The sequence below is a fragment of the Corythoichthys intestinalis genome, chromosome 1, assembly GCF_030265065.1.
Source record: "Corythoichthys intestinalis isolate RoL2023-P3 chromosome 1, ASM3026506v1, whole genome shotgun sequence".
NCBI classification, from domain to species: Eukaryota; Metazoa; Chordata; class Actinopteri; order Syngnathiformes; family Syngnathidae; genus Corythoichthys; species Corythoichthys intestinalis.
In genome coordinates, this window is record NC_080395.1 from 35,270,150 (window position 1) to 36,382,243 (window position 1,112,094).

At 39.0% G+C, this 1,112,094-nt stretch overlaps 10 protein-coding genes and 1 long non-coding RNA gene across 27 annotated transcripts; 5 read left to right on the plus strand and 6 right to left on the minus strand.

Moving 5' to 3' along the window:
- Positions 1-6,404: 6,404 nt before the first annotated feature.
- si:dkey-127k13.1 (PWWP domain-containing DNA repair factor 3B) lies at positions 6,405-25,204 on the plus strand. 3 transcript variants are annotated; one of them, XM_057853842.1, is made up of 14 exons: positions 6,405-6,530; positions 6,608-6,641; positions 7,514-7,755; positions 11,217-11,424; positions 11,577-11,708; positions 11,774-11,844; positions 15,317-15,393; positions 15,481-15,541; positions 15,638-15,716; positions 15,829-15,879; positions 16,131-16,408; positions 23,142-23,369; positions 23,440-23,528; positions 23,613-25,204. In XM_057853842.1, exons 3-14 carry the CDS (start codon positions 7,537-7,539, stop codon positions 23,689-23,691), a joined length of 1,572 nt encoding a protein of 523 aa, XP_057709825.1. In that variant the 5' UTR covers positions 6,405-6,530; positions 6,608-6,641; positions 7,514-7,536; the 3' UTR covers positions 23,692-25,204. The 3 variants fall into 3 exon arrangements, with proteins under 3 accessions (XP_057709825.1, XP_057709846.1, XP_057709835.1); XM_057853863.1 differs by having other exon boundaries at positions 11,598-11,708; XM_057853852.1 differs by lacking the exons at positions 6,405-6,530; positions 6,608-6,641 and adding an exon at positions 6,699-6,876.
- Positions 25,205-36,059: 10,855 nt separating this feature from the next.
- On the plus strand, positions 36,060-77,988 carry ahctf1 (AT hook containing transcription factor 1). 2 transcript variants are annotated; one of them, XM_057856661.1, is made up of 40 exons: positions 36,061-36,298; positions 43,761-43,887; positions 44,030-44,180; positions 46,035-46,137; positions 46,232-46,412; positions 46,492-46,699; positions 47,774-47,890; positions 48,009-48,093; positions 48,177-48,327; positions 50,299-50,431; positions 50,600-50,781; positions 50,909-50,970; positions 51,776-51,904; positions 52,082-52,172; positions 52,249-52,338; positions 52,416-52,556; positions 53,083-53,187; positions 53,272-53,368; positions 53,467-53,590; positions 54,654-54,710; positions 54,960-55,106; positions 55,198-55,388; positions 55,834-55,978; positions 56,053-56,184; positions 56,284-56,431; positions 56,516-56,663; positions 56,732-56,827; positions 61,030-61,156; positions 61,230-61,436; positions 61,779-62,484; positions 62,589-62,900; positions 63,015-63,099; positions 65,838-65,938; positions 66,018-66,301; positions 66,372-67,616; positions 68,890-69,097; positions 69,158-69,286; positions 69,361-69,446; positions 70,900-70,982; positions 75,874-77,988. In XM_057856661.1, the coding sequence occupies exons 2-40, from the start codon at positions 43,767-43,769 to the stop codon at positions 76,073-76,075; spliced, it is 7,110 nt and encodes a 2,369-aa protein (XP_057712644.1). In that variant the 5' UTR covers positions 36,061-36,298; positions 43,761-43,766; the 3' UTR covers positions 76,076-77,988. The 2 variants fall into 2 exon arrangements, with proteins under 2 accessions (XP_057712566.1, XP_057712644.1); XM_057856583.1 differs by having other exon boundaries at positions 36,060-36,298; positions 68,890-69,286.
- On the minus strand, positions 59,073-62,101 carry LOC130929651 (uncharacterized). The gene is made up of 5 exons (XR_009066938.1): positions 61,811-62,101; positions 61,210-61,401; positions 61,009-61,096; positions 60,092-60,144; positions 59,073-60,013 (listed from the first exon to the last, which is right to left on the minus strand). It is a non-coding gene; the product is annotated as an uncharacterized LOC130929651 (long non-coding RNA).
- Positions 77,989-78,394: 406 nt separating the features above from the next.
- Positions 78,395-115,116, plus strand: kif28 (kinesin family member 28). Its single transcript, XM_057856912.1, has 27 exons — positions 78,395-80,027; positions 80,540-80,734; positions 83,500-83,550; positions 83,654-83,827; positions 86,584-86,619; positions 86,866-86,985; positions 87,053-87,160; positions 87,237-87,391; positions 87,455-87,566; positions 87,637-87,704; positions 87,771-87,913; positions 87,981-88,102; positions 88,172-88,262; positions 92,202-92,262; positions 92,341-92,464; positions 93,684-93,819; positions 93,894-94,012; positions 98,620-98,727; positions 98,989-99,081; positions 102,092-102,232; positions 102,309-102,379; positions 104,628-104,762; positions 104,842-105,008; positions 109,304-109,398; positions 114,383-114,509; positions 114,568-114,701; positions 114,785-115,116. Exons 1-27 carry the CDS (start codon positions 79,974-79,976, stop codon positions 114,941-114,943), a joined length of 3,099 nt encoding a protein of 1,032 aa, XP_057712895.1. The 5' UTR covers positions 78,395-79,973; the 3' UTR covers positions 114,944-115,116.
- A 1,341-nt stretch (positions 115,117-116,457) lies between these two features.
- Positions 116,458-161,044, minus strand: LOC130929539 (frizzled-3-like). Its single transcript, XM_057856789.1, has 11 exons — positions 160,852-161,044; positions 157,607-158,383; positions 130,492-130,688; positions 130,122-130,424; positions 129,888-130,050; positions 125,883-126,182; positions 125,563-125,814; positions 120,686-120,834; positions 120,481-120,595; positions 117,806-117,963; positions 116,458-117,744 (listed from the first exon to the last, which is right to left on the minus strand). Exons 2-11 carry the CDS (start codon positions 157,889-157,891, stop codon positions 117,558-117,560), a joined length of 2,109 nt encoding a protein of 702 aa, XP_057712772.1. The 5' UTR covers positions 157,892-158,383; positions 160,852-161,044; the 3' UTR covers positions 116,458-117,557.
- A 1,519-nt stretch (positions 161,045-162,563) lies between these two features.
- Positions 162,564-173,338, minus strand: krtcap3 (keratinocyte associated protein 3). 2 transcript variants are annotated; one of them, XM_057834144.1, is made up of 6 exons: positions 173,141-173,273; positions 169,369-169,553; positions 168,935-168,994; positions 168,664-168,861; positions 165,511-165,645; positions 162,564-165,388 (listed from the first exon to the last, which is right to left on the minus strand). In XM_057834144.1, exons 2-6 carry the CDS (start codon positions 169,525-169,527, stop codon positions 165,317-165,319), a joined length of 624 nt encoding a protein of 207 aa, XP_057690127.1. In that variant the 5' UTR covers positions 169,528-169,553; positions 173,141-173,273; the 3' UTR covers positions 162,564-165,316. The 2 variants fall into 2 exon arrangements, with proteins under 2 accessions (XP_057690127.1, XP_057690047.1); XM_057834064.1 differs by having other exon boundaries at positions 162,568-165,388; positions 173,170-173,338.
- A 4,963-nt stretch (positions 173,339-178,301) lies between these two features.
- On the minus strand, positions 178,302-198,125 carry LOC130915892 (nuclear receptor-binding protein-like). Of its 4 annotated transcripts, none has more exons than XM_057836091.1 (18): positions 198,009-198,125; positions 196,536-196,890; positions 194,710-194,832; positions 194,513-194,614; positions 194,301-194,390; positions 193,390-193,430; positions 193,209-193,303; positions 192,810-192,893; positions 192,274-192,332; positions 192,091-192,189; positions 184,252-184,384; positions 183,966-184,056; positions 182,226-182,276; positions 181,326-181,461; positions 181,186-181,239; positions 181,011-181,074; positions 180,073-180,128; positions 178,303-179,783 (listed from the first exon to the last, which is right to left on the minus strand). In XM_057836091.1, the coding sequence occupies exons 2-18, from the start codon at positions 196,746-196,748 to the stop codon at positions 179,724-179,726; spliced, it is 1,551 nt and encodes a 516-aa protein (XP_057692074.1). In that variant the 5' UTR covers positions 196,749-196,890; positions 198,009-198,125; the 3' UTR covers positions 178,303-179,723. The 4 variants fall into 4 exon arrangements, with proteins under 4 accessions (XP_057692079.1, XP_057692074.1, XP_057692057.1 ...); XM_057836074.1 differs by lacking the exon at positions 198,009-198,125 and adding an exon at positions 197,182-197,350; XM_057836084.1 differs by lacking the exon at positions 198,009-198,125 and adding an exon at positions 197,057-197,347.
- A 4,647-nt stretch (positions 198,126-202,772) lies between these two features.
- On the plus strand, positions 202,773-229,690 carry kctd3 (potassium channel tetramerization domain containing 3). The gene is made up of 19 exons (XM_057836060.1): positions 202,773-203,247; positions 203,488-203,541; positions 206,948-206,993; positions 207,089-207,162; positions 207,239-207,297; positions 207,643-207,723; positions 207,792-207,935; positions 210,000-210,084; positions 210,148-210,338; positions 210,401-210,516; positions 212,893-212,980; positions 213,062-213,178; positions 216,545-216,715; positions 216,803-216,958; positions 217,033-217,129; positions 217,204-217,397; positions 221,383-221,521; positions 221,600-221,722; positions 224,922-229,690. Exons 1-19 carry the CDS (start codon positions 203,177-203,179, stop codon positions 225,490-225,492), a joined length of 2,577 nt encoding a protein of 858 aa, XP_057692043.1. The 5' UTR covers positions 202,773-203,176; the 3' UTR covers positions 225,493-229,690.
- Positions 229,691-237,393: 7,703 nt separating this feature from the next.
- On the minus strand, positions 237,394-665,686 carry ush2a (Usher syndrome 2A (autosomal recessive, mild)). Its single transcript, XM_057848749.1, has 94 exons — positions 665,236-665,686; positions 664,070-664,698; positions 659,655-659,869; positions 659,233-659,463; positions 648,494-648,662; positions 622,844-622,979; positions 617,245-617,308; positions 616,688-616,789; positions 616,397-616,586; positions 616,033-616,241; positions 614,977-615,198; positions 609,139-609,232; positions 589,281-589,476; positions 588,920-589,050; positions 588,555-588,762; positions 577,882-578,165; positions 577,338-577,563; positions 577,116-577,253; positions 576,858-577,038; positions 573,567-573,730; positions 573,299-573,457; positions 572,982-573,210; positions 572,776-572,899; positions 572,554-572,701; positions 566,922-567,203; positions 565,676-565,851; positions 561,016-561,163; positions 544,533-544,639; positions 536,073-536,196; positions 523,206-523,336; positions 514,337-514,463; positions 510,112-510,213; positions 509,707-509,895; positions 509,356-509,486; positions 508,987-509,266; positions 503,962-504,186; positions 500,588-500,668; positions 499,173-499,361; positions 495,151-495,285; positions 493,893-493,968; positions 492,481-492,566; positions 489,464-489,623; positions 484,859-485,021; positions 484,637-484,784; positions 468,402-468,559; positions 463,350-463,497; positions 461,766-461,921; positions 450,497-450,644; positions 449,105-449,247; positions 431,010-431,521; positions 430,762-430,928; positions 425,234-425,400; positions 425,085-425,173; positions 417,549-417,883; positions 412,950-413,105; positions 409,443-409,606; positions 406,337-406,546; positions 400,140-400,342; positions 399,960-400,072; positions 399,641-399,869; positions 397,138-397,306; positions 396,833-397,054; positions 377,848-378,071; positions 376,196-376,496; positions 369,296-369,493; positions 367,697-367,851; positions 355,261-355,459; positions 345,966-346,073; positions 344,825-345,008; positions 330,329-330,486; positions 322,755-322,913; positions 322,492-322,654; positions 321,628-321,845; positions 321,419-321,555; positions 293,553-293,634; positions 293,336-293,481; positions 285,943-286,284; positions 285,488-285,849; positions 281,860-282,229; positions 279,333-279,614; positions 279,010-279,179; positions 274,519-274,849; positions 263,774-263,983; positions 263,575-263,667; positions 258,839-258,984; positions 258,662-258,780; positions 256,588-256,686; positions 256,335-256,511; positions 251,688-251,771; positions 248,946-249,087; positions 248,715-248,802; positions 245,244-245,309; positions 240,895-241,089; positions 237,394-240,785 (listed from the first exon to the last, which is right to left on the minus strand). The coding sequence occupies exons 2-94, from the start codon at positions 664,421-664,423 to the stop codon at positions 240,699-240,701; spliced, it is 16,518 nt and encodes a 5,505-aa protein (XP_057704732.1). The 5' UTR covers positions 664,424-664,698; positions 665,236-665,686; the 3' UTR covers positions 237,394-240,698.
- LOC130923262 (myosin light polypeptide 6-like) lies at positions 657,913-658,711 on the plus strand. The gene has a single exon (XM_057848861.1). It carries the CDS (start codon positions 658,026-658,028, stop codon positions 658,629-658,631), a length of 606 nt encoding a protein of 201 aa, XP_057704844.1. The 5' UTR covers positions 657,913-658,025; the 3' UTR covers positions 658,632-658,711.
- A 24,326-nt stretch (positions 665,687-690,012) lies between the features above and the next one.
- On the minus strand, positions 690,013-951,261 carry esrrga (estrogen-related receptor gamma a). 10 transcript variants are annotated; one of them, XR_009066278.1, is made up of 10 exons: positions 840,975-841,352; positions 831,739-831,897; positions 790,280-790,704; positions 780,364-780,492; positions 762,216-762,326; positions 756,348-756,530; positions 705,360-705,466; positions 705,106-705,268; positions 698,933-699,852; positions 690,013-696,690 (listed from the first exon to the last, which is right to left on the minus strand). XR_009066278.1 is itself a non-coding variant. In XM_057851949.1 (9 exons), the coding sequence occupies exons 2-9, from the start codon at positions 831,894-831,896 to the stop codon at positions 699,608-699,610; spliced, it is 1,521 nt and encodes a 506-aa protein (XP_057707932.1). In that variant the 5' UTR covers position 831,897; positions 951,118-951,261; the 3' UTR covers positions 690,015-699,607. The 10 variants fall into 10 exon arrangements, 9 of the variants coding, with proteins under 9 accessions (XP_057707932.1, XP_057707903.1, XP_057707923.1 ...); XM_057851949.1 differs by lacking the exon at positions 840,975-841,352 and adding an exon at positions 951,118-951,261 and having other exon boundaries at positions 690,015-699,852; XM_057851920.1 differs by lacking the exon at positions 840,975-841,352 and adding an exon at positions 880,559-880,812 and having other exon boundaries at positions 690,015-699,852.
- Positions 951,262-1,112,094: the final 160,833 nt, after the last annotated feature.

The following is a 1,112,094-nucleotide window of genomic DNA, read 5'->3' on the forward strand; positions in this document are numbered from 1 at the left end:
AGTGGTACCTCTACATACGATCGCTTCGACACACGAACTTTTCGACATCCGACGTAAAATTTGACTCGCCATTTGTTTCTACATCCGACGACATGCTCGAAATACGACGACAATGGCAGCACCGCAGACGAATGCACGGCGGATTTTCTTGTGTGACAAATCAACACTGGTTTCAGAAAAGGTTGGTACAGGTGGTGAAACAAGGAAAAAGTTGACGCTTACCTTCTAAATGAAGATGCAAATGACAGAAAAATATGAGCGTAGGGTGGGCATCCGTGAAATGGCTCAACAATGCATCTCCACGGTCCTCCTCCGACCATCGTTCGCCAGTCTTTATAAGTTAAGCTGACAATTCTTATTGGGGTAACATCTCCAGAGAAATCGCCAACTTCGCCACGTTTTTATCATTTATTTCACAACTTATTCAAAACAAAAACACCTTCTGTCTGCCGCAATTGACGGTGTTCTCAAGAAAACATTCAAAGTGAAAGTGAAACTCAAGCTCACCAGTCTGTCTCTGGCATGTCAGCCCCGCGGTGCGTTCAAGGTCAGCAAAAAACGTCCGCCACATTAGAACCCGATTCGTTACAGTAATACAGGAATTATTATTATTATTATTATTATTATTCCGATTTTGATTTATAATTTATTTGTTTTGCTATGTGTAATTGCCATTTGTAATAGTACCAGCAGTATTTTTTAAGGATTTAGTGAAGGTTTTTGGGCTGTGGAACAAATTAATGGAATTATAATGTATTCCTATGGGAAAATCCTGCTCGACATACGACCATTTCGACTTACAAACAAGGTCCTGGAACGGATTAACTTCGTATGTAGAGGTACCACTGTATTTTGTTTGTTAACTTAAATGTACACCTTATGCCTAATATATAACACAATAAAACAATTGTTGTGGAACTCAAAATGTTGACTGGACAGTTATGGACTATGCACATTAAATCATTAGTAACATCAAATATTACGCAATACACCAAAGTATATCAGTAGCCGTGTCCTTAAGTCTTTCTGATAGTTTTCCCCTGACCTTTTTACTGCAATAATAATAATAATAATAATAAAAATACATTTTATTTATAACATAATGAAAACCTGAAATTATGGCTTTTAGTTTTGGCCACCCCAAGATTTTAAGTGGCCCCATCTGGCCACCCCTATGAAAAATTTCTGGAGGCGCCACTGCCCTGACCAATAAAGGGAATGCCAAAATGTATTCCACAGAAACTACAAAAATTGGCCATTTGAACTGACACCGTAGGAACAAGTAGGTTTTCCACCTTAGGAACCTGCACTTGATGCTGTCATTGGACCCCGCGTATCTTGAGAAAAATCCAACTTTTTAAAGCCACACTATGGCTAGGTTCATACTACAGGTCTTAATGCACAAATCCGTTTTTTTGACATAACTGTTTTTTTGGCGTGCCCGTTGAGACTGCCTTTGTCCAGTGAGACCAATCAAGTAGTATGCATGCGCACTAATTCGCAGTCCGAGACGCGCTGAGCAAGAAGACCCGCATGCGCAGAAGCATCAAAACAAATGGCCACACATGCTGGCTGTCATTCCAGGGATATCATATTTTGCTTTTCAAAAAGAGGACACCAATAACAGACATAAATAATCCCCGTTTAGGCTTATATTCAAAGTTTATATGGATCGATAGCATGCACGCACTGTCCGTGCATGTAACACACACATACGGGCAGTTTCCCCCAACTCTCAGCCATGTAAGTAATGTTGAAATATTGCTCATATAGAGCAGAGAGAAAACCGATCATTCTCAGGCTTATCCTCAACCCTTTTTTTTTTTTTTTTTTTATGACTGTTGTCAAACCCGGCCCTTCCCCAAAAGCCATGTTCAATGCAAGCTAGGCGCTAATAACGCACAGCTGCACCGCTACCGTCGCCTCTCTCTCGCTCTTTGATAACGTAATTGTTCCATGAATTTCGATTTGAGAGACTTGACAGTACAGACCACCGCGACATTCAGGAAAAATGTGGTCCAGATCGGATTTGAACAACATACGAAAGCGACCAAGATTGGATTTGAAATGGTCCAGTTCTAGGTGACTTGCCACGTTCAGACCGTCAAGTTAATGCCTCACTCGGGTCGGAAAAACATGAAAAAATCTGATTCATGCATTAAGACCTGTATAGTATGAACGTAGCCTAAGTAACTTCACTTTTGGTCGTTCTTGGCGACACAGGAGGACAAAAGCGGTAGTGTTTTGCCTTAAGGTAGACTGCATTTCCCATGAGGACCTGCGCACAGTGTCGTAAAATCCTGATCTCTCGGTCGCCTGCAGATGGATTAAATGACATTTCTGTTTCCAGCGGCTGAAGGATGAATACCGTAATTTCCCGACAATAAGGCGCACTTTTTTTCCCCAAATCCACTTGTAAAATCGAGGGTGCGCTTTATACACGGGTATATGGATGGAGACAGAAATAAATACATATAAATATGTATATTTTAAGACTTTTTCTTTATTGACACGGCTATGTTGTGTTGAAGAAAACGCATACGGTGATCTGTTGCCGCCATTACGGTATATTACGTCACCGTTTGTTTTGGTAATACTTCACTCTGATTGGTCGAATGACTTCTGTGAGTTCGTTTCGTCTGCACTGTTATGAGCTCCTTTCGTTTTCCCACTTCAGTCGTCACTTTTACTTTACAGTAGAATTCCAAGGAAGATACATTTGCGGTATTTCATGATGATGAAACGAGCAAGCTACACGGCAGCCTTCAAAAGGAAAGTAATTTCCGTATCTGAGGAAGCTGGAATTCGTGAAGCGGCAAGACGGTATGACGTCGGAGAATCGAGTGTGCGGTATTGGAAACGAATGAAGAAGCAGCTGGAACAAGCAAAGTCATCAGCAAAAGCAATTGGTAGGGGCAGAAAAGCACTTATAAGAATGCTTTAGATGTTAATGTATAATACAGATATGGCTGTTTTGTTTTCTCACGGGTTCTCTTAAGTTGGAGAAGTTGTTAAAGGTTGTTACAGTAATGTTTTGCACTACCGGAACGGTAATTATCACTGTGCTGTGTTATGTCTGTTTATAATTTGTTAAATTAAAATGACATTTCTGTATTTCTACACGAGCTGTTTTCTTGTATTCTACCGTATTTATTGGTGCTAAAATTAGGGTGCGCGTTATACACGGGTACAAGAATTTTCCCTAGATTTTGCAGGTAAATTGGGGGTGCGCGTTAGCGCCTTATATTCGGGAAATTACGGTAGTAATGAGATAATGAATCCAGCTGTGGCTAAACAATAGCATATGATGATGTTGACAATAAGAAACGTATGATTTTTTACTGTATTCCCCCATCGGCCCGACAACCCCCCCAAACCCGAACTCCTCAGCGCTGGGTCAACATTTATTCTTGAGTGTCCTTTTATCCTGGTAGCCTCCCTTTTTCTTTTTTGTGTCTCCTCGGACAAAACTTATGTCTCTTTTGTTGCTCTGCTTTATTTGCAGAATTTGAGAGAAAGCGTTTGCATCGACTTCGGTCTTTATAACGAATTGGGAAAGGGGGAAGTGACGTATGCCGTAAAGCAGTGAGCAAATTTATAGTTTTTTTGTGTGGCAGGGTTCCTGCCACCCTCCTCAAAGTTAATTAGTACCGGTGAAAGCAATACAGACCCCCCCCCCCCCGCCCCAGGCCATAACAGAGGTGTCCAACTAGTCAGTCATCATATCACCAGTGTTGTTAATAACGGTGTTAGAATATAACGGCATTACTAACTGCGTTATTTTGTTCAGTAGTGAGTTTCTCATCTAGGCAACGCCATTCCCGTTACTGACTATGTAAAGACGTGCGTTACTACGTTGGTTGAATGACACGAGATAAGACAGAGACACAGACTCACGGAGACGAGAGAGCAGAGCAGGAGTGGGGAGGAGGGAAGGAAATTGTGACTTTGTGGCAAACATGATGCTAGGTGGCTCCAATAATACCTGACTGTAGCCGATAGCCTACAAACTACGCCCACATGATGCCACTATACGATGCTAGGTATCACATGTATATAGAACTAGATGTGAAATGACAGACACGGCGATGTTAGCACATTTATAGACACCTAGATGCGAAATGATAGACTTGCCGGCGTTAGTAAACAGCCGCTATCTTAAAGCAGCAGACTTCTCAGGAAGGCTCTGTTGTAGAGAACCTTCCTAGCGAACCTCAGTAACTTTTTATTTAAAATAGTCCTACATCTGCAAAATCTTGACTTTAATATATCTTTAAATGATAAAACAGTTTTAAAACTTTCACATTTCGAAAGTAGACAGAAGGGAACTAACGCAATAATGGGAGCAATTTTAACAACTTTAACGGTTGATTCACAACATTAAATGACTTCCAAACATAGCAAAGCTTACGATGTTTTTTGTAACACTAGTTACTTTTCCACGTAACTACCCTATTGGCCCGAATATAAGACAGCCCTGATTATAAGACGACCCACTCTTTTTCAAGACTCAAGTTTGAAAAATGACTTTTTGAACACCAAATTAATTTTTATACAGAAAATAATTACAGTATATCCGAAACAAAATGATTATAACAATATATTTGAGAGAAAGTATGTTATTCTGCCTCATTCAAATCTTAATATCTGAACATTTAAATATGTAAACTAAAGTGAAATTACATTCGTAAATGAATGGCTTCTAGTTTTTGAAATGTAAATAAACCAATCGATTGTGATAAAACAAAAAAATTGCAATAACTGCATTAACCATCAAAGTGAAGTCTAAGTGTAACTGCAGTCTTGAAACAAATCCGAATAAGGAAAAACATATCAATAAAATAATGCAAACTGCTTAAACTTGAGAGTAGCTGAGATCTGTCATGATAGAACATCGCTTCAATTATATCTGGCACCATCTAGCGTCATGAATGGGTATAACGTCTAGACCGCGAATATAAGACGACCCCCTCTTTTTCGGTCTTATTTCAATGCAAAAAACACTGTCTTATATTCGGGCCAATACGGTAATTACCGTATTTTGGGGACTATAAGTCGCACCTGAGTATAAGTCGCACCAGCCATAAAATGTCCGACGAAGAGGAAAAAAACATATATAAGTCACACCTGAGTATAAGTCGCATTTTTGGGGGAAATTTACTTGATAAAATCCAACACATAGAACAGCTATGTCATCTTGAACGGCAATTTAAAATGAAAATACAATAGAGAACAACATGCTGAATAAGTGTACAGTATGATAATGTTACATGATGCATGAACAACGAAATGCAAACGAGGCCGGTATATTAACGCAACATAGCTATTATGAGTTATTCAGATAACTATAGCATAAAGAACATACTAACAAGTTCACCATACCATCAGTGTCACTCCAAAACACCAAAATAACATGTGAAATTATTGAATAATGTGTTAATAATTTCAAACATAAGTCGCACCTCCAGCCAAACTATGAAAAAAAACTGCGACTTATAGTCCGAAAAATACGGTACTCTTACATTCAGGTAACTGAGTTACTAACGCAATTGCTTTTTGGGAGAAGTAATTTGTAACTGTAATTAAGTACTTTTTTTTTTCAGTCAGATTAACAACACTGCATATCACATGTTATGAAAATATTCTATGAAGGTTGAAAAGTTACCTTGTGTTACTTTATGTCATTTTAAGTGTGTAAGTTTATTTTTTATTTGACTTTATTTCTTTATACTGGTTTTCTATTGAAATATTATGTCTATTGTCTCCTAACTGTATTTTACTATTACATTGTTTACTCATTTATTATCCATTTTTGTGCGCAAAAACAAAATTTTTGAGGCGTGCAGGGGTAGAGTGGGGGCCCTAGGGATTTCTTGCTTGGAGCCCAAAGATTCCGTGCCTACAACTCCACAGACAATGTGCATCCTAGCGGAAAGACTCTTGTTTAATAAATGTGTGTGCAGGGGGGGCGGCAATGTGTAATAATGGAGAAAACTGTAAAGAGAGCCAAATGGATATATAGCCGCCCAGCACCCATGATCTTAGTCACCTGTGTTTGAGTCTGTGAGTCTATGTAAGTGTGCATAACTGACATCACAATATGTCTGCGCATGTAATCGGTGTCGTTTTCCTCTACATCATATCTACTCTTTATAAAAAAAATAAATAAATAAATAAAAAAAAGACGTCCATCTGTCAGGCAGTTTGAACATAACCACTGTGATTATGGCAGTTTTTAAACAGTGCACTAGTATCAAGTCGTTTCGGTGTAGCATAGTGTATTTTTAACAATTCAACACTGCTCTCTAGAGTTGGAATTGTTTTACTACATCTCATACAAGCTTTTAGTTTAAAATGACGATGGCTGTGAAATTTGTGTTTTGTTCCATCGCAGTTGCCGTAGGCCCGTAACTCGCTACAAAACGGCTGACTGAGAGGCGCAATGCGCATGCGTGCGCAAAATGGTGTAGTTCCTCAGAAAGATCTTGTGTTTTGCATAGAAAGGGCAATCCGCAATAGCGCCCATAAAGGTAATAGGAAGCTTTTTTTGTTATTTACAAGTTTGTCTAAGCAACCCATATTAACTGTATTCTTCCGCATTCTACAGGTTACACGCGGTGAAACCTAAAAACCTACTAAAAGTAAGAAGTTTGAACTTGTTCGGTGTTGCACTTAGTTCGGATTGCCACGTGATAATGTTTGTATTGCCACTAAGCCACCTGAAGATAATCAAAGATTGTTTCCATGGTTATTGACCAACGTTATCTCGTTCACGAACTGTGACGAACTTGTATGTTACTTCCGATGAGACAAAGTTGGCAGAATCCAGTCGAGAATTTGATCCTAGAAGTGGTCTTGGCTTGAAGAGAAAGAGAGGTATCTGTCATGTTGCGTTTTTGTACTAAGATTCATTTTTTAATACTTTGGGAAAGCTGCTTAAGCTTTTATTTGAAAACGGCTGTCTTGGGGAATAGTATTCGATAGTTGATTACTCCTAGTTTACCTGAAAGAAAGTGACGTCGACGTCTCGGAGCGACGGGGTGTGTGGAATCTTTATCACGTGTGATTTTTTTTTTTTTTTTTAAATTATCATTTATTTGGAGAGATATGGAAAAATCATTTTCACAACTCTTTAGAGAAGCAGCTGACAGGCTGGATGATTCGCCTTATCCAACTACCCCGACACCAACAAGACAATCAAATTTAATGCGGTCGATAACTAACACATTCCTGTTTGGAATGCCCCACCCAACACCATTTGATTGACAAACCACTCCTTTCGGTAAAAGCTGAGGCGAAAGCAAAGACAACGACAAGCGAAATAGAAAAGGCAAAGAAAAAAACTTGCCATCGTTTTTCCGTTTGGGATTTTCAATGACAAAATATACTTGTCATTTATTTTTATTTAGTCATTCACTTATATTTTTTTTTCCATTTTGGAAATCCTGTGATTCCTTATCAACTATGTTTCATAAACACAAAACATTTTATTTTATTTCTTTTTTTTTTTCAGGCAGACCAAAGAAATCACAAACAATGGGACCAACTAAGACATCAAGACAAAAGGGGAACACTGGCTCTATTTCCTCCTCAGCCACAGAAGAACCAAGTCCTGTGGCGTGCAATGATTTCCACACTGCCAATCATGCTATTGCATGTTCCACACCAAAAAGACGTGGAAGGAAAAAAAAGAAATTACTAGAATTATGTCCAACGTCCACACCTTTTCCTCAAATTTACGCCACACGTTCTAAGGTATTTGTATTTTCACTAAAATGTGTGTGTATTAGGGCTGTCAAACGATTAAAATTTTTAATCGAGTTAATTACAGCTTAAAAATTAATTAATCGCAATTCAAACCATCTATAAAATATGCCATATTTTTGTGTAAATTATATATATATATATATTCTGTAAAATAATTTGTTGGAATGGAAAGATAAGACACAAGATGGATATATACATTCAACATACGGTACATAAGGACTGTAGTGGGCATTTCACTCGACTGTCATTTAAATCTGTCTATGCTGTCCTCACTCCGAAGCGTCTACTTTTTCCAAAGCTAGACAGCTAGTGAACGACGCCTTAATAATCAGACTTCTTCCTTTTTCATCTGATTTATTAATAAAATGGCCTCAAACCGTTGTCCTCTTTAGACCGTAGTGAAACTACAAAAAAAAAAGTACACAAGCATTGCATTAGCAACAACGTTAGCTTAGCACGCTATACAAGTTCACTAAACATAAAACAAAAGCGTCTCATACAAAAAATATAACATTTCGCTTACTAACATAATATGTACATTCTTTACAACAACCATACTTACGGACAAATCTTGTCCAAGGATCATATAAGCACAACATTACAACGTAGGCGTCAGCCCGAGATGTCATGCAGCCATATTGAACTGGCAAGAAAGCAATAAACCATGCCGCAAAGCGACCACAAGAGTTCGGTGTTAGACGGCACAAAAAACCTTGCTGTAAAACTTACCAAAAGGCAGAATACTGTCTGAGCGGGACATGTGCGTTAATTTCGTCAAATATTTTAACGTGATTAATTTAAAAAATTAATTACCGCGCGTTAACGCGATAATTTTGACAGCCCTAGTGTGTATATAAATATATATGGCGGAAAACACTCGGTTGACTTGAAGTTCCGCTCTGAGACCCCCAATTTGGCCAACTTTCAAAATTGGGCGATATGCATGTGTGATACATCATTGGAAAGCTTAAAATCTCAATTTTCTAGGGGAAGAACATTTTTGAACAGGAGGGCGTTTCAACAAAAAAAAAAAAAAAAAATTTAAACAGCGAAACCCTATCTGGAGGTGATGACACGTGAGAGCAGAATTAAAGACGCCATGACTTTAACGAGAGATTATCGCGTACTTACCTTGTTTAGATCCAAAAACTCTATGTAGCATATATCACTGAGTGTCAAGACACAGCTGTGAATGGCCACAGCTGGATTTTGGGGGGATTTTAAGGGTGAAACACGGTAATATAACAAGGGTCGCGATACAGAAATCGCAGACATCAAGGAGTGGTCGAGATGTTCTTTTTATATATTTACCCTTTTAAACGTTTTTTTTTTTTTCAAATTTTCTTCGTTTGGATCGATTATTTATCATCTAACATATGGGAGAAAATGCGACAGTAACGAAAAAAATATATTCAAGCGATACTTATGCGGTAGATATCCGTGACATTTTTACAGACACCATTTTTTTACGTAAGTTGGTTAAAAGTTTAAAATATGTGAGTGAATCATTTTTTTGTCTTTTTTTTTTTTTTTTTTAACTAAATTTTAGACATCAATTTATGATTCTGAACTAAAAAGGACAGACAATTCGAATAATAAATAGAATTACTGAGCTTCTTTTTATGGCTGGGTTGAAACAAAAGCGGTTGCGTGACGTCTGTAAACGGGGGGTTTTGTAGGGTAAAATGGACAAATTAAAAATCGTTCGGAGGCTTAATGCACCATGACTCTGCTATGGCAGCATATAGACATATTGTTCTACAACAACAGTTCTTTTGGCTTAAAATACAGCAGTTTATTTTAAAGAGAGGTGCAAGAGCAGAAACTGCTTTTTCAGCCTTGGCTGTGTTTTCCGCCATATATACTGTGTGTGTGTGTGTGTGTGTGTGTGTGTGTGTGTGTGTGTGTGTGTGTGTGTGTGTGTGTGTGTGTGTGTGTGTGTGTGTTTGTGTTTGTGTTTGTGTTTGTGTTTGATTTGCTACATAAATTTGGACATCCCCAGGACATCATTTTCCTTAACTCATTGGCTACCATTGAGGGTGATAGAAAAACCAGAATTACTGTGAGGTCAATGTAAAAACAGTACATTTTTTTTATCGTACGTTTGACATATTAGCACATCAACAACATTGCTACTGTTGTAAACTTCATAATACTTGACATTAAACGGGAAACTGGGCCGATCCATAGGGGACCTATTTTCAAAAATTTTTAATTCAAATATTTTCATAACCAAAGCTGCTACCGTCCTAAAACCAAAACAGGAACCTACCTTAGCCATATACGAGTCTCCATGAGCATAAAAGTCGCTCCCTTATAAAAATCCCGATTATTTTTATATAACAAAATTTTAAATGGCTATAAAATTCTCTGGTTTTACACTAGATGCACAAAAATCACCAAATGCAGAGATAATCACCTATATTTTGAGGATCAATAAAAATAACATGTTTTGACCAAAATAGCAACTCAATTTTTTTATTTACTGCAAGGTTTCAACAGCTAATAAATCACTCAATTCCTCATCAGAAACTTAATACTTGAGGAAAACATGCAGAATCAACTATAAATAAAATATATAGATTATTGATGAATTCTATATACAATCACAATTTATTATAGAATAGAATAGCCCTTTATTATCATTATACAGTTATACAATGAAATTGTGGAACATTCCTTTACAGTGCAGGATAAGTTCAAAATCTCAAAAGTGACGTGCATGTATGCAATCTAAATAAATATAAAATGCGTATGAGATAGTCCTATAATTCAGGCAGTTCAAATAATCGATGTGGTGTTACCAGGATGTGAGCTTCCGTCTTTCAATAATCACGTAGCCTTTTTCTATGCCTTGCGTTTTCTGGTCACCTCTACTTGTACAAGTCCCTGTTCCTCGCCGTCTCTTTTCTGCCCTCGACTCTGCTCCTTTTCTTGCCGGCCGGCCACTCCAAGGCCTTGTTCTTACTCGCTTCTGAAGTCCAGTCAAGTATGTTGATGTCTATGTTACAGTTAAAACAGATTTGATATTTACTTAACAAATAAAAATTAGCTGACACTGACACCGGGGTTTCTGGTAGCAATCAGGCGATTGCTGCTATCCCTCCAGGTCCAAGTGGATTAGATGTATACCGTAGTCAATAGCACTGTAATGTGATCAATCAATGCTAACCATCCCAGTTCAAATGTGTTTGTTGTTTATTGGTGTCAATGGCAGTTAATGAGTTAACAATGACACTTTGTACAATGTCTGTTTTGATCATTAGTTTTTACAAGTTTGTTTTCAACATCTAGTTTTCTGCATGTCATTGAAAATGCGTGTCTCATGATTTTTCAGGTCAACAGTAGAATAGACAAATACTACATTGTTTCCTGATGTGCCTGTTATTTGCCTTAGATGAAATATAAACAACTTTGATTGTTAACTCTGCCCATACGTTTTACCACAGACATCAGAGGTAGAGTCACCACGCTATACAACAAGGGCTCAGAGCAGGAAGAGGGGCATGGAGGTGTTCCAATCCCAACAGTTTAGAAAAAGACAACCAATAACTACTTGTTCTCCAGTTAAACGCCGCTGCTTAAGAAAGAACACAAAAGAGTCCATCACTGCTTTGTCGTCTGAACCCTCACAATCAAGATTTGAAACAAAAGAAGGTAACGCTGTAATTCAAAGTAATCATAAAATGAGGCCTAGATATTTCAGGTCCGCAACCCATCCTCTATGTTGAGCTGCTTCAAAGCTAATCAAGAAAATAGTATTTATGTGCATCTGGCTTTTCCATGTTATCTTTTCAACCTCCAACAAGACGAGTCATTGCTCTCACCAGATCTGATCATTGAGAAAAGTGACCATGAAGAGCTTCTGTCACCTCTTTCTCTCCAAGAGGATGAGAAAAGTGATGAAGATGAGGAGCTGCCAAGCTTCTTGACACAGTCAAGTAAGAATAATGTACTTGGCAATGTCTATATGGGATGTAAATAAACTTCATTGTTTATATCGCAGGATCGCCATCAATTTCAGATGGAGAGTTTGTGTGGTGTAAATATAGACACTTTCCGAAATGGCCTGCATTGGTGAGTGTAGAAACTTTATTTTTCATGCATTTTTCTAAGGGCTTATACAGGCTTTCTGCTTCGCACAATAATATCCTGATCAATACCCTAATAGGAAGTTCAAAGTAGACCAACTCTGGGGAAAGGTCCATCAACAGCAAATGTTTCCAAACTATTCCACAAAGGGTGCAATGGGTACATGTTTTCATTCTGACTGATCAAGAGGACCACTTTTCACCAAGGTGGTGTGAAAAGTGTACTGTTATCAGTTGATTGCAGTCGGTGCGGCTTTTTAACCAGAAACATCACTAATTAAAGTTTCTATGCTGGTCTGGATCGGTTGGAATAAAAACTTGCACCGGGACCCATAACAGCCATTGAGGACCAACTTAAACGCCCCTGTTCTTCAGTGTGCTTTAGCTAAAGTGCTATTAAATTAGGGCTCGACCAATATGGGTTTATCATGACCGATACCGAATATTAGTAGTTATATGGGTCGATAACTCCATTTTTGGAGCAGAAATTCATTTGCAGTAAAAGTGTAAAAATTGGCGTTAAAAAAAATAATGTAAACCTGGGGTCCCCAAACTTTTCCCTGTGAGGGCCACATAACTTTTCCCTTCTCTAATGGGGGGCCGGGGTCAGTTTGTAACAGAAAATGTGTGACGATTGCAGGAGTGCCTAAATAAAAAAACATTTATCGAGTTAATTACAGCTTAAGAATTAATTAATCGTAATTAATCGCAATTCAAACCATCTCTAAAATATGCCATATTTTTCTGTAAATTATTGTTGGAATGGAAAGATAAAACACAAGATGCATATATACATTCAACATACGGTACATAAGTACTGTATTTGTTTATGATAACAATAAATCAACAAGATGGTAGTGATGGGTCCGTGAGACCTCATGAAGCGTGTCGATACAGTGACACACTGTGTTGACACAGTGTGGATACTGTGTCATTGAATACTGACACCTGCTGGACATAAAAAATCCCTACAGGCAACCCACTTGACAGACTGACACTGAATTGATGACATAGCATGTAAAATCAAATAATTTAAGTCTTTGCATTCATATTGCATTATTCCATATCTTTAAATTATGTGAACATATATTATAATGTGAAAATGTAAGTAATAATGAATGGGTGAATGAGGAATGCCTGTGGACTTTTTGTTCTGATAAAATTTTATTCAAAAACATAGGGTTTTTTTTTATGTTTAAAATTTAGTTGGTTACCTTTTTAAAATCAAACAAGCCTGCTGTGGACAACACACTCGCATGGAACCAATGATGCCAGCATGCACAAGAATTTCCAGTTGAAAGAGGTTTGGATAAGATGTCCATTGGCTCAGTTGGGCTTCGGTTCATGTTCGGCTCAGCCATGCATCGTTGCACTTTTGCAATTTCATCTACAGTTGCATTGCCTTCTTGACTCCCCACTTCGTCATCTAAGTGCTACCATAACCCACCAGAAAGAAATTGAAGTGGACAAAAAATAAATTATAGCTTAATTACAGATTTCTAATAAATTACCAAAAAAGTGACTGTGGGAAAGTAAAGGAATGGCTCTATACCTGTGTTTATTTTGGGATTATCAGAAACTTCGTTCTCATGCTTGGGCCAGTAATGCTTCAGCATTGAGGAGGTGGCAACTGTTTGTATATGGCAGGTTAGGCATATACAAAGTACAAATGCAACATTTCACCTGCAAAAAAAAAATAACTTTAATAGTAAAACCGAAAGTTTTGGTCTTGCGTTGCGATACGTTCTGACCAGGACTCGAACTCGCGCGCACTACGCGTCGGGGACGAGTGGCGTTCGCTCTGACCACTAAGCTAACATGTCAAATGCAGGTAAAGGTGTAGGCAAGGCTCCACAAATTACGGACCCGCGTGTACCTGTCACACTAATAAACTCAGATTTACATTCAAATTAATTGTATTTTGAATGGAAGATGACAACTGCATTTTCCCTGTCTTACATCCATTTCCACAGCATGTAGACAACGAGGAAGTAACCGTGAGATGTGGATTGTTTCAGCAGCTCCATCGCGTTGACAGACGCGCTTCCTTTTGAAGCAGTTTGCCGCGTCATGACTGTGTCGACACAGTTGAATGAGTTCATGCATCGGTCACGTGATTTTCTTGTAGCGATACGCGCACCGATGCAGGGGTTGCTCCATGAGCTCGGCGCGCGCGCCGGCGCATTAGTATCACTGGACCCATCACTACAAGATGGCATTAACATTATTAACATTCTGTTAAAGCAATCCATAGATAGAAAGACTTGTAGTTCTTAAAAGATAAATGTTAGTACAAGTTATAGAAATTTTATATTAAAACCCCTCTTAAGGTTTTTGTTTTAATAAAATTTGTAAAATTTTCAATCAAAAAATAAACTAGGAGCCAGCCATTATTGATGTCAATAATTACACAATGCTCATGGGTGCTTAAGCCCATAAAATCAGTCGCACCCAAGCGCCAGCAGAGGGCGACAAAACTCCAAAAAACACAAATAGCAAGTTGACATTGCACTGTGCTGTCATTTTAATCTGTTTGAGCCGGGCATGTGCGTTAATTGCGTCAAATATTTTAAAGTGATTAAATAAAAAATTAATTACCGCCCATTAACGCGATAATTTTGACAGCCCTAGTAAAAATTTATTGTTTTTCAGAAAGCCACAATTAAATAACCTTTTCTGAATTCTTCACGGAACAAAAGTAAATACAATAAAAAGAATAATATAATATAAAAATAAATAATAATAACACTATTAATTAAATAGATAATAACCAAATAACCCTCTCTGTGTTCTTCACAGAAAAGCCAAGAAATAAATAACACTCTTGAGGGGGAAAAATTTTTTTTTTTTTTTTTGTTCAGGGGGCCGGACCAAATTTGGCCCGCAGGCCATCGTTTGGGGACCCCTGATGTAAACACTGAACTTCTTTGAAATTCCTAAACTATGTTAATTTCATCACACAAATAGAAAAATAACTCCAGGAGTGCCTGCATTTCGTGAACTCTGATAAATCTCTAAAAAGTTGAATAAAAGGTTAATCAATGGTTTTCTGAAAATTTTCCACAGAAAAGAAAGCCCAGATAACCTCGTTTAAGTATCCTTGAGCAAGATACTAAACCCAACGTTGCTCCTGGTGCCAGTAGGTAGATGAGGATATAGTGTGAAGCAGTTTTAGGGCCTTAAAAAGGTAGAAAGGCGCAATACAAATGTAACTCAATTCATCATTTCCATTGAACCAATCAAAAGACAGGGTGAATACTAGCAGCAGACAGGAGATAGTGTTTTAAATTGATTTTTTTTTTTCATATAAGCTGGCCGGATTTGGGGGGGGGGATGGGGGGGGAGGCAGATACCGATACGTAAAATTTCCAAATGTCGACGCCGATAATCAGCCCGGCCGATAATCTGTCAATCTCTGTTAAATATGTGACTGAAAGTTTTTTTTTTTCCTTTGGCAGGTCAAACGAATAAATCACAAAGCAAAAAAGGCTAGCATTGTTTACATTGACAAACCAAGCATTCTGCAGAAAAAGGGGTAGGAATTTACTATTTATTAATGTAATTTTGCGTTTTATCCCACTGTATCAGGAGCTAATGTGAAGTATGTAATGTCTTGTGAAAGGTGTGTTGTACCTCTGAAATCCCTGACGCCGTTTGACTTTAAAGGAGCTAAGGAGTTGCCGGTAGGAATATAAACATTATACCAGTGTAATTCCTGTACCTTATCTGTATGTACACTGTTGACAAATGCCTCTTGCTGACTAACCCTAACCCTTAAGTCTGAAGCCAAAGAAGAACAGTATGCACCTCTCCTGCAGTGGTCCTTGGATGTGATATTTCACTACGAAATGCACATAGGTGACTGTTGCAATATACTGATTTTATCATTGTCCATATTTGGATAGATGATGTTCTAGCACAGCTTCATCAGCAGTATGATTTGTTTTTGTTTTTTGGTTCTCTTTTGTAGCAATTAACACCTTTTCTGGCTCCTTCATTGAGTACTTTGCTCACGACACGAGTAAGATCCTTGTCGCACACCACAACAAAGTAGCATGGCACTAGGAAATATGAATAGATTCATGAAAACCCACACTCTTTAGACCTTTAAAGACGTATTTAATCTATGAGGGAGATGTACTAAGAATTCAGACTTTCCACAGATAAGAGCCTTTATAATGCAGAAAACATTGCCACCTATTTTAACTTTAGCTCTTAAGTCTGTTCTGTATTCCTGTTGCTGTGGTCTTAATGGCTCATACTCTCGCTCAGGTTATCCAGTGAGGAGAAAGTACCCGCAGGCTGTCTCTGAAAAACTGCTAACCAATGCGAGTGATTCTGTAATCAAGGAAGAAAACCACTGTATACCAGTGTATACAATTGAAGACTATGAGACGCAGGAGCAGCCCATCAACTTTGCCGAGCAGGAGCAGCCAAGAGCGTATGCCAAGAGAATTTTGCCAGACCGGACTCAAGCTGCCTACAATCGCGCCAACGAGAAGTTTGTGGACTACATTGTAAAGCAGCGCAAGGTTGAAGAACACCTGAAGGTATCAATGTTTGAGGTTGTTGCATCTCGTATACCTGTAGATAGAATATCTTGAAAAAATTACATATATTTTGTTATACATTTGAGTGAAAAGTCAAACTTTCTTTAATGGCTTAGAGATGATGAAAACCTAAAATTCATTCTCACAAATTAGAATGTCGCTTTAAAACAGGCATGAAAATCACTCACCTTTCGGCAAAATTTGCCGTTTTGAAGTCAAATTACGTGATACGTGTATACGTGAGTTGTGTAGATCCGAGGAGAAAATTTTTAGTGGTGTGGGGCGTCATAAATCCATCTAACTAACTAACGACATGTATTATTGAAGTTGCTAAGCCTGTCACGATATGCAATGAATCTTGCCCAGCACCGCCAGACTATTCTCCCTGTATTTTTCAAACACTGTGAGAAATAGTCTGGGACCCAGACCATTAACGAACAAGTACAAAATCAACCGTCCAATCAGATTTGTTTATTTGCGTGACGTGTTCTTTACGAGTAACGTCACTCATGCGCGCCGAAAGTCTCTACAACAACACAGATGGCGAACGGGAGAGCCGAGAATATGTTCCAATCCACGGTAAAATTAGTTTTAAAGTACCAAAATCACATCGACACAAGTCATTGACAAAAGTCAACATGGCTCGCGCTAGCCATGTTGAATAAACATCTACATTCTCCGCTCACGCTAATTACTTGTCGCTTTAACAACGTCATGTATGCCCGTCGCTGATTGGTCCACTCCGCTGTCTGTTTGCTGTGGCCTGCTCCGCCCTCGGAATTTGATGCACCGAACTGTCGCCAGACTCAATCGCTGGAACAGCGGTGAGTCTGGTATACCAGGCAACAATGAATCCATTTATCGCAAGGTAAATAAAAATGAGGCCGGTAATTTTCACTGCTGCGTTTTATCACCACGTGCGTAGATGACACATGAGACTCCAGTTGTTGTGTCCAGATGTTTATTGGTCAACAACACGCCGTAGAATTACAGTTCGCACGTACAAAATAAGGAAACACATCTATATTAAACACTGTAAACGTTGGCATAGCTACACTGAGACTAATGGGGAAAAAAGACAACTTACGTTAGCCAGCTATAAAACAGTCGTTTCCAAAATGCAAACTTGCGGTTAAAATGGTCACACTTTAAACATGAAAAATCGCTGTTTAACAGCATTTGCAAACGAAAAAATGACCAAAAAATCTATTGGTGACCCCACAAGCAATGACGAGTGCTTTTTGCGGAGTGTAAAGTTGTAGCGGTTTAGCGAACGTACTTCCGGTGAACATTTCAAAATAAAGGCACGTCACGTTTGTCATAAATAACAATTTCTGGAGTTAATCCCACATACATCAGAATTAATACTATAATATGTAAATACTATAATACTACAGAATTCAGATTTTACACTAAAAATAACTTTAAAATGACACCCTTTTTAAAAATTGATTTGCAATTAATGTAATTATTATAATACTATTATATATAGTAGTATACTATGATAATAACGCGATACTTTTTTTTTCTTTTTTTTTTTTTATAAGAATTGTTTTGAATAATGTTGGAAAGGCAAAGTCAGTGTTCTGAACCTATTTACATTCCATTTTTTTGCACTAGTAAATTCTATCAACAGAGCCTGCACAATATATCGTTTGAACATCGCCATCGCAATGTGCGCATGCGGAATAGTCACATCGCAGGACGTGCAAATTTTTTTTTTTTTTTTTCAACATTTAAACTTTTGTTTTACTTCATGAACGCAGCAAGTGTGCAGATCCTGGATTTAACTGAGTTATAAAAATTTGGGCCGATGGCACCATTTTTCAGAGCATCGAAATTTAAAAACAACATGCATTCATGTTTTTCTGCTTCATGCTCATACAGCACCACAGTGTCTCACGCTCCCTCCTGCTAGGCAGCGCGACCAAACTGTTCTTCGTCAACAGTGCAGCTGTCCCGAACGGAGCTATTCAAGTTATTTGGTTAAAATTTTGTCGTTTTAATATCGCAATATAATATCGCAAACTCCCTAAAAATCGCAATGATAGTTTTTTTTCCCCAATATCGTTCAGGCCTACTATCAGCATTTGACCTCAGTGTTCATGTGTGATTAATTATTGTTATTTACATGTTTATTTGTACTTAGTAAAATATATATATATATATATATATCAGAGGTTGCGCTAGACATTTTCGTTGTCTGTCATTTTGACTGACAGGGTCATAAAAATCCGGTCATAATCTATTTTTACCAGTCACTGAAATTTTTAAAATGATAATGATGACATATTCAATATTATTTAGTTTTCATTCATTTTTAATTTTGTAACGCTTGCTTGGCGGCGAAAAATTTGACACTGAAGTTGTATTTTTCTCCCTCTTTTTACCCTGCTTACCGCCAACAACACCAACAAAACAACTCCACTCCCAAAGAAAAAGAGGCAACCATATAGACCCCAATCACCAACGTCACACAATGATCTTAATTGTGGTTGTCAGCCCAAAATCTTCTAAATATATATTAAATGCATCTTACCAGATATAAAATGACTACTACATAGTCTGTGTGATCGTTTGGTGCCCCGATTTCTTGTCGAATTACAGCAGTCCATCTCGCTCTCCTCTTCGGTAATTCCAGCTCCAATAGCATATATTTAAAAATGCTACCGTTCACAAGTTCGTAGTTGGATCACGGCGATCTCGGCGAACCACCGTCTGTCACAATTCCTGCCTCTCTCGGCCTCTCCCGGGAGTCGAGCTGTCATCATCATTGTGGAACGCAAACTATATATGTTCAATATATGTCCATCAACGTACAAGTCAAGTTGTCTGCTCTTTTATAACAGCATTTCCCAGCTGTAAACAAACGAATAAAAACTTGTAACACTTGTAACAGGCGGCTAGCAGCAGTAGCAGAAGCTAGTTGTTGTAAAAATGATTAAACTTCGTAATTACAATCATCATCGTAATATCAATAGCAAAGGCAACAAGTCGTTTCATGCGCCAGATTTTAGGTTTCGTATTTTTAGAGCACATTACCTTCCTTAACAGCGGGGGCATGACTGCAGGAGCTGTCAGTTTTGTCCATCTCCTTCCCTCCCACCTGTATGACGAGTACGAGCACCCATGGTTTGGAAATCGACATGGTACGAAGCATGGAGGCCTTGGCTTGGTTCTCCACCCGCCTACATCAAAATAACATTCCCGGGATCTTGTATAAAGACCTTCCAACTTCGATTCCACCGCCATTGACTTCAATGGTAAACAGGCGGAAACGGAAGGGGAAGGAAGACATAAGGAAGTAAACCGGTACCTCGAAAACTTGTCTATAGACCCTACTCACCTACGTCACAAAATGGGCGTGTCTCGGTTTCCGGCCGCCATACTGTACCTCTTTTTCAGACCTATTCTCATTGTTTTCAATTAGTCGAGCAAGTTATAGAGCAATTCATGGAAGCCCCGGTGTTATCTGACGCTGTAAACTCATTGGATCCGTTGCATAAAAGGCATTACGTGGAAAAGCTTCAGTTTATCCATTCGCCAGATCCGTATTCGATGCCTAAATCGATGTTTTTCGACCCGCTGGCTTCGCCTGACATCTATCTTGTCCACACAAAATCATCCTATTCTCACGAAAGTTTGAAAAACTTTAAGAGCTTGGAGGCTTATAAATGCTACGTTGCTGGTTGGGTGAAACACGTCCTCGTACACGAAAATTCGGCAGGAATCTTGTGCTCAGAAGGTGAGTTACGAAATTTTCAATTCAAAATCTTTTGTTCTTGGTAACATCCACTGTCAAGTCTAATGTATTTCATGTCGTTTGTCAATGGAGTTAGGGCTTTTAATGTTTATACGGTTTAGCGATAGCACTTTCACTACATACATACGTGTATGTTGTCGGCGATTAGCCTAGCAATGATCTTAATTGTGGTTGTCAGCCCAAAACCCTCTAAATATATATTAAATGCATCTTACCAGATATAAAATGACTACTACATAATCTGTGGTAGTCGTTTGGAGCCCAGTTTTCTCGTCGAATTGCAGCAGTCAATCGCGGCCTCCTCTTCGGGTCTCTCGGAATACGGTAAAAATTCAAGTCTCTCCGTCTATCTTCTCTGTTTTTGCAACCGACCGCCACACACGACTTCACCATTTTGAGTATTAATGTTGACAAGCAGTAAAACGTGCAATAATAGGAGGAATTTACGAAGCGCTAATGCATTTCTATGACGAGTATGCGGACAACATGGCGCGGGGGCGTGGCTGTGACGTCACGTGAGTAGGGTCTATACACAGGCGGCAATCTAGTCCACCAATTGGATCACGCGCTGGCACACCGGGTGCACCAATAAGAACCTCGCGTTGATGTGTCAATCACGGTGCCGCCGCCAGACCCCGGTTACGCTACAATATTCTGACAGAATAGCCAACGACGTCATGCATTAAGAGAGACAATAGCTAATTAATGTGCCACCCTGTGGTCTGGGGTGTGAATTGCAACCTGTCAAAATGACTGACGGACTTCAGTTTTTTCCGTCACCGTTTTAAAAAACCGGTCAACGACGGAAAATTTCCGGTTAACGCGACCCCTGATATATATATATATATATTAGTCGACTAATTGTAACAATAGTCGGTTGACTGATCGGGAGAAAATTAGTCATTTGGGACATCCCTACCGGAACATATTTCCTCCACACCCTTCTCACCTTTTTAACCCCTGACCCATTTTCATGCCTACGCTTAAAACCAATCAAGGAAAAACATTTTAAAATGCAAATTTCAGGCTTCTGAAAAGTATATCCATTTTCTCAATAGTCATCGCGTAGGTCTAATTGAACCCCAGGTTGTGCTGATAACTTTCCTTCAACTGGTCTGGTGTCTTTAAGTACATTAACGCTGTTGTCATAAAAAAAAGTTTTTGGTTCTAAGTCTTGATGGAACAAAATCAGCCTCTCCAGTAGAGGGGTGCATTAAGGCCTCTGGAATGTCGAGGCAGATGACCTCAGGTCAAAATTATGGCATTTGGAAAACTATATTGTAAATTTAATGTTTGAGAACCACTGTTACACACATAGCTACTTTATTTTTCTGACTTTAAGTCGCACTGGCCAAAAAATGTACAATTAAAAAGGAAAAAAAATTATATAGGTCGCCCCTGACTATGTCACATTTTTGGGGCAAATTGTATTTTATTGGAGACAATGAACACATACACTATAGTAATATCAATAAACTGGAGAACAACAGGCTAAATAGGTGTGTGTTAATGCAACATATTATTCATATTACTACAGTGCAGTCAAAAAGTAGCCCTGTGTCAGTTTTTTGCATATTTATCACAAAGCATCAAACAAATTTTAAGTTGCGCAGAGACAACCCGTAGAAATATAAAATGCTGTTTCTAAATACGGGGGGTATTGAAACCTATATGTGCTATAAAAATTGGTTTGATGAACTGAAACCTTTTGTGTCTGATAAATATGACGAAAACAATTTCAAGAAGAGGGCAAATACTTTTTCACAGCACCGTATAGCGTGAACTGTCCAACATATCTTATAACAAATTCTTATTCTCACTCCAAATCACTACCAACATCTTTTTCAATATCACTTCTGAACAACTCTGCCAACTCTGGAAGTAGAGGGAACACCTGGAGTGTACTGGTATATATGTGAAGTTCTGGTCTAAAGGAACCAGGAAATAACACACATCAGTGCTCCTCCCGTCAAACCCACACCCAGAAAGGCCAGTGAAAATCAACACTTGAGCAGCACTTTTTTATTTGCTTCAGTGGGAGAAATGTAGGCTGTAGGCGCATCAGGGGCCCTCCTTCAAATTGGTAGGGAACAGACTTAAGACTTGTTGGATTTTTCACTAATGAAAAACAATGAGACAAGCTACTGTTAACATTTTGGGCTGCAATTAGCTGATTCTTTGTCTACTGACAGCGCAAGATTTTCATTATCTGGAACTTAATGGGAACTTTTTTTTTTTTTTTTTTTTTTTTTAATGGTCTGGTGTCCTTGCGGGTTTGGATGAGCTCAGAAAAGTGTCACTAATATCCATAAAGTCACAAATTTTTCATGCCTGGGCATGAATGAAGGCACACACAGCAAGACATCTGCCCCCACCGGATCGGAAACATGCATATAAGCACATGGATTTTCAATAACCTCGGGAGACTGGAAAACCTTTCCACCAGCCAAATCATTTCTGAGGATCAGATCAACCCCAGCAATGGAGAGCTGTGCTCTCACGGCAATTTTTACTTTGCCCGACACAAAACAACTTAAAATACACAAAATGTAAAGGTGCACACACCTCACTCAGTTTGACTTCCAAAGCTAAAATATCTGAGTCAGAATAACATCACACAAATAAGTGATTGCTCTCCCCCAGTATCCAGCAGAATAGTCATTTTCTAATGTTGCTGAACCTTTTGAAACAAATGGTGGGAAATTGGCATCAACATGGTCTTTTTGTGGTGTTAAATTCATGCTTGGCGAAGCGGTTTATTAAATTTAAATTAAGGTAATTGAGGATGGTGGTTTGACACTTTTGGCTTATTCTTTTCAATATGGAGTGGAACAAATCAGGTGTCCCTGCAGTAGAAACACATTAATACAAATCACAGGCCCAGCTAAACAATGGAAAGCTGTGATTTATATTCTGGAAAATAGTGCTTGTCATAGATAACTAACCCATCCTGTTTCTTTGCTCCCATAGGCTGTGATCCGGGGGCAGGTGCAGTCGAAGTGGCTTCATCTTTTTCAGAAGAAATCTAAATCTAATTCTTCTCCAATTGTGTATTACCTCCAAGACGGCACACAATTAGAAAAGGTGTACCGTTACCTGAGCAAGCTCTACAAGAAGACTGTAAACACAACTCCTTGCCAGCCTGCGTTAAATTCCATACAGCGGCTCCTATTTGTTCCTGATGTGCTTCTCCATGAGGCAAGTCATGCTGTTGTGCCCATTGGTAGCAATTAATATATTTTATACACATTTAAAAATTGTTCTTCAGGCTATGACCTATGCCATCGCTGGGTTGGACAATGTCTCAGTAACGAAGGCAGAAGAAAAGTACTTAGAAAAACGTTGTCTAAGTAACAGGTAACAATTGATTATACATATACATTTGAAAAGAGAAAAACAATGTCTTGAATAAGATTTATTTATTATATTTTATTGTTGTAGGGAAAGACAAGCGTATGATAGAATGATTGAGCGGCACTGGATAAAAGAATACCAGCATCCGGACACAACACTTTCCTGATTGGAGCAAGACTGATCTGCTGATTAAACAAGCGTTCTTGAACATCAAGACTTTTTAAAAAATTTTATCACCATTTGTAACCGCTCCTAACCACTCACACATTAAGTGCTCAATGAAAGACTGTTTCACTGTTGTCACTGTGTCTGATACTGTTTTTGTTGCACTTGTGGTCGGATTAATAGACTTAATGTGAAATGCCGCCATTTCACTCAAGGCCTTTCAAATTAGAATTATACAATATGAGTGCAAAGTGTCTTCAACAAAATGTTTTCTCACCTGAAAAGAGTCCCAACACAACCATGCCATATCACTCTTGGGCAGTGTTTTTCAACCTTTTTTTGAGCCACTGCACACTTTTTTTCATTTAAGAAAATCCCAAATCACGCCACCAGCAAAAAATGTAGTAAAAATGAATTTCTGTAAACTATATTAACAAAATGGAATCGTGTATGGAAGAGGAATCAAACACAAGAACAACATTTTCTAATATTTTTACTCACGCAGTGTGACACATGGGCTTGTGTATTAGAATAAGTATCACTGCATCCCTGTTAAAAGTAAATCACGCTACAGTATGTTCAGTTCCTTACATTCTAGCGTATATCCCAAAGTAAGATAGCTTTTGCTTATTGCCTTAAACCAGAGACTCTCCGATAGGAAATGGTCTTTGCTTCCATTTGACCACCATTTAATGAATTAGTGCTGCAAGGATTAATCGATTAACTCAAGTATTCGATTAGAAAAAAAATTTGAATTAGATTTTATTGCCTTGAGTATTAGTCTAATTAAAGTGGTTAGAGCTGTCCCGACTAGTCGACATAGTCGACGTCATCGATGACGTAAATCCGTCGACGAGCACAACATCCCGTCGACGGTTAATGAAGGGTTAAAAAAATATATGCGTGGAAAGTTAGAATGTCGGATGCTCTGTTTGCAAGCGGGGAAAGCGGCACAAAGCCAAAAAAAGCGCACCAGTGTCCAAAACATTGACTTATTTCAAAGAAACAAAGGAGAGTACACTCTTCTGTCCTGTCTCTTCAATGCCAAACTTGGCTGCACGTCGGCCGTGAATAAACACCTCAAGCGCCTTCACCCAGTTTGTAATTTTGTTTTTTTCATTTTTTGTACACCAGAGGGTGCTGTCGCCTTACTAAATAATAATGTTTCATTGACAATGGGCCTATAAGTGCTATTAGTATTGTTCTTAATGCTAATTGAAAGGTTTATTTCATGTTATGGTTTATTTTATGGTATAGAAAATTATATAAGGTTAAAAGGTCATAAATATATACAGTATATACAGTGATTGCACTCAAGGGAGAGATTGTCAATGTTAAGGTAATAAATTAAGGTAAAGGCAATTCATATAGGCAATTCATTGAGATATAAATAAAGTTTCAAAGGAAAAAGGTAAAATGTTTTTGTTAATTTCTAATTGTGTTGCTTTATTTGTGTGCACCGTAGTGGTTACGGTGTGTTTACATCAAGGATGGAATAAAAGTTGTAACCATCAGTTTAAGAGACCATCTTTTCAATCGGAATGCTACACTAGTTAATTCTATCAGCATTTGAACTAATTGTTTATTTGTGATTTATTATTGTTATTTACGTGTTTATTTGTACTTCAATAAATAATTTGAGTGTTCCAATATGTTTTTTGTGAATCGATAAGCGTCAACAAAAATTTCATTGCTAAATTAGTAAAAAAAAAAAAAAAAAAATTATTAGATTAGTCGAGAAAATTAGTCGTTTGGGACAGCCCTAGTGGTGTTGTAATGGTTTATTTTGAAAGTGTTTGCATTTAGTTTTATTGATTAGGGTGGATACACTGCCCTCTGGTCTGCCTCTCTTCACATGGCTGAATCCAACTGCACCCTGTTAAGACCAACGTTAAGTTTTTGTTTGAGCTAATGATTTTTAATGCATTCATAATTTAGTTTATCGGTATATTTAGCCATTTTTTTGTGGGAATATGTGGCTGAACCCTTTGTTTAGAGCAATGTAAAAAAAAACTTTAGCATTTTTTAGCATTTAAGCTAGCGGACTTTTTCTATGTAAGTTAGCCAATTGTTCTTTCGTTTTACATAGATCATTTTTTTAATTTTATACAGTTTGAGGCTCAGCTCAGGTATTTCAATATTTCATGTTCCTTATCGGATTACTCGATTATTCGAACTAACTAGTCCATCGATTAATCGACTACTAAAATATTCGATAGCTGCAGCCCTACAATGAATTTTGTCCAGTTCCGAGTTGGCATCTCCCTTTTTGAAAACCTTTACGATTACCGACCATTGGATAGCACAGACACCAAATTTTCCATATTTGCGGCTTAATTTTCTCAAAACATTTTTACATAAATTAAGTGAAAGTGGATTATTTTCCTCTGCTCACCAGACACTACACCATAGCACAGTAGTGTGCCGCAGCACAGTGGTTGAAAAACAGTTCTAGGTCCACCTGTAATGTTTCAACTGCCTGTGTTGGTTGACCTTAGTGTTTCCTGACTATAAATGCTTTTTACATATACAGAGTGGTATCTCGACATAAGATGCTTTCGACATCCCACGTAAAATTTGACTGGTCATATGACGACATGCTCGAATATGACGATTTACAATAGCAGCCCAATTTTATTGTTTTCACGCAAGACTGCAGCACAGCAGGTTTTCTCATGGGAGAAATCAACATGGTCCCTTGATGGTTAGTGCAGGTGGTGAAAAAAGGAAAAGGACGCTTACCATTGAAATTACGATGGAAATGATAGAAAAATATGAACGTGGTGTGCGAGTTAGTGAACTGGCTCGACAATACGGCCGGAATATGTCAACAATCACGACGGTCCTCCTCCGACCTCTGTTCGCCAGTCTGTATAAGTTAAGGTGACAATTATTATAGTAACATCGGCAAGGAAGTCGCCAGCTTTGTCAGGTTTTTTAATCATTTATTTCAGAATTTAGGCAACACAACTGTCCGCCGTAGCCGACGCTCACAACAACAGAAAATGAAAAGTAAAAATTTGCCATTCTTCTTGTTGAGGTGGTTGCAGCTCAACGTTGCATTCGAAGGAAGAATTGACTGAGAATAAGTTGTCTTTTAGCCCGAACTTGGCGTGTTTAATTTCCAACGACATGCGGATACATCCTCTCTCATTGCTGTCTTCACAGGCAATCCCACAAATCAAAGTAATCAAAGTCAAACAAAAAGAAGTCATAAAAGTAGTACTTTAGACAATTAAGTATCTTGTGGTGAAAATATGTCAATAATAACAAGCAATAGGAACATTATTTCAACATCAACTGAGGACACATTTATGAATACAAAATATTTCTCCCAACATTTCTCTCAACACCCCCACTTGTTCTCATGTTGATGCCCTTTTTAACAAACAAATGAACTTTTACATTTCAAATTCCAAAAATAACACTGTCAAACTTCTTCAATTTTAACTTTGTAACAGGTTTTGTCATATCAGCTGTCATGTCATCCGTTGGACAATACGTCAGTGTTACTCTTCCCTTATTCAGAGTAGATCTAATAAAATGATACTTTATGTCTACGTGCTTGCATCTCTGTCTGTTAACAGGATTTTTGGCAAGAGCGATTGTCCCTTGGTTGTCATCGTGTACAGTTGTTGGAGTGTACTGATAATGATCAATGCTACCTAGTAGTTGTTCTAAATATAGGCAGTCTTGTATGGTTGAAGCCAGTTCCATATATTCAGCTTCACAGGTAGATAGTGCTACTGTAGGTTGTTTCTTTGTTTTCCAAGAAATTTGAGAACTATTCTTGCTCAAGAAAACACAGTAGTATCCTGAAGTACTACGTCTGTCACTAGTATCAGCTGCCCAGTCAGCATCACTATATGCCTGTATACCAAGTTTCGCATTGTCGACTCTTTTGAAACTAAGGGTCTTTTCAGAAGTACCTTGTAGGTATCGTAAGACATGTTTCACAGTAGTCCACTGCGCCTCCGTGGGTTCATTAAACTGCGTTAAGCGTGAAAATGTGTCTCCATAGTCTATTCCCATTTTCTGGTTAAATCCCTTTGCCACAAATTGTGCTTTGTACGTATCTCTCCCATCTTCATCCCTTTTGATTGCATAAACCCATTTACCCCCCACTATTTTCTTGCCTTTTGGCAGTGTTTGTCAAGGTAAAATTTTTCGTTTAGTGACTGAATATCTTCATCCATGGCTTTTGACCAATCTTTTGAGTTATTTGAACTCATGGCCTCCTCATATGTTTGAGGTATACCAATTACCATCTTGTAGCAGTAGTCTACAGTGGTATGAACTCCATCACTATCTCTGTCTTCTGTTATGAAGTCTTCTAAATGACTCGTTTTTCTCCTCTCTCTTGAGGGATACCTTCTACTCTCAAGTTCACATTTTGTCACTTCCTTTGGACTCTCACTATGTGCACTTGGTTGTACAGGATCTTCAGTTCTGTTTTTTACCTCTACATTTGTTTTATCAGTTTTTGTTAACCTTATGTTGTATTCTTCATCTTGATCCATGTCACATGTCTGTGCCTGTTTTTCTATGACTTCCTTGTTCACAAACTTTACCAGCCTATGTTTTTGTACCCTCTTTGTGTCTGGATAGTAGACTAGATATGATGGACTGTTTTTGTCATAGGCAACAAACTGTCCTTGGTCACACTTAGAATCCAATTTTCCCTTGTCTTGTTTGTATGCGTAACATACAGACCCAAATTTTTGCATTCTGGAAATATTTGGTTACTTGTTTGTCAACATCTGGTAAGGAGTTTGCCCTGTACGTCTATTATAACATCTGTTGCGAACCATTGCTGCAGTTTGTTCTGCATAGTGCCATAGGTATTTTGGTAGCCCACTTTTGACTAGCATGCACCTACACATTTCAAATAGTGTACGCCATCCTCTTTCAGCTGTCCCGTTCTAGTGTGGGGAATACGGCGCCGATGTTTCGTGTCCTATTTCACTTTTTGTCAACAATGTTTGGAACTCATTGCAAGTATATTCAGTCCCGTTATCAGATCGGATGCACCTTACTTTCCCATAAGGAGCTATATCTGTGAGAATTTTTTCTGTTAGAACAGTGTCACTTTTCTTTTTCAGGAAATATTTGAAATTTGCACCAGAGTACTCATCTGTGAATAACTGCACATATTTGTAACCATCAATCGATTCTGGAGTTATAGGACCCGCAAGATCTGAGTGTACCAATTTTAAGGGTGTATCTGCACGAGTATCTGTGTCTCTATTTCGAGTCTGGATAAATTTTCCTTGTATGCATATCTCACACGTTTGTTCAGGTCTTGTTTCTTTTCCCTTAAACTGCATTCCATCAACTACTTTCTGTAATTTGAGCACATCCTCATAATTAGTGGCCTAATATTTGGTGCCATGTGTGAAGATCATAACATGCATTGCACTTGTCAGACTCACCATTCGTATGCAAAAAGTACAGCTTGCCATTCACATGAATATTGAATTTCGCACCGTCTTTGGTTAGCAGTGTGTCTTCACCTTCTTTGAAAAGTACCGTGGCTCCACTCGATGTTGCTGCTTTCACCGAAAAAATGTCTTGTGGGTACGATGGTATGAAGAGTGCATTTCTGAGTGTTGCCTTGCACTGCTGTACTCTGTTGTCAATCAGGTAGCACTCTGCCTCTCCTCTTTTTAGTGCAACTCTACTGCACCTGGTACCATCTGCCAACTCGCTGCTGTGGTTCTCTGGTTTGAACGCCTCCTGGAAGCTTTTGAACTTGGTCACATCAGTGATGATATGAGATGTCGCTCCCATGTCCACCATCAGGCCTCGTTCCCAGATGCTGTGTGTATCCTGCCGCCTGGTGTCGGGCTGTTCATCTCTCAACTTGAACGCGAAGTCAGGATCTCCATCTTCAGCAATTTCTCGCTCCGTCCGGTTTTTCCTTGCGTTTGCAAGTGGTGTCTTTGTGCGTGTCCGTTTTGCACAGACTACACCATGTCTTTTGTCGACATGATTTTGCACGGTGGCCTTTGATCCCACATTTGAAGCACACCAACTCTGTGTCGTCTTTGATCCGGTCACGAGCGTTTGCTTTTGTGGTTTGCTTTGAAGCTCTTGCTTGAGTCATCATCACTCTGTCGCTTGATTCTGCTGCATTTAATTTTTCCATTTCTTCAAAACTTCGGAGTTTGGTTTTGAATTCTGCAAATGTCATGTTCTCATCGGTATGCGCCACATGAACTGCAAATGACTTGTAACTTTCTGGCAGCCCCTTCAAGACCATTGCGATAAGTAGGTCATCTCCCATTGTTTCACCTGCATTTCGCAATGCTGTGATGGCGGTCTCAGCTCTTATTATGTAGTCCACTATGCTTTCTTCGTTTCCCTTTTGAAGAGATGTTAGCATGGTGTACAAATTTATAATCCTGGGTTTTCCCTTCCCAGCATAATATTCTCTTAATATTTTCAGAGCTTTTCTTCCGTCATTTGGCGCATATCTCATTATTAACGAGAGGCTTTTATCGTCAAGAAGTTGTATCATTTCATCATTTTCTCTCTCGGCTTCAGTGGTTGGTCCTACCAGCGCTGTCTTCTTTAGCCCGATTAGATGAAAATGTCCCAACGTTTTAGTTTCCCAGAGTTCATATTTAGTTCCATCTCCGTCAAATGCCAGTCGAGGTAACCTACTTGTTCCTCGTGGATCCATGTTGCTTGTTAGCTTTTTCCGCTAATCAGCAGTCCGTGAGCACGCTGTCCATCGCGACCTTCCACACGGTGGAAACTGACTTTACCTACGAATGACTCCCGGACCCATAACCTGTTGAGGTGGTTGCAGCTCAACGTTGCATTCATAGAAAGAATTGACAGAGAATAAGTTGTCTTTTAGCCAAAACTTGGTGTGTTTAATTTCCACCGACATGCGGATACATCCTCGCATTGCTGTCTTCACAGGCAATCCCACAAATCAAAGTAATCAAAGTCAAACAAAAATAAGTAATAAAAGTAGTACTTTAGACAATTAAGTCCCATCCTGCCATCTTGTGGTGAAAAGATAATGTTCCTATTGCTTGTTATTATTGACATTATTTCAACATCAACTGAGGACACATTTATGAATACAAAATATTTCTCTCAACACTTTTGTATGGAGGACCAAAGCTGCCAAAATTAAAAATAAAAGTAATTAAAAATAAATCAATAAAAGGCAAAATATAAACGACTATAAATACAAAATAAGAATTAAGATACAAAAACTAAAAATAAATCCAAAAATAAATATGGAAATAAATAGCTAATAAAAGTAAAAATAAAAAAATATATATATATAAAAAAAAAATAAGAAATTACATTAAAAATGTAAGAATAAATACAAAAATAAATGTGGAAATAAATACAAAAATAAATATATTGATTGAAATAAATGTCAATCAATAAATAAAAGCGCTTTGCCTTATATTTACTTATTTCATTGTCAGCGCCAACTTGCAAGTGGAAATGTAATTCAAATGAGGGGGCGTTTCTAAGGGTGCCATGGGTTGAACTATTCGCTTATTGGTTGATCGACATTCGATTTCTGAAATCTAGCCATGCCTGCCACAGATGACAGAACGTGGGTCTGAAAGTCAGGGAAACAGCCGACCTAGTTTAGTAGTCCTACTTGGTGAGAAGTGAGAGAAAATGCTTTATCCACCGCCGAGTGTCAAAGCATGGTATAAGGTGAGTTTGTATGACAGTGGCATATTTTAAAATGAAAACTTGGTTATTCGTATGGCATGCTGCACTCTCTATAGACCCTACCCACGTGACGTCACAGCTCCGCTCTCCTGAATGGTACCGCCCACTTGTCCGTCAAAACATAGTGTTAACCTGTTACGGCTACGTACATTTCTCCTATTTACGGCGTGTTTTTCTGCTCCTTAACATTAATAATCAAAATGGTGAAGGCGTGTGTGGCTGTTGGTTGCACTAACAGAGAAGATGGAAGGAGAGACTTGAAGTTTTACCGTATTCCGAGGGATCCAAATAGGAGAGCGAAATGGACGGCTGCAATTCGACGTGAAAACTGGGCACCAAAAAATCACCACAGACTATGTAGTAGTCATTTTATATCCGGTAAGATGCATTTAAGATATACTTAGAGGGTTTTGGGCTGACAAATAACCACAATTAAGATCATTGCGAGGCTAATCGCCGACAACATACGACGTAGTACGACATAGTTTCAAATTCAAGATGTTTGTGACTTCCCTTTCTTCCACCATCGTTATTTTTTGAATAATATTTAGCTGGTACCAAGTGAAAGAAACTGGCCTCGTCTACGGAGCTGACAAATAACCACAATTAAGATCATTGCGAGGCTAATCGCCGACAACATACGACGTAGTACGACATAGTTTCAAATTCAAGATGTTTGTGACTTCCCTTTCTTCCACCATCGTTATTTTTTGAATAATATTTAGCTGGTACCAAGTGAAAGAAACTGGCCTCGCCTACGGGGCTGACAAATAACCACAATTAAGATCATTGCTAGGCTAATCGCCGACAACATACACGTATGTATGTAGTGAGAGTGCTATCGCTAAACCATATAAACATTAAAAGCCTTAACTCCATTGACAAACGACATGAAATACATTAGACTTGATTGACAGTGGATGTTAGCAATAACAAAATTTCACCCAACCAGCAACGAAGTATTTATAAGCCTCCAAGCTCTTGAAGTTTTTCAAATTTTCGTGGGAATAGGCTGATTTTGTGTGGACAAGATAATTGTAAATATCAGCGTAGCAGATGTCAGGCAGACAGGGCGAAGACAGTGGGTCGAAAAACATCGATTTGGGCAGCAAATATGGATCTGGCGACTGTATAGAACGAAGCTTTTCCACATAACGCCTTTTATGCAACACATCCAGTGAATTTACGGCATCAGAAAACACCGGGTCTTCCATGAAATGCATTTTAAATTCCTCGATCAATTGAAAACAATGCTAATACAGAGACAAAATGACGGACAAGTGGGCAGAACCACACAGCGAGCACGTGGTTTTGTGACGTCGGACATCTGACTGCTACTGGTATCAAAGCTACTTGTAACTGCTCCAGTGTAGCTTAGCAGAAGTTACAACTAAGTTCTCATGAAAGCAAACGATATTCCTGCTCAGTGCTCACCATAACATTGCTTTTAGAGTCTCTGACTTGAATAATTCCACTGACATCGCAACGTTGGATGCTGGGTGATTACAGGGATCCCAGGATCTCATCCAAATTCTGGGTTCAGAATGATGCAAGGACGTCTCAGGTTCCAACGTACAAAGGTTCAGAGTAAGTGAATGTCATTAATCATTTGACTTGGACTATAGTTTCATTCATTCAAATGAAGTGTCAAGAGGAAATATTTGTGTTAAAAAAAAAAAAATAACAAGCCGAATCATGACTTTGCCATCAGGGTTAAACCATTTTGTTACTTCAAGTCCTGTTTAAACACTAGAAATTACTTCTTCAGCTTTTATGCAATGCAACTTTTTAAATTGCAACTTGTTTTCCTGTTTTTTCATGGAGGACTTCGTGTGCAAGAATCCATGCCACGTCTGGATCCACCGGGAATTGTCCGCACACTACAACTACAAACTGTTCGCCGTAGATGATATTCTGTGCCAGCCCCCAACAGTCAAAGGCATAGCTATGGCAACTATAAAGTCATAAATTAAAGCTCTATATTGGGGGACTCGGAAGGAAGTACAAAAATAAATTAAGACCATATTTTTTTCACCCATTTTGGAAAGATAAACCCATATACAGTATAATATAGACCATTTTAAATTAAGTTTAAATATTTCATGCTTTTATTATTTATTACGCGCTAGGAATCTAATTCATTTAGATTTGGAGTGCTTTCGCTGCCAGCCTCTCCCAGTCAAAAATTGATTGGATGTCAAGCGCTGTCAATGGCAGCCAATGAGTTAAATGTTGATGTTTATGGCTTGCAAAAATAAGAAACCCTAAAATTTTATGTCTCAGAATTAAGAATAAAAAATTCTGGGCCCTGCAACACATTGTCTGTTATTGCAGAAATGTTGGTATAGTTTTAGTTGCCACTTCTGGGAGATGATTGGATGAAATTTTACCCATCAAAATCAAATTATGAGGTGTGGCACGCCCTCTTTGCTTGTTGGCTCTTTGAAAATGGCTTAACAAGTTCAACTTCAAAAGGGATAATGTAAAGTGCACATTTCTAATCAAAAACATAACATTAAAAAAAAAAACAATAAAAGGGATAATGTAAAGTGCACATTTCTAATCAAAAACATAACATTAAAAAAAAAAAAAAACAATAAAAGCATGAAATATCCCTGACCAAAAAAGTTAAATAAAATTATATAAATGCGAACACTTTCACAGTCTAGGGCTAGGCACATACAGATGAGGCTAATCAATAACTAAATTTGCCATATACGATGTGTGCATGTTTAGTTATATTTTAGGACTAGTTGGTTCAACTTTAAATTACATATTTGCAGTTTTATGTCATGGTCCACATGGTCATCAACCCCATGTCGATGTCAGTCCCAGAAGTGCAGCTGCGACAGGCCTCGACTCCTGAAGAAATTCAGCAGATGTCAGAATTTTCTAATGTATTGAATGTCTACAACGAGACTATCCATCCTGCGTCAAATATTTGGACTTGTTTTAAATGACAGCATAGAATGTTGGTTGTCGTTGATGTGACAGTACCTCAATAATGTGAAGAAATAATAAAGGCAATGATTGTTTTTCTGCAAAGTAATATTTTATTGATGACCAGTGTAATACAATACAAATGATAAACAGGCAATTGATGTACAAAAAAGGACTTCCAGCACAACTAACTCGTTCATCAAAAAAATTGTCCACTGGACACCAACATGAGCCACTTAAGGTCAGTAACTTTTTCCCCTAATACTGGCCAACTGCTCACCATCAGCATTCCCTGAAATGTAAATTTATTGCGTCTTCGGGGAGCTTTAGGGTAAAAAAAAAAAAAAAAAAAAAGCACGTAGATAAGTGAGGACGAGAGATGTCTTATTGTTGAGGAACGACACCCCAACCTTCCTCAGAAGTATCTAGAAGAAAATAGATGACAACGGCAAAATGGTATAATAGATTAGCTATGAAAGCATTAAACGAGACACCAGCCTGTGCAAACAGTCTCCCGGAGCACCACACGAACTTGAATGTGTGAATTTTGCTTCACTAAATTGCGCTAACGCTAAACTATTCCTTGTGAGTTTAATGTTGTTAGCAGCTTTATCCATGTCCCGCCTTGCCTCGCCTTCCTGAGACCCAATGCAAGCTTATGGAAGATTATATAGATTCAACATACCTCAACTGGATTTAAGTAAAAAGTTTTTTTAAAAAAACACACACCAAATTACCAATTTAATACGTACCTTGTCCTCATCCAACCGATTGCCAGCATCCCGTAGCCGCTTGGATTCCGACCTTCTAGTCTCGTCCCATTATTTTACGAAGCAAGCAAGCAGCAGGAAGGCAGACATTACTTCGTCGATCGAGAGGATCACTGAACTGGCATGTCGATCGACCAATGGGTGAATAATTCAACACATGTAGTACCGCCCCCTTATTTGAATAACATTTCCACTTGAACGTTGGCACTGACAATGAAATAAGTAAATATATGGCAAAGCGTTTTTATTTATTGATTGACATTTATTTCAATCAATATATTTATTTTTGTATTTATTTCCACATTTATTTTTGTATTTATTCTTACATTTTTAATGTAATTTATTTTTGTATATATATTCATTTTTATTTCTACTTTTATTTAATTAGCTACTTATTTCCAAATTTATTTTTGTATTTATATTTAATTTTTGTATCATATTTCTTATTTTTGTATTTATTTTCGTTTTTATTTTGCTTTTTATTGATTGATTTATTTTTATTTTTATTTTGAATTTTGGCAGCTTTGGTCCTCCATACTTTTGCACCTCACTCATCGGTCACACTGTTCAGGAACAGCATGCAAAACAACCACCACTTTAGAAACTGATTGGTTATAATTATTCTATTTGTATTCATAATTTGTTTTCCTATTTGTACATGCAGTATGTATGAAGGTAAGTTTTTGGTCTGTGAAACCTATTAATCGAATTATAATGTATTTTTATGGGAAAATCTCGCTTGACATACGACCATTTCGACTTACAAACCCTGGAACGAATTACATTTGTATGTAGAGGTACCACTGCACTCTTGTTCTTATACATGGGTGTTCTATAAAGTATTATCACATGAATTTAACCTTAATCTCTCTCCCTCTCTCTCTCCTCTCATAATTTTTGTTCAGGGGTTGTAGTAGAGCCGCCAAACTAAAGAGGGCGGCAATGCGCAAGTCAAGGCCGGCGAAGTAGAAGTGCTCAACGCTATTCCCTCTCAATAAAAAAATGGCGGTAGACGATACCAAAGCTTCAAGTTCTTCAGACGCTTGTTAAGATTGCAATCTGTCGGAAGCACCGAACGACTTGAGAGCAACATTCGTGTGGAGCTGCTTATGACGGGTAACAACTGCGACGTTCGTCAAGGATTACAAAACCTTCGTGGCTCCCGATAAAAGCCCTCGAGACGAGGTGAGGTAACGTTACGACAACAGCTCTATAGGCTCTCGGGCGGCACGTTGCATCACGTTTTCCATTGCCGTCCTCATACTAGCTAAACGAAGCTAGCTTCTTTGGCTTGTTTATTCTTATTTGTTACACTTTTTCAAAGCTGAAACACGACTAGTCACCGTTAAAGAGAACCGTACTGCGATATAGCTAGTAGCTATAAGGTAAATGCTAGTGTTTTCCTGTCGGGATCACACGATCTCCTCGCATCTGGTTCAAACCAAACTGGGCGAGTCGTTTCATGTGTATCCCTTCAAACTTCGTTTAACTTGTAGTAAAAAGGTTATAGCGAACATTGTGGAGTTTGTTGTGACACAGGGCATTTGATTTTTCCCTCAAATTACAAACGTACAAATGTTAATAACACGTGATCGAGCTTTCACATCACAGCACGGCACTGTAATAAAACACATTGAAACGGCTAAATACTTACTGTTTACAACTCTACATACACTAAGTGTAGCTTTCCAACGTGTATTTGTCATCTCGCTGTTATTCGTGACCTTGTCTTAACTGCGTAGTCTGTCCAGTCAAAGTGAATATAAGGCGACTTGTCGCGTAAAAAGTCACACTACTAGTAACCACAGTACTAGTAATAAATAGGATCATTAGTATGATACATGTATGTGTACGCAGTGAAAACGTAACGGAGGGGACAACTGTTTACGTCATGCAAACCAGGCTAATAGTGGTGTGGCGATGCTAATCTGTGCTCTGCCTCGCTAGGAACAGCTAATCTACCATCTGACGAGACATTTCGCACACTGTATCACAGTGTTGTGTGTGTGATTTTTTTTTATTTTATTTTATTATCATTATTATTATTATTATTATTATGGATACGTTTTAATATCTCGTGTGTCTTGTAGTAGTTGTTGTCTCGTTAAATAAAGTGGCCAAGTTCAGACAAGCTAAAGTAACTGATCGATTTATTTTATACGTATCCAGACTTCTAAAAATTGTTTATTTGTTTCGTAGACTAACGTTTTTATGTCCTCCCCTAATTTATCAACGGTGGTCAATGGTCATGTTTGTGACTCAGTGACGTGCGGTGAGGTTCATGGTTGGTGAGGCACTGACTCCTTTAGTGTCAGATTTCCGAATATATAAACCAGAAAGGGTATCTTATTCAATTGGCTACTGTTTATTTCATATCTTATCAGCATTCTTCACAAAACACGCACACACGGTACATATTATCGATACGTAAAAGTAAGAAAATAACATGCATTTGCGATAATTCATGCAACATAAATGAGAGTAAAGAGTGGTGTACAAAACCACAGAATTAAATTCTGACCTTTAGTGAAATATTCAGTTGTTTTTAAAACTTGTAATTCTGATACATTAATCAATTTATTACAGATTGCTAAACAAAAAGTGTGAAAAGAAAAACAAAGAATATTTTATTTAAGGCCAAAATTTGGTTTTTAAATATTCTATTGTATTTTTCTTAGTCTAAGCTTTTTTAAAAAAAAAAAAAATTTTTTTATAAGATTGAAATGAAAACTGTTTGTGGTCTTGCGCCTGTCCTTCACCACAAAAACCGCCGTTACTTTGGAAGAGCATAGGTTTGGTCTCAACATTCGTAGGGACGATATAACAGCATAACCTGCATGTAGGTACACTTTTTGCTGGGGACGGGACATTAATAAGACCAAACAGATTGGATGAAGGGGGCAAAGGGCCACATTTCTCATGTATATGAACCTAGTTAATTAATAGGCAAAATGATCAATGCAAAATAAATCCTTATCTACTGATAATAACTTTTATGTGCATTTCAGATGATACACTGTTCGATTCAAACCTTTGTTTTCAAAAAATACTAAATAAACATTTTGAAAACTTCCTGAATAAATGTCTGTTTTTTATTAGCATAAACATAATGAAAATAATTCACTTAATAATGGTAGGGTCAATTCTATCCTTACAACATATGGAACTATTGAAAGATCTAAATTCTCTATATAACTGAACCTTATATCATGCAAAAAAGGTAAGGTTGCTTAAACGGTGGGGACAATTTTAGCATCCTGAAAAGTTGGTAGTGTTATGTCCCTACCGTCCCTATGCAAACCTACGCCCTTTTTGTAAAAGTCCTCCTTATTTTCCTTTACTTTAAAAAAAAATCTCTCCGCCTCAATGGAGAGGATTGCTTCAATTAGATCGCTATGTTCTATTTGACAAGCCAGAACACACAGTGGATGTGTCCAAATGTCTAGCTGACCTTTCATCTTTCTCAGCAAAACCATGTAATCGTTCTACATATATGCTACGTTTAGAAGAGCTTACACGCTCGTTACCACGAAATGTTAACTCCTGTTTAGCTAGGATGCAGGTTGCATTAATGAGGTATTTCAAACTCTTTACCATGGCGTTCTAGATGCTACCGTTGAGCTTCCGCTGTTCGTCAAAGCCAAATCGATCCTTGAGCCTCCAAAAGTTTTTAAAGCAATCAGGCTTTGAATGTGAGTGGTCGAGCTCTCGTGTTTGCTGAGGCTTTGTGGTAGTTTTTTAATGTCACAATATCTCGTGTTAGTCCAGACATTGGCACAAGTTGAGGAAAAAAAGGCAGGGAAAGCAGCAAAGCCGTTTTTTTCGAAGGACAGCCACATAGCCAGTCTTTTCGGGTGTACCAGTCCGTTTGAAAAGCGCGAGTTATCTTCTGTCCCGTAGTTTGAAGCAAACCTTTTAGCTCCGGTGTTGTTAATCGCGTCCACTTTTGACGGAAAGTCCAGTTTCACGTACGCCCCCTTTCAGTGCGGCAGAGTACTATCTGCCGCAACCTGTGCCATTTCACTGCGGTTTCATTTCCCATCAGCAAAACTAAATATGTCGCTAACAAAAATTAAACTTTAAGGGTTAAAGACATTAGCCAGACTGTGGAAAATCAGGTCAAATAAACGTATCTGGAAACATTATAATGGCGACATGCAGATGTACGGCAACCAGCACGCTCCAATTCCATGTATCAACCCAGTTTGTTATGGATTGCGCAATCAGAGGTGAGGCTTTACTCGTCGCTGCCGCACCTCTCGTTTCATTTCGTTATTTGAACAGGAAATGGGCAAATTCAGCGATTTTGACTATAAAAAATGTTTGAAATGAGTCATACATAAAGAGCAATGGACAAATATTAATATAAATTTGATGCTATAATTATTTTTTTGTCATGATGACAGGTGAGGCTCTGCCTCACCTGCCTCCCCTGACCGCACGTCACTGTTGTGACTGACAGATGAACTGCTTCGTCGCGCGGGAGTTCACTTGAATCCACGGCGTTGTTTTCCATGAAACCTTGAGGAGGCACCATTACTTTATGTACACTACATTAGTACATTTATGTAGGGCAGGGGTGTCCAAACTTTTTGCAAAGGGGGCCAGATTTGGTGTGGTAAAAATGTGGGGGGCCGACCTGGGCTGACGTCCTTTACGTAGAACAATATATTCAAGCAAATTTTAGCAAGCCATTCTGTGTGTCACATTTACTTTATAATTTTTTAAAATTAATAATTTCAACAATCTCGCAATTAGCCATTGTGGTGTTCTCTTTCGACTCTCGGGCTCTTGCAAAATACTGCTGCTGTGAAATTAGCTTCAAGTTGCTTCAATTTCTCGCTGCGTATCTTCCCTGTAATCTTGTCGTACATGTCAGCGTGTCTTGTATGGTAATATCGCCTCACATTGAACTCTCTAAAAACAGCGACTATCTCTTTGCAAATGAGGCAGACACAAATGTTGCGTATTTTAGTGAAAAAAATAGTCCAATTTCCACCTATCCTTGAAGCGTTGGCTGTCGCAGTCAACTTTTTTTTTTTTTTTTTTTTTTTTTTTTTTTTTTTTGTTGATTGTCGCCATTTTAGAAAATTGGAAGTCAAGGGTCACCTGGGGTAATGCTGCTTAGAGTACTGCTGCCTTTTAGTGGGTAAATGAGGAGCAGCATTTAGTATGGAAGCTACTTCATTTTCTGGTAGCAGTACTGCTGACCAATTTATTAAGTCTGTGTGCGGGCCAGACATTATTGATCTTATGACAGAGGCTGGGGGCCGAATGAAATTTGACCAGGGGCCGCATTTTGCCCCCGGGCCGCACTTTGGACATGTCCGATGTAGGGGTTGCAAAACTGCTAATACCAGGTACTGATGTGCACTACTGTGCTATCATCATGACTGACATTACATTACATTTCAGTACAGTCAGATAGGAAGCCCAAGTATGTAAGTTTTTATGTTTAAGTCTGAGAGCAATCTGGGCTATTTTTTTCGTGTTTTGAGCTCCAATACTTCGGAAACCTTGTATTACCGTGATCCTTTTTTTCCCTTCGTTTTTACATTAAAAATAAATAAATAAATTTGTAGTATTTTTTGTGTTCATTGTAATTAATCAGATTCAACAGCATTAGAAAGAGATACATAAGACATGTTTTTCCCAAAGTATAATTTAAAATAAAGATATGTTTTTTATTTTATTTTTTATCAATGTTTTTAAGCACGGCAGATTTAATTATGACATAAGCTAGATATATACTGGACAGGCCAAAAAGTTTGGACAGACCGTCTCATTTGTGCATTTTCTGATCACTTTTTTGCACACTCTTGCTATTCTCTTGATAAGCTTCAAGAAAGATTCACCTAAATTGATTTTTGACCTCACAGGTATGTCTTTTCAGGGTTGATAGTGGAATTTGTTGCTTTATCAATGGGGTTAGGACCTTCATTTGTGTTGTATTGAATGATGTGTGTCAAAAGCTTTAGCCTGTACGGTATATATGAAAGAAAACAATGATTTGTACATATATACATTTAGGCCTGAACGATATTGGAAAAAACTATTGTTGCGATTTTTTAGAGGTTTGCGATATATTGCGATATTATATTGCGATATTTAAAAAAAAATTATATATATTTTTTTAAAAGAAATTTTCACTTGATGACTTGAATAGCTGTTTGGAAAGACTTTGGATGACTCACCATCACCACAGTGTACATTGATCCCTCGTTTTTCGCGGTTAATGGGGACCAGAACCCGCCGCAATAAGTGAAAAACCGCGAAGTAGCGCACCCCCCCCCCCCTTTTTTTTTTTTTTTTTTTTTTTTTTGTGCTCAATGTATTTATTCAGATTTAGCATTGGAAAGAGATGCATATAAGACATGTTTTTTCTCACTTTTTCCCCCAAAGTGATTTAAAAAATGTATATAAAATGTTTTTTAAGCACTTCATATGTCAAAATTATGATCAGTTTTAAACATAACTGTCCAACCAAATCATTTTTAACAAGAATAAAGTACTGTTTTTGAACAAGAATAAAGTACTGTAGTAGATAAATGCTTGGCTTTATTAAATGCTTCTGTTTATCTACCTTAGCTGTGACCGTTGGAGTGACATGTAGAAATTTCAAACTCCTCATGATCATGTCTCCAACGTCTACACACACACACACACACACACACACACACACACACACACACACACACACACACACACACACACACACATTCATTCCACCGCGGCTTCCTTGCAGAAACTGTTTAACAAGTTAAACGATGATTGACAGATGCCCGTGTGAAGTCTGCTTCTTTGGCCAGATCAAAGCCATCGTTAAGTTTAATAAGCAAGTGCTGCAGTGACTGAGAGGAACAAAGGGCTGGGAGAGGGAGGGTGTGAGGCTGTGCGCAGAGTAGAAAGTAAGGCGTATATGGATATTAAAAAAAAAAAAACTATCGCACATGCTTGCGGTGGGACTATCGCGCATGTGCACATCGCGATGGCGATGTTTAAAAGATGTATCGTTCAGGCTTAATATACATGTACAGTGGGGAGAACAAGTATTTGATACATTGCCAATGGGTTTTCCCCACTGTATATATTATAATATTTCATATTTGAGAAAAGAAAATGAAAAGTACCAACCATTTCATTTAAACTAGGGGTGCATGATATCCATTTTTTTGAAACCGATATCGATAGCTTCCTGCTCCTCAAAGCCGATACTGATAACCGATAATAAATGTATAATTTTTAAATGCACATTCACCTGAGTTTTTGAACACCTGGAGGTTAAAAAAAACTAGTGGTGGATTCAACATAGATTTGCCTTTGACCTAACCAGATTTTTCATGCGGACATGAACATTATTATAATGAACAAAACAAAGACAAGAACAGTCTCGACTTCAAATAAAGTGCCAATATTTATTTTTTCAAATAAATATAATTTGAGTCAATGTCATTGAAGAGGTGTTCCCCAAACAATGAGCACTGAACTTAAACATAAACCCATCAGATACAAACATTTGGTGCTACAGGAGAGAAGACTGTTGTGGTCTTGGTCCATGAAACAACTTTCTTAACATGTTAATTACTGGACAGCAAGCCTATCAATAACCAGAAGACCTCTAAATAGCATACTAACTTATAACGAACACAAAAAAAAATGCAAACATTATATAGTATGGTTCACCACTCATTCCTCATTATGAAAAATATGGTAGAACAAGAAGGATTAACGGCTTGCCTTATTATAATCAATATAAACGCCAGTGAGTGAACCCATTTTCAATAAAGCATGAGGTTTCTTCTCTGCACAGTACGAAATCCTTGTCCGGCCACTTGCTGCCAGGACTAACATTACACGTCCATATGTCCGTAGTGAAACTGACTCATGGTTGCCGATCAAAGTATGGAGGCGTGTGGCAATTTCGTCATACTTTGCCGGTAAACATTCGGCTTGGAATGATGAACTTGGACTCCAAATGACGATGTAGCCGCCTGAATCCTATGTCTTCGATGAGGGGAAAGGGGTTGGTTGTCGAGCGCCATCATTTCTGTGATCATGTTTGTTGATCGCTATAGCCCTCAGTCATCTTTGTTAAACTGTTCAAAGGCCTTGTAAAATGGTACAACCCCGGCTTTCTTAGCTGGCCTTGGAATTGGATGGGGATTACATCCTCATACTCTTTTTAAACAACATCAAAGCGATTGTCGCATTTTAAGTGGCTTATTCAGATGTTTTGTAGCTCGACACTTTTTTTCCCCTCCTCCTTTGCATTTGTTACAAATTGCGAGGAAGCGTTTTCCACTGACAATTTGGAAAAAAATCCCACACTACAGGCACCATGCTGCAGACTGCCGTCGTTTGAGCGTTACGTCACAGAAGGGAGCGCTTGATTTGTGGCGCACCTCTTCCTACACCACATACAGTCACAGATACATTGAACTGGCAAAACAGGAGTGGAAACAAACGCACACATCCCAATCCACCAACACAGTGCCAAAAATATTATACTTATATTATCGGGCCTATTAATAATGTTATTGTATTTATTGGGATGACGTCATAATTCCTATTACCGGACCGATAATTATCGGACCAATAATTATCGTGTACCTATTATTTAAATCTATATCCTGTATTGTTCTTACAGTAAGCAATGCATGAGCTGACAGCTCAGGTCACGAGCAGCCTGCTGCCTTTCCCAGCAGTGACCCTTGAGGTTGTGGGAGAGGATGAAATCACGCTTGACTCTTTGCTTCATGGAAAGTTTACTGCCGGTGAGTTCTCTACTCTCCAAAGAATGTACTGTCCTTACTTAAAAAGGTGTTTTTGTTTGTTTTAATCAGTGAGGTTTTTTTTTTTTGCTATGCTCACTTACATGACAGCTAACTTAAAAAAAAAAAAATTTTGTGTGTGAAGGGCGTGGAGGACATGCTTGGCTGGCCTGTGGCCCTCATCTCGAAGTCATCCATGGGCAGACTAGAGAACGTCTGTCTGCGTACTGCTTCAATGGAGGAGGGGAGCATCCACCCAGTGTTCTGACCGCAAAGGACTTCAGCTGGCTGAAGAGGTCCTTTTTCCCTTTCGAACAAACTTTCCTTGTCATTTGTACTTGGTCCAGATCTTATACACAGATGACTGTGAACAGCCAGCATCTTTTGCAACATTGCATGTGATTTACCTTGTTAGATAATTTTTACAATCCTCTCCTTTATTTGAACTTACATCTCTTCTGTTGGAGCCCTGATTCAGATTGGTCTACTTAGTAAGTAAAATATCACTCCAAGGTTGGATTACTCCTTTTTAATTTTAAACTAATGAGGTGATCAAATCTGATGCGGTAGTTAGTTTTGGGAATTAAGTTTTAAAGGGTGATTCCTTTTTTTTTTTTTTTTTCTCCGAATTGAGTGATTCCACATTATCCTTCTGCTTGGTCTGAAAAGCTCACTGTTAGTGATGACCACAATTTATTTTCTAGATTGCTTTTATTGTTTTCTAAAGCACAGAAGTTGCAATGTGAAATTACTGTAGTTTTGGGTCATGTCTAGTGGTGGCAACCTCATGATAATATACAATTTACAGTACAAGGCTCAAAATAACAATTATCTCATGATATGGAAGGCGTGCCTGACTATAAACTGCCATCCAGACAATTTGACGCAAAAAAGGCACTTGTTCATAGATAAGCCGCACCAGACTATAAGCCGCAGCTGTACTCACTACATTATGGGATATTTACCCCTAAATATATTAACCGGTAGTACTTTTTTACAGCGGCGTCATAAGACTCTTAATTATGACATGACACGACACTGTAATGACTCATGAGCGTTAATGAATGCTTATGACAGATGTCATTTTATGTCATCTGGCAAATTATCTCACTTGAATGGATATAAAAGATCCAAGTTGGACATAAATGGAGTTCGACAAAATTTGCCAGATGAAACTTAATGACATCTGTCATAAGCATTCATTAATGCCCATGACACTGTCATGTCATAATTATGATGGTCTTATGACAGACTTATGACGCCGCTCTCAAAGTCTTACATATTAACTCCAATAAGCAGCACTGGACTATAAACCGCAGGATTCAAAATGAGTGAAAAAAGCAGTGGCTTACAGTCTGAAAATCTTTTATGCCGTTTTGCAGACAATCTGTCAAAACCTGTATTTACAGACAAAGAGAGCATTTCCAATAGAAGAATAGAAAGTTTTTATTGTCATTGTACAGAGTACAACGAGATTTACAATTTCTCAAACGTGCACCACATAGAAAAAAAGTACAATACGGCCAATAAAAAACATTACAGTGTACACAGATTGGGAATAGTGAATAAGTTACTAGCAGCAAGTGGCAATGTAGTGGTAATATAGCGGTGCGTATATGACAATTTACAGTACTCATACTTGGAGGCAGAGGGCTGACTTTGGAATGATAGTGCAAATGAGTTTGTGCATAGATATTGATGTAACAGTGCAAACATGCTATAGTATAACCATGTAAATATTGCATATGCAGTACCCAGATGAGACGGAAGTCTGAGAACTTTGTGAGATGTATGTGACAGTGTTGTGGCAGTAGCAGTGCAATGACATTTCAGTGCAAACTTGAACTAAGTAGGATGACAGCTCTCGGAAAGAAACAGTCTCTCATTCTGTTTTGGCTGGTAATGAACCTGTAGCGGAACATTTTTTTATGGCGTTGTACCTTTATGATGCTCTCGGTTTTAACTAACCTCAAGATGTGGGGGGGGAAAAGCTTTACAGATTTGCTGCCATCATGTGAAATCTTGAGGCAATCACTAATTAGGATGTAATTCACAGATGTACCTATTCACAACAGGCCTTGGTAGTTTACTGTATCAGCTCCTGTATGAAAATTCAAAGCTTAATAATGTAAATGATTTTGTATTATTAGGTCTGGATTGCTGGTTGGCTTGGAAGAAACAGAAGGCAGTGTTCTGTGTCTCTATGATTTAGGACTGTCCAGAGTGGCCAAAGCTGTGGGCATACCAGGCAGAGTAAGTCTTTTCTGAACCTTGCTTGATTAAAGCCCAATTTGAATAGAGCTTGTATATTGAGCATCATGTTCTGGGTGTCTTTGCCATGTTTAAGATTACAGCTATAGAGCCATTAGTTAGCTATGGTGGAGCAAGTACCTCCACCCAGCACCTTCACCAGAGTCTTCGCTGGTTTTTTGGCATCGCTGCCGTAGTAACGGATCTCGGTCATGTTCTGCTTGTGGACCTCTGTCTGGATGATCTATCTTGTAGCCAGAGTGAGCAGAATCCTTCAAGTGAGTGATTTAAGGACACTATTTCCTCCTGTATATTTTAATGTACTCCTAAGCCCTGTACTCCGTTTCAATTTTACAGGCTTGCAAGTAGTGACCAAATCTCCAAGAGAGATTCCCAGGCTCCGAGAAATGAGCACCAGAGAGGGCAGGCATCTTTCCCTCCAGCTCAATGCACCAAATGGAGTACCAGCCACGGCGCTGCAATACATCCCCAGAACAAACCAACTGGTCGTGGGTTTTTCTGATGGCTACTTGCAAGTTTGGAATTTGAAGTCCCTCAGAAAAGAGTGTGTCATTCACCTATTTCTTTAAATCAGCCTTTATTCGTTTGTCGTAAAACTGCCACACATAGATTGACGCGTGACTGAACCAGATCATTTCGAACTTATCAGTCAGCTTCTCAACACACATCTACCAGTGTTTTAAAACAAAAGAACAGCTGCAACCTCTAGTGAATCACAAACAACATTGTGTGATTGTAAAAGTTTAAGTTATCCTGCTTGCTCAATTGTAATAATGCAAAAAGAGGAAATGGATGAGAATAAAGGAGGGAGTGTATTACAGCTGCAATGGTAGCCCAATGCTTAACTAAATCATTTATATTGTGGAAAGCAATATGCTGTTTTTAATAGGGATGTCCCAATCGCATATTTTTGCACCCGAGTCAGAATCACCTGATTTTGAGAATCTGCCGGTACTGAGTCCCGATCCGGTACCGAGGGAAAAGTTTTTTTTGTTTTGTTTTTATTTGAACAAAAGCTCAAAACACTAGAGTTGTGCGAAATTTCCAATTCTTAGATTATTCACGATTCGGCCGTGGAAGATTCGAGAACGATTCACAAACATTCAAATTCCGATTACTGAAATATGCCAAGTAAAGCGGAACTAAAACACTGTCATCGTAGTCTTCGGGACGCAATGAGGAACAGACCAGGATTAAACATGCTTAACTCACGGCTCTGGCTCAACTCATGCCGATAGATAAAGATGGATAAAGAAACAATAATACCTGAAGGCTGCCGACAGCCGCTACAAACTACGCCCATATAATGCTTCGGTAGATATCACATGTATAAAGAACTAGATGCGAAATGACAGACTCTGCGGTGTTAGCTGCCTCTGAAAAATGGCGTGATTGGCCCGATTTCCAATTACATGATCGGATCGGGACATCCTTGGTTTTTAATAAAGGGGTTGTAGAGATTCAAATTAGATTTTTTACCCACTGCAACACGGAAACAATACTTATTAGTAATCTAGTAGTCCACATGCTCATAAAATCAAGTGTGTATGGATTTGTTAAAATTGCCCTACATTGACACTGATGACTCTACATCCATTGTGTGTTGCTGTTTGTGTAGATACAACTCCCAGTTAGATGGTGGCAGAGTTCCAGTTCATGCTTTCACTTTCCAGGAGCCGGAAAATGACCCCAGGAACTGCTGCTACCTCTGGGCAGTTCAGTCTTCACAGGATCAGTGAGTTTCCAACACAACGAGACTATTCTTAGCAATTTTCTATTGCCAAGCAAGGTACACATTGTGTGGGTGTTTTAGATCCACCCAGTCTCACTTCTCACATCTTTCACACCCACAGAGAGGGCGATACGGTCAGTCTCCATTTGCTGCAAATGGCTTTCAGGGAGCGGAAGTGTCTACCCTCTGGGAAAATTGTTTACGAGGTGTGTAGAATACTACTATTTCAGTAAATATTCGCTGCTGCTTTTCCCTCCTTCCTCCTTACCTATCTTTTTACAATTTTCAGGGTCTAGAGTACTGTGAGGAGCGTTACAGTCAGGAGCTGAGTGGTACAGCTTACCCTCTCAGAGCCCAGACCACCAGAACGCACCTGCTTAGGTGCCAGACCATCGAAAAATTCCGACCCCATCCAGACAGGGACGACAGCATGAATGAAGGTGAAATTGGTCATGATAGTATAAGTAGAGAGAAACAATTGGTCATTCTACTTACCCAATCTATAAGATGAAGGTATTTGATAGTGTACCTCAGACGTTTTGTTACATCTGCCAGTAGGTGAAACTTACTGGAAGGAAGGTGGAGGTTATATATTCGGTTCCGTATGACTGCAGGTTTCTGTTCAACTCTAACAAATAAAGGGATTCTTATCAAACTTGCATGATTTTTGTAATATGAAATGGAAAAAGTGATTGATTTTGGGATAAGGTCAAAGGTCAGTATTACAATTTCACAAATAATGGTATAACAATTAGCCTATTTAAGGTGCGGCAAGTAAAATTTCCAGGGTAGGTGATCAGACCAGAAAAGAGGCATCTTGGAGCTCAAGTGCAAAGGTAGAATACCCAATCTACCAAATGTGACGATGCTTTGCATTTGGCTGCTTTGGTGGAAATCTGCTCTCTGCATGCTCCTTAAAAGTTCTTCACTAAAACATGCCTCTATGGCTAAGCCTGTCGCAATATGCAATAATTCCATTTATCGCGCGGTATATAAAAATGAAGACTGTAATTTTCCTGCTGTGATTTATCGCCTCGCGTGCGTTTGTCACGTGCGTGCGTGCGCGCGTGACGCACACGCTTGCGGCAGATGTGTGGCAGACGTGCTTGACAGCGCTGTTTAAAGTTCAGCTTCCTTGTGCCACTCTGTTTAATTGACTTCTGGGTATGTTCGTTTTATACATTTGAGTTTGAGTGACCGTCATTTAATGGATGGAGGCAGGGCCGAGTGCACTGTCGGTGCACAGCAATGAGCGAGCGGAATGAGGAAGAGGATGAACCAGTCTGCAAAATGTTTCTGGAGGTTGTTTCAACAAAGATGGCCAACAGAATAAATCTACATGCTCATTTGAAACACTATCATCCTCTCCAGTTTTCACTGCTTAGTAAGAAAACTGCATCGCAACAAGCGGAGCCTCCTCGTCACGTTAATTGACAGTTAGAGGTATTCGCTTGATGTGAGAAATACAGATGACACCGCGCAAAATAGCGTTCCCTCACGGAAAGTGAAGTCCGCTACATTGCTGAAGAAATGAGACCGTTTTACCTCTGTTAAATGATATTTGATACCTTTGGGAGCCAAATTTTTGTTACTGCTACTTAGTTAGTCTATTTTTCTCTGTTGTTGTTGAAGTGCAATTACTGTTACTGCAACTTTATACCTATGTGCCTAAACGCTTCAGTTATTAAGTGCAATTTTATTTTTTCTTGAAAAAAGACATTTATTGTGTGTTTCTGTGCGGTATTAATATTGTCTTTTACTTGAAAGAGGCATGGTCTATTGTTTTTAGTTGTGATTTCTTAAAAGGTATTTTTTTAATTTAAAAGTAAACATTTATTGCGTTTAAATGGGTGTACTTGATCTATTAATATATACTATATTCTCACTGTGTTATTGTAAATCGGTTAAAAGGGGACGGGACATGATAAACATATGCTTCTCTCGTCAGCCCTTGTCTTCGGTCTTTTTCGGGTTGCTCATATCACATCTTGCAACTGTCAATGATACCCATGATGATGACAATAAATAAACGCTCCAAAAAAAACCAATATAATAATGCGCAATAATATCGCATATCGCAATAATTTATGAGTTGATTTATCGCCCACTAAAATTTGTTATCACGACAGGCCTATTTATGGCCCTTGAATTTTGCACTGGAACACATTTTTCCGAGGACCTAACAAGGCCTCGAACATCAACTTAATAAAATAAAGTTGATGATTAAGTTTTTTAAATAAAAAAAAAAAAATTTAAATGAAGAGTGTAAGTAATTATCTTTTGCCTAATTACAAATGGTGCATGTCTCAGTAAATGTAGTCAACAGAGTACTGTTTTGGTCTCTATCCTTTTTCCTGTTTCTTTTAAGGGTCATAAATTGCGATTTTTTTTTTTTTCTCCTATTTTTCCAGTTGCATCTCCAGACACAAGCATATCCATCTTTAGCTGGCAGGTCAAGACCTATGGACAGGCAATGCCGTCTACCTACATTGGGGTTTTTGACATCAACCGTTGGTATCATGCACAGATGCCAGATTCATTCAGGTACATTGGTGTCTGTGGATTCCTGTTGTACTAAACTGGCAGCAGTAATAAAGTGTGTGCAAAGTATTTGATTTGTGGAAGTATTGTTATGCAATGTTTGTTTCAAAAATTCAATAATTAAGATACAATAGCTCACTGTGATGCTCCACTTGCACCCTTTTTTGACAGAATGGGAGAGTCTTTACGCAACTGTCCTTATATTGCCATTTGGTGTTTGGACCCAGTGACACAAATGGCTTCTCCGCACAGCCTGTTGGATGTGGTTGTACAGGATCACAGTCTCAGCAGGGGTATTCCTTTACCTTTTCCCCCACCAGAACAGTACTTTCACCCAACTGCATACAACTTTGGTACGCAACGGCCTTTTTATCTTTTCTCCAATTTTTTGGAGAGCCATGTATGCTAGTAGTATGTGAACATGATGCCTGCATGTTGTAAAATACAATTTTACTTAATTGCAACTGTTTATTGTAACAGATGCCACCTGTTTATTCAACTCTGGAATTGCCCATTCAACCTGCTCTGGATATCAGAAAGAGGTTCGTGAGTCATTACATTGCAACACCCATCCGTTCATTTTTTTAATCCCACTTGTCCTAATCATTGTCAGTGCACATATATACTTCATTTCTGGACAGTTTTGAGTGCTTTATTCATCTCATGTATGTTTTTGAAATGTTGAAGGAAGCTGGAGTAACCTGCATTTAAGAATTGCAAATTAAACAACCAAAAATTTGCAATATTGCTGGTGTAAATTTTAAGTAGACTCGAAATTTGTGAGGAAAAGAAATTCTGTAATTGCATTATCTTGTCAAGAATACCTTAACCCTTTTAAAGGGCCATTGACTACTTTTGGTAATTTCATAAAAACCTCATAAATACATGACCCAAAATGTGGTGTCCACATACATGGACTCCAGGTCTCAATTATAATTATATTGTTTGTATATAATTTTATTAGTATATTTTATTTTGTAAGAAAAAAATAGATATTAAAAAATTGTTAATCTAAACAAAATTACTGTATTAAAATAAAGAGAAAAAGAAATACTCTGGTTGTGGCCACAACAACAATCTAAAGTAGATTTTTTTTTTCTTCATAATATTTAACGAATTCCTTGGAATTAACGATGATAGGCGTTCCAATTCAACTAAACTGGGAGGAATGGCTGTGAATGCTCATGTGTTAGTGCCATTGAATCCTTGCTGCTAATCTCCTCGTCAAAATGGATTGGACGTCTCATGCCATCAATGGCAGCGTATTAGTTAATTAGTTATTGAGATTATTAGAATTTTTTTTTTTTTTCAATCCACATTTCAATTGAATTTTTCCTGTACTACCAGACCTTAAGCTTTTTGAAGAACACTGCTCCATGTTCCAGTGATGTCATCTCTAGCATCTACTCGCGGTGCCTTATGTCGGGCCTTCTGTCATCTCGCCTTGCTGACGCCCACACCTCCAGCCTATCTCAGGTGCATAAATCACCATTACATTATTATTAATTTTTTAGAGGATTGTGCATCTGTACCATTTTTCAACATCTGACATGCTGCTGCTGCATTATTGTTATTGTAAGATAAACATTTTTTTTTTTTTTGTCACACAAATATGCATGAAAATTAATATGTAAATGTATCCACTGCTCGAAGGAGGAACAGCTGGATGCCATCTTGGCAACTGCAGTAGAGACATGCTCTTTAAAACCTATCACTGATTGTATCAAGCAGTGGACTGCAGAAGGTGAGAGGCTATCATTTTTGTTTGACCCTTTTGCATGTATCTTTAGATATACTTATATTCTATTTATCATCATCAGAACAACCAGGCTCTGCATTAAACCTGCGCTACATCTTGGATTGGGCCTGGAACAAAGTAATTCAGACCAAGGAAGAACTGGATAGTATCTGTATGTTTTGGGCCATTTGCACTTTTAAATCAAGAGCAAAAATGGTTGCATGATGTCTTCACTTTTTTGTTTTTAAGGTGCTCCTCTATTTGACAGTTCATCAAACTTTACAGACCCTCAGACCCTGCAGCTGATGCAGCATAGCCAGAGACTGCTGAATAACCTCAGTATTATCTTCCACTGTCTGCTCACTGAAGCTCAGGAGCTGACGCAGAAGGGTGATTGCACAATGAAAATGTTGTTTTCATACCACATTGTAGTTCTAATGTATGTGCCAATTTTTTTCCCCAGTTTTAGCTTCTTAGAAAATCACGTTAAATCTATATTTTGTAAACAGAAAAAAAAGCAAGTCAACATTTGATTTCCTTCGTCTTTTATTTAATTAAGAAATACATAAATTTTACATTGACAAGAAACATGAAGTCGAAGCTTTTTTTTTTTTTTTTTTTTTTTTCCCCGGGCCACACACTATATACCATGATGGGATGGATCTTAGTTTGACACCAGTGGTCTACAACGTTCCAAGGCCTCAAAATGACTCTTCAGTTTTGACTAATAAAACGGCATGAAAAAATATCGAGATTTCTGGTGTGATGCATTTCTACTTGCCCTTTGTGATTAATCAGTTATACAGTAATGTCAGTCAAGTTTCATTAAACTGTTTCACTTTTAATGCTGTTATGCTATTTACAGATAATATGATTGTTATTATTAATATTGCTTGCTGTTAATTTGTTTGTGCAGGTCTAGTTGGTCTGGTCAACAAGAATGTTGTGTCCAATCTGATTTCCAAGTATGTACAAGTGGTCCTCTGGTTCTGCCGTACTGGCCTGCTCCCTGAAGGATCAGGTAAATGTATCAGAAACACTTTTAGAATCAACAAAACTTTGTTGCTGTTTCGTCTGTGTGAGTTGTAACTTGTCATTTTTATAGATATTGATGCCATGCAGCTCTCTAGGCCTTTCTACTGTTACTCTGTAATCAGCAACTATTACTCTATGCGCAGGGAGGAGCTCACCGCTATGGCCAAGTAAGTACTGTTTTTAAAACTTTTTTATTTTTTATTTTTTTTATTTTTAATGAATTTCTACAATGTAGTGTTAAATAATAATTATTATTGTTTCACAGAGACAAGTGGTGCGGAGACTGCTTAATGATTGACAATCTGGTTGGCCAATGCGGTGAACCCTTGACCAACCTGTGGAAAAGGGATGAAGGTGGAACAGGACGGTATCCACCACGGACGATTCATGTATGCTGACGTGTACTTCATTGATTAAACACGATTAAATATGTGGTTCAACTAGGGGTGTGCCATCTTAGGCACCCCACGATTCGATTGCGATTCAGGGTGCTACGATTCGATTACTGAACGATGATCACGGTTTTGACGATCATGGTTATCACGATTATCGTACATTACTAATTAATACGGTAGACAAACACATGTCCATTATTTATTTAAAATATCCTAATATTCAACAGGAACGATGGAAACATGCCCATACAACAAAAAGCTGCCCTTAGGCTGCTTTATTATGTATTTTTTTTTTTTTTTTTTTTTTTTTTTTTTTTACAATAAAATTTACACAGGTGGAATGAATTCCACATTTTCTGGAAACAGTGTCTTTAGAAATAAGACTTCTTTTAACCACTATACTATGTTTTCACAGATTTCTGTACTATTTCACATGTTTGTAGTGTTACCGCTGCACTTAATCATGGTTTTACACGTTCTGCATATGAAATACACGTTAGCGAATTAGCTAATTAGCTTAGTGCTCGGCGCTAACTATTAACATCTCAAAAACAACTACAATAAAGGCTAAACAATACAGGAGGGTTTGTGTACTCCCCTCTTATAGATGCACACGGGTCTTAGCAACACAGGACATTTTTTTAATTCAAATGCCTTAAAACTACTGCTGCACATCTGAAAGACAAGCAGCAACGAACTATCTTCCCCTCTTGCTCTAAAAAATAATTTGCGCAGGGTCGCGCTTCTGTCCCTGCCTGTTTCATACACAAATGTATTTTCCAGTCTTTTAAAAAGGAGTAAATCTCTCTTTCAGTAACCAGCAGCATCCATCATAACGTGTGTGCGCCCGTTAACGGTGCCCGGGCGGCAGACGTGTCTTGAATTTCGGTCTGCTACGAGCGGCTGCCATAAAGTTATGAGGAAAAATAATCATTTTTGAACCTTTTGAACCTTTATGAATCGTAATCGAATCGTGATGCAAGTAATAATCGATTTTTTTGGAACTCCTCTAGGTTCAACACCATTCTTTAACAACTTATGAATTTCTGATCTGCAGGCTTTGCTGGATATTTATCTTCTGGACAGCGTTGATGAGTCTACCAAACATGCAATTGTATCCTCCACACACAAGTCGGTCTTATGACTAATTTTGATAGTGTTTTATCAATTATGAATGGAAGCATAGCTCTAGTGTTAATAAAACTGTAAATGCTACTTTTTTATGTGCCACTTTAAGTCAATTTATTTAAACAGAATAATGTTTTTAATTCTAAAAAGTTAAGAGACAGGTTTGGCTAACTAAAAACATACTTATATATTCCATTCATAAAGTTATATGTGATGAGCCTTGACGTATTCTTAGGTAATCTACTTATTGCTAGATGTCATGTACTCCTTTCCAAATAAGGAGGCAGCATCGGTGGAATCTTTTCCTACAGCTTTCGACATCAATTTTGGATTAGTTAAATTGGTGCAAGGCCTCTGGCTCCTGGACAACCGTGACCACCAGGTCTGCACACAAATGAGGTTGATATTGTTAATATTGCTATTTTCACAGTTATGAGCTAATTTTTCGCCTTACTGTCAATGTTTTTATTCAGAGGTCATTCGAACTACTCTTGAATCCAGCTGCCTCTCAGTGGCATTTTGCATGGCAGCATGAGCGTGTCTTGCAAGCCCTCATGTGTCAGGGCCAACACTCATTGGCACTCCGCTACTTTCATGCAACACGGGCCCCGATTAACTCCATGTCTCTGGCCAAACTTTGTCTTTCTGTACTGCTACATAACAGGTAAGCAGAATGCAAATACAGTTCTGTTTTCTTTGATCCCTTGTACTTGATTCAAGTGTATCATTGTTGTAAATTTCAAATGAACAAGCACAACTCGTAGCCTACAGATAACACGGGCACCAATAAGTCCACAATCAATTAATCAGCCCTGATACATAAAAATCAGGTTCCGAGGATCGATAGATCCATGCTGCATAGTTACTAAGTTTCAAAAAGATTGATTCTCAAATGAACAGTCCCCCTCCCCCTGCTTTGCACCCTGTGGCCAGTGTAGCTTATGTATGGATTTTTACAGGGCAAAGGGGGTGCATGTCTTTTGGTGTGTATATCCCTGTAGATTATAATCAAGTGTGTGTTATATGTGAATGCATACTGTTTTTGTAAAATTCTGTTGGTGTGGTTTATAGTCCAAAGATTAGTCATTACCAAGTGTTCCCGCTCCTAGGTGTCTCACTGAAGCATGGTTATTACTACGGCAACACTCAAATCATTTCAATGCGACCGAGATGCTTGGTTTCATGTACGAGAGCTGCCAGGAACTGGGCCTCCTCAAAGAGTTGCTAAAACTGCCCCTCTGCCCCACTGAGCAGGTCACTTTTGCTTCATGAACCAACATTAACAGCTGTTTAAAGAAGTTCAGATAATAATTTATCTTTGTCTTTAGGATGCATTGGAAAAGTTTCTCCTAGGTACTGGTGGACTCCAAAACAAGGAAATACTGATGGTTCATTACCTTCAGCAAGCCAACTACATACCGGCCCTGCGACTCACCCACAGCCTCAAAATGCAACATGTGGTATGACCGTGACACTTAACGCCACAAGTACCACTGGCACACTTTGACATTCTTTTGTTTTTATTAATAGACAAGGTAACCATGTTGCTTTATTGTCAGAATGAACGAGACCCAAAGCTTAAAGAGCGATCAAACATCCGCAACTCTATAATGGACCTCTGTGGCAAAGTTTTGCCCAGAGTTCAGAGGAAACTGGCGATGGAGGCGGCCAGACCCTACCAACATCCCAGACCCATCCACAAAGAAGGTAAAGCAGGAGTGGAATCGTCAAAAGTCTTCATGAACACCCCTTCAATTGCATATGTTTACATAATTTCCCACTCTGGTGCAGTGACTCGTCCACAACCATTGTCAACCATCACCAAGCGTTGCTCTAATGAGGTGATGTCTAGGGCAGGCTTCATCAACAATGTGCTGACCAAAATTGAGGAGGTGTGGTTAGGCAAAGGAGACCAGTCACAGTCCCCTGCTGCTAAGAGGTAAGCCAACAGAAAACCACTTGTTATGTGTTATTTAATGTTGACTTACATATAATTGTGCTTTTAAGTCCTAGACCTTCTGGATTCCTTAAACCTGCAGCTCAAGCCCAACCAGAACCATTCCTGGGAACTCCTATTAGAATTGGCTCTAAACGATTTTCAAGGTAATTTGTAGAAACCGCAATAAAGCTTTGTTATTAGGGGTGCACCAATAACAATTTTTGGACCTATGACCAGTTCTTGAAAAGCCTGACCTGCCATGATGATCCCCCGATGAATAAATAAAAGCTCTCAGAATTCCAAGCAATTTTGTTTTTGTTAAATACCTGTCAAACAAGACTTTTTTTTTTTTTTTTTTTTTTTTTTTTTAACTGCACATATAGTAGTTCTCTAAAAATGATTGGAAAGGTTAAAAACCTCATGCAGTGGTACCTCTACATACAAACTTAATTTGTTCCAGGACCTTGTTTGTAAAGTCGAAATGGTCGTATGTCGAGCAGGATTTTCTCATAAGAATACATTATAATTCCATTAATTCGTTCCACATCCCAAAAACCTACACTAAATCCTTAACAAATACTGCAGGTTCTGTTGCAAATAGCAGTTATAAAAATCAACTATGAATAAGAATTGCAATAATAATATAATGATAATAATACCTGTAATAATGTAACGAACCGGGTTCTAATGTGGCAGATGTATTTTTGCGTAATGTACCTGAATGCACCGCTTGGCTGACGTATCGGACGGAGGGCTTTTTACTTCACTTGTTCAGCTGCGCGGACACTAGGCATCTTGTGTTACACAAGTTCTGAAATAAATGATTAAAAACCGGACAAAGCTGGTGATTTCTTTGGTGGTGTTACAATTGGGGCTGACCGAAACGACTAATTTTCTCCCGATTGGTCAGCCGACTGTTTTTACAATCAGTCGACCAATCTATTTTTTAAATTATTATTAATTTAGCAAAGAAATTTTTGTTGGCTCTTATTAATTCACAAAAACATTTTGGAATACCTAAATTCTTTATTAAAGTACAAATAAACATCTAAATAACAATATTAAATAAACAATGACGTCAACTGCTGATAGCATTAACTAGTGCAAAACAATGGAATGTATCGGTAAACAGAACACTGACTTTGGCTTTCCAACATGATTCAAAACAATTCTTAAAAAAAAAAAAAAAAAAATCGAATATTAATATTATAGTATACTACTATATATAGTAGTAATAGAATAATAATTATTCATTGCCAATCAGATTTTTCATAAAGAGTGTCATTTTAAAGTTATTCTTAGTGTTGAATCTGAATTCTGAAGAATGGGGGATTAACTCCAGAAATCGTTATTTATATGACAAGCATGACATGCTTTTATTTTGAAATGGTCACCGGAAGTACGTTTGCTAAACCGCTAACCGTAAGCTTTACACTCCGCAAAAGAGCACTTTTCGTTATTGCATGTGGTGTCAGTACTTTTTTTTTTTTCGTTTGCAAATGCTGTTAAACTGGGATTTTTTTTTTTTTTTTTTTTCATTTTCGAAGTGTTACCTTTTAACCGCATGTTTGCGTTTTGGAGAAGACTGCCAATGTTTTATTGCAGGCTAACGTAGGTTGTCTTTTTCCCCATTAGCCTCAATGTAGCAATGCCAACGTTAACAGAGTTTAATATAGATGTGTTTCCTTATTTTGTATGTCTGAACTTTAATTCTACGGCGTGTTGATGACCAATAATCATCTGTGAAAGGAACTGGAGTCTCATATGCCATCAACACGCACGCACAACTGTATGCAAGCATGCACACGGCGCTAAACGCAGCCTGAAAATTACTGCCCTCATTTTTATTTACCATAGGATAAACAGACTCACTGTATGTTGCGACAGGCTTAGCGACTTCAATAAAACATGTCATTAGTTAGTTGGATGGACTTACGATCTGCCAGCTTGTTGTCTCCTGTCGTCTTCCAAAATTACAACTGGGTGATGGCGCTTTAGGTGTTTATTCACAGCCCACGTGCAGCCTGGTATGCAAGCTTGGTATTGAAGAGACGGGACACAACAGTGTACCCTCCTTTGTTTCGTTGAAATAAGTCAATTTTTAGGCCAATCCTGGGCAATTTTTTGGCTTTGTGCCACTTTTCCCGATTTCATACTAAGCGTCCGGCATTCTCAAATTTCCACGCATATATTTTTTTAACACTTCATTAACCGTCAACAGGATGTTGTGCTCGTCGACGCATTTCAATCAATCAAATCAATCAAATTTATTTTAGTAGCCCTTTACAAAACCCGAAAGGTCCTTAAAGTGCTTTACAACAAAGACAAACATGGCTCATGATAAATAAAAGGCAGGAAAGTATAATTGAATGACATTTAAAAAAAATTAAACCAGCGCATCGCGATAAGTCAGAAAGCAAATAAAACTGATAAAATCCCAAAACATTAAATACCCTTAAGAAATAAAACCAGGCCACCCTAATCTGGGTAAAAGGAGAGTCTAAAAATGTGTGTCTTTAACTGAGACTTAAAAAGGCCTAGATTCGTAGTGGTGCGAATTTCAGGAGGAAGGCTATTCCAGAACCTGGGGGCAGCAACCGCAAAAGATCGGTCCCCCCATTGTTTAAGTTTCAATCTCGGAACTTGCAAAAGACGCTGGCCGGTAGAACGAAGAGTCCTGCCAGAGTTGCGGAGGGTTAACATTTCCAATAAATAAAGAGCCTGGCCATTGATAGAATTTAAAACAGAAGTTTGAAATCACGCATTTACGTCATCGATGATGTCGACTAGTCGGGACGGCTCTAGTTAGAATAATAATTGTCACCTTATAAAGTCTGGTGAACGGAGGAGGACCGCCGAGATCATAGACTGTCTAGTGGCAGTATTGTTGAGACAGTTAACGGATGCGCACCCCACGCTTATTTTTTCATCATTTCCATCTTCATTTCAATGGTAAGCCTCACCTTATTGTTTTTTTCACCACCTCCACTAACATTGTTGGAACCCATGTTGATTTCTCTCACAAGAAAATCCGCGTGCGTCCGTCTTGCGGGAAAACAAAGAAACTGCGGCGCTGACATTTTTATTTCGAGCATGTGTCGAAGCGATCGTATGTTGAGGTATCACTGTATTCCTAACTGAAAAAAATATAACTTCCTTTACCAAAAGAAAAAATGTTGCAGTATTTTGCTTTACAAAATTCAATTCAATTTTATTTGTATAGCCCTATATCACAACAAGTTTGTCTCAGAGGGCTTTACAGTCATTTTGATACTGCCAGATATAGTAGATGAATGAGTCCATGACCTGGGCATCCCCATCCTTAGACCCTCACTGGCGGCAAGGAAAAACTAAAAAAAAAATATATATATATATATTTTTTAAATAAAAATAAAAAAACATGGGAAAAAAGAAACCTTGGAGAGAACCTCAATCAGGAGAGATCCACTCCCAGGTCGGACTGGCTATAGATGCACCAGGACTGATGATGGGTAGAAGCAGAAAGAGTTCCAGTTTGTAGAGATGCAGTGGAGTAACGGAACATGAGGAGGTCCATCCAGCCAGATGGAAAAAAAGAAAATCGCAAGGATTAAGGAGTGGAAAAATTAGTTTTCTCCAAGTGTCGTTTAACACCCCCCCCCCCCCCCCACACACACACACACACACAAATATTCATGTATCACACAGTGACTATACGGAATGTCATTACAAATTCCACTTCTTCACACATTAGGCAGCAAAGAGTGGCAGTTGTAACAATCGGAACGGTGTTGGAGTCGGAAAATATTTAAAAAAAAAAAAAAAAACTGTGATCACAAAATAATGAGTTTAGAAAATGTAGTAATTTCGAAATTTGCCGCAGGCTAGGAATGAGTTTCCGTTTCAGAGGTAAACCGCGCGGGCAATGACGTAACACGCATGCGTAGTTTACACAAATGCAGGCGTACTTTGCAGAAGCGGGGAGGCCCTTAAACGCACATTTAACAAAGTGTGGACAGGTATAAAAATAGTTGGCAAAATACCCTGGAGAAAATTATCTGTCCTAGTGTAGACGTAGCCTTAATCATACTTAATAAAAGACCTATAAATCCACTCTTGAAACATCTTAACAAAGGCAATAATCTCCAACATTTCTCTTTGTGATTTTTTTTTCTTTATTCTAAATTTGACAAATTTAGTTCAACATATTTTTGTTTGGCTATCATTTGCTTCATATATTTGTAATTAAAATAAAATTATGTAGGAAGGGAAAAAATGGAATATATTGAATGTTGGTGTTTTTTCCCCAAAGTTTGGAATTTGGCTTTTTAATAAAACGATCAGAAATCAGTGTGTGCACTATTACCTCCGCTTTCATGTGACATAGGCTCATGGACGTGGTGGTTCAAAGCCCTCAATCGGTTCTCAGTCCTCCCAGGCCCTCTTGGGCTCATCTAAAAAGCACCACAAGAGCCCCAGAGTTCAGCTTGCTGCAAACGCCACCAATTGTTAAGGTATGGCTCAATATCAAACAAGTTTCAAACTAATCTTATAAATTTGAACATACTGTTGTTCTTGTCCTTTCAGCGTGCTCGTGCCATGACTGCTTCTAGCGCCGCTTTCTCAGACTTTGCCCCTCAGTCCATCCTCCGCAGTACTCCGAGGCCAAATCCCTTGGCTACTCCTTCCGCATCTCCTGGCCGATCCGTCACCCCTCCACTCCGGGGCAAAGAAAGCAGGATCACCTTTAGCGAGTCTTCTGAACAGGAAAAGGACATCCACTGGACTAACGGGGTAAGACCAGCGCTATTTAAGCATGACTGCTTTCTCTGTCAATTAACCTTTTATTGGGCACTCATTGGCTACCATTGATGACACTAGATGTCCAATTCATATTGACTGGGATATGGGAGAGGTTGACCCTCCCCGTCAAAATTGATTGGACACTTAAAGTCATCAATGGCACTGAAACATGACCATTCACCTCTCAGTTTAAAATGAATTGGACTTTGAACATGTATAAACCCAACCACCTGGTCCAATCCTAACCTTTTAACTTATCAAAAAGACTCTTATTGTGTAAAGTGTTAATGGCACATTAACAGACAGGTAAATCTGGAACCCTTTTCTTTACAGATGGTATCAGAAAGTGAGATTAACCCGCTCACCAAAGGAATCGACATATCCCACACACGCAAGTCATGGTCTGCACAACTTGACGAAGATGAGGAAGCGGAGCCGCCCCGCGTGAAGTTCATGCCTCCTGAAGGTGGTATTCCATCACCGCAGTTGAGATGTTCTCTGAGGGAATTATCTCCGATCCACAAAGCTGAAATATCAAGCAAACCGCATGATACAACGCAAGCTCAGTTAATCTTAAGCTTTGACGCTAGTCAGACGTCTTTTCGGTCGACAGACACCACTTTGGAGTACTATGATGCACCTCTTTCATTTGACCATCAAGGAGATGGAGAGACTATTAACTCAAAGGAAGGAAATGATGTCGTTGTGGACCTTGAGGACGAATCAAGGCAGAACTCTATTCCAGCCAGTGAGCCAGCTCCTCTGGAGATACTAAGTAAAGATAAAGACCAGGAACTGAAGGAAAATAAGAAATTTGAAAATGTGATGGATATTGCTGTAGAGCAAGAGGTTGACATTAAAGAAGTTGAGTGTAAAATTGAGACTGAAGCAGACATTGAGTTGCCAGGTGATCAAGATGAAACTGAGGGTCTTCTTGATGAAGACAAAACTGAGTGTGAAATGGAGGACAACCCAGATACTGAATCGGGTATCAAAAATGAAGATGTAGAAGTTATTGACCAGGCACCAACCGGTCATGGTAATGAGTTATATTGGATTTATCACATAATCAACCAAATGAAAAATGACCCATTTATTTTATTTCAGTCATGACATAAGTGTATGAAATGTTTCTATTACCAGGTGATAAGCTGCTGGACACTGCCCCAGAGACTGAATCTCAGCCGGAGTCATCGTTCAGCGATGAGAACATTGCCCAGTTAGAAGTCTTTGAATCCGCTGCCATTTTAGAGCAAATTAAGACTGATGGAGACACTCAAACCATCACCATTACACAGCAAGTGAAAGCATGTGAACATGGTGAAGTCACTGAGTTCATCCAGCACATGAACGCATTTGGAGACACTGAAGTTCCGGCGGTTATTGGAGAGGTTCAAAGATGTGGAGACACAGAGCCTGCAGATGAAATGGCAAACAATCTGGAGCAAACAGCAGGTATGTCTTTGGGAGTGTACACTTTTTTTACTGGCGAAACAACATGCACACTCTTTGTTTATGAATGATGTGTTTTATAATTGTGTTTTTTTTTTTTTTTTGGTCATCTTTTAGATCTGTCTGCTTTTGTGGAGCAACATCTGTTTGGTAGTGGTCTGTCCCCTGCCCTGCCTCGTTCTGGAATCCGTGGGAGCAGCAAGTATGCCTTTTTTTCATCCCAACAAATTACCAGTAATGGTGTATTCAAATAAATATATGTTGAACATGATTTTTAACTCATTCACTACCAAAGACGTATAAGCAATGTTGTTTATGATGTTCAACTCCTCATAGCTAAAGAACAAAAAAGAGCAGAATCAAAACTTTTTTTTAATGCTTCCTAATGAATTCTTTTTGTAAGTTCTGTGTTCATGTAGCCATAGAATAGAATATTCTGTGGCGCTTGAAGACAGGGGGATGTCTTGTGACATACTTTATTTGGTAGGGAATGAGTTAAATCATTGTGTTCTGTTTTTATGTTTAACACAACGTCCCAGCTTCACTCTGACATAGAAAATCTCTAATGTAATATCTAATTTGAGTGCAGGGCAAGGGCAAATTTAAATTATGGAAAGTCACAAAGGTTACTGAAACTACCGTATTTTTCGGACTATAAGTCACACCTGAGTATAAGTCGCACTAGCCATAAAATGTCCAACGAAGAGGAAAATAACATATATGTCGCACCGGAGTATAAGTCGCATTTTTGGGGGAAATTTACTTGATAAAATCCAACACATAGAACAGATATGTCATCTTGAAAGGCAATTTAAAATAAAAATACAATAGAGAACAACATGCTAAATTAGTGTACAGTATGATGTTATATGATGCATGAACAACAAAATGTGAACTTGGACGGTATGTTAACGTAACATAGCTATTAACGAGTTTTTCAGATAACTATAGCATAAAGAACATGCTAACAAGTTTGCCAAACCATCAGTGTCACTCCAAAACACCAAAATAACATGTGAAATGATATAATAATGTGTTAATAATTTCACACATAAGTCGCTCCTGAGTATACGTCGCACCCCCAGCCAAACTATGGGGAAAAAAAAAAAACTGCGACTTATAGTCCGAAAAATACGGTAATATGAAGTGGCACAGCAGACGGTCTCAGTTTAACCCCTTCAGACCTGAGCATGCTGCTGACGGAAATGATGCATTCGCATCTCTTAACCAATAAATACACTGAATTTAGTTGCTATTGCCACTTCTGGGAGATGATTGGATGAAACTTTGCCCATCAAAATCAAATCATGAGGTTTAGCACGCCCTCTTTACTATTTTTGGCTCTTTGAAAATGGCTGAGACAAAACGCAACTTCAAAAAGGCAAACAAAAGTGCTCATTTCTTATCAAAAACACATTTACATTAAAAGTAACCAATAAAAGGATGAAATTTTCCCAACCCAAAAAATTGCACTTTGTTTTGGTGTTTGAGTAGAGTAAAAATCAGCGAAGATTTTTTTTTAAATGTTGTTTTGAAAGGGTTAAGCTATTTTCTTGGAAAATGGCGAGTAAAATAATAAGGTTCACTGGTGTGATGATGCAGGGTAGGCTGCTTACTAGACAAGGTGTAAGTAACCACCCGTCGCTTGTGCCTCTGACACCATCAACACTTTCGCTGCTTACTACTAGACACACAAACATTGTTTTGGATTACAGAGAAAGCCATAACTTTATTTCAAATTATTCTCCTGCTAACACACAGCCCTGACTGCCTTTGATTTTCTGTTGGTCATCATTTTTTATCTTTTCATCCATCTGCTTCCCCTGGATATCTCTTCATGACACACTGCTTACTTAGGGGTGTGACAAAATATCGAAATGGTGATATATTGTGATACATTGTATCCCAAAAGGTTATCGATATGGTCCTGCCAAGAATCGAGATATCGTTTTAAAAAGGTGTCAATGTTTTTAAAAAAAAAAGGAACCAACAAGTTGCTATCAAAATCTTCCACCATAATAATGTCTCAGTTAACTCTAAGGCTGCCATTGGCTGTGCTCGACTCTAATCCATTTAGACTGGGAACGTTCTTCGACACCAGAGCATTCGCAGTCATTCTGTCCGATTTTCGGGGCATTTACATGTCACTTGCGTATCATTTACAGGTCATTTCCTGTTGAATTTGAGTCACTGCCTATTCCTTTGGGTGATTCCCAGGTCACTTCCCGTTCTTTAACTCAAAATAAACAGGAAGTGACCCATAAAATACCCCAAAATTAACAGAGTAACTAATAATCAACAGGTAAATGACCCTCAAAGCATTGGCTGCCACTGACGGCCATAGACGTTCAATCCGTTTGAAATGGGAGGGATGGCAGCGAATGAACATTTGTTCATTCGCTGCCACCCTCCCAGTTCAAATGGATTGGACGTCTACTAGTGATAAACTCATTCCAATTCACAGCAGAAGCTTGTTTTTCTGTTTATTAGTTTGTAGAATATCCTAGAATGATTTCCTGACCAATGTATCGATAATCGTTGTATCGCCGTATCGCCAGATCATAGTTATCATGAGCTTTGTATCGCGTATTGTATCGTGAAGTAACAAGAGGTTCCCACTCCTACTGCTCACTTGAAGCCATACGCATCACAAAATGCATGATGCCTCGGACAAAATCATGTTGACCAATCAGTGCAAAGTGTAGTGATGCCTCACATTATCATGCCAGATTGAGATTACAGAAATACTCTTTACAAAGACCCATAATATATGAGTGTTCTTTTGCACTACAAATTGCACATTGTGCATCCACACATGCAATATATCGGCATTGGGTTGCCAGTTTTTGTGTCTGTGTTTGTTTTTAGGGTGCTAACGTGGTGGCTCAGTTGATGTATAGGCAAAATTAGCTCTGATTATTCCCCTCTTCTGTGTTTCAGTGAAGAAGAGTATACTTCTGCTGAAGCTCACCCTGTGTTCACCAGCCAAAAATCCACCACCTCTGCGTCATCTTCCGAAACCACGGGCACAGACTCTCCTTGTAAGGAGGACACGTACATTGGCATAAGTTCCCTGTCCCTTATTTACATGCTTACATGCTTTTATTTCCGGTTTCCTAGCTGTTGTGAGTTTGAACGATAGCGAAGAACTTTCAAGTTCTGAGTCCGAAGAGGAAGAAGAAGAAAATGAGAACGATGAGGCAGAGGAAGCGTGGAATGAACAGGAGGAGGACCATTCTGGTAGTGAAGTGGAAATAATTGACGAGGTCCAGGGCAACGGGAGACTGCTAGCGCCCCGACCCAACTTGGAATTTGTTCATGAAGACCACGGCCATTTCTTATCGACTTTTTCAGAGCAGCAAGCTGCCGAGTTTTCTCTTTTACCGCCAGGTGTTGAGATAAAGGTGTGTAACAAGTAGAAATCCTAATCAATTTCTGTTTTGGTTTTAAATTTAATGTTTTCCTCGGTTCCAGATGGTCGGGGAGGAAATGGAAGGCGAGGTTTTAATGGTGAGACTTGGCGCTGATACGGAAGCGATGGAGGCACTTGAGGGTGAAGGTCAAATATCATCCTATGTGGAGCTCAAACCTTCCAACACTCTCCTGGTTCCTCACGAGCTTGCGGATGGCCAACAGGAGGTGATTGACAATGCCCCACTCCCTGTGCTCCAGCAACCCGTCATGTCAGATGAGCGAAGGTGCGAAACTCATGGGAATTTCTCTCTAATGCTGGACATGGATGAGGATGCTGATGGAGAGGCGGTAGAAGTAACCTCTGGTAACGTGGCGGCAGAACCGGAGGTTATTCTTCTTGCACCGGACACGCCTGAATCTGAGGAGGCCACACCAGAAGATGATGGACAGATAAACCTAGTGATTAATGACTATGAGTCTGAGCAGAAGGTTGAAAAACCTCAAGAAGAAGGAAAAACTGAAGAATGTGAACCTGCCATTTTAACAGACTCTAAGCCTTTGTTAGTGGCGAAACCTACAGGAGCATTGGACAAGGATGGTGAAGATCATTTTGTTCCACAAGATGCCAATGAGGAGGAGACGGAACAAGATGAAGTCATACATGAAGTCACAGAGGCACAGAAAGTCTCTGAAGACGTTGAGATGGAACAGACTGTCAGTCATGTAGAGGTCAAAGGCTCTCTGGAGGAAATACAACAGCATCTGGAGCATACAGAACTGGAAAACAGGGAAGAACGTTCAAGTAACACCGAAATGTGTGTAGAGGTTCAAGACGATTTTGGTATGACCACTGAAACTGAAAGGGCTACCCGACTGAGGAGGACAGTTAGGTTCACCTCTCCTCACTCTGACAAACCAGAGGAGGCAGTAACTTTACACGAATCTGCGCCCTCTCCTTCTAGACGAAAATCTTCTAGGAGAGCCGTGACAACCAGACAAAAAAGCACAACAATGGAACAGGAGGATGAGGCTACAGATAAGACTGACATCACGGTGAAACGCAGGAGCGCTCGGAAAAGCACTCCAAGGAGGTCGAGTCGTAGAACCCTGAAAGACAGTAACGTATTGCAAACAACAGAGGAGGAAAATAAACAGGAGGAGTTCATTACACCAAATGTCAGAAAAAGCACCAGAAAGACTAGGCTCAAACCTTCAAAGGGGGTAGAGGATGAAACTCAGCTCAATTCCAGCCCAAGTAGAGCGACACGTCGGTCAAGGCGTATCACTTTTGATGTCTATCCAGAGGTAGGCAGTCATCTCTCGTTTTACTTTATAAAGAACACATGCAATGTTCCCAAAGGCATTTGTGTGTGAACATTAATTTTTAGGAGGCAGCAATGCTAATTTCTGTTTGCGCTTGAATGGTGGTTTCCATTGACTGTTAGCATTAAGCCAGAAAGCGCTCAGAAATTGTACATAGTTTGTATTTTAATGCACAGTAGTGAGTTTACCTCAAATGAAATTTAATAAACTGCTTGAAATCCTTCATAGACTCTTGAAGGACTGTTTAAAATCTGCCATACTAGTTTCCTTCAGCACCATGTTGTGTTCGATTTAAAAATGGAACTGCTGATTGCAGAGATCGACCTAAAACCTGGAAAAAAAAAAAAAAATTCAATTTCAAAATTGCCCAGTCTGAGAAACTAGGGGTGTCCCGATCGCATATTTTTGCACCTGAGTCACCTGATTTTGAAAATCTGCGGATAGAGTTGTCACAGCACACTTATGACTGGGCAGCAAGTTTAACGATGATTAACACATAAAAGTGTCTTTGATCAGAGACCTACCGAAGCTTCTCTGGCAAGATCAAAGCTACAAACCTGTCAATCATTGTTATCTTTCAGTACCAAAGATAAGCTGCATTGGACAGTGGTCACACTGCTTAGCAGGAGGGAGAGTGTGGCGCTGTACGAGCATGAAGCAGAAAAACAAATATATATTTAAATAAAACCCCGATCCTTTTCACCCGATTCCAATCCTCTGAAAAATGGTGCGATTGGCCCAATTGCCGATCATGTGACCATCTAGGGACATCCCTTCTAGAAACAGCTTATAGTCAAATCTTATACTGTAATTTGTATTAGATAAATATGAACATGTATTTAATTACAAATCTTGCACTGTATTAAGATAAATATGAACATGTATTTAATCACGCATATTATAAACACTAATTTTAAATGATTGTTTTCAGATGAAAATGTTTAACATTGCATTTTTAAAAAAACAAATTTTTTTGACCTGCAATTTCGTTCCAGTTATTAATTTGAAAGTGAATTGAGTTTGACACCCGTTTTACCCAAAAGTAACCGTGTTTTATTTTTATTGATCCTTCAATCTGTTGTTACAGTAGCAAAATGGGTCTGAGTGGCTTTTTAGAAAAAAATATATATTAAATGAGGCTAAAATTTGGCAACATTCAACCCATTAGCTGTCATTTGACTGTCTCTCACTGTAAATGACTGCCAATTAGTTAACATTGCTTTGGGTTAAACTCCTCACTGTGTCCTACCCTCAGAGCACACCAAAGATGGAGGCTAGGATCAGTCACGACGGGCATGAACCCAAACAGAACAGCATGAGCCACCGACGGACAAGAAACAAACTTTGGGACCACCCGCAGGAAGAGCTGGTCTTGCTGCCTACACCTTTGGAGGTTGATTCTGAAACTCCAGTGGCAGAAGCTCTCATGAAGAGGCTTCAGGATACAGAGGAAAAACAGAAAGGTACTATGCCATGCCATGGATTCGATGTTCACACACTTAACCGCCTATCATTTTACCCAGGAGTTTTTGGAAGGATATTGAGGTCCAGGAGGACGATGACATCCGTGGATGTCCAGGCGGTAGCACAGGACAAGACCAACCCAGGAGAGGACTCATTAGTTACCTTGCCCTCACGGAGACGAACCAGAGGTGCTCTTTAAAAACACCTGACAACTTTTTGTTTTGAGTGTTGTTGTTTCTCAAATTGTGTATGTGTTTGTCAGCTAGCATAGCAGAGTCTTCTTACCCCACCGAAGAACTTGCAATGACTGTTACTCGCAACAAAAGAGGTGTCCAAAAGACTTCAAAGGTCAGTGTTTATAAATGTGACAGAATTCATTATGGGTTGCCACAATTTAAGATCTTAGTCTGATAAGTCCAAGGATCTTTAACAAAACAACCTAAGTATGTGTTGAAGTCACCTTTGTGGAATATTTTATGTATTTGAATTTGCTGTATTGAATGTAAATTTATACCCCAAAAATTATTAATTACGGCCAGCCAATTAGACAAAATGAGGACATTGAGCTTGTGTAAAGACCCTACTCACGTGACGTCACAGCCACGCCCCCGCGCCATGTTGTCCGTATACTCGTCATGTTAATGCATTAGCGCTTCGTAAATTCCTCCTATTATGGCGTGTTTTTCTGCTCGTTAACATTAATAATCAAAATGGTGAAGTCGTGTGTGACGGTCGGTTGCAAAAACAGAGAAGATAGACGGAGATACTTGAAGTTTTACCGTATTCCGAGAGACCCGGAGAGGAGACCGAGATTGACTGCTGCAATTCGACGAGAGAACTGGGCTCCAAACGACTACCACAGATTATGTAGTAGTCATTTTATATCTGGTAAGATGCATTTAATATATATTTAGAGGGTTTTGGGCTGACAACCACAATTAAGATCATTGCTAGGCTAATCGCCGACAACATACACTCAGACGTTGTGAATGAACTACCTGAAAATATATAATTATAAGGGGATAATCAGACAGTTGTCATACAATTAATTTACAATTTCACTATTGAGGTCAAAAGCCAAAAAATAAATTCAACTAGGGACAATCTGGAGTAGTGCTATCGCACTTCATATTTATTACATATTATATATGTATGTAGTGAGAGTGCTATCGCTAAACCATATAAACATTAAAAGCCCTAGCTCCATTGACAAATGACATGAAATACATTAGACTTGACAGTGGATGTTAGCAACAACAAAAGATTTTGAATTGAAAATTTCGTAACTCACCTTCCCGAGCACAAGATAGATTCCTGCCGAATTTTCGTGGACGAGGACCTGTTTCACCCAACCAGCAACGAAGTATTTATAAGCCTCCAAGCTCTTAAAGTTTTTCAAACTTTCGTGAGAATAGGCTGATTTTGTGTGGACAAGATAGTTGTACAGTTCAGGGTAGCTAGCAGATGTCAGGCAAATATGGCGGAGACAGCGGGTCGAAAAACATCGATTTAGGCATCAAATATGGATCTGGCGAATGGATAAACTGAAGCTTTTCCACATAACGCCTTTTATGCAACGCATCCAATGAGTTTACAGCGTCAGATAACACCGTGGCTTCCATGAATTGCTCTATAACTTGCACGACTAATTGAAAACAATGAGAATAAGTCTAAAAAATACGGACAATATGGCGGCTGGATACAGCGACACGTCATTTTGTGACGTAGGTGAGTAGGGTCTATAGCCCACATTGTCAATTATATTTGATATAGTAATATTTTGATGGTTTCATGCTTTCAGGAAGTATTTACTTCAGAGGACGTCCACGTGGAAGAGGGGAAAGACGTTTCCAAAAGGAGAAAAACTGCCAAGCGAACAGCCAAGTAAAATGATTGCTTTGACATTTTAAGTAATTGTACTTCTCCATATGCTATGGTTACCTTGGCAGTCGGGTAGCCCTAAATATACAGGTGAGGAAAATAAGTATTTGAAGACCGATTTTGCAAGTTCTCCCATTTAGAAAATGATGAATGGTAGGTGATTGTCCACTGTGAGAGACAATCTAAAACAGGGGTCCCCAAACTTTTTCCTGTTAGGGCCACATAACTCTTCCCGTCTCTGATGAGAGGCCGGGGTCAGTTTGTAACAGAAAAAGTGTGACGATTGCAGGAGTGCCTAAATGTAAAAATTTATTGATTTTCAGAAAGCCACAATCAAATAACCCTTTCTGGATTCTTCATGGAACAAAAGTAAATAAAATAAAAATAATAGAATAGAATAATAACACTATTAATTAAATGGATAATAACCAAATAATCCTCTCTGGGTTCTTCACAGAAAAAGCCAGGAAATAAATACAGTGATACCTCGGCTCACGAACGCTTAAGCTCACGAACTTTTCGCCTCAAGAACATTAAATTCGCGAGCATATAGTCTCTGCTGACGAACTAGTTTTCGGCGGACGAACCAATTCACGCGGTCCAAAAGCGCCACGAGAAGCTGACGCACGCTCACGGCGTCCCAGTTCGTCCCCTCACTTTCGTTAAGTGCGGACGTGGTTTGTGTTTGATAGAGATTTTGGACCATATTGAGTGTACTTTTGCTATTATGGGACCGAAAAAGAGTTACCTACAGTCCTTATGGAAGGTGACTCGTGTTACCAATTCGCCCTCGACTGGTAATTGGCGGTGCTTTCAGCTTCCCACCGTAGTGAGAAGTGGACCGGCGAGTCACGTTGGCTCGTCGTCGGTTGTCTTCGGTTCGCCCGATTTCCTCTCCAGAAAGGTGGCGGCGTGCATACAAACACCCAGAGGCGTCGGATGGCTTTTATTAACAACCAAAAGCATGTGGGGGGCACAGCAGTGGAGTCTACGCTAACTGCGCACTTTGCCGGTAACACTCTCCTTCCAAACGGTAACTCCCTCCCTCCCTTCTCCTCCCACTCCATTCCATCAAGCCATCAACTACCATCACAAAGGTAAATAAAACGACTTTATTATACAGTACAGTTTATTTCTTTAATTATAATACAATAGCACATTTATTATACATAAAATAAGGTATATTTTTGTGCAGTTTTAAGGCTAATTTAGTAGAAAATTATGTTTTATGGGGACCTGGGAACGGATTATTCTCATTTTAATGGTTTCTTATGGGAAATAAATGTTCGGAAGACGAACTTTTCGCCTTACACACACTTTCTGGGAACCAATTATGTTCGTGAGCTGAGGTATCACTGTAATACAATTTTTTTTTTTTTTTAATGTTCTTGGGGCCGGACCGAATGTGGAGGCGGGCCGTAGTTTGGGGACCCCTGATCTAAAAAAAAAAAAAAAATGAAATGAGATAAAATAAAATAAAAATCCCGAAATTACAGTGTATGATTTTTTTAAGTTTATTTGGATTATACTGCTGCAAATAAGTATTTGAACACCTAAAAAAATCGGTTATTATTTCATACAGTACACTTTGATTACAATTATAGAGGTCAAATGTTTCCTGTAACTTTTTACCAGGTTTGCACAGACTGTGGCAGTGATTTTGCAACACTGCTTCACACGGATCTTATCTAGACCAATCAAGTTTTTGGGAAAAACAGAGTTTGAACTTGCTCTAAAGATGTTCTATTGGATTAGGGTCTGGAGACTGGCTAGGCCCCTCCAGAGCCTTGGCATGCTTTTTAGGAAGCCACTCCTTGGTAATTTATCTATCTGCTTCAGGCCATTGTCATGTTGGAAGACCCAGTCAAGACCCATTTTCGACGCTCTGAGGGAAAGTTTTTCCCCAAAATCTCACAATACATAGCCCTGGTCATCCTCTATTTAATACAGTGCAATCGTCCAGTCCCGTGTGCAGAAAAACACCCCCAAAGCATGATGCTACTACACCCATGTGACACAGTAGGGATGGTGTACTTTGGATGGTACTCATCATTCTTCAAACTCTATGGCTACTTTCATACTACAGGTCTTAATGCACAAATCCGATTTTTTGTCATATTCGTTTTTTTTGGCGTGCCCATTCAGACTGCCTTTGTCCATTGAGACCGTTCAAGTATTACGCATGCGCACTAATTCGCAGTCCGACACGCGCTGAGCAAGAAGACCCGCATGCGCAGAAGCATCAAAACAAATGACACACATCATCCGTCATTCCAGGGATATCATTTTTTTTTTTTTCAAAAGAAGGACACAAATAACAGACGTAAATAATCCCCGTTTAGGCTTATATTCAAAGTTTATATGGATCGATAGCATGCACGCACTGTCCGAGCATGTCACACACATACGGGCAGTTGGCCCCGACTCTCGGCCGTGTAGGCAATGTTGAAATACTGCTCACTAGGAGCAGAGAGAAAACTGAGCATTCTCAGGCTTATCCTCAATCCATTTTTATTTTTTATGACTGTTGTCAAGCCCAGCCCTTCCCAAAAAGCCGTGTTCACTGCAAGCTAGGCGCTAATAACGCACAGCTGCACCGCTACCGTCGCGTCTCTCTCGCTATTTGATGACTTAATTGCTGCATGAAATCCGATTTGGGAGGGTGGACAGTACAGACCGCTGTGACAGTCTGGAAGAATGTGGCCCAGATCGGATTTGAACCACATACGAAAGTGACCCAGATCGGATTTGAAATGGTCCAGTTCCATGCGACTTGTCACGTTCAGACCGTCAAGTTAATGCCTCACTCGAGTCGGAAAAACACGAAAAAATCGGATTCGTGCATTAAGACCTGTAGTATGAACGTAGCCTATGAGTCGAATTAAGACCAAAAAATTCCATTTTGACCTCCTATGACCACATGTCTTTCTCCCATGACTCCTCTGGATCATCCAAATGGCCAAAACGGGCCAGGACATGTGCTTGTTTTAGCAGGGGAAACTTCTGTTCCATGCTCATTTTAAACCATGACAGTAACCTTGGAAATGGTGGTCCCAGGTCCAGGTCCTCCTATGTACTGTAATTTTTGGACTATAAAGCACACCTGACTATAAGCCGCCACCCACCAAATTTGACACAAAAATGACATTTGTTCATAGATAAGCCGCACTGGAATATAAGCCGCAGCAGTCTTCACTGTATTATGGGATATTTACACCAAAATATAATAACTGTTAACACTTTATTTGACAGTCATAAGACCAAATGAACCAACATGACGCTTTCAACCAATTGGCTGAAAGACTTCATTGCTTCAAGAAGCTTCATTGGGCCATCACTGCTTCCTTTGAGGGAGACGCTCAACCTCTGCTGCCAACTGCTGTCAACACTACTGTCCAACATGTCCCCTCGCATGCATTGCAGCGCTACAAATGTAATAATCAAAATTCATGTTCTGTGCAAATTATTTCTTCAGTTACTGTTCCAGTTGTTTCATTAATTGCTAGTTATTGTATTTGTTAACAATTTATTTGGCAGTTGCGCAATAAGACCATCATAATTATGACATGGCACTGCCTTGAGCATTGATAAATGCATATTACATAACATTTTGTCATCTAACTTTTGAATGGATGTAAAAGATTCTAGCTCGACAAAAATGTTAGTTACATAATTAGTGACATAATTTAGAAAGGATGTAAAAGATTCGAGCTCGACAAAAATGTTAGTTACATAATTCGTGACATAATTTGCCAGCTGACACGTAATGACATCTGTCATATGCATTCAATGACGCCTATGATAGTGTCATGTCATAATTATGACTGTCTTATGGCTGTCTTATAGCGCAGCTGTCAAATTATGTTACCTCCTAACCCAGATAGATCAACAAATAAGCCACACTGGACTATAAGCAGCAGGATTCAAAATGAGTGAAAAAAGTAGCGGCTTTTAGTCCGAAAATTACTGTAGTTCTTGGCTGAATCCTCACTATTCTTAGGATCGTTGAGAATCTACGAGATAGAACTTGCATGGAGCCTCAGTCCGAAGGAGATTCACAGTTATGTTTGGCTTCTTCCAATATCTAATAATTGCTCCAACGGTGAATCTTATCACCAAGCTGCTTGGCAATAGCCTTGAAACCCTTTCTGTCTATGGTGTCTTTGGAAAGCCCTTTGGTCTTGACCATGTTAGTAATTGGAGTCTACCTGGTTGTACGGGGTGGACAGGTGTTATATGCAGCTAACCGCCTCACGCAAGTCAAAAAGTTTACCTCCACTCCACTCATTCGTTGGACTTTTTAAGGGAGACCAACAGGTCTTTGAGGCACACAATTCTAGCTTCATACAGTTACATACATTCATACAGGTGTTCAAATTTGTATTTGTAGCAGTATAATTCAAATGTTTAAAAAATATACTGTAATTTCTGGAATTTTTTTCTGAAATTGTCTCTCACAGTGGACGAGCACCTACCATGAAAATGTCAAATCCACCCATCATTTCTAAGTCGGAGACCTTGCAATATCATCGGGTAAATGGTGTTATACTTGTATAGCGCTTTTACAACTTTCAAGGCCCTCAAAGCGCTTTACACTACATCGCTATCAACCTACTGGTGACGCAGCACCAGGAGCAACATGGGGTTCAGTATCTTCCGCAAGGGTACTTAGACCAGTTCATCAGGGTGGAGAGTCGAACCCACAGCCTCTGGTTTCGGGGACAACTACTCATCGTTGAGTCACGCCACCCCACAAATACTTATTTTCCTCATTATATACTACAGACTTTAAGTATACAAAAGCAACTGCCATAACTAAACTCAAACTTGCATAATTTGATTTGTTTCTGGAATTTTCAGCAACTTATTAAGTGTTTTCACATTCCACCGTCAGATCCTCATCTGGCTCAGAGCCTCGTCCCCTCGTTGAACCAGTCCTGATTTCGCCACCGTCCAGCCCGGACACTCGGGTCCTCCAATCCCAGAAGAGGACCAAGGAAGGGGAGGCGCAGAAGCCATCAGGCATGACTCTACGCCGTAGACAAATCATGAACAGCGTTTTTGCCAAACCTGTCACACGCAGGAAGAATCCATGATAACATGTTTTAACTTGGTTGGGTGTGGAGGAATTTTTTATATAAAGGGTATATAGGTTACCATTTTGATTTTGTTGTAGCTGCTAGTTATTTACAGACATCCTCAATTGAGAACTTGCCTCTTATTGAAGGCTTTTAAAGGGAACTCTAAGTAAAATGACATGTTGGTTCTGTGTTTTATTTGAATGTTAGTAGCATATGTTATATACAGCTTTTGAAAATGATTAACAACTATTTCTACGTAAGTCGTTGTGGTTGTTTACGTTGCAGTTTGGTTGTGGCGATGAGAGCTAAAGCATTCAGCCTATACAGTTTGAGTCAATGCGAAACCGAAAAGTAAAAATCGAACAGAAAATGTGAACAACATGAGGATGGAATCTTTAGTTGGTTATAGTTGATGGTGTGTCTGTGGTAAATGTTCACCAATGGCAACGAAGACGTAAATGCCCTAAAAGAGTTGTGTCAAGCAGCTTTGCTTTAGCACCTTAGCTTCACTTTGGGCTCAAAATTAAATTGATTATGGACATTTTTGGAACCTCAGCCCGTGAATAAAAATGCTTTCCTCAATGTCAATTTAGAATTTTAATGGTGATGTCGAAGTAACACCATTAGCACCGCATAGCACTGAGCATTGCTTACACTAACGGTACACAGTGAAGCAGGGCTATCAATTTAAAAACACATACCATCTATTATGACTAATAAGATGACAAGTACATAACGTAAGACCTTGATTAACTTAAAAGATGTGCACAGCACTCTTAAAAACAGAGCAGCATTAATGTTGGCAAAATATTTCTTCCTAGTAAGTAGTTTTTTTTTTTCCTAATATAAATAAGTCGACACTGCCCTCTGGTGGTTGAAGGAATACTCTCCAATCTGACGAAGCGCAGCAAATTATAATTGTCCTCGTGGACTGTAAGGAATATACGGTAGTCTCTTTTTAATGCGTAACATAATTACGGCGACACCATTTTACATCACCACAGAGCAACGTAAATAATGGCGACTTAGGTCGATTTTTTTTTTTTTTTTTTTTAATATTAAGCTCCAAATACATTATATTACAGAATACAGAACCAATATGTCATTTTAATCACTGTTCCCTCATTTCATTGTCTTAAGCAGTTCTAGTTCATCCCTGCTGATCACCTGAGGCGGTGCTAAAAGCATTGAATGATCCGGTCGCGCATCTGCAGTATGAGTAGCAGTTAAAAAAAAAAATACCTGTGACACATGTGAAAAAACAAATTCTGGTGACAACTGAATTCCGGTAGCCCCCACCCCCACCTCACACACACACACACACACACACCCCACCATGTGGCAGTTGCATGCTGCGGGATGCTGCTTCCCTGTGGGTTTGCCTATCTTATCGCATTGTTGCGTCACTGGTAGCCTTGTGGGTACTTGTCTGAGTTGCGTGGTTTGGACCTCCTAGGCTGCAATGACATTTTGTCGGGGCTGTTGATTGTTGGTTGGCCCGCTGCAAGCTCTCACACCTTGTGTTTTAAGTCGCAATGAACACTTTTAAAAATATTGATTTTGTTCATTTCAATCTGTAAATACAGGTTTCTTTGTCCAAATTAAGTTAATAAATCCTAAAGAACTTTGTTTATTTGAAGGCTTTATCACATTGACTTTGTATCTAATCTAACTGTCGGTCTTAAAAGTTTTAACGGGTTGAGCAAACGTAGTTAATTGTACACTGATGCCAAAAAAATCTGGACTCTTAGCTACTGGATATATTGTACAGTATGCAAAAATAGGAAAAACATTTTTTTTTTTCCTTGTTCATTTGTTGACTTGAGTGTGTTCATTGTATGGCTGATACAAAGGCTATTTTCTGAGGAGAATGTATAGTCATATTTTTTGATGACTGCTGTTTGATAAATAAAGATTGATGAACAATTGCTCTTTAGCCAGTGGTTTTTCTCCCAAGTTTTGCTTTTTGCTGTACTATGTGCATTTGAATGCTGAACCCTGATGTTTACTAGTTTCCATTCTCTAGTGCTTATCCTCACCGTCGTCGGGGGAAAAATCGTAAATTCTGAATATAGCCTCCAATTTGAGCAAAAGGCAAACTTTTACCTATTTAGTACCTATTAGTGATTTTTTTTTTTCATTTAGTTTGGCTGCCAAAGACTAGCCTGGTACTCCGGACTCACCGCTGTTCCAGCTATCTCTCTGTTTGAAAAACACAAGGAGAACAGTCTGGCCGTGCCAGGCAAGCCAGCGACAGAATTGCAGAACTCTATAAAGCTGGAAAGTGTTATGGGGCTATTGCCAAGCAGCTTGGTGATATAAGATCCACCGTTGGAGCAATTATTGGAAAATGGAAGAAGCCAAAGATAACTGTCAATCTCCCTCTGACTGGGGCTCCATGCAAGATCTACCTTGTAGCGTCCTAAGAACAGTGAGTAATCAGCCAAGAACTACACAGGAGGAGCTGGTAAATGACCTGAAAGGAGATGGGACCACCATTTCCAAGGTTACTGTTTGTAATGCACCTTAATGGTTTAAAATCATGCATGGGACTGAAGGTTCCCCCTGCTTAAACCAGCACATGTCCTGGGCCGGTTAAAGTTTGCCAATGACCATTTGGATGATCCCGCGGAGTCATGGGAGAAAGTCATAATTCTGATGGTGTTTGGAGAAAGAATAATAATGAGTACCATCCCAAGAACACCATCCCTACTGTGAAGCATGGGGCTGGTAGCATCATTCTTTGGGGTTTTTGTCTGCACATGGAACTGGACGACCGGCAAACTTTTACCTCTTTAGTGGTATTTTTTCATTTAGTTTGGACCCGATGTAGAAAATATTTGTTAAATGTAATTTGTGTTTCAGATCAAATAATCCATAAAATGAGGAGAATGTCTATATAAATATAAGCAATCGAAAGTACAAAAGTGAAGAAAAGTAAAACATAGAATTTCAGAATCGTGACGGTTTGGGAAACCAGTGTTTTTATATGTCAATGCAAAGAAACCAACTAGGGACCTGGTAACAAAATATGGGCTACATAGTGGTTATCTTTAATATATTTATACAGGTAAGCAAATCAAGGAGATCTAGACATTCTCTGAAAAAACTAACCCAGCTGTGGGAAAAAAAGCAATCATCTTGCATTTCAATGTAAAAGTCGATTTCCTGTGCTAATGTTAACACAAACGTGAAATTTTCCGCAACATGGGAAAGTCCCCTTCTGCGTAACAGTTTACATAGTTTTCAATGGTCGCCTTACCAAACCAAATGTAAAACTAGCATTTACAAATATGTTATAATGCAAAGACGTAATCAAACAAGTACTTAGATACGTGATTTTCTCCATTTTCCCATAAATGTCTCAATCACTGCTGTCAGTTCCATAGGAAAACAGTACAGCTCTGTTTTTCCTTGGAAGTACGCACGCCTACATGAACCACATGACCACCTGCGGAAAGATGAGAGTATCGCAGCTCTTTCTACATGGCTCTAGAATGGACCCATCGCTAAGCCACAGAATTGAAAAATGTAGTTGAAATGTATATATTTTTGATCAACTTAAGTATATGTATGTAGTAGGAAATATTTGGAAAAATTATATTCCTTTTATATGGTAAAGTCCAAATTTAGGACAGAAGTACATGCAGCAACTGCTTGTGATTTCATGAACTATGTAATCCAATCAACCCGTCAGCCCATTACTCCATTACAACGTTATTCATTTTGCCATGAATTTATGCATTTTATCTCCTGCCTGGGCTTCAATGTAGTGGCCCGATAAATGATGCCGCATGCAGGTAAATAATTCATTGGCAGGCAAGGTGAAAGTCAAAACTGGTCTACTGTTTCACTTCCCTTACAAGAGCTAGAAAACATCCAACCAAAACTAGTGGTGTTTACAATATCTGAAATGCACAGCAGGGACTGTGTTAAAGTGGCCGTCAGAGTCCGCCCGTTCAACAAGGTCAGTGTGTTTCCATTCATGATCACATATCCTGCATGAATTTGCTGTGTTTTTAAAGGGTTGACAGAGAACACCTAATTTCACCCAGAGCCACTCTTCAAAAAATCAGCTACCTTTTTCAACTGCCTTAAACTAGTGAGAACTTATCGGCCTTTCGTAAGCAGGAGATTTACAGATTTTCTCGGCCCCAACCATGAGCCCAGCCCCAGCGGTGGGCAAGAATGTTTTCGCTCTCGGCTGTCTTGTGTCGGTCCAACGCTGCCGGATCGCTGGTCGGCATCGTTTATGAAAGTTGATTCTGACCACTGCAAGCTACTGTTATCGAGCTGGCCTTTATGTTTTGAACAAAAATTCAAGTTCAAATGGATTGGACGTCTACTAATGATAAACCCAATCAAAAGCACAACAGAAGGATGAATAAAGCCACATGATTGGACGTTTATTGTTGTGAATCGCAGTAAAATTTGAATGTAGGTGCATTTCATCACTCACATTTTGACACTTCAATTCAGAGGGAGCGTGACGCGGGCAGCCGCTGCATCATCGCCATGGCGGCGAGCTCTATCAGCATCCAGGACCCACGTGACCCTCAGTGCCGCCGATCCTTCTGTTTCGACTATGCATATTGGTCCCACAGTGGTTACGTCATCGATGACCGCACAGGCCTCTACCTGCCTGAGGAGGCAGGGGGGCGCTATGCAGACCAGGTAAGTGCTGATTTACAGTGGGACAAATAGAGAGGCCTGTAATTGTCAACATGGATAAACCTCAACCATGAGAGATAGAATGTGGAAAAAAACAATCACATTGGTAGATTTTAAAAGAATTTATATCCAAATTATAGTGGAAAATAAGTATTTGGTCACCTACAAACAAGCAAGATTTCTGGCTGTCTAACGAGGCTCCACTCGTTACCTGTATTAATGGCACCTGTTTTAACTCATTATCGGTATAAAAGACACCTGTCCACAAAATCAGTCACACTCCAAACTCCACTATGGCCAAGACCAAAGAGCTGTCGAAGGACACCAGAGACAAAATTATAGACCTGCACCAGGCTGGGAAGACTGAATCTGCAATAGGTAAAACGCTTGATGTAAAGAAATCAACTGTGGGAGCAATTATTAGAAAATGGAAGACATACAAGACGACTGATAATCTCCCTCGATCTGGGGCTCCATGCAAAATCTCACCCCGTGGTGTCAAAATAATAACAAGAACGGTGAGCAAAAATCCCAGAACCTCACGGGGGGACCTAGTGAATGACCTACAGAGAGCTGGGACCACAGTAACAAAAGCTACTATCAGTAACACAACGCGCCGCCAGGGACTCAAATCCTGCACTGCCAGACATGTCCCCCTGCTGAAGAAAGTACGCGTCCAGGCCCGGCTGCGGTTCGCTAGAGAGCATTTGGATGATCCAGAAGAGGACTGGGAGAATGTGTTATGGTCAGATGAAACCAAAATAGAACTTTTTGGTAGAAACACAGGTTCTCGTGTTTGGAGGAGAAAGAATAATGAATTGCAACCGAAGAACACCATACCCACTGTGAAGCATGGGGGTGGAAACATCATGCTTTGGGGCTGTTTTTCTGCAAAAGGACCAGGACAACTGATATGTGTAAAGGAAAGAATGAATGGGGCCATGTATCAAGAGATTTTGAGTGAAAATCTCCTTCCATCAGCAAGGGCATTGGAGATGAGACGTGGCTGGGTCTTTCAGCATGACAATGATCCCAAACACACAGCCAGGGCAACAAAGGAGTTGCTTCGTAAGAAGCATTTCAAGGTCCTGGAGTGGCCTAGCCAGTCTCCAGATCTCAACCCCATAGAAAATCCGTGGAGGGAGTTGAAAGTCGGTGTTGCCCAACAACAGCCCCAAAACATCACTGCTCTAGAGGAGATCTGCATGGAGGAATGGGCCAAAATACCAGCAACAGTGTGTGAAAAGCTTGTGAAGAGTTACAGAAAATGTTTGGCCTCTGTTACTGCAAACAAAGGGTATATAACAAAGTATTGAGATGAACTTTTGGTATTGACCAAATACTTATTTTCCACCATGATTTGCAAATAAATTCTTTAAAAATCAAACAATGTGATTTTCTGTTTTGTTTTTTCACATTTTGTCGCTCATGGTTGAGGTTTACCCATGTTGACAATTACAGGCCTCTCTAATATTTTCAAGTGGGAGAACTTGCACATTTAGTTGTTGACTAATTACTTATTTGCCCCACTGTAATTAATTTGAATCCCTGTGAGGCTTTCAAGATAGGTAAAGCATAAAACACATCACAAAAAAATCGCCAACGATAACATGCCTAGGTTGTTACATAAAGTTGTTGGATCAAACAAAAAAAAATACATTTTCTAAATTTAAAAAAAAAAAAAAAAAAAAGCCTTAAAACAATTCTTGTGCTGAAAAATCATTGGCCAATTAGCTAACTTCTGCTAGCGTCTACTAGTTTACGCTAAATACTTTGTTTAGTTGAGGTTTGGGTTACAAATATGGTTAGGATGTGCCACTGACACATTACCAGTGACACCCTTATTTCCAAATGTGCCCCTGTTTTACAAGCCACAGACAGTCCGTTCCTCATTAATAGAATTTCAATATTGCTGTGTGAATAAGTTGTTTCCAACTGTGGGCAAAAGGTTTTTTCCTTAGTAAAGTTTTTAATATATAATGTAATATATTACATTAGTTGTATCTCAAAATAGTTCACTTTTTGGAATGCAGGGGGATTTTAGTGTTTTCCTTGTGTTGGTTTCGTTGTACCTGAGTGGAGTGACCATTGCAGCGTTTGGTTGTATAGTATTGCTGAATATTCTGTAATTTTGTTATTTAAAATTATATTCATTTCAAAAGGTGTTCGTGTTGGTTCAACTACTTTTGTAATGACTGTAATTTTGTCTGTTTCTATGTGAGACCATAAATTTCAGAGCTATAATTTATATAGGCCTATAGAATAAATAAACTGCCGTAAAAGATAAGTTTTAGTACAATTATACTCCATACCTTTAGTTTGCATACTTTTTGGAGGAAACTTGGCAGCTCCTGTACATGTTGAACTTTACAGTATTTGTTGGAGAAATGTTTGATGTTGGCTGGTTTTGTGCTAACCGAAAAGCTACCAGCTTTTTTAATTCCAAAATTCTCTGTCAAGTCTGTTAAAACTGATACAGGTAAGTTGTAATTTTACAGTTACTGTATTATTAGCCAATTCAGCATTTGCTTGTTTCACAACATTAGCTAAGCTGTTGAAAGACGTTTATAAGACAAGAGGCTAAAGCTAACATTTGCAACCTTTTAATTTTTTATTTTATTTTTTATTACTAGCTCTATCAAAATTAATGAAAGAAGGAAACTCCTCTTGTAGGAAGTTTTATTAATGAAATCTTTCTCACTGTGCGAATTATTCTGTTTAAAAAAATAAATACATAAATTAAAAAAAAACATGCTATTTCCCTGTAGGAATGTGTGTTCCAGGACCTTGGAGAGGGAATTTTGGAAAATGCACTTCAGGTAACGAACATCTCTCTTGGAAACACACGTTGTTGTTGTTGTTGTTTTTGTTTTAATTCAGAGAATAACAATGTAATTAATACTGTTTGTTTGGTGAACACAGGGATACAACTCTACTCTTCTGGCCTATGGACAGACAGGCTCTGGGAAGAGTTACTCCATGGTGGGCTACAAGCCCAATAAAGGTCTGGTTCCCAAACTTTGTGAGCGACTCTTTGAGGCCAGTAAAGAAAACCAGGATACCAGACAATGCCAGGGAAGTATATGTACTAGGACTGTCTCAAAAAATTAGAATATTGTGTATTCTAATTTCCTGAGACAGTCCAGTATATGTGTATTAGGTCTGTCCCAAATTTTTCTCCCGATTTGTCAGCAGACTTTTTTAACAATTTTTTGTTGTTGACGTTTATTAATTCACAAAAACATTTTAATACACTTACATTCTTTATTAAAGTACAAATAAACACATAAATAACGATACTTTATCACAAATAAACAATGAGATCAAATGCTGATAGCATTAACTTGTGATGCAACAAAATGGAATGTAAACAGATTCAGAACACTGTGATTTCACCTTTCCAACATGATTTAAAACAATTGTTTAAAAAAACTACATATTAAAAATATGTAGCATTAATATTATAGTATACTACTATATATACTATACAGTGATCCCTCATTTTTTGGCGGTTAATGGGTACCCCTCCCCCCTTGCGATAATCGAAATCCGCGAGGTTAAGGTGTGTTTGGCGAAGTAGAGATGTGGGTTGTTGTTTTTTTGTGTGCGTGTTCAGTGTGTTTATTCAGATTTAGCATTGGAAAGAGATACATATAAGACATGAGTTTTTTTCCTCCCAAAGTATATTTTTTTATCAAATTCTTCGTTGAGTGAGTCCTCCCAAATGAACTCATGCTTTCTTAGAACAGCACACGACACAGCACAATGAGTTGCCATAGCGACTACAGCCAATGTTTAAAAAAAATAATCGAGGTGTCAGCCTTTGAAAGTTAGTTGTCTGGCCACTTCAAAGCAGCTCCCTTGTCACTCATCGTTTACTTTAACAATCTGCAGCTGCCTGGTGAGAAAGAAACGCTTCAGGAGGGAGAGTGAGAGGCTGTAGGTGATCAGATGGGACATCTCTATAAAATCCTGCATTTTTTTTTTAAATGGAAAAAAAAAAATCTGTGATGGACTGAGGGTGCGATTTTTGAAACGCAAAGTAGCAAGGGATCACTGTAATATAAAGTAAGATTGGTGCAGTCATGGACTATAGTAAGAAGGCCACTGTTTCCAATTTTTTTTTTCTCTTCTCCAAGCGGGAGCATCCATCATTCTAACAAATACAATCTGCATGCTGTACACAGACTACGGAGACTGTGAGACATACAGCTTTCAGGAGCAGCAGCAGAGTAGATAAATAAATGTCACGTGTCACTGGAGTGAAGTACGTGAAAATAACTTAATGATGCACGTTGATACGACGCTAGTTCATACGACACACCTAAAGGCAACTTCAACAACAAATGTCGTTAGTTACAGTGGCTTCCATAATTATTGGCACCCCTGAAAAAGATGTGTTTTTTTAGCTTCTAATAATTTTTTTTTCATTCAAATAATATGGGACCTTAATGGGAAAAAAGAGAAAAATCCAACCTTCAATACAAGTGCATTCATTCAGTGGGGAAAAAATCCCACATAAAGAAAAAAATATTTGACATCAAATAATGTGTGTCACAATTATTACCACCCTTGGTGTTAATACTTTGTACAACCCCCTTTTGCCAACAAAACAAGGTCTGGGGACTGAGATGGCCATGGGAGGAGCTTGATTTTGTGTCTGGTGAACCATTTCTGTGTAGATTTGGCCATATGTTTAGGGTCATTGTCTTGCTGAAAGACCCAGTGACGACCCAGTTCACAAGCTCAATCTTGGTCTCATCTGACCAAAGCAGTTGAAGCCTGGGACCGTGTGTATTTTTGTGTGAAACCAAGATTGAGCTTTTTGCAACAAACACTCTAAGTGGGTCTGGCGTGCCACGAAAGATGCGCATGCTAAAAAGCACCTCATACCCACTGTGAAGTATGGGGGTGGGTCAGTGATGCTGTGGGGCTTTTTCGCTTCCAAAGGCCCTGGGAACCTTGTTAGGGTGCATGGCATCATGAATGCGTTGAAATACCAGGACATTTTAAATCAAAATCTGTTGCCCTCTGCCCGAAAGCTGAAGATGGGTTGTCACTGGGTCTTTCAGCAAGACAATGACCCTAAACATATGGCCAAATCTACACAGAAATGGTTCACCAGACACAAAATCAAGCTCCTCCCATTGCCATCTCAGTCCCCAGACCTTGTTTTGTTGGCAAAAGGGGGTTGTACAAAGTATTAACACCAGGGGTGGTAATAATTGTGACACACATTATTTGATGTCAAATAATTTTTTCTTTATGTGCGATTTTTCCCCACTGAATGAATGCACTTGTATTGAAGGTTGGATTTTTCTCTTTTTTTCCATTAAGGTCCCATATTATTTGAATTAAAAAATATATATTAGAAGCTAAAAACATCTTTTTCAGGGGTGGCAATAAGTTTGGACGGCACTGAATATGGACTTACGGTCAGCCAGCTTGTTGTCTCCTGTCGTCTTCCAAAATTACAACTGGGTGACGGCGCTTCAGGTGTTCATTCACGACCGACGTGCTGCCGTGGTATGCAAGCTTGGCATTGCAGACTGCACACGACGGTGTACCCTCCTTTGTTTCGTTAAAATAATCCACGTTTTGGCCACTCTGGTGGGCTTTTTTTTTTTTTTTTGCTTTTCCCCGCTTGCATACCAAGCGTCCGCCATTCTCAACTTTCCGCACATTTTTTTTCCAACCCTTCATTAACTGTCGACGGGATGGTGTGCTCGTCATGCATTTATGTCATCGATGACGTTGAATACATCGATTAGTCGGGACAGCTCTAATGTGTATATACTTTATGTATGTTTGAAAAGTCGTTCTATATGTCCCCATGTTTTATGTCCTCACAGGTCTTCTTCAGTATGTTGGAAATCTACAATGAGCAGGTGAGATGAAATGTAACGTTGCCAAAGTAATGTTGATATTCGTGTCCCACTGACATCAAACCACTTTGTTTAATTATGCTCAGCGCTTGGTCAGACATTAAATAAAAAGTCCAATAAAAAAAAAAAAAGTAATCGGCTGCCATTGATGGTGATATCCGTCCTAACCATTTCAACCATCAATAGCAGAATATGACTCATTATCTTTAACTTCCTGAATTACCTTTTCATCCCATACAATCTCACCAGGTGGTAGACCTGCTGTCTCGTGGTTCTCGTCCTCCTGGGGGCCTCCGTGTCCGAGAGGAGCAGCACAGGGGCTTTTATGTGGAGGGTCTGCGTACAGTTCCATGTGACAGTGCAGCACAGGTGTCTATGAAAACATATTTTATTGTATTGTTGCAAAAAGTAGTCGTTTCATACTCAAAACCTTTAGATTGAGCAGCTGATGGAGCAGGGAACCAGAACCAGAACTACAGCTGCTACACTCATGAATGCTAACAGTAGCCGCTCACACATGCTTATTGTACTGCAGCTCAAACAGGTGACATTGATTTACATCTCTCACTGACTCTATCAGGTCATTAGTTCTTCATTGCTGATGTGAACTTCTTGTAAAGATCTTGTCTAAAGAGAGCGTCACTAAACAATCCAACATCAACCTGGTGGATCTGGCAGGAAGTGAGCGTCAGAGGTCAGCATCATCCGAGGCGGACCGTCTCAAGGAGGGCACGGCCATCAACCTCAGCCTCACCACTCTGGGCAACGTCATCAGGTCAGCACGGCATGCTTATTCAGTCATTTTGTCACATGTTTACATAAGTCTTCTCATTTGTAGCGCTCTTGCTGACATGGCAGTGGGAAGGAAGGTGGTGCATGTTCCATACAGAGATTCAGTTCTTACTAAACTACTGCAGTCGGCTTTGGGAGGAAACAGCCGTACTGTTATGGTGACACTCATCCGAATGCATCTTGTTCTAAAATGTAATAATGTGGACTCAAAACATTTTCATGTTGTAGATTGCCACACTAAGCCCTGCTGACATCTGCTATGAAGAATCTCTGTCTACACTGCGTTATGCAGAGAGGTACAATGACAACACCTAATGGAACACAAAAATTCTATTGTGTGCGCCTTGCATTTTTTTTTTAAGGGCAAAGCACATCCAGAACCGTCCTGTAGTGAACGAGAGCCCAACTGAGCGTCTGGTCAAAGAACTCAAGGCGGAGAATGCCAGACTCATGCAACGACTGAGTCGGCTGGGCCAGGATGGACGCAGTGCCAATGATGAAACCAGTAAGTGATAAGAAAGTGACTAGATCACGACAGAATTCCTGAGGTGTGTTATTTTGTATGTTCTCAGAGGAGATCCGTCAGCTACTGACACACAATGAGCTTCAGATCAGAACCATTCACACTTTGTGGGAGCAACATCTGCAGGAGGCGCTTAAGGACTGGGAGCAACAGTATGCCAACATCACACAGGTACAAAAACACACATACACACATCCCAATGACTGCTGTCCCATGTCTAGTTATTGTAATGTGTATCAGGAGAGGAGAATGATGCAGATGCACCCTTACATCTTGAACATCAATGAAGATGCTCAACTGTCTGGTGTCGTCAAGCTTTTCATCCCGGAAGGTCAGAATAATTATAGCGTTTGATTCATTCATTGATTATTTACCAGAGTTGTCCGATATCGGGCAACCGAAAAAAATAAATATGTTAAGTCCACAACCACATATACGGTATTGGCTTGATATAGTTATCGGAATTTTGAAGGGATATTGGTTAAAAAGTCATTGTTAGACAACTCTAATATTTACAATTCTTGGCATGATCACTGTAACAGGCTTGCAGGTAAAACGGTTGTAAATCTGCACTAACACTAACTTTTTCTCTGGAGTCAAAGCTAGCGGTTTAGTATATGCATAACAGGTTTGCATGAGGTAGAGTGAGAAATTCAATGAAAACTATTTTATAAAAATATGAAAAATAGAATCAAGGCTATAAATTTGCTCCACCTTTTCTTTTGGAAAACAAATTATGTCAAGTCCATTTTATCATGTGATTCACTTATTTCTTCTTCTACCATGCTAAAAAGGGTAATAGGGTTGCCTGCATGTTGTCTCGGCGCTGAGTGTCCTACGAATGATAAATATATATATATTTTTCCAATTAAGTTACAAGTGACAGAAATTTAAATAAATAATACCCAATAATACCCCCCAAAATTAAATATTAAACATATTTTAATTGACAATCCATCCATCCATCCATCCATTCATCCATCCATCCGTTTTGTCCCGCTTATCTGAGGTCGGGTCGCGAGGGCAGCAGCTTCTGAAGGGAAGCCCAGACTTACCTCTCCCCAGCCACTTCAGCCAGCTCTTCTTGGGGCATCCCAAGGCATTCCCAGGCCAGCCGGGAGACAAAATCTCCCCAACGTGTCCTGGGTTGGCCTTCTCTCCTTGTGACGTGCCCGGAACAACTCACTAGGGAGGCACCCCGGAGGCATCCTAATCAGATGCCCGAGCCAACTCATCTACCTCTTCTCGGTGCCGAGAAGCAGCGACTACTCTGAGCCCCTCCCGGATGACCGACCTTCTCACCTTATCTCCAAGGGAGAGCCCGGACACTCTACGGAAGAAACTCATTTCTGTCGCTTGTACCTGGGATCTTGTTCTTTCGGTCATGACCCACAACTCGTGACCGTAGGCAGTGTTGGGCGCGTTACTTTAAAAAAGTAATTAGTTACTTTACTCACTACTTCTTCCAAAAAATAACTGAGTTAGTAAATGAATTACTCTATAGTAAAAGTAACTAGTTACCAGGGAAAGTAACTATTTCCGTTACTTTAAAAAGAACTTGTTGTATGTCAAAGAATATGAAATTTTCTGAGCAGTATTCGAGTCAGTGGAATAGAGAAGAACAGACAGGTAGTTAATTTGTTAGGTGCTTCAGTAGATTTGAATTGCTTAGCACAGATGTCGATAAAAGCTTTGCCCCGGGACATAAATCACACATTACATGCAGGTTCTTTCCTTTAATTTCGACAAACTTGAAATAGTGGCTATATCTCCACCTCTTAAAGGACAATTTTTCTTCTGAATGCTCTGCCATCCCGACCCTGTGCATCTGTTTTGCGTGTGTGTGTTTGCCGCACGCGCTGTTCCGGTTTGCTTGTGAAATCACCGGCTCTGATTGGCTTACCACGACACATGACTCTAACCCTCAGCCAATCGCAATCACTTCCATCGCATCTCTCGAGGGGCTGCATTTAGGTAGGCTCGTTTCCCGACAATTCACGTCACCTTCAAAGCGTCTGCCGTCCTCAAGATGGAAGCAGAATTATTGCTGGCTGACAGTGGGTGATGGGAACGAGGCTAGCATCAGGTGTAGCAAACAGAAACGTTACCAAACTTTGGAAAGCATTGTCTAATTGAATGAGCAGGGACAAACAGCTTGGAGTCAGAAGTACGTGCACTATTCTCGAACCTGAACGCACCCCAAGTCTTGGATGACAAATCAACAGAGCAGAGAGTCGACTCGACACAGCTGGTAGTTTCTTCAATTTATTCAGAGTAAGTAACGCACCGCTTTTGACCGTCAGTAACGGTAACGGCGTTGTAACAGCGGAAAAAGTAATTAGTTAGATTACCCCGTTACTGAAAAAATAACGCCGTTACGTAACGGCGTTATTTATAACGGCGTTGCTCCCAACACTGACCATAGGTGAGGGTAAGAATGTAGATCGACCGATAAATAGAGAGTTTCACCTTTCGGCTCAGCTCCCTCTTCACTATGACGGATCGATGCAGAGTCCGCGTCACTGCAGACGCAGCACCCATCCACCTGTTGATCTCCCGTTCCATTTTTCCATCAGTCTTGAACAAGACTCCGAGATATTTGAACTCCTCCACTTGGGGAAGGACCTCATCCCTGACCTGGAGAGGTTCCACCTTTTCCTGACTGAGGACCATAGTCTCGGATTTGGAGGTGCTGATTCTCATCCCGACTGCTTCACACTCTGCTGCGAATCATTTCAGTCAGAGTTCCAGGTCATGGCTTGATAAAGCCAACAACACTACATCATCTGCAAAAAGCAGAGATGCAATACTGAGGCCACCAAACCGGAGTCCCTCGGCTGCCTCTAGATATTCTGTCCATAAATGTGATGAACAGAACCGGTGACATAGGGCAGCCCTGGCGGAGTCCAGCTCTCACTGGAAATGGATCCGACTTACAACCGGCTTCACGGACCGAACTCTGAAACCGGTCATACAGGGACCGGAGGCCCCGTATCAGGGATTCCGATACCCCATAATCCCGGAGCACCCCCCACAGGACTCCCCGGGGAACACAGTCGAACACCTTCTCCAAGTCCACAAAACACATGTAGACTGGTTGGGGGAACTCCCATGACCCCCCGAGAACCCTGCTGAGGGTATAGAGCTGATCCACTGTTCCGCGGCCCGGACGAAAACCACACTGCTCCTCTTGAATCCGAGATTCGACTTCCCGAGTGACCCTCCACTCCAGTACCCCTGAGTATACCTTCCCAGGGAAGCTGAGGAATGTGATCCCCCTATAGTTGGAACACACCCTCCAGTCCCCCTTTTTAATGAGAGGGACCACCACCCCGGTCTGCCAATCTAGAGGTACTGTTCCAGATGTCCACTTGATGTTGCAGAGGCATGTCAACCAAGACAACCCCCAAAACATCCAGAGCCTTTAGAAACTCCGGGCAGATCTCATCCACCACCGAGAAGCTTTTTAATTGCCTCGGTGACTTCAACCCCAGAGATAGGAGGAACCGCCTCGGAGTCCCAGGGTCTTCTTCCTCATGGGAAGGCGTGTCGGTGGAGTTGAGGAGGTCTTCAAAGTATTCGGCCCACCGACTCACAACATCCCAAGTCGAGGTGACTTGCACCTTATCCACACTTTACACCGTGTTGGTGGTGCACTGCTTTCCTCTACTGAGACACCGGATGGTGGCCCCAAATTTCTTTGAAGCTGTCCGGAAGTCGTTCTCCATGGCCCCACCGAACTCCTCCCATGCCTGGGTTTTCGCCTTAATGACAACCCGAGCCGCGTGCCTTTGGCCAGCCGGTACTCATCAGCTGCCTCTGGAGTCCCGCTCGCCAAAAATGCGCAATAGGACTCCCTCTTCAGCTTGTCGGCATCCCTCACTGATGGTGTCCATCACAAGGTTCTGGGATTGCCGCCACGACAGGCACCGACCACCTTGTAGCCGCAGCAATAAAAACGCGAAACATGGTCCATTCGGATAAATTTTAATTGTTTATATTTAAAATTCAGTTTGGTCAAACAAGAGAAACTACAGAAAAATGGCATTTTAAGGTTTACTCCAAACTTATTTTGTATTGCAAATAAATACACTCAAGCGTTCTTTCCTCTTAGAATTTTTTTTATAGATTTTGTCTCGGGCAAAGTAGATTAACCCAGAAACTGCATGTTTTAGTATTTTGTATGTGGATTATTTAGAATTTTGAAGACTGGAGAGGAAAATTCTTCATTTCTTTCATACGTCTAACATACAGTATGTCATTCTTCCAGGTGAATGGGACATTGGCATCAACGAAGGCACTTCTAGATCCATCTCCATCAAGGGTTTAGGGTACGAACGCTTACTATACATGGTGCTCATTCTGGAACACAACACAACAGGCGTGTACATTGTGTGCTTGTGTGTCAGGATTCAGCAGCGCCACGCTGTTTTGAAGAACGAACAGAGACATGTAACGCTAACCCCTCTAAAGGGGTCTAAGGTGACCATCAATGGAAGAGTTGTTTCTCAGACCACTGAGCTGCAACACCTGGTAAGTGTCACTATGTTGGGTATTGAAGAGATATACAGTATATTTTCATATTTGAAGAGATATAATTTCATATAATCACATGCATTTGTTCAGTGTTATAATACTGTGTTTAACTCATTAACTAAAAAGTCTCTCTGGCTGAGAGGCTGTATTTCTTCTAAAGCAATGGGAGCTTTTTTCCCAAGCAAGGTCGCCTAAGCAGATAGGGATATTGATTTTGTCCAACCGTAGGCCACAGGTGTCCGCAATTTTCCATTCGTCATGATATGCCTAGGTCCCCTTGTAGCTAATGTGCTCATTTGCAAATTAGTAGTTTACTTTCGATCTGGGCTGCCTTCCCGGAAGCCAATTTTCATCTCTTGGGAATACGAGCCAGACGTAGTCTGTTTTTATTGTTTTTACGAGCTGTACAGCCCAGCGTTGCTCAGGTGAAAAAGGGAAAATTGGCATTTTCGCTGCTAATTTTTAAACTTTCGTATATTTTCGGCACTAAATGGAAGCCTACAGAGATCGACTCCATCTAAGAACACTCCCAGACACATAAAGTACAAATATGTAAAATTTCATTAAAATCCGCCCAGCCGTTTCGGCGGTCATAAAACAAGAACACACAGACAGCCACAATGACAAACTCACCTTTATAAAGATTAAGATATCCAGCCAAAAGGAATCCCTTCATAAAGTTCCGGTGAATTGCACATTTTTTTAAAATCCAGTGTCTTGTTGTGGAGTACTCAAAGCCACAGCGTATCATCACAACACATTTAAATTTGTACATGAAACCGTAACTGAGACATTGCAATCGCAAGAGATGCATTTTTTGCTCAAAAGATGACTGTGTCGCCTCCACAATCAGGTTTTCAGTGCTATTTTTTTGTAGTTTTTAAATAATTTTCCACACTAAATAGAGGTCTGCAGAGATCACAGCCATCTAAGAACATGCGACTGTGTAAAAATTTCAAAATCCACCCTGCCGTTTCGGAGTCCATAGTGAACAAACACATATACAGACAAAGTTAATTTTTAAAAAATAAATATAGATTTGTTGTATTTTTTTGGTTCCATATTTTATTGCGTATCATTATTATTTTGTTTTTTCGTGTCGTATTGTTTTAAAACTGCCTCCTTCTTTTATTTGAGAGAATCACCTGAGCTTCTTCTACAGTATAAACATTTTCAATCTTGTGAATTGATAACATGCTGTTTTGTGTCCACTCAGGACCGAGTCATTCTCGGTTCCAACTGCACTTACCTTTATATCGGCTTCCCATCTGAGAGGGGTGCTAATGACTGGAGTCGCTACGACTATGACTACTTCCTGTCTGAGCTGGCTGAAGCTGAGGGTATTCACCTGGGTGAGAACGAGCCCTATAAACTAGCATTTTGCTTTTTATACATCAAACACTTGACTAAATCCCGTTACCTTCAGGTGAAAACAGTACTGATTCCTGTCAGACGGATCCAAGTCTGCTGGCCGTCTTTTACGATTACATCAGATTGATGCCCTTGGTGGCTGAAGCCAACCAGATGAGTCAAGAACTAAATAAGGTGACTTTTATTAGTGAATGCTGTAGCAGCAGCGGTGGTATGTCTTGAAGTCTAAAATGTTGTCATTAAAGGTCATGTCTATCATTAAAATGAAAACTTTCAGGGAAAGTGGTCTCTACAGTGGACATTTATTCAAAGGTTATCATTATCTTAATTCATTCACTGCCACTGTCATAGTTAGTAAAAGAGGGAAAGTGATATTAAAAATATCTTTTGACGCTACGAGTCCAATCCATTTGAACTGGGAGGTCTGACAGTGATCATTCGATCAGGCATGTAGTTGATGTTGCAATGTTACTTAGCTTTGCTGCTCTTTTTTGTTACTTGATTATATGAGCTGTATATATTTGTTGTCTTGAAAAGGAATAATGGCCTGAAATAAACGAATGAAATGAAAAAAAAAAAAAAAAGTACCGATAATCGAAAAAATATATATAAAAAAAAAAAAAAGATATAACACTTATTTGAATGTTTTTATTTTGTTTTTTTTCAATTTTTTGTTCAAATTTGTTGAATTTTTTTTTTTTTTTCTCGAGGTATTAATTTTTTAAATTGTATGTATGAATTTAGTTTATTTATTTGAGTTATTTCATTACTCATGGCTTTATTATATATACTAAATAAATATATATATATATATATATATATATATATATATATATATATATATATATATATATATATATATATATATATACATATGGCGGAAAACACAGACAAGACTGAAAAAGCAGTTTCTGCTCTTGCACTCCTCTTTAAAATAAACTGTATTTTAAGCCAAAACAACTGTTGTGGTTTATAGAACAATATGTCTATATTTTGCCATAGCAGATTCATGGCGCATTAAGCCCCCCAACTATTTTTAGTTTGTCCGTTTTACCCTGGAAACCCCCGTTTACAGATGTCGCGCAACCGCTTTTGTTTCACCTCAGCCATTAATTGAAGGTAATTAATTGTATTCATTATTCAAAATGTCATTTTTAACTTAGAATTATTAATTGATGTCTAATATTTCGTTTTAAAAAACAAAACGACTTAAAAAATTATTCACTCGCATATTTTAAACTACAATGACGTCACAATGGAAAAAATGGTGTCTGTAAAAAAGTCTCGGATATCTACCTCATAACTATCGCTTAATTTTATAATTTTTTTATTTTGTTCCTGTTGCATTTTCTCCTATATGTTAGATGATAAATAATCGATCCAAACAAAGGAAAAAAATGTTTAAAAGGGTAAATATGAAAAAGGACGTCTCGACCACTCCTTGATGTCTGTGATTTCTGCATCGCGACCCTTGTTATATTACCATGTTTCACCCATAAAATCCCCCCAAAATCTGGCTGTGGCCATTCACATCTGTGTCTTGACACTCGGTGATACATGCTACATGGAGTTTTTGGATCGAAACAAGGTAAGTACGCAATAATATCTCGTTAAAATCATGCCGTCTTTAATTCTGCTCTCTCATGCTCTCACCTTCAGTTAGGGTTTTGCTGTTTAAAAAAAAAAAAAATTAAATGCCCTCCTGTTCAAATTTTTTCTTCCCCCAGAAAATTGAGATTTTAAGCTTTACAATCATGTATCACACGTGCATATCGGACAATTTTGAAATTTGGCCAAATTGGGGTCTCAGAGCGGAACTTCAAGTCACCTGAGTGTTTTCCGCCATATATACTGTATATATAATCCTCCACATACAAAATGGATCCTTCAATGAATTCATTAATTTTGTTTAAATTTATTTTTACATGCAGGCAATATTGTATGGTTTATGCTTCTGTGTCAGGCCGATGGCATAGCATTTGAAGCCCTGTGTAGAAGTGACACATTGTGCCGTAGTGCGCCGCCCAGTCACTAGGGGGGTGTATACTTATATTTGTGTGGAACGAATTGCTTGTACTCCAAATGTTAAGACGCAGAAAAAGACATAATGATGAAATGACGTTTTGTGTGAAACAATCACAGTCCTTACCGTTCATGTAGCAACGACGCGTCACGCATTGTCAGGATTTTTGTGAGGCGCGTGTCAGGCTATGGTGTAGAATCCAAGTAGGGTACGCTGTCAACGGTGTAGCTACGACATCGCCCTGACGCAGAAGCATAACAGCCCTTTTATACTACAACTGGTTGTAAAATGGGGACCGCAAAATATTGTTCCGGCACCCACAATTGTCCCCTGGGCTGCACATTTGAGACCACTGTCCTATGCAAAGGTAATAAAATCATTTAAAGCAACACTTGGTAGCTTTTACATTTTGGCCGATTTTAGCGACGTCGGTGGACAAAAGTGGTAGTGTTTTGCCATACAGAAGACTGCGTTTCCTATGAGGACCAGCGCACACCCGCAGTGTCGTAAAATCATCAATCAATCACAAATCAATCTCCCGATCGCCTGCAGATGGATTAAACAATATTCCAGCCGCTGTGTGAAGAATGAATAGTAATAAGGTAATGAATCCAGTTGTGGCTAAACAATAGCATATGACGGTTAGAAACCGTGTGGCTAAGGGGCAGTTTACATGGCAACTCTGCGACACAAAGACAATGACTGTGTTTCGGAATGGCCTCGCCTTTATATGGTGTCGGCGAAAACGGAAGGCGAAGACGCAAACCATTGAATCCGGGCTCCAAAGTGGAAAAATTCGATTAAGGGGGCTTAAGGGGCTTGCTCCGCATCCATATCAATGGAAAGCTCCCGCGCCGATAACGTCAGCACTCGCACACGTCACATTGGGCGTGCGCAGTGGTGCTACTAAACATTAAAAACAGCAAATATGGCAGAACGTCGGCTTTAATTTACTGTTTTTATAATATTTTTAATTTAAATATGTTGAATGTTTCCATTTTTGTGCCTTTTGGAGCAAAAGAAAAATGCCATTGCTTGGAGTTGGCGGGTATGTTGTCTTCCGGGCTGAGGAGGTTGTTAGGGTCAAAGTGCATCATTGGCTGTCGCCTTGTAAATCTGCACTGCCCCTAGGGCTTGGCATGAATACTACATCGTTTTCACGCGGAATTACGACATTATTCGAATGGAGACGGAACCATATAAATGCAAATTTAAAATTGATTTCACAGTGTTCGCATAGACTTCTGCCTGCCTTTTACAACGAATGGGGAAAGATGGAAGTGACGTATGCCGTAAAGCAGTCAGCACATTTGTAGTTCTTTTTGTTTGGTAGGGTTCCTTCCACCCTCCCCAAAGATAATTAGTGCCGGTTAAAGCAATACAGATGGCCTCAAGAAACAGTATAAACAGGGGTGCACATATTTTTTTTGCCCAGGTTCTCAGAGGAGGACCTGGAGATGTGACTTGGTCCTCATTGAGCTTGAGAGCTGACCCGCCTGATGCGATAAAATTATGACAAGCTTTACTTAGAGCCAATTACCTTTAATTAATTATATCAACAATTAATGCTTGATTAACATCAACTGGCACAACAAATTGCCATTACTTTGAAGTGAAATGTAAAGAAATAAACATAAAAGCACTAATTCAAAATGGGCATTATGCGGCTCCCACATTAACTCCAAGCCTTTGTAAAAGTGAGATGTCCTCCTCATAAGAGCTCATTGAACGTGCATGTTTAGCTTTGTGAAATGCGAGCAAAAACACGTTTGTCAGTGCATGGCGCTGTTCTTCATTAACTTTATTCCGCCACTTGTCCATAGGGCGAGTGGGGTCCTGTCTGACATCGATAGTTTGCTTAGTTGCCACATGCTCTCTGTTTTTTTCGTGCTTTTCAAAGTTTGGATGGGTTAAATTCTTTGACCCTACATAAAATGCACTGCTCTTATCAGCGACATTGGGATTCTCACGGCAAATTTTCTACCACATTTCCATGCGAGCATCATTTGCTTCTAGACATGGTACCTCCTATAGCCATTTTTCAGCAAAAGTCCTTTTTTTCGGTAGCTCCGGTGACGTCTCTGTCGTCTGTCTGTCTTTTGACGGGGGTGGGGGAACACGGAAATAATTACTCAGTGGGGCCTGCCTCTTTGACATTTTGAGAAGAGATTTTCCCGTGTCCGCCGCAAATACAGTGGTCAGTCATCGGTACGCAAAAGCGTATGGAAGCCGTTGAGGGCCAGCGCGTTGGTCTACGTCCAGTACGCATGCGCGCATGCGGACCACTTATGTGCACCCCTGAGTATAAAAGAGGTGTCAATTAACTTGTTTTCAGTCGATATATTACCACAAATGTTATGAAAATATTTTATAATGTTTGAAAAGTTACCTAGTGTTGCTTTAAGGGAAAAAAATCATACCTCCTGCATGAAAGGTTTAAAAAAATGAACTCCTATAAATTCTTGTACAAGCGAACTGACCTATGATTTTTACAAGACGAAGGCGTTGCTAGCCCAATGTTTTTCTCTCTCACACTATCAAAACATACAAGATCATGAAAAATTCGACCAAAGTGAAGCCAAGTTCAGCATTCTTTACTGGTGTTTTTTTTTTTTTTTTTTTAATTAAAAAAATGTTTTTTGAATGTGTTTTCCCTACATTTAATTGGGGAAAGATGATTTCATAAACAAGTGTTTGAATTTAAGTTAGTTTCACTTTTTAGAACGGACTGCCAATTTAATCAGTGTCTTGCCTGCAGGGTGTAGAATTTAAACTCGAGATTAAGAATCTGGTTCTGTCAGACTCAAAAGGACATGACCTGGAGAAGGAGATTGTTTGCAGAGTTACCTCAACGCACAGCAAACAGGTTTACTCATCACTCACATTAAGTGTTGGTCTAATTGCATCATTAATAGAATGTTTTATTTTATTGTATTTTTCTTTAAATTTGGAGCTTAAAAGAATAATGAGATCAATTTAAAAGAAATCAAACCTTGCAGATTGCTTGCAGACTGACAAGATAAACAGAAATAAAGAAGAAATTTGTTTTCTGGAAGTGAAGAATTTAAGAAATTACTGGCATGTATTCATTTGAAAATGTTTTAAAAAGTGATATTTCCATTGATAGGTATGGGTGTGGTCCAAGGCCAAGTTTGTGAACCGCAAATTCCTGATGGAAGAAATTTACCAGAAACATCTGGAGGAAATGAAAGGACAAAATGTAATCAAAAACTTTATTAATGCCATTTTTGGGTGATTTTTTTCCCCCAGCACATTTTCAAGGGCAATTCAACCCTTTAGGGACAGTTTCAAAAGTCGACACTTAGGTCTCTTAACCCTTTATAGGACAAGTTACTCTTTTGGTCATTAAAAACTGAAACATTAGCAAAAAATTAGTATACTTTTATACATATACAGTGGATCAAATAAGTATTTAGTCAACCACCAATTGTGCAAGTTCTCCTACTTGAAAAGATTAGAGAGGCCTGTAATTGTCAACATGGGTAAACCTCAACCATGAGAGACAGAATATGAAAAAAAAAAAAAACTGAAAATCACATTATTTGATTTTTAAAGAATTTATTTTCAAATTAGAGTGGAAAATAAGTATTTGGTCACCTACAAACAAGCAAGATTTTTGGCTGTCAAAGAGGTCTAACTTAGGTCTAACGAGGCTCCACTCGTTACCTATATTAATGGCACCTGTTTTACCTCATTATCGGTATAAAAGACACCTGTCCACAATCTCAGTCAGTCACACTCCAAACTCCACTATGGCCAAGACCAAAGAGCTGTCGAAGGACACCAGAGACAAAATTGTAGACCTGCACCAGGCTGGGAAGACTGAATCTGCAATAGGTAAAACGCTTGGTGTAAAGAAATCAACTGTGGGAGCAATTATTAGAAAATGGAAGACATACAAGACCAATGATAATCTCCCTTGATCTGGGGCTCTATGCAAGATCTCACCCCGTGGCATCAAAATGATAACAAGAACGGTGAGCAAAAATCCCAGAACCACACGGGGGGACCTAGTGAATGACCTACAGAGAGCTGGGACCACAGTAACAAAGGCTACTATCAGTAACACAATGCATCGCCAGGGACTCAAATCCTGCACTGCCAGACGTGTCCCCCTGCTGAAGAAAGTACACGTCCAGGCCGGTCTGCGGTTCGCTAGAGAGCATTTGGATGATCCAGAAGAGGAATGGGAGAATGTGTGAATGTGTGAAACCAAAATAGAACTTTTTGGTAGAAACACAGGTTCCCGTGTTTGGAGGAGAAAGAATACTGAATTGCATCGGTAGAACACCATACCCACTGTGGAGCATGGGGGTGGAAACATCATGCTTTAGGGCTGTTTTTCTGCAAAGGGACCAGGACGACTGATCTGTGTAAAGGAAAGCATGAATGGGGCCATGTATCGAGAGATTTTGAGTGAAAATCTCCTTCCATCAGCAAGGGCATTGAAGATGAGACGTGGCTGGGTCTTTCAGCATGACAATGATCCCAAACACAAAGCCAGGGCAACAAAGGAATGGCTTTGTAAGAAGCATTTCAAGGTCCTGGAGTTGCCTAGCCAGTCTCCAGAGCTCAACCCCGTAGAAAATCTGTGGAGGGAGTTGAAAGTCGGTGTTGCCCAACGACAACCCCAAAACATCACTGCTCCAGAGGAGATCTGCATGGAGGAATGGGCCAAAATACCAGCAACAGTGTGTGAAAAGCTTGTGAAGAGTTACAGAAAACGTTTGGCCTATGTTATTGCCAACAAAGGGTACATAACAAAGTATTGAGATGAACTTTTGCTATTGACCAAATACTTACTTTCCACCATGATTTGCAAATAAATTCTTTAAAAATCAAACAATGTGATTTTCTGGGTTTTTTTTCCACATTCTGTCTCTCATGGTTGAGGTTTACCCATGTTGACAATTACAGGCCTCTCTAATATTTTCAAGTGGGAGAACTTGCACAATTAGTGGTTGACTAAATACTTATTTGCCCCACTGGATGTATATTTTAATCAATGTACTTTGAAATATTTTATATATTATAATTCATTCATTCATTTTTATAAATGAATTTATAAATTATTACAATGTTCATGAAAGCTAAATTAATTAAATTAAAATGAATACAAACAGAAATACATTGTGTTTAAGGCCCCAAGTAACAATCTAAAGTAGTTTTTTTAATCTGTATTTTTAATAGTATTTACTGTAACTCGTTACATGCCTTTGATGACTATAAACATCAAATTCATTGAAACGGGTGTTTTTTTTTTTTTTTTAGTCTTTTAGACGATACTACTTTGTAATAAAACGAGACTAATTTCTTCTAGTTTTAGTCGAAGTTTACTAAAAATGTTTTTGTCTGTAATATTTAAAAAATTTACTCCAAAAGTAAATAAATAAATAAATAAAGGTTTCCAACCATTTTGAACACTGACAGACGAGCACATATTGTAGCATCTACAAGGACAACACCAACTTTGTGATAATACACACTTAGCAGGAAAACTACAATTTTTTTCAATTAATAATATCCACCTTGACGTCACGAACTGTATGTAAAAAAAAAAAGTTGTCCGACGGTTTAAGGGGATGCTAGCCATTAGCATTAGCCTAATGCGAACGCGATTGCTATGCTAATGCTACGAGTTACATTTAGTGTGTGATGATCACTCAGCACAGACCTTTAAAGCCTACAGCAACATTGCATATTCTCTCTGGCCAAAATAAGAAAACAAATCTTACCGTGAGTGCGCAAGCCTAAAAACTGGAGAGCAGCAGCACGCCACATGAGTGACACAACTAGACACTGCTACGATGCAGCCTTACTAAACATAAAATGTCACACATTGTGAACATGTGACGGAAACTTTTGGTCATTTTTGTCTTGTTCTCGTCTCTACAGATGAAAACTGGCATCAATTTTGTTATGTTTTAGCCTGCCAAAACATGTTTTTAGCTCGTTATCGTCTCGTCATCGTCATGAAAAAAATTGTTCGTTGACAAATTATTTTTTTCGTAGTCATCGTTGATGAAAACAGTGCTGAATGAAACTGGGAGGACTGGCCATTGATTCGTTCTTTCACCCCTCCCAGTCAAAATGCATTGGACGATTAGTGACCTCGATGGCAGCTAACGAGTTAAATAAAAAAAATTTAAAAATCATAATTCTTCCACGAAAGGGATAATCCTTTCGAAAATGATGTTTCATGCTGTCAGACAGAAGAGGGCCTTTCCACTGCTGCCCTGCCCAGAGAGAAAGACCCTTTTTGGGATCCGGTAGAACCACTGCTCCTTGGAACTGCACACCTCTGGCTTCAGTCTCTGGCCTTCCGCATCCCTGTAGACGAGCAACTGGAGGTGAAGTACTCTCAAAAACAAAAATCAGCCACGTATCAACCATTGTCAAGACACTAATGATGAACTTTATGTTAAGGTGCTTGGGTCTGAAGGTAGTGAGGAGGCCATTCTACAAGCAAAACTGATTCCTTGCACTCCTGATGGATTGTACAGTGCACACATACATTTAACACTATCCATTATTTTGAGCTTTTGAATATTTTTAGCAAGAACTTTAAATGGACAGTAACTAACAGAACCAAATCTGATAAAGCTGATACTGGTATATGAAAGTGCTGCGCAATATGGAAAAAGATTCAAACATGATATGAGTCATTTTATATCACAGTAATGATTTCATATATTTTTAATTATTTGATGAAAATAAGTTATTAAAAGGGAAAAAAATGAAAAAATAGGCCTACATGAATAAGTATTACAACTTTATTCACATAATGATGATACAACTTTAAGCAACACTTGGTGACTTTTCAGTTTTGGTCGATTTTAGCGACGCCGGTGGACAAAAGCGGTAGTGTTTTGCCTTTTAGACTGCGTTTCCCATGAGGACCAGCCCAAACCCGCACAGTGTTGTAAAATCTTGATCTCCCGGTCGCCTGCAGATGGATTAAACAACATTTGTTTCCAGCAGCTGTGTGAAAGATGAATAGTAGTAAGGTAATGAATCCAGTTGTGACTAAACAATAGCATATGATGATTAGCAACCCTGTGGTTTAGAGTAGGGGTGTGACAAAATATCAAAATGGTGACATATCGTGATACTTTGTATCCCAAAAGAGTATCGATATGCACCTGCCAAGAATCAAGATATCGTTTTAAAAAGGTGTCAATGTTAAAAAAAAAAAAAAAAAAAGGAACCAACAAGTTGCTATCAAAATCTTCAACTATAATAGTGTCTCAGTTAACTCTATGGCTGTCACTGATGGCACTCGATACCCAATCCATTTAGATTGGGAGGGTTGAACGAACGTTCATTCATTCGAAACCAGAGCATTCACAGTCACTCTTTCTGATTTTCAGGCCATTTACAAGTCAATTTCTGTTAATTTTAGTGCATTTACAGGTCACTTCCTGTTGCGTTTGAGTCGCTGCCTATTCATTTGGCTGTTCCGTAACCCAAAATATACAGGAAGTGACTTATAAAATGTCCCGAAATCAACAGGAAGTGACTCAAAATCAATAAAGTAATGATCTGAAATGCCCCATAATTACCTCGTTCCCTAGCATTGGCTGCCACTGAAGGCCATAGATGTTCAATCCGTTTGAACATTTGGAATTGGATGTCTACTAGTGGTAAACTTATTCCAATTCACAACAGAAGCTTGTTTTTCTGTTTATTAGTCGTTTTGTAGAATATCTTCAGTTGATTTCCTGACCAATGTATCGATGAGCGTTGTATCGCCATATCGTGAGATCATCGTTATCGTAAGCTTTGTATCGCGAATCGTATCGTATCGTGAGGTACCAAGAGGTTCCCACTCCTAGTTTAGAGTGTCTAACTCCCCAACCCCAAGGTTGAAGGGGGCCGGGGGTGTCACACCAGCGAGTGAAAGTCAAGCCAATGTTTGTTCTTGTATATCCGTTTATCCTGGTAGCCTCCCTTTTTTTCCCCCTCCTCGGACAGAACTTTTTGTCTCTTTGTTGCTCTGCCATCTTTGCAGAATTCGCATGAAAGCGTTCGCATTGACTTTCATCTTCATAATGAATAGGCAAAGGGGAAATTGACATATGCCGTAAAGCAGTCAGCACAATTGTCGTTTTTTTTTTGTGTGGCAGGTTTCCTGCCAGCCTCCTCAAAGTTAATTAGAGCCGGTGAAAGCGACACAGACACCCCCAAGATATAAAAGAGGTGTCATTCAACTAATTGTCAGTCGACATATCATAAATGTTATGAAAATATTTTAAAAAGGTTGAAAAGTTACCTAGTGTTGCTATAAAAACCTTTTTTCTCGCGTAGCATTCTGACTTTATTCCCGTAATATTACAACTCTAATGTCGTGATATTACAATCAATGATCAATGATGCGATCAAATGATGTCTATCGCCATCACTGGCACCAAATGAGTTGAGTACTGTTTGATTCATTTGTGCACCACACGTTTGTGCTGTATGGTGATTTATCATAAGCCTGCCTTCCTTCCACATCTTTGATTTAAGAAATAGTATTGAAGAGATGTCTGAGAGACTATTTTTATAATACATTATTGAAAGTGACAATACTGACAAGGAGAAACTTATGCCAAAGCATTATTTTGCATTGTTTAGTATCATTTTGGCAATATACTGTATATTGTGAAATTGCTCAGCACACATTTTTGACTCCAAAAATGATCCCTTTTTGACGAATAAATCCAACAAACTCACACCCTTTAATTATTCTTTCTCATTTTTCAGACCTCTGGGTGAAGATGAAATCCTCATTGAACCGTCCGAGTTACTCGGCCGGCGACTTGACGTCCAGCTGGTTTTGGAACAATGTTTTGGTCTGCACTGGATCAGAGAGTCTCGCGACCGAGGCATTCAGATTGGGTCGGGTTCTGGATTGAGTTGATACATTTTTTTTTTTGTACTTATCTTATGATACTGAATGGATACTTTCTTGTGCTAGTTTCCATTTGTTCGACAGTGCAAGTCGTGTGTACACAGCTGCCGCATGGCGCCACGTTAACCCCATGCTACGCCACACAGTGCACTTTGCGTCCCTTAACGTCTCCCAGCAGCTACTAGACTACCTTCAGACCAGCGCTGTGCTCCTGGAGCTTTGGGGGCTTCAAGGTGTTGAGCTGCCAAGAATAGAATAGAATAGAAATAGAAAGGCCTTATTGTCATTATACAGAGCAAAACAAGATTCAACCCTTTAACACCTGAGCCTATTTTCTCCCAGTTTGCATGCCTTTATACTTGCCTTTATATTTCATAGAAAAATGTCCTGGGTGGGTCCCATTTTTCAGGACACCATAACCTTCATGTCCAAACTGTTGTTTTCTTCAATGACCAATTATAATCAACATTTTGGACCCAAATAGACAAGAAAAAAAAATTCGCAAAATCTTTTGTCAAGATTCGTAATATTAATGTCCCATTGACAACCAAACATTTTCCGTTTTGAAGCTTGATAATATTTATTCAATTTGTTAGGATTAACATTCAACAGAAAAAAATAAGATTGATATTTGACAAGTCAAGACAAACTCCAGGTATGGTCATCGGCATTTTTGGCCTTTACACATACTATGGTCAATACAGGTTGTATACTAGGATATACGAATATATATATATATATATATATATATATATATATATATGTGTGTATGTCTATATGCTGCCATAGCAGATTCATGGCGCATTAAGTACCCGAACTATTTTTAATTTGTCCGTTTTACCCTGGAAACCCCCGTTTACAGACATCGCGCAATGGCTTTTGTTTCAACCCAGCCATAAAAAGAAGGTAAATAATTATATTTATTATTCAAAATGTCTGTTATTTTAGCTTATAATCATTAATTGATGTCTAATATTTCGTTTAAAATTTTTTTAAAAAAAAAACACACAAATTTAAAAAAATATTCACTGGCATATTTTAAACTTTTAAACAACTGATGTCACAATGAAAAAAATGGCGTCTGTAAAAAAGTCACTGATCTCTACCTCGTAACCAGGGGTGCACATAAGTGGTCCGCATGTGCGCATGCGTACTGGACGTAGACAAACGCGCTGGCCCTCAACGGCTTCCATACGCTTTTGCGTACCGATGGCTGACCACTGTATTTGCGGCGGACAGGAGAAAATCACTTCTCAAAATGTCAAAGAGGCAGGCCCCGCCGAGTAATTATTTCCGTGTTCCCCTAGCCAGGTACTCCAGACTCACCGCTGTTCCAGCTATTGAGTCTGGCCACCACTAAGCGGATAAAATTTCCAGGGCGGAGCAAGCCACAGCAAACAGACAGCGGAGTGGCCCAATCAGCGACGGACGGGACGAGGGACTTGCGCGCGGAAGTAAACATACGCGGAGAGCGGAGTTTATTCAACATAGCTAGCGCGAGACAGACTGTTGTCAATAACTTGTGTCGATGTGTTTTTGGTAATTTAAAACTGATTTTACCGTGGATTGGAACATATTCTCGGCTCTCCTGTTTGCCATCTGTGTTATGGTGGAGGCGACTTCCGACGCGGAAGAGTGAAGTTGCTCGTTAAGAACACGTCAAATAAACGAATCTGATTTGTCGATTGATTTTGTACTTGCTCGAGAAGCCGTTAATGGGCTGGCAGACTATACTCTCAGTGTTTGGAAAAACACAGGGAGAACAGTCTGGCCGTGCCAGGCAAGTGTTCCCCCACCCCCGACAAAAGACAGACGACAGAAACGTCACCGGAGCTACCGAAAAAAAGGACTTTTGCTGAAAAGTGGCTGCAGGATGTACCATGGCTAGAAGCAAATGATGCTCGCACGGAAATGTGGTACAAAATTTGCCGTGAGAATCCCGAGTGTCGCTGATAAAAGCAGCGCATTTTATGTAGAGTTAAAGAATTTCAGCCATCCAAACTTTGAATAGCACGAAAAAAACAGCATGTGGCAATCAAGCAAACTATCGATGTCAGACAGCACCCCACTCGCCCTATGGACAAGTGGCGGAATAAAGTTAATGAAGACCAGCGCCATGCACTGACAAACATGTTTTTGCTCTCATTTCACAAAGCTAAACATGCACGTTCAATGAGCTCTTATGAGGAGGACATTCCACTTTTACAAGGGCTTGGAGTTAATGTGGGAGCCGCATAATGCCCTTTATTTTGAAATAGTGCTTTTATGTTTATTTCTTTATATTTCACTTCAAAGTAATGGCAATTCTGTTGTGCCAGTTGATGATAATCAAGCATTAATTGTTAATATAATTAATTAAAGGTAATTGGTTCTAAGTAAATCTTGTCATAATTTTATCGGATCAAGCGGGTCGGCTCTCAAGCTCAATGAGGACCAAGTCACTTCTCCAGGTCCTCCTCTGAGAACCTAGGCAAAAAAAATATGTGCACCCCTGCTCATAACTATTGCTGAATTGTATTTTTTTTGTTACTTTTGGATTTTCTCCGATATGTTAGATGATAAATATTCGATCCAAACAAAGAAAAATTGAAAATATACGTTTAAAGGGTAAATAAATGAAAAAGAAAATTTCAACCACTCTTTGATGTCTGCGATTTCTGCATCGCGACCCTTGTTATATTACAATGTTTCACCCATAAAATCCACAAAAAATCCAGCTTGTTTGGCCATTCACAGCTGTGTCTAGACACTCAGTGATCCATGCTACATGGAGTTTTTCGATCAAAACAAGGTAAGTACGCGATAATATCTCGTTAAAGTCATGGCGTCTTTAATTCTGCTCTCTCGTGCTCTCACCTCTAAATAGGGTTTCGCAGTTTAAAAAGAATTTTTTTTTTTAAATGCCCTCCTGTTCAAAATTTTTCTTCCCCCAGAAAATTGAGAATTTAAGCTTTCCAATGATGTATCACACATGCATATAGGACAATTTTGAAATTTTCAGAGCAGAACTTCAAGTCACCTGAGTGTTTTCCGCCATATATAAATTGAAAAGATTGATAGTGAAAAAAATTTATATATAAAATAAAAACAATTCTTTTAAAAAATATTGACAATAAACTAGTTCAGTTAAATTCACTGCAGTCTGCCGTAAAACTTCCCATGGTGTATATTTGTTTTATTTACGGCTGTGCACTAAATACAAAAGTTTGAGATCAATATATATTATTCGGTATGTTGTCCGCAACCTCAGCTTACGTCAGCGACTCATAGCCAAAAAAGGTTATCGATATGTTCTCATCAAGAATCGAAATATTGCTTTAAAAAGGTGTCACTGATTAAAAAAAAAAAAAAAAAAAACAAAAAGGAACAAACAGGTTGCTGCCAAAACCTTCCATTACAATGTCTACATCAGCTCAAGGGTTGCTATGGCTGCAGCTATCGATTACTTTAATATTTGATTAATCCATCAACGAGTTAGTTAAATAATCGAGTAATCGGATTAAGAACATTTAATGCATTGCAGAATAAATTTTAGAAGATGTTAAACAAAGGCTTGCCAAGATTGCACTTTCAATAGAGCATTAAATGCGAATACAAAATAAAATTCCCAAGTGTTTCTTCAAACTACGCAGAGTTGCACTTTCATTTAAAAGTACATTAAAATACCTGAACTTGACCTTAAATGGTATAAAAAAAATAGATAAATGAGGATATAAGTACAACAAAAGAGCTCAAACAAAAACGTATGTTGGTCTTAACAGGGAGCAGCTGGATTCAGTTATAATAAATAAGTTATGTCATAATTACTTTTGCCACTAGAGGGCAGTGTGTCCACCCTAGTCAATAAAACTAAATGCACACACTTTCAAAAGAAACATTACAAAGCCACTCTAAGTAAACGAATACTCAAAGCAGCAAAAATGTGATTCGAAGCTTTTTTCCTAATCAAATTACTCGAATTGATCGATTAATCGTTGCAGCACAAATGGTTGCCATTGAAGGCGCTTGACATCCAATTCATTTTGACTGGATTGAACGTCTAGTGCCGTCAATGGCATTGAAATCAGAGCATTTTCTTTTGTGGGCATTTACAAGTTACTTCCTGTTGCTTTTGAGCCACTTACGATTCATTTGGGGACATTCATGAGTCAGTTCCTTTTTAGTAACCCAGAATCATCAGAAAGTGACCCAGAAATGCCTCCAAAATCGACAGGAAGTGACCCGTAAATGCTGCAACAGGAAAAAGGACGTACCCAGAGGTCTGCAAAAACACTTTTCCTTTCGGGACAATGAGGGTCAAAGCAGTCGAGTCGCACATGAAAGCGAGTAGAAAAACACCAGTTACAGGGAAATATCTTTTTTTTCTTCAACAGAAATTGTTGCGACACGTTTTGGTCTCAAATGATATTTTTAAGGTCTTAAAAAGCATTAAATTTGACTTTTAAAAGGGTGCAAGAAGCCTGTCAGTACAAATCCATAATTTTCCCATCACTGTTTTACTTAAATTACTGTTTGTCTTTTCTGTCAGAGGGCTGCGCTAGCCTGGTGTCACCTTTGGAGAGAGCAAGAGGAAACACAGAAGGCATCTTCATCATCGATTTGAATGGCATGGCTGATACGAATGTGAGTTTGATGCTGGCTTTGCGTGCTTTTGGAAAGATGATACAAGGTTTGGCACATAGGCCGAGTCATCTTGGGGTTTCATTAAATCATGCTGTCAAATGGCAAACAAGTACATTTCCATGAGTGTTCTACTCAGACTGCCAACCAAGTGCTAACATATGTCTTTTTGCTGTGTAAAACTAAAGATGATGGCGAACACTCGGTCGAAAAATAAGAATTTATAGACTGTCTACACTAGGTTATTATGCAGGCATGAAATCAACGCAAATTGGCAATACACTGCAGGCCAAAAGTATGTGCACCACTGCAATTCCGTCAGATAATGCTCAATTTCTCCCAGAAAATGATTGCAAGCAGGCCCGGATCTAGGTTTCCCCACCAGAGTGGGCACTAAGAAATCTTGAGGGGGCACCCCCCCTGTAGGCTTTTTTTTAACCCTCTGCATTTCTCCGGGCTTGGGACCGGCGCAAGTAGGACACTGGCCTGTGTCCCGTTGAGGCTGCATTAATTTTTTGGGGCTTTATTTGTTTTTTGTTTTTCATTCATCTATCTACTTATTCTCGCAGTCGGCGTGATGTCATGATAACGTCATCTCGCATAGCAACGTGTCGCTATTTTGAGATGGGGGCACGCACAGGTAAACATCCGTAGACAAACGTCTGAAATTCATATATTTCAGCTGTGTTTTGCGTCTTTTTTTCATAAAAACGTCTTAAACATGACATTATTATCACCAGTCACTGCCGACAGACGCGAGGAGGCGATACAACTTAAAATTAGCGTGTATTGGCCTGCAAATCTGCCCATACAAAGTTGCAGCTGATAGCTGGATAAACAATCCGAAGGAATTGCCTGCAGTGGAGTTCGGAAACATCTACAACTACCTCATAAAGTCACCCAGTAAGTTGACCTTTATCAATTACGTGGAATATGTCCTGTGTGGAACTAAGAAAACTGGTAGTATATACGGAGTGATTATTTCTGCCGTAACCGGTAATTCGCCTCCAAGCATTATTTAACCGTCACGGCAAAATAACCAATTCCCACCAGGCCAATAATATACCGATTGACCAATCAGAGCAGTTCACGGAAAAAGAAAAATAACGCTTTGCGAGTTGTCGGTTACGGTAATAATAACCACTGCCTTGTTTATTGAATCCTAGCAGCTAATTGGGGCAAAAAAAAAAAAAAAAATCGATTAAAGTTTACTCACCAGTAATAAAATGTCGGCTGCAAATGTAATTGTGCCTGGATTTAGGTTCCCGCTAGCGAGAATGGTCCACGGAACAGTTTTCTATTAGTGTTCCTCGATTGATTGCTTTCAGCCATTTGCTTGTCTTTTTCTTCTCGCGATGAAGAATGAAGAATTTCAAATGCGGCTCCGAACTCTTCCTTGTGTTACAACCCGCAACACGGCAACTTTTAGTCATTCCGACGGGAAAAAAGAGCGCAAATAAGACAAAAGTTCAACGGTTTGTACGACAATGCACGACAGAGCAACTGCTTGTGACTCCTGTTTTGCCCCCATTTTAATGTGGCGACGCTTTGTTGTGGCTGGTGATGTCATTAATGCCCGGATGTCCGACTGCGAGAATGTGTCTGGAGGAGAGAGAGGAAGCGCGCAGATAACAAACGAGGTTGGAAAAACAGCTTGTTTTGGTGATTGCTTGTTCGGCGTGGTTGCGGCCAACAGTAACCGTTAATCCTGCAATAAGAAAGTAGGTGAGACAAACTCTCCGTGCGTTCTCTATATCCAGTGCGACGCTAGAATAGATATTCCCGACATTTTGATTAGGTGGGCACGGCTCACGTCTGGTTGGGCCGTGCCCACCCTGCCCCCCCCCCCCCTGTACATCCAGCCCCGATTACAAGTACAAATGTTTTGGTCGTAATATTTTCATTTATTTTGCTTGCAATGAAAAAACATGAAAAAGAATGATCTTTTTTTTTTTTTTAATATTATAATTTTAGACAAAACTAAAATGGTCTTGGCAAAAGCATTGGCACCCTCAGCCTAATACTTTGTAGGACAACCTTTAGACAAAATAACTGCAAACAACCGCTTCTGGCATCCATCAGTGAGTTTCTTACAATACTCTGCTGGAATTTTAGACCATTCTTCTTTGGTCAACAGCTCTAAGTCTCTGAGATTTGAAGGGTGCCTTCTCCAAACTGCCATTTTCAGATCCCTCCAGATGTGTTCTTTGGTATTCAGGTCTGGACTCATTGCTGGCCACTTTAGAAGTCTCCAGTGCTTTCTCTCAAACAATTTTCTAGATGTTTTTGAAGTGTGGTTTGGTTCATTATCCTGCTGGAAGACCCATGATCTCTGAGGGAGACCCAGCTTTCTCACACTGGGCCCTACATTATGCTGCAAATTTTGTTTGTAGTCTGCAGACTTCATAGTGCCATGCACACGGTCAAGCAGTCCAGTGCCAGAGGTAGCAAAGCAACCCCTAAACATCAGGGAACCTCCGCCATGTTTGACTTTGGTGACCGTGTTCTTTTCCTTGAAGACCTCGTTTTTCCCCCCCTGTAAACTCTATGTTGATGCCTTTTCCCAAAAAGCTCTACTTTTGTGTCATCTGACCAGAGACCATTCTTCTAAAACATTTTGGCTTTCTCAGGTAAGTTTTGGCAAACTCCAGCCTGGTTTTTTTATGTCTTTGAGTCAGAAGTGGGGTCTTTCTTGGTATCCTACCATAGAGTCCCTTTTCATTCAGACGCCGACAGATAGTACGGGTTGACACTGTTTGTACCCTCAGACTGCAGGACAGCTTGAACTTGTTTGGATTTTATTCGAGGTTCTTTATCCACCATCCGCACAATCTTTGGTTGAAATCGCTCGTCAATTTTTGTTTTCCGTCCACATCTAGGGAGGTTAGCCACAGTGCCATGGGCTTTACAGTTATTGATGGCACTGCGCACGGTAGACACAGGAACAGTCAGGTCTTTGGAGATGGACTTGTAGCCTGGAGATTGCCCATGATTCCTCATAATTTTGCTTCTGAAGTCCTCAGACAGTTCTTTGTCTTCTTTCTTTTCTCCATGCTCAATGTGGTACACACAAGGACACAAGACAGAGGTTGAGTCAACTTTAATCCATTTTAACTGGCTGCAAGTGTGATTTAGTTATTGCAACCACCTGATATGTGTCACAGGTAAGTTACAGGTGCTGTTAATTACACAAATTAGAGAAGCATCACATGACTTTTCAAAGGGTGCCAATATTTTTGTCCGGCCAATTTTTTAAGTTTTGTGTAAAATGATCATAATTTAAATTTTTTAAAATTGTTTTTTCATTGCAAGCAAAATAAATGAAGATATTACTACCAAAGCATTTGTAATTGCAATCATTTTTGTGTGAGAAATTGAGCATTATCTGACAGAATTGTAGGGGTGCCAGCAGTGTAAATCTTTTTGAAAACTTAGTATGACTCCATCAAGGTTTGCATACGTTACGTTACGGTACGGTTGGGACATAACACTACCAACTTTTAGGATACTCAAATTGTCCCTACAAACTTTTAAGCAACCTAATTTTCATTATGTTCAGACTTACAGTTATCCCTTTTTGCTTGCTGAATGTGACGGTCCATTTTCCCCCCTCAATCTAACCCTAACCCTCCAGGTTAAAAAAAAAGTGTCTACAACAATAGGACAAACAAAAAAATATATATATGGCGGAAAACACAAACAAGGCTGAAAAAGCAGTTTCTGCTCTTGCACCCCTCTCTAAAATAAACTGCTGTATTTTAAGCCAAAAGAACTGTTGTTTGATAGAACAATAGGTCTATATGCTGCCATAGCAGATCCATGGTGCAATAGCTAACGAACTTTTTTGTAATTGGTCCGTTTTACCCTGGAAACCCCTGTTTACAGATATCACGCAACCACTTTTGTTTCAAACTAGCCATAAAAAGGTAAGTAATTGTATTTATTATTCGAAATGTCTGTCATTTTAAGCTTAATTGATGTCTAATATTTAGTTAAAAAAAGAAACGACTTTAGAAAATTATTCACTCGCATATTTTAAACTTTTAAACAAATTACGTCACATTGAAAAAATTGGCGTCTGTAAAAAAAAGTCACGGATATCTACCTCATAATGGTGATACATGCTACATAGAATTTTTGGATCGAAAAGAGGTAAGTACGTGATAATATCGTTAAAATCATGGCGTCTTGAATTATGCTCTCACCTCCAGTAAGGTTTTGCTGTTTTTTTGTTTTTTTTTTAAATGCCCCCTGTTCAAAATTTTTCTTCCCCCAGAAAATTGAGATTTTAAGCTCTCCAATGATGTATCACACATGCATATAGGACAATTTTGAAAGTTGGCCAAATTGGGATCTCAGAGCGGAACTTCAAGTCACCTGAGTGTTTTCCGCCATATATATATATAAAGATTTATAATTGAGTTGACAACACTTGCTTGCTACATTCCAGAAAGCGTTGGGCAATAGCCAGCCCAATCATAAGTGCCAGCCATAGTTTCTCAGTCACACCATGTAACACATACCAGGTTCAAAGTGGGTTTTCCTCCATTGACATATAAAAACACTTGTTTGCCAAAAAGTTTGGGTTTATGGTCACAATTTTGAAATTGTTTTTCCACTTTTCTTTACTGTTGTACGTTTTCCATTCACTCCAACGAGTCTTTGTTTGCTCTATGCCATTTTGAAACGTGAAAGTGTATCTCCCCTCCGGTATCATAAATTCACAGTTCTCTAGTAGAAAATACAACTTGAAGGGGCAGTCACCTGCCATTTTTGACTAGACAAGTGATATTTACCATAATTTCATCAAATGAAGGAAGCATTATTCTGAATCTCCATTCGTTGGTGTTTAGAAGTCGATATAAACAAGAAGTCAGCTGGAAATGCCCCAAAATCAATAGAAAATTAACTTGAGCACTGACCTGAAAATGCCCCAAAATTCTCCAGAAATGTACACAGTATATAAACATACAGTATGTATTGACAGGTGCAGCCTGCAGATTGCTTAGAGCCAAACAGTTCACTGAGCAGACTTCAGAGGGATCTTGAAGAGCAGAAAAGAGTCAACAACACTTTATTGAAGGAGAACCAGCGTTTAAGAACACAGCTTAACGGTAACGCACACACAAGCGAGGTAGTTTCTTTCCCACTTCAAAACAGCGTCTCCCGTAGGTGGTGACAGTACGCGAAGTCGCTCGGTTCGCCCCAGTTGCGACGCCGAGTTCGCACGCTCGCTGAAGCGGTTCTACCACAGTATGACCTCGGTCAGGGCTCAGCTGCAGAGTCTGCAAAGACGCAGGCCTTGCGTATGTCAGCGTGTGCTTTTACACAGTTGGTTTGTGTCGCCGCCTGTTTTTTGGTATATGGTTTTTCGGTTTGTGCTGGGCAGGAGTCCTGTGACCTGCTGGGACTGCGCCTCTTTGTGGATGAGCATAGCGGGATGCTGAAGGACTTCTCGGAGAATCTGGAACAAAGCGTATCCGCCCTCAAACACGATGTTGCTACCATCGTTCGACGCAAGCGGGAAAGACTGGGAACCTGGTCATGACATGTGCAAATGGTGGTCAAAGCATGAAATATAAAAAGTTTTTTTTTTTTTTTTTAACCAGAAATCATGATTTTAAATATTTTAAATAAAAATGTTCACAACCAACAATTCACCTTGAGAAAACCAGTGATAGCTATATCCAGCAATTCCGATGACAAAAATTATGTCCTTGTTTAAACCGGTTAAGACTAGTTTGAAGATCGGTTCAACCTGTACGAACCTTAACCGGTTCCAACTGTTTCAAACATGTCTGAACCGGTTTATCAGAATCCATTTAACAGGTTTGAACCGGTTGAGACTGGTTTGGTCCGGTTCAAACTAGTCTGAACTAGTTCAAACCGGTTAAGACTGGACAGGTTGGAGCAGGTCTGAACTGGTTCAGACTGATTCAAGTTTGTCCCGATTCCAACTGGTTCGAACTGGTTCAGACGATTCAGACCAGTTCGAACCGGAGATGACCAAAAACAACTGGACCAGTTGGAACTGGTTCAAACCGGTCTGAACACATGGCCAAAAACAGCTGGACCAGCTGGAGACGGTTCAAGCCTGTTTGAACCGCTTCAAACCCGTCTGAACACATGACCAAATACAACTGGACCAGTTGGAACCGGCTTAAATCGCTTTAGACCGGTTCATATGGTCCGAATCAGTCTAAACCGCTTCAAGCCGGTCTGAACCGGTTCTAGCCAGTTCAAACTGGCTCTAGCCAGAACACATGACCAAAAACAACTGGACCAGTTGGAACTGGCCTAAGCCGGTTTGAACCTGTTCCAGTTCAGACCGGTCTTTGTCTGAACCGGTCCAAACCAGTTCAAACCTGTCTGAACCGGTCTGAACTGGTTCAAACCGGTTCAAACCACTCTGAACACATGACCAAAAACAACTGGACCAGTTGGAACCGGTCCAAACCGGTTGAACCCAGTCTAAACCGGTTCAAACCGGTTTCAACGGGTTCAAACAGGTCTGAACACATGGCCAAAAACAACTGGACCAGTTGGAACGGGTTCAAACTGGTCTGTACTGGTTCAAACCGGTTCAAACCAGTCTGAACACATGACCAAAACAACCGGTCTGAACTGGAACTGATTCGAAAGCCACGGTTCAAATCGGTTCCAACTGGCCGGTTAGTTTTGGTCAACCGGTTCAAACCAAATCAACTTGAACCACTCTGAATCTGATTTGGAAACCAGGGATGAAACCAGTTATATAACCCAATCAAACCAGCTGGAACTGGATCAAACCGAATGTCATTGAAATTCAAAGTCACATTGTTTTAAGGTCATTTCACATCGCCACGGACTTCAGCAATTCCATCCGCCACAACTTCAACGCCCTGGCTCGGGACCAAATGAGCGACTGGGAGACCTTTAGAGAAAGTGTCCTTCAGTCAGCCAAGAAGGTTCTCAGGAGATCACCCAAAAAGCCATGGATACCAGAGAAGACGCTCAACATCAGTCAAATATTGGAAAAAAATACAAATGGGAGAACTTGTACGACTCATCTGTACTTTAAAATCCATACAAAAAGTTTATTAGATTGCATGTAAAAGTAGTTAAAGCAAATTCCAAATGCCAAATAAATTAAAACAAAATGGAGTCTTTTCATTTACAATATGAAGTTTTTGATCCAATGTGAAATTAACATTGAATGCCTTCACAGTCACTTCTATCACAATAAGACACCTAAAAAAAAAAAAGAACACATCTTCCACAAATAGTACTCCCCCAATCCCAATTTTCAGTCATCTGTATGTTATATTGTTTACAGGCAGGATAGGCAGAAGGCAAATTCGTTGTCGACGAGGATCAAGAATGTTTGTGGTCGAGCATGTGTGCATTCTGAAAATGTTGAAGTGGCTTTTGATTGGAGCACAGAAGGCAGATCACACAGGTGAGGTAGGTTCACAAGAACGGAAAGTCCTATTTACAAAATGAGATCATGTCCAGTATAGTAGGAGGCGCGAAAGAAACATTTATAGCGGTTCAGTTTATCAAGTGTACTGAAAGTTGTCAACTCATTGTCTCTTCTGTATGAAAGATAAAATTGTACAGTATATACAGATGCATTTCCATAAATATTAATGTCTCAATTATACAATTAAAATTGGGAATTATTGTATTTTTTCCATATTTTATTAATTCGGTGAATGCTTAAATTACAGTGCCTTTGAAGCACAACGGAATTATCTCAAATTATGAGATAGGCTACGGCATGGGGAAAAAATTGGAAGTGACCTGTGGTGTGCATGAAACCTAATTTGTTGGGATGCAGCTGTATATTTTTACAAAACAGAGTACAAAAATTAGAGCCAAATTGTGATGGTTTTAATTCCACTGAGCTTCTAAAGCTCATATTTACGCACGCACACTGTTCACAGTATAAAAATAGTCGAAATAACGCACAAAGAGGTCCACGAGTTCACATTAGGTCCACGAACAAATGAAGTTTGCCAACAATCATTAAGAAATTAGTGGGCAAGCCGTTTAGATTGTTAACAGCAATAATGTTTGTGTATGTTGTATTATGTACGTGTGTGTTAGCGTGCTTGCTTGAAATGAAGTCAAGTCCATGCACGTAGTGCACGTGTTCAACACAGTCTTCGACCGTGCGGTCGTTAGGCGCTGGTGGCGTCATTGTCGGCAACGTGGCTCTCATTGGCCGTGGATCCGTGCGTGATCAGCGCGGACGCTGCTTCGCTCACGTCCCTCTGGCTACCGTGTGTTGACAACGGGTGGTCCAGACGCAACGCGCTGCCGTGGAAAGCTCGCTCCTCGACGCCTCTGTAGACCACCGTTTCGCTCCTTGGCAGAAGATAGGAGTGATAAGATCGGAGGGGAAGGCGGGAACTTCCTATTTACGTACCTGTCGTCGCGACAGCGGCGCAGGCTGCCGTGGTGACTGGTTTTACTGTGGACGCTGCCGGCTTTGCTCCGGGTGGAAGCGGGCTGTTGGTTTTTCGTGGGCTCGTCCAGGTCGTCCAGAACAGCCAGGTGAGTGGAAGAAGCGTGAGTGGACGTACCCTGAAAGACGAAGACAACAATTCAGAAATTGTGTCAATACTGAACAAGTACATTATATTCTATTGGGGGAAATATAGGATTTGTCCCTGGTACTTGTGAAACTGTATGTAGAGTACATTATTTTCAATGAATTGTACCCACGTGGACGCCACGAACTGCATGTAACAATAAGTTGCCCTAGAGCTTAAGATGATGCTCGCCATGCTAAAAGATCATGCTAGCGAGAACGCGAATGCTAAAGCTCCAAACCACCTAGCCAATCATCGCATCTGCATCGCGTCTGCAATGGCGTCACCTCCCACTTCCCTCTTCCCCTTCTGCCAAGCAGCTGTGACAAAATCAGACAACTCGCACCTCATCTAACTAAATTGTAGTAACGTACCCCTTCACATCCTCAGTAACGGCGTTGGAAAGATGGGCAAAGTAATTAGATTACTCCCTACTGAAAAAAAAATTGTGAGAAACACCATTATACTCTTAACACAGTCATTAACAACGCTGATCCTGGTTGCATCTAATTTGAAAAGAATGTGTCAAACAAATTATGTCCCCTCATTTTACCTTCCACATTCCTGCTATGCAAATGATCAGAATAAGAAAAGACTTGTTTTTCTTCACCAGCAGATGAAATTTACAGAGGTTATGTATGTCTGTATGCTTTTGTTAAAGACAACTCCATTTTTAGCAGAAAAAGCCTCATGGTCGATTTTTTTTAAGGAAAAAAAAAGCCTTACTATGCATGGTCGTTTTTTTTTTTTTTTAAAGAAGAAAAAGCCTTACTATATATGGTTGTTTTGTTTTGTTTGGAAAAAAAAGGCTTACTATACATGGTCTTTAAAAAAAAAAAAAAAAAAGCCTTACTATACATGGCCTTTAAAAAAAAAAAAAAAAAAAAAAAAAAAAAAAAAAAAAAAAAGCCTTACTATGCATGGTCGTTTTTTTTTTTTATGAGAAAAAAAAAGCCTTTCTATACATGGTCGTTTTTTTGAAGAAAAAAAAAAGCCTTAATATTTATGGTCGGGTTTTTTAAAGAAAAAGCCTTACTATATATGGTCGTTTTGATTTTGTTTTTTTAAGAAAAAAAGGCTTACTATACATGGTCTTTTTTTTTTAAGAAAAAAAAAAGCCTTACTATACATGGCCTTTTTTTTTTTAATTAAAAAAAGCCTTACTATGCATGTTTTTTTTTGTTTTTTTTTTAAAGAAAAAAAAAAAGCCTTACTTTCCATGGTCGTTTTTTTTACGAAAAAAAAAAAGCCTCGCTATCAATGTTTTTTATTATAACGGGGGGAAAAAGCCTTACCATGCATCGTGTTGGGTTTTTTTTTTTTAGAAAGAAAAAAACCTCACTATACATGGTCGATTTTTATAAGGAAAAAAAGCCTTACCATGCTTGGTGTTGTTTTTTTTTTTTTTTTTTTTTGAAAGAAAAAACCTTACTATACATGGTCGATTTTTATAAGGAAAAAAAGCCTTACCATGCATGATCGTGTTATTTTTTTTTTTTTTTTGAAAAAAAAAAGCCTTACTCTACATGGCCTTTTTTTAAGGAAAAAAAGCCTTACCATGCTTGGTGTTGGTTTTTTTTTGTTTTGATTTTTTTTTAGAAAGAAAAAACCTTACTATACATGGTTGATTTTTATAAGGAAAAAAAGCCTTACCATGCATGATCGTGTTTTTTTTTTTTTTTTTTTTAAGAAAAAAAAAAATCCTTACTACACACGAACATTTTCTTAGTAGAATTTTTTTTTTTTTTAAAGCGAAAGGGTCAAAGGTCAGAAATAGGGCGATGCTTTGAATTTGGCTCCTTAGGAAGAAATCTGCTCTCTCATAGTGCTCTAGTTAATTCTATTTTTTCTATATGTCACAGTCCATCTTGACAGACATCTTGATGTCCGATCACAGCCCGCCATTCTGTCAGCCAATCATATTCTGCCAGCCTCAATCAGAGACTTCCCACTACCGTAGAACTTGCTTTGTCTTTGATCTTGTCAGATCGTACAAAGATTGATGAGGGTAACAACTTTTGCCAACTCTTTGCTGAACTGTATCAGCAGCATATAGAATTTTACAAGACTTCCTAGAACTCTAAAGGAACTGTTACCACGGGTACCAGAATCATTAAAGACATTTCCCACCATAATATCAGTGCTTGCAATTGGATTCGTGCACCCAATGACTTACTTAGTCCACTTGATCAGCAGTAAGAGCTAGCTAAACAGCTAGTGTCTATGCCTGAGAAAAATCTAACATTTGTATGAATTTGCAATCCTGATACATGCAATTGTTATTGTGATTATGCCAAGTATTGTAAATACAAAAATCATGCACAAGTAATGCAAATTTCACCATTGACCTGTTAACTTCCTCCCGATTTCCGAACCGACCTTGTGATTTATTACGTATTATTGACGACTATGGAGCAGGAAATCAGAAAAGTGAAGGCCCATTTTTCCAAGAATTTTGAAGCCAAAATGTCCTCTAATTTTAAAATGCCCCAGAGTTAGTAGACATTACCTGAGTGGACGTTCCTCTGGACTTCCTTATGATGGGCGTGTTGGGTTCACGCAGCAGTGACTGGGCCAAATCGGGTTGCTCTTGTAGCACCTGGCGAGATTCATTCACTCCACTGCTGCATTTTGAGTGTGAAAAGAGACGTTTCATTGTACAAGCAGTGAAAGTAAGCACATTATTAAGAATGTAAGTCAGTAAGTGAGCTTACTCTTTCCGCCTGCGCCCATGCAGGAAGCTGGCCCACTCAAAGCAGGTCTTCTTGCTGGCCACCCAGAAAGCGGAGGGAATTCCCACCACCAGCATCATCAAGTACTTTGTCAGGAACAAAGCCACGGATGGTCGACTGTTCTCCTCCACCTAAGAAACACACACCGAGGTCAGTCAGATTGAGAACTTCTCCAGCTCCAACACTGCTCTCTTTTTTAATTTCAATCAACAAGTAAAAAAAAGTCTCAAGTAACCGTAACTTTTCGCTCACTCTCGCTTTAAACACTAGGGGGCAGTAGTGCACAACAAATAAGTAACTACATAGCAGCTCAAATCTTTGGTTTTGTATGTCTTTTTAATGTCTTTGTTTTGAATGACAGTGATGCAAATTTTGTCTTTATTAACTTAAGCTTACAGAGTGGCCAAGTTGTAATTACAACAATGAATTAAAAAAAACTGAAAAAGAGATTTGTGTCTTTTGATACAACCATATTCCCTGTTCAAACTAGTTCCGAGTGTTTCACCTCATAACATGTCAGAGCATGTGTATTTTGTATTTAGGAATATAGTTGATGTTTTAACCATGTAAGACTTACAGTTGAGCTTTTCCAATAGTTTCCTCATCTGACATCTATTAATTATTAATTGCAACCTTTTTTGATAACCTGGAGCAATGTTAAATATTTTAATATTTTCATCACATGTAAAATGCGACCTTTTTCAAAATTTGGCTCTGCCTGCAAGACTTAAATTCAGGTGTGGTGTTTTTTTCTCTCCACAATGACAGCCGTTCTCCATTTTATTGTGATTACTATCAAGTATAAGGTTTGTGCTTTGCCTCTGATAAAATTCAATTTTCCTCGCAAATGTGACATACTTAGATGTCGGTAGAGTATCCAGAAATTGTATTAAAGTAAGAGTAGCGTTACTCCAAAATAATATTACTAAAGTAGTCGTCCCAAAAAATGTAATCAAGTAAAAAAGTGTGTATTGGGTGAAGAGAATCCTCAAGTAACGAGTAACATTGTGAGTAAATGCTTACAGTGTTTGATTTTTTTTTTTTTTCTCAGCATAGTAATTGGTATAAACTGTCATTATTATACTTTGAAGACTAATCTACTACATAACCACATTAAGCCAAATTAAAAAAAAAAAAAAAAAAAAAAAAAAAAAACTAAACAAAACATTGAATTCAGTTAAGAGAAAAAAAAAACGAATGAAGCATTATTCGTCCAAACAGCATGAATGCCCTCTAGTGGATAAAACATATTTCCAATTAAACTTAAAATCCGAGCTTTCGAGTCATGTTGAGGGCAGAGCTCTATGTCAAATGCTTCATTTTTTACAGTGCTTTAAAAAACCCACGTGATTGAACAGGCTGGCGTGATCAGATTGGTAAGCTTGATTGAGTCTGATTGGTACAATGGAGTCATGTGATTATTGTTGTGACGTCTCATTGGTGAAACTGGCAGCAAAAAAAACACACTGTTGGTGTCTCTAGCAAGAAAAAATGTAGAATAAAGAGGACAAATGTAACGATTAGTGTAGCACAAAGTAGCGGAGGAAGAGTAATGTTTCTTCACAAATCTACTCAAGTAGAAAGTATGGCTTTGTAAAACTACTCTTAGAAGTACAATTTTTCAAAACGTTACTCACGTACAGTAAATGTAATGCGTTACTACCCACCTCTGCAAGTTATATTCCATTCTGAAACAATTAATCGACAACTAATAAATTAGCAATTTAATCGACAACTTATTGATAACCGATTAATCATTTAGGACCTTCTTCACCTTAAACTTGTCTAAATTCTTGAAACATATACCTGTGTATAACTTCTCCTTTGTAAATATTATCAAAATTTCTTCATTATATTTTTCTTAAATCCAAGTAGGACATTAACAAAAAAAAAAAACTTACTTTGGAAAACCACATTTTGCCAATTTTCTTACTGTCTAAACTAGTTCTTAATAAGGGTGCAACAACTAATCGATTAATTCGATTAATTAGTTGCCAACGAATTTGATAATTGATACAGTTGTCGACAAAAGTTAAGTCAGGAAGTTGTAATGAAATATTTTTGAAGGAAATGGTCATCCATTTTGTCTTCATTGCTACTTACATGCCGAAAACAACTTTAAGGTAAATTGCTAAGGTAATACGAATATGGGACATTCATCAGATTAATCAATGGGAGAAAAAAAACAATGTCCCAAAATCAATAGGAAATGACCAGATATCAATAGGACGTGTCCCCCATTCCCTTCCCCGTTTCCATTGACGCTTATTGAGGGTGCTGCCATTGACGGCCATGGATGTCTAAATTTCCCGTTCATTTTTTCTAATGGCATTTACTTTGTTTAATGCCATTTACAGGCATGTTTGTCCATTCTATTGATGCCGATGTACTTGGATTCTATTGACGCCTATGTAAGTCGATGCCATTGGCACCCATGGACGTCCAAATTTTTTCCCATTCATTTTCAATGGGAAAAAAAAAAAACCAATGTCCCCAAATCAACAGGAAATGACCAGGATGTGTCCCCCAAACTTTCCCGATACGATTGACGCTTATGAAGGGTGCTTCCATTGACGGCCATGGAAGTCCAAATTTCTCATTCAATTTTAATGGCATTTACCGTATTGGCCCGAATATAAGACGGCCCTGATTATAAGACGACCCCCTCTTTTTCAAGACTCAAGTGCAAAAAAGACTTTTTGAACACCAAATTAATTTTTATATAGAAAATAATTACAGTCCATCTGAAACAAATGCTTATAACAATATATTTGAGAGAAAAAGCATGTTATTTTGCCTCATTCAAACCTTAATATCTAAACATTTAAATATGTAAACTAAAGCGCAATCACATTCGTAAATGAATGGCTTCTGGTTTTTGAAATGTAAATAAACCAATCTATTGTGATAAAACAACAAAATTGCAACAACAGCATTAACCATAAGGAGTCGCTTTAGCCTGGGGAGTCAAGTACAGCATTCGCTTCAATGATATCTGGCGTCATCTAGCGTCGTGAATGGATATAATGTCTAGACCCCGAATATAAAACGACCCCCACTTTTTCAGTCTTATTTCAATGCAAAAAACACCGTCTTATATTTGGGCCATTACGGTACTTTGTTTAATGCCATTGACGGGCATGTTTGTCCTTTTTATTGATAGCCCTGGGCAGGGCTAAGATCTGTATCTCCTCACAGGAAAGACCCAGAGTAATTTCTCCAGAAATTGCAGTTTCTAGTTTAATTAACGTAATTTCCTGAATATCAGGCGCACCCGTGTATAATGCGCAGTTGCGCACCCCAAATTTACTTGTAAAATCTAGGGAAAATTATTGTACCCGCTTATAACGCGCACCCTAATTTTAGCACCAATAAATAGAAGAATACAAGAAAACAGAGCTCGTGTACAGATACAGAAATGTCATTTTACTGACTGGTGAAACACAGCGCAAGCATAGCACATTGGTAGTTCAAAACATTACCATAAACTGACAATATTTATGGTAATAATATGATTTGACAACTTCTCCAACTTACCAGAATCTAGGAGAAAACAAAACAGACGTGACTTTTCTTTTAAAGGCTGCTGTATAACTTGCTCGTTTCATCATGATGAATAAATATTTCTTCCATGGTTTGATACGGTAAAATAAAAGTGAGAACATAAGTCGGAAATCCGTGAGAGCTCATCGCTGTCAACACGACAGTAAAAATAGGAACTATTGTTATTTGGGTTTGAGTTTCCCGAGGGACATATAGTTGACGGACACAGGAAGTCTGTGTGCTTACGTTTATTATGGTCCGAGTTGCGGAGCTGCAATAAACGTTGACTCAAATGAGTTCAAGAAACTAAATTCTGTGCTTTATGAAGAGTGAAAAACGCAGAATTTAACACAGACGAAATCATTCGGCCGATTAGAGTTAAGTATTACCGAAACAAAATGGTGACGTCACGTACCGTAATGGTCGGCAACGGGTCACCGCAAACGTTTCTTCAACACAACGTGGCCGTGTCAATAAAAAAAAAAAATCGGTTTATATATATATAAACTCAGGGTCAATATATTTCTGTCTCCATCCATGTACCAGTTTATAATGCGCACCATGATTTTACAAGTTGATTTTGGGGGGAAAAAAGTGCGCGTTATATTCGGGAAATTACGGTAATTGTCCAATTAATCGATTATGAAAATAATCGTTAGTTGCAGCCCTATTCCATTCTGTATTTTTTTTCCTTAACTTCATTGTGCATTTTTTTTGGGCCGGTGCAACTTATAAGACCGAAAACTACGGTGCCTTGTGACGGGGGGGAAAAAAGCTAAAAATGAATAATAAAAGCAACGAAGGCAATGATCCTGAGGCAACGCCCCCACACTAAGCAGTTCTAGGCAACACCATGGCAGATGAAGACCCAGTGACACAGAGTAACACTGAGATTCCAGCATTACAATAGGACGTAAGTGGGGTCCCCCTTTATGAGCTCTCTTTCTCTCTCCCACACACACTGGTGTAACATAAGCACTTGCACCTGCCGCCCCCTTTTCCAATTACCGTGCCTGTCTCAAACTGGCTGATGTTGTCGTCATGAAAACCATTATGGCATTATCCCATCGTCTAACTGGTGGGTGTAAATGAGGGGAAAGTTTACCGTAGAGCGTAAAAGCTTTTTAAGTCTGCGCATTGAGTTTTTAAAGCCGGTGAGGCTAAAAACACCACTCTTCATAACAACACAAAGACCTTTTAGAGTTGGGGAAGCAGAGCATGACTGAGCGAGCTCTGAGCAAAGGCAGCAAGTATATGAGTGGGACTAGAGGAGAACCATGATGATGATGAGGAAGAAGGAGTGTGGGAACACCCACCTTGTACGGGCAGGGGATGTGATAGCGGCGGCAGTTCTCCTCCATCCAGGTGGTCTCCCACACGCGGCGGTAGGCGTGCTCGTACACGTGGCAGCCGATCACTGTCAGCGAGGGCACCAAATAGAGCGCAGAGAAAATGCCCATTCGGATCATGAACTTGACCAGCTTGGTTTGGTTGTCTTTCTCCAGGGGGATCTCCATGCGCACGCGATTCAGAGCCACGATCCCCACCAAAAGAAGCGAGACGCCCACCTGGAGCGAGATAGACGAATGACAACCAGCGGCATCCTCCTACTCACTCTTCTGCAGTCTCTACTCACCGCCAAGTTGAGACAGAGCGGTGCCAAAACAAACCACCGTAGGGCGTCCATGTCATAGAGTCCTATGAAACACACTCCGCTGATCCCATCGCCTTCGATTTTGTTGAGGGCCAATAGGGCGACGGTGAGGGCCCCCGGGAGCCCCCAGGCAACAGCGTGGAAGAGGAGGGCTTTCTTTTCGATGGCTTCGCTGCCCCATTTGGGCACGGCCGCCAGGAACCAGGTGATGGTCAGGATGACCCACCACAGGCTGCCAGCCATGGTGAAAAAGTAGAGGATCATGAAAAATAAGGTGCACGCCTGCAAGATGAAGAAAAAGATGATTCATCAATTAAGACTACACTCTCTTTAACATGAATTACAGAGAAAGCGCATTTAGACACGTATTTGTGTCTCTTTTTTAAAGATTGTGGGAGGACATTTGAGATTTTCAGGCCTGCGCGACAGAATTAGAGGACTTCTTGGGCATTCTTGGAAAAGAGACTTGACACCACATTCTTGCAGACAACATGTAGTAGATAGAGCCTAGTTCGGGCCTAAAAAATCCAGCCCGACCCGACACGGCCCGCTGGTATTGAGGCCCGACCCGGCCCGAGCTCGATCACTTAACTAGATTTGCAGGCCCGAGCCCGAAAAACACGATTTTTTTTTTTTTTTTGAGTGACGCGGAAAAAACGCAGCAGCAGCAATTTATTTTCATTTCTTCGAGTTGGCAGAAAAAAACGCAAGTTTTCTTAATGTTTAAATAACCTACATATTTTTTTTAGAATTATCAAAGCATTCACACAACGAAACAACGCTGGGAAAGTTTGTTAAACATATTTCTGAGTGTGTGGGATATTGTTCTCACATGGACGCGCCTCTCTGACAAGGAGAGGGAACAGGAGAGGGCGGCGCCTCGGCCGTGCAGCGGGAGGACAAGAAGAAAAAGTGGCCGGCGCCACGGCGTTCGTGCACACGCACAAGCAAAAGCGCAATAAAGAGAGCCTGCTCTCCTTTTTTTAAATTTATTTATTTATTTATTTATTTTTTTGAGTGACGCGGAAAAAACGCAGCAGCAGCAATTTATTTTCATTTCTTCGAGTTGGCAGAAAAAAACGCAAGTTTTCTTAATGTTTAAATAACCTACATATTTTTTTTAGAATTATCAAAGCATTCACACAACGAAATAACGCTGGGAAAGTTTGTTAAACATATTTCTGAGTGTGTGGGATATTGTTCTCACATGGACGCGCTTCTCTGACAAGGAGAGGGAACAGGAGAGGGCGGCGCCTCGGCCGTGCAGGGGGAGGACAAGAAGAAAAAGCGGCCGGCGCCACGGCGTTCGTGCACACGCACAAGCAAAAGCGCAATACAGAGAGCATGCTCTCCATTTTTGTTTTTGTTTTGTTTTTTTAAAATAATTTATTAGTCCGGCATGGCGGCCCGACAGGACCTGACCCGAACGTGAATGCTTAAATTGTGGGCCCGACCTCGGGTCGGGTCGGGTCGGGTTCGGGTTCGGGCACAAAATCTAACCTCTAGTAGTTGACCAGACAAGAACATTTTGTAGACATAAAAAAAAAAAAATTTATTGGCCTGCAATCGAATAGACATCCTGTCTATTTCAACTGGGAGAGGCTGACAGCATTGGAATTGATGGGTATTTGTGTCATTAAATTGACTGATTTAACAAAAAAATCAAGGGAAGGCATGGCAAATTTATATGTACAACACAATTCAACACAAGGAAATTCAAAGTACTGTATTTTACATCACATGAAGATCCACAAACCGTGATAAAATGATTTGTAAAAGTTAAATACAATTGAAATAGGAAATAAATAATAAGGAAATAATAAGGAACTAAACTTACCATATTTTTCAGATTATAAGTCACAGGGTTTTTTTTTTTCCCCATAGTTTGGCTGGACGTGCGACTAATACTCTGGAGCGACTTATGTGTGAAATTAATAACAAATTATATAACATTTCACATGTTATTTTGTTGTATTGGAGTGACAATAATGGTTTGGTAAACTTGTTAGCATGTTATCTGAATAACTCTTAATAGCTATGTTACGTTAGCATACCGGCCACGTTCGCATTTCGTTGTTCATGCATCATATTTTACACTTATTCAGCATGTTGTTCTCTATTGTATTTTATTTTAAATTGCCTTTCAAGATGACATATCTGTTCTATGTGTTGAATTTTATCATGTAAATTTCCCCCCAAAATGTGACATACTCCGGTGCGACTTATGTTTTTTTTTTTTTTTCCCCTCTTCATTGCTTATTTTTGGGCTGGTACGACTTATACTCAGGTGCGATTTACATAAAAATCCCATTAAATAACCAAGAGAATAAATAATTAGAAAAAAATAATAACTGAAATCAGAAGTGGAAATATGGCCAAAAAAAATTAATAAAAAGCAAATAACTTGAAATTTGAAAAATATAGACAGTTCTGACTACGCTGTGGTAAACAATAGCGTTTTTAGCCCTGATTTAAAGGAGCTAACAGTTTGACCATACAAGGGGAGGAGCATAGTAACTAAATGCTGCCTCGCCCTGCTTGGTTATTGTTTTTGGAACATACAGCGGACCAGTTCCAGACGACCGAAGGGGTCAAACGAATCAAGCATTTATTTTGGTCCAAGGATATTAAGTGTTTTAGAGACAAGCTGTAGTATTTTATAATCTTTCCTTTGAGTCACTGGAAGCCAGTGTAAAGATTTCATAACTGGTGTAATATGGTCCGGTTTCCTTGTATTTGTAAGAAGTCTGGCTTCAGCATTCTGTACTGGCTGCAGCTTCCCAACTGATTTTTTATTAAGACATGTAAATATTCCGTTGAAATAGTCCAATGTACTAAAAATGAATGCATGCATAAGTTTTCCATGTCTTGCTTAGACAGAAGCTCCTTAATTCTGGCTATATTTTTTTGGAGGGTACTAAGCAGGTTTATTAGTGACGTACTTTAGATGACTGTAAAATGTTAGGTTTGAGTCAATAATTATGCCAAGATTTCTGACTTGATTTGTAGCTGTAAGTGACACTGTGCCAAGGTGCGTGCTGATCTTTGACCTTTCCTTTTTTGGCCCAAATATGATCCCCTCAGTCTTCCCCACATTTAGCTGGATAAAATTCTGGCACATCCATTCATTGATTTGATGAATGCATTTACTCAGAGAGACTAAGGGACTGTTATCCTGTGGGGACACAGAAATGTTGTGTGTCACCTGCATAGGTGTCATAGGAGATGCCATACTGTTGCATGATCTAAGCTAAACGCATTAGATGTTAAATAAAAGTGGTCCGAGAATTGACCCTTGAGGAACCCCACATGTGAATTTTGTTCGGTCCGACTCATGGTCTGTCAAATTCATTTGAAATAGATTAGATTTTATGAATATTTTTGTCACTGGAATTTAAGTACATACAAGCGGCCAAAATGAGTTTCCTCCGCAGGGTGTCCAGGCTCCCCCGTAGAGATAGGGTGAGAAGCTTTGAGGGAGGGACTCAGGGTCAAGCCGTTACTCCTACGATTTGAGAGGAGCCAGCTGAGGTGGCTCGGGCATCTGGTTCGGACGCCTCCCTGGAGAAGGGTTCTGGGCATGTCTCAACTGCGGGAGGCCGTGGGGATGACCCAGGACACGCTGGAGAGACTGCCTCTCAGCTGGCCTGGGAATGCCTTGGGATCCCGCCGGAGGAGTTGGTTAAAGTGACTGAGGAGAGGGAAGCCTGGGCTTCCCTGCTAAAGCTGCTGGCCCCGCAATCCGACCCCGGATTTAGCAGTGGATAATGGATGGATAGATGGAATTGACGGATATTTCCGTCATTGGAAGTGACGGATATTTATGTCATTGGAACTGACAGATTTGACAGATATAGACATCAGTTCCAATGGCAAATCTTCTCTGCCAGCTCCTCCCAGTTTAAACGGATAGGGTGTTTATCGCCGTCAATGGCAGCCAATGAGTTAACATGAGTTAAGAGACTAATTTTGCCTATTGAATCTCACCTTATTGTGCGAGCCCTGTGTTACAGTTGCAGCTTTGAACTGAGTGTGGTTGACTGTGTTGCACGCTACGGTGTCCTCCAACAAGAAGCCCAAGAAGAACACAAGCGACACCATGACGTAACACACAGCATAGAAGATGATGGGTCGCTCTGGGTATCTGAACCTTTTGGAGAAAAACACCATTCTGTAAGCAACGTTGCATTAAAAACAATGAGCTAATGTCATCTTACGGACCTGGTGACGTCAATGAGAAAGGTTAGAAAGGTGAACAACGTTGCGGACAAACAGATGATAGAGGTGACCCCAATGAAGTATCGTGTGAAGGTCACTTCCTGTTGGCTGAAGTACATGGATGGGCAAGGAGCAGAGCAGTCTCTCTTGCCCATGAATGAGTAACCCAGCTCTGGTTCTATTTTCAGCTCTCTTGGGCACCAAAAGCCGAAGTCTCTCTGGACGGTCATGGACGACTGGTCGGTGGGGTCTGAACCTTTCTGCAGATCCTCTCGGCGAGGATACGCCTCGTCACAATCTGGAAACCTGTGGGCGGGTGTAGCCGTCATGGTGCTGTCTTTTTTGTGATGACATTTTGCAACCATTTACTCACCTGCTGCACTCCATATCATCCGGCCAGATGAGTCCAAATATTTCCATTAATCTCTCGCAGTCTTGTTTGGACCGTTGGCAGAGAGCACGGCATGGCATGGACACCTGTCCGTACACGACACACACTGGAGCGTAGAGCGCGCACAGGAACATCCGTAGGTCAGGGCTGCACACCAAGTTTACGATGGGATGGAATGGCTGTGACACACAAACACGCAGAACTTCAATTTTCAATATCAGCTGGGCAAGGCCGTAAATAAAACTGTCATTACAGGTATGTAGGAATAATTTTCACGTGCCCACCAAAGAAAATAGGGAGGGGGACACCTCTTAAGCGAGTTCGATTCGATTTTGTTGCTGGAAGTCAACACGTCTTAGTATTCCATGTACATTCAGAACCTCATGAAAAATGTAGAGCAGCACACTTATGAGCAAACATCATCTTGATGCAGCAGAGAGATTTTTTGGGGTGGGGGTGGGTTCCTTGATTGCAATCTGTTGGACAAACAAGGGAGCAATCACATACTATATATATTAGCTTGTGACAAAATAGGAAACGACTGGTGGATTTTTTTTTTTTTTTTTTTAATTTTCTTTATCTACTTTGTATTTCCGCCAGTGCTTTATAAGCCTGATGGGCCGCTAGGGAAAGATGATGAGTCTGCTTTCACAGCGGAGGCAACAATTTAAAATCTCTTTAAGCAAAGATGCAGATTTTCCGTTATTAATTTTATTTAGTTTTACATTTTTGTTCTCCAATTCAGTTGGGTTTTTTCCCCAGTAGTTTTTAGACTTGATTTCCTACTTAGCTAGCTTTTTTTCTTTCTTGAAATTAGTTTTTTTTACATACTTTGAGTTAATTCTTATGTGCAGGATTTTTAAAAAAATGATATAATAAAATTCAACAAAAGACCATTGAATTCATACATTGTATTTTGCCCTTTTAATGTGCAAATAAAGCTTCAGGGATAAAATACGAAGGAGTTGGTGTCGTAAAATTGAAATACGTTTTTCGTAAGTTTTGTAAACACACAATATAGTTTTAGATTGATAGATCTTTCAACAAGAGCAATTTTTTTTTCCAGGTAAAAAAATTCTTAAAAATGGATTCTAGTCATCATTTTATTGGTTTTCATTACTGGCAACCTTTCTTTAGTAAAACGATTACATTTTATTTGAACTGAAAATAAAATTAGGTGATATTGGAACAGACAGAGTAACAAATAAATTACATCCTTTCTCCTCTAACTTTACATACAAAGTTAATTTTTTCCAGGGCCTTGTTTGTAAATCGAAATGGTCGTATGTCGAGCAGGATTTTCCCATAAGAATACATCAATTCCATTAGTTCGTTCTACAGCCTGAAAACCTACTCTAAATCCTTAAAGGGATTGTCTTTTTAAGACAAGTAGTTCTTAAAAGATACATGTTAGTATGAGTTATGATAATTTGATATTAAAAGCCCTCTTACTGTTTTTGTTTTAATAGTTTGTAAAATTATTTTAAGTGATAGGTCGCCATTCTTGTTACGTCGCGCTGTGCGTGACGTCACTGGCCCCGTTGCCGAAATTCCAGCGTGTCACTCGTTAGCTTTCCCAACATGTCGTCAGTTCTCCCCTTCCTATTTGAACCAGATCTGAAAAGTGAAGAGCAGGACAGCACTGTCGGTCGTTCACAAGACGAGCTTCAGGGAAAAATGCGTGCAGCAAATACCTGATAAGACAAAAGTTGGACAAAATTGGTGATGCGAGAGAGTCCTGTTGGGAAGTCCGGTTGGGAGCGAGAGTGTATGCTGTCCGGTTTTATTAGCAGATATTCAAGGTAAGCATATTGCGTTTTCAAACTTATCCCAATATAATTATGTAGATTGTTAGCATCCAGAGCTGTCGTGTGCTTACAGTACAGGCCAAAGAGCACAACTTGTGTAATCCATGTCTTGTACATTGTAACGCGTGGTAGCTAGGATACGTGTATAAAAGTACCAAAAAGGGGAGAAGCTTCCACCTATAAACATTTATTCACAAAAAATAATATTTCCACCTTGACCACTCTTCACTCAGCAGTACGCAAACACGCGTTCCCTGACGAAATCCAACATTGTTGTAAGGTCCATTTCAGAGTCACTGTAGTGTCCCATAGTGCTTCGATTGTTTGGTATGATTTGGGGAAAACTCCCATGAAGAATAGTCAACAAAAAAGACCACAAGAGTAATCCAAATCCGCGGTTTTTACTCACTCGAAGATCCAGGAATTAGACCGATACTATGGCAATGTCGCAGCCGTCGAATCCACAAAATAGACTGATCCGAAAAGCCACTGTGGGACCGACGAATCAAAAAAAAATGGACAGATCCGAAACCAATATTGCACATGCGGTGGGACCGTCGGATCCAGAAAATAGACAGATCCCTTACTTGACTGAGGATCCAGGAAAAATGTTCGGGCGCTAGTTGTAACGCGTGGTGGGTAGGATACGTGCATACAGGGACAAAAAAGGGGGGAGAAGCTTCCACTTATGCACATTTATTCACTAAAAATAATAATTCCACCTTGACCACTCACTTCACTCCCCTTGTTTCCATTTGACTGGAAATTGCATCCAAAAGCAGCACATCGTGGCATTTTACTTCGCGAGTTTAGGCAGCAATAAGCAATTGTTGAACATGAAAGATACCAATGACGTCATCACTGCGAGCCCGCAAACCATGCCGCCAACTAACGGTCAAAATATGGACTAAATATTATAAAATATTGCCATTGATTTAACATTTTATGTGCTTCTAATAACATATTTTAGTACAAGAGAACAATTGTGGTTTATTAGAGCCTAGATGTATTTAAGTTAGAGGATCACTTTAATAAATACTGCTGGTTCTCTTACAAATAGCAGTTACACAGAGCAAAACGAATAAATTATTAATAAAAATCGGAATATCATAAAAATAATGGCTGTAATAATGTAGCGAATCGGATTCTAATGTGGCGGATGTGGTATGCGTGCTGTCGTGACAGAGTAAGGAAGTGCGGAAGAGCTTTTACCTTCTCTTTTAATGTTTTGTTGTTGGCGTCAACTGTGGCGGACAGTAGGCGTGTTGTGTTGCACAGCTTCTAAAATAAATGATTAAAACCCTGACAAAGCTGGCAATTTCTTTGGCAATGTTACCACAATAGTAATTGCCGCCTTAACATGTAAAGACTGGCTAACAGAGGTCAGAGGAGGACCGTCGAGATCGTAGACATTCTACGGTCGTATTGTTAAGCCAGTTTACAGATGCGCACACCACGCTCATATTTTTCTATCATTTCCATCTTCATTTCACTGCTAAGCGTCACCATTTCCTTGTTTTCACCACCTGAAATAACCTTCATGGAACCATTTCTCTCACAAGAAAATCTGCCGTGCGTCCGTCTTGTAGTCAAAAAAGCAACTGCTGCGCTGTCACAAATCGTCGCAGGTTGTCGGATGTAGATATAAAAGGCGAATCAAATTTTACGTCAGATGTCGAAAAGATCGTGTGTCGAAGCGATCGTATGTTGCGGTACCACTGTATTTACATAATTTGTATTGACAGTTTGTCTAGACTAGTTGTCAGCAGTTTAAGTTTTGTGCTCCTTCCACACATGAAATTCCTGAGGCATTAAAATATAACACAATGCCAGGCTGGATGTAAAACAGCATACTTTCATTGACGAGCGACAAAAGCTACCGCATACGCTTACACAGTACAAGTCCAATAGTGCAAAGACCTATTCATGTGTGATCGTGTACGTCTTTTGTGCGTGTTTGTGTGTGCACTCCAGCTTTGTGTGCATGTTTTGATCGTTCTCAATTGCCGTGTTCCAGATCTGCACATGTTCCACCAGTAAATGGATGCAGCGGTGCGTGATCAGCGTGACACAGTTTTGGACTCGTGCACACAACCGCACGTGAGCGTGACTGCGCTCATCATCGCTCAATAATTCACAGATGTACAGTTATGTTGTTGTAGGCACACATCACATAAAACTCTAAAAGCACTTACTTTGGAGCCAAACGACAAAGTTGAAACATGCTGACATGTTGAGTATGATATTTTTGATACAGATCAGTGGGGCACTGCCACTGAATCAAATTCTCTGCCATCCTTCCGAGTCAAAATGGATTGGGCGTTTAGCGCTGACAATGGCACTGAAACATGAGAATTCAGAGCGAGTTCTCCAAGTTTAACCCCTTCAGACCTTAGCATGTTGCTGAAGGACATGACAAGTTCGCGTCTCAAAATCAATAAAAACACTGAACTTAGTTGCTATTGCCGCTTCTGGGAGATGATTGGACGGAAATTTACCCATCAAAATCAAATCATGAGGTTTAGCACGCCCTCTTTGCTATTTTTGGCTCTTTGAAAATGGCTGAGACAAAAGGCAACTTCAAAAAGGCAAACGTAAGTGCTCATTTCGCATAATAACAGTGTAACCAACATTAAAAATGAGCCACAAAAACATTAAATATATCCTCGACCCAAAAAAAAAACAAAAAAGGCACTTTGTTTTGGTTATTTGAATAGAGTAAGAATAAGCAAAGATTTTTTTTTTTTTTTTGCATAGCAGAAAAAATGCAGATCTGAAGTGGTTAAATGAATTGTGTGTCCATCGCTGTCAATGATGAGCTAAATACTGTGTGCAAAAACACATGACAACGTCAACCTTAGAGTGTTACTGGAGCCATAACTGTAGTGTATTTCTGTTTTATTTTTATTTAATATTTAAGTTTTTCTCATCATTAATTTTAATTCTTAACTTTAAATCAATAATTTTATGACCTGTAATTACAAAATACATAAGAAATAATATACATGAAGAATAGAAAGATTTTATGTGACCCAAAATACAGTATGATGTCCATGTTTCTTTTCTTTTTTTTTTTTTAACTACCAAAAAGAAGTACTTGCCCTATAAAGAGTTAAGGACTTGTTTCATAGAATTTCAGTGCAAGACCACACTGCAAAAATGACTGGCCTTTACATTGTAAAAAGGGAAATTTAAGAGTTCAGAATAACTAATTGCCTACTTCATGGCCACAACTATTTTTACTTGCCTATGTAAATTCATTTTAAGCTGCTAAAGCAGTGTTTCTTACAAAAAGATGTTACTAAATTGACTGTCACTACGACGGCAATTATTTTGCTTGAAATCTGATGCCAAGTGTTTTCACATACTGTATGTCTCTAATTCTGTCTGACTACTGCATACATGCACGGCAGAGTTGAGCCTCAGGCGACACTTAATGCTTTGTACATCAGTGTGTCTCACTGGCCATAGGAAGAGAACCTTTGTCCGTCTCTACTCGTACTAACTCAAGCAATGAAAATGTGTGTGACTCCCATTTTGTGTGTCCTCATTCTGCCCGTTTCTCCAAAGCGTATACGTTTGTGCCATTGTTCTTACGATGGAATTTCAGTCCGGCCGAAAAATCATGTAGTCGGCCTAGAAGTGCGCAAGGCTTGCGTGCGTGCACAGGTCAATGCGTTTAGCAATCAGGGCAATTATCCGAGTTAGTGCTTCGGTGGGGATTTTAGAGTAAAATGAATTGTTAAACATTGTGGCGTAAGATTTGTATGGAAGAAAGTGAAATACAAAAATCCCATAAACGTAGCCTGAAGGAGAGGAAATACCAAGTCGGTTAAGTGATGTAAAGATGAGGAAGGGGATAGTGCGAAAACAATCTCATAAATCTATCGCATAAGCCTCCTTTGATCAATGCTTCTAACTTGCTCGTTTCTTGCCTCCCGTGCCGATGTGCGATAACCTGACTGAGATTAAACTGTCACTCAGAAAGTCAGACCACCGCTTCATCTCCAACTCCACAACACGTCAATAATTTGAATTAATTTAGTGTTGCAATCTTTCGGCAACAAGGCAATAGAGTACTCACATTTTTATAGCTCAAGCTGATGAGTGTTCTAACAGCATTTTTTTTTTTTTTTTTTAAATCTCTCGACTGCATGATAAGCAAAAATAATAAGCAATAGGGATGTCACAATACCCAAAATTTAGTAGTCGATGCAGATACCATTGAAATCCCACGATTCTCAGTACCACTGTAATAATAAAAAATAAACAATAAATCCTATGTATTTAAACGCACACTCCATTAGAAGCAAACAACAATACTGTATGCTTATACAGAACATTCGGCATCTAGCTTTAAAGTATTAAAATAATTTTGCATGAAAGTATCAAACAATAGAATCAACAAAATAAAATACTGTGCATCACAGTCATTTAGCATTCAGTTATTAAAAAAAAAAAAAGACTTTACACACGCACGCCCACACACACAGATTGCAAGCAGTAATTTACATACATGGTGTGGTGAAACCAATTTTTGTGATAGCCTATATAAAACGCTTTATGACAGAATGACAATGAACAATAGCATATTGCAATGTCCGTGAATAAGCGCGTCTCTTTTAAGAGAGACTCGGGGCATGTGAAGTGACATACGGAAGCGGGCAAGTGAAGCAGGAGCTGAGAGCTTGCATGGGTTGTGGCCGACAGCAGCCCGTTGTATTGCTGTGCATTTATTTGTTGCCAGAATAAAGAAGCAAGTGAGAAACACACACATATACATAAATATACATACACATATATACTGTATATATACCATATTGGCCCGAATACAAGACGGCCCTGATTATAAGACGACCCCCTCTTCTTCAAGACTCAAGTTTGAAAAAAAAAAAAAAAAAGACTTTTTGAACACCAAATTAATTTTTATACAGAAAATAATTACTGTACAACTGAAACAAATGATTATAACAATATATTTGAGAGAAAAAGCATGTTATTTTGCCTCATTCAAGTCTTAATATCTGAACATTAAAACGTAAACTAAAGTGCAATCACATTCGTAAATGAATGGCTTCTGGTTTTTGAAATGTAAATAAACCAATCTATTGTGATAAAACAACAAAATTGCAATAACTGCATTAACCATCAAAGTGAAGTCTAACTGTAACTGTAGTCTTGAAACAAATCTGAATAAGGAAAAACATTGCAATAAAATAATGCAAACTGGTTAAACTGGTAGCTGAGCTCTGTCATGACAGAACATCTCTTCAATGACATCTGGCGCCATCTAGAGTCGTGAATGGGGAGAGTAGCTGAGATCTGTCATAAAAGAACATTGCTTCAATGATATCTGGCGTCATCTAGCGTCTTGAATGGGTATAATGTCTAGACCGCAAATATAAGACGACCCCCTCTTTTTCAATCTTATTTCAATGCAAAAAACACCGTCTTATATTCGGCCCAATACGGTATTCATAAATATATAGTATATATGGGCTGTACTGAAAGCAAAATTCTTGGAAAACAGAATATTCGAAACACTTGGCCAAAAAACTGAAAGGCTGATACAATTTTTTAAATTTTTAAAATTTTTTTCCTATCAGGCAGAAAAAAAAATGGTACCCTCTCACAAGTACGGAAACATCTTCCAAAATGTTCTGTGACCCCCGAGGCTCAAGAACTTTTGTCTGAAAGGTGCCGATCAAAACCCCTCTGGAGGGTGGGTTCCCGGTGGCAGTGAACATTTTGTGGCAAACTCTGAACAGTTCTATAGCAGAGGTGCTCGGGATCGTCGTTGCATTGTGTTCGGTGGGCTTCACGGCTGCTGAAATCTTGACAAATGCACTTTTTTGGAAGTTTGCGACACTCAAAAAATGGGTCTCATGCCTCCAGTTGCTAAGCTAAATGGGATCTCGATGTACGTTTGTGTGGAACTGTAGTTCACAACAGCAACAAAAAAACTATTCTGTTCTTGCCAAAACTAGTAAAGCTCTTTATCAGGCTATTACAATCTCTCGCTCAAATGTACTGTCAATACCATATGGCGGTGATGAAGCGTTAGGAGTAGTCACGCTGCTCGGGCTCCTACCCTTCTTTGACAATACTCCGCTTGGATTGCCTACTTTCATTCATCGAGTCGGTACATTTTAAACGTACGTTAGACGTTGAGTCGTACGTTAAAATGACTACAAGGGCAACAAAACAACACTCGAAAAAAGACTGTCCGACAACAGAATCTACAATAGAGGAGGGTGTGAACATGGCCGCGCTGAGTAGGCTCCTAGAAGATCACAAAGCCGCCCTTTCCATGGAGTTCAAATCTTCCATTTCCACTCTTGAGTCAAAGCTCGATGCATTCCAGACCACTTTAAACTCCTACGAGCAGCGCATCTCAACTCTTGAATTAGAGGCAACCGCAGTGAGTTCCCGTTTGGAGACTCTGGAAGCTAAATGTGCGGAGCTCACTGTTAGCAACGCTAAGCTAAACGCCAAGACCTCCGATCTGGAAGCGCGTCTCCGCCGAAATAACATCCGCATCATCGGACTACCAGAGTCAATCGAAGGCCCAAAACCTACTGCCTTCTTCGCCTCCTTGCTGACCGATCTCATTGGGAAAGACATTCTGCCGAGCCCCCCTGTGCTGGACCGTGCTCATCGATTGCTAACGGCTAAACCAAGGCCTGACCAGAGACCGCGACCAGTCATCGTCCGGTTCCACGACTTCCAAACGAAGGAAAAGGTCATTCGGGAAGCTCGGAAAAGAAGATCCGATATGGTTTACCTGGGGAAGCCCATCAGTCTGCACGAAGATTACACCCCCGAAGTCATGGATCAACGAACGGCCTACCGGGATGTCATGCAACAACTCTACAAGAAAGGACTCAAACCTTCACTTCTTTACCCGGCTCGGCTGTTCATCATCACAGAGAAAGGAGAACGAATTAGATTGCAGACCGTAGAAGACGCTAAGGACTACCTTCAAGCCCAACAGAGATAAGTAAGCAATAATAATGTAGCATCTGGACCATTCTCAATTTGTTTATGTACTTACTTTTGACACGATGCTGGACTATTGCAAGGTCTGACGAAGGAAAACAGCGTTTTTTGCTTTTTGTTTTGATTTTTGGTGTTTTATTATTATTATTTTTTTTCTCTCTTCCTCATTCTTTCTCTCAGCCCTCTGCCCTTTTTTTTTTTTTTTTTTTTTTTTTTTTTTCTCCCTTTGAAAATCTCAAGCATTTGGTGTTATACTTGGGGTGCTGGAACATGTGCTTCATACTAGATAGGCCGACATTGAGTTGTATATACTGTACTTGAGTTTTGTGATAAGGGGCCTGCTCGTCTTTCTTCTTATGCTACTTTTGGACACTGCACGCCTATGTTTGTATGATATCAGGCCGTTTGCTTATTTACACGTACATATGTATACATATGTGTGTATGTATGTATATATGTGTATATATATATATATATTTTTTTTCCAACCCTTTTTGGGTTTGTCGGCTCAGTAGCTAGATTTTCCACTTAATTTTATCATTAAATTTTTGTCCACTATTGTAAGAGAGAAGAGGGAGGTGGGAGAAACATAAGAAAAAGGAAAATAAATAAATAAATTTTAAAAAAGCGAATAATAAGAAATTTTTGGGGAGCTGCCCTCATAACTTTTTTTTTCTCTACGTACTTTTTATCTTCTTCCCCTTTTTTGCACATACCTTTTGTCATTTATTTTTGTCAATAACTCCCATCGGATGTTCAACACGAGCTGTCTTAATTCTATGCGGCTAATCTGTTCTAGATCCGGCCGCTGGATTTCGAATTTTCTTGGAATATACTCCAACATATGGATTAGATAAATTACATAGAAAGTAGACACCATTTAATAGATTATTTATTCCTTTTTTTTTTTTTCTTTTTTTTTTTTTTTTTTTCCCTTGTACACAACCTTGGCTGTAAACTTAGTTTATCAAATTAATTATTATTATTATTTTTGATTACTTAATTTATTTTATTTACATTTTATTTTTAAATCTCCAGCGTCCCATGCAGTCTTGAGTTTTTAGTTTTATATGGGCTAATCCGATCCAAGCTTTCTTTTTTTTTTTTTTTTTTTGTGCTTTTTCTCATTGGGGCCAGAGTAAGCGGTAGTAGGAGACACCGGGAAGTCAGTATCTCATATGATACAGAAATTTGATCGCCCCGAAGGATTTGTTTGTTTGTTCCGTCGAGTGTGTGGTGATATGTGCGTGTGTTTTTTTTCTGTTTGTTTTTATTATTTTCTTTCTTTACTTTCCCTGCCCAGTAGCTCAACCAATATTCAGCTGAAGTTCTATGCTGATGGGTAGTAGAAACCTTCGAGTCGTGTCATGGAATGTCAGGGGTATGAATAAGGTTGTCAAGGCCAATAAGGTAATTTCACATTTTCATCAACTTGGGGGAGACCTGTGCTTTTTACAAGAAACGCACCTCCGCGATTCTGAAATTTCACGGTTAAAGAGAGCTTGGATGGGACATCTCTTCCACTCAGGGTTTACCCAGAGGGCAAGAGGTGTAGCCATCTTAATACATAAGGATATCGCTTTTGAACCCTCTAAAACCATCAAAGACTCCAATGGTCGGTTTGTCATTGTTTCGGGTAAATTGCTAAATACCGAGGTTATTCTCGCCTCAGTTTATGCTCCTACCTTCGACGATGATTTATTTGTTTCTAATTTTTTTGCTTCATTACCTAATAATAATGACCACCTCGTCATCATCGGGGGTGATTTCAACTTGGTACAAGATGTTACACTTGATAGGTCATCTACAAAACATGTTAACCTGACAAAATCAGCTGCCATCTTAAAATTTCATGCAGACCAGTTGGGACTGGCAGATCCCTGGCGGACTATGTTCCCCTCAAGGAAAGAGTATTCTTTTTTTTCCCACGTTCATCACAGTTACTCCAGAATAGATTTTTTTATATTAGACAACAAGCTCATTCATAGGATTGTTGATTGTAAATATCATAGTATTGTCATTTCCGACCATGCTCCGACATCGATAGATATTACTTTTCATACAGGCTGTTCTCCTCAAAAACCCTGGAAATTTAACACACAGCTGCTTTCGGATGCAAAATTCAAGGACTTTCTTTCAGAGCAAATAAATGTCTTCTTTGAAATTAACGACCAACCCGGTGTTGGAAGTAATATTTTATGGGATTGTTTCAAGGCCTACATTCGCGGTCAAGTCATTTCATTTACATCAAACTTAAAAAAAGCTGAATCCATCAAATTGGCAACACTTTTAAATGAAATCTCGAACATCGATGCCAACTATGCGATAAATCCCTCCTCTGCCTTGTACAAAAAGAAGATACAGTTAAAATCTCAGTATGATCTGATGTCGACTGGCAAGATAGAGGTTCAGCTTTTACAAACAAGACAACGTTTTTTCGAACAGGGCGATAAACCTGGTAAATTATTAGCCTATCAGGTCCGTGCCGCAGCCGCCTCCAGACTCATACCCAGGATAACTTCTCCGACTGGAACAGTGACATCAGACCCTAAGGAAATTTGCGACGCATTTTCTTATTATTACTCATTGCTTTACACCTCAGATAAACCTACTTGTATTGGACCAGACCCCAATCCCCTAGACTTTTTCACATATCCTCAAGTAAATAATGATAACTTTCCTGATCTAGGAGCCTTGGTAACGCTATCTGAGGTACAAGCTGCCATTAATTCTTTACAAAGTTCGAAATCACCAGGGCCGGACGGGTACACGGCTGAGTTCTTCAAAACTTTCTCTGCCAAACTAGCCCCCATATTAGTGAGGGTTTTCAACGATGCATTCGAAAGGAAACACCTGCCTTCTACTTTCATGGAGGCATCACTGATTCTTTTGTTGAAAAAAGACAAGGACCCTCTTCACTGTAGTAGTTACAGACCAATTTCTCTTCTCAATGTCGATTTTAAAATACTGTCAAAAATACTCACTACTCGACTTCAGAAGGTTTTGCCGACACTGATAAACCCAGATCAAACTGGTTTCATTACAGGCCGTCATTCTTTTAATAATACTAGGCGGTTACTTAACGTTATTGCTTCTTGCAAAAACTCTGAAATAGCTGAAATGATTTTATCACTAGACGCCGAGAAAGCCTTTGACAGGGTGGAGTGGGGCTACCTGTTTTTTATTCTGGGAAAATTTGGGTTTAATTCGAATTTCGTATCATGGATCAAGCTTCTTTACAGATCCCCAGTTGCTTGCCTTAATATTAACGGACTCATTTCGAAACCATTCTCTATGTCCCGCGGTACTCGTCAAGGATGTCCGCTCTCCCCATCTTTGTTCGCTCTTGCAGTTGAGCCCCTGGCCCTGTGGCTCCGTGAGGAGGAGAAATTTGAAGGGATTTGTCGATTTGGCCTTTCCAACAAACTTTCATTATATGCAGACGACTTATTGCTTTATGTATCCAACCCAGTTTCCTCTCTCCCTCCTATTTTGGCCATTCTGGATCAGTTCAGCAAATTGTCGGGGTATAAGGTTAACTTGCACAAGAGTGAATACCTTCCTCTTAATTTACTTGCCGAAAACCTCCCTCAATCTCTCTTCCCCTTTAAGAAAACTAACAACGGGCTGAAGTATCTTGGCATAGTTGTGACTAAATCTCCGTCTGAACTGTTTTCAAAAAATTTTCAACCTCTTCTTGACCGTTGTAAATTAGATTTAACTAAGTGGTCCACACTTCCCTTGTCATTACTGGGTCGCGTTAACCTCATTAAAATGACAATACTACCTCGTTTTCTTTATGTATTCGAACATGTTCCCCTAGTTGTACGCAAATCTTTTTTCACTACACTTGATAAGATGATTAACTCTTTCCTATGGGGGGGTAAACAAGCTCGGATTAAAAGATCGACCCTTCAGCTCCCTAAATCTCTCGGAGGTCTGGCTTTACCCGACTTCCGCCGATACTACTGGGCTAGTAATATTAGAAAGATTCTTTACTGGAATGCGGGCGTATCATACAATCGACCTCTCTGGGCGCGTATGGAACTAGCATCCGCACGTTTCTCACTGTGGTCGGTGGTTTGTGCACAGTTACCTTTTCCCATTAAAGACACATCACAGAATTTTACAGTCCTTGAGACCTTAAAGATATGGAGACAATTCAGGGAACAGTTTGGCCTGCATACCGGATCTAGACTAGCTCCGGTTAACCAAAATCATTTATTTCTCCCGGCGTGCTCCGACCTAGCTTTCGAGTCATGGTCGAAAAAGGGCCTACAAACTCTTGACGATTTTTATATTGATGGCATATTCCCTTCATTCGCAGACTTGTCAAAGAGGTTTACCCTTCCAAGCTCTCACTTATTCCGTTATTTTCAAATACGACATTTTATTCAAAAACTTTTTCCTCACTTTCCAAACCGCCCACCTGAAATGCCGATGGATGCCTTTCTTTTAGCCCAACCAACACAGAAAAGCCTACTGTCGACTTTATATGGTTTAATTTTTAAAATCAATTCAACTTCCTTAAACACTCTTAGAACAACTTGGAACTGCGACCTCAACATTAATATTTCAGATGAACAATGGAACAATATGCTTCATCTTGTTCACTCTTCATCAATATGTTCTAGACATCAACTCTTACAGTGCAAAATTCTACACAGGAGTCACCTTACAAATGCGAGGTTGGCCAGAATTTTCCCTGGAAGATCTGATGCATGTAATAGATGTAAACTTTCACCAGCTAATTACATACATATGTTTTGGTCATGCTCGAAACTAGTTGTCTTTTGGCAAACAGTGTTTGACACTTTGGGGAAAGTACTGGGCACCAAGCTGAATCCCGACCCTCTAACTGCAATTTTTGGAATCTCTCCCTCACCCGATGTGCCTAAACCATCAAGGAAAGTCATTGCTTTTACAACACTACTTGCTAGGAGGCTTATTCTCCTCAAGTGGACTCACACTTCCCCACCTTCACATAATAAATGGATTCAAGAAATCCTGCAAAACCTTAGACTTGAAAAAATTAGGTTTTCCCTAAAGGGTTCTCTGCAAACCTTTGACACAATCTGGCAACCCTTTTTACTCCACATAGACTCCATAACAATTGAAGCTGAAAAGCATTGAGCTACCAACACTCTCCCCACTTTTTTTTGTTTGTTTGTTTGTTTTTTTTTGTTTTTTCTTTTTTTTCTTTTTTTTTTTTTTTTTTTTTTCCTTTAATGTGTGTGTGTGATGTTTAAGTTGTGAATGAGAATGTCTGGTGTCTTGATCGTGCTGGGAAGGTACCTTTATCTTGTCTATGCTACCTTATCATGACCTCTTCGGTGAGAGGCTCACTGAGTTGCATCGAAACCTCATCTATCATCAGCTGTCATCTATGTGCCTCTATCTTTATTGTGTTTCGCCTGTACCTATCCCATTAATGTGTAAAAAATCAATAAATAAAAAAAAAAAAAAAAAAAATTTAAAATTCAAATGTACTGTGCTCGATGTGACGCGGTACAAGGAGCAACGTTCCTTCTCGCCTTGTTTTGATTGCATCATCACAAGAGAACTACATATCTTCACCCTATTCGGTAGTAAACATTCAGTCTTTAAACCGAAAGCCGAAAATGCAATTTTAGCTATTTTCGGCCGAAACCTTTCGGCGCCGAATTTTGGATCTGTAATACGAGTATATGGCAGAAAACACTCAGGTGACTTGATGTTCTGCTCTGAGACACCCAATTTGACCAAATTTCAAAATTGTCCTGTATGCATGTGTGCATCATTGGAAAGCTTAAAATCTCAATTTTCTGGGGGAACAAAACATTTTGGACAGGAGGGCATTTTAAAAAAAAAAAATTTTTTTTTTTTGAACAGCAAAACCCTAACTGGAGGTGGGAGCATGAGAGAGCATAAAGATGCCATTTTAACGAGACACTATCGTGTACTTACCTCTTTTCAATCCAAAACCTCCATGTAGCACATATCACAGAGTGTCAAGACACAGCTGTGAATGGCCACAGCCGGATTTTGGGGGGATTTTATGGGTCAAACATTGTAATTTAATAAGAGTCGCGATGCAGAAATCACGGACATCAACGAGTGGTCCAGATTTTCTTTTTCATATATTTACCCTTTTAAATGTTTTTTTGTTTTTTGTCCCCCCCCCCCAAATTTTCTTTGTTTGGATCAATTATTTATCATCTAAAATTTTGGGGAAAATTTAGGAAAAATAATAATTAAGGGATAGTTATGAGGTAAATATCCATGACATTTACACACAATTTTTTCATTGTGACATAATTTGTACAAAAGTTTAAAACATACGAGTGAATAATTTTCTAAAGTCTTTTTTTTTTTTTTTAACTAAATATTAGACATCAATTAATGATTCCAAGCTAAAAATGACAGACATTTCAAATAATAAATACTATTACTAACCTTTTTATGGCAGGGTTGAAACAAAAGCGGTTGCGCGACGTCTGAAAACGGGGGTTTCCAGGGTAAAAACGGACAAATTAAAATTCGGAGGCTTAATCCGCCATGAAACTGCTATGGCAGCATATAGGCATATTCTTCTATCAAACACAACAGTTGTTTTGGCCTAAAATACAGCAGTTTATTATAAAGAGGGGTGCAAGAGCAGAAACTGCTTTTTCAGCCTTGTCTGTTTTCCGCCATATACATTTTCATATATATCTATACATCAGCTATCGCCGCAGTTCGCCATTTTGCATGCACTGACTGTTGTTCTCGTTCCTTAGCACAGGCACTGGCAGCTGGTTCTGTGTGGGTTGCCATATATCCACTCATTTACAACCCCCATTTTTAGGGTGTAAATGACCTTTTATTTACCAAATTGTGTCGCCCAGTATGACACACAAAACATACAAAAGAAGTGGCCAGATCTGCCACCTAAGTACCAACAATACTTCGGGTATTACTGAACAGGCAGTACAGTAACACTTTCAGAATCTTATTATCGACTTGGTACCGAAATACAGGTAGTCCTCAGGTTATGAATACGTTCCGTTCCTACGCTGGTGACGTAACCCGAATTTCCACGTAAATTGGAATGAACCCTTTAAGTAAATCTGTAATTACGCCCCAAATCTCAAAATAACCGTCCAAAAACATGTATTACACGTCACTGTACGGTCTTCGCCACGACGTTGTAGCCAAGGTTTAGTTACACAGCATACCAAGCTCCAAAATTACGATATCAGACGTCGGTGTAGTTTGCTGACTTTATTCAGCTGCTCATGACATCAACACTTGCGGAATAAAACTAAAATAAAAATGAAATTAAATAAGTGTCATCTTCAATAACAGCAATTCAAATTTGCATTTCAAACTAGCTGCTGATACAGCTATAACAGTTCACACAACGATTAGCATGTATTAATTAGCGTCTGCACATCATCAAAAGTAATCACATAAAATCGACCCAAGTATCTGACCAAAATTGAAAATAGACAACAGTACAGAAAGCGTTTTCGTTACAACCCAAATAAGCACTAAGCTGTAGGTCACTTCCTAATTAACGGTATGTGCTCTTCAGGTAAAGTCAAGAAGAAATCAATCCACGAATTAGCAAAATATAAAACGTGTACAAGTGTTTTTCAGTGTGTGGGTGAGGGGTAAGTGTGAGCATTTGGAATGAGAAGCAGGTTTTTTTTTTTTTTTTTTTTTTTTGACACGGAGGAAAATGAGAAAAAGCCCCTGACTGGTTGAACTCCTGTTCAATGGAAGGATTAAGTTTCTTTTTCTTTACTGCTGGTCTCCACAATATTCAGGGGGAGGAACCCCAAGAGGAAGAAAAAAACCTCAGTAAAAATAAAAGAAAGAAAGCCAGAGAATGACATGGGCCCATAATTAAAAGTCGATGAACGCAATGCAGGGAAGAGATGCCTATTAAGTGACTGCGGGCGTACTGAAAAACACAAACACTTATTTTTCAGGATGCGATAGAATAAGTAACCTGACAAAAAAATAGTTTTTCTGCTTTGTATTTTACCTCTTGTCAATATTGTAAAGCACCTTCTACACCCCCTGGGCGGTGAGAAGAGCAATGTGGAATTGACCCAAAACGACAATTTATGAGCTGTCTCACATTATGTACTTGAGCAGTGTGTTGGCCGGAGGGTATTATTGTGAGCAAGTGCGGGATGAGCTACTTATAGCAGTTGTCGAAAATCCAGTGTCAATGCTTCACAAACTGCACTCTGTCGAGTAGCAGGAGGCAAAGAATGGATGGAAGGAGAGGGACAGTGGGATAAAAACTGAAGTGGAATGAGGAAGAATAGTATGGTTTCCCAATGGATTAGGGTTAAATTGACTGTAAAAGGTGTTAAGCGTGTGATAATGACTTTCACTTCCTGAAAACTGTAACCAGCTTTGTATTATGGTTCCATTAAGAGTGCAGTCTACTGGTTTTAAGCAATCAAAGAAACAAATCCTGATCTGACCGAAATAACATTCCTTAAAAATCATTCAATCGAATAATCTCATTTTCTTACAAGTAGCAGGAATTATAAACCTGGTGGCCCGCCATGCTGCCCCCCCCCTCAATCCCGCTCCAGGCTAAAACAGTCTACATAAGAAAATATATAAAGTAAAAGATTTCAACTGCATTTTAACAGCATCAGTTGATAGTTTATCTGGTGCATATACTCACGGCCACCAAACTTTCAGAGGATCACATGAAAAAATATACAGTATATAATTCAACAGCTATCATCTTAAACCAAAAGCTTTCATAGACATTAAAACAAAACTGAAAGTGTTCTTATGGTACATTGATGCGACCCCTCCTGTGTCTATCACTCAACAAATCTGGAATGTAATCCCTTAAACCCACATATTCAAACGACTAAATGCAGAGTGTTTCTCTTAAAACATGGAGATACTTAGGAGCAAAATGTGTGGTTGGGTTGCTAAACCTCAGCAGAGGCCATCTGGACATCAACCTCAAACCATCCCGGGCTCCCCCCTCCCATTATAAATCCGGGACTCTCACAGTGAGTGAGGCCCTGGAGCCCAAATAGTGTCAGAACACACCTTAATTTGCATCACTGCATCAGTCTCGCTTGCAGTTCACCTGCGTCCACCACCTCGGTGCTCCATTTGGTAAGGATTCAAAAATTCGCTTTCAACATTCATTATATTTTCCCCCACACACGAGCACTGTATTATTCAATTCGACACGTATGACAATAGTTGCTGCCTCTCACCTCTTCATGTCCATCACTTCATTTTCTACAGGAGGTTTTTTTGTTACTTCGCATGGTTTATGTGTTCACGTACAAAATCACATGATGCTCCAAGTGGCTGTGAGCCAGACCTCTCTTGTTGGGATGACTGGCAGAAGACAGGCAGTAGCTATGAACAGACAACCGTGATGCTTTCCTCACTAATCACTGAAAAGAGAGTTAGGAAAGAAGCACCCTCCTCTGCCTTTCATTCATTTGTTCCCTTATCCATGTCCACCCAGCCTTTAGTAAGAAGGACCGGACAAAGCTGATAATAGCATTCCCCCTCACGCTCATTTCCCCTCCTCCTCCACTACTATCTTTTTCTTCCTTTCTTACCCTCCTTTGCTTCCCTCCCATTTACCCCTGCAATTATTCTAGATATGCACTTGTCCACCTCTTTCACATTTTTCCACCCCTATAACATCAGTATTCATTAACTTTGCCCATCTTTGTTTGGTGGGTTTATAATTTATTTTAACATCTTTTTTTCTTTCAAAAAACAGATCAATTATTTTGAATATGTCAGAAAACAGTTTATAGTTTATAAAGTAGGGTTAAAGTACTCAACCCCAATTATTTTTAAACCTTTTATAGGGCACTCATTTAAACACTATGAAACGTGTTTTTTTTTTGTTGTTGTTTTTTTTAAGAGGCTGTAACAGGTATTTTATTTTTACTATTTACATACTAACACATAATAACATACGAATACACCGTATTTGTATAGAATCTCAGCATTTTTTACTATTCTACCATCAACAACTACAACTATTGTGCTATTCTATGATCTACTCTTACTCTTCAAACCATACAAAATTGAATACAATAAAACAGAACAAGAGTTCAGCAAGTATATTATCTAACATATCTCCAATCTAGTGTGTCTATATTCCTCTTCCATTTCCGCATGCACTCATTATCCCATACCCCTCCCAGCATGTGTGCCTTCTTCCATTCCTGTCCTGCCTTTCCTGCCTATTTAACTGCCATGGCAACAGGTGATGTGTTGGCTCCAGCAGGTCCTTGTCTCTTGGAGGATAACAGGGTAAAGGACGAGCATGTGCATGCAATGTGGCAGGACTCTTTTAAAACGCTGAAACCTTTCAAGAGAATAGTATATAGAATGCACTGTTGTGCAGTAAAAGAGGTCAATTGAAATGATGGAGATGTATTTGTAGTGGAGCAGAGATGCTGAAAATGGCGACGAATGTGATGGCTCCCACGCACATCCCATCACAATCCAAGCTGCCTTAGTGAGCCCATCTGCTGATAAATCTATATTCTGTCTTAGAGGAAGAAAGAATGAGATGAATAATGAACAGGGATGCAGCAATATTTTGCCTATTAACCTCAATCTGTAAATCAAATTGAAATTGTGTGTGTTTAGTTGACACAGGGTTCAATTTTATCATGAAGTACTTTTTAAATGCTGTAAAGCTGGGTAGTATTAAGGGATAACGTTTGTTGCAATTTTTTCCCTAAAGATGCAGTTGCCTTCTGGTGTTGATTTTAAAGACACTATTTTGCCTGTACGTCCACAATTGCAAACAGAGGGGGTATGTTTGCGTTATATGGTCCAAAATTGCAGATTTTGGGATTTGCTTTGTTACTCCTGATACCAAACAAGCTTCGAATCGAAATGTTTACATTCCTCTTTTTCTTCAACATTCCTCTTTTTCTTCTTAAGTCATACAGAAATAGGCACGCCAAAATAAAACCCTAAATGCTTTTGTAAAGCTGGGCTTTTTGTGTAAGCATTGCAATGTATGTCAGTAGGAGGCTGCAATTGCGTTGACATATAAAGTCAAACTGATCAATAGAAATTGATCAATTGCCCAGCCGTAAGGGTTCGAAACGTGTTTCCATGCTTTTGCCATTTCCAACATGCACAACACAGAATGCTCAAATTGACGCGTGCGCACATGCACAGTTACTTTCCAGTCTGGGTCACAGGTTCAGATTAAGTCCATAAAACATGGATAAGCTTTATTAAAGTGTGTGTAGCTGAATACTACTGTGGGGTTCCACATATAATCAAGCAGATAATTGGACATTCTATGAGGGTACAAACTAGCTTGCAGATATAATTAAATAAAATATAATGATGTTAATAATGGCTGAATACACAGTACTGTAAAACAATTTTCTGTCCAGTAACAAGCTTAACGTGAGCTGGCGGAAGCTAGACACTACATTTAATGAACATATTTTCAACACAATTTGAATTATTTAGACTTAACTTGTTCTTAACCATCATTTTGTGATAAAGCATAAATTGATATAACAGAATTTCCAAAATGCCATGACCATTTTTTTTTTTTTTTTTTACAAGATACATGCCTGACTTGAGATATCTACTAATTGAAATAGTAGAGCAAATATACTCTTGTATAGTGTATCTAACTGTATCACATCAGAAACTGGTGGTGTGACCTAAGCTTGTTCTGGAAAGCAGTAACTGACAGCAGGCCTTAGTGGGCAGCCGAACGGTGTTTCAGCCATGAAACAGCTGAACAATGTCTCCCTAAATCTCGCTTAACTTGCCATTGTGGGACTGGATAAGCAGCAGTGGCAGCTATGCCGATGGGAACAGTCTGCCAAAAAAGCAGCACCAGGCAGTGCCTTTGTTCTGAGCATAAATAAATGATTGCTTCATTTGGGTTGGCAGCTTCAATAGACTCTGTGAGAATAAGCATGATAATCAACAGTTGAACGTGAATAAACAGAAACATTTAAACGGGATGAGGACCTGTCTGTCCCTGCCTCGGTGAATAGTCCTCCTCTTCAGATGTACCCGACAAGCACGCAGAAACTCACTCACACGCTGCAAGAAAATAACTCACACTTTTTAAAACTCAATTCTTTCGCACACAATAGGATAAAAGACACAGCAGACCACACTTCAGCGCAACAAGTCGTGAACTCTCTCACACAAGCTCTCTCTCTGTTGCGGGGACCTCGTGGCCCCGGGGTGGCCCTTCTTAAGCTTAGCAAGTTGAATTTTGAAGGACAGGCTCCATGCTGAGAGAAAGACAAACACCGGAGACAGTAGGGCTCTAAAGACTTTACACAACCTGTCACTCTGCCACCATTTTCGCCTGTTTTGTCCTTAAATTCACTTTCTGGTCCAACGCACAAAGAATAAACTTACTCTCACTTTGTTCTTTTCCCCTTACAAATCTTTTCAGGCTGCTGTAGAACTTCAACAACATAAGCTTTCCCATTCAACTACAGTGTGAACCAACAACATTTATTTACAATATAAACTAAATAAGGACACTGTACAGTGTACTTATACAGTATACAGACTGTCACTGTGATCATGTAAATAGCTTAAAGTATTAGAAAAAAAAAATCTTTTGAGCTCTTTTGTCTTATGTAGGTGGAGTTAATAGTCATGGGTGGTCCTGCGGGATAAGAAAAGCTCCTAAGTGTCTTTTAACACTAATTTACTACACAACAGCCTGACTGTCAATCATCCATTTGTAGTTTTCTTTTATGAGTTGGGCTGAGAACTGTCAATATAAAGTGTGATAGAAGGAGCACCAGCTCGGCTCAATATTCCTAACAAGGCATCATATTCTTCCAAACCACATTAGCATGCCATTACTGTCAAATGGCTACTTGTGTATAATGTAACTAGAACCCACCTGAATGAAAGGATGTTTGTCTGCATTCGCATACACTTTAGGTGTCAAGATTGGATGTCTGCAATTACCATTTTAAGACAAAATTTTCACTATTCCAGGAGGAAGAAAATACAAATTGGGACTAGGAGGAATATAATTTGTCTCGTATGAAGACAGGATAGCAATCCTGAACTATGTGGCATCCTGTTAAAGCAGAAAATATAGTTTTAAATAAAAGATTAGTTTCATAGTAAATTTTATTTTCATTTAAAACTTGTGTATATGCCAAATTAATGACACAGCTATGCCAAATAATTAATCATGTTTTATTCTGGGTAAACCATAATTGAATGTAAACAAACAACAAAAAAACTGATGAAAATACCCTTTTGGATAGAAACTGAAAAACACAGTAAAGCACACAATTGACAAAAAGTGTCAAATTATATTTGCATTTCTGAGTGGAACACAAAAAGAATTCGGTGGTTGAATTTTATGCTTAATTTATTTGTGACCTCTTGATCTGGGTTATAAAAAGGCAAATCTTGGCTTAAAATTGCTCATTTTAGACCAAACTGGTAAAATGTCGAGTTTTTACTTATTCAGTGTTGAGTATGTAATAAAGTATTCACAATGATATGTATGACAAGTAGTGAAATAGATTTGTTTATACAGACATCTATGAACTATGCAACAAAATACAATATATATTTTATTGGGAGCTGACAACCCAGATAGCAGACGGACATTGAACAAATGCTGATTTTCAATCAAAATCATCAGTATGGTTGACATCGAAATTTTCAAAGTGACGTTGAAACAACGTTGTTCTATGGTATGTCAGGCGATGGTTGGGTTAACATCATTTTATTAGTTGATGAACTAATGTTGACAAATAGCTGATTTCTGATTGACCAGGAAATATGATTGAAAAGTCATAGAATTATGGATGAGCGGCCGTTTTGGTCGAAAACATAACATTGATTCAGCGTTGTTCCAATATTAGTAATAATCAAAATGATGTTTAGGTTTTGTAAGGATTTAAACTTTGAAACAACATTAATCGAAGGTGCAAAAGTGACGTTGATTCAACGATGAAAGATCAAAAGCAGAATGTTGATCCAACATCTTCCCAACTTTGGTCTGCTACTGGGAATGATGTTTTTCTTATTTTGGGGGAGGACATTAAAAATATCTCTTATAAAAGAAACAAAACGAATATATAGAAATAAAATTTTGATAATTAGCCCATAAAATACTATTCCCTGTGCAATGACTCAGACAGAATTATATATTTAAAAAAAAAAAAAAAAGTTATTGTTGTCTAACTAAAAGCTCTTAAAAAATTGTCAACTGGCATTAAATTTTACACATTGCTTAAGAGAGCAGATTTCATGATTATCTACAACATACAAAGTCCATGAAAGTGAAATAGCGTCCCAACCTCTGGCACATCCTCTGGGAACCATAAAATACTGTGGCAGATGGACAGACTGGCTGAAGTGATGTACTCTCAAAGACTGAATTTTGCCATTTGTACAGCCCTCTGCCATTATAGCGGTACTTAGCCTAATAGCCTTTTAGCTTGAAATCTCTCACACCCTGTAGCTCAGGTTTTATAGACTATTGTGAAAGATTAGACAGTAAAAATCAATGTCTTCATTGTGCAACTGAGAAAGAGATTAGCAGCTAGTTAGCAGTAGTGAAGGATGACAGCTGGCACCATTAACCTCCCCATCACGCTCACACACAGGAAATGTAAATTAGCCTATCGCACTGCATAAAACAAAAACATTTGTTCCGTGAAATAAATTTCATCAAATCTAAATAAATGTGGGTTAAGAGATTAAACAAAGGGAATAATCTATATCACCACTGAAATTTAGAATTCATGCAGTTATTACAAGCGTGAATGGTTTTTTGCCATCCCAACAGACCCAGAACCTGATTACAGTAGCTGCTAACAGTGGTGGCAGTTTCGAAAAGACACCTACAATAATCCACGCCAATTTGTCAGTGGTAGTTTAACTCCCGTGTCTACAGTATCAAGAATTTTCAAAATGCATACAAGCGTGTGAAAGGATCATCAAGTGTTGGTAAAGGATTTTGTGGGGGAGACCGCAACGCCTTAATGAAAGTTATCCTTTCTTCTGTGGTGTGTTTGAAAAAGGCATTTGTTCCAGTCGGCTGATTCTATTGAAAAAAACACCACAACAAAGATTTAATGCCTGTTAAAATAAAACATGTTTGCAAAAATGTCAGAAATAATTATCTTACTATCCTGATACCAATTTAAATGAAAAACAAGTTAATACAAATTATGACCGCCCGGTAGTCAAACAATATCTAATGCAATACTTCTATCTTTTGGATAACTGAAGTAACTGTATAGCAAATTTACAATTAATCAATCCACAATTAATAGGTCATGAGACCAAAAAGAAAAAAAAATGCATGAATCGATGCATTTACATCCTTAGAATATACCTACAAATTTCATCCAGATTTGTCACTGAAAAACGGAGGAGGAGCAATTTGAGTGATTCTTGTATTTCTTGTGGAGGAAACAAAAGCAAATGACTTCTTCAGCCCTCTTTCCGGGCAGTCTAAAAATGTAAATAATGATTCTTCATATCTTTCAATGCAAGTTTTAATTTAAATCCAAATAGTACCTCCACTTGCGACTGAGTTACTAAACACAAGTTGTCGCTTTATTGATTATTTCTTTGACTTGAAAGCATAAAAAGTAGAGGGTGGTAGCAAACTTCACAACATGCAGCTGACAATTTTACACAAAAACAGGCCAAACGCTTTGTAAGCTGTTGATTGCCACTCCCAATTGAAGTTAGCAATCAAACTAAAAATAAAAGATAATTACTGTTCTGAATTTTATATCACGTTGCTCAACATAAGTCCGCTTGCTTGATGCAAACACAGAATAGGAAACTAACAAAACTAGAAATTATATGTATAAACAGAGGCAACACATGCAGAAAGTTGTGATACGGTTGCAACTCATTAAATACTGAAGATGTTTGTAAACTCAACACATTAGTTGTTCTGTCGCTCACGGCCTCAAGAGGTATTATTGAATTTCTTGGTCTGGTTCGAACAGAGGCGGGTAGGAATGCTAGCTGGGTTCAAGTTGCGGCTCGGCCATTTTCAGGGAGCAGTCTTTTTCTATGGCCAGAGGGCTGCAGAGTGTCTGTTACAAGGATACGTCGTCATGTGGGTCAAAGGGAGTTCATTAACAGATGCTCCTCACAGTCTCCAGTCAGCCATGTTTGGACATGCCACTGGGGAATTAGCTGCATTAATTTGCTGAGTGAAGTCTTTGACAAAGTGAACAAACAGTGCATAAAATTCAGCATTGTGCAATATGGAGGACCCCGTCTGTCTGAAGACCACATTTAGTGACTTCTCCTCCATATAAACAGTGGTAAAAATAGCTCAAATATCAAACAATGAAAGTTAACAGCTAAGAATGGCCCTAGGTCCGGATTCATCTGCTTTTCAGTAAGCGTCATTCAGTTGGAGGTAGATTTAAGTCAATTGACTACTCTGTTATCCAACGGAATTTACACCAGTGCCGCATTCTAGACAAAACAAAGCGAAACCAGGATGATGACTCTCAGAAAACAACTGAGTCTCTACAAAAGTGAGACGTTCTGATTAAAACAAAAAAAACCACAAAAAAAAGAAAAACACATTGACTTCCTTTACAAATAGTTATTAGCGACAATTAATGAGCCACACCTTGATCTACCCCTCACTTCTGTGAGGACTAACAAAAGAAGAAAGAATTGTAATATGATACTGTCCATCAACGATTGCATGCAAGGTCCCCGCTCTCACACCACCAAACATTTTTGGGTCGTTGTTGTTACTAAGGTGGCACTTAGTGCACAGTCTTCAACGCCTCTCATTCAAAAAAGATCACTAGTATCTCAGTGACTGCACACATTCAACCATGCATGTCTCCGGCAGCAGTAACATGTAGCTGGAAGACACAATTGTAATACGACCAAGGCAGATCACCTGCTTGTAACTCTTTGATATTCAATGCCTGACTACGAGTACCTGTGTGTCTCCAAGTATCATATTGCCTATGTATTGTTCAAACAATTACAGTTTGGGGGAGTATGTGCTACATAATTTGGTGCAATAAGGATGGTTCCTTTGGGCCTTGTTGTTTTTTATTTTAAGTAGAAACTACTTGTTATCCCTTTCTTATTAAAAAAATATATATTTGGAGTGTAATTGTGTTGAGAATTAGTTTTGGGAATAGTAAGTCTACACTGCTTCCAGTAAATGAACATTGAAGAGGCATTATATTATCTAGAACACACACACAGCCGTGGTGATGTACTTACACATTGGCATGCACCTTCATTTTGAAAGTCTACAACAATAATGCAATAATTTTCAAAAAGATTTACTTTGAGACATTTCTAAAATTTGCATTTTCAGTCTCTAAAATGCCAATGTCAACAAACAGCCAAGATGTCATTGTATTTTCCCCAAATTTTAGTTTAAATGGCCCCATTTAAACGGTACTCTAGCATCCGGTATGGTTCGTCAAAATTGATTTGACTTCAATCACATAATTTCTCATTTAAAATGTGGATTTTTTATTGTAAACTTTTACTTTTGGTTTAAACGTTATATACATTTGTTTTCAATTTTGACCCAGTGATGAAATATTGCAAATTGTTTTGACAATTCTTACCCATATTTAACGTTATTGTTGCCACATAAGCGGACCTGACCATAGATTTGGGGGGTGAATTGTGACTAATTTCTTTGAATTAATTTTTGATATTGGGAAATATTGTAACTACAGTGATTAAGACTTGCATTTGTCAGTGTTGTGTGGCTTTCTAAGAGCTGAAGATTGGTCTAAATGGCCTTGAAAAGACAGCCGCAAGTGCGTATTAATGTCAAAAATAGGTTTTTAGTGCTACTGAAGTGGTCAGTAATTTTTAAAAAATATCTGTGAGGCTAAATCGCCAGCTTTTTTTCGCTGTGCAAAGGATGAACAATGGATGATTTAATGGTGTTTGCAAAGGACATTACAATGCTCATTGACACAGATCAATACACAAATGGAAACGCAACACCACAGCTCCTGGCAAAGCCACCAATTTGTCGACTATGAATTGGTTGCGGCTGCATTGTTGAGGTTTTTTTCCCCCTTCACATGCGTAATCACATCTGAGCTCTTGAGCTCTTTTGTTTCCTTTTAGCAGGTGCGTGACACGACAATGTGAAACATTGCAGGCTGTTGCTTTACACTTTTCAACAAACCTGCCAATGCGCTCTAATTACAACTCAGCCCCTCAATACCCTGCGGCGGCTATCCAATTTCGCAGCGCTCTGTGACAATACCGTACTACGCCAACAATGCACGTACCTCCATGGCGAGCGCGGCTGTTTGCTGGTCGTAGTGGTTGAGGAGGTTGGGCATGAAGGTGGTGTTGTAAGGCAGATCCTGGCACATTCGTAGTCGGATGGGCTCACAGCTGAACTCGCTGTGGCTCTCGATGGCCTCCATGTGTATGCTTCTAGCCGGAGAAGTCGTGAGTAAGATGAGTAGGAAGAGTGGGATGGGGAAATGCGCTAAACAGACATTTTGCCTGATGGAGATCGGCGCAGTCTTGTAGTATCCCATACATTCTCGTTTAAATGATTCCTGCATTGTTATACAGCTGAGACGATCAACTGTGGCCTTGAGCGTGGTTGATAATTGGTTTTAAGGCTTCTTTGCATTGGAGGCAACCCAGTCCTCACTCAATGGGGATTTAAAAAGAAGAATCCCACCTCTTAATAAGAGGCACATTATGGAGGAAGATGGAGGCCCCACTGATTGGCGCGCCAAGACAAAGCAGCACGAAAGAAGCCGCCTCTTGTTCTCCACTATTTACTTTCAGCCTTTAGACTGCGTCGCCAATTGCTGCTGGCTTGCAGAGCATCTTGCAGCATTCTCCACCTCCTTGTTTATTCCATGATGACGAAGGAGGAGGGAGAACAGATCGTCTGGGTTGTAGGTCCTTCTTTTGTCTGATCACCCTCGCCTCCAGCAACACCTTAACGAAACACACAAGGCCCCGATATCCATCTTCTCTTCCACCTTCGGATGAATTTTCTTTGTTCTCAAGGTTCTTTGCATTCTGGCTTCTTCGAGCAGGTCCTGCAGGTTTAAAAGCACACAGAAAGGACGCGTCAATGATCAAACAAGATGAATGGGCGTTGTATCAGGTTGCATTGCTTCGCAAGCCAACTCCTTGTCAATATACAAACACAGATTTAAATGTTAGATGTAAAGTAGTGGACTATTTGGTGGCGTGTAGCATCCTGTGTCAAGGCCTGGCAGCCTGTTCACAAACATTTGAGCGGCACGAATTGGAGAAAAAAAAAAAAAAAAAAAAAACATGATATGATATGAATGAAGCAGATGTAAGCCATATTTAACCTGGGGAAACTTGACAATTTTTGGTAATTAAAAAAATCTGATGTCCACACATATCAATTACACACACACATACTGTATATATTATACATACACACACACAATTAGGGCTGCAGCTATAGATTATTTTAGTAGTCGATTAATCTACGAACTAGTCCGAATAATCGAGTAATCGGATTAGGAAAATAAAAAATGAAAATACCGGAGTTTAACCTCAAACGGTATAAAAAATAAATGAGAACCATTGGCTAACTCGCATAGCAAAAGTCTGCTAGCTTAAAAGCTACAAAATGCTAACGGCTTTTTTACAATACTCTTAACAAATCGTTCAAACACATATTCCCACAAAAAACTGTTAAATATACCTATAAACTAAATTACGAATGCGTTAAAAACACATATTAGCTCAAACAAAAACTGACCTTATGTTGCTCTTAACAGGGAGCAGCTGGATTCAGCCATGATAAATGAGTTATGTCATATTCACTGTTGCCACTAGAGGGCAGTGTATCCACCCAAATCAATAAAAATAAATGCAAACATTTTCAAAACAAACCATTACAATGCCACTTTAATTAAACAAATACTCAAAGCAGCAAAATTCAATTCGAAGCTTTTTTCTAATCGAATTACTCAAGTTAATCGATTAATCATTGCAGCGCTACACGCAATAGACAATTTTTTAAATTATTAATCGTAATTTTTATATAAATGTGTGACTACTTAAAATGCATTAATAGAAGGTTATTCAAAACAAATTATTAAAATTAAAATTAATTTAAAAAAACAATATATGTTTGGGTTCCCAAAAACACTTCAAAGTTGTAATAGTTTTTAGCGCATGGGTCTTCTCCGGGTACTCCGGTTTCCCCACACATCCCAAAAACATGCATGATAGGCTGAATGAAGACTTGACCGTATGTATGAGTGTGTGCACGAATGGTTGTCTCTTTGTGCCCTGCGATTGGCTGGCAACCGATTCAGGGTGTACCCCACCTACCACCCATAGTTAGCTGGGATTGGCTCCAGCTCCCCAGTGACCTTCGTGAGATAAGCAGCTCGGAAAATGAATGAATGAATGAGTATTTAAAGCAGGGGTCCCCAAACTACGGCCCGCAGGCTGGATATGGCCTGCCTCCATATTTGGTCCGGCCCCCTGAACAATATCAGAGAGCATTTAGAATTTATTTTTTTTTTCTCTCTCTCAAGTGTTATTTATTTCCTGGCCTTTTTCTGTGAAGAACTCAGAGGGGGTTATTTGGTTATTATCTATTTAATTAATAGTGTTTTTGTTATTTATTATTATGTTATATTATTTTTATTTTATTTACTTTTGTTCCGTGACAAATCCAGAAAGGGTTATTTGATTGTGGCTTTCTGAAAAAACAATATTTTTTACATCTAGGCACTCCTGCAATCGTCATACTTTTTCTGTTACAAACTGACCCCGGCCCCTCATCAGAGAAGGGAAAAGTTATGGGGCCCTCACAGGAAAAAGTCTGGGGACCCCTGATTTAAAACATTACCTGCTATGGACGAAGACAGAAATGGAATTCATTTTAATTGGGATGAGTGGCTATAAATACATATCTTCCACTGCCATTGACGACGATAGACGTCCAATCCATTCTGACTTGGAGAGGAGAGATGGATTCGACGTTTAGCGCCGTTAAAGGCAGCCAATGAGTTAAATGAGTTCCCTATAAAGGGTTAAACTCGCCAGGTATCATCTATTTATGGTAATCCCCACCCCTTAACACAAAATTCTTTCGTGTTTGTGTTTGGTTGGCCGGGCAACATAAACGCTCCCCTGCCAACTTTGCGAAACTATAATATAATGTTAATAAACGGCGTGGTTAATTAAAGGACACCTGCGCCAAGCGGGCTTCCGTAGCCCTTTAAGCGCGAAGCAACTTGACCGGATAGTTAGCTACCTTTATGCTAATGACAAAAACCCCAACCTGAGGTCCACCTAAGAACGCTAACCTTGTATGCCACAGAGCGTGTGGTGTGAAAGAGCGGACGACCTGTCGCGTCCCCGCTCTGTTCCTCATGCCTCGCTTTCTCCGTTTGAAAGCACATCAATCATGGAGGACGGCTGTCGCATGAACATGTCAATGTCCTGCCATTTTAAATGGCGCTTTCGACGTCATAGCAGCCACAAAGATTCGCTACTAGAAGCATTTTACCTCGCAATAAAAGTGGTCCGGGTGCTCCGTTCTCTGCAGCGCTCCAGTCGTTGTCCGCCGCTGACTGCTTGCTTGCCTGGCTGCAGCGCATGCAGCGAGAGCGCGCAATCAACGTGACCGCGCACCCCTCCATTCACAAGTGGACAAGCTGCTGAAGACGTTTGCCTTTAGGGGAGAGCGGGGTTGGTCGCCACATTTTATTTTTCACTCTTTCGTGAATGACTTCCAATCAACACATCCTATAATAATCATTCGTTTAATACAGGGAGACTTTAAACGACAGCATCATTTACCATCTACCATTACAGCGTAATTTGAAAAACACAGAATTTCATGTTTCTAAAAACATCAGTAATGGCCAGTATTTCCCAGAAGTAGCCAAAATAGCCTTTGTTATTTTTAAATGCTATTAAAATTTTAGCCAATCAAATGTGAACATCTCAGATTCTCCCGACTACTTGTCACTGGGGTCCTCACTGTAGTATGCGTGTTTATTGGAGAAAAGCTTTAATGGACCTAGAAGTGAAGCAGGCTTCACATTGCCTGGCATGGCCAGACTATTCTCCCTGTGTTTTTCAAACACTGAGAGTATAGTCTGGGACCCAGCCCATTAACGGCCTCTCGAGCAAGTACAAAATAAATCGACAAATCAGATTCCTTTATTTGCGTGACGTGTTCTTAACGAGCAACGTCACTCTTCTGCGTCGGAAGTCGTCTCCACAACAACACAGATGGCGACCAGGAGAGCCGAGAATATGTTCCAATCCACGGTAAAATCAGTTTTAAATTACCAAAAACACATCGACACATGTCATTGACAACAGTGTCTCGCGCTAGCCATGTTGAATAAACTCCGCTCTCCTCGTATATTTATTTCCGTGCGCAAGTCCCTCGTCCCGCCCGTCGCTGATTGGTCCACACCGCTGTCTGTTTGCTGTGGCTTGCTCCGCCCTGGAAATTTTATCCGCTTAATGGTGGCCAGACTCAATAGCTGGAACAGCGGTGAGTCTGGAGTACCAGGCTAGGCTTCACAAGGAAACAAAATGCACAGGTAGAGAATTTATAAAGACGGTGCGCCTATTTTAATAGCTAATTTTTACCTGATTGGAGTGTATCCGTCTTTCTGTGTTGTAAACTTGTGGCGTGACTGTAATTTTATGTGCATGGTTAAATATTGTCTGTTATTTATATATAAGAAATTCATGTTTTGCGTACGTAGATTTTTTGAGCAACGATGTTTCACATAAATATCGCTTATAGGTCTTATCTTTTCCTTTAATGTCTTGGAATTGACATTTTTCCGTTTTTTTTTTTGTTTTGTTTTGTTTTAAACAGTATTATTAATTTATTAATCAAATACAGCCAGACAACAATGAATGGATGCTTTACTTTGACATGTACCAGAAGAAAGAAAATAAGAAAACCATCCTGACAACCATCTTCAGTGTGGGGATGGTTGACACACACTATCAGGTTGGCTGTCACTTTTAATTTAAACAGGAAATTCTTTAAAAATGATAACATCTGAGATCTGAAATTTCAGATAATTAGGAATTTCAAAGATTGTTTATTATCTGAATAAACAAGGAACATTAACAATAATACATTAAAACGTTACTATTCAATTAGAAAAGGTTGACAATAAAAGAATATTACAATGTTGCCTCAAACTAAAACAACCAACCCCCCCCAAAAAACTTACTGTACCTCAAGAACTCATTTAGATAAAACGAGTCCAAAAATGTTCATGGACATCAATACATTGACTAAAAGCTATTCACTGTTTTAAAGAAAAAATTTTTTTTTTTTTTTTAATCTAATTCTATTTATACGATGTACACAACTGAGAACTGCCAGAAAACAATTTCACTATGACCTGTACAATGACAGTAAAACCCTTTGAACTGATGCGGTCAACCGGGTTACTCTACTGACGTAGGAATAAAATTTAAGGTTCAGCTTTATTGTCTCCAATATGCAACAATATTGTGGACAATTTATTCTGTGTGTTCATACTTTCTTTTGTACGAAGTAGAACTTTTGCACACAGACCAAATAGTTCCAAGAAAAGCATTAATGGGGATTTTTTTCTTTTTTTCCAAATGATGCAACACCAGTTCCGGTCTGTTGGCTTGAATCAATTACACATTTTTTAAAAGCAAATATTTTAAAACTTTACTCCAAATGTGCTAACTTTAACAATATCAGTTCAGTGGAGAGAAAAAAAAAAATTGACTATGTATTTTCCAAATGTGAACGCTACTATATGTATTATTTTATCACTTTTTCACTTACTCACGACTGTCACTAAAATGTAATTGCAGCCTGTGTTAAACTCGTGCATGCCGCGTAAGCTTGTATGAGCATTTGGCACATCAGATCAGCACCAGAAATGTTTACAGTTAGTAGCAAGCCTTAAGTGGGTTAGAAAAGTGTTTTTTCCAAGCAGAGTCTAAGAGGAAGCTCGGTGAAACAGCGCTGCTGCCGGGGGGACGCACATGGACATGCACAGGAGCATGTTTGGCCTGAGTATTCTACCCGAACACTATTGAAGAGAAGAAAAAACCTTTTTGAGGCCGTCTCAGTTCACTAAAAATCCTGTTTAGTACCTTTAATAATCAAGTGGGTAAATACAGATTTATTTATTTTTTTAAATTACACAGATGATTTCAAGAATAACAATAAGATGCAAATTTTCTGGACCTAACGTCAATTAAAAAAAATACAGCTCATAAGTTGTATTCGAGTCATTTGTGCGGAACAAGCACATCCTCATTACTACTCGTGTTTTCACATAGAAACATCTATGCGGTGACCTCAAAGTGAGCCTGATGGGCTAGGCTCCACACACTGATCACTGAGTGATTGAATCAGGCAGCACAATGTCAATATTTATCCCTCACACAGTCAGGATTAGTGCTGCGTGCTATGATTCCCTTCCACACGATTGAGCAGAGCACTAGATTAACCGTTTCGTGGCTGATCTGATGTTATCCTCTCTGTCACTTGGTTGTGTGTGTGCTCGTGTGTCTGTGGATGCTAAGACTGCTGGCCCACATACTGGGTGAACCTCTTAACATGAAAAAAAAATAGTGTGTGGCTAATACTCAAATACACTAAACATCGTGACGCTGTATTTGCTCATGCATAATTTTAAGACGCAAGCTAAACATTAAAATAAAAATAAATGAAGTTAAAAATGTCATTGTTTATTGTTGAACAAAAATTGACTTACCAATGAATGAATGTATGGTTGTTGTTTTTTTGACAAATTTGGGCTGTGTTAGTCGTGATGTGTTTGGAAGGTTTTCTAACCCTCCTTGGCATAAAAGTTTTTTTTTTTTTAACGACTTTGGAAAAAAAGTACAAGCTGACAAAAATAAATTCATTCATTTTGTCTAACAAAAGACGGATTGATGCCTTGAAACTCAGTTAAGTGTAATTTAAGCACTTAATCAAAAGTCTTTTTGTACAAAATCCCTGTCAGAAAATGTTTCTCGAGCAGCAATGCCACAACCACAAAGGTTACAGCCAAAGTTTTGGTGACCAACTGCACTCAGCTATGGGTAAGTAGATAAAAAAAGTTGTTCCTTGTTGAATTTTTTTTGTTTTATTCAAAATTGACACACTGGTTACATGGTATTTTGCAGGTTCACAACATGACAGTTAGTACTTGATATTGCAGATGATACACATTTTAAAGTAACAGTTGAAAAATGTCAACAATCCAGGGTGTCTTCATTTTTTTCTTTCTTTCATTCTATTTATTTTTTTAAATCTTGTATATCTGCATAACAGTTTGAACATGTGAGTCATGGGTGTCTTCTATACATTCTTTGCATTGTTGAGTGACTTCCTGTCCAATACTTTTTTAAATATTTATTTTGCTTTGTATTTTGTTGATTATAGTTGACTTTTTATGTTCATTTAATGATAGGTCTGTCGTTTTTGAATACTGTCTTTGAGAAGTGGTGTTTGCGACAAGGATTTTCAGGTTATTCAGTCCTGGCAATTTCATGTTGTTTAATAATTATTTCATATTTTGTAAGTTCAACTACACTCTAGTTTATTAAACATTCAGTAAGGATGTTCTGTCAGTCTGCCAGGTAAAAATCAATAAATATCAAGTTTTAAAAAATTGTGAAAATAATCAAGATCAGACTGCATGAAAAACATCATCGCTCAGTCCTGTTACAACTTGATATAAAAAAATGTACAAAAAAGTTCTTTCATTAAACTCTGGATGGAATGTTATTAACTAGCAAACCCAAACTTACTAAAAAGCAAAAAGAGTCCTAATGTGACTACATGACGGCTGAGCATCAAAACGTTGACAATACATGAATGCATTTACACTTGGTCAAGTTCAATGAAATGAATCGATCAACTCCTATAAAATATTTCTATATATTCAGATTTAGGGATGTGAAATAATGGAGTGCTGTACTTCCAGCATTTTGTTACATCAGGCATCAGGGTTGATGTTTTGGCTTATCAGGCGTGCGCTGTGTGGTGAGCTCTCTGCCTCCTCCTCTAACTATGAGAGAAGAACAATGAGGTACTTCAAGGTATATACAGAATATGGGAAAACAAATCATTTACAATGCTTTACAACCCTCAAACATCACCACAGACACACACACACACACATTCACACACCTGCTGTTTGTAGTAGGTCTTCCCACAGGCCAGCAGGCCCCGGAGAGTCAGTCCTACGATGAAGCACCATACAGACAGGCCACTCTCTGCTGCTGCCAACACTGCACTAGGGAACCATATTGCCAGGGTGGTGTCCTGACATGTAATAAAAAAATTAAAATGGTGGAAAACAGCAACAAATATTGTGATTATTGACGAGGTTTAAGTCCAAACTAAAGTGGATTATACTTTGTGCAATTTACCGTACCACATAAATTTGCCATTTAAAACTTGTCCAGATTAATGCTAACGCACAATGCAACATGCCATTAACAGCTTATAAAAGTTGTCAAAATTAATGCAAACAACAGGCTAAAGAAGTGAATGGTGTAACAGTAAACAAATGGTGAAGCAACACATGCAAGATAGAAAATACAAGAATATTCACAAGCACATATTATTGATCCTCAGCATGAAAACGACTGATATTACTGTAGTTTACTGAGAATACAGTCTTATTTGTGTATTCATTATGTAAGTATCATACAGCCCCCTAGTGGCCACGTTCAGCACACCACAATGGATGTTTGTATGTAGTGAGAAATGTAATCTAATTATTCTTCAGTAATATTAATACAATCAGTTGTCAGTGCCGGAAATTTTACTCAAGAAAGAGGAGCGTTACTTCACAACAATATTACTAAAGTAAAAGTAGTCATCCAAAAAATTCACTCAAGTACAAGTAAAAAAGTGTTCAGTGAAAAGAATACTAAAGTAATGAGTAACTGCTTACAATGTCTTGTTTTTTTTAAAAACAATGATATATTCTTTTTCAGCACAATGTTATATTTATGAACTGTCAATATACTGTACTATAATTTATTAAATGACCATAAATAATAATTCACAAAAACCATGAAACTTCAACTCGAAAAATCTACAGAAATGAGAAATCAACCGTCCACAGAGCGTGAGTGCCCTCTAGTGGAGAAAACATATTTCCTCCCCTGGACTTAAAAGATCATATGTACGGTTAACCCTGGTCTATGAGTGCCAAATTAAAACAGGGAGAGGTGGAAATCAGCGCTTTTGGGTAATGTTGAGGGCAGCGTTTTTTTTTTGTTTTTTTTTACACAGCACTTTAAAGATGGCACCTGAGTGAACAGACCGGCGTGACTTCAGATTTCAAGCTTGTGTGCTGTCATGTGACTATTTTTACGTCTGATTGGTATAATGGAGTCATGTGACTGTAGTTGCGACATTTCATTGGTGAAAGTGGTAGAGTCACTGAGGCAAGGCAAGGCAAGGCAAATTTATTTATATAGCACAATTCAAGGGCATCTCTGGCAAAAAAGTAAAGAACGAACAGTATTTTCCGCACTATAAGGCACATTGGGGTAAAGGGAGCACCTTCAATGAATGGACTATTTTAAAACTGTTTTCACATATAGAGCCTACCCACGTACCACGTGCTCGCTGTATGGTTCCGCCCACTTGTCCGTCAAAACATAGTGTTAACCTGTTACGGCTACGTACATTTCTCCTATTTACGGCGTGTTTTTCTGCTCCTTAACATTAATAATCAAAATGGTGAAGGCGTGTGTGGCTGTTGGTTGCACTAACAGAGAAGATGGAAGGAGAGACTTGAAGTTTTACCGTATTCCGAGGGATCCAAAGAGGAGAGCGAAATGGACGGCTGCAATTCGACGTGAAAACTGGACACCAAAAAATCACCACAGACTATGTAGTAGTCATTTTATATCCGGTAAGATGCATTTAATATATATTTAGAGGGTTTTGGCCTGACAACCACAATTAAGATCATTGCTAGGCTAATTGCCGACAACATACGACGTAGTACAACATAGTTTCAAATTCAAGATGTTTGGGACTTCCCTTTCTTCCACCGTCGTTATTTTTTGAATAATATTTAGCTGGTACCAAGTGAAAGAAACTGGCCTCGTCTACGGGGCTGACAAATAACCACAATTAAGATCATTGCAAGGCTAATCGCCGACAACATACGACGTAGTACGACATAGTTTCAAATTCAAGATGTTTGTGACTTCCCTTTCTTCCACCATCGTTATTTTTTGAATAATATTTAGCTGGTACCAAGTGAAAGAAACTGGCCTCGTCTACGGGGCTGACAAATAACCACAATTAAGATCATTGCTAGGCTAATCGCCGACAACATACACGTATGTATGTAGTGAGAGTGCTATCGCTAAACCATATAAACATTAAAAGCCTTAACTCCATTGACAAACGACATGAAATAAATTAGACTTGACAGTGGATGTTAGCAATAACAAAAGATTTTGAATTGAAAATTTCGTAACTCACCTTTCCAAGCACAAGATAGATTCCTGCCGAATTTTCGTGGACGAGGACCTGTTTCACCCAACCAGCAACGAAGTATTTATAAGCCTCCCAGCTCTTGAAGTTTTTCATATTTTCGTGAGAATAGGCTGATTTAGTGTGGACAAGATAATTGTAAATATCTGCGTAGCAGATGTCAGGCAGACAGGGCGAAGACAGTGGGTCGAAAAACATCGATTTGGGCATCAAATATGGATCTGGCGACTGTATAGAACGAAGCTTTTCCTCATAACGCCTTTTATGCAACAGATCCAGTGAGTTTGCGGCATCAGAAAGCACTGGGTCTTCCATGAAATGCATTTTAAATTCCGCCATCAATTGAAAACGATGCTAATACAGAGTCAAAATGACGGACAAGTGGGCGGAACCATACAGCGAGCACGTGGTACGTGGGTAGGCTCTATAGGGCGCAGTAGTAGTAGGAGAAGGGGTTGGGGTTGCGTTATACATCCACTAGATGGTGCTGCGCTAAAAGGAATGTCATGCAATGATCAACCAATACTGATCCATATACAAGGCGCATCGGATTATAAAGCGCACTGTATGCTTTTGAGAAAATTGAAGGCTTTTAGGTGCGCAAAATACGTTAAGTAAAATCTAATATGTAGAATAAAGAGGAAACAAAGACAAAAAGAGAAGTATATTTTTCTCAAAAAGTTTCTCAAGTAAATGTAATGAAGTAAAATTAATGCTACACCTTTTACATGCCACCTAACACATTCACTACACTCAGTTAAAAACTAAAACCTTACCCATTTTTCTCTACATTTTAAAATAAGAGTTGAGACTCACATAAATTCTCGTGGTGTCAAACGGGCACTGTGCGCTGACAGGAGAGCGCGCATTGGCAGGCACAACTGTGTCGTTGCACCCTCGCATCAGGCCCTGACCATCGTGAGTGACCGTCAACCCGATGGCCACCAAGAGGCCGACACAGCATGCCGCTGAGAGCAGGGCATTGAGGAACGAGGCGAGTAAAAGTCCGATGTGCTATGAACACACAAAAGCAACATCTTAAATGAGCTGTAAAAATAGCAAAGAGGAAAGGACTTTAAAGTTTTACCAGCTTAAGTGTGCGAAGGTTCCTTGACACCACAATGGCAATAATTCCTGTGGCGATGCTCTGAAATGTTGAATCACAAACATCTAAACCTCTAATTTTCACTCATGTGAACATTATTGCAGGAGTTCTAACCAGAACTTAGACAATGAGCTTTTGTACAGCACAGCATAGTTTTTCTAGATACATTTTATAACAGTTGCAGATAAAAGAGAACAGCTAGCGCAATTTCTTTATCGCTGTGGTCAATTGTGCCATCGTGATTACTTTCAGTTTAATGTGGCAGTACTACGTAATGGAGTATAGTGACTGGGTTGAAAAACCAACTCAAGTTAACAGGCTTGCTCTCTCTACTTTTCCCCGCTATATACAATGGAGAAAACATCTTATTGCTGCAGCAATTAAGAAACAATGCAAGAATGAATAATTGAACTCACCAGAAGGCCTGAAGTGACAGATATGATGTTAGTTGCTGTGTATTCAGTGGTGATTTGTTGGCTGGGTTTGGAAATGTGTCTCAGGACACTGCCGTGGACGATGGCGCCAAGGATGAAGTTAATATGGCCCACCAGGATGAGCGCTAAGCCCTTTTGCATCAACCTCCTCGGGCCCTTTTCCTTATCTAAAAATATATAATAACACGCCAAATATGCGTAACAGATTTAAAAAAATATTGGGTGACACATTCTTTTTTGAGGACCTGTTGTTGGTAAATCTAAGTCCTATATGTTATCCACATATATGAAATGAGTATCTGTCTTGTGGAGCGCAGTGATTTAATTTTAAAACTAAATCAAAACACCAAGTCTCAGAATGGCATTATAAGTAACGGAGGAAGAAAAAAAGAAATCTGAAATCTACAACCAGTCACAATACATTTAGTAAATTAGCTAGATGAACAATGAAAAGCCTTAAAAAACTCCGGAAATGCATCAAAAACAAATATTAAAGAAAATAGAAAATACAACTCAAATGACGTAGAAAAATAATTTAACATGCTTATTGTTGTTGTTGTTTGCAATGGTGGCAGGGTTTCTACAGGTATCAGCAAATTTCATTTTATATGCTTTTTAATGTCAATGTCCAACTGTAGGTAGTTTCACACACATAAAGTGTAAATAATGTTGACCAATAATGACTTTTTAACCGATATCCCGATATTTTTCAACTCCAAACATCCGATACTGATATCAAACAGATACACATATATGCAGTCGTGGATTTACATATTATGGCTGATTGTACTGTGATTCACCCACTGGATACTTTAATAATGATAAATTCAATAATGATAAATGTAACAACTTCTAGGTTTTCCAATAAGCATTCTGTGAAAAATAAAAACAACTTCAACTGAAGTTATGGGAAAATAGACTATATTGCACCAGTATATTTATTGTTGAAATCAAAATAGTGCAAACATCAGTTTTTTAGATCAACTGTAAGTGCAAAGTGCCAATAAGGCACTGCCATATCACATATGGCTCACACAGTGCTTCTGGCTCAAAATACAAAACAAAGAAACACAGCTTCAGTACAGTGAATGTGGTTTGTAACGAGTTAAAAATTCATAAATTTGAAATCATTTATTGTTCATTTACTTTTTGCACCATGAATGCAAATGATCTGCTAACATAACAAATCCCATGCATCTACGTTTGGAGAAACCTAACGGTCAATAAGCATAACTGCTGTGCTAAGCAGTGACCAGCCCTTACACAATGGCAGAAGGTTTCTACAATTACTTTGAAGGCAACATGCATTTTGGCCCAAAACCGATAACAATAAAAACCAATGTCGAAATTATCCGATATAATTTTAAAATGCGTTTATCAGCCGATATTATCAAGTAGCCGACCGTATCGACTCTCTTATCCCGGCTATCCGATGATATCAGATAACTCTTATAAATAATGTAAAAAAAAAAAAACGTCAAGTTGATATAATTTTTAATGCCTCACCGTAATGCGTTTTAATGGGTGGAATACTAAAATAGGAACTATTTTCTCCACTAGAGTGCACTCATGCACTTTGGACGAATAATGCTTCATTTATGTAATTTTTTCCCCCTCCCACCGGAATTCAGTATTTTTTTATTTTTTGTATTTCTTTGGCTTAATGTGGTTATGTTATGAGTTCTTGTACAGTATAATTATAACAACAGTTCCTATAAAAAAATTGTGCTGGAAAAAAAAAAAAAAAACATTGTTAAATATATATACAGTATATGTATTAGGCATGTGCCGGTTACCAGTTTCAAGGTTTACCGTGGTAAGAAAACGTCAAGGTTTCAAAACCACTAAAATTTTCCGTCATACCGTAGAACAGTATTCGCTATTTTATGTGTCTCAAAAATGCAGCCAGAACTGTCTTGGAGCGGCAGGGCTCAACCCTCCCTCTCCGGTTGTTGCTGTGTTTGTCAGTGACGCTATTCTGCTAGACAGCCGGCGAACCAAAAAAAAAAAAAAACACTCCAAACAAAAGGCGTACTTTTCTTGAATTTATGGACGTCTCAAATCATGGTAACTGAAATATACAAAACAAATACATTTAAAACGTTGTAGAATAGTATTTTACACGTGTGAGTAGCTCCATTAGCACAAACACAACAGAATGTGAGGAAGTCATCAGGTCCATGAACACCATGAAAAAGTTTGCCAAAAAACAAAACGCATTTTCCTTTCAAATTCAAAATACAAACTAACTAAAAACTTACAAAGATGAATGTTAGCCTAGTCTTAGCTGGGAGAGCAACTTCGTCGAGGTTATAAATCTCACGGCCATTAAGGACCAAGATTGAATGAATGAAAAAAGGATAACGTCAAAGATCGCTAATTGTGACAAATGATCTTGCCCGAAGCACAAATGCACGTTCGCTGGACAAGGAGAGGTCTCACACCCAGTGTTTTTTAGATGAAACCTTTACACAACAATATTTACATTTTAACTAACTTATCCATTTTAACCTATTAACTTATGAATTATTTGTCTTTTTAACACAAAGGCATGACTTGTAGACTAGTTGACACAGTGGCTGAAAATGGCGAAACTTCACTTGAGCTTTTGCCCCCTCAAAAAGAAAGACAAAAAAGTCGTACAGTAAATATTTTTCAATTTTATTTAGAAGTGTTTTTACTTTTCATAGCAATTAATTTTGTTCTTGCTCTAATCTTGAGCAACCTGAGCTGTGGCTATGGGTAGTCTATAAGTTCTATTTATTTTAATTTTATTTAAGATATTTTTTTGTTTATTTATTTTAACATTATATTAATGTTCCAATTTGCAAATATTTTCTGGAAAAAAAAATCCCGCAGAAAAGTAGTTGTTTTTTTTAACCCATACCTCTCAAAATAACACATTTTGGAGCTATAATTGCAATACCGTGATAACGTGAAACCGCGGTATTTTTGCTCACGGTTATCATACCGTCAAAATCTCATACCAGCACATGCCTAATATAAATATTTATAAAACCAGTTACTCACAATGTTACTCATTACTTGAGTATTCTTTTCACCGAATACTTTTTTACTTGTACTTGAGTACATTGTTTGGGCGACTACTTTTTACTTTTACTTGACCAATATTATTTGGAGTAACGCTACTCTTACTTGAGTAAGATTTTTGGCTGCTCTACCGACCTCCAGTCATTTGTTTGGCATACAATATTCTCAAATATATTTTTTACGACAACCTCAGTCTCCAATATTAGAGTTTAAAAAATTCACGGCATCATACAACGAAGGACAAAATATGTAAAGCAAGTGGTCATAAGATAAATAATGCACAACAAATGTATAAATTGAAGACAAGTGACTCACTTACGCTAGGTTCTCTTAGAAAGTAGGCCAATTATTTTCCATGAATCCACATGTTAATTCTGCATTACAAATGAGAGCTAATGAGACGTGAAGGTTTTAACACAGTGAAGCTTATTTGTTTATCCCGCCTTTGTTGTCGCATTGACTCCCTGAGGCAGACTTTTTTTTCCTTCATCGTACGACTTTCGTATCCAATTTTATATCTTTGTCTAAGAACTGTTACTTTAGTAGTACTATAGCCTACAAAATAATATGATACAGCAGTACAGACGGATAAAACTAAGGGATTCACGAGGTAACGTTTAACAAACCGAAACTTTCATTATTACAGTAGGCCCGCTTGCGAATCGCGGCAAAATCGATAGCGAAAAGCAATAACGATAATTACCTTTTACGTTTAATTTGACAACAACTCACCAAAAGTACACATAGCTGCTCGGCAGGTGTTTCGCTTTAAGGTTTAATAAACACAATGCTGAGGTTCCCTGTTTCTGAGCAAACTTTCACACCAGCTTCCCACAGTTAGCACTGTCCCCACTTCCGGCATACGTCACAGAACCCACCTGACGCTTACCTGCCCATAGTCAACTATGCACACACTAATGCAGATCTGCCTCTTAAGGGTCGTTCTGTGAAAAATGTTGACAAATATATTCATCAAAAATTGGTCATACGATTAACATTAAAGGTAAAAATATAATCAAATCTTTGTAATTACAAAAATCAACTAAATACTTGGTCTTTTTATTCTAGGCCAATTTCACTTCTACGAAGCATTGTTGTTTTTGGCAGCCCTTTTAATTTTTGTTTTTGTCTTAGTCTTTTGGACGATAATACTTATTAGTCTAAGTCATATTTTAGTCATCTCAAAATGTGTTGGTCTCTGTCTAGTTTTTGTTGACGAAAACTCAAGACTAATTTCTTCTAATTTTGGTCGACGTTTACTAAAATTGTTTTTGTCTGTAAAATAAAATAAATAAATAAATAAATAAACAAATAATAAAGGTTTATAACTATTTCAAATGAACATTGCCATATTGTAGCATCTACAACGACAACGACAACTTCCTGATAATACACACTCTGCAGGAAAACAGTACATTATTTTAAATTAACTATCCACACGTGAACACCACGAAGTGTATGTAAAAAAATGTTTCCGAGAGTTTTAAAGGACAATTGCCATTAGCATTAGCCATTTGCTAACTCGAACATGAATGCTATTCTAATTCTCCCAGTTACATTTAGAGTGTGATGATCACTCAGCACAGACCTTTAAAGACTAAAGCAACATTACATATTCTCCTGGCCAAGAAAACAAATCTTACTCTGTGTGCAAGCCTGGAGACTGGAAAGCAGCAGCACATCACATGAGTGACACAACTGGACGCTGCTGCGATGCAGGCTAACAACACATGAAATGTCATACATTGTGAACATGTGACTGAAACTATTGTGCATTTTTCGTCTCGTTGTCGTCTCCTCAGACGAAAACTGGCATTAGTCTCGTTATTTTTTAGTCTCCCCAAAAATGTTTTTAGCTCGTTATCGTATCGTCATAAAAAAATGATCTTTGACAAAATATTTTTGTTATAGTCATCCTTGATGAAAACAACTCTGCTACGAAGCTAAATTCTGTAAGTTTTCTCCACGTTTGAATAATATTACCTGTGTCTTTATTTACTCATTGCCTGCCATCAACAAGGATAGACTTCTAATTCATTTAAACTGAGAATAACGACCGTCAACGCTCATCTACAGTATGTTTCAGTGCCTTTGACGGCACTAGACATCCAATCCATTTTGACAAGGAGAGCTGGCAGGGCTCATTCGCCTTTCACTCAAAATTGATTGGATGTCTAGCGCTGTCGATTGCAGCCAATGAGTCAACATCAAGACAATTTTTTTTCTCTTCCAAATACAGTGGGGAGAACAAGTATTTGATACACTGCCGATTTTGCTGGTTTTCCCACTTACAAGCCATGTAGAGGTCTGTAATTTGTATAATAAGTTCTCTTCAACTGTGAGGGACGTAATCTAATACAAAAATCCAGAAAATCCCATTGTATAATTTATAAATAATAAATTTGTATTTAACTGCACGAAATAAGTGTTTGATACATTACCAACTAGTAAATATTTCGGCTCTTAGTTCTTTTTTAAGAACCCCTCCTGTTCTCCACTCATTACCGGAAGTAACTGCACCTGTTTGAACTTGTTACCTGTATAAAAGACACCTGTTCACATGCTCAAACAAACAAACAAACAAACTCCAACCTCTCCACAAATGACATCAGGGATAAAATAATAGACCTGCACAAGGCTGGGATGGGCTACAGGAAAATAAGCAAGCAGCTTGGTGAGAAGGTAACAACTGTTGGAGAGATTATTAGAAAAATGGAAGAAGTTCAAGTTGACGGTCAATCTGCCTCGTTCTGGGGCTCCATGCAAGATCTCACCTCGTGGGGCATCACTGATCATGAGGAAGGTGAGGGATCAGCCCAGAACTACACGGCAGGACCTGGTCAATGACCTGAAGAGAGCTGAAACCACAGTCTCAAAGAAAACCATCGGAAACACATTACACCGTCATGAATTAAAATCCTACAGCGCATTCAAGGTCCCGCTGCTGAAGCCAGTGCATGTCCAGACACGTCTGAAGTTTGCCACTGACTATCTGGATGATCCAGAGGAGCAATGGGAGAAGGTCATCTGGTCGGATGAGACCAAAATTGAACTTTTTGGTATAAACTCGGCTCGTTGTGTTTGGAGCAAAAAGAAGGATGAGTACAACCCCGAGAACACCATCCCAACCGTGAAACATGGAGGAGGAAACATCATTTTTTGGGGCTGCTTCTCTGCCAAGGGTACAGGACGACTGCACCGTATTGAGGGGAGGATGGATGGGGCTATGTATCGCCAGATCTTGGCTGACAACCCCCTTCCTTCAGTGAGAGCACTGAAGAAGGGTCATGGCTGGGTCTTCCAGCATGACGACCCTAAGCAAACAGCCAAGGCAACTAAAGAGTGGCTCCGTAAGAAGCATCTTAAGGTCCTGGAGTGGCCTAGCCAGTCACCAGATCTGAACCCGATAGAAAATCTATGGAGGGAGCTGAAAGTCTGTGTTGCCCGGCAGCAGCCCCGAAACCTGAAGGCTCTGGAGAAGATCTGCATTGAGGAGTGGGCCAAAATCCCTGCTGCAGTGTGTGCAAACCTTGTCAAGGACTACAGGAAACGTTTGGTATCTGTAATAGCAAACAAAGGTTTCTGTACCAAATATTAAGTTCGATTTTTGTGATGTATCAAATACTTATTTCATGCAATTAAATGCAAATTTATTATTTAAAAATCATACAACGTGATTTTCTGTTTTTCTGTATTAGATTCCTTCCCTCACAGTTGAGAACGTATGATACAAATTAGACCTCTACATGCAAGTGGGAAAACCAGCAAAATCGGCAGTGTATCAAATACTTGTTCTCCCCACTGTATTATATTCTCTCCATTCTAAATAGTATTATTCTAAACATATTCTTTTGACTTCTGTCAATAAATTGATTTGTATACAACTAGATGGAATTTGTTCATGAGGATATAAGATTGCATGTCTGATTATTTGTATTCTTTTGTTTTATTGTTCTTTGTGCAGACTCCAACATCATTTCAAGTTTTGTTATAATTGTATAGAAAAAAATAATCAACCAGGATTTTATTAGCGAACGTCTTTGAATTTTTTTATGCCGCTGCTCATGAAGACTCATATATGCCTAAGGGAGGTGCCTGTTTTGGTTTTAGGTCGCTAGCGGCTTTGGTTTTGAAAATATTTGAATTTTAAGTTTTTGAAAATGGGCCCCCTACGGATCGGCCCCAAGCCCCAACAACTGATAGTGAAGTCTATGCTTTGTGTTTGTTTCCATTAATGTTCAATTTAGAAAAGAAAAAGAAAAAAAAACTAATGTAGAAATGTACTGGCCATTTTAACTAGCCCAGATTAATGGTTAACAAAACACCAAATATTGCAAAAAGCCAAGTTAAATTCTTGGTAAAAGTCAAAACTATCACCATAATGGCGACTGCAAGTTTGAGTGAGACAGAATCTATTCCTAAAATATATATTAAATATCATTGTGATCCACTATATGCAGTTGACTATCATGTACTAATATACAGGGTGATTAAAACAGAATGTGCCAAAATCATCACACATTTCATTTTAAAATCATTGAAATAGACTGAATTATTAATTAATAATTTAATAAGAATTAAAAGTCTTTTTCTCAAGTGATTTTAACAAATGAAAAGTCATATCGGCTTGATGTTGTCCGTGCCACTGGTGGTGGTCAAATTGAACACTTGTAAAGCATGAAATAAGTATCCCTGGAAGAACACATAGACCTCTACAGGTTAGATAATGGTACCCTGACTGCTATTAGGAATCGGGATGGAATCCTTGGATCCATTGTCATAAGCTACGCTTGTGCAGTGGGACCTTGGTTCATCCTGGTCCATGACAATGCCCAACCTCATGTGGCTGGAGTATATAAGCAATTTCTGAAGGAAGAAGGAATTGATAACATTGACTGGCCCCCACGTTCACCTGACCTAAATCCAATAGAACACCCCTGGGACATTATGTTTAGGTCCATCTGGCGCTGCCAGGTTGCTCCTCAGACTGTCCAAGAGCTCAGTGATGCCCTGGTCCAAATCTAGGAGATCCCCGAGGACACCCTCCTTTGTCTCATTAGAACCATGCCCAGGCATTGTAAGGGAGGTCATACAGGCACGCAGAGACCATTTTGACTTGTTTAAAGGACATGACATCAAAGTTGGATCAGCCTGTAGTGTTTTTCCACTTCAATTTTGAGTCTAACTCCAAATCCAGACTTCCATGGCTTGATACATTTGATTTTCATTGATATTTTTTGTGTTATTTTGTACTCAGCACATCCAACTATGTAAATATTTAATATTTAATAAAAATATTTCAGTCATTCATATCTGAAATTTGTTTTTTTAGCAGTGTACTATTATATATACTGCATATTACATAGTATATGATAGTCAAATGGACTGCATATCAAAACGGCAAATAAAAAGTTAACTACAGGCTTAAACGGCTGTCATTAGTTCAATACATTTGCATTTAATTTACGAGTTAAATAAAACTATACTTCAGTATCTAGCCTCGAACTTGACTTTTGTTTTCGATACTAAAATTTAACTCAACAACCGAGTTGTGTTAGCACAGGACATGAATAGACTACGGCATGTTGTGACGTCACTATGGGAAAACTGAACCCTGTAATAAAACCGGCACCCCCAGCATATAACGTACGATACACAGGAAATGTATGGATATATTTTGGTGGTAATCATAAAAATACACCATCATTGTAATTATGCACCAACTATAACAAAAAGCTTTCCACAAATTTATTTGAAAGAGGAGTTGTACTATGCTATGCACATTCTGTCAGGATGCACTTTTTAGGTTTTTTTTTTTTTTTTTTTTTTTTTGGGGGGGGGGGGGGGGGGGGGGGGTAACGACATTATCATCATGAACATAATCCAAATACATTCAAAGCATGAATAGAATACACACCAGTTCAAACCACCTATGAAAATGAGTATAAATCTTTTTGTCCTGGCAAGTTTGTTGTACAGGTTCAACAATTTGAGCATTACAATGGAGCCCCTAGGATTAATTACTCTATTCAAAGGTCAAACTGTATGGAATTAATCATTTTCCAAGTGTTGCGAGACAACCACAGGGAGCCAGAAATGTATTTATGAAGCTGGAAAGTGCTACATGTATCAGTAACATAGCTTTTTGGTACAATATCTAATGCAGTATTAAAAAACGAACAAATGCAGAAAATTAACTCTTTAAGGACAACAATAAGAGAACTTTTGGTGCATGCATCTTTGTCCAGACTGATCATGACACAACAATAAATTGAGTGTGGCAATAAAAAAACAACACAATTTGTGTCTCAAACATAATATATTACAATTCAGCTTCAGCTTTATTTTGTACAATTGACTCTCCAAAAGATTACAATTGATCCCTATTGTACAAATACTTCTCAAATAACAAATCAGATATTATTAATACGTATGTACCATCTTCTGTGTTCTTAATCCCGATGTGATTTATGCAGAAACACAAGCTAGCTTCAAGATAATATGTCACAAAATGTCAAAGCAACATATGAATCAAATTGTTGTTTAATTCAAGGAGATTCCTGCGATATGAATAAAACAGTTCAGATACTTACCATGATGTGCAACGAGGGACCTTACCTTACACAAAATATTCTGTACCATAAATAAAACGTGTCAAACTCTCATGAAACGGATGCTATGAACAGCCATTTTCAATGACACCAAGATGGTGTCTGATTTTAGTGTAGGTAGAAATAGTAAAACAAACAATAAGACAAAAGAAGCAAAGTGAGATGAGAGGTTTTAAAGTGGAATGGCATAAAAACAAAGACCAAGAGAAATTCAGTAACGCTTTGCTCATATAGTAACAGTTTACAGAAGATTGTCTCCACACACGTCAGAAACAAGCGTGCTCTTGTTCCAAAGGCTTGTTAAATAACGACATATTCAGCCGTTAAGAGTTACACTAACTCAGTAATACTTTACATTGGACCTGACAGAATAGTTACAGAGCTGGGAATGTTGCACCGTGGAAAAAAATACCAATGAGTATCAATAGGATACGCGCATGTGGAACGATGCAGAAAGGCACAGTCTAGCTTATTTGGTATCATTTGGTCTTAACGTGTGAACAACTCCATTTTAAATGCACTTGTGAAGTTCATCCCTGATGTAACAGAAACATACACCATTTTGGTCACATTCAATATTAAGACTTATTATTTATACTTATTTTTAAAAAATCCAGCATATTGAGTGCTTTTAAAGGGAAAATGTAACAGACATGTTTGGGAGCACTCGTGGTGCTAGTCAAGAACTTGACTGAAGCTTTCTTGAAGGAGTGAGGCTATTTTGGTTTGGTCCATCTGCAGAGACAACACAAACACTTCAGGCATAATAAATTATGCTAAAAATAATTTAATACTTCCCCTTAAGAGTAGAGCTACAGTAAGTGGAAACACAGACTATCCACTCTTTCCTACAGAGCGGCATTGCATTAATGTGGGTGGGCGAGTGAGTGTACCTAAGAGTGCATATGGTATAAAAGCAATCGTGCATCAGATTCTTCAAGTGGAACACACTAAAGGCCATGCTCACATTCTAAGTACCACCCTCGCACAGTCAGTGTAAATCTATTAAATACATTACACACACCTCACAGATGAAGCCAAGTTGCACCAATTCTCCAGCCAAATCTTGAACACTTTCATCTGCAACCCAAACTGACAATAAGTAAACACGTTTCTTCAAATTTCTGCTTTGCAACTGCAGTCATGTCAAGAGACGTGCTCATGCCTCTTACAAGCAAACTATCTAACATGCCTGTAATAATAAGCATTACAAATATAAATTACAAAAAGTATATACCTAAAACACTAATATTACTTGGTAAATTGTTGTATTTTAGATGCCTCTGCGCGTTCGCGCCATTTGAGAAAGGGAGTGTGTGAGAGAGACGAGGAGATTAAGTGTCCAAGTGTGTCAGTGACACACAGGAAACTGCAAGTAGCGAAGAGACGGACAGATTTTGACACAAGAGGTGACAGCTGTCAGCTGCAGCCTTGCCTCAGGGCCAGCTCCTCACGCGCTTGCAAAGTTCCACATGTCACACATACCTGCGCGTGCACACACATTTATTATTTAGCCCGTTGTACATTTTTTGGTCATTCCCCCTTCTATCTGTCACAAAAGGCTACCAGAATATCATAAAGTAAATGTGGCTGTGTAAGATATATACAGTATATGGTAACAATGTTCGAAACAAATGCCTTCAATTTGGGTTTTTAAAGGACATGGAATCTGATGAGCACTAAAATGTAAGGTTCTAATATGCAGTCTCCGCTGAAAATAGTTAGCACGCTCTGTCAGGGATCTCACTCTCACTTTCACACATGCCTCAGTGCACACATATGGACATCCTTAATAATAACATTGAGTGAGGGGGGGGGGGTGTGGGATCACAATTGTAATAGGCAATGGTGTCAGAACCAACCCATATTACATGAAGACAAGTTCTTCTAGCTTCTATTTGCATCCAAGCTGTTCATTGCTTTGTGTAAATATCCCGTGTGTGTTGGAGGGGTTGAGCTTACGAGGTAACATGTCACAGCTTAGATGTCTGTTCAGCTTGTCCTCCAGCTTCAGCAACAATGTCAGCTAAAACAAAGACAACATTATAATACTCATCGTTTTGTACATAGGGAAAAAAAAATTTGTAGTGTAGAAAATGCATCATCAAGTTTATCGTCAACGATTTTGTGCACTTACATGAAATTTGGGTCCCTCCTCAATGAGTTCAACATTGCACTGCATATGAATAAGCTGCAGGAGACAAGAGTCGAATACATTTTTGCTTGTAATAGGCACATTTGCACCTGTGTCAAAAATGTGCATTGTGTCACACTCACCCGCCGTGTTTCAAGCTCTGCAAGCTCAGGTGTGGGGGACTTGACCAAAGGAACGATAATGGGAGATTTAACATTTTGTTGTTGTGGATGCTTCGGAGAAGGAAGGCCGAACGCTGTTAGGGGATAAATCCCGTTTCTGATTGAATAAAAGAGGGGCATAGATGTGCTTTAAATAACTTTTAAAATGCGGAAGACAAATTTGTAAATTATCGATAGATGGCAACCATGTCAGAGCATAAACTGAGAATAAAGACAAAGACAGTTGCTCAAAACTGATAGCTTCTGCCACCTAGTGGAGAAACAGGGCAGGGTCATCATTTAGGAGCAAATACAGTGATACCTCAGCTCATGAATGCTTAAGCTCACGAACTTTTCGCCTCAAGAACATTAAATTCGCGAGCATATAGTCTATGCTGACGAACTAGTTTTCGGCGGACGAACCAAACCACACGGTCGAACAGCGCCACGAGAAGCTGATGCACGCTCACGGCGTCCCAGTTCGTCCCCTCCCTTTCGTTGAGTGCGGACGTGGTTTGTGTTTGATAGACATTTTGGACCATATTGAGTGTACTTTTGCTATTATGGGACCGAAAAAGACCCCACCACAGGCTAGTGTTAAGCCTAAGAAGACATTAAAGAAAATAAGGTATATTTTTGTGTAGTTTTAAGGCTTATTTAGTAGAAAATTATGTTTTATGGGGACCTGGGAGCGGATTATTCTCATTTTAATGGTTTCTTATGGGGAATAAATGTTTGGAAGACGAACTTTTCGCCTTACACACACTTTCTGGGACCAATTATGTTCGTGAGCTGAGGTATCACTATACTTTAAAGCAAGTCATGCTAGACAACCTTATTTAACAATTCGATTTTTAATCCCATAATAACATTTCATCTTACCGCACATCCTCCAGGAATTTATCGAGCTCCAAGGCTGGAAATTGTGAGAACCTGGAGGATAACGAACAAATAAAACGAGGATATGTAATAGGGTCTATTGTTAAATTCATTCATAGTTTACAGTGGGGCAAATAAGTATTTAGTCAACTACCAATTGTGCAAGTTCTCCTACTTGAAAAGATTAGAGAGGCCTGTAATTGTCAACATGGGTAAACCTCAACCATGAGAGACAAAATGTGGAAAAAAAGAAACAGAAAATCACATTGTTTGATGTTTAAAGAATTTATTTCCAAATTAGAGTGGAAAATAAGTATTTGGTCACCAACAAACAAGCAAGATTTCTGGCTGTCAAAGAGGTCTAACAAGGCTCCACTCGTTACCTGTATTAATGGCACCTGTTTTAAGACATTATCGGTATAAAAGACACCTGTCCACAACATCAGTCGGTCACACTCCAAACTAATCCTATGGCCAAGACCAAAGAGCTGTCGAAGTACACCAGAGACAAAATTGTAGACCTGCACCAGGCTGGGAAGACGGAATCTGCAATAGGTAAAACGCTTGGTGTAAAGAAATCAACTGTGGGGGAAATTATTAGAAAATGGAAGACATACAAGACCACTGATAATCTCCCTCGATCTGGGGCTCCATGCAAGATCTCACCCCGTGGCGTCAAAATGATAACAAGAACGGTGAGCAAAAATCCCAGAACCACACGTGGGGACCTAGTGACTACTATCAGTAACACAATGAGCCGCCAGGGACTTAAGTCCTGCACTGCAAGACGTGTCCCCCTGCTGAAGAAAGTACGCGTCCAGGCCAGTCTGCAGTTCGCTAGAGAGCATTTGGATGATCCAGAAGAGGACTGGGAGAATGTGTTATGGCCAGACTAAACCAAAATAGAACTTTTTGGTAGGTTCTCACAGGTTCTTGTGTTTGGAGGACAAAGAATACTGAATTGCATCCGAAGAACATCATACCCACTGTGAAGCATGGGGGTGTAAACCTCATGCTTTGGGGCTGTTTTTCTGCAAAGGGACCAAGACAACTGATCTGTGTAAAGGAAAGAATGAATGGGGCCATGAACCGAGAGATTTTGAGAGAAAATCTCCTTCCATCAGCAAGGGCATTGAAGATGAGACGTGGCTGGGTCTTTCAGCACGACAATGATCCCAAACACACAGCTAGGGAAACAAAGGAGTGGCTTCGTAAGAAGCATTTCAAGGTCCTGGATTGGCCTAGCCAGTCTCCAGATCTAAAACCCATAGAAAATCTGTGGAAGGAGTTGAAAGTCCGTGTTGCCCAACGACAGCCCCAAAACATCACTGCTCTAGAGGAGATCTGCATGGAGGAATGGGCCAAAATACCAGCAACAGTGTGTGAAAAGCTTGTGAAGAGTTACAGAAAATGTTTGGCCTCCGTTATTGCCAACAAAGGGTACATAACATAGTATTGAGATGAACTTTTGGTATTGACCAAATACTTATTATCCACCATGATTTGCTAATAAATTCTTTTAAAAAAAATCAAACGATGTGATTTTCTGTTTTTTTTCACATTCTGTCTCTCATGGTTGAGGTTTACCCATGTTGACAATTACAGGTCTCTCTAATATTTTCAAGTGGGAGAACTTGCACAATTAGTGGTTGGCTAAATACTTATTTGCCCCACTGTATATAAAGGCAAGCTGACATCCTTTATTTTTACAGCCAATAGAAGATGGTAAACTGGTTTTCCTACTTGAGCTGAACATCATCTTTCTTGTCAGCGATAACGAGATTAGGGTCCAAGTTCTTGGTTATTTCCTCCAATGCGTTCTCTGGAATCATGTCTGGACAATTGCAAATCATCAACATCAGTCTACAATATTGCTTTCTGAAAACATCTCTAAATTATTAGGGTCTAAATCACGAGAAACCCAATATCTGTATTGGTTCCATAAGTACAAACTGTATGTGTCCAATTGTTCAAATTTATCACAGCTACAATTTATTCTGCCCTCAAGATAAAACACAACACAACTCACATTGGTGGCGGACAATACAGTGAGCAGCCAGCAGCTTCAGTAGTGGCACTTCAAACAGAGCCTGGTTAAAGAGCAGCTCTCGGGCGGTGGGCCTTGTGCATGGGTCACAATCCAGGCATCTCTGAATTAGTTCCTAAAACGCACACAACATAAAATATGTTTAAAAATACCACATTTTTCAGACGAATTCAAACTTTTTTTCATAGTTTGGCTGGGTCTGCCACTTATTCTATGGTGCAGTGTACATGTCCCCCCCTCTACATGTGTGACATCTATCACTCCTATAGATATCTCAGCAAAACACTAGCATGTGCATGCTGTGAGACAATGGAAACTGACCGGCTCACATAGGCTAGGTTCATATTGCAGGTCTTAATGCACAAATCCAATTTTTTCATGTTTTTCCGACTCAAATGAGGCCTTAACTTAATGGTCTGAACGGGACACGTCACATAAAGTGGACCAATTCAAACCTGATCTATGTCACTTTCGAATGTGGTTAAAATCCGATCTGGGCCACATTTTCCAGAATGTGGCTGCGGTCTGAACTGTCAAGTCTCCCAAATCTGAAATCATGCAGCAATTATGTCAGCAAAGAACAAGAGCAGCAAGAAGGACAGCAGCGATGGAGCTGTGCATTAGTGTTAGTGCCTAGCTTGAACTTGGCTTTTACGCAGGAGACAGGCTTGACCACAGTCATAAAAATAAAATGAAGTATAAGCCCGAAGATGCTCAGTTTTCTTTCTGTGCGCCAAATGAGCAACACGGTATTTCAGTATTGCTTACATGGCCAAGTCGGAACAAACTGACGCACACGCATAAGGCTTTTGTTGTGTGCGTCATGCACGCACAGTGCCTGCGTGCGTTCTATCAATCCATATAAACTTTGAATGCAAGGCTAAAGGGGGCTTATTTATGTCTGTTATTTGTGTCCTCTTTTTGGGAATCAAAATATGATAACCTTGGAATGACGTAGAGCCTACATGTGTAATTTGTTTTGATATTCCTGCCCATGCACGTCAGTTTGCTCAACACATGTCAGACTGCAAATTACTGCACATGCGTAATACTTGCACAGGCTCAATGGACAAAGGCAGTCTGAACGGGCACGCCCTTCCCCCCAAAATAGATATGACAAAAAAAAAAAAAAAAAAAAAAAAAAAAAAAAAAAAAAAAAAAAATGGAATTGTGCATTAAGACCTGCGGTATGAACCTAGCCGTAGTGGCCACTTTAGGACAAGGCCAGTTGATCCTTATAACAAAAAATTTCAAACGAACATGTACTTTGAGGAATCTACAGTTATTTAAATATTCAACTGTTTTTCAAATCTCTTATCAAAAAAGTAATTTTATTGAATACTTATGGATAGTTATTTTTGCCATGGAAACATGTTTGTTGAAAACAGTTTATAAGTCTATCAAGAATTCAGCAAGTTAAGAGTATTTTAGTTAAGAGTAAATCAAAAGTTATGACTGACTAATCTGTCACAAGATGGCCACTTTAAACCATCTAGCCTTCTTGTACGATACCTATAAACTATGCTCACTGAGCTGAGTATTATCCGAACCATGAGGCTATGTGCACGCTTCAAAAGTTGAAGCTGTCAAAGTGGCAGTTGTTGATCTGAAGTGCTCTAACGTAGATTGCTAAACTGAAGGAAACTTACGGTAGAGCTGCGTGATGCATGAATATGTGCAATGTGGCAGGCCGATAAGAGGGTTTCGACACCAACGAGGCTACGATGAACTGCCCTTTTGTTGCTGAGGTAATACTAGTGACTGTACTGAGCTTCTTTGAGAAGACAAATGGTGGCCGACATACTTGAAAACAGCCAACAATTACATATCAGATGTGACTAGGAAAAAAAGACTAATTCACTGCTTTCACTCAAAAAACTTCTTGACCTTACAAAAAAATCTTTCTTACCTAAAAATGTCATTATGCTTGATAACAAAATTTGCAGGCATGAAAATGGGTCAGGGGTTAAAAAGGTGAGAAAGGTGTGGAGGAAATATGTTCCGGCGTTCTGCCAAAATGTCCGCCGTCGGCAAAACGTCCTACATGTGGCAAATTTGACCATTTTAATTTTTCACATAAGGCTTAATATTCGAGTTAACGGGGGTTTAATTAGTTGAAGGAGTTGATTTCAACCACCATTGACTCGCGCTAGCTTAGCCACTCCGGAGCCCTGAAACTAACAAATAACTGTCAAACTGCATAGAATTTGTTCAAATCAACTCCAACGACTAATTAAACCCCGGCTAACTCAAAGATTAAGCCTAATGTAAAAAATTCTGAACTTCCCCTTTAAAATAAAGACCATTGAATATGGCCATTAAAATGTTGTCTATAAAAGTTTTAGAGCAATAAAACAAACAACAAAAATGAATAAAATGAACAGGAATCCTTCAAAGTATTTCATAATGGGTCCAAATTATTTTTCGAACAGATCATGTGACTATAGAACCTTAGAGACAGCCGTTTGCATTGCTTAGCCAAAACTACAGCTGAGGAGGCAAGATGGATATTTAGAATTTCTTTAAACCTAAGCTTTCAAAACCTTCAACAACAACTGAGCTTGAACCGAGGATTGAGCACGAGCAGTATCAAAAAGTCCTGGCTGTCGTATTACCTGTTGTGCTGTTATTCCAAGTGGCGCTTGAATTGGATGCTTATAGCGGTCGACAGTCTTTTTGAGCCAGCGCAAAGTTCGCAGCGCACGAAGATATTTTTGTTATCTTTACTGGACAAAAATGTGAAGTAATGGCTGTGTTTCCAGTGTGCAAATGCAGCCGTTTGTAGTATATCTCCTGCCTATTTCATTGCATCCTGGCGAGGTAGCATGGCTATGTTGTTTTGGGCGCAAACTCCCAGCGCTCACGCATCATGGTAATACACGTGACACTTTTTGTTCCATCCCCGATTAAAAAATGTGACATGTGATGTCACTCCCATGACTACAGTATTCTTCATTCTACACACATTATGGGGCAATAACAAAATAGTAACACACAGGCATCAAGGAAAGATTACTGATTTAGAAAAATGAACGCGTTAGATTGTTCTTTACTGAAAGAAAGTAATCAGATTAGTTACGCATTACGATACCGCGTTATTGACAACACTGCTTTTATATTACCGTTAAATACACAAGCTTGACGCTACCTTAACGGGAGCTATTTTTTTACCGGACGCTCCGGCAGTGTTCAACGCAAGCTGCAACGAACGGCAGTAACTTTGTCATACCACAAAATATGAAAACGAAAACCATTACTCACCAAATTCAATATGCTGGCAAATGCATTCATCGAAAAACAATTGGGAGTGATACTTTACCTCCTCCAGCGAATGTGAATTTGTGCTTAGTACAAGATCATCTGTCGCAATTAGCGATCTTTGACGCTCTTTTTTTTTCTTTCCCTCCCCGCATACAAACTTGTTTCTCTCTCAGCGGCTGTGATTAACGTCAATGAAGTTGCTGTCCTAGCTAAGCCTTGCCTATCATTCGTCTTTGTAAGTTTTTAGTAACTTTGTGTATTGAATTTGAAAGGAAAATGTGTGTTTTGTTTTTGGCGAACTTTTTCATGAAGCTAAACTGTTGAAGCTACTCAGATGTGGAAAAATACGAGTGTACAACGTTTTAAATGTATTCATTTGGTATATTTCAGTTACAACGATTTGAGAGATCAATAAATTGAAGATTTTACGGCTTGCGTTTGGAGTGCTTGTTTTTGGGTTTGCTGGAATAGCGGGGGAAGCGCTGCCGCGCCAAGCCACGTCTGGCTGCATTTTCGACACATGAAAAATAACGAATACGTACTACTGTATGACGGGAAATTTTAGTGGTTTTGTAACCGCGATGTTTTCATAGCATGGTAATCCGTGAAGGTAACTGGCACATGCCTACACCCGATGCCCCCCCCCCCACCCCTTAAAATTTTTCTCCTCGGATCTACACGATTCACGTAGGTCATCCTTTTTTTACTTCAAAACGGCGAATTTCGCCGAAAGGTGAGAGATTTTCATGCCTGAATTTGAAGTTAATCTAAACTGTATTTCCTGATAGGATTTTGAGTTTTTGCAGTGTGAAAAATAAATATATGATACCTGCTGTATTGAAGCACATTGGGGATCAGTGCTACATGGTGTTTTATCCAGCAATGACTACTGAGCTAAAATTGACAGTTAGCTTTATCAGGCCCGGATCTAGGTCTACCCACCGGAGTGGGCACTAAGAAATCTTGAGGGGGCACCCCCAATACAGGCTTTTTTTCTTTTTTTTTACCCTCTGCATTTCTCCGGGCTTGGGACCGGCGCAAGTAAGACACTGGCTTGTGTCCCGTTGAGGCTGCATTAATTTTTTGGGGCTTTATTTGTTTTTTGTTTCGGTTTTTTTTTCTCATTCATCTAACTACTTATTCTCGCAGTCGGCGTGATGTCACGTTGACGTCATCTCGCATAGCAACGTGTCGCCATTTTGAGATGGGGGCACGCACAGGTAAACTTCCGTAGACAAACGTTGTCTGAAATTCATATTTCCGCTGTGTTTTGCGTCTTTTTTTCAAAAAAACGTCTTAAACGCGACTTATTATTATCACGAGTCACTGCCGACAGACGCGAGGAGGCGATCCAATCTAAAATTAGCGTGTATTGGCCTGCAAATATGCCCATACAAAGTCGCAGCTGATAGCTGGATAAACAATCCAAAGGAATTGCCTGCAGTGGAGTTCGGAAACATCTACAACTACCTCATAAAGTCACCCAGTAAGATGACCTTTATCAATTACGTGGAATATGTACTGTGTGGAACTAAGAAAACTGGTAGAATTAACGGAGTGATTATTTCTGCCGTAACCCGTAATTCACCTCCAAGCGTTATTTAGCCATGAACACGTAACGGCAAAATAAACAATTCCCACCAGGCCAATAATATACCGATTGACCGATCAGAGCAGTTCACGGCAAAAGAAAAATAACGCTTTGCGAGTTGTCGGTTGCGATAATAATAACCACTGCCTAGTCTACTGAATCCTAGCAGCTAATTGGGGGGGGGGGAAAAATCGATTAAAGTTTACTCACCAGTAATAGAATGTCGGCTGCAAACGTAAATGTGCCTGGATTTAGATTCCAACTGGCGAGAATGGTCCACGGCACCGTCTTCTTTTACTGTTCCTCGATTGATTGCTTTCAGCCATTTGCTTGTCCTTTTCTTCTCACGAGGAAGAATGAAGAACTTCAAATGCGGCTCCGAACTCTTCCTTGTGTTACAACCCGCAACACGGCAACTTTTAGTCATTCCGATGGAAAAAAAATACCGCAAATAAGAAAAAAGTTCAACGAATTTGTACTACAATGCACGACAGAGCAACTGCTTGGAACTCGTTTTTTGCCCCCATTTCAATATGGCGACGCTTTGTTGTGGCTGGTGACGTCATTAATGCCCGTATATCCGACTGCGAGAATGTGTCTGGAGGAGAGGAAGCGCGCGGATAACAAACAAGGTTGGAAAAACAGTTTGTTTTGGTGATTGCTTTTTTGGCGTGGTTGCAGCCAACAGTAACCGTTAATTCTGCAATAAAAAAGTAGGTAAGACCAACTCTCCGTGCGTTCTCTATATCCAGCGCGACGCTACAATAGATATTCCCGACATTTTGATTGGGTGGGCACGACTCACATCTCACCATACATCCGGCACCGAGCTTTACTATGTTTGTATTTCACAACCTCATCACTCTACAGCACTATGTTTTTACAGATTAAATAAAGCCTGTGTGTAAGACACGTTAGCTACGCATCGACAGTAGTCATGATTAACTGAAACCTAGCCTTCCGCAGGGCTAATGTTACGTGAGCAAGGGACAGTAACGTTAATCTTATTGATTAGCTCTGAAAAATCTACTGCTTTAAAGTGATCCTCTACCTTAAATACATGTAGGCTCTAATAAACCACAATTGTTCTCTTGGACTAAAATATATTGTTAGAAACACATAAAATATTAAATCAATGGCAATACTTTATAATATTTACTACATATTTTGACCGTTAGTTGGCGCCATGGTTTGCGGGCTCGCAGTGATGACGTCATTGGGATCTTTCCAAATGTGTAGCATGTTCAACAATTGCTTATTGCTGCCTAAACTCGTGAAGTAAAATGCCACGATGTGCTGCTTTTGGATGCAATTTCTAGTCAAATGGAAACAAGGGGAGTGAAGTGAGTGGTCAAGGTGGAATTATTATTTTTAGTGAATAAATGTGCATAAGTGGAAGCTTCTCCCCCTTTTTAGTCCCTGTATGCACGTATCCTACCCACCACGCGTTACAACTGGCGCCTGAACATTTTTCCTGGATCCTCAGTCATGTAAGGGATCCGTCTATTTTCTGGATCCGACGGTCCCACCGCGTCTGCAATATTGGTTTCGGATCTGTCCATTTTTTTTTATTCGTCGGTCCCACAGCGACTTTTCAGATCAGTCTATTTTGTGGAATCGATGGCCCGATCGCGGCTGCAACATTGCCATGGGATCGGTCCAATTCCTGGATCTTCGAGTGATCATACCAAATAATCAAAGCACTATGGCACGCTACAGTGACGGCAGTGACTCTGACATGGTCCTTACAACAATGTTGGAGTTCGTCAGGGAACGCGTGTTTGCGTACTGCTGAGCTCCCGAGTGAAAAGTGGTCAAGGTGGAAATATTATTTTTTGTGAATAAATGTGCCCAGGTGGAAGCTTCTCCCCTTTTTGGTACTTTTATACACGTATCCTACCTTCCACGCGTTACAATGTACAAGACATGGATTACACAAGGTGTGCTCTTTGGCATGTACTGTATGTAAAGCACACGACAGCTCTGAATGCTAACAATCTACATAATTATATTGGGATAAGTTTGAAAACGCAATATGCTTACCTTGAATATCTGCTAATAAAACCAGAGTTCCCAACAGCATACACTCTCGCTCCCAACCGGAGTTCCCAACATCATACGCTCTCTCGCTCTGTTGTCATTGAGACTTTTGCCCAACTTTTTTCTTATCAGGTATTTGCTGCACGCATTTTTCCCTGAAGTTCGTCTTGTGAACGACCGACAGTGCTGTCCTGCTCCTCCATTTTCAGATCTGGTTCAAATAGGAAGGGTGGAACCGACAACATGTTGGGAAAGCTAACGAGTGACACGCTGGAATTTCGGCAATGGGCCCGCTGACGTCACGCACTGCGACGTAACAAGAGTGGCGACCTATCACTTAAAGTAATTTTACAAACTTCATTAAGACAAAAACATTAAGAGGGGTTTTAATATAAAATTATTATAACTCATACTAACATTTATCTTTTAAGAATTACTTGTCTTAAAAATAGAGGATCCCTTTAAGATGGCGGCTGTTCACTAACGCCGCCGAGTCTGTCATTTCGCATCTACTAGTAGTTGTACATACATGTGATATCTATGAGACACATCAGACGCTACCTGCTACCACCGAAGCATCATGCGGGCGTAGTTTTTAGCAATGTCGGCATAGCTTGTAGCGGCTGTCGGCGGCAGTCAGTTTTTTTTTTTTTTTTTTTTTGGATCTTCCTCTGCCCACGTGACGTCAGCCTGGGCAAAACGTGATACTTAGATCTGGCAAAATTAAACGATTCCTCGAGGCGAATAAAATTAAGGCGAATCGAATTACTCAGATCAGTTTTTAAACTCGAGTTACTCGAGTTGCTCAAGTATTCGTTTCAGCTCTAATTGGGAAGGCAGTGGAATTTGGTGTAAATGTATGTTTTAGGCCTGATGTCATCAAAGCTTAATATGAATGTAGGAACATTCACCTGATATTATGATCTTACCCTCTGTAGTGGATCCTCTAGCAGCTGGATGGCAGTATTGACAGCATCCTCAGACACATATGAGGACTCTCCATTTACCTGGATCTCCGATAGCGCCATCTACAATACACATAAAGTGTATTAACATTGCATTGCCGTCACCAGTGTGTCATTTCCCATTCCGTTTGTGGTTTACTTCAGCACCTCAAGGGCACACATGCCGAATGAGTAGATGTCGACAGCTGTGCTCACGTCAGTGACAGCTGCGGTGAGACAACAAGAAAGAAGAAAATAAGACACAAAAATGTCCCTCACCAGCCCGGCATTTGTGGCCAACTAAAAAAAGGACAGTAAAATGAAATTTGACAGTTACAATTTGGGATAGTTTTAGCTCATCTGTAAGAACTTGGGCTTGGGGACACAAGGGTCATTCATTGCTTGAATTTTGTCAGGGACAAAATATTAAAATGGGACCTAGTTTGTGTTTGTCTACTTGCTGACTTTTCCACTAGCACCCTCTGCTGGTGGAAATAAGCAAGATGTTACAATAGCTTTGCACACAAGAGCGCATTAAAATAATCATGACAGCTGAAAAAATCCAATAGGATACTGTATTCTATTCTATTGCTGTAACTGTGTGAATTTACATTGTGTTAAAAGATTTTCAGATCTTACGTTGTCCCTCATTCCATGTTGTTGCCATTTATATAGCTCATTTGTGCTTTTTAATCTTCTCTTACCGCCATATTCCGGGGCAAAGAAATGCAAGTTCTTCTGTTCTTCATGGCAAGTCTTCACATGTTTGTTGATAGTGTCTGGACCCACTAGAGACAAGAGGGATAAATGGATAAATAAAAATCCACACCAGAAAGAAAAACAAGTGTGGCATTCAAGAGCTGAAGATCAATATTAACTTCATAGAGCAGTAGTAGTTAAGTCTTTGTAGTCAAATGTGTTTTGTGTACCCAGATGTAAATAGATTTTCTAACCAAATTACAAAAGAATGCAGTGACAATCAATGTCCAGTATTGTCCTGAAACTAATGAAAACTATGCGAGTGTCACATTGAGGAGCAGAAAAATGGCACACTTAGCGTCGTCTGTCAGTCGCTTTCTTTCTTCTTTTTTTTTTTTAAATACCTGAACCGATCTTGATAAGGCCATTATGCTGGATGAAGATGGTGTCACAGGTCAGGTTGCCGTGGATGATGGGGGGATCACATGAGTGGAGATAACTGCCGGACAACGACAACAAAGACTGGTCTACATAATTTCCTTGCTGAAGCATGTGACCATGAGGATAGAAGAACATGAGACCAACCTGAGAGCTGACAGGATCTGCGTGCACCATCTCTTCCAAGCCTGTCAGCAACACACACCTTATCAAACGGCTTGTTTTGACTATAGTTTTGTCTCTACTGCACTTAAACATAGGAACAACTGCATCAAATGGCACAAAATCTGGAATTTATCACTGTAAAGCAAAAGAATGTGAGCTTCTTAAATGTTGATTTTTTTTTTTCTCCCAAAATCGACATCATGTCTGTATTAAAATTCAACATAATTAAATAATTGTAATTTTTATTTGGATTGGAGATTCAATGATTAATCATCAACTATTGTGATAATGGATTAATCATTTTGAGACCTTTTCAAACTTAAAATCCTCGGAATTTCAACATCTTGACAGAAAATAAATCCTCAAATTTTAGTTGTCCACCAAAATAAGACATTTAAAACCGTCTGTTTCAGTTTACAAAAATTAAAAATAAATAAACACCTCTATTTTTGGTCAATTTTCTAACATGTTAAGGTCAAAAACAATCATTCGGAATCATTTTCTGCTCAGTTTAAAACGATCTCCGGTTTTGAATGAAGGGAGGATTTTTTTTTTCTCTTAACCTGATTCAAGAATTAAATACTATGAAATTATTAGTCACAGCTCCAATTTAGATTTTTGGGGTATTTGGATGAAAGCTTGTTACAGACATGCAATTTAAAAACACATTAGGTGTTTGTAATTGTAAAGAATTCAGCACATTTGAAATTACAACATTTGAATAATGTGTTTAAATGTCCAAGCTTGCAGTGCGACCCCTCAAGTCCTATTTAAATTCTATTCCAATTCCTGAATTCTTAAGATGCACTGAAGAGTAATGGTAAAGTGTGAACTGTGCCAAAGGTTTAACACACCTATCCTCAATGTTCAACCCAAATCCAATCAGTTATTACCTTTTCATTCATGGCCTTGTGGTTCTTTTTGGTCTTCTTTAGAAACTGCTTCAAACTTCCTGATGACATGTACTCGGTAATGAAAATCACCTGAGAGAAGAAGATGGTACGTGCTAGTGGTGCTTGTATGAAAATTTAAATGAAAAAATATAAGTCATTTTTCTCTTTACTTATGAAGATGCCATATCGTGTACTGAATTAACACGACTCACCCTGGCCCGGTTCTCTTTGGCGTCAATCCAGTACTTGTGGAACTTGACAATATTTGCATGTTCCAAATGAATCAGATGATCAAAAACAGCGTTTACCTTATCCTGAACACACCACACAAATATTTAGTTAAAAAACAAATCACAACAAATAATCTACCCATTGTAGCTGAGTAGTCACTTGTGAAACATGGCCTGACCTCCACCAACTTGAAGTTCTTCCTCTCCGAGAACATGACTTCATTCCACACCACCTCCACGCCTTCCTCGGTATCCATAGCCAAGTATGCCATGTCTATGCCGGGAACATTTCGTTGGTTCACCTAAAAAAATATAAATCAACAGCATGAGGAGGAACAACAATATTGGACAATAGACGTCCAATGCATTTTGATCCGGGAGTGCTAGTAGCAAATGATCGCTGCCAGCCCCTTCTAGACAAAATGGAATGGACGTCTATCGCTGTCAGTGGGAGCAAATGAGTTCAATGTAGGGTGTCAACTGTACCTATTCCGCATCCATTTATCCCCACGTATCCCACACATCCATTCGGCAACAGTGTAATCCATAACGTGAAAATTTAGGGGCCACCGTAAAAAGTTTTTGGGCGCACATTTGAAAACAAGTCACAAAGTACAAAGCCACATTTCTCTCATTTGATAACCTATTTAAAGGTGCACAATTTAAGTGCAGGAGTCATTAATTCATTTTCAACATGTTACTGATGAATACTGAACTTCAACTCATTTGTGCATCATCGCCAACAAACAGGCTTCAGAGAGTAGTAGAAGTTAATCAGCGTTGCAACAAAAATATTCAAAAGTACCTAATAATACAGGGCGTAGGTTTTCCTAGGGACGGTAGGGACATAAAACTACCAACTTTTCAGGATGTCCAGATTTCCCGCAACAACTTTTAAGCAACCTTATTTGCACTTTCTCTCTTTTTTTTTTTTTTTGTTAAGTTTGGCTGTGCTTGTGGACAAAATCAGGAGTGTTTAACCGGAAGGAAGGCTCATTTTTTAATTTTTGTTATTCCCTGACAAATAAGTTTTTTTCCAGTTATACATATTTATTTATTTAGACGGACAGTCTTAAGACAAATGTTTATTTTTTGCAATCCTGGATAGTTGAGAAATTATTTACAAGTTTGTATTAATTGTGTATGCTAATATAATTTAGATTATGTTCAAATATTGAAATTTAAATTTGCTAATAAAATCCAGACATTTATTCAGGAGGTTTTCAAAACTTTTCTTTAATAGTTTTTGAAAACAAAGGTGTGAATTGAACAGTGAACCAATACACATGAAAGTTAGTATCAGTAAATACAGATTCATTTTGCCTTGATTGTTTAGCCTATCCAATAATTAGGTTCATATTTGTGAGAAATGTAGCCTTGGCCCCCGATCACCCAATCTGTTTGGTCTTATTAATGTCCCGTCCCCAGCAAAAAGTGTACGTGCAGGTTATGCTGTTATATGGTCCCTACTAATGTTGAGACTGGACCTACGCCCTGGCTAGTATGTATTTTTTTTAATCAGCAAAATTGCTGGTCACAGAGTAGATAAAAAATTAACTTGCAAGTTTTTGAAATTGTCTATTTTAAAAACAGTCTGGAGCTCAAATATTTGCTTTTGAAATTAGATGTCAACTACTATTGTGGTGTTCCCAGGTTTCAACAAGTTAAATTTCAAAGTTAAAGAATTTCAAGGACTGTTTTTAGACCAATTAGAGCAGAATGCATGTCAGTTTCATAACAAATTTCAAAGCCAACTTTGAAGAAGAAAAAAAATGTCAGAAAAAAGCTCAGACACAGTCACATGTGCAGCGCAATTTAAAATACCCCAAAAAATGCTTGCAACATCACAACATTTTTAAAAGAGAAGACCATAATTTTGGTATTTTAGCAAGATTCATGAAATCGATGCACAAAATTTGCTTTCGCAGGCCACAAAAATGACTTGGCCGGCCAAATCTGGCCACTGGGATTTTAGATGGACATGAAGTTGTGAATAGTGTCTTACCTCCTCTTTGCGTTTCTGCCAGCGGCCGCAGGGACTCTCCTCCAAGATGTCTGACTCATCTTCACTTTCATCCTCATCTTCTGTGTTGTTGGAGGCAGGGGGCTGAGCGAGAGGGACACTATGGACCTGCTGGGCGTTACAAGACATGTAGCCCCCAGCCACTTTGCTGGCTTCTGCAGCCGGGGGTCCTTTCCCCTCTGCCTCCGCAATCATGGTACCACTTTCCCAAGACTGGGCTGTCCTCCTCTGCACTCCTGCTACAGAGCTGTGTGAGTGACGGCGGACCTAGCACTTTCTCTGAGCTCTAACTAGCACATCCATCTTCTGAGAAGGCCTGCCTTTCGATTCCCGGAGGCTGCAAACACATGACAGTTAGGTTAAAATGTGAAGACGTGACTTGGAAAAGACTATAACAATTTCCTTGACACTTCTTCCTTGTATTCAACAATATTTTAAGTGACAAGAACGAGCTCGGCTCAAACAAAAAAAACCTACGCACTTCGAGACTGTAGTGCACTTACTTGTGTCCATTCTCCGCGTTTAAAACATTGTCTTACACTTCTTCGCTAACTTTTACAACAAGCTCAAACGGTATATAAACACTTTGCTAGCGTGACTTTAGGACGCTAAACACGAACGAGTTTACCGTGTAGCACAAAGTCGACGCCACGTTAAGCGGTGGCGGTTTACATGTTGGTGGAAAAGACGGCGAACAGGCAGCAAAAGTAGCAAAAAGGTGACATTTAAACCACTTCGTCGTCAAATAGGTTGTTGCTTTTCAAGTCGCCTGTGGCACAAGTGGGAGGGGCAGCTCAGTACTCGAGGAGTACCTCTATGCGCAAAAACGACGCAGTTCTGACGTCACTGGGCGGCACCGACGCAGAAAATCACTATTTCATCCAGTTCAAAAGTAAAACTAATTATTATAAAACACTTTAAAATGCATTGGGGCAAGTCTAGGTGGTTGTGTAACATCCATTTCGTGTTTTCTAAATTCAAAGCCATCAAAGACACGAATAATCCTTTTGTGAAATAAGAAAGAATATTCCTAAAAGACAAGGTATTGTTAAAATATATGTATAGAAGACTTTTTTCCACACTAGGAAGGTTATTCGGTTATGATAAGAATGATCATTCTAATCATTAAATTAATAAAACGTAAAAAAAAAGTGTACTTTGAAGACATATCAAGATAGTTCACTTCCCGGACAGTCACTTGTGGTTTGGGTCAGATAAAGGCGGTCGCGCTGAGTGTTTTTTTCCCCCGCTTTTTTCTTTTTTTGAAGTCGATGTTTGCAAGGCCACTTATCGTGTATTGAAATCAAATATGGACAAGGTAATTCGTAGAAAAGTGTTTAAAACAATAATTTAATGATAAAACAATGCGTTAGCAATCAGGCCTTTTGAATTACAAAAGTTAACTCTTTCATGTCAACTTTTTCAAGCATGAATAGCAAAACTACATTTACTTACGTTTCTTTTTTAATACTATTTGCGATCGGACCCAGTCCCAAATTGAGGAGAGACAGTTGTATATGTATATTTATTTATCAATTGACATTTCAAAAGTCTTGTGATCAGGGGCGTTACCAGGAGGGGCAGGGGTGGGCAGTGCCCACCCACGGACACGCTCTGCCCACCCAAAGAAAACTGGATGTAGTACTAACGGCAGTCTGGGCACCGCTTATGGTATCCCATTCATATAGTACTGTGGTCTTCTAAGTTTTAACCTTTGCGTTGTTACCTCCTCTTTCACCTTAAAAAAAAAAAAAAGAAATGAAATGTTGGTTTTGTTCCTCGGGGGCGCTATACACATTTACGCATATTTTGATTTTTTAAATTTTATTTATTATTATTTTTTTTTTATTTTATCAAAGTTTTCACCAGTGTTCACCTGGCTGTTGAGTTTGGTGAGTTTTGAAGCATTCTGAGGGGGTCAAAGTAGGGCTCAAAGCGTTGGCGGGACAAAGAATGACTGCTGGGGGCGCTACATAGTGTATTTGGAATTTGTCTTTACACAGTATCAAAGATTGCACCTGTCTTGACCTGCCTGTCGATTTTGGTGAATTTTGAAGCATTCTAAGGGGGTCAAAGTGAGCTCAAAGGGGCTGCGGAACAAAGAATAACTATAATAATAATAATAATAAAACCGAGGAACCACAATAGGTTACCTAAAAAAAACATTTTCACCTGCATGTCCATACTGTTCAGTTATGGATGTGTTCTAAGTCAAATACAATCAAATCAACTTTTATTTGTTTAGACCAAATCACAACAACAGTTACCTCAAGGAGAAAACAAAACATGTTTTAAGGTGCAGTAGCCTTACGCCGGATTTCGACCTACTTGAGCATTGTAGCTTTTTTTTGTTTTGTTTTGTTTTTTTTGCCCCCCCCCCCCAGGTAAGAATAATGCCCACCCACATTAGCCATCTAGGTAACACCACTGATTGTGATTGATATCAAATTTTATGGGCTATTATGTGAAAAATGAGTGTTGGTATTTGTTAGTTGTGCGTGAACGTGTTGAATAAACGTTTGTTTATGAACAAGTATGAACGTGTTCATTCCAGCGGTTGTGATCGGCGTTCATAACATCGTTAATTGTCAAGTATTAGTGTTGTGCAGCAAAGTACATGTGCGACTACTGCGGGATATATGATGTCGATGTCAACTCTTTTTTTATGTACCGTAACTCTCGCGCACATCTCACTGTTACAGAACAGAAATTTTCCCCATTCCCCAAGTCTCATCCCATTGGTTATGTGAACCCAGGGTGATCATGGGACACGTAGTCCATTTAACACATTCATGAACGAGGCTTTCTGACAAAACTGCAGATAAAAGCCATAGGCAAAAAACACTATAAAATAAACTTAATAGCAGAAAGCTATCAAACCTGGTAACTCAACATGAATACAGCGGAAATATATGCTTAATTGCACGGGAAGACGTGGTGAGAGAGAATTTTCCTTCGTGTGCGTCCATGACAAAATGTAATTTTATAATTCCTTTATATACACATTTAGTGTTTACTTTGGAATCGCTGATTCGCGGCCATTTATAACGTTGTGTGCACGTACAGAACTGCAAAGTTGCAATTCTAATGGGGTACAAAATCTGACAGAACACTGGCCCAGTACCAACATTTAAGTGAGTTTTACAAAAAGGTCAGTACCGACGCAGATTTGAAATTGAATATGACGATGAATCTCACACAGTTTCAGTGTTTAAGTGGATAAAAGAATTGCTGTCGGTGGTTCGAGTATCGATTCTGTTAATAATAGCTTGCAGCAATTGTTGGGGACAAGAAAGAACTACAAAATAAAATAAAATTAAACATCTAAAAAATAAAAACAAAAGTTTTTTTTTTTTTTTTTTTTTTTTTAACCAAGAACTTTAGTTCAAAATTTTTAATTATGAACTCCGAACTGAACAGTTCATTTAAAAATTGTGAACTACAATTTGAACTAGTTCATTGATTTATTATACACTATCCAAATACAATATAGTCATTTATTTTCATTTAAAAAATCATAATTTTAATGATGAATGTTATATATGATGAATGAGATTATGTTTTAATTCAATTAAAACATTTGCATACATGAAAATTAAATTAATGTATTCATTTCAATAATTTCCTAAATAGTAAAACAATATCTAATTCAATTAGATGTTTTTAAATTCTCTTTTCTTTTTTTATATTTATAAACTATTTATCAAATTGAATGCATCAATTATCAAAAATGAATACATAAAAAATGCTAATTTACATGTTTATTACATTATTTAGAATAAATGTGGTGACAAATTGTTTGAGGACTACAAATACACAAATTAGGAGTTTCATTTTATGGGGGAAAATGCGAATTAAAAGCATATTACAGGACTTTTCAATGTGTCAATGCTTGCTATACAGTATATTAATTTTTAGTGTTGGTTACTAGGAGTGGGAAACTCTTGGTACCTCACGATATGATACGATTTGCGATACAAAGCTCACGATAACAATGATCTGATGATATGGCGATACATTGGTCAGGAAATCATTCTAGGATATTCTACAAAAAACTAATAAACAGAAAAACAAGCTTGCGCTGTGAATTTGAATGAGTTTATCACTAGCAAACATCCAATCCATTTGAACTGGGGGGGTGGCAGCGAATGAACATTCGTTTATTCGCTGCCATCCCTCCCACTTCAAACGGATTGAACGTCTATGGCGGTCGGTGGCAGCCAATGCCAGGCAATGACATAATTTTGGGCCATTTAAGGTCATTTACATGTTGATTTTCAGTTACTTCCTGTTGATTTGGGGGTAATTTAGGGATCTCTTCCTGTTTATTTTGAGTTGCAGAACAGGAAATGACCTGGGAATCACCCAAATGAATAGGCAGTGATTTAAATTCAACACGAAATGACCTGTAAATGCCCTAAAATGAACAGCAAGGACCTGTAAATGCTCTGAAAATCATACAGAATGTCTGAGAATGCTCTGGTTTCGAATGAACGAACATTCCCAGCCCAAATGGATTGCGTGGTCGAGCACCGTCACTGCAGCCTGAGAGTTAAGTGAGACACTATTATGGTGGAAGATTTTGGTAGAAACTTGTTGGTTCATTTTTATTTTATTTTTTTAGACATTGACACCTTTTTTAAACGATATCGCGATTCTTGGTAGGAGCATATCGATAACCTTTTGAGATAAAAAGTATCATGATATATCACCATTTCGATAGTTTGTCACACCCCTATTGGCATAGGCGGTTCTACTAGTCAGGCGAAGTAGGCGATCACCTTAGGCCCTAACCAGTAGAGGGCCCCCAACCAGCTGCCCTTGCCCCAACGAGCAAGGGCTTGGGCCACCGGAGCCAGCAGCACCCCCAACTGTTCGTCATGTATAATTATGTCAGCATACCAAACAAACAAATAACAAAACAAAAAAGAAAGCCATTTGAATGCTGCATTTATATTATCACTCCCCCAGACACACGCACTACAATGGACTGTTCCAAGACGATGGACTGAGTATCAGTCGCTTAGCTTCATTTAGCTCCGCTTGGCTGTTCGTTAGCTTCACTTAGCACTCCCGCGTTTTTCACGCCACTAAGCTCGCTACTTTTACAGCTCACTTGCTACTTTGCACGTCGGCTATCATTTATTTCGAACACATGAGCGAACGTGCTCTCCATGAGAGCCAAAATGCAGTGAGGGAGAAGTTTAGAATAGGCCACTAATGCCTTTTTAACTTTCTTCTTCTTCTTCACACCGAACATAAAATGCAGGACAGCACACCTTGTGGTGAAACAATGCAGTACATTTCCAATCAGTCATACAGTCATCAGTCACACTCAACAGCTGGTTAACAGCATTTGCTAAAGAAAAAAAATTAAATCTATTAGTGACACCACAAGCAATGACGAGGAATGTTTTTTACGGGTGTAAAGCTTTCGGTTAGCGGTTTAGCGAATGTACCTTCGGTGAACATTTCAAAATAAAAGCACGTCATGTTCGTCATATAAATAACGATTTCTGGAGTTAATCCCACATACTTCAGAATTAATATTATAATATGTTGAATAAATACTACAGAATACAGATTCTACACTAAGAATAGCTTTCAAATGACACTCCTTATGACAAATATGATTGGCATGAATAATTATTATAATATTATACTACTATTATATATAGTAGTATACTATAATAATAATGCTAGAAATTTTTTTAAGAAATTGTTTTGAATAATGTTAGAAAGGCAAAGTCAGTGTTCTGAATCTGTTTACTTTCCATTCTTTTGCACTAGTAAATGCTATCAGCATTTAACCTCATTGTTTATTTGTTATTATTGTTATTTACATGATTATTTGTACTTTAATAAAGAATTTAAGTGTTCCAAAATGGTTTTGTGAATTACTAAGCATCAACAAAAAATTCATTGTTAAATTAGTAAAAAAAAAAAAAATAAAAAAAAAATTAGATTAGTCGACTAATCGTAAAACTAGTCGGCTGATTAATCAGGAGAAAATTTGTCGTTTAGGACAGCCCTAGTGTACCGGAACATATTTCCTCCACACCCTTCTCACCTTTTTAACATCCGACCCATGAAGAGGGCCCCTGGATATGTTCGCCTTAGGCCCCAAAATTGCCAGGTCCGTCACTGCGTTACACTCGAAAATAATATTGTCATTTTACACCTGGTCTATTGTAGCGAAGCATCGTAGGCGGAAGTGTCATTAGACGAAATCGGAAGTAGTATGCAATACTTCTCTCGCTCTCAGTGTGTACTCTTGACACAGCTGGTTCACATTGCAACGCGAAATTTATTTACGATGAACACGAGAGCCTGGTAGTGATGCGAACGACCCACGCACAACAAGGGAGCGCTTTCTGGCAGATTTTGGCTTTTAACACCCCCGCTTCCTATCTTTGTTATATAAAATACATAAACAAAGGGCGTCTACATTTCGCTCGCGCGCATTAGGTCTGTTTTCATGGAGCGGAGCGACGCGAGAGAGGGTGTCAGGCTGCGGGGTCTGGACACCAGCTGAACTAGGGGAGAGGCGCCCGTTCTTTACGTTAGCATGCTAGCTTTGGAGATGAAGCGCAGACTGTGATCTATTCGGCCGGAGTCACATCATGGCGACCAACGGCGATGACCTGACGACGGGGATGGGGGAAATTATACAGCTGAACGTGGGGGGGACGCGGTAAGTCCTGTTTGATGGTTATCGTGAGGGACATTTAATGAACTGGTGTGCAACATAAGCTGCATCAACTATTTTTATTAATAATGGCAATGCATTTAGGTTTGTGCAACAGTAAAATGCTGCTACCATCCTTGGGCTTGGACCATGTTCATGCATGCATGCAAATTGTCATTCTACATTAGGCTCCGCATCATTGCTTATTAAAATGACTAAAACGTGACTGCGTATTTTATATTGAAGGTTCAGCACCTCCAGACAGACTCTGATGTGGATCCCAGACTCTTTCTTCTCAAGGTATTCGCGATCATTTTTTCATTCTTATTACGATAAGAGCGTGGGTTATCTCAGGACAAGCAGATGACGTCACCACTCCCACAAAAACATGACAGCACAGTCAAGCAGTTGTATCACTGCAGAGAAGTAGACATGTTCCATTATCTCATCGTTTTACTGCTGTGTGTCGCGCCTGAATCCAATTACTGTGAAACCGAGTAGTGTGTTCAATTTACAAGTATTAAATGCAATGTAATAACTGTTTTTCCACTATTTCACTTAACACATTTCAGTCATCTAAATGTAAAGTTAGAATGATGCTCGTCAACTTACCTCAACATAGTTCCTTGGCAAAAACATGTCTTTTGTTATGGACTTCCTTAGTCTAAGTACATGTAAGGCCGAGACTTGAATGGAACAACACTTCTTTATTCAGAAATGACTAAACATCTAACTTCTCAATTGTCTTTTCCGATGTGGTTGATTTCATGATAGCTACCTCTGGCCACTTATTATGGGCATCGATAGCAACCAGAAACATTCGATTTTCGAAAGGCCTCGCAAAGTCGATATGAATGCGGTGCCATGGGTCCTGAGGAAAATCCCAAGGATGAAGTGGGGCTGCAGGTGCATTGTTGCAAATCTTCTGGCAAGATGAACAATTTTTTACCGTCTCTTCGATCTGTTTATCTAATCCTGGCCACCGAAAATAACTTCTTGCCATTTCTTTCATTTTAATAATACCACTGTGACCTGCATGCAGTTGTGCAAGCATTTTAGCCCGCAGTTACTGTGGCACAGTCACTCTCTGTCTTTCAAGTAGGGTTGGGAACCTCTTGTTACCTCACGATACGATACGACCCGCGATACAAAGCTCACGATAACGATGATATGGCAAAACAACGATTATCGATACATTGGTCAGGAAATGATTCTAGGATATTCTACAAAACAACTAATAAACAGAAAAACAAGCTATCTTCATCCTTCTGGAAGTAGTATCTAGTAGACGTCCAATCCATTTGAACTGCGAGGGTGGCAGCAAATGAGCCCCTCCCATTTCTATGGCTGTCAATGACAATGAGGTAATTTTGGGCCATTTCAGGTCATTACCTGTTGATTTTCAGTCATTTCCTGATGATTTTGGGGCATTTTATAAGAAGTGACTCAAACTCAACAGGAAGTGACCTGTAAATGCTTTAAAATGAACTGAAGGTGAACAGCAAATGCCCCGAAAATCCGAAAGAGTGACTGCGTGCTCTGGTTTCGAATGAACAAATGTTCATTCACTCTTCCCTGTCTTAATGGATTGGGCCTAACACAATATCAATATCAAACAATATATCGATTCTTAGCATGAGCGTATCGATAGCCTTTTGGGATGCTAAGTATCACAATATACAGTGGGGCAAATAAGTATTTAGTCAACCACTATTGTGCAAATTCTCCAACTTGAAAATATTAGAGAGGCCTGTAATCGTCAACATGGGTAAACCTCAACCGTGAGAGACAGAATGTGGAAAAACCCCCCAGAAAATCACATTTTTTGATTTTTAAAATAATTTATTTGCAAATCATAGTGGAAAATAAGTATTTGGTCAATACCAAAAGTTCATCTCAATACTTTGTTATGTACCCTTTGTTGGCAATAACGGAGGCCAAACGTTTTCTGTCACTCTTCACGAGCTTTTCACACACTATTGCTGGTATTTTGGCCCATTTCTCCATGCAGATCTCCTCTAGAGCAGTGATGTTTTGGGGCTGTCGTTGGGCAACACGGTCTTTCAACTCCCTCCACAGATTTTCTATGGGGTTGAGATCTGGAGACTGGCTAGGCCACTCCAGGACCTTGAAATGCTTCTTACGAAGCCACTCCTTTGTTGCCCTGGCTGTGTGTTTGGGATCATTGTCATGCTGAAAGACCAAGCCATGTCTCATCTTCAATGCCCTTGCTGATGGAAGGAGATTTTCACTCAAAATCTCTCGATACATGGCCCCATTCATTCTTTCCTTTACACAGATCAGTCGTCCTGGTCCCTTTGCAGAAAAACAGCCCAAAGCCTGATGTTTCCACCCCCACGCGTCACAGTGGGTATGGTGTTCTTCGGATGCAATTCAGTATTCTTTCTCCTCCAAACACAAGAACCCGTGTTTCTACCAAAAAGTTCTATTTTGGTTTCATCTGACCATAACACATTCTCCCAGTCCTCTTTTGGATTATCCAAATGCTCTCTCGCGAACTGCAGACTGGCCTGGACGTGTACTTTCTTCAGCTGGTAGACATGTCTGGCAGTGTAAGATTTGAGTCCCTGGCGGCACATTGTGTTACTGATAGTAGCCTCTGTTACTGTGGTCCCAGCTCTCTGTAGGTCATTCACTAGGTCCCCCTATGTGGTTCTGGGATTTTTGCTCACCGTTCTTGTTATCATTTTGACGCCACGGGGTGAGATCTTGCATGGAGTCCCAGATCGAGGGACATTATCAGTGGTCTTGTAATGGCTTCCATTTTCTAATAATTGCTCCCACAGTTGATTTCTTTACACCAAGTGTTTTACCTATTGCAGATTAAGTCTTCCCAGCCTGGTGCAGGTCTACAATTTTGTCTCTGGTGTCCTTCGACAGCTCTTTGGTCTTGGCCATAGTTGAGTTTGGAGTGTGACTGACTGAGGTTGTGGACAGGTGTATTTTATACTGATAATGAGTTAAAACAGGTGCCTTCAATACAGGTAACGAGTGGAGCCTCGTTAGACTTCGTTACACCTCGTTAGAAGAAGTTAGATCTCTTTGACAGCCAGAAATCTTGCTTGTTTGTAGGTGACCAAATAGTTATTTTCCACTCTAATTTGGAAATAAATTCTTTAAAAATCAAACAATGTGATTTTCTTTTTTTTTTTTCTCCACATTCTGTCTCTCATGGTTGAGGTTTACTCATGTTGACAATTGCAGGCCTCTCTAATCTTTTCAAATAGGAGAACTTGCACAATTGGTGGTTGACTAAATACTTATTTGCCCCACTGTATCACCCATACATATCATTTTGTCACACTCCTACTTTCAAGATGTGTTTTTCCTGAAAAAGCCGAGTTCTGATTCGTTTAGTTAGTGTATTAATATGGAGCTGCACACTTAAAAAAAAAAAAGCTGACATCACGAAAGTTTTTGAATGTCTGGCATAGTTTTGTACTATCTTGTCCATTCAATAGAGGGAACTAAGATGCAATGGAATTATTCAGAACCAGTAAGATATTGTTTTAAACCTTGTTAGTGATACAGACCGCTATTGTGTTGCTTGTGGCTATTTGCCAACAGTTTGAAATACATTTAAAATATTCATGACCACCGTTTATGAATGTTGCAGATATTTGTAACAGTGCTGGTGCATGTAAATGGATACATGCTTGTGTTGACTACTGTGTGTGTGTTGCAGTCTGCTGAGTGGAAGAATATCCACTCTTCGGGATGAAACTGGAGCTGTAAGTACAGACTTTGTTTACTCATCCAAAACAAGGAGAGATCATTTTTCTCATGACGCAGCATATTAACGATTTTTAATCAACATTTCTTCTAGATATTTATTGACAGAGACCCCACCGCTTTTGCACCAATTTTAAATTTCCTCCGAACCAAAGAACTGGACCTGCGGTGAGAGTCCATTCAAACAAGCTCAGCGCATGTCTTTTAGAATACATCAGTAAATCTACTTGTATTGTCTCCAAAGTGGTGTCAACATCAGCGTTCTGCGGCATGAAGCGGAATTCTATGGCATAACTCCTTTAGGTAAGTCTGTGCAGAAATGCCGACTGTCGTCTTTTAGGCAATTCCCATTCGTCAGAACCTGTATGGTGGCGCTCTCAAGAGGAACTGTTAGATTGTTTTACTTCCTGTTGCACTGTTGGAACTTCCCGTCATTGTAGTACCGGTACTTGTACTTTAATAGGAATTGTTACCTTTGTGGTCACTCATCAAGGCGTGTGCATGCATGTCAGTACAGTACCTGTATATGAAAATAGAGAGGAGTATTGACGAGCCATTGACGTCGACATCTATAGCCGTCAGTGGCAGTGAATGAATTAACTAAAAAATGAAATTATTATCACTGATATTCTTTGTTTATGAGTATAGTGCGGCGCCTTCTTCTCTGTGAAGAACTGGACCGATCTTCATGTGGTAGCGTTCTCTTCCATGGCTACCTTCCACCTCCAGGTAAAACCCGCTTAAGCCTGTTTATGAACGCAAGAAGTTGAAATATCAGCACTTTGTTTCTCTTTTAGCCATCCCTGAATATAAGTCTCGCTCCGCCTCCTCCTGTGACGAGCGTCCGGGTCCGAGTGGAGCCGAGGGGTTCAGCTATGTTGGTGCCCCTCCTCACCCTCCCTTCCCCTGCTCACCGGGATTAGATGAAGCTCATAAACTTGGTGAGTAATCCAAAAAAGGTCTGCTTTTTATTAGGGATGGGAATCGAAATCCGATTCCAATTCCGAACCGGTTCCTAGTGTTTCGAGGCCTCGACATCACAATGAAAAAGCCTTAACGATCCCTTTAACGATTCCTAAAGACGCGTACTGCGTCATCACATGACGTGACGCCTCTTGTTGTCCAGACGGATCAAACTAGCATGGCGCCAAGAACCACTCGCTCCAAAGTTTGGCTACACTTCACCAGGAAAGAGGGTGAAAATGAAAGGTTACGATGGTTTAGCACGAGCATTGCAGCCGTAAACATAACAATGACAACACGTAGGTTCAAACGCTTGAAAGTGCGTCTTCACATCACAAGGAAAAATAACAACAAAGCGACTTGTAGTTATTCAGGCATGAAAATCACTCACCTTTTGGCTAAATTCGCCATTTTGAAGTCAGAGGGTGACGTACTTGAATTGTGTTAATCGGATGAGAACATTTATAAGAGGTGGGTCGTAATTCCATCTAGCTAACTAACGACATGTTTTATTAAAGTTGCTAAACCTATCGCGATATGAAATGAGTCCATTTGTCACAAGATAAATAAAAATGAGGGCGATAATTTTAAAGGCTGCGTTTTATCAACGCGTGCGTGCATGCATACATTTGTGTGTGCGTGTAGATGACTATTAGACTCTAGTTCATTTCGCAGATGTTTATTAGTAATGAAAATGCCGTAGAATTACAGTTCAGACATACAAAATAAGGACACACGTGTATATTAAACACTGTAAGCGTTAGCACTGCTATATTGAGTCTAATGGGGAAAAAAAAGACAACCTACTTTAGCCTGCTATAAAACATTGGCAGTCCTTTCCAAAACGCAAACTTGCGGTTAAAAGGTGACACTTCAAACATGAAAAATCGCTGGTTAACATCATTTGCAAATGAATAAATTGAGAAAAAAAACTATGAGTGACAGTGACACCACAAAGAATGATGAAAAGTGATTTTTTGCGGAGTGTGAAGCTGTTAGCGGTTTAGCGAACGTACTTCCGGTGTACATTTCAAAATAAAAGCACATCACGTTCATATAAATAACGATTTCTGGAGTTAATCCCACATACTTCAGAATTAATACTATAATAGTACAGAATTCGGATTCTACACTAAGAATAGCTTTAAAATGACACCCTTTTTGAAAAATATGATTGGCAATGAATATTATAATTATTATAATACTATTATATATAGTAGTATACTATAATAATCATGCTAGATTTAAAAAAAAATCGTTTTGAATAATGTTGGAAAGGATAAGTCAGTGTTCTGAATCTGTTTACATTCCATTCTTTTGCACCAGTTAATGCTATGAGCATTTGACCTCATTGTTTATGTGTGATTAATTATTGTTATTTACATGTTTATTTGTACTTCAATAAAGAATTTAAGTGTACAAAATATTTTTGTGAATCTATACGCGTGAACAAAAAAATCATTGCTAAATTAGTTTAAAAAAAAAAAAAAAAAAAAAAAAAAAATATATATATATATATATATATATATATATAATTGTAAAAATAGTCGGCTGACTAATCGGGAGAAAATGAGTGATTTGGGACAGCCCTACAGGAACATATTTCCTCCACACCCTTGTCACCTTTTTAACCCCAGACCCATTTTCATGCCTGGTCATTGCAAGGTGGAGATAACTGCGTGGGGACGGAATACGACCAATATGCCAATAAATACCAATATTTTTTATTTCTATTAGAAAAATGTTTCAGTGTAATGTTACACATTCTTGTGTATTTGCCTCATATTGCCACAGTTAACATTGAGGCTTTGGGCCTCTTTTGACCTCGTTGTGAGTTTGTAAGGTTGTGATTTCTGATTAAACAAACTCGATGACAATCAAAACATTTGTTCGTCTTTTTCCCCAAATTAGAATCGATAAGAGAATCGAATCGTTAAGCAATATCGATAATGGAATCGGAATCGTAAAAATCCTATCAATTCCCATCCCTACTTTTTATATGTGAAGGCAATTTAACATTAAGTGGGCTGTACCCCATTTAGGACCAGACCCTCGCAAGGTGTTGATCATAACAGGGCACCACAACTGGATTGTAGCAGCATATGCACACTTTGTCATCTGTTACAGGTAATCGTACCAAAACAACACAATATGTTGCACTCTCAAACACCAATGAAATGTTTCCAACAGGATAAAGGAATCCACAGGCTGGCAACAGGTGTTTTCATCTCCCTGCCTGGACTGGACCATTGAACGCATCGCACTAAACGCCAAAGTGGTAGGAGGCCCGCACGGAGACAAAGACAAGATGGTGGCAGCTGCCTCTGAAAGCAGCATCATACTCTGGAGCATCCAAGATGGAGGCAGCGGCAATGAAATCGGTAGATGGCGATTAAAAATGGATTGAAAGGCTTTGAAAACCAGATTAATTTTTTTCAACCAGGTGTGTTCAGCCTCGGTGTGCCTGTGGATGATCTCTTCTTCATTGGAAATCAGCTTGTAGCGACAAGCCATACAGGGAAGGTCGGAGTGTGGAATGCTGTAACACAGCACTGGCAGGTGTGGACATCTTTGTGTACTTTTTACATACTTGGAAGTGTCCCGAATGGGACGATTTTGCGATTTGCACTAATACAAGATGTCCCCAAAAGTGTTTTCATTATATGATTGGCCTCTCTGCATACACAGTACACAGGTGCCTTTAGAACTGACATACAAGAAAAACCGGATTGATCACAAAGTTGCGCAATAGTCCCATCGCCGGACGTGGGTTTATTTTATTTTTGTTATTGTTTTTAAACAGGTAAGCATTTGTTTTACTTCATAAAAGCAGCAAGTGTGCAGAGACATGGCATCATGGATCCCTTTTATACACTGCAAGCTTCATTATAAACAGATAAATCCCGTTAGCCCCATTGAGGGCCTATTTTCAATAACTTGAAATTCAAATATTTTCATAACCAAAACCGCTAGCGACCTAAAACCAAAACAGGCACCTCCCTTGGGCATATATGAGTCTTCGTGAGCAGCGGCATCAAAAAATCAACAACAACAAAAAAAAAAAAAGTTGTTCCCTAATAAAATCCCAATTATTTTTCATATAAGTATAACACAGCTTAAAATAGCTTTAAAATTCTCAGATTTTACGTTAGATGCACAACAATCACCAAATGCAGAGATGATTACCTACATTTTCACTTTTTTACATTTTTACGTTTTCAACAGCTAATAACTCAATTTTCACATAAGAAACGTAATACTTAAGGAAAGCATGCAGAATCATTTTAATATTACTCAACAAGACCAAATTCAGCATTTTTTTTTTTTACAAGGATAACTTATTTAGGTTGAATTCTGATATCACTATTGCCTCAGCATGTCTTGCAGGCTATTTGGCCCTCGTAGTTTTTAGATTGAAATGTTACATAAAATAAAACACGTAAAAGCAGAATGTTTTTGTATGGATGCAGAAATGTCTAAATTACAAGTTTTTTGCCAAAAAAATGGCATTTGGCCGAAAATTACCTGATTATTTGAATGTAGAGCTGTCCCGACTAATCGACATAGTCGACGTCATCGATGACGTAAATCCGTCGACGAGCACAGCATCCCGTCGACGGGTAATGAAGGGTTAAAAAAATATATGCGTGGAAAGTTAGAATGTCGGATTCTCTGTTTGCAAGCGGGGAAAGCGGCACAAAGCCAAAAAAAGCGCACCAGAGTGTCCAAAACATTGACTTTTTTCAAAGAAACAAAGGAGAGTGCACTCTTCTGTCCTGTCTCTTCAGTGCCAAGCTTGGCTGCACGTCGGCCGTGAATAAACACCTCAAGCGCCTTCACGCAGTTTGTAAAATTTTTTTTTTTTTTTCATTTTTTGTACACCAGAGGGTGCTGTCGCCTTACTAAATAATGTGTGCTATTAGTATTGTTCTTAATGCTAATTGAAAGGTTTATTTCATGTTATGGTTTATTTTATGGTATAGAAAATTATATAAGGTTAAAAGGTCATAAATATATACAGTATATACAGTGATTGCACTCAAGGGAGAGATTGTCAATGATAAGGTAATAAGGTAAAGGCAATTCATATAGGCAATTCATTGATATATAAATAAGGTTTAAAAGGAAAAAGTTGAAAAGTTTTTGTTAATTTCTAATTGTGTTGCTTTATTTGTGTGCACCGTAGCTCTTACGGTGTGTTTACATCAAGGATTGAATAAAAGTTGTAAACCATCAGTTCAATTGGGATGCTACACTAGTTAATTCTATCAGCATTTGAACTCATTGTTTATTTGTGATTTATTATTGTTATTTACGTGTTTATTTGTACTTTAATAAATGATTTGAGTGTTCCAATATGTTTTTTGTGATTTGATAAGCGTCAACAAAAATTTCATTGCTAAATTAGTAAAAAAAAAAAAAAAAAAATTAATTATTAGATTAGTCGACTAATCGTAAAAATAGTCGGCTGACTAATCGGGAGAAAATTAGTCGTTTGGGACAGCCCTATTTGAATGTAAAGTGGCGGCCATCACAAAACACAGAGCCTTTTAGGTTGAAAATTCGTGTATATAAATGCGTAAATCCCAGAATTCCTATAAACGTAAAACAGTCCAAATTCTTGATTAAATAATACACTGATACAAAAACATGGTGACGGAACCAGTCTTCCCAAAACAGAGCTAGTCAAGTCATCTGCTGAATTTTTTTTCCAGTTTTAATATTGCTGTATATCGCAATATATCGCAATCCCCTAAAAAATCCCAAGGTTAGTTTTTTCCAATATCGGTCAGTCTTGACTTATAATTACTTTTTAATACCCTTCTTATTAGATCAAATTTGTGTTTTATTTCCGTCTTTGTGTAATGACATTAAAGCTTAATGTAATTATAATATTCATAGTGATTTGGTGCTGTTTTTATGTTCGCATGCTAGGTTCAAGATGTTGTTCCAATTACGAGTTGCGACACAGCCGGATCCTTCCTGTTATTGGGCTGCAACAATGGCTCCATCTACTATATTGGTACACATGCTCACATCATTTTTGGCAAATACTTAATCTCTTGAACTGAAATACACCTATTTCTTTTCCTCCTCTTGTTAGACATGCAAAAGTTTCCTCTGCGGATGAAAGACAACGATCTCCTGGTGACAGAGCTTTATCACGACCCCTCAAACGATGCCATCACCGCATTGTCTGTCTACCTCACGCCTAAAACCAGTCAGTTGTAAAATATTACTTTAATGAGATATATAGATGGGAAAGTGTGTAGAATTGCTAAGGCGGTCCAAACTACGGCCCGTGCGACAACTGCGGTCAACTTCCAATAATGATATCATGGAATACGGCCTGCATAAGAAGTCTTAGTTCAGCCAACATTCTTTAGCATTTGCCAGCTTTAACACTAGATGGAGCTAGTCGCTTAAACGCAACTCTCCGTTAGCACCCTTAGCTTAAATCTATTTCAAGTGGGCTGACTGGCAAAGAGTTATAATGTTTCACGGCTATTGACGGCGATAGACATCCAATCCAATTTGACTGGGGGGCCGGATCTCTGCCAGCCCCCCCAGTCAATGGCAACCTATGAGTTCATACTTAAATACAGTGGTACCTCGACATACGATGACTTCGACTCACGATCTTTCTACATCTGATGACATGCTCGAAATATGACGTCTATGACAGCGCCACAGTTTCTTTTTTTCCCGCAAGACGGACGCACAGTAGATTTTCTTGTGAGAAATAAACATGGGTTCCAACAACGTTAGTGCAGGTGGTGAAAAATGAAAAAGGTGAGGCTTACCATTGAAATTAAGATGGAAATGCCCGTGAACTGGCTCGACAATATGGCCGTAGAATGTCTCCTATTTCAACGGTCCTCCTCCATTCGCTAGTCTATATATGTTAAGGTGACAATTATAATTGTGGTAGCATCGGCAAGGAAGTCGCCAGCTTCGTCTAGTTTTTAATCATTTCTTTCAGAACTTTTGGAGCTCAACACGCCCTCTATCCCCCACAGTATACGCCAAAAACAAAAGGACATTAAAAGAAACTAAAATCTTTACCACACACTCCTATCTCACTGTGACGTTAGCCACGCGGTGTGTTCAGGTACAGTATGCAAAAGACATCTGCCACGTTAGAACCAGATTCGTTACAATGTTACAGGAATTTTTATTATTATTATATTATTATTCTGAATTTTATTTTTAATTTCTTTGTTTAGCTATATGTAATTGCTATTTGAAATAGTAACAGCTGTATTTATTAAGGATTTAGTGTAGGTTTTCGGGCTGTGGAACGAATTAATGGAATTATAATGTATCATGGGAAAATCCTGCTCGACATATGACCATTTTGACTTACAATCAAGGTCTTGGAACGAATTAACTTCGTATGTTGAGGTACCATTGTACATTTTAAAAACCCGATTGCAATTTTTCTGAAAGTGGCCCCCAGGGGAAAAAAAGTTTGGACACACTGGGTATGAGGCTTGTCTACTTTGAAAAGCAAGTTTGGCATTGGCTGTGAATGAAATATAATTTTAGGGTAATTTCAGATATGGAGGACATTTTACGTCCTAACTAGGGTTGTTCCGATAATGTTTTTTTGCTCCCGATCTGATCCCGATCGTTTTAGTTTGAGTATCTGCTGATCCCGATATTTCCCGATCTGATTGCGTTTTTTTTACTCACGATTCAATTCCAATCATTCCCGATAATTTTTCCCGATCATATACATTTTGGCAATGCATTAAGAAAAAAATGAATAAAACTCGGACGAATATATACATTCAACATACAGTACATAAGTACTGTATTTGTTTATTATGACAATAAATCCTCAAGATGGCATTTACATTATTAACATTCTTTCTGTGAGAGGGATCCACGGATAGAAAGACTTGTGACTTTGTATATTGTGACTAAATATTGCCATCTAGTGTATTTGTTGAGCTTTCAGTAAATGATACTGTAGCCATGGCCAAATGCATTAATGGGAAGTGGAACCATGACTGTGCGTAGTGCTACCAATTCATATATCTTCTCTGCGTTGGAAAATAACATAAGGTGTTAAGAAAAAGATCAAGTGCTACCTTGCTTCCCCACATTGCTTCCCATGATATTTCTTACCGTAGGGAGAGGGATTGTAAGGCGTTAGCCATTTAAAAAAAGGCTCCAAAGGCTGCCAAATTTCACTCTACTCATTTTACGCTGCCTTTTATCTCTATATATAGGTAAAATGGCGCCATTACAGATTGAGCGCGACAATGCGTGAGTGGGTCGTGCAGCGCATGCATTAATTGCGTTAAATATTTTAACGTGATACATTTTTAAAAAAATTAACTACTGCCGTTATTGGGATAAATTTGATAGCCCTACCTTAAGCCTAAACTAAAGACTCTGGGTGAGTGTAACATATTATGTCTGTAACGTTAAATACAATTAGAAAACGATTTAATTAAAAAAAAAAAAAAAAAAAATTAAAAAAGGCATGGCCGATATTTTTTTGCCGATTCCGATATTTTGAAAATGACGTGATCTGACCTGATCGATCGGCATCCCGATCATCTCTAGTCTTAACCTTTTATTCTAAATAATCCACATACAAAACACTAAAACATGCAACTTCTGAGTTAATATACTTGCCCAGAACCAAATCTTAACTTAATTTTAATGTGTTACATTTAGTTGAGTAACTTTTTGAGAAAAATATACTACGAAGAGTAGTTTTACTAAACTTTTTACTTTTACTTGAGTAGATTTGTGAAGAAACGCTACTTTTACTCTGTTACTTTGGGCCACACTGGTCATTACATTTTTCCTCTTCATTCAACATATCAGTTTTATCCCAACAGTATCTCTACCAGTTTCACCAATGAGACGTCGCAACAATAATCACATGACTTTATTATAAGAATAACACTCAAGCTTGCCGTTCTATGCTCACGCCGGCGTGTTTAAAGCACCGTAAAAAAAATAAGTATTTGACATAGCACGCTCAACATGACTTGAAAGCGCAGATTTTAACCTCTCCCCCAGTTTTTATTTGGCATGGATTGACCACGGAAAACCAGACATATGATCCTTTTAATTTCATAATAGTAACTGTGATGAAACTATTCAACTCCCGGTATTCAAACTAGAAACTATTTCTCCACTAGAGGGCACTCGTGCTCTTTGGACGAATGATGCTTCCTTTCTGTAGATCTTTTTTCTCTCGCCAGAATTCAGTGATTTTTGTGGGGTATTTTTTCGACTTAATGTGGTTATGTAATAGGTTAGATAACTTTGTGCTGACAAAAAAAATACCACTGTTTCGAAAAAAAAAATCAAACATCTCAAGCAGTTACTCACAATATTATTCATTACTTTAGTATTCTTTTCACCAAATACTTTTTTACTTGTACTTGAGTAAATTTTTTGGATGACTACTTTTACTTTTACTCGAGTAATATTTTGAAGTAACACTACCCGAGTAAAATTTTTGGCTACACTACCCACTTCTGCTAATTAGAAGAAACAAGATATTTATTCTAGTGACAGAAATAATTTTTGTGGTTCACCTTTGGACTGCGTTTCACAGGTGTGAGCGGGAACTGGATCGAGATCGCCTACGGGACCAGCAGCGGCGCAGTGAGAGTCATCGTGCAGCATCCAGAGACGGTGGGCTCGGGCCCCCAGCTCTTCCAGACTTTCACCGTCCACAGGAGCCCTGTGACCAAGATCATGTTGTCTGAGAAACACCTGGTCTCAGGTAAGAGGGTGGAGCCATTACGGTGAATCAGCGGGAATAAAGAAGCCTCTTATTCCTCACATCTTGTGCATTTTCTGCTGACGGCAGTGTGCGCCGACAACAACCATGTTCGCACGTGGACGGTGACCCGCTTCCGTGGGATGATTTCCACACAGCCTGGCTCCACTCCTTTGGCCTCCTTTAAAATACTCTCCTTAGAGGAAACGGAGAGTCACGGCAGCTACTGTTCGGGAAACGACATCGGTGAGAAGAAATCTTCTTGTTCGTAAGGTTTGAAATGTTAACCTCCACATTGAGCAAGAGCATTATGCTCTTAGGTCCGTTTGGAGAGCGAGATGATCAGCAAGTATTCATCCAAAAGGTCGTCCCCATCACCAACAAGCTCTTTGTGAGGCTTTCATCAACTGGAAAAAGGTACATCGGAACACACAACAGTACAGGATAATTGTTCTCTTCGTGTTTGATCAGTTTTACTCTTTTTGTCGTAGAATCTGTGAAGTGCAGTCTGTGGATGGGACCACCATCTCTTGCTTCATGGTCCGGGAATGCGAAGGTTCCAGTCGGATGGGCTCGCGACCGCGCCGCTATCTGTTCACCGGTCACGGCAATGGCAGCATCCAATTGTGGGATCTGACCACTGCCATGGACACCGCCAACAAAGGAGAGGAGAAGAAGAAAGAGGGTAAGTGTCATGTCATGAGGTGGTGTCATATTGCTGTTTATGTAGAGAAATATATATCAAACTGGATTCCCTGGGAGTTTGCAAGGTGTGATATTGAGGGGTCCTTTAAGGGGAAAAAATAACTGAAAAGTTATTTTATATAAATTACTCAGTTTGAAATTACACTGGAGTTTTTTATTTTAAGGATTCTACACAAATTTCAAATCCGTCATCAGTTATTTTTAACTGTCATGCAATTGGCATTTTGAATATGAACATTTTGGCCTACTTCACTGACACATTTTAATTAATTGTTTGCCATTGACGGCGATACATAATTTTTTTCCACCCATCTTCGATCTGAAAATCGCCCAGCACTACGTCCAATTCATTTGAACTGGAAGAAGTGGCAGCCAATGAGTTAATGTTGGCCCTGATGGTCAGGGGCATCACTAGACTTAATACAATATTAGGGCACACATTTTTGTAGCACTTATCATAAAAAGGTAGAAATAGCACTTTAAACTATATATAATCAAACCAAAATACAGGTCTCTGTAAAAAAAGTGATTTTTTTGTTTTGTTTTTCAGCCATCAGTATTCAAAATAAATAATTCGACATCCCTTGTTGATTGTCAATTCACCTCTGCTTATTCTCATCAACTTCCATCTCTCGAAAAGTGGTTTATGTTGCCTAGGTGGGTTACCTAGCTTATCTCTCTCATTTCTCCTTGTTGATTTATCCTTGATGCTAGCAAATAACTTTCTAATATCCATTTGCAAGAGTAGTGCTGTTTGAGTCACATAGAAATGAAAAATATTACATCTCGTTAAAGATGACAGGGACTGCAGTAACAAATAAAATGCTTGTAAAATAGCTGGAAATTATGATGAGCACACACACAAAATTGTTAGAAGTTATGTACCAAAGATAGGTAATTAATAGGGCGGTCAAACGATTAAAAATTTTAATCGAGTTAATTACAGCTTAAAAATTAATTAATCGTAATTAATCGCAATTAATCGCAATTCAAACCATCTATAAAATATGCCATATTTTTCTGTAAATTATATATATATTCTGTAAAATAAATTGTTGGAATGGAAAGACAAGATGGATATATACATTCAACATACGGTACATAAGGACTGTAGTGGGCATTTCACTCTACTGTCATTTAAATCTGTCTATGCTGTCCTCACTCCGAAGCGTCTACTTTTTCCAAAGCTAGACAGCTAGTGAACGACGCCTTAATAATCAGACTTCTTCCTTTTTCATCTGATTTATTAATAAAATGGCCTCAAACCATTGTTCTCTTTAGACCGTAGTGAAACTACAAAAAAAAGTACACAAGCATTGCATTAGCAACAACGTTAGCTTAGCACACTATACAGGTTCACTAAACATAAACAAAAAGCGTCTCATACAAAAAATATAACATTTCGCTTACTAACATAATATGTACATTCTTTACAACAACCATACTTACGGACAAATCTTGTCCAAGGATCATATAAGCACAATATTACAACGTAGGCGTCAGCCCGAGACGTCGTGCAGCCATATTGAACTGGCAAGAAAGCAATAAACCATGTCGCAGAGCGACCACAAGAGTTCACTGTTAGACAGCACAAAAAACCTTGCTGTAAAACTTACCAAAAGGCAGAATACTGTCTGACATGGGACAGTGCGGGACATGTGCGTTAATTGCGTCAAATATTTTAACGTGATTAATTAAAAAAATTAATTACCGCGCGTTAACGCGATAATTTTGACAGCCCTAGTAATTAATTCATACAGATTGATTCTATTCATTTTGGTCATATAAACAAATGGCAGTAAGTAGCATCAGTATTGATACAGGTTAAATACCACATATTAACGCAATATTAGACAAAGCTTTTGATTGAGAGCCTCTCACTCAAATTGCATTTAATAGTCATTATATTCATAGCCAGTTAGCTAAAAGACTGCAGCTAATATGCTACTTCAATTTGCGACTAGAGTAGTTTACCTCAGTTAACTCCCTGATACGTAAATTCGAACCATTTAAATTCACAATTCATGGGAATAGGTGACCAAACAAACATCAACACTGAGGTAAAAACGAACAGCAAGGACGGGCAGTTTATCTCGCAATAACCTGTAAATGTGAGAAGCTGTAATTTTCACCGTCGATTGTATGATCTTCATGCTGCATTCATGTGTTGTTGGAGTAATCGAAAAAAATGATTCTCTATTGCGTGGTGTCACCAAAAAGTGCCTAACAGTCACTCAACTTATGATGTGTCATTGGAGCTAGGGGTGTGACAAAATATCGAAATAGTGATATACGTATATCGTGATACTTTGTATCCTAAAAGGTTATCAATATGCTCCTGCCAAGAATCGAGATGTCATTTTAGAATAGTGTCAATGTTTAAAAAAACAAAATAAAAAGGAACCAACAAGTTGCTACCAAAATCTTCCACCATAACACCCAGATAGCAGACCGACATTGAACAAACGTTGATTTTTCATCCAAATCATCAGTATGGTTGACATCAAAATTTTCAACGTCAAGTGACGTTGAAACAACGTTGTTCTAAAGTATGTCAGGCGATGGTTAACATTGTTTTATAGTTGATGAACTAATGTTGGGTAATAGTTGATTTGTGATTGACCGGGAAATATGATTGAAAAGTCATGGAATTATGGATGAGCGGGCATTTTGGTTGAAAACATAACAGTGATTCAGCGTTGTTCCAATATTAATGATAATCGAAATGACGTTTAGGTTTTGTAAGGATTTTAATGTTGAAACAACATTAATTGAGGGTGCAAAAGTGACGTTGATTCAACGATAGAAGCTCAACAGCGGAATGTTGATCCAACATCTTTTCAACATCCGTCTGCTATCTGGGTAGTGTCTGTTAACTCAAAGGCTGCATTAACGGTGCTCGACGCCCAATCCATTTAGACTGGGAACGTTAGTACATTCGAAACCAGAGCATTCACAGTCATTCTGCCCGATTTTCAGGGCATTTACAGGTCACTTGCTGTTTATTTTAGGGCATTTACAGGTCATTTCCTGTTGAGTTTGAGTCACTACCTATTCATATGAGTGATTCCCAGGTCACTCCCTGTTCTGTAACTCAAAATAAACAGGAAGTGACCCATGAAATACCCCAAAATCAACAGGAAGTAACTGAAAATCAACAGGTAAATGACCTTAAATGGCCCAAAATTACCTCATTGCCTGGCATTGGCTGCCACTGACGGCCATAGACGTTCAATCCGTTTGAAGTGGGAGGGATAATTCACAGCAGAAGGTTGGTTTTTCTGTTTATTAGTTATTTGTTGAATATCCTAGAATGATTTCCTTACCAATGTTTCGATAATCGTTGTATCGCCATATCGTCAGATCATCATGATCGTGAGCTTTGTATCGCAAATTGTATCGTATCAGGAGGTACCAAGAAGTTTCCACTCCTAGTTGGAGCATTAAAATAGGCTACTCTTCTTTGTAGCAACCATGTTTTTAACCCACATTACTGACTTAATTACTTGACTAATATCAGATCAGGGTGATTATCAGAACGATTTTCCAATCTGGGAACTCAGAGCTTTCGACGCACATGAATGCAGCATATCTCCCGAAGGTGCTTCACGGAAGTATCAACTCATATGTTTATCACAGCCAAAGTTATGTGCATAAATTACCATATTAAAGTGCCATGTGCGGATTGTGTAAATGGAGTGAATAGAGTAATCTGGCAATATTAAAATAGGCACATTCTGTCGATTATGCTATGTGGACTTTTTTTTTTTTTTTTTTTACACCAGTGAAATTTATACTCGGGCACTGCAGATCAGTACTGAGCATGTGACTCAGTGAAATATGTTTGGTGACGCCCATGTTGATGGTGATACTCTGAGAGAAAAATATTCTTTGAGGTCTTACTTAATGTAAAATGTTGGACAACTACTGATCTCAGGTGTTTTGATGAAATCTTTCTCGCTTAGATGTCGGCGGTCCAACAGAAGAGGAACTTCTTCAGCTATTGGACCAGTGCGACCTTAGCACATCCCGCTGCGCCACGCCAAATATTAGCCCCGCCCCATCGGTGTTGCACAACACGCGCATCCGTGAATCCTGTTCAAGGTAAACACAGTTCTGAGAAAGAACATCCACCATTCCACAAATGATCGTGCCATTAACGGTTTCTCCGTCCTCTGCCAGTGTGCAGTTGCAGGTTCAGGAAGCCATCCCTGAGAATCAGGTGACCTACGGGGCTGTGCGGCCATACAGAGAGAGCCCTCTGCTGGCCCGTGCCAGAAGAACAGAGTCCTTCCGCAGTAACAGGTGCAAAATGAACATACACAAAAAAATCCATTTGTGATAAAGCAGGCAACTTGTTGATTTTGGACGTTGTTTTAGCTCACATTGATTGATATATGAGGTTAATTTTAGTCTCATTGGTATCAATAAATTATGAAAAGGTAATAAAATATATTAAAACATATAAAAATATATTTTCTTTAAAAAAGTCATTTTAACACGATAACACATATGCTAATTATTTGCTGCTCAGGTTCCACTGTACTGCTGAAAAACAAAAAAAAAAATGTTTTTTTTTTTTAAATTTCAGTAGGAATTGGTCCTCTTTTAGGCCACGTCTACATGAAGCAGGATATTTGGCAAAAATAACTTTTTCTACGGTTTTTACCTATCATCCACACGCACATTTAAACAAGGGTTCTTAAAAACGCCGTCTAAAGAGAAGATTTGCAAATTCTGCGATTGTGGCTCAATTATGTGGACACTGATAACCAAAGATATTACTGGGGAAACGTCACTAGCCACGTTTACATGCTGACTTTTATTCATACCGATTCAAATCATTCCAAATGGAAATTTAAGATCAGCTGTTTACATGTCACTTCATCTATTCCGATCCAGCGTTTACATGTGTCTGCCTTTATTCCGAAAGGACGTTTGACAACTGCCGTCTGACATGCGCAGATTAATCAAAACAAAGCGTCACGTTGCAAAACATGGAGATCGATCGTCAGATCAGCTGCTGTTTTAACTTTTCGAGTGGAAACAAACCTTCAGAATGACACGCCGTTCATTTAAAAAGTTGTGTGGGCTGGTGGAGGGATTCATGGATATAAACTTTCCGCCGGACTCCAATTAGGTGCGCTGTGCGTGTGCTTGGAAGCCATGTTGCAAGTGACGTTACTTATGTCACCAAGTGACGTCACCATGTCAGTACGGAGCATGTGCAGAAAGAACGCAACCAGACACCATTCCGCTTCCCTGTTTAAATGATATAATTTTACTTCTAATCGGTTTGCGTAAAGGAATATTCCACCCCTGTGAATCGGAATGAAATTCCATTCGGTTTGGGCCTGTTCATTCCGAATGAGGTGTTTATATGGAACACATTTATTCGGTTTGAACATCTAAACCGATTGTAATTGGAATATTTGGCTCCATGTAAACGTGGCAACTGACTGTGACAAACTTTGTCCCTACGTCACACATGATACCAATGTTTACATTTCGAGTAAATTAGACCGGTTTGCTTCCTTTTATTTACAAAATATTGCAGTGCTTCGTATTGAAGAATACATGCGAAGGATGGGGGTATTATGGACAATTATTTTTCTCCCATTATTATGAATGTAATTAAAAATGAATGAATGCAGTTGGCTGAGGAAGCTTTTTTTTCTACAAACGTGCTGGTGTGGACGTAATTATTTTTCCCGACGTATTAGGGCAGAATCCTTGGTTTTAAAAAAACCCTGCTAGATGTAGACATGGCCTTAAACTTTGGAAATAAATTAGCAATGTCATTGAGATGCACCTATACGTAGTATTAGTATGTTACAATTGTCAACATTTAGTAGTGGACTGGACGCCTATCTCTTGTCAATGGCACTGAAAAATGAGCATTTACTGTCAATTCTGGTAAAATGAAGTGGAGCATTAACACTGCTCTTAGATTGAAAAAATATATTTAATAATTGAATTACCGTAAATGGGATTACATTAAATGTGAATGTTTTGTAGTTTTCTATTCTTTCAGCCAATTTTAGAAAATTGACAGTACGTCCTATGTATGAATTGTGGTTGTGCTTAATGACTCCAAACCTGTTTTGTTGGAGCGTACCTGTATTACGCTGCTTCAGTAAAGTGCTCAAGGCACATTTAGCCAACCCATAAATAAAACAATAGAACAGAGTTTAAAAAATGTTATACAGTAAATATATTTGATAATTTTTTTAATTGAATACACCCGGACTGTAGTTTATTGATGCACTGTAGTGGGTTAAAAAAAAAAAGGTGGGCTTAATTCATCTTTTGCTCACCCTTGAGGACTCCCCAAATCACTAGTTGTCCTTAGACTATACTTTGAGAAGCACTGTAAATTTATAAAGTCTTAATCAGATTATTTTTCTTAAATCTCGTCCAATAATTCATCTTGTTTTGAGTGTTAAACACTAGTTAACAGATTAATGCATCAGATTCTTCCACTTACCTTAAGTAATTATTATCATTTGTTCTTATTAAGCCCATATATCTAAAAGTTGGCAATTATTTTTTACTAAAATTTAAGAAAAAAATGCTTTCAAAGAATGTTTTGAACAATATCCATTCTTGAATTAAGAACATTTCGACATTTCAAAGCTTTTTTAAGATTAAATATACTAACTTATTGCTTAAAAGAAGTCTGTTAAGCTTATTTTCAGCTATTTTTGCTGTTTCAAGAAATCTTGAGTAAAATTTACTTGAAGCACTGGTGGATAATTTCTAGGGTTGTCAAACGATTAAAATTTTTAATCGAGGTAATCACAGCTTAAAAATTTATTAATCGCAATTCAAACAATCTATAAAGTATGCCATATTTTTCTGTAAATTGTTAAGATAAGACACGAGAGATATATACATTCAACATACTGTACATAAGTACTGTATTTGTTTATTATAACAACAAATCAACAAGATGGCATTAACATTAACATTCTGTTAAAGCGATCCATGGATAGAAAGACTTGTAGTTCTTAAAAGATAAATATTAGTACCGGTACAAGTTATAGAAATTTCATATTAAAACCCCTTTTAATGTTTTGATAAAATTAGTAAAATTTTCAATTAAAAAATAAACTAATAGCTCGCCATTGTTGATGTCAATAATTACACAATGTTCATGGTGCTTTAACCCATAAAATTAGTCGCACCAAAGCGCCAGCAGAGGGAGACAAAAAACAAGTAACAAGTGGACATGACACTGCTGTCATTTTAATCTGTTGAGTGGGGCGTGTGCGTTAATTGCGTCAAATATTTTAACGTGATTCATTAAAAAAATAAATTACCGCCCGTTAACGCGATAATTTTGACAGCCCTAATAATTTCACTTGTTATTTCTAATAGATTTATACTGAAAATAAGGGAATTTAACTAGTTTTAAGGAGGTGTGCTTTTGCAGTGTACAATGTGTTTTCTGCTTCGGTGGAGTTTTTAAATCCAAAATTGGCGTACCTCAATCTTTGTTCAGAGACTTCCAGAACTTCAGCTTGAGTCGTGGAATCTTGGAGGGTGCGGATCAGAGCTCCAGTCAACCCTCGGAAAACCGCCGTTCGCTCTGTGACTTCGGGTCAGAGGAGAGTGAGAGAAGTGAGAGGAGGATGTCTGCGATGGAGCTGTGGACATGTCGAAGCAACAATGCAAACAATCCAGGTGTTTTAAGTGCACCGGGCAGAGTTAAGGCTGACGGCGGGAGTCAGGAATCCTCGCGACAGCCCCCCGACTCACCCTTATTCGGGGGAGGCGACGTCAGAGGCAAGGTGCACCCGCAGCCTGAGGAAGGGGACGCAGTGGGAGTCGGTGGAGACGGGGCGAAGGCAGAGGCGGAGGGAGGTACGAAGAAGAGGGGCGTGCTGGACGTGGGCTTTCTGGGGAGAAAGAGGGCTCCCCCGGTCCCTCTCCTCTCAACGGGGTCAGAAGGTGGCGGCGGCAGCGACTCCTCTGCCAATGCTTCGCCTTCCCCCACCAAACTGACTTCCTGCACCTCACCACGACACAGGAAGTCCACTGCTGAGTCGTCCAATCAGGACAGCAGCCTGTAAACTTTTCTCCCGTGAGTGCGAATGGTTGTCTCCACAGATATCATATACTGTAGAACTACGTCTGATGCGTGCACTAAGCCATTAGACACTTGTCGGCCATATTGCGTCCTGGATGTTTACCTTATTTATAGAACTATAAGTCGCACCTGAGTATAGCTCGTACCAGCCAAAAATGCCCAATGAAGCGGAAAAAAAAATATATAAGTCACATTTTTGGGGGAAATTTATTTGATAAAGTGAACACCAAAAACAGACATAGAAAGCAATTTAAAATAAAAATAGAATACAGAACAACAGTTTCTAGCTAACTCCAAACCTTCTTTCTGCTGCTCGATTACAGTTTTTGGCTGCGTATTTCACTACTTGCAGCTTGTAATCTGCAGAAAAGGATTTTCTTTTTGGTGCCATTTTGTTTAGCCCTTCTCAAGTTTCGTTTTTAGAAGTTACCACCAATGATTTACAATGCTCTTAACAAATGGTTCAAACACATATTGCCCCCCAAAAAATGCTAAATACACCTATAGACTAAATTACAAATGCATTAAAAAAGATTAGCCCAAACCAAAACTTGGCTTATGTTGGTCTTAACATGGAGCAGGTGGATTCAGCCATGTGAAATGAGTTATGTCATATTCAATATCACCCGTAGAGGTCAGTGTAACCACCCAAATCAATAAAACTAAATGCAAACACTTTCAAAAAAATTACAACGCCACTCTAATTAAACGAATACTTAAAGCAGCAAAATTTAATCGTCTTTTTTTTGTAATCGAATTACTCGAGTTAATCGAGTAATTGTTACAGCACTCGAAATGATATTGTAATGTGTTAATAATTTCACATGCAAGTCACTTTAGAGTATAAGTCATAACCCCCGGCCAAACTATGAAATAAAAATCGCGACTTATAGTTCTGAAAATAAGGTATATTTAATTAACCGAGCTTTTTGAAATAGCTATGAATTCCTTGATTTTCTGAGGATAAAGATGCATTCAATTAACCAGATACTAAGAAATAACTATTTTTCCAACATCAAACCTGAATCATAGCTACATTTATACCGTTTGTCAGAGACCAAATCGTTTGAAAATCAGGCAAGAATTTTGCGAGTAATTAGTATTTTAGTGGCGAAAATCACTCACCTTACACATGCTACAATAGAGCTCGCCGGAGAAGTCATTGACGCAACATGGCCACCAGTTATTTTACACATTTAGCCTTTTATATTTAATATCTATGGTGATTAGTTGGTGATCCGTCCAGCATGTAGACTACCCTGCTTCCTCATACTCATGCTGGATTTGCACAGCCTGGTTCAGGTGACTGAGGTAAAAAAGAAACAGGAATGTGGGAAATTAAAGGTTGACCTGTAACTCATTGGCTGTCATCGCTGACAACGGCAGTGAAACCTATTTGTTCACTGCCAGCCCTTCCATTTCAAATGGAGTGGACTCTCACCGTTTTAGCTGTGCAATGTCAATACAGCCGACTTTTAAACTCCAGCTTTACCATGATCCTGAACTACATAACCAGGGTGAATGGACATGAATGGAAAAAGCTATAGGAGTCCTATGGTACAAGAAACATTACCGTCCAGTATATATTAAGATCAATGTGATATCGCTAGAGCTTTTTACAGACAGTGAAAAAAATTGTTTCACACAATTACGCAACAGTCCAGATGCACATCAGCAATGCACTAACAAAGACGAGATGTTCGCATAGCGATGATGACTTCGACTTGTTTGCTTCCTGCTTCGTCTTGAATTTTCTCATGCTTCATTGCAATGAGAGGCACATACGTTGAACACACTTGGCCTGAGGGTTCCTCCATCTCATTTTTTAAAAAAACTTTTCATTGAAAAAGAAGCACTGATGTGCAACTACTGGCTAACTCTTATCCTACTGGCAAAAATATTTGAAGTCGGCACTTAATTACCGTATTGGCCCGAATATAAGACGGTGTTTTTTTGCATTGAAATAACACTGAAAAAGAGAGGGTCGTCTTATAGTCGCGGTCTAGACATTATACCCATTCACGACGCTAGATGGTGCCATATATCATTGGAGCGATGTTCTGTCATGACAGATCTCAGCTACTCTCCCCATTCACGACGCTAGATGGCGCCAGATATCATTGAAGCGATGTTCTGTCATGACAGATCTCAGCTACTCTTTTTAGTTTAACCAGTTTGCAGGCAATGTTTTTCCTTATTCAGATTTGTATCAAGACTACAGTTACAGTTAGACTTCAATTTGATGGTTAATGCAGTTATTGCAATTTTGTTGTTTTTTCACAATAGATTGATTTACATTTCAAAAACCAGAATCAAAAACCAGTAGCCATTCATTTACGAATGTGATTGCACTTTAGTTGACATATTTAAATGTTCAGATATTAAGATTTAAATGAGGCAAAATAACATGCTTTTTCTCTCAAATATATTGTTATAATCATTTGTTTCGGATGTACTGAAATTATTTTCTGTATAAAAATTAATTTGGTGTTCAAAAAAGTATTTTTTTCAAACTTGAGTCTTGAAAAAGAGGGGGTTGTCTTATAATCCGGGCCATTTTATATTCGGGCCAATGTGGTAATCAGCCCTGTTACATTAAAAATAATCATAATAATCAAAAACTCCATACATATACATTCCTAGGATATACTGCACCTACAATTTTTTTTATGATTTGTCCGCATACAATGGAGAAATAGGGAAAAAATCAGTGTACACCCCTCCCAACAACAACAAGTGGCGACTTGACAGACCTTAAGCTTTTTTTAAAAAAACAAGTTTTTTCACAGTAGTGCCTGCCTGTGCAAGATTACACAAATTATATTTTTACTCTTTCACAAAGGTCCTACACTACATCACTTTATCATGTTTGTCTTATCTTGTGTGTGCCTTATTTAACATGCTTTGACGCTAATCCGCCTCGTTTTAAAAGATGAAGGCATCACATTAAACAATTACATCTGTACGAGCCAGATGAGTTAAGTGATCAAGTATCAACACTTATTGTTATAAATAGTCAATTTTACCAGGAAACTGTGACTACTCTGACCTGTAGTTTGTGCAGTTGTTAGAGGGTAAACTTAACACGTTAGCAGCATGTGATCTGCAAAAGAATGCACTTTGTATGACAGTGTCGGTGTAAATAAAGCTTGCTTAATACTGGAAAAATGAAAGCAAAAGATGATGTGCAACATCCTTGTAGTGCATTCACAGAAATTGTCACACTGAAAAAAAAAAATCCAAAAGAAATCCTGATATGATGGATTTATGTTTGATGTCTTGTCATACTTTGTATTGTTGAGAATCATAGATCACTACATAACTGATGCTATTGGACCTGAATGCTTTTGCACTATGAACACAACACGTACTTTTATTTTATATACAAGTATATAATAAATGTATCAATGTGTTAATGTTCAAGTTGTTTCCTGGTTGTGTTGTGGTTATAAATCACCTTAAAATTTGATTTACAATTGAAAATATACTGTATCTAAACATTTTAAATGAATAATAAATTTAAATTGAATTAAATGTGACTTAAAAAATACAGTATGAAGAAATATCTAATAAAGGAATCCATGTTTGTTAGACTAGTCTAAAATACATCTAAGTTGAATACTCAAATATATTGATACTAAATATTAAAAGAAATTGGTGCTCTACTAGTTATTCTGCCTTTCAAATGGATCTTTATATGGTCAATTAAGGGCTTTTCGAAATTATTCCTGACAGATACATCTTGAGTTGTCATTCATAAATATGTATATTATACACACACAAAGGTTATAACAATAGACATATCGAAATCAAAAGCACGATACTCGGTCACAATCCTGTATCGTGTTGAATCGTGATGCAAAAGTATTATTACTAATATTTTTGAGAATAAATATTTGTCATACTGTATTTGTATTTATACATTTATTTTGTGTAAATTTTTCAGGTGTTTTTCCCCATAAAATTAGTTAGTATTCATGAAAAATATTTTTTTTAATTCATAAATTTTCTTTTATGTTTCGAATTGTGGGTCAAGAATCGTGATACAAATCGTGTCGTTCATTTTTACAGCCCTTTATATTATGTGTGTGTATATATATATATATATATATATATGTGTGTGTGTATGTCATATATTATAAAGATATGAAATAAATACAAGATCTGGGCTTGAACCATTGATCTCACTACTTTGAGTGGATGTGCCAACCACTCCTCCGTGCAAGAGTATGAGAATGAAGTCGTTGCTTTTTAAGCAACAGGAAAACAGACAAGGCTGAAATAGCAAATAAACTGCTGTATTTTAAGCCAAAAGAACTGTTGTGTTTGATAGAACAATATGTCTATTTGTTGCCAGAGCAGTTTTACGGCACATTAAGCCCCCGAACTATTTCTAATTTGTCCGTTTTACCCTGAAGACCCGTTTACAGAGACCGTGTGACCTCTTTTGTAATTGTAATTATTGTAATTAATTATTCAAAAAGTCTATCATTTTTAGCTTAGAATCATTAATTGATGTCAAATATTTAGTAACCAAAAAATAAAAATAAAAAAATAAAATAAAAAAACGACTTTATAAATTTTTTCACTCGCATATTAGAAATTTTGAGACAAATTATGTTACAATGAAGACAAGAGTAAATAGGTGTGGATTACCTCATAACTATCGCTTGATTGTATTTTTTTTTTGTTACTGTCGTATTTTCCCCAATATTTTAGATGAAAAATAATCGATCCAAACAAAGAAAAAATGTTTAAAAGGGTAAAGATTTGAAAAAGAAAATCTTGACCACTCCTTGTCGGTCTGTGACTTCTACATTGCGACCCTTGTTATATACAGTAACCTTATTTCAGTCATAAAATCCCCCAAAAGTCCGGCTGTGGCCATTCACAGCTGTGTCTTGACACTCAGTGATACATGCTACATGGAGTTTTTGGATCGAAACAAGGTAAGTACGCGATAATAATTCGTTAAAGTCATTATTATTTTATGTTTTTTTATTTATTTTTTAAATGCCCTCCTGTTCAAAAAAATTCTTCCCATTGTAAATTGAGATTTTAAGCTTTCCAATGATGTATCTATCACACATGCATATAGGACGATTTTGAAATTTGGCTAAATTGGGGGTTTCAGAACAGAACTTTTTGCCTGAGTGTTTTCCGCCATATATATGGTGGAAAACACAGACAAGACTGAAAAAGCAGTTTCTGCTCTTGCACTCCTCTTTAAAAGAAACTGCTCTATTTTAAGCCAAAACAACTGTTGTGTTTGATAGAACAGTATGTCTATATGCTGCCATAGCAGATGCACGGTGCACTATGCCCCCGAACTATTTTTAATTTCTCCGTTTTACCCTAAAAACCCCCGTTTACAGACGTAGCGCAACCGCTTTTGTTTCAACGCAGCCATAAAACAAAGGTATTTATTATTCAAAATGTCTGTCGTTTTTAGCTTAGAATCATTGATGTCTCATATTTCGTTTGAAAAAAAAAAAAAAATTCAAAAAATTATTCACTCACATATTTTAAACTTTTAAAATTATGTCACAATGAAAAAAATGGCATCTGTAAAAAAAAGTCACAGATATCTACCTCATAACTATCGCTTAATTGTATTTTATTTGTTAGTGTCGCATTTTCACCAATATGTTAAATGATAAATAATCAATCCAAGAAAAATTGAAAAAAAAAGTTTAAAAGGGTAAATATATGAAAAAGAAAATCTTGACCACTCCTTGATGTCTGCGATTTCTGCATCGCGACCCTTGTTATATCACCATGTTTCACCCATAAAATCCCCCAAAAATCCAGCTGTGGCCATTCACAGCTGTATCTTGACACTCAGTGATACATGCTACATGGAGTTTTAGGATCGAAACAAGGTAAGTACGCGATAATAATTCATTAAAGTCATGGCGTCTGTAATTCTGCTCTGGCGTGCTCTCGCCTCCAGTTGGGGTTTTGCTGTTTAAAAAACATTAGTTTAAAAAAAAAAAGCCCTCCTGTTCAAAATTTTTCTTCCCCCAGAAAATTGAGATTTTAAGCTTTCCAATGATGTATCACACACGCATATAGGACAATTTTGAAATTTGGGCAAATTGGGGTTCTCAGAGCGGAACCTAAAGTCACGTGAGTGTTTTTCATATATATATATATATATATATATATATATATATATATATATATATATATATATATATATATATTTAATCGAGTTAATTACAGCTTAAAAATTTATTAATCGTAATTAATCGCAATTAATCGCAATTCAAACCATCTATAAAATATGCCATATTTTTCTGTAAATTATATATATATTCTGTAAAATAATTTGTTGGAATGGAAAGATAAGACACAAGATGGATATATACATTCAACATACGGTACATAAGGAATGTAGTGGGCATTTCACTCTACTGTCATTTAAATCTGTCTATGCTGTCCTCACTCTGAAGTGTCTACTTTTTCCAAAGCTAGACAGCTAGTGAACGACGCCTTAATAATCAGACTTCTTCCTTTTTCATCTGATTTATTAATAAAATGGCCTCAAACCACTGTCCTCTTTAGACCGTAGTGAAACTAAAAAAGTACACAAATATTGCATTAGCAACAACGTTAGCTTAGCACGCTATACAGGTTCACTAAATATAAAAAAAAAAGCATCTCATACAAAAAATATAACATTTCGCTTACTAACATAATATGTACATTCTTTACAACAACCATACTTACGGACAAATCTTGTCCAAGGATCATATAAGCACAACATTACAACGTAGGCGTCAGCCCGAGACGTCGTGCAACCATATTGAACTGGCAAGAAAGCAATAAACCATGTCGCAAAGCAACCACAAGAGTTCGCTGTTAGACAGCACAAAAAACCTTGCTTTAAAACTTACCAAAAGACAGAATACTGTCTGAGCGGGACATGTGCGTTAATTGCGTCAAATATTTTAATGTGATTAATTTAAAAAATTAATTACCGCGCGTTAACGCGATAATTTTGACAGCCCTAATATATATATATATATGTATGGATGTATTTATATATGTATGGATGAAAACACAGACAAGGCTGAAAAAGCAGTTTCAGCTTTTGCACTCCTCTTTAAAATAAACTGATGTATTTTTAAGCCAAAGGAACTGTTGTGTTTGATAGAACAATATGTCTATATCTTGCCAGAGCAGTTTTATGGCGCATTAAGCCCCCAAACTATTTTTAATTTGTCCGTTTTACCCTGGAGACCCCCGTTTACAGACACAGCGCAACCGCTTTTGTAATTGTAATCTGTAATTATATTTATTATTTAAAATGTACCATTTTTAGCTTAGAATCATTAATTGATGTCAAATATTTAGTAACCAAAAAAAAAAAAAAAAAAGGTCACGGATATCTACCTCATAATCGAAAACAAGGTAAAATCATGGCGTCTTTAATTATGCTCTCTCATGCTCTCACCTTGAGTTAGGGTTTAGGTTTTTTTTTTTTTTTTTTTTTTTTTTTTTAAAATGCCCTCTTGTTCAAAAATTTTCTCCCCCCAGTAAATTGAGATTTTAAGCTTTCCATTGATGTATCACACGTGCATATAGGACAACTTTGAAATTTGGCTAAATTGGGGGTTTCAGAGCAGAACTTTAAGTCACCTGAGTGTTTTCCGCCATATGTATGCAGTATGTGTATATGTGTCCGTCCGTGTAAAAGACTAGATAATACTGTACAGTAGAAGCTCTTCAGAAAATTTTCCTCCATGCACAAATCAAAAAGCCCCACCAATGGCGATGGTCAATGAGCTTTTTTTTTTGAAGTGTTTGTCTGCCAGTACATTGTGGGAGCACGTAATCGACCAGCAAACAAATAAAGAAAAAAAATCAACCAAGTCTCTTCATTTTACTAACCTACTCGTTCAGACAGTCTCCTCTTTTGAGACGGCACATGTCGTCATGATGATTTATGACTTTAATAAAACTGTGTGTGTGTGTGGCTCAGGGCCACACTGTCCTTTACAATCACTCCACACGCTCTCATTTCACCACCTCTCTCTCCTCCCACTGTGGCTGACAGTAGTTGTGAACATGCTCATGAATGTGTGTGTGTACGTCCTTGACTGGCAACCTTGAATGCGGCCATAGTTCTCACTGCCACTTTTCTTCATTTCCAACTTGCCTTGATGCTTCCTGATGGAATGCAGGGGCAAAAAGTAAATTAACGCTGCATCTTTACATACAGTGAAACAAGTGTGTGTGGGTGTGTGTGTGTGTGCTTGCCAGTTTTTATTTCACACGTGACCCACGCAACTGTCTGGTGAACTACGAAAAACATCAACAGTTAGAACATCAGCAACAATAACAAAGTTGTATGGTTTGGTCTCAAAAAGAGCATTTCACTACTATACTAAAACTCCAATTTGACGAATATTTGAGGTAATGAAAATACTATAACTGAATAAGTGTGGACACAGACAGCACAGAAAAATATGGATTGAAACATAAAACTTTAAATTTTTTGGCCATAATTCCTGAAGTTTTTAAGGTTTTTTTTTTTTTTTATTGCGCAACCTCTTCCCATCACCAAAAGACAGTGGCGTGAGAAGTGGGGTGCTGAAGAAACCTCTAGTGTTGGGGAGAAAAAAAGTGTTTTGGTATAATTTTTTTGTGTTAAAAATAGGGCTGTCAAACGATTAAAATTTTTAATCGAGTTAATTACAGCTAAAAAATTAATTAATCATAATTAATCGCAATTCAAACCAACTATAAAATATGCCATATTTTTCTGTAAATTATTGTTGAAATGGAAAGATAAGACACAAGACGGATATATACATTCAACATACGGTACATAAGGACTATTTGTTTATTATAACAATAAATCAACAAGATGGCATTAACATTATAAGCGATTCATGGATAGAAAGACTTGTAGTTCTTAATAGAAAAATGTTAGTACAAGTTAGAGAAACTTTATATTAAAACCCCTCTTAATGTTTTCGTTTTAATAAAATTTGTAAAATTTTCAATCAAAAAATAAACTAGTAGCCCGCCATTGTTGATGTCAATAATTACTTACTCAATGCTCATGGATGCCTATAAAATCAGTCGCACCCAAGCGCCGGCAGAGGGCGGCAAAACTCCATAAAACACAACAAGTGAGCGTTTCAATGTGTACTGTCATTTAAAACTCTCTGAGCGGGGCATGTGCGTTAATTGCGTCAAATATTTTAACGTGATTAATTAAAAAAATTAATTAACGCCCGTTAACGCGATAATTTTGACAGCCCTAGTTAAAAATAAATAAAACATTGAAATAATAGAACATTTAACTTTGGGGATTAAATATATGTTTTCTTTTGTTATTAACACCACCTGACACCTTGCATGCTACCGGGTCATGTTGAATAGGGTGCAATTGGAAGGGATAAGTACACTTGACAGAGGAGGCGTTAACATGGCACAAAAATGAATTAGCGATTTTTTTCTTTACAAAAACAGCTAAATTTTCTAAAAATCAATTCGACGTCATAAATGAAGATGATAGTCCTTTGGTGTCTTCAAATAGGTAAGACATGCTTGCATTGAGCTGCCGCTGTGCAGAGCGCTGTTGGATATTTGTGTGCAATATAAGGCCAGGGCCAACGGTCAAGGGCCGGAATGCTGTTCCGGTACATGGTGCTTTGATTCCGAAAATATGACGGCAACTGTCAAAAAGCTATGTAAAAAAAAAAAAAAAAAAAAAAAATCACTTTCCACCAACATTTATTATTTATTCTATTCAACGGACGGCATGGAGATTTCCCCAGCTGCTGCAGTTATTTGAGTCTGACGATGATGAGTCACGTCAATGTGCGAATGCATGCAGCAAAGCAAAACGCCTCCACTCATTTATCTGTTCAACTTTTATTTTGCAAATCATTTAAAAAAATAAAATTTTGAATGAAAATCAGATTTTGTATCTGTTATAGCTGTTATATACAGTTTATATATTCATTATAGCTGTTATAACTGTGCTAAAACAGTTTTCCTTGTATTTCAGTGGTATTTCAAGAGGTTTGACCCCCCCCCCCCCCCCCCCAAAAAAAAATAAAAAATTAATAAAAATTAAATAAATAAAATTTCTGGCTTCGTGGCGACCTTCACGTCGGGGAGTTCCGGCAAGAAATTCGAGCCACTTTCACCCCGGTATAAGCCCCTTTCTATCCTGGTAAATTCCCGTGTAGGGTGATGCGATATTTACTCGCATCATTGCTTTCGTGCATGTAGAGATATCCCGGCAATGACGTGGGTTGGACTCTTTCACAGGCTTGTCCCGTGTTGCCCACTGGCGCTCTCTGTGCGGGGAGACCTGCTGGCACGATTTTATAACCCGGACATTACGTCCTTTTCGGTCGGCATCGACTTTCACAATGTTGGTCAAATCGTGTTTTTATACAGAGCGTTTCCGGCATCCTAACTGCAGCCAATTCAGGCTCATTAAGACTGTAAGCCCAGGCGATCCAAGAGGAAGGTGCCGAGAGATTAACTCGCTAAGCACCATTTGACATCTCCTACGTTGTGCTGGTATTTGAATGTATTTGTTTTGTTGTCTTATCGGCTCTCTGCCTACCGCTTAGGTTAGTATTATTGATCCCCGTTGACCTACTGTCACGGACCCATTGTGTTATTCCCCCTTTTCTGCGATTGCGTTTTTTTGTTGTTGTATTTATGGAACCCTTGAACGCATCCCTCCGTTGTTTTCTGCATTGAGGTACAACCTTGTTTGTGCAGTAGCAGACCCTAACATTGGCTACAAAATAAACCACACATTTCCAAAGATAAACTATGGACTCTCTTCCTCGGCTCGATCCAGTTGCAATTTCATTTCGTTATGTTTTCAGTTTAATTTAGCTATTTCCAGCTTGTTATGTTCATAATTGCGATGTTTGTTTACTGCTTTTAGTCTTACTGCGAAGAAAGAGGAAGTGACGATCAGCTCGCCATGATACCTACGTCATCAGCCATCATGCTCTGACCCGGGCCGGGAATTTAACGGTTGCTTTCACATAAACCTCGTCCCGGAACTTTACCTAGCATTATACTAAGAAGCGACCCGTGAAATGTCCGCGTAATCTCCGTGCCAGTCAACCCGGTAATTTGCGTTCACATAAAAGGGCTGCCCGTTTAAATCCCAGGATTTTCACGGTACTAAGACGTGTGTGAAAGGGGCTTTATTTTCATGTTGTGAACAGGGGGTGTTAAACCTAGGCTTATTGGCATTTTTAGTTTTGAAATGTGTTTGAGGGTCATTGCGCCGTCTAGCTGCGAGATTTGCATTATAATACATGAGCGCTTTTATTTCTAATACAAAAACACCAACATACACTGGAGGTGAAATAGAACGCTGTCTTTGTAGTAGCCTAGTAGCAGTACGTAAGCTATCCAGCATGCCTGTGTACTGCCATTATTCATGCCTTGTATGGACAAAACGCTCAAGCGTGATAAATTTGGACCGAAAAAGCTGTTGATGATTGGGAAAAATGAAAAAAGATCCTCAGCACCCTGTGCTGTGAGTGACTTTAGGTGCCCCTGCCAAAAGAACACCAAGAAAACAGCGTACTAAAACAGTTGAAATGCATTTGGAGGGAATCAAGTATTTGAAATGGTCAGAGTTCTGTAATGACTCCCATTAACACAAGTTTGAATAAAATTATCACAAAGTGGCATGTGGCATTTGAACACAGCAGTGAAGACATTTTGTAAGGGAGTAAAGGGAGTTTACCAACATATAAATTGAACAGATATGCAAAATGCCTTTTTGCAAATCACTATTTTAAATGAATAGCTTTGACAAAAAAACCAATACATCAACCTTTTTCTATAAAAACATTTTTATTTTGTAATAGATTAACTTCCTATCATAATAAAATAAGAGTGAAGCGTATGGCCACATGACACAGTATTATTTGACTTAAACGATAAACAAAGCAAACAAATAATACTGACAGTAGAAAAAACCAAAGTAATCACAATACTTTAGCCTTTTGTTTTGTTCAGAATATTAACAGTTCCATCAAATAAATACTTTCAGTGTTCACTGTATATAGTACGCAACACAATGTAGGTCTAGACTGGACCATGCTCTCCTCCTATGACTACAACGGCACTAAACCTCCTGAAAATAAAAATATTACTTTACTTAGGTCAATGAAATCAATGCAACAGTGCTTTCCAGGTACATTGTGTAATAGTTGGCATTACAATAAAAGAAAAAAACAAGACAAAGGCCTTTGGAAGTCATGTCAGTCAACTTACAACTGGTGAGTGTTTACATGAGGCACAGGGGGAACAGCAACGACATTTACTACAAACTATACAATATACAAGTACATTAATAACGTGTTTTTTTTCTATCACAGTACTAAATTTCCATGTATCAACAATGTGCATAATGCATAACTCCTCCTAATTAGCAAAAACTTCATGCGGTTCTCTACGCTAAACAGAAAGATTTTGATTATTTGCCCCTGCTGACACTGCTTTCTCCCTTTGATAACTTTGTGAAATGTATTTAAGGTCACAGTGAGGCACCCTTTCATATACCTACACATTTGAAATCTTGTAATACCTGAAAGGTTGCATTTTAATCCTTTATAGGGCACACATTTAAAAAGTATGGAGGGGTGGGGGTGAACTTTAGAATCTTAACCAGATTGTATTTCAGTTTTCATTCATTATTATTTTCATAATGTATTTTTTTTGGACATTTTAATATATTTTTATTCATTAAAAAAATAAAAACAACACAGGTCAACAAAATAATTGTTGCATTGATGCAAACACTTCTTTCGTTATTTTACGGTGCTGAAGCTCTTACCTTACGATGGCGGTGGAAATTGACGTCTTAATTGAATATCTAAAACTGACCTTAAGTGCTCAATTAATTTGATTTTGCCGGCCATACGAGATGCACACTTTCATTAGAATGTTCTTCAAGCCATTCTTCAAAAATTACGTTGAATGATTATGATGCCAATATCACAGACTTCATAATATATTGACGGGACACGGGGCCGATTATTTGGGGGCCTATCTCCGTCAAAGCTGACCGAGTGGAAACACAGACAAAGAGCATTTTACGTTGAAAATTCTTGTGAATAAATGCTTAAATCCCTGAATTCTTTATAGATATGGACGTAAAACAGTCCCGATTCTTGGTTAAAAGTAAAAAACCGGGCAGTTAGCATTTATTTTACGTCAATATGTTGAATATGCTGCTAGTCTTTAAGCTAATGTGGCACCGCCTTATCACCACAAAGAGCTTTTTACGTTGAAAATTCTTGTGAATAAATGCTTAAATCCCTGAATTCTTTATAGATATGAACGTAAAACAGTCTCGATTCTTGGTTAAAAATAAAAAACCGGGCAGTTAGCATTTATCTTATGTTAATATTGTGAATTATGACGCCAATGCAGTAGCGGATAATTTCTCCCATTGATTTCTTTCACAACATTTCAAATTGCATGCATGGTACGAAAAATTAACAATTACCTTGGATCCTCGAACAAATCACTCCTGAGACGATCCTTCCTGTTTGTATGTGGTAGTTTTCGTACTTTTTCAACCTAAATCCGGCGTTGGATCGCTGCATGTGTTTGAGAATGACTTCGACCGACTGAAGCGGCGTGTGGAATGGCCCCCACGGCGCAGTGTCTGGGGATTATGTCCTGTCAATATTATTATGAAGTCAATGCCAAAATGTTAGGTGTTTCCATTATTTTGTCCAACCCCTTTAGCTGGCACTCAAAAAAGCCTGCAGAAACGATGATGGCAGATTTTGAAATCAGCAACCAAAATTTGTATAAAATCAGGGAAAAAAAAACAAAAAAAAACCTCAATGACGGCGATGGACGTCCAATAATCATCGTTCTGTTGTTAATTTTAGTATCTTTGTTGCTAGTACATGTACAATCTAGGGTTGTTCCAATCATGTTTTTTTGCTCCCGATCCAATCCCGATCGTTTTAGTTTGAGTATCCGACCCCGATATTTCCCGATCTGATTGCTTTTTTTTTTTTTTTTTTGCTCGCGATTCAATTCCAATCATTCCCGATAATTTTTCCCGATCATAATCATTTTGGCAATGCATTAAGAAAAAAATGAATAAAACTCGGACGAATATATACATTCAACATACAGTACATAAGTACTGTATTTGTTTATTATGACAATAAATCCTCAAGATGGCATTTACATTATTAACATTCTTTCTGTATGAGGAATCCATGGATAGAAAGACTTGTGACGTTGTGTATTATGACTAAATACTGCCATCTAGTGTGTTTGGCCATCAAGTGTGTTTGTTGAGCTTTCAGTAAATACTGAAGCATGTCCCAATGCATGATGGGAAGTGAAACCATGCTGGGAACTGGGAAGTAAAACCATGACTGTGCGTCGTGCTACAAATGGATATATCTTCTCTGCTTTAAGTATTAAATTAAGGTGATAAGCCAAAGGCTTATTACCACCTTGCTGCTCTACATTGCTTCCCATGACTTTTCTAATCAGTGAAAAACAGTGAGCAAGAATAGAGCCAATTGGAGATTAATGCCAAAGGCTGCCAAAATTTACTCCCCTCTCCTTAAACGCTGCCTATTTTCTCTTTATATAAATTAAACGGTGTCGCAACAGATCGAGTGCAGTAACGAGTGAGGGGGTCGTACCGCGAATGCATTAATAGCAATCAGCGTGACACATTTTCAATAAATTAATTATCGCCAATAATGGGATATTTTAGAAAATCCTACATTAAGCTTAAACTAAAGATTCTGGATGAGTGTAACATATTATGTCTGTAACGTCATATATAAATAGAAAACGATTTAATTAAAATATATATACATTAATATAAGGCATGGCCAATATTTTTTTGCCGATTCCGATACTTTGAAAATGACGTGATCGGACCCGATCGATCGGCATCTCTAGTACAATCCATTTGAACTGGGACACTTGTTTATTCACTGCCAACCCTCTCACTTCAAATGGTTTGGATGTCTATCACCGTCAATGGCAGCCAATGAGTTAAGAATAAAAAAAAAAAGATTTATAATTGAGACCTGGCGTCCACACACAAGGTCAGGTAGGCCACACTTGTATAACAAATGTTAATATTGTGGACGTCAGGTCAGATCCAAAAATAGTCACTTGCCCTATAAAGGGTTAAAGATGTGTATCAGTGAAGGTAGCGTGTTCCTTCCTCACACAGCTTAAAGACTTGATGGTGTCTGCGAAGTCTTCCTCCACATACTGAAACATCAGAAAAATGTTTTCGTGAAAAACGAGAAATTTGTCAATTTGCTGTGTTGACTTTTTAAATCCAGCCTCTGCATTCATCGATCTGTCATTGTCACCTTACCATTGCTGGTTCCAGGGGGTTTTCCCAGCACCCCTCGTCCGTGACAAGAGCCTTTCTGTCAATCAGCTGGGTGAGGCTTTGGTGCAAAGGATGATGGGAGTAGGTCTGGGTCAAGTCCGTTTGCCTGGGCACCCTCAGGACGGACATGGGGTTGAATGCAGAACCGCTTCCCACTAGTTTGGTGTCTGAAAGACCCTGAAATTTAGGTTTAGATTTGAGTGAGGTGACACTACGGTTATTTAACGTGTATTTTAAATGTAACACAGTGTTTCTCAATCTTTCACATGAAAAAACTGTCACAGCAGACCAACAAACAAAAGCATATTCAGCATACTGGAAAAATGATTATCTTGTCTCAATATACTCAGAAATACACTCACTACTTGTTTATTTGAACAAAAAGCTATTATCCATTGTACCATTTAGTGGACTTGTGTACATTGCTGATACAAATAAATGAACAAAGATGTGGTTATAATTAAAATATTTGTAACATATATTTATTATTAATCATTATTTTTTTATGAATGAATAAAAAAAATTAGTTAGTTAAATGTTAAAAACAAAATTGGTAACGTAATTGCTACGTAAAAAAAAAAAACTAAACACCCTTTGGTTCGGGCCCATAATAACACCAGGGTTTCTACAGCTATCAGCAAATCTCATTAGATATTTTTTAATGCCACTTTAAACTAATTTAATGCCCATGCCCAACAGCCGATAGTTTCTCACACACGACATGTAAGTAGAGTTGTCCGATAATGACTATTTAATCAATAACCGATATCCCGATATGATCCAACTCCAAACATCTGATACCGATATCAGACCAATACCAATTAGTGCTGCAGCTATCGATTATTTTGGTAGTCGATTAATCGATGAACTAGTTAGTTCGAATAATCAAGTAATCGGATAAGGAACATTAAAAATTTAAATACCTGAGCTGAGCCTCAAAGGGTATTTAAAAAATGAGGCTAACTAAAATAGCAGCAGTCCCCTAGCTTAAATGCTATAAAATGCTAATTTAAAAAAAAAAATTTTTTACACAATGCTCTTAACAAATGGTTCAGACATATTCCCACAAAAATGCTAAATATGCCCATAAACTAAATTATGAATGCATAAAAAAACATTACCTAAAACAAAAACTTAGCTTACGTTGGTCTTAACAGGGGGCAGTTGGATTCAGCCATATGAAATGAGGCAGACCAGAGGGCAGTGTATCCAACCTAATCAATAAAACTAAATGCAAACACTTTAAAAATAAACCATTACGCCACTTTAATTGAACGAATACTCGTAGAAATAAAATTTAATTCGAATATTTTTTTTCTAATCGAATACTCGAGTTAATCGATTAATTGTTGCAGCACTAATACCAATACAGCGGTATGACGAAGTATATGAACCTTTTGGAATTTCTCACATTTCTGCATAAAATCACCATCAAATGTGATCTTTGTCAAAATCACACAGGTGAGAAAACAGTGTCTGCTTTAACTACAACCACCCAAACATTTATAGGTTTTCATATTTTAATGAGGATAGCATGCAAACAATGACAGAAGGGGGAAAATAAGTAAGTGAACCATCACATTTAATATTTTGTGGCCCTCCCTTTGGCAGCAATAACTTCAACCGGACTCTTCCTGTAGCTGCAGATCAGTCTGGCACATCGATCAGGACTTATCTTGGCCCAATTTTCTCTACAAAACTGCTGTAGTTTAGTCAGATTCCTGGGATGTCTGGCATGAATCGCTGTCTTTAGGTCATGCCACAGTATCTCAGCGGGGTTCAAGTCTCGACTTTGACTTGGCCATTCCAGAATGTGTATTTTGTTCTTCTGAAACCATTCTGAAGTTGATTTATTTCTGTGTTTTGGATCATTGTCTTGTTGCGGCATCCATCCTCTTTTTTAGCTTTAACTGTCTGACAAACGTCCTCTGGTTTTCCTGCAAAACATCCTAATAAACTTTTTAATTCATTCTTCCATTAATGATTGCAAGTTGTCCACACCTTGAGTTAGCAAAACAGCCCCAAATCATGATGCTCCTCCACCATGCTTCACGGTAGGGATGATGTGTTGATGTTGGTGGATGTGTGCAGAGATATTGGACTGCGCCAGTGATATCTGTAAGTCTTTAGCAGACACTCTGGGGTTCTTTTTTACCTCCCTAAGTATTCTGCACTAAACTATTGGCGTCATCTTTGATGGACAGCCACTCCTTGGGAGAGAAACACCAGTGCTAAACTCTCTCCATTTGTAGACAACTTCTCTGACTGTTGATTGCTTCATGGTGGTGATGAGGGGTTGATGTTGGTGAGCTGTTCCATTTTTCCTCCACACATGACATTGTGTGTTACTCCCAAACAATTCAACTTTGGTTTCATCAGTCCACTAAATATTTTTTCACAACTTCTGCGGAGTGTCCAAGTGCCTTTTGGCGAACATTAAACGAGCAACAATGTTTTTTTTTCCGACAGCAGTGGCTTCCTCCGTGGAGTCCTCCCATGAGCACTATTCTTGGCCATAATTTTACACATAGTTGATATGTGAACATCGATATTGGACTGTGCCAGTGATTTCTATAAGTCTTTAGCAGACACTCTAGGGTTCTCTTTTTTACCTCTCTGAGTATTCTGGGCTGAACTCTTGGCGTCATCTTTGGTGGACGGCCACTCCTTAGTAGAGAAGCAACATTGCCAAACTCTCTCCATTTGTAGACAACTTCCCTGACTGTCGATTGATGAACATCCAGACTTTTAGAGATGGTTTTGAATCCTTTCCCAGCTTTATACAAATCAGGAATTCTTGATCGCAGGACTTCAGACAGCTCTGCTCTTTGGACTGAGCCATAATGCACATCATACAATGCTTCTCATCAAGACAATTCTTACCAGGTGTGTGTTTTATAGTGGACAGGGTAGCTTTAAACCACTCATCAGTGATTGGGCACACACCTGACTTAAATTGTTTGGGAAAAAAATGTTTCAATTGCTCTTTAAGTCTCCTTAGGCAGAGGGTTCACTTACTTATTTTCCCCCCTCCTGTCATTATTTGGATGCTATCCTCATTAAAATATGAAAATCTATAAATGCTTGGGTGGTTTTGGTTAAAGCAGACACTGTTTTTACATCCGTGTGATTTTGAAAAAGTTCACATCACATATGATGGCTATTTTATGCAGATACTTTTTCATACCACTCACTGTATATGCGGTTGTGGACCTAACATATTATGGCTAATTGTACTTTGATGGCCCACTGGATACTTTAATAATGATAAATGTAACAACTTCAAGGTATTCCAATAAGCATTCTGTGAAAAGTAAGAGAACAACGTCAACAAGTTATCGGAAAAAGTGCCTATATTGCACGACTATATTGTTGACATCAAAATAGTGCAAACATCAGTTTTTTGATCAAGTGCAAATTGCCAATATCTCAGATGACTCGCGCAGTGCTTCAGGCTCAAAATAACAACAAAGGCACACAGCTTCAGTACAGTGAATGAAGTATGTAATGAGTTTGTAATTCATGTTTTTTAATCATTTATTGTTCATTTCACTTTTGCACCATGAATGCAAATGTTCAGCACACATGACAAATCCCAAACATCTTAGTATGGAGACAACTAATGGTCAATAAGCATAACTGCTGTGCTAAGCTGTGACCAGCCCTTGCACAAAGGCAAAAGGCTTCTGCATTCACTTTAAGGCAACACGCATATTGGTCCAAAACCGATGTCAATATTATCTGATATCATTTTAAAATGCTATTATCGGCTACGTTAATAAATTACGTAGAAAAAAAGTTTTTTTTAACCATGAAGCTTAAATAACCTTTAATGCCTAGAACATTTAGTTTAATGCTTTTTAATGCCTGATTTTTCTTTCTTTCTAATAACTCATAACCTGCAATTGGCAACCATAGACGTCCAATTTATTAAAACTGGGAGTCGTGATTGCTCACTGAAACATGAGCATAGAGCATTCCTTGTTAAAACGGATTACAACATCTAGCACCTTCAATGGCAGGCAATGAGTGCCCTATAAAGAGTCAAGATCATGCCTGTTTTCTAAGTGCATTTTGTACTTACCTGCTTGAGTACAAACCTTAAAGTCTTGATCAGTGTGTACTTATTGTCTACTTGATGTACAAAGCATGCATACACGCGCACATAGAGACAGCATGCTTAATTAGTGCACAGTACCTCGGTGTAAATTGTGTAACTTTTAAGCGTTACATTGTTGATCTCGACTCGGTCTGCTACAGTGTCAAACTGCAGGGAAGGGAAACAATAAAAGCGGACATTTAGGGTTGCCCAGCAATGGCAGGAGTCTTACTGTGAGGTGATCGGGATGAAGCACAGAGCCGGAATGATGTTTAGAACACAAGTCGGGATAAGGCCTCTGAGGGAGGGACACAGAAGAAAGTCAAGTAAGAAAAAGAATGATGAGCGAAAGAGTGGCTCAACATACAATAGAGTTCAGATGTTTGGATACATTGAATCACTCAACAATGACATTAAAAAGGGGGAACACAAGTAAACAAGAAAAAGTGAGTTGAATGGCACCATTAAAACCACAAAGATCTGAAAGAAAACAACCATTTATAGTCATTTTTGACTTTAAGAAAGACTAAATAATTGATTTAACTACGCAGTTTCACACATTTTAAAAATGTAGATTTTATTCTCATCAACATAAAGTTCAGCAAACAAATGAGTACAAAAATAAAATAAATAAATCAAAGCATGGAATGACTGCCTGGAAATTTGATGAAGGTCGTTGTTACCATAGCTCCTTCTAGTGGCGTTAAGGTAAACAGGCTAAGATTTACCATTCTAATGTGCAAAATTAGTTGTAAAAATACAATAAATAACAATAAAATTCCATGTTATATCATTATAAAATGAAAGAAAGATGATCTGGTAAAAAACAAACAAAAAAACAACAACATTCTTTTAACCTTCAACTACAGATAGGTAAAAAAAGTATTGTTAGCCAGAAATTGTGCAAGTTCTGCCACTTAAAAAGATGAGGCCTGTGATTGTCATCAGGGGTATACCTCAACTATGACAGACAGAATGAGAAAACAGAAAATCACTTTGTCCGATTTTTACAGGATTTTTTTTTTTAATTATGGTGGAAAATAAGTATTTGGTGACCTACAAGCAGGCAAGACTTCTGGCTCTAACAGAGCTGTTACACAGTATATATAATATGAAGTCTATGGCTGTAACTTCTGTAAGAGGCTCATCTGTCCTGTCCACTCGTTACCTGTATTAATGGCACGTGTTTGAACTCATTCTCAGTATAAAAGACACCTGTCCACAACCTTAAACAGTCACACTCCAAACTCCACAATGGCCTAGACCAAAGAGCTGTCAAAGGACACTAGAAACAAAATTGTAGACCGAGAACGTGGCTAGGAAGACTAGGTAAGCAGCTTGGTGTGAAGAAATAAACTGTGGGAGCAATTATTAGAAAATGGAAAATATACAAGACCGCTGATAATCTCCCTAGATCTGGGGCTCCATGCAATATCTAACCCTGTGGGGTCAAAATGATCGCAAGAAAAGTGTACAACATTCCCCGAACCACACAGGGGGAAAACGTGAATGACCTGCAGAGAGCTGTGACCAAAGTAACAAAGGCTACTATCGGTAATGCACTAAGCCACCAAGGACTGAAATCCTGCAGTACCAGACGTGTCCCCCTGCTTAAGTCAATATACGTTCAGGCCCATCTAAATGTTTGCTAGAGAGCATTTGGATAATCCAGAAGAGGACTGGGAGAATGTCATTTGGTCAGATGAAACCAAAAATAGAACTTTTTGGTAGAAACACAAAATCTCGTGCTTGGAGGAGAACAAACTCTAAATTGCATCCAAAGAACACCATATCTAATGCAAAGCAAGGGGTGGAAACATCATGCTTTAAGGCTGTTTTTCTGCACAGGGACCTGTACGCCTGATCCGTGGAAAGGAAAGGATGAATGGGGCCATGTATCGTGAGATTTTGAGTAAAAACTGCCTTCCATCACCAAGGGCATTTAAGATGAAACGTGGCTGGGTCTTTCAGCATGGCAATGATCCCAAACACACTGTCTGGGAAACATAAGGAGTGGCTTCGTAAGAAGCATTTCAAGATTCTGGAGTGGCCAAGCAACTCTCGAGATCTCAACCCCATAGAAAATCTTTGGAGGGAGTTAAAAGTCCATGTTGCCCAACAACAGCCCTAAAACACCACTGCTTTCAAGGAGATCTGCATGGAGGAATGGACCGAAATACCAGCATTAGTGTGTGAAAACCTTGTGAAGAGAAATAGTTTTGACCTCTGTCATTGACAACTAAGGGAATATAACAAAGTAGGGCCGCAGCTATCGAATATTTTAGTAATCGAGTAATCGACTGAAAATTCTATCGATTAATCGAGTAATCGGATAAAACATTTTTTTAGGTAAAGAGCAATTATAAATACACATGAGAAAAAAAGACATTTAATCCAACATTGAACCATTTTCAGTCAATGTTTTTATTTCCAATGTACATTGTTGAAAACAGCCAACAATTGCATCTCAGATGTGACTAGAAAAAAAAAATCACTGCTTTCAATCAAAAAACTTAAAATCTTATTAAAAAAACAAAAAAAAACAAAAAACAAAAACATATTTCTTACCAAAAATGTAATTACGCTTGATAACACACATCACTTGAAAGCTATGTGTTTTTCCCACGTGTTTCAATTGAATTTCCATTTGTGTCAAGGTATTTTTAAGTTCTAGTTAAGTTTTAAGTTAGTCTAAACTGTAAGTACTGATAGGATTTTGAGTTTTGGCAGTGTTCAAAATAAATGTATAATACCTGCTATATTGGATCACATTAGGGACCAGTGCTATTTGGTGTTTTATTTAGCAATGACTATTGAGCTAAAACTGACAGTTAGCTTTATTATGTTTTAATTTTACACCCTCATCACTCTACAGCGCTGTGTTATTACAGATTAAATAAAGCCTGTATGTAAGACACGTTAGCCACGCATCGACAGTGGTCATAATCAATAGAAACCTAGCCCTCCGAAGGGCTAACGTTACGTGAGTGAGTGACACTAACGTTATATTTATTAGCGTTGAGAAGTCTACTGCTTAAAGATGGTGGTTGTTTACTAACGCTGCTCAGACGCGGCTGAGTCTGTCATTTCACATCTAGTCGTAAATACATGCGATATATATGAGATGCATCGGACACTACCTGATACCACATTAGCATCATGCGGACGCAGTTTTTAGCAATGTCGGCGTAGTTTGTAGCGGCAGTCGGTTGCAGTAAGTTTTTTTTTTATTTTTTTAAATTGCTTCTTCCTCTACGCGCGTGACGTCAGCGCGTTGTCCCGAATTAAAATTAGTCCGGGCAAAACGTGATGCTTAGAGCTGGCAAAATTAAACGATTCATCGAGGTGAATAAAGTTACTCGGATCAGTTTTTAAACCCGAGTTACTCGAGGATTCGTTTCAGCTCTATAACAAAGTACTAAACTAGATGAACTTTTGCTCATGACCAAATACTTATTTTCCACTATAATTTGCAGTTAAATTCTTTAAAAATCAGACAGTGATTTTCTGGATTTTTTTCCCTCATTCTGTCTCTCATAGTTGAGCTATATCTATGATGAAAATTACAGGCCTCTCTCATCTTTTTAAGTGCACCTTGCACAATAGGTGGCGGACTACTTTTTGCCCCATTGTATGTGACTGTGATTTCCCCGTGTTCGGGGTTCAACTCTATCCAGTCAACATGCCTGTCTGTTTTTCTCACCGTGTAAGTCTCTCCTCCAGCCTTCCTGCTCTTCTGAAGCATGACCAGCGGGGGGCGATCTCTGGCTGATGGATTTTTCCTTAGAGCTCTGGAAATAATGAAAAACAAACATTACCATTGTGTTTCTCTACTCGCTATCAAATACAATTTTTAATTTGAAACAAAAATGTAATTATACAACATGTCATGACACAATCCGACAAAAAAAATAGACTGTATTGATTTAAATACTTTTGCAGTAGAAGGCCTAACAGGATAGCCAACAAGAAGAGACCCAGAAGCGCAAACAGCAGAATGAACCACAGCTCAGAATAGATCGGGGCTGCTGACATGCTCACGCCCTCTTTACTTGCATCCTCTGGTTCAACAGGACCTGCGACGAGAATGGCAATCTATTTAGACAAAAGTATTAGGACACCTGATTGCATGAGGTAAAAAGGGGTTGCACCCGAGCTTACAACTAGGGTTGGGAATCTCTGGCATGAAGCCGATTCGATATGTATCTAGATACACATGTTACGATTCGATAAAAAAAAACGATACATTTTTAAGGCCGAGCGATTCGATACAGTTTAAGAACGACACAGTTCGATACAGAGTGAAAACGATCCGATAGTAAACATTTGTTGTGTGTGTTCGTACAGTATTTTAAACATATAAAAAGACCACATTTCTAATAGCAAAATTAAACAACAAAATTTCATACCAATGTTATGTCTTACTTTTTTATGGAAAAAAAAAGGCTTACTAAATGACTGTCATTTTGTTGGATGGGATTGATAATAAAATAAAACTCCAGTGAAAGACAACAATAAAGTGCAGGAATTCATTTACTGTATTTCCTGGTGTTTTGAACACAAAAGGTAAGAAATTTAAGCGCAAACTTTCAACGTAAACATCTTACAAACAAAAAATATTAATTATATGCAGCAGCTTTAGAAAAAAAAAAGAATTAAACCTGCTAGTGTTATCATAAATAAATAATAAATCATGCTTTACCACTGGTATAATTGGGGGAATAAAAACATGGCATTTTAGACAGGTCAATAATCATTACTTTAACCTTATACACAGCAAAGTCATTCACTTAAGCCTGTGCTTCCACATTTTTTATTCCTCATCACTGTCCATATCTTTTTCGAAGGGCAGATTTTTCTTCAGGGAAGATCAACTGATCCACATGTTCATGTTTAAGTAGACTGCGTTTCATGGAAACAATATGCTGCCCTTTCCACCATTGTAGTGGGTTATTTTAAAAACTCACAATCTCTGTACCGCTTCACACTAGCTCTGTCCCTTACAGATCTGGCTGCCTTCATCACTTCAAAGTCCGACTTTTGTTTTCCTGGGTGAGTTGAAAATCAATCGCTACACTGTTTTAGCATGTTGCTTCGTTGCCACTACTAGTTTCGTTTTGGGCTGTGAAGAAAACGATACGGACTGTGCGTGACAGTGGTTTTGTTAGCTCTCGCGTTTTTATGACACGCCAGTGACGATCGGGTAATGACGGCGACTACTAGTGGTTCTGACGAAATGCATGGGAAGTTGAGGCAACCATGACAGTGAGTGGTGCTTGTCCATACTATAGACCCTACCCACCGACGTCACAAAACCACGTGCTCGCTGTATGGTTCCGCCCACTTGTCCGTCATTTTGTCTCTGTATTAGCATTGGTTTCAATTGATCGAGGAATTTAAAATGCATTTCATGAAAGACCCGGTGCTTTCTGATGCCGTAAACTCACTGGATGTGTTGCATAAAAGGCGTTATGTGGAAAAGCTTCGTTCTATACAGTCGCCAGATCCATATTTGATGCCCAAATCGATGTTTTTCGACCCACTGTCTTCGCCCTGTCTGCCTGACATCTGCTACGCTGATATTTACAATTATCTTGTCCACACAAAATCAGCCTATTCTCACGAAAATTTGAAAAACTTCAAGAGCTTGGAGGCTTATAAATACTTCGTTGCTGGTTGGGTGAAACAGGTCCTCGTCCACGAAAATTCGGCAGGAATCTATCTTGTGATTGGAAAGGTGAGTTACGAAATTTTCAATTCAAAATCTTTTGTTATTGCTAACATCCACTGTCAAGTCTAATGTATTTCATGTCGTTTGTCAATGGAGTTAAGGCTTTTAATGTTTATATGGTTTAGCGATAGCACTCTCACTACATACATACGTGTATGTTGTCGGCGATTAGCCTAGCAATGATCTTAATTGTGGTTATTTGTCAGCCCAAAACCCTCTAAGTATATCTTAAATGCATCTTACCGGACATAAAATGACTACTACATAGTCTGTGGTGATTTTTTGGTGCCCAGTTTTCACGTCGAATTGCAGCCGTCCATTTCGCTCTCCTCTTTGGATCCCTCGGAATACGGTAAAACTTCAAGTCTCTCCTTCCATCTTCTCTGTTAGTACAACCAACAGCCACACACGCCTTCACCATTTTGATTATTAATGTTAAGGAGACGCCGTAAATAGGAGGAATGTACGTAGCCGTAACAGGTTAACACTATGTTTTGACGGACAATTGGGCGGTACCATTCAGGAGAGCGGAGTTGTGACGTCACGTGGGTAGGGTCTATATAATGCGTGCGGTCACAATCTAAATGCGCTGTGTGGTGAATGACACAAGAGCAGCATGTGAAATAAAAGCTAAATTAATATCATATTAAACAATGCATTGAAAAAGGCAATAGAAGCCGATTCTTGTCTCTACTATCGGTTCATTGAATATTTAATGGCTAATTACTGTCGAATGGTAACTTGACTATCGATACAGCTGTATCCCTCACCTGTAAAACCGGATATCCGTTCGTATCGGATTATCGTTCTCAAGCTTACTAACAACGTAGGCCCGGTTGCAAGCATACAATTTTCCAAAACATGTTTGCTTCTTTAAGTGTATTTCAGATACTTTATTATTTTCAAAAATAGATATTAGAGAGTGTGTGTCTGTGGGTGTTTTACCAAGGCCTGTAGCAGGGCTATATCTGACAGTAGGAGTGGTGGCACTGCCACTGTTTGTCGTACAAGTCACCTGAAATGACAGCACTGAGGAGGACAAAGGGAGAAAGACAATGTCATTTGAAAATACCGATGAATAAAGCTGTTTTTAACAGGTTTGAGAAATGACACACAAGGTGGGACAAAACATCCTTGTAAAAGAGGAGGAAAAAACAAGCCTCCTAATGGCAGCATGGTTAAATGGAAACGATAAAGCATATTTTACATTATTGTTTCGAAGGAGCAACATTCAGTCAGTCACATCTGCGGTAATAATCTAAAGTTTAATTGACACTAAGAGTGATTTTAACTCTTTTAGTGTCGTGGATGATGATAGATGTCCAAGCATACTATAACTAGGAGTAGGAACCTCTTGGTACCTCACGATACGATACGCGATACAAAGCTCACGATAACGATGATCTGACGATATGGCGATACAACGATTATCGATACATTGGTCAGGAAATCATTGTAGGATATTCTACAAACAACTAATGAACAGGAAAAACAAGCTTCTGCTGTGAATTGGAATGAGTTTATCACTAGTAGACGTCCAATCAATTCGAACTGGGAGAGTGACAGCGAATGAACGACTGCCATCCCTCCCACTTCAAACGGATTGAACGTCTATGGCTGTCAGTGGCAGCCAATGCCAGGCAATGAGGTAATTTTTGGCCTTTAAGGTCATTTACCTGTTGATTTTCAGTTACTTCTTGTTATTTATACTTCCGGGTATTTTATGGGTCCCTTCCTGTTTATTTTGAGTTACAGAACAGGAAGTGACCTGGGAATCACCTAAACGAATAGGCAGTAACTCAAACTTAAGAGGAAATGACCTGTAAATGCCCTAAAATGAAAAGCAAGTGACCTGTAAATGCCCTGAAAATCGAACAGAATGGCTGTGTGTGAATGCTCTGGTTTCGAATGAACGAACGTTGCCAGTTTAACTGGATTGGGTGTCCAGCACCGTCAATGTAGCCTTTAGAGTTAACTGAGATACTATTATGGTGGAAGATTTTGGTAGCAACTTGTTGGTTCATTTATTTATTTATTAAAAAAAAAAAAAAAAAAAATTTTTTTTTAGACATTGACACCTTTTTAAAACGATATCTCGATTCTTGGCAGGAGCATATCGATAACTTTTTGGAATACAAAGTATCACGATATATCACTATTTCGATATTTTGTCAAACCCCAAACCTCTGAATCGTAATCGAATCGTTTGGTGCCCCAAGATTACTATCTCTATTGGCCAGTGTTAAACGCTCGAACGAGCATTAGCTTAAGAATGGCGAGCATCCTCTTAAAACACCGGCCAGTCAGTAAATCTAGAGGATGTTAAACGCTTGGACAACTTTTTTTCACATACAGTTTGTGGCTTCCAAGTGGGTTTAATGGAAAATAATGTATGCCTTTCCTGCTGAGTATGTGCTATCATTACCAAGTTGGTGTCGTCCTTGTAGACCAGACATGTCCAAAGTCCGGCCCGGGGGCCAAATGCAGCCCGTGGTCAAATTTAATCCGGCCCCCAACCTCTGTCATAAAATCAATAACATCTGGCCCGCACACAAATTGGTCAGCAGTACTGCCACCAGCATATGAAGTAGCTTACACACTAAATGCTGCTCCTCATTTACCCACTAAAAGGCAGAAGCACTCGAAGCAATATTACCCTGTGTGACCCTTTACTCCCAGTTCTCTAAAATGGCGACAATCAATAAAAAAAAGTTGACTGCAACGGCTGACGCTTCAAGGATAGGTGAAAATTGAACGATTTCTTCACTAAAATACGCAACAACCGTGTCTGCCTCATTTGCAAAGAGACAGTCGCTGTTTTTAAAGCGTTCAGTGTGAGGCGATATTCCCAAACAAGACATGCTGACCTGTACGACAAGATTACAGGCAGCGAGAAATTGAAGCAACTTGAAGCTAGCTTAATTTCACAGCAGCAGTATTTCGCAAGAGACCAAGAGTCGAAAGAGAACGCCACAAGGCTAGTTGCGAGATTGTTGAAATTATTACCGTATTGGCCCTAATATTAGAAGGCCCTGATTATAAGATGACCCCGTCTTTTTCAAAACTCAAGTTTGAATAAAAACTTTTTGAACACCAAATTAATTTTTATACAGAAAATACTTACAGTACCTCTGAAACAAATGATTGTAACAATATATTTGAGAGAAAAAGCATGTTATTTTGCCTCATCCAAATCTTAACATCTCAACATTTAAATATGTAAACTAAAGTGCAATCAAATTCGTAAATGAATGGCTTCTGGTTTATTAAATGTAAATAAATCAATCTATTGTGATAAAACAACAAAATTGCAATAACTGCATTATCCATCAAAGTGAAGTCTTACTGAAACTGTAGTCTTGAAACAAATCTGAATATGGAAAAACATTGCAATAAAATAATGCAAACTGGTTAAACTTGAGAGTAGCTGAGATCTGTCATGACAGAACATCACTTCAATGATATCTGGTGCCATCTAGCGTCGTGAATGGGTATAACGACTAGACCGCGAATATAAGACGACCCCCACTTTTTCAGTCTTATTTCAATGCAAAAAACACCGTCTTATATTCAGGCCAATACGGTAGGTAAGACATGCTTGCATTGAGCTGCTGCTGTGCAGAGCGCTGTTGGATATTTGTGTGCAATACAAGCCCCTCTCTATCCCGGTAAATTCCCGTGTTCCCCGACTTATTTGAGGGCCAATACAGTAATGAAAAAAATAATGAGGCAAATGTGACACACAGAATGGCTTGCTAAAATTTGCTTAAATATATTGTTCTATGTAAAGGGTGTCAGCCAAGGTCGGCCCTCCACATTTTTACCATACCAAATCTGGCCCCCTTTGACAAATGTTTGGACACCCCTGTTGTAGACGCTACAATATGTGCATGTCTGTCCATGTTCATTTGAAATAGCTTGAAAGCTGTATTTATTTTTGGACTATAACTTTTGAATTCAGACAAATACATTTTGAGTAACTGTCGACTAAAACTAGACCCAATTTGTATGCGATTTCATCGACTAAAACTAGACCAGTGCTTCTTAATTATTTTCTGTTACGCCCCCCCAAGGAAGACGTAAATGTTTCGCGCCCCCCTCCCCAAACTCTCTGCCGCCACTGTAAATAGTATCATTCGTCTATATTACTATTATAAGTACGCCTCAGCCTAACATTGTGTCCTTTTTTTTCTATTAAAGAAAAAAAGTAACAGATCAACTTATAATAAAGTATAACTTTTTTAACATTGTGTTGCTTGTAACAGAAAAGACTTAACGCGCATCAATTTGCCTGAAGTTTAAAAAAAAAAAAAAAAAAAAAAAGTCACATCCAATCTGTAAAAATACACTCAAGGTACATTTTTGACCATTTGATACTGAAAAATAAAATGTAATAAAATCAGTAAATAATAACAAATTCAAATTGATTAGAAACATTTACTCTTCAGGACAACATGCCAAAAAATTTGACCGAAAAAAAACTAGACTGAATAGAAGGGGGGAAAAAAGTCTTTGGACAGAAGGAAAGTTTTTATTTTCGCTGATTCACCACAGTGCTCACTGGTTTACTGATATAACACTGACAAAGCGGGACGATTGTGACAATTGGCAATATTCGGCACATTTTCGCTGAAAAACAATCAAGCGGCTTATCAATGAGATTGAGGTCTAATGTCTTTAAGTGGCGTCTTAACTGATTTGGCTTCTCCGCTATAATCATTTTTAGACTCAGTAAACAGTGGTCTTTCCTCATTTCCCACTATATTAAAAGTCAAAGGCAAACGGCCCGAAAAAAGCGCATTCTCGGCGGCCGAGGGAGAACCGTAGGTGAGGGCGGTGGTCGTGACGATCCCAAGCCGAAAACGGCACTTCTCGGCCGGACACGTGAGAACCGAAGAAGACAGTGGGTCGCTGCGTGAGTCCAGCTCTGCATGAGTCTCTTCCGTGTGCTCTTGCTTACTTCAAAAATACTGCACGCACTTTGAAAATGAGAGCGCCACTGCCACCCACGGAGTGGATGTGCAAGTACACTTTATTCTAGTACGGCAAAAAAAAAAAAAAAAAAAGCATGTTCCCCGAGGTCACACGCGCCCCCCCTGGCATCGCTCTGCGCCCCCCTGTGGGGGCGCGCCCCACCATTTGAGAAGTACTGAACTAGACTAAGACGAACACATTTTGAAATGATTCAAATATGACAAAGAAAAATAAAAATTTTCGTCCAAAAGACTCACAATAAAACAAAAATTAAAAGGGCTGCCAAAAACAACACTGATAAGCACGTATAGAACCCTGCTGAAGATGGGACTGTGAAAAGAGTGATTATTTTATTTTTGGATAATTATGATATAGCGAAGCTTGGTGTCATTGAAGAACGATTGTAGACCGAATCTCTGCAATGTGTCAACGTCACCACACGCCTTGCAAATGCCCACAAGCTTTGTCTATAGGGTGGTGTCAAAAATTGCTGCATCAGAAGTGACTGTAATATTTTAGTTTACTCATTTAGTTGAACAAGTTTTGAAAATACATGAGAACACAATTTAGTGGTGAATAATGTCATTGTTTACACCTGAAAAATGAAAATATCCTCACTTTTCTGTGATGTGCGCGGAACATGCAGGTAGCTGTGGAAGCCGCTGTAGATCCTGAGCTGGCTCTCGGTCACCGTATACTCCCTCAGGTAGTCGTTCAAGGCAAAGGAACCGGTCCAGTCCAGCCAAATGACTGTCAGGTTGCTGCCAACTGAAAGAGGCGACACGTACTGTGGAGCTGTGAAGAAAAAAAAAGGTAGAGGATTGTTAATTTTATTTACAATAACAGTGGCTGATGCAGAGAAGTGACAAACCTTCAGTGAGAGTGACAACAGTGGTCCAGTTGGAGGCGGTGCTGCCCATGTTGTTAAAGCAGGCTACTCTCAGCTCATAGGCAGAATATGGCTGGAGATCTGTACATTTAAAAAGTACCAAAAACTAAGAGCATAAAACCTTCTGAAGTTATTTGATAAAAATAATTATGCTTCAACAATTATAATACGAAACAATACAATGCAAATTATTTTTAATGTAGAAATTACGTAAGAATAGGCCTAGTGCAATTTTGTCGATAGTACAATCTGCAACTATTCGATAAAATGGCGTTTGATTGTTTTAATACGATATGTACAGATTTAACCAGGGGTGAAAGTGGCTAGAATTTCTTGCTGGAACTCCCCGACGTGAGGGTCGCCACGGAGCCAGAAATTTTATTATTATCCCCCCCATTATTATTATTATTTTTTTCTTTGTGGGGTGTGGGGGGGTCAAACTTCTTAAACTACTGAAATGCAAAGAAAACTGTTTTAGCGCAGTTATTTCTATAACACATACAAAAACTGATTTTCATTCAAAATTGTTTTTCAATGATTTGCAAAATAAAATGTAACAAAAGCAGCAATAACCCCAACCTCCGTCTTCTAATCTTTATTTTCCCTCATTTCCTCACATGCTATATGCCAAATCTCAATTTTAACTACTTAAGAACATAGGGCGTATACTAAAATTGAAGTCAATGTAAACATTTACTTTTTTTTTTTTTTTTTTTAATAATGAAGATTTAAGCAACCTACATTCAGAAAAATAAGTGCAAATTACTTATATTATGCAGAGTGAAATGAAATATACTACTATTTTGAATATCGCGCAAACATTGACTTTTTTAAATCATAAAGAAATGGAAAAGTAGCCTAACATAAATGAACAAATATGAGTCCAAAGTTCACATTGACAGCTAAGATGTACTGAACCTCCCCATTAGAGCAAATAAAACTAAATATGATAAATAAGCCTCCTCAACTCTTTCATTGCTCTTAAAGATTTGATCCATTTTATGTTGCATTCCCCTTTTTTTGTCGCATCAATTCAACCTTTTTTTTTGTTGTTGCTGTTTCAGAAAACAACTTTTTTTTTTTTTTTGCTGTTCCAGAAAACATGCACATTTTGACCAATCAGAGCTAACTATCTCTGCTGATCACATGTCAGTATGTCAGCCAATTGAACGGATAAATGAGTCCAGGAGTTTTGTTTTGCTGCGTGCATTCGCACATTGACGTGACTCAGCATCGTCAGACTCAGATAACTGCAGCAGCTGGGGAAACCTCCATGCCGTCCGTGGAATAAAATAAATAATAAATATTGTTGGAAACGGATTACGCTATACAAGCACTTTATTATGCTTGTTGTTAACATTGTGTATGTAAATCTGATGTTGGTAGATTGTTTTCTTCTTGGAGATGAAATGCATGTGTGGCATCCTAGCATTTTTAATTTTTTTACATAGCGTTTTGACAGTTGCTGTCATATTTTCGGAATCAAAGCACCGTGTACCGGAACAGCATTCCGGCCCTCAATCTTATACTAGAACAGCATTCCAGCCTTGAATCTTATACCGGAACTGCGTTCTGGCCCTGAATCTTATACCGGAACTGCGTTCCTGACCGTTCTGGCCCACTTTCACCCCTGGATTTAACGCAATCCGTTCCATTCCACCTAAAGCAATAAAAAAAATTAAAGCAATTTAGATGTTGTTGAGAATTTTTATGCTGAAACATTTCAGACATTTAAGTGAAAAAAAAATTTTTTTTTTTTTTTTTTTTTTTTATAACAAAATGACATACCTAAAAGATGACAGTATTTTGTTGACGTTTTGCTTTTACTTAACATTTTGACTGACCGATATATTGATCCGGATCAAATTCAACCTTTTGGATTGAACTACTCAAAATATATAATCTCTCACCCATATTCTAATTCATTCAGATGCACATGAAATGTTGCTACAATTCTTGTATTCAATATCATTAGGTGTAGCTAATATAGTACCAAATGACTGTTTAAAATAAGCTATCTTAGTGTAATGTTAATTAAGAACTTTCAAAAAGTAACCTGTCACATTGTAGCTGCGCCTCTTGCCAAAGAATGTGATGTCTTGAGGGCCTTTAACACAAGGGTGGCTCACAGGCTGGGGGGGCTGCGGGCAGGCTGTTCTGCGATGGAGCTCACAGCTACGCACAATGACATGATAAGCATTCCTTTAAACTTGCAATTTGTGTTGCCCCTCACCTCTCGATGATTCCATTGGGCTCCAGAGGCTCAAACCAGGCCAGCTGAGCAGAGCGTGAGGTCAGCGTGACAGGACGAGGAGGCTGCTGGCGGGCTGGGGGGGCGGCTAGGGTGCGTAGCTCTACTACTGGTCCCTGGCTACAACACTACCGGAACAGGCGTACTGTATATATAGTGTTTGCGATAAAGCATAGTGGTATGAAAAAGTATCTGAACTTTTTGGAATATCCCACATTTCTGCATTAAATCACCATCAAATGTGATCTGAACTTTGTCAAAATCACACAGAAGAAAAAAAAAGTGTCTGCTTTAACTAAAACTACCCAAAAATGTATAGGTTTTGATATTTTAATGATAGCATGTAAATAATGACAGAAGGGGGAACCCTGTGCCGAAGGAAACTTAAAGAGCAATTGAAACTAGGGCTGTCAAACGATTAAAATTTTTAATCGAGTTAATTACAGCTTAAAAATTAATTAATCGTAATTAATCGCAATTAATCGCAATTCAAACCATCTATAAAATATGCCATATTTTTCTGTAAATTATTGTTGGAATGGAAAGATAAGACACAAGATGGATATATACATTCAACATACGGTACATAAGGACTGTATTTGTTTATTATAACAATAAATCAACAAGATGACATTAACATTATTAACATTCTGTTAAAGCGATCCATGGATAGACTTGTAGTTCTTAAAAGAAAAATGTTAGTACAAGTTATAGAAATTTTCTATTAAAACCCCTCTTAATGTTTTCGTTTTAATAAAATTTGTAAAATTTTCAATCAAAAAATAAACTACTAGCCCGCCATTGTTGATGTCAATAATTACTTACACAATGCTCATGGGTGCTGAAGCCTATAAAAATCAGTCGCACCCAAGCGCCAGCAGAGGGCAGCAAAACTCCATACAACACAACAATTGAGCGTTTCACTATACTGTCATTTAAATGTGTCTGAGGGGGGCATCTGCGTTAATTGCGTCAAATATTTTAACGTAATTAATTTAAAAAATTAATTAACGCCCGTTAACGCGATAATTTTGACAGCCCTAATTGAACCCAATTTTTTCCCCAAACAATTTAAGTCAGGTGTGTGCCCAATCACTGATGAGTGGTTTAAAGCTGCCCTGCCCACTATAAAACACACACCTGGTAAGAATTGTCTTAATGAGAAGCATTGTCTAATGTGCGTCATGGCTCAGTCAAAAGAGCTGTCTGAAGACTTGCGATCAAGGATTGTTGATTTGTATAAAGCTGGGAAAGGATTCAAAACCATCTCTATAAGTCTGGATGTTCATCAATCAACAGTCAGAGAAGTTGTCTCCAGATGGAGAGAGTTTGGCACTGTTGTTTCTTTCCCAAGGAGTGGCTGTCCATCAAAGATGACGGCAATAGTTTAGTGCAGAATACTCAGAGAGGTAAAAAAGAACCCTAGAGTGTCTGCTAAAGACTTACAGAAATCACTGGCACAGTCCAACATCGATGTGCACACATCAACTATGTGTAAAACTATGGCCAAGAATGGTGTTTATGGGAGGACTCCACAGAGGAAGCCGGTGCTGTCTAAAAAAAACATTGTTGCTCGTTTAATGTTCGCAAAAAGGCACTTGGACACTCCACAGAAGTTTTGGCAAAATATTTTGTGGACTGATGAAACCAAAGTTGAATTTTTTGGGAGTAACACACAACATCATGTGTGGAGGAAAAATTGAACAGCTCACCAACAACAACACCCCATACCCATGGTGAAGCATGGTGGAGGGAGCATCATGATTTGGGGCTGTTTTGCCATCTCAGGGCCTGGACAACTTGCAATCATTAATGGAAGAATGAATCATAGGTTTATCAGGATGTTTTGCAGGAAAACCTGAGGCCGTCTGTCAAACAGTTGAAACTAAAAAGAGGATGGATGCTGCAACAAGACGATGATCCAAAACACAGAAGTAAATCAACTTCAATGTGGTTTCAGAAGAACAAAATACACGTTCTGGAGAGGCCAAGTCAAAGTCCAGACTCCATTGAGATGCTGTGGCATGATCTAAAGACAGCAATCAATGGCAGACATCCCAGAAATCTGACTGAACTACAGCAGTTTTTTAGAGAAGAATGGGCCAAGATTAGTCCTGACCGATGAGCCCAACTGATCCGCAGCTACAGGAAGCATCAGGTTGAGGTTATTGCTACCAAAAATTGTGTGTGTGTGTGTGTGTGGGGGGGGGGGGGCACAAAATAGTAAATGTGGTGGTTCACTTATTATTCCCCCTTCTGACATTGTTTGCATACCATCTTCTTAAAATATGAAATCCTATAAACGTTTGGGTGGTTTTAGTTAAATCAGTTTTTTCATCTGTGTGATTTTGACATAGATCAGATCACATTTGATGGTGATTTTATGCAGAAATGTGAGAAATTCCAAAAGGTTTAGGTACTTTTTCATACCACTGTACATGTTGGTACTAGTATATTCACAAATCATAGCACTAACTTGTTTCTGTATTTGTCATAAATCCATGTTCAACAATTTGTTAAGTATATTTTGTTGCATACGTTGGTCTACCTTTCTTCAAATCTTAAATTGTCTTCAATTGTCTACGCTATTAAAACGCCATAAAACCCATATATGGGTATGTTACTAGAGATTATTGCTGTGGCAAGTGGTAATATTCAAGCAACAAGTTCTTTGTAATAAGTGTGCCAAATTTGAGAATAAATTATTGAAGGAATGTCATGGAGCAAAATCTGTAAACAAAGGCATATAAAAACATATTGTGTGGAAATGTAACGTCATTCAATACAACTTAGATCGAAAGCAACGAGGCCATACAGTGGGACGAATAAGTATTTAGTCAACCACTAATTGTGCAAGTTCTCCCACTTGAAAATATTTGAGAGGCCTCTAATTGTCAACATGGTTAAACCTCAACCACTAGAGGCAGAATGTGGAAAAAGCCCAGAAAATCACATTGTTTGATTTTTAAATAATTTATTGGCAAATCATGGTGGAAAATAAGCATTTGGTCAATACCAAAAGTTCATCTCAATACTTTGTTATGTACCCTTTGTTGGCAATAACTGAGGCCAAACGTTTTCTGTAACTCTTCACAAGCTTTTCACACACTGTTGCTGGTATTTTGGCCCATTCCTCCATGAAGATCTCCTCTAGAGCAGTGGTGTTTTGGGGATGTCGTTGGGCAACATGGACTTTCAACTCCCCTCGCAGATTTTCTATGGGATTGAGACCTGGAGACTGGCTAGGCCACTCCAGGACCTTGAAATGCTTCTTATGAAGCCACTCCTTTGTTGCCCTGGCTGTGTGTTTGGGATCATTGTCATGCTGAAAGACCCAGCCACGTCTCGTCTCCAATGCCCTTGCTGATGGGAGGAGATTTTCACTCAAAATCTCTCGATACATGGCCCCATTCATTCTTTCCTTTACACAGATCAGTCGTCCTGGTCCCTTTGCAGAAAAACAGCCCCAAAGCATGATGTTTCCACCCCCATGCTTCACAGTGGGTATGGTGCAATTCAGTATTCTTGTTCCTCCAAACATGAGAACCTGTGTTTTTTACCAAAAAGTTCTATTTTGGTTTCATCTGACCATAACACATTCTCCCAGTCCTCTTCTGGATCATCCAAATGCTCTCTAGCGAACCGCAGACGGGCCTGGACATCTACTTTCTTCAGCAGGGGGACATGTCTGTCAGTGCAAGATTTGAGTCCCTGGCGGCACATTGTGTTACTGATAGTAGCCTTTGTTACTGTGGTCCCAGCTCTCTGTAGGTCATTTACTAGGTCCCCCCGTGTGGTCCTGGGATTTTTGCTCCCCGTTCTTCTTATCATTTTGACGCCACGGGGTGAGGAGGGAGTTGAAAGTCCGTGTTGCCCAACGACAGCCCCAAAACATCACTGCTGTAGAGGAGATCTGCATGGAGGAATGGGCCAAAATACCAGCAACATTGTGTGAAAAGCTTGTGGAGAGTTACAGAAAACGTTTGGCCTGCGTTATTGCCAACAGAGGGTACATGACAAAGTATTGAGATGAACTTTTGGTATAGACCAAATACTTATTTTCCACCATGATTTGCAAATAAATTCTTTAAAAATCAAACAATGTGATTTTCTGTTTCCCCCCCCCCCCACATTCTGTCTCTAATGGTTGAGGTTTACCCATGTTGACAATTACAGGCCTCTCTAATATTTTCAAGTGGGAGAACTTGCACAATTAGTGGTTGACTAAATACTTATTTGCCCCACTGTATATGGTTTCATGAGGTTTTCAACAAAAAAAAAAAAAAAAAAAAAAAAAAAAAAAAAAACAGAACAAAAAATCGGACATTTTTACTGATCTTGGTGTAGTGTCCCTGAATATACAAAACTCAACACAGCAAGGAAAATGTGGCATTATTGAAACACTTCTAGTTCTCAATTGTCATTGGACTGGGCAAGTGATAATATGTTATGTAAAGGTTAATGGCATAAAAATGGAAAAACAGAATCATCCTTACTTCTATAGATAATAATATAGTCTTCAATGAATCTAAGACACTTTTTTGGAAAGGGGAGGACTGGAGTCCTGAGAGAAAGCAATCATAAGCACGGACAGTTCATGCACACCTAGGGAGGACAAAGCTGAAATTTGAACCCTGAACGTTAGAACCGTGAAGAGGTTGATGGTCTTTTCAAGTTATATTAGTTAAAAGGCCTTACTCCCTTGTTACTTGTATTACCTGATAACAGGTGCAGGCCTCTATTCCGATCTTGTACTGCGTGTAAGGCAGTAAACCATGAAGTGTCTGTTGATGGGATGTTCCCTCTGAGAGCTGTGCAAAAAACAGAGCAAAGGCTGGGTTCATGCCACGTTTGGGCTTCACACTTTAGGGAAGTAGAGGAAGGCGAGAAGTTCCTTTTTTTTGTTTTTGTTTTTACCAGAGTGATGTCATCGTTGCGGCCCAGCGAGAACACCCGGTAAAGGCTGATGACGCCGTTGGGCCGAGCAGGAGGATGCATATCCACCACAGCCGTGGTGGCTGAGATGCGCCTTAAAGCGGGCGGAGCGAGACCTTCGGGTGGGGCGGGTCCTGTTCTTCCACCGACCCACTGACTGGGAGAACGGCCAGCTGAGTTCACTGCCCACAGCTGCCGGTCAACAAACACACATTAGAATTTCAGACGCATGTTATCGGCTCTTAATGAAAGTGTCTCTTAATTAGGCGACATGTAACAGGATATAAGTCAATGTATCGGATCATCCATCAAAACTAGCATCGGGCGTGAGAGCGAAACCTTTTCACCATGCAAGCCAACGCTAACATATCTGCATGACAATTACTTTTCACCTTCATCAAGGAGTTACTCACACACACAGTAATCTTATTTGTGTGCTTGTGTTGGCTATAATTAGAGGGTGTACACAGCGCAGGGTCACGCAGGGTGGAGATTTGCATGTGTAAGTCATCTGTAGCCTGTCACAAGTAGTACGGCAGGCAGATGGATGGGTCTGAGCCGAGTTGTTCAAAGTGTGTATGTGTTGTTTGTGGCCTGAGACGGTGAAACTCCAGCGTGTATGCAAGCGCGCGCATCATGTTAAGAGTTGAATTAACCTCAATAATAGTCAATTAGGGTGTGATCAATCAGAGTGATTGATCTAAGTGACAGCACAGATGGACTGAGGAGTGTGAAGAGGAGGAGAAAGGAGAGACTGGGAATGAGGAGGAAGAAGAGTGACCAGAAATATTGGGTAGCATACAAACGCTTATGTCATATTGGAAAAAAAATTATTGTTTCAGTACTAAAAACAAACTTCAGATATAGTACAGTGTTCTTATTTTTCACCGTAATACAATGTTTTTTATTAGGATTCTTAATGGAAATCACAACAAAACACACAATTTCAATGAAAAATAACTTACAATATATGTTTTACATGCAGAGACAAGAGTAGAAAATAAATTTGAATACATTAATGCCACTGCAGTTATTGTGCAGTGGTCAAACTCTGTAGACAGGCCTTGGAATCTTGATATTAACTCAAAATGAGACACATTCAATAATAAAAGCCCACAAGGGACATTATACAGACTATAAAATGCAATAAACTATATAAACTTGGATGTTGTGTGTCTTGTGACTCCGCTCCTAGTTTCACAAAAGGGATCCACTTTTTTCGACAATTAAGTGAGTACATTCTTTTATTTGGGCTGATGTGATGTCCATTGTCAAGGCCCTAAATCTCCATCATTCAACAATTTACTTTTGCTGATAATTTTATACATATCATTAGTTGCCTAAGTCATTTTTTGGCCAAATTGTGATATCTGCCCAGCTTCATGTTCCTTTCAATTCTGCATAATCCTGCCTTTTCAGTTTATATCCTTGGCGAATGACAACACTTTTTAAAAAAGCAAAGCAATATCAATAAAAACATCCAATTTATTTTCAGAAAAACATGTTTTATTCTTTCTTTCCAAAACCAGTGAAATATGATTTCGGCAATTATGCAATGGGGCTAACGATATGTCATAACAGCTAGGGTGTAGGTTTGGATAGGGATTTTAGGGGCATAACGCTGCGACCTTTTCAGGATGCTCAAATTGTCCCCACCAACTTTTCAGCAAACTTATTTGCATTATATAATGACATCAGTTATATAGGTTAATTTTGATTGTCTTTGTCAAGATAGAATTGACACTACCTCAATACTTAAGTGAATTATTTTCATTATGTTCAGACTTACATTTATCCCTTTTCACTTGCTGAATGTGCCAGTCCATTTTTTTCCCCTCAAATGCACGTTTGATTGGCTGATGACTTGACCCCCCCCGACACTTTTTGACCCTTTGAAAAACGTTCGACTCTCAAACTTTGAAAAATGTTCGACTCACAAACTGAAAAAGTAGCACCACCCAATTTAAGTAATGTAAAAAGACGTCAATGTTGTGGAGGTGGGGAACACACCACTAATTGCATCAGTTACAGTGCCTTGCAAAAGTATTCGGCCCCTTTGAACCTTGCAACCTTTCGCCACATTTCAAGCTTCAAACATAAAGATATAAAATTTTAATTTTTTGTCAAGAATCAACAACAAGTGGGACACAATCGTGAAGTGGAACAAAATTTATTGGATAATTTCAACTTTTTTAACAAATAAAAAACTGAAAAGTGGGGCGTGCAATATTATTCGGCCCCATTGCGTTAATACTTTGTAGCGCCACCTTTTGCTCCAATTACAGCTGCAAGTCGCTTGGGGTATGTTTTGCACATCGAGAGACTGACATTCTTGCCCATTCTTCCTTGCAAAACAGCTCGAGCTCAGTGAGGTTGGTTGAGAGAGTGTTTGTGAACAGCAGTCTTCAGCTCTTTCCACAGATTCTGGATTGGATTCAGGTCTGGACTTTGACTTGGCCATTCTAACACCTGGATACGTTTATTTTTGAACCATTCCATTGTAGATTTGGCTTTATGTTTTGGATCATTGTCCTGTTGGAAGATAAATCTCCGTCCCAGTCTCAGGTCTTGTGCAGATACCAACAGGTTTTCTTCCAGAATGTTCCTGTATTTGGCTGCATCCATCTTCCCGTCAATTTTAACCATCTTCCCTGTCCCTGCTGAAGAAAAGCAGGCCCAAACCATGATGCTGCCACCACCATGTTTGACAGTGGGGATGGTGTGTTCAGGGTGATGAGCTGTGTTGCTTTTACGCCAAACATATCGTTTTGCATTGTGGCCAAAAAGTTCAATTTTGGTTTCATCTGACCAGAGCACCTTCTTCCACATGTTTGGTGTGTCTCCCACGTGGCTTGTGGCAAACTTTAAACGAGACTTTTTATGGATATCTTTGAGAAATGGCTTTCTTCTTGCCACTCTTCCATAAAGGCCAGATTTGTGCAGTGTACGACTGATTGTTGTCCTATGGACAGACTCTCCCACCTCAGCTGTAGATCTCTGCAGTTCATCCAGAGTGATCATGGGCCTCTTGGCTGCATCTCTGATCAGTTTTCTCCTTGTTTGAGAAGAAAGTTTGGACGGACGGCCGGGTCTTGGTAGATTTGCAGCGGTCTGATGCTCCTTCCATTTCAATATGATGGCTTGCACAGTGCTCCTTGAGATGTTTAAAGCTTGGGAAATCTTTTTGTATCCAAATCCGGCTTTAAACTTCTCCACAACAGTATCTCGGACCTGCCTGGTGTGTTCCTTGGTTTTCATAATGCTCTCTGCACTTTAAACAGAACCCTGAGACTATCACAGAGCAGGTGCATTTATACGGAGACTTGATTACACACAGGTGAATTCTATTTATCATCATCGGTCATTTAGGACAACATTGGATCATTCAGAGATCCTCACTGAACTTCTGGAGTGAGTTTGCTGCACTGAAAGTAAAGGGGCCGAATAATATTGCACGCCCCACTTTTCAGTTTTTTATTTGTTAAAAAAGTTTAAATTATCCAATAAATGTTGTTCCACTTCACGATTGTGTCCCACTTGTTGTTGATTCTTGACAAAAAAATTAAATTTCATATCTTTATGTTTGAAGCCTGAAATGTGGCGAAAGGTTGCAAGATTCAAGGGGGCCGAATACTTTTGCAAGGCACTGTAGCATAACATTAAACTGTGAATTTGCTGACCTGCAAAACTCGAGCAGGAAGCTGCTTAGAGAGGTGTCCTCCTGTATGTGTTTTCTACTGTTAACGTCAATTAAACTGACAAATGTAGTGAACCGAGGCTTGCCCCTTTCTCCCCAATTTTCATTTTTATTTTATTTATGTGGTATTAAAGCAGCCCAAAAGAGCCTTCACTTTTTGTTGAGTTCTGCTGTGTTCGTGGACAAAAGCAGTCATGTTTTACCTGAAGGAAGGCTCAATTTTTTTATTTCTGTAATTCCCTGTCTAAGAGGTTTTTTTTCATTTAGATTTAAATGTCTTTATTTATAAAGATGACGTTGAGTGGTCTTAACTCAAATGTTTATTTTTTTGCATTCCTGGATAGTTAAGAGATGATTAACAATGCAGATTCTTGACTCTTGAGACCTTGTCCAATGCAGATTCTTGACTCTTGACACCTTGTCCTATGCAGATTCTTGACAAGGTGATGATGCTGGAACTTTAGTTTGGTGCTGTTCCAGTGAGATTTACAAAAATGACTGCCTGAAGAAAACATCAAAATTCCCACAGTCCTTGATGATATGGGGCTGCATGTCAGGCAAAGGCACTGGGGAGATGGCTGTGGTTAAATCTTCAATAAATGCACAAGTTTACATTGACATTTTAGACAGCTTTCTTATCCCTTCAATTGAAAATATGTTTGTCATTTTCCAAGATGACAATGCATCATGCCACAGAATTATAACTGTTAAAGCATTCCTTGGAGAAAGACTATTCCAGTCAATGTCATGGCCTGCAAATAGCCCCGATCTCAAACCTATTGAAAACCTGTGGTGGAAATTGAAAATAAAAATGGTCCACAGCAAGGCTCCGACCTGCAAATATGATCTGGCAACCGGAATCAAAGGGAGTTGGCACCAAATTGATGAAGAATACTGAACAAGTCCATGCCTCAGAGACTGCCAGCTGTCATAAAAGCCAGAGGTGGTGCCACTAAATACTAGAGATGTGTTTTGATTGTTATTTCTTTGTTTGTTTCTCATGACTCCATATTTTTCCCCTCAGAATGGAGTGATTCTATTTATATTTCCCTGCACTTGCTCTATGAAAGTAAAATATACTGACCACCACAATGATTTTTATTAATATATTTTAGTATTTCTAAATTGCTAAAGAGTTGCAGTTTTGAACTAATTCATTATTTTTTTCAAGCTTTTTAATTTGAGTTTGTTCTACATGATAAAATGTCTGAGTGAGTGTTCGTCCGAAACTGGTGATTCCATACTTTTTGCTAGGGGATGTACCTAAGCAGACTTCCTTGTAGTAAACTCAAATCTTTTAAACCAGTGAATCATTTCCTTTTTCTGAATGGCCATTAAATCAAAGAGCCTTATTAGTTTGCCCAACAACAACAAGGCTCTAAACAAGGCAGCAACACAGTGAAAATGCCTTACGTCGCAAAAAGTGATTAAAAAAGTTGATGTCACGCAGCCATAACGGAGAGAAAAAGTTGCAAACTGACGTGTGCTGAGATCACATTCACCTTGATCCATCCGGTGGTCCTTAAATCATCCAGACGCTTTACTGCTTTCACTCCTCTCTTGTTCTCTCCCCTCCTATTGGGCCACCATTTGGCTTGTTAGACACAAAATAAAAATACATCCCGTTTGCCGCCATGGCAACAAACGACTACAAGGAACTTCCTGGCTGAATGCGAGTGTTTTTATTGGCCCGTTGGACCACACACGCAGTAGAAGTGTTCTGATAGGCCCGTAGGGCGACTTGGCGGGTGCATCTAGTTGGGGTGAAGGGGCTAAGTTGTGTGAAAGTGGGCAGTAATTAAAACGACGCATAAAGCTGTCAATAGGAGCTTATGACCCAGTGTAATTAGCCTAATATGATTTCTCTTTCTGGCAGGGCTAAACTGAGCTGACGTATCGCCCTTGTGTATGTGCCTGAAACACCAAGACAGAGACCGTAACTGCCAATAAACATAGCAACAAGGAACTGGTTAAGACTAACAGGCATATGATGGCGAATATAGAGAGTAAACATAAAAAATTTTAAGAAATTTATTTCTGTGTTCAACTTTAAGGTGTGACTTATGCTCACGTGGAGCACTTCTATGAGCGCATGTGACCATAGACAACACAAACATAGCAACACCTCAGCCCCCGTTGGAAAATCCCCAGGGGACGTGTAGCGGTCACCATTAAAAGGTCTTTCCAATACAAGCACTGTTACCAGGGGGACTAACGGCTAATTCGATTGGCTGGCCGGTAATCAGGAAGTGGGGTGCTCTGAGGCCGCCATGATTAATGGCGCCGTTGCCCGCCCGTCATCTCCCAAAGCTCCTCCCCACCCTCCTTCCTCCTGTCATAAATTAGGACCCTCGTAAATAAAAACGGCACCACAATCAGGCAAACTCAATCAATTACACAGGTTCTCTGGCCTCAGCTCGTATGTCTGACAGGCGGGGATGCTAATGTTATTGTTGCTTCCAAAGGGCTTGTCTGTCAATTAACATATCAACACGCAACATAACAGGACGAATATGAAGCCTTCTATTTGCCACCTGTCTGAATACTTCACTCTTGCATTTGTGTGAGGGTCCGTGTTTCCTAACTTTTATTGTGCCAAAGCACACACTTGATATAAGAAAAATCTCAAGACACACCACAAACAAAAACAGAAAAATAGTATAGTAATATTAAAGGTAACAATTCATTGTTTTGCTTGTCACTGTTCGTCGTTGGCATAGATTGATGAAAAATCTATTTACAGTGGTACCTCTACATACAAAGTTTTAATTAGTTTCAGGACCTTATTTGTAAGTCAAAACGGTCGTATGTCGAGCAGGACTTTCCCATAAGAATACACATTATACACTCACTGGCCACTTTATTAGGTACACCATGCTAATAACGGGTTGGACCCCCTTTTGCTTTCAGAACTGCCCCAATTCTTCGTGGCATAGATTCAACAAGGTGCTGGAAGCATTCCTCAGAGAGTTTGGTCCATATTGACATGATGGCATCACACAGTTTGTGCAGACTTGTCGGCTGCACATCCATGATGCGACTCTCCCGTTCCACCACATCCCAAAGATGCTCTATTGGATTGATATCTGGTGACTGTGGAGGCCATTTAAGTACAGTGAACTCATTGTCATGTTCAAGAAACCAGTCTGAGATGATTCCAGCTTTATGACATGGCGCATTATCCTGCTGAAAGTAGCCATCAGAAGTTGGGTACATTGTGGTCATAAAGGGATGGACATGGTCAGCACCAATACTCAGTTAGGCTGTGGCGTTCCAACGATGCTCAATTGGTACCAAGGGGCCCAAAGAGTGCCAAGAAAATATTCCCAACACCATTACACCACCAGCACCAGCCTGAACCGTTGATACAAGGCAGGATGGATCCATGCTTTCATGTTGTTGACGCCAAATTCTGACCCTACCATCCGAATGTCGCAGCAGAAATCGAGACTCATCAGACCAGGCAACGTTTTTCCAATCTTGTATAGTCCAATTTCGATGAGCTTGTGCAAATTGTAGCCTCAGTTTCCTGTTCTTAGCTGAAAGGAGTGGCACCCGGGGTGGTCTTCTGCTGCTGTAGCCCATCTGCCTCAAAGTTCGACGTACTGTGCGTTCAGAGATGCTCTTCTGCCTACCTTGGTTGTAACGGGTGGTTATTTGAGTCACTGTTGCCTTTCTATCAGCTCGAACCAGTCGGGCCATTCTCCTCTGACCTCTGGCATCAACAAGGCATTTCCAACCACAGAACTGCCGCTCAGTGGATATTTTTTCTTTTTTGGACCATTCTCTGTAAACCCTAGAGATGGTTGTGTGTGAAAATCCCAGTAGATCAGCAGTTTCTGAAATACTCAGACCAGCCCTTTTGGCACCAACAACCATGCCACGTTCAAAGTCACTCAAATCACCTTTCTTCCCCATACTGATGCTCGGTTTGAACTGCAGGAGATTGTCTTAAACCATGTCGTCATGCCTAAATGCACTGAGTTGCCGCCATGTGATTGGCTGATTAGAAATTAAGTGTTAACGAGCAGTTGGACAGGTGTACCTAATAAAGTGGCCGGTGAGTGTATAATTCCATTAATTCGTTCCACAGCCCGAAAGCCTACACTAAATCCTTAATAAATGCGGCTGGTACCAATACAAATAGCAATTACACATAGCAAAACAATCTATAAATAAAAATCGGAATATTAATATGATAATAGTAATAATAACAATAATACCTGTAATAATGTAACAAATCTGTTCTAATGTGGTGGATGTGTTTTGCGTGGTGTACCTGGACGCACCACACTTGACAGTGTGAGAGAGGACATTTTACTTTCACTTTGTTAAGCTGCGGCGGACAGTCGGCATGTTGTGTTGCGCAAGCACTGAAATAAATGATTAAAAACCTGACGAAGCAGACAATTTCTTTGGCGATGTTACCACAATAATATTTGTCACCTTAACTTATAAAGACTGGCAAATGGATGTTGGCTGAGGACCGTCGGGATTCCACGGCCGTATTGTGGAGCTACTTCACGGACGGCGCACCACGATCATATTTTTCTATCATTTCCATCTTCATTTCAATGGTAAGCCTCACCTTTTTCCTTTTTTTTCACCATCTGAACTAACATTCTTGGAACCCATGTTGATTTTTCTCACCAAAAAATCCGCCGTGCGTTTGTCTTGCGGGAAAACAAACAGCGCCGCTGTCATAAATCGTCATAATTCGGGCATGTTGTCGGGTGTAGAAACAAAGGGCGAATCAAATTTTACATCGGATGTTCTAAACATCGTGTGACGAAGCGATCGCATGTCGAGGTACCATTGTATTTTTTACAGATTCAGTGAAACACTCTTAACACACTAAGGCTTGCTGCACACATACCGATGTGGCCAAAAACATGCCAAAAGAACAATTCTGGCCGTAATTTGTTTAGAGGTGACACATATACACCTCTATTTTATTTTTTTGGACCACAAACAGCATAGCACGATGGTCAAGGAAGCAGTGCATAAAACTGTCTTCTGTAGTTACATCGTTAAAATAACAAAAAGACAGGAAGTAATTGAGATGAGATTGTGGAGTCCAATGACAGTCTGATTCATCAACTGGTCTAAAAAATTCCAGTGGCAGACGCTCCTCACACTTTAGTTTATTGCCGCATGTACGTATTGTATGAAAGCACATATAGGCCTGGCACCATTATTTTTTTATGAGGATATATTTTTTCCAGAAACTAGAAATTAGGGGTGGGACAAAATATTGATATGGTGATATATTGTGATACTTTGCAACCCAAAAGGTTATCAATATGCTCATGCCAAGAATCTAGATATTGTTTTAAAAAGGTGTCAATATTTAAAAAAAGGAACCAACAATAGCTACCAAAATCTTCCACCATAATAGTGTCTCAGTAACTGTATGGCTGCCATTGACAGCGCTCGACGCCCGATCCATGAAGACTGGGAAGGATGAATGAACATTTGTTCATTCGAAACTAGAGCATTCACAGTAATTTTCCAATTTTTGGGGAATTTACAGGTCACTTTCCGTCATTTTAGGGAAATACAGGTCACTTACTGTTCTGTAACCCAAAATAAACACAAAGAGACCCATAAAATGCTCCCAAATCAACAGGAAGCGACCCTGAAATACCCCAAAATCAACAGAAAGTGACTCGAAATAAACAGCTATTGACCTGAAATGGCCCAAAATTACCTCGTTGCCTGCACTATCTGCAACTGACCGTCATAGAAGCTGGAGGAGCCCATTTGAAGTAAGAGGGGTTCAATCGCTGCCACCCTTCCAGTTTTAGTTGTTTTGTAGAATATCCTAGAATGATTTCCTGAATAATCGTTCTATAGTCATATCGTGACATCATTATTATCGTGAGCGTTGTATCGCAAATCATATCGTATCGTGAGGTACCAAGAGCAAGGGTGTATGTTTGGATAGGGACAGTTGGGACATAACACAATCAACTTTTCAGGATGCTCCAGTTGTCCCCACCAACTTTTAAGCAACCTTATTATATAAAGAGTTCAAATATGTAGGTAATTTAGATTGTCTTACCATATGTTTTAAGGATAGAAAAGACCCTACCATTATTAAGTGAATTATTTTCAATATGTTCAGACTTACATCTTTATCTCTTTTCACTTGCTGAATGTGCCAGTCCATTTTTTCCCCCTCAAATGAACGTTTGGTTGGCTGATGACTTGAACGCCCCAGTCCCGCCACAAAAGACATACTCACACAACCCCGACAGATTCATGTCGACAACATGCCACCCCCTTCTGAGAGGAGGGATATTAGAATTTCTTTTTTTTTTTCGGCCAGCAGCAGCCACTGTGAGTCATGTAAAAAGAAGTCAATGTTGGAGGTGGGGGAAACACCACTAATTTTGCTACTGAAAGTCCGACCTGAAACCGTCAAAACTACTGCGGTCAGGCCAGCCTCCACAAGGAACAACAAAGTCAAGCTAGTCATCCCTTATTTGGATCATTGTTTGCATGATGTGCATTACGATAATATCATTCCTACTAATGTTGAGACCAAACCTACGCCCTTTACCAAGAGGTTCCCACCACTATTAGAATTAGTATCATTGACTTTGTTTTCCTGTTAATAAAATTATAACATGAAGTAATAATCACAGAAACACTTGGAAGTCATGAAAAAAATTTGACTTAGCGATTCGATAAGCCATCTACCTCAATATTAAATCATAAATCTTGTATCTGTATTGATAATACTGGTGGCCTATAGTCACTTGAGAAGATCAATGCCAAAATTTGTATGTTTCTCAGTCCAATCTCCAGAGAGGCTTAATTTGCTTACAGAGAAGGAGAAAGAACAAGTCAGCGTGAATGAATGTTGATGACACGTATTTTATCACGCCCTGAAAAACAAGATTATGAGCTAGTTTATTTATCAGATGGTAAGACGATAATGTAATTAGCTAGTTACTACAAAATGCTGCAGATTACACAATAGACAAACAAATACAACTGTAGAATAAAACCGAGTGCACTATACCTGGTATTGATAAGCAGTATATGGCAGAAGACCCTCATCCTTGCAACTTGTGGATGATTGATTGTAGATAAGTGTCGCTGCATCACTCATGTAGCTATCGGTGGGGTGTTCCAATCTGCGGTACACCTCGTAATGAGGAGACCTCCCATTTGGCTGAGCCGGAGGTGACCAGGTGAGCAGGAATGTGGTGTGGAGGCCGGTGTGGTTGTCAGGCTGCAGGTCCAACAGGGGCGTCGCCTGTCCGGCGGGGGGAGCCTCCGGTGTGAGAATGGAAGACCAGTCACTGGAGGAACAGCCCAGTTCTGTGCATGCCTCCAACCTAACCTCATACCTGCAAACAATCAGACATGCACTCATCTGAATACCGTATTTTTCGGACTATAAGTCGCAGTTTTATTCATAGTTTGGCTGGGGGTGCGACTTATACTCAGGAGCGACTTATGTGTGAAATTATTAACACATTATGATATCATTTCACATGTTATTTTTGTGTTTTGGAGTGACACTGATGGTTTGGTAAACTTTGGTTAGCATGTTCTTTATGCTATAGTTATCTGAATAACTCTTAAAAGCGATGGCCACGTTGGCGTTCTGCCTTTGGCAATGTGTGTTCAATTTTATTATTGACTTTTTTGTACTGAATTGCATGCTTCTAGTTTGTGGCGCTTTCATGCCCACGTGAGGGCACACTCGCACTTGTTTGCGTTAAAGAAGAGCGCTCACACGTCAGAAGAAGACGGACAGCTACGCAGCTTGAGTGAGTGGGCGAGTTAGCGAGAGAGAAACACTGCTGCGAACCTACGTTCATTGTTTATGCTTGTATCTCTACAGAGGCAACACCTGTATGTATCATCTTTTCTGTTGTTGTTGTGTGTTTTCCACCCGCGATCGGACACTTAAAGCCAGTTGTGTGGTTGTTTGAATGATGTGCTAATGCTAGCGAACGCATGCTAACCATTTGTGGCATTGCTCTAACAGCACCTAATTATCATTTATTTACGTTGATGCCAACCTGTTTGGTATCAAGGACGAAATTGATTCCGCAAATTATATGAACGTCAAGCATCGTCATATGGGAGTTGGGCTCGCTGTATAGCCAGGACCGAGCCGTAGCGTCCTGGTGAGGACAGTATATTCGCATTTCATTGTTCATGCACTGTACACTTATTCAGCATGTTGTTCTCTATTGTATTTTTATATTAAATTGCCTTTCAAGATGACAGATCTGTTCTACGTGTTGGATTTCATCAAGTAAATGTCCCCCAAAATGCGACTTATACTCCAACGCGACTTGTTTTTTTTCTCTTCGTTGGGCATTTTATGGCTGGTGTGACTTATAGACCCTACTCACCTACGTCACAAAATGGGCGTGTCGCTGTTTCCGGCCGCCATATTGTACCTCTTTTTCAGACCTATTCTCATTGTTTTCAATTAGTCGAGCAAGTTATAGAGCAATTCATGGAAGCACCGGTGTTATCTGACGCTGTAAACTCATTGGATCCGTTGCATAAAAGGCGTTACGTGGAAAAGCTTCCGTTTATCCATTCGCCAGATCCGTATTTGATGCCTAAATCGATGTTTTTCGACCCGCTGGCTTCGCCTGACATCTGATATCCTGATATTTACAACTATCTTGTCCACACAAAATCAGCCTATTCTCACGAAAGTTTAAAAAACTTTAAGAGCTTGGAGGCTTATAAATGCTACGTTGCTGGTTGGGTGAAACAGGTCCTCGTCCACGAAAATTCGGCAGGAATCTATCTTGTGCTTGGAAAGGTGAGTTACGAAATTTTCAATTCAAAATCTTTTGTTATTGCTAACATCCACTGTCAAGTCTAATGTATTTCATGTCGTTTGTCAATGGAGTTAGGGCTTTTAATGTTTATATGGTTTAGCGATAGCACTCTCACTACATACATACGTGTATGTTGTCGGCGATTAGCCTAGCAATGATCTTAATTGTGGTTGTCAGCCCAAAACCCTCTAAATATATATTAAATGCATCTTACCAGATATAAAATGACAACTACATAATCTGTGGTAGTCGTTTGGAGCCCAGTTTTCTCGTCGAATTGCAGCAGTCAATCGCGGTCTCCTCTTCGGGTCTCTCGGAATACGGTAAAAATTCAAGTCTCTCCGTCTATCTTCTCTGTTTTTGCAACCGACCGCCACACACGACTTCACCATTTTGATTGTTTAATGTTAACGAGCAGAAAAACACGCCATAATAGGAGGAATTTACGAAGCGCTAATGCATTAACATGACTAGTATCCGGACAACATGGCACGGGGGCGTGGCTGTGACGTCACGTGAGTAGGGTCTATACTCAGGTGCGACTTGTAGTCCGAAAAATACGGTACTTGAAATTCTGACCAGGATGAGGTTAGATTTGTCAGATATTATTGGGTAGTTGACAATTTCCGCAGATAAAAGTATTTTAATATGATATTGGGTTGTCATTATCGGTGTTGGACCAAAACGGAATGCATGTAGCCTTCAAAGTGAATGTAGAAGTCTTCTGCCATTGTGCAAGTGTTGATCACAGTTTAGAATTGCAGTTATATTAGTTGACCATAAGCTAGCACAATAAGATGCCTGGGATTTGTTATGTGAGCAGAACATTTGCATTCATGGTGCAAAAATTAAGTGAACAATTAATGATGGAAAAATAATGAATTATAAACTCAATACGTAAAACTACTGCGTTGCCAGAAAGAAATGGTCACTAAGAAAACTAGAAAAGTAATAAAATACAAATATCTGTTCAAAAGCCCAAAAAAATACATCTTGGGAATTGTCGTTGCATTGGCATGACCTATGATTGACTGCCTGTACAGTGGTACCTCTACATATGAAGTTAATTCGTTCCAGGACCTTGTTTGTAAGTTGAAATGGTTGTATGTCGAGCAGGATTTTCCCATAGGAATACATTATAATTCCATTAATTCGTTCCACAGCCTTAAAACCTACAGTAAATCCTTAATAAATACAGCTAGTACTATTACAAATGGCAATTAAACATAGCAAAACAAATAAGCTATAAATAAAAATCGGAATATTATAATAATAATAATAATAATAATTACTCCTGTAAATCATGTAACGAATCGGATTCTAATGTGGCGGACACTTTTTGCTGTACCTGAACGCACCGCTGGGCTAATGTCACTGTGAGATAGGTCGGTGCGGTAGAGATAATACTTTCATTTTCTTGAGAGCACAGTCAACTGTGGAAGACAATGGGCGTTTTGTGTTGGATAAGTTCTTAAATAAATGATAAAAACGTGACGAAGCTGGCGATTTCCTTGGCGATGTTGGCGAACGGTGGCCGGAAGAGGACGGTGGAGCTGTATTGTTTAGCCAGTTCATGGATGCGCACCCCACGGCCATATTTTTCTGTAATTTGCATTTTCATTTCAAAGGTAAGCATCATTTTTTTCCTGGTTTCACCAACTGTACGAACTTTTTTGAAACCTGTGTTGATTTCTCACACAAGAAAATCCGCCATGCGTTCATTTGCGGTGCTGTCTTGTCGTCGTATTTCGAGCATGTCGTCGGATGTAGAAACAAATGGCGAGTCAAATTTTACGTCGGATGTTGAAAATATCGTGTGTCGAAGCGATCGTATGTCGTGGTACCACTGTATTTGTAATGCTTTGGTAACTAATGTAAAGGAAATTTAATTGTGAACGATTCCTTTATTTAATTTTTGCCCATTTCAATTTATATCATGCATACAGGACATTTATTTTCTATAACTTTAGTTGAAGTTGTTACAATTATCATCATTAAAGCATCTAGTGGGGCATCACAATACAATTAACAATAAAAAGTTAAGTGCACAACCGCATATATCAGTATAGGTTTGATATGGGTAAAGGATTTTTGGAGTGGAGCAAAATCGGAACATCACTTAAAAAGTCATTATTGAACAACTCTAGATGAGATTATAATTTTTGGGCATTGTGCTAAAAAATTCAAGCTCTGAATATGAAATGTCTCACTATGATCCAGGTTTATTCAACATCCCTGCATACTACAGCAATGACAACTTTGGGAAAGCCCATATTAAACTTTGTGAGTGAACCTAATGCTGTGGTCAGTGAGTGTGCTGTATATTGCAACATTAAATACAATACTTTATATGGAGAACGGCTATAAAATCCACCCAAACTAAGTAGGCGTTAATGAAAATTAAGCTTGATTCAGCAGTTCTGTATGGTCCACATACTATTTTGCATGAGCAATTTCATGTTGTTATCCATATCGTGAAGGGCATTCTGGTCCATGGAATTTTCAGTTTAACTTTGTAATACTGTGGGGAGCAATAACAAAGGCAACTAAAGGATCTGTTGTAGAGAAATGCAATACAGCAAGACAACTAAAAGATAAACGTCATGTGTGAAGTTCAAGCTAAAATCCATTTTGAAATACATAAATGACTGCTGTGTCAGTTTTTTGTTAAAACGGGGAAATAACTGCATAAAAACCTGCGATAGGGAGAAAGCTCCTGCAGAGAAGTGCGTCTCTCGAAGAAGACACTGTCCTGTGGAGTGTACACAGTGCTGCTGACACGGAGCTGGACCGGCTCTCTGTGATATATTGTGTAACTAATAATTTCTCCATTAGGACGGGCGGGAATGTTCCACTCCACTTTCACCTAGACGGGGCATTGAAAACAGGTTAGGACTGGCAAATTTATTAGATATAGAAGCCCAAACAATTAAAAAAACTAAGTATGATACATAGAGCAATTCTATTAACCCTAGCTGATGTAGCTTTAACTTTAATGAATCGATGAGTTGGGTTCAACCTGATTTGGCGCCAGTGGGGACAAAAAGGGGGGACCAACCCCTGAAGGAGCTGCCGCATGAGTCTTCGCTGTGGCTGCGGCGCTGCTCACCGCCCCTCTGCTGTTGTTGGCCCTGACAAAGTAGCTGTACTCCACACTGGGCAGAAGAGTGAAGTCATGGTAATGAGTCTCAGGGCCCACGTAGATTAGTTGACCATCCCTGCGAAGTTCATAGCCTGTGATGATGCCATTGGGTTTCTGTGGTGGTCTCCAGGTGATTTCTACCGATTCAGGACCTGTGACCTTGAAGGAACAGAAAACACCAAGTATAAACTACCTTGATGTGAAAGACTGTTGCTCAAAGTATTTAAAGGGAACCTCGGACTTAAAGACTTGTAAGCTCTAATAAGCCACAATTGTTCTCTTTTACTAAAAGATGTTATTAGAGACGCACAGAATATTGCCAATGAATTAAAAATCTAATATTTAGTTCATGTTTTGACCTACGGAGGGCGCCATGTTTTATACACACAATGGACGCTCGGGGTGATGACGTAGTTAGTCACTGTCACTAGTTGAAAACTACCGGTGTTCTGCAATTCCTTCCTAGGTGGCGAGATGTCCAACACATACGCACATCAGTTAAAAGCAGCGAGTACTTACTATTTGTGTTTTTATACTATTTGTGTTTTTATTGAGTCTTTTATTACCTTTTCATTGCCTCAAAATACGTTTTGCCTGTGTTTCCCTCTCATACCATTTAGCATTGTGTTTTCTTGTGGTAGCTTTAAAGCAGACTGCTGATCTGTTGACCACATTAGTCACGTAGCAAACCACCCTTATGTAATAATACTACGTTTAAGTATTTTGTTAAGGCATCTTTAGTATGTTCTGCCTGCATGCATCTAAACAAAACAAGCTCAAAGCGCATGGTAGTACTTTGGGTGTCAAATTTCCCTCTTGTACAACGTTTCGCCAGTGTAACACATTTTGGTAGAACTCCGGTTTTGTCCTACTGTCATCTCATCTCATCCCGTCTTTCCTGTTCATTTTGCTTTTGCTGCTCATTTTGTGACATATCGACAGTGCTGTCATGCGCATTAATGTTCCTCTCGGGTTCAAATTGAAAGGGCTGAACAAATGACATGTTTATGTCGCTAGAGTCATACTCTGGAAGCCTGACAGCGTAACCCAGTGACATCACCGCCCAGCGACATCAACAACAATGGCAAACTACCAGTTAAATTTATTTTACAAACCGTATGAAAACGAAAACATCAAGAGGGGTTTTAATATCAAGTTATTTTAATAATGTTTATCTTTTAAGAACTACAAGTCTTTCTATCAACGGTTCTCTTTAAATATAAATGGTACACCGTTAGTGATAATGAGTATGAATGATGTTACGAGGAAGAGCGGGCGAGGAAGAGCGGGCGATCTGGGATAGAGAGATTTGAATGCTAGCACCAGCATTAATAAAGTGTCTGCTCCCATGTTAGGGTGCCACTTCCTGGAAATATTGGCTTTTATTTACGTTATTCTCAATTATTGTATATGAGAAAAATGAAACTGTCTTTTTCAAATTTTCAAACTGATTCATTCTGCTGCGATGCATATAAGTTATAGTTGAGTGTCAAAGCAACAAATTTAAACAACTAATAGTGACAATAATAATAAAAAAAAAAAAAAAAATCCATAAACACCTGGCTTGTATGCATTACATTTAGGGTTATGTATAGACCATAATATTAACAAACCAAAATGTGATGTCCACATATGTGGAGCCAGGTCTCAATTAGAATACATATACATATATATATATATATATATTACATACATACATATATATATATATATATTTTTTAATATTAAGCAATATTTTTTATAGTTTTGAATGTATAAATATATCAGAAAATAATAATAATAATTACAAATAACTGAAGAAAAAACAAAATGCACTCTTGTTATAGCCCTCAATAACACACTATAGTTGATAAAAAAAAATCATAGTATTTAACTCACTGCCTCACTGGCTGTGAATGCTTGTTTCTGGGCCATTGACGGCAGAGGACGTCCAAATCTATAGAGGTTGGCAGTCATCGCCAGCCTCTCCCAGTCAAAATGGATTGAATGTCTAGAGCCGTCAATGGCAGCCATATAGCAGGGTTCAATAAATCCGGACCTCGGAGCCACTTTTCCTGTCGTGTTTTCCATGTCTCCCTCCTCCAACACACCTGAATCAAATAATCAGGATCATTATCAGGCTTCTGGAGAGGTTGCTGATGACATAATCATTTGATTCAGGTGTGTTAGGGGAAAGAGACGTAGAAAACATGACAGGATTGATGGCATAGAGGTCCAGATTTAGTGAACCCTGCTATTAAGGATTCAGATCACCAGGTATACTGACAAAGTGACCTTGACCTAATTGCTTTGGTTATCAAGTAATATTGTTCTGATTTGCAGCCACATTTGTATATAGTGTTTGCTTGCTACCGAGATAATGTTTGATCTACATCTAAAGGTTTTAACTTAAATGCTCATGTACCTTAAGATTGGGAACAGACATGTCCAAAGGAGGAGCCTCTTCTGTCACAGTGGAAATTGTTGCACTGGCAGTGCATCCACCACTGGTACATGCCAAAAGCACCAGCTGGTATGATGTGTGAGGATCGAGGTTGACCACAATGGTCTTCATCTCTCTACCACGATAAGCTTCTTCACGGTTCACTTTGAGGACATATTCAGTCACTTCCCCATTTTGGGTGGGCGGTTTAGTCCATGTAACATTCATACTGCTGGACGTGATGGAGTTCGCCATGGGAGGCTCTACGGCAGCGGGGGGAGCCTCTAATGTGGTAATGTTAGTGGAAGGGCTTGTGGTGCAGCCCTCGGAAGTGCAGGCTATGACTGAATAGCTGGAAGAAAAAAAAAAACATTAATTTAATTTGAAGTCATTTTGTTTCCGTGGGTACATACACTTCACTCGTACATTCAAAATTAATAAATTCAAAGTCAATTTTTGACTTTGACAAAGGAAGACAAATTATAAAAAACAAATTATAAACTACAGATCTTTTCCAAATGTATTAATAACCTGTCATACATTGATGAATGAGGTTTTAATAATTGATAGAATTATTAATCTCTAGTGTAAAGAGTTTTTAGGTCTATACTACAAGTAGTTGCAGGTGCAGATAACATGCCTCTGTTTAGGCACCATATGTCTCAAATGCCTTGCTCAGACTGGCCCATCCAGATAGAAACGGCATGGTTCTTTTGTAGTCTGAACAGTCACAAAGCACAGAAATCTGATTTTTGCGAGACGAATCGAAAACATATACGAAAGGTAGTTTTATATTAGATAATGACAAGATGCCTCTCAGTCTAAACAGCTCAGATGGGATTTGACTGTTCGTCAGTGATGGCAAACTGAAGCATCATGAAGCAATGAGGCTTTCCATCAAACTGGTTCGCTCCTGGGCCGAAGCATCATGAGGCTTCATTTGTTCTATTGCGCCATCATGTGGAAAATAAAGGTCATGACAGGCAGAGGGATTAAAATGATACCATGGATTTGATGGTGTCAAAAGGGCAGGGATTTGTGATGTGAATGAATGTGCGTGTGTTACTTGAAAGTAGAGCCTAGATCGGGCCTAAAAAATCCAGCCCGACCTGACCCGACCCGGCCCGGCCCGCGTGTATTAAAGCCCGAGCCCGAGCAATTAACTTAACTTGCATGGCCGAGCGGGGAAAAAAAGCCGAAGTTTTATTTTTCTATTTATGAGGACCCAGAAGGAGGAAATGCAGGGATGCAATGCATCAGTCAGACCTGGACAGAGCACTGCTTGGAAAATTGTTGTGTTTTGTGTGATCACATTTGTGACGACGCCTACGTGCATAATGATAACAAATTAAAGCCTGTCTTTTGTAACAAATTCTCCCAGTTAAACAAGACTGTAAAATGCATATTCAATAAACATTTATATTTTTATATTTGTGTGTCTGTTCTATCAGGTGGATAGTTCATGCTTCATTTCCTTGGCAAAATGCAGCAACAGACATTTGCTTTAATTCCTTCGAGTTGGCAGAAAAAAATGCAATTTTTCATAATGTTTAAATAGTCTACATACTTTTTTGATCATTATAAATATATGTACACAACGAAATAATGCTGGATAGGTTTGTTAAATATATTTCTGTGTGGGATATTGTGCTCTCATGGACGCACCTCTCTGACAAGGAGAGAACAGCAGCATATACAAAAATAAACTAAAATACTTTTAAATGACATTATTTTAATGACTCGGATCAGAACACACACAAAAGAACAACCTGCCTTAAGGAACAATGAAACAAAATAAGAACATTTTAAGGAACACCACGAACTTCACGATGTCCACCTTTGCACGAAGAGGTGTGGCCCTCGAAACAAATGATAATAAAGATGTTTGACTAATATCATATCCATATCGAAATTCGAAAAGGAAAGGAAAGGTTGCAGAGTTGCAGACTCACGGAGAGCCCCAGAGCGTTCATGTGCGCAAACAATGCACTGCATGGCTCTCCTGCAGCTCATGACAGCGCCCCTTCTCTGTTTTATACAATTTATTTATTTTATAACAAGTATTCCTTAGTTTAAAATTCATATACAATAAATATACAGTATATTTATTTTTAAAAAGTTAGCGAGAGAAGAAGTCCGACCCGACCCGAACGTAAATGATTGACAACGAATCCGATTGAATTGAGGTTTGAAGATGCGAGTTGGGTGTGTCAGTGGCACCTGTCAGCTCATTGTTGTCTCGGTGCGCCAGTTTATTTCGAATCACCCGCGAAACCATGTGTTGGCGATGACGTAGGAAGCCCGTCTCGTGAGGCTTCGGACGTAGCAACGTGCCTTCCGAGGCTTCGGGCGTGGCCACAAGAGTGATCAACACATGCCTCGATGCGCGCTTTGCAGATTTTTTTCCGGTTTACTCGGCACACGCATCGGCGCCTCGGCACAGTAGAGCACATCACTACTGTTCGTGACTTCACTCTATGCTGGACGACGCCTTTGTTGCCACAGCAACCTGTCAGGTGTGTTAATAATGTAGCCCAATCTGAACAGGCCCAGATCTGATCTGGACACTTGCTAAAAATATCATGGACAGTCAGCCCTAAGAATCAGATTTGAGGACGAATCTTGATTGGAATCAAATATGCCTGCAGTCTGAACCAGTGTTGTTAATCTTACTTTAAAAAAGTAATTGATTATAGTTACAAATTACTTCTCCCAAAAAGTAATTGCGCTAGTAACTCAGTTACCTGAATGTAAGAGTAATTAGTTACTTGGCAAAGTAACTGGTGATAATTTTCATGTTTTTTTTTTTCTCCTCAAAAAAAAAAACCAAACTTAGGTCATACTATGTGAAGTGTAAAAGGTTTTTGGGAGAATTGGCCCTAGCCCAATTCATTACCCTAATTTACCCTTTACCCTGAATCAACCATTAAAAGTTGTCAAAATTGCTCCCATTATTGCATTAGTTCCCTTCTCTCTACTTTTGACATGTGGAAGTTTTAAAACTGTTTCATCATTTAAAGATAGATTCAAGTCAAGATTTTGCCAATTTAGGAGTATTTTAGATGAAAAGTGACTTAGATTCGCTAGGAAGGTTCTCTACAACAGAGCCTTCCTAAGAAGTCTACTGCTTCAAGATGGCGGCTGTTTACTAACGCATCTAGTTCCTATACTGTACATGTTGCTAACGCCCCCGTGTCTGTTATTTCGCATCTAGTTCTATATATAAATGTGATATCTACCTTATCTACCATATCATGTGGGCGTAGTTTGTAGGCTATCGGCTAGAGTCAGGTATTATCAGAGCCACCTAGCATTGTGTTTGCTCGGCGTCACAACTTTTTTAGCCTCCTCCCCACTCCTGCTCTGCTCTGTCGTCTCGGTCAGTCCGTCTCCCTCAGACTTTTAGCGCGTCATTCAACCAATATAGCAACGCATAGTAACGCACGCCTTTCCATCATCAGTAATGGTAACGGCGTTGCCAAGATGAGAAAATTAATTAATTAGATTACTCACTACTGAAAAAAATAACGCCGTTATATTCTAACGCCGTTATTAACAACACTGGTCTGAACACAGCCAAATTGGAACTGAACAGTGTTTAAAGTCTCACCTGTATTTTGCAAAAGGAAGAAGATCCTCGTCAGTGTAGCTTAGCACCGTTGGGTCAAAACTAAAGGAGAAGCTCATATTGTTTCTCTGGATTCTGTAAGACTGGAGCACGCCATTGGGTTCCAGAGGAGGATTCCACGACACCAATACTTCACTGGGTTGGCCCTGAAGGTGACTTACGGTCGGTGGGGCAAGGCCACGAGGGGGGGCTTGCCTGGTGGTTACGGTTAACCAGGAGCTCTGGGTAGGGCCTGCGGGGTTGTGAGAACGTACGGCAAACTCGTATTGAGTCCAAGGGCGTAAATCAGTCACTGTGTAGGAGAAAGTGTCATTTTCTTGTGGAGATGATTCTCTAAACAGCACCTATTTGCAATGAAGCATGGGGTGACACAAAATAGTAAATAAGATGTTGGTAAAAGAAATAAATCTAAACCAGGGAGACATTTTTCAACATACTTTCTCTCTTTGAACATCCTCATCTCTCCTTCTTCCCCTGCCCACCTGATCCAGACTTCTTCCCAGTAAGTAGTACTCGCCAATGGGCCCGTTCGGGTGTGCGGGCGCTCCCCAGGTGAGCGACACGTGGTCTGAACCGACGGAAAGGGCTGTGGGAGGGGGCTGCGAGGCCGGTGGTGCAGCATCAGTGGTAACACGCTGAGGGAGGCTACGCGTGCATCCCGCTGACGTACAAGCTTCAAGAGTCAGAGTGTACGCAGTCCATGGTTCCAAGCGCCGAAACAGGAAGTTGCGCGAGAGCCCGCTAAACTCCAGGTTTCCTTCGCTATATAAATTGTACATCTAGTAGAGAAGAGCATGCACAGCGAGGGTGTTTCGTGGGGTTTATCAGTTGCAGGTGAAAAGCTTTCCTTCAGTCATTCAACATGAAATGACTATTCAACTTTTTCAGTGACACTGATGATAAGGTTCTTTTCATCCGTCTGCTGTAAATTTAATTGAGTTGACTTGGAGACATCCAATCCATTTGAATGGGAGGGCTGACAGGGAATGAACAAAAGCAACAATGCAGTCATGCCAGCCCTCCCAGTTCAAAAGGAATGGACTTCAATGGCTGTCAATGGCAGCCAATAAGTTTAAAACAACAACAACAAGATGTTACTTTCAAACTGCAAGTTCATAATGTACATGACATCAACCTCACTCAACTGGCTGATTTGATAACACTGCGAAACAATTTGGAAAAAGAAAATCTGTTGCGTTATGTCTGACAGCTGTTTTGAACCAATGTTTTTTCTCGACAGCTTATCAACTTACCTTTTTTTTTTTTTACTACACGCACACTACTAACCATATCATTTTAAAACACAGTGTGTGTGATAAATAAACATTGCAGTCAAGGCTGCTCCCAAATGCTCCAAAATGAATGTTTGTCCCTAATAGCAAATGAATAGAAATAGTGTACGAACTAGATGTTTACTGAGCTAAACCTACCAATTCTGTCCAAAAATTATGTCCCTGGTGCCAAATTCACTGGTAAAGATGTGGAAAAACATACAAATGTTCAGTTAAAGAGATCGCTTGAGTGTCGAGGGTTGAAAAAGACAAAAAAAAGAGCCCACCTGATCCAGTTAGCTTTTTAATCGACACCTTTTCCTTGTGCGTGTTGCCTTACGCCACTGACAATGACATTCTCCTGTTTCAACAAGCTATCATTTACCACCATATGCCCTGTCTTTCTTATATATTATATCCTCTGGTTATCTTACGTCTCTGACCGTTCTTGGGGGCAATTTAAATTGCTATTTTTGTGTAGCGATCGCAAATGTTACTCAGTGACAGCCAACGAACACTTTAAATATTTTCATTTATAACAAATCTTAATCTGTAATTTATTAACACTTCCCTCTTAAGTTGTTTTTTTTACAACAGAAAAGGTAATATTGGTAGTCAGATACCATTTTCATTTTTTAATTGTCAGATAGAAGCAGCACGGCAAAACGCCACGCAAAAAATAAGTAAAAATATCAAAATGGCTTACCTCTTCATCCAGGGTCCCCCCAGGATTGATACATCTAAATTCAAGACTTTTAAGACCTTTTTAATGCCATTTCAACTGAAAATTAATACTTTTCTCGCACCAATTATTTAGATAATATTGAATCATATAAAAAAAAAATAAAGCACTGAACATCAAATTAACTTCAATTACTAAGTGTGACAAAAGAATGCAAATTTATTGATGATACAATTAAAACACATTTAAATATAAGGTCTTTCAGAATGTTTTCCCAGGATAAAATGGATTTTACACTATCATTGTAAAGCAACTTCAGAAATTACATTTGCAATACAACAGGTTTCCCTTTTAAGAGGACCTAGTCAAGGTGGTAGGTAGGTGATTGTCAAGTTGGCCACCTTAAAGTACCTGTGACACGAAAAAGCATGTTTATTTCATAATACACGCGGTATTTTATGCCCCTGAATGATATGGACCGCTTGGATGTGTGTGGAAGCGATCGCTATATTTATTTAGTTTTTTTAATCCCGCGCCATGAAAATGAGTGACTTCCGGCTTCGGTCTTGCATTGAGGAGGAGGGCGCTGTGACGTGTACGGTAGAAGACGTCCTCTTCACTATACAGTCTACTGTTGTGTATGAGGACGAAGGATTCAGCTGATTTTGCGGATTAATACGTTTATTTTTCGCATCACGCCAGCCAAACGGCTGCAGAAAAATCATTCTGTGTGCAGGAGAGTCGTACGCGCCTTTTTGGAGTTTCAAAAGGTTCCCATTCACGTGGATATTTACTGTGGGACCATTGGACTTACGAGGAAGTGAGTAAACATCTTGTTTTGTATTATGTCAAATACGAATACAGTGATTACAAAGTAAACACTACAGAATTCCTTTAAATAAAGGACTACTTACGTTTGATCATATAGGCATGTAAAAAGCTCTCCTCATGCTCATTAGCAGTTAGCTGTTAGCACGTTAGCTGCACAACAACTCCAGCCACCCTCCTCCCGGGAGCGAACTGTAAATTGCTCTCCGCCGGGCGGTTTGCCGATCCGCGAAGACATTCGACAATCGGGTCGTCATGTCAAATAATCCAGGCTAGTTACGTGTGATTTTCCACTTCGAAGACTTTGAAACATCCCTCGGTTCGGGTTAGCATGTCGGCTAGCTGTCACTCCTTCTGGTTTGTTTACATTCTCCGAAGCCGGGGAAGGGAAATGACATATGTCCGATTTAGGTGTCATAAAATATCGTTCGGGAGGTGCGACAGTAAAGGTGAAGTCGACAGTTTTGACCATTATGGAGTAATTTTGCCATGTCGTCTTGAATAAATGGATTTTTATTATTTCATATTCCATTTAGCACAAGATTGTTATTTGTAATGACCATGCCATTTATTTAGCAATTGGGGAAAATACTTGGATAAAAAGAATATCCTGTAAAAATATGGAAGTAAAGAGACAGAAACAATGACATTTTGCCGCTCTCTTCGTCGCGTTTTCCTCGTTGTGAATAGTTCCCCCTCGACGGGCTGACTGGTCCTTCTCAAGCCATTTATATAGCTATTGGGGAAAAATACTTGGATAAAAAGAATATCCTGTAAAAATATTAGAGTAGAGAGACTGAAACAATGACATTTTGCGGCTCTCTTCGTCGTGTTTTCCTCGTTCTGAACAATTCCCCTTCAATGGGCTGAATAGTAAAACCGATGAGCCCAGTCTACCGCTGACGTCATCCACCTGTTGGGGACGCTAAAGCCCTATAATTGTAGGCGTGGCTAACCGGCAGATTAAAAGACTAATTTCTCGTCATCTGCGCTTTGCTAAATAGGTGTATATAGTCGAATCGTCTCAAAATATGATTCTAATTCACATAATAATGCCATTTAAGACTTTTTTCTGGTGTCATATGCTCTTTAACTGTAAAGTGCTTGCAATTGGCAGTGAAAGTTTAAAAAACAGCCACTAAATGGCAGTAGTTTACCATTAATTACCACAAAATAAAAAAGCTACACATGACCATTTCCATTGGTAATCGTTTTTTTCCTAATCACATTACAAGAAGTATACTAAACACATGTTAATCCTTTGTTAGCTATTGAAGGCATTTCTTTTATTCAGATAGATAAAATCCATACTCTTATTTAATCAAGAAAAACATTGAAATATACCAGGAGGTGTTTTACTATCACCTACATTATAATTTGCCTATCACCATTCCATGTTATTCAGATCAACGTTACCCCGCACAGGGATGGAGACAAAAATATAAATATATTATATATTTATATAAAGACTAGGGCTGTCAAAATTATCGCGTTAATGGGCGGTAATTAATTTTAAAAATTAATCACGTTAAAATATTTGACGCAAGTAACGCACATGCCCCGCTCAAACATATTAAAATGACAGCACAGTGCAATGTCCACTTGTTACTTGTGGTTTTTTTAAGTTTTTTCGCCCTCTGCTGGCGCTTGGGTGCGACTGATTATATGGGCTTCAGCACCCATGAGCATTGTGTAATTATTGACATCAACAATGGCGGGCTACTAGTATATTTTTTGATTGAAAATTTTACAAATTTTATTAAAACGAAAACATTAAGAGGGATTTTAATATACAATTTCTATAACTTGTACTAACATTTATCTTTTACGAACTACAAGTCTTTCTATCCATGGATCGCTTTAACAGAATGTTAATAATGTTACATAATAATGTTTGGGGGACGGGTATCGATAAGCATTTGCTTTTCTCGTCTTTCCTTTGTCTGTCATCGTCTTTCTTTCGGGCAAAATTCCACACTCTGAAACTGTTAATGATTTTGATGATGATGACAATGACAATAAATAAATTCATTCATTCATAAATGCCATCTTGTTGATTTATTGTTACAATAAACAAATACAGTACTTATGTACAGTATGTTGAATGAATATATCCGTCTTGTGTCTTATCTTTCCATTCCAACAATAATTTACAGAAAAATATGGCATATTTTATAGATTGTTTGAATTGCGATTAATTACGATTAATTAATTTTTAAGCTGTAATTAACTCGATTCAAAATTTTAATCGTTTGACAGCCCTAATAAAGACAGATTTTTTTTGTTGACACGGCCATGTTGTGTTGAAGAAACGTATGCGGCGATCCGTTGCCGACCATTACGGTACGTGATGTCACCATTTTGTTTCGGTCGTGACGAGCTAGGGAAGGAGTGGGAGGCGGAGTATCAAACAACGGAGCTAATCTGCGTTGCTTTATTGACATTTAGGCGGCAACAAAATACGGTAACAATGTCTGTCTCACATGAAACCCGCGGAATATAACTACAGTGCCTTGCAAAAGTATTCGGCCCCCTTGAACCTTACAACCTTTCGCCACATTTCAGGCTTCGAACATAAAGATATAAAATTTTAATTTTTTGTCAAGAATCAACAACAATGGGACACAATCGTGAAGTGAAACAAAATTTATTGGATAATTTAAACTTTTTTAACAAATAAAAAACTGAAAAGTGGGGCGTGCAATATTATTCGGCCCCCTTGCGTTAATACTTTGTAGCGCCACCTTTTGCTCCAATTACAGCTGCAAGTCGCTTGGGGTATGTTTCTATCAGTTTTGCACATTGAGAGACTGACATTCTTGCCCATTCTTCCTGCAAAACAGCTCCAGTTCAGTGAGGTAGGATGGAGAGTGTTTGTGAACAGCAGTCTTCAGCTCTTTCCACAGATTCTCGATTGGATTCAGGTCTGGACTTTGACTTGGCCATTCTAACACCTGGATACGTTTATTTTTGAACCATTCCATTGTAGATTTGGCTTTATGTTTTGGATCTTTGTCCTGTTGGAAGATAAATCTCCGTCCCTGTCTCAGGTCTTGTGCAGATACCAACAGGTTTTCTTCCAGAATGTTCCTGTATTTGGCTCCATCCATCTTCCCGTCAATTTTAACCATCTTCCCTGTCCCTGCTGAAGAAAAGCAGAACCAAACCATGATGCTGCCACCACCATGTTTGACAGTGGGGATGGTGTGTTCAGGGTGATGAGCTGTGTTGCTTTTACGCCAAACATATCGTTTTGCATTGTGGCCAAAAAGTTCAATTTTGGTTTCATCTGACCAGAGCACCTTCTTCCACATGTTTGGTGTGTATCCCAGGTGGCTTGTGGCAAACTTTAAATGAGACTTTTTATGGATATCTTTGAGAAATGGCTTTCTTCTTGCCACTCTTCCATAAAGGCCAGATTTGTGCAGTGTACGACTGATTGTTGTCCTATGGACAGACTCTCCCACCTCAGCTGTAGATCTCTGCAGTTCATCCAGAGTGATCATGGGCCTCTTGGCTGCATCTCTGATCAGTTTTCTCCTTGTTTGAGAAGAAAGTTTGGAAGGACGGCCGGGTCTTGGTAGATTTGCAGTGGTCTGATGCTCCTTCCATTTCAATATGATGGCTTGCACAGTGCTCCTTGAGATGTTTAAAGCTTGGGAAATCTTTTTGTATCCAAATCCGGCTTTAAACTTCTCCACAACAGTATCTCGGACCTGCCTGGTGTGTTCCTTGGTTTTCATAATGCTCTCTGCACTTTAAACAGAACCCTGAGACTATCACAGAGCAGGTGCATTTATACGGAGACTTGATTACACACAGGTGGATTCTATTTATCATCATCGGTCATTTAGGACAACATTGGATCATTCAGAGATCCTCACTGAACTTCTGGAGTGAGTTTGCTGCACTGAAAGTAAAGGGGCCGAATAATATTGCACGCCCCACTTTTCAGTTTTTTATTTGTTAAAAAAAAATTAAATTATCCAATAAATGTTGTTCCACTTCACGATTGTGTCCCACTTGTTGTTGATTCTTGACAAAAAAATTAAATTTCATGTCTGTATGTTTGAAGCCAGAAATGTGGCGAAAGGTTGCAAGATTCAAGGGGGCCGAATACTTTTGCAAGGCACTGTATCTTTCCGGCTGTTCCCTCAACAAAATACCTCCCCCCGGGACATATACAACGTGCCAACATAAGTTCCGCTGGTGAATTCTGTTATAACTCGCTACACGGTAATACTTCACTCTGATTGGTCGAATGATTTCGTCTGTGTTAAATTCTGCTTTTTTCACTCTTCATAAAGCACAGAATTTAGTTTCTTGAACTCATTTGAGTCAACGTTTATTGCAGCTCCGCAACTTGGACCGTAACAAACGTAACACAACACAGACTTTCTCTGTTCGTCAACTATATCTGTCCCTCGGGAAACTCAAACCCAAATAACAATAGTTCCTATTGTTACTGTCGTGTCGACAGCGATGAGTTCTCTCGGATTTCCGACTTACGTTGTCACTTTTATTTTACCGTATCAATCCATGGAGGAAACATTTATTCATCATGATGAAACGAGCAAGTTATACAGCAGCCTTTAAAAGAAAAGTCACATCTGTTTTGTTTTCTCCTGGATTCTGGTAAGTTCAAGAAGTTATCAGATCATATTATTACCGTACATATTGTTAGTTAACGGTAATGTTTTGAACGTACCAATGTGCTATGCTTGTGCTGTGTTTCACCAGTCAGTAAAATGACATTTCTGTATCTGTACACGAGCTCTGTTTTCTTGTATTCTTCTGTTTATTGGTGCTAAAATTAGGGTGCGCGTTATACACGGGTACAATAACTTTCCCTAGATTTTACAAGTAAATTTGGGGTGCGCATTGTACACGGGTGCGCCTTATATTCAGGAAATTACGGTAAATAAATTGACGCGATTGAGAAAAACAGATCAAATTTCACTCCACACCCAAAAAGTAGTTTCAAAAGCAGCTGTCAGACCTTTAACAACAAAAATTGTGTTCCCAAGTGTAATATTTTATTGTATTTACCGTGATGACTCCATTTGGAGAAATTGGTGGATCCCATTTGAGCAGCAACGACCTGCCCTGCTCTTTCTGCTCCACAGTCAAGTTAGCTAATCCAGAAGGAGAAGCCTCCAGGGTGCTTCTGGTGACCCATGAACTTGACACACTACCTAAAAGAATAAAAAAACATTAAAATAATGAATATTTGTAGTCAACTTAAAGCCATTTATCACGCTCAAACCTGCTTCATTTACAGCCTCCACTTGTAGACTATACTCTCTGTACGGCTCAAGCCCAAAGATGTTTGCTTCAAGGGTTGAACCCTGAAGAAGTAAATGGGGGAAAATTAAATACATTGTCATAGTCATGCAAGCAAAGGGTAAATATTTTTTCCTAGACACAACAGGGAAACACTGAAACAATGACGCACGAAAATAATGTGACATGGGGATTTGTGATATCAACATTACAACATACTGTACTAGGCAGTGACAAACTGGCAAACAGCCGTCCCTTAAGGCTGCGTTCAAAGCCTGCTGAGTGTTTATATCACACGTGCATCCTTTCATTGCGCTCTCTTATACAAATACAGGCACAGGGTGTCTGCCAGTAGCTTTAGGCAACGGGAAACGGACCAAAATTTTGGCACCCACTGCGACGGCGTGCCGAGCCTATGTAACATCATTAGCTAATTGATAATAGACGCACTGTTGTCGGACGAATGATGAGATGATAATCGGGGATAGATGTAGACCGGAAAACAACTTATTTGTGAACATTTATGAGGGATAAAAATTGACAATATTTTAGATGTTGAATATGCATTTAAAAACAAAAACACTGTCTTCAGGCTCTCACATAAAGAGATTAGCTGTTAGGCCAATTCCATGCAGTGGCGGGGGAATCCAAATGGCTCCCATTCAAACGGAATCAAAGGAAAAACCAGACAAATCAGCATGGCGTGGCACCAAGGATGAAGTGCTTGAACAATAAGCCCAACGCATGTCTTGACTGTCTCTATGTCTGCCAGCCAACGTGTTTGTCATACGCAGAGCAATAGGATTAATAAATCCCTGGACACCCTTAGACGCAGGGTAAATCCTCCTGAAAATCACACAAGTTCACAACAGAAAGAGAGCGGGAGGGACAGGAACAGACAAATAAAACAAAGTATGACATAGAGGGAAGACAACTAGCTAAGAAGGATGGGAAAAAGGTAAAAGGCGAGTAGGTAAATAACAGTTGAAGCAAATAAAAAGAGGATCGACAGACGGAGGGTGGTAGACTGAACGACTGAGCCGATAAGAGGTGAGCGAGAGCGAGGAAAAGAGAGAGATAGATGTTACAAAAGGGAGAGACAGATTGAGTTAGCGCGAATGAGAGATCTCTCCACCTTAAAAGCCAGTGAAATATGTGAGGCATGTGGCCTATAAAGCGCTTAACATATGCACATTGTCAATAGCAGCATCTGGCGCTGGCAGCTTTTATAGGAGCGCAGAGACTCTGCTACACGCCTCTAGATGGCAATACATTCAAAGACTTTATCGCTGCAATGCACCGCATTAACGGCCTCCTCGCTGCACTCGCTCGGAAATTGAGCACATCAGCTTGCTAACTGCTCACACACACAAACAGGCTATAATCAAACGCTTTAACACGGAAGCACACTACTATTACATTCCATTAACGGCCCCCTTCATAACAATTTGGGACTAACACACACAGACAAACATGCACGTACCTGGGCGCACAAACACTAACAAATCGATAAAATGAGGTAACACAAGTTTCAGGTGTGCAATAGCACCAGAAGATAAAATGATGAGGGTCTAAACTCTGCCGTGAAGGACAAGATCATGTATGTGGGAATGATATCAACCCCAGTTATTCATTACGTGACAGGGAATGTGGAAGATATAGTGAAACCTGCAGGGTTAGAGAGAATAAAGCGTGAATAAGAGTGAATATAGAATGATGGTTTACTTAGGGTGACCATATTTTGATTTCCAACAAAAGAGGACACTCAGCCCGGCCTCAAGATACTTGAATTTTACTCGAAGTTCACTCAAAGATGCCTATATCACTTTAATACAGGGTTCCCCAACTGCCGGGCTGCGGACTGGTACCGGTTCGTGGCGCATTTGCTACCGGGCCGCACAGAAATAATAATTTAATAACGACCGCATTCTGGCAGAATTAACCCTGTGCCCCTGCTTAACACACCAATATCCCTGTCTACTCTAGATAAAATACTACGGGATAGATTAGAATGTCGTCACAGAAATCCATTGATTGGACTGCTAGCAGTACATCTTCTTTGTGTATATAATATATCTATGTGCGCTTGTCCTCGATAATAGCGTATTGCTATTTGCTAGGCCGCGGGCGCAGCAGTAGCACATTTGTTCCCGGAAATAATTAGCCCCCACACGAGCGAAGATGACTGGAAAACAGACGTCTTTGGAGATATTTTTATGGCGAAAAGGGCACCTGACGAGCCTACAACCTCGAAGACCCACGAACTGCGAAGGAGTGGATTCGTGACCCGTTTGTGAATAAACCGAGTGATTCGAGCATGTCTGTGCAACAGTAAGATCAACTTGTAGAGATTGCAACTGATGGCGACCTTATTAAACGTACATTTGAGACAACAACTCTACCGAGGTTCTGGATTAAAGTCGTTCTGGAATATCCTGACATCGCTACAAGAACATTGAAAACCTTGCTACAATTTCCAACATCGTATCTTTGTGAAGTGGGCTTCTTAATTAATGTTTAACAACAAGGCGAAGTCGTTAATGGTGAGAGCGGTGTGAAGTTGTTGTGTGCAGCTTACTTGGCAGGATGTATCTGAAAAGAACTTTTCTACAAATCCTTCCATGATCAAGCGTAAGTTAATATTCCTTTCTTTCAAGAAAGTTTGTAGTGTTTACTTTGGAATCGCTGCATTTGCGCATTTTGCGGCTATGTCTAACGTTACGCGCATGCGCAGAACCGCATCGTTGCAATTTTTGATAGGTTGCAAAATTTGTCAAAACACCGGTCCATGAAAAAAGGACCCAAATAACACCGTGGTGCAAAAAAGGTTGGGGACCCCTGCTTTAATATATTTAAAGTGTGCCCCCTCACTCTAGATGAAAAAATGCAGTTTGAAAAAATAAATAAATAAAAATGCAGACCCATGGAAATGTAGTCCAGTCAATACACATACACACAGTAGGCTATGTGCCAACTAAACATTTTAAATTACTATCACGACAATTGTCCTTGACAAATGGTTATTCCCAATCAATTGATATTCTCATTCAATGTTCTAGATTGCACACAAACAGCAACCGAAATAAACTGACAAACTATTCAACCAGCATGTTTCCAAACGTAGTTCAAAACTACGTTTCCCATAATGCCTAGCGTGGTTTAGCTTACTGATAGCTAGCTTAGGCAAAAATCAAATTTTGCTATAAAAGTTTACAATCATCTGCAGCGCAACGATGCGACACCAAACGGGATTTTACAGTCAAAGCTCCGACAGAAGTCAACAGTTGCCATTATATTCGTATTTATTCGTAAAAAACTTCACAACTGGGCAGGCGTTGTGGCCAATCGTCACCCAGTAGATGGCGGTAATGCCTAATGATAGGGGTAAACTGCCAACAAAAACAAGAAGAACTACTCCTTCCCTCCCTACTACTAGGAGCCGTGTCATCGTAGGCAGGCGCTGCCATCCAGCGGCTGGAGGGATTCTCTTCAAATTGGTCCTGTGAAAAATCATAAAAACCGGACATTTTTATGAATTCATAAAACCCGCCCGGACGACGAGGATACTACGTGAAAGTAGGACTTGTCCAGGCAAAAGAGGACATTTGGTCACCCTAGGTTTACTTTGTTCGGACCTATGTGTATAAGGTTTTAACTTATTTACACTTTTATCTCCAGAAGAGCATCTCTCTCTGCGTGTACGCATGATATTCAGGTGGAGCGGCATGCTGCAGCCGGGGGACCAGTGTGTGATACTAATTAAGAGTAACCATGTGTATTTGTCAAAAGAATTATGCTGATTATCTCACAAAGGCCCCAGCACCGGACCCTACAGAGACATGGGGACAGAGCAACATTAGCATATGGCCACGCGCTCACATGTGCACTCTTCCTCTCTCTTTTGTCTCCCTCACTGACACACATGCACAGGAAACAGACATGTGAGTGATCATACATGAGAGAACCGTGTCTAATGAATGGTGAATGTGGACCAACTGGTGGGCCTCAGGTATGTCCCGCTCCACAGGCCACCTCTGCCCTCCCTGCTCCATTATATTAAGTCCCGGAGAGATAACAAAGCACCATGCTGTCCCGCCTCCTCTCGTGTTGCGTTTCATTGTCTATGTGGCAAAGCAGAAGCATAGAACACATTCAGCTTCTATTCAGTCCAAGTCAACTGCGCCCTGTAGTCGGGTCTATAAGTACAAGCTGTGACCTGAGCGGTTCTGGGAGAGCTGTAATTGTTTTTGGAGGTTCCTGAGGTGAGCCAAAGCACCGCATGCTGCTCTTTCCTGCCCCATGCCAAGCTGGCAAGCAGTGCTCATGTGTGTGTGTTTATGCATTTATATGTGCATGTCTAATTCGATGTTGCTGGAACAATTGCCCCATGTCTGTGAGCAAATGCCCTGCATGGGTGTCCCTACTAGTCAGTGTGAGTTAGACAAACTGTGACACACACAAATTTACGCCACACACACACGACCGGACCCAAAGAGCGCCATTAGGCAAGTGTTGTGTGGATGGCCAGCGCAGAAGTGGAGAGGAGCTGCAGGGGCCTGGACCAGGCATGCCCACTTCACACCGACAGCCATGATTAGCTTTGGCGGCTCCCAACCTCGGGAACACCATATTTAGCGTGTTCATGCTATTCTGACTGTGCCCGTTTGCTGGTGACATGTGGTTAACTTGTTTACTGCCACTGACGCTGATAGGCGCCCAATCAATTTAAACTGAGAAGGCTAGCATTATTTCAGTATCATTGATGGAAGTGAACTGAAACGATGAAGCGAACTGGACATCGATCACCATGTTTGGGAGCCAATACGTTTTAAAGACCAGTCAAAAGTGTTGTTTTTGGCAGCCATTTTAATTTTCGTCTTAGTCTTTTGGACGAAAATACTACGAGGGGTATTCAAAAAGTAATGCACCCAACTTTATTATGTACAAACAAATTATAATAGCAACATGTAGTGTGAGGATTACATTTTTACGTCTCCACATAATCTCCACCTCTCTCAAGAGCTACAGTCCACCTATGAACGAGGGCATGTATACCAGTGTTTTAGAACTCAGCCGGTCGATCTCAAAGCCAATTCTTGACAGCGGTTTTCACTTCTTCGTCATTGCCATATCGGTTGCCCCGGAGTCCTTCTTCCATTGGACCAAAGAGGTGGTAGTCTGACGGTGCCAAATCAGGAGAATATGGTCGATGTGGTATCACAGTCCAACCAAATGAAGTGATGACCTCTATGGTCCTTATGCTTGTGTGAGGACGTGCATTGTCATGCTGGAGGACCACATTTGCCAGGTCCAAGTTGGGCCGAACACGTCAAATTCTTGCTTTGAGTCTCCTAAGAGTCTCAATGTATACCTCAGAGTTAATGGTTTTTCCCTTCGGCAAAAAATCCTCAAGGATTACACCTTGAGAATCCCAAAAAACGGTGGCCATAATTTTGCCAGCTGACTTTTGGACCTTGAACTTTTTGGTCCTTGGTGAATTTGGGTGACGCCATTCCATTGATCTCCCTCATGGTCTTCAGTACTGTTTTTAAATTGCTGTACCCATCTTCTTACAGTACTATAGTCTATGGTATCATCCTTTTAGACATTTTCCAGCCGGTTGTGACTCCTCAGAGGGGTTTCTCCCCCTGCAGCAAGGAACTCGATTACAGCTCTTTGTTTCTGACGAGCTTCAAGAGGGGCAGCCATTTTGGAAGCTAGTTTAAAGATGTAAAAATCTGAAAATAAGAAAAACACATATAATAATCGCAAAAAGGTGTGTCCTATCATGTTTGTGACAAATACAAACAAGATTGGTAAAATCCTGTACGAGCAATGCACCTGAGTGCATTACTTTTTGAATGCCCCTCGTATATTTTAGTCACTTCAAAATGTGTTCGCCATCGTTTAGTTTTAGTCGACAATTCTCAAAATGTTTTCCTCTATAAACTTCAAAAGTTTCAGTCCATGAATAGATAAACAAAAGGTTTCCAACAATTTCGAATGAGCATAACAGACGAGCACATAACTGTCTACAAGGACATCGCCATTTTCATGATGATAATATACACTTAGCAGGAAAACTGCACATTATTTGCAATTAATTAAACTCAACTGGATGCCATGAACTGTATGTAAAATTTTTTCCAAGAGTTTAAGAATACACCGAGTGAACGCGCTAAATGCTAATGCTATGCTAATGTGAACGCTATGCTAATGCTGCAAGGTAGTATAGGCTTGCCTGGCACAGCCCAAACACTGTGAGAATAGTCTGGGACCCACCTCCTTAACGGCCTCTCGAGCCAGTACGAAATCATCCGTCCAATCAGATTTATTTGCGTGACGTGTTCTTAATGAGCAACGTCACTTTTCCGCGTCGGAAGTCGTCTCCACAACAACACAGTTGGCGAACAGGAGAGACGAGAATATGTTCCAATGCGTAGAAAGCCTCATATGTTACGTCATCGCCTGCGCGGTTTACATCTGAGCTGGAAACTCATTACTCGCCGGCGGCAAATTTTGAAATTACTACACCTTCTAGACTGTCATTATTTTGTGATCACTGTTTTTTTCGTGAACGCATCACACAGGAGTGAAGGGAGAGCATGCTTGGCTTTTACGAGCAGTCGCCAAGTTGTGATTGAAATAAATCATTAGAAAACAACGAAAGCCTTACATCGTTACTTAGGATGTTACAAACAATGGTCAGTTGGGTTCTCACTACTTGGTTAAATAACAAATAGAAGCATATGGTGTGGCGCTGCGTATATTTCCTGGAAGCCGCAACCAGGAGTGCTTGTGCATAACAGTGGCGATTCCGGATGTGGTGACAGTTTTGACAGGCAGAAATGTCAAGGGAAAAAACTGATCGCACGACTCTCTGACTGGGGGTACCACGCAGATCACTTTTCGGGGTTTAATATACTTCTACGCATTTTTATATACTCATGTTTGGTTGGCATTAAGTTGGGAGGGGCCAGCACCGCAGCTGGCTGATCAGAGACGTGGAAGACGAGCTCTGTAAAAAAAAAAAACGCTCATCTCTGCGACATCCGCGATGGGAGGACCACAAATGGGCACTGAATTGAAGCATATTATTGTGACGTAGTTTGAAGGTTCAAGAAAAATGTGTGGGACCGAAAAGAGGAGCGGGAATGGCATGTCGTGATCGTCCATCTCCATTGCTTACGATTTTATCATGCCGTACTAAAAATGGCAACTGCATGAGGTCACTTCCTTAGTATCCGATTGTTGTACGGAGACAGCAGTCCATATTAGGCGGCGGGTAATGTTAACTGCCTATATTATCCGTCTAACAACTATTGCAGATAATAGGCATACTAGTGTAGCCGACATGCCGTATAGTCCAACTAATTACACGTTTAAGGCCTAGTGCCTTAGTGTGTGATGATCACTCAGCACAGACATGAAAGACTAGCACATGACTGAAGTCTACAAGAACATCACCATTTTCACGATGATAATACACACTCAGCAGGAAAACAGTGCATTATTTGCAAGTAAATAAACTCACCTGGATGCCACAAACTGTATGTAAAATGTTTTCCGAAAGTTTAAGAAGACAACGTGTCACTGTGCTAAATGCTAATGCTAATGTGAACGCTATGCTAGCGCTAAAAGTTGGTTTAATGTGTGATGATCACTCAGCACAGACCTTTAAAGGCTAAAGGAACATGGCATATCTAGCCAAGATAAGAAAGCAAAACTTACCAAGCAGCACCTGACACATGTTTCACAAAATGAGACTAGCTTACCGGCCGGTGAGTAAGCGTGTGTGTGTGGCGGGGAGGCGCAGCATGTCACATGAGTGAGACGACCAAACACTGCTAAATGTATTCTAATTGCACATACAATAAAAAAATAGCACACATTGTGAATTTTTGACGGAAACTATGGCTAATTTTAATCTCATTCTCGTGTCGTCAGACGACGACAACTGGCATCCATCTCGTTATGTTTTAGTCTCCCAAGCCACGTTTTCAGCGCGTCATCATTGACGAAAACGACACTGCCAGTCAACTTATTTTGGTAAGATTCGAGTAGGATGACATTCTTTTAGTCTCATGTCAAAGGTTCAACCAAACCAGAAGACTACTAATATTGCAGTAAAACACTAGCACCTGTGGCTACCAAAATTTTACCATAAAATAAGGCAAAAACGTAAAATGTCGTCTTCATGTCCATGCTTAGTGGCAAGGAGGACTCCTCCAGACCCGACTGTTATGCACAAGTATCAGCTTCTTCAAAAAACAAACACGCTCTCACACTTTGAAGTGATGACCATCATATTGTGGCTGCCATTACGACAAGTGGATGGTGTAGGCGCTTCACAAAAGACACAATAACACACAACCTGTCATTACGAGGAGTTAGAGAGACAGAGAGCGGTAGTAAGACGCGGACTAAAACCTCTCTTAAGAAATTATCACTTGCTTGAGTGTGAGGGATACGGAAGGGACGGAAGATAACTACTGTTATTTGGAAGTGAGGTATAGAAAAGCCAGATGGAAATGCATATCTACAAAGGGGGGAGTGGTAGAACACATGAGAAGATGGAGATTGCGGGAAAGAGGAGCAGCCTGATTATTTGGCTGCTTATGCAAAACGCTAAGAGCCCTCCAATCAGAGTTGGAGACCTCTAACGAAGGGGTCTGATAGGCCGGGGGCCTTAATGAACTCTGCGTGCAAGTCCTCTTATCCCTCCTTTTCTCTTCACCTGTCGCCATCCTCCTCATCACTCTCCACTCTCGCCTCACTACCTCTTCTCTCCACTCCTTTGTGCCCGTGACTCGTTAAAAAAGTAAAGCAAGGGCAAAGCCTTGTAATTCTTCTTGCTGCAGCTAGATTTGATCACTGCATGTTTCTGTAGCTCAGCGGTGTGTGGCTGGCATCAGCAGAGGCTTAAGGGGTTAAGGGCAACAAGTGGATATTTCTTTAGAGTTGCAGACAGTGAGTGGAAAGCTACTGGGTTGTTGAAGATTTATTTAATTTTTAAAATTTTTCTTGAGCTCTCCAAAATTTAACTGGTTCATCAAGTGAATTTATAGATCTGTGACTATACTCCTAGCTATTTATTAAATAGTAAAATATTTTAAGTACGGACCCCAGCAAAGGACGAGCAATGCGAAATACTGATCAAACACTTTCTGATCGGTAAAAACCATGAACTGCACGGACAATTAGCTCGGTCCTTTTTAATTAGTAATTTCAAAGTGTGTGACAACTGATATACTGGACTGTCTCAGGAAATTAGAATACACAATATTCTAATTTTTTGAGACAGTCCTGTGTATATATACAGGACTGTCTCAGGAAATTAGAATACACAATATTCTAATTTCCTGACTGTCTCAGCTAATTAGAATATACAATATTCTAATTTCCTGACTGTCTCAGCTAATTAGAAATTAGAATATTGTGTATTCTAATTTCCTGAGACAGTCCTGTATATATACACAGGACTGTCTCAAAAAATTAGAATATTGTGTATTCTAATTTCCTGAGACAGTCCAGTATACAGCAAGTAGCTTAGCACCACAGCTAGATTTGCTGGATCTAATTCAAAATGGAAACGAAATTGACCGAACAAAAAAATACAAATACACTGGTACCTTATATATGAAGTTAATTTGTTCCAGAGCCTGAACAACCTACACAAAATCCTTAATAAATACTGCTGGTACTATTACAAATGGCAATTACACATAGCCAAACAAATAAATTATGAATAAAAATATGAATAATATAATAATAGTAATAATAATAATACCTGTAATAATGTAATGAATCTGGTTCTAATCTGGTGGATGTGTTTTGCGTGATGTACCTAAACGCACCACGTGGCTGACGTGACAGTGAGAGAGGACTTTTTAATTTCACTTTTCATGTTCAGCTGTAGCGGACAGTAGGCATGTTGTGTTGCACAAGTTCTGAAATGTTTAAAAACCCAACGAAGCTGGCGATTTTTCTGGTGATGTTACAATCATAATAATTGTCACCGCAACTTATAAAGACTGGCGAACGGAGGTCGTCGGAGGACCATCAAGATCTTAGACATTCTACGGCCATATTGTCGAGCCAGTTCATGGACGTGCAAAGCACGCTCATATTTTTCTATCATTTCCATCTTCATTCCAATGGTAAACCTCACCTTTCTACTTTTTTCACCACCTGCTTTAACATTCTTGGAACCCATGTTGATTTCTCTCACAAGAAAATCCACCGTGCATCCGTCTTGTGGGAAAATAAACTGCGGCGCTGTCATAAATCGTCGTATTTCGAGCATGCCGTCAGATGTAGAAACAAATGGCAAGTCAAATTTTACGTCGAATGTCGAAAAGATCGTGTGTCGAAGCAATCGTTTGTCGAGGTACCACTGTGGTACCTACGAGGTACCTACAGTGCATCACAAAAGTGAGTATACCCCTCGCATTTCTGCTGATATTTAAGTATATCTTTTCAAGGGACAACACTGACAAAATGACACTTTGACAAAATGAAAAGTAGTCTGTGTCCAGCTTATATAATAGAGTTCATTTATTTTTCCCCCTCAAAATAACTCAAAATATAGCCATTAATATCTAAACTCTTGGCAACAAAAGTGAGTACACCACTTAGGAAATACGTACAGTGGGAAGAACAAGTATTTGATGCACTGCCAATGGGTTTTCCCATTGGCAGTGTATCAAATACTTCTTCTCCCCACTGTACATCCCTAAATGTCCAAATTTAGTACTGCTTGTCATTTTCCCCTCAAAATGTCATGTGACTCGTTACAGGAGTGCTGTCAGCATTGCTGCAGAGATTGAAGAGGTGGGGGGGGGGGTCAGCCTGTTAGTGCTCAGACCATACGCCGCACATCAAATTGGTGTGCATGGCTGTCACCCCAGAGGGAAGCCTCTTCTGAAGGTGGTACACAAGAAAGCCTGCCTGTCTCATCAGACCATAGGACATGGTTCCAGTAATCCATTGTTGACATGTCTTCAGCAAACTGTTTGCGGTCTTTCTTGTGTACTGTCTTCAGAAGAGGCTTCCTCCTGGGGGGACAGCCATGAACACCAATTTGATGTAGAGTGCAGCGTATGGTCTCAGCACTAACAGGCTGACCCCCCACCTCTTCAATCTCTGCAGCAATGCTGACAGCACTCCTGTAACGAGTCACATGCCATTTTGGAGGGAAAATGACGAGCAGTACTCAACTTGGACATTTAGGGATGTACGTCGTTTCTAAGGGGTGTACTCACTTTTGTTGCAAGGGGTTTAGATATTAATGGCTATATTTTCAGTTATTTTGAGGGGAAAATAAATGAACTCTATTATACAGTGGGGAGAACAAGTATTTCATACACTGCCGATTTTGCTGGTTTTCCACTTGCAAAGCATGTAGAGGTCTGTAATTTGTATCATAAGTTCTCTTCAACTGTGAGGGATGGAATCTAATACACAAAAATCCAGAAAATCACGTTGTATGATTTTTAAATAATAAATTTGCATTTAATTCCATGAAATAAGTACCGTATTTTTCGGACTATAAGTCACGGTTTTTTTCATATTTTTGCCGGGGGTGCGACTTATAATCAGGAGCGACTTATGTGTGGAATTATTAACACATTATGATATAATTTCACATATTATTTTGGTGTTTTGCAGTGACACTGATGGTTTTGTAAAGTTGTTAGCATGTTCTTATGCTATAGTCATCTGAATAACTCTTTATAGCTATGGCCACGTTCGCGTTCTGCCTTTGGCAGTGTATGTTCAATTGTATTATTGAATTTTTTATCTTGAAATGGATGCATTTAGTTTGTGGCGCTTTCACGCCCACGTGAGGGCGCTCTCGCACTTGTTTACGTGACACGCCAGAAGAAGACGGACAGCTACGTAGCTCTGAGTGAGTGAGTGTGGGCGAGTTAGCTAGAGAGAATAGACGGATGCGAACCTACTTTCATTGTTTATGCTTTTAAATCATCTCTACAGAGGCAACGCCTGCGTGTATCATCTTTTCTGTTGTTGTTGTGTGTTTTCCACCCGCGATCGGACACTTAGAGCCAGTTGTGTGGTTGTTTGAACGATGTGCTTATGATAGCGAACGCATGCTAACCTGTTACTTATTACTAATAGTACCTAATTATCATTTATTTACGTTGATGCGAACCTGTTTTCTATCGAGGACCAAATTGATTCAGCAAATTATACGGACGTCCAGCATTGTCTTTTGGGAGTTCGCTGTATAGCCAGGACAGGCCGTAGCGTAGGACAGTATATTCACATTTCGTTGTTCATGCACTGTACACTGTACATTTATTTAGCATGTTGTTCTCTATTGTATTTTTATATTAAATTGCCTTTCAAGATGACATGTCTGTTCTATGTGTTGGATTTTATCAAGTAAATTTCCCCCAAAAATTCGACTTATACTCCGGTGCGACTTGTATATGTTTTTTTTCTCTTCGTTGGGCATTTTATGGCTGGAGCGACTTATACTCAGGAGCGACTTGTAGTCCGAAAAATACGGTATTTGATACATCACAAAAATCGAACTTAATATTTGGTACAGAAACCTTTGTTTGCTATAATAGATACCAAACTTTTCCTGTAGTCCTTGACAAAGTTTGCACACACTGCAGCAGGGATTTTGGCCCACTCCTCCATGCAGATCTTCTCTAGAGCCTTCAGGTTTCGGGGCTGCTGCCGGGCAACACGGACTTTCAGCTCCCTCCATAGATTTTCTATCGGGTTCAGATCTGGTGACTGGCTAGGCCACTCCAGGACCTTCAGATGCTTCTTACGGAGCCACTCTTTAGTTGCCTTGGCTGTGTGCTTTGGGTCGTTGTCATGCTGGAAGACCCAGCCAGGACCCATCTTCAGGGCTCTCACTGAAGGAAGGAGGTTGTCAGCCAAGATCTGGCGATACATAGCCCCATCCATCCTCCCCTCAATACGGTGCAGTTATCCTGTACCCTTGGCAGAGAAGCAGCCCCAAAAAATGATGTTTCCTCCTTCACGGTTGGGATGGTGTTTTTGGGGTTGTACTCATCCTTCTTTTTCCTCCAAACACGATGAGCCGAGTTTAGACCAAAAAGTTCAATTTTGGTCTCATCCGACCACATGACCTTCTCCCATTGCTCCTCTGGATCATCCAGATGATCAGTGGCAAACTTCAGACGTGTCTGGACATGCACTGGCTTCAGCAGCGGGACCTTGCGTGTGCTGTAGGATTTTAATCCATGACGGCGTAATGTGTTTCCGATGGTTTTCTTCGAGACTGTGGTTCCAGCTCTCTTCAGGTCATTGACCAGGTCCTGCCGTGTAGTTCTGGGCTGATCCCTCACCTTCCTCATGATCAGTGATGCCCCACGAGGTGAGATCTTGCATGGAGGCCCAGAACGAGGCAGAGTGACCGTCAACTTGAACTTCTTCCATTTTCTAATAATCGCTCCAACAGTTGTTACCTTCTCACCAAGCTGCTGGCTTATTTTCCTCTAGCCCATCCTAGCCTTGTGCAGGTCTATTATTTTATCCCTGATGTCCTTACACAGCTCTTTGGTCTTGGCCATTGTGGAGAGGTTGGAGTTTGTTTGTTTGAGCATGTGAACAGATGTCTTTTATACAGGTAACGAGTTCAAACAGGTGCAGTTACTTCCGGTAATGAGTGGAGAATAGGAGGGGTTCTTAAAAAAGAACTAAGAGCCGAAATATTTACTAGTTGGTAATGTATCAAATACTTATTTCATGCAGTTAAATACAAATTTAATATTTAAAAATTATACAATGTGATTTTCTGGATTTTTGTATTAGATTCCGTGCCTCACAGTTGAAGAGAACTTATGATACAAATTACAGACCTCTACATGGCTTGCAAGTGGGAAAACCAGCAAAATCGGCAGTGTATCAAATACTTGTTCTCCCCACTGTACAAGGTGCACACAGACTACTTTTCATTGTGTCAAAGTGTCATTTTGTCAGTGTTGTCCCATGAAAAGATATACTTAAAATATCTGCAGAAATTCGAGAGGTATACTCACTTTTGTGACACACTGTATATATTCTTGAAAAGCACCATACCAGCATTTGTTTGTTATGCAAATCAAATACTATTTTCGATTTTCATGATAATACGGGAAAAAGCGCATCCATTGTAAGCCTAGTACTTTTGTTTCTACATACGGGACGATTCAGTTTTTCAAGAGACGGTTGGCAAACCTAATTTTAAGAGACTATGTTGAGTACATAAGCATCCTGACCCCGATTGGTATGTGCAGTGATATTTTCAAACTGCTTTTTGACATGCTTAAGTAATCCCACTTGATGTGTCTGTACATATTTTATGGCATATGGTTAGCACTGTTATTTGTTGAGCTGCCACATATTCTACATCTTCCAAGGGTGTATGATTAAGTATACATGTGCCATATCTGAAAGCTCATGTTGGCTTGAAACACAGTTGGCTGGCTGGCCCGTGCTCTCTGATGGGCCCTTAATGGTAAACTAACAGATTGTAAACATGCTGCTTGCTCTCTCTCTGACTCCGCTTCCTCCATCAATCTCTTCCTCTTTTCCTTCCTAATTCTCCTTTTCCATCGCCACTTTCATTCCCTTCCTGCTCTTTTCACCTCTTCCTTCTCCCTTCCATCCACATTTCCTTCTTGCCCCTTTCCCATCCCTCCCTCTCTCTACTGCATTTCCTGGGGTGTTTTTTAAACAATGTGTCCTTCATGTACGGTTGGTTACGGGGCGTACAGAAGGACATCATTAGCGCTGGTGGTTAAGCTGTAATTTACACCATTACCGAGGTAGGGGCCATTTTTATTGCCTAGTAAATTTCAGCTCTGAAATATTTAGACCATATGGCTCAATTTGTGTAATAACCTTAATTTCCAAGCACCCTTCAGCTCCCTTCCGCACCGGCTGTTGTTGGCGAATGATGTGTGTGCACGTTCGCATGCGTGTGCACGGAAAGCATACATCGGCACACACACGCGTCGAGGCAGGTGCATCGCGAGAATCTAAGCACATACACTTGCACTTAATCTCTAGCATCCACATTAAACAATGTCTAACACGCACGCAATCGTTCGTACGGATACACACACACGTACACGTATGTATGCATGCCGCTAGCAGATTAATAGGTTGTCAGCTTGTGTTTGGGTGAGGGAGCGTCAGGCGTTGGCCAGATGGTTCTTAGGGATGATGACTGTCAGGGGTCCTGCTCTGATCAATGGCATGTATTAATATGGCACACATAGAGAGAGACACATTCACATACAGATTCATAAACACATGCATAAAAAATGTAATCCATGCACACAGGAAACCATAACCGCATGGAGTAAATCCACAAAAAGTGTGCACAAAATTCACGCATACTCGCCCCTACCCCAGGGGTCCCGAGGGCCACAGTAAAACATCTGGACGAGCCGAGGGAGGGAGGGATTTAAAGGACGGGACAGTAAAGAGGAGATAAAGGAAGGGGACGACAGAAGCAAAAGAGCAGAAAAGAGTGATGTGACCAGACAGAAATGACAGGTGGTGTGACGGCAGCTTGAGATGAGGAGCTAGAAGTAAGAGAAAAGAGGCTGATCAGTGCCGCATATGCAGAAAAAAAGGTTAGGACAACAGAGAAGGTGCAAAAGCAACTAAAATGAAGAACGGCAGAAGAAAGGGCAGTTAGGGGCCTGAATCAAGCTCCACTAAACAAATGTGGGGCTTTTTGTCCTCTAAAGTCCACTCTCAGAATGTGGTGATCAAGCAAAAATAAACCTGAGTAATGAGAATCGGTCTAGTGTGGAAATTAACTATAAAAAAGGAGGGAGAAAAGCTGAGGAAGAAGCAGAATGGCACGCAGTCGAGCCTAGACCTCCGCCAAGGCGGAAAAATTCCAAACCTGTCCCTCTCTTCGGACCTAGTGGGCAGCCATTAAATATGCTGTGTTGTTCTGAGCCTTAGTTACACTTTGGGGCATGTCGTGACAGCCGTATTTGTCAAAATCTTGAAAAAGTTGAAGCATATAGGGAAGCTAAGGATCAGGCGCATCTGGGCAAGGAGCTCTGTCAAACCGGGATTGACTCAACCTTTACGTCACATCAGATGATCACATCATCATCTTAAATCAGTCATCCATGCCAGTGGATCAGTTCTTCCTTAAAGGTCTCCACTTAGTCCAAAGTAATGCTGTTTGCCTTTTAAATGGAACACGTGAGAGGTAGCACATGATTCCTGTACACTTTAGAGTAGGGATGTCCCCGATCTGATCACGTGATCGAAAAGCGGGCCATTTTTCATATGATCAGAATCGCGTGAAAAGGATTGGGTCTTTTAATTTAAAATAACCTTATTGTGCTGGCCAGTGTTGTTTTCGTCAACGTTGATGATAACAAAAATATTTCATCAACAAACAATTATTTTAATAACGATGACTTCACGATGACGCGCTGAAAACGTGTCCTTGGAGACTAAAGATGCCAGTTGTCGTCTGACGACACCAGAACGAGATGAAAATTCGCCATAATTTCCGTCATACATACACAATGTGTGATATTATCTTATTGTGTGTGTAGTTATCACACATTTAGCAGAGTTTGATCGTTTTTCTCATGTGACGTGCTGCGCCTTCCCCCTGCCCCACACACATGCTTACTCACCGGTGGGTGAGTAAGCCTGTGCCCATTCCAGGCTCCTTTTGTGAAACAGTTGTGTCAGGTGCTGCTTGGTAAGTTTTGCTTTCTTATCTTGGCTGCATATGCCATGTTGCTTTAGCCTTTAAAGGTCTGCGCTGAGTAATCATCACACATTAAACCAACTTTTAGCATTAGCATAGCGTTCGCGTTAGCATTTGGCGCAGTGACTCGGTGTCTTCTTAAACTTTTGGAAAACATTTTACATACAGTTTGTGACGTCCAGGTGAGTTTAATTACTTGCAAATAAAGTGCTGTTTTCCTGCTGAGTGTGTATTATTACCATGAAAATGGTGATGTTCTTGTAGAGAATAGTTATGTGCTAGTCTTTCATGTTTATTTGAAATTGTCGTAAACCTTTTATTTATTCTTTTATTTATTTATGGACTAAAACTTTTGAAGCTTAAGGACGAAAACATTTTGAGAATTGTCGAATAAAACTGGACGGAATTTGAGATTTCGTTGACTAAAACTATATGACTACGAACACATTTTGAAGGAACTAAAATATGACTAAGACTGATAAATATTGTCGTCCGAAAGACAGACTAAGACTAAAATTAAAATGGCTGCCAAAAACAGCAGTGGTGCTGGCGAGAGTCGTCAGTGTTAAGAGCCAATTGACATTTTACAGTACTTACTGCTACCTTGTGGTCATAATAATTTATTGCATCCATCGTGTGACGCAGTTTGGAACACAGGCTCGTTCACTTGCACAGTACAGAGTAGAGCCTAGTTCGGGCCTAAAAAATCCAGCCCGACCCGACACGGCCCGCTGGTATTGAGGCCCGACCCGGCCCGAACCCGATCAAATAACTAGATTTGCAGGCCCGAGGCCGAAAAAACCCGATTTTTTTTTTTTTTTTTAAAATTTGTTGGAGTGACGCGAAAAAAAAAAAAAAAACGCAGCAATTTATTTTCATTTCTTCGAGTTGGCAGAAAAAACGCAAGTTTTCTCCATGTTTAAATAGTCTACATATTTTTATATCATTATAAAAACATTTACACAACGAAATAACGCTGGGAAAGTTTAATATTAAAAAAAAATGCAGTTTTGCAGACACACAGAGGAGAAGATTCAAAAGGATCACATTTGTGTTGCCTTTGTGTGCATGAATAAGTGTCTTTCGTAACGAATTCACAGTTGTCAGGAAAAAAATGCAAGTTTACTCAATATCTAAATAGTCTACATATTTTTATGAGAATTATAAAAGCATTTACACAACGAAATAACACTGGGAAAGTTTGTTAAATATATTTCTGAGTGTGTGGGATATTGTTCTCACATGGACGCGCCTCTCTGACATAGAAAGGGAACAGCAGCCAAAAAAAAAAAAAAAAAAAAAAAAAAAAAAAAAAAAAAAAAAAAACTACAAATGCTTTGAAATAACATTATTGTAATGACAACGATACCAAAAATAAATAAAAAAATATATAATATAATAATATAAAAAAAAAATACAACTGAAATAAAAGCTTTTAAACTGCGGGCTGGCCTTGACTGCAGTCTGCAACTTGCGGCCTCATGTCCTGCTCTTTATTCCTGTGAAATAAGGGAAATAACTAGACCGGCTCGGACTAAAAATGGCGATTTGAATAGCAGGATATTATGGCTTACTTACAGTGTTTATATTTTTTTGGTCGTCGTCGTGCAGGAATAAGATTGCGTCCACTGGCAGGTTTCAGTGACGTTCTCCGCTGATCTATTGTGCCGCCTGCAGCGCTGAAAACTCTCTCGCAGCTGCTGCGGCTGCTGCTTGCAGGGATGCACAACACTTTTTCTTGCCAACTTGGAAAGTTTTAGGTATATATTTGTTGCATTCGACGAAGCCGACACAGTTTTTTGTTGCATCTTCCACGATCAATTGAAATTCTTTCCACACCTCACTCCTACCGGTGCATTCTTGCCTCTTCCATTCTCCCGTCTGCAGTTTGTTTTTAACTTCTCGCTGCTCCATATTGAAAAAGAAGTACCACGACGATGAGGAGTTGTGTACACGCGCAAGGCGCCAGAACAGGAGAAAATGAAAAAGAGGGTGGTGCCTCGGCCGTACGCAAGTGCTACAGCGGGAGGACAAGAAGAAAAAGTGGGCGGCGCCACAGCGTTCATGTGCGTGCGTGCACAAGCAAAAGCGCAATACAGAGAGCCTGCTCTCTATTTTTTTTTTTAAATATATAATTTATTAGTCCGGCACGGCGGCCCGACCTGACCCGACCCGAACGTGAATGCTTAACATTTTGGGACCGACAATGTCGGGTCGGGTTGGGTTCGGGTTCGGGCACAAGATCTAACCTCTAGTACAGAGCCTTTCGGTCGCGTTGACGCTGTTGAGTGCTTTCTATTATGGGTTAGGGTTAGGCTTAGCCATGGAAACTATATGTCTGTAAGTATTTTACATCTATTCCAACCTGCTAATATGCAGTATACTGTATGTGTGTTTATGGGGAAATGCTATATGAACTAAATTTGTTAATAAGTCCTGCTTTATGGAAGGCTTAAAATAAACTGCTGTATTTTAAGCCAAAAGATCTGTTGTGTTTGATAGTACAATATGTCTATATGCTGCCATAGCAGTTTCATGGCGCATTAAGCCCCCGAACTATTTTTAATTTGTCCGTTTCACCCTGGAGATCCCCATTATAAAATTATTCACTCGCATATTTTAAACTTTTAAACAAATTACGTCACAATGAAGAAAAAGTGTCAGTAACAGATATCTACCTCATAGCTATCGCTCAATTGTATTTTTTTAGTTACTGTTGCATTTCCCCCCCGATATTTTAGATGATAAATCATCGATCCAAACAAAGAAAAATTGGAAAATAAAAAATGTTTAAAAGGGTAAATATTTGAAAAAAAAAGTTTCCACTCCTTGACGTCTGCAATTTCTGCATTGTGACCCTTGTTATATTACCGTGTTTCACCCATTAAATCTCCAAAAAGCCAGACTGTGACCATTCACAGCTGTGTCTTGACATCCTGTGAGACATGCTACATGGAGTTTTTGGATCGAAAGAAGGTAAGTACGTGATTATATCGCATAAAATCATGGTGTCTTTAATCATGCGCTCTCATGCTCTCACCTCAAGTTAGGGTTTAGGTGTTAAATTCTTCTTTTTTTTTTTTTTTTTTTTTAATGCCCTCCTGTTCAAAATTTTTCTTCCCCCAGAAAATTGAGATTTTAAGCTTTCCAATGATGCATATAGGACAATTTTCAAATTTGGCCAAATTGGGGGTCTCAGAGTGGAACTTCAAGTCACCTGAGTGTTTTCCGCCAGATATATTTTTTCAAAGGGCTCAAAAGTATCAAAATAAATAGAAATACAATGGCATTGCAAAAAGAAACTAAAATATTTACGTTTTATACTCCGCAATACTCCCGGAAAAAGTAAGGAGTAAAGGAGGACTGTTAACAGTAAAGGACTGTAACATGTTTTGAACTTTTGTTTAAATAAAATAAAATAAAAATATTTCGGGACTTGTTATTTGCAGATTCTTAAAATTAGGTTACTCTGACTCGGGAGAAAAAATATGCGATCGGGACATCCCTACTTTAGAGTTTATTTTGAGATTCTGCTTCCTTGTAGATGGTCTTGTCCCACCTATCAGCTCCATCTTTGTACCCCTGCCTAGTGCATTGAGTCAGCTGACCAGCTGCTCCTGCAGGTTCTTATGTCTAAGCGGAAGCCAATAGGAGATTGAGTTGTTTCTGCTACTGGTCCTAATCTATGGAATGACCTCCCTTTACATCTGACAAGCACTGTCTTTTTGTGTATTCCAGATAGTCATTAGTCATGTATTTATCTATAATTCTATTTGTTTATTAATTCTTTGAGTTTTTATAAAAAAGATTTTAATTAAACAGATTAAACTTGCTTTTGTTCCTGAATTATGTTACAATATACTGTCTAATATTTGGGTTGTACAGCCCTGAGTTCCAGCCGTGGTTGTTAAAATGTGATGTTAAGTAAGGCTGACGTGCTTAGGAGAACTTTGATGTTTAGTGGTGATTGATACGTAACAATAACATATGATCTTGTCACTGTTGAGTAGAAACCCGTTACCGTATGCGGAATTATGATCTATCCATAAGCTATTAGTTTGTTCACAAGCTCTCTGTTATTTTTTACATTTTAGTCACTAATGTTTAGTGTTGAAAAAAAAAAAACTAGAAAAAATCCATTAACCCTGTAGAATAAGGGTCCCCAAACTTTTTCCTGTGAGGGCCACATAACTTTTCTCTTCTCTAATGGGGGGCCGGGGTCAGTTTGTAACAGAAAAGGTGTGACGATTGCAGGAGTGCCTAAATTGAAAAATTAGGGCTGTCAAACGATTAAAATTTTTAATTGAGTTAATTACAGCTAAAAAATTAATTAATCATAATTAATCACAATTCAAACCATCTATAACATATGCCATATTTTTCTGTAAATTATTGTTGGAATGGAAAGATAAAACACAAGATGGATATATACATTCAACATACGGTACATAAGTACTGTATTTGTTTATTGTAACAATAAATCAACAAGATGGCATTAACATTATTAACATTCTTTTAAAGCGATCCATGGATAGAAAGACTTGTAGTTCTTAAAAAAATGATCGTACAAGTTATAGAAATTTTATATTAAAACTTTTTATATTAAAACCTTTTCAATCAAAAAATAAACTAGTAGCCCGCCATTGTTGATGTCAATAATTACACAATGCTCATGGGTGCTTAAGCCCATAAAATCAGTCGCACCCAAGCGCCAGCAGAGGGCGACAAAACTCCAAAAAACACAAGTAGCAAGTTGACATTGCACTGAGCTGTCATTTTAATCTGTTTGAGCCAGGCATGTGCGTTAATTACGTCAAACATTTTAAAGTGATTAATTAAAAAAATTAATTACCGCCCGTTAACGCGACAATTTTGACAGCCCTAGTAAAAATGTATTGTTATTCAGAAAGCCACAATCAAATAACCTTTTCTGAATTCTTCACGGAACGAAAGTACATAAAATTAAAAAAAATAAATAAAATAAAATAAAATAATACTATTAATTAAATCGATAATAACCAAATAACCCTTTCTGGGTTCTTCACAGAAAAAGCCACGAAATAAATAACACTATTGGGAAAAAAAAAAAAAAAAAATGTTCAGGGGGCCGGACCAAACGTAGTTTGGGGACCCCTTCTGTAGATCGATCAAATTTGTTAAAAGTACATAAAAACTTTTCTATGTGAAAGAGGCATTGTGTGACATTGGTTTGGAAATGTGAGGATATTATCTGCACTTGTTTTGCCAAACAACTTTAAAAATTTGGCAGTGCTGACAAAAGCGAACCCAAATAATTACTGAAATTGTTTTGTGCAATACTGCTAAACGACACGTAAACATCCTGAGTGGAGAAAAGAGCAGATCTTAAATAGAAGTGAAGCTCTTAGAGGAAGAAAGAGGAGGTCCAAAAATAGCACCAGAATGCAAGAAAGTAAGCCTGACAGTCTTGTCTGAGTGACTAACAGGTCTGTCACTGAGTTGCAAGGCATGGCGAAAGAAAACGTGTGTTGTGAGATTGCATGTGCGTGTGAGAGAGACAGTGCCAAGCAGTGTGCAGGGGTCTAGGCAATGCAGGCCGCCTGTGCTCTGTACCCTCATTCCGTCCGATTGCCATGACGACCCCATTAATCAGCCAGGCTGGCACAGAACAAGGTTCCCAACCCAGCTCAAGATCAATACACACACAAATGTCCAATGGATTAGTCCACAGAATATACACATTCCTGAAAGAAACTAAGGTACTATACGAACACAAAATATATAAAAGGGTGTGTGTAGTTACTTTACTAGTTCCCAGCAGTCTTGATACCACTTTACATCAACTACATAAACTTGTGAAAATCTCATTCTATTCTACTTTGCTTAAGAACAAATGTTCTTACTGAAACTCTTGTTTTTGTGAAACAGCAGGGCATCTGCGGTGAAGGCAGGTACGTGACAAATGATAGCTACCAAATAAGTCTATGCCATGTCAATGAGCTTCTGGCCCACACACATACACACTCGCAAACAGAGTGTTCCATATCAATGAGAAGGTGAAAGGTCTCCATTTACATCTTGTATTAATTATGAGTGACAAGCCAAAGGTCATGGATGGAGATGAGGCCATGCATTTGGACAGAATATAGATCTATACTTGTATCTCTTCTTCTCAATTCACTCTCCTCCCTCTTCCCCCTGATCTATCACCCTGCCTCACCCCGATATTGGTCAAACACGCCTCTTTTACTTCTACACTGACATTGCTCCTCTTATTCTTCCCACCCCCTTCATAAATAACTTTTATTTATTCTAACAAGTGCCTTACAGACTTTTGCTTTAGTCCTACATAGCCACAACAACAGACTTTTGATGGCATGAACACATAAGGGTCATTCCAGAGGACATTTTGGTTTCAAAATTCTTGAAAAATAATTCTTCAGTTTTCTGATTTTCTGCAACATATTCATCAATAATAGATGATAAACGGTCAAAGACTTGATTAGCTCAGCTAATAGAACAGATAAAATGAAAATTTTGTATTTTAAATATAGTACACTTGGCAATGGTAACTTTTTCTCAGAAGTTTTATTTAGCAAGCTGTTAGAGCTGACTAACTAATTGACAAAAACATTTATTAAAAAAAAAAAAAAGGACATACATTTTGTTTTTCAAAACTGTTAAGGTCTGAATATTGTCTTAAGTATTTTTAGATTCTGTCACAGGACAAGTAAATCTACCTTAAAACTGGATGTCTTAGGATTTTATGTGTAAAAAGTAGGGATGCCCCGATCGCATATTTTTGCATCCGAGTACGAGTCATCTAATTGAGAGAATGTGCCGATACAGAGTCCCGATCCAATAACGAAAAAAGATTTTTGTTTTCTTTTTATTTGAGTATTTTGTTACTTTTTAGTCCTTATTACGGTGGCCAAGAGGTGTCAAGTAAAAGCAAAGTCCAAACACTTTGCAAATAGAAAAACAGCACAAACCCCAATTGCAAACGCTTTGCAAAAGAAAAAAAGCACAAATGCAAACTGCCACAACACAATCCCCAATTCCTAGAGCGCGACTGCAAATTGGCAAAAGCACAAACCCCAAATGCCACAACATGACAGCAAATGGCTCGCAAGATGAATGCAAAAAGCCACAGCACAGCCGCAAAAACCCACAGCACGACCACAAAAGGATGGCCGGGAAGTTAAAAAAAAAAAAATAAAATAAAAAAAATAAAGACGACTTTGTATATTGCTATATGTGCATTGTGACCATCTCTAACCCTTTTTTAGAACCCCCTAACCCTATAACCCCTACCTCCATCTCCTAATTTTTATTTTCCCTCATTTCCTCACATACTAAATGCCAAATCTTAACTACTTAAGAACATAAGATGTATATTAAAATTGAAGATTATGTAAACATTTTGTTATGTTTTTTAATAAAAAAGATATAAGTAACATACATTCAGAAAAATAAGTACACATGACATATTATGCAGAGTTAAATGGAATATATTTTGAAGATCGCGCAAACATTGACTTTTTTAAATCATAAGGAAATGAATAAGTAGCCTAACATAAATGAACAAATATAAGTTCAAAGTGCACATTGACATCTAAGATGTTCTGAACCTCCCCATCAGAGCAAATAAAACTAAATATGATAAATAAGCCACCTTAACTCTTTGCTTGCTCTTAAAGATTTGATCCATTTTCTGGTTTATTGCCCCCCTTTTTTTGTTTTTTAGCTGTTTCAGAAAACATGCACTTTTAAACCAATCAGAGCTAACTATCTCTGGTGATCAGATGTCAGCCAATTGAACGGATTAATGAGCCCAGGCGTTTTGCTTGCATTCGCACATTGACGTGACTCGTCATAGTCAGACTCGTACTCGGATATATATTTTCGGGAATCAAAGCACCGCATACCGGAACAGCGTTCTGGCCCTGAATCTTATACCGGAACTGCGTTCCGGGCCAGAATCTTATACCGGAACTGCGTTTCTGACCGTTCCCGCCCACTTTCACCCCTGTTTATAACTCTTTTATAAATTAATCCGAGGTCAATTAGCCTTCCATTTTGATTAAAAAATTGTGTCAATAGGTTGTGCTGTTAAACATTGTCGTTTTACAGATATTGAGATATCAATTTCACATGAGGGACGTCAAAACTCCCGTGGCTAACGGAGCATAGCAACTCTCTCAATAACAAAGGGGTGGTCCAAACAATTAGGACGAACAATTCAGAAAGGAATGGCACCACATCGGGTCCATTTTGCATTAAATGAGGGGCTGAGAGTGACGCCATCACTCGAAATTCAAATCTCAAGCCCCCACCCCCATTTAGTGCAAAATGGACCCAAATTTTTTTTTTGCTAGTTGTTGACACCCCTGTTATTGAGAGAGTTGATTCCCTCCGTCGCCACGAGAGTTATGCCGTGCTCACTCGTAATTAATGTCTCAATATCTATAAAACGATTAGAAGCATAAATGATAATTTTTTTTACAGCACAAACGATTGACATATACATAATTTTCATATAAATTTGCGTCTGATGGGGTGGGGGGGCAACTTCACAGAGGTCTGTAGAGATGGTCACATATAAATATATACCGTATTTTTTGGACTATAAGTCGTAGTTTTTTTTTCATAGTTTGACCGGGGGTGCGACTTTTACTCAGGAGCGACTTATGTGTGAAATTATTGACAAATTATTATAGTATTTCACATGTTATTTGGGTGTTTTGGAGTGACACTGATGGTTTGGTAAACTTGTTAGCATCTTTATGCTTTAGTTATCTGAATAACTCTTAATAGCTATGTTACGTTAACAAACCGGCCACGTTCGCATTTCGTTGTTCATGCATCATGTAACATTATCATAATGTACACTTATTCAGCATGTTGTTCTCTATTGTATTTTTATTTTAAATTGCCTTTCAAGATGACATATCTGTTTTATGTGTTGGATTTATCAAGTATGTTTCCCCCCAAAATGCGACTTATACTCCGGTGCGACTTATATATGTTTTTTTCCACTTCTTTGGGCATTTTATGGCTGGTCTGACTTATACTCAGGTGCGACTTATAGGGTGTCGTCCTTTTTTTTTTTTTTTTTTTTTTTTTTTACTTCCGGGTCACCTTCTTGCCGTCGTGATCTGGGGTTTTGCGGTTGTGGTGTGGCTTTTTTCATTCGTCTTAAGATCCTGATTTTCTTAAAGTGCACCAGCATAAAATATAGGCGCACCGACAATTTTTCATTGTATGACCTTTAATGCCATACTTTTAATCAATCTCCATAACATTTATAGAATTTATTCCTCTTTTGAACCGCTTATCCTCACGAGGGTTGCGCGGATTCTGGACCTTATTACAGCTAATTCCAGGCAGAAGGCGGGGTATACCCTGAACAGATTGCCAGCCAGTCGAAGGAAATATATAGACACACAACCATTGACGCACACGCTCACACCTACAGACAATTTGGAGTGTTCAATCAGCATACCATGCATGTTTTTTGGGGATGTGGCATGAACCCAGAGTAAACACACGCTGGTACGGGAAGAACATGCAAACTCCACACAGGAAGGCCGGAGCCAGGATTGAACCCACAATCCCAGAACTGTGAGGTGGAATGTTCCAATGGGCTGCCTTCATAATATGAATTATTTTTAAACAATGCAGAAAAATGCTTGTCTTCATTAAATTCTTCATTGAGTGAGTCCACTCAAATTCACTCACGCTTTGACACTCATGCGGCTGACAACAACCTATTGAACGCCAATGAAGATTGACTAAACAATTGCCACGTTTACATGGAGCCAAATATTCCAATTACAATCGGAATATTTGTTCAAACCAAATAAATGTGTTCCATATAAACACCTCATTCGGAATGAACAGGCCCAAACCGAATGGAATTTCATTCCGATTCACAGGGGTGGAATATTCCTTTTCCCAAACCGATTAGAAGTAAAATTATATCATGTAAACAGGGAAGCGGAATGGTGTCTGGTTGCGTTCTTTCTGCACATGCTCCGTACTGACGTGGTGACGTCACTTTGTGATGTAAGTAATGTCACTTGCAACATGGCTTCCAAGCACAGCGCACCTAATTGGAGTCCGGCGGAAAGATTGTATTTAATTCAAACTTTAAAAGAATTTAATATAATTGCTATTTAAAAAAGTTCACGAGAGGTTACAAGCGGAATGGTGTCTGGTTGCGTTCTTTTTGCACATGCTCCGTACTGACGTGGTGACGTCACTTGGTGACGTAAGTAACGTCACTTGCAACATGGCTTCCAAGCACACGCACAGCGCACCCACACAACTTTTTAAATGAACGGCGTGTCATTCTGAAGTTTTGTTTCCACTCGAAATGTTAAAACAGCAGCTGATCTGACGATCGATCTCCATGTTTTGCAACGTGACGCTTTGTTTTGATTAATCTGCGCATGTCAGACGGCAGTTGTCAAACGTCCTTTCGGAATAAAGGCAGACACATGTAAACGCTGGATCGGAATAGATGAAGTGACATGTAAACAGCTGATCTGAAATTTCCATTCGGAATTATTTGAATCGGTATGAATAAAAGTCAGCATGTAAACGTGGCTACTGATTAACACATTTGTGCCTTTGATCGTAGAGCTACCGAGCCTTCGCTCTCCAGATCAAAGCTCCAAACCTGTCAATCATTGTTAACTTTAAGTGGGAAATGCAAGATGCACTGTTAGCCAACATAAGCAGCAGAAGGGAGGGTGAGAGGCTGTATGAGCACGAAGCGGAATAACAATTAGATATTTTGTAATTAATAACCCGATCCTTTTCACCCGATTCCGATCCTCTCAAAAATAGCGCAATTGGCCCAATTTCCGATCGCGTGATTGGATCGGTACATCCTTAGTATAAAGTTTAAAATCTAAATGGTGGGACGTAATATTCAGGAATTCGCTCGTAAGCATCATAACTACAAATAATATCAAGTAATAATGCACACGCTAATAAGTTCTTAGATGTTTGCATATTACTATTTGTAATATTTTGTTATTTTGCTATTGAGAGTTTGAAAAAAATACATTTGGGTGTATGAATGAATGAATGCATTGTTGTGTGCGTGTGTGTATTTTTACCTCCACAGTAAGTGCAGTTACAGCAGGTGAGTTAAGTGTTGGGTCTGGCTGGTGCTTCTTGTAAAGCAGTTTATAATGAGAAATGACTCCGTTGGGTTGTTTTGGTCCACCCCATTTCAAATAAATGGAGTATGCACCTGTGCAGGACACGCACGACACATCACATGATACAAAAAAATATATAAAACCTTTACTTTCAGGCAACTCACCAGTGGGCGTGGCTGTGGGAGGGCTCATATCTTTAGGTTCTGACGACAGTGTCCGGGCTAACGTTCTGCGGCTGAAAACCGAGCCTTTTGAGTTATGGGCTTGAAGCCTGTACTGGTAGTAGGTGAAGGGCTGTAAGGAGGGGCTTGCATCGAAAAACTCTAGTGGTCCACTGGACCAGATGAAAACTAGCAGTTCTTCCTCTGTTTCCATAGGGGACCTATGACAATAAGAGATGTTGTTTTTCTGTTTCATACCATACGATACTAAGTAGCATCAGGGCTCGAAGTGAATGTTTTTAAAAAAAAAGTTTTTCTCTTAGTGCAGATACGGTTCTTAATTCCAATTGAAGAAGGTAATTGGTCAAATAAAATTCAGATAAAAAAAGAATCTGGATTCAAATTTTTAATGTAACAAAAAGCGGAGAATCCAATGATGAGGTTGACTGTCCAAAAAGATATATGACATAATGCATATAAACCCTTTGGCCGCTGTAACAGCTTGGGACTTAAAGTGAATGAGTAGTGTTGCTTTGCATTTGTGTGTGTGACTGAAAAGACAACTACTGCTACTTTTGTGGCTGTCTGGCTAAGTCCCATCACACCAGGTGTGTCAGTGTGCGTATGTATGCTGCTATGCTAATTGTGTTTCCCGAGGACTTAAAGGGCTTAGTCCAATCTGACCCTGCATCCAGATCACACATTCTTTGGTCAACAAGCTGAACACGACCTTCAATGGGACTCAAAACACACAGTAGTACATGCATACACATAAGATGATGACTTGAAAAGGGATTTCACATAAACTTTGAGGAATTTTCTGCAATGTCAACATTAAACCGTTACACTTGAATTCATTTGTGGTACCTGTATATATGGTATGAGGTGATGATGCCATTGGGTTTTTTGGGTGGAGACCAACGGATCTCCAAGAAACTTGCACCAGCCGCTGTTACTGTGGGTGGCGATAAATGTTCGGGCACAGTTTCCGAAGTCCGAACATTCACACCGTTTCCAACACAACACCCTTCTATATGTGACACAACAGGAGAGTTTCGTTACATTCCTGAAAAGGTCTCTAGGTAGGGCTTTTGGCTCACACATATATTTACTTAAAATTTGAGACATACCACTTTGACAAGCTTGTACACGCACGTAGTAGTTGGTAAAAGGCTGAAGACCTTTCACAATGAGGTTTAGGTCTTGACCCGTGGGATGCATTGTGGCCCCTTCACTTCCAGGATTCAAGAGGATGTTATAATTTAGAGGTTGTCTAATGTTGAAGCGAGCTGTGGAAAAAAGGAAAATTTTAGACAAACCGGCAGCCGAGTACCCAGTTGGGAGTGAGGAAAAGAAGTGTTATTCCATTACTTCTGAAGAACTTAGAGGAATGCAAAAATAGATTTAAGAAGTGGATTGCATCGCCAAACTCCACTATTGCTGCATGTTTTGTTGCAACCCGGGAGATAATGAAGCGTGGAAAACCGTTCACAGATGGTGAGTACATGAAGGAGACATTCATCAGTATATCAAAACACCTATTTGCAGAGTTTAAAAACAAAAACGAGATATTAAAGAAAAATCAAAGACATGCCCAGATAAGGGGCATGTTATGCTCGTTCCATTTTGTTGTTTTTCGAACCCTCAAAATAAAGATCAATATATAATAAATATATTAAGATAAATATATAATAAATATATATAATATAATAATAATAATATAATATAAATATACAGTATATAAATAAGATAATAAAAAAATCGGATTTCTTTATTGCATTTATATAATTTCATAAAAGCAATAAAACAATTCATTAATATTGTAATTAAGTTAAACTTGAGGTGGCGTCATACAACAGTAGATACGTGGTGCGTTGGCTGCCACTGCTGGGAAAATAAAAATTAAATCATGAAGGCTCATTATGTATTTTTAGCCGACATAGTCATTTTGATAGTAGGCTAATATAGTAGCTAATACAGATACATACAACATGGGCTGCCTTCATTATTAGGCTTATTTAAGGCTTTTTAATTTTTTGCTGCTCCAGACATGTTTTTGGTCCAATATGGCTCTTTCAACATTTTGGGTTGCCGACCCCTGGTATAAAGAAACACAGTGACCCCCCCCCATACACATGGACTTTGTTAATATTCTCCCTGGAGGTTTTTCCATAATTCAGGCCAACTGTATTGTGATGGGTAATTCAACATTCATGAACTCTGGATATCTTTGAGAGCGAACTGATTACCGGACAAATGAAAGACTTCAATTATTCACCCCTCATACCAACTTACATATGCACACTGTGGCTAGATAAACACGCCGCACACACTTCAGCAATTCTGACTTTGGTACATTGGACTTTTAATATGTGTACACTTTAATACACAACCCACACACTGAGTAATATTTATGAATTGGATCCCTCCTCCCTAGTAAGTCTGGTGTGTGATTTTCAAGTTTTTTCCTCTCCCTAAAAAATAGCATTTTTAGACTTGTATGCAACACATCATCACCACAATTGATTCTGTCATTTTAATAGCCATACGTCAACACTTTTGATTTTTTTTTGTTTTTGCATGCATATGAAGATACAAACAATGGATATGGATGTACACACAAACAAGAACACTGTCAGAGAGCGACCCACACACATACATGTGCGCACGCACACACGCACATCCGTCGGAGACACTCCAGACTCCGGGAGTTAACCAAGCGTGAGAACCCAGACGATATTTCCTCACCTTTAAAATCAACCCATAATGACAATAGAATAGACCTGCCTATGGAAATATCCGCACAGTGATGTGCATAAATATACACACACACGTACACACACTAGAAATAGACTGAAGCAAAACTGCACACAAAGCCACAAGCGCAACAAAGTGAAGTGTCTGTGCTGGTTGGCCCTATAAGCAGTTCCCGAGATAGGAAATCATGCTAATGAGAGCTTAATGAGCGGCGATAGATGGGTTAGGGCAGACAATCACTAGCCCATAAGCATGAAACTCAGCCCAAAGTGTATGGCTGTGTGTCTTTGGCTGGGTGTGTGTGTATGTGTGTACGTGTGCACAGGTCCAGAGAGGCCAGAGGGTGACTAGTAAGCTACTTTGGGATATTGTTTGTAGCTGACCTGAGTAAGAGGCGATTCAAATGGGAAACATCTTCTGTTTAGTGTACCAAGATTAGTTAAATATCGGAATAAATTTGATATTACTATTGTTAGAATTAAAGTTAAAATAACTCTGATGGTAAAATAGGAAAAATGGACTCCATTCAAATAATATAGATATACTAATAAACCACCGGCAGTATAAATATTAGGGAAGTACCAGATATGATCATGTGATCAGAAATCGGTAATGATCATATCTAGGGCTGTCCCAAACGACTAATTTCCTCCCGATTAGTCAGCCGACTATTTTTACGATTAGTCAACTAATCTTTTTTTTTTTTTTTTACTACTTTAATAATGTAATTTTTGTTGAAGCTTATTAATTCACAAAAAACATTTTGGAACACCTACATTCTTTATTAACGTATAAATAAATAACATGAATCAATATAATAAATAATAATAATAATAAATTAATAATCAATCACAAACAAGGAGGTCAAATGATGCTGGCATTAACTAGTGCAAAAAAATGTAAACGGAAACACTGAGACTTCACCTATTTAACAGGAGTCAAAACAATTCTTACTCTTTTTGTGGTATGTCATTGTCTGTATTGTTCTAAATGTTAAAATAAATTGCAATGTCCCGGACAACCATTTTCACAATACTTTGTGTGAGTTCAGATGCTTTTTCTGGTGTGCATTCCGCATGTTTGGGGGAGCAGAAAAACTGTTCAACTTTTGTTTGTTTTAACCTGAAAATAGATAAAGTAGAGGACACACTGAAATATTACCACAACTATTTTGAATGAGAGGCACACATACTCACAGTAACAAAAAATAAATATAGAATATCCGCTAGCTTGTTGTTTCTTGTTGTCTTGGAAAATTATACTTGGGTGACGGCTAGGCCTGTCGCGATAACAAATTTTAGTGTGCGATAATTATTCTCATAAATTATTGCGATATGCGATATTATTGCGCCCCCCCAATTTTTTAAAACCAATTTACAATAACACAGTGCGAATACAGTATATATTAATAGATCAAGTACACCCATTTAAACACGATAAATATTTACTCTTAAATTCAAATATACTTTTTAAGAAATCACAACTAAAAACAATAGACCCTGCCTCTTAAGTAAAAAACAACAATATTGATACCGCACAGAAACACAGAATAAATAAAATGTGTTTAAAAAAATACTAAAAAATTGCACTTAATAACTTAAGCATTTAGGAAAATGAAAACATTTCCCATCATAGCTTCTGCAATGGTGTTCCATAGGGATGCAACGATACAGTTAAGTCATGGTTCGGTACGAATTTTGATACGGGGGACACGATTTTCGATCCGATTCAATACATTTAATGCTCTGCAAAAAAAATAACAACTGTATTTTTTGTTTCTTTTCTTTTTTTTTTTTTGCTATCGAGCAAAAATTAAATTGCAGTCATATAAACATGCATTTTAGTGCATAATATTTACGTGCTTACTTCTTACTGATATGAAAAAAATTTGTATAAAAGTGCTGAGAACAATCTTTACTGTTTGTAAAGTGAGGCAGGGCACACCGTTGATTGCTACAGCTCTCTTAGGTTTACAACATGAGCAAGACATCCTATTTATGGTTCGAATCCATCTGTGTCACGTACTGAATTAACAATATTTGCAACATTATCTATAGTCACTGTTATGGATTGATTTGGCCTTCTTAACCTCATGTGACAAATGACAGTTTAGAATTCATCGATGTAGTATATGGACTACATGTCCCATAATCACTCTGGGCTCACGTAGCCAATGGCATGGGACGTAGCACATCTAGTTTGCCATTTCATGATATCTAGTGTGTGCGTGCGCACAACCGCGCATTAAAAAAGTTAGCAAGCGCCGCTGGAGTCACGTCTGCTCATTACTACACCAGCATATGACGGCTTTCATAAACAGGACGAGTTTGAAGCACAGCGCTTTTAATTTCATTCAGGTGTTCGTTGTCAAAGTGAGGTTATTTGTAGCAGCCAAGTCGGTAACAATGTTTTGGAGGACTTCGTTGTAAATATCCAGCGTTGTGCCGAAAAATAGCCGCCCCGCGTGAAATGTCACTCCTGACGGGAGCGCCCACACGTCAACAACACCGGCGCGCCATAGGTGGTCTACAGTCACTCCGGAGCACTGACGCGGCCGGTATACGTTGAACAATAGGATATAATGGGAACGATTGGCTCTGGCGCTAGTTTTTGCCGGACCTGGAACGAAGATGCATTTTGCGCAGTTGGTAACGAACTTTTAACAGCACGTCTGCCGCACGCGCGCACACACGTGCACGCGAGGCGATAAATCGCAGCGGAAAAAATGACCGCCTTCATTTTTATATATCGCGCGATAAATGGAATTATTGCATATTGCGACAGGCTTAGTGACGGCGCTTCAAGTGTTCGTTCATAGCCGACGTGCTACCGTGGTATGCGAGCTCAGCTTAGCAAAGAGTACACACAGTGGCACCCTCCATATTTTCCTTGAAATTATTCCAGGCTCTGGCTATTCTGGTCCGCTCTTTTCGCTTTATGCCACTTTCATGTGTCACCAATTCTGCCCTTTTTGGTAATTGGCGGTGTTTTCAACTCCTCGCCATAGTGAGGAGTGAACCGCCGATTCACTTGGCTCGTTGTCGTCGGTTCGGCCCATGTCCTCCTCAGGAAGGCGGCGGCGTGCATAAAAACACCGAGAGGTGTCGGATGGCTCTTTATGGATACTTTTATTGTCCAAAACAAAAATGCAGGGGCTGCAGCCACTGAACTCCGCGCTACCCGCGCACTTTCCAAACTCACCGATCTCACTCCCTCTCTTTCGCCCGCCCACTTTCTTCCTCTTTGCTCAATCTGACAATGCCGGCGGTCACATTGAAATAACAGCGGTCCCCTTGGGGGTGTTAGTAACAACCGCTTGCATCGCGAGCGCCCGCCATTCTAAACTTTATCCGCATGTAATTTTTTTTTTAACCCGTCAATACCCGTCGACGGTATGTTTTGCCCGTCGACGCATTTACGTCATCGATGATGTCGACAACGTCGACTAGTCGGGACAGCTCTAATCATATCATTTTCAGAGGGTCGGAATTGGTTAAAAAAAGATTTCAAATATTATTATTCTTAATTTTTAAGGGTCTAGGAAACAACATTAAAAAAAAAAAAAAAAACTTTAAAGAGAATTATAATACTAAGGGGCTGTGAGATATCAATCATATTAATCATATCAATAGAATCGTTATGTGGCAAGATAACAAATATTAATAAAGTTAACAAAAAAATAAATCACATTCATGAGCAATTATCGAAAATAGAAAAAAAATTACGAACATTTCCGAAAGTATTCCGGAAACAGCCAAATGGGGCTTTGACGTCACAGCCAGGAAACAAAAGGTCGAGGCAGGTGCCATCGTTGTTTATCGAAGAGAGCGTTGCGTTCGTGTTTTATCAAAAAAACGCTAAAATGGTTCAAACCTGTCATGCTATGTGGTGTACAAATAGCCATTTGTCGCAATGTAGTACCCATGAGTTCCCAAACGCGAGAAAAAGAGCTGGACCAGGCAGACAATGAGTAAAGTTCGTCTGTGCAAAGGGGGCTAATTTTGTTGACCCAGCCTCCGGCACGGTTTTGTGTAGTGCGCATTTTACACCTGAAAGGTATTCGAACTATGGACAAATGAAATCAGGTTTTGCTAAGAAATTGCTGCTGAAAGCAGATGCGGTGCCCACCATACACGCGCAGCCACCTAAATGTCCCGAGACATCAAGAAAGAGGACGATGACTGGCACTGATGAGACCACCCCACCACCCCAGGCTAAGCAAAGGAGGGGAGCAGCCAAGCTCCAAATGGCCAGAGTGAGTACTCTTTTATAATAAAAAACATATCACGCATTGGATATAGGACTGGACACATGTATAAATTATCGCTCGTAAAATACATACAACAAATACTCTAATCCCATTCATATGTGTGTCTGTTGGCAGAGCGAAAACCTATGATAGCACAATAAATTATAATTATTCTATACATTACTTTATTTTGCGGTCACGGTGTATCAGCTTCACAAAAAGAAATGCAAAACAAACCATTTGGTGTTTCCCACACGATCTGTTGCCGGTGTTTCATCTGTGTGATTGCTATCCTCAATGATCGTTTCATTAGGCTGCATTGGCTTTCGTTTGGGCTCAGATTGATAACCCAAAACACCAAAGAAAGGCTCATAACTCTCCTCGTCACCATTAGAAGAATGTTCGCTACGTCGGATTTGTCGCTGCAACTAGAAACAAAATTGTCTGCCATCATCGCCACCATTCAGTACTAAGCACTGAGCCGGTTGTTTCCTAGTTGTGACGTCACGCACACAATATGCTAGATTTCCGGGATCTCGGGTGCCAGTCATTTTAGCTTGACAATCGATCCAAATTTCTATCATTTTCTTGGTGTTGCGGTGTGTGTAATTACATGAACTGGCATGATATGAATCCAAAAGGCATGCGTTTATGGATAAATTATGGAATATTAGCATTTCCCCAAGTGTTGTAATACTCTTTAAACATTTTTTTAAACAACTGCTGCACTCACACTTTTATTTGTTAATGTTGGAATAGCTTTCTTTATTAAAAAAAAAAAAAAAAAAATCTGCCCCCCCCCTTAACTCTTTCAGAGACAGTGGTCACTATAGTAGAAAGCTATTGAAAAGTTGACACGAAAGACCTGTCACTCTTTATTGAGCAATTGGCTAGTTTTAGTTATTTAATTATTAATCATTATTGTATTGTTTTCTCTATAAATATTTTTTTATAATTATATACAAGTCAAATTGATTGGACGTCTAGTGCTGTCAGTGGCAGCCAATGAGTTCAATGAGTACCCTGTAGGGGTTAAAAAAAAAAAAAATTGAAAGAAAAAAAAAAAAAAAATTCCTGCATTAAAAAGAGACAATATATTGGTGAGGTACAGTATCTTATCAGGACTTGGTATTGGCTCATGGTCAAACTCGGGTGACTCAGACTTGTATTCAGTTGCAAAAATTTGCAATTGCATCGTTCCTAATAAATATACACCTACCTACTCAAATGTTTATGTAAGATTTCATTGTGAGTATATTGGCAAAAGGATGCCGAGTTTCCAAAATGCCAGGCAAGAGGTGTAGAGGAAGACTAAAGAGGAGGTTTATGTATGTAGTTAAAGAGCACATGAAAGTAGTTGGTGTGTGAGAGCATAGGACGCAGATGAAAGGGTTAGATCGAGGCAACTGATTCTCTGTGGCGACCCCTGAAGGGAAACGCCAAAAGGAAAAGAACAAGCGTATGTCCAGAAAAATGGTACTACTTTCTTCTCTTCAAAGTATACAGCATTGTAAAATGGTGAGTATACTAAAATAAGTTACATCCCACACACACATAGTATAGCTTTCATGATGAGACAAATATGTATTTTATAGTTAATTGTATCATTAAACACCATGACAATGGTGAGTAATCTGCATGCCATTTTGATGAAGATGCTGTGAAAATGACCATCCATCTGTTTGGACTGCTACTCACCAGGAGGGGTCCAGGCCAAGGAGATGGAGTGGGGGCCGCTCACTGTCACATTGTGTGGAGCTGGGATCCCAGTGGGACATGAGGATGGTGTTTTTATAACATGTTTGTCACTCAAACCAGCACCACCGCCTGTGATGGCTTCCAGTTCATAAACATACCTAAAGAGGAGATGCAAAACACAATGTATCTATTCAGAGATAGCGCATGTTCTATTCTTATCTGAATAATTTAAGGCTGCATAAGTGGCTGGCTATTGTACAGTATGTCTTGGCTTCTTGGATTCATTTCAAAAGGGTTTCTCTAGCTACATTTACATTATTGAGATGCTTATTGTACCCAGATTCTGGAAACATAACTGATTTCAGCAAGTGACAATGTAACTACAACATTCACATGGTTATAACTAGGGTTGTTCCGATCATGTTTTTTTGCTCCCGATCCGATCCCGATCGTTTTAGTTTGAGTATCTGCCGATCCCGATATTTCCTGATCCGATTGCTTTTTTTTTTTTTGCTCCCGATTCAATTCCAATCATTCCCGATAATTTTTCCCGATCGTATACATTTTGGCAATGCATTAAGAAAAAAATGAATAAAACTCGGACGAATATACACATTCAACATATAGTACATAAGTACTTTATTTGTTTATTATGACAATAAATCCTCAAGATGGCATTTACATTATTAACATTCCTTCTGTGAGAGGGATCCACGGATAGAAAGACTTGTAATTCTTAAAGGATAAATGTGACTTTGTATATTGTGACTAAATATTGCCATCTAGTGTATTTGTTGAGCTTTCAGTAAATGATACTGTAGCCATTTAACTGTTCTGCCCAAATGCATGATGGGAAGTGCAACCATGACTGTGCGTAGTGGTACCAATTGATATATCTTCTCTGCGTTGGGAAATAAGATAGGGTGTTAAGAAAAAGATCAATTACTACCTTTGTTCACCACATTGCTTCCTACGATTATTTCTAATCATAGGGAGAGGGATTGTAAGGCTTTAGTCAATTAAAAAAAGGCTCCAAAGGCTGCCAAAATTCACTCTATTCATTTTACGCTGCCTTTTAGCTCTATATATAGGTAAAACGGCGCCATTACAGATTGAACGCGACAATGCATGAGTGGGTCGTGCAGCGCATGCGTTAATTGCGTTAAATATATTAACGTGATAAATTTAAAAAAAAAAAAATAAATTACCACCATTAACGGGATAAATTTGATAGCCCTACCTTAAGCCTAAACTAAAGACTCTGGATGAGTGTAACATATTATGTCTGTAACGTTAAATACAATTAGAAAACAATTTAATTAAAAAATATATATATACAGTGATACCTCAGCTCACGAACGCTTAAGCTCACGAACTTTTCGCCTCAAGAACATTAAATTCGCAAGCATATAGTCTCTGCTGACGAACTAGTTTTCGGCGGACGAACCAATTCACGCGGTCGAAAAGCGCCACGAGAAGCTGACGCACGCTCACGGCGTCCCAGTTCGTCCCCTCACTTTCGTTGAGTGCGGACGTGGTTTGTGTTTGATAGACATTTTGGACCATATTGAGTGTACTTTTGCTGTTATGGGACCGAAAAAGAGTTACCTACAGTCCTTATGGAAGGTCTCGTGTTACCAATTCGCCCTCGACTGGTAATTGGCGGTGCTTTCAGCTTCCCACCGTAGTGAGAAGTGGACCGGCGAGTCACGTTGGCTCGTTGTCGTCGGTTGTCTTCGGTTCGCCCGATTTCCTCTCCAGAAAGGTGGCGGCGTGCATACAAACACCCAGAGGCGTCGGATGGCTTTTTGTGGGCACTTTTATTAACAACCAAAAACATGTGGGGGGCACAGCACTGGAGTCTACGCTAACTGCGCACTTTGCCGGTAACACTCTCCTTCCAAACAGTAACTCCCTCCCTCCCTCCTCCTCCCAATCCATTCCATCAAGCCATCAACTACCATCACAAAGGTAAATAAAACGACTTTATTATACAGTACAGTTTATTTCTTTAATACAATAGCACATTTATTATACATAAAATAAGGTATATTTTTGTGTAGTTTTAAGGCTTATTTAGTAGAAAATTATGTTTTATGGGGACCTGGGAACGGATTATTCTCATTTTAATGGTTTCTTATGGGAAATAAATGTTCGGAAGACGAACTTTTCGCCTCACACACACTTTCTGGGAACCAATTATGTTCGTGAGCTGAGGTATCACTGTATATTGAAAAAAAGGCATGTCCGATATTTTTTTGCCGATTCCGATACTTTGAAAATGACGTGATCAGACCAGTCGACTGATCGGGACATCTCTAGTTATAACCATTTTCAAACCAAGTCTCAAGGGTGTATGTACCTTTCAGACATTCAGTTTTACCTTCTAATTTTATGAAACAAAAAACAGAAAACAAGCCCAATTCTGTTTTTATGTGTTATTCATAAAAACGAGAAATTTTAATCGACTGAGCCATGACCTGGAAGACAATGTTATCCTCGCGCTAGCTTCGCCACTCTGGAGCCCTGAAACTAATAAATAACTAATTGCACGGAATTTGTTGAAATCAACTCCATCGACTAATTAAAGCCCTGCTAACTTGAAGATTAAGCCTAATGTCAAAAATTCTGAACTTCCACTTTTAGGCTAGTTTTCCGTTATTGAATTAGCAGTTTTTAATTGGGAAATGGGAGATGATTCATTTCGCGTTTTTTGTTAACACACATAAAACCAAAACACCGAACTGGAATCGTTTTCCTTTTTTGAAAAATGAAAAGACCTAAAGATACAAGGACCCTCAAGAGTCACACAAACAGAAAACAATCGAGAAGAACTGTGTTAAGGAATACAGGGGTGAAGAGGCTTGGTTTCTGTTGCAATGGTTCCATAGACATTCCATATATCATTGTTCACAGTGGAGTTGGTTAATAATAATAATACTTCTTCTTTCTTTCTTACTTCTTGGTCTTTATGCAAGGTGACCTTAACCCTAATCTTCCTTTATGGAGAGAATGCATGCCTTGAAAATGTCTATCAGTACAATGTCTACTTCACCTAAATATTACAGTAAACTTGGCAAACAACAACAGCAGTCTTGATGGAGAGAATGCATGCCTTGAAAATGTCTATCAGTACAATGACTACTTGACCTAAATATTACACTTGGCAAACAACAACAGCGGTCTAGATTTTATGGTACATGTATTTTTGTTCATGAAGGCTAGGGTCATACTGCAGGTTTTAATGCACAAATCCGATTTTTTTCATATTTTTCCGACTTGAGTGAGGCATTAACTTGACGGTCTGAACGGCAAAAGTCGCATAAAAGTAAACCATTTCAAATCCGATCTAAGTCACTTTCGTACGTGGTTAAACTCCGATCTGGGCCACCTTTTTCCAGAAAGTGGCTGCAGTCTGAAGTGTCAGGACCCCCAATTACATCAGCAAAACGAGAGAGCGAGAGAGACAGGGCGCTATGGTAGCAGTTGAGCTGTACTTTAGCGTTAGCGCCTAGCTTGAACGGGGCTTTTAGGGAAGCGGCGGGCTTGACAACAGTCATAAAAAAATAAAATGGGGGGAGGGGCGGTAGGCCTGAGAATGCTCCGTTTACTTTCTGTGCTCCTAAATGAGCAATATATTGAGATTGTTCACACGGCTGACGGTCGGGGCAAACTGTCTGTATGTGCGTTCATGCTATCAATTCATATAAACTTTGAATGTAAGACTAAACAGGGATCATTTACGTATGTTATTTGTTTGTTTGTTTGTTTTTGGAAATCAAAATATGATCCCCCTAAAATGATGTTGAGCCAGTCATGTGTAGTCATTTGTTTTGATGCCCCTGTGCATGCGGGTCAGTTTGCTCAGCGCATCTCGGACTACGAATTAATGCGCATGTGTGATACTTGAACAGGCTCAATGGACAAAAGCAGTCTAAATGGGCACGCCAAAAAAGCAGATATGACAAATATTGGAATTGTGCATTAAGACTTGCAGTATGAACCTAGCCTTAGTGTAAAGATACAAATGGATAAAAAATTAAGATATGCTTTCACATGGAGGTAACAACATGCATAAACAAGGAGACAACATGTCACAAAGCAACTCAGGCTTAAAATAATAATCTATAACGAAATTCCCTCGGTACTGTATGTAGACGACACCCTTTAGAAAGGCCGTGTTAAAATACCCACATTAATTGGAGTAAAATATAGTACTTTTAACCCAAACTAGCCTTAGGTCCCACTTTACAGCTTTCTTCACTCCACTCACGGTAAAAGTCCGAGTCAATTAGAAGAGTCTGTTCATTACACTTAAGGCATACGTAACATCACTCCTGGCAACACTTTGGACGTTCCTCACCTCAATCCATTCATACAGTAATATTTCTCAAATCCTTGTTTGTTATGATTCTTTCACAAAAAACAAAACAAACAAACAAAAAAAAAACAGATCGATCTTTATTATACACACGAACATTTCATCTTTCTGTCAATATGCTTCAACCTCATTTATTCTCTTTGGTCGCTCTTTGTAATCTGCCTTGTAAAGAGCAACACAAATAAAGATTTACCATGTAAACATCTCTCTCTCTCTCTCTTTACATCATTCTCATGTACTTTTCCATCTGTCCCACCACTCTATACCGACACGCTCGCTACCTTTCCCGGCCATGACATCATAAGATAGATTTCCCTTTTAAGAGTGTGCGGCTGGCTGGCTGGCGCTAAAGCCTACATTAGCTGTGTAAGTGGGCTGCCATTTAACATTAAAAGCCTTTAATTTGCTATAAACTCAGGCACACATACATTAATAGGTGGCGGTGCTAGGTTATTGTTCCTAGGCTGAGCGTTTTAAACAGGAGGCCATTAGCACCTTGGCGGAGGTTTAGAAGCCAGTCAGGAAAAAGGTATTACAGCGACTCATATGTTCATACTGGCATGGACATAAAAATATGAAGGAAAAAAAAAAAACACTTAAAATAATGAACAGGAGAAATGGAAGGAAGAGTGGAATTATAGAATGAACATACGGATGTATTTAACCCTTTTCTGTTCACTCATTTAACTCATTGGCTCCCACTGATGGTGCTAGATGTCCAATTTTGACTGTCAGCCCTGTCAGCCTATTCCAGTCAAAACGAACTGGGTGTCTCGTGCCATCAATTGCACTGAAAAATGAGCAATCACAGCCATTCCTTTTAGTTTGAATGAAATGGACATCCATTGCTGTCAATGGCAGGTGACGATTTAAATACCATGAAATAATAATAATAATAATAAAAAAAAACAACAACAACAACTCAAGAGTATTATTGGAACCATAACCAGAATGTATCTGTTTTTCATTCATTTTAACTGTATTAACAGGGTTCTCCCGTTTTAAAAGTCAAATTTGATGCTTTATAAGACATTTTTACGACCTTAAAAACAATTTAAGACCAAAACATGTCGCAACAATTTTTGACGAAGAAAAAAAACTACTACTACTATTGCCCCCCCTGCCCACCCCACACACACTTACTCACTGATGTCCTCTCCAGCCTCCAGACTTGCTTGTTTTGAAAACACATGGTAAGATTTGTTATCTTATCTTGCCGAGAGAGAATATGCTATGTTGCTTTAGCCTTTAAAAGTCTGTGCTGAGTGATCATCACACACTAAATGTAACAGCATTCGCGTTAGCATTAGCTTTTAGCGTGGCGAGCGTCATCTTAAACTCTTGGAACTTGTTAACTTTTGAAACTTCTTTTTTTTTTTTTTTTTTTTAAACACACAGTTCGTGGCGTCCAGGTAGGTTTATGTAATTTAAAATAATGTACAGTTTTCCACCTGAGTGTATATTATCATCACAAAGATGACGATGTTCTTGTAGTCTCTACAGTTATGTGCCCGTCTGTCAAAGTTCATTCCAAATCGTTGCAAACCCTTATTTATTTATTTATTTAATCACTGAAACTTTTAAATTTTACAGATGAAAACATTTTGAGCAATTTCCGACTAAAACTGGATGAAATTTGTCTGAGTTTTCACTGACCAAACCTAGACGAAGTCGAACACATTTTGAAATGACTAAAATATGACTTAGACTAATAAGTGTTTTCGTCCCCCCCCCCAAAGAAAACCAAAACAAAACAAAAAAGACTTATGACGAAAATTTAAAGGGCTGCCAAAAACAACATTGCTCTACATCCTAATTGAATGTTTATTTGCTTTCTAGTGTTTTCTGCTTTCCAGTGCTTAATTTGTAAATCATAAGGTGCCGGAATGCAAAGTACATATGACAGCACAGGGATGATGAGACGGGCACAGGTCCAGGAACATACGCAGAAAATGGTGCCGAAAACAACACGCAAATGCCCACTTGCCATGCTGTGGGACTTTTCTTTTTTTCTTTCTTTTCTTTGTGCTTTTCTGACTCGTTTTGAACCGTCTTCCGTCTTTTTGAAAAAAGACAGTAAACGCAACTGACTTTTTGGCATGTTGAAATACCGTTTGATCTTCGCTGCTTGCTCCCCAGATGCCGCGGATTTCAAAAGTTTTTTTTTTTTTTTTTTTAAATGTTAGGAGCGTGATTTGTTGGTCAAGCCTTTCAGTGCATCAACAAATCGCAAAATTTTTAGAATGACGTTAATTTTTCATAAATAACATGCAATTCTTGGGATTTGTTCTGTAAATGAATTCATGCATATTATTATTTTATCTTTTACTGTAATGCCCATAACTATGTCAGTGTTTCCCACAGGATTTTAGGAGACTGTGGTGGGAGGGTCTCTGACCATAGGATTTTTTGAAACTGTGGTGGTGGGCTGCATCGGAGTTGGACAGCCACACCATGTCGTGCCACGGCGATTTTTTTTTTTTTTTCATTATTTTTTTCCCCCCAAGAAGAACCATAACAAAGATATATTTGAAATATTTCATTAGCTAGGCTAATGTTATAGCTCTCAGCTACGGTACATGTATGTAAAATGCGTTGCTGATTACAGCTACGTTACCCTATGTAATAATGCGACTTTTTTTCTCGTAGCAATAGTACAACTTACATCTCCTAGTGACTCAGGGTTGGCAACCCAAACTGTTGAAAGAGCCATATTTGACCCCCCCCCCCCCCCCCCAAAAAAAAAAAACTGATACAGTATGTCTGGAGCAGCAAAAAATTAAAAGCCTTGTACAAGCCTTATAATTATCAATACTAGCTATATTAGCCTACTATAAAAATGACTAAGTTGGCTAGAAATACATAATTAGCCTTCATGATTAAATGTTTATTTTCCCTGCAGTGGATCCTATAGCGCACCACGTGACTACTCTGTTGTACGATGACACCACAAGTTTAACTTCATTACAATATTAATGAATTGAAAGAATGTTTGTATCATGTTTGTCCTCCTAGAAATCCTATTAAAACAAAAAATATATTTCCCTCCCCCATCTTTTTCCATTTAAAAAAAAAAAAAAAAAAAGCTCCGAAGCAGCACTAAAGAGCCGCATGCGGCCCAAGAGCCGCGGGTTTCAGACCGCCGTCGTAGCCTCCTTTTTCCTTTTTATTTGACCCTCATAAGTACTACATTACCACAACAATAACAGTCCTTCTGTCAACTGACCCATTTACAGGACTGGGGGAATTCTAATGGCCGTGTAAAGAGTTTTTCTTGATTCGGTGAGAAGGTGAATAGTTTTTTCCCCGTTGTTCGTGAACTAAATTTCCACACAAACGCACATCGAGGCACCATTAACTTAGCAAGGAGAGGTATGAGAGTCATTTTTCGAGTGTCCCAGAGCTCGCGAAATTGGGGGGGGGGCATTTATCCAACTCCTGTCTGAAGTTGGCGCGTCGGTGTTGTTCCGAAAAATAGCCACTCCACGCGAAATGTCCCCCCGACGGGAGCGCCCACACGTCACTCGTACAAACAGCCTTTTCTTACCAATCGACGGACATGGAAACGACGTTCTTGTACCGTGAATATGTATCATTTTACTCTGCTTGAACTAATAAATACTTTACTGTGACCAACGCTCTGAAAATAGAGCAAGGCTTTATTTTGGGCCCCGCCTCTCCGCGCAAGTTCAATCAAAGTTTGCTTTCCGTCCAAGACGGCCGTCCACCGCTCACTTTCGCCGAAAAGTCCGATCCAAACTATTGTAATGCCCCGGATATGGGGAAGAAGGAGAGAAGTCTGTATTTGCTTACCCACTTGATTGTGGTAACAATAATAAAGAAAAACAATAACAAAATAACAGCGGGCTGCTAAGACATGCGACCGCTATCTCTCACTATCTCGCTCGTTCTCCCATTCTTCCTACTCGTTCCCCTTGCGTCTCTTAAATAAATAAATAAATAAAATACCGTATTGGCCCGAATATAAGACGATGTTTTTTGCACTGAAATAAGATTGAAAAAGAGGAGGTCGTCTTATAACTGCGGCCTAAAAAAAAAAAAAAAAAAAAAAAAAAACTGCGGCCTAGACATATACCCATTCACGACGCTGGATGGCGCCAGTCATCAATGAATCGAATGCTGAACGCGACTCGGGCGGCCAAAGCGAACCCCTGACACGAAGAAGAAAGTGGTAAGAAGGAAAAGAGAAGAAAATACCGGTAATAGAAGAGATAACCAAAAATGGAGAAACTTCGCGACACTTTGGAGAAAAGTGGGTCGAAGATTGGCCAGATTAACAGGTGTTCGGCCATTCCTTACTACGCGGCGAAACGTCCTACACAATGCTCAGGGCGCTTGCGTATGCATTCACACGCATGCGCACATCGGTTGGAAGCGGTGAGTACTCACTATTTTTGTTTTTATTTAGTTATTTAGAACCTTTTCACAGCCTCAAAGATACTTTTTGCATGTATTACCCTCTCATACTTTTAACCATTGTGTTTTTTTGTGTTAGCTTTGAAGCAGTTGACCACATTAGTCACGTAGCGTATTTAAACCGTCCTTATTTGATATAACTACATTTAAGTATTTTCTGCAGGCATTTCTTTAGTACGTTATTCCTGTATGCATCTAAACAAAACAAGTTTAGAGCGCACGGTAGTACTGGACTGTCTCAGAAATTTAGAATACACAATATTCTAATTTTCTGAGACAGTCCTGTATATTGTTCTATGTAAAGGACGTCAGCCAAGGTCGGCCCCCCACATTTTTACCACGCCAAATCTGGTCCCCTTTGCAAAAAGTTTGGACACCCCTGCTTTAAATGGTGGATTAATGTACAGGACTGTCTCAGAAAATTAGAATATTGTGTATTCTAATTTCCTGAGACAGTCCAGTAATTTAGGTGTCAAATTCGACTAATGTAGGACGTTTCGCCGATGTAGCATATTTTGGCAGAACACCGGCAGCTGAGGAGAAGTTATGACGCAAACTTCAAGTTGATGGTGATAAATGAGGCGGTGTCTTCAAACAACTGCAAAGCGGCTGTGAAATATGGTGTCACAGAGTGTAATGTACGGAGATGGAGAGCTCAAAAAGATCGCCTAAAAAATGCTCACAGTCAGAGAAAAGCTTTCCGTGGTCGTTTCTGTATAAAAATTAATTTGGTGTTCAAAAAGTCTTTTTTCAAACTTGAGTCTTGAAAAAGAGGGGGTCGTCTTATAATCGGGGTCGTCTTATATTCGGGCCAATACGGTACTACTCTAAAATGCTGCTCTCGCTCGCGCGGGTAGTAGAGTGGAGTGGGCTACAGCTGTGTTATCGGCTGACTGACGCATCTGATTAGTTTTTTGTTTTTTTTTCCCGGCGTTGGGGGGGGGGCAAACGAGACTGTGGCGGGCCGCCACACTCTCATTCATTGGTGGGAAACACTGTATGTGTAATATTCTGATATAATGTTTTCCGAGGCACCCTGAAGTGCACGCAACATTACTGTTGTTTTGGTCATGTGATGTGGGAGTTAGATAGAGAGGCACAGCCTGCCTAGAGCCACAAGTTCTGTTCGTGCTGTTAGCGCCATGTGTTAATAAAGAAACAAAGCTGTCAGCACGTCGTGTGTTCGATACCTTTGTCAACAAAAAGCTCAAAACAAGACACTATGCACAGTCCCTTTAAGAGACGCTGGGACTGGAGAGCTGTGACCAGTAGGAAGCGAGGGGGGGACGGGCGAGAAGCAAAAAATGACGGCAGTCCGCTGTTATTTTGTTTATTGTTTTCTTATTGTTGCCACAATAAAATTGGAGAAACCCATCAACGACTCCTCTCCTTCTTTCCCCCCATTCGAGGCTATTACAATACATTTTTTAAAAACGTTTTCATATTATTATTATTTTCTATACACGAGAGGTGCCGAATCTGCCCAAATAAGTCCCGGAACACAGGGAGGCCAAAATCAAGAGGTGCCAGATCCGGCACAAATGAACCCCTGCTGTTTTCACTGAAGATTCCTTAAAACACAATATAAAAAGTAATTGTGAAAAGATCGGATGATATGAGAAAGAAAAACAAAACTCCATGACCCAAAATGTAATGGCCATTTATGTGGATAACCAGGTCTTTGTAAGGTTAAGTTTATATACTTTAAATTACCAAAAATAGTCACTTGCCCTATAAAGGCTTTAAACACTCTGCCACAAAAAAAATATTAGGTAAAAACTCAAAAACATCAAAATGATGTACAGATGTGTGAGTGGACTATTTGCAACCGTTTCCCTGCGGCTGTGCATGTGTGTGTGTGTGTGTCCTGTAGGGCCCGCCACAGGGAATAGGTTAATTCTCTCGTCATCTTAGACACTTCCTGCAGTGCCCAACCAAAGTGACAGCTAATCAACATTGTCATAAATAATCAATGGCCACTTGGAGCGGACTGGTGCACACGCACAAAGTCATGCCTGGGCACACGAGTCTGCTTAGATAATGAGGCCGCTGCTCCTGGTGTAATTCTCGGTTACGGGGCTAAATTGGGAGAAGAAGGAGGCGGCGGATGGGAATGAGGTGAGAGCGACAGGATGGAAAGGAATGAAGTGGATTGTTGGAAAGAAGGTGAACTGGAGAGGTCCAGGACAGAGATGCCCTCTGGCAGACGGTAAAGAATTAAGGAAAATTAAACGTCACACATATACTCATACATTCCTTATATTCTTTATTTGTTGTACATGTAGGGCTAGGCGATCTGGGACCAAAAGAGATCACAATTTCCCCACCCTATCATTCCATCAGGATACTTTTCACAATTTTTTTTTCTTTTCATCATGGCTCTCCATTGCTTTTTTAACTGGTAGTTTTAAAAAAATCTGCAACGAAAATATAAAACATTCCAGAGTAGTTAAATGTTTTACTAGTGGGCACGTTCGGAAAGCAGAGTATATTTGTTAAGTTAAAGCTTATTATGTGTCATTTTATTTGTTTTGAGTGCTTAGTTTTTCAGTTTACCTCAGCTCGGGCAGAGGAATGTGTTGAAAACCATCAACACTAGACTATTTTGGAAGGACTGTTTGAAATTTTCCCAATCAATCGTTTCCATGAATATGTTCTATTAAATATGTAAGTATATAATTACTGAGATTTTTTTTTTCTCGATCTACAATCTTTTTTTCTCGATCTTAAAATTGCTCAGCCCTACACCTACGTACGCGCTCTTATTTTATATATCTGCTGTGTGTGTATATATACTGTATATATATGGCGGAAAACACAGACAAGACTGAAAAAGCTGTTTCTGCTCTTGCACTCCTCTTTAAAAGATACTGCTGTATTTTAAGCCAAAACAACTGTTATGTTTTATAGAACAATATGTCTATATGCTGCCATAGCAGATTCATGGCGCATTAAGCCCCCGAACTATTTTTTATTTGTCCGTTTTACCCTGAAAACCCCCGTTTACAGACGTCGTGCAACCACTTTTGTTTTAACCCAGCCGTAAAACTCAGGTAATTAATTGTATTTATTATTCAAAATGTCTTTCATCATAAGCTTAGAATCATTAATTGATGACTAATATTGTGTAAAAAAACAAAACAAAACAACAACTTTAAAAAAATAATTCACTCGTATATTTTGAACTTTTAAACAAATGACGTCACAATAAAAATGGCGTCTGTAAAAAAGTCACTTATATCTACTTCATCACTATCACTTAATTGTATTTTTTTTGTTACTGTCGCATTTTCTCCGATATGTTAGATGATAAATAATTGAGCTAAACAAAGAAAAACTGAAAAAAAAACCCAAAAAAACAAAAAAACGTTTAAAGGGGTAAATATATGAAAAAGAAAATCTCGACCACCCCAAAAAAAATCCAGCTGTGGCCATTCACAACTGTGTCTTGACACGCAATGATACATGCTACATTGAGTTTTTGGATCGAAACAAGGTAAGTACGCGATAATATCTCAAAGTCATGGCGTCTGAAATTCTGCTCTCGTGTGCTCTCGCCTCCAGATAGGGTTTTGCTCTTTAAAAAACATAAAAAAAAAAAAAAAATGGCCTCCTGTTCAATTTTTTTCATATCCCAGAAAATGGAGATTTTAAGCTTTCCAATGATGTATTACACATGCATATCAGACAATTTTGAAATTTGGCCAAATTAGGGGTCTCAGAGTGGAACTGGAAAAAACTGGGACACCCCATGAAATATTCACAAATGTTCACAAATCAATGTCTGATCTTGTTTTTCTTCATCTCTGGAAAATAAAGTGATTTAATTGCAGGTAAACAACAAAAATTAACATTGTTTTACTCATTAAACCAAATATATCAACAAAAATGCATATTCCAACTGAGCAAAAAGTTAGGACGCCCTACCACCTAATTGCTAGTGTTACCCCCTTTGGCTGAAATAACTTTAGTGAGACACTTTTTGTAGCCATCTTCCAGTCTTTGACATTAGTCTGAAGAAAGTTTGCCCCACTCCTCAACTAAGAATACTTTCAGCTGTGAGATGTCTGAGGGGTTTCTTGCATGTACAGCCAAGCATACAGTCTCTCTTCTTTTTTTAGCCAGTCATTGGTGGATTTATTGGTATGTTTTGGGTCATTGTCATGTTGCAGGGTCCAGTTTCGCTTCAGCTTTATTTTTTTCCACAGATGATCTCAGATGTTCTTTAAGCACCCTCTGATACACGATATAATTCATAGTGGATTCTATGATGGTGAGCTGGCCAGGTCCTGCTGTAGCAAAGCATCCCCAAACCATGACATTTCCACCTCCATGCTTCACAGTGTGTATGAGGTTATTTTCCTGGAATGCTGTATTGGGTTTACGCCAAACGTGCCCTCTGTTCTGGTGTCCAAATAATTCAATTTTATATTCATCTGTTCAAAGAACATTATTCCAGAAGTCCTGGTCTTTGTCTGCATTCACTCACACATTCACTGGCAAACTTCAGTCTGGCCTTCATGTTTGTCTTGGAGAGAAATGGTTTCCTTCTTGCACACCTCCCATAAAGGTTAAACTTGTCAAGTCTCTTTCTGATTGTAGAGGCATGCATTTTCACATCAACAGTAGCAAGAGCCTGCTGTCGGTCCCGTGATGACATTTTAGGGTTTTTGGAGACTTCTTTTAGCATCTTACGGACTACTCTCGGGGTTAACTTGCTTGGACGGCCAGACCTGGGCATGTTGGCAGTTGTTTTGAATGTGCTCCATCTGTAGACTATTTTCCGGACAGTGGAATGGCTGATTTTATTTTCTTTTGAGATCTTTTGAAATCCCTTACCAGACTCATAATCGTCTACAATCTTCTTTCTGAAGGCCTCAGACAGCTCCTTTGATCTCAGCATGGAGTTTTCTCTCACTTCAACAGTCAGTCACTGTTGAAAGTATTCTGCGTTGAGGAGTGGGACAAACATTCTTCAGACCGATGTCAAAGACTGGTAGATGGCCACAAAAAGCGTCTCACTGAAGTTATTTCAGCCAAAAGGGGGTGGATTAGCTATTAGGTGGTAGGGTGTTCTAACTTTTTCCTCAATTAGAATATGCATTTTCAAGAGATAAAGCAAAACAAGATCAGACATTGATAGGTGAACATTTCTTAACAAAGAACTGAACATTTAATGGGGTGTCCTAATTTTTTTTCACATGATTATATAGTTTTTTTGGGGGGGGCACATTTTTTTATGTGAGTCCATCTATCCATCAAAGCAAAGGGTATAATTTTACAGCCCCATAATTAAAACAGCAAATCCGTCTTGGAAAAAGGCAGATTAATAAAGGTTAAATGAAAAATAAACAAATACATAAAATCTACGCTCCACTGCTGCTGCAAGCAAAAGTCAGACGAGATTTGTGCTTTCACTCCGTGTGTGTGTGTGTTTGCATCATTGGCACATCAAATATTTGCACATTAAATGGCACAAACAGACATATAGAGAGTGAAGTCCTCAGAGGGAGACACGGATAGACCGATAGCGGAGACTTTAAAGCAGGGTCACCCCGATTAAGACGACACATAAACACGCATGCCAATCTGGAATTTAATTAATGATGATGCTACAAGTGCAGTGTTTTTTTTTTTTTTTGCAGGTGCCATGTTCATGTTCAGACAAGCTTACGTACCTGCGGTCTGGCAGGAGTCCAGCGTCGGTATAATTCTGGTCACGGTAGTCTCCGGTAAAAATAGTGCGATCGCCTCTGCGCAGTCTGTATCGGGAGATGAGTCCATTGGGCCTGGACGGATGATCCCAGAACAGCTCCACTACAGATGTGTTGACTATCACATGTCTAGGTCTGGACCACACACCTACATTTGAACAGACGGAAAAGGAAAAGAAAACTATCAATTTAAGTTTTGTTCGTACAAACTGCATATAATATTAAACATCATTGCATTACTGTATTAGGTTTAATACATTGAAGGGCCTGTGGTAGTAAAAAGGTGCCCCACGCTAGTTGAAGATTATTAGTCCCTTTCTAATTCAATGATGAATGCTTTTAGACCCTCACAATAAAATCATGCTTGTGCAGCCTGAGAAAACACAGCCAGATACCATTTTTTAGATGAGAATTTCACCAATTGATTTTATTTGACATTTTCTCCTGTGACATTCAATAATACACAAAGTGCAGTTTATTAAACGACAAAGGCAACCATTCATTACGTTTCAATGACAAAAAAAGACGAGACGTGATTCCCCATGAGCTCAGAGAGACATTGAGTAAATCAAGTCAGCTCCTGAAGGATTTCTGCACTTTTTCAGAAATATTAATTTATGATATTTTCATGATGTAATTCAATTTTTTCAGTTTACAATTAAAACTGTTTTCTTATAATCAACCTGCACGTCTTGGACCGTAAATTGCCCCGTTTTAATTAATTTAAGTTGATGTGATTGATTTATTTGGCGGCGCCGTCAGTGACATGAAGACACTGGAATAAGTGGAAGGAGGAGCTTGAGGGGATTAACGAGTCATTGAAGGCAGCACGGAAGGCGTTGGCAAAATAAAAGGGTGTACGTAGGGTTTATGAGTAGATGCAAAATGCATTTGGAAATGGTTGAAATTCAAAAGATGCTGCTTCAGTGTGATGAAAATATAAATTAGAAAAGTGTATATTCCTTACAAAAGAAGGATCTGTGTAAATTCGGAACTTGATTATAAAATAGCTTGCAGTGTAAAAATTTTGTGAGTAGTTTTTTAAGTTTGTGTGCCTAAATGGAGATTTGTTTTTATGTGTGTGTGTGTGTGTGTGTATATATACCAGTGGGAGCGGCTTGTAAAGTGCGTCCTGTGGAAGGTGAACTTGCGCCGCATCCCACAGCTGTGCAGGCCACCAGCACAAAAGTGTAGTCTGTGAATGGCTGTAAACCTACAAGACATAAACAGGATGATTAAGATGTACAATTGCATATTTTATGCATACATTTTTTGTGCATTTAACCAGACAAATGACAATTTTTGTTATTAAAAAAAAAAAAGAAAAAACAAACACCGTTGACAGTAGGTAGCATGCATCTTTAATGATGTTTTTTTTTTTTTGTTCTTCTGTTTATCATTCCTCACTCTGTCCTCCCAAAACCATTTTCTGTCCGCTGTCTTCTCCCAATAAAAAAATAGAAAATTAAAAAATAAATAAATAAATAAATTAAACAATGCGAGTACACCAAACTCCAGTGTGGCACATTAAAACTCCTCAGCCTAGAAAGAGACTCAGATTCCCATTCTCCGTGTCTAAGCAGCTGAACACGAGAGGCTAAGAAGAAGAAAAAAAAAAAACGAAGACCTGGTGTCAACATATGTGGACATCACATTTTGGCTCAGTGTGGCCTAAATGATGTCCACATAAATTAAGGCAATGTCATATCTCTTAGTCATTTTTGTATGTATTATTTTACATGTTTTTTGAAGAATAGAAATACACACTGGTTACTGCCCCACATAAAACTATAAAGTTGTTTCTTGTTAGTTTTTTAAAATTTCATAGTGTATTTAACTCATTGTCTAAATGCTCATCTGTCAGCGCCATTGACAGTGCCAGACGTCCATTTTCCTTAATAACTGGACAAAGAAAGAAAGGTTAGTTTCCCAACAAATCTACTCCCTTGCATTGAGTCACCCCTCCCTTCATTCTTGCCACTCTCAACGGATGGATCCATATCTGTCCGTGCTAAATTATGCATGCCATAACTCAATAATGAAACAATGTAAAGACGGGCAGCTGCGGCGCTGACACGCGATGGAAGCGGTCCGACGCTGTAATGTCATCAGCTTTTGATCTATGATAATTATGATACCTTGGTATGCGTTTAGGCTACGGCGTCCTGACATGATTTATTTATGGGCCCCCTTGCTATGCAGTCAAAGAAATCACACAGCCACTTGAGTGGATCTTTAAGTGCAGGTGTGATTTATTTGTGGGGAAATTTAAGTGTATTTTTTAATTTTAGGAAATACACTTGAAAATTTTGAGTTTTCAGTACTCGTTCTTGATACACAGGGGTAAGGCACAAGTGAAAACTGAACTAAATGCAAATGTTTCAAGGTGTGATGGGACCTGACTGAATGTTTTATGGTCATTCACTTAGCAGGCAACTGCATACAACAGCTTGCAAATCAAATTGACGACAAACGAAAAGACGTAAAACAGTTTTACTTCAAATGATGAGTCTGACGATACACAGTGGCACTGCAGTGAGATGTGCTGTTGAAATATGTATATTATATACGTATGTAATACATTTTCATATCAAGCAATAAATAATATTGACATGCCCAGAAACTGTGAATTTATTCTTTATTCCTGTGTGGTTTCGGAACATTTATTAGAATAATCTGTAAAGTGTGTGTGTTTCATCTCCATATTATATAGAAGGACTTCTTTAAAATATCAAAAATTGATTAAATTGGGAAAATAAGCCATTTTATTAACAAAATTTAGTGAAAAGGTGTTCTACTGCTGGTTTCCCACTATAGTGCATGTTTGGATGCTAGAGAGACCCTACTGTGTGACTCAGCTGCTAGTGGTACTCAGCCGGCGCGGACACATGAGACACGGATACACACAAATACACGTCAGGATAATGCACAGCGGAGAGTTCCCCATAGCATCCTCACGTCTCTCTCTACAGCTTGGCCTGCTTAATGTGCCTCGTGGCGGGCCCTCTTGCTTAATTAACCCTAATGAGGCATTTATTTAACTCACTGGCTGCCATTGACGGCACTAGACGTCCGATCCATTTTGATGGGGAGTCATCGCCGGTAACCCTCCCAGTCAAAATGGATTGGACGTCTAGTGCCGTCAATGGCGTTAAAACATGAGCAGTCACAGGCAGTCCTTCCATTTCAAATTAATTTGTCTGTCATTGTCAATCGCTGGTAATGAGTTAAATTGTCTTTAAAACTGATTTCATTCTTTTTAATTTTATTATAATAATATAGAATTTAGTTTTTATTAACAGTTTATTTATTCATTAATAATAACACATGAAGGAAAATGTGATGTCCACATTTATGGTGTTAAGCCATAGCCTCTATAAAGGGTTACAAACCAGTGATCAATATGTGTGTGTGTTTTCTAACAACTGGCTGCGTTTGGGTTAAATAAATAAAATCTGTCAGCCGGGGTTGAATCGTAAGGCCATGTTGCACCATTAAACCTCGTAACTAAGCATGTGTGTACACATTCTAGCATTATAAATGTCTCCACTACTTTCAATATCATGTGGTGCAACACTTAATATAACAGTAACCATAGAGTCAGTAAATTTAGTCAGTATAAAATGCAAAGAAAATGGAGACGAGATTCAAAGATGACCAGACTATAAAGCATGTATTATATATATATATATATATATATATATATATATATATATATATATATATATATATATATATATATATATATATATATGATGTGTATGAGTACGGTAACAAAAATAATGACCAATGAGGAGACAAAATCCCACACGAATACTACCAAAAATAAACTAACTTTAATTAATCTTCAACTTAAACAACTTCATTTCTATGTTCTCATCAACACACACAAATGAGAGACCTCTATCACTCTTCCTAAAGAGGGCAGTGTTGTTCTGTTGGTGAATCACTGGCGTGTGTGTGGGTGCGTGTATACATGCCAGGAATGAGTATAGAGATGAGAGTGCGCGTACATGCACTCATACATTCACGTGTATGCTTATATACCTGATTATGGAAAGGGAAAGGAAGCTTCAATCATTTTAACAGTGATCACCAGCAAGTGAAAAACGGGTGGAGGGCATTGTGATGCCAGCGGGACAAGACAAAACTGTCATTCCAAGGTATACATTGCAGAGAAAAGAGCTAATAAGAGAACTTTGACAGTATAGTATGTATTATTATGACAAAGAGAAGCTGGTGGCATTTATCTCTATTTCTCTGTGTGCATTGTGGCAGGAGACAGCAATAAAAGTAACTGATCCAAAATGGAATTTTATTGACAGTTTGCCATTGCTGGTTTGCGTCAGAGAATATGATAAGATGATGGGGTCAACTGTCACCGGATACACAGCCCAAGGAGCCGCAGCCCGACGATGTAAGAGTGAAGGCGGCGTCAACGGAGGGACAAGGGAAAGGACAAATATAATGTATATATTTATGTGGAAGTAACGGCAAGGAGGCGAAATTGATAGAATGATGAGTGAAATCATGATGATGAGAATGAGGGAAGGAGAAAGGAGGGAATGAGGAGGGAGAGTGCTTTGATAACACCTCATCTAAATAATTAAGAGTTTGACTTCCTGTCTGTGGTTCTCTGATGTGTCTCCAGTGGAATGCTGGGATCAGATTCACATACGCACGCACACCTACACTCACACACATGAGACAAAGCAGAGCAGGACTATACATTCCATATACTCAAATGTAATTTCTAAAAAATGTAACCCATCTGTAAAAAGTTCAACGGTTAAAACTTTATGTATTAGCTCGCAGTAAATGTTGGGTTGAATGTGACGTACATCCAGGAATTGTATTTAATTTAGTACCATTAGTGAATACAAATTCTCAAGGTCACTTTTTATGCAGATTTTCCTTTCACTGCACAGGTGTGGTAAATTACATAGGCAAACACTGTTCCATGGCTTCTCCTGTTAAATATCTGACTCGTTTTCAGTTTTATGTTTAGTTTTCAAGGTATGCATTGGACCTTTTCATGGTGTGTTTAAAAGTGTTTGAAGTGAACTACTTTTATATTTTTCACAAAAAATATAGTATGATGCTAAGGCTTCTATACTGTATTTTTCGCACTATAAAACGCACCTAACAGCCTTCCATTTTCTCTAAAGCCAACAATGCGCCTTATAATCAGATGCGCCTTATATATGGATCAATATTAGAGTAATGGAGTGCCCCGTTAGAACCTGCGGGGAACTCTGCATCTTCAATATTATACATAAGACACAGGAAACTCTGCGTCTCCAATATAATTCGTATGACGCATACACACACGCTCGCGTACTCTCACACCGTACCTGTTAAATTGTTAGGCATCGCGGGGGTCTGGGGTGCACACTAGGCTGCCGCTAAAACAACCTGATGCCATACTCTTAACAAACATTTTCACAAGTATTCAAACCGAGCGCTCCTTTACTTCCTCAATTTATGACGTCGCGAGCGGGACGTCAGCGTGTGACGTCACCGTATGGGGTGGGTTTGTAGCCCACATAAATTTTTTTTCTTTCCAAATGTTATTTCAGTGCAGTAGTACCAGTATTTTGCTTATTGTATTTTTCTTTAATTTACAATGAAGCTAATATTGAACAAACAGGAGTTACTGAGCAGATAACTGGACTTTTTGAGTTAACTGGTTTTGAGGGGAGGAGCCTGGGAAATATAAAGACAGACCAACCTAGCCTCCCTAGATCATTTGAAGTTACGCAGTGGTGCAGATAATGTAACAGACCTTTTTTAGTTTGTTATGCTATGAATGTTTTTGTAAATATGGTGAATTTGGTTTAACTTTTTTGTATAATCACTTTTGCACTTTGTCATAGAAAACTGCCTGTATAATCGTTGGGAACGTATTTATTAAAAACAAACTCATTCTGCTTCAGTTGCCATTCATTGTGAGCAAGAGCCCCGCCACAATTAGTTAATCATGACGTGACATTCCCTTTAGCGTAGCTCCATCTAGTGGATGCATAAAGCTACTACAACTACGAAAACAGGGTGACCCAAAACAAGTTTTTAACAATCAAAACCAAGAGTAATAGAATTTTTTTTTTTTAATTCATAGTAATTGGAACCATAAAACATGCCATCTAAGAAATATCTATGGAATTTTCATTTAAAAATTATTTCCTTTAAATCAGTGGTCCCCAACCACCGGTCCGTGGCGCATTTGCTACCTGGCCGCAGAGAAATAAATAATTTATTAATGACTGCAATCTGGCCTGTGGCACTTGACACATCAATATCCCTGTCTACTCTACAGTCTAATCCGAGTAAAGATTCGTGTAAATCGCCATCTAGTGGTTGCCCGCAATTACTAGGGTGTTTGCACACCTATAGCAGCCCAGCGCCAGTCAACGTAAACAGTAACTTCAGCTGCTGTTGGCTGTGTGCTGGGGGCGGCGATGTCCTTGCACAGCTTTTATACGGGGAAAAGGCCACTAGTTGAGCCAGAAGAGGAGACTACAACCAAGTCCATTCTGCATAATATATGGCTAAAAGCTAGCAAATGAGGCAACAAAAGCGAATGCACTGAGAGTGTCATACCTCATGGCGAATTGTATTGCTACAGCTAAGAAACGATTGGAGAAGAACTCATTATGCCTGGGACCATGGATATTTGCCGACAAGTTTTAGGAAAGGCTGCTGTTAAAAAAAGGTTTATTCAGTGTATGGTGAGGGACATTTTCCCTGCACTTAATATTTGTTTTTTTAGCCTCGACGTGTTATTTTATATTTACTGTCATATTCTGCCACAAATTGCCGGTCCATGAAAACAAAAAGGCCCACATTACACCAGTCCGTGGTAAAAAAAAAGTTGAGGACCACTGCTTTAAATGACGTCCTCCTGCATTAATGCTTTCTTGAAATCTGCTGTTGACCACTTAAAAAAAAAAAAAAAAAAATAAATAAAAAAAAAAAATTTTGAGTATTGCCAGACATGAGCAAGTGGCAGCACTGCGAGACAGTGACCTTCAGCAAGTAAACAATGTGCCGTTTTCGTAACCATGGTGAAATCAGGACACAATCCACAGTATTCCAGCTCAGATGATGAGTCAAAGAGGATTCTGAACAGCAGATTTCAAGAATCCATTCGTACGGGAGGATGCCATTTAAAGACCGTCATTTAAAAAAAAAAAAAGAAAATTCCATCATTGTTTCTTAATTGGCATGTTTAAGGTTTCATTTCCTATAAATAATGCATTTTTTTTCAATCACTCTTGGCTTTATTGTATTGTTAAAAAGTTGCCTTTTTTTGGGGGTCACCCAATAAATGGATCAATATTAGTTACTCATGGCATGACATTGCCTTTAGCGCAGCTACATCTAGTGGATGCATAACGCAACCCTAACCAATACTAAAACTGCACCTTATATTGCGATGCGCCCTATGTATGAAAACAGTTTTAAAATAGGCCATTTGTTGAAGGTGCACCTTATAGTGCGGAAAACACGGTACTCATAGATGATAAAAAACAGTTAAGAGTGAATTATTTGATTATAATTTGTTTGGAAACATATTCTAAATTATGAATAAAACCTCCTCTTTGTCATTGTTCCTGAAGTTTATGAATGAATGCACAACCCATGAACAGGCAAGAGAAAAGTAAACCTGCCAAACATGATGACATTACATTTTTTTATATCTGACACTGATTAGATACGACTACTACATGAAAGGAAAAGTTCCTAACTGCTCTCCATCCCGTCTACACACTTGACTCATTTACACGTACCAATCGGAGTGCACGCTACGGCCAGTGTTGAGAGAGGGAAAAAAAAGAAAGCATGAATAAATAAAAGAACATACTCTATTCCCTATCGTTGTGAATTAATAATGAGCCTACAAAAGGCCAATTAAACACATGATTAATGCCATAATCTATATAATTGCAGGCAATCATTCATCGCAAGCTAATGATGGCAATGCTTAATATCGATTCACATGGGGTACCTTTGAACAGCAGTGCTTCATTTTGTCTATGAAGTGTCATCATTGCAAACAGCTAAAATGCTATTAATAAAGGGCCTATTTGTTGCTTTTCCTGAAGCAAATCATTGATCAACAGAAGGCAGTTGTCGTTGGTATAAGGAACTACTTAGTTTATTAAAAATTGGGGGGAAAAAAATACTGCAAAACATGCAAAATGTATTCTTACCACATGCTTCAGTTTTATTGAGAAATGCTGAGTTTTTATGGCTTCTGGTAGTTATTAAATGAAGGAAAAAAATCACTAAATTTGTAATAGATAGATAGATAGGAAAAAACCATCTATCTATCTATCTATCTATCTATCTATCTATCTATCTATCTATCTATCTATCTATCTATCTATCTATCTATCTATCTATCTATCTATCTATCTATCTATCTATCTATCTATCTATCTATCTATCTGGGGTGTGTATTACCTCATATCTGGTGATATATTTCATTCAAAGTTGATCAATTTGAAGACTTTATTGGGTCAAACAGCAAATGAATAGAGAAAGCGAGAAGTGCGTTTAAGTGAGGTTTTACATACATGCTTGTGTATCAAGCAGGTACAGTATGACCATTTCTATTTGGAAATGTTGGCTTTGCTTCACACAGGCAGGTGGTGGCAATAACTTAATCACACTTGTAGCCAGTTAAAATGGATGAATGCTGACTCAACCTCTGTCCTGTGTCCTTGTGTGTCCCACATTGAGCATGGGGAAAAGAAAGAAGACCAAAGAACTGTCTGAGGACTTGAGAAGCAAAATTGTGAGAAAGCATGGGCAATCTCAAGGCTACAAGTCCATCTCCAAAGACCTGAATGTTCCTTTGTCTACCGTGCACAGTGTCATCAATAAGTGTAAAGCCCATGGCACTGCGGCTAACCTCCCTAGATGTGGACGGAAATGAAAAACTGACGAGAGATTTCATCGAAAGATTGTGCGGATGGTGGATAAAGAACCTCGACTAACATCCATACAAGTTCAAGCTGTCCTGCAGTTCGAGGGTACAACAGTGTCAACCCGTACTATCCGTCGGCATCTGAATGAAAAGGGACTCTATGGTAGGACACCCAGGAAGACCCCACTTCTGACCCAGAGACATAAAAAAGCGAGGCTGGAGTTTGCCAAAACTTACCTGAGAAAGCCAAAAATGTTTTGGAAGAATGTTCTCTGGTCAGATGAGACAAAAGTAGAGCTTTTTGGAAAAAGGCATCAACATAGTTTGCAGGAAAGAAAAAAACGAGGCCTTCAAAGAAAGGAACACGGTCCCCACAGTCAAACATGGCAGAGGTTCCCTGATGTTTTGGGGTTGCTTTGCTACCTCTGGCACTGGACTGCTTGACCGTGTGCATGGCATTATGAAGTCTGAAGACTACCAACAAATTTTGCAGCATAATGTAGGGCACGGTGTGAGGAACATGGGTCTCCCTCAGATGTCATGGGTCTTCCAGCAGGACAATGACCCAAAACACACTTCAAAAAGCACTAGAAAATGGTTTGAGAGAAAGCATTGGAGACTTCTAAAGTGGCCAGCAATGAGTCCAGACCTGAATCCCATAGAACACCTGTGGAGAGATCTGAAAATGGCAGTTTGGAGGAGGCACCCTTCAAATCTCAGAGACTTAGAGCTGTTGACCAAAGAAGAATGGTCTAAAATTCCAGCAGAGCATTGTAAGGAACTCATTGATGGATACCGGAAGCGGTTCTTCGGAGTTTTTTGGAGTTTTGGAGCCCATTTTTGGAGTTTTGTGTAAAGTGATTTTTTTTCATTCTCTTCTGTGTTTTGTAAAAATGCATGCAAAATAAATGAAGATATTACTACCAAGCATTTGTAATTGCAATCATTTTCTGGTTGAAATTGAGCATTATGTGACAGAATTGCAGGGGTGCCAAAACTTTTGACCAGCACTGTATATTTGTCAATGGTTGAGTCTTATTTTCGGATTGTGATATTGTTCACATGTAGTAGTGTTGTTGTAAGGGGTTTTGCAAGATTGTGGCGGAAATCAGATGTATATTCAGTCATTAGACGGCGTTCACCAAAGCAGCAGACATACATAAATGCATGGCAAATATAATAGAGAGGATAGGGAGGATGGGGAGAGGAGGAGTTGACGGACAAGGAGAAGGTTTAGAGATGACAAAGGAAAGAAGGGAAGATGGAAGTGTATTAAGGGGAGGGACGGGAGGGGGAGGTTTGTTTTTGCAGGGGCGGGCTGAAGGTAGGAAAAGAGGCTAAAGGAAACAAATTGGTGAGAGGTTGGGTACAAAAGGATGATAATCAAAGAAAAAAGTGACTTAAAGTAGCAAAACAATCCAAACCATAAAAAGAATGAACGCCAAGAATATGATTAACCGTTTCTTACCAGTCACTGTATAATTCCCGGGTGCCTGTGTGTGTGTAAATATGGTGCCAACACCAGTCTGGTTCAGGTGATACCACTGCACTCTTCCATTGGGACTTGTGGGTCGGACCCAGCTCATGTGAAGAGAGGAGGGGCTCAAAGCTCTTACCACTGGAGACTGCACCCCCTCTGGGACTCCTTGAACTGTTACTGCCACCATCTGAACACACAGGACATGTGCACAGCAAGAAAATACACACATTTTTTACTCACATGGGCCTTATATGCTCAGATTACACTGTATATGGATATTGGCAGATAAAGCTGAACATATGAGGTGGATGTAACTTTTCATTTTTTTCTTTACAAAAACATGCATTAATAATTTTCCACAAAGTACTCATTATAGCTAAAAACGCCATCATTGTATTTTATCATATTGGTTTCATTTATTTGTTATAAATAAATTAAAGAATATATAAAAACTAAATTAATAAAATATAAATGAATAAAACCAGAAAATGCTGATTATAGACCCCAAAAGCAATCTGAAATTGATTTTATATATATTTTTTAAATTTCATAATCTCATTGCCTGCCATTGACAAGGATAGACGCCCAAATTTGGTGGGAGTGTCCGTGAATGCTCATGTGTGAGTGACATGCGCTACGCATCCTATCCATTTTAATTGGGAGGGCTAGCGGCGATCATTCGCTCCCAGCCGGTCAAAATGGATGGGACGTCTACAGCGTCAATGACATCTAATGAGTTAAATGAGTGCATTATAAAGGGTAAATACTGTATACGGTAGGTCCGGCTTAGCGGAAAAATGAACTGCTTTTTAAGCCTACAAGGGATGATGCTGTTGCGCAATTCAGTAGTTGACTAGCGGATAAAAGTAAGACCATAGAGTCGCTGGGCAATCTGCAGCTAATGGCAACAGGGATATCCTGCCTTAATAGACTGTCACGGACACTTCCCCCACCTGTCCCGCACAGTGCTATGCAATTAGAACACTGCTACTACGGCTAAAGAGATGCTCGGGCACTCACCTACAAACACATGTAGATAGATGTGTATTGACGCAAGGAGCAAAGAAAGTGTTAACATTTTGATGAACACACACACACACACACACACACACAAAAGTCTAAAAATATATGATGGGAATATATATATATATATATATATATATATACACACACTTACACTTCTGTATATGTGTATATATATATGAAAAAGCAGTTTCTGCTCTTGCACCCCTCTTTAAAATCTGTTGTATTTTAAGCCAAAAGAACTGTTGTGTTTGATAGAATATGTCTATATGCTGCCATAGCAGTTTCATGGCTCATTAAGCCCCCGAACTATTTTTTATTTATTCGTTTTATCCTGGAGACCTCAATTACAGACACCGTACAACTGCTTTTGTTTCAACCCAGCCATAAAAAGAATTATATTATTTGAAATGTCTATAATTTTTATCTTAGAATCATTAATTGATATATATTTGGTTTAAAAAAAACAACAACAACAAAAAAAACGACTTTTTAAATTATTCACTTGCATCTTTTAAACAAATTACATTACAATGAAAAAAAAAACCCTTCTCTAAATAGGTCACAAATATCTACATCGTAACCATCACTTAATTTTATTTTATTTTATATAATCGATCCAAACAAAGGAAAAAAAAAAAAAAAGTTTAAAAGGGTAAATATTTTTTTAAAAAAAAATCTCAACCACTCCTTGATGTCTGCGATTTCTGCATTCTACCCTAGTTATATTACCACGTTTCAACCATAAAATCCCCCAAAAATCCAGCTGTGGCCATTCACAGCTGTGTTTTGACACTCGGTGAGACATGGTACATGGAATTTTTGGATCAAAACAAGGTAAGAACGTGAGAATATCTTGTTAAAATCACGTTTGTCTTTGAACGCTCATGCTCTCACCTCAAGTTAGGGTTTCGGGCTTTATTTATTTATTTTTTTAAATGCCCTCCTGGTCAAAAACATTTTTCCCCCAGAAAATTGAGATTTTAAGCTTTGAAATTTGGCCAAATTGGGGGTCTTAGAGCAGAACCTCAAGTCCCCTGATATATATATATATATATATATATATATATATATATATATACATACATACATATACATACATACGAATATATATATATATATATATATATATATATATATATTTATATATATATATATATATACATACACATTTTTTTATCAAGCAAACATCAATCAATCAATCATTTACATTGATTTATTGAATTTAACAGATTAATTTAACCTATATTTTACACAATTGTTGCCGTTTCTTCATTTAGACCAGGGGTGGGTAAAATATTCCACAAAAGGCAGCAGTGGGTGCAGGTTTCCGTTCCAACCCATCAAGAGGACACCTTTTCACCAATCTGGTGTCTCGCAAGTGCAATAAGTTGATCGCAGTCAAGGGCTTCTTGTTTCAGAAGAAACCTCATTAGTGAAACTGTCTGTGCTGGATCAGGAACAAAGACCAGCAACCACTATGGCCCTTCATGACTGGTTTGCCCACCCCTTAATTAAGACTTACCTTGAAATACAATTATTTAAATCGCAAAAGTATTCAATTTTTTTTAGTAGTCTCTAATTTTCTCCCCATTTACCTGAGAAAATAAACTTACTTTCTTTGAAACTTTTCAAATACGCTAAATTAGCATTTGGTCCACAGGATGTTACTGCAATAAGTTTCTCAGTTCATTAATTCTGTTGTGTGTATTTGGTGATATTCAACCCTGACTGGTTAAAATCTGAGCTAAAATATGCTTTTCAATATCATTTTATTATGTTGTCATTATGTGATTAGCACAAATACAATGTTGCACGACTTAAACAAGCATGTGTGTATTATGTATGAAGGCTGCCGTCTACAGGCTAACTTGTAACCTACAGGCAACAATAATTTCGCGTTGCCCTACCAAGTTTCAAGACTGTTCATTAATGGCGCAGAAGTAGGACTTTAAGAACAACAATAACTTGAGTGGTGACTTAACAAGCCTTCAGCCTGTAAAAATTAAAACGCCTAGGCCAAAATACCAATTTTCAGTAGTTCATATGTTATTTAAGGAAGTTATTTTAGTTCATAATTCTTTTTAGGTAAAAACTGAAAAATCCAACTTCACCCTTGAGAGAGTTACTGCAATCAAATGGTACCAATTTGGTTTAATGGCAGTTTTTATATTTTTACTCAAGAGCTTATACAGTATTGTATTATTATTAGTATAAATATTACTCGTTGAATCTGGTGTTTTCTCTTTGGTTAAAAAAAAAAAAAAAAAAAAAAAAAGATGAGAAAGAATGATGGTCACCACAGAGACACAGGAGTCCCAATACTAGACAGGACATGGCTGAGAGAGGAGAAGAAGCAAAAGTGAGAACAACGGATGGGAGAGGCTGACGTTCCCATCACAGGAATGACAGCAGACAAATAGCAGAGGCAACAGGACAAGAGCATTTGAAGACAAAGGAGGACCAATCGCTCTTCCAACCTCTCTAAGTGACCAACCGTATTAGATCAGCACCTTCTGTTGTCGCGATAGGTGTGCACTTGTGTGTGCGTTTTTCTGCGTGTCTGCTGGTCGGCACTCGGCCGTGTGTGCCGATGCCAGGTAATTGCAGTGGTGTATTGGGTTAGCCCACCTTGTTCCATAATTGGGAATGTTTGGCCAATTTTCACTGGTGTACAAACTAATCCAAGTCACTCCCTTTTCACTCTCTGCTGGGACTATGTGCGTTAGCTTTTGGGTTTCGTTTGTGTGTGTGTGTGTGTGTGTGTGTGTGTGTGGTGGACAGAGATTGAGCTTGTTTAACTGAGCTTGCTTACTGGGGGTGGATAAAGGGCGGTCATATTATGCCTGAAGAGTTAGAATAGGTTTTTCCTTTATGTTATATATTTTATTCTAGTATGTTTCTGGGACAACTATTTATTGCATTGCGTTGGAACCATGGCGTTTGAAAAAAATATACAAAATAGCTTTTCATTTCTTTTGATATTAATTGGCTGCATAATCAGTATTACGGCTTAGTCAAGCACTACTTAAAAACATAAAGACTAATACATTGCAGTAAAAAAAAAAAAAAAAAACTTTTTTTTGCCTATTTGGTATGGGAGATAATAATTGAAATAGACTCCTCTAAAACTTATTTTGTTTGTCAAAGGCCAAAATAGTGCAAAATCAATTTAATTTAGTGCTGTCAAATTTATCGCGTTAACGGCCAGTAATTAATTTTTAAAATTAATCACGTTAAAATATTTGACACATATAACGCATGCCCGGAATGACCCGCTCATGCATTGCCTCAAACAGATTACAATCACGCCGTTTTTTGCAGAGAAATGCGAGTGGACACAGGCGTTCATTGGACTGCGACGTTTATTGGCATATGCTTTGGGAACTTTTTCACAACAAACATAAGTATTGTGGCAAGCGACGTGGGGAAGAATGACAGATTATCATCTTTTTTCTTAACAAGCATTATTTAACACAACCCAGAACATATATCATTTGCAGCCACCACTGACAGTCATGGTTGCCCAACTTCCCATCATGCATTTGGGCGGAACAGTTAAGTCGCTAAAGTATCATTTAGTGAAAACACGACAAAAAAAATATATTCCTATTTCTCAAAAAAATAATGTTCACAAAAAGAAAAGCGCTCAGTGCAAAGAGAACTGGCATTCCCAATCAAAATAGCTATGCAAAATACACATAAAACTTACTCTGATCTCTAGATCTCAAATTAATTTAAAACTCGCCATTGAAACCTTGTGGTGTATTTCAATCACTACCTTAGGTAGTTAAGGACACTGTGGAAGAACAGCAGGGAGCCCATGTGACGTCCCGCTCTGCGACGTCAACAATGGCGAGCTATTATTTTTTTTATTGAAAATTTTACAAATTTTATTAAAACGAAAACATTAAGAAGGATTTTAATACAAAATTACTATAACTTGTACTCACATTTATCTTTTAAGAACTACAAGTCTTTCTATCCGTGGATCCCTTAAACAGAAAGAATGTTAATAATATTAATGCCATCTAGTGGATTTATTGTTATAATAAACAAATACAGTACTTATGTACAGTATGTTGAATGTATACTAGTACGTATATCCCTCTTGTGTCTTCTTTCCGTTCCAACAATAATTTACAGAAAAATATGGCATACTTTAGAGATGTTTTGAATTGCGATTAATTACGATTAATTACTTTTAAAGCTGTGATTAACTCGATTAAAAATTTTAATCGTTTGACAGCCCTAATTTAATTGCAACATGAATAATGCAACAAAAAGTAAAATTACATTCAATAAGGAATAATATAATGTACATATGAGGTAGAGAGTTTTTTGAACACGTAAACTTTTATTTTGGTTCATAAAAGCAACCAGTATGCATAGACATGGCCTCCTGGATCCCTTTTATATACAGCAATCTTCCTCATGAACCCCCTTAGACTGGATTACACTATTTAATGAATCGAATGTGGTCATGGTGAGTATAGACCCTACTCACATGACGTCACAACCACGCCTCCGCGCCATATTGTCCGTCTACTCGTCATGTTGACGCATTACCGCTACGTAAATTCCTCATATTATGGCGTGTTTTTCTGCTCGTTAACATTAATAATCAAAATGGTGAGGGCGTGTGGGGCGGTTGGTCGCAATAACAGAGAAGATCGACGGAGAGACTTGAAGTTCTACCGTATTCCGAGAGACCCGGAGGGGAGAGCGAGATGGACTGCTGCAATTCGACGAGAAAACTGGGCACCAAACGATTACCACAAATTATGTAGTAGTCATTTTATATCTGGTAAGATGCATTTAATATATATTTAGAGGGTTTTGGGCTGACAACCACAATTAAGATCATTGCGAGGCTAATCGCCGACAACATACAGTTTCAAATTCAAGATGCTTATTTCTTCCACCATCATTACATTTTGAATAATATTTAGCTGGTACCAAGTGAAAGAAGCTGGCCTCGTCTACGGATCATCAGTTAAACAGGTGTGTCCAAACCTTTTGCAAAGGGGGCCAGATTTGGTGTGGTAAAAATGTGGGGGCTACCTTGGCTGATTTACATAGAACAATATATTTAAACAAATTTTAGCAAGCCCTTCTGTGTGTCACATTTGCTTTATTATTTTTCTTAATTCATAATTTCAACAGTCTCGTCTTTGTGGCGTTCTCTTTCGATACCCGGGCTCTTGTGAAATACTGCTGCTGTGAAATTAAACTAGCTTCAAGTTGCTATAATTTCTCGCTGCGTATCTTCCCTGTAATGTTGTCGTACATGTCAGCGTGTCTTGTTCAGTAATATCATTATCGCGTCACATCGAACTCTTTGAAAACAGCGACTGTCTCTTTGCAAATGAGGCAGACACAGTTGTTGCGTGTTTTATTGAAGAAATAGTCCAATATCCACCTATCCTTGAAGCGTTGGCCATCGCAGTCAACTTTTTTTTTTATTGATTGTCGCCATTTTAGAAAATTGGAAGTAAAGGATCACACGGGGTAATGTTGCTTGGAGTGCTGCTCTTAAAGTTTTTCAAACTTTCGTGAGAATAGGCTGATTTTGTGTGGACAAGATAGTTGTAGATATCAGGGTAGCAGATGTCAGGTAGATAGGGCGAAGACAGCGGGTCGAAAAATATCGATTTAGGCATCAAATATGGATCTGGCGAATGGATAGACTGAAGCTTTTTCACATAACGCCTTTTATGCAACGCATCCAATGAGTTTACAGCGTCTGAAAGCACCGGGGCTTCCATGGATTGCACTATAAATTGCACGACAAATTGAAACCATTGAGAATACAGCTAAACAAAGACGGACAATATGGCGGCCGGATACAGCGACACGTCATTCTGTGACGTTGGTGAGTAGGGTCTATACCAAAGTCTTCCCAAATGGAGCTATTCAAGTCATCTCGTAAAAAGTCTTCTAGTTTTAACATGGCAATTAGACATGGCATGTGCTGTTCACCGGTTTCAAGGTATACAGTGGTATGTAAACGTCAAGGTTTCACAACCGCAAAGAAATTCCGTCATATTGTCACTCCAGTATTAGCTATTTTTTATGTCCCAAAAATACAGGGAGAAACCCCCCGCTTGCAGCTGCATAGCTTAACCCTCCCCCATCGGTTGTTACTCAGTGTCAGTGAGTCAGCTGTGCTCCACAATGGCTAGAAAAGGTGAAACTCCTGAACTTTTTCCCCCCATGGACGAAAATAAAATCGCTGGTATGGGAATATTTCGGCTGCAGAAAAGTTACAGACGGCCGTGGCTTAGATGATGAGGGCCAACCAACATGTAAAACATGTTTGCGGAGGGTGGCTGCCGGGGAGGCAATACCTCCAATATGATTTCACATTTATACAAAATTAAAGATTAGTAAACACTGTCATGAACATTTCCCACCAGCTATGAGAGTTAACTCCAGCGTGGTTAGTGTGTCTAGCGGTGGTAAAACATGGTGGGTTTTTTTCTCTCTGGAAAGTGTCTGTGATGAGAAAGAGTGTGTATATAATGTGAACTTGATATGAGTCATACACATGTGCTTTTTATGGAAAATAATTATTTTTGTTCTGATGGTAATAATGTTGAGCTGTGGCTGTGAGTTTAGGCTCACCTAAAGGAGTGCATTTACTTTAATTTTATTTAGAATATTTTTTTTTTTTTTTTTTTTTTTAATTTATTTTGACTTAACACTATACTTATGTTCCAATTTGCTAATATGTTTTGAAAAATAAAAGTCCTGTTAAATGGAAAAAAAGTCACATATTTTAGAGCTGTGATTGCAATACCGTGATACTGTGTTATTTTGGCCTAAGCTTATCATAACGTCAGAATCTTATACCGGCAGATGCCTACGGTAATCGCAATATATTTCAAACCCCCAAAAAGTCGCAATGTCAGTTTTTTCCATTATCCTTCAGCCCTAGCCAATACTAATACTAGTGTTTTAGCGCTCTATCGGTGTACCTACTACATTTTTGCTTAATCGTATCAGAAAAAGGAGCAGTCTCATCAAGAGGTGTTTATATATTTACACGTGGCAATACGTTTTCCTAATATGCTGTTTATGAAAGAAAAACCACAGTGCTCATTAGCGAAGACCTACTGTACAAGTCCACTACAAGTAGACAGTTTTAACAATACGGAATATAAAGCTGCACCTCCTGTATGCCAAATGCCAAGGTGAAACTTTTTGGGCTGACTTACACTTCACTTTTGTAGATAGGGCTTTTTATTGCAAGTCATGTTATGACTGAAATTCATGGTCGATTTGGGGGTAAAGGGGTGTTCATGTGTATATGAGGCCATTTTCAGAACCCCTAAAATGCATGTGCTCAGTCTGTAACTATGGTGAATCCCATGTTGTGTCTTGATAATTGTGTTCATGCAGAATTGGACAGCATCAGTAAATAAAGCATGCTAAACATTTGCAAAACTAACTGACTCCAATAAATTCAACAACGATAATAAATATTTGCAGTCATCCATTCATTATGACTAAAAATGTCACCCCTAATACTACCAGAGGGATTAATTGAAACATTTCAGTTGATGCATCTTGCACTATTTGTCTTTTTTAACCATTTATCGCCTCCGTTTTATCTTTTGCGTATGACCATTGATATTATCATTTTTCAAGTCTTCATTTATTGTCAACATAAATCTACACATAATCAATTTAGGTAGAAACCAAAGTTAACAGTCACAAACAATGTTCCCTCTAATTTTTCATGTGTCTGAGCAGACACACAAGCTAAGTGAGCACACTGCGGAGCACAGTGAGCAGCATCAGATGTGTACCCTCGGGCCAGACATCAGTATATTATCACGGCTGTTCAAAACCCTGGATCATAGCAAGTAACATGGCTTATTAAAAGAATGAAACTACAGCAGAAATTTTCATTAGTTTACTTTTAATATGATTGATTTGGCCCACATAAAAAGAAAAAAAAATCTTGTTCATGAGATGTGTACTATGTTATTTGTGAAGTGTCCTGCTTTAACCATAGGAAGAATCCTGCTCTGGCCAGCGTAAGGTCCACTTGTGGCAGAGTTAATAAATAAAACATAATGAACAACCACAATGGGAGTATTAGATATTAATTTATACTGTAGCGCTTGCAAAGATTGGCAGCGGAATGTTGCTTCAGTAAATTAGCACAGGAGTCTAGCTCTCTTTTCACCACAAATGGAAGCGTCGCTATGGGGCGCTGTTTGTAAAGCAGCACATGCTGAAAATTACCACAACATTTTCTCACATTTAGCGCCAGACAGTGTTTAAAATGGTCTGAAATTTTTAGAGTCACTTTTTTTTTTTTTTTTGCACATTTACAACATTTAGCAACTTAAGTATTTATTTTTAAATAAGAAGTTTTGGACCTGATTGTTTAAATCCAGAACTAAACTTTTAATTTAAATCTTAAATTTATATCCTATATCCTAAATGTTAAATCAGGAAACGGTTGGAACTAAATATTTAGCTTAATATGCAAATTCACATGACTGGAGACCGGAAGTAACAAAATAAAAGCTGGTAGAGCAGCCCAGACTGTCTGTTTACTTTGCTTGAAAATGAATAAAACCTACTCAATGGTGGCAGTCTGCTCTTGGACATTAGTCATTGTGATAATAACAATATCTAGGTAAAATATATATTTAGGAGAAACTATTTCAAGAGTATTTTGTGTGTTCCAGCTTTTATTTTGTTACTTCCGGTCTCCAGTCATGTGAATTTGCATATTAAGCTAAATATTTAGTTCCAACCATTTGCAGATTTAGCATTCACGATATAGGATATAAATGAATGATTTTAATTAAACATTTACAGTAGTTCTGGATTTAAACATTCAGGTCCAAAACGTTTTAGGCCGCTAAATAATGTTGTAAATGTGCAAAAAAAAAAGTGACTAAAAATTTCACACCACGTTTTCAACACTGTGTGGCGCTAAATGTGAGAAAATGTTGTCGTAATTTTCAGCATGTGTGGCTTTACAAACGGCGCCCCATACGTCGCATTGCTGTATCGAACACACCAATAGGAGTGTCCCGCTGACACACTACCGCGGAGCTGACAGTAGTAGTAGTGACGCTACAATACGTTTATGTGGAATTTTATTTTGTGCTCTGCATAGATTTTCTTGTGCACAGAGCATATTCAAGCAGTGCGCAATTGCGCCCGCGCGCAGCTTAGATGGAACATTGGTCACAAATGTTCCATAAGACCATCATTCTACTCTATGCACCCCTCCCGGTAGGGATGGGAATTGATACGATTTTTATGATTCTGATTCCATTATCGATATTGTTTAACGATTCGATTCTTTATCGATTCTCTTACCGATTCTAATTTCGGGAAAAAGAAGAACAAACATTTTGATTGGCATCAAGTTTGTTTAATCAGAAGTCACAACCTTACAAACTCACAACGAGGTCAAAAGAGGCCCAAAGCCTCAATGTTAACTGTGGCAATAAGTGGCAAATGCACAAGAATGTGTAACATTTTACTGAAACATTTTTCTAATAGAAATAAAAAATATTGGTATATTTTGGCATATAGGTCGTTGTTCTGCCTTTGGCAATGTCCCCAAACTTTTTCCTGTGAGGGCCAAATAACTTTTCCCTTCTCTGATGAGAGGCCGGGGTCAGTTTGTAACAGAAAAAGTGTGACGATTGCATGAGTGCGAAATGTAAAAAAATTGTTGTTTTTCAGAAAGCCACAATCAAATAACCCTCTGTGGATTCTTCTCGGAACAAAAGTAAATAAAATAAAAATAATAATATAATATAATAATAATAAATAATAATAGCACTATTAATGAAATAGATAATAACCAAATAACCCTCTCTGAGTTATTCACTGAAAAAGGCCAGGAAATAAATAACACTACTGAGGGAGAAAAAAACAAAAAAAATTCAAAATGCTCTCTGGAATTGTTCAGGGGGCCGGACCAAATATGGAGCCACGGGCCGCAGTTTGGGGACCCCTGTTTTTATTTACCAGTATATTGAAATGCATGCCTTTTAGTTTTTATGGCGCTTTCACGCTCAAGTGGTGGCGTCCTTGCGCTTCCTCACGCGAAGAAGAGCGCGAAGAAGAAGAAATGCCGCATCCAAGCCAGTGAGCGAGTTAGTGAGAAAGGGAAACACTGCCACGAGCCTACGTTCTTTGTTAATGTTTGTAAAATATCCACAGAGCCAACCCCTGTATGTATCATCTTCTGTGTTGTTGTTGTGTGTTTCCACTCGCGATCGGACACTTAAATCCAGTTGTGTAGTGGTTTAAACGATGGGCTAATGCTAGCGAACACATGTTAACTAACTGTTTGTTATGACTGTGTTAGCAGCTAATCATCGCTGATTTACGTTGATGCGAAGCTGTTTGTTACTGGGGACGAAATTGATTTGTTTCATTTCTATTTTTAGTTTCAAGTTATGGTTGAATAAAGTCAGCAAATTATACCAACGTCTTCTGCATCGTCATTTGGGAGTTTAGCTAGCTGTATAGCCAGGACTGAGCCTTAGCCTCTCGGTGAGGACAGTGCAGTCTATTCCCTCCCGATGCAGATATTTCCATCTCGCAATGACTGCAAGTCGCTTTGTTGTAATTTTTCCTCGTGAAGTGAAAACACACTTTCGAGCATTCGAACCTGCGTCATTGTTATGTTTACGGCGGCAACGCTCGTGCTAAACTATCGTAACCTTTCATTTTCACCCTTTTTCCTGGTGAAGTGTAGCCAAACTTTGGAGCGAGTGGTTCTTGGCGCCATGCTAGTTTGATGCGTCTGGACAACTAGACACGCCACGACGCAATATGCGTCTTTAGGGATCGTTAAAGGGATCGTTAAGGCTTTTTCATTGTGATGTCGAGGCCTCGAAACACTCGAAACCGGTTCCGAATTGGAATCGGATTTCGATTCCCATCCCTACCTCCCAGTAACACGTGGGCCTCTTTACATAACTTTTTGCCGGACAATAATAGGCGTTCAATCAGCTATAAAAGCAAGACAGACACTTTTCAACAGGAGCTTTCATGTGTGCTAAGCCGATGAAATTAATTGTTGTGTTGATATCAGCTCAGCTACAGCTCGAGAGATAGCAAAGGGGAGTTACTGTGTGAAGCTATTATGGATGCTATCACAAACATCAGGTGGACTCAGCAAATCCACAGACTCACATACAGAGAGAGAGAGAGAGAGCACAAGCACCATGATGTTCTGACATGGAAACAGCAAAACATCCATAAAATTTGAAAATATCACCTTAATGTACGGGAAAGTTGCAAATAAAAAATATTAACCTTCACATTGATTATTGTAAAACAAGGTTAAATGAGAAGAATGCTAGTAATCAATATCATGACCCAAATTAATTTACCCAAACAGTCTTACCTTTGTGCTATCAGTACATCCAGCACTGTTGCAGGCCCGTAACTGGTAACTGAATTCTTGGAGATGGCTGATCACACCCATGTCTGTGAAACTATTCTCATCACCACGGTATCGCTCTTGTCCATCACGCAGTATCACATAATGGGTTATGACACCTGACACAAAAGAAAATGTCAGAGAACTTAAAACAATTATTTAGAATGCGATTTAACCTCTAACTGTGCTAAATACAGTGGGGCAAATAAGTATTTAGTCACCCACCAATTGTGCAAGTTCTCCTACTTGAAAAGATTAGAGAGGCCTGTAATTGTCAACATGGGCAAACCTCCACCATGTGGGGGGAAAAAAAACTGAAAATCACATTGTTTGATTTTTAAAGTATTTGCAAATCATGGAGGAAAATAAGTATTTGGTCAATACCAAAAGTTCATCTCAATACTTTGTTATGTACCCTTTGTTGGCAATAACGGAGGCCAAACATTTTCTGTAATTCTTCACTCTTCGCTTAGTGTGAAGAAATCAACTGTGGGACCAATTATTAGAAAATGGAAGACATGCAAGACCACTGATAATGTCCCTCAATCTGGGGCTCCATGCAAGATCTCACCCCGTGGCGTCAAAATGATAACAAGAACGGTGAGCAAAAATCCCAGAACCACACGGGGGGACCTAGTGAATGACCTACAGAGAGCTGGGACCACAGTAACAAAGGCTACTATCGGTAACACAATGCGCCGCCAGGGACTCAATTCCTGCACTGCCAGACGTGTCCCCCTGCTGAAGCCAGTACACGTCCAGGCCCATCTGCGGTTCGCTAGAGAGCATTTGGATGATCCAGAAGAAGACTGGGAGAATGTGTTATGGTCAGATGAAACCAAAATAGAACTTTTTGGTAGAAACACAGGTTCTCGTATTTGGAGGAGAAAGAATACTGAATTGCATCCGAAGAACATCACATCCACAGTGAAGCATGGGGGTGGAAAAATCATGCTTTGGGGCTGTTTTTCTGCAAAGGGACCAGGACGACTGATCTGTGTAAAGGAAAGAATGAATGGGGCCATGTATCGAAAGATTTTGAGTGAAAATCTTCCATCAGCAAGGGCATTGCAAATGAGACGTGGCTGGGTCTTTCAGCATGATAATGATCCCAAACACATAGCCAGGGCAACAAAGGAGTGGATTCGTAAGAAGCATTTCAAGGTCCTGGAGTGGCCTAGCCAGTCTCCAAAACATCACTGCTCTAAAAGAGATCTGCATGGAGGAACGGGCCAAAATACCAGCATCAGTGTGTGAAAAGCTGGTGTAGAGTTACAGAAAACGTTTGGCCTCCGTTATTGCCAACAAAGGGTACATAACAAAATATTGAGATGAACTTTTGGTATTGACCAAATTATTATTTTCCACCATGATTTGCAAATAAATTCTTTAAAAATCAAACAATGTGATTTTCTGTTTTTTCTTCCACATTGTGTCTCTAATGGTTGAGGTTTACCCATGTTGACAATTACAGGCCTCTCTAATATTTTCAAGTGGGAGAACTTGCACAATTAGTGATTGACTAAATACTTATTTGCCCCACTGTATTTGCAGTATGCATACCATTAGGTCGAGCAGGTGCTTGCCAGTGCCACTGAATGATGTCATTCCGTTCATCCAGACGTCTCCACCGAGGTGGGGGTACTCCCCATGGTTTGTCTTCAGTGGTGGTCACTGTGATAACATCGCTAGAGCCTCGGCCAAAGCTGTTCCAGCCCGTCACTCTGTACTCGTATTTGGTGAAGGGCTCCAAGTTCAAATCTATACGAAGTGCAACGAATGCAATATTAAAGCAAATTCATCTCTGGGACACAGACCCATTTTCCTTCCTGAATGGTATAATGGCTGTACTGTAAATGCTTTTGGAGTTTATAGTGGCATATAATTGTTTTAACAGATGACAGTGGTATATTTAGGCTATTGGAAATTGCACCCAAGGATGAACCAGACTTTGGTAAGTCCACAACTTGATATCCTGGTCAATTCCTTTTGAGTTTCCTGTGATGATGGTAAACAAATAAGCATGTTTTTTTATGTGTGCATTATACAACCACAGGTTAATAAACCATAAGAAGAAGCTTTCATAGAAGTGAAAAGTTCATCTGAGTTTCCCCACAACTATTTGAAGGCAAAGCCATCTTACTGTATGGAAACTGATTTTGAAGAAAGTAAAGAACAATTTAGAAAAAAAAGTGAATCATTCTGAAATTTGACATGGAAATACAGTTATCCCTCCCTACTTCGCGCTTCAAACTTTGCGCCCTCAGTCCAACGTGGATTTAAAAAAAAAAAAAAAAAAAATACGGGTGAGCTGTCCCGAGCTGATCGCATAGTCTCACTCTCGCCCCCTCCCTCCCTCTTCCTGCTCGTCATGTTCGTCAGGCAGGTACACCACTGGAGTTGCTTATTTGCTTGTGTTTGATCTTGCCAGAGTCAATGGTTTAACCTGTTAAACATTTGCTGTGGCAACTCATTGTGTCTAAGTGAGCAGCTTGAGAGGATTTGAGTAGACTCACTATGAAGCATTTAATAAAGCCAAGCAATTTCCTACTACTTTATTCTTGTTTAAAAATAATTCGATGGGACAGTAACATGTTTAAAATGTATCATAGTTATTACATTTGAAGTGCTTGAAAAACATTAATATATATATATATATACACACACCGTATTGGCCCAAATATAAGACGGCCCTGATTATAAGACGACCCCCTCTTTTTCAAGACAAGTTTGAAAAAAGACTTTTTGAAAACCAAATTAATTTTTATACAGAAAATACATACAGTACATCTGACGCAAATGATTATAACAATATATTTGGGAGAAAAAGCATGTTATTTTGCCTCATTCAAATCTTAATATCTGAATATTTAAATATGTAAACTAAAGTGCAATCACACTCGTAAATGAATGGCTTCTGGTTTTTGAAATATAAATAAACCAATCTATCATGATAAAACAACAAAATTGCAATAACTGCATTAACCATACAGGATTCGCTTTGGCCTGGGAAATCAAGTTTAGCATTCACTTCAATTATATCTGGCGCCATCTAGTGTCGTGAATGGGTATAATGTCTAGACCTCGAATAAAAGACGACCCACACTTTTTCAGTCTAATTTCAATGCAAAAAACACAGTCTTATATTCGGGACAGTACGGTATATATACACATCATTTAAAAAAAATTATACTTTGGGAAAAAAGTGAAAAAACATCTTATATGTATCTCTTTCCAATGATAAATCTGAATAAATACATTGAACACACGCACAAAAAAAAAAAAAAAAAAAGTTGCGCAACTCCATGGTTTTTCACTTATCGCGGCGGGTTCTGGTCCCCATTAACCGCAAAAAGAGGGATCTCTGTAATGTAATTCTGGTCACCTTATTAACCTAAAACAAGAAAAGCCATGTCTGATCTCATATAAGACAATGTCAGTGAGGTAACGAAAAAAAAAAAACCTTTTGACTTTTTATGCAGTATTTTCATAGTGTTATAAACATCTGGTTTCAACTACTAGTATATCAGCAAAACCCAAAAACTAACCTCATTTCATAATTTTCAGTGGTGTAAAGTACTGTGGGTCTTGCGGGGTCAAATAACTTAGTCGACTACAAAATTTGTCACACAATCTCTGTCCTGTTAATCCATTGTTTTAGTGAATAATAGATCGAATAAACTTTCCTAGCTAGTGACAACCCCAGTATAAAGCATATTATTACTACAGTATATTGAAAATGTCCTACTCGTGTGGCTAATTAAAGTAACCAAACTACGTACTAGAAACCCAGCTAATATGATTTAGTGCAATATTACATATTGAAAACTTACCACAATAATAAAATACTGTCAAAAAGCCTTAATATTCAGGCCTATTGTGTGGTAAAGTACAATACAGAGACAGTGTTAATGTGCAGGCTCTAAACATTATGTGGTTAAAATAACAGCAGTTCAATTTGTGTAAACCACTAAGGGAGCGTCGCCAACAGCAGCAGACATTACATGATCACATAACAAATAAATGCATTGGTCGCTGGTCGACAAGCTGTAAATGTGAGGCGGTGACTGGGGCCTTGTTACAGCCCTTCTGCTGGGGCACACGTACAGGAGTACATATAAATACCAATGTACTTGCCCACACTCATACACATATGTGGCGTGCCTTTTAAGAGAGCTAAGGGACTGCTGCTGTAAATGAAAGCATGTTTTAACCACCAGTCTGGGACTATTGTCTTTACTACTGTGAAAGCCAAGCCTGCAAAAACACACATGCAGTGACATTTCTCATGCAAATTATACAAAGGGTGTGCCACCATAAACATACACATGCCTCAAATATGTTTATGTATTTGATTAAGACATGACAATGGCATGTACATATTTATAACACTCCTTTCTTGTGTGTGAGATACAGTAGTTCACGCTTCTACCTAAGGGAAGTATAGCATGATAGCTGGTGTGTGCGTGAATGTGAGCATGGACAACATCTGGTGTATGGCGGGTGGTGACAGCTTTATGTGCCTCTGCCCAGATGGTGTCACAGCATCGCCTAGAAACTTATCTTAACCACCTCATGCACAAAAGCACAAACACCCAAAGAAACACATAAAAGCACAATAGTCTTTCAGATTTTCGCCTTTTTTTTTTTTTTTTTTTTTGAAAGAGAAGATCCCATTTAATGCTATTTTAGTTGGTTGTTTATGCTTCCTTCTGTAGTCCGATTTTTGTCACTATGGCTACGTTCATACTACAGGTCTTAATGCACGAATCCGATTAATTCGTGTTTTTCCGACTCGAGTGAGGCATTAACTTGACGGTCTGAACGTGACAAGTCGCATAGAACGGGACCATTTCAAATCCGATCTGGGTCACTTTCGTATGTGGTCTAAATCCGATCTGGGCCACATTTTTCCAGACTGTCGCGGCGGTCTGTACTGTCCAGTCCCGCAAATCGGATTTAATGCAGCAATTACGTCGTCAAATAGCGAGAGAGTCGTTACCGTAGCGATGCACCTGTGCGTTATTAGCGCCTAGCTTGCAGTGAACACGGCTTTTGAGGAAGGGCTGAGCTTGACAACAGTCATAAAAAATAAAAATGGGTTGAGGATAAGCCTGAGAATGCTCAGTTTTCTCTCTGTTCCAAGTGAGCAATATTTCAACATTGCCTCCACGGCCGAGAGTCGGGACAAACTGCCCGTATGTGTGTGTGACGTGCACGGACAGTGCGTGCATGCTATCGATCCATATAAAATTTGAATATAAGCCTAAACGGGGATTATTTATGTCTGTTATTTGTGTCCACCTTTTGAAAAGCAAAATATGATATCCCTGGAATGACGGATTACGTCTGTCATTTGTTTTGATGGTTCTGCGCATGCGGGTCTTCTTGCTTAGCGCGTGTCGGACTGCGAATTAGTGCGCATGCGTAATACTTGAACGGTCTCAATGGATAAAGGCAGTCTGAACAGGCACGCCAAAAAAACAGATATGACAAAAAATCGGATTCGTGCATTAAGACCTGTAGTATGAACGTAGCCTATGAGGACCAGGTGTACATAAAACCCTTGCAGTCTGGAGTGGGTGTGTAAGAATCACAAAGTGGGCAGCTACTTTCATAATAAGGCAAGGTGTGACGATTCGAAATCTGCTTGTTTGCAGAGCGGTTTGATTAGTAAAAGCAATTTCTATGAAGTCACAAACCACAAGGATGACAAATTTCAAACAGGTCAGCATGTTGGCCTATTTTATGCTTAACTCACTATAAAAAAATTAAATTCCATGCATGGTTATGTTAAATTGCCATATATACCTTAAATGGACCAAAGATCACGATTACCTTTGTTCACAGTTTTAATGCATTTGGACATTCAGCAGTACAGTAACATCATGCACCATGCCCGTTCGACGACTTCATGAGAAACTTTTTACCTCCTAAGAGGGATAGTAAATTAGCAGTGTTTAACAATTCGTACAATATACCTCTCCAAATTATGTGTCTGGAACAGCTCACTTAATGTCGAGTGGGAGGTAAATGACAATAAATTGCTTTGCGTAGGGGAATAACAGGGTCACTGTCTCCACATACCCACAGGATAAGCCAGCGGCTGACATCAACGTCTGGACCAGAGAGGCACATGATACCATCTCATCAGGATATCACCTCATCTACTCATGTGCTTAAAGTGTGTACAGGATAAAAAAAAGTCTTAAATAGCAATATTATATGAATTAAAATTATATTTAGAGATGATATGACTAAATACAATAATTGGGCAAAGCGCAGATGACGAGAAATTAATGTTTTAATCCGCCGTCTAGCCAAGCCTACCATTATAAGACTCTAGCGTCCCCAACAGGTGGATGACGTCAGCGGGAGAATGGTTTAATCTGATTTAGTATGCAGCCCATTGAGGGGGAATTATTTATAACGAGGAAAATGTGACAAAGTTAGTCGCAAAATGTTATTGTTTCAGTATCTCTACTCCAATATATTTAAATGATATTCTTTTTATTGAAGTATTTTTCCCAATTGCTAAATAAATAGTATGGTTATGACAAATAACAATATTGTGCTAAATGGAATATGAAATAATAAAAAAGCATTTATTCGGTACAGCGTGGCAAAATTACTCCATAATGATCAAAACTGTCGACTTCACCTTTACTGTCGAACCTCCCGAACGCTATATTATGCCGCCGTAGTTAGTCAGGCTTTTGACATTTCCCTGCCCCCCGGCTTCGGAAAATGTAAACAAACCAAGAGGCGTGACAGATCGTCGACATGCTAACCTGAACAGAGTGACATCTCAAAGTCTTATTTTCTCTTTTCCAAGCGAAAAACCACACAAAACTAGCCCGGATCATATCACACTGATGCGGGTTGTCGATTGTCTTCGCCGATCGGCAACCCGCCCGGTGGAGAGCAAGTTACAGCTCGTTCCCCTGCTACTACGGACAGGAGAGATCACCGGGGAAGCAGCTGGAGAGTACCACCGGACAAACCGGCCGACGTCAGAGGAACGCGTAGCTGCCACATGGTCAACACGAATATAATAAAAAATAATGCTTTACTACACAGCGACGACGTAAACAAACAGTGGCGAGCAGTTTTTGTGCAGCTAATATGACAGACAGAATGTGTCTTAGGAGATCTTTTCTACCTGCCCATCCATGATGAAACGTACGTAAATAGTCCTTTATTTAAAGAAAGTTGATAGTGTTTACTTTGTAATCGCTGTATTCGCGGCTATTTTTAACACAAAGTTGCAATTTCTGATCGGCTGGGAAATTTGACAGAATACCGGGCACATGAAGAGGGCAATAAACCAAGTATAGTGCTCTCCCGGCGGGGGGATGTGCGACAAGCCGCTAGTGTCGTCGGCCAAGTGGAGAAGGAGCATGTCAGCCACAAAATGCAAGCCACCTATGTATTAAAATGATCCCAGTATTTGACATACTACAAAACACAATGTTTACTCACTTCCCCGTAAGTCCAATGGTCCCACAGTAGTAGGGCTTGTTTTGGCCAATATCCACCAGTGAATGGGAACCTTTTGACACCCCATAAAGGCTCATGCCTTTCCCTGGTGCAGCAAAATTTTTCTGCAGCCGTTTGGCTGGCGTAATGCAAGAAATAAACAAATTAATCTGCCAAATCAGATGAATCCTTAGTCCTTCTCATACAACGGTATGGCTGGATAGTGAGAAGACTCCTTCTACTGTACACGTCACAGTGCCCTCTTTGTCAACTCGAGACTGGAGCCAGAAGTCACTCATTTTCATGGCGCGGGAATAAAAAAACTAAATAAGCATAGCGGTCGCTTCCACACACATCCAAGCGGTCCATTTCATTCAGGAGCATAAAATACCGCGAAAAATATGAAAAAAAAACATGCTTTTGGCTGTCATAGGCACTTTAAGATGCTCATTTCTTCACGCCTATGGAGTATATTAGGATGTACACTGGCTGTAGACAGCACTGATACTTCCACTTGTCTGTAATTGCTCAGAATCGGGAACTATGAGCCAGATATTTGTAACTGTCGATCGCTTTATCTCTGGAATCAGTGCACTTGGATCAAATTGCAACTTCAGGTCTGTGACTCTCTTCTTTAAACTATTATTGAATTAGTAGCATACTCCATCTCTACTCCTCTCGGGTAACGGACACGACTAAAGGCATGAATTATTTAATTAATCAACTAATAATATAAGTAATATTGTTTTCCCTTTGGCATTTTAAACATTAAATTTCTAACAGTTACCTTTGAATCTATGTTACTCTATACCAATCTTCCTCCAAAAAACAAGTGTCCCAAGCCAGAAACAACTTGCAAATTGTCTTTTGGCTTATGGTCAAGATTTATACAAAACATACAGTATAAATTACTGAAAATGGCAATAATTACTATTGTTTAATTATTTGACACAATCACACAAGCAGTTGAAGTACATACAGTACCTGTATATGTATATCTTTTAGCATCACCACTGTATATTACTTCCTCGTGGGATGGGCACAAACCCGCCCTATCACTTCCAACGCCATTGTGCAGATGACTGATGTTGTTATGTGTGGAGGATGCTGGGATGAGTGCTTCAGATGTGGCGTTGATTGTAGGTGAGTATGTAGTGGAGGGAGTGTCAGGATGTGCAGACAGGACCCATGTGCAGGCAGTTGTGGATGGGTCAATGTCACAGGAACCACAGTATGCTGTTGAGGATGCGGACACAGGACACACAGTGCCCTGCAAACAGAAACTCTGAAGAAAAAAGGGAAACATACAGGTTAGTGAATTTGGACACATTTTGCTTACTGCTTCCAAATTTGTGGGAACAGCTTGAGGAATACCATTTTGTGTTCCAAGTGCACTATGCAAGGTCCATAAAGGCTTTCTTGAATACATTTTGTGAAGAAGCCAATAAAATAGTTGAGATTACTGAAAACAGAGATTGTGAGCTGAGGCCTCTATAAGGGCCAACCTCATTGAATTTAAAACTTAGAAATATTCTTCCACCTTAATTAATAGAAGCTCTTCCTAGAGAAGAGTAATAGCTGTTAAAGGGATCAATGGATAGAAAGACTTGTAGTTCTTAAACGTTCTGAGTTAAAATAATTTGATATTGGAACCCCTCTAGATGTTTTTGTTTTTGTACAATTTGTAAAAGTAGCTTAACAAGTAGGTCGCCATTGTTGTTGATGTCGCAGGGCGGTGACATTGCCGGGCTTCCAAAGTATGACTCTAGCGACATAAACATGTTATCTGTTCAACCCCTTCAATTTGAACTTGAGAGGAACATTAATGAGCATGACAGCACTGTCGATATTTCACAAAACGAGTGGCAAACGCAAAATGAACAGGCAAGACAAGATGAGATGAGAGTAAGGAAAAAAAAAACACTGGTAAAATGTGCTACACCGGCGAAACTTCCTACAAGAGGTAAATTTGACACCCAAAGTACTACCGTGCGCTTTCAGCTTTTTTTGTTTAGATGCATACAGATGGACCATACAATAGATGCCTTAAGAAAATACTTAAACATTGTAATATCAAATAAGGGTGATTTAAATATGCTGCGTGACTAATGTGGTCAACAGATCAACAATCTGCTTTAAAGCTACCACAAGATAAAAAAACAATGCTTAAAAGTATGAGAGGGAAACACACTCAAAAAGTATTTTGAGGCAATGAAAGTCCGAGGTTCCGTTTAAAACTGGGAAAGCTAAATATTTAACCCAGTGTTTACTTCTTGTACGTATGTGCATTACCCAAGTGTCCTAAAACCTTTGCTCATCTAGTTCAGCTAGGGGCAAGGTGTACGTTTGTGTGAGGTATGTGATACAAGGACCTTAATGACATCATTAGAACTAATGGGTTGCTACCCTTTGTCCTCTTGTGCACTCACCATGGTGTGTCTGGGTGTCATACTGACTTAAGAACACAATGACACCAATGACCTGAAATGATGAATGGAAGCAGGCCCGGCCTCCAACTTCAGGAGAGTCTATCACCTCAAACTGGGATTGACTGTTGTTCCAGTCATTGTCCATTGGGATGCAAAACTTTTAAGCAGCAGAATATGCATTTTAGTTGGAAAAGGGACTTCACAAACCTCAATCGAAAGGCCTGGCGTAGGCCTGCTGGCACACACATGTCGTTGAGAATCAAAACCAACTCCATTGCAGCATTCTTGCTCTTGAAGAATGACATTTGACCCACAGCACTGCAGTCTGACTGTTGTATTGCCCAACGGATGCATTGTTGGAACTCCATCACTGCCCATACAGCAAAGAGATGTAGAGGAGTTGATGTACTCTTGACCACAGCAGGAGAAACCTAAAGAAGAATAAAAATGCAAATTTATAGAAATGCTCATAAATAGTATGCTTAATACGGTAGGACCTCAGTCGATTTTCATTCCATTCCCATGCTTCATATGCAGGTAGTGACTGTGGTGGTAAGAGAGCACTAGTGTGTTGCTTATAAAAGCCACCAACTCTGGCATTGAGAAAAAAGGCCTTTCTGCCACCCATTCAACTCAGCAGCAAAAGTGACATTAGAAATATACACACAATAGTGTCATCTTACCTGGAATTGTTAACAGGAAATGTATGACACGGATCACATGCTTTGATATAACGTCCTATTCAAACATGTAACATATCTTTGGTTCTTTGACAAGTAAAACATTTGGTGTGACTATGAATGTCAATGGCAGTTTTTCTATATTTTCCATGCAAACGGTGGGCGACCAGACCATGACATACCCCAGCTCTTACCTGAAGTCAGCTGAGGAAGGCCCCAGCTCACAAGCAACCATAAGAGGACAAGTGATGAACACTAGAGGTTTAACCGATATGGGATTTTCAAATGCCGATACCGATATCTAAAGCCGATTTTGTAAACCGATATTTGAGGCCATTATACTTTTTTTTAAAAGCACGTAGATTATAAAGGCAATTTAAAAAAAAAGCTTCAACAGCTTCAAATTTACAACGATGGCCTAAGACTTAAAGGATTAATTCAGTCTATAGTGCTACGAAACCAAAGAATGCAGTACTTTTTATGATTATACACACTCAGCAAGAACAGTACATTATTTTCAAATAATCAAACCCACCAGGACGTAACGACGAGACGTAAACAAGTGAGATTTCATGAGGATGCTCGAAATGCTAAAGCTAATGCAACTGCGAATGCTACGGTTACGCTACAAGTTACATTTAGAGTTTAACGATCACTCAGTAAACACCTTAGAAGGCTAAAGCAACATGCATATTCTCTCATGCAAGATAAATAAAAATCTTACAATATTTACAAATCATGCAAGCCTGAAGCTTCTGTAGCAGCCTGCCTGCCTTCAAGATACTGCGGGGTCCTTCCGGGGTCCTACTGTCGGTCAACGGTGCCCAATCAGATGTCTGATCAAAAAAACCTTTTTTATCAGCTTATTTTTTTGCTTGTTAAACAGCCGATGGGCGATGTTGAAAAAGAAGTTCATATATCAGTCGACTTTTAAAGTACACTGTCCACTTTGCGATTCGATATTACCATTAACAATTTAAGCCTCTTGTGCATAGCGGTCACTACAGTGGAGAGCTGCTAAAAAACATTTCTCCAATGTCCTATAAAGAATAAAACACTTCAGAAAAGAAATCTTGACCAAGGAGTTCATAATTCATGCATCAGAAGGTAAAAAAACTTTTTACATTTATATCACATTACATTTTTACATCTATATCAGTTGTTCTTAATCAGTTCACAAAATTTATACCCAACCCAAAAAAACAAATCAATGTTGAAAGGAAAAATAACCAAAAACATGATTTTCACACTATAAGAATACAGTAGTTTTTACATTTTTTTTTTTTTTTTTACTGGAACTGACTTTGATATTTGCTGTTGGTTTTCAACTTGGGAAACGCAAGTCTCATTAATACCCCAACGTTTACCATTCTCATGCTATCATCGCGCCCTTACAACACACGCTGCGCCAAAGCAGTCGACACTGTGCATGTTTTGGAATTTGGTAAACCGATTTACACCAATACTGGCCTACTAGCACAGTAAGGCTGTGTCTTAGCAAACTGCCCGGTGGGTTTGCTTTACTCTTATACAAAATATGAGTCAACCTTCCACTGAGCAAACAGATTTCTCCTCTCGTCAGGGAGAGGCTAGCAGTTAAAGGAAACAGAATAAAACTTGTAGATAAGGTGCAAATAAGTGAGTCGGACTTCACTCCCACGTCAAGAGCATCCAAACCTCTTACTACCTGAACCCCTGTGGTTCGATCAAACTTAAGTCAAGAACCACTGATCAAAACAGGATATGTTAACGTTAGAAGCAAATAAAAGTTCTCTCAAATTTGAGAGACATAACTGGAACCTTTACATTTTTAGTAGTTATGTACAATCAAATATTGAAAGATGAGTTCAAACTATATTGAAGTGACTCGAAAAAAATTAAAACCATCAGTGTAGAAGTGTGTGACATTGCTGTGTTTTCTAAAGGTAAGGTCGTTGATGTGAGGGTGAAACAAAAGTCAGAGAGAGCTGAAGAAGGTAAAGCGCCTCTCCTCTCCTGTGGCCCTGGTAATTACCCAGGTTGAGGCAATCAGGTTAGTGAGACATCAACACAGCTTATCTGAAGGGATTGTCATGCTTTGGCCTTTCAGTGGATTAGGGCCATAATATTGTCCTGCTATAAGACTGAGTCAGCAAGTCACCTGCTGTGAGGATGCATTGGAAATTGAAATGAGCAACGCATAGAACGACTTAAATATTCTTTCTGTGCTTATGGTAACAAGGACAAATTGCATTTCAACCAGAGACAAATAGTAAAAGCTTCTCATTCGAAATCAGGGTGGGTAAAACTATAAGAACCTCTAGCCTCTAGTCTTGTGTGATTATACAGCTTCTGGTTAAAATAATGCAACTTTCATGAGGTATTTAGGAAGTGTATCCTAACAGTTGATGACATGCTGATCCGTGGCGTCGTTCGCCTCCAGCTGCGGAGCTCATTTTATTTGACAGCAGACATTAAACACCAAGTCATTGCTTTGTGTCAGGGTCTTGTCCTCTAATGGGGCCACAGCTAGTTGCGGCGTGATAAATAACTTATTGTCTAACACCTCCGTTCGCGTTAACTCTTCATGACAATTAAATGCTTCGAAGCTACTACTTAATATAACTGACACAATCAGGAAGAGAATCTCATCTCCGGTCTCTCGCCTTATTGCCGTGTATTGGAACCCGACAGCCTTGTGTGACAGGCACCGTGTGACAGCACAATGCGCGCGTGGACGTGTTTGTGATTGTGTGACATAAAGGCAGTGTGACGGCCGGTAACTCACTTAGTGGCGGCAGCTGTTGCAGAGCAGAGGCTCGCTGGCCAATTCCCTCAGCGCCTTACTTCAGCTTCAATGACGAGCAAATAAACAGCTCAACACTTTTCCAAATAGCTTTCCTACACTCATCGCTTGTCCTCTCGCCATCCTCACCTTTACTCCCGCCTTTCTTCTCGGCGCTGTCATGGAGTGACTATGGATCTATTGCGAGGTATCAACATTGGGGCACATAATCATTAGACTAAACAGAAAATTTATAGCTTCCAAGATGCATGATGTATCTCACTGGGACACCTCCAATTGATAGTGTATGTATCATAAAAGTTGCTCAACAAAACAATCAAGTTCTCACAAGAAGGTCAGCTTGAGGGAAAATTTTAACAATCTTTTGAAGGACATTCAATCTGTAAGAAAAACATGTCATAACTTCATCGAAATTGAAGATTGCAAAGTGCTGTTATAAACAACCAAACTAGTCCTGCTGGCTCGCACTCAATCTGCGAAAGAACTATTTGAACATTTAAAGAGCGAATGAACATATTATTGCAACATTTTCCAATCAAATAAGTGTTTATTATCATGCAGTATATAGTACCCATTAGTGGGGATGATATTCAATTTAAAAAATATTTTTGTCTGTATTCAGTAGGGCAGGGGTGTCAAACATCTTTTTGTGCAAAATGAAGGAAGGCCATAATGCTTGCTAACTAGAGGATGCCAAGATGAATCAACTACGTGGCAACTATTCAACTATTAAATGAATAAACAACGATTTTGATTACGGCTGCAGCTATCATTTATTTTTGTAGTCGATTAATCGATAAACTAGTTAGTTTGAACAATCGAGTAATTGGATAACAACCATAAAAAACTTAAAATACCCGAGTTCAGCCTCAAACGATGTAACAAAATAAATAAGGACAACAAAAGAACAATTGGCTAACTTACAGAGCAAAAGTCCACTAGCTTAAATACTATAAAAATGCAAATTTTATTTATTTTTTTTTTTTTACAAAATGCTCTTTAAAATAGTTCAACCACATATTCCCACAAAAACAGTATACTATATAATATACCTATGAACTAAATTATGAATGCATTAAAAAAACATTAGCGCAAACAAAAACTTGGTCTTAACAGGGTGCAGCTGGATTCAGCCATGTGAAATGAATTATGTCATATTCATTGTCGCATTCTAGTGGGCAGTGTATCCACCCAAATCAATAAAAGTAAATGCAAACACTTTCAAAACAAACCGTGACAATGTTACTTTAATTAAACGAATACTCGAAGCAGCAAAATTTAATTGGAATCTTTTTCCTAATCAAATTACTCGATGTAACTGATTAATCGTTGCAGCACTAATTTTGATAGTCCATATAATATAAATATGTAGACATTGCTTACTTAAAAAACACGTATCCTCTTAATGAAGAATATCACCTTATATAGTTTTCATTTTAATTATTTTATTAAGTTTTTGATCTAAAAATGGGGGGCTGTATTATGCAGCTTTCTAATTAGGTGTATATTTTTTACTATAAATATCCCCTTTATTTTAGATTTAATTTTATTCATCTATGTTTGGCTTATATTTATTTACCTTTTTAATCAAAACAAATAAAACGGGGAAATAAACTATTTTATTTTTCAATGTTTTAATTAAAAAGAAAAAATGAAATCATTATTTGAATTTTTAAAAATGTTTATATATCTATTATTATTTTTAAGAAATAAAAGAAACATTGTCTAATTTCTGCATTCCTAGATATGTCAAGGAGGACTTAATTTAGAATTATTTTTATATTGAAATTTGGCAGATAGCATGAGATCGATGCACACAATTCACTTTTGCAGGCCAAACAAAATGACGAGGTGGGCCAGATCTGGCTCAGGGGCTGCAAGTTTGATCATTGAGTTTTTCCTCAGCCATTCAAATGAAGAAAAATGTCCCCTACCTCAAAACTTTATCTGTGCGGCTTTTTCATCCATAATCTCCATTTAGTATACATGCTACTGTATTTCGATTAAACTAATGCATTCATTTCATGACGTTCCTATGGTATGTGGGCATCCAGTGTTTACTATTGTGCTGCGGAACAGTAGTTTCATATTATCACGTATTCAACAGAAATTCAATCCCTGCCTTTTGAAGGCACGTTTTAAAATGCAGCTTGTGCTTTGTCGTCCGCATTGTGTGTATTTGTGTACGTGTTGACAACGATTTATCACACACACCTCTTGTTTTCTCTGTAGCATCGCGGAACGCTTGGGCCCTAATCTTCAGATTTATGTTGGATTTGCATACATTCATTAACAGCGTCGGGAGCGCTGCATCAACACAAGGTGCTTAGACAACGCGAATTATTATTAGGGTTTCAGTCATTCCACTTAATGATAAGTCAATATTTAGCCCAGCCAATGAACTACTGATAAAAATGTGTGTTGTGGATTAGGGTTATCCGGGCTCTCTAGGAGACTAAAACCCCTCTACAACTTTAAACAAATCAAACACTTTTAAATACCTGAATATATTACAATGGCTTTGATAGTGCTAGTGGGAAAATATAGAAACAAACTGGTGGAAAACATTGGGTGACACATTCCAACTAGATTTAAAGGTCACGATAGACGAGTTCTCATTGACAGTACTTTTTAATTTTTTTTTTATCATGTTTACTTCACAAAACCGGCTTTGCACATTTTTCCCATTTGACTAAATTGTATGTATTTATGTAAGTGTAAGTATGTATGTAAGTGTAATTGTAATCACTTAGTATGAGGTGCGTTTTCGAAATTCAGCTAAACCAAAACAGTATAATGTTATTTACAATAAGACTTACTGTGCTGGCCAAAAGTATTGGGGTCCCTGCAATTCTGTCTGATAATGCTCAATTTTTCCCAGAAAATGATTGCAATTACAAATGCTTTGGTAGTAATATCTTCATTTATTTTGCTTGCAATGAAAAAAAACACAAAAGAGAATGGCAAAAAAAAACCCTAAATCATTATCATTTTACACAAAACTCCAAAAATAGGCCGGACAAAAGTAATGGCACCCTCAGCCTAATACTTGGTAGCACAACCTTTAAGACAAAATAACTGCAAACAACCGCTTCCAGTATCCATCAATGAGTTTCTTACAATGCTCTGCTGGAATTTTAGACCATTCTTCTTTGGCCAACTGCTCAAGCCCAGATTTGAAGGGTGCCTTCTCCAAACTGCCATTTTCAGATCTCTCCACAGGTGTTGGATTCAGGTCTGGACTCATTGCTGGTCATTTTAGAAGTCTCCAGTGCTTTCTCTCAAACCATTTTCTAATGCTTTTTGAAGTGTGTTTTGGGTCATTGTCCTGCAGGAAGACCCAGCTTTCTCACAGTGGGCCCTACATTATGCTGCAAAATTTGTTGGTAGTCTTCAGACTTCATAATGCCATGCACACGGTCAAGCAGTCCAGTGCCATAGGCAGCTAAACAACCCCAAAACATCAGGGAACCTCCGCCATGTTTGACTGTGGGGACAGTGTTCTTTTCTTTGAAGGCCTCGTTTTTTTCCCTGTAAACTCTATGTTGATGCCTTTTCCCAAAAAGCTCTACTTTTGTCTAATCTGACCAGACAACATTCTTCCCCAAACGTTTTTGGCTTTCTCAGGTAAGTTTTGGCAAACTCCAGCCTGGCTTTTTAATGTCTCTAGGTCAGAAGTGGGGTCTTCCTGGGTATCCTACCATAGAGTCCCTTTTCATTCAGATGCCGACGGATAGTACGGGCTGACACTGTTGTACTATCTTTTGTTGAAATCTCTCATCTAGGAAGGTTAGCCACAGTGCCATGGGCTTTACACTTATTGATAAGACTGCGCACGGTAGACACAGGAACATTCAGGTCTTTGGAGATGGACTTGTAGCCTTGAGAATGCCCATGCTTCCTCACAATTTTGCTTCTCAAGTCCACAGACAGCTCTTTGGTCTTCTTTCTTTTCTCCATGCTCAATGTGGTACACACAAGGACACAAGCCAGAGGTTGAGTCAACTTTAATCCATTTTAACTGGCTGCAAGTGTGATTTAGTTATTGCCGCTACCTTATATGTGCCACAGGTAAGTAACGGGTGCTGTTAATTACACAAATTAGAAAAGCATCACATGATTTTTCAAAGGGTGCCAATACTTTGTCCTGCCCATTTTTGGAGTTTTGTGTAAAATGATAATCCTATTTTTTTTTTTGTAATTCTCTTTTGTGTTTTTTCATTGCAAGCATAATAAATAAAGATATTATTACCAAAGCATTTGCAATTGCAATCATTTTCTAGGAGAAATTGAGCATTATCTAACAGAATGGCAGGCGTGCCAATACTTTCGGCCAGCACTGTATAAACAAAAAATACAGTGGAGTACAAATATAATAAAGTATTTTTGTTTCCTAATTACAAACACATGCTATGAAAAAAATACATATACAAATACATGCAAGTGAAACAAAGTGAGAGCATGAACAAAAATGAATGTCCTCAACGGTGTGTGCAGCTGACAACCTCTGGATTTATTCTCACCAGCCATTAAACCCTATGCAATAGAAAATTCATCATCATAAGTACATTAACAGAGAGAGAAATGTCTCCCCGTGTTCAAAGAGCACTTTATCTTAAAAAATCAGCCAGACGCTGCTGTTTGGAATCCACTACTGTTGGCCGTTTGCTACCCATCATTGATGAGGGGATTTTGGCAATGATTTGCATAGGCGGGCGCGCACACACCAATTGATATACTCACTTGAATTTGAGTGTCTTTTGGCACAAAAGATAAAAAGAATGTTTATCTTCGGGTATAAAGTGGCATGAAACTACTTAAATATATTCAGAAGATGCAGAAACAAAGAATAAAAACATATGGAAGCATGTATACACATGCTCGCACACACGCAAGCACGCATACTGTATGCATCCACTCTCCCAACTCAGCTCAGCTCAGACTGAGCAAGCTTAACTACTAGGATAATTTCCCCCCAGCAAATGGTCACTGTGCCCTTGAAAAACATATTTGATTATTACTTTTTCTCCCCCTCCTCTTTTTTTTTCTTTTAGCATCATCACAGCCATTTTCATCACGCGCTCTGATGATGGCACGGCAAGGCGCGTTAAGATAACACCCCGCCACCGCCAGGCTTTTAACACTTAAACGGTGAAAAGGGATATTCAGATTTGTCCTTGAACGTTTGGATGAGGCCTGCTGGGCTGGGACGGAGGGAGGGAGTCAGCGAAGGAGTTAAAGGAATGCTTACATTTTTTTGAAGAGAGGAAGAAGTGAACTAGGGGGGGCATTTACGGTGGCATGAGCACACTGAGAAACGGGTAAGGTGGGGGCTGAAGGGTCAGTATTTGATCGCAAAGCATAAAGTGTAAGTGTGAAAGGGAAATGATTAGTAGAGCTCACACTGCGGTGAAGGCTTTGAGGGTGGGTGTCAGGGAGCAATGGGAGGCCAGAGACCCCACAAATGTCTCTCAAAACATCATCTAATCTCACCCGTACGTTTAGAATCCAAATTCAGAGAGAGGAAAAGGGGAGCAGATAAAGACCTTAAAAGTTAGTTGTGAAATTGCACTAGGTTAACAAACAGGGAAAATTGGGAAAATATTTTGTACAACTTGTTTAGCACATTGAGGTATATAAGGGAATTCAATCTGAATTGGTTGTGTATTCAATTGGGAAACTGACTATGAACAAAACATAATGAGAAAAAAATACACTGGCGTATTCTCAGGGGTGAAAGTGGTTAGAATTTCTTGCTGGAACTCTGTCAAGAAAGCCGCCACAGAGCCAGAATTTTTTTTTTTTTTTGGGGGGGGTGTGGGGGGGTGTGGGGTTAAACCTCCTAAAACCACTGAAATGCGGATAAAACTGCTTTTGGGAAAGTTATTCCTATAACACATACAAACAAAACATTTTCATTCAAAATAGTATTTTCTCAATTATTTGCAAAATAAGTCAACAAAAACAGAAGTAACCCCAACCTCCATCTACCCCCCCCCCCCCCCCCCCATTTCCTAAATGCAAATCCTCAATTTTAACTAGTTAATAACATTGGATGTACATTAAAATTGAAGCTAATGTAAACGTTTACTTTTTTAAAATTAAAAACAAATTTTTTTTTTTAAAGATATAACTAACATACAGTACAGGCCAAAAGTTTGGACAACACCTAATTCAATGCAACACAAATATAGGTCCCTAAACCACTGATAAAGCAATAAATTCCACTAATCAACCCTGAAAAGGCATACCTGTGAAGTCAAATACCATTCTAGGTGACTCCCTCTTGAAGCTCATCAAGAGAATAGTAAGAGTGTACAAAAAGTAATTGGAGCAAAAGGAGGCTACTTTCAAGATGCAACAATATCATACATGTTTTAATTATTTCACCTGTTTTTACTAAATAGGCTACATAGTTCCACACATGTTCATACAAACTTTTACGTTCAGTGAGAATTTACAATGACACTTGATGAGTCTAAATAAATGATGGACAGTGGATCAAATAAACAAGCCTCCTCAACTCTTTCCTTTCTCGTAAAGAGCTGATCAATTTTCTGTTGCATTGCTCTTTTTTTATTGCATCAATTCACCAAGCGTTTTTTTTACATAGTGTCCCGTCTTCACTAAACGAGAATTTGTTGAGGTTCACAGACAGCAAAACGAGGCAATAGTGGAATTTTTAATTTGAAGCTTTTACTTCTTCACTTTTGACGAATCATAAAGCTGCAACACACACATGCACTCATGTTCAAAATGACACACATAAAACAATAAACATTTTACACAAAACAATTGGTGATCATACGTTCCTCCAGTACAATCAATATGTAAATTTAGTAAATCAAATCAGCTCAGTCTGCATAATAAAGTCCGCTAGCTTAGATGCAACGAATGCTAACGTATTCACACTTCTCTCATAGCAAATCGCTAAACATAACCAAGCAAACAATATCTCCAAACTTAACCACAAATGCCAACACCAACATACATCAACTGAAACAACTTACAGCTTCAAGTGGGCCGAACCAGAGTAAGTAGTTGTCCCTTAGCCATATCAGAAACATCTGCTTCTCAGTCATAAAAGACAAGAGTTCAGTCACACCCAACTCCGCCACCAGAGGGCATCATTTGACAAAATACAATACTTTAAACAAACATTCACACATAGGATTTTGATAGTTGCCGTCATATTTTCGGGATCAAAGTACCGTCGGAACGGCGTTCCGAGTCGAAAACTCATGCCGGTAGGTAGATCTGGCTCGTTCCGGTCCACTTTTACCCCTGAGTATACTTCAAATCACATTTTTGGAGAAATAGTAATATTTTATCAGACACAAAGTATGACACTTTACTACTACTAATAATAAAACTGAGAACAACAGGCTAAATAGGTATCTGTTAACGTAGCTAACAGTTATCCACATACTTGTCAACCTGAGGCGGTTGGCAATCTTACAAATAGTGACGTATGTCCTTACAAATTGGTGACTAATCTTACAACGTTGTATATAGCGTGCAATGTGAAACAGAAATAAAACTTAATTTTTAAAATAATATGAATTTATTGGTAATATTGTAACATATAACCTGGTGCAATCAAAGAACAATCAATATCTTCAGTTACATCATAATTACTCAAATTTAACAGTGACTTTTGTTATAATTGTATGTAGTGCTTTTGGCAATTTCTATCATGTCTTTATGGCGGCACTTCTTGGCACTTCAGCTCGCTATTCAGTTTGACTTGAAGGTAGTTCGTTAGTGTGTCCAATTATAAATTGACACGGTCAATTGATGAAATTAACTTACCGATGCAATCTTTGAGTCAGGGAACATTTCTTTTGCTAATTCTGAGAAGTGATCAGCAATAGTTGCGAGAAAATCGTGTTCGGCAACAAATTGGCCGAATAAAATCTCCGCTTTCATCACTTTTCATTCTGCAGACTTCATCTTTATGACCAGTGTTGTTAATCTTACTTTTAAAAGGTAATTAATTACATTTACAAATTACTTCTCCCAAAACGTAATTGAATTAGTAACTCAGTTACCTGAATGTAGGAGTAATTAGTTACTTGGCAAAGTAATTGGTGTTACCCTTCATGTTTTTAATTTAATGTTTGCATCTACAGGGTTCCGTCTCCATTCGACCAATGTCGCAATTCTGCATCAAAACAATGTAGTATTCATGCCAGGCCCTGGGGGCAGTGCAGATTTACAAGGTGACAGCGAATGATGCACTTTGACCCCAACAACCTCCTCAGCCCGGAAGACAACAAGCCCACCCACTCCAAGCAATGGCATTTTTCTTTTGCTCCAAAAGGCACAAAAATGGAAACATTCAACATATTTAAATAAAAAAAATATTATTAAAACAGTATATTAAAGCTGACCTTCTGCTATTTGCTAGATTTAATAGCACTGCTGCGCACGCCCAATGTGACGTGTGCGAGTGCTGACGTTATTGGCGCGGCAGCATTCCATTGATATGGATGCAGAGCAAGCCCCCCCCCGAAGCCTACGCAATCAAATCATTCCACTTTGGAGGCAGGATTCCAAGTTTTGCGTCTTTGCCTTGCGTCTTTGCCGAGACCCCGAAACATACAGTAGTCATTGCATCTTGGTGTCGCAGAGTCGCCATGTAAACTGCCTCAAAGACACAACTATTCATTCACACACTCACACCTATGGACAATTTGGAGTGTTCAATCAGCATACCACGCACGGTATTTTGGGATGTGGCAGGAACCCAGAGAAAACCTACGCAGGCACGGGAAGAACATGCAAACTCCACACAGGAAGGTCGGCGCCGCGATTAAACACACGATCCCCGAACTGTGAGGTGGACGTGCAAACCACTGTCCCACAGTGCCACCTTTGAAAAAAACATAGAAAAATGCTTGTCTTTATAAAATGCTTCATTGAGTGAGTCCACTCAAAATCACTCAAGCTTTGACGCTCACACTGCCAATAGTAGCTTCTCACTTACACAATGAATGATTTGGCACAGCAAACTTCAGACTGAGCTAACCGTAGTGTGTAAGAAGCTTCATTATGATTAACACATTTGTGCTTGTATAGCTACCGAGTATTCTCTGGACAGATCAAAGCCACAAACCTGTCAATCACCATTAACTTTAAGTACCAAATGCCAGCTGCATTGGTGACCAAAACAAAAACAGTTTGGTCACACTGCTTAGCATGAGAGAGGTTGTGGTGCTGTACTAGCAAAAACAAATTTGCGTGTTCAGAAAAACAAAACAAAGCAAAAAAAAAAAAAAAAAACGCACATCCTTGCAGTTCGAGTATTGCGCAGCCTCACATTGCAAAGCTGATATTCAAGTGATATATAGTTCAGGCAAACTGTAGCTTCTAGTTTTTGTACAAACAAAACAATACCTGTCGGGCCATGTTTCAAACCAAATTTCGGAACAATGTGACGTGCTAAACTGCACTTCTGCCAATGTGATCCAATATGTGAAAATCAGTCAACTATAAAACCTAGTGTTAACAACATTTCAGAAATTGTATAGAACTATACAAAGGACTGAACAATTAAACTGGTATTGGGTGAAAATATAGAATCTGCATAAACTAAAAATATAGAATCTGTATGAAATACCACAAATATAAGAATCTAAAAAATGTCTAGTGCATGAAAACAAAAGCATACAGAGAAAATCAGTGACCCAAAATTAAATAGAAACAGTTCAATAAAAAAAACAAAAAACCCCCGAAACAACAGAAAATGAAAAATGTTGGCCAGTATTATCTGGAAAGTGCGGTAAAAGTGTGGAAGAAAACTGAATATATATGAACAACTTTGAGATTGAATGCCTCAGAAGTTTTAATTTAACCGTCACAGATTAACCAGAGTTGCTCAAAAAATGAACTGTTTGGTGAAAATGAACTGTAAACACGAGCACACAGTAACTTTGGCATTTAAAATACTGAAACAGATCAACAACCTCCCTACTGTTCTAATTTTAATAAATTACAGTGCCTTGCAAAAGTATTCGGCCCCCTTGAATCTTGCAACCTTTCGCCACATTTCAGGCTTCAAACATAAAGATATGAAATTTAATTTTTTTGTCAAGAATCAACAACAAGTGGGACACAATCGTGAAGTGGAACAACATTTATTGGATAATTTAAACTTTTTTAACAAATAAAAAACTGAAAAGTGGGATGTGCAATATTATTCGGCCCCTTTACTTTCAGTGCAGCAAACTCACTCCAGAAGTTCAGTGAGGATCTCTGAATGATCCAATGTTGTCCTAAATGACCGATGATGATAAATAGAATCCACCTGTGTGTAATCAAGTCTCCGTATAAATGCACCTGCTCTGTGATAGTCTCAGGGTTCTGTTTAAAGCGCAGAGAGCATTATGAAAACCAAGGAACACACCAGGCAGGTCCGAGATACTGTTGTGGAGAAGTTTAAAGCCGGATTTGGATACAAAAAGATTTCCCAAGCTTTAAACATCTCAAGGAGCACTGTGCAAGCCATCATATTGAACTGGAAGGAGCATCAGACCACTGCAAATCTACCAAGACCCGGCCGTCCTTCCAAACTTTCTTCTCAAACAAGGAGAAAACTGATCAGAGATGCAGCCAAGAGGCCCATGATCACTCTGGATGAACTGCAGAGATCTACAGCTGCGGTGGGAGAGTCTGTCCATAGGACAACAATCAGTCGTACACTGCACAAATCTGGCCTTTATGGAAGAGTGGCAAGAAGAAAGCCATTTCTCAAAGATATCCATAAAAAGTCTCGTTTAAAGTTTGCCACAAGCCACCTGGGAGACACACCAAACATGTGGAAGAAGGTGCTCTGGTCAGATGAAACAAAAATTGAACTTTTTGGCCACAATGCAAAACGATATGTTTGGCGTAAAAGCAACACAGCTCATCACCCTGAACACACCATCCCCACTGTCAAACATAGTGGTGGCAGCATCATGGTTTGGGCCTGCTTTTCTTCAGCAGGGACAGGGAAGATGGTTAAAATTGACGGGAAGATGGATGCAGCCAAATACAGGAACATTCTGGAAGAAAACCTGTTGGTATCTGCACAAGACCTGAGACTGGGACGGAGATTTATCTTCCAACAGGACAATGATCCAAAACATAAAGCCAAATCTACAATGGAATGGTTCAAAAATAAACGTATACAGGTGTTAGAATGGCCAAGTCAAAGTCCAGACCTGAATCCAATCGAGAATCTGTGGAAAGAGCTGAAGGCTGCTGTTCACAAACACTCTCCATCCAACCTCACTGAGCTCGAGCTGTTTTGCAAGGAAGAATGGGCAAGAATGTCAGTCTCTCGATGTGCAAAACTGATAGAAACATACCCCAAGCGACTTGCAGCTGTAATTGGAGCAAAAGGTGGCGCTACAAAGTATTAACGCAAGGGGGCCGAATAATATTGCACGCCCCACTTTTCAGTTTTTTATTTGTTAAAAAAGTTTAAATTATCCAATAAATTTTGTTCGACTTCACGATTGTGTCCCACTTGTTGATTCTTGACAAAAAATTAAAATTTTATATCTTTGTTTGAAGCCTGAAATGTGGCGAAAGGTTGCAAGGTTCAAGGGGGCCGAATACTTTTGCAAGGCACTGTAATTGGCTGCCACTGATGACGATAGACGTCCAATCCATTTATACTGGGAGGCTTGGCAGCGATCAAATGGGAACCATTCCAGTTAAAATGGATTTGCCTTTTGCTGTCCATGGGAGTGAAAGAGTTAAAAATTCATTACAAAATATCAACAATTAACAACTCAGGACACAAACATCAATTGTCAACACTTCATCTCCACATACTGTATTTGTGAAAGTGCTTACAAATATAAATGATAATTTCTACTAGGAAAGATTAAAATTGATATTGTAAATGTAACTCTGCTTTACTTTTTTTTTTTTTTTTTTTCGTGTTGCTTTGCTATTATATGTGATTGTTATTTTATGTGGGAGCATCTCTCTGTGTGCGCACATGTGCATGCAGGCCAGCGTATCTGTTGCCAGACGGCTGTCTCCTGGCATTGGTGTTCCCCTGCAGCGCGTCTGTATGGTTGTTGACAGTGTGGACGGTAATGTGTGATAGATCGCACTTCAGGGACCCCATAATCACATCAGCCTAACCTAGTCTATCAGCTGGGCACAATGGGATACCCTTCACTCCTCCTTAAATCTGCTCCATCTAGTTCTTCTCTTGCGGACTTTTGTGGTTTGGATTTGAATTCAACCGTACACATTTTCAAGCATAATTTTTATCAACTTTTGACATTTATGTTTTATGATTCAGCATGGGAATTAAATTCCAAAATATCACATTATTTGTAATACCCGACACTTTCTGCAACTTCTTTCAAAACATGGATTCTGTCAAATTTACCTGCCATTAACCTGTCTGTTATTACCTCTTTATAGGGCATCCCTTTAAATACCATGAAATCAAAAATACATGCAACAAATTTAGAGTATTATTTGTATTACTATTATTTACAGTTGATGGTTGATATTACTTGTTTTTAGCCGTGTACAGTAGAGCTGGGAATCTTTGGGCACCCAACGATTCGATTACGATTACGATTCATAGGCTACGATTCGATTATAAAACGATTATTGATGCACCCCCCCCCCCTTTTTTTTCCCCTCTTTTTTTTAAAATGTTTTGTACATTAGCTCCAAAATTGTTCAAAAATCCTCTCAGGCTAAACCAAACTACTATTTCAGTATCAAGTTAACATACAGTATAACAGTAAACAAATATACAAAAATAACAGTAAATAAAAAACTCCAGTCCCCATTCTGTATCAGCAGCTTTAAACTACATTCAATTAATGTTGTGAATCAACTGGTACAGTTGTTAATATTGCTCCCGTTATTCCATAATTTCCCTTCTGTCTACTTTTGTCAAATTTTTAACACTATTTCATCATTTAAAGATAGATTCAAGACAAGATTCTGCCGATTTAAGAGTATTTTAGATAAAAAGTTAATTAGGTTCGCTACAACAGAGCCTTCTAGAGAGGTCTACTGCTTTAAGATGGCGGCTGTTTACTTACGTCAGAAAGTAAGTCAATAATACATGCTCTAACACTGACGTCGTCTGTCATTTTGCATCTAGTTCTACATATATATGATATCTACTGTAGCCGTATGTTTGTAGCAACTAGCAACTGGGCGTTCTTTGTAGCGGCTGTCAGCCGCAGTCAGGTATGATTGTTTTTTTTTTTTTATCTAGCGGCATGAGTTGAACATGATATTTACTCTCGGCCCGTTCCCCATTGCGTCCCAAAGACCGCGCTGACTGTGTTTTATTTCCGCTTTACCTGGTATAATTCAATAATCGGAATTTGGATATTTGCGAATCGTTCTCGAATCTTCCACGGCAGAATCGCGAATAATCTATGAATCGGAAATTTTGCGCGCCTCCAGTGTACAGTATACAATATGCCTGTTAGTGTTGTCTATGAAAAGCAATGTGGTGGCGTTTGTGTGTGTTAATATTTGTTCTTTTGAAAGTTGATTATGCTAATTTTCGTTAGTGCTTAAACAGAGATTTCCATTCTATATTAGCATTGAGCAAGCGCGTGTGTTCGTAAGATGACATACAGTATATTTTGTATTTTAATAATTATTTTTTGTGTAACTTTCCTTGTTATGTGTGCTCGATGTTGCAGTTGACTTCGATGAAGTGACACGTATGTCTTGAGTATCTATATTAAAAAAACAACTCCATGTTGAGTAACTGATTAACATTTTTGGTTTTAAACGAGTTTTCTTTTTCTAATTAATGATTCATAAAGCTTAAAGTACTCCCCTTAATAAAAATACATTATTGTTTACTGATAAGAAAGTTGTGGTGAAGAAGGAGCTGAGCCAAAAGGCGAAGCTCTTGATTTACCGGTCGATCTACGTTCCTACTCTCACCTATGGTCACGAGCTGTGGGTCGTGACCGAAAGAACAAGATCCCGGATCCAGGGTGTCCGGGCTCTCCCTTAGAGATCGGGTGAGAAGCTCGGTCATCCGGGAGGGGCCTGGTGTCGAGCCGCTACTCCTCCGCGTTGAGAGGAGCCAGTTGAGGTGGCTCGGGCATCTGGTTCGGATGCCTCCTGGACGCCTCCCTGGAGAGGTGTTCCGGGCATGTCCCACCGGCGGGAGGCCCCGGGGTTGACCCAGGACACGCTGGAGAGACTATGTCGCTCGGCTGGCCTGGGAACGTCTTGGAATCCCGCCGGAGGAGCTGGCTGAAGTGGCTGGGGAGAGGGAAGTTTGGGCTTCCCTGCTGAAGCTGCTGCCCCCGCGACCCGACCCCGGAATAAGCGGAAGATAATGGATGGATGGATAAGAAAAATAATATCACTGAGACCTGGCATCCACATGTGTTGTCATGTAGGCCACATTCGTATACCAAATATTAATATTATCCCCTACATGACCCAAAATGTCATATCCAGATATGTGGACACGAGGTCTTTGAGGTTATTTATTTTTTTATTTAAATTCCCAAAAACTAGTTACTTGCCCTAAAATGGGCTAAAGCGACACACTCGTCAACATGGTGTAAGGGAGCATCGGGAGTGACCTGTGGCAAGGTTAAGCAGGCTATCCCATAATAGGTGATCATGTTGTGTTTGGGAGGGTCTTGAAGCAGACGTGTGGGGTCGAAGTTCCATCGTCAGCCCCAGGGCTCCCCCCACACCACGGCGCAAATGGCCCTTAGCCTTGCTAGCGCCGCTAGCTCTGCGATCCATCATACCATATGCTCTCAATGGGGAAGCTAACGCTAATGACTGATGAGTGGCTGGAAATGGAGAGGGAGGGGTAAGGGCAGGCAGAGAGGAGGAAGAAAAGGTGGTTACATCAGGGCAGAGGAACACAAGGCCAAAGGATAGAACGGGACAGTTGAGAAAGATATATAAAAATATTCAAAGAAAAATGGTATTTAAAAAAAAAAAAAAAAAATACAGGATCTAATTTTAAAAATGTGATTTAGAAAGACAAAAAGGTGTGCAAAGTGTGAGTCTAAAGGGCAATGGTAAATGGTTTGAAAACAAGGAAAAGTGATAATTCTCAATTTTCCATGCTAATAAAGAACCATAGGCCTGCACATATGGGGCCATTGTTCATTTGTGATGAATAGAATCCATGTGTCTGTCTCTGGCACTCAACACTAAGTGAACCCCGCAGAGCGCACCCTGTTGACTCTGTGTGTGCGGGCTTGGGTAATATGTGTATGTGTGAAACTGTGTGTGTTGTGAGTGGCGCGAGAATATGTGTGTGTGTATTTGTCCTGCTGTGTGCTTGGCAGTGCCCTCAACTGAGCCATCCAGAGTGTGTTTCATCATCATCTGCCATGACAAAGATGTCTAATGGCACACACATTCACCTATATTCAAACACACACACACACTGTATACGTACACAAACACGCACGCACTGTCCCATCTGTGCCATGCTATCTGGGTGCTTCGGGACACTGCAGGAGGAAAGAAAGGGAAACGACCCCGCGTTCCTGCACCATGTGTCTACCTCTTCCCACGACACTTAATTCTTCTCTGTCATTTTCCCTAGTCGACCCTCTTTTTTTCTCCTTCACAAGTTCACTTACAAACGCAGACAGAGCAATTCTTATGTGGGTCAGCACCAATTTGAACACTATAGGCAAGGCAACCACCTTTAAATGTAACCAAAGAAAAACGATTATACTTCTCCCACCTGGAATGTATGTATGCACTTGTCCCGAGTCAGCACCACCGCAGCAGACCAGTGCATCATCTACGATGTGGCCTCCGCAACACTGAACTCCGTAGCCATCGTGGAGGCTACCACTGCAGCACAGCTGTCCGCCTGTGGTGGCGTAGGGAGCGCCCCCACAGCAGCTGTCCCCCGGCCCCACTGAGACACGGCCCTGCGAGTGGTCGGGGCAGCAATATTCATCTAGGAAGACAAGGTCGGATGAAGGGAATTGCTGTAAAGTCAAACAAAAGTAGAAAAGAACAAATCCCTTGGAAGACACTCACCAGATTTCAGGTGAACATAGTATCCTCCACAGCAGTGGTGGTGTGGGAGAGGTGGCAACAGTTTGCCATTGCAGCAGACTGGACTGGTGGAATTTGTAAAGCTTAGATAATGTCCTGCACAGCAGTAATGATGCTGGATCTTCTGGTACAATGTTCCAGTGCAGCAAACCTGTTTAATAATAATTGCAAAATAATGTGAACTACAGTGTCTCCTGTATAGTAAATAGGGTTGGGCGTCAGCATCTAGCATCGATAGGATCCGGGACCATTGGAATTTTTTAATTTCGATTCCAAGTTTTGATGCCCTGACCACCGACAGGAAAAAATAGCTGCCGAACACGAAGAAGAAGAAGCCACATGAAGTGCGTGTCTGTGCATTGCACCTTGAGTTCAATCATAGTCACTGTGCGGTGGCGGTCAAATGTTTGGCTCAACTTCACAAAGAAAATGGACCAGTCAGCTTAGCGCAACATTTGCAACACAGCTATATCATGCAAAGGTGGCTGCACGACCGATATGATTAAACACCTCCGGCTTCATGGAATACAAGTGCCGAGTAGTGCATAGCTGAGTGCCGCGTAATTGACGCGCTGTGCCGTACCTCTAACTAGTCAGAACCAGCTAAGTAAAACAATAAATTCCATCTGTCTTCTGCTGACCCCGCGACCCGACCCCGGGTTTAGGGTTAGATGACGTATGGAATAGTACGAGAATAAGTCGTATTATTACGTCGGGCTAATGTAGCTGTATAAGCAGTAACGTACTTTACATAGCGTGTTGCCGCCTCCGTTGAAATCAACAGTATTAAAAGATCATCAAATTATAATCAATTGAAGAATTTATACTAATGGTTCATCATATCTCCCAGCTAAGGTACATGTAAGTGCGTAGCGACACATAGCCACCTTACCCCTACGTAATATTTACGAGTTTCTCGTAGCAATAGTACGACTAATCTCGTAGTCATTTTTTAAAATTTATTAATTTGACCCTAGTACGCAGTCGTATCAACGTGTATCATTATTATTATTATTTTTTTCACGTGATTCACTAGTGATACGTGACATTTATTTATCAACTCTGCTGTGAGCACCAGCCATCAGCTGTTATGCGTTCAAGCTTCATCTACACCCAGTAAATGTGTGTTCTCCACTGAAGGAGACACTATCCGTCCAGAACGCTCATGCTTACTGCCAGGGAAGGCACATATGATCATTTTTCTCAACAAAAACGGTTTCTGATTTTATACTGTTCCCGCTGCTGGACTGGGTTTTACAAGTTGTTTTTTGATTGTTTGATATTCTGCACCAGGTTAGCCCATTAGTGGGAGCTCATTAACATGTAAAAATGCCTGCAGCATAAGACACTCTAAAACATAGACAAAAGAATATATGGAAATGTTTTCTCAGTGAGCTTTTGAAAAAAAAAAACATCTTTGTGAAAGTGCACTCCGGTGGAAAGAAACTTCATCAAATTAGAGTTCAAAGACTGATATTTATATACAAGTTCAAATTAGCCCCGTGGGAAATTCATAGCAAAGTTAATTGAAAGTTCATATAATTTAAAAAATAATGGAGAAGTTGAGAATTTAATATAAATTATGCAATTTTTTCCACCCTACCTATTAAAAGAATCGGAATCAAGAATCGTTTGGAACTGGAATCGAAACGTGGAATCGCAAGTTCAAATTAAAACGATGCTCAACACCGATAATGAAAGAAAAAAAATTTTTTTTGAATGGAAGATGATGACAACATTGATGCACTAATATGAGATTTGGGGACTAGCATTATAAGTGGATATGCAAAAAAAGGAGAAATTTTAAGCATCACAGGGACCCTTGTCTCAGAATAGTACATCTGGGTCATTCCAGAATTGGAGGACATTTTACATCCTACCCTTTAAATTTTAAATAATACACATACAACTATTAAAACATGCAGTTTTTGAGTAAATATACTTGTCCTGAGATCAAATCTAGAAAAGACTAACGAAATACAAAGCTTGAAAATATTTTTTGAAACCAAAAAAACCCCGAATAATTCTGCACTACCATCCAAAATGCATTTTTTCTCTTGTGCCAACTCCCTAATGACCAAATTGAATCTCAAATAAAACAGTTAAAATCTAATTTAAATTTCATTTTTTGGTGGCATTTTGTGGTGTCTTGTGACTTTTTTATAAGCATAATATTTCAAACACTTTCCAAGAGAATAAATTCATATTAGAAGCATAACCAAACATATATTGGGATTTTGTCAAGTAAATTTAAAAAGCACAGGATTGACAAACAGTGAAGTATGCTTTATTTCTAAAGTTATGCCACAATTTAAAATGAGCAAATTTATGGTCTTCACCAAGTTGCTAACAGGAGTGTGTTTGTGTACAAATGTAGTCTTGATGGCTTTAGAATGTTTCAATTTAGAAACAAAATACATTTTTTCTGGAAAAAGCACTAATGCTTTGGAGAAATACAAGACAAAACACACAATGTGCTAATCACCTGTTTGTCAGGGTGGAACCATGATGTCCCACACATATGATGTGCAGATGGACACTGCAAGTAGGAGCAAGTGAAAATTCCGCTGCTTCCATCTTCTGACTTTTTCCACACATGGGCCGTGTCTCCAGCTGACCTAGAGACACATGACCGAAAGGTCCGTCTTAAGACCTCGTAGCCCTTCATGATGCCACTTGGTCGGCCGGGAGGTGACCAGTCCAACTTGACAACCCTAAGAGGAGACAAAAAAGGTGAGGAAGAAGGTGATGTGTGGCTGTACTCCAGTTAAATACTCTTCTAATTCAAAATAAATTAACACCACCTTGGACTGACTACTTGTGCATGTGGTGGTGCTATGTCCGTGGGTGCGTCCTCCACAGTCGTTGTCTGAGTAACATTACTTTTAGCACATGCATAAACGGTGCAAACCTCCACCTGAAATTTGCAAAAGCACATAAAGAAATGCAAACTGCACTTTCTACATGTCAGTTTTATATTTTACCTGAACATTGTAAACCGTAAAAGGCAACAGATTCTTGAGCAAGTAGGACCCCGAAGTGTTGTCTACACTGTTGTGGAAGCGGGCATCAACGTAAACCTGGTAAGCAGTAATGACCCCGTTGGGTCGTAGAGGAGGTGACCAGAGCACGCGGACAGTGCTGCTGTTAACTGGAACCACTTCTGGGGCGGACATTCCATCTGGCTCTGACGATTGGAACATGTAAAAGTGTAATACTTCATCAGAACAACTGCTTCAGTCCAATAAAGGACATGATAATGTAACATCGTTTGTCACATCTTCACAGAACACTGATTTGATGACGGCACATATAAACAGTTACACAAAATCCACAGTACTAAAAGTTTAAAATGCCCTAAAACCACTCTAAGCTTGGGATCATCAGGCCAGACTTGTAAAGCTGTCAAACATACTGTATGTGAGTTATAATAAGTCTACAGAGTACTCTACAAGGAAATTTCTCTATCTCTTAGGGGCAAAACATACTGGAGGCGATGAGTGATGGCGAAATGCGAAAGTCATTGCCAACACAAGGGGCACCATGCGACTGCAGCGGCAAGCGACAGCAACTCGTATCGCCCTCTGCCTGTGAGTCATCGCTTGTCTCAGATTGGCTATGAATTTGGAGGGCATTTTAAAGCCAACAACTTCTCTTACTGCTGTTTTTTAAAAAAAAATTATTTACAGTGGGGCAAATAAGTATTTAGTCAACCTCTAATTGTGCAAGTTCTCCTACTTGAAAATATTAGAGAGGCCTGTATTTGTCAACATTGGTAAACCTCAACCATGAGAGACAGAATGTGGAAATAACAGAAAATCACATTGTTTGATTTTTAAAGAATTTATTTGCAAATCATGGTGGAAAATAAGTATTTGGTCAATACCAAAAGTTCATCTCAATACTTTGTTATGTACCCCTTGTTGGCAATAACGGAGGTCAAACGTTTTCTGTAACTCTTCACAAGCTTTTCACACACTATTGCTGGTATTTTGGCCCATTCCTCCATGGAGATCTCCTCTAGAGCAGTGATGTTTTGGGGCTGTCGTTGGGCAACACGGACTTTCAACTCCCTCCTCACCCCGTGGCGTCAAAATGATAACAAAAATGGTGAGCAAAAATCCCAGAACCACATGGCGTGGACCTATTGAATGACCTACAGAGAGCTGAGACCACAGTAACAAAGGCTACTATCAGTAACACAATGTGCCGCTAGGGACTCAAATCCTGCACTGCCAGACGTGTCCCCCTGCTGAAGCCAGTATACGTCCAGGCCCGTCTGCGGTTCGCTAGAGGGCATTTGGATGATCCAGAAGAGGACTGGGAGAATGTGTTATGGTCAGATGAAACCAAAATAGAACTTTTTGGCAGAAACACAGGTTCTCGTGTTTGGAGGAAAAAGAATACTGAATTGCACCATACCCACTGGGAAGCATGGGGGTGGAAACATCATGTTTTGGAGCTGTTTTTCTGCAAAGGGACCAGGACGACTGATCTGTGTAGAGGAAAGAATGAATGGGGCTATGTATCGAGAGATTTTGAGTGAAAATCTTCCATCAGCAAGGGCATTGAAGATGAGACATGGTTGGGTCTTTCAGCATGACAATGATCCCAAACACACAGCCAGGGCAACAAAGGAGTGGCTTCGTAAGAAGCATTTCAAGGTCCTGGAGAGGCCTAGCCAGTCTCCAGATCTCAACCCCATAGAAAATCTGTGGAGGGAGTTGAAAGTCGGTGTTGCCCGACGACAGCCCAAAAACATCACTGCTCTAAAGGAGATCTGCATGGAGGAATGGGCCAAAATACCAGCAACAATGTGTGAAAAGCTTGTGGAGGGTTACAGAAAACGTTTGGCCTCCGTTATTGCCAACAAAGGGTACATAACAAAGTATTGAGATAAACTTTTGGTATTGGCCAAATACTTATTTTCCACCATGATTTGCAAATAAATTCTTTAAAAATCAAACAATGTGATTTTCTGTTTTTTTTTCCCACATTCTGTCTGTCATGGTTGAGGTTTACCCATGTTGACAATTACAGGCCTCTCTAATATTTTGACGTGGGAGAACTTGCACAATTAGTGGTTGACTAAATACTTATTTGCCCCACTGTATGTTCCGGATATCATGCCGAGAGGTATCATAAAGCATATGCTGTTCGTACACTGCTAAAAAGATTCGCTTGTCCATGTTAACAAAGTGTTTTTTTTTGTTTTGTTTGTTTTTAATTTCTATACAGACAAGAGGAAAAATTCAGTCTATTTATCAGTCAGTTTATTCAGTCATGAATGTCATATTGTGAAAACCCAGAATATGTACAAAATAATGCCACCCAAACAATAAGTCATGATAAGAGATAGACAGATTATCAACCGGGTCGATTATCGGTGCTGATATTTGGAAATTTGAAGAAGACCCGTATCATTTTTTTTTTTTTTTTTTTTGTTTTAAATCCGACCTGCCGGTATGAAAAAATCAATTCAAAACTGGGTTATTTTGGCTCAGATGCTCTCTCTCCTGTCTGTTGTTTGCTACACGCAGTCCTCTGATTGGTTAAATGGCAATAGTAAATGGAGTTACACTTGTATTGCGCCTAAATCACTTCTGGAGCTATTATTTTCTATTTGTGTGATTCAATAAACATGCTTTAGGTATTTCAATGAAATTCATTTGCATTATTCAAATTTTTTACACCATTTTTTACACTTTTACTGCAAATGAATATCGGCTCCAAAAATCGGTTATGGGCCCCTCTAACTACTAATAATCAGTATCGGTCCTGAAAAACCCATATCGGTTGATCTCTCGTCATGACATCAGTGAGAATAAAAGGTACATTTGGAATCATTTTTTGCATTCTTTTTAGTCTTGCGCATATAAATATTAGGGCTGCAGCTACTGATTATTTTAGTAGTCGATTAGTTAATGTACTAGTTCGAATAATCGAGTAATCAGATAAGAAACAAAAAATTCAAACACCTGAGTTGAGCCTCAAACGGTATAAAAAAATAAACAAATGAGGATCTAAGTACAACAAAAGAACAACTGGCTAACGCTAGCTTAATTGCTATAAAATGCTTATTTAAATTTTGTTTTTTTACAATGCTCTTAACAAACAGTTCAAACATATATTCCCATGAAAAACAGCTAAATATACCTATAAACTAAACAATGAATGCAAACTTAGCTTATGTTGGTCTTAACAGAGAGCAGCTGGATTCAGCCATGGGAAATGAGTTATGTCATATTCACTGTTGCCACTAGTGGGCAGTGTATCCACCCAAATCAATAAAAGTAAATGCAAACACTTTCAAAAACAAACCATTACAACACCACGTTAGTTAAACGAATACTCGAAGCAGCAAAATTTGATTTGCATCTTTTTTCTAATCGAATTACTGGTGTTAATCGAATAATTGTTGCAGCACTAATAAATATTCATCAGAATAGCTGCCATTGACGGCGCTGCCTGGATAGGATGTCCATTGCCATCAATGGAAGCCAGTGAGTTAAAAGCAGTATGCCGGTTATCTAGATCCTTATCACGGCAACCGTCACCGTTGCAGAGCTTAAATAAAACCTTAAAAGTCGTGCGGGATGAGGTAAAAATTGAAGTGACCGAACATCTTGTATTCCAAGTAAATTTTAATTATTCAACACTACATTATAGATACAAACAAAAACAGGCTCTTGTCAGTATTGTGGAAAGAAAACATATATAATGTTGACAAAATGTGGTGGATGTCAATTTCCGGGTTGGCTAGTGTCCTCACAGGTGATTTGTCAATCAATAAATCTGTTCCTGATTGGTTCTAGTACCAGACGACAGCAATAGAATAATTTCACGTGAACGAATATCTAGGCCTGTCGCGATAACAAATTTTGGTGGGCGATAAATTCTCTCATAAATTATTGCGATATGCGATATTATTGTGCCCCCCCTCCAAATTTTTTAAAAACAATTTACAATAACACAGTAAGAATACAGTTTACATTAATAATACTAAGCAATATTAATTACACCCATTTAAATGCAAAAAACATTTAATCTTGAATTCAAACATACTTTTTAAGAAATCACAACTAAAAACAATAGACTCTTTTAAGTAAAAGACAAAAATACCAAGACCGCACAGAAACACAGAATAAATAAAATGTCTTTTTCAAGAAAAAAAAATTGCACTTCAATAACTTAAGCATTTAGGCACAGAGGCATAAAGTTGTCGTACCACAAACAATTGCACTTCAACAACTACGGAGAAAAAGAGATTAATTAAGTAGCAGTAACAAAATTTCGGCTTCACTAAGGCTAGGTTCATACTGCAGGTCTTAATGCACAAACACGATTTTATTGTCATGTCTGTTTTTTGCGTGTGCCTGATCAGACTGCCTCTGTCCATGGAGCCTATTCAAGTATCATGCATGAGCACTAATTCGCAGTCCGAGATGTGCTCAGCAAAGTGACCCGCATGCCCAGAAGCGTCAAAACAAATTACACATGCTAGCTGTATGTCATTCCAGGGTGATCATATTTTGATTTCCAAAAAGAGGACACAAATAACAGACATTAATAATCCTCGTTTAGTCTTTTATTCAAAGTTTATATGCACTGATAGAACGCATACATGCACGCACATAAGCCTTGACTTGTGTGCGTGACATGACGTGGGTGTGTCAATTTGCCCCATCTCGGCCATGTAAGCAATATTGAAATATTTCTCATTCGGCGCATAGAATGAAAATCGAAAATTTTCAGGCTTATCCTTTTCTTCATTTATTTTTTTTATGACTGTGGTCAAGCCCGCTTCGTGCATAAAAGCAGAGTTCAAGCTAGAAGTTAATGCTCAGCTACATTGCTCCCGTCCTGCCTGCCGCTTTCGCTTTGCTGACGTCATTGCTGCATGAATTCCGATTCGGGAGACTTGAAGTTAAGACCACCAGCCACATTTTGGAAAAATGTCTTCATTCATCTGGAAAATTTCTTCAGCAATGTACGCTGACAGTGCACTCGGCCCCGCCTCCCCCCATTGAATGATGGTCACGCACTCTCAAATGTATAAAACGAACATACCCAGAAGTCAATAAAACACAGGGAATCCTCGTCACAGCATATTGCGCTGTTGGTAACCAGCAAGCCGAACTTTTAACAGCACGTCCGCTGCACATCTGCCGCACGCATGCACGCGAGGCGATAAATCGCAGCGGGAAAATTACCGCCTTCAACTTTCATTTACCGTGCGATAACTGAATTATTGCATATTGCGACAGGGTTACGAATATCGCGTGTCGCTTCGCTGCAAGAAGGTTGGCGATTTTTTGCCTACCCGGGCTGTTTCTATAGAAAATGTACTGAATGCGAGCGACGTCGCCTCCCGCGTGTTTTGCCCCTTATTTCTGAATTTTTATCTTTGATTTCTCTGAAATAAAACTAAAAGAATTGACATTTCAAGGTAGAAATTCGGACTTTACACCTTTATACTACAAGTTACTATTTTTGTTAATTAAAAAAAAAAAAAAAAAAAAGATATTTAAAAATTAAATGAGTGCCCAAAAAAGGTTAAATATGTCACAGTTACCAGAAGTATTGGAGTATTAGTTTGTGACACTATGTTTTCACGGCAAATATTTATAATATTTCAGTTATGTTGTACGTATAACTATATGTGACCATGAAAAGATTCCTATACCTCAGTCTTATTCAGTGCAGTTCTGAAATACAAACTAAGTCCCGAATACTAAAAATGACTGGTGGTAAACGTAATATTATTGATTGTGTTCTTTTCAAATGTATAAACCATAACCTTGACAGAAAGCCTGAGTAATGGTAGCTGGATTGCCCAGGTTGTATGTCTGGCTTGGTGTGTACTTTGTGTGTGTTATGTCTTTTGCGCTGCTGACAAGCTTTTTACAACACCTTAAATCTGCTTCGCATGCACACTCTATATTGATTTCATGCCTGGCTACATGTATTTAACATCTCCCATGAAGCACTGAGACACAGTGAAACGCACATTAACACAGACACTTAGCAAAAGTGTATTGAATTTACACACTCAATGCAAGAGCACCACTCACATTAATACTTGTAAACAACATAACTTTAAGACACAAACACAGGTAAATTAATAATTAAGTCTCGAGAGCCTTATTTATTATCACTCAACCTGCATAAAGTCACATACCTCCATCCTGCGTGGTTATATTAACTATCGACTTAGTTGTATTATGTGCACCATTAGACACATGTAATGACACCGTGTAGGTGGTCCGGGGCCAGAGGTCAGTCACAACTGTGGAGAGTATTTCCGCGGGAAAGACCAGGTTTTGTCTTGAGTTAGCAGAGACAACTGTGAGAAAATATGACTCCACTTCACCCTGCAGGTTGTGCAACGCTGAGGAAGGAGAGAGAACTTGGTGAAAATGATAATTCTTATTTCTGTTTTGTAATTATTGGGCTTTGTACAGGGACTTGACACTTCATTACGTACATATGCACAATTTAATAATGTGCAATAAAAGAGCTGCACATATTATAGGCTGAAGGCCTGCCAAGTCAAGGCTAATGTTGTTGCTGTTAGGGGTGTGTACAGAATTATTCTTTATTTATTTCTCCGTTTTTCTTGGACAGATCACAATCAAACTTGGTGGGTATCTTTTGAGGAAGTATATGCATCAATCCTTGGGGGCCTATTTTGGATATCTTGTGTCAGGGCTGATTAACTGCGAATTTACGTTTGCTTTGTAGATTAGGAGTTAGCCAGTGAGGGTATGCAGGCTCTTTGTCAATGGCTTCATGTAGGAGCACATATCGGAGACTAAATTCTTTTTTTTTTTCCCCTTGGAAAAAACACACTTATTGGCTTGACCCCTAATTAATCTAAAACTCGCCATTGACATTTTGTGGTGTATTTAAATCACTACCTTACATAATTAAAGGGTGACACGTTTTTTTCCCCTTTTTTTTTTTTTTTAAAAGCGTGACACATGGAATTCTGGCAGCGTGGCCATGTGACGTCACCACCCTGCGACGTCAACAACAATGGCGACCTACTAGTTAAATTATTTTAGTACGAATTTTATTGAAACGAAAACAATAAGAGGGGTTTTAATATCAAATTATTATACTGTAACTGGTACTAAGATTTATCTTTTAAGAACTACATATCCTTCTATCAGTGGTTCCCTTTAAAAATAGGATACTTACGACCGAAAAAATAAAGAAAAATGAGAATGTTTACGCTTTCTTCCCTTTTTGAATTTCATTTAAAAATGCAAATGAGTAAAAATGAAAAATAGACAAGATATTAAAGGCCAAATTACACCGGATGCGTGTGCGGTGCGATTCTGCCAAGACATAGCGGCGGAGCCAATCCGTGTCTATTCTATCATATTGTTCAAATTATACCGGCTGCATATGCGCTGCGGATTGACTGCGTACAAGCTCCACTGTGCCGGAGCCTGCCAGATGGTTTCTTTGCGTAGATTATATTTACTCAGTCTTCTCTACTATAATGAGGACCAACACGGTAGGGCAGTATATAACCCAGAAACGTTAACGGCGCGACAACGTGGCCGCCGCGAGAACGCAGTGAAACGCGGGCGTTAAAGTCGATCAGCCAATGCACACCAGTCGCAGTAAGGCCGCGTGTTAGACGCGTCCCAAAAGCGGCTCAACGCGAAGCACGCGAAAAGAAAGCCAGAGTTTATTATTTGACGCGAGATGCGACCCTCCTGCGTCAATACTACCACTGGTAGCATGGATCTGGCAGACCGGAAGTCATTCGTGTAAAAATACGGTGGATCCGGTCGATTTTCAAACTAATATGCAATCGTAACCTACTTTTTGACTCCATCAGATCTCTTGAGTGGTAGATCGGGGCACAGTTGACTTGTCTTAGTTGATTTACTGCTGTTTTCTCTGCTATAATAATAACCAACACGGCCCAGTGCTCAATACAAAACCCTCCTACCACAACAAAACAAGAAGGAACTAATATTCACATATGAACTAAAGTTATACAAAATAAAATACACAGTATAAATGAATACTACATCACATTTGTAAAATATAAACACATAATAAAATAAATAACAGCCCATTTAAATAAAATAAATTGAAATGAGCTAAAACACCTGTAATTAAATAATAAGAATAATACTCAGATCCCGCATACACAATAAAATTTATTAATTTCTGTGTGGCACTTTAACTTGGGAAAATCCACCAATAAAGCTTTTGAAAACCGTTCGTAAGAAAAAAAAAATGATTCATTGAGGCATTTCATTTGTAAAATACATGTTAAAATCTTTGTCATTGGGATTGCTTTTCTCTTTAGCACAGGACTTCTTTTTTCTTCTTTCTTTCAGAAAGAAAGCTGACCAATACCCGGGGTCTAAAAGGCAAATTGTTGTTGGATTATCTTTAAATACCCGCTACTTTTTCAGCAGAATTCTAACTTTGTATAGGCTAATGTTCCTATTGTTGAAAGCACAAAGGTGTGTAATAAACAACTAACACATTTATATTTTGCATTTTGTTTTCTTACTGTACCGAAAATGAACCGAACCGTGACCTCAAAACCGAGGTACGTACCGAACCGAGATTTGTGTGTTTACCGTTACACGCCTACAAGTTATGTAATTTAAAGCAGTAATTAAATCGAAGAGAACTGGTTGTTGACATGGTTGGGGTGTCAGAAACCCATGGTAAAACCCCCCAAAAATTGGGGAACATATGTTCAGTCAAATCAATCCACTTCACTCTCTGCTTCTCTGCAGAGTACAGACTCTGTGTGTTTGTCATAGTCTCCGACTGTCATGACAGTGAAGGAGCTGCCGGACCGCAGTTGTGCGCAGCCGGTATGTTTTGTATTTTTTTTCTGACTTACTGCGGAGCACGCAGTCAACACGGAGTTTAGCAGATCCGCACATGCATCCGGTATAATTTGTCCTTAAGAGTCTTAAAAAATAATTTGGAGGTCAACAAGGTCTCTAAACGATTCATTGACTATAAAAATAGTTGGCAATTCATTTGTTTAGTTGTTGATTAGTCGATTCATCTTGCGAGGGCTGGCAGCTATCATCGCTGGTAGCCATCTCAGTCAAAATAGATGGGGCCTCTAGCGTTGTCAGTGGCAGCCAATTATTTCATATTTATATAGTTTGCCTGACATAACGGGTTACAACGGAAACCATAAGTACGATGTGGTTGACCTGCAACAAAGATGAGTCTGACACCCCTATTAAGATGAGCAAGTAAAATGTTATGTAAGTCAGGGTTACTCTTACATGGTGGCGTCCAGTTGGCGTAAACCGCTGTGTGATTGAGAGAGTATGCAAACAGAGATGGACTGTGGAGAGGAATTCCAGCCATGGTGACCGCAGAGACAATCTCTCCTGAAGTGAAGCCCATGTCATTGCGTACCACTAACTGATACTGGTAGTGGGTAAATCTGGTGAGAGATGATGGCAGTGCGTTAAAAACAGGGATGCACGTAGACTGATACCAGTATAAAACTTTATCAAAAGTGACATTTTAAGTAAAGCGGAGGAGGCGATGACATGATAATATATGATTTAAGTCTTCCCGTCAAACTTGAATTTTATAACTTGCAAGATTCTTAAAAAGCAGCATTACACATTTTTTTACTCACTCTATTTTGTAGTTAACACAGTGAGGACATGAAATCCATACATTCAGAGGCAGGACTTTTTTCTTCCTCCCTTATTCGTTGTATATGGCGGAAAACACAGACAAGACTGAAAAAGCAGTTTCTGCTCTTGCACTCCTCTTTAAAATAAACTGCTGTATTTTAAGCAAAAAGAACTGTTGTGTTTGATAGAACAATATGTCTATATGCTGCCATAGCAGATTCACGGCGCATTAAGCCCCCAAACTATTTTTAATTTGTCCGTTTTTCCCTGAAACCCCCCGTTTACAGACGTCGCGCAACCAGCCATAACACGAAGGCAATTAATCATATTTATTGTTTAAAATGTCTGTCGTTTTTAGCTTAGAGTTATTAATTGATGTCTCATATTTCGTTTAAAAAAAAAAAACGACTTAAAAAAATTATTCACTCACATATTTTAAACTTTTAAACAAATTAGGTCACAATGAAAAAAATGTCGTCTGTAAAAAAGTCACGGATATCTACCTCATAACTATCGCTTAATTGTATATTTTTTGTTACTGTCACATTTTCTCCTATATGTTAGATGATAAATAATCGGTCCAAACAAGTTGAAAAGAAAAAAAAACATTTAAAAGGGTAAATATATGAAAAAGAAAATCTCGACCACTCCTTGATGTCTGATTTCTTGTCCAGACGCATCAAACTAGCATGGCGCCAAGAACCTCTCGCTCCAAAGTTTGGCTACACTTCATCAGGAAAGAGGGTGAAAATGAAATGTTACGATGGTTTAGCACGAGCATTGCAGCCGTAAACATAACAATGACAGCACGTAGGTTCAAACGCTCGAAAGTGTGTCTTCACTTCACGAGAAAAATTTACAACAAAGCGACTTGCAGTCATTGCAAGGTGGAGATAAAGCATCGGGAGGGAATGCGACTGCAATGTCCTCACCGAGACGCTAAGACTCAATCCTGGCTATACAGCTAGCTAAACTCCCAAATGACGATACAGAAGACGTTGCTATAATTTGCTGACTTTATTCAACCATCACTTGAAAAGTGAAACTAAAAATAGAAATGAAACAAATCAATTTCGTCCCCAATAACAAACAGGTTTGCATCAATGTAAATTAGCGATGATTAGCTGCTAATACATTAATAACACAAACTGTTAGCATCGCGACCCTTGTTATATTACCATGTTTCACCCATAAAATCCCCCAAAAATCCAGCTGTGGCCATTCACAGCTGTGTCTTAACACTCAGTGATACATGCTACATGGAGTTTTTCGATCAAAACAAAGTAAGTATGCAATAATATCTGGTTAAAATTGTGGCGTCTTTAATTCTGCTCTCGCGTGCTCTCACCTCCAGTCAGGGTTTTGCTGTTTAAAAAAAATGTTTTTTTTTTGTTTTTTTTTTTAAAAAATGCCCTCCTGTTCAAAATTTTTCTTCCCCCAGAAAATTGAGATTTTAAGCTTTCAAATGATGTATCATACATGTGTATCGGACAATTTTGAAAGTTGGCTAAATTGGGGGTCTCAGAGCGGAACTTCAAGTCACCTGAGTGTTTTCCGCCATATACTCTCTTCACCCGGTGCCCTCTAGAGTTATGACAGAGATGCACCATAACTGAAGTGACATTCAATAAGGTATGTGCCGATCACAATTTTCTGGCCAATTGTCAATTTTTGAAAAGCCTCACCTCCCACTCTTGATTTTTCCCGATCCAGATTTTTTTCCCCTTAATCAGCACGCACCTTTATTATTCCAGTCAATTGTGTTTTATTGTAAAACATTGACCAATACCAGTGAAACAGGAACAGACAATAGTTCTCTAAAAATAATTAAAAAGTTAAAAACCTAAATAAATAAACAAACAATTAAAAAAATACAGCAGTACTTTGCTTATAAGATAAAAATGCGGGCACGAAACAATTATCGAACTTTTGCATTATAATGCACAATTGATATCCGTTATTTTTCCCCATAAATTGGCAGTTGACTGGATACATTGAAGTGCTATATACTGTATAATATCCTGGACAACGGTTGAACAGACAGACAGTCAGTCAGTTAGTAAATGCACCTTGGATTATTAGTGTACAGTGAACCCTCGTTACTCCGCGGTTCAAACTTGGCGCCCTCAGTCTATCGCGGATTTTTTTCCCTAATTAATAAATAAATAAATACAGATGAGCTGTCCCGCTCCGATCACGTAGTCTCCCTCTCCCTCCTGCTGCTTTTTTTTGGTCTGGCAGTGCACTGGAATTGCTTATCAAAGCTAAAGATGATTGACAGACATTAAGATTTGATCTTGAGAGAGATGACAGAGAAGCCGAAACTTCAAAGCGCAACCATCGTTTAGCTTGTTCAACAGTTGCTGTGGCAACTCATTGTGTGCAAGGGAGAAGCTTGAGCGGAGTGGACTCACTCAATGAAGCATTTAATAAAGACAAGCATGTTTCTACTTTATTCTTCTTTAAAGATAATTCGGGACAGTAACATGTTTAAAACTTATCATAATCATTACATTTGAAGTACTTAAAAAACATTTATTAAAATATGTATACATAAAAGTTTTTTTAAAATTATATTTTGGGAATAAAGTGAAAAAAACATGTTTTATATGTATCTATTTTCCATTGTAATCTGAATAAATACATTGTGCGCACACACACACAATAAAAATTTTTTTGGGGGGGGTCTATTTCACAGTTATTCACTTATCGCGGCGAGTTGTGGTCCCTATTAACCGCGAAAAACTCGGGATCACTGTATTATTATTATTATTATTAACATCTATTAAGATATTTCTATAACAACAATTGTTATGAAGGGATCTCTACGAGACATCAAGAAAAAAATCAAGCAACATAAATTATCGTGCTGATGGGGTTAAACAGTATGCTACTTGCTTACTTGGAGAAGGTAACTCCAAAAAGTACACTCGGAGTGAGAAGAGAAAAAAAATCAACTTGTACCAAGTGCCAAAGTGAGATTAGAGTGAGGCTGCGTGAAAAACAATTTAATTCTTTGGAATATTTGCTTAATGTATCTTTGAGCAGTATTAAAAAGATCGGCATCAGCCGCAGCTCGCCGATCGGCTCTGCACACACGGCTGGCTGCGTTTGCTCTAGAGCTCATTTCAGTAATCTCACCTGCTTAGGCCTTTATCTTGGTAGAACAATTTGGTGCCGGAGTAAACATGGAGCCAGCGATGGAGATCTTCCGAAGGGTTACGGAATTGGGCTGTTACTATGGGGACCGCAGTGACGGCCAGCGGCTGGTGGCTTTTACGTCGTAGCAACTCATATCTAAAGGGAACATTTGAATAAAGTAAGCACTTGCAGGATTAGATGTTAAAAATATGCTAATAAACAACACGTGTACAACTTTGGCTTGAACACTACTGATTACCCCTGCAAAATACAACCCCTTAACTTCCATACAATTTTTAGCTTAGTCCTTATCACTAATTTCTTCTTCCTGCTTTCCATGTTCTCCATTCATTTATGTTGACTGCATCTCAACCGTCCCTCCTTCTGCAGTGTATTTCTGCAGGGTTTGTGTTTTCCTCTCCCCACAGTGATGCTAATTTCTGCTGTAATCAGAAAAGAAGGGCTTAATGCCACCTTTTAACCAACCCACTTAGACAAACATGCAAAGCTGAGCTGTGCAGAACACAGAGGAGGGCTCGTGCATTCTAATTGCCTGTAACGAACAACGGGCTATTTATCATATTCCGACTTGTTGGCAGAGTAACTTAGGTCAAAACAGAAATGGTTGATCTATTACCATGCCGATCAGAATAGAGAATTTTTATGCTGTTAAGGCTGTTATTTGTTGTATTTCCAAACCTGGCACATGTATCAAACTCAATGTTCACTGGCAAGATCCAGCCCGCCACATGATTTTGTGTGGCCACCGAAAGTAAACAATGTGCACTGACCTCATGTGTCCCACTTAGGCTTGGGCATCGTTTGAAATTGAACGATTCCTGTTCTGAACGATTCTCGATTCTGATTCTTTTAAGAGGCAGGGTCAAAATTCGATTTATTAGTTTATATTAATGTCTTAACTTCTTGCTGACTTCCTAAATTATATGAATTTAAAATTCATTATTATTTATTGTTATTATTTATTATTAATACAATTAATAATAATTATATGAACTTCAAGTTGCAATGCACAAACACGCCCATCTTGTGGCTTCTTTTTCTTCGTGGTTTTCGGCAGCAATTTTTTTCCGCTTGGCGGTCAGGGCATTGAAACATGGAATGGAACTTTAAAAATTTGAACAGTTCTGGGAGCATCGGAGTGTTAGAACTGGGTCCCATCGATGTTCGATGCCCAAGTCCCACTACAACAATTTTTTTTTTCTAAATAGATGAACAAGCTTCCTCTTTGTTTTAATAGAAAAAAAAAAAGAATATTTACAATGGGTTACACTTTATTTGAACTTGGTGTTATAAGACGGTCATAATGATGACATGACACCTGTCATGCATATGAATGAGGGCTTATGACAGATGTCATAGAGTGTCATTTAGTAAATTATGTCACATTTGATGCAATATTGAGATTTTTTCAAATGCCTTTAGGTTGGGGTTAGAGTTTAGGAAATGGTGTTCTGGTTAGGACACTTAATGACATCTTTCATAAGCATTCATTAATGTTCATGACAATTTCATGTCGTAATTATGACGGTCTTATGCATGGGCGTCACCAGAAATATTTCACTGGGGCACATGCCTGAGCATTGATCTGCAGTGCCGCAGTTCACCAGTAAAATAGATAAATAAATAAATAAATATATACTTTGGAGTTTAAATTCTACATAACAATCTACAGAATGCGCCTATTTAATATTGTAATATTACTTTATTCACTCCATATACACCATCTGCATATGGCTCCTTAATATATAATTTATGAACGTAACTTTAGCTGTGATTGGCATATGAGTTGACACTTCCACGAAGCACCTTCAGGAGATATGCTGTGTTCATTTATGTCAGGAAATCTGGGTTTCCGAGTTGGAAAATTGTTCTGATGTGTTGTAAAGTTGTAATGTGGGATAAAAACATGGTTGCAACAAAGAAGAGTTGCCGATTTTAATGCCACAAAGATATATCACAAGTTGAGTGACTGTTTGGCGCTTTTTATAGACACCATGTAACATGTAGGTAATAGAGAATAATTTTTTTCAATAACCCCAACAACATGTGAATGCTGCATCAACATCTTCCCACCTGCTTTACAGGTTAGTACCAGATAAATTGCCTATGCTTGTTGTTCATTTTTACCTCTGTGTTGATCTTTGTTTGGTTGCCTATTCCCATGAGTTGTGAATTTAGATGGTTTAACTTTACTCTTTATGTATCAGCAAGTTAACTGCGGTAGACTACTCTGGTCGCAAATTGAAGTAGCAGATTAGCTGCCGTCTTTTAGCTAACTGGCAATGAATACAATGACAAATAAATGCAATTTGAGTGAGAGTCTCTCACTCAAGGGCTTTGTCTAATATTGTGTTAGTATGATATGTGGTATTTGAAATGTATTAATACTGATGCTATTTATTGTTATTTATTTATATGACTAAAATGAATAGAATCAATCTGTATGAATTACTTGCCTATCTTTGGGATAAATCTGCTAACAATTTAGTATGTGTGCTCATCATAATTAGCAGCTATTTCACAAGCATTTTATTTCTTACTGCAGTCCCTGTAATCTTTAACAAGATGTATGATTATCTATTTTTATTTGACTCAAACAACATTACTCTTGCAAATGGCTATTAGAAAGTTATTTGCTCGCGGCAAAGACACATCTGCAAGGACGAATGAGAGAGGTAAGCTAGGTAACCCACCTAGGCAACATACTGTAAACCACTTTTAGATCACAATTACTGTGATGTATCCCCATTTCTTTCCAGACAAAGTAGAGCAGCGGAGTGTAGGAAGAGGTGAAGGAGAGAAGTAGATGAGCAGAGGTGAATGGACTATCAACAACGGATTTTGATTTTCAGTACTGATGGCTGAAGAATAAATAAACTTCACTTTTTCTTTTTTTCTTTTTTTTTTTTACCGAAACTTGTATTTTGGTTTGATTTTATATATATATAGGTTAAAGCACTATGTCTGACTTTTCACCATTTATTTTATTTTTTTTGCTCGCTCACCAGTGCCCTGCTGTGACCCGGTATTGTATTAGGTCCAGAGGTGGGTAGAATAGCCAAAAATTTCACTCAATTAAGAGTAGCGTAACTTCAAAATAATATTAGTAAAAGTAGTCATGCAAAAAAATTACTCAAGTACAATTAATTAAGTATCCAGTGAAAAACAATTCTCTTTTAATTAGTAACATTGTAACTGCTTATTTGTTTGATTTTTTTTAAAACAATGGTCTTTTTTTTCTCTAAGCACAAATTGCTCCATATGAACTGTCGTTATAGTTATACTGTACAATATACCATTAGATAACCACAATAAGCAAAAAAAATTACAAAAAATATATTTGAATTCCGGCGAGAAAAAAAAAAAAAAAGAAGAAGACAGAAATGAAACATGATTCGTCTAAAGAGCATGAGTGCCCTCTAGTGGACAAAATAGTTCCTCGTTTGAATAGTGAATAGTTCCTTCACAGTTACCATTATGAAATTAAAATGATCATATCTCCGGTTTTCCGTGGTCAATCGGTGCCAAATAAAAACTGGGAGAGAGGTTTAAATCAGCGCTTTCGAGTCATGTTGAGGGCAGCGCTCTATTTCAAATACTTCATTTTTTACGGTGCTTTAAAGACGCCACATGATTGGACAGGCTGGCGTGATCATAGAACGGCAAGCTTGCGTCTGATTGCTGTAAATGAGATTTGATTATTGTTTTTAATGTCAAATTGGTAAAATTTATAGCTTTACTCTCGGCATGAAAAAAACCCAAATCTAATATGTAGAATAAAGAGGAAAAATGTAACGACTCTTGTGTTGCCCAAAGTAGCAGAGTAAGAGTAGCGTTTTTTTTGTTCACAAATATAGTAAGTAAAAAAAATGGCTTAGTGAAACTACTCTTCAAAGTACATTTTTCTCCAAAAGTTACTCAAGTAAATAAAACTGAGTATATGTAACGCGTTACTACCCACCTCTGATTAGGTCTTGTGACGCACCTTGTCTTATGATAGTCTTATGACACCGAGTTCAAATAAAATGTTACCAAAAAAATCTAAATATATTTAAAAATATAAAATGACAAAATCTACATTTGCAGTTTCTCCTTGTTTATTTATACATTTGAAATAATCCCTTTTTTTAAGTAGCTAAAAAAATTCAAATATAAGAAAATGAAAATATGTAAGAGAATATCTTCTTTTATAAGGCTCAAAAATAAGAATTTGAACATTACTGTACAATGTGGCCAGTGACAAATGAGTTTGACACCTATGCTTTGAAGCAATACAGTAAGAACAGGCAGGCTTTAAATCATTCTAAAGCAGGGGTAGTCAACTCCGGTCCTCGAGGGCCCCTATCCAGCTTGTTTTCCATGTCTCCCTCCTTGAAAACACCTGAATCATATGACCAGCTAATCAGTAAGCTCTGCAGGAGCCTGATAACGATCCTGATTATTTGAGTCAGGTGTGTTGGAGGAGGGAGACATGGAAAACAAGTTGGATAGGGGCCCTCGAGGACTGGAGTTGGCTCCCCCTGTTCCAAAGGCTCTCGCAAAACATCACAGTTACTTAAACATTTATGTGAGTCCTACCTGATGTTTGGTCCATTAGGTCTGTGCGGAGGTTGCCAAGAGACAGCAAGAAAGGACTCACTGACAGACACTACTGACAGTGGTGCCAGGCCTTGGGGGCTGGTGGCTAAAGTAGTAGCTGGAGTGGGTAGACTTTCTGTGCAACCGCCAACAAATCCACCCCCCTCAGAACACACTAAAACAGTAACGCTGTAGTTTGTGTAAGGAATTAGATTCATTATTGTGACATTAAGATCAGATGTGGTGTCGCCACTGTGGAAGATGCGTGGCTGTGGGAGACGGATGTCATAACCCTGGATCTCGCCATTGGGAATCAAAGGTGGAGCCCACGTGACCTGGAAGACAGCAAAATAATGTAAATGCTATTTCCCCCCCCGAATGATCGCTGCCAGATTTCGCAGCCAAAATGGATTGGATGTCCGCTATCAGTGGAGTAGAAAAACGATCCTTCATGGTGGATCCTTCCAGTTTAATTAAATTGGACTACTATCGTTGTCAATAGTAGGCAATGAGCTAAATACTATGAAATTTAAGAATAAATGAATACAAACGTATTGTATGTTGAATGTTGTAGGGTGTCATAACCATAATGCAGTTCAGTTTTTATTCATTTAATTTTCTTAATGTAGTTTTTATTAAAAACAAATGACAAATGTATTTTTTCCCGAATAAAGATATAATTAAATTTTTAAAAAAGAAAAATAATGATAATGGTAGTCATGCTCCGAACGCATCATCGAACTAGTTGATCCACTTTATTGTGCTTGCATGTTACAGTACTGGCAAAAAGTATTGACACCCCTGCAATTCTGTCAGATAATGCTCAATTTCTCCCAGACAGAAAATGATTACAAAACACAAAAGACAATGGAGGGAAAAAAAATGAAATCATTATCATTTTACACAAAACTCCAAATGTGGGCTAGACAAAAGTATTGGCACCCTTTGAAAAATCATGTGATGCTTCTCCAATTTGTGTAATTGACAGCACCAATTACTTACCTGTGGCACATAACAGGCTGTGGCAATAACTTAAATCACACTTTCAGCCAGTTAAAATGGATTAAAGTTGACTCAACCTCTGTCCTCGTGTGTACGACATTCAGCATGGAGAAAAGAAAGAAGACCAAAGAACTGTCTGAGGACTTGAGAAGCAAAATTGTGAGAAAACATGGGCAATCTCAAGGCTACAATCCATCTCCAAAGACTTGAATGTTCCTGTGTCTATCGTGCGCAGTGTCATCAATAAGCGTAAAGCCCATGGCACTGGGGCTAACCTCCCTAGATGTGGACGGAAAAGAAAAATTGAAGTGAGGTTTCAACAAAAGATTGTGCGGATGGTGGATAAAGAACCTCGACTAACATCCAAACAAGTTCAAGCTGTCCTGCAGTCCGAGGGTACAACAGTGTCAACCAGTACTATACGTCGGCGTCTGAATGAAAAGGGACTCTATGGTAGAATACCCAGGAAGACCCACTTCTGACCCAGAGACATAAAAAAGCCAGGCTGGAGTTTCCCAATACTTACCTGAGAAAGCTAAAAGTGTTTTGGAAGACAAAAGTAGAACTTTTTCAGAAAAGGCATCAACATAGAGGGAAAAAAAACCCTTCAAAGGCCTTCAAAGAAAAGAACACGGTCCCCACAGTCAAACATGGCGGAGGTTCCCTTATGTTTTGGGGTTGCTTTGCTGCCTCTGGCACTGGACTGCTTGACCGTGTGCATGGCATTATGAAGTCTGAAGAGTACCAACAAATTTTGCAGCATAATGTAGGGCCCAGTGTGAGAAAGCTGGATCTCCCTCAGAGGTAATGGGTCTTCCAGCAGGACAATGACCCAAAACACACTTCAAAAAGCACTAGAAAATGGTTTGAGAAAAAGCACCGGAGACTTCTAAAGTGGCCAGCAATGAGCCCAGACCTGAATCTCATAAAACACTTGTGGAGAGATCTAAAAATGGCAGTTTGGAGAAGGCACCCTTCAAATCTCAGAGACCTACAGCAGTTGGCCAAAGAAGAATGGTCTAAAATTCCAGCAGAGCATTGTAAGAATCTCATTCATGGATACCGGAAGCGGTTGTTCACAGTTATTTTGTCTAAAGGTTGTGCTACCAAGTATTAGGCTGAGGGTGCCAATACTTTTGTCCGACCCATTTTTGGAGTTCTGTGTAAAATGATAATGATTTAATTTTTTTCCCATTCTCTTTTGTGTTTTTTCATTGCAAGCAAAATAAATGAAGATATTAGTACCAAAGCATTTGTAATTGCAATCATTTTCTGGGAGAAATTGAGCATTATCCGTCAAAATTGCAGGGGTGCCAATAATTTTGGCCAGCACTGTTTCCATCGATTTTTTTGTTTTAATGGTGGCAATTTCCAACCCAAACAAATTATTTCACTTTACATGGTTTCCTATGGGAGCAAGTGTTTCAAGACATAAACAAATCAGAGTTGAGGCAGCGTCCTTAGAGGTAGCACTGTATTCTCCACTTGCTGAGGACAGCAAAAAGCTTTTAGATGGATGAACGACAGGAATTCACAGCACAGTGTGCATGAATGTTTTGTCTGTTTGTGTGTGTTTATAAACACGTACAATATCTCCATCAGAGTGTGGACAGCGTGTTGTTGGAGTCCGACAAAGTGTTGTCTTGTGGGTGGCATTCCCGTGTGCATGTGTCATCACTGGCGTCTGCAATCAAATCTCTCGTGGGGAGAGATAACCTGACTTTGACTTGGGCAGACGATTCCTTTCATCACATTTAAAACGGGGTGTGCACGTACGCACACACGTACAAGATGCACGCGCATGCATGCTCAAACGGCATGCTAAAATAATGAAAGGCGGCGGGTAATGGAATTGCCACATGCAAAAACAAAAGCTTGCAGTTGCCGAGTGGTGCATCTGATTTGGAAGCAGTTCAGCCTGTCAGCGTTTTTAGGGCGAAGGATGAAGGTAAGTGGCACACACAAATGTTAAGACACAATTGCTCATCTGCATCTTTCATGCGAATTCATAGAAATTCCTAATACACGTTTTATAGATACTTTTCAAATAGAAATGAGTGCAAATGTGTGCACACTGATTCTTATCACTTAGGACTGTACGTACATCCACTTAATGCCAAGTGAATGTGTGTGTTAACACACTTATGCGCACAAACTGCCATGTACAATAAGTCATCAGTTCAGAGATGCTTGAGCCTTATGAATGTAGGTGATTAGGTGGTCAAATGTTGATGAGAATATTATGAATGAATGTCAGGAACAATTATTTCTCATGCAACCTTGATATTCATTTACAAGTGACACTGTGAGGTGATACAGGACACCCACACAACCACAAAAGTTGCACACACACATATTCAGACAGCCGGCTGCATATGGGAAGGGTCATGTTGAGTTAGGTAGCTCATTTCCCAAAGTGCGAGTTGGGTGTGCTTTGTGCTAGAAGTCATTTACAGATTGAATAGCTTGATGTAATCTGGAGATGGTGAAGACAGCGCGGAACCTCGGCTGACACAGACCACAGGGGCTAAGGCCAGTACAGTCTCAGTGTGTGTGTGCGCGCCTGCGTGTGTGTTTATGTGCATTTGAGCGAGAGAGCGCCAAATGATAATGTGGGGAGTAAGGTGTGTGAGCATCACGCTATTATTATATTCAAAAGAAGGCATTGGGAGAGTGCTTTTTAGCTGACAGCACAATTCTGTCCTTTCAACACACAAGCGCAATTGCAATGACTTGAGTATGCAGGTCAAAGAGGAAAGAGGGGAATTGTCTTTCTGATTTTCATGTTAAATGTTAAACAGATAAACAGTAATGGCAAATTCCCCACGATTCCTCCCACTGCATTATGCTTTTATTATGTGTATATTTGCATACTCCCATCCAAAACTGCTTACCTATTTTTGGCACTCATTTGACTCAGTGTCTGCTTTTGTCAGTGTTAGACGTCCAATCAATTTTGATTGAGAGAGTCTGGCAGCGTCAGTGCACTGAAACATGAGCATGCACCTCCAGTCCTTCTAGTTTAAATTGGACATCTGTCATTTTCAATGGTAGGTTAATTGTAAATGTTCTCTTATTTATTTTAAAAATGTTCAAAAATGTTTGTTTTTCAAGATTTCTTTCACATAAAAAAGCCACGAAATGAAAAAAGGAATATATATTGTACAGTGGGGCAAATAAGTGTTTAGTCAACCACTAATTGTGCAAGTTCTCCCAATTGAAAATATTAGCGAGGCCTGTAATTGTCAACATGGGTAAACCTCAACCATGGTGGAAAATAAGTATTTGGTCTATACCAAAAGTTCATCTCAATACTTTGTTATGTACACTTTGTTGGCAATAAAGGAGGCCAAACGTTTTCTGTAACTCTTCACAAGCTTTTCACACACTGTTGCTGGTATTTTGGCCCATTGCTCCATGCAGATCTCCTCTAGAGCAGTGATGTTTTGGGACTGTTGTTGGGCAACACGGACTTTCAACTCCCTCCTCACACCGTGGCGTCAAAATGATAACAAGAATGGGGAGCAAAAATCCCAGAACCTCATGGGGGGACCTAGTGAATGACCTACAGAGAGCTGGGACCACAGTAACAAAGGCTACTATCAGTAACACAATGCGCCGCCAGGGACTCAAATCCTGCACTGTCAGACGTGTCCCACTGCTGAAGAAAGTACACGTCCAGGCCTGTCTGCGGTTCGCTAGAGGGCATTTGAATGATCCAGAAGAGGACTGGGAGAATGTGTTATGGTCAGATGAAACCAAAATAGAACTTTTTGGTAGAAACACAAGTTCCCTTGTTTGGAGGAAAAACAATACTGAATTGCACCATACCCACTATGAGGCATGGGGGTGGAAACATCATGCTTTGGGGCTGTTTTTCTGCAAAGGGACCAGGACGACTGATCTGTGTAAAGGAAAGAATGAATGGGGCCAAGTATCGAGAGATTTCGAGTGAAAATCTCCTTCCATCAGCAAGGCCATTGAAGATGAGATGTGGCTGGGTCTTTCAGCATGGCAATGATCCCAAACACACAGCCAGGGCAACAAAGGAATGGCTTCGTAAGAAGCATTTCAAGGTCCTGGAGTGGCCTAGCCAGTCTCCAGGTCTCAACCCCATAGAAAATCTGCGGAGGGAGTTGAAAGTCTGTGTTGCCCAACGACAGCCCCAAAACATCACTGCTCTAGAGGAGATCTGCATGGAGGAATGAGCCAAAATACAAGCAACAGTGTGTGAAAAGCTTGTGAAGAGTTAAAGAAAACGTTTGGCCTCCGTTATTGCCAACAAAGGGTACATATCAAAGTACTGAGATAAACTTTTGGTATCGACCAAATACTTATTTTCACCATGATTTGCAAATAAATTATTTAAAAATCAAACAATGTAATTTTATGTTTTTTTCCCCACATTCTGTCTCTCATTGTTGAGTTTACCCATGTTGACAATTACAGGCCTCTCTAATATTTTCAAGTGGGAGAACTTGCACAATTAGGTGTTGACTAAATACTTATTTGCCCCACTGTATGTAAGTTATTTATTTTTGTGAATAGCCTAAATAAAAAAGGATGAACCTGTGATTCTCCTTTTTTAATTTAAAATGTCTATGGCGGAAAACACTAAGGTGACTTGAAGTTCTGCTCTGAGACCCCCAATTTGGCCAAATTTCAAAATTGTTCGATATGCATGTGTGTTACATCATTGGAAAGCTTAAAATCTCCATTTTCTGGGGGAGGAAAAATTTTGAACAGGAGGGCATTTAAAAAAAAAAAAAAAAAAAGGAGGCGAGAGCACGCGAGAGCAGAATTACAGACGCCAAGACTTTAACAAGATATTATCGCGTACTAACCTTGTTTCGATCCAAAAACTCCGTGTAGCATGTATCACTGAGTGTCAAGACAAAGTTGTCAATAGCCACAGCTGGATTTTTTGGGGGATTTTATGGGTGAAACATAGCAATATAACAAGGGTCGCGATGCAGAAATTGCAGACATCAGGGAGTGGTCGAGATTTTCTTTTATATATATTTACACCTTTAAAATTTTTTTTTTTCCAATTTTTCTTGGTTTGGATCGATTAATCATCTAAGATATTGGAGAAAACGCAACTGTTACAAAAAAAATACAATTAAGCGATAGTTATGAGGTAGATATCCGTGACTTTTACAGACGTCATTTTTTTCATTGTGACCTCATTTGTTTAAAAGTTTAAAATATGCGAGTGAATAATTATTTAAAGTGTTTTTTTTTTTTTAAAAACGAAATATTAAACATCAATTAATGATTCTAAGCTAACACACATTTTGAATAATAAATATAATTAATTACCTGAGTTTTATGGCTGGGTTAAAAGAAAAGCGGCTGTGCGACGTCTGTAAACGGAAGGTTTCAGGGTAAAACGGACAAATTAAAAATAGTTCGGGGGCTTAATGCACATTAAATCTGCTATGGCAGCATATAGACATATTGTTCTATCAAACACAACAGTTGTTTTGGCTTAAAATGCAGCAGTTTCTTTTAAAGAGGAGTGCAAGAGCAGAAACAGCTTTTTCAGTCTTGTCTGTGTTTTCCGCCATATACATATTTATTTTTTAAAATTAAAAACAAAAAGGGACTTTATAAAAACGTTATTGTTATTCATTTATAAATGTATACATTCTTAAAAAAAATACAAAATATAAAAGAGAGATGGTTCCACCTATTTGGGCATCCCATTTTGGGTCATGTTGGCCACACTTCTACTAAAGGTTAATAAGGTGGCCGACAAGAACCAAAATGTTATGCCCACTTATGTGGGCTCAGGTCTTTATGAGGCTAAATTATTTTTAATTGAGCAAAAATAGTTACCTGCCCTATACGGGTTTAAATAAACGGACAAACTTTAAGCCTTACTTAGCGATGTGCATTGCAGAACAATCTAGAACAAGAGACCATTTAGAGAATTAAAGGAAGTACTGTACTCTAAATCCTTTCTTTTGTCAAGGTCAATTGGTAACCAGGAAGCAGCTTGCCTGCCTGTCCAATTAGCATCTACCAGGAAGAACATTTTCCTTCTTGGAGGTGTGACCCCTAAAGCTTTGCAGCTGGAGAGATGACAGGGGTGGTTCTGGAATAATGACAAGCATTAGCATTTTTTGGCTGTTAGCATTAGTGCAGGGCTATGCGTGAAAGTGTGTGTACACCCTGTGTGCATGCAGAGTTAGTGTCTGCATAGTTCCTTGATAGGCCTTGATGTGGGATTAGTCAGAGCTGGAATTTAACACTGGCCCCTCCTTCAAAATGGCCGACAGGAAGGAAGCAGTCTTCGACAGGGTCACAGCTCCACCCATTTTGTGAAGGGGACCTTGAGTTGAATGTTTTTGCTTTCTCATTAAATCCCGAGAAGGAAAGACAGAGGAATGAGTGTGACATTGCTTTGACTTTTCGACGCTGTCATTCTCAACTGGATAGTTCCGCAATTACACTCTTCAGTCTTATTGAGTGTATTTTACAGTTAAAGACAAAAACAGCTCATGAAGGTCAAATCAAACTAAATGTTACCTGTAGTGACTCTGGTCCCAACACTTTGACTCTTGGCGGACTCACACCAGCAGGTCTGGAAGGTCTGGTAGTGACACCCACCCAAGGTCCTGCAAGTATGGGTTTAGTTGAGTTTAAAATCATAAGAATGCTAGCTATTATAGCCTTACCTTTTGAATTGCCAGCCTGATTCTGAAGGACAAGTCTATAGTGGTAACTTGTCCATGGACTAAGTGCTGATGAAGAGTCCAGAAAGGAGAGAGGAAGAGGGCCTGGAGGAAGATGGCCTACTGTGGAGATTTCATCCGTCCCAGCAACTCTGCGTTCAATCAGCCACCTTTGCCAAGATAGGACTTGGGGTGAGCCCACAATTACAATATCCAAAACTAGGAAATGGTAGTTGCACTAGGACTTGGTCGATGAAGTGCTGTATTTAAAATTCTGCCAGCTTAGTTCCACATTGTATATACACGCCACTGAAAATCCACTTCAGTTGTACTGCACATATTTTCTGTAACGGCTGTTAAAATAAATGTGTTTATTTTCTCTCAGTGGACTCAATTAGGGTTGGGCATTGTTTGAATTTGAACGGTTCCGGTTCAGATTCCACATTTTGATTCCGGTTCCAAACGATTCTGAATTCCGATTCTTTTAATAGGCAGGGTAAAAAAAATTGCATTGTTTATATTAATTTCTTAAATTATTTTTTTAAATTACATTAATTTTTAATTAACTTTGCTATGAATATCTCACAGGGCTACTTTTAACTTGTATATAAATATCAGTCTTTAAACTTGAATGTGATGAAGTTTCTTTCCACATGAGTGCACTTTCACATAGATGTTTATTTTTAAAAAGCTCACAGAGAAAAAAATTACACATATTATTTTGCCTATGTTTTAGAGTGTCTTATGCTGCAGGCATTTATTGTACAGTGATCCTTCAGTACTTCGCGCTTCAAACTTCGTGCCCTTAGTCCATCGCAGATTTTTTTTTCAGTTAAAATATATAGATGAGCTGTCCCGAGCGATCGCATAGTCTCACCTTCGCTCACTCACTTCCCCTCCCTGCTCTTTGTTTGTCAGTGAGTGAACTGAAGTTGCTTATTAAAGTAAAGAATGATTGACAGACGGTTAAGCTTTGATCTTTCCAGCGACTCGACCTTCAAAGGGCCGCATGCGTCAATCATCGTTTAACTTGTTAAACAGTTGCTGTGGCAACTCATTGTGTGTAAGTGAGCAGATGGAGTAGATTTCAGTGGACACTCAAAGAAGCATTTAATAAAGACAAACATTTTTTTTTTTTTAAACCTTTTTTTTGATAGGGCGTCTACTTTTTTCTTGTTTAAAAATAATTCTGTGGGACAGTAACATGTTTAAAACTTATCATAATTATTACATTTAAAGTGCTTAAAAATCATTGATTAAAACATATATATCGATAAAAGTTTTTTTTAATTATACTTCTGGGAAAAAGGTACAAAAAACATGTTGTATATGTATCTCTTTCCAATGATAGATCTGAATATATACATTGAAAATTTTTTTTAACAATTGGGGGGGTGGGGTGCTACTTGGTGGTTTTTTACTTATTGTGGCGGGTTCTGGTCCCCATTAACAGCGAAAAACGAGGGATCACTGTATTGCATTGTTTGTTTTAGGTGGTATTTATACAACACAGGTGTCAAACCGATTCCAGAAAGGGCCTAGTGGGTGCAGGTTTGCTTTCCAACCAATGAAGAGGACACCTTTTCACCAATTAGATCTTTTACATGTGTAATCAGTTAAACTTTGTCAGGTGCTGCTTGTTTCAGCAGGAAGTTCATTGGTTAAACTCTCTGCGCGTTATCGGTTGGAACAAAGTGCGAAAGGGAAAAGTAGTACAAAAAGTGTGCACAAAGATACACCCAAAAATTGACTAAGAAAATATAATATATCAATTCCAGATATCGATACTTTTGCTTAGGGATCGATACCTAAAATTTAATACGCTGGATCGAAATATCGATATTTTGGTATCGATCCCGTCCATCCCTGCAACTCAGCGCGCAGAGAAAAGAAACCGACGAGCAGAGGAGTTGAGATATGGAGCGAGAGCAGGAGGAGGGAATTGAGCGGAGTCGAGATACACAGCGAGAGCAGGAGGGGGGAATTGAGCGGCACAGAGTAGATTTTTTTTTTGCTCAATATTATTTTCTGTGCTCAAAATCTACGATTGCTCGCTTAAAATCTTTAACTGCTCGCTCAATATAGTTTTTTGTGCTCGAAATCTAGGTTATTTTTGCTCAATTTCCACTATTGCTCGCTCAGAATAGTGTCAGCAATATAACCCCATAGTATGGTATTTCCGCCAGCTCTCTGATTGGTTGGCTTCGTGACTCGTTGGTGACGCATGTGCTCAACTCAGCGCGCAGAGAAAAGAAACCGATGAGCAGAGGAGTCGAGATTAGAGATGGGCGATACCAGTGATTTTGGATTCGATCCGATACCAAGTAATACCAAGGCCAAATATTGCGATCCCGATCCAATATCGAAACCGGAAGTTCATCATATTTATTTATACAGTGATACCTCGGCTCACGAACGCTTAAGCTCACGAACTTTTCGCCTCAAGAACATTAAATTCGCGAGCATATAGTCTCTGCTGGCGAACTAGTTTTCGGCGGACGAACCAAGCCACGCGGTCGGACAGCGCCACGAGAAGCTGACGCACGCTCACGGCGTCCCAGTTCGTCCCCTCCCTTTCGTTGAGTGCGGACGTGGTTTGTGTTTGATAGACATTTTGGACCATATTGAGTGTACTTTTGCTATTATGGGACCGAAAAAGAGTTACATACAGTCCTTATGGAAGGTGACTCGTGTTACCAATTCGCCCTCGACTGGTAATTGGCGGTGCTTTCAGCTTCCCACCGTCGTGAGAAGTGGACCGGCGAGTCACGTTGGCTCGTTGTCGTCGGTTGTCTTCGGTGCGCCCGATGGCGGCTTGCATACAAACACCCAGAGGTGTCGGATGGCTTTTTGTGGGCACTTTTATTAACAACCAAAAGCATGCGGGGGGCACAGCAGTGGAGTCTACGCTAACTGCGCACTTTGCCGGTAACACTCTCCTTCCAAACAGTAACTCCCTCCCTCCTCCTCCCACTCCTCCCACTCCCATACCTTCGCAAAGGTAAATAAAACAACTTTATTATACAGTACAGTTTATTTCTTTAATTATAATACAATAGCACACTTATTATACATAAAATAAGGTATATTTTTGTGTAGTTTTAAGGCTTATTTAGTAGAAAATTATGTTTTATGGGGACCTGGGAACGGATTATTCTCATTTTAATGGTTTCTTATGGGAAATAAATGTTCGGAAGACGAACTTTTCGCCTCACGCACACTTTCTGGGAACCAATTATGTTCGTGAGCTGAGGTATCACTGTATATATATATATATATACATATATATATATATATATATATATAGACAACCCTGCAGTGTTCTCAGCCATTCTGATGATATCTAATGTACAACTACATCAAGCACTCAAAAACTATTAAGTCTCTTTGTGTCAAATATGCTTTGCAATGGAAAACTGCTGCTTTTAATAACGAGCAAAGCAGTTTCCCTCAAACTCACAAACCAATCCATCAATAACAAACTCTGATTAGTCAGTCTCACTTTTTAACCATGACCCTTAAATTCATATGCACAGAACATTTCCCTGCTACACGTTGTATATGATCAAATTTTAATCTACCTAAATTAAATATTTTTTGTCTAATTAAAGAACGAATTAATAGTAGCATGTTACCGCCCTCAAGTGGTAGATCACTAAAAACAAATCCAATAATCAATAGTCACTTTCCGTTTTTCAATTTTATTTTACTAACACAATTTTCAAACAGATTTTGAAAAAAATAATAATAATTAAGAATAAAAAAATAAATAAAAAAACAACAGATCTTGAAATAATTGAAACAGACCTTTAACAAAATAAAAATAGGTAGCAACAAAACATAAGAAATCAAGCATTTAATCATTTGTAACAAAAAAATATGGAAAAATATTTCATGAAAAAAAATAAAAATATGAAACATAAATTCACAAGAAATAATAATAAATGAAGAAGAAATAATAAAAAGGTTAAGTAAGAAATTAGGCGTGAGAGGGGCGGAGGAAAAGCATGCTGTTCGACACAGGATAGGGACGTGAATTGGGGCGGGAGCACATGCCGGTGCACTGCTTATGTGTGTGCACTGCTTACGTGCGTGTAGAGTGCGAAAGGGAAAAGTAGTACAAAAAGTGTGCACAAAGATATACCCAAAAATTGACAAAGAAAATATAATATATTAATTCCAGATATCGATACTTTTGCTTAGGGATCGATACCTAAAATTTAATATGCTGGATCGAAATATCGATATTTTGGTATCGATCCCGCCCATCCCTGCAACTCAGCGCGCAGAGAAAAGAAACCGACGAGCAGAGGAGTTGAGATACGGAGCGAGAGCAGGAGGGGGGAATTGAGCGGAGTCGAGATACACAGCGAGAGCAGGAGGGGGGAATTGAGCGGCACAGAGTAAATTTTTTTTGCTCAATATTATTTTCTGTGCTCAAAATCTACGATTGCTCGCTTAAAATCTTTAACTGCTCGCTCAATATAGTTTTTTGTGCTTGAAACCTAGGTTATTTTTGCTCAATTTCCATTATTGCTCGCTCAGAATAGTGTCAGCAATATAACCCCATACCACTAGGCCCCTTCTGGAATCGGTTTGACATCTGTGTTCTACAAGTTAGTTAAACGCTTGTTAGGGCTCCTTGATTGCAGCCTGATGACCAGACGGGGGGAAACGGCGACAGCTGCGAGCATCAAAATCAGCCGCCTACAAAAGCATGATCACCGTTGCCGCTCGTCGCCAGACCAACTCTTTCGGCATTCCCGTCAGTCACGTCCAGCACTCAGGTATTCTCGACGTATATACACCCGGCTAACCTGACCTTTGTTCCGTCCCCGGATTTCCGGTGCCTGCTACCTGACATGTACCGTTGCCTGATCTCACGTCTACGCTTGCTAGCGACCACCTGACGTGCACGTGTGCCGCTGCGACCCTCTGCGCGCTCCTGACAATAAACCTTGCATATAATCACGGACTTCTCCCTTGTCTGCTTTGGGGTTCAATTCCCAGCGCACTCTAACAGGGCTGACATTGTTCTGTTCCTTGATCTGAAGTTGACAACTTTTTAAATTTGACTTCTTTCTAAACTGATAAACTGTTCATCCGTCCACAAGATGTCACTATTGTAACACTGGACTTTAAAGTTTTTCTTTGGTTTCCCTATGTGCACTTGGCTTCCCCTAGTGGTGACTTACTGGAAGCAGCAGGCAAAAAGAACATTAGTTGGAAAAGAATCCTTGTGTAAAGACGCTACACGCCTCCTCTGCACTAAACATTGTTGGGAACCCTTGATAAAACAAAATCTGTACGTTTGAAATTCGAATGGTTTCAGGAGAACCGGAGTGTTAGTCCCGGATCCCATCGATGCTCAATGCCCAACCTTACTCATAATATGAAACCACACTAACAACATAGCAATGTGTTGCAAAGTTCTAAATGCTTTTAGTTCCCTCTGCATGACCTATGTTTCCACAAAGTGTATACCAGCCCAAAGAGGAATGAATTTTATATAGCATACGATCAAATCTCACCTCTCTAAAACTCCATTGGAGCGCTGTGGTGCACCCCAGGACAGGAGAACTGAGGTAGGGGTGTCAGAATAAAGATGAGGTGCAGGGATGCCTTCAGGAGGGGCTGGAAAGGTTTGAAATTGCACAGTTTTGGACACTGAACAACCTACACTGGTGCACGCTTCCAGCTAGAGGATTGAGGAAAGATTTATGTGTCAAATTGAATAACTGTACATGTTTGACCGTATTACAGGAGGACCAATAGTTACCTGAACGTTGTAGAAATGATATGGCAGGAGGTGAAGGAAGGTGTAGATTGTGGTATTGCCTGAAACATTGACTGATGGAGCGGATGGACCAAAACCTGAAGAGAATCCTTTGTGGGACACTGAAGGCCTTTGGTTTGCGATTGCAGTATCTTCTATTGATTGCAAAATGTTTGAACCAGTACCTTGACTGGTATTGCCTATATGAGTGAACTCTTGAGTCTGGAGGCCCTTTGAGATGTTTTGTTCTGATTTGGTAGTTGGAAAATTTTTGGTCGGCTTTGTGTTTTGACTTGAGTAAAAATTTTCATGTTCAGTTCTTTGATCAGAACTAAAACTTGAGTTGGGTTCCAATTTAGTGCCAGGATTGTTATCTAAAACATAGCCAGAGTCAGAGTGTAGATAGAGGCTGTAACTTATTATGATGCCATTTGGTTGGAGGGGCGGGATCCATGTGACCGTCACGTTATGCGAATGAAGTCTTGATATAGTAGGCGGGTCAAGTGGACCTGGACCTGTGGGGAAAATTTAGATAAAAATCCAGTGTTAGAGTTACAACAAAAGTGGTTCTCAATTGGAGATGCGTAAGGGCATTTTTTAAAATTAGCAACTTATTTATGAAATATATTTTTGTAATCAAAATTTCAATAAATACAAAGTGAAATTTTATAGAGCAAAAGTGACATGTCCATAGGGCCTGCACCATCCGCCCCTGACATTCACATCCAACTGGATTGCACTGTATTAATGGACACACGGACTTCCTACTGTAACACCCTCACATGCTTCAACCCACAGTGATGCAGGAGAGTAGTAATGGGGCTCTGTGAAGGGCAATCGGATCAAGGTGACTGTGCGGACTGAGGAAGCATGCTGCGTCGCTAAGTGCTACCAGCGCTAACTGCTAACAGCTTTCCCAGATGCAGATGCCTGTGTGTGTATACAAGTGTGCTAAGAAGATGTGCGATTAAGAATACATCTGTACAACCGGTTGAGAGCTCAAGCGTATATGTATGCACGTGCATGGTTGTGCCACCGTGTTTGTTATTGCGCAAAATGAGTCACACAAGCACACACACAGAGGCACACACATTTGATGCAGTTCATCAGTATGTCATATTTTTGCTTCACCTGGAATGAACCTTAATTACTTTCCCCCACCCCCGCAGTTCTTAATATCCTTATTCATCAAACTGTGTACCTGAAAGGATTTACAGTCGAAAACTTTGATGTAAAGTTAACTGCTGGAGTGAAGTATAAAAACACTTGATCCAGAGGTTAAAGCTATTAAATATCTTTGCAACAAAAAAGCCTTGTAATGTAGCACTGCTTTGGTCTTTAGTTATTGAACTTAACTCTTGCTCACAGATATTCCTAGTGGATCAAAATGCAAACTGAAAGACAGATACTCCACAAGATATCTTCGATGGCTGATTGTCTGGCCGACATTAAATGGCTGTCGTGTTTTTTCAGTTTGGGTTTTAGGTACAGTATATCTTCTGTGCCACCCATCTTGGAACTTTTCTGAAATGCTTTGTATACGTCAAACTGTCGATACCGCAAAAACTCAATCAAACTATCCTTCCTCTGCTCTCTTTCCCCCGTCCCTTCTTTCCTCCGTCCCTTCTTTCCTCTCTCTGATTCACTGTCGCTCCCTCTCTCTCTCTCTGCTCTCCCTGCTAAATAAACAATGCAGCGAGTTGACCTTTTGGGTTAACAGGTTTTTATGCTAGCTCTACTCAGCACTCACACTGATTCAATTACCACCAAAGGTCCAGTGAACCCCACGAATAAGAAAGGAGCTTGTCTCGCTGTCTGTCTTCTACATGCACGTCCGCCAGCGTGTTCCGGAGCTTTACTTTGAGCTCCATCTCTACAAGTTGGGATGCTTAGATTTCTATCTAACTGTGTGAAAAATTAGACCATGTCTCTGGATGAGTATTTTTTGGGTGGATCACTCTCAGTGTTGTTAATCTTACTTTAAAAAAGTTAATTAATTACATTTAGAAATTACTTCTCCCAAAAATTGCGTTAGTAACTCAATTACCTGAATGTAAGAGTGAGTAATTACTTGGCAAAGTAACTGGTGATAGTTTATGTTTTTTTTTTTTTCCCCCCCTCAAAAAACAAAACAAACAAAGAAACAAAACAAAAAAAAACTGTCACACAATGTGAAGTTTAAAGGGTTTTTGGGACAATTGGCCCTAGCCTAATTCTTTACCATAAACTTAACTAGACACAGGGGTATTGCGGATATTGCTATGTGTGGAAGTCATTTAATGTTGTGAATCAACCGTTAGAGTTGTTAAAATTGCTCCCATTATTGCATTAGTTCCCTTCTGTCTATTTTTGACATGTGTAAGTTTTAAAACTGTTTCATCATTTAAAGATAGATTTAAGATAAGTTTTGCCAATTTAGGAGCATTTTACATAAAACTTACTTCGGTTCGCGAGGAAGGTTATCTACAACAGAGTCTTCCAGAGAAGTCTACTGCTTTAAGATGGCGGCTGTTTACTAATGCATCCAGTTCTTTATAGAGCTGTCCCGACTAGTCGACATAGTCGACGTCATCGATGATGTAAATCCGTCGACGAGCACAACATCCCGTCGACGGTTAATGAAGGGTTAAAAAAATATATGCGTGGACAGTTAGAATGTCGGATGCTCTGTTTGCAAGCGGGGAAAGCGGCACAAAGCCAAAAAAAGCGCACCAGAGTGTCCAAAACATTGACTTATTTCAAAGAAACTAAGGAGAGTAAACTCTTCTGTCCTGTCTCTTCAGTGCCAAGCTTGGCTGCACGTCGGCCGTGAATAAACACCTCAAGCGCCTTCACGCAGTTTGTAAATTTTTTTTTTTATTCTCCATTTTTTGTACACCAGAGGGTGCTGTCGCCTTACTAAATAATAATGTTTCATTGACAATGGGCCTATAAGTGCTATTAGTATTGTTCTTAATGCTAATTGAAAGATTTATTTCATGTTATGGTTTATTTTATGGTATAGAAAATTATATAAGGTTAAAAGGTCATAAATATATACAGTATATACAGTGATTGCACTCAAGGGAGAGATTGTCAATGATAAGGTAATAAGGTAAAGGCAATTCATATAGGCAATTCATTGATATATAAATAAGGTTTAAAAGGAAAAAGGTGAAAAGTTTTTGTTAATTTCTAATTGTGTTGCTTTATTTGTGTGCACCGTAGCTCTTACTGTGTGTTTACATCAAGGATGGAATAAAAGTTGTAAACCATCAGTTTAAGAGACCATCTTTTCAATCGGGATGCTAGTTAATTCTATCAGCATTTGAACTCATTGTTTATTTGTGATTTATTATTGTTATTTACGTGTTTATTTGTACTTTAATAAATGATTTGAGTGTTCCAATATGTTTTTTGTGAATTGGTAAGCGTCAACAAAAATTTCATTGCTAAATTAGTAAAAAAAAACAAAACAAAACAAAAAAAAATTTGAATTATTAGTCGACTAATCGTAAAAATAGTCAGCTGACTAATCGGGAGAAAATTAGTCGTTTGGGACAGCCCTAGTTCTTTATAATACATGTTGCTAATGCCGTCGTGTCTGTCATTTGCATCTAGTTCTGTATATATGTGTTATCTACCGAAGCATCATGTGGGCGTAGTTTGTAGGCTATCGGCTACAGTCAGGTATTATTGGAGCCACCTTGCATAGTAGCATCTCGTTTGCAACGGCGTCACACTCCCTTGCCTCCTCCCCACTCCTGCTCTGCTCTCTCGTCTCCGTGAGTCCGTCCTTTTCAGACTTTTCTAGCATCAGTCAACCAAAATCGTAACGCATAGTAACGCACGCCTTTCCCGCCTCAGTAACGGTAACGGCGTTGCCAAGATGAGAAAAGTAATTAATTAGATTACTCACTACTGAAGAAAATAACGCCGTTAGTAATGCCATTATATCCTAATGCCGTTATTAACAACACTGATCACTCCACTTGGGCAACACTCAAATATATGGACGTCAGGATGAAATGTCTCTCTTGTGTTCAGTAAAATCACATTAAAATGTAATCAATTTAAACTTTTATAAGAGAATTCTTATCCCAGCATCTTTCAACCACAATGCACAAGTCAGTCACCTTGATCCAGCCACGCTCACAAAGTAACCCTTGTTGTCACCACCCTCCCCATTCCCTGTCCCCAGCCCTCCCCCCAAGTGTTGAGTGTTATTTAAGCTTTACTGGCGCGTGTAAAATTCTGCAATTTGAAGGGCTGTTAAGTTTTTCAATTGAAATTTTCATTTAAGATGCAGGTGATGCTTTTTTCTTTTCTTTTTTTTTTTTTAAATTTTACTGACACTTTACTGCCTTCTGGATAGGAGGCAAAGGGTGTTGAGGGAATGCGTGGTAAACCCCACCACATGCTTTGTCAAGACCTCCTTCCTTGTCTTGTATTTCTGTGACCGTCTCTGTCCTCGTCTCTCGAGATCCCTACGTCTTTCCTACTTCCTCCCCCTTCTCCGAATCATTCCTTACCCCTCTCTTCAGTAAAACATGGTAGCAGAAGGCTAAAGCAGGAGCGTGGGGCCACCAAGCCTTAAATCACATTTATAAGGATTTGGTTAGCATAGTAATAACACAATCAAGTGACAAGAGGCTTGGAAAGGGGGGGGGGGGGGGGGGGTGCAAGGATGGTCTGACAATGTTTGCATGTATGTACGTGTGTATGTCTAGTTCCTCAACAGTTCTTTATTCATATTTAGTGTAAATCAGTTTACAGACTAAATGAGAAAAAAAAAAAAAAATACAAATATGCTTACACAAATCCTTTTTGCTACCATAAGCATAGGGATGGCTTTTCTGAAGGTGAATGAAGCCACAAAATGTCCGAATGGAAGCTGAGCTTAAGCGTTATCGGCACACTTATGAAGCCGTGTCAAACCATGACAAGCAATAGTGGGAGAATTTACATTGCATTTCATATCTTTACTTTCTAATGTCGGCGCTGCTTGAAGAGACGCCAAGACGAGACGCAAAAAGGGGCTAGTGAGCAGTCGCATGATGTGTTTCCAAGGTCACGAGCTTGATTTGTATCCTTCACATCAACAGTATACCTAATGTACATTAATATCTTTTGAGGAACCACAACCAGGCAAGTAACTCACAGTTGTCAGTCATTTAAAGTTGATTTAAAAGAATTTAGACCGGTTGACATTTGGGAGGATTTATATAATTCCAGCTAACCTTCAGACCAATCCATGGGATATAAAATGGGAACTCAACATTAGAAAATCATATAAGGCATTTGAATCAAATGTGTGTCTTGGTCAGGGCATAAAATCATTTAAATCAGTGTAGTCATATTATTACAGGAGACTGCTGCAGATTTTCAGAGGCTTTCAAAGTGTGAGCCACTAAAATGACTTGGACTGTGGAAGCACAGTATCATGTTGTTGTTTAATCCTGCTAAAATGACTTAATGTAAAATAAGTTTATGTTAAATAGTTGACAAGGGCAGATATTGGGAAATGGTGCGAGTGGCAGCACACCACATACACATAATCTTTTGGGGTAGCGAGGGGTCAGATGGTGGGGAAACAGTTCCTGTTGCTGTCTTGTTGCTCCATGGCCAAGAACCCTTATTTTAACGCATACACTGCCCTGCCCTGCCCTCCCATCACGATCCCTTCACGGCTTAATGATCGCCAGTCAGGAACCTTGCAACCATATTAATAGAGTGGTAGGTGGTTTCCACTTTTCTTTTGGCATGGCTCTTGAGGCATGGTGCCCTCCCGGCCGGGTGAAAGGGTCCTTGGCTCTCTCTCACTTCGCTCCGTGGTGGCTTTCTCTTGCTTTCTTGCCCAATCTTCGTCCCCTCTGTCGCAGTATTGTTCTTGGGGCCTGGCGGGGGTCAGCATACTGCTTGCGTCATTTTGATGGGGGGCTGTCGCGCTCCCTGGATGGGGGTCCACTCCTGCACTGGGCCTTAGAGGCTGTGGGGAACTCGCTATGGACCCGGTTGGGTGGGAGGAGGGGTGCACCATGCTAGCCCTCCACCAGGATGGCGGGGCAGTGAAAAGCCCGTTTGACAGCTCCCACACAGCAGTTTCATTCTACGCATGACTAACACACGTTAGAGTTGGTACACGCATGACTAGGTGCCACTAGATACATACCTGTATACAAAGCTGTTGGTGCCGGGATTACCGATTACATAGCTAGAAGTAGGATGTCAACTCATTAATACTCACAGGTGATTTGTCCCAATACTGGGTTCCCCACTACACATCGCCTCAACCAGTTACACTCCTATTTGTAATATGTTCCCTCTTATACTTCAGTATCCCCTCCCCACATGGTTTTTACTCAGTAAGAGTAGTCATATCGAGAGTCGAGACAGCAATACTACCGTAATTTTCGGACTATAAACCGCTACTCCCCCCCCCTCATTTTGAATCCTGCAGCTTATAGTCCATTGCAGCTTATTTGTTGATTTTTTGGGGTTAATAGGTAACACTTTAATTTACAGTGGTGTCATAAGACCGTCATAATTATGAAATGACACTATCCTGAGCATTACTGAATGTTTATGACAGATGTCATTTACATGTCAAGTACATAATTTGTGGGATGACACTAAATGGCATCTGTTATAAGCATTAATAAATGCTCATGACTGTATCATGTCATTATAATGATTGTCTCATGACAGTCTTATGGCGCCAATGTCAAATGAAGTGTTACCAAATACCATAAACAGCAATTAATGAAACAACTGGAACAGTAACTGCCGAAGAACTGAAGTAGCACAGAACATTAATTTTGATTGTTATTTACATCTGTAGTGCTGTAATGCATGCTAGGAGGCATGTTAGATGAAAACAGTGGTGACAGCAGGTGGCAGCAGAGGTTGACCCTCTCCCCCAAGGGAGCAGTGATGGCCAAATGAAGCTTCTTGAAGCAATGAAGCTTTGCAGCCAATTGGTTCAAAGCTTCGTGGTGGTTCATTTGGTCTTATGATGCTGCTGTCAAATAAAGTGTTACCTTTTAATATCTTTAGGTGTAGATATCACATAATACAATGAGGGCAGCTGCAGCTGATAGTGGGGCTTATCTATAAACAAATGTCGTTTTCGTGTCAAATTTGGTGGGTGGCGGCTCGTAGTCAGGTGTGATCATGTTTTTTTGTTTTTTTTTCATCACTATTGCCCATCCATCCTCTTGCCCCTACCCTGTTTTCTATCCAGCTGGATTCTCTGAATTATATATACAGTGGGGAGAACAAGTATTTGATACACTGCCAATGGGAAAACCCATTGGCAGTGTATCAAATACTTGTTCTCCCCACTGTATTAAAAAAAAAAAAAAAAAAAAAAAAAAAAAAACGCACATGAGTGCAACTCCTATGTGGCACATTAAAACTGTTACAGCCTTTAAAGACACTCAGATTTACTATTCTCCATGTCTAAGCAGCTGAACAGGGTGCAAAAAGTGATTTCATCCCTGTGAAGTTGTACGGTTTCGACGTAATTTATACAAGTGAGCACTTATTTTTAAATGTGTACGACGTATGTTCAAAATCTGTACGTTTTTCGTGTTTTACGTTTTTTTTTCTCCGTTCGGATTTTGTCACCATTTCGGCAACGAGACAATGTGCGTTACAATGTTGGTTGAATGACACGAGAAAACTCAGAGACGGAGAGAGAGAAGAGTGTTTGTTGTGACGCTGTAGCAAACGCGATGCTAGGCCAGATGGCTCCAATATTTCCTGACTGTAGCCGACAGCCTACAATCTACGCCTAGATATAACATGCATGTAGAACTACATGCGAAATGACAGACTCAGCGGCGTTAGTAAACAGCCGCCACCTTAAAGCAGTAGACTTCTCAGAAAGGCTCTGTTGTAATGAACCTTCCTAGCGAACCTAAGTAACTTTTTAAAAAAAATATTCCTAAATCGGCAAGATTTTTACTTGAATCCATCTTTAAACGATGAAACACTTTTAAAACTTTCACATGTCGAAAGTAGACTGAAGGGAACTAATGTAAAAATGGGAGCAATTTTAAAAACTTTAATAGTTGATTCACAACATTAAATGACTTCCAAACATAGCAAAGGTTACTATGTTTTTTTTTGTTTTTGTTTTTTCTGAATGAAAGAAAAAACATGAAAGGTAACACCAGTTACTTTGCCAAGTAACTAATTACTCTTACTGTTGGGTAACTGAGTTACTAAATCAATTACATTTTGGGAGAAGTAATTTGTAACTGTAATTAATTACTTTTTATAAGTAAGATTGACAACACTGGTCATAAAGATGAAGTCTGCAGGATGAAAAGTGACGAAAGAGGCGATTTTATTCTGCTAATTTGTTGCCGAACACAATTTGCTTGCAACTATTGCTGATCACTTCTCAGAATCTGTAAGTTAATTTGATCAATTTGACCTTTTTAATTTATAATTGGACACACTAACAAACTACCTTCAAGTCAAACTGAATTGCGAGCTGAAGTGCAGCCATCAAGACATGATAGAAATTGCCAAAAGTGCTCCATACAATTATAACAAAAGTGACTGGTGAATTTTAGTAATCATGATGCACAGTGGGGCAAATAAGTATTTAGTCAACCACTATTTGTGCAATTTCTCCCACTTGAAAATATTAGAGAGAACAAAAACAAAAAACAGAAAATCACATTGATGGAGTTTTAAAGAATTTATTTGCAAATCATGGTGAAAAATAAGTATTTGGTCAATACCAAAAGTTCATCTCAATACTTTGTTATGTACCCTTTGTTGGCAATAACGGAGGCCAAACGTTTTCTGTAACTCTTCACAAGCTTTTCACACACTGTTGCTGGTATTTTGACCCATTCCTCCATGCAGATCTCCTCTAGAGCAGTGATGTTTTGGGGCTGTCGTTGGGCAACACGGACTTTCAACTTCCTCCACAGATTTTCTATGGGGTTGAGATATGGAGACTGGCTAGGCCACTCCAGCACATTGAAATGCTTCTTACGAAGCCACTCCTTTGTTGCCCTGACTGTGTGTTTGGGATCATTGTCATGCTGAAAGACCCAGCCACGTCTCATCTTCAATGCCCTTGCTGATGGAAGGAGAGCTTCACTCAAAATCTCTCCATACATGGCCCCATTCATTCTTTCCTTTACACAGATCAGTAGTCCTGGTCCCTTTGCAGAAAAACAGTCCCAAAGCATGATGTTTCCACCCCCATGCTTCACAGTGGGTATGGTGTTCTTCGGCTGCAATTCAGTATTCTTTCTCCTCCAAACACGAGAACCTGTGTTTCTACCAAAAAGTTCTATTTTGGTTTCATCTGACCATAACACATTCTCCCAGTCCTCTTCTGGATCATCCAAATGCTCTCTAGCGAACCGCAGACGGGCCTGGACATGTACTGGCTTCAGCATTTGGACACATCTGGCAGTACAGGATTTGAGTCCCTGGCGGCGCATTGTGTTACAGATAGTAGCCTTTGTTACCGTGGTCCCAACTCTCTGTAGGTCATTCACTAGGTCCCCCCGTGTGGTTCTGGGATTTTTGTTCACCGTTCTTGTTATCATTTTGACGCCACGGGGTGAGATCTTGCATGGAGCCCCAGATCGAGGGAGATTATCAGTGGTCTTTTATGTCTTCCATTTTCTAATAATTGCTTCCACAGTTGATTTCTTTACACCAAGCGTTTTACCTATTGCAGATTCAGTCTTCCCAGCCTGGTGCACAATTTTGTTTCTGGTGTCCTTCAACAGCTCTTTGGTCTTGGCCATAGTGGAGTTTGGAGTGTGACTGACTGAGCTTGTGGACAGGGGTCTTTTATACCGATAATGAGTTAAAACAGGTGCCATTAATACAAGTAATGAGTGGAGCCTCGTTAGACCTCGTTAGAAGAAGTTAGACCTCTTTGACAGCCAGAAATCTTGCTTGCTTGTAGGTGACCAAATACTTATTTTCCAATCTAATTTGGAATTGTTTAAAAATCAAACAATGTGATTTTCTGTTTTTTTTTTTTTTTCCACATTCTGAGTCTCATGGTTGAGGTCTACCCATGTTGACAATTACAGGCCTCTCTAATCTTTTCAAGTACGACAACTTGCACAATTGGTGGTTGTCTAAAAACTTATTTGCCCCACAGTAGCTGAAAATATTGATTGTTCTTTGATTGCACCAGGTTATATGTTACAATATTACCAATAAATTCATATTATTTTAAAAAGGGTTGGAGTTTTATTTTTGTTTCATATTGCACGCTATATACAATGTTGTAAGATTAGTCACCAATTTGTAAGGGCATACGTCACAAAACCTGGAAGCAAAACCGAGTGTACCCAAAACAATGGACTCAAAGCCAATGCAAACAGAACTCACAAGGACATATAATCTGTTGGCTGTAAATGCACAGACAATTGACTTCAAGTTCTTCAAATTTTATGACATGGAACTGGTCGATTGGCCACTATCCTGCCCAAGACAACGTCTGCCCGGAAAACACCTTAAAGTCTGGATATTGTGGAGGATAGCTGGGGTAGATGGCGGCCGCTGTGTCTGACCACACTTGAAGTGGAACGATATCGAGGATGTTTCCTTTTGGTGCGCTGCTGGCAGCTACTCTTCTGATTGTGCCAGGTGGGACAGTGATTGCTGGGACGGTCTTTATGAAGGACCTAGCGACGCCAGTCCCCCAGGCCATCCACAACCGGAATGGCGATGCAACCTACTACGAAGCTGCGCAACCTTGAGATGAATGTCCGTCTGGAGTCAGAATGAAAACTGCGACGAGGATTAAGTTGACAAAAGTAGGGTGGCGGACACGGCCTACCATCGGTCCTAAGCTATTCCCTATCTTCTAGATCGAATCAACTGAATAAACTAACTACTGAATTATGAACTAATCTACTGGATCTAATCAACATAACAAGCACATTGCCACGACCGACAATGGACTATTGGGAAAATGAACAATCCGAGGGGATGGTTACAATAAAAAAAACCTTGTAATCACTACGAAATCTGAATGTGAAAACTTGATATTCGATATTTTCTGCATCCTATATGGTATACTGGGGACAGGTTTCAATAAGCTTCGGCTTCTCCCGTCAGCCCTTTTCTTTTCGGGTTGAATTGTAAACACGGGTAAATGCTGTATGTTTGTTTGGATTTGTCATGCCTGAAGGGAAAATAAATAAATAAATAAATACATTTGTAAGATTGCCAACGGCCTCGGGTTGACAGGTATGGTATTTCTATACAATGTTTATGAATACAATGTTCATAAATATGTTAAAACATTTTAGTGAGCAAGACATTTTCATTACTTACAAATTTGTGCAATAATTCGTAAAAAAAAAAAAACAGTGGGGACTGACAGAGTATAGTTTAGTGTGTAATATGTTTATGTTTTCATTTGAATATACAAAAAATAAGATGTGATGAGGAAAGGAACCAGGTCAAATCACTGAATAAAACAGCGAAATATTACCTGAGTGATGCAGTCACTTGGTCATTAAATAACATGAATTCTTTGTGTTGTGTCAGTACCACTTACATTGTCTTTGCTTTTCCTTCTTTCCACTCTACACTTTGAGTTCAATTTGGTAAAACAGTGCTTTTTAAATGTTCACAGTCTGAAGTATACCGACGAGGTGTATGCGCACACTGTCAAATACTGCTAGGCTGGGAACATTTCGTCAAAACAGCGCTTTTTTAATCATGGTCTCTTGAACATACTATGGCACACATACACACCCAGTCAAAGGCACACTTCTGACAGACACACACTCTCTTAGATCACTTAGCTGGTGTGAACATGCGAGTAGACAGAGGAAAGGGAGCTGTCCAACACAGCCAGAGTTTATGTTCACAGGAGCCGTCTGTCTCTTCTGCAGCAGCAGGAATTCATAGGGACCAAATTACATTAAAAAGATGGATATAAAACTTTAATGGAATGATAAAAAGGAAAGGAGGAAACGTGGGTCTCTCCATTTCTCTGTTCTGTCATTAGGCTGCTCCTTTCTTCCCTCCCCCATTTTTGTCTCCCTTTCCCTTTCCTGTATTTTTCACTCCAATCCACGATTTTATTTCTCACCTTACTTTCTCTATTTTGTCCATCCCTTCTTCTAAATAGTTAAAAGGGCTAGTCAGTCAAATAGAAGCAGCGAAACACTCTCCTGAAATGCAAAGACAGTCTGAGGAGAAAGGAAATGAGGTGAGAAATGCGGCAAATAAAAAAAGGAAACCTGTATTACATAGTTTATATGAATACTTTAACCTGTGGCAAGCTGTAATGTGCAGTGCAGTATATATTATAACAAAAGGGTGTAGGGTCACGGCTCGGAACCAAGCTACATTGGATTGGCTGATCGTGAATAAAACACGGACGCATACACACTTGAACATGATTAATAAAATACTTTACAGCTCAAGTATGCTTGAATGTGTATTTCATTTATCTTTGTTTTATGTGTTATAATATTAGGGCTGTCAAACGATTAAAAATTTTAATCGAGTTAATCACAGCTTAAAAATCAATTAATCGTAATTAATTGCAATTCAAACCATCTATAAAATATGCCATATTTTTCTGTACATTTTTGTTGGAATGGAAAGATAAGACACAAGACGGATATATACATTCAACATACTGTACATAAGTACTGTATTTGTTTATTATAACAATAAATAAGCAAGATGGCATTAAAATTGACATTCTGTTAAAGCGATCCATGGACAGAAAGACTTGTAGTTCTTAAAAGATAAATGTTAGTACAAGTTATAGACATTTTATATTAAAACCCCTCTTAATGTTTTCGTTTTAATAAAATTTGTAACATTTTCAATCAAAAAATAAACTAGTAGCTCACCATTGTTGATGTCAATAATTACACAATGCTGATTGTGTTGAAACCCATAAAATCAGTCGCACCCAAGCGCCAGCAGAGGGCGACAAAACACAAAAAAAACACACGTAACAAGTAGACATGACACTGCTGTCGTTTTAATCTGTTTGAGCTGGGTATGTGCGTTAATTGCGATCTTTGAACGTGATTAATTAAAAAAAAAAAAAAAAATTACCGCCCGTTAAGGCAATGATTTTGACAGCCCTAAATATTATGTATCTTAGTTTGTTGTAATTGTAATTTTTAGTATACCACAGCCTATATACGGCTGCATGAAAGCAGCATGCAAAAATCCATGCTCTGCAGGGTTTAGTTCTGGTGCTCGATACCACTTAAATTATTTTTTTTTTCTGTTTCAACACTGTTACCTAGAAATGTGGAGGTTTGTTTCTTTGGTTATAAAAATAGTAATGTGATGTTTTACCGTAATTTCCCGAATATAACGCGCACTTTTTCCCCCCAAAATCAACTTGTAAACTCATGGTGCGCATTATAAACGGGTACATGGATGGAGACAGAAATATATATGTATTACATATATATATATATAAACCGATTTTTTTTCATTGACACGGCCACGTTGTGTTGAAGAAACGTATGCGGCGACCCGTTGCCGACCATTACGGTACGTGACGTCACCATTTTGTTTCGGTAATACTTCACACTAATCGGCCGAATGATTTCGTCTGTGTTAAATTCTGCTTTTTTCACTCTTCATAAAGCACAGAATTTAGTTTCTTGAACTCATTTGAGTCTACGTTTATTGCAGCTCCACAATTCGGAGCATAACAAATGTAAGGACACACCCTTCCTGTGTCCGTCAACTATATCGGTCCCTCGGGAAACTCAAACCCAAATAACAATAGTTCAGTAGTTTTACCGTATCAATCCATGGAAGAAACATTTATTCATCATGAGGAAACGAGCAAGTTATACAGCAGCCTTTAAAAGAAAAGTCACATCCGTTTTGTTTTCTCCTAGATTCTGGTAAGTTGGAGAAGTTGTCAAATCATATTACCGTAAATATTGTCAGTTTACGGTAATGTTTTGAACTACCAATGTGCTATGCTTGTGCTGTGTTTCACCAGTCAGTAAAATGACATCTCTGTATCTGTACACGGGCTCTGTTTTCTTGTATTCTTCTATTTATTGGTGCTAAAATTAGGGTGCGCGTTATAAATGGGTACAATAATTTCCCCCAAATTTTACAAGTAAATTTGGGTTGCGCATTATACACGGGTGCGCCTTATATTCGGGAAATTACGGTAATTGTGTATGTAATTCAGACTAAAAACCTAGAAATAGTGTATTGTGGTCTTTTGCTTTCTCTGGTTCCCTCCTGTTAATGGATCACCAAAGCAGTTTAACCTTTACCTAATTCAGAATAATTAGAATCTTTGTCACTGTTTGTGTATGTTTTGATGAATTCCGCAGAGCATGTTGAAGGAAGCAGGCCCATAATTTAATACACCCTAAATGTCTGCAAATGTGTCTGTGTGAGCCTGAGAGCAACAGCGTGTAAAAGTGCATTTGTGTTCACGTGAGCGTGCATCTATACATCAACAGCGCAAGGATGTGTACAAACACATTTCTTGTGGTGTGTACAAGCACACAGATCAAACGTATGCAAATCTCAGCTGCTTAATGATTATGCATGCCACAATAAAGTGCTGCTAATTAATATATAACTTTTCACTGAAGAGGCTGCACCACTGGCTAATATGATTCTATTACTACAATTAGCCCACAATGACACTGGCTAGGTCACTCACACAGTCACTTACACAAACAGACACGCACGCCTGTACACACACTTTGTACAGTATGCAGGTCTTGCTCTCTCACACTGTCGGGGTGTTTCAGCATGTTTAAGTAGCTAGTGACTTCCTCTCTAGTATGTGTTACTCTCCACTTTTAAAATACCATTGCTTTGTGAATCGAGGCATACACCGATGCCTTCTAATAATGTAAGTAGCAATTCTCAGATCATGAAAAAATGCTTTCGGTGAGGTGAATTTTAATACAGTTATAAATATTGATTGTATTGAAATGTAAATAAAAAATACAAATACAATACATAGATTGCTTCAGTTCACAGACTACACTTCCTACCATTGACGTGTAACACTCAGTTGTCCTTCCTCTAACGCAGCGTGAACGCCATTTGGTTTGTACATAACGTTTGTAAGTTATCATGGTATTTTTGCTGTGAATTAGACCTCAGTATGTCCCACAATTATTAAAACTGTTCGAGTGTTAACACAACTGAGAAGTGATTTTTATTTTTTGTCCTCGATACAGTGATCCCTCACTACTTCGCGCTTCAAACTTCGCGGCTCAGTCCACCGTGGATTTTTTTTCAATGAAAAATAAAAAATACAGATGAGCTGTCCCAAGCCGATCACGTAGTTTTCTCAATCACTCCCGTCCTCCCTCTCCCTGCTCTTTGTTCATCAGGCCATGCACTGGATTTGCTTTTTAATGTTGACGATGTTGACAGATGTTTGTGTCTGATCTTGCCAGAGTCACAAACTTCAAACATGCCACATGCGTCAATCATCATTTAACATGTTAAACACTTGCTGTGGCAACTCATTGTGTGTGAACAGTGGAGTGGAGTGAGTGGACTCACTCAATAAAGCATTTAATAAAGCCAAGCATTTTTCTACGACAGTACCTTATTCTTGTTTAAAAATAAGTCGGTGGTACAGTAACATGTTTAAAACCATTTAATAAAATACTTAAAAAAAAAATATATATATATATATATATTATACTTCGGGAAAAAAAGGGAAAAACGTATATTATATGTATCTCTTTCCAATTCTAAATCTGACTAAATACTGTACATTGAACACGAAAAAAAAAATTGATGGGTTTGGGGTCTTTCCAATGCTAAATCTGAATAAATACACTTAACATGAAAAAAAAATGTAGGGTTTGGGGAGGGGCACTACTTTGCGGTTTTTCATTTATATATAACGACAGCTCCAAAACATCACTGCTCTAGAAGAGATCTGCATGGAGGCATGGGCCAAAATTCCAGCAACAGTATGTGGAAAAGCTTGTGAAGAGTTACAGAAAACGTTTGGCCTCCGTTATTGCCAACAAAGGATACATAACAAAGTATTGAGATGAACTTTCCACCATGATTTGCAAATAAATTCTTTAAAAATCAAGCAATGGGATTTTCAGTTTTTTTCTCCACATTATCTCATGGTTGAGGTTTACCCATTACAATTACAGGCCTTTCTAATATTTTCAAGTGGGAGAACTTGCACAATTAGTGGTTGACTAAATACTTATTTGCCCCACTGTACGATAAGAAAATGTCTCACACTGTGAACTTATAACAGAAACTATGGTGAATTTTCATCTCGTCAGACGAAAACTGGCATCCGTCTTGTTATGTTTCAGTCTCCCAAGACACGTTTTTAGCTCGTCATTGTCATGACAAAATTGTTCGTCGACGAAGTATTTTCGTTATCGTCATCATTGAGGAAAACAACACTGCAGCAGACAGCATTAGGCCATATAACTGAAGGTTGGACCGACAAACACTACGCTCAAATTACATTCATGAGACACTTTAGTTATTTCAACGAAAGCATGCCGAACATTGTTGTTACAGTACTGTCGTTACATGCTCAACGCGATTAGGAACAATACAGTAAATGGAAAAAACAAAACAAAACAAAAAAAAAAAACAAAACAAAAAAAAAACCTGTATTTTTTTTCACAACACACAAACCGTCCAATAAATGTATTATTTTTATGTAGTTAAAGGGCAACTGAAGACCTTTCCGGATTTTGGTGTGATTTTACGAATATAAACTTTGGACGAGTTCATCAAAACAACCATGAAATTATCAACACGTAATTGCAAGGATAATTTGCGTTTTTTCAGTTTTTTTGCACTCCGTTAATGGTCCCTTCACATACCCGGAAGTGTGACGTAGATTCCCCGACGCAACAGAGAAAACTATCCACAACTAGCATAGCAGTAACAACGATGTCAGTGATATTTCCACCAAAGGTAACCATTCAGGATCACTCTTTCGTGACGCTACCGATGGCAAAGGCTCCCAGGAAAGATGAACTACAATTAATCCCTACATGTTTGAACCTGAGGCGTCAGATGACGGCGATTTACTTGACACAGCAGATGTCGTCATGACGCCAATTGACAGCTTGACAATTCACGAACGGGAGAGTGAGTGTTAAGCTTAAGTCCAGCGTCGTGTTTTTTTTTTATTTGAGAAAATACGATTACATGGTTGTATATTTTCCCATGCTCTCCACATAGCTAAAACTGGATATTAGGTAATGGCACAGCTCCTACCGATCTAAATATGGTAAAGCTAGCCCAAATGTGGCTAAATGAATGATATGTTATTGATTTTTGAGGCTTTATATTTACCCTGAGACAGGCCAAAAAAAAAACAGGACCTATTTGGTGCTGGGGACATTAGAATTTACATAATACCTATTGATATAGTAATAAAATCACATGAGTAGACCTGTCAGCAAACCTATCTACTTATGACAGGGCAACAGCAACAAAAAAAAAAATGTCGCGCTTCAACAAACAGGCAGTAGAAGCCCCCCTCGTTTATCAACAGAAGTGCATCAAATTTTAGAATCAGAGGGTCTACTTACGTCTTTGTAAAACCAAGGTTGCATTATTGTAGGTTTTCAAAGCTGTTGTCGCTAAAATGATGAAAACAATGAGCCGATTGGGGACCTGTATGCATGCTCACAAAAACGGTCCAAACCTTTGCAGGAAAAGTTTTTTTGGACCACTCATAGAGTCTCGAGTCTTCCTGTGAGCAAATCCTCGCTTCACATCGAGATGGCATGACGAATCTCGCGAGTAAAACCCAGAAAATGTTTGCAATATATGGCGAGGATAGCGTGGTGCTATATTTCTGTGTTCAGAGTGGTGGCGACACTCCCTGGAAGCTACGTCATCAGGTAGCAGTCGGCAGGGCGGCGCGTCCCTCGTTGCTATGGTGTTGCTATGGCCATAACTCAAAAATAGCGCGGTCAATTATTTATTTATTTTTTTATGTGACTTTTTGAAACAGCGAATGATGCATTTAATACAATTCAACCGAGTAAAACACTCAAGAGCGAAATCCGACAAGCTCTTCAGTTGCCCTTTAATTATTGCTACACAGGATCCAAAGGTAAAATACATGTACTTACGTTCCTCTGTTGTACGAAGGGCTTCCCAGAGGCCTGTTGTCTGTCCATGAATATGTGAAACCACCAGTCGGAATAGATAGTGAGTGAACGGAGACAGGCCCAGCACGTTGTAGGAGAAAGTATCGGTCACATTTTCCAGCAGCCTGAACGTGAACAGGCACAAATGCACAAATTTAATTTGGGCTGCAAAAAAACAGGCTAAAAATAAAACTGAAAAGATATCAGCTATCGCAAGCATTTTAAATTAATATATAGCGTATTTTTTGGACTATAAGTTGCTGTACACTTATTCAGCATGTTGTTCTCTATTGTATTTTTATATTAAATTGCCTTTCAAGATGACATATGTGTTCTATGTGTTGGATTTAATCAAGTAAATTTCCTCTAAAAATGCGACTTATACTTCGGTGCGACTTATATATGTTTTTTTTATGCATTTTATGGCTGGTGCGACTTATACATAGGTGGAACTTATAGTCCGAAAAATACGCTACCGTAATTGAAAACAAATACGGCTATAACAACGCCTGGAAGTTTAACAGCACAGATTAACACTTGCGGCGAGTAAAGTGAACCAGAAAATTTAGAGATTAACTCCACTTTGAGTCCAATCATATATAAAAAGACTGTTATTAATCAAATTTTAATTTAAATCCATGGACATTTGTCAGCACTGCTCATTCAATCAACAGTTCAGTTGGAAAGTAAGTGAGGTTTCTCCTTCCATTGATTGCATGAACTATCTTCACTGCTTTTAATTACATTCCCACATGGTACCTGGTTGGCTTTCATGTAATTGTAGACGATGAAGGGAAACTAGGCTAACGTATGGGCCGATTGTCACAAATGAGGGACTACTGGCCATTTAACATTAGATGGACAGAAGGGATGAATGAATGAATAAATCAGGGAACAATGAGATATCTAAGGCAGGAGAAGAGGAGGGCATGCTTGTCTGATATATAATACATGTACCTAGTCATTTATTTATTACCGTAGAATGAGAGCCTCCTCTTCTTGGATTAAATTGCAATTTGTTGTCAGGAAGCATGTAATGAATACATATCAGAGGCACAGTCCCTCTCTCTTTATTGTATCACATGTTCTGTACCTGTCTATCTCCACCTGCCCTCTTTGATTTTTATATTTTGGTGGCTTTTTGTCTCAACCTCATCCCTTCATCTCACTCCCCGTAACTTTTTTCCGATGCTCTGTCATTTTAATGGGACACATTATGCCGTACTATATAATGTATCCATGCATATCTATATGTGCATGCTATTTGTCTGGATTGTCTCTTTCAGGTATGGGGTGTGTTATGAGTGTATTTCAAATCACTTCTAAGGTACATGCTTTTGTGACAGATGTGTTCACATCTTTGCTACATCTTGCCTTATCACTGGTCTCTCGGGTGATGTCCTCATTTGTAGACTATAGTGAAGAGGGCCCGGAGCATTAGAGCGGGCTGGTCCGGACCAAGACACATTTAGACTTCTGCTTGTGGCGTGAGTTAGTCTCAGGGTGGACAGTCCGTCTGGAGCTAAAGACAGAAAAATGGTGATGGGTGTAAGAAGAGCGAAAGGAAGAAGAAGTAGAGAAAAAAACAGGAGGATGGAAAAAGTGAGGGTAGGCGACATGACAAGAGGATAAGAACTAAACTTAAAGCTAAATTTCCCTGGCTAAGTAGTCACTGAGTCATGTAAACTAACTACCTAAGAGGTCCCCTACCTGTAGTTCAATGTGGAAGGTATGGTTGGGAATGGAACACTTAAGTTGACTTGTGTATTTGCTTGCTTACAATATAGTATTATGTAGTGTTTTGATCTGGTACTCAATATTGGCATCGGTATCCAACACTGCTATTTTTCAAACTACCGGACGGTATCTGATTTGTTCATGAGATTGGGGCAGATACAGTTTTCACTCGTGTCCTGAGCATTGTCGTGCTTTTGTCTACTGTAAATCAAACCAGGGACTACTTCACTTTAGAAACAAAGAATTTCTCGATGAGGTACCCGCAGGGATAACTTTTAATACAAAAATTACAATTTGCATTTACAGCAGTCACTCGATAAAGTTAGGTAGTTTTTTTTTCTTCATCTCTTAACTGTATATAAAATATTTTGTAAAACTGAGTTGTATTTTGATTTTTAACCATTTAGATATTATTGTACATATTTATTATTTAAGGTATTTTTATTACCTGGTTAGCAGAGCAAGTTTGGTAAAATACAGTTTGTTACATTTTGTAAACCAAATTAAAAAGAGAATACATAATGGTTGCATTATTTTTCAGGCATAAAAATGGGTCATGGGTTAAAAAGGTGAGCAGGGTGTGGAGGAAATATGTTACATACACTGTACAACCCAACAAACTATTGAGCTCTGTTGACCCACACTGTTTTTTAGCAGAGCCGTGCAGAGACCAGTGGAGGGGCAGGTGCTCATAGATCCAAAGGGGCAAATGAACAAGTATTTAATACACCTTACAACAACAAAACTTCAATTTTAACCAGCTTTAGATTATAATTGGCTGTGACTGTGACATACTTTAATTGGGAGGGGGAACAGTGAATAGAAATCAACACTGTCATCAACACTTTCTGGCTGTGACTCAGTCGCTGCCTCTTTTCTTCCTTCAACCACTACATCAAAACTTCCTTAATCAACTTGTTGTTCATCTGAGAACCAACCACATCAAATGGTCACTGAGCCACCAACAGCACAGTTTCCTCAAAACTATTATTTCATGATTATCCATATTTGATAACTCTAGCACCTAATAATAAAGCAATGACATAAATTCTTATAGAAAAATAACATTGTAATTGTGTTTTATTATTGTGTACCCGACTATACTTGCAAACTGTTATTCTTACCAAGTGTGCTATTCACCCAGCTGATGAGGTATCCACTGCCTTTAGCAGCCTCATCCAACTCCTTTAAAAAAAAATTTTTTTTTTAAATCCCTCAATCTCCTTTCCTTGCGAGGCATGTCTACATAATGAAATATAAATCTTAACTTAAAAAAAAAATCCGACTCCCGGTGGCTTTTATTTTTAAAGCGTTCTTAATTTCTTTCTCTCTCAATAACTATGGAGGTAGATTTGTGTCTTTATTATTCAACCCCCACCCCCCCAAAAAAAGTTGCTTCGATCAAAAACAAAAGGGCTTCAATCAAAATATATATTTTCAATCCGAAAAATGTCATTTCAATAAAAAAATGTGTTTGAATGGAAAAATAAATTTGAGCCAAAAAAAGCATTTGAAAACTATTTTTCTTGATTGAAACCTTTTCGATTGAGGTAATGTTGTTTTGCGTTTGGGCCACATTTTGGCTAGGACATTTGTGACTTTATTATTCAATCAAAAAATAAATTGCTTAAAAAACTTCAATCTAAAAAAATCAATCATAGAAAACGTTTGCGCATGCGTCAATCATCGTTTAACTAAGTGAGCAGCTTGAGAGGATTTGAGTAGACTCACTATGAAGCATTTAATAAAGTCAAGCATTTTCCTACTACTTTATTCTTGTTTAAAAATAATTCGGTGGGACAGTAACATGTTTAAATCTTATCATAATTATTACATATTACATTTTGAAGTGCTTAAAAACAATTTATAAATTATATTTCGGGGAAAAAAAAGTGAAAAATCATGTCATATATGTGTATCTTTTTTCCAATGCTAATCTGAATAAATAAATTGAACACGCACAAAAAAAAAAATGTGGGGAGGGGGGTTGCGTTGCGCCACTTCGCGGTCTTCACTTATCGCAGCTTTATTTTGTTTTTAAGTAGATAGTTACGGTGGCCTTGAGGTGTCAGGTGAAATGCGAAGTCCAAACATTTTGCAAATAGAAAAAAGCACGAACCCAAATTGCAAACGCTTTGCAAATGATAAAAGCACGAATGCAAACTGCCACAACACGATCCCCAATTCCCAAAGCGCGATTACAAATTGGCAAAAGCACAAACCCCAATTGCAACAACACGACAGCAAATGGCTCGTAGCACGAATGCAAATTGTCACAACACGATCCCCAATTCCTAAACCGCGATTGCAAATTGGCAAAAGCACGAATCCCAACTGCCACAGCACAACAGCAAATGGCTCACAGCACAGCAGCAAAATCACGCAACACAACGGCAAGAGGATGAACTGGAAGTTTGAAAAAAAAAAAAAAAAAAAAAAAAAAAAAAAAAAAAAAAAAAAAAAAGGACAACACTTTATACACTTTAAATGTGCTTTGTGACCATCTATACGGACCTCCATGAAGTTGCCCCCACCCCGCAAATTTATATAAAAATGATGTTAATCGTTTGTGCTGCAACGGTTTTGTAACTACAGTATTATGCTTTTATTGAGATATTAATTTCGAGTGGTGACGTCACTCATAGCTTTTCCTCAGTTTAGCTCCCGCGGCTAATGGAGCGTACCAACTCTCTCAATAACAGAGGGGTGTCATAATAACTAGCGCGATCATAACACAAATTCGGGTCCATTTTGCAGTAAATTGGGGTCTTGAGATACTAATTTCGAGTGCTGACATCCCTCTAAGCCCCTCATTTACAGCAAAATAGTTCTGAAGTGGTGCCATTCGTTTGTGCTGCGTTCGTGCTAGCTAGTTTTTAGGACACCCCCCCTATTTTCGAGAGAGTTGGTACGCTCCATTAGCCGCGGGAGCTAAACTGAGGAAAAGCTACGAGTGATGTCACCACTCGAAATTAATATCTCTATAAAAGCATAATACTGTATCAACAAAACCGTTAAGGCAAAAACGATTGACATCATTTTTTAATAAATTTGCGTCTGATGGGGGGGCAACTTCATGGAGGTCCGTATAGATGGTCACAAAGCACATATAAAGTGTATAAAGTGTCGTCCTTTTTTTTTTTTTTTTAACTTCCGGGTCATTCTCTTGCAGTTGTGTTGCGTGATTTTGCTGCTGTGCTGTGAGTCGTTTGCTGTTGTGCTACGAGCTATTTGCTGTCGTGTTGTGGCAGTTGGGGTTCGTGCTTTTGCCAATTTGCAATCGCGCTTTAGGAATTGGGGATCGTGTTGTGGCAGTTTGCATTCGTGCTTTTATCTTTTGCAAAGCGTTTGTAATTTGGGTTCGTGCTTTTTTTCTATTTGCAAAGTGTTTGGACTTTGCATTTCGCCTGACACCTCTCGGGCCACCGTAGATAGTGAACAGAGGGAGATGTTTTTTACTCCAAGATCATCACAATGGTTTGCATTCAAAGCTTTTGTAGAACAATATGTCCCAGATGAAGGCCTAGATGTTACAACAAATTGAACCTCTGAATATGTAAGGCTGCCACACTTTTCTGAAAGCTCATGTCGCAAAGGGCAATGTCCCATTATTGTATTGGTGGATTGTGGTACTACAAAAAAAAAAAAAAAAAAAACAGCCATGACTATTCGAGACAAATCCATATCTGCTAGGCCAACTTTACATCCAAACAAATGTGTACAATGCAGCAGGCTACTTCCTGTGTAGTTACTTTGCAAACAGCAAAAAAACAGATTCACTGACAGACGGTAGCAAATAACAAACAAGCTTAGGGTCGCCCAAAAAAGCACAACTCTTCAGTATGAGTAGTGACCCTCTTTTATTGTTGAGAGCGATAGAACAGCGTCTGCTGTTAAATTACATCTTGAGTAAGGACGATGACCACACTCTTGGAGGAAGTGGAGGGGATGTGCGGGAAACCGGGATGCAAATATGTTAAGGATGACAAAAAGAGGAGAAAATGAGGGTGCCAGTTGTTTTGACTGGGTAAAACAAGAGACGCTCTTTGGATGTGAAGAAGTGACCCTTCAATCAAACACACTGGTCTGACGTGACTACAACAGCACTGATTGCACAAGTCATCTAAGCACAAGCATGGCTATTAAGAGAAACACGCACACACACACATTGGTGAGCCTTTGTCTCTCTCATGCTGCGTTAGCAGGTACAATATCAGAGGTGTCACTAATCGTTTTAAACTATGCACTTTTATGTTCACTTCTCTGGGCCTGCTCTCCTCCTCCTCTCCTTTTGCGTCTCCCGCTCAGCTAGCTCGCCTCTGTTCTTTTACGGAACAAGGACGCATCAAGACAGTTTGCCTTAAAGACGTCTAAAGAGATGCCAGAGGCGCAGAGGTAGAAAGCTGGTTGGAAAGAGAGGAAACGTCTGCTATTTAAAATTTATACTTTCTCATGTCTTTGTTTTGAACTTGAACAGTGGAACTTTCCTGAGTGCGTCTTTTGTTGTTTGAGAAATGGGCACAGTGCATGTCTCTAGTCCAATATTTGGTTAGCAACTAAAGAGTTGCTGTGTAGTTATGTAGTATTGGCTATGAAAGTAGTAAACACACACGCATATAGACTTAACCAACAAAACGTGCAATTTTTCAAAAGTTTCAAAACAGTGATTGTAAAGCATGTGAATGTTTGTATTGCACACAAGATTAAAATTATAGTGACTATACTTATTAAACTGTTAGCATTTTCTATACAATCCTCGTTGGGTTGCCAGTGAGCTCGAGTATATCACATCTGAACTTGTGTTTTTTTTTTGTTTTTTTTTTTTGGCTGTATTTTTGTCGTTTTTTTTTTGGTAACAATCTACCATGTACCATGGACTGGTTGTTAATGGTCAGAAATGGAAAAGCAACAACCTTTAGTCTACAATGGAGTATTTAGAATGTTCAATCCACTAGGTTTGCCAGATAATTATTTTGGGTTGATATATTTTCCCAGAAACCCATGATAAAAGATAGTATCATTGATTTATATATTTTATTTATTTATTTATTTATTTTATATACTGGCAACACTAAAACGTATGAATTCCATTCCAGAAACACTTGAAGGTGATGAAAATTTGGATTTAGCGATTCATCTACCTCAAATATAAAATATCATCTGATTTGACAATACAGTGGTAGCTCTACATACAAAGTTAATTCGTTCCAGGACTTTGTAAGTCGAAATGGTCATATGTCGAGCATAGAGGTGGGAATCTTGGGGCACCTAACGATTCGATTATGATTTAGAGGCCAAAAATTCAATTACAAATCGATTATAGATGCACCCCCCGCGCTTTAATGTTTCGTACATTAGTTCCAAAATTGTTCAAAAACCCTCTCAGGCTATACTAAACTACTATTTCAGTATCAACTCAACAGTTCAAAACAGTAAATAAAATACTCAAGTCCCCATTCTGTATCAGCAGCTTCAAACTACATTCAATTAATTTAATGTTGTGAATCAACCGTTAATGTTGTTAAAATTGCTCCCGTTATTCCATAATTTCCCTTATGTCTACTTTCGACATGTGAAAGTTTTTAAACTGTTTCATCATTTAAAAACAGATTCAAGTCAAGATTTAGCTGATTTAGGATCATTTTAGATAAAAAGTTAATTAGGTTGGCTACAAGAGAGCCTTCCAGAGAAGTCTACTGCTTTAAGATGACGGCAGTACGCTTGTAGCAACTAGCAACTGGGCGTTGTTTGTAGCGGCTGTCGGCCGCAGTCAGGTATTATTGTTTTTTTATCTAGTGGCATGAGTTGAACATGAAATTTACTCTTGGTCCGTTCCTCATTGCGTCCCGAAGACCGCACTGACTATGTTTTAGTTCCGCTTTACCTGGTATAATTAAATAATCGGAATTTGGATGTTTGTGAATCGTTCTCGAATCTTCCATGGCCGAATCGCAAAAATCTGAGAATCGGAAATTTTGCACGCCTCTAGTCGAGCAAGATTTTCCCATAAGAATACATTATAATTCCATTAATTAGTTCCACAGCCTGAAAACCTACACTAAATTCCTAATAAATACTGATGTTACTATTGCAAATATCAATTACAAAGAGCAAAACAAATAAATTATGAATAAAATTGGAATAATAATATAACAATAGCAATAATTATAATAATACCTGTAATAATGTAACAAACCGGGTTCTAATGTGGCAAATGTGTTTGCGTGGTGTACCTGAACGCACCGCGTGGCTGACTTGACAAAGTGAGCGTTTTTACTTTCACTTTGTTTACTTGCTGCGGGGGACAATAGGCGCGTTGTGTTGCACAAGTTGATGGAATAAATGATTAGAAACATGACGAAGCTAGCGATTTATTTGGCAACGTTAATTGCCACCTTAACTTATTAAGACTGGCAAACGGAGGAGGACCGCTAAGATAGATCGTGTACGGCTGTATTGTTGAGCCATATCACGGATACGCACCCCACACTCATATTTTTCATCATATCCATCTTCACTTCAATGGTAAGCATCAACCTTTTCCTTTTTTTCACCACCTGCAATAACATTGTTGGAACCCATGTTTCCATTTCTCTCACAAGAAAATCTGCCCTATGTCAGTCTTGCGGGAAAACAAACTGCGGTGCTCTCATTAATCGTCGTATTTAGAGCAAGTCGTCGGATGTAGAAACAAATGGCGAGTCAAATTTTACGTCGGACAAGGAAAAGATCGTGTGTCGAAGCTATTGTATGTCGAGGTACCACTATGCTGGCACAATACTGACAACCAAGGAGTTAGTTTGCTTAGAAAGGGGGGAGAGAGTACAAGGTAGTACAAATGAGTGTTGAAAGCAAGTAATTTACCGCGCCCAGAAAAACCAAATTGTTGGTCATTTTATGTATATTGAACAGTAAGTCCTTATAGCAAAAACTATTGCTTTTACAGATACTGACATTAGCATGGGGTGGGGCCATGATGTGGCACTAAAATGATGGCATTGGTTTTGGGGAGCACTAAAAAAAGCACATGTCATGCAATATATTTACACTGATACGGAACTGTGAACACGGTGACTTGTTTCCTCTTGCCCAAATATCACTGATGTGCTAGTGCTGTTTTGTATATATTTTTTCCAAAACGGTGTGGTATCGGTAAAGTATCAGTATTGGAATCGTTGCAACAAAAAAATCAAAACAACACTTTTAAAAATTATTGTTGGCCATATATGGCAGAAAACACAGAGAAGACTGAAAAAGCAGTTTCTACTCTTGTACCCCCCTTCAAATAAACTGCTGTATTTTAAGCCAAAAGAACTGTTGTGTTTGATAGAACAATATGTCTATATGCTGCCATAACAGATTCATGGCGCATTAAGCCCCTGAACTATCTTTAATTTGTCCGTTTTACCCTGGAAACCCCTGTTTACAGACGTTGTTTCAACCCATCCATAAAAAGAAGCTCAGTAGTTATATTATTCGAAATGTCTGTCATTTTTAGCTTAGAATCATTAAGTGATGTCTAATATTTAGTTTAAAAAAAAAAAAAAAAAAAAAAAACGACAAAAAAATTATTCACTCCCATATTTTAAATGTTTAAACAAATTACATCACTATGGGAAAAAAAATGGTGTCTGTAAAAAGTTCACGGATATCTACCTCATAACTATTGCATAATTTTATTTTTTTTTGTTACCATCGCATTTTCCCCAATATTTTAGACGATAAATAATCGATCCAAACAAAGAAAAATTGAAATAAAAAAATCTAAAAAGGGTAAATACAGGAAAAAGAAAATCTCGACCACTCCTCGATGTCTGTGATTTCTGCATTGCGACCTTTGTAATAAGACCATGTTTAACCCATAAAATTCGCAAAAAATCTGGCTATGGCCGGCCATTCACAGCTGTGTCTTGACACTCGGTGATACATGCTTCATGGAGTTTTTGGATCGAAAAGATGTAAGTACGCAATAATATCTCATTAAAATCATGGCGTCTTAAATTATGTTCTCGCGGGCTTTCATCTCCAGTTAGGGTTTTGGTGTTGAAAAAAAAAATTTTTTTTTTTTTTTTTTTTAAATGCCCTCCTGTTCAAAAGTTTTCTTCCCCCAGAAAATTGAATTTGAAATTTTAAACTTTCCAATGATGTATCACACATGCTATTATTTTGAAATTTGGCCAAATTGGGAGTCTCGGAGCAGAACTTCAAGTCACCTGGGTGTTTTCCGCCATATATTTGTATATCAGACGTCAAGCCAATATCGTAATTTAAAAAAAAAAAAAAAAAGTGACAGGCCTACAAATACATGTCAAAGACTTTTGGGTCAACTGGTGCATCAAACCAGCATCAAACTTGTTGTCATGATATTAAAATGAAATTGTAATATACTTTGCCTTTAAAAATGTTAAGGAAATTAATTTCGTAACAATCACATATTCAAAAGTTCCGTCCCAACTGATTTGAAGGAAAAAAAAAAAAAAAAAAAAGTAACATTTTTGACCAATTACCGTATTGACCCGAATATAAGACGTGTTTTTTTGCATTGAAATGGTACTGAAAAAGTTTACACAGTTAGACTTCACTTTCACTGCAATTTTGTTGTTTTATCACAATAGATTGGTTTATTTACATTTCAACAACCAGAAGCCATTCATTTACGAAGGTGATTGCACTTTAGTTTACATATTCAGGGTCCCCCTAGGATTGATAAATCTAAATTCAAGACTTTTAAGACCTTTTTTAATGCGATTTCAACTGAAAATTAATACTTTTCTCGCACCCATTATTTAGACAATATTTAATCATATTAAAAAAATAAAGCACTGAACATCAAATTTAACCTTAATTACTAAGTGTGTTTGACAAAAGAATGCACATTTATTGAAGATACAATTAAAACAAAAAGTTTTGTGCCACAGACCAGCCCTCTTTATGTCATGACCTACCTTATTAAAATATTGTAATAATAATCATGCTGTCAAACGATTAATTTTTTAAAATCGCGACTAATCGCATGCTGTCAATAGTAAACTTGCGATTTTTAAAAATGCATAAATTATATATTTCAATTTCTAAATACATCTATTAGCACAGGAGTTCATCAAATTTAAGCCTCATTAGAAACAAGAAAAGAGTTTTCCTTTACACTTGTAAAGATTTTCCCCAAATAACTTGTAAAAAGGGAGGCACAGAGGAAGAGCATGTCTACTGACAGTTCTGAGATCAAGGGCTCAAGCGCAGGTTCTGTGTGAAGTTACCATTTTATTTTTGGAGTACTAGCTATAATTTTATCTTATATTAGGCTGACTTTTTAAAGAATGAGGAACCTTTTGCAGGTGTTTTGAATTACACATGTGGCAAGTGTGTACAAAACTGAAGCTTTTCATCATATTCATTTTTTTTTTTTTTGGTTTGTGGTACATGCAAATTGACATACTCATTTTTGTTGGTTTAATCTACCAAAATAAAACAAATTTTACTTGATATTCAAAATTTTGGGGCGTACTGTATTTAGTTTAAATAAATAAAAAATTAATGTATTATATCATTACTTATGAGTGTTTTCATATTATTCATGACATAAAATTACCGCAATTAAATGTGAAAGATTGAATGACTGATTGAAAGAATAATTGAACTCACCAAAACGGCTGTCTCCCAATGCCCTTATACAGTTCAGACACCTGTGTATTTCAGGGTAGTTTACGCTCATCAGTCCACCTCAGAATGCAATGTTTTGGGTTAAAATGCCCAACTTATGTTTTGCCTGAGAACGTGGATTTCACCCCAATCCTCCGTCTTTGTGCCCAAAAATAGTGCCTGGAGCCTCCATAGTGGAAGTTTTAGTGGTGCTCTCATGAAAAATATTTCATTCTGCATGTTCATTTACGGTTTATCGCTGTACTTTTATCCAAACATGCTCAAAACAACGATAATGGGTCGCGCCAACAGCCAGGCGGGTTCACGCTCGTCATGCTGCCTAAACGTGCCCCATTTCGGCCATTAAAACCCAAAATTAAGTTTTTCCAGAATCAAGTCAACAGGATGATATCATGATACTCTTTCACAGAGGCAGAGCTGGCGGCATTGGAGAATGAGTTGGGAGCCTGTTGCGGGGTATCGAATTTCAAACTACGGAATGCTAGAAGGGCCACAATTTATCGCGCAAAGCGAGGTTGCGTTATAACGTTAGTAAATAGTTTAACTGAAAGCTTCGTTAAAAATGTGTATTACGACCGGCCCAAACGTCAGGCCGGCCCACCGGGAACTGTCCCGGTTCTCCCGATTAGCCACTCCGGGCCTGGTACTGTGCGATGGCCTGCGGTTGTGATGTTGATGGTAACGGCGCGCACGCACGAGGTGCAGTGCATCGTAAAAATTCTACGCTTCATCTTCGTTATGGATTAAAAACTTCTTCACGGATATAATTTAGGTTCCACTGAGATGTTCTTGAAAATTAAAACCACGGTGAAAAAATTCCAGACTTACGACAGCTAATTTCATACTTTTAATACCTTTAATAATGGAAAACTAAATTCAATGCCTTTTTAATACTTTTAATAACCCGCGGGTACCCTGATATTTAAATGTTCAGATATTAAGATTTGCATGAGGCTAAATAACATGTTTTTTCTCTCAAATATATTGTTATAATCGTGTTTCAGATGCACTGTAATTATTTTCTGTATAAAAATTAATTTGGTGTTCAAAAAGTCATTTTTTTTTTTTTTTAAACTTGAGTCTTGAAAAAGAGGGGGTCGTCTTATAATCAGGGCCGTCTTATATTCAGGCCAATACGGTACTATGCATACTTTTGTACTGAATGCAACAAAATTCTAACTGTAATCAGCTTCGAGGACAACCAAAGTCAGGTAGTTGCTGAAGGAGATTGGTACATTTATGGTACCTGCAGGAGACGTAGTAGCATTAAGCACCGAGCTCTCAACACAGCCTCGTGTGTTGCAACCTTCGACCCAGAAGCTGTAGTTGGTGTACGGCTGCAGGTCCGTCAAAGTCAACCACCTGCTGGCTTCCGTGCCACCGTCCAGCACCGCATCGCCATCTGACAGACGACAGATAAGAGAAATGCCATAAATCTGACGGAGGAAGTTGCATGCATAGAGTGACATTATTGTCATGGTGCAATTCTTTAAAAGCGTCATCAGTGTGATGCCAGGAATGTGATTAATAAAACATATACACGGGGAATGGCGAAATGGAGGCGGGAGAGAGAGTTGAAGAGCGAGGAATACTAACTGGGAATGATCAAAAGAGAGGTTTCCATATTGAGGTTATGCAAGGATAGTCAAAGAAAAAGGATCAGAAAATCCCACAATGCGAGCCTATCCAATATATTTAGATGGACAGACGCACACAAACACATATCAGGCCTGTGTGAACTGATGAAGGCACTGTGTATCAAAGTAACACTGGCTTATGGGGAACTAGAGCGAGACACCATCTCTCTTTCTTGTGCACCTCTTCTATCCCTCCCTCCACTCGTTTTAATCTGTCTGTTCCTGTGTGAGGCGCAGATCAAACACTGACTAGAGTGTGTGTGTATGTGTGAGTGACTTGATGAATCTGTGCAAGTTAAAGGACCACTGTGTGAGTTTGTATTCAGTCATTCTATTCTCATTTTGTTCAATTTTCTTCTTCCCCCCTTTCCGTCGACTTTTCTTGTTTGTCTTGGCTCTATTTCAGTGTTGCGCTGTTTGTCATGTGTTGCCTAGTTCAGGCTTGCAATCTTTTCCAATACATCTATGGAAGCTGAAATCTCTCATCCTGTTGTTTTAGAGCAACTTGACTTTATTCTGCATTCAATCTTCATATTTTTGTTTTTTCTTGCTTTGCTCTTGTATGAATCCTCACCAAGCCACACAGGTGAAATCATTTCTCTAGTTTTTCTCCACTGCTGTGACAATTTGATTATTCCTCTTATCTTTTTCGCCTGACTTTGACACAAAGTTACTGTGTTGGTATCCAGTTTATTTGCAGGCAACTTGTTGTGTTACACTTATCTTCCATGAACTTATTCCAAAAGGTTGTACCATAATTTGGAAGTATACGAGTCGTCCTCAAAGACAAAGCTGCACTCTAAGTTTAATATAAAAGGAATAAAACATATACAATTACAGTGGAACCTCGGTCCAACACAATGCATTCTGGGATACTGGTCAACCTATATTCTATCCCATAAAAAAATTGGTCTTCGTCAAACTGCTACCATTAAACAATTTGTAAACATTGTAAAGTCATGGTGACATTACAACAAATAAACAACAATTATTTTTTATTTTTCCCCCGCATCCAGAAAAGCATATTCTTCCTGAAAAGTATCAGAATTATGACGTTCAACTCTTAATATTTTCAAAGGTAAATAATAATATACCTTTTCGCATTGCATACTTTAGATAAACTGTCAAACTCTAGTTATCATTTGTGATGAGCACTAAAAGTTACAAATAAAACCATGAAATAAATGAGTTACCTTCACTTTTATAGTGTAGTATGTATCTCATGTAGCCATTGGGTCTGGGAGGAGCAGTCCATCGGGCTCTTAGTGACCGAGAGCTGTGGTTGGCCAATTCGAGCAGGACTGGGCCTGCCGGGGCCATCTCTAATGTGTGTACTTCCACCTGGAAAAAAAAGCATAGAATAAGCACAAAACACACACCCAATCTTTGAGCAGGATTACGCAAAAACCACAATAACTAATTTAAAACTAAGACATCCATCTGCCATCATCAGGACATGGGAGGACAACATGTATAATGAAGGCAGATGTGGAACCAAGCACAAAGACCAGGTGTTTATGTAGTCATGTTGCTTCTGGTGTTATGGAAGGTATATTCTTCCTATCCCAGCAATTTTATGTGTTCAGTGCTCAAAAAATACTAAAACTGAAATCTTGCGCATGAAACGATTTGCTGTCTTTGATATTGTTATTACGATAATGATGGTAATCAGGGGTGAAAATGGGCTAGAACGGCCAGGAACGCAGTTCCGGTATAAGATTCAGGGACAGAACACAGTTTCGGTATAAGATTCAGGGCCGGAATTCTGTTCCGGTACACGAAGCTTTGATTTAGAAAAAATGACGGCAACTGTCAAAACGCTATGTAAAAAGAAAAAAAATGCTAAGCTGCCACACATGCATTTCATCTCCAAGAAGAAAACAATCTACCAACATCAGATTTACATACACAAGTATTAACAACAAGCATAATGAAGTGCTTGTCTAATGTAATCCGGTTCCACCAATATTTATGATTTATTTTATTCCATGGACGGCATGGAGGTTTCCCCAGCTGCTGCAGTTATCAGAGTCTGACGATGATGAGTCACGCCAATGTGTGAATGCACGCAGCAAAGCAAAACGCCTGGATTCATTTATCCGTTCAATTGGCTGACATACTGACATGTGATCAGCAGAGATAGTTAGCTCTGATTGGTTCAAATGTGCATGTTTTCCGGAACAGCAAAAAAAAAAAAAAAAAAAAAAAAAAAGGTTGAATTGATGCGGCAAAGAAGGGCAATGCAACATAAAATGGATCAAATCTTTAAGAGCAACGAAAGAGTTGAGGAGGCTGGTTTATCATATTTAGTTTTATTTGCTCTGATGGGGAGGTTCAGAACATCTTAGCTGTCAATGTGCACTTTTGACTTATATTTGTTCATATATGTTAGGCTACTTATTAATTTCCTTATGATTAAAAAAGTCAATGTTTGCGCGATCTTCAAAATATATTCCATTTCACTCTGCATAATATTAGTCCTTTGTACTTGTTTTTCTGAAGGTATGTTACATATATCTTTGTTATAAAAAAAAAAAGTAAATGTTTCCATTAACTTAAATTTTAATATATATCCTATGTTCTTAAGTAGTTAAAATTGAGATTTGGTATTTAGTATGAGAGGAAATAAGGAAAAATGAAAATTAGGAGATGGAGGAGCAGTTATTGCTGTTTTCGTTAACTTTTATTTTGCAAATCATTGAAAAAAATACTATTTTAAATGAAAATCAGTTTTTGTACGTGTTATAGAAATAACTTTGCTAAAACAGTTTTCTTTGCATTTCAGTAGTGCAAGAGGTTTGCCCCCCCCCCCAAGGAAAAAAAGGTTTGCCCCCCCCCCCCAAGGAAAAAAAAAAAAAAAAAAAAAAATAAAATAAAATTTAAAAAAAAAAAAAAAAAAATGAAAAAAAAAAATAAATAAAATTTCTGGCTCCATGGCGATCTTCATGTCGGGGAGTTCCGGCAAGAAATTCTAGCCACTTTGACCCCTGATTTCAATTATGATGATGTTTAATATTATTTATTACAACTACTGTGGCTGCAACACATGCTATCTCCTGCTAGCCTGTTAATAATCAGTAAAGATGCACTGATACCCATACTAGTATTGGCAGGGGGGGGCTGATCCGGCCCGAAATGGTGGTATCGGTATTGGCGAGTACCAACAAAGACGGCGCCGAAACCATTTACCGGTCCAGTGTTATAGCATTTGACCACAGCCTCTTTTTCCTCCTGACGCTCACTACACTCTGTCTCTTGTGTTGTGTGATGACACCTGAACCCTTTGCATGCCAAGCAGCTTTCGCTATTGGCCTGCTCCAGACCAATGAGAGCGGGCCAATAGCCACTCTTGACCAATGCCGGGGCCGCTTTTTCATATGGAGGAAAAACAAACTACTAGAGTAAAATGTCGGTGGTCTGGACATACTGTATTTCCGTTTATGATCTCCGTCGAGTACAATATCTGCATGCAAGATTTGCAGCCTGAAAGTTTTGAGACGTGGAATTAAATAAGCCAGTTTCAATACCTCGAACCCGATCAAACATTTGAAGACTAAACGTGAACGAACAAAAAGAGTTTGAGCCTGGAACAGCAGGAATGCTATCCAGAGGAAGGGCGGTGGACCGGAGCAACAATATCTGGTCAGTTCACTACGTCTCCTTTACTTTTATTGTCTTTTACTGAAATAAATGCTGCAGTAATTTGGGACCTGTTTCCAAAGTAGGGTTGCCACCTTTCAGAAATAGAAATAATGGACTCCCCCCTCCCGACCAAAGCCGTTCAGCCGACAAAAAATAGGGACATCCACAAACTCCTAAAATGCATAGAAATATGTCTATTCATATATATTCCGTATTGCTTCAATACAGAACGCAACTTTTAAATGAACGATTCCTTATTTCAAAGGACGGGTGGCAAGCCTATTCAAAAGTGCTGTAGAAATAATCTGTAAGTAAGTATGTATGTTGCTGCTGAGGCACAGAGTAGGAGGCTAATAGAGAAACAGGATCCTGTGTTCAATTATTATTATTATAATTTAATGAAAGCTGCACTGTTTGGGTTTTGAGAGGTTAAAAAAGTTTACTCAGTTTGTTCAGAGTTTATTATTGTGAATTTATTTTTACTTTCTTACTGTTGGACTAGTATCATACATGTTTTAATTTCACAAATGCAGCACTATTTTGGCCTTTGAGAGCCAAAGGTTTATTCAACTATTGTCTACTAGGGTTTAGTAGACTATTCACTTTGTATTAGTCTTTTTCCTGTTTTGCAAAGGTAAGCACCAGCCTCACAAAGCCATGATAGCAATGATTTCACATCCAAGTACATAGCTCTTTGGAAAAAAAAATATATATATATATATATATATATATATATATATATATATACACACACATATATATAAAGGGGGTGGTATTGATATCGGCAGATACTGCACAGCCAGGTATTGGTATCAGTATTGGGGCCAAAAAAATGGTATCGGTGCAACACTACTAATCAGTACGTTTAGGACGGCATAATTATGTAAATGCATAAATGCACGTGTTACAAGTTTTTTGTTCGTTTGTTTACAGGTGGAAAACGCCGTTAGGCAAGGGAAGACATATTGATGTGCCTCACAACAACACTAACTGTATATCAATGGACATATATCGAGACTACGTGCATTCTACTTTGATGATGAAAGGCTTGACTTATGCCCCACCTCCGTTAATATTGTTCTAATAATTTAAAAAAAAAGTGAGTTATTGACCTGTTTTGCACATGCACCAATCGTTTTAAATGAACCAAGAAATGGAATCATGTTGTCCAAAATTTTTTTTTTGTGATCAATATGACATACTATTTTTGTTTATATGTTGTGCCCTGCGATTGGCTGGCAACCAATTCAGGGTGTCCCCTGCCTACTGCCCGAAGTTAGCTGGGATAGGCTCCAGCACCTCCGCGACCCTCGTGAGGAATAAGCGGCATGGAAAATGAATGAATGAATGAATGAATGAATGTACATACCTTGTAGTATTTCCTTGTAACAACAAAATACGTGTCAGCCCTTCTGCATTCGGCAACTGTAATATTATTTGTAATTTCAATTCATTTTGGTCACACAAGAGACCGGCGTATCAATCTACACCTCACGTCAACACAGGCTGACAGGTTGTTACAACTTTGTCCACGAATGATCAACGAAGTGATAATAAGAAAAATACTATCTTTTATGTAGATCCTTTGTTTTAAAGCACATCCTTAACTTATTGTCTGCAGCTGGTTTCGATTTAAGGCATATGGCGAGGGAGGTCCACACTGGCGCTTTGAAGCTGGGCGCTGTTCAAAACATTCCATTTCCAACCATGTATATAGGCACTTCCAGGAGTTCACGCACAGCACAGAAAGTCTCGGAGTCTCAACTACGTCGTGCTGAATCCATTTTTGGAGATATTGTAGGTTCGTCTGGTTTGATTTTATAGTTTTAACCTTGTCAACATACTGCTTACATCAAGTTGCTCTGTCTAAACCCGAAGTTCAGAGCAGAAATGATCAAAGATGGCGGCACCCATGTTTCGCTCAGGAAACTTGTTAGATGTGTTAACATTAACATGTTTCTCCTTAATTTAAATAAATATATGCATTAAAAAAATTATATCCACTGAATCTTCTTGACGTTTTTTTTTATTTCTTATATTTTTGCCAGCTACTCAATGCTTTGCTTTCTTCAATCCCTCCTTTTTATCATGTCGCTTCCACTTTCCTTGTTGCCCTGTGTCAGCTGTTTTTGGCATGTTCGACTAACTATAACGTCCTTATTGGAAAAATGCTCCAAAATACGGCCTGCCGTCAGAGGCGTCATTGAGCAAGGAGTGACATTTCCTAGCAAATGTCAGCGTCGTCACGCCGACCCTCGTTATTGAGCTGAGAGAATCGATCACCTTTATGACACCCGGCAGCATGCACAGGCACACGGATTAACAGTTTTTATAATGCTTGCAATAATACCTATGTATATGATTTTTGTACTTGGCATACTGCGTTTCGTGGTTTAGCTAATTATTTACACACCGCATTTTTAACCCCACAGAAGACAATACTGAGCTGTATGAGTATGTATACGTACGTTTAGAAAGATTGTTAGAAATATTGGATACATCAATATGAAATTTCAAAACAAAACAAACAAAAAAACACTATTGAATTCATTTATACAGTACATTATCATTTGTGAATGTGTAACCAATAAAATCTAACTCACCATTGGTCCCTTGCCACAACCACGCGCTGTGCAGGCCTGCAGCCTGAGTATGTGTTTGCTCCACGGGGAAAGCTCCTTCACCACCAAAAACCTCTGAGAGGAACTGGAGTTTGAAATAAGAACACCATCCATCCAAACACCATAACTGGTTAGGATGCCTGAAAGAAAGAAAATTTTACTTCAAAATGAAGGAAATAAAAATGATAAGTCAGCAAGGGTTACATACTGCTTTTTAGTACTTGGACAAAAGTATTGGCACACCTGCTAAAGCAGTACTTCTCAAATAGTGGGGCGCGCCCCCCCAGGGGGGCGCAGAGCGATGCCAAGGGTGGCGCGTGTGACCTTGGGGAACATGCTTTTTTTTTTTTTTTTTTTTGCGCCGTACTAGTATAAAGTGTACTTGCACATCCACTCAGTGGGTGGCAGTGGCGCTCTCATTTTCAAAGTGCGCGCAGTATCTTTGAAGTAAGCAAGAGCACACGGAAGAGACTCATGTAGAGCTGGAGAGCTGTGCGCCGTTTTCGAAAGCCATTTTCCAGCCGGACCCACGCAGCGACCCACTGTCTTCTCCGGATCTCACGTGTCCGCCCGAGGAGTGCCATTTTTGGCTTGGGATCGTCACGACGACCGCCCTCATCTACGGTTCTCCCTCGGCCGGCGAGAATGCGCTTTTTTCGGGCCATTTGCCTTTGACATTTAATACAGTGGTAGATTAGGAAAGACCACTGTTTACTGTGTCTAAAAATGATTATAGCGGACGGCCGGAAGCCAAATCAACTAAGACGCCACTTAAAGACATTAGACCCCAATCTCATTGATGAGCCGCTTGATTGTTTTTTTAGCGAAAACGTGCCGAATATTGCCAACAATCCTCCCGCTTTGTCAGTGTTATATCAGTAAACCAGTGAGCACTGTTAGCATGCTCAGTGCAAAATAACACCACACAATGGCAAACTGGAGGTGATACTGTGAGCAGCGAGCAGCGAAAATAAAAACTGTCCCTCTGTCCAAAGACACTTTGTTTTTTGTTTTTTCTATTCAGTTTTGTTTTTTTTTGGTCATTTTTTGGCATATTGTCCTCATGAGTTAACGTTTCTAATCAATTCTAATTTGTTAGTATTTACTGATTTTATTTTTCAGTATCAAATGGTCAAAAATGTACCTTGAGTGTATTTTTACAGTTTGGATGTGACTTTTTTTTTTTTTTTTTAGTTCAGGCAAATTGATGCGCGTTAAGTCTTTTCTGTTACAAACAAAACAATGTTAATAAAGTTATACTTTATAAGTTGATCTCTGTTATTTTCTCTAACAGAAAAAAAAGGATACAATGTGAGGCAGAGGCATACTTATAATAGTAATATTATAGACAAATGATACTTTTTACAGTGGCGGCAGAGTTTGGGGGGGGGGGCGCGAAACATTTACGTCTTCCTTGGAGGGGTGTAACAGAAAATAATTGAGAAGCACTGTGCTCAAGGAAGTGAAAAAGAAGAAAAATTAGCTGCACACGATTTTCAATTTTAACAGCCTGTACTCATTTGAAAAGACTTCCTACAGGTGTGTCTGTGGGAATTTTGTCCATTCATCTAGAAGAACAATGTGAAAGGCCACTGATGTTGGGCCATGTGGCTCTTAATGTTCTAGTTAGGCCTAATGGGGTTAGCTTGGTTGCTTCACCAACATACTAGACCAGTGTTTTTCAACCTTTTCTGAGTCACGTCACGTTTTTACATTGGAAAAAAATGTTGCGGCACACCACAAACCAAAAATGTTTCAAAATTGTTTTCAGTACAGTATATTCAATGACCAAATAATTTTTCAGTATTTATACTTACTGATTGTGAAACTTGAACCTGTTTAGATGAACACATACCCAATATCATGGCAGGAACCTTCTTTAAAAGCTCTGAGTCTCTCTCTGTTTTATTTTTTTATAGCAGTTATGCTTGAAAAGCTCAGAATGATCAGACAGCGGGACTTTAGCAATGTCTTTAACCGCATCAGGGCCGAGCAGCTCGCTGACTATGGCTTTGCAGGCAGGTAGTATGAATTCCTCTGCTTAAGTGTGGAACTTTTTGGATTTAGCAACAAGTTCAGCAACAAGCTAATGCTCAAGGCTTTGAGGGCTTTCTGATTTAACTTTGTCGTTTTTCCTCAAAAAAGTTGCCTGTTTCCCTATGTTTTCACGAAGGCAAAAGAAATAGTCCATCGACTTCTTTTGAAATGACGGGTGTATTGTTTGGAGATGAAGTTTAAGCTTGCTTGGCACCATGGCACTCTTAGAGAGAGAGCTGCTTGTGTCGCGTTCAAGAACTGCTTGGATTTCTAGCTATCGCCCACCTTTCTGTCCTCGACAATGCGTTGAAATAAAACACGGTGAGGATTGACGTTCTTCACATGTGGATAAAATGGAAAGGACACTTTCGCGAAATCGACACATGACAAGTCTAATCCAATAATGTACAGTAGACGTGATGGGGTTAACATTGTCGCGGACAGCAAGGTGGCTGATGGCTAGAAATCTGAGCAGTTCTTAAATGCAACACGAGCAATAACTCGCTCATCTGCTCCCGACCGAGAACTCTACCTACTCCTTCCTTCCTACTGCAACTCCGCCTGACGAGAGGGAAAAAAAAAAAAAAAAAAAAAAGTGATATTGGATAATTTCTCGCGGCACACCTGGCGATCTCTCACGGCACACTAGTGTGCCCCGGCACATAAGCACACCGGTTGAAAAACACTGTACTAGACCTTACTGAGCTTTATTTTGTGTCCGCAGAACATCCATAAACCTTCTTAGAATGATCCTTCCTAGTATCAAAAGTATTGATCAAAACAACTTAATGACATAAAAACCCCTTATTATGTGCATCAAATAAGTATTGAACAAAACTTTATTAAACCACATCATCTTAACTATAAAACCAACTACAGTGAAAATTTGCATGCAATCTCCCTTCAAACCATTACATTGACTGTTCACATTCATTATTTTAAAATTATGAGTTGTAGCCGATAAAAACATGCTAACCACTACGAAATTATGAGAATGAATGATCAGGAAAAAAACGGGCACAAAAACGCATTTAACACAACTATTCCTTCACCTATCATTGCGTAGGGATGCTCACAATCGATGCGCAACGCCTTTAATTAACTTTACAAGGCGGACTCCCATCATCATTGAAAGAGCCGACGTATAATAAAGAAAGCCCGCCCGTCCCATCAAACAATAGGACATGGTTCCAGTAAGCCATGTGCTTTGTTGACATGTCTTTAGCAAACTGTTTGCGGGCTTTCTTGTGTACCGTCTTCAGAAGAGGCTTCCTCCTGGGGTGACAGCCATGCACACCAATTTGATGTAGAGTGCGGCGTATGGTCTGAGCACTAAATGGCTGAACCCCCCCCCCCCTTCCCCCCCGGTTATTTACATAGAATTTATATGGCATACTGCTAAATATAATAAAGCTAAACAATACTTGTCTGTATCATTAGCCAGGCTTGTTGTTTTACAAATATTTTCAGTATTCAGCCAGCTGTAGATTAGTTTCAGTTAAATTTACCCCCCCCATTTTAGGAGAAGATGGACAAAGTGTATGGGGGACTAAAATAGTCTTGCTGATTTTCATGTGATATGAAGCACTTTTACCTTGTGTTAAATTTTGCTATTGAAATAAATTTGCCTTGCCTAAAAGTGCCAAGGTTAATTAAATAAATACACCTTAATGAAAGCAATAATTTCTGCAAATATGTTGCCTAGGGTACCAAATTGGTAAGGAACGGCCCTGCATACATGTACATTTTCTGTGGTTTAGTACAATACGTTTGTAGCACGACCACTTCTTATTTTTGTCACTTTTTCGCACTTCCACTCCCCTTCTGCCAGTCCTCGTTCAATCCGGCTGGGAGCGACTTTGCTCGGCTTAGTCGCCGCTAGGACTCGGCCCACTCGCTTGGCTCTCGATCAGTTCCACTTGATGCATTAGAAAACACAACGTCTTGTTTTAAGGAGTAGGAGAGATTATAATAGCCTTGTAAAGAGCTTTACTAGTTTTGGCGAGAACGGTATAGTTTTTTTGTTGTTGTTGTGAACTACAGTTCCACACAAACGTATATCGAGATCTCATTTAGCTTGGCAATTGGAGGTGTGAGACCCACTTTTTTAGTGTCCCAAATTTGCCGCGTCGTGTGTCCACATCCACCGAACAAAATGCTCTGACGACGCCAGCGCTCACTGCAGCCGGGAACGCACCCTCCCAGTGGGGGTTTTAAGTGGTAGGCCACAGTGGCACTGGCCCCCTCTCTAATTTGAATGGCCCCTGAAGTGCCCCGGTTCCCATTTTATCAGTACTCAAAAAATAATGGGGAAAAAAAAAAAATATATATATATATATTATACATGTGTATTTTTCGGCCATGGGTTTCCAATATTCGGTTTTCTGTTTCGGCCAAGAATTTTGCTTTTGGTACATCCCTAGTTTTGAGATTGAACTTTTTTAAATCTTAATAAACAAACAGGAATGGAGCTCTACTTGCAGAGTATATGTTATAATTTGGGATCGGCATGTATTGTGTAAAAAGTGAAACTCGGCCTTCAGACATGTGTCTTCTGATGAAGACAGGTTTACCACTACCAAAGGCATTAAAGGATATATTGAGAGAGACCCACAGCATACGCCCACACAAATATGGGTGCCGATAAGTGCGGGTGCGCACACAGATACTCTGCATACAATATATACACAGACACAAACTACAGCAACAGCCCGTGGCATGCACACACACACACACACGCCAGCCCAATAATTACATTACATTACCTCCACCTAATAAAAAAGGAAATGGCACCCAAATGTACTTTTCCTTAATAAAAATGCATACTGGGGGGCTCAAAAGATCAGTGGTAAGAACTAAGAGTCTATTCTGCTTTAATCATGTGTGGGTTTTATTATTGCTCAATACAGATACACACACCTATCAGGAAAATGAAGACACAAAAACCCTGTGGACACCAGTTACATCAGGGGAGCTCTTAATGTGGCCAATCACATGTATGCGTGTGTGTTTGGGTGTGCGGACGCGTGTGCGTGCGAATAAGCCCATATCAGTATAGGCTGTAATAAAGACAGGTTGGGAAATGAAGCAGCGAATGCATAACAGGCTTATTTCCCCTCTTTGTCTGCGTGTTGCCCCGACCTAATCCCCGAGAGGATTATCCCCCACAAATCCCTGCGGAATTGGGGAGAAGGAGGAGAGAGAGAGACAGGACGAGTGAGGAAAATAATACAAAATCTCACTCCTCCGTAACCCATCACCATTGTCATTGTCATTTTCTTGACGGAGAAAAAAAAGAATGGAGAAAAGGGCGCTGCGCTCCTCTGCCTTTTTTAAGTAAAAAACTGAAAGCTTATTAAGCATGAGGCAATCAGGTAATCATGATTAAGTGTCTCCCTTGTTATACATTTCTGTCATCAGATGAGGAAAGCTTTAAGTAATTTACCCAGGCTAATATGCGCACACATCATAAGCTTTATGGAGCGAAATGCACTCATGTGGCATTAAGCGTAAAACACACACAATTCACACCACACACGCGCATTATAGAATCACGCGTACTTTAACGAGCATGACAATAACAGTTGATAATATGTGGTAGTCATGTATGTTGGGGAGTGTGAAATTGGCTGGCAAATCCTCGCAAGGTGTTTTTTTCTCACTCAATTCATTTGGTTTTGTTATGACACTTGTCAGGTCATCACTGACCCTTTATAGGGCATTCAATTAACTCATTGGCTGCCATTGACGGTGCGAGACGTCAAGTCCAGTTTGACTGGATCTCTTTTTATTCGTTTTCATATGATTTATTTAGTTTATGTAAAATTTAAGTAATTTACAATTGTCTTTGTCCATAGAAATATATACAAATAAAAAAAATAAATATTAAGCTTCTAACTGAGACCTGCTGTCTACATACAGTAATTTCCCGAATTTAAGGCGCACCCGTGTATAATGCGCACCCCAAATTTACTAGTAAAATCTAGGGGAAATTATTGTACGCGTGTATAACGCGCACCGTAATTTTAGCACCAATAAATAGAAGAATACAAGAAAACAGAGCTCGTGTACGGATACAGAAATGTCGTTTTACTAACTGGTGAAACACAGCACAAGCATTGATAGTTCAAAACATTACCATAAACTGACAATATGCACGGTAATAATATGATCTGACAACTTCTCCAACTTACCAGAATCCAGGAGAAAACAAAACAGATGCGACTTTTCTTTTAAAGGCTGCTGTATAACTTGCTCGTTTCATCATGATGAATAAATGTTTCTTCCATGGATTGATACGGTAAAATAAAAGTGAGGGCTGAAGTCGGAAATCGGAACGAGCGCATCGCTGTTGACTAACAAGAGGAACTATTGTTATTTGGGTTTGAGTTTCCTAAGGGACAGATATAATTGACGGACACAGGAAGTCTGTGTTGTGTTACGTTTGTTATGGTCCGAGTTGCAATAAACGATGACTCAAATGAGTTGAAGAAACTAAATTCTGTGCTTTATGAAGAGTGAAAAAAGCAGAATTTAACACAGACGAAATCATTTGAATATCAGAGTGAAGTATTACTGAAACAAAATGGTGACGTCATGTACCGTAATGGTCGGCAAAGGATCACCGCATACGTTTTCTTCAACACAACATGGCATGTACTGTAATGGTCGGCAACGGATAGCCGCATACATTTTCTTCAACACAACATGGCCGTGTAAATAAAAAAAAAAAAAAAAAAAAAAATCGGTATTTATATATATATATATATATATATATATATATATATATATATATATATATATATATATATATATATATATATATAATATACTGGATATGTACTTCTGTCTCCATCCCTTTACCAGTGTATAATGCGCACCAAAAAAGTGTGCGTTATACTCGGGAAATTGCGGTATATGCACACATTTTGAGTTATGTAGGTCATACTTGTATACCAAAAGTTAATATTGTGGCCGAAATTACCCAGATTGTGATGTCCAAGTGGATGGCAGGTCAATTTTAAGTTCTGAAATCGGAAGAATGTTATTTTTAGACCTCAAGGCTGCGTGACATCACCATCGTAAACCGGAAGGGGGTCAACATAGAAGCGCGCTCGCATAAAACCCATGCAAGAGCTGCTCGTTTTCTGCCAGTAATCTTTCAAAAAGAAGATGCCGAGTAAACACTGCTGCTCTGGAACTTTTACAAACGACATTAGACATTAAGATCATCCACATATGAAGGTTTTCTTCATACGTTTCCCGAAGCCAAGAACTCAGAGGGAGAAAAATGTTGATGGGGGAAAATATTATGTGATGCCTTAACATTAGCACATTATGCCTTATGATTAGGGCTGCAGCTATCGAATATTTTAGTAATCGAGTAATCGACTGAAAATTCTATCGATTAATCGAGTAATCGGATAAAATAAATATATTTTTAGGTGAAGAGCAATTATACATATACATGAGAAAACAAGACATTTCATCTAATCTTGAACCATTTTCAGTCAATCAATGTCTTTATTTTCGTTGCATATTGTTGAAAACAGCCAACAATTGCATCTCAGGTGTAACTAGAATTTTAAAAAAAAGACTAATTCACTGCTTTCACTCAAAAAACTTTTAGATCTTATTAATATATATATATATATATATATATATATATATATATATATATATATATATATCTTACCTAAAAATGCCGTTACGCTTGATAACACACATCACTTAAAAGTTAGGATTTTTTTCCCACGTGTTTCAATTGAATTTCTCTTTGTGTCAAGCCATTTTTAAGTTCTAGTTAAGTTTTAAGTTAGTCTAAACTGTAAGTCCTGATAGGATTTTGAGTTTTTGCAGTGTTCAAAATAAATGTATGATACAGGCTGTATTGGAGCACATTAGGGACCAGTGCTACTTGGTGTTTTATCCAGCAATGACTACTGAGCTAAAATTGATAATTAGCATGATTAAGTTTTTATTTTACACCCTCATCACTCCACAATGCTATGTTATGTTAAAGCCTGTATGTAAGACACGTTAGCCACGCATCGACAGTGGTCATAATTAATTGAAACCTAGCCCTCCGCAGGGCTAACGTTCCGTGAGCTAGTAGCGACAGTAACGTTAATCTTATTTATTAGCGCTTAGCACTCTTTATTAGCGCTCTTTATTAGCCCTTAGCGCTGTACTGCTTTAAGATGGCGGCTGTTTACAAACGCTGCCCAGACGCGGCAGAGTCTGTCATTTCGCATCTAGTTCAACATACATGTGATCTCTATGAGACGCGCCAGACGCTGCCTGTTACCAATGTAGCATTGTGCGGGCTAGTATTTAGCAACGTCGGCGTCGTTTGTGTCGGCTGTCGGCTGCGGTAAGTTTTTTTTTTTTCCCCCTTCTTCCTCTCCGCACGTGACAGCGCGTTGTCCCGCATTAAAAGTAGTCCTAGCAAAACGTGATGCTTAGAGCTGTCAAAATAAACGATTACTCGAGGTGAATAAAATTACTCGGATCAGTTTTTAAACTCGAGTTACTCGAGTTGCTCGAGTACTCGTTTCAGCTCTACTTATGATAAATTCAATCCGGGTCAAAGGGCGGAATGAAGGGGGAAAATATTATGTGATGCCTTAACATTAGCACATTATGCCTTTGTGATGTATGATTGCTTCTGTGACCTAGACTGTAACAACTTCTATTGTTTTTCACCTTGGATCCCATAGTAAGGAGGGAATCTCACGAGATAACTTGTTTTGCACCATAGTACGCGCTTAAATTCCATAGTTAGGAGGGAATCTCAGGAGATAATTAAATAAACATTCTACTTTAACCGCTGGGAGCCTCAACTGGGGGGGGGGGGATCTCATACCCTTGCGGGGGGGGGGGGGGTCTCACGAGTTCGGGTGGTGCGTTTTCGTGGGGGCAGGGAGTGGCCACCCGTGTCCCCGCGTCAGACGTGCCTATAAGAGTCGGGAGATTCCCCCAACTCCCCAGAAGTCTGCCAGAGGATTACGTACGGGTCGCTTGGCTTTGTTCGTTCGCCACTTTGCCGGAGCGTTTGGCTCCCCGCTCATTTGTCAACGGTAAGCGATTTTCATTGTTAAGGAACAGTTTGTTGTGCTGTAACGGTAACGCGGGGATTCTGGAATTGACAAACTAGATCTAATGTCATCGTTACCACTTGTTCTTGTTTTAATACTTGTTGCTTGCTATTGTGGGATTGTAATCAATAAATCTCATTTATTCTGCATTTTCTAATCAATAAACATCGTCTATTGAGCAAAAGTGTGCTGGTTGCTGACTCACCGCGAACCCGGAAATTTCGGAAAACAAATGTGAACAATGGACCCACTAGTGCGGACGTCCAAAAGACCAGTTTAACGCCAGCTAGGTGAAGCCGTTCACCTTCATATGTAGTAAATATTTTGTTGGGGGCCATGGTCCTACAGATGACACTCCTGATCCATTGCCTGCCACGAAAAGGTAAGCCATTTTGATATTTTTACTCATTTTTTAGCGTGGTGTTTTGCCGTGCTGCTTCTGTCTGACAATAAATGACCTGAAATTTAAAAAAAAATGTATCTATATGTATATCACAACAGTCATGTAAGCCTATTTTTCTAAAATTTGGATATTCAAATAAATTAGCCATGTTTGGCCTTGGTCTTTTCCGTAGTAAGCCTGTTCATGCCTACAAGTAGGCTCTCGATTTAACAGCTTTCCCTTTTCTGTTGTAAAGAAACAACTTTAGTAAGGGGGAATTGTAAGTAAATTAATACAATTAAGATTTGTTATTAATGAAAATATAAAAGTGTTCGTTGTCTGTCACTAAGTAGCATTTGGGATCGCGACACAAAAATAGCAATATTAAATTACCCCCAAGGACGGCACGGTCGTAGCAAGGCGTAAGACAAGCAGAGGATATAAAATATAAGAAAGACAAGGAATATGTTGGTATAGAATAGCTTGTTGAAACAGGAGAATGTAATCGTCAGTGGCGTAAGGCAATGCACACAAGAAAAAGGTATTGATAAAGCTACCTCTGGATCAGGTCAGAACTTTTTCCCATCTTTTTCAGCCCTCGCACTCAAGCCATCTCTTTAACTAAATATTTGTATGTCCTTTCACATCTTTACCAGTAAATTTGGCACTGGCGACATCATTTTAAGACAGAATTGGTTGGTTTAGCTCAGTAAACATCTCGTTCGTACACTGTTTACATGCATCTAGCATGAGGGACAAACGCAACTTCGACCCCCCTAGCAACAGTTGCTAACGTCATGAATATTAATGAGCAAAGGTGACATGTTACATGCGGTACGCTATTGGCAAAATAGTCGCTTGCCCTATATTGGCTTAATATGGTAGAGCTAACGTCATGAATATTAATGAGGAAAGGTGACGTGTTACGTGCGGTACGCTATTGGCAAAATAGTCGCTTGCCCTATATTGGGTTAATATGGTAGAGTCTTGCCTTCTAAGTGGTGTTAGCGGAACGCTTCGCTACTAAATTTGGCTACAGTATTATAGAAATTCATAACAGAGCAGATCAGTTCTACACTACGAATGTGGATTACAACCAAATTGAAAGTTTGGTTCTATTTAATTGCTGTCTGATGAAAAGCCAGCACAGTATCTTATTAAATATAGTTTTTTTAATTTATACAAGAAATATAACTTTTTTTTTTTTTAGGCATTTGGCGGAACAGTGGTAGAGTAATATACCCAATACATATACATTTATTTTTTCCCCCCACTATGGTTCGCTATTGGTATTATTTACAGAAGATTCACTGTCACAGATAACAAAAGTTCAACCTAGTAACTTTTGTGAAAGTCATTCAAGTAGTTTATTGTGCAATCCTGCTAGTCTGTGCTGCCACCAGCACATGCTCCATGACCTGCTAATGCCAATACCAAAATTAGGGATTAAAATATAAATGAACAAATAAAATGGATGAGAGCATCTGGTGTTAAAACAGTGCAACACAAATATCTGCATTATTGGTTTTGTCTTGTCGTGTGTTCTGTAATTTGGTATAGTTGTGAAAGCACTATAAAAATGAAGTTCAGTTGAGTGACTTGTTGTAGTCACTTTTGATGGGCAAGACAGATGTTGTAGCAACAACATGGTGTATGTAATCCTTTTCATGAGTAAACAAATGGAAAAAAATATGATGAAAATTAATATGGAGGAAGTAAGGGGGGAAAAGCAGCTCATAGTTCATAGTGTGCTTCCACTCTCACATTATGTGCTAAAATAAATATGGATATTTTTGATTTTGTATTGAAAATGTACAGTATTTTGCTCAATTAATATACTGTAGTCATACATTCAAGTCGAAATTGCATTCAATTGTCATCTAAAGTACATGAACTAACTATATGGTAGACAATTCAGTGCAATAGGAGGCATGCAGACTGTTCCTGTTGAAAAGGAACAGAGGTGGAAAAAAAGGAGAGGCTGAGAGGGACGGGCTTCCAGCCTGCAGTTCTCTTCTCAGTCAAAAGGGAGCACTTTTCCTCCACTTAAAGAAGCAAAGGGAGCCCGAATATTCTCATCGCTCCTTGTGCCCGTTTCCTGCCTCACACTGAATAGTCTCCTGTCACAATCTTCTCCCCTTCTCTCTTTCTTCACGTCAACCCTGTTGCACGTTCTTATGCCTCACATTTAACAGAGGGCCATCGTTTTTGCCCTCTGTGTGTTCTACCTACAGAACATGGTAGTCATTTACCGTACTTGTGTGTTCTCATGAATGTACAGGTACATTGTATTTCATTCTGTAAGCTTTATGAAGTGCTGCTGATGCTAATCATTTTAATCAATACTTTTCATGATTGACTGAATATATTATTTATTAATAAAGAGAAAAAAAATGTATGTATATACATGTATATGGCGGAAAACACAGACTAGACTGAAAAAGCAGATTGTGTTCTTGCACCCTTCTTTAAAATAAACTGCTGTATTTTAAGTCAAAAGAACTGTTGTGTTTGATAGAACAATATTTCTATATGCTGCCATAGCAGATTCATGGCGCAATAAGCCCCCTAACTATTTTTAATTTGTCAGGTTTACCCTGGAATCCCCTGTTTACAGACGTCGCGCAACCACTTTTGTTTCAACCTAGCCATAAAAAGAAGGTAAGTAATCGTATTTATTTTTCGAAATGTCTGTCATTTTTGGCTTAGAATCATTAATTGATGTCTATTATTTAGTTTAAAAAAAAAAAAGACTTTAAAAATTATTCACTCACATATTTTAAACTTTTAAACAAATTACGTCGCATTTAAAAAATTGAGTTCTGTAAAAAAGTCACAGGTATCTACCCCATAACTATCGCTTAACTGTATTTTTTTCATTACTGTCGCATTTTCCCCAATATTTTAGATGATAATCGATTCAAACAAAGAAAAACTGGAAAGAAAAAAAAAAACGTTTAAAAGAGTAAATATATGAAAATGAAAATTTCGACCACTCCATGATGTCTGCGATTTCTGCATCGCGACCCTTGTTATATTACCGTGTTTCACCAATAAAATCTCAACAAAGTCCGGCTGTGGCCATTCACAGCTGTGTCTTGACACTCGGTGATACATGCTACATGGAGTTTTTTGATTGAAAAGAGGTAAGTACGCGATAATAACTAGTTAAAATCATGGCGTCTTTAATTATGCTCTTGCGTGCCTTCACCTCCAGTTAGGGTTTTGCTGCTTACATTTTTTTTTTTTAAATGCCCTCCTGTTCAAAAATTTTCTTTCCCCCGAAAATGGATATTTTAAGCTTTCCAATGATGTATCACGCATGCATATAGGACAATTTTGAAATTTCGCCATATTGGGGGTCTCAGAGCGGAACTTCAAGTCACCTCAGTGTTTTCCGCCATGTATATATCCCTTACTTATACAATTTAATGGAATGTCAGAAAACAACATATCTTTTGCAAATTGCACATATATGTTTGAACTAGGGCTGTCAAATTTATCGCGTTAACAGGCGGTAATTCATTTTTTCAATTAATCACATTAAAATATTTAACGCATGTGCGGGACGACCCACTCATGCATTGCCGCAAACAGAGTAAAATGGCACAGTTTTATGGATAGTGATAGCTAAGAGGCGGAGACAAGCAAGAGGAGTGGGCTCAGGCATTCATTGGGGCCGCGCTATTTATTGGCATCTCTTCCACAACAATTCTAACTATTGTGGCGAGCGACGTGGGGTAGAATGACAGGAGATAATCTTTTTCTTAACACCCTGTATTGAACACAACGCAGAGAAGATGTACCATTTGCAGCCACCACTGACAGTCATGGTTGCCCAACTTCCCATCATTCATTTGGACGGAACAGTTAAGTCGCTACAGTATCATTGACTGAAAGCACAACAAAAATAATATTTCTATGTCTCAAAAAAAAAAAATATTCACAAAAAGAAAAGCACTCAATGCAAAGAGAACTGGCATTCCCAAGCCATGCAAAATAATACTCAGACTTTGGTCAAACTCTATTCAAACATTTCGTTTAGCTCAACAAATACACTAGATGGCAATATTTGGTCACAATATACAAACTATTAGAGGTCTCGTACGTTGTTAAGTCAACACTCACATGAACACTCAAACACACTCAAACAACACTCAACACTCAAAGGTACAATGAACCCGGAAACTACGGCGTCAGTCGAGGAACAAAACCCACGAGAAAAACTTGGCTAGATCTCTAATTAATTCAAAACCATCCCTTGACACCTTGTGGTGTATTTCAACTACCTTCTACAATGGCGAGCTATTAGTTCATTTTTTGATTGAAAATTTCATAAATTTTATTATAACGAAAACATACAGAGGGGTTTTAATTAAAGATACACGATAATATCGGCTGCCGATAATTATCGGCCGATAATGGCAATTATGACGTCACACAGATAATACAGATAATAAAAAAATCAACCGATAATGCAATCCGATAATTATATACTTGATTTAGCCTCCAAATGTGCGCAACCAAGCAGTTTTCTCCACTTCTTCACTGCCGCCTGCTCAACCCCTCCCCTCTCTGAAGCCCCTGTGGGAGGAGGGGTTTAGGAGTACGGCGTCATAGAGGAGGCGGTGTTACACATCAGTGTTGAGGCGCTCTCACTAGCGTGCGTTGCTTTTCCCGTGTGTGAAATGAAATAAACGACGCTCTCGCCATCTACAAAACAGTTCCTCAAGGCCTAAAGAAAGCGTCCTCATTGAACACCACTAGCACTAACCCAGCAGCCATTTAAAACTGCATCACAATGATTTTTGGAACGAATATGCTGCTGCTAGCACAAATGCTGAAGCTATTGTTAACAAATAAACTATAAAGGAAGCTACGGGGCTTGTGACGATACAGAGACGCTGCAGTCCTCCCGGAGTCGGGGTGTTTGGGAATGCAGCCCAAAGCGAGTGGTAAACTCCCATCTATGGCTAAACACCTCACGAGATCGATAGTTGACAAGTAGCTGTCTTCCGACGGAGCCCGCCGGTCCGGCAGGCCGCCGCCTCGCCCTAGGCGGGTAGAGCATGAGAGCAGAGCCATGCACCGAATGCGCCGCAGCGAGCCGGTTGACAGAACACCGGCCGGGGCGGGCGGATGTACGGTACGAACTTTGCTGCCGCCGCCACTCCGGTTCAAGACAGAGGCCTGGCGTGGGTGCTAATTTGGCAGCCGGGCGGACTGAAGGGCACAGGCGGGAGGAAATTCCCGAAATGACCCGATAGGCAAACCCCTGGATGAAAAAATAATGCAGTTTATACGACCACGATTCTTTGTGAAAGACATGTCGATCACATCAGTTTTACCACGGACATTTACACAGGTGATGTCAACAAACCATGTTTATCATGACGGCACAGTGGTTAGTTGATAATTGTAACATGCACCAAACGACACAAAGAAGTCATCTAGTCAGTAATGCATTCAGTACGCTTTAAATTTATGACGTCTTAATCAGATCATTCTTCTTAAATCTAGTCAAATAATTTTCCCCATCTTGTTTGAGTGTTGAAGACTAGTTGAATGTGCCAGATTATTCCACTTACTTGAACTAAATATTGCAATTTGTTCTTATTAAGCCCAAACATCTAAAAAAAATAAGGTCATTTTTCACCTAAATCAAGAAAAAATTGCTTTCAAATAATGTTTTGAACCATACATATTCTTGAATAAAGAACATATCTGACAAGTTTTTTTTATTATTATTTTTTTTTAGGATTATATATAATAATTTATTGCTTAAAATAAGGCTGTTAATCTTATTTTCAGCTGGCCATTTTTCTTCAAGAAATCTGAGTGAAATATACTTGAAGTGCTGGCAGTTAATTTAACTTATTTCCAATAGATTTACACTGAAAACAAGGGACTTTAACTAGTCTTAAGGAGCTGTGTTTTTGCTGTGTAGTAATGTTATACTTTAGGAATGGCATACTTTTAAAGCCATTTTTGTGCAACTTATGTATTTACTCTGTAAGTAATTGTTGCCAAATGTTTACCATTACACAATGTCAGACAATCTGTCTTTATTTAGATGTTGGAATTTACTACTACTACTACTTGTTCACATTTGATGTTGAAAAAAAAAGAGCAATATTATTTTTGCACAGCAATATTTTCTCTTGTGTATAGTTTAAAATTTTACATAAATCTTTAATAAAATTATTGGCTTGACATTATCGGTTATCGGTTGGAACGAGGAGGAAATTATCGGTTATCGGTATCGGCTGAAAAATGCATTATCGTGCATCACTAGTTTTAATATAAAATTACTAAAACTTGTACTCACATTGATCTTTTAAGAATTACAAGTCTTTCTATCTGTGGATCCCTTTCACAGAAAGAATGTTAATAATGTTAATGCCATCTTGTGGATTTATTGTTATAATAAATAGATACTAGATACTATAAATAAAGGACTTATATACAGTATGTTGAATGTAAATATCAGTCTTGTCTTATCTTTCCATTCCAACAATAATTTACAGAAAAATATGGCATATTTTAAAGATGGTTTTAATTGCAATTAATTACTAATAATGAATTTTTAAGCTGTGATTAACTCGATTAAAAATTAAATCGTTTGACAGCCGTAGTTTGAACGTATTAGAGATACATGTATTCATATATATAGAATAAAGAGCATGGATACATGTACTTACCATTTGGTGTACCAGGAGCTGTCCAGCTGACATTCAGTGCATGTGGGGATAACGGCGTGACCAGTGGTGCTGGGACATTCTCTGGGGTGCTTTCTTCAGTAACAACCTGGACCGAGGAACTCCGAGTGCAGCCCCCACCAGTGCAAGCCTGCAATAAATATGCAAAGACATTTCAGAGGAGGTAAGAAAATAAAGATCTAAAACAAAGTACAACAGACTCACAGCCACAGTGATGTTGTAGGCCGTGCCAGGAGTAAGGTTGCGGAGCGTGTGGTCTTCAACAAGTTCTGAACTGTTGTGGACAATGGCGTGCTCTGCCCCGCCTTCGGATACGAAGATGGAATAGGACTTTAGAACACCATTGATTTCAGAAGGTCGAGTCCACCTGGAGATGAATAGAAGAACCAACATACTTTTTAAAGACTGCCACGACAGGCAGCACAGACATTGTAATATGAAATAAAAGCCACACTGATGAAAAATCAGTATGGATATAACCTTAAAAATAAATAAAACCTGTTCCTTTATGTAATGAACCTTCTCTATAAGCGGATGTTTTCATACCCCAAAGGTGATTGTTTGTTTCTGTAGCCCATGTTGGTTTGTATCCTGCTAAAATTGCAAGAGCTGTTCGCACGGCACCTTTGTAAACTGCAAAATAGACTTCTGTAGCAAATGTGTTCAAAATTATAGATTTTCTCTTTATGCCCATTTCAAAGATTGTGATAAATTCCTACTGTTGTGAGGAGAACAAAGCCGGCAAATAATCTATCATGTTAGAATATAAATAGCCCTAAAATTCATGTAAAGCACTGACAAGGCCAGCTCCCTTTGGGTTGTTATGAAGGGGCGGTGATTTTAAAACGTGATGAATTCCCTTTCTCGGGTTCTTCTTTTAAATGCAGGTGGTGGGATGACTGATGAGCATGTGTTAGCACACAATTAGCCGCTCTGACTAATCTATCACAATCTTTATGAGATTTATACGCTGCCGATTGGCACAGTGATGTACGACCATTTTTGAAAAGCTCAATCATAAGCAAGTTGGAACAATTTGGAGTTTAATTGATTGTACAAATGGTTTTGGAAAACTGCTGGTTGTAGAGTTGTGATATGTAGCAGGTCTTTAGACCCTCATGGAGTTTGTCTTTATTTTGTGGTACAGCGAAGAAAATATCCGCACATCAACTGCCACGTTTTTCATTAAAAGTAATACATCATTAAAAAAAAAAAAAAAACTCCAACATTAACTCATTTGCTCCCAAAAACGTATGAATATGTTCTATTTTAAATTGTTTCAGTGTCACAACGACGTATTTATATAGAGATGTCCCGATCGATCGGGTCCGATCACGTCATTTTCAAAGTATCGGAATGGGCAAAAAAATATCAGACATGTCTTTTTTTAATATATATATATATTATTTTAATTAAATCGTTTTCTAATTGTATTTAACGTTACAAACATAATAAGTTACACTCATCCAGAGTCTTTAGTTTAGGGTATTATCAAATTCATCCCAATAGCGGCAGTATTTAAAAAAAAATGTATCAGGTTAAAATATTTGACGCAATTAATGCACGCGCTGCACGACTCACTCTCGCATTGTCGCGCCCAATCTGTAATGGCGCCATTTTTCCCATATAGAGAGATAATAGGCAGCGTCTTTCGAGTAGGGTGTATTTTGGCAGTCTTTGGAGCCTTGTTCTAAATTGGATAAAGCCTTACAATCCCTCCTCCTACAATTAGAAATATCATGGGAAGCAATGTGGGGCAGCAAGGTAGCAATTGCTATTTGTCTAAACACCATAAATTAGTCCCCGACGTAGAGAAGATATATCAATTGGTAGCACTACGCACAGTCATGGGTGCACTTCCCATCATGCATTTGAGCAGAAGTTAAATGCCTGAATTATCATTTACTGAAAGCTCACAAAAATCCACTAGATGGCAATATTTAGTCACAATATACAAAGTCACATCTGTCCTTTAAGAATTACAAGTCTGTCTATCCGTGGATCCCTCTCACAGAAAGAATGTTAGTAATGTAAATGCCATCTTGAGGATTTATTGTCATAATAAACAAATACAGTACTTATGTACTGTATGTTGAATGGATATCTTCATCCGAGTTTTATTCATTTTTTTCTTAATGCATTGCCAAAATGTATATGATCGGGAAAAATTATCGGGAATGATTGGAATTGAATCGGGAGCAAAAAAAAGCAATCGGATCGGGAAATATCGGGATCGGCAGATACTCAAACTAAAACAATCGGGATTGGAAGCAAAAAAACATGATCGGAACAACCCTATAATTTATACGTCTTATAAGTATTTTTATTTTAATTTTTTTCCAAAAAAGACATCTCTGGATTCTGATTCAATTTAGTTCCAAAGCACAAGGCTGAAAATCCATTTTAAAGCAATAAAACTGGCCACTGGAGGGCAGTAGCGCATTTGGTAAGACCCGCAACCCGATTCAACGGCAACAAATGGCCAAGTCGTACGGTCGGGCGCCGGCGGAAGACGACCGAATGGATGCCAGGCGGCGGACGACCGAGCAGAACAAACGGTAGGACGCCCGGGATGCCAGGCGCTGGAAGACCGAGCAGAACGACCGGGACCACTAGTGCAGCGGACGATGCCTTTGAGTCCGTGCTGCTTGAGAGCAGAGCCCGCAGAGACTCAAACAAAAAATCATCTTTATGAGACAGACGGCGATGAGGGAAAAGTTTAACCGTCTGTCGCGGCCAGAAAAGCGTCATCTTTCAGTTAGTTATGTGTAAATAAATTGTTACTTTGCTATCAAAAGCTCTATTTGTCTTGTTGTTTATCTTATTTTGTAAAAGGAAAACATTATTCAGATGTTTGGGATGTAACTAAAGCAAAAAATAGCTGTGTATCAATGTTTGAAATGTATGCTTTCACAAAAAGCTCAATTTCTCCGTTTTTTTCATCAGAAATGGGAAAATTGCTCAAACTAAGCGGTTTTCTAATGCTGATTTCTAAAGAATGGAAAAAGATATGAACTTTTTTTTCTGCTGAAAGAAGAGAGTCTAATGTTTCTTTTGGTGGGTTCCATGTTTAGGCCCACAAAAATTCTGTGGGCCTTGCAAAATCAGTCAAAATCCAGTAAAATGGCCTGAAGTGAAGGGCCTTGCTCCAGTGAAAATGGCTGGAAGTGAATGAGTTAATGTAAGCTAAAAACCTGTACAACTGAGTGTTTTATTAATACGAGGGGAAGCAGGGGAAAATGTGATTGAATAAGTGTGCAAACCATTCTATAACTAGGATGTTAACTTGAACAGTTCCAGAGTAACTTCCTTTCACTCACAAGCATACACATAGAGCAAGAATATTCAAAATAGCTTCACGTGTACGACTATCTTACTATGTATGCTTAAAAAATGTATTTGTGTCAGGCATTGTGAGCTAAGGGCAGAGGATAAATCTGCTGATATTGCTTCATCCTCATCCCGGCGCCACACTCAACCTTTCTCACAGTCTCACCCTCACTTCCTTAGATTTCTTGGATTTGCATCCTCGTTTTATCCTCCCCCGTTCAAGATCTCAATTAATTGCACCTTCCTAGCTCTTCATTTTTCTCATAGATGCTCCGCATTTCTGTCCTCCTCAGCCTTTCTCATAGACACAATAGGGAGATATTGACCACAGGTGATCTTTTAACCTTTGCCTGTTGCCTGTGTGCTAACAAGACAATACACCCGCCTTCCCACAGCAAGAGAAATTTGAACTGAAAACAGTTTAAATACTAGTGGTTCATTACATTAGCTTGTTGTTCAGATGGCAGTATTGTCAAGGATGATATATTACAACTTTTCCCAAAATGAACACCTCTTTAAAAACAAAAATGAAGTTACATACAATTTTAACTCATTGGCTGCTATTGACAACAATAGGAGTCCAGTTCATTTAAACAGGGGGGACTAGCTGTTATTGCCATTGACGGCAAGAAACGTCCGATCTATTTGGACTGGGAATGTGAATTATTTATTTCATAGTGTCTAACTTATTGCCAGAGTTCATGAAGAATCGCTACCAGTCCTCCCAGTCAAAATAGATTGGATGTTGAAAAATGAGCATTTACAGCTAGTTCTTCAATTTAATTAATTGCACATCTATCATTGTTAATGGCTAGCAAGTTAAATGCTATGAAATAAAGAGAAAAAAATACTTTTCAGTTTTATGGGGACGTAAGCCTGTGTATTTCTGTTTGTATCAATTTTTAATTTTTTAAATTAACATTATACATCACACAGTACATTTTTTAAAATTTATTCATGAAAAATATTCAATAAAACATTGGTATGCTGTATAATTATAATTGAGACCTGACATCGACTCCACATCACATTTTGGGCCATGTAGGCCACACATACAGTATGAGGAGACCTAATAGGTTTAATGTTTTTTTTGTTTTTAAATGACCACACTTTCCCAAAAAAGAAAAAGGATTGTGTCAGTAAATATAGATTGCCATGCACGCTCACACACGCACTTGGTCACAGCTACACACACTCGTAAACACCTACACAATGTCCAGCGGCATTTTCAAATGACCAGGACAGTAAAAGGTGTAAGAGATTTATCTTCCTACCTCTAGAGAGGAAAGGTCAAGTCAGCGTGTCAAGTGAATATTCTGCATGGTAAACACAACTTTAGAAGGTCACCAGAGCTCTGCTGCCCTTTCCCTTTTTCTACAGTATATGATACTGATGCACTAATACAGTATAAGATATTCCACTTTTTCGTGTAGAAGAGTATTGAATTTTCAGAACGTGTCAACAAGAGTGAGCGCTTACTCCACCAGAATGGTCCGTGAGTCGAGCAAGGTCAGGGTTGGTGCTCGTAACGGCCCAGGTGGAAGCTGAGAGGTTAACTTTGTGACCTTTGAACTGTTGGTGCATCCTGCAGCAGTGCATGCAGACAGCAGCAGGACGTGTGCGGTATAGATGCCAAGTCCTGAAATGCACAGCAAGAGAGCATGAAATAGATGCAGAATGAATCATGGTGTTGGCTCATGAAAAAATAATTCAAGCATGCAGAGAATGTAAACTTATGGCTATAACACTATCTACACCAACAGTATGTTAATCAGAGCTGTCTGCCATCAGACTTACATGTATACATATAGTTGGGCTGAACAATATTGGAAAAAAAACGACATTGCGATTTTTGGGGGGTTTGCAATATTTTGCGATATATACAGTGGGACAAATAAGTATTTAGAAAACCACCAATTGTGCAAGTTCTCCCTCTTGAAAATATTAGAGAGGCCTGTAATTGTCAACATGGGTAAATCTCAACCACGAGAGACAGAATGTGGAAAAAAACAGAAAATCACAATGATTGATTTTTAAAGAATTTATTTGCAAATCATGGTGGAAAATAAGTATTTGGTCAATACCAAAAGTTCATCTCAATACTTTGTTATGTACCATTTGTTGGCAATAACGGAGGCCAAACGTTTTCTGTAACTCTTAACAAGCTTTTCACACACTGTTGCTGGTATTTTTTGCCCATTCCTCCATGCAGATCTCCTCTAGAGCAGTGATGTTTTGGGGCTGTCGTTGGGCAACACGGACTTTCAACTCCCTCCACAGATTTTATATGGGGTTGAGATCTGGAGACTGGCTAGGCCACTCCAGGACCTTGAAATGCTTCTTACGAAGCCACTCCTTTGTTGCCCTGGCTGTGTGTTTGGGATCATTGTCATGCTGAAAGACCCAGCCACGTCTCATCTTCAATGCCCTTGCTGATGGAAGGAGATTTTCACTCAAAATCTCTCGATACATGGCCCCATTCATTATTCCTTTACACAGATCAGTCGTCCTGGTCCCTTTGCAGAAAAACAGCCCCAAAGCATGATGTTTCCACCCCCATGCTTCACAGTGGGTATGGTGTTCTTCGGATGCAATTCAGTATTCTTTCTCCTCCAAACACGAGAACCTGTGTTTCTACCAAAAAGTTCTATTTTGGTTTCATCTGACCATAACACATTCTCCCAGTCCTCTTCTGGATCATCCAAATGCTCTCTAGCGAACCGCAGACGGGCCTGGACATGTACTTTCTTCAGCAGGGGGACGCATCTGGCACTGCAGGATTTGAGTTCCTGGCGGCGCATTGTGTTACTGATAGTACCCTTAGTTACTGTGGTCCCAGCTCTCTGTACGTCATTCACTAGGTCCCCCCGTGTGGTTCTGGGATTTTTGCTCACCATTCTTGTTATCATTTTTACGCCACGGGGTGAGATCTTGCATGGAGCCACAGATCGAGGGAGATTATCAGAGGTCTTGTATGTCTTCCATTTTCTAATAATTGCTCCCACAGTTGATTTCTTTACACCAAGCGTTTTACCAATTATAGATTCAGTCTTCCCAGCCTGCTGCAGGTCTACAATTTTGTCTCTGGTGTCCTTTGACAGCTTTTTGGTCTTGGCCATAGTGAAGTTTGGAGTGTGACTGACTGAAGTTGTGGACAGGTGTCTTTTATACCGATAATGAGTTAAAACAGGTGCCATTCATACAGGTAACGAGTGGAGCCTCGTTAGACCTCGTTAGAAGAAGTTAGACCTCTTTGACAGCCAGAAATCTTGCTTGTTTGTAGGTGACCAAATATTTATTTTCCACTCTAATTTGGAAATAAATTCTTTAAAAATGAAACAATGTGATTTTCTGGGTTTTTTTTTTCTTCCCACATTGTGTCTCTCATGGTTGAGGTTTCCCATGTTGCCAATTACAGGCCTCTCTAATCTTTTCAAGTAGGAGAACTTGCACAATTGGTGGTTGACTAAAAACTTATTTGCCCCATTGTATTGCTGTATTTAAACTAGGAGAACTTTCACCAGACCTCAATAGCTCTGTTTGGGAAGACTTTGGTTGACTCACTATGACCACATTGTATTCATTAGAGATGTTCCGATCCGATCAAAAGATCGGAAATCGGGCTGATCGCGCCATTTTTCAGAGGAACTGAATTGGGTGAAAAGGATCGGGTTTTCAATTAAAAAATATATTTATGTTTTTCTGCTTCATGCTCGTACAGCCTCTCAAGCTCCCTCCCGAAAAGCAGTGTGACCAAAATGAAAGTTATTTTAAATTTATTTTAAAAATCCACATTACATGCCTAGAATATTTTCACCAAATATTCCCTGCTTCCTTACTGTAGCTATTGTTTCTCTGTGTGTCACAGGAAAGCCGACAGTCCCTCTTGTGCATACTGTATAATTACAACGTCTATAATCCTTCCAATCAGTGTGAACATCAGACACATGATTAAACTAGCAGGAGTGATACATCTCTTGACTTCATTGACCTAAATAGACACACGCACAGTTCATGATATAAGAATGTGAAAGTATACGTTTAAATTCAAGCTCTGGGATAATTTAGTCTACTGTATTAAATGCATCACTATGAGGATGCCTTCCAGATGGCACCTGTGTGTTTGTATACTTATGATAGTTTCTGCGTAATATAAACATGTCTTACTGTATCTTTAACTCTCATGGGGGGAGCATGTGTTTTGTACCCTCTTTAAGTCTCTTTAGTGAACATTTTCAAGGCAAACTGTGTTGGCAAATGTGCCACAATGTAGTGTTCTTTGTTTCTGTGCTGCCGCAGTTTCAAGTGTATGTATTTTAAAGTGCTATTCCCATGGTAAGAACAGAGATGCTCGTTCTGCTCTTTCAAATGCAAATAACCTTCTCCATTTTGCTCTCTGTCACTCTTCTCCCGTTTTCTTTTTTACACTAAAGCTCCATCCCAAGGCTGAAACATGCATATACACACACACCCGTGCATTATTGCTCACCGCTTACCAGTAATGTTGTGGTGTCTCTCCTTTCCGCTGTAGACCATTTGGTTATTTTGATAGAGCCGGTACTGTGTAATGACTCCATTGGGCCTATCAGTAGCACAAAAAGTGAGATTGGGGCGCTATAAGAACATTATTAAGTTGTTACTGCTGTTTAATATCAGCGTTTATATGCTATAAAATTATTCTTCATTCATTTGGAAAAATGAAACAAAAGTTAAAAAAAAAAAACCAACAACCAAAAAACAACTGACTGTAAAAAGGTTTCCGATCGATCGGGTCTGATCACGTCATTTTTAAAGTATCGGAATCGGCAAAAAAATATCGGCCATGCCTTTTTTAAACATAAATATATTTTTTAATTAAATCGTTTTCTAATTGTATTTAACTTTACAAACATAATATGTTACACTCATCCAGAGTCTTTAGTTTAGGCTTAAGGTAGGGTTATCAAATTTATCCCAATAACGCCGGTAATTAATTTTTAAAAAAATGTATCACGTTAAAATATTTAATGCAATTAATGCATGCACTGCACGACCCACTCACGCATTGTCGCGCTCAATCTGTAATGGCGCCGTTTTACCTATATAGAGAGATAAAAGGCAGCGCAAAGTGAGTAGAGTGAATTTTGGCAGCCTTTGGAGCGTTTTTTTAATTGGCTAAAGCTTTACATTCCTCTCTCTGCGGTTAGAAATATCATGGGAAGCAATGTGGGGAAGCAAGGTAGCAATTGATCTTTTTCTTAACACCTTATGTTACTTCCCAACGCAGAGAAGATATATCAATTGGTAGCACTACGCATAGTCATGGTTCCACTTCCCATCATGCATTTGGGCATGGCTACAGTATCTTTTACTGAAAGCTCAACAAATACACTAGATGGCTATATTTAGTCACAATATACAAAGTCACAAGTCTTTCTATCCGTGGATCCCTCACGGAAAGAATGTTAATAATGTAAATGCCATCTTGAGGATTTATTGTCATAATAAACAAATACAGTACTTCTGTACTGTATGTTGAATGTATACATTTTTTTCTTAATGCATTGCCAAAATGTATATGATCGGGAAAAATGATCGGTAATGATTGGAATTGAATCGGGAGCAAAAAAAGCAATCGGATCGGGAAATATCGGGATCGGCAGTTACTCAAACTAAAACGATCGGGAGCAAAAAAACGTGATCGGAACAACCTTAGTTTCTATTATTACTGCCTTCCAAAAAATATGTAATAATGTCATTACTCTTTTTTAATGTAAGTACTAACTAGAAATTGTTTAATTTTAGTACAGATCTGAAAAATAGTTAACACATACACATGAAATGATGTAAAACAAGAAATAACAAGACGAAAACCAAAAAATGTGTATTGCATTTCTCTAAGTACAGTGTGTTGAGGTGTGTGCGTTACCTTGCTGGTGGTTTCCAGGTGACAAAAAGAGCTGAGGGAAATGAGAGTGCAGATGGAGCAGAGACGGCATCAGGAGCTGAAAATGAGAATAGATCAATATATTCATAAACCCTAAGGTTATGACTAAATCTACAGTAAATGTTAAAAATATGAGACGTGTCAGAAAAGTTTCAGGACTGGCGTCACAACCATATTCCAAAACCGAAGTTATAAACTACACGTTTTCACCTTCAATCTTGGACAAATGATCAATATGCACGTTCTCAAAGAGATCTTGAGGTATTTGATTATTTTGGTGCACAAGAAGATGCAAAAGTTGTGGCAGGACAACTCATGACTGCTTTCGATTAAAACACGTCTACGTACTGACAGTGCCCTGAGCATCTGACAGTTCCTTGCCATGAATAACATCACTGTACTGGAACCCCCATATGGGCCAGTATGGGGTGTGTATATAGTTTGTGTATTTTTCCCCTGTGTTTGTATATAAAATGCTACATACAAATAACTTATGTTTACCTTGAAAGACATAACAAAATATATTTTCTCTACATTCAGATATAATTGGAGGCACTCTGGACGACTTACTTGTTGATAAGAAAAGAGACTAGTTTGGCAAAAATCACATGACCGCTATAGCCAAATCATTACAACCCTGAAATATTGAAAGGTTTAGGGGAAGCGAGTTAAATGATTTTGTGTTCGTGTACTTTTGATATGTTCAGTCTCATACTAGCACTGTACAGTATCACAGTCCAGTATCTTAACTCAAGGGTCAGTGTGAATCAATAGTAATCATTTTTTCCGCTTTTATTTCAAATTGATTTTTGCAAAGTCTGCGCTGACCCTGACTGTCACATTATTCCCCCCAACAAGGCAAGTTAGACCCACGCAGCTAAATGTAGAAGCTAAAGGAAAAAAAGGAAAAGAAAGGAAAAAAAATAATAATCTGTGCCACTCAGGGAGGTGACTTGTCCTTTGCTCCCTTGTAAAGTGTTTCATTCAGTCCTGCTCCAGCCCTTCAATTTGTCCTCATTTTCCTGCTCCTGTTTATTTCATTTGGATCTGTCACTCCTTCTTGTCTCACTGCTCTTGTTCTTTCCTCTTACAAGTACAAATGGCAATCTCTGAGAAGAGCAGAATGTTTGTAAGTGTGTACGGTATGTGTGTCTTAGTGGTGAAGTCAGAAAGTTTAAAGAATACTATAACGAACAGATAAAGAATTGTTGTGTTGATGCGGGTTTTGTCTTGGTCGTACCTTCCTCGGGAGTTTTGAGGACTGATCTTAAATCAGTCATGTCACTGTCGTGTATACTCTCTGTGCAGCCCGTTGCAATACAAGCACTTATAGTGACCACGTATTCAGTGGATGGCGTGAGACTGGACAAAACACCTGGAGGAGAGGAACAAAGATTTAGGATTAAATAAATGAGATACTTTTTTTTTTTTTTTCATTTGTGATGCTCAGATCAGATTCAATGTGATCACCGAGTGATCACCAACAATTGGGCCAAAATCTCTCAAGGAAAGTTCATAGCATACATATTGCAATGCTGTATTATTCTGTTCTGGGGGGGGATCTAACTTCAATTTATGTGAATTCAGGAAATAATAAAAAAAAAAATCGATTAAAAAAAATTTAATTTATCGCCTCCTGCGCAGACAGTGTATTTTTGTAGATTTTTGCTGAGGTGGCTTCAAATTTATCAACAACTACACTTACTATAAGTGCTAATATATCTTCTGACCTGAACTTCTAGTGTCTTCTGGCATACTGTTGTCAGTCTTAAGTTTTGACATATAGTCTAAATAAGGTGGAAGTTTGCCAGTTCACCAATTATGCTAAGGTGTTTTAATAAAAGCTCTATCTCCATTGCTGATCATCCCATAAGTAAATAAAATCAGTGGTGAAATATGATTACAATTAATCACTCTAGATTTAATAATGATATTTCCTTGCCATTAAAAACAAACTCTAAAATAGTAAAGGTAAACAAACAACTATGACAAGTATAAACAGTGACACATCTCATGCCACACAGCCGTGCAGATAATCTTCTTTCTAACAATACTATTACGAACGAAAATTATTTATATTAATTTTCTATACTGTCAAACCTGCTGAGGGTCATCGAGAGCTGGCATTTGGACTAAATAAACCTTGGACTGGTCATGTCACAGACCACAAAGAGAATGAAAATCAACCACTTACACAGTCACTCAATGAATGCATACGGTCTGCATAATAACTTGGCAAAAGTACACTTTATTAGGGCTGCAGCTATCGATTATTTTCGTAGTCGATTAATCGATAAACTATTTAGTTCGAATAATTGAGTAATCGGATAAGGAACATAAAAAAAATAAAAAAAACCTGCGCTGAACCTCAAACGGTATTAAAAAAAAAAAAAAAAATCATAATAAATGAGTATCTATGTACAACAACAAAAAACAACAGTTGGCTAACTGTCATAGCAAAAGTCTGCTACCTTAAACGCTATGAAATGCTAACGTTTGTTCAGACGCATATCCCCACAAAAAATGGCTAAATACCGTATTGGCCCGAATAAGACGGCCCTGATTATATGACGGCCCCACCTTTTTCAAGACTCAAGTTTGAAAAAATACTTTTTGAACACCAAATTAATTTTTATACAGAAAATAATTACACTACATCTGAAACAAATGATTATAACAATACATTTGAGAGAAAAGGCATGTTATTTTGCCTCATTCAAATCTTAATATCTGAACATTTAAATATGTAAACTAAAGTGCAATCACATTCGTAAATGAATGGATTCTGGTTGTTGAGATGTAAATAAACCAATCTATTGTGATAAAACAACAAAATTGCAATAACTACATTAACCATCAAAGTGAAGTTTAACTGTAACTGTTGTCTTGAAACAAATCTCAATAAGGAAAAACATTGCAATAAAATAATGCAAACTTGTTAAACTTGAGAGTAGCTGAGATCTATCATGACCAGGGGTCGTGTTAACTGAATATTTTCCGTCGTTGACGGGTTTTTTAAAACGGTGACGGAAAAAACTGAAGTCCATCTGTCATTTTGACAGGTTGCAATTCACACCCCAGACCACAGGGTGGCGAGTGAGCATATTAATTAGCTATTGTCTCTCTTGATGCATGACGTCGTTGGCCTTACTCGGAAAAATGCATGCTGCGGGATTTCCTTCCGCTGAAGCGGGTGCTTATGGGTTCAGGAAACCCCTCGTTCAGAGAGCTGTCGACTTTTGATCAGGTCACTCGGAGAAATGTTCCCTAATTTCAAAACTTTGGCTGAAGTGGCGCTTGTAATCCCAGTCTCCAGTGTGGCCGCAGAGCGCGGATTCAGCCTTCAGAACAACATCAAAACGGCCATGAGAAGTCGTCTGTCCCAGGCAAAAGTCCAAAACCGCATGACAATAGCCTCTGCAGCAGTCCCACTTGAGACATTTGATTATGCACAAGCGGGCACGCAATTCAAATCCATGCGCACTAGGAGGAAGGTGTGAGACTGCGTTCAGGCCACAGCAGGTGAACTGTTAATTTCATTGTTCCATATGTAGCCTACCTACTGGGGCCACAGTCAGCTGTTTTTGTCACTGCGTAGAAAAAGTTACATATTCATCTGCTTGATGTGTGATAGCACGGTGTGGATTCTCTGTTAAGCTTGTTCGGACAGAATATGAATTAAAAATGAATGAAAACTAAATACTATTGAATATGTCATTATTATCATTTTAAAAATTTAAGTGACGGGTAAAAATAGATTATGACTGGATTTTTATGACCCTGTCAGTCAAAATGACAGACAACGCAAAAGTCTAGCGCAACCTCTGGTCATGACAGAACATCGCTTCAATGATATCTGGCGCCATCTAGTGTCGTGAATGGGTATAATGTCTAGACCGCGAATATAAGACGACCCCCACTTTTTCAGTCTTATTTCAATGCAAAAAACACCATCTTATATTCGGGCCAATACGGTATACCTATAAACTAAATTACAAATGCATTAAAAAAAAAACCATTAGCTCGAACAAAAACTTAGCTTATGTTGGACTTAACAGGGAGCAGATGGATTCAGCCATGTGAAATGAGGTAGACTAGAGGGCCGCATATCCACCCAAATCTATAAAACTAAATGCAAACAATTTCAAAACAAACCATTACAACACCACTTTAATTAAATGAATACTCGAAGCAGCAAAATTTAATTCGAATCTTTTTTTCAAATCGAACACTCGAGTTCATCGAATAATCGATGCAGCACTACACTTTATATAAAACCTAAGTATCAAAAGCTAATAAAGAATTTGTGCCGGCTAACTACACTCCATTTATTGTACCATCCCCATGTTTGTGTGTGTTTGTGTCTTGTTCTTGAGACTGATGTCAACAAGTACAATACTTCGGTCGTCAGCTCGCTGTGACGCTGTTGCTAAGTAGAAGTACCGCAGTTGGCAAGTGGAGTGTCCTTTTTTATTGTTTTTTTTTTTTTTTTTTGTCCCCATCCACTTTTTCACTGTTATCCCCCTCATCCTCAGTCAACCTCTACTTGTCTGATAGAGTCTCGCTCTTCCCATCTCCCTCTCTCTATGCCGCCCGTGTCTTTTAATTCAATTAGAGGCCAGGGCCCCACTCCACTGCCATTACACCCTCATTTGCGTTCTGTGTTTTTGAGCCATTGGTGTGATTCCACAGTCAGGTGCTGGGGCTATCATAAATTAACAAGAAGCCTTATCACGGTTGGACATTATGTCTGGCAAAGAGCGAGGGGAGGGGACAGGGAGTTGTTCGGGAGACGCCGAGAACGACTGGGACAAGCGAGCTCATCTTCATATTTGCCTGGAGACATGAAAGTGTGGATGAGACGGGGGACGAATAGCAGGAGAGGACGGCTTCATCATCATCGTCAGTTCTGAAGATGAAGCGAGGAAAGATCGAAAAATGAGAGAGAGTCGGAAGGAGCAATGCCAAGGTATGACATCATTGGGATAGTCTTAGAGTGTCTTGCTCCAAATGAAGACGGTCTGCAAATGCTGGGGACTCGCCAGGGAGACATTAACGGGCTTGTATGGGATGAACAGTGCGTGTCTGTGTTTGTCAGGAGCAGTGAGTGAAAAGGACAGCTGGTTTCACTGAGGGCCAAAATACAATAAAAGTTGTGAAGCGAACATGCACAGGTGCCCAAAAGTAGATTTGCATAAAAATATATGAAAATTAAATACATCATTCACAAACTATTTTACGTATTGTTTATAACTTTCTTACCTGTAAAATTTCCATTCGCCAGGTATACTGCTTTGACAGGTGGCATCTCTGGCTGCTCTCTCAGGTATGCTTTCAACACATACCTGTCAATCACACCTCTAACATCACCAGTGGGTGGAGCCCAGCTCACCTTGACACTGAACCCATTCAAAATCTGCACTGCAGAAGGAGGTGGAATGGTGCTTGGTACTAGGATGTGAGAAAAATAGATTTGATTATTGGACGTGATGAAAAAATTGTCAACAAAGGGGCGTGCCTAAAATAAATTCCAGAGACAATATCTATTATACAGAGCAAAACACCACCAAGAAAGCGGGATAAGGAGATAAAGTACAAAATAAAGACTGAAAAAAAAACTATTAAAAAATGGCAAAACAACAGGTTGGAAGTACATGAGGTTAAAGCAAAAGCTTCCCCCATCTTTACATGGTTTAATAGGCCTACTAAATCATGCCTCCCATTAGCATAAATAGTATTTATGAGAGTAGTAACTTTTTCAGCGCTGATTTAACACAGCCACCCATTCATTCTGGGCTATATTTCACTGTAATCAACCTCCCTTCTTCCCAGCCTTCCTTTTCGGGACATGCCAAGCACTGAGGATGGACCGTCTACTGTCAAACCTCCCTCATCCTCTTCACTTTCAGACTCCATCCATCTCCGTGTTTCTGCACATCTGTCGCTGGCCTTCGTCTATGCTGGTCCAGGAGGATTTACAATGTGTTGACGCAATACGGGGCAGAACAACTTTCAAGAGAATACTTAACAGTGTATATAGTATTTTTCTCCACGCTGTCAAGCAGATCTTTTATCATTTCTGTCAGACATGCATTTATTTACTGGAAAATATCTTAAGAATCCCAACTTATTTTATGACTTTAGACTAATTTTCCTCGCCATGCCAATCCCTCTCTCCTACCATCATTTTGCAGCTTTTTCATCCATTTTCATTGGAACTGTCCCCCCTCCATAAGCTCTCACCTTTGCCACTCAATCCTCCATTCCCCCATATTCCCTGGGTTCTTAATGTATTTATTAGCACTTCCTTCCTCCCTCTCCTCCATTTCTCTCTGTGGTCACAGCACACCAGACCTACCAGTGTATCGTTCAATACTAATGAGCAGCTTTATATTACACAAGGGAGAACCCGGGCCATTCTGGGTTAACAGCCTTTTACTGGGATGCCCTTTATAGTGGCTTTATCAATCTCTCATAGCGTCAGGCGCGTGTAATATCACTAGCACGGGATGAGTCTCACATACTGTACAAGATGTAGTGCTTTTTCATCCAAAATCTCTTGAGAACAAAAGGGGAACTGCAACAGGTGGTAGTATTTGCTTTAAGTCACAGCAGGGGTGAAAATTTTTTGCTGTAAATGGATTTGTCAGTTAATTAGACGCAGGAATATGTCTTACCTTTACCACGGCTGCGTCCTCTTTGCCAAGGCGAGGCTGCCCAGCCTCCTGCGCCCAAAGCTACGATCCTATACAAGTATTCTAATGTTTGAACACACATAACCGGACAGGATTAGGTTTAAGTATTTTAGGGTACAACTCACTGTATTACAGTCCATTACTAGTCTAGACCATTGGTGGGCGACATAGAAAAGAACATCTAAAACGGTATGGGTCATTTTACAGTTATATCAAAAAAACAATATGCCATGATATACTGTATATATACAGTGTATGACAAAAGTGAGTACACCCCTCGCATTTCTGCAGATATTTAAGTATATCTTTTCATGGGACAACACTGACAAAATGACACTTTGACACAATGAAAAGTAGAGTGTTTGCAGCTTGTATAATAGAGTTAATTTTAGGGCCGTCAAAATTATCGCGTTAACGGGCGGTAATTATTTTTTTTAAATTAATCACGTTAAAATATTTAACGCAATTAACGCACATGCCCCGCTCAAACAGATTAAAATGACAGCACAGTACAATGTCCACGTGTTACTTGTGTTTTTTTTGGAGTTTTGTCGCCCTCTGCTGGTGCTTGGGTGCGACTGATTTTATGGGCTTCAGCACCCATGAGCATTGTGTAATTATTGACATCAACAATGGCGGGCTACTAGTTCATTTTTTGATTAAAATTTTTACCAATTTTATTAAAACGAAAAAATTAAGAGGGGTTTTAATATAAAATTTCTATAACATTTAACCCTAACCCTAACATTCATCTTTTAAAAACTACAAGTCTTTCTATCCATGGATCGCTTTAACAGAATTTTAATAATGTTAATGCCATCTTGTTGATTTATTGTTATAATAAACAAATACAGTACTTATGTACCGTATGTTAAATGGACTGTATATATCCATCTTGTGTCTTATCTTTCCATTCCAACAATAATTTACAGAAAAATTTGGGATATTTTATTGATGGTTTGAATTGCGATTAATTACGATTAATTAATTTTTAAGCTGTAATTAACTCGATTAAAAATTGTAATCATGTGACAGCCCTAGTTAATTTATTTTCTCCTCAAAATAACTCAAAATATAGCCATTAATATCTAAACCCCTGGCAACAAAAGTGAGTACACCCCTTAGAGACTACGTACATCCCTAAATGTCCAAATTAAGTACTGCTTGACATTTTCCCTCCAAAATGTCATGTGACTCGTTACAGGAGTGCTGTCAGCATTGCTGCAGAGATTGAAGAGGAGGGGTGTCAGCCTGTTAGTGCTCAGACCATACGCCGCACTCTACATCAAATTGGTGTGCATGGCTGTCACCCCCGGAGAAAGCCTCTTCTGAAGACGGTACACAAGAAAGCCCGCAAACAGTTTGCTGAAGACACATCAACAAAGCAAATGGATTACTGGAACCATGTCCTATGGTCTGATGAGACGGGTGGGCTTTCTTGTGTTAAAAGTATCACTGCCGGTGTAGTGGTATATTATAAGTATCACTGCCGGTGTAGTGGTATATTCGTCTGCTGTTGAGGAAAGCAATACGGGGTCAAGTCCTACCTAATGATGAAGTTCAGTTACTACCTGACGACCCTTTCAAGTTACAGTCCACCTTTTACCCATTGCCAGCACTACGAGATTCCAGCACCTCGCAAACCAACTAAAGTAAGGGGTGACAAAACTGGACGGATTGAGTATATCAAGTAAGCAAATTTAGGACATTCATGGTTCAGTGGATTAGGCCATTCTGTAGTACTACTGAGAGAGATAGTTCTTAAAGATTGTGTGCACTGATTGCACAAAAACTGTGCTTAATAAATGACGAGGGTGGATTGATAGGAATTCTGTCGATAAGTTTCCTGTAGTTTTAGTGATGTACATGCATAGCACGAGCATTCATGGATTTAGTGTAAGTGTAGTAAAGAATGTTGACAAGATGCAAACTATTTGCCACATTTAATAACAAAAGAGCCCCATAGATATTAAATCCTGAATTTGTTATATATACAGTATGAGTATACTGTTTAAGAATGATGGGAAGGGAAAAAAAACAAAAAAGATAAGGAACAGCTTATGATCCAAAGCACAGTACATCATGTGTCAAACATGATGGAGACAGGATTATGGTACTAGAATGTATGGATGCTAAGTGAATTGGCTCGTTGGTATTTAATGGATGATGTGACTGCTGACAGATAAGTAATATGATGAACAGTGATCTAATTTGCTTATAGTCGGGGACAAAATTGACCAAACTGAGCAAAAATCATTAAACCGCTGGACCTAGCATGGAATTGTCTTTGAAGTAAGGACTACCTGAATGTAAAATGGTTGAAATAGTCATTAAAAAAAAAAAAAAAAAAATCAAACGTGACTTCGTTATCTGTTATCCAGGAGACAGACGTTTCTATTTTACTCATAATAAAATCACAATTGCAAACAACGTGAGAATTGGCAATTAAGGCACATATCAAAAAGCCTCTATTAATAATGCTTTTACAAGACATGGAAAAAGGTTTAAGAGTTAGTCAAAACAAGTAAAATAATGTAATAATTACAGAATATATGCCAGTCTGATACATTATACCTTGATGCCAACCATCACATCAAATTTGCTAATAATGAAAAAGAACAGAAAAAGTGTCACATATTTGATTAGCCCCTCTGCTGACAAAAACCTTACATAAATTCACCAGGACCCCTTTGTGTCGCATGACCAGACAGAATTTAGCAGCATTCTTAGTGAGCCTTATATTCATTTACCTCGACTTTGCACCATACACATTCCAAATTTGCATTTTCAATTCTAAAACACAGCTAAGTCAAAAGTGCAGTGCTCCGCCTACAGCTCATGCAAGGTCAAGTGTAATTTTGGAGAATATGTGTAGGGGTGTGTGTGTGTGCAAGCCTGTCTGTGAAAGCCACGTAAATCTCCACTCTCAGTAATGTTTATAGAGCAATGTCATGCTGAAAAAGCCTGATGTTCAGATGCGGTTTTTTTTTTTTTTTTCCCAGCAGTCCCCAGCTAACCCATAAAGCTACAGCATTTATCTGGAGTGCTTACGGCATTTCTCGTATTTAGTTTATTTGTTTTGATGTAATACATGTATGAGATAGAAAAATACACACACAAAAATAATGATCAAAAGAGTTGGTGACCTTGATATATATATATATATATATATATATATATATATATATATATGCATGTAACATGCATTCCATGTTCACCGCAGTAATTCACATTTCACAGGGGAGACTGGTAATTGTGGGGAAACTGTGACATCATACTTCCCAAATACACCCATCTTATGTAGTCTACAGGTCAGACAGAAAGAGTTGATGAAAAATATGATTTGCAATTCTTACCAGTGAATGGCTGTAGACTGTAATCAAAGGCATGTGTCACTCTACCAGTGAAGGCCAACACGGAATCATTGCCCCTGCAGTTGTAACGACTTTCACTGTTAGGACAACCATCGAGGTAGATTCTAACAGAGCGTCCTGAGGCTACAGACAGATTAACACTTTGACTGGCAAGGGGGCTTGTTTTATCACTTTGAATGGTGAGGCCTCTTATGCAACCACCAAAGCCTGTGAGGGAGAAGAAATGGGGGAAAAACAGAGGGAAAGAAGAATTGGATAAGGAGTCTCTTTCTCAATATTACATATTTATTGACTAAAGCTTTACCAAAAACCTTTATAAAGGCTTATTTATGCAATTGGTTCCAATCAGGGGTTAAATGGGTCAGGGGTTAAAATGGTGAGAAGTGTTTGGAGGAAATATGTTCCGGTAGGGCTGTCCCAAACGACTAATTTTCTCCCGATTAGTCAGCCGACTATTTTTACAATTAGTCAACAAATAATTTACTAATTTAGCAATGAAATTTTTGTTGACGCTTATTGATTCACAAAACCATTTTGGAACACTTAAATTCTTTATTAAAGTACAAAAAAACATGTAAATAACAATAATTAATCACACATGAACACTGAGGTCAAATGCTGATAGTAGGCCTGAACGATATTGGAAAAAACTATCATTGTAATTTTGGGGGAGTTTTTGCGAATATTATATTGCAATATTAAAACGAGAAAATTTTCACAAAATAACTTGAATAGCTCTGTTTGGGATAGCTGCATTGTTGACGAAGAAAAACAGTTTGGTCGCGCTGCCTAGCAGGAGGGAGAGTGAGACACTGTGGTGCTGAAAAACATGAATATATGTTGTTTTTAAATTCTGATGCTCAGAAAAATGGCGCCATCGGCCCTAATTTTTATAAATCAGTTTAATCCAGGATCTGCACACTTGCTGCGTTCATGTAGTAAAACAAAAGTTTAAATGTTGAAAAAAAGAAAAAAAATTGCACGTCCTGCGATGTGACGATTGCGCATGCGCACATTGCGATGGCGATGTTCAAACGATATATTGTGCAGGCTTAGCTGATAGCATTAACTAGTGCGAAAGAATGGAATGTAAACAGATTCAGAACACCGCCTTTCCAACATTATTCAAAACAATTCTCATTAAAAAAATGTCTCGCATTTTATTATAGTATACTACTATATATAATAGTATTATTATAATTATAATATTAATTGCCAATCATATTTTTTGAAAAGTGTGTCATTTTAAAGTTATTCTTAGTGTAAAATCTGAATTCTGTAGTATTATAGTATTTACATATTATAGTATTAATTCTGAACTATGTGGGATTAACTCCAGAAATTGTGATGTGCCTTTATTTTGAAATGTTCAGCGGAAGTATGTTCGCTAAACCGCTAACAACTTTACACTCTGCAATAAGCACTTTTCGTTATTGCTTGTGGTGTCACTGATGGATTTTTCTTTCATTTTTTCTTTTGCAAATGCTGTTAACCAGCAATTTTTCATGTTTGACGTGTCACCTTTTAACTGCAAGTTTGCGTTTTGGAAAAGACTTCCAATGTTTTATAGCAGGCTAAAGTAAATTGTCTTTTTTCCCCATTAGTCTCAGTGTAGCAATGCTAACGTTTACAATGTTTAATACAGATGTGTTTCCTTATTTTGTATGTGTGAACTGTAATTCTACGGCGTGTTGTTGACCAATAAATATCTGGACATAACAACTGGAGTCTCATATGTCATCTACACGCACGCACAAATGTATGCACGCACGCGGTGATAAAACACAGCCGTGAAAATTACCGCCCTCATTTTTATTTACCTTGCGATAAATTGACTCATTGCATATCACGACAGGCTTACAAACTTCAATAAAACATATCGTTAGTTAGTTAGATGGACCCCCCCCCCCCCCCCCCAAAAAAAAATAAAAATTCTCCTCGGATCTACACAATTCACATAGGTCACCCCCTTTTTGACTTGAAAAAGGCGAATTTGGCCGAAAGGTGAGTGATTTTCATGCCTGTTCCAATTAATACCGTATTGGCCCGAATATAAGACGACCCCGATTATAAGACGACCCCCTCTTTTTCAAGACTTAAGTTTGAAAAAAGACTTTTTGAACACCAAATTAATTTTTATACAGAAACGACCACGGAAAGCTTTTCTCTGACTGAGCATTTTTTAGGCGATCTTTTTGAGCTCTCCATCTCCGTACATTACACTCTGTGACACCATATTTCACAGCCGCTTTGCAGTTGTTTGAAGACACCGCCTCATTTATCACCATCAACTTGAAGTTTGCGTCATAACTTCTCCTCAGCTGCCGGTGTTCTGCCAAAATGTCCTACATCGGCGAAACGTCCTACATTAGTCGAATTTGACACCTAAATTACTACCGTGCGCTCTAAACTTGTTTTGTTTAGATGCATACAGGAATAACGTACTAAAGAAATGCCTGCAGAAAATACTTAAATGTAGTTATGTCAAATAAGGACGATTTAAATACGCTACGTGACTAATGTGGTCAACTGCTTCAAAGCTAACACAAAAAAACACAATGGTTAAAAGTATGAGAGGGTAATACATGCAAAAAGTATCTTTGAGGCTGTGAAAAGGTTCTAAATAACTAAATAAAAACAAAAATAGTGAGTACTCGCCGCTTCCAACCGATGTGCGCATGCGTGTGAATGCATATGCAAGCGCCCTGAGCATTGTGTAGGACGTTTCGCCGCGTAGTAAGGAATGGCCAAACACCGGTTAACCTGGCCAATCTTCGACCCACTTTTCTCCAAATTGTCGCGAAGTTTCTCCATTTTCGGTTATCTCTTCTATTACCGGTATTTTCTTCTCTTTTCCTTCTTACCACTTTCTTCTTCGTGTCAGGGGTTCCCTTTGGCTGCCCGAGTCGCGTTCAGCATTCGATTCATTGATGACTGGCGCCATCAAGCGTCGTGAATGGGTATATGTCTAGGCCGCAGTTTTTTTTTTTTTTTTTTTTTTTTTTTTTTATAGACCGCAGTTATAAGACGACCTCCTCTTTTTCAATCTTATTTCAGTGCAAAAAACATCGTCTTATATTCGGGCCAATACGGTAATATGTGGTAGTCCTGTATGTAGGGGAGTGTGAAATTGGCTGGCAAATCCTCACCAGGTTTTCCTTTTACTCAATCCATTTGGTTTTGTCATGACACTTGTCAAATCATCACTGGCCATTTATAGGGAATCCATGTAACTCATTGGCTGCGCTAGATGTTCAATCCATTTAGACTGGGAGAGCTGGCAGCAAATAGTCACTGCCAACCCTAAAGCCAAATGGACTGGACGTCTAGTGCCGTCAATAGCATTAAAAGAAATGCATTCACAGCCAGTCCTCGGTGTAAATGAATTGGATGTCTAGCGTTTTCTAAGGCAGCCAATGAGCATGAAAATACTCGTAACTACACATGATTACATCACATTTTGGCTCATGAAGGCCACACTTGTACTATACACCAAATGATGATATTGCGGCCTATAGGATCAATAATGTGCTGTATTCATATGAAGGGTTGGGCATCGAGCATCGATGGGAACCGGTTCTAACACTCAGATGCTCCTGGAATCATTCGAATTTTTAAATTTCGATTCCTTGTTTTAATGCCCTGACCGCCGAGCGGAAAAAAATTGCTCGAGTTTAAAGACTGATATTTACTGTGCCCTCCATAATTATTAGCACCCCTGGTTAAGATGTGTTTATTAGCTTCTAATATATACATATATTTTTTAATTTTATTCAAATAATATGGGACCTTAATGGAAAAATCCAACCGTCAATACAAGTGCATTTACTGTATTCAGAGGGGAAAAAATCCCACATAAAGAAATAATTATTTGACATCAAGTAATGTGTGTCACAATTATTAGCACCCCTGGTGTTAATACTTTGTACAACCCCCTTTTGCCAACAAAACACCTAATCTTTTGTGTCTGGTGAACCATTTCTGTGTAGATTTGGCCATATGTTTAGGGTCATTGTTTTGCTGAAAGACCCAGTGACAACCCATCTTCAGCTTTCGGGCAGAGGGCAACAGATTTTGATTGAAAATGTCCTGGTATTTCAAAGCATTCATGATGCCATGCACCCTAACAAGGTTCCCAGGGCCTTTGGAAGACAGTCCCACAGCATCACTGACCCACCCCCATACTTCACAGTGGGTATTGTACGGTGCGGTGCTTTTCAGCATGCGCATCTTTCATGGCACGCCAGACCCACTTAGAGTGTTTGTTGCCAAAAAGCTCAATCTTGGTCCCATCTGACCATAGCACACCATCCCAGGCTTCAACTGGGACCGTGTACAAAGTATTAACACCAGGGGTGCTAATAATTGTGACACACATTATTTGATGTCAAATAATTATTTCTTTATGTGGGATTTTTTCCCCACTGAATAAATGCACTTGTATTGAAGGTTGGATTTTTCTCTTTTTTTCCATTAAGGTCCCATATTATTTGAATTAAAAAAAAAATATATTAGAAGCTGAAAAACACATCCTAACCAGGGGTGCCAATAATTATGGAGGGCACTGTATATACAAGTTATAATTATCCCTGTGAGAAGTTCATTTAATTTCAAAAAACGTCGAGAAGTTAAGACTAATCTAAACTATGCAATTTTTTGGACCCTACATTTTTTTTTTTTGACCCTGCCTCTTAAAAGAATCGTAATCGTTCAGAACCGGAATCGAAACGTGGAATCAGAATTGGAACCGGAATTGTTAATGCCCAACCCTACTCATATGTGGACGCAAAGTCTTTTTCTGGTTAAAGGCAAAATTGTCAATATTATTTTATCAATGTTTTAATCACCAAAAATAGTGACTTTCCTTATAAATATTTAAATCAAATATTTTTGATGACCATACATGTCCAATATATTCCAGTTTAAACAGAGTGAATGTCGATCACCACCAATGTAACTAATGTAATCAAATTTGCCCAATCATTTGGTGGATACACACACCCTCACCATGTCTGTGACTGTGGATGTCCAAAGCTCTATGTGTGAGCTGACTAGGCACTCCACCCAAGTATAATGGGGAGTCAACCCTAAGCCTTCCCATTGCATCTGGTCCTTTCGTCTGCTCTGCCCAGTCATCGACAGCAGCTGAGAGTAGTGAACCACGCTTTCCCAGTGAGAGCTGCTTCCAGCCTCCATCGCAGTAGCTAAGTCCCGCCCACATGCTTAACTCAGTCACGTGACTGTCGACTGAGAGAACAAACGAGAGGAGGCCGCCCTTCAGCTCCACCTAAAAATACACATTTACAGAAGAAATATTACAACGTTTAGTGTTTTTAAAATATACTTCAACTCACACTTCAATGAGGCAAAACATACCAGGATAAAATCATCCGTCTGTGTATTGTATGCAAAGAACAAAAGTGCATTGAGATGATCTGTTCTAAAGTGCATTGAGATGTCAAAGTCCTTTCCTCCGCTAAACACATCTCTGTTTAACTCCAGGTAACCTACATATAATAGGAAGTAACATACATGTTAGTGGATACACACATCAACAAAAGGTTGAAATCCAGAATTCAGTGCGGGATTAATTATGACTGATATTCCCTTTTAATATATCATACCGCAAATCTTCGCTTCGCTTCGTATTGAAATGACAGGCACAATAAAATCACTTAAGCTACAAATCTGCACCATTAATATCAACAACAATCGACAGTGTCCTACCATGACCCAGAAAATGGGCTCCTTCAGCAGTATGAATCGGGCATCCCTCCCAGCTTTCATAGGCTGACATTTTATTTGTGGCTTTAGTCCAGTCCAGAGATCTCCACTCCTCCAAGGGGCCGTCAGTCATCTTGAAACGCACATCTCTCAGGCAACCAGAAAACCCCTGTCGCATCAACTGGGCAGCCCCTAGTGGGCAGAGAGGGAGGAAAGTCTTAGGAAGTTTTTTTACACGGCTGGTTTTATGCCTAAAATATGCCGCCAAAGATCAATATGCTGTTGAGAATGAGTAAATGTTTGCATGGACATATTTAAATGACAAAAATACTGAAAATATACAAAGAATATGAATGTACTTCATGATCATTTCTTTCATATTCATAGACAGGGAGGGTTTTCATTCACCTGAATCTTTCCGTCGCAGAATGAAATCTTCCGGTAGTCCTCCAATAAACACTCCTGTATTTTCACCAATTATAGTGCTGCCACTGGAGGCTGAAGAACTACCTAGTATAGTGCAGTATTTGTGTCAGTATGATATGGAACTATTAGAGGAGACCGAAGGTTAGAAGAAAAGAAGGAGTTCTTGTATAACTTTTCATTTAATATACAGTGATCCCTTGTTTTTCGTTGTAAATAGGGACCAGAACCGCGATAAGTTAAAATAAGTTTTTTTTTTTTTTTTTTTTTATGTTCAATGTGTTTATTCAGATTTAGCATTAGAGATACATTTAAGACATTTTTTCACATTTTTCCCCCGAGTATAGTAAAAAAAAAAAACCAAACATGTATATATATACATTTTAAATAAATGTTCAACTTCAACTTCATAAACTTCAGATGTAATGATTATGATAAGTTTTGAGCATATTACTTACCTGCCGAATTTTTTAAAAACAAGAATAAAGCACAAAAATGTTTCTTTATTGAATGCTTCATTGAGTGAGTTCATTCAAATCCGCTCAAGCTGCTCACTTACACACAATGAGTTGCCACAGCAACTGTTTAAAAAGTTAAATGATAGTTGACGCATGCGGCGCTTTGAAGCTTCGGCTTCCAAGCATCTGTGGCAAGATCAAACATTAAAGGTCTGTCAATCATTGTCAAATTCAATATGCAACTCCAATGCACTGCCTGACCAACAAAGAACAGCAGAAGGGGGAGTGAGACTAAGTGATCGGCTCATCTGTATTCATTTATTTTTTTAATTGGGGAAAAAAAATTCTGTCAGCGCGAAGTTTGAAGCGCGGAGTAGGGAGGGATCACTGTATTCATAAATGACTGCATTGTGATCGTATAGTTTTTGGTAAGGGTGTAACGGTACATGTATTTGTATTGAACTGTTTCGGTATGTGGTGCTCGGTTCGAAACGGAGGCGTACCGAACGAGTTTCTGACGTAATGTAACCCTTACTTTTCGAGGCTGTGAGTCGATCGGGTTAGAGTTTCTTTGTGTGGATTATATTTACTCCATTTTCTCTACTATAATGAGGACCAACACGGTAGGACAGTATAACCCAGAAACGTCAACGGCGCGACAACGTAGCCGCTGCAAGAACGCAGTGAAACGCGGGCATTAAAGTCAATCAGCCAATGCACACCAGTCGCAGTGCGGCCGCGTATTAGACGCGTCCCAGAAGCGGCTCAACACGACGCACGCGAAAAGAACGGCAGAGTTTATTATTTGACACGAGACGCGACCCTCCTGCGTCAATACAACTACCCGTAGCTAGGAAAGGGCAGACCGGAAGTCACTCGTGTAAAAATACGGTGGATCCAGTCGATTTTCAAACTAATGCAATTGTAACCTACTTTTTGAGTCCATCAGATCTCTTGAGTGGTAGATCGGGGCACATTTGACTTGTCTTTGTTGATTTACTGCTGTCTTCTTTGCTATAATAATAACCAACACGGCCCCGTGTTCAATACAAAACCCTTCTACCACAACAAAACAAGTAGGAACTAATATTTACATAGGAACTAAAGTTATACAACCTAAAATATACAATATACAGTAAATGAATACTACATCACATTTGTAAAATATAAACACATAACAAAATAAATAATAGCCCAATTAAATAAATTGAAATGACCTAAAACACCTGTGATTAAATAATAAGAATAATACACAAATCCTGCTTACACAATTACATTTATTAATTTCTGTGTGGCGCTTTAACTTAAGAAAATCCACCAATAAAGCTTTTGAAAACCGTTCATAAGAAAGAAAAAAAAAGATTCATTGAAGCATTTCATTTGTAAAATACATGTTAAAATCTTTGTCATTGGGATTGCTTTTCTCTTTAGCAGGGGACTTCTTTTTTCTTCTTTCTTTCAGTAAGAAAGCTAACCAATACGTGGGGTCTGAAAGGCAAATTGTTGTTGGATTATCTTTAAATACCCGCTACTTTTTGAGCAGAATTCTAGTTTGGCTAATGTTCCTATAGTTGAAAGCACAAAGGTGTGTAATAAACAACTAGCACATTTACACTCACCGGCCACTTTATTAGGTACACCTGTCCAACTGCTCGTTAACACTTAATTTCTAATCAGCCAATCACATGGCGGCAACTCAGTGCATTTAGGCATGTAGAAATGGTTTAAGACAATCTCCTGCAATTCAAACCGAGCATCAGTATGGGGAAGAAAGGTGATTTGAGTGACTTTGAACGTGGCATGGTTGTTGGTGCCAGAAGGGCTGGTCTGAGTATTTCAGAAACTGCTGATCTACTGGGATTTTCTCGCACAACCATCTCTAGGGTTTACAGAGAATGGTCCGAAAAAGAAAAAATATCCAGTGAGCGGCAGTTCTGAGGGCGGAAATGCCTTGTTGATGCCAGAGGTCAGAGGAGAATGGCCAGACTGGTTCGAGCTGATGGAAAGGCAACAGTGACTCAAATAACCACCCGTTACAACCAAGGTAGGCAGAAGAGCATCTCTGAACGCACAGTACGTCGAACTTTGAGGCAGATGGGCTACAGCAGTAGAAGACCACGCCGGGTGCCACTCCTTTCAGCTAAGAACAGGAAACCGAGGCTACAATTTGCACAAGCTCATTGAAATTGGACAATAGCAGATTGGAAAAACGTTGCCTAGTCTGATGAGTCTCGATTTCTGCTGCGACATTCGGATGGTAGGGTCAGAATTTGGCGTCAACAACATGAAACCATGGATCCATCCTGCCTTGTATCAACGGTTCAGGCCGGTGGTGGTGGTGTAATGGTGTGGGGAATATTTTCTTGGCACTCTTTGGGCCCCTTGGTACCAATTGAGCATTGTTGGAACGCCACAGCCTACCTGGCTACTTTCAGCAGGATAATGCGCCATGTCATAAAGCTGCAATCCTCTCAGACTGGTTTCTTGAACATGACAATGAGTTCACTGTACTCAAATGGCCTCCGCAGTCACCAGATCTCAAACCAATAGAGCATCTTTAGGATGTGGTGGAACGGGAGATTCGCATCATGGATGTGCAGCCGACAAATCTGCACCAACTGTGTGATGCCATCATGTCAATATGGACCAAACTCTCTGAGGAATGCTTTCAGCAACTTGTTGAATCTATGCCACGAAGAATTGAGGCAGTTCTGAAGGCAAAAGGGGATACAACCCGTTACTAGCATGGTGTACCTAATCAAGTGGCCGGTAAGTGTATATTTTGCATTTTGTTTTCTTACTGTACCGAAAACGAACTGAACCGTGACCTCAAAACCGAAGTACGTACCGAACCGAGATTTTTGTGTACCGTTACACCCCTAGTTATTGGTATACAGTAGTAGTGAGCGATATGATAATATATGTTGTCAAACAAATAGTAAAATATGCACCATTAAAAAATAATTATATCCCCAATTTTAGCAATGTACCAAATTTAAACGACTCGACTCTAAAGTGCTGATATTTCTAAAATCAATTACGCATAACTGTCACTAGAAGCCCTTATACAAGAGAACCAGGGGTTTAAGAAATTACTACACAACACAAAATATGTATGGTGCACAAACAAATGTTGAATGAAAATTTATCAGTTATCATGTGGTGAGCACATCCGCTGCTACTACGTTGTGAAAAAAAACAGCCACTAAAAAAAGTCTAGTATCTACAAATTTATTAATTACTTTTACAGCAGGCCATCAAAAGTATATAAAGTATATTTATTATCGAGATATAAAAAAACTAGGATACATACAGGAGTTCGGAGTATATCGAGATAATATTGTCTGTGTGCGAGACCGTGGGATTTCCATCTCTAATTAAAGGTGCACTTTTACTTTTCTTAAAAGGAAAAAAAAAATAGATGTCTAAAAGTGGTAAAATGCAATTCACTGAGTTAATCACATACATGAAAAATGTGAAAGCCAACAGAGTATGATTCTTTGTATGATTATGTGTGTGCCTTTCTTGTAAAGCAGTAGTTTCCTTCCTAGATTCCTCAAACACTAGCTGGGATTAACCTGGTTAATACCTCAACAACTGGGAAATTTACACACAATGAAGCAGACAGACACAATTTCTTCGACATCCTACGCTATTTACATTAACAGCTTTACATTTACAAAGACTAGCATTAACACTTATACACCCACGCAAAAAGGCAATACATTCAACGGTCGGTATGAATGAGTTACCTCTGTATTGATTGTTCACAACGATTGTTCCCACGGCCCCTCGCCTTTTGGCCATGATGTGGTGCCATTTTCCATCATTGTAGAGGCGGCCCCCGTCCCCTTGTGCACTAACAGCCACCATTGCGCCCTACATAAACCAGAAAAGAGGGAGGGAAATGAAACACACTGTCTAATTATTGAAACAGAAGTTCACAAGTTAAGGAACAGTGTATAATGTATATGCTTCATTGTAGAAGCCAGAAGCTAAATCAGTCATCTCAGCTACATCAGAACATGTTTGCACAAATTGTGATTGTCGTATGGTCAGAATTCCAAACTGGACTAAATCAGTGTCTTCCATCATTTGTGACACCAGTTTTAGACAATAGTGTATAAAAGCCTTGCAATCAATGCTCATTGGTGTAAAATCATTATAAACCTTCTCCAGTGTGGCTGAAGACGGGTGTCTCTATTAAATCTGACATCATTGTTGTGATCAGCTTTTAGCAAGTGAGAGACAAGTAATGTAGTAAAACATGAGCGTCAGATCGGTAAAAGTTCACAAGAACACTCTGACAGCACACTGGACCACAGAAACAGTGATGAAGATTTAATGATGGGATCAATAAATGTATGAATGCCAAAGTATATCAGCTTTTGACGTTTTTACAACAAACGCTAGATGGCTCTTCTTAAAAAGACAGTGGGGTTGAAAGTGATCTGTTTCAATCTAATTTCGTTTACTGGGACACACAACCAGACCAAACTAAGGTAAGTTAAATAATTAACAACTAATTAATAAAGTCCCACTATTTGCACTATTGATAAGTCATTCAGAGCAATAAATAAATTGCATACAGAATGCTGTGTGATTGTCGTTTTAAGGCCTAAAAATGTCTAACCCACAACCGACAATGTATAATAGCTTGGATCTTCAAATTTCATCATTAAGAATGACACATGAACACATACAAACATGTAACAGTGACACTGGTACTTATTGGTTAAACAAAGCAATTTTTGCCACTGTATCAAAACTGTTGGCAATCTATCTTTACCAGCCTCTTAATTCACAAGGTAATGTCAAATTGCCCTAGCCCAGTACTTCTCAAATGGTGGGGCGCGCCCCCCCAGCGGGGCGCAGAGCGATGCCAGGGGGGGCGCGAGTGACCTCGGGGAACATGCTTTTATTTTTTTAATTTTTTTTCCGTACTAGAATAAAGTGTACTTGCACATCCACTCCGTGGGTGGCAGTGGCGCTCTCATTTTCAAAGTGCGTGCAGTATTTTTGAAGTAAGCAAGAGCACACGGAAGAGACTCATGCAGAGCTGGACTCACGCAGCGACCCACTGTCTTCTTCGGTTCTCACGTGTCCGGCCGAGAAGTGCCGTTTTCGGCTTGGGATCGTCACGACCACCGCCCTCACCTACGGTTCTAACTCGGCCGCCGAGAATGCGCTTTTTTCGGGCCGTTTGCCTTTGACTTTTAATATAGTGGGAAATGAGGAAAGACCACTGTTTACTGAGTCTAAAAATGATTATAGCGGAGAAGCCAAATCAGTTAAGACGCCACTTAAAGACATTCGACCTCAATCTCATTGATAAGCCGCTTGATTGTTTTTCAGCGAAAATGTGCCGAATATTGCCAATTGTCACAATCGTCCCGCTTTGTCAGTGTTATATCAGTAAACCAGTGAGCACTGTGGTGAATCAGCGAAAATAAAAACTTTCCTTCTGTCCAAAGACTTTTTTCCCCCCCTTCTATTCAGTTTTGTTTTTCGGTCAAATTTTTTGGCACGTTGTCCTGAAGAGTAAATGTTTCTAATCAATTTGAATTTGTTATTATTTACTGATTTTATTACATTTTATTTTTCAGTATCAAATGGTCAAAAATGTACCTTGAGTGTATTTTTACAGTTTGGATGTGACTTTTTTTTAAATTTTTTTTTTTAACTTCAGGCAAATTAATGCGCGTTAAGTCTTTTCTGTTACAAGCAACACAATGTTAAAAAAGTTATACTTTATTATAAGTTGATCTATATTACTTTTTTTCTTTAATAGAAAAAAAAGGACACAATGTTAGGCTGAGGCGTACTTATAATAGTAATATAGACGAATGATACTATTTACAGTGGCGGCAGAGAGTTGGGGGGGGGGCGCGAAACATTTACGTCTTCCTTGGGGGGGCGTAACAGAAAATAATTGAGAAGCACTGCCCTAGCCCAAAACAATCCTCAAATCCAAGACCCGAACAAACTGCTGAACTTTTACAGTAGTTTTTAAAAACATCTGACTCTTAAAATATTACTGCTTAATTTACTTCGAGATAACTGTAACAGAGGTAAGTAAATGTTAAAGAAAGCTGTATTTAAGGGGTAACATCATTCTGCAGGTCATTTGATTGCACCAAACCCACTCCTTTGTTGTTGTTGTTTTTTTTTTTTTTTTTTTTTTTAAACCTGTCCTATTCAGCTGTTGCACACGGAGAATGGAAGTGTCCGGTTGGTCTGAACAGTTTTAATGCTTCACATTGGAGTATGTCACACTCCCATTGTGATCATTTAACATACCTCGTTTATTAAGACAAAGCAATGAACAAGAAGGGGTTATGGGGGAACAGAAGAAAAGAAACACAAACAACACGAAATACACTGAACGCCTACACTAACTATGAATATGTTGGAGCTATCGTCAGCTAGATGTGTATTTCCAGTTGACACCATGTGGGGGGCCTGTTGACCAATGTAAGAGGGGAGGGGTCTATAAAATAAGTGATTGAGAGGGGTGGAGTGTACAAGAAACTATTAATCGTGTGAATCCCTTGTGAGTGTAAGCCCATTGGCAACCGACCATACGCTGCCCCATCGCCAATTCCAGCACCAAGGCCCCCCAACCACCTGAGACAATCTGACTATATACAACAATTTGGCATAGCGCAGATGACGAGAAATTAGTCTTTTAATATGCCGTTTAGTCTCTGCCTGTCATTATGGCGCTTTAGCATCCCCAAACGGAGGATGACATTGAACTCACACAAGACAGTGCTATTCAGACCAGCTAATGTCCGCATCCAGTATTCAGTGGCAGTTCTCATAGCCCCATCACACTGTTTGTGTCTAATACATGGATCGCTTGTGAGTTATATTCCTCCTTTGTTTATATTAATGAGCATTAGATAGTTATTGATGATGTGTATTTGAATTTGTTCACATATATGGTGAAATGCAGTTACATTGTTAGATGCTTGTGAGCTAATTGGCTAGTGCTACTGCTCAAATGGACACGTGTGTGTACATTTTATGTTATTTTGTGATTTATGCAAGTTATTGACACATTGCCTTGTTATTTTCAGTTTTACAAAAATACAAGAAACGTGCTCCTGTCAAAAAGAAATGACTTCAGTAAAGCCCATGCAACTTTGCTACACCGTCTGATTTCTTTTTGGAACTTATGTTCGCTATCTGTCAATTTGTGTACTCACACACTTTGAGGACAGAATAGGGCTACTAGTTTATTTTTTGATTGAAAATTTTACAAATTTTATTAAAACGAAAACATTAAGAGGCGTTTTAATATAACATTTCTACAACTTGTACTAATATTCATCTTTTAAGAACTACAAGTCTTTCTATCCATGGATCACTTTAACAGAATGTTAATAATGTTAATGCCATCTTGTTGATTTATTGTTATAATAAACAAATACAGTCCTTATGTACCGTATGTTGAATGTATATATCCATCTTGTCTTATCTTTCCATTCCAATAATAATTTACAGAAAAATATGGCATATTTTATAGATGGTTTGAATTGCGATTAATTGCGATTAATTACGATTAATTAATTTTTAAGCTGTAATTAACTCGATTAAAAATTTTAATCGTTTGACAGCCCTAGTTTTTTGTGGAAATAACAATTCAGTGGCTGCACTTCTACTCCTGTCCAGTAGTTGGCAGCGTGCAGCAGCATTGCCTCGCAGTCACCTGAAGTAACAACATTAGACTAATCCGTGTGGAGATTTGTGTATGTCGCCCTCTAGTGGTTGCTCGGATGAGTCCTTTTATATGTCTGAATTTTGGGCTCATTTAGGCTTTGACTGCAAAAACGGAGGCATGGATTATTTAGAACCCTGCAGGTTTGGACAAAAGCAGGTTTGCACTAAAAAGACCCCCCCAAAAAAAAAAAAAATCATGAAAACCATATGCTATTCAAACATAAAACAAAAAACATTTTTACTTGAGTACTAATGAGGTTTAAGGAATACATGATATAAATATGTATAAAAATGTTCATTTTGATTAGTTTTTTTCTAAAGTGATATACAAATATATCAATAATTATCTTCAAGTGAAGTATCAGGAATAATCAGACCAATCGTGAACTGTGAATCATGATACGAATCGCCAGATATGAGGCAATACACACCCCTAATTGGTTGTAGGTCCAGCCAAAATTTGAAAAAGTGCTGACTTTTAGTCAGAAAATACGTTACTTATTGTATAAATCTTATAAAGCTTACTTTAGCACTTCGTCCACAGAAAATGGAGCAGATGATGCCACAATTGTGTGTGACATTGTTTAAAATTTATTCAGCAAGACTTTGCTGCCTGTGTGAATGCTGATACAGTAAGCAGGTATATCATACTTTGTCGTATGGCATGTTTGTCATTGTAGACACTTCATAAGTATATCACTTGCCTGTTTCATGCAAAATTACATCCCGTGCACAAGTAATCCCATTAGGCCCGCGCAACAGGCTAATAGGGAGAAGTAATGGGCCGGGCTGGATGTATCTAGGGGAACACCAATAAACCGTGACACTACTCCTGCTGTTAATTATCCCCAACTAGCCTAAACAAAAGAGTCAGCCGAGTTGCAACAGACACACACACTTAATCAGGCAAAGAGCAGCATATAGCGAATATTTTGACGACATTTTGATATATTCAGTTACACGTTTTGCATGGGCATTGATGAGGAAGGTACTACTACTACTGTACTGAATGTGCATTATGTTTTTATTTGAGAACCTAATTAGATGGTGACCGCATGGAAATATGCGCAATCATCTGCTATCATTGCTTTCATCATCCAAATCATTGACTCTTCAACCCCTCTACATGTGTCTGTAAGGATGGATAAGGGAAATAGGCTGTGTGTGTGCGCGCGCACGCAAGGGTGCAAAGCTTAATTAGCTTGCAATTGGTATTCACGCGTGGTGACTGCAGGGAATGAGTTAATTGCAGTCCAATTCAAACGTTGACACACTTTAAAAGTTTTTTCCCCCCCTCTCGCTCCATCTTTCTGACAGAACGCAATGAGCAGCCTACAGATCACATTTATAAGATGAGAGCAGGGGAGAGAAGAAAAGACAGAAAGAGACAGAAGGAGTGAAGTGGAGGTGGATAAGTGTGGAAAAAAAGAGCCTGTTGAAGGTGAGCAAGTATGCTAAGTGAGCAGAATTAAGATTTTAAACATAAAAGAAAAACATATACACATATACTTCATATACAACATATAAAGCATTAGCTTAAAGAGCATACGACAGGAGAAAAAAAGTCTTAAATAGCATTATAATTTGAATTAGAATTATATTTTGAGACGATTCGACTATATACAACAATTTAGCAAAGCGCAGATGACGAGAAATTAGTCTTTTAATCTGCCGGTTAGCCACGCCTACCATTATAGGGCTCGAGCGTCCCCAACAGGTGGATGACGTCAGCGGGTGACTGGGCTCATCGGTTTTACTATAGAGCCCATTGAGGGGGAATTATCCAGAACGAGGAAAACGCGACGAAGAGACCTGCAAAATGTCATTGTTTCAGTCTCTCTACTCCAATATTTTTACATGATATTTTATCCAAGTATTTATCCCCAATACCTAAATAAATGGCTTGAGAAGGACCACTCAGCCCGTTGAGGGGGAACTATTCACAACAAGGAAAACGCGACGAAGAGATCTGCAAAATGTCCTTGTTTCTGTCGCTTTACTTCAATATTTTTACAGGATATTCTTTCTATCCAAGTATTTTTCCCGAATAGCTAAATAAATGGCATGGTCATGACAAATAACAGTCTTGTGCTAAATGGAATATGAAATAATAAAAATGCACTTATTCAGGACGACATGGCAAAATTACTCCATAATAGTCAAAACTGTCGACTTCACCTTTACTGTCGCACCTCCCGAACGATATTTTATGACACCTAAATCGGACATATGTCATTTCCCTTCCCCGGCTTCGGAGAATGTAAACTAACCAAGAGGCGTGACAGCTAGCCGACATGCTAACCCGAACCGAGTGATGTTTCAAAGTCTTCGAAGCGGAAAATCACACATAACTAGCCCGGATTATTTGACATGACGACTGGGTTGTCGATTGTCTTTGCGGATCGGCAAACCACCCGGCAGAGAGCAATTTACAGCTCTTTCCCCGGAGGAGGGCGGCTGCAGTTGTTGTGCAGCTAACATGCAGCTAATGTGTATGAGGAGAGCTTTTCACATGCCAATCAATGATCAAACGTGAGTAGTCCTTTATTTAGAGAAAGTCTGTAGTGTTTACTTTGTAATCGCTGTATTCGTATTTGGCATAATACAAAACAAGATGTTTACTCACTTCCTCGTAAGTCCAATGGTCCCACAGTAGTAGGGCTTGTTTTGGCCAATATCCACGGTGAATGGGAACCTTTTGAAACTCCAAAAAGGCGCACACGCCTCTCCCTCATACAGCAAGATTTTTCTGCAGCCGTTTGGCTGGCGTGATGCGAAAAATAAACGTATTAATCCGAAAAATCAGCTGAATCCTTAGTCCTCATACACAACAGTACGCTGTATAGTGAAGAGGACGCCTTCACCCGTATACATCACAGCGCCCTCCTCCACAATGCAAGACCGAAGCCGGAAGTCACTCATTTTCATGGCCCGGGATTAAAAAAATTAAATAAATATAGCGATCACTTCCACACACATCCAAGCGGTCCATATCATTCAGGAGCAGAAAATACAGCGTGTAATATGAAATAAACATGCTTTTTCGTGTCACATGCACTTTAAATACACACAATATTAGTAATATGACTTACCGTAATTTCCCGAATATAACGCGCACTCGTGTATGACGCGCACCCCAACTTTACCTGTAAAATCTAGGGAGAATTCTTGTACCCGTGTACAAAGCGCACCCTAATTTTAGCACTAATAAATATAAGTCTCGTGTCTCGAACTTTTATAAAGTAAGCGGTTGCAGCATTTTTTAATTCTTTTGTCAAATATTTTTTTCTAAAAAATAGAATATTGATTTTCTGTGGTATAATTGCTCACAGTATACGATCATAATTTTTACAAAGTAAGGAGTTGTAGCAAGTTTTAACAGACTTCACCAGCGGAACTAATGTTGACAAGTTGTGTAGGTTCCGGGGGGAAGAGTTTAGTAAAGGGAACAGCCGGAAGTAAACAAATGTCACGCGATTTACGTGCAAGACGTACATTGTTATTTTGTGAGTTTCAATGTAAATAAAACAACGCGGCTTGGCTCAGTGGTTCGACACTCTTCCTCAGACTCCAGTCCTAGTTCGCCACACGGTCAACATTTATATGAAACGGATCGCCGTTACGTTCTCTTCAAGACAACATGGTCATGTGCCGGGATGTTGCAACGATAAGGTAAGAAAAATGTATCGGTAAATAATAAACGAATAGTACAAAAAAACATTTTATTAGATGTGAAAAATATCACGAAAACAATTATTTACCTCATTAAACTTGATTATTATATCACTGTTGTTCGGATTAGGTAATATTGTGCTGGTCTTTGCTTACAGTGGAACATGAATCATGATTAAATTTTTTGGTCTCCGTCCCTGTACCCGTGAATAACGCGCACCCATGATTTTACGAGTAAATTTTGGGGGGAAAAGTGCGCGTTATATTCGGGAAATTACGGTACCATATGGTTCAGCTTTGAAGAAATCTGGGAATTGCTTCAATCATAAACCATATACCGTATTTTTCGGACTATAAGTCACACCTGAGTATAAGTCGCACATGCCATAAAATGCCCAACGAAGAGGAAAACAACATATATAAGTCGCACTGGAGTATAAGTCGCATTTTTGGGGGGTATTTACTTGATAAAATCCAACACATAGAACAGATATGTCATCTTGAAAGACAATTTAAATGAAAAATACAATAGAGAACATGCTGAAAAAGTGTACAGTATGTTAATGTTAAATGATGCATGAACAACAAAATGCAAACGTGGCCAGTATATTAACATAACATAGCTATTAAGAGTTATTCAGATAACTATAGCATAAAGAACATGCTAAAAGTTTACAAAACCATCAGTGTCACGCCAAAACACCAAAATAACATGTGAAATGATATAAAAATGTGTTAATAATTTCACGCATAAGTCGCTCCAGAGTATAAGTCGCGCCCCCAGCCACACTATGAAAAAAACTGCGACTTATAGTCCTAAAAATACGGTACTTGGTTTTCATGATGATAGCGTGCAGTGGAAATTCTGACCACAATGATCACCACATTGTTCCCGAATGACTTCTCATCTGTTTTACTTTGTTTTTATTTTTTTTTCCCAGTAAAAGCTGAATGTCTGATCAAATCTCATCAAATTATGCAGGTGAACTTTATGTAGAAACAAAATTCTATTTCATGCATTTATTTAAACTTTCTTTATCCAGATAAGGCAATTGTGAACAGTTTCTCATTTGTGAAGCTAACCTGATTTAGACACAAGAGTTGAAGAAATCAAAGTAAAAGCAAATACAAAAAATTAAAATACACAAATGCACACCATTTCTAAAAGACACCACTGTCCCCCAGTACTGTCATTTCCGTGATAGTGAAAAAGACTGCACATACCTGAGGGTCAAACAGAAAGTAAGGACGTCCATTTTCAATCTGAATAGCCAGAAATTCTTCCTGCTTTCCAGGAGACATGGCACAGAGCAGCAAGCCATCTGGTGAGTGAGTCTTGAAACTTAATTCAACACCTGAAGCAAAAATAATAATAAAGACATTATGAGTTAAGTTATAATAGCAAATGTAAAATCTACTACAAAAATGTCATTTACGTATTGCATTAATTGAACCACATCAAATGATTATGTGCAAAAGGGTTTTTAGGTATCTAACGGTGTATTTCAACACAATTCTCTACTACGCACTGTGTATTTTGTTCACTAACACATTAATTTATATTCTTTGTGACGTCTCTATCAAATTCATGATATCCCAATTACACCATACCTCTAAGCTGACTTCATTTTCTCTATAAGCCAACTGTCGAGGATAATCTTACCACTAAGATACTTTGGGAAAACATGAAGCTCAGAGGACGAGCCTCAGAGGACAGACTTGATTCCACTATTTTAACAGATCTCAGTTGTAATCTCTTGCTTTTATCTGCAAAACCGAAATCCTCCAAAGATATTTGGCTTCTCCTCCCTACCTCAAATGCATAACATCGCTTTTCATCCCCACAGTCTCCTTCATAGTGCTTGCACAGAAAGTGAAAGCCAACAAGTGCCTTAGCTTTGGGACAAACTTTGCTTATTTTGTGTTTTCACTTACAATAACTCTAGTCTAGTCCCTCAGATAAAGAGACTGTAGGGCATTAGTTTAACTTATTGGCATACATCAATGGTGCCATGTATTCAAACCATTTTGATTTGGACGGCTGGCAACGATCCTTGTCCGCCATTTAGGGCCGCAGCTATTGATTATTTTCGTAGTCGATTAATCAATCAGCGAGTTAGATTGAATAACCGAGTAATCGGATTAGGAACGTTGCAGAATAGATTTTAAGAGATTTAAAACAAAGGTTTGCAAAGATTGCACTTTCAAAAGAGCATTTAAATGTGAATACAAAATACATTTCTCAAGTGTTTCTTCAAACTATGCAGATTTGCACTTTCATTTAAAAATAAATTATAATACTTAAGCTTACCCTCAAACAGTATAGAATTTTTTTTTTTTCTAAATGAGGCTGTAAGTACAAAAAAAGAACAATTGGCTAACTTGCAAACGTCTCCTAGCTTGAATGCTATAAAATGCTGTTTTATTATTTTTTTTTTTTTTAAACAGTGCCCTTAACAAATCTTTCAAACATATATTCCCACAAAAAAAAAAAAAAAAAAAAAAAAAAAAAAAAAAAAAAACAACAACAAAAAAACGGCTAAATATATCTCTAAACTAAATTACGAATGCAAAAAAAATATATTGGCTCCAACAAAGACTTTCCTTATGTTGGTCTTACCAGGGAGCAACTGGATTCATCCATTTTAATCAGTTATGGTATATTCACTGTTGCAATGTATCTAACCAAATCAATAAAACTAAATGCAAACACTTTCAAAACAAACCAGTACAATGCCACTAATTAAACAAATACTCAAAGCAGCAAAATTTGATCCAAAGCTTTTTGTAATCTAATTACTCGAGTTAATCGATTAATCAATAGGCTGCACTACAGCCATTCCAGTAAAAAAGGATCGGACGTCTAGTGATGTCAATGGTATTAAAACATGAGCATTAACTGGCAGTCTTCCCAGTTTAAATGAATTGGATGTCTATCACTGACAATGACAGCAATGAGATACATACAGTACTATGAAATTAAAACAAAAACAAATAGAGTGGTGTTTCTGGTTTTGTTCTGTTTTTATCAAGTTAGTTTTGGTAACATTAAATTATTAAATTAATTCATAAAAAAGTATCTCAAAATAATGTAAAAAATAAAATAAAGTAACGAATAACAGAAATAATTTAATTCTAATTGAGACCTGGCCTCCACATATGTGAACATCAACATTTTGGGCCATATCAAATATTTTTATAAACACACTTGCCCTATAAAATGTTTAATAATACCAGAGACAATCGATGTTCCATGTGAACAATAAAAATAAATGTATACGTACTATACTATAAATGTATTTATAGTAACAATTTTGCTTTGTTGTGTGCTATTGTAATAAGCATTATGTAAATAATATTATGACTTCAACATGGTTGTCTTAAACCTATTTGTGGAGTACATTTTTGATGTAACTAACACAATTTTTGTGTGATTTTTAGATACAGTGCATGTCCACTTCTTAAAGAACAAAACTAACACACAACACTAAAAACTTACTGCTTCTTCTTTCAGACATTCACACACAGACACACAAGAATTCCTCCAACATGCTTTGCTGTCATGTTCCAATGGATCTGAGATTGAATCTTAATCCACTACTAGATCTACAGATTCATGAGTGCGTCTGTGAACGTGTGTGCATCAGTCCTCTGTTGGGAACAGAAGTGTGGGAAGAGCTGAAGAGTTGAATGCAAAAAGTTCAGGGTTCACCAGAAGCCGTTTTTAGCAAAATAAGTTAGAGTGCGATTGAATTAACATGCAGCAAAGTCAAACAGTTACATTGACAGGTCAAGACGAATCCAGATGAAGCATTTCCAGATAAATCATTTTCACACTTTTCTCAATGGGAGCAAACTCTAACGAGTCGCACCATTGGGTAGAGCGGTTTTATATCATTTATATACCTGATATTAAAGTTTTAATTCGGGGCATATAGAACTAATGCACCGAACGAGAACATTCAGACAGAATTTGTTTTACCTAGTTGAGCGATAAAATGATTTTTATGCTGACGATGTAGTGTTCTGACTTGTTTCTGTCTTGAATGTTTTATAAGCATGTCTATAAATTGCTCGTATGGCACTGAAGACATGATCAAAAATTCCCTGCATTTGGAGATGCATTGTGTACATCAAGAAGGCATGTGTCATTTACATTGGTGACCTTGTCAATGCAGAGAAGAGTGAAGTCATGACAGATACCTGACATTATATTACCCCCCTTTAACCTTCTCTCCGACAAGCTCGTGATCTCTTCCCCTTGCTTTTAACCTTCTGCAATGTACTTAATTTCCTAAGCTTCCCTTTCCCTTCATGTCTGCCATTTATTAAAATTGTTTTTTTTTTCAATTATCATTTTAAATGTTTTAATTGCTGTCCCCTTCAATATCCTTGCATCTTGTTTTTGTTTGCTGATGAAAACATGAATAAATTGCAGATCCGAGAGTGGTCAGTACTGGTAAGAAACTAACGATTTGTTGGCTAGTGGGTCGAAACGATGTAGCAGATAGCGCGAGATTAAACAGCAATTTTTTTGTAATGACAAAAACACAAACTGGCAGTCATAGATAGGTTTAGTGTTGTTTTCATGAACTGGAAGTCCCGTTTTTTTTTTTTTTTTTTGGCTATAAAGAAATACCAGAAAGGCGTCAAATGACCCCGATACCAAGCTGACTACTTGGCTTTGTCAAACTATAAACCACTCAAACAAGCAATCAAGCAGCCGAAGTGTGAAGGGGGGGGGATCACTCTGGATAGCTGCAATTTGCTAAAAAAGAAAGAAAGAAAAAAAAAAGTTGTTTTGATGTTTAATTTTCAACAACAGTTCACACTCGATACATCATAACTGACTGAGAGTGCCGCAGTGCTTTTATGATAACGTTAACATCAAGGCTTCCAACACAGTTTGGGAAGTTCCATAGCCGCCAGAAATCTGCTATGGCTTCCCACTGGCTGTTTGTAAGACACGGCAAACAAATTGGGCTGGAGGGCTTTGCAGACCTCGGACAAAACACTGGACGCAGTGCTCAACGCCAGTTTGAAGCTAGCCGCCACAGCTTGCTGGTTTCCACCCGAGACTAGAACCCTCGAAACTGTCTTCTGCGTCGCCTGCGCCTTAACATTTGTATGATCCACATTTATTGAATGTTGATGAGCTGAAGATCCACATTCAAGCGTGCCATCTTATATTGTTTATTATTTTTTTTCTCCACTAAACTAGACTAGAGGAAATCAACAAACATAACGCCACACCCCTGTAGTGGCTTGGCGGTGAATTACAGAGCAACACGTTCCCTCATCGCAGAACTATCGACTGCTCATTGACGTCGTAGTCACTTCTCCATCATCGCAACGCGGGAGCATAACTCAGGCTTTAGTGTAAAAATGATGAGAGGGCCATGTGGCATGAAACTACGACTAGCATCCAGAACTGTAGCTAAACCAGACTGTCTACATTTTCGAAAATAGAGTGTTAGAACATCTGGGACAAATCCCATCAAGCACCTTTACTTTGTCTTGACAAGTCCAAAATTCAGTTGTCAAGGTTCAGAGTTTATTATGTTGAAGCACACAATGGCCCAAGTACTTTCCACAGCAGCTCAAACAGCTGTTTTGTCACAGCAAACACAAGCTTCGATATACAGTACATACAGTAGGCAAACTGCTGCTTTTGGAATATGTAAAAAGGTTGTCCGCCCAACTGCCTGCCTGAGCGGTCCACTGTCCAACAAAGCCAAGGCAGCCCTGCCCTGCAAACACTCAAGATGCTAATTGGAGCAATCCAACCCTGTGGTTTTGCGAGTGTGAATGGGAATAACTAATGAGGACCTCAGTGATCACAAAAGATATGCTGATTAGGGTCAGATGACTCTTCTCTGGTTACAAAAGTGATCTGTATCAACTGATCCACCCCTGGTAGTTCTAGTTAAAGTAATGGGCACCACCATCTTTTCTCCTTTATTCTCTGCCACTGACTGTTATTCGCAAATCTAACCCAACTACTGTTAGATTTGTCTCTGGATGAGCTACTTTGATTTTGAGCTGAACAAGTGAGAGTGTGTGTGTGTGTAGGTGAAACTTTCAGACACAAATTACCACCAATAAGTGAATTCATCAATTCGGAACCACGAACAAACGGGGGTCCACAGTATTGCGGTGGGGTGATTCTAACATTAAGCCCCTCCATGCAGATGAATATGGTAACCGATTAACCTGATTGTGATGAGTGGAGCTTTACTTTATTGAAAACTATAGTACATGCACAAATTTATGGTTGGACTGGAAAATTTCTTAGTTCCTGGATCCAAAATCGATGAAAGCTTTTGCACAATTCATTCAACTAAAACAACTCTTTTAAAGGGGTCACTAAATTGTTAATGAAGTAATAAAAGAGTCCTTACCCACAATAAGTAGCATTATTCTGCTGACTTATGCGGAACAGTTACACATTCTTAAAAATTATATTGTGCGTATCTGCTAGATGGGTAGGGACAGACTGTCAACACTTGCCCAGGAAGGTGTTTCGTCCAAATGTACAGCAGCTAAGTAACACTGCTCGTGCTCAGCATTACTTCCTTGGGAGTCCCCCCCAGGACTTGTGCCACTTCACAGTGACAACCACTTTGGAGCCATCAACAAACAGACCTGAGTGAGCACGCATCGTGACAGGAGTCTACGCTACACAGAGAAACGCACACACACACACACACACACACAGAGAGAAAATAAGATGAAGTATTTTTGACAGGGATTCCGCTAATTGGAAAAGACATCACAGTCTCATCAAAAGAATTTGGAAACGCTGATTAAGGGTGCTAGAGTAAAGTTCCCTTTTTTGTTGGTTACATTTAGTTAATTTTTTTCTACCTATAAAAAAGTCAAAGTAATGGAATGAAATGTAATGTCAAATGTGAGGGCGCTTTCACACTAGCACTGTTTTTTTATCCTTTTCAAGCAGACCAGTGTTTTTTTCACGGATACAGTGATCCCTCATTTTTCACTGGTAATGGGGACCAGAACCCGCCGCCATAAGTGAAAAACCGTGAAGCAGCGCAAATTTTTCTTTTTTGTGTGTGTGTGTGTGTTCATTATATTTATTCAGAGTTAGCATTGGAAAGAGATACATATAAGACATGTTAAATCCCCTTTTCCTCCAAGGTATAGCATTTCAAATGTAATAATCATGATAAGCTTTAAACGTGTTACTGTCCCACCGAATTATTTTTAAACAAGAATAAAGTATAAAAATTCTTGTCTTTATTAAATTCTTCATTGAATGAGTCCACTCACTCCACTGATCACTTACACACAATGAGTTGCCACAGCAAATGTTTAACAAGTTAAACGATGATTGACGCATGCAGCTCTTTAAAGCTTTGGCTTCCAAGCATCTGAGGCAAGATCAAACCCAAACATCTTTCAACATCGTTGACTTTAAAAAGCAACTCCACTGCACGGCCATGACAAACAAAGAGCTGGGAGAGGGAGGGAGGGAGGGACGGAGCAAGAGTGAGACTACGCGATCGGCTCGGGACAGCTCATCCGTATTTTTTTTTGTTTTTTAATTGAAAAAAAAAAATCCGCAATGGACTGAGGGCGCCAAGTTTTGGAGCGCGAAGTAGCAAAGGATCACATTAGTCTGCTTCGTTTTGTAAACATGAATGCGCATCCGCACTCTAGTTCGGACCAAACAACCGAACTCTGGTCCGCTCAAAAATTGTGGGTCTCGGTCCGCTTTAAGTGCACCCTGCTTTGCTTGTGAATTCAACCAGAGCAGGGTGCGCTTTTGCTACTTTACATGCAGCGTCACAGCCTGGAGCATCACTGTTCCAGGCTGTGACACTACACGCAGTGCATCCTTGTAAGAGGAAGTACTGGCAAAGGACAGATGATTAACCATGGCCAAATGTTGTGCTGCACTAAGCAGTTGCATTTGATACACAGAATCGGGTTCTAATGAGGCTGTTGTGTTTTGCATGCTGTTCCTGAAGGCAGTGTGCGAGAGCGAAAGAGGTGTGGGATACTTTCACTTTCTATATTCTGTTGTTGCCGTTGCCTACGGCGGACAGTAGCCAGGTTGTGTTGCACAAGTTCTAAAATACCGGATTAAAAACCTGACTGAGCTGGCAACTTCCTTGTTGTTGTTACAGTATTAAGGAAACAAATGCCTGCTCCATTTTTCGGTTGCCCCCCCCCCCCCCCCCCCATTTTTCGGCGGGGGTGGTTCCGTTGACGCAGTGTGAATGCTGAACCTTTTCAACAAGTCATTTGAAAGTGTGGTTGCGAGGAACTCTACAACCGGACCCTGGTCTTCTTAGTCTAATGTGAAAGTGCCCGAAAAGTAAAATATTTGAAGGACTAATAGCCGAAACAGTTCAACTTAACTTAAAATGAACCTTAAAATTAGGTACGACACATACAAAAAGTCATATTTAGCCAGATTGTTGTGATACGTGTGACTAAATAAAACATTCCTGCTTCTTTTAATTATCATATTGATAAAACAACACATGAGTCAATAGCATTTCCTTTGCTCTTTTCGGTAAATGATCCTTCTTAGGGCTGATTTATGCTTCTGCGTCCCGTTGACGGCGGAGTGACGATGTAGACCAGAGGTGCCAGCTTCGTCGATCACGATCAACCAGTCAATCGCAACAATAGAGTTTTTAAATTTAATTTTATTTATTTATTTATTTATTTATTTATTTATTTTTGCGGATAGTTATTTTGATAGTTATTAGTTGTTGTGTAGGCAACATAACCTCATATGTTGCTCACACAACATAAGTAACTATATACATACAACAACAACAAAAATAGTGAATCAAATTGGTTTTGCATTGAAACATACTTATTGAAGACTATCACAATCTTTCAATAATATTTAGTGAGTGATATGGAATCTTTAAAAATAACGTGCAGCAATATCCATTCAGTTCTTTTCTTGGACTGCATTGTTTCCTATGTTGTTAAATATTTGTCTCAGTAAACGAACGAGGTTGTGTATAATCATCTAGCCAACATAACCTGAATAACTCTAGTCATGTTAGCGGTCTGCCGGCATTAATCAGAGCTTGGCGTATTAATGAGAGCGCGGCAGCTAGCTAATTACACCCATAGATTCTGCTGCAGCCCATTAAATATACAAATGACAGAATTAAAGAGCCCAGCCTCTTCTGATTAATCTTTAAATGGGGAAAAACTAATGATGTCTGTGCAAACTTTCCTTTCACACATTTCTCCCCCTCTCCTCTCAACATCAATGCCTCGCAATCAATCATATTAATTAGGGAAAAATAATTTGTATCATTTAACATTTCCCTCTTTCCTGCTCAGTCACTCCAGTGGTGCTGCAAGACTGTACTGAATTAAACGTGACTGGAAATGATCCAAGTCTATTTGTTCCAGCATCCATTCTTCCCTTTTTTTTTTTGCCTAACCAATGTTTGTGATGTTTCATTTCTCTTCATTTAATGAAGGCTGAAGAAATACATCTGGATTAGCTGAAATATGAGGATGCATTATAATCAGCCCTTTCAGGCTCAAATACTGAAGAAATACAAATGAGAGAGCGCTGCATAATCTGTTTTAGCCAGTGTCCATTTAAATCCATTATTTCTCTCAGTGTAATGTATTCCGCATATATTCCTTCAGCGATAAAAGTACAAGTAGGAAGTCACATTATGGGACTTTTATGTAGAGATGCATCATAGAAAAGATGAATGGACTAACATGCATTTATGGAAACAAGCACTTAGCGGGTATTCATATCACTGCACTAATTGCCTATACTTATAATCCTGTTTTAGCTAAAGTAAGATTCAGTGTGGTACAGACTGACCTTAGGTACCCCGGATTCATTCAGGATTAAGGAGCATCGTTAATCACAATTGAACAGACTCATTTTATGGAAGCATGTACTCCTATCACAATAATAGCTAATGAAAAACAACCTACTGGGAAAAACGAAATAAAATAATTTGGTGGCCATAAAAGACGGTCAAAGTGGAAGTTCAAATGTATAAAATATAAATTGTGTACGTATTTCCAGCAAAGTGTTAGCTTGCATGCAACTGACCCTACTTAAAGATGCCTTCTTAGTATGCATGTTTTAGGAAAAAGATCATAAAGTATATGAACAATAGAAGTAAAATAAAAATATTGATGTTTTAAAAGAGAACATTACAGGTGTTGTGTCTCGAAACGATACAAAAAAATAACTAAATACAGTAGACTGCATTTAAAATCCAAATGTGACAGTTGTCAGTGCATGGAGTTGCTTTGGTTTCCGCCAGGCATCAACGATTGACGACTCTCTCCTCTGTGATCAATTGACTCTCGAGGGGGCATTACACTGCATTACATTCATAATCCAATTTGGCTTTGATTTGTTCGCTGTTCCGTGCGCTTCGATGGGAATAATTGTCTGTAGATGATGCTATTAGTATTGATGGTTGAAAGAGGGCGATGGTTTGAGGACTGCTGACACATTGATGGTCCAGAATAGATCCGGTCTGAAAGTGATTGTCTGATCCATTACCTTTTATGAAGAAGGAGAATAGAGCAGAGTAGAAGGTTCCACTTGAAGAGAACAACTTTTCTTTGTGATCAAGGTGGATGTTGGAGATCAAATGCAAAATGAAACAACACAAAATGCTGTATCGTGTTCAGTAGAAATGAGCTGGGTTTGGAGTAGTGCAGGTACAAAGATTATATGTTACTGATATTTTTGAGTTATTTAATTGAAGCAATTAAAGCAACATTGAGGAAACTCCATGATGCCAGCTATTCAAGATAGACGTCAACGTACTAACTGAACAACTTTACACTCCTGCTGAATCTAAAAAAATCCTTTTAAAAAACGGTATTGATCGGCAAATTTTTCCTTTATATGTCAAACACTCTCTTAAAAATATACTTGGAGAAAAAAAGGTTGTGATATACAGTATTTATGCATGGTAGTGAACTAGCTTCGGATGGCACAGAAGAGCTTTTGCCGCTCAAATCGCACTGATTAGTATCAGCACTCATTAATTATGAGCGTCAGACTGGCTGATGTTCTCAGATGAAGCAGAACATGTTTGGCTGAGCAGCTCAACCCTCTAATGATGCCGGTAAACAGAAAGATAATTGTCCTTTAAGATGACTGCAGAAGTCATCTTAAAGGATTGTGACGAGAAGACTGTGATAATACAAAGTAATTAGTCAGAAATAAAAAAACAGCGCTAAAGCTACATGTCAGCATCTAGTGCTGGATTAATGCGCTCAAATCCAATTTTGTTTCTACATTTTGAGATTTTATAATATATTTGCACAGCAATAATACTCAAACTCAACTGCTTTTTCAATCTTGTCTGTGTTTTCCGCCATAAATTTATTTAATAGTTTGTCTGTGTTCCTGAAATATTTTCTGTTACACACCCGTATAAAGAAGAAAATATTTTGCGCCACTCTCCACAATAGCATCGTATCATTAGTCCACCGTCACAATGAAGCCAAGTGATCCATCTGCGCTACTGTACTTCACCATATCTAAGGGCTCTTTCACATTCGACCAAGAGGACCAGGGTCGCAACAACACATGCAAATAACTTGCTTAAAGGGTTCAGCATTCACACTGCATCAACCAAACTACCCACCCCCTGACCCCATCCCTCCAGAAAAAAGGGTGAAAAACAACCGAAAAATTGAGCGTCTGGTGCAGGCATTACTTTTCTTAATTTTGTAAAAACTCCCCCATAAGTCGTACCTTATCGTGGTGGGGGGGTTTGTGTGTCCCAATGACCTTAGGAGCTATTTTGTCTGGGGCTTTGTGCCCCTGGCAGGGTGACTAATGGGAAACAGGTCCTAGGTGAGGGACCAGACAAAGAAAAAAAAAAACTTCTATGATGAACACGAACATTGTGTTTTGTGGACTTGGAGAAGGTGTTCGACTGTGTTCCCCAAGGAGTCCTGTGGGGGTGTGCTCCGGTTCCCTGATACGGGGGGTCCAGTCCCTGTATGAACGGTGTCAGTAGCCACGTTTACATGCTGACTTTTATTCATACCGATTCAAATCATTCCGAATGGAAATTTCACATCAGCTGTTTACATGTCACTTCATCTATTCCGATCCAGCGTTTACATGTGACTGCCTTTATTCCGAAAGGACGTTTGACAACTGCCGTCTGACATGCGCAGATTAATCAAAACAAAGCGTCACGTTGCAAAACATGGAGATCGATCGTCAGATCAGCTGCTGTTTGAACTTTTCGAGTGGAAACAAAACTTCAGAATGATACGCCGTTCATTTAAAAAGTTGTGTGGGTGCGCTGTGCGTGTGCTTGGAAGCCATGTTGCAAGTGACGTTACTTATGTCACCGAGTGATGTCACCACGTCAGTACGGAGCATGCGCAGAAAGAACGCAACCAGACACCATTCCGCTTCCCTGTTTACATGATATAATTTTACTTCTAATCGGTTTGGGAAAAGGAATATTCCACCCCTGTGAATCGGAATGAAATTCCATTCGGTTTGGGCCTGTTCATTCCGAATGAGGTGTTTATATGGAACACATTTATTCGGTTTGAACAAATATTCCGATTGTAATTGGAATATTTGGCTCCATGTAAACGTGGCAAGTGTTTGGTCCGTGTAGCCGGATCAGTTTCCAGTGAGAGTTGGACTCCGCCAGGGCTGCCCTATGTCACCGGTTCTGTTCATCACCTTCATGGATAGAATATCTAGGCGCAGCCGAGGCGCTAAGGGGATCCGGTTTGGTGGTGTCAGTACTGCATCTCTGCTTTTTGCTTCGTCAAGCTGTGACCTTCAACTCTCACTGAAACGGTTTGCAGCCGAGTGTGAAGCGGTCGGGATGAGAATCAGCACCTCCAAATCAGAGAGTGTGGTCCTCATTCGGGAAAAAGTGGAATGCCCTCTTCGGGTCAGGGATGAGGTGACAGAAAAATGGAACGGGAGATCGACAGACGGATCGGTGCTGCGTCTGCAGTGATGCGGACTCTGCCTCAGTCAGTCATAGTGAAGAGGGAGCTGAGCCGAAAGGCAAAGGTCTCTATTTACCGGTCGATCTACTTTCCTACCCTCATCTGTGCTCAAGAGCTGTGGGTTGGGTGAGAAGCTCGGTCATCCAGGAGGGGCTCGGAGTAGAGCAGCTGCTCCTCGGCATCAAGAGGAGCCAGATGAGGTGGCTCGGGAATCTGATTAGGATGCCTCCGTGGCGTTTTCCTGGTGAGGTGTTCCGGGCACGTCCCACGGGCAGGAGGCCACGGGACTGACCCAGGACACGCTGGAGAGACTGTCTACCGGCTGGGCTGGGAACGCTTTGGGATCACCGAAGAAGAGCTGGCTGAAGTGGCTGGGGAGAGGGAAGTCTGGGCTTCCCTTCTGAAACTGCTGCCCCTGCGACCCGACCCAAACAGTGCTAATATGAAAGTGCCCTAATTCCTGTTCTTTGCTTTTGGGAGACTTTCCTTTGTCTCATTATCTCTGTCTCTCAGTCTTTTCTTCAATATTGATTTTTTTTAAGGTTGTTTCTTGAGGGTTTTTTCAGTGAGCTTCATATCTCCCGCTCTGTGCTGTGTTTACCAGTGCCTGGTGCATAAAAACTCTATAGCCTACAGCGCTAATACTCACTGCGCACACAAACTGACAATGAGAGCGCCACAAACATCTGTAATGGATGTGCCATTACACTTTACTCTTAGCAAAGGTATGCATAACTATTTGTGACGAATTGCTATATGTTAAAATATTGAAGACTGATAGTATTTGCTTTGTTTCTGTCGTTTGCGGAGATGTGGTTGTGTATCTGCCACATTGATAGGATGGATCTGATTTGTCTCCTTACATTGCTATCACAGTAGTAGATATTAGATAATATGATATTTTATAAACATTTGGAAGAGACAAGATTCTGATCTTCTGATATCTGATTTAATGCATTTTTCTTCTCTTTATGCAGCCATGTGGAATATATTTTTTCCTCTTGGGAGCAAAACCATGTATAATGCAATTCTGTCATATGAACTATGTAGTACATATACAGTAGCTACCACAATATTGCAGGATTTTGCATTTTGTTTCTTACTTACCAGTGAATTCAGTGTTAACGGGCAGGGTGTCACTGGGAAACTGGTAGTAACTACTGCCAGAGAACCTGGTGCCTCTGGTGAAAGGACCTCCTGGGTCAGAAAGAGACACGTCTGTCCTCTCCACCTAGAAATAAAAACATTTTAAAGGTCCCTCATGATCAAAATATTCTATTTCTCCCCATTGAGTCCGTGACATAATTTACAGATAGGTCATCTGCAGTTCTGGGGTAATGTATGTGGTCAAGCGACCATTTGCAATAGCCTTTGAAGGACGATAAAATGAGCGGATCTTAAAGCACAATTCCCAGTAAAATAAGAAAAATTGGCTGAACAGCTGCAAAACTGCTAAAACATTGCATTGCCCACCAACCTAAGAGGAGTACATAAATGGAAGGTTTCTGTTTTATTTTGGAAAGAAATTCTAAGAATTTCAGAACAAGAATCGCTTTTTGTCCAGGCGCATTTCATCTAGTATAACTTCATAAATGTAAACTTTCACAATAGGATCAAAATATAGCTGTTGATTTTAAGCTTCCAAGACCAAGGCAGCCGTCATTAAACCATACAAATAATTATGATTAAACACAGTATAAAGTTCTTGAAGCTTGAAAAGCTCGTCGTTCACAGCGAGCGTGTCAAAAGGCCAAAACTATACCGAACGTGTCTGCGGTACGAATCCGCCAAGTTCCGTGTTGACTGTGTGCTCCGCAGTACGTAAAAAATAGGACAAAACATACCGGCTGCGCACAACTGCAGCCCGGCAGCTCCATCCAGTCGTGAGCTCTCAAGTGATCGCGCGCAACAATGTGGCATTAAAAACAACGAAAAAACACACGGAGTCTGTACTCAACATAGATTTTTTTTCCAAAATATTTGTTATGTTTACCATGGGTTTGTGACACCCCGACCACGTCACCAACCCGTTCTCTACTACCGTATTGGCCCGAATATAAGACGGTGTTTTTTGCATTGAAATAAGACAGAAAAAGTGGGAGTCGTCTTATATTTGGGGTCTAGACATTATACCCATTCACGACACTAGATGGCGCCAGATATCAATTAAGCGAATGCTGAACTTCAGGAGCAATGTTCTGTCATGACAGATCTTATTGCAATGTTCTATTTCATCCCTGCTAACCGCCAGAGGCGGTGCTGAAAGCACTGAATGATCCCTTCGCGCATGCGCAGTGCGAGTATTAATACCAAAAAAGTCACCTGTGACCCCAGGTTGACCTCCTGCCGGGGTATAAGTTCCGGCGTCAACCTCGTACCAGCCCCTTTTTTTCTTCTCGCGTGGCAGTTGCTACTTGTGTCGCGTATAGCCTTGTTAGACTTTGAGTCGGAGCTGCGGGTTCGCCCTCCTAAGGCTGCGTCACTCTATTGGCAATCGGGAAGTCTTGGGCTTTCTTCTTGTTTCGTTTTCCGGACTTGGGACTACTGCCGACCCGCGCCGGTGACGGCTTCGTGCGCGACCCCTCTCCCGGCCGGCGGCGTCTGTGTTGGGTGAGTGATCACGGCTGGCCCGCTGTTTGCGCGGCCGCCGGCTCCGTTCGCCCGTTTGATTGTCCCCGCCGGCGCGTTGCTCGACCGCCGCGTCGGCTTCCGTGCCGCCCTGTTTGGCCGCGCGCGGGCATTCGCCGTGTGGCGTCGCTTTTCCGCCGCTTGTGGGCGATCGGTCGCTGGCCTACCTGTGGTTTGCCTTTTTCGCTAGCTTACCTGTGGTTAGCCTTTTTCGCTAGCTTACCCGTGGTTAGCCTTTTTCGCTAGCTTACCCGTGGGTAGCCTTTTTCGCTAGCTTACCTGTGGTTAGCATTTTTGCTGGCTTGCCTGCGCTTGCCGTGTAGGTGCCGTTCGCGCCACCTTCCCTCGGCTCGCTGTTTTCACGGTCGCGTCGCTATGGAGGGCTCTCACTGCTGTGTGGCCTGCGGTTCCCTCCTTGGGCCGTCCGACACCCTGAACCGGTGTGCGGCTTGCCGTGGCCTATCTGACGACCCACGCGGGGGGTTTGCGGATGTTTGTTCGTCCCCCTCCCCCGTCGTGCTCGGGGGCCCGTCCGCATCTGAGACGCGGCCCCCTTCTGGGCTTAGGCGCTCGAAGCGTCGCGGTCCTTCGGCTCCTCCGTCCGGCCCCCGTCCGAAGAGATCGAAAGTTGACGAGCTGCTCGCCTCTGATGTCGAGCGGCTGCGCAGGGAGGTGGCTGAGTTGCGGTCTCTATTGGGTGACCGTCCCCCGGGTGACTCAGCGGCTGCTTTTGATCCGCGTTCGCCTGGCATGCCCGACCTTGACCTGGAGGCCGATGCCGTCTCGCTGGCGGCTTCGGCTTCCATGTTCCATGATGACGTGGGTGAGTCGGCGTTTGTGCCTTCGGAGCTCGGCTCCTCGTCCTCTGCGATGGGCTCGTCAGCCGGCTCCCCTGACGCTTCCATACTGGCGGTGCTGCGCGGCGCGTTGGCGCGTCTACAGCTGGACTTGCCTCAACGGCCCGCTTCGGCGCCGGCGAGCGCATTTTTTCGGCACCAGCGGTCCGCCCCGAATTTTGCGGTCCCTGCTTCGGCCGACTTTGTTAGGGAGCTCCATGCGGGCTGGAGGGATCCGGCGGCTCTCTCTCGTCTTTCGGCCGATGGTCGGGCTCTGGCGGCCATGCATGATCCGGCCGCTGTGGGCCTGGACCGCATGCCGGGTGTTGAGCCCGCCATTGCATCCCTCATCGTGTCCCCTGAGGAGTCTCTCCGCCCGGTTGTGCGGTGCCCTCAGCCACAGGGTCGGCTGACGGATGAACTCATTCTCCGGGCCTATGGTGCCGGTGCGCGTGCTGGGCGCATCGGTAATTCCATGGCTCACCTCTTGTTGGCCCTCTCGGCGTCCTTGCCCGAGAGCGGTGCTGACACCTCTGCCGTGGGCTTCTGCGACGCGGCGTTGCACGCGTTCGCCCTGGTGACGCGGGAGCTCGGGCGGACGATGTCCTATCTTGTGCAGGCTCGTCGTCAGGTGTGGCTTGCTCAGTCCCCCCTGACTGAGCCTGCCCGGAGGACGCTCCGTGACGTTCCGGTTGAACCCGGCCATCTTTTTGCCTCGGCGGCGGTGTCTGCCTTGGAGAGGACTATTTCGGCCCGTGCGACCAGGCAACAGCTGTCGGGCCTGCGTCGGGGCTCCGCTCCTGCAGGTGGGCTGGGGGCTCCCTCTGCTGGTTTTCGTCCTCGCCGTGCGGCGCACCTTTCCCCTGATGGGGGCTATGGTGCCCAGCCAGCCTCCCGGCATTCAGCCGATTCCTTTCGTGACCCCGCCCGCTTGCCTCCACGTCGGGCGCAGGCGGGGCATCCCGCCCGCCAGCCCCCCAGGGCCCGTCGGGGCCGGAGGGGCAGGGACTGAGGCCGTTGGGCCGGCCGTCGGATTTTTTTCCCACCAGCAGCTCAGGTACTGGGCTGCTCGAGTTTCGGACCCCTGGGTGATATCCACCTTGACCCATGGGTACGTGCTCCAGTTCCGACGCCGGCCCCCCGTGTCCCGCCGGGTCCGGGTGACTACTGTCTCGGACCCGGCGAGGGCTCTGGCTCTGAGCCGGGAGCTGTCTTCTCTCCTGGCCATGGGGGCCATCGAGCCTGTGGATCCCCGGGCTTGCCCCCGGGGTTTTTACTCAACTTATTTTCTGGTTCCGAAGAAGACCGGCGGTTTTCGGCCGGTACTGGATTTGCGGGGCCTCAATCGGTACCTGAAGGTACTTCCGTTCCGCATGTTGACCGTCGCGGATGTATTGCGGGTGGTCGCCCGGGGGGAGTGGTTCACCTCCGTGGACCTGAAGGACGCCTACTTTCATGTGCCGGTCGCTCCTCGCCACAGGCGGTTTCTCCGCTTCGCCTACAGGGGTCGCCACTGGCAGTTCAGGGTGCTCCCCTTCGGGCTCTCCCTTTCCCCGAGGGTGTTCACCCGTGTTGTGCGGGCTGGTCTGGCTCCCCTCCAGTCGGTGGGCATGAAGATTCTGCCCTACCTCGACGACTGGCTGCTGTGTGCGCCGTCGCGCGCTCAGGCGTACGGCGATACGGCAGTCCTTCTTGCCCACGTGGATCGCTTGGGCATCAGGGTGAATTTGGGGAAGTCGTGTCTGGTTCCTTCTCAGCAGGCGACCTTCCTCGGGGTGTCTCTGGACTCGGTGGCCATGTTGGCTCGACCGTCGTCCCGTCGGGTGGAGGCCGCTCTTCGCCTCCTCTCGCATTTTCCGGTGGGTCAGGTACGTCCGTATCTGACCTTTCTGCGTCTCTTGGGCGTGCTGACGTCCCTGACCGCGGTCGTGCCCCTTGGTCTTCTCTTCTTGCGCCCCCTGCAGCGTTGGCTGAATGGCTTTCGCCTGGACGCCAGGCGGCACCGACGACGGTTACTGAGAGTCTCCAGCCGGTGCGCGGTGGCCTTGGCGCCGTGGAGGAACGGGGCTTTCTTGTTGGAGGGCGTTCCATTGGGGGTTGCCCCAGTCCGTCGCGAGGTGGTCACTACGGACGCCAGTCGCTTGGGATGGGGTGCCGTCTGGCAGCGCAGGGCTGCTCGTGGCAGCTGGTCTCTGCGGGACCACGCTGTCCACATCAACGTCCTGGAGCTGCGTGCGGTTCACCTGGCTCTCCGGCACTTTTACCCTTTCCTACGGGGAAGGCACGTGCTGGTGCGTTCAGACAACGCTGCCGCCGTGTACCACATCAACCACCAGGGGGGCACGAGGTCTGCTCATCTCTTGGAGGCCTCCCGCCGTCTTCTTGTGTGGGCGGCCCCTCGTCTTGCGAGTCTGCGGGCCGCCTATCTTCCCGGCCAGTTGAACCGTCTGGCGGACTCCTTGTCCCGCCGTCGCCTCCAGCCGGGGGAGTGGCGCCTCCATCCCGAGGTGGTGCGCGCGATTTGGGGAGTTTTCGGCCAAGCCGAGGTGGACCTCTTCGCCTCCCGGGAGTCGGCCCATTGCCCTCTCTGGTTTTCCCTGGGGGAGCGCTCCAGCCCTCTCGGTCAGGACGCGCTGGCCCACCCCTGGCCGAGGGTCCTGCTCTACGCCTTCCCGCCGCTCCCTCTGATCTGGCTGACGCTTCGGAGGGTGTCTTTGGAGGGGCACTCATTGCTGCTGGTGGCCCCCTTCTGGCCGGCTCGCCTATGGTTTCCCCTGCTGCGCAGCCTGTGTGTCGGCGAGCCTTGGTGCCTCCCCGAGAGGCGGGATCTACTGTCCCAGTTGGGGGGCCAGTTATGGCATCCCGATCCTCGCCGTCTCCGCCTGCACGTCTGGCCGCTGAGGGGACCGACTCGCTGTTTGATGCCTGCTCGAGTTCAGTCAGGCGGACACTTTTGAACGCCCGGGCGCCCTCCACCCGGCTGCAGTACGCTGGCCGGTGGAGGTTGTTCGTGAAGTGGTGCGGGGACCGTGGGGATGACCCGGTGAGTTGTTCTGTCCCCACTGTTCTGGACTTCTTACAGTCCCTCCTTGATATTGGTCGCTCTCCGTCCACCCTCAAGGTCTACGTCGCTGCCATCTCTGCTCATCACGCCAAGGTCTCTGGTGGATCTGTGGGGAACCACGGCCTGGTCGCTACATTCCTCAAGGGGGCTCTGAGGCTCCACCCCCGCAGGTGTCCTCGCGCCCCGGTCTGGGATCTGCAGCTGGTGCTTGACAGCTTGTGCCACCCCCCCTTCGAGCCTATGGTTGCGGCCGGGCCTTAGTGGGTCGCCCGCAAGGCGGCGTTCCTGCTGGCCGTTGCCTCTGCTAAGCGGGTTGGCGAACTGCACGCACTCTCGGTTAGCCCGTCGTGCATGTTTTGGCACCCCGAGGGTTCAGGTGTCACACTGTGGCCTAACGTTGCGTTTATGCCCAAGGTGTTGGCTGGCTCCCGTTGCAATCGTCCCTTACGCCTTGCTCGTTACCGCCCCCCGCCTGGGGAGGGTGGGGGCAGACAGGAGCTGTTGTGCCCGGTGAGGGCCCTGAGGCTTTATGTGGACTCCACGGCAAGTTTTCGTAGGTCGTCCCAACTTTTTGTCTGCTACGGGGCACGTGGTCGGGGCTCTGCCCTCTCCAAGCAGCGCCTCTCTCATTGGGTCGTTGATACTATTTCTTACTCCTATCAGATGGCTTGTCGCCCCCTGCCGTCGGGTGTGCGCTGTCACTCTACCAGGGGCGTGGCCACATCCTGGGCTGCCCTGAAAGGGGTGCCTCTGGAGGACATCTGTGCCGCCGCCTCATGGTCGGCGCCTGGCACCTTCTTCAGGTTCTACTGTTTGGACGTCACCTCTCCCCACCCGCTGGGTGCGGTCTTCGGATCGGAGGGGACTTCCCTATGAGGTTTGTGTCTGTTTCTTCGTGACCCCGCTGGTATTGGTCATTCAGTGCTTTCAGCACCGCCTCTGGCGGTTAGCAGGGATGAAATAGAACGAAAGTTACGTATGTAACTACGGTTCTATGAATCCCGAATGACTGCCAGAGCGTTCCGTCACTCAGAATCCTCGTGCCACACGCGAGAAGGTTCTGTAGGGGCTGGTACGAGGTTGACGCCGGAACTTATACCCCGGCAGGAGGTCAACCTGGGGTCACAGGTGACTTTTTTGGTATTAATACTCGCACTGCGCATGCGCGAAGGGATCATTCAGTGCTTTCAGCACCGCCTCTGGCGGTCATTCGGGATTCATAGAACCGTAGTTACATACGTAACTTTCGATTTTCCTTATTCAGATTTGTTTCAAAACTACAGTTACAGTTAGACTTCACTTTGATGGTTAATGCAGTTATTGCAATTTTGTTGTTTTATCACAATAGATTGGTTTATTTACATTTCAAAAACCAGAAGCCATTCATTTACAAATGTGATTGCACTTTAGTTTACATATTTAAATGTTCAGATCTTAAGATTTGAAGTAGGCAAAATAACATGATTTTTCTCTCAAATATATTGTTATAACCATTTGTTTCGGATGTACTGTAATTATTTTCTGTATAAAAATTAATTTTGTGTTCAAAAAGTCTTTTTTCAAACTTGAGTCTTGAAAAAGAGGGGGTCGTCTTATAATTAGGGCCGTCATATTCGGGCCAATACGGTATTTAATTACTGTTTTAAATTACATAACTTGCTGAATTGATTCCATTTGGTAAAGCTATTAAATGAGAAAAATACCAGGTTTTTTTATACACTCATTCCTGTGCCTCACTATACCCAGGTATATGATAGCAACTCCCCTTGCATGCACTGCCATCCGAGCCCAGTCGAGTTTGCTGCTCCTAGGTGAAAGCTCCCATCACTCTGCTAGAAGGGAGAGGATCTGATACCTTTATTTTGGATTTTATAGACGGACACCATTACACAAAACCAACTGCCGGTATCGCGTGCAGCTATAGTGTGAAGGTGCGTTCACTGTACAGACTGTTTCTTCAGTAACTAACTGATGTAACTGTTTTGTTTGCTTGTACTGTTTGTTCTTTGTTTGTTCAGTATGCACACTCGGCATAAAGAACAGGGACCAACAAGGCCAGAATGAGGTCACTAGCGCGTGTCGTCACAAGCAACGACACACGCTAGGCTCATGTGGTGATGCATGGGTTAGGGATGTCGGAGGGCAAATTACAAACTGTGGTGCAATACACTTGGGTAGTAGAGCTGAATTAAAACTCAGCCCAACGAATATCACGGCCTTTTGTTCTTCCGAACACCCTACCGCCCATCCTCGTTCCTTTTTAAACTTTCTGACTTTCCACCTCCATGATGAATCGTTCATTGTCCATGTTCGTTGGTGTTTAAACCGTGAATAAGCACCTGGCCTGCAGCAGGCCTGACTCCGCCCATTTTGACTGATGCGTCTCCCACAAAAATAGAAAGTAGCCCAAACCATCCGGCAGGCTCCGGCATGTCGGAGATGGTCTGTAGTCAATCCGTAGCGCACATGCGGCCGGTATAAATAGGCCTTAAAAGTGTCCAGGTGTGCATCACCATCACTTGATGAATTCCCAACACGACAACCAAAGACACAAGATATCGCAAACAACTATCAGTGAAAGGAAAGATGTTTTCATAGTCAATTTTTGCAATCCAGTGAGAACAAAATTAATCTATCCAGAATGTTAATCGCAAATCAGCTTGCTGAAAGTCAGAGCCTAATTTTTTAAAATTTATTTGTAGAATGATACCTTTATAGAATGACTACAACCACAGCAATTCTTCATCAACAAATACAACTTCCATTAGACACTAGCTTTTTTATAATCAGTTCATGAATCATTGAGTTATGGTGAATAACATGTTTCATGGGGCCATTGTGACCTCGACCTTTGATGACCATTCGGAACAGTTTAAGCTCAACTCTAAGTGCATGTTTGTGCAGGATGGGATGAAATTCCCACAAGACTTACCTTGGACGTCACGCTATGGATTATGGACATTTACCTTTTTGCCATGCTAGACTGTTTCCCATGATTTGGGTATGCGCCTAAATGACAATGTCGATTTATTTGCATACCTGGTACATCGGGTGCGGTCCATTGAGTTGAGCCGGGGTATCCCATTCTATCTGAATGGTGCTTTCATTCACTGGGAACAGTCGAGGTGGGGAAAATCCCTTTGGAGCTGAAAAAAAAGTAGAAAACTTAGACCAAATTACCCGTTACTTGTCCTCTTTCTGAAACTACACATTCTCACGTGACTTATCAAAAACATGAATTGTTAGAATAACACACTAAATGCTATGATGTGAATTCAAATTTTGTAAATTTTAGGATGCCCTGGACACGAACTAAACTGTTTGCATTTATGAACGACTTGCTGGATATACACTCATGTTGAAATGTTTGGGGTGAGCAAGACGATTGTTTTTCACCTGTACAGGTAGTCCCCGGGTAACGATGTACCCGACTTATATGATTTCGACTTTACGACGCCAGAGTCATATCCGCCGTTTTGTCTCCAGTGTTTTTTTTTGGTTTTTTTTTCAAGTCGCTTAACAGTGTCTTGTCCGCCCTCTCTCAGCATTGATGGTAAGTATAGTATATCATTTGTCATTTAATTTTTTTTTATTTATCAAATCTAAATGCTTTATCTCTAATTGCTATGCATATCTGGTATTTCATTATACTATATGTGCGGTCCACTTTCCTTTGTTGCACTCGGACTTGTGTGAGGTCACGCCAGCGCTACTTTCTTTTCGTTTTGAGCTTTGCTTTCACGTTGAAAAGCGGGGGGTGAATGCCAGTTAACATTAAAAGAAGGCAGAGAAAGGGTAAGCAGCGCAGGCTCGGCGATGCCCCCCCGTTAGCTCACTATTAGCCCGCTGGTTTATTGAGCAGCGTTCCTTCTCACCGCTGGATCCGTGCCTAATTTCCTTGTTGAATCCACAAAGATTTGGACCTTATTTCCCTAGGTATTGTTGTGCTGCCATTGAGATATGTTTTTGTAAGCAAATATGTCTCTATTGAAGGATTTACTTTATAGCATCATTGTATGTTTAGCATTATTGTATGTTCTGTCATGATTGTACTGACAGTGACAAATAAAGTTGTTGTCAGTTGTTTATTTTATCAATATGACATTTAACACATGGCTTTGAATAGTTATTTTGAGATTAAGGGTACTTAAAAGGGGTTAATTCCGACTTGCGCATAAATTCGTGTTACGTCGCTTAGGAACGGAACTAGTTCGTAAACCGGGGACTACCTGTACATTGTACACTTACCGTATTTTTCGGACCATAAGTCACAGGTTTTTTTTTCATAGTTTGACTGGGGGTGCGACTTATACTCAGGAGCGACTTATGTGTGAAATTATTAACACATTATGATATCATTTCACATGTTATTTTGGTGTTTTGGAGTGACACTGAGGGTTTGGTAAACTTGTTAGCATGTTTTTTATGCTATAGTTATCAGAATAACAATAGCTATGGCCACGTTCGCGTTCTCCCTTTGGCAATGTGTGTTCAATTGTAGTATTGACTTTTTATATTGAAATGCATGCTTTTGGTTTGTGGCGCTTTCACGCCCACGTGGGGGCGCACTTGCACTTGTTTACGTGAAGAAGACCGCTCACAAGCCAGAAGAAGACCAACAGCTACGTAGCTAAGTGAGTGGGCAAGTTAGCGAGAGAGAAACATGGCTGCGAACCTACGTTCATTGTTTATGCTTGTAAAATATCTCTACAAAGGCAACGCATGTGTGTATATCATCTTTTCTGTTGTTTTGTGTTTTCCACCCACGATCGGACGCTTAGAGCCAGTTGTGTGGTTGTTTGAACGATGCGCTAATGCCAGCGAACGCATGCTAACCGTTTGCTGTAAAAGCACCTAATTATCATTTATTTACGTCGATGCGAACCTGTTTGGTATCGAGGACGACATTGATGCAGCAAATTATACGGACGTCCAGCATTGTCATTTGGGAGGACCGAGCCGTAGCGTCCTGGTGAGGACAGTATATTCGCATTTCGTTGTTCATGCACTGTACACTTATTCAGCATGTTGTTCTCTATTGGATTTTTATATTAAATTGCCTTTCAAGATGATATGTTTGTTCTATGTGTTGTATTTTATCAAGTAAATTTCCCCCAAAAATGCGACTTATACTCCGGTGCGACTTGCATATGTTTTTTTCTCTTCGTTGGGCATTTTATGGCTGGTGCGACTTATACTCAGGTGCGACTTGTAGTCCGAAAAATACGGTACTCTTAGGTAGTGTGAGAGCATTTGGTGCATTTTCTCCATTGTTCCTAAGCGTTTGTAAGTGTCATTTATTATGCATAAACGGTACCATAAATGTGACCAAATTATCCCAAAATGTCTCATTAAAAGGCAGTAGAACTATGTAACATAATGAAAGAAATTGATATATCAGTATGTTTTGTATGTTATCCATGAGCCTTATTTAGGGTTGAGGTTTTCCTGTCATGTTGATTAAGTAGTATTTTAATTTACGCAATTCATATATATATTTTTTTAATACTGTATGGAATGGTCTTGTTTTCCTTAAAACTCCCAGTATTTCTCAACATACCAACTTAGTGAATGTCACTATTTCATTTCGTGAAGGGTCAATTTAATTTCCTTCCCTCACTTTAGATGTTGAATTAAATGTCCCTTTGAAACACACTGGGTGCTGCTGGAGCCACAGCTTCAATATGTATTATAAATAAATCACAGCAAGAATGGCTGTCACGGTGAGCGGTAATATATTTAAGAATGGAGAGGAGAAACAGCCAGTGACTGAATAGTGTACAGATGTGTGTACACTAAGTGTCGCTCCATTCTTGTGTTTCTCAGAGTGTGTGTCTCCCTCTAATGGTCTAAATGGTTTTCGGTGGGCGTAAATTAACTCTGTGACACACGTGCGACCATCTTCAGTGTGACTTCTAATAGAGCTCTTAAAAGGGGAGCGGACAGCGTCTCATCTTGGCACATCAAACCATAAATTACTGCTAATCAATAGCTTACCAGTCTATTGAAATTGAGCTATGGTGACATTAAGAACATTGTCTGCTTCACACACACATGAAACGAATACACATTCAAGTATATTGTTCTATTCGGTGATAAAAACATTTGAGAAAAAAAAATTGAGTGCCGACAATCCACTGGGATTTAGACAGTAGGCTGGAAATCAGATAAGATATTTAAACAAATGCGTAGACTAAATAAATGTCACAGTCTAACAGCTCCTTTGCAGTCTTTAATGAATTCATTCAGTGGTGTGACAGCACTTGTTGTGTTGTTTTCCAGACTTTAACAGAGTTTGCAGTTTTAAAGTAAAAAAAAAATGTGTATATGTACAGTGGGGCAAATAAGTATTTAGTCAACCATTAATTGTGCAAGTTCTCCCACTTGAAAAAATTAGAGAGGCCTGTAATTGTCAACATGGGTAAACCTCAACCATGAGAGATAGAATGTGGAAAAAAAACAGACAACCACATTGTTTGATTTTTAAAGAATTTATTTGCAAAACATGGTGGAAAATAAGTATTTGGTCAATACCAAAAGTTCATCTCAATACTTCGTTATGTACCCTTTGTTGGCAATAACGGAGGCCAAACGTTTTCTGTAACTCTTCACAAGCTTTTCACACACTGTTGCTGGTATTTTGGCCCATTCCTCCATGCAGTCATGTTTTGGGGCTGCCGTTGGGCAACGTGGACTTTCAACTCCCTCCACAGATTTTCTATGGGGTTGAGATCTGGAGACTGGCTAGGCCACTCCAGGACCTTGAAATGCTTCTTACGAAGCCACTCCTTTGTTGCTTTGGCTGTGTGTTTGGGATCATTGTCATGCTGAAAGACCCACCCACGTCTCATCTTCAATGCCCTTGCTGATGGAAGGAGATTTTCACTCAAAATCTCTCGATACATCGCCCTATTCTTTCTTTCCTTTACACAGATCAGTTGTCCTGGTCCCTTTGCAGAAAAACAGCCCCAAAGCATGATGTTTCCACTCCCATGCTTCACAGTGGGTATGGTGTTCTTTGGATACATTTCAGTATTCTTACTCCTCCAAACACGAGAACCTGTGTTTCTACCAAAAAGTTCTATTTTGGTTTCATCTGACCATAACACATTCTCCCTGTCCTCTTCTGGATCATCCAAATGCTCTCTAGCGAACCGCAGACGGGCCTGGACGTATACTGGCTTCAGCAGGGGGACACGTCTGGCAGTGCAGGATTTGAGTCCCTAGCGGCACATTGTGTTACTCGTCCCAGCTTTCTGTAGGTCATTCATTAGGTACCCCCGTGTGGTTCTGGGATTTTTGCTCACCGTTCTTGTTATCATTTTGACGCCACGGGGTAAGATCTTGCATGGAGCTCCAGATCGAGGGAGATTATCAGTGGTCCATTCCATTCCATTTTCTAATAATTGCTCCCATACTTGATTTCTTTACACCAAGCGTTTTACCTATTGCAGATTCAGTCTTCCCAGCCTGGTGCAGGTCTACAATTTGGTCTCTGGTCTCCTTCGACAGCTCTTTGGTCTTGGCCATAGTGGAGTTTGGAGTGTGACTGACTGAGTTTGTGGACAGGTGTCTTTTATACCGATAATGAGTTAAAACAGGTGCCATTAATACAGGTAACGAGTGGAGCCTCGTTAGAAGAAGTTAGACCTCTGGCAGCCAGAAATATTATCTTTTTAAATTCTTAAATTCTTTAAAAATCAAACAATGTGATTTTCTGTTTTTTTTTTTTCCACATTCTGTCTCTCATGGTTGAGGTTTACCCATGTTGACAATTACAGGCCTCACTAATCTTTTCAAGTAGGAGAACTTGCACAATTGGTGGTTGACTAAATACTTATTTGCCCCACTGTATGTATATACTGTATACTGAATTATTGAAAGGAAGCATGGTGAAGCAACTTACAGTTATGGAAAAAGTATGAAGTTGTTTGTTATAACTCTACTCAAATCTGCTCTTGTACATGAATAATAAGATCCCCAGTATCGCTTTTCCATCAGAGCTCAAGTTTTAGTGCAGAGTTAGTGACTGGTGTGCTGTCTTCAGGTGTTATGCTTGTTAAGTCACCGAAGTGTGTGTTTTATACAGTGACATGTCCCGCTACCTTATCGGTGCAGCCTCAAATGCACATCCATACACACACAAGGTTAACAGTCCAGCAGAAAGGTTAATTTTGGCTGCCGAGATTGTAATGAAGCAGCTAAATCATGGAGTAGCTCCCTGGAGCCAAAGTGCATGTTGGACTTTTCTGTTTTTGCAGCGACTGACATGTCTTAACAGGCTCTTAAGTGTACAGTTACACCACGCACACAACTTATTGACATGGTCATCCCCTGCCATGCATATTTCTCCTCTCAAGAAGGGCCTTAGGCCAATTATGCGTAAATCAATAAAGTCCCTGTTCTGTTGAGTGGTGCTACAGTGTGAGTGTGTATGTGTGCAAGTTCCAATGTGTGTGTATGTGTCTTGTAGAACAAGTCTTTATGGATGTAGAATACATAAAACATCACCATCAGCCCCTGATTAGCCACTCACTTTACGTCGTGATCGATAACTTCCCGGGGAGACGCGCACATGGAAACAATTGCAAATGCTTCAACACATATGGACAGTTTGCATCTGTGTCGGAGTGCACGCTAATGTTTGGTCGTGCTTTCGTGTAGCTCCGCTGGTTTTGCAGATGCTGCCTGCTCACTTCCAACAGATGGTAACAGCCTCTAATGGCCCGGTCATATGTATGCTAGATTTATTAGTGCATCAGTAACACACTCAAGTGCACCTTACTAGCAGTATCACTTAATGTACCACTTAATGTGGTTTTGCAGAATTTCTCCACTCAACCTTTAGTGGAAATCACTAAGTTGCATTTATTTTGGTTGATATAGTATAATTGAAAGACATTTTGGACAAATGCATAAGGTTTTCATCTGTAAAATTGAATATCAATTCAGCTGAGTTACACATTTGGACTCCCTAAATGTCCAAGAAAAACGGAAACGCTTGTAAAGTTTAAGGCGTTTATGAGCGCTTGTGCAAGTCATCAAATCTCAAACAAGTTCAACCAGCAGAACAATTAAAGAGTTAAACCCTCAAATAAGTTTGCTTATTCTGTGTTTTCTGTAATGTTAGTAATGTAAAAGACTAAGTGCGAGAATAACCACAGAAGCAGAAATTGAAGTTGTTGGAACAGTACCTGCTCTGCTATAGTGCATTTACTTCAGGAGAAATATATAATTTCCATTACACGATTACCGTATTTTTCGGACTATACGTCGCACTTGAGTATAAGTCGCACCAGGCAAAAAATGTGCAATGAAAAGGAAAAAAACATGTATAAGTCGCACCGGAGTATAAGTCGCATTTTTGGGGGGAAATTTATTTGATAGAATCCAGCACCAAGAACAGACACGTCATCTTGAAAGGCAATTTAAAATAAAAATACAATAGGGAACAACATGCTGAATAAGCTGATAAGTGTACAGTATGCTAACATTACATGACGCTAGAAGTTAGATCAGGCCTAAAAAATCCAGCCCGACCCGACCGACCCGCGGGTATTAAAGCCCGACAGGGCCCGAACTTGATCAATTACCTTGATTCGCTTGCCCGAGCCCGAAAACCCCCCAAAATTTTATGTTTTATTTAGGGCTGTCAAAATGATCGCGTTAACGGGCGTTAATTAATTTTTTAAATTATTCACGATAAAATATTTGACGCAATTAACGCATGCACTAAATGACCCGCTCGCACATTGCCTCAAACAGATTACAATGAGGCCGTTTATGGACATTAAGAGTGCAGAGAATGCCACCGGCCGCTTGGGGGCAGCGTCGTTCCATACTCATGATATTTCTTCTAAACGTGGGAGAATTAGTAGTTGTGAGACGTTTATGCTGTATTCGCAATGCAAATTGCTATTTGTGCTCCACACATATTTCGGTAAGTTTTCTTTCTTTTAGTGGCAATTATGTGTCTCTTGTTGTATTTTGGGTAAGATACAGTGCCTTGCAAAAGTATTCGGCCCCCTTGAATCTTGCAACCTTTCGCCACATTTCAGGCTTCAAACATAAAGATATGAAATTTACTTTTTTTGTCAAGAATCAACAAGTGGGACACAATCGTGAAGTGGAACAACATTTATTGGATAATTTAAACTTTTTTAACAAATAAAAAACTGAAAAGTGGGGCGTGCAATATTATTCGGCCCCTTTACTTTCAGTGCAGCAAACTCACTCCAGAAGTTCAGTGAGGATCTCTGAATGATCCAATGTTGTCCTAAATGACCGATGATGATAAATAGAATCCACCTGTGTGTAATCAAGTCTCCATATAAATGCACCTGCTCTGTGATAGTCTCAGGGTTCTGTTTAAAGTGCAGAGAGCATTATGAAAACCAAGGAACACACCAGGCAGGTCCGAGATACTGTTGTGGAGAAGTTTAAAGCCGGATTTGGATACAAAAAGATTTCCCAAGCTTTAAACATCTCAAGGAGCACTGTGCAAGCCATCATATTGAAATGGAAGGAGCATCAGACCACTGCAAATCTACCAAGACCCGGCCGTCCTTCCAAACTTTCTTCTCAAACAAGGAGAAAACTGATCAGAGATGCAGCCAAGAGGCCCATGATCACTATGGATGAACTGCAGAGATCTACAGCTGAGGTGGGAGAGTCTGTCCATAGGACAACAATCAGTCGTACACTGCACAAATCTGGCCTTTATGGAAGAGTGGCAAGAAGAAAGCCATATGTCAAAGATATCCATAAAAAGTCTCGTTTAAAGTTTGCCACAAGCCACCTGGGAGACACACCAAACATGTGGAAGAAGGTACTCTGGTCAGATTAAACCAAAATTGAACTTTTTGGCCACAATGCAAAACGATATGTTTGGCGTAAAATCAACCCAGCTCATCACCCTGAACACACCATCCCCACTGTCAAACATGGTGGTGGCAGCATCATGGTTTGGGCCTGCTTTTCTTCAGCAGGGACAGGGAAGATGGTTAAAATTGACGGGAAGATGGATGCAGCCAAATACAGGAACATTCTGGAAGAAAACCTGTTGGTGTCTGCACAAGACCTGAGACTGGGACGGAGATTTATCTTCCAACAGGACAATGATCCAAAACATAAAGCCAAATCTACAATGGAATGGTTCAAAAATAAACGTATCCAGGTGTTAGAATGGCCAAGTCAAAGTCCAGACCTGAATCCAATCGAGAATCTGTGGAAAGAGCTGAAGACTGCTGTTCACAAACACTCTCCATCCAACCTCACTGAGCTCGAGCTGTTTTGCAAGGAAGAATGGGCAAGAATGTCAGTCTCTCGATGTGCAAAACTGATAGAAACATAGCCCAAGCGACTTGCAGCTTTAATTGGAGCAAAAGGTGGCGCTACAAAGTATTAACGCAAGGGGGCCGAATAATATTGCACGCCCCACTTTTCAGTTTTTTATTTGTTAAAAAAGTTTAAATTATCCAATAAATTTTGTTCCACTTCACGATTGTGTCCCACTTGTTGTTGATTCTTGACAAAAAATTAAAATGTTATATCTTTATGTTTGAAGCCTGAAATGTGGCAAAAGGTTGCAAGGTTCAAGGGGGCCGAATACTTTTGCAAGGCACTGTATGTACGGATATATGTTACACAGTAAAGGCGAGTGGACACAGGCGTTCTTTGGACCACGTCTTTTATTGGCATAAGCTTCTCCTTCACAACAAACATAAGTATCGTTTAGTGAAAGCACAACAAAAATAATATTCCTATCTCTCCAAAAAAAAAAAAAAAAAAGTTCACAAAAAGAAAAGCACTTCAGTCTATAGTATTGAGGCCCTATTCTGACACACAGTTAAACAACAATGCAAAATGAACTGGCATTCCATATCAAAGTAGCTATGCAAAATACACGTAAAACTTAAACTTTGGTCACTCTATTTTTATTATTGTTATTTTTATTCTTATTATTATATATTAACTCTACTTTTGATTGAAAATTTTACAAATTTTATTAAAACAAAAACATGAAGAGGGGTTTTAATATAAAATTACTATAACTTGTAACTATAACAATTATCTTTTAAGAACTACAAGTCTTTCTATCTATGGATCACTTTAATAGAAAGAATGTTAATAATGGCATTTGTGGATTTATTTTTACAATAAACAAATACAGTACTTATGTACAGTATGTTGTATGTATATATCCGTCGTGTGTCTTATCTTTCCATTCCAAAACTAATTTACAGAAAAATATGGCATATTTTAGAGATGGTTTGAATTACGATTAATTGCGATTCATTACGATTAATTAATTTTTAAGCTGTAATTAACTCGATTAAAAATTTTAATCGTTTGACAGCCCTAGTTTTATTAGTAGGCACAAGCCTGAAAAAAAAACAACATTTTATGTTTTATTTGTGAGGAATCAGGAGAAGGAGGAAATGCTAAGGAAATGATAAGATGCGTGGTTGCGTTTTGTGTGATCACGTTTGTGATGATGCTGGTGCACATATGCATGATGATGACAAATTAAAGCCTGTCTTTTGTAACGAATTCTCACAGTTAAAAAAGACTAAGATGGATATTCAATAAACATTTATATCTTATCTATTTGTGTGTCTGTTCTAACAGGCGGATAGTGGATTTGACATTTATTTTAATCTCCTCGAGTTGGCAGAAAAAAAACGTTTCTCAATGTTTAAATAGTGTACATATTTTTATGATAATTATCTGGTGGTTGCCTTTTAGGCAAAGCCAGATAGTGTTGTTCTGCAACTTTATTATTTATTTTATCAACTTATTTTCCGCGTTTTTTCGGCGCGCCGCGAAGCCCGAACTGTTGCACCATTCGGCACCGTTCGAGTATCGACACGACCAGAATTTTCGTGCGACCATGGGAATTTTTCCGTTTAATGCCAAATGGAATTGAATTTGTCTCTTTAATGCCATTGACGGGCATGGTTGTCCATTCTATTAATGCCAATGTACTTGGATTTCATTGGCGTCCATGTAAGTCAATGCCATTGACGGCCATGGACGTCCAAATTTCAATGGCAAAAAAAACAATGTCCCCAAATCAAAAAGAAAAGACCAGATAGCAATAGGACGTGTCCCCCAAACGTCCCTGATTCCATTAACGCTTATGGAGGGTGCTACCACTGACGGCCATGGACGTCCAAATTTCCCATTCATTTCCAATGGCATTTACTTTGTATAACACCACTGACGGGCATGTTTGTCCATTCTATTGATGCCAATGTACTTGGTCGCCATTGACATGGAGGTCCAAATTTTTTCCCATTCATTTTCAATGGCAAAAAAAAACAATGTCCCCAAATCAACAGGAAATGACCAGATGTCAATAGGACACGCCCCAAATGACCTGATATGACCAGGCCACGCCCCCCAAATGTCCCCAAATGACCTGATATGACCAGGTCACGCCCCCTCCAAATGTCCCCAAATGACCTGATATGGCCAGGCCACGCCTCCTACATGTTCCCAAATGACCTGATATGGCCAGGCCACGCCCCCAAATGTTGACAAATGACCTGATATGACCAGGTGACGCCCCCCAAATGTCCCCAAATGACCTGATATGGCCAGGCCACGTCTCCTACATGTCCCCAAATGACCCGATATGACCAGGCCACGCCCCCCAAATCAGCAGGAAGTGACCTGATATTGTCCCTGATTTGTCCCCAAACTAACCTGGGCGGGGCTAAGATCTGTATCTCCACACGGCAAAGAGCAGAAGTAATTTCCCCAGAAATTGTAGTTTGTATTTATAAATGGATTTACACAACGAAATAACGCTGGAAAAGTTTGTCAAGTATATTTCTCGTATGAACTAAAGCGCCACATTTGTTTACATTCAGCGAAGCCGACACAGTTTTCCGTATAGCACTTTCAACAATCGATTTGAATCCTTTCCATATCCCACTCCTACCGCAGTTGTTAATTTTTCAATTCCCCTGTCTTCAGTTTGTTTTTCACTCCTAAAGCTGCTCCATATCAAAAAGGAAATGCCAGGATGCGCGCGGGAGTGGAAGATTGAAAAGAGAGCGAGGCCACTGCGTTCACATGCGCAGGCATACACAGGGCCTTCTCTGTTTTATCCAAATTATTTTATTTAACATCCATACATCATTTTACTATAAATATATGAATATATATTTATCAAAAAAAAAAAAAAAAAAAAAAGTTAGCGAGAGAGAAGTCTGCCCAACCTGACCGTAAATAATCTCATATTAAGTCGCTCCAGAGTATAAGACGCACCCTTTGCCAAACTATAAAAAAAAAAAAACTGCGACTTATAGTTCGAGAAATACGGTATTTATTTTTGTCCTATATTGAAACTTGTTTTGAAATGAAAAAAATTGGAAGCTAGACATTGTCAGGGGCCACATTGCGTTTGATGATGCAGGTCCCATTGCTGTAGTACAGTATCACAGAATGTATAGTGATAGATGTTTTATATTTTAGCCGAAGGTAGTGTTATGAAAAAGGTACATAATCCTTTATTTTATAATTTCTAAAAAGTATAGGGTATTTGTTCTGTGGGTATAGAAAACAAGACCAAGACGTATACTTACAGTGCCCTCCATAACTATTGGCACCCCTGGTTAAGAATTGTTTTTTAGCTTCTAATATATTTTTTTAAAATTCAAATAATATGGGACTTTAATAGAAAAAAAAAAAGAAAAATCCAACCTTCAATATAAGTGCATTTATTCAGTGAGGAAAAAATCCCACATAAAAAAATAATTATTTAACATCAAATAATGTGTGTCACAATTATTAGCACCCCTGGTGTCAATACTTTTTACAGCCTTTGTAGAAGCTAAAAAACACATCTTAACCAGGGGGTGCCAATAATTATGGAGGGCACTGTACAAAGATTATCCCCATTCTTGCAAAATTAACACGTAGAACTTTTGGTAGAAAATAATAAAATAAAAAAACTCAAACCAGTCACATTAAAACATGTTAAATGGGAATCAACTTACACTCAAAATGCCCCCCCCCGCCCCAGCTGAGTAGGAATCGTGGATTTTTATTATGATTTATCTTTGGTCATTCTACATCCACTGTACTTAAAACAATATTGCAAACATTTATAGATTCATCGTCAGTTTTATAATTGGATTTAATAAGAATTGTAATAACTCATTTTAACTTTGTAAATTATTACATTTACATTATCTAAATCTCGCCATTTCTGGAAAAGTCTCATGATCGCAGTTTTTAACAACTAGGAATAAATCGATACTCTGTAATGCATGCTATGCAAATCATTTTAGAAAAAAACTAGAAGGAAAAACGGCATATGTCGCTATCATTTCTTAGAGTTGAAACAAGGGACATCTTTGGCGTTGGATGAAACAAAATGGAGGCAACAGATGTGGCTGTTAAAAATACATTCAAAAAGTCAACTGGGTACAATAAGCCATATTGTATTGTACTGTATTACAGTCAAGAGAAGTCTTTGGAATTGCTTAAAACAAACATTGAGGCTGTGTCAACAGATGTAGCCATTAAAAATACATTTAAAAAGTCCAACGATTACAATACGAGGGATCATTCATCATCATAAGCACAGGAAGGACTTTTTAAGGATTGAATGGACTGAAAACATTGCTATATCGACAGATGTATCTGTTAAGACTAACGTTCAAAAGCTGAAATTCCCGAGCTGGTATTTATAGATGAAAGCTTGTTTTTTCCTCTGCATCAACCATCCATTGTCTACTCACCCAAAACGATAAACAAAACAACAAGAAAGTATAATGGAAAGTAAAATGAGGGAGAACAGTGGTGTCCACAAGTGAACAGATGGACAGTAAGTAAGAGTAAAACATACACACACATCAGTACTGTATATGCAAACACAGAATGATTCATGTTTCTCAGCAGCCGTGTTTCATTTCTTTCAAGACAGAAGTCACGATTACATTGAGCGAAAGTGGAAAAAATACAATACAATTTAGTTATGGGCCCAATAACACTCTAATAGGGCTGTCCCGATCGCATACTTTTGCACCCAGGTCCGAGTCACCTGATTTTGAGAATCTGTTGATACAGAGTGCCGATCAGATACTGAAAAAAAAGTGTTTAAAAAAAAAAAAAAAAAATCCCCACTGTGCCACCTTCTTCTTGTATATTTTTGAACAAGAATAATGTAGAAAAATGCTTATCTTTATTAAATGCTTAATTTACACTCAAATCCATTCATTTTTTATGTCCCAAAAATGCATGGAGAAATCCCTTGCTTGCAGCTGTAAGGCTCAACCCTCCCCCATCAGTTGTTGCTCAGTGGCAGTGAGTCAGCTGTGCTACATGATGGCTGGAGGAGGTGAAACTCGTGAAGTTTTTCCCCCATCAAAGAAAACAAAATCGCAGGTATGGAAATACAGAAAAGTTACAGACGGCCGCGGCATAGAGGAGGGCCAACCAACATGTAAAACATGTTTGCGGAAGGTAGCTGCAGGGGAGGCAATACCTCCAATACGCGTTCACATTTATACAAAATTAAAGGTAGTAAACACTGTCATGAACGTTTCCCACGAGCGATGAGAGTTAACTCCAGCGTGTTTAGTGTGTCTAGCGGTGGTAAAACATGTGTTTGGTTTTTTTTTCTCTGGCAACTGTCTGTGTTGACAAAGAGTGTGTGTATAATGTTAAAATGATACGAGTAATACACACATGCTTTTTATGGAAAATAATTCAATTGTTTTTGCTCTGATGGTAATAATGTTGAGCTGTGGCTATAGGTTTAGGCTCACCTAAAGGACTGCATTTATTAGTTATTTTTTTGCTATTTTAAAAAAAATATATTTTAACATTATACTTATGTTCCAATTTGGTAATATGATTGGAAAAATAAAAATCCTGTTTAATGGAAAAAAATTGTTATTACTATTTTTTTTTTTTTTTTAACCCAGATATCTCAAAGTAACACATATTACAGCTTTAATTGCAATACCGTGATACCGTGAAACCGTGATATTTTTGCTTAAGGTTATCATACTGTCAGTATCTCATACCGACACATGCCTAACTGACACATGTGCGCCTTTGATGGTAGAGAGACCAAGCTTCTCTGGCAAGATCAAAGTTACACCCCTGTCAATCATCGTTAACTTTAAATAGCTAACTCCAGGGCACTGCCGACCAAGAGCAGCAGGAAGAAGAGTGAGAGGCTCTACGCGTATTAAACAGAAAAGAAATATATTTAAAAAAAAAAAAAAAAAAACGATCCTTTTAACCCTATTCCGATCCTATGAAAAATAGCACGGCTGGCTCGATTTCCGATCACATGATCGAATCAGGACATCGCTACACTCTAGATTTTTTTTTTTTTTTTTAATTGTTTGATCAATTTCGTCATATTTAACTCATTACCTGTCATTGACAATGATGGACATCAAATTCCTTTAAACTGGGAGGACTAGCTGCGAATGTATGGAGGTAGATTTGTGTCTTTATTATTCAATCAAAAAAAAAAAAGTTGCTTCAATCAAATAAAAAGTTGCTTCAATCAAAATATATATTTTCAATCGAAGAAAACGTCACTTCAATCAAAAAAAATGTGTTTGAATGCAAAAATAAATTTGAAACACAAAAAAATATATTTGAAAACTTTCTTTGATTGAATTTTTTTTTTTATTTAAGTCAAGTTTTTTTTTTTATTGATACGCCATTTTTGATTGAAATCATATAATTTTGCGTTTGGACCACATTTTGGCTAGGAAATTTGTGTCTTTATTATTCAATCAAAAATTAAGTTGCTTCAAACAAAAAAAATATACATTTTCAAAAGAAAAATCACTTCAATCAAAAAGTTTTAAAAATTCAATCGTAGAAAAAAAGGTTTGAATGTGAAAAAATATTTGAGACTCAGAAATTCGCATTTGAACACTTTATTTTTCATTCAAACTGTTTTCTTTGATTGAAGCAATCCTTTTTGTGTTTGTGCCATATTAGGGGTAGGACATTTGTGTCAAAATCATTCAATCGCAATAAAAGTTGCTTTAATCAAAAAACTATTTTCAATCAAAGAAAAAAATCATTTGCAAAAATATATATTTTTTGAAAATATATTTTTTTATTTGAAATATATATATTTTTTATTGAAGTGTCACTTTTTTTGAAAAGCAAAAAGTTTTAAACTCTTTTTTTTTTTTTCTCCAAAGTGGAAAAAGTTTTGAACACACTTTTTTTTTGAAGTGGGAAAAGTTTTGAAGGCACTTTTTTTCGATTGAATCATTTTGACACAAAGATTCAACTTCAACGCTAGTTCCGGTGTGTTTGAGTGGCAGCTGATTACGCCAATGGCATAAAAGTATGAAGCAAGAATAATGGCCACCAGGGCTCCACCCAGCCATCTGAGTCTCCTGGAGTCCAAGCCGAATATAGAGCATCGGTACGGGGGTGTCTTTTATGCCATTGGCGTAATCAGCTGTCACTCAAACACACCGGAACTACCGTTGAAGTTGAATCTTTGTGTCAAAATTACTCAATCGAAAAAAAAGTGCCTTCAAAACTTTTCCCACTTCAAAAAAAAAGTGTGTTCAAAACTTTTTCCACTTTGGGGGGAAAAAAAAAAAAAAAGTTTAAAACTTTTTTGCTTTTCAAAAAAAGTGACACTTCAATAAAAAATATATATATTTCAAATAAAAAAATATTTTTTCAAAAAATATATATTTTTGCAAATGATTTTTTTTTCTTTGATTAAAAATAGTTTTTTGATTAAAGCAATTTTTATTGCGATTGAATGATTTTGACACAAATGTCCTACCCCTAATATGGCTCAAACACAAAAAGGATTGCTTCAATCAAAGAAAACAGTTTGAATGAAAAATAAAGTGTTCAAATGCGAATTTCTGAGTCTCAAATATTTTTTCACATTCAAACCTTTTTTTCTACGATTGAATTTTTAAAACTTTTTTGATTGAAGTGATTTTTCTTTTGAAAATATATTTTTTGTTTGTAGCAACTTAATTTTTGAATGAATAATAAAGACACAAATGTCCTAGCCAAAATGTGGTCCGAACGCAAAATTACATGACTTCAATCAAAAATGCTGTTTCAATCAAAAAAAACTTGACTTAAATAAATAAAAAAAAATTCAATCAAAGAAAAATAGTTTTCAAACATATTTTTTTTTGTTTCAAATTTATTTTGCATTCAAACACATTTTTTTTGATTGAAGTGACGTTTTCTTCGATTGAAAATATATATTTTGATTGAAGCAACTTTTTATTTGACTGAAGCAACTTTTTTTTTTTTTTTGATTGAATAATAAAGACACAAATCTACCTCCATACGAATGCTTCTGTTTCGGTGATATTGACGGCGCTAGACGGCAAATCTATTTTGACTGGGAGGGTTAGTAGCGATCATTAGCCTTCCAGTCTCAATTGATTGGACGTCCAGTGCCGTCAATGGCAGCAAATGAGTGAAATGAAAAATGACTGCCTTTTAAAGGTTTAAAATGAAAGCTAACATGTTTCGGTGTTACCTGCTGGTTGGGTCCGACCAGCTCGTCCAATGCTGGTAATGCAGCCTTTTTTAGTGCAGACCGTCACAGTGAAGTTGTACACATGGTAAGGCTTCAACCCCTTTGCTATATAAAGGGGCTGGTCTAAGGGTCCAAACCGTTGCAGTACCTGAGAAAAAGACATGACAATTGGTTTAATCCAGCAAAAGAGAGCTTTGCATCGTTACATACAGTTGTGTTCAAAATTATTCAACCCCCACAGCGGATAAGTGTTTTTGCAAGTTTGACATTCATTTTTCATCTTGTGTTAAATCATACCAAATAATTACATGTCAAATAGATAAAGATAATAACAAAAATATTTTTCAGATTATTCCAGTTAATGGCCTAACTGTGATTACCTCATTGATCGACAAAATTGTTCAACCCCCCAAGTCCATCACTCTTAAGAACAAAGTTTTCCATCAGGTGTCAAACAGCTGATGAAAACATCGGTAGATGTGAACGGAACCCTAATGAGCAGCAAATAACCAGATTTTAAAGCACTGTGACACATGTCTCTTCTTGGCAGTTAATGACATCTTTACAACATGGTGAAGTCCAAGGAATGGTCAAAGAAATTCAGAGAAGAGGTGATTTCACTTCATAAGCAAGGATATGGACAGAAAAAGATAGCAAAAAGACTAAAAATTTCAAGAGACACAATTGGGAGCATAGCCCGCAAGTTTAAAACTAAAGGCAAAGTGGAAACGCTACCTGGGCGAGGTAGAAAGAGGTTACTGTCTGCAACTGCAGTGGGATACCTGAAGTGAAAGGTGGAGAAAAATCCCCGGGTGACAGCTGAGGAACTACACAGGATATGTCAAAGGAAGGTATTCCGGTTTCATCCCAGACAATAAGACGCACACTGCGAAATGATAGCTTCCATGCAAGAACTCCCAGACGGATCCCCCCTGCTGACTGCAAAGCACAAGAAGTATGCCAAAAACCATGTGGACAAACCACAAAGGTTTTAGGATGTTCTCTGGAGTGATGAGACCAAACTGGAACTTTTTGGACCAATGGATCAACGGTACGTGCGGAGAAGAAAGAATTACAACACCTGGGGAAATGCTAATATTCCATCATTTATCCATAAACGCATGCCTTTTGGATTCATATCATGCCACTTCGTGTAATTACACACATCGCAACACCAAGAAAATGATAGATATTTGGATCAATTGTCAAGCTAAAACCACCGGGGCCCGAGATCCCGGAAATCTAGCATATTGTGTGCGTGACGTCACAACAAGGAAACAACCGGCTCAGTGCTTAGTACTGAATGGCGGCGATGATGGCGGACAGTTTTGTTTCTAGTTGCAGCGACGAATCCGACGTAACAAACGTTCTTCTAATGGTGACAAGGAGAGTTATGAACCTTTCTTTGGGGTTTTGGGTTATCAATTTGAGCCCAAACGAAAGCCAATGCAGCCTAATGAAAGGATCATTGAGGGGAGCAATCACACTGATGAAACACTGACGACCGGCAACAGATCGTGTGGGAAACACCGAAAGGTTTGTTTTGCATTTCTTTTTGTGAAGCTGATACACAGTGACCGCAAAATAATGTATAGAATAATAATCATTCATTGTGCTATCATAGGTTTTCGCTCTGCCAACAGACACAAATATGAATAGGATTAGAGGATTTGTTCTATATATTTTACGAGCGATAATGTATACATGTGGCCAGTCCTCCATCCAATGCGTGATATGTTTTTTATTATAAAAGAGTACTCACTCTGGCCATTTCGAGCTTGTCTGCTCCGCTCCTTTGGTTAGCCTGGGGTGGTGGGTTGGTCTCATCAGAACCAGTCATCGTCCTCTTTCTTGATATCTCGGGACATTTAGGTGGCTGCGCGTGTATGGTGGGCACCGCATCTGCTTTCAGCAGCAATTTCTTAGCAAAACCTGATTTCATTTGTCCATAGTTCGAATATCTTTCAGGTGTAAAATGCGCACCACACAAAACCGTGCCGGAGGCTGGGTCCGCAAAATTAGCCCTCTTAGCACGGACGAACTTTACTAATTGTCTGCGGAGTCCAGCTCTTTTTCTCACGTTCGGGAACTCATGGGTACTACATTGCGAAAAATGGCTATTTGTACACCACATAACATGACAGGTTTGAACCATTTTAGCGATTTTTTTGATAAAACACGAACGCAACTCTCTCGTCGATAAACAACGATGGCACCTGCCTCGACCTTTTGTTTCCTTGTTGTGACGTCTCCGCCCCATTCGGCTGTTTCCGGAATACTTTCGGAAATGTTCGTAATTTTTTATCTATTTTCGATAATTGCTCATGAATGTGATTTATTTTTTTGTTAACTTTATTAATATTTGTTATCTTGCCACTTAACGGTTCTACTGATATCTCACAGCCCCTTAGTATTATAATACGCTTTAAAGAAAAGAACACCCTATCTATGGTTTAGCAAGGTGGAAGGTCAGTCATGCTCTGGGGTTGTTTTGCTTCTTCAGGTACAGGGAATCTTCAGCGTGTGCGAGGTATTATGAATTCAGTTCAATACCAGGAGACCTTGGATGCAAATGTCATGCAGTAATTGACAAAGCGAGGCTTGGTTGAGGTTGGACCTTCCAACAGAACAATGATCCTAAGCATACCTCAACATCTACCAAATCTTGGTTGCAAAAGAAGTGCTGGAAGATTCTGGAGTGGCCATCGCAATCACCAGACCTAAATCCCATTGAAAATCTCTCGTGGTACTTGAAGAAGGCAGTTGCAGCACGCAAGCCCAAAAATGTTAATGAACTGGAGGCCTTTCCCCCATGAGGAATGGGCAAAGATACCTGTGGATCACTGCAAGAAACGTGTGTCAAGCCATGCTTCACGTTATGTTATACTAAGTACTAAAGTTATACAGTGGGGCAAATAAGTATTTAGTCAACCACCAATTGTGCAAGTTCTCCAACTTGAAAAGATTAGAGAGGCCTGTAATTGTCAACATGGGTAAACCTCAACCACGAGAGACAGAATTTGGAAAAAAAAAAAAACAGAAAATCACATTTTTTGATTTTTAAAGAATTTATTTCCAAATTAGAGTGAAAAATAAGTATTTGGTCACCTACAAACAAGCAGGATTTCTGGCCTTCAAAGAGGTCTAACGAGGCTCCCCTCATTACCTGTATTAATGGCACCTGTTTTAACTCATTATCGGTATAAAAGACACCTGTCCGCAACCTCAGTCAGTCACACTCCAAACTCCACTATGGCCAAGACCAAAGAGCTGTCGAAGGACACCAGAGACAAAATTGTAGACCTGCACCAGGCTGGGAAGACTGAATCTGCAGTAGGTAAAACACTTGGTGAAAAGAAATCAACTTTGGGAGCAATTATTAGAAAATGGAAGACATACAAGACCACTGATAATCTCCCTCGATCTGAGGCTCCATGCAAGATCTCACCCCGTGCCCTCAAAATGATAACAAAAACGGGGAGCAAAAATCCCCCAACCACACAGGGGGACCTAGTGAATGACCTACAGAGAGCTGGGACCACAGTAACAAAGGCTACTATCAGTAACACTGCGCCGCCAGGGACTCAAATCCTGCACCTCTAGATGTGTCCGCCTGCTGAAGCCAGTACACGTCCAGGCCCGTCTGCGGTTCGCTAGAGAGCATTTGGATGATCCAGAAGAGGACAGGGAGAATGTGTTATGGTCAGATGAAACCAAAATAGAACTTTTTGGTAGAAACACAGGTTCTTGTGTTTGGAGGAGAAAGAATACTGAAATGCATCCGAAGAACACCATACCCACTGAGAAGCATGGGGGTGGAAACATGCTTTGGGGCTGTTTTTCTGCAAAGGGACGAGGACGACTTATCTGTGTAAAGGAAAGAATGAATGGAGCCATGTATCGAGAGATTTTGAGTGATAATCTCCTTCCATCAGCAAGGGCATTGAAGATGAGACGTGGCTGGGTCTTTCAGCATGACAATGATCCCAAACACACAGCCAGGGCATGAAAGGAGTGGCTTCGTAAGAAGCATTTCAAGGTCCTGGAGGGGCCTAGCCAGTCTCCAGATCTGAACCCCATAGAAAATCTGTGGTGGTCCGTGTTGCCCAACGACAGCCCCAAAACATCATTGCTCTAGAGGAGATCTGCATGGAGGAAAGGGCCAAAATACCAGTAACAGTGTGTGAAAAGCTTGTGAAGACTTACAGAAAACGTTCGGCCTCCGTTATTGCCAACAAAGGGTACATAACAAAGTATTGAGATGAACTTTTGGTATTGACCAAATACTTATTTCCCACCATGATTTGCAAATAAATTATTTAAAAATCAAACAATGTGATTTTCAGTTTTTTTTCCCACGTTCTGTCTCTCATGGTTGAGGTTTACCCATGTTGACAATTACAGGCCTCTCTAATATTTTCAAGTGGGAGAACTTGCACAATTACAGGTTGACTAAATACTTATTTGCCCCACTGTACATACCTAAGGGGTTGAATAATTTTGTCAATGAAGTAATCACAGAAAGTTCATAAATGTGAAGATTCCCAAAAATCTTTTTGTTATTTCATTTAAATAAATGTCAAACTTGCAAAAACACTTATCTACTGTGGGGGTTGAATAATTTTAAACACAACTGTAAAAGATAATGTTTACCACTAACCTGGCTGATAACTGGAGGAGAATAGGTGTTGTTTGTCTGTTCAACCAGCAAATTGACATGATATTCTATGACCTGCCCTCTGGCGATGACCCCTTGACCTTCCAAAGTACTCCATGTGACCTTTAGACTGGTGGAGGACAGTGCAGTGACATCTGGAGGAGCCATCCATTCTGGAGCTAAAGATATTGGTACATTAGCTTACTTTTTTAGTGGCTTTAGCCTCTGTTGATCTGTACTATTGATACTAGTGTTAAACAAGCATTCACAATGTGTTTTTGTTAACATAGCATCGCTTCTATACGCATATGCAAATCATTGACACACACACCCAACATTTAAATGATGTTATCATATGCTTATTACCCAGACATATAGCTCAGAGTGATGTTGGTAGCAATCGCTTAGTCTTAATGAGCCATATCATCTCTTTGAAATTCAAATACCTTAATGAGTACCCCCCTAAGAAAGCACACATGCACATTGCACACACATACACACTTTTCATTTCTTCCCTCATTTCACTCGTTCTCACTCACATTATGTCGAACAGTCTGCTGTGTTATTTTTAAATAAAAATCAGATTTTATTGCATCCTCTGAAATTGGGTCGTTTTTTCCCCAGTGAGCTTTTACACACCATGTTCCATTTCATTACAAGTGTACTGGATTAGAAAATGCTCCTGCAGACCAACTTCGATAATTACTGAATGACAGATTAAGAGCTAGTCTACAAATTTATTCCTGTCCAGTTTTTATTTTTCATGTTAAAAGAATAAAATATGTGGGGAAATATATTGAATAGCATGGGAGTAACAATCACATGATTAAAACACGAAATTACTGGCTATTTCATTTTTGTGAAACAGATACAAATGTGTCTGACAAAATTTTCCATTATTGCTCTAACAATATTTTTTTGTTGTACATTTCTCAGATATTTTTTTTTTCAATTCGGATGTGATCATTATTTCTTAAAATTAGTTAATTATTAATTAGTTTTTACTTTTGTTGTATGCCTTTTTTCCATGAAGTCTTTTATCTAAAGCGCTAAATTTAGGTTAAAGATATGTGAGGAAAATGTTAAAATAATTTTAATTTCTTAAATAATTACGTCAACATTACATGTTAGACATCTGTTTTCGTCGTATACTGCACAGTATTAAAATACTGTGGGGGGAAAAAATCAACACACACAAAAAAGAATTAAAAAAACAAAAGTAAACGCAAGGCAGGAATCGTGTACCAACCTCCCTCCATTGTGTGTGTGGTGGTCCACCCTGATGTGACATTTCCTGCCATGTTGACACTAACGACTCTCATCTGATAGGTGGAAAAGGCCTGCAGACCAGCCACAATTGTGCTGTTCTCAGGGGGCAAAGCTGTGCTTCTATTGCTGAGCGGTGCTTGAGACGGGATGGTTGGATCCAGCCATCCAGTGCTGACAAATACTTTTTTTCCACCAGTCGGAGGTGACAGGCTTTGAGGCTTCACCGGCCCCCGTAAAAAAAGCTCATACCTTGTGATAACTCCTGGAGGAAAAGCGGTTAAAAAGTTATGTGCAGTAGATGAAAAGTTATCCATCGTAAACACGAGATGTACATAAAGTGATGGACATGCTGACACTTTTTGCTTTAGGAATTTATGATTTAATTATCTTACGCATAAACTTACAGCTTTGCAAACTAATCGCAAAATTTGCCTGTAATATTATTGACTGATTCATTGTTGTAGTATACAGTAGAAAGAGATGCTTTGCATCATCTGGTTTTGGCTTGAAGCTGTAACAAGCCTTTAACAGAGCAGGCCAGATGTGAAGTAGGTGGGGAGCATGTTGAGAGTAACGTTGCATGAACGTGAACTTTATTTCTCTTCAAAAGCAGCCTGTGGATAACTGCACCGCAGCCTGAACCTGTCTAGACACTTTATTGCTGAATATTTAACCATCCTTGACAGATTTCCCCCCCTTTTAGGCATGTTTATGTACTTCTTAAACTGACACCTGAGAAAGGTGCTGTATTATCAGCACAATAAGAATGAATTCAACCAATGTTCTGCATCAACATTTCAATATATACAGTGTATATATACACGTATATTTCCATTTATTCACCTTAACATACAGTATATCTGTTCATTTCATATCGTTGCACATAATCCTTCTTTTTTCTCGTAACTGTGTGTTTATCTACAGTACTGCTTGCGTACAACAGGGGTCGCGTTAACCGAATATTTTCCGTCGTTGACCGATTTTTTAAAACGGCGGTGGAAAAAACTGAAGTCCATCCGTCATTTTGACAGGTTGCAATTGACACTAGAGCTGGGAATCTTTGGGCACCTAACGATTCGATTACGATTACGATTCAGAGGCTCCGATTCGATTATAAAACGATTATTGATGCACCCCCCTCCTTTTTTTTTTTTTTTTTTTTTTTTTTTTTTTTTTTTAATAAAGTTTTGTACATTTGTTCCAAAATTGTTCAAAAATACTCTCAGGCTAAACCAAACTACTATTTCAGTATCAAGTTAACATATAGCAGTAAACAAATATACAAAAATAACATTAAATAAAAAAAACTCCAGTCCCCATTCTGTATCAGCAGCTTTAAACTACATTCAATTAATTTAATGTTGTGAATCAACCGTTAAAGTTGTTAAAATTGCTCCCGTTATTCCATAATTTCCCTTTTGTCTACTTTTGACATGTGAAAGTTTTAAAACTATTTTAAAGATAGATTCAAGTCAATATTTTACCGATTTAGGAGTATTTTAGATAAAAAGTTAATTAGGTTTGCTTGGAAGGTTCGCTACAACAGCACTGCAGGGAAGTTTACTGCTTTAAGATGGCGGCCGTTTACTAACGCCCGCATCTAGCTTTTTGCAGATGTGCTGCTACCGCTACCGAGTCTATAATCCATCTAGTCCTATATAAATGATATCTACCGTAACATTATGTAGCTTAGCTGTACTTGTAGCAGCTTTTCGGCAGCAGGCAGGTATGTTGTTGTGTTTTTTTATCTCGTGGCATGAGTTGAGCTAGAGCCGTGAGTTGAGCGTTGGCATTACCCGAGGGGCCGGTTAATGAGAAGCATAATGTTTAGCTACTCCCGCTCCATTCTGTCCCGAAGCCCGCGCGGCGCGCTGAGTGTGTTGTACTTCCGCTTTACTTGGCATATTTCAATAATCGGAATTTGGATGTTTGTGAATCGTTCTCGAATCTTCCACGGCCGAATCGCGAATAATCTAAGAATCGGAAATTTTGCACACCTCTAATTGACACCCCAGTCGACAGGGTGGCGAGAGAGCATATTAATTAGCTATTGTCTCTCTTGATGCATGACGTCGTTGGCCTTACTCTGAAAAATGTCAAGGCAACTGAGTGTCCGAAGTTTCTTCAAAAAGCCCCAAAACGACGATGGTGTTGATAAAAGAGGTGAAAAAACAGGGACTGCACAAGTGGGCACGCAATTCAAGTCCATGCGCACCAGGAGGAAGGTGTGAGACTATGTTCAGGCCACAGCAGTTGAACTGTTAATTTCATTGTTCCATATGTAGCCTACCTATTGGGGCCACAGTCAGCTGTTTTTGTCACTTCGGAGAAAAAGTTACATATTCATCTCCTTGATGTGTGATGGCACGGTGTGGATTCTCTGTTAAGCTTGTTCGGACAGAATATTAATTTAAAATGAATTAAAACTAAATACTATTGAATATGTTGAAGCGGTATGCAATGTTAAGAGTCTTGTTAGCTCGAATTGCTGTGTCCAGCCGCTGTAGCTCTGCTGCTCTCTGTGAACGCTCTATTCAAGCCGGAACGCGCGAGGCTCTTATGTGTCTCTTTTACGTGACTGTGTCGTAGCCGGTAACGCGCTCGGCCAAATGGACACACAAGTACGGAAGGTGAATTATGCCAAACAAAGGGTCACCACAATGTCATTATCATCATTTTAAAAATTTAAGTGACGGGTAAATATAAATTAGGACCGGATTTTTATGACCCTGTCAGTCAAAATGACTGACAACGAAAAAGTCTAGCGCAACCTCTGGCGTACAAGGACTTTTTCTTCCATTGCTTCGGGTAGGTATGGGCCGGCACTAGGGTGTCGCCTGGCTTTTTCCACTGTTTGTTACGGCAAATATAAATGGTATGATTTGGAAAGTCGAGGCACTTCTGCTCGAGACGTCTCGGTGGAATGTCTTGGCTAGCCAGCACTTTTCTAATCTTTGCTTAATAAATGTACGGTTTATATCTTAGGTGATTATTGCTTTCTTTTTGTTCCTAAATTGTGTGTCGTCATCTCCTGTTCGTTAAGAGAATAAAAGAACCTGTAACTTTTTTTCCTTCAACAGCAAAGGCATTATGAATCTCTTCTTACTCTTTTCTATTGCTGGCATCAACCTGGAAATGGAACCTGGTTTTTGTTGTTTTTAATTGTTGTTGTCATTTTTTCTTCTTAATTGCTGAGGTTAGAGGACCTTCCAAGGTCAAAATACAGGGTCAGTATTTTGCACTTGTGAAACCAACATAACTAGTAGAGGTGTGCTAAATTTCCGATTCTTAGATTATTCGCGATTCAGCCAAAACATCCAAATTCCGATTATTGAGATAAGCGCAACTTTAAAAAAGTCAGCGCGGTCTTCGGGACACAATGAGGAACTGACCGGGAGTAAACATCAATGCTGAACTCACAGTTCTGGCTCATCTCATGCTGCTAGATAAAAAAAAAAATAATAATAATAATAATACCTGACTGCGGCCGACAGACGCTACAAACTATGCCAACATAATGCTATGGTAGATATCACATGTATAAAGAACTAGATGCGAAATGACAGACCCTGCGGCGTTAGCAGCCCGTGTATAGAAAACTTCATCAACGCCATCTTAAAGCAGTAGACTTCTCTTGAAAGCTGTTGTAGCAAACCTTGGGAGCAAACCTAATTAACTTTTAATTTAAAATACTCCAAAATCGGCAAAATCTTGACTTGAATCTATCTTTAAATGATGAAACTGTTTTAAAACTTTGAGATGACGAAAGTAGACGGAAGGGAAATTATGGAATAACGGGAGCAATTTTAACAACTTTAACAGTTGATTCACAACATTAAATTAATTAAATGTAGTTCAAAGCTGCTGATACAGAATGGGGACTTAAGTTTTTTATTTACTGTTTTGAACTGTTAACTTCATACTGAAATAGTAGTTTATTTAAGCCTGAGAGGATTTTTGTTAAAATTTTGTAACTAATGTACAAAACATTAAAAGCATCTAATAGCTGGCTCATCAATAATCGATTTACAATCGAATCGTTGCCCCTAAATCATAATCCGAATCGAATTGTTAGGTGCCCCAAGAGTCCCACCTCTAATAACTGGTTTTGACAATAGACTCCAGTCAAAGATGAACTGTGATAGGATTAAAGGGCCTATCCAAACAACGAAAATTGATACTTTATAATGCTGAAAACATTCAGCCAACAATGACTCAGTAATGAATTTACCCTTGTTTTCTCTTTCATTTCCTCTTTTGTGAAATGCCTGAATGTACGAGAACTGGCTGGGCTTCTCCCAGTCAACACGTTGAAATTATTATTGTTTTGTAACATGCTCTAAAAAAATTCAAATTATTTGTGAGAAAATGTGTGGGAAGTAGACTAGATCACATTTTTAGTGATCATTTATTTTTCTCTGAATCTATTTGTCATGGAGGAGTTTAGAGACCTCTGACTTACGTAGTTTATAACTTGTACAAATCAAATGTACAGTAATTTTCGGACTGTAAGCTGCTACTTTTTCCCCTCATTTTGAATCATGCGGCTTATAGTCTAGTGCGGCTTATTTGTTGATTTATTTGTGTTAATAGGTAACACTTTATTTGAAAGTGGCAAATTATGTCACTAACTCCATTATTGTCCAGCTCAGATCTTTTACAGCCATTCAAACGTGAGATAATTTGCCAGATGACATAAAATGACATCTTTCATAAGAATTCATTAATGCTCATGGCGGTGTCCTGTCATAATTATGATAGTCTTATGAAAGTCTTATGGTGCCACAGTCAAATAAAGTGTGACCAAATATCATAACTAGCAATTAATGAAACAACTGGAAAAGTAACTGAAGAAATAATTAGCACAGAACATGAATTTTGTTGTTATTTACATCTGTAGCGCTGCAATGCATGCTAGGAGGTATGTTGCACGACAGTTTTGACAGCAGGTGGCAGCAGAGGTTGACTGTCTCACCCAAGGGAGCAGTGATGGCCAAATGAAGCTTACTGAAGCAATGAAGCTTTGAACCAGTTGGCTGCAAATGGTTCAAAGCTTCACTGCTCATGGTGGTTCATTTGATCTTATGACAGTCTTATGATGCCGCTGTCAAATGAAGTGTTACCGGTTAATATCTTTTGGTGTAAAGATCCTATAATACAGTAAGGAAAGCTGTGGCTTATAGTCCAATGCAGCTTATCTATGCACAAATGCCGTTTTTGTGCCAAATTCGGTAGGCTTGTAGTCAAGTGCGCCTAATAGTCCGAAAATTATGCATTATTTTTGTCTCATTTTGTACTATAGCTATTTAGAAATAAAAAAATTAGGGCATAAATTAATTGTGAGCAACTTCAATTTGCTGCAGAGTTGTTAAATTCATTTCATATCTTTAAAGTTTCAAGAATACACAACATAAAGTTGTTGGTGTGAATGAGTAGATGACTACAATTCCAAATGTTTTTAAATGCTCATCCCTAGTGGGCTCTTCCTCAGGTTAAAGACACTTTAAGAGTCTCTTGGTTTATAGACAGATTTTCTCACCGCTAAGGCATCACAACAGTACAGTTGCAGTCGTGAAACTTTATAGTCCTGTAGTTTTGTTCAAATGACTCACCGTTTGGGTGAGCAGGAGGCTCCCATGAAGCAAAAAGGGTGTGAGGTCCAGTAGCAGTGACCTTGGGTGGGGATTGGTTTTGTGGGGGGGCAGCCGCTGTCAGGAGTGACAAAGGTAAAGTGGAAGTGCAGCCTCCAGATGAACATGCCTTTTCAAGAGAAGAGGAAATACCTTAATTCAGCCAAAAATCTTTTATAAAATAATAGTAGTTTTCTGACACACCTCAAGAGTGACAGTGTACTGGGTGAATGCTTTTAGACCACTTGCCATGGCCTCAGTCGATAAACCTGTGTAATGGATGACAGGCTTTGCTCCGCTAGAGGATTCCGTGGAGGACAACACAAACCTGTAGGAAACAAACGAACAAATAAAGGATTTCCTTCTCTTCTAATTTGGAGTGAATGCAAAACTGCTCCTGAAAATCTTACCTCTCCACCGGGCCTGTGTTATTTAGTGGTACGCTCCAGTTAAAGCTAGCACTGGTAGAGCCAGGTCGTCCTACAAGGTTTAAATGGAGCTGATCCAATAAAGGTGGTGCGCCTAAAGTTTGGTAGGGAGCGGTTGCGCTAATTGTCTCACCGGCAATATTAGCCGTAATAAGCCAGTAGGAATAGTTGGTGTAAGGAGACAAACCAGAGTCTGTGTATGATTCAGGCTCTTAAGAAAGATGATATGACAAAGGATGTTAGAGGACTTTACAAATGATGGAAAATATAGGATGGTGCAATCCAGCATGCACACTTACGGAAAGGATAGCTGCGCAGTATGCTGTGCAGCGGTTGCGAGTCCCTTATGAGTGTGTAGTTGAGTATGTTTGAGTTTGGGGAGTCAGGCTGATGCCAAGTCAGATTAATGGAAGAAAAGCTGAGAGCAAAAGCTACAGGGGCAGGTTGCTGAGATGGGGCTGCAAGGACACAAAAAGAGCGTGGGATCAAATTTAATAGACAAGACAACAACAAGTGATTTAGACAAACGGAGCCTAAATTTATGTGCGTATGTCTTGGAAACCAGACCTTTACTGCAGCCATAGACGTTCTCTGCACTTAAATGGCTTGCATCATGTTGACATGTGTCACATTTGTCCCCAGTAACCAGCAGCTTACAGTCACACAGTCCTGATTCGGAATTACAGGAGCCATTGACACTGCCCATAGGGTCACAATCACATGGTTGGCATCTGGAAAAACAGTAGAATGGTGAAATGTAAAGGAATTGAACAAGATAAAAGTATGTATTATTAGTAACATCCTGGAGGTATTGTATAGAATTATCAGACTACGATATTACCTGACTATGAAAACCTATTGTTATGATGAAGGCGCACCGATCGATCAGTTAGGCGATCAATAGGGGCTGATTTAATAAATTCTGGGCAACTGGTGATTGGTCGATCACTTGCTGGGTATTTTCATACTTTCACAAGCCAGACATAATGTTTACGATTGTAACATCTGCTGCTTTTTGCTTCATTAATAATGGAAGGAGTGGAATTTTTAGTTTTTCATATACCGTAATTTCCCGAATATAATGCACTTTTTTTCCCCAAAATCAACTTGTAAAATCATGGTGCGCATTATAAACGGGTACATGGATGGAGACAGAAATATATATATATATATATATATATATATATATATATATATATATATATATATATATATATATATATATATATATATATATAAACCGTTTTTTGTTTCTTTTGTTTTTTATTGACACGGCCACGTTGTGTTGAAGAAACATATGCGGCGAGCCGTTGCCGACCATTACGGTACGTGACGTCACCATTTTCTTTTGGTAATACTTCACTCTAATCGGCCGAATGATTTAATCCAGGGGTGTCCAAACTTTTTGTAAAGGGGGCCAGATTTGGTGTGGTAAAAATGTGGGGAGCCGACCTTGGCTGACGTCCTTTACGTAGAACAATATATTCAAGCAAATTTTAGCAAGCCATTCTGTGCGTCACATTTGCTTAATTTTTTTTTTTAATTAATTATTTCAACAATCTCGCAACTAGCCTTTGTGGCGTTCTCTTTCGAGTCTCTGGCTCTTGCGAAATACTATTGTGAAATTAAACTACAGTACCTTCAAGTTGCTTCAATTTCTCGCAACGTATCTTCCCTATAATCTTGTCGTACATGTAAGGGTGTCTTGTTCGATAATATCGCCTCACATTGAACTCTTTAAAAACAGTGACTGTCTCTTTGCAAATGAGGCGGACACAGTTGTTGCATATTTTAGTGAAGAAATAGTCCATTTTCCACCTATCCTTGAAGCATCGGCTGTCGCAGTCAACTTTCTTTTTTTGTTGATTGGCGCCATTTTAGAAAATTGGGGCTAAAGGGTCACACGGGTTAATGTTGCTTAGAGTGCTGCTGCCTTTTAGTGGGTAAATGAGGAGCAGCATTTAGTGTGTAAGCTACTTCATATGCTGGTAACAGTACTGCGTACCAATTTATTAAGTCTGTGTGCGGGCCAGACGTTACTGATTTTAGGATAGAGGCTGGGGGCCGGATGAAATTTGACCACGGGCCGCATTTGGCCCCCGGGCCGGACTTTGGACACGTCTGATTTAATCTGTGTTAAATTCTGCTTTTGTCACTCTTCAAAGAGCACAGAATTTAGTTTCTTGAACTCATTTGAGTCAACGTTTATGGCAGCTCCGCAACTCCGACCATAACAAACGTAACAACAGACTTCCTGTGTGTGTCCGTCAACTATATCTGTCCCTCGGGAAACTCAAACCCAAATAAAAAAAGTTCCTATTGTTATTGTCGTGTTGACAGCGATGAGCTCTCATGGATTTCAGACTTTCGTTCTCACTTTCATTTTACCGTATCAATCCATGGAAGAAACATTTATTCATCATGATGAAACGAGCAAGTTATACAGCAGCCTTTAAAAGAAAAGTCACATCTGTTTTGTTTTCTCCTAGATTCTGGTAAGTTGGAGAAGTTGTCAAATCATATTATTACCGTAAATATTGTCAGTTTATGGTAATGTTTTGAACTACCAATGTGCTATGCTTGTGCTGTGTTTCACCAGTCAGTAAAATGACATTTCTGTATCTGTACATAAGCGCTGTTTTCTTGTATTCTTCTATTTATTGGTGCTAAAATTAGGGTGCGCGTTATAAACAGGTAAAATAAATTTCCCTAGATTTTACAAGTAAATTTGGGGTGCGCATTATACACGGGTGCACCTTGTATTCGGGAAATTACGGTAGTCACTTTACTGTAATTGTTTTGCGGCCGCTAGCTGGTACTCTGTCTGTCCTTTGTGACTGAATTCAGTCAGGTAATACCTGTTTTTTACTGAATGCTCACATATGGCTCAAATTCGGACTGATCGAGCCTTAAAAAAGGTATTAAGATGCAAAAATGAAAGATTTAGATACCTGATATAATTTAGTAGTTCTCATACCCAGAAAATTCATTTCAATCAATTAAAGATGCATGTTTTTTTTTTTTCTAAATCAAATTGGGAGTGGCAAATATGTCAAAATTTGGTTATCAGTCAAAAAACTGTGATGTTAGCAAGCAGTTTTTAATATCCAACTATCCGAAACAACTAGAAAGGAAGAAGTGGTGTAAAAATGCAACACCCTACTTGAAAAAAAATGAAGGGAACATCCCCTCAAAAAGTATTGTAGCTGCTACGGCACTACGTTTTATTTATTTATTTATTTATTTATTTATCTTTATAACTCATAACTAATGCCTTAAAACCCCTCCAGAACAATATATAGTGGAATGAAAAGGTTTGGATATATATCCAGTGTGCCCAAATCTTGCCACCTAATACTTAAACGGGAAAACAACAGGATGAGAAATCCGAGAGAAACCAAAACGGTGAGAAACCAAAAGAAACCTACAGTGTAGAGCAAAAGTTTGAGCACCCTTCCCAACATATTGTATGCTATGGCATTATGTTCACAGTTTTATACATTTTCACTTCCTTTTTGACAGATCAGCTGTGTCATGAAAAAGTGTTAACTTGAACACAGTCCGTTTCCCAACATCAATAACTGTGAAAATGGTTTTCCAAAAACTAGACTGTGCATGTGTGCGTGTGTCTAACTCTATACAGCATGTGTCTAGGTCACCAGTGTGGTGTTACCCTCAGTGGAACAGCGCAGTCGGTGATCATCGGGTCAACCAACTCACATAGTCACACTTGAATACACATACACCAGCTACTGGTTGAGAGTGTTTAATGGAACAGGCCGCCATCACAACGACTATACTATATCCTACATTACAAACCAGCAATAGAGAAGGTATTTCTAAATTTATTCAAACTACCTTCCTAGGCCAGGGTTGAATCCAAAGAAAGTCTCCTGACAGCGGTCACAGCGTCGGCCTCCTACCGAGGGATGGGCGCACACACACCGGCCAGTTTGACTTTCACACTTGCGTTGGACTGCCCCCATGGGATGGCAGTCACACTCCACACACATACTCTGATCTGGAGAAAGGTAAAAACCTGAAGAGAGACAAAACATAACAATATTGTTGAAATCAAAGATTTATGCTTCCATTTAGAGCCCAAACGAAACCCACCAGGTCGGCATGCGCTGCAGTTTTTTCCATGGCGTGTTGGCGTGCACACACATTGACCTGTAGTGCTATCACACACTGAGCCAACCACTGTTCCTCTCGGGTCGCATATGCATGGTACGCAGCCTAGGAATGGCCCATCTGATACAGACACAGTAAAAAAAAAAAAATCACATGTAAAATACTTTTGATTTCACCTGAAAAGCATAAATAGACTTTTCTTACTTTGCATATCCAAACTTGTGTTGAAGTAGTTAGGGGCACAGTTAGTGCACTGCATCCCCTCCACCCCCTCTCTACACGGGCACTGCCCAGTCAGCTTATTACACACGCCTTCCAGCATAGTGCCGGTGATGTCACATGAACATGGCAGACACCCCAAAGAGTTTCGGAGCTCCAAGGTGTGATAACCATGACGACAAGAGTCACAAAGACGGCCTTCCACATGTTTCTGAAAAGAGAGGAACGAAAGATGGAATCTCATGTAAACACAGCAGCACCATGTCATCATGTGTGGCAACCATAACACAATGATAAGCCTGTTTATAGTCTTATCTCCTATCTTGCTGACTGCAAAGCTGTTTCGGGCTATTTGTCATGTTGTGGCTGATCAGATACCAGTCGAGAGCATGGACATGTGCAAGAGTGAATGATACAATGCAGAAAAGTACTTTGTTGGTCCTAATCTTGAAATGACCCTAATAATCACCCAATATAAATAAAACCGTGTGCAGCTGTGATTTTTATATAATAAACAATGAAAACTTGCCTTGCATAAACAATGGCCTGTGTAAGGATCGCAGTCTGTCCCAGGTACTGTTCCTTCTTCTGAGCAGTTGCAAGGGGTGCATGTTCCCTCTAGCCTCAAACCAGTCAAACCGCGGCCACATGAATCACAGCGCTGCCCTCCCACCCCAGGTTTACACTCACACTGCCCTCCCTCCGGCTCACAGAACGGGCTGAGAGATCCTGAGGGGTCGCAGTCGCATGGGATGCAGCCGTCTGCATTGGACAGGTTCCAATAACCAAATTCACAACGATCACAAGACAGACCTGTGAGGAGAGCAGAAGAAAGAAGTAAAATGATGAGACTAATGATGAAACACAAAAAATACATTAGAAAGTACAGTGGTGCCTCTACATACGAAGTTAATTCGTTCCAGGACCTTGTTTGTAAGTCGAAATGGTCATATGTCGAGCAGGATTTTCCCATAAGAATACATTATAATTAGAGCTGAAACAAATACTCGAGGAACTTGAGTTTAAAAATTGACCCGAGTAATTTTATTCACCTCGAAGAGTCCTTTCATTTTGCCAGCTGTAAGCATCACGTTTTGCATGGACTACTTTTAATGTGGGACAACGGCCTGATGTCACATAAGTACCAGAAGAAAATAACTGCGGCGGATAGATTTGATTTCAACCATGCATGGATATAGAGATAGGTAAGACCCTGACAGGTAAGTAACCATTAACGACAAAGAAGCTGATGAAAGCCAAGAGAAATGCACCAAGAAAAGGCAGAAAATGTCAAAAGTGTGGGAGCATTTCAAGCTGGAGACCAAGGCGAACAATTTCATATATTCACTGTTATACAGCGCTTGCATAACAATTTCCCCACCCGGCCCTACCCATGACCAGTGCCCCCGAAACCCTGATTGGGCGGCACCCCACGACCCGCCCGCCTAGCTCCCGCTCCACTGAAGGCAAAGCGATACTCGGACAAGGTAAAATGAAGTTAATAAATAAAAGTTAATAGGCAAGGCAAGGCAAATTTATTTATATAGCACAATTCAACACAAGGCAATTCAAAGTGCTTTACATCACATGAAGGTCATAAAAATCACATTTAAATCAATACAACGGAAAAACCAAGACAAAAGGTCGCATTTAATCACAAATAGAATAAAAATAAATAAATAAAAATAAAACAAAAATATAACAAAAACTACTACTAATAATAATTGAAATCAGCAATGGAGATAAGCACAAGAGGAATAGAAAGCAGGTAGATTGAAATATATAGCCAGTTATGGATATGCAGTCCTAAACAAAAGTGTTTTTAGCCCTGATTTAAAAGAGCTAACAGTTTGAGCATACTTCAGACGTTCAGGTAACTTGTTCCAGAAGTGAGGAGCATAATAACTAAATGCTGCCTCACCCTGCTTGGTTCTTGTTCTTGGAATATGCAGAAGACCCGTTCCAGACGACCTTAGGGGTCTAGAATAGCGCTACTAAATAAGATTAACGTTACTGTACCTTGCTACACGTAACGTTAGCCCTGCGGAGGGCTAGGTTTCTATTAATCATGACTACTGTCAATGCGTGTATAACGTTCCTTTCATACAGGTTTTATCTAATCTGTGAAAAAAACAGCGCTGTAGAGTGATGAGTAAAATAAAACATAATAAAGATAACCGAGATGTTGTCAATATGAGCTCAGTAGTCATTGATGATAAAACAAGCAGAACTCTGCCTAATGTGCAGGTATACAAAAGGTATCAAGAATTTATTTTGAACACTGCCAAAACTTAAAATTTAGACTTTAACTTTAGACTTAAAACTAAAACATAGCTTGACACAAATGGAAATTCAATTGAACAACGCGGGCAAAAAAACTTTTTGTGATGTGTGTTATCAAGCATAATGACATTTTAAGGTAACAAATAAGATTTTTTTCTCTTTTTACAAGATCCAGACGTTTTTTGAGTGAAAGCAATGACTTTTTTTTCCTACTCACATCTGAGATGCAATTGTTGGCTGTTTTCAACAATGCACATTGAACAAAAAAGACATTGATTGTCTGAAAATGTCAATTCAATATTTGGTGAAATGTCGTTTTCTCATGTATATTTATAATTGCTGTTAACCTAAAAAAATATGTTTTATCTGATTACTCGAATAATCGATAGAATTTTCAGTCAAATACTCGATTACGAAAATATTCGATAGCCGCAGCCCTAATGACAAATCCATTGATTCGTTCCACAGCCCGAAAAGCTACACTAAATCCTTAATAAATTCTGCTGGTACAATTAGAAATGGCAATTACACATAGCAAAACAAATGAATCATAAATAAAAATCGGAATTCAATCATCCCTGTAATAATGTAATGAATCAGGTTCTTATGTGGCAGATGTGTTTTGTGTGCTGTACCTGAACGCACCACATGGCTGACGTGACAGTGAGATACGTGCGGTAGAGATTTCACGTTCTCTTTTAATGTCCGACTGTTGTTGGTGTCAACTGCGGCGGACAGTAGCCGTGTTGTGTTGCACAAGTTCTGAAATAAATGATTAAAAACATGACGAAGCTGGCGATTTCTTTGGCGATGTTACCACAGTAATAATTGTCCACTTAACATTTAAAGACTGGCGAACGGTGGTCAAAGGAGGACCGTCGAGATTGTAGACATTCTACGGCCGTATTGTCAAGCAAGTTCACGGACGTGCACAACACGCTCATATTTTTCTATGATTTCCATCTTCATTTCAATGGTAAGCGTAACCTTTTTCTTGGAATCCATGTTGATTTCTCTCACAAGAAAGTCTGTCATGCGTACGTCTTTCGGGAAAAAGAAAAAGCGGCGAGATCATAAATTGTCTTATTCCGAGGATGTCGTCGAATGTAGAAACAAATGGCAAGTCAAATTTTACGTCGGATGTTGAGAAGATCGTGTGTCGAAGCAATCGTCTGTCGAGGTACCATAGTATATTGTAAAGATACACGATAATATCGGTTACCGATAATTATCGGCCGATAATGGCAATTATGACGTCACACAGATAATCCAGATAAAAAAAATTTAAAAAATTCAACCGATAATGCAATCCAATAATTATATACTTGATTTAGCCTCCAAATGTGCACAACCGAAGAATTGAGCACCGCCGCCTCCTCAACCCCTTCCCTCTCTGAAGCCCCTGAGGGAGGAGGGGTTGAGGAGGACGGCGTCATAGAGGAGGCAGCGTTACACAACAGGGTTGAGGCGCTCTCACTAGCGTGCGTTGATTTTTCCGTGTGTGAAATAAACGACGCTCTTGCCATCTACAAAATATGCACTGCAGAAGTTCCACGGGGCGGAAAGAAAGCGTCCTCATTCAATACCACTAACCCAGCATCCATTTAAAACTGCATCACAAAGATTTTTGGAACGAATACAAGGCTGCTGCTAGTGCGAATGCTAAAGCTATTGTAAACACAAATAAACTGAGCTAAGCTACAGGGCTTGTGACGATACAGAGACGCTGCGGCCTTCCCGGAGTCGGGTTGTTTGGGAATGCAGCCCAAAGCGGGTGGTAAACTCCGATCGGAAACACCGGCACGAGACCGAAAGTCGACAAGTAGCTGTCTTCCAACGGAGCCCGCCGCTCTGGCCGGTTCAGCAGGCCGCCGCCTCGCCCGGTTACCCGGCGGCGGGACCTCCGGCGAACACCCCGGTTTCTCGAGCGTTCCCCCACGGCGTGCGGGATGCGAGGTGCGCACCTCCGTCCGGAGCAGAGCCATGCCCCGAATACATTGCGGCAAGCCGGCCGGGGCGGGTGGTCCGGTACGAATGTAGCTGCCGCCGCCACTCCGGTTCACCACAGAGGCCTGGCGCGGGTGCTAATTTGGCGGCCGGACAGACTGAAGGGCACAGGCGGGAGGAGATGCCGGACAAGAGACGTTTTTTTTTTTTTTTTTTTTTAACCGAAATGGCCCGATAGCCAAACCCCTGGATAAAAAAATAATGCAGTTTTTACGACCACCAATCTTTGTGAAAAACATGCCGATCACATCAGTTTCACCATGGACATTTGGAGAAGTGATGTCAAGTAAGCATGCTGGTTAGATGATAATTGTAACATGTACCAAACCACACAAAGAAGGCAGCCAGTCAGCAATGCATTCAGTACGCTGTAAATTTATGACGTCTTAATCAGATCATTCATTCATTCATTCATTTTCCATGCCGCTATTCATTGTTCTTAAATCTAGTCAAATAATTTTCCCCATCTTGTTTTGAGTGTTAAAGACTAGTTAATAGACGAATGCACCAGATTATTCCACTTACTTGAACTAAATATTGCCATTTGTACTTATTAATAGAGCTGGGAATTTTTGGGCACCTAACGATTCGATTACGATTACGATTCAGAGGCTCCAATTCGATTATAAAACGATTATTGATGCACCCCCTTCCTTTTTTTTTTTTTTTTTTTTTTTAAAATGTTTTGTACATTAGTTCCAAAATTGTTCAAAAATCCTCTCAGGCTAAACCAAACTACTATTTCGGCATCAAGTTAACATATAACAGTAAACAAATATACAAAAATAACAGTAAATAAAAAACTCCAGTCCCCATTCTGTATCGGCAGCTTTAAACTACATTCAATTAATTTAATGTTGTGAATCAACTGTTACAGTTGTTAAAATTACTCCCGTTATTCCATAATTTCCCTTCTGTCTACTTTTGTCAAAGATTTAACACTATTTCATCATTTAAAGATAGATTCAAGACAAGATTCTGCCGATTTAGGAGTATTTTAGATAAAAAGTTAATTAGGTTCGCTAAAACAGCCTTCTAGAGAGGTCTACTGCTTTAAGACGGCGGCTGTTTACTTACGCCGGAAAGTCTGTCATTTCGCATCTCTGTTCAATAATACATGTTCTAACACTGACGTCGTCTGTCATTTTGCATCTAGTTCTACATATATATGATATCTAATGTAGCCGTATGTTTGTAGCAACTAGCAACTGGGCGTTGTTTGTAGCGGCTGTCAGCAGTCAGGTATGATATTTTTTATCTAGCGGCATGAGTTGAACATGATATTTACTCTCGGTCCGTTCCTCATTGCATCCCAAAGACCGCGCTGACTGTGTTTTACTTCCGCTTTACCTGGTATAATTCAATAATCGGAATTTGGATATTTGTGAATCGTTCTCGAATCTTCCACAGCCGAATCGCGAATAATCTAAGAATCGGAAATTTTGCACACCTCTACTTATTAAGCCCAAACATCTAAAAATAATGGTCATTTTTCACCTAAATCAAGAACAAATTGCTTTCAAATAATGTTTTGAACCATACATATTATTGAATAAAGAACATTTCTGACAAGTTTGTTTTTAGGATTATGTATAATAATTTATTGCTTAAAATAAGGCTATTTTCAGCTGGCTATTTTTCGTCAAGAAATCTAAGTGAAATATACTTGAAGTGCTGGCAGATAATTTCACTTATTTCCAATAGATTTACACTGAAAACAAGGGAATTTTACTAGTTTTAAAGAGTTGTGTTTTTGCAGTGTAGTAATGTTATACGTTAGGAATAGCTTACTTTTAACTCTTTCACTCCCAGCCATTTTCACCAGAGCAAGGCCCTTCGCTCCCGGCCGTTTTTTCTGGATTTTGACTGATTTTGCAAGGCCCACAGAAAATTCTGTTCTATTGCTATATAAACTTTGAACCCACCAAATGAAAGATTGGACTCTCTTCTTTCAGCAGAAAAAAAAGTAAGTTCGTATCTTTTTCCATTCTTTAGAAATCAGCATTAGAAAATAGCTTAGTTTGAGCAATTTTCTAATTTCTGATGAAAAAACGGAGAAAATGAGCTTTTTGTAAACGCATACATTTCAAACATAACTTTGACTTTAACAAAGCTATTTTTTGCATTAGTTACATCCCAAACATCTGAATAATGTTTTCGTTTTACAAAATACTATGAACAACCAGACAAATAGAGCTTTAGATAGAATAGTAACAATTTATTCACACTCAACGACTGAGAGATGACGGTTTGTCGCCGAGATGACGCCGTTGTCGCCACGTCAGCTGTGTAAACTTTTCCCTCATCGTTGTCTGTCTCACAAAGATGGATTATTTTTGCATTTCTGCGGGGTCTGCTAGGCGAGCCGCTCCACGGGGGGTTTCACTCGTTTTGCACGATCGTCCAGTGCCTGGTGTCCCAGGCGTCCTCTCGTTGTTTTGTCCGGTCGGAGCGCCGCCTGGGCTCAATCCGCCAGCGCTTTGACAATGCTGGCCGGCCGTTCACTGCTGTTGAATTGGCTTGTCTAGTCTTCCAAAATGCGCTACTGCCCTCCAGTGGCCAGTTTTATTGCTTTAAAATTGGTTTGGAGCGTTTTTCTTTGTTTCTCAGATACAGCGGAAGCTATATATGCTTCTTATTAAAAAAAACGCAAAAGACGTATAAATACGGTTGTGGGACAGTTGAGCATTTAAAAATAAAACGTATTTGTATGGTTCCGGGAGCAAATGAGTTAAAGGCATTTTTGTGCAACTTAGGTATTTACTCTGTAAGAAATTGTTGCCAAAAGTTTACCATTACACAATGTCAGACAATCGGTCTTTATTTAGATGTTGGAATTTACTACTTGTTCACATTTGATGTTGAAAAAAAGAGCAATAATTATTTTTGCAAAGTAATCTTTTCTCTTGTGTATACTTTAAAAAATGTACATAAATCTTTTAACAGAATTATCGGCTTGACATTATCGGTTATCGGTAGGAACGAGGAGGAAATTATCGGTTATTGGTATCGGTTGAAAAATGCATTATCGTGCATCACTAGTATATTGTAACCCTGATATCTTAAAAAAAAGTGGAGTAGATAGAGTCACTCTGATTTGAATCACTTGTGCATCCATATATGAGTGTGTGTGAGACCAAAAGAAATGGTGGTTGAGTGTATAAAACTGCCATCGTTAGGGCCAGGCCCTCTACATATGATGGATCACTTACCTAAGGCCAAACACTTAATTTCACTGAGCAGGAAAATAAATAAATTAAGGAACTACAAAGAATGAAAGGGGGGAAGCAAGGTAATGGAGGGATACAAAGATGGATGGAGGAACCTAAAAATACACTCAATTACAATCTACTCCCATTTTTGTGTTGAAACAATAATGGGAGAGTTCTGTGGGAGAATCTGACGTACTTACGGTACTGTGCAAAAGTCTTAGGCAGGACATCTGCCTAAAACTTTTGCACAGTACTGTATATATATATTTTTTTAATTATTAAATTTATTAGGATCATGGAAGCTTCCACTTGGGGAAAATATATACATACAGTATATCCTTTATATACATAATATAATAAAAATATACAGTACTGTGCAAAAGTTTTAGGCAGGTGTCCTGCCTAAAACCTTTGCACAGTACTGTATGTTGCAACACTTTTGACAAACCGAAAGCATTTATTTTGTAGATGGAAAAATGCTCAATAAGGAAATATTGTATTCGAATGAAGTTGTCTAAACAAACTGAAGTTAAATTGTAAACACATAACTCAGCCAGATGATACAATCAAAACCATGCATCTCTCTCTCTCTCTAGCTTTTTAATTGAAACCTAATACAGCTTTTTGGAACAAATATTGCTATGCGATTAAAATACGAATAATCATGATTCATAACCATAATTATAACGCCTCTAATTAGATTTTTTGTTGTTGTTTTTTTTAATCGAGTCTCACCCCTACTGAAACCACAACGGATCACACAGAATTAATCCTAGTGTGGAATGCATGGATACCGTTGATGATATCAAATGTCAACACAGCTTTCATAGTTTAAATGTGTATCATTTTTGGGGTTTTGTTTTAAGATTGTGTAAATGATCACTTAATAACAAAGACTAAATAACACTACAGAAGCTTTATACCAATACAACTGGGCTAGTTAAAGTGTGATATGTGGTGTGAGTGAGCAGGACTTATTTGAATATGCCATACGTATTCCATGACAGGCAATCTGTCCCTAAATGGATGCCTGGGGGCAATACAGTCCCCACAGCCGTTTATGAAGGAGCCTGTGTTCCTACTGTATGTGGTGTGTGTGTGTCTGTGAATGGTTGCGTGAATGTGCGTGTGCGCACACTGTATATTAGTGCAAATTCACAGGCCCACAAGTGTGTGTAGGTGTGTGCGTGTCTTGTTCTGCTAAGTGTGTGGCAGACACTTGGCATTACCCCCAGTGCTCCCACTTTAATGACTTTATAGATATGAGTATTTCTCGCCATAGATCATATTTCATACCAGTACAGGCACACTAAACATTTGTGACTATGACTATGTGTGCGGTGGTAATGTAAAGAATTGTATCATAATATACTGCATAGTACCAGACCTTAACAATAAAACGACAATATAATTACTGAATTTAAGACTAGAACCCTATATCACAAAACCCATTAAGTCTGTATCCATGGATCTTATTTTGGCATTATGTTTAAGTGTTTCTCTCTCAAAGTAAGGATGCTTAACCATTTGGAAAACAAGAAATGTATATGCTTTAAGAGAACCAGACAGGCTAACCACTACACTGCTAGTTTTGCATGCATTTTCAGTGTATATGACCTAGCCCTTTTATCAGTAGCCAGCTGGTTAACAGGCTCATGCATCACCATTTCAAACACTATTATGTACACACTGCACCCTGGCACCACGCTAAGAGTGTGTGCGTCTGCATGCGTGCCCGCATGTGCACATTCCAGTGGTGTCCCTCTGAAGCGTCCCTGCCATCGCTCTGCTCAAAGTATCAGCTTGGCGGTAATAAATTGCCATAATCAAATCTCATTTCTGAAAAATACCTGTGGGAGCGAGCAAACAAACAAGGACAGAAGAAAGGGACGGCGAGGGGGGGGGGGGTAAATACAAGGGGCTGCAGCAGTTTGTTTTAATCAACTTGGCATTGAATTAGAGAATTAAATAGCAGCTTAGTCCTTGATGGAATGCATTCACATCCACACATGGGCACGAAAGAAAACTTACATAAAATGGATACAGCTCAGCAAAAACAAAATTGCATGAACACATCCACTCGTACCCCCTTTCACATACACTTAGACATTACACACATTAACAACTTTAAACAAACACGTCCAAACACACACACTAGCGAGGGGCCCTTGAAAGCGAGGCTTAGCAATAACCATGATGCGTTGAGTTGAGGAGCGCTGGCCGGTTTTGCATTTCATACAAGCGCGCTCTTCAAAGACACACAGGGGAGAGAGTGAAACCATTTATCACAAAGAGACGCACAACGGCTGCAAGCACCGCCAGCGGAAAAGCCTGTTTATTTTGGCTGGCATAACACTTTGGGCTATGGATGTGTGTGTTTATGAAAGGGTGTACACACAATCCAATTTTGAGGGCACACACAGTGTAACTACTTTAACTTGCTCACGTGTGTAAGGAAATGACAGCTTGAGTAGATATTGGCATTTCAGTAATCTTCTATTAAAGAAAAATTGGTAAATTACCTATTTTACTAATCAGAGTTTGACCAAAGTTATTGCATCCATTTTCTAAAGCATATGGGCAAGAGCATTTGCCAGGTAATTTTGTGGACTGTTATTGTTGATGACAATTCAGACTTGTTAATAAACTGCATTTTTGGAGAATGTGGAAGGAAGTCAAGAGAAAATGCACTCAAGCAACAGGGGAAAGAAAATCCAAGACAGCAGAGATTCAAGTGACAATAACAATTTATCCACTAAATTGCCTTTTTAATCTTGAATTATAGTGGGTTGAGGCTGCATAATTTCATTGTGAGGGGTGTACAATGACAATAAATATCCTATTCTTGAAAAAATATGTACAGTGAGGCAAATAAGCCAAAGACCATTCGGATGATCCAGAGGAGTCATGGGAGAGAGTCATGTGGTCATATGACATCAAAATGGATTTTTTTTTGTCTTAATTCCACTCATAGTGTTTGGAGGAAGAAGAATGATGAGTACGATTCCAAGAACACCATCCCTACTGTGAAGCGTGAGGGTGTAGCATCATGTTTTTGGGTGTTTTTCTGCACAATGGACTGGACACTGTATTAATGAGAGGATGACCAGAGCCATGTATTGTGAGATTTTGGGGAATAACCTCCTTCCCTCATTTAGAGCATTGAGAATGGGTCGTGACCGGGTCTTCCAACATGACGATGGCCCGAAGCAGACAGCCAGAATAACAAAGGAGTGGCTTCGAAAAAACAATGTCAAGGTTCTGGAGACTGACTAGGCCCCTCCAGAACCTAAACCGAATCTTTGGAGGAAGCTTAAACTCAGTGTTTGTCAATGACAGTCCAGAAACCTGATTGATCCAGAGAAGATTTGTGTGGAGCAGTGGTGCAAAATCCCCACTGCAGTCTGTGCAAACTTGGTGAAAAGTTACAGGAAACGTTTGACATTTGTAATTGTAAAAGGCTACTGTACTAAATATTGACATCGATTTTCTCAGGTGTCCAAAACTTATTTTCAGCAGTATAATACAAATAAATAGTTTAAAAAAACATTCCCTGTGGTTTCTGGATTTTTTTTTTTTTTGGATTGTCTCTCACAGTGGACAAGCACCTACCATGAAAATTTCAAACCCGCCCACCATTTCTAAATGGGAGAACTTGCAAAATCGCCAGGTGTTCAAATACTTATTTTGGTCAGGTTACCTGTCACATGGGCTTTGCATTGGCATTGTCCTGTATGCTGGTTGCAGCTGACAACACTTCCTGTGGAGGAGCTGATGGTGCCCATGTCACTGCAGTTACAGCGAATGCAGCCTTCTGGATTGGAAGCTTCAAGTCTGTACCAGCCAGGTGAGCAGTCTGCACAGCGCCGACCTGTTACAGCAGCTTTGCACCGACACTGGCCTCCAACCTAGAGGTGTGAAATGTAGAGCGCGTTTGTGATGACAGCATGGGCCAAAAAACAAAAATAACATATCGTGTCTTGAACTTCAACTGCTACTCTAAAAGATAAATTACATTTTTCTTAGTGAAAAATAAGGATGTCAATTGTCAAATAAAAGTGTTACCTGGAAACACTCAGTGCTACCATTGACAGTTCCAGCAATGTGGCAGTTGCAAGGCTTGCATACATGTACTGAAGAAGGATCTGACTGCTCCAGTCGGTAAAAGCCATTTATACAGATCTCACAGTACCTCCCTAATCAAGACGGACAAAAATGTGTAAAAGCAAAGTAGAAATCAAGGGACTAGCTAGAAAGCCTTGACAGATAGACACTATTAAACCATTTGCCTTTTCATTTCTCAGTAGCAAAGGTTTGTGATATAAATGCAATCTACATTTAACTTATCAGAGTAGTATTGCACCTAATACATTTACATTTTCAATGAATTCATGAGAACAGTTTTGGCTGATGACGTATGCAGTACCCATTGTATTGTGCGTGCAGTTGTCACAAATTCCTCCTCCTCCAAGATATTGTTTTGTTGGTTGCTCATCAACTCGTGCATCATAATGACAAGAGCGTGCATGGCCATGGCACTGGCAGGGCCGACAGTTCATTGGCTGTAGTTGATCACCTGGTCGGAAGGGTTTGTCATTGTAGAGGGGTGCACAACGCTGGCACTGGACAGAATATACAAATGATGAATATGTACATTAAACCATGAAGACATACGATAAAACCACCCTCCCATCATTTCTTATAATTTTATATTGGTTGCGCAAAACAGTCAAGATGTGATCAAAGTATAGATACAGTGGCACTTCAACATATGAACACATCAACATATGATACTTTTGACATACAACATAAAATTTCATTCATCATCGGTCTCGCCATATGACGATATGCTTGAAATACGACGATTTACGGCAGTGTCGCAATTGAATTGTTTTCCCGCAAGAGGGCAGCACGTCGGATTTTCTTCATGGGTCCCAAGAAGATTGGTGCAGGTGGTAGTAGTGGTGAACAAAGGTATAAGGTGATGCTTACCACTGAAATGAAATAAATCATAGAAAGATGAGCGTGGGGTGTGTGTTAGTGAACTGGCTAGAAAATACTGTCATGTTTGTGTGCATTCTCAGTTCCTTTTTTCTTTATTCAGCACCTGATTGAGCTGGATGGGCGAGGCAATGCGACACACCTTTGCTGCATTACGAAAGCTCAATATTTAAGGACGCCTGTCACTATTTGCAAGTGTCGGACTATTACTTGCTTAACACTGTGTGCCTCATCTCGAGATCTCTTGCCTTCTACGGTTGTATTCTTTGTTATCACGTTGTTGTGCTGGTGTTTTTGTTGGACTTTGCTATTATTTGTTTTAGCCTTTTCTGGCCGTTGTTGCCTTTCCCTTGGTTCTCTCGTTGACTCGGTTCGTGCAAATTTTGGTTTGTATTTTTCCTCGCGTGTTCTGGCGTGCTCCCTTAGTTCTCGTTTAGCAATAATAAATACTACAAACTTCCACGTCTGTGTTTTGATCCATATTTAATGTCTTGCAATTTTTCATAACAAATACAGCCCACAACACGACTCACTGTATCTTCCTCTTTCTACACACCCGCTGTCTTCTCAGACTTCGGTTCGACAGTAAGTTAAGGTGACAATAAAAACGCTTTTATTTCTTATTTATACATAATTTATTTGTTTTGTTATGAGTAATTGCCATTTGTAACTGTACTTCCAGTATTTATCAAGGATTTAGGATTGGTGTTTGGGCTGTGGAACGACTGAATGGAATTATGTTTTCTATTCGGGAAATCCCTCTCGACATATGACCATTTCGACATACAAACCAGGTCCTGGAACGAATAAAATTCATATGTTGAGGTACCACTATAGTTATACTTAAGGAATAAGCCATTATAAGACAATCAATTTAAGGGTCTCAAAAGTAGGTAGTCACACAAAGTGAGATAATAACATATCATGAGACTAGGGCTGTCAAACGATTAGAATTTCTAATCTTGATTACAGCTTAAAAATTAATTAATAGTAATTAATCGAAATTCAAACCATCTCTAAAATATGCCATATTTTTCTGTAAATTATTGTTGGAATGGAAAGATAAGACACAGGACGGATATATACATTCAACATACGGTACATAAGTACTGTATTTGTTATAACAATAAATCAACAAGATGGCATTAACATTATTAACATTCTGTTAAAGCGATCCATGGATAGAAAGACTTTTAGTTCCTAAAAGATAAATGTTAAAATGTGTAAAATTTTCAATCAAAAAATAAACTAGTAGCTCGCCATTGTTGATGTCAATAATTACACAATGCAGCAGAGGGCGACAAAACACCAAAAAACACAAGTAACAAGTGGACATTACACTGTGCTGTCATTTTAATCTGAGTGGGGCATGTGCGTTAAATGCGTCAAATATTTTAACATGATTAATTTAAAAAATTAATTACCGCCCGTTAACGCGATAATTTTGACAGCCCTACATGAGACATATATTGTATATCTTGTCTTAGTAATAAACAAATGTTGTCAATTTTATTTTTTTTAGAGTGTAGTTCCCAATTCTGTCAGCCAATCTGAATAACTTGGAATATGTCACACACAGACAACAATGGGTCTGTCAATGCACAAGCCACAAACAGAAAGCATGAAATAAAACATGTTAATAATAGCCTTTTTTCCCAAGACTAGTATGCATGAAAACAGTCCCAAGTCTTATAGTTCATTTCATCCAACAAAGAAAGAATGAGACACAATGAGAGAGGAGGAAAACGAAGACAAAGGTTTGTGGCCCTTGTTAATCAAAATACAAAGACAGAGAAGAATGCACAACTGAATAGATAACCATGCGATATTGTACACTTAATAATGGGGCGTTCGTGCATTAACACACAAATTACTCATTTAAATAGAACAGGGAAATCAGAACACTAATGAGGAATGACTTGCAACAGCCAACATTCTCTCACAGTCACTTTCATGTCAAAATAAACATAGCAAGGTGTGCGTGGAGCACAAAGTGGGGTGTGGGGGGCTGGAATAAAAAATGCATTTTTCTGTTGCAGAGTGCAGGAGCACAGGCAAGAAACAGCAAGTACAAGGCCTTTGATTTTGTTCAGCAGTCAGTACAAATTATAGTGGACAAGGGGGGCATCAAATGGGGGGATTAAAAATGTATTAAAAACACAGGAGTTCCTCCCTTATGTGACACATGCAGACCTCCACTGGGCCTATTAGGTATGACACACAGAGGAGGCAAATGAGGGGAGGACAGGCAAGGATAGGGTGGGCCCCCGTTTTGTATAATACAGAGGAGGTAACTGGTGTGAACAGAAATGAGGTAAATACTAATACTAAGTAATATTGTTTTGTAAAATAAAAAAAAGGAAATTGATGATGCAACCCTTATTAACCCCGTGAATATCAATGCAGTTCTGTAATCTTCCTGTTGGTGTGGAAAAACTAGAAAAAAACACAGTTATAGGCCTTCTCGCAGGTGAATCATCAGTAAGAGTGAATAGGTGAAAATTGCAGAGGCTGTCAAAAATCTTGTAAAATGTTTGAACAATTGTGGGCAAGCTTTGATCATACAAAAAGGCAAACCAACTTCATATGCTGTGTTTTTCATCATTTTTGTTTACGTAGATATAATGGCTCTTTATGGGCTCAACAAAGACTGAAAACCATCAATTCATCCGCTCTTTAGAAGCATCCAAGGAAATTCATTTCCCTAAGAAATGGGCTGCCTACGTGTCTGTATTTTAGTTCACAGGGTTGTTCTCTTGGGGGTGTTTATTAACAAAATCATAGAGCTGCAGGATATTCTCTGGAGAATTGACACACACTTATACAAATAAATACACAGCAGACAAAGCCTTTAAAGAGCCTTACATACAGACACTTCAGAGGTGATGTACACTCGTGAGTAGTGCAGGTTTTGTTTGTCTGCTGTTTGTGCAATTGTCGCATCTACTGCTTTATTAATGCCGAAAGCTATTAAACTTGCCAATCATGGTACATCCCCATGTCCTAAAAGTGCATCAAAGCGAATCCAAGTACTTCCCTCTCTGCACTTTGAATAGAGATCTCTTGTTGAAGCTTTCTTCAACAAAAGCTAAACTCGACAAGGATTTAAAACAACCTTTTAGCACGTACTTTGCAAGTGGACGGAGTAAGAGAAATTGTTCAACCGCACACGAAGATTCCTCTGTGATTATTTGCCGCTATTTCGGTGGGCCAAGAAGGGGCGAGGGCCATTTCCCTCGTATGGCCAAGTTGTCTGAACGTCCAGCGAAGAGCACGTTTTGTATTTGAATTTTAAAAAGTCTCGATTGTCTGTGAATGATTGAATTTGATTGGATAAACAGTCGACGGGCAGACCCTGGGCAACAAGAAGAGTGAGTTAAAAGAGGAGGAAGGTAGAAGTTGTGTGGCTATTAGGCAGCAAATTGGTGTGAAAATGAGAAAAAATACATACAAAAACTAGGGCTGTCAAATTTATCGCGTTAACGGGTGGTAAATAATTTTTTAAATTAATCACGTTTAAATATTTGACGCAATTAATGCATGCACAGAATGACCTGTTCATGCGCCGCCTCAAACAGTTTACAATGACGCCATTTCAGCACATTGAGAGCGAAAAGGCAGAGACATGCAAGTGAACAAAGGCGTTCATTGGTCCGCGCCTTTTATTGGCTTAAGCTTCGGCAGGTCGTGGGGAAGAATGACAGGAGACAATCTTTTTTCTAACACACTTAATTGAACACAATGCAGAACATACTGCATACCACTTACAGCCACCACTGACAGTCATGGTTGCCCAACTTCCCATCATGCATTTGGGTAGAACGGCTAATTCGCTACAGTATCATTTAGTGAAAGCGCAACAAATATTCCTATCTCTCAAAAAAAAAAAAAAAAATGTTCACAAAAAGAAAAGCGCTCAATGCAAAGAGAACTGGCATTCCCAGTCAAAATAGCTATGCAAAATAAACATAAAACTTACTCAGACTTTGCCTTGTCTTGATTTCTTAAGTAATTTAAAACTCGCCATTGCCACCTTGTGTTGTATTTCAATCACTATCTTACGTAGTTAAAGACACTGTGGAAGAACAGCTGTGACGTCACCGCTCGGCGAGGTCAACAATGGCGAGCTACTAGTTTATTTTTTGATTGAAAATTTTACAAATTTTATTAAAACAAAAACATTAAGAAGGGTTTTAATATAAAATTACTATAACTTGTACTAACATTTATCTTTTAAGAACTACAAGTCTTTCTATCCGTGGAGCGTGGATCCCTTTAACAGAAAGAATGTTAATAATGTTAAAGCCATCTTGTGGATTTATTTTTATAATAAACAAATACAGTACTTATGTACAGTATGTTGAATGTTTATGTCCGTCTTGTGTCTTATCTTTCCATTCCAACAATAATTTAGAGAAAAATATGGCATATTTTAGAGATGGTTTGAATTGCGATTAATTATAATTTTTAAGCTGTGATTAACTCGATTAAAAATTTTAATCGTTTGACAGCCCTAACAAAAACACAACATGATGAATTCACCGATTAGTCAACGTCAAGTCAACTATCATTAAATGTTATTTGAGTAAAAGAAATCTAAGACTGTTCAACCCCTTATATATTGTATAGGTTTTTATATCCTCCTTGTCTCTCTAGTGTCTCAAAACTCATTGCTCCATGGAGTATGTGAGTAGGAAATATTACCATATCAAATGACAAGGGGGAGGAACCTTTCCTTTTATTCAGTGTTGGATTACACTACCTCTCGTAGCCTGCTAATTAGTTGAGGGATTGGTGTTTGGGAGTATAGAGTGCACGTCATTCTCCATATATCACAAAATTTTGATGGCTCTCTATCCTCCTGAAATAGTATAGGCCGAATAAAAGTACCGCAATGTTTTTTAACTGTATCACTTGTCCTTTGTCATTTAGTCAGTCCAAAACATTTATAGAAATATAAGATTGCAATATATGATATGAATTTGAACCAGAGAGAAACATTGATGAGCAGGAATAGCGCTGTCGATATCTCACAAAACGAGCAGAAAAAGCAATATGAACAGGAAAGATGGGATGAGATGAGATTAGGACAAAACCGGTGTTCTGATAAAATTTGCTACACAGGCGGAACATCTACAAGAGGCAAATTTGACACCCAAAGTATTACCGTGTGCTTTCAACTTGTTTTGTGTAGATGCATAGAGGCAGGATGTACTATAAATGCCTTAAGAAAATACTTAAAAGTCGTAATATCAAATAAGGGTGCTTGAAATACACTACGTGACTAATGTGGTCAACAGATCAACAATCTGCTGTGAAGCTACAACAAGAAAACACAATGCTTAAAAGCTATCAGAGGAAAACATAGGCAAAAAGTATTTTAAAGTTACTAAATGGTAATAATAGATTCAGTAAAACACAAATAGTAAGTACACGCCGCTTTTAATCGATGTGCGCATGTGTAGGATGTCTCGCCTCGTAGAAGGAATTGCAGAACACCGGTAGTGTTCAAGTTCGTCTAGTGACAGTGACAGCTGCGGACTCCGCACTGTCGCTGAATGCAGGTAGAGTTCAAGACCACACTGTTTAGTAACATTAACTAACACCACAAGGACCATGTTATTTTTTTCTACATGGATAGTAAGAGTGTGACAATATCTCGATACAGCGATATATCGCAATATTTTGCAACCCGATCGGTTATCAATTTGCTCCCGCCAAGTATTGATACTTTTATTTGACATATTGGCCATTGGATGCTGTAAACTGCTCAATGTTTGTTGAGCAATTCCTTGCCGGTCCACTAGGGGCGCTCAAGAGTGGCGGTTAAGGTAAAGTGCGCACAAGTCGTCTAGAGAAGAAGAGAGGAAGCTCCAAGTGGGTTGAAAAAAAAAAAAAAAAGCTTTGTGGAAACGGTGGAGGAAAAAGTGACAAAAATATTGCTACAAACCCAACAAGAAAGGAAGTAAGGTGAACAAGGACTTTGCTGTATGCAAGAAATGTCTAACAAAAATAAGGTTCACTGCCAGCTGGTGATGAAGTGGACAAGGATTTCTTCACTGCTTCAGTTTCATCACTTGAGGTAAGAAAGTTTTGCAATGTAATTGATTTTTTTATTTTACATGTATTATTTTGATGACATTTGGTGTTGAGTGATATAAAATAAACAAGGACCCTAAACTGGATGAAAATGAATATCGAACAAGTCTACATTAAATTACTGATTTATTTGATATTATTTGAGAACCACTTTCCATCTGGTTTACTACACAAACTGTTATTACTGCCATTTTGATGCAATAAGCTATAAAAATGGTTTGACTAGCTTCCAAGATATACAGTATAAGGTGATGTGCATGTATTAATCAATTAATGTAGCCTACATATTAAAAATAGGTAATTATTCCATTTTTAATTTCTATACATTGAATTAATATTTTTTTAATTCACTCAATACTTCCAACACAAAAAATCAGGATTTCAACTCAAAAGCTATTAAGTAACTAATATTTTTTGTTTTATTTTGTTGTTTTTAAGGTGAGGAAGAATGTGACTGACTGAGTCAAACATCTCAAATGCTGAAGCAGATGGTGGAAGTGCTCAAATCAATGCTTTTGGCAACAAAGGTCATATACGAAGAAAAGACTTTTAGAAGAATTTTATCATTGCCCCAATCCAAGCTCAACTGCTTACTGACACCTACAGCACTGTTAATTTTTTTTAAAAAAGATTTAAAACTTTAAAGAAATTAAGGGTGCCATTCATCATGATCTCTCCAAGAGATAGATATCAGTTGTTGTGGTTTGTTTCCTCTATATGTGCAGGTACACAATTTGCAGTAGATTCATATTTTACAGCAATGTTGCACAAAAAAGGTTTAATAAATGCTGTTTAATATATGACTTAAACAGCACTTTTTCTATTTTGAAATATTTTTTTTTCTTCGTTTCAACAGTTATATCGTAGAATATCATGTATCAAATTTCTGACCAATATATCGATAATCGGTGTATCGTGAACATTGTATTGCGAATCGTATCGTATCGTGAGGTGCCCTGAGGTTCCCACTCCTAATGGATAGTATGTGTATTGTTCATCGATGTCTTAGCTGCAATCAGTAAAAAGTCCTCAGATGAAACAACAAATCTGTTCGGTCCACAAATGTGGAAGCAAGCAGACAACAATAACAAAGCGATTGCGTAAAAGAGTTTATTGAACACACAAAAAACATGCGATCGCGAAAAGGGAGACAAAAAAGGGTCCTGACAGTAGGTCAGGATCAATTTAAAAAAAAAAAAACAGAGGGAAAACCACTGTGAAAGGCGTACGTACGAAAAAAACCAAGGCAAGGATGCCACTCGCAACGAAGGGGTCAAGAATACAAATTGTCAATATGTTGGCAAGCCGCCTAGGATCGGTCTAAAGACACTGCTTATGAGCTGAAGAATGGATGCAGGTATGACGTCGGGAACTCATCCCACAGCTCTGTTACAAAATAATCTGACCAGCAACAGAATGTGACAAAATCATGCCAGTCATCATACTAGCTTCGCTAGAATCGAGCACAGCTATTCTCCCAGTCCAGCCCAACTGTGTCATTACCCCCAGCGTTCATTGCGCACGTAAAACATGGCGCCCCCCATAGGTCAAAACTTGTACTAAATATTATAGATTTTTAAATCAATGGCAATATTTTATGTGTTTCTCATAACATACCTGTATTTTAGAAAAATAGAACAATTGTGGCTTCTTCAAGCCTGCAAGTCCTTAAGTCTGTGGTTCCCTTTAAAAGCCCCAACAGGCATGATATAAAATTGCATTTAATACAACGTACCTTACAGTACCTTATTTTTTACTTTGTCTTATTAATATGACATATAATACATTGTTTTTGGACTGCTATTTTGAGATTTAGCGGGTATTTTGGGGTACTTAAAGGGTTAATTCTGACTTACGCCAAAATACGGGTTACATCGCCAGCATAGTAACGGAACTCCTTCGTAACCCGGGGACTACCTGTACTTTTCTCTGGATGTTGATTAATATACACTTTACAGAATTTTTCTTTTTAGTAATCTAACATCTGAATTTACTGGAAAGGTGGAATCATGCAGATAAAAGATTACAGTCAAGCCAAAATCTAGGAAAGGAAAATAAATCGTATTTACCCAGTGTACATTCTGTAAAACCTGCTGAGTTAGAAGCCTGCTCTAATGGATGTGTGGACATTCAGATGGCCTGTCACAAGCAACTGTGTATGTGCGTGTGGGAGCGTGTGTGTGCGCGTGTGTGATAATCTGTTGGGGCAACTCATCTTATCCTAAAAGCCATGACCAATTTCACGCTCTCACTGGAAAGGTCGTGCCCCAGGAGTATGTGTGTATGAGCGTGTGTTTGTGCACACACCCATCTTGTGCGTATCTAAAGTTAACCCGGTTAACCCCTGCCTAGGTGCAAATCTGCTGTTGAAGCAGATGTTTGCAGGAGAGATGCCGGGTAGCCCTTCTTAACGTCACTACCTATCAATATCCATCACCCAGGGATGCAAACGCATACAGAAAAATAGCAAGAGTCAAGTTGAACCGAACAGAATACATAGAAATGTAAGTTAACGTACAACAGCTGTAGTATTTGATAAACCCTGCTATTCTGGATCTATAGATGACCGTCTCGAATACATGTTACCAACAATGGGCAGAATCGCTTAGAAAAAGTGAATTTGCAGTTTCATAGCAGCTATTACAGTAGGTAACTTAAAAAAATCAGGCCCATTGTACAGTATAGTATGGTATGGTGCGATATGAAATACAATACATGATATAATTTTCAGACATGACTGAATCCATCAGATGTGGAGGGACAGAGTGACAGATTAAGTATGACTCAGAGTGCACATAAGAAAGCATCAAAAGATACAGTGAGAAAGAGGGGGCTTGGGGGACATGTTTGAGTGTGTTTGAGCTTCTCCGAGTTATAAGTGTGTGTCTTCCGAGGCCCCCGTTGATCATCTTGACACATGTCTGAGCATTTCTGTCACTTTAATGTCACTGTGGAAATTCTGCAGATTAGTTGAACATCCGTCATGGTGCGGGCCCGATTCAAGTCAACAGAATACATGCAATATTAAACGCTAATATTCCCCACAGCCTTTTATTACAGAGGTAGAAGAAAGGTCTTGAATATTCACTTTGAGGGATGACGCGCAGAGGCTTTGAGAGAAACATGCACAGGGACAGACACGCACATACGCACATGCATACAGACGCGTGTGTACATGCTAATGTCGCTCACCAAAAGTTTCAGTGACAGAAATGCACATGGCATGTGCAAATAAGTTATTTCCATATAACAGTATTTAAGGTAAAATTGGAAAGACTTGCAAAGACCTGAAACTAGAGATATCATGTTTAATCAATTGGAAAATGTTGCTCTCTTCTTTGAAAGGCCCAGACACATTAAAAAAATATAGACTTTGATTTGAAATGACCAGGATGCCCTTTTCAAAGCTATTCTTAGATATGAAAAATGGTTAAGAAGGGTGACAGAAATGTCGTGTGCCATATATACGGTATGTATACATAATATACTACTGTATTTGTATGGCAGTGGTGCTGGGATTGGATTGAGTCGCATTTGCTTAAAACCAGAATCATATTTGTTGGAGTCATCCACCCTTGTTCAAAATAAGATAAATACAACACAATTTTGGTTCCGAAATTATTGGCAATTTCTCCCAAAATAAGCATACAAGCAACAAATTGCAAAGTTGTCAAACTTATACCAGGTTCACCCTCATTTGGACTTACTATTTACACATAAAATGGTGGAACTAATTTGATTTTAATGGCATGGGATGTTATAAAATAAGATTTTGTAGTTTCAACCATCAAAAAAAGAATGAAAATCAAGCAATATATTAGCAAAAATTAACAATGTTAACTAGGTATCTATTAATCCATCAATTAGCAAGTTCAATTAATTGAGTAATTAGATAACACACTGATGTGTTGGAAGAATAATTTTAAGAAATATTGTCAAACTGAGATGATGAGGCAGACTCAACTGCGGAGTTCCGGCAAAAAACTTTTGTTCAGAAAACAGAGGTTCTTCTGCTGGCATGCGGGGATGAGGAAAGGTTCAAACATAAAACGCTCCAAATGGAGGAAAAAGCCAAGACTACTAAGATCTAAAATTCAAACACAAAGCACTCCAAATGGAGGATAATACCTAGACAACTGTGATTGCTACAAAACAAGGCTGACGTGATCAACATGGGTTGTAAAACACTTCAGGACAAGACAAGAGAAACTCAGGCTACGTCTACACTAGGACGGATAATGGCCTTAACCCTATAGAGGCCAGCGTTGTAGAATTACAACATTTTTATTTTTTTGTAAAAAAGGGTTGAAATGTTTTTTTTTTTTTTTTTTTTTACATTAATATAGTCATTGGGTCCTACTGTTCAGTCTCACAATAGGTGTGGATAGGAAATTTGTATATAAGCCCTGCCCACAGTTCCGGACTTTCAGAATCTGCAGAACTTTGGCAGTGCAACAACACTTTGGTTCCTTGGACTGGATTTATCAGATTTAAGTAAGTATAATGCCTTTAATTTTTTTTTTTTTTTTTGTTGTAATCATTACACTTACTAGACCATGTACATATGCAATTATTGTGAAATACATTTATCAAATGTAAAATAGAGCGTCTTGTGTATATGTTGTAATTTTACAACTCTGGCCCTTGGGTAGTCAAAGTGGCCATGGTGTAGGTTTACAAGTTACCTGGCTAAGTGTAGCCTAAATAGACATTTTGACAGGGACCTTCTATTTTTCACAATATATTTTAAAATTACACACATCTAGTACACTTTCCAGATATACTGTACTGTATTATATAGGCTTTATATTTATTTTTAATTTCCAAACCACTGCTATTTGGAACCCACTTTACAAGAAGCTATATTACCGAAATATATTGCAATAGCATACCACTTTCTACTGCTTATAATTGTAATAGCCTACAATAGTTCCGTTTCTCATTCTGTTTGTATATATGTGCTTAGTATGTTGGCTCAATTCTTCGCCTAAGCAGTTAGATCTGGCGGGATGCTGAAGGGTGTCTGTTGCATTGTTCCAGAAAAGGTGACAACGTTCGGAAATGCATTACCATTGCAGACATTATCATCTTTCTAGAAATGCAACATGCCTTCCTTTTGGGATGATGATTTCACATTCTTGAACATTCTCACCTGATAATCAGAGCACAATGAGTCAAGCCAGACAGTATTGCTTGACTAGTGAGATGTGTAAATAGGTTACTTTGCCCCCCACCCAAGTACTAATGTTATTTCCATTTAGTTTTTGTCATTTCAGAATGTATTCAGCAAGGAGAAAAACCTTCTACACTGTGCAGGAGGTCATCGATGCTGTCCAAAATGAAGGGAGTGACGTGGACATAGACTTTGATGAAACTCATGAAGAGTCAGATGACGAAACCCATGAAGAAGTGGACAAAGAAAACCATCCACCCATTGACTGCCCAGCCAATGAGGACATTGAGCCCCGACCAGCCAAACATGCCATGCCCCGTGACAGATAACCCTGGCAGAAAAAAGTTTTCATCAGCCCTGATTTGGATATTTCTAGCCCACCTCTCACAAAAGATGTTCATTCCCTCCAAACCCCACTGGAATGCTTCCGACAATTGTGTCTGAAGACATGATTGAGTCACTCACAATAAACACAAATGAGTATAGCCTTCAAACACATGGAAGATCCATAAACACCAACAAAGAAGAACTAGAACGAATGATGGGCATGTATCTGAAGATGGGCCTGGTAAAAATGGCTGGAGTGCGAATGTACTGGGAGACAGACACACGGCATGCACCTGCTGCTGATGTTTCTAAATAAATATGCTATTCGTAAAAATATGACTACTGTTGAAATTATTATTCATATTATGTACTGTTCTGGGGCTATGTAACAAGCAATCAACCAGTGCAAATTAACCCATAGTGTATTTTTTTACTGAGATATAAACATTTGTACCTTTCTGATTTGACAATGAGTACAACTAGGGTTAGAGTCAGGAAATCCTGCTACCCCATTTAGCCAGCGTTGTAAGACTACAACATTCTCATAAAACTTTACAAAAACTTTTTTTTTAATTTCGCAAACACTTCATTTTCATCTTCAAAGGCCTCCTACAACACCATATAAGTGGTTGATTTTTTATTCTTTTATGTATTTCTATGTCTGGCCACTACAGGGTTAAATGTGTAATCAGTTGGACTATATGGCATGTCGGCTACACTATTATGCCTATTATCCGCATTAGTTGTTAGACGGGTAATGTAGGCGGGTAATATTCCACACCGCTTAATATGGACTGCTGTCTCCGTACAACAATCGGATATTAAAGAAGTGATGTCATGCCGTCGCCATTTTTAGTGAGACATGACGGCATCGTAAACAATGGAGGCGGATGATCACGATGCGGCATTCCTGATCCTCTTTTCTTTTCCACACATTTTTTCTTGAACCTTCAAACTACGTTGCAATACTATGCTTCAATTCAGTGCCCATTTGTTGTTCTCCCATCGCGGATGACACGAAGATGAGCGTTTTTTACAGAGCTCGTCTCCCACGTTGTTTCCGATCGACCAGCTGAGGGGCTGGCCCCTCCCAACTCAATGCCGACCGAACATGAGTATATAAAAATGCGGAGAGGAAAATTAAACCAGTGCAGTATCCCCAGTCAAAGAGGCGCACAATCAGATTTTTTCCATGACATTTCTGCCTGTCAAAACTGTTGTCATTTCCAGGATCACCACTGTTATGCACAAGCATTGCTGGTTGCGGCTTCCAGGAAATATACGCAGCACCACACCATATTTGTTATTTTCCAAGTGGTGAGAGCGCAACTGAGCATCGATTGTAATATCCCAAGTAACGATGTCAGGCTTATTTCAATCACAACTCAGTGACTGCACGTAAAAGCCGAGCGAGCTCTCCCTGCACTCTCGCTCCTGCGTGATGCGTTCAATTGCATTCACGAAAAAACAGCGATCACAAAATAACGACAGTTTAGAAGGTGTAGTAATTTCGAAATTTTCCGCCGTCGAGTAATATGTTTCCGGTTCAGGGGTAAACGGCGCGGGCGATGACGTAACATATGAGGCTGCTCCTTTCTACGCATGCGTAGTTTACGCAAATGCAGGCATACCATGCAGAAGCCGGGGGGGGGCCTTAAACGCACCTTAAACGTAAGTGTGGACAGGTATAAAAATAGTCGGCAAAATACCCTGGAGAAAATGATCTGTCCTAGTGTAGACGTACCCTCAGGCATTATAAATATATATATATATATATATATATATATATATATATATATATACTGTATATATACTGTATATATACACATGAGGTAATGGGGAACGGCTGGAAACAATAGGCGATTAGGCAACATGAGGAAGGGCAAGTACAAAGAAGGTGAAGCCTTCAAAATAAAACAGGAAATGACATGACATGAGAAATGTCAAACAAAGAAAAAAGTTAATACCTGAGCAAAGCCCCAAAAGGAATTTAAAAAAAAAATAAGGATCTAAGTACAAAAAAATAATATTTTGTGAAAAAATGTATGTCTTTTGCCCAAATCGCCTGTTCTTTCCTCACAAAATGTGACGTTATTCAGCTACTAGACCAGGGGTGTCCAAACTTTTTGCAAAGGGGGCCAGATTTGGTGTGGTAAAAATGTCGGGGGCCGACCTTCCTGACGCCCTTGACGTAGAACAATATATTTAAGCAAATTTTAGCAACCCATTCTGTATGTCACATTTATTATTTTTTCACATTTATTATTTTTTTTATTAATGATTTCAACAATCTCGCAACTAGCCTTTGTGCCGTTCTCTTTCGACTCTCGGGCTCCTGCAAAATATTGAACTAGCTTCAAGTTGCTTCAATTTCACGTTGCGTATCTTCCCTATAATCTGGTCGTATATATCAGCGTGTCTCGTTTGTAATATCGCCTCACATTTAGAACTCTTTAAAAACAGCGTCCGTCTCTTTGCAAATGAGACAGACACAGTTGCTGCGTATTTTAGTGAAGAAATTGTCAGCCGTCGCAGTCTTTTTTTTGTTGTATTTTAGAAAATTGGAAGGGTCACGCGGGGTAAAGTTGGTTAGAGTGCTGCTGCCTTTTAGTGGGTAAATGAGGAGCAGCATTTAGTGTGTAAGCTACTTCATACATATGCTGGTAGCTGTAATGCTGACCAATTTATTAAGTGTGTGCAGGCCAGACATTATTGATTTTATGACAAAGGCTGGGGGCCGGATGAAATTTGACCACGGGCCGCATTTGGCCCCCGGGCCGGACTTTGGACATGTCTGTACTAGACAGACAGAAAACAAGACAATTTGTGGTTCTTTGAACTTTACTTGACTTCATTCACGTTTCCAATTTTTTTTTTTTTTTTTTTTTTTGTAAAACTGTAACAAACACATGTACAACTATGAGCACGTTTTGACAATAAAACACTGAACACAAAACAACTGGAGTTTAAAATGTCTAATTAGTCGAATAAACTAACCTAACTTGCATTGCATAAGTCCGTTAGCTTAAATGCTATAAAATACTAAGTTTTTTTTTTTTTTTAATGTACAATTCTCTTAACAAATCGTTAAAAAACATTTCCACAAAAATGCTAAATGTACCTCTAAACTAAATTCCAAATGTATAAACAAACATATTAGCTGAAACAAAACCGTACAATCTTTGTGGGATTCAGCCATATTAGAGGAGTATACCAATATTAAATGTTGCCACCAAAGGGTAGTGTATCTATCCTCCTCATTCATTAAAACTAAATGCAACACTTTCAAAACAAACCATTACAATGCCGGTCTTATTAAACGAATCATCGAAGCATTTAAATTGAATTCGAAGCTTTTATTTAAGTCAATTACTCTATTTAATCGATTAATCGCTGATGCACTAATGTTAACAGTTACAGACTGGAAGAAAATTCTTTGGATAACATGTCCACACATGGGACTGCAGAGAGACTGATTAAAATGAATCAAATGCTTACAACACAGGCAATGAGAATTGAGGACAGCTAAAGAAAAAGACAGTGAAATGGAGCAAAAGACAAACAGAGAGAAAGACATCTGATTAGAGATGCATGCTGAGGGAATGTCATTGTTCTACTCGATTTAAGACATTATTTCAACTGAGACCCGGGAGAGACAGCATGAGACGGAGCAGTCGACAAAGGAAGAGGTTGGAGACGGGGGGATGTAGAGTGGCAAAGGAGATAACAAGGGTTGGAAAAGAGAAACAGAAGCGGAGATTTTTCATGCATATTAGTCAGGATAACAAAATGTAATTGACAATGTCTTATTAAATGCATGTCTTATGTGACAAATTACATTTTTGTCTACAGTCACATAAGACGATGTTTGAAAGAATCAAGCAGGAAAGTTTGACATTTCATTCACAACTAAAACAATGCTATTTGAGAGCTCTTTTTAGCCAGACAAAACACATAAACACACACAGGTAATGTGACATTAAGGCAGAGGGTCAAACTCATCAAACTCATTGTCCTGGGCCACATTGTAGTTATAGCTTCCTTCAGCGGGCCAATATGTTGGCCAACCCTTATAAATATTTAACTCATTTGGCTGCCATTGACGGTGCAAGACGTCCAATCCATTTTGAATGGTAGGTGTGAATTCTGTGTTTGATTGTTCATTTACCGTATTTTTCGGACTATAAGTCACAGTTTTTCTCATAGTTTGGCAGAGGGTGCGACTTACACTCTGGAGCGACTTATGTGTGAAATTATTAACATATTATTAAATTATTTCTAGGGCTGTCAAAATTATCGCGTTAACGGGCGGTAATTAATTTTTAAAATTAATCACGTTAAAATATTTGACGCATTTAACGCACATGCCCCGCTCAAACAGATTAAAATGGCAGCACAGTGTCATTTCCACTTGTTATTTGTGTTTTTTGGTGTTTTGTTGTCCTCTGCTGGCGCTTGGGTGCGACTGATTTTATGGGTTTAAGCACCATGAGCATTGCGTAATTATTGACATCAACAATGTCGAGCTACTAGTTTATTTTTTGATTGAACATTTTACAAACTTTATTAAAACGAAAACATTAAGAGGAGTTTAATATAAAATTTCTATAACTTGTACTAACATCTTTCTTTTAAGAACTACAGGTCTTTCTATCCATGGATCGCTTTAACACGTTGGGGTGGCGTGGCTCAATGGTAGAGTAGTTGTCCCCCAACCAGAGGTTGTGGGGTCGGTTCTTCGCCCTGATGAACTCATCTAAGTGTCCTCGAGCAAGATACTGAACCCCACGTTGCTCCTGGTGCTGCGTCACCAGTAGGTGGATGGCGAGAACAAATACACAAATACAGTACTTATGTACAATATGTTGAATGTAGGGCTGCAGCTATCGAATATTTTAGTAATTGAGTAATCGACTGAAAATTCTACCGATTAATCGAGTAATCGGATAAAACTTTTTTTTTTTTTTTTTTTTAAGGTAAAGAGCAATTATAAATATAGATGACAAAACAAGACATTTCATCTAATATTAAACCATTTTCAGTCAATCAATGACTTTATTTTCGATGTACATTGTTGAAAACAGCCAACAACTGCGTCTCAAATGTGACTTAAAAAAAACACACACACACAAAAAAAAAAAAGACTAATTCACTGCTTTCACTCCAAAAACTTTTAGATCTTATAAAAAATATATATATTTCTTACCTAAAAATGTAATTACGCTTGGTAACACATAAAAGTTTTTCCCACGTGTTTCAATTGAATTTTCACTTGTGTCAAGCTATAAGTTCTAGTTAAGTTTTAAATTATTCTAAACTGTAAGTCATGATAGGATTTTGAGTTTTTGCAGTGTTCAAAATAAATGTTGTGCTGTATTGGAGCACATTTGGCACCAGTGCTACTTGGTGTTTTATCCAGCAATGACTACTGAGCTCAAATTGACAGTTAGCATTATTAAGTTTTTATTTTACACCCTAATCACTCTACAGCGCTGTTTTCACAGATTAAATAAAGCCTGTATGTAAGAGTTAGCCACGCATCGACAGTAGTCATAATGAATAGAAACCTAGCCCTCCGCAGGGATAACGTTACGTTAGCGAGTGACAGTAACGTTAATCTTATTTATGAGCGCTGAGAAGTGTACTGCTTTAAAATGGCGGCTGTTTTATTAACGCCGCCGAGTCGGTCATTTCGCATCTAGTTCAACGTACATGTGATATCTATGACACGCAGATGCTACCTGCTACCACGTAGCAACATGCAGGCGTAGTTTTTAGCAACGTCGGCGCAGTTTGCAACGGCTGTCGGCTGCAGTAAGGTATTTTTTTAATTGCTTCTTCCTCTACGCACGTGACGTCAGCGCGTTGTCCCGCATTGAAAGTAGTCCGGGAAAAACGCGATGCTTAGAGCTAGCAAAATTAAACGATTCCTCGAGGTGAATAAAATTACTCTGAACAGTTTTTAAACTCGAGTTACTCGAGTTGCTCGAGTATTCATTTCAGCTCTAGTTGAATGCACTGTATATATCCGTCTTGTGTCTTATCTTTCCATTCCAACAATAATTTACAGAAAAATATGGCATATTTTATAGATAGATTGAATTGCGATTATTTATGAATAATTAATTTTTAAACTGTGATTAACTCGATGAAAAATTTTAATCGTTTGACAGCCCTAATTATTTCACATGTTATTTTGGTGTTTTGGAGTGACACTGATGGTTTGGTAAACTTGTTAGCATGGTCTTTATGCTATAGTTATCTGAATATCTCTTAATAGCTATGTCACGTTAACATACCGGCCACGTTCCCATTTTGTTGTTCATGCATGATGTAACATTATCATACTGTACACTTATTCAGCATGTTGTTTTTTATTGTATTTTTATTTTAAATTGCCTTTCAAGATGAAATATCTGTTCTATGTGTTGTATTTTATCAAGTAAATTCCTCCAAAAATGCGACTTATACTCCGGTGGAACTTATATATGTTTTTTTCCTATTCGTTGGGCATTTTATGGCTGGTGTGACTTATACTCAGGTGCGACTTATAGCCTGAAAAATACGGTACTTGTCTAATATTCTTAAATGGGGTGTATGTACGTGCTTGGCCGTGTTTGTGCCTTTAAATATGAAAGATGTTCAATATGTTGTTAAGTGGTAAACGTCTACGATTCTCCCCTGATGGATAGTTCTGTGCTCTGACTAGATGCCGTGTATGTGTACAATGTGAGTCATTGTCAGGTACTAATACAGTGGTACCGCTACATAGGAAGTTAATTCGTTCGAGGACCTTGTTTGTAAGTCGAAATGGTCGTATGACGAGCAGGATTTTCCCATAAGAATACATTATAATTTTATTATTTCGTTCCACAGCCTGAAAAACTACACTAAATCCTTAATAAATACTGCTGGTACTATTGCAAATAACAATTACACAGATCAAATCAATTAAAATGAATAACAATTGGAATATAATAATAGTAATAATAATTGGGTTCGAATGTGGCGGATGTGTTTTGCGTGGTGTACCTGAACGCACTGCGTAGCTGACGACTGAGTGAGAGAGAGTGCATTAGAGTTTTTACATTCACTTTTCATCTTCTGTTGTTGGGCGTCAGCTGCGGCGGACAGTAGGCGTATTATCTTGCACAAGTTCTGAAATGATTAAAAACCTGACGAAACTGGCGATTTTACAATAATAATAATTGTCATGTTAACTTATCAAGAATGGCGTATTGAGGTCAGAGGAGAACCGTCGAGATCGTAGATATTCTACGGCTGTAATGTCGAGCTAGTTCATGGACGCGCACACCACGATCATATTTTTCTGTCATTTCCATCTTCATTTCAATGGTAAGCGTCACCTTTTCCCTTTTTTTTCACCACCTGGACTAACATTCTTGGAACCTATGTTTATTTTATCTCACAAGAAAATCAGCTATTCGTCCATCCTACAGGAAAACAAAGAAACTGCGGCGCTGTCATAAATCGTCGTATTTTAAGAATGTTGTCGGATGTAGAAACAAATGGCGAGTCAAATTTTACTTTGGATGTCGAAAAGATTGTGTATCAAAGCACCACTGTATTGTGTTACATTATAAGGGACCTTGTGGAACTTTAGTGGTATGATACGTGCATGCTATTTTTTTTCTATTTTAGTGTTAAAAAGTTTGTTACTCACATTGTTTCCCTCAGTGTGGCTTTCAGGCAGACACAGGCAACGGTAGGGGGATAAACTGGTATCGCAGTGATCTGCATGCCCATTACACTCACATCTGTTTGCATTACAAAAGGCACAAGAATCATGAGATAGGCACAGTACACTGCAACTTTACAAAACCAATAACAATTCTTACAGTTGTAAATAAGCAAATGGATGAAAAGCTCATCCTTGCTTCAAAGTTTATGCTTTGACCGGGACGTTCATGGAATGAAAGAAGGGCCATTAGGAAGTTCCCATTCAACATTTATAAATGTCATGCTGAAAATGATCAGAGCAACATAACATGTAGCAGACAGCCCTCTCTCACACACACATGCGGCACACAGACAGAGCAATTTAATTATTCATTCAGACATTCAGATGATTTTCCTTCTTTCATTCATTCTTCTGTGTATCCTTTCACCTTCTGCTCCCTTTTTCTGTTCTCTAGTGGCAAGATTAATGAAATGTGATGCATAAGCGTACCAAAGGCTTTTCCATTCATAATTAACAAGTGTTTGCAGAAAGTTGCATTGTTTTTATGTAGCCCACCGTCTGCCCCTGTGATGTACAGTACAATAGTACCTCTACATACGAGTTAATTCGTTCCAGGACCGTGTTTGTAACTCGAAATGGTCGTATGTCGAGCAGGATTTTCCCCATAAGAATACATTATAATTCCAATTAATTCGTTGCATAGCCCAAAAACCTACACTAAATCCTTAATAAATACTGCTGTTACGATTACAAATGGCAATTACACAAAGCAAAACAAATAAATTATTAATAAAAAAACGGAATAATAAAATAATAATAATTCCTGTAATAATGTAACAAATCGGGTTCTAATGTGGCGGACGTGTTTTGCATGCTGTACCTGAACGCACTGCGTCGCTGACATGACAGAGAGAGGGAGAGATGCGGTTGGGATTTTACTGTCGCTTTTAATGTTTTGTTGAGAACGCCGTCAACTGCGGCGGACAGAAGGTGTGCAGTGTTGCACAAGTTCTGAAATAAATGATAGAAAACCTGATGGCGATGTTACCACAAAAATAATTGTCACCTTAGCTTTAAAAGACTGGCGAACAGAGGTTGGAGGCGGACCGTGGACATCGTCCAAATTCTATGGCCGTATTGTTGAGCCAGTATGCGGATGCACACCCCACGCTCATATTTTTCTATCATTTTGATCTCCATTTCAATAGTGTCACCTTTTTCCATGTTTCACCACCTGCACTAACCTTCTTGGAACCTGTGTTGATTTCTCTCACAAGAAAATCTGCGTGCGTCTGTCTGTAGCACTGTCATGTCGTCGTATTTCCAGCATGTCGTCGATGTAAAAACGAATGGCGAGTCAAATTTTATATCGGATGTTGAAAAGCTGGTGTGTCAAAGCAATCGTATGTCGAGGTACCACTGCATATAGTCTGTGTTCAGTGACACAAAATTTGCTGTGCTAACTGGCATTAATGTTAAAGCCTCATGGGGGTGTGCCAGTAATAATAGTAAATGACTTTTAACCAGTGTGTTTAAAATAACACCACTCGAAAGTTTTGTTTCATTTGTTCTGATTACTACAAACAGCAATGGTCACATTTTTGCAAAATCTTAATACAAAAGTTAACATTTTTCAGTCATGACAATACCAAGAACAAAAATACATATACAGTGATCCCTCGCTACTTCGCGCTTCAAAGTTCGCTCCCTCATTCCATCGCGGATTTTTTTTTTCAATTATAATATCAATAGATAAATACAGATGAGCTGTCCCGATCCGATCGCGTAGTCTCACTCTTCCTCCTGCTCCTTTATTTAGTCAGGCAGTTCACAATGATTGACAGACTAAGGCAGGGGTGTCCAAACTTTTTGCAAAGGGGGCGAGATTTGGTGTGGTAAAAATGTGGAGGGCCGACCTTGGCTGACGTCCTTTACGTAGAACAATATATTTAAGCAAATTTTAGCAAGCCATTCTGTGTTTCACATTTGGTTTATTTTTTTTTAAATGAATAATTTCAACAAACTCGCAACTAGCCTTTGTGGCGTTCTCTTTCGACTCTCGGGCTCTTGTGAAATACTGCTGCTGTGAAATTAAACTAGCTTCAAGTTGCTTCAATTTCTCGCTGCGTATATACCCCGTACATGTGTGTGTTGTTTGGTAATATCGGCTCACATTGAACTCTTTAAAAACAGCGACTGTCTTTTTGCAAATGAGGCAGACACAGTTGCATATTTTAGTGAAGAAATAGTCCAATTTCCACCTATCCTTGAAGCATCGGCCGTCGCAGTCAACTTTTTGTTGTTGTTGATTGTCGCCATTTTAGAAAATTGGAAGTAAAGAGTCACATAGGGTAATGTTGCTTAGAGTGCTGCTGCCTTTTAGTGGGTAAATGAGGAGCAGCATTTAATGTGTAAGCTACTTCATATGCTGGCAGGAGTACTGCGTACCAATTTATTAAGTCTGTGTGCGGGCCAGATGTTATTGATTTTATGACAAAGGCTGGGGGCCGGATGAAATTTGACCACGGGCCGCATTTGGCCCCCGGGCCGGACTTTGGACATGTCTGGACTAAGGTTTGATCTTGCCAGAGATTCTTGGAAGCTGAAACTTTCAAGCGCCGAATGAGTCAATCATCGTTTAGCTTGTTAAACATTTGCTTTGGCAACTCATTTTGTATAAGCATTTAATGAAGACAAGCATTTTTCTACTTTATTTTTGTTTAAAAATAATTTGTTGGCACAGTAACATGATTAAAACTTATCTTAATTATTACATTTGAAGTGCTTAAAACAATTTATTAAAATATAAATACATAAGTTTGTCTTACTTTGGGAAAAAAAAAGTGAAAAAAAAAAAAAACACATCTTATTTGTATCGCTTTCCAACACTAAATCTGAATCTGGGGCGCACTTCGCAATTTTCACTTATCGTGGCGGGTTCTGGTCCCCATTAACCGCTAAAAACGAGGGATGTATTAAGACCCTTTCAGACTTATATCCCGGTAAATTCCTGTGTATGTGACGCAGGATTTACCCCTGTCATGGCTTTTGCACATGGACAGATGTCCCGGGAAAAACCCGGAGTACACTTTTACAGACTTGTCCTGTGTTGGCGACTCGGCACTCTCTGTGCGGGGAGGGCGGCTGGTGCGATTTTATAACCTGGACATTACGTAATTTTTGGTCAGCATCGGCAACAAAATAAATCACACATTTCCAAAGATGAATGATGGACTCTGTTCCTCGGCTCTATGATCCAGTAGCAATTGAATTTTGTTATGTTTTCCGTTTTATTTTGCTGTATCCAGTTTGCCATGTTGATAACTGTTTACCATTTTTTGTCTTACTGCGAAGAGGAAATGACGATCGACCCGCCATAATATGTACGTCATCAGCCTTCACGATGTGACCCGGGAATTAAACGCCTGTTTTTACACATTCCGCATCACAGGTATACTACAACACAACCCGGTAAATGTCCGCCTAATCTCTGTGTCAGTCGACCCGGGAAATTGCTTTCAAACATCAGGGCTACCCGTTTGAATTTTTTTAACGGTGTTCAGGTATGTGTGAAAGGTTTGACCTAATGCGAGTCAAGCATCGATGATCAACTATCACTGTATATTACGGTACTTTTTTGCATGACATGGGAGGCAATTCCACAAGTTGCCATGACATACACATACGACATTTCATCCTAAATTTCCATTTGTAGCTGCTTTTAGTGTTTTTGTTTTTGCACTTTTTTCACACGATGACCAATCACATGCTCATTGATAATGGAATGGGATGGAACAGAAAGGATTCAAAGATGAAATTCCACTTACTAAAAAGTAAAAAGACATTAATTATAATAGCTTGGAGGGAATGGAAGGACAGTAAGAAATGATTACCTCCTGTATAATCCTATAATTACCAGTCATAAAATGGATGCTGCCTAATAGAGAAATGCATTTAAAGTTACTTTCAGAAAAGCTCATATTAAACTCAGCACTGGTTGGAATTGCATGCATGCGATAGCATGCATTATTAAAGGTAATTTTATGTATCATGAGTAAAATGTGTAACTTTTATGATTATAGCTTGTGTCATTTTGAAAGTTTAATCTATCAATATAGGGCGGAAAACACAGAGACGGCTGAAAAAGCAGTTTCTGCTCTTGCACCCCTCTTGAAAATAAAATGCTGTATTTTAAGCCAAAAGAACAGTTGTGTTTGATAGAACAATACCGCATGTCTACATGCTGCATAGCAGTTTCATGGCGCATTAAGCCCCCAAACCATTTTTAATTTGTCCCTTTTACCCTGGAGACCTCCGTTTACAGACAACGCGCAACTGCTTTGGTTTCAACCCAGCCATAGAAAGAAGGTAAGTAATTATGCAGTGGTACCTCGACATACCATCGCTTCGACACATGGTCTTTTCGACATCCGACGTAAAATTTGACTCACCATTTGTTTCTACATCCGACGACATGCTCGAAATAAGACGACATAACAGCAGGTGAAACAAGGAAAAAGGTGACGCTTACCATTGAAATGATGATGTAAATTATAGAAAAATATGAGCATGGGGTGCGCATCCGTGAACTGGCTCAACAATATATCTCCATGGTCCAATTATTATTGTGGTAACATCGCAAAAGAAATCGCCAGCTTCGTCAGGTTTTTATCATTTATTTCAGAACTTATCCAACACAAAACGCATTCTCTCCACCGCAACTGACTATGTTCTCAAGAAAACACTGAAAATGAAAATTAGCTGTCACCCTACCGCTCCCTCTCTCTGTCACGTCAGCCGCACTATGTGTTCAGGTACAGCAAAAAACGTCCGCTATATTAGAACCTGATTCGTTACATTTTTGTATTTATTAAGGATTTAGTGCGGGTTTTTGGGCTGTGGAACGAACTAATGGAATTATAATTTATTCTTATGGGAAAATCGACCATTTCGACTTACAAACAAGGTCCTGGAACGAATTACCTTCGTATGTAGAGGTACCACTGTATTTATTATTCGAAATGTCTATAATTTTTAAGCATAGAATCATTAAATTAATTGTAATATTCAGTTAAAAAAACAAACAAAAAAAAACCTTATACAATTATTCACTCGCATATTTTAAACTTTTAAACACATTACGTCACAATGAAAAAAATACTGTAAGTAAGTCAAGGATATCTACCTCATAACTATCGCTTAATTGTATTTTTTTTCTTTGTTACCGTCGGATTTTCCCCGATATTTGAGATTATATATAATCGATTCAAACAAAAGAAAATTGTAAAATAACATTTAAAAGGGTAAATATTTGAAAAAGAAAATCTCAACCACTTATTGACGTCTTTAATTTCTGCATTGCCACCCTTGTTATATTACCGTGTTTCACCCATAAAATCGCCAAAAAGTCTGGCTGTGGGCATTCACAGCTGTGTCTTGACACTCGGTGAGACATGCTATACGGAGATTTGGATCGAAACAAGGTAAGTACGTGATAATATCTCGTTAAAATCATCGTGTCTTTAATTATGCTCTCTCATCCTCTCACCTCGAGTTAGGGTTCAGGGGTTTAAAAAAATATATTTTTTTAAAATAATGCCCTCCTGTTCAAAATTTTTCTTCCCCCAGAAAATTGAGATTTCTGATACAATGATGTATCACATATGCATATAGGACAATTTTGAAATTTGGGGGTCTCACAGCTGAACTTCAAGTCACCCGAGTGTTTTCCACCATAGGCAATTTTTCTTAGTTGAGAATCTAAGGAGGATGTCAAATATACACCAAACGTCTCACTGTATTTCAATATTTGTAACCTACCTGCCACTAATAGTGATTTCTTTGATGGTATAGTGTCTGTGTCGGTGGTCCACCCCGGCAGTTCTGGTGTGGTACTGTCCTCCAAGATGTATACGGACCTGAGTGGCCTGTACCATCTTCTGAAGTATCGGGGTGTTATAAAAATCATTGTAGCCTGGTCTCATATTTGGCTCAGGGCTCAGCAGGCTGACTGTGATGTTACCTCCAGAATAGTGTCTCTCGCTGGAATGTGAGGAAAAAAAAGAAATACTAGAAATTAAATAATCGACTCCGATTTGGCTGATTTTATCTATTATCGATACAACAATACAGTTTTATCTTTACGCGCAGACAAGACGCAAAGGGGATCCCTTCGAGCAGAGCACTATGTGATGATCACTTAAAACAATGCGCTTGCATTCATCTTTACAAACACTTGAGTGAACTCACGGGGCACAAAGTCTCCTGGTGGATTAAATAAATCTCACAAGATAAGACACACAAATCTTCTAGGATCAAACAAAGCTCTCCGTTATTGATATGGTTATCAGCCGCTAAGGTCAGAAAATGTTTCATTGTGTTGCCAACGCAAAGTCTAACTGCTCTCATGCCAAATTAACGAAGGCATGCAAATATCCCAGACACAGTTGTACCTGATATCATCTCTCAGTCAAACAAAAAATGAGCAATGACGACATAATCCCTGATTTCATGCAGGCAGGTAACCCTTGCCAATCTATTTTGTGCCAGCTAAGGCCATGATTTTGGCAGCCCTGCCAAAATGTAGCCAGCAAGACACAGCATGTGGGCGCGAGTGTGCTAGACGACATACAAAGTTTGGTGTATCTGGTATCAAAACAGGGCCTGGAAAGAGAAATGTGGCAAAGTAACTATACTGTTGTTGACTAGTCAATGATAGTCAGAAAAAAATGTGCCTCTAGATGTTTAATGTGTCGTAAATTGTACTTTGAAATGTAAGTTATTTTCTGTGATTTTACTGCAGATAATGAATAGCCTATACAAAAAAATATGTTTTTCAACACAATATTTCAAATGCCGATGTTCATAGCTAAATACCTTGGCAGTTGGAGACAATTGACCGAGCTTGGTGTCAGGAGTGGGCCGTTGTTCTGCATCTTGAACACACTGCAATCTTTAGCCAAGTATTGCCAGTCTAACCATGACTGCTCTGTGTTGGTGGTGTTCTGTTGATTAGGGAGTCTTTGCCTTTGGATCAAAAGTGACTCGGGCAATGGGCCACCAAACTGAATTATGACATAGAACACCTTAGACAGAAAAGTTGTTAGAATAAGATTAATATGAAATTGTTAATTATGTTTACAAGCTCTTGTCACACAAGATCGCATTGTATGACAACACCGCCAAAAATGTATTCCAAGCCTTAACGAAGCAAAAATATACCAAGGTTGCTACTACTTACCTGGTACTGTCCATTTGCAAAATCTATAGTAACAGTGAACCTTTTGTCCAATTCCTGTGTGGTCATAAGGTTTGAGCGCCACGTGGTGCCCATGTCCTTATCGTTAATATAAGGGAGTGGGTGTGCATTGGGGTTTAGCCTTAAGACTCGGTCATTGGTGGTGTCCTCAACAGCATTGGGAATACAATATCTGTTAACAGTAAGAAAAAATAAAACAAATTAAAAACAGGTGTTAACTAAACAGGCAAATATAAAATAACTTAATAAATAATAAACAAAGTTTTAATGTACCGTTCTACCAAAGGATGCACTCTGGGATGAGTGGGAGGGCAGCGACACTCAGACTGGGTATGGAGCTGTGGTAGGACACCTAAATAAATCTCCACTATCTCCCTAAAAGTAAAGTTAATGCAATGGAAATCATTGATAATGAAAAGGTCTGTTAGTTGCATTTTTTTCTTTCCAAACTGTAGTTTAACCAAGCAAATAATACAGTACATTCAGCACAACGCAAATTTAATGATGACCACAAATGTCAGTATCTATTTTTAAATAGAATCTTTAAGTACCTGTTTAAGTCCATTTAAGTCCTTACTATGTGCATCACTGCCAAAAGAAACAATCCCGTAATTGTCTTTTATTGACTTTCCTAAGTGTAACCTCTGGAAGCAGTATGGATTTTAAGATGCAAGGATTAGATTTTTCCTTCTTTCCATTACCTGTTTATCATTCCAAACAATTCATACTCTGCCGCTACCTTTGCCATATAGCATATTTAATTTTCCGACATGAGGCAGCCTTCAATTCATTCACAAAGCCTTCCATTGACACATGTTGATCCATCTCACCTGTTCGTCAAAGTGGCCGGATAAAATCTAAAGTCCTGCATCCGTCCCATAAACTGATTGGACCCTGGAGAGATGAAAAGAACACCAGAAAAGTGTTAATGGGTTTGTATTGAAGAACAGAGTGAGAGGATTTGTCAGTGTTTAGTAGATTATCTCATCGGTTTCTTGATAACAGCAAGTCGGGGCTGCCCAGAAACCTGCTTCTTTTAGCTTGGTTCATGATCCAGAGCTGACAAAGATCAGTCAGTCACAGTTTGCTTTCAGTGCCACTAAAGAGCAACAGGGCTTTTTAAAACTATTGCATTGTTAGCCTGGCAAGATGTAAGCATTCGGAATGCAACAGTTGTTAAGGATATTTCACTGTATATTGATGCCTTGAGATATGACTAATTTGTCAAGTTACTGTGCTCATAACCCAAAAACCTTTTTATATAGGTTATCAATATTTATTTCTGATTGAGATGAATGGAAATGCCATTCAAGAATAATTGGCTTTCTATGTACCACCATCAGGTCCACCGAAAACTCATGGGGTCTCATTGACGCCGTTGGATGTCCAATCCATTTTGACTGGGAGAGGCTAGCAGCGAATTATAGCATCCAAGCCATCGCAGTGAATTGGATTGGATGTCTAGCGCTGCCATTGGCATTGAAAAAGGAGCATTCATTGCCAGTCATCTCAGACAAAATGAATTGGTTTCAATGGCAGGCAATTAGGTAAATTATGTTAGCGTTTAAGGCCAAAAAATCAGAAAACAAGGTTGTGGGCGTGGTTCCCATCGGGCTCGCGGGCAGGTGGGGGTGCCGCCCCGGGGCCGAGGCCCTTCCCTGGCCGGCCGGGGTGGGATGGTGGGTGTATGCGGCGGTCACAGTTCCCTCCCGGGTTGGCCCGGTCGGAGCCGTGTCTCCTTGTACCAGGTACCGGGGAGGTGCCTCCTGGTGCCATACCACACACCCCTCCTGGCCCAGGGGTGGGTTGGGGGGATGGCGCCACCGTCCCCTTGGTCTGGCTGCCGCTGCCCACCTTTTGGGATCCATGGGCCTTGGGTGGGGCTTGCTGTCCCTTGCCGTCCCTTGTCGGTGGAGTCGATATCCCCTGGTCTCCGGCGCTTGGCATAGCGCCTGTTTGATGTGCGGGGTGGGTGATCGGGCGGGGGGGGGGGGGGTTTGGTCTGGCGTGCCCCGGGATTTGTCTGGGGCTGAGGTTGATCGGGGCCCTGGCGCTTCTCCTGCCCTGCAGCCAGTGGTTCTGGCGGACGGGGACACACTCCTCACTTTGCACGGTAAATATCTTTCACACTGGCACCTACAAAGTCGTTCATTCCTCCGGGGAGAGTTGGGACAGGGCCACAAAGTCCCAGCCCAGCTCCTCCCTGATTTTAATGCATCACACACTAAGGTTGTAGGATGGATGGGGCCTTTAGGGGGTGCTCACGGTTACCTCCTCACGGCAGACCCAGCCATTCCCGCACCTTTACAACGCACCACCCACATCATACTTCACGATATGTGTCCCCTCTTCCCATCCCTGAAGGCTGGTGGATGGGGGCGTGGGTGGCCCTTGGGACCACCCTGGATCCCGGGGGGGGGGGGGTGATGATGGCTCCTTTGCTGGGCTGCGGGAGGAGAGATTGGCTGCGCTAGCACCCCCCGCCTGCCCTCCCTCCGCGGGCTGGCTGGGTGGGATCCGTGGCCCTGGGGTGGCACCCGCGTGGCGTCGCCGCTCGTCTGCGTGGCTGTCCATTACTGTCCATGTTTGTTGGTACTCGCGCGTGGCTGGATGTGATTGGGCGCGCTCCAGTGGGCGGCCCCAGTGCCGGGATGGCATGGGGTCAGTTGCTGACGGGCTTACACTCAAAAGGTATTCACACGATTACTGGTTTCTAGATCATAAAGCTGATTTGTGTACACTCCACCCCTCACAATCACTTAGCTTCTAGACTCCCTCACCCCCCTCGCCTTCTTTCCCTGGTCAACAGGCCCCCCACATGGTGCCAACCGGAAATACATCGAGCTGACGATAGCACCAACATATTCATAGTGTAGGTGTTCAATGTATTTCTTGTTGTTGTTTGTGTTTCTTTTCTTTTCTTGTGTTTCTTTTCTTCTGTCCCCCCATAACCACTTCCTTTTCACTGCTTTGTCATAATAAATTAGGTAAGTTGAATGATCACAATGGGAGTATGTCATACTCTCAATGTGAAACATTAAAACTGTTCAGACCCACCGGACACTTAGACTTCCATTATCCGTGTCAAACAGCTGAACAGGACAGGTTTAAAAAAACAGAAAAACAAGGTTGCTCCTAAATATTTGAAAAGAAACAATTCTAAAACATTCAGATATATATATATTTTTTTTTTTTGTAGTTTCCGTTGAAAAAGTTTTAAAAAGGTTGTTTGAACCTTTCTGTCTTTCGCGTACCATTAGAAGTAGCCTGTGAACCACTGGTGGGACACACACCACACTTTGAGAACCAGTGCCCTATGGACCTATATTTGGGCATTAGGGCAAAATCTAGTTGGAACAGCAAAAAAAGTTGAAACCATAGAATATTGTAAAATGTCTGAGACAAAAGTAAAATTAGCGGCCAAACCCAACCACTGGTTGATTCCTTAACTGATAAACACCCACGTCTTTGAGCATTACACCTGAGAAGTGTTGAAGTTCTTTATCACAAGTTCCATAAAACTGAGAAACACTTCAAAAACTCTAAACCTTGAAATATGCTTTAGCCATAAGAAACTGGTAGGAATTAGTCACATATCAGAACCTATGATGAAGTGTGCTGCTGACTGATGCAGAGAAAAAAGGGTATGTGAGGAAATGACTGGACTCAAGACAAGAGGCAACATCAAACCCGTACGTGAACGCATTTCCACACACAATCCCACAAATGTGACAATGCTGGCTTGAACATAAAAGGGTAAAACACACAGCGGTAATGATGTTGGTCCAAAGAGAGCCTTGGTGTTTTGTACTGTCCAACAAAGTTGTGTCTTGTTTGACAACAACTCTTAGAAAAAGGATAACGTCTCTAAGCATTGACAGAAGCCCTGCCATGTCTAGCTTTGTCTGAGAGTGTGTGTGTTTAGCAGCTTTGCTGTGTGTATTCCAGCTAACTCCAAACGTTAGCCTATGCATGCGCACGCTCCTGTGTGTGCGCATTTGCATTTGAGTGAAGCTTTGCTGCGTTTGGCTCGAGCACATTGTGCAACTGAGTGTGTGTGCTGAGGTAGTTGTGTGTGTCAAAAACTGAATGAGAGTGCGAGAGTGTTATGGGATCTAAGTGTGTTCGAACAGTGTGTGGTTGTGCAGCCTGAGGCTTTGGCTGAGGATTTCTTTAGCGTGTGGAAATGGGATTATGGCTGCCGCTGTAAAGCACTCTGCCTATTGTTACTGGAATGATGCAAGGTATAAGCCTTAATTCTCCCTCCTGTGTGTATGTCTCTGTCTTCCAAACTCTGTTTCAATCATTCGCTGCATTTCTAAGTATTTTTTTTTTGTAGGTATTGACAGCAGATACTGTACCAGCAACTACACGTTTTTCATTAATTGAAAGATTTTTGTTTTTTGGCAATCGCATTACTTTTTAGGACTGTCAAATTTATCGTATTAACAGGCGGTAATGAATTTTTTTAATCAATCACGTTAAAATATTTGACGCAATTAACGCATGCACGGAATGACCCGTTCATGCGTTGCCTCAAACAGTTTACAATGACGCCGTTTTAGCACATTGCGAGCAAAAAGGCAGAGAAATGCGAGTGGACACGGGCGTTCATTGGACCGCGCCTTTTATTGACTTAAACTTTGGCAGCCACTACTAACAGTCATGGTTGCCCAACTTCCCATCATGCATTTGGGCAGAGCAAGATACGTTATTTTTCTTAACACGCTTAATTGAACACAACGCAGAACATATTGTATATCATTTGCAGCCACTACTGACAGTCATGGTTGCTCAACTTCCCATCATGCATTTGAGCGGAGCAGGAGACGATCTTTTCTTAACACGCCTAATTGAACACAACACAGAACATACTGTATACAATTTGCAGCCACCACTGACAGTCATTATTGCCCAACTTCTTATCATGCATTTGGGCGGAACAGTTAAGTCGCTACAGTATCATTTAGTGAAAGCACAACAAAAATAATATTCTTATCGCTCAAAAAAATAATGTTCACAAAAAGAATAGCGCTCAATGCAAAGAGAACTGGCATTCCCAGTCAAATTAGCTATGCAAAATACACATAAAAATTACTCAGACTTTGCCTTGGCTAGATCTTTAATTAATTTAAAACTCGACATTGACACCTTTTGGTGTGTTTCATTCACTATCTTACATAGTTAAAGACACTGTGGAAGGACGGCTGTGACGTCACTGCTCGGCGAGGTCAACAATGGCGAGCTACTAGTTTATTTTTTGATTGAAAATTTTACAAATTTAAAAAAAAAACGAAAACATTAAGAGGGGTTTGATACGAAATTACTATAACCTCTACTCAAATTATGTTTTAAGAACTACAAGTCTTTCTATCTGTGGATCCTTTTAACAGAAAGAATGTTAATAATGTTAATGCCATCTTGTGGACTTATTGTTATAATGAACAAATACAGTACTTATGTACAGTATGTTGAATGTTTATGTTCGTCTTGTGTCTTATCTTTCCATTCCAACAATAATTTAGAGAAAAATATGGCATATTTTAGAGATGTTTTGAATTGCGATTAATTGCGAATAATTTAATTTTTAAACTGTGATTAACTCGATTAAAAATTGACAGCCCTTATTTTGTACTATTGCTCTTTTTGGGTTCTTGCCTGGTCCGTGATAGTCCTAGTCTCCTCGATTATAGTATAGGTTTATTCTATTTTTTTTTTTTTTTAATTAATTTGATTGGAAGGAGAGGCATTGAACAAATTTTTTTTACACACAATCCTTGTTACGTATTTGTAGCTTGCTACTCATCAGCAATAGAATTCTCCCACCAACAACAGACATGGTTGTTGATCAATACATCTGATCAGCATTCGCACAATCAATTCACTGATCAAAATTCCAGACACAGCCCCCAAGGTTTGACGATCACCCACACATACACACACACCGCAGAGCCAATCACTTGTATTGATCACAACCTCTGATGTGATCTTCAACTTATCAGATGCTACCTGCAGTGAACAAGGGATCAATGTCTGATAAACGAGAAGAAAAACACTCGTTTATCACTCTAGAGATGAACGGATATCATTTTTCTCTCAATTTCTCTCCTATTGACTCAGAAAAGGCTCCCAGGCACCACCAATCAATCACAAAAGTGTCGTTGAAAGGAGAGCGCATAAAGGGGGGGTAATCACTGACATCATATTAAGAAACACGACAGGATAGTTTTTTTTTTTTTTTTATCTACAGGAAAAAAATAAAGCTCCATTCTGAAGATGGATATGTTGCTTAAATGCACTTTGGTTACATTCTGACCTAACTTGACTCCAGATACATTGTAACATACATTCATCCTAACTCTAACTCCAAGTCCAGTTATTAACTAGTAACCATTGAGACCAGTTTGCCAATATTTGTGCCATATTTACCTTTCGAGCTAAGTCCCACTCTCATGGTGCTGTCGTCACCGCTGTCATACAATCTGCCGGCCAGTGACTGGGTCTCAAAAGGTGTTCCATCCTCCTCGAGCCCATTCAGGAAAAGGCTGACATGTCTGTCATGTATCTGAAAATAAGTTATGGTTATAAATTCAAAATGGCCTTCTGGAATACAGTTGTATCTTGACATACAATCGCCTCGACATACACGATCTTTTCGACATTTGATGTACAATTTGACTCGCCATTTGTTTCTACATCTGACGACATGCTCGAAATATGAGGATTTATGACAGCGCCGCGGTTTCTTTGTTTTGCCACAAGACGGACGCATGGCGGATTTTCTTGTGAGAGAAATCCACACGGGTTTCATGAAGGTTAGTGCAGGTGGTAAAAACAGGAAAAAGGTGACACTTGTCATTGAAATGAAGATGGAAATGATAGAAAAATATGAGCGTGGCGTGCGCATTCTTGAACTGGCTCAACAATATGGCCGTAGAATGTCTACGATCTCGACTTAAGTTAAGGTGACAATTGTTATTGTGGTAACATGGCCAAAGAAATCGCCAGCGTCGTCAGGTTTTTAATCATTCATTTCAGAACTTGTGCAACACAACACGCCTACTGTCCGCCGCAGTTGACGCCAACAGCAAAACATTAAAAGAGAAAGTAAAATCTCTACCGCACCTTTCTCTCTGCCACATCAGCCACGCGGTGCATTCAGGTACAGCACGCAAAACCCGTTTGCCACATTAGAATGTTATTTGTTACATTATTAAAGGAATTATTATTATTAACATATTAATATTTCAATTTTTATTTTTTAAAAAATTATTTGTTTTGCTATGGGTAATTGCCATTCGTAATAGTACCAGCAGTATCCATTAAGGATTTAGTCTAGGTTTTCGGGCTGTGGAAGGAATTAATGGAATTATAATGTATTATTATGGGAAAATTCTGCTCGACATTTGACTATTTCAACTTACATACAAGAACAGAACATAGAGGTGCATAATAAATACATTTTAAAGCTTTCATCAGCATCGTGTTATGCAATAGTTATATGAAAATTGATTTGTGTGTGGTTAAGTTATTGAGTTGAAAGCATACACTCATCATTCATTCAAATATTCACGTATAAACATGACAGCATTATAAATTTATGGAAAGTTATTTGACAACATTTGAATTTGCAAAGCTGAAACATTTTGTAATGTTGGCAAACATTTGCTGGCAAATGTTACATTCGAACACAGATGTTTTCTCAAATAAAATAGAAATAAAAGTTAATCTACTTTAGCCATGGGAATACGGGTCATTACAAATCTGTTATGAAAAGTAACTAGTAGTGACACAATAAAAAAAAAAAAAAAAAGTGCATTCCTTCAAGAGTCATAGATTTACAGTACCGTACTTTCCGCACAATAAGGTGCATCTTCAATGAATGGCCTATTTTAAAACGGTTTTTATATTTTGGGTGCACTGCATTATAAGGCGCAGTAATAGTAGTAGTAGTGGTTTGGGTTGCATAATGCATCCACTAGATGGAGCTGTGCTAAAGGGAATGTCATACCATGATTCACTAATATTGATCCATATACAGATAGTCCCCGGGTTACGACATACTGGACTTACGTGATTTCGACTTTACGACCCCAGAGTCTAGTCTACCATTTTGCCGCGCAACGGTGTACAGTGTGTGTTTGAGCTCCGTATTTTTCCTCACTGTAACAGCTGTAAAGTTTCCCTGCAAATATTTGTGTTGCCAATAAGAGGAGCTGTTGTCTCACTAAGGTTAATTTGAAATGTACATGATTTTTGTGTGTGTGTGGATTGTTATTTTTTTTTTTTTTTTACTTTTCTTGTTGTGATTGTCCAATTCTTGTGAATATATTGTTAAGAATAATTAGTTTTTAAGTTAAATTAAAATGATGAAATGTATAAGTGTAATTACAGTGCGCACACACCCAATCAGGTCACTTTCTGTTTCTACTAAGCAACTAGAGTCCGATGCAGCAAGCAACGGTGTAGCATGAACAGCTCGACCTCGTCTAAGATGCTGAAATCAAGCTCTAAATAAGCTTCATAAGTCACATCGACTTACCTGTTTGTTCACTAGCAAGCCTTCTGTGGTTCTACAGTGTGTCTGTGGTTTAAAAGCAAAACTAAGGTGAAACAGTGAAACAAGACCTCGTGTCTTCAATTGTTAACAAGCTGGCATGCACAGTGTACCTTTTTCACCATCCACTAGCAGTGATGGTAAGTACAGTATCTTATTTTTTATTGTTAATACGTATAATACGTGTATTTGGATAGTTATTTTGACATTTAAGGGGTATTTAGGGGTAAATGGTTAATTTTGTTTTTCGCAAAAATTTGGGTTACGTCGCCAGCGTAGGGACTAAACTCGTTCTTAACCCGAGGACTACCTGTATAAAGCGCATCAGATTATAAGGCACACTGTCAGCTTTTCAGAAAATGGAAGGCTTTTAGGCCATATAGTGCGGAAAATACGGTAATCAAATTAAATTGTGAGCTGGCAGGATTTTACCACTCCTAATAATGACAACCTGTAGGCCAGGGGTACCCACTATTTATTGCGCCAAGATCTACTTTTCAAGGAGACAACTTCACGTGATCTATCTTGACAGTGGAGGGAGTCATCTAACTTGGGGCACCTAGAAAGGGTGGGGCACCTAGAAAGCTCAACAGCAATGTATGTTGCGAGCCACTAATGAAATGACCAAGTCAAAACTTCTGGTATTTCACTTTCTCATATTGAAATTCTTCTCTTGACAACATTTTGAGGCTGCTGCTGCTGCTTCACATAAAACAATTTAAATTGTGTCGACTTATTCTCGCTGAACTATGGTCTTTATAAGAACACCTTGGTGAAGACCATGGAAAAGTTTCAAAAATGTCTTCAAAACACCATTTTCCTGAAATATTTATCAAATTAATACCTTTGTGATAGTCTCAATTAAGACTGAACATAATTGGACTTTTTATTATTGGATTGAATTGGTTAATACGTGAATAGCTCGAACTTTATTGATGAGCTTAAGCACAAAAGTTAGATCAAAAGACATGTAGCAGTAACAGCATTGCAATTTCATTTCGTCACAAAAGGACAGCTTGTCTGTGTGCATTCAATGTGTGCATCAATCTCTACAAGTGTGCATACATTTTGTGCATATCTTCGTGTGACCCTGTGTGTGTGTTTGCGTGTGCGCGTGTGTGAATTATACATACGACTAATCTTCCAACTCATTTCCCCAGTAGCAGGAAAGCCTCAGGCTAAACTGCCTTAGCGCAAATGAGCTTTCTGTTTGACCAAAAATCTCTTGCCTCTGTCCTCTCCCGATCTGCACCATGAATATGGAAAACGGCGCAGCCGACAACATCGTCAAAGCAGCGGCAGCTCCCTTTCACATCAAACCCAGAGGGGAGGGGAGGGAGACACCTCCACTTAAGAAGGAGAAGAAAAAAAACTTTAATGTGTGTTTTTGCACTTTTTCCCTTTGCACAATCTCCAAATCCTGTTTTTAGGAAACACTCTGTGTGGATACTGATAATCGTGATTCTTAAGACCCCTTTCCCTCCCTTATACTCTTTTTTCATGTTTAATTTGCTCTGGTCTTTTCTGCCTTTTCCATCATGGTCATTTGACTAATTTACCTCTGTATATCATTGCTTCTTGTTCCCTTCACTACATTAATGGAAAAAATTGATATATTTAAAAGCTTTATCGCGCTCTGCCTACAACTTCTTACAGTCATCACCGCCTCTCTGCCCTGTCTCTCTCATTTGTTGTCAGCTCTTTAGGGAAGTTGAAAAGGTGTGAGAAGGGAAATAAGTCCAAGTTAAAAAAAAGAAAAAAAAAACGCCTTTAGGGGATGAAGGCAGTCCCAGACAAGTGCCTGCCTCTCAGAGGATGGTTAAGACGTGCAGACAGACACTTTCATGATGGCTGATTGAAGACTGGCAAGCACATGAGAGCTCAGGAGAGAATGGGAGTAAGAGAAGGAAGGGGAGGAGGAGGGAAAAGGAAAGTCAGAGGGAACCAGAAGAAGGGCCCACTTTAAGAATCTTTAAGCCCGAGCAGTGTGGCTCTTGGAGAGATGTGAGGCAGTTGTCAGGGCTGATGTAAATGAATAGTGAAGCGCTTCATCCTCCTTAGCTGCCACGCGCCCTTCTGAAACACAGCCAAGTCCTCTTTGTTAGCTCTCATAAACACTTAGTTTTTGCTGCATTCCTTTCCTTTACCTCTCTACCCGAGTAATTTAGAACTCTTTGAGAATGAAGGAAGTTCATACATTCTGAAGTGTTGATGACTAGTCTCAGTTGAAATGTGGCCATTTAGTCCAGTACAAAAAAAAAAAAAAATAATTTAAAAAAATGGTGAACAGTAAATGGAAAGTGCTTATATAGCGCGTTTATCTACATGGGGACCATGCCCAAAGCCCTTTACATTACCACACATTTACCCTTTCACGCACACAATCACACACCAATGGTGCTGCTGCCATGCAAGGTGCTGCCAACCCATTGGGAGCAAATTAGGGCTCAGTGCCTTGCCCAAGGGCACTTCGACGGTAGGCAGCCGAGAATGAAACCGCTGACCCTTCGGCCCGAGGACAACTTGAGCTACCAACTGTGCCACGGCCGCCCCTTAAAATAAGATTTAATATTACTCATTTCCGTCATTATTTGTAGCATATGAGCTCTTCTGTTTCTAAACACAACATAAACATCAAAGGACCCCTTCCCTTATTTACTTTCAATACATTTTATGCAACTTTATCAGGTTAGTAAGATAGTTTGAATTTTTCAAGATATTCTACCATGGGAGTGCCAAAAAATCGATTATTAGATGCATCCCGATTCGACACGTGACAATTCGATTACGATTCATAAATGTTCAAAAACGAGGGAAACGATTTTCCCTAATAACTTTATGACAGCCGCTTGTAGCGGAACGAAATTCTAGACACGTCTGCCGCCCGGACACCTTTAACGGACGCACGCAAAACGTTAAGATGGATGCTGCAGTTTACTGAGCGAGAGATTTACTCCTTTTCAAAAGATTGGAAAATAAATTTGTGTATGAGACAGGCAGGGACCCGGCGGTCGCGCTTTGGGTCCTCTTCTGTGTGCCAGTTATTTTTTAGAGCGAGAGGGGAAGAGAGATGGCTCGTTGCTCCTTTTCTTTCAGTTGTCCACCAGTACGTTTAAGTCGTGTTCATTGGAAAAATTCCTTAGTGTTCCTAGTGCTAACTCCCGTGTCTGTCTATCAGAGGTGAGTACACGGACCTTCTTGTATTGTTTAGCCTTTACTGTTGGTGTTTTTGAGATGTTGCTACTTAGCGCTGAACGCAATGCTAATTAGCAACATCGCGTTGTTGTTTGGTGGTGTACATAAGTTACTCCAGCTGCAGAAAGTTTAAAACCAGGATTAAGTACAGCGATAACACTACAAACATGCGAAATAGTACAAAAATTTGTGAAAACAAAGCAAATTGGTTAAGAGAAGTCTTATTTCGAAAGACACCTTGTTTGTTTCCAGAAAATGTGGAATTCATTCAACCAGTGTAAATTTCATTGTATTGTCAAGAGAAATAAGTACTGCCTTTGAAACAGCTAATGTTTTTGCACCCTCTTGTGAAAAAATGTATCTCAGGGTCAGCTGTGTGTTGTGTTGGCATGTTGAGAAATAAGTACTGCCTTTAAAATGGTTACTGTTTTTGCACTTTCTTGTTAAAAAAAAATAAATAAATAAGGGCAGTTTTTTGTTGTGTGGGTATGTTTCCATCGCTCCTGTTGAATCATTAGGATATTTTAAATAAATGATGGACATAAATTTGTTTGGCTACTTTATTAATTAGTAATGTACGATGCATCGATAATCGTGATAACTGTGATCATCGTCTATACCGTGATCATCTTTCAATAATCGAATCGCAGCACCCTGAACCGTAATCGTAATCGAATCGTGGGGTGCCTAAGGTAGCACACCCCTATATTGTACAGTATCTGTTGAACCTGGGAGTTGTGACTAAAAGATTTTTCATTAAAAACCAGCACTTAAATAACTCTTTTCCAACTGGATCGCTCATTCAAATGCAAAATAGTTTTGCTCTCATTGGCCATTGACAACATCTCTGCAAACAAGGGATTTATAATGACTTCATGTTTTGATCATTGGATGTCTTTACGCGTACAGTGAAACAAAATTCACCATGTGTGTTTACCACCACCGACTATTCTATACCCCACAAAAGAGTACGGGATAAGGAAAACGAATATAAACTTTGGACGAGTTCGTCAAAACAACCATGTAATTTTTAATGCGTTACTGCGAGGATAATTTGCGTATTTTTAGGTTTTGTGCACTCCGTTAATAGTCCCTTCCCAAACCCTGAAGTGTGACGCAAATGCCCCAATGCAACAGAAGACTATCCACGAAGAGCATAGTAGCAACAACAATAAAAGTGATATTTCCACCAAAAGTAACCACTCAGGATCGCTCTTTCATGACGCTAATGATGTCAAAGGCTCCCAGGAAAGATGATCTACAATTAATCGCTACGTGTTTGAACCTGAGGCGTCAGATGACGACGATGTATTCGACACAGCAGACATCGGTGGGTTGGGAACTCGACACTCATCACGAAAGAGTGGTAGGCATCCAGCATTGTGATTTCTCTCTGAACCTTTCTTCCCCCAGTCATTGTGTGATATAATTATCAGCAATTGCAAAAAAAAGACAAGTAGTTATATAGATCTAGTAATAATTATATCGAATTGACACGAATGAACAACCTGTCAGCTGTCTTGTGAAAGGCAAGCAACAAAAACAACAACAAGAACAACAACAACAACAAAACAGGTCGCGATACAACTTATGCTGTATCCTCCTCGACTAGTCTGTTAGGGCTCCCTGATTGCAGACGGGGGAACGAAGATAGCTGCCACCCATCACAATCAGCCGCCTTCATAAGCCTGCTTATTGTTGCTGCTTGTCGCCAGACCAACACTTTCGGCATACCCATAAGTCACGTCCAGCATTCAGGTATTTCTCATAAATTATCACACCCGGCTAATTTGACTTCTTGATCATCCCAGAATTCCCCGTGCATGTCCCGAACTGTACCGTCGCCTGATTGACCGCCCGTCAACTTTTGACAGCTACGACCCAGCGTGCACTTACGCTTAGCCGAGCCTCGTGCGAAATTAAATAAACGCTGCAGTTATTCTCTTTGTCTGCTTTGCGGTCCACTTTCTAGCACACCCTAATATCGTCGCTTAAATGTTGTAAAAAAAAGACGCGATCGAGGACCTGGGGAGAAGTTCTTAGGCTTGACTGTCACAAAAGATGTCCAAATCCTTGCAGAAGAAGTTTTTTTTTGGGTCATTCATAGAGTCTCGTGCCTTCGTGTGAGCAATTCATCGCTATACATTGAGTTGGCATGACGAATCTCGCGAGTAAAACCCAGAAAATGTTTGCAAAATATGGCGGGGATAGAGTGGTATTCATATGGCGTGCTGGTGAGGTCTTGGGGAAATGGCGTCATCAGGTAGCAGCTGGCAACGAAGCGCTTCCCTCGTTGCTAAGGTGTTGCTATGGCAGTGTCTCAAAATCTACGCGGTCAATTAAAAAAAAAAAAAAAAAAAAATTGGGGTAATGCGAGTTTTGAGACAGCGAATGATGCATTCAGGCCAATTTAACCGAGTAAAATACACATCCGGAAAGCTCTTCAGCTGCCCTTTAAAGTTAAACTAAGCTCAAGCTAATCGCTGTATGATATGAATCAATTTAATTATTAATGGATAAATTGCAATATGAATCAGATTATTTGTTTAAAAAAAAAAAAGATATATCCAATGTATTATTTTTTTTGAGGGGGGTGTTTTAGATCAACTTTTTTTCAATAATTATTCTTTCATTTTTTATCCTAAAGGATGCTTTACTGCAGTTTAGAGCAAGCTTTCCTTGTGTTGAAAGAAAAAAAAAAAAAAAAAAAAAAACATACCCCCTAGTAAGCGCCTAAGCCTTTGTAAAAGCGAGGGAAGGTAAACCATGAGTGGAAAGCTTTTAGTGATCTGTAGAGGAGCATTTCGACTCAAGCTCTTCTCCATTTTCACACTTCTGCCAAGCTGTGGCTCAGTACACAGTGTGGACCACAGTGTTTCCTCTAAGCTCACTTGATAGCAGAGAGCAACAGAATCAAGAGGCAGCTGAGAATGCTACATACAAAACAGGCCAGGACTGCTTTGCAGATACCAAAAATAAAGCAAGCGTGTGTATTTGTAAGGAAACCACCAACCGGAGTTAGAATTGATTCATGAATATCAGAAAAACCTTTATTAGTCAACACATTTGGAATGTATAAAGACGAAACAATTCAAAAATCGAAAAGTTGTTTGCACATTGATTGTGTCACTTGACTTGATACTTTTGTTTTTCTTCCAACATGTTTTTTCTCCCTCTCCCATACATCAAATGTTCCCATCCAAACAAACCCACAAACTCGCTTTGCTTCTTTTCAGCTCCCCATGAGGCTGTACAACCCAGTGACTGAATGAGTGACAAGCCACTCACTGATAAGACAAATACTAACACAGCCAAGGAAACTGTCAATAAGAAGGAGCAAGCGAGTGAGATAAAAGAGTGGGGATGAATCAGGAATGAAAGGTCTGGTAAAAGTAAGATTTAAGTGTAAGCAAAGCTGAACAAGAACCACATACAACCAGGCCCTTTTTGCCATGCATTAATGAAAAATTAAAGATACATTGGATAAATGAGGCTACACTGTTGATAAACTTGATATGTTAAGTTTCATTTGAGAAATACAAATAAGCGCATATAAACTTTACAACGTTGGTCACGAGGGGTCTGACAAAATATCGAAATGGTGATATATCGTGATACTTTGTATCCCAAAAGATTATTGATATGCTCCTGCCAAGTCATGTCTAAAAAAAAAATTTTTTTTTAAAAACTGAACCAACAAGTTACCACCAAAATTTCTCAGTCTTGTCTCAGTTAATTCTAAGGCTGCATTGACGGTGCTCGACGCCCAATCAATTTAGACTGGGAACGTTCGTTCATTCGAAACCAGAGCATTCAGTCATTCTGTCCAATTTTCAGGGCATTTACAGGTCATTTTCTGTTGAGTTTGAGTCACTGCCTATTCATTTGGGTGATTCCCAAGTCATTTCCTGTTCTGTAACTCAAAATAAACAGGAAGAGACCCATAAAATACCTCAAAATCAACAGGAAGCAACTGAAAATGAACAGGTAAATGACCTTAGATGGCCCAAAATTACCTCATTCCCTGGCATTGGCTGCCACTACCAGCCATAAACGTTCAATCCTTTTGAAGTGGGAGGGATGGCAGCAGTTCAAATGGATTAGACGTCTACAAATGATAGTCATTCCAATTCACAGCAGAAGCTTGCTTTTCTGTTTATTAGTTGTTTGTAGAATATCCTACAATGATTATCTGACCAATGTATCGATAATCGTTCTATCATCAGATCATCGGTATCGTGAGCTTTCTATCGCAAATCGTATCGTATCGTGAGGTACCAAGAGGTTCCCACTCCAATTGGTCACTAAATGGATACTCTGGTTTCAGCAAAACTGCAGAGCACACAACCAGTGTCGTTTTTGGCAGCCCTTTTAATTTTCGTCTTAGTCTTTTGGATGAAAATACTTATTAGTCTTAGTTATATTTTAGTTATTTCAAAATGTGTTCGTCTTCATCTAGTTTTAGTCGACAATTACTTAAAATGTTTTCGTGTGTAAATTTCAAAAGTTTTAGTCCATAAATAAATAAATAAAGGTTTTCCAATAATTTCGAATGAACATTGACAGAGCACATAATTTTCTACAAGTCTACAAGCACATCACTGTCTTTGTGATGATAATGCACACTCAGGAGGAAAACAGTACATCATTTTCAATTAAAGTCACCTGAACGCCACAAACTGTATGTAAAAAATTTTCCAAGAGTTTAAGACGACACTCACTATGCTAAATGCTAATGTGAACGCTATGCTAAAGCTACAAGTTACATTTAGTGTGTGATGTTCACTCCGCACAGACTTTTAAAGGCTAAAGCAACATGGCATATCTAGCCAAGATAATAAAACATACTACCAAGTAGCACCTGACATTTCTTTCACAAAAAGCAAATCTGGAACCAGAGAGGACATCGGTGAATAAGCGTGTGTAGGCGGCAGGGGTGCAGCACATCACGAGTGACCTGACCAAACATTGTTACGATGCGTGCTAACTACACATACGATAAGAAACGTCTCACATTGTGAACTTATGACGAAAACTATGGTGAATTTTCAACTCGTTCTTGTCTTGTGAAATGAAAGCTGGGATACGTCTCGTTAGGTTTTAGTCTCCCAAGACACGTTTTTAGGTCCTCGTCGTCACGTCGTCATGAAAAAATTGTTCGTCGACGAAATATTTTCGTTATCGTCATCGTTGATGAAAGCAACACTTCACACAACAAATAAGACAAATTGAATAAATTATTTAAAATGTTCATTACAGCTGCTAATACCTGGATTTGGGCCTGCATTATAAGCGAGAGTAAGGCAAAGGCCTAACTTACCCCAACAGACCGTTTTGTCAACATGAGCCAATAAAGGGGAAAAAACGACAGAAAAGAGGGCAGACAAAGTTAACTGTTTGTTGGCTTATCTCCATTAAACGTTGTTAGATTCTCAAACAATAACATCTATATTAAACAGCATGATTACCTCAGGTGTGCTGCTACATTCCACTGTGAGAGCTGCGCATGCAGTTAACACAGTCAAGGGGTTAAAATAAATAAATAAAGTTAAAACTATCACGAACAACTGCAAATTCAGAAAAGGAGGGGTCCCGAGTTTTAAGGTATGAATGGCTAGACTGCAATTGATTGGTGCTCAGTTGTGAATGCATTCACAAGTTTTGACATTGTCGTGTGCATGTACTTATTTGACCTAAAAGGTAGGACATTTAAGGCCCCTGAGATCCCAAATAATGAGTGCACTGTTGCTACACTGTTGGCAATAGATGTAAAAGTGGTGAGGACTGCAGTATTCAATAGAGTTTTTTTTTTATTTTTTTTTTACTTTAGGTAGCTCTGATGGTTTTTACAATGCACATAGGCAAGCACAAACAGAAGTTAGTGGAAGAAACAAAATCTATTGCAGTTACAAAATATATATATATCATCTATATCATATATATATATATATATATGATCTCATTCACTCCAAGCCATTTTCACCGGAGCAAGGCACTTTGCTCCCGGCAGTTTTATTGGATTTTAATTGATTTTGCAAGGCCCACAGAAAATTATGTTGCTATATAAACATGGAAACCACCAAAAGAAAGATTACTCTCTTCTTTCAGCAGAAAAAAAGTAAGATCATATCTTTTTCCATTCTTTAGAAATCAGCATTTGAAAATAGCTTGGTTTGAGCAATTTTCTAATTTCTGATGAAAAAACTGAGAAATTGAGCTTTTTTTGTGAAAGCATACATTTCAAACATAACTTTTAACACAGCTATTTTTTGCTTTAGTTACATCCCAAACATCTGAATAATGTTTTCCTTTTACAAAATAGCACAAACAACAAGACAAATAGAGCTTTTGATAGCAAAGTAACAATTTATCTACTCATAACTAAATGATAGACGACGCTATTGTGGCCGCGACTGCCGGTAAAACTTTTCCCTCATCGTTGCCTGTCTCAAAAAGATTCATTTATTTGAGTCTCTGCGGGCTCTGCTCGCGAGCAGAACGGGCTCAACGGCATCTAGTGGTCCTGGTCATTCTGCTCGGTCGTTCAGCGGCTGGCATCCCGGGCGTCCAACCGGTTGTTCTGCTCGGTCGTCCACTGCCTGGCATCCATTCGGTCGTCTTCTGCCAGCGGCCCGGCTTTGCAGCTTGGCCTCTCATTGCCGTTGAATACGGATGTGGGTCTTACCAAACGCGCTACTGCCCTCCAGTGGCCAGTTTTATTGCTTTAAAATGAATTTTTAGCTTTGTGCTTTGGACCTCAATTGAATCAGAAGCCAGAGATGTCTTTTTTGAAAAAAAAAAAAAAAGAAACGTAACAGACGTATAAATACGTCTTTGGGACACTGAAACAATTAAAAATAGAACGTATTTATACGTTTTTGGGAGCAAATGAGTTAAGGATGATTTTGAGGAAGTCATCAGCCTCATAAGCAGAGTGTTTTGCTGGGTTTAACCTGTCATGATTAAATTGGAATTGTTGTATTGAGTTCATTTCGTCTTCACTTATAGATTAGTTGAATTTTTCTTTCATTCCAGACAATAGTTATAGGTTGTTTTAATTACCTGACATGTTTCGGCGAACACTTCCACCTTCATCTGAGAGTCACTGGTGTCAGTGTGACGCGTCTTTATCAGCTGATGGATGAAAGAGTGACTCAGTCACGCCCTCTGCTGACCATTCACTCTTCCAGGATGCTGGTCCAGGTAGAAGAGAGCGTGTAAGCCCCCTCGTCCCTGTTGATGCAGATCTCAATGGCCTCCCTGATCCAGCCCTGATGTTTGTTTTCTGAATCTTGACAGGTGAGTCACGCCTTTATCCATCAGCTGATAAAGATGCGTCACACCAACACCAGTGACTCTCTGATGAAGGCGGAAGTGTTCGCCGAAACATGTCAGGTAATTAAAACAACCTATAACTATTATCTGGGATAAAAGCAAAGTTCAACTAATGAATTGGAATTGGCTTTATGTGACAATCCATTCCAAATTTGCATTTAAAACATCACACACCAAGAAAACTGGTCAGCAGCAATTGAAATGCCCCAGACGCAAGGAAATGCAGTTTTGTAGTCGATGGTGGGCATGACTCCATCTTAATACTGGTTCCAATTTTGCCACTCAGTAGCATGCAAAATGTACTACTTAAAGGTTATAAAAACGCAAAGGGGGTGTGAGACATCAATAGAACTGTTATGTGCCAAGATAACAAATATTCATAAAGTTAACAAAAAAATCAATCACATTAATGAGCAATTATCGAAAATAGATCAAAAATGACGAACATTTCCGAAAGTGTTCCGGAAACAGTCGAATGGGGCGGAGACGTCATAACAAGGAAACAAAAGGTCGAGGCAGGTGCCATCGTTGTTTATCGACGAGAGAGTTGCGTTCGTGTTTGATCAAAAAAAATCGCTAAAATGGTTCAAACCTGTCATGCTATGTGGTTTACAAATAGCCATTTGTCGCAATGTAGTACCCATGAGTTCCCGAACGCGAGAACAAGAGCTGGACTACGCAGACAACGAGTAAAGTTCGTCAGTGCTAAGAGGGCTAATTCTGCAATTTTACAGGGAAAAGGGAACCTGACGAGCCAGAAGATGTGCCTACAACCTCAAAGAAAACAAAATTTATACTACTTCCCAATCACTAAAGACCCACGAACTGCGAAGGAGTGGATTCGTGACCCGTATGTGAATAAATCGATTTATTCGAGCATGTCTGTGGAACAGGAATATCAGCTTGTAGAGATTGCAAATCACGGCGACTTAAACGTACATTTGAGACAACAACTCTACCGAAGTTCTGGATTAAAGTCATTTCGGAATATCCTGACATCGCTAGGAGCGCGCTGAAAACTGCTACAATTTCCAAACATCGTGTATTTGTGATGCTAGCTTCTCTCACTCTCCCATCTCGGGACCATCTCGTCTGAACGAAACAAACTCAGCCCTCCCACTGATTCAGCGGGTGAGTTGTATTTTTTCCCTGCACTTAACACGACGGGACTAAAAACAAATGCTATTTTATATTTGCTGTATTTTTCTGCCGCACATTGCCGGTGTTCTGACAAAGTTGGCATGCGCGTAACGTTAAAAAGGACCGCGAATGCAGCGATTCCTAAGTACACACTACAAACTTTCTTTGAAGAAAGGAATATTAACTTACGTTTGCCATGTTTGGCGCACACATCAGCTGCACGTAGCCCTCTCACTTAAGGACTTCGCCGTGTCGTTAAGCGTTAATTTACGCCATTTCCGTGTTGCACATGTATGTTTGTGATGTAAATAGTTTTTTAGCACCATTGGATAACATTGAGAGTCCAACTGAATATAAAAGAGGGCTTTTTTCACTGCCACAAAAGCTTTGGGAGCAAAATTTTATAAGGGTGCAAAATTTGACAGGACACCGGTCCGTGAAAAAAAGACCCAAATCACACCGGTCCGTGGTGCAAAAAAGGTTGGGGACCCCTGTTCTAATCCCATTCATATTTGTGTCGGTTGGCAGAGCGAAACCGATGATAGCATATTAAATGATAATTATTCTATATACATTACTTTATTTTGCGGTCACGGTGTATCAGCTTCACAAAAAGAAATGCAAAACAAACCATTCGGTGATTCTGTTGCCGCCGGTGTTTCATCAGTGTGATTGCTCCCCTCAATGATCCTTTCATTAGGCTGCATTGGCTTTCGTTTGGGCTCAAATTGATAACCCAAAACACCAAAGAAAGGTTCACAACTCTCCTCGTCACCATTAGAAGAATGTTCGTTACGTCGGATTCGTCGCTGCAAATAGAAACAAAATTGTCCGCCATCATCGCCGCCATTCAGTACTAAGCACTGAGCCGGTTGTTTCCCTATAGTGACGTCACACACACAATATGCTAAATTTCCGGCATCTCGGGGGCGGGTCCTTTTAGCTTGACAATCGACCTAATTTCTATCATTTTCTTGGTGTTGCGATGTGTGTAATTACACGAAGTGGCATGATATGAATTCAAAAGGCATGCGTTGATGGATAAATGATGGAATATTAGCATTTCCCCAGGTGTTGTCATACCCTTTAAAAGATGGTATGTCACAATGAAACTTTAATGAATTGCAAGAGTGCTTAGAAGACTGGAAATTTTCTTCCTGATGTCTCTCATTTTACCTATGCTACGCTGGTACACCTTGGCAATGCCAGCTTTCTTGATGAGTTAATTCTACACACATACACTCTTCATAAAACATACCAAATAAACTGAGAAGCAATTTTGCTCCTCTGGATATTCAATGTTCCCTAATGGCTCTCCAATGTTAAAAATGAGGTTTTTCAATAAATATGCAGCACCTTAGTTACAGGTCTTTGTGAGTGTCCTCAAAAATGAAATGGAAAACCGATGCCCTGAAGGCCACTGTATAATTCTATAATAACACAGAATGATCCCATCTTAATAGCGTTACAATGGAACTAATCATGATGAACTTAATATCATTTAAGGAAGCTTGGGGTACAATTAAAAGTCCAATGTGATTATAACTATTGCATCGTCTTCACTTTGGAATCTCCAGGCACATTGTCACCTTTCCTGCTCCTCTCTGCTCATCCTCTCCTGTTATTGCCCTTCCGCTTCTTGTTTTTTACTCTCCGATCTTCTTTCTTTAGCCACCCCCCCACCCCACTATGAACTGTTAGCAGCGCTGATGTACAGCCAATATTCACTCTATCGTATTAGGTTGTGTGCAGTGTGCAAGGCAAGAGATAGGAAGCGGAGGTGAGGAGCTAAAGGAATAAAAAGAGAAAAGGAAAGAGAGGGTGAGACACATTTGTTCTACTCATCTCAGTGCTAAAAGATACAATTACCTCTCACAGCATATTATCCATGTTTTATACCAGCCCAGGGCCCCGTGCCTTTGCCTCGTCGCGCTCGCCCTGTGTAAGGCCCATATTTTAACACTAGCTATGACAGTTTATTTAAGAAAAGAAAATTGTCCCCAGGGTGATGGAGGGGGGTGTGGGCAGGGTGTGAGTGTAAAGAAAATGAGAGGGAGAGGGGGAAGGACGAAGAAGGTGGAGGCAAAGAGACAATGAAGGGGTGGTCGGTGGAGGGGTGGGGGTCTTTGAAGAGATAGATGAGCCTGGGAAAGAGAAAAGGAAAGAAGCAGAGAGGAAAAAAGCAAGTGAGGGCATATATAAGGTGACATGCCAACCTTTTAATAAAGACCATTAGTCTAGAAGACTTTTTTTTAGGCAGGAAGCAATGAGGGGGTACACCGGAGGAAGAAAAAAAAAAACAATTAAAAAAGGCAAGAGGAAAAATGGACACATAGAGGGTTCTTTGTGGTGGCACACATTATAGTCAAGTCAGCCATGCCCACTACACAGACATTTATTCTTTATTATTTATTTATTTGGTCTTTGCCATTGCAAGCCAATACGTAACCAAGAAAATTGTGAAACAGGAAATCCTGGTTGAAGACACATGTATCCTACTGAATATTGCTGTCCCTTTTACAGTGGGCAAATAAGGATTTAGTCAACCACCAATTGTGCAAGTTCTCCTACTTGAAAAGATTAGAGAGGCCTGTAATCGTCAACATGGGTAAACCTCAACCATGAGAGACAGAATGTGGGAGGGAAAAAAAACGGAAAATCACATTGTTTGATTTTTAAATAATTTATTTCCAAATTAGAGTGGAAAATAAGTATTTGGTCACCTACAAACAAGCAAGATTTCTGGCTATCTCCCTCGATCTAAGGCTCCATGCAAGATCTCACCCCGTGGTGTCAAAATGATAACAAGAACGGTGAGCAAAAATCCCAGAACCACACGGGGGGACCTAGTGAATGACCTACAGAGAGCTGGGACCACAGTAACAAAGGCTACTATCACTAACACAACGCGCCGCCAGGGACTCAAATCCTTCACTGCCAGACGTGTCCCCCTGCTGAAGCCAGTACACGTCCAGGCCTGTCTGCGGTGCGCTAGGGAGCATTTGGATGATCCAGAAGAGGACTGGGAGAATGTGTGTGTCAGATGAAGCCAAAATAGAACTTTTTGGTAGAAACACAGGTTCTCGTGTTTGGAGGAGAAATAATACTGAATTGCATCCGAAGAACACCATACCCACTGTGAAACATGGGGGTGGAAACGTCATGCTTTGGGGCTGTTTTTCTGCAAATGGACCAGGGCGACTGATCTGTGTACAGGAAAGAATGAATGGGGCCATGTATTGAGAGATTTTGAGAGAAAATCTCCTTCCATCAGCAAGGGCATTGAAGATGAGACGTGGCTGGGTTTTTCAGCATGACAATGATGCAAAACACACAGCCAGGGCAACAAAGGAGTGGCTTCGTAAGAAGCATTTCAAGGTCCTGGAGTGGCCTAGCCAGTCTCCAGATCTCAACCCCATAGAAAATCTGTGGAGGGAGTTGAAAGTCAGTGTTGCCCAACGACAGCCCCAAAACATCACTGCTCTAGAGGCGATCTGCATGGAGGAATGTACCAGCAACAGTGTGTGAAAAGCTTGGGAAGAGTTACAGAAAACATTTGGCCTCCGTTATTGCCAACAAAGGGTACATAACAAAGTATTGAGATGAACTTTTGGTATTGAACAAATACTTATTTTCCACCATGATTTGCAGATAAATTCTTTAAAAATCAAACAATGTGATTTTCTGTTTTTTTTCTTCCCACATTGTCTCTCATGGTTGAGGTTTACCCATGTTGCCAATTACAGGCCTCTCTAATATTTTAAAGTGGGAGAACTTGCACAATTAGCGGTTGACTAAATACTTACAGTATTTGCCCCACTGTATATTGATATATTGCGCAAATGACTCCGGTTTCCTCCCACATCTCAAATACATGCACGGTAGGTCCCTAGCAGGAGTCGCGTTACCCGAATATTTTCCGTCGTTGACCGTTTTTTTACAAGGGTGACGGAAAAAACTGAAGTCCATCTGTCATTTTGACAAGTTGCAATTCACACCCCAGACCACAGGGTGGCGAGTGAGCATATTAATTAGCTACTGTCTCTCTTGATGCATGACGTCATTGGCCTTACTCGGAAAAATGTCAAGGCAACTGAGTGTCCGAAGTTTCTTCAAAAAGCCCCAAAACGACGATGGTGTTGATAAAAGAGGTGAAAAAAGAGGGACCGATGCAGTGAAGGATGACAACGAATCAAGTGAATCGCCAGTTCACTCCTCACTGCGGCGAGCAGTTGAAAACGCTGCCAATTACCAAGTAGGGCAGAATTGGTAACACGGTGAAAGCGGCATAAAGCCAAAAAAGCGGACCAGACTAGCCAGAGCCTGAAATTATTTCAAGGAAAATATGGAGGGTGCCACCACTGTGTGTACTCTTTTTGCTAAGCTGAGCTCGCATACCACGGTAGCACGTCGGCTATGAACGAACACTTGACGCGCCGTCACCCAGGTGTATTTCGGAAGACAACAGGAAACAACAAGCTAGCGGATTGTAAGTCAATACAACTTTCTAACAATTTTTTAAAAAATTGGAAGTTGCCTTTATGTGCGTCGTATCAACGTGCATTTTTATTTAATAATAATAATAAATAAATATATATATATATATATATAATGGAATTATATAATATTTTATTATTATTAAATGTATTAGGATCATGGAATGTATATCATGTATATACATAATATAAAAATATATATGGAAACACAGCACTGGCCTGCTTACTGAAATCCATGACTGCACTAATGTTAGTTACTTTATATTATAAATTATTATTGTATTATTGTGTATATACATATAGTGACTGCATCAAGATATAGTCATTTTAAAAATTTAAGTGACGGGTAAAAATAGATTATGACCGGATTTTTATGACCCTGTCAGTCAAAATGACAGACAACGAAAGAGTCTAGCGCAACCTCTGGTCCCTAGATATGAAAGTGTGCGCAAATGCTTGTCAATATGTGCCCTGTGACTAGCTGGCAACCAGTTTAGGGTGCACCCCGCTTCCTGCCAATAGTTAGCTGGGATAAGACCAGCATCCCCGCGAAGATAAGCGGTACAGAGAATGAATGAATGAATTAATAAATAAATGTGAGATGAATGTGCTAATGACTGATCAATGTACCAAAGGTTTATGGAAGAAGCAGTTAAGAGACCAAAACCTCTCTCAAATTCCATTATTTCTTCTTGAAAAATGAGGTTCAAAAACAGGATTTTGTAACAGACAGGGTTCTTCTGTATGTCAGCTAGCCTTTGCTCCAGTAACCTAGCACTGCACACCGAGAAGCTGCGAGGGGTCACCCAGTATACTTTGAACTATTTTATATCTAGAAAGTAACATACACGTGTCGCTACCTTTCCAAAATCCTAGTACAATGTTCAAATGAGTCGGAGATTAGAGTCTTTGAAGTGAACTATCACTACCCTACTCTTCCTACATACACACACCCCCATTCCTCTTGCAGTCCCCTCCCGGCTACTTTTTCCTCTGCTACTCTGTACATTGTTATCATAATCAGATGAGACAACTACCTTGGGAACAGCAGCCTCCCTACAGCACCTTGCTCCTGGCCCTGTGTGCACACACGTGATTGTGTTGGGGTGTGTTTGAGTGTGTGAATTGCTCCCGGCACTTGGAAACCCGTATTCCTTTAGACTGTCTTTTTTGGTGTTTTGATCTTTTCAAACCGACAGATGACTGGTGTGTGTGCGTGAGTATGGGAATGTTTCTAAATTACCCATCTCCTTCATAGGGAAATATCTGAATCATGGCTGACACACCGCTACAAATTATCACTGAACTGCAAGTTACTGCGCGAGTGTGAATTAGTAGGGATATGTGTGCGCGCCGAATGGCAGCATGTGAATAGTGTTGGGATGTCAAGGATGATTATGTTACCCCTCGGAATGGTCAAAGCCGATCACATCACCACACCATTAAACAAAAGGCAGACCGATTCTCAGGAATACACATGCACCATTTTCAAACACCTCCAAGACATAACACACTGGCAGCAAATTGGCTACAAGGATTACACTATCACGACCCTGTAGATATGTTTAACAGAAGACAAAAAAAAAACATGCACAGACACCTGAAGGCCACTGAGTATGGATGTAGTGATCGGATCATGAAATAATCGATAGCTGCAGCCCTAGTCTATTTCAGTAGTCGATTAATCGATGAACAAGTCCGTTCGAATAATCGAGTAATCTGATAAGGAACATGAAAAATAAAAATACCTGAGCTGAGCGTCAAACGGTATAAAAAAAATAAAAATGAGGATCAATGTACAACAAAAGAACAGTTGGCTAACATACATAGCAAAAGTCCGCTAGCTTAAATGCTATTAAATGCTAATGTTTTTTTTTTTTTTTTTTTATAATGCTCTTAACAAATGGTTCACACACATATTCCCGAAAAAACGGCTAAATATGCCTATAAACTAAATTATGAATGCATAAAAAACATTAGCTCAAAATAAAACAGCTTATGTTGGTCTTAACAGGGAGCAGTTGGATTCAGCCATGTGAAATGAGGCAGAAAATAGGGCAGTATATTCACCCTAATCAATAAAACTAAATGCAAACACTTTCAAAATAAACCATTACAACATCACTTTAATTAAACGAATACTCGAAGCACTAAAATTGAATTCGAATATTTTTTTTTCTAATCGAATACTCGAGTTAATCGATTAATCGTTGCAGCACTAAAATGGACATAAATATTGTTGATCATAAGTTAAGTGTATTTGATTTAACTTATTCACTGCCATTGACAGCAATAGACATTCAATCCATTTTGACTAGAAGGGCTCCCAGGTCAAATGCATTGGACATTTATCACCGTCAATGGCCCTTAAATGTGAACATTCAATAACAGTCCGCCCAGTTGTAAATGGATCTGACGAGAGCGAAGGCCAAATTCATCAGCACATTGTCATCCATACAGCAATTATTTTGACACTCGTTGGTAGCTATATAGTCACACAAGACGTTCGTCCCTGCTGACAGCGCTTCTCGCAGGTAGGAATGTGGCTGGCCAAGGTAATGTTCTTAGTGTAAACATTTTATTTGCATAAATCATTAGAGGCGTGCAAAATTTTTTATTCTTAGATTATTCGCGATTCGGTCATGGGAGATTTGAGAACAATTCACAAACATCCAAATTCCGATTATTGAAATATGCCAAATGAAGTGGAACTAAATCACAGTCAGCACGGTCTTCAGGACGCAATGAGGAATGGACAGACAACTTATGCCGCTAGATTAAAAAAATAAATAAATAAATAATAATAATACTTGACTGCGGCCAAGAGGCGCTTCAAATAATGCAGCTACAAACTACGTCCACATAATGCTACAGTAAATATCACATGTATATAGAATTAGATGCAAAATGACGGACTCTGCGGCTTTAGCAGCACATTTATAGAGAACTAGATGTGAAATGACAGACTTGTCGGCACTAGTAAACAGCCACCATCTTAAAGCAGTAGATTTCTCTGAAAGGATGTTGTAACGAACCTTCCGAGTGAACGAATGATGTAACAGTTTTAAACTTTCTCATGTCAAAAGTAGACAGAAGGGAAATTATGGAATAACAGGAGCAATTTTGACAACTTTAAACGGTTATTCATAGACATAAATTAATTGAATGTACTTTAAAGCTTCTGATACAGAATGGGGACTTGAGTATTTTATATATTGTTTTCAACTGTTAACTTGATAGTGAAATAGTAGTTTATTTATTTTTGAATGTTGTAGTTATCAGCATGGCCACGTAAAAATATGGTTGTATTTTTTGGAAAAAAAAGAAGCATTAAAAATATTTCCGGAACCGAGATTTTAATAATTTTTTAATTTCGGACCCAGAGGATTTTTAATTCATGACCCCTGCTTTACACCAAGCGAAGAGTGAAGAGTTACAAAAAACGTTTGGCCTCCGTTATTGCCAACAAAGGGTACATGACAAAGTATTGAGATCAACTTTTGGTATTGACCAAATTACTTATTTTCCACCATGATTTGCAAATAAATTCTTTAAAAATCAAACATTGTGATTTTCTGTTTGTTTTTTTTCCACATTCTGTCTCTCATGGTTGAGGTTTACCTATGTTGACAATTACAGGCCTCTCTAATCTTTTCAAGTAGGAGAACTTGCACAATTGGTGGTTGACTAAATACTTATTTGCCCTACTGTATATACTGTATATTCAATTGCCGATGAATCTGATCAGTACTATATATCAGCAGTTACTCAAAATAAAGTGACTCAGGGGAGCAGAATTAGGACATCCTTATCTTACTGTACATGCAATGAGCACAGATTTAGTACCTAGCAATACTATTATGTGCTGTAGAAGAAGGCATCAGCCTACAAATAGCTCAAAGGCATGTCAATTTTTTTCTTGGTGTTGAATTGAATGACATAATTTTATTCTCAAAATCACTCATGTAATAGTTAACATGACCAAAACCATGAAAACCCACAGTAACACAACATGTTTTCTCCCACAACAGCCTTGATCTTATTCAGAGATGCTGAAAGACGGAGATTGTCCAGGAGAGTAATCTGTAAAATGATCCTCTTCAACCAAACACTAACACACCGTGAGAGCCTGTCACGGTCTGAACATGCTTCCCCTCTTCATTGGCTGCCATTTGAGAGAGTGTTTTGAGCTAAAGAAAGACCGTTTTTGTTCTTGGAAGATGATGCCTTTGATATTTCTATTCCTTGTATCCACTTGACTGTATTTGAGCAAATCCTTAACATTATGTTTGATTCAACTACAATATCATAGCGAACTAAGCTTTGACAAAAGGTTTGACGAATAAGATTGAGATGTTTTGTGCAGTAAGGTCCTTAAAGACATTGAACAGCTGAGAAGCCTAATTTTCCCATTCTGTTTGGTAATGCCCCCAACATTACTGAGCAGCAACCAATTGTCCCATAACTTTTGGTAATGCCTCCCACATTACAAAATGTAATTGGGCACTTGGTTGCCCAGTTGATACATGGTGTGGCCTTTTATGGCTGCCAATGGAATTGGATTGCTTATGTGACTGCTGACAAAAGCAGCAGGATAAATACTTAAGTGTTTTGGGCCATGTTAGCTGCTCATATTCAGCCAAATGCTTCAAAACACATTGGATATAATAGAGCTGCAATAGAGGCCTGGCATAGCATTACACGGGATGAAACTGGTTATGTCCATGGGTTTAAAGTGCCTACGACAGGATACAAAAAAGTCTTAAATAGCATTATTATGTGAATTAGAATCATATTTTGAGACTATTCGACTATATGCAACAATTTGGCAAAGTGCAGATGACAAGAAATTAGTCTTTTAATCTGCCATTTAGACACGCCTACAATTATAGGGCTCTAGCGTCCTCAACAGGAGGATGACATCGGCAGGGTCATGGTTTCATCTGATTTAGAATTCAGCCCGTTGAGGGGGAATTACTCAGGATGAGGAAAATGTGACGAGGAGAGCAGCAAAATGTCATTGTTTCAGTCTCTCTACTCCAATATTTTTACAGGATATTCTTTTAATCCAAGTATTTTTCCCCAATTTCTAAAGAAATGGGATGGTCATGACAAATAACAGTCTTGTGCTAAATGGAATATGAAATATTAAAAATGCATTTATTCAGTACCAAATAGCAATATTACTCCATAATGGTCAAAACTGTCCACTTCTTGCACCTCCCAAACTATATTTTATGCCACCGGAATTATTAGTAGTTCGGCTTTTGTCATTTCCCTGCCCCGGCTTCGGAGAGCGTAAACAAACCAGGAGGTGTGACAGCTAGCCGACATGCCGACATGTCACACAGCGGTGGGGTTGTCGGTTTGTCTTTGTCGATCGGCAAAGCAAGTTATAGCTTGTCGGACTCATTCCCCTGCTGTGAGCAGGAGCACGTTTGCCGGGGAAGCAGCTGGAAAATGACCGCCGGACGAACCGGCCGACGTCGGAAGAGCGCGTAGCTGCCACATGGACAGCACGAATATGGCGTAAATGAATGCTTAAAAACACGGCGAACACATAAACAGTGAGAGAGCAGCATGCAGTTGTTGTGTGCAACTAATAAGGGCAGGATGTGTCTGAGGAGAAGTTTTCTACATGTCCGTCCATGATCAAAAGTAAGTAAATATTCCTCTATTTAAAAAAAGGTTTGTAGTGTTTACTTTGTAATTGCTGTATTCGCGGCCATTTTTAACACAAAGTTGCAATTCCTGATGGGGTAGAAAATTTGACAGAACACGGGCACACGAAGACGGCAATAAGCAGAGTATAGCACTCTCCCGGCGGGGTCGTGGTGTGCGACCGGTTGTCGGCAGAGTGGCATTCTCGGTGGACAAGGAGCATGTCAGCCACAAAATGCAAGCCACCTCCATATTAAAACGTGTGCCATGATCTCAGTATATGACATAATACAAAACACGATGTTTAGTCACTTCCTCATATGTCCAATAGTCCCACAGTTGTTTTGGCCAATCTCGGGGTGAATGGGAACTTTCTGAAACTCAAAAAGGCTCACACGCCTCACCCTGGTGTATCTACAAAAGCCTGCAGCCGTTTGGCTGGCATGATGCAAAAAATAAACGAATGAGTCCGCAAAATCAGCTGAATCCGCAGTCCATCTGCATGCTATAAAGCAATGCTGTATTGTGAGATGCTGACCTGGGTGACGTCACATTCGCATTCATCCTAAACCCGAGACTGGAGCCAAAAATTACTTATTTTCATGGTGCAGGATTCAAAAATTGAATATATAAAACGATCGCTTCCACACACATCCAAGCTGTGCATTTCATTCAGGAACGTAAAATACTCGTGAAATATGAAATAAACATGCTTTTTGCTTTTCTCATACTGTATATCAGTGGTCTCCAAACTATTCCACATAGGGCCGCAGTAGGCGCAGGATTTCATTCCAACAAAACAAGATGACACCTTTGCACCAATCTGGTGTCTTACAAGTGTAATCAGTTGATTACAGTCAGGTGCTGCTTGTTTTAGTAGAAACTTGGTTAAACTGTCGGTACTCGATCGGTTGGAACAAAAACCAGGACTCACAGCGGCCCTTGATGAACGGTTTGGAGACCCCTGCTGTATATAATAGGGGTGCACCGATCAAAATATTCTGTCCGATCACCAAATTTCTAAAAGCCCGACCTACCAATCTCGACTTTTGCCTATCCTGATTATTTTTATAAACAACAGTAGCACCTATAATATTCCAATCTATCTTGTTTTATTGTAAAACACTGAACATTACCTGCGAAACAAGAATTTCTATTGCACATGCAAATGCGGAATATGCGAATGTGAAAATCAGCTTTAACTAAAAAGGTACTTTTTGACTGAATTCACGCACATAAGAAAGATCTTGAGGTCATCTCGCGGCCACAAAATAATTACCACTTAATAATTTCATTCTTTCACACATTAACATAGCAAAGAATAGCATGCATTACAATCAAAAACATGTTGGGGTCGCAAAGCTATGAAAATACCCAACAAGTGCACTTAAATGCTCATATTACGAATGTCAGTGCCCAAATGCTAGCAGGCTAATGTGGCTAACTGAAGCGAGACAGGATCAGCGGGCAAGATTGGTTATATTTTTAATTCATTGTCTAGGCCCCAAATCATCTGCCACTGAACACCTCTCCTGTTTGCAGTAAAGTACTGCACTACCGGTGCATTTTGCAAAAACTGGAAAGACACAGCCATCAATTACGAGGAAAACAAAAACAAGTTAACATTTTTAAAAAATGCATCGAATAAAATGAATTGATGAGTTTCGGATGAGTGCAAGAGATGTGTGTTGTTACCTGTAAAACAATGTGTGTCCACCTGTCCATCAAAAGTCGTCCCTCTGTTCTGAAGCTGACAGAAAGCGGAGTTGAACTTCTGGACTGAGTGTATTTCATACTGACAACTAGTTCCGACACGGTCACAGAAAAAACCAACTGGTCCCTTGACTTTTTCTCTAGCAACATCCTGAGAATGAAAAATACAAACATCAGTAAGAAATGACATGTGGTGAACGTTTCCAGCATCAGGACAGAGGCTGATATGTAAGTTAGTTTCTCAGAAAGAAAAGTTGGATCAGGAAAAACACCTGTTCAGTCAAGCACCACTAGATGCAGTCTCTCATTTAGACATTTATACATGTAATATTATTATTTTACATGACTACTAGGTTTCTGGAGCTACACGGGCTGCAGGCGAACAAGCTCCACGTGTCATATTAACCACCATCAGTGACATTTTATGGGAAATCAAGCCTTTTATGAACCCAATGACACACTCCATATAAATCAGCTTAGGATGAATGAGACAAGAGCATCTGTGTGAAACGTCTGGACATGTATGTCCACATAAGGAAAGCAGCATGGTACTGGACTGTCTCAGGAAATTAGAATACACAATATTCTAATTTTTTGAGACAGTCCTGTGTATATATACAGGACTGTCTCAGGAAATTAGAATACACAATATTCTAATTTCCTGAGACAGTCAGGAAATTAGAATATTGTGTATTCTAATTTTCCTGAGACAGTCAGGAAATTAGAATATTGTGTATTCTAATTTCCTGAGACAGTCCTGTATATATACACAGGACTGTCTCAAAAAATTAGAATATTGTGTATTGTAATTTCCTGAGACAGTCCAGTATATCAAGTTAAGTCAAAAATTACTTTCTCAACAGGGATTTTACTTCAATATTGAAAGTCGAGTGATATGACACAGATTCGCTTCATCATCACACTTCATATGACATCGAAGCACTAACCCCAAAAATATGTTACCAGCTCGGTTAACCGAACGTTTTTGATTCCAATTAGGGCTGCCAAACGATTAAAATTTTAATCAAGTTAATTACAGCTTAAAAATTAATGAATCGTAATTAATCGCAATTCAAACCATCTATAAAATATGCCATATTTTTCTGTAAATTATTGTTGGAATGGAAAGATAAGACAAGACGGATATACAGTGCCTTGCAAAAGTATTCGGCCCCCTTGAATCTAGCAACCTTTCGCCACATTTCAGGCTTCAAACATAAAGATATGAAATTTAATTTTTTTGTCAAGAATCAACAACAAGTGGGACACAATCGTGAAGTGGAACAACATTTATTGGATAATTTAAACTTTTTTAACAAATAAAAAACTGAAAAGTGGGGCGTGCAATATTATTCGGCCCCTTTACTTTCAGTGCAGCAAACTCACTCCAGAAGTTCAGTGAGGATCTCTGAATGATCCAATGTTATCCTAAATGACCTATGATGATAAATAGAATCCACATCTGTGTAATCAAGTCTCCGTATAAATGCACCTGCTCTGTGATAGTCTCAGGGTTCTGTTTAAAGTGCAGAGAGCATTATGAAAACCAAGGAACACACCAGGCAGGTCCGAGATACTGTTGTGGAGAAGTTTAAAGCCGGATTTGGATACAAAAAGATTTCCCAAGCTTTAAACATCTCAAGGAGCACTGTGCAAGCCATCATATTGAAATGGAAGGAGCATCAGACCACTGCAAATCTACCAAGACCCGGCCGTCCTTCCAAACTTTCTTCTCAAACAAGGAGAAAACTGATCAGAGATGCAGCCAAGAGGCCCATGATCACTCTGGATGAACTGCAGAGATCTACAGCTGAGGTGGGAGCGTCTGTCCATAGGACAACAATCAGTCGTACACTGCACAAATCTGGCCTTTATGGAAAAGTGGCAAGAAGAAAGCCATTTCTCAAAGATATCCATAAAAAGTCTCGTTTAAAGTTTGCCACAAGCCACCTGGGAGACACACCAAACATGTGGAAGAAGGTGCTCTGGTCAGATGAAACCAAAATTGAACTTTTTGGCCACAATGCAAAACGATATGTTTGGCGTAAAAGCAACACAGCTCATCACCCTGAACACACCATCCCCACTGTCAAACATGGTGGTGGCAGCATCATGGTTTGGGCCTGCTTTTCTTCAGCAGGGACAGGGAAGATGGTTAAAATTGACGGGAAGATGGATGCAGCCAAATACAGGAACATTCTGGAAGAAAACCTGTTGGTATCTGCACAAGACCTGAGACTGGGACGGAGATTTATCTTCCAACAGGACAATGATCCAAAACATAAAGCCAAATCTACAATGGAATGGTTCAAAAATAAACGTATCTAGGTGTTAGAATGGCCAAGTCAAAGTCCAGACCTGAATCCAATCGAGAATCTGTGGAAAGAGCTGAAGACTGCTGTTCACAAACACTCTCCATCCAACCTCACTGAGCTCGAGCTGTTTTGCAAGGAAGAATGGGCAAGAATGTCAGTCTCTCGATGTGCAAAACTGATAGAAACATACCCCAAGCGACTTGCAGCTGTAATTGGAGCAAAAGGTGGCGCTACAAAGTATTAACGCAAGGGGGCCGAATAATATTGCACACCCCACTTTTCAGTTTTTTATTTGTTAAAAAAGTTTAAATTATCCAATAAATTTTGTTCCACTTCACGATTGTGTCCCACTTGTTGTTGATTCTTGACAAAAAATTAAAATTTTATATCTTTATGTTTGAAGCCTGAAATGTGGCGAAAGGTTGCAAGGTTCAAGGGGGCCGAATACTTTTGCAAGGCACTGTATACATTCAACATACGGTACATAAGTACTGTATTTGTTTATTATAACAATAAATCAACAAGATGGCATTAACATTATTAACATTCTCTTAAAGCGATCCATGGATAGAAAGACTTGTAGTTCTTAAAAGATAAATGTTAGTACAAGTTATAGAAATTTTATATTAAAACCCCTCTTAATGTTTTCGTTTTATTAAAATTTGTAAAATTTTCAATCAAAAAATAAAGTAGTAGCTCGCCATTGTTGATCTCAATAATTACACCATGCTCACTCATTGTACTAACCCATAAAATCAATTGGACCCAAGCGCCAGCAGAGGGAGCCAAACACCAAAAAACAAGTAACAAGCGGACATTACACTGTACTGTCATTTTTGTCTGTTTGAGCAGGGCATGTGCGTTAATTGAGTCAAATATTTTAATGTGATTAATTTAGAAAATTAATTACTGCCCGTTAACGCGATAATTTTGACAGCCCTAATTCCAATATAACTTATTTATATTTTTATAGGGCTAAACTTCATTATTGTTATTAAGTAAGAACAGGTGGCTGGCTATTGGTGTATTATATGAAATCACAGCAACAGAGAAATAAAAGGAAGATGGACAGAGGTGAGGAGAGAGACCGCTTTTCATCTGGATTCTTTGAAGGCAGTCATGGTTGTATCGACTACAAAAGACTGGCCTGACCACAACATCAGAAAGAGGGAGAGGGAGACAGAGAAAGCCAGGTACAGGTGTCATGTTCAGAAAGCCAAGACAACAAGACCTATCTCCTATCTGAATGTCCAGGGAGACAATTTCACAAACAAAGTCCCAGCAAGAATAATGAAAGAGATATTATCTTAATGTGATTGTCAGTTTAACGGAAAAGGCAAATGCCATTGCACATGATTCAAAAGTGCATATGTTACCTGTTGAAACACCCCATTCAACTTTTATAATGCTCTCTCTGTCTCTTGTCAATGTTAATGAGAGTTTGAAGTGAACACTTTTCATGACGTATATTTGAGCCCACAATTTACTAAAAAATTTTAACCAAACGAGTGACGTTTGGGAACAGCATCTGGTTTCCACTTAAAAAGTTAAAGGTTGGGTATCTTTTGAATTTGGACAATTCTATTTCTGGTTGGAATTTTGATTACCTTATTTTTCGGACTATAAGTCGCACCTGAGTAAAGACGCACAAGCCATAAAATGCCCAACGAAGAGGACAAAAAAAACATATACTGTATAAGTCGCATCGGAGTATAAGTCGCATTTTTGGGTGAAATTTACTTGAAAAAAATCCAACACATAGAACAATATGTCATCTTGAAAGGCCATTTAAAATAAAAAGAAAACAATAGAGAACAACATGCTGAATAAGTGTACAGTATGATAATGGTAAATGATGCATGAACAGCGAAATGCGAACGTGGCTGGTATGTTAACGTAACATAGCTATTAAGTGTTATTCACATAACGATAGCATAAAGAACATGCTAAAAAGTTTACCAAACCATCAGTGTCACTCCAAAACACCAAAATAACATGTGAAATGACATAATAATGTGTTAATAATATAAATATATGATAATTATATAAATATAAATGAAATATATGATAATGATATAAAAGAATAACGAATGTAAACAGTTTGGGTTATGATAGGTGCTAATTATGATTCTGCACCACATCATCGCCTTTGTTACAAAACCGTGATCCCTCGCTACTTTGCGCTTCAAACTTTGCACCCTCAGCCCATCTTGGATTTTTTTTTTTCCAATAAAGAAAAAAAAAATACAGATGAGCTTTCCGTAGTCAATCGCGTAGTCTCACTCTTGCCTCCCTCCCTTTCCCTGCTCTTTGTTCGTCAGGCAGTGCACGTGCACTGGAGTTGCTTATTAAAGTTAACGATGATAAACAAATGTTTGTGTTTGATCTGGCCAGAGTCACTAACTTCAAAAGCGCCGCATGCGTCAATATTTGTTGTTAAACAGTTGCTGTGGCAACTCATTGTGTGTAAGTGAGCAGCTTGAGCGGATTTGAGTGGACTCAGTCAATTAAGCATTTAATAAAGACAAGCATTTCTCTACTTCATTCTTGTTTAAAAATAATTCGGTGGGACTGTAACATGTTTAAAACTTATTATAATTATTACATTTGAAGTGCTTAAAAACCATTTATTAAAATATATATCTATAAAAGTTTTTTTTATTATACTTTGGGGAAATAAAATGGAAAAAAAACTTAAAAAAAAAAAAAAATATATATATATATATATATATATATACATTAAGCCTGAACGATCTATCGTTTAAACATCGCCATCGCAAGGACGTGCGATAGTTTTTTTGTTATTTTTTCTGATCCACAAACCCTTGATCTGCTTCATTCGCTCGCACAGCCTCTCTCACCCCCTTTCCCAGCTCTCAGTCACTGCGGCACTTGCTTATTAAAGTTAACAATGGCTTTGAGCTGGTCAAAGAAGCCGGGCAGCAATCTGTCAATCAAACTGTTTAACTTGTTAAACAGTTTCTGAAAAGGAGCGCTGGCTGGAATGAATGTGTGTGTCTGTGTGGGGAGAATGTGGAGACGTTCGAGATACATAAAATAAACACCAGAAGTGATTATGAGGAGTTTGTAATTTCTACATGTCCCTCCTAGACTCACAGCCATGTTAGCCATTTAATAAAGTCAAGCATTTTTCTACTACAGTACTTTATTCTTGTTTTAAAAAAGGATTCAGTGGGACAGTCATGTTTAAAACTGATCATAATTATTACATTTAAAGTGCTTAAAAAGCATTTATTTAAAAAAAAAAAAAATATATATATATATATATATATATATATATATATATATATTTTTTTTTTTTTTTTAATCATACTTTGGGGGGAAAAAGTGAAGAAAAAACATGTCTTATATGTATCTCTTTCCAGTGCTAGATCTGAATAAATACATTGAGCACACACACACACACAAAAAATGTGTGTGTGTGTGTGTGTGTGTGGGGGGGGGGGGGGGGGGTATGCGCTACTTCGCGGTTTTTCACTTATCGCGGCGGGTTCTGGTCCCTATTAACCGCGAAAAACAATGGAATACTGTACACTGTGGTCGTGATGAGTCATCCAAAGTCTTTCCAAAGAGCTATTCAAGTCATCTAGTAAAAATGTCTTTAAAAAAAAATATATATATATATATATATATATATTTTTTTTTTTTTTAATATCGCAATATTATATCGCAAACCCCAAAAAACATCGCAGCAATAGTTTTTACAATATCGTTCAGGCCTAATATATATCGCTTTCCAATGCTGAATCTGAATAAATACATTGAACACAAAAAAAAAATGAGGGGGGGTGTGCTACTTTGCGTTTTTTTACTTATCGTGGCGGGTTCTGGTCCCCACTAACCGCCAAAAACGTGGGATCTCTGTACCAGAAGACATGTTCAATTTATATATAATAAGTGTTTCAATTGTCTTTTATAGTCAACGTGCTTTCAAAAAATTTATCAGCCTCAAATATCAAGTTAGAAAATTGTCTTTGACATCGTGAATCAGCCAATTACAACATACAGAACATTTAGTCCGGTGCTACTTATCTTTTTTTTTTTTTTTTTTTGACTAGTTTGACTCGTACTCCAAAACGACCTATAGTCCGGAAAATAAGAATTTTATTTTATATTTTAAAAATATTTCACTATTTACCTTGAAAAATGAGAATGAAAACAAACATGGCCATATCTGGGGAAAAAAACAGCTAATTTATGTATGACTCCCCAAAAACTGGGTTTCAGACTGCCGAGTACTAAAAATATTCATTAAAAGTCAGCAGCAAATTTACTGTTTGCGTGAAAAATGTTGTTGCACTCCGTCAAATTTGAAAGGCCAAATGCCTCTGCTCAGGAGCAGTCTGTCCGGAACCCGTAGATGCTTTTTCCTCAGCACTTCCTGCATGTTCGTAGCGTCTATTTAAAAATGTGATATCATCATTTAGGATGCTGATGATTCCGGGTCCACTTTGTAGATGGTCTTTCAAGTGTGGAAGTTGGTCTACAATGCGTGGAAAAATTTATGTGTATTTATGGCTGCGTTTATCTGGACTGGCGTGACTTGACCTTCCCAAAAATAAAAGTCCTTTGTGTCAATCGTCTCTTTCATCGTCTTCTCTACTAATTTCACACTACAAAACGTACAGGTTTGGGTTATTTGTTAGAGCTCTGCCCACACCTCAACACCTAACCCTACAACCCTTGCTAAGAGGACACATTCCTGACTTGCCTGCATTATCTTCTCTGGACTGACTCACAGAGCTGAGCTGACAGTGTTGCCAGATTGGGTGGGTTCCTGCCAGGTTGGGAGAAAATGCATGTGGTGGGTTGATAGAAATTTGACTACTTTTGACAAAGTTTGGCGGTTTTAGGAAGAACCATTTTGATTAGTTTTAATAGTTCAACTTGTACGTCTAAGACTAAAACCTTGAGGTTAAGCTTTGTTAACTGAACTTTCATTTTAGTGCCTCACAAAGGGCAGAGGTGTGAACTGCTTGTAATTTCTGATTTGAAGGTACTGTCAAATCCAACAAAATACAGTGGTACCTCTACATTGGAAGTTCATTCGTTCCAGGGCCGTGTTTGTAAGTCTAAATGGTTGCAGGGTTTTCCTATAAGAATACATAATAATTCCATTAATTTATTCCACAGCCAGAAAACCTACACGAAATCCTTAATAAATACTGCTGGTACTAATACAAATGGCAATTACAAATAGCAAAACAAATAAATTCTTAATAAAACCCGGAATAATAAAATAAAAATAATAATTCCTGTAATAATGTAAGGAATCGGGTTCTAATGTGGCAGACGTGTTTTTGCGTGCTGTACCTAAATGCACCGCATCGCTGATGTGACAGAGAGGGAAAGGTGCAGTTAAGATTTTACTTTCTCTTTTATTGTTTGTTGACAACACAGTCAACTGTGGCGGACAGTAGGCGTGTTGTGTTGCACAGGTTATGAAATAAATGATTAAAAACTTGACAAAGCTGGCGATTTCTTTGGCGGTGATACCACAATAATAATTGTCACCGTAAAGACTGGAGAACGGAGGTCGGAGGAGGACCGTGGAGATCTTAGACATTCTAAGGACGTATTGTTGAGCCACTTCACGGATGAACACCCCCAGCTCATATTTTTTCTTCATTTCCATCTTCATTTTAATGGTAAGCGTCACCTTTTGCCTTGTTTCACCACCTGCACTAACCTTCTTGGAACCTGTGTTGATTTCTCTCACAAGAAAATCCGCTGTGCGTCCGTCTGCGGCGCTATCATGTTGTCGTATTTCGAGCATATCGTCCAATGTAGAAACAAATGGAGAGTCAAATTTTACGTCGGATGTCGAAAAGATCGCGTGTCGAAGCGATCGTATGTCAAGGTACCACTGTAATTCTAAGTATGACAAGATTAAAATGCACTGTAAATTTTTTGGTTTTGTTCCGTATTCTGGTGTTTCGAATCGTTTCCGCTTGACAGCTGGATTTGCCTTTGCTTCAACATGAATCTCATTAGAAATATTTGACCCAGAATCCACTTGGAATCGACGCTGGGAAATATTGACCAAGTTGTTCTTTGACCGTGATTTCTATTGACTAAATTGTATTTTTATTGTTTAATGATGAATAAATAAAAACTGATTACATTTTAATTCATTTTGTTTAGGGCTCTCAAAATTATCGCGTTAATGGGCGTCAATTAGTTTTTTTTAATTAATCACGTTAAAATATTTGACTTCATTTACTGCACATGCCCCACTCAAACAGATTAAAATGAAAGCAAAGTGTCATTTCCACTTGTTACTTGTGTTTTTTGGTGTTTTTCCGCCCTCTGCTGGCGCTTGGGTGCGACTGATTTTATGGGTTTCAGCACCGTAATTATTATTGACATCAACAATGGCGAGCTACTAGTTTATATTTTGATTAAAAATTTTACAAACTTTATTAAAACAAAAACATTAAGAGGGGTTTTAATATAAAATTTCTATAACTTGTACTATCATTTATCTTTTAAGAACTACAAGTCTTTCTATCCATGAATCGCTTTAACAATGTTAATGCCATCTTGTTGATTTATTGTTATAATAAAAAAATACAGTACTTATGTACAGTATGTTGAATGTATATATCCGTCGTCTTATCTTTCCATTCCAACGATAATTTACAGAAAAATATGGCATATTTTATAGATGGTTTGAATTGCGATTAATTACGATTAATTAATTTTTAAGCTGTGATTAACTCGATTAAAAATTTTAATCGTTTGACAGCCCTAATTTTGTTTATTGAAACAAATACAATAGTTTTCATCTTATCGAAAAAGACCTACATCGTCCATGCTTGTCGGCGAAACAGCTAAGATTCCACTGCAATTTGTCCACCTCTGTTGACTTATTTTTTTTCTGGTTATAATGCGAAAATATACATAGGATTATAAAAGGGAAACATTTTATCTTGAATGAGTACGTTGGAAGTTGGGCTGGTCTTTATTAAACTGGATGGTTTTTATGGTGCGATTGGGCTGGATACTGTCGTTCACATCTGGCAACCCTGTATGTGAAGGTCATCAGAGGCAGACCTTATCACAGTCGGGTGTTTCTATTCCTGTGGTTGTCCATCTTGGGCCATGGCAGCAGGCCCAGCGGTGCCTATAAGAGCAGCACAGGACCCCAGGCCCGCACTTGCTCGCCCTTAGTCGACATGGCCCCCAAGAAAGTGGAAGCCAAGAAGCCCACAGAAAGCAAGAAAGCGGCCGAGGTTAAGAAGGACGACAGCGGCGGAGCAGCGTCAACTCCCGCCCCCGCGCCACCGGCCAGCGCTCCCGAGGTGGACCCAAAGATCGTTGCGGTGGAGTTCAGCGCAGAGCAGACAGAGGAGTTCCGCGAAGCCTTCGCACTGTTTGACGAGACGCCAGCAGGCGAGATGAAGATCACCTACGCACAGTGCGGTGATGTGATGCGGGCGCTGGGTCACAACCCCACCAACGAGGAGGTCCTGAAGCTGCTGGGCCGGCCCAAGGCAGAGGAGATGCACTCCAAGCTGTTGGACTTCGAGGCCTTCCTGCCCATGCTGCGGCACGTGGCCGGCGCACAAGACCGCGGCCACTTTGAGGACTTTGTTGAGGGCCTGAGGGTCTTCGACAAAGAGGGCAATGGCACCGTCATGGGGGCCGAGCTGCGCCACGTGCTTTCCACCCTGGGCGAGAAAATGACCGAGGACGAGGTGGACCGCCTAATGGCCGGCCAGGAGGACGCCAATGGCCACGTCAATTATACTGACTTTGTCAAACACATAATGGCTGGTTGAGCAGAGTTGTGCTCTAGCGATGCGCGGTTAAGCGAATAAACGTGTCGGCGGCCGGCAAATAAAGACCAAATTCTTCTCTACTTGTGTATTTGACTCATCTTTATTGCCTTGCTCTGTGGTCTTATCACCTTCGGTACTTAAAGCGCCAGCTGTAACATTTGTCTTCTGATTAATCGATGCCTGGTTGATCAGTAAGGACTTTTCAAGACAATAACAAAGTTAGAAATGATGCTTTTTCTTTTTTTTTAAATAATCACCTGATCTTACCCCACTGAGCTGTTATCAGAGCAACTTGGCTGTATGGGGGGAAAAGAAGTACCCATCATGCCAATCCAATTTAAAGGAGGGGGTTTTTTTGGAAGCAAGGAGTGAAATAACTTCAGATTACCTCAACACATTAGCACCTAAAATCTGCAATGCTGTAATTGCTGCAAATTGAGCATTCTTTGTCGAAAGCAAGGTTTAAATGAGTAAATTATCATTCAAACCAATCCAATCATCAAAACCACAAAATTCTCTAGATGGCCAACCCTAAACCTTTGAACAGCACTGTATGCACAGTAAAGCAAACCCATACAAAAACAGAAAACCTCAAACTCACATTTCTCCGAGGGAACTTGGTTTAATCCATAATGCCAGTGTGAGTGATCCTGAAGTGCCCAGCTTCTGAGAGGGAGGAGACAGAAGACATTCCTGCTGGCCTTGAGGAAACAGAACACTCCCAGATACAGATGAAACCCCACTTGACAAAGAGGTGGACAAATTGTCCAACTCTGGCGACTGATGGATTAGAGGATGGGTGTCTTTAGAGTCTTCTGTAACACATGCACCCCTAGTGAGAGGGGAAAATGGTTAAAATTGGGTTATCTGAGCACTTTATATAATTTCCATGGCCATAATGCTTCTCATGACATTATTACTTTTGTAAACTTAAAACTGCGTTGTCAAGCCTTATCAGTTACTAATAACACTAAATACGCTGGTTTTATAGTCAGTCACGTACAGTTTTAAAACTCATATTACCTGTACGCAGGCAGTAGCAGTGGGGCATAAGGTGGCGTGGAGGATCTATAGGGACACTCCTGGTCGCAGGAGGCCTGATGGCACATGAAAAGCTCAGCCTGTGAAAAAGCCGTCTGGCAGTAGACGCTCCGATCCGGAACCCCACAGGTAGAACGAGCAGGGGAGGTGGACACGGGTTTGAAAGCAGCAATGTTCTCCATTGGTGGGAAATGTCCCTTTAATAATAACAGAGGATTGAACAAGTGTGACCATTCCAATTTAATCTGGACCTCTTGTACTTATTCCTATCAGCAGTAACCCGACACACTCGGATACAATAATGACAATCTAGCGAGAGTCACGTAATTTAACGGCCTGTGCGTTAACTAATGTATGTTGAACTCATCCGGTGGATGGCCTGTCCTAAAATCACACCAAGTGAATACTCACTTGCACTAAAAATGTGTAAGAAATATGAGAATGAGAAATGTTAAAGCAGTGCCAAATACTTCCATTAAAAAAATAAATAAATAAACCAAACTGACTAATAGAGAAAAAATAAGAGCGCAGATCTTTCAATGACGATTTGACGTTTGATGATAAAGTCCAAATCAAGTACGTTTGACATAGCACTCATATTTTAAGTTTGCAGCCAATACAGGAAAAAAACAGTAGCTATACCTAATCTTATAATCTAATTCCATGCATACTACAGGTGAAACATTATTTTGAAAAGGTGATATATCGCGATATTTTCTTATCTCAATAGGTTATCCATATGCTCCCAACATAACTTGGTACAGTGTAGCATTTAAAAAAATGGTATCACCCTTTAACTGCCAGTGACTATGATTATTGTCCAATGCAATTTGACAGAGGAAGGTTGGCAGCTCTATCATCGACAATGAAAGTAAAACATGATCACTTAATGCCAGTCATTTTAGTTGAAATGGATTTGATGATTATCACTGTCAATGGCAGGGAATGAGTTAACCCTTTAACACCGAACGTGGCGGCGGCGGCAAAATTACACAATCATCTTTAAAGCCTGGTCACGCTGCGATTACGTGACCGACGTGCTGCTGGTTATTCTCATTTGAAAGTGCGGAAGATGAAGTCCACGCCCGTTTTTACTTGAAGTCAATCGACCAAGTAAAACGGGAGATAATGTCATTTGAGTTTTATAGTTTTATTGCAGTCATAAATAGGCATTAAAATGCTACATGGACCATGTGTTTATGGTCATATTTCCATCATTTCTTTTCCTTTTTCAAAAACGAAAGCACCATGAAAGACTACATATCCAAGGAGCCATTGAGAGGTCAAGAAGGTCGGATGTAATGTGAACATTTTTAATAAATTGCCAAGTGAGGCGTCACCTAAGGAGAGGGAAGCGAGGTAGCGAGCGACGGCCGGGTGGATTGAGCTAGTGACTTTGAAACGTGCGGAATGAATCAAAAACTAAATTTAGCGTAAGCTAAAGCATTATTTCATCAACTCGAGGAAGATGATGGACCAGATTTATCGTTTTCTCCAGATGAGTCGGCGAGTTGGTAAGAGTGACAGGCTGACAGTGCAAACGGCAGAAGAGTGAGCTGTGTGACGTAATGTATGACGAGGCCCTCCTTTCTCTTGCTCAAGGGGGAACTGAGTGGCATGCCAGTAAAAATGGAACTGAACTAGTTTATTGTCAATATTTTGCAAAGCTTTTTCAATGTTATATATACAGTGTATCACAAAAGTGAGTACACCCCTCGCATTTCTGCAGATATTTAAGTATATCTTTTCATGGGACAACACCGACAAAATGACACTTTGACACAATGAAAAGTAGTCTGTGTGCAGCTTATATAATAGAGTTAATTTATTTTCCCCTCAAAATATAGCCATTAATATCTAAACCCCTGGCAACAAAAGTGAGTACACCCCTACGTACATCCTTAATGTCCAAATTGAGTACTGCTTGTCATTTTCACTCCAAAATGTCATGTGACTCGTTACAGGAGTGCTGTCAGCATTGCTGCAGAGATTGAAGAGGTGGGGGGGGGTCAGCCTGTTAGTGCTCCGATCATACGCCGCACTCTACATCAAATTGGTGTGCATGGCTGTCACCCCAGGAGGAAGCCTCTTCTGAAGACGGTTCACAAGAAAGCCCACAAACAGTTTGCTGAAGACATCTCAACAAAGCACATGGATTACTGGAACCATGTCCTATGGTCTGATGAGACGGGCGGGCTTTCTTGTGTACCATCTTAAGACAAATGATTAACAAATTATATAAAATTAATCATATACAAATTACGTCACAATGAAAAAAAATGGTGTCTGTAAAAAAGTCACGGATATCTACCTCATAACTATCTCTTAATTGTATTTTTTCTTTGCCGTCTCATTTTCTCCGATATGTTAGATCAGGGTTCACTAAATCCAGACCTCAGTGCCACTTTTCCTGTCGTGTTTTCCATGTCTCCCTTCCCCAACACACCTGAATCAAAATAATCAGGATCATTATCAGGCTTCTGGAGAGGTTGCTGATGACATAATCATTTGATTCAGGTGTGTTAGGGGAGAGAGACGTGGAAAACACGACAGGAAAAGTGGCACCGAGGTCCGGATTTAGTGAACCCTGTGTTAGATGATAAATAATCGATCCAAACAAAGAAAAATTGAAAAAAAAATTAAAAGGGTAAGTATATAAAAAAGAAAATCTCGACCACTCCTTGATGTCTGCAATTTCTGCACGTCCCTTGTTATATTACCATCCTTCACCCATAAAATCCCTAAAAAATCCAGCCAAATTGGGGGTCTTAGTGCGGAACTTCAAGTCACCTGAGTGTTTTCCGCCATATACACAACATACCGTATTGGCCCGAATATAAGATGGTGTTTTTTGCATTAAAATAAGATTGAAAAAGAGGGGGTCGTCTTATATTCGCGGTCTAGACATTATACCCATACGCATAGATATCATTGAAGCGATGTTCTGTTATGACAAACCTCAGCTACTCTCCCCATTCACGACGCTAGATGGCGCCAGATATCATTGGAGCGATGTTCTGTCATGACAGATCTCAGCTACTAGTTTAACCAGTTTGCATTATTTTATTGCAATGTTTTTCCTTATTCAGATTTGTTTCAAGACTACAGTTACAGTTAGACTTCGCTTTGATAGTTAATGCAGTTATTGCAATTTTGTTGTTTTATCACAATAGATTGGTTTATTTACACTTCAAAAACCAGAAGCCATTCATTTACGAATGTGATTGCACTTTAGTTTGCATATTTAAATGTTCAGATATTAAGATTTGAATGAGGCAAAATAACATGCTTTTTCTCCCAAATATATTGTTATAATCATTTGTTTTAGATCTACTGTAATTAAAAAATAATTTGGTGTTCAAAGCCTTTTTTCAAACCTGAGTCTTGAAAAAGAGGGGGTCGTCTTATAATCAGGGCCATCTTATATTTGGGCCAATACGGTATATATTTTCACTATTTTGCACTGTTGGTCTACTGTATACAACCTGTTTTGACTACAGTATGTGTAAAGGCCAAAAACGCCTATGACTATACCTGCTGTCTGTGTTGAATTGTCAAACATACAAATATTCAGTCTTATTTATTTCTGCTGAATGTTTATCCTAACAAGCTGAATAGATATTATAGAGCTTCAAAACTGTTCGTCGAGCATGTTTGGTGTCAACGGGACATCAATATTACAAATTTTTACAAAAGATTTTGGGATTTTTTTGTCTTTTTGCGTCCAAAATGTTGATCATAATTGGTGAGTGCAGAAAACAGCGGTTTGGACATGAAGGTTATGGTGTCATGAAAAAAGAAACCCAACCAGGCGATTGTGAACATTCTTTTCTTTGAAATATACAGGCAACACCAAAGGCATGCGCATAAATTCGGACAAAATAAGCTCAGGTGTTTTAAAGGGTTTATAAAGGAACCAGTAGTTTGCTAGTGAAATTTTCCACTACAAAAGTGTACGCTAAGAAAGCCACTCATTTGCAGGAATATAAAATAGCAGTGTTGTGTTTATTCTCAAAAATATTGCACAGAAATATTCTCATAAATTGTGAGGAAGACAATATTTTTTTACATTACCTGCAAAAGTGTAAATCATAAAATAATTGTTATTGTGACTCTTGTATTGCAAATCATATCGTGAGGTATGCTGAAGTCCCCACCATAACTGGTTCCGATTAAAAGTGGTAAATAGAGATCAGCATAACTTTAGTTGAGCTAGTGTGGGCCAAAACACAGCCAAGCGTGCCAATGTTGCCACTTCTGCCTCACTTTAAGCCAAACAAACCCCTGGGTAAGACATACAATTCGAAGGGTTGAAAATAGTAACCAGCAAATACAGGAGACATTTTTGTATATGCATTGAAACCAACGAGTACATAATAACGTGTGGAGGTTCTTACCTGTAATGAAGCAGGTTTTGGACACAGACCAATGAAAAGGACACAAATGCAGAGGAAGATGTGTTGCCACCTCATCACCAACATTATTTTATAGCATATCTTGACATCTTCTGCATGATTTTTCATTGGACTTTCACAGCTTTTGCTCTTGTTTACATCCTGCTGGAGTGCTAATCCCATTAATGGAATACCAGAAGTTTGTACTTGAACTTTTCCAACATTCCAGTGGTCGTTAGTCCATAATTGATCTCGCGTTTCAATCATTTTAATAGTTGTTTTGCTTCGTGATTCTCTCTTCATTTGTAGCATTCTTCCCTTTGCTGTGCTGTCATGTTTAGGGCCTTCTGTTGCCATAAAAGATGACAAAATGAGTTTCTACAAGAGGAGGTTTTGGAACGTTCCTGAGGCCGGTATGATGTTCCAGAATCTGGAGATGCTTTAGAAGCCTTCCATCAGACCTTGAATAAGTGATGACTGGCATGGTATCATAGTAGCAGGGTAACGGAGAATTTTTTTACAGGCCAGTGCCCCCAAGGGTGAAAGTGCAAAGCTTCGGTCTCGGTTACACTGCCTGTCTGCCGCACACACAGACAACCAAAGCCTTTGCGTGATAGCTAGGATTTCACAACCTGTGGAGGGAAAGAGAGCAGCAGAAAAATGTGGTCAGAGCAAAATCCAAAATGAGACAAATCTGAGGCAAGTGAAATGCCATGCAGGCTATTCCCTGGCCAAAGCCGACACTATCATGTACAGCTTGATGGAGGCAGGGCTCAACTGATACTGCTACATCACTTTCCCCCTTTTTCTTCATTCCCCATTGAATTAAACATGCCCTGTTTCCTCCTGGCATGTGGCCTCCAGGTTCTCATACAACTCGACGGCTTTTTTTCGCATTGGTTTGCTGGAAATTGAGGCTTAGGCCAAAATCTCTCTTCATTGCAATGCTTATCAGCTTCAATTTCACATTTTGACACACACACACAAAAGGAGGCCAGCGGAGCAGTCAGGCTCAAGTGTTGAATTACTTGGACCCGCTCACAATAATATGCCTTGGAGAGGATGGACACAGTGTATCTAATAACGGTGACTATCTGTTGCTATATGCAGTCACAAATTTCTTGCAAATAAGCAGACGCAGTAAGAAATGGGAATGTATAGAGGCTCACCTGTTGCTGTGGGCTCCTGCAGCACAAGTCTTCACATTCTGAGTCAAAGCCAGAAAAAGTCCAACTTGTTGATTCGACAGAGTTCGGACTTAATTAGCGATTGAGCTAGCTATACCTGGAGCCAACCTGTCACGCCGGACAGACAAAATAGTCCTTCATTCAACTTCCTTCGCTTTACTTCTGATTTTATTGTGGGGAAAAAACACGAGGATATTTCGAAGTTGTCGGAGATAGCCGCCTCTTCCTCCTCTCGTCTCGTCTCTCTCGGTGTAATCTCATTCACAACAAGAAACACACGCGGGCGCTCCTAAGAAGATTAGTAGCAGCCAGCCACCATCTGGTCAGCGGCGCCACGCACATATCAAAGTAACGAGGACGTCACATTACACTACTCCGAGGCAAGTAACGTAGTGCTAGTTAGTAGAAAACGTAGATCTAATGTCAATCGGGCTCTCTCGTATATTCAACAATGTTGTGACTACGCCCCCACCTGTGCGGGATGAAGCTGAAATAAGTGACTCACCAGCGAGGGGACGCTACCGCGGTTACTAGGCAACGGTGATTATGACACGGCCAGAAGTGGCCACTTTAGTGGGGGACAGAGGCGTCACTAGGTTTTAAAAACAGGGGGGCTTAGCCCCCAGGAGATGACCAGGATGTAAGTGAACGTAGCGTAAAAGCTAGGGATGGGAGGATAGATACCAAAATGTCGATATTCCAATCCAGCACGTTAAATTTTAGATATCGATCCCCAAGCAAAAGTATCGATATCTGGAATTAATATATTATATTTTCTTTGTCAATTTTTGGGTATATTTTTGTGCACACTTTTTGTACTACTTTTCCCTTTCGCATTCTACACGCACGTAAGCAGTGCACACACATAAGCAGTGCACCGGCGTGTGCTCCCGCCCCCATTCACGTCCCTATCCTGTGTCGAACAGCATGCTTTTCCTCCGCCCCCTCACGCCTAATTTCTTACTTAACCTTATTATTATTTCTTATTCATTTATTATTATTTCTTGTGAATTTATGTTTCATATTTTTATTTTTTCATGAAATGTTTTTCCATGTTTTTTTATGTTACAAACAATTAAATGCTTGATTTCTCATGTTTTGTTGCTACTTATTTTTATTTTGTTAAAGGTCTGTTTCAGTTATTTCAAGATCTGTTTTTTTTTTAATTTATTTATTCATTTATTTATTTTTTTTATTTCAAAATCTGTTTGAAAATTGTGTTAGTAAAATAAAATTCAAAAACGGCATGTGACAATTGATTATTGGATTTGTTTTTTGTGATCTACCATTTGAGGGCGGTAACATGCTACTATTAATTCGTTCTTTAATTAGATCAAAAATATTTAATTTAGGTAGATTAAAATTTGATCAAATACAATGTGTAGCAGGGAAATGTTCTGTGCATATGAATTTAAGGGTCATGGTTAAAGAGTGAGACTGACTAATCAGAGTTTGTTATTGATGGATTGGTTTGTGAGTTTGAGGGAAACTGCTTTGCTCGTTATTAAAAGCAGCAGTTTTCCATTGCAAAGCATATTTGACACAAAGAGACTTAAAGGTTTTTGAGTGTTTCGATGCAGTTGTACATTAGATATCATCAGAATGGCTGAGAACACTGCAGGGTTGATAATTGATAATTGAAAGATTGATAATTTATTCATTATTATTGTTACTGTTGTTATTTCAGTCTATTTTTTAATGGAGTAGAACCAAGCCCGTCGATGGGGGGTGGGGGGTTGGGGGGGGGGGGGGGGGCAACCGGGTATGTTTTCCCGGGCCTCAGGACCATGGAGGAAGTCGGCGTGATGTCACGATGACGTCACCTCGCTTAGCAACGTGTCGCCATTTTGTGAAGGGGGTACGCACAGCTAAACATTCCATAGACAAATGTCTGAAATTGCGTCTTTTTTCCTAAAAACGTCTTAAATGTGGCTTAATATTATCACGAGTCACTGCTGACAGACGCGAGGAGGCGATGCAATCTAAAATTTGCGTTTATTGGCGTACAAAGCTGCCGATACAAAGTCGCAGCTGATAGCTGGATAAACAAAGGAATGGGCTGCAGTGGAGTTCGGAAACATCTACAACTACCTCATAAAGTCACCCAGTAAGTTGACCTTTATCATTTAAGTGGAATATGTACTGTGTGGAACTGAGAAAATTGGTAGTATATACGAAGTGATTATTTCTGCCGTTACCGGTAATTCGCCTCCAAGCGTTATTTAGCCGTCAACACGTCATGGCAAAATAACCAATTCCCACCAGGCCAATAATATACCGATTGACTAATCAGAGCAGTTCACGGCAAAAGAAAAAAAACGCTTTGCGAGTTGCCGGTTAAGGTATAAATAACCACTGCCTAGTCTATTGAATCGTAGCAGCTAATTGGGGCAAAAAATAATCAATTAAACTCACCAGTAATAAAATGTTGGCTGCAAATATAAATGTGTTGAATTTAGGTTTCCACAGGCAAAAATAGTCCACGGAACCGTCTTCTTTTACTGTTCCTCGATTAATTGCGCTCAGCCATTTGTTTCTCCTTTTTTAACTCACGTGGAAGAATGAAGAACTTCAAATGCGGCTCCTAACTCTTCCCTGTGTGACAAACCGCAACACAACCACTTTTAGCCATTCCGACGGAAAAAAGACGGCAAATAAGACGAAAGTTCAATGCGTTTGTATTATAAGTGACTCGTCTTTTACCCCATTGTCAATATGACGACGCTTTGTTGTGGCTGGTGACGTCATTAAATGCCCGGATGTCCGACTGCCTCTATCGGGGCCCCTGAATGACCCTTAATTTACTTTACCTTACATTCACATATTTCTTTTTTATTGAAATCATTGTCTGATTAAATATTATGTTCTACTCGATATATACCGTATTGGCCCCTGTCACATTTTGCTGCTGGTTAGATTTTTTTCGTTACAGAGCCGGCGGTGTGGGCATTCCCATCATCGCACCTGCGGCTAATTCCAGCAACTCAACATTAGTATATAACGACGGCGATCCAAGCCAACGTTGCTGAGATATTTGCTTGCTGTTCGCCATTTGACACCTGTACTTTCAAGGCTCGTTGGATTTGCTAGTTTATGCGTCAGCTGTTTTTTAGTTTGGTGATTCCTCTACCTTGTGCAGGTATTGAGTGTGATTATATTTGTTTTCTCATTGGCTCGCTGCCCACCGCTTAGTTTAGTGTTATTAGATCCCCGTCGACCCATTGTCACGGACTCCTTTTGTTATTCTCCATTTTTCCGCGATCGCGTGTTTTTTGATTGTATTAATAAACCCTTATACTATTCCCTTAGTTGTTGTCTGCTCTTGGGTCCAATCTTGTTTTCCGCGTTCGCAGATCGTAACAGCCCCAATTTTTTGTATTAAAAAAACACTAAAAAATAGAGGGGGTCGTCTTATATTCGCGGTCTAGACATTATACCCATTCACGACGCTAGATGGCGCCAGATATCATTGAAGCGATGTTCTGTCATGGCAGATCTCAGCTACTCTCCCCATTCACGACACTAGATGGCACCAGATATCATTGAAGCGATGTTCTGTCATGACAGATCTCAGCTACTCTTTTAATTTTAACCAGTTTGTATTATTTTATAGCAATGTTTTTCCTTATTCAGATTTGTTTCAAGACTACAGTTACAGTTAGACTTTACTTTGATGGTTAATGCAGTTATTCCAATTTTGTTGTTTTATCACAATAGATTGGTTTATTTACATTTCAAAAACCAGAAGCCATTCATTTACGAATGTGATTGCACTTAAGTTTACATATTTAAATGTTCAGTTATTAAGATTTGAATGAGGCAAAAATAATATGCTTTTTCTCTCAAATATATTGTTATAATCTTTTGTTTCGGATGTGCCGTAATTATTTTCTGTATAAAAATTAATTTGGTGTTCAAAAAGTCTTTTTTCAAATTTGAGTCTTGAAAAAGAGTGGGTCGTCTTATAATCAGGGCTGTCTTATATTCGGGCCAACACGGTACTTAAAAACTTTAACAAATTAAATGCCCCCCCTGCCGTCTTAGAATGGTTTGACCCCGCTCTGGCGCACTCAAGTGCTACGCATTTTCTTGTCTTTGCCAGTGACTGTCTCTGGAGGAGAGCGAGCCTCCAGCATAATGAAAATAATAAAAAACTACCTACGCTCCACCATATCTCACTGCAGGCTTAACAACCTAGCCATCGTTACCAAACGCACTTTATGGTAAGTTGCGGTGCTCTAAACTCCACACCGTAGTGTGGAGTGGACGGGTGGACGCCTCGTTTGTCGTCAGTTCGTCCGGGTCTTCCTTCAGGAAGGTGGCAATGTGCATAAAAACGCAGAGACACGTCAGATGACTTTTTGCTGGAACTTTTATTAACAATGGGGGACTCACAGTCACTCAACTCAGCGCTACCGCGCAACAACTCTCTACAAGTCCAATCTCACCCCATCACGCTCGCCCACTTCTTCGTCTGCGCCAAATTGGTAAAGCCGGTCATATTGTAGGGGACAGCGGCCCCTTGGGGATGCCGGTAACACCATGCTTTCCACTGAGCGCGAGCTTGCTCAAAAACTTGATTTCACTGATGTTTAAAATGACTTACCTGTCAAAAAATCTAGGCGCATCACTGTTTCAGTGCTTGATAACCCCAAATATGAGGAGGGTGTAGGCACAGGATGTTTAGTTATACTGTTTTATTGCTTAGCAGGCAGGCATAGCACTCTCAGTTGTATGGTATTGTAGCCTATATGGGACAATAGATGGATATTGTTTGTTTATATTGTGTCACATCACATTACAGTCTGTTAAATTTAACTGTCCATCTCAAATTAAATAATTTGAAAATTTACACTGTCATTGCTTGTAAAGCGTTGAAGTACTGCATATGTTGTCGTGACAAGCCAGTGGCAGGTGTGGGTCGGGGGGGCTGCAAGTCTGTTGACAGCCCTGAGTAGAACAACAGGAAAAAAAGGGCTACAATTGTAAGTTACTAGGTAGATGGAAGAATCAAAGAATGCCGTCTGTTGTTAAGGGTGGCAAATTTGTCTATCACTCTGCTCTGACTCTTCCATGTCAATAAAGGTGGTGGAGTGATTATTATATGTGTATTATTATGACAATCCACTGATGAAAATCATATGTGAATGAACTCAGCTCCTGTACTCATCTATACGTAAAGTGAGAAACACAGCTGATACTCCAGAAGGAAGTCACCCCAAAGATAGTGGTAAAAAGAGTCTACACTTAACTGTATAAACAACAAGGGCCTTCACAATGCATTTCAGACTAACTAGCTAGCAGCAGCTAAGTAGGAGCGTTATTTTAGAGCTGGGATGAAACTTTTGATAGCAAAACAACAAAGGTGTTTCGTTGTTCATGCATCATGTAACATTATCATGCTGTACACTTATTCAGCATGTTGTTCTCTATTGTATTTCTATTTTAAATTGCTTTTCAAGATGACATATCTGTTCTATGTGTTGGATTTTATTAAGTAAATTTCCCCCAAAAATGCGACTTATACTCCAGTGCGACTTATATGGTTTTTTTTCTCTGCGTTGGGCATTTTATGGCTGGTGCGACTTATACTCAGGTGCGACTTATAGTCCGAAAACTACGGTACTCGTATTTCATAGGCTAAAATAAAAATGGTATTTCAAAATGTCTGTCAACGGCTATTTCGCCTCCTGCCGAGAATTATTGGCATTAATTTACATTTTACTGCACTATTACACATCGAGAAAATTACATTTTGTGTCTTTTCATTTTATTAAGCAAGATTATTACCACTAGAATGAACATGAGCCAAGTGTTTTCTGTGTCTTTATGGAAAATCTAACGTCACTTTGTTTTAGGAAATAAAAGATGCCATCATGCTGCTTGTTAGCTTTTTTCCCCCAATTGCTTAATAAATGCACCCCAAAAAAGAGTGATAATCAAGAGTATGATGAATTCAAAGCTCACGTGATGTAGTCCATCCATCCATCATTCCAGCAACAACAACAACAAAATAACAGTCTTTCTCGCTAATATTTTGCCATACTAACAAGTTTGTTATCATACTAATCACATTTGAACAGCTGCAATTTGCTTTGGTTGAACAAAGGCATTCTAACTAGGTTTTAATTAAGTGTTCCTAATGACCTTAAGGAGATTAGAGGTTCGCCTTCTAATCAATAGCAGGCAGAGAGGAGCAATGGGAGGGGAGCAGGAAAAGAAAGGGGTGACGAGGGGATGGGGAAGAGGCAGAGAAGGAAGAGGTGGAGGAAATGAGGGAGGAAAAGGCAGATGGAGATGGAGGGATGAGGAAGTTAGTGTGAGTGAAAATTGATTGATGGTGGTAGGAAAAATGGAAGGTGCGCGCGGGAGACAGGCGGAACGTCACTACACACTTGATCTGAAATATTAGCCAAAAGCAATTATGAGAAATATAATTAGAGAAATCAATATTCCAGATATGAAGAATGGTGGACGATTGCACAGATGGATGACTGGAGGGAAAGAAAAGTGCTACATGCTGGATCTAAGGTAAGTTGGTAGGAGGGATCGGTGGACGGATCAAAAGAAGAGTAGCTGGACTGTTTCATGGATAATAAATATTTTTAAAGTGCGAATAAATGTATAGATGTATTATTTTGGTTTGTGTGCTCATTGGGCAAATGAATGAATGTGTGGAAGAGAGATGGCTAGAGAGATGAAGGGTTGATTGAGAGATTAATGGATTCAATTTTAATTTAATTTTAATGGGTTTCATGCATAACAGTTGGACATATGGACGGGTGCACAATTCGCACTGAACATGAACTATGGACTAATAGGTTCATAGGGATACATGGGTGCTGGATAGACAAATGAATAGATGAAATGGTCAGATTGATGGATGGGGTGGGGGGTGGTTGTCCTGTGGTCTTTGGTGCATGGTGTGGTGCCGGTTCGGGGACGTGGGGTGGATGCCCGGGGGGCGGTGATTTCTTGGGGCGCTGTGGGTAGTTGGGGCCTTGGTACTTCTCTCGCCCTGCGGCTGGTGGTTCTGGCGGGCAGGGCCCCACCTGTGGGAGCCTGCCTCTTAACTCACACACTCTTCACTATTGCACTGTGAATATCTTTCTCCTCTGGCACCTACACACTCGTTCATGTCTTCAGGCAGAGTTGGAACGGGGCCGTACAGTCCCAGGCTGGCTCCCCCTTGATTTTAATGCAGCAATCACCGATGATGTGGGGCGGCTAGGACCGGATTATTGACATATTCCTCCCCGCAGCAGGCCCTGCCATTCCTGCACCTCTTTTAACGCATCACACACATTATACTCCACGGGGGGGGGGGGCGCCTGGGAAGAACATGCGGTTGTCCCCCTACCCTGAGCCGGGCTCTCCTATTTTAATGCATACACTGCACTACCCTCCCCACACTAACCCATTCAATGCTGGTGATCAGGTGGTAGTTGGGACCCCCACTTTTTCTCTATGGCGTGGCTCCCAGATCGTGGCCTCCTCTTCGCCTGGCAACCGGTTGCGGGGGCCCTACGCCGGATTTCGGCACTCTCCGGCCTCCGCCTTTCCCTCTCTTTTCTGCTCGGGTATCCTCCTTGGGACCATACGGGTCCCGCGGTGCCATGTCGGTTGGGGGGTTGCGGCAATGGCTGGTGGGCCAGGTGGGCGCGGGATGGTGGGAATGGGTGTGGGGGGGGGTGGCACATCCCCTCATCCCTTCCCTGAAGGCCAGTTAATGGGGACGCAGATGGTCCGGGGAACCACCCTGGATCTTGGGGAGATGACTGCGGCCCCCTTGCTGGAGCTGTGGGAGGAGGGATGGGTTGCGCTGGCCCACCCCTCTGATTGGCTGGCGAGGGGCCGTGGCCCTCGGGCGGCCCCAGCGCAGCATTTCCACTTGTTGAAGGACTATCACACGTCTGATGGGATTCACACATGACTGGGTGCAATTAGACACACTGAAGTAGAGAAACTATTGGTGCTAGGACTAGCGATCAGGCGACATAGAATAGGATGTGAATATATCGACACTTACAAGTGAGTCATATCTACATCTCACATTGCTTATTTGTGCCCCCCCACCACCACCTAACCACATCTCTTTCTGACTTTCCCCCCTTCCTTTTTTCCTTCGGTCATCAGGCACCCCACATGGTGTCAACCGGAAATACAATTAGCTATCGATGGCACTACCATATTCAGAGTTAGTGTAGCCGTTGAATGGATCTCTTGTTGTTGTTTGTTCAGTTCTTCAGTCTCACTCACCTTTTTCTATCCACCTATAACCTCCTCCTGCTCGCTGCTTTTCCCTCATAAATGCAACACAATGAATAACCATCACAAAGGGCGTATATCATACTCCCATGTGATACATTACAACTGTTCAGACCAATAGGACCCTCAGATTCCCATTCTACGAATCAAGCAGCTGAACAGGACAGGTTAAAGAAATGATTGATGGAGGGATTGATGATGTTTGTTGGGATAAGTGAAAAAGGGGAAGCAGATACAAGAATACCAGAATACTAAAATATTGTTTAAAATTTTCAGATTTGTATGGACGCAGCAGCAGGATGAATGAATGGCATGTTGGATGCATATTTTCACTGAGGATAGGCAGGTGGATGGATGAATAAGAAGATGCATGGATGGCACTTAAAGATATCGCTTATGGTCTGCTCTCAAGACATTTGGAGAGAATGTTTCCTCTCATCATACGATGATGCACTAATTTATTCAGCCAGACGCATTCAATTCCAGAGAAGTGCTATCTCACAAACCGGATTAAAACTGGAAGACGAGCACCCAATTAATAACGTCTCATTTTCTAAATTACTTATGTATGACTTACATTTGATTAAATTGTGTTTGCTGGTCTAATAACATTAAGCATAATATGGTAATGTGGGTTGTAAATGTATTATTTCTATGAATCTCCACAGCTACATGAATATGGTTCTCTATGGAGACATCCTTATACTCACAGCCAAGCACATCTAGGTAGATTTTTTTTTACTTCATGCAGAAAACACTTTTGGGCTGTTCGTTTCCATTTTCTTTCCACTTGCAGTCCAGAATGAAAACAATTGAATTTGAGAACATTATTTTTTTCCAAATGTTCTATATTTTGAATCTTTGTTCCCTTGGCATTATGTAAAACATCTTGTCCGCTGTCTGTTTCCATAAATATATCTTTCAGTAAGCTGTAAAGAAATTTGCTGAATTGTGATGTCACAATTTAGATCGGTATGATGGTTGCGCAGCAAAATTAAAATCAACAGTTTTAAGATCTTAATTTTATTTTTACATAATGACAGTGTTTTTGGGGGGAGGGAAATCTAAAGTGTGTTGTAGACCGTGAGAATGGCTTGAATTACGTGAAAGATGTGCGAGAGTTGGGAACCCTGCAGTTGGGCAAATGAGCAGATAAGCTCTTTGACCTAATATGAAAGTACAAAAAACTGTTAGACATCAAGTGTTTGCTGCTATGCTGTGAAGCTCCTGCTCTCTGTAAGCCTTTCAAACCTTACCTCTATACTTTTTCCACTAACACCATTCATTCACTCCTCCATTCGCCTGGCCCCTCACTATGCCCTCAATCCCTCACAATTTTCTAAATGTGCTGCCATTTTTGTCCCTTTTTTATGCAGCGTTTTCTTGACATAAATGAATATATTCTAATCCATGTTTATCATTCATACACCTCAACTCTAAATGAAATGCACCAGAAAGTAGATATAAAAACAATTTGGCTTTTCCTGGGCTTTCATACCCTCAAGTCACACCGTCCATATTGTGTGTGCACAGTGTGTGCCCCTTATTGGGGTTGGGGCCAGTGGCACCCTCAGGGCTGTGCTGTCCAATCCCTTCCATGCTGCGTGTCTATAGGATTGAATTAACCTCCTGCCTCTCTTGACAACACACATGCGCATAATCATCCCCTCTTTCACGCACGTACCCAAACACACACAGGCATATGTACTTTATCATGCCGGATACCTCTACTCTGTCAAGAATGGAATTTTAAAGCCAATTTTATATACATTATTTAACGTTATTATTATTATTATTATTATATAACGTTATTTGACAGCGGCATCAGATGACTGTCATAAGACCATCATAATTATGATCAAGGGCGAAGGCTTGCATAGTGATAGTAGGGACATAACACTACCAACTTTTTAGGATGCTCAAATTATACCCACTAACTTTTAAGCAACCTTATTTGCATTATACTAGTATAATGAGCTCGGTTATATATAGGTCATTTAGATTGTCTTCCCATTTGTTGTAAGGATAGAATTGACCCTACCGTTATTAAGGGAATTCTTTTCATTATGTTTTCCTCGCCTCTCAAACGCACGCAAATTATATCACTTTTGAATGGATGTAAAAGATCCGAGTTTGTCATAAATGGAGTTAGTGACATAATTTGCCGGATGACACAGAATGACGTCTGTTATAAGCATTCAATAATGTCAATGACAGTGTCATATCATAATAATGAAGGTATTATGACAGTCTTATGACGCCGCAGTCAAATAAAGTGTTACCTATTAACCCCAATAAATAAAAAATAAGACACACTGGACTATAAACCACGGGATTCAACATGAACGGAATATATTGTTGTTACTATAATGTAGATTATAATGTAGAATTTTTGTTATTGGTCTCTGTAAAAATAAAAATAAAAAATCCCACAAAATACAACCAAATATGACACACCTCCAAGCAAAAATACATATTTTTCCTGTGAATGTACGACGATACCAGAAAATAAGATAATTTAGAGTGTAAAATAATTCCAAACCAATTTCTATTGTTTGGCTGCTGGTTTGTGCACCAAAAATGTGACATGGAAAATCTGTCCCTGTAAATCACGAATATCTTTTGAATAAGTAAACTTAACAGAGTCATACATATATATTTATGTTGATAGGTATACTAGGTAAAATATTATACAATATATAATAAGTACAGTGGGGCAAATAAGTATTTAGTCAATCACTAATTGTGCAAGTTCTCCCACTTGAAAATATTAGAGAGGCCTGTAATCGTCAACATGGGTAAACCTCAACCATGAGAGACCGAATATGGAAACAAAAAAAACAGAAAATCACATTGTTTGATTTTTAAAGAATTTATTTGCAAGTCATGGTGGAAAATAAGTATTTGGTCAATACCAAAAGTCCATCTCAATACTTTGTTATGTACCCTTTGTTGGGAATAACGGAGGCCAAACGTTTTCTGTAACTCTTCACAAGCTTTTCACACACTGTTGCTGGTATTTTGGCCCATTCCTCCATGCAGATCTCCTCTAGAGCAGTGATGTTTTGTGGCTGTCATTGGGCAACACGGACTTTCAACTCCCTCCACAGATTTTCTATGGCGTTGAGATCTGGAGACTGGCTAGGCCACTCCAGGACCTTGAAATGCTTCTTACGAAGCCACTCCTTTGTTGCCCTCGCTGTGTGTTTGGGATCACTGTCATGCTGAAAGACCCAGCCACGTCTCATCTTCAATGCCCTTGCTGATGGAAGGAGATTCTCGCTCAAAATCTCTCGATACATGGCCCCATTCATTCTTTCCTTTACACAGATTAATCGTCCTGGTCCCTTTCCAGAAAAACAGCCCCAAAGCATGATGTTTCCACCCCCATGCTTCACTGTGGGTATGGTGTTCTTCAGAATTTAGTATTCTTTCTCCTCCATACACAAGAACCTGTGTTTCTACCAAAAAGTTCTATTTTGGTTTCATCTGACCATAACACATTCTCCCAGTCCTCTTCTGGATCATCCAAATGATCTCTATCGAATCGCAGACGGGCCTGGACGTGTACTTGCTTCAGCAGGGGGACACGTCTGGCAGTGCAGAATTTGAGTCCCTGGCGGCGCATTGTGTTACTGATAGTAGCCTTTGTTACTGTGGTCCCAGCTCTCTGTAGGTCATTCACTAGGTCCCCCCGTGTGGTTCTGGGATTTTTGCTCACCGTTCTTGTTATCATTTTGACTCCACAGGGTGATATCTTGCATGGAGCCCCAGATCGAGGGAGATTATCAGTGGTCTTGTATGTCTTCCATTTTCTAAAAATTGCTCCCACGGTTGATTTCTTTACACCAAGTGCTTTACCTATTGCAGATTCAGTCTACCCAGCCTGGTGCAGGTCTACAATTATGTCTCTGGTGTCCTCTTTGGCAGGGGCGTGGCCACAAGGGTGGCCGGGGGTAGCATTTGCCACCCCTGAAATTTGGTTGGCCACCCTAAATGCCCCCCTAACCCCCACCTCAGTAAAGCTACGTTCACACCGGCTGTGTCATTTGCTTGTCGCGCCGCGGGTTCCCATTAAAAATCAATGTAAACGCGTCACGCGTGATGCGTCGGGGCGACGCGATGACGCCAAATCGACTGTAGCTCGTCAAATTTAACGCGCCGCCATGGAGATGGTTTGGTTGAACTTTCTGCGACTGAGTTCGGCGTCGAGGAGCAAGCAGCCAATCGAATACTTTTCCCTCATTCACGTGACTTTAGGCTAATCGGACGCACAGGAACGTCAATTTCATGCATTCACAACAGAAGAAGTTGGACCTCTTGGTGTTCATATGGTTCCTGAGAACACTACCAATGCGGTGGTTAAACACTAATCTTAATTGAGGTAAGTGAGAATGTCCAAAGTGTGAAAAAATTCTGAATGTTAGTGTTTAATGTATTGGCATGTCGCAGGTGGTTAGGTAACGTTTGTGTTGCTGAAGTTAAGGAGCTAATGTTAGCAACACTAGCTCGACAGTATGTTATCAGTATTATTATTATCAACACTTAGCTGTGCAGTTATGTAGCCTACTCGCGTATGGGTCGCAAAAAAGACGGTTCAAGAAGGAAAATAGAAACACTAATAGCCTATCAAACATGTGTAACAAGGTGGAAAGTTGGGGTGCCCAATTTTCCCACCATCTCAAACGCAACAAATCTAGTTGGATGCCAGTTTAATCTTTTCATTGCTCTGGGGCAATAGCACTTTAATTATTTTTTTGTAAAATTGTGCTTAAATGTGTCAAACAAAAATGTAATTATCTCACAAATTAATCATCAATAAAGTCATTACTTGTAATGAAGTGTACTGGTTATTATTGTCATCACCTAAAATCAGAGGCTGTCATTGGAAACTGCTATATACTATATTATTGGCTAGTTTGATCTTTTCATTGCTCTGCGGCAATAGCACTTTTTTTTTTTTTTTTTGTAAAATTGTGCTTAAATGTGTCAAACAAAATGTATAATTATCTCACTAATTACTCATCATAAAGTCATATTACTTGTAATGTAGTCTACTGGTTATTATTGTCACCACCTAAAATCAGAGGCTGTCATTGGAAACTTGAAGGTACATGTATATTTACAGAACCGCTCGCAATCGAATGTTAGGTTCAATACAGTTCTGTATTGAACGCTGGCCTGCAATCAGTTTACATAGGCCATGATTGCATGCTGCCACTACATTTGCAGTCATATTCAAGAGGGTATTCATTCATGATTGGGGTGATTAGGGAAGAATTTTAATGATTCATGAGGAAGCTTGTCCTTGATTTGTGCTACTGTGATCATGTGAGTTTTGTTTTAATAAACAACGTGCTGAGCAAGCAAATGGTTTAACATGTTATTCCTGTACTTCGCTGAAACTAATTGTGACCCCAAAACCGAGGTAATCGTGAATTTTTTTTGTATCGTTACACCCCTACAGTAAAATATGCCACCCCTCTACAGATTGTGACCCTATCTGGCCCCCCCAAGAAAAAAATCCTAGACACGCTCCTGCTCTTTGGTCTTGGCCATAGTGGAGTTTGGAGTGTGACTGACTGAGGTTGTGGACAGGTGTCTTTTATACCGATAATGAGTTAAAACAGGTGCCATTAATACAGGTAACGAATGGAGCCTCGTTAGACAGCCAGAAATCTTGCTTGTTTGTAGGTGACCAAATATTTATTTTCCACTTTAATTTGGAAATAAATTCTTTAAAAATCAAACAATGTTATTTTCTGTTTTTTTTCCCACGTTTTTTTTTTCCATTTTGTCAAAGTGTCATTTTGTCAATGTTGTCCCATGAAAAGACATACTTACATATCTGCAGAAATGCGAGGGGTGTACTCACTTTTGTGATACACAGTATGGACAAAATACATTCATGACACAGGCACATTCATGTTACAAGCTTGGTTGTGGAACAGATTGTGCTCGTATCATTGGGGTCCATTGCACTTTCATGAGAAAGTTTGGCTTCAAAAAATTCCCATAATGGACGTTATGCTTGGTGTCTAATATTGCAATGTCTGTTATCGAGGTTGTCCGGTCCGTAGAATGAACGATTGAAACTTCATACCCTTACTACTTTTGATAAGCAGTAGGTGTATGGAGATGTATGGAAGTAAGATAAAATTCTGTCACACAATACAATGTGGGGAATGAAAAGAACAACCACACTAAAAGTAATTGTGAGGAAGTCCACTTAGCAACTGGTTTTATGTGCTCTGTGATTGGCTGGTAGGGTGTTATGTTTGGTGCTAGAATTGTTTTATTAATAACAGGCATTCCATCTACAGTAAGCTGTAATTGGTTCACTGAGTAAAAGTGGTCTCTGCATATCAAACGCTTTGGCTATCTGTGAACCGCTAGCGGGGGATTTAAAGTGCCACTAATTCACTAGCCAGTGACACGTCAGACTATTTATTAAAGTACACTAACTTAATGAATGGCCCATAGAATGGAGAGTTAAAACATTTAGTGTCCTTCGAGAGAGATCGAGCGCAATAGACACACAAGGTGTACTCGTGGGGGATGGAGGGAAGTAGAGAGGGAGGAGAGCGTGAGAATAAATGGCCCATCGTATAGAGTTAAGACGTTAAAAGTGCAAATAGACAGCTGACCCTCTTATAGTTCGCAAATGCAGTTCAGATACGCAAAGCCACTGATGCCACTTTACACCCTGGGAGATGGAGGGATGAACAGGCCGGAATGGGGAAAGGGATAGGGAATGGCGGGAAATGGGGTGATGGAAAAAGAGAAACGGGTGCTGTCATTGGAAACGTGAGTGGATGGAGACAGATAATTTATAGTGACAATGAATAGAATAGAACAGAGTGAACAGGAAGTGTCAAAAACGGCAGATAAAGGAAGAGAGCAAAGAGCACATCCATCATTGAAGGTTTGCGCAAATGTGTGGACATTAATTGCTAGATAGCATGTAAGCTAATGGAGGGAGGGAGTGGCCGACTATACATCATGAACGGCTCTCTAGTGCTTCAAAATAAGAGCACCCAGGAAGGCGCAGACCTCCACGAAAATGGGCTGTAAATATAAATGTGTACTGCATTAAACTGTGGTCGCCAATGTTCTTCTTCACTCCTGTAGGTGAAAGTAATGTACATTACAACACGGTGGACAAACAATTAAACTAGAAGACTGTGTTTGATATTTGTGACATCTAAACCGATTTAAAAAAAAATAATTTTTTTTTAAACGCACATCGCACTCATCTGAAAAAGGTGTCCTCTAGTTTTTTAGTTAACGCATCAAAAAAGGCGTCAAAGATTGAATTTTACTATTTCTAAACATTTAAATTTCACCTTATCAAATTCTTGGACCTGATCCGATCCATACTATATCATCAAGATTAATATGGCCATATTCTGGGTCAAGGTTAGATATTGTCAATCAAAATATGCTCTCTTACCCGGACCATTCAAAATTTCACAATTTTTGGATGGAGAGACTTGTATAGATCAAAATGTTTATTTATCGTTAGAACTGACCTTATTTGTAAGGCTTCATTCATGCATTTATATACAGTGCTAATACTAAAAAGTATCTTGAACCTTTTGGGAGTTCTCACATTTCTGCATAAAATCAACATAAAATGTGATCTGATCTTTGTCAAAATCACACAGTTGTAAAAACAGTGTCTGCTGTAACTAAAACCATCCAAACATTTATAGGTTTTCATAACTTTATGAAGATAGCAAGCAAACAATGACAGAAGTGGGAAAAATAAGTAAGTGAACCCTCTGTCTATGGAGACTTAAAGAGTAATTGAAACCAATTTTTAGCAAACAATTTAAGTCAGGTGTGTGCCGAATCACTGTTGAGTGGTTTAAAGCTGCCCTGCCCACTATAAAACACACACCTGGTAAAAATTGTCTTGATGAGAAGCATTGTCTGATGTGCATCATGGCTCGATCAAAAGAGCTGTCAGAAGACCTGCGATCAAGGACTGTTAATTTGTATAAAGCTAGGAAAGGATACAAAACCTCTAAAAGTCTGGATGTTCATCAATCTACAGTCAGAGAAGTTGTCTACAAATGGAGAGAGTTTGGGACTGTTGCTTCTCTCCCAAGGAGTGGCCGTCCACCAAAGATGACGTCAAGAGTTCAGCGCAGAATACTCAGAGAGGTAAAAAACAACCCTAGCGTGTCTGCTAAACACTTGCAGAAATCATTGACACAGTCCAACATATCTGTGCACACATCAACTATATGTAAAACTATGGCCAAGAATGGTATTCATGGGAGGACTCCACGGAGGAAGCCACTGCTGTCTAAAAAAACATTGTTGCTTGTTTAATGTTCACATAAGGCACTTGAACACTCCACAGAAGTTTAGGCAAAATATTTTGTGAACTGATGAAACCAAAGTTTAATTGTTTGGGAGTAACACACAACATTATGTGTGGAGGAAAAATGGAACAGCTCACCAACATCAACACCTCATCCCCACCGTGAAGCATGGTGGAGGGAGGATCATGATTTGGGGCTGTTTTTCTACATCAGGGCCTGGACAACTTGCAAGTTTATCAGGATGTTTTGCAGGAAAACCTGAGGTCGTCTGTCAGACAGTTGAAGCTAAAAAGAGGATGGATGCTGCAACAAGACAATGATCCAAAACACAGAAGTAAATCAACTTCAGAATGGTTTCAGAAGAACAAAATACACATTCTGGATTGGCCAAGTCAAAGTCCAGACTCAAACCCCATTGAGATGCTGTTGCATGACCTAAAGACAGCGATTCAGGCCAGACATCCCAGGAATCTGACTAAACTTCAGCAGTTTTGAAGACAAGAATGGGTCATGATTAGTCCTGATCGATGTGCAGACTGATCTGCAGCTACAGGAAGCGTCTGCTTGAAGTTAATACTGCCAAAGGCGAGGGCACAAAATATTAAATGTGATGGGTTACTTACTTATTGTACCACTGTTTGCATACTATCCTCATTAAGATATGAAAACCTATAAATGTTTGGGTGATTTTAGTTAAAGCAGACACTGTTTATTCATCTGTGCGATTTTGACATAGATCAGATCACATTTGATGGTGATTTCATGCAGAAATGTGAGAAATTCCAAAAGTTTCAGATACTTTTTCATACCACTGTATATAAATTCACATATATTATTATTATTATATATTCACTTATTTGGACTGTGCAAATCAGTTAATCTTTGTGTCTGTGGTTCTGAGTAGGCTAAGTGATGTGGATGGCCATTACCACCATCAGGCCATGTCACTCGGCCTGTGAACCCCATGGGAACTGGCTTACAGATACAAGGCGACAGAAACAGACACACACACACGGGGTGCCACTGGTGCAAAGTTGCACATTCACACTTTCCAGGGCCTCAAACAAAGATGGTTCCCCTAAGAGATTGTCTGGCAAAGCCCCAGGTTGTAGGAGAGGTTTTGCGCTTCCATAAAATGCTCTTAATTTCAAAACAGCCTGTGGCTAGATTGATACAATTTGATAACATTAAAAACTGTTTAAATATATTCCTTCTCAACATATCTACAGTTAGAAAATAAAGGTACCGTATTTTTCGGACTATAAGTCGCAGATTTTTTTCATAGTTTGGGGGTGCGACTTATACTCAGGAGAGACATATGTGTGAAATTATTAACACATTATGATATCATTTCACATGTTACTTTGGTGTTTTGGAGTGACACTGATGGTTTGGTAAACTTGTTAGCATGTTCTTTATGCTATAGTTATCTGAATAACTCTTAATAGCTATGTTACGTTAACATACCGGCCACGTTCGCATTTTGTTGTTCATGCATCATATTACATTATCATGCTGTACACTTATTCAGCATGTTGTTCATCTTACAGTTATCTGAATAACTCTTAATAGCTATAGCCACGTTCGAGTTCTGCCTTTGGCAATGTGTTCAATTGTATTATTGACTTTTTTATATTGAAATGCATGCTTTTAGTTTGTGGCGCTTTCACACCCACATGGGGACGCACTCGCACTTGTTTACGTGAAGAAGAGCGCTCACACGCTAGAAGAAGACTGACAGCTACGCAGTGTCTCTGATCGAGTGGGCGAGAGAGAGAGAGAGAGACACGTCTGCGAACCTACATTCATTATCTGTTGTTGTTGTGTGTTTTCCACCCGCAATCGGACACCTAGAGCCAGTTGTGTGGTTGTTTGAACGATGTGCTAGTGCTAGCGAACGCATGCTAACCGTTTGTGTCATTGCTGTAACCGCACCTAATTATCATTTATTCACGTTGACGTTTGGTATCGAGGACGAAATTGATTCAGCAAATTATGTGGATGTCCAGCATCGTCATTTGGGAGTTTAGCTCGCTGTATAGCCAGGACCGAGCCGTAGCATCCTGGTGAGGACAGTAAAATCGCATTTCGTTGTTCATGCACTGTACACTTATTCAGCATGTTTTTCTCTATTGTTTTTTTTTTATATTAAATTGCCTTTCAAGATGACATATCTGTTCTATGTGTTGGATTTTATCAAGTAAATTTCCCCCAAAAATGCAACTTATACTCCAGTGCGACTTATATATGGCGGAAAACACTCAGGTGACTTGAAGTTCCGCTCTGAGACCCCCAATTTGGCCAGATTTCAAAATTGTCCGATATGCATGTGTGATACATCATTGGAAAGCTTAAAATCTCAATTTTCTGGGGGAAGAAAAATTTTGAACTGGAGGGCATTTTTGAAAAAAAAAATCTTTTAAACAGCAAAACCCTAACTGGAAGCGAGAGCACGCGGGAGCAGAATTAAAGACGCCACGATTTTAACGACATATTATCGCGAACTTATCTTGTTTCGATCCAAAAATTCCATGTAGCATGAATCACTGAGTGTCAAGACACAGCTGTGAATGGCCACAGCCAGATTTTTGGGGGACTTTATGGTTGAAACATGGTGATATGACAAGGGTCGCGATGCAGAAATCGCACACAACAAGGAGTGGTTGAGATTTTCTTTTTCATATAGTTACCCTTTTAAATGTTATTTTTCAAATTTTCTTTGTTTGGATCGATTATTTATCATCTAATATATCGGGGAAAATGCGACAGTAACAAAAAACATACAATTAAGCGATAGTTGTGAGGTAGATATCCATGACTTTTTTACAGACGCCAAATTTTTCATTGTGACGTAATTTGTTTAAAAGTTTAAAATATGCGAGTGAATAATTTTTTAAAGTCGTTTTCTTTTTTTAAACTAAATATTAGACATCAATTAATGATTCTAAGCTAAAAATGACAGACATTTTGAATAATAAATATAATTACTTACCTTCTTTTTATGGCTAGGTTGAAACAAAAACGGTTGCGCGACGTCTGTAAACGGGGGTTTCCAGGGTAAAACGGGCAAATTAAAAATTGTTCGGGGGCTTAATGAGCCATGAATCTGCTATGGCAGCATATAGACATATTGTTCTATCAAACACAACAGTTGTTTTGGCTTAAAATACAACAGTTTCTCTGCAAGAGGAGTGCAAGAGCAGAAACGGCTTTTTCAGTCTTGTCTATGTTTTCCGCCATATGTTTTTTTTTTCTCTTTGTTGGGCATTTTATGGCTGGTGCGACTTATACTCAGGTGCGACTTGTAGTCCGAAAAATACAGTATTTAAAGTCTTAGAGGAATGCATTTGGAACGCTCAAAGAAACCAGAGTACCCGGAGGAAACCCACAAAAGCACCATACGAGTGTGCAAAGACCGCAAGATTTGAACCTAGAACCTCTAGACTATGAGACAAACTGCACGGTTGAAAAATGTGAGAAAATCAGTGAGGCCATTAGAGCATTGAGCTGATATCAGACAGACAGATAAGAAAGTGAGAGGTGCTCGCAAAGAGACTTAGATTGAAGGAGAGATGTAGATGAAGCCAGAAGGTGGAGGAGGAGGCGAGAGGAGTTAAGTCGGCCATTAGCGATGCGGCGTGTGGCGCCCACTCTTATGCGCGTTCCACAAGGTTAACGATAAGGGCCCCTCGGCAGCTGAAATGCTCAAGTAGCTTTTATCGTATCATAATAATGAATCAAAGATAAAATAAAATAAATGAACTCCAAAAGGCGAGCAAGTAAAATGAGACATATGCGCACGGCAGGCAGACACCTTTGTTGGGGAGAAGTGTGAGCATAATCTGAGAAGCCTGGAATGAGATTAAAAACCAAAACAAAACCATACAAAAAAAACTCTTGCTGGGTGAAAATCTTATGTCATCTGCTTGAAAAATATTTGCCTGCAGGTCAGACCTCCACTTTCAAACCCCCCTGTTAGAAGAAGGCTTCTTAAAAGGCTTCATGGCTCTCTGCTACATTAAATCTCTGGCCTCTGCATCCCATTTACTGCTGCTGGCTATTAGAGAGGGGAAGAGGAAGAGAATAAAAAGAGGAGGGGACAACAGACATGGCTGAATGTTATCGTCTGTTTAGTGCCGCACACAGCATGTCTTACATCCCTGAGTGTGTGTGCCGTGTGTTCATTTGTGTGTGTGGTGCCCTTGGCAAGAGGAGGAGATCTGGCTTTTTCCAAATGGACAGTAGTTAGCCACCCACTGGAGCAAGCTGTTCACACTTCCTCTCACCTCTTCCCGCCTTACCCCAAACTCCATCCTGGTGCTCCGTACGTGAGGGCAAAGCAACTTTTACCTCTGACTTGTGTCTAAATGTTCGTGGCCCATGGAGCACTCTGCCAAGTTTCTATACTGCTTATTCTGTCTGTCTGTCTGTCTGTTTGTGTCTGGTAGATGGCAAGAAGTGGGGGAAAAAAAAAAAAAAAAAAAGGTTATTTGAGGTAAACAATTTTGTAGTCGGTTTTCAATTTATAATACTTAATAATAGTATTATTACTACGAAGTAACCTTGTGAAATACCACGTTAACACTGGATGTCCCGGGGTTTTTTGGCTATAAAGAAATACCAGAAACGCGTCAAATGACCCTGATACCAAACGGACTACTGGGCTTTGTCAAACAATAGACCACTCAAGCAAGCAATCAGGCAGACCACCCTCCTACACACGCCTATGGAGTTGCTGCCTAGGTGTGAAGGGGGGGGGGGGGGGTCACTCTGGATAGCTGCAATTAGCATCTTGGATATAAGAGACGGGTGGACTTCTTGGTGGGTCTTGCAAAGGAATTGGCTCGCTCTAATGTGGGCGCAAAGAAGGTGCAAAAGGAAAAATTGCTTCGGTAACAACCTTCAACACCTAGCGAAGTGTCATATGTCACCACATAAAAAATGGTTTGTTTTTTTATCACACCGTCCCTTGTACTGTAGCCAAACTGCAGCTTTTGGAATATGTAAAAAGGTTGTCTGCCCGATTGCCTGCCTGAGCGGTCCATTGTCCAACAAAGCCAAGGCAACCCTGCCCTGCAAACAATTGGAGATAATTGGAGCAATCCAACCCTGTAGTTTTGCGAGTGTGAATGGGAATGACTAATGAGGACCATAGTGCTCACAAAAGATATGCTGATTAGGGTCACATGATCCTTCTCTGGTTACAAAAATGATTTGTATCAACTTGATCCACCCTTGGTAGTTCTAGTGTAAGTAGCATTCGTGTCACAGTAGTAATGAAATGTCTAAGTCAGTGGTACCTTTTACCACTGAAAACAATATCACTGTATAAAGCACATTTTGAACATTAAAACTACCTTTAAAATGAAAAATAATACAAATTGTAATGACTAATTCAATTGAATTGCGAACAGGAAAGGTTAATGTACCTAAATCAAAGTTTAAAAACAAAGTTCTCTTAAAGACTAAAGATTAAAATGTAATGGCAACTGTACCTAAATGTAGTGTAGTGGATTTTTAGAAAAGTTGAAATGACTGTAAATTAATGCGCAGTTTGATCATTCAATCCATTGCTTTTTTCGAATACCAGAAGAGGGAGACTATTAACCTCAACATGAATACTGACTGCATGTACCTGTAAACGTAGCCACTGTCTGAGCAGCATCTACAGCAGCGCTTGTAAAACTCGAGGCCCGGGGGCCATATCAGGCCCTCCATTTCTTTTCATATGACCTGCAATAACAAAGTATGTGTATTGACTTCGTGCTAAAATATTTAAATTGCAGATTGTCTTTTCTTTTAAAAATGTTGAGTATAATTTGTCACAAATCCCAAATTCAAAATAAATAAAATAATACATGAAAAAGCTTTTACTTGCTTCTGATTTCAAAACGAATCATCATTAAATTTCTCATTAATATTGGGTGATCATATGCAGCGAGTCTTCGGGTTACGATGTTCTTGACCTACGACATTTCGACTTTTTCGACGCTCATGCCTCGTCTGCCATTTACTCCACAGCACCACCAGTGCTTCTGCTTAACAAGTGAATAGTGTTTGTCAGTGTTTTTGTGCCAGAAGAACCTTTGCCCTTTTGCCGTCCTTGTTTTCACATTATGACCCCAGTGAAGAATCTCTGGGTCTTCTCGTGATGTTGGTCTGGCTGAAAGAAAAGCAGTTACCATGGAAAAAAAGCTCAGCATAAGACACCGACGAATATGCAGATGTACAGTGCCTTGCAAAAGTATTCGGCCCCCTTGCAACCTTTCGCCACATTTCAGGCTTCAAACATAAAGATATAAAATTTTAATTTTTTGTCAAGAATCAACAACAAGTGGGACACAATCGTGAAGTGGAACAAAATTTATTGGATAATTTAAACTTGCAATATTATTCGGCCCCTTTGCGTTAATACTTTGTAGCGCCACCTTTTGCTCCAATTGCAGCTGCAAGTCGCTTGGGGTATATTTCTATCAGTTTTGCACATCGAGAGACTGACATTCTTGCCCATTCTTCCTTGCAAAACAGCTCGAGCTCAGTGAGGTTGGATGGAGAGTGTTTGTGAACAGCAGTCTTCAGCTCTTTCCACAGATTCTCGATTGGATTCAGGTCTGGACTTTGACTTGGCCATTCTAACACCTGGATACGTTTATTTTTGAACCATTCCATTGTAGATTTGGCTTTATGTTTTGGATCATTGTCCTGTTGGAAGATAAATCTCCGTCCCAGTCTCAGGTCTTGTGCAGATACCAACAGGTTTTCTTCCAGAATGTTCCTGTATTTGGCTGCATCTATCTTCCCGTCAATTTTAACCATCTTCCCTGTCCCTGCTGAAGAAAAGCAGGCCCAAACCATGATGCTGCCACCACCATGTTTGACAGTGGGGATGGTGTGTTCAGGGTGATGAGCTGTGTTGCTTTTATGCCAAACATATCGTTTTGCATTGTGGCCAAAAAGTTCAATTTTGGTTTCATCTGACCAGAGCACCTTCTTCCACATGTTTGGTGTGTCTCCCAGGTGGCTTGTGGCAAACTTTAAACGAGACTTTTTATGGATATCTTTGAGAAATGGCTTTCTTCTTGCCACTCTTCCATAAAGGCCAGATTTGTGCAGTGCACGACTGATTGTTGTCCTATGGACAGACTCTCCCACCTCAGCTGTAGATCTCTGCAGTTCATCCAGAGTGATCATGGGCCTCTTGGCTGCATCTCTGATCAGTTTTCTCCTTGTTTGAGAAGAAAGTTTGGAAGGACGGCCGGGTCTTGGTAGATTTGCAGTGGTCTGATGCTCCTTCCATTTCAATATGATGGCTTGCACAGTGCTCCTTGAGATGTTTAAAGCTTGGGAAATCTTTTTGTATCCAAATCCGGCTTTAAACTTCTCCACAACAGTATCTCGGACCTGCCTAGTTTGTTCCTTGGTTTTCATAATGCTCTCTGCACTTTAAACAGATCCCTGAGACTATCACAGAGCAGGTGCATTTATACGGAGACTTGATTACACACAGGTGGATTCTATTTATCATCATCGGTCATTTAGGACAACATTGGATCATTCAGAGATCCTCACTGAACTTCTGGAGTGAGTTTGCTGCACTGAAAGTAAAGGGGCCGAATAATATTGCACGCCGCACTTTTCAGTTTTTTATTTGTTAAAAAAGTTTAAATTATCCAATAAATGTTGTTCCACTTCACGATTGTGTCCCACTTGTTGTTGATTCTTGACAAAAAAATTAAATTTCATATCTTTATGTTTGAAGCCTGAAATGTGGCAACAGGTTGCAAGATTCAAGGGGGCCGAATACTTTTGCAAGGCACTGTACATTAATAGCTCTCGCAGCCTTCTACTTTATGTAGTTCTCCATTCACCTCTCAGCAGAAATGGGACGGCATCTTATTTTTTTATGTTAATGTACTGTAGCGACTACAAGGAAAACGCCAACTAGAGTTTTCAATTGTTTATTTGCAACTGAAAGCACGGAACACGGTTATTGTAAGCCGTAGCTGATGCCAACAAAATTGGAAAGCAAGACTTTGCCCTTCCTCTTTCAGTCACTCGGTGCGTTTTGGGACAGCATTTGAAACAAAACGCATAGACTTCATAAAAAAGTAGGGGGCAATCCCATAATCCGCTTCAGTTATTTGCAGTCGGTCGCAGTGACACATGCAGCAATCCAACGCCGGATTTAGGTTGAAAAAGTACGATAACTGTACCGCATACAAACAGGAAGGATTGTCTCAGGAGTGATTTGTTTGAGGATTCAAGGTATTAATTATATTTTTCGTTTCTTCACATGAATTTTCAACGTAAAAAGCTCTTTGTTGTAAGGCTGCCGCCACATTGTCTAACAGACTAGTATCATTCTTCGACATATTTACGTAAAATAAATGCTAACTGCCCGTTTTTTTTGCTTTTAACCAAGAATCAAGACTGTTTTGCGTCCATATCTATAAAGAATTCAGGGATTAAAGCATTTATTCACAAGAATTTTCAACGAAAAAAAGCTCTTTGTCTGTGATTCCACCCGGTCAGCTTTGACGGCTACGCCAACAATGCAGGCCCCTTATTAATCGGCCCCGCGCCCCGTCATAATATCATTTTAAACACGCCAGACATCAACACTGCAACCTCAACAATACAGGCAACCCGATTCGTTACAGTATTTTAGTTTTTTAAACAAAGTATTTTGACGTGAATTCGACTATAATGGTGAAATCCGACTTAGGGGGTTATGTCGCCATCATAGAAACGGAACTCGTTCGTAACTCAAGGACACGCTGAATTTACAATGTTGACTGGATCATGTGTATTTTAGTGTTGGTATGTTTCTTTTACCAGTTGTTTCTATCCTCCCACTTCCAAAAACGTGATTTGAAGTTTGAACACTTCAAATTCTCCGTAGGTGTGAGTATGTGTGTGAATGGTTGTTTGTTTTGGTTGTGCTCTGCGGCTGGCTGGTGACCAGTTCAGAGTGTAACCTTTCTCCTGCCCGTTGTTATCTAGGATAGGCTCCAGCAACCCTGTGACCCTCATGAGGATAAAGGTCTATTTACACTAGCGTCAGCCCGGTGCACAAGCACAAAACAGGAGGGGCCACGCAGCCTGACGTAGACGTTGTCAGGAAGTCAAAACCAGCAAGCCTATTTACTATAGTCCAAAGCAACGATGCGTTCATTTATTTATTTATTTATTTTTTTAAAAACAGCAAAATGTCATATTTCAAGGAATAGGGGGCACTATAATAGCCATGTATAGAATTTTACTAGTTTTGGTGATAAGATGAATAATATTGTTGTTCGTGAAGTACATTTCCACACAAATGTACATCGAGGTACAATTTAGCTAAGCAAGGAGAGGTATGAAAGTAATTTTTCGAGTGTCTCAGAGCTTGCAAAACTTTTTTATTGCATTTATCAAGGTTTTTTCAGCCGTGATTTGCGTATATCTGTCCGCTGAATCAGCCTGATAGCACAGACATAAGTACGCCTGCCCCCCCTTCACACTAGGCTGCCGCAAGTTTGCAACGGCCATAAGCGATTCAGAAGATGAATGAATGAATAGTATCAACATTAGATTTTAACTTCAATAAGTTAGTGAGTTCAAGTTTATCATTTCTAAACAAATGTGGTGTCTTTCAAATAAGGAGGAGAACAAGATTCAAAACTGGAAGCCTGGTTTTAATCGATATTGCTCTACTGTAATAATCCTGAAAGGCATAGTCTGGAGTAACACATGTAATGTTTCAAACAATAGTCGTTTAACTTACAGAATCATAGGTCTCTCTTTTTGCATTGAACAATATATACAGTGTGAAATAAATACATTTACACAAATGGACATTATCATTGGAGCACACTTGTATGATACACATCACAAAAATATACAGGTAATTGTTTTTTTCTTTTCTTTTTCATTTTATGATGTGAAGCACATCTAAAATCTACGAACATGTTTTTCATAACAATACAAGGTCTCTTTCTCTTCCTTCGTCCAGAACTCGTCACAAGGCAAGGGACTTTTTTTATCATTTTTTTCCTCCAAAAGTTTTTATTCAAACTCTCCCTCGCCCACGAATGCTGCCCAAGTGGCAGCTACATTTAAATACAATTAAATGACTGTAGAGCTGGGATGGACAATCCTTTTCTTTGCTGCTTCAGCTTCACAAGTCAGAGTTGGCTTACATACAATATTTGCAGCGAATGTGTCTTAGTAACAGATGAAAGAAACACAACATGGTGCTTAAAGTGCAACCAGGTCAAAACACTCCACTCCTTTCCCCATTGCACCTCATGGAAAATACCACTTTGTCCATTTGTATGGGTTTCGACTCCAATAATTGATCACAAGTGCAACTCGTCAAGAGTTCTGTCAACAAAAATATCGCTTCCAAGACATAAAAACTTTTACAAAGTCAAAGCAAATTGAAGCATTTCTCGGATCTGTGGCAGCTTAAAACAATTGAATCGACCTAAGTGTCATTTTTATTTAAAATACTGCCGTTTTTAACAAGTGAATAAAGTCAAATCAAGTGCACATTTGGGAAACTTGGAACACAACATTACTGGCTTAACTTTAATAGGTGACAATTTAATATTAAATTGAAACAAACAAAAAAATACAAGCACCATTTGTTGAATTGTATAAGAGAAAAAAACAATAATGTACATTATACGTGACATGTATAATTTAAGGATTCTTCAAGCCTTACAGCGTACATTTAAGGAATCAGACAAAATGTCTCATAAAAATAATTGAAAGATCAGAGTTTCGGCCTTTTGCTCTTCCCTGTAATTAATTAAAAATATTAGAAAATGATTTCAAGAAATTGGACAAAATGACTGAGGTGTCAAGCTGCGTGGAAGGTAGTTATATATGTACAGCGAGCTTATCAAAAGGTTCTCAAACTCATTCAGTCTCTGTTATCGGAACTTAAAAGATATACAGAATATTGTTTGTTCTACAGGAAAGTTACACAAATGACCCTCCTCCTTTAAATACTTGCGTTTATCATTTAGATACTAAATAATTCATTAAGTATGTGTAGTCGGTTAGAGATGAGTGCTGCGATTTAGAAGAGTTCTTTGCATCAGAGCACCACTCCAGCAGCCAGACCCCACGGCCTCTAGTCTAATGGGTGCCGGCTAATAAAGTGGGAAGCGCATGGCACGAGAGCCAAAAAACGAAGGAAGACATGGGGAATCAAAAGTAATTTTTTTACTCCGAAGAAGAAACGGGCAACATGAAACTTACGAGGTTGAGCTACATTTGTTGTTGCTTTCCTAAAAATTCTTTGTTTCCGATAAAATGTCTTGTTAGAATTGTAATCTGTCTTTATTTACAATATACAACGGTAACGAAGGCTGAGAAAATAGCCACTAATAATGTTTGCGAGCGATGTCAGAGATGGTCTACACTTCTTAACTCATCAGCTGCCAGCTTCTAGTAGGGTGAATAAACATTTGACATTCTTATCAATCATTACAAATTACATAGATAATATAGTATGATTTTTTTTTTTTAATTCCCAAATGTTAAAGCTATAACGAGTGATTGAACCTTCAGTTCAGATTGATTCTGATGAAAGAAGAACTCGAAAAACACAGAATAATTGATGTAATGAATTATAGAGTGCTAAAATTTGTTTTGATCTTTGTCACTTACACTGATTGCACTTTAAGAAATTAGATGTTTTAAAACAGAGATACGGGCAAAATCAGCGTGAGTGTTTATAAGTGATGCCATTCTGTTTGAGCACAATTTTACATAGCTCAAATCAGCATTTGCTTATTTATGGCTGATTTCTACCAAGCGCTGCAGGTCACTGATGGGAGTCTTTTATACAGAGATCCGACAAAACAACTGTGCCAGATTGATTGATTGAGATTGAGCACAAATTAAGATTCTTTTGCTTTTTACAGAAACCAGCAAAAACCTGATTTTGCTGCGTGTAATTTCAAACATAATTTGGATAAGTACAGTACAGTATATGACATCAGTCCCAGCTAATGCACAGGTCTCAAACTTTTACAACTACAATTAGGCTAGGTTCATACCGCAGGTCTTAATGCACAAATCAGATTTTTTTCGTGTTTTTCCGACTCGAGTGAGGCATTTACTTGACAGTCTGAACGTGACAAGTCACATAGAAGTGGACCATTTCAAATCCGATCTGGGTCACTTTCGTATGTGGTTTAAATCCGATAATTTTTCCAGAATGTGGCGGCGGTCTGACCTGTCAAATCTCCCAAATCGGAATTCATGCAGCAATTACGTCAGCAAAGAGCGAGAGGCACGGAGGACGACAGCGATAATGATAATAATACATTTTATTTCTAGAGCGTTTTTCAAGACACGCAAAGGCGGTTTAGAAGAATTATGGGAATCATCAAACAATCACAAAATTAGACTAAAAGCAGGATCAGAGGAGCTGTACATTAGCGCTCGGCTTTTTGGGAAGACAAAGACTTGACAAGTCATAAAAATAATAAAATTAGGGCGGGGAGGGGGGCATGCCTGACAATGCTCGGTTTTCTTTCAGAGTGCTAAATGAGCAGTACTGTATTTCAGTATTGCTTACATGGCCCAGAGTCGGGGCAAACTGACCGTATGTGTGTGCGTGCAGGCACGGCGCACACACGTACGGTGCATGCGTTCTATCAATCCATGTAAACTTTGAATATAGGACTGAACGAGGATTATTTATGTCTTATTTGTGTCCTCTTTTTGGAAATCAAGTTATGATCACTAGGGCTGCAGCTATCGGATATTTTAGTAGTCGAGTATTCGACTGAAAATTCTATCGATTAATCGAGTAATTGGATAAAACTTTTTTTTTTTTTTAGGTAAAGAGCAATTATAAATATACATGAGGAAAAAAAAGACATTTAATCCAATATTGAACCATTTTCAGTCAATCAATGTCTTTATTTTCGATGTACATTGTTGAAAACAGCCAACAATTGCATCTCAGATGTGACTAGAAAAAAAATTCACTGCTTTCACTCAAAAAACTTCTAGATCTTATAAAAAAAAACATATTTCTTACCTAAAAATGACATTACGCTTGATAACACACATCACTTGAAAGCTACGTGTTTTTCCCACGTGTTTCAATTGAATTTCCATTTGTGTCAAGCTATTTTTAAGTTCTAGTTAAGTTTTAAGTTAGTCTAAACTGTAAGTGCTGATAGGATTTTGAGTTTTTGCAGTGTTCAAAATAAATGTATGACACCTGCTGTATTGGAGCACATTAGTGACCAGTGCTACTTGGCGTTTTATCCAGCAATGATTACTGAGCTAAAATTGACAGCATTATTAAGTTTTTATTTTACACCCTCCTCACTCTACAGCCCTGTGTTTTTACAGATTAAATAAAGCCTGTATGTAAGACACGTTAGCCACGCATCGACAGTGGTCTTAATCAATAGAAACCTAGCCCTCCGAAGGGCTAACGTTACGTGAGCGAGTGACAGTATCGTTATATATATTAGTGCTGAGAAGTCTACTGCTTAAAGAGGGCAGCTGTTTACTAACGCTGCCCAGACGCGGCCAAGTCTGTCATTTCGCATCTAGTCCTAAATGCATGTGATATCTATGAGACGCATCGGACACTACCTGCTACCACACTAGCATCATGCGGGGGTAGTTTTTAGCAACGTCGGCGTAGTTTGTAGTGGCTGTCGGCTGCAGTAAAGTTTTTTTCTTTTTCTTTTTTTTTCCTAATTGCTTCTTCCTCTACGCACGTGACGTCAGCCGTTGTCCCGCATTAAAAGTAGTCCGGGCAAAACGTGATGCTTAGAGCTGGCAAAATTAAACGATTCCTCGAGGTGAAAAAAATTACTCGGATCAGTTTTTAAACTCAAGTTACTCGAGTTGCTCGAGTATTCGTTTCAGCTCTAATGATGACCCTAGATTGATGCAGAGCCAGCATGTGCAGTCATTTGTTTTGATGCCTCTACGTATGCAGGTCAGTTTTCTCAGTGCGTGTCGCACTGCGAGTTAGTGCGAATGTGTCATACTTGAAGGTGCTCAATTGACAGAGGCAGTCTGAACGGGCACGCCAAAAAACAGATATGAAAAAAATCAGAATTGTGCAATAAGATCTGCAGTATGAACCTAGCCTTAGTTAATAGGTTTTGACTTTCATTTTCAATTATTAGTATTTTTTTCCATACCCATTTCTATGAAAATGTTAATTTACATGCGCTTAATCGAATTTTATTCCAACCTTTAGTCAGCGAAATCCAACTTTTATGTGACATGTAGCACTTGGCGGAAACATGGCTCATAATGTTCCCCATGTTTGTCTACTTGGCAGAAAATATTGCTTAGAAAGGTGCTTTTGTTTACTTGACAAGTTAAAAACAGGATTATTGTAATAGTATTGTCGCCCATAGCAATGCTCTTCACGCTACAATTTCATGACTGCTACATATGATTAATTATTAATGTCTGACAAATGAGAGAAAAAAAAAAGCTACATATTTTCCCTAAACCTCATCCTTGCACCCTCGTTTTGAATGAACTGTAACTTGGAAGCTCTGATGAACTTTGATTTGTTAATACATGATAAGTCATTATATTTATACATATGATAACCACTGAGTGTGGTCAAGCTGGTAGAGAAAAGTGTGTTTTAAGTTTAAGGAGAAAGAAAAAAGCTGTTGTTATACGTCTATACAGGATGACTTATTTACAATCCTAATATCAGTTTCTTAGCTATAATTGTTTTGATAAAAGTCAAGAAACAAAAATAAAGCTTCGGTCACCTTTTGTCTTGACACTAGCCCATCACATGTGTGGAACATCTGCTTTGAGGCCATCTTGTAAAGATGAACTTGTGAAGGAAGCACAAAAGGAAAGCACTGCATGAGGCCACTTGACTATCTCCAACACCAGAGTGACATGTGTGCAAGGCTGTGAACTGTGAGGAGGTGAAAATACTGTAGACTGACAGACAAGAAGAGTTGTTGGATTTGATTTTTTTTTTACCACTTGTACATTGCATGGCACAAACTCACCTACGATTAGCCATTTCAGGGACAGTGGTCACTACAATGGAGAGCTATTCAAAAGTTGACAACTATTTAAGTGCTAGTTCCAAAAATTGCGACATCCAACCTTGTGTACAGAGCTGTAAATTTTATGCTTCGTGTAGTTACTACTTTGCACCAAAAGATGGCAGCGGCTCTGACTAGGGGGGCAGCTGTGGTGCAGTTGGTAGCTCGCGTTGTCCTGGGACACTTAAGAACTTTAACTCTTTATGGGGCAAGCGACAATTTTTGGTAATTTAAAAAAACTGGAAAAAAATATTAGAAATTATTATAATTGCTTTTTTTTCATTATTAATCATTGTTTTTAATTCTAAATATATTTATAAATTAGTGTTATTAAAAACTAAATGAAATTAAAAAATGAATAAAAACAAATACACAATGGTTACTGCTCCAAGTAACACTCTCAATTTGATTTTTCCCCCTCATAGTATATAACTCATTGCAAGCCATGGATGGGAATTAGAGTAGGCATGTGCCGGTTACCGGTTTCAAGGTTTACCGTGGTATGGAAACGTCACGGTTTCAAAACCACAAAAAATTTCCGTCATACCGTAGTCCGTTATTTGCTATTTTTATGTCCCAAAAATGCGGCGAGAAATGGCTTGGAGTGGCAGCACCCACCCCTTCCCCTCTGGTTGTTGCTCTGTCAAGTGTGTCGGTGACACTGCAGTCGCTGTCAAAACTACACCTGAGCTTTTTCAAGCCCGCCTCAAAAAAGTTAGTCTAATATGGGTGCATTTCAGCTACCGAAAAGAAACAGACGGCCGCGGCTTAGAGGGGGCAGGACAGCCGACGTGCAGGCAACACCTCCAACATGATTTTACATTTACATGACCATCATCACCATCACTTTACACAAAATTTAAGGTAAGTAAATGCCGTCATGAACGTTTTCCACCAGCTACGAGAGTTCACTCTAGCGTGTTTTGTGTGCATAGCGATGGTAAAACTAATACTATAACGTAAGCTTGTTAACAAGGCAATTAACGTGGTTAGTTAGCGTGCCAAGACAGCTAATTTGTTTCCTCACTATCCTCACTATAACCATAACTTTTGTAGTTTTTTGCCAGAGTAAACATCTGTTCAAAAAAACATTTTCATAATACAGCCTGTGGCGTTTTTTCTCTCTGGCGACTTTCTGTGTTGAGAGAGGGTGAGTGTGTGTGTATAATGTGTAAATGATGATACGAGTTATACACACGGGTTCTGTCTCTTGCACTCAACCTCCATTAATATTCAACTAATTAATATTAATAGTAGTTGTGGTATATTAACCCAGAAAAGGTGAACATACTCACATTCCTGTATCATAACCTGGACAGAGAGAGAAATATGTAGAAAATGAACAAGTCTCTAAAAATGTTGAGATGAGATTTAAAGTCAGTGAAGTGCCTGCAATATTAAATTTCGTTCAGAAGTGTTTTTACTTTTTTTTAAGGAAAACAAATATTTTTGTTCTAATGTTTAGCAACTTCAGCTGTGGCTGTTGGTTTAGTCTATAAGTCCTAATTATTTCAATTTTATTACAATTATTTCAGTAATTATTTTTGTTATTTTATTTTTTTTTTAACATTCTATTCATGTTGATGTTCCAATTTGCAAATATGATGTGAAAAATAAAAAAAATCCTGCCCATACATCTCAAAATAACACATTTTATAGCTACAATTTCAATACCGTAAAACCGTGGTATTTTTGCTTAAGGTTAGCATACCGTTAAAATCTCATACCGGCACATGCCTAATGGGAATAGACGTCCAATTCATTTAAACTGGGAAGAATGGCTGTGATTGCTCATATTTCAGTACTATTGGCGGTGCTAGACGTCCAATCCAGATGTCCATCTGAGGAGAGTTGGTACTACGCAGTGGAAAAGTGACTTTTTAAGCCCCTCAATCTCTTCAATTATGTCTGCAGTCTGACATTATTTTCAACTTCAACAAGAATAAAAATAAAGGTTGTTATAAAAGTTGCTGAATTTTCAGGAACCATGTCCTAAATTTAAGAAGTGTTAACACCAACCAATTTCAACTCCAGTCCTTTGAGTCTTAGGAAAGTTGATCACTTTTCAATCACCACTCCAGGGCCTCAGATTGAAAGAAAATTAAAGTCAAAGAATTTGGGGTAATGGCATAAAGTTGCTGGCATCCGCTGAATGGAAGTGTTCCATCTTTTGGCAGGCAAATCTCCTTCCAATCATCTTCTTTTTCCTTCCAAATGTCAATGTACACATATGTGATTACAAATGTCTTTAATACTTCTTGAGTTTTTATTTTTTATTTTTTTATCGTTTTATCCTCTTAAACACTTAAAAAATTATACGGGGGAGCAAAGGGGGAAAAAGTCTCATCGGTCCTCGGAACTTCTTTTGAGTGGGTCCTCATTGTCAGCATGTTGCTGTTAATATGTCATCATTAAAAGTATATGTGAGTGTCATTGTCAGTGTTTTTGCAGACGACAACAACTGCAGGAGTGTCTTCGTCTTTCCACTTTAAGAGGGGTTGGGGTCATAACAGCAAGGTCCATCTCCAAAATCAAAATGGAGCCTCTTCGTTCAAATCTTAGACAGTTTAATGTAACAGGAGTAGTTTACTTGTTTAGTCGTAGTGGGCGTAGTTAAGGGGCATATTATTTTGTGTATTTGGGTGCGAACGTGTGTGTATGTAAAAGTTTGAGAGTTGTTCGGACTTTCTGCCCTCACACTTTGGCCTCCAGCAGCTCCAGGAAGAGTTTGTGCATGGGCACTTTGCCGTCCTGCTTGATGCTGTAGAAGTGCTGGACGGCCTTGGTGGAGATCTGGCGGAGCAAGGGCAGGGTCATGAGCAACTTGCCCGTCCGCCGGGGGTCCTCCTGGTGCTGGGAAGCCTCGTAGTCCTGCAGGGCCTCGTGGAGCACATCCTGGAGCTTTTGCACTGCATCCACGTCCTCAATGTGCATTGAGTCTGGAGAAGACAAGATGTTTGTTAGTTGGTCCTATTAGCCGACAAATGTGGAATGTGTATTAATATACAATTTTTAGTAGTGATGATCATGTTTCAATCTAATTGACGGCGACAGACATCCTATCCATTTGGGCTGGCAGCAATCGAACAGATCCTCCCAGGCAAAATGGATTGGACATCTATTGTTGTCAATGGCAGCCGATGAATTGATTTGGAAAATAACATTAAATCCGTTGCAACAATAGGAAAGTTGTTGATGTGTTTCCTTACTTTAAGTGTTGTAGGTGGTTTTATGCCAAAGTTACTGTGTGGTCAATGCAAAAACTGCATTTTTAGAGCATATCTGGTTTAGTGCTGCAACGAATAATCGATTAACTAGAGTAGTTCGATTAGAAAAAAGATTTTAATTTAATGTTGCTGCTACGAGTATTTGTTTTGAATGTGTTTGCATTTAGTTTTATTGATTTGGGTGGATACACTGCCCTCTACTGGCAACAGTGAATATGACATAACTTTATTCACATGGCTAAATCCAGCTGCTCCCTGTTAAGACCAACATATGCATACATGTAAGTTTTTGTTTGAGCTAATGTTTTTTTTTCAATGCATCCGTAATTTCGTTTATAGGTATATTTTGCCGTTTTATTGTGGAAATGTGTGTTTGAACCATTTGTTAAGAGCATTGTAAAACAAAGAACCTTAGCATTTTATAGCATTTAATATAGTGGAGTTTTGCTCTGTGAGTTAGCCAATTGTTATTTTGTTGTACTTAGATCCAAATTTTTAAAAAAAATTTTTATACGAGTTGAGGCTTGGCTCAGTTTTTTTTTTTTTATCATTTTTTTATGTTTCATATCATATTACTCAATTATTGGAACAAATAGTTCATCGATTAATGGACTACTAATATAATCGATACCTGCAGCCCTAATCTGGTTCATCTATCGTCATCAGTGGCAGCTAATTTGTTATGGGAAATCACATTTATTTGTTACTGTACATTTTACATTCTACATATTTTATCAATATACTCTATAGTATGGGTGGGGACCTCTTTGTACCCCAAGGTACGATTTGAGATTCAAGACAATAATGATAATCTCACGATATGGTGATAAAAATAAAAAAAATCCGATACATGGGTCAAGAATGCAATCTACAATGTTATTTAATCCAAATATTCAATAGAATAAAAACTTGTCTTCTTTACAAACTAAGAATATTTCAGTGCGTAAATACATACAGAAACACTATCATTGCACCATTTTTGTAATTTAAAAAAAAAAAAAAAAAAAAAAAAAAAGTACCTTTCTTACCATAGACACTCTGTGGTGGGAAATTATATTGCTGTTTTTATACATTACTTTTAACTCTTAGCATATTTTATGTGAAGCCTGCTTTGTATTTTGTCTTAAAATATTATTTTCCTTTATTGTGTTGTCTTGACATCAATGTAAAAGAGATATACTTCAGTTGATTTATTGATCTCAATTAAAATTTATAATAATATAAACAACAACATTAATACCATAATAATAATAAGTTGTATAACCAAAAAAATGAAAGCAAAGAAAAAGATTATTCGTTCAAGAATAAGAATCTGCATTAAAAAAAAACCTTCCTGCTGAACATCTGTAACACATTTTTACACAAGTGTTGGCTTCATCTTCTAGACTTGTTATCTGGCATCCTAACACGAAAAAACAGGAGTGGCTTTTTAGATTCAATGCTCGTTCGAGTACATGTCTTTAAAGTGTGGCGCGGTGGGCGTGATGAATGAACAGACGCACAGACAGGTGGGCGGAGAAAAAAAAGATGGAGTTGTAGGATGATGGAGAGATTCGGGAACACCTCAAATGTGTGAGCGTGCGGCACACATGTACAGTAATCCCTCTTGTTGGTGGCATGGGTGCAGGCTGAGAATGTCCCTCAATAATAATGCTCTATATTGGCCCTTTGGGAGGCCAAGTCTTAATGTGAGCTGGCCTTTAGCTCCCAACCTCTGATCAATGGTTCTGATCAATGGCTACATGCATGTTAAATAATAATCACAAGGCAACTACTGATCCATACACCCACACCTGAGTGCACATTCACATTGACAATGTAGGTTTGTATAACTGGGACATCCCTCAATATATGGTATACCTATATTACAAAATATTTACAAAGATAAGCACATCGAATTGATACTGTCAGATAGGAAGACTTTGTTGATCATTGAGGTTTTAGTGCAAACGCGCATGTTGTTTGTCTTAGCCTTTGGTGTACAATAAAGTCATGGTTCGATTACAATAAATAGCGAGACAGCCACAGATGTCTTACCTATACACACAAGGCTGGATCTATATTGTGTAATGCATGTATCAGTATGCAGGAGCAGAACACTCAGGTTTGTCTTATAAGGATCAATAGAAAACTGTTATCACATGAGATACCTTCCGAGTTTATAAAAGACTGGGTGGTGCACGTTAATATTTATTGACAAGTTTGCTTTATTATTATTATTAATTTGTAGATTTGAAATGTGAATTGCTTTCAAAACTCAAATGAAGCAGCTAGATTAAATTGACAGCTAAACAGCACAATTTAATGAGCTGGAGGTCTTAAAGCACAAAACATGGAACACAACAGGCACACAATCACACGTGCACATCCGTACTTCTTGTTTCCCATGGCTAGTTAAAGTGTCTTTACATGTGCAGCACGTTTGCTAACATTTCTTAAGGCTTGCCTTCATTAATGCAGACGATTAGCATCCTGTGAATTAATTAGTGTCAGTGCCCTTCAAAATGCTAATGCTAGCATTCTGTTGTCTTGATGAACACTGAAAGGGATTGAAGAAGAGGGTCCACAATGTAAAGTTCTTGTGATTCATATATTCTTTCTTAATATTGCCAGGCATCTTTACTGTAATAACATTGCATGATTCCAAAATATGATATTAAATTGCTGATGCTATTCTTACATTTTTATTAAAATTTAGTTTGAGTATTTTGTCTATTTTGTTTTTGACTACAATAACCTTGGTGACCACGTTCATACAATAATAGACACTTATTTTAAACAGTCTTGGCATCATGATAATTCAGTGGGATGTTTTGCTGCTGTATGCACTTTTGTCACCAGGGGGGAGTAACATGTATACTTAATAAATAAACCAAGAAGACAGTCACAACAGTTCAGCAATCTGTATTAAGTCACGTGGAGGAAAAATAACTGTATATTTTACTTAGTATAATGAATGTTCTGTTTGCATGTGGATGAAAACACAGACAAGGCTGAAAAAGCAGTGACTGCTCTTGCACCCCTCTTTAAAATAAACTGCTGCATCGTGTTTAATAGAACAATATGACTATATGCTGCCAAAGCAGATTCATGGCGCATTAAGTCCTCGAACTATTCTTAATTTGTCTGTTTTACCCTGGAGACCTGTTTACAGACGTCGCGCAACCGCTTTTGTTTCAACCATGCCATAAAAAGAAGGTAAGAAATTATATTTATTATTCAAAATGTCTGTCATTTTTAGCTTAGAATCATTAATTGATATCTAATATTTAGTAAAAAAGTAAGTAAGTAAATTTAAGTAAATTACATCACAATGAAAAAAATAGTGTCTGTAAATAAGTCACGGATTTCTACCTCATAAATATTGCTTATTTGTATTTTTTTTTTGGTTACTGTTGCATTTTTCCCCAATATTTTTGATGATAAATTATTGATCCAAACAAAGAAAAATTGAAAAAAAAAAGGGTAAATATACAGTATGAAAACCAAAATCTCGACCACTCCTCGATGTCTGCGATTTCTGCATCACGACCCTTGTTATATTACACTTTTTCACCCATAAAATCCCCCCAAAATCCAGCTGTGGCCATTCACAGATGTGTCTTGACACTCGGTGATACATGCTCCATGGAGTTTTTGGATCGAAAAGAGGTAAGTACACTATAATATCTCGTTAAAATCATGGCGTCTTTAATTATGCTCTCTCATGCTCTCACCTCCAGTTAGGGTTTTGCTGTTTTGCCTCCTGTTCAAAAATTTTTTTCCCCCAGAAAATTGAGATTTTAAGCTTTCCAATGATGTATCACACATGCATATAGGACAATTTTGAAATTTGGCCAATTCGGGGGTATCCCAGAGCGGAACTTCAAGTCACCTGAGCGTTTTCTGCCATGTGTTGCTTCACCATTTGTGCTAAATCCTTAAATTGTTCTAAAAACAGCAGCTTTAATGCTAGGTTCATTAGACGTCGAAGGATCGTTTTATTTTTGTTAGCAATAAGCTAACAGAGAAATGTGGATTTGTTTCAAAACAGACAAAATAATGACTGAGCGATGATGGCTTATATGTTGAAAAGTTCAGTCATCTGTAAATTGAGGTACCTCTGTACCTCACTCTTCACCCACCCTCCATAAACCAATATTCTGTTTCTACCCATACAGCAGGCACAGCTAACACATTGATTGCCACATAAACCAACCCAGAAATGATGTCAATATTTCTGCATGATCGTATGCATCCTCGTATGAGCATTGATTCAAATTCTAAATTTCAATCTAGAACTCGCATCATCATGTGTGTCAAAGTGATTAAATAGGAATGCTCGAAAGTGTGCGTGTGACGGCAGATTTGAGGTGTCAGTGCATTGATGGTGTCAGGATTAGAACAAAAAAAGGCCCCTCCCTCGCCATTCAAAGCTCCCTCCATTGCATCTCCCATTTAAACACATTGTATTGACAGTTCCCCGTTGTAATTAAAGAGTACTGAAGAGCTGGCCGACATCCAAGACAAAGTTCAAAAGACGGGTCATTGGAGGGGAGGGCCGGCACGCCTGCGCGTACGTGTGTGTGGGGGTGTGTGCGTGTGTGTTAGTCAGCTGTCGATGCAGCCGGACACATCAGAGTAGGCCTTTATCGACAGACTTTGGGCTCTAATGATTTCACCTTATTTAACAGGCATCTGAAGAGACGACTATGCTAATTGTAAAAAGGATGGCCACTTTGTACAAGGTGGGCTACAGGTCACACAACTGAGTGTGTACTGTAGAAAAAGTGTGTGTGTAAATGATTTTACACTCAGGCTGGTGTGTGTATGTGTGAGCCATGCCTGTTTGGATAAAGAGTATTGAAACAAGCTCTTTGATGGCTTCGTTTAAATGAGTCTCTCAGGAATGGAGATTCCTGGGATTAACTCTTTCTGCACTTCACAAACACAAAGGCATCAAACACTTATAAGTTTGAAACCTACCTGAATTAGCCAAAGCGATGGCCTTCAGAGTGACAAATTCCTCCTTGTCCAGCTTCATGGTTTTGTACTTCTTGACCAGCTGCAGGATGGCGTTGTTCAGGTCCAGGAGCCCAGCCAGCTTTGACTGGTCCTCATCCATTATGTAGTCCTCAGCATACACCAGCTAGTAATATAAATACAAATAGATTAACATTCATCTAAACCCTTTTCCTCAACATTTGAAGGACAACCAAAATAAACAGAATAATACAAACCTTGTCTTCGAAGGAAAGCGAGCGGTACACAACACGCAGGATCAAGATCTCCATCCATGCACTCTGCAGTAGACTCATTTGGTCTGCTAGAGACAGCGTGGAGAAACCTGGCAAAGAAATGAATGAAAGAATAATAACATTAAACCTTAGATATTGAGCAGAAAAGCTTATGGTATAGCATCAACACACGAGGCTGAGAGTGCCTGTGACACAAAAAAGCATGTTTATTTCATAATACACGCGGTATTTTATGCTCCTGAATGAAATGGACCACTTGGATGTGTGAAGAAGCGATCGATATATTTATCAAATTATTTGAATCCCGCGCTACGAAAATGACAGACTTCCGGCTTCGGTCTTGCATTGAGGAAGAGGGCGCTGTGACGTGTACAGAGGAAGGAGTCCTCTTCACTGTACAGCCGTACTGTTGTATGAGAAGGACTAAGGATTCAGCTGATTTTGCGGATTAATACGTTTATTTTTCGCATCACGCCAGCAAAACGGCTGCAGAAAAATCTTGCTGTAGGAGGGAGAGGCGTGTGCGCCTTTTTGGCGTTTCAAAAGGTTCCCATTCACCGGTGGATACTGGCCAAAACAAGCCCTACTACTGTGGGACCATGGGACTTACAAGGAAGTGATTAAACATTGTGTTTTGTATTATGTCAAACACAGGGATCATTTTAATATGTAGGTGGCTTGCATTTTGTGGCTGACATGCTCCTCGTCCCCTCGGCTGACGAACGGCGGCTTGTTGCACATCCCCCCACCGGGAGAGAGGACTGTACTCAGCTTATTGCCCTCTTCATGTGCCCAGTGTTCTGTCAAATTTTCCAACCGATCAGAAATTTTGTTTTAAAAATAGCCGTGAATACAGCGATTACAACGTAAACACTACAAACCTTCTTGAAATAAAGGACTACTTACGTTTGATCATGCATGGGTATGTAAAAAGCTCTCCACATACACATATTGTCATGTTAGCTGCCTAACAAATGCAGCTGCCCTCCTATGAGTCTCTCGCTGTTTACGACTTTGCCGTGTAGTAAAGCATTCTTTTGCCATATTCGTGTTAACCATTTGGCAGCTACACGCTCCTTCGATGTCGGCAGGTTTTTCCGGCGGTCATTGTCCAGCTGCTTCCCCGCAAATGAGCCCTCTGCCCTCAGCAGGGGAACGACGAGCTCTAACTTGTTTGCCGCCGGGCGGGTTGCCGATCGGCGAAGATAATCGACAACCCAGTTGTCATGTGAAATGATCCGGGCTAGTTATGTGTGATTTTCCGCTTCGAAGACTTTGAAACATTACTCGGTTCAGGTTAGCATGTTGGCTAACTGTCAGGCCTCTTGGTTTGTTTATATTCTCCGGAGCGGGGAAGGGAAAGGTCTGTTCATATTCTCCGGAGCGGGGAAGGGAAAGGTCATAAGCCCGATTAAGGTGGCATAAAATATCGGAGGTGCGACAGTAAATGTGAAGTCGACAGTTTTGACAATTATGGAGTAATTTTGCCATGTCGTCCTGAATAAAAGCATTTTTAATATTTCATATTCCATTTACACAAGACTGTTATTTGTCATGAACATGCCATTTATTTAGCTATTGGGGAAAAATACTTGGATAAAAAGAATATCCTGTAAAAATATTGGAGTACAGAGACTTAAACAATGACATTTTGCTTCTCTCTTCGTCGCGTTTTCCCCATCCCCCTCAATGGGCTGAAGTCTAAATCAGCGGAAATCGTTGCTCTGCTGACGTCATCCACCTGTTGGGGACGCGAGAGCCCTATAATGGAAGGCGTGGCTAACCGGCAGATTAAAAGACTAATTTCTCGTCATCTGTGCTTTGCTAAATTGGTGTATATGGTCGAATCGTCTCAAAATATAATTCTAATTCACATAATAATGCTATTTAAGACTTTTTTTTCTCCTGTTGTAGGCTGAAGTATCAATGCTGCTACTGACACAGCTCAAATGTAAGGAATGCAATTTTTTTTTTTTTTTTTTAATGTAAGTGTGATGGCAAAATTGTGAACTTGTGGCTAATATTCCTGTTTTACAATTTTGTCCAAATCATATGGCACTAATCGTTATATATAAATATTATTGCAATATTTTGTCATGAGCTACTCCACGATTTCCACAACTTACTAATGGTACAGTAAAAATCTTCTTGTGGTGACAAGGATAAAAAAAATAATACTCTCTCCTCCCTAACACTTTCCCCCTTGCATCCATCCAGCTGTCCATAGGATTCCTTGTCCTCCTCCTCATCTGCTTGCTGTCCTTCCTCCTCCCTCCCCCGTGCCCAGGGCTGTACTCTGGGGACAGGTAAGCCTTATCTCCCCCTGACACAACCTGCATGGATCAATGTTGCCCATCGCTGCTTCACCGCTTAAACATGGTCTCTAATTGTAGCCACTGCTTTAAATTCCATCTTTTCTTCGATGACAATCCACTCAATTTGGAATTGCTTATTCATAATGTGGACAAAACTATTGGGACACAAAAGACAAACAACTAATGAAACGCACATTCACACCCATGGACGGTTTAGTCCTGGTTGGTCCAATGCAACATTTCTCTTCCCCTTTAATGGAAAACATGCCCACTCACACCGTCCTCACATCTGTCCTTTCCTCACACACCTGCCCCTTCACACCTGCGCCGCAGTGTGTATGCTGCATGTGTGTGTGCACATGTCTTCATAAGAGAAGTGGCCCATGTGAGCACACCTGTCAGACCGCACCACAGCACTCCGTTATGCGTGTGTGTTTTGGATGCACATCCTGCCAGGAGCAGTGCGCAGATGAGAAGGAAGATATTTCCTCAACAACATCTGCTGCCGTGTGGCTCCTCTTGAGATGGGAGTGTGCCGGTCGGTGTGTGTTTGGGGCTTCTTATCTCTCAGTATGTTGATGGGTAATGGCAGGCGTCTCATTATGTCCAGGTTGCAGGCTATTGTTGTTTGAAACATGCTTCAATTCACTCCATCTACAACTACTGACATCCTCAGCTCACACAAACACACACATCGTTGCTCAGTATGCATCCACATAAACACACAAACAATGTTAGATAAGCAGTGCCAAGTGCAATGTCTTCTACTTAATGACATAATCCAATATGATTGTATTTAGGTATATTAGCACATTCTCAGACAAATATACAAGTCAGGTCTCGAGGGGGGCCTTTCGGACTTCAGCACTCATGATAGATGGCAGAAATAAGTTGTGGCATTGCTAATATTAACATACATACAGTGGGGCAAATAAGTATTTAGTCAACCACCAATTGTGCAAGTTCTCCTACTTGAATAGATTAGAGAGGCCTGTAATTGTGAACATGGGTAAACCTCAACCATGAAAGACAGAATGTGGAGAAAACCCCCCAGAAAATCACATTGTTTGTTTTTTAAAGAATTTATTTCTAAATTAGAGTGGAAAATAAGTATTTGGTTTCCTACAAACAAGCAAGATATCTGGCTATCAAAGAGGTCTAATTTCTTCTCACGAGGTCTAACAAGGCTCCACTCATTACCTGTATTAATGGCACCTGTTTTAACTCATTATCGGTATAAAAGACACCTGTCCACAAGCTCAGTCAGTCACACTCCAAACTCCACTATGGCCAAGACCAAAGAGCGGTCGAAGGACACCAGAGACAAACTTGTAGACCTGCACCAGGCTGGGAAGACTGAATCTGCAATAGGTAAAACGCTTGGTGTAAAGAAATCAAATGTGGGAGCAATTATTAGAAAATGGAAGACATACAAGACCACTGATAATCTCCCTCGATCTGGGGCTCCATGCAAGATCTCATCTCGTTGCGTCAAAATGATAACAAGAACGGTGAGCAAAAATCCTAGAACCACATGGAATACCACATGCACCTAGTGAATGACCTACTGAGAGCTGGGACCACAGTAACCCAATGCGCCGCCAGGGACTCAAATCCTGCACTGCCAGACGTGTCCCCCTGCTGAAGAAAGTACACATCCAGGCCCGTCTGCGGTTCGCTAGAAAGCATTTGGATGATCCAGAAGAGGACTGGGAGAATGTGTTATGGTCAGATGAAACCAAAATAGAACTTTTTGGTAGAAACACAGGTTCTCGTGTTTGGAGGAGAAAGAATACTGAATTGCATCCGAAGAACACCATACCCACTGTGAAGCATGGGGGTGGAAACATCATGCTTTGGGGCTGTTTTTCTGCAAAGGGACCACGACGACTGATCTGTGTAAAGGAAAGAATGAATGGGGCCATGTATCAAGAGATTTTGAGTGAAAATCTCCTTCCATCAGCAAGGGCGTTGAAGATGAGACGTGGCTGGGTCTTTCAGCATGACAATGATCCCAAACACACAGCCAGGGCAACAAAGGAGTGACTTCATAAGAAGCATTTCAAGGTCCTGGAGTGGCCTAGCTAGTCTCCAGATCTCAACCCCATAGAAAATCTGTGGAAGGAGTTGAAAGTCCGTGTTGCCCAACGACAGCCCCAAAACATCACTGCTCTAGAAGAGATCTGCATGGAGGAATGGGCCAAAATACCAGCAACAGTGTGTGAAAAGCTTGTGAAGCGTTACAGAAAACGTTTGGCCTCCGTTATTGCCAACAAAGGGTACATAACAAAGTATTAAGATGAACTTTTGGTATTGACCAAATACTTATTTTCCACCATGATTTGCAAATACATTCCTTAAAAATCAAACAATGTGATTTTCTGTTTTTTTTTTTTTTTTCCACGTTTTGTCTCTCATGGTTGAGATTTACCCATGTTATTTGCTCCACTGTATATACGCATTTGAATTAGAGGTTAGATTTTGTGCCCGAACCCGAACCCGACCCGACCCGACCCGACATTCGGGTCGGGTCGGGCCCACATTTTAAGCATTCACGTTCGGGTCAGTTCGGGTCGGGCCGCCATGCCGGACTAATAAATTATTAAAAAAAAAAAAACAAAAAAAAAAAAAAAAAATTGGAGAGCAGGCTCTCTGTATTGCGCTTCTGCTTGTGCGTGTGCACGAACGCCGTGGCGCCGGCCGCTTTTTCATTTCCTTGTCAGAGAGGCGCGTCCATGTGAGAACAATATCCCACACACTCAGAAATATGTTTAACAAACTTTCCCAGCGTTATTTCGTTGTGTGAATGCTTTGATAATTCTCAAAAAAATATGTAGATTATTTAAACATTAAGAAAACTTGCGTTTTTTTCTGCCAACTCGAAGAAATGAAAATAAATTGCTGCTGCTGCGTTTTTTCCGTGTCACTCAAAAAAAAAAAAAAAAAAAAAAAAAAAAAAAAAATCGGGTTTTTCGGGCTCGGGCCTGCAAATCTAGTTAAGTGATCGAGCTCGGGCCGGGTCGGGCCTCAATACCAGCGGGCCGTGTCGGGTCGGGCTTGATTTTTTAGGCCCGAACTAGGCTCTAATTTGAATCGGTTAACAGGGCCAGTATAATATTTTTAAGGTCAGTGCAGATGTAACTGCAAGGTTATAATCTGATTACTTTCTTTCAGTAACAAGCAATCTAACGCGTTTGTTTTTCCAAACCAGAAATCTGATTAGTTTCCTTAGTGTCTGTGTGTTTATTGTAGTCATGTACAAAGAGCATTTTGAATAGAAAATGTTAGAAAGGTTCCCACTACACGTTTGTTTCCATGATAACCACTATAGTTATTTACTGGTTTGGTCTCGAGTCACACGCGCTTGAGATGTGCTAGGGAATGGTGATCTGTGTGCATCCATGAATGAACATGAGTATTTTTCCTTCATTCTGGTGGGTTCCAGCGATAGGTTGGAGCCGCTACATGCGCGGTCGCATCGGTTGTTGCAACGGCGGTAGTCGGCGAGCATTGTTTACATTCATATTCGCTTTGCACATTTATGCCGTGAGGTGACGTGTTTGTTTATTATCTTTGGGATGTGTTGTAAGTCTGACTGAGTGTAGAGTGCTGAGTTGCCGCCATGTTTTGTGGCCAAATTGACCGCCTGTGTGTACGGCGTACTTCCGGATGGTGCGCGCGCGTTTGCGCGTGCCCCCAACTTTGCATTTATTGCGCTATGCTGTTAACGCTAACCCTAAACCCTAACCCAAGATAAAAAATTTTGACATTAGGCGTAAACATCAAGATAGCGGGGGTTTAATTAGTCAGTGGAGTTGATTTCAACCAATTCCATTTTGTCAGTTATTTGTTAGTTTCAGGGCACGTGCGGTCATCTCGGCCATAAAAGTGGCGAAAACTAAGCATTTTACACTGACTCATATGGATGTGCTTACATTCGTTCATGGATGCACACATTTTAACAGGTGGCCGTCCTCTGCTCGAAATGCGCACCTTACGCCTATTCTCGCTCCCAGAATATGCAGCGTTTGTGACGTAGGACAAAAACAGGACTGGGTAGCTATGGGAACGTACGCGTACCCAAAGAACCTTGCTAAAAGGAGTATTAAAATTGCTAACAAAATCGTTTAGGATTATTTTAGATGCATATATGTTGTATTTTTCTTATAGAGTATTCGACAAGGAATACGATAGACCCATTAATAGACTTTTGGGAAAAATCACCATTTCTTTAAGTAGTCACATGAATAATGAGGTGGCCTGTGAAAATCAACGTAACACAACTTGGCAAGGACTTTCCAGAGAATACTTGGTGAGTCACTCTTTAAACAATCATGTGGTATTAATAGCTGATTGACTGACTTTTTTAAACATGTATAATCTACGTGACATGGTTAGGATTGGGATTGATAACAGATTCGTTAAATAACCTGCCAAATGATTTAATGGCATTGAAACAGTCCCAACACTTGTCGATGCGACAGTGCAGTAAAGCTGCGTGTGCTATATCTGTTGGCCCTCCGGGAGCCCCTGCTGGCTGGGGGCCCTAGGCAATTGCCTGGTTTGCCTAATGGGACGCGACGCCTCTGGCTACACAAGCACGTTATTATGCCGTCATATTTTCAGAATCATTCATTCATTTTCCATGCCGCTTTTCCTCATGAGGGTCGCGGAGGTGCTTGAGCCTATCCCAGCTAAATACGGGCAGTAAAGGCACTATATACCGCAACAGTGTTCTGGCCCTGAATCTTATACTGGAACTGCGTTCCAGCCCGGAATCTTATACCGGAACTGCGTTCCTGACTGTTCCCGCCCACTTTCACCCCTGGTAATAACATAGGCAACACAACTCAGTTTTTGTATCTGAAGTGGAAAGTGTGGAACTTGCCAGTGAATTCCGTAAAGAAAATGTCTTTAAGTTTCACTTAAGTAAGAAAATATGAAAGGTTAATGGTTTACATTGCATGTAGTCTATACTTACTACACATTAAAGCGGTCTCTGGTGTAAGACTCGGCACAGAAACACACTTGGCTGTCAACAAATGTCCCTCCTGATTCCATCTGATATGCACAAACACGCACTTACTCCAGAATAAAGGGAAACACCAATAATTAAAAGCCTCATGATTAATTTATGGAGGCCAAGTGCAGCGTTTCTTCTCAAAGTGCATCAATGATTTTTATCTGGTTGAGGCACTTCCTCTGTTGTACTTTTGCAACAAAACACGTGCCGGTGAGAATGTGCATACCGTGTTGTCTCATCAGCATGTTTTCAATCTGTGGGCAACGCACGGCGTACACTGTGAGTGCGTGTGTGTTTTCTGGTTTGCAAATGTGAGCCCAATGCGAGAGCCTCCCCCCTTGTCCCCCGTCCTCTCCTCGCAAGCCTGTCTGCGCTGTTCAGCCATCCAATGCCTCTTATCTGTCTGATTAATAGGTGGCCAGCTTCAGGACAAATTAATTAACAGATAACGCCATCTTGCACCCTCCGCCCCCACCTTCCTCCACCCCCGCCTCCTTCTCATGAAGCAATCGATACGGCAGAAGAAAAGAAACATCAATGGGAATTTAGTGCTGATGATGGAGAGAGAGAGAGCGGTATTGATGGAGAGAGAGCAGCTGGATGAGTGAGGCAAGAGAAAGTAAAACTAGGGGGGAGGGAGGCAGGATGAAGGGTGGAGACCCTTTCCTTTCATACCTGTGACTTGACTGGACAAAAGGAGCTTCCTTATTTGCCTCTAATTACATTTGCTTTCTGCTCGTTGTTGATAAGACATCTCGTGCTGTGTTTGTGTACGCACTCGAAGGGTAACCATACACAATTTGTCTTTTAATTAATCCTTTGCAATGATGTCATAGTCTGCTCTATATACTTGTATGTTGACTTGGCAAAAAAACGAGTCAAATTTTCACTAGTCAGCAACTAAAGAGAGAGAATAAGAAAACGCCAAAATAAATAGTGCGATCAACTCACTGGCATTGAATGTTCATGTTTCAATTCCAGTCAAAATGTATTGGTTGTCTATTACAGTCAATGGCAGTAAATGAGTTATAACAAACTTAAAACAGTTTGATCAGTAGGAAAATTATTGAGCTGTTTCCTGATTTTGAGTGATGTAAGTGGTAATATGCCAACATTACCGTCAGTGGCGGTTTTAGGGGTGGGGCCACCCCACCTCTAATTGAATGGATACTGAAGTGCCCCGTTTCCATTTTAACAAAGCATGGCAATGATATTTTCTAGAATATATAAAATATTAATGCTGCTTTTCGTGTTTAAAATGGCTTTTCAAAAAAGTAATGAAAATTATTGTTCCATGTATTGTATCCTTGCACACAGTATGATTGAATACGAATTACAGTGATCACTCGTTTTTGAGGTTAATGGGGACCAGAACCCGCCTCGATAAGTGAAAAATCGCGAAGTAGCCCCCCCCCCCCCCCCCGTTGTTGTTTTTTTTTTTGTGTGTGTGTGTGTGTTCAATATATTTATTCAGATTTAGCATTGGAAAGTGATACATGTAGGACATGTTTTTTCACCCCCCCAAAGTATAATCTAAAAAAAAACTTTTAAATTGTTTTTAAGCATTTCAAATAATAATTCTGACAAGTTTTAAACATGTTATTGCCCCACCAAATTATTTTTAAACAAGAATAAAGTAGAAAAATGCTTGTCTTCATTAAATGCTTCATTGAGTGAGTCCACTCAAAATCCGTCAAGTTGCTCACTTACACACAATGAGTTACCACAGCAACTGTTTAACAAATGAAACAATGATTGACGCATGTAGCGCTTTGAAAGCTTCCGCTTCAGAGCATCTGTGACAAGATCAAACATTAAACGTCTCTCAAAGATCGTTAACTTTAATAAGCAACTACAGTGCACTGCCTGATTAACAAAGAGCAGCAGGACAAAGAGTGAGACTACGTGATCGGCTCGGGACGGCTCATCTGTATTTATCTATTAATGTTTTAATTGAAAAAAAAAACCTGAAATGTATTGAGGGCGCGCAGTCTGAAGCGCGAAGTAGCAAGGGATCACTGTATTACAAACTTTACTGGTCCATCTTTGCTAGACAGTCTGAAACACAGCCACATGCAAGATAATCTGCGTATTGCCTTGTTGACCAAAACAATCATTGAACAATGATTGCAGCAACGCTTAGCCCCTGAGGGTTACATATGGCACCTTATTGGCCCCTGTTTCAGAAAAATACTAGAACCACCACTGGTTACTGTGTGGTCAATGTCAAAACAGTTCATTTTTAGAGCAACACTGGTTCATCTTTCATAGGCGGCTAAGGAGTTCATTAATCCAGCCCGGTCCAGAATATTGATTTTGAGCATTTTACTCATCTTTCAAGGTTTGCATGTAAACTTAGAGACTTTGTAATGAAATATTAGACTCCTTTAATCGCTAGAGAAAGTTTGTTTATAGCTTATCTAATTTTGTAGTGATGGTCAGTAGAACAATGTTTGGTCTCACTCATGTTTCCATTTTGGGATTAAGAAATGGAGCTAAATGATTTTTGGGGGACATTATATATTGACAGCACAACAGGGCCTTTTACACTGATACTTATGGTTTTTTAAAATTAATAAACAACAATAGTGTGTATAAATATGTAAATAAAAGAAAGTATTTAGTTTTCCCCTATTTAATTTTTTAAATAATTTTTTTTTTTTAATACATAAAAATAAAATACATTTTTAGGTCAGTATAATCTCTAAACCAGGGGTGTCCAAACTTTTTGCAAAGGGGGCCGGATTTGGTGTGGTAAAAATGTCAGGGGCCGACCTTGGCTAACGTCCTTTACGTAGAACAATATATTTAAGCAAATTTTAGCCTGCCATTCAGGGAGTCACATTTGCTTTATTATTTTATTTAATTCATAATTTCAACAATCTCATAACTAGCTTTTGTGGCGCTCTCGTTCGGCTGTCGGGCTCTTGCGAAATACTGCAGGTGTGAAATTAAACAAGCTTCAATTTCTCACTGCGTATCTTCCCTGTAATCTTGTACATGTCAGAGTGTCTTGTTGGGTAATATCGCCTCACATCGAACTCTTTAAAAACAGCAACTGTCTCTTTGCAAAGAGGGCAGACACAGTTGTTGCATATTTTAGTGAAGAAATAGTCTAATTTCCACATATCCTTGAAGCGTCGGCTGTCGCAGTCAACTTTTTTTTTGTTGATTGTCACCATTTTAGAAAATTGGAAGGGTCACACGGGGTAATGTTGTTTCGAGTGCTGCTGACTTTTAGTGGGTAAATGAGGAGCAGCATTTAGTGTGTAGGTTACTTCATATGCTGGTATTAGTACTGCTGACCAATTTATTAGGTCTGTGTGCGGGCCAGACGTTATTGATTTTATGACAGAGGCTGGGAGCCGGATGAAATTTGACCACGGGCCGCATTTGGCCCCCGGGCCGGACTTTGGACATGTCTGTTCTAAACAATTCATGGATTAGATAAATAGATAGTTGTTGACTGAAAATTGATTAATTATCAGTTAGTTTGATGAAACATGACAGCCCTAATGGTTTAGCAGACATATGGGCCCTTTGAAACAAACCAAAACTATGATGTGTCCTACGTGAAAGACGAGTTTGACACCCATGCCCCAAAACATTAGAATCTACTCTTTTTAAGGTGTGTCAGATGTGAGGGTGAAAAGAGGGAATGTGCATGTGTGTATACTTCTATATATGTGTGTGATGGGGTGACAGAAAGAGGCTGAAGTGCAGTCACGCAGACTTAACCTCCACCACTCGCTCTGACACGCTCTTTCTTTCTTTCTGCTCTCTCCTCCATCAAATAGAAACACACAAACATACACATACAAAGAAAAACACACAAACACAAGTAGATTCCCCAGCCAGCCTGCGGCCTGTTTGTCTGCCAAATGAGTCCTGACTGCACATTTACACCCGAGACCGCACAACAACCTGGCACACACACACAAACACACACACAGGATAGCCCTCTCGCATGCCCCAGTTGCCACACAAATTCACCAACATTTGTTTTTCTTGTGGTTTCAGGGCAAATGAGAACCAGCGAGGACTGTTTGTGATGCTTCTAAGTACCTGTGTGTGCTGTGTGTTTGTGTGTGTGCTTATGCGATGCCGTATGCGCGCACATTTGTGCATGGGCAATGGCTGATGCCTCCAAGAAGGCGATGGTGTGAGTGTGCAGTAATGTGACAGGTGTGAAAACAGGCTGCAATGGTGATCTGCTCTCAATTAATAACACATGAATTACTGTCACCAAATTTGACACTTGGAGGGCATTTGAATGTATTTGTTGAAGAGAACGGCCTTTATTCAGTAGCAATCACTCTTAGATATGAATTATCATCTTGCATTAGTCACTCATCTCAACTTATTGGTATGCACCGCGGTAATGTCATATTATTTGCTTTAATCCGCAAGTTGCGGTACATTAATGCATTAAAAAATATATAGTTCCTTTGATAGATGAAGCCGTTTTTACTTGAAATCCTCTATGTTTTACAGCCTGATATAAAATGGATGTTCCACTATTAAAAAGGGAGACATTTCGGTTCCTGGTTTCTGTGTGAATAAAATAGGTAACAAATATTAATATGTATATAAAGACATCCTGCCTGGGAGCACCTTCTCTGTGCTAACAACGACACTGAGCTCTGTCCTATTAGAGCACAGCCCCAGGATATAATAACACAAAAGTCCATCATAATGTCTGAACAATGTCGCGGCAGAGATTCACACACTTATAAGCAGAGTAGGAATGAGCTTCACATGTTGGCACACAAATACGGATTTCGTACTACAAGCACTTTAAAGGGAAAAAAAAACTATTAAAGCAACGCTTAAGCCTTGGAGGGACATTGATCACGACAATGGAGATATATTCTGAAGTTATCATTAGCCTAACTCATTCATTGTCAGCCCGGGTTACAGTGTATGTGTGGTGGTAGTTGAAGGAATTTGATATTGAAAACACCTAAACTGGAAGGGTCTGGAAGCGGACATGAAACATAAGAAATAAATGAAGTACAAAAAAAACAGCAAAATACACACGTGCCACACGAATTTGAATTAATGCTTTATTTTTTTATTTGAAATTATTTATTATATTATTATTCATTTGTTTTTAGTTTTTTGTTTACTACCATATATATATATATATATATATATATATATATATATATATATATACATATATATATATATATATATATATATATATATATACATATATGGCGGAAAACACACACAAGACTGAAAAAGCAGTTTCTGCTCTTGCACTCATCTTTAAAAGAAACTGCTGTATTTTAAGCCAAAACAACTGTTATGTATGACAGAAAAACATGTCTATATGCTGCCATAGCAGATTCATGGCACATTAAGCCCCCAAACTATTTTTAATTTGTCTGTTTTACCCTGAAAACCCCCGTTTACAGACGTCGTGCAACTGCTTTTGTTTCAACCTAGACATAAAACAAAGGAAAGCAATTATACTTATTATTCAAAATGTCGGTCATTTTTAGCTTACAATCAATAATTGATGCCTAGTATTTAGTTTAAAAAAAAAAATAAAAGACTTTAAAAATTATTCGCTCACATATATTTTAAACTTTTAAACAAATTACGTCACAAGATTTGGCTTCTGTAAAAAAGTGACGGATATCTACCTCATAACTATCGCTGAATTGTATTTTTTTTGTTACTGTCGCATTTCCCCCGAAATGTTAGATGATAAATAATCGATCCAAACAAAGAAAAATTGAAAAATAATGTTTAAAAGGGAAAAGGAAAATCTCAACCACTCCTTGTTGTCTTCGATTCCTGCATCCAGCACTTGTTATATCACCATGTTTCACCCATAAAATCACCAAAAAATCTGGCTGTGGCCATTCACAGTTGTGTTTTGACACTCGGTGATACATGCTACATGGAGTTTTTGGATCGAAAAAAGTACGCGATAATATCTCTTTAGATTATTGGTGTCTTTAAGTCTGCTCTCATGTGCTCTCCCCTCCAGTTAGGGTTTGGCTGTTTAATTTTTAATTTTTATTTTTTTTAAATGCCCTCCTTTTCAAAATCTTTCTTCCCCCAGAAAATTGAGATTTTAAGCTTTCCAATGATGTATCACACATGCATATAGGACAATTTTGAAATTTGGCCAAATTGGAGGTCTCGGAGCGGAACTTCAAGTCAACTGAGTGTTTTCCGCCATATACTCGATCATTCAATTAACTCATTTTAGTTGAAATTTTTTTAGGCCATTGCAAAATACATAAGAACAACACTAATACCACGATTGGATTTCAAAAGGGCGCCGCAAAAATATTGACCCCTTAAGCCACAATTAGCCCCTGGGCCGCATGTTTGAGATCTCGGCCCCTTATGAGTATAATAAAAACATTGTCACAAAGAAACAACAAGTGCCCAAATGCATGATTTCTCAGACAGAAAAGAAAGGTTTAACCATCAATCCAAAGTGTTCAAAAAGTGACAACGAAAAACATCACCGCAATGGCTAGGAAACTGAAAAATGTGTGTAACTAACAAGCTAACAGAAAAGGAAATAGCTGCAACATAAATATAGGCAAAAGCTTAGAAATGGCTGTGACTCAGGACATGGCAAGATACAAGACAAACTGACAATGGACAAGGGCACACGCTGACTACTTATACACAGGGTCACAGGTGGGTACAATCAGCATGATTAGGAAACATAAGGGCAGGAAGTAAAGCTGAAACAAGGACGAACTACCAAAATAAAAGCAGATAAGCCTAAATGGAAAAAACAATGAAACCCAAAAAATTATGACGAGACATGACACACTGAACAGAAAAACCCATCATCCTGTATATCATGCTTGAAAGATTTTTTTAAAAATTCAGTAAAGAAGTTTAAAAGCCACAGTAAGTTCAACATAATATCCTGGAATTTTAGTACCAAAAATTTCGTAGGCTAAGATATGTTGATAAAAAACGCAAATTATTCATACGATGTTTTTCTATGAAGTGTATATTTTAACGTATGTAATACATACTAAGGTTGGGCAAAAAAAATCTATTATTAGATTCATCGAGATTCGACACGTGACGATTCAATTACGATTGCTAAATGTTTAAAAATGATGATTTTCCCTAATAACTTAATAACTAATAATTTTCTAATAACAGCCCGCTGCAAGCGGAATGAAATTCAAGACACGGCTGCCGCCCGGACACCTAAAGGGATGCACAAGTTTAAGATGACTGCAGCGGAAGTTACTGTGCGACAAATTTACTCCTGTTCAAAAGACTTGAAAATACATTTGTGTATGAGACAGGCAAGAACTGGGACGCGGTTTGGGTCCTCTTCTGTACGCAAGTAATTTTTTAGAGCAAGACGGAAAGAGAGAGAGAGTTTGTTGCTTTTTGCCTTTCAGCTGTCCAGCAGTAGGTTAAAGTCGTGTTGATTGCAAAATGTCCCTAGTGTGTTGTTAAGTCCTGTGTGCGTCTGTAAGAGGTGAGTACACAAGCCCTCTTGTACTGTTTAGCCTTCATTGTTATTGTTTTTTAGATGTTATTAGTTAGCACCGAGCACTATGCTCATTAGCGAATGAGCTTACGTATCGATTTATGAGTTGTTTGGTGGTGTACAAAAGTTACACCAGATGCAGAACGTGTAAAACCAGGATTAGGTACAGCGGTAGGCATGTGCCGGTATGAGATTTTCACGGTACGATAACCGTGAGCAAAAATACCGCGGTTTCACGGTATCACGGTATTGCAATTATAGCTCCAAAATTTTGAGATGAATGGGTTTAAAAAAAAATTTTTTTTAAATAAAATAAAAAATAAAAATTTCCATTGAACAGGATTTTTTTTCAAAACATATTTGCAAATTGGAACATGAATATAATGTGAAAATAAATAAACAAAAAATAACAAATATTTTATATAAAATTAAAATAAATAGAACCTAGACTATACCCACAGCCACAGCTCAAGTTGCTCAATATTAGAGTAAGAACAAAATAATTGCTATAAAAAGTAAAAAGACTTCTAAATAAAATTAAAAATATATACTGTATGACTTTTTTTGAGGGGGGAAGCTCAAGTGAAGTTTCACCATTTTAAGCCACTGTGTCAACTCTAGTCTACATGATGCCATGCCTTTGTGTTAAAAAGAACAAAGAATTCATAAGTTAATAAGTTAGTTAAAAATGTATAAGTTAGTTTTATAAATTAGTTAAAATGTAAATATTGCTGAGGAAAGGTTTCATCTAAAAAAAAAAAAAAAAGTGAGGAGTGAGACCTTCTCTCTCAATTAGCGATCTTTGACGCGATTCTTTTTCTTCCCCCCCTTCATTCAAGCTTGTCTCTCACTCAGCGGCTGTGAGACATAAAACCTCGACGAAGCTGCTCTCCCAGCTTAGCCTAGGCTAACATTCATATTTGTAAGTTTTAGTTAGTTTGTATATTGAATTTGAAAGGAGAATGTGCGTTTTTTTTTTGGCGAACTTTTTAATGGTGCTACTGCTATCCTGTTGAGCCTAATCACACGTGGATAAATACAATTGTACAACGTTTTAAATGTATTCATTTGTATATTTCACCACGATTTGAGAGCTCAATAAATTGAAGAAAAGTACGCCTTGTGTTTGGAGGATTTATTTTTGGGTTTGCTGGCTGTTTAGCAAAATAGCATCACTGACACTCACGGCAACAAACGGGAAGGGGTGAGCGCTGCCGCACCAAGCCACTTCGGCTGCATTTTGGCACATGAAAAATAGCGAATACCGTACTAAGGTATGACGGAAAATTTTAGTGGTTCTAAAACCGCGACGTTTTCACACCACGGTAAACCGTGAAACCGGTAACCGGCACATGTCTATACAGCGGTAACACTACAAACATTTTTTTGTATTGTTGAGAGAAATACATACGTACTGCCTTTGAAACAGCTAATGTTTTTGCAGCTCCTTGTGAAAAAGAGCGGCTTAAGATCAGATGTGTTGTATAGGCATGTTGAGAAATAAGTACTGCCTTTGAAATGGTTAATGTTTTTGCACTTTCGTGTAAATAAATAAAAAAAAAAAAAAAAAAGTTGCTTAAGGGCAGCTTTTTGTTGTGTGGACATGTTACGTTCGCTCCTGTTGAATCATTAGGACATTTTAAATAAATAATGGACATCAATTTCTTTGGCTACTTTATTAATTAATAATGTATGATGCATCGATAATCGTGATTATCGTCAATACCATGATCATCGTTCAATCATCAAATCGTTGCACCCTGAATCGAAATCGAATTGAATCGTGGGATGGCACACCCCTAATAAAACCAGCTAATGTATCGATTTAATGTTGCAATTCACTACTTCTTTACTAACTGTAATGGTTTGTTTTGAATTTTTCTTGTTGCACGCTGTGTAAAGTAAGAGTGTTTCTTAGTGCTGCTCAGTTATTTTAGGGCATGTGTGCTTGTGTGTGTGTGTACCTCAAACTGTTTGCTACCATACGGCCAGACGCCAGCCCAAATGAACACGGACCCCCTGTGATGGCTTTGGCCAGGCCCAAACAAACACACTATACACACAAACACTCTCACCACCTGACCCAATTACAGAGATGCTCAATGAAACGGAAACAAATCATCTCAGTGAACTAGTTGATTTAGAGGGGTTTAAAGTACCAGACAGATGCAAAATGCTGAAATCTGAGCAAGATTGAAAATGTGTGAGTGGCTCAAATGTTCCACTGATGAACGAAACAAAATCGGTTCTTTGGATAACTTTGATATTTGCTGAAGTTAACAAATTTGATTTCGATTCGATTCAAGAGCCTTAGTCGATCCATTTAATAAGATATGATGTACGCATTTGACAATTTAAGCAATTTTGATATTTTTGACAGATTTGTTAGTTAAACATTTCAAATTTGAAGGAAAACCATTTTTTAAACAAAACAGCAGATCTAAAAGACAACAATGTCGATAAATGTTTTGTATTTCGATCAATTTGATTGGAATACGTAAATTGCTGTAATGCTTTTGGACTAAAATACTTTTTAGTCCTAGTCATATTTTAATAATTTCAAAATGTGTTTGTCTTCGTCAAGTTTTTACGGTGGATCCGGTCGATTTTCAAACTAATATGCAATCGTAACCCACTTTTTGAGTCCATCAGATCTCTTGAGTGGTAGATCGGGGCGCAGTTGACTTGTCTTTGTTGATTTACTGCTGTCTTCTCTGCTATAATAATAACCAACACGGCCCCATATTCAATACAAAACCTTCCTACCACAACAAAACAAGTAGGAACTAATATTCACATAGGAACTTAGGTTATACAACATAAAATATACAATATTAATGAATACTACATCACATTTGTAAAATATAAACACATAATAAATCTATAATAGACCATTTAAATAAAATACATTGATAAGAATAATACACAGATCCTGCTTACACAATTAAATTTATTAATTTCTGTGTGGCACTTTAACTTCAGAAAATCCACTAATAAAGCTTTTGAAAACCGTTCATAACAACAACAAAAAAGATTCATTGAGGCATTTCATTTGTAAAATACATGTTAAAATCTTTGTCATAGGGATTACTTTTCTCTTTAGCACAGGACTTCTTTTTTCTTCTTTCTTTCAGAAAGAAAGCTGACCAATACGCGGGGTCTGAAAGGCAAATTGTTGTTGGATTATCTTTAAATACCCGCTACTTTTTGAGCAGAATTCTGACTTTGTTTCGGCTAATGTTCCTGTTGTTTAAAGCACAAAGGTGTCTAATAAACAACTAGCACATTTATATTTTGCATTTTGTTTTCTTACTGTACCGAAAATGAACCGAACCGTGATCTCAAAACCGAGGTACGTACCGAACCGAAATGTTTGTGTACCGTTACACTCCTAGTGAACATATAACAAAAACTATGTCGCATTTCGTGTCGTTGTCATCTCGTCAGACGAAAACTGACATTTGTCTCTTTATGATCTCGTCTCCCAAGCCACGTTTTTAGCTTTTCATCATTATGTCATTGTCAGGATATATAATCGTTCTTCGACGACATATTTTCGTGTTTGTCAGTGTTGACAAAAACAACACTGCTGTATACACACAAACTACAAAAACCATGAAAACAGTGAAAAATTTCATATTCCTGATATGAACCAGGTGATACTCTCTACTACTGCGATGATAAAATGACTTTTGGGAGAAGATTGAGAGAATAGTGACACCACATTAGTCACTTTTATTGCTTAGGAACACATTAATTATGTACATAATCACCTACACCACCTCTCACATTGTTGGCTAAAATATCTTTTCTCCATTTCTTTCGCCTCCCAACCCCCTTCAGCACCTCTGCTTGGACCGCACCCCCGCTTTCAGTGTGTATGCGGCCTCAGGGAGACTGGAGCAGTCATAGGGCTGCGCTCGCCTCTAATCAGTGTGAACAGCCAGCTAATTACCAAACCCTCAGCCCTGGCTGACTGTTAATTGCATACATTAGACACCATCAGCAGCACTGGCAGATTAACACTTAAAATCTTCCCATTGCTTTAGTGGATATGAGTGTGTGTGAAACAGAGAAGAGCATTGTGTGTGTGAGTGAGTGTGTCAAGTGTGCTGCCTCTGTGGTTGTGGCTGCTCATATTTAGAACTTAATTAGAGCCAAATTGGAGAAGCGGCCACACCGAGGTGGCTGTGGGGTGTCGACGCGCCCGGGTCGCAGTGTGGATGGTCGGGGGCGAGCCCGGGGTCTCTGTGGAGACGCCAGATGGAGTGACATTAAGAGCACTGCAGTGGAGCCATTTCAAATAATAAAATATCAATATTTACATTTTAATTACCCACTTCCAGCTCCACTAGGGCAGTGTCAAATAGTTTGTGTGCGTGTGTGTATATGTGCTGGCATGCGCCACTTGGGTCTTCTTAACTCTTTTCGGGCTAGTGTGCTCTGCCTAACTGACAATCATCCACTCTGCCTGAGAATGAAAAGACAAAAATAAAAACATTCTTGTCTTTGCTTCTTTATTCAGCCTTCTTTCACTCCAGCATCCTGTGCTTCTCGTCGTGATTCAATGCTGATGCAAGCAGGAATGACCACTAACTGCGTATGTGTTGGCTCTGATGCGTTAATTCTCTGTGGGTTTCACACACGCTGACACTGCTGACAGACATTTTTGCAGTAAAAAATAGCAGAAAAATGAAAAATGTAATTAGATATCGAGCAGTGTTTCGCTAACAATGACTTTCATGAAAATATTTCGTCAACGAACAATTTTTTTCATGATGACAACGAGATGTTTTAGGAGACTAAAACATAACGTGTAACGTGTGGGGAAGTAACATGACTAATGTTTTTGTCAGACGAGAACGAGATGAAAATGCGCAGTAGTTTCCGTCACATGTTCACAATGTTTGACATTTGTCATCTTAGCAGTGTCTGGCTGTGTTACTCATGTGACGTACTGCGCCTCCCGCCCCGACTCACCAATGTGTCCTCTCCAGTCTCCAAGCTTGCACACATGGTAAAATTTGTTTTCTATCTTGAGAGAGATTATGCAATGTTGCTTTAGCCTTTAAAGGTCTGTGCTGAGTGATCATCACACACTAAATGTAACTCATAGCGTTAGCATAGCATTCGTGTTAGCATTAGGCTCATGCTAACGGCGAGCGTCCTCCGAAACTCTGGACAACTTTATTTTTTTTTTTACATACAGTACATACAGTTGGAGGCATCCAGGCGGGTATAATTAAATGGATATTGTATACTATTTTCCTGCTGAGTGTGTATTATCACCAAATTGGGGTTTTCTCTGTAGATGCTACAATATGTGCTCGTCTTTCAATGTTCATTCGAAATAGTTGGAAACCTTTATTTATTCATTTATTTTTGGAGTAAAATGTATTTTTACAGACGAAATAACTATAATTGACTAATAAGTATTATTGCCCAAAAGATTAAGAAAAAAATTAAAAGGGCTGCCAAAAACAACACTGATATCTAGAAAAAAAGAGACATTTAAAAAAAAAAAAAAAAAAAAAAAAAACAACGGATTGTAGAGAAGTCTAAAGCAAAATGACATGGACTTGCCCAGATTAACTATCTCAGGCCACTTTTTGGATTATGGTGTATTTTTATGTGTTCAATCTTTTAAATTGAAATGAATAAATGAAAATTGTAAGATTTTTTTTTTTTTTTAAATGCCATGCCGTTTTCCAAAAGTATTCATACACTTTTTAAATAGAAATTTCTAGCATTACAGTTGATTCTTCAGCTTACCGTTGGGGCAGGGGGTTTAGACCTGGTGATATTTTATAAGATATTTTCCCCCTAATATTTACATTTTGATATTTGTTTTTAGTCTACCAATTTTTTTGTTATTAATTTATCCATATTATGTTTTGACGTCAATGTTCAGTCTGCCAAGCACTTTGGGATCTTTTGGTCTATTAGGCCTACTTTCGGTAAACTTGACTGATCGTTATTTCTTTTGCACAAGAGGGGAATCACTTGGTTTTGGATTACTCACACTCGTTAAACCTATATTTGAAGGAAAGTTTAAGCTTAAATTTGATAGATATATTAATCTCTGTTCGTGTGTTCAACTCTTTGACGATGACATTTGACATAGTGTTAATTTGTTGTAGCTTGCGCTTTCCCCCAACTGTTAATGTTGTCATCAAAATGTTTTTTTTTATAATTTTTTAAAAAACATTTTTTTTTTTAGAAAAAATATATTTAACCCATACAGATCAGATGAAAACAACATATTTGTCCCAAAAATCAGTGATCGGTTTTGGAAAAATCCAATTTTAATTTAATTAATTAAATTTAATTAATTTAATTTAATTGAGATATTCAATCATTGCAAGATCACAAGGAAAGGCTATGCCAAAGACTGAACGGCTGTCGCTCGGGCCTCTAGAGCAGGAATTGTCTGACATCAAATATTGGGTAATAACTATAATCACAACTGTTGTTTGTTGATACAGTGCAGCACAATGCAATTATTGGAAGAATTCCATGAAGATTCATTCGAACAACAGATGAGGCTTCCGGGAGGATTTGAGATCAGGCAGGGGTTTTAAAGCGACTCAGCTATCTATGTATCAATCTGATCTGTAATGAATTCACATTTCCCAGTTTGTTCAATTAACTGTGCTGTGGATGTCTATTGATCGCTAGCTGGATTACCTGCTCTGAACAATTTCCTGTAATAACGTATTTTCCTGAAGAGGCCAAATCCCACAAGTATCTGAAAAATGTTAGACAGGACCATTATTTCTTATTCAGCTGTCTTGACATTTGATTTAAACATCATGTTCTCTCAGTTTGTTAAAATGGAAGTAAGGGATAGATGGTATAAAAGGTTAAAAACATAATTGTAAACACATCATATTAGAATACTGGATGTACTGTGTGTACAGATGTTAGTCATACAAATAAGATGATGCGCATGAGCCTAAGTTGGATTGGAACTATTTTCCCTAGAATTCCGTGTTACCATGTTGTCTCAAATCCTGAGAAACTCTTAAATTAATGTGAAGCAAGAACTTTGAAAATGACAACAATATCCCAATTTGTTTATTTTTTTCATGAAAATTTAATTAAAACCCACATATACAGTAACTATTTAAGGGCATGTTGCTAAAGAACTTGGCAATAAAATGGTTTCACTTTAATACAGTATTGTATTGAGTGTGTAACCAGATGCATAAGGAGGAAAACACAGACAAGGCTGAAAAAGCAGTTTCTGCTCTCGCACCCCTCTATAAAATGAACTGCTGTATTTTAAGACAAAAGAACTCTTGTGTCTGATAGAACAATATGTCTATGTGTTGCCATAGTAGATTCATGGCGCATTAAGTCACCGAACTATTTTTAATTTGTCCGTTTTACCCTGAAAACCCCCGTTTACAGACGTCGCGCAACCGCTTTTGTTTCAACCCAGCCATAAAGAGAAGGTAACTAATTATATTATTCAAAATGTCTGTCATTTTTAGCTCAGAATCATTAATTGATGTCTAATATTTCGTAAATTTTTTTTTATTTTTCTTAAAAGCGACTTTAAAAATGTACTCGCATATTTTAAAGTTTTAAACAAATTACGTCACAATGAAAAAAATGGCTTCTGTAAAAAAACTCTTGGATATCTACCTCATAACTATCACTTAATTGCATTTTTTTTTTCGTTACTGTCGCATTTTCCCCAATATTTTAGATGATAAATAATCAATCCAAACAAAGAAAAATTGGGAAAAAAAGTCTAAAAGGGTAAATATATGAAAATGAAAATCTCAATTTCCTTGACGTCTGCGACTTCTGCATCGCGACCATTGTTATATTACCATGTTTCACCCATAAAATCCTGAAAAAATCCAGCTGTGGCCGTTCACATCCGTGTCTTGACACTCGATGATCCATGCTATATGGAGATTTAGGCTCGAAACAAGGTAAGTACGCAATAATATCTCGTTAAAATCATGGCGTCTTTAATTCTGCTCTTGCGTGCTTTCACCTCCAGTTAGGGTTTTGCTGTTTAAATTTTTTTTGTTTTTTTAATGCCCTTCTGTCCAAAAATTTTCTTCCCCCAGAAAATTGACATTTTAAGCTTTCCAATGATGTATCACACTTGCAAATCGGACAATTTTGAAATGTGGACAAATTGGGGGTCTCAGAGTTGAACTTCAAGTCACTTGAGTGTTTTCCGCCATATAGAAAAGAGAAGAGATTCAAAAATAGTTGATAGTATAGGAAGTTAAAAAAAAAGTCAGCCAATAATGAACAAAAATATTTAAGTTATAATAAAAAGGTCAAGTAATTCTATAAATGTCACCTAAGTGTTTTCCGCCATAAGCATGGTTATCACGAAAATGCTTACTCTTGCTGTAAATGAATTATGGTACCTTTCGTTCATATTTGGTATACAACTCAAGCAAACATTTTTATTAGGGCTGTCAAACGATTAAAATTTTTAATCGAGTTAATTACTGCTTAAAAATCAATTGATCGTAATTAATCGCAATTAATCGCAATTCAAACCATCTATAAAATATGTCATATTTTTCTGTAAATTATTGTTGGAATGGAAAGATAAGACACAAGATGGATACATACATTCAACATACGTTACATAGGGACTGTATTTGTTTATTATAACAATAAATCAACAAGATGGCATTAACATTATTAACATTCTGTTAAAGCGATCCATGGATAGAAAGACTTGTAGTTCTTAAAAGAAAAATGTTAGTACAAGTTATAGAAATTTTACATTAAAACCCCTCTTAATGTTTTCGTTTTAATAAAACTTGTAAAAATGTCAATCAAAAAATAAACTAGTAGCCTGCCGTTGTTGGTGTCAATAATTACTTACACAATGCTCATGGGTGCTGAAGCCTTAAAAATCAGTCACACCCAAGCGCCAGCAGAGGGCGGCAAAACTCCATAAAACACATTAACATGTGGGCATTTCACTGTACTGTCATTTAAATCTGTCTCAGCGGGGCATGTGCGTTAATTGCGTCAAATATTTTAACGTGATTAATTAAAAAAATTAATTACCGCCCGTTTACGCGATAATTTTGACAGCCCTAATTTTTATTGATTATTTTTGAAAAGAAAAAATATCATTGCCACGGAAACTGATCATGTTCAATCAGGATTCAGCTGTTTAAAAACTAATGCCTATAATTTCAAAATACTCAGATTATAAAGCATGCTGTTTTCTATAAGTGTACCAAATTTGAGGAGAAAATATAGATGCTTTCTGAAGTTTGAAAAGAAAGGCTTACTATAACATACTGTGTGGAAATGGACATTGAAGTGATGTAATTTGCATTTAAAATTGAAGAAAAAAACAACATTTTGGTTTTTTTGGTGTAGTGTTTCATTTACCTCCCATTTAAATTAGGATTCATGTGTAATCATGCCTATTTATGTTTCACTTTTTTTGAATGGTGAGGCTACTTAGTTAAGAAGCACTGGACAACCAATTCTGCGTGTGTGAATAAAAATATTCAGATTGTAATGCTAATGCTAATGCCAAATGCCAATGGCCTCTTCTCTACTGGCGTACTGTCCATTTTTTGAGTTTATGAGGTGCCGTTAATTCTATTTTCCTAATCCCCTGTAGCTTCCCATACAGCCACAAGCACAACAATTCCACAGGGATTAATTTAGCATTCACAGATTAGAGATATGCCCTCCAATATCGTCATCATCATTCATGACTAGCATGGGGAAAAAAAAATCTCAACAAGGGAGGATTGAAGACAGACAAAATGAGGGAAGAGATGAAAACCGATGCACGTGGAGGTTTCTAAGCGCTCTGTAATGTTCTAGCTTGGAGACAAGAACATTAGGACCTCATTCCACATCCTCATCTGGGCCTGAAAAAAAAAGCCAGGCTGAAAATCTTAATTAATTGTCCAATAGTGCTGCAGGGTCATTATGCATTGCAATAAAGAAGCGTGTAATTATGAGATTTAACAGCCATTACCACGGCCAGAAACTCATATGTCATCATCAGCAAGCAAGCCAATGCTTTGCTTCGGCTGAGTGTGTGGCTTGATGGACAGCGTGCACATACTCGTATGGATTTCTCATGTTGGCATGTTGTGTTTAGAGAAACACGTGTTGTCTCCCGTAAAGAATAGTTTTGACAAGAAACCAACTGTACGTGTGCGCACTCAGACATCCAAATGTCCACTGATACACACACCCTAGTGATAGCTGTTACCATGGGTTTGGGGCAGACAATCATGCACACATCTGTGATAGCAGCCTGCAGATGAAACATCCCATCAGCATGCTTATAAGGTGTGCTCAGATCGAACACAAAGAAAATGTAGAAGGTTTATGATGCGTTATTGTCATAAATTAGAGCGCTGGAGTGTGGCCGGGTGCGTTTATTGACACTTGCTGGAGCTCCGCCAGCGACCATGCAATGTTATGTGAGGACCAGTGATTCTGACCCGACTTGGCCCCACCAAATGCATGCTGGTTTATACCATGAAAGCTTTATGAAGGCGGGAATATCATTATTTTATTCCACTTTGTAGCACGTTATGACTCTGTTGGTTTCATTTCAGTAGTTGATATTTCATAAGAAAAGATACCATTGTGGCAGACTTGTTGACTCGTTACGACGTATCGTCATGAAATTGGTGATTTCAACCCATAATAAAGATCTCATATGAATGAATTTAAAGTTTAATTCTCCTAGCTGTGGTGTTTCCCTTGATTTCCTCTTCATGGTACAAATTAGGAGAGAGCGATATTGGTAAAAACTGACATCGCGACTTTTTAGGGGTTTGCCATATATATTGCGATATTAAAACTGGAAGAATTTGGATAGATACTTTGATTGACTCACCATGACCACACTGTATTCATATAATACAGTTTATTCCAGGCAAAGGGGGTTAATTTGGGAATGATCAAGATTGCTGTATATAAAAGGCAAAGGTGGGTAGTACATTACATAACATTTATTTGAGTAACTTTGAGAAGAATGTACTTTTTACTTCTTCATGAAGAAGAAAAGCTACTCTTAGTCCGCTACTTTGGTCTACACTGGAGTCGTTACATTTTTCCTCTTTATCCTACATTTTAACTTTAACACATCAACAAAATCACATTTAAAGATGGTAAGGAATTATTCACAATGTTACTCATTACTTGAGTATTCTTTTCACCAAAACAGTCCTTTTTACTTAGTACATTTTTTGGACGATGACTACCTTCTCTTGAGTGCTGTAATATTATTTTGAAGTAACACTACTCTTACTTGAGTACAATTTTTGGCTACTCTACCCAGTTCTGATAAAAGGATTCAGGATACCATGTCTCTGCATACTTTTGCTTCATTAAAAGAAAAAAAAACAATTGCACATCCTGCGATAGGACTATTGCACATGCACATAATGCGATGGCGATGCTGTTTAAACGATATATTGTGCAGGCGTAGTACAAATGTATTAATATTGAGATATTTCATATAAATCTACAAGTGAGCAATATGAAGGTATTGTGTATTAATCTGTTGGTTATTTATTTGTTTATTTTTAACTAGTGGAAGAAAGCGTCCACGAAGGGGTGGAACATGGTTTACTGAGGTTTTGATGAGGGAGCCCAGTAAAATTGTAAGTCGTGGAATTATTTTTCAAATGTATTATGATTAACGTTTTTTTTACATTTTTACGACACACCTGTGGCGCATTAGGACTGCTCAGCATTTAAGGACGCCTGTCGACATCTACAAATGTCGGCCTATTACTGGCTTTCTTGCTTGCTTACCGCTGTGTGTGTCCTCTCGAGATCTCTTGCCTACTTATGGTTGTATTCTTTGTTATCACATTGTTGTTGTGCTGGTATTTTTGTTGGACTTTGGTGTTATTTGTTTTTGCCTTTTCTAGCCATTGCTGCCTTCAACTTCGTTCTTCCGCCGACTCGGTACGTGCAATTTTTTGTTTGTTCTTTTCTCGCGTGCTCCTTTTTTTCTCGTTTTGTAATAACAAAAACTACAAACTTCCACATCTGTGATTGGATCCATATTTAACGGCTCGCTGTTTCATAACAGTCCTATTAAATACAGTGGTACCCCTACTAGGCATGTGCCGGTTACCGGTTTCACAGTTTACCGTGGTGTGAAAACGTCGCGGTTTCAAAACCACTAAAATTTTCCGTCAGACCGTAGGACGGTATTCGCTATTTTTCTTGTGTACAAAATGCAGCCAGAAGCGGCTTGGCGCAGCAGCGCTAACCCCCTCCCGTTTGTTGCTGTGTGTGAGAGTGACGCTATTGGCTACACAGCCAGCTAACCCAAAAACAGTTACTCCAAACATAAGGCGTACTGTTCTTCAATTTATTGAGCTCTCAAATCGTGGTAAGTTTAATATACAAAATGAATACATTTAAAATGTTGTACAATTAGATTTTTCCATGTGAGTAGCTTCCACAGATTAGCACCATGGAAAAAGTTCGCCAAAAACAAAACACACATTTTCCTTTCAAATTCAATATACAAACTAAGTAAAAGCTTACAAAGATGAATGTTAGTCTAGGCTCAGCTGGGAGAGCAACTTCGTTGAGTGTTATAGCCGCAGAGTGAGAAAACAAGCTTGATTCGCTTGAATGAAGGGGAAAAAGTGATAGCATCAAAGATCGCTAATTGCGAACGATGCTCTTGCCCTAAGCACAAATCCACGTTCGCTGGATCAAGGTGACGTCTCCCTCCCAATGTGTTTTTTTTTTATTTTTTATTTTTTTATTATTATTTTTTTTTTAGATGAAACCTTTCCACAACAAAATTGACATTTTAACTAACTTATACATTTTTACCTAACTTATGAATTCCTTATGTTCTTTTTAACACAAAGGCATGACATCATGTAGAATAGAGTTGACACAGTAGCTGAAAATGGCGAAACTTCACTTAAGCTTTTCCACCCTCAAAAAAAAGTCATGCAGTATAAATTTTTAAAAATTTTATTCAGAAGTGTTTTTACTTTATAGAAATTATTTTGTTCTTGCTGTAATCTTGTGCAACTTGAGCTGTGGCTGTGAGTATAGTCTGTAAGTTATATTTATTTTAATTTTATTTCAAATATTTTTTTATTGATAATTTATTTATTTTAACAATATATTCATGTTCCAATTTGCAACTATGGTCTGAAAAAAAAAAATCCTGTTCAATGGAAAAAAAGTTTTTTTTTTTTAACCCATACAACATTTTTGGGAGCTATAATTGCAATACCGTGATACCGTGAAACCGCGGTATTTTTGCTCACGGTTATCGTACCGTCAAAATCTCATACCGGCACATGCCTAACCCCTAAATACGAAGTGAATTCATTCCAGGACCTTGTTTGTCAGTCGAAATGCTCGTATGTCGAGGATTTTCCCATAACAATACATTATACTTCCATTAATTTGTTCCAGAGCCCGAAAACCTACACTAAATCCTTAATAAATACTGCTGGTACTATTATAAATGGCAATTAGCCATAGCAAAACAAATAGATTATATATAAAAATGGGAAAAATAATAATAATTCCTGTAATAATGTAACGAATTGGGTTCTAATGTGGCGGATGTGTTTTGCGTGCTGTGCCTGAACACATCGCGTGGCTGACGTGACAGAGACATAGGTGCGGTAGAGATTTTACTTTCTCTTTTAATGTCCAGTTGTTGTTGGCGTCAACTGCGGTGGAGAGTAGGCGTGTTGTGTTGCACAAGTTCTGAAATAAATGATTTAAATCCTGACAAAGCTGTCGACTTCTTTGGCGATGTTACCACAATAATAAATGTCACCTTAACTTATAAAGACTGGCGAATGGAGGTCAGAGGAGGACCGTCGAGATCGTAGACATTCTACGGCCGTATCGAGCCACTTCACGGACCCGCACACCACGTTCATATTTTTCTAGCATTTCCATCTTCATTTCAATGGGAAGCGTCACCTTTTTCCTTTTTTCACCACCTACACCAGGTGTCCCCAAACCACGGCCCGCGGGCCAGATACGGCCCACCTCCACATTTGGTCCGGCCCCCTGAACAATACCAGAGAGCATTTTGAATTTTTTTTTTTTTTTTTTGTCTCAATGGTGTTATTTATTTCCTGGCCTTTTTCTGTGACGAACTCAGAGAGGGTTATTTGGTTATTTATCTATTTAATTAATAGTGTAATTTTTATTTATTATTTTTATATTATGTTATATTTTTATTTTATTTACTTTTGTTCCGTGAAGAATCCAGAAAGGGTTATTTGATTGTGGCTTTCTGAAAAACAATTTTTTACATTTAGGCACTCCTGCAATCGTCACACTTTTTCTGTTACAAAGGGAAAAGTTATGTGGCCCTCACAGGAAAAAGTTTGGGGACCCCTGACCTACACTAACCATATTGGAACCCACGTTGATTTCTCTTACAAAAAAAATCCGTCCGTCTTGCGGGAAAACAAAGAAACTGCGGCGCTGTCATAAATTGTCAGATTTCGAGCATGTCATCGGATGTACTGTATTTTTCAGACTACAAGTTGCAATTTTTTTCATAGTTTGGCTGGGGGTGCGACCCTGGAGCGATATATGTGTGAAATTATTACACATTATTATATCATTTCACATGTTATTTTGGTGTTTTGGAGTGACACTGATGGTTTGGTAAACTTGTTAGCATGTTCTTTATGCTATAGTTATCTGAATAACTTTTAATAGCTAAGTTATGTTAACATAGCGGCCACGTTTGCATTTTGTTGTTCATGCATCATGTAACACTATCATACTGTACACTTATTCAGCATGTTGTTCTCTATTAGTATTTTTATTTTAAATTGCCTTCCAAGATGACATATCTGTTCTATGTGTTGGATTTTATCAAGTAAATTTCCAAGACTTCTACTCGGGTGCGACTTATATATATATTTTTCCTCTTCGTTTAGCATTTTATGGCTGGTGCGACTTATACTCAGATGCGACTTATAGTCCGAAAAATACGGACGGTAGATACAAATGGCGAGTCAAATTTTACGTCGCATTTCGAAAAGATCGTGTGTCGAAGCGATCGTATGCCGAGGTACCACTGTACCTAGTTTTGCCAATTCATAAAATATATTTTAAATGTGAAACGATGTTTTTTCTTCCGAATACTGTATGTCCCCACGAAAAAAAAATCATTTTTGATAGACTACACATTGTTTAACTTGGAAACAAGTGACTACATAATCAGTAAAAAGATAAATCAATCACCAACTCTTTGTTCCAACTGGCAACAACATTGGATCAGAGCATAATGATGTGAGGACGTCTGACAAAAAAGTGAATTTCTACTAAACTGAATCGAAATCTGATGGTTATTAACCTTTTTTTTATGCTGCCGTCACTGTAAAATGCAGTTTTAATAATCTGTGTGTGCAACCCATTTTCATTGTTACAGATTGTAATGAACATGAGTCTCAGTTCACCCTTTGTTTGGATAGACATTACATTGGATAGACAAGCCCACATTAACATAAACTGGAGCTAAAGCTTTTATTTGTTTTGCGTTTTTTCCATGAAAAATCTTGGAAATATGACACGGTGAACACTGCTGTCATAAACAATAGTGATAAACAATAATGGTCACAATAATCGGTCAGGGGAATGATCACAACCAAGAACAGCATTAAGAAGACACGCGCGCACACACACACACACATACAATTATTCAAACTGTTGCCTATCAGCAGCTGAGCTCCTCCTTGTGTTTGTACCTCTATAATATTTAGATGATTTTTCCTGCATGCATGTGTGTGTGTTTTTTATTTGCACAAGCCATACGTCCTGCTCAGCTGCTGACAGGCACTCTCTAATCCCATTTTACCACCTGCTTATCCCCTGATGGAATGGATGAATCCTCCAGACTCTTATTTAAGAACAATGGATGGAAAATAGGGGAGAGGGGATATGACACAGAGATGTAAAAGAATATGGACGATGAGGTAGAGACAAAAGGATGCGGCGGTAAACAATAAGCAAAAGTAAACGGATAAAGAAAAAAAAAGGAGGCAGGAAAGAACTATTTCATGGCTGTCTGTGAACTTTGCATGAACCGAAAGAAATAATGTGATGTGATGACAACCGCTTCCATTCATCCACTGCATTTGCTGCATGCATAGGTGAGCATTATATCTACTGTATGAGTGAACTTTTTATATGGGTTCTGCTGTGTGTGTTTGTGCTTGTGTGAGTACACGCGCAGACAAAATAGGATGAGGATTATTTGAAATGGAGTTTGGCCCGTGCGTAATTATGATCATCTATCTTTATGCCCCCGCCATCATATCATATCATATCACGTCACATCACATCTTTTATCACTTGCGCTCACACTCCTAAATGCACGCGCACACAAAAAAAGAAAAAAAAAAACAAATTGAAAATAGTAAAAGCTGACTGTTTGCAAGTGACAACTTGGATGATGATGATGGGCTCAGATGCTGATTTATTTGTCACTCCTCATCTCATGTCACATATTATATGGTGAAACTGTAAACGCTGTGAATGCTTGTATTTCTGTATACAGAACCACAATGGATGTGTGACGGACATTATTTGATGCAGATTAGCCCGTGTGCTCACAATGCAGGCTTGGCCACCAAAGGCTGACAGATAAATGGATTTGATTTGCTAATGTAATCAAGATAAAACAGCAATGTGCCGTTGAGTGAAAATCTTCCATATTGGTTTTTCCACACCTACTGCTTTTTGACTTTTACAAACTAAAACTACAAATACACACTAAGTGCACACATTTGAAAACTGCACATGAATACTATTTGTTTTCAGTTTTGTAATACCTGCATTGTCATTTCCAAGTATGAATTTTTTGTGTTTTTCAGTGTTAAAAGGTGCTCTAACACGAAGTGACACGCAAATATACTCATTGTGGCAGCTGGTCGCACGTGTGAAAGTTGAGTCGTGTACATATGCGCGTCTGTGTGAGGTGTCAGGTCACGCTACTGGAAAGACATTAAAGGTGTGCCACCACCAACGTGTGACCTGATGAAGGTAAGTGTCACGGTGATGTTCCTCTTTTTCACCTTGTCGAAAAGTATGTGCACATTGTTGCACATGTACTGCAGTTGGACACAACTGCAAACTACGACTAACACTTTCCAAAAATCAAAATGTGATGTTATACTGCATTGTTCTAAAGTCCGATTTTAATTCTAACAAGGTATTTAAATAGATTTCGCAAGTTACATATTCTAGAGGTGTGACGATTCATCAATCGGGATCGATTTTCCAATTTGTTAAGAACGATCAAATCCAAATTGATCAAACCGCAGAACATTGATTAACTCATCGGCTGCTGTTGACGGGGATAGACGTCCAATCATGTGGCTTTGAAATGAAAATAGTTTATCACTCGTAGACGTCCAACCCATTTGAAATGGGAGGGTGGCAGCGAATGAACGAATCTCCTCCCACTTTAAATGGATTGGACGTCTAGCACAGTGAATGGCAGCCAATGTGTTAATATTGTCATCTTTTAGATAAGCAGTTCTGTTAAAACAAATGTTTTTCAATCAAATTTCTGAACATTTTCAACAACAAATTGTCAAAAAGAAGAAAATTTATTAATTAAAAAAAAAAAAAAAAAAAAAGAAGTTTTAAGTGAAATGGGCAGTGGTACCTCTACCTACGAACATCTTTTAGGAGAAATTTACAGAGGTACATCTACCTACAAACATCTCGACATACAAAATTTTCAGGTTAAGACACACTTCAATGGGAAATATTGCCACTTGTTACGAACGAAATTTCAGGATATGAAAGGCAAAAATGCAGTATGGCTGGTACTTGCAGCTCCCAGAGTTTACTGAACGTAACATACTGTACTTATAGCTGCTCTGCCATTGGCTATTGCCGAGCATTCCTGGCATCCAATTGGCTAAGAGGGACCTCTACTTTATGTGTATTTGTGTATCCCAGCATCCGCTTCATTCGACCCTCATGTTCCGACAGCTTTACATGGGTGTATTAACTTTTATTTTTTTACTTTATTCTTGTTTTTTTACATCATGTCCAACTCAGATTTTATGTTTACTGTGCAATAATCTAATCGTAACATGTATTTTTTTGCACGATAAAAGATTTATGTTTGAAATTCAAGGGGTTTGGAACGGATTAGGACATTTACTTGGAAAACATGTCTCTACTTAGTGAATTTTCAGGTTAAGAAACTACTTCCAGAACCAATTACCGTATTGGCCCGAATATAAGACGGCCCTGGTTATAAGACGACCCCCTCTTTTTCAAGACTCAAGTTTGAAAAAAGACTTTCTGAACACCAAATTAATTTTTATACAGAAAATAATTACAGTACATCTGAAACAAATGATTATAACAATATATTTGAGAGAAAAAGCATGTTATTTTGCCTCATTCAAATCTTAATATCTGAACATTTAAATATGTGAACTAAAGTGCAATTACATCCGTAAATGAATGGCTTCTGGTTTTTTGAAATGTAAATAAACCAATCTATTGTGATAAAACAACAAAATTGCAATAACTGCATTAACCATCAAAGTGAAGTCTAACTGTAAATGTAGTGTTGAAACAAATCTGAATAAGGAAAAACATTGCAGTAAAATAATGCAAACTGGTTAAACTTGAGAGTAGCTGAGATCTGTCATGACAGAACATCGCTTCAATATCTGGCGCCATCTAGCGTCGTGAATGGGTATAATGTCTAGACCGCGAATATAAGAAGACTTCCACTTTTTCAGTCTTATTTCAATGCAAAAAAACACCGTCTTATATTCGGGCCAGTACGGTAATTGGTTCTGGAAGTAGTTTCTTAACCTGAAAATTCACTAAGTAGAGACATGTTTTCCAAGTAAATGTCCTAATCCGTTCCAAGCCCCTTAAATTTCAAACATAAATCTTTTATCGTGCAAAAAAATACATTAAAACTGCAAAAAATACATGTTACGATTAGTAGAGGTAACGTACGTAAGTAGACGTAAGTAGAGGTGCCATTGTGTACATATATTGCATTAAATTTATGGAAAGCCCCAGAATTGGGGATGTTCTGATTCAGATTTTTATTTTTTTTTAAACTTTAGATCCAATTTTTTCAAGAGATGCTTCGCTGTAGCCGATCCAATTCCAATCTGATACCGATTATTTTAGACCAGTAAAAATAATGCAAAAAATAATGTAACCAGGAAATAAAAAAAACAGATTTTTGACTTAAGGTGAGCCCTGCTGGTACCTCCTCAAGCAATGCTATGTTTACAAATATTACACGATGCTCTGTTACTCTCATTAGTTTCTAAAGAAAAGTAGTCCCACTCAGCGGACATGTTTGACTAGTGGTTTGATTTACAGCAGCCGAAAAGCATGATGGTACTGAAAACACGCGACTACTGCATCGGACACGATCTTGTGACCAAATCAGATACTCACCGATAGTCCAAAAATAGTTAGCTGATACTGAATATCGAATTGCGACATAATTAACTTGAATCAAATGGAATTAAATTGAATGGTGGTCTTGTAATTTTGTCAAATACCATATTTTTTCACTTCTAACATTTACCTACTGCTACAACTTCCGTACAGTCCAGTAAATGTCACATTAAAAAAAGATTTCAACAGAAACTTTACGGGAAATACTAAAAAACGCATAAGTGCGGGAAGAAACAAACAACATGTTTTTCATCCTTTGTTTTCTCATATTGATGACGTGCCTTCAATACCTGCAAGCTTTAACCCAGTAAACCAAGCCGCACTTAATCCAAACATAAAGATCAGATATCAAATATTCTCACGCTAATTTGATTTCACCAATATTTGTTTTCATCTGCAAACAGCCACGTGTTTGTTTGTGTGGGCCTCAATAAGCTAGCGTCTCCAATGCAAAGATAAGGAGATGGGCCAAAAAAGAAAAAAAAAAAAAAAAAACTCACACACGCAAATGCACGCGTATGCATTTAAAACGGAAGCGCCGGTGTCTAAACGTGTTATGTTGCGTAGAGGGGAATAGGGATGGAAATCAAACACGCCCAACAGAATTGGGAGAAAAATCAACAGCAAGCCGATAAGCAGTGAAGAGCACAGCTGAGACTAAATACAATTTAAAATCCTAATCTGATATATTAAAGATGCATTTGATTGAATATAAGAAACTGGCCACGTTTCATTTCAGCATCCTGGATATTGCAACTGTTCGTATCATTGTAAGGTACTGTACACATATACATTAGTAATCAGTCTCGACTCATTCTCTACTTACCTTTGACCATATGAATAAACACACTAAACATGTAAATCTGCAGCAGTGAACGTAGTGTTTGTCAAGGTGAGTGTTTGCGTGTACTAGAAGGCACAGAGCATGCTGTGATTGTCAAGGTGAACTAGTGTTAGCAGACAGAATGGGGCCAAAGCTGCCACGGACTTTATAGTATGTGCATGTTGTGTACACATCTGACGTATTATTGCAGAGAGGTAATGGCACTGAGACGACAGCACCAGACGCTCACAGGTGAAATGTGTGTGAGTGCAGAATGGACCACAAGGAAGAGATCAACCCCCCTAAAAATAAAGTGATAGAGAGTACTGCTCTGACCCTTTAGAGACCACTCATTTCACTCATTGGGTGCCATTGACGGGGCTACACGTCCAATCCGTTTTGACTGGGAGAGGCTGGCAGCAAAATATCGCACGCATCCCATCCCTGTCAAAGTAAAATGGATGTCTAATGCTGTCAATGGGACTAAAACATGAGCATTCACAGCTGTATAAATAAATTGAATATCCATTGTTGTAAATAAATTGAATATCTATTGTTGTAAATACCGTAATTTCCCGAATATAACGCGCACTTTTTTCCCCAAAATCAACTTGTAAAATCATGGTGCGCATTATAAACAGGTACATGGATGGAGACAGAAATATATATGTATTATATATACATATAAAACGATTTTTTTTTTAACTGACACGGCCATGTTGTGTTGAAGAAACGTATGCGGCCATCCGTTCCCGACCATTACGGTACGTGACGTCACCATTTTGTTTCGGTAATACTTCAGTCTGATCGGCCGAATGATTTCGTCCGTGTTAAATTCTGCTTTTTTCACTCTTCATAAAGCACAGAATTTAGTTTCTTGAACTCATTTGAGTCAACGTTTATTGCAGCTCCGCAACTCAGACCATAACAAACGTAACAACACAGACTTCCTGTGTCCGTCAACTATATCTGTCCCTCGGGAAACTCAAACCCAAATAACAATAGTTCCTATTGTTACTGTCGTGACGACAGCGATGAGCTCTCTCGGATTTCCGACTTACGTTCTCACTTTCATTTTACCGTATCAATCCATGGAGGAAACATTTATTCATCATGATGAAACGAGCAAGTTATACAGCCAAAAGAAAAGTCACATCTGTTTTGTTTTCTCCTAGATTCTGGTAAGTTGGAGAAGTCAAATCATATTATTACCGTAAATGTTGTCAGTTTATCTTAATGTTTTGAACTACCCATGTGCTATGCTTGTGCCGTGTTTCACCAGTCAGTAAAATGACATTTCTGTATCTGTACACGAGCTCTGTTTTCTTGTATTCTTCTATTTATTGGTGGATATTTGTTAAACTTTTTCAATGAAGAAAAAATAGTTTATCATTTGTTTACTTAAATATTAAAAAGAATTCATTTTAGAGCCGCAATCACAATACTGCGTTATTTTTGTTTATCGCAACGACAGAATGTGATACCATCCATTGCCTAGTGGTTGCTAGATCTTTATGGTATTAAGTTTTGTTTTTTGTTTGTTATTTTTAATTACCAGAAATAGTCATGTGCATTATATAGGGTTAACAGTTTAAAGGCATGTAGCATGTAGCCAACTTTGGATGGTCAGCATCACCAGACTTAATGTGGAAGTCTGGGGAGTAAAACCACAACCACAGAGAGACACTCATGCAATGAGGTGTCATAATGAGTGTCAGAGTTAATTTAGGGGGCTGCAGTGTTACAGTCAAGTGCAGTCAAGGATGAAAATGTGTGTGTCTTCTGAGACCAAACATTTGATTTGCTAAAAGGAGGACACCTATGTGAATCAATATTTGCTGAGTGAGTGTATCACTGGCTGTTAAGTCACTTGACTGACTGGTTAACCAACACTCGCAAGCAAAGTTCATGACCTGGCTACTAGATGAGTGACCAACAAAAACAAAACCAGCTCAGACTAGGTTCAAATCCAAAATAAATTATGGACAAATTGCTACATGCAGACAGATAACAGAGAATAGGAATGGTTGCTTGCTAGGTTTGCTTGATACTGCAGTGGGGTGAAAGGTCGGATCAGAGTGGCAGAAGGAGAGGTTCGGGAGGGTAAAATGAGAGATTGTAAGGTTGGAAAGATGGTACTTAGACTGACTCGCTTTTCATTCACCTCTCATATGCCACTGTTTAGGCCCTTCCATTTAATCACATGTGCATTTCTCTGAGTCTACTTCAATATGCGCTTCCCAGCAGATTGGAACAGTGGGTAGGGCTCACTGAAACCATTCTTCAGTGGTTCACATCTTATTTACATGACAGGGATTACTTTGTGTCAATAGGAAATCATGAGTCGGAACGAACCAAATTCACATGTGGGGTTCCGCAAGGGTCCATTCCCCGACCACTTTTATTTAACATCTATATGCTTCGTTTAGCTCAGATCATGGAACAGTACGACATCTCCTATCACACCTATGCAAATGACACATGCTTGTGTAGTTCAGTGTCCCCAGATAATTAAAGTTCCTTAGTCTCCCTGAGTAAATGCATCCATCAAATCAATGAATTTTCTCCAGCTATATGTGTCGAAGACAGTGGAGATAATTTTTGGAAGAAAAAAAGGAAAGGTCAAAGATCAGCACGCATCTTGGCACAATGTCAACTACAGCTACAAGTCTGTCAAGTCACAAATCTAGGCGAAATTGTTGACTTAGACCTGAAATTTGAAAGCCATCTGCCTATTACTACCTAAAATATAGCCAGAATTAAGGGGCTTCTGTCCAAACAAGACATGGAAAAACTTATCCATGCATTCATTTTTAGTAGATTGGACTACTGCAACGGTACATTTTCAGGTGTAAATAAAAATAAAATCAGTCAGGAAGCTGCAGGTAGTACAGAATGCTGCTGCCAGAGTCCTTACAAATACAAGGAAACTGGACCATATTACACCGGTTATGAAATGGTTACACTGGCTTCCAGTGATTCAAAGGATAGACTATAAAATACTAGAATACTAGAAGAAAAAGAACCAAGCAGGGTGAAGCAGCATTTAGTTACTATGCTTCTCACCTCTGGAAAAAGTTACCTGGAGGTCTGAAGTGTGCTCAAACTGTTATCTCAGGGCTAAAAACGTGATTATTTACGACGGCATATTCATAAATGTCTATATATTTCAAATGTATTGCTTTTTTATTCATTTTTTTGGTTTCAATTCCATTTCTGATTTCCTTTTTTTATTCTCTTTATGATTTGATGTGATTTTTTTGTATTTCCTGTTCAATTGTCTTTGTTTTTAACTTTCTTTTTGATTGTATGTAAAGCACTTTGAATTACCTTGTGTTGAATTGTGCTATACAAATCTATTTGCCTGACCTTGCCTTGGCCTCCCCTTTCTCACTTGTTCATCTACAAAAAAACAACAACAACAAAAAGAAAGAATCTAAATAATACGCTTACCCCAAATGTTTTGTACTGTCATAGTGGTGGGACATAATACAAATTCTGTGTACGACTTAAAAATATAATGGAAAAAAACCCTATATTATTTATTCAAATAGTCTAATGTAGCCCTGCGATCAATCGGCGACATGTCCAGGTTGTCCAAACGTCCAGTTCCAGTTCAATTGTAACCAACTAGCAACATTGACGAACACGACTGTGACGAACACGACTGAACTTGACAATCACAAACAAATTTCAGTTTTCGGGCCAAAACGCACATTTGGCGATTGACCCTCGTGCATATGTGAGCTATTTCACCAAAAAAAAAAGACATTTTAGTCAAAAGAATGGATTAAGTAATTACTTTTTTAAACCCTGTTTTATCAACACTTATGGGTTTGCCTACAAAAGCACACTGAAATACAACTTTGGAAAACAAACCTTGAAGTGAAAGTTTCTGAGGTAAGAGTTCATTCTTTGTCTCTTTCTTTTCTCTGACAAGGCACACACATTGCCTACAGAGGGCATCATATCTCATTTTGACACTGTGAGACAAGAGTTTGGTTTAGGAGGAACAGCTCATATAAGAGTGGCAATTTAAAAAACAGTGACATCTTGTATTCTTATGGAAAAACTATCTTCTCCAGCATAGGCAACTTGTTTCACACTAACCGAATGAGGGATCAAACTCATTGGGATAAAATCAACTAAGCCTCCACTGGGTCAAAAAAAATCCTTGCTGATATGAAGACTATATTGCTTCCACTCCATATGAGTGACAAACTTTGCAATGGTCAATAATCGGTTTAGACAAAATAAAAGATAGCAGAAGCAAGCAGGGAACCCACTTTAAAGTTTAGAGTTCCCAAATCTTCAAGCAGGTCGATTAAAAGAATAAACCCCCTTCCGCGTTCCCTTGAAACGTTTTTACAGCTCAATCAAAATGAATCACTGCCGACGCGGTAGTCTGCTTATCCAGAATGTCAAAATTGAAATGGAATGAAAGAACGTGGAGAATGAAGGGAACCAAAGTATCAGGAGATAGTGACGCAAGTAAATGGGGGCGGGTATAATTTCTTTTCTTGACTAAAGAAAAAGAAGCACTTATGTTGAAGGCTTCTGGTTTGGGTAAAATACTGCACTTGAGCTTCTTGTTCACTGATTGGTTCATTTGTTCGTTTCCTTGCTCCTTCGTCAAGTCAAGTGCTCGCCTTGGCTGCCTGTCTTGGCCTTTTGTGTGGCCATGTCTAGATAAGAGCTACCAGCATGACTGGCTGCTAGTCATTTAGCTATTATGTAGCGAGAGAGAGAGACAGGATGAAAAGAGCAATTCTCCAGGCAGACAAATGGTCTTTTCTTTTCATTCACACTCTCATTGCCTCCTGTTTAAATATTTGCCGGGGCTTCTCTCTCACCTGACTGCTCCTCAATTCCTGCTTCATTCACACGCACACTTGACTGTGACATGCGGCCTAATACGAAACTGCAGTTGTCTCCTGGAGAGCTATTAAAATGAGATCTTCCCAGCACTAATCCATATTATTGGACACCACAGTCATTTCACACCCTGGGAATAATAACACTGATGATATTTCCGCATAACATATTTCCTCAAATAGTGGCTTTGACTCTAATTAATCAGCGCTGTCCACTTGAATAAACACATCTCAACTAGAAACCTCTTAGTATTCTGGTCAATAATAAGAATCAACAGGTGGTTCCACAATGTGGTGGCGATTTTCTTTACTTTAGCTTCACCACAACATTCTGAACTTGTAAAGCCTGTGTGATATCTGTAAAACTGAAGTTATCAATCCATCCATCGAGAGCATCTCCATCTGAATTTGAGAAAGATGCAGAGAAAACCCTGGCCTGGCCAAATAAAGGACATGAAGCGGTGCCTTGAGGTATGAGTGTGTTTTTTTTTTAAAACCATAGACTCCACTATCTGTTGACAAGACAGCTCCCACAGACAATGTGCCACGTCTTCCCGTAGGGGGCCGGTCTCAGGCAGAAGTTTAGTTGACTCTCACTGAGATAAACTAACACACGCTGTGTTCTAACGCCGGATTTAAATGGAAAAGGACGAATGTTTTACTGGATACAAGCAGGCAGGAGTGTGTCAAAAGCGATTTGGTCGAGGATTCAGAATAATTATTATATTTTTTGCACCATGCATGCACTTTGAAACGTTGTGAATAACATGAAATGAATGGGAAAAACTTAACTTTAGCTTGAAATATTTACGTAAAATGAATGATAACTGCCTGTTTTTTTGCTTTCAACCAAGAGTCTAAAGTGTTTTACGTTCATATCTATAGAAATTCCACGATTTAAGCATTTATTTAAAAGATTTTTCAACACAAAAAGCTCTTTGTTTGGTGACGGCCGCCATGTTGGATCACAAAATACCGTAACTTTTGCTTGAAATATTTACGTAAAATGAACGATAACTATTAATTTTTTGCTGTCAACCAACAATCTAGACATTTTCACATTCATATCTGTAGAAATTATGCGATTTAAGCATTTATTTACAAGAATTTTCAACTTAAAAAGCTCTGTTTCGTGACGCCCGCCATGTTGGATTACAAAATACTTTAACTTTTGCTTGAAATATTTACGTAAAATGAATGATAACTGCCCATTTTTTGCTTATAACCAAGAATTCAGACTGTTTTAAGTTCATATCTATAGAAAGTTCACAGTTTAAGCATTTATTTATAAGAATTTTCAACTTAAAAAGCTTTGTTTTGTGACGGCCGCCATGTTGGATTTTGTATCGCTACACAATAGCGGAATTCAACCTAAATAAGTTGTGATTGTATATAGAAAAACGCAAATTTTGCTTTTGTTGAGTAAAGTTAAGATGATTCTGCATGCTTTCCTCAAGTTTTATGTTTCTGATGTGAAAATTGAGTGCTGTTAATTGATTAGCTATTGAAAAAAAAATAAGTTGCTATTTTGGGCAAAAACTTATATATGTTAAATATTGCTATTGATCCTGAAAATATAGGTAATAATCTCTGCATTTGGTGATTTGTGTGCATCTAGTGTAAAATTTAAGAATTGTATAGCCATTTTAAGTTTTGTTATACTTGTTTAAAAATAATTTATCTGGATTTTAATAGGGAAAAACTTTGAATAAATCTTTGAATTTTAAGATTTTTAAAATAGGCCCCCGACGGTTCAGCCCTGAGCCCCATGCCCCGTCAGCTGATAGTGAAGTCTATGAAAAAACGCATTTACGTCAGACGTCAGTTGCTCAATGGTGGCAGCAAATTTGACAACACTTGGATGCCATCATTCCATAATGGTTTACTTGTATTTGGAGGAGATTATTGGTGGGGGTAATGCACTTTTAAAACAGTAAACCCCTCAGAAGAATAAGAACTGACGTCAATATTTTCATTTTCATTGTTTTCACTCTGTGGTCTCTCTTTTTTATACCAGGAAGATGACGAGTGAGTGTCGTAATTAGAGATGCATTGGAGTGCTTATGCCTTGAGTTAGCTGTACAAAGGGGGCAATTCTCAATTGCTTTAGTAGGTTTCTCTGCTCAGAGTTGAAATTCTCAAATCTACTTGTTCAATCCTCACAACATTGAATCACTAGTGCACATCAGAAAATCAATATCTCATTTCTTTGAATATGTTGCAGATGTTTTGGTAGATCCATGCAAATGATTTGGACCATTCTCTGCTGTTTCCTACATTATCTGCTGCATCTGTTATGATGCTCAAAATGGATTATCATGGGTCTCTATTAAATACTGTCACCACCCACAACAGTAATCATTAGCTCGTTGCATAAGTCTTTACATGCAAAATGGATGAACATGTTATCAGAATATGGCAACATATGCATGCTTATTTCCAAGCATTTTCATTACCTATTTTCATAAATCTGTCTGGAATTGCTAAATTGCTACCAGGTGAATCTTTGGCCACAGAGGTACGATAGATGTGCCAGGCCAAAGGAGAGGGAACATAACCATGGGTACTGCCATCACAGAAATTGGTGTGTTCACCCATATTCCCATCATGGGGCCTTAGCACACAGAATGTCTTGTCCATTTTTTTAGACACACTCTACAGGGACCTCATTCCTGAACATGAGAGGGATCAAATTGGGGATAACCTGCCAAAATTTATAATAGTTTCGGCCATGTGAGTTTTCACCACTCCAACATTATCAGGGAATGGTTTGCAACCTACAACAGAATGGTAATGGAGTTCTTCCCAACACACTTCCCATTCCTCAATCCCATAGAAGAATTTTTCTCCACATGGATATGGTAAGTGCATGATCACCAGCCTCACACTTGGATGACTCTTCTGGTTGCCATTAATGCAGCATGCAGTGACATCAAAGCAGATGCCTCCAGAGGCTGGATAAGGCTTTCAAGAAGATTCTTTCCACGCTGTATAGAAAGAGGACATCCGTTGTGACATGGATGAAAGTTTGTGGTCCAACCGGGAGGAATGTCAAGATGTGTAGAAAAAATGGGGGGGGTCCCAACAGCACTGAAGTTGTGCCGATTGTCTTATGTTCACATTTATAATTTAGCTTTTTTTTTTTTTCCCCTTGTGATACTTGGTGCTGTTTTTTGCTTTCTGTATCACAATGTAATGGTTTGTCAAGACATTGTAAAAACAATCAAGGTGTCAACTAAATCTTTTCCAGCTTTTTGCCATTCAATCCCCCAGATTTGCAATTTTCATCAAAATTCCGTAAACCGTCTTCAGCGTCAGAGCCTTCCACCACAATAACTGTTCAATTGAGAGCATGACTAAGCAATTTGACTGTCTTGTCTGTACACAATGAAACAAGGACTTGTAATTCAGACAGCACCCACATGTTCACTGACACATTTAATTTTGAGCGATAGACTAAAAATTTTGTACAAAAAACTGGCTTTTGAAGGTTTTGCATGTTGTTTTGCTACTTGTGCGACATGTTTTGCCAAAGGCACAAACTGTTTTGAGAACATTGATTCTGATCTGAGAAACGTACCAAAGCAATTGAGAAAAACTGTAAGATCTACTGGTGGGAAGCGAATGTCGCGGGCTCGTCATCTCCACCGAATGCAGCCAGGACTTTCTTGGAAGAGCATGTAATATGTACTGTTCCGGCTTGTGTTCGCATTTTGTTGATGCTACAAACTGAAAGAGCCAACAAAATATTCATGCATTGGATTCATAAAGCACTTTTTGGCCACTCAAAGATGCTTTATATTGCATTATTCTTTCACTTATCACATGATGATGGTAAGTTACTATTGTAGCCACAGCTGCCCTGGGGCAGTCTGATAGAAGCGAGGCAGCACATTTGCGTTCTGACACTACCTTCACAGAAGCAAGTCGGGTGAAGTATTTGCCCAACATGACAATGGGCACAGATGTGAGCAGGTAGGAACTGGAATCAAACCCCCGGTCCTTCAATCAGTGAATGTTCCGCTGACAAACCGTTCAACCACCAGCGCCACCGCCGCCCCTACTCCCACTCTCATTCATCAGACCTGTCTCTTGCATGTCATCGCAACCTTTGGTAATGTTGGGAAGGTTTTGGTAAAGTTATTTAGTTGAAAAAAAACCTTTTGCACCGAAACCACATTGTTAGCCAGATTTCCAATATCTCGTGTCTAGTCTTGTATTTGGCAGAATTACTCCCTGGTTAATGTTCATGCACGCCGCCATATTAGGAACCGATGTGATGTCAAGTCGTTGACATGACGAAATTCATGAACTCAGATGAGTATGCCCTGTTTTATTTATTCAATGTTGGTAAAACAGAAGTCAGTTTGAAGGAGTTTACTTGAGTGTAGGGCTGCAGCTATCGAATATTTTAGTAATCGAGTAATCGATTGAAAATTCTATCGATTAATCGAGTAATCGGATAAAAAAAAAATTTTTTTAGGTAAAGAGCAATTATAAACATGCATGAGAAAAAAAGACATTTAATCCAATATTGAACCATTTTCAGTCAATCAATGTCTTTATTTTTGATGTAAATTGTTGGAAACAGCCAACAATTGCATCTCAGATGTGACTAGAAAAAAAAATTCACTGCTTTCACTCAAAAAACCTCTAGATCTTATAAAAAAACAAAAACAAACATATTTCTTACCTAAAAATGTAATTACGCTTGATAACACACATCACTTGAAAGCTACGTGTTTTCCCCATGTGTTTCAATTTAATTTCCATTTGTGTCAAGCTATTTTTAAGTTCTAGTTAAGTTTTAAATTAGTCTAAACTGTAAGTAGTGATAGGATTTTGAGTTTTTGCAGTGTTCGAAATAGATGTATGATACCTGCTGTATTAGAGCACATTAGGGACCAGTGCTACTTGGTGTTTTATTCAGCAATGACTACCGAGCTAAAACTGACAGTTAGCTTTATTATGTTTTAATTTTACACCCTCATCACTCTACAGCGCTGTATTTTTACAGATTAAATAAAGCCTGTGTGTAAGACACGTTAGCCACGCATCGACAGTGGTCATAATCAATAGAAACCTAGCCCTCCGAAGGGCTAACATTACGTGAGCAAGTGACAGTAACGTTATATTTATTAGCGATGAGAAGTCTACTGCTTAAAGATGGCGGCTGTTTACTAACGCTGCCCAGACGCGGCCGAGTCTGTCATTTCGCATCTAGTCCTAAATGCATGCGATATCTATGAGACGCATCGGACACTACCTGCTACCACACTAGCATCATGCGGGCGTCGTTTTTAGCAACGTCGGCGTAGTTTGTAGCGGCTGTCGGCTGCAGTTTTTTTGTTTGTTTTTTTGTTTAATTGCTTTTTCCTTTACGCACGTGACGTCAGCGCGTTGTCCCGCATTAAAAGTAGTCCGGGTAAAACGTGATGCTTAGAGCTGGCAAAATTAAACGAGTCCTCGGGGTGAATAAAATTACTCGGATCAGTTTTTAAACTCGAGTTACTCGAGTACTCGTTTCAGCTCTACTTGAGTGATGCAATCTTAAGTCGGACAGTAGCTAAGTATAGTATTTTCTTAAATTATTGTGCATAAATTAACAAATGTTACTGCCATGATGACAATTGAATCATTTTAAAACTGCCTTTAAACTGCTTCTAAACACCCAATAAACAATACCTGGCCATTTCTACAATGGAGTAAATAAAAAAAAAAACACCCAGCAACTACAGTATCTGAGGAGGTATTTGCTTATATAACACTGCATTTGTGTGCTTGCATGTACACCCTCAACAACATTTTCCCTATTCGGGTTACGTTTCGCTCCTCACTCTCTCACGCACTTGTGTGTGCTTTAATATTCTTTGCGGGATATCAAGAGACACACTAGCTGAAACCTCATTTTCCTTCTCTAATGACATATCAAATGTTTGCATATAGGCCATATCAGTATGGAAATGTGCGCAGGCATTCAAGGCAAGCCGTGGAATAAAAGAAGCAATCAAAGTGATGTGTGCGTGCACGCATGCGTGCGCGTCGTCACCAGGTTGGACGAGCCTGTGTGTCAAACATGACTTGCGGCGCACATAAACACATGCGCGCCCGTACACACACAGCGCGGCCTTGTTATCCGGGGGCCTGTCTTGCAGGCAGCCTCTCTAACGCTGAGTGATGTTTAAATTAGTTTACAATTTAGCCTTCTCGCTATCTGCAGACGGCTCTTAACTCAGCGTGCGCGCGTGTCGTGTTGTTGTGTGCGGGCCTTTGTGCATGTGTGAGCGTAACAAATTGTTGCCAGTACGGCAGACATCTAATGACTTCAAATTAGCTGCCTGGCGCTCGCCTTGACACGTTGTTACCACTGTTCCCAGCCACTGTGTGTATGTGTCACTGTGTGTGTGAGAGAGAGCAGCGCTGCGCAACCATATCATGAAGCATAAATTGGCTTCACCTCTCCTCACTCTGCCTCTGTCTTTTTTCCCTTTGTCTCTCTCCATCAATTTGATTAAAAAATTACTGTAGCATAGCAAGCAAAGATGTCCGTGCATGCGTATATGTGTGTGTGTGTTCACAAGAACACTTCACACGCGCATACACACAAGCAAATGAATAGAATACAGTGGCATTTATTCTATTGAAAAGAAAAGAATAGACCTGTTAACCTTCTTATCTAACGTGAAAGAGGATAACAAATGTTGAAGTCCGGCATTTTGCTTTGACAATCCTTTCCACTCAACACTAGATCACTTTAGAAGTGTGTGTTGGTGTGTCGTGTGTGAGTATTAGATCAGTGTTCAGTGTTGTAAACAGAGCTGTGGATTGCCTTTCTCGCTCGTCTAATCACGCCATCTTCTCTCCACCGCCCAGCAATCGTTGCTCGGCGCGCACGCTTACACAAACACACACACACGCACGTACACACGAGCCTTTGGATAACCAGGTTAACCGGGCCTCGTCTCTTATAAATGGAGAGGCAGAAGGAAAAGCCAAAGGTGAAAACCAACAGGACAAGAGCTGGTGGGAAAAGAATGAAAATGCCATGTTTTGAAATGAAAAAATAACTTTTCCATTGGCTAAATTTGGCATGTGGATCAATATGCTGCATGTCTGCTCACTGTCTGCACAAAGATCAATACAAGCCATGTTAACCCTCATCGCTGTCTCCATCTCTCCATTCATTCCTTTCAATTTTCACATTTATTGATAAAAATAATGCACATTGTTTCAAGAGCCATGTAGTGAGTGCCATTGACTGCATATCATCGATTTAGACAGTTTACTATTTATTCTAATCTGTGCATTGTTATAATGCAACAACCATCTTGAACGGTCATTTTATTCTCTATTGTTTTCTTTACTAACTAGACACAAGCATAATGGATTTTCTGTGCTAATTGCCACAGTATATGGGTCATTCCAGAATTGGAGGATATTTTGGATTCAATGTTTTTTCAAAAATAAGTCCTCACTCTCAGGTTTAGTCTAACATATCTATTGGGTGCAGTCACAGCAACATGATTGCAGGTAACAGGTGTGCTTTGCTAATCAATGTTGTCACTAGCGTGTTTACTAGTAACGCGTTACTGTAATCTGATTACTTTCTTTCAGTAATGAGTAATCTAACGCATTCATTTTTCCAAATCAGTAATCTGATTAATGTTAGTTTCCTTGGTGTCTGTGCATTACTATTTTGTTATTGCCTCAAAATGCATGTAGAATGAAGAATATTGTCATCATGTATGAACAGCATTTTGAGTAGAAAATGAAAAAAAGGTTAGCACTACGTGTTTGTTTCCATGGTAACTGCTCACAGTTACTTCCTGTTTTGGTCTTGAGCCACACGCGCTAAGTGTTTTGAGACTGAAAAAGGCGTGTGCCAACCCAGGTGCAAATTCGAGCTGAATGCAGCGACCTGTTGAGATGTGCGAGGGAATGTTAATCTGTGTGAGTCCATGAATGAACATGAGTAGTTTTCCTTCATTCTGGAAGGTTCCAGCAATAGGTTGGAGCTGCTACACGCACAGCTGCTTCGTAGTTTTGCCGTTGCGACGGCAGGTAGTCATCAGTGAGCATTGTTTACATCATATTCTTGTTGCACATTTATGCCGTGAGGTGACGTGTTGGTTAGCATCTTTGGGATGTGTTTTAAGTCCGATTGAGTGTATAGCGCCTAGTTGTCGCCACGTTTTGTGGCCAAATTAGCCGCGTGTGTGTCCACCATACTTCCGGGTTGTGTGCACGCATCTGCGCCCACCCCCACCTTTGTGTTTATTGCACCGTGCTGTTCATTTGTGTGTTGTTGATTATTGTGCAGTCAATTTGCATTGTTTTACATTGGCACTGATGTGCTGTTAACCCTAACCTATAAACCCGAGCCCGAAATTCAGAATTTTTGACATTAGGATTAATATTTGCGTTAGTGGGATTCAAATAGTCAGTGGAGTTGATTTCGTCAAATTCCATGCAGTTTGTCAGTTTGTAAATTTCAGGGCTCTGGAGTGGCCCAGCTAGCGTGAGTCAGTGGTGGTTGAAATCAACTCCATTGACTAATTATTCCTCCGCTAACTCGAAGATTAAGACTTATGTGAAAAATTCTGACCTTTAAATCCAATTATCGGAAAGTCAGTTACAAGCGATGACATATTTCTGTTGTCAATCTTATGTTGAGAAGGCAAAGGGAGAAAAATTGGTAAAAAGTAATTGATAAATTACTTTTAAAGTAACTTTGATAATAAAGTAATAAGTAAAGTAACGAGATTACTTTTTTTGAGGCGTAATCAGTAATTAAATTACTTTTTCAAATAATCTGTGGCAACACTGGTGCTAATGTTAGCTTTTCTCTGGAGTGGAAGCTAGCTGTTTAGGTAGCCGCTACTGCTAATGAAGAGGATAAACTCATGGAAAAAAGTTTTGCAAATAAAACCCAAAAGTCATATTCTGATCATACAGTATGCATAACAGTGTTGCATGAGGTTCGTTTAGGGCAGTACTTCTCAAATAGTGGGGCGCAGAGCGATGCCAGGGGTGGCGCATTTAACCTCGGGGAATATGCTTTTTTTTTTTTTTTTTTTTTTTTTGCCGTACTAGAATAAAGTGTACTTGCACATCCACTCAGTGGGTGGCAGTGGCACTCTCATTTTCAGAGTGCGCGCAGTATTATTGAACTAAGCAAGAGCACACAGAAAAGAGATATGAAGAGCTGTGCGCCATTTCCGAAAGCCGTTTTCCTGCCGGACTCACGCAGCGACCCACTGTCTTCTCCGGTTCTCATGTGTCCGCCCGAGAAGTGCCATTTTCGGCTTGGGATCGTCACGACGACTGCCCTCACCTACGGCTCTCCCTCGGCCACCGAGAATGCGCGTTTTTCGTGCCTTTTGGATTTGACTTTTAATACAGTGGGAGATGAGGAAAGACCACTGTTTACTGTGTCTAAAAATGATTATAGCGGACAGCCGGAAGCCAAATCAATTAAGACGCCACTTAAAGACGTGAGACCCCAATCTAATTGATAAGCCGCTTGATTGTTTTTCAGTGAAAATGTGCCGAATATTACCAACAATCGTCCCGCTTTGTCAGTGTTATATCAGTAAACCAGTGAGCACTGTTAGCATGCTCAGTGCAAAAATAACCTCACACCATTGCAAAGGAGGCGATAATGTGAGCAGCAAAAATAAAAATTGTCCTTCTGTCCAAAGACACTCTTTTTTTCTTCTGTTCAGTTTTGTTTTTTCGGTCAATTTTTTGGTATATTGTCCTCACGAGTTAATGTTTCTAATCAATTTGAATTTGTTGTTATTTACTGATTTTATTACATTTTATTTTTCTGAATCAAATGGTCAAAAATGTACCTTGAGTGTATTTTTTTTTTTTTTTTTAATTCAGGCAAATTGATGCGTGCCATTTCTGTTACAAACAAAACAATGTTAATAAAGTTATACTTTATTATAAGTTGATCTATGTTACTTTTTTTCTTTAATAGAAAAAAAGGACACAATGTTAGGCAGAGGCGTACTTATAATAGTCATTTTATAGACAAATGATACTATTTACAGTAGCGGCGGAGAGTTTGGGGGGGGGGGCGCGAAACATTTACGCCTTCCTTGGGGGGGCGTAACAGAAAATAATTGAGAAGCACTGGTTTAAGGTGAGACGTTCAATCAAGGCTAACTATTTTACAAGCAAGGACCATTCTTTTAGAAAACTGTCTCATGATGTCCAGCATATCATCCGATTCACTGTTTTCTTCATTTACGATGATAAAAGGGTATAGTAACAGGGATGCATCCATGTTAAAATATTATGTTTATTAAAACAAATGTTCCCACAGTTAAAAGAGACAGCATTGAAGCAAATAATTCTCCATCGAAGTGAATTTTAAATTAAATTTTAGCTGTTTTATTTGAAACTCAAATTGGTAATTTGTCAGTTGGACAAGAGAAAAATGACATTTTAGTGGTTACTCCAGGTTTATTCAGCATAAAAAAAAAATTCAAACTTTCTTTTCACTTCGTAAATTTTAAATTTGGTCTCAGGACAAGTCATTTTTTGGGGGAACTACCTGTTTTAGCATGCTAATTATTTGACATTTGAATAGCGGGATGTAAAACAGTCCTCTAATTCTAGAATTATCCACATCATGCTCACAAAATAATCTGACCTTGGGCATTTTTTTAACTGTTTGATGTACCAAAATAAGTGCTTATATGACCATATTGTATTTCTGAGGTGGTTTAAATTCATTGGTTTAAAGGTACATGCTTTCTCTTCACGTATGATGGTGATGTGAGACCATTTGGTCAGCCAGTTGGAGGCTCAACAGTTCAAATTATCTTGGTGCGGGGGATTAAGGTGAACTGTCAATTCACAAGTGTAAGCGCAGCAGCACGCATGTTTGGGTGGGGATATTAGGAAATCAGCAATGTGTGTGTGTATTCACACGGTATCGTAGTATGCAGCAAAGGTTAGCAGGCTTCTCCTACCTGGGATGTGCTTGGCCCAGCCGATGTTGACCACCAGCTCTCTGTCGGCCAGGTCGCACAGCGTAGTCAGGGCCTTAATGTCGCTGTCTGGTACTGTCGGGTCGGGCATGGCATAGATCTTCTCTGGCTCGGCCACCAGCAGGTGAGAGACGATTTTGTTATCTGCAAGGCAGCCAAAGGCAACTGACATGACCACCAGACGAAGAGAAGAGACAAAGAGACAGAGAGAGAGTGAATATCTGAATATACTTGTGTTTTTTATGCACCACAGCAAGTTGTTTCACACCATTGTGAACTAAGAAATAATCAATATAATACAAAAGTCACATAGAAAGGCCTCATGCTCATTGGACATTGAACACTGAAAAATACAACTCCACATGCAAATCGCTCTGTTTAATAATCATGCCTGCGATTGCAAGAGTGTCTGATTAGCCATGAAATGTTCAAGCAAAACACTCATTATTTGCTCAAGTCAGTTTTATAGACAGTGTAAAATAGACTAATGAGTTTCAATAATGTGAATTGAATGGAGAACACTAAGAATCAAGGCTGAGGAAGAAGATATGTTAACATTAGTTTAATATCCGGTGGAAAGATGTCAACAGCAAATGCAGGTCAATTCTAAATGGGGCATTATCACACATAAGACACTTTTTATTCAACTTTTATTTTCATGAGTAATTCACTGTTTGGATTTTCAAGTCTTCTATTATTCATAGGGTGTGAAAGTTATTACTGCTTGCCCTTTCATTTGCACAAATCAAAAGTAGCTCTTCTAATTTTTGTGCAATGGCAATTAACTTGAATTCATGTATTCAATCATAACGTAAAAAGAGAAACGTAATTTCGTACAGGCTCCAAAAGGCCACGCTTCTCGTTATCTGCCTTAAAGAAGCTCATCAATACACATGTGAGGAGGAGATAATAGTAAAAGCCAAACAGCTCAGCCGGTAATAGTGACATGTGGTGATGAGATCTCTATGGCCCATTAGCAACACACTGAAATCCTGCTCCCAAATTAATCCACTGACTAATCAAGTAAAGGAGTAACAACAGAAGAGCGAAGAGCTAAGAAGGAGTAAAGCAAATACACAGAGAAAAGTATTATAAACAGTTTATAAATATCACGTCACGTACATATAATTGTTTATGTATCTAGCTGGGGCTACAGGCCATAAAGACATATATGCACGCATGAACAGCTGTATCTGCTGGTAAATCTTATTTAATGTTTCTCTAATTAGAATCAATGGAAGCCCATTTTCAAACCCTGAGCTATTGTCCTACTCTCGCACAATCAATGTTGACTCTGTGGCTTTGGCTACAGATAGACCACAGAGATGATATAAATAGTTATATAGCAGGAAGTATTGTATTGTGTAGAAGGGAAAAATATAGACATTAAAAAAGATGTGTTTTTGTCTTTTAAAGGTATGGCTGATTTCTATGTCTTGAGTACGGGAAAAAAATTGAGTCACAATCATAAAGTGGCAGGAGATGTCAGACGAATAGCAGGCTGTCAACAATTCTAAAAATAGCGGGAGGTCAGGCACCTGCACTATTCATTGGCATTCCTATTTTAAATGTAAAATTCAAAAAAGAAAAACATTTAATCACTTTACATAATTTACAAATGTTGGCTATTTTAAAGCTAAAACAATGCAATATTACGGAACCCCTAAGGTGACATGGAAGAAGAAGAAAAAAAAAACAGAGAGGAAAAAAAAAAGTTGAAGTAAAAAAAAAAAAAATAGTGCCCCTAAAGGGACACGAAAGATTTTTTTTCTGTCAAAGCAAAAAAAGACAAGTTGAGGTTGAAGCAAAAAAAAAAAAAAAATGCCCGGGAAAAAAAAAATAAAAAATTGCCCCGAAAAAAAAAAAAAAAAACACACACGGAAGTAAAAAAAAAAAAAAAAAAAAAAAAAAAAAAAAGGAAAAAACACATAATTCCAATTTTTTATATGTACGTTTTGCATGATCACCCGTGGAGCAGGTTAATTGAGTTTTACTTTGAAATAGGCCTAAAATATGATGACATAAGAACAATTCTTGATATTAAGCACGGTTTCCAAATAAGCAGAAGACATTTGAAGCGAGTTTTAAACTCAACCGGACATTTTCGTCGGAAAACGTGCTGTGATTTGGCGGTCCTTGTTGACTTCATTCACTTTCCAAAACTCAAACTTACCTGGAGGCACAACTATCTTCCAACATTTTTTTTTTTTTTTTTTTTTTGGTTCGATGTAAAAAAAAAAATTTTTTTTTTGCTTCAACCTCAACTTTTTTTTTTCTGCTTCGACGTAAAAAACTTTTCTTTTTTACTTCCGGGTCTCTTTTTTTTCCGGGGCAATTTTTTTTTTTTTTTTTTTACTTTCGTGTTTTTTTTTTTTTTTTTGCCTTGACAGAAAAAAATCTTTCGTGTCCCTTTAGGGGCACTATTTTTTTTTTAACGTCAACTTTTTTTTTTCCCTCTATGTTTTTTTTTCTTCTTCCATGTCACCTTAGGGGCTCCGTACAATATAACAATATTTACAGGCATATATTTTTGATCCAATAATACTAATAACTATAATAATACTGAGTCACACTGTTAAAAAAACAAAGACATGTTAAATTTATGGCAATTGTGGTTGCTAGAATTATATCATTAAAAAAAGGTTAAAAAACGTTAAAACTGTAAAAACCTTTGTCATATTAACAAAACACTACCATAGGGCATGACAATAGTTTATACATTTATGTACTACTAGTATATAATAGTTTTGTAAGTTTTTTTTATTTGACATTAAAGAAACACTTGGTAACTTTTTAGTTTTAGAACATTTTAGTGACGTCGGTGGACAAAAGCGATAGTGTTTTGCTTTAAAGAAGACTGCGTTTCCCAGGAGGACCAGCGCACACCTGCATAGTCTCGTAAAATCACGATGGTCGCCTGCAGATGGATTAAACAATATTTCTGTTTCCAATTGCTGTGTGAAGGATGAAAAGTAAAAAGTAATCCATTTGTGGCTAAACAATAGCATATGATGATTAGCAACTGTGTGGCTTAGGGGCAATTTACATGGCGACTCTGCGACACGAAGACGCAATGACTGTGTTGTGGAGTGGCCTCGCGTGCATATGGTGTCGGCGAAGACGAAAAATTCTGAATCCTGCCTTCAAAGTGGAAGAATCCGATTGCGAGGGATTGAAGGGGGGCTGCCTCAGCATGCATATCACAGGCTCCCGCGGTGCGAGACTGCGCCGATAACGTCAGCACTCGTACACGTCATATTGGGTGTGCGCAGCGGTGCTACTAAACATTAAAAACAGCAAATATGGTGGAATGTCGGCTTTAATTTATTGTTTTAATAATATTTTTAAATTAAATATGTTGAATGTCTCCATTTTTGTGCCTTTTTGAACAAAAGAAAAATGCCATTGCTTCGAGTGGGCCGGCATATTTTTTTCCGGGCTGAGGGAGCTTGGTGGGGTCAAAGTGCATCATTCTCTGTCGCCCTGTAAATCTGCACTGCCCCCTAGGGCCTGGCATGAATACTACATCGTTTTCATGCGGAATTGCGACATTGTTCGAATGGAGACACAAATGCAAATTTGAATTGTTTTGTATTCTCGGAGAGTCACCATGTAAACGGCCCCTTAGTATGGCTAAACCCCCCACCCCACCCGAACTCGTCAGTGCTGACCAGTTCGGTTGGGGCGATGGGGGGTGTCATGCCAGAGAGTGAAAGCTGAGCCGATGTTTATTCTGTATATCCTGGTAGCCGCCCTTTTTTTTCCTCCTCAGACAAAACTTTTTGTCTATGTTACTCTGCTATCTTTGCAGAATTTGTGCGAAAGCGTTAGCATCGAATTCCGTCTTTATAATGAATGGGGAAACGGGGAAGTGACATATGCCATAAAGCAGTCAGCACATTTGTATTTTTTTTTTTTTTTTTTGTGTGTGGCAGGTTTCCTACCACCCTCCTCAAAGTTAATTAGGCTACGTTCATACCGCAGGTCTTAATGCACAAATCCGATTTTTTGTCATATCTGGTTTTTTGGCGTGTCCGTTCAGACTGCCTTTGTCCATTTAGCCCGTTCAAGTATCACGCATGCGCACTAATTCGCAGTCCGAGATGCGCTCAGCAAAGTGACCTGCATGTGCAGAAGCATCAAAATAAATTACACACGCTAGCTATGTCATTACAGGGTGATCATATTTTGATTTCCAAAAAGAGGACACAAATAAGAGACATTAATAATCCCCGTTTAGTTTGATTTGAACGCATACACGCACATACTTAAGTCTTGACGTGTGTGCGTGAAGTGACGTGGTGCATCAGTTTGCACCGACTCGGCCATGAGTGCAATAATGAAATATTGCTCATTCAGCGCACAGAATGAAAATCGAAAATTGTAAGGCTTATCATTTTCTTCATTTTATTTTTTTATGACTGTGGTCAAGCCCGCTTCGTGCTTAAAAGCAGAGTTCAAACTAGGGGCTAATGCCTACATCGCTACCGCCCTCCGTGCCTCTGGACGTAATTGCTGCATGAAGTCCGATTTGGGAGTTTTGACAGTTCAGACGGTCAGCCACATTCTGGAAAAAGGTGGCCCTGATCGGATTTGAGCCACATAGGAAAGTGACCCAGATCGGATTTGAATTTTTCTACTTCTATGCGACTTGTCATGTTCAGACCGTCAAGTTAATGCCTCACTCGAGTCGGAAAAACACGAAAAAAAAAAGGATTTGTGCATTAAGATTAAGAGATGAATGTAGCCTTAGTGTCGGTGAAAGTGATCCAGACCCCATCAAGATATAAGAGGTGTCATTCAACAAGATGCCAGTGGAAATATCGTCACAAATGTTATGAAACTTTTTTATGAAGGTTGAAAAGTTATCTAGTGTTGTTTTAAACGACTGTAAAAAGTACTGGACCATGTGTCACCGGTCTGATTCAAATCTGATTACATGTCCATTACCTAACAATGGATCTTTAAAACTTTTCTTGGTTAATATTTAATCTCTGTACAATACTATTGCTGGGGAAAGTTGGTAATTGGGTTAGTGGAAGCTACCTAAACCACTGCATGTGTTTGGGCAAACAACTATGTGGCCGCAATTGCATTATCCCATCATTTCCATGATTAGTAGTGCAAAAATTGTCCTAATCCGTGGTGCAGCCATTCAGCATATTGGACTAAATCAGAATATGCTCCAGCTTTAAACAAAATGGGCTTTAGGGAGCGAGCTGCTAAACACTGCTCAATCTGCACTGCATGTATGCGCGTATGTGTGTGCGTGCGCAAGAGAGAGAGCAGACGGTTAGCTAGAGAGCTAACTCTAGTTTGATGTGGTTGCCAGATTGGATTTAATCCGGATTAAAGTTCTGGCTGGTCTCTCTCTACCGGACACGCCTCCTCCTCTTCTTCTCCATCTCTGTGAGAAATCCCATCATTTAGCTTCACATCCTATCCTTCACTCTCACTCCCTTTTGCTCTGATTCATTTTCCAATCATCAGGTTTTGGCTGTGAGTGGATTTGACAGTAAAAAAAATAAAAAACAGCAAATGAATATCTTTAGAGTAAAATATGACGCATATAAAATGTTATGACCCTAAACTGGTAGCAGTAGAAAGAGGGAAATAAACTAAGTCCCAAACAGATGGGCTTCTCACCACTCTGCGTCCATTTATGTGTTTGTGTATGCGGATGTGTAGCCTTGTTTTTAATGGTCCAACTGTTGTTGACATGAACACGGCCTGCGCACTATCATGCAATATTAGTGAGAAATAGTTGAATCCTGCAGGTGTGAAATGTTCTTGAAAGTCAACCTCAATGAGTCTAAGCATTTGTGTGTGTGTGCTTGTGTCTTTTCTTACATGGCTTCTTGGCAGGCAGAGCCAGCTGAGGGTTCAGGTAAGGGCTGTTGTCTGCATCTATCCGGCGTTTATATTTCTGTCTTCCACCGCGAACCCTGTCCAGACGAACACCTGAAAACAGCGCAGAGACATCAAGCTGTGCGTCAATCAAAACGCTGAATCTTCAACAGTCATTAACTCAAAATGCAAAGTTCATTAATTTGGGCTACCTTTTCATGTAAGGATGTAATCTAAAAACTTGTTTTGGTTTGAGATTAAAACCATAGTTTCAATATGAGCAGCCCTGCTTTTAATATTACATATACAACCAAAGAAATCTATCTAAGACAAAAATAACTCTGGTGAAAGGCCTTATCCTCTCACTACTTCAGTTTCGGAGGTCAATTGCTATCTCGCCCTTTCTCCTTCTGTCACCTTAATTAATTGACACAAAGGAGCCCTAATTTAATTAGCCTTGTCTCTCGGGGTATTGGATGTTACCGTGGTTACCACTTGAAGATGGATAAGGAAGAATTAGGTGCTATGTGCCCTGGAGAAAAAGAAAACTCCATTTAAAATAATATGATAGGATTAATAACACTATTATTCGCGAGCACTACTTAGGAATGCAACTTACAAGGGTTTTTTGACAAATTTATTATATTCCAAACAGCAAAGACTTTTGTTAAGTGATGGAAAAATTGCCTGTTCATTATGACTGAGTATCCTTGAGATGTGAGTGAGCTGACTTCAAGTTGATCTTTTCTTCAGTTTTTAAAGACTAAAGCCTTTCGTTGGCCATCCCCCCTCCTTTTACTTAAGAGAAAACATTTACAATGTAAGCATTGTTGAAACTACCACAAAACAAAAGGTCTGCTTTCTTAATTTTTGTTTAAAAATCAATGCAAAACTACAGGTGGACTAATGAACAGCATTGCTGTTGATGTGTTATAACCCTACAACAAATGGATTTGTCAGCATATATTCTTTATCTTCCGTGAGGAATACTGCAGTCTCATTGAGAATTTGCAATGACTCCATAAATATATCCATATATGTCTATATCTTACTACTGTGTCTTATTTTTATCTCAAAACAGAACTGTATTTTTCTGGCTTTTTATTAAGGAAATCATAAAACAACACACCGAGGCTCAGTTTTGTGTGGGTTGTTTGTGGATGTTATCTGTTCCTAAAACACTTTGGCCAGCCAAAGCATCGCGAATTAGGTCTACTGGGGAAACAAAATAAGATGTAATCATTTTAAAAAGACTCGCACGCATTTGTTTAATTAAGACACTCTTTTTGTGTGTGCGTGTGTAAAAAGTAAGGAGCCGGTATGAAGCGTAAAGGCATTTTAAGGATAATCCAGTGAAGATTACTTTCTTAGCTTAACAAGCAAAACTAATCTGTGTAAGAGCTGCTCTTGCTAACTTGCAAACACACTCGCGCACAGACACAAAGATTGTGAATTAGTGGTTTAATTGCACAGAAGAGGGAGTACAAGACACAGAGAATAGGGACAAACATCTAACAATTGGAACTGATTTGTAATTACAGTTAGTACTGAAATATAGTAAAGAATAAGCAACATTTGGGCTACAATGTGGATTGATCAGAAAAACATTTTAAACTATCACATGGGGTAGATCAGCCATTCCACCTAAACCAGACATTTGGGTAAAAAATTGAAAAATGAATTTGAAATGACTCCATTGTGTTTTTGAAGAACTTTTTAAAGCTTCAGAGAAGTCTGTTCAGTGATCACAGTAATTTTGTTTTCTCCCTTGAATTTGAGAAAATTCAAGATCAGAAAACGGCCAAAGAACTCATTGGTAAGCTTGCCTTTCAAGAGTCCCTATAGCAACCATCCTTTCATTGATCAAGCAGACATCTGATCCACATTTTGACCATTTATGGAAATTGGCGCCATCATATCTGATGTTTGCAATATTGTGAAAGCCTCTGAAAAACAGGAAACCTTTTTCAACAGCCGATTTTGTTTAAATCAAAGATGCATATGTAACCGGTGTGTCAGCGCCGCCCCGCGTTGGTGCAATGGTTACCGATCTTGCCTGCCGTGTGGAAGCGTCGTAGCGTGCGGGTTCGCGTCCCGGCCTAGTCAGAGGTGGGAGCGGAACGCGGGGCGGCGCTGACACAGGGGTTACACATAAGCAAACAAAATCCTGCCTAAACACAGCTTTAGGGAGCCATTTTTGAAATGGAAGTTTCTGAAGTGAGTGTTTATCAATGATAAGGTTATTGGTTAAAAAATATTCCCATTTTTCAATAAATAAAAAAATACAGACACTGCCTCATGAGGTTGTCATTTTTGTCGTTTCAACTAATTTTAGTGGGACACCTCAAATATAGAAAACCATTCACACCAAAAATATACTTAAGCCTGAGTTATGCTCCCGCTTTGCGGTGACGGCGCAGCGACTACGGCGTCATTCGACATTCAATGGTTCTCTGGCCAGGTGACGCGTTGCTCTGTAATTCACCACCAAGCCACTAGAGGCGTGTTGTGTTATGTTTCTATGGTTTTGGGGCATGCTTGTTGACTTCCTCTTGTCTAGTTTAATGGAGACAAAATAAACAATGCAAAATGGAACGCTTGAATGTGGATCTTCAGCTCATCAACATTGAATAAATGTTGATCATACAAATGTTGAGGTGCAAGCGACGCAGAAGACGGTTTCGAGGCGGTCTGTCCAACTTTTGATGCCGCATAGAGTTTTTCTAGCCTTGGTTGACAACCAGCAAGCTGTGGCGGCTAGCTTCAAACTGGCGTCGAGCACTGCATCCAGCGTTTTGTCCGAAGTCTGGAAAGCCCTCCAGCCCAATTTGTTTGCCGTGTCCTACAACCAGCCAGTGGGAAGCCATAGCAGATTTCTGGCGTCTATGGAACTTCCCAAACTGCGTTGGAAGCGTTGATGTTAACGTTATCATAAAAAGCACCAAGGCACTCTCAATCAGTGATGATGTATCGTGTGTGAACTGTCTGTTATTGAAAATTAAAGATCAAAACAACTCTTTTGACACCAAACCTGTGCTTTATTCTTCATATACTTGAAGTGTGACACGTAAATAAGTCACAGACTCACAGCAAACATATGTACACAATAAATGATGAAGTGCACCAACTAAAAATACAACATAAAGTGATAAAAAGCTGGCAGTTTTTGGCCGACTAGGTCACCGCTTCGTGTGGCCACTCGATTCCGAACACACGTCTCGGTGGTTCTTCCACTTTTTTATTAAATCGCTGCCCTTGCCATTTGGCAAACTTTATGATGTCTTGACGAGACCTTTCTTCGATGATACTCCCGTCAGCTTGGTCCATTTTTGCGTCTAGAAAAATAATGTTTTACAATGGTGGTGATTTCGCGCTGAACTGGAAACAACAGTCTGAGCGAACCAATCACAGTCCATTTCCGCTACGTCATATGCGTTGACGTGACCGTAGGGTTTGAAAAATCAATAGGACGGCGTCAGGCTGCGGCACAGGGTCGTAAATCGGGTCTTCTTTGGCGGCGCAGTTCTGACGCGGAAGTATAACTAGGCCTTTAGAGTTATCATTCTCTAACATAAACCCAATGATACACATGCAAGTTTATGCAAAACACACAAACCAAAACAAGATTTGAACCCATAACCTGTCGATCATGAGGCGGACATTTTAATCACTGCCCCATCATGCTTCTAAAATGTATGTTTATATAAAGAAAAACCTTATTCAAGCAACTCAGACGTTTTGTATGAAATCCTACTGTATAGTTAAACTGTCGTATGGACTGGCAGAACTGAAGCAGAACTTTTTTGTTCCAGTATGTTTATGAGAGTGTGTCCGTGTGTGTGTGTCAGAGAGAGAGCGGGAGAGAGACAGGTAGACAGAAGGTCTGACAGTCGAGCTGTAGTGGGGGAGCGGTGTCAGCAAACGGTCAAGAAACTCTTAACAGCAGGAGGTAAAAAAACACTTCTCCATCACATGCACATGAACTAAGTGTCTACAATGACCCGTAACACACAAGCAACCTGTACAAATGTTTGGTCTCATTTTGGAATAACGGTTTGTTGAGGCTTGCATAGTCTTCAAGAATTAAGACACTTTCTTCCCACAAATGTGATGTGCAGAAATGTTCTATTCCCCCGGCTCTCCCTTGTAACTTAAAAGAGCCGACAGTCACTTCATAAAGAGCCCTCTCTAACTACCTCATCTATTTTCCACCAAATTAACTCTCCCTTGGTGCTGATTAATGATCAAATCTAAATGAATCAAATTAAAAATTGAAAATTATATTTCCAAAGCCTACAAAAAAAAGACAGGAGGAGGACAGGGCGGAGAGTGGAAGTGCTTTAGCTCATCCTAACAAATGAGCCTTCAAATCATAAAGAATGGTGTCGAGAAAGAGAGGGCAAAGAAAATGTAGGCTAAAAGATGTAAAGATGGGGTGGGCGAGGGAGAGCACAATGGATGAGTTTATGGAAGAGGAATGAAAGTAAAATTTTGATAAAAGCTGATAAAGAAGCAAGAAGATTGTGATGGACGAAATTAAAACCAGAGTTTAGCAGAGAAGAGAAGAACACGGTTGAAGGGGTTGTAATGGATTGGCCAGTAAAAGGGAGTCAGAAATTTAAAGGATGGAGAAAGAAAGTGGCGACGTTAGTGCTAATAAATGAAATAGGTAGAGAATAATGAGAGAGAATTGAGACTTGATATAAGAAGACAGAATAAGTCCTCAGATAGCCAAAGCACAATGCAAGGGGTCTACTTCATGGATGGAAGTAGGGTGTGAACCACTAAGAATTGCAGGACTATAATGTATCAAAGTCAAACAATCGATGACGACATGGATATTTTCTTTCTACACAGTACAGCGGTGCGCAACCTTTTTTTGCAGCATTGGAAGCTTTCACAAGGAGACACGGAGGGCCAGCACGGGTGATTAGAAGATGAAATGGAAGATGAAATGGCAAAAATGTTTTATGAGCTTACTGTAACTCATTGCCTGCCATTGACAGCAGTATGATTGTTTAAACTGGGAGGACTTTGTTCATTCGCACCTTCAATGGCAGCAAATGAGAAGCATAAAATGTCAATGCAGAGTGGTTAAATTCATCATAACGAGAAACATGACTTCAGAAAGAATCACTATCACTGCTTGTTTACTCACAACTACCTGTAACACCCCAATCTCACCTATCTTTCCTTTTCCTATCCTATTGGTTACCAAATCTACCCGTCCAAAATGGTGTGCCTTTTTTTAAGGGGAGTTATGAAAAGCTTGCAACTGCACTTACTTCTATGTTCAATCATGTTTTTGCAACATGTTTCCCTCCGTTCTTTGTTTTCTTAAAGCGGGGATGTCAAACTCATCTTTGTCGTTAACCACATTGTGTTCATGGCTGACTTTGGAGAGCGGCTATGATTACCGTAATTTTCGGAATATAAGCCGCTACTTTTTTCCCCTCATTTTGAATCCTGCGGCTTGTAGTGCAGTGCGGCTTACTTGTTGATTTATTTGGGTTAATAGGTAACATTTTCTTTGACAGTGGCGTCATAAGATTGCCATAAGATCGTCATAATTGTGACATGACACTATAATGAGTATTTATGAATTATGTCACTAGCTCCATTTATGTCCGGCTCGGATCTTGACATCCATTCAGAACTGAGATAATTTTCAGGATGACACAAAATGAAATTTGTCATAAGTATTCATTAATGTTCATGGCAGTGTCATGTCATAATTATGATGGTCTTATTGCACCACTGTCAAATGAAGTGTTACCAAATACCATAACTAGCAATTAATGAAACAACTGGAACAGTAACTGAAGAAATAATTAGCACAGAACGAGTTTGATGGTTTTTTACATCTGTAGAGCTACAAGGCATTTTAGGAGGCATGTTGGACGATAACAGTGTTGATAGCAGTTGGCAGCAAGGTTGACTGTCTCCCCCAAGGGAGCAGTGATGGGCAAATGAAGCTTCTTGAAGCAATGAAGCTTTGCAACCAATTGGTTTAAAGCTTCAGGGTGGTTCATTTGATCTTATGATGCCGCTGTCAAATATAGCGTTACCGGTTAATATATTTTCGCTTAAATATCCCATAATACAGTGAGGACAGCTGAGGCTTTTAGTCCAGTGCAGCTTATCTTTGAACAAATTCTGTTTTCATGTCAAATTTGGTGGGTCGCGGCTTATACTCAGGTGTGTTTTATAGTCCAAAAATTACGGTAACTGACAAATTGACAAGTAATTGATGATCAAATCAATCAAAAACTATTTGGATAGTGGGTTAATTTTTCAGAAACATTGTTGACCTAAAAATTGTACCTACCCCTTTTTTGATACATATGTATAAATATTTTATTGTATTTACACTTTTTAATTTAAAAAGCAAAATAGAGGAATTACTGTTCTTCTTTTTAAAAAACAATATTTTTTGTTATTTCATTTATTTTAATTAAAAAGATAAATAATTTAAATATTTTATTTTTTACTTCATCATTTTTAGTAAAAAACAGAAAAGGGAAAAATAAGTTAATTTGGTCTCTTTTTAAATTTAAGGCAAATATCGCTATGTTCTGTAGTCCTAGATCTTTCATTGAGGATTACATAAATTCCATTTAGTTTTCATTCACAGAAATGGCGTGGCGAGCCGGATCTTGCCCCCTAGCCTCTAGTCTTGCACCTGTACCTTAAAGAATGTTCGTAGTTTGCATTATTTTTGACAGCTTACAATTTTCCACTGAAAAAAATGCTGAAATAAAATGAGAAGAGGAAGAAGACAGTGGCTGGATCGCAATGGGTCCATGACATAGAACAAGAAATGTTGGGGTTGGGCTTGGAGTGAGGGCAAATCAAACGGATTGTGAGGTGACAAAAGCCCAATGAGAATGTGCTGACAGAGTGAGTGAAGAAGTCAGGGTGAGAGAAGACCTCAGCTAATGCCGAGACACAGAAAAAGAAAGCCTCTGACTTTTGACTGTTAAAAAGAAAAAAAAAAAAATCTGCTCACGCTGCAAGCGAGTGTTATGAAAAAAAAAAATACTTGTTTCCGCTGAGGACATTCAAGAGCACAGCATTTGCATTTTCTTTATTACTGCTGTAGTTTGACTAAAGGTAAAGGAGGGCTTGAATTAAAAGATAAAAATAAAGAGCAGATATTGAAATATTGAGGTTATGGCAGAGAGAAGTGTGTGTGTGTGTGTAAGTGTCATGCAGTGACTTTTTCATTTATTTATATTTTCCTAAAGATCAGAACAAATATGACCAGCCTTGCCTGAGGCGGCGGGCAGGTGGCTGTGGTCACTCTTGATTGAATATGTGTGTGCTTGTAAAAAAGATGGCCGTGTGTGAGTTCAGTGTCAGGTCCCTTGAAAAAAACTATTTTCTTTTCCCGCTTTTGGAGACCTTTTATGTAGTGCATTGATTTATGTAGATTTTACGACTCAATCATATTGCAAAACCTTTAAACTGTACATCCATATTTTTAACATCTAAAAATCTGCTGAAAATAAGTTGTAATTTCGAATCTAGGAAGCTCACCCCAAAATAAAATCGAGCCAATGTGGGACGAGTAGAGCACTTAGTCTGAGCTCTCGTCACAATGTTATCACTTCTTTATGGATGGGTTGCAACCAGATGCTATACACGCACACTCACATACACGTTGGCATGCACATACACTTAGTGGGGGAGACACTACAGGCCCGATTTAGCCGCAAGCTTCCCATGAGGAAGCACCAGACGCCACCGGTTGTCTGGCGCTTCTCTCCTCCCGAATTTCTTCATCTTCTCTTGTCTTTCTATCATCACTGTGCGCTCTTTTCCCTTCTTTCTTTATCACTCTTCCAATCTTAATGGCAGTTTTCCTCAATAAGATAGTTTATTAATGACATTATCAGGGGAAAATGCTTAAAAGATTTAATTTTTCTGGGGAGAAAATCTATTGGATGAATTTAGTGTTATTCTTTCAAAAACATTTTAGGCCCAAAAGGTCAAATATAGGCCCAATACTGCCCATCATACTTTCTTTCAGGTTTACAACCAGATATGTCCAATTATTTTTCATCAGTTCCTATGGATGAGCGGTAAACAAAACATGTAAGTGCATCAGATCAATATATTCTATACTATTGACCACAATCTGTCTGTCTGGTTATATTTGGAGACTGACTCTCACGGTCATGTTTTCAAAGTGATTATTCAAGAAAAGGCCTTAAAATTGCTAAAAATATTATATGATATCAGTGAGAAGTAATTGCTTCTACTGCCAGGCGTCGCCATTGCTCCTAGAACTAACCGGTCCCCATTGATTGAAAGAAAGAAAAAGAAAATATTTTTAAAAATAAGTGACTAGTACAGAAAGAAATGGCCTTAACTACAACTACCAAGGGTGGATTAGTTGATACAAATCCCTTTTGTATCCAGAGAAGGGTCATCTGACCCAAATCAGCATATTTTTTGTAAGCATTAAGGCCCTCATTAGTCATTCCCATTCACACTCGCAAAACCACATGGTTGGATTGCTCCAATTAGCATTTTGAATGTTTGCAGGGCAGGGGTGCCTTGGCTTTGTCGGACAGTGGACCGCTCAGGCAGGCACTCGGGCGGACAACCTTTTTGCATCTTCCAAAAGCTTCAGTTTGCCTACAATATGTACTGTATACTGAAGCGTGTGTTTGCTGTGACAAAACAGCTGTTTGATCTGCTGTGGAAAGTTATTTGGTCATTGTGTGCTTCAACATACTAAACTGTGAACCTTTACAACTGAATGTTGGACTTGTCAAGACAAAGTAAAGGTGCTTGATGGGATTCGTCCTAGATGTTCTAACACTCAATTTTCTAAAATGTAGACAGTCTGGTTTAGCTACAGTTCTAGATGCTAGTCGTAGTTTCATGCCACATGGCCCTCTCACCATTTTTAAACTAACCCAGGAGTTAACAAGTCTGGATTTGCAAATATTCAAGATGCTAATTGCAGCTATCCAGAGTGACCAACCCCCCCCCCCCCCCCCCTTCACATCTAGGCTGCTTGATTGCTTGTTTGAGTGGTCTTTTGTCTGACAAAGCCAAACAGTCAGTTTGTTATCGGGGTCATTTGACGCCTTTTTGGTATTTCTTTATAACAAAAGAAAAAAACAAAAATAAACACGGGACTTCCAGTGTTAAATTGATGAAAATCACAAAATATTTTATCGGTGGCCAAGAAAAATCTAAACTGTAGCTATGGAGTATGCTTTTTCTTCAGCCACAAATTGTGTCAGTGCTTTTCAGACAAGTGCCAGTCATGTTATCTAACTCACAGGTGCCTGGGCTGAAAGATCATTTGCATGTGGTGGAAATGATCGTTTGCATGTGGTGAAAATGCTGCGGCCGATGGGGCGGGACGAAGCGCAGGGGGGTAGGTGCGCTAATGTTTTAAGATAAGACTAAATTATATTAAGGAAAAAACAATTAGCCATTCAAAAAAAAAAATGAAATGAAATGAAATGAATGAAATGAAAAAATAGCAGGAGCACCACAAAGGAAAAATCATGGCGCACAGGATGCTGGATAAGGAGTATTTTATGTGTCTCAATAGGGAAATTCCAAAATCCTGTCATTATTGCAGTATCTACAGATGTTTGAATTTGGTCATTGATATGGTTACAACCTCAAAATATCATATATTAGTACCTGAAATTGAGGATTCCTTGTGCTTTATTTTCAAGCTTTCTACCAAATATTATTCCTGGCTTGATAAAAAGTTAACAGGTAGCAGCCAGGATCGAACTGGAGCGTTATGACACATACCACCATCTGCATATGGGCAAAAAAACACACACTCTCAGAAAGTGTCATACACAGGCTGTGGCATTCCAACCAATCTCCCTCATTAGGTCTTGGGGAGCATGGCCAAAGTTGGCACGCGCTGCACTGTGTGCGTGTGTGTGTGTGTGTGTGTGCGCGTGAGGCCACATGCCAAGGTTTATATGAGCGGCGCGTGGTCTGGTGTCCCTGCTAGCGGACCATCTGAATCCAGCTGGCCGTTTACGACTTGATAGAGATGGAGGCTTTGGTCCCGGCCCGGACATGTTGTGTCTCTTTAAAGCAGGACGTGTGTGACGTGCCGTCATCAAAGTTGCACTGTTGTCAATAGGAGCATATGCACAGTACACATGCACCAACGGCTCTTGCCAAAACCTTTCATGTTCAATTGTCTGATGTGCGTTTTGTAATTCGCATCACGACACTTTATTTCTGATGCGCCTTGCCAGTCTTTTTAGGTCCAAATGCGCATAAAGTGCGTTTAAAAGGGAGCAAATCAAACCTCTAACACAGACTCCCTAGGTGATCGTTTAGCCCTCGTCTGCTTCATTATTTTCAGCCAATCTTTTACCTGCAATTACACCCCCCACTTTCGCAACGCGCAAATGCTCTTCTCTAAGCCCCGCCCCTGCGACCTTTCGGGCTTCAGCTGACGCATCATTATGACCTCATTAAAAATGGACAGACAGTCATTGCCAGAGGGGAAGTTCTCATAATAAAGTCAGGCTTTTTAATTGCCTCGCTCCAGAAATTAGCTGCTACATATCGGTGGGTGGGTGTCCCCATGTTCCTTTGCTCACTGCCTTCCTCTTCTTGTTTACTCCTTTTACCTCCTCCACTTTAAAAGGGAATGGATGCATTTGGAATTTGAATGGTACTGCCGTTTCAGACCATATGTTAATAGCTAAGGTCATTGACGGTGTAGTGGGTCACACGCCTGACTTCGTGCAAGCAGATTCATTTCTCACTTAGAGATGGTGTGAATATGAGTGTAAATGGTTGCCTGTCTCTTTATGTGGCCTGGAATTGACCTGCTGACCAGTTTGGTTTGTAGTCTGCCTTTTCCCAAAGTCAGCTGGAACTTTGACCCTAATGGTGATGAGTCACATTGACCAATTTTTCCCACCCAAAATTGAGGTAAAATTCAAGTTAAAAAAAAAAAAAAAAAAAAAAAAACCACAACAGTCATTCATCAATATTTTTTATAGACGACCATAGGCTCATTTTTTGATATCAATAACGCTCATAATTTTTATTCATCGACATTTTTTCACATTTGCTGGATAAAATCAGCTCATAATGATTTAGGGGCAGTTTACATGGCACTCTGCGACACAAAGACGCAATGACTGTGCTGCGGAGTGGCCTTGCGTTTGTATGGTGTCGGCGAAGACGGAAGGCAAAGACGGAAACCTTGGAATCCTGCCTCCAAAGTAAAAGAATTCGATTGCAGGTTGAGGGGGGCTTTCTCCGCAGGCATAACAAAAGCTCCCGCGGCGCGGGACGGCGCCGATAACGTCAGCACTCGTACACGTCACATAGCACCGCTGCGCACGCCCTACTAAACATTAAAAACAACAAATACGGCGGAATGTCGGCTTTAGTTGACTGTTTTTATAATATTTTCAATTTCAATATGTTGATTGTTTCCAATTTTGTGCCTTTTTAAACAAAAAAAAATGCCATTGCTTGGAGTGGGCGGGCATGTTGTCTTCCGGGCTGAGCAGGTCAAAGTGCATCATTCGCTGTCGCCTTGTAAATCTGCACTGCCCCTTAGGGCCTGGCATAATTACTACATCATTTTCATGCGGAATTTTGACATTGTTCGAATGGAGACGGAACCATATAGATGCAAACATGAAATTTTTCGTCTTCTCGAAGAGTCACCATGTAAACTGCCCCTTAGAATTACTAAAATGGGTACATTTGCCACTTCAGTGGTGCGGGAAGTGGGGTGCTGAGGGTGCTGCAGCACCCACTGGTGACGGACAGAAAAAAAGTGTTTTGATATTCGTTGTTGTTGTTGTTAAAAATAAATCAATAAACAAAACATTAAAGCATTAGTATAATATAACTTTGGGGATTAAATATAAATGTTGAAATAACATGGTCATCACCTGACACATTGCTTGCTACCGGGTCACGTTGTATAAGGCGCTATTGGAACTGAAATGTTAACTGTTGACAGGAGGCATTAACATGGCGCAGAAACGAATTAGCGATTTTTTTCTTGACAAAAACAGCGAGATTATCTAAAATTCAACCCTATGTCGAAAATAGTCCCCAGCGAGGAAAAGTTAGCTGCAGGTTTAGACTTCAAGGAGAACTTCAAAAAGGTAGGACACGCTTCCATTGTAGCCATATTATTTTTTGTTGTTGCGGTTGAGCTGCCACCGTGCAGAGTGCTGTTGGATATTTGTGAGCAATTTATTTGATTGTTGTGAAAAATGGGTGTTAAACTGAGGCTTATTTGAACTTTTGGTTTTCAAATGTGTTCATGTGTCATTGCGCTGTCTAGCCGCGGGGATTTGCATTATATTACACAGGCATTTTTATTTCCAATATAAAAACTACAACACACACTGTAGGTGAAATAGAACACTGTCTTTGTAGTAGCCTAGTAATAGTAGTAGCTAAACTAACGGCTGTTTTTGGATGGAGAAAAACAAAATAAGGTCCTCAGCAATGAAATGTCAATTTAAAGGAATCACTATGGTATGCCAGATCACATATAAAACTGTCACGTAATTGCTGTTAGGTGTTTTTAGTAGTCGTCTGCAGATTAAATTAAAAACAAATAAAATTGTAATTCATTCATTCATTCATTTTCCAAACCGCTGATCACCGCGAAAATTCAGCAAAGACAAAGGGCTAAACTCACTTTGTTTAAAAACTATTCATCTCCTCCTATTCTGCCTTAGGCCGGAAAATATAAATAAAAAAAAAACATCAATGAACTATGTTGTTATGTAGAGTGGGGCCCTGTGTATTAAATTCACACCCACCAATATAAATGGGATGGCGGTGGTCTGTCAGGTTGATGTATACTGTATATATGTAGGCCTAGTTGCGTGTGTGTATGTGTGTGTGTGTGTGTGTGTGAATGATGTATGTGCAGCCACTAAAGGTAGCTATTTGTTTTCCTCTTTGCGAACACATGCAAACACAATACGATGAAAGCATTTAATAATGAATTGTAAACCTTTCAAGTTGGGTTTCTCACATCTCAGACAAATATATATTGTGGCCCAAGTAAACACTCAAACAAGTAGAAGCCGCCTATGATAAACAAGCCTATACATGTGTATTGGTCTAATACACGTGCATGAGAGCTGACTTAAGGGACACAACAGGAGATGAAACATGGCTTCTGCCAATGTCAGATTGACTGGGAGAACAAACGCTACGGTAGCAGCTTGTTGGGAGGGAATAGAGCGTGGAGGAACTAAAGAAGAGATGAGTTGGCATTTATAGCGAAGGGAAAGGTTTTGTTGCACTCCTGGGAAAAAATATAGTTTCTTCTGCTTATTTACAACACCATCTACAAGCTGTTTGCTAAGGTTTTGTACTTATTCATGGGTGCAGTATATCATGTCAAAGAGCCAATACGAAAAGCTGTATCAGAAAATTGCCAGAGAGGTATGCATTTAACAATGTTTATTATTCTGTTTGCAGTTTGCAGTGCATTGCATCATCCGGAAAGGTATTTTGAATGTTTGCTTGCCTTGTTTTGCTAAATAACACGGCAAAATGCCACTTATTTCACTGTGTTCTACACAGTGACAATTAAATCTCTTTGAATCCTTTTTACCAATTCTGAATATTATGAATCCTTCTATTATAAGCCATTTAATGACCCATTCCTTAAATAAGTGTATACTGTATTTTTCGGACTATAAGTCGCAGCTTTTTTCATAGTTTGGCTGGGGGTGCGACTCTCTGGAGCGACTTATGTGTGAAATTATCAACACATTATTATATCATTTCACATGTTATTTTGGTGTTTTGGAGTGACACTGATGGTATGCTATAGTTATTTGTATTTTTATTTTAAATTGCCTTTCAAGATGTCATATCTGTTCTATATGTTGGATTTTATCAAGTAAATTTCCCCCCCAAAATGTGACTTATACTCCGGTGCGACTTATATGTTTTTTTTTTCTCCTCTTCATTGCACATTTTTGGGCTGGTGCGACTTATACTCAGGTGCGACTTATAGTCCCAAAAATACTGTACTGGATTTTTGGACTATAAATAACACTTTTTTCAATAGTCTGGCTGGCTCTGAAACCTATATCCAGGTGCGACTACTATACATATTTTTTCCCCTTTGACAGCAACAAAAGTATTATGTTGTGTTGTTTAGGCTCCGAAAAATATGGTACCCTTCTTCCTCTGGCCAACACACACCCTCCCACCAAATTTGACGCCTGTGCGAGTCAAAGTCTCTAAATAAATCAGGAGAAAGTCAAGACACTATCTTGTTAATTATAGTGTGATGTCAGTGTCAATCAAGGAAGCATTATCGTTTACTTTCATCATTGAAGCTAATATCTAATGAAGTGTCCGTTAATCTTACATCACCCCGCCGGGATGGAAGGGAGCGCAAATGTAGAGGTGAGTGGATGGATGAAGTGGTAGCGCAAGCATGAGGGCGTGGAGAAGACAAGAATGGATGGCGAGGAAGCTGCCGTGCGTCGGGCCGAGCCACACTCCCTGACCAGGCCGGGGAGAGGGAGGGCGGCGGGCAGCATCCAGGTCTCCCATCAATTACAACCTTGACCCTCCTTCTCCCTCTGCTTTCTCTCACACACACTTTCTACTTCATTCGGCCAACCTGCTCCCCCACAATGCCTCTCATCCTCCCCCGACCCCTCTACTCAGTGCCTATAAATCAATCTCTTCTCCCAAGTCTCCTCCATCCCTCCCTTCTAGGCCGTTATTCCTGTTTCTTGGACTTTCTCTATCGGTCGTCCGCTCCTTCCTTGCGTGGCAGAAAGTGCGGTGGGAGTGGAAAGGTCAGAGGTGGGAAGACCAAAGGCAGAGTAAGAGCCAGCGCCACCAGGGGAGTGTGAAAAAGAGAAATGAGTGTATTTAATCAAAGTGGTGCGACGGCAGTCATATCAGTTGTTCTTTTTCAGCACTGCTGGAGCAACTAATGTTACCTCATTTAGGCATAAAAGTGTAGTGTACATATTTTTATATGTGTGTGGGCAAAGTGAGTGCAATACAGGAAAACGTTCATGACAGCAGCGAAAAGGAAAATTAATCTATTGTTTTACAATGACCACAACTCAGAATTGTCGTAAAAGATTGCATCCAAAACAGATTCATTGTAGCCAGGGTTTCCCCCACATGTGAGAAGGATTGTGGCGCACTGCCACACCAAAATAAAAGCTGCCACGCCTTGCAAATGAGAGGCCTTTCAAACTAGCGGCAGCCTAGTGTGAAGGGTCCAGCGGCAACCCATTCATTGTGTATTTTGGATCGGACTCTTCGGCGAAAGTGAGCAGTGGACGTCAGTCTTGGACGGAACGGCAAGTTTGAATGAATTTGCGACGAGAGGCGGGGCCCAAAATAGAGCCTTGTTCTATTTTCAGAGTGCTGCCGCACTTACGTCAACAACATATCCAATAGCAGAGGGGCAGGCGTACTTATGTCTGTGCGATCAGGCTGTTTCGGCAGAGTATATACGCAATCACGGCTGACGAAACCTTGATAAGTGTGCTTTTTTTTTTTTTAAGTTTCGTGACCTCTGGGACACTCAAAAAATGACTCTCATACCTCTCCTTGCTATGCTAAATGTTACCTCGATGTGCGTTTGTGTGGAAATCTAGTTCATGAACAACAACAAAAAAATTATTCACCTTCTCACCGAAACTAGTAAAACTCTTTACACGGCTATTACAATTTCCCCCTACTCCTTGAAATAGGAAACATTGCTGTTTTCTTGTGCAACAATGAAAAATAAACACATTGGTGCTTTGGACTATAGTAAATATGCTTCCTGCTTTTCACTTCCTGACACCTTCTATGTCAGGCTACGTGGCTCCTCCCGTTTTGCGCTTGCCGTGGACCGTTCTTCACACTGGGCTGATGCTAGTGTGAAAAGGCCTTTGAGTATTAAAGATACATTGTAATTTAATAATTTGTATAATTTAACAGTACGTCTAAATGAATATATATAACTCATTATTTATGCACTATTTATCAGAAGTCATCTTAAATGAACGTCAAATACAAATTGTTCCTTTACATGCTTTATTTTGAAAATCAATTGGTTCTCCTGTTGCAAGCTTGTGCCTGACTACTTTGGCGCGGAGTTGGAAATCGGGAGAAAAATCCACAAAAAGGTATTTCAAGTTAATGAATGTAATTCTGGTTTAAGCCTGTTAAAATGACCTGAATATTGACATTGCCATAACGTTTAAGTTCTGTATGGCGTGTGTTTAACCCAAATCGTCGCATCCTAGCATAGCATTTGTTCGTTGTTCGCTGATGTCGCTGGTTGTAATTTAAGTTGAGTATTTAGAAAAGATTTAAGTTGTCAACAGACGAGGGTCCATTAACAGAAGGACTATTATTGTGGTGGTAATGTAGTACATATTACGGCTAGGGCTGTCAAACGATTAAAATTTTTAATCGAGTTAATCACAGTTTAAAAATTAATTAATCGTAATTAATCACAATTCAAACCATCTCTAAAATATGCCATATTTTTCTGTAAATTATTGTTGGAATGGAAAGATAAGAGATAAGACGGAACATTCAACATACAATACATAAGTTTTTTATTTGTTTGTTTATTTTTTTTTTCATTTATTATAACAATAAATCCACTAGATGGCATTAAAATTATTAACATTCTTTCTATTAAAGGGATCCACGGATAGAAAGACTTGTAGTTCTTAAAAGATAAATTTGAGTACAAGTTATAGTAAATTTATATTAAAACCCCTCTGAATGTTTTCGTTTTAATAAAATTTGTAACATTTTCAATCAAAAAATAAACTAATAGTTGCCATTGTTGACGTCGCCGAGTGGGACCTCACATGTTCTTCCACAGTGACTTTAACAACATAAGGTAGTGACAAATACACCACAAGGTGTCCATGGCGAGTTTTACATTAATTAGAGATCTAGTCAAGGCAAAGTCTGAGTAAGTTTTATGTGTATTTTGCATAGCTATTTTGATTGGGAATGTCAGTTCTCTTTGCATTGAGCGCTTTTGTTTTTGTGAACATTATTTTTTTTGAGAGATGGGAATATTATTTTTTTTTGTGCTTTCACTAAATGCTATTGTAGTGACTTAACTGTTCCGCCCAAATGCATGATGGGAAGTTGGGCAACCATGACTGTCAGTGGTGGCTGCAAATGGTATACAGTATGTCTTGCATTGTGTTCAATTAAGCGTGTCAAGAAAAAGATTGTCTCCTGTAAGAGTATTATTTTTGTTGTGCTTTCACTATATGATACTAAACTGTTCCGCTCAAATGCATGATGGGAAGTTGGGCAACCATGACTGTGAGTAGTGGCTGCAAATGGTACTTATATTTGTTGGGAAAGAGTTGCCAAAGCTTAAGCCAGTAAAGGCGCGGTCCAATGAACACCTGTGTCCACTCGCATTTCTCTGCCTTTTCGCTCTCAGTGTGCTTAAACGGCGTCATTGTAAACGTTTTGAGGCAACGCATGAACGGGCCATTCCGTGCATGCGTTAATTGCGTCAAATATTTTAACGTGATTAATTAAAAAAAAAAAAAAAATTACCGCCCATTAATGCGATAAATTTGACAGCACTAATTACGGCCAAATAAAAGAAAAAAGAAAGACTACAAGACGTAAGTCGTACTATTGCTATGAGAAAAAAAAGAAAAAGAAAGACTAGGAGACAAAAGTTGCACTATTGATATGAGAAAAAAAGTCGTATTGCATGGGGTAATGTAGCTGTAATCAGCTACGCATTTTACGTACACGTAGCTGAGAGCTACGACATTAACCAGACAAATGAAATATTTCATATAGATCTTTGTTATTGTTCTTCTTGGGAAAAAAAATGTGAAAAAAAATATCATTTGTCATGATATGAAGCAATTTCGCCGCGGCACGACATGGTGACACTGTCCGACGACAATGCACCTCACCACCACAGCCTATAAATACAACCTCAAGACTGAAAAAGAAGCAAAATTAGACGCGCAATTTCCTACGAAATTCTTGTGCTAACTCATTGATCCTAGCCATGCACCAGTCGCTTCTGCTTATTCTGTAATTAAATACAGCGTCATTCGCCATGACTACGACTGTAATGTTTACGCTCACAGCTAACGGAGAAAGATTAGGAAGAGACCTTTTCCCTTACCCTCCCTCAGCATGCCCACAGTCAGACACTTCATGAAGCGGCAGGCCTGGCACGACTTGCGTCTTCTCTTGGTGATTTCACACTCGTTGGTGGCTGGACAGCTGTACTCAATGTTACCTTTGGGAGGAAGCATAAAGGGGAGGGTTTAATTTGGGAAATTTCGTGAGGACATGCTAAGAGCAGGCACACATAAAGAAAAAAGCTAGTATGAAGAACAATCTTACTTACTGCTTGAAGTGTATTGTGTTATATACTTGTTTGAAGAAGAAATCTAGTTACAGAGCTGTCTTTTACACTGGAGTATCTGTGTATATCACACAGACACTTTTAGGGGCAGGTGTCAAAGTAAAGTTGCGTGAGCGGCTGAAGACCACTCATTAACAGTGGCTAAGAGCGGAGGATAAGAATATTAGCTGGTGTAAGTCTGTTAAATGAAAAACCTTGGCCGCTAACACAAACACCTGAGACGTCTAAGAGGCTAACACTGCACACATTTTAGTGGTTCTTACTTTCGTGGGTTCAGAGCACCTCCCCTTCAAAACAAAAAAAGCCACATATATACTCATTTTAGTGTGAGGAAAAATTAAAATTAATATTTTACAAGGACAATTTTGCAACGAGCAAAGTAAAGCTGTTGTAGTCATGTCATAATACCTTAGGCTAGTCATGTACTTTACACAATTTTCTTGTGGCTAAATGTGGAACGAATTACTAGTATAGTACATCCAAAAGCCTAAGAAAAAAAACCCTGAAATTTCTTCGTGTTCTTCCAGAAGTACATTGCCCTAGTAGCAGAGTAATCTCAAGTGTCTCCCAGTGCAAGAGAATAAACAGTGATTACTATTGACTGCTGCTGTGGAGAGGATGTTTTCTCATTACTCCACTGATTAAGGGGCTAGTTAGCTTGGGAAAAGGCTAAATGCACAAACTGGTCTTAATGGCTAACAAGAACCTTGTTAATTGGCCGTGTTAGTGAAAGTAACTGGCTAAACATGCTAAACGCTGGGGAAATCTAATAGACACCACTAATGGGACATGTTAGCTTGCAACGTGGAAGATACTGGTGGAGCACATTAATTCAGCAATTACTTAGCGCTAAGGCTAGATGTGCTAATGACACCGAACCTTCGTCCGTGATGGGCCTCGTTAGTGCACACGGACTAGCTAAATGAATAAGTGTGCTAAAGAGACACTTACAGCTGTTGATTTGCGGCACCTGGACTCAAAACAGGTTCGAATGAAGGATGCTGCATAGTAAACATATTAGAATGGCCTGCATTAGTAGAAGGAGCATGAAAAGCAAGCTGCTTGAAGTCTGCGTGTGCTTTGTATTCTACGACATTCTTCACAGAGAGAGGTTAAAATGTACCAACAAGAACAGCAGGATGTAATAGCTCCACAGGAGCGCGTCTGTCTTTAGTTCTGCCCACACGCCTCTTCTCGGACACTGAGGCCGGGCTTATGGAACCCAATGATTCTTCTAGGAGGCTTTTTTCGTATAACGTGCAGACTGTCGGTGTCCGTGAGGGGGGATATATGAGGGCCTCAAATCCCCTGCAATCTCCTTTGAGATATGTGCGTGTTAGTGTCCACCTGCTGCATTACAATTGACCACCTTGGAAGATGTGTAACATTACGGCTTGTGTCCATAAAGAGTGCTCCTGAGATAATGCATTCATTCACCGCCACACACTGTGATCGACGTCCAATCCAAGTTGATTGGGAGGGTTAGAAGCGATCATTTAGTTAGCCATTTAACTAACCAAAACATTTACTGCAATCAAAGTTTTGACAGGTTATCCATAGTTTTTAGGATTTGATATCTGTTTAAAGTTCCTCTGTCAACGGGTACTAAGCTGAATTAGATTGGACTTCACTGAGCCACAATCCAAAATCCTTTTGTTTGTAAACTAAACGAAATTAGCCATTGGCCATCAACACCAGCCATTTACTTCACCTCCATGTGGCTGGCTTGAACGGTATAATTAGACACCCCTCAAAAACATTGTCTTCGGGAATTCCTCCCACTTCAACCTGGTATTCTGAACCTGATATTCAAAAACTCAATTTTCCCCATATGGCTGTATATTGTACATATTCGGTTTCAGTATTACTCATGACATCCTCAGGTTTCAACTCTGCCGAGGGAAACCACAAAAAAAAACAATTTAATACAAAATTTCAATAGTTGTGAGTCTTTCAAATTACTTTTTGTGTAGCTATTAGCTATACAGTAATCTCTCGCTACCACGCTCTTCAAACTTTGCGCCCTCAGTCCATCGCGGATTTTTTTTCAATTAAAAAATAATTAAATACAGTTGAGCGTGAGCCGAGCCGATCACGTAGTCTCACTCTCTCCTGCTGCTCTTTGTTGGTCAGGCAGTGCAATGGAGTTGCTTATTAGAATTAAGGATGATTGACAGACACTTACTGTTCGATCTTTCTACAGATGCTTGGAAGCCGAAGCTTCAAAGTGCCACATGCGTCAATCATCGTTTAACTTGTTAAATAGTTACTGTGGCAACTCATTCTTGAGCGGATTTGAGTGGTGGGACAGTAATATGTTTAAAACCTATCATAATTACTACATTTGAATTGCTTGAAAAACATTTATTAAAATACCTACGTATATATATACATATATATATATATAGAGAGAGAGAGAGAGAGAGAGAGAGAGAGAGAGAGAGAGCGAGAGAGAGAGAAACATATTAATTATGCTTTGGAAAAAAAAGTGAACAAAACGTGTTAAATGTATGTCAAAAAAATATGGTGGGTCCTGGTCCCCATTAAACGTGAAAAACAGGCGATCACTGTATTCAATTGTTTAATTAGAGTGAAAAATGATGTGGGACTTTAAAATATAATTCTGACTTTTCCACCTCTTTGGTTTCTTTCTGTGACTCTCATCTCATTTCATCCCATCATTCCACACCCAAACTGGCCTTTATGCATCCCCCTCCCTCAATAAGGGGGTGATAGATTCACGTTGTCAGGTCTTGCTGGACTGACGCCACAGGAACAGCAGCTGCCACAGCCACTTCCTCCATGCTGTGACCCACGTGCGCACTCTCTCACAAAGATACAAACTCACACACAAACACATATGTAATCACAAACTCCACATTCTCATTTCTGGCTACCTTCACTTGTACATTCCTCCTTTAGAGTTATTGTTCAAACAAAATCTTGCTCTGCTCTTCTCCATTTCTTTTCCATTCCACTTCCTCCTCCCTGTCCAGCTGGAGATGTTTTTTGGTGATTACCTGCAGTTTTATTGGCTAATGACTTGAAACATACCAATATGGCTGCCACTGCCCATCTGAGCCTAGCCCCGCTTCCCGCCAAGGCGCACAACTTTGACACACACAACTTGTGCATAAACACTGGCACATTTGCACACCTGTATTACTGACATGTTTGCATGCCAACGCGCACGGAGACTGTGTGGAGGAGTTTGGCTTGCACGGTGGCCAATGATAATGTCATGACCCATTTGCTTCAGAAGTATGAAAGCCAAATGTATGAACTATTATGATGGATAAACCAACTGAAAATGGTGTACTTAAGTTGAATATACCAGTAAATGACATGTCTCAGTTGTCCCATGTTTTCAGATAAAAGTAAACATTTCATTTGAAAATCAAGTTTCAAGAATAATGAGGGAAAACTGTAGAAGCATAATAGAAGTCCAGTGTGAAGTTTCCACAGTCAGTAATGGTTTGTGGAACCATATCAATTGCTGGTGTGGGTCCATGTTTTTTCTCCTTTTTTCCCAAACGTAAAAAAAAATACAAAAAACAAAACCAGAGAAAAAAAAAAAAAAAAAAAAAGATACTAAATATATAAAAGAAAACAATGATTTGTGAACGTATACATGCATACAGTGATCCCTCACTACTTCGCGCTTCAAACTTAGCACCCTCAGTTCATCGTGGATTTTTTTACAGTTAAAATTAAAAAAAAAAAAAATACAGATGAGCTGTCCCTGGCCGATCACGTAGTCTCACTCTCGCTCCCTCCCCCCCTCCCTCCCTCCCCCTGCTCTCTGTCGGTCAGGCAGTGAGTGCACTGGAGTTGGTTATTAAAGTTAACGATTTTTGACAGATGTTTAATGTTTGAACTTGTCACAGAAGAGGACTTCAAAGCGTGGCATGTGTCAATCATCGTTTAACTTGTTAAACAGTTGCTGTGGCAACTCATTGTGTGTAAGTGAGCAGCTTGAGTGGACTCACTCAATGAACCATTTCATATAGCCAAGCATTTTTCTGCTTTATTATTGTTTAAAAATAACTCTTTCCAATGCTGAATCTGAATAAATACATTGAATAAAAAAACAAAAAATTAGGGGGGGTGCTACTTTGCGGTTTTTCACTTATCGCAGCGGGTTCTGGTCCCCATTAACCGCGAAAAATATAAAAAATCAGTGTACATCGTAACATTTTTTAAATAAAATACTGAATTTATTCTAATTGAAAAAAATCCTCGATGCTGTGAGGGTGCGATGTTTGAAGCGCAAAGTAGCGAGGGATCACTATACACGGTTTAATAGCCATGGAATAACAGTGCTTGATTGGCCAGAAAACTTGCCTGACTTGAAACCCATTGAAATTTTCGGGGGGTTTTGTCACGACAAAGATCAAGGAATAGAAACGCTGAAATTTAGATTATCTAACAGCATATATCACAACAACTTGGGCTACAACAACTGTGTCAAATGCTGATGATATCCATGCCTTGTAGCTTTGATGCAAAGAACTAAGGGGATATGATTTTAACATACTTTTAGGTTTGAATTTATTGAATATTTTTGTCAATAAAAATCTAGAGGGCAAGTGACTAGATTTTAGTAATTAGAAAAAAGACAAAAAAAGAAGACAAATTAACCCGATTAAAACCCATTTTGGGTCATGTGGGCCTTTAAAGTTAAATAAAAGTTTTTAACTAATTGCCTGCCATTGACAATGATGGATGTCCAATTGAAAGTAAGTTCCCACTTCCACTTTTTCTTTTTTTTTTTAAGAAGTAGCATATCAAAAAACGACTTGTAATTAAAATTTCAAAATTTGAAGCAAAACCTTTTTTTTTTTTTTTTTTTTTTTTGACAATGACCTATGATGCTCAGGTAATTCGACCTGTAGCCTTCGTGACCTGCAACATATATCCATAACAAAGGAAGGGTAGGGATTACAAGTGAGGTGAAAATGATGGAACAAGAGTGAGGCAGACACCCAAGGTCACACTCCCAAATAAGCTGGGCATCATATCTATACAGTGGCAGCGCTTGTTTTTAATCTGTAAGCGAGTCCTCACCTATTGAACTTTTAACAAGCACTCTAAATGAAACGGGCCAGGTGGACAGTTTAGACAGGGTAGCAATCGCGAATGAATTAGGGGTCAAAGCAACACACGGCGTCATTACAAGGTCATGTGTATGTGCGTGACAGTCTATTTAAGTGCGAGTTTCTGCGTTTATCTCGACACGTGTGGGACCCAATCTCTTTGTCGGGCAGGGACCGTGGCCTGATCTCATCCCATAATAAACACACACAGGTCATCTGCGGGTAGTGAGCATCTAGTGGATATAAGACCACCATCCCCCTGCGCCATCACCCCCTCTTTTGGCCCCTCTCTCTAGGGTTTTACTGGGAAAGCTGCTTATCAGAAGCAAAAGAAAGCAATGACAGATAGGTGGATGGATGGAAGGGCAGATAGATGAATCCTGTCTGATATGACTGACTGACTGACTCGATAGATCAATGATGGCCGGACCGCTGACTGCTTGGAAACAGAGTTTTCCTGTAGCAAGATGACTGACAAGCATGCTGAACTGACAATTGACTGATAGACCTATTAGTGCTTACTAACTTGAACTAACCCTTGTTAATAATATACACTCAAAAGTCAACAGAGTGGGCAATCTATTAAGATTGAAGGAATGAATTTTGTGTTTCTACCAGTTTTTTTGGGGGGTCAGAGAAAGCATGTTATTGTAGTCAGTTTTTTGTGTGTGTCCATAAAAAAATGTTGATCCTGTTTAAATTTAGGATATTAAAATAATAGCGCAAAATCAAAATGACCGTGTTCTTCATGTATTATTTTTAGTTTTATCAGATATTTTTTGTTAAATGTATGACTTTTACATAGTGTAATTTCCCATGGATGTTGTAGAAGTGATCATGTGAACATGTTGACACTTGCAGAAAGGTGTAGAAATGTTGCATATTGATATTTATTCATTTGCTAACTTGTTGCATTACTGAGTATTACTGTTAACATGAGCAGTGTCAGATGAATGAATGTCATTAATTAGATAACAATGGTAATTTACACAAAGTTTTGATTCTATAAATGTGCATCAAACTGGTAGATCTTTGCGTTATCCTGTAACCAAGAAGGAGCACAACAAAGTTTGTCATGATTGCAGCTTGATTACGAAACTACAACCCTCCAAATACTGTTTTTTCAATTGAAAGATCAAAATTCGGAATATTTTTATACCTTCAGTGCACATTTCTGAACTTGAAAGAAGCATCTCATTTTCAGTGAATGCTATGTCGCCAGATTATAAATCTATCCACATTAGAAAAGTCACCAGTATGCAAAAACACATCAATGAGCCGATTACAATGTATAATTGGGGTTTTGTGCTCAGAATTGAACATGAGGGAGAAGAAAATAGGGTGGTCCAAATACCTGAAAACCCACTTGAAGCCCTAACAAGAGTGGAACAAAGGATTAGCGAGCCTAATTCCCGCTACTCACGCTCATCATGTGGATTACTGCTCAATCTCCTCTCTCCTCTCCTCCTAACCTGAACTCCTCACCCCTAGACATGACCTGTGACCATCGTGTGACTCTATATGATCACCTAGACAACATGCTTAGTGCCAACACTGTTGCTGTCAAGCATTACAGGTTAGATGTGGTGATGCAAATAGTAGCTGCAAATTGCTTTTTGCTCTTAAGACGACAGGTCAAGGTTGAAGGCACACTGGGGGCGTGTCTGGCTTCATGCTAGCAGCTGGATTGATACTTGTATTAGGCTGAGTGTCTGGGCACATGTGTGTCAGAAAGATAAATTATAAAGAGAAAAACAAACTCTTGAGGATTTTTAAAATGAAAGAACTGAATTTAAAAGCAAATTGATATTTGGTTTTAGCATGATACAAAAATGTAAATAACATCAATTTACTAATACTGTACTTATGATACCGATCATCATATACTCAATAATGTAAATGATATACCATAATTGGTGGACTATAAGCTGCTACTTTTTTCCCTTCATTTTGAGTCCTGCGGCTAACAGTCCAGTGTGGCTTATTTGTTGAGTTATTTGGTTTAATAGGTAACAAATGCCTCCTAGCATGCATTGCAGCACTACAGATGTAAATAGCAATCAAAATTAATGTTCTGTGCTAATCATTTATTCAGTTACTATTCCAGTTGTTTCATTATTTGCTATGGTATTTGGTAACACTTCATTTGACAGCAGTGTCATAAGACTATCATAAGACATGACATTATCACAGGCATTACTCAATGCTTATGACAGATGTCATTAAACCAAGGGCGTAGGTTTGGTTTTAATTTTGGTAGTGACGATATAACAGCATAACCTGCATGTACACTTTTTGCTGGGGACAGGATATTAATAAGACCAAACATATTTGGTGAATGGGGGTCAGTGCTACATTTCTCACTAATATGAACATAATTGATAGGCTAAATGATTAATGCAAAATAAATCTGTACTGACCTAAACTAACTTTCACACTGCAAATTCTAAACGTCGTAATCTGATATATTTTTCAAAATCTAGTCAAACAATTTTCTCCATCTTTTTTTGAGTGTTAAAGGCTAGTTAACAGATTAATGCGTCAGATTCTTCCACTTACTTTCAGTAAATATTACTATTTGTTTGTATTGAGCCTATACATCTAAAAGTTGGTAATTTTTCACCAAAATAAAAAAAAAATTATTTCAAATAATGTTTTGAACAATATTCTTGAAATAAGAACCTTTTTGACAAATAAGTTTTTCTTTTAAGACTAAATATACAAACTTTTTGCTTAAAATGAGTCTGTTAAGCTTATTTTCAGCTAGCTGTTTTTCTTATTTCAAGAAATCTCAGTGAGTAAAATCGACTTGAAGCACTGTAGCAGTAGCAGAATTAATGGAGTGTTCCCCACCTCCACAAGATTGACGTCTTTTTACATTACTTACAGTTGTTGCTGTTGGCGGAAAAACACTTCTAATATTCCTCGTTTTTGAAGGGGGCGGGGGAGGCGGCATGTTGTATTTCTGTTGGGCTGTGAATGGGTGTGTGTGTGTGTGGGGAGGGGTTAAAGTCATCAGCCAATCAAACGTCAGTTTCAGGGGAAAATGGACTGGCACATTCAACAAGTGAAAAGGGGTCAGTGAAAGTGAACATAATGAAAGTACTGTAATTGATTAAATAATGGTAGGATCAATTCTATCCTTACAACATATAGGACGACAATCTAAAATACTGAAGTTCTGATATAATGCAAATAAGGTTGCTTAAAAGTTGGTGGGGATAATTTGAGCATCCTGAAAAGTTGGTAGTGTTATGTCCCTAACGTCCCTATGCAAACCTACGCCCTAGCATTAAACGTCATCTGGAAAGTTATGTCACTAACTCCATTTATGTCCAGCTCGGATCGTTTACATCCATTCAAAAGTGAGATAATTTGTTGGATAACACTCTGTTATAAGCATTCTTTAATGCTTATGAGAGTGTCATGTCATAATTATGCTTGTCTAATGACAGTCTTATGGCGCCACTGTTAAATAAAGTGTTACCAAATACCATAACTAGTAAATAATGAAACGAGTGGAACAGTAACTGAATAAATAATTAGCAGAGAACATGAATTTTCGATTGTTATTTACATCTGTAGCACTGCAATGCATGCTAGGAGGCATGTTGAACAACAACAGTGTTGATAGGAGGTGGCAGCAGAGGTTGACTGTCTCCCCCAAGGGAGCAGTGATGGCCAAATGGCGCTTCTTGAAGCAATGAATGGTGGTTCATTTGGTTTCAAACAGTCTTATGATGCCACTGTAAAATTTTACTGCTTAATATATTATGGTGTAAATATCCGATATTGTTGTAAATATCCCATGATGCAATGAGGAAAGCAGCGGCTTATAATAAAGTGCGGCTCATCTATGAACAAATGCAGTTTTTGTGCCACATTTGGTGGGTGGCAGCTTATCGTCAGGTGCTGCAAATAGTGCGAAAATTACGGTAAATCAGTACCTTTTATAAATAATTTGTATTTTCAGCGCATGGCCATCCTAAGAAATTACAATTGGAATTTGCCCAAATCGTTTAGGAAAAAAGTGTCTACTTTACTTTTTCTCTTCACGTAACACTTTTAATCTATTTATTGTCAGGCTTCTGTCATCTGCATATACTGCACACCATGCTTGCCATCATACCAGTTAATGCCTAATGGCATATTCTAAAAATGTCTATACTGTATGATTATCATTTGCCACAAATATTAGAAAGTGAAGTTAGAACGTGACCTCTTAAAGACTCACTCATTGCCAGCTTTCCCAGTTAAAATGGATACTTGATATCTTTCTATGACTGTCAATAGCACTGAATGGGTTTTATCAGTTTATGAAAATATTACAAGTGGCAACATCTCTATTTATAAATCTTTACAATTTGAAGAGCCCATAAATTTAGATGATTGAGACTGGTTTCCTGATGGACACTAGCATGAAGCCCAAACACTGCTGATGCGCAAGGCCCTGAACCTCAAGCTCAGTTTGGTAGTATATTAAGTGTACAGGATTCGACTATATATCTGAAATGCATTGAGAGATAGTTACTTAGAGCTAAAGAATGAAAGTGGAAACAAACCTTGAATGGTGCGTTTGAAGAAGGCCTTGCAGGCCTCACACGACGCCACACCATAGTGGTAGCCAGAAGCAATGTCCCCGCACACCAGACACAGCCTCTTGGGCATGGAATTTAACATATACTCGCACTTTATTTGCGAGTCTTCCCCGATTGTCGACGAGCAGTCCTCATAGCGCTTGGATCCGGGACCGCCGGCGGGACCCAAGGGCCCCGTGCCGGAGCCGTACAGACTCGGGGAGTCCAAACCGTTGGGGTGGCCGTTCATGGTGGACGAATAGGAGCCCGATGCGTCGCTGGAGCCGCCGGGTGAGTGGTGGTTTAGACTGTCTGTCAGGGAGGCGGGGCTAGATGGCTCAGTCTTTATATACGAGGACGGACAGTTTGATTCTAGGTGGCGCTCCTTACTGGACATCCTGCAGAGAAGCCTAAAAAAAGAATAAGAGGGGGAACGTATTAACACTTTATAAGAACTGATTTAACTTATTGGCTGCAAATGATGGCACTAGATGTCCAATCCATTTTGGCTAGGAGGGCTTGCAGCGATTATTTGCTAGCAGCCTCTCCCAGTCAAAATGGATTGGACATCTAGCACCATTAATGGCACTAAAAGATGAGTATACACATCCATTCCTCCCAGATGAATTGGACATCAATAGCAATAGCAGACAAACTGATAAATACAATGAAAATAACATTTAAAAAAAAAAAAAAAAAGCAACAACTTTAGAGTGCTATTTGGGGCCATAACCAGTGTACTTCTTGTTTTAATTTGATTTTTTATTTTATTTATCTATTTATTTATTTATTTTTAGGTTAATTTTTTGATTCATAAAACTGCAAAAATTAGTGAATGCATTTGTTTTTTGTTTTTTTTGCATTCAATTAATTTATATTTCTATTTATCCATAAAAAGTATAAAAAAACAACAACAACACACACACACACACACACACACACATATATATATATATACATACATATATATATATATATATATATATACAGTGGGGAGAACAAGTATTTGATACACTGACAATGGGTTTTCCCATTGTCAGTGTATCAAATACTTGTTCTCCCCACTGTATATACAGTGCCTTGCAAAAGTATTCGGCCCCCTTGAATCTTGCAACCTTTCGCCACATTTCAGGCTTCAAACATAAAGATATGAAATTTAATTTTTTTGTCAAGAACCAACAACAAGTGGGACACAATCGTGAAGTGGAACAACATTTATTGGATAATTTAAACTTTTTTAACAAATAAAAAACTGAAAAGTGGGGCGTGCAATATTATTCGGCCCCTTTACTTTCAGTGCAGCAAACTCACTCCAGAAGTTCAGTGAGAATCTCTGAATGATCCAATGTTGTCCTAAATGACCGATGATGATAAATAGAATCCACCTGTGTGTAATCAAGTCTCCGTATAAATGCACCTGCTCTGTGATAGTCTCAGGGTTCTGTTTAAAGTGCAGAGAGCATTATGAAAACCAAGGAACACACCAGGCAGGTCCGAGATACTGTTGTGGAGAAGTTTGAAGCCGGATTTGGATACAAAAAGATTTCCCAAGCTTTAAACATCTCAAGGAGCACTGTGCAAGCCATCATATTGAAATGGAAGGAGCATCAGACCACTGCAAATCTACCAAGACCCGGCTGTCCTTCCAAACTTTCTTCTAAAACAAGGAGAAAACTGATCAGAGATGCAGCCAAGAGGCCCATGATCACTCTGGATGAACTGCAGAGATCTACAGCTGAGGTGGGAGAGTCTGTCCATAGGACAACAATCAGTCGTCCACTGCACAAATCTGGCCTTTATGGAAGAGTGGCAAGAAGAAAGCCATTTCTCAAAGATATCCATAAAAAGTCTCGTTTAAAGTTTGCCACAAGCCACCTGGGAGACACACCAAACATGTGGAAGAAGGTGCTCTGGTCAGATGAAACCAAAATTGAACTTTTTGGCCACAATGCAAAACGATATGTTTGGCGTAAAAGCAACACAGCTCATCACCCTGAACACACCATCCCCACTGTCAAACATGGTGGCAGCATCATGGTTTGGGCCTGCTTTTCTTCAGCAGGGACAGGGAAGATGGTTAAAATTGACGGGAAGATGGATGCAGCCAAATACAGGAACATTCTGGAAGAAAACCTGTTGGTATCTGCACAAGACCTAAGACTGGGACGGAGATTTATCTTCCAACAGGACAATGATCCAAAACATAAAGCCAAATCTACAATGGAATGGTTAAAAAATAAACGTATCCAGGTGTTAGAATGGCCAAGTCAAAGTCCAGACCTGAATCCAATCGAGAATCTGTGGAAAGAGCTGAAGACTGCTGTTCACAAACACTCTCCATCCAACCTCACTGAGCTCGAGCTGTTTTGCAAGGAAGAATGGGCAAGAATGTCAGTCTCTCGATGTGCAAAACTGATAGAAACATACCCCAAGCGACTTGCAGCTGTAATTGGAGCAAAAGGTGGCGCTACAAAGTATTAACGCAAGGGGGCCGAATAATGTTGCACGCCCCACTTTTCAGTTTTTTATTTGTTAAAATTTTTTAAATTATCCAATAAATTTTGTTCCACTTCACGATTGTGTCCCACTTGTTGTTGATTCTTGACAAAAAAATTAAATTTCATATCTTTATGTTTGAAGCCTGAAATGTGGCGAAAGGTTGCAAGGTTCAAGGGGGCCGAATACTTTTGCAAGGCACTGTATATACACACACATATATTTATTGAAATTCTTGGGAGAATAACGAGCACTTTACTCACCCAAATTTTACAAAAGGACTATAGACTGGTGACAATAGACTATAAGCTGCAAGGTTCAAAGCGGCGGAAAAACATTAACTTATTGTCCATGAACATCGGTAATTATAATTGAGACCTGGTGTCCACATATGTGACAAATTTTGGGTCATACAGGCCACACTTGTAAACTTACTAAAATAGTCACTTCCCCTTTAAAGGGCTAAATGTAAAAATGTTGAAATATTCTGCATCTGTCTCATGAAAAAAGATGTGAAGATTTTTGTTCTTTTTCTAACACACAGTACCAACAAGATGTTGATGAACAATTCTTGAACTTGTGTCACAAAAAATATGGTTTAAATACAAAATAAAAACTACAAGTTTGGCCATTTAGAGTATTTCTCCAATTATTTAACACAATGGATTCATGTATGATCCACCACTGCTTGTCAATGACTTTTTGTTTCGAAAACCCTAGACAAAACTACGTCTTCTGCTCACAGTCAAGTTGTGACTGTGCCTTAGCTCTGGACTCTAAAGTACTGTATAATAGATTACTCCACTATTCATTAGTCTGTTCAATAAAAGTGTCTTACCATCAGCCAAACACAAAGCTGTGAATACAGTCTTTTTCTTCTGCAAAAACCACAATTTCTGAATTAAAACATGTACGGTTACCCACCATATTAAAAGAAACAAACTTGTTCAAAATATCTTGATAAAATGTAGGATTAAGATTCAAAGGGAACCTAGACCAATCCCACAATTGATTAATTAATTGATTACGGGTCATGTCTCTCTGCTTATGTATGCTCCCTCACAAGCAACAAAGCTCTTCAAAATCCATCCGTTGTTATGTTTTTCCCCCCCTTCATTCATTTGACAAAGTGACCGTTGGTGGAAAAAAAAGAAGAATGGCAGGAGCCACTAGGGGCAGCCTGTGTAGGACAGAGCACCATGGAGGCATGTGCACTATCACACACACAGCAAGCACATGAGCATGCTTGGGGCCAGTCGCTCATCCGTCACTCGCCAGTCAATAGGCGCTTGTTCAACATGAAGGTAATCAGTAAGCAGCCTCTTTGCTGCTCCATCATCACAAAGACAGCCACCCACACACACACGCTAAGCCACACAGAAAAATTTTAGGACCTGCACAGAATACTTAGAAACACAAGAATAACATTTCCTTTAGTGATCAAATTGCTTCTGCTCGCTTTCCTCTTCTTCTTTTACATACTCCCTAAAGAGAGTGTTGTTAATGCCAATTGTAATTAACAACTATCTTCTTGCTGTCTATATCTTCCCTTCCCATCCTTTGTCCACTTTACTATCTTTCTGCCTGTCTCCCTATCACCTCCTATTCACTGCCATCTATCTCTTTCTCTCGGTCTTTGCATTGCCACGCTCTTTCTCTCACTCTGCCACTAAAGCTCACCCTCCTTTCCCTTCTCTCTCTCTTCATTGTTAAAGTCAGAAAGCACAAAAGGGGTTTTTAATTAAGGCAGGATGCTGCTAAACGAGGGGCTTCTAAAGTCCAGTCGGCCTGTAAAAGATCCCCGTTCTACTGGGACCCATAAAACACAGACACTGTCTTGGCGGAGAATCGGCTGCTTGGGAGAAGGAAGGCTCAAGTGGGGGTTGGGGACACAGACAAGGAAAACAGGTAGGCAGACTGACAACCAAAGAGGGAGATGGACAATATCAGGAAAGAAAATTGGCTGTTTGGAAACTAATATTTCTTTAATGTAGAATAGAGACAAACATCCCAGGGAATAGTGAATTAAAATGTTTCACACCATAGTGTTTATGACAAATCTTTAACACTAGTGTTCTGATGAACCTCAAAAAGTAGAACTAGAATAGCCATTGCTAGGACACCAGCTATTGATTATTTTAGTAGTCAATTAATCGATTAACTAGTTAGTTCGAGTAATCGAGTAATCGGAAAAGGAACATGAAAAATTAAAATACCTGAGCTGAGCCTCAAACAGTATAAAAAAAAAAATAAACAAGGATCTATGTACAACAAAAGAGCAATTGGCTAACTTACATAGCATATTCCTACAAAAAAAAAACAAAAAAAAAAAACGGCTAAATATACCTATAAACTAATTAACAAATGCATTAAAAAAACATTCGCTCAAACAAAAACTTGGCTGATGTTGGTCTTAACATGGAGCAGCTGGATTCAGCCATGTTAAATGAGGCAGACTGGAGGGCACTGTAGCCACCCAAATCAATAAAACTAAACACAAACACTTTCAAAATTAACCATTAAAACGCCACTTTAATAACCCAAATACTCGAAGCAGCAAAATTTAATTCAAATCTTTTTTTTCTAATCGAATACTCGAGTTAATCGATTAATCGTTGCAGCACTAGCCATTGGTGACCATTCCGCTGAATGAATGTCCACATAATTACACTTATTATAATACTTTTGTCTGCATACGATTAGGAAACTAGAAAAGACTAACACCCAAAATATCTTGATTAAATTAGATTTTATTGGTATTTTATGAGAGCTGCCCTTTTTTGGGTTTTGACTGACTTTGCGAAACTGCAAATTTAAGTGAATTACTTTTGGAATCTTCTAAATATTTAAGAAATTTGACATGTTTTACCACTGCTAGAAACACTAAACACGCTGGAGTTAACTCTTGTAGCTAGTGCGAAAATTCATGACAGTGTTTCTAACTTTTAATCTTATATAAATGCGAAATCATATTGGAGGTATTGCCTCCTCGGCAGCCATCCTCCGCAAACATGTTTTTCATGTCAGTAGGCCCTCCTCCTCAAAGCCGTGGCCGTCTTTAACCTTTCTGTAACCCAAGTATTCCCATACCAGCAATTTTTTTTCTATGATGGAGGAAAGGGTTCAGGAGTTTTACCTCCTCCAGCCATCGTGTGGCACAGCTACCCCACTGACATTGAGCAACAACCGGTGGGTGAGGGTTGAGCCTTTTAGCTGCCAGCGAGGGATTTCTCCAAGCGTTTTTGGGACATAAAAAACAGCTATTACCTTCGGGACGGTATGACGGAAAATTTTTGCGGTTTTGAAACATTGACGCTTTCATACCACGGTACACCTTGAAACCGGTAATTGGCACATGTCCACTTCAAATGTTAATATAATGTTTGGTTTGAAGATCAGAACAGTGAGAGCCATTAAAAAAGTCTTGAGCAACCAACCTTCATTCAAATAATAAAGGAAAAGCTGACCATTTGACTTGGAATATTGCATTCAGCTGCTGGCCCCCGTAACGTTGGTAAAGTTTCTGAAAAATGATCAAATTTGGGATACTATTTGTGCAGTTTTTTTTTCTTTTTTTCCACAAACACTAAGGATGTGTCTGCTCACAAAATCTTACTTGAACACAACTTTAAGATGCAAGCTTTGAAGTGAAAGTTTCTGAGGTGAGGGTTTATTATAGTGGCTGGAAGTGTCAGGTAACAAGAGAAAAAAAAACTCAAATGCCAATATCCGAAACAGGAACGCAATATGACCACAACAGACTTACACTTACAACAAAACTAAACTTAGACAGAACTACACTTACAATGGTAGATACACATGAGTAGCTTTCACGTTGTGACAATATCAACTATATGTTTTTCAGGAGTAGTCATCCAGTTAAGATTGCTGTATGACGTTAGCCGCTAATGTTAACATCCAGTAGAGATATAGCTCTGACGTCAGCCCCTGAAGTTTGTCAGTCCGTGTTTGCTTACTTCCATTGTAAGTCTTACAATGGTAGTAAGCACACACTGATGTCTAACTGGCTAACGTTAGAGCTACAATGAGGTCTACTGGATGAGTACTTCTGAGCAGACACTGTCACAAAATGAGATCTACTTTAATTCTCCTGTTTGTTGTTGTAGGCAACAACAATTGCCTCACACTTCCTGGCCACTGTAGTTTAAAATATTATAAATACTAGTATATATTTTATGAAATAGTTGTCATATCTGTTTTTTTTTTTTAAAGTAATCATTTAATGTCGGGATGCTGTTTCAGTGTTTCAGCTCTGTTGTTAGAATTTTGCAGGTTCTTTTGCTATAAGAAGCTTTACTTTCTTGGGAGCTGAAGTTGGGCATTTTGATGGCTATTTAATACATTCAGGTGTGTTCTCTCAAACTAAAAACATAAACCTGAAACATTATGTAAAGCCAACATTGAGTGATGAAGATTCTTTCAAGGTATAGACATGAACATAATCTAACAGAATGGTGAGACATGCCTTAAAAAAGAGATTTTAAACCTCCAACATTTCTTCTGCTTTCGTCCTTCTAATTCAGCAAGCCCATTAATGGAAGCTTTGTGCTATCCAGCAATGCTCATAAATCCATTTATCTGATGCACAGGCAGGCCTTTGCTTGAGGATGAGGGGAAAAGTTTCTGGATGCAAATCAAGACTGAGGAAGGGGACATAGGCAGTATATAGACAGGCAAGGCGTTAGAATGGGTGGCAGAAATGAGTGATGGAATGGAGATGGATCACATTGATTCATCCCCTGAAGGGACCAAAAACACAGTGATGACCGAAGAAAAAAAGGCAGCAGCCCCATTTAGGCAGATGACGTGATGCCGATGATTTAATCTCGCTCTTTATGCACTTTTGTGTCCCTTCTTTTCCGACGTAAATCCCTCCAAGTGCCATTAAGTGAAAGAGTTTAAGTGCCAAAAGATCCCATTTTTTCTCTTCTACTTCTTTCTCCCTCACTTGCACCTTTTCTCTCTGCTTATAAATGAAAAATAATGGCCCTGGAAGGGGGAGGAATCAAAAAAGAATGGGAGGACATGCAAGGAGGTGGAGGAGAGGAGGAAAGAAGATTAAGAAATCAGTCAGTGCACTGTGCCGAGCGAGAGGTTGAATGCATTTATGTATGTATGTTATCAGTATAATTATGTCGCTATGTAGCGGCGGCTCGCTGCTGAAAGAGCAATCTTATTGTGCCTGTGTGCTCCCCGGATGAGTGTTGAAAGAGGAGGAAAGGCTTGGCGCCCATCGCGCCTTTATGTTTTAAGTGTTTAAAAAGATTTATATAAAGAGGAGAGGTCTGGAGATGTGCATTCAAAGTTGAGTGTTATGAGACGATTCCACCGTTTAGCTTTGTTTTGATTGTGTCGTTTTCAAGGTTTAGCTTCATTTGACATCTGATGGATAAATTACATGGATACACTCACGGATCACCTACACCATCAAATTAGAGACAATACAAAACCATGAAATTCTGCTTTGGTAATGTTTTATCTGGAGTGCATTAATTGTGATTGCTTTTGATGTTTTACATTGTTCACTTAAGTAATACAAAATATGGACTGAAGCATAGACTTCATAATGTATTGATGGGGCACGGGGCTGATTCATAGGGGGCATATCTCATCAAAGATGACTGAGTGGAAAACAGACAAAGAGCTTTTTCCGTTGAAATTTTTTGTAAATAAATGCTCAAATCCCTGAATTCTTTATAGATATGGATGTAAAACAGTCTCAATTCTTGGTTAAAAAAACAAAACAAAACAAAAATGTGCAGGTAGCATTTATTTTACGTAAATATTGCGAACTATGAGGCTAGTCAGTAAGGGAATTTGCGGCCGCCATATGTAAACAAACAGCATTTTCCGTTGAAAATTCTTGTCAATGAATGCTTAAATCCCTGAATTCTTTATAGATATGGAGGTAAAACAGTTTCAATTCTTGGTTAAAAGCAAAAAAAAAAAAAAAAACGTGCAGGTAGCATTTATTTTACGTAAATATTGCGAACTATGAGGCTAGTCAGTAAGGAAATTAGTGGACGCCATATGTAAACAAAGAGCTTTTTCCGTTGAAAATTCTTGTGAATAAATTATTAAATCCCTGAATTCTTTATAGATATGGAGGTAAAACTGTCTCGATTCTTGGTTAAAAAAAAAACGTGCAGGTAGCATTTATTTTACGCAAATATTGCGAAGTATAATGCCAATGCTGTAGCAGCTAATTCCTCGCTTTGATTTTTTTTTCACGCGTCAAAATGCATGAATGGTACAAAAAATATAATAATTACCTTGAAACCTTGAACAAATCACTCCTGAGACATTCCTTAATCTTTGTATGCAGTAAAGCTTTCGTACTTTTTTAACCTAAATCTGGCGTTAGATCGCTGACCGACTGCTAATAAATAAGCGGAGTGCGGGATGGCCCCCTTCGGGAAGGCGTGACGCAGTGACTGGAGAATGTGTCATGTCAATACATTATGAAGTCTATGACTGAAAATTTATAAAAATTAACCAAAAACTGTCAATTGAGAATTAGCATTCTCTTTTTCCATAACATGCATGCATTTTTGGAATGTTGAGGACGCCTGCTGAAACATGCTCAATTTATGAGGGCCTAAGATTTGGACCTGGAACCTCAAAACTGAGAGGCGGAAAGGCTTACCATGACTACATTACGTTACGTCCTCATTATTGGATTGGAAATGAGACTAGTGTGTAAAAAACTTAGCTATGGCATTCCACAAGGTTCTCACCTTGAACCACTTCTGTACATATACTATGTCAGGGTTCTCCAAATATGGACCTTGATGCCATCTATCCTGTCGTGTTTTCCACGTCTATCTCCCCTAACACACCTGAATCAAATGATTATGTCATCAGCAACTTCTCCAGAAGCCTGATAATGATCCTGATTATTTGATTCAGGTGTGTTGGAGGAGGGAGACATGGAAAACACGACAGGAAAAGTGGCTCCGAGGTCCGGATTTAGTGAACCCTGCACTATGTACATCAGTGGTGTCCAAACTATTCCACACAGAGCCACAGTGGGTGCTGGATTTCATTCCTACAAAACAAGACAACATCTTTTCACCAATCTGATGTCTCACAAGTGTAATCAGTTGATTGCAGTCAGGTTCTGCTGGTTTTAGCACAAAGTTCATTGGTTAAACTGTCTGTGCTCGATTGGTAGGAACAAAAACCAGGACCCACAGCGGCCCTTGAGGACAGGTTTGGAATGGACACCCATGATGTACATGCTTCCTGTGAGAAAATTTTTAGATGACCAATTTATTTGAAAGTTCAGACCGAGAGCCAAAATGTTGTTTATGAGTTGCTACACTAGGGGTGCTAAGCTGATTTATATTGCAGGCCACATAATTTTAGAAGTGGATCAGTAACAAAGAATGCTTGCAATATGACAACTTTTTAGGTGACAACAATAGGCATCGTCCTTTTGCAAGAAACATGAAATGGATGCAAAGGTGGGTAGAGTAAGAGTAAGTAAGAGTAACGTTACTTCAAATAATATTACTCAAGTAAGTGTAAAAGTAGTCATCCAAAAAATGTACTCAATTACAAGTAAAAAAGTACCCAGGGAAAAGAATACTCAAGTAATGAGTAACATTTTGAGTAACTGCTAATTTTTGTTTGATTTTTTTTTTTTCTAAAACAATGGTATTTTGTTTTTTTTCTCTCAGCACAAACTTATCTATATGAACTGTTGGTACAATAAGTCAAAGAAATAAAAACAAATATATCATTAAAGAGAGAGAAAAAAAAACAACTAACATTAATGAATCATTATTCGCACAAAGAGCATGAGTGCCCTGCCCTCTAATGGAGAAAATAGTTCCGAGTTTGAATAGTGAATACTGGAGTTCCTTCATAGTTACTTTTATGAAATTTAAATGATCATATCTTTGGTTTTCCGAGGTCAGTCGGTGCCAAATAAAAACTGGGAGAGAGTTTTAAATCCGCGCTTTCGATTCATGTTGAGGGCAGCGCTTTATGTCAAATACTTAATTTGTTATGGTGCTTTAACGACGCGTGATTGAACAGGCCTGGGTGATCATGGAATGGCAACCTTGTGTCTGATTGGTGTAATGGAGTCATGTGATTATTGTTGCGACGTCTCATTGGTGAAATTAGTGGCGCTACTCTTGGCAATAGCATCGCTAGCAAAAAAATAAAAATAATCAAAATGTAATATGTAGAATAAAAAGGAAATATGTAACGACTTTTGTGTAGCCCAAAGTAGCGGAGTCAGAGTTGCTTTTTTTCTTCACAAATCTACCCAAGTAAACTTAAAAAGTATGGCTTAGTAAAACTACTCTTAGAAGTGCAATTTTCTCAAAAAGATACTCAAGTAAATGTAACGGAGTACATGTAATGCATTACTACCCACCTCTGATTGGATGCAAAATCATGTGGTGGATCTCGCCTTATTTTGGACGCTCATTTAACTCATTGGCTGTCACTGATGGCACTAAACGTCCAATCCATTTGACTGGGAGAGGCTGGCAGCAAATGATTGCTGCCAGCTCTCCAGTCAACATGGATTGGATGTCTAGCGCTGTCAATGGCACTGAAACTGGAGCATTCACCATCAGCCCTACCAATTTAAAGGAATAGGACATCTGTGACGCACTGTACCACGACCAAAAGAGGACCTCAATCACAAACACATTGTTCAATAAATACTACAATAAATACTCTGATATTTTCAAACCAAACACTACTTTGCTCCCCAAATCACTCTCAATGAGTACTGACAGTTTGTATATATTTATGGCTTAGTGCTTTAAGTGTAACTAAGTGTTGCATAGTTCTTGTGGACATCAAATATTCAGAAAGCCAATTTACCTGTCTCTTAGTGCAGGGCAACACACACACATACACAAAAACTGAAAAGATTACTGCCTTGCCATGTCTCTATTCCCTGCTCCAACCCTGTTATTTTCCCCTTCTTGCCTTTCCTCCTATTTCTGTTTATTATTGTTCTCTTCTTGAAGGAATGACAAGTAACAGAGAGAACAGAGCACGAAAAAAGAAGAGGAAAAAGGAGGAAACAAGTGTTTTGTCTTGGTGTCGTGAGTGAAGGTGGTCTAGCTTGCCATGACAAGCTGTCATTAGAGTGGCGGCCTGATGCAGCGGCCTGACAACTGGCAGGGGCAAACATACAATCATCGTATTAGAGCCACTCTACCTCACTCTGTCTCTGTGTAGCTGGTGCTCCATTTTCCTGGGTGCACTCTTTTATTATATGAAGTCTGTGGACTGCTGTCGCAAAAGTGAGACGGAAAACAACTCCTAACTGTTTTCGATCCGCCTCCAGGAACTGGTAAAATTCCCTTGACCAAATCGGAGACCTTACTAAAAGACCATCTCGAGAGCAAATTGCATTTCTTTCAGAAATTGCGTGTGAATGCTGGGAATCGCAGTACATGACTGGGAATAGCAAAGGAAAAAGAGTGATGCTGGGGTTAATACATCACAGCATGTCACAGCGATTCACAGATATCACCCAAATGGTACAACAATATGCTGTAGCGGCTGTGGACAGCATGGGAGATGACACCAGAGCAATCTTGTTGGATGCTCGATAATGTCTTGACATCACTGATTTTGGGGTCATTGATTTTACTTTCTTAAAAAAAAAAGGTATGTTTTTGCGCACGAATAAATATCGACAGTGAAGTTAAATTATTGAGAAGGGAAATCAGTACGCCCATCTACTAACATGACTATGAATGTATTTTTCAAGGTACGCAAATAAAATAGGACTGTCCAACGATAAAAACTTTTTAATCGAGTTAATCACAGCTTAAAAATTAATTAATCGTAATTAATCGCAATTCAAATCATCTCTAAAATATGCCATATTTTTCTGTATTGTTGGAATGGAAATATATATATATATACAGTATATATACACATACATTCAACATACTCTACATAAGTACTGTATTTGTTTATTATAACAATAAATTCACAAGATGGCATTAACATTATTAACATTCTTTCTGTTAGTGATTGAAATACACCACAAGGTGTCAATGGCGAGTTCTAAATTAACTTCTAAATCAAGCCAAATAGTGTGTTTTGTCCCTCGACTGACGCCGTAGTTCCCTGTTTACCGGTCCATGCATTGTACCTCACGGGCATTTGAGTGCTGGCTTCACAACGTACGAGACCTCTCAGAGTTTGTATATTCCGACTAAATATCGCCATCCAGTGTATTTGTTGAACTAAATGAAATGTTTGAATAGAGTTTGACCAAAGTCTGAGTAAGTTTGATGTGTATTTTGCATAGCTATTTTGATTGGGAATGCCAGTTCTCTTTGCACTGTTGTTTAACTGTGTGAGAATAGGGCCTCATCAATACAGATTGAAGTGCTTTTCTTTTTGTGAACATTATTTTTTTGAGAGATATTATTTTTGCTGTGTTTTCACTAAATGATGCTCATGTTTGTTGTGAAGGAGTTGCCGAAGCTTATGCCAATAAACGGCACGGTACAATGAGCGCCTGTGTCCACTCGCCTTCTGTAATATTCTGATATAGAATTATCCGAGGCACCCTGAAGTGCACGCGGCGCCAATGCTGTTTACTCACGTGATGCAGGAGTGAGTTAGAGTTACGGCCTGCCAAGAGCCGTAAGCTGTGTTAATGTTGAAGCTGAATGTGCTAATAAAGAAACAAATTGCCAGCACGCCGTGAATGGTATACCTTTGTTAAGAAAAAGCACAAAAGAAGACACCTTTCTCTGCTTCTTAGCTCTCAAGTGCGTCATTGTAATCTGTTTGAGGCAATGCATGAGCGGGTCATTCCGCGCATGCGCTAAATGCAACAAATATTTTAACGTGATTAATTAAAAAAATTAATTACTGCCCGTTAACGCGATACATTTGACAGCACTAAAACAAAACCATAAATGCAGTAGCGTAAAAGCCATTGTACAATCATGTTTTTTTGCTATGGTTTGTGAGCAAACAACTCAACAGGTCAAAAATTCAAATCGACTTCATGCTGCCACTCCAAGTTAAAGTGTCATGTCAAAGGAAATATATCGAAAACAATAACTAATTGTGTGTTTAAAACTACCTGGAAAGGGTATTTTGGGTTAATGCCATCAAACAGTGCAAAATGCCATGTAGGTACTAATAATTAGTATTGATCTAGTTTTGACTCTTTAAACAAACTGTGGAGCAACACATGTAGACAGACAATATTAGAATATCCACAGCATGCATACAAAATATGTAACATTATGTATTTTACTCTGTGATAAACTACTTATCAGCGGCTTACTAAGGTGTTTTAACTACCTCTTCGGTCTCCATGTATTTTTATTCTTATGTCTGTACTGTACTGCCCACAGGTGGCCACGGCATCATGATAGGATACAGCAATCGTAATGAATTATTTACAATGTACAAACTCTTTAATTAATCATATTCGATTCGATTATGTTATTTATGTTTTAATAATGCACAATACTATATTTAGAGGTATATTCCTTATTAAAAACAAATGATAATATTTTGGGGGCAAGGCTGGATTGGATCGATGTTGTTCACTAAAATGGGAAAAAATATGTAGCCCAGAGAAAAATATTGAAGCGTTATACCCAATAACAACACTAGTGGGACAGAGCGACATGTGAATGAAATCAGAGACTCACAAGTTTGACGTCAGCGCATGCGCACTTCCTTTTGGGGCGTTGGCTTTTCTAACTGATTGGGGAAAGTTTTGTTCGCCCCAGAAAGAAATAAAAAAACTATAAAGAAAAGCAAATTGACTAATGCATCAACCACTGCTGTGTGGTGTCTGTTGCTTAAAGCAAATTCAGACGGTCGCGTGGTGAAAATATTGAACGGAGACCACTGAGTAAGATGTGGAAACAATTCGCTAATTCGCTAATGCTAAATTTGCATTCATGGCTAACTGCTAGCGCCTTATTCATGCAGGCCAAAAGCCTTGTGTGAGAGGAAAAGGACCAGGCGTCGTCAGTTAAGACTATTCGGTGAGATATTTTTGTTAAGATTTACTGCTGTTTGCGATGTTAAAAAATATAGTTTCCATTTGAAAGGAAAAGAAATGTAATTATCATTTTTGTGTTTTGGAAAATATAATTTACAGTATTGCATACAAAATGCATTTGAGAGCCAAATTACTATTTTTGTGTGAAAAATGTATCATTTATTGCATACAAAAGGCTAGTTAATGATTAGAATTTTTATTATTTAGTGATTATTAAGTATTGTTTGAAAAAGTTGTACAACATATGAAACTGAAACATTGAAACTGAAAAGATTGTAACCCAAGAACTGTGTTAAATACAGGTCAGTTTTTTTTTCTGATTGGAAAAAAAAAGAAAGATGATTAGATTGGATTCAACAATGGCGAGCGAACCCAGAGTTGAAGAACCAAGGACATCGATAGTTCTGGAATAACAGACGGACTGTCTGTGTGTTAGGATTGCATCAGTCATCGGACTGATGACTACATTTTTCTTTTTTCTTCCAAAGAGTGCACTCCAACGAACATTGAAAAAAACTGTCGCAATAGTAAAAAACTTGAGACATTGAATTAGTAGCCATTGCAACTAATATTCGACAATTTTGACTTTGACGAAACAATTGACTAGGACTAGACACCAGACAATTTTAAAAAAAAAATTCATTGTTTGTTATTACTGTTGTTATTACTAGTTCATTGTTGTTAAATGTTAAAATTAGTTTATTACAGTGTTCATTAAAATTATACAAAAAGGATTCCAATTGCCTAAACCTAATGTTTATGGTGGTCATCGTATCAAAACCAATAAGCCGAACCTAGAACGCAGCTCCTATCGATACACATACAGAAAGGATAGCTAGGGGCTACACATACATCACTTGCAATTGCAATGCTGAGAACACTAAGGACGTCCCAATCACATATTTTTGTATGTGAGTCCGCGTCACCTGATTTTGAAGATATGCCTGATCAGTTTTTGAGTCCTGATACCTAAAAAATGAATTAAGAAGGAGGAAAAGCACACTCAAATATCTTTTTCCCCAATTTCAACAAAGCTATGCCAACATTACAGCAATATGAAGTGGTTAATAGAAAAGCAGTGGTTTCAACGAAGAGATGATGCCTATCGCCACCAATGGCAGCTAATTAATAAATACATTTTTAAATGTTTAAATGACTGTCGATCACGTGATCGGATCGGTGACATCCATAGAAAATAGACATCCCTCCGCATCCACTCAAAAAGTTTCAACAATACCATTGCGGATAGATTAGATCTTGAATTGTCCGCCACAAACCTTTTGTTTAACCATAACTCTAAGTCGATGAAAGCCACTTGTAGGAAAATGCATCTGACATACATAAGTAGAAAATCCAATCCATACGAAGAGGAGAAGGAGGAGGAGGGAAAGGGAGAAGGAGGAGCGAGGGAAAGCAAAAGAGGCTGAAGAAAGCATTAGAGGAAGAGACCGTAGAAGTGCTGACAATGTAGCCACCGCGGGCTGGCTAATACCTTTCCATCACACCGTGCATTGTGCTCGCCATGCTGATAAGAACACACAGTCCAATAAGCAAAAAAAAAAAAAAACTTGTCACAATTCTATCTGTATGATACTGGCAATGCTTTGGAATGGAAAGGATGGAGAAATGCATTGAATTAAAGAATGGGCTAAGGAGAGGAGTCAAGGAAAGTCCTTTTATATTTTCATAGTCAAATGAATAGAGTGATTTCATCAATAAGCTGAATTGCTTTTTGGGGGGCCCTTGTGTTGCGGGGCTGCTGAACTGCTTGTCAGCTGCTTAGTTCAATGCCTGTGTATGTTGGTTCACAAGGAAGTGTGCAATACTTGTGCGTCTCCACCTGAAAGATGCCTCAGGCTAGGATTGTCATTGGATACGTTCTGATAGATTTTTTTAGAATGCGATTATGACGCCCAACCCCAAAATTGTTTTTGATTCACACAATTCTCAAAAACATTAAAGAGTTTTAGAAGTCTCCACCCTGGCCAGAGTTTTCTACGAGATTTGTTTTTATGGATGGATGGAAGCTTCTGTTTATTTGTATCACAGTGTGTGGATGATTATGGTTGTTATATGGCACAAAAGCGGAATAGCGGAAAAAAAAAATCCAGCAGTGAGAGTTGCTTCCAAACCACTTTCCCACCTACGGAGCCCTTTTCTATCATATTTTTGGCCTGTTCTTGTCATTCCTACATCTCACATAAACACATTCATTCACCTACACATCAAACACACACCAGGGAGCAGATCAATTGTTACAGTGTTAGGCGTGCAGGAAACCTGTAATTCTCTTCATTGGCTGCAGAGTAAACCTCTGATTACATACAATCAATGCCATAATGGCCAACGCGTTCTACCCAATGGGCTGTCGGCCCCTGAAAGACAGAACATGTGACACTATAATCCGGAGTGATGAATATCAATCTTTACAGGGACATCGAAAAAGATACAAAATACACCCAAAATTACTTTACAAAGTGATTCTCCACATGATAAAGCATTTTAAAAAAAAGAAACAACTGGTGGAACGGCACTGTAAAAAAAAAAAAAAAAAAAAGTTCTACCGTATTAGTCATGCTAATTTAAGAGTGTAAGTGGAGTTGAGTATCCCTAACTCATTTTACAAAGGTAATATTGTGATCTTGATTAAATGAGTTGATTTAACTTAGTTTATCTAAGTTTGTGGGCTATATTTAAATTTCTGAGCAAACTGAACTTAAAATGATGAGACGATGCCGATGCCTCCAAAAAAGTGCGCTGGCAACTGGGCAGTCAACCTGGTTGTTTAGCTCATCCCTACTTATAGCAAATTCCAGTGATCCCTCGTTTTGCGTGGTTAATGTTGACAAGAACCCGCCGCGGTAAGTGAAAAACTGCAAAGTCGCGCACCACCGCCAATGTTTTTTTTTTTGTGTGTGTGTGTGTTCAATGTATTTATTCAAATTTAGCATTGGAAAGACATATACGTAAGACATGTTTTTTCATTATTTTCCCAAATTAAAAAAAAGAAGGATAAATTTAGCATTGGAAAGATATATTGTGTTCAATGTATTTATTCAAATTTAGCATTGGAAAGACATATACGTAAGACATGTTTTTTCATTACTTTTCCAAAATTAAAAAAAAAAAAGTATATATTTATTTTAATTTTCAAACACTGAAAATGTAATAATAATACGTTTTAAAACCCCTGGGCGTTATTTGTCCATTTTTTGGCTTTTTTCGTTTTTTTCTGTGTTTAAAAGGGAAAAAAGCATTTGAAAAAATACACTAGGGAGCTGATATTTCCTGCAGGATACTAAATCATGTAGAAGTTCGAAATGGCACCATCCGTGAATTTCTAACTTATTGCAAACAGGCTGGGAAGATTTGCACTAAACTCTTGTTATTTTGCCATTTTTTGGCTCATTGACTCCCATTATAAATCATGATTTTTGATATGCTGTAAACCTGATGTGTTATAATGCATTTTCCGTGATTATTGATGCAATCGCTTCTTTGGCGAGTCAAAAACATGCAAAAAGAGGAATTTTTGTGTTGTCACCCAAAAGTCACTAGTTGGAGCCATAGGCCAATACATGAATTTGCTTGCGAAACTCAATACAGATTAGTAAAAAATTAATGCGATAAAAATGGTTGGCATTACAAAAAAATTGGTGTTTATGTGTCTGAACTCACTTTCAGTCTATTTGGGCATGCATATTTGCAATTTTGCACGTGTCCACGAGACAATAAACCGGTACTTCCCGGAAATGCAAAAAAAACAAAACAAAAAAACACGTGTTTATTGTTGTCGTTTGAATTTCAACTCTTATTGGTTGGGTGTTTGAATTTCTTTACTCTCATTGGTTCTGGGCATTTTGGGAGTCTTTTGTTCTCGCGAGGATCACCATTTTGCATTTCTTCCAACACAACTGTGATCGATGGCGGCGAGAAGTATTTCACTGCAGAACACGATTCGGATGGTGTTAGAAAATCCTGATTCCGACGACGACCTTCGTTCGGACGCTTCTTCGGCGAGCCCAGAAGACATTGAAGAAATTCTTCCGGACTTTCGATGCCGGAGGAGGACGACTTTGATGACGAGAAATGAGAAATGGTTGACAACATAATGACGGAGATGAAAGCGGGGAGCAGAAGGCGGGGGCACGGACATGACCACGTTGAGGCGCATGCCGAAAATGACGGCGATCGAGGCGATGACGAAAGTGAGTAAACACATGTTTTGCATATCAAGGTTTGTCTTGTAAAAGCTGATCAAAGATCAAAGCTGTTATTGTTGTGCGTGCTTGTGATTTGCAGGCCTGTGCCACATACTCGTGCCGCCGGCGCGCACTCAGGTGGCCAATATGTGAGTTTTTTCACATGCTGGACATTTCGTCCTTCAGCGCATTTGTGCTGTTCACGGAGATCTACCCTGAGTGGAACGTGAAGAAAAGCTACAAGCGCCGACTATTTCTTGAGAAACTTGGCAAGGCTCTAATTCGGCCAGAAGTTCTAAAACGGGAACCACCGCCTTTTGCCGAAGGCTTGGGAGAGCAGCGAGCTGGACCCCCGTCCAAGCGCAAACGATGTGGCCTTTGCACAAAGCCACTTCGGGCTTCGAACATAATAATAAATAATAATACATTTTATTTATAATGCACTTTACATTTAAAAAACAAATCTCAAAGTGCACATCATGAATTCTGTATATTGTTATTATGTTAACTGTTATATTATATATATGTTTTGTAAAATTGTTAACATAAATTCTTTCATCAAATCAGTTGTTGTCACTTTGTCAGAGTCTTGTTCTTAAAAAATCTATTGTTACGACTCTTACTTATCCAATGATGTAATTATGTAATATAAAATACTTTAGTTTGATTTATGTATACCCTATATAGCATAGTTAGTTTTGCTATTAGGATAATGCTGCTATTATTGTCCATAGGAGGCAAAAAAAAAAAAAATTATATGTGTAGATAGGTCTGATGCCACTGAATATTGTGAGTGGTTGAAAGTGAAAAAATATTCAGAAATGACTTAGTTATCACACTTCAAAGGAAAAGCCATTTTTTGGACAAAATCACAAGGGTTTAGTGTAAATGAGAAAACTGCAATTGTGTAAAAACTGGGCATGCATAAAAAATTTGGTTGTTACGACTTGTGGACTTATTCAAGCCTCTATGTCATATGGAATATTCTAATTAGACTTTTGTTTTTTATATATATATATATATATATATATATATATATATATATATATATATATATATATATATACAGCATAGTTACTTTTGCTATTAGGATAATGCTGCTATTATTGTCCATAGGGGGCATTAAAACATAAAAAAATGTAAAAAAAAAAAAAAAAACTATATATGTGTAGATAGGTCTGATGCCACTGAACATTTTGAGTGGTTGAAAGTGAAAAAATATTCAGAAATGACTTAGTTATCACACTTCAAAGGAAAAGCCATTTTTTGGACAAAATCACAAGGGTTTAGTGTAAATGAGAAAACTGCAATTGTGTAAAAACTGGGCATGCATAAAAAATTTGGTTGTTACGACTTGTGGACTTATTCAAGCCTCTAACTATGTCATATGGAATATTCTAATTAGACTTGTTTTTTATATATATATATATACAGCATAGTTACTTTTGCTATTAGGATAATGCTGCTATTATTGTCCATCGGGGGCATTAAAACATAAAAAAATGTAAAAAAAAAAAAAAAAACATATATGTGTAGATAGGTCTGATGCCACTGAACATTTTGAGTGGTTGAAAGTGAAAAAATATTCAGAAATGACTTAGTTATCACATTTCAAAGGAAAAGCCATTTTTGGGACAAAATCACAAGAGTTTAGTGTAAATGAGAAAACTGCAAATGTGTAAAAACTGGGCATGCATTAAAAATTTGGTTGTTACGACTTGTGGACTTATTCAAGCCTCTAACTATGTCATACGGAATATTCAAATTAGACTTTTGTTTTTTATATATATATATACAGCATAGTTACTTTTGCTATTAGGATAATGCTGTTATTATTGTCCATAGGGGGCATTAAAAAATAAAAAATATAAAAAACTATATATGTGTAGATAGGTCTGATGCCACTGAACATTTTGAGTGGTTGAAAGTGAAAACATATTCAGAAATGACGTAGTTATCACATTTCAAAGGAAAAGCCATTTTTTGGACAAAACCACAAGAGTTTAGAGTAAATGAGAAAACTGCAAATGTGTAAAAACTGGGCATGCATAAAAAATTTGGTTGTTACGACTTGTGGACTTATTCAAGCCTCTAACTATGTCATATGGAATATTCAAATTAGACTTTTGTTTTTTATATATATACAGCATAGTTACTTTTGCTATTAGGATAATGCTGCTATTATTGTCCATAGGGGGCATTAAAAAATACAAAATATAAAAAACTATATATGTGTAGATAGGTCTGATGCCACTGAACATTTTGAGTGGTTGAAAGTGAAAAAATATTCAGAAATGACTTAGTTATCACATTTCAAAGAAAAAGCCATTTTTTGGACAAAATCACAAGAGTTTAGTGTAAATGAGAAAACTGCATATGTGTAAAAACTGGGCATGCATAAAAAAAAATCGGTTGTTATGCCTTAAGGACTTATTCAAGCCTCTAACTATGTGATATGTAATATTCAAATGAGACTTTTGTTTTTTATATATATACACCATCATTAGTTTTGCTATTCGGATAATGCTACTATTATAGTCCATAGGGGCATTAAAAAAAAAAAAAAATATATATATATATATATATATATATATGTGTGTAGATAGGTCTGATGCCACTGAACATTTTGAGTGGTTGAAAGTGAAAAAATATTCAGAAATGACTTGGTTATCACATTTCAAAGGAAAAGCCATTTTTTGGACAAAATCACAAGAGTTTAGTGTAAATGAGAAAACTGCAAATGTGTAAAAACTGGACATGCATAAAAAAATCGGTTGTTATGACTTAAAGACTTATTCAAGCCTCTAACTATGTGTTATGTAATATTCAAATTAGACTTTTGTTTTTTATATATATACAGCATAATTAGTTTTGCTATTCGGATAATGCTACTATTATTGTCCATAGGGGGCATTGAAAAAAATAAAAAATAAAAAACTTTATATGTGTAGATAGGTCTGATGGCACTTAACATTTTCAGTGGTTGAAAGTGAAAAAATATTCAGAAATGACTAAGTAATCACACTTCAAAGGAAAAGCCATTTTTTGGACAAAATCACAAGAATTTAGTCAAAATAAAATAACGCCCATTAAACATGTAACTATCCCACCAAATTATTTTTAAACAAGAATAAAGTAGTAGAAAAAGTCTTGACTTTATTAAATGCTTCATTGAGTGAGGGTCTACTCAAATCTGCTCGAGCTGCTCACTTACACACAATGAGTTGCCACAGCAACAGTTTAACAAGTTAAACGACGATTGGCGCATGCGGCGGTATGAAGTTCTTGACTCTGGCAAGATCAAGCCTGTCAAACATCGTTAACTTTAATAAACAACTCCAGTGCATGTGCACTGCCTGACGCACAAAGAGCAGGGACAGAGAGGGAGCGAGAGTGAGACTACGCGATCAGCTCGGGACATCTCATCTGTATTTTTTATTTTTAAAAAAATCCACGATGGACTGAGGGTGCGAAGTTGAAGTGCGATGTAGAGAGGTATCACTGTATTATATATTTACTTAAACGGAAATCTAGTGAACATAAAATGTTGGAGTTTAAACTATTGAACTGACGTCTAGTTTAGTTGGAATGTTGACCTTACAGTGTTAACTTGCAACTTTTTAGAGCTCTCCATCAAAACCTGAAAATTCACACCAACTTTTTTAGTAGTGTGTAAACATTCTGACATAATAAATAGCCAAACAGAAGAAAAGCATATCCTGAAAAATCTAGAGTAGTTTTAAAAAAAAATTTTTTTTTTTTAAACATAAAGTGTAGTTTGTTGTTTTCCATATAGTTTGGCAGATCAGCTAGAGTTTTTCCTTTCCATCCCTCTGAACCATCAGTTAGCAACCCGTGGCTCCGGAGCCGTATGTGGCTCTTTGAACCCTCTGATGCAGCTCAGTGGTATATTAAATAAATGAACATTTGATTAAAACCTATTCTGGCGCTTGTGAGATTTGACAAATAAGTTCGACTAATCTTTAGTAGGCAGATCAGGTTAGGCTCACTGTTTTGTGTGTTTGTTAACATATCAGTTACACAAGTCACACATTCACCAACTAGGTAAAGTCAAAGCTGAAAACTAGAAAGTGTACCCAAAAATCTTTGTGCCATTCACAGGCGCTGGGAGCTGTGAGTACACCTTCCGAGTAGCAACTGTGACTTCATATAAAGCACTCACGTAGGTCATGATATCACCAACTATTTAGTCATTGTTGTCCCTCAGAGCTTGTACTCAGAGGTCTTGGCGCAAAGACTTGGGGGTACAGCTACAGTAGCACCGACACCCATAATTTTTTTTTTTTTTTACTCATCAGTAAAGGGAAATAAAAATCTGTAAGTTAATCCACTTGTAAATCAGAGTACCCATTTATAAAGAAATGGATTGTGCTCTGAAAACATACTCAAAGCTCATCTATAATATTAAATGAGAGCTGAATAATGCAATAAAATAAAACGTGTTGGCTCATGTAACTGAAGAGGCCAAAATGCATAGAAATCGTATTCCTGTGTGCGACAAATAGACATGCAACAAAGAACACACACGCACGTCGACACCCTACAGTGTGATGTGATGAGTGCTAAGACTTACAAGGGGGCCACTGGTGGGGCTATTAGGATGCATCCTGGGGTTTGGAAAGTTTACACCCCCCCCATTCCGTACAAGTGAATGGATGAGCGGTCGGGGGTGTGCGCACACACGCAGGGCAAGCTCAGCCAAACGCTATTGATTAGGAATTATGAGCTTTCCAAACAGCGGCGGAAGAATTTTCAGTCGTGGTCATACGGTGAAGATGTTAAAACCGCTCCCACTGAGGAGGCTTTCTTCACCATTTCAAATGGAAACATTCCACTTCTGAGTATGTGTGAGTAGCAAAAGATGAGCTAGAGTTGACAGTGTTTGTGTCAACACCAGAGCAGGAGAGCTTGTTTGGGGTTCAAACGCTGTCAGATGAGAATCGTAATGATTTAGGTCATTTTCTGGGGAGCACAAGCTGATAAATGTGTTGCTGTCTGCTGCTATCTTTGTCACCATGTACCCCTCCCCACTCTCCTTCTCCCTTAACCCAACCCTTACCTCGCAAACCCCTCCTTCTGTCTTCTTTATCAGCTGGGTGTCATTGTGTGTATCGTGAGGGTGGTTGTCCAGTAGTAGAAGTAACAGTTGTAAAAACCACAAGAAGAGGAGCCACAACATTAGGTACATCTGAATAATCCTAATTCTTATTTTGGGATATTCCAGAGATACTGGTTTGTTAAAAGATTTTTATCTAAAAGTCTGAAACGTTTCGGCAAACAAAGAAAAAAACAAACAAACTCAAAACTACTTTGCATTTTTTATCTCTTGAGGTGAAATGCATCCGATTGTGTTTAAAGGTAATTCTTAAAAGATAAATGTTAGTACGAGCTAATTTGATATCAAAATCCTTCTTAATGTTTTCGTTTTAATAAAATTTGCAAAATAATTTTAACTAGTAGGTCGCCATTGTTGTTGACGTCGCAGGGCGGTGACGTCACATGGGTACGCTGCTGGACTTCCACAGTGTCCCTTTTTAACTACATTAACATGTCATCGGTTCTGCCTTTTCAATTTGAACCCGAGTGGAACATTAATAAGAAGGACTGCAAAAGCAAAACGAACAGGAAAGAAGGGGTGAGACGAGTAGCGTTCATGTGTCAAGTTTGCTAGTGACACTGTTCTAGTGACGAGATCAGGAGAGTGCTTGATGTCAAAAACTGTTTGCAGATCTTCACGGCAAACTACTGTGTTATTTTACACATGTGTTTATGTTACAACTTATTCCAATATTATTATGGAGATAGCATCCAGAGCTGTCATGTGCTTTATATATGATAGGGTATACAGAGAAACACAGCAGTTTGATTTTTTTTGCTGATAGCCCGGAGCCGTGCATCGCAACACACGAAAACGTTTGCCTCTACCGAGACGTCTAACCGTATTTTGTCACGTAAAAGCAGATGACCAGATTGTTGATCATCCTGCCGGTTGCTTCCCTGTAAATAAGTGACACGTAAAACGAATAAATGTGTTAAACTTAGTTTGGTTGCTGGCTATTCGTATTATTTTGCACATTGAGATCCAAGAGGCAGAGAAAGGTGAGTGGACACAGGCGTTTAGATTCGTAGCTTGGACCGCACCGTTTATTGGAATAAGCTTCGACAACTCCTTCACAACAAACATAAGTATCATATAGTAAAAATACAACAAAAATAATATTCATCTCTCATAAAAATAATGTTCAAAAGAAAACTACTTCAATCTGTATTAATGAGGCCCTATTCTCACACAGTTAAACAACAATGCAAAGAGAAGTGACATTCACAAATTCACAATCAAAATAGATCTGCAAAATACACATAGAACTTATTCAGACTTTGGTTAAACTCTATTTAAACATTTTAGCAACTCGTTTAGCTCAACAAATACACAGGATGGCAATATTTAGTCACAATATACAAACTATGATGCTGGAAGCCATTATCAGGAGTCTTGTTTGTTGTGAAAACAACACTCAAATGAACGTAAGTCACAATGGAGCCGCACTAAACAGAAAACTACGGTGTCAGTTGAGGGACAAAACGCACTCATTGGCTTGTTGTCTTATTAATTTAAAACTCGCCATTGACACCTTGTGGTGTATTTAAATCCCTACCTTAGATATTTAAAGAGTGACACTGTGAAGAACGGCACCGTGGCCATGTGATGTCACCGCCCTGCGACGTCAACAACAATGGCGAGCTACTATTTTTTTTTGTTTAATTTCACATTTTACAAATTTTATTAAAACGAAAACATTAAGAGTGGTTTTGATATAAAATTATCATAACTCGTACTAACATTTATCTTTCATGTCTTTCTAGTGTAGTCCCTTTAATATATTATTTATATACACTATACAGTATATATATATATATATATATATATATATATATATATATATATATATATATATATATATATTAGGGCTGTCAAACGATTAAAATTTTTAATCGAGTTAATTACAGCTTAAAAATTAATTAATCGTAATTAATCGCAATTAATCGCAATTCAAACCATCTCTAAAATATGCCATATTTTTATGTAAATTATTGTTGGAATGGAAAGATAAGACACACGACGGATATATACATACAACATACTGTACATAAGTACTGTATTTGTTTATTGTAACAATAAATCCACAAATGGCATTAACATTCTTTCTGTTAAAGTGATCCACGGATAGAAAGACTTGTAGTTCTTAAACGATAAATGTTATAGTTACAAGTTATAGTAATTTTATATTAAAACCCCTATTCATGTCTTCGTTTTAATAAAATTTGTAAAATTTTCAATCAAAAGTAGAGTTAATATAACAATAATAAGAATAAAAATAACAATAATAAAAATAGAGTGACCAAAGTTTTACGTGTATTTTGCATAGCTATTTGTATATGGAATGCCAGTTCATTTTGCATTGTATTGTTGTTTAAGAATAGGGCCTCATTACTAAGAGTGTGACAATATCTCGATACAGCGATATATTGCGATATTTTGCAACCCGATGGGTTATCGATATGCTCCCGCCAAGTATAGACACTTTTATTTAACATATTGGCCATACAATGGAGTATGGATGCTGTAAACTGCTCAATGTTTGTTGAGCAATTCCTTGGCGGTCCACTAGGGGCGCTCAGAAGTGGCGGTGAGGGTAAAGTGCGCACAAGTTGTCTAGAGAAGGAGAGGTAGCTCCAAGTGGGTTGAAAAAATAAAAAAGCTCCGTGAGAACGGTGGAGGAAAAAATGAGAAAAATATGGCTACAAATCACACATGGGGACACATTTTAGATTTTACACCAACAAGAAAGGAAGTAAGGTGAACAAGGACTTTGCTGTATGTAAGAATTGTCTAAGAAAAATAAGTTTCACTGGGAGCTGGTGACGTAGTGGACACCGGAGTTTGTGAGCTTCGCTTTCATCACTTGAGGTAAGAAAGTTTTGCAATGTAATTGACTTTTTAATTTACATGTATTATTTTGATGACATTTGATGTTGAATAATATAAAATAAACCAGGACCCTAAACTGGATGAAAATGAGTATCGAACAAGCCCACATGAATTTACCGATTTATTTGATATTATTTCAGAACCACTTTCCATCTAGTTTACTACACAAACTGTTATTACTGTCATTTTGATACAATAAGCTATAAAAATGGTTTGAATAGGTTCCAAGATATATAAAGTGATGTGCATGATAATTAATGTAGCCTACATATTAAAAATAGGTATTTATTGAATTTTTAATTTCTATACATTCAATTCATATATTTTTTTAATTCAATACTTCCAACACAAAAAAAAATCAGGATTTCAACTCAAACACTATGAAGTAGCTAATATTTTTTGTTTTATTTTGTTGTTTTTAAGGTGAGGAAGACTGTGACTGAGCAAGTCTGACATCTTAAATGCTGAAGCAGATGGCGGAAGTGCTCAAACCAAGCAACAAAGGTCATATACAAAGAAAAGACCCACCAGTTTTATAATTGCCCCACTCCAAGCTCAACTGCTGACACCTACGGCACTTTTTATTTATTTTTTTTTTTTTAAAGATTTAAAACTTTAAAGAAATTAAGGGTGCCCGTCATCATGATCTCTCAAAGTGATATCAGTGGTCGTGGTTTGTTTCCTCTATATAAGCAGGGGCACAATTTGCAGTAGATTTATATTTTACAGCAATGTTGCACAGAAAAGGTGTCACTGTTTAATAAATGACTTAAACAGTATTTTTTCTAATTTTTTTTTTTTTTAAATCGTTTCAACAGTTGTATCGTAGAATGTCATGTATCCAATTTCTGACCAATATATCGATAATCGCTGTATCGTGATATAATCGTTATCGTGAGCCTTGTATCGCGAATGGTATCGTATCGTGAGGTCCCCTGAGGTTCCCACTCCTACTCATTACTATAGACTGAAGTGCTTTTCTTTTTGTGAAATTTTTTTATTTTTTTTATTTGGAGAGATAGGAATATTGCAGTGTATCAATTACTTGTTCTCCCCACTGTATGTTTGTTGTGAAGGAGTTGCCAATAAACGGCGCGGTCCAAAGAACGCCTGTGTCCACTCGCCTTTACTGTATTAAATATATCTGTATATATCTTACCCAAAATACAACAAGAGACACATAATTGCCACTAAAAGAAAGAAAACTTACCGAAATATGTGTGGAGCACAAATAGCAATTTGCGTTGCATTGTGAATACAGCATAAACGTCTCGCAACTACTAATTCTCCCACGTTTTGAAGAAATAACATGAGTATGGAACGGCGCTGCCCCCAAGCGGCCGGTGGCATTCTCTTCACTCTTAATGCCTATAAGCGGCCTCATTGTATAATCTGTTTGAGGCAGTATGCGAGATGGTCATTCACCCAAGCGCCAGCAGAGGGTGGCAAAACTCCATAACAACAAGTGAGCTTTTCACTGAACAGTCATTTAAATCTGTCTGAGCGGGACATCTGCGTTAATTGCGTCAAATATTTTAACGTGATTAATTTAAAAAATTAATTAACGCCCGTTAACGCGATAATTTTGACAGCCCTAATATATATATTTATAACATTACATCGTCTTCAGTCAATTGAAGGCACTTGACTCGAATTGAATCAAGTATCATCAGAAATCGCGTCGCTGTCCAAAGAATTGATATGGCTTCAAATTGTCATGAAATATGCAATTTACACATCTACTATGCAAATACTTGTCGATTAATTTGATAATCGATTAGTTGTTATTTTGCCAGTTATTGTGGCAGCCCTAATTGGCAGACATGATGGCAACAAACATAACTACAATGTGGCCCGCGACAAAAATGACTATCTCCCCTGATTCAGAGAGTCGAATGTTAAACTTCTTCCCGTGTAAGTGTGATGAACTCCGTTAAATAATGAGCAAATCCCTTTGATAATGAGCAATGGAAGAAACTGTATATGGATCAAATTGATTTAAACGAGTCACGATTTGATCCAACTCATGTTAAGTGCATGTTTTAAGATACCAGTGGAAGGAAATGTGCATGCATAAAAGAATGGAAATGGGCTGATCCTTTTAGAAAAGAAAGGTCAGTGATCAAGGTTAGTGTTCGTCTCATGCACTTGTGTGTGCGTGTGTGTGTATTGGAAGTGTTATCATCAAGTATTCACACTGCAACAGACCTTTTCCACACACTTGCCGTGACATTTCTCTACCCCGCTGCCTCGCTCTAGGACAGATAGCGAGCCGGACAACAGATGAAATTGCACAGAAGTATAATAAAAATGAGTACTTAAAAAAACAAAATATCCCGAATCGGATTAGAAGCACATTTTTTATTAAGCAGATGGTGAAAGAGGATTTCCACTCTAGTAAATATGACAGGGCTTTCAAATGTGACACGGGAGGGAGCGCGAGGGCAGGATGTGGAGAAGCGACAAGGAGGGTGAAAAAAAGAGAGAGTGAGCGGCCGTAAAAGTGAGGAGCGGAGAGTGCGCAGTAAAATGGGAGTACATTTGAGGGAATGAGGAGGGGGCCCGAGTGCAGGAGAGGATAAGTAGAAATGGAGGTGAGGAGACACAAGTGAGCTGAATTCTTTAAGCAGATCAGATTTGAGGAAATTGGGCTGTCATGACAGGATTGCCTTGATTTACGCCTATCCATCACAGTGAGGGACGACCAGAAGCCCGATGGACAATAATATACACCGGTCCCAAACTTCAAAATCCTTTCTAAATATTCTGCCTATCCTTCTATCAATGTGTTGTAGACCAGCCTATTCTGTTTTGATTTGACATACAAAGTTAATTATTTCCAGGACGTTGTTTGTAAGTCAAATTCGTCGTAAGTCCAGCAGGATTTTCCCATAAGAATATATTATAATTCCATTAATTCGTTCCACAGCCCGAAAACCGACAATAAATCCTTACTAAATGCTGCTGGTACTACTGCAAATAGCAATTACATAGAGCAAAACAAATAAATTATGAATAAAAATCAGAATATAATAATAATATAAATAATACCGTATTGGCCCGAATATAAGACGGTGTTTTTTGCATTGAAATAATACTGAAAAAGAGGAGGTTGTCATATATTCGCGGTCTAGACATTATACCCATTCACCACGCTAGATGGCGCCAGATATCATCGAAGCGATGTTCTGTCATGACCAATCTCAGCTACTCTCAAGTTTTACTAGTTTGCATGATTTTATTGCAAATTTTTTTCCTTATTCAGATTTGTTTCAAGACTACAGTTACAGTTAGACTTCACTTTGATGGTTAATGCAGTTATTGCAATTTTGTTTTTTTTATCACAATAGATTGGTTTATTTACATTTAAAAAACCAGAAGCCATTCATTTACGAATGTGATTGCACTTTAGTTTACATATTTAAATGTGCAGATATTAAGATTTGAATGAGGCAAAATAACATGCTTTTTCTCTCGAATATATTGTTATAATCATTTGTTTCGGATGTACTGTAATTATTTTCTGTATAAAAATGAATTTGGTGTTCAAAAAGTATTTTTTTTCAAACTTGAGTCATGAAAAAGAGGGGGTCGTCTTATATTCGGGCCAGTACGGTAATATTACCTGTAATAATGTAACGAAACGAGTTCTAATGTGGCGAATGTGTTTTGCGTGGTGTACCTGAACCCACGGCTGACTTGACGGAGTGAGAGAGGGACTTTTTACTTTCACTTTGTTCAGCTGCGGCAGACAGTAGGCATGTTATTCTGTACAAGTTCTGAAATAAATGATTAAAAACCTGACAAAGCTGGCGATTTTTTGGTGGTTACCATAAAAATAATTGTCACCTTAACTTATAAAGACTGGCGAACGGAGGTTGGAAGAGGACCTTCGAGATCGTAGACATTCTACAGCCGTATTGACGAGCCAGTTCACGGACATTTCCATCTTCATTTCAATGGTAAGCCTCACCTTTTTCCTTTTTCACAACCTGAACTAACATTCTTGGAACCCATGTTGATTCCTCTCACAAGAAAATCCGCTGTGCGTCCGTCTTGCGGGAAAACAAAGAAACTGCGGCACTGTCATAAACTGTTGAATTTCGAGCATGTCGTTGCATGTAGAACCATATGGCGAGTGAAATGTTACGTCGGATGTCGAAAAGATCGTGTGTCGAAGCGAACGTATATCGAGGTACCACTGTATTACATATCTTAGCAACTTCTCCCAGAAGGCTTTATAGCACTCTTGGTAGTTCAGCTTTAAAATATATTGTTTATATTTATGCCTCTTTTGCCATGATTCTATTCTGTCTGCGGGAGTCTTGGGCTTTTGTGAATTAGCTGTTGTTTTGAAGAACTGCAAAAATGACTGCAAATCACACAGAATCATGAAAGAACTGCCACTTAAATCATTCACTGCCATTGACAGTGGGAGGCACCCAATCAATTTTAAACTGGGGGCGATTATTCGCTAGCAGACTCTTAATAGTTCAAACGGATTAAACGCCTATTGTCATCAATGGCAACCAATGAGTTAATCTCAATGAACCTAAGATCCAAGTTTTTGTCAAATGGAATGATGTCTATACCCGCGAACGCCACAAAAACATTATCGCTCAAAGCCAACATTTTTAGTTAAAAAAAAATTGGATTCATATCGCCTTAATGGCTGCCACTGAGTCTGGTCATTTAATATTGGACCATATCATTCTCTCCTACAATTACGACTTTGCATAATTTATAGAATTCATTAAAACTAAAAATGCACTTTAGTTGGAGAAATCTAAACATCCCGAAGGATGAGACACACGGGAACTGTGAGAAAGACATGAGATCGACAAGTACCATTATGGCCTTAGCTGTGTTTCCATTACTCCTAATAATTCGCAAAAATTAAATTCCACCATGAAAAACTAGTAATGAAACACCTAAATTTCAGGGAAACAAACAAACAAGAGCAGACACGTAAATATTACTCAAAAGATTTTACCCTTTCATGAGGTGGCATTTCACATGTTGCGATAGCAAAACATATTGCAACAGCAATAGAAACCCGTTTCTTGAATTTATACACACGACGTGATGTAGCACGTCACATGATCACGTCTCAATTCTCTCGGTTAAACATAGTGCTGATTTGGGAGTCCATGTTCCTTGAACAACATTTTCTGGGATGCGACTTTACAAAAGTTACAAGGCTTTTTCGAAAACAGCCTTCAATGGAAAATGTCGCAATTAAATTTTGTGGAAATTTTTGAAATACTGCTTTAATTTTGCGAAAAATGGAAACTCAGCTATTGTCTGTGTGAACGAGACAAAGCAACTGAAAAATAAGTTAAAATGCAACACCTCACAATAAAGGTGCATCGTTACGAGTAGAGAGCACCGACAACTATTGACTGAAAATAGCTAAAAATGCCTATCGGTTTTCGATTATGAAGACCAAAGAACCGAATGATGTATTCTAGGAAGGGAAGTCGTAGTTTTCCAACCTCCGACCAGGAAAAATATCATTGGAACGCCACTCGAACTGGGAGGTCCTAGTCGCTAAATTGGGGGACGTCAGTTGCAAAATGGTGCTGCCTGCCGAAAATCAGACTGTCAGTCGGAAAACATAAATTGCAAGATTATAAAAATGTGGTTACCTGTATTTATTCATTATTGCACCCCCTCGTGACGAAAAGCGGCATGGAAAATGAATGAATGAATAAATTGTTTTACTTATTCAACACAACTACCCGTAACACTGCAGTGATACCTCGACATACAATCTTTTTGACATCTGACGTAAAATTTGACTCGTCATTTTTCTCGACATCTGACGACATGCTAAAATACGGCAATTCATGACAGCATCGCAATTTCATTGTTTTCCCGCAATACGGACACATGGCGTGTGAGAGAAATCAACAGGGGTTCCAAGAAGGTTATGAGTGAGTGAACTGGCTCGACAATATGGCCGGTCTTCTCCAATCCCGTTTGCCAGTCTCTATAAGTGAAATTAAACACTTTTTTTTTTTTTTTTTTAATTTATTTTTTAAATTTCTGATTCATTATTATTATGGTAACATCAAAAGGGAAGTCGCCAGCTTCATCAGGTTTTCAATCAATTATTTCAGAACTTGTACAAGTATTGTTTTGCTACGTGTAATTGCTATTTGTAATTGTACCAGCGGTATTTATTAAGGTTTTAGCGTAGTTTTTTTGGGTTGTGGAACGAATTAATCGAATTATAATGTATTCTTCTGGGAAAATCCCGCTCGACATAGGACCATTTCGACTTACACACGAGGTCCTAGAACAAAATTAATTCATATGCAGAGGTACGTACCACTGTATGTGATTTTGACTGACTTTGCGTGAGGAAATGCTGCTATATATTTGCATGAAGTTATCCGATGATTTGTACAAAAGATATTCTTTTATTTCAAGAAATAAAGCAAATTATAAGAATATATTTATCTCTATTTGATCGCTTGTGCAAAAAAAAAAAAAAAATACAATAAAAAGTTGTCTATGCTGTGCATAACTCAATGTAAAAATAAAAAAAAAGTACTTGTCGCGATCAGCCATCTCTGCTGTTTACATTCGCTTGGAACGCTTCGAGGTCGCAACTGGCACCATCCGAGAGGATTAAGTCCGACTCACCACCTTTCTCAAATACAGCAGTAGTCCTTTTGTGATGTCGTCATCAAAACATGACGAGAAGCAACACGCTGGCTGACGCTTTCTCGCTAACACTACTGGCTCACAGACAACATGTCCACGGTTTAGAAAACACAACATGTCCGCAGTTTGGAAAAATACTTTCAAACCGTGGACATGTTGGCTGTGAGCCAGCAGTGTTCGCGAAATAGCGTCGGCAAGCGTGTTGCGTCTCGCCGTGCTTTGATGACGTCATCACAAAAGAACTCAGGTTCTTCACACTATTCGGTGGTAAACTTCTGGTCGTCATAACCGAAAACTGATAATACATTTCTAGCTGTTTTCAGCTGAATTTTTAGTCACATCTCTACTTACGAGGCTTTTTCGAAAAACAGCCTTGAATCGAAACGTGCTATCCAAATTTTTGAAACACCGCTTTTATTTTGTGAAAATCTGAAATGGAAACTCAGCTATTGTCTTTATGTGAACAAACCATATTGTTTCTCGTAGAGCTGGGAATCTTTGGGCACCTAACGATTCGATTCCGATTCCGATTCAGAGGCTCCGATTCGATTATAAAACGATTATTGATGCACCCCCCCTCCTTTATTTTTTTATTTTTATTTTTATTTTTTTAATTAAATGTTTTGTACATTAGTTCCAAAATTGTTCAAAAATCCTCTCAGGCTAAACCAAACTACTGTTTCAGTATCAAGTTAACATATAGCAGTAAACAAATATACAAAAATAACAGTAAATAAAAAGCTCCAGTCCCCATTCTGTAACAGCAGCTTTAAACTACATTCAATTAATTTAATGTTGTGAATCAACTGTTAAAGTTGTTAAAATTGCTCCCGTTATTCCATAATTTCCCTTTTGTCTACTTTCAACATGTGAAAGTTTTAAAACTATTTTAAAGATAGATTCAAGTCAATATTTTACCGATTTAGGAGTATTTTAGATAAAAAGTTAATTAGGTTTGCTTGGAAGGTTCGCTACAACAGCCTTGCAGGGAAGTGTACTTCTTTAAGATGGCGGCCGTTTACTAACGGCCACATCTAGCTTTTTGTAGATGTGCTGCTCACGCTACCGAATCAATGGTTCATCTAGTCCTATATAAATGATATCTACCATTACATTATGTGGATGGCGTACTTTGTAGCAGCTTTTCGGCAGCAGTCAGGTATGTTGTTGTGTTTTTTGATCTCTTGGCATGAGTTGAGCTAGAGCCGTGAGTTGAGCATTGGCATTACTCGAGGGGCCGGGTAATGAGAAGCATGATGTTTAGCTACTCTCGCTGCGTTCTTCCTCGTTGCGCCCCGAAGACCGCGCGGCGCGCTGAGTGTGTTGTACTTCCGCTTTACTTGGCATATTTCAATAATCGGAATTTGGATGTTTGTGAATCGTTCTCGAATCTTCCACGGCCGAATCGCGAATAATCTAAGAATCGGAAATTTTGCACACCTCTAGTTTCTCCTATGCAATCAAATATATTAAAGTAAAACTATATTTGACTGGTTTATCATCAAGGTAAACAAAATAATTTTTAGAGCAGAGTATAGTTGTGATGAATACATCTGACAACTGTTCTGAGATTTGAAGTTCAGGCTCATGCTTTCAAATTCTTCCCATGTTTTTTAAGGATTTTCTAAGGGAAAAACAATGACCAAAAAAAGTATGCCACTGTACCACAATGTAAAACAAAAATGTCCTCACTACTGAAAATGAAGTACATGTTACATTAAATTTCTGTTACTTTTGTAGAGATAATGAGACACAAAATTATGAAAGAATCCTAATACACGAAATGCAGACGTATGCAGTATCTACAGAGGGTACAATTTGATGCTAATGTAATGTAGGAGTGTCTATGCTCGACTCAGTGTCATTCAGGACATTGATAATATTACTTAATAGGAACATCTGTGCAGATGAAGGTTAAAAATAAATTGTTCAACAGTAATCAACATCCAGTATATTTGCCTGCAAGACATTTTATGATGATGGTCATATGCTCCTCTGTCCCCCTGATCTTGCACCTCCTCCCTCCCTTCTTCCTTCCTCTCACTTTGGCCCCATGCACCTTAGAGCTTGGTGTCTGCACCATCTGTTAAGGAATCTAATTCACATCCACTCATAATCAGGTTTGTTGGAGGGCCCGCTGCCTTTGCGACTGTCTGCTGCATCCGCGCTTACGCTCAGCGTTTTTCTAGGGAGGAATATACATTGACACGTGACCTCCAATGTGTATGTTGGTGTCGGTAGAAGCGTGTGTGTTTGTGTCCAAGAGGAGGTGAAGGGGGTGGAAGTTAATGAGAGGTGAGTGTCTGAAAGTCTGTCTCTCTCGTTCTCCCTCTCGCTCTCTCTCTCTGCTCCGCCAGTAATCCTCTTCTATAAATCTGCAATCCAATCAGCGTTGTCCACCGACACACACACACACACATATACGCATGCACACGCACACACATGCTCGCGGAGCTGTTGTGAGGCCCATCTGTGTGTTAAGGCAATCTGCTTTATCATTATGATTACATTGGGCTCAGTTTACAGCAAGTCAAAGTGTGGATGTGTGTGTGAGTGCGCGCCAGCGGTGCATGGCTGGCTGACATTAATCACATTCCCATGGTTTGATGGCCTAAATAAAAATGGGGACTAATATTTTTGCCGTCCAATGAAAACAGCAGAACTCCAAACCCAAATTAAACATATCCCCTGAATTAACTTGCAACTTTACAGCTTTATCTGAAAATGAGTCAAATAGCAGGATATATGAAATGTAACTATATAAAAGATGTGTGCTGAAATGCTTTGTGTTGGATTGTTTTTAACTCTTCATAGGGCACTCATTCAACTCATTGGCCGCCATTGACGGTGCTCGACATCTAATTCATTTTTACAGGGAGAGGTTAGCAGCAATCTCCCAGTTAAAATGGATTAGAAGTCTCGCACCGTCAACGGGACTAAAACATTAGCATTCATAGCAAGCCCTCCCAGTTTATATAAAATGGATGTCGATTGTTGTCAGTGGCAGGCAATGAATCAAATACTATGGAAATTTTTTTTTTTTCGTTATTAGGGGCCATAATAAGACCGTATGTGTATGTTTGTATTCAGTTTCATTTGATCAGTGTTGTTGTTTTTTTTTTATTAACAACTAATTACATTTGTAATTTTATTTAGTTAAAATTATTAAAAACTAATGATAATACAAAAAATATTTATATAATTATAATTGAGGCCTGGGGTCCACATTTTTGGGCATCATATTTTGGATCCCACTTGTATACAAAATGTTAATGTTGTGGCCTACATGACCCAATGTGAAAAGCGGATACCAGGTCTTTATGAGGTTAAGATTTTTTCTTTTGATTACGAAAAATAGTCACTTGCCCTATAAGAAGGGTTTAAGATTAATTAGATTCTAATGGGATCACAATTTGCAATTTTAAATATGTGTCAGTATTTATAATGATTGTGTGCGTACATGAAATTGTGTATATGGAAAGAAGAAAAAAAAACAGCTTTAGGCCACTAACTTTGACCCTCATTAATGCTGATGTGACCAGATGCAGCATTCTCTTCGGGTGTTCATATGGAAAATTATCACCTTTTTTCATCTTACTTTGTTTCCAAAAATTACATTCAGAGCTTTATTTAACACCGGGAATAATCACCAAATTCCCTAAATACGTATTCTAATGGTCTACTCTCGACGCTGTTTCGAATAGTTTGATTTGAATACTCTGATACATTGAATAGAAATAGAATTTAACATGATCAAAACCCTTCGCTGGATAGTATTCAACTACACCTAATGATGTGTCTAATATAAAAACGCACGCGCCCGCACACCTGCACACACAGAGGGTGCTTGTAGAGTTCTCCTCAGTGATTGGCTGAGAGATGCGTGAGAAAGGCTTGCCAGACCTCTAATTGGCTTGACCCAGACTAACCCTGAAATCCTATTGGCCTAAGACTTCCAGTCTACACACAAACACAACCACACACACCCCAACGCGCGCGCACTGACACACAGTTAAAACTGTAAGGCTTTACGAGTTTCAGCCAGACATTGCACTCGCTCATCGATAGCTCCTCAACAGGTTGAAAGTGAAATCACCAAAAACAGACAGGTGTACAATTATGAAAAAAAAAATGCAATTACTGCTTACAAGGGCAATAATATTTTGCTAGACTATGGAAACAAAAACCTGGAATGACATCCAATACGTGTACACATAACATACAACAATGAAACACAGACTGCTAATTAGAAGCAAATGGCATACTTACAATGAGAATATCCCATATCTATGGCTTTTCCATACAGACTCAGAATGATTAAAAGACTGAACGAAAGAGGTGTCAGGAAACGAGAGAGGAAGAGGAATGTGCTTGCTGTGTTTAGACATGAAACAAGTGCTCTATTTACAGTTGTGCCTCTAAATATGGAATCCCGCTGTCTCATTTTACTTGCTTGGAGTTAGTTAAAGTCTGATTTAAGGGCTTATTTGTATTATTGACTTGTCCTTGAGCCTGAAAATTAAGCTCACTTTGTTTCTACATCCCATAAGCGCTGTTGGCTGAACTTGAAATATATTAAGTCATCCAATTTCAATTAAAATTTTCAACTTTGGGGGAAAACTAAAAACTCAAAACCAAGACACTGTATAGTCAACTTTTAAGTAAACTGGACTTCAGTTAAATTCTTATATATAAATGGAACGTGTTTGTGTGTATTTGTCGGGGTGCGTGGGTGTTTTTTCCCTATGGACTCCGAAACTGCTGGGTGGATTTTAACAAAATGTTCACAGTTGTACTTTATGTTTCTGGGAGTGTTCTCAGATGAGTTTGATCTCTGTAAGTCTCCATTAACTGCGAAAAATTAATTTGAAACTCTAAAAATTAGCATAGAAAATCATGTGCTGTCATGTTTTTGATCTCAGTTGTTCTTTGTGACATGTTTGAGTTTTCGGGTGTTCTTTGTGATGCATTAACTCATTCACTCCCAGCCATTTTCACTGGAGCAAGGCCCTTTGCTCCCGGCCGTTTTCCTGGATTTTGGCTGATTTTGCAAGGCCTACAGAAAATTCTGTTCTATTGCTATATAAAGATGGAACCCACCAAAAGAAAGATTAGACTCTCTTCTTTCAGCAAAAAAATGTTAGTTCATATCTTTTCCCATTCTTTAGAAATCAGCATTAGAAAATAGCTTAGTTTGAGCAATTTTCCAATTTCTAATGAAAAAACAGAGAAATTGAGCTTTTTGTAAAAGCATACATTTCAAACTTAACTTTGACTTTAACACAGCTATTTTTCGCTTTTGTGACATCCCAAACATCTGAATAATGTTTTCGTTCTACAAAATAACATAAACAACAAGAAAAATAGAGCTTTTGATCGCAAAGTAACAATTTATTTACACATAACTAAACTATTGAACTGTTGAACTGTTTGCGCACATAACAACGGGGAAGGCTCTCGGCTGCTCCCGGTTGAATGAGGAGGCTCAAGATCGGTCTCACTTTTTTCATCATCTTCATCGTTGGTTTCAACCTTGGCCTCAGGAGTAACGCAACGTGACCTCCGCAAAACGCATGTGGAACCTGACGCTGTTGTGGCCGTCACCGTCTGTCTCATCAAGATAGATTTTTCTGAATCCTTTTTTGACGATGATTTCGTTTTCTTTTCAAAACACTCCTCCAGTGTCATTTGCCTTTTTTCTCCGATCGTTCTCCACATTTTTCTCAAATTCTCACTCGTCTTCACAAGGTCCCTCCAACTTCCGTTTCCTGATTATTTTTCTTCACTTCCTTTCTTGGCCTGAGATGAGTTCTGACAAAATGCGCTACTGCCCTCCAGTGGCCAGTTTTATTGCTTTAAAATGTGTTTTGAGCATTGTGCATTGCAGTTTAGGTGCAACAGAACCTAGAGATGCCTCTTGTAAAAAAAAAAAAAAAAAACAACGTAAAAGACGTATAAATACGTTTTTGGGACACTGAAACAATTAAAAATAGAACGTATTCATACTTTTTTGGGAGCAAATGAGTTCAGGATCACGCTGTCTTTGTGACGCATTAGGAACGCACTGTAAGGACGCCTGTGCCTATCAGCTTTGTCAGACGTTTACTTTGCTTACTGCTGTGTGTGCCCTCATCTTCGTGCTCTTCAACGTTTACTCCGGTTGTATCCTACTTTGATCATTTTGTTTTTTTGTGCTTTATTTTCTACTGGACTTTGTTAAATTTCCGTAATGTTTGGCATGCTTCCTTTATTGAACTTTTTTGTTCATTCATTCATTTTCCATGCCACTTTTTCGTGAAATACAAATCTGTTCCCTATTTCTGGTCTCTGAGTCTGTGATTGAGATTCACATAAATGGCTTGCCGTTCATCACAGAAAAATCCCTGATTGCGGCGGTGACAGCGCCATCTTTTAGGGAAAAAACCCGTCTCTTACGATTGCAACGTCGCAGTTGGCTTTCAAACTTTACGGTTCAATGTACAAATTTAAATGTGTTGTGATGATATGTTGTGGCTTCGAGTACTCCACAACAAAATACTGGATTTAAAGAAAAAAAATTCAAATTTTCCGAATTTTAGTAAGGGATTCATTTCGCCTCAATAGTCATACTGTGCACAGAGATGGAAAAGCGATTGCGCATTAACCCCTTTATGGTGGTTTTACCATTATTACATTACAGCTGCATTTTTAAGGAAAGTATGTTTTATCTGCGAATTGGTTGTATTGTGTTCACGTTACACAAACCCGAGTAATGCCAGGCAATACTGCTAGTATATAACATGCAGAGGTGGTTCGTAACGCGATACATTTACTTGAGTAACTTTTTGAGAAAAATATACGTCTTACCACGTAAAACTTTTTACTTTTACTTGAGGAGAATTGTGAAGAAACACTACTCTTACTCCACTACTTTGGGCTACACTAGAGTCGTTACATTTTTCGTCTTTATTCTACATATTGACTTTATTATTGCCGACAGTGGCAGTCTCAGTTTTACTAATGAGACGTCAAAACAACAACCACATGACTCCATTATACTAATCAAAGTTTTTCAATGTTTTTTTCTCGTTTAGAGGGTATTCATGCTCTTTGGCCGGGTGATATTTCATATTGTTGTTCTGGTCTAAATTCACAGATTTTTGTGTTATCATTTAATACAGTATCATAATAACAGTTCATATCGATGAAGTTGTGCTGAGAAAAAATATACCATAATTTAAAAAAAATTAAACATTGTAAACAGTTACTTAAAATGTTACTCATTACTTGAGTATTCTTTTCAGTGAATACTGTTTTACTTGTACTTGAGTAATATTATTTGGAAGTAATGCTACTCTTACTTGAGTAAATGTTTTGACTACACCACCCACCTCTGACAATACGTTGGTGCAACAGTTTACTTCGAAAGTACCATATTTCACGACCATAAGGCACACTTAAAAATCTTAAATGTCCTCGAAAATAGGCAGGGCGCCTTAAAATACTTAATTTGACTTCCAAGTTATGTAAAAGTTGTTTGACTTCAAGGAGAGCTCCGCTTCACTTGTTATTTAGGGGAAAGGCGGATGTGACTTAAAACACCATGCAGACATGAAAGGGAGAAGTATGCACGTGAATCAAGTATGGCCCATGAACCTGATCATGTTCAGTAAATTCAACTAATTTAATCGATTTTACAGTATCAAATTGATGAAATGATATGAATAATCCAAAATAAGTTACTTCGGAGAAATTAAGAATATTGAGTTACGTCTTAAAATCTTAAATTAGCATGACTAATAGGAAGTTTTTTTTTTTTTTTTTTGCAACATATAATATAAATATATAAAAAAAAAAATTGCAACATATCCTTAGTCACGGCAGTTTGTACATTTTCTGACACCTCTTGTATCCGTCAGGCTCTGCACTGTTTTACTCTGCCAAAATGACTGCTCTGAAAAGGTCATTTAAACAACAAAGCCAGTGGTGGCCTAACACTTTCGCACAGGAATGAAGATTTTCTTTGAGCAGGTGTTACCTTGGGTTGTAGAGGGCATGTGGGTCTCTCATGTGGTTGGCCTCGAGGGGCTCGTAGCTCTGGTGCATCCTCCAGGCGCCAGCGCCGCATTTACCGTACGTCGACTTTGAGCTGTCGTCAGTGCTGCTGTTCACCAGTGGGCCCTTCGATAAGTTCATTCTGGAAGATAACGGTGAAAATGCTGATCAGGGAAAAGGGTTTTGAAAAAGACTGTTTACAAAATTGCAGGAATTAACTCCTAAGAGAGTACATAAATTATTGCATTCAGTGTATGCTATTTCTTGTTTGTTGAGGTCAAAAAACAACATTTTCATTACTGGACTGTCTCAGGAAATTAGAATACACAATATTCTAATTTTTTGAGACAGTCCTGTGTATATATACAGGACTGTCTCAGGAAATTAGAATACACAATATTCTAATTTCCTGAGACAGTCAGGAAATTTCCTGAGACAGTCAGGAAATTAGAATATTGTGTATTCTAATTTCCTGAGACAGTCCTGTATATATACACAGGACTGTCTCAAAAAATTAGAATATTGTGTATTCTAATTTCCTGAGACAGTCCAGTATATTAGCCATACAGCTAAATCGGACAGTCATTTTCAACTTGATGTTCAAATACAAATATGCTTGCTAAAAACCGTTGGTCATGTTTACTCATTGGCTGCCACTGATGGTGATGGACAAACGAGAGTTGCTCTACTTACAACACTGAAACTAAGGCAACACTTCAACAACCGATGTACTGTTCCAATGGCTTTAATGTTATTCCATAAATTAACTCATTAATTCATTAAATGGTAGCTGCCAATCCTCCCAGTCAAAATGGATTGGACATCTATTAACATCAGTGGCATTGAAACATAATCTTTCAATTTCAGCCATTCCAGTTAAAATTTATTTGAAGTCAATCACAGTCAATGACAGTAATTAAGCTATTCTATAAAAGTTGAATCAACACAATTAGACACTTCTCATTTGTTGAATTTGTTGTCTTCTAGTTTGGTGAAAACACACAAACAAACAAACAAACAAAAAATGCATACATAATCAATTATGCAATTAGGCCAACTGTTATGTTAAATCGTTGGCTGCCATTGACCAAGGTCATAATAGTTTTGGCTTATTATTATTATTTTTTAGTATTTTTTTTTCTGATTCAGTAACTTTTAATTAGTCTTTAGAGCCCATTTGCGAGAATTTGTTAGTTTTGATTTTCCTTGAAATGATTTGTTTTACTTTTACTGGTATTAGGTTTTCATACTACTTGTCATTTTTCAGGTGTAGGATGCACCTGTATTAAATTGAAACATGATAAAAGTCAACAAAAGACTAAACTTTTAAAAACATAATTCACTCATTTTGACGTGTACTGATTGTGGGGATAAAATATGAAATAAAAGAGATTAGTGCATGTAATTATAATACAATGTTGTTAGTTTGTTAACATATTATACAGGCCTATTTCTTTTAGTTAGTCTTTATTTCATTAAGTTAACAAACTTCTGTTTTTTTCCATTTAGTTCATTTTCTCTGCTGACAATAACCTAGTTATTGACTTTAGTTAACGCCCAATCCATTTTGACCGGGACAACTGGCTGTGATCAATAACCCAGTTATAAGAAATTGGACGTCAATTGCTGTCAATGGCACAGAAACAATAAGTCAGCCCAGCTCGGATGTTTATCATAGTCAATGGCAGCCGACTTGTTAAAAACACTGAAATGATAGACAAGTTCAGGATAAAATGCACGCTTTAGATAAGTAAACAAAATCTAAAGCCAGATGTTATGAATGACAGACAAGGCTGTTTGCCTTTGAGGAGGTAAATACAATTAAAAAACACACAATGACTAAGGATGACTGAACGTGACAATGTTCCCTAAATATGTCAATATGTGCTTTTTTTTCCCAACCTGGTTGCCTAATTGTGGCTGTTCTGGCTGGCAAAGAGGCCATCAGACAGAGCGACTAAAAAGCAAATCGCCCTGGAGGCTGACGTACGATGTGTGAAATCAAAGGCAGCGCAGTTTCAGGGGAAAAAAATTGTTGCTGGAACGATAAGGTCACCGCAGTCGATGCAATTTAAATTTTCCTTTGCTAAAAACCTTATTGATTAGAACATAAGGGCCAGGAAAAGATGCTAAATAGCAAATTATGATGCTCCAGATTTTTTACGCCACTGTAAACTACAACAATGAACACAACATTACTAGAAATTGTGACATAAATAAAGAGCAAATGCGGACCAGACCAATCCAGAAGCACCCTCTCGCTCCCTCTATACAGAGAGTGAGAGGTGGAGGGTGGGGTTGTGTAATTTGTTGGTTTTAGTTCCACTCTGGTGAATAGGACCAATCGATTGCTTGCTACTCCACACTCTTATTGGCTTTGGTTGCCATGTCACAGTGCTAGATAGACAGAAAACACTTCATAGGGCTTTTTTTTTTTTCCATTGGAGAGTGTCCTGATGTCATCGCCAAAGGAGGCGTTTCCTGTACAGTCGATGGTTGACTAAGCGATGATAGATGTCCAATCATGTGGATCTTTTAATCATTCTGCTCTGAATTTAAATGAGTTTATCACTAATAGACGTCCAATCCATTTGAACTGGGAGGGTGGTAGCGGATGAGTTAATTATCTAACTAAATTCCTAAATGTGATCTGTGTTGCGATCATCCTATAGCAATTTAGCCTTAAGTATTAATATAAGTCGTCTGACATAATGGTGTGCTTACTCTTTTTATAAAATAGGTAGAGTAGATTCGGGTGATGTTTTAAAAGCTTTCAATTTGTGATGCATTCAAAACAAATACATTAAAAATCCTCATTTCTTTTACTTAGAAAATTATTAGAGAGGTATGATTCTACTCAACCTATTCAAGCCTATACTATACTGTACTGTGCGTATATGCGCACATGTGTGTGCGATTGAGGAAGAGAGCTAGAGTGAGAGCGGCTGTGTGACTCGCTCATGTGTCGCTGTCCCATCTGTGAATAAAATGACCACGGACGTGTGTGTATGTGTGTGTGTGACATGGAGATGTAGTGATTGATGAGACAGTTGCCATTCTTACTAATGCAAAAGCCACCTACCCCTGAAGGAAACAAATGCCACTGCACGCTCGCGCACGTCAACACGCGCTCACAAGACTACCCCCTAATTACCTTGCTAGACAGTGTGATGTCATCACAACACATGGGTTGCAGAATATATGTTTGTTTATTTATTTATTTATTTATTTTTAAATGTTCAAACAATGCACTAGAATTGGTCGAAATGCATAATCCTATCCCTTTTTTTTCTTGGATAACTGGTGAAAATAATGTGCCACTAACATATCAAAAGAGCCTAATAGGTTGTTTTGCATGTAAATGTTAGCGAAGGGTGTGTTGTAAGATAAAAGATGGACACCAATTTTAGTTGTGGGAAAATTATGTGTTTAATATTGACGTTTAAAATGTTCTTAAAAATGTTTGGAAAAATGTGTTAGAGGAGTCTGTGCTTTAGGGACTTCATACAAGTACAGTGCGAGAGGAGTGTTTTCTTTTTGGAGGTTAATATGACAAGTGCGGAGTAATCAGTGTAAAAAACATTTATTTTGGGGTTAGTTGAAATCAAGGACTTCAGAAATTTAGAGTTAAAAAAAAAAAAAAACAGTATGTCTGCAAGTGAATGTTTTAGGACATTACTTCAAAACATTTATAATTAGTTGAGAAACCTTGGATGACCTGATATCTATTTTTTTGTGTGTTCTTTCCAAATGTTCCTGCCACTTTAGCGTTCAAGCAAGTTTTAAAGTTAATCGGTGGAGGGATTTATATGTGCAATTGTGCTGTGTTGTTATTACTGTGTCATTATTAAGTTGTTACACATGACCTGAAAGCTATTTTTTTGTGAGTTCTTTCCAAATGTTCCTCAATACTTTTGCAGCATGTCTGCCACATTAGCGTTGCGCATTGAAGTGCATCAGTGCAGGGATTTACATGTGCAATCGTGTCGTGTTGTTATTACTGTGTTATTATTAAGTTGTTACATATGATAATTTAAAAAATGATCACAAATTCACATCTAAAGGTGCTCTCGTGTCTGCATCAGGGCAGATGGGGCTCAATGCAGTATCCTGTAGGCATGTGTGTGTATGAGCGGATGCACTTGTGTGTACACGTTAGCGTTAGCGACGGGAGCTGTTAGCGGGGCAGGCGGCAGATGGGCTGTCGTTCTTAATAGGGACTGAGCGGGTGCCGAAAGGTGACAGCTTCGCACGGGAGGGGCCTGTAGGGGGCGTGGGCGGGAGGGAGGGGAGAGAGGGTGCACGTGTTGGGAGGTAAATGGTGGAGGAAGAACGGGATAAAGCGGAGATAAATTATACGCAGTGAAGAAGAGTGAGGATCACCTGTACAGAGGCCTCCTGAGGGCACGACGTGCTAACAATGACTGTTTGGATATACATTAGGACAGGCTTTGAAGGGATCATTTTTTGAGTTTTGTGAAAGGCACATGAACGTTTCACATGTTTAACATGTTTGTCGTAGATCATACAGACAGGTAAAAACCAAATTAATTTTAATCCGTCAATAACCACTCATAAATGAGATGCAGGCCATGTTTGGCAAAAGGGGAAAAAATCATAGATTTTTAGTAATAAAAGAAGCCTGCTTTCCTAAATTTAGGATCTGCATCTATAACATTCATACATAAAATACGACCCGTCTAGACATATCGCATTTGAAACCTAATCAAGTAATTGTATTTTTTACACCACAGAACCAGTGCGTGCTCCTCCTGGCTGACTTAGTGACCACGGTGATGCATTTCCTCTCAACGAGGAAAAACTGAAAAGTGGAAAAGATTTGAGCGAAAAGAAAAATAACCTAAAGTGAGACGTGCATCTGCCACATGAAGCATGATGGCAGGATGAGCGCGCGAATATTTCACTGTCAGTCTGCAGGTGACATGGTCATCCATTTCTTTCCACTCTCCTCCCCTTTTGAATTTACCCTTACTTTCTGCCCCTATGCCCCGCTTTACTCACCCAACCCAATGAGTGAATCAGACGAGGGGGACCTTTGAACGTTTCCGCTTTCTCTGTCTCACCTGCATTCCCTCACATACGCCACCTCTCCATCTAAATTTGCTCTATTTTGGCCTGGTCTGTGCTGTCTCCTCCCATTAGGGTTTAGCCTTACAAGCCCTGAACACCAAATGATCCACACATACACATTCTCGTACAATGATCACAAGCTTTTCCCATTTCCATGGAAATGTCTCCATTTGGGATAGCATTCATTGCCCGAACGTAAATCGTTCTGTTATGATATCATAATTTGGACATACTCCTAAACTGTGACTAATTGTGTTTTTGTGATTTTTTTTTCCAGATGTTTTTTTTTCTGCATCACTGGTAACTGTGAGATGCTAACTGGTTTTCAATGTTCCTGTGAGAAAGTTCTGAATATATATTTATAATCCAGTAAATTTGAATCCCTAATGTAATTTGAATTGGCAGTATGCTACATATATTGTTTTCGGGATCGCACCACATCAAGAGATGGCATTGATAGGGAATGCTGCAGTTGAGTCTGGGGGCAGGGGGTTAAGTGCCTTGCTCAAGGGCAATTTGTCAAGAATAGGCAGATGAGTTACTTTCATTAAAAATGAATTGTCATTTGGGAATGAATAAATAAATAACGGAAAACTAATCCGGTGTCTGTCCGGGTTCTTCAAGATTTTTCAGCTAAAAATTCTTTTATCAAATTAATGAAAAAGTTAACTATTGAAATGTCCTCTCTTGAAACTGCATTTCTTGGGTCATATTTTAACTTTATTCCACAAAAAATACACCTTTTCTATACACATTCTTCATTATTTAATTGATATCTTGTCACATTTGTGATCTTGCACCCTTATGTTTTAAAATTACAGCCTTTTTCCACATCATTGTGCAATTTTGCATCTTAGGGAAGGTAATCCGAACTTTAGTGACGCTAAATTTCCAACATCTCAGTTCGAGCACGAGATGAGCGAAGAAAACTCTTTTCTCCCGCAAGTGCAAATCTCCTTCAAAGCAGTCAATACGTGAAGGTAAGCAGAATCATTCTCAGCGGAGCTGCAAATGACTTGATAGATTGCGATAATAGCGATAATAATGAATGCACATTGTGATGTATAGATCGCCTTTACGAATGGATGTAAAAAAAGAGGGAACGGGATACAGAGGGGGGGGGTTGGATGAGCGGGATTGCCCCTCGCTATACATCACTCCCTCGCTCTCTCTTGCTGTGTTCTTTCAATCAGCTCTTTGGCTTTCAATCACACAAAACACACACACGGGTTTGGCTTGGCTGCGGTCTCACGGCTAATTGCGGTGAGTGTGTGTCACAGCTGGTACAGTCCCCTCGCACTGCTCTTTCAACACATCAAGGCCACCGTTGACCCGTGACACACACACCCGCGTACACACACACCGATTGATTGAGGGTAATAGTCAAATTCTCATCATCAAGGCTTGAGTGTTTTGCTGGAGCAACAAAAAGTGACTTTTTTATAGGAAAGCACATTCTAGAATGTGCGTGTGCGCGCGCGCTCATGCGTCCGGTGAAGAGTGGGGGGTGTCAGACAAAAGCAGCCACCCCCACCCTTTCTTCTTCTTCTTCCCACCTATCCCTCCATTCGTCTGACTCCTTTGCATCCCTCCCTCCCTCTTTACGGGGAGCAAATTACTGCCGGAATGCTCGGACCCTTCACATGAGAGGGAGGCTGCCGCTCGTATGTGTGTCGGGGAGTGGACGTGAGGACAAACCTGACAGATAAAAAATGCCATCACGACAGAGGGACAGGCAACCGGACGTATTAAAAAAAAAAAAAAAAAAAAAAAAAGGAAGGAGGGACACCTCCTCTCACGGGCCAGCAGTGGGTCAAACACACACATACGGACACGCAGCCAACAAATCAGCGCGGCACATATTGACATGCCCTGACAGATGAATTAAGTAAATGATTTTATAAGGAGATTAAAAGGATTTTAATTTACGCAATCTCCCTTTGGTCGACCCCCTCTCCTCCGTTTGCCTCCCGCCAGTCTGATTCTCTCTCCATTGCTTTCTCCACTTCTTGCTTTTCCTCATTCAAGAATTTGTTTAAAGATAGAAAAAATAGGACAATGATGTAAAATTGTATTTTTTGAAGTTAATTTATGAAAAAGATTTTTTTTTTTTTTTAAATGAGCCTTTTTAGAAGGCACACCTTTCAAGCACGATTGAATTGTTCTCAATCTTTACACTTTACTAAAAATGTTAAATATTCTGAAAAATAAGTTCACGTAGAGCGGCTGTTCATTATAAAAAAACATTTGGGATATACTCTTAAATTGGCTAAATTAAAAAAAAAATTGTTATTCATCTTAAGAAAAAAACTCAACCGATTAAAAAAAATTATTGTTTCAAATAATTGTTATATGTTTAGACGTGATACGGTGACTGAATTTACCTCCTCTTTCACAGTGTGTAAAAAACCAAAAACAAAACACACACGAAAATACAATACATTGTATGCAAATCCGAAGAAAAAATGATAGCGATAGAACTGATTTTTATTTTTCAAGAAGGTCAAATCGATGATGTGCACGCACGGCCCCCGTGATGATTCTATTTCATCACGCTTTGCCCATGAAGAAGAATAAATTCCACAAAGTCACTGAAGAAAGTATACTTTAATGATATGCTAATGGTATGTATATGATGTTGATGGGTGGGGGTGTGGGGTAATTATGTTAATAGCTTAAGCGACACTTGTTGTTGATGTTATTATTGTTATTATTATCAGTATCATCATCACTATTCCTAATACTTTAATTAGTGTTAGAAAGCAGTGCCTGAGAGCACAGCAGGGGAGCAGACTAAGGATGGGTGATAGGAAAGCGTCACTCAAATTGTCGCAGTTCCGTTTTAAAGAGCTCGAAGGTCTTCTTTTAACATTACACATTTGTTTCATAATGTCACAACGCTACATATTTGAACACTTTGATTCCATTGAACATTGAGCGAAAGCTGACGGAAAGTGCTGAAACTTCAATTTTATTGTGTGCGCTTGGCAAACTGGTTGCACTGGTTTGCATTTGAAAAATCAGCAGACAGAACCAGTGTTTTTTTTCTTCCAAGTCTTCTTCTGTGAGAAAATGTTCTGAGGACTTTTCCGTCAATTCTGAAAGCCAATATTGAAGATCGGTTTTAAAAGATTGAGTGAAATGGTTCTCTGATATGATATTGTTTATTATTTGTCAACTAATGAGTTGACAATAGCAGTTTAATATGTAGGGGGGGGGGTTTGAAAAATGATTGTCAAATCATTGCTGAATTTTGTTTTAATACATTCTTTTAAAAAACACATCAGTAAATCCTACATTGGCCTCTGATGAATTTCTTTCCACTTGCACACATTAAACTTTTTATATATCCAAGGGAACCTTTTTCTTGACAAACCTTAACACACATGATTTTATATTTACAAAAAAATGTAAAACTTCTTCATATCTTCAAATCCTGGCTTAATGAAATGTGCCGCTATTGACAATAACTGACTTGACGCATTACACTCATTACTCCTGGGTCAAACCACAATGCATTTTGACTACTTTTGCATGGAAACCACACAATAGACTTCAATAAGTACGCATTTGAATCTACTTTTCATGTTTTGAGCGCAAGAAGTAGATGGAGGAACAGACCTAAAAGAGCAAATTGCTTCATGAAAGGAGCAAGTTCTAAGTGTGTGCGTCTATTTCGTGTGTGTGTCATTCACACACAGGGCCACACGCTGAGTTGGCCGTCTGTAATTCTACCTCCTCCGGCATTTAAGAGCGCACTTCCCCTGTTTTCATCCTGCTCTGCTCTACATTCGCGGCCCTTGTCCTGCCGTTTGAGTGTTAGGCGTGTAACCTCAGCGCCCCGCTACCTTGTTCAAGCTCTGCTTGGATGAACACACACTTAAAAAACATACTCAGAAGGAGCTGGGGAGGACTTCAAGAAAAATATATCCAACTTGAAGTATGTTAAGAAACTGGCAGATGAGTGTGTGACCTGCACTCAGGTGTGACAGAGGCGAGAATTCCACTACACATGCACAGATACTTTGGATGCAATAATCTTGACACAGCAACACTGACAGTCAATGGGAGACAATGACAAGTGGGTGATGAGTGGACCAATTAGAACAAAAGGTAAAATTTACCTACTCTTGATCAGAGTGCATTAAAAAACACTCGGAGAGCGGGTGTCCTACCAAATCCATCGGCGAAAGCGGGTCATTGTCAATCAACCTCCTCAAGAGAAAAAAAAGTGTTGTGGAAAAGATGTTTAAAAGTTTCAAAATGTGTCCTTCTCTTCTTCTTCTTTGTCCGGTCTGTCTTGGTCCTTGCCTTCCACTTGGAGGGAGCGACAATTTTGCGGGCTGAGCGTTGCCTGCACTGATCTGCTCTGCCTGCGCGTGTGCAGATGGGAGCAAGCGTGTGTGTGTGTGTTGATGGCCAGTGAGAAGGGGCGACAGGCACACGCAGTCAGCCAGCCAGGCGGGTTGTTGGGACGGAAAGCTGTGCCGCTGTCCTAATCAACGACTTAAAGCCCCCAAAGCAGCTCATGAATATTAAGCGGCGCGTTTGCATATGCGCTCCCTCAAGGCTGCCGCTCTGGCCGCCATTGGTGGACCCTCGGCCAATGGCTGCGGGGAGGGGCGGAGACAGAGGCGGGGACCAAGGAGAGGCTGAGGTAGAGAGGGAGGGACCGGACAAAGAGGGATGCGGGGAAGCAGAGAGGAGGAAGAGACAGGTGAGGAGGAAGATTTAAGGCAAGACAGCTTTTATTTTTCCTTTTCTGTCTCTTCATTAGTAGCAAAGTGTTCTAACTGCGATTTATACTCATGTTAACAAGCTAACAAGGACATGTCTTGGATTAAAATGATAAATGAAGTGAGTTAACCAATTCTTAAGATTGAATCAGATTTAAACAATTCAAATCCATGTAAAAAAAAAAAAAGAAAGAAAAAATGTAGGATTATGACAATTTTAAAGACCTTTTGTTCTTAAATGATGCTTTTTGTATCTTGTTTAGCCTATCTCAGCTCCAAATTTCAGGACAGTTTGGAATGTTGGAAGTAAAAATCTGTCAAAGTCTCTCAGAAAAGAAAGGGTTTTATTTTTTGATGGGTATTTTAAAACAAAATGAACAAACTTAACCATATATTTGAAAATTATTTATTATACTTGTATTTTTATACTGTTTCATAAGTTTATAAATAGAAAACGTTAATATAAACTAAAATAAAATGAATAAATACAGAAAAAAAAAACAGGTTTTGCCTGTTAACACTCTAAAGTTTGTTTCCTTCATAGTATTTAACTTATTGGTTGCCATTCATGCCGCTAGACGTCCAATCCATTTTTACTGGGAGATTTGGCAGCTATCATTCGCCCCTCCCAGCCAAAATGGATTGGACGTCTCGTGCCGTCAATGCTAGCTCATGAGTTAAATTAGCCTTTTTCCACTATAAAGTAAAGCTAAAACATACTAAACCATACAATTTTCAATGTTACTTTAAAAAACCTAGAGATTTGTTCTCGTCAGACACCCTCCACTCATTTAAAAGGGGGGAGGGAGCATGAAAATGATGAAGGGTGGAGAGAGGGGATACGAAGATGAAAGAAAGTAGTTGTGATTAGCAGCTTTGGAGGAGCGCTGATAATAAAAACATTTCCTGAAACCAATCTCTGCTTTGATGTCAATGCGTGTCGCCAGAGTATTAGTCTGTTTTGGAAAACTAACATATGGAGTCAAATGTTTCCCGCATTAGTGGGATTTTAAAAGGTGTGCACACAGTGAAGCAACTTTTTCTTTAATGACATCTTCATTTTGTGTTTTTGGGGTGAAGCGCTGTCAACAATACTGACTATACCTAACTACCCTTCACATTCGCTTAAACGGCATTAGGTCTGAGCGCTGAAAGGGACAAAAAAACCAACTTCAATTTTCTTCTAATGAAGATTATTTTGTTCATTTGGGCATACTGTCATGCTGAAAGTTGAAGTAACATCTTGATTTCTCTCCAAAACAGATGAACAACTCAAAGTTTGTCAACATTGATGTATAATGATCATCTAATGATTATTGCATCAGCAACATCATGAGTCAAAAATCTTACTTTGCAACCAAAATCTAGATGCGTTTAATAAACAAACACTCTCAGATGTTCCGCTCCCACTGAAGCGTGCACACACTTGCTGTGAGCTTCATGTACACAAGCACACACTCACAGTTATGATGTATCCAGGGACTTATAAGCATCGACAAAGATGAGTGTGAATCAATGCTGCCGTCACTACTGGGCAAACAAATGCTTTACCAAAAACCTCTGTCTGTTATACACACACACATGTGAAAATTACAACAAACACTCACATACATGTTTTCTTTAAAACAATCCAAAAAATGAGAAAAATCTGGTTGTGAGGAAAATCCTTTTTACTAAAAGAGGTTTCCTTGAGCATATTTCTTCTAAATCTCAACATATTCTGTAAATTTGTATGTTTTAGGTATCAATTACAACTAGAAAAAAACCCAAACTCAAACTAGTAAAAATGATTGTTTTAAAGTCAACATGAAACAAGCTGGACTCATTGTGTCTTTTCCCGCTGGTTGCTCTCTCCCCTCAGTGACCCCCATCTTCACCTCTCCCACCCCCACCCAGGTATTGATCGACCCTCAGTCAGTGTGCATGTTGACAGTGACCCCTTTAGGCCACATCTTTTTCTCTGTGGACAAACGGCACGAAGCTCTTAAACACAAGCCCACCACAATAAAAAAAACAAGGAAATAAATATATACTGTGTGTGCAAACGTGCGTGTACATGTGTTCTGCCATTTTATGATTTGTGCAAAACTGGAAAAAATACTTATACATAAAAACGTGACTCGAACTGTAGACTATCGGAATTCTGAAATATATGTTAAGAAGGCAGCTGAATTATTAAGTCTTTTTAAATAAATAAATAAAAAAACAGGACCTCTCTCACTCTCCTATTGTTGTGCCCTGTGTGCGCGCGTGTTAAAGAATTAATCCATTGCAAGTCATAGTGTCATCAATCACACCCCTCAATAGGCCACAGAAAGTTCACAGGGGTGCCGTCGGGTCAGAACAGTATTGTAGAAATTCAAGGAGCAGCTCACTTAAGTGCCTGACCGCAGGCCATGCATTGATAAATGTCTGGCACTCATATAAACAACATTACATCTCCATGCTGCCTTGTTTTACAATATGACACAAAATTAAAGCAAAGTGAGAAGGGGGAAAGGAGGGAGAGTAGACTGTAATTCACTGCTGGCCAACAGAGGGAGCTATGGATTATGGCCTTGAAACAGCCATCATCTGTAACACACTGTGTGTGCAGGCACGAAAGGTAGAATTGTACATGAATGAGTTATTACTGTACATTGATATTGTGTTCAAGATTAAATAAATCATTGGAAAGTTCAATAGCTTTGTTTAAAAAAATAGGTGATGATGCAAGTCTAAAAAAGGGCAGAGGATGTGGAACTGACTTAAATATATATATATATTTCAATCTGAAAAGTAACCATTTCTGTAATTTTTTTTGACAATTCGTACATCTATTTGTCTTGGAAGGTTTTCATACTTGTAGTTCATCTTCACCTTGCCCTGTAGTCACAAGAGGGTCAACAGTATGAAAAAGTGACTAGTCCTAGTGACTGGTGATAAGTGAGTAAAGCAGCAGTGGAAAAAATGCAAATAAAACTAATGTTTGTTGATTTGAAGTTGAATAACTATTTGGACAATCTGGCAAGCTACAATCCAGCAGCAAATATCCTTTTGCATTTGAAAAGAACTACCTTAGCATATTGTTCATGTTTGTGCAGTGGAAATAAAAGTTGAGAACATCACACGCTGAAGCTAAATACAGCTAGAAATACTCATGCCGATTCTAACTGCATACTGATAGCTCAATTCAAATAAACTTTTTTTATAATGTACGTCAGAATTACAGATGAAAGAAAATAGTATAAAATTGAACAAACAAACAAACAAACAAAAACCTTTAAAAAAAAAAAAAAAAAGAAAACCCTGCTAAATAGGGATGGGAATCGAAATCCGATTCCAATTCGGAACCGGTTCCGAGTGTTTCGAGGCCTCGACATCACAATGAAAAAGCCTTAACGATCCTTTTAACGATTCCTAAAGACGCGTATTGCGTCGTGACGTGTCTTGTTGTCCAGACGCATCAAACTAGCATGGCGCCAAGAACCACTCGCTCCAAAGTTTGACTACACTTCACCAGGAAAGAGTGTGAAAATGAAAGGTTACGACGGGTAAGCACGAGCACTGCAGCCATAAACATAACAATGACAGCACGTAGGTTCAAACGCTCGAAAGTGTGTCTTCACTTCACGAGGAGAAATTACAACAAAGCGACTTGCAGTCATTGCAAGGTGGAGATAACTGCATCGGGAGGGAATACGACTGCGCTGTCCTCACAGAGAGGCTAAGGCTAAGTCCTGGCTATACAACTAGCTAAACTCCCAAATGACGATGCAGAAGACGTTGGTATAATTTGCTGACTTTATTCAACCATCACTTGAAGAGTGAAACTAAGAATAGAAATGAAACAAATCAATTTCATCCCCAATAACAAACAGGTTTGTATCAACGTAAATCAGCGATGATTAGCTGCTAATAACAGTATGGTTAGCATTCGTTCGCTAGCATTAGCACATCGTTCAAACCACTACACAACTGGATTTAAGTGTCCGATCGCGAGTGGAAACACAACAACAACAACACAAAAGATGATACATACAGGCGTTGCCTCTGTAGATATTAACATTAACAAAGAACGTAGGCTCGTAGAAGTGTTTCCCTCTCTCACTAACTCGCTCACTCGCTTGGATGCGGCATTTCTTCTTCGGGTGTAAGCGCGCTCTTCTTCGCGTCAGGAAGCGCAAGGGCGCCCCCACTTGAGCGTGTAAGCGCCACAAAAACTAAAAGGCATGCATTTCAATGTAATGGTAAATAATACACGTTAACCCAGCAGTCCCCAAACTGCGGCCCGCGGCCCAAATACGGCCCGCCTCCACATTTGGTCCGGCCATTTTGAATTTTTTTTTTCTCTCAATCGTGTTATTTATTTCCTGGCCTTTTCCTTGAAGAATTCAGAGAGGGTTATTTGGTTATTATCTATTTAATTAATAGTGTTTTTATTATTAATTATTATTATTATTATATTATATTATTATTTTTATTTTATTTACTTTCATTCCGTGAAGAATCTAGAAAGGGTTATTTGATTGTGGCTTTCTGAAAAACAATAATTTTTTACATTTATGCACTTCTGCAATCGTCACACTTTTTCTGTTACAAACTGACCCCGGCCCCTCATCAGAGAAGGGAAAAGTTATGTGGCCCTCACAGGAAAAAGTTTGGGGACCCCTGCTTTAACACATATTGCCAAAGGCAGAACAACGACCTATCTGCCAATATATACCAATATTTTTTATTTCTATTAGATAAATGTTTCAGTAAAATGTTACACATTCTTGTGTATTTGCCACTTATTGCCACAGTTAACATTGAGGCTTTGGGCCTCTTTTGATCTCGTTGTGAGTTTGTAAGGTTGTGACTTCTGATTAAACAAACTCGATGCCAATCAAAACGTTTGTTCTTCTTTTCCCCCAAATTAGAATCGATAAGAGAATCGATAAAGAATTGATATCGATAATGGAATCGGAATCGTAAAAATCCTATCAATTCCCATCCCTACCGCTTAAAGACAAAACAGACACAAAAAAAGTCAGTTGTGTCAGGCTGTGTTAAAAGCAAAGAATGAAAATGGGTTTTAAGGAGAGTCTTAAAAATGGATAATGATTGAGCATGATTATTTTTAGACCCATGTTCCCCCACAAAACATCGGCTCTTACAGCAAACACTAAAATACTGTATGTACAGTATTTACCATACATTTAAAGGTTCAGAGACTACAGACGACATTCAAAGAATGACACTGAAGACCTTTAAACATTTATACAGCAGGTGACTATTTTTGGTGATTTAAAGAAACTTAAATGTTAGCCTATCAATATGTATATGACTAGAAGTTCCGCTCTGAGACCCCCAATTTAGCCAACTTTCAAAATTGTCTGATATGCACGTGTGATACATCATTGGAAAGCTTAAAATCTCAATTTTCGGGGGGAAGAAAAATTTGAACAGAAAGGCATTTAAAAAAAAAAAAATTAAACAGCAAAACCCTATCTGGAGGTGAGAGCACGCGAGAGCAGAATTACAGACGCCATGACTTTAACGAGATATTATCGCGGACTTACCTTGTTTCAATCCAAAAACTATGTAGCATGTATCACCGAGTGTCAAGACACAGCAGTGAATGGCCACAGCTGGATTTTGGGGGGGATTTTATGGGTGAAACATGGTAATATAACAAGGGTCGCGATGCAGAAATTGCAGACATCAAGGAGTGGTCGAGGTTTTTCATATATTTACCTTTTTAAACGTTTTTTTTTTCCAACTTTTCTTTGTTTGGATTGATTATTTATCATCTAACATATCAGAAAAAATGTGACAGAAACACAAAAAAATATAACTAAGCGATAGTTATGAGGTAAATATCCGTGACTTTTTTACAGATGCCATTTTTTTCATTGTGAAGTAATTTGTTTAAAAGTTTAAAATATGCGAGTGAATAATTTTTTAAAGTCGTTTTTTTTTTTTAAACGAAATATTTGACATCAATTAATGATTTTACGCTAAAAATGACAGACATTTTCAATAATAAATACAATTATTACCTTCATTTTATGGCTGGGTTGAAACAAAAGCGGTTGCGCGACGTCTGTAAACACGTGGGTTTTCAGGGTAAAACGGGCAAATTAAAAATAGTTCGAGGGCTTAATGCGTCATGAATTTGCTTTGCCAGCATATAGACATATTGCTCTATCAAACACAACCCTAACCCTATATATATATATATATATATATATATATATATATATATATATATACGTATATACATACATATATATATATATTGTTAATTATTGAATGCAATGTTAATAGAAACGGAGTTCAGGGTGGTGGACTGCAACTTGATTTTTGTTTTTTTTTGTTAAATGTCTCTCTTTACTTGCAGTATGGTACTAGAATTTAGGCCTACACATTACAGTGGGGAGAACAAGTATTTGATACACTGCCAATGGGTTATCCCATTGGCAGTGTATCAAATACTTGTTCTCCCCACTGTATATCGTTTGAACATCATAGTAATGTGCGCATGTGCAACAGTCCCATCGCAGGACTTGCGAAACCAGGGGTCTCCAAGCCCGGTCATCGAGAGCCCCTAACCAGCTTGTTTTCCTTGTCTCCCTCCTTTAACACAACTGAATCAAATGATCAACTTGTCAGCAAGCTCTGCAGGAGAGACGCATCTGACTGCAGCCGCAGCGAAGAATTCGTTTACTGTACTATGTGAAGTTCAAAGGGTTTTTGGGACAATAGACCCTAGCCCAATCCTTTACCCTAAAGTTAACTAGACACAGGGGTATTGCGGGTATTGCGATAACGAGACTGTAACCCCTGTTATGTTTGGAAGTCATTTAAAGTTGTGAATCAACTGTTAAAGTTGTTAAAATTGCTCCCATTATTGCATTATATCCCTTCTGTCTACTTTCGACATGTCAAAATTTTAAAACAGTTTCATCATTTAAAGATATATTCAAGTCAAGACTTTGCCGATTTAGGAGTATTTTAGATAAAAAGTTACTTTGGTTTGCTACAACAGAGCCTTTCTGAGAAGTCTACTGCTTTAATAAGGCGGCTGTTTACGAAAGCCGGCGAGTCTGTCATTTCGCATCTGGTTCTCTATAAATGTGCTAATGCCTTACTGTAAGTGTAGACAAAACAAACTCAATACAACTATGTGCTAATGCCTCAAAATCTGTCATTTCGTATCTAGTTCTATATACAAGTGATATCTACCGTAGCATCAGGTAAGCGTAGTTTGTAGCAACTGGGCGTAGTTTGTAGCGGCTGTCGGCTGCACTCAGGTATTATTGCTGCAGGAGCCTGATAAAGATCCTCATTCTTTGATTCAGGTGTGTTGGAGGAGGGAGACATGGAAAACAAGCTGGATAGGGGCTTTCGAAGATCCGGATGTTAACTTTTGTTTTGCTTCATAAAAGCAGCAAGTGTTTAGAAACATGGGCTCCTTTGATATACAGCAATCGTCATTATTCACAGATAAACCCCCTTATCCTGGATTAGAATAGAATATAATAAATGGTATAATATGAAGACCATGTGGTCATAGTGAGTCAACCAAAGTCTTCTCAAACAGAGCTATTCAAGTCATCTGGTGAAAACTCTTCTGGTTTTACATATCACTACCGTATTTTTCGGACTATAAGTCGCACCTGAGTATAAATTGCACCAGCCAAAAAATGCCCAATGAAGAGGAAAAAAAAACATATAAGTTGCACCAGAGTATAAGTAAATATAATTTAATTGACAAAATCCAACACATAGAACAGGTGTGTCATCTGAAAGGCAATTTAAAATAAAAATATAATAGAGAACAACATGCTGAATAAGAGTACAGTATGATAATGTTACATGATGCATGAACAACGAAATGCGAACGTGGCCGGTATGTTAACGTAACATAGCTATTAAGAGTTATTCAGATAACTATAGCATAAAGAACATGCTAACAAGTTTACCAAACCATCAGTGTCTCTCCAAAACGCCAAAATAACATGTGAAATGATATAATAATGTGTTAATAATTTCACACATAAGTCGCTCCAGAGTAGAAGTCGCACCTCCAGCCAAACTATGAAAAAAAACTGCGACTTATAGTCTGAAAAATACGGTATATATATCGCAACCCCCCCCCCCCCCCCCCCCCCCCCCCAAAAAAAAAAAGTTGCAATGTCAGTTTTTTCCAATAACATTCAGTCCTACTGGAACTTATCCCACACGATGAATGGGGTTTCCCCAACTCTGGCTGAGGTTTATGTTCTTCTGAATGCCATTGTGAATAACTCCCTGTAACACTCTGACACCTCCATATTGCGTACCAAAGTAGCAAAACTACAGTACGTACAATAACTCTAGTTCATGTCCATCATCAGGGCAGCAAATAAACAGTGACAGACAGCCAACATAACTGCCTTCATCTAGGGTAAATCGCTCAATAAAATCAAATAAGGTTTTTCTCATTTCCTGCAGTAACATTGCTGCACATACAATGTTTCAACCTGACACCAATGCTATGTCCCACCTTGCATCAACTCAATTTGCTGTCAACCGTGGTCTAAATCCTGTCAGTGGTCAGTTTAAAAACTAGAGACGTGACCTCATCAAACGTGGACTTTATTGTACCATTGTGACAGAACAAGGTGAAAAATGGGCACTTAAACAATCAAAATTGTGGACTTCAATCTAAACAAATAAGAGCTTGATTTGGTAGTATATTCAACAATTTTGCGTCATTTTATATACTGACTTTCTTTTGAACCAGATAGTAAAATGTAGTTCATTTGTAATTCCAGTTGTCTAATGGTAATACATGTGTGTGTAAAGAGCAGTTTGCAAGACACACAGAACATAAACACACTCCACTTCATCTGTATTAGTGTCTAATGACGTGTGTGAGTAATTACTTTTGAACCAATATGTGTGTGTGTGTGTCAGAGTGTTGAAGTGGATGTGGTGCAAATGCTCATGTCTTTATGTGGGCTTTTGTCTATGTGTTTGCCAGCAATGAGCAAGTTTAATGGTGTGTGTGGAAATAATCACTTAATGGTCACAACCGCTTCTTCTATTGAACGCACATTTCTTGGTGGGATGATTTTACTGTAAAATAACTTGTCATTGGAAGTGGAGAGGGTGGAAAAAAACTGAATCAATTGAAATTACTAAAGAGAAAATAGGAAGAAAAAAATCAGAAAGAGATTGCTCACTCCTTTATCTCATCTCTAATTCTCCACAATAAACCCCTCCTTTTCAATGTTGCTCCCCAGACCGTCAGCGTGTGAATTTATCGTTGGCCCAATGATTGCTTCTTGGGCCATGATGGCTGTAAATTGCTTTGCCATTTGGTAAATGCTGGCAGTTAGAAGGTATACAAGTAATTATTTCCGCCTGTGCTGATTGAGACATAATTCCAAGATGAGGCAGGGGGAAAAAATGACAGCATTTCGAAACAACTATGTTTTAATTTTCCAGCATTTCTAATTATATTCTGTAAGAACATGGCGAGTTTTTATACGATTTCCTCCAATGGGGCCAGAAATAATTAAACTGTCAAGAGGAAATAAATACGTATAAACAAGGCGTAATTTTTACAGTGCACAGCACCTTGTCAGGCCGTGACTTTTGAGAAGAAAAACAATGTGTGGGGAACAAAGCAGGGACATAGAGGACATGTTTTCTGCACACACACAGACAGCATAATAACACGTACTTTTCAGCACAGACTACATCTGTTTCAAAGCAATTGAAGTCCTTGTAAAAACACACACAGCATTTTCAGCACCGTATTTTGTGCAAATGTATCAATATATAACAAAATATTTAGATTATTTGACTTTATCAGACCTTGAACTCTAAAGCAGTACTGCTATGGTTACTTTATTCAAGAAAAAAATTGGAGAAAAACACACCTCTTGTAGGGACAAAGAAAGCACATTGTGAATGACATTACATCTTTGTTATTCATTATCAAATTTAAGAATAAGAATTTTGCTGTTTTTATGTTTTTAATATAAGCCATGGCATAGACATCAAAATACTTGACTGGAAAGCTCCTTCATTCACTGTGCGCTAAATGCTAATGCTAAGGAGAACGCGGATGCTATGCTAACGTCCGAGGCACCTACCCAATCATCATCGCGTTAGCAACTGAGTCACCACCCTCGTCCCTCCCGCTCTGCTCTCTTTTGAGTCACCTAGCATTTTGTAATTTCGCCCCTGCCTTGGGTTTTGGTCGTCTGCCCTTTTAGTTTTGTATTCCTGTACCTTGTTCAGCTATTTGAGTGTATTTTTAGTTGTTTTATTGGCTTTCTGCCTACCACCTTGGTTTACCCTTGCGTTTATAATACTGATCCCCTTCAATTTACTGTCACGGACCCGTTTTGTTATTTCCCTTTTTTTCCGCGATTGCGTATTCTATTGTTTTGTATTTCATAAACCCTTTAACACTTTGCTGTCAGTTGTGAGATCCAACTTTGTTTCCGTGTCTGCGGGCCCAGACAGACAACTTGCACTTCATTCAACCAAGTTGTAGTAACGTGCCCCTTCACATCCTCAGTAACGGTAACGGCGTTGCAAAGATGGTAAAAGTAAATAATTAGATTACTCACTACTGAAAAAAAATAACACTGTTGTACACTAACACTGTTATTAACAACACTGACTACAAGTAGTAGAACTTCTACAAGTATTTGTACCAGTACCTGTAGAGGTTCTACTTCTACTCATACTCCTATTTGTAACTGTACTAAACTTGCACGTGTACTTGTGTACTGGCAAACTGTACTCTTATATCTACTGCAAGTACTTGTATTTGAACTTCTACATGTACCTATACATGCATTTGTATATGGCGGAAAACACAGACAAGACTAAAAAAGCAGTTTCTGCTCTTGCACTCGTCTTTAAAAGAAACTGCTGTATTTTAAGCCAAAACAACTGTTGTGTTTGATAGAACAATATGTCTATATGCTGCAATAGCAGATTCATGGCGCTTTAAGCCCCCAAACTATTTTTAACTTGTCCATTTTACCTTGGAAACCCTCGTTTACAGACATCGCGCAACCGCTTTTGATTCAAACCAGCCATAAAACGAAGGTAATTCATATTAATTATTCAAAATGTCTGTCATTTTTAGCTCAGAATCATTAATTAATGTCTAATATTTCGTTAAAGAAAGAAAAAAAAAAAAAAAACGTAAACAAATTATTCACTCGCATATTTTAAACTTTTAAACAAATTACTTCACAATGGAAAAAAATGGTGTCTGTCTGTCTGGTGTACTGTCGCATTTTCTCCGATATGTTAGATGATGAATAATCGATACAAACAAAGAAAAATTGAAAAAAAAAAAAAAAAAACGCTTAAAAGGGTAAATGTATGGAAAAAAAAATCTCGACCACTCCTTGATGTCTGCGATTTCTGCATTGCGACCCTTGTTGTATTACCATGTTTCACCCATAAAATCCCACAAAAATCCCAGCTGTGGCCATTCACAGCTGTGTCTTGACACTTGGTGATATATTCTACATGGAGTTTTTGGATCGAAACAAGATAGGTACGCGATGATATCTCGTTAAAATCATGGCGTCTGTAATTCTGCTCTCACATGCGCTCACCTTCACATGGGGTTTTGCTGTTTAAAAACTATTAAAAATATATATATATGCCCACCGGTTCAAAAATTTTCTTCCTCCAGAAAATTGAGATTTTAGGCTTCCAATGATGTATTACACATGCATATCGGACAATTTTGAAATTTGGCCAAATTGGGGGTCTCAGAGCGGAACTTCAAGTTACTTGAGTGTTTTCCGCCATATGTAACTGTACATGTATTATTACTTCTTCTACAGGAGTTTGTACTTGTACATGGAGTTGTAAGTGATCTAGCACTTGTACCAGCTTATATAATTGTGCGTGTACCTATACATTTATTCCTACTTCTACTACATTTCCTTGTACTTCTACTTGTAGGTGCACTTGTAATTATTGGTGTACTTGTGCGCGAACTCCTTCTTCTACTAATACTAATTGTACTTCCTCTCCTACTTCTAATACAACCACTTGTATTCGTAGAGGTCTTACTCCTACTCCCACTCCTATTTGTACCTGTACTACATCTTTTTCAAGTACTTGTACATGCACTTTTACGTCCACTTGTACTTTTACACCGAACTTCAACTGTATGTGTACCTATATGTAGACTTATACGTATACCCATAGGTGTATTATTACTTCCACTACAAGTATTTATACTTTTACGTGAACTTGTGAGTATACTGGTACTTGGACCAGTACGTGTAATTGTACGTGTATTTACAGTATACTTGTAGGTTTATTTCTACATTCACAACAAGTAGTCCTACTTGTGTACCGTATTTTTTGGACTATAAGTCGCAGTTTTTTTTATAGTTTGGCTGGGGGTGTGACTTATACTCAGGAGCGACTTATGTGTGAAATTATTAACACATTATGATATCATTTCACATGTTATTTTGGTGTTTTGGAGTGACACTGATGGTTTTGGTAAACTTGTTAGCATGTTCTTTATGCTATAGTTATCTGAATAACTCTAAATAGCTATGACCACGTTCGCGTTCTGCCTTTGGCAATGTGTGTTCAATTTTATCATTGACTTATTTATATTTAAATGCATGCTTTTAGTTTGTGGCGCTTTCACGCCCACGTGGTGGCGCACTTGCACTTGTTTACGTGAAGAAGATTGCTCACACGCCAGAAGAAGACTGACAGCTACGCAGCATCTCTGAGCGAGTGGGCGAGAGAGAGAGAGAGACACGGCTGCGAACCTACGTTCATTGTTTATGCTTGTAAAATATCTCTACGGAGGCAACGCCTGTGTGTATCATTTTTTCTGTTGTTGTTGTGTGTTTTCCACCCGAGATCGGACACTTAGATACACTTGTGTGGTTGTTGAACGATGTGCTAATGCTAGCAAACGCATGCTAACTGTTTGTGTCATTGCTGTAATAGCACCTAATTATCATTTATTTACGTTGATGCGAACCTGTTTGGTATTGAGGACGAAATTGATTCAGCAAATTATATGGACGTCCAGCATCGTCATTTGGGAGTTTAGCTTGCTGTATAGCCAGGACCGAGCCGTAGCGTCCTGGTGAGGACAGTATGTTCGCATTTCGTTGTTCATGCATCATGTAATATTATACTGTATACTTATTCAGCATGTTGTTCTCTATTGTATTTTTATATTAAATTGCCTTTCAAGATGACATAACTGTTCTATGTGTTGAATTTTATCAAGTAAATGTCCCCCAAAAATGTGACTTATACTCCGGTGCGACTTATATATGTTTTTTTCCTCTTCGTTGGGCATTTTATGGCTGGTGCGACTTATAGTCCGAAAAATAGACAGGTTAGACAGGTTCATTCATTATCTTGTGCTGTATTGTAGTGTCAATAAAAAGCTGTTGACATTGCAAACAACCAACATGTTTTTTTCCTTTACCAAAATCTGACAGCAAAACCAAAAGATCTTGTGATTTGCAAAATGTCTCCCTAAAAATCATTTACTATATTTGCAAAGATATTTTGTCTTTTGAGTTAAGCATAATAGGACAATTCCTGCTGGAACTGCCAGGGTTCAGATTTCGGAGATGAAAAGTAGTGTTTGAATGAGTTGAAGCATATGACACATGCCGTTACATATTTCTGTATGTTATCGCAAATTCAAGCAATTTCATCTATTCTAAGCGCTACTATGAGCACTCCATGCCAACATGTATGCCAACACTTACTGGCACTATCGCGGGACTGTAGTATAAAGCATATCACCATTTATTAAGCTCCATATTGAAATGAGTAGCAGAAGTCAGTGTTTCAAAAGAGAAAGCTGTAAGTCCTCCTGCCATTCCTGGCGCGTTAGTAACGCCTGGTGGATTAGAGGCTGCTATCCACTGAGCGCGCGCACTCTGATAGGGAGCGCTGATGGAGATGCATTCGAACTGGGCTTACTCAATTACAATCTGACAACAGCTTGTAGAGCCCAGCTTTGCCTGAGTACACACAGATGCACACTCACCTAAATGAATGGCGTAACACAACAGATATCGCAGACTTCATCAGGCTCTCAATGAAAGAGGTATCAGAGACAAAGTGTTTGAGTGTTACCTGGTAATTCCATTTACTAGGAAGCATTTAGCTGACGTTTTTATCTAGCATGGAAAGCAATAAATTGGGGCTACAAATTGCTTTTAAAAAAAACATTGGCCCCCATAAAAGCAACCTGAGCAAATGATAATGAAATAATAAAAACATTTTTTGAGGTAGTTTGTTGGAAGATACTAGTCCTTCTCAAAAAAATTATCATATTGTGATAAAGTTCATTATTTTCTGTAATGTACTGATAAACATTAGACTTTCAAATATTTTAGATCCATTACACACAACTGAAGTAGTTCAAGCCTTTTATTGTTTTAATATTGATGATTTTGGCAAAAAAGTCAAGAAAAAACAAAAATATCTCTCTCAAAAAACTTGCATATTTCATCCGACCAATACAAGAAAGTGTTTTTTAATACAAAAAAAGTCAACCTTCAATTAATTATATCAGATATGCACTCAATACTTGGTCGGGAATCCTTTTGTAGACAAATTACTGCTTCAATGCGGCGTGGTATGGAGGCAATCAGCCTGTGGCACTGCTGAGGTGTTATGGAGGCCCAGGATGCTTCGATTGCAGCCTTAAACTCATCCACAATGTTGGGTCTGGTGTCTGTCAACTTCCTCTTCACATTATCCCACAGATTCTCTATGGGGTTCAGGTCAGGAGAGTTGGCAGGCCAATTGAGCACAGTAATGCCATGGTCAGTAAACCATTTACCAGTGGTTTTGGCACTGTGAGCAGGTGCCAGGTCATGCTGAAAAATGAAATCTTCATCTCCATAAAGCTTTTCAGCAGATGGAAGCTTGAAGTGCTCCAAAATCTCCTGATAGCTAGCTGCATTGACCCTGCCCTTGATAAAACACAGTAGACCAACACCAACAGCTGACATGGCACCCCAGACCATCACTGACTGTGGGTACTTGATACTGGACTTCAGGCATTTTGGCATTTCCTTCTCCCAAGTCTTCCTCCAAACTCTGGCACCTTGATTTCTGAATGACATGCAAAATTTGCTTTCATCTGAAAAAAGTACTTTGGACAACTGAGCAACAGTCCAGTGCTGCTTCTCTGTAGCCCAAGTCAGGCGCTTCTGCCATTTTCAGCACACACCTGTGCCCGGTGGCTCTCGATGTTTCTACTCCAGACTCAGTCCACTGTTTCTGCAGGTCTCCCAAGGTCTGGAATTAGCCCTTCTCCACAATCTTTCTCAGGGTGCGGTCCCCTCTTCTGATTGTGCAGCATTTCCTGCCACAATGATACAGCACTCTGGGAACAGCCTATTCACTCAGAAATTTCTTTCTGTGTCTAAGCCTCTTTTTGAGGGTGTCAATGATGGACTTCTGGACAGCTGTCAGGTCGGCAGTCTAGCCCATGATTGCGGTTTTGAGTAATGAACCAGGCGGGGAGTTTTTAAAAGCCTCAGGAATCTTTCGCAGGGGTTTTGAGTTAATTCGTTGATTCAGATGATTAGGTTAGTAGCTTCTTTAGATTACCTTTTCATGATATGCTAATTTTTTTAGATAGGGATTTTTTTTTTTTTTTTGCCAAAATCCTCAATAATAAAACAATAAAAGGCTTGAACTACTTCAGTTGTGTGTAATGAATCTAAAATATATGAAAGAAATTAACTTTATCACAATATGCTAATTTTTTTTAGAAGGACTAGTCATTCGGATAATAGCATGAAGACGAATCAAAAATAGAAATGGGAGCTCAGAAAAACCACAAGGTACAGTATATTCAGTGTGTTTACAATAGTGATTTAAATAAATATGAAAAAAAATCAGGGCCGGCCCACAGAAATATTAAAAACCAAAATGCTTCCACAGAAAAAAAGGTTATAAGTGAAAAAAATCTCATTTATTATTAATATAGTAAGCCAAAGGGTAAAACACTTTTGAGTGTACACGTGCATTACATTCTTGTAATGAGTGAGGAATGCCAGAGGGATGGATGTAAAATTCTGGATTCTGTGACGATACATTTGTATATTACATATATTAGAGGCTGATGAATGTTCAACCATGTGAATATCACAGGCCACTATGAGCCATTTGCACATATCTGTAACATTAAGTTAATGACCAACACATTCCACTTGCATTGCACGGAATTTGACCTCTGCAATTAACCCATCGCAGTAGTGGGGAAAGCAAGTGACCACCATTAGTAGGCAGTTTTACAGTGCTGCTATGGAGCTATTAGGGTAGTGGGGTTCCTCGCTCAATGAGATCACTCTCATTAAAATGTTGGCTGCGATTGACGGCGATAGACGTTCAATTTATTTTGACGGGAGGGCTGTGTGAAAATGGATTGGACATGTATTGACATAAATGGCACTGAAATATGACCAGTCACTGCCAGCCCTGCTAGTTCAAATGGATTGGATGTCTCTCGCAATTAATGGTGTTGTCTTTTGCTTTAAGCTAGTTTGTAGTTTCTTTTGGCCTCTGCCTGTCAGCGGGAGAGGCTAAATGTTTCCATGTCTTAGCAGCTTGACAGCTTGTGGCCAGAGTCGATACCTATCATCTGAAACGTTCTGTGATCGGTCCTGACAATTCTTAGTGGTTCACTTTTTCAAATCAGTTACTGAAATTCATTTTATCAGGATATTCTGATTTACTGTATATGGGATCCAACTTGAACAATGCTGGGAAAGCAATTTAAAGTCAATTAAATCTCACGTTAGCCGACTAGAAAAGTGAATCTGACAGATGTATATAAAAACAAAATCTGACAGATTTATAACTTATTGCTGCTGAATTTTTACCAACTCTGTGTCAATTTGTTTATTAATAAGCCAGGTTAGAAGAGATGATACCTACCGTACACACAGTCAAACTGCCAAATTCGCACTCTCATGAGACGAAAGACAATCTTATGCAATTTTATGCAGAAATAATGTGAAATTGCAAAACGTTCAGAAACGTTTTCATACCACTGTACATTTAAGTAAAATGCATCAGCTAATATATAAAACAGGGAAATATTGACATCTACAGTTTAGTTCCCTTTAAACAACAGTGCTTGGTAGACATCAATATTTCAGTGATGTGTGACGAGAATAGGAGAGGAAAGAAGGAAAAGAATAGAGCACTTCTGGCATTTCTAAGACTTGGAGAGTCCTTGTTTGCCAGTGTGTGTGTGTGCACGTGCCCGTCGTCCCCTCACATCTCTACACCTCTGTCACCTCTCCTCTAATCAGGAGTTCAAATCAATGACGTTTTCCAAAACTATAATTGCCACTCCTTAAACTGCTTCCCTGGCATAATGCTTTCACCAAAGAAACCTTTGGGCAGCAGAAATGTGCCTCTCTGCCTGTGTCGGCGTGTGTGCGGGTGTGAGGTGGATTAAGAGTATTTTCTCATTACAACGGTGTCGGAATGCGAAGAAAGTGCTTTTCACATTGTTTTACAGCATCCTAGAAGCTCAAAGCTCAGCACTAATACCCAGCAGGTCTTCACAGAGGCCTGACGGGTCACAAAAACTCATCACTGTCATTTATCAAGCTGCTCTGGGATAACGGCTCCTAATTAGTGGTGTTTGCAACTTACAAAAGCATAAAATTCTGATTTTTGTTATGTCGTTATTATTTTATAAAAGTAAATAATTTGAATGAACTGGTGGGAAGACTGAGGACATGAATGAGCAAATATGCTAGGCATAAAAAAAATATGCAAAATTGCTTGAAGCAATAGGAACAAGAAGTTTTTTTTAAATTATCATTTTCAATCCTATAGGACAACTAACATTTTTTCCCCCCTAAGTCAAAACAGAGCCTCGAAACCGAATAGAGTAGAAAAAAAGAATTCACACTTTTTTCATAGTTTTGTTGGGCCAGCGACTTACTCAGGTGTGACTAATGTTTTGTTTTTGTTTTGTTTTTTCTTCTACAGATCGATATTAAACATGCTATAACGTGTTATTTAGGCTAAATTTATCTGAATAATATGTTTCATTAATAGATGCCTATTAACCCCTATTTCGCCATTATTGTTATTACTATAATCTATGTACATATAATGTTTGTTCTAGATCTCTGAGAAGAAAAATTCCCCTCAAAAATGCAAGTGTGAAAAATACGCTAATAAAGCATAAAAGTAATAGTACTGACTGTAAATTGTCCAAGTCAGCTTTACAGATTGCACATTATGTGACACCTGAAAGTATCAGTCTTAGGAAAGGTTACAGCCACCCATAAGTGCTGCATCTTAAACAAATTCTAAATTGTATAATTTATTAGAGTGGGCATATCCCATTAAAATTAATCAGGGCATGGTATCTATTAGAGGGTAAGTCACAATTTGAAGGAATGCAGTTGCTTCGCAATAAATGAGAAATTTGTAGAGCTGTAAGAAATAATGTATGAATGCAGTCATAACAGTGAGTTAAAATGATGAGTAAAATATTGTTCTTAACTGTGCAGTTTTTGTCCAACACATTGATCTAATTGCATATTCACTACCTAGGATTTAAATAATTAAATTAAAAAAAAAAAAAACTGAAAAAGATTTTGAACCACTGCAGTAAATTAACTTTTCCACCATACTCAAATGTATTGAGATCCAGTACACTTGAAGACAGTATAATAATGAGGGATGAAAGAAAAATATGAAACAAAAAAACAGTGAGACAAAGAGGGACATTTAAAAAGAGATGTTTGAGAGGGAGAACATGCAAGACAGTGACAGAGGAACCGTGTAAGAGAGCTGAAAAGAGAGATGGAAGGAGAGATGTCTGGTTAACAAGGTGTTGAGCACGACAAGCCCTCGGGAGTGCACGCTCCCTTACCCTCTAAGATTAGACATCTCTCTCGGCTGTGGCCACGCGGGGGGAACGTGTCACAATTGCAGGGGGACACCTCAGGACCCTTTTTTGCTCGCCCCACACAAACGACATCTATTTCTTACAAATCTGTCTACTAATCGTAGCGAGTGTGGTCATTATTATCAGGTCATTCTGATACGTTTAGCTGATTACTAATGAGGTTGACTGCACTTTTACATTTTGTCCACCCCCCACTCTCTTTCAGTTGAAGTTGTTTGACACCTTTCTCCCACCTGAGCATCTCAATGTGTCAGGACAAATTAGCTGAGACTCACATCTGTCTCGCTCCCGCCGTCTGCTCGCCACTCAAGCGCACAGAGCGCATGGCAGTCAAAGGAGGAGGGGGGGAGATTGATAATGTGTGTACAGTGGGGGGGTTGGAGGAACAATATGAATCAGGGGAGACTCTAGTATGATGTGTAAGGGAAAAGTAGAATGGAACGCAGGAGGAAAACACCTACTCGAAATATGGAGATATGTGCAATGGAAATGTTTTAACCCTTCATGGGGAACTCATTGCATGTCAATTACAGCGCATGACATCTAATAAATCTCGACTGGGAAGTCAATGGCACTGAAACATGAGCATATACAGCCAGTCCTCCTTGTCTAAATGATTTGGAAGTTCTATCATTGACAATTGCAAGCAATGAGTGAAACATTATGGGAAAAAAAACAACAACAACATCAACAACTAAACAAAAACTAGATTGTAATTGGGTGAGGGGGGCGTAGGGTGCATAACCAGAGGGTATTTCTTTTTATTATTATTATTTTAATATATCTTTTTATTCATTTGTGGGGAAAAATATATATATACATATTAGGACTGTCAAACGATTAAAAATTTTAATCGAGTTAATCACAGCTTAAAAATTAATTAATCATAATTAATCGCAATTCAAACCATCTATAAAATATGCCATATTTTTCTGTAAATTATTGTTGGAATGGAATGTTCAACATACTGTACATAAGTACTGTATTTGTTTATTACAACAATAAATCAAGATGGCATTAACATTATTAACATTCTGTTAATAACATTCTGTTAATAACAGAATGTGGGGGGAAAAAAAACTGAAAATCACATTGTTTGATTTTTAAAGAATTTATTTCCAAATTAGAGTGGAAAATAAGAATTTGGTCACCTACAAACAAGCAAGATTTCTGTCTGTCAAAGAGGTCTAACTTCTAATGAGGTCTAATGAGGCTCCACTCGTTACCTGTATTAATGGCACCTGTTTTAACTCATTATCGGCATAAAAGACACTTGTCCACAACCTCAGTCAGTCACACTCCAATCTCCGCTATGGCCAAGACCAAAGAGCTGTCGAAGGACACCAGAAACAAGATTGTAGACCAGCATCAGGCTGGGAAGACTGAATCTGCAATAGGTAAAACGCTTGGTGTAAAGAAATCAACTGTGGGAGCAATTATTAGAAAATGGAAGACATACAAGACCACTTATAATCTCCCTCGATCTGGGGCTCCATGCAAGATCTCACTCCGTGGCGTCAAAATGATAACAAGAACGGTGAGCAAAAATCCCAGAACTACACGGGGGGACCTAGTGAATGACCTACAGAGAGCTGGGACCACAGTAACAAAGGCTACTACTACACAATCCGCCGCCAGGGACTCAAATCCTGCACTGCCAGACGTGTCCCCCTGCTGAACCCAGTACACGTCCAGGCCCAACTGCGGTTCGCTAGAGAGCATTTGTATGATCCACAAGAGGACTGGGAGAATGTGTTATGGTCAGATGAAACCAAAATAGAACTTTTTGGTAGAAACACAGGTTCTCGTGTTTGGAGGAGAAAGAATACAGAATTGCATCCGAAGAACACCATACCCACTGTGAAGCATGGGGGTGGAAACATCATGCTTTGGGGCTGTTTTTCTGCAAAGGGACCAGGACGACTGATCCGTGTAAAGGAAAGAATGAATGGGGCCATGTTGGTTGTATGTTGGTTTGTATACAGAGTCGTGGGGGAAAAGTACAAAAGAGAATAGAGAGACACCTAGTTTCGACCTGGTGATCTATTCAAGACGTTTCTCTTTTTTTCTTTTCTACATTTTACTTGACTTTTCATAGAAAAACCAACAGTTTGCGCTGGGCACAGGAATCTGGAGTGATGAGACACCAATTCCAAGTACGCTGTTTTTTAGTTCGTGTAGTGTATAATTCGCTATCCATTTTATAAATATTACAGATTATTTAACAGTTGTTTATAACAGCTGTATGAGATGTTATGTGCCATAAATTTTAAATGTGCACAAAGATATAAGCCCACCGACACAACCAAGGGCATAATAGGCCCCCGCCCCCCTAGCCCCCACACACGGAGCCAGGGCCGGAGTGGGACTCATTTTCGGCCCTGGAATTTCATGCCTCAGACCGGCCCACTCATTTAAAATTATGTCATTATGCATACACGTGTTAAGTTCAGTGTTCTCTAAAGCCGTGTACTGTAATTCTGTGTATTCCAATTCAGTGCAGGTCATGGTTGTTTAACAAGGTGGCTTTATTTTAACAAGTGCAACACAACATATTTTGAACAAATTTAAAAATGGATTTAAAAAAAAAACTATATTAAATGATACATTTGAAAAATAAATTAGGCCTGTCAAATGATTAAAATTTTTGATCGAGTTAATTACAGCTTAAAAATTAATCGTAATTAATCGCAATTCAAACCATCTATAAAATATGCCATATTTTTCTGTAAATTATTGTTGGAATGGAAAGATGAGACACAAGATGGATATATACATTCAACATAAGGTACATAAGGACTGTATTTGTTTATTATAACAATAAATCAACAAGATGGCATTAACATTATTAACATTCTGTTAAAGCGATCCATGGATAGAAAGACTTGTAGTTCTTAAAAGATAAATGTTAGTACAAGTTATAGAAATTTTATATTAAAACCCCTCTTAATGTTTTCGTTTTAATAAAATTTGTAAAATTTTCAATCAAAAAATAAACTAGTAGCCCGCCATTGTTGATGTCAATAATTACTTACACAATGCTCATGGGTGCTGAAGCCTATAAAATCAGTCGCACCCAAACGCCAGCGGAGGGCGGCAAAACTCCATAAAGCACAATTAACAAGTGGGCATGTCATTGTACTGTCATTTAAATCTGTCTGAGCAGGGCATGTGCGTTAATTGCGTCAAATATTTTAACGTGATTCATTAAAAAAATTAATTACCGCCCGTTAACGCGATAATTTTGGCAGCCCCAAAATAAATGAATAAATAAGACCTTTTCTGCAACATCAAATATTAACAAAATGAGTGCTTACAGATAAAACAAACATAGCAACATAACAATATGAAAAATAAAGAATACGTATTGCACATTGTAACAACTTCTAATGATACTATTATCCATTTTCCATTTCCACTTTAAAAACGCCACGTAATTGATTATATTAATTCTAATGTTCACTCGCTGAACGACATGGCAATCCTACCTTCCAGCTCTGCACCTGTGGTGTGTTCATTATGGCTAATGCTTGCTGCTACATATCCCTTGTGAGGTGCTACAAGAAGCCAAAGTTTCCACAATTACATATTGTCGTATCACACGGTGCAAGTTGCATTTTATTCGCCATCTGGCCTTACCACTTTCGTTGTAATCCTCTGTAGTTTGAGGCAGCAAGGTCGTTGCATGAAAAAAATTAGCTATTTTCGCGCATTTTGCCGATTCTTTCACGAGTGCTTTTCTCTTTTTAATTCTTATTTTTCAGCGCCACCCTTGCTCTTTTTAACTATCCGAGCACCGAGATAGCAGTAGTGTTGTAACGGTCGCGAACGATTCGTTCTTTTTGAACGAATTGTTTGGGTGAACGAGACCGAACTAATCACCATCTGCACTGATTCGTTCTATGAAGTTGGTGCTTGTTCACTGCGTGGGAGGGCGTTGAGCAAGCGGCAGCGTCTTCTGACATCGCACACGACCAATCAGACGCCAGCCTCATCGCGGGCAGGGGAGGGACCGGAAACAGAATCAGGGCGTATGTCACTCACTTCCACGTGTGGCCAATAAGCAGCCAGCGTGCAGGCAAGGGGGCAAGACTGAGTTTTGTCACTTCCCGTTCAGTGACTCGGTCCTCCGGTTCCTGACCTAGCTTGCTGCTAACGTGACTTTCCAGTAATGACTATGCGGTGAACGAATCAAAAAATGAAAGGAAAGGACTTTGTCACATATTTGTTAACGTGGAGCCTATCAAATGCAGCTCAAAAAGACAAAAACACCACACAAATCTAGCGAGCATGGTTTAGTGTACTACTTTTCTCAACAGACTCGGGACTACCTATTACGACATACTATCAAATTTACAGTAATTTAAAACACGGGTAGCTACGAGGCAAGCAAAAGCTGAGCTGCGGTCGCGTGACAGCAATGAAGGGGGCAAAGAACTGTCACGAAATGGAGGCTTCATGGCAGCGATATTTACCTCATATGTGCACAGAAAAAAAGAATAGTATGATCACCATAATACTGATTTGCAATGAAACGGTATATACATGTCCATTTTTCCCAAGTGTTTTTTTTTTTTTTTCCCCGTGTCAGGTGTTGGTTGGTTTGACAAATTATGTCAATCCGTCCATCATGTGATACTCAAGCGCCCCACAACAACGCACATGGGCACGGGAGATGTCGCAATATGTCTACATTTTTCTTAACAGACTAATGAGAGTAGAAAGGCGATATCGTAAAGAGCAAACAATTATTTCTCGTCAGCATTTGACGATCTGAGATGCGGGGACGACAGGGGAGCTGACCGGATTATTTTATTTATTAATACCAGTGCAAAACGTCAATACGATCACCATAATACTGATTTGCAATGAAACTGTATATACATGTCATTTTTTTCCGAGTGTTTTATTTTTTTCCCCGTGTCAGGTGTTGGTTGGTTTGACAAATTATGTCAATCCGTCCATCATGCACTACTCAAGCGCCCCAAAACAACGCACGCGGACACGGGATGTCGCAATATGTCTACATTTTTCTTAACAGACTAATAAGGGTAGAAAGGAGACATCGTAAAGAGCAAACAACCATTTCTCGTCAGCATTTGACGATATGAGATGCGGGGACGACAGGGGAGCTGACCGGATTATTTTATTTATTAATACCAGTGCAAAAATTCAATACGATCATCTTAATACTGATTTGCAATTAAACTGTCAAATATCAAAATGCAGTATTGTCTTTATTTCAGAGCAGCACATTCGAAAACTAGCTATTTACACTTATAGTTTTAACAACAGTGACTAAAAATAATAGTGATGAGCATGAAAACAAAAATACAACAGAGCGAGAGGTAAATATGATGTGTTGGTCGTTCCATTTAGAAATTAAACTTTCGATTTATTTTTATTTTCGTGACAGCAAGCATGCTGCGTTGGCTGGTAGCAGGCTAGCAGCAGCATTGTATATGTGATCGAGAACATGCTAAAGAAAGTCCGTGCGCCCCCGACCCCAAACCCCCACTCCTCCCACAAAAGGAAAATGTTTAACCGTGTCCTAAATCGAAATGCAAGCACGACCTATGATTTTGAGCCCATAGAACTAGGACAGACGACGCGAAAGTTCTCCCTCGCTTTTGCAGCAGCGGGAGGGAGGGAGACGAGGCTGTCTGTGAAAGCAGAATGATATTGCCTGTCACTCATTACTGAAACTACGACGAGTGGTCAATGTGCAAGAGAGGGAGGGACCAAGCAATGTCACTTCCCGTTCAGTTATACTGCGAAGCGGTCTTTGGTGATTCGTTCGGCAACGTCACTTCCCGTTCAGTAACCGAACGATTCATTTGGACGGGGAGGGAGATGAGGGGGGCGAACGATTCGTTGAACGATTCGTTTGAACGAATCTTTTTACTGAACGATCCGGAATGGATTCGTTTACTCAAGTGAACGACAGATCCCGTCACTAGATAGCAGCTAATTTGGCTCAATACAGACTACAATTAGGGGGCGGAGCTGCATGCTGTATTTTTCGTCTGCACACGTGAGGATGAGTCTGGAAAAAAAAATAATACTGTTTTTTTTTTTTTTTAAGACCGCCCACAGGGACAGCGGTAACAGAATGTAAGTTATACTCAGTGACACTGTCATAAATAAATACCAAACAAAAAATGATAACAGTGTAATTTTTTTTTTTTTTTTTAATAAAACGCGGACCGGCCCATCTGGCCGGCCGGCCCTTCTGGAATCATCCAGAAGCTCCCGATTAGTCACTCCGGGCCTGCACGGAGCCCTGATCTCAACATGATGCCGTCAATCTGGAATTAAGAGACAGACACAACTAAAATACCAATATGCAAGGAAAATATGTGCTCTCTCTCTCTCTCTGCTTCTCTGATGAGTACAGACTCTGTGTGTTTGTCGTTGTTTTTTATGGCACATTATCACGTGCGATCACGCGAAAGCTCACAAGGGGACGGAGTTTGTGCGCAGCCAGTATGATTTGCCATTTTTTGACGTACTGAGTGGCACACAGTCCACACAGAGCCGGCCCAGAACCGGAACAATCATGCATCTGGTGAATTTGGGCCCTTACACGGCTTTTTCCCCCCACCAGTTTTTGGTTTGTGTTTTCTCGACTGTTGCTTTGATACTTTTTGTTTTTTTGTTGAATAAAAGCAGGCCACAAATGCCAATACCCCTGCCTGCCTGTCCTCCTTTTGTCGTGATCGTTTACAATATATAGTTAGATATTACAGTTGAATTATATTTGAGACCTATATACGTAGATGTCACATTTTGAGCCATGTAGGCCACACTTGTATAACAAAAGTAAATTTTATTTATTTTTTATATTTTATTTGTTAAAACAATGTCTTACAATATTGTGGCCTACACGGCTCAAAATGTGATGCCCATGTATGTAGATGTCTTTTTTTTTTTTTATTACCAAGCATAGTCACTTGCCCTATCAAATGTTAAACGCAATGAACATAAAAAGTGGTTCGGAATAACAAAAAGATGCCACAAGAAGGCGCCAAAGTTCTATCTAATAAAAAAGTAGCACATTGGTACCCATTAAATATCTGGAAGTGACACATCCCAACTGAGAGACAAGCTGTGTATTTCAGGGAAAGTTTAGCCTTGAGTCTTTGCCACATATGCCCATACACAGAGGAGGGTCGTAACGTGTCACATTCACTCTGTTACATTTACTTGAGTAACCTTTTGAGAAAAATGTACTTCTTAGTTTTACCACACAACACTTTTTACTTGAGTAGATTTTTGAAGAAGAAACCCTACTCTTACTCCGTTACCTTGGCCTACACTATAATCTTTACATTTTTCCTCTTTATTCGACATATTGACTTTATTTTTGACAGCGATGCCGACAGTAGCGCTACCTGGTTCACCAATGAGATGTCGGAACAATAAACACGAGTTCCATTATACCATTCAGAGGTAACAATGTTTTTTTCTCCACTAGTGGGCATTCATGCTCGTTGGACGGGTAGTGGGTCACAGTGTTCTGGTCTAAATTTGATGATTTTTGTGTCATATTTTTGGCATAATATGGTTTTATAATCGGCTCAGCAACTCAGCATTTGCTACCGGCCGCAGAGAAATAATAAATAATTTGTTAACAACCGCAATCTGGCCTGTGCCGCTTGACTAATCTGAGTAGAGGTGTGTACGTCATCCTCTATTGGTTGGCCGCCATTATGGGGGTGTTTGCACACTTATATCGTCAGTCAATGTAAACAGTAACGTTAGCTGCTGTTGGCTGTGTGCTGTGGGTAGCAACGTCTTTGGACAGCTTTTTTTTTTACATGGAAAAGGCCACCTGCTGAGCCAGAAGAGGAGCGTACAACCAAGTCCATTCTGTGTAATATGTGGCTATAAGTAGGCAAACACTGCAACAAAAGTGAATGCACTGAGACCATGAGTGAGAGCCAGTAAACCTTTCACGATTGGAAAAGAACTCATTAGGCCTGCGACCAAGGATATTTATCCTCAGTTTTAGGACAAGGTCGCTGTTTAAAAAAGGTTGATTCAGCGTATGGTGAGTTACATTTTCCCTGTACGTTATGTTCGTTTTTAGACCCGTCGTGTTATTTGATATTTACTGTAATTTTCTGCCACACATGGCCAGTCCGTGAAAAAAAGGCCCATGTGACATCGGTTTGTGGTGCAAAAAAGGTTGGGGACCACAGGGCAACAGTACAGAATTTATAATAGATAAGGTCATAAAGATGAAGTTGTGCTGAGAAAGAAAAATACATTTTTAAAACAATAATCAGACATTTTAAGCAGTTACTCACAATGTTACTCATTACTTGAGTATTCTTTTCAACGAAAACTTTTTTACTTGTACTTCGGTAAATTTTTGGATAACTATTTTTACTCTTACTTGAGTAAAATTTTGGCCGACTCTACCCACCTCTGCTCATACAAGATTTTGAAAAACCAGGCCATTTACTTTAAATGGTGATGTTATAAAATGAGTTTAAAATTTCATTTTAGTTTTTTGGAGATCATAGTTCATTCATATAGTTTAGATTGCAACGAATAATATAAGCAATATTCAAGGGGCTAAATTAGATTTTTTTTTTTTTTTTGCATTTTTTGTTTGGTCCTTATTTTTGTCCATTGAGTTCATCTTGCTTTATTATTAACATCAACCTACAGGCACTTTAGTCATATTGAACTGTATTGTACATTATATTTCAATACTGGATATTAATTTTTTTTTGGGTTCATTGGTCATCATAACACTTGTCTAGTCACTTTCTCATTGGCTGCTGTTGACTGTTAGAGAAGCCCAATCCATTTGAATTGAATGGTCTCTACCGGGGTTGACTCAGGACACGCTGAGGAGACTACGTCTCACGGATAGCCTGGATGAAGTTGCTCGGGAGAGGGAAGTCTGGCTTTCCCTCCCTAAGCTGCACCCCCGTGACCTCTAGAGGATGGATGGATCACTACGACCCCTCCAAGTGCAATTTTGATTTAAAATCCATTTCCATCAATGACAGTGAATGAGTTAATACTGTACGGTCTATACAAGTGTGTCAGCAAATCTTCAAATTTTCAGATATGATCTCAATGATAACAGAGAAAAAAAATCACTGATGACAGCGCATCTGTTGTTTGCTTTACTATAAAGCACAAAGCAAGCTAAAAAATCTGCTCCTGTTTTTTTTTTGTTTTTAACTACAGAATGAGATTTGAGCATCATGACATCCAAAACCATTAACTACAGCCCCTTGTATGTGCATAAAAGGCATTTTAATTTTTACCACACAATTACTTTAAGTTGATTATTAGATGTTTTGTCATTTGAAAACTTTGACATGTGCTGTCACATATTCACACACATGCACTCGCAAAAAGGCCGATTGAAATGTGACAAAGAGATCAGAGAAACGGGCAGAAATAATAGAATCTTCATCCCAAGTAATCCATATTCATTCTTCTCATTCTTCCCTCACTGCACGTCACGCTTCCCTCTATCCAACATTCAAATGAGTTGTCTTTTCTCCCTTGTTAGACACACACCCACACAAAGGCACCAGCACTCACTCTCCACGTCTCTCAAGCGCACATACACATGGACATACTCTTTCTTGGATACTTTCTGCCCCGTTGCACCCGTGATGGCAAATTGAGCGCCTCCCATCTCTCTTTCTCTCACTCAACCCTCTCTTGTGACTCCTCTCATCTTTGTGCCATGTTCACCCCCAGCACCAATTGTTTTCCTACCTACAGTGTCTATCTGTCTGTCTGTCTGTCTATCTCATCGTTCTTCATCCTTTTCTCCCTGGTTGTCTGTCGCGATCCTATTAGTGGAAGATGGAGGTGTGATCATGGTTCCTCTGCGCTAACAGGGAGCGTGCTGCCACGGATGACAAATACGGCACACACTCACGTACACGCCACGCAGGGACAAACCACTTGGTAGATTTCATCACTGCTCGTAATTATGATCCTGTCAAGTCCACAACGTGGCAATCCATAACAAGGCGCACATGCATATTCTGTTACGTACCCTCACTCATATACTCAAATAGTACACATATTAAAAACAACTCTTGACAATGTCAAAAAGTCAAATGCAAGTCAGTGGTTGTAAAATAAAAGCGGTAAAAGAAGAAATTAGACAGGAATCAACAAAATAAATAGTCCGGTGGCCCAGCTAATGTCCCTTATTGTCGACCCCTGTTAAGAGAACATAAATATACCAAAGAAGTCTTTGAATCCACTTTAAAGTATGCATCAACCATATTGACTATTGGTCATATTTTCTTGCTGGCCAAAATTGACACCCCTGCGATTCTGTCAGATAGTGCTCAATTTCTCCCAGAAAATGATTGCAGTCACAAATGCTTTGGTAGTAATATCTTCATTTATTTTGCTTGCAAGATGAAAAAACATTAAAGACAATGGGGAAAAAAACATGATTTTACACAAAACTCCAAAAATGGGCCGGACAAAAGTATTGGCACGCTCAGCCTAATACTTGCTAGCACAACCTTTAGACAAAATAACTGGGTACAACCGCTTCCCGTATTCCTCAATGAGTTTCTTACAATGCTCTGATGGAATTTTAGACCATTCTTCTTTGACCAAAAACTCCAGGTCTCTGAGATATGAAGGGTAACTTCTCCAAACTGCCATTTTCAGATCTCTCCACAGGTGTTCTATGGGATTGAGATCTGGACTTATTGCTGGCCATTTTAGAAGTCTCCAGTGCTTTCTCTCAAACCATTTTCTAATGCTTTTTGAAGTGTGTTTTGGGTCATTGTCCTGCTGGAAGACCTATGACCTCTGAGGGAGACCCAGCTTTCTCACACTGGGCCCTACATTATGCTGCAAAATTTGTTGGTAGTCTTCAGACTTTATAATGCCATGCACACGGTCAAGCAGTCCAGTGCCTGAGGTAGCAAAGCAACCCTAAAACATCAGGGAACCTCCGCCATGTTTGACTGTGGGCACCGTGTTCTTTTCTTTGAAGGCCTCGTTTTTCCCCCCTATAAACTATATGATGATGTCTTTTCCCAAAAAGCTCTACTTTTGTCTCATCTGACCAGAGAACATTCATCCAAAACATTTTTGGCTTCGTCGGGTAAGTTTTGGCAAACTACAGCCTGGCTTTTTAATGTCTCTGGGTCAAAAGGGGGGTCTTCCTGAGTATCCCACTATAGAGTCGCTTTTCATTCAGACACCGACAGATAATACGAGTTGACACTGTTGTACCCTCGGACAGCAGGACAGCTTTAACTTGTTTGGATGTTAGTCAAGGTTTTTTATCCACCATCCGCACAATGTTTTGTTGAAATCTCTTGTCAATTTTTCTTTTCCATCTACACCTAGGGACAACAGTCACAGTGACATGGGCTTTACACTTATTGATGACACTGCGCACGGTAGACACAGGAACATTCAGTTCTTTGGAGATGGACTTGTAGCCTTGAGATTGCCCATGCTTTCTCACAATTTTTCTTCTCAAGTACTCAGACAGTTTTTGCTCTTTCTTTTCTCAATGCTCAATGTTGTACACACAAGGACACAGGACAGAGGTTGAGTCAACTTTAATCCATTTTAACTGGTTGCAAGTGTGATTTAGTTATTGCCACCACCTGCAATGTACCACAGGTAAGTAGCAGGTGATGTTAATTACACAAATTAGAGAAGCATCACATGATTTTTCAAAGGGTGCCAATACTTTTGTCTGGGCCGTTTTTGGAGTTTTGTGTAAAATGGTAATGATTTAAATTTTTTCCATTCTCTTTTGTGTTTTTTTTTTCATTGCAAGCAAAATAAATGAAGATATTACTACCATAACATTTCTAATTGCAATCATTTTCTGTGAGAAATTAAGCATTATCTGAAAGAATTGCAGGGGTGCCAATACTTTTGGCCAGCATTGTATATTGCCCTCATTTTTGTGTTTTACGTGGTCAATAGCATCTACAGTACGTGCATTTGCACCAATTTGTGAGCACTACATCTCAGTCTCCAGTGTTTACACACTATGTGTCAAGCACCCTCTCATAGACCCTCACAATGTTACCCAACACCTAACCTCCACCCTGATGGGCCTGTTTTTTAGGCCACCATATTAAAATTTTCTATGCAAGTGTGGCTTAGATAAGCACAAGTATGATGGCCACTTATGTGGACGGCAGGGCTCAATGATAATTGTATATATTTTTCATTAGTGATCATAATTGTATTTATTAAATATTTAATAATCAGTTATGATTAAAACAAAATTAATGAAATTTAAAATGGATTAAAACAGAAATATGCCCCAATATGACACTGAAGTTTATAATTTCAGTCTCATGCATGATTGTGAATCTGCTCTCGTTCCCACTCACTCCCATAACACGATCCTCTAGTAACAAACAAGCTTGTTTACTCATCCTACCAGTCACTAATCTTAATTTCCTCTTCCAAACTATCTGCCTCTCTTGTTGCAACTCCTTGTTACTTCTCCATCTTTAGTCTCTCTTGAACACACACACCCACAAATGTCTCCCTCTTTCCCTGCCTTGTCTCTCCAAAGTCGCTCATGCACAACTAAGCCAGGGGTTTGAGTCCCAATGAGAGTGGTTAGGGCAATCAGTGCTTTTCACACCCTCTGATGTTCTTAAAAGGTGGAGGGATCAGGCGCCCCTGTTGTACCACTGCATCTCACACTCTCAGACACGCACACACACGCTTAGACAAACTAACTCCTACAAAAACAAATTGAGTATGTACGCGCTTATTCCACATATACTTTGACAGACTGACAAATTCACACTTTTTTTTCTCACAACATGAAAGTCCAACACAGCAAAATTGATAGAAGCCACAGTTCACCAGCTCAGAAATTATGGAGATGGTACTGTTCTGCATTTGGATTAAAACACAAATAAACAAAATAAAAATTGGCTTGTCACGATCAGTATACTGTATACAGTGAGGAAAATAAGTATTTGAACACCTGAGAAAATCAATGTAATTATTTGGAACATTAGCCTTTGATTACAATTACAGAGGTCAAATGTTTCCTGTAACTTTTCACCAGTTTTGCACACACAACAGCGGGGATTTTGCACCACTGCTCCACACAGATCTTCTCTTGATCAAACAGGTCTCTGGGCTGTCACTGACAAACACAGAGTTTGAGCTTCCTCCAAAGATTTTCTATTGGGTTTAGTTCTGGAGACAGGCTAGGCCCCTCTGGAATCTTGATATGCTTTTTACGAAGCCGCTCCTTGGTAATTCTGGCTGTGTGCTTCAGGTCATTGTCATGTTGGAAGACCCAGCCACGACCCATCTTCAATGCTCTGACTGAGGGAAGGAGGTTGTTCCCCAAAATCTCACAATACATGTCCTTGATCATCCATTCCTTAATACAGTGCAGTCGTCTAGTCCTATATGCAGAAAAACACCCCCAAAGCATGATGCTACCACCCCATGCTTCACCGTAAGTATAGTGTTCTTGGGATGGTACTCATCATTCTTCTTCCTTCAAAGACTATGAGTAAAATTAAGACCAAAAAATTCCGTTTTAATCTCATATGACCACATGACTTTCTCCCATTACTCCTCTGGATAATCAAATTAGTCATTGGCAAACATAAAACGGGCCAGGACATGTGCTGGTTTAAGCAGGGGAACCTTCCTTTCCATGCATGATTTTAAACCATGACGTCTTAGTGTATTACCAACTGTAACCCCGGCTCCTTTCAGTTCATTGACCACCTCCTCCTGTGTAGTTCTTGGCTGATTCCTCACCAGTCATAGGATCACTCTGAGACCCTACGAAGTAGATCTTGCATGGAGCCCCAGTCCGAGGGAGATTGACAGTCATGTTTAAATGGTAAATGGCTATGCCCAAAGTGCTTTACATTAGCACACATTTACCCTTTCACGCACACATTCACACACCAATGGTGCTGCTGCCATGCAAGGCGCTGCCAAGCCATTGGGGGCAAATTAGGGTTCAGTGCCTTGTTCAAGGGCACTTCGACAGTGGGCAGTCGTGGCCAGGAATTGAACAGCTGACCATTCGGTCCAAGGACAACTCCAGCTACCAACTGGGCCACAGCCGCGCGTAGCTTATTACATTTTCTAATAATTGCGCCAAAGGTGGATCTTATATCACCAAGCTGCTTGGCAATTGCACCGCAACCCTTTCCAGCCTTGAAGACGTCTGCAGTTCTGTCTTTAAACAGCTCTTTGGTCTTGACCATATTAGTAATTGGAGTCTTCCTAATTGTATGGGGTGGACAGGTGTTTATATGCAGCTGACCGCCTCAAACAGGTCAAAAAGTCAGACTCCACTCTACCTCCACTCCACTTATTTGTTGGACTTTTTAAAGGCGACTAAAAGGTCTTTGTGTTTCACAATTCTAGCTGATAGACAGGTGTTCAAATACTTATTGCAGCAGTATAATACAAATAAATTGTTAAAAGAATCATTCACTGTGATTTCTGGATTTTTTTCCTTTCGAATGGACAAGCACCTATCATAAAAATTTCAAACCCGCCCATCATTTCTAAGTGGGAGAACTCTCTAAATCGTAGGGTGTTACTTATTTAATGTGGTGGTCCTAGCCCACACTCCCCTCTACTGGCTTTTATTGTTGTTACACTTCCTGTTTTTGTGTGGCATGAGTTCAACCTTGGCAGGATGGGTGTGGCAGACCTGGGAGTGCTTATAAGGCACGGCCTGGGCAGCAAGCAGGTGCCAGATGATTCCGCCAGTCACCATTGGTACATCGGCCAACTACGCTTGTAGTTTTTGACGATCGTTCATTGAACTCTTGACTAATCTTGTTTTTTGCCATCAGGACACCCACCCTCCAAGCCCTCACAGCCACAGCCACAGCCATAGCCGTTGTTCAATAAAAACGCTTCACTCCACTTCCGTTTCCTGGTCGCACTTTGGGCCGCATTGACTTTTCCAACTTTGCCGCAACAATTTAATACTTAAATTAATACTTATTTTCCTCACTGTATCACTGTACATAAACTGAACAATTTTTTTTCCAGGCACGATAAATTTCCTGTCATCAACATTACTTTATAAGCCATAAGCAAACTAGCTTTCTGCTGGAGGCAGAATAATGGTGTACTATGCTGCATACATTATGGCATCTGGAAGTTTGAAAAATCTAGGCCAAAACCCATGCAAAACAGAACTTGTAAACTCCACACAAACACGCATAATGGAGATTTTACTCTGGAACCTCAGAACGTAGTGCAAAATGTATCATGCACGGAAAAAAAAAATCTCCCCATGTTTAGATTAGTATGTCCCAATCACATTTTTGCACGTGAGTCCAAGTGAACAAAGCTATCTCAACATTAAAGCCATATAAAAGGCTTTTTAAAAAAGCAATTTTTAATTTATTTTTTAATGTCTATTTTTTGCCAATCAGTTGTGCAGCACAAAACAAGGTTGCAAACAAATTACATGGAACAAAGTTGGTCAGCCAATGTGATAAATTAAGCTTAGTTGTGATTTCCTCACTGGACATTTCACTTTGTTCTGCTAAGTTTGCTTCAGTAATGTAAATATATAGTATGAAAAGTACTGTATTTGTATTTGTTTGCAATATCCTTATAACTCTGGACTATTTTGTTGCTCATAGCCCTTAATTCATCCTCACCCATTAACAATTATAAACATCCAATCCATTTCAACTGGGAAGGCTGGCATTGAGTGATCATGTTTCACTGTCAGTTATGGTGACAAACGTCCAATACAATTTGACTGGGCGGACTGACAATGATCCTTTGATAGCTGCCAATCCACTCAGTCAAAATGGATTGGACATCTATCGCCGTCAATGGCAGCCAGCGAGTTAATATTTAAAAATATGAATAAATAAATGTTAAAAACCCGACCCCCGATTCCGATCCTATGCAAATTATGTGATTGGGCCCGATTTCCAGAGTTGGGTAGAGTAACCAAAAATTGTACTCAAGTAAGCGTAGTGTTACTTCAAAGTAATATTACTTAAGTAAAAGTGAAAGTAGTCATTCAAAAAATGTACTCAAGTAAAAGTAAAAAAGTATTTGGTGAAAAGAATACTCAAGTAATGAGTAACATTGTGAGTAACTGCTTACAAATTTGTTTGATTTTTTTTTTCTCAGCATAAAGTTATCTATATGAACTGTTGTTACAATGATACCGTACAATAACACAGTACATATCCACATTAAGCCAAATAAATACAAAAAAAAAAAAAAAAAAATCCTTGAATTCTGGCGAGAGAAAAAAATGACAGAAATGAAGCATTATTCATCCAAAGAGCATGAGTGCCCTCTAGTGGAGAAAACAGTTCCTAGTTTGAATAGTGAATAGTTCCTTCATGGTAACAAAAGGATCATATATCCGGTTTTCTGTGGTCAAGCAGTTCCAAATAAAGACTGTGAGAGAGGTTCAAATCTGCACTTTAAGGTCATGTTGAGGGCAGCGCTCTATTTCAAATACGTCATTTTTTACGGAGCTTTAAAGACGGCATGTGATTGAACAGGCTGGCGTGATCATAGAAAGGCAAGGTTATGTCTGATTGGTATAATGGAGTCATGTGATTATTGTTGCGAAGTCTCATTAGTGAAATTGGTAGAGCTCTTCTTGGCATCGCTGGCAAAAAAAAAAAAAAAAAAAGAAATCTAATATGAAGAATAAAGAGGAAAAATGTAGCCCAGTGCAGCCCAAAGTAGCGGAGTAGGAGTAGCGTGTTTTTTTCCACACGAATCTACTCAAGTAAAAGCAAAATGTATGGCTTAGTAAAACTTCTCTTAGAGGTAAATTTTTCTCAGAAAGTTACTCAAATAAATTAGTGCTGTCAAATTTATCGCGTTAACGGGCAGTAATTAATTTTTTTGAATTAATCACGTTAAAATATTTGACGCATTTAACACATGCGCGGAATGACCCGCTCATGCATTGCCTCAAACAGATTACAATGACGCCGCTTTTTGCACATTGAAAGCTAAGAGGCAGAGAAAGGCGAGTGGACACAGGCGTTCATTGGACCGCCCTGTTTATTGGCATATGCTTCGGCAACTCCTTTACAACAAACATAAGTATCATTTAGTGAAAGCACAACAAAAATAATATTCCTATCTGAAAAAAAAAAAAAAAAAAAAAGCGCTTCAATCTGTATTAATGAGGCCCTATTCTCACACAGTTAAACAAAAATGCAGAGAACTGGCATTCCTACTCAAAATAGCTATGCAAAATACACATAAAACTTACTCAGACTTTGGTCAAACTCTATTCAAACATTTCGTTTAGGTCAACAAATACACTGGATGGCAAGATTTAGTCACAATATACAAACTATCAGAGGTCTCGTACATTGTGAAGCCAACGCTCAAATGAACGTGAATCACAATAGGACCAGTCTAAAAATATAAAAAAAATAAAAATAAAAAAAAATTGGGGCGCTACAGCGTCAGCGGAGAGACAAAACACACTCATTGGCGTGATTTTCTAAGTCATTTAAAACTCGCCATTGACACCTTATGGTGTATTTCAATCACTACCTTACGTAGTTAGACAATATGGAAGAACGGCAGGTAACCCATGTGACGTCACCGCTCGGCGACGTCGACAATGGCGAGCTACCAGTTTTTTATTTTGATTGAAAATTTTACAAATTTTATTAAAATGAAAACATTAAGAGGGGTTTTAATTAGTGCTGTCAAATGATTAAAAAATTTAATCTAGTTAATCATATGTCAACTGTGTGATTAATCATGATTAATCACATTTCCCTTGGGATGAATAAAGTTGCTCTTCAGGAAAAAAAAATCTAGGAAAATACTATAATTGACTTTAAAAAAAATTCAGATGAAATGTATGATGTATGAATTAATTAATACTTAACCAAATAGTTTTAAAATTGTATTTAACAACTCAGCTCGTATAAAATTAAATAAATTGTCAGTATTATACAGAAAAGAGTTTAACAGATTAAAGTGCCTCAGACTAACAAGTACCGTTTGGCATATTGCCCAAAATTAACTGCCAACTTAAAGAGCAGACAAGCACAATACAGTAACGATAGCTAGTGTTTCAAAAAATTGTGTAAACAACTTGTCTGTTAAATTAAACATTTCACACAAATGAAGCATTTGCAGTTTTACACTAAATGGCCTGAAAGCTGTGAGATTTAAAAAAAAAAAAAAAAAAATTGTCAATTTTCACACACTTAACTGAAAATCATTACACTAAAATGTGTGTAAAGGTGTTTAGAAACACTGCTTAAGTTAGCCAGTCATACCCTTTTTTTGTTCAGTGGTCTCCTGTCAGTGCAACAAACGAAAATCTGGCTAGTTGCTCCACCTTCGTTGCTTTTTCATTTTCAAAAACTTCATGAATTTTTGTGGAAATAGTTGCCCGTGAAGGTGTTCTGTATGTTGGGTAGCCCGATGCTATCTGGATGAGATTTTCAAAGCCCTTGTCTTCGACTAAGTTAATGGGTCTACAGTCTCTGGCTACCCATCTAGCGATAGCAGTAGTCAACCTACTTGTTGTCCTTTAGTTGACAAGTCCGAGTCCGCACTCTGCCAGTGTAGCTTGATGACTGCGGCTTGTTTTTGCGGTGTTAGCGTCATTGCCGACACTAGCGAAGATATGCTTTGCCCGAAGGTGGTACTTTAGGCTGGTTGTGCCCGAAGGTGGTACTTTAGGCTGGTTGTGCTTCGATGGAAGGACAGTTCATCACAGCAGTATGTGCACACGACTTTTGTTTTATCCAGATTTCCATTAGGGAGCTTTTAAAAAGTCCTTGGTCATCATCCTCACTCATCGTGGCTGGCTGCATTTTGTCCCGCATTGCCGCGCGGAGAATGTAAACATCACCGTGTGGGACTACGGGAGGCAGTTATGGCCAAACTTAGTGTGAACGGTAAATTGTGTAATTTTTTTTTAATGCGTTAATATTTCCAGATAAATCATGGTTGTTAACGCATTATTGTTGACAGGCCTAGTTTTAATATAAAATTACAATAACTTGTACTAACATTTATGTTTTAAGAACTAATAGTCTTTCTATCCGTGGATCCCTTTAACAGAAAGAATGTCAATAATGTTAATGTCATCTTGTGGATTTATTGTTATAATAAACAAATACAGTACTTATGTACCGTATGTTGAATGTATATATCCGTCTTGTGTCTTATCTTTCCCTTCCAACAATAATTTACAGAAAAATATGGCATATTTTAGAGATGGTTTGAATTACATTTAATTACGATTAATAATTTTTAAGCTGTGATTAACACGATTAAAAAATTTAATCGTTTGACAGACCTAAAATAAATGTAACGGAGTACATGTAGCACGCTACTACCCACCTCTGCTGACTTCCGATCACATGATCAGATCCAGCACATCACTAATTTAGGAGACATTTTACTGCGTTTGTAGAATGACGTTTAAGTTTTACTGTATAAAGAAAATATCGCTTAGAATTACCGGAATTTCTGGACTACAAGGTGAGGGAAAAATGCAAGAAAATTATTTGTTATTGTATAGGCCACACTGGACTATAAGCCACAAGTGCCCAGGTTGTAATATGGGATATTTAAACCAACAAATTTGCAATTCGTTATCCTTTAAGCATCCATCCATAAGTTAGCCGTAATTGACAAGCCGCAGTTTTCAAAGTGGAGGTAAAAACTAGCAGTGTATAGTCTGAAAATTATTGTATCGATTATGTATACTGTATTGTATTGTATAAATATCAGCACTGGGGAAACATGTAAGCGTCTCACTCATTATAATCCCGCAAAGAGCAGCGTAGCTATCAATTGACATCATCATGGACAACACTGTTTCTTTTTGCACCAAAGTCACCAAAACACACAAACACAGGCACAAAGTTCAGGGAGATAAACTCACTCCACCACATTATCAAAACTAGCTTAGCCCTCACTATGAGAAGGCGAATAAGCATTTGAAAAGTAAACACCGTTTTACCTTGGTCACATTTTCTTCGCTTGCCATAACTTACTTCCACTCTCCTATCATCTCTTCATCAAGCCATCCTCTCACTCACTGCAGCCTTAGCCAAGCAGGCCTTGATGAGTGGAGGCTCTTAGTCACATTGAGGTCAGTCTACGCACACACACACCAAAGGCGAGGGTCATCCTGGCAGGGTTACGCCGCACAAAGTCAGCTCCCCATAATGTGGCTGCTGTCGCCTGCATCACACCCTCATGATCCAATTAGGAGCCTCCCGTCCTCCAATCAGCTGCCGTGGCAACCGGCGGGCAGACGAGCAGGCAGAGGCAAGCGGGCAGCGCCAATCTCATAAGTGCTTTTAAGGGATTAGAAGGTGGCGGAAAGTGGGGTGGGTAAGCGAGGGAGGGCGCGAGGGAGGGGCACACCTCTCTCTTGCTCAAATTATTGTCGGACTTCCAAATACGAGTGGGAGGAGAATGGAGCAAGGGGGAGGTTGGAAATTAGCCACAGATTGAAATGGAAAGAAGAGACGATGGGACGGCTTGGTCAATTAAGAGAAAATATATTTTCCAACTCTTTACCTCTGCAACTTGATGACAGAACCAGATAAGGTATCAAAGAGTGAAACTTCTAAAAGAGCAGCTAAAAGGGAAAAAGAAGTTGAAAACATCACAATTAGAGCTTAGTGTTTGCTTTAAGTGCCACACTGAGGAGTTTGTTTACGTAAGGAACAGCGGGTCTGACTCACAGTTCTGAGGTTTGAATCATAACTTTTTTTTGTAATAGTAATTTATTATCAATTTTATAGGTGTGGCATGGCTCATGACTAGCGTAGTTGTTACCCCAACTCAGAGGCTGTGGGTTTAATTCCCCACTCTGTTGACCTCGCCGAGATAACATTTAGCAAGATACTGCATCACAAGTTGCTCCTGATGCTGCATCGTCATTCGGTAAAGGAGGATATAATATCAAAGCGCTTTGAGTGCTTTGAAGGTGGAAAGACGCTAACAAGTGTTACTCCATTTACCATTTTCAAAAGCATGCATGTTAAATTCATTCCGTGTCGATAACTATCCCTATATGCACTAGGGCTGTCCCAAATGACTAATTTTCTCCCGATTAGTCAGCCGACTACTTTTTACGATTAGTCGTCTAATCTAATAATTTTTTGTATATTTTTTTTTTTTTTTTACTAATTTAGAAATGAAATTTTTGTTGACGCTTATCAATTCACAAAAACATTTTGGAACACTTGAATTCTTTATTAAAGTACAAATAAACACGTAAATAACAATAATAAATCACAAATAAACAATGAGTTCAAATGCGGATAGCATTTACTAGTGCAAAAGAATGGAATGTAAACAGATTCAGAACACTGACTTCGCCTTTCCAACATGATTTAAAATAATTCTTAAAAAAAAATACCTAGCCCTAATAGTACTTAGAGGTGTACGAAATTTCCGATTCTTAGATTATTCGCGATTCGGCCGTGGAAGATTCGAGAACGATTCACAAACATCCAAATTCCAATTATTGAAATATGTCAGGTAAAGCGGAACTAAAACACAGTCAGCGCAATCTTCGGGATGCAATGAGGAACGGACCGCATTGCGTCCCGAGAGTAAACATCATGCTTGTCATTATCCATCTAATGACAATGCTCAACTCACGGCTCTGGCTCAACTCATGCCGCTAGATAAAAAAACAATAATACCTGACTGCTGGCGACAGCCGCTACAAGCTACCTCCATATCATGTTCCGGTAGATAATAGATATCATATGTATACAGAACTAGTTACAAAATGACAGACTCAATGGCGTTAGCAGCACATGTATTGAAACTAGATGCAAAATGACAGACTTGACGGCGTTGGTAAACAGCCGCCATCTTAAAACAGGAGACTTCTCTAGAAGGCTGTGTTGTAGCGAATTTTATTAACTTTTTATCTAAAATACTCCTACATCGGCAAAATCTTAACTTGAAACTATCTTTAATACAGTTTTAAAACTTTCACATGAAATAAAAAAGTAGACAGAAGGGAAATTATGGAATAATGGGAGCAATTTAAACAACTTTAACGGTTGATTCGCAACATTAATTAAATGTAGTTTAAAGCTGCTGATACAGAATGGGGACTTGAATATTTTATTTACTGTTTTGAACTATTAACTTGATACTGAAATAGTCGTTTATTTAAGCCTGAGAAGCTTTTTGTACAATTTTTGTAACTAATGTAAAAAACATTGAAAGCAGCTAATAACTTGGGGGGTTTGTGGGTGTCATCAATAATCGATTTATAATCGAATCGTTAGGTGCCCAAAAATTCCCACCTCTAATAGTACTATATATAATCGTAATAGTAATTATTCATTGCCAATCAGATTTTTCATAAAGGGTGTATTTTAAAGCTATTCCTAGTGTAGAATCTCAATTCTGAAGTAGGTGGGATTAACTCCAGAAATCGTTATTTATATGACGAACATGACATGCTTTTATTTTAAAATGTTCACCGGAAGTACGTTCGCTAAACAGCTAACTTAAGCTTTACACTATGCAAATAAAAAGCACTTTTTGTCAGTGCGTGTGGTGTAGATTATAGATAATATACATTATTATAGTTTTGGAGAAGACTTCCAACGTGATATAGCAGGGTAAAGTAGTTTAAAGTGTTTAATATAGATGTGTTTTCTTATTTTGTATGTCTCAACTTTAATTTTTCAGCGTGTTGATGAGAGATCGGAACTGGAGTCTCATATGCTATCAGCACGCACGCACAAACGCATGCACGCACGCGCGCAGCGATAAAACGCAGCCATGAAAATTATCGCACCCCATTTTTATTTAGCGTGCGCTAAATAGACTCATTGCATATCATGTCAGGCTTAGCAACTTCAATAAAACATGTCGTTAGTCAGTTAGATGGACTTACCCCTGTCGTCTTCGAAAATTACAACTGGGTGACAGCACTTCAGGTGTTCATTCACGGCCGACGTGCAGCTAAGCTTGGCATTGAAGAGACGGGACACAGCAGTGTACCCTCCTTCTTTGAAATAACTCAATGTTTTGGACACTGGTGCGCTTTTTTGGCTTTGTGCCGCTTTCCTGCTTGCATCCGACATTCTGAACTTTCCACGCATATATTTTTTAAAACCCTTCATTAACCGTCGACGGGATGTTGTGCTCGTCGACAGATTTACGTCATCAACGACGTCGACTAGTCGGGACAGCTCTAATATGCACCTTATAATTGACTAGTGACCAGTTGGAATAATATGCGTCTCACATACAATATGACTATTGGGGAAAGTGCTATATAAAATGAAGTTATGGTAGTTAGTAGAGCTGTCCCGACTAGTCGACTTAGTCGACGTCATCGATGACGTAAATGCGTCGACGAGCACACCATCCATTCGACGGTTAACAGAGGATTAAAAAAAATATATGCGTGGAAAGTTGAGAATGGCTGACGCTCGGGATACAAGCGGGAAGAGCGGCACAAAGCCAAAAAAAGCGCACCAGTGTCCAAAACATTGAGTTATTTCAAAGAAGGAGGGTACACTGCTGTGTCCTTATTACTTATTTCAATGAAACAAAGGACGGTACACTGTGCAGTCTCTGTACTGCCAAGCTTGCATACCACGGCAGCACGTCGACCGTGAATGAACACCTGAAGCACCGTCACCCTGGTGTAATTTTGGAAGACGACAGGAGACAACCGCTTGGCGGATCCTAAGTCCATATGACAACATTTTTTATTGAAATATCCTTTATGTGGGTCATACGACAGAGCATTAGGGTCTAATGTCAGGCTAATGTAGTTGTATAAGCAGCTACGCAGTTTACGTAGCGCGTTGCCGCCTCCGTTAAAATCAACAATATTGAAAGTATCTTGTGTTTTAGAATCGGTTTTACAAATGAGGAAATCCTTATTATTTTGCTTGATCTACATCAAATTAAAATCAATGAAATGATTTATACTACTGCTTCATCGTAGCTTCCAGGGAAGGTACATGTATGTAAAGTGCATAGCGGCTCACAGCTACTTTACCCCTACGAAATAAGTGAGACTTTTTTTCTCGAAGCAATCGTACAACATTAAATTTGTAGTCCTTTTTTTAAAATGTATTTATTTGGCCCTAGTACTCCGTCGTAGCGTCGAATCAACGTGCATCATTAGGTTTTTTCACGTCCGTCACTCTGGTGATACATGACATTCATTTACTCTGCTGGTGCTCACTCTAATGCTGAGAACAATATAGACATACCACAAAAAGAGAAAGTAAGAATCGTTTTGATTCCTGTTGGAAAAGTGAAGTCACAGTGTTCTGAATCTGTTTACATTCTATTCTTTTGCACTAGTTAATGCCATCAACATTTGACCTCATTGTTTATTGGTGATTTATTAAATAAAAAAATAAGTGTTCCAAAATGTTTTTGTGAATAAATTTGTTACTAATTGTCAACAGAAATGTAATTGCAAGATTAGAAAGAAAAAAAAAAAGTTATTGGAGTAGTCGACTAATCATTAAAAAAGTCTGCAGACTAATCAGGAGAAAAATAATTGTTTGGGACAGCCCTAGTAGTTAGAATGTTAGTTAACATCAGGCATCAACTGACATTATACAGAAGGGACCACTCCATATATGCCCTATAATTGGCATGTGACAAGTACAGTGACCAGACTGACTCTAAGACTCTAATAAGGAAAGCACAGAGAAAATTGAATATGTGTTAGTTTACCAGGTTGCCACCAATGACCACACGAGTAGCTAACACCAGTTCCTACAATAACTCACGAGTAATAAGACATTGTATTTTTTTGTTGGTTTTGGCAGCCCTAATTTTTGTCTTGGTCTTTTGGATGAAAATACTTATTGATCTTAGTCATACTTCAGTCATTTCAAAATGTGTTCGCCTTCATCTAATTTTAGTCGACCAATCTAAAAAATCACTAGTCGACAGTTACTCAAAAATGTTTGTCCAAAAATAAACAGAGGTTGCCAATAATTTCGAACGAGGATAGACAGACGAGCACAAATTGTAGCATGGACAAGGAACACACCAATTTTGTGATGTTAATACACACTCAGCAGGAAAAGCAGCACACTATTTTCAATTAAACCCACCTAGAAGCCACAAACTGTATGTAAAAAAAAAAAAATAAAAAAAAAAAATGTCCGAACGTTTAGGAGGATGTTCGCCACGCTAGGCTTGATGCTAATGTGAATGCTATGCTAACGCAACGGGTTACATTTAGTGTGTGATAATCACTCAGCACAGACCTTTAAAGGCTAAGCAACATTGCAAATTCTCTCTTGCCAAGAAGAGAAGTCTTACCATGTGTTTCCATCAGGGCTGTCACAATTATCGCGTTAAGGGACGATAATTATTTTTTTTAATTAATCACATTAAAATATTTGACGCATTTAACGCACATGCCCCGCTGAAACAGATTAAAATGACAGCACAGTGTAATGTCCACTTGTTACTTGGGTTTTTTAGTGTTTTGTCGCCCTCTACTGCCGCTTGGGTGTGACTGATATTATGGGTTTCAGCACCCATGAGCATTGTGTAATTATTGACATCAACAATGGCGAGCTACTAGTTTATTAATTGAAAATGTTACAAATTTTATGAAAACGAAAACATTAAGAGGGGTTTTAATATAAAATTTCTATAATTTGTACTAACATTTATCTTTTAAGAACTACAAGTCTTTCTATCCATGGATCGCTTTAACAGAATGTTAATAATGTTAATGCCATCTTGATTTAATGTTCTAATAAACAAATACAGTACCTATGTACCGTATGTTGAATGTATATATCCGTCTTGTGTTTTATCTTTCCATTCCAACAATAATTTACAGAAAAATATGGCATATCTTATAGATGGTTTGAATTGTGATTAATTACGATTTATTATTTTTTAAGCTGTAATTAACTTGATTAAAAACTTTTATCGTTTAACAGCCCTAGTTTCCATACAAGCAAGATGCAGTTGACTCACATGAGTGACACGACCCAAACACTGCTACGATGCAAGCTGACGTACCCCACGCACAATATAAAAATGTCACGCATTGTGAACATATGACAGAAACTATGTCGCATTTGCGTTTCGTTGTCTTCTCCTCAGACGAAAACTGACATTCGTGTCGTTATGGTCCAGTCATTCAAGCCACGTTTTTAGCTGGTCATCGCCACGTCATCGTCATGAAAAATAGTCTACGAAATATTTTCGTTCGTCATTGTTGACGAAAACAACAATGTAAGAATGTTGTAGACATGTGCCGGTTACCGGTTTCACGGTTTACCGTGGTGTGAAAACGTCGCGGTTTCAAAACCACTAAAATTTTCCGTCATACCTTAGTACGGTATTCGCTATTTTTCATGTGCCAAAATGCAGCCGAAGTGGCTTGGTGCGGCAGCGCTCACCTTTCCCCTGTTTGTTGCCGTGAGTGTCAGTGTCGCTATTCTGCTAAACAGCCAGCAAACCAAAAAACAAACCCTCTAAACACAAGGCGTACTTTTCTTCAATTTATTGAGCTCTCAAATCGTGGTGAAATATACAAATGAATACATTTAAAACGTTATACAATTGTATTTTTCCACATGTGAGTAGGTTCAACAGGATAGCAGTAGCACCATGAAAAAGGTTGCCAAAAACAAAACACACATTTTCCTTTCAAATTCAATATACAAACTAACTAAAACTTACAAAGACGAATGTTAGCCTAGGCTAAGCTGGGAGAGCAGCTTCGTAGACGTTTTATGTCTCACAGCCGCTGAGTGAGAAACAAGCTTAAATGAAGGAGGGAGGGGAAAAAAAAAAAAAGGATCGCGTCAAAGATCGCCAATTGCGAAAGGAGGTCTCACTCCTCACTATTTGTTTTAGATGAAACCTTTCCTCAACAATATTTACATTTTAACTAACTTATAAAACTAACTTGTACATCTTTAACTAACTTATTAACTTATGAATTTTTTGTTCTTTTTAACACAAAGGCATGACATCATGTAGAAGAGAGTTGACACAGTGGCTGAAAATGGCGAAACTTCAGCTTCTCCCCCTCAAAAAAAAGTCAAACAGTATATATCTTTCATTTTATTTAGAAGTGTTTTTACTTTTTTATAGCAATTATTTTGTTCTTGCTCTAATATTGAGCAACTTGAGCTGTGCCTGTGGGTATAATCTAGATTCTATTTATTTTAATTTTATATAAAATATTTGTTATTTTTTGTTAATTTATTTATTTTCACATTAATTTATTTTCACATTATAGTCATGTTCCAATTTGCAAATATGTTCTGAAAAAAAACCTGTTCAATGGAAAAAAATTTTTTTTTTTTTTTTCTTTTTTCTTTTTTAAAAACCCATACATCTCAAAATTTTGGAGCTATAATTGCAATACCGTGATACCGTGAAACCGCGGTATTTTTGCTCATGGTTATCGTACCGTCAAAATCTCATACCGGCACATGCCTAGAATGTTGAAGTGTCCACTTAAACACATGACTTCCTTTACCTTTTAAATGTTTGCATTTTTCCCTTCACTATTTTTTTTGTTATTAACTACAACATGAAACACATAAATAACTTTACATTTATTATTTACGCTGTGAAAGTTACTTTTTAGGTTTATGTCAAGTCACAATTTACACAATAAAATGTCAACATGGTATCCATCAGTAATTCAGTGGAAATTTGAGAAAATATGGCTACAGGTTGTCCCCGGGTAATGAACGAATTCCGTTCCTACCCTGGAGATTAAAACTGTTCAGACCAATAGGACACTCAGATTCCCATTCTCCATGTCAAGCAGATGAAAAGGAATGGTTTAAAAAAAAAAACAATCCAAAAACATGTATTATACGTCATTGTACTGTACTCGTCAAGTTTTTGACGCTAAGTCCAAGCGACACAGTGAGCTATGCTCCAAAATGACGATGTCTGATCTCCATGTGGGTTGCTGACTTTAGTCAGCTGCTCATGACATCAACACTTGCAGAATGAAACCAAATGAAAAAACAAAACAAAACAAAAAAACCTACCCTAATTTCCCGAATATAAGGCGCACCCGTGTATAATGCGCACCCCAAATTTACTTGTAAAATCTAGGGAAAATTATTGTACCCGTGTATAACGCGCACCCTAATTTTAGCACCAATAAATAGAAGAATACACGAAAACAGAGCTCGTGTACAGATACAGAAATGTCATTTTACTGACTGGTGAAACACAGCACAAGCATAGCACATTGGTAGTTCAAAACATTACCGTAAACTGACAATATGCACGGTAATATTGTGATCTGACAACTTCTCCAACTTACCAGAATCCAGGAGAAAACAAAACAGATGTAACCTTTCTTTTAAAGGCTGCTGTATAACTTGCTCCTTTCATCATGATGAAAAAATGTTTCTTCCATGGATTGATACGGTAAAATAAAAGTGGGGACTGAAGTCGTAAATCGGAACGAGCGCATCGCTGTTGACTAACAAGAGGAACTGTTGTTATTTGGGTTTGAGTTTCCCGAGGGACAGATATAGTTGACGGACACAGGAAGTCTGTGTTGAGTTACGTTTGTTATGGTCCGAGTTGCAATAAACGTTGACTCAAATGAGTTCAAGAAACTAAATTCTGTGCTTTATGAAGAGTGAAAAAAAGCAGAATTTAACACAGACAAAATCGTTCGACCAATCAGAGTGAAGTATTACCGAAACAAAATGGTGACGTCATGTACCGTAATGGTCGGCAAAGGATCGCCGCATACGTTTTCTTCAACACAACAAGGCCGTGTAAATAAAAAAAATCGGTCTTTGTGTATGGTAATGGTATTATTTCTGTCTCCATCCCTGTGCCCGTGTATAATGCGCACCATGATTTTACAAGTTGATTTTGGGGAAAAAAAAGTGCGCGTTATATTCGGGAAATTACGGTAACTAAAAATAAAATAAAATCAGTTTCATCTTCAATTCAATTGCAATTCAAATTTGCGTTTATAACTAGCTGCTGATAGAGAAATAACAATCCGCAAAAACGATTAGCTTGTATCAGCTGGCACACATCATCAAATACAACGACATAAACTCGCCCCAAGTATTCGACCACAATTGAAAACGCACAATTAACAGTATAAAAGGTGTTATATACAGGTGTTGCCTCTGTGGATGCTTCATAAACAACAGCTATAAGTGCAGGCTTGCAGCTGTAATCTTTCCCCTTTCTCTCTCACTCCGCTGTGCAACTTCTTCGTGGGAACAAATGCGATTGAAAATAAAATCATGCATTACAAAACAAAAAGTTAACATCATTAAAAAATAAATAAATAAATACGGCTTCCTAAAGTCGAAATCACATACAGTAAGTCGGGTTCGCCGTAACATGGGGCCTACCTGTATTTACTTAGGAAGTAAATTTACATTTTGAGCCATGGTGCTGGAAAACTTAATAAAGTGTTGAATATTTTTTGGTCATCTGCCTTGTTAAATTCTTAAGAATTATTCTGAGAAATCATAAGCATGGCATATTTTTTCAAAAATTTCCATTACGCCAGTACTGGGTTTTTACCAACAACATTTTTTGTTTCACCTGTGTGTAAAGCAAAGCCGGCTTGATGTATTAGTACATCCCTTCTGGTGTGTGTGTGTGGTGAGCAACTCTCTCCGAAGCATTTTGCTGGAGGCATCAGGACCTCAATTAAAGACACACACACTCGTAGCACCTCTAAAGTATGAATATTTCACTACATCTAAGTCCCTCTACCTTGGAATGACCTGATTGTCCCAACGTGTGCGTGTATGTGTCTTTGCGTGTGTCACTTCATTACCATAGAGGTGTGTGGAAGTGCATTCAATCTAGTGCTCGGGTAAAGACATGGACACTAATACAGGCACAGAGGACTTAGTCCAATGACACAGAATATTCAGAACATTAACGCCCTTGTTGGCCTCAGAAAGGCATCTCGAGGTCTCAGTGATATAGTTTGTCCTACATTCTCAATGAGCCGAGATGAACACACAAGTCATAAAAGTAATCATAGCATATTGCAGTGCGAATGAGATGCTTTCTTACACTTCTTGAAATGGTGAGCAAAGTTTGGTGTGTGCTTTTTTCTACTACACTCGTAAAAAAAAAGAAAAAATCCCATCATTGACAATATTCTAAGTTTCAGTTAAGTGGAAAATTAACTGAAACCAAAAAATGAGTGTTAAAAAAACATCTAATGTAGTACATTATTTTTCAGACTATAAAGTGCCTTTAAAATCGTTTATTTATGTATTTATTTATTTTTTTTGTCCCTCTCAGTTTTGATCTATAACGACCAATTCAGAAGGAACCAGCTTTGAAGAATGGATTGCTATGCACAATGTCACTTACAGCTACAAATCAAGTGAGAAATCTTGGCGTAATTTTTGACTCAGACCTAAACTTTGATAGCCATCTAAAGTTCGTCACTAAATCTGCTTATGACCACCTAAAATATAGCCAGAATTAAGGGGCTTCTGACTCAACAAGACATGGAAAAATGTATGCATTTATTTTCAGTAGATTGGACTATTGCAACGGTATATTTACAGGTCTTGATAAAAAATCAGTCAGGAAGCTGCAGCTCGTACAGCACGCTGCTGCCAGAGTCCTTACAAATACAAGGAAACTGGATCACATTACACCGGTTTTGAAATCGTTACACTGGCTTCCAGTGAGTCAAAGGATAGACTATAAAATACTACTGCTCGTCTACAAAACACTTAATGGCCTTGGACCAAAATACAGGCTTGATTTGTTGGATCCCCATGAAACATCTAGACCCCTAAGGTCGTTTGGAACCGATCTCCTGTATGTTCCAAGAACAAGAACTAAACAGGGTGAGGCAGCATTTACTTATTATGCTCCTCACCTCTGGAACAAATTACCTGAAGGTCTGAGGTGTGCTAAAAATATTAGCTCCTTTAAAGGGCTAAAAACACTTTTGTTTATCATAGCATATCCATAACTGTGCTTTATTTATTTATTTATTTATTTTTTATTCCTTATCTGCTTTATTTCCATTTGATTTCAATTTAATGTGATTATCATGCATAATTTTATTTCCTGTTTCGATTGTCTTTGTTTTGACGTTCTTTTTATTTAATGTGATTTTTATGACCTTCATGTGATGTAAAGCACTTTGAATTGCCCTGAGTTGAATTGTGCTATACAAATAAATTTGGCGTGCCTTGCCTTGCCCTACCAAATTGGTTTCTTCTAACTTCACACTGTTTTGCCTATATTCAAATTTACCTTGATCAATTTCTCTAAAATTAAACAAAAAGAAAACAGCCAATCTACTTCACTACTGCTACTGGATTACTTTTTGCACAAATTTCTAAATTATTGTATGAAAATGTAGAATGAATGAATGAATGAATAAGTCAAGCTTTTACATTTAGTAATTTGGCTATACGCATGTGTTGGTACGAGATTCTGACGGTATGATAACCTTAAGCAAAAATATCACAGTTTCATGGTATTGCAATTACAGCTCTAAAATGTGTTTGAGATATTTGGGTTTTCCATTGGACAGGATTTTTATTTTCTAAACATTAGCAAATTGGAACATAAGTATAAAGTAAAAAAAAAAAAAAAAACCTGAAGTATTCTAAATAAAAATGAATACAGTCCTTTAGGTGAGCCTAAACCCACAGCCACAGCTCAACATTATTACCATCAGAACAAAAATAATTGAATTACTTTCCATAAAAAGGATGCGTGTATGACTCGTATCATGTTTAAATTATACACAGTCTCTTTCTCAACACAGACAGTTGCAAGAGAGAAAAAACCCCCCACCACATTTTACCACCGCTAGACATACTAAAGTTAACTCTCATAGCTGGTGGAAAACGTTCATGACAGTGTTTACTGACCTTTAATTTTGTATACATGTGAAATCATATTGGAGGTATTGCCTACTCGGCAGCCATCCTTCACAAACATGTTTTACATGTCGGTTGGTCCTTCTCCTCTAAGCCGCGGTCATCTGTGACTTTTCTGTGGCCGAAGTATTCCCATACCAACGATTTGGTTTTCTATGATGGGGGAAAAGTTCAGGAGTTTCACCTTCTCCAGCCATCGTGTCGCACTGCTGACTCATTCACACTGAGTAATAGAGGCGTGCGAAATTTCCGATTCTTAGATTATTCGCGATTCGGCCGTGGAAGATTCGAGAACGATTCACAAACATCCAAATTCCGATTATTGAATTATACCAGGTAAAGCGGAAATAAAACACAGTCAGCGCGGTCTTCAGGACGCAGTGAAGAACGGACCAAGAGTAAATATCATGTTCAACTCATGCCGCTAGATAAAAAAAAAACTCATAATACCTGACTGTGGCCATCAGCCGCTACAAACAGCGCCCAGTTGCTAGTTGCTACAAACATACAGCAACTTACAGCTAAGGTAGATATCACATATATCTACAACTAGATGTGGAATGACAGACGACAGCCATGTTAGATCATATATCTTAAAGCAGTACACTTCTCTAGAAGGCTCTGTTGTAGCGAACCTAATTACTTTTTATCTTTAAAAAAAAAAAAAAAAAAAAATCGGCAAAATCTTGAATCTATCTTTAAATTATGAAACAGTTTTAAAATTTTCACGTCAAAAGTAGACAGAAGGGAATAACGGGAGCAATTTTAACAACTTTAACGTTTGATTCACAACATTAAGTTAATTGAATGTTGTTTAAAGCTGCCGATACAAAATGGGGACTTGAGTATTTTATTTACTGTTTTTAACTGTTGACTTGATAGTGAAATAGTACTTTGTTTAGCCTGAGATGATTTCTGAACAATTTTGGAAGTAGTGTACAAAAAAATTCAAAGCGGGATGGGGTGGGGGGGTTGGTGCATCAATAATCGATTTATAATCGAATCGGAGCCTCTGAATCGTAATTGTAATCGAATCGTTAGGTGCCCAAAGATTCCCACCTCTACTGAGCAACAACTGGTGGGAAGCCTTTGGGACGGTATGACGGAAAATTTATGCGGTTTTGAAACCGTGACATTTTCATAGCACCTTGAAACCGGTAATCGGCATATGTCTATTTGGCTATTGATTGCCTCAGCTTTTCTCATAGAACTGACCATTTCTGATTGATTACCAATACTCAGGCCACTTAAACCATGTAGAGGTGACAAGGCAAAGCACTGCTGCTACTAATGAATCCAGTCAAACTTAGTCCTAAACAAATCAGTTCTGAGTGTGTGTGTTTTGAGTATTGGATATAAGAATGCGAATGAATAGAATATTTTAAGTCCTGTTTAAAAAAAAAAAAAAAAAAAAAAAAAACTGTAAAAGCTAGGTTCAGTGTCTTATTCAGTAGTTTCCATACTCGCCTATACACATATATAGAGTATATAGGGACATAGGCAATGGTGGGAAGGGAAACCCGAGCAGGACCAGAGTGGGATAACGGAGTCCAGGAATAGTCGCAATCGATGGATGGATACGGATAGAATGGGGGGGTTAGAGTGGTCTCCTGGGTGGTGTGATGATAGTCTTGCTGAGGGTATGTGAGACTGAATCCTTTCTAAAACCAGGGAAGGAAGGGGAGAAACAAGAACAGGAAAGAAAAAAGTGAACACCTGAAAAAAAATTGCCAAAATGAAGCGAAACGATGAACGCAAAGGAAGTTTAATGCTTATAAGTGGACTATGCAGCACCTCCACAACTTGAGTCGAGAAGTGATTCTACTTTTAAGGGGACACAAAACTCTAGAATAGCTCTAAAAACAAGTATTGATGAGAAGACCAAGTCAATGGCCATCAGAGGAAAACAGAGCCCACCATTAGCCAAACAGTCAATCGCTAAAGCATTCTGGGTAATTCTAGCACACCAAACACAACACCAGCAAGATGACACCCTTCTGGGCCCACTTAAAAGTACAATCCTACCACGCGGGATTAGTGTTTTTGATACAAAATCAGACTCTTATTAACTTCATGGTGTTAAATATCTGTCCTGATGTATGTTTGTCGCACACCTGTTCCCCTGTTTAATCAGCTCTCATTTGTGTAGAGCCCTTGTCTGTGTGTGTATGTGTGTGCATAAGAGGTGGGAATAATTCTGCATTATCCAGAGAGCTAATCAATGGAGGAAAACCACTGAGCCTGGGCCCCTGCTTATGTTACCACCAGCGCTATTTATAGGCGAACATGCTTGAGTGTGTGTGTGTCTGCGAGTGTGCACATGCATGTACATACATGTGCACCAACAGTTGGTGACTGAATTCTACACTGCCTGGAATGATCATATCGGACTCAATATGACCTATGTGAAACAAGATGCTAAAATCCAAGGAGTGTCTACAATGGATGCTTAGAAGGAGGAACTATAGCATATCATGCACTCGGGTGACTATTCCATTATGAAAAAAGTATTTCCGTGATAAACCAAGCAACATTTGATTGGATGTAGAATTTGCATATTATCACGCTTTTTACAGAGGACTTACAGTGTGTCAGGCCTGTTGGACCTGTTGAAACTGTGTACTCAACTTGATAAAGATTAATGAGATTTGGTCTGGTTGATTTGAAATATAACACGACCAACAAATTAATAATTACCAGCGATGTCCCCGATCCGATCGCATGATAAAAAAATCAGGCCTGAACACGTCATTTTCAGAAGAAAGAATTTCGGTAAAAAAATATTGGGTTATTAAAATGTATTTATTTATTTGTATTTTACCCCTAAATGCTCCCTAAATCTCAAAATAACTTTTTAATTTCGAGGAAGTTAAACATCAAAATCTAAGAAAATGGGAAAGAAAGAAGATAGGAAATTTTTGCCTTTAAAAACTCATTTGTAATCAGTGTTGTCACAGATTGCTTGAAAAAGTAATTTAATTACTGATTACAGATTACGCCTCAAAAAAGAAATCTAGTTACTTTACTGTTTATTTTATTATCAAAGTAACTAAGTTACTTTAAAAGTAATTTATCGGTTACTTTTTACAAATTTTTCTCCCTTTGGCGCCTCAACATAAGAATGACAACATTAATAGGCCATCACATGTAATTGACTTTCCCATAATTGAATTTAAAGTACAAGATCAGAATTTTTCACGTAAGGCTTAATCTTCGAGTTAGCGGAGGTTTAATAATTTAATGGAGTTGATTTCAACCACCATTGAGTCGCGCTAGCTTAGCCACCCCGGACCCCTGAAACTAACTAATAACTGATAAACTGCATGGAATTTGCTGAAATGAACTCCACCGACTAATTAAATCCCACTAACTCGAAGATTAAGCCTAATGTCAAAAATTCTGAATTTCGGTTTAGCGTTTAGAGGTTAGGGTTAACAGCATATCAGTGCCAATTAAAAAAAAAAAGCAAATCGACTGCACAATAATCAACGACACACAAATGAATTGCACAGTGCAAACACAAAGGTGGTGGCGGGCGCGAATGCACAACCTGGAAGTACGCCATACACACACGCAGTCGATTTGGCCACAAAACATGGTGGCAACTGAGCACTATACACTCAATCGGACTTACAACACATCCCAAAGATGCTAAACCACCACGTCACCTCACGGCATAAATGAGAAACACAAATATGATGTAAACAATGCTCACCGATGACTACCCGCTGTTACAACGGCAAAGCTAAGAAACGTGCGCACATGTAGCAGCCCCAACCTATCGCCGGAACTCTCCAGAATGAAGGAAAAATACTCATGTTCATTCATGGACGCACACAGATCAACATTCCCTCGCACATCTCAACAGGTGGCTGCACTCGGCTCGAATGTGCACCCGCGCTGACACACGCCTTTCTCAGTCCCAAAACACTTAGCACGTGTGACTTGAGACCATAATAGGAAGTAACTGTGAGCGGTTACCATGGAAACGAACACGTAGTGTGAACCTTTCTAACATTTTCTATTCAAAATGCTCTTCGTACATGAATACAATATTCTTCATTCTACATACATTATAAGGCAATAACAAAACAGTAACGCACATACTTTTAGATTACTCGTTACTGAAAGAAAGTAATCATTATAGGTACACGATAATTATCAAACCGATACTAGGAATTATGACGTCATCCCAATAAATACAATAACATCATTAATAAGCCTGATAATATACACTATAATTATTTTGGCACCGTGTCAGTGGATTGGGATGTGTGCGTTTGTTTCCACTCCTGTTTTGCCAGTACAATGTATCAGTGACTGTGTGTGATTTAATAAGAGGGAGTTGTGCCACAAATTAAGCGCTTCCTTCTGTGACGTAATACTCAAACAATGGCAGTGTGCTAATTTTTTTTTTTTTTTAAAGATGGCGTCGGTAAAAACGCTTCACTCGCAATTTGTAACAAATGCAAAGCCGAAGTTCCAAGAGGAGGAAAAAAAAAAGTGTCGAGCTACAACGCAGCAGCTGAAAAGATCACAATCGCTTTGATGGTGTTTTAAAGGAGTACGAGGACGCGCAAGCAGCGAATGAAGCTGCCCATCCAATTCCAAAGCCAGCTAAGAAAGCCGGGGTTGTACCATTTAACGAGGCCTTTGAAAAGTCTCACAAAGATGACCGAGGGCTACAGTGATCGCAAACATGATCACAAAAATGATGGCGCGAGACAACCAACCTTTTTCCCTAGTCGAAGACATAGGATTCAGGTTGGAGCCCAGGTTCACCATTCCAAGCCGAATGTTTACCGGCACAGTTTGATGAGATAGCTACAAGCTTCCAAACTTCGATCAGCAACCATGCACAGCATGTAGGTTTCACCACGGACATATGGACATTTAATGTTAGTCTTGTCAGAATGCTTGGTATGACGGCGCAGTGGCTGGGCAAGGATTTTGTACTGCGAAGAGATGAAACATAATGCTTTATTGAAAATGGGTTCACTCACTGCCGTTTATATGGATTATTATGAGGCAAGCCATTAATCCTTTTTGTTCGACCATATTTTTGATAATGAGGAATGAGTGATGAATCTTACTATATAATGTTTGCATTTTACAGTGTTAGTTATAAATGAGTAAGTTATTGAGAGGCCTTTTGGTTATTGATAGGCTTGCTGTCATATAATTGTGAGGTTAAGAAAGTTGTTTCATGGACCAAAACCACAACAGTCTCCTCTCCTGTCGCACCAAATGTTTTTATCTGATGACAACGCACAGTACCTGTTGGGTTTTTAGTTCAGTGCTCATCATTCAGGCAACACATCTTCAATGATATTGAGTAACTGGTTGTGATTGACTCAAATTATATTTATTTGAAAAAATAAATATTGGCACTTTATTTGAAGTCGAGACTGTTCTTGTCTTTGTTTTGTTCATTATAAAATGTTCATGTCATCATAAAAAACTGGTTAGGTCAAAGGCAAATCTATGTTGAATCCACCACTAATTTTTTTTTAACCTCCAGGTGTTCAAAAAATCAGGTGAATATACATTTAAAAATTCTATATTTATTATCGGTTATTGATATCGGTATGGGTTTAGGAAAAATTGATATTGTGCACCCCTAGTAATCATATTACAGCAACGCATTTCTTAGTAATGTGTTAGTGACACTGTCAGTAATAATGCTTGATTCAAGTTTTAAATCATTTCAGGAAAATTGGCACCACTGCTCAGCCGCCTAGTGTATTGCATTAGCAAATGTTGAAAAAAAAAAGGGCTAATTTGGAGTTTTCTTAACTGTTTTCAAAATGCTTACGGTGAGTTTACTTACAAAAGCATGCTCAATCAAATACATCTTTTGCAACTAACGATGAAAACTGTAAAGTGGTAAAATTGGTGGCAAATGCTAATTGCCAGCAGTGACTTTCAATATAGGTTTTGGGCCTCAAGTCAGAAATGAAGTCTTTATTGACTTATCCACACATTTACTACACAACGTATGCTATTTGAGGCTTTGAGGAACATCTCAACTCGCACGCGGTCAGCACAGAAATCAGGTAAGTGAACGACTACATAATCAGTGACTTACAATAAATGAATCTAATGTCTCTGCCAAATCCATAAAATAAGAAAACTTCTTTCGACTCCCTCCACTGTTGACTCCCCTCACGTTCTTATCTACATTTCCTAGTGGGAGTAAGTCAGATTAACGTCACCCACCGCTGGTTTTACTTATCATACTGGTGCCAGCACAACCCTGCGAGGGATAGAGTGGGAGCATAGTGCATCACCACTTATTGTTGTCACAGTACAGATAGCACGCACTTCGTTTCTTACTATTTCCTTCTTCTGTGGCTATGATTTACAGCAAACATGTTTTTTTTGTTTTGTTTTTTTTTAAGGTTTTGTTGGTTACACCTTTATTGGTACATGCTGCATGCGGGGAAAAGCTAACAAGAGATATTGTTCAACAGTGCCGGTCTGCAAATATGCGCGTATCTTTGTTGTGTTACTCACAGCCGCCCCCACTGCCACTACACAATCACAACAGGCACACACAAACATTGAGAGCTTAATGAAGCAGAAGTCAGCCTAGTGCCCATTAGCCTGGTAATTAATAATTTCTCCCTGCTTCTTAACACACTTATCATCTTGCAGAGGGGGGTTGATTGTGTATATGGGTGGTTCGCGTGCCGTTTTGTGCCTGCCAGTGCATATGCACTTTGACAGATAAAAGTCTACGTCTAATGTAACATTTTATTAGGTTTTACTTTATGACTTCAGACTAGTTTAGTCTGTCTGAACATTTTTTTATGTATCGAGTTCATTGGTAAAAGCATATTTTAACAGCAATGAGGCATTTTAATCGTCAAAACTAAAGCTCCCTTTGCAAAGAGGTCTTATATAGTTAAATCAGAGCAGTAACAAGAGCTAAGATATTTATATAACATTTTATTGAACTCGGAGTTGGTGCGCAATTGCTCCACCTGCGCTGTCACTCAGCAAGACAGCATACAACAACTTCCTTTGTCTTATGCCTTAGCCTTTGTCGGATTCTGTTTGTGTTTATTTTTTTTTCCTTTTTTTGTCAAAATGTTATCCCAGTTTGTTGACATCTGCTTGGATTGGATTATTTTGTAGACTGTACACCATACAAGAGAAAGTTAAGACTGATCAAGGCAAAAAAAAAAAAAAATCTACGTCGTCAGCAAACTATGAAAATTGCCTTTCTATTAAGGGTCTTCAAAAAAGGCACAGGCAATTGTAATAAAGATGATAATAATGACGTGTGCGAGTGCTGACGTCATCAGCGCAAGAACGTTCCATTCATATGATTGAGGCGCAAGCCCCAAAAATCAAATCATTTCACTTCGGAGGCTGAAATCAAAAGTTCGCATCTTCGCCTTCCGTTTTCGCTGTCACTGTGTAAAGGCGAGGCCATTACACAAAACAATCGTTGCGTCTAGATGTTGCAGTGTCACCATGTAAACGGCCCTTTAGTTTCTTAACTCATTTGCTCCCAAAAAAGGTATAAATATGTTCTATTTTTAATTGTTACAGTGTCCCAAAGACGTATCTATACGTTTTATACGTTTTTTTTTTCCTCTCTTGGCCGTGATTCAATTTAGCTCCAAAACACAGAGCTGAAAATCCATTTTAAAGCAGTAAAACTGGCCACTGGAGGGCAGTAGCGCATTTGATAAGACCCGCAACCCGATTCAACGGAAACGAATGGCCAAGCCGCATGGAAGCTGACCGAATGGATGCCAGGCGGCGGACGACCGAGCAGAACAACCGTTAGGATGCCCAGGAAGCCAGGCGCTGGACGACCGAGCAGAACGACCGGGACCACTAGTGCAGCGGACTATGCCTTTGAGTAGGCGCTGCTCACTAGCAGAGCCCGCAGAGACAAAAAAAAATTGAGGTTTAAATGGCTGTCGCAACCAGAACAGCGTCATCTTTCAATTAGTTATGCGTAAATAAATTTTTACTTTGCTATCAAAAACTATTTGTCTTGTTCATCTTGTTTTGTAAAAGGAAATCATTATTCAGATTTTTGGGATGTAACTAAAACAAAAAATAGCTGTGTGTAAGTCAAAGTTATGTTTGAAATGTATGCTTTCACAAAAAGCTCAATTTCTCCATTTTTTCATCAGAAATTGGAAAATTGCTCAAACTAAGCTATTTTCTAATGCTGATTTATAAAGAATGGAAAAAGATATGAATTAACTTTTTTTCTGCTGAAAGAAGAGAGTCTTTCTTTTGGTGGGTTCCACGTTTCTATAGCAATATAACAGAATTTTCTGTGGGCCTTGCAAAATCAGTCAAAATCCAGTAAAACGGCCGGGAGCGAAGGGCCTTGCTCCAGTGAAAATGGCTGGGAGTGAATGAGTTAAGACACATTTTTAGCTTGCCATCGTCACGACATTTTCATGAAAAAATTGTTCGTCGACAAAATATTTTCTTTGTCGTCATCACTGACGAAAACAATGATAGAGAGCTAATGGTAAAGTATCCACTTTTTAAGAACCAGTCGATAGCAATCCCATACCCGGGGACGAAATCCAGATCTTGTGCCAAGAAGTGACTAGAAATTGACCGTACATATTTTTGGCTGTTGGGAAAAAACTGGAACATGCACGAAAGCCTACACGGGTATGTGGAAAAACATGCAAACAGCATGCAGACAAATTTCTATCTTGCCATACAGCACTATTGCAAACCACTATTCCACCATAGTAAAAGAGAAAAAGTGAGATTGTATTGTCAGTGTCTGCACAATTGAGCATTGAATCACTCAGACACATGCTTGTGGATGTATGTAACTCTCCTCTCTCCTGGCTTCACACAGAAAATCTCCCTTTGTGCTCCTGATTCAAGAGACAGAATAAGTGAGATAGACGGCCAAACTCAAGACTTTCACTTATGTACCATTATGCTATTGACAGAACTCCATTCTGCGGAGTCGTTCTCTTTTGGGTTTCTGACTCCCTGTCAGCTGTTTTCCCTTTCTCTGTGATCTATATGTTGGACCAGACCAAGAGGGAAAAAGACTAAAGGAATAAAAATGAGGAAATGTAGAAGTAAAAGGTCAGACGGCAAAGCTGGTTTACTGAAAAAAAAAAAAAAAAGACTTGTCTCTGTCATTCTGGAAGCTTTATTCTTTCCTTCTCTCACTCCTTTCATTGTGTTCACTTTTTGCATTCACATCACTGAATAGAACATCAAAAAGGCTGAGTTGGATGGGGAGTGACAGTGTTTGCTATTGGTATGCGGGTACACATCTGTTCCAAAGTGCGAGTCTAAACGCCTCGACTAAGTGTTTGTCAAGAATTAAAGACACTGTTCTCCAGCCATCTCTGAACTCTTCGTTCCTCCCCTTTTTCTTCCAAACACCCTTCCACTTTTGAACTTTAATGCATTGTTTTAATAAGCAGTATGTGAACTTTCACGGACACAACAAAGGAGGTTTTGTAGTTGTCTTTGTTTGCATAAATAAAAAACTCCTTAACTCTTAATAGAGCAAGTGACTATTTTATATAATTAAAAATAAAACAAAAATCATGTGGCTGTCAAAGTTTGTCATCTAGGCCATAATTACCTTTATATTAAATGATAAACTTTTGTATTAATTATTAATGATTACTGTATTTTTAATTATTTTAATATATCATTTTATCAATAAAATTAAATTTGAAATGAATAAAATGAAAATTAATCAAATTAAAATGACTAAAAACAGAAATAAACTTTGATTATGGCACACAATTACACTCTTAAGTTGACAATAGACATCCAATTCAACTAAACTGCGAGAACTGACTAAAGCCCCTTTTACACATACCTAAACACCGTTAAAATCCTGGGATTTAAACAGGTAGCCCTTGTGCGTGAAAGCAATTTCCCAGGTCACTGACAGCGATAACGTGGACATTTAACAGGTCGCGTCTTAGTATTATGTCCGGGACTTTCCCGGGACAATGCATGTGTGAAGGCACGCGTTTGATTCCCGGGTCGCAGCACGAAGGCTGATGACGTAAATATAATTTCCTCTTTCTATGCAGTGAGACAAAAAGCAGTAAACAAGCATCACAATTATCAACATGGCAAACTGGAAATGGATAAAATTAAACTGAAAACATAACGAAATTAAATTGAGACTGGATCGTCCATCTTTAGAAATGTGTGGTTTGTAAGTGTGGAAATAAATCTGAAAGGGACTTAACCCTCCTATTGTGTTGGTGTCGGAATTGACCCGTTTTCAAATTTTCGTATGCAAAAACCAATGGTACTTTTGACATATCCAAACTTGAAAACGGGTCATCTTGACCCGAAAACGATATACTGCAAAGGTTTAGTATTTTCAGGCCAAGTTAATTTACAGATCAAATTTAATTCACTTGCAAAAATATAGGCTGATTTCTAACATAAGACAAGGGTTAAGAATGCTCATGTTTCAGATTTAAAAGATATTGTTTGTTTATAAATATTATTGGATGAAGAACACCAATAAAAAAATAGTGGGTTTTTTTCTTCCTTTTTTTTAATTTAAAACAACAACAAAAAATAAGAATGTACCATTAAAAAAAGATGATTTAGTGAATTTGGAGCTCATCAGTATCTGTAAAACTATCAAATCAATTATCAAAATAGATGTTGATAGCACGCTTCCAACCCTTCCAGTCCAAATAGTCTATAACATTTTTGTGGTTAGGTGTAGGAGTGGGAACCTCTTGGTACCTCACGATATGATACGATTTGCGATACAAAGCTCACAATAACGATGATCTGACGATATAGCTATACAACGATTTTCCAAACATTGGCCAAGAAATCCTTCTGGGATATTCTACATAAAACACAGAAAAACAAGCTTCTGCTGTGAATTAGAATGAGTTTATCACCAGTAGACGTCCAATCCATTTGAACTGCCACTTCAAACGGATTGGCCGTCAGTGGCAGCCAATGCCAGGAAATTAGTAATTTTGGGCCATTTAAGGTCATTTACCTGTTCATTTTGAGTTATTTCCTGTTGATTTTGGGGTATTTTATGGGCCACTTGCTGTTTATTTTGCGTTACAGAACAGGAAGTGACCTGGGAATCACCCAAATGAATAGGCAATGACTCAACAGGAAATGACCTGTAAATGCCCTAAAATGAAAAGCAAGTGACCTGTAAATGCCCTGAAAATCGGACTGAATGACTGTGAATGCTCTGGTTTTGAATAAACGAACGTTCCCAGTCTAAATGGATTGGGCAGCCTTTTAAATTTTTTTTTCTTTTTTTTTTTTTTTTTAAATTGACACCTTTTTAAAACGATATCTCGATTTTTGACAGGAGCATATCGATAACCTTTTGGGATACAAAGTATCATGATATATCACCATTTCGATATTTTGTCACACCCCTAGTTAGGTGTGTTAATTTTGACTGTAGGTTTAAGATAATGAAAGACATGGATATTGTAACTCTATGTAGGAAATATTTAACGAGCGCAATCACCATTTCGATATTTTGTCACACCCCTAGTTAGGTGTGTTAATTTTGACTGTAGGTTTAAGATAATGAAAGACATGGATGTTGTAACTCTACGTAGGAAATATTTAACGAGCGCAATCACTCAATTAACACACATTGACTAGTCATACAGTTTAATAGACTCAGGTTTGTGACAATACAAAAATAAACAAAACAATGAGCTGACTAAGTAATTTAAAAGGCTAAAATGAACATTTTTGTCTTACCTTTGTGTCTGACCTGTTCCTTCTGCAAAGAAATAGCCATCCATTTTCAAATGTACAGGCTTACTCAGATGTATTTGACTTTTCATACACTGTTTAAAAAATATTCAGAATAACAAACCTTATGGAGACATAATGTCACACGGCTTTCACAGAGTTAATAGAATTCCTACTCAATATACACTGCTGGCCAAAAGTATTCGCATCCCTGCAATTCTGTCAGATAATGCTCAATTTCTCCCAGAAAATTATTGCAATTACCGTAGTTTTCGCTCTATAAGGCGCACCTGACTATAAGTCGCACCCTGCAAATATGGCACGAAAACGGCATTTGTTCATAGATAAGTCGCACTGGACTATAAGCTGCAGCTTTCCTAACTGTATTATGGGATATTTACACCAAAAGATATTAACCGGTAACACCTTATTTGACAACGGCATCATACGACTGTCATAAAACCAAATGAACCACCATGAGTTGTTTCAAGAAGCTTCATTTGGCCCTCGCTGCTCCCTTGGGAGAAACAGTCAACCTGTACTGCCACCTCCTGTCAGCACTGTTGTCATCCAACATGCCTCCTAGCATATATTGCAGCGCTACAGATGTAAATAACAATCAAAAATCAGGTTCTGTGCTAATTATTTCTTCAGTTACTGTTCCAGTTGTTTCATTAATTGCTAGTTATGGTAGTTGGTAACATTTTATTTGATGGTAGCACCATAAGACTGTCATTAGACGATCATTATTACAACACGACACTGTCATGAGCATTAATGAATGCTAATAACAGATGTCATTTAGTGTTATCTGGCAAGTTATCTCACGTTGAATGGATGTAAAAGATCCAAGCTAGGCATAAATGGAGTTAGTGACATAATTTGCCGGATGACACTTAATGACATCTGTCATAAGCATTCAGTAATGTCCATGATAGTGTCATGTCATAATTATGACGGTCTTATGATAGTCTTATGACGCTACTGTCAAATAACGTGTTACCTATTAACCCAAATAAATCAACAAATAAGCCGCACTGGACTATAAGTCACAGGACTCAAAATGAAGGAAAAAAGTAGCGTCTTATAGTCCGAAAATTACGGTACAACTACTATTACTACTTTTGTAGTTTGTAGTAATATCTTCATTTATTTTGCTTGCAATAACACACACTAAAGAGAATAGAAAAAAATTAAATCATCATTTTACACAAAACTCATTGAGCATGGAGAAAAGAAAGAAGTCCAAAGAACTGTCTGAGGACTTGAGAAACAAAATTGTGAGGAAGCATGGGCAATCTCCAGGCTACAAGCCCATCTCCAAGACCTGAATGTTCCTGTGTCTACAGTGCGCCTTGACATCAATAAGTGTAAAGCCCATGGCACTATGGCTAACCTCCCTAGATGTGGACGGAAACGAAAAATTGACGAGAGAGTTCAACCTCGACTAACAGCAAAACAAGTTCAAGCTGTCCTATAGTCCGAGGGTACAACAGTGTCAACCCATACTATCTGCCGGCATGTAAACGAAAAGGAACTCTATGGTAGGATAGCCAGGAAGACCCCACTTCTGACCCAGAGACATTAAAAAGCCAGGCTGTAGTTTGCCAAAACTTACCCGACAAAGCCAAAAATGTTTTGGACGAATGTTCTCTGGTCAGATGAGACAAAAGTAGAGCTTTTTGGGAAAAGGCACAAACATAGAGTTTACAGGGGAAAAAATAGGACTTCAAAGAAAAGAACACGGTCCCCACAGTCAAACATGGCGGCGGTTCCCTGATGTTTTGGGGTTGCTTTGCTACCTCTGGCACTGGACTGCTTGACCGTGTGTATGGCATTATGAAGTCTGAAGACTACCAACAAATTTTGCAGCATAACGTAGGGTCCAGTGTGAGAAAGCTGAGTTTCCCTCAGAGGTAATGGGTCTTCCAGCAGGACAATGACCCAAAACACACTTCAAAAAGCACTAGAAAATGGTTTGAGGGAAAGCACTTAGGACTTCTAAAATGGCCAGCAATGAGTCCAGACCTGAATCACATCGAACATCTCTGGAGACATCTGAAAATGGCAGGTTGGAGAAGGCACCCTTCAAATCTGGCCTGGATCAGTAGGCCAAAGAAGAATGGTCTAAAATTCCAGCAGAGCATTGGAAGAAACTCATTGGTGGATAACGGAAGCAGTTGTTCAGACTTATTTTGTTTAAAGGTTGTGCTACCAAGTATTACGCTGACAGTGCCAATACTTTTGTCCGGCCCATTTTTGGAGTTTTGTGTAAAATGATAATGTTTTTTTTTTTTCATTCTCTTTTGTGTTTTTTCATTGCAAGCAAAATAAATGAAGATATTACTAACAAAGCATTGGTAATTGCAGTCATTTTCTCCGAGAAATTGAACATTTTCTGACAGAATTGAAGGTGTGCCAATACTTTTGGCCAGCAGTGTACTTGCCCAAAGATAAGTAAGAAAGAAAGACATGTTTGCATTCCACAATTCTACAGCGACCATCCAAAAAAAAAAAAAAATCTGTCCCCCATTTAAATTATTTACAGGAAAGTGGTATCACAGGTTAATACAGATAGTTTTCCCAATGCAGAGAAAAAAAATGAACCAACACAACTTTAAGATGCAAATCAAAAAGTGAAAGTTTCTTAGGTGGTAGTTGTGAGAAGTGTCTGGTTTTGGTGTTGTCAATGCTACGGGTGACAGAAAATATTGTCCATGATTTGGATTTATTTCTGCTGAAATCTAGCAAAGTTTTTTTCCTGATGACAAAATACAATGGTAGGGGAAATATTAATAGCGCATAGGTTTTGTTCAAGACTTTTGTTAAATCCAGTCTAAAGTTCACAGTGGAGGAAAGCACAACTCACATGAGCCAAATCGGTCTCAAATTATTGCAACGCCACCAACTTTTTGCACTTTATATCCACAAGACCTGGCTCAGGTCAGCTCTACTGACCCTCATTCTCATCGTCCTCTTTGTGCTCAACTCTGTCCGTATGAAGGGGGAAAAACACATTTCTAACAGAGTTGCACACAGAGCGTGGAAAAATTGAGGAGCAATTTCTTTGAAGTCCAACCCAATGTTCTACTGTATATGGTGGAACTGTTAATCACTGATAACCGTGCAGCATCTAACCCCCCACTCTCTCCCACTCACAATTTGAACTCCTCTGTTTTCTTCATCTTATACTTCTCTACTACTTATTTTTGTCACTTGTTCTAACTCCTTTGTAATTCCACTCACTAACTTAATTCTCAGAAGAGTCAGAATCCTGTGTTTGTGTTGTGCTGGTACTGAAGGTGCTCTCAATGGTGAAGCCGTGAGTCTTGTGGTGCCAACAAAACCGGCTGGAGTTGATTTTGGCGGAGAATGCTGGTAATTCTCTTAAACCAACAAAGCCGTTCCATTAGCCCCCCGCTGGCGTGCTGGAAAACAGACGCTGTGGCGCTCCCAAAACACAAGAGCGAAGCTGAACACGCCAGACACACCGACACTCCCATTTCAGACACATGCCTATATGGCGTGAACAGATGCACACACTTTTAACGGTTTTAAAAAGCTATAGAGACCTAAGCATTGGGATTGTATGCTTAATTGTACTAACTGTGGTTAATATTTATTGGACACAATACCAAAAATATTTAAACTTCCATTATTATTAGCACGAGGGCTATGAACATGTTGCATACATTGCATTAAGATAGGCTTTTTGAGTAACAAGTTCGACCGAATTGATAGAACGACAGAGAGAACGCATTTGAGCTAATGTTTCATCATCCGTGAAATGTTCAGGCATGAAAATCTCTCACCTTTCGGCGAAATTCGCCGTTTTGAAGTCAAAAAGGATGACCTACGTGAATCGTGTAGATCCGAGGAGAAAACTTTTTAAGGGGGTGGGGGGTCGTTTGTAGGCATGTGCCAGTTACCTTCACGGATTACCATGCTATGAAAACGTCGCGGTTACAAAACCACTAAAATTTTCCGTCATACAGTAGTACGTATTCGTTATTTTTCATGTGTCGAAAATGCAGCCAGAATTACCTTGGCGCGGCAGCGCTTACCCCTTCCCCTGTTTGATGCTGCGTGTGTCAGTGACGCTATTCCAGCAAACCCAAAAACAAGCACTCCAAACGCAAGGCGTAAATTCTTCAATTTATTGATCTCTCAAATCGTGGTAACTGAAATATACCAAATGACTACATTTAAAACGTTGTACACTCGTATTTTTCCACATGTGAGTAGCTTCAACAGTTTAGCTTCATGAAAAAGTTTGTCAAAAACAAAACACACATTTTCCTTTCAAATTCAATACACAAAGTTACTAAAAACTTACAAAGACGAATGATACGCAAGGCTTAGCTATGACAGCAACTTCATTGAGGTTAATCACAGCCGCTGAGAGAGAAACAAGTTTGTATGCGGGGAGGAAAAAAAAAAAAAAAAAAAAAGAGCGTCAAAGATCGCTAATTGCGAGAGATGATCTTGTACTAAGCACAAATTCACATTCGCTGGAGGAGGTAAAGTATCACTCCCAATTGTTTTTAGATGAATGCATATTGAATTTAGTGAGTAATGGTTTTCGTTTTCATATTTTGTGGTATGACAAAGTTACTGCCGTTCGTTGCAGCTTGCAATGAACACTGCTGGAGCGTCCGGTGAAAAAATAGCTCCCGTTAAGGTAGCGTCAAGCTTGTGTATTTAACGGTAATATAAAAGCAGTGTTGTCAATAACGCGGTATCGTAATGCGTAACTAATCTGATTACTTTCTTTCAGTAAAGAACAATCTAACGCGTTCATTTTTCTAAATCAGTAATCTGAGTAAAATTACTTTCCTTGATGCCTGTGCGTTACTATTTTGTTATTGCCCCATAATGTGTGTAGAATGAAGAATACTGTAGTCATGGGAGTGACATCACATGTCACATTTTTTAATCGGGGATGGAACAAAAAGGGTCTCGTGTATTACCATGATGCGTGAGCGCTGGGAGTTTGCGGCCAAAACAACATAGCCTTGCTACCTCGCCAGGATGCAATGAAATAGGCAGGGGATATACTACAAACGGCTGCATTTGCACACTGGAAACACAGCCATTACTTCACATTTTTGTCCAGTAAAGATAACAAAAATATCCCCGTGCGCTGCAAACTTTGCGCTGGCTCAAAAAGACTGTCCACCGCTATAAGCATCCAATTCAAGCACCACTTGGAATTACAGCACAACAGGTAACATGACAGCCAGGACTTTTTGATACTGCTCGTGCTCAATCCTCAGTTCAAGCTCAGTTGTTGTTGAGGGTTTTGAAAGCTTAGGTTTAAAGAAATTCTAAATACCCATCTTGCCTCCTCAGCTGTAGTTTTGGCTAAGCAATGCAAACGGCTGTCTCTAAGGTTCTATAGTCACATGATCTGTTCGAAAAATAATTTGGACCCATTATGAAATACTTTGAAGGATTCCTGTTCATTTTATTCATTTGTGTTGTTTGTTTTATTGCTCTAAAACTTTTATAGACAACATTTTAAGGGCCATATTCAATGGTCTTTATTTTAAAGGGGAAGTTCAGAATTTTTTACATTAGGCTTAATCTTTGAGTTAGCCGGGGTTTAATTAGTCGTTGGAAATGATTTGAACAAATTCTGTGCAGTTTGACAGTTATTTGTTAGTTTCAGGGCTCCGGAGTGGCTAAGCTAGCGCGAGTCAATGGTGGTTGAAATCAACTCCTTCAACTAATTAAACCCCCGTTAACTCGAATATTAAGCCTTATGTGAAAAATTAAAATGGTCAAATTCGCCACATGTAGGACGTTTTGCCGACGGCGGACATTTTGTGCAGAACGCCGGAACATATTTCCTCCACACCTTTCTCACCTTTTTAACCCCTGACCCATTTTCATGCCTGATGTTACGTTGAACAGGTTTGCCAATGATTAATCCGCCCTGTGACAAAAAAAATAAAATAAAATCAGGCTCAGCGGATCGGTGCATATACATTCCAAGGATACACTTACCAAATTTTCTTCCGATCTGTCAACGAGTTTATTCAGGATTATGTTTCATAACTTAGGTAAAAAAAATGGTTGGCAGTCATTGGTTTCCGCCTTCTATTTTCAATAATGCTACTAATGCTAATCCTTACTGGGGTCACACAAGACCTGGATCTTATCCTATTCGAGAAAAGGCAGTCTAAACCCTAAAGTAGTCACCAACCAAATGCAGGACACTTACAAATACATAAATAAGTAGTCACTTTCATACCTAGGGAAAATTTGTTTTTCTGTGATACTGATATTCCTGTTTTTTAGAATGTGGGAGGATTACACAGGAAACACACAAAAGCACCATAAGAACATAGCGTAACTATAAGGCTCACCTGACTATGAGCCGACACCCACTAAATTAGACACGAAAATGGCATTTGTTCATAGATAAGCTGCACCGGACTACAAACTGCAGCTGTCCTCACTGTGTTATGGGAAAAATTATATTTGCACATTCACAAAGATATTAACAGTTAGCACTTTATTTGATAACGCAGTCACAAGGCCGTCATAATTTTGACATGACAGTCATGAGCATTAATGAATGCTTATGACAGATTATCATTTAGTGACATCCTGAAAATGATCTTATTTTTGAAAAGATGTAAAAGATCTGAGTTGGACATAAATAGAGTTAGAGGCAAAATTTGCCAGATGACACTTAGTGACATCTGTCATAAAAATTCATTAATGCCCATGACAGTGTCATGTCATAATTATGACGGTCTTATGACAGTCTTAAGATGCCGCTGTCAAATAAAGTGGTACTTTTTTAACCCAGACAAATCACCAAATCAGCCGCACTGGACTATAAACTGCAGGATTCAAAATGAGGGGAAAAAAAGTAGTGGCTTATCGTCCGAAAATTACGGTACATCTCCGGACAGAAAAGACATGCAAGTTATAAAACAATGTGTTGTCATTGCTGTTGTTGCTCACAAAGCGAACTTACTATCAACAACACAATGAGAATTAATAAAATTACATAACATCTGATACATTACCGTATTTTTCGGACTATAAGTCGCAGTTTTTTTCATGATTTGGCAGAGGGTGCGTTTTATACTCTGGAGCGACTTATGCGTGATTATTTACAGTCGGGTCGGGCCAACCTCTCTCGCTAACTTTTTTAAAAATAAATATACCTGGTATTTTCTTTTCGATATGGAGCAGCTATAGGAGTGAAAAACAGACGAAAGACAGGGGAACTGAAAAGCAAACAACTGCGGTAGAAGTGGGATATGGAAAGGATTCAAGTTAATTGTTGAAAATGTTGAAAAATATCAGGAAACCTGTGTCGGCTTTGCTGAATGTAAATGAATGTGACGCTTTGGCCTCATACGAGAAATATATTTAACAAACTTTTCCAGCATTATTTTGTTGTGTAAATGCATTTATAATGATCATAAAAATATGTGGACTATTTAAAAATTGAGAAAACGTTTTTTTCTGCCAACTCGAGATTAAAATAAATGTCAAATCCACTATCCGCCTCTTAGAACAGACACGCAAATATAGAAGATATAAATACTTATTGAATATCCCTCTTACAGTCTTGTTTAACTGGGAGAATTAGTTACAAAAGACAGGCTTTAATTTTTTGTTATCATTATGGCATCGTCACAAACGTGATCACACAAAACGCAACCAAGCATCGCATCCTCGCATTTCCTCCTTCTCCTGAGTCCTCACAAATAAAATATAAAATTTCGTTTTTTTTTTTTTTCGGGCTCGGGCAAGCAAATCAAATTAATTGATCGGGCTCGGGCCGCGTCGTGCTTTAATACCCGTGGGCCGGTCGGGTCAGGCTGGATTTTGTAGGCCCGATCTAACTTCAAGCGTCATGTAATGTTAGCATATCGTACACCTATTCAGCTTGTTGTTCTCTATTGTATTTTAAATTGCCTTTTTATGATGACATGTCTGTTCTTGGTGCTGGATTCTATCAAATAAATTTCCCCCCAAAAATGTGACTTATACTCCGGTGCGATTTATATATGTTTTTTTTCCCTTTTCATTGCGCATTTTTTGGCTGGTGCGACTTATACTTAGGTGCGACGTATAGTTAGAAAAATACGGTATATCTCTTATATTATTTTTTTAAAAAGTTTTTTTCTTTAAGATTGCACTTATTATTCTTTGGCTGGGGCAAGACAATGCATTTGTCAAAAGACAATGCATTTGTCATTACAGTAAACTTTTTTAGAGCCAACGGCAAACAATTCTCTCAAGCCAAGGCCATGAATGATTCTCCAACTATGTTGTGTCATTGTCATTCATGATCCTTGGTTCATGTTGAAAGTCCTCTCTGCCTCTTTTCCAGATCTTACAAGCGAATAAATCAAATTCCCAACAATGGCTGAAAATCTTGCTCTGTTTACAGTATTTTATATCAATATAATATAATAATAATACAATACAATATAATATGGATATAGTCCATTGAATTTGAAAAAATAAATAGCTCATTTTTGAGGACATAAGAAGGAAAAAGTAATGTATTTTCCACATAAAGTCCAGATAATTGGAAAATCTACTTAAACAACTCTGTTAAATAAATCAATCAATTTACATTTGTTCCAATGCACATCCCAAAAATGCCAAAAATCCAATCACTCCTGATTCTCCATGGCACAGTCGACCGAACTTGAGCATGGTTGGACACAAAAGTAAAGAACGCACACTGGAGAACCGAATAAGCAACTGAAAGAGTGGCAGTCGGACACACCAGCAGTAGATTTGAGCTGTATGACGTTGTGCTATGGAATACACAAAAGCACACATGCATACCAGTAGGGATATCCAGACCTGCCACTGAACAGGATTACCTCTGCCATGGGAGAACTGGTATCCCCTCATCAGCCCGCAAACACACACATACACATGCACACACCACATGCTAATGCTTCACTGGGCAGGCTGATAAGAATGTGTGTGAATGTGTGTGCGAGCAGAGAAGTCTCTGATGGCAAGGATTAGAGACTCTTGACTCTCTTGGTCTCGAAGCGAAGAACTAACCAGCGGCAACATGTTCGAGTCACTACACATGCAAACAAACAGCGAGTGTGCAGCACACTACAGCACTACACCGTACATGAATTGGACTGAACTAGGGAAGAATGTGGAATTATAATCATCTTTATTTTTAAAGTACAAGGATCCCTGTTTCTTGATTTCAACTTTTTTTGTAATTAAGGCTTAATATACCATTTCCCACTTGCTTTAAACACATTCTAACTTTTGAAAAACTTTTTGCATACATATTTATGAGGTCATTGAATGTCGCTTCTGTTAGCTTGCAATTTAGCCAGTTTGATAACATGGAGATATAAGAAATGTTGATGTTTTTATTTTATTTATTTATTATTTAAGATTTTATTGATTCAGTTTTCCTAAATGCTACTTGTATGCCAATTCATATTATCTGAAAAACTACAGTCCTCCACTATACCGTGCATTGGTTAATTGAAGTGATTCTTCGCTACTTCGCACTTCAAACTTTTCGCCCTAAAAAAAAAAACAAAAAAACAACAGATGCGCTGTCCCTAGCCATTCATATAGTCTCCTGCTCTTTGTTCGTCAGAGAGTGAACTGGAGTTGCTCATTAAAGTAAAGGATGATTGACAGACGGTTAAGCTTTGATCTTGCCAGAGACTCGACCTTTAAAGGGTCGTATGCGTTAATCATCATTTAACTTGTTAAACAGTAGCCGTGGCAACTCATTGTGTGAAAGTGAGCAGCTGGAGCGGATTTGAGTGGACACTCAATAAAGCATTTAATAAAGACAAGCTTTTTTTTTTAACCCTTTAAGGTCTGGGCCTATTTTGTCTGATTTTGCATGCCTTTGAAGTTGCCTTTATATTTCAAAGAAAGAATTGTTTACGATGGCCTGGTTTGGTCCCTTTTTTTGTGACACCTTGAACTTCATGTCCAAACTGTTGTTTCCTTCACTGACCAATTATAAATCATCATTTTGGGCCCAAAAAGACCAAAAATTCCAAAATCGTTTTGTCAAAATTTTTAATATTGATGTCCAATTGACAACCAAACATGCATAACAAACCGTTTTGAAACTTTGTAATATTTATTCAACATGTTAGGATGAACATTCAACCAAAAAAAATTAGAATAAATAGTCTTATATTTGACAATTGAACATAAACAACAGGTATAGCCATAGGCGTTTTTTGCCTTGATACATGCTCTAGTCAAAACAGGTTATATACAGCAGACCAAACAGTGAAGAACAGTGAAAAAAATATACCATCTAACACAAAAAGTGTTTAGAGGCCATCTCTTTATGAGTTTAGGTATTGCGGCCCATCGCCTGATGAAAACTATGTACACACAATCAAGCTTCTTGAACACACATTTATATACACAAATTGAGAAGACTGATTGTGGGGGGAAAAATATTTATATAACATTGGGAAAAAAAGTATTTTCAAAAATATTTACAATAAACAAGTTAAAATTTTTTCAGGCATGCCACTCCAAAAAGCAGTTTCGTCCTGCAATTCCTTGCCTTCCAATGATCTTGCACAATTGGAAGTGAAACCAAAGGCATGTACAAGAGGAGTCCAATAAATTTTTCAAGCTCCTCCACTGTAGTGTCTGTCCACACAAACTTTTTCCCAATCTCTTTTCGGACTCTGCCATACTGGTTTGTGTGTTTGCACATATTCATCATTGTCGATAAGGTGAAGAACAGGTCAAAAAGTTCTTTTGGGGTGTATGCATGGTCACGATTCACCTGAGGTCCTGGTGGTCTCCGGGGTGTGAACCGGCTGCACTGTGGGGCAGTGTCTGGGTCTTGTTCTGTGCTCCATGGCACAGGTGCAGGCTGAGCCAGTGGTGATCGGCTTCTGCCGCGCTGACTTCTCCAGCCTCTCCTCCGCTGACATCTCATCGCTCTACCGTGATGACCCCTTCTCCCTCGTCCTCTTTCCATTCGGGCAGTGAATGTAGATTTTTCATTGTCACTATAAATGTACATGAAAAAAAAAGTCAGTATTTATGAAAATAATAAAGTATAAAATAAAAATATATACAGCAATAAATAATAATGGAAATCTATATGTATGACAATAGAAAGAATACAATAGCTGAATATGTGCTACATCCCTAATCTTCATATAGAAAGAAGAACACCACAAATTATAAATTCCTGCCTGGGATACACACAGTGCACGTACGACTTTGATCTGATATGCACATTTTATTATTATACACATTAACACACACTTATATTGCATCAAAATTAACTTTGTCTTGCAATATCAAAAGAAACTTTCAAAAGTTTTTCAGCACACCATTTACCATTAAAAAAAAAAAAAAAGTGAGTTGGCTTACCTCTGCTCGTCGATGGCGTCACCCACGTGTTCAAATCCGTCACTATCTTCACTCGAGGACTCTTCCGAAGAAGACGATGATGACGAATTTGGACCATCCTCTTCCTCAAGTTGATCAAAAAGCACATTTGCTTGCGCTAAATTTAGTTTTCCGTTCATTCTTAAAGTCACACAAAATCGCTCGCTCATCCAAACGGCCGTCGCTCGCCACCTCGTTGCTTCAGAACACTCCTCCCTCTCGTTCGGTGGAACCTCGCACGGCAGTTATATTTATAAAAAAAACGCATTTTGTGCTTCCACTGTGACTTCGAAAGGGTTCGTTTGATTTGTGTTTTTTTCATGGAGCTTCCGTTTTGAAAAAGGACAAGAAATGATGGAAATATAGACATAAACAAATGATCCATGCAGCGTTTTAATGTTTTTTTGAGTGGACAATAAAACTATAAAACTTAAATGACAATATCTCACGTTTTAGTTGGTCGATTGACTTCAAATAATAACGAGAGTAAACCGCAACTTCCGCACTTTAAAATGAGACCAACCAACGGCATGTGGGTGACGTAATTAAAACGTGAGGGCGCTTCAAAGACGACGTGCGCTGAGGACGCGCTGGCGCGTCCTTCGACTCTCAAGGGTTAAATTATGCTTTGGGGGGGAAGGTGAAAAAAACATGTCTTAAAGCGGAAATGTGAAGTAAGGTTTGCCAACCAGTGTTTTTGAACAATATCAATGGCTAAACAATTATAAGCAGATTTTCATTATTTTTTTTAACGCAACCCTTCCAGATTCTTTGTTTAATCCATAGCAACGCCCTTGACAACAAAAATGCTTTTCTTCGGCAATCTTCGGAAATGACGTCACACCTAGAAGTGCAAGGGAAGTCCGCCATAGAACAGTATTGTTTGTTGCATTGTTTCTCGGTAAGATGCCACGGCGGTGTGTGGCGATGTTTTGTTCTCACTCTAACGAAAAGTTGTTTGAGTGGCCATGAGTGGCCATTCGTTCTCATGAAGCAAATGAATTTCACGCCATCATCGAGTAGTGTTCTCTGCTACAAACACTTTGAAGATGCCTGCTTCCTTAACCGGTCTGCTTCTGATCAAGTGTGATTTTTGGATAGATGACTGATGACTTTGTCAAAGCAGAGCTGCCAACTGTTGTGGAATGTACAGTAGAAGCTAGCGACGTTAGCCGAAAGCCAACTCGTGGCAATGCCCGATCATAGTTGTTGTTGTGTTCGCTAGGTTAAGTGTGTTTAAATTGTGCGTCATCTACGATCTTGTCCAAAAGGGTTAATCCACTGTCAATCGGGAAAGGGGTGTGGATGTGCATATAAGCGGGTCGGCGTCGCGGTAATTCACGGTCACGTTGCCGTAAGAGACACACACGGCCGGTGAGTTTGTGCACATTTATTTGTATTTGTATTATGTATTTCCACCTTCATGCTTCAAGCATTGCATTGCATTTGTACGGTTCGGCGTTTCTTTCACGGTGATCGCTTGATAGCCTTCTAGTTTGTGTTTTACGAGAGCCGCTGAAAGGTGACAACTAGCGTGTTGGCATTGAGTCAATCTCGCAGCGAATCAGCGAGCGGCTCAAGTCACGCAGTGAATCATGGGAAATGTAGTCTCGGGACAACACTGAAGTGGTGCTTTGTAATCTGTTCGCTTGTGTGAAAAAACTAAATTTCCTCACGCCATTTGATGCCACTTCCTGCCGAGAGCCCCAAGCTGTGTTTGTACTGTTAGCACCATGTGTTAATAAAGAAACAAAGTTGTCAGCACGTCGTGTGTTCGATACCTTTGTCAACAAAAAGCTCATAACAAGTCACTATGCACGATCCGTTTAAGAGACGCTGGAGTAGTAGGAGGCGAGGAGGAGATCAGCGAGAAGCAAAACTTCGCAGTCGAATGTGGCGGCAGTCAGCTATTATTTTGTTTTCTTATTGTTGCAACAATAAAGTGGAGAAAGCCATCAACGACTCATCTTCTTCTTTCCCCCCAGCGTTTTTATATTATTATTTTATATGCCCGAGAGCTGCCGGATCTGCCAAAATGAACATGAAGTCTGGTTATTATTTATTTATACAATGTCATCAGATAGACAAAAACATAAAATTATGTGCAAATGCCTGCATCTTCAAAATCATGAAAATAATAACAGCCTATATCTTACCAATCTTGTAATCTCAATGGGTCTTGTCTCCATTCCATGTCAGGTAGTCTAGGCACATTGTTTGCATCCTGATTAGCGTCTGGCTAATACATGTTAGGTCCAACATAAAATTCCAACCTCCTCTTCTTCCTCCAACTCTTCAAAAACTTGGATCTCCTCCCTTGCGCTCGATCTATCGCTTATATCGCTGTTTGAATCATTGTTTGAAGGGCTTTGTATGGCGGCCGTATGTATGGAGCGCTGCCATCGCTGTTCTCGGTGTGACGTATCACTTCCGGGTTTGTACCCTTTCAGGCGTGAACTTCGGAAACGCGATTATTTTGTCAAATATACAACATATAAATGATTTTTTTCATGCTTCATTTGTTGGACAATGTTTAATTACTTTAATTGTGACCCTATTTGGCATGTTATGAAATTACTTCACATTTCTGCTTTAAATGTATCGTTTTCCAATGATATATCTGAAAAAATACAATAAACAAAACAAAAAAACAAAAAAAACAAAAAAAAAAAGGGGCGTGGGGGTGCTACTTCGCGATTTTCCAGTTTTCGCAGAGGGTTCTGGTCACCATTAAACGCGAAAAATGAGGGATCACTGTAATGTTTTAAGCTAGCAAAGACTAGCAGCTGCCATCAATCATGATCTCTTACAAGAAGGTAATCAGGCTTGGCCTTTTCAAGTTTACAGAGATTTCCAGAAATTAAGCACCAGGAAGTTTTTATGATAGCTACATTATGACAATGGAACAGATAAATTCCATTTTCCCTACAAAGAGCATACAATATGTTTAATATTATAGGTTCTAAATCAATATTTGTTTCTTTTCTTAAGAGTGTTGTGTTAGCTATGCTTGTAAATCAAAACAATATCAACGAGCGGGCCTCTCACAGCGGAGGCACAGAAAATGAGGCAGAGCAAGACACTAGTGCACGGATAGGAAAATAGAAACGGGAATAACATGTCAGCGAGGACAAGATAAATGTTGGAGAAAGGGAGAAGGAGCACTTAACCCCTGGTTAGTGGGGGTCAGGTCCCACTGGTAGTGGGGGAAGAAGGTCCTGCACACACGCACATGGAAGAATATTAACACGTGGTGCATCTAGCAGAAAACCAAAAGCACTACTTGTCAGATCCTAAACTTAAATTACCCTAAAACCTGTTTGCTAAAAAATGCAGTCTGTTATAATTAAATACTAGGGCTGTCAAACGATTAAAATTTTTAATCGAGTTAATCACAGCTTAAAAATTAATTAATCGTAATGAATCGCAATTCAAACCCTCTATAAAATATGCCATATTTTTCTGTAAATTATTGTTGGAATGGAAAGATAAGACACGGATATATACATTCAACATACTGTATGTACATAAGTACTGTATTGGTGTATTATAACAATAAGTCAACAAGATGGCATTAACATTATTAACATTCTGTTAAAGCGATCCATGGATATTTTTATATTAAAACCCCTTCTAATGTTTTCGTTTTAGTAAAGTTTGTAAAATTTTCATTCAACAAATAAACTAGTAGCTCGCCATTGTTGATGTCAATAATAATTATGGTGCTGAAACCCATAAAATCAGTCGCACCCAAGCGCCAGCAGAGGGCGGCAAAACACGAAACACACAAGTAACAAGTGGAAATGACACTTTGCTGTCATTGGAATCTGTTTGAGCGCAGCATGTGCGTTAAATGAGTCAAATATTTTAACGTGATTAATTAAAAAAATTAATTAACGCCCGTTAACGCGATAATTTTGACAGCCCTATTAGCCCTATATTGCCAAATATATCACATTTGATACACCTCAAATTGCATGATTTTACAACTAATTTCTGTTTGAAAAAAAAAAAAAAGATGGATGCAAGTCAACACACCAAACAGGATTTAGCAAGGGTTATAGATATCTGAGTGCTTATTACACATATTCATTTTGACTTTTCTTTTTACAAATTTGAAAAAAAAAAAGGTTTCATTAGGACCTTATTTTTCAAATTTTGGGATTCTCTGATGATTGCTTCATATTGCTGGCATTAAAGGGTTAAAAACATTTAATTATGTTTATATCTAGGATTAATTTACATACTGATGAAGGTAAGTATACAGTAAGAAACAGTCAACGTAGAAAAATTAGCACTGAAATGTTCAACTTTGACCCAATAATAATAATGTGTTTACCCTGTTTTAGTCTCCAATTTATGACTATGGGACAAGTTCAAAGACAGACGTGGGAAGCAGACAAGTGTATAATTTCTGTGCAAACACGTTAGAATGGAAAGTGTGAAAACAATGAGACAGACAATTGTGGCAGGTGGACCAAAACACTGAAATAGGGAGCAAGTATGTGCGACTTAAAGTGAGAAAATAAGGACAGAGAAAGAGAGCATCAATTATTTAGTAGAGGTAACATGAAGCTTCCTTGGATCAGGCAAACCGCTGTTTGGTCCCCTGAGAGGAGAGAGAATGAATCAGGTTGAATTTATTACAGACTGCGTGTGTATGTGTGTGTGTGAGTACAATTCAGGCACCTACCTTGGTTTCTGCTATTATGACACACATGCGCACACTACACATCCTGAGAATCCCAAGCCTGTTTCTAGTTTCATTAATAAAACAGCAGCTCTTTATATGTGCTCTTCCCCTCTCTGTCTTGCCTTTCATCCTCTGTTTGTTCACACACACAGAGGGATTTCACTTGTATGTGTGTGTAACCTCCGACTGGGATTTGGGGATGGCCCAACTGTTTGTTCATCAGTCTGACAATAGTTGACCCTGTATTTGTACATACTGTATAAAACGTGATCTCTCTTTCATCACAATTTAAGGGGCACGGCACTTAACACAAGCTTTGTTCGACAGATAAAATTGGAGTCACAAAATATTGACTGGAGCGTACACCACATGTATTATTGGTGAGCAATTTTTTTTTTTTTTTTTAATTCTAATTTTAAAATCTGTGTTCAATTACTTTGACACACAATGGAACAGCAATTCTAGTAAAGTATATGCCATATTGAGAATTAATCGTATCAATTCAAAGTACAGTGAGTTACAGTGATTTTTTCATTTTCTTTCACCTTTTGTTTGTTTTTGTAATGCCATCAATGAACACATACAGAGGACACATAGGCTACATTCAGACAACAGGTCTCAAGGCACAAATCAGATCTTTTGTCATATCCTGTTTTGTGTGACCGTTCAGACTACAGCTGAAACGATTACTCGAATTGAGTAACTCGATTTTAAATGTCACTTACAGCACAAATCAAGTCAGAAACCTTGGCGTAATTATTGACTCAGACCTAAAATTTGATAGCCATCTAAAGTCCGTCACTAAATCTGCTTATTACCACCTAAAAAATATAGCCAGAATTAAGGGGCTTCTGACTCAACAAGACATGGAAAAACTTATGCATGCATTCATTTTCAGGAGATTGGACTATTGCAACGGTATATTTACAGGTCTTGATAAAATAATCAGTCAGGAAGCTGCAGCTCGTACAGAATGCTGCAGCCAGAGTCCTCACAAATACAAGGAAATTGGACCACATTACACCGGTTTTGAAATCGCTACACTGGCTTCCGGTGAGTCAGAGGATAGACTATAAAATACTATTGCTCGTCTATAAAACACTTAATGGCCTTAGACCAAAATACATACTAGATTTGTTAGATTCCTATGAAACATCTAGACCCCTAAGGTCATCTGGAACCGGTCTCCTGTACGTTCCAAGAACAAGAACAAGCAGGGTGAGGCAGCATTTAGTAATTATGCTCCTCACCTCTGGAACAAGTTACCTGAAGGTCTGAAGTATGCTCAAACTGTTAGGTTCTTTAAATCAAAGCTAAAAACGCTTTTGTTTAGCACTGCATATCCATAACTGTCTATATATTTCAATCTGTTTGCTTTCTATTTCTCTTTTGCTTATCTCCATTGCTGATTTCAATTATTAGCAGTCGTAGTAGTATTTGTTTTATTTTTCATGTATTTTTTTTATTCTATTCGTGATTAAATGCAATTTTTATGTATAATTGTATTTCTTATTTCGATTGTCTTTGTTTTTACGATCTATTGATTTTAATGTGATTTTTATGATCTTCATGTGATGTAAAGAACTTTGAATTGCCTTGTGTTGAATTGTGCTATATAAATAAATTTGCCTTGCCTTGCTTTTAAAAATTGATCGAGGAATTTTCTACACCTCGAGGAATCATTTAATTTTGCCTGCTCTTAGCACAACGTTTTGCCCAGACTACTTTTAATACAGCACAATGTGTTGCACAATGCGCAAAGTGCTTACAGGAAGAATGCAGAGGTGGCGGATATATTTGATTTCAACTATGCATGAATATGGAGGTAACGAAGAAGACGGCGACGAAAGCAAAGAAAAATGCACTGAGAAAGAGCAGAAAATGTTAAAAGTGTGGGCGCATTTCAAGCTGGACACCAAGGCGAACGCTGTTTCATGTATTCACTGTAAGACAGCGCTTGCCTACCACTACAGCATGTCTGTAGCTCCACCAAAGGCACCCTGTTTGCTCTGAGAGCGGAGGACCGATACCAGAGACAAGGTATAATTAAGTTAACGTAGCGCTAATAAATAAAGATTAACGTTACTGTACCTTGCTAACGTAACAATAGCCCTGCGGGGGGGCGTAAATGTAACGTAAATGCTCATTTCTCATTAAAAACACATTAACATTAAAAATAACCTATAAAACCAGGAAATATCCCGGACCAAAAAATTGCACTTTGTTCTGTTGTTTGAGTAAAAATCAGCAAAGTTTTTTTTCCTTGCCCAGCAGAAAAAATGCGTGTCTGAAGGGGTTAAAAAAAAACTGATGTTTGCACTATTTTGATTTCATCCATAAATATAGTGGTGCAATATAGACTCTTTCCATAACTTCGGTTGAAGTTGCTCTCTTATTTTCTCCAGAATGTCTATTTGGAAAACCTTGAAGTTGTTACATTTATCATTATTAAAGCATTCAGTGGGCCATCACAATACAATAGGCCATAATATGTTCACAACTGCATATATTGATATCGGTATATAGGTTATCGGTCAAAAAGTAATTATCGGACAACTCTGCCTGGTAAACAAGGCGTTGTAGGATTCAATAATGCAATGTGACAAAAGTTTTTGTTCTCTTTAATTATGTCACTACGGAATGCTCATGAACAAAAGTATTATGGAACGCTAGTTTCCCTCTTTATAATACACATTTTAATGGTATGGAGAGTGTTTTGAATTACCAACAAATTAGTCTTTACTGTATAATATATTACCTGGACAGTTTAAATATGTCATGATGGAACAGTTTGACCATGAATATACAAAGTAAAAAAATTATTTCAAAATGTATATGATTTCGTATGGGAGGGAAACTTCAAACCAATTGGAGGTCACCCACCCTCTTGAAACAAAACAACCAACTTCTGAGATACCACTGCATTTACTTTTCCTTTAAACACAACTGATCAAATTTTTATTTAGCGCCTTTTCAGTGTTTGTCTTGACTGGTTGCAGAGTTACAGCTGAATAAAATGTATCGGAGCCATATGTTCACTCTCTCTGTATAAATTTAGTGATTGTCTTACGACTGTGAATACTTATAGCTGACTCAGAGATTCTGTCTACAGCACAGCAGCTGCATCTTATCTACACTACTCTGACGTCTTTGTGAGTGTGTACGTGTGTATGCGTATGCATTGTATCTGGAATAGGAATCTTAACAACACTTTTCACATTAGAGAGGAAGAAACGTCAGAACACTATTGTAAGAGATCCACTTCCTGTCCGATAAACACAATCTGGCGCACGCATAGACAGACAGGGAGAAGTCCTGACAAGCAGAATTTGCTCTGCGTGTGTCCGTGTTTTATGCCTTCACTCCCATCACTCTCAGTTTCCCTGTCTTTCGCTAATAAGCAGAAGTTTGCAGCTGAGGGCAGACAAGGCAGCGCAGATGATAGAGGAGAAGTCAGGCCTCCACAATGTAAAGCAAAACAGAGAGGAAATGCAAGACTGCAAAACTGATAGAGGGCCTTCAGTGTCACTTGAGTGGTCGCGAAGAAAAGTATATGTTTAACTCATTTGCTCCCAAAAACGTATAAATACATTCTATTTTTAATTGTTTCAGTGTCCCAAAAACATATATGTCTTTTACGTTTTTTTTCACAAGAGACATCTCTTGGTTCTGATGCAACTTTGTTCCAAAGCACAATGCTGAAAATCCATTTTAAAGCAATAAAACTGGCCACAGGAGGGCAGAAGCACATTTGGTAAGACCCGCAACCTGATACAACGGCAACGAACGGCCGGGCCGCCAGGCATGGGATGTCCGAGCAAGACGACCGGGAGGACGTCCGGGACGCCAGGCAACGAACGACCAAGTGCGACAACCGGGAGGACGCCCGGGATGCCAGGCGCTGGACGACCGAGCAGAACGACCGCGACCACCAGTGCAGCGGACAATGCCGTTGAGTCCGTGCTGCTCGCCGAGCAGAGCCCGTGCCGCCGTGCTTGGCTGCTCGCGACCCGACTCAGCGCCAACGGCCAAACCAGTTCCCCCCAGGAACACAACATGCCCCACACAAGTTCCCTAGGCGAACTCCGCCACGAGGTAGTGGTCACTACAAAGGAAAGACTCAGAAAAATCCATCTTGAGACACTACAGGCGGTGACGAGGGAAAAGCCCACCCCCTCCGCCGAGACAGCCGCGGTGGCCACAACAGTACCATCTCCCAGCCCAACAGTCTAGCCATGCGCAAATAAATTGTTACTTTGCGATCAAAAGCTTTATTTGTCTTGTTGTTTCTGTTATTTTGTAGAAGGAAAACATTATTCAGATGTTTGGGATGTCACAAATGAAAAAATACCTGTGTTAAAGTCGAAGTTATGTTTGAAATGTATGCTTTTACAAAAAGCTCAATTTCTCTGTTTAGTCATCAGAAATTGGAAAACTTCTCAAACTAAGCTACTATTTTCTAATGCTGATTTCTAAAGAATGGAAAAAGATATGAACTTTTTTTTTTCTGCCGAAAGAAGAGAGTCTAGTCTTTCTATTGGTGGGTTCCATGTTTATCTAGCAATAAAACAGAATTTTCTGTGGGCTTTACAAAATCAGTCAAAATCCAGTAAAACGGGCGGGAGCGATGAGCCTTGCTCCGGTGAAAATGGCTGGGAGGGAATGAGTTAATGTGTTATTTTACTGTCTATTTACTGTACATATTTATTATCAGGGCTTCAACGACGGGGTTTGACATAGAGGGATTTTAACATTGTTGAAATTTGAAATTGTTTATTCCATCAAGCCCAACCAAGATGGCTCCCATTCAAATTCATTTGTTTTATATACTGCATTACAACAAATGTGTGTTAAATAATTTGTGAAATTCTAAAAGACGTAAAAGACGAAAAGTCTGAGAAAAAAAAAAAGTCTCCAGGCTGCCTCAGTCCTCCTTATTTTCCACTTGACCTGAGATTACCCTTAGTGTTTATCATAACCATAACTGTGTGCTCTAAATTGTCCCCCCTTAGGGTTAACTTATGTCCCATAGAGTATTTTGTAGGGGTGTGCCATCTTTCGATTCGATTCATTACACAAGGTGTTACAATTCAATTACTGAACGATGATCATGGTATTGACGATGATCACGGTGATCACGATTATCGATGCATCATACATTATTAATTAATAAAGTAGCCAAACAAATTTATGTCCATTATTTATCTAAAATCTCTTAATGATTCAACAGGAACAATTTAAACATGTCCATACAACAAAAAGCTGCCCTTAAGAAAGTGCAAAAACATTAACCATTTTAAAGGAAGTTCTTATTTCTCTCAACAATACAATAAAATTTACAATGGTGAAATGAATTCCACATTTTCTGGAAACAGTGTCTTTAGAAACAACTTCTTTTAACCAATATACTTTGTTTTCACAGATTTCTGAACTATTTTGCATGTTTTTAGTCTTACCGTTGTACTTAATCATGGTTTTACACTTCCTGCATCTGGATTAATTTTTGTACACCACAACTCACAAACTGACATGAAAATATATGTTAGCGAAGTCGCTGTTTAGCATAGTGCTCGGTGCTAACTAGAAACATTTAAAAAACAACAATAATAAAAGCTAAACTGTACAAGGGGGTTCGTGTACTCACCTCTGATAGACGGACACGGGACTTCACAAAAAACTAGGGACTTTTTCCCAATTAACATGACTTGAACCTACTGCTGGACAACTGAAAGACAAGGAGCAATGAACTATCTCTCTTTCCCTCTCGCTCTAAAAAAATAACTTGCGCACAGAAGAGGATCCAAAGCGCAACCGCGGGGTTCCTGCCTGTCCCACACATAAATCTATTTTCGAGTCTTTTGAACAGGAATAAATCTCTCGCTCAGTAACTTGAGCTGAGTAACAGTAACTCAGCTGCAGCCATCATAACGTTGTGCGTCCGTTAAAGGTGTCCGGGCGGCAGACGTTTCTCGAATTTCCTTCCGCTACTAGCGGCTATCATAAAGCTATTAGGGAAAATCATCGTTTTTGAAAATTTATGAATCGTAAACGAATCGTCACATGTCGAATCTCGATGCATCTAATAATCGATTTTTGGGCACACTGCTAGTACTTTGGCTAAACAAATTGCCTCAATTTCACAACCACATGAAGATGTATTCAGTGTCTAGGCTAATAAAAAAAAAACAATAATATCAAATTTCAAAAAGCTTGTTTTCTCAGTGTTTATCACATTTGGCAGTCAGAAAGAAAAAAAATAAAGAAAGAAAAGACTCTGGTCATCTGACTTTTTGACCATTATGTTGCTCAAACAGAACATTTCATACAAAACCAACTATCATCTGGTGAACTGAATATGCAGACAGTCTCTGTCCATGGTGCTGAAAGTGTATGCACAGGAAAAAGGGAAAGAAAAACAGTCCCTCAGACTAAAACACTTGGAGAAGCATGTACTGTAAGAAGTTTTAGTCTCCACTGACAAGTAAGATGGCACCAATATGCTGATATTGTAATGCGATCACAGTATTCATGAAAGTCACTTGCGGAGGCTGCAGCAGCTGCAGTTAAAGTGGAAACAACTAAATGACATTTTCTAGCAGCTGTTAGTTTGTTTTTGTTGGAGAGTAACCTAAAATTCCCCCTAAGTATGGATGAAAGGAAAAAGTTCTAATCTATCCTATTCAGTCCTCCATTCCATGTTACTTCGCTTGAGGACAGTCTGATTGTGACTTGGCAACTGATTTCAACATCAACCCTGATCAATTGACCAATGGCTAATGAAAAAAAATATTTTTGACTAAAGACGGCAAATAAAACCTTCCCATAATGTTACTGGCCATTGGGGGAAAGATGTCTTGCTTATATATTCAGTGCATGTGTTTAATAAAATGTTAAATTAATGTAGCATACAGCCAAAACTAATGTATGAGGAATGGTTTATATTAAGAAAATGTTTCCGTTTCCAAACTGTTTGTCTCCTATAGTCTGTAAGAAAAATTATAAATATGCATGAAGTGCACAGCTATATGTAGGTGACTACTTGACTTCACGCAATCTTGTTTTTTCTCAGGAACAAGGGAGAGAAGGAGGATGGGAGAGCGGTCTCGAGGGAAAACTGTTGTGCTTTCACACTCTCATAAGCTGAAAACCAACAGACTAACGATGTAGACTAAAACGCAGTTGAAGGTGTATTTCAAGGGAGCTGATCATTATATAAACGGTATGCCCATTTTTCCAATGCATTTGGACTTTTGACTTAAATATGCAAAGCACATACATCAACAAGATTGACTGCTTTATTTATTTTACCATAGAAAATGTGACCAATATTTATATTTTCTGACCCACTATTTAAAGGCACAAAATCAACTAATATAATTCATTTCAGGTTTGATTGATTAATCACAATGCTCATGCCAAAGTCATCAGCGGCAGTACCTAGAACTTGTGATCCTCTTCTTTGTTTCCATATGTATATGGTGGAAAACACAGACAAGACTGAAAAAGCAGTTTCTGCTCTTGCGCTCCTCTTTAAAAGAAACTGCTGTATTTTAAGACAAAAGAACTGCTGTGTTATGTCTATATGCTGCCATAGCAGATTCATGGCGCATTAAGCCCCCAAACTATTTTTAATTTGTCCGTTTTACCCTGGAAAACCCCGTTTACAGACGTCGCGCGACCGCTTTTGTTTCAACCCAGCCACGAAATGAAGGCAATTAATTATATTTATTATTCAAAATGTCTGTCATTTTTAGCTTAGAATCATTAATTGTTGTCTATATATATTATGGATATATAGATAGATTAATATTTCGTTAAAAAAAAAAAAAAAAAAACTTTAAAAAATTATTCACTCGCATATTTGAAACTTTTAAACAAATAACGTCTCAATGAAAAAAATGGTGTCTGTAAAAAAGTCACGGATATCTACCTAATAACTATCGCTTATTTGTATTTTTTTGTTTCTGTCGCATTTTCTCCGATATGTTAGATGATAAATAAATGATCCAAACGAAAGAAAAAAAAAATGTTTAAAAGGGTAAATATATGAAAAAGAACATCTCGACCACTCCTTGATGTCTGCAATTTCTACATTGCGACCCTTGTTATATTACCATGTTTCACCCATTAAATCCACAAAAAATACAGCTGTGGCCATTCACAACTGTGTCTTGACACTCCGTGATACATGCTGCAAGAAGTTTTTGGATCAAAACAAGGTAAGTACGCGATAATATCTCGTTGAAGTCATGGTGTCTGTAGTTCTGCTCTGGTGTGCTCTCACCTCCAGATAGGGCTTTGCTGTTAATTTTTTTTTTTTTTTTTAATCCCCTCCTGTTCAAAATGTTACTTTCCCCAGAAAATTTTGATTTTAAGCTTCCCAATGATGTATCATTTTCCACCATATATTTTGTAGATGTGTTAAACAAAATCAATTTTGAAATATATCGCAATATTAGGTCATGCAATTCTGGTATTGAATCAAATTCCGTCTGTATCGATCCTTATCCGTGTGTTTTTTTTATGGAAAAAACTCCCGTCCAATAGTTGGCAGTGCGCAGCAGCATTGCCTTGCAATCTGCTGAAGAAACAGACTAATGAGAGTAGAGATTTGTATCCGTCACCTTCTAGTGGCTGGCCGCCATTACTGGGGTGTTTACACACCTATAGCAGCCCAGCGTCAGTCAATTTAAACAGTACTATTAGTTGCTGTTGGCTATGTGTGCTGTGGGCAGCACACCTCAGCAATGGTGGATGAGGTACTTCCAGTCATTTTGCTTGGATTAGTCATCTAAAATTTGTGATCATTTTGGCATTTACTGCAAAAACTGAGGCATTGAGTACCTAGAATCCTGCATTTAAGCAGGTTTGCACCAATGAGAAAAAATGTTACAAGAAAGCCATATGTTGTTCAAACATATAACAAAAACATTTTTACTTGAGTGCCGGATGAGGTTTTATATTATATAAATTATTTTTTTTTTTTTTTTTATGCATACGCTGAGATTGAGGGAAGGCAGGCGGGGCAATGCCCCACCCAGTTGCCGAAAAATGACACTGTCTTTCCTACATATATGAATTTAAAATAAACACCTAGCTGGTAAAATGTTGTCTATAAAAGTTGTAAAGCAATAAAACAAACAACAAAAATAAATGCGATGAACAAGAATCCTACAAAGTATTTCATAATGAGTCAAGATTCTTTTTTTTTTCTTGAAAAAAAGAAATTGCCTGGGGAAGGGCCGTGGCCCCGGGGCGGCTCCCGCGCGGCACACGTTTGCAGAACTATCACATCTTTGATTGGATTCACACATGACTAGGTGCAATTAAACACACTCAAGTAGAGAAACTCTGTGTTATGATTAGCGATCAGGCAGCATAGAATAGGATGCCAACATATCCACACTCACAAGGGTTTCACACAAATACTGGGTTCTACACCTCACATGGCTCATCTGTGTACACTTCACCAATCCCAATCACTTATCTTTCTGACACTACCCCCCCCCCCCTTTTTCCCCCCCTTGGTCATCAGGCTTGGTGTCCACCGGAAATACAACTAGCTAACGATATCGCCAACATATTCATAGTTAGTGTTGGCGTTCAATGTATTTCTTGTTTGTGCTTCGTCTGTCTCTGTCTCCTATTCTCTTTTTTTCTTTCCCCCTATAACTCTTTCCTGTTCGGTACTTTCTCCGAATAAACGAAGCACGTTGAATGATCTCAATGGGAGTATGTCATACTTATACATACGTGTATGTCAAATCAAAACTGTTCAGACCAATCGGATACTCCGAATTCCATTCTATGTGTCAAGCAGCTGAACAGGACAGGTTGAAAAAAATTGAAAAAAATAAAACAAGAAAGACGATTAACTATTTGTTTCTTTTTAGGGCGGTAAAAATATAAGCTGTGAGTTTGACACCACTGGTGTGAAAAGCAAACCTTAAGGTCAATCTTTGATAATCCATGAATTTGATTTGAGCTCTGAGTGGTACGCTAATGTTAAGTCCCTGGTATGAAAAAATAAACTACAGTTGAGAAATAACATCTAAAAAAGGAGGAGCGGTGGAGAAAAGAGAACAGGAGGAGGTACAGTGGGGATTTAGAGAGGGAGGGGAAGGGATGACGGAAGGCGAGGGAGGTGAGCAGGGTCAGATGGCGGAAGGAAGCTAATGTTTTCATTTCCTGGTGAGGTGGGACCTCACATTTACCCCTGAGGTCAGTGGTCATGGACTGGGCTGTGAGGGCGGGAGATATATCTCAATCGTGAAGAAGAGGGAGAATATCTTTATAGCAAACACGAGATGAACAGACATGTAATGGGAGGAAGATGGGAAGAGAAAGGAGTAAGAGACCCAGTTTCAGTCAGGAGGGGATTGCGTTCAGTTGGAAAGGTTGCGGGGGTTGAGGAGGTGATGGTACTCAAGGGAGAGGCGACAAACTACGCACACTGTGGATACTGTACCTATGAAATAACCCATAATAGTTCAAACTGCATTGATGGTATGTAGTCTGAACGGTTGGGCCAAAAACAGTTTACGAGAGTTTATGAGATCGTTTTTATAATGAGTTTTGAGATATTGTTTTCTCGTAGGACTCAGTTAACACATATACAAAAAGGTCTCTTTCAGGAGAATTGTTAGCTATTATCTTTTAAAACTGTTTGACTTGCTGACATTTCCTGCGAATTGTGAATTGTTATTGTTTAATACACAATACCATGTGGCTGTCAATCCATTTTGACTTGTAAGTGCATTATCTGTAATCAGTGTTGTTAACCTTACTTTTAAAAAAGTAATTAATTACAGTTACAAATCACTTCTCCCAAAAAGTAGTTGCATTAGTAACTTAGTTACCTGAATGTAAGAGTAATTAGTTATTTGGCAAAGTAACTGGTGATCATTTTCATTTTTTCTTAGAGTTGTTAAAATTGCTCCCGTTATTGCATTAGTTCCCTTGTGTCTACTTTCGACATGTCTTTAAAACTGTTTCATAATTTAAAGATAGATTTAAGTCAAGATTTTGCCGATTTAGGAGCATTTTAGATAAAAAGTTACTCATGTTCGCTGGGAAGGTTCTCTACAACAGCCTTCCTGAGAAGTCTACTGCTTTAAGATGGTGGCTGTTTACTAACGCATCTAGTTCTATATACATGTTGCTAATGCCGCCGTGTCTGTCATTTGCATCTAGTTCTATATATATGTGATATATACCGTAGCATCATGTGGGCGTAGTTTGTAGGGTATCAGCTACAGTCAGGTATTATTGGAGCCACCTAGCATCGCGTTAGCAACGGCATCACAACTCCCTTGCCTCCTCCCCACTCCTCCTCTGCTCTCTTGTCAGTGTGTGTCCGTCTCAGACTTTTCTCGCGTCATTCAACCAACATAGTAACGCATTGTAACGCACACCTTTCCTGCCTCAGTAACGGTAACTGCGTTGCCAAGAGGAGATAATTAGATTACTAACTACTGTAAAAAAAAATAAAAAAATAAAAACGCCTTTAGTAACGCCTTTATTAACAACACTGTCTGTAATAACATTCGTTTCACAAATATGTCACAATTACATTGTTCCTTAGTGATGCTATATGCCAGGGGTTCCCAACCTATTCCACTAAGGCACACTGTGGGTGCAGGATTTCATTCTTACCAAACAAGATGACAACACTTTTTCCCCAATCTGGTGTTTTACAAGTGCAATCAGTTGATTGCAGTCAGGTGTGGCTTGTTTTAGCAGAAGCCTCATTGGTTCAACTGTCTCTGCTGGATCGGCTGGAACAAAAACCAGGACCCACAGTGTGCCTTGAGGACTGGGTTGAAAACCCCTGCTATATGCGAGACATCAAGTATCTGTATTGCATGTACCCTAGGTGAACTATTTTATTTTTGTTTTTGCTCCCACAAAAAAAAAAAAAAAGATAATAAAACATTATATGCTGAGCAACATACAGTATTTTTGTCACTGCTGCTGATTACGATAATGTCGCACATATAATTATCTACCTGCATGCTAGGATCACTATAAAAGGTTACATTAATGTCACCAATTCTCCAGAAGCCTTGTATGTGGGTGTATTTGTGTTTTAATTTTTTTCTTAAACACTAAATTGAGCTAACATGCTTATTGTTGAAACTTTTAATAGTTGTGAAAGTAAACAGGGCAGACCATTTATGGTGTGAGGTGCAATAGATGCAAAGTAAAATTAAGAATGTGTTAATTGTCTCATTATCTAACACAACTTACCTCTGAAACCTGCTTTAAAAAAAAAAAAAAAAAAAAATCTGTTGGTATTTAACATTTATGAAAGCGTATTATGTTTACTAATTCAAATAATAATGAGCAACAACTGCCAATTAGCCCAATACTGTATGATACGGAGTCACACCTATAAAAGCAGTGCTAAACCTGAGATGTTAAAATTATGACCTCCGTCAATCGGTGAAACCTACTAAAGGCAGAGGTTATGTACCGGATTTTCCACACTATAATGCGCACCTGAAAGCCTTCAATTTTCTCAAAAGCCAACAGTGCGCCTAATAATCCGATGTGCCGTATACCGGTATATGAATCAGTATTGGTCAACCATGGCATGACATTCCCTTCAGCTTCATCTAGTGGATGCATAATGCAACCCCAACAACCACTACTACTGCACCTGATAATGTGGTTCGCCCTACAGTGGTATGAAAAAGTATTTGAACCTTTTGGAATTTCTCACATTTCTGCATAAAATCACCATCAAATGTTATCGGATCTTTGTCAAAACCACACGGATGAAAAAACAGTGTCTGCTTCAACTAAAACCACCCAAACACTTATAGGTTTTCATATTTTAATGAGGATAGTATGCAAAAAAGGACAGAAGGGGGAAAAATAAGTAAGTGAACCATCAGATTTAATATTTTGTGCCCCCCCTTCCCCCCCTTTAGCAGCAATAACTTCAACCGGACGCTTTCTGTAGCTGCAGATCAGTCTGGCACATCATTCAGCACTAATCTTGGCCCATTCTTCTCGACAAAACTGCTGTAGTTCAGTCAGATTCCTGGGATGTCTGGCATGACTCTCTGTCTTTAGGTCATGCCACAGCATCTCAATAGGGTTCAAGTCTGGACTCTGACTTGGCCACTCCAGAACATGTATTTTGTTCTTCTGGAACCATTCTGAAGTTGATTTACTTCTGTGTTTTGGATCATTGTTTTGTAGCAGCATCAATCCTTTTTCTTTGACAGATGGCCTCAGGTTTTCCTGCAAAACATCCGGATAAACTTTTGAATTCATTCTTCCATTAATGATTGCAAGTTGTCCAGGCCCTAAGGTAGCAAAACAGCCCCATATCATGATGCTCCCTCCACCATGCTTCACGGTGGGGATGAGGTGTTTATGTTGGTGAGCTGTTCCATTTTTCCTCCACAAATGACGTTGCGTGTTACTCCCAAACAATTCAACTTTGGTTTTATTAGTCCCCAAAATATTTTGCCAATACTTCTGTGGAGTGTCCAAGTGCCTTTTTGCGAACATTGAACGGGCAACATTTTTTTTTTTTTTTTTTAGACAGCAGTGGCTTCTTCCGTGGCGTCCTCCAATGAACACCATGCTTGGTCATAGTTTTACTTATAGTTGCTGTGTGCACAGAGATATTGGACTGTGCCAGTGATTTCTGCAAGTCTTAAGCAGACACTTCATGGTTCTTTTTTACCTCTCTGAGTATTCTGCGCTGAACTCTTGGCTTCATCTTTGGTGGATGGCCACTACTTCAGAGAGAAGCAAAAGTCCCAAACTCTCTCCATTTGTAGACAACTTCTCTGACTGTTGATTGATGAACATCCAGACTTTTTGAGATGGTTTTGTATCCTTTCCTAGCTTCATACAAATCAACAATCCTTGATCGCAGGTCTTCTGACAGCTCTTTTGACCGAGCCGTAATTCATATTAGACTATGCTTCTCATCAAGACAATTCTGACCAGGTGTGTGTTTTATAGTGGGCAGGGCAGCTTTAAACCACAAAAATTGGTTTCAATTGCTCTTTAAGACTCCTTAGGCAGAGGGTTCACTTACTTATTTTCCCCCTTGTGTCATTGTTTGCACGCTATCCTCATTAAAACTTAAAAACCTACAAATGTTTGGGTGGTTTTAGTTAAAGCAGACACTGTTTTTACATCTGTGCGATTTTGACAAAGATCAGATCACATTTGATGGTGATTTTATGCAGACGTGAGAAATTCCAAAAACGTTTATATAATTTTTCATACCACTGTATATATGAAAACAGTTTTTAAAAATGCCATTCATTGACGGTGCACCTTATACTCCGATGGGCTTTATAGTGCGGAAAATACGTAGTCATTCCCCTATGTTGGTGAAGGGTCCTGAAAGACATGTTTGGACCAATAAGAAAATATCCAAATAGAAATTCACATATTTCTTTACAGTTATGGTGTAATCAGTATAAAGACTGAAAGGTGCATGTGTTTGGTTTCTCCAAGATCCACATTTCTTTTTTGTTCTTAAGACGGTCATTCACATGTCCCAGTACGTAATGGACATCTGTATGACAGAATATGATTCAGTCAGCTAAAAATATGAATGGCCTTTCAGCTCAGCCAGCCACATGGATTAACAACTCTTCCAGCTTTTCCACTAAGCTCAAACTCTGCAGCACGCACTCTTCCATACACACACATATTATGAACACTGGCAATGACCCACACTGCTAGAAAGATGTTGAGTGTGAATGTGGTAAAACGCAGCTAAAAATGTCCCATCGGGCTTCGTAGTTTCAATAAATTTGTTGAAAATATTGTCTATCTTGAAATTCTGTGACGAACAGGAAGCTACGTTTCCACATGTGTGTGCTTTCTTCTTCTTAGATTATTACTAAATTATAAGGTCCTCACTACTGGTTTTGACATCATAAGAAAGCATGAATCTATGGCAATGTGACGAGAAATTCCATGTAAACGCTTATCTATCTTTGGTAATTCAATGAAAAGAGAGCTGAGGGGCAAAACATGTAGTCCAACTGGTAATGAAGCTTTCAGCCCTGTGCCACATCCCCACAATGACAGCTGGCAGGGGAGGGGCAGGAACTACATGCCATGAAATAAGAGGGGGTAAAAATTGATTAGCAATTTTCATTTGCGGCAAGCTAAACAAAGGAGTGCTGCCGCCGTACTCTCTCTTGATGTCATCGGGGAGGGATGGAAAGTGATCGTTTGAGACCTCAAGGCATTTATTGTTTAGTTAGGAAGAATGTGACTGTGGGTGTGGGGGGCAGTACGTGGAAAGGCAATGGAGATTGCAAATGGGAGGATTGAAGAGAGGAATCCCATGGGGAGAGAAGTTTATGCCACGAGTGACGAGATGGCAGGTGAGGTTAAAAAGTGGAGTGAGAATGCTACAATACTATAAAGAGCAAGGCTTTCTGAAATCACTGTATTTTTTATCTACACAGGCAATATTTTATGGAACATTTTATCATGCCACTGCAATTCAGGTATAAAGACAGGCTTCATGATAAAGTCAAAGTAAGGAATTAAACAAAGTACAGATGTGCATTGAAATAAGATTGACTTCAGTTTTTTTAAAAGGGTATTAAAACACTAAGGGGCTGTGAGATATCAATAGAACCGTTATGTGGCAAGATAAGAAATATTAATAAAGTTAACAAAAAAATAAATCACATTCATGAGCAATTATCGAAAATAGATAGAAAATAATGAACATTTCCGAAAGTATTCCGGAAACAGCCGAATGGGGCGGAGACGTCATAACAAGGAAACGAAAGGTCGAGGCAGGTGCCATCGTTGTTTATCGACGAGAGAGTTGCGTTAGTGTTTTATCAAAAAAATCGCTAAAATGGTTCAAACCTGTCATGCTATGTGGTCTACATTTGTCGCAATGTAGTACCCATGAGTTCCCAAACGCGACAAAAAGAGCTGGACTACGCAGACAATGAGTAAAGTTCGTCCGTGCTAAGAGGGCTAATTTTGCAGACCCAGCCTCCGGCACGGTTTTGTGTGGTGCGCATTTTACACCTGAAAGCTATTCGAACTATGGACAAATGAAATCAGGTTTTGCTAAGAAATTGCTGATGAAAGCAGATGCGGTGCCCACCATACACGCACAGCTACCTAAATGTCCCGAGATATCAAGAAAGAGGACGATGACTAGTTCTGATGAGACCACCCCAGGCTAACCAAAGGAGCGGAGCAGCCAAGCTCGAAATGGCCAGAGTGAGTACTCTTTTATAATAAAAACATATCACGCATTGGATATAGGAGTGGACACATGTATAAATTATCGCTCGTAAAACATATAGAACAAATCCTCTAATCTCATTCATATTTGTGTCTGTTAGCAGAGCGAAAACCTATGATAGCACAATAAATGATAATTATTCTATACATTACATTATTTTGCGGTCACGGTGTATCAGCTTCACAAAAAGAAATGCAAAACAAACCATTCAGTGTTTCCCACAAGATATGTTACCGGTGTTTCATCAGTGTGATTGCTCCCCTCAATGATCCTTTCATTAGGCTGCAATGGCTTTCGTTTGGGCTCAAATTGTTAACCCAAAACACCAAAGAAAGGGTCATAACTCTCCTCGTCACCATTAGAAGAATGTTCGTTACGTCGGATTCGTCGCTGCAACTAGAAACAAAATTGTTCCGCCATCATCGCCGCCATTCAGTACTAAGCACTGAGCCGGTTGTTTCCTTGTCGTGACGTCACGCACACAATATGCTAGATTTCCGGAATCTCGGGGGCGGGTCCTTTTAGCTTGACAATCGATCCAAATTTCTATCATTTTCTTGGTGTTGCGATGTGTGTAATTACACGAAGTGGCATGATATGAGTCCATAAGGCATGCGTTTATGGATAAATGATGGAATATTAGCATTTCCCCAGGTGTTGTCATACCCTTTAAGATACAGTATGAGCAATCCTTTTTTTTCTTTCCTTTTTTTGTGTTTTGTTTTGCAGGCAACAATTTGAAGACATGACCACTCTCACGTGGTAGTGAAATTAATCACAGTCACAGTTTAGACTGTCTACATGTACATCTGGATAAAAACAGCTCACGGCAAGTTAAATTGGAGAATTTTAAGGCCTTTTAATTCAGTTTGAAATTAAATTTAGGACCAAGTCAACGAGTAACCAAATTTTAAAAGAAAAAACACCAACGTACATCAAGTTTCTAAATAGGCATGTGCCGGTATGAGATTCTGATGGTATGATAACCTTAAGCAAAAATATCATGGCTTCACGATACTGGAATTAAAGCTCTAAAATGTGTTACTTTGAGATATCTGGGTTTAAAAAAACAAAAAAAACTTTTTTTCCATTGAACAGGTTTGTATTTTTCAGAACATTATAGCAAATTGGAACATAAGCATAATGTTAAGTTAAAATAAATTTGGGGGAAAAATCACAAAAAATAACTGAAATATTCCAAACAAATTTTTAAAAAATGCAGTCCTTTAGGTGGGCCTAAACCCACAGCCACAGCTCAAAATTATTACCATCAGAAAAAAAATAAGTGAATTATTTTCCACATGAAGCATGTGTGTATGACTCGTATCATGTTTACATTATACACAGTCTCTTTCTCAACAGGCGGTTGCCAGAGAAAAAAAACACGTTTTACCACCGCTAGACACACTAAACACACTGTAGTTAACTCTAGTAGCTGGTGGGAAACGTTCTTGACAGTGTTTACTAACCTCTAATTTTGTATGAATGCAAACTCATATTGGAGGTATTGCCTCCTCGGCAGCCATCCTCCACAAACATGTTTCACATGTCGGTTGGCCCTCCTCTTAGCCGCGGCTGTCTGTAAATTTTCTGTTACCGAAGTATTCCCATACCAGCGATTTAGTTTTCTTTGATGGGGGAAAAAGTTCAGGTGTTTCACCTCCTCCAGCCATCATGTAGCACAGCTGACTCACTGACACTGAGCAACAACCGGTGGGGGAGGGTTGAGCCTTACAGCTACAAGCGAGGGATTTCTCCATGCATTTTTGGGACATAAATAATAGCTAATACCTTAGGGATGGAATGACGAATTTTTTTTTGCTGTTTTGAAACCTTGATTTTTTCATACCATGGTATACTTTGAAACTGGTAATCGGCACATGCCCGGTTGTTACCAAAAGAGGACCCAACACAGAGAATCAGAAAGTGACATCAATTAATCATATCGGTTTTATTGTTATCACAAAATAAAATTTATTGCAAAAGATCTGCAGAGTCGCTGAATTTCATCGTTTTGACAGCGCCATTGTTTAGTTACGTTTGCGTGAATCTCGAGAGAGCCAACAAGATTGGTGGAATATCGCTCTAAGCAATCACAGAATGGGTTTTCATAGTAAATGTATTTCACATGATACGAAGTGTTTGTTTGATTAAACAATCAGCTGCCACTGTAGAGGAGTAGAAAGTGTTCATTTATGCAAAGAGAAATCTGGTTGTTTGGTGTGTTTTGTTACCGAAAGGGACGAATTTTCGGTTTTGTTAGTTCCGCTTACTTGATATCACGATCTCGCACGACAGCGAATAAGTAATTTAGTTTTCAAGGTGGAATTTACAGAAGGAGCAAAACAATGTCCATCAAATCAGAGCAAAAAGAATGTGTAGAAAAACATTTGCATTGTCTTAAACTGTCATTACTCTCTGAAAAGTAATACATCCAAAAATAAAGAGTGCTATTTTTCACTCCTAAAAAACACATTTCAAAAATGTTTCCGCTCATTTTACAAGGCTGGAACAAATTAATGACGATTCCCATCATTTCAATGGGGGTAAGATGAAAAGAAGTACTTTAGTTGCATGGACACAGAAGAAATAATACTCACATATAAAGACAATGCTGTAACACTATTGACCAGTTTTAAAGACACATGACAGAGATGCAAAACTGCAGAGTGACAGGAGCGACCAATTATTGGGTGTTTGAGTTTCTATGTTCTAATGTATGCATTTTGTGAACATATCTTTCAGAGGTGAACATCTGCAGGGACAAGGAAAGAGGGACCAAAGCCAGTGTCTGTTGTCCAGGGGTTCATACTGGCAAATGCCCCAATTTTGTTGACTGCATCACAACATGAAAACAAAAGCACTGTGTGGCAGGAGGGGGAAAAAAACGACTAAAAACAGCAACACCATCACTTTGAGTCCACTGTGTACAGAAGCTGAGACAATAGATTTTCCAACTGTGTGAAAAAATGCATTATGTGTGCCAAACCATGTCGCTCTAGTGCTCTTGAAAATCTTTTCGGACATGGCCAAGATGCATGATGCTAAATTAAGAGTGACATCCATGCAGCTCTATGCAAGTGTACATGAGCACGTGTCATAACCAAACACACTTACAGTATGATGACGCCCTAATTCATGCAAAACAAAGACAAAACTAGCAGATGTTAAGTGAGAGGAGGGGCTGAATGGGGGAAAAAAAATCAACTTTTAAGCAAAACACTACACAACTCTAAATTTAATTTTCTGCAAGATTAAGCACAATAATGACTAGCTTTATAAAAACCCATAACTAATGGCTTCCAATGAGCTAATCTATAGGCATTGATCTGCTGGGTATCTCACAGACTTGCGGTGCAAAGTGCATAAATGAAAGAGGGAAGAGAGGATGAGATGAGTGGATGAATGAGACTGAGGAAGGGAGTGAAAGAAAAAAAATCAACATTGAAAAGAGGGAAAGAAAAAGCATGTTTTAGGGTTGATAAAAAAGTGATTTTTTCATAAAACCTTCATATTCAATAATTGTTTTTTTTTCTGAGCATTATGCTATGTATGCTAAAGAAAATTGTGTTAATGAAAAAAAAAGTCTTGCATCAGCTATCAAATTGAAATACTTGTAATTGGTGTGAAGAATATGATAGTGGCGAAACCCTATTTTTATTTTTTTTTGCCCTCATTATATTCGTCCACAACCCTCTTCACTCTGACATCTTTGCAAACCAGCATATATGTGTGATCTGGTTCACTGTTCACCATACAGCATAGTGCAAATTGAATTATCCCTTGAGGAATGATAATGAATTGATTAGGCTCGCGTGAGCTAGATGCTAACCCTATGGAAATAAGGTGGAACCAACCCAGAATTGGTCGCCGGTCGCCGATAACTTCCTTTTATTTAAATATTACATGATTCATCCATTTAAGGCTTCAAATAATCCTGAAACAGCAGGTTGATGATAAAAAATACACAAACAGTTAGGCATGTGCCGGTATGAGATTTTGACAGTACGATAATCGTGAGCAAAAATACCACGGTTTCACGGTATTGCAATTATAGCTCCAAAATGTGTTATCTTGAGATGTATGGGTTAAAAAAAAAAAACTTTTTTCCATTGAACAGGATTTTTTTTAATTTTTCAGAACAAAGTTACAAATTGGAACATGAATATATTGTTAAAATAAATAAATGATCAATTAAAAAAAGAAATATTTTAAATAAAATTAAAATATAACTTATAGACTATACCCACAGCCACAGCCAAAGTTGCTCAAAATTAGAGCTAGAACAAAATAATTTCTATAAAAAAAGTAAAACAATTCTGAATAAATTTTTTAAAAATTTATACTGCATGACTTTTTTTTTGAGGATGGAAAAGCTCAAGTGAAGTTTCGCCATTTTCAGCCACTGTGTCAGCTCTTGTCTACGTGATGTCATGCTTTTGTTTTAAAAAGAACAAAGAATTCATGAGTTAATAAGTTAGTTAAAAATGTGTAAGTAAGTTAAAATGTAAATATTGGTGTGGAAAGGTTTCATCTAAAAAAACATTGGGAGTGAGACCTCTCCTTGTTCCAGCGAACGTGTATTTGAGCTTAGGGCAAGATCATCTTTCTCAATTAACGATCTTTGACGCTATCCTTTTTTCCCCTTCATTCAAGCGAATCAAGCTTGTTTTCTCACTCTGCGGCTGTAACACTCGACGAAGTTGCTCTCCTAGCTAAGCCTAGGACAACATTCGTCTTTGTAAGCTTTTAGTTAGCTTGTATATTGAATTTGAAAGGAAAATGTGTGTTTTGTTTTTGGCGAACTTTTTCATGGTGCTAATCTGTTGAAGCTACTCATACATGGAAAAATACAATTGTACAATGTTTTAAATGTATTCATTTTGTATATTCCACTTACCACGATTTGAGGGCTCAATAAATTGAAGAAAAGAACGACTTATGTCTGGAGTATTTGTTTTTGGATTCGCTGGCTGTCTAGCCGTTAGCGTCATTTTCACGCACAGCAACAAACGGGAGGGGTGAGTGCTGCCACGCCACTTCTGGCTGCATTTTTAACACATGAAAAATAGCGAATACCATACTACTGTCTGACAGAAAATTGTAGTGGTTTTGAGAGCGCAACATTTTCACACCACGGTAAACCGTGAAACCGGTAACCGGCACGTGCCTACATACAGTATAGTATATGAAAATGTGAAGCAGAAGCTGAAGCAATTTCACATTTTAGCAGAATGCAAGGGCAATTTGCAAATAGCTAATCCTGTACTTGACAACTTTTTGAGATTCATTGACAAAGAACCAAAGGTGGTGGCATGTGAGGAGGAGAGGGAGGAGCAGGAGGGATGGAGTGAAATGAAACAATCCTCGTCTGAAAATGGACAGAAGCTTTAAACCAGAGAGGGTTTCTTGTGTTAATCCCTAAGGATTAAGCTTCTAAATACTTCTATTCAAGACAATTAATTCATGCATATATCACTCCCCGGCTCTTTTCATGTCATTTAAGATGATGGAGGGCGACTTCCTGGGAACTCAGGGGGAGGTTGGATATGTATATCGACATTAATGCACACAGCACTCTCAGGATGGGATCACGCAGCTACGTATACCGTGATGCAGCATATACACACGCACGCGGACTTCAGTGCTGATGTATACATTGAGATCTTAAGGAGCAAATGAGGCTGCGAGGACCGAGAGGGGGGGCCTCCAAAAAGTTGACTGACATATTCTGACAGCTGAATACTAATCATCAGATCAACCTCTGGCTAAATCTACAGGATCTCACCGGGGCTTCTGGCTGGGAGAAGCATAAAAAGGATTAGCAGTAAATACAGCAGGCTTAAAGAGAACAGAGAGACACCAGTGGACAGTCTCAACAATTTTAAACTAAAGGTTGAGAGGAGGAATGAATGGAGACATGAATGACAGTTCAATGCAATTGAACAGTGAATGCCTCCCAAAACTCAGGACTAAAACTGTTAATCCTAGTAGTTCATATATGATCATGGAACACCATAGTGCTGGGTGATATCTAAAAGAAAATGAATCACGATAAGAGCTGTTTTATATCAACATACTGTACCACATTTTAGTAAAAGCTGGATTCCAAAGAAGTTATGACACTACACAAAGTGTAGTGAATGCACTGATGTCTGAGTGCCATTATTAAATATTTTATTTTCAAAATAGAACATAGATGACAGAGCAAAGGATTCAACTGAGATAATGTATCATTTAAAGAAAAATATGTTGAAATTAAAAGTATATGGTGTCAACTATTCTTTAAAAAATGGGCTAGGTAGCAAGAATAGACTGGAAAAGTCAATTGCAGATGTGACAAAAAGCTGGAAGACGAATTCCCAACATTGAGGTCCACTTGCAACATAATTGAGTTTAAAAAGTCAAAGAAAATGTCAATGTCTCTTAGAAGCTAAGATGGTTCGAGGATCACCAATAACCCCAATGCTGCATAGTGAAACAATGGCAGAAAGGTGTTTCCCAGTGAAAAAATACATCATCTACCAGAGGCGTGCGAAAATTCCGATTCGCGATTTGGTCGTGGAAGATTCAAGAACGATTCACAAGCATCCAAATTCCGATTATTGAAATATGCCAAATAAAGCTAAACTAAACCACAGTCAGCGGGGTCTTCGGGATGCAATGAGGAACGAACTCTAAAATTTATGCCGTTAGATTAAAGAACAAAAAAAATACCTGACTGCAGGCGACGGCGCTTCAAACAACACCCACGTTGCTGCAAACCACACCCACATAATGCTACGGTAGATATCACATGTATATAGAGCCTACCCACGTACCACGTGCTCGCTGTATGGTTCCGCCCACTTGTCCGTCAAAACATAGTGTTAACCTGTTACGGCTACGTACATTTCTCCTATTTACGGCGTGTTTTTCTGCTCCTTAACATTAATAATCAAAATGGTGAAGGCGTGTGTGGCTGTTGGTTGCACTAACAGAGCAGATGGAAGGAGAGACTTGAAGTTTTACCGTATTTCGAGGGATCCAAAGAGGAGAGCGAAATGGACGGCTGCAATTCGACGTGAAAACTGGACACCAATAAATCACCACAGACTATGTAGTAGTCATTTTATATCCGGTAAGATGCATTTAATATATATTTAGAGGGTTTTGGCCTGACAACCACAACTAAGATCATTGCTAGGCTAATCGCCGACAACATACGACGTAGTACGACATAGTTTCAAATTCAAGATGTTTGTGACTTCCCTTTCTTCCACCATCGTTATTTTTTGAATAATATTTAGCTGGTACCAAGTGAAAGAAACTGGCCTCGTCTACGGGGCTGACAAATAACCACAATTAAGATCATTGCGAGGCTAATCGCCGACAACATACGACGTAGTACGACATAGTTTCAAATTCAAGATGTTTGTGACTTCCCTTTCTTCCACCATCGTTATTTTTTGAATAATATTTAGCTGGTACCAAGTGAAAGAAACTGGCCTCGTCTACGGGGCTGCCAAATAACCACAATTAAGATCATTGCGAGGCTAATCGCCGACAACATACGACGTAGTACGACATAGTTTCAAATTCAAGATGTTTGTGACTTCCCTTTCTTCCACCATCGTTATTTTTTGAATAATATTTAGCTGGTACCAAGTGAAAGAAACTGGCCTCGTCTACGGGGCTGACAAATAACCACAATTAAGATCATTGCTAGGCTAATCGCCGACAACATACACGTATGTATGTAGTGAGAGTGCTATGCTAAACCATATAAACATTAAAAGCCTTAACTCCATTGACAAACGACATGAAATACATTAGACTTGACAGTGGATGTTAGCAATAACAAAAGATTTTGAATTGAAAATTTCGTAACTCACCTTTCCAAGCACAAGATAGATTCCTGCCGAATTTTCGTGGACGAGGACCTGTTTCACCCAACCAGCAACGAAGTATTTATAAGCCTCCAAGCTCTTGAAGTTTTTCATATTTTCGTGAGAATAGGCTGATTTAGTGTGGACAAGATAATTGTAAATATCTGCGTAGCAGATGTCAGGCAGACAGGGCGAAGACAGTGGGTCGAAAAACATCGATTTGGGCATCAAATATGGATCTGGCGACTGTATAAAACGAAGCTTTTCCTCATAACGCCTTTTATGCAACATATCCAGTGAGTTTGCGGCATCAGAAAGCACCGGGTATTCCATGAAATGCATTTTAAATTCCGCCATCAATTGAAAACAATGCTAATACAGAGTCAAAATGACGGACAAGTGGGCGGAACCATACAGCGAGCACGTGGTACGTGGGTAGGCTCTATAGAACTAGATGCGAAATGATGAACTCGGCGGCGTTAGCAGATGTATCGAGAACTAGATGCGAAATGACATTTGCCGGCGTTAGTAAACAGCTGCCATCTTAAAGCAGTAAACTTCTCTGAAAGGCTGTTGTAGCGAAGCTTCCGAGCTAACCTAATTAACTGTTTATGTAAAATACTCCTAAATCAGCAAAATCTTGACTTGAATTTATCTTTAAATGATGAAACAGTTTTAAATCGTTCACATGTCGAAAGCAGATGGAAGGGAAATTATGGAATAACGGGAGCAATTATAACAACTTTAACGGTTGATTCACAACATTAAATTAATTGAATGTAGTTTAAAGCTGCTGATACAGAATGGGGACTTGAGTATTTTATTTACTGTTTTGAACTGTTAACTTGATAGTGAAATAGTAGTTTGTTTAAACCAGAGAGGATTTTTGTACATTCTTTTTTTAAGTAATGTATGAAACATTAAAAGCAGCTAATAGCCTTGGGGTGCATCAATCGATTTATAATCGAATCGTAGCCTCTGAATCGTAATAGAATTGTTAGGTGCCCCAAGATTCCCATAATCTACAGTGCATAACATGACCCAAAGATTTAGAGAATCTGGAACATCAATCTTTGTGCGTACTATCAAAGCCGAAAAAACTTACTGAATGCCCGTGATCTTCGGGCCTTTAAAAGGCACTGCACAATAAACAGGACTTGTATTTTAAAGGAAATAACAGCAAGGGCTCTGCAATACTTCAAGAAACCAATGTCTGTGAACACAATCAACCGTCCCGTCTGCAGTTGCCAGCTGAAACTCTACAGTGCAAAGAGGAAGCAATCTCCAAACACGACCCAGAAGTCCAGCCATATTCTCTGGGTCAGAGATCATTTAAAATTGAGTGTGGCAAAATGGAAAACAATTCTGTGGTCAGATTCATTTCGATTCCAAGTTCTTTATGGAAAACCGGGGCGCCATGTCACCCAGACTAAAGAGGACCAGGACAACCCAAGTTGTTATCAGTGCTGAGTTCATAAGCCTGCATCAGTGATTTCATGGGGTTGCATGAGTGCGTGTGGTATGGGCAGCTTGCACATCTGGAAAGGCACCGTCAATGTAGAGAGGTATATTCAGCTACTAGAACAATGTCGCTTCTTTCAGAGTAGACCTTGCATTTTTCAACATGATCATGTTTTATCACAACATCATAGCTATGTAGGAATAGGATCTGTGTACTAAAAATGGTCAGCTTGCAACATTTGGCACATCATAAAGACGAAGGTGTGACAAAGAAGGCCCAAGACAGTTCAACAGTTAGAGGCCTGTATCAGACAAGAATTAGACATCATTCCAATTTATTAACTTCACGCCTTGGTCCCTAGACGTTTGCAGACTGTTGTAAGAAGAATATGGGATTTTATTTACAACTTGTGTAATGTCCTAAGTCGTTTGAATCCTATTTGATGGGGGGAAAAAAGTTACTGAAAGAGAAAAAAGTTATTAAAGGGAACCTCAGACTTTAAGACTTGTCGGCTCTAATAAGCCACAATTGTTCTCTTTACTAAAATATGTTATCGGAAACACATAAAATATTGCCAACTACTTTAAAATCTATGATATTTAGTACATGTTTTTACCTACGCAGGGGGCTGTTTTAAGCGCGCAATGGATGCTTGGGGTGATGACGTAGATTGTCACTGTCACTTGACAAATACTACCAGGATACTACAATTGCAATTTGCAAATGTGGCGAGACGTCCAACACATGTGGTCATCGGTTAAAAGCGGCGAGTACTTAATATTTGTGTTTTTATTGAGTCTTTTGTTACCGTTTCATCGCCTCAAAATACTTTTTTCATGTGTTTCCCTCTCATAATTTTAAGCATTGTGTTGTGGTAGCTTTAAAGTAGATTGTTGATTTAGTTGAATTTTTTTTCTTTTATCACAGACAATTGTTTTAGGTTGTTTTATTTATGACCAAACAACCTAAAACAATTGTCTGTGATACAAAAAAAAAAAAAATAGATAAACTAATCAAAAAGTGTAGACAAAATGAACTCAGTACAACTCGATTGTTGATCTGTTGACCACATTAGTCACGTAGCATATTTAAACCACCCTTATTCTATATTACTATGTTTACGTTTTTTCTTAATGCATCTTTAGTATGCTCTTTTTGCATGCATCCAAAGAAAACAAGCCGAAAGCGCACGGTAGTACTTTGGGTGTCAAATTTGCTTCTTGTAGGATGTTTAGCCAGTGAGCACATTTTGGCAGAACACTTGTTTTTTCCCCTACTCTCACCTCGTCTCATCTGTCTTTCCTGTTCATATTTCTCTTGCTGCTCGTTTTTTGAAATATCGACAGTGCCGTTATGCTAATTATTGTTACTCCCGGTTTCGAATTGAAAGGGTTGAACGGATGAGATCAGGGCCGTTACTGGCCAATTTGGTACCCTTGGCAACATATTTACCCCCCCCCCCCCTTTTCACCACATATATTTAAACACTCACACTGAAAAAGCACATTGTCTCTTTATAATTTATTATATAAAAAAATACATCAACGAACAAGTGCAAAAATTCAAAAACATCAATAAAAAACACTTCAAAAACAATAAATTACGATTGTTCTTACATGATTAACAACCACCCACACAAACCTATATAAAGACACACAGAACACTTTAAAATGCAACTTTTTTTTTCACCTTGACCTTACCTTTTCTTCACTGATGCAAAAGCATCTATTGCACTTTCATATGACAGTTGTTTTGGAAGATACACTTCTTTCGTGGACTTGGTGCTGAAGTGGATAAGTTCGCTGTAAAAGATGGCCCAGGATGTACAGAGGTAGAAGGAAAATATTTCAGAAGAGCATCTACAAAGAGAAGAAAGTGGAATGTTACATTATATTAGTCAAATAGCTGTTGATTGTGAAACCAGCATGACATAACCATAATAGCGCCTAAATTCTTGCAGTCTATTGTACCTGTCTACTGGATCCGGCCACTATCTTTGACGGGCGTAGTTAAAAGAAAATAAATTCTTGAAGCACTGCAACTGCAGAGGACTATTCAATAATAATGAATTAAATAATATTATGATAGCAAAAGAAAATAAATTGAATATTTTTTACATGAACGTGATTGCCATTACAATGAATTAATGACACATTTAATAACAAATGTTTGCATTTAAATCCGTGGCACTTTTAGTCCCCCATACCACAAAACTTAGAAACTATTAACTGCATATTTAATGGTGTATTTATTGAATTAACCTTGGCACTTTTAGGCAAGGCAAATTTATTTGAAAAGCACAATTTAAAACAAGGTAAAAGTGGTTCACATCACATGAAAATAAGCAAGACAATTTTAGCCCCCCCAAACACTTTGTCCAAATTTCTCTAAAATAGGAGGGGGAGTAAATTTAACTGAAACTAATCCACAGCTGGCTGAATACTGAAAATATTTCTAAGACAACAGCCTGGCTAATGATACAGTATAATTTTGCTTTAGCAGTAAGTCATATAAACTCTATGTAAATAACCGCTAGCTTGCAGTTGCGCTAAGTATACGTGCTTATGCTGTTGAAAAAAATCATCACAACAAACCTCTGTCTTTCTTGACGTTTATGCTCTCTTCTTTCTTTTTCGTCTCTCTAAAATGCGACCCGGAGGGCTTTTGTCCTTTCATGAAGTTGACTCGTTGCTCAATTGAAGAGGCTAAAAATAGCACTTTCAGGTAGCTCGCTGGTCTGCTGCTTGGTGAGACTCGGGTCTGTGGTGAAATTATCGAATCACAGGAAAAACTAAAAACGGGCAGATGGCACACTAAAAAAATGATTTCGTTATTATTTAAAGACTTATTACGATAGGTTTTGTTGTTCTTTTGTTTTGTATAATTTTTTTAATACTGCTATCATCAAATATTATTTGAATATTTTTCTTGACGCCCTTTTGGACGCTGCAGCGCCCCTAAGCATTTGCCCAGCTGGCCTTATGGACGGCCGGGTCTGGATGATATGTTTATGTCATTAGAGTCATACTCTGGAAGGCTGGCAGCGTAACCATGTGACGTCACCACCCTGCGACATCAACAATAATGGCGACCTACTAGTTAAACTAATTTTACAAATTGTATAAAAACGAAAACGAGAGGTTTCAATATCAAATTATTTTAACTCTCAAAGTCTTTCTATCCGTGGATACCTTTAATATTTATGTCTTGTGTAAGTAATTTTAACAGCACCATCAAAAAATAACCAACTCCACGTGCATGTATGGGTGGAAAGCCAAAGTATATGGTAATATAATAACCTGCAAACTGCAAAGAATTATTACCAAGATGTCGCCTTGAACATTACGAGTACAACTAATTGTGCAAGTTATCCTACTTGAAAATATTAGAGAGGCCTGTAATTGTCAACATGGGTAAACTTCAACCATGAGAGACAGAAGGTGGGAAAAAAAAACAGAAAATCACATTGTTTGATTTTTAAAGAATTTATTTGCAAATCATGGTGGAAAATAAGTATTTGGTCAATACCAAAAGTTCATCTCAATACTTTGTTATGTACCCATTGTTGGCAATAACGGAGGCCAAACGTTTTCTATAACCCTTCAAAAACTTTTCACACACTGTTGCTGGTATTTTGGCCCATTCCTACATGCGGATCTCCTCTAGAGCAGCGATGTTTTGGGGCTGTCGTTGGGCAACACGGACTTTCAACTCCCTCCCCAGATTTTCTATGGGGTTGAGATCTGGAGACTAGCTAGGCCACTCCAGGACCTTGAAATGCTTCTTACGAAGCCACTCCTTTGTTGCCCTGGATGTGTGTTTGGGATCATTGTCATGCTGAAAGACCCAGCCACGTCTCATCTTCAATGCCCTTGCTGATGGAAGGAGATTTTCACTAAAAATCTCTCGATACATGGCCCTATTCATTCTTTCCTTTACACAGATCAGTCGTCCTGGTCACTTTGCAGAAAAAACAGCCCCAAAGCATGATGTTTCCACCCCCATGCATTACAGTGCGTATGGTGTTCTTTGGATGCAATTCAGTATTCTTTCTCCTCCAAGCACGAGAACCTGTGTTTCTACTAAAAAGTTCTATTTTGGTTTCATCTAACCATAACACATTCTCCCAGTCCTCTTCTGGATCATCCAAATGCTCTCTAGCGAACCACATACGGGCCTGGACGTGTACTGGCTTCAGCAGGTGGACACGTCTGACAGTGCATGATTTGAGTCTCTGGCTGCGCATTGTGTTACTGATACTAGCCTTTGTTATTGTGGTCCCAGCTCTCTGTAGGTCATTCACCCGGTCCCCCGTGTGGTTCTGGGATTTTTGCTCACCATTCTTATTATCATTTTGATGCCACGGGGTCAGATCTCGCGTGGAGCCCCAGATCGAGGGAGATTATGAGTGGTCTTGTAAGTCTTCCATTTTCTAATAATTGCTCCCACAGTTGATTTCTTTACACCAAGCGTTTAACCTATAGCAGATTCAGGCTTCCCAGCCTGGTGCAGGTCTACAATTTTGTCTCTGGTGTCCTTCGACAGCTATTTGGTCTTGGCCATAGTGGAGTTTGGAGTGTGACTGACTGAGATTGTGGACAGGTGTCTTTTGTACCGATAATGAGTTAAAACAGGTGCCAATAATACAGGTAACAAGTGGAGCCTCGTTAGAAAAAAGTTAGACCTCTTTGACAGCCAGAAATCTTGCTTGTTTGTAGGTGACCAAATACTTATTTTCCACTCTAATTTGGAAATAAATTCTTTAGAAATCAAACAATGTGATTTTCAGTTTTTTTTTTCACATTCTGTCTCTCATGGTTGAGGTTTACTCATGTTGAGAATTACAGGCCTCTCTAATCTTTTCAAGTAGGAGAACTTGCATAATTGGTGGTTGACTAAATACTGTACTTATTTGCCCCACTGTACCTGCTGTGCTTCTAACCAGTTGAATGTACTCACTGTTAAAACGTACCATTAAAGCTGTTACAACAGTTGGAAGGTTGTTGATGTGTTTAATTAGTTTTATTGTTGTAATTTGTGAGATACCAAAGTTACTCTGTGGCCAATGGGAAAACAGTTCGTTTTTAGAACAAATTCATCTACTACTGTCAACTGCAGTCAATGACTTAAGTATTGTTTAAAAGCACAGAATGATGCTAGAAAAGTTAAAAAGTGACCGTCATGGAAGCAGTGCCAACCTGTATAAAGCACGACTTTTCAGACTAACTACAAATGGGAATCACTCACCCGTACAGCGTTTCATCTCCCTTTCATCATCCGCAATCTCTGTTCCATCCTTATTGTCCAACGTACATTATTAACACTGACACTGGTCTCACCCATTGGCCGACACAGCTCAAAACTAACCAGTGCTACACTTTAATTATTGAGTGTCTGACCTCAATAGCTTGGCAGGAGGAGGCTAAAATACACAGTGCTAAACAGGCCACTACGCACTGTGTTGTCAAAACATGCTCACCCTGTAGACACGGGTTTATGAAGTTTAAAAATAAACCCTCGACGGTCATCTCAGAGAGCTCATAGTAGAGTCACGATGCATTTTCATAAATAATATGAACCAATAACATTTTAAGAGACTGATTGGACATCTGGATAAGCTTTTGCTGCCATGATAAACCACTGAAATACAGCCACAGACATGCTATCTATGCAAACAGTGTGCTATAATTTGAAATCTAAATATATTTGCTGAATCTGTCGTACTTGTTCCACCATGAATGATCAAACAAACCGGACACATGATTCCCACAAGACCTCATATGACACAACGCAACCTGGGGATTTTTTGGATCGGGTGTGATGGTATCTGCGCTCGCTGTTGCATTCCCACTGGCTGGACTTCAGAGCCCATGTTGAAAGGAGAGAATGTTTCTTTTGCCTGCCAAATGTCATGATGTCAGCCATTTGGCACTCCATGCAGTAATCTTCCGCTGTAATGACATATATCTCTTAAACGCTTTCAGAAATATGAGTAACGCATTGGCTCATATTATACAGCATGTTCATGTTGAGTGTAACCCAATCAGTTCCATGGTATGCTGTGTGGATTACGTCTGATGACTGCTTACAAATAGTTCAGTGGGACAAGTTGTCTCGCAAGCCTCATCCGGTTCAGCACATCCTTGAAAATAAAAGCCCAATGGATTCTTCCTATCATACTAAATTGCTTTAGACACACACATAAAAGTTTGAAATGAATTATGTTTTTTGTTTAGCATTGTTGTTTGACTGTAAAATCATTAATGATCTGGTGATTGATTCCAAGGTTTCGGCATTGTGTTTCGCTTGTGTTCTAAATAACAAAAGAGAGTTAGGGTTGGCAATACTAAACTTTTCTGGTCACGGTGTTTGATCTAAATTATTTTTCACGAATTTTATGTTGTTGCTTTTTTTATTGTTAACATGTATACAAAGGCTTCTACCATTGTATATTACTAGTGGTACCTCGACGTACGATCGCTTCGACACGCGATCTTTTTGACATCAGACATAAAATTTGACTCGCCGTTTGTTTCTACATCCGACGACGTGTTCGAAATACAACAATTTATGACATCGGCGCAGTGTCTTTGTTTTCCCGCAAGACAGATGTATGGCTGATTTTCTTGTGAGAGAAATCAGCATAGGTTCCAAGAATGTTAGTGCAGTTGGTGAAAAAACAGGGAAAAGGTGACGTTTACCATTGAAATGAAGATGGAAATTACAGAAAAATACGAGGGTTGTGTTCACATCCGTGAACTAGCTCGACAATACCGCCGAAGACTATCTACGATCTCGACGGTCCTCCGACGGCCTCCGTTCGCCAGTCTTTATAAGGTAGGGTGACAATAATTATAGTGGTAACATTGCCAAATAAATTGCCAGCTTCATCAGGTTTCTAATCATTTATTCCATCAACTTGTGCAACAACACGCCTACTGTCCAACGCAGTTGACGCCAGCTACAAAACATTAAAAGAGAAAGTAAAATCTCTACCACACTCTCTATCTCACGGTCAGCCACGCGGTGCGTTCAGGTACAGCATGCAAAGCCACATTAGAACCTGATTCGTTACATTATTACAGGAATTATTATTATTATTATAATATTATTACAATTTTTATTTATAATTTACTTGCTTTGCTATGTGTGATTGCCATTTGTAATAGTACCAGCAGTATGTATTAAAGATTTAGTGAAGGTTTTCGGGCTGTGGAACGAATTAATAAAATTATAATGCATTCTTATGGGAAAATCCTGCTCGACATACGACTAATTCGACTTACAAACAAGGTCATGGAATGAATTAACTTTGTATATAGAGGTACCACTGTATTACAATAGTCGACACTTGAAAAATGAAATGCACACAATACGTATGATTTTCTTTGTTTTGTGTGTTTAGCATTACAGTTTACCTCACCTGGAGTGTAATAAGTTGAAAACCATCAACAAGGGACTCTTTGAATGACGGTTAAAAACCTGACAAACTAGCCAGTTAGCATCTGCACATGCAGATGGTCGATTAAATATGACACGGCTCTTCATCAAGAGCGATCCATTTTTTTTCACCGGTCTTGATCTTTTTATAGTGTCATTTTTACCACAAAACAGATGTTTAAAAGATGCAAATATCACAAAATGAGATCAATGAAATTAAAATCGTCTAAGTTCAGAGCTCTTTTTAATGACCATTGGTTCATTCTAGTCTTACTAAAAAATAAAATGTGTTTTATTCACTGTGTAAATTTTCACTCCTCCAAATCATGTTGAAAGAATGCAACCGGACTTTTCATTTTTGTGTTGATTTGTTACGTTTTTTTCTGTTTTCCAAAAATGTATGATAATGGAAATGAGGCTATTAGGATATTATAAATACTGTTCACTGCCTTTGCATATTTTATGTTGTGAATTGGCAGTATACACAGACTACTGTATGCATGTATAAAACTGACATAACTTATTAATTTAACTCCAAAATGCAGATTCTTGGCAGCTGAAAAACTTTATCATTCCTAATCTTGTGAGATCTGATGATCTAGCACAGTTGAATTAGTTTATGCATTGTATAGATATGTTCGGACAAACTGTGCAAAACTCAGGGCAATCAATCTCGGATGTTTATGTGTGTGTTCATTTCCAAGTACGCTGTCTATGTGTTTTTTGCCAAAGTCCTTAACTTTTTGGAACATTTTCCAGAATTACCTGACTTTTAAATCTCTCCAGTTTGGCCCTTTAATATTGTTGACCTCTTTATGTTTTTTAATGTATCACTATCTTCTTTCAGCATTTCACACCAGAAGACAAATATGATCAGCAGCTAAACACAGTGCTACCAGTGTGACAAGTAAGTAACACACTCGCACACACCTCTGCACACAAAACACACGTCTCACACAGATGCATGTTACTCACACCGTCCTCCGGCTCGCTTCAAAGAGTTGTGGTGCAGTTCTCAAGGACGCGGCCGTCTCACATCTCGCGTCTCTCTGGCATAATTTGTCTCTCCAGCACTCTCATTTGCTTCTCAGCTTTAGAACGCTGCCGTTCGCCTCGCTTTTCCCGGTTAGCAGCTGGGAGGCAACGCTCATTCTCGAACGCCATGGGGCAAAGCTTTGCTCTTTTCTCAAGTGTCTGCTAGTACGAGAAAGAGGAAGTGAGACACAGAGAGGGAGGGAGAAATAGGAGGCGTTGGACCAACTGACCACATGGATGTGCCACTCCAGGACAAGAACCTTCTGAAGACAGCTGGACAAAGTCACTGAAAAAAAAAAAACAAAGCAGTGTTATTGATTTCTATGCACTACTGTACTATACTGTACTTCTGATTGACAAAACATATATTAAGATTAGAATTGCCTATATAATGTCTATTTTTTAAAGTGAGTAATATACGTAACATATTTTTCAGACTATATGTCGCACCTGAGTATAAGTCGCACCTGCCCAAAAATGCGCAATGAAAAGAAAAGAAAACATTAGTCGCACCAGAATATAAGTCGCATTTTTTGGGGAAAATTTATTTGATAGAATCCAGCACAAGGAACAGACATGTCATCTTGAAAGGCAATTTAAAATATAATAGAGAACAACAGCCAGAATAGGTGTACGGTATGCTAACATTATATGATGCTAGAAGTTAGATCGGGCCTAAAAATTCCAGCCCGACCCGATCAATTAACTTGATTTGCTTGCCCGAGCCCGAAAACCCCCCAAACCTTTTATGTTTTATTTGTAGACACGGGCCCAAAAACCCCTGAAATTTTAAGTTTTATTTGTGAGGACTCAGGAGAAGGAGGAAATGCGAGGAGGTGATGCGTGGTTGCGTTTTGCGTGATCACGTTTGTGACGATGTCGGTGCATATATGCATAATGATAACAAATTAAAGCCTGTCTTTTGTAACAAATTCTCCCAGTTAAACAAGACTGTAAGATGGATATTCAATAAACATTTATAGCTTTTATATTTGGGTGTCTGTCCTGACAGGCGGATAGTGGATTTGACATTTATTTTAATCTCGAGTTGGCAGAAAAAAAAGTTTTCTCAATGTTTAAATAGTCTACATATTTTTATGATTGTTATAAATGCATTTACACAACGAAATAACGCTGGAAAGGTTTGTTAAATATATTTCTCGTATGAGACCAAAGCGCCACATTCGTTTACATTCAGCGAAGCCAACACAGGTTTCCTTATATCAACTTCAACAATCAATTTGAATCCGTTCCATATCCCACTCCTACCGCTAGGCCTGAACGATATTGGAAAAAACTATTGCTGCGATTTTTTTTAGATTTGCGATATTGCGATATTAAAAAAAAAATATATATATTTTTTTTTCTAAAGAAATTTTTACTAGATGACTTGAATAGCTGTTTGGAAAGACTTTGGATGACTCACAATGACCAGTGTACAGTGGTCCCTCGTTTTTCACGGTTAATGGGGACCAGAACCCACCGCAATAAGTGAAAGAGATACATATAAGGCATGTTTTTTTCTTTTTCTCCCAAAGTATGATTAAAAAGGGTTATATATATAAAAAAGGGTTTAGAAGGATTAAAAGGTTTATATATATATATATATATATATATATATATATATATATATATATATATATATATTAATAAATGGTTTTAAGCACTTCAAATGTAATAATTATTATCAGTTTTAAACATAACTGTCCAACCAAATCATTTTTGAACAAGAATAAAGTACTGTAGTAGAAAAATGCTTGGCTTTATTAAATACTTATGTTTATCTACCTTAGCTGTGACTCTTGGTGGACATGTAGAAATTACAAACTCCTCATGATCACTTCTGGCATTTAATTTATATGTCTCAAACGTCTCCACACACACAAACATTCATTCCAAAGCGGCTTCCTTGCGGAAACTGTTTAACAAGTTAAACGATGATTGACAGCTGCTGCGCTGTGATGTCCGCTTCTTTGGAGAGATCAAAGATGCCAGCATCCTTAACTTTAATAAGCAAGTGCTGCAGTGACTGTGAGGTTCAAAGAGCTGGGAGAGGGAGGGTGTGAGGCTCTGTGCAGAGCAGAAAGCAGGGCGTATGTGGATTAAAATAAATAAAAACTATCGCACATCCTTGCGATGGGACTATCGCGCACGCAAACATCGCGATGGCGATGTTTAAACGATATATCGTTCAGGCTTACCTACCACAGTTGTTTGCTTTTCAATTCCCCCGTCTTTAGTTTATCACTCCTAGAGCTGCTCCATATCGAAAAGGAAACACCAGGATGCTCGCGGACGGCGGGGAAGATTGAAAAGAGAGCGGGGCCACTGCGTTCATATGCACAGGCATGCAGAGCGCCTTCTCTGTTTTATCCAAATTACTTATTTTATTTAACATCCATACATTGTTTTAGTATAAATATATGAATACTGTATATTATAATTAAAAAATTAAAAAAAATTTTTTTTTTTAAAGCGAGAGAGAAGTCGGCCTGACCCGACCGTAAATAATCACACATAAGTCACTCCAGTGTTTAAGACGCACCTTCTGCCAAACTATAAAAAAAACCCTGTGACTTATAGTCCGAAAAATACGGTAAATTCTTTTTATTTGCATTTGGTACCATTGGCTTTGAACTGGATAACTTAGTTAATTTGTTTTGGGATATCTTACAACAAGCTTCCTGCAATAGTTTTTTTTTTTGGCCCATACCACCAGAGAGATCAAGTGTTATCGAGCCAAATTTGTAATCCACATTGCTCGCACATGTCTTTCCTGGACTGGCATCAGATCTCTGTGACAGTCTGATTTGTCCCATTAACGCCAAACTTAACTTCCTGGCTGATGTCTTATTTCACTTCAGTATTTCCACCCAATGTTCAAACTACCCAAAATAACCCCACAAAATGACACAGAAATTTCCATATTTTGCTTTTAAAATGGTGTTTGCAAGTTTAACCCTATCTCATAAATGGTTGAATATAGGTTTCTTTAACCACAAAACCTGTTTCCAAAAACTAAGGTGAGTGGCAAACCAATATCAAAATACTACACTGTATTCGATTGCTTTGCATTTTTAAAACTCACTTCTATTGACAAGTTTCCGAAGTACTTCTGCTTTACGTCCGCATTTCTGCTTGCGACTTCCGTTCTACACTTTCTCCAACCAAAACAACAGTGGAGCTGGAGTGGCATTACTCATCAAAATCCCTCAAAAAAGAATTTGGAAATGTCGCATCCATCTGCTGTCATCACGACATAGGAGGACAACACAAAGAAATGGCTAAGAGACAACCAAAATAGTTTTGTATTTTATTGATTTAATAGCAGTGGATGGAATTGCAATCAGGGACCTGAAAATCTGCGATGCATCCAGTTGAATGTGTCCTAATACATGAATATGGGAATTTTGTGTTCATGAAGGCAGATGTGGAACCAAGACAATACAACCACAAAGCAATAACAGGTCAATTTAAGTTCAATTTGACTACAATTCTGTGTGTTGCACCACAGCTGAGACATCATTAGCTTTGCATTAGCCTCAACGATGAAGAAATGGACAACAAACAGTCATCTACTACAAGTTATACATGGGCTTTTTACCCTAAATGCATAAATTCAAGCGTTTAATGTTTTTTTTTGTTTGTTTGTTAACAGGTGGAAAACGCTTTTAGGAAAGGGAAGACAACTTGATGTGCCTCACAACACTTGCATGGATGGACATACAGTGCATCACAGAAGTAAGTACACCCCTCGCATTTCTGCAGATATGTAAGTATATCTTTTAATTGGACAACACTGACAAAATGACACTGACACAATTAGGGCTGTCCCAAACGACTAATTTTCTCCCGATTAGTCAGCCGACGATTTTTACGATTAGTCGACTAATCTAATAATTATTATTATTATTATTATTATTTTTTTTTTTTTAACTAATTTAGCAATGAAATTTTTGTTGACGCTTATCAATTCACAAAAAACATATTGGAACACTCAAATCATTTATTAAAGTACAAATAAACACGTAAATAACAATAATAAATCACAAATAAACAATGAGTTCAAATGCTGATAGAATTAACTAGTGTAGCATCCCGATTAAACTGATGGTTTACAACTTTTATTCCATTCTTGATGTAAACACACTGTAAGAGCTACGGTGCGCACAAATAAAGCAACACAATTAGAAATTAACAAAAACTTTTCACCTTTTTCCTTTTAAACCTTATTTATATATCAATGAATTGCCTATATGAATTGTCTTTACCTTATTACCTTATCATTGACAATCTCTCCCTTGAGTGCAATCACTGTATATACTGTATATATTTATGACCTTTTAACCCTATATAATTTTCTATACCATAAAATAAACCCATAACATGAAATAAACCTTTCAATTAGCATTAAGAACAATACTAATAGCACTTATAGGCCCATTGTCAATGAAACATTATTATTTAGTAAGGCGATAGCACCCTCTGGTGTACAAAAAATAGAGGGGAAAAAAAAAAAAATTACAAACTGCGTGAAGGCGCTTGAGGTGTTTATTCACGGCCGACGTGCAGCCAAGCTTGGCACTGAAGAGACAGGACAGAAGAGTGTACTCTCCTTAGTTTCTTTGAAATAAGTCAATGTTTTGGACACTCTGGTGCGCTTTTTTGGCTTTGTGCCGCTTTCCCCGCTTGCAAACAGAGCATCCGACATTCTAACTTTCCACGCACATATTTTTTTAACCCTTCATTAACCGTCGACGGGATGTTGTGCTCGTCGACGGATTTACGTCATCGATGACGTCGACTATGTCGACTAGTCGGGACAGCTCTAGACACAATGAAAAGCAGTCTGTGTGCAGCTTATATACAGTAATAGAGTTAATTTATTTCTTCCTCAAAATATAGCCATTAATATCAAAACCCCTGGCAACAAAAGTAAGTACACCCCTATGAAAAAACGTACATCCCTAAATGTCAAGTATTGAGTACTGCTTGTCATTTTCCCTCCAAAATGTCATGTGACTCATTACAGAAGTGCTGTCAGCATTGCTGCAGAGATTGAAAAGGTGGGGGGTCAGCCTGTTAGTGCTCAGACCATACGCCGCACTCTACATCAAATTGGTGTGCATGGCTGTCACCCCAGGAGGAACCCTCTTCTGAAGACGGTACACAAGAAAGCCCGCAAACAGGTTGCTCAAGACATGTCAACAAAGCACATGGATTACTGGAACCATGTCCTATAGTCTGATGAGACGGGCGGGCTTTCTTGTGTACCGTCTTCAGAAAAGGCTTCCTCCAGGGGTGACAGCCATGCACACCAATTTGATGTAGAGTGCGGCGTATGGTCTGAGCACAAACAGTCTGCCCCCCCCCCCTCCACACACACACACACACACACACACACACACACACACACACACACACACACACACACACACACACACCTCTTCAATCTCTGCGGCAATGCTGACAGCACTCCTGTAACGAGTCACATGACATTTTGGAGAAAAAAATGACAAGCAGTACTCACTTTGGACATTTAGGGACTTACGTAGTTTCCAAGCTGTGCACTCTCTTTTGTTGCCAGGGGTTTAGATATTAATGGCTATATTTTGAGTTATTTTGAGGGGAAAATAAATGAACTCTATTATATAAGCTGCACACAGATTTTTTTTCATTGTGTCAAACTGTCATTTTGTCAGTGTTGTCCCATGAAAAGATATAAATATATGCAGAAATGCGAGGAGTGTACTCACTTTTGTGATACACTGTACAGTATATCGAGACTATGTGCATTTTACCTTAATGATGGAAGGCTCGATTTATGCTCCTCCTTTGTTATTAATAGTTTTAAAATTTGTGATTTGTAGGCCTGTTTTGCACATGCATCAATCGTTTTAGTTAAAACAATAAATGGAATCAAGCTGTCCAAAAGTTTTATTGCGATCTTATCTGAGGAAAAAAAAAAAAAAAAAAAAAAAGAACGACATACTATATGTACATGTGTGATGAGCTCATAATAATCGAAACAGATGAACAATACCTTGTAGTATTTCCTTGTAACAACAAAATTTGTGTCAGCCCTTCGGCATCCTGCATCTGTATATTATTTGTAATTTTGCCTCATTTTAATCACTCAAGTGGCCGGCTGATCAATCTACACCTCACGTTAAGACAGGCTGCACAGCTTGTTAGAATTTTGTCCTTGAACGGTCAACGAAGTGATAAGAACAAACACACAATACAGAAATTCCTGGAGCTTCATCTACGTCGTGCTGAATCTATTTTTGGAGATTTTTGGAGATTTGGAGATCGTCTGGTTTGATTTTGCAGTTTTAACTTTGTCTACACACTGCTTACATCCGTTTCATTTTCACTTTCCACATACACTCACTAACTGAACTGCATTTAGAATAGGCCCACAATCTACTCATGTGGTCCTTGGGAGTGACCTTGTTACCATGGGCACCATGTTGTTTAACCCTGAAGTACAATATGGCACCCGTATTCTTCTCATCAATGCCATTGTCTACCCATATTTAATGTTTTTACACAGGATGTATAAACGATCTCACCCTACCTTTCTGTTGACAGGGGCAATGCCAATACACTTGCCTTGCCACAGGTCCAAAGGGAAGCCATGCTTATGCATTTATAAAGAAGCAACAATTGATTTGCTGCTGGAAACTCAACACATCAGCACTGGCTTATCACTCATGGAATCAATCAGCATACTTTTAGTTACAGAGATATCACCACTTTGAGTGTTTTTTTCCCCCCTCACACCTTGACAATACTGAACGGTCCACACACCAATTAAACCAAGGCAAAGTGGGACATATCTGACCTGTGTATAGTCTTTGACTGGCCAATGCAATGAAGTCAAAATAAAACTGAAATGTAGCAGTCATTTTATTTTGAAAGGGAAGACAGTAGAACAACTTCTCTAAAACCTCTATTTTCTAAAAACTGATGAGACGAACTGTAGTGGAATATCTATCATTTAGGGCTGCAGCTATCGATCATTTTAGCAATCGATTAATCGATGAACTAGCTAGTTCCAACACCGGGGTAATCGTATAAGGAACATAAAAAATTAAAATACCTGAGCTGAGCCTCAAACAGTATGAAAAATAAAAGAAATGAGGATCTAAGTATAACAAAAGAACAATTGGCTAACTTACATAGCAAAAGTCCGCTAGCTTAAATGCTATAAAATGCTAGCTTTTTTTTTTTTTTTTTTTTACAACGCTCTTAAAAATGGTTCAAACACATATTCCCCCCCCAAAAAAAGGGAAAATGCACCTATAAACTAAATTACAAATGCATTACAAAAAACAAAACAAAAAAAAAAAACATTAGCTCAAACAAAATCCTATGTTGATCTTAACAGGGAGCAGCTGGATTCAGCCATGTGAAGACACTGTTGCCACTACAGGGCAGTTTATCCACCCAAATCAATAAAACAAAATGCAAACACTTTCAAAACAAACCATTACAACTTCACTTTAATTCAACGAATACTTGTAGCAGCATTTTTTTTTTTTGGTAATATAATTACTTGAGTAAATCGATTAATCATTGCAGCACTAATATCGTCATTATTTAATTTTCTGACTTTTCTCCCTGCTCTAAATCCTACGTCTTATAGTCCAGTGTAGTTTATTTTAGGATTTTTAAAGGCTAATTAGATGCATTGTGGCTAATATATGAACAAATATGGTTTTCTTGTAAAATTTTGGGGTGTGTCTGATAGTCGAGTGCGCCTTTTAGCAAAAAAAAAAAAATATATATATATATATATATATATATATATATATATATATATACACAGAATATGGTAATTAAATACAGACATTTTGTTATTTTTATTTTATTTATTTATTCAAGTATTTATTTATTTACAATTGTTGGATGGATAGTAATATACTGTATCTGTTACCATTTGAAATTTTAATTACTGCTTAAATATCTGGTCAAACATACTGCATATATCAATACATTAATTTAAAAGAAAAACAAATAAGTTAGAATGGGTTGTGGCCCTCAACTACCAGTCTAGTTTCTCACACGGCTTGTTTGGAAAATTAATGGCTCACTCCTGAATTAAATAATTGTTGACCAAGTTGACAAAGGCCTCTGTAGTTCACAAAAGTGGATGTTAACCAGCATTTTCAGGACAAAATGAAAAAAGACTCAGAAATAAGTCAGGTTCTGTCAAAGCATCACCACCCAAATGATCACTACCGAAAAGTAAGTTTATTGATCGTCATTAGTTCCAGTTTTGTTAATAATGGCGTTATTTTTTTCAATTGTGAGTAATTTAATTAATTACTTTTCTCATCTTGGCAACGACATTACCGTTGGTGAGGATGTAAAGGCGTGTGTTACTATGCGTTACTACGTTGGTTGAATGACGCGAGAAAAATCAGGGACACGAGAGCAGAGCGGAAGTGGGGAGGAGGGAAGGGAGTTGTGACGCCGTTGCAAACGTGATGCTAGGTAGCTCCGATAATACATGACTGTAGCCGATAGCCTACAAACTACGCCCACATGATGCTACGGTATATATCACATATATATAGAACTAGATGCAAATGACAGACACGGCGGCATTAGTAACATGTATAAAGAATTAGATGCGTTAGTAAACAGCCGCCATCTTAAAGCAGTAGACTTCTCAGGAAGGCTATGTTTTAGAAAACTTCCTAGCGGACATAAGTAACTTTTTATCTAAAATACTCCTAAATCAGCAAACTCTTGACTTGAATCAATATTTAAATGATGAAACAGTTTTAAAACTTTTATATGTCGAAAGTAGACAAAAGGGAACTAATACAATAACCGGAGCAACTTTTACGTTTGATTCACAACAATAAATGACTTCCAAACATAGCAAAGGTTACTATGTTTTTTTTTTTGTTTTGTTTTTTAGAATGGGAAAAAAAAAACATGAAAGCTAACACCAGTTACTTTGCCAACTAACTAATTACTCTTACATTCAGGTAACTGAGTTACTAACTCAATTACTTTTTGGGAGAAGTCATTTGTAACTGTACTTACGTTTTAAAAGTAAGATTAACAACACCGGTTAGTTCTAACAATAAAAAAAAAAAACTAAAAAAAAAAAAAAAAACAAGTCAATAGAAAAGAAGAGTAAAAGTGAGTGTGGAGCAGGTAAAAAAGGTGGAGGCCAAGGACAGGGGTGAAGGGTGTAACTCACTCCCATCCCCATCACCAAGTCCTAATTTACCCGGAACAATCAATCACATGAGGAGGCAGACACTGATAGAGGACTACTGTGCAACAGGATCCACCACACACATACACACACACAAACAGTCACACACTGGAAGAGTGAGGTTTTGAATGCAACAGGATCTAGTCACACATACACTTTTTTGCTGACTTGAAGAATTAAAGTTTGCAGCTCATATCTGGAACCTCAACAATGACTTCCAGCAACTAGGCTGTACCAAAGTCACCTCCACTCTGAGGTCAGGCCGCACAGGGACATCTCCACAGCGCAGTACAAAATTAGGACAAAAAAAAGTGTCATTGTGTCTCTTCTCTTTTTACAAAAAGAACAGAAAAAGATGCCGATGAAACTGGTTTTCATCCACTTAAACTGAGTTTCTCAGTGGCCAACACTGTGAATCTTAAACTAGTTTCATTATTTATGACTAATTTTACTTAAAACTAATTGAAGTAGTGCTTCATTTATCTAGTAAAACATCCCAAAGCACCTCTCTGTTTGTGTGTTGTGCCTGAAGACATCTCCATTATTTATTAGAGAAGGATGTCACATTTAATTTAAAGCCTAGAACACTATTAATGAAAATGAAGCATGGGCAGGTTAGCAGACAAAATGAAACACAAGACATTTTCCACGTGACTTATCATCACTTTTAAATAAATAACTTGGAAAAAATGAGTCAGTGTATATCCGGATTAAGATTGAATATGGGTTCAACATATTCCTTTATCAATTAATAAAGCACATCTATCTGTTCTATATGTTACAAGGTTTTGATGTGACAGAGGTGTGTGATTCAAAGTCATGTTTACCTCAGCAATGTACGAGTCATTGAGGTTGTAAATTGATGTAAATCTTGCCTTAATTTTGCTACAGGTTTGCCAATCTCATGCCATTAAACGTATAGCCTGCATAGCACTTCCATTGATTAACAAACGACAACAGCGTCAATGTGTCACAATGTGCACTTGAGGTCAGGGACTTATTGCCTAATTTCAACTCTTTCCCCTCCCTCTCCACATCTCACACTCATCCATTCGCTATTTTCATCCATCCCCCCTCCCTCTGTCTAAATAGATATTGAAGTTTTTCTATTTAGGGCAGAAGCTGTTTAACTTCCTCGAGGTGGGACGTGAAAGGCAGGCAGAGGGCCATCCATCTCGCTATCCACCCCCTGACATCTTTAAACGCTATCGACACCCACGGCGAGCATTAACATGCAAAACTGCACTGCATGTTTGATTTGATTAGCTCATTGCGCGCACTCTCTCTTGCGCTGGCGACGACATTGTGCTTGTACGCGTGGCAGTGTGGAGACATTTGCACAAAACAACTGTCATTGTCAAGTTTTAGGGTAGGAGCTAATTAAAGTTGGAGTTTTCCTTTTTTGCATTATTAAAAGGAAAAATGTTAACTTTTTTTAAACTGGTCAAATTTAGTTTTTGGACTGGAAAAAGCGAAAAAGTACAGCAACATATTTATCCACTTTAACAAATAGGAAAAATGTTTTATCGGGTAAATTACTTTAAACACATATAAAAAAAAAAAATAGATCAAAGAAAAATAGACCCCCCAATTGCCTTTTTTCCAGTGAACTCATCAAATAACACAATCACTTAAATGTCAATATTTCTTTCCCCACTTTTACATGGTTTTAAGTTGATGATCTTTACATTCTTTTAGTAAAGTACAATAATGTAAAATGTATGTAAATACATCTCTAAGAAGCGTTTAATAAAAGGTTAATACCGTATTGGCCCGAATATAAGACGGCCCTGATTATAAGACGACCCCCTCTTTTTCAAGACTCAAGTTTGAAAAAAATACTTTTTTTTATACGGAAAATAATTACAGTACATCCAAAACAAATGATTATAAAAATATTAGGGCTGTCAAACGTTTAAATTTTTAATCGAGTTAATTACAGCTTAAAAATTAATTAATCGTAATTAATCGCAATTAATCGCAATTCAAACCATCTATATAATATGCCATATTTTTCTGTAAATTATTGTTGGAATGGAAAGATGCAAGATGGATATATATCTATATATACTATATAGTATATACTATATATAGTATATATATATATATACTTGGGGGCTTAATGCGCCCAACATGCGGTACATAAGGACTGTATTTGTTTATTATAACAATAAATCAACAAGATGACATTAACATTATTAACATTCTGTTAAAGTGATCCATGGATAGAAAGACTTGTAGTTCTTTATGAAAAATGTCAGTACAAGTTATAGAAATTTTATATTAAAACCCCTCTTAATGTTTTCGTTTTAATAAAATTTGTAAAATTTTCAATCAAAAAATAAACTAGTAGCCCGCCATTGTTGATGGCAATAATTACTTACACTATAAAATCAGTCGCACCCAACCGCCAGCAGAGGGCAGCAAAACTCCGCAAAACACAATTAACAAGTGGGCCTTTCACTCTACTGTCATTTAAATCTGTCTGAGCTGGGCCAAGTGCATTAATTGCGTCAAATATTTTAACGTGATTAATTTAAAAAATTAATTAACGCCCGTTAACGCGATATTTTGACAGCCCTAAAAAATTAATTTGAGAAAAAAAGCATGTTATTTTGCCTCATTCAAATCTTAATATTTGAACATTTAAATATGTAAACTAAAGTGCAATCACATTCGTAATTGAATGGCTTCTGGTTTTTGAAATGTAAATCATTGTGATAAAACAACAAAATTGCAATAACTGCTTTAACCATCAAAATGAAGTCTAACTGTAACTGTTGTCTTGAAACAAATCTGAATAAGGAAAAACATTGCAATAAAATGATGCAAACTGGTTGAACTTGAGAGTAGCTGAGATCTGTCATGACAGAACATCGCTTCAATGATATCTGGCGCCATCTAGCGCCGTGAATGGGGAGAGTATCTGAGAGCTCTCATGACAGAACATCGCTTCAGTGATATCTGGCGCCATCTAGCGTTGTGAATGGGTATAATATCTAGACTGCGAATATAAGATGACCCCCTCCTTTTCAGTCTTATTTCAATGCAAAAAACACCATCTTATATTCGGGCCAATACGGTACATACATAAAAAAGATTGCTTACACGATGACATTCTCAATGCTTAAATGTTTTTATTGCAATGATTGGCTGGTGATATTGTTCAGATTACCATTTTATAACCTTAAAAGGAGTTTGAGGGAAAAAAACAACACCAAAAACATTTTTTCTTTTAACTTAAAGTAATTTTGACCTTGCAATAGTTATGATATAAATACAATATTTTAGGGGGGAAAAAAACCCCTGCCTTCCCTGTTCCCATTTCATCTCATTTGACTGGCAAGTACCAACAACTTCCGAAGTGCCAATTATTCATCACTCACTCATGGCCACACTCATTGCTATACTAGAATTTCCGCCCCAAACAGAAAAAAAAAAAATCTTAATGGAGTGTTAATATCAGACTAAATGTTTTTGTCATTTGTTTATTTCAGGCATGACTATATATAATATATACAACTTATAACAAAAAAAGAACAGCAAAACAAATTAAGCAACATTGCAACATCAAATACACGCCTGGAAAGGAGCGGGAAGAAGAAAATTTATTTAATCCCACCCCTATTCTCATCTAATGAAGAACAAAAAAATCTTTCTACTTTCTTCCAAAATGTAGGTAACTAAAAATTCAGAATTTAATACATAGATATGCCAGAAAACACTCAGGTGACTTGAAGTTCCACTATGAGACCCCCAATTTGGCCAAATTTCAAAATTGTCCGATATGCATGTGTGACACATGATTGGAAAGCTTAAAATCTCAATTTTCTGGAGGAAGAACAATTTTGAACAGGAGGGCATTTAAATAAAAAATATAAATAAATACATTTTAAACAGCAAAACCCTAACTGAAAGTGAGCATGAGAGAGCATAATTAAAGAGGCCACAATTTTAACTAGATATTTTCGCGTACTTACTTTTTTTTCATCCAAAAACTCAATAGAGCATGTAGCAGTGAGTGTCAAGACACAGATGTGAATGGCCACAGCCGGATTTTTGGGGGATTCTATGGGTGAAACATGGTAATATAACAAGGGTCGCGGTGCAGAAATCGCAGACATCAAGTAATGGTTGAGATGTTGTTTTTCATATATTTACCCTTTTAAACTTTTTTTCCCCTTTTTTTTTGTTTGGAACGATTATTTATCATCTAACATATCAGGGAAAATGCGACACTAACAAAAAAATACAATTAAGCAATAGTTATGAGCAGTGTTGTTAATCTTACTGAAAAAAAGTAATTAATTATAGTTACAAATTACTTCTCCCAAAAAGTAATTGCGTTAGTAACTCAATTACTTGAATGTAAGAGTAATTAGTTACTTGGCAAAGTAATTGGTGATAATTACTTTTTTTTTTTCCCTCAAAAAAAAAAAAAAAAAAAAAAAAAAAAAAAAAAAAACATTGGCCACACTATGTGAAGGTTTTTGGTACAATTGGCTCGAGCCCAATTCTTTACCCTAATTTACCCTTTACCCTGAATCAACTGTTAAAAGTTGTTAAAATTGCTCCCATTATTACATTTGTTCCCTTTTCTCTACTTTCGACATATGAAAGTTTTAAAACTGTTTCATCATTTAAAGATAGATTCAAGTCAAGATTTTGCCGATTTAGAAGTATTTTAGATAAAAAGTTACTTAGGTTCGCTAGGAAGGTTCTCTACAACAGAGCCGTCCTAAAAAGTCTACTGCTTTAAGATGGCGGCTGTCTACTAACGCATTTAGTGCCATGCAGTGTTGTTAATTTTACTTTAAAAAAGTAATTAATTACAGTTACAAATTACTTCTCCCAAAAAGTAATTGCGTTAGTAACTCAGTTACCTGAATGTAAGCGTAATTAGTTACTTGGCAAAGTAACTAGTGATATTTTTTTTTTCTCAAAAAAAAAAAACAAAAAAAAAAACAAAAACAAAAAACAGGTCACACAATGTGAAGCTTAAAGGGTTTGGGGGACAATTGGCCCAAGCCCAATTCTTTACCCTCCACTTAACTAGACACAAGGGTATTGCGATAACTAGCTAGTAACCTTTGCTATGTGTGGAAGTCATTTAAAGTTGTAAATCAATCGTTAAAGTTGTTAAAATTTCTCCCGTTATTGCATTAGTTCCCTTCTGTCTACTTTAAGCATGTGTAAGTTTTAAAACTGTTTCATCATTTAAAGATAGATTTAAGTTAAGATTTTGCCGATTTAGGAGCATTTTAGATTTTAAAAAATTACTTAGGTTCGCTAGGAAGGATCTCTACATCAGGGCCTTCCTGAGAGGTCTACTGCTTTAAGATGGCGGCTGTTTACAAACGCATGTAGTCCTTAAAACATATTGGCAATGCAGCAGTGTCTGTCATTTGCATCTAATTCTATAATATGATATCTACCGTGTCATGTGGGCGTAGTTTGTCGGCTATGGCTGCAGTCAGGTATTATTGGAGCCATCTAGCATCGCGGTTGCAACGGCGTCTTCCCCACTCCTGCTCTGCTCTCGTCCCCGTGAGTCCGTTTCTCTCAGACTTTTTTTTATTTAACCAACTTAGTAACGCATAGTAACGCACGCCTTTCCCGCCTCAGTAACGGTAACGGCGTTGCCAAGATGAGAAAAGTAATTAATTAGATTACTCATTACTGAAAAAAAATAACGCCGTTAGTAACGCCGTTATATTGTAACGCCGTTATTAACAACACTGGTTATGAGGTATATGTAAGTGACTTAGTTACAGACACCATTTTTCTTTATTGTGACGTACTGTAATTTGCTTAAAAGTTTAAATTATGTATGTGAATAATTTTTTAAAGTTTTTTTTTTTTTTTTTTAAACAAAATATTAGACATCAATTAATGATTCTACGCTAAAAAGATTTTGAATAATGAATATAATTACCTTCTTTTTATGGCTGGGTTGAAATAAAAGCGGTTGCGCGACGTCTGTAAACGGGGGTTTCCAGTGTAAAACGGACTAATTAAAATAGTTTGGGGGCTTAATGCGCCATGAATCCGCTATGGCAGCATATAGACATATTGTTTTACCAAACACAACAGTTCTTTTGGCCTAAAATACAGCAGTTTATTTTAGAGGGGCGCAAGAGCAGGAAATGCTTTTTCAGTCTTGTCTTGTGTTTTCCGCCATGTACATTTTGTAACCAATTTTCTCCCATATGATGACGTTACCACAGGCAACACACAAACCAAAATCAATTTCATATCAACATGGTAAATGAAAGTAAAACCATACCAACAATGGTAAAGCCCACACACACAGGACAAACAATTGTAACTGACAACAATAACTATCCCAACAATGGTAACGGAAAATATACCAGCAATGGTAAGAAACAACCAGCAGACATTACAACATAGATTATTGATGTAATTAAGACCTTTTATCAGTATACTGTGACCAGACCATAAGTTTGTATAATCGTTTATATCTATAGACAGTTTGGCATTGCTTGTGTTGCATTCCCAAGTTTTTCCAAACTTTCACCCCACACACAGACACACAAAAACTTTTACGAGTTATTCGAATTTTTGGAATTGTAAAGTCTTCATATCCTCTTAAGTTGTGAGTTTCTCTTTAATTGTGAAAAAGTTTTGCAAATTAATTGGTAATAATTTGTTGAATGCTTTATGAAGGGATTGTTGATGTATTATATTTCACAAGAGAGTTAACTTTTCGCAGCTTTAAGTGAACAAGAAACTGTGTGTGTGCACCAGAAACCTGACCTTATGGATGATCGGCACGGCACGTTTCTGTAAGGTTACTAAAGGATTTACCTTGCTCTGATAGGTGTTTCCCCAAACTTCAACACAATATACGTAAGTATGGGAGAACCAAAGAGCACTGTAAAGTAAGGAGTGCGTTCTCGTCAAGATATTGTTTAACTTTATTTATAATTGAGAGACTTCTGGAAATTTTTGTTTATATGTCTGATGTGCGGTTTCCATGTCAGTTTACTGTCAATTGTAACACCAAAAAATGTATTCACATCTACGTTTTCAATTCGGATGCCATCAATCATATCAATAATTACATGCATCAAGATTAGTTTTAAAGCTACCAAACATCATGGATTTGGTTTTACTTGTATTGCACCACCACTTTTAACAGACAGATACAATACGTTAATCCCATACGCATACAAATTTAGATATTTTTCAATGGTCAACTGCCAATATGTACAGTAATCATAGTATAAATAAAACATGCCTAACTCTCTGGCAGTGCCCGTCAAAACTGAACACAACTATTTGCAACGCTCATCATATTGCATTCACTGGAGTACCTAATATTGTGTCTTGTGAGTGTATTTACACTAATATAGAGTGCATCGAGGAACTGCACTATAGTCTTTTGCCAGCAGAGTACTGTATCTTTGCTGCCACCTAATGCAGCACTCACACACTCCGTTTCTTTTTTGTCATCAGGTCAAGCCAAGACTTTTAAGGATGACCCATAATACTGAAGGATAAGTTTGCCCCTGCTTATGGAGCCTGGGATTTTGTTTCATAAGAGATGTTTGTGATATCCTAATTTAATCATTTTTGCCAACTCCTACCTTCCTTTCTTTCATTCTATTTTGCTCCCATCAATCTAATCACCTCTTGTGGATTCCTCAACACACCCGGACGCTGTCAGAGGCTGCTTTAGCACCCTATCATCCCATTCTTTCACGCAATGAGTGCACGCAGTCATCGCCAACGCACACATATGCACACGCGGTCGCACATGGCCCCAATGCTTTTCATTTTAGTGATGGTTCACTTTAATTATTATGAAAATTAAATCAAATGTAATCAGCGGATTAATGCGAGCGATGAGATAATTCAGCAGCATGGTAATGAGATCAGGGTGGATCATCTATAAATCTCCAGCAAAACGCTGTGAACGAGGCAGGCTGGAGGCTCCCTGGCCCCACGAGATGGGATGTAAAGTCAAGTCACCCTCATGTCTCGCAAATTAATGCCTAGATCGTTTTCATGCTCTGACAGAAATGTTTTGGAGACATATTCTCGTCGTGGTAACCCAGATTATTTATCCTACTTCAGTGCTTAAGGGCAAGATATGTTAATTAAAGGATCCATATCAGATGGCAAACATGACCTAACCATTTGTTAATATATATACATTATATTACCCAAAGGCACCATAAAACAAAAGAATAACAAATACAGCTCTAATGTGTACCAAAATGTTCTCAGATCAGGACTAGAAATATTGGGCCTTGCCAGTACCAAAAATGAAGTACAGTATATACAATATGCCTCGGGGGATGTCCCTAATCCGATGACGTGATTGGAAATTGGGCCTGACACACATCATTTTCTGAGGATCGAAATCAGGTGTAAAATATTGTGGTTTTTAAATGTGTGTTATTTATGTATATTCTTAAGTATTAACTGCTGCCAATGACGGTGGTAGGTGTCCATTCCATTTTGACTGGGAGGCCTGGCAGCAATAGTTCAATCGATGAAACAGGATCAGTCGATGCCATCCTTCCCAGTTTAAATGTATTTGCTGTCTTTAACTGTCAACGACAGTGAATAAGTTAAAGAGTACAAGCAATAAAATATTGATAGAAAATGAAAAAACAAAAACAAAAAACAAAACAAAAAACAACAACAACGTATATCACATACATTTTAAAAACTGTAACTAGTAATTTTGGTTGAAAGTAGTTTTAGTAAGTAAAGTTTGTTTTAGCCCCTTGATGCCAAGATTAAAAAAAAAAAAAAAGTTTTGCTTTCAAGTAGATGCTAATTAAGTAGAGAAAGTTAATTAAAATTACATTATAATAAATAATAACAAAAACAATATAAACAAAAACAAAATCCCCCATTAAAAAAAAAATAAAATAAAATACATATATTTTTATGTCTGATGCAAATTAGCGACAACAGGCATGTATGGTTTAAATACAAAAAAAAAAAAAAAAAAAAAGAAAAAAAAAATATTGAATCTGCTAATTGGCAATTGGCATCAAGGAGTTAAAGTTTGGGCCCTAAATTCGTGAGGCAGAACCTTTCAAATGTGGAAATTAATAAAATTCCTATCCTAAACAATCACGGTCTGTTAATTTTAGTTGTATATGTAGTCCCCGGCTTACGAAATACTCGACTTACATGATTTCGACTTTATGATGCCAGAGTTTCGACCACCATTTTGTCTCGTCTTATTTTTATTTTATTTTATTATTTATTTATTTTTTAAACTTTTTTTTTGTGATGCATGCTTTTATTTTGGCGCAGGAAGCATACAGCAGTAAACACGAACGTATTTGCGCACACGAAAAAGAGCGGGGTGACTTTCACACATTTCAGAGGCAAGCCTGCGCGCACAATTGTTGAACCTGTATATAACATCTTTTGTACTGTTTATTGTGCGTTTTCAATTGCGGTCGAATACTTGGGGTGGGTTTATGTGATTGTTTTTGATGATGTGCGGATGCTCACTGATACATGCTAATCGTTTGTGTGGATTGTTATTGCTGTAACAGCATCTAGTTATAAACCCCAAATTTTAATTGCTGCTATTGAAGATGAAACTGATTTAATTTTATTTTATTTTCATTCTGCAACCATTGATGTCATGAGCAGCTGTATAAAGTCAGCAAACAACACGGACGTCTGACATCGTCATTTTGGGGTTTGGTAGCTAGGACTTAGCTCCAACATCTTGGCGAGGACGGTACAATGACATTTAATACATGTTTTTGGATAGTTATTTTGAGAATTGGATGGGGAATTTAGGGGTACTTAAAGGGTTAATTACGACTTACGAAGAAATTCGGGTTACGTCGCCAGTGTAGGAATGGAACTCATTCATAACCCGGGGACTGCCTGTATTTAACTTTCAAGATAATATAATTCCATTTGATCTTTAAGAAATTATTTATATTTTCATTATTGTGAGAGATGTTTTTAGGAATACGTTTAGAATAATAGTTTTGCGGTCTGGATCACAGTTGGTCATGCTGGCGTTAATTGGAGAGCTCCGTATTTTATTTTTTATTTAAATTCAGTGTGAAAAGTTTCAGAATCACTTCTATCACATCCCTCCAGTCTTTCAATTTTCTTTCTTTTATGCCATAGCTCGTGTCTCCTTTCACTCAAATGGTTCTCCCCGTCTGTCCTCCTTAATCACAGAGTGTGGTGGAATTGATAACCTTCCATTACCATATGTTGCTCCGTGATTAATGTTCTCAGGTCATCCTCGTTGTTTCTCATTCATAGCTCATGTCATGGCCCATAAACGAATACCTAAAAGAGATCCGCAAGATGAATCCCACTCTAAGAGGGAATAGTGAGTGCGGGTGCTCGGCGTTAATCTTGAAGTCTTAAAGAGGGCTGTTAAGAGTACCGTAAGAAAGTAAAAAGAAGACACAAGAGAAGAGAAAGGGGTCTTCTTTCTTTGACACTGAATGAAATATTTAGTTCCATTTTGTCTGGCCGAGCAGGTGTCAGCGTTCTGCCAAATGGAGTTATTAAGGGCATAAATCTGAAGCAAGCACTGATTTGTTGCATCCATCACGGCATATTTATTAGCTACCTTCATTCTGTTATGAATCTGTTGATAACAACTGACAAGTATTGTGCTAGGAAGGCTCAAACTGCCGTCATGGGAGGAAAAGCCATTTTATTTATAATTAAACACTTCTCAGTCGCGAGGAGTTACCTTTAGATATTAAGTTTGCAACGAGTAATGGAGACGAAATATATTTTATCCAACCTCTGACCCACGGTATAATGAGTATTATGATGAGAACATTAAAAAAATGCTTGTTCAGGGTCAAGGGCATTTAGTTCGGGTTACTTTTGGCATTGCCTCGGTTATCAGCTGACAGCTGTCAGCACACTGAAACACTCTCACGTTTTCCTTAGTGTCTGACAGGAAGTACAACAGTGAACAAATAGCCCTTGCAGTCAGTCAAACTCTTGCATGCCGAAATTGGACATCTTGCTAATGTTGCTAAGGTAGATATGAAGTGTAAACACTTAGTTTCAATGTTATTCATTCAGGAACAAAAGATTGACCTCAAGCAAGTTTTCGCATTTGATCCAATCACATATACTGTTATGCACGTAAAATTAGTTGAAATTAGAGATGTCCTTGATTGTTTATTTTTTTTTCCCTTCCTGGTATTGGATTCGGTATTTGCAGATTCTTTAAATCAGGTGACTCCGACTCGGGTGCAAAAATATGCGAGCGGGACATCCCTAGTTGAAATGTTCCTGGATCATCATCCTCCATCATCAGGTTATTTTCAAGTTATATTTCTATACACTCACAGGCCACTTTATTAGGTGCACCACGCTAGTAACGGGTTGGACCCCCTTTTGCCTTCAGAACTGCCTCAATTTTCCATGGCATAGATTCAACAAGGTGCTGGAAGCATTCCTCAGAGAGTTTGGTCCATATTGACATGATGGCATCACACAGTTGGCGCAGATTTGTCGGCTGCACATCCATGATGCGAATCTCCCGTTCCACCACATGCCAAAGATGCTCTGTTGGATTGAGATCTGGTGACTGTGGAGGCCATTTGAGTACAGTGAACTCATTGTCATGTTCAAGAAACCAGTCTGAGATGATTCCAGCTTTATGGCGCATTAGCCTGCTGAAAGTAGCCATCAGAAGTTGGGTACATTGTGGTCATAAAGGGATGGACATGGTCAGCAACAATACTTAGGTAGGCTGTGGCGTTCCAACGATGCTCAATTGGTACCAAGGGGTCCAAAGAGTGCCAAGAAAATATTCCCCACACCATTATACCACCACCACCAGCCTGAACCGTTGATACAAGGCAGGATGGATCCATGCTTTCATGTTGTTGACGCCAAATTTTGACCCTACCATCCGAATGTCGCAGCAGAAATCGAGACTCATCAGACCAGGCAACGCTTTTTCAATCTTCTATTGTCCAATTTCGATGAGCTTGTGAAAATTGTAGCCTCAGTTTCCTGTTCTTAGCTGAAAGCAGTGGCACCCGGCGTGGTCTTCTGCTGCTGTAGCCCATCTGCCTCAAAGTTCGATGTACTGTGCGTTCAGAGATGCTCTTCTGCCTACCTTGGTTGTAACGGGTGGTTATTTGAGTCACTGTTGCCTTTCTATCAGCTCGAACCAGTCTGGCCATTCTCCTCTGACCTCTGGCATTAACAAGGCATTTCCGCCCACAGAAATGCCGCTCACTCGATATTTTTTTCTTTTTCGAACCATTCTCTGTAAACCCTAGAGATGTTTGTGCGTGAAAATACCAGTAGATCAGCAGTTTCTGAAATACTCAGACCAGCCCTTCTGGCACCAACAACCATGCCACGTTCAAAGTCACTCAAATCACCTTTCTTCCCCATACTGATGCTCGGTTTGAACTGCAGGAGATTGTCTGAAACCATGTCTACATGCCTAAATAAACCGAATTGTCGCCCATGTGATTGGCTGATTAGAAATTAAGCGTTAACGAGCAGTTGTACAGGTGTACCTAATAAAGTGGCCGGTGGGGTGTAATTGTAAAATAGTAACTATAAACATTTTGATTAATATTTTGGAGGAAATATGTAATTGCTTGATCTCGTCCTTCCCACTGGAGGCCGGACAGTCAGAGAGCCTTAAAGCTAGATTAGAAGAGGCCAACGAATTAAACGGCCGCTATGGAATACGACAAGCTTAACCATCACACACAAAGAATACCTTTGACAAAAATAAACCTAATAGTGATATAAGGTTCCACCTTCTCATGGTGCTTGACTCATATAGCCTTAGAAGCCCGTTAGAGTTTTCAGTCAATAGACATGGAGGGCCAAAGCACATTTCTGGAACGAAGGCATGTAAATGACAGACTTTAGGCATAGTACCTTTGGGAGTCAGCTGAAAAATATATGGTTCCAAGACGAATATTGTAAAATTTAATGCATAACCGTGTTATAGTACTTGTATATAGTCTTGTATTTACCGAAATGATACCCCTGGTAAATTTTCATGAGTGCAGTCACTTTCGGAATGGATGTGACGTTAAGTTGTTGACTGAGCTTCCCTAACAGCCGCCAGTTATTAGTGAGTGATACACCAGTTGTTGTTGTCTTCATATTTTCCTTGATCAAAAGAATGTTCTGAATTGACAGGTTTAGAAATGCAAAAGTAGTGCTTATTCCTGTTTTTTGCTTGTTATTGAGGCATCCATATTCTTTGCATTTCACTGCGATAACTCAGAACTCTATGCGCGCAGGTCCTGCAATTTCATTTGCATACCCGAAAATGGAATATTAACCTCTTAACTCATTTGCTCCCAGAAACGTATAAAAACGTTCTATTTTTAAATGCTTCACTGTCCCAAAAACGTATTTATACGTCTTTTGCGGGGTTTTTTTCTTCTAAGAAGCAAAAATAGCTTCCGCTGTATCTGAGAAACAAAGAACAACGCTCCAAACTCATTTTAAAGCAATAAAACTGGCCACTGGAGGGCAGTAGCGCATTTTGTAAGACCAGGCACCCCGATTCAACAGCAGTGAATGGCCGGGCAGCATGGTCGGAGCGCTGGCGGAATGATGCCAAGCGGCACTCCGGCCGAACAAAACAACCGAGAGGACGCCTGGGAGGCCAGGCGCTGGACGACCGCGCAAAACGAGTGAGACCCCAGTGCAGCGGCTCGCCGAGCAGACCCCGCAGAAAAGCAAAAATAATCAATCTTTCTGAGACAGACAACGATGAGGGAAAAGTTTACACGGCTGACGTGGCGACAACGGCGTCATCTCGGCGACAAACCGTCATCTCTCAGTAGTCATGTGTGAATTAATTGTCACATTGCTATCAAAAGCTCTATTTGTCTGGTTGTTCATGGTATTTTGTAAAAAGAAAACATTATTCAGATGTTTGGAATGTAACTAATGCAAAAAATGAAATGTATGCGTTTACAAAAAGCTCATTTTCTCCGTTTTTTCATCAGAAATTGGAAAATTGCTCAAACTAAGCTATTTTCTAATGCTGATTTCTAAAGAATGGAAAAAGATATGAACTTACTTTTTTTAGCCGAAAGAAGAGAGTCGAATCTTTCTTTTGGTTTGTTCCATGTTTATATAGCAATAGAACAGAATTTTCTGTGGGCCTTGCAATATCAGTCAAAATCCAGAAAAAAACGGCCGGGAGCGAAGGGCCTTGCTCTGGTGAAAATGGCTGGGAGTGAATGCGTTAACAGTGCCGTGTCAAGACTCCACCCTTTATTGACCATGAAGAAGCGTACATGGGCAGCCATGGAAACTCTGTCAGAAAGTTCCAGTGAGCTTTTCTAAGTTAACTTTAATTTCCCAACTTAGTATAGACAAGTTTCCTGAGCGAAACATGGGTGGCGCCATCTTTGAAATGTTCTGCTACGGACTTCCAGTTTAGACAGACCAACATGAAGTGGGGTTGAAGTACTGTAAGCAGTGTCTAGACAAAGTCAAAACTGCAAAATCAAAACAGAGGCACCAACGGAATCTCTAAAAAATGGATTCAGCACGATGTAGATGAAGCTCCGGGACTTTCTGTGCTGTACGTTTGTTTTTATCACTTCGTTGATCGTTCATGGACAAAATTCTAACAATCTGTACAGCCTGTGTTAACATGAGGTGTAGATTGATACACCGGCCACTTGAGTGACCAAAATGAGGTAAAATTACAAATAATATTATAGTTGCCGAATGCAGAGGGCTGAGACAGATTTTGTTTTTACAAGGAAATACTACAAGGCACTGTTCATCTGATTGGATTATAATTATGGTATTATGAGCTCATCACACATGTACATATAAACGCAAATAGCATGTCATTCTTTTTTATGGCAGCTATTGATCGCAATAAAACTTTTGGACAACATGATTCCACTTCTTGTTTTATTCAAAACAATTCGTGCATGTGCAAAACAGGTCAATAAATCACAATTCATAAAGTTATTGGAAAAATATTAACAAAGGTGGAGCATAAAGCCTAAGTTATGCTACTGCGTTGCGGTGACAGCGAAGCGACTACGGCGTCAATGAGCATTCAATAGTTTTGCAGCATTGCTCTGTAACTCACCACCAAGCCACTAGTGGGGTATGCGTTGTGTTTGTAGGGTTTTGGGGGACTCTTTACGACTTCTAGTTTTCTTCCGGTTACACTGCTATGCTAAAATGCTAACGGAGATAAAACCCTTGAACGTGGATCTTCAGCTCATCAACATTGAACAATAAATGTTGATCATTTATTTATCATTTAGGCGCAGGCGAAGCAGAAGACTTTCGGAGGTGATCTGTTGATGCCGTCACATTACAAATTCTAGCCTCGGGTGGAAGCCAGCAAGGGGTGGCGGCTAGCTTCAAACTGGCATTGAGCACCGTGTCCAGCGTTTTGTCCGAGGTCTGCAAAGAATTGTGGACAGCCCTCCAGCCCAATTTTTTGCCGTGTCCTACAACCAGCCACTGGGAAGCCATAGCACATTCCTGGCAGCAATGGAACTTCCCAAACTGCATGATAAGCCTTGATGGTAAACACGTTATCATAAAAGCACAGAGGTACTCTCAATCAGTGATGGTCTATCAAGTGTAGTTGAAAATTAAACATCAGAACAACTGTTTTGACACTAAACCTGTGCTTTGTTCTTCATATACATTGCCCTCCATAATTATTGGCACCCCTGGTTAAGATGTGTTTTTTAGCTCTAATAATGTTTTTTTTAATTCAAATAATATGGGACCTTAATGGAAAAAAAGAGAATAATCCAACCTTCAATACAAGTGCATTTATTCAGTGGGGAAAAAATCCCACATAAAGAAATAATTATTTGACATCAAATAATGTGTGTCACTATTAGCACTCCTGGTGTTAATACTTTGTACAACCCCCTTTTGCCAACAAAACAAGGTCTGCGGACTGAGATGGCCATGGGAGGTGCTTGATTTTGTGTCTGGTAAACCATTTCTGTGTAGATTTGGCCATATGTTTAGGGTCATTGTCTTGCTGAAAGACCCAGTGACGACCCATCTTCAGCTTTCGGGCAGAGTGCAACAGATTTTGATTTAAAATGTCCTGGTATTTCAAAACATTCATGATGCCATGCACCCTAACAAGGTTCCCAGGGCCTTTGGAAGCGAAACAGCCCCACAGCATCACTGACCCACCCCCATACTTCACAGTGGGTATGAGGTGCTTTTCAGCATGCGCATCTTTCGTGGCACGCCAGACCCGGTCCCAGTTGAAGCCTGGGACCGTGTGCTTTGGTCAGATGAGACCAAGATTGAGCTTTTTGGCAACAAACACTCTAAGTCAGGGGTCCCCATCTGCCGGGCCGCGGACCGGTACCGGTCTGTGGCGCATTTGCTACCGGGCCGCATAGAAATAATTTAATAACGACCGCATTCTGGCTGAATTAACCCTGTGCCCCTGCTTAACACACCAATATCCCTGTCTACTCTAGATACAGTGGGGAGAACAAGTGTTTGATACACTGCCGATTTTGCGTCTTTTTCCCCACTTGCAGGCCATGTCGAGGTCTATAATTTGTATCATAAGTTCTCTTCAACTGTGAGGGACGGAATCTAAAACAAAAATCCAGAAAATTACATTGTATAATTTTTAAATAATAAATTTGTATTTAACTGCATGAAATAAGTATTTGATACATTACAAACTAGTAAATATTTCGGCTCTTAGTTCTTTTTTAAGAACCCCTCCTGTTCTCCACTCATTACCGGAAGTAACTGCACCTGTTTGAACTTGTTACCTGTATAAAAGACACCTGTTCATATGCTCAAACAAACAAACTCCAACCTCTCCACAATGGCCAAGACCAAAGAGCTGTGTAAGGACATCAGGGATGAAATAATAGACATGCACAAGGCTGGGATGGGCTACAGGAAAATAAGCAAGCAGCTTGGTGAGAAGGTAACAACTGTTGGAGCGATTATTAGAAAATGGAAGAAGTTCAAGTTGATGGTCAATCTGCCTCGTTCTGGGGCTCCATGCAAGATCTCACCTCGTGTGGCATCACTGATCATGAGGAAGGTGAGGGATCAGCCCAGAACTACACGGCAGGACCTGGTCAATGACCTGACGAGAGCTGGAACCACAGTCTCGAAGAAAACCATCGGAAACACGTTACGCCGTCATGGATTAAAATCCTACAGCGCACGCAAGGTCCCGCTGCTGAAGCCAGTGCATGTTCAGACACGTCTGAAGTTTGCCACTGACCATATGGATGATCCAGAGGAGCAATGGGAGAAGGTCATGTGGTCGGATGAGACCAAAATTGAACTTTTTGGTCTAAACTCTGCTTGTCGTGTTTGAAGGACAACCCCAAGAACACCATCCCAACCGTGTAACATGGAGGAGGAAACATTTTTTGGGGCTGCTTCTCTGCCAAGGGTATAGGACGACTGCACCGTATTGAGGGGAGGATGGATAGGGCTATGTATCGCCAGATCTTGGCTGACAACCTCCTTCCTTCAGTGAGAGCCCTGAAGATGGGTCGTTGCTGGGTCTTCCAGCATGACAACGACCCAAAGCACACAGCCAAGGCAACTAAAGAGTGGCTCCGTAAGAAGCAGCTTAAGGTCCTAGAGTGGCCTAGCCAGTCACCAGATCTGAACCCGATAGAAAATCTATGGAGGGAGCTGAAAGTCCGTGTTGCCCGGCAGCAGCCCCAAAACCTGAAGGCTCTGGAGAAGATCTGCATGGAGGAACGGGCAAAAATCCCTGCTGCAGTGTGTGAAAACCTTGTCAAGGACTACAGGAAACGTTTGGTATCTGTAATAGCCAACAAAGGTTTCTGTACCAAATATTAAGTTAGATTTTTATGATGTATCAAATACTTATTTCATGCAATTAGATGCAAATGTATTATTTAAAAATGATATACAACGTGATTTTCTGTTTTTTTTGTATTAGATTCCGTCCCTCACAGTTGAAGAGAACTTATGATACAAATTACAGACCTCTACATGCTCTGCAAGTGGGAAAACCAGCAAAATCGGCAGTGTATCAAATACTTGTTCTCCCCACTATATAATACTATGGGATAGATTAGAATGTCGTCATAGAAATCCATTGATTGGACTGCTTAGCAGTACATCTTCTTTGTGTATATAATATATCTATGCGTGCTAGTCCTCGGTAATAACGTATTGCTAGGCCGCAGCAGCAGCACATTTGTTCCCAGAAATAATTATCCCCCACACGAGCGAAGATGACTGGAAAACAGACGTCTTTGGAGATATTTTTACAGCGAAGAGGGCACCTGACGAGCCTACAACCTCGTAGACCCACGGACGGCGAAGGAGTGGATCCGTGACCCGTTTGTGAATAAACCGAGTGATTCGAGCATGTCTGTGCAACAGGAAGATCAACTTGTAGAGATCGCAAATGACGGCGACCTTATTAAACGTACATTTGAGACAACAACTCTACTGAGGTTCTGGATTAAAGTCATTTTGGAATATCCTGACATCGCTACGAGAGCTTTGAAAACCTTGCTACAATTTCCAACATCGTATCTTTGTGAAGCGGGCTTCTTAATTAATGTTTGATGACAAGGCGAAGTCGTTAATGGTGAGAGCGGTGTGCAGTTGTTGAGTGCAGCTTACATGGCAGGATGTATCTGAGGAGAACTTTTCTACAGATCCTTCCATGATCAAACGTAAGTTAATATTCTTTTCTTTCAAGAAAGTTTGTAGTGTTTACTTTGAAATGGCTGCATTTGCGCATTTTGCGGCTACGGTTAACGTTATGCGCATGCGCAGAACCGCATCGTTGCAATTTTTGATGGGTTGCAAAATTTGTCAGAACACCGGTCCGTGAAAAAAAGACGCAAATAACACCGGTCCGTGGTGCAAAAAAGGTTGGGGACCCCTCCTCTAAGTGGTAGACAGTAGGCGTTTTGTGTTGAATAAGTTGTGAAATAAATGATAAAAACGTGGCGAAGCTGGCGATTTCTTTGGAGATGTTACCACAATGAGAATTGTCAGCAGGAGGACCGTGGAGATGTATTGTTGAGCCATATCACGGATGCCCACCACACGCTCGTATTTTTCTATATTTGCATCTTCATTTAGAAGGCAAGTTTCAACTTTTTTCCTTGTTTAACCACCTGTACCAACCTTTTCTGAAACCTGTGTTGATTTGTCACACAAGAAAATCCGCCGTGCATTCGTCCGCGTTGCTGCCATGTCGTCGTATTTCTAGCATGTCGTCGGATGTAGAAACAAATGGCGAGTCAAATTTTACGTCGGATGTCGAAAAGATCGTGTGTCGAAGCGATTGTATGTCGAAGCGATCGTATGTCGAGGTACCACTGTATATTACTTATTAGTCTTAGTCATATTTTAGTCATTTCAAAATGTGTTCGTCTTCGTCTAGTTTTAGTCAATGAGAACGGATTTTGTCTAGTTTTAGTCGATAAGTGTCAAAATGTTTTCATCTATAAAAGTTTTAGGCCATGAATAAATGAAGAGATAAAAGGTTTCCGACAATTTCAAATGAACAATGACAGTTGAGCACATAATTGTAGAGTCTTCCACACTCAGTTTGGCACTCACATTACAAATGTACTGCGAGGGCAACCAATCAGAAAGCTGGTGGAAGTACTGTACACAGATTTGCTGTTTGCCCTGCAATTAGATCACTTGTTACATTCGCCCGGGAATCAACAAACGAGATGCAATTGGGCAGGCGCCTGGAGGCTGTTGTGACACTTAAGGGAGGACACATTGAAAAATAGAGTGTACTGTACATGTTCTTTACAATAATGTATAATTTGTGATTACATTTTAATTCTAAGATGAATAAACATGGCATTTAAGAGCTGAATAAACATGGCATTTGAGTTGTATTATGGCAGTGTAAACTTTTTTGGGGGTCACCCTGTATAGCTTGCGATCTATCTGAGAAACAAAAAAACAAGGTTCCAAACCCATTTTAAAGCAATAAAACTGGCCACTGGAGGGCAGTAGAGCATTTTGTAAAGACCCGCAACCCGATTCAACAGCAATGAAAGGCCGGGCAGCACGGTCGGAGCGCTGGCGGCAGTATGCCAGGCGGCGGACAACCGAACAAAACAACCGAGAGGACGCCTGGAATGCCAGGCGCTGGACGACGGAGCAAAACTACTGAGACCATCGTGCAGCGGACTCACCAAGTAGACCCCGCAGAGATTAAAAAATAATCCATCTTTGTGAGAAAGACAACGATGAGGGAAAAGTTTACACGGCAGACGCGGCGAAAACGGCGTCATCTCGGCGACAACAGGCGTCATCTCTCAGTGGTCATGTGTAGACAAATTGTTACTTTGCTATCAAAAGCTCTATTTGTCTTGTTTATTATGATATTTTGTAAAAGGAAAACATTCAGATGTTTGGGATGTAACGCAAAAAATAGCTGTGTTAAAGTCAAAATTATGTTTGAAATGTATGCGTTTACAAAAAGCTAATTTTATCTGTTTTTTTTCATCAGAAATTGGAAAATTGCTCAAACTAAGCTACTTTCTAATGCTGATTTCTAAAGAATGGAAAAAGATATGAACTTAATTTTTTTCTGCTAAAAGAAGAGAGTCTTATCTTTCTTTTGGTGGGTTCCATGTTTATATAGCAATAGAACTGAATTTTCTGTGGACCTTGCAAAATCAGTCAAAATCCAGAAAAACGGCCGGGAGCGAAGGGCCTTGCTCTGGTGAAAATGGCTGGGAGTGAATGAGTTAATATACTGTTAAAGTGTTAATGATGAAAACAAATACAGTATGTGCTCTGCATTGCAAAAATAGTATGTTTATACAGTGTAATATAGTTGTAATATAATACTATACAACTATAGTAGTACTATAATACTACACATATTTGTACTATAATACTATACAACTATATTACACTATGTATAAACACACTATTTTTGTAATGCACAGCGCATACTGTATTCATCCACCTTTATAAGCTTTCTTAGTTGATGAGTTGTACACAGTGATCATCCATCCTCATGCAGTTTCCCGCCTTCTGCTACAACTGAGAACTTGGCAACACAAAGGTTAATTTATGGCTTCCTCCTCCATGACTCTTGGACTCAAGTCATAGGATGACGTTCAAGGATAATTTGCATCCGTCACATTTGATATAAAGAGTACAGCTGACTTTATACTGCCGAATAAAGAAAGTAAAATTTGGACTAAGTCATCTACACCCGTCCTGTCATTTTAAACAATAGTATAGACATATTTTCACCATGATCAATAAAACAAGACACTATGTTAAAATGCGCTTTGTGGTACCAAAAAGAATGTCAGAAATGTACAAAAATCTGTTTGGTATCTGATGTGCTAGATTCCCCTTGCTTGAAGGAAAAAAAAAACTGGAAATTTGACTAAAAGTGCCCACAATTTTTTCCCCCGTGGGATTGTGTTCATTGGGTCTCATTTTTCTTCTTGTTATCGACACCGAAACAAGTCAGTTTGCTTGCACATCCATATTCATATTTACCTCCTGCATAAATATTAAAACACACAGCAAGAAAATGAAGGCGGTAAAGAACATTGTAGAGTGTGTGCAATGTGGAATTCATGTCAGTTTCAAAGCCCCAGCGTGTCTATTCCTGTGGCGGACCGGCACCAACATGCTAATCAGCTCCTTGCCGGAGTCTGTTCTGGCTAATTGTCGACAAATTATCTCAACTCCACAATAATATATGCATGGCCCTTCACTGGCACATCCAGTCCAGTCAAACGCTTCTGTTTCAACAAGCGGCTCGATTGCACCATTTAAATATAGACGTTCATTGTTATGCACACTTGACTCACTCTCTTATATTCCCTTGCTCTCATTTTTGCCTCGTCGCCATCGCTGTTTTTCGTTGACGCGCATTCCCACTTGAGTCTTTGTTGCGTTCTCTCGCTATTCGTCTCATCAATCACCCACCCCGCGTCACGTCTCATAGTCGGCCCGTTGTAAGTAAAGGCTAATATTATTATAATTTCCAGACCGACATTTGATTTAGAAGTGGCTTAATTAGACCTCAATTGTCTTCGGTGATTGAAGTCGACTTAAATCTTCTGGGAGCCCGCAGAAGAAAGACGGCCTGTTGGGAAATATACGCACTCACTTAAAATTAAAAATGGAATGTAATTTGTAAGAGAATTTTGGTTCAAGTTGGAAAAAAAACACAACAAAGCACACAGTTTAAAAATATTCAGGCAGTATTCATAATGCTTGCGTTTTAGTTTCGAAACCCATTACAGGGTGCTCATTTAAATACATGGAAATGAATGTTAATAAACATGAAGTTGAGTATTGTACAGTATAGCACTGCTTAGTAACTTTTTAAAAATCTAACTTTTTCTTTTGACTGGACGTTCCTGTGTTAATGGAATTATAATGTATTCCTATGGGAAAATCCTGCTCGACATACGACCATTTCGACTTATAAACAAGATCCTGGAACGGATTCACTTCGTATGTAGAAGTACCACTGTATAAGTAATAAAAAAATAACAAATAAGACTAAGACGAAGATTAAAAGGGCTGCCAAAAACAACACTGCTCAAAATCTTTAATTACTCGCTCAATATATTTTTCTGTGCTCAAAATCTATCATTGCTCACACAAAATAGTGGCGCAGATATAACGCCATAGAAGTAGAGGTTCGTCTGATGACCTGTCTTTTGTATTCTTATTCAAGTCGTGTCATCTCAAAGTAATATCATCTCTAGTTTTTGATTGTAGCAAGTTGTCTGGTGTCAGTTGAATTCAGCTGCATTGTTCCAAGTGTAACAAACTTTAGTCAATAAACTAATCAAAACTGCATCTCTGCTGCTTGTCGCAACGTAGTGCACCGCTCACATCAATTTCAGATATTAGGCAGAATTGTTAATGAAAGATTAATCGAGTAACTGATTATCATGAGGACCACTAGTTTTTAAAATTCACTTGGTCTCATGATGTCTTCTATCATATTCAAATAAAACATCAAAAACAAAACATAGCAAAGCGTCATATAGAAGTTGTTTGTCAGGCTCCAACAAGATATGACATTAATCAACAACAATGTGAAAGCCAAACCTCTGGTGGAAAACAATCCCAGCATGCATCTCTTCACCTTTTCTCGCTTCTTTTTGGACAGCAGGCGGCGTTTGAAGCCTTATCGTAGGGGCGGCTGTTTCATGTCCGCCAGACGAACACGTTTAATGTCGGAGCAAAAGGTAACATCTGAATAATTACAAGGGCGCCTAGCTGCGAACGCAAATTACTGCTACGAGGCGACAGATGTGTATAACACATACACACAGTCACTCTCTCAGAGACTACGCAAACATGACATGCATATTAACACAAGTCAGACACATACGGTACACATATTGAACTGTGTTACACACAGCTTTTATATTGTGAATATGGCACAAATGCAAACTTAACTACTGCCCCAATAAGCAACGAAACTGTAAATGTGTAGTTTTCAAATATTGTTGAGATTTTAAAGACTATTATTGCACTCTAAAGCATTTTTTCCCCAAGGAAGTACGTATTTCGATACCAGATATAAATGTGATAAAAACATATTTAAAAAAAAAAAAAAAAAAATCATGGTAAATAATGAACATTTTTTGAACAAGTAAACCTAACAGAGCCACAAGTATACCAGAGGAAATATTCACCACTTTCATTTGAAAAAGATAAATTGTATCCTGAGTTTGGCCTTGCTAAAATGCCGTAATGAATGTTAAGTGTCAAAAATTCTAACATTCGTTATATATCGTTGAGTGAATGACTGAAGTTCATTACTCCTACTTCTTTTGACAAGCCTCGGCGGTGTCTCCCGTGATAGCATCAATTTACATGAAAATAAATATATTTTAAAAAGAATAATTTACTGTGGTGTCCAAAACTCTGTTTATGATTCATTTGTCACAGTTTGTGTTTGTGTGTGTGTTTTGGTTTCATTATTGCCTTTTTGTGGACACAATGCAACATCCATTACTTACACAAGATGAGCGCTATATCGCGATGCAGTTTTCTTGAGTTCTTTTCTCACAGTGGAGGCCAAAGGTATGGACACCTCATTCAATAAAACACAAATGATGGTCTCAGCCCCATTGATATAGCTTAATTTCCACTAATTAACCCTCAGAAAAGTGCTTGCCACAACCTTACAACCCATTTGCAACTTGACTCCCTTTTTCACATTCTTGTGCACTAGTATTAGAAACATGCACATATATTTCTCCGACATGTGCCAATTCCCGGTTTCAAGGTATGAAAACGTCAAGGTTTCAAAACTGCAAAAATTTTCCATCATACCGTCCCTAATTAGCTATTTTTTTTATACATCCCAAAAATGCATTGAGAAATTCCTCGCTTACAGCTGCAAGGCTCAACCCTCCCCCACCGTTTTTTGCTCAGTGTCAGTGAGTCAGCTGTGCTAAAAGATGGCTGGAAGAGGTGAAATTCCTGAACTTATTCCCGCCATCGAAGACAACGAAATCGCTGGTATGGAAATACTTCGGCTACAAAAAAAGTTACAGATGGCCGTGGCTTAGAGGATGAGGACCAACCGACATGTAAAACATGTTTGCGGAGGATGGCTGCCAAGGAGGTAATACAGTGATCCCCCTCGCTACTTCGCGCTTCGAATTTCGCGGTTTCAGTCAATTGTGGATTTTTTTTCAGTCAAAAAATATATATATCCTGTACATGCATAAAAAATTAAAATAATGGCGAAAATATGGTGTAAAATCTGCCCGTTCCCTAACAGAAGGCAAGGAGAGCCCGCCCAACTCATATTCCACCGCTCTGATTCGCTGGCCAGCATCAGTCAGGAATATCGCAAGCTGATTGGCCGAGATGTTTAACCTAGCTGCCATCGAAGGGAAATGGCTCCAATGCGTCCTCCGCCTGCTCAATCCTCTAGCGAACCCAAGAAGAAAAGAAAAATGATGACGGTGCACGAGAAAGTTCAATTACTGAACATGCTTAAAGTTGGCCACAGCTACGTGTCTGTTGCACGCCATTACGGACTAAACGAATCAACCGTTCGTTACATAAAAAAGGACGAGGGGCCAAGACCGCCTCAATGTCGTTTTCTAGGGACACTAAACGAGTCGTGACTCCTCGCAACAAGACGCTTGTAAAAATGGAAAATGCCCTAACAGTGTGTATATCGGACTGTCGGGAAAAGAAGGTGAGTCTCGACACAAACATGAAAAGCCAAAGCGCTATATGATAGCCTCATTCCTGAAGGAGAGTTGAATTAAGGTGGCGGTGATGCCGACTACGACGAAGATGAACCACAGCCTAGTACCAGTGCTTTAAGTGAAGAAAATTGTGGTTTTGTTGCCAGCAAGGAATGGTTTGAAAAATTCCAAAAAGAGGTTTGGACTTCGCAGCGTTACGTTGCATGGGGAGGCCTCCTCGGCGGACCTTGACGCAGCTGTTCGTTACGTTGAGGACCAATTTCCCAAATTAATTGAAGAGGGTTGCTATCTCCCGGTACCAGGTGTTTAACATGGACGAGACTGGCCTTTTTTGGAAGAGGATGCCATCCAGGACGTTCCTTTTCAAGGAAGAAGTGAAGAGGCGAGGCTTTAAGGCCCACAAAGATCCCGTGACTCTCAAGCTTCTCAATAAATCATCTTTACCTTCATATGAATTGTTCTGAGTTTTTTCTTCATTTATCAAGATCATCAGTGTCGTGAGTACATTTTATTCATCTTATGCATGTTATTGTATATTAATATTGCATTTACTTTTATAACTAGTGTACTGTATACACAAAAAATATATATAAAGAATGTAATATATATAAAATAAAATTCTCCTGTATCCAAGCAGCTGAACAGGACAGGTTTAAAAAAAAAAAAAAAAAAATTGTGTATGTGTGTGTGTGGGGGGGGGGGGGGGGTCGCTACTTCACGGTTTTTCATTTATCGTGGTGGGTTCTGGTCCCCATTAACCGCGAAAAACCAGGGATCACTGTACCTCCAATACGATAATAAAGGTTAGTAAACACTGCCATGACCGCTTCCCACCAGCTACAAGAGTAAACTTCAGCGTGTTTAGTGTGTCTAGCGGTTGTAAAAAGTGCTGTTTTCTCTATCTGGCAACTACGTTGAGAAAGACAGTGTGTGTACAATGATAATTAAGCGTTTTGGATTAGCAACTTAGTGTAAGTCACACATGAAAAAGATGCATAATGGAGAGGGGAAAAACTAGAAATCACACTGGAGTACATCACATTTTTGGAGGTATATACACAACATATATACAGTACAGGCCAAAAGTTTGGACACACATTCTCGTTCATACGGTTTCTTTTTTTCATGACTATTAAATTGTAAATTCTCACTGAAGGTAATAAAACTATGAATGAACATGTGTGGAATTTTGTACTGAGCAAAAAAAAAAAAAAAAAAAAAGTGAAATAAGCTAAATACATGTATAATATTCTAGTATCTTCGAAGTAGCCACCCTTTGCTCTGATTGCGTTATTGCACACTCTTGCCATTCTCTTGATGAGCTTTAAGAGGAAGTCACCTAAAATGGTATTTGACTTCACAGGTATGCCTTTTCAGGGTTAATAAGTAGAAATTAATGCTTTATCGATGGGGTTGGAACTAGGGATGGGTATCGAGAGTTCTGTGTGTGTTCCAATTCCATGGAATCGTTTAGCAATTTACTTAACGATTCTCATACCAATTCCAACCAGCATGTTATGAGTTTCGAAATTTACGCATGCTATACACGTTCGATTCAGCAAGCACGGCTTCTTGATTCCCCATAATGAAACCTTTCATCAAGTCCTATTTGGAGAGAGTCGTTGCTGGGTGAAATTGCACTGGTTTTCACAGGCCAGGTCAATATTCATGAGACTAATTAAAGAAATGGTGATTTTTCCCAAAAAGTCTATTAATGGGTCTATCGTATTCCTCGTCGAATACTCTATCAGAAAAACATAACATATATGCATCTAAAATAATCATAAACGATTTTATTAGCAATTTTAATACTCCTGTTAGAAAGATTCCATGGGTATGCGTTCGTTCCCATAGCAACCAGTCAGTTTCCTGTTATTGTCCTACGTCATGCACACTGCGTATACTGGGACCGAGAATAGGCGTAAGGTGCGCATTTTGAGCAGAGGACGGCCACCTGTTAGAGGACTTATTAATTGGGTGCGTCCATGACAGAATGTAAGTATTTCCCCTTCATGCCATAAAGTTCTTATGATAAGATAGAGCCTATATCAGCACGACCGTTTTGTGTTTTTACTGTTACGTCAGCTAATTGCTCCCGCTTGTTCTCGCTGCATCGAGGAGAGCGTTGTTTACATTATATTCGCGTTGCACATTTGTGTTATGAGGGAATGTGTTAGTTTAACATCTTAAGATTGTTATACATCCATATGAGTGTAAAGTGCTTAGTTTTCGCCACTTTTATGGCCAAGATGACCGCACGTGCACGCAGCGTGTTTCCAGGTTGTGCAAGCTCGCGTCCCCCCACCTTTGTGTCAGTATAATGTGTTATTGACTGCTTTACATTCATTTTGCATTGTTTATTCCATCAGCACTAATATGATGTAATTTTCTTTCCTTTCAGAACCACACATATACCCACACATTCCAGTCTTCTTCCACACACATACAAATTCATTAACATCTTTCCACGCATGCTCTCATCAGCTCATTGAGTGATTGTCATATCAAGTGCAATTACCTGCATATAGTTGTGCCTGTTGCCAAGCTGGATTAAAAGTGCCAAAGACCAACTCCGCTCTCTGCTCCTTGTGTTTTAACAGACACCCCGAGGCGAATGAACCAAAACACATATTGAACCCAGAACCTCATACAGTCCATTAGTCCAAATTAGAATCACTAAGGGAATCGCTAAAGAATCGAGTCGTTCAGCAATATCGATCATGGAATCGGAATCGTAAAAATCTTATCAATTCCCATCCCTAGTTGGGACCTTTATTTGTGTTACTTTGAATGACGTGTGTCCAAACTTTTGGTCTGTACTGTATATACTGTATGTTTCTTTCTTTTTTTTTATTTTTTATATCATAGATTAAGAACAAACATGTATTAAATTAATAATAAAATGGAGAACAACAAGCTAAATAGTTTTTTTTTTTGTCATCTTAAATGTTTTCTATTATGAAGTGATGGGGATTTGTATTAATGTTGGTGATGGACTGTGAAAATGAATTTCCCTATGGAACAATGAAAGCTGTCTCTACCTAGGTATCTGTTAACATAGCAAATTAAAAGTTATTCCAATAACTATAGCCTAAACAACACAACATATTTAGCACAAGAAAAAAAAAAAAAAAAAAACACACACACACACAACACATCTCTGACATATATAAGTTGTCCATGAGATTGCAACTCAAGCACAGGTTCTGGGGGAAAAAAACAGGACTTCAACTGCTAAGTTCTAAGATTTGCTCTCTTAGTATAACATAAACAGAATATATACGGGAACAATGGTCCGTGTTAGGCGATTTACTTTCAAAATAGCAATCTTCCCTCTGCACATTCATCACCACGTTTGCCTCTTGTCATCAAAGTTAAGGAGTCAATATCACCATAAGGTGCCTTTGAGACTTCCATATTTTCACCCATAAAAATGAGGTTTTCCATAGAACTTCATTATTTGTTGTATGAAGTAGACAGTATGCTGTGAGAAATTCATATCGATGAACATCAGATGAATTCGGGTGAGTAGCTGGGTACACCTTCGACTGGTCGCTGACCAACAACCAGTCATGTTGCATTCAATTAATATGGTTGAAATATATATAAACTCCTGCTCGAGATATTTTACTTATGACCATTTGAAAACTGGTTTAATCCCTGGATGCCATTAACAGTGATATTCGAACCAGAGTTGCACTAAAAATGAATTGTTTTACATGGACTACACGTTTGACAAATTACCACTTAGAACACCCAAAATAAGGAAGCACATCACTATCCTTTCTACTGCCATACTGGCTTTTTTTTGGGGCCAATTCATTTAGACTCGGTTGGGTTGGCAGTGATTGATCGCTGTCCACCCCTCCCAGTCCAAATGAATTGTACGTCTATTGCCGTCAATGGCACTGAAACATGATCATTCATTGCCAGCCAGCTCAGTTAAAATGGATTTGATGTCTATCACCATCAATGAGAGTAAATAAGATTGAGTGTGCGGGAAAACCAACTTAGTCTTAAAGGGATCCTCGATCTTATAAACCACAATTGTTCTCTTGTACTAAAATATGTTGTTAGAAACTCATAAAATGTTAAATTAATGGCAATATTTTATAATATTTAGTACATATTTTGACCGATAGTTGGCGCCATGTTTTGCGGGCTTGGAGTGATGACGTAACAGGGACATTTCCAATTGTGTACAACAATTGCGTATTGCTGCCTAAACTCATTAAGTAAAATGCCACAATGTGCTGCTTTTGGATGCAATTTCCAGTCAAATGAAACAAGGGGAGTGATGTGAGTCTCCACAGATTTCCTATTGACAAGAAGAGGAGTAAGGTTTGGGAGAATGCCTGTAGACTGACAAAACTTCCCAAAGACCCAAGGCTTTGTTCTTGCCATTTTTCTCTTACCGCGTTCGAGGCTTTGAGTAGACGACAACTTATGAAAGAGCTCACCGAAGCGGCTGGATATAAGCGGAGACTAAAATCAAATGCTGTTCCAACTATTTTCCCGCACAAGAAGCCTCAACGCGCTCGGATAGCGAGTGAAATGCGCACAATAAAGCGCCAAAGACAAGAAAGTGCTGGACGCTCTCTTCAGCAGGGAAGCTGCTCCTGTCGCTACAGCCATAGGCGAACCTTCGGGTGTACTGCTAGTCACTGAGGAAGCTAATAATTCACCTCTACTGTGAGTTCATCAGGCAGTAAGTGTGTCTGTTCAGTATTCACTTATAAGATGAGTGATGCTGCCACTCAAACTGATCCAGACACGGCCGATGCAGCGATACAGCTGATGTGCATGCCGAGCACTCAATATGGACCACCCTTATGTAGCTAAACGTGAGTTGGATGTACAAGACATGGAGGACGGTCGATCCAGATAACGAATTTAATGAGGACAGTCAGCCACGACACGACTCCGATCCTGACCATCACACGCGTGCATTCATAGTTTTATTACTTTCAGTGAGAGTTTATAACCTCAATAGTCATGAAAATAAAAATGCACGAAGGACAAGGTGTGTTCAAACTTTTAGCCTGTACTATATGTAGAGCACACGACAGCTCTGGATGCTAACAATCTACATAAATATATTGTAATAACTTTGATAACACAATAGCTCACCTTGAAGATCTGCAAACAAAAACCGGAGTTCTCAACAGCATACACTCTCTCGCTCCGTTGTCATTGAGACGCACTTGCCGCGAGTACATCACCAGTTTTGCCCAACTTTTGTCTTAACAGATATTTCCTGCTCTGCATTTTGCCTTTGCTGCTGAACGACCGACAGTGCTGTCCTGCTCTTCTCTTTTCCGCTCTGGTTCAAATTGGTAGGGCAGAACAGACAACATGTTGGGGTAGCTAACGAGTGACACGCTGGAAGTTCAGCAGCAGGCCCTGTGACGTCACCGCACTGTGACATCAACAAGAATGGCGACCTATCACTTATAAGAATTTTACAAATTTTATTAAAACGAATACATTAAGAGGGGTTTTAATATCAAATGATTATAACTCATACTAACATTTATCTTTTAAGAATGACTTGCCTTCCCTTTAAGCACAGTGTTGATGGTCAGGTAAGAAGCATTTACGACTCCTAACTAGCAGTAAAACACTGGATGTGTCTTTCAAAATAACACGGCAGCACACACTGTGTTTGTGTGTCACCCACTTGCTGGCGCCTTTAATCAGTGTGACAGACAGACAATACAAAACTCCCTGCCATTTACCTAAAAGGCTGCTCAGTCAACTGTCAGCTCTTTCTCTGAATGTCTCACATAGTGATGCTTTCATTCCCTCTTTGTCATTCACAGAGTGTCAATTAATCTTTCTCTATCCACCCTGCTTGTGCTCCTCCTCTCACTGTCTCACTCAGACTCGCACGCATTCACTAGCGATGTCTACCGCCCTGCGCTCACTGTGCGCTTGCCAGCGTAGTTACGCTGATGGCTCGACAGACAGGCCTTTAGGGTGACGCCTGTTTGCCTTGTGTTTTATGGCGTCAGTATTGTGAAGAAGGCATTAAGCATCTGTTGCGGTCATTAGCTGGCCAACACACTCCGTCAGCTATGAGGTCCAGATGAATGACTTTAGGGAAATCCAAATGCTTACTTTCTATTATTTCTGTCTCTTGAGTGTTAGATTGCATTTGGGAATTAGAGCAACCAAGAAGGTTACTTTTCCACTGCCAGTTGCTGGCTCCAAATTCTAATATCTTAAACGATTGGGTTCATCCATCCTACTGAGTGAAAATGGCATGAATCGTAATTTATCCAGAAGCCTGGGAGTAGAAATCTAACAAATCATATTTTTTTTCTTTTACTCATCTGTCGAATATAACAATCCTAAGAAATGCACTGTAATTACTCAAGGAAAGCATGCTCTCGTATATGAACCCCCAAAGATTACCTATCAAATGGAGTTTTTTCTCTTTATTTCTGTATTGTAGGCAGCACCAATTTGGCGGTATCCATACATATATATATATATATATATATATATATATATATATATATATTTTTTTTTAAATAGATGAACCATGGTAGAATTTGCATTTTAATTTGTATCCCATGAAGTTTTTCAAAGATTTTTTTTTTTTTTTCATTGTACAACTTACATTTCATGCAAATATTGAAATTACGATGGCAAATGCATCACAATGTAACATGCTGGAAGTAATTTTTAAAAATATCATTAAGCAATGTGATATTTTCAGAGTCTTAAAGGGGAAGTTCTGAATTTTTTATATTAGGCTTAATCTTCAAGTTAGCGGGGGTTTAATTAGTCCGTGGAGTTGATTTCAACAAATTATGTGCAGTTAGTTAGTCATTTATTAGTTTCAGGGCTCTGGAGTGGTTAAGCTAGTGAGTAGATGAGCCCTTACTAGCATGCCAATAAAAAAACAACATATGTACGCATGAAATTCACCAATGAGCCATGCAATCAATAGTGTTTGCTATGTTTTCAGAATGAAATTATTAAAATTTACCATTGCATGTCAATAACTGCAGTATGAACAGCAACATTTGTAATCGAGTAGCTCTGTAGGTAACAGGCTGCAGAGCGGAGTGATATTGTTCCCACCAGTGTGTTTATGTCGTAGCCAGCAGCAAGTTTCCACAGCTTGTATTGTTCCTTGTTCTTCATAGGGAATTTGTGGAAACTCTCATTTGCCCATTTCTTCTGTCTGTTTCCACAGCCTCTAAATGCACATTCACTATGTTTCTTCAGTCAAGACTCTGTAGACCGATGCTGCATTCGAGGAAGGTGGGAGATCAGAGTTTTCCAACCTCGATCAGGAAAAATATCATTGGAAACCACTCGAACTGGGAGGCCCTAGTCGCGAAGTCAGAAAAAAAAAGTAACCTGACTTCACGAGTTGCTTCAATCAGACGTCACTCGACAAAATGCGCTGCCCGTCACAAAGCAGACCGTCATTGTTAAAACTAAAGGAGGCAGTTTACAGTGTCTGTTTACCTTAGCCATCGCTATTCCTCCACTATTTGATCGTTTACGAGAAGCCATGTTTGCTGGAGGTCAATATCATCAACCATCATCTTTTGATGGCCAAAATAAAAACGGTTGGAACGGTTTGAGGTTGCAACTGGTCCCATCCGAGTGGGATAAGTCCGACTCCCCACCTTCCTTGAATGCAGCATGAGCACGAGTGGCTGAAGCACTCCTCTCTATTGTGGTCACATTACGCATCTAAAAAAAACAGTCCCGCAGAAATAAACTAATTACGGCAGTTTGGTGTGACATTGTTTTGGCCGCATAGGTATTTTGAACAACATTCTGCATTTTGAAATTATTTGACGATGTTAGATCTGTTAGTATCGTTTTTTTTTATTGGCATGGTAGGAAGGGACTATTGACTCGCACTAGCTTAGCCATTCCGGAGCCCTGAAATTAATAAAAAAACTAAAAAACTGCACGGAATTTGTTGAAATCAACTCCACCGACTAATGTAACCCCTGCTAACTTGTAGATAAAGCCTAATGTAAAAAATTCTGAACTTCAGCTTTAAGTAGTTATGAGTATTAATGTCCGCACATACTGATCTGATTTACTGTATATGAAAATTAAAAATTGGCCACCTTTTTTGTACATCATGGCATGAGATCATTGTAAAATAACTGTGTCCATAATATGAAAACTATTGTGGTAACCATTGTGATACGATATTTTCAGAAGTTGAAGCATGAGTATATACATTTTATGTCCAGATAGGTTCGGTGACAGTTGGTCATCTTTTTTAGACAGGGCACGTCCCAATATTATGCTGTCACAAACACACACACACTGTCACGCGCCACATGAAATATTTGTAATATTAGACATTACATACTGTAAATTGGTGTGAAAGCACACCTGTTGGTACACACCCTTGATACCAGTAAATAACTAGATTAGACAAAGGATTCTTCTAATATTCATTTGACATCTAAAAAAAAAAAAAAAAAAAAAAAAGTAATGCTGAAGAAATGACTGCAATAGAAAAAAAAATTTTTTTATTTTGTTTTCAGCATTGTCGTGTGACAACGCATAAATTATAGAACCTTTTAACACAACAATATCCTTAGAGTTAATTTAAACCTGCTTAGTCTTGGGGGAAAATATAAAAAGTCAATTTTCCACATATAAGTTTACACTGTGACAAGGCCCCCAGATGAACACAATCTAACCTTTTAACCACATTTTGTCACTTGACACCCTGAATACAAAAAGGTAGGAATTTTCAATTTTGCATCGCTGACACAAATCTCAAATGTCAAGGTGACTGGTTTATTTAAGATGCTTCTCCAAGGCATAGGTGTGAGTCCTTACAGTAAGTACATGCGGCTGTCCACTCACATGTTCTTGTAGATCCGTCTCAGCACGGGTGTGCCTAATGCAACGCCCCAAGCCAAGCTCCCACCGGGACATGATGCTCAGACAGACTTATTCAACAACACAAATAAAAATCAATAAACAATCTGAAGTTTTCGCCCTTAACACTGCTTCTTACTTTAAGCTGTGTTTTTTTCAATGAATACATAACATGGATGGACCTCAACAGTGTCCCTTTTAGCGATTACATAGTGGGGGAGAAAGTGGCTTTGTGTTGGGAGAGCGATAACTTGCACAGTTTCACGTGCCCCCTGTCTTCCCTGGTAGTAAAATGAACATTGTATCACTTCTAAGTCATGTAATTTTTCCATTGTTTCAGCAAATTTGAATCAGCAACTTGCAAGTTAACAGAAATGTTAAGAAACTTATCAGTATGGGAGATCTGAATATTTGTTTCAAATTGACAGTTAAAACAAGTACTCTAAATAGTATTCTACTAGGGCTGCAGCTATCGAATATTAATCGATTAATCGAGTAAGGTGAAGAGCAGTTATAAATGTACATGAGAAAACAAGACATTTCATCTTATATTGAACCATTTTCAGTCAATGTCTGTATTTTCTATGTACATTGTTGAAAACAGCCAACAATTGCATCTCAGATGTAACTAGAATAAAAAAAATACTAATTCACTGCTTTCACTCCAAAAACTTTTAGATCTTATTAAAAAAAAAAAACATTTTTTACCTAAAAATGCCCTTACGCTTGATAACACACATCACTTAAAAGTTAGGTGTTTTTCCCACGTGTTTCAATTGAATTTCTATTTGTGTCACGCTATTTTTAAGTCGTAGTTAAGTTTTAAGTCAGTCTAAACTGTAAGTCCTGATAGGATTTTTAATTTTTGCAGTGTTCAAAATAAATGTGTGATACCCGCTGTATTGGAGCACATTAGGGACCAGTGCTACTTGGTGTTTTATCCAGCAATGACTACAGAGCTAAAATTGACAGTTAGCATTATTAAGTTTTTATTTTACACCCTTATCACTCTTCAACGCTAGGTTTTCACAAATTAAATAAAGCCTGTATGTAAGACACGTTAGCCATGCATCAAAAGTGGTCATAATTAATAGAAACGTAGCCCTCCGCAGTGCTAACGTTACGTGAGCAAGTGACAGTAAGGTTAATCTTATTTATTAGCGCTTAGAAGTCTACTGCTTTAAGATGGCGGCTGTTTACTAACGCCGCTGACTCTGTCATTTTGCATCTAGTTCAACATACATGTGATCTCTATGAGACGCATCAGACGCTACCTGCTACCACCGTAGCATCATGCGGGCTAGTTTTTAGCACTGTTGGAGTTGTTTGTAGCGGCTGTCGACTGCATCAAGTTTTTAAAAACATTTTTTTTATTGATTCTTCCTCAACGCACGTGACATCAGCGTGTTGTCCCGCATTAAAAGTAGTCCGGGCAAAACGTGATGCTTAGAGCTGTCAAAATTAAACGATTACTCGAGGTGAATAAAATTCCTCGGATCAGTATTTAAACTCGAGTTACTCGAGTTGCTCGAGTATTCGTTTTAGCTCTATATGCTACATTTGCTGTTTTGAGAAAATATTTATTATCATAGTATGTAAAAGGGAAAAAAATATTCATCGCTAATTACGAATACTCATGAACCTGTTAAGTTGATTGTGTAAAACATAGGGGTGTAACGGTACACAAAAATCTTGGTTCGGTACGTACCTCTGTTTTGAGGTCACGGTTCGGTTCATTTTCGGTACAGGAAGAAAACAAAATGCAAAATATAAATGTGCTAGTTGTTTATTACACACTTTTGTGCTTTCAACAAAAGGAACTGTAGCCTATCCACGGCTAAAATTCTGCTCAAAAAGTAGTGGGTATTTAAAGATAATAATCCAACAACAATTTGCCTTTCAGACCCCGCGTATTGTTCAGCTTTCTTTCAGAAAGAAAGAAAAAAGAAGAAGTCCTGTGCTAAAGAGAAAAGCAATCCCAATGACAAAGATTTTAACATGTATTTTACAAATGAAATGCCTCAATGATTTTTTTTTTCTTATGAACGGTTTTGAAAAGCTTTATTGGTGGATTTTCTCAAGTTAAAGCGCCGCAGAGAAATTCATTAATTTAATTGTGTAAGCAGGATCTGTCTATTATTCTTATTATTTAATTACAGGCGTTTTAGCTCATTTCAATTTATTTTATTTAAATTGGCTATTATTTACTTTATTATGTGTTTGCATTTTACAAATGTGATGTATTATTCATTTATATTGTACATTTTATGTTGTGTAACTTTAGTTCCTATGTGAATATTAGTTCCTACTTATTTTGTTGTGGTAGGAGGGCTTTGTATTGAACACGGGGCCGTGTTGGTTATCATTATAGCAGAGAAGACAACTGTAAATCAACAAAGACAAGTCAACTGTGCCCCGATCTACCACTCAAGAGATCTTGATGGACTCAAAAAGTTACGATTGCATATTAGTTTGAAAATCGACCAGATCCACCGTATTTTTACACGAGTGACTTCCGGTCTGCCTGATCCAAGCCATCGGGAGTAGTCTTGACGCAGGAGGGCCGCGTCTCGCGTCAAATAATAAACTCCGCCGTTCTTTTTGCGTGCATCACGTTGAGCTGCTTCTGGGACGCGTCTAACACGCGGCCGCACTGTGACTGGTGTGCATTGGCTGATTGACTTTAACGCCCGCGTTCCACTGCGTTCTCGCGGCGGCCACGTTGTCGCGCCGTTGACGTTTCCTACTGTCCTACCGTGTTGGTCCTCATTATAGTAGAGAAGACGAAGTAAATATAATCTACACAAAGAAACTGTAACCCGATCAACTCGCAGCCTCGAAAAGGGTTACATTACGTCAGAAACTCGTTCGGTACGCCTCCATTCCGAACCGACCACCAAGTACCGAAACGGTTCAATACGAATACATGTACCGTTACACCCTTAAAGAGCATACGACATGAGAAATAAAGTCTTAAATGGCATTATTATGTGAATTACTATCATATTTTGAGACGATTTGACAATATACAACAATTTAGCAAAGCGCAGATGATGAGAAATTAGTCTTTTAATCTGCCCGTTAGCCACGCCTACCATTATAGGGCTTTAGCGTCCCCAACAGGTGGATGACGTCAGCGGTAGACTGGGCTCATCGGTTTTACTATTCAGCCCATTGAGGGGGAATTATTCAGAACGAGGAAAACGCGACGAAGAGAGCCGAAAACGTCATTGTTTCAGTCTCTCTACTCCAATATTTTTACAGGATATTCTTTTTATCCAAGTATTTATCCCCAATAGCTATTTAAATGGCTTGAGAAGAACCAGTCAGCCCGTCGAGGGGAAACTATTCACAACGAGGAAAACGCAACGAAGAGAGCTGCAAAATGTCATTGTTTCCGTCTCTTTACTTCAATATTTTTACAAGATATTATTTTTATCCAAGTATTTTCCCCAATTGCTAAATAAACGGCATGGTCATGACAAATAACAGTCTTGTGCTAAATGGAATATGAAATATTAAAAATGCATTTATTCAGGACGACATGGCAAAATTACTCCATAATGGTCAAAACTGTCGACTTCACCTTTACTGTCACACCTCCCGAACAATATTTTATGACACCTAAATCGGACATACTGTATGTCATTTCCCTTCCCCGGCTTCGGAGAATGTAAACAAACCAAGAGGTGTGACAGCTAGCCGACATGCTAACCCGAACCGAGTGATGTTTCAAAGTCTTCGAAGCGGAAAATCACACATAACTCGCCTGGATTATTTGACATGATGACTGAGTTGTCGATTGTCTCCAAGGATCGGCAAACCGCCCGGCGGAGAGCAATTTACAGTTCGTTCCCCGGAGGAGGGTGGCTGCAGTTGTTGTGCAGCCAACGTGCTAATGTGCATGAGGAGAGCTTTTTACATGCCTATCAATGATCAAACGTAAGTAGTCCTTTATTTAAAGAAAGTTTGTAGTGTTTAATTTGTAATAGCTGTATTAATATTTGACATAATACTAAACAAGATGTTTACTCACTTCCTCGTAAGTCCAATGGTCTCACTGTAGTCGGGCTTGTTTTGGCCAATATCCACGGTGAATGGGAACCTTTTTGTAACTCCAAAAAGGCGCATACGCCTCTCCCTCATACAGAATGATTTTCCTGCAGCCGTTTGGCTGGCGTGATGCGAAAAATAAACGTATTAATCCGCAAAATCAGCTGACTCCTTCGTCCTCATACACAACAGTACGCTGTATAGTGAAGAGGACGTCTTCTACCGTACACGTCACAGCGCCCTCCTCCTCAATGCAAGACCGAAGCCGGAAGTCACTCATTTTCATGACACAGGATTAAAAAAACTAAATAAATATAGCGATCGCTTCCACACACATCCAAGCGGTCCATATCATTCAGGAGCATAAAATACCGCGTGTATTATGAAATAAACATGCTTTTTCGTGTCACATGCACTTTAATACACTAAGGCAAAATGGAGTTAGTCCAGTCTTTTTACGCTTTAAACACTAGCACTGAATTTCAGAAAATTCAAGGTCGAATATCCAACTGCAATGAAATAACATTGTTTTGGGGGGACAAAAACAAGTCACTAATCACTCCTCGCCCCCCCTAAAAAATGGAAAGGTATTTATTTGTAAGTTATTTAGTTAACTCACAGAATGGGGAAAAAAAAGTTACAAAACAAAAGCAGGTAATTAAGTAGAACTCGCTTTGATTCATGTCATTTTATAGATTACTATAATACAAAACAAATGCCCTAACATTTTATATCAGGTTTTGTTAAAAGGAAAAAACATTTACTGTATTCTTTCTCTAGCAGCCAATTTATTTTTCACATTTTCAGCCTCTAGCGTGACTGTGTTTGTGAGTGTAATTGTGCGTGTGTCGCCCCACATGTGTTTGTAGGGGGCTACTTTGCCAAGAGTGTTAATTAGAGGTCAGTTCAGGACAGATTCTCTTCTCCTCTTTTGATTCCACTACCGGGTCACCAGTAGGCTACTATGTGTGCGTGCCTTTACAGCCTCCAAGCCCTAATGTCGCAAAGAGAGGTGAAGGCTGGTGGGTCTTCGGGCCACAACAGGCAGTAAATCAACCCAGGAAGGGCCTTATCATGGATTTAGGCCTCTGGCTGGCCTGCATCTATGAATTTCTCTGTACACGCCCTACAGGTTTTCAGGCCCGTACATATTTCTAAGGCTACTGTCACATCATATAATGGCATGCAGTTTGTTTTCCACCCTATATAATTATGTTATCTCTGACTTCTTGACTCTCCAATCTTGGAAGATGATGCTACCCAACTTAATAAGACCGATGCACTGAAAGGAGGTTTGTTATATTTCAAATCTGAGCTGTTTTTAATCCATATTCTGTGAATCTGATCCATAAAAAAACAACTAAAACTTAAGAGTGTAAATATAGTACATAGTCCACATCCAGATCTTAACTAAATTCAACAGGATTTTCTTTGGTATAAACAAAAGAATTCCAACATCATGGACAACATACAGTGGTGTATAAGCCAGGGCATTCTGGACAAATTGGCAAATGTTTTTATTTATTTTTATAAATCGCCGTATGAACAGTAACACTGCACTCAGATATCAGAGAGTAAGTTAATAGTCTATTTTTTTATTTTAATAATGAATAGTTTATTTATTTATTTATTTATTTATTTTTTGAGAGAGAATTAAATTGCATTATGTTTAGAATTGGTTCCTAAATATGTGAAAAGAAGTTCTAAAACATAAAATGTGAATAGTTTATCATGAGAGTTTAAAACATTTGAATTGTAATTGATAAATGCACCGTAGTGGATTAGAAAACCATAATTTGAGCATTTAATTCAATCACTCGTTTGCGTACCACTAGAGCAGGGGTCAGCAACCCGTGGCTCTAGAGCCACATGCAGCTCTTTAGTGCTGTCCTAGTTGCTGCCTGGAGCGTTTCCAAAAATGTTTGAAATGGAAAAAGATGGGAGTGGGAAATATATTTTTAGTTTTAATCTTCTAATTCATTAATGTTGTGATGTTGTAAGTTAAACTTGAGGTGTCATCGTACAACAGAGTAATCACATGGTGCGTCATTCTCTATAGGATGCACTGCGGGGAAAATAAACATTTACCATATTTTCCGCACTATAAGGTGCATCGGAGCATAAGGCACACCTTCAATGAATGGCCTATTTTAAAACTGTTCTCATGTATAGGGCGCACTGAATTGTAAGGTGCAGTGGTAGTAGTACTAGTAGTAGTAGTAGCAGTAGTAGTAGTGGTTGGCATTGCGTTATGCATCCACAAGATGGAGCTGAGCTAAATGGAATGTTATGCCATGATTAACCAATATTGATCCATATATAAGGCACATCAGATTATAACGCGCACTGTCGGCTTTTGAGAAAATTGAAGGCTTTCGGGTGTGCCTTATAGTGCGGAAAATACGGTAATCATTAAGGCTCATTATGTATTTGTAGCCAACAGTCATTTTGATAGTTGGTTAATATAACTAATATAGATATATACAACATGTGTTGCCTTTATTACAAGGCATACATAAGGCTTTCAATTTTTTGTGGCTCCAAACATATTTGTTTTTTGTTTTTTTTTTCTCCAGAATGGCTCTTTCAATATTTTGGATTGCCGACCCCTGCACTAGAGGGAACATACGAAGATTGGTACTCGTACAACAGTTTAGGGAACCACTGATTTAAACAATACCTCTTGGCGAATAGTGCTGGTTGAGTTGGCATTGTGATTTCAATTTTAGACAAGTGTGGACACAATGTTATAGCTCTGTTTTAATACGTGATTGCTGAATTTCATTGTACAATACTATTAGTAGCAAAAATAAATTGCTCCATTTTCCCTAGTCTCTCTCACAATATCAATCAGTTAGTGCAGAAGGCCACCCCACTGCTTGAGCTACTATGTATCAAATGGCATCTAATGGCATTTACCACAACAAAATGTACAGTCCTGTAAACTTCACTCCTTCACCCCTTTTAATATTAAAATGTTTTACATCAGTAGTAGTAACAATGCTTTCACCCAATTGAGTAAAACAAAGGCCAAAATAGAGGTATTAATTAAAGTAATAATACTGTAAAGTAAGAAATACCGCATGCATAAAATGCAGTAAATCAGAAGCTGAAGAAGTGCCTATTTTGTGCAGTTGGGAGCAATGGTATTTTGATGTGTGTGTCTAGTTTTTCAGACGTCTATCTTCACTCTCTGTCCATCAAGAGAAATCCAACCTGCCTCAGCCATACCGGCTACCGGATGGAAAAGAGACCAAACAAACTAGACGACAACAGATACCGGACTTACTTTTGGATAGAGAGAGATAGGGACAGAGTAACAGAGGACAGACATATAGGCAGCACAGAGGTTGAGTGACTCAAAAAGGGAACATCAGGTCAAAGAGGTTGGAGAAAGTGAGAGAGGTAGGATCTCTCCCGGAATGGGAAAAACTCACAGAGAATGGACACAACGGACAACCAGAAGAATCGTGCACAATTACACTGGCAATTAATGGAGTGTAACTGATATAATAATTGTGAAAGGTAGGAACACAAATGTTGAAAATAATTTCCATGAAAATTGTAGTTTAATTTTGGAAAGAAGTATCATGTACTCTGCACAGATTCTATTAAACATAACAGTCTCCTCCATGATTTGTTCAAAATCTCTAGTTTTATTAGTCCAGTGTAGGGGTGTGCCATCTTAGACGCCCCACGATTCAATTCAATTATGATTCAGGGTAGAGATGACGTGATCGGACACGATCGGGATGCCGATCGATCGGGTCCGATCATGTCATTTTCAAAGTATCGGAATCGGCAAAAAAATCGGCAAAAAAATATCGGACATGCCTTTTTTTTAATATATATATATATTTTTAAATTAAATTGTTTTCTAATTGTATTTAACGTTACAGACATAATATGTTACACTCATCCAGAGTCTAGTTTAGGCTTAAGGTAGGGTTATCAAATTTATCCCGTTAACGGCGGTAAAAAATTATTTTCAAAATTTATCACGTTAAAATATTTAACCCAATTAACGCATGCGCTGCACGACCCACTCACGCATTGTCGCGTTCAATCTGTAATGGCGCTGTTTTACCTATATATAAAGCTAAAAGGCAGCGTAAAATGAATAGAGAGAATTTTGGCAGCCTTTGGAGCCTTTTTTTAATTGGCTTAAGCCTTACAATCCCTCTCCCTACGATTAGAAATATCGTGGGAAGCAATGTGAGGAAGAAAGGTAGTACTTGATCTTTTTCTTAACACCCAATGTTATTTCCCAACGCAGAGAAGATATATCAATTAGTACCACTACGCACAGTCATGGTTGCACTTCCCATCATGCATTTGGGCAGAACAGTTAAATGGCTACAGTATCATTTACTGAAAGCTCAACAAATACACTAGATGGCAATATTTAGTCACAATATACAAAGTCACATTTATCCTTTAAGAATTACAAGTCTTTCTATCCATGGATCCCTCTCACAGAAAGAATGTTAATAATGTAAATGCCATCTTGAGGATTTATTGTCATAATAAACAAATACAGTACTTATGTACTGTATGTTGAATGTATATATCCGTCCGAGTTTTATTCATTTTTTTCTTAATGCATTGCCAAAATGTATATGATCGGGAAAAATTATCTGGAATGATTGGAATTGACTCATGAGCAAAAAAAAAAGCAATCGGATCGGGAAATATCGGGATCGGCAGATACTCAAAGTAAAACGATCGGGATCGGATCGGGAGCAAAAAAACATGATCGGAACAACCCTAATTCAGGGGGCTACGATTCGATTCATGAACGATGATCACGGTTATCACGATTACCGATGCATCGTACATTACTAATAATATAGAAGACAAACAAATTTTTGTCCATTATTATATTTAAAATATCCTAATGATTCAACAGGAACGATGGAAACATGCCCATACAATATAAAACCTGCCCTTAAGCTGCTTTTTTATTTATTTATTTTTACAAGAAAGTGCAAAAACTATTTTAACTCATTCACTCCCAGCCATTTTAACCAGAGCAAGGCCCTTCGCTCCCGGCCGTTTTACTGGATTTTGACTGATTTGGCAAGGCCCACAGAAAATTCTGTTCTATTGCTATATAAACATTGAGCCCACCAAAAGAAAGATTATACTCTCTTCTTTCAGCAGAAAAAAAGTAAGTTCATATCTTTGTCCATTCTTTAGAAATCAGCATTAGAAAATAGCTTAGTTTGAGCAATTTTCCAATTTCTGATGATAAAACGGAGAAAATGAGCTTTTTGTAAACGCAGACATTTCAAACAGAACTTTGACTTTAACACAGCTATTTTTTGCTTTAGTTACAACCCAAACATCTGAATAATGTTTTCCTTTTACAAAATATAAAGAACAAGACAAATAGAGCTTTTGATAGCAAAGTAACAATTTATTTATACTTGACAGAGAGATGACGCTGTTGTCGCCACGTCAGCCGGGTAAACTTTTCCCTCATCGTTGCCGGTCTCATAAAGATGGATTTTTTTGAGTCTCTGCGGGGTCTGCTCGGCTAGCCCGCTGCGCTGGTGGTCCCAGTCGTTCTGCTTGGTCGTCCGCCGCCTGGCATCATTCTGCCAGCCCTCCGACCGTGCTGCCCAGCCGTTCTTTGCTGGTGAATTGGGTTGCGGGTCTTACTAAATGCGCTACTGCCCTCCACTGGCCAGTTTTATTGCTTTAAAATTGATTTTCAGCTTTGTGCTTTGGAGCACAGTTGAATCAGGACCCAGAAATGTGTTGTACGTAAAATGTACGTAAAAGACGTACAAATGCGTCTTTGGGACACTGAAACAATTAAAAACAGAACATATTTATATGTTTTTGGGAGCAAATGAGTTAAAGGGAGTAATTATTTCACTCAACAATACAATAAAATTTACACAGGTGGAATGAATTCCACATTTTCTGGAAACAAAGTGTCTTTAGAAATAAGCCTTCTTTCAACCGATATACTGTTTTCACAGATTTCTGTACTATTTCGCATCTTTGTAGTGTTACTGCTGAACTTAATCATAGTTTTACACGTTCTGCATATGAAATACATGTTAGCGAATTAGCTAATTAGCAAAAACAACAACAATAAAGGCTAAACAGTACAAGAGGGTTCGTGTACTCACCTCTTGTAAGCGCACACGGGTCTTAGCAACACACTCAGGACAATTTTCAATTGACATAACTTGAAACTACAGCTGGACATCTGAAAGACGAGGAGCAACGAACTATCTCTCTTCCCCTCCCGCTCTAAAAAATAACGTGTGCACCGGTCCGCTTCTGTGCCCGCCTGTCTCATACACAAATTTATTTTCCAGTCTTTTGAAAAAGAGTAAATGTCTCACTCAGTTAGAGGCAGCATCCATTATAACGTGCCTGCGTCCGTTAAAGGTGTCCGGGCGGCAGAAGTGTCTTGAATTTCTTTCCGCTACGAGCGGCTGTAATTAAGTTATGAGGGGAAAAAATCATCGTTTTTGAGCCTTTATGAATCGTAATCGAATCATCATGGGTCGAATCGCGATGCATGTAATAATCTATTTTTTGGAACTCCTCTAGTCCAGTGCAGCCTCAATTAGTCAGTTTTAAGTTATTTCAGTGAACAGTGATTTGCAAGTTTGTCATTTCAACGTGAAACAACAATTATGCCTCACTTCGGCGCAAGCAAATAAAACTAAGTAAAAAGGTGCACTTAAGACAGTATTCCATTGTACCTCATCAAGATGCGAGAACAAAGACATCCGTTTTTGAGGCCCTTGGCTCTCAGCATGTGCTCACTCCCATTGAGTCTGTTTTGGGTTTCTGCTGTTCTGTGTTTTCCAATGATGAGTTGTTTGTGTGTTGCATTTGTTCCCTGTTCCGTTCAGGGGATGAAAACTGAAGGAGGCCATTTGATTGAACTGTTACTAATCCCTTAACAACACAGGGGACCTAGATTGGCTTCAACCATACCAAAGGAGGAGGCCGTCAGCAGGTGGTTAGGACAGATGATTGAATGGTTGCGGACAAGCAGCAACACACAGGTGGATAATATTTGACGAAAATTAGACCATAACATAAGAGATACAATTTTTTGTTTGTTTGTTTGTTCATTTGTTTTGGTTGGTGCCTTGCGTATTTTGTTATGTTTAAAAAAATGAAAAATAAACAATGCTTGACCTCCAAAAATGTGAATGGAAAGAAAATATTTATTGCAGTTGTAAATTGGGAAATTAGGAAAGGGATGGTACTGCAACTAGATTAATATTTGGACCAGAGCCGTGGAAAACAGAGTTGCGACACTCCCATAGGGATCCATTATACGATTTTAATTCCGGGTACTTCCGGGTAGTGGAGCCTCGGGTAGTTCCAAACATCGCTTCGACCAGGGCGGACCGCATTCATATGAATGGCTGGTTGCAAGCTTATTCAGAGGTAAATTGATGAAATGATTCCTTTTGAATTTTCAACAGTCTGTATTCTGTCAGAGGCGCTTTATGATGTATATGTTAAGCTTTATTTGTATGTGCGTGGCGTAATTATACATATATTTTATCTTGGTTGACGAACAATTTTACCCTACTTTTTAAACTGACTCTGCTTACTGGGAAGGTATCGCCAGGGATAAATTGACTAAGTCAGTGCCTCTATTAAATTGTCAACTCTTTCAGAGGCCCTTTGTGACGTACGCACTCATCTGTATTTGTGAGTACAGTATTGGTAGACAACTGGCTTTCACGTGCTTATTAGCTCGATTTTGTAAGCTTTAAACTAAGGTATCACCCTCATAAAAGAGCACCAAGTCAATGCATGACAACCTGTATTCTTTACACCAAAATGTTTGACATTAATATTTTAGAGATGTGTAATATAGACAAATTTATAATTGAAAATGATTTTCATGTATTTTTGTAGGTTACATTTTCATGATCCACCTCATGCAGCTGATTCTACTGGTGACTGCTGGCTGTGGGCACTAAGCCCATTTTTAAATAGCAAAAAAACAAACAAAAACGCCTTTTATTTCATGTGTTGACAGCTGAGCATTACCATCCATTTTTTCTGCTGCTCTTGGTCCTTGGGGAAACCAGGCTGCATAACCAACCATCAAAGGCCACTGATCTATAAAATGTTAGGTGTAAACAATGAACCATGACACCAAATTCACCAATTATTCAATAAAAACTAAGGGTGTAACGGTACATGTATTCGTATTGAACCGTTTCGGTACTTGGTGCTCGGTTCGGAAAGGAGGCGTACCAAAGGAGTTTCTGACGTAATGTAACCCTTGCTTTTCGAGGCTGTGAGTCGATCGGGTTACAGTTTCTTTAGATCATATATTCACTCCGTCTTCTCTACTATAATCAGGACCAACACGGTAGGACAATAATAGCACACTAGTGCTCGTTACTTCTTACCCCTTTATACTCCTGTAAATACTATGGAGGAAAAAAAAATAACTTTAGAGTGTTATAACCAGACTTTATTAAAATTTGGAATGCGATCAGACGAGCTTCTTTAGCTGCAAAAGTTTGGGAAGCCCTGGTAATTTTGAGCATATTTTTCTAACTTTTTCAGGGCTGAGAGGAATTATGCTGCTGCATTGCCAAATAGTGAGGTATGTAGGGTGCCAAATCAAAGTCTACTGTAGTATTAAGTTTCTTTGTAGAGATCTTTGCCGTTTACTTTGCAAATGTTTTGGGGTATCAGGAGCATTGTGCATCCTCATGCCACAAATCCGATGCAAACATTATTGAAATTCTACAGTTGCCATCCCGGCCACACCAGAGGCATTAACATGATGCACCAGGAAGTGCCCTTTCTATCTATTGAGGCTGCGTGTATGGGTCACATCACAGAGAGAGTTGTGGCTCCATCCATCATCTGGGTTATAGTTAGCCGCCTATGCTAATGTCTGACCCAATGAAAAGTTTACTGAGAGACGGACAAGGACATCGAGGGGGACTCTTGTCATCTGAGAAACACACAAACACACTCGCGCATGCACTCAAACACACACAGGGGCCTGTCATATTTCACAGTACACACTAGCATGAGGTGAGTTATGGCCATGTCAGAGTATAGAGGGAGTGTGTGTGTGGTTTGTTTATGTGGTCACTTTTTTTTCGTGTGGGTGTGTGTGAATGCACGTGTAAAAAAATATATAGTCCACTCTGTATACATTTATTTATAAAACAACCCCCTCACTCCAATTTGACGTTGTCCACAATGCTTCCTACACGTGTAAATGACAAAATGATTTATGGAAAAATTTCCCAAATGATGCCCTGGGATTGAAAGGGGGTTGGAATAACCCCAACAGTACAGCCCAAAATAAATGTATATCAACACAAACTACTTAGACGAGCTCATGCAGGCAAGCACATAAACAAATTCATAGTTGCTCACCCAGGGAGAGTGCATGCATGAGATCCCTTCTGATAAAATAGCTCTATAGATTTATGACCTGTAAACGAGATGATAGAGGGATGAATGAGCAGAAGGATGAATTAATGAAAGAATTGGAGAGGGCAGACGGATGAAAGGACAGAAGGACATACAGATGATCGGTACAGAGACAATGGAGGAAGAAGAAGATAGTGATGACAGCAGCACTTTAAGAAAACACTTTTGGGGATTTATAGCCTCTGAAATGGACGACAGACAAAGAGATGGATGGAACTGTAGGATTTAAAGAATTACTCGGATGGACACTTAGTCCGCAGTCTGAATAGTCCCATTTTGTTTGCAGACCATTTCACACCTAGTTCAGAGGCCAAGGTAATTTAATGGGTTTGTAGCTTATTGTATTTTGAAGTTGAAAGATTCAATCAGAACTGACATGAATTTTTTTTTTTTTAAATTCATTAAAGAAAACAAACAAAAAAAACAACATCAAATACTGTATTTTTTGCCCTGTAATACACTCCAGTATAAGTCACACCAGCCCCAAAATGCACAATGAAGAAGATAAAACATAGACAAGTCACAGTTTTGGGGGGTCATTTATTTTCATCAGAGAACAAGAGGAAACATTACAAAACAACACAACCTCTGCCCCTTTCCCACTGAAACTAGAGGGTCAACGCGCGTTTTTTCCAAGCCGATGCAACCCACTAGCAATTGGCAATTGGCATTTGGCACCTTTCCCATTGACAAAAAAAAAAAAAAAAAAAAAAGCCGTGTCTTTTTTTTTTTTTTTCACCCGTCTAACCCCCCACCCCTCCTCAGCCGTGCATAAGGTTACATGATGTCACCACGCTAAGATGCGCGTCGACAAGTGCGACTGAATTTATTCAGTTCAAGGAAGTAAAGAATGCAGAGCAACATGGAAGCCTCCTTTCCGTTTGTGTTCTCTGTTTTTATGCTTTTTACTACCCTCAAAATGGTCTAAATGCAGCAAAGGATCAACACTCTGCTTGTGCTGAGGCAATGTAGGCGACGGGAATTTTGGTTTGGTGCACTACTGGCTCCTTCTTCGACTAGCTTTGTTGTGAGGATCGACGTAACTACGGTTGTGGGGTGTGTTAAATGGGAGGCGACTGGCACCTTGTTATGACGCATCACGTAAGAGCCTACGTCACCACGTAGATTAGGTTGTTGACTGTTGACCCGGGGTTTTGCTTTCACACTGCATGATGATCAGAGCCAAGGTGATTTTAACGCGGGTCGCTTGGCGGGTTGATTGACACGGGTCGAGGCGGGTCGCTGCACCTTTCCCACTGCCACCAAAAGCCGATTGTTAGTGGGTTGACATGGGTTTTTTGGCCAGTGGAAAAGGGGTACTAGAAACATGTTCACCAAACTCTCAATCTCAGTATTTAAAATCACTATTAAATACATTCATCTTCATCTACAAAACCTTTACTGAACATCTCCAACAACTCTGAAAGTAGGGGGCTTGCCTAGAGGGCTTTTATAAGTTACTGTCAAGGTCACATCTAACAAGAACTGTGAGCAAAAATCCCAGAACCACACGGGGGGACCTAGTGAATGACCTATAGAGAGCTGGGACCACAGTAACAAATGCTACTATCAGTAACACAATGCGCCGCCAGCGACTTAAATCCTGCACTGCCAGACGTGTCCCCCTGCTGAAGAAAGTACACGTCCAGGCCCGTCTGCGGTTTGCCAGAGACCATTTGAATGATCCAGAAGAGGACTGGGAGAATGTGTTATGGTCAGATGAAACCAAAATAGAACTTTTTGGTGGAAACAAAGTTCTTGTGTTTGGAGGAAAAAGAATACTGAATTGCACCATACCCACTGTGAAGCATGGGGGTGGAAACATCATGCTTTGGGGCTGTTTTTCTGCATAGGGACCAGGACGACTGATCTGTGTAAAGGAAAGAATGAATGGGGCCATGTATCGAGAGATTTTGAGTGAAAATCTCCTTCCATCAGCAAGGGCATTGAAGATGAGACATGGCTGGGTCTTTCAGCATGACAATGATCCCAAACACACAGCCAGGGCATCAAAGGAGTGGCTTCGTAAGAAGCATTTCAAGGTCCTGGAGTGGCCTAGCCAGTCTCCAGATCTCAACCACATAGAAAATCCGTGGAGGGAGTTGAAAGTCCGTGTTGCCCAACGACAGCCCCATAACATCACAGCTCTAGAGGAGATCAGGCATCAAGGAATGGGCCAAAATACCAGCAACAGTGTGTGAAAAGCTTGAGACGAGTTACAGAAAACCTCTGGCCTCTGTTATTGCCAACAAAGGGTACATAAAGTATTGAGGTGAACTTGGTATTGACCAAATACTTATTTTCAAACATGATTTGCAAATAAATTCTTTCAAAATCAAACAATGTGATTTTCTGTTTTTTTTTTCCACATTCTGTCTCTCGTGGTTGAGGTTTACCCATGTTGACAATTACAGGCCTCTGTAATATTTTCAAGTGGGGGAACTTGCACAATTAGTGGTTGACTGAATACTTATTTGCCCCACTGTACCAATGTAACTCCTCAATAGTACAGCAGAGGTTGTGCAACTGCACCGAAAGAAGTGCCTGCTGAGTGTCTAACAAGAAATGATAAGGGGAAAAAAATGTCAAGAGAGTGACACAGACCTCACAGAAGTTGTGAACTCCTTTTATTTTATTTCCCCTGACAGTAAGAAAGAACGTAACAAATCCTGAAGTGGTCTTTGCTCCTTTGTGTGCCGTGATTCCTGGAGGAATTGTCAAAGCATGAAATAAGTCCAGCACTGGGAATTGTCTCATTCTGACTGTGAGTGAAGTTATTAATGGTGTTATCGCTCTGTGCTGGTAATTACGCTCTCGCAGGGAGCGACTTTGACAAGACAAGCTAGGGAGACGACAAGACAGACACACTTTGATCCTTTGTAAAAACAATGGTTTGAGCTCAAAGACAGAAAATGTGCCTGTGGTCCAGTGGTTTTAGGATTGAACCTTTACATGCAAGTTGGTCCTTCATATGAATGGTGTCAATGTGCAACAATCATGGAGGATTTGTCATTGAAAGTGACTGTAAATAATTTGTGTGCTAAAACTACATGCTTCGGAGATATTTATAATAATAATAATAATAATAATAATAACAATAATAATACATTTTATTTGACGGCGCCTTTTTGGAACTCAAGGTCGCTATACAATCATTTATAAAACAATTAGACAAATTAAAGACTAAAAACAGTAAAAATAAGTATTGAACGTTCAAAACAATTATATACTAATCTATGAAAATAATTAGCAGAACAGTAAAACACAAAGAAATCAGGGATTATTATGGATATGCGAGTCTGAACAGGTGAGTTGTGAGTTTCGATATATATATTATAACTACAAAAGGTTTCCTATATGTGACAATTTGCCCGCAAAAATTGTCAGAGAGGTTACACAGTGTTTTTTTTAATTTTTTTATCAAGGATATGTAAGAATTAATTTTTTTTTTTATTCAAGATTTGAACAATTGATGGGACTTTTTTTTTTTTTTTTTTTCAAGGCCAAATTATACCATGGATGAAGAATGCTTCATCATGGAGGTGGAAAGTCACAAAGTGATTTATGATGCAGCAGAACCTTTTTGTAACGACAACATTAAAAAGGAAGCTGCATGGAACGCCTTAGCAGAAGCTTGAGGATGGACGGAGAGTTTTTGTGCAAGTTATGTTGTTTAAAACAGGAATTGTTTATTAAATAGTGTCACAAACCCATAGTAAAAGCAAAAAAAAAAAAAAAAATGGGGGAAAAAATGTTCAGTCAAATCAAGTCCACCTCTCTCTCTGCTTCTCTGTAGAGTCCAGACTGCGTGTGTTTTGTCTTTGTTTTTAATGCCACATTATCGCGCGCGATCACACGAGAGCTCACAACGGCATGAGCTGCCGGGCTGCAGTTGTGCGCAGCCGGTATGTTTTGTCCTATTTTTGACGTAATGCGGAGCACGGCGTCAACATGGTTATTGGCAGATTCGTACCGAAGACACGTCCGGGATAATTCCCGAGCAGAGCAGTAATTCTAGATGATAGATGAGGGCTGTAAACTCAATTCACTTCACAGCAAGTACCAGTTTGGAAGATATTGAACAATTCTAATAAAAAAAGATTTTTTTTCTGCTACTGTTTATAAAAACAATTACATAAAGTGCATTTGAAATAACCAAACTACTTTGTCTAAGGAATTTCTGCTACGAGTACACTAATTCTAATGCACAATGCTTCCCGCTTACTTGGAAACACACACAGGTAGCACATCAAGTTCACAGCTTGTATAAGACCAGACTTACTGAGAAGCTGTTTTGAGACCGTGAAAGTTCAATAGAAGGGCAGTCAGTTAATCCAAACTGGATGCTCCTTAATTATTCCATGTACAAGTTTTAATTAAACTTTGCATCAGTAATCAGGGGCCTGGAGAAAAACTAAGTATCACATCTTGACACTCAAACTAAAAAATAGTAGTATGCATTTCCAACCTACAATGAAACACTCAATTGAAATTAAATCTCAATAAAAACATCAAATTCTTATTCCATAATATAACATCGTCATGTCCCTTGCTTTGTTCTTTTATGTTCACTTATTTGTAACCTCCAATCCCTTCTGCTGCCAATCTTGTAGCTTCCCCTCATGTTTTAGGTTGTCTTTCAGTGTCATATTGCCATGTGTGCTGTGGTGTAAATAGGTTGTGTTAAATGCTCTCCTGTCCCCAGTGAGTGTTAACAGTGCGCAGAGAGAAACTGATAATCTTTAAACGGGGCATCTGCTGGCATCTGCTTTATCTTTATTATTCCCCGGACACAGAGCAGGAAACTATACAAGCTGACACACAAACACATACACACCCCAGAATGGTGACACATAACGTATTAAACACACGCTGTTTGCATGCACAATGGACAATCTTCATAGTCAGAGGCCTTAAAATAAAGGTTTCTATGTTTGAAGTGACATAAATTTGTTAATAGAATTTTCTGAAGTAAAATTTTGTACAGCAACCCATATTTACATATTTTTATAATTGACTGCAGGCCTACACTCAAAGATCGAAGTTGCGCTGGCGACTCAGGATATTGTAACGAAAAATTAGGTTCAACACCATTGCAAACGACATGCACGCTAATATTGTAAGGGAAGGTATGTCCTACCTAGAAGGAAGTGAGTAGAGTCGTGACTGGAGACAAAGGCAAAGGGAAGCCGAGAATTCCGTGGGGAGGCCGAGTGCTGGCAGACACCTGAGTCACAGCGCCACTCTGAATGTGTGTTTGTGTGCACATCCTTCTGTCTGATTGCAAGATTAATGAAGACATATCAGTGGGGTAATCCTCTCTAATAAGCGCCAGTGGAGCAGCCCTTAACTGTGTGTTACAATGATATTACAATTATTACAGCCCAGGAGTTACATATCTTTTGAATAATTCTGAATTTATGCATGCATGTACTGTATGCCGTTGTAATATTGCTTGGTCCTAGTATGTGTCTATGCACATGTACATGTGCAAATGCAGTTCTTTCAAAGTATGCCCAGATGCTGATACTGCTTTAATTAACATTTAAACAGCACCGCGTGTGCGTGGGTGAGTTGACAGCTGAAGTACTGTTTAATTACCATTTAAACTGCCAGAGCTGAGTGGATCATTTAAAGACAGAAGATTACCTGCCAGCTAAATGAGCAAAAACACCATTAAACACACAGACACAAAAGCTAAACCCTCAATTACAGTTTCCTTCTCTGTACAACTAAGCTGGAAGTCAGTTTACTTTAAAGTGCCTGTGACACGAAAAAGCATGTTTATTTCATAATACACGCGGTATTTTATGCCCCTGAATGATATGGACCGCTTGGATGTGTGTGTAAGCAATCGCTATTTTTATTTAGTTTTTTGAACCCCGCGCCATGAAAATGAGTGACTTCCGGCTTCGGTCTTGCATTGAGGAGGAGGGCGCTGTGACGTGTACGGTAGAAGACGTCCTCTTCACGCTACAGTGTACTGTTGTGTATGAGGACGAAGGATTCAGCTGATTTTGCGGATTAATACGTTTATTTTTCGCATCACGCCAGCCAAACGGCTGCAGAAAAATCATTCTGTATGAGGGAGAGGCGTATGCGCCTTTTTGGAGTTTCAAAAGGTTCCCATTCACCGTGGATATTTACTGTGGGACCATTGGACTTACGAGGAAGTGAGTAAACATCTTGTTTTGTATTATGTCAAATACGAATACAGCGATTACAAAGTAAACACTACAAACTTCCTTTAAATGAAGGACTACTTACGTTTGATCATTGATAGGCATGTAAAAAGCTCTCCTAATGCTCATTAGCAGCAGCACGTTAGCTGCACAACAACTCCAGCCACTCTCCTCCGGGGAACGAACTGTAAATTGCTCTCCGCCAGGCGGCTTGCCGATCCCCGAAGACAATCGACAACCGGGTCGTCATGTCAAATAATCCAGGATAGTTATGTGTGATTTTCCGCTTCGAAGACTTTGAAACATCACTCGGTTCGGGTTAGCATGTCGGCTAGCTGTCACGCCTTCTGGTTTGTTTACATTCTCCGAAGCTGGGGAAGGGAAATGACATATGTCCGATTTAGGTGTCATAAAATATCGTTCGGGAGGTGCGACAGTAAAGGTGAAGTCGACAGTTTTGACCATTATGGAGTAATTTTGCCATGTCGTCCTGAATAAATGCATTTTTATTATTTCATATTCCATTCAGCACAAGACTGTTATTTGTCATGACCATGCCATTTATTTAGCAGTTGGGGAAAATACTTGGATAAAAAGAATATCCTGTAAAAATATTGAAGTAAAGAGACAGAAACAATGACATTTTGCCGCTCTCTTCGTCGCGTTTTCCTCGTTGTGAATAATTCCCCCTCGACGGGCTGACTGGTCCTTCTCAAGCCATTTATATAGCTATTGGGGGAAATACTTGGATAAAAAGAATATCCTGTAAAAATATTGAAGTAAAGAGACAGAAACAATGACATTTTGCCGCTCTCTTCGTCGCGTTTTCCTCGTTGTGAATAGTTCCCCCTCGACGGGCTGACCGGTCCTTCTCAAGCCATTTATATAGCTATTGGGGAAAATTACTTGGATAAAACAGAATATCCTGTAAAAATATTGGAGTAGAGAGACTGAAAAAAATGACATTTTGCGGCTCTCTTCGTCGCGTTTTCCTCGTTGTGAATAATTCCCCCTCAATGGGCTGAATAGTAAAACCGATGAGCCCAGTCTACCGCTGACGTCATCCACCTGTTGGGGACGCTAAAGCCCTATAATGGTAGGCGTGGCTAACCGGCAGATTAAAAGACTAATTTCTCGCCATCTGTGCTTTGCTAAATTGTTGTATATAGTCGAATCGTCTCAAAATATGATAGTAATTCACATAATAATGCCATTTAAGACTTTTTTTCTCGTGTAATATGCTCTTTAAGGTCATCATAAACCAACATTGCATTGGTTATACTTTTATAGGGCCTGATGGCATGGCAAAAGTTTGAATGAGCATGATTTCATAAGAATGAAGTAGGAACCCAAAAGCAACACATCTAAAGATGTCCACATGACACCTTCTGTAATGACATCCAAGCCTTCCCAATTTAAATGGATTGGACATCGATCACCATCAATGGCAGCAAATCAGTTAATGATGCTGTACACAATGGTAGACCAAATGTTAATGTGAAATAAAGACAGGAACAATGGGACTGAGCATATGTGTGACAGACATGTTTCGAATGTTATGATAACACCATTAGTTCATTCTAGAGCTGCAGCTATCGATTACTTTAGTAGTCGATTAATCAATGAAGTAGTTAGTCTGAATAATCAAGTAATCGGATAAGGAACATGAAAAATTAAAATATCTGAGCTGAGCCTTAAACGGTATAAAAAAGAGGATATATGTACAACAACAAAAAAATTGGCGAATTTACATAGCAAGATTCCGCTAGCTTAAATGCTGTAAAATGTTAACTTTTTTTTTTTTTTTTTAAACAATGCTCTTAACAAATGGATAAGACACATATTCCCACAAAAAACAGCTAAATATACCTTTAAACTAAATTATGAATGCATAAAAAACATTGGCTTAAACAAGAACTTAGCTTATGTTGGTCTTAACAGAGAGCAGTTGGTTTCAGCCATGTGAAATGAGGCAGACCAGAGGGCAGTGTAACCACCCAAAATCAATAAAACTAAATGCAAATACTTTCAAAATTACAACGCCACTTTAATTAAACGAATACTCGAAGCAATAAAATTTAATTCGAATATTTTTTTCTAATCGAATACTCGAGTTAATCGAATAATCGTTGCAGCACTAGTTCATTCACTAATAAACACCATGTCACAAGTCATCCTCATCTTTCAAGTCCCACAAAATATTGTGTTCTACGGATATATGCAGACAGAACTTACAAAAAGATTAGATTCTTTTATCATAAATAAACAAACTTTGTTTTCTTTTTTTTGTCTTTTTCATTCTTTAGTAGTGGGTTTCTATGAATGTACTTTGTAAGCGTGTGTGTGTGTGTGTGTGTGTGTGTGTGTATGTGTTTGTATGGGAGTTCCGTCGGAGTTGGTCCAACTCACACTGGGCCTCTCAGTTCAATGCCATCTGTTCTGAAAGAACACACACAAAAACACCATGCACAAATACACATACATACACAGTCAACCACACACACATATCAATCCATCACACTGGCATATCTGCAGGGAAGTGATACAAAAACGCACACACTTTTCTACAGCAAGTTGCATGCAATGTTTGCATGCAAAATATACTTCCTTGGGATATGCACGAGTAGGGATGGGAATTGATAGGATTTTTACGATTCCGATTCCATTATCGATATTGCTTAACGATTCGATTCTTTATCGATTCTCTTATCGATTCTAATTTGGGGAAAAAGAACAACAAACGTTTTGATTGGCATCGAGTTTGTTTAATCAGAAGTCACCTTACAAACTCACAACGAGATCAAAAGAGGCCCAAAGCCTCAATGTTAACTGTGGCAATAAGTGGCAAATACACAAGAATTTGTAACATTTTACTGAAACATTTATCTAATAGAAATAAAAAATATTGGTATATATTGGCAGATAGGTTGTTGTTCTGCCTTTGGCAATATGTGTTAAAGCAGGGGTCCCCAAACCTTTTCCTGTGAGGGCCACATAACTTTTCCCTTCTCTGATGAGGGGCCGGGGTCAGTTTGTAACAGAAAAAGTGTGACGATTGCAGAAGTGCATAAATGTAAAAGGTTATTGTTTTTCAGAAAGCCACAATCAAATAACACTTTCTGGATTCTTTATAATAATAATAATAATAATTAATAATAAAAACACTATTAATTAAATAGATAATAACCAAATAACCCTCTCTGAATTCTTCAAGGAAAAGGCCAGGAAATAAATAACACGATTGAAAAAAAAAAAAATTCAAAATGGCCGGACCAAATGTGGAGGCGGGCCGTATTTGGGCCGCGGGCCGCAGTTTGGGTCAACGTGTATTATTTTACCATTACATTGAATTGCATGCCTTTTAGTTTTTGTGGCGCTTACACGCTCAAGTGGGGGCGCCCTTGCGCTTCCTCACGCGAAGGAGAACGCGCTCACGTGAAGAAGAGCGTGCTTACACCCAAAGAAGAAATGCCGCATCCATATGAGTGAGCGAGTTAGTGAGAGAGGGAAACACTTCTACGAGCCTACGTTCTTTGTTAATGTTAATATCTACAGAGGCAACGCCTGTATGTATCATCTTTTGTGTTGTTGTTGTTGTTGTTGTGTTTCCACTCGCGATCGGACACTTAAATCCAGTAGTGGTTTGAACGATGTGCTAATGCTAGTGAACGAATGCTAACCATTTCTTATTACTGTTATTAGCAGCTAATCTGTGCTGATTTACGTTGATGCAAACCTGTTTGTTATTGGGGACAGCGCAGTCGTATTCCCTCCTGATGCAGTTATCTCCACCTTGCAATGACTGCAAGTCGCTTTGTTGTAATTTTTCCTCGTGAAGTGAACACACACTTTCAAGCGTTTGAACCTACGTGCTGTCATTGTTATGCTTATGGCTGCAATGCTCGTGCTTACCCGTCGTAACCTTTCATTTTCACACTCTTTCCTGGTGAAGTGTAGTCAAACTTTGGAGCGAGTGGTTCTTGGCGCCATGCTAGTTTGATGCGTCTGGACAACAACACACGTCACGACGCAATACGCGTCTTTAGGAATCGTTAAACGGATCGTTAATGCTTTTTCATTGTGATGTCGAGGCCTCGAAACACTCGGAACCTGTTCCGAATTGGAATCGGATTTCGATTCCCATCCCTATGCACGAGGACACAAAATCGATAAGAAACTTGGATCCTAGAACCCCTGCTTCTGAGGGTTTCGGTTTAAGGCAACATGGCATGGGCTTACATTCTGAAAGTGTTGAAGACACCTATTGTAAAGCATCAATAGCTAATGCATTAAGACAGCCATACAATAGTACTTTTACCATACAACAGTAGAATTCAACTCATTTAACTGGGGATTTCCCCGATTTTTGTCACCTGATTTTGAGAATCTGCCGATCTGATACCGATTTTTTTTTTTTTTTTTTTTGAACAAACGTTCTAAACATGTTACAGTACTGTACTTTTTACAGTACATCCTCTTCTGCTTTTTCTGGGAGTGTTGCGGAGTATAAAATATTCATATTTGGTATCTTTTAGCAATTCCATTGTATTTCTGGATTAATTTGTTGCTTTTTAGCACTTAAAAAGTACAAAAAATATATAAGTTAGGCCTGAACGATATTGGAAAAAATTACCATTGCGATACATACTGCCAAGGCTGTGCGCTTACTTTTTACATTGGTTGCACTCGTGCACCTAACTTTTTTCTTAAGATGCACCGGCACAAAATGTAGGCGCACCCATATTTTTCGGTGCATTTCATTAACGCCTTACTTTAATCACTCTCCTTAACATTCTCATAATGCATATGAGTGAGTGCACTTAAATTCACTCACACTCACGCCGAGACCAGCCTCTCGACAACGAAGATTGACTAAACGATGATTAACACCAGTGTTGTTTTTGGCAGCCATTTAAATTTTCGTCTTAGTCTTTTAAAATACTTACAAAAATACTTATTAGTCCTAGTCTTTAGTTATTTCAAAATGTATTCAATTCTGTCTAGTTTTAGTCGACAATTCTCAAAATGTTTTCTTCTGTAAACTTCAAAAGTTTTAGTCCATAAATAAATGGTTTCCAACAACTTCAAATGAACTTTGACAAGATCAGCACATAAATGTAGGACCTCAACCTCTTACTGATGATAATACACACTCAGCAGGAAAACCGCACATCATTTGCAATTATTAAACTCACCTGGACGCCACGAACTGTATGTAAAAAGTTTACCAAGTCACCACGCTAAACGCTAATGCTGACGCGAACGCTATGCTAATGATACAAGTCAGTTTAACCCTTTACAACCGAACGTGTCGGCAGCGACGCGTCTACGCATATCGTCTTTGAAGCTTCGTCACGCTGTAATTACGTCACCCACGTGCCGCTGGTTGGTCTCATTTGAAAGTGAGGAAGTTGATGTCCACAACAGTTTTTATTTGAAGTCAATTGACCAAGAAAAACGGGAGATAATGTCATTTCAATTTCATATTGTTATTGCACTCATAAATATGTATTAAAACCAACCAACCAACCAAGACCATGTATCTATCTCCATATTTCCATCATTTTTTGTCCTTTTTCAAAACCGAAAGCAGCACAAAAGACTACATATCCCAAGAGCCGTTGTGATGTCAAGATGGACGAACCTAATGTGATCGTTTTTAATACATTTCCGAGCGAGGCGCCAACTAATGAAAGGGAGGCATGCGAAGCAAGCAACGGCCGGTTGGTTTGAGCAAGCGACTTTGAAACGTGCAGAATGAATTTAAAACTACATTTAGCACAAGCTAATGCATTATTTCATTAATTCAAGGAAGAAGATGAGCCGTATTTGTCGTTGTTTTCTTTGGATGAGTCACCGTCTCGGCGAGTAGAAGTGACAGCAGCGCGCAAACGGCGAAAGAGTAGGCTGTGTGACATTGTGTGTGACGCAGCTCCTTGACCTGTTCAAGAAGAAGCTTTATTGAGTGCGCAAAAAAAAAAAAATATAAATATATATCTTTATATATATTTAAAAAAAAAAAAAAAAAAAAAAAAACTTTTTGGGGCCGCATGCCTGAAAAAATTGAACTGAACAACTTGTCAATATTTTTTAAAATACTTTTGTCAATGTTATATATTTTTTTAATAATATTTTTAAGAGATATCCTCCAAAAACCCTTTTTGTGTTAGATGATATATATAATCGTTTTTCTCACTATTTTGCACTGTATATAAACTGTTTTGACCATAGTATGTGTAAAGGCCAAAAACGCCTAAGACCATACCTGCTGTTTGTGTTGAATTGTCAAACATAAAACTACTCAATCTTTCCTTTTTTTATTGAATGTTTATCCTAACAAGTTGAATAAATATTATCAAGCTTCAAAACGGTTGGTCGAGCATGTTTGGTTGTCAATGGGACATCAACATTACAAATTTTGAAAAAAGATTTTGGGATTTTTTTTTTGGTCTTTTTGGGTCCAAAATGTGGATTATAATTGGTCAGTGAAGAAAACAACAGTTTGGACATGAAGTTCAAGGTGTCCTGAAAAAAGGGACCCAACTTGGCCATTGTAAACATTTTTTTCTTTGAAATATAAAGGCAACATCAAATGCATGCAAATTCGGCCAAAATAGGCTTAGGTGTTAAAGGGTTAATGCAGGGGTAGCCAACTCCGGTCCTCTCCCTCCTTTAAAACACCTGAATCAAATGATCAGCTCATCAGTAAGCTCTGCACGAGCCTGATAACGATCCTGATTATTTGAGTCATGTGTGTTGGAGGAGGGAGACATGGAAAACAAGCTGGATAGGGGCCCTCGAGGACCGACGTTGGCTACCCCTGGTTTAGTGTGTGACGATCACTCAGCATAGACCTTTAAAGGCTAAAGCAACATGGACTGGTCAAGATAAGAAAACAAAACGTACCAAGCAGCACCTGACACCTTTATACTAGGGTTGGGAATCTCTGGCATGAAGCCGATTCGATATGTATCTAGATACACAGGTTACGATTCGATTAAAAAACGATACATTTTTAAGGCCCAGCGATTCGATACGATTCGATACAGTTTATGAACGATACGGTTCGATACAGAGTGAAAACGATACGATAGTAAACATTTGTTGTGTGTTCGTACAGTATTTTAAAAATATAAAAAAGACCATATTTTTTAATAGCAAAATTTACAAAATTTCATACCAATGTTATGTTTTATTTTTTATGAGAAAATAAATAAGGCTTACTATATGACCGTCATTTTGTTGGATGGGACTGATAATACAATAAAACTCCAGTCACAGACAACCATAAAGTGCAGTAATTCAATTACTGTATTTCCTGGTGTTTTTAACACAAGAGGTAAGTAATTTAAGTGCAAACTTTCAATGTAAACATCTTACAAACAAAAAATATTAATTATATGCAGCAGCTCTTGAAAAAAAAATTTAACCTTCTAGTGTTATCATAAATAAATAATAAATTATGCTTTACGACTGGTATAATTGGGGGAATAAAAACATAGCATTTTAGACAGGTCAATAATCATTACTTTATCCTAATACACAGCAAAGTCATTCACTTATGCCTGTGCTTCCTCATTTTTTATTGCTCATCACGGTCCATATCTTTTTTGAAGGGCAATTTTTTCTTGAGGAATATCAACTAATCCACATGTTCTTGTTTAAGCAGACTGCGTTTCGTGGAAACAATATGCCGCCCATTCCAGCATTGTAGTGGGTTATTATTCAGGGTTAAAACTCACGATTTCTGTACTGCTCCACACTTCACACAAGCTCTGTCCCATGCGAACAGATCTGGCTGCTTTCATCACTTAAAAGTCCGACTTTTGTTTTCCTGGGTGCGTTGAAAATCAATCACAGCACGTCGCTGCCGTCGGTGATCACACTGTCCATTGTTTTAGCATGTTGCTTCGTTGCCACTACTAGTTTCGTTTTCGTTTTGGGCTGTGAAGAAAACGCGACGCTGCATGCGTTACAGTAGTTTCGTTAGCTCTCGCGTTGTTATGACACGCCCGTGACGATCAGGTAATGACGGCGACTAGTAGCGGTTCTGCCGAAATGCATGGGAAGTAACTTGTGGCAACCACGACTGGGAGTAGTGCTTGTCCATATTATATCATGCGTGCCGTCTCGATCTAAGTGTGCGTTGTGTGGCGAATGACGCGCACTTGTGTCAGTCACTGAAAGACACAAGCGTAGCATGTGATGTAAAAGCTAAATTATCATATTAAGCAATGCACTGAACTAGGCATTAGAAGCCGATTCTTGTGCTCACGATAGCCGAATTCTATCTCTACTATCGGTTCACTGAATATTTAATGGCTAATTACTGTCGAATAGTAACTTTACAATCGATACATCTGTATCTCTCACCTGGAAAACCGGATATCCGGTCATATCGGTTTATCGTTCTCAAGCTTACTTTATACAAAAGGAGCCTGGAATGGGCACATGCTTACTCACCGGCCGGTAAGTAAAGCCTGTGTGTGTGTTGGGGGACTGCGTAGATGCGTTGTGATCTTATGACGGAAACTATAGCCAACAATGGCACTGAAACATGAGCATTCACAGCCAGTCCTCCAAGTTTAAATGAATTGGATGTCTATTGTTGTCAATAGCGGTCAATGAGTTAAAGCAAACTTGGTAACTTTTAGTTTTGGTCGATTTTAGCGACGTCGGTGGACAAAAGCGGTAGTGTTTTGCCTTGACGAGTTCAGTTGAGGGGGGACGGCGTCACGCTAGCGAGTGAAAGCCGGGCCAATGTTAGCACATTTGTATTTATTTTTGTTTTGTTTTGGGGGGGCGCGGGGGGCCAGGGTTCCTGCCACCCTCCTCAAAGTTAATTAGTGTCTGTGAAAGTGATACAGACCCCCTGAACATATAAAAGAGGTGTCGTTCAACGAGTTGTCAGTCGACATATTAACACAAATGTTATGAAAATATGTAATACAGGTTGAAAAGTTACCTAGTGTTGCTTTAAATAAAAAAAATAGTTTAAATGCAGCCCATTTTCTAATTATTAGGAGTAAGTTCACACTTGTGCAACCACTCAGTTGTGATTTTTTTTCTCCCCCCACTATAAAATCATTTTACATTGAAGTTGTCCAGGTCACATTAATGGCATAAAACGTTTATGATATATCTTGGTATGTTTTTCGATACATGCAACAGGATTAATGGCATTTAAACTGAGGTGTGTTTGCCCTTTTTTCACATCCACTGTATATACTGGGAAAAGAGTCATCCTCCAGCTCATCCTCTTTTCGTGTCTCTCGTGACAATGTCAACAATCACATCAAGCAAGCTGAACATGTGATGCAAAATAATTTCTCAAAAGATGATATATCACAGGGTTTATCCGTCACCATACCCTCTCATTGTGACACACATGCAAGAGTCTGGGTAGAACTACGTGCTTGAGTATTCTGGCTATGCCTGGACTGCATATGACCAACATAGACTTCCAGACAGACATGCACACGTACAATGTGTGCATCCATGTGGTGCGGCCTGGATGGTGTACGAGCAGCATATCTGTCAGTGTGTGACAGGTTGACAGCTCAGGCTCCCAGCACTTTGTCCACTATCATCACGTCAAAAAAACACATGCACAAACACGGTCTCACACGCACAGAGTTGAATGAAAAACATTGAAACAATCAGTTCATGTAGATAATTACTTTAATAATTAGTTGTTACTAGTAGTTGTTTTAGATTTGAAGCTGAAAAGCACAATAGGGCGGAAAACACAGGCAACACTGAAAAAGCTGTTTCTGCTCTTGCACTCCTCTTTAAAAGAAACTGCTGTATTTTAAGCCAAAACAACTGTTGTGTTTGATGGAACAATATGTCTATATGCTGCCTTAGCAGATTCATAGCGCATTAAGCCCCCGAACTATTTTTAATTTGTCCGTTTTACCCTGAAAACCCCCTTTTACAGACGTCACGCAACCGCTTTTGTTTCCACCCAGCCATAAAATGAAGGTAATTAATTATATTTATTATTCAAAATGTCATTTTTAGCTTAGAATCATTAATTGATGTCTAATATTTCGTTTGAAAAAAAAAAAACGACTTAAAAAAATATTCACTCGCATATTTTAAACTTTTAAACAAATTACGTCACAATGAAAAAAATGGTGTCTGTAAAAAAGTCACGGATATCTACCTCATAACTATTGCTTAATTGTATTTTTTTTTTTTTTTTTTGTTACTGTCGCATTTTCTCCGATATGTTAGATGATAAATAACCGATCGAAGAAAAATTGAAGAAGTAAAAAAAACGTTTAAAAGGGTAAATATTTGAAAAAGAAAATCTCAACCACTCCTTGATGTCTGCGATTTCTGCATCACGACCTTTGTTATGTTACCATATTTCACCCATAAAATCCCCAAAACATCCAGCTGTCGCCATTCACAGCTGTGTGTTGACACTCGGTGATACATGCTACATGGAGTTTTTGGATCGAAACAAGGTAAGTACGTGATAATATCTCATTAAAGTCATGGCGTCTGTAATTCTGCTCTCGCGTGCTTTTACCTCCAGATAGGGTCTTGCGGTTTAATTTTTTTTTTTTTTAAATGCCCTCCTGTTCAAAATTTTTCTTCCCCCAGAAAATTGAGATTTTAAGCTTTCCAATGAAGTACCACACATGCATATCGGACAATTTTGAAATTTGGCCAAAACTGGGGTCTCAGAGCGGAACCTGAGTGTTTTCCGCCATAGACATAGTTAAAAATAATGGCTTCTTTGAACTTGTGCCAGACATATTGGCCATACCTAATGTAGTTCCAGGTTACTAAAAGCACAGGCAGACAGGCTAAAAAACAGTTTTGATGCAAAAGCAATAACCACACTTAATAAAGCAGGTTCTTGACATAGCTGTACAATAATGGTTCATGAAATACTGAAGATGTGAAGTGGACACTTGTGCGTATGTGATATATATATATATATATATATATATATATATACATATATTTTCTTAAATTGTTCCTAAAAATTAAATTAAATTGTTACATACAGTAGGCACTTTTAAGCGATACACTTTCAATTTCCTTTTACAAAGACAAAGACAACTATTCAATTGTATTCTAGTCTAAAAAGAAAACATGACATGAAGTTGAGCTTGAACGCTCACGAAAAAACCTCCAGATGTCTTTATTCTGCTCAATCTGACAGTGTCATGGAAAATGTGGTGAAAACTGTGCGATATGACGCGTAAGTTTACAGTGCCCTCCATAATTATTGGCACCCCTGGTTAAGATGTGTTTTTTAGCTTCTAATAATTTTTTAAATTCAAATAATATGGGACCTTAATGGAAAAAAAGAGAAAAATCCGAAGTGTATTGAAGGTTGGCTTTTTCTTAGATTTCTTTAATTATTTGAATTAAAAAAATTATTAGAAGCTAAAAAACACATCTTAACCAGGGGTGCCAATAATTATGGAGGGCACTGTAAATAAGTTTGTTTTGTTATACTGCTCACTTGCGTGCTGATTTCAATTAATTGAATCACTGCAGTGTGCATGTTTGACAGTGGTTAAAAAGAACCACTCTATTTGTCGGACTATAAGGCACCCCCGGATTGTAAAGCGTAAATCAAGTACAATTTTATTTTCAAACATTAGGTGCGCCTGATTATAAGGAACATTAGTGCATCAATGTACTTATTATACAGTGTCATTTATTCTTTATCTCTTAACATTGTAATGATGGTTTAATTTATTAATTCATTACTTATTTGACTTTTATTCATGGGTGTCATTAATGGGGAATTTGTGTATTGAGCACTTTATTGGAGCAGTATATAGTTGTGCTCCAACAAAATAGGTTTGAAGTCATTTAGCAAGAGAATTCATACAAAAGATGTACTGTTTACAAGGAGTGAAGTTAAGGACATTAAGTGTGCCTTATAGTCTAAAAAAACATGGTACTTTTAAGGCTCTGACAAGTGTGGCTATGAAAAACCAACACTTGGACATTACACTGAAAGCCTATAAAGAATTAATGAGGGTTAAAGTAACTACAGCAACATGGCTTCTTTGTGGGATGGTGTTTACAAAAGAATAGTGTAAATTCCTTGCAAACTATTTTTTATGAGGGGCCGTGCAAGACATTTTTCATTCTGGCCCTCTCACACACATACATTCTCCTTTCACATACATAAAGTATATACAGTGCAAAAGTATTCGGCCCCCTTGAACCTTGCAACCTTTCGCCACATTTCAGGCTTCAAACATAAAGATATAAAATTTAATTTTTTTTTCAAGAATCAACAACAAGTGGGACACAATCGTGAAGTGGAACAAAATTTATTGGACAATTTAAACTTTTTTAACAAATAAAAAACTGAAAAGTGGGGCGTGCAATATTATTCGGCCCCCTTGCGTTAATACTTTGTAGCGCCACCTTTTGCTCCAATTACAGCTGCAAGTAGCTTGGGGTATGTTTCTATCAGTTTTGCACATCGAGAGACTGACATTCTTGCCCATTCTTTCTTGCAAAACAGCTCGAGCTCAGTGAGGTTGGATGGAGAGTGTTTGTGAACAGCAGTCTTCAGCTCTTTCCACAGATTCTCGATTAGATTCAGGTCTGGACTTTGACTTGGCCATTCTAACACCTGGATACGTTTTTTTTTAACCATTCCATTGTAGATTTGGATTTATGTTTTGGATCATTGTCCTGTTGGAAGATAAATCTCCGTCCCAGTCTCAGGTCTTGTGCAGATACCAACAGGTTTTCTTCCAGAATGTTCCTGTATTTGGCTGCATCCATTTTCCCGTCAATTTTAACCATCTTCCCTGTCCCTGCTGAAGAAAAGCAGGCCCAAACCATGATGCTGCCACCACCATGTTTGACAGTGGGGATGGTGTGTTCAGGGTGATGAGCTGTGTTGCTTTTACGCCAAACATATCGTTTTGCATTGTGGCCAAAAAGTTCAATTTTGGTTTCATCTGACCAGAGCACCTTCTTCCACATGTTTGGTGTGTCTCCCAGGTGGCTTGTGGCAAACTTTAAACGAGACTTTTTATGGATATCTTTGAGAAATGGCTTTCTTCTTGCCACTCTTCCATAAAGGCCAGATTTGTGCAGTGTACGACTGATTGTTGTCCTATGGACAGACTCTCCCACCTCAGCTGTAGATCTCTGCAGTTCATCCAGAGTGATCATGGGCCTTTTGGCTGCATCTCTGATCAGTTTTCTCCTTGTTTGAGAAGAAAGTTTGGAAGGACGGCCGGGTCTTGGTAGATTTGCAGTGGTCTGATGCTCCTTCCATTTCAATATGATGGCTTGCACAGTGCTTTTTGAGATGTTTAAAGCTTGGGAAATCTTTTTGTATCCAAATCCGGCTTTAAACTTCTCCACAACAGTATCTCGGACCTGCCTGGTGCGTTCCTTGGTTTTCATAATGCTCTCTGCACTTTAAACAGAACCCTGAGACCATCACAGAGCAGGTGCTTTTATATGGAGACTTGATTACACACAGGTGGATTCTATTTATCATCATCGGTCATTTAGGACAACATTGGATCATTCAGAGATCCTCACTGAACTTCTGGAGTGAGTTTGCTGCACTGAAAGTGAAGGGGCCGAATAATATTGCACGCCCCGCTTTTCAGTTTTTTATTTGTTAAAAAAGTTTAAATTATCCAATAAATGTTGTTCCACTTCACGATTGTGTCCCACTTGTTGTTGATTCTTGACAAAAAAATTAAATTTCATATCTTTATGTTTGAAGCCTGAAATGTGGCGAAAGGGTGCAAGATTCAAGGGGGCCGAGTACTTTTGCAAGGCACTGTATTCACTCTCACACACATATGTATTCTCCTCTCACATTTATATATTTTCACTCTCACATTCATACATTTTCACTCTCACGTTCACACATTTTCACTCTCACATTCACACATTTTCACTCTCACATTCATACATTTTCACTCTCCCTTTCATACATTTTTACTTTCACATTCACACATTTTCACTCTCACATTCATACATTTTTACTTTCCTATTCATACATTTTTACTTTCATATTCATTCATTTTCACTCTCACATTCATATATTTTCACTCTCACATTCATACATTTTTACTTTCACGTTCATTCATTTTAATAATAATAATAATAATAATGCATTTTATTTAGAACGCACTTTACATTTGAAAAACAAATCTCAAAGTGACTCTCATATTCATATATTTTCACTCTCATATTCATACATTTTCACCCTCACATTCATACATTTTCACCCTCATATTCATACATCTTCACTCTGTGTGTGTATGTATGTAGAAAGAAAATATATGTAAATGAGAGAAGAATATATCGGTATGAGAGTGAATATATATCTGTGTGAGGGGAGAATACATGTATGTGTGAGTGAAAGTATATATGTATGTGTGAGTGAAAGTATAGTAGAAACGGAAGGCAGCTCTGATTGGCTGAGAAGCTGAAGCAATTCTAGTTGAGGCGGGTCAACATGGAAGAGGAGACACGAGCACTTCGGCAAGCAGTTGGGCTATTACGAAATATTTTGTCGACGTCTGAAACGGTCGCATCTTTGTCATCCTGTCTCGAGCGGCAGAGGAGAGGATCAGCTGCACCCAACGTCACTCATAACAACGCGATTGAAAGTGAGATGAGAGAAATTTTCCGACCTAGCAACTCCCAAATCTCTTTATAGCAGTCCAAGCGGGAGCTAACGTGACACGTGCCCAAACTGCGAGGATCGTCACGGCAGTAATTGTGATATCAGACGCACCAACATTTTGGCAACTGGAACTCCCGGCAAGGGAAACACTGCGATGAGCTGAGCCACGTTTTCTCATTTCGTGGTCAAGCCAGCTGCATTTTCTTTTTAGTTAGATGAAAAAAAATCATGGCCCTGACGTCCTGTGGAAGAATGGTGCATTTGTACAGTCGGTTGTCTGTAGATCGGGCTATGTGGGTTCGAACCCCAATAGAGACATTTATTTACTTGTTTTCTTCTAAGTAAAAAAAATAATGATGGCTGCCTGACTAATTAAGACACTATTGCAAAATCAAGCACTCACTTTCTACAATTGTGTCAAGTATCTTGACAGATCAAATTTTATTAGTGCTATGAGTTACAGCAACAAATGGAAAATGTCTAGTTGTCTTAATGATAAAAAAAATATGTTCCACAAACAGCAAGGAGAGTTCTATGAATGCGAACTGATAATGATTAAAAAGGTCCCAAGACCAATTAGCTATTCAAGTGAAAATATAGTCAAAAAAGAAATGAATGAATAGAGCTAAATTGGAAAACTACGAGGTGTACTCCAACCTAAAAGAAGAGTACTTCTCCCCTGCACTGATTTTGGGTCAAAAAGTCAAATGGTCTAGGAGCTATTGAAGTTACTAAATAATTTTTAAAAATCATAAAAACATTATGAATTGATACATTGGAAAACTAAGAGGTGTGCCTTGATCTCCAAGGAAAGTACTTCAACCCTGCACTGGTTTGGGGTCATAAGGTCAAAAGACCTCAACGCTATTAAAGTTTGAAGCTAGTGAATGTGTCGTGTGTGTGTAAGAATGAAAATATATTTTGTGAAAGGAGAATGTATGTATGTGTATGAGTAAAATGTATATGTACAGTATATGAGAGGAGAATGTAAAGATGTGAGAGGAGAATATACGTGTGTGTAAGAGTCAATATATACATTATGTAAGTGAGAGTAGAATGTATGGATGTGAGAGGAGAATATATGTGTGTGTGAGAGAGTGAATACTGTATATATGTATGTGAGAGGAAAATGTATGGATGTGAGTGGAGAATATATGTGTGTGTAAGAGAGTGAATATTTGTATGCGAGAGGAATATATGAATGTGAGAGGAGAATATATGTACGCGAGAGGAGAATGTATGTATGCGAAAGGAGAATGTATGAATGTAAGAGTGAAAATGTATGAGTGTGAGCGTGAAAATGTATGAGTGTGAGAGTGAATATATATGTATGTGAGAAGAAAATATATGTGTGTAAGAGTGAATACATGTGTATGTGAGAGGAGTATGTATGTGTGTCAGAGGGCCAGAATGAAACATGTCTTGTACGGCCCCTCATAATTTTTACTAATGTATGACTAAAATAATATTTTTTTCATATTGTATTTTGACTTATGTTTTTAATAAGCTCTGTTTTGTAAATAAAGAACAAAACATTGGCATTAATTTCATGTAATTTTAGAAAAACACCAACCTCGGATATACTGAATATCAGTACCTGGACATAAAATGACCTTTCTCGGGCTATAACATTATCATAAAGCACTATTCAGAACACTCAAATATAGCTTTGCATACATTTAGAAATGCTATTAAGAGAAAGCAGTAACATTAGCATTTGTCAAAAAGGTAACCAAGAGAAGCTATGAAGACAGAAATTCCACATGCGGCTCGTTAGAAGATTTGGAATGAAACATAAAACAGAATTCAAGCCACCGAAATCAACACATATCCCGGCTGGTCTGACACCAAAGTTATATATGAAAGAGAAAGAGAGAAAAAGAGAGAAAGAGCCCCAAAAGTCTTTTTAGTTTTTGCCAGAAATCGCTAATTTCATTATTAGTGGACAGGCCACCATCGAAAAAGTCATATGAATGACGATGTCAAAAAATATATTTCAACAAAAACTAACCAAATCAAATTGACAAAGACAACTCAACCTTCTCGTTTTTCTAATTCAGAAAGCGACCAATTTGTGCGTTGATCAGACAGGTGCCATAAAACTGTTTGAAAGCTTTTAGGTGTGTGCCACTCTGTATGTCGTCACTTTATTCCCTGTCACTCTCCTCTCAGTGTTGTTTGTCACAGTAAAGATGCAGTAAAAAATCCTCAGAAAACAACAATAATTCAAATTAATTAAGGATATCAGATTCACTGAACTATCAAAAACCAGCAGGCGCATTCATGAGTTTCTTACAGATTCACTGTTCAATGTCACTCCAAAGTTATCAGGCCTTGACTGACTTACAGGCTCATAGCAATGCTCAATATGAGGGCCAATGGTATTATCTCGCCATAATAGCTGCATTTAATGATACACAGGCGCGCCTCGAGTCCCGTTTTTATGTCAGTTGATGGAGTTCGGCTGTTACAAAACCGAGCCAGGTCGGAGCAGATAATTTGACTCGCCGCCACAATCGCGGATCACTGCTCGAGCACATTTCATACAATTAAGGATTGTGGATTTGAAGCAGTCTAAACAATGGGCTCAAATTAAATTTTGACTCTCAGTGAAAGGCGCTGCGGCTGCGCTCAAAGTACAATCCAACAGAGAGAGAATACAGGCGTCGTGTTTAACAGGATTGCCGCGCGTACACGCCCACAATAAGGCGCCATTTTTCCACCCTGATATTCTATTACTCTCTGCCGTCTTCTCTATGAAGAGTCAATGGATCATCGGCTGTTGTTTAACTCAACAGTTCTTCTATTCTCGAGTCACCATGGTATCAAACTGTTAAGAAGACCATGAGCTGCAACACAGAGCAGCTATGAGGCATGTGAGGATGGAGACAAATAAAGGTAAATGAAGCATGACAATTCAGCAATGAGAAGATTCGCTGAATTTATTCTATTCCAAGCAAGCTCATAAGCCCAGAATGGTCCCTGGGTCAACAGTCTTTACTCTTGTATCTCATTAAGGCTATGCTACAGAAAAAAAGCTGCAAGAGGCAATGCACAAAAATGTGGCAATACACATTGGTCAATTTATGTACCCATAAATGTGTGACAAATTTGCCTTATGCAGCATTAAGTTCTACATTGATTGGTACTTGTCGGATGGATTTCCACCAAGTAGTACTGTTAACACACAGCAGTTAAGAGTTCCAAAGGGAACACAAATAACTGATTAGTTTCATTCTACAGTGGTACCTCGACATACGATCGCTTCGACACACGATCTTTTCGACATCCGACGCAAAATTTGACTCGCCACTTTGTTTCTACATCCGACGACATGCTCGAAATACGATTTTCTTGTGAGATAAATCAACACAGATTTCAAAAAGGTTGGTACAGGTGGTGAAACAAGGAAAAAGGTGACGTTTACCATTGAAATGAAGATGCAACTGAAGGAAAAATATGTCTGTGGGGTGAGCATCCATGAATTGGCTCAACAATACAGCCGTAGAATGTCTACGATCTCCACGGTCCTCCTCTGACCTCCGTTCGCCAGTCTTTATAAGTTAAGGTGACAAATATTATTGTGGTAACATCGCCAAAGAAATCACCAACTTTGTCAGGTTTTTATCATTCATTTCAGAACTTGTCCAACACAACACGCCTACTGTCCGCTGCAGCTGACGGTGTTCTCAACAAAAAATTAAAAGTGAAAGTAAACTCTCAACCGCTCCACTCCCTCTTTCTGTCACGTCAGCGACATGGTGCGTTCAGGTACAGCACGCAAAACACGTCCTCCACATTAAAACCCGATTTGTTACATTATTACAGGAATTATTATTATTATTGCAGTTTTTATTAATGATTTATTGGTTTTGCTATGTGTAATTGCCATGTGTAATAGTACCAGCAGTATTTATTAAGGATTTAGTGTAGGTTTTCAGGCTTTGGTACAAATTAATGGAATTATAACATTCTTATGGGAAAATCCTCCTCGACATACGACCATTTCGACTTACAAACAAGGTCCTGGAACGAATTAACTTCGTATGTAGAGGCATCACTGTATTTGTTAGCACCTTTCAATGGGGTACAAAACAGCGGAGGAATATCTAAAAGCATGTTCATTGGACAACTACAGTATAACTGGAGCAATGAGAGACTTATAACTTCGTTGGGAAATGGAAAGAGGGGCTTACAAATAGCACCTGTATTGTTTGATAAAATATTTTAATTCATCCACAACCCAAACCTCATGTCACAAGACATCGCTACATGAACACAGAACTTATAAAATCTTTCATCATAAAAGAAAAAAGTTTGTTTCTGCTTTCATTCTTTAGTTATGAACAGTTGAACATTATAAACAGCATTATTTATAAGTCTTTGTTAATGAATGAGTTAAGCAATGGGTATTTGAACACAAATAGGACGCATCTGGCCAAATATTAACTATAAGGGGCCGTTTACACAACAACGGCAAGGGGGATGATAACTGTCATAGTGGAAATCTTGAAAACGCTGCCCCCCGTCGTCGCCGTCGAAACAGTTGACAACACAAAACTGAGTTTTGGGTAACAACAGACTTCCGTACTCCAGAACAGCAGGTGACAAAAATGCTACAATATATTTGTCAGTGAATGGGGTGAAGATACTGATGACGTCAGTGTACGTTGACAGTCCGACGGTGTATTAAAACATGTTTTCAAGTAGCAACCTTATACACAGCCTAACTGCGTTCGACATTATTCAAGAATCTAGCATAGACTCCACTATCAGTTGACGGGAAGCGAGGCGCGTGGCCGCTCTGTAAGGGGGCCTATTTTCAAACACTTAAAAGTCAAATATTTTCAAAACTAAAGCCGCTAGAGTCCTAAAACCAAAACAAGCACCTCCCTCAAGCATATATGAGTCTCCATGAGCAGTGGCATTAAAAAATTCAAAGGGGTTCCATATAGAATCACGATTATTTTTTATATAAGTACAAGAAAACTTGAAACGGTTATAAAATTCTCATATTTTACACCAGATGGACAAAAAGCACCAAATGCAGACATAATAACCTATATTTTCAGGATAAATAGCAATATTTATCATATAAGTTGTTGCCCACAATAGCGACTTAATTTTTTGTTTTAATTTAGTGCAATTTTGACGTAAATTTTCAATAGCTAATAAATCACTCAATTGTCACATTAGAAACTTAATACATGACGAAAGCATGCAGAAGCGTCTAAATTTTACTCAACAAAAGCAAATTTTGCATTTTTCTATATAGTAGTAGAATTAGAGCAGGGCGGTAAACCGAAAATTTACCGTTACCGAAATTCTTCACGATGACCGACGTAATTTTGACCATGTCGGTAAATTCGGTAATTTAATAAAAGAAGAAAATATAGTCTTTTCATCCCGCTTTGACTCTGTGTTGTTCGGCTATGTTCATTCCCCTTTAAGAAAGCAGACAGTGTGCTTACGTTGGGAGTCACATGGTTTTCAGGAAGCCAATCAAACAGAAGCCCGGTAGGCTAACGCTAGCTGCTAACGCTAGCTGCTAACGCTACAAGTAAACGGGATGAAGTCGGGCTTAAGTTAGCTTCGCCAAACTTTCACCCGACATTAAGTAAACTCTTGACAGGTTCCAGATAGGGATGGAAAAACCGAGGCTTTCTGAAACAATGAACCACTTTTAAGACAATTGCCCTAAATTGAATCACGGTTTGACACACTGCAAGAGCCCCATCTACTGGATAAACAGTGCACGTTTCTTTTTAAAAGTAAAGTTGACAAATTGCCTCAGCATTACATATCTTCAATAGAATTAAATGGATGTCGTCTATTTCAACCAGGAGATCGTGTCGTCATTAAGTGTGATTTACACAATTAAAGTTGACCTCTTTAAGCCTGTGTCATTGCTTTTGACTGTGAAGATGTGTTCAAAGCAGTATTTGTAATACACGACAGTGCTAGTCTTGTAAGTGGCTCGTCCTAGATGACAGGGAGTAACTATGTATTGTTTATTTTTTGTAAAAATTACAGTACAGTAAGCACAGTGCTTGGGAACAGGAATATTATTTATTGCATACTGTAAGGATTTCCAAAATCATAAGATGTAAATAATTGAGCTGAATAAAAGAAAGGAAAGGTTTGTGAAACATTTTATTTTTAAATTAAGTATAATTTCTGGGGGGCGGGTGGATGTGTCGTATTTGTATCTATTCTAAATATCTAAACGTATGCCACTATCTAGTGTATAACAATGCGGAATGAATTTAATTAAATTCAAGTGATGATATTTTTCAAGTCATACAAGCTGTTATAAATGTTCACACAAGAATTCTTATTGTTTACAAGATTTTTTTAATACTTAATGTTTAGACTGCATGTGCAATTGTTAAATTGAAAGCTGGTAAAAAAATTTAACGAGAAACTTAATTTGTATTCCATGCATTGATTCAAATTTTCAAATTATATAACAGTTTGCTTGGGCAAATTTATCGTCATTTATCGTTATCGAGGTAAATCTGCTCAATTTATCGTGATACGTACTTAAGGCCATATCGCCCAGCCCTAAGTAGAATCACAACTTATTTAGGTTGAATTCCAATGTCACTATTGCCTCAGCACGTCTTGCTGGCCATCTGGCCCTCGTCGTTTTTATACATGAAATAAAACACGCATAGTGCTGTTTTACATAATAATTACCTTGAATCTTCGACCAAATCACTCTTGACACACTCCTGCCAGCTTGTATGCACAAAAAACTTTCGTCCCGTTTCCACCTAAATCCGGTGTTAGAACGCAGGGTGTGTTTGGGTTTATCGCAGTGAAAGCTTCCGCGATGCTCTGCCTGGCCTGGCCCCCTATGGGAAGCCGTTGCGCAATGTCTGTAGGACCTCTGGTCAACTGATAGTGAAGTCTATGAATCTAGTCAACTATTCACTACTCTAATTACAGTCTAATGTGCCTCGCCATGTTTTTTTTGTTTTTGACCAGGATCAAATCTGCTCCTCTGTTATTAAAAATGTTGGTACACTCCGTCAGACGTGGGATTTAGGACAAGGAAGTAAGGCGTTCTCATGCTTTTTCTTTCTTTTTTTTTTTTTGGTGCTGCCACTCCATCGTCACGTACATTGTATTGTCGTCTGCTACTACTACATGCATACTACATTGGCAAATTGGAGATTTCATGCACTCTTGCGCTTCTGTGTGCACGCAGCAGTTATCCCCACACATAATGGCCACGTAAACACAGAATTAAAATAACAGCAAAACGCCACTTTTGTGTTATTTTGTAACATTGTTGTCGTGTAAACGTGGAGATTCGTATCACAATTTACGGAATCTATGTACGAAATATGTATGAAAAATAACTTTTATATATAGTATTCAATCATATAATTCTTCTTATGTCTATAGAAATTACAACATGTAGTGGTATCTTGATATAGTGATACCTTTACAAAAAACATTTTGCTTTTATTGGGAGGCTAAATTATTTGCATTTCCTTTATTTACACAGAGAAAGGGGATGTGAGATGAGTGTTTTGAGGTATGAGCATGTAGCACACACACACACACACACACACACACACAAAATAAATCACATTAATGTCTCAAGGAACCACAATAATTCAAAGGTGTAGATCGAGCTGCTTTAAGATTTTAGCAATGATTATGTTGAGTTGTGATATAAATTTACACAAAAAGAAATAAACTGTTGGGTGACGAGAGGACATTCAGTGGTAACAAAAGAAAGTAAGTGTCAAAGAAAGGAAAGAAGATTACAGTGAGACGTGAATTGAAACTAATGAAGACTGAGGGAGAGAAAAGAGACATTCAACAAAGTTGGAAGAGGACAAAGAATGGAGTGAGAGGAAGAAATTGAATGAAACAAAAAGAGACATTGCCCACTATTTCCTCCCAATAAGTGAAAGAATTCAACTCTCAAGTGGATGGCAGAGCGATTCTCTGTGCATTAACATTAGCAAGAGCTCACACACTGACAAGCAGCGTACTCTGTTCAAGGTCAGGAGGGGGCACACTCTACCAGGGGCCACCACACACACTAGCATGCACATTCATATTCCAAACTAGACCAAAATGTGGCTGCACACACTGAAAGCAAACAAATTAAATGAGTGCACTATTGTTTCATGCAGTCTTGAGTGATTTGTCATTGGAAAGAAAGAAGAAATAAAGTGGATTAATCTAATGACATCCATTTGTATTGCTAAAGGTTAGGCAGAATTACGGCATATGGAGGAGTCAATCGTGTATAATTTGGTACAAATCCAAATTACAATTGTTTTGCCCTGGCGGCTATCCACCCTCTTTTGAGTGTACACTTTGCCCCCCCCCCCCCCCCCCACAGGACTACTCTCCCCTTCCTCCCTGACATGCAGCAACATCAAAACTATTTTCAAGTGTAGGAAGTTGTCACCACTCCTCATGTAATACAATGCAAATGCACAGTCACTGAGGCCGCAGTAGCACCCAAACCTCAATACACAACTGATTTGAACACTTGTCCTAATTGCCCCTCAAAGTTATTGATTGTGAGTAAATGCCTTGATGGCCTCTTGTGTACCCAGGCAAGACAAAAAAAAAAAAAAAAAAAAAAAAAAAAAAAAAAAAAAAAAAAAAAAAAAAAAAAAAAAAAAAAAAAAAACACAAATAGCCAACATGACTGCTCATGTGTTTTTTGGCACGAAATTCTACGTGGTTGCTGGCAGCTTGAAGAAAGTCATCAAGACATTATTTACGCAGGCAGCATTAGTTGTGTTCATTGTTAATTCGGCCTGGACGACTAATGAAAACACTCATTCATCTGTGCTGTGAAAGGTAGGAGAGAGCATTTACTGACTGACTGTTTGACATTTCATAAGCTGCTGAGGAAAAATACCATAAATTCTGAGTAATTACTTGGATTTGGTCACAAACATTCAAAGAGAGACACAAACATGAATGAAGAGGGGAAAAGAGGGCGGAAGCTCTCTTTGATAACAATTATCACGAAGTACTTATTCCTGAGACATTTTGCAGGTTTTGGAGGGGAGCATCACAATTAAAATTGTATAAAAGGCAATTAATTTATGTGTTTGTGTGATTTAGGGCTAATTATGCGGATTTATGCTTCTCTATCAAATACATACACGGAACAATGTAGTGGCATCTGCACAATCAAAAACATTATGCTTAAAAATAAAAATCCTAATGTGACACAGGAAAGAGTTTGGCTGCAATCATTATGTAATTGATTACATGCATATATTAACTACCAAGATGTGAATGTAAAATACACATTATGTAGCAGGAAAGACGTTTTTATAATTGTATTATACAGATGTAACTATAAAAAAAAAAAAATAAAAAAAACTTCACTATCACTTCACTAGCGTCACTATTCACAGAGCTCATTTTTGGGAGTAATATTCAAAGAGTGATTAGTTTCATCTTAGTTAAGATGCACTGATTTTAAAAAAAAAAAAAAAAAAAAAAAAAAAAGAAGAGGTATCGGTGCTTACATGGTAAGTAAAATGTTCTTGATATTCCGCACTGATATCACTTCACCAGCCAGACATAACTAGGGTTGTTCCGATCATGTTTTTTGCTCCCGATCCGATCCCGATCGTTTTAGTTTGAGTATCTGCCGATCCCGAAATTTCCCCATCCGATTGCTTTTTTTTTTTTTGCTCCCGATTCAATTCCAATCATTCCCGATAATTTTTCCCGATCATATAAATTTTGGCAATGCATTAAGAAAAAAATGAATAAAACTCGGACGAATATATACATTCAACATACAGTACATGAGTACTGTATTTGTTTATTATGACAATAAATCCTCAAGTTGGCATTTACATTATTAACATTCTTTCCAAAGGCTGCCAAAATTCACTACTCATTTTACGCTGCCTTTTAGCTCTATACTGTATATAGGTAAAACCGCGCCATTACAGTTTGAACGCAACAATGCGTGAGTGGGTCGTGCAGCGCATGCGTTAATTGCGTTAAATATTTTAACAAGGGCTGTCAAAATTATCGCGTAATTAATTTTTTAAATTAATCACGTTAAAATATTTGACGCAATTAACGCACATGTCCCGCTCAGACAGTATTCTGCCTTTTGGTATGCTTTACAGCAAGGTTTTTTGTGCTGTCTAACAGCGAACTCTTGTGGTCGCTTTGTGACATGGTTTATTGCTTTCTTGCCAGTTCAATATAGCTGCACGACGTCTCGGGCTGACGCCTACGTTGTAATGTTGTGCTTATATGATCCTTGGACAAGATTTGTCCGTAAGTATGGTTGTTGTAAAGAATGTACATATTATGTTAGTAAGCGAAATGTTATATTTTTTGTATGAGACGCTTTTTGTTCATGTTTAGTGAACCTGTATAGCGTGCTAAGCTAACGTTGTTGCTAATGCAATGCTTGTGTACTTTTTTTTGGAGTTTTACTACGGTCTAAAGAGGACAATGTTTTGAGGCCATTTTATTAATAAATCAGATGAAAAAGGAAGAAGTCTGATTATTAAGGTGTCGTTCACTAGCTGTCTAGCTTTGGAAAAAGTAGACGCTTCGGAGTGAGGACAGCATAGACAGATTTAAATGACAGTAGAGTGAAATGCCCACTACAGTCCTTATGTACTGTATGTTGAATGTATATAGCCATCTTGTGTTTTATCTTTCCATTCCAACAATTTATTTTACAGAATATATATATAATTTACAGACAAATATGGCATCTTTTATAGATGGTTTGAATTGCGATTAATTACGATTAATTAATTTTTAAGCTGTAATTAACTTAACTTAAAAATTTTAATCGTTTGACAGCCCTAATTTTAACGTGATAAATTTTTTAAAAAATTAATTACCGCCGTTTACGGGATAAATTTGATAACCCTACCTTAAGCCTAAACTAAAGACTCCGGATGCGTGTAACATATTATGTCTGTAACGTTAAATACAATTAGAAAACGATTTAATTAAAAAATAAATATATTAAAAAAAGGCATGTCCAATATTTTTTTGCCGATTCCGATACTTTGAAAATGACCTGATCGGACCCGATCACACATCTCTAGGCATAACTGCTAGGTAGGAGCCCCATCTGCCGTGTGGAGACACTTTAGGGACACACATAACAACACGTTGGGTGACTTCAAATTATGCTCGAAATCATGGATGATGAACTCTGCTCGGACATTGATGGTGTCAGTCGCCATCCAGTAAGCATAATCCAATGCTGGTCCGCTTTGACCAAGGTAGTTACAGTACACTCCCATAACAAATACATGAACAGAGGAAGCCTTCCTACATGCCATGTGACAAGTACTGAGTTTCAAGCACAGTCACACCCTCCATTCTATGCCTAAGGTTGTTCCTTTTTTTTCTTTTCTTCAGCCTTTATCGAGTGTATGAAGAGCTTCTACAGTTACGCCCCAGCCAATCAGACTGATGCTTACCTGAAATGCCTTTTTTAATTTTTTTTTTAATAGATACATTTACATGAGTTGTGTTCAGACTTTAAAAACTACTGTAATTTTCGCACTATAAGGTGCACCTGACTACAAGCCGCCATCCACCAAATTTGACACGACAACGACTTTTTATAGAAGATAAGCTACACTTGACTACAAATTGTCCTCACTGTGTAATAGGATATTTACACCAAAAGATATTAACTGGTAACACTTTATTTGACAGCAGCATCATCAACTGTCCTAAAACCAAATGAACCACCATGAAGCTTTGAAGCAATTGGCTGTGAAGCTCCATTGCTTCAAGAAGCTTCATTTGGCCATCACTGCTCCCTTGGAGGGGAGACAGTCAAACCCTGCTGTCAACAATGTTGCCATCCAACATGCCTCCTAGCATGCATTGCAGCGCAACAGATGTTAATAACAATTAAAATTCATGTTCTGTGTTAATTATTACTTTAGTTACATGACACTGTCATGAGCATTAAGGAATGCTTATAACAGATGTTACTTAGTGTTATCTGGCAAATTATTTGACTTTTGTATGGACGTAAAATTCAGAGCTAGACAGAAATGGAGTTTGTGACATAATTTGCCAGATGACACTTAACTCATTCACTCCCAGCTATTTTCACCGGAGCAAGGCCCTTCGCTCCCGGCTGTTTTACTGGATTTTGACTGATTTTGAAAGGCCCACAGAAAATTCTGTGTGCTTTGGTCAGTTGAGACCAAGATTGAGCTTTTTGGCAACAAACACTCTAAGTGGTTCTGGCGTGCCACGAAAGATGCACATGCTGAAAAGCACCTCATACCCACTGTGAAGTATGGGGGTGGGTCAGTGATGCTGTGGGGCTGTTTCGCTTCCAAAGGCCCTGGGAACCTTGTTAGGGTGCATGGCATCATGAATGCTTTGAAATACCAGGACATTTTAAACCAAAATCTGTTGCCCTCTGCCCAAAAGCTGAAGATGGGTCGTCACTGGGTCTTTCAGCAAGACAATGATCCTAAACATATAGCCAAATCTACACAGAAATGGTTCACCAGACACAAAATCAAGCTCCTCCCATGGCCATCTCAGTCCCCAGACCTTGTTTTGTTGGCAAAAGGGGGCTGTACAAAGTATTAACACCAGGGGTGCTAATAATTGTGACACAAATTATTTGATGTCAAATAATTATTTCTTACGTGGGATTCTTTTCCCCACTGAATAAATGCACTTGTATTGAAGGTTGGATTTTTCTCTTTTTTTTCCATCAAGGTCCCATAATATTTGAATTAAAATATATATATATTAGAAGCAAAAAAACACATCTTAACCAGGGGTGCCAATAATCATGGAGGGCACTGTATACGTTTTTGCAGCAAATGAGTTAATGACATCTGTCATAAGCATTCAGTAATGCCCATGATAGTGTCATGTCATAATTACATCGGTCTTATGGCAGTCTTATGACGCCACTGTCAAATAAAGTGTTACCTATCAACCCAAATAAATCAACAGATAAGCCGCACTGGACTATAAGCCGCAGGATTCAAAATGAAGGAAAAGAGTAGTATAGTCTGAAAATTATAGTATACAGTTGTTCCGATGAACAGTTGTGTAACTTATACAATGCTCAAGAATGGTTTGTGCTTATAAAAAAAATATTAATTTAAAACTAGACATTTTAATCAAAACTTCAAGACATAATAACTTTATCAAATATCCATACCCAAATATTAATTCTACTCTGAAAGAAGTAGTATTAGTATGTTTAGTTAATTTCAGTTTTTTTCAGTTTTATAATTAAGAATGTTAAAAGGTTTTATGTAGTTGATAATTTGAACGTAGAAGAAATTTATTCAGTTTAATTGTCTTCTATGTGAAAAATAGTACCAAATGGCAGTCAATAAGCACATTGAATAAACTATGTTCAACAAGGAGCTTGACTTGCACAGACAAAAGGAGATCCAGGAACATAATTTTCCCTAAAACCATGTTCAAGTGTGGTATGCTTGCTTGAGTGGACTTATCGTCTAGCAGGTATGTGTGCATTTGAATGTGGTCAATGTATATGAGTGTGTATGTGCATGTGTGGTAATTACCATCCAGCAGTAGCTAAAGTGACATGTTTGAAGAAGAGATAAGGAGACATAAATTGGCCGGGTATAAAACGGTGATATTTCCTCCACTGCTTTAGAAAAACCCATTTACTCTGCCTCTTTAGCATGTCAAGACCCCTGTCACAGCCCTCTCATCCCCTCGGCCAGAAGGACTCGTATGAACACACGCACACACACACACACACACTGTGCAGTCAGCCAGCTTCTTGTGCAAAAGTGCTCATCTGCATTGGGCTATTAACTGGCAGTGACACACACTGAGCACGACAGAAAGGGAGAGTGTGTGTGTAAATCAGTGTAATGGGGCCAGGACCTCGGTAGCTCTAAAAAGAGAGCAGACATGTGGAGGACAAGACATGACTTCTTTTTTTCTTTTTTCCTTCCTTCTTTCATATAGAGAAGCAGCAGTGTAACGTCTGTTAGTGGACATAATAGCTCTTATATAGAGGAAGAAAAGATTTTAATTTTTCAAAAACAAAGAGGGCATCAAAGGGGGGCTAAGTCAGTTTGTAATGTTTTAACCTGGGAAACCGAGTCAAAAGATTCATACCTATTGTGTATCATTTGGACTAGTTGTGATATGTGACCTGTTTGCTCCACATACAAAGAGCCGCTGATGAAAGCGAAAGTGTGGGAGGGTGGCATAGTGTATGACACGTTTCCCTCACATTTCAAAGGTTGTGGCTTCAAATTGTTTCCCAGACCACTAAGATAAGCGGTAAAGAGAGTGGCTGTATGACGTAGGAATTCTTTAAGTTTGTGTCAGTATCAAAGCACATTTAATAAAATAAATATAATTTGAGTCAATCAAAATTAATGAGTCAATGTCATTGAAGAGGTGTTCCCTGAACAATGAGCACTGAACTAAAACATAAACCCAACATGTATTGTGCTTTGTAATCACATAAAAACATTTGGCGCAACAGGAGAGGAGACTGTTGTGGTCTTGGTCCATGAAACTTAATCTGTTAATTATAGGACAGCAAGCCTATCAATAACCAAAAGGCCACTCAATCACTTACTAACTTATAACTAACACTGTAAAATGCAAACATTATATAGTAAGGTTCACCACTCATTCCTCATTATCAAAAATATGGTAGAACTAAAAGGATTAATGGCTTGCCTTATAATAATCCATACAAATGCCAGTGAGTGAACCCATTTTCAACAGAGCGTGAGGTTTCTTCTCTGCACAGTATGAAATCCTTGTCCAGCCACTTGTTGACAGGACTAAATTTACACGTCCATATGTCTGAGGTGAAACTTAGGTGCCGTGCATGGTTGTCGATCGAAGTGTGGAAGCGTGTGGCAATCTCATCATACTTTGCCTGTAAACATTTGGCTTGGAATGATGAACCTGGGCTCCAAATGATGAAGTAGTCACCTGAGTCCTATGTCTTCGACGAGGGAAAAGGGTTGGTTGTCTAGCGCCATCATTTCTGTGATCATGTTTGTGATCGCAAGAGCCCTCGGTCATCTTTGTGAAACTTTTCAAAGGCCTTGTAAAATGGTACAAGACCGGCTTTCTTAGCTGGCTTTGGAATTGAATGGGGAGCTTCATTCGCAGCTCGCACGTCCTCATACGGTTTTAAAACACCATCGAAGCGATTATCATCTTTAAGTGGCTTATTAAGATGTGTTGTAGCTCGACACTTTTTTTCCATCCTCCTGGAACTTCGGCTTTGCATTTGTTACAAATTGCGAGTGAAGCATTTTCCACTGACAACTTGAAAAAATCCCACACTACCGATGCCATGCTGCAGACTGCCGTCGTTTGAGCGTTACATCACAGAAGGGAGCGCTTGATTTGTGGCACAGCTCCCTCTTCCTACACCACACACAGTCACTGATACATTGAACTGGCAAAACTGGAGTGGAACCGAACGCACACATCCCAATTCACCGACACCGTGTCTAAAAATATTATACTGTATGTTATCGGGCGTATTAAAAATGTTATTGTATTTGTTGGGATGACGTCATGATTCCTATTATCGGACAGCTAAGTATCGGACCAATAATTATCGTGTACCTATACTCTTTACCATTCTACCATTTGTTCGATGGTAAACATCACACAACAGTTTTTACAAACAGAGGAACGAGTTATGGCACCACAATTTTTTTTTTTTTTTTTTTAAATTAAAAAAAAAAAAAAAACCATTGTATTTTCAATTCTCAGATCTTCCTAAAAGGGTGTGATTTAATGAATGATAACATTTGGAGGACATGTTTATGAGCTATCAGCTTAACTTATTCACTGCCATTGATAGAGATCAAATTGCTCAACATTTTTTGATGGCTGGCATTGAATGACCATTTCTCAGTGTGTTATTGGGCTGTTTGACTTTACTTAATTGGCTAGTGTAACAGTTGAGCGCAAATATGAGGGGCAGTTTACACGGGGACTCTCCGAGAAGACGAAAAATTTCACATTAGCATCTATATGGTTCCATGTTTCCGTTTCCATTCGAACGACGTCGCAATTCCGTGTGAAACTTTTACTACGCGCCACGTTGGATTATAAAGCTGCCTCAAAAGGTACAACAACGCAAACATTTGGCGCACTACACAAAGGACAAGCCAAAGTTCCGCCATGTTTTTTGTTGTGAATGTTTAGTAGCTGAGACTGCGCATGCCCAAAGTGACGTACAGGTGCGGGTGCGAGTGCCTACGTCATCGGAGCAAAGGCGGTTTTCATTCATATGAACGCGCTGCGACCCTCAAAATCGGATTCTTCCACTTTGGAAGCAGGATTCAGAAATTTTCGTCTTCGCCTTCCGTCTTCGCCGACACCATATGCACGCGAGGCGAGTCCGCAACTCAGTCATTGCGTCTTTGTGTCGCAGAGTCGCCATGTAAACTGCCCCTGAGACACATGAAAACGTCTCATTTTGTTTATTCACATAAAACCTACCACATGAAGCTGTATTACCATCAAAATATGGTACAAGTAAATGACTTTTCCCAAGATTACATTTTCAATGCCCCAAAATCAACAGGAAGTAACCCAAAATCAACAAGAAGTGTAATTTAACAGAAAGTGACCTGTATTTACCCCCATAATTCTTCAGGAAGTGTCCAAACTCAGCAGGAAATGACCCGAATTTGCCCAAAAACCAACAGGAAGTGACTCAAAATCAACATCACAGTCAATAAAATCCATAAACAAGATGGCACGATTTTTTTTCCTGACAGGCAAGGGTCTATTTGAACCAAATAAGGCAGTAAAGAAATATATAAAAGCAATACCTTCAAAATCAGATTTCCATATATATAATGTCTCATATCCTCTGTCTCGAAAGACTGTTTGCGCAACAGTCTGTTTTAAAACGTAAAATGTCCACATCCATTTTCACAGAGCAGTTAAAATCTCCTTGAACTAAGTTGTAAAAGACAAAACCTTTTTAGTCGCGCCACACAGCGAAGATTGGGAGCCATTTCAGTGTGCCATGCACTTTAGGTCGCAGGTTAGAGCCCTTGTTGTGTTGCAGAGCAAACACATATCCGTGCACACGCAAACACACGCCACGGGGGAAGAGGTTAGCAAAAGGAAGGGTGGAAGAGAAAAGGAGTAAAGAGAAGGTGAGGTCAGACCTCTGTTTGGTCTCACAGCTGCAGGCGAGATAAGCCTTTTTCTCAAAAGTAAATAATAGCCACACCCTGAGGGTGTGTGTGTGTGTGCGTGTGTGTGTAAGATCTTATCTCATATTGTTTTCTAATATCTGTGTATGAGTAAAAGATAAAGACAAAATATTCTCACAAGAATATGAAACGATACTGGGAAATATGTATTGTAAATTAGAAAAATTAGAAATGCTACAACAAAATGTACCTATCTGACCTTATTTTGCATGAGTGACATGATTTGTACAGAAAATTTTGTGATTTTGTGAAAACACTGGCTTTTTAAACCTAGCTGTTCATTTCAAATGGGAACTTCAGTCAAGTACCGTATTGGCCCGAATATAAGAAGGTGTTTTTTGCATTGAAATAGGACTGAAAAAGTGGGAGTCGTCTTATATTCGAGGTCTAGACATTATATCCATTCATGATGCTAGATGGCGCCAGATATCATTGAAGCGATCTTCTGTCATGACAGACTCAGCTACTCTCAAGTTTAACCAGGTTGCATTATTTTATTGCAGTGTTTTTCCTTATTCAGATTTGTTTTAAGACTACAGTTACAGTTAGACTTCACTTTGATGGTTAAAATAGTTATTGCAATTTTGTTGTTTTGTCACAATAGATTTACATTTAAAAAACCAGAAGCCATTCATTTACGAATGTGATTGCACTTTAGTTTACATATTTAAATGTTCAGATATTAAGATTTGAATGAAGCAAAATATCATGCCTTTTCTCTCAAATATATTGTTATAATTTGTTTCTGATGTACTGTAATTTTTTTCTGTATGAAAATTAATTTGGTGTTCAAAAAGTTTTTTTTCAAACTTGAGTCTTGAAAAGAGTCTTATAATCAGGGTCGTCTTATATTCGGGCCAATACGGTATATGGTTCTTACTGATGAATCTCAGAAAGCAGTATAGATTAATGACATCAATGTAGTAATATAATTTTGTTTTCTGTAGGTTGGAGGGTTCGGATTAGAGTCGGCATGGGCCTGTTACTACTTACTGAGGGTATATTGTGATTTTAAAAAGTCATGGTTTCAAAACCCCTAATAAGTTTTATCAGTGTTATGAGCTCGGAGCCAATACTTTCAATACAATTTGATGTTTACAAAAGGTCAACCCATATATGTTTGACAAATTGAAGGTTGTGTAAATATGTGTATATTTCTAATGAGATCTTGAATATTTGCAATCAGCTCTTAAAGTTATAATGTCTACATTTTGTGAAATAAATACAATGGACTCACTACTGAGGAACACTACTAGTTGGCTACTAAGTAACATTGCTCACGTGAACTCATTTTTACTCTTATGTCACAAATCGGAGAAGAGCAGAGAAGCGACTGGTACTTTTATAGTAATCCACCATGATTTGTTTAGAATTTGAGTTTTTTTTTTTTTTTTTTTTTTTTTTTTTAACTTTTACAAATTTACATATGCAGCGCATTCAGCAATAGCGGAAACTAAGCATGTCTCATATAAGTGTCAAACAATTACCTCTGGGTGATTTTTTTTATTTTTTTTATGATTAACAGAAAAATGTGATTTGTTTTCTTTCTCAATATCCATGTAAATAGATATTTGAGGGTTTCATCCCTTTTATCAACTTAAATGTTAAAATTTTACTGGAGTCATCATTATCAACCTTTGCAACATCATAATAATCACTTAACATGTATTGTACAAGATGAAGAATAGTTCTCAGGAGGTAAACTAATCTGAAGTTTAAACACGGTGGTATTAAGCAGGTAATCAGTATTCTGCAAAGAAGTAACCTTCTCCAAGCTGATTGCGTCAAATGAACACTAAGTGTGTGCGACAGTGACAATGACTTAATGCCCGTGTTGTCTGTAAACAAGCAGGCTGGCTGGATTAAGTCACCTGCCAGTATACTTGAAGCTGAAGAGGCTTTTTGCTCTATGAGTACTGCTTGTATAATTATTTCAAACACGAGGAAAAAGCAAATCACTTTACAACGCGGATTTACATATGATTAGTGTCATACAAAGACAGGATTACTGCAAGCACCGCAGAAAGAACAGATTTCTTTTTTTTTTTTTTTTTTTTAGTTTCCACACTTCTCAACTTGATTCATGAAGCTTGAAAGTAAGTTATCGCTGCTCTCTTGAGTCACAGGTGACAAAAGCTGACAGAGTGTACTTTGATTCCACCCAGACATGACGGTAATTAATATACTCGCTGGAAAAAAATATAAAGAAATGAAGGACGGATTACACCTGATTGTTCTGTTTTTAGATTTCTACTGGATTTTCTTGATTGAAATAAATAAGACTAATTTACAAACAACACACAACTGCAATGTAAAATTGCTCCTATATTATTTACTGAACGGTATTCAAGCGTCTTTGTGTCCCTCCGGAGGCAGAACATCCCAACATGAACGCAGACATGACACAGAATCATATAACCAGCCAGTGGGGGAGTAATTCACCGATGTAATAGGCTTTAGAAAATGACAGCATTGTGAGTGTATGTGTGTGTGTATGTATGTTGATCCAGCCAGCTGACTGCAGCCCAACTGGCAGCTTATTAAGCAATTTGGATCCTGCGGGGAATCTGTTGATGTTTGCAACACACACAGACACTGATAATGACAATGAACACTTATTTATGAGGTTATATTTCTGAGGAAGGTTAACTGTTGGATAATTTATCTTTTGTGTGTTTTGGCTTCTGCTTTTGTAAAATGGACTGTGTTTAAAAAAATAAATAAATAAATAAATAAATAAAAATAAAAATAAAAAAAAAGAGAGAGAGAGAAAGAGAACTCAAAAAGACAGACTTATTTCTGTTTCCTATTGGAAAGGCAATGTTTTCTTTCCAGTAAGGAAGGAAATAGAGTAGGCCTTCAACCAATTCGTGAATTTGACGAATCAACTTTGAGATGCGACATTAACATTAAATGCTCAAAATGAATCACAAGTCCCTTGCAATCATTCGGTTTACAGAGAACTTTCGCCACAGTATAATGAATGAAATGTCTGACTAGACGACTACACAGACTAGACTAGGAAGTAGATGAACTAGACAGACACTGTTAGCCTCAACTTTCACCATGTTATAGTCTACAAATATATATTTAGTTGTTCAACTCATTGACATAAGACAATTTGAAATACAGTGTATCACAAAAGCGAGTACACCCCCAGATTTCTGCAGATATTTAAGTATATGTATTCATGGGACAACACTGACAAAATGACACTTTGACACAATGAAAAGTAGTGGTGTCAACAATAATCGATGCGGCGATGCATCCCGATGCGGGGCATGGACGATTCGATGCGGGCAACAAGCCGAATCGATTCAGCGCATTTTAAAATATATAAGCAGGGGTGAAAGTGGCCGGGAACGGTCAGGAACACAGTTCCGGTATAAGATTCAGGGCCGGAATGCTGTTCCGGTATACGGTGCTTTGATTCCGAAAATATACTGTATATCTGAGTCCGCGTCTGACGGTGAGGAGTCACGTCAATGTGCGAATGCAAGCAAAACGCCTGGGCTCATTTAGCCGATCAATTGGCTGACATACTGACATGTGATCGCCAAAGATAGTTTGCTCTGATTGGTTCAAAAGTGCATGTTTTCTGAAACAGCTAAAAAAAGAAATGTTTAATTTAAAAAAAAAAGGGGGGGGGGGCATGCAACAGAAAATGGATCAAATCTTTAAGAGCAAGCAAAGCGTTAAGGTGGCTTATTCATCATATTTAGTTTTATTTGCTCTGATGGGGAGGTTCAGAACATCTTAGCTGTCAACGTGCACTTTGGACTTATATTTGTTCATTTATGTTAGGCTACTTATTCATTTCCTTATGATTAAAAAAGTCAATGCGCGAGCTTCAAAATATATTCCATTTCACTCTGCATAATATGTCATTTGTACTTATTTTTCTGAATGTATGTTACTTATATCTTTTTTATTTAAAAAAAAAAAAAAAAATGTTTACATTATCTTCAATTTTAATAAACATCCTATTTTCTTAAGTAGTTAAAATTGAGATTTGGCATTTAGTATGTGAGGAAATGAGGGAAAATAAAAATTAAGAGATGGAGGTTGGGGTTATATCTGTTTTTGTTAACTTGTATTTTGCAAATCATTGAAAAAATACAATTTTGAATGAAAATCAGTTTTTGTATGTGTTATAGAAATAACTGACCAAAACAGTTTTCTTTGCATTTCAGTAGTTTTGACCCCCACCCACACAAAAAAATAAATAAAATAAAAAAATAAAATTTCTGGTTCCGTTGCAACCTTCCCGCCAGGGAGTTCCGGCAAGAAATTCTAACCACTTTCACCCCTGTATATAAGTACGTTCAAAAATTTTACCTGCGCAATTCCGCTGATGCAACGGATTTGGTTTCCCCATTTGTATTATTATTCTCATGTTTCATTTTTTACACACCGCATAACTCTGTTCAAGTTTCCCACCAACCTCGTAGAAGCCAAAATGTCTCCAGATGTCTGCTTTCAATGTTTTAGGTGCATCAATAATCTTTCTCGCTCTCCCTTTCTCCGCTTCAGCCATTGTTATGTTATGTGCTATCTCTTAGAGGTTAGATCTTGTGCCCGAACCTGATTAACATTTTGGGCCCGACCCGACCCATTAAGCATTCACGTTCGGGTCGGGTCGGGTCGGGCAGCCGCTGCCAGACTAATAAATTATTAAAAAAAAAAAAAAAAAAAAAAAAAAAAAAAAAGGGGATAAAAACGAGAGCAGGCTCTCTGTAATGTGCATTTACTTGTCCACACACATGAACGCCGTGGCCCGCATGTTTTTTTTTTTATATTAAACATTCCCAGCGTTATTTTGTTGTGTAAATGCATTTATAATGATCATAAAAATATGTAGACTATTTAAATATTAAGAAAACTTGCGTTTTTTTTCTGCCAACTGAGAATTCGTTACGAAGGACGCTTTTATTTATCCACACAAAGGCAACAGAAATGTGATCATTTTGAATCTTCTCCTCTGTGTGTCTGCAAAACCTGTTTTTTTTTTATATTAAACTTTCCCAGCATTATTTTGTTGTGTAAATGCTTTTATAAAGATAATAAAAATATGTAGACTATTTAAACATTAAGAAAACTTGCGTTTTTTTCTGCCAACTGAGAATTCGTTACGAAGGACGCTTTTATTTATCCACACAAAGGCAACAGAAATGTGATCATTTTGAATCTTCTCCTCTGTGTGTCTGCAAAACCTGTTTTTTTTTATATTAAACTTTCCCAGCATTATTTTGTTGTGTAAATGCTTTTATAAAGATAATAAAAATATGTAGACTATTTAAACATTAAGAAAACTTGCGTTTTTTTTCTGCCAACTCGATGAAATGAAAAGAAATTGCTGCTGCTGCTGCTGCGTTTTTTTTTTCCACGTTACCCCCCCCCCCCAAAAAAAAAAACAATACAATAACCACAATATTTTCTTTGTTGTTTTCTTTAATATTTACTTTAATATTTTTATTGATGGGTCGTTGTGACTAAAATACAGTGACTGTTATTACTGATTTTGCACAGGAGTTCAGATGTTGCACTGTGTAAAAGGCTGCTACTATGTGTGAAAAAAAGAGAGAAAGCCCTGGTCTCATTCAAAGCACTAAATAAATGCTGTGATTTTTTTTTTTTTTTTTTTTTTTTTTTAAGATATGTATCTGAAAGTATTTTCATTGGACTTCAACCAGGAGTGACACAAGAGCCAATAAAAAGTTGTTTAATGTCTGACCGCTTGTGTTGCCTCATGATTCACGAAAAATATGCTTTGCTTTAGAATTTTGAATGCATCCCAGGCTTTAATGCATCGCGATGCATTGCCGAATCGAACCAAATCGAATCGTGACCCTCTGAATCGAATCGTGGCCCTCCGAATCGTAATCAAATCGAATCGTGAAGGCAGTGCCGATGCAAACCTCTAATGAAAAGTAGTCTGTGTGTAGCTTATATAATAGAGTTAATTTATTTTCCCCTCAAAATAACTCAAAATATAGCCAATAATATCTAAACCCCTGGCAACAAAAGTAAGTACACCCCTTAGTTAGAAACTACATCCCTAAATGTCCAAATTTAGAACTGCTTATCATTTTCCCTCCAAAATGTAATGTGACTCGTTAGTGTTACTAGGTCCAGGTGTGCATAGGGAGCAGGTGTGTTCAAATTTGCAGTTCAGCTCTGACACTCTCGCATACTGGTCACTGAAAGTTCCAACGTGGCACCACATGGCAAAGAACTCTCTGAGGATCTTAAAAGATGTATTGTTGCACTACATGAAGATGGCCAAGGCCACAAGAAGATTGCCAACACCCTGAACCTGAGCTGCAGCAAAGTGGCTAAGATCATCCAGCGTTTTAAAAGAGCAGGGTCCACTCAGAACATGCCTCGGGTTGGTCATCCAAAGAAGCTGAGCGTACGTGCTGAGCGTCACATCCAAATGCTGTCTTTGAAAGATTGTCGCAGGAGTGCTGTCAGCATCGCTGCAGAGATTGAAGAGGTGGGGGGATCAGCCTGTTAGTGCTCAGACCATATGCCGCACTCTACATCAAATTGGTGTGCATGGCTGTCACTCCAGGAGGAACCCTCTTCTGAAGACGGTACACAAGAAAGCCCGCAAACAGTTTGCTGAAGACATGTCAACAAAGCACATGGATTACTGGAACCATGTCCTATTGTCTGATGAGACGAAGATTAATTTGTTTGGTTCCGATGGTCTCAAGCATGTGTGGCGGAGACCAGGTGTGGAGTACAAAGATAAGTGTGTCAATGCCTACAGTCAAGCATGGTGGTGGGAATTCCATGGTCTGGGGCTGCATGAGTGCTGAAGGTGTTGGAGAGTTACATTCCATTGAGGGAAACATGAACTCCAACATGTACTGTGAAATACTGCAGCAGAGCATGATCGGCTTCCTCCAGAAACTGGGTCGCAGGGCAGTGTTCCAGCATGACAATGACCCTAAACACACCTCCAAGATGACCACTGCTTTACTGAAGAGGCTGAAGGTAAAGGTGATGGACTGGCCAAGCATGTCTCCAGACTTGAACCCAATAAAACATCTTTGGGGGATCCTCAAGCGGAAGGTGGAGGTGTGCAAAGTCTCAAATATCCGGCACTCCTCAACGTTGTCATAGAGGAGTGAAAGAGCATTTCAGGGGCAACCTGTGAAACTCTGGTCAACTCCATGCCCAGGAGAGTAAAGTCACTTCTGGATAATAGTGGTGGCCACACAAAATATTGACAGTTGACATGTTGTGTGTTAATATTGACAACTTTCACTAAGGGGTGTCCTCACTTTTGTTGCCAGGGGTTTAGATATTAATGGCTAAGCAACTTTTCCCAGTTTAGCGTGATTGCCAGGTTTTGACTGAAAGGGACAACAAGAGGGGAGGATTTATTCAAGTCATGCTATTTGTCAAGCTCAAAAATAGACCCTTAGGTAGACATTTGTAAAATTACCCAAAAATAAGGAGAGAAGACACTCAGTTTTCTTGGGCAAGGAGAGCAAGGAGGGACTAGACAGTGAAATGCTAGATTACGCTGTATAGTCACCAAAATTGATCTAAAACTAAACTCCTTGCTCTTTCTTTTATTAGGGGCTTGTCCTAACACAGAAAGGTGCCGCCCTAAAGGGAGGGGGAAAGCAAGCTGGAGACACCCATGTGATTTTGGTTGGGTATGTGTGAGCATGTAGGTGGAACTAACTAAATACACGTGTGTATGCAAAGGCACTTAGGTAAAGTGGTCAGAATGACCCAGACACTTCAGTTATGCAACGCTGCGGCCATGGAAGATGTCCTCGAAACTCTAGACGAAAGTCTAGACGTAAGATGCTGAAGATGTCCCAGAAGGTCTAGTTAGGCAATGTTGTGGCCATGAAGCAAGGCAGTTGTCACCCCGACCCTCTTTAACACTTTGTAACACTTAAACATTATACTACAGCCTAGTATAGCAAGCAATAATCATTTAATGGTTATATCAAATAAGAAAAAATATGGCAATATGTATTACAGTGGGGAGAACAAGTATTTGATACACTGTCAATGGGTTTTCCCATTGGCAGTGTATCAAATACTTGTTCTCTCCACTGTATGTATGTATTAGGTATATATGAGCACAAGCAAATATTCAATCAATCAAGCAAATATTCAATCGACCCTTGATAATTAACTCAACACTATTGATGACATTTAAACCTATTAACCATTGCTCAGCCCTGTAAAATAAATAAACTAATGTGCATGGTGTTGCTGAGAGGTATTTTGGTTGTCTTCATTCTCATTTTTAAAGTAGTTATTTTGAGAACACATTAAGAGGATAATATATGAACAGGATTATTTAAAAAACTTCCAATATTGTGGGACTAGTTCATCCCAAAATGTTTGATAGGGTTGAGGGTTGAGGTATGATGTCTCAAGTTCTTCCACAAATTATCAAAGAATGCATTAATGGGACACGGGAGATCGACAGGAGGATCAGTTTGCATCTGCAGTGATGCAGACTCTACATCGGTCCATCGTGGTGAAGAGAGAGCCGAGCCGAAAGGCAAAGCTCTCTATTTACTGGTCGATCTACGTTCCTACCCTCACACCTCCGTGAAGTTGGCCCCCCATCAGACGCAAATTCACGGAGGTTACCCTCACCCATGGTCACGACCCACAGCTCGTGACTGAAAAGAACAAGATCACGGAAACAAGCGACCGTAGGCTCTCCCTTAGAGATAAGGTGAGAAGCCTCGTCATCCGGGAGCCACTGCTCCTCCGCATCGAGAGGAGCCCAATGAGGTGGCTCGGGCATCTGACTAGAATGCCTCCTGGGCGCCTTCCTGGTGAGTTCCGGGCACGTCCCACAGGGAGGAGGCCGCGTGGTTAACCTAGGACACGCTGGGGAGACTACATCTCCTGGCTGGCCTAACACTTTGGGTTTCTCCAGGAAGAGCTGGCTGAAGTGGCTGAGTGGCTGGGGAGAAGAATGGTAAAGGGTGTTACACTTGTATAGCACTTTTCCACCTTTTCAAGGCGTTCAAAGCGCTTCACACTACATCGCCATCTACCTACTGGTGGCGCAGCACCAGGAGCAATGTGTCCTCTTGCTCAAGAATACTTAGGCGAGTTCATCAGGGCAGAGAATCGAACCCACAACCTCTGGATTGGGGGACAACTACTCTACCACTGAGCCACGCCATCCCCTGAGCCTTCCCTTCTGAAACCGCTGCCCCCGTGACCCGACCTCGGATAAGCAGGGAGGGATGGATGGACGGACGGACGGACGGACAGACGGATGGACGGACGGCATTTATGGACTTTTGCGCTCTTGAGAAGACAGAAAAGGGCCTGGCCAAACCCATACGACAAGTACAGAATTACAATAGAATGAACCACGTGCACACTCACATTCACAGGCACGGGGAATGGTGATGGACAGAAGGGATTGCTGAAAGTTATTGAGTAGATTGTGGACCAATAACAGAACCATTCACCCAAAGCAACGCACGGCCCTCACTCCTCACCTGTCTGCCTTATTGCACTGCATTCTGGATGGTGGGGGAGATCGGAATAGAGCAGCGATAGGATGTGAAAGTCGTTCCGCTTGGGCAACTCTCCGATTTGCATTCCACAGCAATGGACAAACACACAGGCCAAGCAGGTGGCATGCACGGCACACCGAGCATGTTTGTGAGCTCACGTGATTCCAAAAACAACACGCACTGCACACACTTTGGGCTAATTACTGACTTCTCTCGTGTTCATGTTGTGCGAGGAGGGAGTTGCGAGAGTCAGAGAGGCAGGACGTGAGAGGAAAAAAGAAGGGAGTGGGATTAGTGGTCAGAGGCAAGGCAGGCCTTGCTTTCACTATTTCTCTGGCATGTTATTTTTCGCTTTATGATTCTGATAATGATGATATTAGAGAGAAGGGAAAGGGTGAGGAGAGGATGACGGGCACCGCACGTGAATGTTCCTCCTGTCGTTCCTCCATTTTACTGCCGCACACTGTGCAGAGAGAGGGAGAATAAGATAGAGAAAGACGGGGGGGGGTCCTCAATGACTAATTTTCCTTTCTTTTATGGCGGCATAAATTTAAATGGTGGGGGGTTTTGAGGGGTAGAGAAGAAATCCTTTTAGCGACCTGATTTATGTACGTCTGATGGGCGAATCATAGATCACCGCCTGAAGATGGCAGACACACTGATGATGATGGGGCCCTTCGACGGGGCCCGCTAATGCTTTGGCGAACAAAATGTAACCAATCTGCGGGGGCCCTCAAGCATGCAATGGTCCTCTAATAGAAACTATAGAAAACTGTGCGCTTGTCATCAGTGACAGTGGCTGGGGGATGTGTGTGCTGTCAGAGTTTTAAGAGAAAAAGGAGGAAAACTAACGGGAGTAGAAAGTCAATGAAGCGGCACCGTTGGACAATAGGAAATTGAGAGAATCACAGAAAATACATGAGCGTAAAGATCAACCAGTTGTTTAGGGACCTCAGATAAAGGACAATTTAAAAGTTAAAACACAGCACATACAAGGATCACCACAGAAAACAGCTAAACAGCAACCAAGAACTACTAAAGGATATGTATACTCTCATCTTAAAACACCAGATTACACTCATTTCCACACACACACACACACACACACACATACACACCCCTGCACACGGGGTGTGTACATGCAACCCCACCAATCATCTTTATATCAAAACATCATTATGCTGTCTGACAGCAGCTGAGATTCCGGGGAGGCCTTCTTGTCATAAATCGTCAGCTGTTGTAACGCTGCAAAGAGAGCCTTTTCATTTAGGGATGTCACAGCTCTCTCGTGCCTCGTAAAGGTTGTCGGAGACTCAGGAGAAAAAGAAGGAAGAGTGACAGTCAGAGTTTTGGGCAAGAAAGGAACGTCTGAAAATGGCGTGCCTTGGTCTTCTGACCCTCGTGCAGGCAACAAAAAGAAACTGGTTCTGGAAGCCGTTATGCAGGTGATGTGGGAGGTTCCGAGGGAAGGTAAAAGATCTACTCAGACGGTAGCGTTGGTGCTGGTGGGAGTTCATTACTTAGTTTTAATGTAACAATCCACAACAGCTGTCGATGTGAAGACAAATGTGGAACAAAGTTTTAAAGCTGAAGCCTTCATTGTGTCATCAGAACATGATGGAAAACCATGACATTTCCAACCCATACCAAGTAGGCTGAGGTCGAAGGCACTGGCATTGGCTTGCGGGTTGAAGAAGAGCAGGTTCAACCTGAAAATCACCAACATGCTACCAATTTAAATAAAAGGATGGGAAAATGAAACAATGGCATAGCTGAATGGTAAGCCAGACTAAGGTCATACAGTACTATAATATCACACCGAACACCAGCTGGGTGGGCAGATCTTCTGAAAGAAAATACAGTAGTTTGACCCACATAGACCAACAGACTATATCCTAATGAGGAGATAAATACCCCTAATAGACAAGCCTCTGGGACAGGGTCTCTGCACATTTCTAACAAACAAATGCTTTTTAAGACCATTTTAAAACCTTTGAGTATACAAAATAAGACCACTACCACGGAACAAATACTTATGGTAAAAAAAAAAAAAAAAAAAACACTAGGTTCAAGTCAAAGGATTTTTTAAAAACAGAACTTTAACTGTTTACTTTAACCTAAATTGTGATCCAAGATACCGAGACTGCACTCGAGAACCAGTCTCATCCGTCACCCAATACCTCATGTGAAGGTCGAGCTACTTGCTTATCGTGGTTCGATTCATTGATTTATCAAACACGTTGACGAAGCTGCCCTGATTGGCGGTGGACAGAAGCTCACGCTTGATAAACGGAGACAGGCCAAATTGTGCTAGATACAATGTCTTGTCTTTCCCAGAAGTAAAGGACTTGGCATACTCAGAATCCGGAAACACTGCCCTGAAAGCAGCGCCCACATCTTTGTTTGAGGTGTACGAGTGGCGTCGGCTAATCGTTTGCAGCACCCACAGTATTTCTGCCATTAGCGTAGCAGTTGGGGCGAATGCAGCAAAAGCACTTGTGCTTGGACCCGGGCTCGACACCAAAGGCCTTGTACGTGCATTAGTGCCTGTTGGTGTAAACATTTGCATGGGGACTGTTGTTGCCTGACCAAGAGCATAGCATGTATGCTATTCCCCTTTCATGTGCGCGTCAAGGGCTTTACAGCCCATTGTTCCTAACTTGATGTCTTTTCGACATACTTTGCATCACGCTTCATATTCCGAAGTTGCTTTTAACAACCAGTTGTATTTCGGCTCCTCAAGCCACTTATGTTCAAGTATGCATAGACAGTAAAATAAATGTAAAGAAATACACGTATGCCTCTTCCAACCATTTCGTCTGTTCTCTACTCTGGTTCTACTACATGGCTAAAAGGACACACTGCCCCCTGCGGCGTGATTCCTGTGATATAAGACACGGCTGATGGAGCCGCTCTATTTTTATGGAGGCTGGCTAAATAAATAAAGTTAGTGTGAAAAAAACATCCAGACACATGTATGTTAGGCTACCCAGATGAAATACCTCCAAAGTGAAACTTAAGATTCAGATTCAGAATATTTATTGCCATTGTTACAAACAGCACAACAAAACTTTGTTTGGAGCATCCATACAGCTAAGTTGGTATAGTGCAAAACCCATATAATAAATACCCTTAAGTACCAAGTGTAAACATTCACACTAAGAGTGGGAACCTCTTGGTACCTCACGATACGATACGATTTGCAATACAAAGCTCACGATAACGATGATCTGACGATATGGCGATACAATGATTATCGATACATTGGTCAGGAATTCATTCTAGGATTTTCTACAAACAACTAATAAACAGAAAACAAGTTTCTGCTGTGAATTGGAATGAGTTTCTCACTAGTAGACGTCCAATCCATTTGAACTGGGAGGGTGGATTTGTTCATTCGCTGCCATCCCTCCCACTTCAAACGGATTGAACGTCTATGGCCGTCAGTGGCAGCCAATGAAAGGCAATGAGGTGATTTTGGGCCATTTAAGATCATTTATCTGTTGATTTTCAGTTACCGTAATTTCTGGACTATAAGGCGCACCTGATTATAAGCCTCACCCGGTACATTTTTTAAGTAAAAACTATTTTGTCCATACATAAGCCGCTCCTGACTATAACCCGCATGTGCCCACATAGTAAAATTAGATATTTATAAAGAAATACACATAGAGTTTTCAATATTTTAATAACATACTTTTTCTTTCCAAACAGCAGCAACAAGGCAGTAACACAGCAGCAACACGGCATTAACACAGCACAAACTGGGCTGGTTGAAAAAAAATATATAAAAACAAACATAAAAGTCTCAAAAGTCACTGTTGGCTATCTTCATCTTCCTGTGCACTGAAACCATGGAAATGTTCCTCCTCAGTGTCGGATATGAATAGGCTCAGATATACTTCGGCACGCACCTTTTCATTCTCTCTTTCGTTGTCGCTTTCACTGTCACTCTCATCCTGTGGCAAATTAACTCCTGAGCTTGTGCTGTCCTCTCCATCACGTAGCAGTGATGACTTCGAAACCCGTTGGTGATGGTGGATTTTTTCACACTTTTCCACGCTGTCAGGATCCACTGGCAGACTTGTGCAAAGGTTGCTCTTCGCATGCGGCCAGTTTTGGTGAAGGATTTCTCGCCACTGGTCATCCAAGCCTCCCATTCAACTCTGAGTGCCACTTTAAATGGACGATTAACGCTAATGTCAAGTGGCTGCAAACATTTTGTTGTACCCCCAGGAATCACAGCTGGAATAGAGTTTGTCCTCTTGATTGCTGCTTTCACAGCATCTGTAATATGGGCCCTCATACTGTCCAAAACGAGTAATGCTTTTTTTCTGTGAAAAAGTCCTCCTGGTCGCTTGCCATAACACTCGGTCAACCATTCCTTCATGAGGCTTTCTACCATCCACCCTTTTGTGTTAACTTTCACGACAATGTCTTTCAGGAGGTTTTCTTTTGGCATAGTAATTCGCTTAAAAATTATCATAGGTGGAAGTTTTAGCCCGGATGCAGTGCAGCCCAAAACACAGGTGAAATGCGTCCTCTCATGGCCGGTTGTTTTCAGCATGACAGACGTTTCACCTTTTTTGTTGACGGTCCTCGTGAGCGGCAGGTCAAACATCAGAGGTACTTCATCCATATTTATGATGTCGTCTGGTCCGATGGAATTTTCTGCTCTTTTTTTGAACGAATGTGTGAATATTTGTGACTTGTTCCTGGTAGTCGGAAGGGAGTTGCTGACACAGAGTTGTCCGTGTCCTTATGGTCAGACCTTTTCGTTTCATAAATCGGAGACACCACGACGGTCCTCCTGTGAAATCCTCAATTTGCATTTCGGTGGCGATTGTTTTGGCTTTCAGTCGGAGCTGCACAATGGAAACACCGCAGCCATCTGCTCTCTGTGTGTTCACCCAGTCTTCAAGAATGTTTTCCACTTCGGGCCACCTACTTTTATTACCTTTGAAAGCTTTTGCCGTCTTTTTACATTGTGCCAGAGGTTCCCGCTGCCGTTTCCAACGTCTCACCATTGATTCATTGACGCCAAGTTTACGTGCAGCAGCTCTGTTTCCTCCTCGATCAGCCAGCTCGATTGCTTTAACTTAAAAGCTGCATCATATGAATTTCTTCTAGAATGTTCCATGGTGCGGGTCAGCTAGTACTCATGCACAAAATGAGAGTCTGCGACTTGAATTCATGCCGGTAATAGTACAAGCTAGCGTCTTCCTTGACACATATATTCCACGTGTCTCACGCTTACCTTCTCTGCTTGAGCGCCCCCGGCGGGCGGTAGAAAAAATGCATAAATTAGCCGCTTCATCGTACACGCCGCAGGATTCATAATGAGGGAAAAAAGTAGCAGCTTGTAGTCCGGAAAATACAGTACTTCCTGTTGGGATATTTATGGGTGACTTCCTGTTTATTTTGAGTTACAGAACAGGACGTGACCTGGGAATCACCCAAATGAATAGGCAGTGACTCAGACTCAACAGGAAATGACCTGTAAATGCCCTAAAATGAACAGCAAGTGACCTGTAAATGCCCCAAAAAATTGCGCTACCCATTTTTTTTTTTTTTTTTTTTTTTTTGCTTCTGTTCTGTGTAAGGGGGTGAGTGGCGGAACCATAACAGTGATTGGACATTAACTCGCAGCAGGCTGCCTCTGCTTGAGGACACTGGACAGGCACACAGTGGTAAAATTTGTCACAGAGCAAAATTTGTTGCAGAACCAAAAACCTTATTGTCCCGCGCAGGGCGGACCAAACCGTTCGGTATAATACCGAGAACCGTGGCATCCTGACTACAGACCAGAGGTTGCGCTAGACATTTTTGTTGTCTGTCATTTTGACTGACAGGGTCATAAAAATCCGGTCATAATCTATTTTTACCCGTCACTTAAATTTTTAAAATGATAATGATGACATATTCAATAGTATTTAGTCTTCATTCATTTTTAATTAATACTGTAACGCTTGCTTGGCGGCGAAAAATTAGACACGGAAGTCGTGGTATTTTTCTCCCTCTTTTTACTCTGCTTACCACCAACAACACCAACAAAACAACAACTCCGCCCCCAAAGAAAAAGAGGCAACTATATAGACCCCGATCACCAACGTCACACAATGATCTTAATTGTGGTTGTCAGCCCAAAATCTTCTAAATATATATTAAATGCATCTTACCAGATATAAAATGATTACTACATAGTCTGTGGTGATCATTTGGTGCCCAGATTTCTTGTCGAATTACAGCAGTCCATCTCGCTCTCCTCTTCGGGTCTCTCAGAATACGGTAGAACTTCAAGTCTCTCCGTCTATCTTCTCTGTTACTGCAAACAACCGCCACACACGCCTTCACCATTTTGATTATTAATGTTAACGAGCAGAAAAACACGCCGTAATAGGAGGCTTGTACGTAGCGGTAATGCGTAAACACGACGAGCTGACACACAATATGGCGGCTCCAGTCAGGGTGGCGGAGTTGTGACGTCATGTGATTGGGGTCTATACACAGGCGGCAATCTAGTCCACCAATTGGATGACGCGCTGGAACACCGGGTGCACCAATAAGAACCTCGCGTTAATGTGTCAATCACGGTGCCGCCGCCAGACCCCGGTGACGCTACAATATTATGACAGAATAGCCAACGACGTCATGCATTAAGAGTGACAATAGCTAATTAATATGCTCACTCGCCACCCGGTGGTCTGGGGTGTGAATTGCAACCTGTCAAAATGACGGACGGACTTCAGTTTTTTCCGTCACCGTTTTAAAAAACCAGTCAATGACGGAAAATATTCGGTTAACGCGACCCCCGCTACAGACATAGCATATTGAACATTTGGAAACAAGCCCTACTCCATCCAACATCAGATTAAAGCCTAGGTCCTTCAAGAAATGATTACATATTAGCTACTGCACCAATAGACTAAGCCCATGTTCAAAATGCAGGTGAATTCCGATTTCTTTGCCCATATGTCACTCGTATAAGATTTTATTCATGCAGTCTGAACACTCAGTTTTTTATTTTTTTTTCAAATGAGACCAGGACTCATTTGCATGTGAGATAAAAATCTGATATCTATCCAACGCCTCTGCGGTAAGAACACACATATGAATGTGACAAATACGTTATCAAAAAGTGAAAGACGTAACCATTGTTTCACACACACACACAAAAAAAAAAAAAACAGGCTAATGGAGGCCTTCTTGATACCGCACGTGAAGCTATCACATTAAAGAAAAAAGGAAAGCTCGGATAGCATAAAATCCTCAATGTTTCCAAAAAAGTGTGATATTGACCTCTGTTAACATTTATGTCACTTCACACTAGTGGTGCAATGGTTCAATTTGAACCTCGGTTTTGGGATCACGGTTTTCGGTTCGGTTTCGGTTGTTTTTTGCATTTTTTATCTTTTTTTTAACTGCTTTTATTTTGCTTTTAAGAAAATGAATAAACACTTAAAATGTAAACATGTTCGACTGTTAAAATGCCTCTTAGCTCTTCGGCTAGTTTAGTGACTGACTACTGAAATACACACACAGTAGTAAAAAAGTTACTTGGCAAAGTAACTGGTGTTACCTTTCGTTTTTTTTTTTTTTTTTTTTTTTTTTAATTTTTTTCAGGGAAAAAAAAAAAAAAGCATACTAACCTTTGCTATGTTTGGAGGTCATTTAATGTTCTGATTCAACCGTTAAAGTTGATAAAATTGCTCCCGTTTTTGCATTAGTTCCCTTCTGTCTACTTTTGACATGTGAAAATTTTAAAACTGTTTCATCATTTAAAGATAGACTCACGTCAAGATTTTGCCGATTTAGGTGTATTTTAGATAAAAAGTTACTTTGGTTAACTAGGAAGGTTCACTACAACAGAGCCTTTCTGAGAAGTTTACTGCTCTAAAATGGTGGCTGTTTACTAACGCTACTGAGTCTGTCAATTCGCATGTAGTTCTATATGCAGGAGATATCTAGGCGTAGGTTGTAGGCTGTCGGCTACAGTCAGGAAATATTGGAGCCACCTGGCCTAGCATCGCGTTTGCTACAGCATCACAACAAACACTCTTCCCTCTCCGTGCCTCTGACTTTTCTCACGTCATTCAACCAACGTATTAACGAACGGAAGAAAAAAAACGTAATGCACAAAAAACGTACAGAATTTGAACGTAACGTACGGCGTACACATTTAAAAATCAGTGCTCACTTGTACAAATTACGCCGAGACTGTACAACTTGACAGGTATGAATTATAGTGGACCATCACAGTGAGGTAGTAGCACTCTGTAGCACGAGACGTCCAACTATCAGTGGTCACGGCGAAACTATGTGCTTTAGCTTCGATGGCTTTGCGTGCCAGTTCATAAATGTCGGGGAATACGTTGTTGGAGAAATATGTCCGCGAGGGAACAATGTAATGCGGGTCAAGCGTTGCAAATAAATTAACGAAGCCCGCCGTGTGTTTTCACTTGTGTCATCTCCGGGGTTGTCCTCCTCTGAGAAAGTGATATCTGTGGGTGATGCTGACAGAGGTGCTGGAGTCATGTTATAAGTGTTGCCATTCGCATAGGGAACAAGCGCGGAGCAATGCTTGCAAATTGTTTTTTTTTTTTTTCAATATTTTTTCTCCCTCCTATTTTCTCTCCCACCACATTGTAGTCCATGGGGAAACCGAAATGTTGCCACACCGCAGATTTGAAAGAAGCCAGTACTTCCTCAAAATTCGGTCTCTCCACTCCTCCGCTCACCATAGCTTTTTGTTTTCTTTGTTTCACTTTCACTTCGCTCGTAAGCGAGAGAGGGCGTTACTCGGCTTCTATTACACAGGTGCTTGACAGCGATCGGACATTTACTTGCGGCGGGGCGGGAATTTCTCCACAGCTGTGCTTCAAGTCGCACACAGAGCTCGATCAATTCATTCCACAAGCGTTCGGAATAAATTAATTGCAAAACCGAAAAGGCGCGGTTCATAAAGGTGTATTGAACCGTACAGGGCGAACCGTACAGTTCGGCTTTGAACAGCAAACCGTTGCACTCCTACTTCACGCCAACATTCCGTTTACTCCAAGTCACTCATGTTTTTACAATATGAACGGCTACACCAAAAAAACTGAATTAACAAAAAACCCAAATAGGGCATCACTCCCTCTGGTGTAAATATACCCTAAGCGATAACACAATGGCTATGAAATAGGCTCAAACATAGTATCTGGCTACACTACAGAAAGAGTAGATGAAGGCCCAGCCACTGCAACATAAGGCTCAATTATGTCTTACAGAGCCAGAATGAAAACAGAAGGTGGACTTCATTGATCATAACATCAATACCACGTTGGTGTCTTTCCACTACAAGTGTGGCCAGGTGACCATAAGACTATCCCCAATTTTACATAGCTCATCTCTTTCAGTGACAACTTTTTTGGTGTATCCACTGCAATGCACATGCGGGTAGCAGAATTTCATCCCACTGAAAGAGTCATTGGTCGCTTTGTACCATTATGCATTTTAACAATAAAGTTCAGATCAGATGAAAGCAAAAGAAATATGTCAATTCTGTAGTATTGGAAAAAAGAATGAACACAAAAAGTATAGAGCAATTTTGCCGACCAGTTCATATGAATTTAAGGAATGAGTGTCCACTGAAATAAGGCTGTCATAAGAAAAAAACAAGTGAGGGGAAAAAACATCAAGAGTGTGTGTGTCTGTGTGTGTGACTAATGTACTGCAGCTCCTCACTGGTGCTGACAAAAGACAAGTTTGCGTAGCTGGTGCTAGGGTGTCCCTTTAGGGCTTCCGTCCGTCCACTGGCACGGGAGATGAACTGAGACAAGATGTCAGAGCAGGAAATGTCAGACCACTGCCAAACCGTCGTTGTGCACAACCCTGACAGGCACACGCATGCACGTACACACACACACACACACACACATATGCACACACGCACACATGGAAAATGGTCATGGAATTCATTGGACAAAAATGTTGAGCGTCATGGATATTCATTTGAGAGAAAAAAACAAATCTCTAACGAAACTGAAATTGAATCATTTTATTTGACATTGAAATCAATGCCCTTCACATGGTACTACATTTTAATTCTAAGCTTCAGCTGAGGTTTTGTGCTGAAAAATAGACATGGCAGAGTAAAGAGTGCAGCAGCAGTCTATGTCCGCTGGCCACTTTGTTTTCTTCTCTGGTGTGTACACATTACAGATGTCTTGAGTAAGGCCTCCATCTGTAATCCCTCTTGCCGCGCTGTCTCTCCCTCTCTCTCGTTCCCTCTCTGTTGTCCTCAGGACTCAGTTTTCCTTAAGTGTGTCAATTTGGGTCTCCTTGCTCAAGTTCAAACATTTAGCCCCCAAACGGCCATTTGTCTCCAACTTAGCAGACAGAGGGATGGAAATAGCAGAAAATACCTCAAGAAATAAAAAGCAGTGAGAGAGGAATAAAAGCATCTTGTATGTTTGACGGCACTTTTTGCTGCCTGGTTAGATCGCAAATACACACGCACACACACATCAACCTACGCCCCACCCCCATCTTGTCTGGTTACTGGCTGTGCACTTGCAGTTCCTCCAGGGTGTGTGGGGTCACACTGCGAGTGTGTGCACGTTGGTGGGTGAGGGGAGTTCACCCAATGCCAATCCACGCCTCAACCATCCACACTCACTCACCCCACCCGCCCCTCACGATGCTACAGATGATGTGCCGTCCAGCCACATCTCCGTCACTGTGACGATGAGTGCTGCTGCCAAATGCCCCGCAACCAGAGTCACATCTGCTCCTGTCTCTGTCGCCACGGCGATACTGCCGAAGTCGGCACGACAACCGGCACACAACCGGGGGGCGACAACGGGTGGCGCAGACGAAGAATGAGAGCGGCACAGTCGGTGACGAAGATGATCATTTAGAATGTTTGAGCTGTTTGTTTACGCACTGCCAATTAATACAAGCGACAGCATGAACAGGAACATTGTGATCCAAAAAGAACAATCACAAAAGGCTGAAACTGCAAAATAAGTCAAAGTGAGTGAACCAAATATTGAAGGCCTAAGAGTGGAATCTCTAATCTCTTAATATAAATGACACTTGTGAAGAGAAATTTTGTTTTTTTTAGGTCTGACACCAGTTTTTAACTCATTTTTGGCTGCATGACGCAAAACTGATCTTGATTTTTCTCTATCATGTCAAGTTTATAAATTTAAGGATCCCAATTTACTTAAAAATATGAAAAACACTTTACAATACATATGTTTTGGTTTTATACATATTTTCAAATACTGACATAAAAGAAACAAACAAAACAGGCATGGCTGAAATGTTTATTGAACACTATTATGTTTTTATAGACCCTACCCACGTGACGTCACAACTCCGCTCTCCTGAATGGTACCGCCCACTTGTCCGTCAAAACATAGTGTTAACCTGTTACGGCTACGTACATTTCTCCTATTTACGCCGTGTTTTTCTGCTCCTTAACATTAATAATCAAAATGGTGAAGGTGTGTGTGGCTGTTGGTTCCACTAACAGAGAAGATGGAAGGAGAGACTTGAAGTTTTACCGCATTCCGAGGGATCCAAAGAGAGCGAAATGGACGGCTGCAATTCGACGTGAAAACTGGGCACCAAAAAATCACCACAGACTATGTAGTAGTCATTTTATATCCGGTAAGATGCATTTAAGATATACTTAGAGGGTTTTGGGCTGACAAATAACCACAATTAAGATCATTGCGAGGCTAATCGCCGACAACATACGACGTAGAACGACATAGTTTCAAATTCAAGATGTTTGTGACTTCCCTTTCTTCCACCATCGTTATTTTTTGAATAATATTTAGCTGGTACCAAGTGAAAGAAACTGGCCTCGTCTACGGGGCTGACAAATAACCACAATTAAGATCATTGCGAGGCTAATCGCCGACAACATACGACGTAGTACGACATAGTTTCAAATTCAAGATGTTTGTGACTTCCCTTTCTTCCACCATCGTTATTTTTTGAATAATATTTAGCTGGTACCAAGTGAAAGAAACTGGCCTCGTCTACGGGGCTGACAAATAACCACAATTAAGATCATTGCTAGGCTAATCGCGACAACATACACGTATGTATGTAGTGAGAGTGCTATCGCTAAACCATATAAACATTAAAAGCCTTAACTCCATTGACAAACGACATGAAATACATTAGACTTGACAGTGGATGTTAGCAATAACAAAAGATTTTGAATTGAAAATTTCGTAACTCACCTTTCCAAGCACAAGATAGATTCCTGCCGAATTTTCGTGGACGAGGACCTGTTTCACCCAACCAGCAACGAAGTATTTATAAGCCTCCAAGCTCTTGAAGTTTTTCAAATTTTCGTGAGAATAGGCTGATTTTGTGTGGACAAGATAATTGTAAATATCAGCGTAGCAGATGTCAGGCAGACAGGGCGAAGACAGTGGGTCGAAAAACATCGATTTGGGCATCAAATATGGATCTGGCGACTGTATAGAACGAAGCTTTTCCACATAACGCCTTTTATGCAACACATCCAGTGAGTTTACGGCATCAGAAAGCACCGGGTCTTCCATGAAATGCATTTTAAATTCCTCGATCAATTGAAACAATGCTAATACAGAGACAAAATGACGGACAAGTGGGCGGAACCACACAGCGAGCACGTGGTTTTGTGACGTCGGTGGGTAGGGTATATAAAGGATATGCCTAGCTGGGTGTATATAGCAGTGGTCTCCAAACTATTCCACATAGGGCCGCAGTGGGTGCAGGATTTCACTCCAACAAAACAAGACCACACCTTTTCACCAATCTGGTGTTTTATTAGTGCAATCAGTTGATTGCAGTCAGGTGCTGTTTGTTTTAGTAGAAACCACATTGGTTAAAAGGTCTGTGCTTGATCGGTATGAACAAAAACCAGGACCCACAGCGGCCCTCGAGGACCGGTTTGGAGACCCCTGGTATATAGTAACAACATAGTAAGTAGGTAAGCTATGGAGAAAAAAAAACTGAGGTCAATTTTTGATGTTGTGCACAAAAACTACTTATTAAAAGCTGCCAGACCTAAAATAACGGAACTGTTTTCAAAATTGTTACCATGTATTTTTTTTTTTGTTTTATCTCAATTCTAACCAACATGAAAACTCAGTAAATAATATAATGCATTTGAATGAAACTATTTAGTCACTGAAGCTGTCAGACATTTTAAATGGCACATACTTACAGTATGCCATGTCTGCCAAATTGGCATTGAGAATATAATATTCAATTACATGAAACCAGAACAAAAATTATTTTCCGTAGCACTACTATTCCAATTTTAAAGATTAATCTTACTTCCTCCTACCATATAGTATTTACTTCCATCACTTTACTTATCCCCTCCTCCCTCCACCGTTGATAAACAATTCATTTCCTGCCTCCGCCGTCTCTCCTGCCAGGGTGTTTATATTTGCTCGGCCCACGGCAGAATGCCTAACAAGGTGGAAAGAATTAGGGGTGAAAAGACAGTACTGCTGCCAGCTAGGGTCTCTCTCCCTCTCTATCTCTATCTCTCCCTCCCTCTGTCGCCCTGTCTCTCTTTCTGACAGTAGATACATTTCAGATAATGTACTTCTGACTTCAACGACAATGGAACACCAACAAACTATCGTTTTTATTTGTGTATGGTTTTGTTTTGTTTAATTTATATTCCCAGTTTGTTTTTCTAACAGCTTTTTTGCCCAACCAGACGGCAAAGCTCAATAGAACACAGAAATCATAGTCAAAGCATAATTGAAACACATCATCCGAAGAATGAAGTATTTAACCTATGACTTTCTAGTATTCCCCATTGAAGTGCACGGGCTGACTATTGAGAAAGAATGAAGTGTGACTTTTATTTGGTATGCATCAACCCCACGAATTCAGTCAGGGTGAGGTCCTTTATCCTGCTCCTTTCGCCCCAAAGAAAGGTGTCACATATCCTCTGCATATCAGACACTGAATTATGTACTATGACCCTGCACAGTAAGGAGGCTAGATCACAGTAGAGGCAGTTAGTTAAGGAGGATAGAAGGTAAGTGGGAGACAAGAGGTCACGCTGGTTTGATTTAAAAGGAAGCACCCGTGCTCCATAATACATCCTGAGAATATACAAGTAATGTACATTTGTTAGTGGGAGTTTAAACTGTTCTTTTAGGAATTTAAAAGGGTGAATTCAATTTAAGTTCCACTCTTGATTTTTTTCAGGAACAAAATGAGCAGCCGTGTGCTTGCGCCAGCTCAATGTACAAAATCCCTGCAGCAATATACTCCAAAAATGTTGTGCCCGGTAGCGACACGTGTACTTCATGAAAATGGCCTAAATTCTATTTACACCCTTTACTAACAATCCAATATGTTTCTATAAATTATGATTTAAAATTTTGGGCTTGGATTTAAAAATATTTTTTAGCTCATTAAAAGTCAAATCCTACTCAATCAGAAGGATAGATTAGCAAGTTAATGTTATTTTTTTTGTCGATCAAAATAAAAGGACAGAAGTACATTTCAAGAACTGATGGAAATTTGATGTATTTTTGTATTGCCTATGGCTTAAATGATAAGTAACATTCTAATCATGATTGTTCATTTCTTCTATAAAATTGGGTCTCTTAAGTGACTGTCCATGGTGCTGAAATTTTAAGTTCAAGAATAGAAAATTAGTGGACGTTTTCTATCTAGATTAGAGATGTCCCGATCCGATATTTGGATCGTATCGAACGCCGATATGGGCAAAAAAATGCGCATCGGTATCGGATCGGCCGACACGGAAAAATTCCGATCCAGACTTCCGATCAAGTTTTTTTGAAAGTTCGGTCCGGGTTTTCCAGCGCACTGATTTACATAATGCATTCCAGTTTTTGCTTCGGTTTCCCTAAAATCCGGTCCGCATTTTACGGCACACCTTCAACAAACTACATTACCGTCTCCCAATTTACCGAGAGACTTTATCGGTAAAAATGTCTGCTGTGTGGGATCATTTCACCTTAAAGGACGACAAAGACCAAGAGGCAGAGTGCAACATATGCACCAATAAAGTCAAGCGTGGTGGTAAAGCTGTAAGACGTTTTACTACAACCAACCTAATCAATTATTTAGCGAAATACCACCACAAACAATGTAAGGAGTATGTTAAGAAAACCGAAGACAAAAAGAAAGGTCCTACGCAACTAACACTGGCAGAAACTTTTGCTATGCGTGATAAACTGGCACTCGACAGTCCCAAAGCCCAGGGTATAACAAGAGTAGATTATTGAAATATGTCAAGTAAAGCGGAAGTAATGTACAGCGCTGTCTTCGGGACGCAATGAGAAACGGACCGCATTGCGTAAACATCATGCTTGTCATAGACCCGGGTAATGCCAATGCTCAACTCACGGCTTTAGCTCAACTCATGCCGCTAGATAAAAAACACAACATTACCTGACTGCTGCTGACAGCCGCTACAAACTACGTCAACATCGTTTTACTGTACATAATAGATATCATATGTGTATAGAACTAGATGCAAGATGACAGACTCGACGGCGTTAGCAACATTGAAGTACTGAAAACTAGATGCGTTAGTAAACAGCCGCCGTCTTAAAGCAGAAGACTTCTCTAGTAGGCTGTCGTAGTGAACCTTCCAAGCAAACCTAATTAACTTTTTATCTAAAATACTCCTAAATCGGCAAAATCTTGACTTGAATCTATTTTCAAAACAGTTTTAAAACTTTTGCATGTCGAAAGTAGACAGAAGGGAAATTATGGAATAACGGGAGGAATTTTAATAACTTTAACAGTTGATTCGCAAAATTAAATTAATTGAATGTAGTTTAAAGCTGCTGATACAGAATGGGGACTTGAGTATTTTATTTACTGTTTTAAAATGTTAACTTGATACTGAAATAGTCGTTTATTTAAACCTGAGAGGCTTTTTATACAATTATTGTAACTAATGCACGAAACATTAAAAGCATCTAATAGCTTGGGGGGGTTTGTGGGATTTTCCACTGAGATTGTTTGTGTGTTTTGCTTTTTTAAGACAGTTTACAATATTCTTTGCACGTTTTACTGACTGACTATGCCATTTCTGTTTGTTATTTATAATGTTTTGTGTTTGTCACTGAATAAACAGGTCAGTTTCTTGTTACCAACCGTTGGGTGTTATTCATACTGACCTAATTCAGCTGGCTAGTTGTTATCAAGAGTACTAAAAACCCTTTTTAAAATGAGTCTGACAACTAAGTAAGGAGGCTAAATAACTTTAATACATGCTCAAATAGGCCGGTATCGGTATCGGCCAGTATCGGTATCGGATCGGAAGTGCAAAACAATATCGGATCGGAAGTGCAAAAACCTGGATCGGGACATCCCTAATTTAGATATGTCAAATCAAACACAAGAGTTTCTTCTTATTAATTATTCATAATTCTATTTTTCCTCGAATGAGATCGAAACAGCACACAAACCCGGTAAGGAGAAATTTGCCGTGGAAAAAAATATTAATGCACACCAACAGTATCGTAGCTGGTGGTCTTTCCCTGTTAATGCTCAGTGGAGGCCCTCACCTTTTACAGAGTCTATCCACTGGCTCTATTTATAATCCTATCAGTCAGACACACACACACACACACATACAGGTTTGTTGTGGTACACTTGTGCTGGGGTGTCATGGTGGAGATGGATCCGAGTGTGGGGTCCGAGCAGGGTTTGCTTGAGTGTGATAACAGCCTGTGATTTGTATCTGTAGATGAAGCATCGGCATAATAAATGTTCCCTACCTCTCACCTTCCTCTGTCTCTCTCAGAAGCTCTCTTTCTCTGTCTCCACTTCACACTATGTTTCCATTGTTAAGTTTGTTACTCTCTTTTCTTTGAATAAAAAAATGCGGTTTGACTGATGTTTTCCCCCCCTTATTATACATAAGAGGAGTTGGACTTAAATCTGTGTTGATATTGGACACATAAGTTCTATTTGTACAGGATAGATATTACATGGGAACCTCTGGAGATTTGCAATAATTGCAAAAGATATCTGAAATCTTACAACGCATTCGTATGGGACAAGCAATTCATTTAATTTGGTGTATTTCAATGGCATTGCGGCCCCAACCTTTAACACAGTAGGTGGAGGTAATGTGTGTTGAACGTCAGATACCTCACGCCAACAAACACGATTGAAAAAACAGAAGCAGCTGTAGTCGAAGGACCGAATTCATGTCATTTACAGTGATCCCTCGCTACTTCGCGCTTCAAACTTCGTGCCGTCAGTCCATGTGGATTTTTTTTCAATTAATGTGGATTTTTTTTTTTCAATTAAAAAAAAATACAAATGAGCTGTCCCGAGCCGATCGCTCGCTCCCTCCCTCCCTCCCTCCCTCTCCCTGCTCTTTGTTAGTCAGAGAGTAAACTGGAGTTGCTCACTAAAGTTAACAATGATTGACAGACAGGTAAGCTTTGATCTTGCCAGAGACTCGACCTTCAAAGCGCCTCATGGGTCAATGGTTTAACTTGTTAAACAGTTGCTGGTGCAACTCATTGTGTGTAAGTGAGCAGCTGGAGCAGATTTGAGTGGACACTGGATTGAAGCATTTAATAAAGACAAGCATGTTTTTTTTTTTTTTTTTTACTTTTTTCTCAAATGGATTGGGCATCTACTTTTTTTCTTGTTTAAAAATAACTCTGTAATAAAAATAACTCTCCATAAAAAAAAAAATAAAAAAAAATTTTATAGTTTGGGCGGGGGAAGGTAAAAATAAATAAATCAAAACATGTCTCTATGTATCTGTGTCCAATGAATGAAAAAAAACATTTTTCACTTATCGCGGAGGGTTCTGGTCCCTACTAACCCAGAAAAACAAGGGATCACTGTATTCCACTCATTCTAATAATGATAAAAGTTTAAAAAAAAAAAAAAAAATGAATAAAAATAAATAAATAAATAAAAAACAGGTCTATAGACGCCTGACGCTCGCCATTTTGCAGATCGATTTCCATATAGTCAGATATGGGCCTGTAATATTTGCTCCTGAGAAGATGTCAAGACTGCTAATTATGTACTATAGCCTCCCACGCCCATTACCAACATACAGTGTTGGGCACGTTACTTTAAAAAAGTAATTAGTTACATTACTCACTACTTCTTCCAAAAAGTAACTGAGATAGTAACTGAATCACTCTATAGTAAAAGTAACTAGTTACCAGGGAAAGTAACTATTTCCGTTACTTTAAAAAGAACTTGTTGTATGTCAAAGAATTTGAAATTTTCTGAGCAGTATTCGAGTCAGTGGAATAGAGAAGAACAGACAGGTAGTTAAGTTGTTAGGTGCTTCAGCAGATTTGAATTGCTTACCACAGATGTCGACAAAAGCTTTGCCCCGGGACATAAATTACACATTACATGCAGGTTCTTTCCTTTAATTTCGACAAGCTTGAAATAGTGTCTATATCTCCACCTCTTAAAGGACAATTTTTCTTCTGAATGCTCTGCCATCCCGACCCTGTGCATCTGTTTTGCGTGTGTGTGTTTGCCACACGTGCTGTTCCGGGTTGCTTGTGAAATCACCGGCTCTGATTGGCTTACCAAGACCCATGACTCTAACCCTCAGCCAATCACAATCACTTCCATCGCATCTCTCGAAGGGCTGCATTCAGGTAGGCCCGTTTCCCGACAATTCACGTCACCTTCAAAGCGTCTGCTGTCCTCAAGATGGAAGCAGAATTATTGCTGGCTGACAGTGGGAGATGGGAACGAGGCTAGCATCGGGTGTAGCAAACACAGAAACGTTACCAAACTTTGGAAAGCATTGTCTAATTGAATGAGCAGGTACAAACAGCTTGGAGTCAGAAGTACGTGCGCTATTCTCGAACCTGAACGCACCAAGTCTTGGATGACAAATCAACAGAGCAGAGTCTCGACTCGACACGGCTGGTTGTTTCTTCAATTTATTCAGAGTAAGTAACGCACCGCTTTTGACCGTCAGTAACGGTAACGGCGTTGTAACGGCGGAAAAAGTAATTAGTTAGATTACCCCGTTACTGAAAAAAATAACGCTGTTACGTAACGGCGTTATTTATAACGGCGTTACTCCCAACACTGCCAATATATGAAGTTGGGCTAATAAAGACAAATGAGCGCGGAAAGAAAAACAGGAGAGTCGCACAATAGCGTACCTCACGAATGTGATTTTTAGACAGTGACGTCGCCATCGTAACGTGGAAGTGGGAAATTATAGATACACCCTCGCATACAAACCATGTTATTTCTGCTTATTTTCTCTGGTACTCTTTCAAAAAAGAACAAGCCGATCAAACACTGCTGCTATGGAACTTGTAGAAACGACTCTAGACATTAGGACATATGAAGGATGTTTTCGTCATACGTTTCCCAAAACCAAACACTCTGAGGAAAAAATTTGAAGAATGGATCAACTTGGCGGATGTCCAAAAGACCAGTTTAACGCCAGCAAGGTGAAGCAATTCACATTTCAAATGCAGTAAAGTTTGTTGGGGGCTATGGCCCTTCAGAGGACGAAGAGGTAAGCCATTTTGATTTTTGTACTTATTTTTTTAGCGTGGCGTTTTGCCGTGCTACTCCTGTCTAACAATGAATGACCGGAAAGAAGATTAAATGGCATATGACTGATACTGTTACCTTTTTTGTTGTAAAAAAACAATTTTAGTAAGGGGGAAGTGTAAATAAATTATAAAATTAAGATTTGTTAACAATGAAAACATTATTAGTGTTCGTTGGCTGTCACTGGGTAGCATTTGCGATCGCTACACAAAAATAGCAATGTAAATTGCCCCCAAGAACGGTCAGAGACATAAAACAACCAGAGGATATGATATATAAGAAAGACAGGGCATATGGTGGGCAAAGGATAGATTGTTGAAACAGGAGAATGTCATTGTAAGGCAATGCACACAAGAAAAAGGTTTCCATAAAAAAGCTACCTCTGGATGAGGTCGGCTCTCCAGTCGTTTTTAGCCCTCGATACTGAAGTCATCTCTTTAACATTTGTATGTTCTTCCACATCTTTACCGGTGAATTTGGCACCAGAGACATCATTTTTGGACAGAATTGGTAGGTTTAGCTCAGTAAATATCTCATTCGTACACTATTTCCATTCATTTACTATTGGGGACAAACGGGAGGTTGACCCACCTAGCCACAATTGCTAACGTCATGAATATAAATGAGCAACAGTGACGTGTTGCTCGCAGTACGCCGTCAAAAACACTGTCATGCAGATTCGCAAGGGACTACTAATATCTGAGGACGTCTGTTACTGTAGGTAATTTGCGGCGGAATTTTTACTTCACATAGTTTAAGTACTTTACAAATATGGTGCATTTGAATGGGATTAAGATCTCAGACATCCTTCGTATTTGTCACAACTCACAAGAGATTCCCCCTGGGAATAATAATCCTGTGCAAATAGGGCTTTATTTGTTATTGTACTTGAACCAAAATTTCAAAAGAAACGAGATGGCATTGAATAATTGATAAAATAGCAAGTGCTAATCTAAAAGTCTTTTTGCTACTTGTGTATTCCACCCTCTCTGGCTCATTTCCACATACATACAAACACACAGATGCATAGTCAGGCAGACCACGTGTGTGAGAAGGTGTCAGTGCTATTCTCAGGTCAGCTGGGTTTGATCTTTTCCACCTTCTGCTTTCACACATTACCAGTCGGCCTGCAGGCTTAACAGGAAGGGAGGGAAAGACATCACAATGGGAATGCTGTGTGCAGAGGCTTCATCATGATGACCAGTCATGGCCGCACTCATTTTCATAGGATATTGTTGATGATGTATCTTAAATTCATGAGAATAGGTACATAACAGTCATGGATTTCTTTTTCGTTTTTCAAGGTAAAGCCTAATGATTTTGAAATTACTGTATCATTGTCAGTTTTTAAATTCAAGGAGGTGTTAGTAGTCATATAAAATAAAAAGCTGTAGTAGTGACCTTAGCTCCACTTTCAAGTTTTTCAGGTATAACCCAACTTTCCATTCTGTCAGTTCAACTGTGTTTCATCTTGTGCCGGCAATTTTTTTGACTCGACAAAAGGAATCCTCGCTGCATTTGCGCTATAGTTTTCTGCTGCTCTGTCATAAATTTCTGTCAGTGGTATTAGCTGAGGTTAGGCTCCCTTCATTTCTCCTCTCTGCAGTTAGTCTATCAGCTTGTTATCCCTTCTAACCCTCTTTACTCATCCTAGCCTTAGGCTCACAGCTACGGGAGAGCGACTTGGCAAACTGCCTTTTTCTTGGTGTCATTCTAAATTCCTGTGCTAGTTTAAGTTCTTTTTTTTTTTTTTTCCATTTCTGAATGTTTAGTCAGTTTTTTTGTAACCCGACTAGCAGTCCAATAAGACTATTATATGGGATAGTGCTTTATATCTAGAACTTACAATAAAGAGAGATTTAAAAAAAAATTTTTTTTTACAATAAATATTCCTATAATATTTTCCTAACTGACGGCTATGCAGCACACACAACACCTATATCAAATACATATGCTTATACTGGAGTGCGACATCCAATTTCGTTGTTCACAATGTTGTTGACAATGACAAAAAAAAGACTTATTCCATTCTATTCTATTCTATTCTATTCTATACGGGTTAAGGATGTGCTAAAAAAATGGATTATAAGATGCATCGCGATTCGACACGTGACGATTCGATTGAGATTCATAAATGTTAAAAAAAACATGATTTTCCCCAATATTTATGACAGCCGCTAGAAGCGGAACGAAATTCAAGACACGTCTGCCGCCCGGACACCTTTAACGGACGCACGCACAACGTTATGATTGATGCAGCTGGTTACTGAACGAGAGATTTACTCCTTTTAAAAAGACTCGAAAATAAATTTGTGTATGAGACAGGCAGGAGCCCGGCGGTCGCACTTTGGGTCCTCTTCTGTGCGCATGTAATTTTTTTGTTAGAGCGAGAGGGGAAGAGAAATAGTTTGTTGCTTCTTTTCTTTCAGTTGTCCAGAAGTAGGTTCAAGTCATGTTAATTGGAAAAAGTCCCTAGTGTTTTGATAAGTCCCATGACAGTCTATCAGAGGTAAGTGTTTTCATAAGTCCCGTGTCTGTCTATCATAGGTGAGTATAAGAACCCTCTTGTACTGTTTAGCTTTGATTGTTGTTGTTTTTGAGATGTTACTAGTTAGCGCCAAGCGCTATGCTAATTAGCAACTTCGCTAACATGTATTTCTATGTCAAATTGTGCGTTGTTTGGTAGTGTATAAAAGTTACTCCAGATGCAGAATGTTTTAAAACCAGGATTAAAGTGCATGTGACACGAAAAAGCATGTTTATTTCATAATACACGTGGTATTTTATGCTCCTGAATGATATGGACCGCTTGGATGTGTGTGGAAGCGATCGCTATATTTATTTAGTTTTTTGAATCCCGCGCCATGAAAATGAATGACTTCCGGCTTCGGTCTTGCATTGAGGAGGAGGGCGCTGTGACGTGTACGGTAGAAGACGTCCTCTTCACTATACAGCGTACTGTTGTGTATGAGGACGAAGGATTCAGCTGATTTTGCGATTAATACGTTTATTTTTCGCATCACGCCAGCCAAATGGCTGCAGAAAAATCATTCTGTATGAGGGAGAGGCGTATGCGCCTTTTTGGAGTTTCAAAAGGTTCCCATTCACCGTGGATATTGGCCAAAACAAGCCCGACTACAGTGGGACCATTGGACTTAGGAGGAAGTGAGTAAACATCTTGTTTAGTATTATGTCAAATATTAATACAGCTATTACAAAGTAAACACTACAAACTTTCTTTAAATAAAGGACTACTTACGTTTGATCATTGATAGGCATGTAAAAAGCTCTCCTCATGCACATTAGCACGTTAGCTGCACAACAACTGCAGCCACCCTCCTCCGGGGAACGAACTGTAAATTGCTCTCCGCCGGGCGGTTTGCCGATCCACGAAGACATTCGACAACTCAGTCATCATGTCAAATAATCCAGGCGAGTTATGTGTGATTTTCCGCTTCGAAGACTTTGAAACATCACTCGGTTCGGGTTAGCATGTCGGCTAGCTGTCACGCCTTTTGGTTTGTTTACATTCTCCGAAGCCGGGGAAGGGAAATGACATACAGTATGTCCGATTTAGGTGTCATAAAATATCGTTCGGGAGGTGCGACAGTAAAGGTGACGTCGACAGTTTTGACCATTAATAGTAATTTTGCCATGTCGTCCTGAATAAATGCATTTTTATTCCATATTCCATTTAGCACAAGACGGTTATTTGTGTCATGACCATGCCGTTTATTTAGCAATTGGGGAAAATACTACGTAAAAAGAATATCTTGTAAAAATATTGAAGTAAAGAGACAGAAACAATGACATTTTGCAGCTCTCTTCGTCGCGTTTTCCTCGTTGTGAATAGTTCCCCCTCGACGGGCTGACTGGTCCTTCTCAAGCCATTTATATAGCTATTGGGGATAAATACTTGGATAAAAAGAATATCCTGTAAAAATATTGGAGTAGAGAGACTGAAACAATGACGTTTTGCGGCTCTCCTCGTCGCGTTTTCCTCATTCTGAATAATTCCCCCTCAATGGGCTGAATAGTAAAACCGATGAGCCCAGTCTACCGCTGATGTCATCCACCTGTTGGGGACGCTAAAGCCCTATAATGGTAGGCGTGGCTAATCAGCAGATTAAAAGACTAATTTCTCGTCATCTGCGCTTTGCTAAATTGTTGTATATAGTCGAATCGTCTCAAAATATGATTCTAATTCTCATAATAATGCCATTTAAGACTTTTTTTCTCATGTCGTATGCTCTTTAAGTCCAGCGGTATCACTGCAAACATACGAATTAGTACAGAAATCTGAAAAAAAAAAATTATTGGTTAAAAGAAGTCTTATTTCTAAAGACAATTTGTTTGTTCCAGAAAATGTAGAATTAATTCCACCGGTGTAAATTTTTATTGTATTGTTGAAAGAAATAAGTACTGCTTTAGAAACAGCTAATGTTTTTGCACCTTCTTGTAAAAAAAAAAAAAATAAGAGCATCTCAAGGTCAGGTGTGAGTTGTACAGGCATGCTGACAAATATGTACTGCCTTTAAAGGGTATGAAAACACTAAGGGGCTGTGAGATATCAAGAGAACCGTTATGTGGCAAGATAACAAATATTAATAAAGTTAACAAAAAAATAAATTGCATTCATTAGCAATTATCGAAAATAGATCGAAAATTACGAACATTTCCGAAAGTATTCCAGAAACAGCCGAATGGGGCGGAGACATCATAACAAGGAAACAAAAGGTCGAGACAGGTGCCATCATTGTTTATCGACGAGAGTTGCGTTCGTGTTTTCTCAAAAAATCGCTAAAGTGGTTCAAACCTGTCATGCTATGTGGTTTACAAATAGCCATTTGTCGCAATGTAGTACCCATGAGTTCCCGAACGCGAGAAAAAGAGCTGGACTACGCAGATAATGAGTAAAGTTCGTCAGTGCTAAGAGGGTTAATTTTGCAGACCCAGCCCACGGTTTTGTGTGGTGCGCATTTTACACCTGAAAGCTATACGAACAATGGACAAATGAAATCAGGTTTTGCTAAGAAATTGCTGTTGAAAGTAGATGCGGTGCCCATCTACACGCGCAGCCACCTAAATGTCCCGAGATAACAAGAAAGAGGACGATGACTGGCTCTGATGAGACCACCCCACCACCCCCGGCAAAGCAAAGGAGGGAAATGGCCAGAGTGAGTACTCTTTTATAATAAAAAACATATCACGCATTGGATATAAGACTGGACACGTATAAATTATCGCTCGTAAAATATATAGAACAAATCCTCTAATCCCATTCATATTTGTGTCGGTTGGCAGAGCGAAAACCGATGATAGCACATTAAATGATAATTATTCAATACATTATTTTGCGGTCACGGTGTATCAGCTTCACAAAAAGAAATGCAAAACAAACCATTCGGTGTTTCTGTTGCCGCCGGTGTTTCATCAGTGTGATTGCTCAATGACCCTTTCATTAGGGTGCAATGGCTTTTGTTTGGGCTCAAATTGATAACCCAAAACACCAAAGAAAGGTTCATAACTCTCCTCGTCACCATTAGAAGAATGTTCGTTACGTTGGATTCGTCGCTGCAACTAGAAACAAAATTGTCCGCCATCGTCGGCGCCATTCAGTACTAAGCACTTAGCCGGTTGTTTCCTTATAGTGACGTCACGCACACAATATGCTAGATTTCCGGCATCTCGGGGGCGGGTCGTTTTAGCTTGACAATCGACCTAATTTCTATCATTTTCTTGGTGTTGCGATGTGTGTAATTACACGAAGTGGCATGATATGAATTCAAAAGGCATGCATTGATGGATAAATGATGGAATATTAGCATTTCTCCAGGTGTTGTCATACCCTTTAAAAGGGTTAATGTTTTTGCATTTTGTAGTATTAAAAAAAAAAAAAAAAAAAAAAAAAAAAAAAAAGCAGTTTAAGGGCAGCTTTTTGTTGTATGGGGATGTTTCCATCGTTCCTGTTGAATCATTAGGATATTTTAAATTAATAATGGACATAAATTTGTTTGGCTACTTTATTAATTAGTAATGTATGATGCATCAATTATCGTGATCATTGTCAATACCATGATCATCGTTCAATAATCGAATGGTAGCACCCTGAATTTTAATTGAATCGAATCGTGGGGTTCCCAAGATGGCACACCCCTACTGTAAACTATCTTCAACTCCAGGTCTCATTGCCCTTTCAGGAAAACCCAATTCCTACAAGGTGCTGGAGCCTATCCAAGTTAACTATGGGCAGTAAGTGAGGAATTGCTGCTTCTATAGACCCTACTCACGTGACGTCACAGCCACGCCCCCGCGCCATGATGTCCGCATACTCGCCATAGAAATGCATTAGCGCTTCGTAAATTCTTCCTATTATTGCACGTTTTACTGCTCGTCAACATTAATACTCAAAATGGTGAAGTCGTGTGTGGCGGTCGGTTGCAAAAACAGAGAAGATAGACGGAGAGACTTGAATTTTTACCGTATTCCGAGAGACACGAAGAGGAGGCCGCGATTGACTGCTGCAATTCGACGAGACAACTGGGCTCCAAACGACTACCACAGATTATGTAGTAGTCATTTTATATCTGGTAAGATGCATTTAATATATATTTAGAGGGTTTCGGGCTGACAACCACAATTAAGATCATTGCTAGGCTAATCGCCGACAACATACACGTATGTATGTAGTTAGTGCTATCGCTAAACCATATAAACATTAAAAGCCCTAGCTCCATTGACAAATGACATGAAATACATTAGACTTGACAGTGGATGTTAGCAAGAACAAAAGATTTTCAATTGAAAATTTCGTAACTCACCTTCCGAGCACAAGATTCCTGCCGAATTTTCGTGTACGAGGACGTGTTTCACCTAACCAGCAACGTAGCATTTATAAGCCTCCAAGCTCTTAAAGTTTTTCAAACTTTCGTGAGAATAGGCTGATTTTGTGTGGGTATCAGATGTCAGGCGAAGCCAGCGGGTCGAAAAACATCGATTTAGGCATCAAATACGGATCTGGCGAATGGATAAACTGAAGCTTTTCCACGTAACGCCTTTTATGCAACGGATCCAATGAGTTTACAGCGTCAGATAACACCGGGGCTTCCATGAATTGCTCTATAACTTGCTCGACTAATAGAAAACAATGAGAATAGGTCTGAAAAAGAGGTACAATATGGCGGCCGGAAACAGCGACACGCCCATTTTGTGACGTAGGTGAGTAGGGTCTATAGGGGTAAGATTCAATTGTTCCCTAGCTCACGTTGAGTATTACATGTTATATGAACAAATTCATATTAATTCATGCATCTTTCATGCCGCTTATTCTGACAAGGGTTGCAAGGAGCAGGTGCTGGAGCCTATCCGATCTAACTAAGGGCAGTAAGTGAGGTACATCCTGAATTGGTCAACAGAATTGGGAGTCACAGGGCACAATGAGACAAACAACCATTCACGCACACACTCACACGTACGGACAATATGGAGTGTTCAATCAGCTTACCATGCATATTTTTGGGATGTGGCAGGAAATCGGATTACCCGGTGAAAACCCATGAAGGCACAGGGAAAACACTCAAACTCAACACAGCAGTGATTGATCTCAGAACTTTGAGGCAGACGTGCTAACCACTCTTCCACCATGCTGCCTTGCAAATCAAAAATAAAAGCACAAATATGAAAATTATAAGTTGTAAATAATTTTAATTCCCCAACAACTAAAATATATTTAACCCAACTAGTCTATTTACCAAATTATCTACTAGGTTACATTGACACGACATTATTTTCTTCTCTAATGCACACATTTTAGCTAATCACTTTGTTCATTTTGGGAAAAGAAGTTTGAGTTAAAGCAATAACAAATGTATTAGATATATACCGATACCCTCATTGTAGTGTGATTTCCCATAATGAACCACAACGCAACCTGCGACCCAAGTGAAAATAAGTGGTATCCAGAGAATGGATGGGTGGATGAGCCTCAGCCCAGTCCTTACCTTCATCATCTTTAGCTCTCTTCGTATGGAAGTGGAAAGAAATCAATTTTCACTCTTATTAAGGGCGGCCTACTCCTACTTAAGTCTCTGATTCGATTGTGTGCATACGTCTGAGTGGAAGATGTGAGCTAGGGTAGAGGGTTACTCCTTCTCTCTACGAGAATATTTCTTTCCCCCAGTCTGTTCCTAATGTATAACTCCCTTCTTGCCTTTGTGTTCATTTGTCATTCGTACTGACCCCCTGTGATTATCCCAGTGCATATCAGAGGCTCTTAATGAAGATTCACAACATTTTCCCCTCCCAGCTAATACCTTATCAAAGGAGAAATCTCGTTCCGGAAAATCAATTTTCTTTCATAATATTAAGTCCTCCTCTAATGCACTTGCATGCGTGATTCCTTTTATTTAGCGCCGCAACGCAACAATGAGGGACTTAACCCAGAAACCTGTGTACTCCATCTACACTCAGTTTGATCCAATCTCTCATTGAGAAGAGAATTTGAACGAGTTGCAACTTTGTTAAAAAAACGCAGTTTGCGAACTCCAAATTCCTTTAAGGATAATGAAAGTACGATATTGATATATGGTACACGTACACTTTTATCAATAAAGGTCACAAAGTTTATGCGGTCGTAGTACATCGCATGATGTGCATACACTTGGGTTATTCTTTTAAATTAGGACATTATTGCAAAGACAGACAGGACACAGTCTGATAAAGTCAGAAAGAGAAAGAATGACGTCTGACAGAGGTCATAAGCCAGACACATTAACGAACAACGAGCAGCGTTCCCAGTGTGCATTTACCTGGACAGCAAAGACCGGACTTCCCATTTCATTCTTAATAAGAACAGAAGATACAAAATCAATATTCCAAGGTCAAAGTAATGCTGCTAATCTCGTAGGAAAATTTGTATGTCAATGTGTGACAGCACATGCTTGATGGGAAAAGGCCCGGCAGCCTACTGACCTGTTTTTTTCCGCCCATTACTGCAGAAAGAATGTCGTTTTTGGGGAATTAGAATTGATACCATGGCCGTACAATTAAGAAGGTCCAAAGGAAAGTGAGTTTGCAAGCAACCATGAGACAACATTGTTTTCCAACCATCATCTTGGTATGTTAAGACCTGAAAAGAACAGTCAACTACGTTTTTAAACTGCAGCAGAAATGTACACACAGATATTAAAACACATTGCAAATTCATTTCAAAACAAACTTGTACATTTGTACTATGAGTACTTGATATAGAATGTGCCTTCAAAGGGTAGAATCCCATCAGTATGTGACCTCGGTGAGTTTGCACGTAACTGTCTGGAAGTGAGCAGTGGACAACAGTGTTCGGTACATCTTCGTTTTACTGCCTCAACAATTTCTCTTTAAATTTTCCAAAAGGTCCCAAAAATTATAAAAATATTACCTGCTTATGGTGCTTTTACAGCATACTTCTATATTGGACACAAACTGAGAAACTATATTTGCTTTTACTCCCTATATCTGGATAGGTTTGAGGTTTCACATCAAATATTACAAACTAATTTGTTTAATACATTTTATTTGCCGCACTGCTTCAAACTTTAGCCACATTAATAATCATAATAGTCCGAATTGTAATGAAGCACTTTTGACAGTTTTGTGTCTACCATTATGTCTGGTGAGAGAATAATACCTGTCTGACATTATAAAATTATTCTAAGACAATGTCACTCTCGTGTCCCAACTTTATGGTTAAACAATGACAACAACAAAAGTTCCTTCCGCAGCTTGCGCCAGAGTTTACATGGAAAACATCTGTGGTAAAGACGTAGGCCCTACATGGCAGTGCTGCTGGGTGATAGATAAAGTAGGGCAGGGGTAATGATGAGGCATCATCGATGTAAATGATACTCAAGGAGGCCTACTGCGAGGTGTGGTGGGGCTGCGAGCAGGTGAGAGAGACACCGGCACGCATGAGAGATGGGAGCAGGTGAGAAGGCGGCTGGGAGGAGAGCTGGATGGATGGAGGAAGTAAGGGAGAGTGGGAATAGGGATGATGAAGAGGGAGAGGGGAGAGAAACAGAGGTGTTGGGGGTGGTGATGTATGTGGGCCTGTCAGAAAGTGGTCGGGGAAGATGCAGTGTGCTCCTCACACGGGGGAAGCAACACCCCCACCCACTCAACCACACACATGCATTTGGCTTGCATCCCACAGCCACCCACCCACAGCCTCTCCCTGGGCCAGCCTGGATGGAGAGGCTGACTAATAACCCTGAGGTTGGTGGGTTGATCCCCGCCGCAGACGCGGGTATTTTCTGGCTGTGAGACGGCAGCTGGAGGGTGCTGGTATTACTTCTAAAGTTCTCACCAGCAATGCCCTTGAATAAGACACCATGTCCCATGATGCACTACAGGGGGGCTCTAACACCTCTGACAGCATGTTAATGTATAGCAAAGATTGGGTATGGCAGGGATTAGCAGATGGGTTGCACAAACACCAATCTTGGAAAAGTCTAATTAATTACATTCATCCATCTAATATTAACAATCCAAAGAGATGAAAACACATTTAGAGGCTCGAGCCCTAAATATTAAAACACAGTTGTATTTCTGTTTTTTTGGGGGTGTAGTATGATATTCATGCAAGTAAAACATTCACTGGATTAGTTTGCCAATATGGCAGATTGCTCTAAGGAAGCTGGCAATTCCAGCACAGAAAAGGTGTGTCCTTGAAGATGTCCACAGCGGAGTGACAATTTGGTGGCAGCAAGTTGGTCTTAATTTAAACGTGCTCAGACCACATCTGAATACTGATGCAGCTGGTCTAATGCGATTTAGTTGAATTCAGTCAGGTAATCAGCTCATTCTGTACATTATACATATTGTCTGTTGCAAAACGGTAAGAAGAGGGGATGCCTCGCAGTGGTGAAAAGGGCCATGTCCCAACTTTTGAGATTTGTTGAATCAACGTGTTTTTTTTCCCCCGCAATTTATTTTAATTTTCTCAGTTTAAACTTTTGATCTGCCATCTACTAGTATGTTTGAATATATGAAATGTGTTGTGTGTTGTGAAAGGTGATGTGTCCACATCATTGCATTCAGTTTTTATTCACAAAGTGGGCCAACTTTTGGGATTGTGCTTTTTATATTTGTAATTATTTGAATTGGAAAACTAACCCTACTATGAAACCGTAACCCTTTTTTTGAAACTAGTTCGAAAGAGTAACCCTAGTTTGATACAAGCTCCAACTTTTGTTTCAGACCCAAACCTGTTTTTTAGAAGCAACTTTTGAATTGTAATCCTACATTGAAACCCCAATTTGAAATTTTGAACCGTAATCCTTGTTCAAAACCTTAAACTGGGTTTTAAACCAAATTTTGAAATGATAAACCTAGTTTGAAACCCTAATTTGAAATCATAACCATACTTTGCAAACCAAATGTAGGTTTTAAATCCAATTTTGGAGCCCTAACTTTAGTTTTAAACCCTTATTCGAAACCCTAAACCTATTTAAAAACCCTAATTGGAAACCTAACCCTTGTTGGAAACCCAGACTGTTCTCCCTGTATTTTTCAAACACTGTGAGAATAGTCTGGGACCCAGCCCCTTAACGGCCTCTCGAGCACGGAGAAAATCAACCGTCCAATCAGATTAGTTTATTTGCGTGACGTGTTCTTAACGAGCAACGTCACTCTTCCGCGTCGGAAGTCATCTCCACAACAACACAGATGGCGAACAGGAGAGCCGAGAAAATGTTCCAATCCACAGTAAAATTAGTTTTAAATTACCAAAAACACATCGACACGAGTCATTGACAACAGTCTGTCTCGCGCTAGCCATGTTGAATAAACTCTGCTCTCCTCGTATGTTTACTTCCGCACGCAAGTCCCTCGTCCTGCCCTTGTCGCTTTACTAACGTCACGTCCGCCCGTCACTGATTGGTCCACTCCGCTGTCTGTTTGTTGTGGCTTGCCCCGCCATGGAAATTGTATCCGCTGAATGGTGGCCAGACTCAATAGTTGGAACAGCGGTGAGTCTGGTGTACCAGGCTAGGAAACCCTCATTTGAAACCCCAACTGCCCTAAACGAAGTTTTCAAACCAAGTTTGAAAAGCCAACCCTAGTTTGAAACACTTAATTAAGCCCCAATTTAATTAAATTTAAGTAAACATTACCTTTCTTTTGCAATTAAAAGCATCGGCATGCCGTTTTTTTTTTTTTTTTTTAATTTCTATTAATAAGTATAAAACTTGGTCATATAAATAAATGTCAGCATATGTGTGCTGCACTGTATTTTGGTGCATGTGTGTGTTGGCATTTTGGGTGCTGAGCAGGGTAATCCATTCTCTCTGGTAGTATGGAGAGATGCTGTTGTCCTATTGCGTTTCACACACACACACACAAACACACACGCACACACACAAAGCACAGAGACACACTCAAACGCACAAGCAGTTGTCATGCTGTGTTACATGGAGCCGTGATCATATTACCTACCACTGGACCCTACCAACACACACGCTCAGACAATGTGAGAACCATTGGCCCACCTAATGGGCTTGCATCCACATACATTCACTACAAATACACAAACACACATAGTGGTCCTGCTGACGAGCTCTTCCACGCCAGATTAATCTGGTTTACAGTCTTATTTTAGCACCGATCATACCTCAACAGGAACACACTCACACAAACCTAGCTAATAACAAAACACTTTTAGATGGTGATGTGTAGACATTTAACCACATGCACAGTTTTAAGAACATAACTGTGTGTTAAACTGCAGGTGGGCCAAGAAGGAAGTAAAAAGCAAAATGAAGAAAAGCAATGGTTGTAAATGTAGCAATAAGCTGTCCCATTGAGAGCTGCTGGTTGCAGCGGGAGAAAGTTTGCATTGGACAAAACATCGTATTAGTCACAGTGAGGAATACCACAGTAACCCCCCCACTTGGAAAGAAATATGACCAAAAGAATATTGACATTTTAATCCCCCCAAATCTCAGTGTCCTTTCTGCCTCACAAAGGTCAGTTCAATTTTAGGACTGTTTTCTATATCTTCTACTGGAGTGTTTTGTTTACGCCAATCTGCACAAAAATATGGAAGGTGAGTGGTAGACTGCAATGAATATAAATACTCTTTCGTCATAGAGTCAAACATGTCTCTACTCAATATATACACTTCTCCCATTGATAAAATAGGTACTAGCAGGTATGCCTTGCAATTGGACGTGAATCAGTCAAGAGTGTACCCTGCATTTTGCCGAAAGTGAGGTATGGAAGTTTTCAATTCACTCATGACGCTAACAAGGACAAGCGCTGGAAAAAGCCCATTGATGGAAATTAAATGACTCCAAAATTGTCTACTATGATGTCACCAAATATGATCAAAGGTGACTAGTCGCTGATGGTGAAATGGAGACATTTTCCAATTTGAAAATTTATAAATAAATAATATCAAAGATGAAAATAAATGATGAAAGAAGGAAACACCTTGCAACCCTCGAGTCATATACATTAGAAAATACACATATACACATATACTCACCAGTTGTCGAGATAGGGTATTCAGCCCCTGCCCCCTACCAAAAGCATCTTATTTTGTGCTTATCAATGGGGACAGCTTGGGGACAAGCAAGGGGATGAATCCTTCATGGCCCACCACAGCAACAAGTTCTGCAAAGCAAAAGAAGAAAAATGTGGTATTAGCATATAACAGCAAAATATGTGTTCAGCATGGTTATTATGGCTCACGAGAATGAATGAAATGACAAAAATGAGGATTGGGGAAAAAAAAAAAAAAAATTCGCTAGATGAAATGATTAAAAACTATTGAAAATCAAAATGAAGATGTACTGAAAAAGTGTAGTGTGTTTACAAAACTAACTGGAACATAACAAATTTAAAGACATCATCCCTTCTATTACCCTAAGAAGCAATAACTACTATAGATGTGCGAAATTTCCAATTCTTAGATTATTCGCGATTCGGCCGTGGAAGATTCAAGAACGATTCACAAACATCCAAATTCCGATTATTGAAATATGTCAAGTAAAGCGGAAGTAAAACACACTCAGCGCGCCGCGCGGTCTTCGGGACGCAATGAGGAACGGACAGAGAGTAGCTAAACATCATGTTTGTCATTACCCGGCCCCTCGGGTAATGCCAATGCTCAACTCACGGCTCTAGCTCAACTCATGCCGCAAGATAAAAAAAAACAACAACATACCTGACTGCTGCCGAAAGCTGCTACAAAGTACGTCCACAATACATAATGTTAAGGTAGATATCATATTTACATAGGACTAGATGTAGAATAGACTCTGTGGCGATAGCAGCACATGTACAGAAAGCTAGATACGGGCGTTAGTAAACGGCCGCTATCTTAAAGCAGTAGACTTCCCTGCAAGGCTGTTGAAGCGAACCTTCCAAGCGAACCTAATTAACTTTTTATCTAAAATACTCCTAAATCGGAAAATATTGACTTGAATCTATCTTTAAAATAGTTTTAAAACTTTCACATGTCGAAAGTAGACAAAAGGGAAATTATGGAATTACAGGAGCAATTTTAACAACTTTGACGGTTGATTGACAACATTAAATTAATTGAATGTAGTTTAAAGCTGCTGATACAGAATGGGGATTTGAGTATATTATTTATTGTTTTTAACTGTTAACTTGATACTGAAATAGTCGTTTATTTAAGCCTGCGAGGCTTTTTTGTAACTAATGTACAAAACATTAGCAGCTAATAGCGGGGGGGTGTCATCAATAATCGATTTAAATCGTAGCATCTGAATCGTAATCGTATCGTTAGGTGCCCAAAGATTCCCACCTCTAAAAACTACTACAATCAAATAAAAAAATTCAAAAGGACTGAATATTTTTTTTTAATGCCTTTTTTTTCCCATGTTTTTAATTATTTTTTTTAATCCAGCACCTCAAAATTATGAAACTAGCAAATCCACTCCATTTAAAACCAACTAATTAAACTATGTCAAGCTAACTGAATTAGAGGGAGAGAAAAAAATCTAAACTAAATGGAATGAAAAATCAAAAACTATAATAACTTTGGTGAAATAATGTCCCACTCTCCTTTCACTTTCATGGCATGGAATGAAAAACTGGCCAAAGTTAAGCTAAACGCTGGCTTTTTTCCCTATTTTCTGGTTCTCTCTTTTACTTAAAGCAAAACAAGGTAACTTTTCACTTTTGGTCAATTTTAGCAACCCAGGTGGACAAAAACGCTAATGTTTTGCCTTAAGTAAGACGTTTCCCATGAGGACCAGTGCACAGTATTGTAAAATCCTAATCTCCCGGTGGTCTGCAGATGGATTAAACAACATTTCTGTTTCCAGTGGCTGTCTGAAGGATGAACAGTAATAAGGTAATGAATTAAAAATAAGTAACATTTAATTTTGTGCAATATCCCCTAGAGGAGTTCCCAAAAATTGATTATTACATGCATCGCGATTCGACACGTGACGATTCGATTACGATTCATAGAGGCTCAAAAACGATTTTCCCTGATAACTTTATGTCAGCCGCTCGTAGCGGAACGAAATTCAAGACACGCCTGCCGCCCGAACACATTTAACGGACGCACGCACGTTATAATGGACACTGCCTGTAACAGAGTGAGAGATTTACTCTTTTTCAAAAGACTGGAAAATAAATTTGTGTATGAGACAGGCAGGTACAGAAGCGCGCCAGGTCGCGCTTCATGCGAAATAGTACAGAAATCTGTGAAAACAAAGTATATTGGTTAAAAGAAGGCTTATTTCTTAAGACACTTTGTTTCCAGAGAATATGGAATTCATTCCACCTGTGTAAATTTTATTGTATTGTTGAGTGTAATAAGTACTGTAAATTCCGGACTATAAGCCGCTACTTTTTTCCCTCCCTCAGTATCCTGCGGCTTATAGTCCAGCGCAGTTTATTTGTTGATTTATTTGTGTTAATAGGTGACACTTTATTTGAGAGCGGCGTCATAAGACGGTCATAATTATAACACTATCAAGGGCATTAATGAATGCTTATGACAGATGTTATTAAGTGTCATCCGGCAAACTATGTCACTATCTCCATTTATGTTCAGCTTGGATCTTTTACATCCATTCAAAAGTGAGATAATTTGCCGGATAACACTAAATGACATCTGGTATAAGCATTCATTAACTGTCATAACAGTGTCATGTCATGATTATGATTGTCTAATGACAGTTTAATGGGGCCACTTTCAAATAGAGTTATCAAATACCATCTCTAGCAATTAATGAAACTGAAACAGTAACTGAAGAATAATTTCCAGAGAACATGAATTTTAATTGTTATTTACATCTGTAGTGCTGCAATGCATGCTAGGAGACAAGTTGGACGACAACAGTGTTGACAGCAGGTGGAGCAGTGATGGGCAAATTAAGCTTCTCGAAGCAATGAAGCTTTTCAGCCCATTGGTTCAAAGCTTCATGGTGGTTCATTTGGTCTTATGACAGTCTTACGGTGCCGCTGTCAAATAAAGTGTTACCGGTTACTATCTTTTGGTGTAAATATTCCATAATACAGTGAGGAGTGCTGCAGCTTATAGTCCAGTGCGGCTTATCTGTGAACAAATGCTGTTTTTGTGTCAAATTTGGTGGGTGTGGCTTATAGTCAGGTGCGCCTTATAGTCCAAAAATTATGGTACTCCTTTTAATATGGTTAATATTTCTGCACTGTCTTGGAAAAATAAATAAATAACAAAGCAGCTTAAGGGCAGGTTTTTATTGTATGGGCATGTTTCCATTGTTCCTGTTGAATCATCAGGTTTTTTAAGTAAATAATAGACAAAAAATTGTTTGTCTACTATATTAATTAGTAATGTACGATGCATCGATAATCGTGATGACCGTGATCATCATCAATACCGTGATCATCCTTCAAGAATCGGGTCGTAGCCCCCTGAATCGTAATCGAATCGAATCATGGGGTGCCTAAGATGGCACACCCCTAGTACCCCCCCCCCCCCCCCCACACACACACACACAAACGCTTCAGCGCAGATGAGTTCGATTGAAGGAGGGGGTGGGGTCACGCCAGTGTTTAAAAGCCGGGCCAATGTTTATTCTTGGATGTCCTTTTATCCTGGTAGCCTCTTTTTTTTTTTTTTTTTTTAAATCTCCTCGGACAAAACTTTTTGTTTCTTCTGTGAATGTGCCATCTTCGCAGAATTCGCGCGAAAGCATTCGCAGCAACTTCTGTCTTTGTAACAAATGGGGAAAGAGGGAAGGGACGTATGCCGAAAGCAGTCAGCATATTTGTAGTTTTTCTGTGTAGCAGGGTTCCTCCCAACCTACTCAAAGTTAATTAGTGCCAGTGAAAGTGATACAGACTCAACATATAAATGAGGTGTCATTCAACTAGTTGTGAGTCGACATCATCACAAATGTTATTAAAACAAATTATGAAAGTTGAAATGAAAAAAGTCACCTAGTGTTGCTTTAAGATGTAAAGTGCCTTGCAAAAGTATTCGGCCCCCTTGAACCTTGCAGCCTTTCGCCACATTTCAGGCTTCAAACATAAAGATATAACATTTTAATTTTTTGTCAAGAATCAACAACAAGTGGGACACAATCGTGAAGTGGAACAACATTTATTGGATAATTTAAACTTTTTTAACAAATAAAAAACTGAAAAGTGGGGCGTGCAATATTATTCGGCCCCCTTGCGTTAATACTTTGTAGCGCCACCTTTTTGCTCCAATTACAGCTGCAAGTCGCTTGGGGTATGTTTCTATCAGTTTTGCACATCGAGAGACTGACATTCTTGCCCATTTTTCCTTGCAAAACAGCTCGAGCTCAGTGAGGTTGGATGGAGAGTGTCTGTGAACAGCAGTCTTCAGCTCTTTCCACAGATTCTCGATTGGATTCAGGTCTGGACTTTGACTTAGCCATTCTAACACCTGGATACGTTTATTTTTGAACCATTCCATTGTAGATTTGGCTTTATGTTTTGGATCATTGTCCTGTTGGAAGATAAATCTCCGTCCCAGTCTCAGGTCTTGTGCAGATGCCAACAGGTTTTCTTCCAGAATGTTCCTGTATTTGGCTGCATCCATCTTCCCGTCAATTTTAACCATCTTCCCTGTCCCTGCTGAAGAAAAGCAGGCCCAAACCATGATGCTGCCACCACCATGTTTGACAGTGGGGATGGTGTGTTCAGGGTGATGAGCTGTGTTGCTTTTACGCCAAACATATCGTTTTGCATTGTGGCCAAAAAGTTCAATTTTGGTTTCATCTGACCAGAGCACCTTCTTCCACATGTTTGGTGTGTCTCCCAGGTGGCTTGTGGCAAACTTTAAACGAGACTTTTTATGGATATCTTTGAGAAATGGCTTTCTTCTTGCCACTCTTCCATAAAGGCCAGATTTGCGCAGTGTACGACTGATTGTTGTCCTATGGACAGACTCTCCCACCTCAGCTGTAGATCTCTGCAGTTCATCCAGAGTGATCATGGGCCTCTTGGCTTCATCTCTGATCAGTTTTCTCCTTGTTTGAGAAGAAAGTTTGGAAGGACGGCCGGGTCTTGGTAGATTTGCAGTGGTCTGATGCTCCTTCCATTTCAATATGATGGCTTGCAGAGTGCTCCTTGAGATGTTTAAAGCTTGGGAAATCTTTTTGTATCCAAATCCGGCTTTAAACTTCTTCACAACAGTATCTCGGACCTGCCTGGTGTGTTCCTTGGTTTTCATAATGCTCTCTGCACTTTAAACAGAACCCTGAGACTATCACAGAGCAGGTGCATTTGTACGGAGACTTCATTACACACAGGTGGATTCTATTTATCATCATCGGTCATTTAGGACAACATTGGATCATTCAGAGATCCTCACTGAACTTCTGGAGTGAGTTTGCTGCACTGAAAGTAAAGGGGCCGAATAATATTGCACGCCCCACTTTTCAGTTTTTTATTTGTTAAAAAAGTTTAAATTATCCAATAAATGTTGTTCCACTTCACGATTGTGTCCCACTTGTTGTTGATTCTTGACAAAAAAATTAAATTTCATATCTTTATGTTTGAAGCCTGAAATGTGGCGAAAGGTTGCAAGATTCAAGGGGGCCGAATACTTTTGCAAGGCACTGTACGTTCGAACAATTTTAATCAATTAATGTGAGTGACTGATGCCAGTCAGTGCACTTATCGGCCAAGTTGATGCCTCATTGGCCGTCGTCAGTGCACCATTCACAATGTGCAAACTATACAGCAAGAAAATGTACAAAATAAACAATTTCTAATGTCTGCTGTGACTTCACTCTGAAAAGTGATGTAGTATTAGCCTGGTACACCAGACTCAACGCTGTTCCAGCTATTGAGTCTGGCCACCATTCCCACGGAAACAATTTCCAGGGCGGAGCAAGCCACAGCAAACAGACAGCGGAGTGGACCAATCAGCGACGGGCAGACGTGACGTTAGTAAAATGGCGACCGCAGGACGATGGACTTGCGTGCGGAAGTAAACATATGAAGAGAGCGGAGTTTATTCGACATGGCTAGCGCGAGACAGACTGTTGTCAATGACTCGTGTCGATGTGTTTTTGGTCATTTAAAACTGATTTTACCGTGGATTGGAACATATTCTCGGCTCTGCCGTTCACCATCTGTGCTGCTGAAGAGACGACTTTCGACACGCAAGAGTGACGTTGCTCGTGAAGAACACGTCACGCAAATAAACGAATCTGATTTGTCGATTGATTTTGTACCTGCTCGAAAAGGCCGTTAATGGGATGGTTTCCAGACTATACTATCAGTGTTTGAAAAATACAGGGAGAATAGTCTGGCAGAGCCAGGCTAATGTAGTATAGGCCAGTCTCCACTATGCTGAAATAGCCACTCTATGCTGATCTACTTCATCTCATCCATAAAATGTCACTCTTACATAAGTTCTCCTCCATTGTTGATATATATACTTTGCACTAATATTAAAAAGTAGGAAATGAGTGGAGGTGGGAAGGGACCACACTGGTATTGGTATGTACATAGTATGTAAATATATGAAAAATCTGGAATTGAATGCTTTACAAAACGGACTTGGTGATGAAATTCAGAATTCAGATGCCAGCATATGAGCTGTATGGGTTTCCAGCACCGAGGGCCTCTTTTAGGGCAACCTCCTACCCATCTTCTCCTCAGTCTCCCTTCTTCCTTCTTTTGGCTTCTGCAGAGGAGACATATTGATTTGGCGTCTTCTTTCCATGCTCAAGATGAAACAATTAGTAAATGTGGAGGAGAGAAAAAGGGGAACGAGAGAGGAGTGAAGTGAAGTGTGGACTGTAAGAAGAAGAAAGATTTCAGATTCAGGAGGGAACTGAGGAGCAAAGTAGGATTAAGATGATTTCATTAACTTCCCTCAGTGACTTCCCCTTTAAACCTGCAGATTAAACTCATTCAGTCCCAGTTAAACTCTGCATTGGTTGTGTGAAAAGATTCAAAAGCAAAGAGGGCAAACTTGTGTCAGTGCACTTAGTCAACAATAAAATGAATATGAATTATTTGCCCAACAAATAAAAAAAAAAAAAAGAATGCAATCAGCTCATCAGCGAGAAAATCATCTGCTTTACTTTATTGACTTTTGATTAGATACTGTATATATTTACTGTACGGCCACGGGTAATCTTATGGTCAGTCCGTACACAAACAGAATGGGTGTCATCAGAGATTTCTCACCCATTCTTCACATCACAAGCAAAGTATGCGAACAAAGCAGAGTTGGGGAATAAATAGGAACATATAAAACAAGGCACATCAACTGTGATGAGTCGCTATCACATCACATTAGCCCTCGTCTTTCCTTCTCGTGCCAGCTTTTGCCTCCTTCCATCTCCTTTTTCTATTGCCACCTCCTGTGCTCTCATTTTGCAATGGGCAGCTGTCGCCTGTGCATGTTTGAGGGGCTGTCTATACTGAATGCTGTTAGTGGCCTCTACTGGCAGATTGAAGGGAATTAAAATGATTCAGAGATAAAATGGACCCAGCATAAATAAAAAATGAAAATGCTGAATGATCAAAAATCTGCTATATAGCTCACAATATATACATCCTTGAGCTTATTAATGTCATACCTGTTGAAATGTAAGGGTATGCTTTAAAAATATGAGAACATTATAAACTATTTCAGAAATTGTTCCTCCATTAATATGCAACTCAATTAAATGTACAAATCATTTTATGATGGGACTGGGATTGAAGTGAACAAATCAAAGTCTACCATTGCCAGCAAAAACCCCAAATGAAGTTAAGATCTTCTAGTAGGCTTTTGCCAATATTTGTATTTTTACAGTATATCAAAGTACTTAGTGACAGAGAGAAAGAAAGTGTGACTGAGAGAAAGAGTGAAAGAAAGAAATTCTGATTATATGAAACACCAATCACACCCCCCTAAATATTTGAATTTACATTCACATTTTTGGATATTTTCATCCTCACTGCTTACTAGAGGTAAACGATAATTATCGGTCCAATAATTATCAGTCCGATATTAGGAATTATGACGTCACCCCAATAAATCCAATCATATTATTAATAGGTCCGATAATAGCGTATTGGCCCAAATATAAGAAGGCCCTGATTATAAGACGACCCCCTCTTTTTCAAGACTCAAGTTTGAAAAAAGACTTTTTGAACACCAAATTAATTTTTATACAGAAAATAATTACAGTACATCCGAAACAAATGATTATAACAATATATTTGAGAGAAAAAGCATGTTATTTTGCCTCATTCAAATCTTAATATCTGAACATTTAAATATGTAAACTAAAGTGCAATCAAATTTGTAAATGAATGGCTTCTGGTTTTTGAAATGTAAATAAATCAATCTACTGTTATAAAACAACAAAATTGCAATAACTGCATTAACCATCAAAGTGAAGTCTAACTGTAACTGTAGTCTTGAAACTTATCTGAATAAGGAAAAACATAGCAATAAATAAAATAATGAGAGTAGCTGAGATATATCATGACAGAACATCGCTTCAATGATATCTGGCGCCATCTAGCGTCGTGAATGGGGAGAGAATCTGAGATCTGTCATGACAGAACATCGCTTCAATGATATCTGGCGCCATCTAGCGTCTTGAATGGGTATACTGTCTGACCGCGAATATAAGACGACCCCCTCTTTTTCAGGCTTATTTCAATGCAAAAAACACAGTCTTATATTCGGGCCAATACGGTATATACTATTTTTGGAACAGTGTCGGTGGGTTGCGATGTTTGCATTTGAGTTGTTTCATGGTCCAAGACCAAAAGTCTCCTCTAGTGTTGCACCAAATGTTTTATCTGCTGACAAAGCACAATACCTGTGCATGTTTGTTTTAGTTCAGTGCTCATTGCTCAGGGGAACACATCGTCAATGATATTGACTAATTGATTGTGATTGACTCAAATTATATTTATTTGAAAAAATACGTATGGGCACTTTATATGAAGTCAAAACTGTTCTTGTCTTTGTTTTGTTCATTATAATACTGTTCATGTCGTCATTCTGGTTAGGTCAAAGGCAAATCTATGCTGAATCTATCACTAGTATTTTTGGCCAACAGCTGTTCAAAAACCCATGTGAACATACATTTTAAAATTCATTCATTCATTCATTTTCCATGCCGCTTTTCCTCATGAGGGTTAAATGATATATATATTATCGGTTATCGTATCCGTATCGGCCTTGAGAAGCAAGAAGTTATCGATATTGGTATCGGTTTCAAAAAATGGATATCGTGCACACAAAGGTGAGTTCAGTTCCCTTCTAACTTTCTATATCCAGTGTATTTGTAGTTCCTAAAACTCTTGACTGTATGCACATGTGTATGTGAGAGAAACTGAGTTGAGGGCAGCAGAGAGAATAGCAGGCCATAGATTTATTGCTTACAGGGGAGTAGAAGGCTGCAGGCCTCAGGGGTCTCTTCTCACATCAATAAAACAATGACACACATCGACCCGACAACAGCCCAATTGCTTCATCACGAGGACAAAGTAGCATCAATAGTTACAGAGAGAGTGGCCAAATATGAGTGAAGTATAAAACAGGGCCCGTAGTTTGTGTTCTATATTATTGGTGTCATTTCACACATCTGAGATAGAACATCAAGGCAACTGGGAGAATTTCTATTTCTATCTATTACGATAGCAGGCGTCCAGTTCAGGGTGTAGTCTGCCTTTGCCCGATGTCAGTTGGGATGGGCTCCAGTACTCCCGCAACCCTTGTGAGGATAAGTGGTACGGAAAAAGAATGAATGAATGTTAACGTGGATAAAATTTTATTGTTCTGAGTACGACGCTTCAATTGGAGGTGCCAATTTTTCTTGCCACATTAAATGCCACAAAGTGTCCTCCTTTTGGGTTGTGGAAATGGCCACCCGAAGTGGGAGGTCATTCATTATAACGTTTGACTTAAACACTAGTACATGTAACATGGACCATGTATACAATATAACTATGCATGGCATTACAGCAACAGATAGGAATGGCACGTATTTGATGTTGAATATGTGAGCATTTAACAAAGCTCAACCTTATCTCCCAATATGTCACTTCCAAACAAGTCCAAAACTGTAGACTACAATACAGAGGTTCACAATCAAGATATACTGTACCTACAGTACATGGCAAAAACATTACGGTAATACTTTAACCACTCACTAGAGATGATTATCGTTTATAGTAGAATACATCTTTGAGTGTGGTACTCCCCAAGCCTGTGGTACTCCCCAAGGTTTCTCATTTTCTCCCAAAGAGCTTGGAGTTTTTGGAGTTTTTCCTTGCCGACATGGAGGGTCCAAGGATGGGGGATGCCCAGGACATGAACTTTATCTATTCATCTTTACTTACTTCATTTGCTGTTTCTGACTGTGTATCATATTGCCTTTGCAAAGCCCTTTGAGACAACCTTGCTCTGATTTAGGGCTATACAAATAAAATTGAATGAATGAATGAGTGCTTCTTACAGCTACTTAGTTGTTGCTACTCTGAATATATTAATCCATACTGAAACTAGCTAGCCATGCACCATACAGGCCAAACTATCCTCACAATGTCCAGTTATCTCTTAAAAAGTCCACTTGGACTTATTTTAAATCGTGTCTGGGATTCGTCCTCCTCAATCACCTGCACATAATTACGAATCCCATAGGCAGGACATGCCCTGCTCTGGCCGCTCGGCACAAAATTCAGGGTAGCCCTGATAAATCAATTGGAGAAGAGAAATATCCCAAAGCCAATCTAAACCAGCATGAGGAAATCTGAATGGTTTAAAGATACAACCACTATTGATTGTATGTGGGTGGGTGTGCATATGTGTGTGATTGGCCCCTATACGGGCATAAAGGCCCTTGGTATATTACATTGAGATGGAAACTCATACAAGCTGAAATCGGATTGGACAAAAAAAACCCTGAAGCTAGGCAGTCAAGACACATGTTATGAAAGAGAGATAGACCGATTATTGGTGGTGAAATTTGGAAATTAGACGTATATTGGTATCTGCCTTTTCTTTTCCCCATTTGACCGGCCAATATGAATTAATCAATTTAAAACTGAGTTATTTCGAGCTCAGATGCAGCCGTGCCCCTCTCTCCCACACAAGTTCTCACCCCGTCCGCTGATTGGTTAAATTGTCATTTTAAATGGAGTTACACTTGTATATTGCACCTTTCCACGTTTTTAAGGCCTTTAAAGCGCTTCACATTATATCCTCATCTAGCTACTGGTGACACAGCACCAGGAGCAACGTGGTCTTTAGTATCTTGCTCAAGGATACTTAGACGAGGTCATCAGGGCGGAGAATCGAAACCACAACCTTTGTGTTGGGAAATGAGTACTCCACCACTGAACCACATCACCCAGTTATCCATCCATCATCTTCCGCTTGCTCTGGGGTCGGGTCACGAAGTCAGCAGCTTTAACAGGGAAGCCCAGGTTTCCCTCTCCCAGCCACTTCAACCAGCTCCTACAGCGGGATCGCAAGGCGTTCCCAGGCCAGCCGAGAGACACAGTCTTTCCAGCGTGTCCAGGGTGGTCCCCGGGGCCTCCCGCCGGTGGGACATGCCTCTCCAGGGAGGCGTCCAGGAGGCATCTGAACCAGATGCCCGAGCCACCTCAGCTGTCTTCTCTCAATGCGGAGGAGTGGCGGCTCGATGGAGAGTCCCTCCCGGATTACAGAGCTTGATGATTCAATAAACATGCTTTAGGCATTTCAATGAATTTCAGTGTTTGCATAAATCATTTTTTTACGCCAATTTTTACACTTTTACTGCAAAATCTATTATCGGCCCCTCTAATTACTAATAATGGGTATTGGTCAAAAAAAAAAAAACAACAACAACAACATATCGGTCGATCTCTATTATAAAATGCAGATGATTTACTGCCTGATATAAATGAATATAATTTAAATTAACTGTAGGTCAGTGACTCTAATAATGATAAGAGCAGCAAGTCTTAAAGACCCTGACTGGATACCACTGGTCTCACTCAAGCATTAAGTAGCCTTGTGGTGTGTCAGTCTCATAATCTGAAGGATGCGAGTTCTATCCTCGCAACAGTCTTTCTTTTTTCCAAACCATTTTCTGTGAGTAGACTACCTAGTACTTGTCGTGACGCAGTCACAATGTTCTCGAGTTTGCTTTGAAATTTCTTATTTAATAATCTTCAACTAAAATTGAAGACCTAAGAAACTTAAGAAAGTAGTAAGTAAGAAAGAAGTGAAGAAACTACTGACGTAAGAGTAAAAAACAAAGCAGCAAAAAAGGAAGCAAGACAATATGCTGTACCACTGCGTGGATAGAGTTGCCACTGAGTGATGAAAAGTCTATATGTTACTGTGGCATCATAAATTACATCCCGCATCGTATGGCAGAGAGGGCATGAGGTTTGCTGTGTATGTGTGTGTCATCCAGAAATAGGACACCCTCCCAGGTAGTTAGACAGATAGCCAAAGAAAACAAATGGCTCCTCTCACAGCTGCACTCATATTTTACAATGTACAGCCCACATGCACACACACATTTGGATGACCATTTTAATTCACCCAATATCGGAATTGATAAGAAACACAATGCGTGGCTTAAGATCATTCATCTCACAATCAGAAACAAAAGGATTAAGAATGAGATGATATCAATGTCAAATGGCATCTTTTTAAGCACCAAACAAGGCATGAGGTCATTTTTGTCTGCATTTGTGTATAAGGGTGCCTTGAGATATGAGTGATCCGATTTAAAAGTTTTTCAAGAGAAGAGTAAATGTTCGGCTATGGCTTGCAGGCAGAAATGTGCGATGCGAGCATTGTATTGTGACAGAGAAGTCAACTCATTTCATAACAAAGCAGTTTCGTGAGGAATACTTGACTGCAACCCCCAGTTGAATTTTATTGTCAAACGGAACACTAGAAACTGTGTGTGCCCAAAGACCGCTAAAAAAATATTGCAATTCATAACAGCCTGGCCGACAGATAGCAGGAATGATGGACCCCTAAAGCAAGAGATATTTTAACACAAACCCACATTATTTGGAATGTCATGTGACCCGAAGCTTATCAGATTTCCTATATGTGCAGCTAAACCTAAAGAGTTGATGTTTTGAACCGAAATTTGCTAGAATGTTTTCTTTATTTCTGGCTTCTTTGGACAAAATTTTAGCAAATATAAAGTGATATACACACAAACAAGAATGACGTCTAAACATGAGATATGGTGATCTTAAGTAGCCCTGAAGGAAATATCTGTGTTAGTCATTGTATACATTAGATATTCCTACAGGTGATTCCTCCCCTTCTCCTTTCACTAAAAAGTTGAATCACCTCTACTGTGGAGCAACAGACTGCATTCCATATGTGCGTAAAGTTGTCATTAACCCTCTGTCAATGGAAGGAAAAAAAACTCAGGAAATACCTTTTTAAAATGATTTTTAAAATAATAAGACAATTAATGAAAATTCAGCCATTGGTTTTGACTCCTTTTTTTTGTTTTGTTTTGTTTGTTTGTCCTTGCCAAAATGCAATGCTCAATATTCAAAGACAACTTTAATATCTTCCTTCTACTACTAATTTAGTATTTTGGTTTTTTATATAAAGTACTTTTTTCCCTGGAAAAAAAATACTACTTTTACATCTATTTGAAATATTTACGTTCAAACAGTTGTAACACAGCAAGGTTTAATGGGATATAATAAAAATAAAATTACCAATGATTAAAGGAACATGCTCAACTACCTTAGACTACAGAGGAAGTAAGCAATTCACCTCACAAAGTTGACTTTTCAGATCCAGTAGGACACAGCCAGAGGTGGATTTTAAGCTTGGCCCAGTGTATCATCCTAGACCAGAGAGAACACAGTGCCGCTACCTGTGCTCTGTTTGTGTGTTTACTAATAAATCATCTTATTACGCATCATAAGTAGGCCATCATAATTAATTGGCCAGTCGACGAAAGCTCTGACAACAAGCCCCAGGCAGTGAGCCTGCACACGCACACATACACACCCCGTACATGGACACAACTCACACACGAGCCAATAATCACAGGCATAAGACATGCACACATGACGGCTGTGCTTAGAAGCAAGCAGGTCACTGAAATTGTGATGTACATAGATGCAAAAAGATAGTTTGCAACCATATTTATCTAAAAGATCCAAGGTCAAGAGACTAATCAATCATTTCACCTATTCTTACCTCATTCTCCTCTCTACTCTATAGTGTAGTGCACCTTTGTCACCTTTTGTTGTGAGCACACCAATGCAAGTTGCACGAAGAGCAATAATGCTGCACATCCTTGTGCTGTGTGAGAAGGTCAGCTGCTATTCAGATACATGGTAACATAGGAGGAGAATGAACAATGTCCTTACACACACACACACGATAACGCTCTCAGCATTTGGACCGCAACCCTAACCCTCCCTAACATACGTGTGAGTCTGTGATTATGAAGAGTGCATCCTGGTGTATGTGTGTGCAGCTGCTTTGTTACTAAATGCCTGCATACATGCTATATGTACGGTGACCAGGACATTGTCCTATTTACCATTAAGTAAACAGATCGTGAGTGGAAGTAGTTAAAGGTAGGGTGGGAAAGGTGACCCTGTATAGGATGAATGAATGACCTCTGATAGCCATCTTTAGATCAGTGGAGAAAAAGATACCTGATTGGGTTTTGAATAATTTAAAGGGACATTCCACACAGTCTTGTAACCCCACCCTCAGACAACCAGCTAAAATAAACAATGTTACTCTTGAGTTCAGATGAATGGCTGCAACATTTACCCTAACTTGTATTAGTACTTATCAATTATTTAATTTAGATTTCATACATGAAAGCATTTTTACCTGAAATATATTGTATTCAACAAGATTACCTCATTTTAATCACAGTCTTGGCGGGTGAAGGTCACAAGAAGAGGGGAGGATGTTATTTTGACAACAGTGACTACAATGATGAAAAGTTGGGTTAACTTATAAGACATACTTTGCTGTGTTCTAAGAAGTGTTGTTTTTGGCAGCCCTTTTAATTTTGTCTTAGTCTAAGTCTTTTGGGCGATAATACTTATTAGTCTTAGTCCTATTTCAGTCATTTCAAAATGAGTTGTCTTCATCTAGTTTTTGTTGGCGAAAACTCAAGACTAATTTCGTGTAGTTTTAGTCCACGTTTACGCAATATTTTCGTCCGTAAAATTTAACAGTTTAATTTCACGCCAAAATAAATAAATAAATGAATAAAGGTTTCCAATTATTTCGAATGAACATTGACAGTCGAGCACATATTGTAGCATCTAAAAATCCATCACGTGATAATGCGCACTCAGCAGGAAAACAGTACATTGTATTCAATTAATTACACCCACCGGGACGCAACACACCGTATGTACAAAAGCGGTCCAAGAGTTTAAGAGGATGTTGGCCGTTAGCAATAGCCTAATTCCAACACGAACGTGCATGCTATGCTAACGATACGAGTTACATTAAGTGTGATCATCATTCAGCACAGACCTTTAATGGCTAAAGCAGCATTGCAATTCTCTCTTGCCAAGATAAGAAGACAAATCGTACCATGTGCATCTCAAAACAAGCAATGGGGAGACTGGAGAGGACACTATAGGGTGAGTTGGGGGGTCAACCAGACACTGCTACAATCCAGGCTAAATACTAGAGGTGGGAATCTTTGGACACCTAACGATTAGATTACGATTCAGAGGCTCCGATTTGATTATGTGCACCACAACCCCCCCCCACTCCCCACCCCCGCTTTTAATTTTTTGTACACTAGTTCAAAATTGTTCAAAAGTCCTCTCAGGCTAAACAAACTACTATTTCAGTATCAAGTTAACCATCAAAAACAGTAAATAAAATACTCAAGTCCCCATTCTGTATCGGCAGCTTTAAACTACATTCAGTTAATTTAATGTTGTGAATCAACCGTTAAAGTTGTTAAATTTTCTCCGGTTATTCCATAATTTCCCTTCTGTCTACTTTCGACGTGAAAGTTTTAAAACTGTTTCATCATTCAAAGATAGATTCAGGTCAAGATTTTGCTGATTTTTTTTTTTTTTTTTTTTTAGATAAAAAGTAATTAGGTTCGCTACAACAGAGCCTTCTGGAGAAGTCTACTGCTTTAAGATGGCACCTGTTTACTAGCGCGGGAAAGTGTCATTTCGGATCTAGTCCTTGGTATATGATCTAACACGGCCGTCGTCTGTCATTTCACATCTAGTTCTAGATATATGCGATATCTACCATAGCTGTATGTTGCCGTATGTTTGTAGCAACTAGCAACTGGCTGCTGTTTGTAGCGGCTGACGGCTTTTTTTTTTATCTAGCGGCATGAGTTGAACATGATATTATTTCTCGGTCCGTTCCCTATTGCGTCCTGAAGACCGCGCTGACTGTGTTTTATTTCCGCTTTACCTGGTATAATTCAATAATCGGAATTTGGATGTTTATGAATCGTTCTAGAATCTTCCACGGTCGAATCGCGAATAATCTAAGAATCGGAAATTTCGCACGCCTCTACTAACTACACATAAATGTCCCAAATGTGACGGAAACTATGGGGCATTTTTGTCTCGTTCTCATCTCGTGAGATGAAAATTGGCATTTGTGTCGTTGTGTTTTAGTCTCCCAAGACAGGTTTTTAGCTCGTTTTCTTCTCGTCATCGTCATGAAAAAAATTGTTTGTCGACAAAATATTTTCATTAAAGTCATCGTTGACGAAAGCATCATTGGTTCTAAGGCAAGAACAAAATAAAGGTGGGATTCAGCAAGACCTAAGCCAACATTATATGAGGCTACTCATTTCGAACATAACTGATAATACTACTACTAATTAGAATCATAATGATAATTCTTAGGATTAATACTTCTTCTTACCATGTCAATATGAAAAGCACAAAAATATATCTTCTTTCCTGTCAAATAAACCTTTGTCAAAGTATTACCAAAAAAAAAAAAAAAAAAATGCACAGTCACTGTGAATCATAACATTGGATAACATAACTGACTGCTATTTTTTTTTTTTTTAACTTAGGTGATTTTGATTTCATGTTACTCATAAAAACATGTAGATGTGCACGTTATAATGTAAGAAAAACTGTGCAAATGACAATAACACAAACTTCTTAGGTAGGAATTAATCAAAACATGAAATCAGTAAAGTAAGAAAAAAAATCACAATAAACCTTTTAAAAAAGGCAAACAGTTAACCGAATCAATTGCTGCTCACAAAACAACAACTAGATTGCAACCCAGTGATGAGCTTCATTTAACGCGTCAGTCACTAGATTCAACACACTCCTAATGAAATGCTAGCTCAACAAAATGTGTAGACCATTCATCAAACTAAACATTGTGGTGTACTTCCTCGCAGAAAAGTAGGAGAGAGAAAAAAAAAAGCGTCAGGCCCATTGCTTATGAATTTTATTTCAGAGTTAATTCAACATATTAATTCCACACAATGAATCTGACATGAGAGTGGTTCTCACAAAGACTTCGCCAGTGTTAAATGTATGTGTGGCAGCTGCGATGGTAAGATTTATTATCTTAATTTGTTGACACTTGCACTCACGTTCATGTGAGATGGGTGAAAGGCCAAGGTCAGGTTTAACTGGGTCAAGTTCAGTTGGTCTTCCTGCTGCACTGCATTATGCAGTCAGCAGATGGAATTAGCATTACAACCCGATTTGGCCAGCCTCTTTTCTGCAGATTCATCACAATTAGACATGCAGACACACACCTAGAAGTTAGGATTAGACACGATGTTGATAAACAGGTATGCAATCTGCATTAAATTATTTAAGTGCAGAGATTTTATGTATGAGTTTTATGCTTTGTTTTTCCGTCATGGGTGCAATATCAGTCAGCTAGGGCTGGGCGATATGGCCTTAAGTACGTATCACGATAAATTGAGCAGATTTACCTCGATAACGATAAATGACGATAAATTTGCCCAAGCAAACTGTTATATAATTTGAAAATTTGAATCAATGCATGGAATACAAATTAACAGTTTCTCGTTAAATTTACTTACCAGCTTTCAATTTGACAATTGCACATGCAGTCTAAACATTAAGTATTAAAAAAATCTTGCAAACAATAAGAATTCTTGTGTGAACATTTATAACAGCTTGTATGACTTGAAAAATGTCATCACTTGAATTTCATTAAATTCATTCCGCATTGTTATACACTAGATAGTGGCATACGTTTAGATATTTAGAATAGATACAAATACGACACATCCACCCGCCCCCCAGAAATTATACTTAATTAAAAAATAAAATGTTTCACAAACCTTTCCTTTCTTTTATTCAGCTCAATTATTTACATCTTATGATTTTGGAAATCCTTACAGTATGCAATAAATAATATTCCTGTTCCCAAGCACTGTGCTTACTGTACTGTAATTTTTACAAAAAATAAACAATACATAGTTACTCCCTGTCATCTAGGACGAGCCACTTACAAGACTAGCACTGTCGTGTATTACAAATACTGCTTTGAACACATCTTCACAGACAAAAGCAATGACACAGGCTTAAAGAGGTCAACTTTAATTGTGTAAATCACACTTAATGACGACACGATCTCCTGGTTGAAATAGACGACATCCACTTAATTCTATTGAAGATATGTAATGCTGAGGCAATTTGTCAAATTTACTGTTAAAAAGAAACGTGCACTGTTTATCCAGTAGATGGGGCTCTTGCAGTGTGTCAAACAGTGATTCAATTTAGGGCAATTGTCTTAAAAGTGGTTCATTGTTTCAGAAAGCCTCGGTTTTTCCATCCCTATCTGGAACCTGTCAAGAGTTTACTTAATGTCGGGTGAAAGTTTGGCGAAGCTAACTTAAGCCCGACTTCATCCCGTTTACTTGTAGCGTTAGCAGCTAGCGTTAGCAGCTAGCGTTAGCCTACCGGGCTTCTGTTTGATTGGCTTCCTGAAAACCATGTGACTCCCAACGTAAGCACACTGTCTGCTTTCTTAAAGGGGAATGAACATAGCCGAACAACACAAAGCGGGATGAAAAGACTATATTTTCTTCTTTTAGTAAATTACCGAATTTACCGACATGGTCAAAATTACGTCGGTCATCGTGAAGAATTTCGGTAACGGTAAATTTTCGGTTTACCGCCCTGCTCTACAGTCAGCATCAATTTTTAGGTTTAGCCGCATCCATAATCTTAGTTCATACGTCAAGTTTATTATTCCTCACAATATACCGATAATATTATTTCTGTAATGCCAAGTGGGTGAAGTAACAACCATCGCCTCCGTTTACTTAAATATATTACAGTACGTAATTTTTTAAAACAATAGTTAGGTAGCAAAGCTAGCTCATCGGTAAATGTGCACATGAATGGAAAAACAGGGTGAACAGAGTGATCATCCTGTGAAGTATGGAGAGTCTTGGAGATGGTGGGGGGGGGGGGGGGGTCCTACATCTAAATTAAGATGTTGGATGCTGGCTTTCCAATAGGACCTTGACACAGCAGTTGACCTACTCATGACAGAATCCCAGTGCCGCGGATTTGGAATTCTATTAGTATTACCAGCTCCGGGGTGAGGAGAAAAAATGTCATGCAGTCATCAGGAAGAGACCAATCCATAGCTTCTATCCATCAGCCAATTACTGGTGCTAAAGTGGAATTAGATAGGTATTGACAATGAGAGGAGGTGGAGGGAGATTAAAGAGAGAGATGGAAAGACGGAAGAGGAGGGGGTGAGAAGTAGAGAGGAGCAGTCCTCCAAGAAACGTGAAAAAAAAAATGTCATTTTAGTACTACAGGTATTGGTCTTGGATTGGCTGGCGACCTGTCCAGGTTGTACCACTCTCACTCAAAGTCAGATGTGATGGGCGCCAGCTCACCAGCGATTCAATGAGGATTAGCGGTACAGAAAATGGATGGATAATATTACAGTATTTGTCTGGATGTTGTAGTAAAGTCAATTAGTGGTTTCATTTTTATTTTATTTATTTATAATAGTGAGGGGTAGCTGTTAGGCGTAGAATGGAAGTAGGAGAGGGGAATGTGGTTAATGGATGAGCTAAAAAGAAGAAAGTAGGTAAAACCATTGCTACCACCCATATAAAACTGAAAGTTTTCTTTTTTTGTGAGACTGTACTGCTCTTTATATTTTTAAACAGAACCTGACCAAACTCAAAAAAATTAACAAATCTAAGAAAAAATTGTAAGTATAGAGAATATTAAGCCACACTATATAATGGATTTGTGCCTGC

Coding starts and splice junctions, on each gene's coding strand:
- LOC130915892 (XM_057836091.1), bottom strand. CDS start 196,748: ATGATTGCGGAGGCAGAGGGGAAAGGACCCCCGGCTGCAGAAGCCAGC. Junction 194,391..194,512: donor CCAAAGAGAACCGGGCCAGG/GTGAGTCGTGTT, acceptor TTCTTCTCTCAG/GTGATTTTCATTACCGAGTA. Junction 184,057..184,251: donor CTGTATTGTCCGCCACCAAT/GTGAGTTGTGTT, acceptor GCAATTGTCCAG/ACATGATTCCAGAGAACGCA.
- ahctf1 (XM_057856583.1), top strand. CDS start 43,767: ATGCATGAGCTGACAGCTCAGGTCACGAGCAGCCTGCTGCCTTTCCCA. Junction 50,971..51,775: donor GCTCTGGATATCAGAAAGAG/GTTCGTGAGTCA, acceptor CTGTACTACCAG/ACCTTAAGCTTTTTGAAGAA. Junction 54,711..54,959: donor AGTCTACCAAACATGCAATT/GTATCCTCCACA, acceptor ACGTATTCTTAG/GTAATCTACTTATTGCTAGA.
- krtcap3 (XM_057834064.1), bottom strand. Junction 168,995..169,368: donor CTGTCACTTCAGGCCTTCTG/GTGAGTTCAATT, acceptor TCAACATTTCAG/AGCATCGCCACAGGAATTAT. Junction 168,862..168,934: donor ACCTTCGCACACTTAAGCTG/GTAAAACTTTAA, acceptor GTGTGTTCATAG/CACATCGGACTTTTACTCGC.
- ush2a (XM_057848749.1), bottom strand. CDS start 664,423: ATGGCAACAGAAGGCCCTAAACATGACAGCACAGCAAAGGGAAGAATG. Junction 425,174..425,233: donor TCAGGCTGGCAATTCAAAAG/GTAAGGCTATAA, acceptor CCATACTTGCAG/GACCTTGGGTGGGTGTCACT. Junction 241,090..245,243: donor TTCATCCCGATCACCTCACA/GTAAGACTCCTG, acceptor CCTAAATTTCAG/GGTCTTTCAGACACCAAACT.
- LOC130929539 (XM_057856789.1), bottom strand. CDS start 157,891: ATGCAGGAATCATTTAAACGAGAATGTATGGGATACTACAAGACTGCG. Junction 125,815..125,882: donor CGCTCTGTCTCAACTTGGCG/GTGAGTAGAGAC, acceptor ATCTCGCTCCAG/GTGGGCGTCTCGCTTCTTTT. Junction 117,964..120,480: donor CCAGAGGAACGTCCACTCAG/GTAATGTCTACT, acceptor TTCGTCTTTCAG/GGTACGTCCACTCACGCTTC.
- LOC130923262 (XM_057848861.1), top strand. CDS start 658,026: ATGGCCCCCAAGAAAGTGGAAGCCAAGAAGCCCACAGAAAGCAAGAAA.
- si:dkey-127k13.1 (XM_057853842.1), top strand. CDS start 7,537: ATGGGACCAACTAAGACATCAAGACAAAAGGGGAACACTGGCTCTATT. Junction 11,425..11,576: donor AAGATTTGAAACAAAAGAAG/GTAACGCTGTAA, acceptor ACCTCCAACAAG/ACGAGTCATTGCTCTCACCA. Junction 15,880..16,130: donor GTACTTTGCTCACGACACGA/GTAAGATCCTTG, acceptor ACTCTCGCTCAG/GTTATCCAGTGAGGAGAAAG.
- esrrga (XM_057851879.1), bottom strand. CDS start 841,030: ATGGATTTGGTAGGACACCCGCTCTCCGAGTGTTTTTTAATGCACTCT. Junction 790,705..831,738: donor CATGCCCTCTACAACCCAAG/GTAACACCTGCT, acceptor TTCTTTTTTTAG/GCTTCTCTGCAGGATGTCCA. Junction 780,493..790,279: donor CTTCAAACGCACCATTCAAG/GTTTGTTTCCAC, acceptor TTCCTCCCAAAG/GTAACATTGAGTACAGCTGT.
- kctd3 (XM_057836060.1), top strand. CDS start 203,177: ATGGCGACCAACGGCGATGACCTGACGACGGGGATGGGGGAAATTATA. Junction 207,163..207,238: donor ACCAAAGAACTGGACCTGCG/GTGAGAGTCCAT, acceptor TTGTCTCCAAAG/TGGTGTCAACATCAGCGTTC. Junction 221,522..221,599: donor ATCCGTGAATCCTGTTCAAG/GTAAACACAGTT, acceptor GTCCTCTGCCAG/TGTGCAGTTGCAGGTTCAGG.
- kif28 (XM_057856912.1), top strand. CDS start 79,974: ATGCACAGCAGGGACTGTGTTAAAGTGGCCGTCAGAGTCCGCCCGTTC. Junction 87,914..87,980: donor CAGTGCCAATGATGAAACCA/GTAAGTGATAAG, acceptor GTATGTTCTCAG/AGGAGATCCGTCAGCTACTG. Junction 102,233..102,308: donor CTGTAGACGAGCAACTGGAG/GTGAAGTACTCT, acceptor CTTTATGTTAAG/GTGCTTGGGTCTGAAGGTAG.